The 1,153,433-nt window shown below is 47.4% G+C and overlaps 1 protein-coding gene across 1 annotated transcript; it reads left to right on the top strand.

Moving 5' to 3' along the window:
• Positions 1 to 229,979: 229,979 nt before the first annotated feature.
• Positions 229,980 to 1,087,626, top strand: LOC138472262 (ATP-dependent RNA helicase DDX19B). The gene is made up of 13 exons (XM_069610370.1): positions 229,980 to 230,466; positions 278,693 to 278,749; positions 278,969 to 279,047; positions 306,729 to 306,776; positions 383,036 to 383,171; positions 469,688 to 469,780; positions 538,964 to 539,066; positions 677,115 to 677,229; positions 813,911 to 814,088; positions 917,830 to 918,067; positions 918,209 to 918,371; positions 1,026,992 to 1,027,183; positions 1,085,082 to 1,087,626. The coding sequence occupies exons 1-13, from the start codon at positions 230,413 to 230,415 to the stop codon at positions 1,085,141 to 1,085,143; spliced, it is 1,518 nt and encodes a 505-aa protein (XP_069466471.1). The 5' UTR covers positions 229,980 to 230,412; the 3' UTR covers positions 1,085,144 to 1,087,626.
• Positions 1,087,627 to 1,153,433: the final 65,807 nt, after the last annotated feature.

The following is a 1,153,433-nucleotide window of genomic DNA, read 5'->3' as shown; positions in this document are numbered from 1 at the left end:
TCTCGGTACTACTAGGACGAGTAGGAAGAGTCTTGTAGTTATTCTCACACTTCTTTTTATTCCTGGTATTACTGGGATGAGTAGAAATAGTCCTCTAGTTATTCTCACTCTTCTTATGATTCTCGGTAATACTGGGATGAGTAGGAAGAGTCCCATAGTTATTCTCACTCTTCTCATGATTCTCCATGCTACTGCGATGAGCAGGAAGAGTCCCGTAGGTTTTCTCACTCTTCTTATCTTACAAATTAGGGTTTAGTCAGTCGCTATAGCCACCCCCCTTCCCGGGGCTCCCGCTATTCCCATTGCCTTCCTGGATTCGGGTTTGCGTCACCGGGTTGGCGTCCTTCTTCGGGTGTTCACTTTGTTGATGCAAGATGGCTCTCCTACTTCCGTTCCTTCTTCTTCCCAGTACATCTCAGCGTACTTCGTGGAGTCTGGTATCGGCTCAGAGAGGATTTCTTTCATTTTTATACTCCTGGCCACCTCGTGCCAGGATAACTTCACCTCTCTGCTTCAGTTCCTTCTCAGGTACCACTCGGGATACCCCTCCACTGGTTGTATTGGCACGGAAAGGGTTTTCTTCTCTCACCGTCCTCCAACCACCACCTCTCATGAGCGAGTCCCTTATGGCTGCTTGTCCACTTCGTAGCTTCTAGGTAGGCTTAATCCACACAGGTGTTCCTCAGGCATCTGGTCCTCCGTGTTTCTTGGCCGTCTGGAGGTCAGCGTCTCTGCCTCCTTGTTGCCCGTTTGAACCCCCCGGGTCTCTTTCCATATTTGCTTCGGTCTTCCCACTTTTCTGATGGCATTGAGCAATTGTCCTTTCTTTGTGTTGGTGTTATGCTCAGCCAAACTCCATTGGGTTTCTTCATCCCAGTGTCAGGAAGTTCTTTATTCTTTCCAACTCCCTGGTGTTTACTCACCTCAGTACCAAAAAAGAGATTTATCTTGAGTAGAGGCACTACAGTAACAGATGTAGGAGGATTCTAGTTTTGGAGATTTCTAGATTTTTCCTTATTGGATTCTTGAGTGCGATATAAAGGGAGTTCTTCCTCGGAATTGGATTCCTTATTCCCAAGGGGGGAATCTCTCCATGTGAGATCCTGCTTTCTGCCACCCATAAGGGGAATATCGCATAGTGGGCTCACCTCCGTAGTATCACATGGAAAGGCTCCCCCCTGGAGAGAAGTGACTGAATTCTGCGATTCGTCACAGCGTACACTGCTCAAATCACTTAATTCTCTACATGTCAATGTCAACTTGATATCAGAAAATATAGAAGCAGCGGTTAAGGCAATTAAGGGAAAACCAGAAGATTTGGTGGCATAGAAGAGCTGAAAAAGCAATTGACACAGTGGAAGCACAAGTAGCAGCCCTAGATCAAAAAGGCATGAAGGTGGTGTCAGAGACTGCAGGTTTGTAGGATTTTAAAAAAGGAAACAGTGACAGGCTTTCTCTAATTAGATGTTAAATTGGAGGTTTTGGCGAATCTGAGGACAGTGTGCAAGAGGATACATGACTTGCCGAAAGAACTGCAGGTAGAGCAGTTGCAGACCAAGTTGGAGGAGGTCCTATCTGGTATATTGACAGGAGGGAGACACAGGAACACAAACCCTGGTACGTCAAACCTTTTCATTTCTTACATGGTGCTCAAACAGATAAGACACAGGGGGGTATGGACAGCGATGGTGGTTTTACTCCCTGCTAAACTAAGAGATAGGCTTCTGGAAGAAGCCATTAAGTTTAAAGATAATTTCAATAAAAGAGCAGAACCAGAGAGGTTTGGTGACATGAGCCTAACAAGCTTGGGCAGGTGATCATGAGCTTCAGTTGGGTTCCCAGTTCACTTTGAAGATTAATAAAATGGCAAGCCTTATCTGTTTGGAGAAGGCAGCTAGGGCATTAAGGACATTTTGGAGGTTTGCAGCTGACATTAGGTTGAAGTTTCTCAGATTTCTGATAGGATAGCGGGAGAGAAATTCTCTGGGTGGAGGGTGTAATAAAAAGTCAGAGAAGGCCTAAGGGGACTTCACTCAAGGAATACCTATTTGGTATCTGAGATCACAACCACAACCTCCCCTCTTATGGACTCTAGTTGTATCCAATGAGCAGGCTAGAATGGTTAGAGATTGTTGATAATGTTCAAGGAGGTATTTCATTGATTTGCTTTTATTCGGCAGTAGGCCATAAAAGTCACAGAGAAAAATTACAAAAAGCGATAACATGATATACATTAAAAAGAATACAATCCATTATTACATAGATTCCTTAGGCTAGAAGCATAAAATATGCATAAAGTTCTAAGGGGAGAGAATTCTCACAGACCCCCATCGCGTCATTAAATTAATCTCCTCCATAAGCATGACACACATTGCCAACCCAGATAATCATGCTCTATTTCCGGCGTCTTATGAGCCAAGCTCAATGGGTGAATTTAGCTACCTGATAAACATTATTTATATCGTCTGGATGTTTGCATAACATCAAAGCATCTGCGGTAGTGTTGATTGCTCAAGTTCTAAACAATGGTTTCAGGTTTAGGCCCCACTGCGTATGAAGATGAGGATAAAAAAGGAGAAAAAGTTTAATTGGACATATGCCCAAATCAACAACACCCCCGGATTTTGTGAAACTAGCCACATTGAGGGTACCCAGCCTAAAATCAAGAAACAAAGGACGACCAAGAGGGGCAGGGGGTTAACAATATCCAAGTAGCGTTCATAACCAAATTTGTGTTTGTTCCTTAAATAATGTGGGCCCAACTTGAACCTAGTGCAAGCTTCCTCCAAATTCTTCCTGGCATTTGCTAAGAACAATCTCTTAAATCGAAATGATGAGGCCTTATTGATGCTTTCCGGGTTCTCTCAAAGCTCACTCTCTCCCAATTCAGCCAAGGTGTTCTTCACATGTACAGCCCACGGTAAGCTCCTGCCACCTTCCAAGCTCAGCAAATTAACAAGTGCACTGCGAAATTCACTCAAACCGGGGGTGTACCATAAACTTAGTCAAAAGAGTACCTACCGTCTTCATGAATACCAAATATCCTATGGGGCATATATGTCTATTTCCAATAGGATCAATGCATTGGGTGACCCCCTTGAGAAGGATCTTCAAAATGGTGTTCTCTATAATCCCCAGACCACCACTGTTAACATGCCCCCAAAGTTCTGACACAAAAAGGGCTGCAGGTACAGCTGGTTTCTTGTACAATTCGAAAGCTGGTTTGCTCGATCCCCTACCATGCTGGACAAAAAAAGCCCTGGTAGCACAACTGAGTTTTTCCAATGTGACACAGGCTTTTTCTACTTGTGCTGACCAGCACCCATTCTCCTGGAATCAAATCCCCAGGTAGTCATAGAACGGGACCTGTTCCAGTCTGCGGTTAGCCACCCTAATGCCAATGGGCTGGTGCTTGACATTCCTCGATGTGAAAACCATAGACTTCGTTTTGTGAACATTTCGGGCCAGCTGTAGCTCATCATATTTCTTGAGGAAAGTTTCTCAAGCCACTCGAAGCCCCTGAGCGAAAAGGACACTAAAACTGCATAATTCACAAAAAAGAGGGCGTGAAACTTTTCCACATCCAACTTCGGGGGATCCAACCGGTCCTCACAGGTGTCCAAGATGACGTATATGCAGAACAAGAGGGGGGAGAGGACACACCTGTCTCACACCTCTTGTGACGTTAAACTAGGAGGTGACCTCTCCCGCAAAACTGTGGTGTACCACTGCCCTGTTGTTGCAATACAACGCTCAAATATATATATATAGTAGAGAGTCTGGCATGTTCCTCTTGGTCAAAACCTGCCACAAGAGGTCACAGGGCATAGCATCAAATGCTGTCTTCAGATCTACAAGGATGGCAAATAACTTGCAACTATTTAAAACTGTATACGACTGTATAATAACTGACAAACAGAAGCTATGACCTACCGTCCCCTTCTCCTTTGGAATCCAGCCTGTAAGGTGCTAATAATAGAGCTTTCAGTGGCCTAAGACTATACATGCTCTAGGACCAGTGTAGCAAAGATTTTCCCCTGCCCCATCTAAAAGAGAGATGGGTCAGTAGTTGGCTGGTTGGTTCTACCCCCCCTCCCCCTGTTTTTTATATTTTGACAGAATGTCAGCAAGTCGCCACGACTCTGGAACCCTGTTTAGGTTGACACAGGCCAAAAAGAGCCTCCGCAGAACAGGGGCCCACATTTTTATCTCATCCTTGAAAATATCAATTGACATCCGGTTGGGGCCTGAGCGCCCCCATCCCACTTTCTATGTGTTAATGGCTTTCACGACTTCCTCCATTTCAGTTATCCTCTCGCCATCCATGACTGGAGGATCACGTCCGGCCCCTACTGCATCAAGGTCCTCTCCCTGCATATAGGCCAACAAAATGATTTAACCAAGCATCCACTGTAACACTACACTGGAGGTCATTATCTCCATTGGCCCCACAACCCGAACCCAGTTTCCAGCAGGTGCAGCAGTTCCCGTTATCATGGGCATCCTCTAGACTCTACTTAAATAAGCATCTTTCTTGGATTAAATGATAACTTTCTACTGGGCTCTTTAGGCGCATGGCTGGCTTATCCACCGGCGTACCTGCAACCAGACACTCTTCTATGCTCAATTTGGCAGGTTTACAATCATCGTCATACCATTCCGATTTTGTCACTGCAAATTGTTTATTTTGGTGCTCGGAGGAGGTAACAAATGGCAGAACTGCAGTTGTTCTTTTGTTGTATTCCAATAAGATTTCCATATGCCCTGTCATTGCCCTACAGATTTACCATACATTAGGTAGGTTTACCACCGGTTTAATGTCTCGTTCTACCAGTTTATCCCATTAGGCCTTGTTTAACACTGGTTTAATGTCTCCTTCTAGCAGTTTAACCCATTTTACAGACTTGCGTGCATGTCCACCCCTTCCAGTGCCTGGTTGCAGAATACAGCATTGCGAACCAGTGCACAGATGTTCCCAGTAAGAAATCTGATGGTTACGGGCATGTGATCACTATCGTGCCTGTCTATAACTTGGAATGGGATGACCCTTCTCCAGTCCCTAGCAGCCACAAAAACATAGTTAATCAGGGTCGTGTCCATAGGGCCAAAGAACGTATTTTCTAGCTGGCGCTCTATGGCAAAATGGCTGTTACAAGCCCGCAGATCGAGGGCGTGTAAAACAAAGGCAGTCTCAATGGCAAGGCTATACATCTTCTTTGCTTTGCTTGCGATTAGTTGCGATATGTCCCATGCCTCTTCCTGATCCTCTCAGATCCCCTATAAGGGTTCTATCTGGAGGTTGAAGTCTGTCAAGACCAGTACATGTGTCGTAGCCGAGTTGGACATGTCCAATGTGAATATAAGCTCATGGATCCTGTTTACCACCACCATCGTGTTAGCTATATTATACACGTTAAACATCAAAAGGCAGTGACCATCAGGTGTTGTTACTACCACATCATGCAGATTTACTTTTGGTATAGCTCGGGATACTAGACTCCAGTTTAAGAGTATATCAACCAAGATAAGCAGGCCCCCACTGGGGTTCCCCCGTAGAACCTTTTTTGACCATGATCTGATGGGTTTGGTACCCCTGCATGTCCATCTGGTCCATGGCCCATGTTCCTTGGATGAAGAGAAGCTGGTGTTCTCTAATGAAATCACACAAGTTTGGGTTAGTCATATGTCTCCAAACACCTGCTACATTCCAAGACACACATTTGCAGGGCTGAACACCAACATCCATCCCACTTCTCATATTGTGTCACTCCACACCCTCCAAACCCCTTTCAAGTCCCATCTGGGGGATACCATGTCCCAGGTCCGTCTGGGGTACCACGAAAGGGTGTACAACAGCCCCTCCCAAAGTAAATCTCCAATCCTCTGCATGTTCCCAGCCATGACCAGAGTGGGTCTCCCGGGGACAGGTGTGTCTCTGTTGGTTTATAGAAGTACCCTGTGGGGATAGAAACGAAAATCAATGGCGAGAATGCCATCCACCAACTGGACATTAACAAAGAAAATCTGAATAACATCAGAGCAACCATCGGTCGACCCAGTCCGCATGCACCTGACAATGTCCTCTCTGATGACGACTCAAGTGCACCCCTTCACGCATGTTATCCAGTGGATGCATTTGTTCATCAGAGAGGCCGGAGACTCGAATGAAATGGGAAGCAACCTAGGTACACCATGCATGAATACTCACCAGACCGCAATTCCAGGTTTTCTGTCCCCAACCATTTACATTTTCCCTGGGCCCACTCACGCCTGTCGATTAGGCATCCCCTCCTTGTGTTTGTCCGTGCATGCATTAATAGCTTAAATAATGGAGCATAGATTGTCTATGGGGCCGGACTGCCCTTTGTGTGAGACTACGGAAGGCCCTGACAGGGCGCAGGGCTAAATCAAAGCAGGCGATAATGTAATCCTGGCCAAAACTGGCAATCCTAACCTGCTGGAGCCCTTGAAGACCTCCTGCCCAGGCCCAGCAGGTCGACATGTCCTGCCTCTTCTCCGAATGATCCACTTTGGCAGCTAAACGTTTCCATAGTGCTCTTTACGGATCTGATCTCGCTTAACAATTCTAGAAGAACCCCTGCACCCTACTGGGTCTTGAAGAAATCCTTTAATTGGGTCAGTTCACATATGATTGCATCTGTTTGGTGATTAGTTATAGAACATTGATTAACCAGTCCCATTCCACCCTCTCCCCCTCGATTACATGTCACACTTTTCAATTCCCCACCTTTTAACCGGCTGCTTCTTTTGCTCATCCTGGCTATTCCCTTCCCTGGATGCCTTCTGCTGGCACTCTACCAGTTTCTGGCCCTGGGCCTTCTTGCATAAAGCGGAGAACCTGATGCTTAAGTGTATAGACAGATCAACCACCACACTCTCTGTATCCTGTGGCCCATAACATAAAAGCCTCCTGCTCCTCCCCCACCTTGATTTAATCCGTTATTGGATCACATGATGCGTCATCGGTTGGACGACTATGTTGTTCAGTGGCAACGGAAACCAATGGGGCATTGAAAACTCATAGGGTCCCCAGTCCGTGATCCGGATAGACCTCTACTATTCCGCCAATTTTAGGGCACAGAATACCACCGGTGGGAACAGACAGACCCACTACACTAGAGGGGATTAAATAATGTCGCCCTTCCTCCGGACCCTTGCGTTTCCCCACTTCAAAGACACCAAGGGGATCCTTCTTGCCCCAGGCACACAGTTAGCGCTAGCCCCAGCACTAGGTGATACATTTTTGGGTGCAGCCACGGGGCCCTGTTCCTTTGACCAATTTCCACCTAGAAGGCTGTTGTTTGTTTGTTGTTTGGCGATGCGGTGGAAGTTGCTTTCCTTTTAGACATCTTCCGCAATAACAGTGAAGTAAAATGCAGGAACCAGAAATAAAAAGGCGATAGGCCTGCCACAAAATCAAGCTCTTAGCAGGTCACAGGTAAAATCCTCACCATGTATCACCCCACGGAGCGAGGAACACCCAACGGCTTAGAGGGCTCCCATAGGCCAACTCATTCCCCTCACTCCCGTGATGAACAGTCTGCCCAATACAAATAATGTGAATAGTCCTTATATACTGATGAACTTTTGTACCGTTTTATTTCTGTGGTGCTCTATCCACTAGGGCTAGAGATGCTGGAAACGCTACTCCACGTTGCTCTTCAATAGAGTGATAGGCACCGCTCCGGCGCCATCACCCCACATCACACGGACCGGCCAGACATGCATCCCAAGCAATACAATAGCAGTGGACAACTGCCGGCTGTTAGCGTGCTCCCAATCTGCGCGGGAGCCTAGCCATGTTTGGGTTTGTTTTGAATTATTATAAAAAGAAACTGTCCAATTCTATCCAAGAGAAAGAAAAAAAAAGTCAAAAAATGCCTTTAAAAGAAAGAGCAGAGCGACTTTCAACGGATTACCCGCGCGGCAGGGCGAACCTTGGCAGGTCTGCCCAGAATAACTGATGCAAATAGTCGAACTAGATGCAAGTGAACTGATATATACAGTTGTTATTCTGTGTTGCTGGACCCACTAGGACTGGCAACGCTACTCCACACTGCTCTTCAACTAAATGAGATGCACCGCTGGACCACCTCGCGTCAATAAATGCCTTTAAAATTATGATAAATCAGACAGACGGGCTTTCAGCAGCCTAGCCGCATGGCAGGACGCGACTTAACCATTGGCAGGGCGCTCACAGCTGCGGCGAACAGCCTTCTGCTCTCCTTTGAGGAGGTATTTATCATTTGATGAGGGTTGCTGACTTCAACAGAAGGGGACGTGGTCATGTTTAACATCTTGTGTAGCATTGGGAAGACATGCGATTCAGTTGTGAAGTTGTGCATCGCTTTGGAATGATATGATAGGTTATTTATAACGCGCTTAATACCCAGAGGTTTCTAAGCGCGGACCCAGTGTCGTCTTGTTTCCAAGTGAGCACGCTGCCGCTGAGCTATCCTCCTGGGACAGGAATGGTGGTGCTTACAGGAAAAATTGCATAATAAAAATAAGAATGGTAGTACTTCATGTGTTATTCCCTAAGCTCTACCGGGTCTGCAACATGGAACAAAGCCGTATGTTCAGCGAGTGGGCTATATGGGCGCAAATCTGGTACCTCTGGGATCAATTTAATAATGAATTTATCTTGCTCATTTTTCTCCGATTTGGCTGAAATGTTCCAAACTGTAATCCTCTAAAAGTGTTATCTAATTGAGTGTTCAGAATTACTGGGGACTATTTAGCTCCTGCTTGTAGCCTTGGACTAGGAAGCTTGACGCCATCTGCCATCATGAGCTACATAGGACTCCCCAAACCAACTGGTGTCATACAAACATAACTGTGGCGTTCATTCTGTGATTTGGGCAATATATATATATATATGAAAACAGAGACTGAATCCCAGTCTAAGGCACAGCAGCATTCTGGCAAAAAATGTATCAGTTAATCAATCCACATTATGAGTCATTTCAGCTGTACACATTGTCCTTTAATCATTTAAAGTTTTTGGACATGGAAGGCAGCATACAAAAAAAGAATGACGCGTTTCACCCTATACAGACTTCGTCTGGTATATATTACATAGCAACGGTAGTGGGTGTGTAGTTATGGTTAAGTTGCTGTTTCCATAGGAAGGGCACTTTTTGTGTGGCCTATAACTCTGCTCCCTCTGGACGAATCCTCACCAAACTTTGCAGAAAAAGTATATGGGCCACTCTGAATATTTTTGCAAAGTTTGGTGATGTTTGGTCCAGGGGGGGAAAAGTTATAGGGGGGTCCTAAAACATCTTTTTTTCCCATAGACTGAATGGGGGAAAAACTTTGCGCACGCCTACAGGCCAAACCGCTGTACGGATTTTCACCAAATTTGCAGCAGGGGCTTGGTCCCAAAAGCATGCTTTTGTAAATTTGGTGACAATCCGTCCAGTACTTTTCTTTAAAATTACCAAAAAGTAGGTCTAAAAAAATTTGTGATATCTATGTCTGCTCCGCGGTCACACTTCCCTGTTCGCTTCGCGGACAAGCCACCGATTGGCTAAGGGGCTGGTGTCAAGACTGCGGACATGCGACGGTCGCTAATAGACCACATTTGACTTGCATTGTGCCCTATGGTCGCTAATAGACCACATTTGATTTGCATTGTGCCCTATGGTCGCTAATAGACCATATCTGATTTGCATTGTGCCCTATGGTCGCTAATAGACCACATTTGATTTGCATTGTGCCCTATGGTCGCTAATAGACTTGCATTGTGCCCTATGGTCACTAATAGACCACATTTGACTTGCATTGTGCCCTATGGTCGCTAATAGACCACATTTGACTTGCATTGTGCCCTATGGTCGCTAATAGACCACATACCACTTTTGATCTGTACTGTGCCCTATGGTCGCTAATAGACCACATCTGATTTGCACTGTGCCCTATGGTCGCTAATAGACCACATTTGACTTGCATTGTGCCCTGTGGTCTCTAATAGACCACATCTGATTTGCATTGTGCCCTATGGTCGCTAATAGACCAGATCTGATTTGCACTGTGCCCTATGGTCGCTAATAGACCACATTTGATTTGCACTGTGCCCTATGGTCACTAATAGACTTGCATTGTGCCCTATGGTTGCTAATAGACCACATTTGACTTGCATTGTGCCCTATGGTCGCTAATAGACCACATTTGACTTGCATTGTGCCCTATGGTCGCTAATAGACCACATTTGATTTGCATTGTGCCCTATGGTCGCTAATAGACCATATCTGATTTGCATTGTGCCCTATGGTCGCTAATAGACCACATTTGATTTGCATTGTGCCCTATGGTCGCTAATAGACTTGCATTGTGCCCTATGGTCACTAATAGACCACATTTGACTTGCATTGTGCCCTATGGTCGCTAATAGACCACATTTGACTTGCATTGTGCCCTATGGTCGCTAATAGACCACATACCACTTTTGATCTGTACTGTGCCCTATGGTCGCTAATAGACCACATCTGATTTGCACTGTGCCCTATGGTCGCTAATAGACCACATTTGACTTGCATTGTGCCCTGTGGTCTCTAATAGACTTGCATTGTGCCCTATGGTTGCTAATAGACCACATTTGACTTGCATTGTGCCCTATGGTCGCTAATAGACCACATTTGACTTGCATTGTGCCCTATGGTCGCTAATAGACCACATTTGATTTGCATTGTGCCCTATGGTCGCTAATAGACCAGATCTGATTTGCATTGTGCCCTATGGTCGCTAATAGACCAGATCTGATTTGCACTGTGCCCTATGGTCACTAATAGACCACATTTGATTTGCATTGTGCCCTATGGTCGCTAATAGACTTGCATTGTGCCCTATGGTCGCTAATAGACCACATTTGACTTGCATTGTGCCCTATGGTCGCTAATATACACATTTGACTTGCATTGTGCCCTATGGTCGTTAATAGACCACATTTGATTTGCATTGTGCCCTATGGTCGCCAATAGACCACATCTGATTTGCATTGTGCCCTATGGTCGCTAATAGACCACATCTGATTTGCATTGTGCCCTATGGTCGCTAATAGACTTGCATTGTGCCCTATGGTCGCTAATAGACCACATTTGACTTGCATTGTGCCCTATGGTCGCTAATAGACCACATTTGACTTGCATTGTGCCCCATGGTCGTTAATAGACCACTTTTGATCTGTACGGTGCCCTATGGTCGCTAATAGACCACATTTCACTTGCATTGTACCCTTGTGCCCTGGCACTGTACCTAGCATGATAGCTGCATCCAGCCTGCCTGTTCTTGACCATTTCAAATTGCTACTGAAACTGTACCTAGCCTGATAGCTGCATCTAGCCTGCCTAGCCTTAGCCACCCCAATTGCCACTGAAACTACACCTAACTGACTATTACTCAGCCATTTAGCATGTACACCCTGGGTCTTGCCCACAGGTCACCCTGGCTACCATTGTATATCACCCTCCTCATCACATTAGGAATACAACCACTTATAATAAGCACCAAAGCTAACATTCTGAGTCTTCGCACCACGTCCTACTCTACCCATCGCACCTGTCCTATCATACTCACCACACAACAACCCAATACTGGACTTAAAATTACCCACTATCCAGATAGCACCATTCTACAAAGGCCATGTAACACTACAGACAGAAACCTAAGACTATGTGCTCGCCTGTCCAAACTGCATGAGCTACCTGCCAAGAAAACTGAACTACTAAAATTCCAAAATAAAATACAGCTACCCTTGAAGGGTATTGCAGAACCCAACAGGAAACAGGCCAAGACCAACAGACCTAGAATAAACAACTCCAAACAGACAACCAAAGGTAGTCACAACACCACCTGTCCTAACCCAGCGGACCACAAACCATATCTCAAAGGTGCGCTTATAAACGCCAGGTCGCTAGTCGCACACGCCACAGAGATCTCAGATATCATTGCCACAGACAACCTAGACTTCATGGCCATCTCAGAATCCTGGCTGCATGATGCGGCTGGCCCAGCCTTATCACTAGCAGTCCCAGACAACTATACAATCCTACGTGCGGACAGACTTACTTCCCGAGGCGGAGGTCTAGCAATCATAGCTAAAACTAGCCTGGACATGAGGATCATCACTACTACCACTATGCAATCCTGTGAATGCCTCACGGTCAAAATAGCCACTGCCAACTCCCAAACCCTAAACATCATCCTCATCTACAGACCACCAGGTCCTATCGGAACCTTCGCTGAGGACATCTCGACATCCTTGTCCAATAACCTAAAAAATACATCCCAAACAATAGTGCTAGGAGACTTTAATCTAGGCTATAATGACAATAAGGACACCCAACCGACAGCGATTGCTCTGACCTTGAAAGAGCTAGGATTCTCCCAAAAAGTTGAATTACCTACCCACAACAAAGGTCGCATCCTTGATTGGATAGCAGAACATAATTGCGAAGTAAATATTACGGACTCTGTACCGCAGATCTGGACTGACCACTACCTGCTATTATTCACAGTGACAACCAACCGGGCCACTGCCCCGTCCTCACCCGCCCCACCTCTGCCAACGAGAAATAAAAAACTAATGACAGCAGAAAATCTGATACCCGTTATAATACCTAAATTGAACTCACTACCAGACAGTGTGGACCCTAATCTGTTAGTTGAACACTATAACGTGCCATGACCTCAGCCTTGGATCACATAGCCCCACTTAAACTAAGAAATAGCAAACCAAAAAAACACATCAATTCCTGGTTCACGCCCCATCTAAAAAATCTCAGGCTGGCCAAAAGAAAACTTGAAACTATTTGGAGACTCTCCCCATCAGTCAAATATAAACTCAACCTCTTCAAAGCCTCCTCCCAATACAAGAAAGAAATACTATTAGCCAAACAAGAAACCTACAATACTAGAATATCTAACTCAATATCTAGTGTCAAAAAACTGTTCAGCATTCTGAAAGAACTGGAAACACCCGTTGTAACCCAAGAAAACTGCACTAAGGATAAAAAATGGTGCTCTAGCATACAACTTGCCTTAACAAACAAAGTAGCAAACCTACAAACCAAAATTGCCATCAAGAAGGCATCGCTAACACCACACATCCCTCAGAGCCCAGTGCCACCGCCACAGCCTAAGACGGGAGCCCGATTCTGCTTTTCTAAGGTATCGATCATAGAGGTAGAAAAGGAAAGAGTCTAACCACCTACTTGGAACCCGTCAATCAGGATTCCGCCCGCAACATGGGACCGAGACAGCGTTAATAGACCTCAAGGCCCAAATAGACGACTGCAGAGACAATGGCCAAGCGGCCCTACTTCTCCTCCTGGACCTATCAGCGGCATTCGACTTAGTGGACCACACGGTCCTCTGTAGTCACCTCAACTTGGCAGCCCACTTCTCAAAAGAGGCCATAATTTGGATCAAGTCATTTTTGAGTAATCGGACCATGAGAGTCTTCGCTCCATCAGCCTGAGCAGATCCAATTCCCATAACATGCGGTGTTCCACAAGGGTCTTGTGTGTCACCCACCCTCTACAATGTCTTTACGAAGCCCCTCTTTGACGAAATGGATCATCTGGGTATCACCTACACCAACTACGCAGACGATACCCAGATCCTCCTCCCGCTCTCACGAGACTACGCCAAGGACCTGGCCCTAGTGAACAGGATATATAGCATCGTTCAGGCATGGATGGCCACACACGGCTTATGCCTGAACGATGATAAAACTGAGCTTATCATCCTGGGTACCACTACCTATATATCCAAACTTAGCCCTGATTATGACAACTTCATTATCGATGGGAACAACATAAAAGTAGCTCACGAAGTAAAAACCCTAGGATTCTACTTAGACGCCACCATGAACTTTACCAAACAAGTCAACTCTCTAGCTTCTGCCACAGCATACACATGCAAACTTATCAGAGCGAGCAAACAATTCCTCCCTACAGATAGTTGCATTACACTTGCCAGAGCTTTGATACTATCCAAATTAGACTATTGTAATGGACTTTACATTGGAGCAAATAAACAGACCATCCACAAAATCCAAGTGCTCCAGAACAATGCCTTGAGAGCAGCACTCAAGATTAACAGAAATGAGCATATATCCTCTACTAGAAGAGAATACAATTGGCTCTCCACCATAGACAAAATTAATCTCAAAATTGCTTCCCTCACCCACAAATGCATCAATAACAAAGCTCCTCCCTACCTCATGGACAGATTACGTAAAAGAACTTCTTCCAGACCTACCAGAATAGCCAACGCAAACTGCCTCCAAGTTCCGCGTTTCAAACTTGCCACTATAGGAGGAAATAGCTTCCCGGTCAAGGCTGCGCAGTTATGGAACTCCCTCCCCCATGACGTCAGAGAACCTCAGCCTTTCGCAAAATTTAGACAAAACCTCACTAGGTGGCTGAGAGCCAATGACAGCTAACCACTCCACTTGTCACATTGTACATAACTGTATAACTGTACATAACTGTATATAACTTTATATTACGTGAACAGGACCATGCAGGAGCATGCTCCTTGCTCCCTTGCTCTTGATCTCTTCCTGTTCATATCTGCTTACTGTAATATTGCTGATGCCTATGTCTACACTTCCTGCCTTTTCCTTGTGCTTGCAATTAGCCGAGCATATCTGTAACCAAGCTCAGCGTATCTCTGTACCTTCATCTGATTTTCATGTATCTGTAACTAAGTTGAGCATATCCTTGTCTGTTTGCGCCCTGATACTCCAGGGTATGGCGCGCCATACAAATAATAAACTAAACTAAACTAGCGTCTTGGGTGCATGGCTGCAGACCATGCACCCAAGAGTAAACTTGTAAGTAGTGAAATTACAAGCACCACGGTTTTGATATGCTGTGATGGTTGTGGGTAGGACCTATAGTCTTGGTTGCTTGGCCATAGGGTGTAGGTGGTAGGTTATACATCCAAGACGCTAGGCCCAGCCTACAGCCACTGCACCATATTTCTGCCATAGATTAGACGTGTAGATTCGATTATGTATGAGATGACTGTAATTATACTTACTGTTTACTTTGTTCAGAATCCATATATGTCTTACATGACTTTAGAACTTGGCGGAAATATCCTTTTTTAATTTCTGTGATAAAAGAAAAAACCATGTTAGTGTTTGTATTTTATGAAGACTTATTACATTGTATAATAGACAGTTTGGCTTTTTTTTACTCTCATATTTAGTTTACAAACCAGTGTACTGTGCATTTTGCTCAGTTTCTGTGTTTGTTTTTCAAATCCTTGGGTCTGGGGAAAAAAAGAATCCTTGTTGGATTAAAAAAAACCTTTATTTGCTATGCTACAAACTATTTCTTTGTTTCCTTTTAGTGTTTCCTTGTTCTTTCTGATTAATGTTATGTCTGTTGCCTTGTTGCAGATTTTTAACAACAGTTAGATACCTGTTGGCATATTCCAACTGTACATTTGTTGTTATGGATCTGTGGTATTCATTTCTCTGTGTGGTTGTTATACACTCTTGGGTAGTTAGATACCTGTTGGCGTATTCTAACTGTTTATAGTCTTTTACTTGATTTTTTGGGAATGTCAAAGTACACATTAGTTATTAAATTTTGGCTTTAAGAAGATTAAATATGCATTTGTAAGATTAGCTGGCAATCTCTGCTTTAGAGTAATGGTGCTATCATTACATTCGAACCATCCACATTTCTTTTTAATGTATGCAGTGTTGCGTTGGTTGTAGCTCCTGCGTGGTAGATTATACCCATTGTTGTAAAGATTTTCTTTCCAAATGACACTTGACCATGTGTGAATCCAGTCAGCTTGCAGTTGTTTTTGATACCATCTGTATTATAATGTAGAAGCATAAGTATTATGTAGTTACTATGTTTTTTTATCAGTAAGGTGGAGCGATTGTCTGAATTGCACATAGTACATAATCTACCATGGTTTGCATTCTGTACGAGTTGCTGAAATGGAATGGATTCACAATTAGGTATGGATACATACATAAATCGCTCATTTGGGATTTGTTCCTGTATCACATTGTTACAGAGGGTGCATGTATGTTTCCACATGCATGAAATCTGGAAGATTTCATTTATAGGTATGTTTTTGTTTTCCAGTACTTGTAGTCAGTACATTAGAAATTCTTGTGGATCTTCTTGTAAATTTATAGTGATTCTCACCATTCCAGCACAGTAGTGCAATTCTTGTCTTATTCCGTGAACACTGTACGTATTGTCAGGATAGTTTGTTGCATTTCTATGAAGGACTAACATTTTCAAACACAATTGGTCTGTACTGTGAAAGTAAATATTGTTAACAATTGGTGGCAATTCAAATAGAATATTCATTGCTACATTTGCATAGCAACTTACACCAGTTTCATTTGAAAATTTGAATGGACCAGCTAGTTCTGTATCTGAGTGTTTTTTTCAGAGTTTCTGTTCCTTCTTTGAAGAAGTACCTGATTTACTTTCCCTAATAGGTTCTTCTTTGCTTATGGTAATTGATGAGGTTTTAGCTTCTTTAGTTTTTTTGAAGGATTTGCCACCAGATTCTGTTGCATTTCTGTTTGAATTAGTTTTCTTTTACCACGTTTTACTTTTTCTGGAACAAGATATTGTTTCAGATGGGGGGTGTACAGTGACCGCAGTGTCTATTGTATTCTAAAATGCAAGGAATATCAGCATTCAGTTTACTTGCATCAAAGTTGATTAGAAATAGACCGTCAAGTGTACGTAAGCGGGATAGTGCTACGTAGCTCATGCCTTCTTTAAAGATTGGGTTTCCTATATCTATCAATGCTTTGTCTAGGGTAAGGCCTTGGGATTTATGAATGGTGACTGCATATGCAAGAGTTAGAGAAAATTGTTCTCTATGTACATACATGTCTTTGAAGAGAAGGAATCGAGCAGTTGAGCACCCTATGCTTTTCACTTCTGAAAGTTTGTCAAAGCGAATATTGACAAACTGAATGCTGTTGCCACGTGGGTATGTTTGAAAGCCAACAACTGTCCCCAGTGGCCCATTAACTAGCTCTTGCTCCACGTAAAGGTTACGTTTAAGCATTACTCTACAATTTAAGGATAATTTAAATATTTTTTCCAACCCAGCTGTGTTGGAGATTGAATTTTCTAGGGTCTTTAGTCTTGTTGTGGCTTGCTCACACATGGGTAGTGTCATACCATGTACATCTAGTTTTTCAGTGGCGCAAATTTCCATTATTGGTTGCATTTCTTTATTTAACATTGTTTCATTGAATTTGAAACAGCTTGCAAAAGTTGGCATTAAGGCCATACAATTGACATTTTTCTGCGCTAATTGTTCCATAACCTCAGTAGCACATGCATTATCGCCATAAAGTGCATGAATGTGCCGGTTTTTCAATATTGCTTGTGCTTCTTGAGATAGTACACCAACTCTAATACTTTTTAACATGTTGGCATAAGTGAGATCTGCAGATTGCCACATGTTTTCTGTTAATTCTCTGTATAGGAAATGCTGCCAAAGGTTGATATTTCCTATGCTGCCAACAGTTTTACGGCAGAGTTTGTGTCCTAAGGTTTTAAAAATAGGTTCACCTTTCACTGGTGTCAATTGTAGAAGATCTCCAAAAATGATACTGTGTTTCCCTGCAAAGAGTTCTTCATAGTTTGTTTTAAGTACTTCTTGCAATCTGAGGTGAATCAAAGCCAACATTAGGTTGGAGACCATGCTCACTTCATCTATTAGTAGCATTTTCATTTGTTTTAATACTCCGCGTAGTTCCATTGCAGCTTCTGCAGAAAGTTTGTAATAGTCTAATTTGTTTTGGTGTTCTACTGGAAAGAGTAGTAATCGGTGTAAAGTGACATCGCCTATGTTGTAGGCAGCTAAACCTGTGGGGGCAGTTACAACAGCTGACAGTTTGTTGTTTGTCAATTGTTGAAGGAACTTGCGGATGATTTTGATTAAGAATGTTTTTCCTGACCCAGCTTCACCACTGACGTACAGCAGTATAGGTTTCTAATTTTGGCAGGCACATTCTTTGTTTTCGTGTTGTACACCATGTGAAATTTGTTTTGTTACGTCTTCAAAAACAGTGCGCTGATCTTTCTTAAGTTTTGCTTGTTGTACAGTTAAGTCTTCTATATCTTCTTGATAGTGACACATGGTGTTTTCCACTTCTGTCATAGCTAATTCTGCCTCATTTGCTATTAGTGGCTGTCCTAGTGGTTCTTGGCTTCCTGTTACCGAAGGTTGCCTACTGAGGAACTGTCCTTATCTAGTTGGGCCTGAAGTTCTTCTTCGTGTTGCTGTTCATTGTGCAACATTGTTTTGTACTGCGTAAAGTTCACATCGGTGATAGCGCTTTCATTTGCTTTGAAAGCATCTTCATAGCAGTCATAGTTATCTAGTATCTCTTCCTCTTTTCTCCATGGTTTAAAAAGTTGTAGCAGAGACATGTAATATAGTTTTTTCTGTTGAGGAGTTTTTAATGACAATTTGACATGATTAATTAAGCTTCGTTTGGTAAGTTTCACTAAGCTGCCTTCACAATCTGTCACTCTATATCTACCTTTTTTGAGCTATGTGGTATAGACACATGCTTTCCAAAGTGCTACTCCTGTTCAGAAAGTATGTGTCCAGTAAATTGTTTTTTAAAATGTCTTGGCTGTTGGGATCATTTCTGGCATTTGTTTCTATGTCCTCATCTGATTTCAGAACTCTTTTTCTAGATTTAGCAGGACCAAGACTTAGCCATACTGTGTTGTCTGATTTTCCATACAAAGCAGTACCGGTTAAATGATCTGCCGCTTCATAGGCGCCACTTGCTCTATGAGAGAGCATTTTTATGCCTAGACTGCACAATTTCTGAGATAGTGTTTTGTCTGATGATAGGTCATCCCAGAGGTCTTGAAGCACTGTTTTTTCTGCTTTTGTTAAGAAGGCTGTAACATATTGTGCAACAGCAGTGGAATTGTCTGCAATGTACTGCACATCTATGTTTGCATTCCATAAGAGGGCAATGATTGCATTGTAATCATTGATACATTTTGATTCTTCTGTTCTTTTTATGTAATACGTGTTGTTAGGTGATTTACCTTTAACACTATTTCGAACTGAAGACATGAAATTGTTCACTTCACCTGTTTCTGTAACTGGTCTAGGGAAACCAAAGCGGCATTTGGTGTAGTATTTCCCTTTGCTTTTGTATTTGCGACGACAATATTTGCCACATTTGTGTCTTTGAAATTGTAAAATCTGCCCATGTAGGTCACCATGTGTCCGTTGTGAAAGGATTTCACAAGTGACATATTTTTGGATGAACTGCAAAACAGTGGCATCACTGTCGTGACCAAATTTAGGTGCACCTTTGATCCATAAAGGCATGTGAATATGTGGTGCTCCTCTCTCTTGGTATACTTTTCTCCAAAAGAAGTGTTGCACTTCTCCGAGGGGAGGAACAGTTTTATTACAAATAAAGTGTAGCATAGCAATGAAACGATGATGGAAATATCTTGACATATGAACTGGATCTAGAGAGCAAAGTTCTCCAGGGTTTAATATATCTATGTTGGTTTTGTTGTTGTTTGATATGCGTAGGAACTCATGTAAATCTTCCCATGCATATTCTGCACAATTTAGTGTAACAAACCAAGTCGGTGGTCGAAGGTTTCTGATCATACAACTTACGTCTCCATGCCGTCGGAACCAGTATTCTTTTGTACCACGCATGTTTGCAAATAGATTTGTTATACTTCATTGTAAAACCTCATCTTTTTCTTGAACTTTTGTATTAATTGCATAGCTGACATATTTTGAAAGTGGGTTCCAGATTTCAAAATGTGTGCAACTCCGTAACATAGGGTTGCTAGTTCACTTTAAAAGGGTAGGTGGAATATGTATTCCACATTTTGTCTAAATCTGTGATCTTGCGAATACATTCGTAATGAGCGGTATTCTGATGCCGTAATCTGAGTGGGTCTATCATCGTATCTTCCGCCTTTGCCAGTAGGAAATAGCAGTGGAAAAGCACGTGCTTCTATACTTTTTTCCCATATGCTCATTGGTGACCCTTTGGTTTGTCGCATTTGGTAAGTTTCTAGTGCATTATCTATGCTTTCATTGGAATGCAATGGATGAATTGTGTAATGGTACAAAAGAGTGGATACTGCAGCAGGATCCAGAAGTTCAAATTGTCCAGTTTCTGATGACTCTTGAATTATTTCAGTTGTTTCCCTTAAGCTTTCTTCAATATTTATTTCCTTGTAGTATTCGTTATTGTCTTTTAGATATTGCAAGGCTTGTCTAATTTTATGTAAGTCCACCAGTTGTTGCCAATTTTTTTTGTCTTTTGTTGGTACAGCATTTACCAAGACAATTAAAGAATGCTCTATTGAACGTTGCACTCCTAGAGTGTGTACATTTACTGTTAGATCTAATGGTAAATAAACTACTTTCCCACGAATGCCTTTCACCAATTCAGAGGGAGGTAATTTTGCTGTTTTTGGTTGAAGACGTATAATTGCTTGAAATGGGTGAACTGTTTGATGCTCTCATACAAATTGAGCTGTTCCATGGGTTTTGGTAGTGGGAACACTTCCAAATTATTTGTGATAGCATGTGAAGGAGTTTGGTTGTTGTCCAGTTTTGTAGTCCAGTAAATGCAACATATTAGGGGTTCACGTATTTGGTATTTGTTTTCTGCTAAAAGGTAGAGAGCTAATTCAAACCATTTGGAATCTTCATTTTCTTCTATTTTGTATGCTATGTCTATATTTTTTGTGCACCTTTTGTAAAACGTTCTGCGGCAACACACACACACACATGGTTTGGTACTTCAGCCGATGTACTTTTAAATTTTAGTATTTCTTTTTTGTATGTGTGTAATAGAAGGTTGCAATGTGCAGAATTGTTGCTAGTCTGTTCTAAAACTATTGCATTTTGTAAGTGGCTTTCACTTCCAAAATATTTTCTCTGGATACGGTCGATTTCTTCTTGTAGGTATTTGGGTGCACCATGCAGAAGAGTGTTATTTAAATTGGCTTATTCTGAAGCTGGACTTTTAGCATAGTATATTTTATACACTAGATTTCTTACATTTGAATGATGTATTGATATCCTTTTGATATCATGGAAGGTGCTTTTGCAAATAGGTCCTGAAATGCAGGCTAATGTATGTCCTTGTAGTCCTGTGTATTTGCACGCTGGACAGATATCCATATTTTGCAGCACTTTCATTTTAATTTTGTCTTTACCTTTCACATACTGATTGAGGAACTGAAGTAAAGATTTGAAAGATTTGTTAGGAATGGCATACATTGATGTGCACGGCCACGTGTATACAGGACGGTCTGATTCAGTCTAATCGAGAGGCAATTCTGAGTTTTCAAGGGATACTTTTCTAAGCAGTGTTTCTAGTTCCATGATGGTATTATTGATTTTTTCATACCCTCGTCCACTGCTATGGATGGCAATTGTGTTTGTTTGATTTTGTTTGTATGCTTCTTCATTAACATATGGTTCTGTGGTTGTTGTGTGACTCCATTCACCTCCACAAACATTTAAGAAGTTATTTTTGTTGACATTCCGTTTATTGCTAAGTTTCTTTTGTAGTTTAGTACTTAGCTTTGTTAGTGGTTTCATTCTATTTAACTCTAATATAAACAACTTCCTTTTGAGAAGGATTGCACTGTCCACGAGAGCTTTTAGGATTAATTTTCTACGGTAGGTTTTAAGGGTTGAGGATGATTTCGGTCCTCTTCTTATTATATTCCGAAGGACTCTGTGGTGAAACATTTTTGCTAAAATACCTTTTTGCTATGGGTTCTTGTTACTATATCAGGATTAATAGGAGCATTGTTAACAGTACTGGTAGCCGATTTTTTTGTGAAGAGTTTTGTGCTTCGTGCCACATTTTGATGGAGGAGGTAAAGTTTCGGTAGTTGAAGCTTCCTTTGCTTCGTTAAATGACTGTATTAGCTGTTTTGTTCCAACGTTCACTACAAACTCTGCTACAGATGGATGCTTAGTGTAGACACTTTTCTTTTCATTTGCTCTATTTCTGCGTTCCTTTCTACGGACTTGCTTTTTGGTAGGCAATCTTTGGGGTTTGTTGTAAAAAAGAAGGCATGGTTTGTGTAACGCTCCCCTGATTCCCACGGAGGCGCGGGTCTTGGTAGGAAGGTGTCTGTAACACGAAACGTGATGTGCAGGATTCGGTTGGCTTCTGGGGTCGAACCTCTCCGCACTGTGTGTCGGACTCGAAGGGTGAGGTTTCTGCAGGTGAAATAATATGGGGGTTAAAGGTCTGGGTTGTGAATGTCCCTATCTCTCTCCTCCCAGCCTGACTGTTGAGCCCCCCTCCCAGGTCAACGTACTCACCTTAGATAGGTGAATGCTGGGCTCTCCATCTGCGTCTAGTGCAGGGTGCCGTTGCCAGTTCCTTCACTGGTGAAACGTGGCCTCTTGACTTCAGAGGATGGGTACCGTCTTTGTCTGCACGACCGGTAAGTTTCTGGACACCTTTAGTCTTTATAGTCTTTTTATGCGTGGCGGTGAAGCGCCTGGAATTGCGTGAGTATGGCAAGCACTCTTACTGTCTCTTTCTTTGTCTTTGCAGACGACGATGCAGAATGAAGAAATCCAGAATTCGCCGCGTGCCGGTAAGTGTAACACTGCTGTTGTCTATGAAGATGCAGCGTGAAGAATCCGGAATGCACAGCGTGCCGGTAAGTAGAATAATGCTGTTTATCTTTGCAGGTGAAGATGCAGCGTGAAGAAGCCGGAATGCACAGCGTGCCAGTAAGTATGATAATGCTGTTTATCTTTGCAGGTGAAGATGCAGCGTGAAGAAGCCGGAATGCACAGTGTGCCAGTAAGTATAATAATGCTGTTTATCTTTGCCGGCGAAGATGCAGCAGGAGACACGGCCGCTGCCGATGGATCAGGTAAGTAAGCACTGCGTGTTAAAGTTCGTTCTGCTAACCTGTTGTTTCTGGTCTTTTGCAGGTGCTGATGTTGATCGGGTACAGGAATGGTGAGTATAATTCTTGCAGGTTCAGGATCCAAAGAAGAAAGGCTGGAACAGACTCGGTGAGCGTTCTGCTGCAGATGCAGAATAACGCGAAGCACGTTTCATCAATCGGGTGTGGTTTAAATAGCCTAGGAGTGATGAGGCGTCTCCTTCCACGGCCCCGCCTAGGTAAGAAAAGAGTTCCTGCTTCCAGAAGAGTTCCAGTGCTGTATCCAGGGAGTGGAGCTGCCCCACCCAGGTAAGCAAGTAGTCCCAGTTCACCGAGGACTTCTAAGAGTCTGGTAAGTAAGCAGCATGGTCTGCCGCAGGTAAGTCCACCCAAGCACCTTCACACCAATGATGAGCCCGGCGCTTCCAGTGCCGGGATCTATGCTTCTGATGAGCCTGGTGCCACCAGCGCCAGGACAAGGTCCAAAAGGTCCCTGTGGGGACCGGCTGGTGCCTAGGATCAGGGTTAGGGGCCTGCTTCCAAGGACGTTGGGCTGGTCCTGACTCCTTGGAAGCAGTGATCATGACAGTATCCCCCCTCAAGGCCCCTCCTAAGTGTGTCTTTCCCGGGGGCTTTGGCTTGTCGGGGTGATTCAGATGGAATCTCTTGACCAGACGAGGTGCGTGGACATGTTCTGAGGGTTCCCAAGACCTTTCCTGGGGACCGTATCCTTTCCAATCAACCAGATAGTATAATTTAGACCTGGAAATTTTGGAGTCTAGGATGTTTTTCACTTCGAATTCGAGTTCTCCGTCTACCAAAACAGGTTCTGGGAGTTCAGTCAATCGGGTTTCTGGTTGTACTGGTTTTAATAAGGAGACATGAAATACTGGATGTATTTTCATATGCGTAGGTAATTCCAATTTGGCAGCCTCCGGATTAATTATGGCAGATATGAGGTAGGGCCCAAGGTATCTCGGGATGAAAGTGCGGGGTCCTTTTAAAGGCAGGTGCTTAGTGGATAACCAGACTTGATCTCCTACAGCGTAGTGAGGGGCCTCTTTACGGTGCCGATCGGCTGCTTGCAAGTGATGCACAGCAGGTGCTTCAATTTCTTGGGTAGGATCCAGGTTGGAGGTTCTAGGATGGTGTCCATATAATAGGAAAAAAGGAGTCTTCCCGGTTCCAGAATGAGTCGAATTGTTGTAAGCGTATTCAGCGATCCAAAGAATGTCCTTCCAGGGTTTTTCTGTTTGTTGGAGCATGCAGCGTAGAGATTGTTCTAATGTCTGGTTTGTCCTTTCGGTTTGTCCGTCAGTTTGGGGATGGTGACTGGTCGAAAGTCTTACATCAACTTGGGCTAGACGACAGCAACTGCGCCAGAAGTGGGAGATGAATTGACTTCCCCTATCGGAGACTAAAACCGAAGGAAAACCGTGTAAGCGAACGATGTTTGCCAAGAATTCCCGGGCCAATACTGAGGCTGAAGGCAGACCCTTCAAGGGTATGAAGTGAGCCATTTTCGAGAATAGATCCACGACTACTAAGATGGTAGTATATCCCAAGCATGGAGGTAAGTCCGTGATAAAATCCATGGACAGGGTATGCCATGGACAGGGAGGAATGTCAAGTGGCTGTAATAGGCTGGCTGGTTTTTGCTTTTGACTTTTATTCTGGGCACACACACCGCAGGAGATTACAAAGTCTCTAATATCCCTTTTCCACGATGGCCACCAGAAATGTCTTTTAATCTTTTCCATGGTTTTGGTAATGCCAGGGTGCCCCTCCATTAGAGAATCATGATAACCGGAGATTACTTGTTTTTGTAGTTTCTCACAGGGCAAGTGCAACTGTCCTCGGAAATATGGTAGGTCTTGATCTACTGAGAATTCTTTTCCCTTTAATTGCCAGTCCTGCAAATCGGTCGGAGTTAGGAGCGATTTCACCGTGGTCTTGATGTCTTCAAAAGATTGAGTGCTGACCAAACCCAAAATCCTTTGTTCTGGGATTATGGGTATTGGCTCTGGATTGATCAAATGTTCATCTACTCCCATCCGGGAGAGGGCATCCGCCTTTCCGTTCTTACTACCTGGTCGATAAGTAATTATAAAGTCAAATTCTGCTAGGAACAGAGCCCAGCGAAGCTGTCTGGAAGACTGAGCTTAGGCTGTCTTTAGATATTGTAAATTGCGGTGGTCAGTCATTACGGTGACTGTGTGTCTGGCTCCAAGAAGATAATGCCGCCAGGCTTTAAAGGCCGATCTGATGGCCAAAAGTTCCTTGTCTGTAATTGAATAGTTGATCTCAGGAGGCGAAAACTTGCGGGACCAAAAGGCAACCGGATGTAGTTGGTTTGTGACCGAATCTCTTTGTGATAACACTGCTCCCATAGCAAGACTAGAAGCATCCGTTTCCATGATGTAAGGAAGTTCTGGGCGAGGATGTTTTAAAACAGGTGCAGAAATGAATTTAGCTTTTAAGTCTTGAAAAGCTTGTTCCGCTTCAGAAGACCACTCAAAACGTTTGTTCTTTTTCAACAGAGCGGTGATGGGCTGGACTATCCGGGAAAATTCAGGAATGAATCTGCGGTAAAAGTTAGCGAATCCTAACATGCTTTGAACTCCTTTTACAGAGGTTGGTGATGGCCACTTGATAATTGCATCAACTTTCTTTGAATCCATATGGACTCTGTTAGGTGACAATATGAATCCCAGGAACTCGACTTCCGTTGCGTTGAAAACGCATTTCTCAAGCTTAGCAAAAAGACTATGTTGACGCAATCTCTCAAGAACCTTTTTAACGTGTCTCTGATGTTCTTCTTCAGATGATGAATATACAAGGATGTCGTCAATGTAGACAACTACACACACGTCAATGAGCTCTCTAAGGACATCGTTCATAAAATATTGGAAAGCAGCAGGAGCATTACACAGTCCAAAGGGCATCACTTGATATTCGAATAGCCCGTACTTGGTGCGGAAGGCCGTTTTCCATTCATCGCCCTCTTTGATCCGTACCAAGTGGTAGGCTCCTCTGAGATCCAGCTTTGTGTATATACATGCATCTTTGACTTGGTCCAGGAGTTCAGGGATCAAAGGTAATGGGTATCTGTTTTTAACAGTGATCTGATTCAGGGCGCGGTAATCTATGCAAGTCCTAAGGTCTCCTTCCTTTTTCGGAACGAAGAACAAAGCCGATGAAGCTGGGGATTTTGAAGGACGGATAAACCCGTTAGCTAGGTATTGGTCCAGGTACTGTCTGAGGTGAAGGTTCTCTGGCTCGGTGAGGGCATAGATCCTGCTGCAAGGAGGAGTTGTTCCAGGTATCAGATCTATTTGACAGTCGTAAGACCTATGAGGAGGTAGGGTGTTAGCTTGATCCTTCTGGAAGACGTCTTGGAACTCCTGGTATTCGGGAGGTAATTTGAGAATCTCCTCAGAAGAGATCGCCGCTAGTGAAACATCAGGTCGAGGATAACAAGTGGTAGAACACTCTGGAAACTGAACCGTCTTTGCTCGCCAATCAATCTGAGGATTGTGCTTCTCTAACCAAGGGATTCCCAGAATGATCTGGAACTGAGGGGCCTTGATTACATCGAACACTATTCTCTCCCGGTGTCCATTGTGACTCAACAACGTCACTTCTTGGGTGGCATGCGTTACTGGTCCGGAGGCTATCTCCGTGCCATCCACAGTAGTGATGCCGTCTTTTACTGCCTTAGGGACAAGGGGTAGATTCATCCTTGATACCATTTCACGGTCCACATAGTTACCAATTGCTCCGCTGTCAATGTAAGCTTCAATTGCATGCAAACGATCCGGACGTTCAGGACTAATGAGGACCATGGGTATCACGAAATGCGAGGTCACGGGACAGATCTTAACGCTCGGCAAGAGGACCTCTACTCTTGTCGGGCGAGGTCGTTTCCCTGCTCAGAATTTGTGGTACAGGTATCCGCGGCTCCTACAGTCTTCTTAGCTGGTTTCACAGGACAGTCCCGAAGAAAGTGTCCTGAATTACCGCAATAGTGGCATAATTGCAGCTGCCTTCTTCTTTCCCGCTCTTTCTGGGTCAACAGTCCTCTCATGCCCCCTATTTGCATGGGTTCCACAGTGTCAGCCCCCTTATTCGAGGTCTGTGGTTTAGAAAACACTCGGGTATCAAATCTGGAACGATCTGCCTTCCTGTTCTGTAGTCTATGGTCCAGTTGGACAACTAAGTCAATATAGTCCGAACATTCTTGTGGAGGATTCACAACTTGCGCTAGCACATCCTTGAGCTCTCCACGCAGGCCTCTGTAGAAAAGCGTTATTCTCTTGTCCTCGGGCCATTGTGTTTCCACTATGAGTCTATTGAAAGAGGCTATATAAGTCAAGAGGTCTTGGTTACCCTGTCGTAATGAGAGAAGTTCATTGTCCAAGGCCTGCCCTTGTGCATGTCTTGCGAACAGTTTCTCCATGCTGGACTGGAAGGCTTGAAAATCGTGTAAAACCGGATCATCCTGGGTGACTAAAGGGATCGACCAATCTGCAGCGCTGCCACTGAGATAAGAAAGCACGAAAGCCACCTTGGCCTGGTCAGTTGGGAATGCAGCTGGTCGACATAAGAAGTGCAGGCGGCACTGGTTGATGAACACTGCAAATTTCTTTGGATCACCAGCAAAGCGTTCGGGCGGAGCCAAGGGCACATTACCGGGCAGATTGATTTGCACTGGATTTGAAGCTGATGCAGAAGGATAACTCCCTCCTGGAACGGGCAAAGGTGTCTGTCCTGCCTGCATTTGTAACAACTGCCTAGCAAGGTCCTCTGTTCGCTCCTTAGAAATTATCAGTTCTCTTCTTAGAGAGCTCGTTTCCTGGCGAGCTGCATGTACTTCTGCTCTTAATTCCCCAAGCAACTGGGCTAGTTGATCAGTATCTGAGGTTTCCATTGCGCCTGGGTAGGAGTTTTGTGGTCGGCTTCGCGTTCTGTAACGCTCACCTGATTCCCACGGAGGCGCGGGTCTTGGCAGGAAGGTGTCTGTAACACGAAACGTGATGTGCAGGATTCGGTTGGCTTCTGGGGTCGAACCTCTCCGCACTGTGTGTCGGACTCGAAGGGTGAGGTTTCTGCAGGTGAAATAATATGGGGGTTAAAGGTCTGGGTTGTGAATGTCCCTATCTCTCTCCTCCCAGCCTGACTGTTGAGCCCCCCTCCCAGGTCAACGTGCTCACCTTAGATAGGTGAATGCTGGGCTCTCCATCTGCGTCTAGTGCAGGGTGCCGTTGCCAGTTCCTTCACTGGTGAAACGTGGCCTCTTGACTTCAGAGGATGGGTACCGTCGTTGTCTGCACGACCGGTAAGTTTCTGGACACCTTTAGTCTTTATAGTCTTTTTATGCGTGGCGGTGAAGCGCCTGGAATTGCGTGAGTATGGCAAGCACTCTTACTGTCTCTTTCTTTGTCTTTGCAGACGACGATGCAGAATGAAGAAATCCGGAATTCGCCGCGTGCCGGTAAGTGTAACACTGCTGTTGTCTATGAAGATGCAGCGTGAAGAATCCGGAATGCACAGCGTGCCGGTAAGTAGAATAATGCTGTTTATCTTTGCAGGTGAAGATGCAGCGTGAAGAAGCCGGAATGCACAGCGTGCCAGTAAGTATGATAATGCTGTTTATCTTTGCAGGTGAAGATGCAGCGTGAAGAAGCCGGAATGCACAGCGTGCCAGTAAGTATGATAATGCTGTTTATCTTTGCCGGCGAAGATGCAGCATGAGACACGGCCGCTGCCGATGGATCAGGTAAGTAAGCACTGCGTGTTAAAGTTCGTTCTGCTAACCTGTTGTTTCTGGTCTTTTGCAGGTGCTGATGTTGATCGTGTACAGGAATGGTGAGTATAATTCTTGCAGGTTCAGGATCCAAAGAAGAAAGGCTGGAACAGACTCGGTGAGCGTTCTGCTGCAGATGCAGAATAATGCGAAGCACGTTTCATCAATCGGGTGTGGTTTAAATAGCCTAGGAGTGATGAGGCGTCTCCTTCCACGGCCCCGCCTAGGTAAGAAAAGAGTTCCTGCTTCCAGAAGAGTTCCAGTGCTGTATCCAGGGAGTGGAGCTGCCCCACCCAGGTAAGCAAGTAGTCCCAGTTCACCGAGGACTTCTAAGAGTCTGGTAAGTAAGCAGCATGGTCTGCCGCAGGTAAATCCACCCAAGCACCTTCACACCAATGATGAGCCCGGCGCTTCCAGTGCCGGGATCTATGCTTCTGATGAGCCTGGTGCCACCGGCGCCAGGACAAGGTCCAAAAGGTCCCTGTGGGGACCGGCTGGTGCCTAGGATCAGGGTTAGGGGCCTGCTTCCAAGGACGTTGGGCTGGTCCTGACTCCTTGGAAGCAGTGATCATGACAGTTTGGTCTGTTGTACAATGTATGTGTGCTGTGTGCATGTGTGCACGAGTTTGATGGGGAAGCTCTTTGTGGTGGTGTGTTAATTTGCATTGGGCTGTTACAATGATTTGGGAAGGCTATTTTTCTGTTTGTATACTACTACAATGTGCTTCAGATGAGAGTACAAACTAAGCTTGTGGTGAGGAGAAGCATTAATAGTAAACGTAATGGTATAAAATTGAAACAGCTATTTGTTTTCTAGTACTAACATTTTAAGGCTTCTGTATGTTATTTGACTTCCAAAAACACAGGGATTTGTGAGCCATTCTGCCTGTTATTCTTTGTTTAAATGGGGATTTGTGGGTAGAATGGTTCAGAAATCAATGTTTGTTTTGGTGCACATATTAAATAAATAACCCACACAGTCTCTTTGAGGAACAGTAAGAATATAAAAGTAGTTCTGTACTTACTTTTTTTTCCGGAATGACTAGGTTTCTTCGGATATGTCGTTTGGAGTGTAGATGTTGATTTTCAGGAGAGTAGTCTTCAGTGCGATTATAAAAAGAAGAAGTTAGTCACTTTGTGTGTTTAAAGCAGTGATGTTACTGTACACGTTAATTTTGCATCTTTCATCGGAGTGTTCTCCTTTGATATCTTTTTCTGCATGTGTGCATTTCACTTCTGTATGTGCTGCCTTTGTATGTTATTTGCAGTATGTTAGTTGCACGTGATTCAGAAAGGAGTACAATTTTTAGGTTATGAAAATGTCTTGTTTTTTTTAAGCTGTGTTATCCATAGCAGAGAGGTTTGTAAGTGATAGGTCAGTGTAGTAGATGGGAAAAATGTCACTACTTTCATATTATAAGTACGAATCCGAAAAATCGGGAAAACCCTCAGAGGGAGATGTCACCACAGCAATCGGGAGCATTTATTTTTCTCATACGATCGCATTGGAAGTAGCATTAATGTAGGCAGTACACAGTAAAAAATTGTGACATTTTCTAATGGAAAATCGAGTTTCGCGCTAAATAGGGAGGGTTGTAACATATGTATAGGTTATGCGGGAGACATTAAGAAGTAGTGTGGTTTGTCAATGAAAAATCGGACATCTTGCACTTAAAGGGGGAGCATTGGTATGTATTGGCCATGCAGATTTAGTGGCATTAAATTGTTTAAATGAAATCATAAGGGTTGCACATGTTTTCTGATTAAAATATGCATACCTGACTTTATACTCATGCATGTGCGCATGCATGGAGCTGTACGTAGAAATCCGCGACACTTGCACAGTAGTTTTTGAAGTAGGTGCTTTGCAATGATATGCGACTTGCATTCCGAGTGATCAATAGTACATTTGAAGTGCGAAAATGTGATGACGGAGTTAGATGTAGAGATGTTGAATGTGATTGGTGGAAGGTTGTGTGACTACTTAGCTGTGTCTAATGAGGGAATGGATTTGTGAGTGATGTGGAAAGGGTAGAAGGACTGGCTAAGAGTTACGTGCCGCACGTAGACAACGCTTGTAAGCGGGTAGGGCATGTCACATACGGGGTTCTACAGCAAATCCAGCATGGAAAGGGGGCTGTAGGCATCAGCCAATCAGATGTTCACATTGCTCTTTTGTGTCGAAAGACGGTGCGTATACTGAAGATGGCAGAGGTGGAGAGGGTCAGGTTTTTAGTGCTTGGAGATATTTTTGTCCATGGATTACAGCACTATGCCGAAAGTAGGCATGTGGCACACAATTTCGATGTGAGAGGAGTGGACGTGGTGTGGAGCGCTGAGACTGATCGCTATGTTGCGGCAATTCTGGAAGTTTGCAGAGACATGCGTAAGATGACCACGCCCCATGTGGTACTTTTGCACTACGGTGCTTGCCATTTGGGCTACGTACGTTGACGTACTTTGTTAGAAGTTTTGGAACAGTTGGTTCAAGCAGTCATGAACATCTTTCCAACTGCGAAAGTAATTTTTGTCTGGGTTACTCGCTAAAGGAAAATGGGACAACAGTTCTGGTTTCTGTCCTGATCAAAGTATTGGGAGGTGTAATATCAATCGCGGCATGTGTGCTTTCATGTTACGGCCTGGTATGTTTTTCTGCAGCCATGAGAACATTGTTCCCATTAATGCGGCTTATTTTGAAGCAGGTGGTGTTGCGTTATCTTCTTTGGGAAATGCCATGTTCTTTTGGAATGTAAGGCTTGCTTTGGAGCAGGTTCTGTAATGGTTGTAGGAGTAAAGTAAGAAGAAAAAATATTTTAAAAAACAAAATAACAGGTGTCTGTAAGGCATCTGCCCAAATAAAATAAAAAATGGCTCTTTTCACCACCTTAAAGGGGAAAAGGGGAATAATATTTAAATGTACAGTCGTCACGCTCTGATCTTCTACGTGTCCGCGGACATGGCGGTAGTTTGCAGGCAGCGTGCCTTACCAGCGGGGATTGTGGGGTAGAGACGCATGCAAATGAGAATGTGCGAAGATAGGGATTGATCAGTAAAGTTCAGTGGGTGTGTTCTGAACTGAGAAATTTGGTGAGAATATCTTTTCCCTGACAGGAGACCAGACATCCATGGCTCTGTTTGCTCGAAAACAGATTATCTGGATTTTGGGAGACTCATGGATACATTGGTTGAAAGTGCATGCAGAAAGTTGCGGTCTATGTGCAGATCTTGGATTTCCTCATGTGGAAGTGCACTGGCATGGCGTGCGTGGAATGAGGTGGCTGGACTTGGTACCCCTCTGTGCTACTTCACAGACAGAGCATCATCCTGATATACTTATCATTCATTGCGGAGGAAACAGTTTAGGCCATGTCTCTGGAATTTCTTTGCAATTTGCAATGAAGGAAGGACTTGCGAAGGTCATGGACATGTTTCCAAATTGCCAAATAGTGTTTTCCCGTATTGCACAAAGACAAATATGGCTTCTGCATTTGGTCCGCAAATGGAGAAAGCGAGGCGCAATGTCAATAAGGCTGTTTTTTGCCTTTCTAAGAGATGTTGGCATGTCCTCATTCCACAATGAAAACATTTTGTTTCGCAGCACTTTCATTTTTTGCAGAGATGGAGTCCATCTCACATATACTGGCAATCAGACTTTTCTTTGGAATGTACAAAATGCATTGCAATCTTTTTTGGATTCATAGTCACCTATTTGCCAATCCATTTTTTCCAATCTACAGTTTTTGAAACACACAAAACACCACCGAAAGGCTCTTTTCAGAGTCACCACTTACTCCCAGCGAAAAGTGCATTAGTTTTGCTCCGCTTGCACCCTCCATGTTTGTGCGTCCTACGGCTGTCCACAGACTTTTAGAAAAATGCGCGGAGGCCTACATCGGTCACTTGATAGTTCTATTGTTAAACTAAGAAAGGCGGCTCTAAAAAGAGCCTTTTTTGTCATTTTTGTTGCTTTCCAGTTTACTGCTTTTGAGCACACGACACACTAGGAGAGGAGGGCAAAGGAAGGTAAGGAAGGGATACCAACCACGGGGATAAGAAAGGGCAGGTGGAGAGAGAAAGATGTAGGGTAGCCTTTACTTAGGTAGTGGGCAGTTCTTCTGGTGCTCCGGGACCGTAGCCTCAAAAGCACTTCGAAGACAATCCCCCCTGCAGAGTACTGCTCCTCGAAAGGTAAGAGTCAACATCATCGCAAATGGCTTGTGAGGCAGCTGGAGGGATGCGCTCCCCCACAGGAGTGTCTCTTATGGTGAGAGGATTGGACACGGAGGATGCTGTGGAGGAATTCAATCTACTACACTCTTCACAAGGTACCACCTTGCGAATGTGCGCACTGTGGAACGAAGTTAGGTGTCGCTTCATGGTTGTTGTACCAAAGCTGTACGCACCAGGTCTCCCGTGACTCAGCCCCAACTGGCACTGGTTACACCTGACCAGGTTTGCATGTGCTTTTGGTACGTTCCCAAAACGGAAAACAACCACCACACCCACGACTCCCGGCGAGTGCTTGTAGTGCGGAGTACTTCCACCTCATTCTCTTCTTCCTCAATCTCTACATCCTCACCCCTATTTCCCTCTGCAGGCCCTTAGGGAGGTGGTGGTGGTGGAGGGTTTGGGGGTGGTGCTGAGCCTAATGAAGCAACAGTAGCCATGGATGCCATAAGGATTAGTCGGCTAATGGTCGCTACAGCAGTAAAGGCAGCACAACTGAATCTGCTATAGCCAGTACAATGAAGATGAGCTCGGGGTGTGGCCATTTATAGGAGTGGAGGGGTGCGGCTCGTGACCATATTGATCACTGAAAAGCGTTGCAAAAATTCTAAACAATACCTTCAAAGGTAGGGCCATTGTATGGGACATGTGAAATGGTGATTTTATACTGTAAAATAATTTCCCATGTTTGTATAAGTTCTTTTGAAATGTTGCGGAAGCAGACAAACTGCGCAAATTAGTCCATACGCTCAGTGTGGGTGCGGTCACATGATGATGTCCTGAACACATCCGCGAGGGAAATGGGTGCCTTCTTGACAGCAAATACAGAGTAACGGACGTGTGCATGCGCGCAGGTGTTCTACGGACAGTGTACGGGTCCTGAAACTAATTTAAAGTGTGACACAAGTGACACGGACAGGCGCAATGTTCACCATACTTATGGGTGTAGTGCACATGTGCATACATGATCTGCTGACTGTACGGCCAGGTACAGTATCCTTAGGACACCTCCATTTTGTTTGACTACGGACATGCCGGCCACCACGCCTGTTCTACGGATGGCTCCATCTTGGCTGCGGACGGTACGGACAGGTATTGTGTCCTTAGGACACTCCCATTTTGCTTATTTACAGACATCCTGGACACCTGGTGTGTTCTAAGAATATGTTTTATCTCGTTTGTGAGCGGTACAGAGAGGTATAATGTCCTTAGGACGCCCCATTCTGTTAATTTACGCACAACTTGAAGAGATGGTGCGTTCTAAGATCAGTTCCATCTTGGTTGCCATTGGTACGGCTAGGTGTATTGCCGTTAGAACATCCATATTCTATTGCTTACGGCTAGCTCGAACAGGCGCCCTGGCCGTGGACATTTTAACTCTTTTTAAATGATTTTTTTTACCTCAAACCCTTCTACTACAACTAACATAACAAACTTTCAATACACACACACATCAATCAAGAGAAATACAGGGGGAAGCAGATACTGAAACGAATTTAGGGGAATTAGGGTTTAACACGGGCTGGTTGTGAGGGGATGATTTGTGAGGGGATGAAGGGATGGATGTTTCATCAAAACGTTTATTTTCTTCTTCAAGGTTTGGGGATGGTTCACTCAGAAATGGAGAAGGGGGGCAGGTACAGGTGGGACAGTGATATCGTATTATTCCTCTAACATACTCCTCCACAAATTATCTTAAACTGTTAAAATTGTCATTTAGTATGTTCATTTTCACTTCTATCCTTTTCAGCCTGTCTTCCTCTGTGTCGTTTGTTGGTCTTTCTTCTTTTTTATCTGGTCTGTTAAAAATAAATATATATATATGTTAAATGCCCATAAAATACTGACCACTAATTTGCTTAGGCATAGTAGTGTGTACCATTGTTATCGCTATCTACGGACATTTCCCCATGCGGAAAATTCTCCTCCAGCCACTCCAAAGTACTGGCCATTTCTGTGTCAAAACAACAGAAAGAAATTATTTTTTCTGCCCCTCATACAAAAAAGTACACACACATATAAGAAAAATGAAGTTCACTTACTATTTTGTTGTAATTTGTCTTCGTTTTACTGTGCGCGTCTACTGTCGCTCCTGGCTGCACACTTTCTGTGAGGTAATTACGTTGGAGGCATACCTTTTTTTGTTATGGTACACTCCATTTATTTCTACAAGGCCATTAATTGTATTGTTATTGTTTCAGACGTTTAGGTTTGCCTATTTATTTATAATGCCTTTATGTGTTTTTTTTCAAAGTTGTGCATTTTTCATATACCACAATAGCACAATTTCAGATACCGCCTGACTGTTTGGGTACTGTTGACCTCGTCCGCAGACAGGCGCTCAGTCCGTGCCTTTCAAATATCATTAGCGAGGGGGTTCAGTATGTTCTATGTTACATGTATATAAAGTAAATAAATTATAGTACATATCGCCCAAAATCACATGATGAAAGTGTATATTTAGTAAACAAACTTTATTAACGAGATGTTATGATTAAGTTCCCCTTCTAAAAACCAGTGCAGGCAGGTATGGTTGCTTAGCCTACCATAACTGGCGAATTTCAGGGGGTTTTCGGTTTTACTTTGAATCATAATGTCAGGTTTGTAAACTTTTTTTAGTGAATTGTACACATATATATATATATATATAGCAGTGAACAAAAACAAAGGGGCTACACATGTGATATCATCAGTCATGTCATCATTGACATTTGTGATGCCATCTTTCATGTCCTGGGTGTTAGTGTTAGCAGTCCAGAGTGGTGATGGCAGGTATGGTTGCTTAGCCTACCATAACTGGCGAATTTCACAGGTTTTTTGGTTTCACTTTGAACCGTAATGTCACGTTTGAAACGTTTTTTTAGTGAATTGCACAGGTTTTTAGTAGGGCAACTTAACCATAACGTCCCCTTAACAAAGTTTTTTTTTAGTGAATCGCACAGGTATATATATATATATACACATACACACATATACATATATATATATATATATATATATATATATATATATATATTTTTTTTTCTAATGAAAATTGAGCCCCTGAACAGGGCAAAACCAGCTCCCGAGAGCAGCTGAATAAAGAGAACCCAATCTTCAGCAAAATGAAAGGCTTGACGGCAAAATCAGGCGGCACCCAATGTTCTTTATTTATCAAAAGTGCATAGGAAAGAGGAACCTGAAATAACACAATGACGCGTTTCGCGGTACTCCGACTGCTTATTCATATATATACTCAAAAACCTTGTTAAAGGGACGTTAAGGTTAAGTTGCACTAATAAAAAGCTATTAAATTCAATGAAAAAACGTTTTTGAAGGGATGTTACTTTGCAAGTTAAACCGAAAAACCCTTGAAATGTGCCACTTATGGTAAGCTAAGCAACCATAACTCGCGCCACCGCTGTGCACTGCTAAGACTAACATCCAGGACATCAAAGATGACATCACAATGTCATTGATGACATGACTGATTCAAAAATTTCATGCAGTTTCATTGAGTGGCGCCAAAGTTATAAACCATCCAAAAACTGCTTTTCACGAACCCTGTAATGCACAAATAAGCATAGATACCCCCGAACATCTAAGATGTTCGCGGACATCACAGGACTGTCCCGGACTGTGTACGGACATCAGAGAAGGAAACACGCCTGTTTTTTGGCTTTTTAAGGTTATATCCCATCCAATCCTCACCTCCTCAGAGATTGTTTTATATGTTTGACAAGTGCAATGTTGTGTTTTTTAATATGTTTTTACTGCGATGTTCGTGGACACCGGAGGCTGTCCGCAAATCCAACATAGCAGGTGTTTCAGAAAATCTGACGCACCTCACGCTTTTCACCCTCCAATCAGCAGGCACGTCTGATGTCTGCAGACCCCACGTCGGCCTCTGGAGCAATCGGAGGCCCATCCACGGCCCGAACAGGGAAGTCAGTCCACGGACCAAACCCAGATATCACACATTTTTGGGGACCTACTTTTTGGTCATTTAAAAAAGAACGACTAGACGGATTTACACCAAATGTACAAAAGCACGCTTTCGGGACCAAGCCGCCACTCCTGCCAAACATTTGGTGAAAATCCGTCCAGCGGTTTGGGCAGTAGGTGTGAGCCTTCAGCCATGCACCCAAGACTCTAGGCCCTGGCCACAACCACTGCAGCATAACACACCCATGCAAGCAAACATTTTGACTGTTGTATGTGGGCTGCATAGGGGGTATGTTTTCAAAAGTTTGTGTACTGGTTGCCAGTAGTGTAATAGTATTTATAGGACAGTGGACATGGTGTGTGGTAGTTGGATTGTGTTCAGAATGTTGGTACCTAAGACTCTAGGCATTTTGGGTTGTAGTTAGTGGGCAGGTGTTTGCTTGCATGGGTGTGTTATGTTGCAGTGTTTGTGACTCCAATCATTGTATACTTACTGTTTGCTTTGTTGAGGCTGTATGCAGTGTTTTGGCCAGGCCATGCACCTAAGACTGTAGGCCCTGGCCACAACCACCGCAGCATAAGACACCCATGCAAGCAAACATTTTGGGTTGTGGTCAGTGGTCAGGTGTTTGCTTGCATGGGTGTGTTATGTTGCGGGGTTTGTAACTCCAATCATTGTATACTTACTGTTTGCTTTGTTGAGGCTGTATGCAGTTTTTTCATGGCATGGGAAATTGGAGCAGACATTGTTTTTTCATTCTCTGTGATCAAAGAAAAGATATCATGTTTGTGTAGGTAGGTTGTAATGAGTTACTGCACTGCATAGTAGACATTTCTGTACTTTGTCGACCCTCATAGTTAGACTTTACAAGCACTATGCTTCAAACCAGTGTGCTGTGTTTGTTCGTAAAATCATTGGGTCTGTGTGAAAAAAATTCCATGCAGGATTAAAAAAAAAAACTTTCTATGTTATGGTACAATGTTTTTCGGTGGTTGATTTAACTGGGAAGAATTGAATAGGTGTATGGTTTTCGGTTTGGAAGTGGTGGGACTATTGTTGCAGTTAGATACGAGTTGGCATATCCTAATTTGTTTATTTCTTGTTGCGTTTTACCAGTATTCATTTATCTGTTTGGTTGTTGCAGAATTTTGGGGAAGTTAGATACCTGTTGGTGTATTCTAACTGTTGATATTCCAACTGTTGATAGTTTTGAAGTTGTTAAGGGTATTTTTATACGTAATAAGTGTTGAGGGTTTCCTTAGAAAAATGTATCTTGCAGTTTTATGCTTGTAGTTAGATACCAGTTGGTGTATTCTAACTGTTTATAGTTTTTCTCTGTTACATAGGTGTTATCTTATTCTATTAGTTTATGGATTTAAAGGTTATTGAGGACATTTTGTAGATGTTTATACTCAGATTAGTGAATACATTTTGGTTTTAAGAATATTAACTAAGCATTTACAAGATTTGCTGGTAATCTTTGTTTTAGAGTAATGGGAGTATCATTACGTTCAAACCATCCACATTTCTTTTTTATTTATGCAGTGTAGTGACCTGCATTGGTTGTGGCTCCTGCGTGGTAGATTATACCTATTGTTGTGAAGGTTTTCTTACCAAGTGATACTTGTCCATGTGTGAATCCAGTCAGCTTGCAGTTGTTTTTGGTACCATCTGCATTGTAACGCAAAAGCATTACTATTACGTATTCACTATGTGACTGTATTTGTAAGGTGGAACGATTATCAGAATTGCAAGTACTAAATAGTCTGCCATGGTTTGCATTTTGTACAAGTTGCTGAAATGGAATGGATTCACAGTTGGGTATGGATACATACACGGGGCGTTCATTAGGGACTTGTTCCTGTGCCACATGGCTGCAGATAGTGCATGTCTGTTTCCATAGGTATGAAATCTGGAAGATTTCATTTATATGTATGTTTTTGTTTTCCAGTACTTGTAATAAATACATTAGAAATTCTTGTGTATCTTCTTGTGGGTTTATAGCGAATCTGACCCTTCCAGCACAGTAGTCCAGTTCTGCTTTATTCCAGAAACACTGTGTTGTCCGGATTGTTTTATAAAGGTAGCGGGCGCCCCTCTCTCGCAAGAACAGACATGATAACCTGTTCAGTGGTTATTAACCACTTGAGAGTTCGCAGCCACTGCTTTTACTCACTGTGCCTTTCACAGATGGGAAATATCCATTTGCATATCAGTCTTTGTCCTGCCCAGGGGCAGTCCAGCACCGAAATACAATGGCAATTCCAATCTGAACGAGAGTACCACCAGCAACCCCATACACGTGTTTCACCCTTGTTGGGGATCATCAGTGAGGTGAAGCTGATGCCTCTCTAAGCACAGTGATATAACCACTGAACAGGTTATCATGTCTGTTCTTGCGAGAGAGGGGCGCCCGCTACCTTTGTAAAACTATTTGTTAAGGAACCTGGGATTGGTAACCCTAGGTCTCCTGGGGGCAACCAGACGTGGTCTCCCTCTCACTGTGCTTACAGAGGCATCAGCTTCACCTCACTGATGATCCCCAACAAGGGTGAAACACGTGTATGGGGTTGCTGGTGGTACTCTCGTTCAGATTGGAATTGCCATTGTATTTCGGTGCTGGACTGCCCCTGGGCAGGACAAAGACTGATATGCAAATGGATATTTCCCATCTGTGAAAGGCACAGTGAGTAAAAGCAGTGGCTGCGAACTCTCAAGTGGTTAATAACCACTGAACAGGTTATCATGTCTGTTCTTGCGAGAGAGGGGCGCCCGCTACCTTTGTAAAACTATTTGTTAAGGAACCTGGGATTGGTAACCCTAGGTCTCCTGGGGGCAACCAGACGTGGTCTCCCTCTCACTGTGCTTAGAGAGGCATCAGCTTCACCTCACTGATGATCCCCAACAAGGGTGAAACACGTGTATGGGGTTGCTGGTGGTACTCTCGTTCAGATTGGAATTGCCATTGTATTTCGGTGCTGGACTGCCCCTGGGCAGGACAAAGACTGATATGCAAATGGATATTTCCCATCTGTGAAAGGCACAGTGAGTAAAAGCAGTGGCTGCGAACTCTCAAGTGGTTAATAACCACTGAACAGGTTATCATGTCTGTTCTTGCGAGAGAGGGGCGCCCGCTACCTTTGTAAAACTATTTGTCCGGATTGTTGGTTGCATTTCTGCGAAGGACTAACATTAGCAAACATAATTGGTCTCTCCCGTTTAAGTACATGTTTTCAACAATTGGTGGTAATTGGAATAGAATATTGATTGCTATATTTGCATAGCAATTTACACCAGTCGTATTTGAACATTTGAATGGACCAGACAGTTCTGTCTCTAAGTCATTTGTTGAAAGAGTGCGTTACTTCTTTGAAGAGGTAGTTGGTTTTGTTTGTGCAGTAGATCTTTCTTTGTTTGTGGTCATTGATGAAGTATTAGCTTCTTTTAATTTCTTTTGAGGTATTATTGTGAGATCCTGTATCATTTGAGTCTGAACTAGTTCTCTTTTTACAAACTTTTGCTTTTTGAGGAACAGGATTGGTTTTGAGATGAGGTGCATAGAGTGCACGTAGTCTATTGTATTCTGCAATGCAAGGAATATCAGTGTTTACTTTACTTGCATCTAAGTTGACTAGAAATAGTCCTTCAAGTGTACGTACGTAGGCGTGATAGTGCTACATAGCTCATGCCTTCTTTAAACACTGTGCTGCCAATATATATCAATGCTTGATCTAGGGTAAGACCTTGTGATTTATGAATGGTGCACTGCAGGCGAGGCAGGCAGAAGCACCCGGGCTGGGCTCAAAACATTGTATCAATGTGAGCCCAGCCCGGGTGTGGCGTCATCCCGACGTGAGAGGAGGATCTCTGCCCCCCTCTCACACTCGACTCTGGCTTCAACTTGAAGAGGTAAGGAGGTTTGGGTTGGGGAGACGGGCCCTTTTAATTAATCTGTTGGGTGTAAGTGGCTGAGAATAATATTTCTCCCACCCATTCGGGCAGGAGAAATATTAATCTCAGCCACTTACACCCAGCACCCGCTGTAATAACGCAGCCTGCTGCTTGTAAAAGGCCTCTTCTACGAACAGCAGGCTGCGTTATTACGGCGGGTGCTGGGTGTTAGAGAACGCTCTCTAACACCCAGCACCCACCGTAATAACGCTGCCTAATGCACGTAGAAGAGGCCTTCTCCGAACAGGAGGCTGCGTTATTGTGACGGGTGCTGGGTGTTAGAGAGCAGGTGCTAAACACCCAGCACCCATACCTGCCTACATTTAAAAATCAAAATTCCTGAGATTAATGCCCTGCCCACAGTCACACAAAACCCCGCACATTTTTACCTAGCTCCGAGCACATGTCAAAAAGGTAAACACTGCTGTAATGTGATGTGATGTCCGAAATTTGCGGTTCAAATTAAAATATGCACATTTCATTAATTGCCTTTTCACAACCACCCAAATTGCATTGGACAAAAGGCATTCGCCTTCCATAAAATCAACACCTTAAAATGTGCACATGTGAACACCAAGAACCAATACAAAGGATTTCCCTGAATTTTGCAGTACCGAAATTGGACATTTCACCTTTGTTGTTTTTCATCAGGTTATGTAGTGCAGAGAGTTGGCCAGCCTGCAAACCTGATGGCTGTGGTTCAGTGGGGCTGAGTCCACCCTAACCTGGGCAAAAAGAACGAAAGCTAAAGAAACGCGTGTTCGCATTGAAAGTCGCCAAAAAAGAATGAAAGGTGAAGCAAAATAAATGCACGTTATTTTGTTTCACCTGCATTCTTGTTGTGCTGGATGCGTTACAGTCATTGCTGCAGAGATAAAGCCACACTCAGGCAGGGAGCCGCAGTGGCGCATCCTGCAAGCATAACAAACAAAAATAAAACGCAATCAGTGAAAGCTGTCCCCCACCAAAATTCCTGAGATTCCAGAGTCTTTCCCGGAGACCGGGAGAAATGGTTCAAATTCCTGAGTCTCTTTGAAAAATCCAGAGGCTAGGCAGGTATGCCAGCACCCGACGTAATTCTACGAGCATTAGGCAGCGTTATTATGGCAGATGCTGCGTGTTAGAGAGCAGCTGCTCTCTAACACCCAGCACCCACCATAATAGCGCAGCCTGCACAAATGTATGTAATAGGCTTCCTACAAGTAGTCGGGCTGCTTGGTCTTCAGGGAAGCCCTAGAAATATTTCTTCTTTCCAATGCAGATCAACTAGTATACCATTTTCCTGCAAGGGCAAGGGCAATGGCTGTATTTTCTAATTAACAGTTTAATGAGTTCATCTGATTTCTATATAGAATCCTTCAGAAAATCAGACGGTAGCAATCAAGAATTGCAGGCTTCTAAAGCATCTATAGCTGGACAGTCTGTTGATTGTATAAATACATTTTATTTGTTCCGCAGTAATTCTCCCCCTAAAGGTCTTCATGGCCATTTAGTGGGAGCTGAACTAGCCTGAGTGGGTTTTCAGAAACAGGTTCCACTGCAAAGCAGTGACATGGATTACTCCCTTCTCTTTTTGCAGTCACTATTCCCTGGACACAAATGGTAGGACAGATGCAAGATGAAGGCAATCAGGGTTACAACTTAGTTTGGGTTAAGTGCCTCCTCCTATTATTGACATTGCGAGAGAATCATTGCAAAAGTATGAGGAAAAGTTAGAGAAAGTTGAAAGTTGCTAACCTTACTTTCTGACTCCCTATAGTCCCTGCACCTCACTCAACATTATAGTCTGATGTCATTTGAGGTTCCCAAAGAAATGAGACTAGGGAAGGGCATCCAACTGTATTTCATGGCTACGTTCTGAGGGGAATTTATCACACGGCCAGCAGCCAGAGCCAGTAGGAAGCTTTACACTGGCAAGTTTGCAGAATGGAACCATGGGGGCAGTTGCTGGACCTCCTCCCCCCCCCAGAGGCTCGAGGCCTCACTTGTTTGTAAAGGGTAAAGGCCCCAACTCTGTTCCCAATTGCTGGGCTGGATGTTGGCAAGTGGCTGCCCTGGCATTTGTTTGGCTTTCGATTTTCGAGCCCCCTGCCCCCAGAGTGAGTGTGCATTGTTGTTGTGGGTAGCCGATAAATGAGTTGCTTTTTTGCCTATTTTGTAGGAATTGGTCTGATGTGTAAAGAAAGATTAGGCAGAGAGGACCTTCCCACTTGATAACAACGGGCCCAAGAGGTAAGTCTAGCCCAATGTTTTATTCTAAAAATATCTTGCAGCAAACCTTTACATTTTACAGACATTGCACTGATGTTATACTTCAGGAGGTACACAGAAATAATGTCTGCATTCTTGCTAATTCTATATCTTGGGGTACAACTAATTCTGGTGACATTCAATATTAGTACAAAATTGCTAATCAAATTATTTAATTTGCTAATCAAAAACACTTTAATTAGCAAAATCTGCTAATCAATTTTTGAAAACTCATTTATGCCTTGATATGTGAAAGATGTTTTGCCTATGTTACACATTTATGCGCACGGCCATTTGTAAACTGGACGCATTGGTTCAGTGGAATAGAGAGTTGATGCTAAGTTTGTTGGAGATATTTGTGTGAGCAGCATTTATTGTTACATGATGGTATTATTAACCTTTTCATACCCTCCTCCACTGCTATGTGTGGCAATTGGGTTTGTTTGCTTTTGTTTGTATGCTTCTTCATTGAAATATGGTTCTGTGCTGGTAGTGTGACTCCACTCACCTGCACAGATGTTTGTGAAGCTATCTTTGGTGATATTCCGTTTGTTGAGAAGTCCTTGTTGTAGTTTAGTTAGTTTTAATGTGGTTTCATTCTATTTAAAACTAATATAAATAATTTCCTTTTGAGAAGGATTGCACTGTCTATGAGAGCTTCCAGGATTAGTTTTCTGTGGTAGGTTTTAAGGGTTGAGCATGATTTTTCTCCTGTGTTAATAAGGTTCTGAAGGACTCTGTGGCAGAACATTTTTTGTAAAGTATTTTTTTTATTATGCTTACTTGTGGCTACATCAAGATTTATAAGTGCAGTGTTAGCACTAGTGGTAGTTGTAGTCTTTTTAATACCTTTTTGTTTAGTTTTACATTTTGAAAGAGGAGTCAAAGTTTCTTTACAGCAAGCTACTTTAGTTTGGCTAGTGACCGTATTAGCTGTTTTGTTTGAACTTTTTGTATACATTTTATTTTGATTTGCTCTATTTCTGTGTTGCTTTCTACGGAGTTGCTTTTTGGTAGGTATTCTTTGGTATCTGTTGGAGGAAAAAAGAAAGTGTGGGTTGGGAACGTTGTGCAATGTACCTGTGCATTGTGCATGAGTGTCTGAGTATGATGGTAGGCATGTATGCAGAGGTGTGTGATTGTGGAATGGGCTGTTACTTCAGGTTGGGAAGGCTATTCTTGTTTGTTTGTTTATTCATTTGTTAAGCGCACCAGACTCGTAAGTAGAAGGGCGCTGCAGTATGAACATGCAAAGCTTACAAAGTTGCGAAATGTACACCAAATACAATGCTTACATGCTTAAACATATACAAAATATACACAAATATATCCAATATATGCACAATACACAATGTACCAGATAAAAGCCAAAGCTGGGAATTGCCTTGTCTGCAGTGTCTACAATGTATTGGATACTACTATGATTACAAAGTATGCAAAATATACACAAAATATATACAAAATATGCACAATACACAGTATACTAGATAAGAGCCAAGACTACTGATGGCCTATTATCAATAGTAAGCAATATACAAGAAATATAGGTTGCAAGAGTGAAGCCCACCATATATCGCTCAGGCTTGCACTATGTTGCACAAGTTCTTCAGATGTTGACACACTATTACACTATTAAAGCAGCGTGGGTAGGCCACTTCAGTAGCAGGCATAGCCAGATGGGGGACTAGGGGTTGGTGGCGATGATGTGTTTTATTAAATTTCTTCTAAAGTGTAAGTAGGGTTGGTCGGCTCTCAGATCTAGTGGCAGTGAGTTCCAGGATTTAGCTGCCTTTACAGGGAAGCCATTACCACTGATAGTGGTGAGCTTATACTTCGGTATGGTAAGACAGTTACCATTCCCACTTCTGGTGGGTCTAAGGGAAGCTCTTCTGTGGAGTTTGTCTGTAAGATAGCTAGGGGCTGCGTTGTTGAGGGCTTTGTGAGTCAAAGAGAGTGTTTTTAATTGTATTTTATTAGACGTGGATAACCAATTATGGTGGCGTCTAAGGGAGGAAATATGGGTTTTTGTGTTTATGCCTAAGGCTGCTCTTAGGGCATTATTCTGTAGTATTTGGTGCTTTTGAATAGTGGATTTATTAGCTTCAATGTATAAGGCATTGCAATAATCAATTCTAGAGAGTATTAAGGCTCTGGCTAGAATCAAGCAACTATCATTGGATAGGAAAGGCTTACCAGCTCTGAGTAGCTTACAGGTGTAAGCCGTGGAGGAGGTAAGGGATTTGACCTGTTTGTCAAAAGACAATGTAGAATCCAAATAGAATCGAAGGGTTTTCACCTCCTTGGAAACTTTAATAATGTTTCCATCAATATTAAATGAGGAAATTTCTTGTCCAAGTTTTTTAATGTTGGCCTGTGATCCTAAAATTATCAACTCAGTCTTATCGTCGTTCAAGCAGAGGCCGTGAGTGGCCATCCATGCTTGAATGATAAGATAGACTTTGTTCACCAAGCCCATGTCCTTACTATGATCCCCAGAAAGCGGGAGGAGAATCTGAGTATCATCTGCATAGTTAGTGTAGGTGATACCCAGATGGTCCAGATCATCAAACAAAGGTTAAGTGAAGATATTGTAAAGGGTTGGCGAGATGCAGGAACCTTGAGGAACACCGCACAGGATAGGTGTCGGGTCTGCAGCTGCTGAGGGAGAGAAGACTCTCATGGTTCTCTCGCTCAAGAACGACTCAATCCATTTGATGGCTCCCGGGGTGAAGTGGGCAGCGGAATCAAGGTGTCGGCATAAGACCTTATGGTTGACCAGATCAAATGCGGTGGAGAGATCGAGTAGGAGTAGGAGTACTGTCTTAACTTTGTCTCTCCGCTCGTCTATTTGGGACTTGAGGTCGATTAATGCTGTCTCTGTTCCGTGTTGTGGACGGAAACCAGATTGTCTATTACCTAAAAGTTCGTGCAGTTCAAGGTGTTTCTGAATTTGGATATAGGCAGCTGTATCCAATATTTTAAGTAGAAATGGGACTGTGGTGATAGGTCGGTAATTAGTAGGGATAAGAGGATCAAGAGTCTGTTTCTTGAGCAGGGGGAGCACCCATGACTGTTTAAGGTTGGCAGGGATAGTGCCTGTGGCAAAGGAGGCATTTATCAATTTGGTAATAAAAGGAGATAGTTCTCTGGCAGCATCTTTTATTAATTGAGCAGGGCAGATACCGCCTTTGCAGTTCGATGGCTTTAGTGACAGGATAATTTTTTCTACTTCCAAGGTAGACATTTTGGAGAAGTAGAAAGTAGTATTATGTGCCAGTGGTGAGGCACTGGGCAAGAGGGTATTGGGCGAATGCTGCAGGTTCAGTACATTTTTTTTTGCTGAATTTTGTTTTGGAGCGTGTTCATTTTGTTTCCTAGAGCTTGTTGGATATCTTTGCACCAAGATTTGTCTTTGGTACAAACATCGGGTATAGCTATTGGTGACTCTAGTTCTTTGAGTATGGAGAAAAGTTCTTTCATACTAGAGTTGGAATTAGCGATGCGCTCATCGTAGGAGTTTCGCTTTGCCCGACAGATTTCCTTCTTGTAGTGTGAGGAAAGAGAGGTTAGTTTAGCTTTATTCTCACTAGATGGGCATAGTCTCCAGTTGGTTTCACTTTTTCTTTGTAAGATACGAAGGTCTTTAAGTTGTGGTGTGAACAATTTGTTTAAGTGGGCTGTTGGTTTACTGGGTCTAAGTTTAACAGGGGCGATTTTGTCCAGGGTAGTGAGCATGATATTGTTGAATTCCTGAAGGATCAAGATTTCCTGGCAGAGCATTCAAGGTAGGCAGGATCATGGGGATAACTTTCTCTACTGTGATACTTTTTTTGCTTCTAGTAGAGCATGGTGGCGCTAATGGCTGGGCCAATGGGCTGGGTCTTGTAGTAGCTAGATGGAAGGACACCAAGGAGTGGTCTGTCCATGAAAGTGGCAGGATGGATAAGATAGTTACTGAACAGTTATAGTCCGCTATCCAATCTAGTATTCTCCCTTTTAGGTGGGTGGGTTTATTAACTTTTTGGGATAGACCTAGTGTGTTTATTATATTTGCTATATCTGTGGCATTTTTATCCATTTGGTCCTTAAAACCTAAGTTAAAGTCTCCTACTAGGAGTAGTTGCGAGGTGGGTTTAAGGTTATTGGAGATTATGTTATTCTTGTATTTGTGTGTTACTATACTGGTGTTCAGATGACAATACAGAGTGTGCACCTGCTGCGGTGCAATCAGTAATCCTGAATCTAATGCTGTAGGGTTGATACAAATGTTTGTTCTACAATACCAGAATACTACAGTGTCTGAGTAACAGAACAATACGAGAGTATTGCACTTACTTGGATGCAAAGAGTAGGTTTCTTCTGGGTTCTGTCTTGTACTTCAGACACTATTGGTTTTCAGGAGTGTGGTCTTCACTGCAATTGTGAAAGACGGAAGTTAGTACATATGTGTGTTAATGGCACAGTAATTTCACTTGAAGAGTAGATTAGTTACATTTGCAGAAGGATTTCTGTCTACGAAGAGATACTGTATGTGTTAAATTGCATAGCTTTTTATATGAATGGGGATTTGGGAGGATCAGCATTATTACTAAGGGGGTTAGTGGAGTATTTATAGGTGTAGTATGAGGTGCGCTTTTGAAAGTGTGTGTTCCTGTTGCACTGTTTAGTGTGGTAATGGATTAGTGGAGTTTGTAGTAGGGCGAGAAAAAAAGCTTGGAAAGATGTACAGATTGAAAAGGAGAATGTTTTTGTGTGTGGAATTTCATAAATTGTTTGGTGTATAGATGCTTGCTACATGAGTGCTGGAAACCTTTCAGTTCCTTGAGTTTGTTATCCACATTCCCATTAGCACTGTTCTGAATGCACACTTGCATTTGTTTGGTTTTGCAAGTATGGCAAGTGTCAGGCATTCTGTTTATATAAATGCATTTTATGTACTTGCAATGCTTTTGTAAGATAAAAGCTGGTCTCCTGTTTTGTGTGAATTCTAGGAATTTATAGTAGTGTGTTAAGGGGTAAGTGGTTGTGAAAATGACAGAAGGAAATAAGAGAATAATAGTTTGGACATTGCAATGAGTAATATGGGTAAATTAAAATATGGAAAGCAGACAGATTTGTAAGTTAACTTGATTATAGGAGATGGGAGAAATTAGAGTATGCTTTTCTTGCCGATTATGCAGGGTCAATTACAGGTACCCTGTTCATATGTATTTATAAAAGGGATGCAAATGTACTGTAAACAAAAAATTCATACCTGTAGTTTGTATTGATGTATGTAGATGTGGATGAATCTGGAAGGAGAAATCTTGAAGAGTTTTACAGTAGTTTTAGCTGTAGGTGCTTTTCAATCACAGGACACTTGTACTCAGTGTCACTCATCGGATGGGAACCTGGAATCACTCAAGAAGGCGCTGACCAGATTTGATTGTAGAACCCCGGTTAGACCTAAACCATGGGCCTCCTCTCTGTTGAGGGATAAAAACTCTTTTCAATGATATGCCCCCAGACAGTTTAGGGAACAGTCAAGTGAGGCCGATCACTTAAAAGAGCGGGAGCACACAGTGCTATGACCACCAGCTGCAAAGAAACAAAACACTGTTTAGTTGTATGGTGACAGTAAAAATGGGATTGGTTAGTACAGGAACTAACCCGACGGAACGAGGAGCGCACTAGGGTTGGGATGGTGCACGATGATGCAAAGAGTCGTGGAGTGCACTTACAGGAGGCGTTTTCCCAGGAAAAGAAGAACTGAAGAAGAGGGTCCTAAGGAATCCTAAACTGAGTGATGCAGCAGATTTACCAACAGGGCGGGGTAAGGGGTATGAGGCAACGATAACAGATAGGTGCAGAGCAGGGATATACTTGCGGTAGTATGCCTTGATCAGGAAACGATTAGTGTAGGCGCAGGTCCCTTTATACTTGGAAAGGTAGCAGATGCGGCAGAAGGGAAATATATCGGTCCATTAGGCGAGCAGAGGTCTGGTACACAGTTCGTAGTAAACAAGACAGAGGGAATTCCAAAAGCGGTCCGTTAGGCGAGCAGAGGTCCGGTACACAGTTCGTAGTAAACAAGACAGAGGGAATTCCAAAGGCGGTTCCGTTAGGCGAGCAGAGGATCAGAACACAAGGGGTGAGTGAAGACGGAACTTCAAGGAAACAAAAGCTGGGAACAACTTCAATAGGAAGCAGCGTTCGTCATTCCTCGCAGTGTAATGAAAGTTTCAGAATGAGGCTCCAGTTTCCCATTGGCAGCATTCGGGAAATGAAGCAGGGATGATGGGACATGTAGGCTTCAATGTGCTGCGAGCAGTAGCAGCCACAGCAACAGCCCGTTTCCATGGCAGCCTCCATTGCCTATGGAATAGGGCTGCAAAGCGCCGGATTCTATTGCCAAGGAGGGCACCGGGTCTATTAGATAGATTATGCACTGCCAGGCAAGTAAATCCTTTTAACCTGCGGGATACCGCAGAGCCCCGAACCATAACACTCAGAGTGATGAACAGTTCATCTAAAGTGCTGAATTGTGATGACAGAGTTAGATGTAGAGTTCTTGGATGTGAATGGTGGATGTGTGTGTGTGACTGCTTATGTGTATCCAATGAGAGTGGTGCAGACAGTGATGTGGAAAGGGAAAAAGGGCTGCCCCTGTGTTGTGGGGTCCGCTGACAGCACGGCTGTTCGTGGACAGGGAGTGCCACATCTGGGGTTTCTCAGCATATCTAGCATGGAAAGGGGACTGTTGGGATTAGCCAATCAGGTGTTGAAGTTGTTCTTTGCAGGAAGAGAGGGTTTTCTTGTAGTGAAGATGGCAGAGGTGAAGAAAGTGAGTGTGTTGGTAGTTGGAGATCTGTTTGTAAATGTTTTAGAGAGGTATGCTATGTCTAAACATATGGCTGCCAGTTTTGGTTTTGAAGGAGTGGAGGTTTTGTGGTCAACTGTGCCTGGTTCCAATATCCAGGCAGTGGTTGGAGTTTGTAAGAGTTTCTCCATGTGGAGCAGTCCAGATGTGGTGGTACTGCATTGAAGTGCTGTCCATTTGGGATACATCAGTGCTCCTAGTTTGTTGAGTGCTCTTGAAAACTTGGTTCAGGCAGTGATGGTGGTTCTTCCAAATGCCAAGGTGATTTTTTCTGAAATTTTGCCTACGGTAGTATGGGACAATTGTAATGTTGTTTGTCCTCAGCAAAATGGTGTAAGGTGTTTGGTTAACAGAAGGATGTCTACTTTCTTGTTTAGAGCTGGGATGTTGTCTTGTAACAATGATAATATTGATTTTGTTAATGGTGACTATTTCAAAGCAGGAGGCATTTCTTTATCCATATTGGGAAATGCTGTTATTTCAAAATATAAGGAATGCTTTACAGAGGATAATGTGAAGACATCAGGAAGAAAATAAGTGGAAAAAATAACAAAATGAAAGGTGTTTTTTTAGAAGCACTTTAAAAAAAGGCTCTTTTCAGAGCCATGATCAAAGGGGAAGTGGAGTACACTATTTACATTTTCATTCCCCACTTTCAGATTTCGTGATCTGTCCGCGGACACCGCGGCTGTCCACGGATTGCACATGTTACATACAGGGATTTTGAGGCTGAGAGGCATACAAATGAGATTGTGCAGGCCAAGGGATTGGTCAATAAGGTTTACTGAGTGTGATGTGTAAGCAGGGACTTTGGCAGAAAGTATGTTTCCTGAGAGGAGAGCAGATAGATATGGCTGTGTCTTTCAGAAGGCAGAGTGTTTGGATTTTGGGCGACTCATGGATAAATTGGTTGGAGGTGCATTCAGAGTGCTGTGGAGTGGCTGCACATCTTGGATTCTCTCATGTGTATGTGCACTGGCATGGAGTGTGTGGAATGAAGTGGCTGGATTTGGTTCCTTTTTGTGCTACTTTCATGACACACCGTCATCCAGACATTAATATTATTCATTGTGGAGGGAACAGTTTAGGACATGCGTATGGATTTTCCTTGCAGTTTGCAATGAAAGACGGACTTGGGAAAGTCTTGGACATGGTTCCAAAATCCCGAGTAATTTTTTCTCGTATTGCGCAGAGACAAATGTGGCTGCGTTCTTCTTCATTTGGTCCACAAATGAAGAAAGCGAGATGCAACGGCAACAAAGCTGTTTGCGCTTTTTTGAGAGATGTTGGCATGTCCTCTTTTCAAAATGAAAATATTATGTTTCATAGCACACATATTTTTCGCAGAGATGGAGTACATCTTACTCATGCTGGGAATCAGATTTTCTGCAAAATATACAAAATGCATTGCGACCCTTTTTGGAACTATAGCAATACTTTTTCCATTAGATGTTGAACATTTGAACTTTTTGAAACACAAAAAAACACTACAAAAAAGCTCTTTTCAGAGACACCATTTACTAGTGTGGGATAGTGTTCACAAGAAAAGAAAGAAGTGTTCACAAATGATAAGTCAGGATGTTATAGCCGGAGGTCTCCCTTTCCCACATTTTTAGCACAGGACAAGGCAGGCCCTTTGAGCACAGCACACTCCTGCGCCTTGCCAGCGCAAGGTTACAGTTCCTTTCAACAATGCCATGACCTTCTGGGGTCAAGTCTCTTTCCTGCAAAAGCCTCTTGCCTTAGAAGGTCTGCTAGACCATAAACAATAAACAAAACAAAGGTTCACTTCACGTTGGGCAATTGTTCTTCACCCCTTTGGGTCCCCTTCAGATGGGCTCCGATCCTTCTTGCAATGTTACAATTCACTACTGCCTTTCACTTCTATTCATTGCGGAAATCCCTCAGCCGGATTCACACTTGCCCCAATGTTCACAGGTATTTCACTGTTTACCCTCAATGTGTAGGCATCCCTCCGTCGGGTTGACATTTGCCAATTTCACAGTTTACTCCATTTTATCCAATGTGTCAAAGACTTTCGAGTGTACGAGGAGTTTTGCTTGACCCTCGTAGGACCACTTTAATACTCCATGCCAGCCTTTCCTAAGGCCTCTTGGTTCTTGCAGTTTCAAAAAAAAAACACTGCATCCCAAAAAGGGCTCCAGTCAGAGTCCTTCGAATGGGTGCCCCCGCAGCGCCGGACCACTCTGCCTCTGGACTTTTTCTAGGGTTTTTCACTCAAAGTTCAAACATGCAAGTTCTTTGTTTAACAATGTTGCCGCCTGCAACCTTAGGCTCAGCACAGTTCGGTTTACTATCAGTCTTCTTCGACTCACCGGCTGTGCTAAACTATTGGAGTTTCTTGTCTCTTGAGTCAAGGACGGCACCAAAAGCTTCTCCCCACTTTGGCTATCAGCGTGGCAGGGCCCCGTGTGCCATTCACAGTTCTCGCACCACACACCAGCTGGGCTTCTCGGTCTTATGATTGCATCTTTGGAGGCTTCACGGGTCTGAGATGCAAAGGGCAAGGACAATTCCCTCCTTGTCGTCTCTCCAGGTCTCACTGCTTTTCTCCTCCGTTTGAACTGCTGATCTGGAATGGCTGCTTTCTCAAGCATTCATCCTTGCTCGAATTGTACTTTCATGCTCTGCCTTTTATCCCAGTGAGGAAGAGAAAGGATCGTCAGGTGTGTGTAGGTATTGCTAATTGCCCAACTCTGCCTGACCCTTGTGTTGGGACATGTCAGGTAAACAGCCCTGGTGTTGGTCCATTGTCTGTCACGATGTAGGAAAGTGTTCATGTTGGAAAAGGTGGGATGGGGAAAAGATGTTATAAGAAAGGGGATACTGTGTGTCACCCTTTGGTGTCCCAATTCCACTCCGCGAGGACCCCCATCCAGGTGATCCTCCCGCACTGATCCACCCCCAGGAAGTGAATCCAAAAGCAATGGCTGTTTCCTGACCACCTGGATGACAGATCCCTGGAGACTAGCAAGTGAGACAGGTTTCTCGCAGTATTGAGATATTCCATAAAATCTCTGGATTTGAAACCGCCATGTGGAAAACAAACACCCAGAATGAGATGAATGTGGAAGGGAATGAGAGTATAACTGGAGAGGAATGTCAGGAAGCAGCGCCATTAACGCCCGCAACACCGCCCGCCCGTTGTGCAGGAAAAAGCCAGGGAAATGGTCAATACGGCACAAAGCCCACGCCATCCGTAGCCCACCATACAGCCCCCTCCATCGTAATCGCGTGAAAAATCAGAGCTTACCCCGCTCGCAGCAGCCAAATTTCGTGGAAAAGGCTGCGCGTGCCCAGTCAGCACCTCTGCAAAATCTCGTGCCCCGCTCACACCAGCCAAATCCCATGGAAAGACCTGCACGTGCCCGGTCTGCACCCTTGCAAAATCATGTACCCTGCTCGCACCAGCCAAATCACGTGGAAAAACCCACGCGTGCCCCGTCTGCACCCCTGTGAAATCGCGTACCGCATTTGCGCCAGCCAACTTGCGTGGAAAGGGCTGCGCTGGCCGCTTGATGAGGCAACAGACCCTATTGTGATGCTATGCAAGCCCCCGATTGGAAGCCTGCAAATCATCACGAATGCTGCCTGTGCGCCTCGCAATACCGGCTAGCACAGGTTCAACCCTGTCACGAATCACCTCATCTGCAGCTAGCGGAAGATCTGTTTCCGTGGATACGTCCGCCACCTGCGGACGGGTCCGGTCTGAGGCATGCCAGCAGGTGCACACTGGTGCAGTCGCAGTTCCAGGGACAGAAGCAGTCGCAGGTCCCTCCACGGTGACCTGCACTGCCTCCGGCCCCTGACCCTGGACTGCACCAGGAACACCTACTTCATCACCCCCGCCGGGCACCAGTTGCTGGGCTGATGTGGCCTCCTCCTCCACCACCACCAACCTGGATGACTCCCGACTGTCTTCCGCATCGGAGTTCCGCATCGGTCTCACCAGTCCCTCCCACTGCCGAGGAGCCCACAACAAACTTCACCTTCTTGGGCCTCCCCTCAGCAGCTGCGGCCGATGACTGACGCGGCACCAGCCTCCTCGCTCCTGGAAGATGACATAACCTGGGAGGATGACTGGGCCTTGCGCCGGTGCCTGGTGGAGGCATCCCTGCTGCAGTGATTCACAGCGCCAACACCGCCCTCTTCCTCCATCATCGCTGTGGATAGGGAGACATTGAACACAAGCATCAGTGTTTCAAACAAATGTCTGCTATACACAAAGCAAATCCACATGAGTGGCACTGTCAAACATCACAACCATCATCACCCTCCCCAACACACAGGTCAGTGCAAGCAACACACATGCACAAACATGCATGCCATGTGCAACAAACATCCACATCCATGTACAAGGCACTGCAAGCACATCAGAAAAGGAGCTGAACCTCACATCCATCATGGTACATGCACATCACATACACACACATCACCGGAAAGTCTTGCACCAGGCCATGTACACCTCCCATCACATTGCACGTGGGGACAACTGTGCCGCATGAGTCAATCACGCATTGAGATGCTCATGTGCCATGCATCCATGGGGTTGGCCAGTCACACACTCACAACTCAGACACACGCACATGTACACCATGTATGTCCATGATGGTGAAATGGGCACCCATGTGTCACACCTCTCGCATGCCCCAGTCCAGACACAGGTATGCAAACATGTGCACCTCGTAACATGCTGGTACGCATCATGCATTGCAACACAAACACCTTTGATGTGGGACACGCCTAAATGGACTCACATGCAGCACTGTCAGGGACATGCACACAGACATCTGTACAGGAGGCATGCCAGACATAAGGGCAAGGTGCACGCTCCAGCCACACCTCAACATGCACATGCACTATGGTGGACAAGAACACATGAACACTTACCAGTCGACTCCAGACGGAGCACCAAATCCAAGACCGGAGCGTACAGCGCTTGAACGATGCGCTCTAGGACACGCATCTCATCGTTGGTCAACCGGTCCCGGCGCCTCGCTCAATCATCACCAGCCTTGAGGAGGTACGGGCCTTGTTGAGGGTCCTCGACCTGTAGTCTTCCCAGCACTTACGGACATGTCGGTAGTCGTGGGGTGCCACCCCCTCCACATTGATGACACCCACAATGTCCACCCAGATCTTACTCCGTCCTTCCTTGTCAACTCCCGATGGTCCAGGGAAGAGGGCATCATAATGCCCCAGGACTTGCTCCACCAGGATGCCAACTTCTGTGGAAGAGAAGTTGTCAGCCCTCTGCCTCTCTGCCAGGGGGTTGCCACTTGCCTCAGATGGTGTTGTGTCGGACATGGTAACCCCCGAGGCAGGTGTCGGTGGGCAAGGTGGTCCTTGGGCTGGGATGTGGAGCTGTGGTATTACAGTCAGGAGTCTTCAGGATCATCAGAGATGGTCACGACAACAGGATCACTGGCAATGGCTTCAGAGCAGGCCCCAAAATGCAGGGCACATGGGCAGCATGAACACAGAGTGGGCTGGCAGCAGCAGATGGCTCTAGGAGGCAGCTTGGGGCAGTTGGAGGCAGGTAAATGGCCTTGTAGGCAGGAGCATGGGTCTTCTGTGTTCTTTTGCGTGGCCAGCCGGAAACAGAGTGACTCTGCACATGCGGAAACAGTGTGTTAGTGTGTAATCAGAGGAAAGGCCCTAAGCGCGTAAGTTACGTGACACGCGCTGTACGTTGGGTGTTGCCATTCAGTATGGGATAAAGGTCTGCATAGGACAACAGTGCACTGTACGTGCTTTTCCTGGGGACGGATGTGTGAACTTCACTTCTTTGTGGGTATGCACGCGAATAGTTCACTACTCTACGTACTTCTTGTTTTGGCGGGGGAGTTGCCTACATGCACACGCACGTGTTTTTTTTCTTTCTACGAGGCAGACAGCAAGTCATGCATGCATTTTTCATTCTGTGGTTGCCCCCGTGTGTCGCATACCCCATTTCTGGGCTCATAGTAGCCTACATGTTCCTCGCGTATGCTATTTTTGTGTTGCTGGGTGTCACAGCGTACTGCGGGACGGTTTTTCATCACATGTGGGCTACCAAGGGGTTGCGTACATGCTGTTTTTTGTTTTTGGGGTGCTTGCGCGTTGTGCGACCCGTCCATTTTCCACCTGGGGTCACACTAAGCCTTGCTGGGCATGCATGTACGTTTAACATCACATAACCTGCCACTCACTCCAATTGCCCAGGTCAATTGTCTGCTGCCCGCCATTGCACCATTACATCTGTGCCATGACTGGGAAGGGAAAAGGTGGGAAGGGAGGCAAAGGTGGCCGAGCTGCTGGAACTGGCAGAAGCAGCCAAGGGGGCTGAGGTGCTGGAGCAGGGATACGTGGTTCCCAGGTCCATGCAGGGAGGGACATGCCCCCCTCTCAACAGGGTCCGGTAGCTGCAGTGCCGGCCACCCAGGCTTAGGGTCCTCCTGCCATGCCTGTTGTGGTCTCGGCATCGGCCCAGGGAAACCAAGTGGCACATGTCCATGTCACCAAGGCCAAGAGGCATGTGGTGCAGGGACCTGCCGCCAGCGCCAGCAAACCAGGGCTAGCTATTCCATCTGCTGGCATGACCAACCAGGGTCCGGTAGCTGCAGGGGTAGCTGCAGTGCCGGCCACCCAGGCTCAGGATCCTACTGCCATGCCTGTTGTGGTCCCGGCCCCGGGAGACCAAGGGGCACATGTCCATGTCACCAAGGCCAAGAGGCGTGTGGTGCAGAGAGCTGCCACCAGCACACAGGCACACATGCCTGCAGGGCCACCTCCATTCACAGCATCACTGGCTGATGCCTCAGCCCCGGCCACCAGTGCTCCAGCTCCTACTGTCCCAAGTGGTCCCAGCCACACAGGGACTGCACAACCCTGCAGGAAGGGTAAGCGGGCAGTAGGCAAACATTCTCAGTCCCGAGCCATGGCACAGGGGACTTGTACGGTGAGGAAGAGGAGCTTCAGTGGTGCGGAGAGCCAGATCTTCTTGGACTATGTGCGGGAACACCAGGCTGACATGCTTGTGCGAGCAGGTAGTACTCATACGCACGCCCAGCCTTCCAGTGTGTCGCCGATCGCATCAGCGCCCTGGGCATTGAGAGGCGCACAGCTTCTGAGGCAATGAAGCGCTGGAATGACCTCTGGCACGGAGCCAAAGGGAAGATAGGTGCCAACTACTCCTCCACTCTGGTGACTGGAGGTGGACCAGCAGCGGAGAAAGAAGTACTCATTCCACATGAGGACATTGCTAGTCAGATGATTGATGCAGAGCTGATCCAGGGTGTGGGGGACCTTCCGAATTATGAGGCAATGTATGGTGAGTGGTGATGGGTGTGTGTCAAGGACATTGTTTTGTTGTGTCATGGCCGCATGTTGATTGTCTGGCAGTTCTGCATGCATTGACATGACTACCATGGGTGTACATGTAATGGTGGTCTAAAACGTACTTGTTGTCATGCAGCCTACACATGCACGATGTGCTGCACTCCCTGACAATGGACATCTGCACACGTGCTCAATCCTCCAGTTACACCCTCTGTCCGGGACCTCTTGGCCTTCTTTCTGAGGCCCTCTTTCTGATCAAATCTGTGATGTCTGATGGGCTGTGACCATATTCCACTCAACATTGTCCCTCTCTCTGCTTATCTCTGACGTCTCCGATTGTTCACCCTGCCAGCCAAACCTCTGCTGGGGTGTCCTCCCTTTCCCAACCTCCCCACCGCGGCCTGGAGTCACCAGGGGACTGGTCATACATGTGGTGTGGTACTGCAAAGTCCTCTAGCAATATATATGTGCTCCTACTCACTGTGCTCGGCAACTCATCCTGAGCTGGACTGTGTGGGTTGTTCTTTTGTCTTGGAGGCAGGTGTTGCATCTCCATAGGACTGTGATATTGGCATTGGCTCACAGAGGGTACTGCTATTGATTTCCTTCACGGTGCAATGTCCACAGGGACATTTGAGAGCTGTGGGCATAGGCTTACCTATCATGGACTGTGATCATGCCTTCACTGTTCACTCAGGGTCAATCACTTCTCACATTGCAATCAGTTGGTTGTGAGGGTCTCTATTTGGCAGTGGCCACCCTCTGGTATGGGCTCTGTGCCTAATTTGGACTGCAGGTTATCCTTATCGAAGGCAAGGGCCCTCTTATGGTGATTGGACATGTGTTGTGCTTTCACTACTCCTTACCCCTGCTGACGTTCATGATGAATGATGGAATGCACTAGTCACCTGCCCAAACTCTGTCCTCAGGCACAGGCCTCTGAGCCAACAGTTTGACACGTGCACTGTATCCACGCCATACACCACACTCGGGGGAGGTTGGATGTACACCTACAACCCTCTTCATGCTATTGAGATATGCTGTATGCACTTCCACTTCCACCTGACCGCTACATTCCCATGGGTTGTCAGTGTGTTGTGTTTGATTAGTGTGACGTTCACCTGTGGTGCACGGGCCACTCCCACTTACATCCACTGGGATCACCTCCAACGTGCATTTTTACTTGACTGGTGTCGATGTGACATGGACTCATGGGACGTGGTGTCCACATTCATCATTTCACTGCAGCCTTGCATCTTGCCACCTTGTGGGACTTGTGTGTATGGAGTTTTTGTGTTACATGTCATGTCACATCCCTCCTTCATGGCTCTGTGACAGTGGTATGCATGTTACATCTGTTGCATTTAGCAGATCAAGGCAAGGCTATGTTACGTGGCATATGTGTGTTTACATCCTGGATGTTGGTGTATGGACTATGCCATTCAGGTGCTCCATAGTTAGAGCAGGTGCTGGGCACCATGCACCAAATGTGTTTTTGCCCTTCCGACATGTCCATGTCTTCTTTCATGCTGTCCATCACTTGCATTGACACTGAGTACGTGTGTGAGATTGTGACAGGGCAGGTTGATGTCTTGCAGGTCAACATTGTGTGGCTATGTGTATGGTATACACTGTTTCCATGACTAATCATGTGTTTTTCTGTCTATGTGCAGGTGCTGAGGCACTGGAGGCAGAGAAGGTGGTGTAGGAGGTACTGGATAGTGAGCCACAACCAACCACCAGTGGAGGACGTGGGGTGGTAGCCCATGACAATCCACTGGTTTTGCAAGCCATCCTGGAAGTGACTCAGTCTAAGTCAGCCTCTGAAGATGCCTATCGCTCCGGTGGTGAAACAGACATGGATGCCTCTGATGTCGCAGGTGAGTGCACAGAGTGTGGATCCTGTTGCATCCCAAGCATCTGAAGGGGGAGAAAACGCCTCACAGGGCCAGTCTGTGTTGGTGCGTCCGTCTGTGGTGGTTACGGCTGCAGGACCATGGCTCCACAGTCTTGACTCCTGGGCCTGGGCCAGCTGATCAGGGGAGGGATGCAGTCCTGCAGCCACAGGCAGCACCATCACATGAAGGGCCAGGTGTAATGCTCACCTGATATCCACGGGGACGCCACTCAGCCGGTCCGGACTTCCGACAACTTCGAACCCTTCCCTGGACTTGCTCAACCAAGCACTGGGCCTGAAACACAGTATTATCAGAGGTCAATTCCCTACTGGTCTTGCTTGTCTGGCCCCTCTTTTCTTCCCTGGGTCCCAACCTTCCCCCGGACCTCTCCTCACCTTGTTTTTTGATGTGGGGCGCTCTCCGTCCTGCCTTCGATGCAGGGGTGCGTTGGGTGATGCGGGCTGGAGGGTGCCTAGTTGCTTCACTGGCACGGGCCTGGTGGACGGGGCTTGCTGCTGCTTCAGCCCGACCGGTAATTGGAATGAGTCTTACAAAAGTTCTGATGGCTCTAGGCCCTTTAATATTGTGTCTTTCTTTCCTTAGGTGATGAAGGTCTTGAGGATGGTGATGCGCTGCTGAAGTAAGTAGGAATGCAGAGCGTGATGCTTATTGGCTTCCTTAGCACTAACCAATGTTCGTCTTTTCCGTGTCCTTTTAGGTGCCGCAGTAACCCAGCATGGAAGCGAGCTGAGGAGATGAGCTGTGGTGAGAAAGCTCGATGTGCGGCGCCTCTTAAATGTTTTGCGCTAACCTGATGTGTCTTTTCCCCTTTTTCAAATCGGTGGGATGCTCCGGAGCAGAAGTTGTCCGATCGACGGGAGTTCAGGTAAGGATTAAACTCTATTTGCAAATTCTAGAGAGCTAAGTATTGCAGAATGCTTACTAACGTCTTTTCTTCTATTCTTCTCCCCTTTGGTAGGGTTTGGCGTGCCGGGATGGAGATGACTCTGCCGTAGGAATCCGCAAGACTGGGAAGAGCTGGACAGAATTTGGATGCTCTTCGAGGTGAGTATTGGCAACAAAGTTCTTATTCTTGCAGGTGCGCTGGCGCTGAAGAAAGAAGTGGGCCTCTTCAGGAGATCCGAGCATGGTGAGTGTCACGCTGCAGGCGCAGAGAAACGCAAATTATAGAGACTCCCCCCCACACATGCAGACAAACCCACACTCCTTAACGGAACTCCAAGAAATGTATCAAATTTTATTCAATATTATAAAAATTATCTAAAAAGTCAGAAAATATTTATTAAAAAAAGAGAGCAAGGACAAAGTGCACATGACAATAATTGATTTTACAATATTCCTTTACAATTATTCAACACCGATGTCAAAATGACTTCAGAAAAAAACACCTGAAAATTTACAATAACATATACAGGTGAGACAATCCCTCGCCGGGTTTCAAATCGATAAAGAAAACACACATATAACTAGTACTTATCATTACTAGTCTTTTGCCTCGACATGTTTCAGTTCTACAGATTTAATACAGAACTTTCTTCAGGAGGAACAAAACTTTATTTGTCATTTTGACCTTGATGTAGCTTCTAAGAACACTAACAAAATGTGGTCTTGATCCTGTTTTTCACAGGTGGGTATGCTGGTAGTGGGGAGATAAAAACAAACAAGGAGCAAAATTAGCCCATTGTCTATATTTACATTTAAGTTAAAAAGACAGTCTTATTCCGTCTACCTGGAGGCAGAGAATTAATTATTTACCTCAAGGCTTTGTGGTTAAGTCCTCAAACATATACTGGAATTTCGAAATATGCCAGTTCCACCAGGTCCCGAACTTAATTAGGGAGGGTAATCTGTAATAATGCAGAAATTGTGTATCAGACTGAAAGGAGAGCCCAAAGAACACACAAAGCCGCCGTGAGCACTTTTTATACTTCCATATCATTTTTAAAAAACACTCAAAAAGAGCTGACCTAAAAAAAACGACCAAACACGACAAATGCATTGCTATAAGACCTCATGCCACAGTTCACTAACTCATACGAGGTTCCACCTTATTTAGAGGTACAAACGCTATTTATAAAGGAGAAACCAAGGACTTGGAGATCTCATGGCTCTTAGGGAAATGTTGCCCCGGGGGGACTACTGTTGTGCATTACATATTGGCTCTTGGGAACCACCCAATATCAATTCCCACAGCACACTAGCTTACCATAAACATGTTGCTGCAACCTCCTGGTTTCTTCCTAAACTCGGATGAAATCAAAAGGGGCACCGGGCCCCCAACGGGCGGTCTAGTACTGTTTCCCTGAAAAACTAAACAGGCAAAAAAAAGGCCTTTAGTTAGCGACGTGGGCTTCACTTCCCAATATGTAGAATTTAACCAAGTAGTCACTCGCACCTTAGTGCTAACCGGCAAAGACAAACTCCAATCACGATGCTTACCAGAGGGAGGATTTTCACATTAGTTAATCCTCATCCATATGGGCGCAGTGCATATCTCTCTGCCCATTCAAGTCTCAAGTTCGAACTAGCAGTTTCGAACGTACGCGGTAAAAGCCGCGTTTGCAGTTGAAAACGCCATCTTGCTAGTGCTGTTGTTAAAAAGCTTCAGAAACTGCTTACAAACAGTAGTTCGTTTTTCTTGTTGTTTGCCTTCCCGAGTTATACACACGGCAATGTGATCAATAGTGTGGTTCGAGTTGCTGTAATATACAGCAAACGAAAAACCCAATGGGAACTTACATAGTGCGGGTACCGTCACGTCTGTAAATACAGACCTCGCTTTAGATGCACAACTCTTCTCCCTGTGAGCAGGCACAATAGTTAGCATACATATTCCTATGTGTCTTATAGTATTCGAGTGGGAAGGAGGCAGTTTATTTAATCTTGTGCCATTCGATAGACTCATTGAGGCCCACAAGATCACTTCGTGTTTTGAAAATAAGGTTCTGTTCTTTGTGGATCAAAATTTTATTCTTCAGACCCGGATTATCACCTGTAATCACAAGGAGAACTGTCCACATGAAACTTTCTACACCATGATTTTTCTCCACGAAGTGCTTTACCAGAGGTGCTTGCATCACCTTATTCCTCAGACAACTCTTGTGCTCTCTAATGCGGATTTTAATCTTTCGATTAGTTTTACCAATGTAGTGCAGACCACACTACATATTCGGTTACAGTTTGAAAAAGACTTATGTGTCCAGGGGAGACACAAACCAATATCTGTTTCTTTACTTTTTTTAGTTAACTTACAGACAGAACAGTTCCCACATGGATAATGACCCACAACCGGGGGTAGACCCCATTGACTTCTGATGTTGCTCATGGGTGCCGTGGGTACCCGATATCGACTGGAGCTCACACAATTACCTATCGACATTGATTTAGTATAGGCAAAGAGAGGCAATTCTGGGTTGGATTTTGTCGTCCTCAACAGTTTCCAATGTTTGGAAATAATATTTCGAATGGCTAGACTGTGGTGGGTGAAAGTATTCACACACACCATTTTGTCCTCCATCTGTTTTTTGGGGTTATTGTCTAACAGGGCTTCTCTGTTGTTATTGAAGGTGCGCTTCGCTGCCCTTTTAATTAATTTTGTAGGGTAACCCCTGTTCCTGAGCTTGGCTTTTTAATGATGTGCTTCCTCCTCATAAGCTTCTCTGGTGGAGCTATTGCATTTCAGTCGAAGAAACTGTCCATACGGCAAATTGTCCCTCAAATGCTTTATGTGGTGGGACTGATAGTGTAGAACGGAATTTTTCTCCGTACTTTTATGAAACGGCTTTACGAGAATAGTGCCATTGGCATGATAAAGCGTTAAATCCAGTAAATTAATCCTGTCATGTGCTAAAGTCATGGTGAACTGCATGTGTGTGGGGGGGGAGGGGTTTACTTTGTTGTTCTCTATAATTTGATTTTGATATACCCTTGTATATACAAAGTACTAAATAACAGGGTTTCCTTTTATATACGGATACAGGGAAACGCGAAGCATGTTTCTCAGGCCGGGTGTGGTTTAAATAGTCTGTAGGTATCCCAGGTATCCCTGGGCTGAGCCACACCCAAAAGACTAGACCGCTCATCCAGTTCAAGGAACTGAATTACATGGGGGCATCCATTGCCCCATAATACATTGCAAGCCCAATACTAAGTGGATCTCAGGACTGTGTGTGAGCTTGGTGCCAAAGGTGCCAAGTCTGAGTCCAAGTAGGTGTCTGGGGAGGAGGAGAGGCCCTTAGGGCCGACTAGGTGGCTGTGACCTGGCTCCAGTCTGATATGCCGGGGTGCTGGGGGCAGGAATCGTGACACCAGGTTCCCTTGGCCAGGGCGGGCGTGGGGTCCGACAACGCAGTGGCTGTGCATCAACTGGCTTTACTGTGTGGGAGCAGTCCATGTATGCTGTTGCACAATAACAGGTTGCTTCACAGGAAATGTTGGCTCAGGGCATGTATAGGGTGGGCAATTTCATGATCCCCCCCGGCTAGACCGGTGGAGCACCAGCAGCAGGCATTGAGGTCCACATGTCGCTCACACAGGTTGAACATGCGGGCCAGCAACAGGAGTCGACGGGCGGACCTGAGGGATATGTGCGCATCCTTGGCTGCAGAGGGGCGGCCCCAAATGGAAGCCCTGAAGTTGGAGTACAGGTCCTTCAGGACAACACTGGCTGCACTCGAGGCATCCAGCAGTAGGCGGTCTGAACAGCAGTTGCAACTGAGGACTTGTGCCATCACGGAGGAACTGCGTGCATCCCGTGAGGTGTTGCATGGAGACCTCTGAGCCATCAAGTTGCATCTGCATGCATCTCAGTCCCACGTGGCCACTGCCATTGAGGACCAGACCAGGACCATACGTGGTGTACCTCCCGTGCCACTTCCACATTCAGATGCACCACAAGAGTATGACAACAGCGACAGGTCCCCTGATCCCTGATAGCCGTGCAGCCCATAAACCCACACATCATCCCCACATGTGGGTGTTGCTGTGCACCCTGCACCTCCTCCCGCCAGGGTAACCCCGCACCTCCTCCCTCCTGGGTGTCCCTCCCACCCCCCCCCCCCAAGTGCCACATGGGCAATTTTGATTTTTCTATTTTTTTTCTTTTTCTGTCTATTGTGCTTTTATGTGACAGTGTGTTGCTTTGTATGGCATCCGAAGGCATCCACTGTGGTTTCCAGCTGGACCCATGGAGGCTTGTCTCTTGTCTCGTGTTGGTACCCTCTTTGTTTGTGCCTTGGGGTCCAGACACATGGGTGCCTCCTGCTTCCCCTTTCCATAGGCTTGCAAAGAGTGCATTGTGTGAAAGTAACTTACACATTGGCAATGGGCTTCCATGATATCTGTGGGCAGTCTCAAGTCCAACATGTGTATAAACTCCTGGTGGGGATCATGATTGTTTGTTCTTTTTGGTTTGTGCATTTAGTCCCATACTTTGTTGGTGTGTTAACTTCATTTATTTGCTTGTCTGTCTTCATTGGTGTTGGCCCTACGGCTGTATACTATTTGATGATCCCTTTGGTTGTCTGGAACACACATATGTCCAAGGGTGACATGCACAAGTCGGCACACATTGTAGCACAAGTGCAGTTGTGTCTGGTCACGGGAGGAGGGCTTCACTGTTGGATGCTGTGTGTCTGGTATGTTGTACTGGGCAATTGTTGTTTCTGTGTACATTGTTGGGTTTAGTTGACATGGTGGGTTGATTCATGGACTTGGTCCATTGATTGTTCACCACTTTCTGGTAGTGGTGTTATGTGTTGGCCATTTGTTTCTCTGCTTGGGAATTGCATGCCAGGGAAGGTTGTGTGGGACAGGTGACATGAATTGTGGGGGGTTTTAGGTGACATATCAGCATTTAGATGGTGGATTTGGCATGGTGGTGGTTGGGAGATCCTTCTTCCATGAGTCCCTTTTGTACACGCCAGATTGTAGTGCTTTTAGTGCTAGGGAATGCACACAATGTGGCACTTCCGAGGCCACATTCTCAGGGTGGTAAGGCTTGGACAGATGTTTGTCCCTCTGTCATCATCGATTGTGGCCTGGCATGTGCTAAGGCTGTGTGCACTCCGCAGGGTTTGGATTTTAGGTGAAAAATTGTGCCACAAGCTGGGTACGGGCAGCCTCGCCACGTGCCCTTTCCCCTCCCATGCGCAGCCGCCGTGCATGTGGTTGGGGATGTGGCGGCATCACCATGTCCACCGGTACACCCCGCTGTGCTGCAACATTGTGCCGGACACATGCAGCCACAATTATCCTGCACACTACTGGTGGTGCATATAGTAGCTGTCCACCAGAGTGGTCAAAGGAGCGGAAGCGTGACTGTAGCACTCCGAATGTGCACTCCACTATGGCCCTAGTTGCAATATGGGCTGCATTGTATGTTACCTGGGGTGGTGTGGTGGGGTTCCGTATTGGCGTCATCACGTAGGTGCTCAGAGGGTAGGCACTGTCCCCTGTGGAGGTGAGATGGTTTGTCATTGATGTGGTTTAGTCTGCGTGAGACATGCATACAATTGGCGGGCCATTTGTACTCACCAATAAGCTATGTGTTGCCATGCCTCCCAGCTTCCAGCGCCCGGTGTAGGGGTGACATTCTGTACATGAAACTATCGCAGGTGGACCCTGGATAGTTAGCATATACAGAGGTGATGATTCCCTTGGCATCCGATACAACCTGCACGTTGATGGAATGCCAGTGGTTGTGATTGCAATAGATGTGCTCTGTGGCCCTAGGTGGACGTAGGGCCGCATGGGTGCAATCAATGGCACCCAGCCCTTTGGGGAAGTGTGCCACCCAATAGAAGCCCTGGACCACGGCCTGCCTTTCTGCAGGTGTTCAGGGTATGTTTATGTGCCTGCGGACTGAGGCGCATGCAGTCATGATTGCCAACACATGGTGTAGGCAGCGTGACTGTGTGGCCTGTGAAACACCTCCAACTATGGCAGTTGTCTGCTGAAATGACCCAGTGGCCAAAAAATGCAGTAAATTGAACACCTTTTCCAAGGGGCTCAGTGCTTGGGAGCACAGGGTGGGTGATGTGAGGTAATCCACCCAATCAGTGACCAGGTCTAGGATGATAGGAGGTGGAAACCTATACCTGCCATAGAACTGGTCATCAGGCATCCCAAAAAGGCTGGTCCTGGGTAAATAAATGCGGAGCATGGCTATCCTCCTCCTGCGGTGCCCCACGATCACTGCTAAGAGGAATGGTACATTCATCGTAGCTGTATACGCGCGTTTGTGTTCGCAAATGCTTTTTATGCATTGTCTTAGGTGCACGGGGACGCTTACGCCTGCTTTCGCTTGGCGGATGTGTTTCCGGATTAGCGCGTCTTTTCCCGCGCACAGGAGAGCCCAGTGCAATTCCATGAATATGTGTTGTTGGCGCGCGTGTGGGCGTTGCGAGTATTTTACTGTGGTACTTCCCACGTAACGCCCACATTTATGCTCGTTGTTCCCCATTCCACGTGTCCCGCTCCATTTTTAGGTGTGTGCGCTGGACAGTGTGCGCCTTCACTGGGCATCTCGCGCAAGAGTTCGTAGTGTCATAGTGACGTGTTGGACCCGCGTGGATTCAACACAGGTCTCAGGTAAGCAACGCGCAATGTGTTCCATGAATCGGAAAACGAGCGCTTGCACGCGTTTTGCACGCATGCAGCCTGTTTTCGGCGCACATTTATTCCATGCATCGGGCCCTCAACATCTCCATCATGGAAGAGTCAGGCGTACCAAATCCAGGAACAACAGGGTTACCAACTACAAAGGTTTGTATTTGTATTTATTAAATTTGTATTTGTAACTACAAAGGTTTAACAGAGGTATGTCCTCTTCTTCACATCAATGTTCTTTCCAGGGAAAGATAGGGGACAGGTCGGCAAACCTTTCCATTCCTAGTGCAATATCACTCGAGACCCATGGATTCTACAGACTATCCAGGGTTTTCACATTCTATTCTACACAACACTATTTCAGACTAGTCATCTCAATCCAATTTTTCTTTCCCAATAAAGTACATATTTTCCGAATCAGGAGATAAAAGACCTTTTATTAAACAGCGCCATCGCACAGGTACCCATGAACACTCCAGCGTTTCTCAGCAACATTTTCCTGGTCAAGAAAAAGCTGGCGGGCTTTCATCCAATGATCAACCTAAAAGAATGTAACTGTTTCCTATAATACAACCACTTCAATAATAGAGGACATTCACCTGTTGAGAGCTATTCTGCTTACAGGGGACTAGATGTCCAGGTTAGATCTCAAAGATGCTTATCTGACCATACCTATTCACGGTCCCCATCAGAATTCTCTTCAATTTCTTTGGGGCAATAAGAAATTGAGATTTGTAGCTCTCCTGTTCGGTCTGTCATCATCTCCTTGCTGTTTCACCAAGGTGATGGAACCGGTAGTAACAGTTTTGAGAGTGAGTGGGATTTGTCTAATTATTTACCCGGATGACCTTTTAATGATGTCACAATCAAATCACTAGCCCCTCAACATCTGAAAATCACCATACGTCTCATTCAACAATTGGGGTTTGTCATCAATTGGAAGAAATCTCAGGCCAGACCCTGTCAGATAATAGAGTTCCTGGGTTTCCAGATGGACACAATACAAACCTCACTATAACTGCCTCTCTCCAAAATCAAGACCCTCAAGAAAGATATCAAATCAATTCTGAAAGCTCACTTGATGTCTCTACGATCTTAGCCCAGATTGCGGGCCTCTTATCTGCATCGATGCAAGCAATATTTCCAGATCGTCTTCATTATCAAGCCTTGCAGTGTGATAATGGAGATGAGAGCTGCATCGGGTCTGGACACGCCCCCACCTGTTCCCAATAATGAAAAAAAGTATAAACTGAGGAGGGTTCAGCAAGTCATTAGCAAAACCTTAAGGGCCATATAGTTGACATTAGCAGCAGAATATATTGTGTGACTTAAGTAGGGTGACAGGCAGTTTGCATTTTGTTGCATACAGAGTCAGTAAATAAGTAAATGGTGACACGCAAGAGACACGAAGGACATGGTAGACACGAAGAACCCTCACATGTAGACACAAAGCAAATTCACATGTAGACACGAAGAACGCTAACATGCAAGAGACGAAGGATACAACATGGTAGAGAAAGAACGGAAGTACCGCTGTTACAAACACTGCTAGACCTTAATACTGAAATACTGCAGCCTGACATAAAACTGCTTAAAACAAGATTCCAGGCCTCACAATGCTCAGACGAGATGCAAGCATCAAGGTCAGTGAGCCGAAGGGAGTTCTGCTTAGCAAGCTGAATCCACACCAGATAAAATTTCCCAGGGCCCACAGCATACAATTATTAAAGTTAATTAGTTTCAGTTGAAAGCAGTGAGGAATAGAGACATGTATTTGCAAGTAGCTACTGTGCCAATTGATCTCATAATGAGTGTCTATACAGCGCTTCGAGTGGCTGCTGAATGAAAGCACACACGTTAGAATAGTAGAAAATCCCATAAATAGATGATTGTGTTCTGAAAAGTGGTCCTCTAATACGTGATCCAAGCAATGGAATTTATTCCAGGCCCAATTAGATAGTGCACCTGATATTTTCCTAGCATTTCCAGACATAGAGATGATACTCCAAGGCAATGGACAGACTGGAAGATAAGACCTTGGGAATGACCAAGGAGTAGCTTATTTAAACTGGATCATAGTGGTTCGCCTAACTCTCCTTCCTCACACGGAACTTGGCACTGCATACACGTGCAGATGCCAAATGACCACATAAATGGCAAATCAAACCCTGTTCTTCTTAACGATTAGTGTTGTGCAATGTCAACCAATAGCACGTTAGATTGAAATGTATCATTTGTAGAAGGATAAACCTAGGAGTTATTAGTTGTAGAAGACCCAATAGTAAAATGTTCACTTATAGATAACTATAGGTTTTTATACTCAACCAACAAATCAAATAAGAGTAGAAGTTTTTTATGATTGTACTAACTTTGATGTCAGAGATGACGATTTCTTCATTTAAAAACGTGTTCCCAATGCCATTTTGAGATTGTGTTTTGTATGCTCTAGCAGCAGCCTTTTGGATTGGAATAAAGCTAGGTTTTCTTGCGCACCTGGAGTTACTCTGTTATTGAATATATTATTTTATTGGTGTACTTGGGCCTATCTTAACATTTGGAGGAACTGCTGACATACCCAGTGCCGGGTGGAGGATCGAGGACTCCTCGTCGCGGCTCCCTCGGATAGCAGAGTCGGCCTGCAGGGAGCAGTTTGATTGCGCACCTAAAGGCGAGGGTGGCAGGAGTCCAGTTTCAGCAAAAGGTCTGCCCGGCCTCGCAGGCGGCATGCTGGGCGCAGAGGGCAGAAGCAGGCAGATAAATGTGATTCAAAGCCAATGGATCTCTGGGATTGTAGGGTAAGCGAGTATATTCATACACGAAAATATCTGCAGGGGGAGGGTATTGTTTTGTTGTTTAAGTTAAAAAGAATATGGAAGACAGAGAGTAGTAGATACTTGCAACAGTAGTTGAAGAAGGCCGCGCGGCAGGGCTTCAAGCCCAACCTCCTTCGGGGGCAGTAAGAGATTTAAAAAAGAGAAGATAACCTGTATAAAGGGAAGAAAGCTATGTAGAATGGATGTCATTGATACTGATTGTGTAGATATTATTCTGTTATATAATAGGATGGTAGAGGTGTTTTTGTGTGTTGGTAGATTATGTCCTCTTCAATGCTTTCTTCGAACCCTCTTTCCTCACCACTTTCCTCACCTGATTCTAAGTCCTCCAAATGTAGCTGTCGATGTGACAGGTAATCCTTTTCTTTCTTGAGGGTGTAATGCCTGTCTCGGGAGGAAGCCACAGTGAATGCTAGCAAACAGCAATCCTGGGGCCCCCTTCCCGCGATCAGACTGTGCAGAAGGGAAAAAGCCATTACCGGCGGAAAAAACCCTTCCGGCGAGTGGAGATGCCGTGTAGCACGAGAAGTCCAGGATCTGATGACTGACCAAGTCCTTGCAAGTAGGGAAGTTGGCAGAAGCAGGCAGCAGCAGGAACGAGACTGGACTGGGAACTACCGGCATAGAAGCGCCGCTGGATCCGCTCAAAGAACACACCAGCACTGGGCGGAGAAAGGAGGAATAGAGAGTAAGCTACAAAAGAGAGAGGCTGCAGGAGGAAACAAGTGGACGCCCGTGGCCGGCCTGCGGAGAAACGAAGCAGGGACCGCGGGGGGAAGACCGGTGAGTAGCAGCGGGAGAGAGGAGGAAAACGAAAGAGGAAAGAGAGCGAGAAGGTGACCCGCGAGAGGGGCGAGCCAGAAAAACAGAAGACACAGACAAGGGTGGCTGTGGGAAATAGGGAAACTAGCGCATAGACCCAAAAGTTGCGAAAGAACGCACAGCAAGGGGGTTGCAACGCGACGCCCGCTGGGGGAAGCGGAGCTAAGTACCTCCCAGCGGTCGCCATGTTGAAAAACCTCTAGACCGGTAGTCTACGCAGGGGACGGAACGTGGTGGAATGCCAGCTCTGCCCCCTGTCGAGGATCCACCAGCGCGGAAACAGGCGCCAAGAGCAGCGGCGGATGACAGATTAGCCGTTAGGATTGTTGGGAGGTAAGTATAAAAGAGATTGGGACTTTGTATGGCTGGTGTGAGACTTTGTATGGCTGTTGTGAGTTAGGAGGAATACTGTGTTGATATTGTAGGGAATTGTGAGAGAGGGGGCGAGAAAAGGGAAGTAGCAGTCGGAGTGTGTGGAAACAGTGATTATTGAATTTAATTGGTGCGTTAAGTTTTATATTGTTAGAATGGTAGACACCCCATTGTTCATTTGTGTAAGTCGTTTCCCCAATATAAAAGAATGATTCGTAAATATCATGTACAATGGTCAAAGACACGTCTGGCAAAATGGTCTAGCCACAGCCTCAAGAACGAACACACTCGAAGCATCTGCTGCAACATATGCAACATATTTACATGCCACACATAAGAAAATGAAATTACAGAGAAGACTAAACATACTCGATTCATGGAAAATGTTTGAGGAGGAGGAGCAGATCAAAAAAGAAAGTAGAAGAGACAATGATGGGCATGTGCAGCCCACAGCGCCTCCTCCCCCTAAACCATGCACTCCATTCTCGACCAGGCCAGGGTTATATCCGTTGCAAACTGCTGTAGGTTACAGTAATCATCGATACATGCCCCTGGAGGCAAAAGGTAATATTAAGGAAAAGGAAAAAGAAGGGGGCACAAAGAGCATAGTAGAAACACAAGTTGAAAATGATAAACGGTGCAGTTTGGAAGCACAGTTAAAGGAAGCAATAGAGGAGTTTAAAAGGGTGAAAAGCATAACGGGAGGGGAACAGGGAGCAGCAGTGACACCAGATAAATGGGAGGGAGGGTAGATCCTATTAAAAATAGACAGAGAGAAGACTGACAATGGCAACATTAAGGCCCTGGACAAAGACGATGAGCAGGAGAAGAGGAGAGAAGTGTACAGGAGGGAGGTAAATGCCACAATCAGTAGAACGGTGATGGAGTTTATAAACTAGGCCTCAAACTTCCAGGCTATTATCAACATCTAAACAACAAACTGATCAAGTCCATCATGTAATACATATTTTCCACATACATAATTTATTTCCAAAAATATATTTATACATTCATATCGTTGAACTTTAAAAATATGAACTATGTGCCAAAGATGCTGTTCTGTCGGGTTGGAGTAAATCCTATCTCAGCCAGTCGGGCGTAGGCGCACCGAAAGCTGTCCTTGTTCATCATCGTTATTAAGTCCCCGGAGTGATCAGGGACCTTTTTAGAATATGCACTGCACATGTTTGTAGGACCCAGGTTTTGTAACGGGTCATAGGGTGAATAAGGTTGTTGGTTTTGTATGTGTAAAAGTGAACATTACAGAGAGTGGTGTCAAAGTGAATATATTGTTAAGATGCTGTCTGTGAAAAAAGTACATAGTTCCTATTTTTAAAGTTCAATGATAAGAATAAAGAAATATATTTTTGCAAATAACAAATTATGAACGGTGATGGAGGCCAGAGAAGGGGAACATGAGAGGCGTGACTGACGGAGTCAGCAAAAACATATAATAGATGACATAGAGGGGTGTATGTGAGGGAAGTTTTTGGAAGTGTCAGGAATGAAATACTGGAAGGGTTAGAGCGAGAGGAAGCGGAGTGGGAAAATGAAGGGGAGGTAGAAGAAGAGGAGGCGATACAAGCTCCTCAAACAGGTGCACTCGAAACACCTGCGTATCCACTAAAAGATTTGCAGGATGACAAGCTGATGCATAGCGGAGCCCCATCACTGGCAGAGCTTCTCCTAATAAACTCAGGAAGGAAAACACCATATGTGAACACTTTTAAGAAATTTGCCAGGCTGTTGAGCAAGTTGCATGGCATTATCATTGAAAGGGACGAAGGGTACGGTTGCGCCCATACGCAAGGCCTGGATGACCCAGTTACCATTGCTCCAAAAAGGCACAGGAATGACTCAGTATATACAGTGGCCACAAACAGATAAAAACAATTTGATGGCTAACTTACCATCGTTGATAGCAGGAACAGGAAAATGTATTCATTAGCCAGGGGAAAGGAACGACAGGAATGACATTGGTGGTAGTGGACGTCAAGAGTTTACTTGCTTCGACATTGGGAGAGCAATCAAATGATGTAAAGGGCAGGCTATCCTGATGTGACAGCGCAAAATAATGCACATGATGGCTTGCCATTTCAACAATTGGAGAGCAGACGTTTGGAGGGCATTAAAGGTACAATACCCAGATACATCAGACATGAGTGTGATTATGAAACGCAAAATGAAAACTGATGATGATCCAGCTGCATACATACAAGAAATACAAAAGAAGCGGCGTTTAGAAACAAGAGAAGGCTGGGACAAAAAAATACCTATATCTTATCAGATTTTAAGCCAGGGTCTTCCCGACAAAGTGCAGAAACAGCTAAATAAAATTGTAGGGATTGAGATGAAGCAATGGCCTGAGATACAGCTGAACATTGTTAATTATTGTCGAATGAAACAGGAAAAGGAAATGAACAATTTAGAGTACAGGCAAAGAGAGGAAGCTAAATTGGTGCAAAAGAAATTGTCAAAGATTATAGTAGAGGGGCAATGATCACGAATGTTGTGGGAGAAGATTATGAGAAGGAATATCAACAACCGAGGGGCAAGCGGACATATGGTAGGAAGAGGAGAAAGTAACTATTACCCCAGGTGAAGGGGGTAGACACAGTGGGGAAAAGGGTATGGTTTTGGAGGTGGATATGGAGGAGGTTTTGGTGGGATGGGACCAAGATTTGGAGGATTTGGAGCACAGTGTTGGACGTGTGGGAAAATCGGCCATTATGCATAGGTGTGTAGAAGCAAAGGGGTAATGAGTGGAGGATAGCAACAACCCAGACCGGGAGTGGGGTCTGGGTCACAACTTGGCACACAGACGCAACCACAGACACAGCCGCAGGTATACCAGAGACCACAGCAGCACACGCAACAGATACAGCAGTTACAGGAGCTGCAGCAAGCACTGAAACATTACGAATGGAAACACAACAGTCTGGACAGTGGGACAGGAATATATTGCCACAAACTCCAGCACCCATGACAGGTGGTGCGACAGTGGTGGGAGGGAACTCCTTTACAGGAACATGGAAGAACATGTAACCACAACAGGATAGCCCACAGAGAAGCGTGAAGTGTCTAGTGCTATCAGTAATTCCCAGGGATAGGATGTTTTCCCTTTTGGTGGACACCGGGGTGAAGAGATCTTGTGTCAGGGAAGGAGGGTTTTCACTGTCACAAATAGCAATGGACGAACAAGGGTTCTCTGGGGCTATGACAAAGGTTCCATTCACAGAAGACCTACCTGTACCAGTGGGAGAGGATACGATGGCTGTACCATTGATGTAGTCTCAGAAAACACTGGATAAGATATTGGGAAGAGACCTGATGGTCAAATTAAATATTACAATTTCATTTACTGAGAAAGGGATACTATGTTCAACAACAGGCATATATTATGCAAACAGAGCATTTCACGGGTGGAAAGCATTACAAGGGAGACTCCTAAATGCACAATTATTCCTTTATGGGGTATATGTGTTGCTAGGATAGCTTCCATGATTACAGGATAAATTATTAAGATTACCCGCAGAATGTTTACTGAGAGCAGAAGTATCCATAAATGTGGCAGAAGGAGAGGTTATGATACATTTAGAAGCAGCAGTGGTGCGAGAGGACAGAGAAGCATTACACAAGACAGACGAAGGTGTTAACTGGCGCACTGCAATAGCACTGGACTCAACACAACGATACAGATGAGGTGGTTTTTTTAAAATTTCCATTCCATACCAAATTGCAAATAAAGTACAGGGAAATTACTCAGATAAAAAGATACCATCGTTTTTGCAACAAGATTTGGTAAAAGTACCAAGTGTACTATGGACTAGTGGCCCTTATGGTGTACGTCTGCTGAAAGGGATTGGAGCAGTATGAATAAAATTGAAAGAGGGGGCAAACTTACCCCAAGTTAAACAATATCCCACGTCAAGAGAGGCAGACAACGGAATTCATGAAACGATTGCCCCCTTGTGCAACATGGTATCACAAGGCATAAATTAGTTTTGAAAAATTGATTAGTGAACATTGCTAAATAATTGGTTTTTGATTAGCAATTCAACCTAAATGACTAGCAATCATTGTCATCCCTATTTGCAATGGTGCTAGAACTAGATTTTTAGTATTCACTCCAAGAATTTACTCTTGCTGCAGTGACACTGAACCAAATTAATTTGCTGCTACATTAAGCTATTTTCGTAATAAAAGCCATGTTAAGGACTGTTCTTTAAGTCCCTCCAGACAAAATAATAATCTAGATGTTGAAGAAAAGGGATCGGGCAGTTTGAAATGAGGTCAGTGACTGCGCATGAAGTTTTACAGGTGACAGTAGGTGTGTGGAGGGTGAGAGGGGTCATCATTTGTAAGGAGAGAGAGGCCACTGTGGGTGTCTGTATATAAATAGTGCAATATTGCATAGGTGACAGCTTTGTTAGGCTAACTTATTTCATGATGATGCCTATTTTGTTTTTGAAAGCTAGCAACTGCCAGAAGAAGGGTCTGAAAGGAAAAGGTGGGTGTTGGAGTCCAGGACCCAATCTCCCAATGTCAAAACTTTGCCTTAAAGTAATAAGGGCATCTATGTTCGTTCTGAATGCCCATAAGAAATCATTGCATGCTCTGCCCACTCCTGCAGTTAAGTACTACGGTTTACACAAAGGGAGCACACAATGTTGTTTAAATAAAGGCATTATGTATGCTCTTTAGTTCATGAGTACACTCTCTATGACAAATGTGCCCTTTTTGTTATTCTAAACTGCAGTGGCAGACCTCAGATGTTATACACGCAGGCAAACATCTTTGATCCCTAATTAATGGACACTGGACATCTGTTCGAAGCAGAAGTTATCAGATGAACAGCTATTTTAGGTCTCTGCAAGAGGTTGATTGTTGCCAATAATTATTTCTGCGGCACAGATTTTAAACAATTGGAACGGTTTTAGCATTTTTTTTATTGCTGTAATCCCTGTTTGTCTGTGCCACAGCATATTTAAACACAGGCTGCTACGGGAGGTCATGACTTTAGCTCGATGTGGATTTGGTTCCAGTCATATCTTGTGACTGCTGGCTCTTTGCATTTCATCTACCAGTGCAGCTCTTCCATTCAATGTCTGTGTGTACGTAATGCCACCTATTTTGTCCCTAAATGGCCATGGGGTTGATGTGGCTTTACTTTTTTTTTAGTTTCAAAGTATTATGCTGTTTTGACTATTTTTTGATCCAGGTCTTAATTAATTGCATTCGTTTTCTCAAATCCCACCAAGAGAACAAAAGGAAGTGCTTGTCAGCCTAGATTCTATTGACATATTTGTGGAAAGTGCCCAGTAATCTACTAAAGAGGAGTACATGCATCTTAAATGTTAGCTGTTTTAGTTACTTGTTAAGGCAGTATGCATTGTGTTTGGAAGTCATTTATTTTTGCTGTATGTGCCTATGTCCCCAGATATTGGGCCTGATTACGACTTGGCCTTTACCGCCGCTAATAGCGCCGGATCACAAGTTCGCCGATAAAGTAATTCCCCATTCCCCATTGAGCCCATTCGGGAATGCCACATTCCCCATTGAGCTCAATGGGGAATTTTCGCGCTCTTACCGCCGGCGGTAATAGCGCGAATTATCGGCGGATTTCCCCCCAGCTTAGAGCTTGGGCGAAATCCGCCGTAGCCCTGATTCGGCAGACCCTTAAATCCGGCAGTATTAGCGCTACCGCCGGATTTAAGGGTTACCGCCGAAGTCGTGATCAGGCCCATTGCCTGTGCTGGATGACTTTCTTAGTAGGGGCTGAAAAACTTTTTTAAGGTTGTTCACATAGGCGCACAGTACGGGGACTGTCAGACCAAGTAAGCCACAAAGCAACTGGACCATATGTACATTCATATATAAAGATGTTAAGCCAAGAGAATATCATTGTGCCTTTTTATTTCCCACACCCTGAATGGAAAACTACATGTCCCAGACTGCAAAATAATTTAAGTCTGAACTCTTTTTCAGCATTGTACTTTTACCACTAAGACTCATACTAAAATAAATTATGTAATAAGGGTTACCAGAATATAACTTCCAGCTTGTCGATATTCTGCTGCTGTTAACAGTGTTTGACTCAAAAGCAAACCTTTTTGCCTGTCATGCTAGTAGACTGGGAAAAAACTAATGTTTCAAAAGGGGTTTTGTGTTGCTCACTCCAAGTGTGTCGGTAGCAGACAGATTTGCTAGGTAAGAGGAGATGTCTGGGAGTCTTTCAGTTGGAGAGGTTTCCTCTCAATGCCAATTGCCTAACCTTTTACACATAGCCCCTGCTAATAACAAAAGACATTAATTGAGGCACTGTTCGGATCACATAGTTTTCCTCTGAAGTTTGTCCTGGTCATGAGGGCTCTGAAGGGGTGAGGGCGCTTAAGCACACCCAATAATTCTGGGGTGATGGGGTGTCTGTAAACACAATTAGTGTTGCGTAGAACCTCACTCTGCCACCCCTCGTATCCCATGTATACATCTTCACATTTTTCAGTGACTGTACATACTAAATGAGACGAGACTCATGCACAATGCCACTGTTGCAGGAGCGGAAAGCTGTACAGGCAGCTCTGTAGGTTGAGTGATTAGTGCTGGGATACAACATGTTCAGAGCTGCTTTTAAATGCTTAAGTATTTTTTTTATTCTTTGGGAAAAATTTGCTATAAAAATAAATAATGTGTGCCGCACCAAACTTGACTACTTCTATGTCTTTTCCACATAAATCCTTTGCTTGATGGGGTCAGTGAAAGGTGGCATGACAGGCATGATCAAGGAAATCTACTTAATATAGCGTGCATACATTACAGATCGTGCATACATTACAATGCAAACTATAAACTGTAAATGTAAAACTCCATTTGGAAATGAACACAACAGCAGTAGACAGTATTTCACTCTCGCACCAGCCCCCAGCATGATCTGTACAGACATGGCAGAACTCGTGCCGTCTTATTTTGTACTTGAACGCTGCTCTTCCTCCATTTAACAAAAGCCCCCATCATGTCTACTCCCGCTCAGGTCCAGGGCGCTGTGCAATTATCTGTTGGTAAAATGTGCCCTGTAAAACTCTCAAACTCTGGAGTGATTAGTTCACAGCCGCTAACTCCTCCAGCCTGCGCCATAAATCTTTAAAACTGTGTGTTAGACTTAAGAATAAACACACAGAATCTCTCAAGAGTCAGCAGTATGGGATACAACCTTACCTCTGCAGATAGATATCACTGGCAGCAGCAATGGTGAGGTGCACGGGCCTCGGGCACTGGGCCATGAAATGATACAATCTTTCATCACAGCCCCGGACCTCTGCCTTGCAGGCTGCTCCATGCCCCACACGTTCTGAACACCATCCATACATTTAGCACTACTGGAGTTCACCACTTGCTCCAAACATCATCTCGCAGTTAGTGGGACATTAGTAAACAAATAAAAAGCAGCTCAATGGTATTATATCACACATTGCGATGCAATACCTCTTATTTTATGCCTTGTATCATTGTCCCACCTGAACCCCCATGTAACATGGCAGCGTACACCGTGAAAAAAGCAAAAGGAGGGTCTTTGAGATTCATACAAGATTTATGCCTCTTAAATAATATTATGGAAGTGGAGTTTACTGCTGTGCCCAATCCGGCTACAATTTTGTGAAACATACCACCTACCACTACACATTGTATAGTGATTGACTTAAAAAGGCTTTCTTTTCTATTCCATTGCACGTGGATTCTCAACATCTCACAGCGTTTACCTATTGCAGAATCCGACTCCAACACACAAGACTCCCACAGAGGTACTGTGAGTCCTCCAGTGTATTTAACACAGTGCTACAAATGGACTTGGAAAGCGTACAGACACTGAGCACAATTATACAGTGCGTTGATGATTTGCTAGTGTGCAACTTGTAAGGAAGGCATGGCATCAACAGTAAGACAGACACAAGTGGCCACAGTTCAAGGGTGTTTATTGAACTTTCAAAAAGGGTATGATGAACACCAATCCAAACCTAAATCTACAGATAGGAGCAAGCTACGACCATCAAAAAATAATAACACGGTCCTAGTGGTGTCTTGTCAAAATAAATGGGCCAATACCAAAATACCAATTGCCAATTCTTACCTCTAAATATAAATAGTGTGGGAAATAATGTTATGAAAAAGAAAGAAGTGTTCAAAATGATATGTTAGGTTTTCAGGCCATTGACCGCCCTTCCCCACATTTTCAGTATGGGACAAGGCGGTTCACTCGAGCATAGCAGTCTTTGGCTTCCTCAGCACAAGGTTACAGTTCACTCATCAGCATCTTGGTCTCTGGAGCGCAAGTCTCCTTGCTTCTCAAAAGTCTTTTCACTCAAAGGACCTGATGCAACCAAATAGACAAGTTATTTTCCCTTGTAGATTCTCAACCGGGCTCAGATCCTTTTACCATAAAGTTCTGCAAAGGCTTCCCTCTGCCGGGCTCCTTTTACCATAAAATTCTGCACAGGCTTCCCTCTGCCGGGCTCGAGCTTGTCTTTCACCTTTCACTTTATTGCACAATGTTCGTATGTTCTTCCTTTTCGGGTGACTCACGTTTCACCCCAGATCCCCTTCAGCGCAGGCTCAGATCCCTTTTACACAATTCGTCTACCTCAGCCAGGCTCGGACCAATGACAATTTTACATCAAGTATCTAAGACTTTCGAATGTGCACAGGGTTTGGCTCGACACGTTGCAGGGCCACTTCGATTTCACAATTCTCTTTATTTTAATGTTCGCATCCTTTCTGTTGGATACCTAACAGAGGCTTTCGAACGAGAAGCCACGTGATGCCAGACCACTCAGTTTACGGTATCGTATTTTAGCTTCAAAGTTCATTCACTCATCTGCGGTCTTCAATAATCTTCTTCATGCCAGGCTTTCAATTGCAACCTTGGTTTCCGCACAGGCTGGTCTGGTATCAGTCTCCACAACTCACCAGCTGTGCTGACTTCACTGGTGCTGCTTTGTTGTAGGAACCAAGGACAGTACCATGGCGGCAAACGTTTCACCTCGCCTTGACTATCGACGCGGGAGAGCCCCGGGTACCTCCGACACACAATACAGGATTGTTTAGCTTTATTTCCAGGTCTTACGTTTCGTACTTTTGAAGGCTCATAAAAGATGTGGTTTGTCGGTGAAAAGGACAAGGGTATTTCCCTCCCTGCAAACCTCTTCGGTCTTTTCGTCTTCCACCTTGTATTAAACTGCCATCTTGGAACTGCTGTTTCCTCGTGTGTTTTGCCTTGCTCAGGGTGTGCTTTCATTCTCCACCTTTTATCTGTGTGGGCAAGTGTGATGGAAGTCAGATGTGTGTAATGATCAGTAATTCCCTGACCCTGCCTGACCATTGCAAAGGGACATGCCAGGTATACGGCTCGGGTGTTAGTCCGTTTTCCCTCAAAGTGAGTTGTCCGTGAGAAAGTGTTTGTGTTGAAAAGGGGTGGGGGTTGAGACCCTATGTTACGCTCACCTGGCTCCCACAGGGGCGTGGATCGGACCCGGGCAGCTGCGGTCTCCTCCAACGTGAAGCGTAGTGCAGAGATGACAGACTGGACTGGCCCGCCTAATCTCGTCTGCTTGACCCGTAGAAGTATTCTCCTGCAAGTGGAGAAAGGGATTTAGCCACCCATGGATTTTAGTAATGGCACCCCGCTGTTCTCCCCCCTCATCACCTCCGATATTCCCTTTCAGTAATCTCACCTTATGTTTTTGAAGGATGAGCTCTCCATCCTGCGTGGAATGCAGGGGCGCGTAGATACCAGTTACTTCACTGGTTCGAAGGTGTTGGAAGAGTTCCGGATGAATATTGACTTTGAGGTTCCTGGCGAGAACCCATAAGTATAAAGTCCAAAGAGTTCAATATGTCCGATGTTCACTCTTATCCCATTCCCTTCTTGAGTTGCAGCCGGGTCCAATTGAAGATTGTCTTGTGGCAGCTGATGGCGTTCAGGTAAGAGTCTGTATTACCCAACACTGTCCGGTAAAAGATGCGTGTATTTAACTTGTTGTTTTCTCTCTCCTTACAGGTGCGGCGTAAGAAGTTGCGGGATGTTAAAAAATAATGCCTCTGATGGTAAATCAGGTAAGTCTATGGTGGTAAAAAGAGATTGTATTTGTTGGCTCTCTCGGCACACCTTATATTTCTTTTGTCCCCTAGATGCTGGAGTTCGGCGAGGAAAATGATGGAGGGAGCGCCAAATCGAAAAATGCTGTGAGGACTGATGAGTATAGCGCGGCGCTGCAGCTGACGATGCGACGCGTGCAGGAATAATGTTCTTTCCAAGTCCGAAGACATGATGGATCCGGAATCAGGTAAGGAATTAAAATAAAGTCTGTGTTCTATCCTTTCCTTCTTCTTTCCTCTTTTTCTAGGAGCTCTGGATTCGAGGCGGGCGTGGCAGAAGACTGGATGCTGACTGCAGGCATGGTGAGCGTTACGCTGCTGGATGCAGAATAACGCGAAGCATGTGCTGCTTTTCGGGCGTGGTTTAAATAGCCTTCAAAGTAGTCCCAGGTAAGAAGATCCCCCAGAACCACACCAGAGTAAAAAATAGTCCCTGAAGTAAAGTAGTCCCATTCAGGCCTCACGTTGGCTTGACTTCATTGCAGCATGGTCTGCATGAGGTAAGTAATGTACATGAGCATGGCGCCTATGGCGCCAGGACTGATTTCCTCTATGAGCCTGGTGCCAATGGCGCCAGGACTGTACCCAGACAGCCCCTAGCCGGGACTGCTGGGTTTTTAGTAAGCACCTGGATGCCTGCACCCGGGGCTGATGGGCTTGGTCCGGATGCCCGGGGGTAGGCATCATGACACCCTACATATCTTAACAGGTAGGATGGGGTAAAGGTGTTACAGGGAAGGGGATACCGTGTCATGCCATCCGGTGTCCCACTTCCACTCCCCAAAGACCCCCCATCCAGGTGACCCTCCCGCACTGGTCCACCCCCACGAATTGGATCCAAAAGCGATGGCTTTGTCCTGGTCACCGGCATTTGTAAAAACGCCCTGTCCAGTGACAGACTTACAGCAATTCCTCTGCAATGTAATTGTCGCGTGTGGGTCTTTGACTACAGCACCTATGTTCAACCCCTTTTAGAATGACTGAAGGAAGCACAAAAAGAGAAGAGCCCCCTAATGTGGACAGGCTCAATGTATTTGAGGCCCTGAATGAAGCAATAAATACATTTCCCATTTTGGGAATACTAGATTAAAAGGAAGAATTTTATTTATTCTCACATTCAAGTGGATACGTGATGATGGCTTTCCTCATGCAAAAAACTTCAATGGGGCACAAACCATTGGCATATCACAGTGGGAATTTAGATCCAGTAATGAGAGGACATTTCCCATGTGAACAAGCACTGCTGCAGTAGCTTTTGCAATTGAGAAATCATCTGCAATAACGATAGCCTGTGCAGTAACATTGTATGTGGAGCACGCCTGGTTTGCCGTTCTTAAAAAAACAAAGTCCACGTTCACTAGAAAGCGAACAACCGGATACGAGGTCCTATTGTCTGATCAATAAACATTGTTAGATGTGGCACAGGGAATACTGCGTGATTTATTTCTGAACCAGTAGAGGGAGGAGAATGGGTTCATGACTGTTCTACATAGACAGACATAATCAACAATGTATCGACAGTAAAAGAAACAAAATTAAAGGGGGGGGGAGATGGTCTTTGTTGATGGTTCATCGATGATAGATCAGAAGACGTGACGGAGGCATTCCGGAGCAGCAGTGATGGGGATTAAGGATGATGATTTTGAGATTGTGCAAGGTATCCGATTACCAGCACATTTTTCTGCACAGGCAGCTGAGTTAGTAGCATTTGAAGAGCATGAGGACCAGGTAGTGACGATATATTCGGACTCTGCCTATTTAACGTCCACAATACACTCAGGACTATCATGGTGCATAAGGAGAAGACTTTCAGTGCGTAGACGGCATACCAGTACAGTATGCCCGATTGTAAGGAAGACTGTTAGGTGCACTGGCATATCCTACGGCAGCTGCCGTGGTGAAGTGCACAGCCCATAGAAGGGGCACAGATTTCTTTCTTGTGGCAACTAAGCGGCAGGTGCAGAAGCAAAAAGACCAACATATTTCTCACAAATAACAAACATATCAATTGCCCCACACAAAATGATGCTTAACATGGAAGTAAAAGAGGGCTAGAATGCATTATCGTTGACACAAATTGTGGAGTTACAGGGAAGCGCACGACAGACAGAGCAGGGATGCTCATTATCCCCCTCAGACCTGGTGTGGCAGCAGGATAGCACAGGAAAGCTTTTAATGCCACTCATATTACTTACAGTAGCTTTAGAACAGCTACACTACCCAGCACACACAATACGAGAATATGTTGCAGCAGATATTTCAGAACACTGGTTCATCCCAAACCTGTATTAAATTCACAATGTTTTCATTGTGAATTTTATTGTCAAGTGTGCCACGTGCCAGCAATATACTGCTGGATCTACCCTGAGAATGGTGAGAGGAGAAATACCCCTCCATAAAGGCCCATGTTGGCATTTGCACTTGATATGCTCAAAAGTTGTAATGGATACCAGCGTTTGAAATGGTGAGCCTAGTTAGCTTGAAACTAAAAGCTACCAGGTGCTACTTGTGACTCCCCATTAAGTGGTGCCATACAAACATAGCTATGTGATATGAACTCTGTACGTTTGGGAATGTGTATAACGGTTAATAAAGGACACACATAAGGGACACTTCAAGCATATTGGATAATGTATAATGGAAAAAATATTAGTTTGCATCTTGCACACAAGTCAGATTTGCTGTGGTAGCTCCTGGTTCCCAAGATGTAGCTCCTGCTTAACGGATGATGCCCGATACCCAGGAGCTGCTTTTTGCTCCTGGTCAACACATTCTAATTTCGACCGCTGAGATAATAATATATGAGTGGTGGTGATGTGTGGTGGTGGTGTGTCCCTTTTCACGCTGGATAGAAGCAGGACCATGTACCCATGCAGGTGCCAAATCAAATGCCAAATTCCTTGTACATGAGGTGTTTCCCCAATGGGGAGTGTGTGAAGTGCTGTGGTCGGATAACAGACAACACTTTGCAAATGAGCCGTTTTCTGTAGTGCCATCCCTGCTTGGTATCAAGCGTAAGCTTAGTTCTACTTATATGCCCATGGCAATGGCCTGTTAAAGGAACACATTGCAAAATGTAACTATACACTAGAGAAAAACTGGTTGCACCTCCTTCCCCTGGCTCTTTTTGCCCTACGCAATCAGCCAGGCTCTGATCACCACCTCACGCTGCATGAAATATTGACAGACAGAAGAATCTACGTCCCCATTGCTACTCCCATGCATGCTCAATTGGATGCAGAGAGTTCTGCAGCCGTGCTAGGTGATGAGATGCATGATTATTTAACTGCCATGACTAAATGTCTGAACTGTATTTCTCAACAGATCAAGGTGCGGCAAGGGGGCCAATAAGCAACCGACAACAACAGAGAGAGAAGAGTAGATGTGAATGTTGTGATACCCCCCTTGTCTTTGTTTCCAGGAGATCTGATCTATGTGAGGACCTTTATCCGCAAGTGGCACAAGCTATGTTTTGAAGGCCCATTTACTGTCCAGTATGCAACCGCCATCGCAGAAAAGGCGCGCAGCAAGAAAGCGTGGGTGCTGTGAGAAAGCTCACGGTGTTCTCACAACCGGTCCCTGGGGATCTTGCATTCAGGTGGCCAGGGGAGGGCCATTGCTTTTGGATCCCAACCCTGGGGGTGGACAAGCGAGGGAGGATCACCCAAGTGGAGGGTCTTTAGGGACTGGGAAGAGGACACCCAAAGACGAGACACGGTACTCCAGAAACACTAACCAACACCTACCCTACCCTTTTGTGGGCTATTGCCAATCATCCAGCCCAAAGGGGTCCCCCCCACCCACGTTATAGGGAAATAGCCAAAACCCTGATTAACGGGGGTTCTGATAAAACACTAACCTAAAAGAAGGGGAGAAACTGGAGAGGACAGACGAAGAAAGACCCCATCTCTTATGGGAAAGCAAATCCCTCTGAACCCATAAGAGGGGAATTAAAACTGAATGTCAGAATCCGCCTCATATTTGAACCCGTAGTGTAGGGGATGAATTCTTCCCAACAATATAACCCTCTGGATATGTACAATAAAGATACAAAGGGATTTATTCTTCGAAAGAATGGACACAACACGAACACCAAGCTGCCAAAAAGAATCTGGTTAAGGGTGGAAAACCAAACACTACTAAACAAGACACCACCTCAACAAGAGGCTAACCTGAACATGAATGAGGTAGGAAGCTGGGTGCGTGATCCTTCCTTAGGGAAAAATGTGGGACTCCGGGTGTTCCTGCAATACATATACCCAGGTATTATTATATCACAAATCTAATTAACACAACACGAAATGCATTGATATGTATCAGTGATATGTAACGTGGCTTACCATGTGTGGTGTGTGGGATGTCCATAAATGCAGGTGATTCTAATTCCAGATAAATGCTGAATTAATTTTTGTAACAGATTAAGCAAGAAATGAGGAAGCAATGATTCCTTAAACTAACTAACCCCCAACGGCACGATGACGCCTATAAAGCGGTGTGGCAAAGTCTGTAGTTCCTATAACGCCACCTGGCCCGACGGCACGAGGGCGCCTAACGGCTCACTGCAAGCGCACACGGGCAGTCACTAGTCCATGCGCAGCAAAGAGGAATTCAGTTAATGCTTCCAATATTTCTCAGTATGGAATCCAAAAGAAAAACGGGTTGGCAACAATATGGCAGGAAAAGCAGTAGTTGGCGAGGCAAAGCAGTACAGAGTTCTGAGTCGTATTATCACAAAAGTAGGCAGAAGTCTGAGGCAAACGTGAAAGTAGACAAGGGCATGACAGAAGGCAAAATCGATGAAACAGGCAAAAAGGTCATGTACGAGGAAATCCAAAATATCACATGAACGAACAAGGCGTACTTCCGTAATCAGAAGCATCAAAGCGAAGGATGGGAGGAGCGTAAGTACTTCAGGTCATATGACCAGCAATGTGCGTGCTCGCAGATAGGAAGCTTGACGTAGACCGCGGAATGGACGCCACAGTCTCCATGGCAACGTCCAGTTCTTCTCGTAGCGTTTTTTACTGTAGACTCTCTCTGCATTCCGGGGACTGTAATGAGTGGACTGCTGAGGAGAACAAAGTCGGATATTTCTGTGAATAGAATGAAAGCGTGGTTTGAGTGTATGCGTGCCCACATTTTTACTTCTGTCCCATTCTAGAAATACCAGCCCAGCGTGTTCTAGAGTTACTGGTGCCTGGAATCCTGACATGAAACACCCTTCCTCTGCTAATACTAATCTCCCCTACACTCACTCTGTCTTTGTGGGCTATTGTGAACTTAGCCCCATGCAAAATCCTACACTTGCCCTGCAGGCCATTAAAAGGAATAAGAAAAGACACACTGCCACTTTAACAGTCAATTTACTCAGAGCTAAAGGACAGGCCTCTCCAGATAATTGGGTAATGGAAGGCCAGGCAGGCTCTACAATGACCACACACCTGCCGCATGTTAATCTGCTAGTGTATAAAGGGGCATTCAGCAATGCGAGGAGCAGCAGTTGAAAACACAGAAACAGGAAGGCTGCGAGTCCAGCAGGGGATCCCTGACTTGCAGGAAACTGGCGTTGGAGGAGACTGATGAGCTGGCACACTACCCTGTGGCAGAGCAGAGGCTCTGGGGTGTAGAGGGAGGGAGCCGTGTCTCCATGGAGCCAGTGTGGTTACAAAGGGTAGGCTGTGGACAGGGCTGACCTCCCCTTATGTAAGCTTTGTGTGTTCGATCTCCTGCCATGGCCTGGAGTGTCTGAGGGGCAGGTGGTGAGACCGAGACCTCAGCTGCTGTGCTCTGGAAGCAGATAGCCTGAAAGTGCGAGCACAATCACTGCTGGTGAGTCTGAAGTACAGGGAGACTCGCAATGTGATACGCGCGGCTAAATACTATGTAGCGAGTGTAAACAAAATTAAAGGAAATCCATTATTGCAGGCCTACACGATTATGAGACAACTGGATAATGCAGACTGGGAAAGAAGAAAAGCAGAGTATCTGAATGAAGGCGTGGGAAGGGAATACTCATTGTCAAGCCTTCAGAGTCAAAGTACTGTATGCGGCAAGACAAATGAATAGATAAGAACCTTGTGTGATATGGTCATGTATGGAAGATTACGTTGTCGAAAGTCTCAGTGGACTGAAAGAAGGAAATTGACCAGGGGAGCTTTGTGAGGTATGACGTGAGAGCAAAGTGGTGCTGGCAATTGAGAAACACAGTGAGAGCCGCCAGAAGTCTGTACGCTAGAAAGGAACACTTAAAGAGCCAGAGCATGTAAAGCCCAGCCAGTCAACTAACTGAACTGACCAGGAAGGGGCAGAGCTAGAAGCCCTGGGTTGCGCGATCTGTAATGAGTGGACCATGCAGTCTGACAACTGTGCACAGACCAGAGAAGCCTGAAAGTGAAACCTGGAGGTCGGAAAGAGAACCCCAGAAGTGCTTGTGAATACCTAAATATCTACAACGGCTACACCTAAGAGCTGAGACTTGGGGAAGGGAACACCGAGTCCCAAAGGTAGTGTGAACATTAAGCGAAAAGGCAAAGTGCTGATTTCTGAGTTCAGGCAAGAGAATCCTAAGAAACTAGCTGGGCATTTGTTGTCTGTGCATCTGAGGAAACCAAACAGGAAGACTGTGAAGCAGAGCATAAGAATGCCGGTGCCAGGTGTATGCAAGACATAGGAGCTAATAAGGTGCTGTGGCTTAAGATAAAGGATAACAAGAACTGGGAATTAATAAGTTACTTTGATAGGTTCTTTTTAGAAGCATAACCTAAGAGATCTGTGGAGTTTTAAATCCCTGAGTGTCACAAACTTAGGGGAAGGGAGCTGGGTAAGAAGCTCCTACAAGGAACTATCAGAGAAGGCCCATAGGCAGATTGGAAACCTAACCTGACAGGAACTGTGATCTGTTAGAATACTGTGACATTTACTTGAAGTGAATCCTGAAACGTTGAGGAACTTTACTCCGCAAGTGTCTGAAACTTCGGGAAGTGAATTGTATGAGAAGCTCCTGAAAGACAGTGTTATATGATTTTGGAAAACTTATTTAGTTTGAACATTCAAGCACGTTGTTAGTATTAGAAGTAAGGGCAAGTGTAGGTTCTGACACAGATGACATTTTACTTTGGACCTTTAGACACAGATTGGCCTTAGATACATCAGTTGAGGGAAGCCCACTCTTAGATTTAGGGCAGGTTAGGTGTTATACCCATCCTGAAGTTTAAAGAAAAGTTTTTCCAGCTGGATCTCTTGCATGTGTGTCTAACTCAGTGGTATTCAAACTGTGGGTCGCGACCCCCTAGGGGTCCGCGGGTGCATCCCAGGGGGGCCCTGAGAGCTCAGCATGAAAAAAGATTTTTTTTTTGTTTTTTTTTTTTTAGATTGGAAGAAATGGGCAGGGGTGGCCCACATGGGCGGGCTGAAGCATGAAACTGTCTCAGGCAACAATGAAAAAGTGGCCCACAGTTGTAAATGGATATTCATTCCTTTAGTCACAGACTGGGCCTCATTACTACTATGGTGGACCAGTAACAACGGTGCTGGTAAGCTACCGGCACCGTTGCTACCGTTCCGCCATAGTAAGAGTTGTGCTCGTGGGTGCTTGACAGCCCCCGCCAGGTCTGACCTCAGCTCGTCGGATGCACCAGCACCGTTATTAACGGTGCCGGTGCATCCGAGCTCCCCCTTCCCATTTGAGCCATATGGGGCTCAAATGGGAATGGGGATCTACCGGCACCTTCGAAAGGGCAATTATCATGTCCGCCTAACTCGGCATGACCTAGTAATTGCCCATTCGCGGGTGCCAGACCCGGATGCAACTCCAGTGGCAGCCGTGCCGGTTTTACCGGCACAGCTACCGCCAGAGTAGTTATGAAGCCCACTGTTTCAATAGTACCCAAAGGGGTGCTTTGTGTTAAAATGTAAGTAAATTGTGATATATTCAGCAACAATGGTCAACATTACTAACTGCATAGTGGCCCCTCACCCATTATGGAGGAGCTAAGGAGCCAGCCCAGTGAAACAGTGAGCACTCCCTCAGCTGCTTTATCCAGCTAATGGAGTGCTCCTGGGCTGGCTGAACTGTCAAAGGGAAACACTGTTTCCCTTTGACAGTTCAGTTTAGTTCCCCAGCCGCACATGCTCACTGAGCCATGCAAGTGCTGGGGCGTTTTGCTTCGCCAGCATTGCATAGCTCATTGGAAATGCTGGCTGGGGCACTGCATGTCTGTATGTCCGAGGGGGAGCTCCTGCGCCTCCTCGCACATACGGACAGAGCAGCTGGAGCAGCACCCACACACAGGCCAATGCAGAAGGTACGTTTATGTTCATTGTTTTTATTTAAACATGTGTATGGATGCGTTATGAGTGAGTGTATGGTGATGGATGCTCATGTGAATGATAGAGTGATTGCTGTATGAATGTGCAGCGCCTTGCATATACACATAATCATGTTAATTGTGTTAGGACCAGTGGGGCCCAGGGGACAGGGATGGTATCTTTTTACCGGACATCTATCATTCAAAACCCTCTGCCTTGTCCACAAGGCTTTCTGGGGCCTCGGTCCAAAATACCTTCAGCTATTCCTCCACAAATACCTCCCCTCTCGAGCTCTTCACTCCTCTACCTCCAACTCCCTCAGGGTCAGTCGTTTATCAAAGAAACGAGCTGGGGGTAGATCTCCGTCTTCGGCTGGGGCCTCCCTCTGGAACAGCGCCCTGCCACTCTAAAACTTGAGGAGAACCATCTTTCTTCCTGCACTTATCAGACCTACCCTGTCTGCTGCCTTAAACGTAGCACTTGCAAATTGCTGGCTGCACTACCACTGTTTGTTGCCTTTATTATTTATTTATTGTTATTTATCTGTTTCTCCTCTGCTTCGCACTTTCCACTTCTCCCCCCTTCCATGCACTTTTCCCCTCACACTTGCGCGTTCTCAATGTCACTGGGCCTAGTAAGATCGCTGTTTTATTCTCCTCTGTTCCCCTCCCTTGCCTTGTCACGCTCTGAAACACTTGTGTACGAGCGCGATAGAAATAAAATATCAATGCCTGCCCCCTGGACTCCCAGCAACAATTGCAAACTGTTTGGCTATTTACCCATTTTTTGTTAAAAGTATGCTCTACAATGCAACATTTTAACCTATTATTTAAAAAAAAATTCACAGGGGGAAACCCCCCCGAACCTCCCCTTAATGCCCCTCCACTTAAAAAAGATTCACCAGCCGCCACTGGCCCTCAGACTGTGTTGGGAACGGGATGGGGGAACCGAGGGACTATGGTGGGAGCACAATGGGCGGGAACCATGGGATAGTGATGGGAGCAGAGTGGGGAGAGCCCTGGGTGTGTGATGGGGTGGGGAGAGACCAGCGACTGGGTAGGAGTGGGATGAGGGAGCCCAGCGACTTTGATGGGAGCAGGTGACGGCGCGCAATATATACTGTCCATTTGGCATTTCTGGGGGGTCCCGACCTGCCCAAATTTTGCTCAGGGGGGCCCTGGCCAAAAAAGTTTGAAGACCACTGGTCTAACTGTTGATACCATGTCTGTCTCACAGTGCATATTGTGAGAAACCTGAAGGTGCTCCTTAGCTAGTCCATGGGTATCTGTCATCCAGGTGGCAAGCACACAGCCATGGCCATCGCTATTGAATCCAGTTCCTGGGGGAGACCAGTGATGGAGGAAGTGGGACACAGACGGGTGAGATGAGGTATCCCCCTTCTTTCAACACCATTTCCCCCTCCTACCACGTAGGACATTCCAAAACACTGCCTCCCTTTTCCGACACAAACACTTTCACACACCACAAACAACGGACTAACACCTGGGCCGTTTACCTAGCATGTCCCAATACAAGGGTCAGGCATGGTCAGGCAATTGACCAGAATCACGCACACCTGACGGCCCTTTCCCTTCCCCACAAGGATAAAAGGTGGATCACAAAAGCCCTACGAGCAAGGCAGACCGGACGACGAGACAGCTATCCAGGCACAGCAGTTCAAGAGAAGCAGAAAGAGGGTGAATAGCGGGAGGCTGACAAGTAGAGATGCAACCTTGTCCTTGTCGACCCACAACCGCAAAACCTCTGCAAAAGGAATCGTAAGACCGCAGACTCCAGTGGTACTGACCTTGACTCCAGATATGCTGAAAAGCCAAGTGGTTCATCACAGCCGGTGAGTCGAGGGAAGAAGTGATAAAAACCGAACTGTGTTTAACAAAAGCTGCAGAATAGCAACTTAATGGAAATTCAAAGAACTGATACAATAAAGGGGAGACCAGCCGCAGAGGGATCCGGCAGCACGTGGGTGCTTATTCAAGAGACTTGGGTCAATCCCATGTTTGTTGAAACTGCGAATACCAGAAGGCTTTGGGAAGGCCGCAAAGGAACAGTCAAAGTGGTCATACAGGGGTCTTGCAAAATCCTCTGTACATTCGAAAGGTTGTGCTAGAGATCGAGCATTCCCATCTTACCGGGGGGCATTTAGGACAACTTAAAACACACGCGCACATTAGTAGGAAATATTATTGGCCGGGTATCCACTCCAATATAAAAAACTTTCATCCAGACATGCGAAATATGTCAAAAGACCAGCACACACATCCCATTACCTGCCCCTCTAAACCTGTTACTGATCATAGAAGTCCCCTTTTCAAGAATTGGCATGGACATATCAGGACCTCTAGAGACATCTAAACTGTGCAATATTATGTCCTGGTGATCGTAGATTATGCAACGCGATACCCCGAGGCATTCTTAATGCGAAATAACACCACCCAGCAAATCCGTAAGCATCTTCTAACGTATTTCTCCATGGTTGCCTTTCACAAACAAATACTAACAGACTAGTGTTTGAATTTTATGAGTAAGCTTATGGCCGAAGTCAAAGAGCAACTCCACATTACCACCTTGCAAACTTCTGTGTACCACCCCCAAACCAATGACCTGGTAGAAAGATTCAATAAGACCCTAAAACTAACTATACAGAAATTAGTAGACAAGGACAGGAAAGACTGGGACCGAATGAACCCATGGGTATTATTTGCCGTGCAGAAAACCTGCCAGGCTTCCACAGGTTTCACTCCCTTTTAATTGCTCTACGGAAGAGAGCCCAGATATATCTTGGACATGCTCTGGGAAACTCTGGAAGAACGAGAGGAGGCCCCATTCCAATTTCGCAAAACCCCACTCGAATGTGAGAACACATGAAAATGGTCTGAGACATAGTTTGTACTCACATGGGGAAGGCCCAGAGCCAACAAAAAGCTGTTTTTATGATAAACAAGTAGATTTAAGATAATTCTCCAGAGGACAGAAAGTACTGGTCCCCTTACCCACTTTAGAAAACAAACTTGTGTCTAAGTGGCACGGACCTTACGAACGGGAACCTGTACGTATAAAATAGCACAACCGGACAGAAAACAGAAAGTCCATCTATACCACGTAAATCTTTTAAAAAAGTGGAAGGATAATCCATCAGCCACCCATGGCAAAATACTAGCCTGTCTGGTTCCCAAACATATAGATAGCTTTGACTTAATTCCTTCCGAGTTATCTACCCAACAAAGAGAAGATCCAAAAGATGTAGTGGTCTAATTTCCTGATGTATTCTCAGAAAAACCAGGAAGAGTAAAAAGGTACATACCACTATATCAGAACACCTAAAGGTAAAGTGGTTTGACTAAAGCCATATCGACTACCGGAAGTCCGTAAACGGATAGTGATTGACGAAGTCAACAAAATGTTGAAAGCCAATACTATTGAGCCCTCCTCAAGTCCATGGTCTTCTCCTATCATGTTGGTCACTAAACCAGACCGTTCCTGGAGATTCTGCATAGACTTCTGTCAAGTTAATTCCATCTCGGACTTCGAAGCCTAACATATGCCATGCATCAATGTCCTAATTGATAAACTCGGAACAGCTACCTATCTATCCACTCTAGATTGAACAAAAGCATACTGGCAAGTTCCCGCATATAGGCCAGATAAGGAAAGAAAACGTGTTTTCAACACCTTTAGGATTATTCCAGTTTATAGTCCTCCCCTTTGGCATGCATGGTGCACCAGCCTCTTTCCAACACCTCATGGATAGGATCCTACAACCCTATTCCGATTTCTGTGGAGCTTATATTGACAATATCGTCATTTATAGCAAGACTTGGGAGGACCATCTCTTCCATCTTTATACCATCATAAAAGTCCTCAGGAACGCTGGCCTAACTGCTAATCCAGCTAAATGCAGATTGGCTAGATTAGCCCTAAAACATCTTGGCTTTTTCGTAGGAAATGGGAAAGTACAGCCCCAGCATGAGAAGGTAAAAGCTGTCTTAAATATACCAACCCCCAAGAGCAAAAGGTAACTTAGAGCTTTCCTCTGGTTAACAGGATATTACCATAGATTAATCGCCAACTTTTCAGACAAAACAGCCCAGCTAACAACTAAATTTAAGAATGCCGAACCCCAGAAGCTTCAGTGGAATGAGGAAGACGAGATATGCTACAACATCTTGAAACAGACTCTGTGCCAGAACCCAATCCTGAAGGTAAAAGACTTCACAAAGGAGTTTGTGTTACAGACGGATGCTTCCCTTAAAGGGCTAGGAGTCGCCTCTCCCAAATTCGCGACAGACTAGAACATCCTATACTATAGACCAGTCGCAAATTGTTTTAGTGGGAAAAAAAAAACACTCTGTGGTAGAACTATAGGCCCTAGCCATCAAATGGGCCATTGTCCATCTCAGGTAGTACCTGATAGGATGAAAGTTCACACTGGCCACCAAGCACTCACACATAGTTTATATTAGCCAACGTAAAGACTCCAATCCTTGCATGCGATGATTTCTAGACCTACAACCGTATTGTTTCACGGTGTAACACAGAAAAGAAAAAAAGACCAGTGAAATGTAGATGTTGTTTCCTGGTTCCCCTGTGAAACAAATGTGGCTACATCACATGGAGGAAGGGTATGTGAGTAACCTGAAGGTGTCTCCCTAGCTAGTCCCAGGGATCTGTCATCCAGGTGGCCAGGCCAAGGCCATCGCTATTGGATCCAGTTCCTGGGGGGGGCCAGTGAGGGAGGTTCACCTGGATGGGGGGTCCTTGGAGAGTGGAAGTGGGACACCAATGGGTGAGACGCAGTATCCTCCTTTCCTCAACACCTTTTCCCCCTCCTACCACCTAGGATATTCCGAAACACCCCCTCCCTTTCTGACACAAACAATTTTGCACACCACAAACAACAGACTAACCCCAGAGCCATTTACCTAACACGTACCAATACAAGGGTCAGGCAATTGACCAGAATCATGCACACCTGACGGCCCTTTCCCTTCCCTACAAGGATAAAAGGTGGATCACGAAAGCACACTACAAGCAAGGCAGACTGCATGACGAGACAGCTATCCAGGCACAGCAGTTCAAGAGGAGGAGAAAGGCAGTGAATAGCGATAGGCTGACAAGGAGAGATGCAACCTTGCCCTTTTTGACCCAGACCTGCAAATCCTCTGCAGAAGGAATAGTAAGACCGCGGCCAATAGCTAAAGTGTGTTGCAGCAGATGTCAACAGTGCACGTAGCGTGCCTAAACTGGTAAGCAGGACTGAGGGAGGCATCTGCTGCCGTGGTTCTGGCCTTGACTCCAGATATGCTGAAAAGCCAAGCGGTTCATCACAGCTGGTGAGTCAAGGGGAGAAGCGATAAAAACCGAACTGTGTTGAGCGAAAGCCGCAGAATAGCAACTTAAGGGAAGTTCAAAGAACTGATAGAATAAAAGGGAGCCCAGCTGCAGAGGGATCCGGCACCACGTGGGTGCTTATTCGAGAGACTCTGGTCAATCCCATGTTTGTTGAAACTGCGAATACCAGAAGGCCTTGGGAAGGCCGCAAAGGAACAGTCAAAGTGGTCATACAGGGGTCATGCAAAATCCTGCGTATATTCGAAAGACTTTGACTGACAGTGAAGGGCATGATTAATAAAGTTTGCAAGAGTGAACCTGGCAGAGCGATGCTGACTGAAAGGGACGAAGCCTGAAGAATTGTTTAAAAAGACATAAAGGTTTGTGAATCAAGGCAAAGCCATAGTAAACCCGAAAGCAGGAGGCTGAAGATTGAGAAGGATCTGGGCCCGGAAGAAGGGTCCCAGGGGAGAGCCATTATCACCCTAACTACCGTGTAGAAGGAACTTTTTGGTTTGTTATTTTCCGACCATCGAAGGCAATAGACTTTTTGCAGGAAAAGAGACTTGGCCATCGAGGTTCTTGAAGGTTGAGAGCGGAACTGTTGTCTCATGCTGGGGAAGCCCAAGAAGTGTGCTGTGCTCAGAGGCTCCACCTTATTCCGTGCTTAAAACGTGGGGAACGGAGACCCTGACTACTGCATCCTGACACATTATTTTTGAACACTTCTTTATTTCTTATTAATCCTATCCCACACTCTTTTTGTAATTAGTGTAAGGACTGGCAATAGGTTTTTCTTAGTGTAGGCCCTTTTGACACAATAGAACTAGGGCTGCCTTATTTTCATTTCATGATCGAAGCTTGCGCCGATCTTTGATTTAGATTAGACGTTTATCTCACCCACGTTTGCAGTTTAATAAACACCCTTGAACTGTGATCACTTGGGTCTGTCTTTACTGTTGCCACCATGAGTTCATTAATATATAGATGACTGACCAGCAATGTGAGATGTGATGCTGCACTGCCAAGAAGTTTTTCCTCAAGTGCTAAGGACGTTGTTGCTTTGATATCTCCACATGTGACGCAAAGGAGATATCTGCCGAAAATTGACTCCATCACCATGATGAGTGGTGTGCTTTTCTTTTCCTTTTGTTGTTTTTGGTTTGCAGGGTTCGAAATGAAGATTGGATGTGCAGGAGCTAAAAGCAGCTTCTGGGTATCCAGCACTAACCATGACCAGGAGTTACCACTGGCAATCAAATAGGTTGTCCATTGCAGTCCGCAAATCTAACTTCCTCATAAGAGAGAAACCTATGATTTTGTCCATTATTTATGATCGCTTATGCTTTAAATGTTGCATAGATGTGTCCTAATGTTTATTTATCGATTGCACCAAGTGCAGAGAGTTATAATTACATAGGTGCATTTGTCTGACATCAGTTGGCCTTGGGGAGCCAAAAGTAGCTCCTGGTAGCTGTGGTGTCAAAATAACCAGGCTCTTTTGCCTACAAGCAGGAACTAGATAGCACCCAGATCCTGTTCAAGTTTGAACCCCGGTTTGCTTATACAATAGCAGTAAGATGTTTTAGTGGTAATGCTACTAATGAAGCAGCTAACATGAGTAAAGGAATAAAACAAGTTAAGCAATAGTAGTTCATGATGAATATCTTTTAAGACAAAACTTCCAAGGTTATGTAGAGGAACAGCTGCATGCCTCTGCAGGAAATCCTGTGCCCCCACCTCCTATATGCTGGAAGCCTGAGATCGTGCCATGCTTGACACCAGCAGTTGTGCTAATACTGCAGCGTATATTCGAAAGAAGATACCCAGTGAGGCAACCTATCGAATGTTTCCCGAAGAGACGACAAACTGAGGGAGGAACTCCCTGAAGGAATATGAAAAAGAGCAAAGAAAGAAGCCTGTGACGTCATAAGAGTATGAACGACATCTCAGGGTACTGTTCAAAGAGGATGTATAGATCTTACAGAAGCTAATGACGAAGTAAAGAATCGAGTAAACTCTTAAATATGAAAAAGAAGATTACACATGCATAAAGTGTTGCAGAGAATTACCCGTTCAATAACTGTTCAGACGCAGAAACGCAAGGTAGACTAAGTCATCATAGAAGCTGGCTATATGTAGTGAATAGAACGCAGGCAAAGCCGCCATTGTATAGAAGCTGGACATCGGTATCATGAATTTTAGTAAGCCAGGACCTATGAAGAGGGAAGAGAAAAAACTATGGGCCTCATAAGTATGCTGGTCCGGTAACAACAGTGTCGGTAAGCTACCAGCACCGTTGTTACCGGACCGGCACACTCCGTATCCTGCGGGCAGGTGCCGTCCCTCCCACCAAGTCTGACCTGGCGGACAGAATGGCACCCGCTCGCAGACTTTGACGGAAGCACCGGCACCGTTATCAACGGTGCCGGTGCTTCCGTTCTCCCCATTTCCATTGGTGTCCTACAGGACTCCAATGGGAATGGGGAGTAATTTTTTCCAGCGCCTGGCTATGGGGAATTACCGGGACCGCCAGGGCTGTAATGCCCCGGTAATTCCCCATTGCCAGGCGCTGGGGAAAAAATTACTTTGTTTTTTAATCAGCACGGCTCCCGCCAGGGTCGTACTGAGGACATATGTCGCAGCAAGAATAAGCTGAAATTGTGGATCTGCATGCCAAGGTTGTCTGGCCTGGAGTCTTGACTGAAGCAGCCGAGGTTGGCTATCTATTCTGGAAAGGAGTGAACGTACAAAGGATGAATCATCTCTTGTTAAGGTGTAAAAAAAGAACATCAAGAGTGCCAAGTGTTATTCATTTAAGACATTTAAAAGCTGTAAAATCGACCAAATCTTGGTCTCATGTCACGTGACCCAAGGATGAAAATAGAGTCGAACTTGGAGTCCAAGAACAACGCACTCCCAAGTATTCCCAGGGACAAGGATACTTTGCAAGGACAAGTTCAAAGACAATCTTCATGGCAGAAGGCATGGGCCATGAGAGATTTTGGGCTAATTGGGTGGGGAGGTAGAGTCTGGTCCACCTCCCTTCACCTGGGTCTGGGCTTAAATGCTGCTAAGTGAACGCGAATGGTCCAAACATGGCAGAAGCGTGCCAACCAATTGTAGAGGTCCATATAATGAATGACCTTATAGTTTGAGAAACCAATTAGAAACTGTGTACTTAATGGTTTTGAAGATTACATGTTTTAGAGGTAGGCATATTTGGCCCACCTGACAGTCGGCAGCCAATCACAATCCTAGTTCCTACACAATGTATACTTAGATGTTCCCCTTAAGCCTATCCCAATCCCTAGTAGGTTTTTCATTATTTGCCACAAAGTATGACGTCACCTCTGATGTATTTTGAGTATATAATCTTGTTTTTATGAAAAGATTGTTGAGAGAAATTGAGTGTACGTCCGTTGATGTTCGTTGTAACTCCCTGTTTTAGATAATTGTTAATAAAACAGTACTTTGCCATCTTCCTGAGTTGGTTTGGTTATTTGGACTCACAGTTATTCTGCGGACCCATCCATTGCATACACGTTCCTAAAGGGCCCTAAGCTCAGTTATACTCAGAAAATAAACAAACTTTGTTACAGGTACATGACCAAAGTTGGAAGGGAGAAATCGGATGAAAACTACTTTGTTTGCTCACTCCTTCCGTACATATGCGTCGAGTGTCTCCTTATTGTTCGTGGCCAGGGAAATACCATTGAACAGGCCACACTGCTTAACCCACATTGCATTATACATAACAAGGGGACACTTTCAGGGAAGTTTGGCTTCCTTGAAATGGGTGACAAAAGCAGATTCCGTTTATGAAGATAACTTGATCAATGAAAAGACAATGGTGAATAAAGTAATCAAATATATACTGTTGGTGCCACAAAGGGGACAAGTAACAGTAACTGCCCATCCATTGTTGAGGTGTACTGACAAAGAAGTAAAAGAGATACCCTTTTGCTGGGATAGACCACAGTTACACATACCATGAGAGGTGTTTACCTCGTGGGGTTGCGTAGAAGGGATAGTGGGATTTATAGGTGCTTATAGGATTCTCATGGCATCCTGTAGAAAATGTTCACACAAAATGCAGAGAAGAGTGGAAACAGTATGCCAGACTGTTGACATGGATCGAGGACGAAGAAGTGCAAGTATGCATAACAAGGTTAGGAAACCCATTGCTGTGTTTCAGAAACAATGGCACAGTGCAAATAGGGAATAATATGGGATGTAAACGCATAATGGACCCGCTAGGTATGAAGGAAGGCACAGCAGTACTAATGGACCACGATTGGGGGTGTGGTTCATGGGCTTATATGCAGCTCCCACCAAATTGGGATTGCAACTGCTCACTAGCAGGGTTACACACTGCCACTGATGGTGATGTGATGCAAATAGTAGACTGCCCTATGGTAAAGGGGAACCAGAAGAAAGAATATGAAAGGTCACAATGCACAAAACAAGGGTCTCTAATCACACACTGGACAATATGCCATCTGAGCACTGACTTTTTAGCAAGGTGTTGATGCTCTTTGCATCTCCCTTACCCCTGGCGTGCAAACGACAGTAAATGCCAAATGGTTGCAGATAACAAGATGGGAGTTACTGCAGGCCATAAATGCCACAGAGAAAGGGTTCAATGCAATTAAGTAGGAGCTGTGAGCTATCGATTGATGACTCTCCAAAACAGGTATGTCCTCGGACTCCTCACTGCCATAGAGGGAGGCAAGTGCACAATAATTGACTCTAGTTGCTGCACATTTATAGCTACACACGATGAGCAGAATGGGAGCCTGATGGAAGCAATAACGTTCCTGAAAAATGTGCACACAAAAATGGTCCAGGAGACTATTGAAGCCGAAGATGAGGACTGGTTTACAGCTCTGTTCTCATGGGTACCTCCCCGACTAGGTAACGCGTTCAAAATACTAATAACAATTCTGGTATTGGTGCTAACAGGTCTTTGCGTCCTGCAAATCATTTTAGCACAATGTAGAAAAACTGGGAAAAAGGTTGTAGAGCAGCACATGATGACAGTGATATTGTGAAAAGATAACGTGGTACACATTTTGATGAATCCTGCAGAATCCCTGCCTAAAGTCTCCTCCCAGGTGTTCAGGGGAAGGCAGCCGCTACCTGATCCTAACCCTGGGGTGAAATTAGCCGGGTGGATCACCTGGGAGGAGAAGCCCACTAAAGAAATAGGGTGACTCCGTTAGAAAAGACGCAGTACTCATCTTCTTCGGAGGGTAAGATTTTCATAATGCCGGAATACCTAATGGCGTGTTGTCCAAGTAAGGCTCCCCTTTCCAAAAACTCCCAAAGTTTTAGAAATAAAAACCATAATGCTCAACATGAAAATAGAACATATAAGGAACTGAATATCAATATCATTGTTTCTTATAAGTGTGATTCCTTCTTGGGTTTGAGTTACGAAACAAGAACCAACACTTAATTCCTCTGAGACCCTTTTCTGGAGATACATTCTATAAACAGAATAAGTTAGATGAGGTTAAAATCAAACCGAGTGATAAAAAGGAGAATAAGAACGCTAGGGACATTAAGTCCCAGAATGCCATGGATACTGGGATGAGCACGAGGGGCTCAGAGGTACAGAACTACAGTAGGCATTCTAGTGTTTTTGACGATCCACACCTGAGCAGGAATTTTTATTATTTAAATGCCTTTCAGGGGCAGACTGAGAGATGCAGTAGGAGAAGCAGAGACCTTGTATGCAGCAGAGGCAGAGAAAGGAAGAAGCCGGAACCACTTCTGCGTGTGCAGTGGATAATGGTGGAGTGAGAAATCTGAACTGCAGAGGCCGTGCAGCAGGAAGCAGTGCTGTGACAAGCTGCACCGCGGAAGAGGGAAGCGCAAGGAGCAACGTAGGCTCCTGTTGTGAGAGGCGCGGTTCACAGAAATAAAACCAGTGCCGTCAGAAGCTCCGAACCAGACGACCAAAGCAGGTTAAACGTACGCGCTAGGAGAAACCAATGAGTTGGCCTTTGATAGGTGATAGGCTCCGTAGAAAACCGTTTACTGCATATGAACATTTTAAAGACCGAACTAGTGAAAGAAATTATTTTTGGCACAATCCTCATGTTAAGAAGAAGCGAGAGAAGAAGGTTTGTAACTATTACTGTCCAAGTAAAGATGGGACAATATTTAAGGAAGATTGTAACCAGCATTACCCAAGTAAAGAGGGGTAATAGTGAACTGCAACTGTTACCACCTTGGCCAAATTGAAGAGGGGACATTCTTCACTCCATTCATCCCACACAGAATCAAGACTATAATGTCAAGAGAAAGCAATATATAAATCAGATCACAACTACTATTGCCTAAGCCAAAGCCAGGCCATTGTGAATAACGGGAGAAACAGCAATTACCTTATGTAATAGTAGAAACTCAGAAGTGGCAGGAGAGAAGCCCTCCTTGGGGAAAGTGTCAAGATGTAGAGGAACATAACCTGCATTGTCTGTGGCAAACCAACCAGTGGAATAAACAACTGAAGTATTCAGCACAGAGACTTGCCTCAGAGACCAGACGGAGGCAGTGAGTACAAAAGAAAAGTCTGTACTTCAATCTTCAGTTGCAGGTTAAGATAAAGACAGGGACAAAGGGGGTATGCATCTTAACAGCTCTAGTCCCATGCTGAAGTTCCCCTCCAACAGTCACTCTCAGAATTCTCACACACTCACACTCTACATTCCATCAGGCATTCTATAAGCAGCACCAAGCAGACAACATGCAGGAAACCACGCACCCCCTCCTCTAAAAGAAACAAGAACTAACCCAACACTTATCCAACTCAATCACTCTAAACCAAACCAAACGACAACAATGCACAACAGGATGAAACACACTCCAAAATAAACAACACTCCCATATGCCCTGGCCTGCCACACCAGGGCCTTGGGTCTCCCACACCAAAGTAAAAAACTACTGAAACACGGGTAAAACTACTGCACAAGGCAACACACCAACCTATACTCACAACCATCCATACAAAACCTCCTTTCGACCTGGCCGGCCACACCAGGTCCGCAGTTCTGCCACTCCTCAGAACAACACAGTGCAACAACACAACAAACCAACATCCTGTCATACCACCAAACTACTAGACATCCTGAGAAAACACTACTAAACATCCTGAGAACCACTCAAACACCACAACCACCACAAAAAACATGACCAACACCACATGCACATCCCCCAAGACATAGAAAAAATAAGGAACATTTGGGAAAGCCACTCACAACACAATGTAAACATTAAAACACAAACTTAGCTGCAATGGAGCAGCAACCTTAGCATCCCTGCAACAACAAGGGATCAATCCCATGCCCTCGGCCAAGCTCACATATCACACAAGGTGGTCAATCTTATATACAGGCAATAGATACAATCTGTAAAGAATAAACATCAATACAACTACTAGCCGGCTAAACTACTCAACCTACATTTACCACATATAACAACTGAGCTGGACACAGAATCACGACATGCACAAAAGTGCCATATAGCCTCCACATGACAAAACAAACTCCCCATGGCAGAAGCCTCCATGACACTAAATTCCGCCTTGTGTCACTACAACAACTCTACTCCGGCACCACCATGCTTGGAGGTCCTAAACCCACAATGACTAACACTTAAAGGCTCTGAAGTCAAAACTCCTACACAAAAATGTAAAATCGTCCAACATCCACAAAACTCAGACACCAACTCATTACCTGATGCGGATTACTACTACAAATAAAACACATACACTTACTACCTGACGTCATAAACTCCTAACCAGAATGCTAACACCTATTCTTAACTACCTTAGTAGTGTTAGTAACTGAAGTACCATACAAACACCTATGCTTAACTGGTGTCCATAACTCCTAAACCACATAGTAAAACAACTACTCTCAACTGGCGTCAACTATAAACAACAACAATACTTCACTCCATTCATCCCACAACTTACATCTCCACACCACAAACGTGTCATAGGCTCCCTACATATATTACCAAAACCTCAACTTCAGTCCACCATACAACCAGTCCATACCAAAACATGTATTCTACTTGTGAGTGAAACGTCCTTTAAGGTAGTGGAGATCAGGCATTATCTCAAATTCCTCCATCTAAACAACATTTCCTAGAAAATGTAAAAGGTGTTAACATACATGTTAAAAAACATACAGTAAAGTATCACAATAAAATGAAAATACATGTTAAAACTGCTGCATGCAACAAGGTACGCTAAACTTCCAAACACTACAAGCTCACGACATGTCTACTAGGTGCACTACTCTGACCCACAACGTGATACTTGGAACCCCTCCCACTTCACATAACCACAACACGCCACACATGGAGCACTAACTACACCCAAAATACAAAAACCTACACAATCCAATGAATAACATGACGTTGCTGATTTACACATTCCTAAATTACAATGCCACATTCTCCTCATTATTAGTAAACGCTCTCAATTACATGCACACTCACACATCGATACCAGTAAAGCACAAACATAAAGCTGCAAGACAATGTAAATATCCAGGTACACAACTGCTTCTATGCAACTTCATTCACTTCATAGCCTCATGATACTAAAATTGTCTCCCAATGCTGCTAGCAGCTGCTGTGCGGCTTAATCTTCAAACTACAAATGAGTCTCATGGAAAATACACGCAATGTCTCACTGTGCCGCTGCACGCAATAAACAAAGTCCCTTAGGCACCAACAACAGCTCCCTAGAGTAGCAGTAAAAGAAAAACCATCTTCAAGGCTGCCAACACACAACTTCACTTCCAATGTCAAAATCCATCACACCGAAAACTAAGCAGCTAAAGCCGAGAAGACTTCTCGTATTACTCCGCTGCTCCATACAACGTCCTGCACAGGAACTACTGGGCTTCATTACAAGTGTGGCGGTCCATAAACAAGGGTGCCTGTAAGCTCACCAGCACCCTTGTTTCCAGACTACCACAGTACGAGTCTGCCTGCCGGGGCCGCTGCGCCCGGCAGGTCTGATGTTGCCGGGCACATTGGCCCCAGTAGGCAGAGTCGTCACGGAAGCACCGGCACTGTTAGCAACGGTGCCGGTGCTTCAGTCTCTCCACTCCCCTAGGGGACTCTATGGGAATGGGGACTTACGAAATCAGGCGCCTGACTTCCTGTGCCGCTGGGACTTGTAATGTCCCAGTGGCACCGGGAAATAAGGCGCCAGATTCGATGTTACGGGTTGGTGGCAACAGTTACTGCCAACCTTATAATGAGGCCCACCGTCTTTTAATAGAGTGGAGAGCGCCAACCAAAGTCACTGCCACTGAGTTCAGAGTTCACATCTTCCGCATATATCAGCCCGCTCGCTGCACTGGCAAGGGTCCTTTATTCTACCTTAGCCAGCTAACATCATATCCATATATCCCTTTGTCAGCAGGGAATCTCGCCACGGACCACAGTTCGGAATCCGTGTGTCGCCAGCCCCTCCAGCGGCTTCCTGAGGTCATCACTCCAAGGTGAACCGCAGGACTGGCAAGTGCTCCCTGCTCACCAACGGTCGCTCTCCTGCTCTCTGCTGCTCTGGTCCAACGGCTGCTCCTCTGTCCTCCGACACCTCCCACCGCCAGGGTAGACAACTTCTTCTCAGCTCCTTCTATCCATCCAACTCTTTCTGGACACCAGCACCTGGGCAGCGAATAGCTGCCCACGGAAATGGTAACTGCTCTGGATGATTGTGCCTGACACCTCAGCTGGTGAGAAAACATGGGTGACAGTGCACTACGGAGCCCACTTCACTGGCTTTTTGTGGGACAACCAACTTTCAACACAAATGGGTTTCTCTGCCACAGCACAATGACTAGCTTATCATAATGGCTCCTTCAGCCATCCACCCTCCTACTGCAGCGGTCCAGCTGATGCCCTCCAGCTGAGTGCTTCGGGACAGCCACCACATTGACATGTAGAGGCTAGGGACAATGCCACTCTCCTTGCTGAGACCCACAGGACCCGGATGGCCACTGGATACCTGTAGCACCTCCTGACATGACACCAACTCATGGCCTCCTGTTGCATATCCTGACACCAACTTCCGACTACCTGCAGCATTTCCTGGCATACTCCTCCATCACCAGGTCATGCCTCAGATAACGGCGCTCAGCATTTTATCCTAGGCTCCCTTTTCAACATCCTTGCCGCCATGGAGACTCTGAATCAGAGCCCATCCAGAGGGGGTGAGTACAAATGGAAAGTCCGTACTTGGTTAAGACAAAGACAGAAACAGAGGAGTTATCATCTTAACAACTCTGGTCTCATGCTGAAGTTCCTCTCCAAAAGTCACTATCAGAACTCCCACACACTCACACTGTACCAGTCCATCAGGCATTCCATAAGCAGCACCAAGCAGACAACATGCAGGATACTACAACAACGACAATGGGTGTTTTATCCATATGAAAGAAGTTGTAAATCTCAATGTTGGTGAAAGTCAAATACATTGCTGATGTTTGAAGTAAGCCTCACCACTGAGCAGTAGAGTTAGGAGTTTTATCCTGGCATAGTTGTACACCAGGAAATGGATTGTTGGTAGTAGTACTGGCCGCTTAGTGGACCACGAAGAAGATATTGAAATACTGCATTGTCGTGAAAGGTTGTTTCGGAAAGAAAGTGGCAAGTCAACTCAAATTTATTAACTGTGGTAAAACCAACCTGACCAAAAATATATTTATAAAGAAGACATGTGAAGTATTTGTCTTTTCAAGAAGGAGAAGATATATTGAAATATTTACTGGAAAAGTGAAGACAAAGACTTTTTGGTTTGACAAACAAGAGCTTGTGGAAAACTTTCTTTTGAATCAATTGCCAAATGAAACCCTCAAGGAGGAAAGGAACTTTGCATCGTAAACAAAACGTGGCTATTGAAAGGAACTTTGTGTTGTCCTTGAAGCAGAACTGGCATACTGAAAAGAACTTTATTAATTGGAACTTTTGTTTGGAATAATCCTGCTTTAAAGCTGGGGAAGGGGATTTGACCCTGGCTACAAGGATACTTGGTTATAAAAGCTGTGTTTGAATATAATGGTTATTTCTGTTGAATTTTAATAGCCATCTGAATACATATATGATTTTGTTGGATATATAAGAGCGAGGGACAGATACCTTTTGATGTTAGAGTGTGTGGGCTACATTGAACCACTGAACAGAATTTCTCCATAACCCAGCTGCGCTTCAGCAGAAACAGCAAAATGGCTGCGCTGTTTCCAGTAAGCACCATTGAACCAAAACTGCGCTTTGTAGCAACAGAAAGATGGCTACACCATCTTGCCAAGCACATATTGGGCAGGATGGAACAACGGGGCACACTGAGGGAGCTTGCCAGTGTGTTCTTACATATACAAAGGAAATAGAGTGAAAAAGCAGCGCTGTTTTGCTGCCAACCAAAAGTCCCCATTGAAAAGGGGTATTTTACCTTAAAATGATGCTGCTTCGACACTATTTTTATCTGTTCTTCCCCAAACTACTGTTAGTAATAAGGCCCTACCTTGCCCATTCATATCCCCATTGTGCTTCAGCAAAACCAAGCATGAGCATGACCCCCTGAATGACAGGCTCTGTCAAACCAAATCTGAGAAAAATCAACAAAGAAACTTCATTTTCCGCTGCACGGGAAAAAGCTTCACTTTTAAGTTACAAAGTGTCAAGGATCAGTAATTCAAAGGAACTCCAGCTCTGGGCTATATCAATTTCAGTGCATAGGTGGGTCAAATAAACTACTGCCTAAAAGAAAATAACTATAGCTGCAAAACAGTGTGGGAATACAGATAGAAAGTCAAAAACCGAATTTGAAAGCAAAGTGCTAGCAGCTTGCACTGCATGTGTAAAAATGGGCTTTGCAAACTAAAGGAAAAAAATGCTTGTTTGAGAGTGCTAGGTTGAACAAAAACGTCTTCTTGCCTAGCAATCTGAAAGGAGATTGTACTGTGAAAATACAATGTATGAAATGGTTCTATTCAGCAGATTTTCCTCCAATTCAGAACAAAAATAAATACAAGTAAATTAAACTTCTGTGGCTGCATTGGGGGGAGGAATCAGCCCAAGAAAGGTTTCTGTTGAGAGGATGACAGAAACAAAAAGGGCCCTCTCAGTAGATACTAACACCCCAGTGATAATTACTAGGATGGACCGAATCTAGTCTGGAATTTCCAGGACACGGATATGCGAAGTGGAGAAGGGGCAATAAATCTTCAATCAAGCTGGGACAACCCCATCCTCCCTCTGACAGGAGTGACAGTTGGGGGTAGCTGAGAAGAAAGAAAATGTGCCAGTGTAGGACAAAGGATGCCCATTTGTGTCAAAAGACTTTTTTATTAAGAAACTTTGAAGACGGTAATCTTTGCAACAGGACTTTGCAAAAATGGAAAAAATGTAGTAGTTTAAATGTGATTTTTGTGGCTTTCATGTAAGAGGTCTTGGCTGTCAATAGCATGTATGGGACACGAATGCCAGAAGAATGTGAATCATGTGGAAAGGACACATGATGGAATGTTAAAAATTAACAGAAATAGGCCCCATGTTAGTATGTACGCACGTGTAAAGTCCCAGAACTTTAGGCCGAACATTGCACACTGAAAATTACCAAAGATTATTAAATGTACAAAACAATGTCTCACAGATTGCAGAGTTGGACTGCAATGGTTTGCATAAAATATGTAACCTGTTTATGTAATTCGCTAAGAGACTTCAACTGTATAAATGTACCATTTGTGGCAAAATCGGATTTTAGCTAAAGTAACTGTGGGAGGTTTTTGAACATTGTAAAACTCACATCGTAAATCTGACATCCTGCCCTTGAAATCCAACCAGCTGAGAGCGTGGCGAGGAATATCACCCCTGGCCAATCCAGTGGGTTAGAGGTGTGTTTAGCTAAGCCTGCCCAGCCATATACTTCTATGATGTTACTATGCATTATAAATAAGAGTCCATGACAGGAATTGGCACACACAATCTTCCTGAAGTTCCTGTGCTGCGTTCTTGATCTGCTCCATTCATCTTGCTGATTCCAACTACAAGGCCAAAGCATCGCTGACACTACTTCAGAGCCCACTGCAAAACCCAAGCGTAGCTGATCCCTATCCCAGCAAGGCCAGTGATCCAGAATCAACCCACTAATCTCCCAGTAAAAAGGTGAAAGCTGTGGTACCTTTTGCATCCTGAAATCAGACTGCCCACTAACTGCTTGCCCACTGACTGCATCTAGCAGTACCTGTGCCATCCAGTGACCCAAATTGCCCAGGTGCTCGCTACCCGGTGACCAGACCTTGCCCAGCTGACTTTTGCCAAGCGCGCTGGTGTGTGGTGACCAGAATCTGTTGACTGTCCACAAAGTCCCAAAACTAAAATGTGGACTGTGAGTATAATCCCCACCCCATAGAAACACATAGCCTATCTTGCCTTGTCTGTGTTCTTATCCCATTCTCTAAGTAGTCATATTTATACCCTGGTAACTTGTTGAAACTGTTAGAATTATCCTTCTATCCTGTCCTTAATATTTAAGTGCTAGCGCCATCTCTTTTCAATTTTGTCTGGTGTAAATTAGAAGCTCTTAGTTATATTTGGAGTAATCAAACTAATTTCCATATATTTTATGTTGGAGCTGAGCACTGGGGTGACAAGGTTGACCTTGCGAATCAACCTTGGAGCTTACTGTGTTCCTCCTCAACAATACAGCCTAGATAATTTAGTGTAACATTTTCTTCCTTCAAAACCGATTTTCTCACTTTGAACTGCTCTATTTTCCTAAAATCGAACCTCACTCTACCTTCCAAATCCCTCTCAATTCACCAGCTAGAGACCTATTTTCAACTCTATATTGTCCCTGTGATATATATCTATTCCCCAGCCCAAGAACCGCACTCCAAATCAGAGTATTTCACCCGTTTTTTATTACCCTTTTGGGTAATTTTAAACGGGAATTGAGAAAATTGCAGGTTTTCCAATGTTTCATTTGGCCGCAGCATGCTCTAAACATTTGAATCATTTTTTCGAATTGTATGCCTTTTGCTGATCCATTGCCTTGTGAGTGCCAGTGATATAACATACCCACTATTGTGATAAAACATATGCATATTATGATTTAACCACACATTAATTATTTGTAAAATGTGAGTGTTATTTTAGGCCTTTGCCTCTTATTCTGTGAGGGAAGGTAGGATTGTGATTCTGTTTCCTCCCTCTTATTCCTGACTACCTGCTGCTTCTTTCTATCCACTGAGAATTCGATTATTTGTGGGTTGAGGGAACATTGCAGGGGGAAACCTTAACTTGGGTGCTATCTTTCCTAAAATCAAAAAGTGCTCCTATTCAATTGTGCAGTGTATATGTTCTGGGAGAAGGTTAATTAAGTGCATTGCTTACATTTCTATTGTAATTATCACCCCATTGGTGATCGCTGCCCCATATTAAAATGGTCTGATTTCATTTGATTTTCAAAATAAATATTGCATTTTCATCAACCGGCCTGGTTCATGGTCCATTGTGACCCAGGGTATTTGAAAAAGGGGGTGTGATACGAGTTGTGTACCATCTCAAATTGAATTCGCATAAAATAAAGAGAAAGGCATATCAATTGAGCGCTACATCCTAGGCTGAGACCAAGGTGTGTGTCGCCTGATTGAAATCCTTAACAAGTGTTTTCCTTTAGTCTTAGTTTCATAATCAAGGAAATCTACATTAGGTTAGGGAAAGTGAAGGGTTTGTAACACCCTTATAAGTGAATAAAATGGCTACTTGTGAAATCCCTTTTTCAAGTTGACTGCCTCACATTTCTGACCCCTCACAACATCCACACCCAAAGAAATGAACCACATGAAAGGCACGTCATTGAAAGGCCAATAGGACCCCCGGGCGCTGTGTTTGAGACCTGCTCGACCCTGAAAACTATACCGAGCACAGGGTCTATTGTGAAGGTGACTGGGAGTGCTGCTTCATGACACATGGCCCAGAAGAGTACATAGATAAAAGGAGGCAGCTGTGGTCAGGGTGTGAAATATGGATAACTATGGATATGATAGGATGGAGCAAAATGTAGGTGTGGTCAATACATTGACCAGAGGAGGGAGTGTGATAATGGAGATAAGAGTTGCACCGGGTCTGGCCATGCCCCCAACTGCCCCACCTGTTCCCAATCATGAACCGAAAGTATAAGCTGAGACGGGTTCTGTAAGTCGTCAGAAAAACATTAAGGGCCATGTAGTTGTGATTAGGAGTAGAATAGATTGTGCGACTTAACTAGGGCAACAGGTAGTTTGCATTTTGTTGCATACAGAGTTGGGGAATAAGTAAATGGTGACACGCAAAAGACATGAAAACATGATATACAGGAAGAACACTCACATGTAGACATGAAGAACGTTCACATGTAGACACGAAAAATACTAACATGCAAGAGTTGAAGAATACAACATGGCAGAGAAAGAACAGACGTACCTCAATTACTCAGACCAAACACAGCTAGGCCTTAATTGTGAAATACTGCAGCCTGACATAAAATTGCTTAAAACAAGATTCCAGGCCTCACGATGCTCAGATGAGCCCAAAGCACCAAGGTCAGTGAACCGAAGGGAGTTCTGCTTAGCAAACTGAAACCACACCAGATAACGTTTCCCAGGGCACAAAGCATACAATTGTTAAAGTGAATTAGTTTCAATTGGCAGCAGTGAGAAATAGAGACATTCTTGAATGCCAGGTGCAAGTAGCTACTGTGCCATTTGCTTTCATAACGAGTCAATATACAGTGCCCTATTGGCTGCTGAATGAAAGCACAAACACGTTAGGATAGTAGCAAATCCCATAAATAGATGAAATTGAGCTCTCAATAGTGGTCCTCTACCACAGGATACGAACAATGGTAATTTATTCCAGGCCCATATAGACAGTGCACCTGCTATTGTCTTAGCATATGCAGACATAGTGATGGCACACAAAGGCCATGGACAGACTGGCAGATAAGACCTAAGGCCTGAGGATGAGCAGGGAGTAGCTTCTTTAAACCGGATCATAGTGGTTCGCCCACCTCTCCTTCCTCACCACGTAACTTGGTACTGCATAAAAGTGCAGAGGCCAATGGCCACAAAACTGGACAATCAAACCATGTTCTTCTTATGGATTAGTGTAGTAGAATGGCAACCAATAGCATGTTAGATTGAAATGTATCATTTGTAGAAGGTTGAACCTAGGAGAAGTTATTAGTTGTAAAAGAACCCATAGTAAAAGGTTCATTTATAGAGAACTATAGGTGTAATACTCTACCAAATAAGGGAGTAGAAATGTTTATGATTGTAGTAACTATGATTATTTCTTTGTTTAAAAACGTGTTGTTTCCAATGCCATTTTGAGATTGTCTTTTGTACGCTCTCCCAGCGGCCGTTTGTATTGGAATAACGCTTGGTTTTCTCGTACACCTGGAGTTACTGCGTTATTGAATATTTTATTGTATTGGTATACTTGAGCCTATCTTAACAGCAGAGATTGAAGACCTTACATCTCAGAAAAGGCATCAATTAGACGGACGAGATCCATCTTTCGACAGTAGCATGGACGGAGTTGCATTGGTGGTTGCAACACATGCAGGCATGGAATGGCAAAGTGATCTTCACAATAACACCAGAGCTAGTCATAGAGTCGGATGCCAGTCTTCTAGGTTGGGGTGCTAATTGCGAGACCCTAACCACAGGGGAAGGGAGGAATGGACTCCCCAGGAACTTCACATACATTGTGTAGAACATTTAGCGGGCTATTTTGCTCTCAAGAGCCTAGTGAAAGACAAAGTCAAGTGTTGCATCCTTCTGTGAATGGACAACATTTCAGCAGTACAATATATAAAAAAAAGATGGGGGCTCCCGCTTAGGCAAGTTAGCGGAAATAGCAAAGGATTTGGGGCTTTTTTGTCTGGAGAGAGAGATTATGCACCAAGCACAATACCTATCGTGGTTGTACAACAGTCACAGACTAGAATTCAAGACACCGGAAGGATTCCAGCAAATGGAAACTACATCATTCCGTTATTCAGAAGATTCTCGGAATTTGGGGACCTCTGCAGGTAGATCTTTTTGCATCCCGCCTCAACACTAAGCTGCCACAGTTCTTCAGCTGTAGACCTGCCCCGGAAACATTAGCACTAGACACATTCCAACACGACAGGTTCAAGATTCTGGGATATACGTTTCTGCCATTCATGATGATCCCTAGACCGGTTCGACAGGTGAGAATACAACAAACAATGGTATTTCTCATAACTCCTCTATAGCCATCTCAAGCTTGGTACCCAGCACTTCGAGAAACATCAGTGGAGTTTCCTCACCTAATTACCATGTTTTCCAATGTTGTAGTAGATTCTGACGGAAACGCTCGCAACCTGGTGATTCAAGGATCGCTTCAGTTAGAGGCGAGGAAGATTTCACGGGCTCTTGGAATATGCAAGGACTTTCTGCATCCGCTTCTTTCTGTCATCAGGGAATCTTGGTCCCCGCAGAACTTCCAAAGGTTATTGAACGGCTTGGGGAGCTTAGTTTCGCTCTTGTATGGGACGAGACCTGTATCCTGTAACAACGACTTTATTAGAGGTGGTACATTTTGTATTTTCCCTGTTTGATCAAAACAAAGCATTTCGAACTATTAATCTATACAGACCAGCTTCTCAGCTGGGCATGTACTCAAAAACGGGCAATTCATGTGTAATCACTCTTTGGTATACTGTTTCTTAAAAGGAGAGAAGGTGTTCAAACCCCCAAACCCCAAGTACATTGTTTTATGAGATGTTAATCTTGTGTTCAATCGTTTAAATAATTGGCCTTCTAATGAATAGTTATCCTTGAAACAATCATTTGTCAAACCTGCTATGCTCCTTTGCTTTATATCTTTTAGGAGGGTTTTAGATATTAAAGCATTACACATTACCAACAGATCTTTTTATGCGTTTGGTGTGTGTTTTATTGTTTCCAGGCATACAAAATGTGGTTCTACGACCATTAATTACACTTCTTTTCCAGAACAAAAAAAATTATGTGTTGTTAAATGTTTAAAACATTATTAGCCACAGCCGATGTCAGAACCAGTAGCCTGTGGCTTCCCCACACTGGCCAGTCATGGCTGGAATTGATACTTCCATATTCGGTGCTCATTCTTCCTGTGGAGTGATGGCTTCTAGATCCTTTTAAGCATGTGGTTAGGTGGTTCCATGCAAGATATCTTGAGATCGGCTGATAGGTCTAGTGATTACTCTTTAAGGTGTTTCATTTTAGACCAATCTTACATGCTTCTCAGACAGTTCTAAATGCACTTTAAACATGCAAAATCGCAGCCGGTCTTGACGTAAAATAGCAATTTGTTTAATAAGCTGTGTACACAAATCATAATTTTAATAAAGACAACAGAGGTGTAGATTTTACCACCCATTACCCTCCTTTCTCAACCAGTTTTTGTTCACTACTAGGCAACAATTTTTGAGATCAGATGGACTTGGTGTGACGTTTCGTTCATTGCGACAGCAGTGATTCGGTGTCTCGTGAGTAAAGTTTACAGCAATGACAAAGAGGAGGAAGCGTTATGGCCACACAAACTATGTACACACTGCTGATTAGGCGGTGGTGCACCAGAGACCACGTTGGTCACTGTTGCATGTTACCCCTGTAGGGCATACATGCCAACCCTCCCGATTTAGGCGGGAGAATCCAGATTTTTCTGTGAAAAATATAGCTATTTTTCACGGTCTCCCGCCTAAAATAAATGTAGCCCCAATGTATTGCTATAGGGAAATGTTGGTCTCCCGATTTCCCTGATGAAATCTCCCTCCCAGGTGCGATCGAATGTTGGCATGTATGGTAGGGGGACATGGTATCTTCCAGTGTGTGTGTTGTGGTCAAATGGGTCCTCATGTGACCACGTTAATAAAAGGTACGAGCTGCTTCCGGCTCGTCAGTCAAGACTCAAACTGACTCCGGTGTCAATCCTGTGGCGCGCCCTCTGGGCGCCATACCGCGTGCTGTGGGCCCGAGGACGGGGCCCAGCACGAGGACGGTGCCCCTGCCGGGCAACGCCATCCCAAGAAGTGTGGGGGCCATGTGAGCATGGCTGTTGTCGCGACCCCCGCCTGGGTGCCCCCAGAGCCGGGGCCGTTGTGTGCTGGGTGCCCCCAGCCACTTGTGCGCCTTCAGTGATCTGGAGCGCAGTGGGGTGCCCCCCACTGCATCACCAGCAGCGTGATCGCCGCCCAAAGGAGCCCGTCGGGTGATCCTGACATAAGCATGGGGCTGCCCGGTGACCAGGAGCAGCCCCCCCCCCCCCAACAGTCACCAGGGCCGGCCTTAGGTTTGGCAACGATGTGGTAACTAAGGCACTTCCTGGGCTCATGCTCCAACATGTGTTGTTGATACGTGGTAGACACCAGGTGTCCATGGTAATAAAGAGGCAGCAGTGCTCCGGCTTGCCAGTCAATGTCACCCGACTCCTATCTCCCTTGTATTATTTAGTGTGGTGCCAGCGCTACGCATCAGGTAGTGGGCCTGGCTGGCAGAGCCCTCCACCAGCAGGCCCCGGGGCCAGTGACTGTGCCCCACAACTGGCGACAAGGATGGGATCCGGCACCCCTCCGATCCCAGAGAGAAACAAGCTCGATCTACCCCGTCATGCTCGCAGCATGGCCAAGCTCGCTCCTGGAGGAGCTAGAGTGGCAAGAAGGGACACAGGCTGCCACCGACATGCTACTGCTATGGCGAAGCATGGCAATGGCGTTGGTGAAGCCGTGGCGTGCATGTTACTCAGGGCCAAGATGGCACCCACAATAAGGGGCACCGTCCCCACGCTGCCCCCAAAATACAACAGATCTGCCGGCCTCCCCAGCGCACCAGAGGTCTGCCGTCCTCCCCGGCATAAGACCCACGAATTACTCCCGCATGGGGAAGCCTAGCATGGCATGGCCCGGACCACTGCTGGCAACAGCTCCTGCCCGGGAGAGTCTGGACAGGTCTTGGCGGCAACTCCGCTGTCCTGTCATTGTGGCTTTGAGTGCTGCCATCAATAAATACTTTGGGGGCTGCCGGCAGCGTGGCCCCAGCCCCGCGATGATGGGAGAGAAAAAGTGCAGCAGGGAATAGGACCTCTGCCCCAAGGAATGGAGCACCCACTTCCAGCGTTCCGCACTGCAGATGTGGCCCCCTGGGTACGGCTTGTTCTTCCCCAACCTCGATGGCAATGGATTAATAAAGTAAAATGGTGTTCTTCCAATGTAAGTTCTGTCCCTTTGTGTCCGCGAGCAGTGTTACCTGACGATACTGTTACCATGCATATCAACATATGCTTAAAAGCAGACACAGTAAGGTGTCATGGCACTCCTAATCTATTGATCCGCCGCCCAACCAGAACGAGTGCACCATTTTTCATGGAATATTAAATTGTATTGTACGGTGGTAGTGCCCGGGGCCCACCTGCTGGGTTCTGATCCATGTCGGATGCCCTGTCAACAACTGCCGGATCATAACGTGTTTACGGTCGCATGGGATATAATGCTTTTCAATGCACATGCTCCAAAAATGTATCGAATGTTGCATATTGCGGTTATTTGAACATTTACTCTTGGCATGGGATATGGTAACTAAGTCCCCTTCTGGGCTTGTGCTCCAACACGTGTTGTGGACACGTGGCACACACCACATGACCATGGTAAAAAAAGGCGAACGGTGCTCCCGCACGCCAGTCAATGTCACTCGGCTCCTTCCTCCCGTGTGTTATTTTGCGTGGCGCCAGCGCTACACCTCAGGCAGTGGGCCTGGTCGGCACAGCCCTCCACCAGCCATCGATCGGACCCCATAATAAACACACTGGGAGTAACAAAATGTGGGGTCCCGCAGGGAAGCCTTTCAAAGGCAGCTCGGTGCTGGTGTGGCAGCAACACCCTATTGAAATGGAAAGCGCCCCACTCCCAAGCTGCAGCACCCGGTGTAACGTCATTTTTTGCTACCCGTCAGAAAATCCTACCGATAGGAAAAAGTGACGGGGTAGGAAAATCTGACAGCCTAGCCTGTCATTTTTTCCTATCCGTCAGAAAATCCTACCGAGAGCAGGCATTGGGCATACCACCCAGGGGTAGGAAAAAGTGACGGGGTAGGAAAATCTGACAGCCTAGTGTAGAGACATCGCGAGAGCCTGCGCTCTCGCGAGATCTCGCTGCGGGATCAAGCTCCGCGCGCTCCGCGCGCATTACGGGACGAGCGGAGGACGCGATAAGGTGCGTCCTGAATAGCCCTCCTGCTACGGGGCCCGCTCCTTACAAGACTTGGACTCAGTACATCATGGCAGCATTCTCTCTACCACTTTAGGCCCGTTGGCCTTTATCATTAATCCACACATGTTGTCTGCATGCTGCCCAAAGCTGGTTAAGTAAATAAATACATTGTCACCAGATCAGAGGCTCCTGTCTTCATTGAAGGTATTATACTACATAAATTGGCGACGAGGATCACCACCAGAACCCACGGAGGAACATGCAAGGAGCAACGCCACCGCCGCCATTTCTCCAAACTCCAGGTAGGCCTGCCATTCCATGGCCACAATGGCAGCCCCTATTCACGACATATGTGGAGGCCCTAGGAGGGGCGGGATTTTCAGCGGTTAGGCGCAGGGCCATGCTTTTAAATGCCCTGGGAGTGGAAGGACAGAGAATATTCGAGAGTCTCACCCCGATACCAGTGGCTGGCGACAATGACGATGTTTTTAAGGAGGCTGTCAGGAGAATCATTAAAAGGTTTGCCAGTAAAGAGCACACAGTGCTCCACCGAATACGGTTTTACACACGAAAGCAAGAAATATCTGAACCAGTTGACGATTACGTCACCAAGCTGAGGGAATTGGCGGCGCTGTGTAACTTTGGCAACAACGCGGAGAGTCTCATTTGTGACATGTTGGTCGTCCACACCAACAGCCGGAAGGTCCAAGATAAGTTTATTGTCGAAAAAGAACTGCAGTTGGAGAAAGCGATTAAGATCGCCAGGGCAGTCGAAGAAACGGCAGGAAGACGTAAGGAGCTCACTGGGGCCCAGAGTTCGGCAGAAATACAGGCAGTGGGTTACCATGCAAGAAAAGAGAGGATGGCCGCTGACACGAAAGAAGGGAGAGGAAGCAGAAAAGAACCCCTAAAGTGTCACAGGTGCACCAGCACGAAACACCTGGCGTTTGACAGGGAGTGCCCAGCCAGAGACAAGGAGTGCTCCATTTGCAAACGCATTGGCCATTTCTCCATCGTGTGTCGGTGGAGGAACAAGAAAGTCTCCAGCATCAATGCAGATCGCAATCCGGAGAAAGAGTCATCCTCCGAAGATGAAGGGAGACCCACTGTCATCATGGTTAACAGCACAAGAGCGAGGAGAGAGAAGCCCCACTGCGTGATCAAGATTGATGGAATAGACACTAGGGTCATGGCAGATTCAGGGTCCGATCTAACGATCCTTCCCCTTCGCACGTACAAGGACATGGTGGGAAAGGAAAAGGTGCAAGTGCTCACAACGAAACACAAACCTACGGTGTTTGGAGGGGCGTCAGTCGAACTACTAGGATACATCAAAGCCAAAGTTGAATTCAAAGGAAGGGAAACCACGACCAGGGTCTATTTCAGTCACGAAGGCCCAGCAGTGCTAGGGTGGGACGACCAGGACAAGCTGAAAATCAGACTGGATCCCAGCACTGAAGAACAAGTCCTGTCAGTCAAGGTGACGAGAGGACCCGTGGTCAAAAGCGACTACCCAACACTTTTCTCTGAGGAGCCGGGGCACATCAAGGGTTTTCTCCACAAGATAATACTCAAAAAGAATGCTGTCCCAGTAAAGCACCGAGCGAGGCCAGTACCAGCCACGGCAAGGGCTACCCTTAGAAGTCAGCTGGAAAAGATGAAAATGGAGGGCGTTATAGAAGAAATCGAAGCATCAGAATGGCTGAGCCCCGTCGTGCTCATAAAGAAACCCCAATCACAGGAACTCAGGGTATGCATAGACTTACGCAGCTTAAACTTAGAAGTCATCACCGATAACTACCCCCTTCCAAGCATAAATGAACTCATTCTGTTAATGAAAGAAGCCAGGATATTTTCGAAACTGGACATGAGGAATGCATACCACCAAATACAGCTACATGATGAATCGAAACCCCTCACGGCATTCATCACTCCATTTGGCACATACCAATTTACCAAGATGCCATTCGGGTTGTCATCGGCAGCGTCGGCGTTCCAACGCATGATGGACGTCTTGCTGAAGAAAGTTAAAAATGTAGTCTACTTCCAGGACGACATCCTCGTGTATGCGGAAGATGAACAGACGCACGACGCCACGTTGAGAATTGTCTTAAACAAGCTACAAGAAGCTGGGGTGCGGTTACGCTATGAGAAATGTCTGTTCAGAGTGAAAGAAGTTGAATACTTGTTATAAGATTTCAGAAAAAGGGATCAGTCCCAAACAAAATCTCATGCAAGCAATCATTAAAGCACCGGAACCAGTCAGCAAAGAGGAAGTAAGGTCATTTCTGGGGCTGGCTGAGTACTATGCGAAGTTCATACCAAAGTTTTCCGAAACCACGGCACCCCTTCGAGAAGTACTCAAAAAGGGCTCAGAATTTGTGTGGCAAGAACCCCAAAAGACAGCGATGGTGAAGATAAAACAGCATATCGTAGAAGCACCATGCCTCCAACCGTTTAATCCCGCGTGGGAAACGGGTGTCACCACCGACGCCAGTGCCTATGGGCTGGGAGCAGTGCTAACACAAAAGAAAGGCGACACTGAACACGTTGTGGCCTTTGCATCAAAAGCATTGTCAGAGGCGGAACAGAACTATTCCACCATTGAAAAGGAAATGTTGGCCTGCGCATGGGCGGTGGAACATTTCAGGACATATGTATGGGGCACCAAATTCAAGTTGGTAACTGACCATAAGGCCCTGATCCATATGCTGAGCCCTGGAGGCACAAAAGTATCCACGCCCAGATTGGCACGCATCGCAGCCAAGCTGCAAGAGTACACGTTTGAGATCCAGCATATTTCAGGCTGGAAAAATTCACAAGCCGACTGCATGTCGAGACTGCCGGAGGGTAAGGATAAAGCCACCACTTTCCTCCACGGAGAATGCATAGTGGCATCGATTATGGATGTGAGAGCGCCAGAGTACCTGGAACTCAGTGAGAGACACTGGGAAGAGGAAGATGGAAAAGACCCCACCATGGCCATGATCCGCAAATGGACAAAGGAAGGTTGGCCAAGTGAAAAGGCGTTACCCGAGGGCATGAGACCCTACTGGAAGGTGTCGGATGAACTATCGGAAACGGAAGGAATAATCATGAAGTCAGACCAGATTATTCCTCCCACAGGAATGAGAAGAATCATCCTAGGTAGAGCCCACGCGGGCCACTTGGGAAACACCATGACCAGTCGCAGAGTGAGAGAGGCCTACTGGTGGCCATCCATGGACCAGGAAATTCGATCCATGATAGAACGTTGCCATGAATGCCTCAACAGTGACAAGAGACTCAAGGTTCGCCAAGCACCCCTAATACCCACAGAAACTCCAGATGCAGTGTGGTCAAAGGTCGGCATTGACTTCATAGGACCGTTGGAAGCAATGGCACCGGAACACCGGTACGGTGTAGTACTGGTTGACTACCTATCCAAGTGGGTGGAGGCCGCGTTCGTCCCGAACATAACGACGGCAACTGTTATAGAAGTACTTACAGAAATTTTTCAGAGGGAAGGTCTTCCCAAGGAAGTAGTCACCGACAATGGGGTGCAACTAGTCTCGAAAGACATGGAGGAGTTCTTAAAGAGAAACCACATAAAACAAAAGAAAGCGGCCCTGTATCACCCACAAGCAAATGGGCTTGTCGAAAGGGCCAATAGATTCATAAAAGGCGCCATCCAGTTGGCGACAGCTTCGGGCATGGACCCGCTCAAAACCACCAAGGAGGCCATAGCAGCCCACAGACTCACACCCAATGGGATCACCCAAATATCCCCGTTCAAAATGTTGAGAGGGAGGAGTGCTGCATCCACGCTGATCCCACCATGGTTGTCGAAAATACGAGAAGATGAAGCGGTGGACATGGCGGAAGTAGTCTGGAGAATTGAAAGCGACAAGGCACGCATGAAATAATGGAGCGATCGAAGAAGAAGAACCAAGCAGACGTCAGACATCGGAGAGGGAGACTTGGTCAAAATCCAGTTACCGAAGAAGGATCACAGCACAGGGTCTCGGTTTAGCCGACCCATCAAAGTGATTCACAAAGGGGCAAACCACATCCGCACGGAAGACGGGCGAGCGTGGAATCTAGAAAGAGTAGCATTATACCAGAAGAATCGAGGAAGAGCAAAGACCCCAGAGAGACCACCACCGGAAACCGAAAGGGAACTTGGAGCAGGCGAAGAAAGAGAACCAGAAAGAGACGACAGAGAGAGGGGTGAAACAGAAGTTGAACCGGAACCATTGGGTGAAGATCCTGATCAGGAGCAACAAGAGAATTTCACCCAGACTGTTGATCGTCCCAGAAGGGAACACAGAAGACCGGTGAGATATAATGACTATGTTGTACAATGAGTTTGATGTGCGTTGAAAAGGGGAGATGTGTAGAGACATCGCGAGAGCCTGCGCTCTCGCGAGATCTCGCTGCGGGATCAAGCTCCGCTCCCGCGCGCTCCGCGCGCATTACGGGACGAGCGGAGGACGCGATAAGGTGCGTCCTGAATAGCCCTCCTGCTACGGGGCCCGCTCCTTACAAGACTTGGACTCAGTTCATCATGGCAGCATTCTCTCTACCACTTTAGGCCCGTTGGCCTTTATCATTAATCCACACATGTTGTCTGCATGCTGCCCAAAGCTGGTTAAGTAAATAAATACATCGTCACCAGATCAGAGGCTCCTGTCTTCATTGAAGGTATTATACTACACCTAGCCTGTCATTTTTTCCTACCCGTCAGAAAATCCTACCGAGAGTAGGCATTGGGCAACCCACCCAGGGGTAGGAAAAAGTGACGGGGTAGGAAAATCTGACAGCCTAGCCTGTCATTTTTTCCTACCCGTCAGAATATCCTACCGAGAGCAGGCATTGGGCATACCACGCAGGGGTAGGAAAAAGTGACGGGGTAGGAAAATCTGACAGCCTGACTTGTCATTTTTTCAGTATCCCTACATATTATCACCACCAAAAATATTGCCGTATATATGGTTTTGTCTTGCCATAGGCGATATTTTTGGGGGGATCGTTTGTGGGAGCGGGGGTTGCAGGGTGTCCCCCATACATTTAAAAAGAATGCTGGGGTTGCGGGGGGGTGTCCCCCGCAGGGTCCATGGCTGAATATTGCCACAAAAATACCGAGAGTAGGCATTTGCCCATGTACCGGGAAAGTGGGGTAAGTGGAGTAAGAGGTTATGGAAACAATTCCTCTTTTTTCAGGTTGATGACATACCCAAGTGGATTAAAACTTTTTGGGTCACCGTACTGCCTGAAAGTGCATTTTTAAGGATGGCAGCTTGCACAACCTCTATATGCCCCACCACTGCTTTACTATTTTGATCATTATTATTGCGAAGACACAATACAAGGACATGATTGTTGACGGCTATAAGCTCAAACAATATACGACTTAGAGATTTGCCAACAGGTTGAGCTTTGTCTGCACTTTTCTGGCAGCATGTCACAACAGTACTTTACATATTGAAACGTCCATATCATTGGAAATGTTATGTTAAAGGTACTTATATAGTGCACTGTTGCCAACGGAATTGGTCCCCAGGCGCTCTGGCGGATCTGTAAACAGGATGAGGGCGGGTAGGGTTAGTCGAGTAGGAGGGGAGTAGAAGAGTGGGAGAAGTGGTGTATACACCGAGTGCTGGGCTTTGGTGCAAGTATCGGATCGGGCGAGGCCTCGTGTGCTGTAGGTTCGCTCTATGTGTTGTTGATGCGGTGTGGTAAAGTGCGTGGGGATTGCTGGGATAGAAATGGTTTTGTGAGTGGGTTGAGTATGCAGAAAATTGATGGTTGTGTTAGTGGGGTCTGTATCCTGGTCCAGGTACTTCTGGTTCCATTTGGAAAAATGCCACGACCTCTGCACACATAGGGTACATACCTGCATGTAGGTGGGCACACACTTTTTTATAGCTTGCATGTAGCCGTACAAGAGGTTGCAGTAATGGGGTACACTAATATGGATGAGAAGAGAATTCAGGGAAGGACATAGAGAAAGGGATACAGGGAAGGAAAGCCGACTGCGGCTTCATTGATTTGTTGGTGGCTCTGCAGCTGTGCTCCTGCTGAAGCCATGTTCCTGTGAGGGCACTGCTTCGCTGATGCCATGCTCTGCCCTCTTCTGCCGAGGTCAGAGCAAGGTGCACCCACACATATGAGGTACCTTTTTCGTCGGGACACCTGTGGTAACGCGAGAAGGTATGACATCTGTTGTTGGCGACGTGTTTCGGTGAGTGGACACAGGGAAATGTCTCTGAAATTGGCTGGAAATGAAGACAATTCTCAGACATTTCGCTCTGGCCACCCACCGAAACATACCACCAGCAACACATGGCCTACCTTCCTGCGTCCCCACACGTGTCCTGATGAAAACGGTACCTCACATGTGTGGGTGCACCTACAGGGGGCGCAAAAGGAAAAGGGTAACCCACTGGGAATCCCAAGCCTTTCGCCACTGCCCATTTTGTTCATGTGGGCAACCTACAGATTTGGGCCTAGGGTGTCGAAGCCAGCAAGGGAAACAGGGAACCCCATGCATTTCCCAAAAGAGGACACTTGGGCCATGTGTGGCAATCCACACATGGCCCAATTGGAGGGGCGGCCCATCTCATGTAGCCCTCCCTGGGGCAGATAAGGGGGGGCTGTCCTGCACTCCTCCCTGGGCTCAGGCGTCCGTTCCTAGGAGCAGATATCTGGTCCCAGGGAGGGCTGCATGACATGGCACCCACTCCATTGCGGTTGGGGGGGGGGGGGTCAATGCCCCATCCCATTAGAAAATTCCCAGACCCTTTGGGGTGCCCCACAGCCCCCTAAAAAGCGTTCCACCATTTTCACTTTTTTCCTTTGGTAACCCAACTCTCCTTGGTGCAGAGAGGCACATTGATGTGCCAATCTGGCCCTGTCCCACCATTTTTGGGGGCCCTCTCCCCCCTCAAACCAAATGGGTGGCAGGGGCACCTCATGCAGGCCTCCCTGGGCCTTCTACAAACGGCTGCGTGAGGTACACCCCCCTCCAATTGGGGTGGGGGGAGAGGGCCCCCAAAAATGGTGGGGCAGTAAGGTTTGGGCACCCTGGCGCCAGATTGGCTCACCAATGTGCCCCTCTGCACCAAGGCAGGTATAGTAAACAAAACAAAAAATGGAAAAGGTACACTACACTTTAGGGCGGGCTGAGGGGCACCCTAAACCGCCAGGTAATTTTCTAATGTGCTGGGGGGTGACCCTCTACCCCCACACCAAATGCAGGGGGGGCATCTCATTCAGCCCTCCCTGGGGGCAGATAAGAGGGGGGCACCTCATGCAGCCCTCCCTGGTGTCAGATGCCCCTTCCTAGGAGCATATATCTGCCCCAGGAAGGGCTACAAGGGGTGCAAGGGGTGCCCCCATTCCTCCTTGGGGTGAGGGGGAGAGGGCCACCCCCCATTTCTGTAAAATATATCCCTGGTGGCTAGTGCCCCCCCCCATCCCACGCAAAATTCCCTTTTTCTTATTTTCATTTTTTTTTTTGTTTTGCCCCCTTCCCTGGGGGCAGATGATCAGCCTGGGGGCAGATTCCATAAATCTGCCCCCAGGGAGGGCTAGAAGGGGTGGCCCCCCTTTCCACTTAGTGTGGGAGGGGGAGGGCCACCACATTTCATGGGGGCAAACAAATCCCAGGCCCCCCACCCCCATTCTATTTATTATTATTATTTTTTTCTTTTTCCCCCCTTCCCTGGGGGCAGATGATCAGCCAACTGCCCCCAGGGTTGTGCACATATGTGCCCCCATGCTTTGGGGGATGGGGGGACCCAGGGGGGGGAAAGAGGGCTGCTTACTTGAAGCAGCCCCCCTCCCCCCCACGTCACAAACGTTTCCATGGTGGTCCAGTGGGTTGCTGGTCACGGATCGAGCGCTCTGCGCTGATCCGTGACAAGCAATGCGTCATATACGTGGTGTCCTTGGAAAGGGGAGAACCTCCCCTTTCCAAGGACACCAGTTTTTCCCTTAAGAGTCTGCAGTGAAGTGTAAACATGAACAGCAATCACCTTACAATTGTACTTTGAGGCTCCTTTGACACCAGTTTTTCCTATATCCCTGGTGGCCTAGTGGGCCCCAGGGCCCCAAACCCCCTTCCACCTCCCCCCTTCCCTCACCTTTTTTTTTTCTTTCCACCCCTGGGGGCAGTGATCATCTGCCCCTAGGGGTCTCCAGCGCTGTGGCCCTATGCTTTGGGGCCACGGGGGCAGCTTATCAAATCAATCAAATGCTCTGCGTTCTATTACTCCATTAGCACCAGAACCTCTTTACAGCTTACCCACCCGATATCAATTAAGATGATGCCAAAACCCTTGTCCACTCAGAGTCAGCCAGTAGATGGGCAATAGTCAGCCTTGCATGTAACATCCTTAGAAATGTGGGCTTGCAATGTGTCTCCACTGGGTGGCACTTCAAGAGGTGGCCCAGGGCAGCCCTTTTTAGGAAGACAGCTCAGGTGCTAGGTGGATTCTCGTAGGCAAAGTGGCATTCATCAATAGGAGGCACAAGTGAATACTCTAGAAAGGGGACAGCAAGTGAGCCTTCTCTGGGAAAGATGACCATAAGCAGAAGACTATCCCTGTCTACGGAATCCAGGTGCCTGCGGTCCAGGACTGAACAAACCCGCATTCACTTCTGATAAGGCAGGCATGAGCATGTCAACGCTGCTCCAGAACATTCAACAGTTTCTAGTAAATAGTGAAGTCTCATTTATTGTGCGAGGCATTACAGCATCCAATTTCTTCTCATTTCACTGAAGTTAGTCTCAGAATTGTCCTCACAGATTAGTACCCCACAAAAATGAACTTTGTATCTGTTATTTGGACTGTCAGATGCCTGGAGAATGAAGAGGACCCCGGAGGTGATGGGGTAAACCCCTCCTCAATGATAGGTAGAGGCTATGCTTATCTATAAATCTTCCCAGTGAAATGCCTTCCATCTCACTGAAGTACCAGGATAAAGTCGTGTTTACAACATCTTCAAATCATCTTGGCTGTAAAAGGTGGGATTTTCATCTCCATACTTTCCCCTAACATGCTCTGTAATTTGGCATTTGGGGAGGTTCTTTGTCTGTACAGTGCCCTTAAGAGTCTGCAGTGAAGTGTAAACATGAACAGCAATCACCTTACAATTGTACTTTGAGGCTCCTTTGACATCAGATTGCTGGCCTACCTTTATCTTTGCACTGCACCACGCAGTGATGGGTGCATATTTTTGGGGTGTTGGCAGAATGACAGAGATGCAAACAGCTTCAAGCAACTCAAGTTTCATCCTGTGGACCTGAGTCTTACCCGTTCATATACAGTCCAATTTTGGACACTGCTAGTCCCTCAATTTTTTTCTGTAGTCTCCCACATAGTAATTTTCATTTATTTTACTAAAGTGATAACATTTGTCCATAATCATCCTACCTCGCAATATACCTGGACGTGGCATGGCACAGCTGAACTGCCAACACACAGTTCTATGCCATTCCAAAACCCATGCCCCGTGTACATGGTGGCAGGGGAGCCGACTTATGAATTTCCCGGGCGGGGGCCCAAATACAGGAAGTGCCATCACTGGCAGTTATAGGACCACAAATTTGCATGTAGCCGCCAACTTGGTGCAACGGCGCGAGGGGGGGGGGTGGAGTCGCGCACAGCGCAGAACAGTGGAAACATTGGCTAGCATGTACTGCATATACTAAAGTCAAGTAAGAAGGAGATGTAAGCCTTCGAGTTGTATTCCAGTAGGCCATCACTGCCCCTACTCCACCCCTCTATAATTATCCAGGTTGTAGTAGCCCTAAAAAGGCAGAGCAACACAACTAGGATGGGGGAACGAAATGCCGTCCCATCCTGTGAGTGTGTGAAACGTCAGAGCAAAGACTGTGTGGGTGCCTCCTACCTTGGAGCACAATCTCACTAATTTGGTGCACATCTCACAAGTGGGAGCATGGGAATCCCCTGCGTGTGGGTGGGCTGCAGACCCCGGATAACATGCTCACTTCTTCCGTGTGAAACTCTGGCCAAGGCTCTTTGGGCAAGCATTCAGGATGGGTCTCACACCTATAAACAGTGTGATATATTGAGTGGGCACCTCACTCCTTGGAGCATAATATCAACCGTTGCTGGTAATCTCACAACTGAATGTACAGTTTCATTCTTGGTCATCTCAGTGACCCCATATATATTAATGGAGTCAGTCTCCCATCTGGGAAAACAATTATATTTCTGTTAAAACACTCTGAATTGTCACTCCAGTTTTCTCGATTTATAGATCCATACCATATTCATTCAGTGTGTGCAGGGGTGATAACTTGTGTCTGAGAGAGCTAATTCTTTCATACAGGAGAGATTAAGGGGTAACAACCCCCTGTGTGTGGGATCAGGCTCATTTTGCCCCATGGCCCCTCCAGAAGGAGTGAGCAGGTTTTAAGACCCTGCTGAATCTGCTATCCAACAGTCTCGAGCCTTCTATCCCTTGCCCCATCACGGCTCCCAACATCCTGAGCGGCATCTTATGGACAGCAGGCAGCTCCGGACATGTTTGTTGCCAATTGAATGTAGACAGATCTACTATTTAGACACTGGGAGAGAGCCATGAATCCACAGTGGTGGTGAAGAAGCACTCAACATACAGAACACAATGGAATAGTGTTGCAGTCCTGCTGAGAAATGACAATTATGAGCATGTGAGCAGTAGGCTGGATCAGTGCTGCCCCATAAAAGGTGTAGAAGCCTCTGTGAGAAGTGGCAGTACTGGCCCAACGGTGAGAAGTGTAGTATTTTCACATTAACTATGCTTAAGAACTTTGGGTTACTGAATAGTGCTGCTACATTCTGAGTAATTCCATTCCTTTAAATATATGAGCTCTTGTATTACCACGACAGTGTTGAGATATTCTGATGATGACAGACTTGCTCAATAGTTCTGGTTCTGTATCATTAAATGTACTTCAGATCTTTACAGTATCGGAAGGATAGCTCAGGGGCAACGTGCTCGCCTTGGAAGCAAGACTACACAGAGCAACACAGGTTCGATCCCTCGGTCCGCACAACACAGGTTCACTCCTTCGGTCTGCACAACACAGGTTCGCTCCCTCGGTCCGCGCAACACAGGTTCGCTCCCACAGTCCGCGCTTAGAAACCTCTGGGTAGTACACGCATTATAAATAACCAATTCAAAGAAAAAGAAATACATCTGTTGAGAAGTGCTGGGGTCTTGTCAATAAGAGTGTAGCAGCTCAACTGAGAGGTGCTGATGTTGTCCCATCAAAAGTATAGCAGCCCCACTAAGATGAACTAGCATTGCCTCAACAAAAGCATAGTATTATCGCTGAGAAGATTCAACAATTATAGAAGCCCTGTTACAGCAATACTATCCCATCAAGAGTATAGCCAGCTAACTGAGGAGCACCAGCATTGCCCCATTTCAAATGCCCATAGCATTCACCCTCACCATGTGCACACTCAGAGACATGTAAACAGTCTCATTTTCCCTCTCCCTGCCCCTGCTCCCTGCCCCCTCCCTCGCTTTGCATCTGTACCTCCATTTCTAAAAAACCTTCTGGGTTGGGTGTACCTCTACATCTGTTCACCCCTCTTTCCAAGAGGGGTGCACAGATGTACAAATACACCAAACCCAAACGATTTGTAGAAATTGAGGGACAATTCTGGGTTGGGTGTACCTCTACGTCTGTGCACCCCGGTGCACAGATGTAGAAGTATACCCAACCCAAAACGATTTTTAGAAATTGAGGGATAGATGCAAAGCAAGAGCCTCTTGCTTTGCATCTGTCCTACAATTTCAAAACATTGTTTTTCCTCGGCGGGGGGGAGAGGTATAGGGGGGGCTCAGCCCCAACTTCATTCTGCCAGAGGGGTGGGGGGGCAAAGCCCCGCAGCTCCCCCTAGCCCCTCCGTACTCGGCGCCTCTGCATGGTGGGGTTGTAAAATCCACTGTGTCTTTTCCAGGGCTCTCCAGCCCCCAACAGTCCTGCTGCTCGCAATCGCAATGCAGGAGGACAGCCTGGGTAAGTGGGGGCCAGTCAAGGACAGAGCCCAGCCACCCGCCTTATCTGCAGACAAGCAGGAGGCATGGCTTCATCTGTACAGGACCTGGCTCTCCTTGGCTCTGCGCGGCGATTTTAATCAGTGAATTTCATGACTGTTCTTCAGCCTGGGAGAGTACTTAACTCACTGATCCATGCAGTGTCAACACTTCTCACTGTAACGAGGCTTCATTACGGGGAAGGGGGGGCAATGTGAATAGATGGCTGAGCGCCCCCCTCCCCTGTCCCCACAGCTTTCATCTGTAGAAAGATGCCTCTTCCATTCGGCCCTGCCCCCAGTGCTTAACTATAAATCATGACTGAGCATGCGCAGTCAGCCGGATTCATCACGAATATGTACGTGTATGTGAAATAAGTGCATTATTAAAGTGATAATGAAGCACTTAATTCACATACACGTACATATATATTTGTTATGTATACTTTGATATGTTTTGCACATTTAGTGCTTGTTAGAATCCTGGGACTTTGTGAAACACAGTGTCCGCTGCGTTTATCTTTTGGAGTCCGGTGGATTCGTAATGTTTACGTCCATTTACGAGTAGCTCTTAACAGGGCTTTGCCGTGTTCTGTTATTGCAGTGAGCCTGGCTCACATAAATTTACAGAAACGGCACCCCTGATACCCTATAAACACAATGCACACCACATTCCTGCTGTCAAAAAATCGTATCCTTCAAGTACTAACTGAGCATGCGCACGCATGCTTCATCAGCAAGATAGGATTTTCTGACAGATAGGAAAAAGTGACGTTACACCGGCAACTGCATGAGAGCGGGCGCATTTCATTTTAATAGGGCGCCTTCATCACGCTAGCTGGAGGAGGGTGGCATAGGGGGCTAATTTGGAAACACCCCGGCAACCGCCCAGGTCACCCATGCCTAAAGCCAGCCCTGTTGGTCAGGGACAGAGGGCTTTACTTGTTTTTATTTTGTTGCCTTTATTAAAATCAATGGGTCACCTTCCAAATAGGTTCATGTGTAGACATCGTGAACGAGTTACATTCCGTTTTCCAATTCAGTACTATATGAAGGCATCACTAAAATCACCCCTTACCATTTTTTAAACTTGTTTCACAAAACATTTCATAAAACAGTCACGACACATACCTGGTATGCCTGGACCCTGGGCACAGGCGTATAGGTGCTGGGGGGACACCCAGCTGATGCACAAAAGGACAGGGAGGCACCCTGTGATCACACGGGTGCTTCAATGGCCTTAGGGCAGCCAGGCCATCACAGCCAACGTGGCCAGAGTCGCCCAGCAGGGGCACGGTCGCACACCTGAAGAGTTGGCAGGCAGAGGCTCTGCTACACATAGGGGACATCAGGGACAGTGTTGCCCAGCAGGGCCACTGTCCTGTTGTAGGGCCATGGAGGGCAGGCCCTCTGCCTGCTACCCAGCGTCAGCATCCTGCTGCAGAACAACAACACAGCAGACAGAAGTCATTTGGCATCGACTGATGAGCGGGAAACCGCTCATCCCTTTTATTGAAGTGGTCACATGGTCACTGAGGATCTATGTGATTATTGCAAAAATGCTGATTTTTTTTTAACCCTTTACACCACATATATATACGGGGGGACAGGACACTCCCTGTAGCCCCCCCCATATTAATATTATATTCCATACCCCACTACATATATATGTGGTGTACGGGGGGGTCCAGAAAAGTCAGCATTTTCGGCCCTCGCAATTGTAAGGTCGACATTTTGGTACGATTCCGTCACTGACATATGACATTAGCACAAGCCCTTAGCAGGGACTAGTTTCTTAAGGGGGGAGCACATCACACTACTTTACCATAACTGCTGGACCCATATGCATGCCACTTACCTTAGTGCTTTTCGTAACGGCGGTTGTGGGCTGCCGAAATCCTTTCCCTCCCCAGAGAAAGGATAGACCACATGTTTGTAAAGTATTGGCAACAAAAGGCTGTAGGATTTTATTGTTACAGATATGGTTATGGAAACAATAACAATAATCGCATATCCTAATAATATCATACTTTTGGGCACCGGGTCCTGAGGTTACCCCCTCTGGCCCGTGCAGCCTTCTTGTCCCACGACTTGTTGTGGTCACCGTACAGTGTCCTGTATTTCTCATCCTTGTTCTTCTCCCTTCTTTTCTAGGGTGGGAGGGCTTTGTGGAAAAGAAGAAAGAGATTGGTGGACGCTGAGTGAACAGCGAACCTCTCGACTGTTTGGGTCCCCGTTCAGGGTCCACAGACAGTTTGTATTTTTCTGTGAGCTGTGGAGCTCTTATATAAGATCCAGAGGTAGCCCTGGGTCTTTGATGTGTAGCTGTGGCGGCTGGCCCAGCCCCCAGGCGGGCCGTAGCTGACTGTCTGCCCCCACGAGGGGGAGGGCAGGTCTTTCTACTCCTTCCTGCCTGCTGCTGGTTTCCTCATGGTGTTTAGCACCCTGTTGCTTTGTGGAAGGGTGAGGTGTTGTTCACACCTCACCCTCCCTGCGCTTTGTCATGAGGAGAGACTGCGTGTCTCTGTGTTGTGGGGGAGAGGGAAGCAGGCTTGGGGGGGGTAGACAGCTGCCCCTCTCCTCGGCTTGCCGGATGGTACCAGTAGTTACCCTGCCTCACTTTGGGTGGCCCTGCAGCATTGCCCATAACTGCTGGACCCATATCACGCCACTTACCTTAGTGCTTTTCGTAACGGTGGTTGTGGGCTGCCGGAACCCTTTCCCTCCCCAGAGAAAGGTTAGACCACACGTTTGTCAAGTGTTGACAATAAAAGGCCGTAGGATTTTATTGTTACAGATATGGTTATGGAAACAATAATCGCATATCCTAATAATATCATACTTTTGGGCACCGGGTCCTGAGGTTACCCCCTCTGGCCCATGCGGCCACAACCTGGATGGGTTACCGGCTGTCCAGGTTTCCCCCAAAAGTTTTTGCTTGCTTTGTCCTAGCTGCCTTGTCTGTTCCCCTTAGTTTGGCTATTCCTTTGATCGTGCCTGGTGCCGTGCTTAATATGGCCCAGTTTGGGGGAGTCTTATGGCCCATATGCTGTCTCCGTTTTATACTTCGATTCCCAACTTATTCAAGTGTTTTGCGCATGTTTCCGGGGAGCCCTGCTTGGTTCCCCTGATTTCCAGTGTTTTGCTCATACGTCCAAACAGTTTAAGTAATCTGCTAGCTTGGCTGCTTACTGGCCCAGGCCTTTGTGGGTGCGTTGGCCTGTATATCTATATAAAAACTTTATAGTTTTGGGCTTCTGGAAGCGTGGCCCCGGCCCTTTGTGGCGTTGGCCTGATTATTTATCTTAAAAAACCTTTGAGTTTTGAAACATTTTTAAGAAGCGTGGCCTTTGTGGCGTTGGCCCATTTATCTATCTTAAAAAACTTTTATTGAGTTTTTAGACGTATTTTAGAAGCCTGGCCTCAGCCCTTACAGCGTTTAGCCTGTTTGTCTGTGCTGTGATGTGTTTTGTCCACCCGGGGTGGATTTGTGAACAGGGGTAGGGGAGCCCTAGGAATAATTGTACAAATTGGACCCTGGGACATGTTTCCAACAGTTGAGGCACCTTTATCTTATATGTGTGGGTAACTCTCCCCTGTGCCCCGAGGCTTGGTAACCATTGTGGGGTTTCCCGGGTTTTCTAAGGGACGGTCCACCCCTGTTATATTCTTATTTGTTAACAAAAGATTGCTTTGTACCTGCCTTTACCTCCCTGGCCCTCGCGCGTCTGTTGGCCTGTTGTATTGCACTATGTGGGGCTTTTTTCCCCTCTGCTTTTTAATTTTGTTGAACCTGTTTCCCAGTTCCGTGTTTGCTTGTAGTACTCTGGCCCCCGCTGTCAGGCGTTGGCCTGTTGTGCTGTGTGGTGTTCCTCTCACACTGCTTATTAGTTTAGTTTGAAACTATTTTCAGGTTCGGTGCTCTTTATCGCACCCTGGCACCGGCATTCTGGCATTGGCCTGTTGTGCTATGTGGTGTTTTTTCCCCCACTGCATCCTGATTTCGTTGAACCCGTTTTTCAGGTTCTGTGCTACTTGCAACACTTCTCGGGCGTCGGCCTGTTTTGTTGTGTGGTGTTTATTCCCCACTGCTTATTATTTTTGTAGAACTAGTTATTGGATTCAGTGCTACTTGTAGGTTTCAGGCCTCAGCCCTTAGTTGCTTGGATTTTTGCCTTCTTCTATTTCTCGCTTGTATTTTTGTCTGCATATTTTTGATACCTTATAGGCTGTGTTACCTTATTCTCTGGCATCTTGATATACTGTCAGCCTGACTTGTGATGCTACCCATGTTTTAATGGTCTTTCCTTGTGTCTTACAACATACACCTTTTTCTCTTGTATGTTCCGCTACCTGTTTTGTTTTCCTTCTCTATTCCGTTCTGGAAACACATGCATCACATGTTTTGTTTTTGTTATTTATATGTTGCTACGGACCCTCAGGCATCTGAGCGCTGCTAATTTCCCACAGTGTGTGGTGCTCATTTATCGGCCTTGGAGACAATGAAAGGCTGAGTTCGGCCCTGCCGGGGTTCAAACCTGCGTCAGCTGGCTCCGCCCTGATGTCAAAGTGCACGCTCTACTTGCTGTGCTATCTGACTCGCTGTACCGTTTTGGAGGGTGTGACTATATTTTGGAAATATATCCTATATCTGTTACTTTGGCTGACCTTAGCGGCAAGCGTGGGTTTTTATTCTGACCCCTGGTTCGTGCTTGTTTGTCCTGTTACCTCTGTTGATGCTGTTTCTGTTCCAATCTCGGCCACCTCAAGCTGCTGGGGAAACTGGTCATCCGCTTGAGTACTACCTGCATGTTGCGGGGGATCCTGATGGTCTGGCACACTTCTCGCTTGTTGGTGCCTTAGTTTCTGGGTTTTATTGTAATCGTTCGGCTCTCACTTTGGTTCTGTGTATTTATTATTGCCCCTAGGATGTGGCGATAATTGTGCTAAATGGCCCGGCTCTGTCTTCCTGTGCGGGTTTGCCATATTAGATGGATACATCTTTTGAATTTTGGAGGCTGTTGGGCTGTGTTTGGTATGGGCTGGACTGGGCTCTGGAACCACCCTCTAGTTCGAGTTGTAAGCTGCAAAACGCTCTGCTTGCTGTTACCTGACTGTTAGGTTGTCTGTCCTGTCCAAGCTTTTTGTTTCAGCTCTTTGAACTGTTTGTGGGGCTGGCTCCCTGCTCGTCTGCCTGCATGTGTGTGTCTTTGGGGACCCTGGCTGATTGTGACCATTGGTGGGTGTGCGGAATCTGTGTCTTCTGGTGCCCTGTGGGGGCGCTATCTTGCCGTGGTGACTTTGGTGTCATCGACCCTTCTTCACCTGGCACCTTATCGCTAGCCCCCGATGTCCTGGATGCTTCTGTGCTCTTTTGCTGTATTGTCGTTGCCCCTTTCCGTGCCTGTGGTCTGGTTCCGTTGCACTACTCATTAGTGTTGTTGCAACTGAGTCCCTGAGTACAGGTTTTCCTTAGTTGATCATTGTTTTTGAACCCCGTTCAGGGTTCTGTGTTTATTCTGCGTATGCAGAAATATTTGGCAAGCTCTGTTTTGGATAGCTGCTTGTAGTTGGAGATCCCTTTCAACGGGTTCTCCTATTTCATGGCCTTTGTTTCGGTCTGATGCAGCTAAGCCTTGGCTTGTGTGTTGGCTCTGCCAGGCTTCCAGCTGCATCAGTAGGCTCTGTCCGGGTGTGCAAAACTTGAGTGCTTACGCCGGCTTTTGTACAGGTGATATCCCATCAATTTGGAAATTCCGGGAACTGCCATATTTGTGGTACTTTTGGCTTGTTGCGTGCTGTTCATGATCTACCCTTGTCTGTGGGTGCCATGTTCAAAACCTTGATGTGCCCCGTGTCGGGGTACTGGGTTGTAGATATAAGCCTGTCTCATGGCTGGTTACTCCGGTTTACTTGTTGTGTTATTGGGCAATCCCTCTGTGATTTTTTTAGCTGAAGGTTGGGTTGCCGCTGCTGGGCATGCTTCCAACTTTCTTAGTGGGGCACACTGTACCAGATGTTGCCCCCTCTTGCAATGAAATTTGTGCACTACTCTGTGTCTTGGGCGCTGCCTGTGCTGCAACACTTTGGCAATTCGAGAAACTGCCATGTTTGTTGGTAATTTGGCTTGTTGCGTGCTGTCCATGGCCTACCCCTGTTGTTGGGTGGCATGTTCCACGCCTTGCTGTGCCCCATATCAGGGTACTGGGTTGTAGATATAAACTTGTCTCATGGCTGGCTACACTGATTTGTAGTGCTTGTGCAGGTTTTTGTGGTAATTTGGCATGTTGCGTGCTGTCCCGGGTCCACCCCGTTTGTTGGGTGGCATATTCCATGTCTTGCTGTGACCTTTATCGGGGTACTGGTATGTAGATAATAAACTCTTGTCTCACGGGCATGATAACCAATTGTTTCACTTAGTTTGTTTTGGCATCTATATGGCACTAAGAGCCCTCGGGCCTCTGCGCGCCGTTTATTGCCCACAGGTGTGTGATGCTTCTTTAACGACCTCGGAAGGATGAAAGGCTGAGTTTGGCCCTGATGCAAGGCTGAGTTTGGCCCTAATAAAAGGCTGAGTTTGGTGCCTGGTGGGATTTGAACCTGCGTTGGCAGGCTCTGTGCGGATGTCACAGACGAGCGTTGTACTCGCTGTGCTCTCCGACCAGCAGTTTGAAAAAAAAAAATATTTTTCGACAGTGTCAGGATAAATGATGTGCTGTGACCCGTATCAAGTACTGGTGGATGCTGCAGTAATTTTGTAAAATAGAACGTGTTCTGCTATTGTGAGATTGCATCACGTTTTGTCGTTTACTTGCCCGTGTTTCCACAAAAGCATATTTATGGTGTAACTACCATTTTTTATTTATTTATCTTCAGACGTCGGCCCCTTGCTTTTGTGTCATATCGTCTCCCACTTGTGATTTCTTTAAAACTTTTCCTCAAGAGAGGCGTGTCCTGCAGTGCAAGCAGGGTTGGGTCGGGGTCAGCTCCTCTGCTTCCCTTTGCTTTCTTGGCTTCCCCATGGGTGCCTGCCATGTCTGGCATTTAAACAACCGTCCTGGGGTGTCTGGAATGTTGGGGTTAATCCTTTGCAGGCTTGCTTTGCATAAACATGCTGTTTTTCACTGTAGCAGAAAAAACCTGTGATTCATTATCGTGGTTTTATTGCCCCTCTAATGGCCTGCAAATGTCATTATGATAAACACGGGAACATTCCCCTCTTCTATATTCGCCGTAGCCCTGCGCTGTAATATTTCATTTAATTATTGGCAAGCTCAAACAGAATGTCAAGGTACCCACTGCGCTTGCTGTGCTATCAGACGTACCAACTTGACACAGCGTGTTTTACATGTGCTCTTTTGGTTATTTAGGGGTGTATCAGATCCCCATTCAAAACGTGCTGCTATAATGTGCATGCACTTTTTTCTTGCTATAGAAAATGTGTTGTGCGCGTTTTCTGCCCTTGGAAAATAGAACTGACTGCTGCAATGCTTTTTTCCACCAAGCTTTAGTTTCCACAAAAGTATTTCTGCTAAACTGCGCTGTTTGTGCTCCACACAAACTGGAGTTGAATGAAGTCCACCGGTAACAAAAATCAGCTGTGCGTTTATGTGTTAGCCGGTATGTGAATGGCCTGCGTTGTCTTATTCCCAAGACCGGAGCGTTGCCGAGCGTAGGTCTCTGCTGGTGCTCATTTGATCTTGGAAGGATGAAGGCTGGGTTTTTCGTTTGGGACCCATGATTCTTCAGCCTGTTTGATTACAAGACAAAAAGTACTTTGTGTGACTAGACAGCTGTTTTTGTTAAATTAAAATGTCCATGCAGGTTTGCTTGTTGCCCCTTGGAATTAGTCTCTAAAGCTTGTTATGTTGTTGTCTGTATTGGGTAACTGGCTGATGTTGCACCAAAGAACTTTAAAGACTATGTTAGAAAAATTGTATTCAGCTTATGTGCATTTCATATTTGCCATGTGTGGCGGGTGCAGGCTTTGAACCCCTGTTGTTCCTGGGCTGCCTTGTTCCCGGACCTCTGTGTTGCCACTGGGCTGTCCCCCAGGCTCACTGTCATATCTTGCTTTCAGGAGGCTAAAGAATTTTTTGCGCCCAAGCTCAATGGTCCAGGGCAGTGTAAATTATGGTCCGTTGTCATTTGGACCTTAATAATTTAGCATTTATATAGTGCTACGAAAACTTAGTTATCTGAGCGCTGCTTATTATTACCCAGGGTCCTCTTTAAATAGTCACAAACTTGTGCTCAAAGTGTACAAAATGAATTATGTTCCACGCAGCATGGATTATACCTTGCTACTCTACTTTTATCATTGTAATTGACAACAGGAGCGTGTGTGGAGGCTGCCGAGGGATCTGCCTTTGGCAGGCTGCCAGCAGGATGTTAACATTAGCGCCTGCGTTTTTAAAGTAACGTTAATTTCCCTCGCAAACCTGGCGCAGTGGCTCACCTGAAACTGTGAAATTGGCACGCTGCCTGCGCCGGGCTGCCTCGTTTGTTTTTCCTCCACTTGCTCGGGCTGGCCTGGTGTCCTGCTCTCTGTACGTGTCCGTCCCTGGAGACTCCCTTTGCTTTTCCAATTTTCACCGCTGGCTTGCAGGAACGAAAAGCTTTGTTACAACAGTGACAATGTTCAAAAGGGGGGGAACGTCACTGCGGGTGCAGTGAACTTTAAAGTTTGCTAAAGAAGAAAGAGATTGGAGGACGCTGAGTGAACAGCGAACCTCCCGACTGTTTGGGTCCCTGTTCAGGGTCCACAGAGTTTGTATTTTTCTGTGAGCTGTGGAGCTCCAATATAAGATTCAGGGGTAACCCTGGTTCTTTGATGTGTAGCTGTGGGGGCTGGCCCAGCTCCCAGGCCGGCAGTAGCCGACTGTCTGGCCCCCTGAGGGGGGGGGCAGGTCTTTGCACTCCTTCCTGCTTGCTGCTAGTTTCCTCATGGTCCTTAGCACCCTGTTGCTTTGAGGAAGGGTGAGGTGTTGTTCACACCTCACCCTCCCTGCGCTTTGTAGTGAGGAGAGACTGCGTGTCTCTGTGTTGTGGGGGAGAGGGGAGCAAGCTTGGGGGGGGAAGACAGCTGCCCCTCTGTCCGGCTTGCCGGATGGTATCCGTATGTACCCTGCATCGCTTTGGGCGGCCCTGCAGCATTGCCCATAACAAAATAAAACAATGACAAGCTTCACGGGAAATGAGATCAGTTGACAGTCACGGAAAGCAATACTGGTAATCTAAGGTGCAAACAATAATCACATATATTGAGACTCAGGTTGGGGGCGCTTATCAGCTACTATTATACTCTGGCATTTACGAACAGAAAACATACACTGAGCACCATGTACATATTGATGGTAGACTGTTGGTGTCACATAGGTAGTTCTACCATCTTTTAAAAGAACCCTTTATTAATCTGAGTGAGTGGAACTTAAACCACTGAATGACACCATTGTCACCTCCTCGCACCATATAAAGCATGTCGACAATGTGCAGGAGCACCGCTTCAGATGAACATTTTAACTGGAACACTTTGAGCATATACATGACATGCAGGCGCGCATGAATAACAAATGCATGTTACTGAGTTTACTTTAAGCACTTGCAATGTTGCGGGAAACCAGTTCATAGTTGCACAAGCATCAGTTCAGGACAGTCAACACCACAGTTCAGGGGCCGGTAAAGCCGCACCTGGCACCAGTGGCCACATCGGCCTAGTCCATGGAGAGTGGGGGCAGGCAGTGGCAGGGTGATAGGCCACTTGCTTGTTCAGCTCCCCCAGGTAGGAGTATCATTGGCATGGGAGGGCGCACAAGCACTTGTGAAAGCTGCAACCCTCACATGCCCTTTAGCCACTTTTCTTTTTTCCAATTCACCACTGATTGGACCTGGGATGTCTGCAGGAGGATCGCCGACACCCTCTCCATTTTCTTATAGTTCCAATACAGAGCTCTTTATGTGTCACTGCCACTTGGCCCCGGTTCTTCAGAGGGGAATTTGCATTTTCCTCACATGGGACCGACAAGGAGCTCTTCATTGCTTTCACTGCCAGATTGGCTCAGGATATTCCTGGGATCACATACATTTCTTTTTTTTATACTCCCACGTGGAGCTGCTGCTGAATTCACACACCTCACTGATGATGGGCCAGGTATCTAGAGAGGGCCTAATCATTTTATATTCACAGCTCTGTCATGGAGTGCTCTTTCTATTCACTGCCAGCAGCCCGGGAACATAAGGAGAGCGCTAGCATGGAGCGCTTTACTCTTCATTTGGCTCTGACACGGAGCACGTCAACATTCACTGCCAGCTAACCCGTGATCCGTATTTGAACAGCGGGCCTCTTTTTTCCTGAGCTCCTATACCAGAGAGCCTAATTACTTTCACCGCCACTGGCCCAGGGCTTACGTGCTGCTTGCAAGGGGGCCCGCCACAAACTCATCGCCATCTCTCACAGCTCCTTTCACTCCCCAGCGGGAGATCACTTTATATATTGTGGCACTGCCCCCGGCATCGTGCTCTTTCTCCACAAGCGGCAGAGGCTGCATTTCCACATTGTTGGGAGGCGGGTGTTGTATCCGCCCTGTATCCCGCAACGCGGTGATGCAGGTTGTCTAAATAAAAGCCCCGCCCCCGTGCACTGGAGGCAGTTCATATTCTGCACCACCATTCAAGCAGAAGAGGAGACCTTAGATGCCTACCACACCCGACTCAGAAAGCTGGCAATATCCTGCAAGTTCACGGACATTGAGAAAGAAATTAGGAGACAGCTCATCAACACTACACTTTAGGGCGGGCTGAGGGGCACCCTAAACCGCCAGGTAATTTTCTAATGTGCTGGGGGGTGACCCTCTACCCCCACACCAAATGCAGGGGGGGCATCTCATTCAGCCCTCCCTGGGGGCAGATAAGAGGGGGGCACCTCATGCAGCCCTCCCTGGTGTCAGATGCCCCTTCCTAGGAGCATATATCTGCCCCAGGAAGGGCTACAAGGGGTGCCCCCATTCCTCCTTGGGGTGAGGGGGAGAGGGCCACCCCCCATTTCTGTAAAATATATCCCTGGTGGCTAGTGCCCCCCCCCCATCCCACGCAAAATTCCCTTTTTCTTATTTTCATTTTTTTTTTTGTTTTGCCCCCTTCCCTGGGGGCAGATGATCAGCCTGGGGGCAGATTCCATAAATCTGCCCCCAGGGAGGGCTACAAGGGGTGGCCCCCCTTTCCACTTAGTGTGGGAGGGGGAGGGCCACCACATTTCATGGGGGCAAACAAATCCCAGGCCCCCCACCCCCATTCTATTTATTATTATTATTTTTTTCTTTTTCCCCCCTTCCCTGGGGGCAGATGATCAGCCAACTGCCCCCAGGGTTGTGCACATATGTGCCCCCATGCTTTGGGGGATGGGGGGACCCAGGGGGGGGAAAGAGGGCTGCTTACTTGAAGCAGCCCCCCTCCCCCCCACGTCACAAACGTTTCCATGGTGGTCCAGTGGGTTGCTGGTCACGGATCGAGCGCTCTGCGCTGATCCGTGACAAGCAATGCGTCATATACGTGGTGTCCTTGGAAAGGGGAGAACCTCCCCTTTCCAAGGACACCAGTTTTTCCCTTAAGAGTCTGCAGTGAAGTGTAAACATGAACAGCAATCACCTTACAATTGTACTTTGAGGCTCCTTTGACACCAGTTTTTCCTATATCCCTGGTGGCCTAGTGGGCCCCAGGGCCCCAAACCCCCTTCCACCTCCCCCCTTCCCTCACCTTTTTTTTTTCTTTCCACCCCTGGGGGCAGTGATCATCTGCCCCTAGGGGTCTCCAGCGCTGTGGCCCTATGCTTTGGGGCCACGGGGGCAGCTTATCAAATCAATCAAATGCTCTGCGTTCTATTACTCCATTAGCACCAGAACCTCTTTACAGCTTACCCACCCGATATCAATTAAGATGATGCCAAAACCCTTGTCCACTCAGAGTCAGCCAGTAGATGGGCAATAGTCAGCCTTGCATGTAACATCCTTAGAAATGTGGGCTTGCAATGTGTCTCCACTGGGTGGCACTTCAAGAGGTGGCCCAGGGCAGCCCTTTTTAGGAAGACAGCTCAGGTGCTAGGTGGATTCTCGTAGGCAAAGTGGCATTCATCAATAGGAGGCACAAGTGAATACTCTAGAAAGGGGACAGCAAGTGAGCCTTCTCTGGGAAAGATGACCATAAGCAGAAGACTATCCCTGTCTACGGAATCCAGGTGCCTGCGGTCCAGGACTGAACAAACCCGCATTCACTTCTGATAAGGCAGGCATGAGCATGTCAACGCTGCTCCAGAACATTCAACAGTTTCTAGTAAATAGTGAAGTCTCATTTATTGTGCGAGGCATTACAGCATCCAATTTCTTCTCATTTCACTGAAGTTAGTCTCAGAATTGTCCTCACAGATTAGTACCCCACAAAAATGAACTTTGTATCTGTTATTTGGACTGTCAGATGCCTGGAGAATGAAGAGGACCCCGGAGGTGATGGGGTAAACCCCTCCTCAATGATAGGTAGAGGCTATGCTTATCTATAAATCTTCCCAGTGAAATGCCTTCCATCTCACTGAAGTACCAGGATAAAGTCGTGTTTACAACATCTTCAAATCATCTTGGCTGTAAAAGGTGGGATTTTCATCTCCATACTTTCCCCTAACATGCTCTGTAATTTGGCATTTGGGGAGGTTCTTTGTCTGTACAGTGCCCTTAAGAGTCTGCAGTGAAGTGTAAACATGAACAGCAATCACCTTACAATTGTACTTTGAGGCTCCTTTGACATCAGATTGCTGGCCTACCTTTATCTTTGCACTGCACCACGCAGTGATGGGTGCATATTTTTGGGGTGTTGGCAGAATGACAGAGATGCAAACAGCTTCAAGCAACTCAAGTTTCATCCTGTGGACCTGAGTCTTACCCGTTCATATACAGTCCAATTTTGGACACTGCTAGTCCCTCAATTTTTTTCTGTAGTCTCCCACATAGTAATTTTCATTTATTTTACTAAAATGATAACATTTGTCCATAATCATCCTACCTCGCAATATACCTGGACGTGGCATGGCACAGCTGAACTGCCAACACACAGTTCTATGCCATTCCAAAACCCATGCCCCGTGTACATGGTGGCAGGGGAGCCGACTTATGAATTTCCCGGGCGGGGGCCCAAATACAGGAAGTGCCATCACTGGCAGTTATAGGACCACAAATTTGCATGTAGCCGCCAACTTGGTGCAACGGCGCGAGGGGGGGGTGGAGTCGCGCACAGCGCAGAACAGTGGAAACATTGGCTAGCATGTACTGCATATACTAAAGTCAAGTAAGAAGGAGATGTAAGCCTTCGAGTTGTATTCCAGTAGGCCATCACTGCCCCTACTCCACCCCTCTATAATTATCCAGGTTGTAGTAGCCCTAAAAAGGCAGAGCAACACAACTAGGATGGGGGAACGAAATGCCGTCCCATCCTGTGAGTGTGTGAAACGTCAGAGCAAAGACTGTGTGGGTGCCTCCTACCTTGGAGCACAATCTCACTAATTTGGTGCACATCTCACAAGTGGGAGCATGGGAATCCCCTGCGTGTGGGTGGGCTGCAGACCCCGGATAACATGCTCACTTCTTCCGTGTGAAACTCTGGCCAAGGCTCTTTGGGCAAGCATTCAGGATGGGTCTCACACCTATAAACAGTGTGATATATTGAGTGGGCACCTCACTCCTTGGAGCATAATATCAACCGTTGCTGGTAATCTCACAACTGAATGTACAGTTTCATTCTTGGTCATCTCAGTGACCCCATATATATTAATGGAGTCAGTCTCCCATCTGGGAAAACAATTATATTTCTGTTAAAACACTCTGAATTGTCACTCCAGTTTTCTCGATTTATAGATCCATACCATATTCATTCAGTGTGTGCAGGGGTGATAACTTGTGTCTGAGAGAGCTAATTCTTTCATACAGGAGAGATTAAGGGGTAACAACCCCCTGTGTGTGGGATCAGGCTCATTCTGCCCCATGGCCCCTCCAGAAGGAGTGAGCAGGTTTTAAGACCCTGCTGAATCTGCTATCCAACAGTCTCGAGCCTTCTATCCCTTGCCCCATCACGGCTCCCAACATCCTGAGCGGCATCTTATGGACAGCAGGCAGCTCCGGACATGTTTGTTGCCAATTGAATGTAGACAGATCTACTATTTAGACACTGGGAGAGAGCCATGAATCCACAGTGGTGGTGAAGAAGCACTCAACATACAGAACACAATGGAATAGTGTTGCAGTCCTGCTGAGAAATGACAATTATGAGCATGTGAGCAGTAGGCTGGATCAGTGCTGCCCCATAAAAGGTGTAGAAGCCTCTGTGAGAAGTGGCAGTACTGGCCCAACGGTGAGAAGTGTAGTATTTTCACATTAACTATGCTTAAGAACTTTGGGTTACTGAATAGTGCTGCTACATTCTGAGTAATTCCATTCCTTTAAATATATGAGCTCTTGTATTACCACGACAGTGTTGAGATATTCTGATGATGACAGACTTGCTCAATAGTTCTGGTTCTGTATCATTAAATGTACTTCAGATCTTTACAGTATCGGAAGGATAGCTCAGGGGCAACGTGCTCGCCTTGGAAGCAAGACTACACAGAGCAACACAGGTTCGATCCCTCGGTCCGCACAACACAGGTTCACTCCTTCGGTCTGCACAACACAGGTTCGCTCCCTCGGTCCGCGCAACACAGGTTCGCTCCCACAGTCCGCGCTTAGAAACCTCTGGGTAGTACACGCATTATAAATAACCAATTCAAAGAAAAAGAAATACATCTGTTGAGAAGTGCTGGGGTCTTGTCAATAAGAGTGTAGCAGCTCAACTGAGAGGTGCTGATGTTGTCCCATCAAAAGTATAGCAGCCCCACTAAGATGAACTAGCATTGCCTCAACAAAAGCATAGTATTATCGCTGAGAAGATTCAACAATTATAGAAGCCCTGTTACAGCAATACTATCCCATCAAGAGTATAGCCAGCTAACTGAGGAGCACCAGCATTGCCCCATTTCAAATGCCCATAGCATTCACCCTCACCATGTGCACACTCAGAGACATGTAAACAGTCTCATTTTCCCTCTCCCTGCCCCTGCTCCCTGCCCCCTCCCTCGCTTTGCATCTGTACCTCCATTTCTAAAAAACCTTCTGGGTTGGGTGTACCTCTACATCTGTTCACCCCTCTTTCCAAGAGGGGTGCACAGATGTACAAATACACCAAACCCAAACGATTTGTAGAAATTGAGGGACAATTCTGGGTTGAGTGTACCTCTACGTCTGTGCACCCCGGTGCACAGATGTAGAAGTATACCCAACCCAAAACGATTTTTAGAAATTGAGGGATAGATGCAAAGCAAGAGCCTCTTGCTTTGCATCTGTCCTACAATTTCAAAACATTGTTTTTCCTCGGCGGGGGGGAGAGGTATAGGGGGGGCTCAGCCCCAACTTCATTCTGCCAGAGGGGTGGGGGGGCACGGGCCCCGCAGCTCCCCCTAGCCCCTCCGTACTCGGCGCCTCTGCATGGTGGGGTTGTAAAATCCACTGTGTCTTTTCCAGGGCTCTCCAGCCCCCAACAGTCCTGCTGCTCGCAATCGCAATGCAGGAGGACAGCCTGGGTAAGTGGGGGCCAGTCAAGGACAGAGCCCAGCCACCCGCCTTATCTGCAGACAAGCAGGAGGCATGGCTTCATCTGTACAGGACCTGGCTCTCCTTGGCTCTGCGCGGCGATTTTAATCAGTGAATTTCATGACTGTTCTTCAGCCTGGGAGAGTACTTAACTCACTGATCCATGCAGTGTCAACACTTCTCACTGTAACGAGGCTTCATTACGGGGAAGGGGGGGCAATGTGAATAGATGGCTGAGCGCCCCCCTCCCCTGTCCCCACAGCTTTCATCTGTAGAAAGATGCCTCTTCCATTCGGCCCTGCCCCCAGTGCTTAACTATAAATCATGACTGAGCATGCGCAGTCAGCCGGATTCATCACGAATATGTACGTGTATGTGAAATAAGTGCATTATTAAAGTGATAATGAAGCACTTAATTCACATACACGTACATATATATTTGTTATGTATACTTTGATATGTTTTGCACATTTAGTGCTTGTTAGAATCCTGGGACTTTGTGAAACACAGTGTCCGCTGCGTTTATCTTTTGGAGTCCGGTGGATTCGTAATGTTTACGTCCATTTACGAGTAGCTCTTAACAGGGCTTTGCCGTGTTCTGTTATTGCAGTGAGCCTGGCTCACATAAATTTACAGAAACGGCACCCCTGATACCCTATAAACACAATGCACACCACATTCCTGCTGTCAAAAAATCGTATCCTTCAAGTACTAACTGAGCATGCGCACGCATGCTTCATCAGCAAGATAGGATTTTCTGACAGATAGGAAAAAGTGACGTTACACCGGCAACTGCATGAGAGCGGGCGCATTTCATTTTAATAGGGCGCCTTCATCACGCTAGCTGGAGGAGGGTGGCATAGGGGGCTAATTTGGAAACACCCCGGCAACCGCCCAGGTCACCCATGCCTAAAGCCAGCCCTGTTGGTCAGGGACAGAGGGCTTTACTTGTTTTTATTTTGTTGCCTTTATTAAAATCAATGGGTCACCTTCCAAATAGGTTCATGTGTAGACATCGTGAACCAGTTACATTCCGTTTTCCAATTCAGTACTATATGAAGGCATCACTAAAATCACCCCTTACCATTTTTTAAACTTGTTTCACAAAACATTTCATAAAACAGTCACGACACATACCTGGTATGCCTGGACCCTGGGCACAGGCGTATAGGTGCTGGGGGGACACCCAGCTGATGCACAAAAGGACAGGGAGGCACCCTGTGATCACACGGGTGCTTCAATGGCCTTAGGGCAGCCAGGCCATCACAGCCAACGTGGCCAGAGTCGCCCAGCAGGGGCACGGTCGCACACCTGAAGAGTTGGCAGGCAGAGGCTCTGCTACACATAGGGGACATCAGGGACAGTGTTGCCCAGCAGGGCCACTGTCCTGTTGTAGGGCCATGGAGGGCAGGCCCTCTGCCTGCTACCCAGCGTCAGCATCCTGCTGCAGAACAACAACACAGCAGACAGAAGTCATTTGGCATCGACTGATGAGCGGGAAACCGCTCATCCCTTTTATTGAAGTGGTCACATGGTCACTGAGGATCTATGTGATTATTGCAAAAATGCTGATTTTTTTTTAACCCTTTACACCACATATATATACGGGGGGACAGGACACTCCCTGTAGCCCCCCCCATATTAATATTATATTCCATACCCCACTACATATATATGTGGTGTACGGGGGGGTCCAGAAAAGTCAGCATTTTCGGCCCTCGCAATTGTAAGGTCGACATTTTGGTACGATTCCGTCACTGACATATGACATTAGCACAAGCCCTTAGCAGGGACTAGTTTCTTAAGGGGGGAGCACATCACACTACTTTACCATAACTGCTGGACCCATATGCATGCCACTTACCTTAGTGCTTTTCGTAACGGCGGTTGTGGGCTGCCGAAATCCTTTCCCTCCCCAGAGAAAGGATAGACCACATGTTTGTAAAGTATTGGCAACAAAAGGCTGTAGGATTTTATTGTTACAGATATGGTTATGGAAACAATAACAATAATCGCATATCCTAATAATATCATACTTTTGGGCACCGGGTCCTGAGGTTACCCCCTCTGGCCCGTGCAGCCTTCTTGTCCCACGACTTGTTGTGGTCACCGTACAGTGTCCTGTATTTCTCATCCTTGTTCTTCTCCCTTCTTTTCTAGGGTGGGAGGGCTTTGTGGAAAAGAAGAAAGAGATTGGTGGACGCTGAGTGAACAGCGAACCTCTCGACTGTTTGGGTCCCCGTTCAGGGTCCACAGACAGTTTGTATTTTTCTGTGAGCTGTGGAGCTCTTATATAAGATCCAGAGGTAGCCCTGGGTCTTTGATGTGTAGCTGTGGCGGCTGGCCCAGCCCCCAGGCGGGCCGTAGCTGACTGTCTGCCCCCACGAGGGGGAGGGCAGGTCTTTCTACTCCTTCCTGCCTGCTGCTGGTTTCCTCATGGTGTTTAGCACCCTGTTGCTTTGTGGAAGGGTGAGGTGTTGTTCACACCTCACCCTCCCTGCGCTTTGTCATGAGGAGAGACTGCGTGTCTCTGTGTTGTGGGGGAGAGGGAAGCAGGCTTGGGGGAGGTAGACAGCTGCCCCTCTCCTCGGCTTGCCGGATGGTACCAGTAGTTACCCTGCCTCACTTTGGGTGGCCCTGCAGCATTGCCCATAACTGCTGGACCCATATCACGCCACTTACCTTAGTGCTTTTCGTAACGGTGGTTGTGGGCTGCCGGAACCCTTTCCCTCCCCAGAGAAAGGTTAGACCACACGTTTGTCAAGTGTTGACAATAAAAGGCCGTAGGATTTTATTGTTACAGATATGGTTATGGAAACAATAATCGCATATCCTAATAATATCATACTTTTGGGCACCGGGTCCTGAGGTTACCCCCTCTGGCCCATGCGGCCACAACCTGGATGGGTTACCGGCTGTCCAGGTTTCCCCCAAAAGTTTTTGCTTGCTTTGTCCTAGCTGCCTTGTCTGTTCCCCTTAGTTTGGCTATTCCTTTGATCGTGCCTGGTGCCGTGCTTAATATGGCCCAGTTTGGGGGAGTCTTATGGCCCATATGCTGTCTCCGTTTTATACTTCGATTCCCAACTTATTCAAGTGTTTTGCGCATGTTTCCGGGGAGCCCTGCTTGGTTCCCCTGATTTCCAGTGTTTTGCTCATACGTCCAAACAGTTTAAGTAATCTGCTAGCTTGGCTGCTTACTGGCCCAGGCCTTTGTGGGTGCGTTGGCCTGTATATCTATATAAAAACTTTATAGTTTTGGGCTTCTGGAAGCGTGGCCCCGGCCCTTTGTGGCGTTGGCCTGATTATTTATCTTAAAAAACCTTTGAGTTTTGAAACATTTTTAAGAAGCGTGGCCTTTGTGGCGTTGGCCCATTTATCTATCTTAAAAAACTTTTATTGAGTTTTTAGACGTATTTTAGAAGCCTGGCCTCAGCCCTTACAGCGTTTAGCCTGTTTGTCTGTGCTGTGATGTGTTTTGTCCACCCGGGGTGGATTTGTGAACAGGGGTAGGGGAGCCCTAGGAATAATTGTACAAATTGGACCCTGGGACATGTTTCCAACAGTTGAGGCACCTTTATCTTATATGTGTGGGTAACTCTCCCCTGTGCCCTGAGGCTTGGTAACCATTGTGGGGTTTCCCGGGTTTTCTAAGGGACGGTCCACCCCTGTTATATTCTTATTTGTTAACAAAAGATTGCTTTGTACCTGCCTTTACCTCCCTGGCCCTCGCGCGTCTGTTGGCCTGTTGTATTGCACTATGTGGGGCTTTTTTCCCCTCTGCTTTTTAATTTTGTTGAACCTGTTTCCCAGTTCCGTGTTTGCTTGTAGTACTCTGGCCCCCGCTGTCAGGCGTTGGCCTGTTGTGCTGTGTGGTGTTCCTCTCACACTGCTTATTAGTTTAGTTTGAAACTATTTTCAGGTTCGGTGCTCTTTATCGCACCCTGGCACCGGCATTCTGGCATTGGCCTGTTGTGCTATGTGGTGTTTTTTCCCCCACTGCATCCTGATTTCGTTGAACCCGTTTTTCAGGTTCTGTGCTACTTGCAACACTTCTCGGGCGTCGGCCTGTTTTGTTGTGTGGTGTTTATTCCCCACTGCTTATTATTTTTGTAGAACTAGTTATTGGATTCAGTGCTACTTGTAGGTTTCAGGCCTCAGCCCTTAGTTGCTTGGATTTTTGCCTTCTTCTATTTCTCGCTTGTATTTTTGTCTGCATATTTTTGATACCTTATAGGCTGTGTTACCTTATTCTCTGGCATCTTGATATACTGTCAGCCTGACTTGTGATGCTACCCATGTTTTAATGGTCTTTCCTTGTGTCTTACAACATACACCTTTTTCTCTTGTATGTTCCGCTACCTGTTTTGTTTTCCTTCTCTATTCCGTTCTGGAAACACATGCATCACATGTTTTGTTTTTGTTATTTATATGTTGCTACGGACCCTCAGGCATCTGAGCGCTGCTAATTTCCCACAGTGTGTGGTGCTCATTTATCGGCCTTGGAGACAATGAAAGGCTGAGTTCGGCCCTGCCGGGGTTCAAACCTGCGTCAGCTGGCTCCGCCCTGATGTCAAAGTGCACGCTCTACTTGCTGTGCTATCTGACTCGCTGTACCGTTTTGGAGGGTGTGACTATATTTTGGAAATATATCCTATATCTGTTACTTTGGCTGACCTTAGCGGCAAGCGTGGGTTTTTATTCTGACCCCTGGTTCGTGCTTGTTTGTCCTGTTACCTCTGTTGATGCTGTTTCTGTTCCAATCTCGGCCACCTCAAGCTGCTGGGGAAACTGGTCATCCGCTTGAGTACTACCTGCATGTTGCGGGGGATCCTGATGGTCTGGCACACTTCTCGCTTGTTGGTGCCTTAGTTTCTGGGTTTTATTGTAATCGTTCGGCTCTCACTTTGGTTCTGTGTATTTATTATTGCCCCTAGGATGTGGCGATAATTGTGCTAAATGGCCCGGCTCTGTCTTCCTGTGCGGGTTTGCCATATTAGATGGATACATCTTTTGAATTTTGGAGGCTGTTGGGCTGTGTTTGGTATGGGCTGGACTGGGCTCTGGAACCACCCTCTAGTTCGAGTTGTAAGCTGCAAAACGCTCTGCTTGCTGTTACCTGACTGTTAGGTTGTCTGTCCTGTCCAAGCTTTTTGTTTCAGCTCTTTGAACTGTTTGTGGGGCTGGCTCCCTGCTCGTCTGCCTGCATGTGTGTGTCTTTGGGGACCCTGGCTGATTGTGACCATTGGTGGGTGTGCGGAATCTGTGTCTTCTGGTGCCCTGTGGGGGCGCTATCTTGCCGTGGTGACTTTGGTGTCATCGACCCTTCTTCACCTGGCACCTTATCGCTAGCCCCCGATGTCCTGGATGCTTCTGTGCTCTTTTGCTGTATTGTCGTTGCCCCTTTCCGTGCCTGTGGTCTGGTTCCGTTGCACTACTCATTAGTGTTGTTGCAACTGAGTCCCTGAGTACAGGTTTTCCTTAGTTGATCATTGTTTTTGAACCCCGTTCAGGGTTCTGTGTTTATTCTGCGTATGCAGAAATATTTGGCAAGCTCTGTTTTGGATAGCTGCTTGTAGTTGGAGATCCCTTTCAACGGGTTCTCCTATTTCATGGCCTTTGTTTCGGTCTGATGCAGCTAAGCCTTGGCTTGTGTGTTGGCTCTGCCAGGCTTCCAGCTGCATCAGTAGGCTCTGTCCGGGTGTGCAAAACTTGAGTGCTTACGCCGGCTTTTGTACAGGTGATATCCCATCAATTTGGAAATTCCGGGAACTGCCATATTTGTGGTACTTTTGGCTTGTTGCGTGCTGTTCATGATCTACCCTTGTCTGTGGGTGCCATGTTCAAAACCTTGATGTGCCCCGTGTCGGGGTACTGGGTTGTAGATATAAGCCTGTCTCATGGCTGGTTACTCCGGTTTACTTGTTGTGTTATTGGGCAACCCCTCTGTGATTTTTTTAGCTGAAGGTTGGGTTGCCGCTGCTGGGCATGCTTCCAACTTTCTTAGTGGGGCACACTGTACCAGATGTTGCCCCCTCTTGCAATGAAATTTGTGCACTACTCTGTGTCTTGGGCGCTGCCTGTGCTGCAACACTTTGGCAATTCGAGAAACTGCCATGTTTGTTGGTAATTTGGCTTGTTGCGTGCTGTCCATGGCCTACCCCTGTTGTTGGGTGGCATGTTCCACGCCTTGCTGTGCCCCATATCAGGGTACTGGGTTGTAGATATAAACTTGTCTCATGGCTGGCTACACTGATTTGTAGTGCTTGTGCAGGTTTTTGTGGTAATTTGGCATGTTGCGTGCTGTCCCGGGTCCACCCCGTTTGTTGGGTGGCATATTCCATGTCTTGCTGTGACCTTTATCGGGGTACTGGTATGTAGATAATAAACTCTTGTCTCACGGGCATGATAACCAATTGTTTCACTTAGTTTGTTTTGGCATCTATATGGCACTAAGAGCCCTCGGGCCTCTGCGCGCCGTTTATTGCCCACAGGTGTGTGATGCTTCTTTAACGACCTCGGAAGGATGAAAGGCTGAGTTTGGCCCTGATGCAAGGCTGAGTTTGGCCCTAATAAAAGGCTGAGTTTGGTGCCTGGTGGGATTTGAACCTGCGTTGGCAGGCTCTGTGCGGATGTCACAGACGAGCGTTGTACTCGCTGTGCTCTCCGACCAGCAGTTTGAAAAAAAAAAATATTTTTCGACAGTGTCAGGATAAATGATGTGCTGTGACCCGTATCAAGTACTGGTGGATGCTGCAGTAATTTTGTAAAATAGAACGTGTTCTGCTATTGTGAGATTGCATCACGTTTTGTCGTTTACTTGCCCGTGTTTCCACAAAAGCATATTTATGGTGTAACTACCATTTTTTATTTATTTATCTTCAGACGTCGGCCCCTTGCTTTTGTGTCATATCGTCTCCCACTTGTGATTTCTTTAAAACTTTTCCTCAAGAGAGGCGTGTCCTGCAGTGCAAGCAGGGTTGGGTCGGGGTCAGCTCCTCTGCTTCCCTTTGCTTTCTTGGCTTCCCCATGGGTGCCTGCCATGTCTGGCATTTAAACAACCGTCCTGGGGTGTCTGGAATGTTGGGGTTAATCCTTTGCAGGCTTGCTTTGCATAAACATGCTGTTTTTCACTGTAGCAGAAAAAACCTGTGATTCATTATCGTGGTTTTATTGCCCCTCTAATGGCCTGCAAATGTCATTATGATAAACACGGGAACATTCCCCTCTTCTATATTCGCCGTAGCCCTGCGCTGTAATATTTCATTTAATTATTGGCAAGCTCAAACAGAATGTCAAGGTACCCACTGCGCTTGCTGTGCTATCAGACGTACCAACTTGACACAGCGTGTTTTACATGTGCTCTTTTGGTTATTTAGGGGTGTATCAGATCCCCATTCAAAACGTGCTGCTATAATGTGCATGCACTTTTTTCTTGCTATAGAAAATGTGTTGTGCGCGTTTTCTGCCCTTGGAAAATAGAACTGACTGCTGCAATGCTTTTTTCCACCAAGCTTTAGTTTCCACAAAAGTATTTCTGCTAAACTGCGCTGTTTGTGCTCCACACAAACTGGAGTTGAATGAAGTCCACCGGTAACAAAAATCAGCTGTGCGTTTATGTGTTAGCCGGTATGTGAATGGCCTGCGTTGTCTTATTCCCAAGACCGGAGCGTTGCCGAGCGTAGGTCTCTGCTGGTGCTCATTTGATCTTGGAAGGATGAAGGCTGGGTTTTTCGTTTGGGACCCATGATTCTTCAGCCTGTTTGATTACAAGACAAAAAGTACTTTGTGTGACTAGACAGCTGTTTTTGTTAAATTAAAATGTCCATGCAGGTTTGCTTGTTGCCCCTTGGAATTAGTCTCTAAAGCTTGTTATGTTGTTGTCTGTATTGGGTAACTGGCTGATGTTGCACCAAAGAACTTTAAAGACTATGTTAGAAAAATTGTATTCAGCTTATGTGCATTTCATATTTGCCATGTGTGGCGGGTGCAGGCTTTGAACCCCTGTTGTTCCTGGGCTGCCTTGTTCCCGGACCTCTGTGTTGCCACTGGGCTGTCCCCCAGGCTCACTGTCATATCTTGCTTTCAGGAGGCTAAAGAATTTTTTGCGCCCAAGCTCAATGGTCCAGGGCAGTGTAAATTATGGTCCGTTGTCATTTGGACCTTAATAATTTAGCATTTATATAGTGCTACGAAAACTTAGTTATCTGAGCGCTGCTTATTATTACCCAGGGTCCTCTTTAAATAGTCACAAACTTGTGCTCAAAGTGTACAAAATGAATTATGTTCCACGCAGCATGGATTATACCTTGCTACTCTACTTTTATCATTGTAATTGACAACAGGAGCGTGTGTGGAGGCTGCCGAGGGATCTGCCTTTGGCAGGCTGCCAGCAGGATGTTAACATTAGCGCCTGCGTTTTTAAAGTAACGTTAATTTCCCTCGCAAACCTGGCGCAGTGGCTCACCTGAAACTGTGAAATTGGCACGCTGCCTGCGCCGGGCTGCCTCGTTTGTTTTTCCTCCACTTGCTCGGGCTGGCCTGGTGTCCTGCTCTCTGTACGTGTCCGTCCCTGGAGACTCCCTTTGCTTTTCCAATTTTCACCGCTGGCTTGCAGGAACGAAAAGCTTTGTTACAACAGTGACAATGTTCAAAAGGGGGGGAACGTCACTGCGGGTGCAGTGAACTTTAAAGTTTGCTAAAGAAGAAAGAGATTGGAGGACGCTGAGTGAACAGCGAACCTCCCGACTGTTTGGGTCCCTGTTCAGGGTCCACAGAGTTTGTATTTTTCTGTGAGCTGTGGAGCTCCAATATAAGATTCAGGGGTAACCCTGGTTCTTTGATGTGTAGCTGTGGGGGCTGGCCCAGCTCCCAGGCCGGCAGTAGCCGACTGTCTGGCCCCCTGAGGGGGGGGGCAGGTCTTTGCACTCCTTCCTGCTTGCTGCTAGTTTCCTCATGGTCCTTAGCACCCTGTTGCTTTGAGGAAGGGTGAGGTGTTGTTCACACCTCACCCTCCCTGCGCTTTGTAGTGAGGAGAGACTGCATGTCTCTGTGTTGTGGGGGAGAGGGGAGCAAGCTTGGGGGGGGAAGACAGCTGCCCCTCTGTCCGGCTTGCCGGATGGTATCCGTATGTACCCTGCATCGCTTTGGGCGGCCCTGCAGCATTGCCCATAACAAAATAAAACAATGACAAGCTTCACGGGAAATGAGATCAGTTGACAGTCACGGAAAGCAATACTGGTAATCTAAGGTGCAAACAATAATCACATATATTGAGACTCAGGTTGGGGGCGCTTATCAGCTACTATTATACTCTGGCATTTACGAACAGAAAACATACACTGAGCACCATGTACATATTGATGGTAGACTGTTGGTGTCACATAGGTAGTTCTACCATCTTTTAAAAGAACCCTTTATTAATCTGAGTGAGTGGAACTTAAACCACTGAATGACACCATTGTCACCTCCTCGCACCATATAAAGCATGTCGACAATGTGCAGGAGCACCGCTTCAGATGAACATTTTAACTGGAACACTTTGAGCATATACATGACATGCAGGCGCGCATGAATAACAAATGCATGTTACTGAGTTTACTTTAAGCACTTGCAATGTTGCGGGAAACCAGTTCATAGTTGCACAAGCATCAGTTCAGGACAGTCAACACCACAGTTCAGGGGCCGGTAAAGCCGCACCTGGCACCAGTGGCCACATCGGCCTAGTCCATGGAGAGTGGGGGCAGGCAGTGGCAGGGTGATAGGCCACTTGCTTGTTCAGCTCCCCCAGGTAGGAGTATCATTGGCATGGGAGGGCGCACAAGCACTTGTGAAAGCTGCAACCCTCACATGCCCTTTAGCCACTTTTCTTTTTTCCAATTCACCACTGATTGGACCTGGGATGTCTGCAGGAGGATCGCCGACACCCTCTCCATTTTCTTATAGTTCCAATACAGAGCTCTTTATGTGTCACTGCCACTTGGCCCCGGTTCTTCAGAGGGGAATTTGCATTTTCCTCACATGGGACCGACAAGGAGCTCTTCATTGCTTTCACTGCCAGATTGGCTCAGGATATTCCTGGGATCACATACATTTCTTTTTTTTATACTCCCACGTGGAGCTGCTGCTGAATTCACACACCTCACTGATGATGGGCCAGGTATCTAGAGAGGGCCTAATCATTTTATATTCACAGCTCTGTCATGGAGTGCTCTTTCTATTCACTGCCAGCAGCCCGGGAACATAAGGAGAGCGCTAGCATGGAGCGCTTTACTCTTCATTTGGCTCTGACACGGAGCACGTCAACATTCACTGCCAGCTAACCCGTGATCCGTATTTGAACAGCGGGCCTCTTTTTTCCTGAGCTCCTATACCAGAGAGCCTAATTACTTTCACCGCCACTGGCCCAGGGCTTACGTGCTGCTTGCAAGGGGGCCCGCCACAAACTCATCGCCATCTCTCACAGCTCCTTTCACTCCCCAGCGGGAGATCACTTTATATATTGTGGCACTGCCCCCGGCATCGTGCTCTTTCTCCACAAGCGGCAGAGGCTGCATTTCCACATTGTTGGGAGGCGGGTGTTGTATCCGCCCTGTATCCCGCAACGCGGTGATGCAGGTTGTCTAAATAAAAGCCCCGCCCCCGTGCACTGGAGGCAGTTCATATTCTGCACCACCATTCAAGCAGAAGAGGAGACCTTAGATGCCTACCACACCCGACTCAGAAAGCTGGCAATATCCTGCAAGTTCACGGACATTGAGAAAGAAATTAGGAGACAGCTCATCAACGGCATCCAATCAGAGAAACTGAGAAGGATGGTATTTAGTGAAAAAGGCATCTCTCTAACACGCATTCTGGAATTGGGTCATCAAAGAGAACTATCACACGCTAGGGCAGCTCACATGGGCACCACACTTCAAAAACTGCAGCCTGCCCTGACGACAGCCATGGTAGCCCAAGTAACCAATAGACAGTCGATGAGGGATGAGGCTGGTGGCAATTACACACATGCCAGATGGCAGCCACGAATCCCGGGACCCATGGAGTGCGGATGGTGTGGTGGACCGCGACATGGACGGCGGAACTGCCCGGCGCAAGGGTCAACATGTGGTGCATGTGCCAGGAAGGACCACTATGCCAAGGTGTGCCGGTCATCGGGCACCCCACAACCGTCACCACAAAATGCTCAAGAGAAGAGTGGGACCAAGCTAGTACCCGACGAGTGGAAACAACAAACTCTTCAACTGAGGAAGAAGGGGATGACACGACCGGGGCCCAACAGGAGTCTGGCAAAGAGAAGTGGAAGAAAGGGAGAAAAGTCTACTTGATGTCAGCCCTTAATCATGGACATGCCACGCCGAGAAAAGGGCTCAGGAGGCGCAAGTGCCAGGTCACACTCCAAAACCAGCAAATATGGATGACCATAGACACAGGGGCATCCGTAAATGTTATGCCCATAAGCACATTTCAGACACTGCAGCCACAACTGAACCCGAAGGACACGGTCACTTTGCTGTTCACATACAGGTGCAGGAATCCTCTACCGGTGGTTGGCAGATTCCGCACCACCCTCAGCCATGGTGAAAACATGTTCACGTACAGGATCTACGTGTTGAATGCAGGCATCGAATGCCTTCTAAGTGGTGATGCAGCAGAGGACTTGGGGCTAGTAAGTTTCATTGGTCAAGTGAGGGATGCACAAGAAGTCGAGAAGATCCTGGCACAGTATCCTAACCTACAAAAAGGGATAGGATGTTTGAAAGGAAAGGTGATCAGACTCCACATTGACGAGTCGGTCCAGCCAAAGGCTGTAAGACACAGGAGGACCCCATTCCACATGCGGGAACAAGTGGAAAGAGAACTCAAAGCGCTGGAGGAAGCTGGCATAATAGAAGTAACAGGACCTACACCATGGGTTTCCCCGATGGTAGTCACAAAAAAACCCAAACAGCCTGGAAAGGTCCGAATCTGTATAGACATGCGCCTCCCGAACACTGCCATCAAGAGGGAACGCCACATCACGCCTACCCTGGACGAAATCGTGGCTGATCTCACAGGATCAAAGATATTCTCCAAGGTGGATCTGAAAGCAGGATATCATCAGCTCAAGTTGCACAGGGAATCCCGATACATCACCACTTTTTCGACACACATGGGTTTGCGAAGATACAAGCGCCTGAGTTTCGGGATCTCTTCAGCTGCCGAGGTGTTTCAACAGACAATTCAGGAGGTCATCCGGGGCATACCAGGTGTCCTAAATGTGAGTGACGACATCCTGATCCATGCTCATGACCGAGAAGAACACATGAAGAGGCTGCACATGCTCCTTGGCAGACTAGAAGGAACTGGACGAACCATTCACAAAGAAAAATGTAAATTCCTCAAAACGGAAATATTGTTTTTTGGCTACAAGTTCAGCAGCACCGGCATCTCACTGGACCCCCAGAAAGTTGCTGACATCCAGGCTGCAAGTCCACCCACTACACCTACCAAAGTGTGCAGTTTCTTGGGGATGGCCACATACTGTGGGAGATTCATCTGGAATCTGGCCACACTCTCGGAACCCCTTCGAGATCTGACCAAGATCAATACAAAGTGGGAATGGGGGCAGGTGTGTCAGGAAGCTTTTGAAACCATCAAAGAGTCACTGTCGACGGATACCAAGATGGCGTACTATGACACCACGCTCTCAACTGAACTATATGTGGATGCCAGCCCAGTAGGCCTAGGGGCCATCCTCACGCAGGTGACCGAAGAGGGTGAGCAAAGGCCAATTGCATTCGCGTCCAGAGCTCTCACAATGACAGAGCAACGATACTCCCACATTGAGAAGGAGTCAATCGCCAAACTATGGGGGTGTCGCCATTTCCATCAATACCTGTATGGCAGAAGGTTTACGACATTTACAGACCACAAACCCCTGCTGCCTATCTTCATGGGCGCATCCTCCCACCCGCTGGCCAGGATCGCCAAATGGCTATTACATCTCCAACAGTACAATTTTGAGTTGGCCTATAAGCCGGGAAGCGGAAACCCGGCAGACTTCCTCTCAAGGCACCCTCGAGCGGCGACTCCGCAGGAAGTTCAAGTAGCCGAGGAGACCCAGGAACTTATCTGCCAGGTGGTGCGTGCCATGAGACCAAAGGCTGTCAGCATCGATGACATTGCAGAAGAAACACACAAAGACCCGTGTTGTGACCTGGTAAAGAACACTATTATTTCAGGCGATTGGAAGTCATTCATGAAAAACACCCACAACAGGACAACGGAGGCAAAGGCGTTCCTCACGGGGATGTTCACCATACGGTAGGATCTATCCATCATGGAACAGAGACTACTACTTAGGGGGAATCGAATCATCATCCCACTGAGCCTTCAGGACAGAATAGTGGCGTTAGCCTACGAAGGCCACCAAGGGATGGCCCGGACCAAAGCTCGCATCCGGCATCGAGTGTGGTTTACACAGATAGATGAGAAGGTCGAGAGACTAATTAACACCTGTCTACCATGCCAGATAACAGGAGCTCCACCTGACCCAGAACCAATTCGTTCAGCAGAGCGAGGACTTGGCAGATGGGACGCGATAAGCATCAATTTTTGCAAACTGAAAGAAGGCCTGTACCTCCTCGTGGCCATTGACGACCACTCCCGATATCCCGAAGTCGAGATTGTAGACTCGACGGCAGCGGAAGTGGTCATCCCTGCGATTGAGAAGATGTTTGCGACACATGGACTGCCCACAAGAATCAAGAGTGCCAATGGCCCCCCATTCCAGGGGGAGGAGTTCAAACAATACCTGCAAGAACTGAACATACGTTGCCACCACATCATGCCAAGGTGGACACAGGCGAATGGGGATGTGGAACGATTTATGAGGACACTCAACAAAGTTCTGAGGGTATCAAGAGCAAATGCGAGTCCTTGGAAAGTTGACGTATATCGTTTTCTGCGAAATTAAAGGGTCACCCTCATAGCACGACTGGCGTCCTGCCAGCCGACCTGATGTTTGGCACAGGCATATAGTCTTCCATATCACATCACCCCAGCCGAAGCCCAGACAGGATTGACAATGAGCGAACCGAAAGAAGGAGAACGGGAGCCAATGCACACATGAGTGCCAAGAGGAGGTTGAAACCATCCAACCACCAGGTGGGCGACCAGGTAGTCATGCTGCGAAACCCGACAAAATCCAAGCTGGACTCTCGCTATGAATCTGTCACATGGACTGTCAGTGAGAGACAAGGAACTATGATAACTGCACAAACAGGACGCCGACAGGTGACACGAAATGCGTCGTGGTTCAAGGCTGTGCCACAAAACCTATGGACTGATGGGGAATGTCCCCAAGAAGAGGAAGACCCCCCGCCGAGCGAAGGAGAACCCGAACACCTTGTTGGAGAAGAGTAAGTGAATGACAGAACATGGGAGCAATGGAATGAACCTGAAATGGGTGAGCTGGACATGGAAGGTGAGACACCCAATGAGACAGTGGGGACCAGTTCCAGGGGTTGGGGATATGGTTTGAGAAGTGCCACCAAGCCGCCAGCTCGGCTCCAAGACTATGTGTGGTAGTCAGCCCCATGAGGACTAGAAGAAGGGGAGGCACCCTGTTTGTAGTTGAAGTACTTGCAGATATGTATGGCATGTTTTGTTTGATGTTGAATTAAGTTAAAATAAAGGAGGAATGTTGTATCAGCCCTGCGTCCCGCAACGCGGTGACGCAGGGCGTTTAAATAAAAGCCCCGCCCCCGCGCATGGGAGGCAGTTCCAGGCAATGACACCAGCAACGTGTGGCGTGTGTTATTTAGCTCCTGCCAGAGCTGCGCCACTGCGGCCTACTTCCGAGGCCTCCAACATTCTGTCTCCCCAGGCGCCGCAGCGCTGAGTCAGAACGTAACAGCAGGGGGGGGGCCACAGGCGACCCAAAATCCTTGTCGCCATTGTTATGCCTGGACCCAGGGCAGGTCCAGGCGTATAGGTGCTGGGGGACACCCAGCTGATGCACAAAAGGACAGGGAGGCACCCTGTCAGCCCGTGACCACATAGGAGCTTCAATGGCCTGAGGGCATCCAGGCCATCATGGCCAATGTGGCCGGAGTTGCCCAGCTGGGGCACCGGTGTAACGTCGAATTCTGCTCATCGTCGAAAAATGCTTAGGCTGCTACTGCGCATGCGTGAATTTCAATGGCAAAGCAAAATCCGACGGTACTGTAACGTCGGATTTTGCTTACCCGTCAGAAAATGCTTTCTGGTCTACGGGGCAGCGGGGCAGGGGCAAGGGGCAAGGGGCAAGGGGCAGGGGCAGGGGCAGCTGTACATTAAACCTATTAACCCTATGTTTCCACAGGGCATATTATTTATTTTAACCCTATGTTGTGCAGGGCAGTGCATTAACCCGTCAGAAAATGCTTTCTGCCGTCAGAAAATGCTTTCTGGTCTACGGGGCAGGGGCAGCGGGGACAGGGGCAGGGGCAGCTGTACATTAACCCTATTAACCCTATGTTTCCACAGGGCATATTATTTATTTTAACCCTATGTTGTGCAGCGCAGTGCATTAACCCGTCAGAAAATGCTTTCTGCCGTCAGAAAATGCTTTCTGGTCTACGGGGCAGGGGCAGCGGGGCAAGGGGCAGGGGCAGCTGTTCATTAACCCTATTAACCCTATGTTTCCACAGGGCATATTATTTATTTTAACCCTATGTTGTGCAGGGCAGTGCATTAACCTGTCAGAAAATGCTTTCTGTCAGAAAATGCTTTCTGGTCTACGGGGCAGGGGCAGCGGGGCAAGGGGCAGGGGCAGCTGTTCATTAACCCTATGTTTCCACAGGGCATATTATTTATTTTAACCCTATGTTGTGCAGGGCAGTGCATTAACCCGTCAGAAAATGCTTTCTGCTGTCAGAAAATGCTTTCTGGTCTACGGGGCAGGGGCAGCGGGGCAAGGGGCAGGGGCAGCTGTACATTAACCCTATTAACCCTATGTTTCCACAGGGCATATTATTTATTTTAACCCTATGTTGTGCAGGGCAGTGCATTAACCCGTCAGAAAATGCTTTCTGCCTTCAGAAAATGCTTTCTGGTCTACGGGGCAGGGGCAGCGGGGCAAAGGGCAGGGGCAGCTGTACATTAACCCTATTAACCCTATGTTTCCACAGGGCATATTATTTATTTTAACCCTATGTTGTACAGGGCAGTGCATTAACCCGTCAGAAAATGCTTTCTGCCGTCAGAAAATGCTTTCTGGTCTACGGGGCAGGGGCAGCGGGGACAGGGGCAGGGGCAGCTGTACATTAACCCTATTAACCCTATGTTTCCACAGGGCATATTATTTATTTTAACCCTATGTTGTGCAGCGCAGTGCATTAACCCGTCAGAAAATGCTTTCTGCTGTCAGAAAATGCTTTCTGGTCTACGGGGCAGGGGCAGCGGGGCAAGGGGCAGGGGCAGCTGTTCATTAACCCTATTAACCCTATGTTTCCACAGGGCATATTATTTATTTTAACCCTATGTTGTGCAGCGCAGTGCATTAACCCGTCAGAAAATGCTTTCTGCCGTCAGAAAATGCTTTCTGGTCTACGGGGCAGGGGCAGCGGGGCAGGGGCTGGGGCAAGGGGCAAGGGGCAGGGGCAGCTGTGCATTAAACCTATTAACCCTATGTTTCCACAGGGCATATTATTTATTTTAACCCTATGTTGTGCAGGGCAGTGCATTAACCCGTCAGAAAATGCTTTCTGCCGTCAGAAAATGCTTTCTGGTCTACGGGGCAGGGGCAGCGGGGACAGGGGCAGCTGTGCATTAACCCTATTAACCCTATGTTTCCACAGGGCATATTATTTATTTTAACCCTATGTTGTGCAGCGCAGTGCATTAACCCGTCAGAAAATGCTTTCTGGTCTACGGGGCAGGTGCAGCGGGGCAAGGGGCAGAGGCAGCTGTACATTAACCCTATTAACCCTATGTTTCCACAGGGAATATTATTTATTTTAACCCTATGTTGTGCAGGGCAGTGCATTAACCCGTCAGAAAATGCTTTCTGCTGTCAGAAAATGCTTTCTGGTCTACGGGGCAGGGGCAGCGGGGACAGGGGCAGGGGCAGCTGTGCATTAACCCTATTAACCCTATGTTTCCACAGGGCATATTATTTATTTTAACCCTATGTTGTGCAGGGCAGTGCATTAACCCGTCAGAAAATGCTTTCTGCCGTCAGAAAATGCTTTCTGGTCTACGGGGCAGGGGCAGCGGGGACAGGGGCAGCTGTGCATTAACCCTATTAACCCTATGTTTCCACAGGGCATATTATTTATTTTAACCCTATGTTGTGCAGCGCAGTGCATTAACCCGTCAGAAAATGCTTTCTGCTGTCAGAAAATGCTTTCTGGTCTACGGGGCAGGGGCAGCGGGGGCAGGGGCAGCTGTACATTAACCCTATTAACCCTATGTTTCCACAGGGCATATTATTTATTTTAACCCTATGTTGTGCAGGGCAGTGCATTAACCCGTCAGAAAATGCTTTCTGCTGTCAGAAAATGCTTTCTGGTCTACGGGGCAGGGGCAGCGGGGCAAGGGGCAGGGGCAGCTGTACATTAACCCTATGTTTCCACAGGGCATATTATTTATTTTAACCCTATTTTGTGCAGCGCAGTGCATTAACCCGTCAGAAAATGCTTTCTGCCGTCAGAAAATGCTTTCTGGTCTACGGGGCAGGGGCAGTGGGGCAAGGGGCAGGGGCAGCTGTTCATTAACCCTATTAACCCTATGTTTCCACAGGGCATATTATTTATTTTAACCCTATGTTGTGCAGGGCAGTGCATTAACCTGTCAGAAAATGCTTTCTGCTGTCAGAAAATGCTTTCTGGTCTACGGGGCAGGGGCAGCGGGGCAAGGGGCAGGGGCAGCTGTTCATTAACCCTATGTTTCCACAGGGCATATTATTTATTTTAACCCTATGTTGTGCAGGGCAGTGCATTAACCCGTCAGAAAATGCTTTCTGCCGTCAGAAAATGCTTTCTGGTTGTAGGGGAGGACTGGCCGCGAGGCCCTCCTCACCTACAGCCTTCTCCCCAGGTGAGGACCATGACTCGATGGGCGTCCCCTCATGCCACCCGGGCCCAGGTGGAGGAGGGTTCACCCGCCGACGACATTGCCCACACGTATCCGTTCCCTGCATATACAAAAATTCAGTTAGGCCTAGAAGCCATCTTGTCTAGCAAAGATGGCGTAAGCTCAGCACACTGTAGCGCGGCCCCCACCTTTGGAGGGCTTTCCAAGCATCCCTGCCGCCGCAGCACCATGGTAGATCCGCTGCGAGCGCGTTCCCATGAGAAAGCCGGGTATGAGCTAACCCGAGATGCTAACACTGTAACATTTCGTCGTTCACAATGTAATACTGCATCCCGTGTGACCTGGTCCGCGAGGCCAGGGCGACGCAGAAATGAATTCAAGTAGTGATATTAGTGAACTGCTCTTCTTAAACAGAATCTGCCAACTATGAATTAGCCATAAAAGTGAAATGTTTATATGACTTCACATTGTGACTGTACTAATGCTGCTAGATCACAGAGAGAGTGTCTTTAAGTCATATGTAGACACATGAACCCCTATATATCGTCTTAAGTCACCCATAGTGGCAACCGTCAATCTCTGTGGTCCATAATATAGTTCTACCTCATGTACCGTCGAATGTATATAGATACTTAAACACTGCAGTACATGTAATACCATGTAATGAAAAGGTACTCGAATCGACTGTATTAAAGAAATGTGTAACAAAATCGAAATATAGATGTGTGTTTAAATAAGATCAAAATAAGGCAAAACATTATAAAAGTTCTGCATTCAAAAGTCAGCAACGCACGAGGAAAAAACCTTTGTGAATATATGCAAGGCCATTCTCCCTCCCACCCTACGAAGCCTGCCAGATAAAGAAGCTAAGGCATGTGCCGCGCTCCCTCACCTCCCCCAACCAAGCTGGAGCCGCTTCAGAGAGTCAGAGGCCCCGGTACCGCACCCAAGGCCACAGCCCGCCACCTGTGTTATTTACAGCACGGTAATAAACCCACGTTTGAATCCACAGATCTACCAGCACCCTCTCGTAAATCCCACAACCCCCCTAGACCACCCCAAGAATCACGACCCCGTGCAAAGCTGGGACAGGACACAGAGACCCATTTATATAATCAACAGACAAACATGTATCATTCGGCCCAGGCCCCAGAGCCCAGCCCCTCGACCTAAAAATACCGGTCAATAGGACGCAGGTAAATCTCACCCCAACCGACAACTACCAGACCTCTTACGAGGTGCATTCCTCATGTGTTGCATTTATTTTATAAGATAAACTGCTGAGCGATTTACTGATGAACTTAAATGTCGTTTTTTGAATAACTGCAGTGTGCATGGCCTAGGGTAAACGAGTCAGGAAAGGTATTCATCTTTGTCACAGGCTGCCCCAGCGAACCAACACCGCCCGGATGACCTCAAGCCGACCTGCCAGGCCCAACCCTACCCACGAGGCTGACCAGTGACGTCCTCTCACCCGGACCAACCAAGCTGCAGCAACACCTATAGTTAGTCGACGCCACCCAATCCCAATTAACTTGTGCCCCCTATAGTGTGTAGGTTCTGATGACGTTTTTTGTACTAGAAATACGCCTGTCTTTGCTATTGTCAGACAGAGCGCTCTCGGAGGTTGCAGAGTTCTTTGCATGCCATATTCTTTTGATAAACTCCCACTTACGCTCACCCGCACTCTGTCTTGGCCTTATTCCCATTACGGGAGTGTCCATTATTGTCTCCCATTGCGGGGAAGATCGTGCTAACTTGGGGGCGCTTCCTTTCAGTGGTGACCCCGATAGCGTGATATATCCAAATTATTTTTCCTAACTCCTTTTTAACGACCCCCTTGTGGCACGAGAATCTCCGGTCAAGAAGGGATACGCACGGTGAGCCGGCTCCGGGAGGCTGCCCGCCAACGGCGACCGGCACAATAAGAAGTGCGCACTCAATGAGAAAGGGTACGGGATCCCGATTGGAAAAAAATCCCCTTTGAGTGCCGCTCGCCGGAGCCAGGGGCTGACCGTTGAGTTACCGGTGACACTGCCTGGACGGACCCAGTTTCGGAGACTATCGGCTCAAGACGGGCACGTGAGTACCGAGTGCGAGCGATCATAAAGGGAGAGGGAGGGGAACTTGTGAACAGGAGAACGTAGGCAGGTAGAGGAGGGAATCACGGGTGTCTACTAAAGACAGGTCTTAAAACTTTCTTTATCTTTTCTTTGCATATGGCCATTAGGAGTAAGAAGTAAGTGAAGAAGTAGAAGTGACGGGAACCTAGCTCCGAAAGGGGGTGGAAGGCGGCGCCGCATAGTGCTATCTAAACTAGTACTGGGAATATATGAAGAAGTAAAAAAAAATAAGTTATTGGTGTCTGGCAAAAGGAGACACTTAGGTTTAGTAATTGCTACTCTTTCTATTTCTTTTTGTTTCCGTTCTACGGGGTAAGGGGTGAAAGTGAAAAGGGTATAAGATAAATATACTTGTAGAAGAACTATAAAGTAGGGAGCACATTTGTAGGAGTGGGGGTTAAGTAGTAGCACGTACAGACGTGAACAGAGTAACCATAGCAGAAAAACAGGGACAGCTGGCCAGGGAGGAAAGGGAGGAGAAAAGTGAGGTGTGAGTGGGAAAGCATTGTGAGGGGTGCGCGCACCGTGTGGATAGTGAAGAAGAACGACTGACCGCAAGGGGGTGCCAGAGAGTGTGGACCATAACTAGCAGGTGGTTGACTGTGAATTAAAATTGCGCGGGTTTGAACAGGGATGCGAAGAGAATGAGGAATGGCGAGTAAGAAAGAATGTTAGTAGTGAATTTAACTTGCGTGATATCATTGAGAAGTCTGCTCTTGCCTGGGCCATAAAAATATACGTAGACATATTTATACGTACTCAAAAGTAAAGTAGGTGAACACGGTCAGTGCTATTGATTTAGAATATGGGGGCAGAAACTCCCTTGTCACATATTTGTACGAGCTTACCGGGATACGCTGAACGAATCAAGAAATACCATGATCAATGGGTAACAGAATTAAAAGGGGAAGGATTGCCCCAGATTTGGCCTGAGGGGGGGTCTTTTGAAAAAAGCGTCCTAGATATGGTACGAACGTGCATTCATCTCAAGTACAAGGGCAAACAGTGGCAAAACAGGAAGGAGATATTAGATCTCTGGAGACTATTTGAGGAAATACCCCCACCCAAAGCTCCGGCGCCAAATATCGATCTACCCTCCACCACAGATAACCCATTGATGATTCCAAGAGAGGAGAAGGAACAACTAAATACAGAACAACCTGTAGAGGTGATTAGTTTGTACCCGATATTACATAAACCGGCCCCCGCAGCAGGATATAGTGATCCTACTTATGTGCCTCCCCCTACAACTACTACACCGCTAAGACCAACAGCCCCCCCACCATACGAAAGCACTAGAGAGCGTGCCCAGAGAAGCGCGCAAAGAGGGGACATAGAAAAGCTAACGAGCGATTTAGAATCAAGACTCTCGATAGCAAAGGATGAACTCTCAAGAATAAAAGACATATGTGAGCGTACAGCAGGCACTCCCACTCGATCAGGACGTGTATCCAGAACATCAAGTGAAAGTAGAGAAATTGAGGAAGGATGGAAAAAGGGTGAAATATTGTTCAGAATAGAGGAAGAACCGACAAGAATAATACAGGTGGAAACACCAGAGGGGAGCATCGGTGATGTATCACGGCAGACAGGGATCAGAGAGGACCTGCTATGTGATGTCCGAGGCGAAGTCGATGAGAGTGATAGGTTGAGCATGGCAGTAGGAGGGGAAAGCGAGGAGCTAGACGGGGGATGCTCACTAGGAACAATAGATGACGAGTGGATGGGGCGACTAAGGAATAGAGTGGGGAGGATGGCGCCATTGGGGTCAGCAAGGACCAAAGTGGGTGAGGGCGACACGTTAAAAGGAAAACTACAACTTCCACTAATACACAGAGGGGGAGGAAGACCAAACTATATACCGTGGGCCCAGATGGATAAAGCTAATTTGATGAAGTTATTGCCCCCGTTGTCCGGAGGGGCGAGCAAGTGGATATATGCATTCGAGAAACATACTGCCGGCATACCGCTGGCAGTAGGCGATGTGAAAAGCCTACTAGTATCAGCAGTAGGAGATCAAGCAGACAGGGTATGGGTTAAGGCTGGTTTCCCGGCAGTGACATTAGATTGTGACCGTCATGATGGAGCGTCTTTTAATACAGTGCGGGCACGGGTTTGGGATGCGCTGCGGGAGACGTTCCCAGATACTCCAGATTTACAATCAGTAATGCAGTGTACAATGAATGACGGGGAGGATGCTATGGATTACATTCTCCGGGTGCAGGAGATGTGGAGAGCGGAAACGGGCACACCCTGGCACCAATCCACATCTCTATTTTATTTTATCATCAAGAGGGGGCTCCCAAAAGAGGTGCAGAAGGCGCTCGATAAGATAGCGGGCGTTGAGGCAAAGGGGTGGCCAGAGATCCAAAGTATAATAGTGCACCATTGTAAAAGGATAAAAGAGAGAGAGAGGGAAGTAGCACAGAAAAGGTTGGCAGACGAGGCAAAGTTGGTACAATCAAAACTGGTGAAGGTTGCAGCAGCGGTAGCAGGGCTCCCACTCATGAGGGAGGGAGAGGAAGGAGAGGAGGGGCAAATAGCAATACAAGGAAGAATAGCAGCAAATTGGGCAGGGCAAGGACAACGACAGTGGACTGAGCAGGAGCAGAACGGAGGTCCAATGTGGCAAGAGTGGGCCCCACGAGGGGGTAGAGGTGGGTACAGGGGCCGAAGAGGAGGACAAGGGTATGGAGGAATGGGAAGAAATGGGTGGCAGGGTCCTAGAGGTCCACAGGGGAGCTGCTGGAATTGTGGGAGATGGGGACATTACTCAAGGGAGTGCCGAAGCAGACAAAACAACGGGTTTCAGGAGACAGAGCAGTACGGTCACCCCCACCCAGGAAGCCCATACGGCCTCCCCATGGGACAATACCAGCAACCTGAAAATGCAGGACAAAGAAGTAACGCACAACTACACGGACATCAGTACAGAACTGTATTATGAACGCTCGCCCATTAATTTGCTGGGGAGAGATCTCTTAAGCAAACTAAACATGACAATATCATTCACAGAAAGTGGTATCGTATGTTCAACACCTGGCATATGTCCCCTCCGCATAATGGCAGTAATACATGGCCACACAATCATGCATGAGATCAGAGGGTTACCAAGAAACGAGGAGATGTTTATTGAGGGCATGAGAACATTAGCTCTTATAGTTTACACTAGGGGGGAGGAGGTTCGAACATTGCAGATTACCACAAGGATATTGCGAGAGCCCAAGCATATTCAACAGGATACTACATGAAGATCTGGGGAACTTGTCTGTAGAAAGCACGGTGATTCAGTACGTTGATGATTTATTGGTTTGTGCACAAACTGAGGAAGAGTGTAGAAAGGATTCAATAACACTCCTGATATTATTGGCCAATAAAGGGTACAAAGTGGACAAGGGCAAGTTACAATACTGCCTGACAGAGGTCCTATATTTGGGACAGCTGATATCAAAGGATGGCAAGCGGATTATACCAGACAGAGCACAGGCGATTAGAGCAGTTGGGGAGCCCAAAACAGTAAAAGAGATGCAGAAATTTCTGGGTATGTGCAACTACTGCCGAGCATGGATATTGGATTATGCAGCATACACAAGGCCCTTGTTACAGGCACTCAAAGAAGCCCAGCAGGAAAACAAACACATAGAATGGACAGAAGAAATGAACACATCATTTAACTCACTGAAAGAGCTGATATCAAGCGCTCCAGTACTGGCAAATCCAGATTATGGGCGCGAATTCTTCCTATTCTCGCACTGCAAAGGAACACTGATGACGGCAGTGCTGACACAAAAGACATCGTTAGGGCACAAGCCACTGGCTTACTATAGTGGCACCCTAGATGCAGTAATGCAAGGTCATTTCGCGTGCGAGCAATCACTAGCTGCAGCCGCGTTCGCCATTGAAAAAAGTGCCACGATAGTAATGGGCTGTCCTGTGACACTATTTGTGGAACACTCACTCTTTGCAATATTAGAGCGATCAAAGAGCACATTGACAACACAACGCGCCACAGCATATGAAATAATATTGTCCAGTGCAAACATACATATAGTAAGATGCAAAACAGTGAACCCAGCCACATTCATCACAGAGGCGTGCACCATAGAAGACATGCAGAACCACAACTGTGCAACATACACAGGTGACGAAGGTCAGGACCAGGTGATTTTTGAGAATGCCCTCAACGAAGGAGAGGTGTATTTCGTGGACGGGTCAGCCTCAATAGATATGGAGACAGGAGAGAAACATGTGGGTATGGCAGTGGTACGATTAGAGGAAGGTGAATACGAGACACTAGTGCAACACCGCCTCCCATCACACTATTCAGCCCAAGCAGCCGAACTAATAGCACTAATAGAAGCATTGCATGCAGCTAAGGGATGCGCAGTGACAATATATACAGACTCAGCATACATGACAACAACAGTACACGGAGGGCTGGCACGGTGGGGGCGGAGAGGGTTCCGACGAGCAGATGGAACACCGGTTCAGCATGCAGAATTATTGAAAGAACTGATTGAGGCCCTGCAAGAACCCACGGCAGTGGCCATCGTAAAATGCCAAGCCCACACTACAAATACAGATCTTATATCTTTGGGGAACGCGGCAGCAGACGCCGCCGCCAAAGAAGCTTCATATTTCCAGAAAGGTGAGGTAGGAGAGTACATGTTACACCACACAACAAGCCAAGAGGTCCCCACAGGATACAACATGATGCCCACACAGGAAATAATAGAGCTGCAAGAGGGAGCTAGTGCAGAAGAAAAATTGCTGTGGACTAAGAGGGGATGCAGCAAATCGCCGACAGATTTATTGTGGCGACAAGAAAGCTCAGGAAAAGCCGTGATGCCAGTTACATTGTTAGAAATAGCATTTCAACAACTACACTTTCCCGCACACAATGCAAAACAACACATAATGGCAGAGATCCAAGAAGATTGGTTTGCACCTTGCCTCCAGGAACACATCACAAGGCTGGCTCTGGAATGCACGACATGTCAAATTTACAATTCAGGTATGACATTGCGCACACTGAGAGGTACGATACCAAAACCAAATGGCCCATTCAGAGAGCTCCACATTGATTATGTAGACATGGGAGAAAGATGCAATGGGGCTCGTTACATGATTGTGGTTGTATGTCCATTTTCAAGGTGGGTGGAGGCAGGTCCCTGTGCGCGCCCTGATGCGAAGGGCGCCGCGAAGTTCCTAGTACGGGAAGTGTTCCCGCGCTGGGGAATTTGCGAAGTTATTCGCTCAGACAATGGCACACATTTTGTTAATGAACTGTTCAAAGAAGTGACTACGTTATTGGGAATAAAGCACAAATTATGCTCGATTTATCATCCTCAAAGTAATGGCGTAGTGGAAAAGATGAACGGCCTGCTAAAAAGCAGATTGTCAAAACTGTGTTTTTCCCTTAAAAAAACCTGGATGTACAGCCTACCCTTGGCCCTGTTCGAATTGCGCAATCAGCCAAGCAAAGACCACCATTTGTCCCCGCATGAGATCGTCACGGGAAGGAGATTGCACACAGCGCACTCGCCTCTCCGTGAACGTTCTGATGCACACAGAAGCGCAGCAATATTGGGAGAGGAGTTCACAGAGTACTTGAAAAAAACTAACACGGGCAGCACGCATTATAGCGAAACAACTCGCTCCCCCCTCTACAAGAGAGGAGGGGAATACAACAGAACGGGTACCACTGCCTGACAAACAATTACAGCTAATGCCAGGTGACTTTATATATGTCAGAAGTTTTGTACGAAGGTGGAATGCGCCACGGTTCCATGGCCCTTATGAGGTAGTGTTTTGCACGCCCACAGCAGTAAAGGTAAAGGGCCTAAGATACTGGGTGCATTTGACAGACGTACGTAGAGCTTATAGCGCCGTGGAAGGTGAGGTGCAGGACGAGGCACAGGCAACAGCAGACAGTGGTGTTATGGAGAATGAGTAAGGGTGATTTTGTGTATGTGCAGCGATTGACAATGAATGCAAATGATCACATGGCATTCGGACGAAAAAAGAAAAACCTTGGTCTCTCATTGCTTGAAATTTTTCTTTCTTTTGAAAAAGATTTTATATATATTGTACAATGATCTAAACGTATTTATTGCAAATACCCTTGTCTGTGGAAAGAAACCCTTCCCCTACCCACGCCCATGCTTTATGAAAAAAAAAAAAAAAAAAAAGGTTAATAACATCCGGAAAATGTTTACATGTCTGTACTTAATGCACTTTTGTATCTCAAACAGGAATTAGCATGGCATCTAATGGGCAGCCTGCAACTAATAGATTTGTTAGGATTAGAGAAGTGTTGATAGATAGACTTACATATTCATACGAATGCGGATTGTCAATTTGTGTTATTATATTTTTCCTATCAATGTTTTGCCTGGTGACGTATTGGTTTATAGCGTTCATCTCTATCGAGATGACCGAGGGGGGAGGGGGGAGTAATATCACCCGAGCTCTGGGGAGCAATACAACTACAAGTGTAAATATAAAAGAAGGTGATTTTTTACTATGGAATGGAGCACACTTTGTATGGGGTTACTACACTGAACCACCAACTGTCGCCCTGTCAAACTCAAGAGGTATACAAACAGAGATGGAAAGCAACACAATGTCCACACCTGAAATGTATAGCAGCCCCACTACCCTCCCCACCCCATTAGAAGAAAGTGATTTGTTGTTTATTAAGGAAGATGGGAGTGTTATAACTATGACAGAACCTAAGGAAACATATCAAAATTTTGACAAGGGGGGTGGGGGGAAGGAAGGGGGGCCCATTTTTTCACTTACCAAAAGCAGACGTAGGAGAAGCAAGGATAGTAGGCGGAAAAGAGAGACAAACAGGAGGGGGTATGATGAGTACTATGGGTTAGGTTTAGACAAAATGGAAGACCCCCGGCACCCCCACCAAGCAAATAAATGGTATGCTGATATGAGTGCCACAGCAAAACAAACGACAAATGAAAGCTGTTATGTCTGCTCGCTTATCCCACATGCATCAGGCACACCTAAAGTATTGTTGCCCAGAGAATTGCCCATTGTAGATGCCCAGTGTCTCCTTCATCTTACGCTATGCCGAATAAAAAACACCTTCCAGGCACACAGCGTCACTTTCAAGATTATACAGACGGAAAAAACGTGCTATCCAAAAGCAGCTGGAGTGGTATGTCTCAAAGAACCATTTTTTGCGATACAAGGGACACTATTTTCTGAAAACAAATGGAAAGATGAAGAAGTACTGTGCAAAGCGGAAGCACTGAGAGGTGTCCAACCCGCCAGGATGCGATGGATAGAAGAAACATGCACACCAGTATGGAAGGAGCACATTTCCAAACTGACATGGGTAACAGCAATGGAGAAACCCTTCAAACTACAAAGTGAGGTCAAGAACGAACTATGTTTTAAGGGAGAAGGAAAAGTGGCAATAGGGACGAATAAAAGCTGCAACAAGACTCTCACCATCCCAGACATGAGAAAAGGAACAGCTGCATTAATGGACACATACTGGGTATGTGGGAACCAGGCCTACTTGCACCTTCCCCAGGCATGGAGCGGCAGCTGCTCGATGGCCACACTGCACTCGGCCCTAATGGTGATTCCCGAAAGCCACGTTGATGAAAATAAAAGGACGCCAGAGAACATGCCCCAGGGTGTGGTTCCTCCTAGTGCAAAATCACACCTCTATGTCCTGTCCTCCGGAGGGAAGGGAGAAGAGCTATCACGGAACAGACGGGCATCAAATTACATATCCCAAGCTTCATCCGATTTATTGGCACAGATCCCAGACAGGTACCGACTGTTCAGCTCTGTAGAAACATTCTTTGCCTCACTGATCTCAAGTGTCCAAGCAAGGGCAAATGCAAAATGGCTCCAGATAACACGGTGGGAACTAATTCAGTTAGCCAATGACACTGAAGAAGGGTTCAACATAATAAAAGTAGAACTGCGAGCTCTACGTCTGATGACCATGCAGAACAGGTATGTTCTGGACCTGTTGACTGCGATGGACGGAGGTGTTTGCCGAAAAATAGGAAGTGCCTGCTGCACTTTCGTACCTTCTGAAGACGCGGAGAATGGGTCCTTATCCCACGTGATCGAAGCAGTACACAATCTGGGAAAGAAGATGAAGATGGAAGGTGGAGCAGAAGCCAGCACGTGGTTCGACAATATCTTCTCCTGGGTTCCCTCTTGGCTTGGAATGACAATGAAATTTCTGGTACCAGCTGCGGTGTTTCTCCTCTTAGCGTTCTGCCTGTGCCAGGTGGGCCTCCGATGTTGTGCAAGTGCGGTCCCTAACGGCGCAATGATGATGGTGACAATGGGCAACTCTGGTGGTACAATTAAGGCGACACAAGAAGTGCATGTACAGACAGGAACAGATAACACTCCCAGGTACCAGTTAGTGCCTATGTACCGTGATAAGTACATAGTAGACAAACTATGGCACACCACTATCAAAGAACCCCGAGATGTGGAACTGGAATGGTATGAGGAGGTCTGGGTAGATTTGGAAGAAACTGGTGACTGTATATATCTAACATGTACACCAGACGAGTATGCTAGAAGAGGTGAGAGCTTGAGGGGGGTATGTAGGGCATGGATGCCTAGAAAAGGAACACCTGCATGGGATGACGCAGTGATAGAGGAACAAGAATGTAGAAGATTGGAAGAGCTAAAGAATTCGTTACTTTAGTAACGAAAGGGGGGAAATGTAGGGGAGGACTGGCCGCGAGGCCCTCCTCACCTACAGCCTTCTCCCCAGGTGAGGACCATGACTCGATGGGCGTCCCCTCATGCCACCCGGGCCCAGGTGGAGGAGGGTTCACCCGCCGACGACATTGCCCACACGTATCCGTTCCCTGCATATACAAAAATTCAGTTAGGCCTAGAAGCCATCTTGTCTAGCAAAGATGGCGTAAGCTCAGCACACTGTAGCGCGGCCCCCACCTTTGGAGGGCTTTCCAAGCATCCCTGCCGCCGCAGCACCATGGTAGATCCGCTGCGAGCGCGTTCCCATGAGAAAGCCGGGTATGAGCTAACCCGAGATGCTAACACTGTAACATTTCGTCGTTCACAATGTAATACTGCATCCCGTGTGACCTGGTCCGCGAGGCCAGGGCGACGCAGAAATGAATTCAAGTAGTGATATTAGTGAACTGCTCTTCTTAAACAGAATCTGCCAACTATGAATTAGCCATAAAAGTGAAATGTTTATATGACTTCACATTGTGACTGTACTAATGCTGCTAGATCACAGAGAGAGTGTCTTTAAGTCATATGTAGACACATGAACCCCTATATATCGTCTTAAGTCACCCATAGTGGCAACCGTCAATCTCTGTGGTCCATAATATAGTTCTACCTCATGTACCGTCGAATGTATATAGATACTTAAACACTGCAGTACATGTAATACCATGTAATGAAAAGGTACTCGAATCGACTGTATTAAAGAAATGTGTAACAAAATCGAAATATAGATGTGTGTTTAAATAAGATCAAAATAAGGCAAAACATTATAAAAGTTCTGCATTCAAAAGTCAGCAACGCACGAGGAAAAAACCTTTGTGAATATATGCAAGGCCATTCTCCCTCCCACCCTACGAAGCCTGCCAGATAAAGAAGCTAAGGCATGTGCCGCGCTCCCTCACCTCCCCCAACCAAGCTGGAGCCGCTTCAGAGAGTCAGAGGCCCCGGTACCGCACCCAAGGCCACAGCCCGCCACCTGTGTTATTTACAGCACGGTAATAAACCCACGTTTGAATCCACAGATCTACCAGCACCCTCTCGTAAATCCCACAACCCCCCTAGACCACCTCAAGAATCACGACCCCGTGCAAAGCTGGGACAGGACACAGAGACCCATTTATATAATCAACAGACAAACATGTATCATTCGGCCCAGGCCCCAGAGCCCAGCCCCTCGACCTAAAAATACCGGTCAATAGGACGCAGGTAAATCTCACCCCAACCGACAACTACCAGACCTCTTACGAGGTGCATTCCTCATGTGTTGCATTTATTTTATAAGATAAACTGCTGAGCGATTTACTGATGAACTTAAATGTCGTTTCTTGAATAACTGCAGTGTGCATGGCCTAGGGCAAACGAGTCAGGAAAGGTATTCATCTTTGTCACAGGCTGCCCCAGCGAACCAACACCGCCCGGATGACCTCAAGCCGGCCTGCCAGGCCCAACCCTACCTACGAGGCTGACCAGTGACGTCCTCTCACCCGGACCAACCAAGCTGCAGCAACACCTATAGTTAGTCGACGCCACCCAATCCCAATTAACTTGTGCCCCCTATAGTGTGTAGGTTCTGATGACGTTTTTTGTACTAGAAATACGCCTGTCTTTGCTATTGTCAGACAGAGCGCTCTCGGAGGTTGCAGAGTTCTTTGCATGCCATATTCTTTTGATAAACTCCCACTTACGCTCACCCGCACTCTGTCTTGGCCTTATTCCCATTACGGGAGTGTCCATTATTGTCTCCCATTGCGGGGAAGATCGTGCTAACTTGGGGGCGCTTCCTTTCAGGGTCTACGGGGCAGGGGCAGCGGGGACAGGGGCAGCTGTGCATTAACCCTATTAACCCTATGTTTCCACAGGGCATATTATTTATTTTAACCCTATGTTGTGCAGCGCAGTGCATTAACCCGTCAGAAAATGCTTTCTGCTGTCAGAAAATGCTTTCTGGTCTACGGGGCAGGTGCAGCGGGGCAAGGGGCAGAGGCAGCTGTACATTAACCCTATGTTTCCACAGGGCATATTATTTATTTTAACCCTATGTTGTGCAGGGCAGTGCATTAACCCGTCAGAAAATGCTTTCTGCTGTCAGAAAATGCTTTCTGATCTATGGGGCAGGGGCAGCGGGGACAGGGGCAGGGGCAGCTGTGCATTAACCCTATTAACCCTATGTTTCCACAGGGCATATTATTTATTTTAACCCTATGTTGTGCAGCGCAGTGCATTAACCCGTCAGAAAATGCTTTCTGCTGTCAGAAAATGCTTTCTGGTCTACGGGGCAGGGGCAGGGGCAGCTGTACATTAACCCTATTAACCCTATGTTTCCACAGGGCATATTATTTATTTTAACCCTATGTTGTGCAGGGCAGTGCATTAACCCGTCAGAAAATGCTTTCTGCTGTCAGAAAATGCTTTCTGGTCTACGGGGCAGGGGCAGCGGGGCAAGGGGCAGGGGCAGCTGTACATTAACCCTATTAACCCTATGTTTCCACAGGGCATATTATTTATTTTAACCCTATGTTGTGCAGGGCAGTGCATTAACCCGTCAGAAAATGCTTTCTGCTGTCAGAAAATGCTTTCTGGTCTACGGGGCAGGGACAGCGGGGGCAGGGGCAGCTGTACATTAACCCTATTAACCCTATGTTTCCACAGGGCATATTATTTATTTTAACCCTATGTTGTGCAGCGCAGTGCATTAACCCGTCAGAAAATGCTTTCTGCTGTCAGAAAATGCTTTCTGGTCTACGGGGCAGGGGCAGCTGTACATTAACCCTATTAACCCTATGTTTCCACAGGGCATATTATTTATTTTAACCCTATGTTGTGCAGGGCAGTGCATTAACCCGTCAGAAAATGCTTTCTGCTGTCAGAAAATGCTTTCTGGTCTACGGGGCAGGGGCAGCGGGGCAAGGGGCAGGGGCAGCTGTACATTAACCCTATTAACCCTATGTTTCCACAGGGCATATTATTTATTTTAACCCTATGTTGTGCAGGGCAGTGCATTAACCCGTCAGAAAATGCTTTCTGCCGTCAGAAAATGCTTTCTGGTCTACGGGGCAGGGGCAGCGGGGGCAGGGGCAGCTGTACATTAACCCTATTAACCCTATGTTTCCACAGGGCATATTATTTATTTTAACCCTATTTTGTGCAGCGCAGTGCATTAACCCGTCAGAAAATGCTTTCTGCCGTCAGAAAATGCTTTCTGGTCTACGGGGCAGGGGCAGCGGGGCAAGGGGCAGGGGCAGCTGTTCATTAACCCTATTAACCCTATGTTTCCACAGGGCATATTATTTATTTTAACCCTATGTTGTGCAGGGCAGTGCATTAACCTGTCAGAAAATGCTTTCTGCTGTCAGAAAAGGCTTTCTGGTCTACGGGGCAGGGGCAGCGGGGCAAGGGGCAGGGGCAGCTGTTCATTAACCCTATGTTTCCACAGGGCATATTATTTATTTTAACCCTATGTTGTGCAGGGCAGTGCATTAACCCGTCAGAAAATGCTTTCTGCTGTCAGAAAATGCTTTCTGGTCTACGGGGCAGGGGCAGCGGGGCAAGGGGCAGGGGCAGCTGTACATTAACCCTATTAACCCTATGTTTCCACAGGGCATATTATTTATTTTAACCCTATGTTGTGCAGGGCAGTGCATTAACCCGTCAGAAAATGCTTTCTGCCTTCAGAAAATGCTTTCTGGTCTACGGGGCAGGGGCAGCGGGGCAAAGGGCAGGGGCAGCTGTACATTAACCCTATTAACCCTATGTTTCCACAGGGCATATTATTTATTTTAACCCTATGTTGTGCAGGGCAGTGCATTAACCCGTCAGAAAATGCTTTCTGCCGCCAGAAAATGCTTTCTGGTCTACGGGGCAGGGGCAGCGGGGACAGGGGCAGGGGCAGCTGTACATTAACCCTATTAACCCTATGTTTCCACAGGGCATATTATTTATTTTAACCCTATGTTGTGCAGCGCAGTGCATTAACCCGTCAGAAAATGCTTTCTGCTGTCAGAAAATGTTTTCTGGTCTACGGGGCAGGGGCAGCGGGGCAAGGGGCAGGGGCAGCTGTTCATTAACCCTATGTTTCCACAGGGCATATTATTTATTTTAACCCTATGTTGTGCAGGGCAGTGCATTAACCCGTCAGAAAATGCTTTCTGCCGTCAGAAAATGCTTTCTGGTCTACGGGGCAGGGGCAGCGGGGCAAGGGGCAGGGGCAGCTGTTCATTAACCCTATTAACCCTATGTTTCCACAGGGCATATTATTTATTTTAACCCTATGTTGTGCAGCGCAGTGCATTAACCCGTCAGAAAATGCTTTCTGCCGTCAGAAAATGCTTTCTGGTCTACGGGGCAGGGGCAGCGGGGCAGGGGCAGCGGGGCAAGGGGCAGGGGCAGCTGTGCATTAAACCTATTAACCCTATGTTTCCACAGGGCATATTATTTATTTTAACCCTATGTTGTGCAGGGCAGTGCATTAACCCGTCAGAAAATGCTTTCTGCCGTCAGAAAATGCTTTCTGGTCTACGGGGCAGGGGCAGCGGGGACAGGGGCAGGGGCAGCTGTACATTAACCCTATTAACCCTATGTTTCCACAGGGCATATTATTTATTTTAACCCTATGTTGTGCAGGGCAGTGCATTAACCCGTCAGAAAATGCTTTCTGCCATCAGAAAATGCTTTCTGGTCTACGGGGCAGGGGCAGCGGGGACAGGGGCAGCTGTACATTAACCCTATTAACCCTATGTTTCCACAGGGCATATTATTTATCTTAACCCTATGTTGTGCAGCGCAGTGCATTAACCCGTCAGAAAATGCTTTCTGCTGTCAGAAAATGCTTTCTGGTCTACGGGGCAGGGGCAGCGGGGACAGGGGCAGGGGCAGCTGTGCATTAACCCTATTAACCCTATGTTTCCACAGGGCATATTATTTATTTTAACCCTATGTTGTGCAGGGCAGTGCATTAACCCGTCGGAAAATGCTTTGTGCCGTCAGAAAATGCTTTCTGGTCTACGGGGCAGGGGCAGCGGGGACAGGGGCAGGGGCAGCTGTGCATTAACCCTATTAACCCTATGTTTCCACAGGGCATATTATTTATTTTAACCCTATGTTGTGCAGCGCAGTGCATTAACCCGTCAGAAAATCCTTTCTGCTGTCAGAAAATGCTTTCTGGTCTACGGGGCAGGGGCAGCGGGGCAAGGGGCAGCTGTACATTAACCCTATTAACCCTATGTTTCCACAGGGCATATTATTTATTTTAACCCTATGTTGTGCAGGGCAGTGCATTAACCCGTCAGAAAATGCTTTCTGCTGTCAGAAAATGCTTTCTGGTCTACGGGGCAGGGGCAGCGGGGACAGGGGCATGGGCAGCTGTACATTAACCCTATTAACCCTATGTTTCCACAGGGCATATTATTTATTTTAACCCTATGTTGTGCAGGGCAGTGCATTAACCCGTCAGAAAATGCTTTCTGCTGTCAGAAAATGCTTTCTGGTCTACGGGGCAGGGGCAGGGGCAGTGCTACAGTAACCCTATGTTTCCACAGGGCATATTATCTATTTTAACCCTATTTTGTGCAGGGCAGTGCAGCATAGCATTAACCCGTCAGAAAATGCTTGCAATGGCATTTTTTGACAGTGTTTTTTGTAGCCAACCATATGTTGTACGGAGCAGTCAGCATTAACCCTATGTTAGAAATTTTGTACCCTATGTTACATCATTTATGGTGAGATTGCAAAATCAGACGGCAGCCTAAGCAAATTCTGACGGCACATAAAATGCAATTTTCTGCTGCCCTGCAAAGCCGCCTGTGAGGAATTGTGCCAATATAGCCCTATGGTGGCTTGGCGCCGTCCTTCCCAGGCAACTTGAGCTGTGCCTCAGCATTTTTAACCCCATGTTGCATCATTTCGCCAGCCTAAGCAAATTCTGGTGGCGAATCCGCTGTGGAATCGCGGGTATTGAGTCCTTTAATTTTTTCTTTTGTTCTTTTAGAGTATTAAGGCTGTTTTTGCTTAGAAGTTTACACATTTTACTGTTAATGTGATGATTGTTTTGCAAAGGTAAATTTTAACCAAACACAATAAAAAATGTTTTAAAAAAAAAATGGAGTCTTTTCCTTTCCCCAACTGTACAACCTGCAGGTTTGTCTGGGCCCATTTTTAATTCCAAGGCCCCCCCCCCACCCCTTTTGGTGTTATCTATTGTGGCGGTTGCCCTCCCCGGGCTTTCATTTTGCCTTAAAGTTTAGCCTCCCTAGTGATTTTATTCTGGTTCTGGGCCTCTCGGACCGCTCTAGCCTCATGAGGGGGAGGGGGGTGGAAACCCCTTTATGTAATGTCTTTGAGGCCCGGTCTTGTGGTGATGAGGTGCTGGTGGGTCCCCCTTCTTCTCAACCGGGCCTCCTTTTGTGGGACCTATTTTCTGCAGCTACTTGGGGATTCTCTCCTCGTGGAGGTCATGGGGCTATACCTGGCGGGTTGTCTCTCCTGGACCAGGTCTGCAGGGCCCCTAGTCCTTTACATCCCCCGCTTTTAAGGGGAAATGTCTCCCAGCGACCCCCCTGCCTGAGGTGTCCGCTTTGCCCCTCTTGATATTAGAGGCTTCATCTCCTGTGGTTGCCACAGTTTGTCTGGTTAGGCATGCCTGCCCCCACCCCCTCCCCCCGGAAGCTCCACCTTAGCTCCTTTATTCTGCTCTGGGGAACCGTGGTGTCTGGAGTCACTCTTGTGGGCCCTTGATCGGATTTCACCAGGGCCTCCACGGTGCGGTGCCTTGGCCCTTCCTGGCCTCAATCTTCTCCTGGATGGTTGGTGTGGTGGAGGTTGTGAGGTAGTCCTCTTTGTATAGCTGATTGCTCTGTGGTCCGGAGCCTCCTCCCTCCCTTGCTATGTCCTACGGTATCTTCCTCTGTGTGTTTGCATTAATAGAGGTGCCTCACCTGTTGCACTCGTCGGGGTTGCACTTGTCGGGATCCTTATGAGGCTCCACGTGTGCTCCTGCTATCCCCCTGTTGCTCTCCTCTATGCTTGCCCCTTCAAGGCTCCTGCTGTCCCCCTGCTGCTTTCCTCTACGCTGGCCCCTTTAAGGCTCCTGCTGTCCCCGTGTTGCTCTCCTCTACGCTTGCCCATTCAAGGCTCCTGCTGTCCCCCTGTTCTCCTCTACGCTTGCCCCTTCAAGGCTCCTGCTGTCCCCCTGTTCTCCTCTACGCTTGCCCCTTCAAGGCTCCTGCTGTCCCCCTGTTGCGCTTATCTACGCTTGCCCCTTCCAGGCTCCTGCTGTCCCTGTTGCTCTCCTCTATGCTTGCCCCTTCAAGGCTCCTGCTATCCCCCTGTTGCTTTCCTCTATGCTTGTCCCTTCAAGGCTCAGGGCTGGCTCCGGCTGCTTTCCCACTCATAAGGCACTGGATGGACGGAGAGGCTATTTGCAACAAAACTAGCTGCTTGGGTGCTGTAGGCAGATGAAAGTGTCTGAATTGCCTGGGCCTCCCTTTCACGGCCCGACAGAGATCAGTAGTGCCTTTGAAGGGTTAGTCTTGGCCAAACTATATAATGGGATGCTAATGAACCTTCTAATAAAACAACTACCCTTTTGTGAGGGTCCAATAATCAATGATATTGAGCATTGATTTCTAATACTTTAAGGAATGAAGCAAGCACACTGTGTTGTGATATGCACTTAGTTAGCAGGCCACACCATTTTTAAAATGTTCGTAGGTAGGCCACCCCCATCAGGTATTAGACCATGGCCATCATGCAAGACACACCCCCAAATGAGCCCCCACCACCTTACTTTCTTACCCCACTTAACGCCCTGGGAGTACTTGAAGCATATATGGGTAACATATAAAACATTCTTGCAGAGGGCTGGTTGTGGGTTCTCCGGATTCAAAGCACCAAACTCAACGCGGGTCTTGGATAGTCTTTCACTGAAGGAAAATCGTAAAGTACATGTACCCATAGTAAGTCTGCATAGCACCATGGATGACACGGTGACTGTGTAGACCGCTAATGATCTACCATCGCCAAAGCCTGAGATACCCATAACCTTACCTGCCATTGCCCCTCAAGGTAGGGGTATATTCAATCTTGCCCCACAAGGGAGGAGTACACCCAATTTTGATCAATCCAAGCATTCGGCTCTCCTCCAAATGGCCCGACCTTATGGCCAACATTGCTAAAGAGCTACTACTTTCTAAGGACCCATTTGACCGTGGCTTTTTGTCGGGTGCATTAAACGATTGGGTAGCAGACCTATGGGTGCCGAAATTGAACTCTGCATCCCAGACACATGGGCATGCTAGCGCTGATGCTACAGGCAGCAAGGGTAAACACTGCCAGCCAAACTCTTTCACAAAGGGAAATGACAGATCAAGCCACTCAAACTGACCTCTGTATTGAGGAATCCCTGAGTTCTATCGGGCCAATATTGGCATGCGATGAAAAGGCAAAAATCCCTAGCGTAGACTTATAACAGGAAACTGTTCCTTCCTTATCTCTGCATGAGCTGAGTGCTGGCCATAAAGAGGTTAAACATCCCACAGTCATGAATGCCAAATTGAAAAGCACTTCCCTATGAAATCTGCCAGTAAAAAATTTTTTTTTTAAAAAAAATCACATATGCCTAAGATAATGGACTCGAACACTCATGACTTTGTAATGGATCAAAGATATTTCATTATAACGAACATTCAGAAAACTAAAGAAAAAGAGCCCAAAGAAGCCCTGCGCAATAAGGTTCTCGCTTGGTTGTGCCACAGAACTGTCCCAGGAGTAGTCGGACTCAAGGACTTAATGATCATTCGGAGGATAGATCTGAGTGACTGGTGTCTGCTACCCAATTGTGACTGCATTTTGGTGGGCTGTGGGGCCAGCACCTTGCCTGCTTTTCTCAGACGATGCAAATATCTACCCAAAGGGACCTCAAACTGTAACATTATTCTTAGAATTTAGATCTTCAGAGAGTTTCTTATGGTTCTTCCTCTTCCTGATTATTGTTAACATGCTTACTCTGATTTTCTCAATACTTGAACTGCAGTTACTAAGTGGATGGTGATTGTTATGTCTTGCCCATTTTGCTCTCATCTTGTTATCGACCCTTATATGTATTTATGTTGTTTGTCTTGTCTGCGCCCTTAAGCCTCCGGGTTCTCAGGTGCGCAATACAAATTCAATAAAGTAAAGTAAAAGTGCTCAAACACCGCCTGGGGACTATGGGAACCTGACGCATAAAGTGTTGCTAAGTATCACACACCAGGTGAAAAGTGCGGCTTCTCTCTCGTGCAATTATCACACCATTGACGAGAAGTCCTGTCCCGCCTCCCCTCACTGAAACAATTACACTCATTCTGAAAACAACGTTACAACTGACTGCACGCTACACATCCCATCTCGAAAAACCGTAGCTATCTGGACAATTGGAGACACTCGCTGCCATCCTTGCATCCTTCAAGGACACATCATATGTGCCTGGCTGCTTCTGTACTCGAAACTCTTTAAACTGAAGCACTCCTCCTTTACCTGACTATCATTAACTGCTCACAGCAGGACACAACTGTATTAGTTCCGGAGGCAAGTGGCCTTCATAGAATCATAGTTGGCTAGCCCAACCCTCCGATTGGGTTTATAGCTCTTTGGTGACTATTAGCCAATTAGGAGGGCCGTTCTGTTTGGGATATGAGGCACACTGTGGCAAATCAACTTCCGGTGCACCAGTGGTGCAGAGATGAATATCGGTTTCTAAACCATCAAACAACCCCACAACCTCTAGTATACCATAAGGGATCTGAAAAGATTGGAAACATAAGCAAATTATAAACCTTGTTCAATTTTGGTAACATGGACGGAGCGGCATGCTTATCTGTGAATAGTCGTGGATCGTTGGTTAGTTGCAACACAGCGATAATACAATTATTATCCAATGTCTTTGCTTTGGGTAATAATCGCTTCGTGAAAGCGAGGCGAGTGGAAAGCATATAAAAGTTCCTCCGAGCCTGTTTTTGCCATTTAATTGTATTAATCTGTGCTCCGTGCCTCAGTGAATCCCTCTCCCTGCCTTCCCCACCAGCTTCCTCTTCCTGATCCCCGCCCGTCTCCCAGCCCGCCCACCTCCCTGATTGGTCAGATCACTAGTCTTAACGGATATGAGTTTCTTGACCTACTATCCGCCAGTTGTCGCTGGTACCCCCGCCCTTATTTCCCTCGTCATCACTGTGTGCCCACAACCCCTTAGGTCCCAACGTTTCACTGTGTGCCCAGACCCCCTGGTTCACATCTCGTCACTGCCCCTCCAACAACCTCCGGTTCAGTGTGATGCTGCCAGCTTCTCGCCTGGTCCCCTAAGATATCGCCATCTACCCCATGCCCCTCTCGTGTCCCATGTTGTCGCTGTATACCCCCAGCCCCTCTGGTACTGTGATTTCTCTCTGTACCCTCTGGTCCCCTGCATGCTGTTGCGGTTTGCCCCCACCCCCGGTCCCCTGCGATGCCCCTGTGTACCCAACCCCCCCGGTCCTCATTTACAGTTCCCAGGCATGCCCTCCTGTCTGTGCCCTAGCACCTGCACTGTCTAGGTGTCTCTAGACCGAGTGCAGTAGCTAGTCTTCACATTTGTGCTGTTCATGCCCTGTGGGAGTGTCTTTGCTTTCTCCCTCTTTCCCTCCCTTGTCATCGAATGCCTTTGAAGCGCATTGCGCTTAATCGCCGTGTGGATGGAACATCATATCATATCACTATGCTTACTCTCTACTCTACACATTACGCAATTAGAGTGCACCTATACCCCTCAATCAATTCGGCCAAGCTGCTCACATATGACCACTACCCCACAAACACGTCATCACTCTAATAAAAAGCAGCTATATCCCATTACAAACCGGCTTAGCTGCACATATAAGCGTCCTACAGGCCGAACGCAGCCAGAACCCAGTCTGGGTGTACACCCACCAGACTGCACACATATCATCAACACCTCATACATCCCAGTCAAAAATGTCATAAAACGGATGCAAATTATATATACTGTATAGCTTATGAATTATATGTTCTTTAGCACTACCAAGGAGTTCTCCAGGATGAAGTTTCAAGGCACAGCCAAATAGTTCCTACTGGATAGTATGTGATGTTCCATCCCACTCTGTTGCTCCTGTCAGCAAGCATAGATGTATAAGCCCCCATTTGCTTTATTGGCCCACATTCTGTATAGTTGAAGGCCATTTGAAGTTACGCTGATTTGATCAATGTTAACACAAAGAAGCAAAGTAGTAGAGAAGCAAGCAAGTTTTACCTGATCATTTTATTCTTTACAATGAAATATGTATTAACAGAAAATAAATTGCAAAAACCAGCAAGAACATTTATTTTTGGACAACTTCGAAACAATGGCACTCAGGAGGTTGGTGCGAAATTCACGTCACCCACACAAGCCAACGCGGAATGCTCCAATGAGGATGACTTCTCTCTAAGTGTAAAGAGATAAAAAAGTAAGGCTCAAAGATTGGGATGCATACAATAGCCACCAAAATGTAACGTATGACAGCATGAACATATTAATCAATAATTTATTGGGTATTTATAGTGCCCCTATACAGCAAATGGTGCATCAAGGTACATATATTTATAATAGTAGTGTGAAATTCAAAATTACAATGTACATGTCATCAGAGCGAACTGGACCTTCCAGCCCTCGAAGATGAGATAGCAATACCCTTGAGATAGATGGGGATGCAGAATTGTATTCAAACATCAATAATCGAAACAACTCAGGTAGTTGGCAAAAGGATAAGTGTTTTAATATCAATTATCTAAAACAGGAATGATAACGGACATCAGCAGATGTCTCATCACTATCTCAAAGCGTTTCATTAAAAAAATGACACCTTTATAGTAAATATTCGTCATTGATGACGTTAACCTGTGTATCACTCATGTCATCCTACGTGGAAAAACTTAAATACCTACGGGTGAATGCAATAGGGTCTAAACGAATCTTCTAGGTATACTATCCATACTCGTTTGGGCAGTGAAATAAAGTGATAGGCTTCTTAACATCAGGTGGGGCAACTAAGCCCTTCCCTAAAATGTCACTATAAATGTCACTAAATATACGACGTCTAATTGGCTACACAACTATAGGACCCTTGATCATGGGGTCCTTTATCATCGGTAACTTTCCAACCTCTGTCATTACCCTCCCAACCTATGTTAGCAGCTCTCAGGCTGAGCGTCCAGGTGCAGATAAGCTAGTCTTAACCACAGCTTCCCAACAATTAACATGATCATCCATCATCACCTCAGTGGTCTGCTGTCAATTAGGGCATTGAACTCGTCCTTGGAAATGTTCCTTGCTACTGAAGAATTCAGGGGAGTGAAGGCACACTCTGCCTTTGTGCGTAGGTGTGACCATCATGCTCTTCCGACTTCTTCTCCCCACGTGACTAAAGACCACGAAATTGAGCTTTCAGAATTCAGATTTTCCGGACTAATCTCCAGGAAAGTCATAATTGTATAAAAAATGTATATTTTATGCGGCTAGTAGTTTTGACCATTGTTCCCGAATACATATTCCTAAATTTCACAATTTGCATCACATTGTATCAAAAAACTCCCACTTGTGTACACTTCAACCAGTCTGTTACAAAAGGAATGAATTGCCATTTGCAACTGTGGGTCACTTTTTCATTGGTGCCTGAGACAATTTTATGCCCCAGGCCAACCTGGTGGCCAACCATGCTTGGATAGTGTCATACATTCTGTTGATGTAGCTGTAGTCTTGGTCATAAATCCCTGAGAGGGGAATGAGGATTTGGGTATCATCGGCATAGTTGGTATAAAATATGTCCAGAGCATGGTTTTGTATAAATGTTGTAAAATGTTGGGGAGACGCATGAGCCTTGAGGGACCCCCGCAGGGAACTTGAGTTGGATGGGCAGCAGTGCTTCCAGCATAGACACTGTCTGCCTGCAAGAAATTAGGCAATCCATTTGGTGGACTTGGGTGAAATGTTGGCAGCTAAAGTGAGGTGGTGGCAGAGTGTTTGGTGGTTGACCAGGTCAAACGCTGCCGATGGATCGAGAAGGACGAGCGCTAGGTTGCCAGTGTCGTGGATATCGTCGAGTTGGTTTTTCAGGTCAAGGAGGAAGTATTCTGTGCCATGACAGGTCTGAAGCCTGACTGGTGAGGGCTGAGGATGTTGTGTTGTTTCAGGTAGGCTTGTATTTTAATGTATGATATGATATGGAATTTATAACGCGCCTATACACAAGGGTTTCTAGGCCAGACAAGACAAGGATGGGGAAACAGAGGGAGGACGAAACAACGATCTTACTAGGCCTTGTCATTTAGATCACGCAAGTGCAGGGAAGGGGATGTAATCAAAGGTGCAGCCAGCGGGTGGCTCAGTGCAGGTAATCAAAAGTGCAGCCAACGGGTGGCTCATAAGTGCAGAGCGAAGGGGATGTAGGGTTACAGATACAGACCCCAAGTGCTGGGGCAGCCAAAAGGCAGTGCAAGGTGCAACTGGACAGGCAGGGACCTGGGCCCAACTTCAGAGGGTGACCAGTGCGTGGACCAGACGGGTCATCAGCAGGGGAGAGGAAGAGAGAAAGCAGAAGCAAAGAGGAAGGTCTTGAGTTGCTTCTGGGACCAGAGGTAGTTCTGCTCAAGTTTGAGAGAGGCAGGGAGGCTGTTCCAGAGGGAGGCCCCAGCCGAAGAAAGAGATCTGCCCCCAACTTTCTGCTTTGAAAAGCGACTGACCCTCAGAGAGTTGGAGGTGGATGAGCGGAGAGCTCGAGAAGGGACATGTTTAGGAAGAGAGAGTTGTAAGTAGTGCGGTCCCAGTCCCCAGAAAGACTTGTGGACAATGCAGAGGGTCTTGAACTTGATCCTTGCCACCATTGTGGGCAATGTAGGCAGCAATGGTAGATGAGTGTTCAAAATGGCTGCGCATCGACGCCATGTTATCCTGGCTCACATTTTACACACTAGCATTACAAAGCCGTGTCTCCAGGTGTCACAGGTCCTCTGTCTGTTAAGCAGGGCCAGCACAAACTTGTGCATCCCCATAGGGTAATGGCACCTGCACTATAGTAGTACACAGGACACAGTAACCCCTCAGGGATAGAGGGTTAGGGTCTGTTGCATTGGATAGGCACAGGGAGGTAGGGTAACTGGGAAGAGAGTTAGGTAGAGGGTGTGGAAAGCAAGGGGGAAGTAGGGTAAGGAACGAGTTACTTACCTGTAACTGTTGTTCTCTAGCATGGGTCTGGCACTGAATCACATGCTCATGAATATTCCCTGTCGTCGGGCTGGGAATCCTCGGTATAAGAAAAAAAAGTTTCACTTTTGTTTATAAACTGTCTTTCTCCTATAAACCAATGTCTGAGCTATGGGTCATACTGCCACCAGCCAATGACTGCCCTCTCCCTAAGCCCCTCCTCTGGCAGCCATCCTCAGATTTGGTAGCACGTAAAGTGGCAGTATGACCAAGAAGAGCCCCAGAGGGGCAGGAGGGTTCACATGTGATTCCATGCCAGACCCATGCTGGAGAACAACAGTTACAGGTAAGTAACTCGTTTCTTCTCCAGCAGGGGGTCTAGCATGCATTCACATGCACATGAATAAAGAATACATAGCCCGGGAGGATAGCTCAGCGGCAACGTGCGCGCCTTGGAAGCAAGACGACACGAAGCAACACAGGTTCGATTTCCGGGTCCGCGCTTAGAAACCTCTGGGTGTTTAAGTGCGTTATAAATACGCAACTAAGACAAAAAAGAAAAACAATTATGCAACCAAAAAAAAAACAATTCCTGTAACAGCGCCTCGATGCCCGTGGGCTGTGTGAGCGCTTTAAAAATGGAAATAAATAAAATAGCAGTACATACATACACGGCCACGGGAGGTGGCAAGGCTCAACAGAAGGAATTACTCTTACCTCCTCACCTTCAAGCAACCAGGTTGCGTAGCACTGCTTGGCCGACTCTGTACTCCTCTCTGAAATCCCTGTCAATGCAGTAGAATTTCATGAAGGTGTGGGTAGACCTGCACGTAGCAGTCCTGCAGAGGTCTAGCAGGGGCACAACAGACAGGAACGCAGTCGTCGCAGCGATCGCTCTGGTGGAGTGGGCTCTCGGACGGCCAGCCAGCGGTTGGTTTGCCAACTAGTGACAATGGGAGATGGAAGCCTTGGACAAGGCCTTCCCATGGTTCACAGGACCAAAGTTAACAAAAAGCGGAGAAGCCTTCCGGAAACTCTTCGTGCGGGCCACATAAAACTTCAGCCCTCGAGCCACATCCAGTGAGTGCAAAGTCTTTTAAGCCGGCGACGAAGGCGTCAGAAAAAACACAGGCAACACCAAGGGTTCGTTCACATGAAATTCGGATGGAAACTTGGCCATGAAGTAGGGGTGCGTCCGCAGCACCACCCTCGTCTCGTGGAAAGTGAAATAAGGCTGCCTGCAGGACAGAGCATGGATCTCACCTACTCTCCTGGCAGAGGTAATGGCCACGAGAACACCTGTCTTCCAAGAAGGAACTTGAGCAGAGCTTTATGCATAGGCTAGAAAGGGGCCCCGTGAGCCTAGTCTGCACCACGTTGTGATCCCACACCGGGGCAGCGCCTTCACCGGCGGGAGCGATCGGAACAGTTCCCTAATGATCTCCATGACTAGATGGTGCGACCAAAGCAAAGACTGTCCTGGAGCCCTGGTGCAGCGGGAGATAGCCGCCAGATGCACCAGGATGGCGACGTGCGCCATCCCTGACGTAGCCAACGACAAGTTGGAAGGACCTGTGGGCCGTGACCCTCAGAGGGTTAATCTTCTGTGATCGGCACCAGGTCGCGAAACGCTTCCATTTGTGTCTGTAACACTTCAGAGTCCACAACTCCCTGGCCTTGGCGAGGACCTCCCTGCAGTCCGCAGGCAGCTCCTAACCACCAAACTCGAATGCTGCAGAAGCCAGGGCTTCAGGTTCAGCGATCTTGGGTCGTGGTGCAGTATTGCGCCTCCTACCCTGGCGAGAAGATCCACGACCACTGGTAGCTTGACTGGAGGGGACGCGGACATGCTGAGAAGGTCCGGGTACCAGATTTGCTTTGGCCACACTGGTGCGACGAGGATCATCCTAAACCAGCACTGTTTGAGTTGACCGATGACTTGTAGTAGCAACAGCAACGGAGGGAACGCATACAGGAACAGGCCTTCCCAAAGGGAAGGTGAATGCCTTCCCCATGCTCCCCGGCTGGGGGAAGCTGATGGTGAACCTCCGGCACTCGGTGTTCATCGCCGTCGATAACAGATTGATGTGAGGACTGCCCCACCTGAGGAAGAAGTTGTCCACTTCACCCTGCAGAAGCTCCCACTCGTGGCAAGAGCGCAGCTCCCTGCTGAGGGAGTCGTCAATGTTTTTGACTCCCACCAGGTGAAAAGGAAGGAACAAGTTACTTACCTGTAACTGTTGTTCTCCAGCATGGGTCTGGCATGGATTCACATGCTCATGAATATTCCCTGTCGTCAGGCTGGGAATCCTCGGTAAAGAAAAAACCAGTATCAGTTTCGTTTCTGATCTGTCTTTCAAAGTAATAACCAATCACTAATCTCTGTGTCATACTGACCACAGCCAATGACTGCCCTCTCCCTAAGCCCCGCCTCTGGCAGCCATCCTCAGATTTGGTAGCACGTAAAGTGGCAGCATGACCAAGTGAAGAGCCGCAGAGGGGAAGGCGGGAGGGTTCGCATGTGAATCCATGCCAGACCCATGCTGGAGAACAACAGTTACAGGTAAGTAACTTGTTCCTTCTCCAGCATGGGGTCTGGCATGGATTCACATGCCCATGAATAAAGAATACATAGCAGTACACATGCACAACCACGGGAGGTGGCACAAAAGGCTCAACATTAAGCAATACAACAACTCAACATTAAGCATCTCTTACCTCCTCACAAGGCTCACCTCAGGCGAACAGGTTGCGCAGCACTGCTTGGCCGACCCTGGACTCCTCCCTGGAATCCCGATCGACGCAGTAGAAACTTGTGAAGGTGTGCGTCGACCTCCACGTAGCAGCCCTGCAGATGTCCAGCAGGGGCACACCAGACAGGAACGCCGTGGTAGCAGCGATCGCTCTGGTCGAATGGGCTCTCGGACGGCCTGGCAGCGGTCCGTTTGCCAACCGGTGGCAGTGCATGATGCAGCCGGAGAGCCATCTGGAAATGGAAGACTTCGAGAGAGCCTTCCCCTGGTTCACAGTCCCAAAATTCACAAACAGCTGTGACGTCTTCCGAAAACTCTTCGTGCGGTCCACGTAGAACTTCAGCGCTCTAGCCACATCTAGCGAGTGCAAAGTCCTCTCAGCCGGCGACGAAGGCGACGGGAAGAACACTGGCAACACCAAGGGCTCGTTGAGGTGGAAGTCCGACGGCACCTTGGGCATGAAGGAGGGGTGCGTCCGCAGCACCACCCTCGTGTCGTGAAAAGTTAAGTATGGAGGCTTGCAGGATAGGGCCTAGATCTCTCCCACTCGTCGTGCAGAGGTGATGGCCACGAGAAAAGCAGTTTTCCACGACAGGAACTTCAGCGGTGCCGAATGCATAGGTTCAAATGGGGCACCCATGAGCCTAGCCAGCACTACATTAAGCTCCCAAGCCGGGGCAGGCGCCTTCACCGGCGGGAACGATCTGAAAAGTCCTTTCATAAATTCCTTTACAAGACGTCCCGTCGTCCTGGTATATCTTGAGATGGCAGCCAGGTGTATTTTGATGGAGGCGTGGGCCAATCCCGCCTTGACCAACGACAGCAGGTACGGCAGCACTTGAGGGGCCGTAATCCGTAGAGGGTTGATCTTCTGTGCCCGGCACCAGACAGAGAACCTCTTCCACTTATGTCCGTAACACTTGAGAGTTGAGGACGCCCTGGCTTTTGCGAGAACCTCTCTGCAGTCAGCCGGGATATCGTACCCCCCAAACTCTAGTGCCGCAGGAGCCAGGCCTGCAAGTTCAGAGACGCCGGGTCGTGGTGTAGGATGGCGCCTCCTTCTCTGGAGAGAAGATCCGGGTCCGCCGGTAGCTTGATGGACGGGGACGTTGACAAGTCCAGAAGGTCCGGGAACCAGATCTGCCTCGGCCACGCCGGTGCGACGAGGATCATCCTGCACCAGGACCTCTTGAGCTGGTTGATTAGTCGAAGCAGCAACGGAAACGGAGGGAACGCGTACAGGTATAATCCGTCCCAGGGGAACGAGAACGCATCGCCCATGCTTCTCGGCTGGGGGAACCTGCTGGCGAACCTCTGACACTTTGAGTTCGTCGCTGTTGCGAACAGGTCGATCTGGGGTTTGCCCCATCGTCGGAAGAGTCGGTCCACCTGATCCTGGCGCAGTTCCCACTCGTGACACGTGCGCAGCTCCCTGCTGAGCGAGTCGGCAATGGTGTTTCTTTCTCCCGCCAGGTGGAAGGGAACCAGGAACATCCCCTGGGCGACCGCCCAGTGCCACAGATCCTGTGCTTACTTGGAAAGGGCTGGGGATCTGGTGCCTCCCTGCTTCCGTATGTAAAACATTGTCGTGGTGTTGTCCGTGAAGATCCTCACCACCTTGCCTTTGAGGGACGGGAGGAACGATCTGAGAGCCCAGAACACAGCTCGAAGCTCCAGGATGTTGATGTGCAGAGACTTCTCCTCCGGAAGCCAGAGGCCTCTTGCGTGGAGATCTCCTGTGTGGGCGCCCCAGCCTTCCAGTGAGGCGTCCGTAGTCACCGTCACCTGGTACGACGGCATCTGGAAGTCCGTGCCCGCCGTGAGGTGAGCACGAGAGCCCCACCATTGAATCGCCTGCCGGAACGCTTCGTTGAGAGGGTTCCCGTCTTCGAAGGTGCCCGTCGCCTGCATCCAACGGGCGTCGAGGAATTCTTGAAGCGCGTGCATCCGTAGTCTGCAAAGGCGCACGAGATAGATGCAAGAGGACATCATCCCCAGGAGAGACTTGATGGACCTCACCCTGGCCACGTCCATGGCTAACAGGCGTTGCACCTTGCCCAGAATGGTCTTCGTCCGTTCCTCCGACGGTGCCGCCAGGCGCCTCACTGTATCGAGCTTCGCTCCCAGAAACAGGGCCACCTGCGACGGAATCAGGTGAGACTTCGGGTAATTTATGGCGAATCCCAGTTCTGCGAGTAGCCGGACGGTGCTCGCAGTGTGTCCGACGGAGAGTTCCTTTGTCTTTGCGCGGATGAGCCAGTCGTCCAGGTAGGGGTAGACGTGAATCCCCTGCAGACGCAGCCGTGCAGCCACCGGCGCCAGGCACTTGGTAAAGACCCTGGGCGCCGACTTCAATCCGAATGGCAGAGCTTTGAATTGGTAGTGGCGTCCCTGGACGACGAACCTGAGAAACTTCCGGTGACTTTTTAGGATGGGAATGTGGAAGTACGCATCCTCCAGGTCCAGCGACGATAGGAAGTCGCCTTCCTCCAGCTGTCCCAACACGTGTTGTAGAGTGACCATCCTGAACTTTTGTGACCTGATGTATTTGTTCAAACGACGAAGGTCCATGATGGGGCGCCAGCTGCCTGTCTTCTTTCTGACGAGGAAGTACCTCGAGTACACTCCGGAGCCCCGGAGTCTCTTGGGGACGAGCTCGATGGCGCCTTTTCTGAGCATCGCTCGTACTTCCAACAGGAGTTGTTGAACATGATTCTCCTTCCTGGCCACAGGTGGAAAATGGGGACACTATCGAATTCCTGAGGGAGTGTCCTCTTGCCAGGGTATCCAACACCCAACGGTCGGTGGAGATGGTCTCCCACACGCCGACGAACTTCGTCAGCCGGCCTCCCACCGGGGTGTTTCGGTGGGGGCCCCGACACCACGGCCGGTTCAATCTTGCTTGGAGGTGGTGGCCTTACCGCCCTGGCCTCCCTGCTGATGGCGGCGGGACCCTCCCTGCTTGCCGCGACCCCTGTATGCTTCTTGAGACGAGGAGCGTGCCGCTTGGTGGTAGGACGATGAGCCGCCGCTGGATCCCTTGGAAGCCCCATGTCTGCCTCCGGCGCTCCAAAAGGGCCATCGCTGCTGGAGGGTTCCTAGAGCTCGGGCCGTGTCAGTCTTTATGGCCTGGAGCGATTCGTCCACAGCCTTGCCGAACAAGTTGTTGCCGTCGAACGGCATGTCCAAAACTCTCGTCTGGACGTCTTGACGGAAATCAGTTGCTCGGAGCCAACCTCGTCGTCGCAGGCAAACCCCGTTACCTAGCTGGCGAAAACCGGTATCGGCGATGTCTGTCGCCACCGTTATGGCGTGGTCAGACGCCACCTTGCCTTCTTGAAGTATTTCCAGGGCCTCGGCCCTCTTGTCGTCCGGCAGGAAGTCCAAAATGGGGGCCAGCTTAAACCATAGTTCTCTGTCGTAACGGGCGACGATAGCAAGGGCGTTGGCCACCTTGATTGTCGTTGCCGCCGACGAGATAATCCGTCGTTCCATGGCGTCTAATTTCTTTCCCTCGCCGTCCGGTGGGGAATTTGCTGTCGAGGCTCCTGAGCCTGCGTCCTTCTTAGCCGCCGCCGAGACAACAGAGTCTGGCGTTGGCTGGGCCCTGAGACACAGGGGTGCCGTGTCGGGGACCCGATACTTTTTCTCGTATCGGTCCCGTTTGGCCGGTGCTGTGGAGGGGTTCTTCAGCACTGACAGGCCTTCCTCCCAGAGGTCGTCGATCAGGGGCACCGCGATGACTGATTTTCTCTTGGCCTCCCTGCGCTGGTAAAGGAAACCTTCCTTTTTGCGTTCTTCTGGGCAGAGTTGGAACAACTCCGACGCCCTGGATATCATGGCATGGAACGAGCCAATTTCGTTGGGCGGGAGACGGAAGGTCCGTTCCGTCGTCTGCACCGTCGTCGTCAGAGCCCGTCGTCGTGCCTACCACATCGTCGTCACCCGGTTTGGGAGAGGATGAGGAGGGGACCGTAGGTCTTGCGGGAGCGACGGGAGGAGAGGGATGGATCCGTCGTCGCTTGTTCGGAGGGCTTTCCGACGGGCCAGGTTGGGGTTCCTCCGGCCTGGGCCGTGGTAATCTCGTTCTGATCTCAGAGCATAGGGACTGGATCGCCAACAAGATGGCCGCCGAGCTATCCTGAGGCTCGGGTTCCAGCTGCACTGGACGGGAGGGCTGTTCATCCTCGTCATCCTCATCCTCCTCGATTACGTCCAGGGGATCCTCCTCACGGGATCGAACCTTCTCGAAGCGAGCTTCGAGGTTTTTCACGACCTCAGTCAGTTCCTCCTCCGAGGCTGATTCCGAGCTCGAGATGTCCACCGTGCCCCCCCCTTTTTTGTCACGGGGGTCTTGACAACGGGTTGAAAAGAGGATTCCCTCCTTGGCGGCAGGGAAACTCTAGTTCCGGAGGTGGCCTCCGTCGGCGGGGTCTCTGCCGGCACGGCCAGAGTCGCCGCAATCGCCTCGATAGAGGCCTTAGCTTGGTGGGTAGGGGCCTTGACCGCCCTAGGCGCGACTGGGGCCTTCTCCTTGGGGGGGAGGGTCAACGCCTCGAACCCCCTCATCTGAGCTCGGACGGGGCTTCTCCCGAAGCTTACCCGGAGCCCCAGACTTTCTCTTCCCCGAACCAGAGCGCTGACTCGTGGTTGACGGTACCGGGGAGGAAGCGCCCTGCTTGGCGACCAAAGAGCCCGACCTTTCGGCGCTCCCGGAGCCCGCGGACTGCCGGTGCTTGGCCTGGTGTTGGGCCCCCGTCGCCGGGGTGCCCGCACAGGACTTAGAAGCCCGCTCTGACCCTTTCTTCTTCTCTCCAGACTTCTCCAACCAGCTGGCAAGGCGGGATTGACGGTCTTTCATGGTCCGCTCCGACATGTTCTTACAGAACTCACAGTCCTTCTCTACATGTGTCTTATCCCCGTGGAGGCAGTAGAGGCACCTCGAATGTTCGTCTTCTTTAAAGACATTTTGCAACCCGCATCCAGGGCAGTTCCGAAACAGCTTGGATCCGGGCGACGAACCCTTGTCCTGGGCCATGTCCAAGTAGGCCACAAGTCTTCTGGAATGTTCCAAGAAGTAGATTCGATGAAGTCTTCACCCTTGAGGGGCGTAGAAGTTCCGAAACGGATCCCGTTAACGGAAGAATGAAATGGTGGAGCTTGAGGCTCGAACCGGAAAAAATGAGACAAGTCTCTTGAAAAAGCGCGAAAAAGTAGCAAAAAAGCTCGAGAGCTATGCACGAGGACTCCCAACACAAGAACGTGCGGTAAAAATCTGAGGATGGCTGCCAGAGGCGGGGCTTAGGGAGAGGGCAGTCATTGGCTGTGGTCAGTATGACACAGAGATCAGTGATTGGTTATTACTACGAAAGACAGATCAGAAACTAAACTGATACTGGTTTTTTCTTTACCAAGGATTCCCAGCCTGACGACGGGGAATATTCATGAGCATGTGAATCCATGCCAGACCCCATGCTGGAGAAGTAACTTGTTCCTTCTCCAGCATGGGGTCTGCCATGGATTCACATGTTCATGAATACAAGAATACATAGCAGTACACACATGCACAACCACGGGTGGTGGCAAGGCTCAACATTAAGCATTTCAACAACTCAACATTAAGCATCTCTTACCTCTTCACCAGGCTCACCTTCAAGCGAACAGGTTGCGCAATCCCGGTCGACGCAGTAGAATCTCGTGAAGGTGTGCCTCGACCTCCACGTAGCAGCCCTGCAGATGTACAGCAGGGGCACACCAGACAGGAAAGCCGTGGTAGCAGCGATCGCTCTGGTTGAATGGGCTCTCGAACAGCCACGCAACGGTCGGTTTGCCAACTGGTGACAGTGCATGATGCAGCCGGAGAGCCATTTGGAAATGGAAGCCTTCGAGAGGGCCTTCCCTTGGTTCACAGGGCCAAAGTTCACAAACAGCTGTGACGTCTTCCAAAGACTCTTCGTGCGGTCCACGTAGAACTTCAGCGCTCTAGACACATCCAGCGAGTCCTCTCAGCCGGCGACGAAGGCGACGGGAAGAAAACAGGTAACACCAAGGGCTCGTTGAGATGTAAGTCTGACGGCACCTTGGGCATGAAGGAGGGGTGCGTCCTCAGCACTACCCTAGTTTCGTGGAATGTCAGATATGGAGGTTTACAGGAGAGGGCCTGGATCTCTCCCACTCGTCGTACGGAGGTGATGGCCACAAGAAACGCTGTCTTCCACGATAGGAACTTCAACGGTGCCGAATGCAAAGGCTCGAATGGCAGACCCATGAGCCTGGTCAGCACCACGTTGAGCTTCCACACCGGGGTCAGAGCCTTCACCGGCGGGAACGAGCGGAACAGTCCTTTCATGAACTCCTTCACCAGGCGATGAGACCACAGCGACGACAACCCCAGAGTTCTGGTGTAGCGGGAGATCGCCGCTAGATGGATTTTGATGGAGGCATGAGCCAGCCCTGCCTTGGCCAGCGACAGCAAGTACGGCAGCACTTGAGGGGCCATAATCCGCAGAGGGTTGATCTTCTGTGCACGGCACCAGACAGAGAACCTCTTCCATTTATGTCTATAGCACGTAAGAGTCGAGGACGCCCTGGCCTTTGCAAGCACCTCCTTGCAGTCCGCCGGGATATCGTACCCTCAGAACTCTAGTGCTGCAGGACCCAGGCCTGCAGGTTCAGCGATCCTGGGTCGTGATGTCGAATGGCGCATCCTTCCCTGGCGAGAAGATCCGCATCCGTCGGCATTTTGACTGGGGGGGGACGCTGACATGTCCAGAAGGTCCAGGAACCAAATCTGCCTCGGCCACGCCGGTGCGACGAGGGTCATCCTGCACCAGGACCGTCTGAGTTGACTGATGAATCGCAGCAGCAACGGCAATGGTGGGAACGCATACAGGAACAGGCCGTCCCAGGGGAATGAGAAGGCATCGCCCATGCTCCCCGGCGGGGGAAACCTGCTGGCGAACATCTGGCACTTGGTGTTCGTCGCCTTCGCAAATAGATCGATCTGGGGACCATCGTCGGAATAGGAGATCCACTTGATCCTGCCGAAGCTCCCACTCGTGGCACGAGCGCCGCTCCCTGCTGAGTGAGTCGGCGATGGTGTTCTTTATTCCTGCCAGATGGAAGGGTACCAGGAACATCCCTTGGGCAACGGTCCAGTGCCACAGATCCTGCGCTTCCTTGGATAGGGTCGGGGATCTGGTGCCCCCCTGCTTCCTGATGTAGAACATCGTGGTGGTGTTGTCGGTGAAGACCCTTACCACTTTGCCCTTGGGGGACGGAAGGAACGACCTGAGGGCCCAGAACACGGCTCGGAGCTCCAGGATGTTGATGTATAGTGACCTCTCCTCCGGGAGCCAAAGGCATCTCTGGTGTGCGCTCCCCATCCTTATAGGGAGGCGTTCTTCGTCACAGTTTCCTGATGTGCCGGGGTCTAGAAGTTCATGCCCGCTGCTAGATGCGCGCGGTTGCCCCACCACCGGATCGCTTGGCGGAAAGTCTCATTGAGGGAGATCCTGTCTTCGAAGCTGCCCGCCGCTTGCATCCAACGGGCGTCGAGGAACTCCTGCAGTGGCCGCATCCGCAACTTGCACAGACGCACGAGGTAGATGCACAACGACATCATGCCGAGCAGGGACTTGATGGACCTCACCCTGGCCACTTCCATGGTCAACAGTCGTTGTACCTTGCCCATGATGGCTTTCGTCCTCTCCTCTGACGGTGAAGCCAACCGTGCCACTGTGTCGAGTCTGGCTCCCAGGAACAGGGCGTCTTGCGACGGTACCAAGTGGGACTTTGCAAAGTTGATCGAGAATCCCAGTTCTGTGAGCAAGCGGATGGTCTTCGCTGTGTGATCGAGTTCTCTTGACTTTGCTCGGGATGAGCCAATCGTCCAGATAGGGGTATACGTGGATCCCCTGCAGCCGCGCCGCCACCAGTGACAAGCACTTAGTGAAGACCCTTGGCGCCGACTTCAACCCGAAGGGCAGGGCCTTGAACTGGTAGTGCCGCACTTGTAAGAACTTTCGATGTCCTTTTCGTATGGGGATGTGGAAGTAAGCATCCTCCAAGTCCAGCGATGACAGGAAGTCGCCTTCCTCCAATTGTCCCAGCACGTGCTGAAGGGTGACCATCCAGAACATCTAGGACTTGATGTATTTGTTGAGGCGGCGCAGGTCTAGGATGGGCCGCCAGCCGCCGGTCTTCTTTCGGACAAGGAAGTACCGCGAGTATACTCCGGAGCCCCGGAGCCTCTTTGGGAAGAGTTCTATTGGGTCCTTTCTCAGCATTACTCGTACCTCCAGAAGCAGCTGTGGCACATGGTTTTCCTTCCTGGCCACAGGTGGGAAATGGGGACACTTTCTTTGGAACTCCAGGGAGTGCCTGTTGGCCAGCACCCAACGGTCGGTGGAGATGGACTCCCACACGCTGATGAATTTCGCCTGCCGGCCTCCCACCGGGGTGCTCGGGTGGGGGCCCGGCATCACGGCCGGTTCAGTCTTGTTTCGCCGAGGCCTTGCCACCTTTGCCTCCTTGGCGATGACGACGGTCCTCCTGTCTTGTTGCGGCCTCTGTAGGCTTCCTGCGACGAGGAGTGGGCTGCCTGGCGGTACGACGAGGCATTGCCGCCGAATCCTTTGGAGGCACCTCGAGAGTTGCCACCGGAGGTCCGAAAGGACTGCCGTCGCTGATGGAGAGAATCCAGGGCCCGGGCCGTCTCGGAGTCCACCTTGATGGCCTGCAGCGACTCGTCCACTGCCTTGCCGAACAGGTTGTTCCCGTCGAAGGGCATGTCCAGTACCCTGGTCTGCACGTCCTGACGGAAATCAGTGGCCCTGAGCCAACCGCGCCAGTGATGGCAAACGCTGTTGCCCATCTGGCGAAAGCCGGCGATGTCCGTGGCCACCGTGATGGCGTGGTCCGATGCCACCTCACCTTCCTGCAGGATTTCAAGGGCTTCTGCCCTCTTGTCATCTGGGAGGAAGTCCAGGATGGGAGCGATCTTGAACCACAGCTCCCTGTCGTAGCGCGCCACGATAGCGAGGGCGTTGGCTGCCTTGATGGTCGTCGCTGCCGACGAGATGACCCCTCGTCTCATGGCATCCAGCTTCTTCCCCTTGGCGTCCGGCGGGGAAGTGGAAGTTGATGCCGTCGCCCCTGCCGATTTCTTCTTGGCCGCCGCAGAGACCACCGAATCCGGGGACGGCTGTGCCCTGAGGCACATCGGAGCGGAGTCCGGGAACCGGTACTTCTTCTCGCACCGGTCCCTCTTCGCACGGGCCGTGGACAGGTTCTTCAGAAGGGACAGTCCTTCGTCCCAGATGTCGTCCAGTAAGGGGACCGAGAGGACGGTCTTCCTCTGGCTCACCTACAAGACACCTACATGGGTTCAACCTTCCGCTGGTGGTAAGGGCAACCCTGTCCTTATCTCTGTACACAGGGTCTGCAAAGCCATCAAGATTGCGCCTGAATTGTCTTGTGGCATCTGTTGCGACAGGAGCGAAGGCTGGGGCGCGGGTTCCTCGACTTCCTCGACGGTCTGCAGTTCCTCGTCGGCCCCACCGTTGCTCTCTACGTCTGCCTCGTCGGGATCCCTCCCGTAGGTTCTGGCCTCCTCGAACTTCTTGTCCAGGATCTTTTTGACGCCAGCCAGCTCATCCTCGTGGTGGTTTCCGTGTCAGTTAGGGCTACCGTGTCCCACCCCTCTTTCTCATCCTGGGGTTTCACGGGGTCTTCTCGATAGGCTGGAAAGATGTTTCCCTCCTTGGTGGCAGGGAAACTCTGGGCCCAGAGGTCGTCTCCACTGGGGTAGCCTCCGCAGGCTTTGCCAGGGCCGCCACAACTATCGAGGCCTTCGTCGGGTGAATGAGGGCCTTCATGACCTTGGCCGTGTCTGAGGCCTTCACCTTAGGGGGATGGTCACCGCCTCGCCCCCCCCTCTTGGCTTTCTCCATCGGGATCAACCGGGGCTTCTTCCGAAGCTTACCCGGGTTCTACGACTTCCTTTTCACCGAGCCAGAGCGTTGGCTGGTGAATGATGGCGTCTGTGACATCGCGCCCTGCCTGGCAGCCGAGGAGCCCGAACCAACGGCGCTCCCGGTGCCCGCAGACTCGCGGTGCTTAGCCTTTTGTTGGGCCCCCGTCGCCAGAGCGCCCTCAAAGGTCTTAGAAGACCGCTCAGATTTCTTCTTCTCATCTGCTGCTGGGCTCTTCCCCTTCAGCCAGTTGGTGAGTCAAATACGAAGATCCTTCATTGTCCGGACGGACATGTTCTTACAGAACGCACAGTCCTTCTCCACGTGCGATTTGTCGTCGTGAAGGCAGTAGAGGCACCAGGAGTGCTCATCTTCCTTGAAGACGTTCTGTAATCCACATCCTGGCCAGTTCCTGAACAGTTTGGATCCAGTAGGCGTCGAATCTTCCTTGTCTTGGGCCGTGTCTGAAACGGGGTAGGCCTCAAAGGTCTTCCGGAATCCTCCAAGAAGTGCAATTCGACGAAAATCCGCCCTTGAGGGGCGTAGAAAAATTCCAAAACGGGTCCCCGTTGATCGGAAGAAGAATCGGTGGAGCTTGAGGCTCGAATTGACCAAAAAAATAAAAGAGTATACTCTTTGAATAAAAAAAAAAAACGCAATACGCAGTAAAAGCTCGAGAGCTAAGCACGAGGACTCCCAACACTTGAACGTGCGGTAAAAATCTGAAGATGGCTGCCAGAGGAGGGGCTTAGGTAGAGGGTAGTCATTGGCTGGGGGCAGTATGACCCAGAGCTCAGTGAACGGTTTATAGGAGAAAGACTGTTCATAAACGAAAGTGAAACAGTTTTTTCTTTTACCGGGGATTTCCAGCCTGATGGGGAATATTCACAAGCATCAGAATCCATGACAGATTCCATGCTGGAGAAATGCTCCTCGACAACTTCTGCTTCTCCTCCAATGATCCCATGACTGTTGATAAATCTCTGTGCTCATGAGGCTGTGCGCATCACACACACACTTCATTACCTCGACACTATGTTGAGACAACAGACTGCCCAACACCTTACCCAGTGCGTGCTTCACTACTGTGCAGCATGCATATAACACATTAATTATGGCCATTCAGTGCACGGAGACAGTTGTGACTCATACAAGTTACATTGGTATTCACACACATTATGCATTGATGAATAAACAGGGCTACTTAGCTCTGGCTTGTAGATCTAGGCGGGATTGTCAGTTCTGTGCTTGCATGACGTTCCAAGTACCATTTCAGTAGATGGTGAAGGCACGTTCTAAAGAAACAAAGGCTGAAATCAATATGTCAGAGTGTTAGTGCTCTGTTCATTTAGTACTGCATTCTTTTGCTATGTGTAAGCGTCTCCTAGGAAACATTTGTTGCGTAACTCACATAAGTAGATTTTACATTAAGCACATTAGATTTCTATTTTTGCTTAACAGTCTTTACACTGCTGGTTGTTCCAACACTAGCACGCAGTTTTTTTTTTTTAAATCACTTTTTATTGTTTTTTTATTTAGACATTACCTAACACAACCTTGACTCCAATGAGTCAAACTACAATAAATCACTGGCCGTCCAGATGGCATCCGACGGGCTCTCTCTATCGAGAAGAACTTGGAGACGAGTTAGGTTCAAACATATCAGTGATCCATTGTTCGAAGAACAATTCCATGTATGGTCCCTCCGTATTTTCTGGCAAGCCTAGAATTCACTGCAGTATTGAGGGTTCCCTTACTGGGTCCGCAACCCTCTTCCGATCGAGCCGCTTCACCCATGCAATGCTGTGGACATCCAGCGTCTGGCATCCTCAGGATATGGCAGAAGGCAGATGTAGGGTGGATGCAGCGAACTCCAGGAGAAGATTACAGGTCGGGTCTGCTTGTGGAGCCGTCTGTGCTTCAGCACGCCGCGAGCCACAATGCTTGTTCAGGCCTCTTGGATTCCCGCCGGCTAGGGCTGCTCCTTTCGCTGGTAGGTGTGAGCACTTGTGGACGCAGCGTGGTTGGGGTGGCCAGTCCCGCGCACGTCTCACACCGTCTGACGCCCACCAGGCAGGCCCCCACCTTTGTATCCGCAGTCCCCGGACAGGCACTCTGGGCGGCAGCACTGGTGGTCCACGGTTTGGATTCCAGGGTGCTGTTGCAGGGGCAGCGTCACCCCCACCAGGTGATCGATCTTCTGTGTTCCTTCGCCCGCACTGGACTGGCTGGGCGCTCCATGCAGGTCTGCGGGTAAGGTATTTCTTTTGGATCGTTGTCCCTTCACGTGGAGCGTTGCGTGCTTCACCTAGTGCTTCTGCATCTGCCGGGCCGCCTCGGTCGGCAGATAAGTTCTCTGTGTTCTATGGGTCTCGGGTGCCTCCCTTTATGCGCTCGATGACCTGTTATAGTGCAACTGAGTTTCCAGGCGGCTCCTCCTTGATACACTTGGTTCTCGAGGGTCGCGCTTCAGTCTGCGGCCATCTTGGCGTTCCTACCTCGAATACACGCCGATTTCTTCCGCGGCTTGTATATTGCTGGCGAGTCTGATTTTTGATTCCGTTTTTCGCCCAAATGTTCCCCACTCATTTGTCGCTCCACAGGGATGGTTTTCCCCTCAGGGTTTACAAGAATAGCAGGCTATTTTACAGGATGTTTGTCGGCGGTTGAGAGAGCTCGGACACTCACGTCTTCATCACTCTGCTGCTAGCCACGCCCTTCCAACACTAGCACGCAGTTTAGTCTTCACACCAGGTAGACAGAGTAATGACAAGCTAGCCCAAAGACGCTGCAATCCCTTTAGTGAGCCTAATGAGTTGCCTGTTCCCCTGGGCATAGAGTAAGAGCCCCGGAGTGTGTGAGGGCCAGGAGGTGAGAACCTGACCTCAGCCAGAAGAAACAGAACACAAACAAAGCAACAGCATGAACAGTGACATTCAATCAGTGGAAGAACTAATTGTATATCACTAACAATGCCAATTATCCTAAAAGGGGATTTTAACATAGCATGGGACCCCTCTAAGGACAGAACCAAAATAGCACAGGGGGCACAAGGGAAACCCTGGCCTTGGTAGACGCGTGGAGGGCGTTTGAAGGGATACCAGGAGGGGTACACCTTCTACTGGCATGCTCACCACAAGCACTCGAGGATAGATTACGTGTGGCTCGCCAGAAGTCTGCTGGGCCACACTACAGGGATCTCGGTCGAGACTATCATGCACTCAGATCACGCACCCATAACCCCAAACCTGAAAAGAAACCGACGACCTGCTGCCAAATCGGTCGAACAACTGTATCAAGCAAATTATCCGCCCCTCCTAGAAAGGATCAGAACGAAAATTATGGGGGCCCCTACCCATAACACTGCTAGGCCAAATAAATGTTATAAAAATGGTCATCCTACCCCAACTGTTATACTACTTCTCAGCCCTCCCTATCCAGGTACCGCCCGCCCTATTCAGGTCTCTTCAAAAAAATGACAAGTAGATTCCTATGGAACAATAGAGTACCGAGAGTGGCTGCTAGAGTCATGGAAATGCCTACTTGTAAAGGCAGGTTGGGGGAAACGGACCTTAAAGTCTACTATCTGGCAGCCCAGATGAGAGTTATCCGGGATCGGCAGAATGAAGATAGGGGAAAGAGATGGAGGCCAATGGACCGATCAGTAGCAGGGGAAAACCTGGAAGAGATACTATGGAAACCCAAACCAGATAAACCACCCCGAATGTACTGTAGCAAGATTCTGGCTCTAGTGGGCGACGCGTAGGATGAAGCAATGAAGAGGGGACACATCACCCCTCACCCATCACCGTTCACGCTGTTATTGGACAATCCACAATTCACCCCGGGACACAAAACCGCTGCATTCACCAAATGGCAGCAGGGGGGGATGCCAAAAGATCAGAGATATGTTTGCGCGGAACCAGGTCAAACAATTCGACCAATATACGGCAGACTTCGAACTGGGGGAGAGGGAGAGATTTCGCTATGCACAACTAAGGCACTGGTTATTCCAACCCACCATGAAACAAGCAGGGACATGCTAGCTAACGCCCTTTGAAAAATACCTGAATATAGATCCCGGCGACAGGTGGGTGGTCACCTCCATATACGTGCACCTAAAAGTGGTTGAAGATCCCCCTCCGAGGCCATATATGAAAACATTGAAATTATCCATGGGACACTCAATAGAAAAGAGCGAATGGTCGAAACTATGGGTGAGTGTAGAGAATGTAAAGTATCTCGCGGCGGTCGCGCGTGCTCTCGTGCTTGTTTGGAATGAGAGCCGCGTGACCGCAGCGAGGAACGACAGTTGGAAAGGAAATGAAAGGCGGCTTGAAGTGAGAGGGGCGACTGGCGAGCTCCGTGTTAATAAACACTTACTTGTTTATTCAGTGTGGCCTCCCTTCTTCAAGTGGCGACGAGGGGGCACACGGAGCTTGCTGAGGAGCCTAGCGACGTTTCCTTTGAAGCGGAACGCGCCGTTTATAAGCCGGAGACAGGAGGAAGCCTGTGGAGAGGTGGGGGCCTGAAGAGCAGCTGTCTCCGCAGTGCCTCGGAGCGTGGCGCTGCAGGGGGACGTTCTCCCCACTCTCACTCGAACGGCCACACAAGGAAAGGCTGTTTGTCCTGGTGGGTGCCGCCCACTCCCCCTCTCATTGGACACTAAGGTGAGGAGCAGGGAGAGGGGGGGCTGGGGGCACAGCCAGGGAGGAGGTACAGTGAAGGAACATTCAGAGTCAATGGAAGACACCATAAGAGGGGTGTGTTCAGGACATTAAAGCTACAGCAGAGGTGAAACCCCAGTGGCTTGCAGTGTGCACAGGAAGATTGCCTCCCAGAGGACAGTAAAGTATCTGCATCAGGGAGGAGGTATAGCTGAGAGGAACTCAGAGACAACAAGAGCCATATTAAGAAAGAAGTGTGTATAGTACAGTGAAGCGGGGCAAATGTGCGCCCCTAGTGGATAATGTTGTCATTGCAGTATTGGCAAGAAGAATGCCTCCCAAAGGACAGTAAAGTAACGGCATAGTCTTAACACAATACGGTGTGCCAAAGTAAAACTGTAATACTGTGAACCTGTGCTCTTCATATATAAGAGTCGCCTAAGAGGGCAAGCACATGAGACTGGCAAATAGTAGGAGATAAGGATAACAAAATAAAAAAGTATTGGAGATAAAAGCAAAGTAACACAAGGGGTGATAATTGGAAAATAAGCTACTAATTACAAGAAAATGGCTGCGGCAAGTATGTCACCTCCGCCACCGTTCCTGTCAGAACCTGGTGCTCCACCTATAAGGTGGGATAGGTGGAAGAAGCTGTTTGACACGTACCTGATTGCCATTGGAGGGGATAAGTTTGCAGCAGCAAGAAAAGAGGCAATACTGCTGCACAATCTGGGAACTGAAGGCAGAAGGGTTTATGATGGATTACTGGATCCTCCACAAGAAGGCCAGGGAGAGATGGACCAGTATTCCATAGCAGAAAAGAAGTTGGAAGTTCATTTTGAGGCCAAGAAAAATATAACATTTGAGAGACACAAATTCTTCCAAAGAATACAAGATCCGCAAGAGCCGGTGGAGAACTTCATTGCAGCGTTGAGGTCTCTTAGTCATAAGTGTGAATTTGGGCTGCTCACTGACTCTCTTATAAAGGGACCAATTAGTTCGTTGCACAAATAACATAAAGATACAAGAGAGGTTACTATCAAAGGATGCATCACTGGAGTTGGCCATAGACATGGCAAGGAGTATGGAACAGACCCATAAATATATGACCATTATGAAGGGAGACAAGTCGGAAGGAGAAGTGGCTGCTGTGAAGGGATTTCGCAAGACTGGCCTCAACAAAGAAATCAAGTGCTACAAGTGCGGTAGTAACCGTCATATTTCCACAAGCATGTTTTGCCCAGCCAGAAATATCTTGTGTTTAAAGTGCAAAAAGAAAGGGCATTTCGCGAGAGTGTGTCGGGAATCAGGGATGGTGCAGAGCATTGAAGCAGGTGGAAGAATGTCGGAACAAAGTGAAGATTTAGAAATGGGAAGGAGCAACCAAACAAAGCATGTATTGGAAGTAACAGAAATATCAAGCAAGGGAGGTGCACCTACCGATGTATTCATGGTCGATGGAAGGGTGGTGACAATGAAGGTGGACAGTTGCTCACCATGGACATTAATGTCCAAGGCGACATTCCTGAGTTGCATGCAAGGAGACGTGACAAAATTGAAGAAGCATAATATAGAGCCATATGCATATGGAAATGTTAGAATTGGAATTATAGGGATGTTCCAGGCTTCCATCAAGTATAAAGGGAGGAGCTGTGAAGCAGAGATATACGTTACCCAAGAAGGTTCTTCACTTCTGGGATGGGAAGAACAGTGGAAATTGGGAATTAGGATACAGGCGAATGCGGAGAGACCAGTTGATGTGGCTGAACTGAAGGATAAATGGGAAAAAGAGTATCCCATGGTGTTTCAGGAGGAACTGGGATTGTTGAAGGGTTTTGAACATGAAATTCAATTAAAGGCAGGGGCCAGTCCGAAGGTGCACAGGGTGAGACCAGTACCTCACGGATTGAATGAGAAACTCAAAGAGGAAGTGGAATCGGTACTCCAAAGAGGAATAATAGAGAAGAGTGAAAGCTCGGAATGGCTATCGCCGGTAGTAGTAGCAGCTAAGGCCAATGGAGACATTAGGTTATGTGTGGATCTGAGAGATCTGAACAGAAACATATTAGTGGATAGACATCCCCTACCAATAATAGGTGATCAGCTATCAGTACTGAACAATGCCAAGGTGTTTTCGGTTATTGATCTCTCACAAGCTTACCATCAGATTCCGTTGAAGGAGGATTGTCAACACCTGACAGCATTTATCACGGTGTTTGGTTCATTTAGATACTGTAGGATGCCATTTGGGCTTGCGTCCGCGGCAGCCGTGTTCCAAAGGGTCATGGAGACGGTGTTGAGTGGAGTAAAAAACATTATTGTGTTCCAGGACGATGTGTTGATATATGCTAGTTCTACTGAAGAACATGATGAAGTGTTGAGACAAGTGTTAAGCAGATTGAGTGAGGCAGGGTTGACGGTGAAGAGGAGCAAGTGTAAGATTGCGGTACATAGGGTGGAATATCTGGGACATGAGATAGATGAGCAAGGGGTGAGGCCAAAAAAGAACTTGGTGGAAGCAGTAAGATGTCCACCTGTACCCAAAGATAAAGAGCAGGTGAAATCATTCCTCGGTTTGGCCGAATATTATCATAGGTTTGTAAAGGATTTTGCCAAGGGATCAGTGCCCCTCAGAATGTTGCTCACAAAAGGAGTGAGGTTTGAATGGTCTACGGAATGTGATGTGGCTTTTGAGTGCATTAAGCAAGCAGTGGGTGAGGCGCCATCCATAGGTAGGTTTGAATCTAAGGACAAAACGGTTTTGGTAGTGGATGCGAGCATGTTGGGACTGGGCGCGACGTTAGTGCAGTACAACAAGGACAATACTGAGAGAGTGATAGCATTTGCGTCTAGGACGCTGAGAGGGGCAGAGAGCAAATATTCTGTCATTGAAAGAGAAACGTTGGCCATGTTTTGGGCAGTAAATCATTTTAAGTTCTTCTTGTGGGAAAGAGGATTTGTGGTCAGGTCGGACCACAAACCCCTGGTTCAGATGTTTGAGAGTGGCAGGTGGGCCATGGGTTCTCCAAGAATAAGCAGGTGGGGTCTGGGGCTCCAAAACTTTAACTTTGAAGTGAGCTATTTACCAGGGAAGCGGAATGTTGTGGCAGACTGCCTTTCCAGACTGCCTCTTAGTGGTGAACCTATGGAGGACAGAGTGACAGAGGAGGAGTTAGTGGTAGCAGAGGTAAAAAGTGCAGTCAGTAAGGAGGATTGGGCGAAGGAAGAGAACTCTGATAATGACCTCAAGTTAGTCAAAAGTTGGACGGTGCCGGGGTGGCCAGAAAGGAAAAATTTGGATGGTAAGTTCAATACTTGGTGGGAAGTAAAAAATGAGTTAAACCTATGTGAGGATAGGTTAAGGAGGGGGAGGTGCATTGTTCCTCCTCATTCCCTTAGGTCGGTACTAGTTGAGCTGGCTCATCAGGGGCATCCTGGAGAAGCGGCTATGAAAAGGAAATTGAGGCAGAATTATTGGTGGCCGGGAATTGACAGGTGTGCGGAAAGGTGTGTCAAGGATTGTATAATTTGCCAAACGAGTGACAAATGCAGAGTGGTGAGAGAGGCTCCGATTATTCCAAATGTGGTACCGGACCAGCCGTGGAGTAAGTTAGCAGTGGACATAATGGGTCCGGTGGCAGGTCTGGGAGATGGTTTAAAGTTTGTGTTTGTTGTTGTGGATTTTCATTCCAAATGGTTTGAGTAGGAGGCTGTAAGGGAGGTCACGGCAAGGGAGCTGATTGGATTCCTAGAAAAAGTATTTCTTAAGGAGGGGGTCCCGGTGGAAATTGTGTCAGATAATGGGGTACAATTTGTGTCTGGGGCAATGAAGAAGTTTCTTGCAGGATACAGTATAAAACACACAAGGACTGCTCTGTATAATCCTAAAGCAAATGGACTTGTTGAAAGAGTTAACAGGTACATAAAGGGGGGCCTGCAGATGGCCATGAAATCGAGGCAACCATGGAGGGAAGTATTAAGGATGCTGACATGGAATTATGTCACTACGCCTCATTCGGTGACGGGAGTATCCCCATTTGTTTCGATGAAGGGAAGGGAGCCTGGGACAAGGCTTTGTCCAGGATGGCTAGAAATGGCCAAAGTGGTTAATGTTGACCGTAATCAGATTATGAAACTTATTGCATTGAGTCAGGAAAGAAATAAGGAACTGTTTGATGACAGGATGAGGATGAAGGAACGTGATTGGAAGGTTGGAGAAAAAGTGTATGTCAAAAATCCTAGACTAGTGAACAAGTGTGTGGAAAGTAGATTTCTGGGTCCTAAGAAGATATGTGCAGTAAAAGGTAATGTGGTAGTTCTGGAAGGTGGTGAAGTTTGGTCGAAAGGAAGATTGGCGAAGGCGGGTGATGAGGAAAGGAGTGAAGGTGAGGAACAGTTGAGGAAGGTGGAGGAGGATAATACTAGATTTAATGAGAAGGTGAGAGGAGGGGTGTCGGATGAGAACATGGAAAAGACAGGTGGGAAGGTCAGAGAAGATGACATTCAAAGGTCAAAAGTCAAAGAGGATTCTTCACATAGAGCCAGGTCTAAGCCGGTGTGGATGAGGGATTACGAGACTTGACATTATAGTGCTCAAGTCATGTTGAAGGTATCCATAATGTAAATGGACACGGAGGGTCCTAGATCATGTGCAAGCTGTACAATTCCGTCGACTTTATTTATTTATTTATTATATTCTGGTTCAGACAAATTTTCTGATTTATTTTAATTATAGTCGTTAAGTTTTACATTACAGTTATAAGCATTATATAAAGTATATTTGCCCTGTTTGAGGGGGAAGATGTGTAGAGAAAGTAAAGTATCTTGCGGCGGTCGCGCGTGCTCTCGTGCTTGTTTGGAATGAGAGTCGCGTGACCGCAGCGAGGAACGGCAGTTGGAAAGGAAATGAAAGGCGGCTTGAAGTGAGAGGGGCGACTGGCGAGCTCCGTGTTAATAAACACTTACTTGTTTATTCAGTGTGGCCTCCCTTCTTCAGTGAGCATTCCCAAGCTCACGAGATCCCTCCAAATTCGGGAAATCTGGGTAAAACTGCTTTTCCATTGGCACCCAACGCCCTAAAGACTCCACAAAATTGACCTGGGGGAATCGAAATTCTGTTGGAGGGAATGTGGAAGGGAGGGAACGTGGAGCCACATAGGTGGGACTGCCCCAAAATAGAGAGATATTGTGAGAGCATACAAGAGGGTTCTGCACAGACTGGTCAAGGTTATTGGAGTTCCTACAGGAAGGATCGAGGGGTGCTTGGTGTCCAAGGAACATGCGCCTCTTGGGTATAGCAGGATAGCCTCTGATCAAGCTACTACAGGGGAGGTGCCCCGAGGACTGAACAGAAGCACGCAGTGCAGCACTGACTCATGACACCAAGGATAACGAAGCCCGGAGATGGCACTTTAGCACTATGGACTACCGTCAAACCAAAGGGGGTAGGGGGCGTACACATTTACGGTTGAATGTCCATTTTGGGATGCCCAGGCCCTGTCATTGGAATCAGTGGTTTCCTGTTAGGAAACAAGATGGCCCCGGTGGCCTCTTGCTTTCTATCGCCTGTTACCTTACTTTTCCCAAAGTCACAGGAAGCCCTGACTCTGTCCCTTCTCCCTGACTGGCTGTTGGGTGGAAGTTCCATATATGGTGTTGTGGGGGAAGTCCAGGCCAGACTGGCTGGAGCCTTCCCAATCACTGTATGTTGTGGGTACGCCCTTGGGGTGGGACCTAGGTGAATGGAGTGTGTGACGAATACGCATTCTGTGTTATGGGTGTCTAGTATCTGGCGTTTGACACAATGACTGAGACAGCCCTGCCCAAAACAGGTATGAATGCAGTGTGTAGTGCTGAATGGCATGGTACTTGGCCGAATCCACATTCTGTGTTGTGAGTGTCTGGATGGAGAAGAATGGCCTGAATGCACTGTGCGCCTGATTGGCTGCCTGACTGCCCTTCTGAGTGATTGGTTGCCTGAGTGTGACCCAGCAGAATGAATGGGAGATCAACAGTATATCTGGGGGCCTTTCACTACTAGAAATCGCTCAGAAGCTGAAGTAGAAACTGACATCGAAACTGACGCAGTTCAGAAGCTGAAGTTGAAACCGATGCTTACCTTTGAAGCCCACTGGAAGAAGAACTGCTGCTGCTGTCCTTCGCTAATCTGAAAGCTGCTGTGCCTTCAAGGAACTGATCCAAGCGAGGACCTGGCTAGGAGATCTCTTCCCGAGCTACAACGGGCCATTGTGCACCAGCCGATCTTTGCCAAAGCTCCCTGGTAGACAGACCTACGAAAGGGACCGCCGAGGAGATCAAAGAGAAACACCGGACAGCCGTCCGCCGTCGCCGACCTGAGCCACAGAGCCCCCTTTGCCTAAGAACATTTGATCCAAGGACTGGGACTAGAAATTGGTATGCTTCAGTCTGGTCTTCTGGGTGTATTGCTGTCCATGTAGAGATCTTTCTTGTATGGCCGTCGGTGTGGTTGCTGTGGTCAAATCATTAGGCTTGCTTTTTTGGTGTGGTTTTGCATACTGCATCAGTAATGCTTAGAACGTCAATCTCTGCGGTTCACTATCCTGTTCAGGAAAGCATGGTAGCCTACTAACCCTTGATTTGCCAGCTTCTTCAGACTATTGAATGCCCTTTGCCCTAGTGGGCTCATATTGTTGGATCTGTCCACAATGTATGAGCTGGTTGGAAAATTGGCAAAGTTCTTTGCTTCAACTGGCTGCTTTTTTGTTCTGGATTTCTATTCACCGGGTGTACGCTGATTATGCCCTAAATTTTGTTGAAGCACTTATGGAGCAACAGGTGTTTCTTCAGGGAGTGTGCAAAGCGGTCTCCTTTGTTACCCAGGATTTACTCTTCATCGCAAACTTTGTGTGGTGTACTGACTGTTGGATTATGATCAGACGACGGATGGACCAATTTATACTTTTGTTCCCTGCCCCACTCTTCAGAGGGTTGCCCTTCATCATGCTGGATGCTTGTGGGCAGGGGCTGGGGGGGGGGGCTTGCAATTTGTAAGCAAATGACAGATCTTTGACCGGTGCTGGTCTGTAGGACTTGGAATGTTAAGCTACATCCTTTTTGCGTGCCTTATTGCAATTTATCCAGCATTCTGCTTTGCAGGTAGTGAATAATGCATACGTGGTACCTCCAGCATTTGCTTTAAAATTGTGATTTTTCCCTTTTATAGTCTGTGTGTGTCTGTGTGTGTGTGAAGCTCAGATTCCTATTAAGGATGCAGGTGCTATCTTATACCTGTTGCTCATTCCTGGTCTGATTGGAATCAGGGGTGTTGGCGGAGGTCCTGGCCCACGCGCCACAATCCGATCAGGCATTCCCCTTCAGAAAGATGTCCTTTCGTGGCTAAAAAGTTCTGTGAGAAGCCCCAGGCCAACGCCCAGATGAACAAGAAATTGGACAGCCGCTTTAGGCTACTGGATGGGGAACCAGTCCTCCTGGCCTCCCACCCTCAACCACACTCGTGGCAGCAGCCTCTTTGGATTCCAAGCCATCCTCGTTGTCGTCCACAGCAGGGGCCGCCTCTACCTGTCTATCCAAGGAGGACAGGGCCCTCGAGTCTATTCGGCAGGAGATGTTGTTATCTCAACGCTGGGCTGCACTTGCGACAGGCCAACGCTGATACCCTTCTAGCCACGGTGAACTAGAAGCTGTGGCGAGAGATCGGGGGAGTTCCTGCCCGACATACACCCGGAGAGACAGGCCTCTATTAAAGCCAGGCTGACAGAGACCTGCGCAGTTGCGCAGGACCTCATGGGGTCTTTGGTCTCGCACATCGACACAGCCAGTAGATGCCTCTGCCTGGGGGTCTAGAGGAGGTGGACGGCGTAGATGCTGGCCACAAGGTTCTCCTTAGATGTAAAGGAGAGGAGTCTAGACCTTCAGTTCGAAGGGACGGACCTCTTTCATTCGACCACCGATGACAAGCTGACAGTAAAGAAGACCTCAACGCAAACTGCCAAGTCCCTGGCCATCCTGACCAAACCTGGGCAGAAGTCCTTCCCTCAAACCCAGGGCACGTCCGACTTCAAACCCTGCTCCATCAGCAGCTTGAAGGGGTTCAGGGACCATGATACGCTGCAGCCTGACTGATCCCCCAGCGACCACAGGAGGAAGCAGCAGAGGACCTTGCACCGCTTTTTCCGCTCCTCCTCCTCCGCTCCTACCTCGGACGCCAAGAAGCAATGACGTGACGGTCAGGTAACACAGCTCGCTGGTGGGGGCCGGCTGGCTCTCTTCGCGGCTGCACTGGCTTCTGTCTTCCTCTTCTTTTTCCTCTACCCTCTTCTCCTCTGCTTCAGAGAGGGTCCACGGCACTGTTGCGGGAGATCCTTCTTCTTTTGGACATGCAGGTGTTGGAGCCGGTTCCTCAGTCAGATATGGGCTCCGACCTCTACTACAGGATTTTTGCAGTACCCAAGAACAACCAGGCTTGTTTGAGGGTAGTGTAAGGAACTCATGGTGTCAACAGTAAAGACAGACAAGTGCTCACAGTTCAAGGGTGTTTATTAAACTGTATGCAGGTTGGAAAAACATCTAATCTAAACCTAAATCTACAATGGGAGTAAGCGTCGACCATCAAATGAAAATAGGCAGTCCTAATGGCGTTGTGTCAAATAAAAAGGGCCTGGGCGGCGCTGTTGCGCTCGGTGAAGATGGCCACCTAAGTGAAGGCTCTGTGCTGGGAGGCATTATTCTTGTGGAAATCAGCGTTGGTGCGCCGTAGTCTACCAGGGGGACATCAACAGATTACTCCCATGCACCCCGTCTAATTATCAGCCGGGTCTGGAGACGAGAGCCGGCTCCATTCCGGAGCTTTGGGCGGCTGTTGGTGGACTGGGAGTCGGCATCGGCCTGATCCGACTGACGCTTCCGTGGGAGTGTCTGCTAGGGCCGGGCATCTGCGGCCTGCTGTGGGGGAGGCGCTCTGTGCCCGCCTGATTGGATTCCCCAGCACTGATCAAGCCGGATCCTCTGCGCCCAGGGATGGGGGGGGGGGTGTACAGAGCTTCCCTAGGGGCTGCTACTGTTGCAGCGACATCGAACCCCGACCCTTGGAACCTGCGGCTTCTGGTGTGCAGCGTGGACTGCTGCCGCACTCGACCTTTCTGGCGCTGAGCGGGTCTGCTCTGCCGCTGCCAAATGTGCCAAATCTTCGTCTAGACCCTGAGTCTAAATGTGTGACACCAATAGGTAGCTTGTTTTTTTGGGAAATTGTTCTTCTTATCGCCTAACATCTACACACTTGGTGGGGTACCCCCCCCCCCTCCTGCGGCCCTGGACGGGTGGAGCCCGGAGCCCACGACACAGACGGTGAGTCCCTGGGGGCGGGTGGGCCTGGATCTGGCAACCACAGCTGAGGCTTCGTTTTCCCTGGGCTGGTCCCCCCCCCCCCCCCCCCCCGGGGACACTGCGAGCCTCGCTGCGGCCTGTCCTGCCCCTGCCGGGGGTGCTGCTGTGCGGCAGGGGTGCTCATTCACTCCCCCACAATCTGTTTCTCCCGCGACTGCACAGGAGTTCGAGCTCCACGAGCCGCCAACTTGGGCCATAGGGGGCACAACTGAATGGTCATTGGCCTCTGGGTGCGCTGATGGTGGGCGGCCCTATACTTACTCAACATTGAAGATCACACCCTGCTCAGGCGCTGATCGAGCCTCAACAACCCCATCCCAGTTCATGCTGCTGCGACAGTGAAGGCTCCCATCCCTCTGCAATAGCCCAGAAATAGGTGGCTCTGATAGAGCTTGTTGATAGAGGGCTCTGGATCCCTGGGCTTCTCCACCCTCGCCCACCTGCAGAATTCCTGCCTTGCGAACCTCAACAGGGGGGGCCACTCGGATGCAGTGTGTGTGGAGTCTGGCCAGGTTGCACAAAGCTTAAACTATCTACACCACCCACTCGCCCTACAACCCGGTGTTACGCTCACCTGGCTCCCACAAAGGCGTCGATCTGGACTGGACTGCTGTGACCTCCACCAATGTGACGCGTAGGGCCGAGATGACGACTGGACTGGCCCACTTAGCTTTGTTTGCTTGACCCGTAGGAATATTCTTCTGCAAATGGAGAAAGGGAATTAACCACCCGTGGAGTTGAGCGTAAATCCCCCCACCCCGCTGTTCTCCCCACTGATCACCTTGGATGTCCCCTCTTATAGTCTCGCCTGATGATTTGAAAAGATGAGCTCTCCATCCTGCATTGAGCGCAGGGGCGCGTAGATAACCAGTTACTTCACTGGCTCGAAGGAATTGGTGAGTTCCAGGACAATATTGACTCCGATATTCCTAGCAAGACGCCGTAAGTATGTAGTTCGTAAGAGTTCAAATGCCTGACTTTCACTCTTGTCCGATTCCTTGCAGGTTGCAGCTTGACCCTACTGAAGAGTTCCTCGTGGCAACCGGTAATGTTCTGGTAAGGATTTGTATTATCCAACACAGTTCGAAAAAATTATGTCCATATGTAACCTGTTGCTTTCTCCCTTATTCAAGCGCTGAGAGAAAGTATGAAGTCTCGGGGAATAATGCCTCCGGCAGTAAAATCAGGTAAGTCTTTTGTGGTGAGGAGGGTTTCCCTTGTTAGTCCCTTGTTTCACCTTGCTGTCCTTTTGTTTCCCCTTAGGGGCCGGGGTTCGGCTAGGATGCAGTGGAAGCTGTGCCGACCCGTGAAGAAGAATAATACCCCCAGTGGTAAAATCAGGGGTAAGTCTATAGGGGGTATTCCTCTGTGTATTCCCTTGGCTCACCTTGCTGTTCTTGTCTTCTCCTTAGGTGCCGGAGTGCGGCGGGAACATGCAGGAGGATGCGGTGAAATGTGAAGATGCGGCGAAGGCCGGTGAGTTCAGCGCGGCACTGCAGCAGGCGAGGCGGCGCGCATAAAACAACTTCTTTCTTCCAGCTCGAAGGCGCGATGGATCGGGAATTAAGGTAAGGATCAAAGGTATTGCTCTTGTTCTAACCTTTTCTCCTTCTTTCTCCCTTTTTCTAGGAGCTCCAAACTCGAGGCTGGTGTGGCAGAAGACTGGATGCAGACTTGCAGGCACGGTGAGCATTACGCTGCTGGATGCAGAATAACGCGAAGCGTGTGCTGTTCTTCGAGCGTGGTTTAAATAGCCCCCAAAGTAGTCCCAGGTAAGTATTCCTCCTCAGCCCCACCCGAGTAAAAAATAGTCCCTAGGTAAAATAGTCCCTTCCAAGCCTCGTTTGGCTTGGAGCTCAGGCAGCATGGTCTGCATCAGGTAAGTTTGCAGCATGGTCTGCATCAGGTAAGTTTTAATCTATGAGCCTGGCGCCTATGGCGCCAGGACTGACTCCATATGAGCCTGGCGCCATAGGCGCCAGGACTGCACCCAAATAGCCCCTAGCGGGGGCTGTTGGGCTTGCTTGGGGGTAACTTGATGCCTGCTTCCGGGGTTGCTGGACATGGTCTGGGTCCCCGGGGGTAGGCATCATGACACCCGGGGAACGGTCGCTGGTGTGGCCGAGCCACGCATACTGAGAGCTCCCACCGACCAGCAACTGTGATGCTCTAACTGAGCTCCAGCAAGTCCTCTTCACCCTAGCCACCCAGCGACCCCTTTCCCACCTCGATCACCTGACGTCTCACAGTTGCTTACTGGGCAACCTCCCTGATATGCCAGAGACCACAAACTCCTTGGACCATAGCGCTCCCTTGTCTACTGAGGTCCCCAGGATCTGCGCTCTAACTTGGAACATCACTGGTTGGTTCCGCCTGGGCATTCCTGTCACCGGGCTCCCTGTGCATCTACATACTTGCCAACTGGCCTGGCGACTCGGGCCGCCAACCAGGCCCGTCGCTGTATACTCTGGACACCCACAAGCTAATAAGGGGTCAAGCTCCTTCAGACCAACTGGGACCGGCTAGGCCCCATCCAGTCACCCTCACTCACCCTTGCGATCACTCTCTCCACATACTGGTCTCCCAAGTCTGCAGACTCTCCCCCAGTCCACATCATGACTAAGGGCGCAGGGAAAAAACAGAGCTCCATCAACATGTTTACTAAAACACTGTCTAAACAGGCAGAGGAGGCACCGGAGCCGGAACCCACCACTTCAACTCCTCCAAACTCCATAGAATCACAGAAAATGCTGGAATATATCTGCGAAGGGTTCACCACTTTGCACTCCAAACTGGATGACATGAATGGCTCCATATCCTCGATCACAGCGCACATTGAAAAAACAGACAACCGAGTTGCTGAAATTGAAACGAGGGTGGGCGCTACGGAGGACGACTTGGGCTCTCTCCGGGCGTAAGTCTACTCATTATCTAGACGCGTGCTGGAGGTAGCCAAAAAAAAATGAGGACCTCGAATCGCGCTCTAGACGCAATCACCTCCGCATAATTGGGGTCCCCGAGGACGGCATCAAGGAACCCATGGAAGACTACATAGAGCGCACTCTACTCACACTTCTTCATTCTCCCAGGCTCTCGACACAGTTCGCAATTGAAAGAGCCCATCAAGCTTTATCAGCAAAACCCAGACCTGGCGCGCCCCCGTGCACCATCATAGCCAGGGTGCTAAACTTTCGGGATCGTGACGCCTTCCTTAGGGTAGCGAGAGCCAAATGGGATCTTTTCTTGGGGTCTTCTAGGATCCACTTATACCCAGACTTCTCAGTGGCGGTTCAACAGGAACGAAAAACCTTCCTGGCAGTCAAGAAGAGGCTGCGTGACCTGGAGGTTAAATATTCCATGCTGTATCCCACCAAGCTACGAAATGAACACTCTAACCAGGTTTTCTTTTTCACAATCCCGGAAGAAGCCTCCAAATTCATAGACAATCACTTTCCAAGTTGAAAGTTCATGGCCTCATCACTTTGTTGACGTTTGATCACCTATCGGGAGGGGCGCCCCCGTCCCATGGGCGCAGGAGATCCATCCTTCTGTCATGTGTCTACAGTTCACTCTGGCTCGACGATGTCTTGATCTCCCCGTCATTAGTAACCTCTTAAACTACATGTTAACGGTTTTTGATGCACCTCTCTATCCTTCATGAGCCCCCAGCCCAGAGTATCGCCGCCAGGCCAGCACACAGGCCCCCAGGCGTTGATGCCATTGGTTTGGATTTGGTTATGGGGTTGTCATTCCTCTGATTGGGGGAGGGATGTGATTGGGGGTGGTTTGGGATGGGTGTTATGGTAAAAAAAGGCTTGATGTTCATGAAGAAGGCGGAGTGCGGGCCAATGCCAGGTCAGTCGCGTACTGAGAGGGGGCTCGCTCATCTAGCCCGGCCTTCAGGCCCTAGGTTATCACCTCTCCGAACTTCAAAACCTATGCAGTGCTCTTATGCCAATGGGCGACAATGATGTGATACTCATGAGTTGGAATGTGCGGGGGCTGGGGAATTATAGGAAAATGCGACAGTTACAATTGCACGCCATGAAGTGAAAATCCTTCTTTTACAAGGAACACACGCATATGCTGAACACTGTGGAAAATTCGCCAACGGGTGGGGTCCCCAAAGATATTACAACAACTATTCTGCCCAGAGTCGGGGGGGTTATGACACTGATCTATAAAAGCCTCAAATTTACTGGTAAGTCTTCGCAGGTCGACCCACTGGGTAGATATGTATTGCTTCATGGTGTCCTACAAAATAGAACTGGTGTTATTGAACATCTATGGTCCCAATGTAGACGACCCCGAATTTTACCTCCACTTAGCCTCCCTCCCTCATAGGCAGCTTCCCTATGGTCCCAATACTGTGGGGGGGCGACTTCAATACAATACTAGACGTGGACTTGGACAGATCGGACTCCAGACCCCGCCAACTCTCAAAAGCAGCCTACATCATTCTATCATCGCTTCCCCGACTGGCTATAGTAGACGTATGGAGACTTATACCCTGACTCCCAAACATACTCCTATTCCCCGGTTCACGACTCACATTCTAGGATTGACAGATGGCTGATATCAGACATGCTGATAAGAAACGTTTCACAGCAATCGATTCTCCCTAGAACTCTTTCCGACCACTCCCCGGTGACTCTCTCTCCCTCTCTGCTGGGGTCCAGACTACGATGGAACTCGGCAGTGGAAAATGAAACCACACTCCTTGCTCGATACAGCCTTTAGCTCAGAGCTAGAGACTGCCATTGAAGACTTTTTGAAAACAACACTAATTCGGTCACTACACAATCCACCCTTTGGGAGGCATTTAAAGCCTACATCAGGGGTATCGCCATCTCCAAGGAAAGTGGTATTCTGAAAGCGATCTGAGGAGATATCCGGAAAAGTGAGTCGGCCCTCGCGTCCCTCGAGTCCCAATACGCTCTCCTTCCATCTCCTGAGATCCTCGCGTCTTTAGGTACGGAACTTGATGCGTCTCATACTCATGCGGAACACAAGGTGAAATTCCTTGACAACCCCCAGCTCGTGAGAAAATATGGGGAGGGCGAACGGCCAAGCCGACTCTTAGCCAGACTCATCCGTCGAGAGTTTGGATCCCCCAACATCCCCGCTATCGAGAGAGCCGACGGCACTCTAGCCACACTCCCACAGGATATTAACACTGAGTTCCTGGTATTCTATGAAGCCCTTTACTCAGAGGATGAGAGCGTCCCAACAGCGGAGATCGATGCTTACCTAGACGGCCTTCCCCTTTCGGTCCTCTCCTCTGAAACTAATAGCTCTCTCGATAGGCCGTTTACTGCGGAGGAGCTCTCAGATGCCATCGATTCGCTGTCATCTGGTAAATCCCCGGGCTCGGACAGCCTTCCAGTAGATTTTTACAAACACTTCAAATCCCTCCCAATACCTCACTTGATGGCCCTATGGGAAGAAGCATGCGTAGTGGGTAAGCTCCCCCCTTCTCTCCGGGAAGCCATAATAACGGTTCTACTTAAACCTAGCAAGGCCCCCACCCCTGTGGCTCGTACCGTCCCCTCTCACTAATCAACTGCGATGTCAACATTTTTGCCAAATTGCTAGCCTTACGCTTGGCCCCCTTCATGTCACACATCATTCACCCCGATAAAGCAGGATTTATTCCAGGGCGCTCCACCTCTCTGAACTTGATATTATTAGTAGAATTAAGTCGAACGTGCAAGCTGTAGTTGCTACACTGGACATGTAAAAAGCATTCGACTCCGTGCCCTGGAAGTACCTTTGGCGGGTCCTCGGAAAATGTAAAATTGGGCCCAGTTTTCGTTCATGGGTCGGGCTACTTTACTCAGATCCGGTGGCTAGGGTCCGTACTGAGGACAGATGCTCATCCCTATTTCGAATTGCCAGAGGTACGAGGCAGGGCTGCCCCTTTTCCCCCCTTATTCTTTGCTATAGCTATGGAACCGTTTGCTGATAAGATGCGCCAGTGCCACGCTCGCAGAGGGTTACGAACAGCAGGCCAAGCGGATATCATCTCTTTATATGCAGACGATGCCCAGCTCTATATCCGGTCTCCCGCTATCAACCTTGCCCCGATACTGGAAGACGTTGTCCACTTTGGGCGTGTTTCTGGACTCAAAGTAAACTGCTCCAAATCCACCCTGTTCCCACTCGCTGAATGCACACGTTCCCCTCCCGATCTTATGGGGTTCACTTGGTCCCAATCGAAATTTACATACCTCGGTATAGAGGTGACTCGCCGTCCTGAGACATTGCTCCAGGAGAACTATCAGTAACTTGCGAAACTCTCTGAAAAGGCTTCTGGCTGGGTGAGAGTTCCAATTTCCCTGGCTGGTCGAATTGGGGGGGGTTCTAAAGATGGTCGTACTCCAACTTTTATATAAGTTCATCAATCTGCCCCTGTTGCCGCGGAGACTGCTTTTTCTCAAGCGTTGACCCGCACTATTAACACTTTTCTGTGGCATTATGGGGCAGTCCGACTAAAACTTGCAACATTGTCCACCCCCATGTAAAGTGGCAGATTCAGTACCCCAGATTTTCTCAAATACTGGCTGGTGGCGCAGGCCCACTTCGCCTCGCACTGGTTTAACACACAGGATCCCCCTCCGTATGTTAGACTCAAGAGAATGGCAGTCAATGGCCGAGACGTCTGCTCCTTGATTCTCTCCCCATTGCCGATCATGTTAGAGTCACTAGACCCTGTTAGTTTCCAGATTTTAGAGTGGGCTAGGGATGTGCTATCAGGCACATCCTATCCATTCCACGGCGATCTACCACTGTGGAATTTCCTCCCAGGGGTCCCATACTTACCATCATCCATCATACACCGGTGGGCTGAAACAGGCTACGAGGCAATCCGGGACATCTTTGAGAGTGGTGGTTTTGTTGAGTGGTCGGATCTTCCACCCATCCTCAGACAGAAACCATCCGCGTGGCTCCAATACTCCTCCCTCCGCAGAGTTCTTAAAATCACATACCCTGACTTCCCTGCGCTACCTCCCAACGACCCAGTAGTTGCGGAGCTATGCAGCTTCAACTCCTTTAGGGGGAAGGTATCCAGACTATACGCCCTCTACAGGCCAGATCGACCCCCCCCCTTGCGACAAACTGGAACATAAATGGGCAGAGGACTTGGGGTGGTGATGTCCGACCAACGCTGGAATCGCATGTGTGCGCGCACCCACAATGTGTCCTTTAACTCCTGATTCAAATTAATCCAGTTCAAAGTCCTGCACAGGTATCACCTCACTCCGATTCAGTTGCACCGCATGTCCAAGGACCACGCCCCCAGATGCCCCAGGTGCGGAACCGACAGCGCCACATACATACACATGATCTGGTCCTGTCCTAAACTAGCGCAGTACTGGGAGGAGATATGTACTACTATGACTGTCATTTTGGACTGCACAGTCGCTCCATCCCCTGCATTGTGTCTCTTTCATGACTTCCCGGACTTGAGTCGCGACTCCAAAAAGCTGGCGGGCCTCTGTATGTTACTCACTGTCCACTGCATCTTACTATGCTGGCTCCGCCCTGGTCCACCCTCACACTCGCAATGGCTTAGGGCAGTCACCTGGGCAATTGACATGGAAGAGGTCTGGGCTATCAACAGCCGACGCATTCCAGGCCCAGGAACATATGGCTGAGATTCTGCTCTTATATGGCCTCCATAGCTACAGACTCTGATGGTGCATCTCTTACTTCATCTTCTCCCACCTCCACCATGGCATGAACTTTTGATTACCCAAATTGCTCCTGTGTTGTTGCGCCCCTCTGCTCATACCCGCAAAGCAATGTACAATGTTGAAATCGGACTGTATGCACTGCAATTGTCACGTCTGCCCCTGTTGGGCTTCTGCCTCTTCTGTGTTGTCAAGCTAAATAAATAAAGTTTAATAAAATAAAAAGGGCCTATACTAAGAAACCTATTGCCAAACCTTACAACTAATACAAAAAGGGTGTGGGATAGTTCTCAAGAAAAGAAAGAAGTGCAATGTGGCAGTGGGAGCCCCGTTCACCCAGCCAGAGCCCACTCTGGTAGTGACGGATTCCTCCCTCTCGGGCTGGGGGCTACCCTAGATGGCCATTTGATTCATGGCGCATGGTCCAGAACGGAGGCCCTCCTGCATATCAATCTGCTGCATCTCAAAGTGGTAGGCCTGGCTTTTCTACTGGTCATCAGGGGCGACGCGGTTCTGGTCAGGACCGACAATTCCACGACGATGTTCTACTTGAACAAGCAGGGCGTCACCCCCTCTCCCCTCCTGTGCATGGAGGCAGTGTCTCGAATCCGTTCCCACGAGAATGGTCACTGGACAAGTCAGTTGGAAAAGGCCTCTGCTACCGTGGAAAAATTTAGTGGTGGGATAGGTGTTTTCTTTTATAGGCATGTCAGAGGGGCTAAACACCTACGAATGGGAATTACACATCAACTGTTTGTTGCCCCTATTCCAGAAATGGAGGTTCCCAGATCTGGACTTATTTGCATCTCCTCTGAATTCCAAGTGCCCCCTCTTCGCTTCATGGGAGGGGTGGGGCCAGGGGTCTCTGGGCGACACGTTCCAACTCTGCTGGCAGTTGCTATCCGTTTCCTCCTCCATTGCTCCAGCGGACCCTCTGCACATTTTGAGCCTCAGTAGACTGCAGCTTCTTCCTAATCGCCCCCCCCCCACTGGCTGTCGAGGGCTTGGTTCTCCGACCTGTTGCAGTTGCGCTCCCAGGGGCCTGTCCATTTCCCACACCCCTGCAGGGGCTTCCTGACGCAGCAGGGCATTGGGAGCACCCAGACCCAGCCAGCTGGCCCGCTTGGCCTGGCTCCTGATCAGCGGAGACTGCCCCACTCCCAGTTTTCGTACGACAACTGGGAAATCATCCAGGAGGCCCTCCACGTGTTCTCAGTACAAGAGTAGGTGGACCAGGTTCTGCCACTGGGCTCACGACAAGGGGCTGGACCCCCACTCACCTGCACCCTGGACAACGTACTGGCCTTTTCTACACATCTGGCCTGCTATGGAGACCAGGTTGATACCTGTCGCACCTATTTGGTGAACCCATCTGGTTCACCTACAAGAACTCCCTAGAGCGCATTTTTTTGGCGGCCACCCCTGTGCTTAAGGCTCACCTCAAGGGGTTGTCCAGACGGTTTCCTCTGGTTCATGGGCACACACCCGGTCTGGGACCTCAGCGTGGTTCTGGCGGCTTTACAGCGTAAACCTTTCAAGCCAATGGCCTTGGTCAACATCAGGCTGGTGACGCTCAAGGCAATACTGTAGGTAGCGCTCACTTCTGCAAGCAGAGTCGGCGAGCTGCAGGCTCTGTCGTGCAAGCCCTTCACCACCTTCCACAATGACAAGGTAATCTTGGGCACTCATCCAAACTTCTTGGCCAAGGTGGTCTCTCCGTTCCATTTGAACCAGGAAATCTGCCGGCCAGCGTTCTTTCCAAACCCGCCGTCGGTGCTGAAAGGGTATTGCATTCCTTAGACTTGGAGAGCGCTGAAGATGTATCTCGCCCGGACGAGGTCTTTCCAGAAGTCATTAGCAAGGTGGCTACTTGAGCCACTTCGTCTGCTTTCTGTAAGCACTATTCCCTTGATACCAGTTGGGATGCAGCGTTCGGTCAGGCGGTTCTGGTGAACATTCTTGCTTCTTCTTAATCTTGAGGCAGGTTGTCACAGCACCACCCGGTTGTCTTGATCGGTGGAATCATCCACAAGGATGGAGGAAAGGGGACAGGACATGTGAGTAATTCAAGTTACTCTACTTAGTGACTAGGTGTCAGGTTTCTTGGTCTTGGGCGAAGGTAGCACGTACACCTGCCTCCCCGTTGGATCTTGGTGCCTGGATTGTACACAATCTCAGGCCCCCGTGACCCGCCGCGGAAAGAGGGTTAGGGTCTGCTGGATTGGATAGGTAGGGGTGATTATGGAAACAGGATAGAGGATCAGGAAGAGGTAATGGATGGGTAAGGGGATTCAGGGAAAAGGTTTGACTTGTTGCCCCCCTACTGGGGTTCCTGAAATCACTGATGCTCCGCCCACCCACTCCTGCACACTAGCACACTATGCCCCCCAAAGCCCTGCCTAGTCTGGCCTTCTCCGGCCCTAGTAATTCTGCTTGGATACCTGGCACATTGTATTTTAGGATTCTCTGGTGCGTTACTGGTACGCACTCACATTGTGCTGATTGTTTGAACTCACAACCGGCACACCTTAAACAGGTTCACTAGTACATTGCAATCATATACCCACTGGTTACATGCAATGCGTTGGTTGTTTGAACTCACAACCAACACACATTAACTAAAGAAACAAGATGGCACTTAGCTTTGTGTCGTGCAGCGGGGTACGTCTGCCATGAGCTGCGGTCCCAATGTTCAAGCCGTTTTGATCCAGCGGAGTGCCGCTACAAAGAAATCAAAAGCACATGTGAGCTTGTGTTGCGGAACAGTATAACAGAACACTTGACAAGCTACCAAAACTGCCCACTGGCGGTCTACAGCATGCAAATGCAGTCGATTTGTGGTGCCGGTTCTCCGCCACTCATGCTACTGTGCATCGGAAGTTGCTATCAGCTGTGAGCACCTCTGTATTCCATACACTTCCCAATGCTTTTAAGAGTTACATTGCCCAAACACTGCTTGCGTTCTATTCAGTTACTCCCCGAACACAATGCTCCTCCCGAGAGCGCTGCCTTGCCCGAACGCTGCTTGCGTTCTATCCAAATAAACACTCCGGAATTAACCAATAGTCTGAATTGTTAGATAAAAGCACTTATCTGTTGCTGAATGCAGGGCCTGTAGTATTCGCAGGCGGGGAATGGCCCTGCGTTTCGCAGCCTGCAGGAGCCCTCCGAACACATGTACTCTCTCTCTCTCTCTCTCGTGGGCTGGTATATATAATACAATGTCCCCATTTTATATAAGCCTATACTTAATCATGAGAGGGGGTGGGGGGGAACAATGTGAAAACACTTCAGCAGCAGCAGTCCCGTGGAAATGAACAATGACTCACTGGTGCCTGCAGTCTAGCACAAAAAAAACATTGTCACAAGCTAACAACACCAGGGAAAGAAACTAAAATACATGCAGACATGAAACAGGAGGAAAGGAAAACAAACACGAGCAGTAGACAAATGCAATAGGCTCCCCCAGGCCCCACTTGACTCCATAAGGAAAGCCTGAGTCAACATATGCATAGAAAGTATGAAATCCCCACAGATTGTGTTGCAGATGGCGATTCTGTGCACATGTTGAAGCAGTGCTTTCTTTCATCCCTTCGTGCGGTAGCTGCACTAACATTCTCCAGAATACCTAAATGTGAACATAGAGCAGCCCAATGTTTACTGAGGGCTGATGCCCCTTTTCACTTAGCTGCACTGTGTTGCTCCAAACTGTTTGCCATACTGGAGAGATAAAGGGCTAATGTGGGTTCAATCGCAGGGTGAAAGGTAGCCGTTTACAGCCTTCCCATTGATATCCAGGATCTTTTCATGAAGATCTTTTTCCTAATTCTGGACGTGAGATGCTGATCAGGTAGGTGCCCCCTGACCGCGCCATCTTGCGGCCTCCAAAATCGTTTTTGCACCTGTGCTTAAAAGCACGGTGAACGCATTCGGCGCGTGGTCCCTCTCCCCTTCCCAACCCGCTTCCTGAACATCCCTCTACCCGCCTCCCTCAATGCCCCCCCGCCCTGATTGGCGCACCACGCCCTAATCAAGGACACCGCAGAGCAGCCCTCTACCCGTGCAGCCCCTTCGGCTAAGGGCCCCAAGGACAAGGGCGGCTCCTACAATGGCGGCTCCAAGACATGTCTGCAGGTGTCAGCAGGGGAAGCCAATGAAGCCAGCAGTCAACAGACACCAACTAAAACTGTAATTGTGGCTTGGGTAGGGTGTATAGCAATTACTCTACTCCAGAAAGCCCCCGCCACTCTACCATACCTCTCCCTAAAGTACACCGCCATAGGCTTACACCATGCACATTTAGAGAAATGTATGACCTCCGACCTAAATCTACGCATGACTGGACTGTAAATGTTGTTTTGCATTACTTACTAACATAATTCCCAATGTTAGCATATACCACACTTATATGGAATTCTTAACCTCAGCCTGCATCACATAGAGATAGAAAAAGTGAATGTTAGCATGTGCCACACCTAGATGGAACTTGAATGTTACCATGTGACACACTTAGAATGGAGATCATCATCCTGCCCTACATCGAGATAACTATTGGGAAGATTAGCAAGTGCCACACTTGGACGGAATATGTAGATTAGCAAGTACTACACTTAGACAGAACTGTGAATGTTAGCATGTTAAATTTCATATAACCCACTAACCAATATAAGCTGAAATTCTCTGCATACCTATCTTTCTAAAAAAACTCACAACCATCTCTCGCAACAAGCGGCACACACTTCACCACACTGCAACAACACATAAGCCGCACCTACAGCACACCCGGACTGACTGATACTCGCACCAAAGCTCAGCACCCGCTGTGTACCGAGTTGAAGCTGCCAACAGTACACCACTCCTCTCTCTATCCTACTCCCTCTTCACCTTACTAACCCATCCCACCTTCTCGTTTGCAGATCTGCCAGCGCGCCTGGGGACCAATTCCATTGGAGACGGTGCGCTATATAAGTACCTTTAACATAAAGTTCGTATCACATAGTAGTGCCCTTTTGAGGTCACTGGTGGTCTTAAATGGCTATGATGTTAGTATAAGTGTAAATGACATAGTTTCACTTCTAAAAGCCATCGGCGATGGCCAGTTTATTATTTCATGCGAGTCTGCCAGCCCCCCTCTGAGGAAACAGCTATGTAGCATTGCTCATGAAGAGAGCCTATAATTATGTGCACAGGGAGAGGAAAGGTAAACATCACCTTGCTTACCCTCACCTGGGAAGTAGAACCCTCAACGTGACAGCATATTGATTGATTGTTTATTTTATAGCGCCTATACACAAAGTGCTTCAAAGCGCTTCAAGGAGGGTGGGAACATGGGAGAATACAATTACATTCAAACAGGTCCTTGAAACAGGTCAGAATGTGAAAAATAACTATCAAATCATAACAGATAGTACAAGTGCATGGAACAATAAGGGAGAGGTGAGGGGGGAAAAAGGAGACAAAACTAGCAGTAACATTACTATGCCCGACGACATTTGTTGCAGTGCAAGAGTGACAAGAGGAGGGGGGAGGGGAGGTAAGGGGGGGGAAATGGAAAGCGGTAAGGAGAGGAAAAAAACAAGTGACTATCTACAAGTTAGTGCAGGGGAGGGAGTGGGAGGAGAAGACAAGAAGGGAAAAAGGGGGGACGAACAAGCTGTTATCAGTGATACAGGGACCGATGCTAAGAGTAAGTGCTAAGATAAATAGGATTGGAGACACTGGCGGGGGCAGGGGGGATAGGGAGACATGGCAGGGGTCAGGGGGGACAAGGAAGACACTGGCAGGGGGCAGGTGGACAGGAAGACACTGGCAGGGGGGACAAGGAAGACACTGGCAGGGGCAGGGGGGACAGGAAGACACTGGCAGGGGGAATGGGGCACAAGGAAGACACTGGCAGGGGCAGTAGGTCAAGGCAACACTGGCAGGGGGCAGGTGGGACAAGGAGACACTGGCGGGGCAGGGGGGACATTGGCGGGGGACAAGGAGACACTGGCAGGGGGCGGGGGGACAAGGCAACACTGGCGGGGGGCAGGGGGACAGGAAGACACTGGCGGGGGGCAAGGTGACACTGGCGGGGGCAGGGGGGACAGGAAGACACTGGCGGAGGCAGGGGGTACAAGGCGACACTGGCGGGGGCAGGGGGTACAAGGAGACACTGGCGAGGGCAGGGGGGACAAGGCGACACTGGCGGGGGCAGGGGGGACAAGGCGACACTGGCGTGGGCAGGGGGGACAAGGCGACACTGCCGGGGGCACAGGGGACAAGGAGACACTGCCGGGGGCAGGAAGACACTGGCGGGGGGCAGGGTGGACAAGGAGACACTGGCAGGGGGCACAAGGAGACACTGGCGGGGGACAGGGGGGACAATGCAGACACTGGCGTTGGGACAAGGAGACACTGGCGGGGGCAGGGGGGTCAAGGTGACACTGGCGGGGGCAGGGGGGACAGGAAGACACTGGTGGGGCAGTGGGGACAAGGAGACACTGGCAGGGGCAGGGGGGACAAGGCGACACTGGCAGGGGCAGGGGGGACAAGGCGACACTGGCAGGGGCAGGGGGGACAAGGCAACACTGGCGGGGGGCAGGGGGACAGGAAGACACTGGCGGGGGGCAAGGTGACACTGGCGGGGGCAGGGGGGACAGGAAGACACTGGCGGAGGCAGGGGGTACAAGGCGACACTGGCGGGGGCAGGGGGTACAAGGAGACACTGGCGAGGGCAGGGGGGACAAGGCGACACTGGCGGGGGCAGGGGGGACAAGGCGACACTGGCGTGGGCAGGGGGGACAAGGCGACACTGCCGGGGGCACAGGGGACAAGGAGACACTGCCGGGGGCAGGAAGACACTGGCGGGGGGCAGGGTGGACAAGGAGACACTGGCGGGGGACAGGGGGGACAATGCAGACACTGGCGTTGGGACAAGGAGACACTGGCGGGGGCAGGGGGGTCAAGGTGACACTGGCGGGGGCAGGGGGGACAGGAAGACACTGGTGGGGCAGGGGGGACAAGGCGACACTGGCAGGGGCAGGGGGGACAAGGCGACACTGGCAGGGGCAGGGGGGACAAGGCGACACTGGCGGGGGCAGGGGGGACAAGGCGACACTGGCGGGGGCAGGGGGGACAAGGCGACACTGGCGGGGGCAGGGGGGACAAGGCGACACTGACGGGGGCAGGGGGACAAGGCGACACTGACGGGGGCAGGGGGACAAGGTGACACTGGCGGGAGGCAGGGGGACAAGGTGACACTGGCGGGGGGCAGGGGGACAAGGAGACACTGCCGGGGGCAGGAAGACACTGGTGGGGGCAGGGTGGACAAGGAGACACTGGCAGGGGGGACAAGGAGACACTGGCGGAGGACAGGGGGACAATGCAGACACTGGCGTTGGGACAAGGAGACACTGGCGGGGGGCAGGGAGACACTGGCAGGGCGAAGGCAGGACAGGGAGACACTGGCAGGGGGCAGGGGGACAAGGCGACACTGGCGGGGGGCAGGGGGGACAAGGCAACACTGGCAGGGGCAGGAAGACACTGGCGGGGGGACAAGGAGATAGGGGCAGGGACAGCATAGCAAGTAACAGCTAACCAAGACTATACAAAATGGACTAGGCGGTCTTTCACTACATCATTTTGTCCATGAGCAAAATTGTAAAGCCAGTAACGGGGAGAGGAAAGTTAAACACCACCTTGCTTACCCTCACCTGGGAAGTAGAACCCTCAACCTGACAGCATAGCAAGGAACAGCTAACCAACACTATACGAAATGGACTAAGCAGTCTTTCACTACACCATTTTGTCAATGAGCAAAATTGTAAAGCCAGTAACAACAACAGCCAAGTACCATATGAATGTGTGGCCTGCCCGTTTTCACCGATTTTCCTGGTGAGACTCCACAGCAAAGAAAACCCCACAACAAACTAATCCTGGTTGAGTTGCATTATCTTGTTTTGTGCTGAGTAACCTGAAACGCACAACATGCGCTTAACAGCTCCCCCTCCCCAGTTCATTTTAGCCAAACAGCCTTGAACCTGTTTTGCAACATGGAATACGCTTTATTTCATAAGTTATGCGGTCCTCAGCCACTTTACTTTTCTTTTGCAAGAACAGGTGTCGATGCCAAACTAGAACGGGACCCGAATGCTCTGCATAAGCACTCCCCCACCCTCAGCTGCTCCTTTTCCTACCTGTCAGCCGAAGGGGAAAAAGGAGGGGAGGAAACGGCGTCGCCTCTGCAGAGTGGATTTGCCTCCCTCTCACTCTGCATCTCCCTGGGAGGGACGGAGATCTCTTCACAGGCCGTTTCACGTCGGAAAATGCGCTATCCTGGGCGAAATTGCCCGTCGAAAAATGCTTTCCTGACAGTCGTTACTGCGCATGCGCACCAACACAGCGCATGCGCAGTAGCAGCCTAAGCAATTTTCGACGGCTGAGCAGATTTCGACGTTACACCGCCGGCGCACACCTGCAGAGTTGGCCGGCAAGCGATCTGCTACACATGGGCGACATCAGGGACAGAGTTGCCCAGCAGGGGCACTGTCCTGTTGTAGGGCACTGGAGGGCAAGCCCTCGGCATGCTACGCAGCACCAGCATCACGCTGCAGAAGAACGACACAGCAGGCAGAAGTCAATATGTGGTCACATGGTCACTGACATGAGACATTTGCAGGAGCCCTTAGCCGGGACTCGTTTTAAAGGGGGAGCACATCACAATTCAGAAAGTGGTCACTGACATGTGCACGTGACCTTAGCAGGGACTTATCTCAGTTCGTGATTAAACCTACCTTAAATATTTATCATGGCGCTCAAAGCTACCTGCATCTGTTCTGTCCTCAACACACAAGCGTTGCCGATTCTAACACGTTAGAACTGAGCTTTCACCGTCTCTTCCGCCCACAAAAACCCTGTGTTCGTACTTCCACCTAATCTCCGCCCTTCGTTTGGCAACACTACTTCCGGGTTTTCCTGTCAAATAGACGCCTCTCGCGAGGAGTTACTTCCGCAGTCCCAGACTCCCAGTGCCCCACGTTTTGCCTCTGTCCTCAGTCACTTCCGGTGACTTTTTCCACGCCTCTCCCCTGTGCAGATACCGGTGAAAGTGTGACAGGCTGTGTTTTGTTTGTGTGCTCGGGATGTCGGACTCTTGGGCGCAGGCAGTCGACCAGCAGGAATTGGCGGCGGAATCGGTAAGGAATGTATAGAACGTGTTTTGAATGAGCTAGGAATGAACATGACTGGGACTTAAATGGTTGGGCGGAGGTTTCCTTGTGGTGGAGAGACTAAAATGAGTGAGGTTTAAGCCGCTATCAGGCTAATGTGTGGATTGGGCAAGTGAGAGACCTGATATTTTAAAGGATTGACGCCGAAGAACATGGTATACATGGCAAGGTCCTCCAAGGTACGGTTTGGAAGCATGCAGGTGCCAGAGGTGCACCATTTAAAATTGCCGTCGGAGGAAAGGAACACGTTGTACCCAAAACCTACTGGGGCTTGAACGTTTCTGGTACCACATTATAGCCAAATGTCATGGGAAGTAACATCCGCGACGCACCTGCCTGTAGGTGAGACACTACCTAGGGCTTGTCGTTTTAATTAAAGTATGCTTTCCATCAAAATTGAAAACTGAAAGATCGGGTTTAAATTCATCTTAACCACCACTATTGCTATGGGAAACCTTAAATGTCATCCTTTGGTGGCTGGACTGAAACTTGTTTACAGCTAGCTTGTCGCCTTTTAAAGAGCAGACGTGCTTAAAATGATGTCGGAGTGGTCGTGGTTGATTCAAATCCTTCCCTTAGTCGCTTATGTAGTGCAGGACATTTACGAAGACTTGCTTTACACAACCAGATACATTATATCACTTTTGCTTTCACTCTGCTTCCCCTCCAGAAGTACATTTATGTTTAAGTAGGTAAAACCACAGAAAAGATAACCTGACTATAATTTACAATGTACCTCAGCTGTTTGATGCACCTGCTGCACCGGTTTGTGTACCATCTATGGGTCACTAGTTGGTGCCTTGTATGTGTGGCAACTCATTTTCCCCCTAGGACCGACACCATGAGTACCGTTGAGTTGAATCGTGCCCCCCTGTCTAGGAAGGGACTGTCAAGCGCCAAACCGAGCTGCTAGCGGACTTGAGCCATAGCTTTTTCTAGTCGCTTAGAAGACGGACGTAGAAGCAGCAGGTGGCACTCACATGTCCTGGATCGAGACAGGGGCTAGAAAAAACGAAAGCAATGTGTTAACGGTTGCAAGCGTCAGGATTTGACCAGCCGCCTCCATGCCTAAAACAAGTCTCTCCACCACCGCACTCCCAAACTGTGAGCACATCTAAACTGCCACTAGGCTAATTGTAGGTGGGACGGCCGAAGAGTAAAATCGGGCTGGCAGACTTATACAGTCAGTGCCTAGGCAAACCACCTTGCCAGCCAATCTATTGATTTCTCTTTTCCGTTAGGTGGGTAGCATGGCTCACATGTTAAGCTGGCATGAGCAATGATAAGCTAAAAGACTATTCCACCTGTATTGTGGACGATGCGACTCCTAAATATTAGTACTATGCATGGAACAAACACTGTAATTTGTTCCATGTATGGGTGAGGCTTTTGTCTAGTTGCAATGTGACAGAATTTCTTCTTGGTGATCTGAAGAAAATCAAAAACATTTAGGTGGAACAGGTATGACTAGGTGTGAGCCCAGGTTTTTAGGATGCACAGTTTGCAAACCTGTGCTTTCATGCTGTATGTTGTCACTGGTAAAGGGTGGATGTCTTGAAATTTCGGGCTTGTTAGCTCGCATTGTGTTCTCATACATTAGTTTTTATTTTTTTGCCAGTACAAAACCCAGGACTACACCCATACAAGAATACAATCTGACATGAGACTAAAATCTGGGCCCACAGAACATCTGATTGGCATTCGAAGTAAAACCACTAAATAACATGGAGAGGTTGGGTCCCATTTATTAGACTTGCAAATCAACAAACTCGGCATCACGCTATACCCAACCACCCGAGCCAACCCAACCTGTCCTCCACCTCTCCTGCTCTTTAAGACATAGCTGGTTAACCTTTCTTGTCCCCTTTGGAACAGTGGGTACATGTGTACTCCAATTTGTGTCAATTTTCTATTTCCAGTCTCTTATCGTTTGTTTGTTGCATGTTCTCCTTCCAGATCGATCGACTTCTGGCCTTGGCTTTCTCATGCGATGGGCGTTGGTCCACCGCCTTGACGCACTTCAGGTGTAAAATAATCCAACCGGCCGAATCCAAAGATGGTGCTTGGGTGCCTTCACCCAGTGTCCCCGTTAATCTCTCAAAGCTCTTTTCGAACAATCCATACTGCACACGTGCCACCTGAGGACTCTAGAGTGCAAGAATTGCAAATAGATGAGGAATACCGTAACAAATGTCTGCTACGATTTAAGGAAAAATAACAAGCCATCAAACTCATAGGATGCTATGTATAATACATGGGACATCAATCCATAATAGATAATTCCCCACCCCATCGTCTTCATTTAGCCGCTCTTCCAAAGCGGCTTAGACCATGTCACCTGCATGCAAACACATCATTGCCCCTGCCCCTAGGGCTGCGACAGCAGACTGGGCCAATTTGAGATGTCTTTAAATGTGCATCTGGCATCCTCTGCTCCCATTTCAAACATTCGTGTGTTTTTAATGTGAATATAAATTACGTTCCCACCTACAAACTAAACATTATGCAGGTTTTTTTTTCTCTTTTCACTGCTTGTTTCCAGTTTTAGAACATGATTTTACTTGTAAATCAGTTATATTTTTTGGCATACCATGTTCAAGCAAAAAATGGCCTTTTAAAATGTTTACACTTGCTCTGCTTGAAGTAATTGTCTGAGAGAGGTGGGAATCTCACACTGACGTGTTCATGGTCCTCCATGACAAATCTGATTATAAAAACAGTACAACAAGTATTCCAGGCTACTTCTCGGGGCCCCTAATTCAGTTTCATAGGTTGCGGTCTCTGCTGGAGGCTCTGCCCTCCTGGGGTTTTCCCCCCGGCAGAAAGGTCTGAAAACCACCCCCCCCCCCCCCCAACATACCAGTGCCACAGCATGCAGTGGCTTTCTAGGAGGGAGGTATCTGGAGGGGTTTAAGAAATGGCTTTTGGAGACATTTAAATTGCAGTGTCTACGGAGGATCATTGGCTATTCCCTCAGGGAGACATTATATTTTCGCTGTGCACTACTCTCCCACTATTGAAGTGTTAGGTAGGACTCCCAGGTATGCCAGAGCTATGCTGGGGGTCCGCGGTCTCGCAGGGCATAACAACCTCACCAGAAAAAACGGAGGACTCATTCAGACGGCAAGTACAAACTGCGGTTTATCGCAAATAGAACCAACAGGGATCAGTACATGAACACAGCAAGGATTAAAGTACAGCTCGCACTATTGCTTCATCCATCGGGCCCTTCCCATAAAAACCTATCACCACGAGGCATAGGCTACTGAGATTCTCTACTACCTATAGAGGACCCTATAGGTGGTGGTCTACTGGTCCTCGCATGTCAGGTGGCTGGCCTTTCCATCCCCAAGAACGATCTATTACATTGTTGCTGATTAGTTGACTTACCGTTGGTTCATGCCCCTTGCCCTCCACCACTGGAATACTAACTGTGATTGGTTGGAGCTGATGCCCCCCAGGCCTGGGACTCTATCGAGTTCTCAGCTCGCTGTGCACCTCTTCAAGGTGATAACGATTGTCTGTATTGTAACTTGTGTACATCACCTTGCCTATGAGAGTATTCTCCTTAAGGTAGCAACACTTGTTGCCGTCTGCATCTGATTTTCTGGCATCGGCTCCCCTTTCTCACCATGGATGACTGTCCATTGTCTTGTCTGGCATGTATCACATGCTTAGACTGCAAATTTGAGCTCTGCAGCTCATTATGAGGATTTATTCTGTTTTCTGCAGCTGGTCCCTTTGTTGTCTGGGGATTGGAATGTGTCTTCATATCTCAGTCAAGGTCAGTCTCGCGCGTCTTGCTCTGTGCTGCCTGAATAAGCCCAGCTCGTCTCCTGCTCAGTGGCTTGAGGCCTACTGTAATTTTCTAAACCTTATAATGTGGTTTCTACATTGTCCATGTTATACTACGTTCCCTATGGGTTAGCTATGTGGTTCAGGTTCCATATATACTCCTTATGTCCACGTGAACATTGGCCTTCGCATTAACAAGCTTGCTCTGAATATCTTGTGCCTTGCACGTCCGTTACTGCATTTGGCTAATAATAAAAGCATTGACAGTATGTATATCTATCTGTCCTCTAGCTATAGAACTGTACATTCATGTGTACAGATGTGTGTTTATGTGGTGCAGCGCGGACTGCACATGTGCTTCATGTCTCATGCTGCTATGTTGTGATCTCACTAATGATGTCCGTACCATGGCTTCTTGGTGCTTAGTCAAGGCTGTCCATACAGGTGTCTTTCCACGATCACTGGGACATGAGAAGTCTTGCTTTGTATTTGATCTATATGTCTGGCTGAGAGTATATCTTTCAGTGTACTTCTCGATCATTGGTGCACTTGTCCAACAATGGCGGCAAATGTTTCTAGCTCTTCGTCCTGACATGAACTTGGGGTTGCAGAGGGGTGGTCTTGGGATTCCCTCTTCAGCCCCCCTCTGGTCAACCTGTCGACAACATCTCTAAGTTATTCCTTTTGTTCTTGGCTGCCATATCTTCCTAATCCCTCCAAGATGTCGATAGTAATTCGCATAAGTCCATTCCATATAACTGCACACTCCTGCGTTGCACCAGACCCATTTTACGTCATAGTACTTCACATCGAACGGGTTGTCTAGCGGCATCACCTCGTGTGGGAATAACTGACAGTTCACTGTACATTCCCTTAGCCTGTCTTTCTTCCACAATCAGGTCTCTTGCACCTCCTATATTCACATCCATCAAGACCTTCATTTCAATAGTTTCTTTAGCTCTTTCGGTACTGGGTGAGGCAAATTTTCACCACGCACATTGTCACTCCTCCCAATATTTCCTTCAGCCCATCTGATAGCCATGACCGTATGTATGCTATCCAACTTTGATCCTTTCTGGTCCCCTTGGCTTCTTCTTCCATCTTTGCATGCTCTGCATAGCTGATTTAAAGCTTCTGTTAGTGTGCCATTATCTTTGTCGTTGGCAGGTACTAATGTGCAACAGGAACAATTTTTGCACAAACACCTCTTTCCATTGCTGTTAGTAAATCCAGAACATATCGGTTCTGAGCGCCATCAACTGCACTGCTTGGGAGGTCTTGCTTTATTGCATTGAACACCTTCACTGGAGTTGATCGTTACCATCAGCTCCTGACGGGTGATCTGCAGCCATTTCACATTTGTATAAGTCTGTACAGATGGGATAAAAGATGCAAAGAACATCTGTGTCCTGCTGAAGAGCCGATGTTGGACTGGTACTTCATCCAGTGCTGTTTCTGATGCTTCTGAGAAGTAATTACCTCCTCTCTTGACTCTCCAATTCTTCTGGTTTTTCGCTCTTGCTTATCTGTTGCTCTTACTTCTGTTAGTGTCCATTTTTGGAAACTCATCCAGCTACACATCCTTTCACGGCACAACCAATGATCGCATACTCATGCGCACCAATGAGCAAACTCCTCCCCATTTGTGTGGCAGCTTCTCGTATGCCTTTGATCCGCGTGCCCCCCAGACCCTCCAGAAAATTGCGGCATGAAATGTAAAATTTTGCGGCACAAAAAAGAAAAAAATTGCGGCACACAACTGTGTTTTTTGCGGCATTTTCTAATATTGAAAAATATATCATTTAACATCTTTTTTAGCCTAAAACCAAGTAATTGCAAGGCTTTTGTTAGTGAGGAACAAAATGTTGTGTTCTGTCTGGCCACGCTCTGTAGGACAGCCAGGTCGAGTCACCACAGCCTAACATTTTGGATTGTGGTAGGGGAGGGGGGAAATTGCCTGATCAGCTCCATGAAAATGGTGCTGCGCCACTACTTCCAGCAGACAAGTGGAAAGCAAATAAACAGATAGGCTTGAATTCAAAAGTGTAACCCTGCTTTTCGCTTGTCCTATGACCCCAGGAGAGAGGGGGAACAACTCTACCCTTCTCCATGGAAGGAATCCGTGAGGCCCAAGACACAGGGGCAATGCAGTGGCAGTAACTGCAAGCCCATAATACCTAGCCAAACAATGAACTCTCTTGGGTGGTCATCATTCCTTGGTTATGCAACCCACACATGGTGACTTAACACACCCACAAACAGAAATGACATCACAACACTACCAGGGGTCAAGTCCTACAAATTAAAGTGGGGGGACTCATCAACAAATGCAATGGCATGTGATGTCATCAGAAACTAGCATATCAAGGTGAAATAAGCATATATCATTAAATTGGCTTTGCATAACCACCAAAATTGCACAGGACGAATGGCATTTGCCTTTCATAAATTTAAACACCCAATTTTGTGCGTAATTGGTGTCATACAGCCCAGCCTTGATTGAAGGCTGGGCTGCATGATACAAACGCTCGTAGCTGTATTCGTTTCAAATTGCTTTACAATTATTGTAAAGCAATTTGAAATGAATACAGCTACGAGAGTCTTCAATTGGAATCATGCAGCCCAGCCTTGATTCAAGGCTGGGCTGCATGATACAAACGTTCATAGCTGTATTCGTTTTCAAATTGCTTTACAATTGGTATCATGCAGCCCATGATACCAATTGAAGACTCTCGTAGCTGTATTCGTTTCAAACTGCTTTACAATAATTGTAAAGCAATTTGAAACAAATACAGCTACGAGCGTTTGTATCATGCAGCCCAGCCTTGATTTCAAATTGCTTTACAATAATAGTAAAGCAATTTGAAATTAATACAGCTACGAGAGTCTTCAATTGGTATCATGCAGCCCAGCCTTGAGACGAGCGGCAGAAAGCATTAAGTTTATGCTTTCTTTTCCGGCACTCGACAGGAAAGTAATTTACTTTCCTGTCGAGCGCCAGTAATGAAAACAGTCCAGTGGCCTCTTTGGGTGCTCTGAGTTGGGGGCAGATGAGCAGGCAGGCCAGTGCTTACCTGGCTACGCTTCACCAACTGTCAGCTCGGCAGGGCGGGCACTCAAAGAGCCTTGGAGGTGCCTGGGGTCACAGCCAAATGCTGTGCAGCTCCCAGGCCTGCGTGACCCTCCCCCAATCCTGGGCCTGCAACGCAGAGCCAGAGGTGTTAACCCTCAAGCTGCTGCAATCAGCAGTCAGCTGTGTTCGCTCTAAATCATTAAATGAGTGCGAAAAAAGACACACTGAGCTAACGTGTCTTTTTCACGCTCATTTAATGATTTATAGCGGCAATTGCGGGAAATGGCAAATTTTGCGTTTTATTTATTATTATTTTTTTTTGTGCAAATCGCCATAAGGTGGATGGTCTGATAGTGATCCATTATAACTGCAGTGCCGATCTTCATTGCTGCATGCTTTTCTATGCTTCAGCATCCTGTGTTTTCCCCCACTTCCACTTCACCGTCCTTTTGGTAACACAGTGCAGGTGTCTTCAAGCGTATTATAGGCATTGTTCCAGCTTCATTTTCCACCAATATGAGCAACTTTGCACTTGCGTCCCATTCCTTCGGGCACTTGTCGTTTTCTTGTTGTACTTTGTTCACTGGGGATTGTGCTAGGGTCGGGGGCTGGGGGCCTTGCTCCCCACCACCCCTTCATCTGTCTTCTGTGTACAACTTGACCATACATGAGCATCTGTGGTCTCTCCCAGCACCCAGGTTCTCCTCCCGTCTTTCACTCTTGTCCATGGACATGGCAGTTCCTTCAGTGTTACTGTCTTTGTCACTGCTTTCTCGGGCCCATTGGTTATGTATTGTATTGCTTAATTTAACTGCCAGTAATGTTCATCATGTTTACTCTTTATGTAATTCTCTTTGTACGGGAACGTTGCTCGGGACATCCATCTGTGTTGCTATTTTCCCTGGAAATCTTCCTCGACTTGCTACAATCGACAGCTCCTGCTATTGGTATTTCAGTTGCTATAATGTTCTGGAGGCACTCATGGCAAAGGGGATTAATGAGTAGACCTAGCGGCTCTCCGCAGTGGTTTAATTACCTACTTTTGTCATGTGTTTCTAACCACATGTTAGACACTCAAGCAGTGTCAGTGAGATGGAGGTTTACCCCCTTCATACCTGTGTCAGCACTGCGCTTACCTCTCGTTACCGTGCCTGCAGTGCTCTCCTGTCCATCTGACATGGTGGTTCCACCTGCTTGGGTCGGGGGAATATTAGTAGAGGCTACAGCAGTAGCACTAGCAACAAATGAAATCCTCCAATATAAAAGCAAATACTCCACTTGGAATAAAGAGACACAACAATATAATCACTTTCTTTATTATTTCACCCATCTTTACCTGTGCTGCTTGCTCCTTGTGCAGCCTGAAGATATAGTTGCCTGTCTGAAATACGCGAAAGTGTCCGTTAATTGTTTAAGACCAGCGTACTAGTTAATCATTTATGGCAAAAAAGAACATTGTTCGAGTCGAGTTGTGGGTAAGCTTGGGCCAGATATTCCACAAAGGGGAGATAATACACTCTGGGTGATCATGCTCAGAAACTACTGGATCTTCTCAGTGTGGACAAATTGGTTTGAGAAGGTATCGGGGTGATAGTCAGCGGGCAACATGAACAATCATTTATTGCAGTCTGCTTTCACGACAAATGTTACGTAGAGAATAAAATAAGTGTATCCTCTTAAGTCAATAAGCAGTCCATTCCCTATCTATAATGTCCTTGAGCGAGTAACCATTTGGTGTCCTCCACTCGGCAGAGTAAGTTCAGAGTTGTCTTGCTGCTGATCGCTGGCCCTGTTGAACTCGTTGCCAGGTGAGGCCGCTGCTTTGTACGGCTTGACATCTGACAAGTGGGTCCGACTGTCATTTCTTCCAGTCGGACAGCCTTATCTGCTACTGCTGCAATTGTGTGGGGGGGCTCGTAAATCTGGGTGCATCCCATCTTCAGATAAAATTGCAGAAGAGGACCAATTCTCCAATGTTAACCTGTCTTTTTACTGCAACGTCTTTTGGTTCGTCGTTGGTTGCCTTCTGGGTCTGCCCGAAACAGTTCTATCTGACGAGAGAAAAGAGGCACTAGCAATCAAGGAAGTTATCATACATTTCCTGACCTAACATATCTGCCTTACACTCAGCATCTTTCAAAGCCCTAGTGGGAGTTGAATGTGCTGTCCTGTCACCGCCTCATTGGGCTTTGATGGTCGGACCCAGGCTTGTTGCGCAATGTAAGTGGTAGGCAGTACCGCCAGTCCTTTGTGCTCTGCTTTGTTTTAGGTATTGCGACCTTCAGAACGCCGTTCAGGCGTTGACACACCCAATTTGCCCACCGGTGGTCCACACAGGAGAATTTGTCTTTAATGCCCAGCAATGTAGTGATGTTCTTGAACATCTCATTGGTGAAGTGAGGGCCGTTGTCAGGCCGCAGGACCTCACACATGCCCCATGGATGGAACACTTCCCTCATCAAAACTTGGTTGCCCTTAGGGCATCCGGGTGAGAGCAGGGCATGCCTCAATCCACCAAGAGAATGGACATACAAGCACTATCATGTAGAGGTACCCTTGGCACACTTGGATCATGTCCACTTAGTCAACATGTAGATGCTGGAATGGACCTGCTGGGCATGGTATGGCTCCTCTCAATTTATGTCCTGCTGTGTACTGTTTGCATACAAGAAAATTGTTCACAAATTCAGCCACGTGTTCCGCCAAATTAGGACAAAACCTTGTTTCTCCAATATGGGCAGCAATTACCTCTTTCCCTGTGTGTGTGATAGTGTAACTGTCAGTGCTGTGTTCAATAGTGCCAGAGGCATCACCACCTTCCCTGTGTTTTGCCTTCATAAGGCATCTGTTGCAGACACTGTTCATCCCTCTTTTTCTACATGGGTGCAGCTCCCTGCAACTCCATTATCTGTGATTCTGGCAACACAGTGTACCCTTCCTGTAGTATCATTGTCCTCGTGGTACGAACGTTTGCTGCTGCCTCCATCTCTAATAATGCTCCAAAATATGCTGCGCTCTTTTCTTCCGCTTCATTTCTTCTTTAAATAGAATATTCCCCTTGTGTGTGTGCCTGGCACTTCACTATGGCTACCTGTGCAGGAGAAGCAATTACTTTGATCAGTTTGCCTAATAAAAATGCATGCTGTACTGGTGTCCTATCTGATCCATCGTGACCGTGTCGCATATGCAGAGTCCAAGTATACTCTCACTTCTGTTCCTGCTGTTTTCTAATACTAGTATTCAGGCCATTAATTCTGCTGCTTGTGTTGAATAATGTGGTGGTAATCACGCACTTGCCACTACCTCAATTGTTCCATCCTCCCTCAATCTCATCACTGCTGTCCCTGTATGCCAGATCTGTCTGGTCAATTGTCGAAGACCCATCAAATGTACAGCACTGCCCCCCTCCCCCATCAAAGGCAGCCTCATGAACTTTGCAGATGTCACTGAACATCTGTGTGTTTGCTGTACAGTCATGTGCATAGTCTCATATCTGCGAGAAAAGTTGCTGGATTGACAGTCTGCACCTCACTATCTTAAGTGCAGTGTTTGATAGTATCACCTTGTACCCAGGTGCTCTGTGTTGTCAAGGTGTTCTTTGGATTCTGCAGTATCGCAAAGAGTGCATGCTCCACGTAAAGCATGGTAGTGCACCCCATGGTAGTCCTGCTGATTCCTCCACTGCAAATGCGGCATCAGCCAAAGCTCATTGCTGGGTGAAGTGTTCCATTGTAGTGAGCTATGGGCTTGTGCCCCAAACTTGTCCTGTGTCAGTACTGCCTTCATCACTACCACGTCAGTGTGTGAGAACAGAAAACCTTCATTTTTGTAGTATGGGATCCCTAACACTGGAGCTGTGCATATTGCTTCCTTTAGTGTGTAATGCCTCGGTCATCTCATCTGTCCAGTTCATGGTCTTGTCCCTTTTGTGCTTCTTTCAGAGTGCCCAGTAATGTCCTTGTATCTGTACTTAAGCCGAATATCATGCTCTGCAGTAATTGCACAACCCTAACAACTGCTGCATTTCTTATTATTGTGGGTTTGGCTGTCCTGCCACCCTGCTTGTCTCCACTCTGTTGGCCATTTTGGGAAATTGTCTGTCCATATGTATAGTACTTTTTTCTGACAGTACTGTAGTTTGGCCTTGTCCACCTTGTACCACTTGTCTGCTAACACTGTCGGCATGTGCAGTCATTTCTACACATGTCTGTCGTGCTGCAAATCAAAATGTCATCTATGTACTGCAAGACCATGCTTTCCATCTGTACATTGCCTAGATCCATCTGGAAGACCCTGTTGAATATACAGGGTGACCCTCAGTACCCCTGTGGGAGCCTTGTAGGTTTCCACTTCTGGCTTCTATACGTAAAAGAAGTCCAGTTTTGTGAGTCTGGGTGCAGTGGTACTGAGAAATGCATTTTTCAAGTCTGACATTGAAGCAGGCGGCTTCTGCCGGAATGCTGAACAAAACCGTCTCTGGATTTGGGACCAAAGGATACTCTGCTTCTGCAATGTGGTCCTGGATGAAATGCCATGCACCCACCCTCCACCCCCTTTGCTTTCTTGACAGGTACACAGCTGTGTTGCATGGTGATTCTGATGCCACTAGGATGCCTCGCTCCACTCGTGCTGCAATCGTCTCATAAATGCCCTCATCTGCCTCCTTTGAAAGTGAATACTGTTTTACTCTGGGTAGAATTGCTCCTGGTTTCAACTTTAGCTTCACTCCCCCTATTCCTTTCAGAAGCCCCACAATATAGGAACTTGTGGTCCTAGGATGCTGGGTATCTTTGCCAGATCCTCCTTGCAGAAGGATGGTAGTGTATGAAGCGCCATTGCCATATTCTGTGGCACCTCCCTGTAGTATATCTTCAGCCAGTATGTCGCACATCTGAAACACTATCTGGTGTTCCGATCGCTTGTTCTTGAATAGGTAATCTGTTACTGTGGTTAGCCTGCACCCTGCTCGCCATGACCGACCTGTGTTGTCCATTCCATGTATTGCTATCCACTCGTCCCTCAGAATTACTAACTCTATTGGCACTATTGTCCCTTCCTTCTCGTCCACCGGGATCTCTGGTCTTAACAAGTACTCATTTGGCATTCACCACATCTTAACTGCAATCCTTGGGAACCATGGAATTGCCATGTCCGTTCCATACTGGAACAGCTCCTCGTCCACTGGTGCCCCCTCCTGTACCTTCCATCCACAATATGCTTGAATGATCTTAGATTGAGCATGTGTATTCCTGGTGTGGAGCTGACTATCCCCTTGTCCGTGAATGAGATTGTCATGCTCAGTCTGCTCATGTCTCGTCCCAGTGTATTTACGGGTGTCTGTCAGAGTAAAGGCATAGCTAAATCGTGCCCCCCCCACCCCTATAGAAAGGGAGACAGTCTGTAAAAGGAACCTCTTCCCGAGGCCCAGAGAATCTTTGCGTATTCATGGCATCGCCTCGCAATCTAAATGTCCCCTCGCGAATGTAGGACCTAGTCACGCCCCATCAACAAAGAAAAGTTTTGTCACCAATCGCCACCCCTATGCGAGGTACCTCCGCAGGGTTGGGTGTAATCGACTGGATGGAACACGTCAAGTATGTCTGTGGGCTGTCCTATTGAGGGTACATGGGTAGATGTCCCGTCTTGTGGAATACTCCCGTCCCTTGCACACCCTATATATGTTGAATAAACCACATAAAAGTTCAACAGATTATTTTGATTCACATCCTGTTACTTGTGTGATATGGCTTTTTATATATGTCAATACAGAAATTAATCAAAAACAATGTGTAAACACATTATGCAATTCTTGAAAATAACCTTCTCGAATAATGTCAAAAGGCTGTCTGAAAATATTTCATAAACTAGAAACAATTGTCTTCATTTAACTTATAATCAGTGTCCAGTATTAGGTAACGTGTTTGTTCTGCTCACGCGTTTCTGGAATTCTTTCACTTCTTCAGGAGCTGCTAGTTCCTTTCTATTATTCTATCATTTCTATAATCTAGGCGGTCGTAACGCCACCCAGGAATCCTAGTTTGCTGTAGGGGGGGAGGGGGAGAAAATAACCAAAAAGGGCGAAAACTTGATTTTTTTTCAAAAAAATGCCAATAAAATGAGGTACAAAGAAGCCAGTTATTTTTTTCCTTGTAAAAGCTAGGAACAAATGGTTTGCTGTGCTGAATTCCCCAATTTCCTGGCTTTCAAAAACGGGTTGAGTGGAAACGAAAAAAAATTATGTTGATGTGGTTATCAACTGTTTTGTGAGGTAGGCGATTTTGGCCATTTTTGCCAATTGGACATGCATGGACAGAATGGAAGAAAAGGGTAGGAAAGCCGAATTGGAGGACCGAAAGGCATACAATTCTGAACAGTAGACAAAATTCCAAGTTTAGGAAGGGGTGATTTGTGCAGGTTGGGCAACAACTAGGTAGGGGGAAAATGCCATAGATTGGGGAAATAAACAGGAAAATGACCGAAAAAAAGGTATGTGGTGGACATCGTTGGCTTGCTACGGCAATGGCTTCTATGGTTTTTGAGAAAAACAATGCTCTGCTACATTACCCCGACTCTTGCAGTTAGGAAAGAACACTATTTGTAGTGTTTCACAAAACAAGCATTACCACAAGCCAAACACTGAGCCATGGTACACAGGAGTTTTATGCTTACGGCCTGAACAGACATACTTGGCATGTGCAAATCAGGAAAACCAATGTGGTGAGGAACGGCAAGCATACATTTTTTTGAAAGGGCACAGGCAGACCTTTTCAAGGGTAGGTGACATATGCAGGTTACAAAAGTGTATGGTGCCTAAAGCAGCAACTAAATGTAGGGCATATTTGGGAAATTAAAGGGTTGTGTGACAAAGGGCACCAGCAAATGGGTCGAAACGTAAAACCACACAACAAATGTCATACCTTCCCGTGTTCCCACGCCTGTCCCGATGAAAACGGTACCTCACATGTGTGGGTGCACCTACCTGGGCGCCAAGGAGAAAGCCTAAAACACGGGTAACCCCAAGTCTTTTGGGACCACATAATTTCCGGAATTCTGCTCATGCGCACACCCTACAGATTTGGGCTTAGGGTGTCAAAGCCAGCAAGGAAAACTGGGAACCCCATGTGTTTCTGACACCCGTGGGAATTCAGAGGTCTGCCTTGCGCAAATTGCCCCAGTTTTTATTAGCCACAATCCCCGACAGTGTGATATTTGGGGAAAAACACAATGTTCACTTTGTCTGGGGTTCTGGGTAATACATTCTGGGCCGCTGCGCGCAAGTCAGACCTCTGTGCAGTCCCACGGGTGTCCTCTTTTTCGGAAATGCATGGGGTTCCCTGTTTTCCTTGCTGGCTTCGACACCCTAGGCCCAAATCTGTAGGTTGCCCACATGAACAAAATGTGTTGTGCCGAAAGGCTTGGCGTTACAAGTGGGTTCCACTTTTCCTTTTGCGCCCCGGTAGGTGCACCCACACATGTGAGGTACCATTTTTGTCATGGGAAGGTATGACATCTGTTGTTGGCGACGTGTTTCAGTGAGTGGACAGAGGGAAATGTCGCTGAAATTGGCTTGAAATGAAGCCAATTCTCAGACATTTCGCTCTGGCCACCCACCGAAACACACCGCCAACAACACTTGGCATACCTTCCCGCATCCGCACACGTGTCCCGATGAAAACGGTACCTCACATGTGTGGGTGCACCTACCAAGAGCGGAAAAGGGTAACCCCAAGCCTTTCGGCACAGCACACTTTTGTTCATGCGGGCAACCTACAGATTTGGGCCTAGGGTGTCGAAGCCAGCAAGGAAAACGGGGAACCCCGTGCATTTCCCAAAGAGGACACCCGTGGGAATCATGAGGTCTGACTTGCGCAAATCGGCCCAGAATTTATTACCCAGAACCCCCGGCAAAGACCCACATGGGAGAAGGGTGCCCAAGGCCAGGGATATTACTGCTGACGTTGCTGGATCCCTGGCTGCCCTGCGTTACAGATTCTCCCCACCATGGAGTCCCGGCAGTGTGCCAATACCTCCCTGAAGGGAAAAGCTGTAATGCAGCCCAGCCGAAACTCCAGGACGGTTGGAGGTGATATCCCTGGCCTTGGACATCCATGTACCATGTGGGTGTACCGTCCCTTAAGCACAGCAGCAGCTTTAGGGAGCCCCGGCAGGATCCCCATTCCTCCCCAGAGGTGACGTCTGTAACGTAGCACAGCCAGAGGTGGAGCCTGGGCTTGCAGACGGACAACCCACATGGGAGGGATCCGCTCCCAGGGAAACCCCAAATGTTCTGCTGGCAATGGGGGGCAATTTGTGGCCTGCCTCTGTGATTGTGTCCCAACCCACCAACATATCTGCCCAGACGGCCCTTTCCCACCCACGCCACCAAAAATCCAACCCCAGTCTCGCCCACCCCACTGACAGTGGGCCCTAACCATAGAATAATAAACAGTAATTGCATAACATTGCAGCTTCTCACATGGAAAAAGCTGTAAACAAACAGGTGTTACTATGGTCATACCAGCAAAAACAAAATAATTTTCAAGCATGCCACCCCCCCCCTTGCAAGCCATCCCTGGTGGTCTACTGAACCACGCCCCCCCCCCCCCCGGCCCACCCACTGAAAACCCATTTGCCCCTTCCTACGGGCAGATATCTGCCCCCCAGGGAGGCCTGCATGAGGTACCCCTGCCACCTATTTTGGGTAAGGGGGAGAGGGCCACCAAAATTGTGGGACAGGCCCCCCAGTGGGTGGGGCAGTAAAGTTTGGTTTTCCCATCTGGTGTTAGGCTGTTCAAAGTGTCGATCCAGTGAATTTCTTTGATCCATTCGTCTGACGTGATTTCCTCCTCTGGGTGCTTTTTTTCACAACCTCCAGTATGATCACTTTAAGTTGCGGCCATTTTAGATTCTGTATTTCTCGCAGTTTTGTAGCAGCAATTCCACACGGCACAGACTATTCAGAATAGGTGAGCATTACCTAACACAACTAGTTAGAAACAAACAATAGGAATTCACTGTAGATTGAGGAAAGTGGAATCAATTGAGCCAAAGGGATTGCATATGGATAATCTCCCGATGGGTATAAACTAAAATTTGATACTCTCTCCTTGAAAGTTTACCTTTTAATTATAAATGGCTTTTTAGTCTACCTCCTTTTTATAAGGGCACTATTTATATTGTCATACTTGGCTGATACAAATTGAAGTGGAACACAGGCCTAGACCATGCTACAAGGAACAGCTCTTGATTGAATTTTGAATAAGACCTGCATCTATGGAGCATCATCCAGGTGATTGTCAACCTCAGAATAGCACATGACAGATAAATTGATTCTAAAATATACATTGGCATAGAAACTGAAATATTATCTCGCTTTAATTATAGAAATGAAAGTATTGCAACAAAGGGACTAGCAGCTCCCGAAGAAGGGAAAGAATTCCTGCAACGCATTGTGCAGAACTAACACATGTTACTTAATACATGGAATATAAGTTAAACAATTAACATTTTCTAGTTTATGAAATGTTTTCAGACAGCCTTTTGACATTATTCGAGAAGGATATTTTCAAGAATTGCATACTGTGTTTACACTTTGTTTTTGATTAATTTCTGTATGGACATATATAATCACAAGTAACAGGATGTGAATCAAAAATGTCTGAATTTTACAAAAATGTGGTTGTTCAACATATATAGGGTGTGCAAGGGATGGGAGTGTTCCACAACACTGGACATCTGCTGTTCTTTACTACCATATACCATCTAGTGTCCGGGTTGGTTTATCTCCCTTGCACCCCCTACTGATCTTAAATAATTGAATAATCATTAGCACAATTGAGGTGTGCTCCCAGCCACAAAGCTACTTAGTCTATTGAGGTTACATGGACATCCCGTTTCCCTTAAATGGGTTGTTCCCTATCATGGTGAGCCCTTCAAGTTTCCTAATGGGTACAGTGCCCATGGAGTCCACAAGTGGGCCTGTGCTGTTACTGTATGCTGTGCTGTATTTGTAGCACCTGCCGTGTGCCTCCTCGAATCTGTGATGCTTGCAAATACTGTGGTACGGGTGCTTGCATCTGTGGTACCCGTGTCCTGGGCTGGTGTGCCTGTCATTCCTGTAACCAAAGCATAAAATAAGCAGTGTTTCATAGCAATTTGCTATGCAATTTTGCTAATTGTGTAGCAAAGTTAGCTAGCTATTTAAGGTGCCCTCTTCAATGAAAGTACTGCACGCCCTGCATTCCTCTTGCTGTTGGTGCTCTCTTCACCCTCTTTACTTGGTTCACTTTAATTGCGAATGAAGGGGAAGTTTAGCAGTAATCCTCTCCTCCACTCTTAAGTGCCAAATGCATGTGTAGAAGTGCAAGATTTTTTTTTCTTCAAATAATTGCAGACGAGAAGTAATCGGTATTTTATTAAGCTTTCTAAATCGATATCCTCTCTGGCAAAGACAAGTATGTGTCCACTTTAAATCTTTTAAAAAGCCAGTCGTGCAATTCCATTCCTAAAATGTAAGTTGGTGAATAATACATTACAGTATTGAGACTGTAAAACCTTGGTTTAGGACGATATTCCCGAGGGGGCCGGGGGGGGGAAATGATGCAACGACCAAAAGTTCTAAAAATGCTACCACCAAAGGTTCGAACCTTTGGTGGTAGCATTCTAAAAAAAAAAAAAAACGGGGGCTGCGGCCGCTCACTATACTTTATGGTATAGTGAGCAGCGGCTGCCGTTAAAAAAGAAAAGGGGACCCTGCAGCGCCAGTTCCCGATCACGGAAGTGAGGGGGAAATGGCGCTGCAGGAACCCAGCGTGAAGATGAAGGTAAGTGGCGTTTGTTTATGGTGGGGGTGGGGTGTTGTGGGTGTGAGAATGTATTTGTGTTCGCATGAGAAAGGTGCAACCTTTTGGTAGTTCGCACCTTTTTCATGTGAACGCGGTACTGTCAGCTGCGGGCATATAACTTGGATTCTAAAACCTTGCAGCAATCCACGCTTCACAGTTAGTTTTTAGGTTAACTGAATTGCATAGTGTCAACTATATTGCATTTTGTTGGGGAAGACTCATGTTGACTAACTGTTGAAAATGTACATTATCACATGATATGCTTTTGATGGCAAACCTAGTTTTTGTAACCTACAGGTTTCATACATCTTCCAACTGGTGCTCAACCCATGATCGAACCCATACTCCTTGACATTCTTTATCACCCAGTTGCTTTATACCAGGTACCCTGAAAGTGAGAGGCCCACAAACTACAATATTCCACCTAGTTTGGCCAGTTCTCTTCTTTCCTATTATATAATAAATATACAAAGTGAACTAAATGCTTACGCAAAGTAGTGATCAATAGTTCATCCAGTCTGTAGATCTACTGCAATACCAACACTGTAGTTAGCATCTAGAGCTCGTTTTGCTTTGATTGTATTCTGTTACCACCTGCAGGAGACAGCTGGTCAAACTGTTTTCAGAGCCCTTTTTTAATAATCTCTATTTGTGTCCATTCATGCAGCTAACCTTTTACTTTTTACAAACCCTTATCTATGGCCAAGTCGTTTCGCCCACTCGGTCGAGTAGATTTTATGAAGGGCGAGTAGTACTTAAAAGATGTTTCAAACTTTTATTTAACATCTGCTTTGTTCGTAGTAAAGGTCAAATAAGTTTCACTGTGCATGGCTGGACTCTGGGTGGCAGCAGTGTTCCAAACTAAGTGGGCTTGTAGTGACATGCACCATTTTATAATGCAATTTCTATAAATGTGTTTTCTGTTGCTATGGGTTGAGTGCATACTCTTAGGTTGAAAAGGTAAACTAAGTTACCCGACCTTCAGGTCTAGCTGAAGTTTAAAGAATCTGCATGTCCTGATTCCTCTCACAAATGTCTTATTTCAGTAGTAAGCAAAACTGCTGTATTGTTGCTCATTTCATGTCTTGGGTACGAATAACATCCGGTGACATTAACATTATTAGTACAATATTGCTAATCAAAAACATTTTAATTGGCAAACTCTTATCAATTTTTGAAAACTAATTTATGCCTTTTATCTGTGGTTGGTCCTGCAAATAGTCTCCCTAATTCATTTGCTGGTATGGCCCTCCCCAATTCTGCTACATCAACTCCCGCCCCTCCCCCAACCCCCCTATTCCTGCAAGCTCTTGAAATATGTCCTAGCTGCCCCATGACCAACACTGTGATGGCTTCCTCCCTTGACTTTGGAAACCACCCCTGTAATCCCCTGCTACGCCTGCTGTGTACCCTTGTAACCCTCCTGGAAATCTCCCATGGTTGTGTTGTGTTTGCTGCCCGTATCCACAGGCTCTCGATGCCCCCCTTTTTCGTCTAAATCCTTGCATGTTACTGCGCCCCATGAATCCTCCCCCATGAGCGGCTGTGTATACTGCTGCGGTTGCTGTCTCCTGTGTGCTTGCGCTCGTCAGTACCGCCCCTTCTATGGTGTACTTCGATATTTCTTTCTGCACTAACTTCGCATCATCTATCTTTCTATCCTCCCTTTTTTCTTAAGCTTTTCTTGCAACAGCCTACAGTGGTGAACAATCGTAAGTTGTATTTTTGGCCAGGCTTTTGCTTCCATGCCGATTTAACTTTAACTTCTTTAGCTGCTTCTGCTACTGTGACTGTTCACGAGTTTCAAGATGCCAAAGCTCTTGGATCACTTGAATGTACTCTACGGGGTCTTCGTCCCACTTCATTCAATGTCAGGAGTCTGGGTATTGTTGTCATACGGCTGCTCTGCAGTTTGCAAACAGCGATTGTGTGCTGTGGGTTGTCGCTCCGGGAACCCCGCCCTCTTCTATATGTCATCCGCAGCATCTCCGCGGATCACCACTAGCAGTCCCTTTACGTCTCCCACTGCTAGCCTCTTTCCCGCTGTCATTCTTTCCATCTCATAAATCCACTTTCCCACGCTCAGCGAAGGTAGCCTGCACCTGATTGTTTCCATGGTATATACTAGGGTTGCCACCCCCAACCACCCTTTTCTAGCAGAGTTCACACAGATGCCACTATCTCCACATTCACACTTTCTGTCCACGTTCCTAATGTAAGTGTACGCGTCTATTGGTTCTGTTATGGGTAGACGGATGTCGTCATTGTGGCCTTCTTGGATCCTTCCCCTTTAGCACACGTTGGCTGTCTCCCCCTTCCTTCATCCGGGGGAGGTCCCCAAGCCTGTCTAGGTATGGCCCTAGGTCCTTGATGTTGCATAGTTTGTCCGCTGATCGTGCGCTTGTCCTTGTCCCTCCTCTTCCCCCTTGTACCTGTTTCCCATGTTACTCACTTGTCTGTGCTTGTCCTTGTCGATTGAGGCCTACTCTGCTCCCCTCTGTTTCGTCCTTCATTGTCTGACCACCGAGCCCATGTTACTACAAAAGTCCTCTACGAAGCTCAGCCTCCATCTTGCCGTGTCTGTGCTAGGTTTCAAGCCAATGTCGCTTTCTCACAAGTTGAATATCGCACCACAATTCGAATATCGCCATGCGGCTTGCTAGCTTATTTTGTATAGGTGCCCTGTATGAGTGTCGGTAGCGGTTAACTTCCCCTCTGCTATATTTGCATATTTTCTCCCAATAGGGTGGGAGCGTCTTATCAAGGTGCTGTATGGGCGTGCCACCCCGCACTTCCCTTGATACATTAATCTTGCGTTTACCTGCCCTCAAATTGAGGGTTTCGATCGTCCGCTGTTAAGGAACACAATGCAATCACAATGTTATTACTTTACTAGGAGCCTCTCTGGCTCCACACCTTACCAGGGATGCTCTGCACACCACCCTCTTTCCACAGTTGCTGCCTCTTCAGGCACACCCACAAACTTGCGCATGTGCCTTCCGTGCACCGCTGCTTGTTCACCTCGTCTGCCAATCCCAAGTTTTCCAATGCTTGCTCCTCACTGTCTCGTGCTCTGTTTCCTATGCACAAACATATGGGTGGCGTCACCAATTTGCTAACCACGCAGTGCTATGAAATAAATACTGTGCGTACCATGTTACACCCCTTTACTTCCAAAATGCACAGACCCCACAGCTGTCTTCCTTCCTTCAGGCAGAGTATACCACTATTCTCTTGTGATCGAACTGTACCTGCTGCATCGCCTCGCGTGGAAAATATTGCATTTCAGGAGACTTAACCAGTCGACTAGGCTTCTGCAATCCAGGCCAGCTCCCTTGCTAAAACGCCAAATCCACTATTTACGTAACTTCTGTCATCTGTGCCCTCGAGTCAAAGGTTATTCACCAGACCGTTTACCTTAAACTTGCATATGCCCCGCCCACAAATACTGACCGTTTACCTCCGGTCCCTACTAAGTTTGGCAATGCTAAATAATATTTAATACCCTCCTTCACACCCACAGTTTGCATGTGACTGGGTCAATACTTCTGGTCTGCTGGTGCTGCTCGGCTGCTGTCTTTCAGAAATTGCCACTTCCCGGTCCTGGACTGCCTGAACTCCTCGCTGACTTCGAGCAGGATATTTTCCAAGCTTGCTCCCGACGGTCTTTTCACGGGTACACGTTCCCTGTCTTCCTTGAAATATGCAAGGGTCCTGTAGCCTCTCGGGTTCCGCAGTGGAGGAGAATACTTTGTGCTGGGCTGACGCAGCGAACCCTTGGATCTGCTACCAACTTTTAGTTGGGGCTCCCAGGTATGCCAGAGCGATGCTGGGGGTCCGCAGTAATACCCTCCCCAGAATAAACAGAGGACTCAGACGGCAAGTACAAACTGCCATTCTTTGCAAATAAACTGGGATCAGTACACTAACACAGCAAGGATTCAGGTGCAGCTTGAGGTTTTCTAGCACTATTGCATCCTCCCTCCGGCCCTTTGCATAAAAACTGATCGCCACGAGGGATTTGACTACTGAGTCTCTACTAACTATTGTGGACCCTAATTCTACTGGTCCTAGCATGTCGGGTGCTGGCCTGTCCCACCCACAAGAACTATCTATTACATTGTTGCTGATGGGCTTACCATTGGTTCATGCCCCTTGCCCTCTACCCCTGGAATACTAAACTGTGATTGTTTAGAGCTGATGCCCCCAGGCCTGGGACTCGCTAAAGTTCCCAGCTCGCTGTGCACCTCTTCAAGGTGAAATATGTCTGTATTGTAAATTGTGTACACTCCCTTTGCCTATGAGAATATTCTCCTTGCAGTAGAAACCTGTTGCAGTCTGCATCTGATTTGCTGGGATCGGCTCCCCTTGCTCATTGTGGATGACTGTCCATTGTCTCGTCTGGCTGCATCACGTGTTTAATGAATTTGAGCTCTGCAGCTCATTTGTTCTGTTTCTCTGCAGCTGGTCCCTATGTGGTCTGCGGATTGGCATGTGTCTTTATATCCGACTTTGGCTGTGGGCCTGTCTCGCGCCTCTTGCTCTCTGTGCTACCTTCATCTCCTGCTTAGTGGCTTGAGGCCTGCTGTAGTTTTCCTAAACCTTATGTGGTTTCTACATCATCATGTGGTTTCTACATCATCCATGTTCTACTACTAACCCTTTGGGTTAGCTATACGTGATTCGATCAGGATCCATGTATACTCCTGTATGGCCACGCGACCATTGGCCTTAGCATCAGCAAGCTTGCTCACGGTCTTTGCCTTGCATTGTGTTACTGGATTTGGCCAATGACAAAATAAAAGCATTGGCAGTATGTATCTGTCCTCTAGCTATAGAACTGTACGCTCATATTCTCAATGTATACGTGTGTGTTTGTGGTGCAGTGCAAACTGCACATGTGCTTCATGTCTAACGCTGCTATGTCGTGGTGTCACTTATGACGTCCGTACCATGGCTTCTTGTTGATTTTTTCGAGGCTGTCCATATAGGTGTCTCTGTCCACGATCACTGGCCTCTTCTCCCACACACGGGAAGACTTCCATTGTATTTGGTCTGTATGGCTGGCTGAGAGGATATCTTTGTGTACTTGTTGATAATTGTTGCACTCTGGATCGTCCAACATAAGATGAATGGCAGGGAGCGTTTCTAGCTCTTCGTCCTGACATGAACTTGGGGGCACGAAGGGGTGGTCTTGGGACTCCCTCTTCAACAGGGCACCTGATAACCTCGGGCTCTAGACCTCACTTGCCTAAACCTTTGCCAAGTCTCTTAGCTGGTGCACTATCTTGCCCTTGACATTACGTTCGTGTTGCCACTTTGTGCGATTCCCTGCACGCAATCTGCCCCTAGGAAGGAGTACATGAGATGCGCCCCCCCCATCCATTTGGGATGGGGGAGAGGGCCACCAGAAAACATTGGCATGGGGCTCCCTGGTGCTGCCGCTGTGCTTGGACGGTACACCCACATGGGGAAATGGAGGGGATGTCCCCGGCCGTGGGCATCCAACTGTCCTGGAGTTCTTGCTGGCCTGTTACAGCTTTCCCCACCAGGGAGTTCCGGCAGTGGCCAATACCTCCCCGAAGGGCTGAACTCCAGGACGGTTGGAAGTTATGTCCCTGGCCTTGGACATCAGTTTACCATGTGGGTTTACCGTCCCCTAGCACAGCGGCAGCTCCAGGGAGACCCGGCAGGGTCTCGCCCCCCCCCCCCCCTAGGGAAATTCCAGCCAGCGCTCCAGGATGTTCGAGGGGGGGGTGATGTCCCTGGCCATCTGTCTACCATGTGGTTGACCATCCCCAAGCCCAGAAGCAGCTCCAGGGAGCCCCCGGGAGGGTCCCTGACATTTTCCAGAGGGAGGCTGTAACTCGACCCAGCCAGAGATCGAGGGTGGTAAGGGAGAGGGGGTAGGGTGGGGGGGGGGGGTCATATCCCTGGCCTTGGGCGGCTGTCTCGTGGTTCGACCAGCCCCAAGCCCAGCAGTGGTGCAGGGTTCCTGACCTTTCCCAGAGGGAGGAGCTGTAACACAGGCCAGCCAGAGCTCTAGGAACGTCAGGGGTAGGTTGACCAGACCCAAGTGCAGCGGCAGTCCCAGGGAACCCCTGCAGGGTAGGCCTCCCTCCCTTGTGGAGGGAAGTTCTGTAACGCATCCCAGCCAGACCTCCAGGATGGTCTGGGGTGATGTCCCTGGCCTTGGGCACCCATCTCCCATGTGGGTCGACAATCCCCAAGCCCAGCAGCGGTTCCAGGGAGCCCCGGCAGTGTCCCTGATCTTTCCCGGAGGGAGAAGCTGTAACGCAGCCCAGTCAGGGCTCCAGGTTGGGCTTGGGGATGGTCAGCCCACATGGGTGACAGGTGCCCAAGGCATGGGACAACACCCCGACCATCCTTGCGCTCTGGCTGGGTTGCGTTGCACCTTCTCCCTCTGGAAAAGGACTGGGAGCCAGTCGAGGCTCCCTGAAACTGCTGCTGGACTTGTGGGCTTTCAACCCACAAGAGGGACAACCACCCAAGGCCAGGGACATCACCCCTGACAGACCTGGAGCTTTGGCTAGGCAGCATTACAGATTTTCCCTCGGAACGGACGGGGATCTTCCCGGGGCACCCTGGGACTGCCGTTGGACTTGTGGACGGTCAACACTTTTTCTTTTCCACTAAGATAGGTGCACCCACACATGAGGTACTGTTTTCATCCGAACACCTGTGCGAAGGTAGGACATGGTGGGTGGCAGCATGTTTCAGTAGTTTCCAGGTGGGAAATGTCTGAAAATTGTGTTTTTTATTTTCTCCCTAAATTTGGTACTTGCCGGGCCTTGTGGGTAATACATTCTGGGGCGATTGGCGCAAGTCAGACCTCTGGATTCCCACGGGTCGTCGTCTTCTGAAATGCATGGGGTTCCCTGTTTTCCTTGGTGGCTGCATTTCAGAAAAGGCAAGTGACAGTAACTGTGTTTGGGTATGTGTATAATGGGACACATGCAGAAGGCATTAATAACATAATGGGTCATATGTAATCAACAATTTTATTTATTGAGTTTTTACAATGCGCCTATCTGCAATCTGTTTCAAGGCGCAAATATTTTGCATCTCATGTGAAAGTTAGATTTGCGACAAGCTAGGTACTAGCTCCTGGTTCCTCAGTTGGGTCCTTCACACTTTTCTACTGGATACCCAGGAGCTGCTTTTAGCTTCTGCTCATCAAATCCTCATTTCGATCCCTTGAAGTGAACAAAAGGCACACTATAGTCTTTTGCCGCAGGGAAAATGCACATTTATGTACCCTGAAATCGGAAAAATAGAGGGCATGGATGTACACTAGTGACATGATTGCTTAAACCAAGCATTCAACACCCATCCATATGCACATAGCAAAGAATCCCTGTATCTGTTCTTCTGTAGCCGTATACACTTCCTGGTATCCTCCTTCCTTACAAGAAATGAACAAATGGCAAAATAAAACATACTGCAATTGTTTGGTCTTAAGCATAGAGGGATAACTGGAGTAGGCTAGTGACAAGGTTACTCACACTTCTTGCCTTGGACACCTATTCATGTTAAAGCAGTAATCTCACCATCTCAAATACCTACTCCCGTAGTTATGTTTCTGTCAGAAAAGTTAGTTCAGGGTAAACACTCTTCACAGAAGTAAAGACAATGGAGATATCATGAATGTAGGCCAAGAGGCTCCATGTAGGTACATTTGTGACCTTCATGATGGTGCCAATAAAGCCCATATACAGCAAAATGAATACCCAATTGGCATACGCATGGGCTGTGTCTGAATCTGGTCGCTTATCTTACCATAACTGCCGAATTTCAGGGGTTTTTCGGTTTTACTTTGAACCATTAACGTCCTTTTTAACAGTTTTTTTTTACTGAATTTCATAGGTTTTTAGTAGCACAATTTAACCATAATATCCCTGACTTTATATAGATGTAACATGGAACATACTGAACCCCTAGCTAGTGATTTCGATGTCTGCGGACATATCGAAAATCTGAGTGTGGTGAATGTAAATTTAAATGGTGGTGCCCCATTTCCCCTTTGAGGTTGGCTCTGAAAAGAGCTTTTTTTTTTTTTTGGCAGATGCTTGACAGACCTGTTTTTGTATTTTTAACTTTTTTTGTTTTTCTTACTTTAATCCTAAAATCTTCACATAACCTTCTCCAAAGCAACCCTTACATTCCAAAACAGAATGGCATTTCCCATAAAAGATAAGGAAATGCCATCTTCTTTAAAATGAACAGCATTACTGGAATCAATATTCTCATTATTACAGAAGAACATACCAGCTCTAAGCATGAAGGCACACATGCCTCGGTTGATTACACACCTAGCATTGTTTTGCTGAGGATAAAAAACTGAACTATTGTCCCATATTGCCCTAGGTACTAATCAAGAAAAAATTACTTTGGCATTTGGAAGGATGTTCACTGCTTGAACCAAGTGTTCCAAATCTGCCAACAAAGTAGGGGCACTGACATAGCCCAAATGGAAAGCACCATAGTGCAAAACTACCTCGTGGGGACTGTTGATCCTGCCCATATCTTCACAAACTTGTACAGTGCTCCACACCACCTCCACTCCTTTAACATCAAAATTCTTTGCAACATGCCTGCATTGAGCATACTGTTGTAAACCATGCACAAACATATCTCCGAGCACTAACACCCTGACTTTCTCCACTTCTGCCATCTTCACTACACACAGTCTCTTTGAACACAAATCTACAACCTCAAGATCTGATTGGCTGATCCCTACAGTCTTCTTTCCATGCTGGAATTGCTGGAAAACCCCGGATGTAGCACGCCTTGTCCGCCAACCGCATAACTCTTGGACAGCCCTTCTACCATTTCCACTTCATTCTCTGTGCCATTCCCTCATTGGATACAGGTAAGCAGGCACACATTACGGAGAACGTCCTCAGAACACCCCCACTTTCTTTATTTATGAACATTTCAGGACACTGCGAGTGTTCTTAGAACACTTTCAGCTTGACAACGAACAATACAGACGTCTTCAGGACACCCCCTGCGAACATTCCAGGACCCCACAAGTCTTCTTGGAACACTTTCAACGTGACACCGAATCCATTCTGTTTATTTACGAACATTTCACAACAGCCGTGTTGTCCGCAGAAAAATCGAACACGACAAAAGTGTCTAGCACATAAAAAAAAAAAAACAGAACATACTCCCCCCCCCCCCCCCACCATCCCCAAACACTCTTAGACACCAACACACTCCACTAAATACAATTTTTAATCCAAGTTTCACCGCGCTGTCCGCGGTCGTCCACGAATGCAAGATGGCGGGCGCCACATAAAATCTGACTCGCTTCACGCACCACGCCGTCCAATCAGCGAACATGTCGCACGTCCGCAGACATCACGCAAGCCGCTCGGCCAATCGGGGCACTGTCCGCGGAGCGAACCGGGAAGTCCGTCCGCGGAGTGAACGGAGATATCCCTAATTTTTTTGCCTTACATTTTGGTAATTTAAAAAAAAAAACTACTGGACGGATTTACACCAAATTTGCAAAAACACGCTTTCGGGACCAAGCCCCCGCTCCTGCCGCAAATTTGGTGTAAATCCGTCCAATCCATCCAGCGGTTTGGGCTGTAGGCGTGCGCAAATTCTTTTCCCATTATGTCTATGGGAAAAAACAAGTTTTGGGCCCCCCACGGACCAAACCTCTCCAAAATTTACAAAAGAGTTCAGAGTGGGCCATATACTTTTTTTTGCAAAGTTTGGTGAGGATTCGTCCAGAGGGAGAGAAGTTATAAGCCACCCAAAAAATGCTCTTCCTATGGAAACGCCAACTTAACCATAACTACATGAACGCTACCGCGTCCATGTAATATATATTCTCCTTGTAATTCGGTCAATTGTGTTCGAACAATTTGGGGTAATACCTGCCACGATGCTAGAGGTTCGCAATTAAAGAATTCAATGTTGATTTTGTTTTTCAAGGCAACGTGGATAAATCGTGAGTTTTGATCAGTTTATGCCTGAAGATCTGTGAGGGTAATTGATGGGCTGTCATTTTTTATAGTTTTGATTTGAATGCTATGCATTTTATATACAAATGCTGTTTTTGGTGAGAAAGGTGGCTGCTAAAAGAACATTGTTAAATGCCTTTGAAACAGTTGATAGACTAAACTTCAATGCATTCAAATGGAAAGATTACAAAATTAGGAGCAAACGGAGGGAGTGGATGTACGTCAATGGCATAGAAATGTGGCCTCCCTTAGTGATTTCTTTTTTTTTTTTTTTTTTTTTGCTTTAAATGACAACAACATCTTCTGGGTATAGTGGCACCCCCCATTGTCAAATCCTTGCAAATTCTATTAGTTTGGCCTATTGTTGGTGGTAGGCGGTGTCAGAATGTCATCCAACCATTTGGTTCTTGCCTAAAGGTTTGTTGATTCAGACAGTCTTCAATCGACTACCGAGAGACCCCTTGTTTATGGGGGAGGACGGGTATTTGAATAGCATAGAAACCTGCATTGCTTTATTCCATCCATTTATTAGTGGCATAATCCCTTGTCAGATCCTTGATGAATCAATTGGCCCAGTCCGATGCCGGGCGACTGTTTGCTTCAGGCAAGCAGGCCAGTTGACATCAGTCTTCTGTTGACTACCTGAGAAGACGTGTATGTGGGTGCGTTGACTACCTGAAGACAATGTGTATGGGGGTGAAGATGGACAGACCTTAATGCCTGTATACATTGACATTGTCAATGTAATTTTAATTGAAGACTATGGAGTAATTGGTTTGGACATGCATTGCTGCACCTAGTGTAAAATGACTCCTAATTGATTGTTTTGAAATATATCTTATTTTTGTGACATTTATACTGAGATTTGAAACTTCTTTAAGCAGGAGGTCTAATTTTGTATCTTGCCAAATATATTTTGATGTACGGCTGCCGTTGACGCACCATGTCTATAGTGGCAGAGGTAGCTAACTGTCCATCGTACAGATATCCCTCCCCTAGCATGTGGTAGGGAGCCACCTATCAAAAAAGTGGATAGAAAAAGGACCTCTAAGTGCTTACTTAATAGAAAGTAAACTGTGTTGTATGCTGCTTGATTGGCAGCTTGGATGTAATGAGGCCTCTGGATTGACCTGTGGCACTTAAACTGTTTTCTGATGGCTTGTACAACACATGCAGGAGTTTTATTATTATTAGGGTATTTAGTGAGCACAAACAAGTGAGTGCTTTACAATCATGGTGGAGGGGGTGAACAAGGTTTAGGAGCAGAGATAAAAGGGTGTGGGTATCTGGGGAGGGAAGGCAATCTGTACAGGGATAACTGTACAGACTCTGGCTCCCAGTCTTCAGTGAACCCACCAGGTATAGACTCTGCATGCAATGGGAATCTACCATCTGTTGAAATGGGGGACATTTGCTTAAACGACTGAGGCGGTAAATGTATTTTTAAAATTTTCTGTTCTGACTTGTGCATCAACAAAGCAATAAAAGACTGATATAGGGCAGCTCTGATAAGCAGTCGCTGAATAGTAAGGAACAGAAAATATCTTTTCATATTCGGTTCTTGTAGTGTTTTTCAAAAAACGTTTTCAAAATAACAAGTGAGCAGTGATCAATTGACAATATAAATAAACCACACTCCCTCGTTACTTGCAACATGTGGACAAACCGTGCCATGGAGTTTGTGCATAAAGCCCATCAGCATTCGAAGAATTTAACTTGTTGGGCATGCTACCTTGAAGTTCCCTTCCTGTGTAATGCATAGTGGCAGGGGGTCATGTTCTGATGGGCCCTGCAGGAGGAATTTTCTTTGCAACATTTTTTTTTTTTCTTTCATCAAATGGTTGCATCAGTTAACAATAGCATTGACAACAAGTTGAAACATTTATTCTACTTGCTTCAAGATTAAGCAACTCATCCTCTGTCTTTGATATCCTCCTTTCTTTGCTTTGATTGAATTACCTCTATATTCACGTTTATTCAAGAACCCATGAACCTTGGAGAAATGAATTGGAGCAAGCAAAAGACCCCAAAGGTGTATTAGCCTATGTTACGCTAGAAATTCTTCAAAACCAAAAAGTTAAGAATAGGTAAAAATATAGAAGGCTTCGAAAAGTAGAAGATACTCTGGATCAAGAATGAATACAATGCAAGGTGCTTATTTCTTTAGCATCAGACCTATCGCAGTTTCTGCAAGAAGAATCGATAACGGACAATTATTCAATCATTTGGTTATTAACTCGTGTTATCACTTTTCCTGGCATCGCCAAGGATGTCCTATGTATTCATTCTTCAACTTCTAGAGGGGTTTTATAGGGTCTGACAACGTGTGTGTGTGTGGCATCACAAGGGTATCTGGGTGGAATACTGGCTTAAACAGTCACAGGGTCACGTTTCGGCGGTAGAAAGAGTAGTGAAGTCACCTTCCTCGGGGCATGTTTGAAGACCCTGCAGAAACATATATTTTGTGTCATCAGTTGTTGACCTTGAGTGATTGTAGAACCACTCGCTTACACTAAAAGTGCTCCCGGCAGTTCTTACTTTAGGCAGCCACTGGCGGCAGTGGACCTGGTATTGCACAAAAAATAGCTTGAGATGTCTCCCCACAGTTGTATCGTGTTGGAAGGAACCCCCCCCCCCCCCCACCACACCAATGTGGAAGGGTTGGCCCTTGGACCTTTGTGGGAAGGGCAGAAATCTGTCAATAGTGGATGAACAGATTGAAGTTTAAGTATCGCCAACATGCTCGTGGCCGGTTTGTTTTGTTTATTTTATTTGTATAGCGCTCCAGACCCGTGGGTGAGTTCAGTTACAGGAATGAGGTATGCATTATACATGGTGCAACAATTACAAATTACAGCAATTTTACATTATTTACAAAACTTCAGCACGTTCATAGATTCAGAGGTGTTCAGTAGCCAGCGAATAACCTGTTTCCTAAAGATTGGGAAGGACTCCATGGTTTTGATATTGAGGGGTAGGGAGTTCCAGAGAAGTGAGGCAAGCACTGTGAAACTGGAGCTGCCTGCTCTATTTAATGTGAATCTAGGCACTACCAAGCATAAGGGGTTGGATGACCTGGTGATTCTGGGAGCGGATTTCATAGTGAATTTTTTGGTGAGATATGGTGGGGCTAGGTTGTTTAAGGCTTTGTAGGTGAGGCAGATGGTTTTGATTTTTTTGTTGTTGTATTGAGAGCCATTTGCATGCTTTCTTAGTTGTGGAAATGTGCTCTCGTCTTAGGATGTTGAGTGCTCCGCGCAATGCGTTATTCTGGAGAACTTGGAGTTTGTTAATTATTCATTGGTTGGCACCTAGGTATAGGCTGTTACAATAGTCCAGTTTGGACTGTATGAGTGCTCTGGCAAGTGTGAGGCAGCTATGGGGCAAGAGAAAAGGTCTGCAGGCTTTTATCAGTTTGCCAGTGTAGGCGGTGGCTGATGCGGTCCATTTTAGTTTGTTTGGTGAGGTTGGTGTTGGCATCCAAGTAAAAGCCTAGGGTTTGCACACTATTAACAATGGGGATGGTGTTACCCTCGATAATGTTTTTGTAGTGAGGACTGAGTTTGGACAGGTTGCTGGGAGAGCCGACTAGGAGAAGCTCTGTCTTCTCATTTAGACAGAGGCCGTGAGTGGCCATCCATGCCTGAATAATGGAGAAGATTTCATTGATTCAGGTGGCGTCTGTGTTGTAGTTGCCTGAGATAGTGAGGAGTATCTGGGTATCTGGGTGTCGTCTGCATAGTGTAGGTGACACCCAGACGGACCAGGTTGTCGAATAGCGGCTTTGTAAATGTTGTACAAAGTCGGGGACACAAGAGCCTTGTGGGACTCCGCATGTGATGGGGGATGGGGTCTGCTGCTGATGTGGTGAAGACTCTCATGGTTCTGTTCGCTAGGAAGGATTGTATCCAGGAGGTGGCGGAGGGGGAGAAATGTGCTACGCTAGATAGGTGGCTGCAAAGGATTTCATGATCGACTAAATCGAAGGCTGCCGAGGTCTAATAGGAGTAGGATAGCGGCCTTGCCTTTGTCTTTAATTTCATTAATCTGGCTTTTGAGGTCCACAAGGGCAGTTTCTGTACCATGTAGAGGTCTGAAGCCAGATTGACGTGTACTAGGAGTTGGTTGGATTCAAGATGCTCCTGATTTGGAGGTAGGCGACTTTGTCCAATATTTTTAGCAGGAATGGGACAGTTGTGATGGGTCTATAGTTAGTAGGTATGGCTGGGTCGTGATTGTTCTTTTTAGTAGGGAGAGAACCCAGGATTGTTGTAGGTTGCTAGTGACTGAGTTATCAACCTCTCCTTCGCTAATAAGTTTAGTGATGAAAGGGGAGAGGTCTCTGGCTGCATCTTTTATTATCTGGGCCGGACAGCTGTCCCCTTTGCAATTAGATGGTTTTAAGGAGGAGATGATTTTTTGGACTTCTGTAGTAGTGACTTTTTTAAAGGTGAAGCCTGTATTAAGATCGGTTGTTGAGGATGAGCTTGGGCTGGTAGACTTACTACTAAAGAGTTGTTGGTGTTTGTCCTCGATTTTAGTTTGGAGACCTATGATTTTGGAGTTAAGGGCGCTCTGGATGCTGGTGCATCAAGGCTTGTCTTTTATGCAGGTGTCTGCGGGTGGATTTGGGTTCTCTAGTTCCTTTAGAATTTTGAAGAGTTCTTTAGTGGAAGAGCCTGCCTGATCTATCCTGACGTTGTAAGCGTCTTTTTTGGTGCAAATTATCTCCTTTTTGTATAGGGCGGATGTATTCCTGAGGTTGGATTTTTTCCACTGATGGGTTAGTTGAGTTCTAGTTTAGCTTTCTATTTCCTTAGTTTTAAGTTCTGTGGTGTACCACAAATTTAAATGGGCTATTGGTGTACTTTTGCATAGTTTCAGGGGGGCAATGGTATTGATGGCATTGGCCATGGACTTGTTGAAGGTGTCGACCAGTAGGTTTAGTTCAGCATTGGTCGGTAGTGCATTTAGGGCTGGTAGGACCAGTGGTAGCAAGGCCTTGGCGGTAATGTTACGTTTGTTTCTGGTCGGGCAGGCAGGTGCCATAGGGCATTTTTTGGGAGCTACCTGATAGATGTTGATTTCGAGGGGGATAAGGTAATGATCTGACCATGTGAGGGGTTGAGGGTCGCTGCATGTGGTGTTGCAGTTGAATGTTGCCACCCAATCTATAATTCTGCCTTTCTGGTGAATGGGTAGGGTACTGTGCTGACTGAGACCGTGCTCGGTAAGAGCGTTTGCTAGTGATGTAGCTGGGGCGTCGTTCGGGTCGTTGTAGCCAAGATTAAAGTCACCGAGGAGAATAGATTGTGCTAGCGGCTTGGAGTTTTCGGCAATGAGCGACGTGATATCCTCTTCAAAGACTCCAGGTGGGCCTGGTGGTCTGTAGATAAGGAAGTGTGATTGTACTTGTGGGAGAGGTTTGTAACTTGACTGTAAGTAACTCACAAGATTTAATTGATGAGGCGACTGATCTGCAGCCAAGTAGTGATTTAGAGATGAATGCTACGCCACCTCCCCTACCGTTAGGTCGATTAGCTCCGAGGATGGAGTAGTTGGCAGGGATGGCTATAGATAGGTATGGTCCTGATGCCTCATGTAACCACGTTTCCGTTAAGGCAAGGAAGTCAAGATCATTAGTTAAAATGGTGTCGGCCACTTCAGTAGGGTGTGCCGCCAGGGATCTGACATTGAGCAGGGCTCCTTTAAGGGGCCGTGGATCAGGCTTGTCGAGAGTCTTTGGTGGCTCCTGCGTTGTGGAGTTGTAATTGGCAGAGTACCTGCTGGTTTTCGGATGGAGTCTTGTGGCAAGTCTCTTGCGTGCTATGATGTTGGGGTTAGCGGTGCATAGGATTTTTTGCGGCAGCCTTTGGGCTGGGGGGGGATTAGTGTTGTGTTTAGTGTGGTTAGGCTTGGTGGTGTCCGGGGCACTGCCTAGGACATTAGGTCTGAAATGATTGGAGATTTTGTTGGAGATGGTGTTGGCTTGGAGGCTCGTATTTTTGGCTAAGGCGTGGTGATGGAGTCTGTTCGGTGAGAAAGGTGGGCAGGAGGGTAGGAACGGTGTGGGGCAGGGGATGGGGTAGTGTCTGGGGCATCCGAGGTTGGCAAGGCCGTCCTTGAAGGCATTGCCACTACAGGGAACATTGTCCTGTATGACACAAAAGGGGAACATGGTTAGAGTGAGCCAGATGAACATGGTCTAGTCACAGGGTTGCGCAGTGTAGGACCAATGGACTTTAGGTTGGGGTGCAGGTGGTGGGGCAGTACCTAGATTTGAGAGTGCATTGGTGGGCTGAAGTGTAGTGAGGCAGTAACTAGCGTTGGCATTACACTTAGGATGAGCTGCAATAAAGCGGCAATTGGGAGTGTGGGCGCATTGTTAGGCTGGAATACCATAGGCGACAGCGTTGGCAGTACACTCGGAGCTTACTAAAAGCAATAGGGCTAGAGTACTGTAGGCAGCAACATTGGCAGTACACTCTGAGCTGCTAAAAGCAATAGGGCTAGAATACAGTAGGTGGCAACATTGGCAGTACACTCGGAGCTTACTAAAAGCAATAGGGCTAGAGTACTGTAGGCAGCAACATTGGCAGTACACTCTGAGCTGCTAAAAGCAATAGGGCTAGAATACAGTAGGTGGCAACATTGGCAGTACACTCTGAGCTGCTAAAAGCAATAGGGCTAGAATACAGTAGGTGGCAACATTGGCAGTACACTGAGCTGCTAAAAGCAATAGGGCTAGATTACATTAGGCAGCAACATTGGCTGTACACTCTGAGCTGTTAAAAACAATAGTGCGGCATTTGGATATATGGGCACATTGTTAGGCTGGAATACAATGGGCAGCAGTGATGGCAATACACTTAAGGCTAATTCAATTCCAGGGGACAAGATGTATATTTATTGGGCAGGATGCAGTGAGGTAACCTATTGGGGGGAGGTACTTTCAGCTATATGAGGAATTAGGATACGGTAGGCCTGCAAAGGGGTGATGGTGCGCGGCTCTAGCAGTCGTTCTAGCTTTAGCTATTGCTCTAGCTATTGCATTATCTGTGTCTTGTTGGGAATTATGGAAAGTTTCAAGATGTTCCATCTGGTTTGAGAGAGGTAGTCGCTGATAGTTCGAGTGATAAGTTTCCTGAAGGAAAAGGTGCCATAGGGCAAGCAACCAGCCTAACCAATACCTTAATGACCCAGCTCTCTGGCTGGAACACTTTGCCACCAAACCCACTCCCAACCAACCCTGCCCTCTCATTCTCCGAAACAAGAGACTAGGTACTAGATTCCGCATACGACACTCCCGCACCAATGCCACCAAGCTAATCTCACATACTCCACCTAGCCCACCCTCATCCACCGCTACATGCAAAACCTCTACCTCCGGGGTTAAACTGCCTGTGTTCAAGGGTGCCCTTATCAATGCTAGATCTCTCAGCACACGCTCTAGACATAGCCGACCTAATCACCACTGCTGACTTTGACTTCATCGCCATATCCGAAACTTGGCTACATGCCGCATCTGGCCCCTCTCTATCCCTGGCTTTACCGCCTGACTATGGCATCACACGCTGTGACCGCACCTCTGCCCAATCCAGAGGCGGCGGCGTAGCCTTCATCCCCAAAAACTCCCTTGACCTAAGAGTGGTACCCGACTCCAAACTCGAATCAGCTGAACTACTGTCAATCAAATTGTCACTAACGCCCAACCAAACGGCCACCCTTCACCTTATCTATAGGCCCCCAGTTCCGGCACCTACCTTCGTCAGTGAAATTTCTACTCTCCTCCTTGACAAAACTAAACAACTCGCAAACAATCATCCTAGGCGACCTCAACTTAGGACGTGGTGACCCAAAAGATCCCGTGGCAATTGATCTGGAGAATGCTCTAACAGATCTCGGCCTCACTCTGTACATCCAAGAACCGACCCATATCAAAGGCAGGACCATTGATTGGTTAGCCGACTCCAACTGCAACATTCAGGCCCTCAACAACTCCCCTTGCTTATGGTCTGACCATCACAACATAACTTAACATTGAAGCTACCCCGCGGGCTCCGACACAGATAGCCCCAGCACTTCCCACTCGTAGTAAAAAAACATAACTAAGAAACTACTCCCACTGCTACTTCCTTCCCTCAACGCGGCTACTAACTCATGTTCTGATCCCACCTCCCTAGCAGACACCTATAACCAAACTATGCTCACGGCGATTGACTCTATAGCACCCATCAAACCTAGGCAGGCCAAACCACAGGCACATCTTAACTCATGGTTCACTCCACAGCTAAGAATCCTCAGCAAAGCTAAACGCTGTGCGGAAAATCGATGGAAAAGCCACCCGTCTGATCATAAAGACGGCTTCCTTCTTGCCTCCCTTACCTACAAAGATGCCATCATCACTGCTAAAAAAGAGTTGCTTAACAATTGTATCTTGCAAGCCGATTCTAACTCCAAGGAACTCTTTAGAATCCTAAAAGAGCTCAAAACCCCAGTTTCCCCTCCTGACACATGCATGAAAGATAGTAAATGGTGTGCAAACATTCAAGCAGCCTTACTAAATAAAATTTCCCTGCTTCAATCCAAGACAAGCAGGACAGCCTGAAGCTTGACAACCGCTCACTCTCCCCTGCTAGGTCCCCCCTTTAGACACTGCTAACACCATACCTTTCACCTTCTCACCGCTCACTGTTACTGAGGTAGAAAATACCATCCAACTGCCAAGGTGACCCTTGCCCAGCTCCCATCATTAAGGACTCTGCCCATGATCTAGCTCCATTCATTACGGCCTTCATCAACTCCTCCTTTAAAACAGGTATTGTCCCTGACAACCTTAAGGATGCATGGGGATCCCATTACTCAAACCTTCACTTGACCCTAGTATACCTACCAACCTCCGACCGATCACTACAGTACCGTTTTTGCTTAAGATACTGGACCGCGCAGCTTGCATTCGGATCCAAAACTACCTGGAATCCAACAATCTGCTAGGTCTACGACAATCCGGATTTCGGCCCAGACACGGGACCGAAACTGCTCTAATAGACCTAAAAACCCAGATCGAAGTATTGAAGGACAAGGGCAAATTAGCAATGCTATTACTCCTCGAACTCTCCGCCGCATTTGATTTGGTCAACCACCAGATCCTTTGCCGGCACCTCCACTATGCTGCCAACTTCTCCTCCTCCGCTGCAGCATGGATCAAACCCTTTTTGAGCAACAGATCCATGAGTCTATGCACCATCCGCAGCCGCGTACCTCAGGGTTCTTGAGTGTCACTTACACTTTACAACATCTTTACGAAACCACTCTTTGATGTGCTTGACTATCTGGGTGTCTCCTACACTAACTATGCGGATGACACCCAGATACTCATTCCCATCTCAGGTGATTATCTAGCTGACACCAAGGCCATCAATGACGTCTACCTGGTCATCCAAGCCTGGATGGCCCAACACCAGCTATGTCTAAATGACGATAAGACTGAGCTCCTTATTCTGGTTACCGCACAACGCCTGAGCAAACTGGAGCCGTCCTATCCGTCATTCACCATAGACGGTAATACCATACGAGTCTCAAAAGACACCAAAACGTTAGGCTTTTACCTTGACTCCACACTATCCTTATCCAGACAAATAAACGCAGTTAGGTCTGCCTCTGCTTACACGTGCAAACGTATTGCAGCCTGCAGACCGTTTCTTACCACCCCCAACAGTGTCACACTAGCTAGAACCCTCATTATTGCAAAAAATGATTATTGCAGTGCTCTTTACTTAGGTACCAGCCAGGAGAACTTGAGCAAACTCCAAACTACCCAGAATAATGCCATTCGAGCGGCCTTGAACATCCCCCGCAACCACCACATTTCAGAAGCCAGAACCAACTTAAAGTGGTTACCTGTCAAACAGAGAAACTCCTTAAAAACACTTGTCCTAACGCACAAATGCCTGGCCAACAAAGCCCCAATCTATCTCTGTAGTCGGTTATCTCGACCACTCTACCGCCCGACCACTAAGAACTGCTCAGACTCATTGTCTATCGATCCCCAGGTTTAAGCTTCAAAAAGCGGGGGGCACCAGCTTCCCTGTCCTAGCCTCTAAACTATGGAACACCCTCCCTGCCACTATCAGAGCTGAAGATTCTTTCAACACCTTTAAGACCAAAACCAAATCTTGGCTCTTTGATCAGCAATAAGACATGCTTGGCATCTGCCAAACATACTTTGGTCCGCTTCCTCGGATACTGTTTCTGGCCTGCTACCGCTGTACTGTTATTGTACTCCCTAGGGTATAACCTCTGTTTATTCCAAGTGGCTCTGTAATCTTTGTAATATATGTAATTAGAAAGATGGTTTAATATGCTGTTACTGTAAATTTTGTAATGTAATTTTGTCTGTATTTTTTTCTGCAACTTTGTACAAATTGCGCCCTGATGCCCCCGGGCTTGATGGTTTGCGCGTTATAAATAAACAAATACAGTGCAATAAGGGTACACGTAGTTGTTGTAAACAAATGACCAAACAACGTGATAGAGCGTTCACAAATCAGTATAGTGCCCAGTAAATTACAAGGGTGCAGCATACAGTCGCGGCAGAGCTAGTAGAAGCTTGAACCCTCGGTGTGCAGCCATGAGCAGAGAACAGGAAAATGCATAACGAGTGGTCGCATAGTCGCTCTAGGTGGGCGACTGTGCGGGCGGTCAATGTGCATTCCTTCAGCAGGTCGCGCAGCGCTACTGTAACAGTGTCGGCAGCAATAGCGAAGTTAAATGCACCCGTTGAGGTCAGGAGCGCGATCAGTAATGGATTGAGTAGCAGTACTGCTGCCCATTGTATTCCCGTGTGACGCCATCGTTCCACAAGTCCAGATCATGCAGTGACCGTGGGGCAATCAAGCCGGTCCGTAGTGTCATGCAGGACTATACTGCATCTGGGTGTGCCCCACCCGGTTGTGAGCTATAGTGATTACAGAAGGTCTCACTATGTGATCTAGTTGGCAAGGGTTTCTCTCCCATTAGTTTCCCTTTCTTGAGTGTGAGACTGTACCTCCAAAGCGAAAGTGACTAAATGGAGTGCGGGTGTAGAGCGGAATCTCTGCATCTTGAACTTGTGACCTTGGTACCATCGGCGGATACTCGCTGTGGACCTGTAGGTGCTGGAGTTAAGAGGAGCGTCGCGGTTAAAAAGCGGGTCTAGATATTTGGCCATAAGTGGGTAAGATGGGGCAAGAGATGTCTTACCTTATTGATTGCAGCGCGCTTGCCATGAGTGCAGATGATTGGCCACAATGGCGCATACGTGTCTGGCTGTAAGCCGGACACAACGCTGTATCTGTTATCATAGACACAGGACGCGTATCCATTGATTGTCCATGCGTACACAGCATTCCGTGGGTAGCTTGTGTACATGGAAGCCTGTCCGATTTAGTGTCATGTATGGCCATATATAGAAACGGGGGTCTACTAAATCAAGCCTACTGACGTTCAGAATCCTAAACATCCATGTAAAGAGTAACGCCATGGTGCAAGTTGATATGACGGTATAGAGAGGTTTGTGGTGTTCGTGTGAATATCCTGGAAAAATAAGAAATGTGCCCATTAGTGATCCACACTAGGGCCTGCCAATGTACACTAGTCACCTAGTGGAAACTGGTGCTATAAACAGATATTTGCAATAGTTGCAGTCTATGAGCAGGAAAAAGGTCTATTTAATACTATTCTGGTAGATACTGTGTAAGACAGAGGCAGTCCAGAACCATGTGCATTCAAAATTCGAAAATCCACAATAAAACGGTAAGTACCATCAGGTTTTACACAGAGAGCACTGGACTATTATGTGGGCTAGCTTGCTTTATAATTACCCCCTGATCCATTAGTTGGTCTACTATGGTTTGCATGTAGGCAACTGCCTGTGGTTTAACTGGATAGTGCCTCTGGCAGGGGTGGTTTCAGTACTGGAATCGCATGCGCTGGACATTCCCTATCATGTCCTACATGATTTTTAAACTGCTGCACTGCTGCCAGCGCTGACTAGTTTCTTGCACATTTTTGCATTGGGTCCCCACTCACTTCTCTTTGAAAAAGCAGGCATAACCACTTCACCTCCTTGGCGCTTGTTGCACGTATAATGGAGGCCACTCTTGAAATACTAACAGTCCTTTATATTGAATGTGTAACTGTGGCCAAACCAGTGCTTTTTTTTTTCAGGTGAAAATTCACATTATGTGCTAATGTCTGTCCAGTGGTTGTAGTGATTTGAGCATTTGTGTGCTCCATTCGTGCCTTGTGGCTGCATTCAAATATGTAATTGTCAGACCCAGAGTCGAATAGGACCTCCAACCCAATCCGTGTGGCGCTTAGTCTTGGGAATGATTGGATGTGTGCGTGTACTCTGCATTCTGTGAAACCTGTGGGGCTGCTGCTTTTTTTTCTTTCTTCTCTACCTTCACTCCCTTCCCCTCAGCTTTCGAATGATCTGGCGGCCAGTTAGGAATGAGACAAACCCTGATCAGTGCCGTACATCTGGACTTTTCATGCGTTTCCAATCGCTAAAATCGGCCAGTAGGTCTCCTGCCAGCTTTCCCATTCTTTGTCTCGTGCTTTGGTTATTTTTCTTCCTCTATTGGCGATAACTGTTGCCTCTGTGGTTTGTTACCCTTCTTACTATGGAACGACCCTCATCCTTTCGAGGGCCTCCCTTCCTGATTCTTTATCTGGCTTAACATCTTTGTTAGCCTTTTTGTGTCACTGCAGGTCTCCTGCTTAAGTGATCCCTGCCTAGCGATTGGTAAGTGGATGTCACTATGCCCCCAAATTGCACCTTTTTTTTTTTTTCTTGTTGGTTCAATTTCCTATGGACTCCTAACCTTGCAGGCTCTCCTTTTTTAATAAGGGTAGAATTATGCTCTCAACCATTTGATAATTATTAGTTGCTGTGCACAGGCCTAAATTCATGGCGGCAGCAGTGCCTTGTGTTCCCATGTCAGCTAATATTGGTGCTAGCGATGTGATGACGGTGTGCCCATCATCTGTTAACAAAGCCAACTATAAATTGAGATCCAGCTGTCGCAGCTCGCTAAAGGTGGTGTGCAGACAGATGGCAGGAACATGGCTAGTGCCCTATGCTTGTGCTGTGGGGTAACCTGAGGGTATGCTGCTTGCAGTTGTCCTAGTTTCTCTGAATACCACTTGGGTATGTCTTCATTTCTGGACGGGCAGGACCCTAATATAATACTGTCGGGAGTTGTAGCCCCCCCCCCCCCACCCCCCACACCTGCATCCAGCTGTCCTTGAGGTTGCTGAGCAGGCCCTACACTTTGCTGTGCTGCATATTGTAGCGCAATATTGTGCACTGTCAAAATGGGTGGCTAGCAATTGGTAGTCCGTTTGCAAATACGGGCCTCCACAGTTTGGATGAAACCAGGCTAAGAATTCTAGTGACGGATTGGGTGTGGCTAACGCTCCATGCCTAGCACCAGTTTGTGGGTAAACTAGATTACCTCCAAACCAGTTGACATGATTTGTATGTGTTCAAGCCAATTCAGGAAACTGGTATGGGCGATGCTGGGTGGTGTCTAAATCTCCCCTCACCAGGAGAGTTGCGTATACATTATTTGTCTTGTTGGCCATTGTTTTTAAGTAAAGAGCGCTTCTGCTGGCAATCCACCTAGTTGCGCTACTGCGAAGTTGGTGTTCACTGTCAGACAGTGTGCTGATCGCAGCCACTCGTACAGCGCCATTCTACAATGGATGGGGATGTTGATTTCCTGGTGAGCCATCTCCTGTACTCACTCTAACCTCCCTTTTTAGTAGAAAACATTTTTGCCTGGTCAGTTTTATCGTGACTGGGCCTGAGGTTATTCTATCAGTATGCTATGGTCATCTGTAGAATGTTGCATCTGTTATGGTTGCCACCTGCCATGATTGCCTGTGGTCAAGCTTGACCCCTGACCCTTCCTCCACTTCAGTTGAGGCTGTGGAAAGTGGACATGGAGTCGGTAATTCAGTTTTTTTGATACACACCCCAGGCACTGACCTAGTGCTTTGGGGACAGCATGCCCGAGTGTAGTACCCACTAGCATAATTTAACTGATAGAGCCATGAAATCGAAGAGACCCCATTCTAACTCATTACTCAGATATGCAATTGACAATGAGGGTATTAGGTTCATAGATTTTCAATATAACTCCTATCTTTCTACAAGCTTTAATTTGCATTGCACAACATTACCATGCATTTGAAAAGCACTGCTATATGGTTGAAGAGCATGATTAATTAAAGGAGAAAAGAACGTGATCATTTTAGTTTAGCTTCTTGAGTGACCTGGGCGTTTACACTGAGTTATGCTACTGCTTCCTGTCCAGCTGGGTCTCGTTATCTCTCTCGCTTCTGCTCTGGGATTCCACGTGACCCCGCCCCTTCCCCACCCCCCTCCCAATCCCCCACCACTTGCGTCTGCTGCTTGGGCAAGTACCACCCCCAAACCCCCCCCTCCCCCACCCACCCTAAATCCAGCTTGCGTTTTATATGTAACACAGGTCAGGTCTATGCGTCGCATCTGTTATTTGGGAGGTTAAAGCTTACCGCTTAGGATGTTTCATGTTCAACAAATAAGGCAACACTATGTGCAAACTTAAGAGACCAGTGTTTCTTCACTGGCTGCCACCACTATATTAACTTGGGCTTCTGTTCATTGAAGGGGTAAACCATGTCACTTGCTTCTACACAATCTTAAGTGTGCTGCTATTCGTGTTTCCTGTCCTTTGACTGCTTATCAGATCAAAAATGCTGTGAAGGCATCTCTTACCCCTGCTACGTGCCCTTTAAGACAAGAAGTTGTCACTTGCGGTTAGGTTTCCTCTGCTGGTAGGGAAGCTACGATTTCCTGTCCTCTTGCAACATATATTTTCTAAAGCAAGTGTCTGCATGTGTTTCTTGTCAAAATCACTTGCATTATTTGGGAAGCATATGCGTTCATTCAAGGAACACATGTAGCACCCTGCTATTGAACGTTTACTCTGCAAGTTGCCTGATGTGTGAGCAAAATTGTCTTAACAAGAATTGTGTTATCAGGGTCACTATCCATGACAAAACTGCTGACCATGAAGAAAGAAGGCTTTGGAGCATCCCTATTATGTAAGAAGGATTTATTTGACTGAAGGCATGATCCAGCTCCAGTGATGGCACCATTGCAAGCCAGGACTATATAAACCCCTGCTTGAGACCACTTTGGCAGGAAGGAACGGGGAAAGGGTCAGGAGAAGACATTTAGGCAGCAGGGTCCTTTGCTACCATCCTCATTTTGTAAGATTAAACTTGTTATCCTTACAAGATCGCCTTTTTGCTTTATTTCCCTAGAGGGCTGTATTTATTCTGGTGTGAGCGTAATTAGGGACACCTTACAGTGTTCCACAAGGCTCTGCCTTGGGTACACTCGTCTTTACACTCTATACCTCTGCTCTTGGGGCACTCATTGTTGGAATGAATTTCTAAACTCTGGCCTGGTGTACAGATGTTTAGGAGGCCACCCTTGTTAGATGAACAGTGGAAACTTCTGCAAAGATGGCCAGACCAGTTCACGGTAGCTTGGAGAGCAGTCCAGGCTAACTATCGGGAGAGTGCGGGTGATCAGGGGTCTCCAATGAGATCATACAGTGAAACACCAAGAATTACAATTCAGACAGTAGTATATGAAAATATATGATTTTATTATAGGTCCAATAACACAAATGAATAAAGAAATGCAATAGTAAAACGCCAAACAAGCGGCACACTAATATATTTAGACACACACTCACTGGAGTCGCTGTGAGAAAGTTATTATCTCCACCAATACCTGCAAAGGAAAAGGGTGAAAAACTGTTACAGCACCAACAGTCTTAAGAGATGGCAACCCTAACTTAATAACTCCAGCCCTAAGATGAATGGAGCCTTGTGTTTTAACTTTACACGACCAGGAGCTTTTAACCAAAGTACTTAAGGAGCAGGAAAAAGTTAGGGGAAGAATTGTTAAGGGGTGCAACGGGTTCCAAGAGTAAGGATATCTGCCATGATGAGCAAACCTGTTCCCAACTTTCGGTCGGCTTTAGGAAGCGGATACTACCCAAACCAAAGAAGGCCAAAATATCCTGCAATGCGTAAATGCATTTGGATGAACAAAGGTCCACTGGTAAGACTTCACTACTCACTGCTCTTATCTGTTTTGGTCCAAATTTGGCAGGTCTGGAGATGCCGTCGTCAGTTTGATTTTTCCACCATTCATTCTGCTTACAGATGCATAGGCGCTGCAGATACAGGTCTGGTTTGTCACAGAAGCTGTAACCCTTAATTCGGAGGAAAAACAAAGGAAACCCTGATGCAGCAGGTCTCTGGGCACAGGAAGGAACGTGGGAAAACCACCTTCAGGGACTTCACTGTCGCACAGTAATGCAAGGGCACACAACTCTCATGGTATAATGCAGCCTCCTATCTTGTGACCCAAAGGTGCTGGGACGTTAACATTCGACAGAAGGGTGGTTTGTTAGATAAGCTGGGATTCCCAGAAAGTCTTGGGTCGTAACTTGAAACAGCGGCGTTCCTGTGCGGCAACCAAGGACTAAGCTGGACAGTCAAATGGGATGGCCCAGGGACACTTCAAACCAGCTCACTTGCAGGGTTACCATGAAGAGTGTTTGTTCCCACCACTCCAAAGGTTCAAAGCACCTTTGCAGGTCCTCTGCGATCAAGCGCACATCAGGGCTCCACCAGGACAGCTGGATTTGTGTCCCAGTCCTCTTTAGTGTATCTCAGAACCAAAGCCGAGCAGAACAAAGGACGATCCTGTCTGCAGGTCAGTTCTGACCTGTTGCTGATCTGCTGAACTGAATGCAGGACCTCCTCCTTAAATCCACATTTGGGCGAGTGCTTGGCCCACCAATAGGAAGGTCTGCTCCATGCATGTACACTAGCAGTGGTCCAATCGCAAAAGATCTTGTGGCACGGCCATGTTAAACACTAGCCACATTCATGAGTCAAATGCAGTAGGTGTGGTATGGCTCACTTAAAAAAAATACCAAATTACAAGAAAAGGCTGCTGCCTCCACCAGTCTGTTCCAAGGCACATCACCAAAATATTCCTTGGAGGGTGTTTAGCGCCGTAAAACAGACCGCATTGTGCAGTTCGTTAAGGTACTTTTTATCACTGCACAATGTTACTAACAAGTGGCAAAGTCGAAAGACTAGGAGAAGCAACATTTTTCAGTACTGGCAGCCTGAAGGACGCGTTAGTTTCCGATAACTATGAGCAAAAGCCCAGTGGAATGCAGCCGAAGGCTGTGCTCCACTGTAAAGTCAGGTTTGGGTACATAAACAAATGCAAAATGTTTCCATGGACTATGGCGGAAACGTTGCTTCTAGAGAAATATTTCCAACACTGTGGGTTCTCATACAAACTTTGTGGCTGACACCCAAATCTTCTCCTGAACTCTCCTCTGAATCTCTCTCTCAAAATTTCAAACTGTCTCTGCCATTAAATATTGGATGGCTTCACGCTCTGTGTATCGAAACAGAGGTGCTCTTCTTCCCTGCCAAATGTTCTCTTATCTTTTCTCTGCCTATCCCGTTCCCACCTGACACTCTCTCCTACTCCTCAGCTAGAAACCTTGGTGTCGTCTATGACCCTCCTTTCACCTTCTCTGCTTAGTTCTCAAACTGCAACAGCAGCTGGGCTCAACCTCCTAAATGTTAGGAAATTCAGGCACATCTTCCCTTTCAACACCGCCAAGCACCTCTTAACCACTCTTAACTTGACTACTGTGCTAGCATCCTCTTTTGTCTCCCCAACTATTTTCTTTTCTCTCGACAAGATCAGTAACTTCGCTAACCGGACTCTTAACTCCGTCACTTCACACCCACTTCCTCGTACCATCATCAGGCTGGATGGCTGACAATGCAACTGAGGGCCAGATTTAAATTTCTTCTGGTTCACAAATCCATCCATGGTAAGACACCACTGTGTATCTCCTATATCCAACTCTACAAGCCTTCTCTGAATCACTGCTCCACCTCCTCTACTACCCTTGTGGCTCCTCGCTCTCCCTGTGCTGCGTTGCGCTTCTTTTTCTCCATCTTCTACCAGACATCCAAGAAACGGACCACACAGATTTGTTCAAAACCAAACTAAAAACCTACTTCCTCGCCTCCGAGTTATTCTCATCTGCCTTCGAGCAAATATTTTTCCCTTGCCTCTAACCTCACTGTCACTCTGTCTCCACTCTAGCACTTAATCCATCATGGTCACATTCCGAGCACAGCTCGCTGTAACGCCTACCTGCCCTTAAACATGTCTGTTGGTTTTCCTTAATCTATGTATGTTCACTTATGTTTTGTCCCCGGTGACTGTTCCATTTACTCCCCTCCACAGCCGAGTCAGAATGTCCCTCAAACTCGCCCCATTGTAAGAAGCTCACAGCTTCCTGTCCAGTCTGATTTCTTGTCTATTGTGAGTTCTTTTGTGATCAAAAGAGCATTGTTCCTCTGTGTATGAATGCATTTAAATAAAAATAAATAAGCCAGCGGCAGCACATTTACATGAACAAAAATATTGTGTAATTTTTGCCACCTGAATAATCAACTCACTGCTAATTAGCTGTGATCTAGATCCCTCTTGTGTGGTCTTGCCGCTCCAGACCAAACCTACATTCAACCTTTATTCACTTAGCGAATGCCACTTCTCCTAGTATCAATACCCCCCACTGAAAGTTGTTTGCATTGATACGAATTTTACCAGTCATGCTGGTGCCTTCCAAAGATCAGATTTCAGTCCAATGCATTTTCATGGGCCACTGAAGTTAAACCATCATTTCCTTGTTTAAGGAGTCTGATTGCAATTTTGAAAGATGGAGACCTTCGACAATCTTACCCACTGTGGCAATATTCTTCAACCACCATGCAATCCGCACACAGTTACCGGAGCAATGCAGCAGAGTCACCAACGCACACTTAATAGCGCGGAACGCAATACTCGTATACACAATAGTTCAAAGTGAGCATTTTGAATCTCCAAAAATCCTATGCAGAGTTTACCTACTAGCTACTTGCCCTGGGGACAATGTTTATGAAATATTCTTGTCCCAGACAGCAAAGAAAAGCAATTCAACCCCCTGCACCCCACACCCCACACCCCACCCCCAGCCACAAAGCGAGCACTAGTAAATCTTGTCACCTGTCATCTTCTCTTGGGTCGAGTATGTAAACTAATGAACTCCACCTGCAGGTCTAGTGTGATTTTAAAGAATTTGTGAGGCCCAGGCAACAAACAGGACTAGGACCACTAAGGAGGAGGGAGCCACTGAAGATAACCTACGCTGAGAAAATCATTGAGCAGCAGGAGTGGTGACCCAGATAATGGGTTGGTCAGGATCGGCAGCAAGGCAGCAGATGCAAGAGGTAACCCAGTGTCCCACCAAATGCTGGGTCGATGAGGGGTCCTGGACTTCAGTCCAGTGCAACTCATGAAGACTGGCAGGCTTCAGGAGAGCATCAGCGGCTGCTGGCATAGTTTCAACATAAAATTGATGTGTAAAGTAGAGGTTCCTCAAAGGTATTTTTCCAGGATAAAGATGTCCGTCATAGGACAATGCATAGTCAGGACAGCAGTGCACAGAATCCTTGGAGGCAGTCCATCAGTCTTCCGAGTAACTTCCAGCATACATCTTTGGAATGTCAGTGTCTCCCTAGTTATCCACACTCACATGAGCTGGGCTGGGCTGGGCAAACCAATCCACAGCCATCAGTCGTTCAAAGATTTTGCAGCCATCCAAACACCCCACTGCAGCAACCACTGATATAGATTGGGATATTTGGTAGACCATTCTATTCAGTCTGGGGTGGAAATCCAATCGAACTGAGTGGCCTTTATCAGGTTTTAGTGTTCTGTAGACAAATCTACAGTTTGTGTTCCTTGTGGCCCAAACCAAGGAAAGGCAACAAGTTCTGGTCGGACTGCTGGACTTTCAAAATGCATTATTACCCAAATGCCACCATACTTGGTATTTGGCTACTAAAATAGTAAGAACCTCAAATTGATTTCTGCTCTTGGCATGCACCATCTTTGGGGACAGTTTGGGTACATGATTTGCTATTTTATCTTGCATAGGATTATATGTATGCACATCCTGAAAATGTTTACATGTATCAGTTATATTTGCTGAAGGCTCTTTGTATAGTATTTTTCAGACTTAAAATGAAATGGCAGGGTACACGTTTTATGCTCTAATGGGCAGGGGGTGCCCTTGCCCCTAAGCCTTTCTCACTTTCTGAGTTATGTCATTTTTGTTGTTGTTGATACTTCTACAGTTTGAGTCTATATAATATCTGAGTACTTGTTATCCGCATGTTTTATGTGATCCTTTCACGGTTTGCAAATATCTAATTGTAACACACAAATATCTATTTGTAATACACACTTGATGTTTTGCATTTTTATTTTTTTTCCTTTTTAGCTTGGGAACCTGCAACTGAGCGATGAGCAACCGAAGCCTGCTGAGAGCTCGGCGCAGGTAAGAACCAGCATATCACCTGTCATTTAAGGATTTGGAAGCTGGCCATGCTCCAGCCCTTATCCAACAAACCGCTCCGGACTATCTAATCTTCTGGCATTAGGGTGTTACAATTGGTTTGATCTGGGTGTCCAGAAAGTGGGTTTGGCAGGGTTGAAGGGGGAGGTTTCTTTCAATTTTTTTAGGAAGCCGACTTAATGCAGATTTCTTTATTTATAGCCTGTGCTACGAGCCCCTGAGCCTCCAGAGGAAAAAGAGGAAGATCTACCGAAGCTGGAACGAAATCCAGACATAAATGGTAAATTTTGTGAACCTTCTACATTTAGGGCTAATGTTCTCCTGGAGATGGTTGTATCAAATGTAGTAATTACAGCGAGGTATATTTAGGTTTTCAGTGATATTAAAGCCTGGGGGCATAAAGCATGCAGGAAACCTGACTGTTCTAGATCTTACTCAACTAGTAGTGAAACATTAAACGTACTGAAGTCAGAGCCTGGTAATGGAAAGCAAAGTAATGGAAGAATGATGCTTACCTGATTCTCTTTATGGAATGTGTTATGTTGCAATGGTTTTGTACTGCACTGAATCACCACTGTAGTTTCAAAATACTGAATCCTTGTCCAAGGTGTATCGTAACTGTCTGGAGGGGGGGGGTGGGCGCGCGTCACTAGGCTTGATGGGGCTACAAAGGACCAATCCTTCACTGAGTTCCGATGTGCCTAGCAACCGAGTGCACTCAAAACATTCACTTTCAATTATGCATTTATATATGTTCTGTACTGGTGGATTATGCTGATACCTCAATCAGAGTTGTTTGGGTTACCATAGGAAAACCTTTGAAAGTCTGAAGCTAAGCCTCTGCACTATGGACTAGAGTGAAACTCTGGAATGGGATTTCTATTCTGTTCACATAGTACAGAAATAACTAGCATTTTAGGCTTTACCAACAATTATTTTTGATGCAATTGGGAAATGTATACATGTGACTACTTGTCATGCACCTATGAACTTGGGCAACTTGAACAGTGAAAACCGTCATAGCATACGTGTTAGTAGGGAGGGCGGGGTCCATTACTCTTTGCTGAGGGGTATTGGAAGAGTTATCCTTAACAAAATTAGGTGCCAAGTTACTTGCCATTGGCAGCATCTGAGCTCTCGAGCATTACTCTTAGGAGGGGTATAGGTATCTCCCAAAGTACAATTAGGCACATGCATGGACCCCAAAGAATATGTATACTATAGTAAGGCATACATAAAAATCGCTGTGTATTGAAAACCCTTTATTGTAGACCCATTTGAACAGGTAAGTTATAGGTGCGTTCTAAGTGAAAAATTGTAGATGTTAAACAATTGGGTAAATACTTCCATAGGTGCAATACTTAACACACCAGAACCCAATAGAAATATTTGACTGCAATCTTATACAGCTTAGCTATTAGGCAATGTTCAAGGCTGAACTGCTGTACACTTTACCTAAAAGTTTACCGGTCAAGTGGCACAGAGTAGAGCACTCGCTTTGACATCTGTGCAGAGCCTGGTAACTCTGGTTCGAATCCCGGCAGGTCCAAACTCAGCCTTTCATCCTTCCGAGGTCGATAAATGAGCACCACACACCGCAGGTAATGAGCAGCGTTCAGATAGCTGAGGGTTCGTAGTGCTATATAAATGTGAAATTATTATTATTTTCATTATTTTATTATAAAAGGATACCAGGGGTTCTGTATCCATTTAAGAATATTACAAATAGTCCAAGAAACTCAAGAGCACTAGTGCCGTACAAGGAAAACATTCAGTTTGGTAAATGCCTGTTTTAGTCATTGTTTAGGAATGTATAAAGCTTGCTAAACTGCTCATGCCTGGGCCAAGGGGATGAAGCCAATAAGCGTGCCACAGTTCTTTAATGAAGTAAGGAAAATACAATTTGCAGACCAAATAAGCAGCAAGGTGGGCTCCCAGTAGGCTTGGAAGTATGTACCTCCACAGAAAGATACAGTCCAAGTTTTGAGTATCTGGCCAGGGAGATCTGCTTGCGGAGCGAGCCTAAAGCTGCCAGGCATATAAAGTGGAGAGAGCAGGGGGGCAGAGAGGTGACCAACTGCTGATTCAGGATCTAAAGACCTAGGGAGGTTCAGGGGGTGGGGGGGGGGGGTTGGAGGGTTGGGAGCAGTGGGTAGAGTACTCTTAGTTCTGGCAGCTATGGATTCAGCCCAGTAATGGCAAATTCACAAGGCCAGTATTGGGTCTGGCTAGTCTTTGGTTTTCGGTCTGAGGCTAAGTCATTGTGACTTTACCACTAGAGTTGGATGACCGCATGAATAATTTGTACTACCCAACAAGGATCACAGATGGCTTATGAGCACCCAAAGAGTCAAACCAGGTAGCAAGAGGGTGTCCAACAATGAGACTGACGGAAGGTGCTTCATGAACGCCCATGAAGAGTAGAGCTGGAATAGCGGGTCAGCCACCTGAGTCTTAGCTCCACACAGCAGAGCGTCTGCCCTTTAGACTAGGGCGAAAAGGAATTCCAAGGAGCACCAGCCAGTGAGTAGGTGGACCATCAGGCACTGACTGACAATCCAGCAAGGACCGTTGGAAGAAGCAGTATAAAATCCCTGCAATAAACCACCAATGAGAAGCTGGAATCCAAAGAACAAGTGGGGCTGGACCAACTATTATGGTCTCCACATGGTCCTCACCAGCAGCCCATCCTCTTGGCAGTCTTGGGGTGAATTCGGGAACCGATCCGAGGAATGCACTTGGTCCCCAGTGGTATCATTCACTCATGGGCTGATTAAGCTATGCTCCCAACCCACAGGTATGCAACATTTAGCGTTTGGCAGCCAGCCAATCTGGGCTGGTCAGACAGGCATCCAAACTCTAACATACCTATACATTTGTGGATTAAGAATTCTGGAAGACCTTAAGCAAGTTAGAGTGGCTTAAACCCAAATCAAATATGCCTTTGCAAGAGAAGGATTATCTTTCCCTTGTGGTCCACTCAACGGTATCAGAATAAAACTGCTGGGGATGAAGGTAACATTTAGCAGGCATTTTGGGTCTAAGGTGTTTAACTAATACATTAAAAAGGACTACAGCCAAACAATGTATTGCTGCCGGTATTACCCAAATTGACCTTTTACAATTGACCTTTTGCACACTTGACCTGATTATAGTGGTCCTAATTGACCTTCTGCACAATTGACCTTTTATATTTGTTATTGTATATGTTTTGGATTATAAATAATATAAGGGATTGGGTGTGGGGTTGCAGGGGGTTTTGGATTGGGTGGAGGGTTGCGGGGGGTCCCCCCCTCCCCTGCATGTCCTATTTGACCTTCTAAATTAGGTCAATTGAGAAAAGGTCAATTAGTATACAACCATTGCTGCCACCTTGCCTGCACACTTCCAGGGTGATCAAATCAGCCTGTGACTAAAATGGAGCCACATATAAGAGTAGTAAGACATTGCATCAGAAAAGGGGTTGTAGTGATGAGAGTACTGAAGTGAAGTACCAAGAAATTGAAAAAAACATACAAGCCAGGAAAGTTTGAGACCCATGCAAAGGTAAGCCACACATAATTCTGGCCTAACCATAAGATCTAGAAATCTCAGTAACTCTGTAAACTTGTCTCTACTTGCTCTCTCTGCCTAGACTGAGCAGTTTAGGAAAGTGTGGGCCTGATTTAAATAAATATCCAGAACTAGTATAAAAAAACCTGTCGGCTGCTGAAGGAATTTACTACGCCGTGTTTACTGCGCCGGCCGAATGCGACTTCATTATTTTTCTTTTTACCCCATTTCTCAGAATATATATGTGGGGATGGGGTAAAGTAAATACTTAATGTTGGGGGGGTAGTATGGGGGGTTTGCAAACTGGGTCACAATCACACAGATCTGCTTCTGGACTATATTGGGGTATACAAAGTTTGTTAGCTGGCTTACAACTGCAAAATTGTTCCTCTTCCGAGTATGATCTGCCCAGGCTCCAAGTGTCATGGCCAGGATTCAGAACTCGCCTGTGCCTAGTTGTTCACTCTCCACCATTGATGGTTCGGATACTCTGCTGAAAGAGCTCTATGCATGCCTCTTTACACCCAGTGTGGCTGTGGCCGCCGTCAGGATGCATCAACCTGGAGGATGTTGCTTCTTCAGGAATTGGGATCAGTATGACAAAGTCTCTGGGAGATCGGGCACTATGGCGTACTGGAATGACATGATGGAGAATTCAGGCTTCCATACATAAACACCCAACAGGAGCCTATATAGTAGGATCTAAATTTCCTGAGAGTGAGAAACAGTCTAGATGTATGAATTTTGATTTGATCAGACGCCTGAGGAAGTATGTCCAGTCATTTCCAAATTGTTACCAAATACTGTCCATTAGGAGCCTGCTCATAAAATCTCCAGTACTTATTCACTAGAGTGTACTTCAGCCAGAATGAAACATGTTCAAATCGGAGCTTCTCTCCTGACTAACTAGAAGTCCAATGGTATTGGTTTTCCCATAAGGTCGCCGGTAGCGGCACACCATTTTTGTCCTATGGTGTTCACCCCCACACAGGCTTTTGAGAGTAGGTTGGTGACAGTTTTACTTTAGTGGTGGCTTCACGAGGGGTGCTAGCCATTTTACTGCATTGGTAGCCCAATGTACCTTTTTGATACATTTAAATCCTGCCTCTGCCATTTTTGTTTTTCAGGGCTTTGCTTTGTCTAGGTGACCACAAGGTAAGATGAAACTGATGTTCTGACCACATGGGCTTTTTTTGTGAGCCCACAAAGGCAGCCTCCTTAGCGGTCTTAACTGGTTAAGGTAATATAGATCCCATCATGGTCCCTCACTTTCTGTGGTGTTGGCTAAGGCTATGTGGCAGTCTTACTATCAAACCATTATTGTTGGTCATCTCACTCTTTGCTCCCACCAACTTTGAGTGATTGGCTGGCTTTTGAACAGCCTTTGTGCAAGGGTATTTATTGGCTTACATTCTTGGTTTATTACTGGGAGGTGGTAAAGTCTACTGACTTGCTGAAGGAGTGTCCCCTCCGGTTGCCCAATTTATCTTTTTATTTTTTTTGCCCTTTTTATAGTCCTCGCTTTAAATTACTTGCAGTGGTTTGCGCACATCCTGGTATGGGTTTTCTGACTCTAAAGGTCCAGTGCAGGCTTCCTGAATGCTCCTGGTGATGCCCCAAATCTGCTGTGTCGAGCCCTCTACTCTGGACCATTTTCTGGTTTTGTTTGTTTACTACCAGTATCATCTGCCTGGCTGTTGGTCGCTGCTGTAGTTCAGAAGGGTGCTGAAACTTCATCACTCGGCCAGATTGGCAGCTTGGGACGTCTGATTCATGTTTACCTGCTCCATTTTTTAGCTCTGCTGCATTCTAAGGATGTATCTAAATTCAACTATGCTACAGTCTATTACAATACTAGTACACACTACTTTATCTGAAATCTCTTCGACCTTGGCTCTCAGCTTTTACTATTCTGTCATTTGGGGAGGAGGGAAAACTGGTTTGCACAACTATTTGTTGGTGTGCTTAAGAACCTGAAGCTCTACACTCGAATCCAGCGCAGTGAGGTAAGCCCATATCTTCAAATGCAGCAGTCTGAAGTCTAGGCACATTGCTGTTTAATTGGTATGCAGTAATTCTTTTTTTTAAATGAAAAAAAGAGAAAAAAAATAAACTCTTTAAAGACCGCTTGGAGTGGTCTTTCTAATCGAATTGTTATGCCACTGGATTCACACGGAGGATGACGGGTGTGAAAGAGGCAAGAGGTGGATGACTCGGATAAGTGTGTTTGCATGCGTGTCAGATTATGTGCCTGTATGTGGGAGGAGGGGGGAATGTTGGTGGTGGGGAAGGAAGGGTCTGGGTATGGGTAACTACAAGTGTTTGCGTGCCTGTGTGAAAGTGTATGTGATGAGGGAGTTGAAGCAAATGCTTTGAATGGTGAAAGCTGGTGGCAGGGGATGGTGGGCTTCTCTGGGGTTGTAGAAGGGTTAAACCCCCCCCCCTGCCCTCTGAATGTGATTCAGCATTTTGAAGAAGGCTACACTAAATCTGCGAAATAAATTAGTCTTTTCAGCTTTCAAAATGTAGAATTATCACACAGAACCCTTCAGTTTAACTAAGGGTGTCTGTGTCCTAGCTCCTTAAAACAGTTTAGATGGCCTGTGCAGGACAGAGAAGCAAGGATTCTTCTGGGAGCATGGCGCATGGGTGGCTTGCAACCCGAAAGGGGAGAACAGGTCAAAGGAAGGGTGCGCTGCTCCATCCCCCCCCCCCATTCAGGTTGGAGAGTGGTCCGTTGTCCCCAGAGATTGGCAAAGGTTTTCAGAGATCTGAAGTCTCGAATTGCCATGCACGAGTGCCATCCAGTCCTCCATTCTTTCCTTTGAATTTGGTAAATTTTAGTTTTTCCTTTCCCATTTAAAGTTTATGAAAACATTTTCCAAGAGAAAACATGACTGGATAGCCTTCTCACACATGGCAAGAGGATACTTGAGAAGTTGAGCTTTGTCAGAGCAGTTTTAGAAAGATGCAGGCAGAGATTTCCTCACCGTAATCTTTAGCTTAGCTGTACCTGTGAATCAATTCCTTGTACAATTAATGTTGATGAACAAGAGAAGGTTGCAGGTTCATGAATTAAACTAGATTTTTGGAAGCTCAAAATCGCAAGTGTCCTTCTGAAAATGTGACAGCCACCCAGACACTGGAGCGCTGAGGGCTTTGAACATCATTTAGCATCCATTATGGTGCTGATTCCAAGCAGAATACAAACCCCTATTGACAAGACAAACATACCTGGTTTTAGATGTCTCATTAGGAGAACAGAAGTGCTCATGACAACATCCTAGGGGATGTTGTCATGAGTTCCGCAGTCGCAAGACATTATAGTGACAAAGCATAACATCTCTCAGATCAAATTCCAAGTGTTGGAAACAATTGAGTCACATGGTTCACATACAGACATTAAAAAGAGAAGGCAACAAAAAGAAGCGTATTGGATAGATCGCTTAGAAGCGCTATCCCCGCGAGGACTCCACAAAGAGTTCGATCTTAATTGTTTTTTATAAATCACTCTGATTATTTGTTCAGTGTAAATAACATTGCTGACGTGTTTGTTTGGTCAAAAGTACGAAGTAACATAATATATACAATACAAATGCTAGTCCTTAGCACCTATTAATCATAAGTGCAATGTCACCCTACAGCACCCCGGGATACATACCGTAACCTATTGATAAAATTGGGAAAATACTAATTAATCCAGCGTATATTTACAAACACACATGATTTAATATCAATTGAATTATGAATATATTGAACATATATACACACATGCTTAACATGTGAACACGTACAATACATTGATCTCATTACTGCATCACCACATGGGTCCAAACACATAAATCGCAGTAAGTAGTGCAATTCACTTATTTTGCCACCACCAATATGGGCGACACGTCAACATGCGTGCGGCCATATTGGTACCCAAACGTTACTATAGCAACGCTGTGAACCCGCGAACTGCTTTTCGCCGGAAGCAGTAGCAGAAGCACTAACCGGCTTCCTTGCACACAAAGGTAAGATAACATCAATACATAAGTATAATACTTAAGCTTATAACAGCACGATATGATTACACTGCAACTTGACTCTCTGACTGCCCAACAGTGCATTACGATCACTCTACACGGTATACTCTGTGTCAACCAAAATCACGGCAGACAGGTCAGTGAGAAAATGCACAGTCACGCTTTTTACTCTCTATATAGCTGTAGAAAGTTCACGAGCTGTATACGACCCTAATCACAATCGTGGGGAGTATTGCATGAATAGTATGATTTTAGTGAGCTCGATTGGAACAGAGCCAAATGTAAAGACAAGCTGGATGAAATATAACACTTAGCGCATGCTAAAAAGGCACGTTTGTTAAAAGGTAGCAGGACATGTGTTGAATTGGAGATTGATGTAGTCAATGTTCTTTTTCTCTTATCTTTTCTATTCATTGTTTAATGTTTGTTTGTACTTGTGGGCGCCCTGTTAGTGGAAAAACGTTTTTTTGATACAATTGTCATATGCATTTTGAAAATATGATTGGTGGCGTTACATTGAATTAATTGATTTAATAATTTATGAAACTAGTACTAATAACTCGGGCGCTGAAGGAAAACACCGAAATGCATTAGCCCGATGGGTTACTGTTTGCCACAGTCTCAATATTAGCCTATAAGACGAAACTGAATCTAAAATTTGGTATTTGAAAAATACACGTTTTGGACAATAAAATCACTTTGAAACAAGGATAACTGCGTATAAGTTGATATAGAAGCATCAAGAAATCGTCTAACCCATAGTGGGAAGTAAGGGTGTGCGGCCCACACCAAAGGCTAATTAGCCTAGGTCGGTCTTCTGCTCCAGTTCACTTTTAATGTGACCCACACGGTGGCACTTGACAGTGGGCTGCACCCCACTAAAGAACACTTAAGTAATGAAACAGTACTGAAAAAGAAACAGTATAACACAAGAAAAGAAATAAGCTGTGCACTCTCGCCCTTCTTCAACCTCCTAGGGGAACACAGCTTTGGCTCAGTTTGGGGTTTTAACAGGAGAGCACCACCAGGGTGTAGAATGCTATTCCTTATGTAATCTGTCACCAGCCAGTGGAGCTCACACTGCTTACTGAGCAGTGTTACTCACACAGGGTACAGGGCGCCTTTGGTGCACCCGAATCCTGAAAAGCTTACAGTATCTTCAGCCACATTAGTTGGATCGCTTGAGGCCTTAGCTCGGGATTCAACAGGGAAGAAGTCACAACTCCAATCTGGGGACAAAAATCAAAATGCTATGGGACCTCTTACAGAGGGGTGGGGGAGTTTGGGAATGCACAAAAGCATTAAAATATTACATTCTCCAGCATGGGGTCTGGCATGGATTCACACACATGCTCATTCCCCTTCGTCGGGCTGGGAATCCTCGGTAAGGAGAATCAGTTTCATTTCTGAACTGTCTTTCTCCTAACAACCAATCCCTGGCCTCTGGGTCATACTGCCCTCTACCTAAGCCCTTCCTCTGGCAGCCGCCATCTGATTTTTTTACTGCACGTTCAAGTGTTGGGAGTCCTCGTGCTTAGTTCTCGAGTTTTTACTGCGTTTTGTGCTTTTTGGAATGGTTTTACTCTCGATTTTTCAGTCAATCGAGGCCTGCGCTCCATCAATATACTGTCCGATTAACAGGGACCAGTTTGTCAGATTCTTCAGCGACCCTAAAGGGCGAATTTCTTCGTGGACGATTCCAGAAGTTTATTCAAAGCCTACACCGCGTGGACATGTTGAAGAGACAAGATTTGTTCTGTCTGTGGCTTGCAGAATTTCTTCACGGACGACAAGCATTCCAAGTGCCTCTACTGCCGGTACCCTGACCCAACGCACATGGAGGACTGTGTTTTGTCAGGAGATGGTGCCCCTCGTGCAGGCCACCATGGTGGAACCACAGGACGCACCCCAGCAAGAGTATCCCTGCCTGCCAGGAAGGAGTCCTCTTTTCAGCCCATAGCGTAGACACCAGAGAAGATGCCAGTCCTCTCACCAAAACCGACCCCCTGGTCACAGAGAAGGGGGGGGGGGCAGGTAGTCCTCCAGGGCAAAGATCGCCTCGGAGGAGCTTACCTGCCTCCAGACCACCCAGGAGGAGCGGTGAGTCGAGTAGGTCCTACAGGAAGGCTTCTGATGAGGGTGACAGACGAGCAGCAGGGTGTTGGATCCCTGGGTGACCAGCCCATGCCGCAGTCACCCGCTCCACCTTCACCTCCGTCGCCTCAGCGGCCACCTGGAGATATCTCGGCGCACATACTCTGTTTTGCATACTCTACACTAGGAGATCCACACAAGGATGCCTGTTGCATTGGTGGCCCCCTTGCCACCCTTCGCCTCCTCTTTCTCCTCCCCCCCCACTGAGGGATGATACGGATCCAGACATGGTATGAATGCAGATTGCGGGGGGTAAGAACATCCCGTCTCCACCGCCCAGATCTTCGCCACCTACACGAGAGGCTCGTTTCACACCATCTACAGGGCTTCAGAGCTCTTCCGTATGTTCCTGAGGAGAAGAAAAGGGGATTTCCTATACCAGCGCCGCAAGGCCAAGAGGAAGACCGTCCTTTTGGCCCCACTCTTGGATGACCTTTGGGACGAGGGGTTTGCCCTCATGAAGAACCTTTCCACGGCCCTGGCAAAGAGGGACTGTTATGAGAAGTACAGGGTGCCGGACTCTGGGCCGAAGTGCTTGCGAACCCAACCGTCACTGGACTCTGTGGTATCAGTAGCAGCCAAGTCGTCTTCGGGCTCCTCTTTGGCGGCTTCCGTCCCTCCACCCCCTCTGGACTGAGAAGTTGGATGACATGGGATGAGTTATCACATCAGCGGCAACTACCATCGGTCGCCAAGTGGCTCACCATTGTGGTGCCTTACGACCGGAAGCTGTGGTCACTCCCTTCTTGAACTTCCTTCCCGACAACAAGAGGTCAGGGGCTTTGGAGATTCTGCAGGAAGGCGAAGTGGCGTCGGATCACGGTGGCCACGGACATAGCCAACACAGGGTTCAGTCAAATGGGCAACAGAATTTGCCTTCATCAGCGGTGATGCCGTAGGGCCACCAATTTTCACCAGGACGTTCAGTCGAGGGTGTTGGACAATTTGTTCGGGAAGCCGTAGATGAGTCTCTTCAAGCCATCAAGATGGACACGGAGACGGCTCGTGCCTTGGGCATGCTTAAACAGCGACAGCCGTCCTTTCGGACCTCTGGCAGCAAATCCCAAGGATTCTCGAAAGGTTTCAGTGGGGGTGCCTCGTCTTATCACCAACCCTCCTGCTCTTCGGCCCAGGAGAACAACCACGGCTCTGCCAAGTCTGGAGGACATCGTCCCCAGGGTTCCCAAGGTGGTGCTTCGCAGTCCAAGCAGGATTGAACCGGCCATGGCATCGGGACCCCACCTGTGCACCCGTATGGGAGGCTGGCTGGCGAACTAGCGTGTGGATGACATTTCCACCAATCGATGGATGGTGGATTCTCTCGCTCACGGTCGCACCCTGGAATTTCAACTGTAGTGTTCCCGAATACCACTAGTGGCCCCGCAGGAAAGCCGCATCCCTCAGCTGCTGCTGGAGGTGCGCGCCATGCTAAGAAAAGGCATGATGGAGCTTGTCCCAGAGACTTTGGGGCTCTGGAGTGTACTCTCATTTCTTCCTCGTAAAAAAGACCAGTGGCTGGAGGCCCATCCTAGACCGTCATCATTAAATACATCAGGTCCCAAAAGTTCTGGATGGTGACTTCAGCACGTGCTTGGACTGCTGGAAGAAGGACTTTCTGTCGTCACTGGACTTGGAGGATGCTTACTTCCTAATCCACAAGGGGCTTCGCAAGTTTCTGCGCTTTGTGGTTCTTTGGCAGCATAACCAATTCAAGGCCCTTCCCTTCGGATTGAAGTCGGCGCCAAGGGTTTTCACCAAGTGCCTGCCTGGCACTGGTGGTGGTGCAGCTGGTCTACAAGGGATCCACGTCTACCCTTACTTGGATGACTGGCTCATTCGGACCTGCTCAAAGGACATCGCTGTTGACCACACGGCAAGGACCGTCCGCCTTCTGATGGATCTGGGGTTCTCGGTGACCTATGCAAAGTCCTGCTTGACTCCATCGCAGGACACCTTGTTCCTGGCGTTGCCATCGGAGGAGAGGATAGCGGCCATCTTGGGCAAGATACAACAGCTGATGGCCATGAAGATTGCAAGGGTGAGGTCCAAGTCTCTGCTAGGCATGTGCAGGCTATGGATTTATCCACTACAGGAGTTCCTGGACACCCGTTCGGGAAGTTTCAAGGACAAGATCACACTCGCCTATTGTTGCAGATTTGCAGACCCCACCGCACCAGGAGACAGTCACGATGGATACCTCGCTGGAAGGATGGGGAGCCCACACCGGAAGTTTTCATGCAAGAGGCATGTGGCTGTCGGAGGAGGAGACGTTGCACATCAACGTGCTGGAGCTGCGAGCAGTGTTTTGGGCCCCCAAGTCCTTCCTTCTGTCCCTCAAGGGCAGGGTGGTGCAGGGTCTTCACGGACAAAAGCACCACCATGTTTTACATCAGGAAGCAGGTGGGCATCCGATCCCCCAGCACTCTCCCAAGAGGCGCAGGACCTATGGCACTGGACCGTAGCCCAGGGGATGTTCCTCATCCCTTTTCATCTGGTAGTGGAGAACACTGTCGCTGACCCTCTCAGCAGGGAGCTGCGCTCTTGCCACGAGTGGGAACTTCGGCAGGATCAAGTGGATCTCCTGTTCTGCAGGTGGGGCAATCCCCCAGACTGATTTGTTTGCGATGGTGATGAACACCAAGTGCCGGAGGTTCGCCAGCAGGTTTCCCCGGCCAGGAAGCATTTAGGAGACATTCTCATTCCCTTGGGATGGCCTGTTTCTGTATGCGTTCCCTCCACTGCTGTTGCTTCTTCGACTCTCAATCAACTCAGTCTTGTTGCAGGATGTTCCTCGTTGCACTGGTGTGGTCGAGGCAGATAAGGTACCCAGACCATCTCAGCATGTCAACGTCCCTCCAGTTGATCTTCCAATGGTCGCAGATCTTCCCGCCAGGGAAGGAGGAGCTTTTTGCACCACGACACTGGATTGCTGAACCTGAAGCCTTGGCTCCTGCAGCATTAGAGTTCGGGGGTTACGATATCCCAGCAGACTGCAAGGAAGTGCTTGCCAAGGCCAGAGCATCGTCCACTCTAAAATGCTATGGACCTAAATGGAAGATGTTCACCGTTTGGTGCCGTGCACTGAAGATCCACCCTCTACGAGTCACGGCTACGCAGGTACTGCCGTATTTGCGGTCGTTGGCTGCCAGATGAACCTTGGAGGTATGGGCCAGTCCTGCTTTGGCCATCTTCCGCTACACCACATCTCTGGGACAGTCATTTTGGTCACACCATTTGGTCGTCAAAGGACTGTTCTGTTCGTTCCCACCGGTGAGGGCTCTGACCCCGACATGGGAATTCAATGTGGTTCTGACTAGGCTCATTGGTCTGCTGTTCGAGCCTATGCATTCAGCGCTGCTGAAATTTTTGTCAAACTCCTTTTCTTGTGGCCATCACATCCGAGATCCAGCCCCTCTCATGTAAACCACCTTACTTGACATTCCACGAGACGAGGATCGTGCTACGGACTCAGCCCTCTTCATGCCCAAGGTACCGTTGGACTTTCATCTAAACAAGCCCTTGGTGTTACTGTGGTGCATTTTTTTTTTTTTTTTTGTAATTTTTCTTTTTTTTTTCCCCCCCCCTCTCCCAAATGCCCCCGACTCCTTTTTTCGCTGGTTGAGAGTACTTTGCACTCGCTGGATGTGGCTATAGCGCTGCAGTTCGATGTGGACAGCACAATGAGTTTCCGGAAGATGTCGTGATCTTTTGGCCCTGTGAATCATGGGAAGGCCCTCGGCAAAGGCTTCCATTTCCAGGTGGCTCTCTGGCTGCATCACTCATTGTCACCGGTTGGCAAACAGACCATTGCCTGGCCGTCCGAGCCCATGCGACCAGAGAGCGATCACTGCAACTAAGGCGTTCCGTCTGGTGTGCCCCTGCTGGACATCTGCTGGGCTGCTCTACGTGGAGGTCAACGCACTCCTTCACGAAGGTCTACTGTGTCGTCATGGATTCCAGGGAGGAGTCCAGAGTTGGCCAAGCAGTGCTGCGTCACCTGTTTGCTTGAAGGTCAGCCTGGTGAGGAGGTAAGAGATGCTTATGTTGAGCCTTTGCCACCTCCTGTCATTGTGCATGTGTGTACTGCTATGTATTCTTTTTTCATGAGCATGTGAATCCATGCCAGACCCCATACTGGAGAAGGAACAAGTTAGTTACCTGTAACTGTTCTCCAGCATGGGTCTGGCATGGATTCACATGCAAACCCTCCTGCCTTCCCCGCTGCGGCTATGCTCTTGGTCCTACTGCCACTTCATGTGCTACCAAATCTGAAGATGGCTGCCAGAGGAGTGGCTTGGGTAGATGGCAGCCATTGGCTGAGGGCAGTTTGACCCAGAGGTTAGTGATTGGTTGTTAGGAGAAAGACAGTTTATTGGAATTTATTATTTTTTTTAATTTTTTTTATATATATTTTTTTGAAGATCCCAGCCTGATGGGGAATATTCATGAGCATGTGAATCCATGCCAGACCCATGCTGGAGAACAACAGTTACAGGTAAGTAACTTGTTCCTTCTCTCCTTACTAAAGTAGTGCCCAGTTATGAATTTAAAGTGGTTCTGCATTGGGTCAACTGCCCTCTAAGCCAATGCAGAAGAAATCTTTTAAAGTTACCTTTTTTAGAGTTGGATTTAAAAAAAAAAAAAATGAAAGCTGCTTTTAATTGCCATTATTTTTAGTTGGTAAGCTTTTTCAGTGCATGAGCTCTTTTTATTGATGCAGAGGAAACCAGGTGTTGAGAACTTGTGCTTGCAGCTTTCTTAAAAGTACCACAATCAATTGCATAGATTAATCTTGCCAGGTTAGTATGACTGCTCTTCGAATGGCTTGCCCTCCCATGTATTCCTCATCTTTTTGCTAGCTCCAATATCCAGCTTCATTGCTTCAGAAAACAATTTCAGCAGAGGGTGTGATGTGTCAACTCGCTACCCCTCGGGTGGCCTCTATCTCGAGTATGAACTCATCAAAGCTATATATATATATATATATATATATATATATATATATATATATATATATATATATATATATATATATATATATATATATATATATATATATATATATATATATATATATATATATATATATATATATATATATATATATATATATATATATATATATATATATATATATATATATATATATATATATATATATATATACCTGTGCAGCGCCCGTTGGCTTCAGGTCAATTTTTCTGAGTAAGCTTTCGCTTCGTGAACTACGGCGCGCTTCAGAAATTTCTTCGAGAAATATCAGAACATGCCATTGTTTTCGACTCCGACAACCCCGAAGATCGGGTTTAAAAAGTGCCAAGACTATGATGTCGCTAGATACACATAGAGGATGCTTGTGGTGTCTCAGTGTGGAGCACAAGACCTCGGCCTGTTCAAAGTGGTCATTAATGGCCTGCAAGAGGCATCGGCATGCTAATCTGATTCAGGCTTTCCAAATTCCATTTATGGTGAAGTGTCCACTCCACTGGCTGCCTAAATTGTCATGCAGGTCCCTCAACCTGGATTCTTCTGATTTGAAACAATCGGGGACATTTGGTGTGACATACTGCAACCCAAAGGGCGCATCATCACACCGCTCACTGTCCTTTGACTTATGGCTCAAAGGATTCCTTAATGACTTTTCATAATGACTAGGTCTGGGCAGCTCTCGGTCGGAATTTGGCTTTGGTCCTGGCCTCGAGCCCTTTCCTTACCGGCTTCAGAAGGCGTGGTAGGAGCATGGCATACTTGCTTCAAGGGTTTCTGTCTCACAAAAATTGAACATTTCCTGCCAGAAGGATTCCCATTGAGCCGGAATAGAGGCCTTAGTGGGACAAGATAAAGTACTCTCTGGAGGAGTCAGACGAGTATGTCTAAGTAGGTGATTTGTGATGCCTTTTCTTCGATTTCCTTAACAACGAAGAATGGTTGGAGCAAGATGCAACGGGGTAGTCAAAGGGGATTTGTTAGGGAGTCTACCTACTGCCAATTTCCCTTTACACTCCTTTAGAGCTTTTCTGGTCATCGACTGACTTTTTTTTTTTTTCTCTTTTTTTTACAGCAAGGCTGACGAAAGCCTTGAGCAGCTACAGACCGCGAAGGCAGCAGCCAAGTCTTTAGGTGCTGCTAGTAGGCGGCCTCAGCCCTTTCACTCTAGTGGAAGATCTTGCAGAGGTAGATCTTTTCGCTATTACTCCTCAATTGGAAGAGCGAGAGAAATGACTGGTCAAAGAGGCCAAATAAGATTCCCTCGTGGTGGACGAGGGAGAGGTGCAGCCTGCACAAGCCACTCTGAGGTCTTGACTCGCAACACCCCAGTGGGAGACAGACTGTCTCCGCATCTGAAAGAATGGCCTGATATTACTTCAGATGCTTGGGCATGAACCTACTGCATCCCCTTAATTCATAGACATTGCTTGAAAATCTTGACCAGAGTACCATGGTGCATGAATACAACAAACATGCTTACTACAGTAGATAAAATTGCTCCACTCTAAGAGCAAGTAAAGCTAAAGCACATCTTAACAAATGGTTCACCCCATAACTAAAGGACCTCCGTCTACTGAAGAGAAAGTGTGACCTGGAGACTATGCCTTTCTACTGAGAACAAAAATAAACTAACCACCATCTCAGCGCACTATAAAAAAGTTTGCCTGGCAAAAAAGAATTCCTATAATGAAAGCATTACCAAATCTAATTCTAGTATGAAGGAATTATTTACCATACTAAAAGAACTTGAGTCCCCGTTCTCGGCACCTGACATATGTAACAAAAATAAAATCTGGTGCTCAGATATTCAACAGGCACTAGCTAATAAAATCAACACGTTCCGAAATGAAATAAGAGTCTCTGAATTTACCACACTCTGCTAATGCCATCCTACTTAGTTTTGGTAAAACGGAATGTTAGTCTGGGCGGTGTGTCACTATCTGCCCTAGAGGTAGAAAATCATTTTATCACTTAAGCCATCCAATTGCAAAGGAGATATCTGTCCAGCGCAGATCATAAAAGATGCTGCTAGATACCTCTACCCGTTTATCTCTAAACTGGTCAACGCTTCATTCTCCTCTGCCAATTTAAAACAATCCTGGGTTCTCCCACTTCTAAAGAAGCAAACTTTAGATCCACTTATTGCTACCAACTACCGCCCCATCACGCCGGTACCATTTCTACTAGAAATACTGGACAAAATTGCCTATACACAGATTCAAAAATGCCTTCAGTTACAAAAACTTCTAGGGGTTAGACAATCTGGCTTCTGCCCTCTACATGGGACAGAAACCACCCTGATTGATCTGAAAACACAGATTGATGAGCTGAGAGATGATGGGGAAGACAGCACTGCTCCCATTACTTGATCTATCGGCTACATTTGACTTAGTAGATCATAAGGTCCTATGCAGACACCTGCACTCAGCAGCCCACTTCTCCACAGAGGCTATCAAATGGATAGAATCCTTCCTGAGCAAGAGAACCATGAGGGTGTTCTCCCCATCGGCAGCGGCGGACCCCTCCCCAATCATATGTGGGGTACCTCAGGGATTGTGCATCTCCCCTACTCTATACGATATCTTCACCAAGCCCTTGTTTGATGATCTGGATCTTCTGGGTATCACCTACACTAATTATGCAGATGATGCACAGATTCTCCTCCCGCCTTCTGGGGTTCATTGCGAGGACTTGGCGTTGGTGAATAGGGTATACCTCATTCAGGCATGGATGGCCACTCACGGTCTATGCCTGAATGATGACAAGACGGAGCTGATAATTCTGGGTTCTCAGTCTAACATTAACAAACTAGGTCATAAATATTCCTCATTTACCATTGATGGAAATCTTATCAAGGTATCCAAGGAGGTAACAACCCTTGGTTTCTACCTCGACTCCACCATGTCTTTTTGATAAACAAGTTAAATCTCTAGCCTCTACCACCGCCTACACATGTAAGCTTATCAGAGCTGGCAAGCCTTTTCTCTCAAATGAAAGTTGCATTATCCTGGCCAGAGCGTTACTTCTCTCCAGGTTAGATTACTGCAATGCCCTCTACAGTGATGCCAACAAAGCAATCATTCAGAGATTACACATTTTGCAAAATAATGCTTTAAGAGCTGCACTAGGCATGAACAAAAGACTTCACATTACCTCAATCAGACTTCAATACAAGTGGCATTCCACCTATAATAAAATGGTTAAAAATCGCCTTTTTGGCTCACAAAGCCTTAAACCATGTTGCACCTAGTTACCTAATAGACAAACTGCTGAGAAGAACCTCTAGTAGGCCCACAAGAATTGGAAATACCAATTGCCTTGTGGTACCAAGAGTTATGCTCACTAAGATTGGTGGCAACAGTTTCCCTGTGAAGGTTGCTAAACTTTGGAACTCCTTGCCTAATGAGCTGAGAGTAGACCAACATTACTTGCACTTTAGAAAGAGAGAGATCACCCATCTCAACTTGACTGTTGGTTAGGTAGTCTCTCTCCCACATTACACTTCACCTCTTTGACACTGTCTATTTTGTATATAATTATTGGAATTGCACTGTATAGCTCTGAACTGTATAAACTGGAGATTTTATATTTTACTTTTTACCTATCCTTTGACTACAGGTCATTTTACCTGTACATGTATGTGGTCATATTGTGAATTACCTGTAACTTTGTAAGCGTTGCATCTTATATGGTGCGCCCTGTTACCTCTGGGTTTGGTGCGCATAAGAAACAGACGGACCTCCAGGATCATCCACCGGGGAGCCATTCTTTAAAAGTTCCCGATGCGTTCCTTGTGCAGGAAATTTTGACCCTGCAGGAGAAATACGCTATTGAGCCTGTAACGGAGAGGAACAAAGGATGGTGTTCTCATATTTCTTAATCCCCATGAAGGACAGAGGACTGAGACCCATCTTGAAATTGAGATAATTGAACAAGTTACTCAGGAAGGACAAGTTAAAGATGGTCCCACTTTCTCAGATACTTCAGGCCCTCCAACTCCATGCTTGGATGGTGTCATTGGACCTTCCGGTACCTAGTTTCGCTGTTGGCAGTTGACGTTTATCAGTTTCGAGTTCTGCCAGTCGGGCTGACTTATACCCGACTGTTTTCACCAAACTGATGGAGGTGGTGGCAGCGAGTCTCGGGAGGAGGGGGGGGGGATTCACGTCTACCCCTACCTGGACAATTGGCTATCTGGGCGCATTCTCCCTAACAAGTCCTGGATCATTTCAGCGTGACCTGCTACTTTCCAAACTGTGCCTCTCCCTCAATTACAGGAAGTCCCACATGATAACATCTCAAAAGTTCCAATGAATCGGGGCTTTACTGGATACATCCTTGGGGAAGACCTCGCCACCCGAGGGGAGGGTCCAAGACATTCTCTAGATGGTCAACAAATTCTCCGTCTCCCGACTTTCAACTTTTTGAGGCAGCTCGGCCTCATGGCTTCCTGCATTTTCCTGGTGCCAGAGGCTCGTCCGAGAAAGACCTTCAATGGGCTCTCGGGACACAATGGTCTCAATTCTCGGGCAACATGTCAGACCTACTTCATGTTCCAAGCAGGGTCGCACAGGATCTCCTGCGAGGACAATATTCTGAAGGGAGAACCTTTTTGACAACCATGGCCGGAGATAACCGTAGTGATGGACACCTTACTCATGGGGTGGGGAGCCCACGCCAATGATCTGACAATCAGCGGTCGTTTGTCTCCATTGGAGTCCAAACTACACATCAATCTTTTGGAGTTGAGAGCAATTCGACTTGCGCTGAAGCCTATATGTGGAAAGCATGTCCTGATGATGGTGGACAACACAGTGGGCATGTAAAACCTCAACAAGAGAGGCGAGTGTTGGGTAAGATTGTATGCAGTTCCCTCTGGGGGACTGCACCAGCCTTGGCCTCTTGGCAATGGTACTATGTACTGCACAAGTTGGTAGTGACTGAGCAGACGGCTTATCTAAAGCGGGGGGTCAATGTGAGCTGCAAGGTTGTAACAGTTTCAGTTATTCAAATAAACACTTAGACTCAAGGTAACACTTAAAATATACTTAAACACACCCTTAATTTCTCTAAATCAGATGATGCCCATTGGTGATTGCACAGACATTTCCTACACCCTTGGGTGACTTAAATAGCTAGGACACTGTGGACATCGATTTATCACTGGTACATTTAGAGCAATACTGAGTTTGATGCAAAAGATTAGATATGGGAATAAAACCAAGCTTAACAAATTAATAAACTGGTAAGAACATTTTGAACCCTCTAAGGCAAATTAGATTAACCCTTTCTTGTGGGGGGGGGGGGAGGCAAAAACACAAGGTCAGAGTTAACAAGAGTCTCTCTCATGGAGCCAGGACAGTCCATTTTGGTTGAGCAAAGTCTAGAGGAGCTGAAGATCTTCTTGCAGGTAAGTAAAAAGTCTTGCACAATGTTTGTAGAAATTAAATTCCTGCAGGGCCACAAGGTGTTAGGATTGTGAATGGCAAAGCTGCAAGCAACTCTGCAAATGGGCAACCAAGACAAGTCTCAGCTGAGAATTGGCAAGGCTACACAACAAGAGGTAAGCAACCCTTAGTTTTACAGTACCTTTTGGTTTGAAGCAAACTGGATCTAGCTGCAATCTGTTCCTGTGTAGGTCTGCAGATCCTGTGTTCCTGGGCCTCAGTCGTGGGGACAAGAGGGAGGACTTCTGGGGACTCCTACACTACGAATGGAAAGTCTGCATGGAAATGGGCAAACTTCAGATCAGCGGCACATCGCGGTTTCAGCTCCTCACGTCTCTCGCAAATGGCACCACCACAGTTCTCGGATGCCTTGTCGGACTTTCCTCGCATCTGGGGTACAGCACTCTGAGATGGCTCTCAGTCCTGCTTCATGGGAGTCCGGAGGATCTTCCTGGAGGTTAGGATAGATAGATACATATATATGTATTTCTGAGGCTTGTGGAATCTGCTTAGATCACATGCTGTGCATAGGCCGACATCTAGTGGAAGCTGCAGAGTATTAGTTTGTTTTTCGAAACTCGAAAATGGGCGTCGACACAGGCGTGCCAGTAATACTATCCCTAGTGTGACGTCCACTGTACCCAAGATCCCTCACGCGTCTAGGATCCTCAGATTGTTTTTTTCCGCCATACTGGTCGGAAGCATCTTGCGGAGTCCCCTGGCCTTAGCCATACTTTTGCTAATAATTGAAATGTATTATTCTTTATTGACATCCTTCCCCACACCAACGTCGACCCTCGACACTCGACGACGGCTGGAGAAGACATCGACTGTCGGCTGCTGCACGACGGATCTGGGCCTCGGAAGGCCGCTGGCCTCGGCCCTGCAAGTAGGGAGAGTGGGGGGTGGTACATACTCTTCACTCTTGGTATATACATACACTTATATATTTCATACACTTACCAGCCCGCTGCCTCAAGGTGCGTATGGAGGGTACCCCTTTCCAATTCTGCCCCAAGTGCAACCGCAAATACCCTTGGGTCGACAGGCACGCCACGTGCAACCTCTGCTTGCCGAGGGACCACCCCGAAGCGAACTGCAGAGCGTGTAGTAGGTTTAAACCTAAGACACTTAAGGACCGTTCGACAAAGCGTTGGGCCCACCACGCCAGGCAGGCGGCCATGGCAGCGGAGGGTGCCTTCAGCGATGGCAGCGACGCCGTACTTTCGGACGGCGAGGGCATTACGGCGTCAAAAGACAGCCGAGCGCAGGTCCCCGACCTCGGAAGGTCGTCCGGCAGGGCGGCTATGGGGAAGACCCCCGGCGACACAAGCGCTACACACCCTACACACACTAAGCACACTAAGTCCAACCGAACCTCGTCGACTTCTCGGAAAGAGGCACAGATAGAACGGTCCGACTCGGTGTCCTCTGGGCGCTCTCGATCGAGATCGCCTCATGACGCAAGGCAATCATCCACTCTTGCCAAGAGTGCCTCGCTCCCTAGACTAATGGAAGTTCGATCGTCGGAGGACGAAGACGACTTCCACCCCCAGGCCGCGCTCCAAGAGACGGAGCCCGCAGTTAACACCAGTGAGGCCCCACGCTCGAAAGACACAGATATCTCTCCCGATCCTCGACGCCAGGCGTCGAAAGTCCCCGGGGCCTCCAAGGGACAGGGAAAATATTTTTCCACGCACGGGGAGGGGGGGGGAAACAGCGGAAAGCACATTCTTCCACTCTTGTAAGACCATCTCCCCCCCACCCCCTAAGCAGACAAACAAATACAAGTCTACTGAGAGATCAACTTCCAGCAAGGGTACCCTTGATAAGTCCCCTAAATTGCCTACTAAAGTCATCCCCTGTGCCAAAGAATGGTCCAGCGAAGACATAGACAGGGTCATGTCAAGGATGTCTTCCTTGGCTGATTTTTACGACAAGAATCCAGAGCATTTCCTCTCGTATGACCCTCAGGGGGCCACACCCTCAGGTTCCACTGATCCCATCCCCCTAAGTAAAATTACCCAGTTCGAAAGACCTGAACCCTTCGAGGTACAGCCTTACTCTACTCCATACTCTACTCCACACCCCAGGTACCAAGGAGAGCCTTTCCCTGGGGGGGGACCAGGAGTTTGGAATTATGGAGGAACAAACCGGGACGGAATATTATGCGGATGATGAGGACCAGGAGGAGGGAGAAGATGAGCAGGAAATTTACAGAGTAGATTCCCCGGTAGAGAACGAAGCCCCAGTTACCGACTCGCCAGTCGATAATCCGCCCCTCCTTAATGAGGTTCTCGCTCGCGCGGCAGAACATTTTCACATCGACACCCACGGTGTACAGGAGGAAAGGGACTTCGCAGAAGAGTTGGTGGGAGAGAGGAGGCCGGTCGCTCAGACCATCCCTATCCTTAAATCCATCCAACGAAGAATAGATCCGTCCCTGGTGAACCCAAACCTCACCAGAGCAGTCAACCCCAGGGTCTAAAAACTTTTCCGGGCAGCCCAGTCTGACCCTCTCTATATAAGAGGACATTTTAAACCAGACTCCCTAGTTGTTACCAACACTCGGAAGAGGGCTGGAACACCCTTATCTTCGTCAGAAGCTCCTCCCGACAAGGAGAGCAAGAAACTTTACGGGTTTGGCACGAAGGTAGCCTCAACGTCCGCCTACCAAGCAAGGATTGCTAACTCCACCACCCTGTTGGCCAGCTACAACTGCCATCAATGGTAAGAGGTCGCGGCACTCATAGCCTCTGCTCCTGAACCGTTAAAGGGCCAATTGGCCCGGATCTCGGCAGAAGGGAGAGCCGTGTCTGGTTGCATATTGAAAGCAACTTTCGACGCCGCGGACAACACAGGGAGATTGATAGCAGAAGGTACTGTTATCAAGAGACATGCGTGGTTAGGGCAGTTGGGGTTCAAAACAGAAACTCAGGCTTCATTAATAGACAAGCCGGTGGAACCCGATCTATTGTTTGGGAAAGCGGTCGAAGACGCACTGAAAAACGCCAAGGACGAATACGAAACACTTAAATCCCTTGGCCAACTAACCAACAAACCCCCTAACCAGAGGGGGAACAGTAATTTTCGTCGCCCACGCGGCCAAAATTCACAAAGAGGCAACTATGCCCAGGGACAGGGTACACAGTGGAACAACAGCCAGCAGTCTACCCAAAGTTACGGCAGGGGTAACAAAAGAGGTCGTGGGAGAGGCAGAGGCAGCCCCAACAAGGGAGGTGGCACGCCTCCACCAAAGCAGTGACGCTCAGTTCAGGGTCCCTTCTCACGCAACCCCAGTAGGGGACGCATTTCCAACTTCACCCAGGCTTGGGAAGGGATCACCTCAGACAGATGGGTGCTGTCAACAGTGTCCACAGGATATTGTATAGAATTACTGCAGCGTCCCCGGAACCATCCTCCACGACAAAAAGTACACTCCCTAGAACATCAGAAGATCCTTCTCGAGGAGATCGCCATTCTGCTAGAAAAGGACGCGATAGAACTCGTCCCAGGACACCAGGTAAACAAGGGTATCTATTCAACTTACTTCCTTGTGCCAAAGAAAGATTTGACAATGCGCCCAGTATTGGACCTACGGCCTGCCAACAAGTATGTCGAGCCCCAAAAATTCCATATGACCACGCTACAAGAGGTAATCCCCCTCCTAAAAAAGGGATTACATGGCAACCTTGGATATGAAAGATGCTTATTTTCATATTTCCATGCTCCCGGCGCACAGAAAGTACTTGCGCTTCAAGGTGGACAGTCGCCACTACCAATTCAAGGTACTGCCCTTCGGGATAGCTTCAGCACCAAGGGTATTTACCAAGGTACTGGCGGTGGCAGCGGCACACCTACGCAGGGAGGCAATCCCAGTGTACCCTTATCTGGACGACTGGCTCATAACGGGGGAAACCCCAGGAATTTGCAGGACAAACATTCAAAGGACTATCGACCTCCTCCACGAATTAGGCTTCTCAATCAACGAGAAGAAGTCAAGCCTGGTGCCAAGCACCTAAAAACAGTTCCAGGAGCAATTGTAGATACTCAGGAAGGGTTGACCTTCCCTTCGGAAGAGAGAATTCGGAATATACTACTGCAAATTCCACATTATCAGTCCGGTCAACAAATAACGGTACGCAAAGCAATGCGGTTACTGGGCATGATGGCGTCATGCATTTACCTGGTCCCCCACGCGCGACTGCGTCCCATGCAGGAATGGTTGGCGAAACAGTGGTCTCAGGCAAGTGGTCAGTGGGACGATCTAGTGGTCGTTTCGCCAACACTTGTACAGAGCCTACACTGGTGGACAAGAGAGAATCTCGCAAGCGGAAAACCCTTTTACGATCCCGAAATACAGGCAGTGGTGACTACAGATGCATGCCTGACTGGGTGGGGAGCTCACCATCTCCACCACACAGCTCAGGGTCTCTGGTCTCACTCAGTAGCCAAGAACCACATCAACCTCCTAGAACTTCTGGCAGTATTCCGAGCGCTTCGGGCGTTCGAGCCCCATCTACTAAACCTGTCGGTGCAGATCCGGACGGACAGCACGACAGCCATGTTCTATCTGAACAAGCAAGGAGGGACTCGTTCGCCAAATCTGTCCAAGCTTGCCCAGAAAATCTGGATATGGGCACTCAAACGGAACATCTTCCTGTCATCGCAACATGTTCCAGGAGAGCTCAATTCCCTAGCGGATGCTCTAAGCAGAGACTCCCTCCCAGAAGAACACGAATGGGTCCTTCACAGAGAGATCGTAGAAGATCTCTTCTCTCAGTGGGGTTTCCCCACTATAGACTTATTCGCCACAAGCGAAAACAAACAATGCCCAGGATGTGCATCCAGGTTCCCCCAGCCAGACTCCCAAGGGAACGCCCTGTGGATGAACTGGTCAGGGATGTTTGCGTACGCTTTTCCACCAACTCCTCATCAGGAAGGTGGTGTACAAGATGAACAAAGAATCGATGACGCTCAACCTAGTTGCTCCCATGTGGGCGAGACAACCATGGTTTCCACACCTACGCAGGATGGCGGTGTGCGAGCCCATCAAACTTCCAGCCTGGTACAACCTACTGTCCCAGCAACAAGGTCAAACAGTGCACCAGCAACCCAACTCAATGAACCTGGCAGCATGGCTCCTGAGGTCATAGAGTTTGGACATCTCAATTTACCACAGAGGTGTATGGACATCCTAAAAGAATCCAGGAAACCAAACACAAGGCACTGTTACTTTGACAAGTGGAAGAGATTCGTTATTTGTTGCCAGAATAAACAAATCAACCCTGTTGATTGCACTCCTTCCAACGTCGTGACATACATGCTCCACCTGCTCGATGCAGGATTGGTTTTTAACTCTCTGAAAGTACACCTGGCAGCCCTCTCGGCTTACACCACATCCCATAACAAGGTGTCGTGGTGGAAAGTACCAGTAGTTAAAGCCTTAATGGAAGGAGTAAAGAGACTTCACCCTCCCATTTCAAACCCACCGCCAGGATGGGACCTTAATGTGGTGCTAGCTAAGCTCATGGGCCCCCCTTTCGAACCCATGCATAAAAGTAGTCTCAAACACCTGACCTTCTTAGTAGCCATTACCTCTATAAGAAGGGTCAGTGAAATTCAGGCTCTGTCAGTGCAGGATCCTTTCTTTACTATTCACAAAGACAAACTGGTTTTACGCACACACCCTAGGTTCTCACCTAAATTTATATCAAAGTTCCATGTAAACCAGTCCATCGAGCTTCCGGCTTTCTTCCAGAACCCGCAAAGCTCGGCTGAGGTGAAACTACACACCCTAGATGTGCGTAGGGCGGTCCTCTACTATGTAAATAAAACCAGACCGCTAAGGAAAACAGATCAACTGTTTGTCTCCGTAGCTACAGGCAGAGAGGGAGATCGCGTCTCTAAAGGCGCTATCTCGAAGTGGATTATCAACTGTATACAGCTGTGTTACTCTTTCTGAAAAAACTCTGCCTTTTACGCCAAGGGCCCACTCTACTAGAGGCATTGGGGCCACTCTGGCTTTCATTGCAAATGTTCCCCTCGACACCATTTGCAAAGCAGCTACTTGGAGCTCTATTCACACTTTTACTCAGCATTACTGCATTGACACTCATTCCAAGACAGATACACAAGTGGGACAAGCGGTTCTAAGACACCTGTTTGCTCATGACCCTTCTCACATCCCACCTCCTCCTCCTCCTTCTTCTGGTACTGCTCGCTAATCTATGCACAGCATGTGATCTAAGCAGATTCCACAAGCCTCAGAAGGGATACATTACTCACCGTAATCGTATTTCTGATGCTTGTATCTGCTTAGATTCACATGCGACCCACCCTTCCTCCCCTCCGAGAGAAGGCGCATAATTGCTTGTAGTCTTACCTTTCTGTCTATCTGCTTGGATTATCTGTACTCGCGCTACTCCTCATGTCAGAAAAAATACAATCTCAGGATCCTAGACGCGTGAGGGATCTTGGGTACAGTGGACGTCACACTAGGGATAGCATTACTGGCACGCCTGTGTCGACGCCCATTTTCGAGTTTCGGAAAACAAACTGTAATACTCCGCAGCTTCCACTAGATGTCGGCCTATGCACAGCATGTGAATCTAAGCAGATACAAGCATCAGAAATACGATTACGGTGAGTAATGTATCCCATATATATATATATATATATATATATATATTTTTTTTTTGGACACTCGATTCTGGTGTTCCTATCCCTGGCAATTGCTTCCTGCAGCAGCAATGGAAGTACAGCCAGCTCTGAGAGGATGTCCAGCCGAGTACGCTTTGGGGTTTATTGGTCCCACCAAACCAAGGGGAGAAGTAGTCCTTGCAGTGCTTCTCTAGTTGATGTGAATTCAGAGCTTCAGCACAGCAGCAGGGCTTCACTGGGCAAACCAACGGTCCAGGGGTTGCAGCAGGCATCTCTTCCAAGTTCTTCGGATTCGTTCATTCCAGTGGTCGACTCCAAGCAACTCTCCTTTTTATTCGGGTGTCCCCAATTCAGTCGCAGCCTAGCTGTCACTGACACAGCAGGGTGGGTGTCCTCCAAGGACAGCCAGTGAATCACCTAAGAGTGCATTCCCATCACCTAGGAGATTAAGCACACAGAGTTTCAGGCACATACCTTACTTCCTGCCCCTGCCACACTGTAGCCAGAGGCGGGCTTCAGCAGTGAAACACGCCAAAGACGAAACTAACGAAGTGACCAGACCTGGTTTGGTGCGCAGAGTAAATCTCAAGGACGTATCCAAAAAAAGACCAGTGCCATTTTGACAAAATGGGCATCCATGGGTGCTTTACTGGGGCTGCAATTAGAGCACACGGTAAAAACACACAATGGTAGTAAAAGGTAAACCATTGCCACCAGCCATTAATTGTAGAAAGGGTAACATAAAAATGTTATGAGAAACTAGACAAAGGGGATACTAAGTAATCTCTCCAGCACCCAATTGGAAGATGGTGTGTGCTGGGTCTAGAAAGTTACAATGTAAGTAAACTCCCTTGCTTACCAAACAAGCTTTTGCACAATACATGTTAAGGCTGCTACATGGAGTTCGGGACATAAATTGACAAGAACCACTTAATAGAAATGGCCATTCAGGCATAATTATGGTCGCGTTAATAATCTGAATACTAAAGTTATTGGCATGAGTGACCATTTATTTTTGTAAGTCTGAGGCAGGAGCCCTTCAGTAAGAATGCAGACCATTCATGCACATATACTACTGATCTGTTTGTTTTCTACCCTGCTATTTACGAAGTCTTCATTTCTTTACAGGTGCTGATAAGAATGAGGAGAACACAGAGAAGACTGAAGATGAGAAAGGTGGGTTTAACTTGGTGGACCCTTCACTACTAAATCAGACTCCAAGAATAATGTTGGAAGCATTAGCCAATGCATAAACATTGGTGTCCATCAGATGGCTTGGCTGCCTAACAGCCCACCAGATTCTAGGCAGACAAACGGATATTTGCAGAAAATGTGTAGTCCGGAAGTACTGGGGTGTGCTTTTAGTGATGGTCATTATTATTTCTTAGGGTGTTCAAATCCGTTTTGGATTAGGTGTTTGCAGACATTTTGTACCAGTGCTGTGCAGTATTAAGATGGATTTGTAGAATCTGTCCTGGTGGACATATTTTAGGAGGCCACATTTTAGGAGACCACCATAGTTTTATTGAACAGGGAAACTCTTGAGGTTATCCAAAACTCGCTCCAGGTAAACATGGAGCGCAGAGATGAGCAGTCAAGGCTATTCTTGGTGTGCGAGGGTCGATGTACACACATTGAAGCAGACAATTCAATTGAGACAGGAATGTATAAAAATACAATCTGAATTCGAGGCCTTAAACACACCAAAAAATGACATGACCAGGTGATACTATTGCACAATAATCAATAAATATATGTGCTCACCATAGATTCTTAAAATGCTTTCAATGGCTTGGAGCACGGTAGGTAAGTAAAGTGGTGCGTTAAAGATGGAAACCAGTCGCAAGTGATATTACTCAACTTCCAAAGTCAAATCCCTAAGCAGAACAGAGCATTGTGCCCAAATGTTACAGGAGCCACAATGCTGCTCCCCAGAAAGTATCTTTAGCAGGTAAGTTTCTTGTGTTGGTTTTTGAACAAAGTTACTAGGCAGTGTAATGAACCCAAGGGTATCTTCTTTGTTTATTGAGGGTAGTAACGCTTTATATGATAAAAAATAGGCTGTCATAAAGGTCCCATAACTTCTGCCCATCTAATTCCAGAAAAACCAATGTACTTGTTGGTGTATACTTGAGACTGGGTACATAGGTTTAAGGTAAAGTACCAACAGTCCTATAGTGTTACCGTGTGCGCACACTGTGCATGGCATAAGTCCCTGCTCCATGACCAGAAACCTAGAAGTGTTCCCATATATCAACACACAGCACACACGAGTCAGTCAATCGTGCACAGCAAATAGAAGTGCAAACTTTAACTTGTTGTCCATTTTCATATTTTACAACATGCTTTAGATGTCCATTAGGCATGTCCTTTAGTCTCCTGTAAACCTATTCCCAAAACTATATGGGTAATCTCGTTGCTATGTGTTTTGCACCTCTTGCCTGAGGAGTCAAGTGTAGCTCCTGGTACCGGTTTTAAAACTAACAGGCTCCACTTGGCTATAACTAGGAGCTAAATGGCTCCCAGCTCCTGGCAATTTCGAGCCCTGCGCACACACGTAATTAGGAATGTGAACAGCCTAATACGAGTGGGGCTACGGCCGGTCGTGAAGGACAAACTCATGGGAGCCAGGGCTGAGGTCTTGAGCCAAAACACAAGTTGAGATATTTTGGACAACAGCGCCCCCCCTGAATAATGGCCATCCTATTGGAACTGCAAGATGCTCATGCGCAAACCTCCTATATCCTTCACAAATTGGACTGATTAGTGGGACCTGCAGAAGAACCAGCCAAGCCCTCTTCTTCACCATCCCCCGCCCTCCCCTCTTGCTGCCGGAAGAGTAGCCAATAAGGGGGAAACGGAGGATAACTGGGCATGTGATTTGTACCAGGGAGAGCCAAAGGGTGATGCAAATGCATCCAAGATTGTGACATGGAGGTATGGTGGGGCCACCTGTGTCTGGGATGAGGTGAGGAAAGAGTTGCTTTATTTGCGAGGACCAGACTAACCTTGAAGTTATGCACTGAGCTAATCTTCACAGCCGGGTGCACATTATTTACTAGGCCTCAGGGCAGTGATTTCAACCAATCGCCTAATAGCAAATCAATGTGAAGTGACCGAAACCCACATGTGGAGAAGCTGGAGTCGAAGAGGATGTGACAATGAACTTGAGGGTTCATATGTAATCGGTAGTATGTATATAGGTGGTAGCCAATGAGGGTGGGGCTAGAACACTATATATAACGTGCGTCCCGGATGATGATTTTTGCAGTTATAATGTGCTGTTCAATTTGAAGGAGAGAGAGCAATGCAGCAATGGACTTCTGTCACCATTTCCTTTTTTGTATGCAAATAAAGATCTTGTTCTCACAAAAGGGTTCACCAAGCCTTTTTCCTTCGAGAATTGGTCTTTGTCTGGTTGTTGGAGATTTACCCTACATATGCAATACTGCAATGAAGAAGTAAGGTCCCATAGGGAGTAATGATTAAGTAACTGACTAGGCCCTCATTGAACAAAGCACAGTGGACGTACAAGGTAACACTGGGCAGGCTAGTGAACCCTGATTATCCAAAAAAGAACACAGAGGCACAACCGGGACAATGACATCAGTCATCGCCACCCCTCTACCTCGTCCCAGTGGTTAGGCTGACAACCACAGGATACTAGGCAGGCGAGGAAACCAAGCAGGGAAGACTGGGAATATCCCGTAAAGCAGTCTGTATCGGAAAAACTAGTGGAATAAGGGTCTCAAAATAAACCAGGTGGTGAAGATGACACAAGGCCACCTTCACAGTGCCATACTTGGTAACGAGAGAACCCAAGACAAGCGAACCAAGGGACTGAAACTAAAGGCCAGTACAAAACAAGTGAAATTAATCGTTCTTATGGTATTGGCTGTTTTGAGTGAGGTCTTGGATTTCCTTTTGAAGACGAGCGAAATGTATCTTTGTGTAACTTAGTTTATTCTGTGTGTCTTGGAACTTTGGCTTTGAAAACCCAGAACAGTTCAAGGAAAGCAGCAATTACTTTACCCTCAAGACTGGTGGATTATTGATTTGCAGTGGAACGGATACGAGATGGACCATCACTAGACAGCAAGTGAAAATCAAGTGGAATACAAAGAATGTAGCAGGCGCCCCTCTATTAATAAAATGGCATGATAACCTGTGCTGTTTTTTGCAACTTTGTTTTGAAAAATAAGAAGGAATCTTAAGTTATTGAAGAAACATTTTTCCCCTCCCATAATAGTATAGGGTTGATCTAGGGCTTTTGACAAAACGGACTTCTATTTGACATCCTGACGGCTACGTTAGTTTATTTCGAATTAGGGAACCCCTGTTAGCATTAGGGAAAGATGGGTATTGTTCCAACCCGGTTTTCTTTAAAATGAGTTTTTTAGACCAAACCATACCACCTGTGGCAATCTCCTTACTGCTGCATTATTACAGTATTTACAATGAGTTCTTATATTTCAGATGGTACTACCTAGGTTCGACGACCGAAAGGCAGTGTAATGATTGTATACAAAGGGACTTGTTCTCGATGTTATCCTCTGGAGGACGGGGGTTAGACAAAGGATTTGCGTTCACTTAAACCACCCCCTCCCCGATTATTTTTTTTCTCTTCCCCTCTCCAGATGACTTAAGCCGACTGGAGGTTGGATCTCCCGCAGGTGAGAGGTGCCCAGGGGCTGTGGGTACAAGGTTTCTTCCACTGTGGTCCAGTAGTAGAGTGAAACTATTGTTGGTGGAGAAATGAAACCAACAATGTTGCAGCCCTCTTCAGGACACATCACAGGATGGGGGGAGGGAGGTGGGAGGGATGCAAATTCCAGCGACTACCACTGCACACAAGACAGGCGTCCTTCCAGTCATGGTTGCAGAAGTCCTCTTAGGACAGGATCCCTTGATGCTGGGAGGCCACACTTCAGCAGGAAAGGGGCTTCTACCACAAGCTGGTGACTACCAAACAGCAATGGTTCTGGTGGGGTAGCCTGGTCCAGGGACACATCCAAAGGCTCAGGGCAGCTAGATCCTTCAACACGTTGAGACTGGTTAGGCCCACCAGTCCAAGGGTTGCAGTACCTTACAGGGCCTTCACGGATAAAGTTGTGCAACAGGGCTTCACCGGACTAGGGGCAGGGAGGGATGCCAGATCTCTCCAGGAGACTATATGGGGTTTGAACCATCGGGTATAAGATGACGAGAGAATCTCTACTCCATTTATTCTAAATAATCTTTATTCAAATTCATACAAACAACTGTTTAAAACAATTCTCCAAATTCATTTACCAATTTCTATTAACCATTAATCACCAATCATCTAATCACATTCAAAGTGCAACTCACAAACCTACTACTTGCAGGTCTTCTATTCCCATCTTATATACTTTGGCAAAACAAGCTTTTCACTTAATCGGTGACCGCATACAGTTCAGACACTGTTAAAATGTTTGTAGTAAATTTGTCTTCAACCCTAACATAGATACACATGTTATTCACTGGTCAATCTCTTTTGAACAGGTTCTTCTTGTCTACATGTGTTTCGGTCTTTTTACAGGCACTACTAGTGTGGCCCTCGAATTCTCGACCTTCTTCAGGACTTTAAACAAAGACCTTTGTGTAGACTGATATGAGCCCTTCCACCTACATAAAACACACAAATGGATCTCTTCAGGAGCCTTCTTCGAATCTTCAGTCTGTTCTTCTATGAGGGATTCTTGGCTCCAATGCTGATCCGAAGAAATGGCTGCAGGAGTCCTCTTATCCAAAATCCAGCCTGGAAGGAAGTCCAAGCCCACCTGCGCCTTTCAAGCAGCCAGTAGTTGTCTAATCGGGGATAACAATTTGTTTCACTCATGCCTCACGCCCATAGTCTCTGGCACTACAGATGTGGAGTGGGGCCACACAGACCACCCACTCCTAGGCCACACACAGCACTAGCTATGGCAAAAGCAGCAGCTTTCTTGGGCAAGTGCATGACCTTCTATGGGGTTTTCCGACCTTGCAAGGCAGGAAGAGAAGGCCAAACAACAATATGGACAAAGAACAAACGTTTGCAGGCTAGTTATGCCTTTGTGTGCCAGGAGGGTGGGTGGATGTGGCGAGTGTCTGGTCCCATTCCACATCTGTGGTGCCTGATCTTGGTGTGTGGCATGAGTGAAACCCCCAGTGGTCCCTGATTGGACCACTGCTAGTTGTTAGAATGGTGCAGATCAGTACCATTGGTGGGCTTGGACTTGCTTTCAGGCAGAATCATGGATAAGAGGACTTTTGCAGCCATTTCTTCAGATCCGCGTTGGAGCCGCCAAGTATTCTGGGTAGCAGAGCAGCCGACTGAAGATCTGTGGATGACTTTGAAGAGGCCCCGCATCCCTTCCTGCGTTTGGCCCAGTAAAGCCCTGTTGGACTACCAGTCTCGCTGCATTCTCAAGGAACCCGCCATCCTGAGCCTTCGTAAGTGTCCCTGGTCCACTTGGTCGAATGACAAGCTCTCCAGTGGGCTACCTCGCTAGTACCTTCACCGATTCTGCTCTGGAAGGGCGTCTTCAACTCCGACTGGAAGGATGCTTGCCCTTGCCTGTTTGCACTGGCTGTTGGAACTCTGCTTTCCCCAGTCTGGTGAAAGTGTCTTGAAGTTGATCTGCAACAGTGCCTTCTGCATTTATTCATAGTCAATGGTTGCACTCTCCAGCGACCCAGTCGACCTACCTAGTCATCTGGGAAAATCCGATTCGGGGGGGATGGGGTTGTAAATAAACGCATAGCATTTGTCCCCCTCCATTCCATTGATTTTTGATAATTGCGTTTAAAGGCAGCTGTAGTTGAAAGATCGAAACATAATTTTACCTAACAGTGAGTTTGTTGCTTACCTTTTTTTTGGGACATTCACCAACACAAGAACCTTACCTACTTAAGACATTTTCTGAAAAGAAGCTTTGACTTTTGGGCACAAGGCCCCACTCCATAGGGATTCGACTTCGAAAGTGGTGGCACATTTCTTTGGACTCATTTCCATTTGAATGCATCACTTAACAAATTTTTGATAAATTATTGAATGCATTCATAAGAACCTAGGGTGTCTGTATATGTGTTACCTACCAACCGCTTGTTTAATTTCTGTGTTTTGGGACTTTATAATAAATCTAGTATTTGTGTACTTGCCTGTCAAAATTGAATTGTGTGCTTCACTGTGGACCGCACTCCTGCCCTCCTGAGAATTGCCTTGATGGCACACCTCTACCTTGTTTGGGTTTTGGCTAGCCTCTCCCAAGTTACCCTATTCACTAGAACTAGGATGGGCTCCTAAAATCTGACTAGCAGGCCAGATTCTACAAATCCATTTCAACTCTCTAGAAGGTTTGCGCCAGCAGACAGCTTCCCAGCTGGAAGGGCAAGAGCCAGGGAAGCATAGGATCTTCTGGGAGGATGGGCTCCTCCACAGTGAACCTACTGCAGGGGACTACAGGAGACTGGTAGTGCCCCAGCAGGTGAGACAACAGTTCCTACAGTTGGCACATGAGATTCCTTTGGCTGGCCACTTGCGTTTCAAGAGGACAAAAGAGGCTATCGCTGTACTTCATGTAGATACATTCTGTAGGAGCTGTCACTACTCGGACGTCTGGCAAGAGTGGATCCAAGAATGTGGCATCTTTAGTGCACCTCCCTGTGGTGGGAGTCTCTTTTGAGAGGGTAGGGATTGACATGGTTGGTACCCTAGACCCTCCAACTTCCTCCGGCAACCGATTAGATTTTCTCTTTTTTTGTGGTTCTACCAGGCATCCTGAGGCCATACCTATGAGGACTGTTACTGCTCAGGCAGTGGCCAAGGCCCTCCTTGCTATCTTAACAGGGTAGGTTTTCCTATGGAAGTCCTCTGACAGGGGATCAAACTTTGCCCCACTACATGCACACCATGTGGAAGAACTGTGGATTGACTTGCAAGTTCTCAACAGCATACCATCCCCAAACCATTGGGTTGGTGAAGAGTTTTAACCATACTATGAAGAGGTTGATGGATGCTTTAGAGGAACCCCTTACAAGAAAGTGGGACCTTCTCTATGCAAAGAGAAGGCATGGCAGTAGAAGTCCCTCAAGCAGGGATTGGGTTCGGCCTCATTGAACCTCTTTATGGTCATCTAGTCAGAGGCCCTTTGGCCGTGATCAAGGAAGGGTTGGAGAGTGCTCCTTCTCTACGTCCAGTGAGTCACTGACTATGTGCTAGGCCTCAGGAAGAGGATGGCACTGATGACGGAAGCTTCAGAAAACCTGGAAGCGGGTCAGGCTCTAGTAAAACATTGGCATGACCTGAAGGCCAACATGGTGGAGAATATACTCCAGACCAGCTTGTCTTGGTTATGGTACCTACAAGGCAGAGGGCCTCACAGGACAAATGGATTGGACCCTTCAAGGTTGTGGGTAACTTTGAGAGGTCAATTATTTATTGGACTTGGGCAACCCCAAGGAAGCTCCTAGAGTCTACTACACTAACCGTCGGAAAACCTTTGTTTCCAGACCAGAACTAGGAGCTTTGCTTCTAGCCTCTGATCTAGAGGAGGAGAGTGAGTCTCTCCCTAATCTCCTTGGGGGACAACCTTCAGATGAGACAACTGAAGGAGTGAAACTCTCTTCAGTATTGTCTGAATCAACAGAGCCTTTCACTACTCCTGTTGCAGTTTGCCTCCATGTTTTCAGACTCCAAGGTTGACCCCTTGGGGCCAGCATGATATTCTCACTGGTGTCAGTCTCCCTGTCAAAAGCAGGGGCTACAGAATGTCACTTCATTTCAGAACCCACATAAAGTAAGAGTTGGAGAAGATGCTTGATTTTGGGGTTATAGAGCCATCTAGAAGTCCATGGTCCAGTGGCACTAGTGCCAAAAGCGGGAACCAAAGAGTTGATATTCTGTGTGGACTATAGAGCGCTTAATGCAGTCACCACGACTGATGGCCATCCTTTACCCAGGACAGATGATTTGGTGGACAAATGCGGTTCGGCCAAATTCCTCCGTACACTTGATCTGACCTCAGGCTATTGGCAAATAGCTCTGACAGACCATGCCAAGCAGAAAACTGCATTTTCCACCCCAGGAGGCCTATACCAGTTTAAGGGTTTGGACTCAAAAATGCACCTGCTACGTTTCAGAGGATGGTGATTCAAGTCCAGAATGGGTTAGAGGACTTCTGTATGACATACTTGTATGACATTGCAGCATGCTGCCCCAGTTGGGAACAGCACCTCTACCACCTAGGATATGTTTGCAGGCTGGAACAGGCCCATCTGACCATAAAGGCTAGTAAATGTCACATTGGTTAGACTGAAGTAGTCTACCTTTGACATGGAGGTGAAATAAGGCCATTGTCTAGCATAGTACAAGCTGTAAAAGACTGGGCCACCCCTACTAATCCGACCCAAATGAGTCTTCCTAGGTGCACTTGGTTTTACAGGAACTTCTAGAGAACTATGGGGGCAATAGCTTCTCCCTTGAATGTGATCTCCTCAGCCAAATTTCCCAAGAAGTCGGGTGGAGTAAGGTGCACTAAGGCTTTCGAAGGACTGAAAAAAGCCCTTGTCAAGCTATAGTCTTGAGAGCTCCGGACTACAACCAATCCTTAATTGTACAAACAGATGCTTCTAACACCAGGCTAGGTGCCGTTTTGAGCCAACTGGATGAGAGGCAGGGAACACCCGATCTGCTTCATCAGCAGGAAATTGAAGTACTGTGAGAAGGTGGGCAACCATAGAACGTGAATAGCTTACCATTGTGTGGTCTCTGCAGACGTTTAGGCCATACTTGTATGGTTCTACTTTCATTATTCAGACAGACCACCAACCCTTGAGATGGTTAATGCAGATGAAGGGGGAGATCTCTCATTTCTGTGCTAATTCCCTTCAACCTTGGAGACCCCCAGCTCTTTTGCTGGACTTTAGGACTTGACTTTAACCTGGAGTCTGTGGGACCCTTTTATCACTCATGTTTTTTTGACCTGATTTGGATTAGGTTTCCTGTTTTTAGTCTGTCAAACTCCATAGGCATCTACTTTTTGTATGGTGGCGCATGGCACCTTCAGTGCAGTGTCACTGAGAAATCCTTTAGATTTCTCATACGGTTTAAATGCCTTTTCTTGTGTGAACTGTTTCCAAGAAGAGTAAAGCGAAATTGACTTTACTTATCTTTTTCTCTTTGTGGGTCCAGCCCACACCAGCTTATGTGGAGTCCTGGGGGGGTTACCTAGTAGCCCCCTATCCTACTCTCATGTAACATTTATGTTACCCTCACTACTTAAAATGGCTAGTGCAGTGGTTTAAATTTCCTAATGTTGTGCTTTTCTACCCCAGGCTGAATCCTCAGCTGCAGTATAGCACCCATGGGTGACCATTTTGTCAAAATGCTGCCAGTCTTCTTTTTTAGCCATTTTCTGTTTGTGGTCTTTCTTGGGTTTTACTCTGCATCGAGGCCGAGTTGAGCCCTTTGTTTGTTTTGCCTTTGGCGGGCTTCGTCTGCAATCCGGCCAGAAGCTCCAGGAGTCTCCTAAGGACCCTCCAGAAGCAGGACGACCAGGGCTCGAGTCCCCTCACAAGAGTATAGGTCTCATCACGAGTTGGGCGGTGTCCTGGCAGTATTTTCGTTAACGCTGCGATATGTGGCGCAAATGCCACATCACAAATTGGCGTGCAAGCGGCCGTGGCATGCACTAGCAAATAGCGCCAGTGGTAACAGTGGCTGCAAGCCAGAAAACCCAGCACACATTGCGTTACCGTCAGCGTCCCGTGCTAATAGCGCCGCACCAATCTGTGGCCATTTTGGAAATCATAATCTGCCGAAAATCGCAGTCCCTGGAAGCCATCCACTGCTGAAAACGCCGCAAAATGTACCAGGAGCGTGTAAGGGGCAAGTCTGCCTTGAACAGGGTCAGAAAACCCAAGTTTTCAGAGTCTGAATTAACCATACTGGTGGAGGAGGTAATAGTCCATCAGGATGAGCTGTATGGCCCACAGCAGAGGAAGACCAGCACACAGCGGCGCACGCAGATCTGAATCTTTGAGCCAGAAGGTGACAGCGGTGGCCCTTGTGCCCAGGGATGGGGAGGAATACCACAAGCGTTTCAATGACTTGCGGGTCTGTATTTTGGGGGAGGGGGGGGAGAGTTCCTGGCCCAGCACAGGTGAGTCCATGGGGACTGGAGGGCCACCACCGGGGCTCACTGTGGGAGGAGCAGATCACCACCTAATCGTACCCATATTGATTGAGGGAGTGGGAGGAGCCGAGGCAGGCACTGGCACCCAGGAGGTTGCAGGTGAGTCACCACCCAGCCCCTGTGTGTGTGTGTGTGTGTGTGTGTCCACCTGTCTCTATACGGTGTGAATGTCTGACAACCAGGCATTGTGGGTGATGTACCGCAGCCACCCATGAGTGGGCCCTTGTACCAGTGCACCCTAACGCCCCAGGTATCCAGAGTAGTCTAAACTACCTCCAATGTATTAATGTAAGCACCAAGGCACACAGATCCATGGCCTGGCCACAGCAACCTGATGTGTGTATCCTAGCCCTGCCTCCCCCTCAGTTACAGCGGTATGCAAGCTGTGCATTCACATCAGACATCTGAAGATGCCACACCCAGTCTGACATCAGGGGGTTGCAGGATGTCAATGTAGCCACCAGTGGAATCAACAGAGGACGCCACACATCAAGGGATGATCACTATGGTGCACCGATGTCATCCTTCAGTCCCAATCAACAAATGGCCACACCCCAAGGGACCCCAGAGCAAGTGGATGTAGAAAGCCACACTCCCCATGTCCCAGCACGCCAACATCGTGTGCATATACCATTGCCCGATGAGAGGAAACACCCCCTCCCCCCCAATATGGCTCACCTGAAAGCCCCATCCATCCGCAGCAGCCCCACCCGATAGGCCACCACGTCTTACCCTCCCCTACCACCCCGTGTAGAGCTGCCAGGCCAATACGCGCGACAGTCCCAGAGTTATGGGGGCAGCAGTAATGGGACGCCTGGACGTCATTGAGGCACGTCCAAAGTGAATTGAGGACATTGCGGTCACGCAAAACTGCCACATGGGCAATAAGCAGTGGTATTCGGGGGACAGCCAAGACCATGGCGTGGGACACTGCCTGCACCTGTAGAGTCATTAAGGGGTGTACTGTGGCCCTCACTGGATTTGGACAGGGGGTCTGTGAGGTCCAATCTGCTCATGCAGAGCCGATGCGGAAGGCCAATAATCTCTTCCGCCAGCAGCTGCAGTTGTCCGCATCAGTTCCACCCACCCCCCCACCCTCCCGACAACCCCCGCTGAGAGATCCCTGCAGGGTTCGCATGGGAAGCGTCAACGTCCTTCATAGAAGGACCAAGCACTGTTGGACAGAGGGCCGGCCACATGGACCCACATGCACTGTGTTGGGGGTGTTGTGGGGGCACGGGGAATGTGTGCTGAGGAGTTGGTGGTGGGAGGGGGATTTTATTCCACTCAAAATGTAATCCTGTTCATATACTGGATAGAAAGATTGGACATTCATGAATGTGTTACAAGTGATGTTTGTGACATGTACCCATCCACCAGATCAAAAATAATTTTCAATCAATGACTGTCTGGCCAACCTCCCCTCCCTCAACCCATCGGCTCTGGCTACGGGCACATGCTCATCGTCACTCCATCCCCAGGTGGTTGGCCATCAGCATCCGGGGGCAGTGGCACATGCTTGCAGCAGCAGATGTTTTGCAGCCTGGCACGGAGTACAATTTCCCACCCCCACTTTCTCTGGTGCATACATCAGTGCCCCTATCGTACGGTCTAGGCACCAGAAACGTTCCTTCAGCAATCGAAATGCTATTTCCACACGGTTGCGTGTGCTCCTATGGGCAATGTTGTATGTCGGCTCTGCTGGAGTTTGTGGATTACGCACAGGGGTCATGAGCCATGTGGACTGCAGGTATCCGGAATCACCTGCAGGGATACGACGTGTACATTAGGCCTAGGTTGGTTCAGTGGATGTGCAAGGGTTGCACATCAATTCACAAAGCTCTATGCTCATGTATGTATGCAACAGGTACATGCTATCTCATTGCAATATTGGTGGTATACAACCATCTTCTTTGGGGACATGCATGGGCTGACCTATACATGAAGCCTGTGTAAATGAGTAAGGTGTTCTGTGGTAGGTTGAATTTGCATGCACTTGATGTTGTATCAAAGACTATATTTATGGATGTGTGTGACACTTGTGCTGAACAAGTACGGTCATGGTTCCATTTCACCTTTTGTTGTCTTCATGTGCACAGTGTGTGCTTTGCAAATGCGCCATTTGTTTTATGGGGAATTTGCCTTTCTGCACCAACCCCTGTCTCATTGCCACATTGGTGAATCCCTTACTTCAGGATGAGGCTCCCGTCCTATCTGCCTGTTAACGTGCTATATTGTTGGGTGATGGGTTGTGGCTGTCTATATAGCTGGTGTCGCTTTTGCTACTTGGCAAATTTGTCAACGTTTGGCCAGGCATGTGAATGGCCATTCAGGGGTCGCTATCTCGGAGATGTTCATGGTTGTGACTTCACCTGCTTATCTACAATGGTTTTGTGGATGTTTTCAATTGGACTCACTTGGCATTCCTGTGTGGTGCCCAGGGTGAGATTGCTCTTGCGTGTCGGTTGAGTAGCAGCACTGCAACACAGACCAGATGCATTGTGGTTCCATATGTGATTGTGCATTCACAAGTGTGTGGTAGTCACCTTCGTTGTTATGCTGTGGGGAACGTGTGCGGGGTGCTCGTACAAATTGTGGTACAAAAAACAAAATGGGTTTTACTCCCATATGTTCAATTATGTTAGGTAAGATATTTACAGAACTGGTAAATCTTCCTGACCTGGGTCAACTCCAGAACATTTTGCTTTATTAGTGGGATATTTTTGCTCAATACCTCAGTGAGTGGGAACCTTTTTCCACTTTTTTTTTTTTTTGGGTGTAATATTTTGACTCTCCATAGTGCCTTTTTAAAGTTATCCTCTTTAAGAACTTATTGACAATAAGTGCCTTTTGCTGGGTTGCCCTAGGGGCTCCCCTTAAATTTTGTTTGCTAACCTTGGGTGAACTACAGTTCCCAAGGGTAGAAAGGATCTTTGGATCCCTTTTACATTTTATTCTGTGAAGCCAGCACACCCCACCTTATGTGGAGTGCTGGGGAGATGCAATGTATCTCCTTTCACATTAAAACTGTAACACTTATGTTACAGGGACAAGCTTACCTTCAATGGCTGGTGGCAGTGATACCTTGATTTAATTTGGTGTACCTTTACCGCAGGATGTGGTCAGTTGCAGTACAGGCACCTAAAGGTGCTCATTTTACCAAAATGGCCCCTGTCTTTTTTTTTCGCTTTTAGTGTTTCTTGGTCCTTCCCCTGACATCCAAGGTGGGAAATTACTTTGTGAAAAATGTATTTATTTGTTATCTTCATCAGGAGTCTCCTGGACTCCCCGCACAGGCTCCAGTCTCTCTGTGAGGGCAGGAAGCGAGGGAGGAGTCAAAAACTCCACAGCCACTTGTCTTACGCCTTGCCTGAATGGGGACAAATCCCAGTTGGCGGGGGTAGTTGTGGTGGGGGGGGGGGGGGGGGGGTGGCTGCCCTGATAGGACAACCAGACCGCCCCTTCTAAAATGTGGGTAGAGCATGCAGAGTTTGTGCTGTAGTTCCTGATAAATACTGTGAACATGGAAACTGAAGAAAAGTCGACCACTGGAACTGAAATTGAAGAGGATGAAGGAAAAGTGTCAAATGATTTCCAGCGCCCGGAGAGCCTGCTGTGTAACCGGAGCCTGCTGTAGCCCTTCCTTCCAATCGACCTGGGGACTCTGAAAACGACGACCCAGAGCCTGGTGAGACCCACTAGACTCAGGTAGACCTGCATTTTGAGCCATTTCATGTGTTGCTGCAACCTTGCGTTGCTGCAATACACCAATACCCTGGGACCTTGAGCCATTGTGCGGTGCACAGTCTTCCAAATCTCGAAACCTCGTGGGCATCGTGGTGGAGCTCGAGACACAAATAGTCCAAAAAGTCCCCTCAGCAGAGTGCTGGACCTTTGTAATGATGAGAATTCGACCGTGATTTTCTGTTTCCTTCTGTGTTCCTTGAAAAGGCACCAAATCGGCAGAACCACATTCAGTCGCGAGGGAAACCTTGCCTAGAGCCTTCGATTTCCCTGCTGAAAAGTTTCTTCCAAGGTCTTGTTTTCAGTCACAATGACAAGGAATCCACTGACTGGGTATTTGGCTGCAGATCCTGCAGTCCTCCTGCTGCAAAATGTTCTTCGCTGAGGCACCGTGGTGGCTTGGGTGTGTATTTACCTTAAATCTGTATTTCTGTGTAGCTGTGGGGTGTCTTCTGTGATGGGGAGGCCTCTCATCCAGTGCACCCAGTACCACTGCTAGAATCATGCTAGGGTGTCTTCTGTGAAGCCCCTGGACCCCCTTCTAACCCTAGAAGTAAAGTACTCCCCTGTTTGCCCTGTTTTCCTAAGGAACTCCTGACTTTTGCTACTAAAGAACCTATCCTGGCACTGCCTGTGATTTACGCCCCCCCCCCCCCCCGTGCCCGCTCCCCTTCTGCCACTGAGAACACTCATGCTCCAAGAATAAGGGAAAGACTTTCAAGGGATTGGGACCTTAGCCTAGAATTTTTTTTTTAAAAGTTACTTGTGAAGAGTTGGATGGTAACTGTAATTCTAAGTTAACCGTTACAAACGTTCTTACTTACCTTGGATGTGTGATGCACTATTAAAAGTATGGTTAACATATTTTCTTCCTTGGCAACTGTTTTCCCAGTCTAATAGAAAGTAGATGTGAAGGTATTTTAGTCTCCTGTGATTAGGTTGTGCCTCTTCCCAAAAAGTGTTGGCTTTACCAGATTATTCCTGCAGGGCAATTGTAGGAGTGTCCCCAACTGTGTCTTGCTTTCCCTGACTTGCTGTTAGCCTGTCCAGAATAAGTCTACATTACCTAGAATAAGTCCTTCAGTAAAGTGGAACATTGGGTTTCACTTTCCCCTTCATTGTGAGGTTAAAGTATGTGGTTTTTACTTGCCTTGTGTTTAGCAGTGTGCCTTCCCAAAAATAAGTTAGAAGAGTTACTGCTTATCTCTATATATGTAGTTCACTGATTTTCAAAAGCACCTGTAATTGAATATTACATCTTTGGACTTTACTCGCCTAGTATAACTGTTTTATCACAAAAGTAGTTCTAGGTTTTTACTGCACCTGGAATAAGTGTTCCACTATTCACAAACGTATATTGTCCAGTTGACTGATTAAGTGATTTGTACTAAGTCAGTGTATAACTGGTAGGGTCTACTGCCCTTGCATTACTGAATGTAATTGTGAAAGTAACCATTGATTTTTACTCCCCAAGAATAGGTGTGACCTGTACTGAATGTGTATGAAAAGGTTTTGACTTTCCTAGAACTGTTAGTTATTTCACATAAGGTCTGTGAGACTTCAATTATAGTGTGTTTTTTATATTGTGATTTCATAGAACGTGTTAGAACTTACTTACCCCTTAGACTTATCTGGGCCTACCTGTATTTAAATAAATACTTTCTTTTTACAAGCATAGTGTTTCTTTTGCCAACTTGTATTACAATTTCATTTGTACTGATTCTACAACCCTTTATCCCTCCTAAGGTAAGCCTGGCTGCTCTGTCTGTGCTACTGTGTACTCTGGTGGTACATTCTTATGAGTGGAGTCTTGTACTGCCTCAGTTGAATGGTTTTACTAAGCCCTTAGTTGGACTTAAGAAAAACTGTCCTAGCAAATTTCACACACCCTCAACCATTCATACAAGAAACCTATTTCTCAAGCTATCTCGTCCTTGGCATTACGTTTCTGTTGCCAGGGACGAAATAGTTAGTCCTTTTTGGCACTTCATTTTGTGGGATTCCCTGCAAGGGGATCGCACAAAAATGAATTCCCCTGGGCTATGTGAGGGGGAGGTTCCTCCTCACAGGCCGGGGTTTGGATTTCTTTCAATTTCCCGTCTGCACACATAATGCGTGCTGACATGAAACTGAAAGTAATTTTCACTCTAGCAGCCATTCAGCTCGAGGGAGATGTCGTTGGAAAGGGGAGGCTCTTGCCTTTTTAATTTTTTTTTAAATTTTGTAAAAAATTGTTTTTGTGCTGAGCGCTCCATTTGTGCCCAGCAATGCCACTATGGATTTGTTTGTTTGTGAAGTGATGGGGGAGAGGGGACTTTTATGTATGGTTGATCTGCCCCTAGAGTAGAGGCCCCAAAAAATATTTGGGTGGGGGTCCACTAGACCACCAGGATCTTTATTACAATGAAAGGGGCATGGCCCCCACCCTAAGTGGAGGGAGGGGCACCTTATGTAGCCTTCCCTGGGGGGGCAGATCAGATTTCTGCCCCTAGGAAGGGGGTACATGAGATGCCCCATCTAATTGGGGTGGGAGAGGGGGCCACCAGAAATCTTGCCACAGGTCCCCCCCAAAGCCTAGGGCAGTAGGTTTTCCCTACCTTGGTGGGGGCAGATGGGCACACTAATGATCCCATCTGCCCCTAGGAAAAGGGCAACAACAAAAAATTGTATTTTGGGTGGGGGCTGCCACTAAATCACCATGGATGTTTCAAGTGGAAAGGGGGTTCCCCCCCACCCCAAATGGATGGGGGGCATCTCCTGTAGCCCTCCCTGGGGGCAGATTGCACTTGCGAGTGCAATCTGCCCCTAGGAAAGGAGTATGAGATGCCCCCATCCATTTGGGGTGGGGGGGTAGAGGTCCACCAGAAAACACTGAAATGGCCCACAATGCATGGGGCACTACGTTTTCCCCACCCTGGGGGCAGTTAGGCACACTAATGTGCCCATCTGCCCCAACGGAAGGAACATTATAAAAATATACATGAGTGAGTTGGAGGTGGGGGGGAGACACTAAACCAACACAGATGTTTGTAATGAAAAGGGTGGTTGGCCCTCTTCTCCCTCCACCCCAACCAAAATGGCAGGGGGGGCAGGGGCTCATGTAGCTCTCCCACGGGGCAGATTGCTAGTGCAACCCACATGGGAGACAGCTGCCCAAGGCCAGGGCTATGACCCCCCCCCCTCACCCCCACACCATCCCCTCACCCCCTCACATGCGAAGTACATCTGTGGCCTATGTACAATGGCTCCGTTTTTGGCTTGTAGTGTTACTTGTTTTGTGAAACATTACGAAAAATGTGTGATTTCCTAACTGGAAGAGTTAGGGGGGAAAGAGGGGCAGGGGGGGAGGGAGGGAAATGTAGCGGGGCATTGCTTTTCTCAAAATTCAGAAGCCATTGCCTTACCGGGCCAACCATGTCCACCCCATAACTTTATTTTATCTGTCATTTTTCCAGTTTTTCCCCAAAATGTATCCCTAGATAGTTGTTGCCTGACCTGCGCAAATAACACCTTCCTGTTGAGAAGAATTCTCAAATATGTGCTAATTCCCTTCACCTTAGACCCCCAGCAACTTTGATGAATTTGAGGACTTATCTGGAAAGAGTGAGCCTTTCTTCCTCACTCTTTCGTGTATTTTGATGTATGTTTTACTCTTGTGTTCTTTGGAGTTTTAAGATCAATCAATAGGCATCTTCATGTGTTACACTGCACCCTCCGTGCAGTCACACAGGGATGTACCTTCTCTGGGATGAACTACTGCTTCCCAGAGAATGTAAGGTTAAATTTACTTTACTAGTCTTTTTAAATTCCTAGACCCAGCACACACTTCTCTTCCTATAGAGTGTTGGAGGGGCTACCTAGTATCCCGTGTCTAGAAACTCATGTAGCAGTCCAATGCTAGCCTTTTCTATCGAAATGGCTGGTGGCATTGGTTTTACATTGAACTACCATTATTTTTCCCGTCCATGAACACCTGTAGCTAAAAATCGCGGGAGCCATGTTTTTCAAGATGGCGCCTTAAGCCCTTTTGTTTAAAAAGGGTCCCGGTCTTCTTTTTTCGCCATTTCTTTTTGGAAAGGTCCTTCTAGTGTTTGTGTCTGTGCGTCAAACCAGGTTTGGTCCCTTTGTTTCTATGCCATTGGTGGGCTTCAGGACTGAAGACTTCCTCTGGTGCCGAGTGTCTGGGTGGGCAGGAAGTGAGGGAGGTGCCCAAAGCTCCCTGTGCTTAGTCTCCTAGGAGACCCAAATGCACTCTAGCGTGATTGTCCTTGCCGGACAGTCAGTCAGCCAGCCACCCTGCTGGGTGCGTGGCAGATAGGCTGGAATGAATGGGCAAAAACTGTTTAAAAGGAGGGTCTCTTGGCTTAGAAGGCAGTCGACCACTGGAATGAAGCAACCGAAGACGAGCTGGAAGAGGACTGCTGCTGCAACTCCTGGACCGCTGGTTTGCCCGTGTAAGGTCCAAATTGCCAAGTTCATCTCGACGGGGAAACCTTCAAGGACGACTTCTTCCTTGAGTTGGTGGGACCAATCAACTCGTAAGCCATCTGGATACCATTCTTGGGGCTAGTTAGGATTAACCAGGGGGAAGGAAACCAGCTGGTGTGCTTGCATTACAGCTGCTCGAACTGAAGTGACTCCATTTTGTCTGCTTTTTCCGACGATCCCATGCAGGAGTCCCCTGACGAACTCCCTCTTGTCCCTACGACCGAGGCTCAGGAACAGTGGGATCTGCAGGAACTGCCAGGAACCAGCATCTTCAGCTGCATTGAACCTGATTGAGAGACGCCTCTCTCGTAGTGAAAGTTCGGGGAACTTTCCCAACTTGCAGTCCTAATCCGCTTGTGACCCAACATGATTCTTTTTCGTACAAACTACTTCTGAGAACTTTTGCAAAGACTTTACCGTTTACTTCAACTGCTCTTTCCTATCCAAGACACTAGTCAATTGACTTTGGCCTAGGCCTATTGAACTGAATCAAGTCCTCTAGTGAACTAAAACTATTTGCACTGCCTAAGAAAGTATTTGCTCTAATTTTTTTAACTTGTGCCTTTTTACTCCCATTGGAAGTAACTGAAGTGCCATTTTGCTCCTATTTCAGGGGAGCCTAATTTTTCATAAACTCATTGGTTTGTTATTGAAGTGTTTGTCTATTAAGTTGCCTTTTTCTATTGAATGTTTTCTACATGATTGTGTAATAAATACGTGTCTATTTGAACCACTGTGATTGTAAGACCTCTGTGTAACCTCTTGTACTGCTTAGTCCCTCTTGAGATGAGCTTGGCTGCTCAGCTCGCTACCACAGAACTGTGTAGTACAGGCTTGTACCAAAGGTTGGTCTTGCTAACACCTGTAGTACTAATTGTATGTGGTGGTCCCAGAAGGTGCTGCATGCAGTTCTGCCTAACCCTTCCTAAAGTAGGAATTCAGAAATGTATGCCTTTCTGTCTTTCCATTCAGCTATCCGCCCTACCTCTTCCATTCCGTCCGTGCATGTCCTATTGGGAGGGCGGGGGGGAAGTGGGCGGCCAAATCGCCTACCTCTCTCAAAACTGCTGGTAACAATACCAATATGTTTTTGGTTTCTTCTGAACCTGTTCTTGAAAGCCTGGAACATGGTGAATTCAGCACAGCAAACCATTTGTTCCTAGAAAAAACACAGGCTTCTTTGTACATCATTTTATTGGCATTTTCTGAAAAACCCCAAATGTTCTCCCTTTTTGGTCATTTTCTCTGACCCCCCAGCCCCCCCTACAGCAAACTAGGATTCCTTGGTGGCGTTATGACCGCCTACATGTGGTACGAAAAGGGGCCAAATTTGGCAGATTTCATGTAATAAGAGTTACAAGGATTGAATGGCAACATACCAAAATCACCCGAAAAAGGCCTTGACACTGGGGGGGTGGGGGGATCCTTTGGCAGTTAAGGGGTTAACACATGGTTTCAAAATGCATATAAACATCTAAAACAAAATATTTGCAAATTATATCTAACTACCCTTCTCCAGTACAGGTGTGTATCTGTGTAACCCACAGATGTTTCAACACGTGTTTCGGTCGGTTATATCAGGCTTTCAATTTGCAGCCCCATGTTGGCACAACCTTCAGGACGGAAGCTATTTGCAAACTATGCCTGCTTCAGGGAAGACTCTCCAAATAACCTCTTGGGGGGGGGGGGGGGGGGTGTAGTACAACAATATCGGGCAAATGTCCCGAAACTGCAAAGCCGGTTCACTCTCTTCTGGCCAGCACTGTTGTGTAGCCGCAGCTAAATATGGCACAATCTTCCAATTGCAGTGATCCGCAGGGTATCGATGTTTACTCTTTACCAGATGGATCCAGGAGCCTCTGCTTCCTTTTACTTCTCATCATCTTGGCAATCAGTGTGCATTTACCATCTGAAATTGCTGGCAGAAATCTGGGTATGTCTCAATTTCGTCTGTCAAAGATGCTACATGGTGTTTGGGAGTGTGTGTAGGGTCTTGTGTCGGGGTCTTGTGTGCATGGTTTCCCCCTGGGCCTGTGTGCGTTTTCACTTGGGGCCCTTATTGCTGTCTCCTCCCTGCTCGTAATGGCTACATGGTGTTGGGGAGGGTGTTGTGGGCCATGGGTGGATCTTGTGTAGGCCTCCTGTGTGCGTTGTTTTCACATGGGCCCTTATTGCTGTCTCATGTGTTTTTACCTCCAGCATTTGGCTGTGGGTATTTTCAGCAGTATTAGCTCCGGTTTTCTGGCACGATGAGCGCTAACGCTGCACTTGTGATAGGTCTCTAATGGCACGTTTGGTTGCTGGCGCGATTACAGGCTTCTGTTTTTGGTGCAGCATTTAGTCTCGATCCGGCAGTGGTATTGGCGGCACTTATCGTTTCTGCTGGATTTAAGGGCTAACGCCCAACTCATGAAGAGGCCCAAGGAGTGAAGGAAGCCCAACCGAGATCCACGGTGGTGCTGTTTACCGCGCGCTGCAACTGCAAAGTGCTGCTGATACGAAAAGAGCCCGTAGCTGCCAACAACCTGCCAATTGCTGCCACAGCAGCCCTCTAGATGTCCTCCCTCTTGTCCCCACAACTGAGGCTCAGGAACCCAGGGTCTGCACCAGGACAGAATCCAGCTGGACCACTCTTTTTTTCAAATCAGAGGTACTGTTTAGACTTTGTTACTCACCTCAATGACTTTTTGAGCTGTGCTTTTCTCAATTGAGTTAGAGTTGATTCTTAACAGCGTCTGACCCTACAAGTGATTCCTACAAAACTCACTTTGTGTAAGACTTTTTAAGTGCCTCAGCTCCATAGACTGTGCTCCAATTGACTTTGGCTGTCCTGGCTCCCTGCAGACTCTTCTAGTCCATTGACTTTGATATTTCTGTCCCAGTGGTAACTTGTGTTGGACTGTTACTGGGAAAGGCTTGTCTAGATTTCATTGGTAGATTTAGTTGTCCTCACATATAACCATTCTGGTCAGTCGCTTTCTGCAGAGCCTGTGTTGACGAGACTAATTGCTGTTCCGCTCATTTCGACGCATCCATCAGAACTTCTCGATGGCTGTTCACAGGACGGCAAAACGGGAACCTTTGCTGAATGCAAGAACTCGACAGCTGTTGTCAACCTTGCCTTCAGGCTTCACCTTACCATAGGGAGAGCAGGGGCTTGTTTCTCAACCCTTCTCTTTAGAGAATGCCTTTTCTTTCCCTTCCTCCCCTTCCTTTACTTGTCTGTTTGCTCTTTTTTCTATGCTTTAATGAAGAGCACACCATTTAAAGGGGCAGTTTCCTCAAGTTTTTATTGTCCCAATTGATCTGGCATGTATTTTTGATCATACGTCGATCCATCTTAAAAATAATTCATATGCAGCTTACCTTAATTTTCCTCACTTTTATACCTGGGGAGGGCACCTGTCTGGGCACCGCGATCTTGGGGAAATCGCATTTGTTGCTCTATCGCCCTAAGTTCAAGGGCCCTTGCTGCAGTAATACAGATCACCCGCCCCTAAAGCTGACAATCACTTGTCAAAACGACATGCTTCACCTATTTGAATGACGTTGGTGGGCAGCATAGCCAAACCTTCCCTTACTTTGCTTTTATTGTGCATGGAGTTTCCATTGTCCCTATGTAACGTATAACCAACCACTTCGAAAGACAGACCTCGGCAATAGAAACCTAATTTTCCTATGTCCACTTTCATTGTAGTGAATCTGATCAATTCCCTGTGGATATTCACCACACTGTCTTTCAAAGTGTTAGTGTGGTGCATTGAAGGCCAAATAACAATGATACCGTTTATCCAGTGTTCAGGGAATTTCGTTCTGACGGTGTACCTGCCACAGAAATGAACAATATTCATTTCCAGCTGTGCAGTGAAATGCAATGAAATATTTCCAGTATTCTGCATAGCAAAAAATGTAATACTATTGTAACAGTAATGACGCGCCTGGTGACACAATGTTTGGATTCTTTCACAGATTATCCTAGTTGAGGTGCACACAGGCTTGGACTGCCCTGTTTGGCAATAGGGCAATGGTTGGAGGGAAAAAAAGCAAAACTATAGTGTGTGGCTGTTCTTTTTTTTTTGGTTGAAAGCGGGCAACATTTTATGGCCAAAACCAGAATTGGAATACACATCAGGAAAACGGGCTTATGCATCTTGACCCAAATACGCATCCTTGTGTTTAAAAACACAAACGTGCGATTTCCTGAAACACTGAGGTCTAACTCCTTCAACACTGAATTTAAGGGTTTATTTTTTTCTTTTTTTGGCCTTCTTGTAGCATTTGTGAACATGCAACCTATTTCAACATTAATCACTGCACCTTATCAACACCTGATCAGTATGTATTGCTGTTAGCTAAGTAGCTAATTGCTACCCACTTTCACTGCGTTTTCCAAACGCACAAACCTATTTCAAGTAATTTTACTTGACGTATAGAGATGGTTACTGCATGGAATACAGATCTATGTTTATAGAAGGATGAAAAGCTGTGGGTTAAAATGGAGGTGAAACAGGTGGACCGAGTTACCAAGGCGTGGTGGACAAAGGTTCTATTTCCCAAGAGAATGCATACACTGTTGCACCCAGGGCCATACGCGCAATGAGCAACTTAAACAAAAATTACATCAATACCATTTCTGCTAGTCATGTCACTGGTCACAGTGGCAGTGGGGTGATTAGCAGGTAAGGGGAAGAGTTAGAAAAGAGCATAGTTTTGAGCAGTCCGTAATTTCAGGAGGTCCTGGAGGCAGGGAGACTGTTCCAAAGGGATGGAGAGGCTTCGTACAATTTAAAATATTTGCCAACACTGTGTTAAACGGTTCAAACTGGCTTGATTTACAAAGAAAAATACTGAGGAGAGGGACTCATCATTTGAATCTTGAAGTCAACTTTTCATTAAGTTGCGAGGGCAAACCTCTATCGCAATCTGGCATAGTCTGGGCCCTGGGAACAAAATCTAGACCTATTCCATGCATTTGTATGGCCAGCACATTCAATGTCAGTTCTCTTACAAATTCAAAAGCCATCGGCTGCAAGATTGCCTTTGCCACTCACTGTTTGATTCTTTTGGTAAACTCCTTGCTGTAATGGAGAATTCTGAATGTTCATGCATTTTTTGATTGTTCTCTGCCAACATTCTCGTTATGTGCAAGTACAACCAGTCTTGTTCTGGCCTCCGTACCATCTATTGCAAAATGCAACCTTTTAGGCCTGTACTTTAGGCACTTGTTATGGAACACTGCCAAATCTCCAGTGTGGCAGAATTTGGTGAGTCCCGTCGTTTCTCTTGAAAGCATTTAGTCATACACAATCTTCTCAAGTGCTGTGTGAGGAGGGGAGCCTGGCACCAACCACCTTTTCTTGCTTTCATGCTCCTCGCTCAATGGTGCATGTGCACATTGGTGGAAATGGTAATTCCCATGAGTGTTTGTTTGAACAATGGTGCTTCAATGAACACTTTATTTTTTTTTATTATTTTTTTCGGGCAGCATATCTACAGATTATCACATGTTTTTGAGCTCCACCAAAGGTGGTTTCTGATAGAATGTGACCAACTTAAAATGTTTGCTGTAGCTTTTCTTTCTTTACTTTTTTTTTTAGTTTTTACAGCAGCTGTAACTCTTTTTTAGAAATTGATTTTGCAATGTGCCATACATCATACTAATGCTGTGTGTGGGAACCGCTCTCACATGACCATGGCTACTCCCACGTGCCTGTCAGTGGCTATCGGGCCTATTTGCATGCCTCTGGATTTCAGAAGTTCAATGGATTTAACAATGCCATATTTTTCCATTGCAACCGAAGATGTACGTTCTGACACTTCATCGGACGACTGAACTCGCACATTATTTTTGTTTCCATATCTTGTAAGTGTTTAGCAGAAAAACCATGACTGACACTGTCCATCACCCACAAGCCTGAACCTTTTTTCATCAAAAGCATTGTCCAGAGATATTTGTTCCAGGGTCCGTGTCTGGCTAATAGCCGGGAACAAGAATTTTTTCTGATATGTATTATTGGGTTTTTGCAAGGAACTCAAGTCCCACAAATGTACAGAAACTTGAAATTTTACTGCTCTTTGTTCATCTGCTTTGCTCTTTAGCAGAGCAAAGTACATTTCCAGAAGGCACTTTTCCAAGTATAGGTTGAGCAGACCATGAAAATGTGTTATGGTTTTGTACACAGCTACCCTTCATATTCAGGTTTGCGCCTTTAACGATACGAGTAAAGTTTACCAATGGCTCCCCACAAATCCTCTTATGTAATTTATGATCACATCTTATCATTTTCATAATCTGAATGAGGCAGCAGTCGAATTAAATGTATTTTGACTCAGGTAACAGCCAGTCATCCTGCAGTAAAGTGGTTTGGGATTCCATGATGGTGGGTAAGCTCAAAACACGGGAGAGTGGTTCAGATCACGAGCACAATCATTGATCATTTGCGAAGTTGCTTGACTTATTTCTGTTTGACATTTCTGGATTTTTCAAATGTATTGGAAGAGTGTATTCTGTTTCTTAGATTGTAATTTTTTTAGCGAGTGTGGATTGTGTGAGCGGTTCTGCAAGCAATTCGGAAAAATCGTCTGTCTCTTCGGGGTGATGTTTTGTGCTGTAACAACGATCCATGGTTACTTTCCATGAGTACATGTTGAGTTTCCATTCAAACGCCGGCCACTGGACCTCTGCATCACTCTGAAGCTTAACTGGACCATGCTGAGCTTAAAAAAAGTATCTGCTCCCAATTGACATTGGTTTGGCAAGCTACATCATTAGTTATCTTGTTGTCTTTCTCTGCATCTTCTTGCTACTCTTCTTCCTAGGTATCAAATGGATGAAAAGAAACCTGCTTAATTTTCGTAAACGTACATACTATAGGAATTAGAACCTCAATGTCAACTCAATACAATGCTACATAAACAACTTATTTAAAAAAATCTTCATTAAGTACCCTTGTTTTGATTTGCCGACCAAAAGACCAAGCTGAAAAACAGCATTTTGAAATTGTATGAACCATGCAATTTGCTCTTCAACTTCAAGATTCCTATATCCATATATACCTATATAACCAATTTCACTCTGGTAAACGTTGGACAATTAAATATTACATGAATGTTATAAATGATCACTTTAAATTTATAAATATCTTATACCTCTGGTCCATGGGTCTCTTCAATTTCGACCACTTCAGTAGTACATTCCTTATACATAACTCAGCAAAAATGATTAGATTATTAAACCATGTAAAGTTAAAATAACTGATCTCACAAACTATATCTTGACAGTTGATTTGATCTTACAAAATCGGTTACAAATTTCTAAAGATACCGTTAATATCATCTGATTACAATTTTGTCATTATGGACATAATGTTGGGCACTGTGTTTGTAATATTTTAAATCGACAGATTTGAAAGTGTATTGAATCTTCAGAGATGTCGCCAGGAGTTGGTGTGTGATAATCCTGCAAAACATTCATTAAATTATGCATTTTCTTTTTATAATTGTAATTTTTAACATGCAGCTAAAGTTTATGAACAAAAACATAATCCATTAATATAGTTGTTAGTGTCTGTAATTTACTAACAAAGGTTTTTATGAAGTTTTTCTTCAATTGTGGCATTTGTTTCTGTGAGAAATACATTGGGGTGGTTCTAATGCTTTTGCAATTTGAAGCAGCATTTCAAATTAAAAACAAAAAACAATTGATAGAATTCAATACATTCTCAGTTGTTATACCTCATCCACCAGACGGATCGCAGTGGAAGAGTAGTACATTGTAGATGTTCCAGCCTCCCCCTATATTAACGTAATATCGATAATAAAGATGTAAAGGGAAAATCGAAGAGAAAATTGCACACAAGATGTTCTATATTTACATAGATGCCTACATGCCACATAGACGGACAGACTTCTGGATTGCTGTGCACTTTGGTGTATTTCCAGTTGTTGCAAGAATTCGTACTAATAGTCTCATCTGCATACACCTCTCGAACTACCTCCACAGCACTGCAGTGATCTATCTTTCTCTTTTCACGCTCAACCCTTCTACCCATCCTCCCTCCTGGAATTACAGATCCGCCCGAGCGCCTTCAGACCACATAGGTGGCATCTTTGCACATTAACTTGGCTTCAAAGGTTAAAATTGTACATAACTATAAATATTTCAGGATTAACCTGAACAAATATGTTGTATAGTCGCATCTGAAGGATTGGTATAAAAATATTACTTTAATGGTGAGTGCGGTTGCTGTACACTCAGAATAGTGGTAGATGTACAATCGCGGTCCTTTTAAATTGATACATATATCAAGACTATTTTTAATAAGAAAATGTAAATTAGTATTATAAATTGGACCACATCAAAAGCAATAAAGTACATTTGTCACGCAGCCTCACGGGTGGATGTTGCACGTCTGTGGTTTCATCCATGGTAACAGTCCGTACTTCCATCAGTGTGGTCTAGTTAAACTGAGATTTTACCACATTTTGCAAATCACCTATTTGTAAACTACGCAACTAATGTTTTTTCGTGAAGGCTCACATTGCATTGAACTACTAGTGTATCCCTAAACTAGGGATACACAAAGTAATCTGCAGTTATCATTGTATAAGCTTTCATTGTTGCTTTTGTTTCAGCGAGGAAATGCATTGATTATTGATGTAATGCTTTTCAATTTTGACAGTATTGCAAATTATAAAAAAGATGGATATAATTCAATAAATTCGCAGTTATCATGCCACATCCTCCAGACCGGTTGTCGTACAAGAATAGTATGTTGTAGTTAACCTGTCCCTCCCCCCTCACCCAACCCCCCCCCCCCCCCCCCCACCTCGATCAAAGTAATTTTAATAATACAGATGTAAACTAGCATGGCTGGGAGAAACAGTTTAGTTAAACTAATCAATTTTCATGACTTAGATTTCCTTTTAAAACTGTTCCTAGGAGCGAAACCAAACCTCAATACACCTGGTATAATGGTGTTGTGACATCACATATTGACTGTTATAGTTGATGCAGAATTTAGTGCCGGATGTAGTCCAATCACTATTGTACACAACAAGATGAGTGGTCATGGTGCATTATGTTGGTCTATTGAGATAAAAAAAAATAAGGAAAAAATCTGTAGAGAAATGCGCTAAAATGATTAACTTTGCAGGAAACAGAATCCAATGGGATAACGGGAACACGAAAAAATTTAACGTGCTTTAAATTTGAACTTCATGACTTGGAGCACTTGTTAAGGGCAGCTGATTGGGACTTGATTGAAATGTTAAAAGGCCTTATCCCCATTATAAATAAAAAGAAAGGGTATGGAACTGATGGTGTCAGCAATTGTTCCAAACCCTATGACCTTCTTTGAAGAAGGAAGCAATGCAGTAGGGATAGGATGGCTATAGAAAATGTGATGCTATCCCCATGTACGAAACAAAAGTACAACAAACTTGGCAACAAGCTATCGGAACTGTCAAAAAATGCACAAGTCTTCTATAAGAAGCATTCCATGGTAGAACCTATTCTTGTGGCTAAGAATGAATACAAAGTCTAGATTCTGGCGCAATTTTAAGTTTCTGTAAATCCTTCCTCCTGATGAAAATGATTCCGGTCTCACAAGTTAGTTGGACACAACATATCCTTGGTCATATAATCAAGACTAGTAAAATGCCAGATAGCTGGCGCCAATCCATACTAGTCCCAATATTTAAGAAAGGGTGATTATTACCATAGACGGTAATTCGATTGGTGATGATGGATTCAAGCCTGAAACAGTTTGCTAATCTATTATTGGAACGTCTAAATACCTGGTTGGAAGGGAAAAAGCTCTTGAGTACATGCCAAACAGGCCTTAGCACGAAATACAGCACCACATCCCATATCCGACAGTACAGTTTCTGAGGGAATTAAGACCTAAGGGGAAAACCAGATTATACTGGATTATTTTGTTTCCCAAAGCCTTTGATCTTGTTGCCAGAGCAAGTCTTTGGAGGAAACTGGAAAAATGCGGCATCGATCCCGCTCTCCTGTATTATATTCAATCTCTGGACACTAATAGATCTGTTGCAGAACGTCTAAGCTCAGAAGGTTGTCTCGCTGAATATACCCCGACTAGTCGGGGATTAAAACGGGGCTATGTTTTGAGTCCAGTCTTGTACAACATGTATACAGCAGACATGGAATCGACCTTTAAGCCTATAAGAACGCCCGCCCCCCCAGCATAAATGGTGTTAAAATCATATGCATGACATACGCTGATGACTTCATAATATTTGATCAGACAATTTGGTGTAGAGCGTATGTTGGATAATTTAACCATCTTAAAAAGAAAACTTGATGGTTATAAATGAAACTGTGCTGGGGGGGGTCTACAAGCAGCTGCCAAAAAACCTCAGTGGTACATGGATAATGCTCTAGAAAATGCTGAAGTGGTTTATTTGAGCTTTGCTGTATGGGTAAAACACTCTGCATCCCATCACGAGGCATTGTACATACAAAAATCTGGAAGGGATGGTTGGCAATAAAGCCTTATATAAATCGTGGAGGCTGCAATACTGAAGGGTTCATCCAATTGTATATAGTCCCTGCAATTATCAATGCATTAGAGGTTCTAGAGGTTCTTCCAACTGCACATGAGTTGGCTGGATAAGTCTGAGGGCAAATTATTGAAGCCCTTAGATTAGAATATGGGTTGCAATCTTTGTCCTCAGCAGAAGGTGATGCTGCATTTCAAACTGATTTGTAATTTTATATTGTAAAGTTGATGTTTTTCTTTAGTAATGTCCCGAAAAGTTTAAACTGCGCACGATTGAAAAAAAAATAAATAAAAAATGTAAAGGCAAAATTGAAAATGGAATTTACATGCAAAAGCTGGTTGATATGTACATAGAAGCTTAAAAGCAACTAAGATGGATGTCTGTGTAGGGACGCACTTAGTTGGATTTCCACTAATTTCACAAACAATCCATACTAATAAACGCTCTCCTCTGCATGCACCTGTCAAACTAACTCAACAGCACTGCAGTCTGCTATCTTGCACTTTTCACGCTCAACCATTCTAAACACCCACCCTCCCTCTTTACTGCATTACAAATCCACCTGACGGCCTGGAGACCACACAAGTGGCAATGTTGTGCGTTAACTTTGTGATGCACAATTTCAGCTTTTGAAACAATCTTTTTTTTTTAAGTTGAACTTCAACAAATATATATTGAATTCTCGCATCTGAAGGATTAGTGTTACAAAATTACTTGAAAGGTGAGTGAGGTTGCTGTTAACCCTGGAATAGTGTTAGATGTACAATCTTGGTCCTTTTCAATTGTTGCAACTATTCATACCAGTGTGAAATAGGAAATGTACATTGGTATTATAAATTTGACCACATCAAGCGCGATAAAGTAAGTTTATGTGCAAGTCACTCAGCCTCACCAGGTGGATGTTTGACGTGTCTGTGGTTTCCTCCATTGTAACGGTATGTACATTCATCAGTGCAGTCTGCGTTAACGGAGATGGTTATCAACGCATTTAAGAAAATGATATATTTGTAAAAGACGCAATGTACATTTTTCTAGAAGGCTCAACTATCTGTGTATCCCTAAATTGGGTATATACAAACTAATCAAAAGTTAGAATTGTACAAACCACAGTACATTGTGACACAAAGGCAACTTGTGTAGTAAAATATCAATGGAAGTATTCCACTAACTTGTTATGTTACCTGTTAAGACTATTTCACTGTATTGAATGATCATTTGGTAAACATATTATATTGAAAAAATGTAGCAAAATGTCAAATACATTAAAGAATTCTGCCTCCACTACTCACCTGGGTCAACTTGTGCTGAAATTCAGTAGGAACTGCTTTGGGAAGTAATTTGCAACGGCGTCTGGGGCAATGCTTTTTTTTGGTCAACTTGACTTTAGTACATATCTTCAGAGAAGTGCATGCTGCAGATGCGGAATAGATTGCCTCTCACGTCAAGATTGCCTCTCACGTCAGCCAAGACATTGTTGGCTCTGCCTTCAGTCTTGGACACTGGAAATCCACAGTTCAGCACCCATTTTTTAACTAAATTTAGATCCTTTCGGAAAGACCTGCAATTTATTTATTTTTCCACTTTTGGCATGGCTGACATTGGGGGGAACCGAAAACGATAATTAAGGCATTTTTGGATTTTCCTTATGATTTGTTTTAAAAAATAAATACAAAACATTATGGATGTATGCACATGTATGCATGTCATATGCACTGTAACTAAGCTTTAAGTCTACTTGTACTGTTGCGCCCAGCTAACCAAGGGTTTGGTGCGCATTACCAAATGAATAAACAAACATTACTCAACTTTTTCCCAGTACATCAAGTGCTTTGATAATGGAGCATTTAAAAAATGAATGCCACCTAGGGCATGCCCAATTAAATATGGAAGCAATAATCTTGTGATTTGATATGTCAATTATAACGTACCTGTACACCACTGGTTCTAGGCACCACAAGACTAAGGGGGGGCGAGACAAGATGAACAATCCTACTAGGCATGGGCATTCGGATTGTGCAAGCGCAACAACATGCAGTGCAGGGGAAGGGAGAGCGGGTGTTGTGGGGAGTGCAAGGGAGATGGTAGGGAGAAGTGGGATCAGGGCAGCATGGCTCTCAGCCAGAGCAGAGCGGCTCTGGGTAAGTTCTAGGAGGCAGGGGGGGCTGTAGGCGTTACAGCCCATAAGTCTGCAATGGGCCCGGAGGCAGTTCAAGGAACACTGTTCATGGAGGAGCCTGGTACCCAGTGAGACTTTTGGGGTAGCCAAGCAACCAGTTGTTGCAGCAGACTGGTAGGCTAGCATGGATGTGAGAGGAAATATTGAAGGTCTTGAGCTGCTTCAGGAATTTCTGATGGTCCGGCACAAGTCTGGTGCAGAGGCCATTCTAGAGGGAGGCCCCTGCAGAGGAGACTGATCTACCCCCCCTTCTCCTATGGATGGAGAAGCATCTGACCAACAGCGAGTTAAATGTAGCTGAACGAAGGGCTCTAGAAGGAAGGTCATTTCGGAACAGTTGGATGTAGTGTGCTCCCCAGCCCCAGGAAGACTTGTGGACTATGCAAAGGGGCCAGTGAGAGAGTTCAGTGCTGGAGAGCTACAGTGCTTGTGGCTAAGGCTAAGTCTGTCCTGGATTAGTTGCAGAGGGTGAAGAGCAGAGGTAGGCAGACTGAGAACGAGGCTGTTGCAGTAGTCCAGCCCGGAGAGAACCACGGCTCTGGAGACAGTTAGCTTCTGGGGAAAAGTGAGAAAAGGTAGAATACCTCTGAAGAGGCGGAGCTGGAAGTGGTCCTTCTTAGCAAGCTCTGTGATGTGATGTGAGGAGAGAGTGGAGTCGAAAATGACACCAATGTTTTTTGCCTCACCGGAAGGCGAAGGTGGAGGGAGGCCAGTGTGAGAGATGGAAAGCGGGAGCATGGGTACCAATGAGAAGGATCTCGGTCTTACTGGCACTAAGGCAGATTGTTTGAGGTGCACAAATCCTGAATCGCAGATATACACAGGAATGAAAGGGGGCGGAAAGGACCATGAAATGTAGCGGAGTGCCATCCGCATAAGACTGAAAGTTAAAAGAAAAGGTATAGCTCAAGTGGGCCATGTACTAGGTAGAGATAAAAGTACATAGGACGGTTGAAAATGGTGCAGAAATATATTGAATTGAGAATAGGGTGTACATTGAGCATAAAGCAATAGTGTCAGAGCATATAACATTGACACTAAAGAAAACAATAGTAAAAGTTGACTAACTGTTAGTTAGAAGAGCAGATGAGCTGATTCGGCAAGCAAGGAAAAAAGTGGATCGATTGTGTGTGCCTTGTCGATTTTTCAGATGTTTTCTTGGTAACTTCCACAGTGTTTGTTCATAAAGGCTTCCAGAAGTGGGTGTGTATGTGAATATCTGCACACCACCAGGCCTCTGCCAAATTTGGACCTCCTTCTACGAGTTGAAGATGTTTCGCCTTGCATCTTCTGATCAACTCTATATCCTGGGTGCGGTGGGGAGATGCTGTCTGGGAAACTCTATTCGTTGCCATGGCTAGAAAACTGGTGGGGGTTCCTTTTTATCTTCATGAATCACCCCAAGACGGCAAGAAACTTTACGCCTTGGGCAAAAGAATTGCTTCTTCTGTAGCATACAGTAACCGCATTGCTAACAATGTCACTTTCCTTGCTAGATTTAGTGTTGTCCTATGGGGTCTGGTACAAGAGGGTCTGAAAAATGTGGCTGAACCCACAAGGTCACAGCTACTTGCAATGGGGCACGAGGGCCGTCAAGTTGCACACATCTTGTAAAAACACACTTGACGCTGCAGAGATTGCGGGTAGGGTGTTGGCTGAAGGCCCTCTTAAAACATCATGCATAGATTAGATTCCGGGTTTAAACCCGAGATGCTGGCCAAGTTAATTAACCTATCAAGGACTCTGCTCTCTTCGGCAGGGCGGTGAATGACACCCTGAAACCGCATAGGAGCAGAAGACATTGAAATCTCTGCCAGACAGCATGTACACTGAAGTGTCTTCAATACCTGCCGGTCCTCTTGTGGACAGTCCTTTCCCCGCACAGCTCAGGGTGCCTATGGTACATCTGGTATTCTGGCCAAGGAACATGCTGCACCTATCAAACCCTTCAACAGGTATTTTGGTGTGGCAAACGTACCGGACGCAATGCAGCAGCCAGAAGCTCCCCCTGCCAGTAAATGACTGATTCAGACCCTCTCCCATGCTTCTCCAGTAGGACAATAACGTGCTTCATCCATCCATGCATGGGAGGGACTAACCTCAGATCAGTGGGTGCTCAAGTCTGTAAGCGACTGTTACTGTATTGAATTTCAACATCTGCTTCGATGCGACATGCCGAAGAACAGAAGACTGTCTCCGAACCTAGCCTCCTGAGAGAAAGTACAGACCCTACGGCAAAAGGGAGCAATCAAACTTGTCCGAGATCTTCAGGCAAACAAGGGTATTTATTCAATATTCTTCCTTGTACCCAAAAAGGATCTAACCATGCACCCTGTATTAGACCTGTGTCCTGCAAACCAGTATGTCAACCCTAGTAAATATGCCCAGCAATGCTCTTGCAACTGACTTGGCAGTCAGTCTTCGGTGGGATGGCTTCAGGTTATCTTGTGGCATAATCAACTACCACAAGTATGCACCTACTACCAGGGGATGTAGGAGGGCCAATGGGAACATCAATCCCTGCACACTCAAATAGTGGACCCACTACTGGTAGTGGTACCAATGGAGCCTGGATGTTTGAACCACATTTGCGAGAGATCTGACAAAGTACTGCAACTCCTGCAATGACTTTCTCTGTTCCCCCGTGTTAGTCCAGTGGAAGTGCATGCTTAACCTCATTAGTCTTCTTGATGACAAGATGACCTGCAAGGCGGACCTCGGGCACCCATTGCAGTTGGAAGGGTTTTGCCTGAAGAGGCACCACCAACCTCTCATGATCTCCTTCAGAGAACTGTGGGCTCTACTATACAGGAGCCCACATTCCCAATAAATCATGCTTCCCAGGGGCTTCACCCTCTAACTGGGAGCAGACCTGACTCCTCAGGCCTTAGTGATGGATACTCATGTTGGCCCTTACTGAACTCGTCCCTTGAGGTACCCTCCCACCCCCCTGCAAGTCAATTCTGCAATTCAGGGTGATCATGAGTATTTCAGGCAACCCCACTTCCTTGTCTGGCTCAGAGGCTTGACCAAATAACCTCCATCTCGGTGGTAGTTGAGTTAGGGGAAGTGTTCTCTTCTGAGTTTCTTCTCTCCTTTAGCCTTAGGTTCCACTTAGGCTGTGCCTTAGGCTTGGCTAAGGCAGCGTTGGTCTGATACCTAGCGCATGGATGTTCTTCAGTGCCTCCCATAAGACCGAAGTCTGAGGTCATTCCCCAACAGAACCTTTCCAGGGACTTGCCCCTGTACACAATCTGGTATCCTGACCCCACCATTTACAGCCAAAGTGACTGGTATACCTGGAAACCTGATGGTCCCCTCCAGCCCCCCCATCAGCCAACGTAGTGGGCATTGGAGGTGCTCTGGCCAGAGCCTTCTGAATTTACCAAGTGGAATCCACTACAGTGCAACTAGCACCAGTGTCCCTAATGGCAGAGGTGTCTACAACTATCAGCACACCATCTTGTAAGTACTGATTGGTATTATCGGGTTCCCAGGTAAACTAAAATGACCTGCGATCCTATCCCACACGGTAAGGAGTCTGAGGAGATGGATGCCCTTTTATGTATTTCTTCCTCCTCATAAGGAAGTGCCAGATTTGCAGAGTGTACCCCAAGGTCTGGGACCCCCTCTTCACATAGTGACATCCTACACAGGATCCACTGCACCTATGTAAGTATGGAGGCTTAGAGTGTGCATTTTCATGCTTGGGATGGTGAATCCCACTACCCTTTCCATGTCGCTTATTCCCCTTATGGAACTTTTTTGTGGACCTTAAGGGAAGAAGATTCTTCAGTGGATACGCCCTTTCTCTTTCTGCTTTTCTCTCCTTGTGCTTGCCATAAGCATATCTATCCTTATGGGACACTGGGAAAACCTTCAGCTGCAATAGCAGCTTCTTAGGATCAAACATCTTTAAATGTGCCAAGTTCTGTTTAAGCTCAGGGGAGCAAGAAGCAAAACTATGTTCCAGCTTGACCAATTTGATCATGCCTTCAAAAGTGGTTACGTAATGGCTGCCTACTCAGCTACTCCAATTCAATGAACCTGTCGCAAAACACACCCAAGTATTACTTTTCCTTTTTGTATTCTTTAAATCTGTATATTGGGCAGGAGTCTTCCAAAACCTACATGGCCTGCCTGTCTTTTTTTTTTTTTGTCAGCCATATACCTTTCCATAATGGCACCGCAGCCAAAATGGGGTAGCCTGCTCGGCAACCAAGTAATTGTATCAGGCTCTCCTACTTGTTGTACCTAACAAGCATAATCAAAAGTAGTCCACCAATCAATAACCTCATTTTTCTCATACATAGGTTGGGTAAGATTTTCATTTCAGTGATTGATATGACCTGTGTAAACCCCAGGACTTTTTGCTGGACTTTGATTCTTTTTTCCTTATTCCTAGGTGAGTGGGAATCCTTTTTTTAAAACATTTTTTTATTGTATTTATTTTTTTCCCCCCACTTTTTATTTTTAATTTTTTTTTCTAGGGTGACCTGTCTCTCCATAGTGTAGGATTGAAGTAAATTTCCTAGAACATTGGACTGACAGTAAAGTACTATGGCAGTGTGACGAATCAACTTCAGGGGCATCAGTGGTCCAGGAATGAATATCTGTTTCTAATCCAATCGGCCCCACACCTCTAGGACACCAAAAGGAATCCAAAGAGATTGGAAACACAAGCACATTATAAACCTCCTTATTCAATTTTGGTAACCTGGACACAACTGCAGGCTTATCTCTGCAAGGTTGTGGATCGTTGGAAAAGGGATGCTCTCTGGATACTGACAGGAGGGTAGTTGGTAAAGTAATTAAGCGCAATACTTCAAGGATACTATTTCACCACAAAGGGAGCAGTGGGTCGTAAAATGTCACTAGAGGCCTTCGGTGAAGGACTAGGGGGACAGAACCACAAGGTGCCTTGTGCTTGTAGAAGTTCTTGGTGCTAGACAGGTTTGGGTCAAGTCAGTTTTGGGGTGCTTTGCAGCTCCTGCGACTGAGGTCTGATGGGAGACAGCTGCGGGTATCAGGTGGATGCAGTTTGAGTGAGGCTGGACGGACGGCTGAAGGCTTGCCTAGACAGTGGCTCGGGGTCAGGAAACGTCTCGGTGCTGGTTGGCAGGTCTGAAGCACTGTTTGAGGTGTCTCAAACAACTTTAGCGATTGCAGCGTGACAAGTCAGCTGTGCAGTTGGTTGCAGCTTGAGGGGCTTGTCTTGCTCAAATGTCCTTTTAAGGCAGACACTAGTTGATGCTTGTCAATGCACTCCCCCTAGCATCTTCACTGGGCTTGTGTCATCCTTTTAAGGTGGATGGCCCAAAGCTGAGGAGATTGTAGCAGGCAACGGCCTTGTCTTTGGTTTGGTACAGAGACTCTCTGGCACTTAAACCTAGGAAGCTTGCTTGCAGATCCTAGCAGGGCATGCTGTATGCCTGCTGGGTACCAGTTCTTGAGCTGCTCGGGGGTCCTCTGAATTCAGTATCTCCCTCTGTTCCCTGGGAGATGTTTAGGGAAGGGATCTTGCTTCCCTCTTTGGAAATCCTGGCCTTCCTTCACTGGCGGAAGCTGTAAGGCAGACTGTACCTTCAGCCAGGGTCCAAATGAATTGTTCTGGTTACTCCTTGCAAAGTCTTCAGATCTGCCAAGAGGGGCTTGACCCTCTTTTAAAGCCAAATGGGCCCCAGTGATTGGTGTAGGCTAAGCCTACCTTAATGAACCAATCCTGGGTCCCCACAACAATCTCCTGTATGCGTGATGTCCTAACCAGAGTGCAACAACAAACTAAATGGGTGAAAACATGTAATACTAAGTCACACCCATCCTCCTGTATGTAGTGGATCAAAGGGTCTCTCTGCGCTCTTTGGTTTCTGATTAAAGCGGCAGGTTTCCCTTGAAGCTGCAGCGAGACGAGACATTCGGTTGCCGCCAAACTATACTCTTGCCTTTGAATTGATTGTGGTGTCCCATGTATTCCTCATCTTAGATATATCCTTACCTTCAGCTTTGCTGCTTTGGAAATGTTTCCTCTCCGCCAGAGGGCGCTCCACTTGAGGCATCAGCATCGATGTCCCTCGGCGGCATCCGTCGAGCATCGACATCATCCGTTGTATAAATGCCTTGAGCGCACCTGTTGGCTTCAGTTCCGTTTTTACGTTAGCTTCGCTTCGGATCGAGATAAAACAGTGCTTCAGTTATAACGAATTATGTCGTCTTCTTCAAAGCAGTCCACACCGAAAACTGGTTTTAAGAAATGCCAAAGGTGTGGGAGAAAAATGTTGCTGGCCAACCCTCATCGTAATTGCCTCTAGTGCCTTGGTTCCGACCATCGAATTGACTGCGGTTCCTGTCAGTCAATGACCCATAAGGCCTTAAAAGAAAGAAGAGATAAACTGGTGGTGGGGGAGGAATCCTCTGTTTTATTTGAGAGGGAAAAAAGACTCGGCTGAGCCTTCGGCAAACACCATAAAAAGTCCAGGTCGAGGAGTAGATCGAGAAAGTCCCCTTCGTCCAAAAAGACGAAGAAAAGACTACACCGGTCTCACTCTTCCTCCACTACATCGGAGGAAGTTATTACATATTACATGTCCAACAAAGCATGACTCCCCCAAAAAGAAAGCGTTTAAAGCATCGGGTTTTATTTATTTGTTTATTTTGAGAATGCAGCCCAGATTTCCTCAAAAATGTCTGTAGACCATGCCTCTACACACACAAAGTGACAGGGGAAGGTCTAAGACTAGGAAATCTGACAAATTGTCGAGGCGGTCTTCCAGGGATTCTTCCCAAACACCTAAAAAGAAAAGCCTTACAGTGCATAAACAGGAGGCAGACCTTAAAAGGACCTTAGACTTCGATACATCATCGAAGTCCTCGACAAAAACGTGTTCGAAGGCTGCCTAGTATAAGGTGTTGACGACCCAACCGAAAAAAGTTACGTCGAGTATACTATTGACGCCTTAGACTCCTCTGACGGCGTCAATGTCTCAAAGACTCCATCAACATTCATAGCTCCTTCGAAATCATCGACGAAAGCCTTGACAACATCGAAGGTAATAGCCACAACATCGACGCTTCTGTCGACGTAGACACCCGTTACAGTGGTGAAATCAACACCAATGTTAAAAACCTATACCTGAAAAGGTGTTTCACCCAGAAAGTAGACATGATTTTTTTTCCAAACCATGTTGTCAGGAAATGAGGAGGATGAAGAAGATGAACCAGAGGTTTCATCTGCAGGGGTAAAATATGGTACAATTAAAGTCCCTGAGGAATTAATCCTCAATCTAAAATGCAAGAACTTTATGAATTTTTACAATCTGCAAGTGGACTAGATACGTCCCCTGAATGCAAGTTTGAAAAACCTGATCCAGCAGAACATGCTGATTTAGGTTATAGAAAACTAATGAATAGAGTTAGAGAGTTTATGGGATGGGGTAGAAACTCACCTGTATACCAGGATGATGAGATGACGGATATCCTATCAGGAGGACCTCAGCCAGACCCCATACATCGCTTTTATATTGCCTTACAAAGAGTAAATACTGCTTGGGAACAACCTGAAACCATTCCAGCAGTAAATAAAAAAAAAAAATATGTTGCAAAATATAGACCATGTAATTCTGATCCAGAATACTTAAGTAGGCACCCATCTCCAGAAAGTCTGGTAGTTGTAGCAGCCACTTCAACTAAAAATGCGGCATACCCTACAATTCCCCCTGATAGGGATGCTAAAAAGATTGATGCATGGTCTAAAAAGATATTTACATCCGGGAGCATGGCTCTAAAATCCACAAATGTATTTTGCACTCTGGTGAGATTTACATATACCCTGTGGGACTGCATGTCAGCGGCAGCTCAACACATCCCAGAAGGAGAAGAATGTGATGGGTTCCTATCCATAGTAAAGGATGGCAAGGAGGCTTACGGGGAATGCCTTCAAGCAGGTTTGGACACTGCTGACAGTATCAGCAGGTACATGGCATCTAGCGCAGTGCTACGCATATTTGCATGGCTAAGGAAGTCAGGTTTTGCACCAGATGTACAATCTAGACTTCTTCATATGCCATTTGACGGCTCGAGGTTGTTTGGCAGCAAAGCAGATATCTTCCTGGAGGGGTCGTCCCTTTCATTTTTTTGTACTCCTCATTTGGGAGAGGAAGGGGACAGGCCAGTCAAAAAGGACAAACGAGATTTCCTCAGGGGCGAGGAAGAGGTGCTAGATCTGCAGCAGCAGCATATGTCCCTTCAGCCGCAGCATCTGTCCCTTCAGCCACTGCTGCAAAACCATTCTGAGGTTTTGATCCACAAGACCTCAGTGGGAGGCAGAATCTCACATCTGCAGGAATGGCGGGGCATTACCTCAGATGCTTGGGCTCTGGAAACCTTATCACAAGGTTACTACCTTCCTTTTCAAAAGAAACCTCAATCACCCACCGGGATACAACCCCACCAAAAATCCAGACCCGCTTCTGTTGCAGGAAGTTTTAACCCTGCTACAGAAAGGTGCAATAGAACATGTACCTGTAGCGGAGAGGAACAAGGGTTGGTATTCCCCATATTTCCTCATACCAAAGGAAGACGGAGGATTGAGACCCATCTTGGACTTGAGAGACTTGAACAAGTTCCTCAGGAAGGACAAGTTCAAGATGGTTACTCTTTCTCAGATCCTTCAGGCTCTCCAACTTCAAGACTGGTTGGTATCATTGGACATTCTGGATGTTTACTTCATTTTCCAATCCATCTCGAGCACAAAGTACCTGAGGTTTGCGATTGGCAATTCTAACTATCTGTCTTGTGTTCTGCCATTCGGGTTGACCTCCGCCCCAAGAGTTTTCACCAAGTTGATGGCGGTAGTGGAAGCGAGTCTCAGAAGAGGGGGGATTCACGTCTACCCCTATTTGGATGATTGGATGATCAGGGCATGTTCTCCAGAACAAGCCCAGGATCATCTATCCAAGACTTGCCACTTCCTCCACATACTAGGGTTTTCTCTGAATTTAAAAACGTCAAACATGATACCATCACAGAAGCTCCAGTTCATAGGAGCAGTCTTGGATACTTGTTCGGGGAAAGCCTCGGCTCCCGAAGAGAGCTCACCACCTTCTGCAGATGGTAATATAATTCCAGAATGCCCATTATCTACCGGCCTTCAATTTTTCTTTTTCAGGTTGCTCGGCCTCATGGCATCCTGCATTTTTCTGGTGCCAGGAGCCAGGTTGAGAATGAGATCCCTTCAGTGGGCCCTCAGGACTCAATGGTCCCAATTGTCAGGGGAAATGACAGATCTTTTACGTTCCAATTCCAACCAGGGTAGTACAGGATCTACAATCTACAATGGTGGGCTTGCAAGGAACATATCCTCAAGGGAGAATCTTTTTGGCAACCATGGCCGGAGATGACCGTAGTAACGGACGCCTCACTCACGGGGTGGGGAGCTCACACCAACGAGTTGACAATCGGCAGTCGTAGGTCTCCATCGGAGCCCAGACTACACATCAACCTATTAGAGCTGAGGGCAATCAGACTAGCACTCTGTACGGTGAAAGAATGTCCTGATAATGACGGACAACAGTGGCCATGTACTACATCAACAAGAGAGGAGTAGGGTCACTACCACGGTGCAGAGAGTCAGTGCAGCTCTGGTTCTGGGCAATACAAGAAGGGATCTCTGTCTGCCATTCACCTAGCAGGAGAGCAAAACACAACGGCAGACTCTCTGAGCAGGCAAAGCAGTCTCCCACTAGCTCAGGAATTCTTCAAGAGATCTTCACCCTTTCCTCTTCTGTATGCGTTCCCTCCAGTCCCTGTGATCATCAGGTAATCGGGAGGTTGAGAACCTTCAGGAAAACCATGATCCTAATTGCCCCGGATTGAGCCAGGAGAACCTGGTACCCGGACTTTCTCGACATGTCCATGTGCCCTCAATACGTCTTCCAAAAAGAGGATCTTCTCTCGCAAGAGGGAGGTCACGTTCTCCATCCAGAGGTCAACATACTCAACCTTCACGCATGGCTTCTGAGAGGTTGAGATACAAGGATTGGGACCTTCCGGATGATATGGAGATTTTGATTACGGCCAGAAGGCCAGTAACTAAATCTCTGTACCGGTGTCGTTGGAGCAAGTTCAGTAACTGGTACAGGGATAAGAATGTGGACCCTTTTCAATGTAATATTCCAACAGTATTATCTTTTCTGTTACATTTGGCTAATCTGGAGCTCCAGGTTAGTACTATAAAAGGATACTTAGCAGCGCTATCTATCTTCAGGCGCTCATCAGAAGAGTAATCTTACTTTAAGATTTTTTTTTAACCCATTTTTTGAAAGGTTTAAACAATGTATTTCCACCAATACCTTTTCAAGTTCCTTTGTGGGATTTAAACTTGGTACTAAAGTTTCTGACCTGTGCACCATTTGACCCTTTACATTTATGTGCATTAAGGCTTCTTACTCAAACAATTCTAATTGCATTGACATCAGCCCGCAGGGTGAGGGAGTTGCAGGCACTTTCTAGTGGTCCTCCTCACACTACCTTTTATAAAGAGAAAGTTGTCCTTAGAGTTAAACCTTCTGTCTTGCCAAACATCGTCTCAGACTTTACCTATCACAGAAAATACTACCTACTTTCTACCCTCCTCACACAAGTAAGAAAGAGGAAAAACTACATAGATTAGATCCTAGAAGGGCTCTTAGCTTTTAGATTTCAAGATTGTCAAAAATACGTCAGTGTGACCAACTGTTTGTGGGGTACACTGGATGTAAATTATGACTAGCGGTAACCAAACGGACATTATCAAGATGGATAATCTTAGCCATAACGGAGTGTTATAGGCTGGCTGGGAAAGATCCCCCTGAGGGATTGAGAGCTCATTCAACCAGGGCCATGGCAACTTCAACAGCACTTCAAAGGGGTGTCCCTGTACAAGATATTTGTGCAGCAGCCACATGGTCATCCATGCATACTTTCATAAAACATTATGCTCTGGACTCCACTACCTCTCAAGAAGGTCGATTTGTTAAATCAGTACTCCATTCAGTACATGACTAAAAACAAATGTCTGTACTCCCACCTCAATACAAAACTGCTTTGAGAGTCTAAGATGAGGAATACGTGGGAGGACACAATCCATTCGAAGCACAAGTTACTTACCAACTAACATTCTTTATATTGGATGTTCCTCCCACGTATTCCTCATTGGCCCTCCCATCCTACCCCACAGTACAGTTTGTGTTTTGGGCTTGGGTGAAAAGAGGCATGCCTTTAACTATAATCCATGGGCTCTGATACACTAAAGCCAACGGGCGTGCTCGTGGCATTTATACAACGGATGACGTTGATGCTCGACTGATGCCGCCGAGGGACATCGACGCCTCGAGTGGAGCGCCCTCTGGTGGGGAGAGAACATTTTGGAAGCAGCAAAGCTGAAGGTAAGGATATATCTAAGATGAGGAATACGTGGGAGTAACATCCAATCGAAAGAACGTTACAGTTGGTAAGTAACTTGTTCTTCTGAATGGGTCCCCCCCTCCTCAATTGGGGAGGAATACTGTAAATGCATAGTCCCAGACATAACATGTCCCTGCCCTTGATACTGAGGCAGGAGCTGGCTTCAGGTTGACACTGGGCATATCAAAGGTTGTTATGGTTTTCCTGTCTTGTTAGTCCTGTGCCCAAGCCTTCGTGGGCTTGTTTGAATGAACTCTGATTAGCATGTCAAGCTACCGTCAGTAGCTAACAAGGACAGGGCGGATCCATGGAGCCTCTGTTAATTAGGCTGGCCATGGTGGAGGAAGGTTTTGCCCCCCCCCTTTCTTGAGATACCTTGATGTAGACTTGGCTTTCATATACCAACCTAATGACAGGGGGGACAGCACCTGTAGGCGGTGTCCACCCAGAGTATATGGGTATGTTGTGCAGTGAGCCTAGGAAAATGTGTGCGGATTAGCCCCATACATTTTCCGGAGATTGATCTCCCATCATTCAATTTTGTTTCAAATTTCAGAAAAAAGCCAAGGCGAGCGCACACCCACTGTGAAGATGGTCTAATTCGTCACAGGCAGTACACCACATTTTACATGCTGTGGCTTACTTTTTAATTTCTCTTTACCCCTTGGGAACAGTAGTACACCCAAGTACATTAAAGTGGGATGTCCATCACCTTTACATTTTATATAGTGAGCCAGCACACCCCACCTTATGTCGAGTGCTACCCTTTCTTACTTGGTAATGTATCTGTTACAATTGCAAGTTGACATGAATGGCTGGTGGTAGTGAAACTACTTTCATGACTTTTTAGTCCTATTACTCGCAGGCTGCCCAATCCGCCTTAGTAATGCACGAGGGTCACCATTCTGCACAAATGGTGAGCTCCTTTTTTTGCCCTTTTTTGTTTGCTTGTTGTTTCCTAGGTTGTCTTCTGCCATTCTGGGTGCGAATGACCTCTGAAGTTTTGTCTTTGGTGGGAATCCTTTCTATTCCCTGCAGAGGCTCGAGTGTCAGTTCTTTGTATTTCACCTTGCCTGAAGGGAACCAGTTCCCAATGGTGGGCTGGCTGTCCTGATTTGGACAGCCAGACCACCCCTTTCTGTAAACTACAGGGAGTTTGCAGACGTTGTGCTGTAGTTCCTGAAGAATCTTCTGGAAGCTGCTGTCAAATCGTCCACTGGAGCTGAATCCGAAGAGTAAGATAAAGAAAAGACGCCTGTAGCAATTTCCAGCGACCGCAGAGCCTGCCGTGTAACTAGAGCCTTATGCAAACCTTCCTTCCAATCGACCTGGGGTTCCCGGATGAGACTACTCCTACTCAGAGGCGGATGAGACCCACTAGTTTCTAAAAAAAAAACCTGCAAAACAAGCCATCCCTCGACGTGATGTGCCTTCCTGGGCTGTAAATCACCAATACCTGGAGACCTCAAGCCTGAGTGCAGTGCATGGTCTTCAGTCTGAATCTCGCTGAAACTTTGGACTCCTGCTGGACCTCCAGAAACACAATTTGAATCTCTGAAGTCCCATTACCAGAGTGCAGGACCAAGAGCATCAAGAGAAGTCAAACAGTGCTATTAGTCCTTCATCTGGTTCCTGTAAAAAGGTGCCAAATCCAAAGCCATGAGAAACTGGGAAGAATCCTTTGCTGGAAGGCTCCTCTGGCGACTGCAAGTTACCATCCGGTGTCCATTTCTCCAGTTTCCATTCCAAGAATCTAGGGACTGAGTCATGTGCATGCGCATTCTAATGGCATCCACCCAGAAGCTCTTTTATCCTAGGGTATTGTGTTAGCTTGGGTTATAGTTACCTTAAGCCTTGTAAGAATCCTGCGAGTCAGTGATTTGTGTGGTTTGCCCATACTATTCTCCAGGCCTCCTTGCTGGAGTGCATATAGGGAGCGTTCTGTGAAGTCCCTAAACAGTTAACTAAATATAAAGCTATTACTTACTTGTTGAAGATATCCAATGGAACTCTGACTTTCCTGTATCTGAACCCCCTTAATGACCTTCCTACAGCTGGCTCCTAGACCACTAGGGCCCCTCTTCTGCCTCAAAGAAAACTCATGCTATGGACTAGGGAAGGACTACAAAATATAAGGCTTATGTCTTGAACTGTAAGAAGTGTAAAAGTACTTACTTTTAAATGAGTTAGTGTTGTAACTGTATCTTTGTAACTTATTCTATTTCAAAGTGTTACACAAGTTGTTACTTTTTATGTTGCTGGTTGCTTTTAGAAAGTATGAATATTGCTTTGAATAGTGTCCCACTCTTTTTAAAAGTAATTAAGTTGGTATTGTTTTATTATCAACTGAAAGTGTAAAAGCTCACCAACAGGTTTACCTACCTTTTAAATAACTGACGTGCTTAGTGCACATTGGGTTTTGCTTTCCCTGATCCGCTTAGTGCGTTTCTAAAACAGTCTTTGAGTTAATACTTGTCTTGGAGTTGCTTGTAGCCCCTGTGAAAAGTATATAGGTCCTTACTTCCCTTGAGCTGCTGATTGCCTTTCTTAAGTCTGCTTTATACAATGTTAAGTTAAATATCTACTTCTGAAAAATATCTTTGGCCCAACTATTCCTGGATTAGTAGTAATGTGAAAGTATGTACCATTATGTTATTCTGACTTTGAATAGCGACTGCTCTTCTAAACTTGTAACACTGGGCTGTGTTCCCTGAATTGCCCTAGGGCACTTCCAAAATAGTTTCACTGTGTGTATACTTCTCTTTAAGTAGCTTTAGGCCTCTAGTCTGTATACAGGTTAAGATTCTCTCTTTAATAAATGTGACTTTGGTCTGGTAGCTGTATCCGTTCTTGATGGAATAAAAGTTACCTGGGTTGCAGGAGATACTTGTAACCATTGTGAGTATAACTAAGTGACTCTGAAAGTGGATAAAACTTAACTTTAAGGAAGGCATGGTATCAACAGTAAGACGGACACAAGTGACCACAGTTCAAGGGTGTTTATTGGACTTCAACAAGGGTGTGCCACGCTGATCTAATCCTAAATCTACCGATGGGAGCAAGCTACGACCATCAAATAATAATAATGCAGTCTCGATAAAAGGGCCTATACTAAAAAAAAGATTGCCAATACTTACCTGTAAATACAACATCGTGTGGGGTAGTGTTTGAAAGTGTTCACAAAAATGATATGTCAGGATGTTCTGGCAGTTGGCCTCCCTTCCCCACATTTTCAGCATGGGACAAGGCGGTTCACTCGAGCATAGCACACTCTCAGGCTTCTTCGGCACAAGGATACAGTTCAGTTACCAGCATCAGGGCCTTCTGTGCCCAAGTCTCTCTACTTATCAAAGTCTCTTGATTCAGAGGACCTGATGTACCAAAACAAAGAGTTCCTTTCCTCTTACAAGTTCTCAATTCAGTCTTCACCCTGGATCCCCCCCCTCTTCTGGGTTCAGATCCCTTATTCCAATGTTCAGAGAATATTCTTTCTCTGGGTGACTCAGTTCACCCCGGATCCTCAGCCGGGCTCAGATCCTTCCTCTTACACGATTTGTCTCCCTTAGCTGGGCTCAGACCAATTTCAGTTTGTATTAACTATTGAAGACTTTCTAATGTGCACACGGTTTAGCTTGGCCCGTTGCAGGACAACCTTGATTTCACAAGCCCCTTTTTACATTTGCCACCTCAGTTGGATACCTAGCAGAGACCTTTGAATGAGCACCCACTTGGTGCCAGACCACTCTGTATGTCTCTATCTTGGCTTCAAAAGTTCAGTCACTCCTTTTGATCAATTATATTCTTGTCGCATACGCTTCACACTGTGCTGTTCAGATTTCTCCATACAATGTTTCAGCTTGCAACCTTGGTTCCAACACAGACCGGTTTGTTATCAGTCTCCCCGACTCACCGGCTGTGCTGACTTTACTGGTGCTGCTTTGATGTAGGAGCCAAGGCAGTACCACAGCAGCGAACAATCCTCCCCGCCTTGGCTATCCATGCGTGAGCCCGGGGACCTCCGCCACACAATGCAGATTTCTGCTTTAATTCCATGTCTTATGTTTCATATTCTCGAAGGCTCATGAAAGTAACGTTTTTTTTTCTCTGAAAGGGTCAAGGGCACTTCCTCCTTGGAACCCTCTCTGGTCTCGCCGTCTTTCTCCTCGTTTAAAAATGACATCTTGGAACTGCTGCGTCCTCATGTGCTTTGCTTTGTTCAGAGTGTGCTTTCTTGCTCCGTCTTTTATCCGTGTGGGGAAGTGTGATGGAAGTCTAGTGTGTGTAATGATCAGTAATTGCTGACTGTCCATTGTGTTGGGACATGTCAGGTATACGGCTCTGGTGTTAGCCTGTTTCCTCTCACAGTGAGCTGTCCGTGAGAAAGTGTTCTTGTCGGGAAAGGGGTTTTGGGGGGTGGGGTTGAGTCCCAAGTATCCTACCTGGTAGTACAGGGAAAAGGAGTTAAGGGAAAGGGGATGCCATGTCTCGCCATACTACTGTGTCCCACTCCCAGAAGACCCCAAATTAGCCCCCCCCCCTTTCGTGATCCTCCCGCACTGGTCCACCCCAGGAACTGGATCCACCCCAGGAACTGGATCCAAAAGCGATGGGCTGTGTCCTGGCCACCTGGATGATAGATCCCCGGGGACTAGCAGATGAGACACCTTCATGTTTCTCACAACCCATAGGGTCTACTGCCCTTGATTTACTTAATGTAAAAGTAACTAACAGTGGTTTTGCTCCCCAAGAATAGCCAAATGACATTCTGAATGTGTTATAGGTTTAACTCTACATGAACTGCTGATTGCTATTAATAAGGTTATACTCTGGTTTGTATACCATAATTATTGAGTTGGTTTTTATAATGGTTTATATGAGAGGTTATAGTACTTGGCCAAGATTTCTCTTGGCCTACTTGTATTTAAATAAATAATTTGTTTTACAATACATGGGTTTTCAGTGTTTCTTGGGACCATATGTTTGCTACAATTTCTTTGTACCAAGCATACATCCCACTCTCCCTCTTAAGATCAGCCTGGGTGCTCTCGCTATGCTACCAAATGTTCTCGGTGGTACAACCTCCTACTAAGAGTGGAGTTTTGTACTGCCTCAGATATGGTTTTATGAAGCCCTTAGTTGGACTATAGAAAAACTGTCCTAACATGTTTGGCAGATCATTAGGGAATCTTGGATAGACAGAGGATCCAGGAACACTCCCAGAAACTCTGGAAGAGACTTGAGACCCTTTGTTTTGGCCAACTCAAGCGGGTGTGCCCTGTGTGATGAATCGAGGGAATGTGTTTCTTCTCCCCAAGGGAGACCCTCCCCTTTGAGCCTTGGGAGGTGAGCCCGCTCCACAAAACACTCCATATATATCTCTGAGGCTTGTGGAATTTGCTTGGATCACATGCTGTGCATAGGTCGACATCTAGTGGAAGCTGCGGAGTATTACAATTGTTTTCGAAACTCTAAAAAGGGACGTTAAACAGGGCGTGCCAGTAATACTATCCCTAGTGTGATGTCCACTGTACCCATGATACCTCACACGTCGGGATCCCTCAGATTGTTTTTTTCCGCCATTCTAGGCGGATGCGTATAGCGGAGTTCCTTTGGGCGATTAGCGATAGTATTTCTTTCTATACTTTCACTGACCTCAAACACCATGCCGGTGAAGACAGAAATACTGCCTGTCAAAGACTACTTCGATGGACCGTTCGGCCTTGGAAGGCTGCCACGGGCTTCAGCCCAGACAGTAGGGAGAAAGGGGGTGAGCCCATTTTAGGAATGCGGATACTCCCCTTCCTACACTTGTTCGGCCAGCTGCCATAACAGCAACCTATAATTATGGAAAATACACCTTTTAAAATTTTTCCCCCAAGTGTAATCGCAAATTCCTGTGGTTAGACAAACAGTTTGTAATTTGTCTCCTGAAAGATCACATCGAAACGTCTTGTCGAGTGTGCAGGCTCTTCAAGCCAAAGACATTAAAGGACCGCTCCACGAAATGCTGAGCCCACTACGCCAGGCAACTCGAGGCCATGGAGGTAGAGGGTACCTTTAGCGATGGCAGCGATGCCTTCTGAACGAGTAGCTCCAGCTACTCGAGCGCAGACCCCGACCCCATAGGACAGGCCGGTGGCCATGTTGTTGGCACTACACCCGGCGGCAGTAGCACTACAAAAACACATACCACCAAACACATGCCCGGGTCAAGTGATCGACAACGTACGACACCCAGGGAATGGTCTGCTGAGTCCCGGTCCTCTGGGCAATCTCGCTCGATCGCCACACAACAGGGCCCAACCCTTGAAAGTCGTCTAGGGTGTTACATGGAAAACTCCCTCCGAAGGTCTATCGTCTGCGGACGAGGACTCGGCCCCGCCTTCGCAATTCAACGCTCAGCGTCAGATAAGGTGACAGGCCCCAAGAAGTCTAAAACACTCCTTTGCCCCAGGCCGGGGGGGGGGGGTACATCCCAAGAAGTCATCTAAACCCCTCATAGGGACAAGAGCCCTCCTAGGGAAAATTCACCTAAAAAGGAAAAGCCTAAACAATCCAGGCCCTTAGAAACCTAAGGATTCTAGGCCTAAGGTAGTACCTCCCACTGATTTAGGACTCCTTCCCCCCCCCCTCCCTTCAATCTGTAGTCATTCCAAATTCCAAAGAATGGTCTTGTGAAGATATTGACAGTGATGAGAATGGCCTTTATGGCCAATTTATTTTGAAAAAAACCCTAATTACCTTCAGAGCTTCAACTCCACTCCCCCACCACAGCCCCATCTGGTTCTCAAGCCTCTGCCTTGCCTACTCAACCCCCTTCTAAGAGGTCTCGTTCAAATGCTCCTTTACAGGGCACAGTCCTAGATCTTTATGACCTTGAATCAGACCCCGAAGATCTGTCCTTTGTGGAAACAGCTGACCTTCAGTTTATTGATGAGGATACAGAGGACCCTTATTATGGGGATGAGGATCAAGAGGCAAATATGTACTCCATAGATTCCCCTCTTAACCAAGATAATTTGGTTGTCAATTCTCCTATAATCAACCCCTCCTTAATGAAGTACTAGCCAAAGCAGCTGAGCCCTTTCAGATTGACACCCAGGAGGTTCAGGAGGACGGAGACTTTGCAGAGCAAATCCTTGGGGGGGGGGGGGGGGGGGGACAGTGGCCCAGTTCATTCCGCAACTGAAATCAGTCCAGCGCAGAATACAGCCATCTTTAGAAGCCCCCAATCTCACACAAGCAGTAAACCCGTCAGGAGAAATAGTTGTCACAACAACTAGAAAGAGAGCGCTTCCTCCGAGGCTCCACCTGATAAGGAGAGCTATAAGATCTATGCCATGGTCAGAAAGGTTGGTTCATCTGCGGCATAGCGAACAATGCAACTCTTCTTGGCTAGTTATAACTGCCACAAGTGGGAAGAAATGTCTGCATTACTTTTGTCTGCCCCAGAGCCACTCCAATCCCAGCTAGCACAAGTGACTGCAGATGGGAGGGCGGTGTCTAGCTGTCTCCTTAAATCAAATGTTGACGCGGCAGATAATGCCGGAAGAGTCTTTGCGCAATGGACTGTTATTAAGAGACGCGCATGGCTGTGCCAGTCAGGTTTTAGACCGGAAACGCAGGCCACGCTAATAAATATGCCAGTGGAACCTAACGTGCTCTTCGGTAAAGCCGTTTAAGAGGGACTTAAAACAGCAAAGGACGAGTATGACACTCTTTAATCTTTAGGTCAACTTGCTAACAAGCCTTCTGGTCAAAGAGGTAACAGAAATTTTCACTGTTTTCGAGGCCAAAACTCAACGAGGATCCAGCTGCTATCAAGGCCAGGGTTCAACCTGGGGAAATGATCAAAGCAATCCTCCCAGGGCTATTCCAGAGGACAACACAGAGGTCGTGGTCGGGGTAGAGGCCCTGCTCGTGGTGGCACACCACCTCAGAGCAAGTGATAGTCCGCTTCAGATGCCCTCCCATGCTTCTCCAGTAGGACGCATTTCCAACTTCTCCCAAGCATATAAGGGTGCGCAAAGCTATGCGTTTAATAGGCATGGTGGCATCTTGCATTTACCTGGTTCCTCTCGCGCCTGTGGATGCGTTCCATGCAGGAGTGGTTGGCGAAACAGTGGTTTCAGGCAAGTGGTCAGTGGAACGATCTAGTGGTTGTTTCTCCAAACTTGTACATAATCTTCTCTGGTGGACGAGAGACAATCTAACGAAAGGAAAATCTTTCTACGATCCAGAGGTACAGGCAGTTGTCACAACAGATGCCTCAATGCGGGGTGGGCGGGCCTCACTACATTCACCGCTCAGGGTCTGTGGTCTTGCACTGTAGCTCAGAACCACATCAATCTGCCCTCAGGCATCTGAACCCCATTTAACAAACCTATCGGTGCAGATCCTAACAGACAGCACCACAGCGATGTTTGTTTTATATCAACAAATTGGGGGGGCAGGGGGGTACACGTTCTCCAAGTCTGTCCAGACTTGCAGAGCAAATCTGGAAATGGGCACTCAGACGGAAGATGTTCCTGTTGGCACAATATGTTCCAGGGGAACTCCACTCTCTAGCAGACTCATTGAGCAGAGATCCCCCTACCAGAAGAACACGAGTGGCGTCTGCACGAAGAGGTCGTAGAACACCTCTTCTCTCAATGGGTTTTCCCAACCATAGACTAATTTGCCACAAGCAAACAGTCCATGCCCAGACTTCGCGTCCAGGTTCCCCCAGCCAGGCTCTAAGAGGAACGCCCTATAACTGGTCAGGGAAATTTGCTTACACTGTCGACGACCCCCCACACCCCTCAACACCTCATAAGGAAGGTGGTGAACAAAATACACAAGGAACCGATTCATAGTTGCTCCTATGTGGGCAAGACAACCACGATATTCACATCTGCACAAACTGGCGTGCGATTCACGTCAAACTCCTGTGCCAGTACAAACTACTCACCCAGCACGACATTGGGGGACTAACCGTGCAGCCGCGCTCGAGGAACTTGGCAGCATGGCTCCTGAGGTCATAGAGTTCGGACATCTTAACGTGCCACAAAGATGCATGGATATCTTGAAAGAATTGAGAAAACCAAACACTAGGCACTGTTACTTTGACAAATGGAGGAGATTCGTAATGGTACCAGCCTAAACGGATCCACTCCATAGAATGTACTCATCCCACGTTCTAACTTATGCTCAATTTGCTAGATGTTGGGTTAGTGTTTAACTCCCTAAAAGTCCACCTGGCGGCTTTGTCAGCCTACCCAAACTTCCGATCATCGTAAGGTCTCATGGTGGCAAGTACCAGTCATCAAGGCCTTTATGGAATGGGTAAAGAGACTCCACCCTCGAATTTCTAACATGCCGCCAGGTTGGCACCTTAATGTGGTGCTAGCTAAGCTTATGGGACTCCCTTATGAGCCTAAGCACATGTCTAGTCTCAAACACCTGACTTATAAGACTGCCTTCTTAGTGGCCATCACTTCCATAAGAAGGGTTAGTGAAACCCAAGAATTGTCAGTGCAGGATCCTTTCTTTGTTGTACACAAACTGGTTTTACGTACTCACCCTAGGTTCTTTCCTAAAATTAATCTCCAAATTTCATGCAAACCAGTCAATCGAGCTACCGACTTTCTTCCAAGAAACCAATAGCTCAGCTGATTAGAGTGGTCCTCCACTACGTAGACAAGACCAGTCCGCTAAGAAAAACAGATCAACTGTTTTTCTCCATAGTGCCAGGCAGAGAAGGTGACTTCATCTCTAAAAATGCCATCTCTAGGTGGATAGTCGGATGTATCCAACTGTGGTATTCCCTATCAAATAAAACTCTGCCTTTTACGCCAAGGGAACACTCTACAAGAGTTACTGGAGCCACTCTGGCTTTCATTGCAAATGTCCCCTTAGACTGTATTTGCAAAGCAGCTACATGGAGCTCAATACATACTTTCACTCAGCACCACTGCATTGACACTCTTTCCAAGACAGATACACCAGTAGGACAAGCAGTTCTAAAACATTTATTGCTCATGAACCGTCTCGCATCTTGCCTCCTACTGCTCGCTAATCTATGCACAGCATGTGATCGAAGCAGATTCCACAAGCTTCAGAAGGGATACATTGCTCACCGTAATCGTATTTCTGATGCTTGTATCTGCTTAGATTCACATGCGATCCACCCTTCCTCCCCTCAGAGAGAAGGCGCATGGATGCTTATGAGCTTGTCTGATACATATCTGCTTGGATACAAGTGCCTTCGCGCTACACCTCATGCTACCTCATGTCAGCAAAATAACAATCTGAGGGGATTCTTATGGATACAGTGGATGTCACACTAGGGATGGTATTACTGGCACGCCCTGTTGGACGTCGCTTTTCGAGTTTAGACTGTAAAACCACTGTATTACTCTTCTGCTGCCACTAGATGTCGGTCTGTTTTTTTTTTTTCTTCTTCTTTCTGGCCCTTCACTTAGCAGGCCAGGGTCCATTCTGATTTAGTTACTTTGCATAGCGAATGATATTAAGTAAATTCCTGGCCCAAATATTGTTATCCTTGAACATACATGGCTTCCCTCTGGGAGAGCTGGGGATGCATCACTAGGGATACAGCACAGATCATAAACCTGGGATACAGTTATGACTGCAGCTGGTTGGTGGTCACAATGACTCACTCCTTGATGGAGTTCTTAAAATTGTATTTATACATTTGTTTCTCTAAGTAGTTGTATTTATTTCTTCTACTTTGCGGTTTTTGTTAAGGGAACTGACTTTTCTGATAATAAAATATTTTAGATTACAAAGGTTTCATAATATGTTCAGTTAATCTGGTTGCAGGCCGGGGATGTATTTTTAATTTTTTTTTGTCATGGGCAAGTTTTCTATACTGCCAAATGGGGGCATTTTGACACTTGTGAATCTTGTGAGTCAACCACTAAATGGCAGGATGCTGTCAATATTACACATGTTAATAATTTGCATTTTCATAATGTGTTCCCGAAAATGTAGTTCGTTCACACCTAATTTCTTAAACTGGTTAGGTGAGGCAGGCTTGTCTATAAAAGGGAAGAGGCAAATGGAAAATAGTAGCTGCGGTGAACGATGGCCCATCATGAAGTTGGGAGAGGGATTACGGGGAGAAATTAGCTGTTTGACTGCAAGTTGGGAACATGAAGGGCGTCACTGACGGATCCTAACAGTTCATTGGCTGCTCAATATTGGATGTCTGAAGAAAGGTATTTTAAAAGCGATCCAAGCAGCTTTACTTCCTTTTACTTGGAGACTGATGATCTCTTCATGGTTGAGTGGTGACTGAGAAATTGTATGAAATCCCAAGCAGTCATGCTCACCAACAATGTCCAAAATCCAACTCCTACTTCGGTAAAAGGTTTAGCTGTTAGTACCACAGGGGTACCTTACAATCTATAGCCATTCAACAAGAGTTGGCCTCTCATTGAAATGAATGGGATAGACCGGCTTCCGATTAGCCGACAAGGATAGTGGTCCTTGTCCTGTATTGTGGCCATTAGTTAAAGATGGAGATTAGTTCATGGGTCTGAACTTGCAGTCAGTTAAATGCAGTTTGTCCTGACAATTGACTCTGAAGTCATGGAAAGTCCCCGTCTAAGGTCAACCGTGTCTGTTCAGGATGCATATTGGGCAGTGACAATTTTGGTTGTGACGAAAATGCTCTGCAGGTAAGTGACCACTAAAGAACAGCAAACACAGTGCTGTTGCAGACTTGCCAATGTACTGCTAGGGTTCGCTGCAGCTGTCCCCTTTGCTTATGACATGACTCCTGCACTTGGGTGATGCAGTCTATTAGCCTTTCAAATGAGTCTGGGCTTCTTGAAAGTCCCAAAACACTGTTCAACGTGCAGGTCTTGGGCTCTGTCCATTAGCGGAGAACCCGCTGCTTTGTGTCTAGTTTTCGCAGATGCAAGCAGCCTGGCTGTTGGAGTAGATGTTCCTTTGAGTAAAATTCTCTCCTCCTGTGAGTCCTCCAGAATTTTTTGCTGGACTCTTGGATTTTTGTCTAATTCTCCTGAGTGAGTGGGAACCTTTTTCCACTCAATCTTTTACTCTTCTTGGGAACCCTGTTTACCTTTTTGGTATATTGTTTTGGTGTCCCGCTTTCTTCCATCTTTTGTGGCATCTACATTTTACTGAAGTAGCACACAGCACTTCCTGTGCAATATTACTGGAAGCTGCAAATCTTCCACTGTCATGTTTCCTTATTTCCCCTTGATTAACAGTGTTAAGGGCAGGAGGATACATTTGTGTCCTACCTGTACTTTCTTTTGTGAGATCAGCACAACCCACCTTATGTGGAGTGCTGAGGGAAAACCTTGTATCCCTTGTCTTATTTCTCCAGTAACGTGTTGTGAAGGAACTAGGGTCTTCCCGCAGCCTGAGCGCTTTATAATTGGACAAGACGTCTTTTAGGTGCTATCATGGACTAGGGCGGAGGAAGGGCACTGGGAAGGCTCTTGTGCAGATAGAATCACATACACAGACATGGGCAGCACTGAAGAAGATGGGCAGCACTGAAGAAGGCAGTTATTGTTTAAATATAAGGCGCAATAACTATTAAGTGGATAGATTTTTAATGCTTGCGGTAGATGCAAATTCCCCATCCTTCCCGGAAAGAATGTGCCCTGTGCTAAAAATTGACTACAGGCTTCTGTGATGTTCGCTAGCACTGGCAGCACACAAAGTGACTCAACCACTGTTTACTGTCCGTCCAGGTCCCATGGAGTCTAAAAATGGGATTTATGTGCTCGGTGCAACAAAATGCAGAAACTGGACATATTATAGGTATTAAGTGTGGGGGTGGGGACCTACAGGGCCCAGATGACATCTGTAGAATGACTGGAAAATGTGTTTATACATAAAATGTTCATAGGTAGCAAATTGAAAAAGCATGAGCATGTATTCTTGCATAAACTAGCAAAATGTAGAAACGGCATGCTCTGACAACTGCTGACAAGGAAGAAAAGAAGGTTTTGGAGCATTCCTATTATGGAAGGACGATGGTTTGGGATGAAGCTATGGGCCATAGCCAGTGACGCCACTACAGCAAAACAGGACTATATAAACCCATGCCTGGCACCACTGTGGCAGGAAGGAACGGAAGAGGGACAGAAGACCACCTTTTAGGTAGCAGAGTCCTTTGCTACCATCCTCATTTTTGTAAGATTAAACGTGTTATCCTTTTGGCCTTATTTTCCTTAATATTCTGGTGTGAGCGTAATTGGGGACACCCTTCCAACGTTCCTGACGTGATCGTAGTTTCCCCCCGTACTTTGCGAAGGCCCAGGCCTAGTCACAAGGAAGGAGTCTAGCCCATCTGCAGAGACCGGTTCACTGAAAGAGGGCGTGGCACGAGGGAGACAGGCCAGTACTGGGACTTTGTAACGGGACTTTGTAACGGAGGCCACTCGAGTGAACACGCCCATGTGAGTATATTCTTGTAAGAGATAACAAGGGGACATGTATGTATGACAGTATGTTGGTGTGAATGGATGAAGTACGAGGTCAATGACAGATTGAATAGGACCTTTGGTGATGTGTTATGGTATTGATTGGGGAGGATTTCAGGTGACTGGTTAAGGTATGGACTGGATAAGAGGTGGATTATGTATTGAAATGGTTGCGTATTTGTTTTGCTACTTTTTATAATGGGGTGGGGGAGAGTTTCAACGTATAAAGACTGAGAGGAAAGGGATCCTCAGCCATAATAGGTTGAGAAGGTAGTGCCACACAGTATTCTTTTATGATGATAAAAGCAATGGGATCCTCGGCATGTAAAAAAAAAAAAGCTGAGAAGGTGGTACTACGAGAATATAAGGAAAAATAAGTAGTGGCTCGGTATAAGGAATGGGCCTGGATTTTTAGTCAAATATTTTTGTATATTTTCTCTTGCTGTCTTTTGTGGTAAGGCAGGAAGGTGGATGAATTGCTGTGTATGTGAAAACAAAGTGGAAAAGAATAAAGGGGTGGGGGGGAAGTGGGTTGATTGGTATTTTTGTGTAACCAGCAGCGTGCAAAGCATAGCAGCAAAGTTTAAGTGAAGCATTAGTGTTGGGTGCAACATTATAGGGAAGAAATCCCAATAAAACACGTGCATAGGGTCCTGGCAATGTATTGTGACAGGATAGACCAATATCAACAATGGGTATTAGAAACCAAAGAAGGGGCGGGCGGGATTTCCTGCCCCTGGCAAGAGCAGGGCTCCCATAACAGAAGCATGCTAGAAAACATGTCAATCTTTTTAGCAGCAAAATACAGGGGGCGGGGGAATACAAAAAAGTAAAGATTTTAGATCTATGGCGATTAATTTGAGTATATGGAAGATCAGGAAGATGAGCGATCCAATGTAAGGGGAACTGCCCTGCGATGCCTAAACCTGTAGTAGAGTATACATATCCAGTCTATAAGCCTCCAGCGGTAGAGAAAGTGTAAACGGGATTAGCAAATAGGGTGGGGGAACTAAAGAGCTTTTGAACCTCCACATAACCCATCAACAAGTGCTGACATGCCTGTAGCATCAGTGTACCCAGAGGGTTCACAAGCAGATATAAACGAGTTCAGAGCATTGCGGGAAAGGTTGGTCAGGTTACAATAACCTGAAGAAGTACCAGTGCAGAAAATGGGGAATTGGAGGTCGGGAGATATTTTGGTTAGATTCAACCCTGGGGTAATAAGAAATGTTTGTGTCGAAAAAGATGATGGGGAGAGGGTATGGATGGTCCTGGGACAAGAAGTAGAATAAGTAAGGGAAATTGAATGGGAAGTTCAAGGCGGTAGAAATGATGAAGAGGCAGGGCAAGAAATAGATCAAGGAGAGGAGCCAGCGAGAAACCCATACCTGCCACAAGATGCAGTGAGAAGGGATGGACCAAGAAATAGACCAGATTTAATGGTGCTACTACAAGACAAGAAAAATACAAAAAAAGGGGTTGAAGGCGAAATGGACATGCAGATGCCTCTTATACATAAAGGAGTATGTGCCATGTCCTCAGAGGCACAAATAATTGTATTAAAGCTCTCCCTCAGTTTACAGCTGGAGCCAGTAAATGGATCTATGAATCTGAAAAACAAACAGGGGTAGCTTTAGCGCTAGGAGACCTTTAGAGTTTACTGCTCGCCATAGTTTGGGACCGTGCTGGGGACCCTGGGGTAAGTCTTGCAGACAATGAACATGATGGAGCAGCTTTTAATGAAGTAAGGGTGAGGGTATGGGATGCTCTACGAAAGATGTACCCAGATACCCCTGACTTACATTCTTTAATGCAGTGCACTATGGTTGATGAGGACCCAGTTAGGTGTATTCTTAAATTACAGGAAATGTGTAGAGTTAAGACAGGAGGGCAATGGGACCATTTGGTATCATTTTTCTACTTTAAGCGGGGATTACCAAAAGAGGTCCAGAAGGCATTAGATAAAATTGTGGGAGTTGAAGCCAAAGGGTGGGCGGAGATGCAAAGTATAATCCACCATTGTAAAAGAATAAAGGAGCGGGACGGGGAGACAGCCCAATAGCAGCAAATGGACGAGGCAAAACTAGTGGAAAAGAAACTAATAAGTTTTCGTCCAAGCACCGGGGACGGCACTGGCGGAGGGGGAAAGAACAGAATCTTAACAAGCTGTGAATGCCTCTATTGGGGCACAGGACAGGTGCAATGGGGTGGGATGGACACAGTACCCCAACCCACAGTGGCAGGATGAAGTAGCACCAAGGGGAAGAGGATAATTTCGAAGAGCAAGCGTAGGAGGCTTTGGCAGGGTATAGGGCCCCGGGGAGGAGGATTAGGAACATAATTTCGCAGGCAATGCAAGAACAGGCCTGGGATGGGATTTAATTATGGGCCATCCCCTCCAGGGCAGGGATTCCAAGGACCTCAAGGAATGGGACACCAGCAATTTGGGCTAGTGGGTCAGTTCCCTTTTGGGGCTGACGGGCCAGGGCAACGTTTGCCACAACTGCAGCAGGGTGAGCGTACACAGATCAACAGGATGACGGGGGGAACAGGTGCCCCGTTCTAAGGAGTAACAATGGCGGGGGGCGGCCCTTTTTCATTCACCAGGACAAATGCATAGTCTGATTAGGACAGCCCACAGAGAGAACTTGCATGTCCGATCCTATTGACCACCGCACACCCTGAAGTGGAGCCCTTGTGGAGGTGGAAATGATAAACAAGCAATTTATGTTTATGGTAGATTCAGGTGCAACTAAATCATGCATTATGGAGGGGACTTTCCATTATCAGGTAAAACCCTTGACTCAGGGATTCTCTGGGGCTATTTCTACGGTTCCATACACTGAGGAGCTGGATATAAAAGAAGGGAAGGGTAGTATGAGCCCCCTCGTTATATTCAGAGTTCCCCTGTTCACTTGTTGACTAGGGATCTTCTCAGTAAACTAAATGTAACTAGATCATTCACAGATCAAGGGGTAGTGTGTTCCACTCCAGGGATGTGTATCTCGAGCAATGGTAATAATCAATGCAATGGAAAGGGAGTCAGTAGTCTGTGGGTTTCTTTTGGTCCTAGACCTATTTGTCCATGGCATTAAGATACTATCAAAGGCAATCCCTCAAATTGTGACAAAATGTTGAGTGCCCAGATTTTATTTTCCGACCCATGGTGCCACCCGAGATGGTTGCGGGCAGGCCTCCAGATAAGCTGAGTACCAGGCCCTTTTACACATGAAAATCTTGTAAATACGACAGCTTTATTTTTCTGTGTACATTTACACACAGGTTTAGAGCAGAGGGCAGTGCAAAGGTTGGGTTACTTGACGGCAACCAGAAGGCTTCCTTTGATTTGTATCTACATAGATGTAATTGCAAGCCACCTCTGAAACAGAATGTATTTCTCTGAAGCCTTTCAAAAAAAGAAACTGCACACACTGATCAAAGGAATTGTTAATTCAGTTAGGCCAAGTTAAGTCTTGGGTAAGTACTTTGTCAGTCATACCCACATTATAAAAACACAATGCTTTGAAGGCACACAGATCAATGCATAAACCTTGTTTAGAAAACTAACAGTACTTCTAGGCAAGTCATACCTTATCATACACATTTAGTACAGGACACGCCTTTTCATGGGGAGTAAAACCAGATGTTACTTTCTGATTGCTTTCGGCATTACAAGGGTAGTAGACTTTAGCAGTTGTGCAGTGATACTCTAAGGAATCACTTAGTGAACCAACCTCCAAGTATACTTTTCTGGATAGTGCAACACTAGTTCAAAGGACAGAAACCTCTAACCAAATCCAGTATAACAGTTATACTAGGTGAGTAAGACCTTTTGGTGTAATATACAATTACAGTTGCTGTTCAGCTCGGTGGAACACAGTCTAAGGTACGCAAGAGCTCTTTACACTCATTTAGGATTGCACCAGGCTGGCCAAGGTCAGCTACACCTATAGAACACTTGTTTAAGAATGGCACAAATCTATTCTAGGCAGACATGGTAGAACAGAAAATAACTTAAGAATTGCACACGGCTATTCAAGGTATGTATGACCCCTATACTTTTAAAGGAGCTACCAGAAACTTCAAGGCGGGTATAAACCTAAGACTGTTTTAGAATCTGTATATAAAACAGACCAGGGAAAGCAAAACCTGGTTCTGTCATTTCATCGACAGATCTTTCAAAAACATGTCGTTGGGTTTTTATGAAGATCTTTCAACAATAAAAAATGAGTTTAATTGTTTTACGAGGGGTTCCCCAGCCCATTTCCTTCTCTATTCCCAACCTCCACCCCTTAAATGCACTTTCCCACACCCTATATTATTCCATGAGTTTTTTTGTTGAAAGGGTTTCGTTGGAAGAAAGAAAAAACATTGATCGTCTGTTGATGAAAGGACGTTGTACCCATGGTTATACTTAAAGATTGATCCTTTGTTATTCAAGGTAGGTAAAACACCAGGCAGACTTAGTTTAGACAGGCTATACAGCAGGTCATGGGAAGCAAGACCGAGTTGGTGAACTTGCACTAATATTCTGGAAGAAATAGTTAATTGAAACCAACAGCATTACTTTTGAGAAGAGGCACAGCCTCTTCACAGGTGAGTAAAATAACCTATTAGAAAATGGAGCTAGTGCTATAAATCATTCATACAGGGGACCACACAATAAGGAAGCAGAGGAGAGAAATACAATTCACTACTTGTTTAATTCAATCATATTAGAACATGTATTAAGGATGAAGTATAGAAAAAGAAGACAAGAATAACAGACTTTAAGGATTGGCCCTGTAAACTAGAAAAGAGAATAAGTGTTTAAAAGTGTACCTACTTATAAAATCAGTTGGTTGGTAACTATCTGAGAGTGAGCAGTTACCAAAGTTCTTAATTACCTTGAATGTGTGTTGAAATATTCTGAAAAGTATATGCAAGTTTATTTTAATATATTCACTACGATCAACACTAACCCATGATACATCGTGACCTGCTGAATACCCCAATACGCATGCAACACCGGCTAACGGAGTTTCAGCTACATGGTGTAAAGTAAGCATTTTCACTTTCGATTCTAATTATAAAGGAGAATATAGGGCTGACAATTCAACTCTTTTATTAAATGTTGACCCTCTATACGTTGTAGTAATCTGCGAGTAACCATGATTCAGAAATAGTTATTCTGAATTTATTGCATATACGCGTAATATTCAATTTACAATACTCTGAACCGGCGAACTTTAACGCCCTATAACACTACATCCGTATTGGAAAGTGACACCTACAAGCTACTTGAAGGCACTTCTCCAAGTAAGCAATTGTGCCAATGCAGATATATTGTCAAACGTTCGGTGACACTACTTGACAATGACCTTAAGTTGCACAAATTTGTGTCCCCATAGGAAGAGAGCGATGGGAGAAATTGAACTTCACCAATTCGATTCTTAAATGATTGAATAGGTAAGTGAGTGAACAGACAGAGGTACTTTATTCAGTCAAGACTATTGGCCTCCCATAATGAGGGAAACTGTTTTATTCTCCAAATTACAATGGACAACTAATTAAAAGCTGTTCATATGTACTTCATAATACAGGAGACCATAGAATTCCAAAGGAGCGAACAACATCTTTTAAGGTCCATCCTTGCGACCATACAAACGGAAAAATAACCACAGAAAATCCCCTGAATAAATTCCTAAATTAATATACAATGGCTTAATGGGAATTAAACATGTCTGGTAATACCTAGCCTGTGTTTTCATAGGCTAAGTTCTGATTAAATTAACAAAGTAAAATGACCATTGAAAGTAAAAGGGGGAAACCCAAAGGGAAACCCTGTAGCAAAAAAAGGATCTACAAAAGTTGTCGGAGGATGCAATTAAAAGGGACACTATGGAGAGTCTTACAAATGACACCCATAAAAGGATCTGTGAGTGTGGGAAAAGGTCCTCCCTCACTGAGGTATAGTGAGAGTCCTCCACTCCAGTAAAAAGTTCAGGGTTTCTTGCAAGTGAGGTAGACTTGGCACTAAAGTTAAAATCTTACCAAACAATAATTATTTGGTGTTGACATATTTGCATTCTCTGATCTTGCTTTCTTCTATGTTGTCCTCACTGCTATAAGTGGGGGGCTCGTATGTCGAGTTCACATATCCTGTGGCTGCCTTTAGTTCCTTTTAAAGGATGGAATCAATGTTTCTCAGTATATGTGCTCGTCTTCAGAAGGAGAAAGAGGAGCACGGGGTGTTATATCCTCCCCTTTATGCTGATGAAACACCCAATCTTTTTCGGGTGGGTCTTCCTTCTCGCTTGGATATATTTTCCATAGTTCTAAAATGGCTAACCTTTTCTGTAACTTCTTCCCCGTATATGCAGCATGTAAATATGTCATGTGTTTCAATACTGTTCTCGATAATGAACATTCTTGGGGCCACCGCATATACATTTTTATCAGCCATGCCTTTAACCCGTTCAGAATGATATTTCCTAATCTTTGGTGTGTATCTCGGGAGTGTTTTGCATTGGTGCAGCAGGTGGGTGTCCCCCATGACAAGTCTTTCTCGACTGCCAATACGTACCAGTTTATTCTATTAGTTCAGTAAAATATACCACAATCGATTTTGGCCAAGCACCACCAATCACAGCTCATTACTAAAATATTTTGTTTTAACCAATTTTTTAAAACGTTTACAATAGTATCTTTTATTCCTACGTTAATATCTATTCTTGCTGTCTCTAGTGTAAACGCTCTAAATCTCCTTTCTTTTCAAATATGTATCCTTCTCGGATTTCCGTCAATCTTTTTATATTAGGATTTTATAACCGGCTGGATTACTATCTTTTCATGTCTCCCAATTTGAACAAGATGAAAGTTTTATGCTGACCTATTTATAACCCCTTACAAATGTGCACTTTTAGTTCTGTGATCACCTTCCTTTACTGTCCTTAGTAAATGTATAATTTCTCAAATTTACCCCATTTTTGAGTTTGACACGCATTCTTCATCTCGGCCTTGCCTCAGGAATCCCTATAAAATGCCCTGCTTGGAGTTTAAAGCGTGTCTGCCTGTTCACTTGGAACCAGGAATCGAGGTATCTTTCTCTTTTAACCCCAAAAAATCATGTTACTATATGAAATCCCTCCACTTTATTTGCCCCTTTCAGTGCTCTGCTTGCTTCAGCTGCTCTACTGGAGTCATTCTGTATAGACTCTTCCCCAATTAACCACTTTGCTGTCTGTTCATCAGGCGCCTGCTGGCACTGGACAGGAATTTTATCATGGGTGCACCTGCTGACCGTCTTCTCGTCGCATGTGTGTCCGTTCTCTACAGGACATTACGCAATCTTCTGGCTAATGATGGAAGATACCCAGCATCCTAGAGTCTAGATCTGGGCGCAGGAGACTGGCTCAGAACCATCCGCAACGCTACCAAAAATGTGCAGTAGCACCTGGAGCGTTCAAAGTGCCAGATGGAATTACCAATGAGCGATCTCGGACCCAAATAACAGGCAGACTCTCAGAATTTGACACAGTACTACTTTATTATCAGCTCAAATAAAGTAGGGAAACCTGTTGAACAAACAAATTGCAGCTTACACGCACTCTATTTCGATTATACAAAGGCTTAATACTTCGATGTACGTCAGCTATGACGTCCTCCTACATGTCAAATGGTAAAACCCATAGAGTGGAGGGATTGGTTAAGGGAATATAAATACCTGTATCATTTTGGTGTTAGTAACATAATTGGCGTCCTCTTATCTGGTAGGCACGCCTTCAACTACCTCTAGGTATTACACAGATTAATAGCAGAATAACCGTGCGTTGGCTTCTGCAACATTCTATAGTACACTGCTACATAGGCCCTTGCGATTGATTGGTATTCTCTCTCAACCTTGGACTTTCGGCTGGTTAGCAGCACGTGAGCAAAACAAAACTCTGACGGGAACAACGTCTGACTACTACCAACTTGGCCTACCATCTCTCCAGTTGATCTTCGAGCCAAGGCTTCTTTGTAGTTGACCGTGCCGATTTACCTTCTCTGGGACTTATAAATGTGTGTAGGTACATCACTATCTTCAGTTAGAGCCTAATGAATAGGCCTTGTTTGAAGTCTTGAATCATGTCGCAGAAGAGACCACCACGTGTGAGACACCACGAGTTTGTCAATTTCAACCTATTATTTAATGCAATTTAATTCAATTGTACTGGGTGCTATTACTTCCCTTGGCCTCTGGAGACTTGGTCTTCCATCTCACATATGCTTTATGCATCTTTAATTATTCAGTACTTGGCACTTGCAGATGTTTTCTTCTTTGATTAATCTAGGAGAAATGCCATGCATACATGGCTTATCCTTGATGACTAGCAGGAATTATTGTAATTTGTCAAGTCCTTTCACAATGGTTTGGTCCTCTGTTGGAACATTCAATCCACTTCACAGCTAGTCCCTTTAGCAAGTTCCAGCCCAAAAGCTAGCCTAAAAATAGGACTAGCACCCACCTCTCCCAGATACAGACCTTCAGCATGTGTCTGCTTTGAATCATATTAAGGAAACGCGTGTATACCAATTTTGTCACTTGCACACTACTGTAACTTTTTGTTAAAATAACTGTTGCCTTTTTCTTTGCAAAATGGTCAAATGATATATTTGCCACAAGGACAGTACTAACACACCCATGATTTAGATATTGGCTGCCATGTATAGTACATGTACCAATTTTTATGTTTGCACTTTTCATTCAATGAGTATGAAGTAAAATACTGATGTTTGCCTAGTAATTGGGCTCTACCTGCTAATACATTAAAGCTGTTTTTTTTTAATAAAATTGTTGGTGTAAGGATTAAATCCACAAACTATTCCATTAAGGGATACTTAGCTTAATTACGTAGTCATGCTTCAAAAGTAAGCTAACATAACTCGGCAGACATACCAATAGGAATGTAGTGTCAACAAATTGATATGTGGTTGGAGCCCTCCCTTTGTTCTCAGTCCTTTCACACACATCACTTAAAGTTCCTGAGCCTAAAGGTCCAAAAATACATGGTGTATGAAAGTACTTGGTAGATTGTTGGAAGCGGCTGACCGAGACCACGCGAGACAGTGCTGACAGCTCAGTGCGGCTTGACAATCTTGCGCGCTCTGACGTGATCTCCTTTCGTCATGAGGAAACTGTTGCGCAGCAGAATTGAGGAGAAAGTTGGTGGAGCTGGAAAAGGAGCTGACTGACACACTGCTGCGTTGGAGGCACAGTAGAGGCGCCCTACAGAATTCCTAGGCATGTATTTGCCCCTCTGCCTACACCTCCCTGAGATTCCGTGCTTTGTGCTCCGTGCACAGTACTTCCCGCCCACAGTGATACAGCATTTCGGTGGCGTTGGTCAAAGAGGGTAAGTGGGGGCTGCCTGCTGGTAGGGGGCACCAGCCACGTACCCGGAACGCAGACCAAAGCTGAGCTCTTCGGTGTACTGAATAAATTGCGAGCACATGGTGTGTAATAGGCCGCTGCATTTCTGCCTCGATTATTACTATTAGACTACAAGCAAACAGTTAAAGCAATTGTGCACTGTATTCCCCAGAGACTGTGGGGATTCTACATTCCATTCCGATTACTACTTGATATACTATACTTGCACGCTATGAAGTAAATTTTGTTTTGGCAAGTCCTAAGTCTCTTGTTTTAACAGCACGGTAGGTAAGCAGCTACAGTTATGGGAGGGAGTAGCCGGGACGGAAATACAAGCTGCCTTGACACGATGCTGGAAACGTGGCTTAGAATCTAGTCACGAAAAAGATCCAAAAGAAAATCAACTGTGCACTCTCCCCCCCTTTCCCCCCCCCTCTCGGCCCCCCTCCCCCCTACTCGCCAGGCTTCACAAACCCCACAGACAGACAAGGAAGATCTGTTTACCCTGAGGGCAGCGAATATCTCTGATATTCTGATTGGAGATCTGCCCCATTCACAGGTCGGTACGTCATTTGTCGAAGGGAGAATAGAGGGTACAGTTGAAAGCAAAATGTCCACGATAATGGGAGCAACTACGGATGATGCACACATTAAAGAAGGGACCCTGGCGGCCTTGAAGTTCGTGCTGAATTCCCTAGTCTGTTTTGAGGCTAGGATATGTTATTTACATCATTACCCTTAACATGAAAGAGGTGAGATTGGAACTGGCTAAGCAAGGCCTGGACAATTCTTCAATACAAGGTTCTCTAAATCTCAAGAAAATAGAGACCCAGAAGCTGTTGCATGAAATATTACAGCTTTTGAAAGGGAAATTGTCCCACGAGAAAGAGGTGAGGGAGCGGCCAACGACCCAGATTAATGTTTGACGATACTCCACTTTTTGAATCTACTTTGGAAGAATTCAGAAGAAATGCCAATGTGGTTGAGGAGGAGGCTGTGACAAATATGGAAACCCACAAACTGTTGGCACCAGCAACATTGGTGGAAACCGAGCCAACCTGGACATCTTCAAGCTGTCGGAAATATAGAGGACGAAGAAAAATGAAAAGGAGACAAATGGGCAAAACAAGATCGAATGCCCCATTATGTCCCAAGAAAGATCCAAAAGAAATTTTTAAAAAAATCTGAAAAGTATGAGTCACTAATACCGTAGCAGATCTTTTTTAAAGAACATTAGGCTGCCCTCCTGTAGTGATACTCCAGATGCGGAACATAAAGAGACTTCAAATAGAATTGGCCCAGCAAAGACACCAATTCTATCCCCATCAGGCAATAAATCTCGGAAATCAGGAAAATGCCTGCAAAAATCACGCAATATTCAACAAGGAGCACTCCAAGAGCAAATTGAGATGTGTGAGTGTAGGCCTTCAAACAGATCTGAAGGATACTCTAGTAAAGGCTTCAGAGTGGCCTGTGGGGGTCAGTCTGCCATCAAAAACAGGAGCAAGGAAGAGTGGACTGCACAATAAATTCTCTTCCCCCAAGCCAGTCGGATCTCATGTCAGGAAGCATAGTGGGCACCAATATTCCTGCAGAAGAAGTCCTAGACGTCGAAGCAGAGCTCCATTAAAAACAGTTGTGTCCACAAACTCAATCTCCTTTGTCGGGCTGAAATTGTGCCAAGGAAATCTTTCCTTGAGCCTGGGCATGTGGAATGGAATGAGGAAATCCACGGTGATCAAACTGAACCCAGTGCAGGAGGAAAAAAGCCAACCTGCTCAGAATAGAACTAACAATGTAGAGGCAATTCTGGACTTTGCCATACCGAGGATCTGGTTAAGACTTTTAACCAACACTAACATTACAAATCTCTTAGATCTGTGTCCTTGGGCTCCTTAAAGCTAGCAACCGCTTCTTATTTTTGACAAACGATGTAGAATTTGGGATATTCCCCAGCTTACAAGACTCCTATTTTGTGGATGTGGGCCTCACCTCAAAGAAGGCACAGATGGCAATACTGAATAAATTGAGACTTGGAGTGGCAGGGGCTAAAGGTCTTCTCCAATCCCCCGATGGAGGCCGCTCAAGGCCATCTTTTGACTAAAGACTACAAAGGATAGTCGCTGGAGAGGAGGTCCCAGAAGAAGTCAGACAACAGGAAGAAGTTAAACCAGTGGAGATGCCATCCAGGAAAATGTTTTGACCCTTCTGCCGGAAAGGTTGTCCCAAGTACTCCAGAAACTGGGAGTAGGAACCCAGCAGCATTAGGTCTGCATATAGTAAGTTGGAACACGCGGGGCTTCACTTATTTTACCAGGGGATGCAAAATTATTTGAATTGAAAAACCTAATTTTATTTCAGGAAATGTGGCTGGTAAACCCTATGGGGATCGAGGGATATACATTCTACTGTTTACCAGCATCGCAAACAAAAAGGAAGAACATCAGGTGGTCTCCTGATGGCTTTCAAAAATCAGGCAATAAAAAATATCCAGATCTTTGAGAACCTCCCTGGGAATTCAGGCTTGTAAAGTACACCTAAATTGTGATCTGCTAGATTCAGTCTGGGTGATTAATATTTACTGGAACCCCGCCTGCTCTGAACTTTTGGCCTTCCTGGCAATACTGGCCTCATTATTAGAAATGATTTAAATCAGATACTGGAGGTGCTAATATAGTCCTTGCCAGGGATTTAAAAATGGAATGTGCGCAGTTAAAGAGGAACAGACGGGCCACCCACAAGCAAAATCTCTGAAAATGGGTGGACCTGGATGGACTTTCTAGACTCCTGGGAACTAAAGATGCTGAATGGCTGCTCTGAGGGGGACATTGGCCCCATTGCAACATGGCGCAGAGATACATTGTCATCTGTTCTATATATTTGTTTCCCAAGGCCTTTTTTTGGCTTGACCTTCTATCCTAGCTGTAAAGTGCCACAGGGACAGTGATCACTGCTGGTTGGAATGGTCACTCCCAGACCTTTCAGAGGCAAATCTTCAGGGTCGGCCTGGCAAAAAGGGAAAATCAGGCTTGTCAAATATAGACCAGAGGGGAAAATCTGAATAATCTGTTAAAGAAGCTCCCCAACCATGTTTGGCAGACCCAATGCCTCCCAGATAAATTTGTGAAATGTATTTGGCCTAATTTAGCCCCCGGTGACTCAGCGGCAGGGAACACACAAACATGTTCATAGTTTTGACGAGGCTACCCAGAAAAAAAAGGGAACTTGGAAAATGTCTGAGAGGCTTACAGCTAACCTGTTCAGATTTAGCAATTTTATAACCTGGAAGTCAAGAGTAAGAGCAAATTACAAGCACTGGTCAGGCAATCACAGAGCATCACGGTTACAAAAAGATGGGGAACAGATGCTGTGACTGTTGAAGGGAATTCTAGAAATTTTTGGTCGGTGGTAGGACAGCTCGAGAACCTCAAACCAACAGTAGTTTATGTAACCTAGTCTCAGAATCCGGGTGGGTGGATTATCTGTCAGGAATTTTTGGGAACCCTAAGGGCTCCCAATTTAGCCCAACTCCAAATGCTCCCTGGCACCTATCCTCCAATGAGGAGGATATTGGCGACATCATTCTCAAGTCATCAACATCAAGAGCTGCTGGTTCAAATGGCCTCACCTACCAGATTCTTAAGAATGATCAAAGGTTGTGGTCCAGCCTACTGTACCAACTCTTTAAGGGGATGCTCAAGAGATTATTCCCACCCTCATGGAAGATTGCGTTAGTTATACTTTTTTCAGCGGGGGGGGGGGGTGCAACCATTTAAATCTGGCAAATTACCAACCGATCGCCCTCCTATATATAGAGAGTAAGGTATTATTGAAACTTCTATTAAACTATCAACCTGGTTGGAGAAAAAGATCCTGTCTTGCTTTAGACTAGATCTCTCTACTGCCCTAAACGGCCTGGTCTTGAATCTGGCAAGTGAATACACCATGGGGAATGGAGCAACACCACTATATGGTGCCTGGGTCAATTTGTCCAAGGCTTTTGACCCTATCGATGGGGCATTGCTGTGGAGTAAATTGAGGAGCTAGGGGAATCCCAGAAACACTGTCGATGCTGGTTGAATTACATAAAGACACACTATTGAGGGTGCGTCTGGATAACAGAGGCATTTATCAGATCTAAAGTCGAGAGGGGAGCCAGACAGGGGTGTCTGGGGGCTCCCCTCTTCAATCTGTTCCTGGCAGATATGGGTGTCCATTTGGAGTCATCTGCATTGGCCAGCCCAGAGTTAAATGGTGTAAAGATCCACTGGCTGGCCTATGCAGCCGATATTATACTGTTGGATGAAACTGCCATAGGATTGCAGCGACTTTTGTTCAAGCTGGGTGAATATGCCAGGCTAAATGAACTATCCATAAACACTCTAAAAGCGAGAATTGTAGTCTTCAGACACCCACAGAAAAAATCCACTACTCAAAATGGGTTCTGGGGGGGTCAAATGATCCCGAGGGTAGAAGAACTAATATATTTGGGCTTTAAAATCTACACCTCCCCCGCACCAAAGTTGAGCCAGGCATTGCTGTGAAAGTTTCACAAATGACATCGCAGATGCTAAAACTAAATTCCAAGTTTTGCAAATTCTCAATTAGAAATTCTATATGGCTGCGGTGGTTCCAGTGAATTTATATGGCCTAGAGGCAAAGCCATGGCTCTGGCAAACAAATTGGAGCACTGTGGACGGACGGCTATGGAAGAGGGCTCCTGGCCTTCCAGGGAGTGCCCCATCCTGGAGCCTGCGATTCGAGCTAGGCCTAAAATCACTCGACTGTATGGCAAATTGATCTCACTTTCAGATTGTCACTGGTCAAAATTCTACACTGTACGCAGACATTAAAATTAATCTAGAAAACTCAAGATCAAAGGTTCTAACTAGCCTTGAAAATAGAGTGAAGGAATCCTTGGCAAGCGTCAATGTAAATCTTGAGACGCTAGTGACAAACCCAATATTTGGTTGGATTGAAATAACTGCAAAAGTGAGGCAACTATCCATCAATCCTTTTCTCTAGGTTGGGGGAAAAAACTTGGTCATCTCCCACGTTAGTTGGTGAAATTTCCAAACAAATTAGTCAAACAATTTTCTAAGGATAAGATTGAACCTAATGCATTGTGGGGTAGTATTGGCTACATGTAATCCAGGGGACAAAGCCATGAAGTTATGTGAAATATGCGCTATTCCTTCAAATCACTCGCTAAGGCACCTCTTAACGGAGTGTGAAGGAACCTGGAATGTGAGACTGGCCCTTTTTAGGAGATTTGTGATTCGGGAGGAGGGGATCACTGCAGAATATCTTTTGGATGGAATCCTTTCTGGCCATAACATAGCTTTAACATCGACTACAGTGCAAGTTCTAAAATACTGTAATGTTTCTTGATTACAGGTGGGTTGTGAAAGAGGCTCACTGCTTGAGCATCTCCATCTTGCTTGTGCGGGCTCTTTAAAAAGGCAGTAGAGCATTTAGCTCTTTATAAAAACCTATCTGAGACCATTTTCATTCTGCCCTCATCTTTAAGAGATTAATAACTTTGTTGCAAGAAATGGGAAGCGGATGCATAATTTGTGTTTGGATTAGGTTGGTTTTTATTAAATATAGTAATTTAATCAAGGAATTCATTTTTCTTTTTCTATTCTGAAATGTAAGTCACATTTTTTGTCTTTTTTTAGCCATGTGCCGAATTTGTAAATGTTGTTTTTAAACCAAACACAAATAATTTTTTTTTAAAAAACATGGCTTATCCTCTGACTCGCCTTGTCTTGCAATAATTTCTTTATCTGGCATTCTTGATCCCAGTCCAATGGACATTTGTTCCTTGCACAAAGCGGTTTTCCAGCGCCTTTTAGCTCTGCAGCCCTTGTCTGTTTCTGAGGTAGTTTGGTCATTCTTGGCACAGGTCTGACTTCCATCTTTTTCTCCATGGCCGCTTTCGAGTTTTCTTTTCTGCAGCAAACCTCTGTCTTCTACCTTGCATTTCTGTGTATGTACATTTATTGATCCCCCTCATTTATCTTCTCAATGAATATGATTTCGTCATTGCTGCATAAATGTTTTTCTTATTACTTCAGTTACATCTTCATTTGTCAATATTTGCATATTGTTTCAGTGCGTCCTTGTGTCTTCTCTACATGACGTTGCAGTGCTCTGGTTCGATCTCTTGTAGCTCTTCCGTATCGAGTGATGTATGCAAACATCCTTCCACCATGTCAGTGCGAGGGTACATTTGATACTGTTGTGGAAGTGCATAATGTCTCTCGTATCTTGTATGCAGTATTGAGACAATACCTGGTGTCGCACACAGTGCTCGCTTGCTGTTATTCCAATATGACAGAGGTGGGGGGGGGGGGGGGACTAGAGATGACGGGTACATCTGCCTCTACATTAGTGTTTCTTTAAGAACAGGAACGCTGCTTCTGGATCTTGGGTGCTGCTAGTGGACCTTTTTATTCTGCTGTACCCCCTCCGCTTTGGTTCTCCTGTATGGCATCTTGACTGGAACCCTGAGACTGCAACTAGTAACGCGTTGTTACATAAAAAGCGTACTGTATGTCTGTTCCATGGTGTCCAATGGAACACCCTACCCACTTCTAACTTGTTTTTTCCCCCCAGACTCTGAATAGCCTGAGCTTTTGAAGGACACCTTCATTAACTAATTCCCCCACCAACTGCAGTTAATTTTGCAACTTTTGTGGTGCTAGTGTGCCGTTTCTGACTTTTAAAACTACTTACAAACTCCACTCTAAAAACTTTGCAAAATTAAGTCCATCTAGGCTGAAAGTGTTTCAGCAATGTTGAGACTTTGGTTAGAGTCTAAACAATCCACTTTTCTTGAACACTCAGTTTTGCTATCCTTGAGTAACCTGGTTCTACTATAGTGTTGTGGTTTACTCTAGTGGGCTTTTGTTGCTGTTCCCTTTTCGCTTAAACCTACTGAAACAAATACTACACTATGCTTGATTTTTGCTAACCAAGCTTTGGAGTATTTTTGATGCGCCTGAATCCTGTTCAGACTCCCCTACCAACTGTTCCTAAACTTTACTTTATGTAGCCCTGTTTTGAGTGGTAGGTCTGCGGTTTAACGTTGGTCTGTTTTACTCGATGCGCACTCTCGGCTAAGACGGCTATTAGTTCTGACTGACTTTCTACCTTTGTGCATACCTTTTGCGTTTGCCACATTCTTTTGGGGACTGACTATTGGGAGAATGACTTTAAGGTCACCTCACCTAAACATTTGCAAGGGTTCCGGGAGGGATCCCTAATGGGGGTTAAACCATTGGGCTTTGCACCCAGGTTAGTTAAAGTATGTTCTGCCTTTAGTTTCTTGTGAATTTATCGCAGGGAGTGCTCCTTTGGAATTTGTTTTGCAAAACTCCCGCTAACTATCAAAGATCCTGTGGAATTGGAGTGCCAAAAAAAGAGACGATCCTATGGACTCAAGTGGCTTTTTCACAAGGGTTGATACGATTACCTACTTTTTACCACATTCTCTTGAAGGGTTGTGTGCATGTATGGTGCAAGTGATATGCCTGTGGTTTGCTTTGAATGAGCCCATCTCTCTGGGTTGCTCTCCCTTCACTAGAATACCGCTATTTTTTACCGCTTCATTCGAACTCCAGGCTGAGGCCACCCTCTGCATATCTCTGTGCCAATGGAATAGTGAAGAACAAAGTGTGGCGCTACAAATATTTTGGACTGCAACTTTCATGAAACCCCCCCCTCCAACCTGCCAGTGACCTTGCTCCTATGGGTGGATGAGAATAATAATCCACTCTCACCTGGACAGCCAAAGGGTGCAGACTTCTGCTTTGTAGCGTGGTGAGGGTACTTTAGTGGGTCTACTGCTAGAACATTATTTTCTCCCTTTTCGAAGTGTGGGACCTTCCAATACACTATACACTACTCTGACCTTTCCAATTTCTCTTCTTGGGGTGTGTAGGTGCTGTTAAAGACTATTTTTTTTTTTCTAACTTTCCCTCCATAGATTCCTGTGGGACCCCCTGTCTTTGATTATTTTGTAATCCTGTCCTGACGTTTGGAGGTCAGTAAAGACTTCTGCCTTTGCCTGTTATGCTGATTCTTGTGGACAAACAGACTCGTTTTAAAGACTCTCTTTTTTGGAATTCTTGTATTTTTTTGTTTTTTCAATTGGACACATCACCTTGCAGTTAAGGTACTCTGTATCCTTAACATTTTACCTAATAAAAGCTTTGTTACACTGGCAAAGTGCACCAAGACAAGATTCTGCAGTTTTTGCAATCTGTTTCTTGGCGGATGTGAAACCAGTAGTTGTCTCCGATTGTGCACATATTTGCTGTTTGAATGGTGCAGATCTTTACCGTTGATCAACTTGGACTTGCTTCCAGCTCGATTTTGGGCTAATTTACTTAGTTTCAAAAGGTCAACCGTGGGACAAAAAGGGGGTTCTATAGGAAATTGTGGAGGATAAGTTGCAAAAAGAAAATCTTTCCTAATCGTATTCTGGATAAAGCTTTGAGGCCGATTTCCTCAGGTTTCGAACATCAATACCTCTGTGTGGTGAGGCAACTGAGGCGATGGTGGATTCTCCAAATACCACCTCCAGGGCTTGCATCACATTAATTACTCATCTTGTTACCCAAAGTGTACTAGTTGCCCTCCATAGTCTCCCCTGATATCACTGTCACAGAGTTATCACTTGCACACCTCATTTAATGCATAATTGTTTTATTGGAGGTGCCTATAGGGCAGCCTCACCCTTGGATGCTGGTAAATACATGAGCCTTTTGCACAGTTTTAGGACTTGCAACCTCTCCATCCTCTGTCTTGCAATATGCCGTTTTTACAGTTGGGGAATTTTCCCCATATGTAATGTAAATGTGGCCAGGGGGGACTATTGGCAGCCTCCTGAAGTACAGATGAGAAACTGGGTCCTGGGAATCCCCTGCACCAAGAACTGAAGCAGAGTTCGACTGTCTTCATCACACATTCAAATGCCAGGGATGGCAGCATGAACATAATATTCTACACGCTCACTCTGTCTAGGCGGTTGTCAGCTGGTTTTGTTCACAAATGATGTCGCAAAATGCCGTTGCATCCCAGAAAAGCTAACGACATGGGATAGGTTAGTAAGGTAAGCTACATAAACTGTTCTATGTGTTAGTGCACCAATTGGGTAACCATATCTGCTGGCTCCTCCTGAGACCAACTCCCAAAGTATTAAATGCAAAGTTGCAGGTTAGCGAACGGTGGTTGCCCGATGCAACACTGTATAAAGTCGTTGGACTAGGTGAATTAGGGATTGGACAGACGGGGTCTTCTCAGCCTTGGAGCCGTGGACCGGTACCAGGCCAAGTACAACACTCAAGGTGGTGGGAGCGACTCTGATGGTGCTGTGTTTCCATTCAGTTACCTTCTCCTGTGCCGTGAGACGGAACACTTGTCTTTGAACCTGTGCTACATTTGTATCTCCCCGTATTCAGTCCAGTGGGAACAGCAATCTCTCAACCTAGCTTGAATGGATAGGCACTGTTTAGCAGGTTCAGGTCATGTGTGTAGGGACCACGAAATGGCTCTCTGTCTGTAATTGAGGATTTTCTGCTTTGGCTTCTTGCAGTTGCCCTCTATCTGGGAACGTTCCTTCCCCGTGTGTCTTTGGCTATTGGTGCACAGTGGCTCTGCTGGAAGCCTACTCTCAGTTTCAGCTGGCTCAGTCAGCTTTGTCTGTGTCTCGCATTCTCGAAGCTTCTCCCATGTACCCATGTCCATCGCATGGCAGTCCTTGCTAGTTGAATTAAGCTTCAGCAAGCTGTCCATTTGTAGTCTTGAGTTTTTCGGTTTTCTGCTTAGCGAAAGGTGTATGTGTTGGTCTTCTAATTATGTGGGTCATAAGCATATCCTTCGTGCCTATCAGCAATAAACTAAAATGTCTGCATAGCTTCATGCAGGAATGCCTATATATAACGCATCGCATGTCGTCGGTTGTGACGTCACTTGCTCTATAGCTTGCAGGCTTGTATCTTCTGTGACGTCATCAGGATATGGTTTGAATTGCATTCTGAGTGAATAGTTTCACACTTCTGATACATTGATGAAGGGGAGGGGGGGTCACGAGCGATTTACATCTTTGTCAATGAGAGTGGGATAGGTGGAACAAGGGCGATGTTTAGGTCTCCCTCTTCAGTAATGCATGATCAAATGAAGGGCTGTACAAATGTTGAATGATTGTAACCTTGAATGACTGTTCCATGGCCAGCAGTCTCTACTAGACCCGGTACAAGCTAATCATCTTGGGACCCACTTTTGATTTTAGAGCTTAAAAGTTACTTCAAACTCAGGCTGGACCTACTCTTAAATAAGTGGGCCCACAATAGACTTCTTTAACATGCCCAGTTTTGGATCCTCTGAGCAATCGAAAGGAATACTGCATGTCCCCCAGACTTCATACCTGCTGAAGTAGTCTGTCCTTGGCAGTTTCTTTCATCCCATAAAACTAAGGGAGTTAAAATAATACAAAATACTGTGATGAGTTCTCCAAATGTAAGCACCTTGTGGTCTGACTGCACTGCTGGAAGTGGGTTTAGACTAATATGTTGGAATGCAGATAGCTATTTGAGCAACCCAAAACTATGGAAGACATTGCCACATGTTGGGCTTGGCCACAGTGAATTATTGACCTAATTTGGGTGGACAATTGTTTTGAAACATCTACCTAAATTTCACATCCGGTTTTCCGCGATGTATAGTAGGTTTGTTTTGACCTATGCCTTTTTAAACCCATGCAAAACATTGCCACCTTTTTTGTAAGTATTGAACATTTACTTTAACTCTATCCCAGGTATTTATAGAAAAGAATTGTACTTGGCCAATGCAGTAGTTCTCTTTTTTTTTTTTATTTATTTAATTTTTTGACGTTAAAAATAAATGGGATACAAACATAATTCCGAAGGGTACATCCATTGGGTGTCCCCGCTCGATGGCAAATTTCACTAAACGTCCTTCTTTTTTCACAGAGGACCGAGCTGCCCAGTCTCTGCTCAACAAACTGATCCGAAGCAACCTGGTCAACAACACCAACCAAGTTGAGGTGCTACAACGGGATCCCAACTCACCACTCTACTCTGTGAAATCCTTTGAAGAACTAAGGCTGTGAGTTCCAGGAACAGGTCATGGGGTGTGAAAGGGAAACTTTGCTTTTTGTCTCCTTAGGATCTCTGCAACCAAAAATTTAGCAACACACCAGCATAGACCATGCACACACAGGGTTGTTGGCATGATTGCAAAGATTTAAGACTGTGAAATACTTCTTGAATAAAGGCTTCTGGGTCCCATCACAGCCTGTATCACTGTGCCGTACAGAGACTGGACCTTTGCTACAGATCGGGGGAAGAGGGCAAATGGTTGCGGTAGGTTAAGCTTGCTCTGTACTGTACTCAAAGCCAAATCGACACTAGGCCATCAGTGTGTATGCTGTTGCAGTTTGCCTGATAAAATGGCCTGACTGGATTAGTCATAACATGCCTGTATAGTGTTTTGTTTGTGATGCCATCAAGTACTCTCATTTGGAGGTATACCTGACCTGAAAGTGGTGGTTATCGATGTTGCATGAAACTTGCACCCCCAAAGGCCAATGTCCAAACATCCTTAGCCCTGTTCATACTCAGTTATGTCCATGGAGCCTATTTTTCCTGAACTCTAGCAGGAAAGCTTCATGGTTTGTTCTATCCATTAGTCTTTTCACGTGTACACCGTGCTCCATCAGATGGGATGTCTCCAGTTTTGTATTCCTATTTACATTTCCAGTGCTTTAAACTGCTTCATTTGTATGTGCAACACTTGACTCTGTTTTCGTATGACTGCTCTGATAAGTGTTTGAAATTCGGCCTTGCTCACCTTGGTGTGTGTCTCAAGCCTTGCCAACACTTGCCATAGATTTATCCAACACACCAATATGGCGTGCGAGATGGACAGTGTGGATATATAGACTCTGCAACGTGCAGCTCCACATAATGCTTCCGATGCCAGGTTGGCTGATTCTACAGTGGCAGTGAGATTTTCTGTCGGCTATCGTTACCGACTTCAAGCAACTCCCTTTAACAGGGTAAGTTGACTATATTTATTGGTGTAACCCCTGACCCGACCATTGAGGCATAGTTACATGCTTGTCATTCTGTAACTTTACGTGGACATTTAACATTATGCGCTGGGTAATGAGCTGGTTTCCCAATGGGCGTTTGGCATGGCTGAGGGACTCATGAGTGGGACGTTTTTTGCTGCAACAATGAAATTCAGTGCATGGATTGTCTTATTTTTGTGTTCCATTTCACCCCAGTGCTTCTCTAGTCTCTGTCTTAATATTGACAGCTTGGTACAGTGACACAATGTAGCCATTTGGATCAGGACAGTGTCTAGTCCACAAGTTGAAGATTTTGTTTATCATATCTTTGATTGTAATTTTGATTGTTTTTCTGCTTGTTGGTATTAGTACGATGGATAATGCAGGCTAACTATGTAAATGACTATGTACATGAGTGGTATACAATAATGAGTGGTCCATGCTATTTTCTTTTTCATTGGGTAAAGAGTATATTGACCCTGACGAAGGCGGCCAGATACTTGGGCAATACGCCGGAACTAGTTGGTCTTCAGTTACATCATAGTCTAATCAAGCCTGTCAAAGGCAGTTACTTTTATTGTATATATTTGTGACATGTATGGTGGTGGTAATACTAGGAACACACTGGTGATTGCAATTTATGTTTAAAAAAGTATTTTGAACCATGATGTTGGTTTTCATTGCACTCAAAAATGCAACTTTATTAAATAAGCCAGCTGTTAAATACACTTTATTCAGTACAGCAGTTATTGTCTGCGTGGATATGGATGCAAGATACGGTTTTCCCGAGAGTATCATTTTTTTTAATTATTAATATGGAGTTAAAGCAAATTGGCTAATCTGGTTTTTCAAAATGTGACTTGTACAAAAAACTATGAACATGCAGCTTTCTTCACATGGAAGGCTCTGTCAAACTGTAAATATAAAGCCAGAAAACCTTTAGAATACTTCAGAATCATTTTTCCAATGTTATGACCTATTCTGAAGAACATAAAACAAAATGAACGTGTTTAATTATCATTATTTGAAAGTGGGCCTTGATACTCTGGCTCGGATGTAAAAAATTGAATAGCTGATGGAACATGGCTAGCATATGATTGTGCTTGGTGATGGTAGGGGGAAAGTGGTGTAGCATCTGGGAATGTGAAAACGGAATCTTGCAAAGCGTCAGCACTTTGTTGAGGGGGCATGAGAGTCGAGGGGTAGAGCAAGAAATAGGATTTCTAGGTATTCTTGGGTATTCTAGGTTTGGTGAGCACAAGTGTAGGGATGTGTTGTAGGTGAGTGGTGCATTGTGTGTGCAGACTGCTCTGATGGTTAGGGATAGATTCTTGCTGTGCTAGAGATTTTTCATTTCTATGCCAAATTCCCTTCACCTGTGAGACCACCAGCACTTTTACATTGGAGTCATGTTTGCTTCCAAGCCTCTAGGGCATCTGTAATTTCCTTTTGCAGCCCACATCACCTTTTGTGCATTGTTTCGGGGAGCCCTTTGGGCTACTCTTTGTATTCTTTTAGTTTCCTTGTGGGAACACAAGTATCCAAGGGTAGAGGGATACTTTTTATCCTGCTTGTTGGGGCCGTTAAACTAAAGTCAAACTAAGGGCTTCATAAAACAATATCTGAGGCAGCACAAAAACTATAGTCTTAGTATAAGGCTGTACCACCTGAGAACATTTGTTAGCATAAGACCGAGCAGCCAGGCTTATCATAGGAGGGAGAGAGGGCTGTAGATCAGTACAAAGAAACACTGATGCACAAAGTATTGTAAAAATAATGGTACATTTTAAATACAGTATACCAAGATAGATCTTGGAAGTAAGTACTATTCACATGAGTTAGTTTTTATAAATGTGGTGTAACTTTATACTTAAGGTATACAAACCGAAGTATAACCCATTTAAGAATCGCATTCAGCAGATCAAGGTGAGTCGAAACAAAATTTGTACATTTAGAAAGGCAATATGCTATTCTTGGGGGCGGGGCGGGGGACGGGGGTGGTGGAAATAAGACGAGTCAGTTTCTTTTAGATTACAAGAAGTAATTCAAGGGCAGTACACTGTACTGTATTGGTCATAACTTACACCGTTACTCACTTTCAGAATCACGTAGTTATACCCACAATGGTTAAAAGTATATCTTGCAACATATGTAATTTTCTTCTATTCTGAGTGGATCCAGCTACACAACCAGTATTACTTTTAAGAACACAGTTCAGAGCTAGTTAAGTAACTCGCAAACTTTTCTGCAGGGGCCTTAAGCTACTCAATGATATGTATGAACATGGTCAACTATTTTAGAAGTGCACTAAGCAATTTGGGGACAGCAAACCCCAATTACAGTTTAAGAGCAACAGCTATTCAGGGTCAGTATATAACCTATTGGTATTTACAATAACACCATTTCTGTCCACGGACTAGATGGCTATACCAAGAATATTTTTCATAAGTGTAGGATACAATTCTAAGGCAAGTAGGAACGTTATCACTATTTTAGAAGTGTGCTAAAGCAGTTCAGGGAAAGCATAACCCAAGTATACACTTTAGAATGTCAAAGCTATTCAAGGTAAGCAAGGAACCTATTCTACTTTTTAAGAATGGCATTCAGAGAATTCACAGGTAAGTCAGAACTCCTATATTTTTAGGAGAGGCTAAACAACTTGGAGGCAAGTATTAACTCCAAGACTGTTATAAAAATGCACCAAAGCGGATCAGGGAAAGCAAAACCCAATCCCACATTTAGAAAGACACCATGTATTTCAAGTTGGGTAAATCCTGTTGGTCAGCTTTTACTCATTCACTTTACAAATGATAAAACACTACCAACAATATTACTTTTTAGAACAGTGAAACGCAATTCAAAGCTAGTAAAATAGCTTCTATACCTACTAAAGGAGCAACTGGAAGGTAAGTATCCTCTTCAAGGACACTTTGTAACTTGTGTACACGAACCAAAGTTACTCACCGTATTTACAAGTAGGTACTTTCAACACATGTTATATATTTCAAGACCAATGCCTTATTGAAGTCCTTCCCTAATTCTAGAGCATGAGCTTTATCAGTGGCAGAAGGACCCTAGTTATCTAGGAACCGGCTCTAGGCAGGTCAGGGTTTAGTTGCAGGAAAGTCAGTTTCGTAGGCTATCCCTTGGTTGGGGATTTCACAGAAGACTCCCTATATGCGTTCCAGCATTAGGCCTGGGTGAATGGTATGGGCAAAATCTAACCACACAAATCCCCCACTCAGCCTCATTGGATTCACACAAGACTTAAGCTTAGTATTACCCAAGACAACACAGTACCTCAGCAAAATATTAAAAGCTTGCAGTCTGTCTTCCTGAGACGACAGCCTAGTGCCCAGTCCTGGGTTCTTGGTCTGGTGACTCAAGAACAGATACTGGATGGGAAATGGCAGCAGCAGTCAACGGGAAAGGCTTTCAACATGGAATTCTTAAAGGCTTCTAGCGGCTCTGCAGTTTTGGGTCCCCTTTCCTGGTACCTGATTAACTAATGTCGCTGGTTGAACTCATCACTAATCTGGTCATGCACTCTGGTGAGGGTACTTTAAGGATTCAAATCGTGTCTCTGGAGGTTCAGCAGGTGTCATCCAAAGTTTTGGCAGGAATTGGACTTCGGAAGACCATGCACCGCACACTGGTTTGTGGTCCCTGTGTATTGCCGGTTTGCAGCCCAGCAAGGTCACAGCTCATTGAGGGATGGCTCGAAATGCAGATCTTGAGACTAGTGGGTCTCGCCAGCCTCTGGGTAGGAGGCATTGCATTCAGAACCCCCATGTCGATTGGAAGGAAGGGTTACTTCAGGCTCCAGTTACACAGCAGGCTCTCCGATAGCTGGAAATGATTACAACCGTCGTCTCTTCCTCTTCGTAATTGGTTACAGTAGTTTACTTGTCAGCAGCTTCCAGGAACAACAACATAAATTCTGAAGACTCTCCCTGCAGTTTACAGAAAGGGGTGGTTGGACCGCTAACGGGACAGCCAGCTCCCCCAGTAGGAACGGGTTCCTTTCAGGCAAGGTGAAAGACCAAAGGCTGCAAACTTTTGGACTCCTCCCTCGCTTCCTGCCTATTTGGCGCCTCGGCAGGGAATACAAAGGATTCCTGCCAAAGACAAAAATTCAACCAGGATATTATCCCACCTGCAGCGGCAGAAGACCACCCAAGAAACATGCAAACGAGAAATGGTGAAAAAAGGAGCCACCATTCTAGCAGAATGGGGGACCCTCCTGTGCATTAGCACAGCTGATTTGACCACCTGTGAGTAATGGTATCTAAAAGTAGTTTCACTGCCCCAGCCGTTCAAGTTGGCTTGTAATTGTAACAATGTTACCGGGTAAGTGATAAAGGGGATACCATGCATCTCTCAGCACTCCACATAAGGTGGGGTGTGCTGGCTCACTTATCTAAAATGTAAAGGGGATGGGAATACCAATTTACTTCTTGGGAACAATAGTTCACCCAAGAGGTGGTAAGAGAAATTACAAAGGGAAGCTCAAAGGGGCAACCAACACGAAGCCCAAAAGTTATAGGGAAATATAAATCCATATACACTATGGAGAGACGTAAAAAGTGACCCATAAAGAGTAAGACTAGGTGAGAGGGGGTGGGGGAAGATTCCCACTCACCTAGGGACAAGGAAAAATAATCCCCAAATACATAAAAAATGTCTGGGGTTGACACAAGTCAGGAAGATTTATCAGAAATATGAAAATCTTACCTAACTCGGCTTAAATTTTATCTTGAGACCAGTACACCCCATTTCATGTAGAATGCAGAGTGGTTACATTGTATCCCCTTTCTCACTACTCGTGTAACATTTCTGTTCGTGTTGAGCATACCTTTATGGCTGGTGGTAGTGGATGTGTTCTACTGACTTTGTGTTTTTTTTAAAAAAAAATAATAATTTTTACTCGCAGACTGTCAACCCAGCTGCGGTAAAGCGCAGAAGGGTCTGTGATGAATCCTAGCGTCATCACTGATTCCCCGGTGGTAACCTCCTCCCATGTGGCCAGGGGACAGCAGTCGCTGCCTGATCCTGACCTTGGGGTCGGCAATGAGGGAGGATGACATGTGAGGAGACAACATCTGGGGTGTTGTCATGGCTCCATAGGGTGACATGTTATCCCCCATATTCCCTTGAGAATAACTTCCCTCCCCAACAACTACGGCCCACGCGTTGGTCAGCTTGCTGAAGCTTCCTCGAAAAATTCAACCCTAAATCTTCAATCATGGCCTTGGTTGCCCAACGTCCTATCGGAGAAACTTCATAAATAGCAACCCACAAATAAAACAACAAATGCACTGCAACAGACGTCAACACTGTCTTTAGGCTAATGGAACACTCGTGGATTCAACCATCTAACAGTACCAGGAAAGATCGACTTGGGTGCATATGACATACTTTGTCTACCGGAAACGTGGCTGAGCGAGAACCCAACATTGGACACGTTCAAGATAGCTTTCTTGCCGGCCCAAAAAGGAGACCTGGGTCGTCCTGTGTCAGGTTTGCTGACGGCGGCCCACATTGGGAGTACCTTGCAGATTAACAACGTAATCGCAGCAACTCTGCTGCTTTTGGTGGTTTTACTCCTATGGACCAGCAATGAGACCCCAGAACCACGGTACAGTATCAATATTTACGATCAACATATACTGGAATCCTCAAGGCCCTCAGTCCATTGCTCTACCAGAGACAGTAAATAACATAATCGACTCAGTGTTCCTGGACTTAAAAGGGGTTCACATAATAATCTGCGGCGACCTAAACACAAACTGCAGCCTTGTACCTGAGGGCAAAAAAGTTACAAATGAGTTCACCCAGTCAAAAATACGAGGAAAAGCCTGGATTGAATTAATGGCATCTAAACAGGTCTTCGACACAGCAAGTGTAATCTACGAAATCCCTAATTGGGGGGAAAGGGGCTTTTCCAAATCAACCATCGATTACATCTTTGCTTCAAGGTCACTCCGGCCAAAAATTATATTGGCTAATGTCATAAAAACACCTCAAAGTGACCACAACCTGCTTTGTATAAAATGGACTTGAGCTCAAGTGGAAAAAACATATATTTTTTGGCAAATCTGGAGCCCACCAACCAAGGTAACCGATTGAGGCTGTCTACAAGAAACGTAAAAGACTTAAGAAATGCGTACAAACAGGCCATAGAAAAAAGCGGCATGACCAGTCATCAGCCTCAACTGGACTACAGGCTGCTCCTGGACCTGTGCAGAACTCGCAAACCTGCCAAAAATCTAGCTCAAGAAGTAAAACGCCACGTCCACACCTTTGACGCCCAGCTGGCTACAAAACGAAATTAAGTCCGTAAAGCAAAAAGACAGGCAGCCCGCTTTAACAACGAGACAAATGGGCAGTCAGCCAGAGAAGTTAAAAAAAAAAATACAAATCCTGGCTGAAACGGTATCGGTTAACTTATCAGTGCGACGCGGAAGCTATGCTGAAAAGCTTAAGCAAGGGGAACTTGAATGATTTCTGGTCTTATTAAATCAACAGCCAGAAACAGCGACGCAGCATTAACAAACTGCAACCCAGAAGTTAGGTTAACTGCTACAGTAACCTCCTGTGTTGTTGTTGCAGGCATAGATACAAATATACCTTGGTTAAAGCTCCACGACAGAGTCAATCTTATCAACAATACTCAAATTAAAAAACTTGAGAGCCCCGGGGCCCGACGGTATAACAAACTTGGACCTTAAAACATGGTCCGCAGAATGGAGTGATCTGCTAAGCCTGATCTTCAAAAATTCCAACATCTTGGACCACATCTGTTATAGCACCGATCTACAAAAAAGGCTGCAGGGAAGATCCGCAAAAGTTTCCACCAATTGCCCTGCTAAATGTTATCGGAAAGGTGTATGCGATCACTCTACTGAAGGAATTTCGAACATGGGCAAATAAAGCCCCGTGCGCAGACCCTTTACAGTCAGGTTTCAAGAAGTTGGCAGGAACAAACGCAAACATCATGATACTCAGTACCTTGAAAGCCAAGATCTTTGAAGGAGGCCCCAGTGTTTTTCTGGCCTTTATAGACTTTGCTCGGGCATTCAACCTGGTCAACAGAACGTTTCTGCCAAAGTTTAGTTCTAACTGGGAATGCCCGACAGATCTTAGGGCCACTCAAAGCTCTCTACATTAACGTGTCCATTCAAGTTCAGCTGAATAAACGAGGACCATTATCAAAAATACCAACAGCGAGATGGATAAAGCAAGGATGCCCTCTGGCCCCAGCACTTTTTCTGGCCTACATGGGGGACTACAAACACGCAATTTGTTAATTTCTACCTACATTTGGGCTGACCCAAGTACCTAGATTACTATACGCGGACGATCTGACCCAGCTAGATTACATGCCTATCGGCCTAAAGCGCCAGCTTGATTCGCTTTCAAAATACACTTCCATAAACGATCTTGAGATCAATAAAACGAAAACCAAGATAATGATTTTGGAGAAACATACGAAGAAAAGAGCGGCTGAAATGGCACTTGGAAGGAAACTGCGTAGAAAGAGTTGCTGAGTTAAAATACTTGGGGATCGTGTTGCACAATACAAAGACAGAAAAATCAATGCAAAACTTCTTACTTAAGAAAATTAAACAGCTAACATCGCAAGCAAAAATAGTGGACAGGAAATATGGTCGATCCTCCCAACCTGTAATCAACACCTGGAAGGTTCTAGAAAGCTTCTTTTGGAGAACTCTATTAGGCTTGCCAAAATCAACGCTGATAGTTCAGAACCTCCCTTCTCTTGAAGCCATTGAAGACCTCAACAAAATCTTGCTATACAGGAAAATCCTAGACCCTATTAGCCCTCTAACATTTTCCAAGAGCCTTTTGACATCTGTTTTAAGCATCGCAAATATTAAACGAATGGAACAAAGAATGTGAAGACCAACTGAACGCGGTTGGCAGTTCTTTCCTGGAATTGATTCAAAACCCAACAAACAAAACAAAGATTGGATGAAGCAGACTGGAGCTCGACCCTGGAGAAAGGACCGATATACAAACTTGCAACACACCTGCCAACAGCCAGAAAGCTGAATGAAACCCAGCCCTTCTTAAAGAAACATCCTAACAAAAACCTGAGAAATACACTATTAAAGGCGCGGCTGAACCTTTTACCATCAAAGGAAATCCTAAAAATTAGAGGCCAGTCAGAAACAAACAGCTGCAGATTTTGTGGGCCGCTGTCTGAAATGAAAACCATTCGACACTTGATGCAAACATGCTCGGGCACACGAAGTGCAAGAACCACACATCTGGCACACCTCATGGCAAATATATATATATAGATATATATAGATATAGAGAGAGACGTGGTGGTACTGCCTTATGGGAGGGTGAAAAAAAATCTTGGGCTATAGCAGCAGCAAAAACTCTCGAACAGCTCTTTGGATCAATTGGACAACTCAAATGGAGCCTTTGAGGCTGACTGAAGCCAAAACTACAAATTAAGAAAACTTGAATTTTAAACTTCTAAACGCTGCTAGCAACACGAAAGATTGGAAGGCTTTCTTTCATAAGTCTTGTAAAAATTGCAAAGCGATTAAAACGCATAAATAAAATAAACCTCCCTATGTCTGAAACCCTCATGCCTTATTGCCATGTTTCCACTCGCTTTCCCATGAAGAGAAGGGAACCCATTTTATCAAATCTGTGACAAATAATGGAATCGCCTTTTTCAATTCCTCTTGGCAGTCCATCAGCACTGATTTAACATCAAACCGTTTGAAAATGCTCATCCACAATCCATAAGTACAATGGACTTCTATTCCCAGAATTCACAAAACATTGAAACGAAGAAGAGGAAGGATCGAATAATATGGAGCAAGAGAGACTGTCAACCTAGTGAGTGCTCTAGTGTTTCCTGGTACACACCTGTGCCCAGGGAATTTAAGCGGTCCAATTTTGAGAATGAAAGGTGGCCACTGTGGTGACTGGCGAGAGAGGTACACCTACCTGCACGAAGAGGAGGGGCGAGAAGCCAGAACCGGTGTGGTGGAGCCAAGCGGCGCATCGCTGGAGGAAGAAGGAACGGCTGAGCCGAGGGATGCTGCGAGGACTCCGGAGCCGGTGAACTGGGCACTCGCTGAAGGTAAAAAGCAGCATGATGTTGACCGGAGCCGAGCAGACGGCAAGCTTGTCGAGTGGAATCCACTGGTGACCAAAGGAAAGCAGACCATGAAAAGAAAACCGAAGGGAATCGCTTAAATAATTCAACTGCTGAGCAACAAATGGACTCTTAGGGTGCATCCCAAGTATATAAGTCCCCTGTTATGTTGAACAAACCCCAGCACTGGTCGAGAGGTTAATGGGTTAGAGGTGGCTAAGCCTCCACTCATGACTGTGGCACAGTCCAAATCCCTCCCCCACCCCCCCCCCGCGCACCCCAATCAGCTAATTCCACTCAACTATGCCTTGCATGAAGTGAACGATGAGGACATTAAAGTGCTGCACAGTTCTGATTCCGACCCAACTGCCAATTCTAGGTCTCCCATATCTGCGTATGTCTCGGATGGCTTGCCTAATCATATATCGGACATTTCAATTATGGCTCCAGCCATAAAGACTGAACAGGGGAAACTAATCAGTTTCGCTGTATCAAGATCAAGACCGGATGATTCAAGCGGCAAATCCAAAATCCTTGGTGCGATTTGAGGCGAACATGAAGAAACTGTTAACGAGAATTAACGCAAGTAGCAAAAATCTTGGTTTTGGTTTGCTTCAAGTTAAAAAGAAACTCTTTGAATTCAATTGGGTCCTATGATTGAGGCCATTGATACATGTCCTACAAGGAATATGCACGATTTGCTAAAAAAAACACATGGAAAATATCCATTATGCTTCCCTTGCGATAAAGCTCATGCTTTAGTTCTTCAATTTCACCGCAGTCAATTTCATACTTATGAGCGTGTTGATCATTGGCAGAGTAATAGTGAAAAAGGTGAAATGGGATGCTGACGGATTTGCTCCGAGCCCACTGAGCGCAAAACTCTTGGTTCTCTATTCACACGTCTTAGTAAATTCCATATTGGTAACACCTTATCTTCTAGGGAATTGGTGTGGATTTGTTGTATGTGGGTGGAGAATATCTCTCTGGTAATGGCACTTAATAAGCTACTGGCTAGAAGGGTTAGTACAAAATTACCGAAGTAGACCAGTCCTACCACCAAATGTCTGACTCCCCCCCCCCCCCCATTTAGTTGCATATGTATATGTGGGGGGGGGTAAAGTTGATTAAAATGTATAGGTGTAAGGTGGGGGTCTCCCATATAGATTTTATATATATGGGAGAGACCCCCCCACATATACATATGCGAATAAATGGGGATCGCACCCAGAATCGCTAGCATCAATTTAGTTTTTATATTTGTTAACAAATGCTTCATATACTAAATTCTTATATTATACTGTTCTCTATAATGGCATCACATTAAGAATTTTGGAATCGATCGTTTGTTCCTTTCATATCAATCGAACAGGTATCTGTTTTGGGTTTGTTTGAAACTGGCACTTATGCAAAAAAATTTAGAAGAAATGCTTGACCAATTGTAAGACATTTAGTTTGAATAACGTGAATATGGTTTATCTTTTAATAAAGTTTATATTGTCTTAGGAGTTTTTAAATTATGATCTTTTGTAGATAACTATAGCATAATTTGCCATTTTGCACGTGATTTATTTGCAGAATTTGCACATTTTAGTAAGTCTCAAGGATCCATTGGTACAAAACTGTACTGCATAAATTGCACATTTGCTATTTCCACTCAATCTATTTGCGCATAGTATTATGTCTCGGGGGGACCAACGGGGCAACTTGCATGCATCGCACTTTTTGCGATTTGATGTCTAGCTTGAAAATTATGTGTTAAGCTAAATTCTATGCAAATAAAAAGAATCCTATTCCGGCCGACCGCGAGAAATGATGCCAATGCCTACAGAAACCAGTGAGTCCTGAGAGCAACGGGGACACCGGGACATATCGGCGAACATGCAGATTGTGAGCAATTGAAAGTTACTTCCATGCGAGACGGCAGCGAAATGGAGAAATAGAAAAAGGGGAATTGAAGCCACAAAAACAGTTTGCTAATGTGTAAATGTACATGGTGCCAGTATGAATAAAAGCAGAAAGAGGACAATGGATTTTGAAAGTGCCGTTTTGCTGCATTCCCTCTAAGGCTGCGAGATTGTTCAATTTCTACCTGTGTTGCATTTTGACTGGCTTAAAAAGAACTTGTCTTAATTGTATTGGTGGTTGGGAGGCCTGCTCATTACCACCTGTGACTCAAACACCAGCCCGCGCGAGTGGCCTCGAGTGCTCTTTTGCTATTTGGCAGCAGAGGTGGAAAAGTGTACCTCTGGGTCCCACTGTGAAGAAACTGTTATTCCACAGTAGAAAGCAGGGTTACTGTATTTACCATTTACTGATATCCGTGGATTGATTATACCCTGTCGTACGCATACACTGAAATTCAAGATGCTGAAGGGCTTGCTACAAGGAGCGCGGTTGATACATCTAATGCCCCCTGTACGGATGGATCTGGGCCACTGATGAAGCAGACTACAGCGGTTAATCAGGAACGTAATCGATGCTTGGTTGTGGACATTTGGTCTTATTTGCAGTCACCGCTCCCTGGGCCTGCAACAAAAACAGGGGTGGTGCTTTACCCACAAACTTGCAAGACCCTTTGAGGGAAGGGATAACTAAACCATAAATTGTCTTTGATATCCCGGATTCCCTCTCTTGCCTGGAACAATGATTACGGAAAATTGTGTGGGAGTTATCCCAAAGCAAGTAGGGAACTTAACTACAGCAACAAACCCATGTTCGAAGGGGAACTTGCTCTGCCAACAGAAGACCAGGTGGGAGAAGCTAGTATTCCTCCCCGATACTAACCATGACAATGGCACACATGCTTTTTGCTAAAGACAAGGGCAATAATGACCATCTGAGAGAATGTTTTTTAGCACAACCAAAATAGTTCAATTAGATTCGATTATCCCTGTATTCAAGGTTGATTACTCTTGGGTGCAAACCCACTATTAAGGTTCCTCCGTGAACTGGCACTTCTGAATAACTGAAAAAAGAGACCTTGGCCGTGAGGCCAGCAGTGTGGGCTGCACACCCTAATTCCACTATAGTGGTATGTCCTTTTTATTTCCACTCTTAAAATAAATTTCTTGCTTGTACACAAACAATTCTGTTCCAAAAACAAATGATTACTCCTTAGAATGAAGGAATTTGCTGAAATTCTTATTTGTAGGCGTATCGCATCTAAGGCCTGTGCATTTCAGACTGTGATGTCCTTCCTCAGGGCCACTGATGTGTATTTTGCCAAAGAATCAGTCTAAAAAACAAATCTGTGTACAAGCAAGACATTTATTTTAAGAATGGAAATAAAAAGGACATACCACTCTATAGTGGAATTAAGGTGTGCAGCCCACACCGCTGGCCTCACGGCCAAGGTCTTTTTTTCAATAACGACCATCAACCCAGGGTGGGTTTCCCAGGCTACACCAGAGTTTTTAAGAGACTTCCGCTTTATGATGAATCATTGAGACATAAGAGTCCCCTGTTTGCTGTGCCAGAGTTTATTAGTCCGAGCACGCAAAAATGCACAGCAACTACAGCAGGAAGTTACTGATGCCGTATTAGCACAAGATTTGCTTGTGTTGAACCAGGAATTAACGAAGGAAATGAACTGATCTGGCTCATCTATACTGTATGCAAAATCCCTAGATTCCTCCTCTAATTCGTCAGTTTCCTTTGTCCAACTGACGCCAAGAAGGTATTTTGGATTAAATGTTGCAGCGGCTCCGGCTCCCACATTTGAGTTAAACCTTATTGGCTATGAACACCACCATGTTAACACTGGCATACCTTTATGAATCCCTAAATGGCAAGGTATCGGACCAAGTAACCTTACGGTCAATGCTCAATTCAAAGGTATCATTTATTGAGGGCTGCCAATCGGCAATTGTTTCCAATGCCAAATCACTTGGGAGTGTATACAGGTTTTATCGAAACCACGGTCTGCTTTATCTCCAATACCATACACAATTCAAATTGAGGCGGCTTTGGTATTGTTAAGCTCACCTGGTCTCTGCACAGGCCTTGGGGCACGGTTGCAGCCCTCCCAGGTATTAGTTTGTCCTTATCTGGTCTCTCCCTCTGCACTTGTACAGTTACTGTGGTAGTGCTGCTCAAGACTGCTCCTATGTAAATCTAAAAGAGGCTTAAATATGCCAATCTGTGTTTGAATTCCCTTCCACCCAGAGTGTGGTTCCTGTAGGTTGCACTGCCCCTAGAAGGCTCATCTGCTTACCTTGATCAATGAGCTCTCCGTCATGCTACTTGCAGGGGCGCTTATCTGGCTGGGACAGAGTTCCTTCACTGCGTGTGATAGTCCAGTCCAGCTGTGACCAATCCACTTCTCTCCAGGTGTGTTTGTTTGTATAGTCCGTTTTGCTTTCAGCCTGCTTTTGCTGTGTTTGTTCGTCCATTCCAGTCTTTTCCGCTCTTTAATGTCTTTCTTTGGCTCGCTCCCCGTGTAGATGTCGCGGCCCGGCAGCAGTTGCGGAGCTGAAGATGGTAGCCGGAGTGAACAGAGCGGGCCCATGGTGGCCCTACAGGTGAGTGGTTCCTGAGGATGCGCACGTATTTCCAGTGTGGAGTGACTGTCTAACCTTGTCTTTCTGCTTCTTTACAGGACCCGACTTCGTGGATGATGGGCGTGCCGTTGGATGAGCCAAAGGCGCCAGGACTATGTGCAGCCGGGCCCCCTGTGTATCTGTTCCACGTCCCATTCCCCCATCGCTTGATGGTATGGTGTCTGTGTTTATGGGCCAGTGCTCATGACCGATGCCAACACTTGGCCAGCCGTCTGTTTTTTTTTTTTTTTTTTTTTTTTGAATACGTTTAACAGGTCCTTGAGGTATCCTCATTAGAAGTAACAGAGGGTATTGGATGAGCATCACTTTGTATCTGACCTTCCAGAATGTGATGCGTTGCTTCAAGGCTTTACAATATTTTCTAAAAACAAGGCGAGGGGTAACCAAAAATCTAAAACCAACAACTAGACCATTAACCTCAGGCTCATGAACATTTCTGCAAGCTTGATCTACCCCACATGGGGAACATAATGAAGATGTGGGCAAAGGGAAGAAGAAACAACGTAAAATGAACCTCCTAAAGTGGTGGTGATCTTGTACAGAAGAAACTAGGTTGCGGGATAAGAGTTAAGTCGAAGATATACCTACCTTTCCTAATGGATAGTGAGCTTTTGAACTTAACTGCTCATTTGATATAGAAGACGTGACTATCCGGTGAAAAGTCCTCACTTGGATCCGTGCCAATGACACTTAGCTCGACCTCCCCCTCCCACATAGACACTAGATGCCTGCAACCAGCTGAATGACATCCGATCAACTAGACTGAACCGTAGTTCCGCATTTCTTTATTTCGTTGATCTAACGTGAACTGTATAAACTGCACTTTTCTTGATTTAATTGCGAACTGCATAACGTGTATTTCTCCTGTAACTAAGTTCTTAAGCAATCTTGTACTGTTTGCTCCCAGCTACCCCTTCGGGTTCGGTTCTGCGCTATACCAAATAAACAAACAAACAAACTATGGTGGAATCCCTAGAGATCCAACGAGTGGTGCGATCCAGGACTACTTTACCCGAGTTTCCTACTTCAATAAGACCAGCCTGAGGCCTTACTGTAAGGAACTCATGGTGACAACAGTAAAGACATACAAGTGATCACAGTTCAAGGGTGTTTATTGAACACTGAATGCAGGGCGGAAAAAGACCTAATCTAAAATGGGAGCAAGCATCAACCATCAAATGAGAAATAAGGCAGTCCGAGTGGCGGCGTGTCAAATAAAAGGGCCTGTACTTAAGAAAAACCTATTGCCAAATCCTTGCAACTAATTACAGAAAGAGAGTGGGGATACGGTTTCAATAAAAGTTGTTTTCAATCGGAAGTCAGGATGGGCTTCAGCCAGGAGTCTTCCTTTGCCATGTTTAGAGCACAGGACAAGGTGGGACTTATGAGCACAGCACATGCCCTAGCTTTCCCAGCATGAGCCACAATTCTGTACCAGCCATCAGGTTCTTCGATGATTAAGTCTCTTAACAAGTCTCTTGCCTTCGAGGCCTGATGTATCCAACGAACACAAAGTTCTGCTACACGTATACCTTGAAAGATTGCTTCACCCCTAGGCCCCTTGCTTCTGGGCATAGACCCGTCACAAATTCGTATTCACCAAACTATCAAACCGCTCCTTTTCAACTCACTTTGGGTGACAACTTTCCACCCTGGATCTCCCTCTTTCGTGCTCGGAACACTTTTAGACGTTCGCCTCCCTCCTTTTGGATTCATTGTGGCCTTGCTCATTTTCATGAATCTTATGTCTTCTTAAACAGATTTGCCCCTTTTTGTCGGCTTCCCTCTGCCAGGTTCACTCTTGCTAACTATTGCAGACTGTCTACTCGGGACACCCCGTGGTTGGGTTCACTTCGGTTAACACTTTGTTCATAGGGACTTCAGACCTCGCCCCTTTTCACTAGCATCATTCTGCCGTGTTCACTCTTGCCGACTTCAACACTGTTCAACCCTTATCTTCGCAATCATCTGTCAGTCAAAGACTTTTGGTGGTTCTGGGGATTTTAAAAGACACCTGTATGACCACTTTGACCTCTTCTGAAAGGCTTCTGGTCACAGTAGTTTCTATCACATTGTGTAATTGCCCAGAGTTTCCTGCCTGAGTACCCACGTGGTGTTGGATGTCTTTGTTGCTGGTTCCCCCCCCCCCCCTCCTTGTCTCACTAGTCACTTTGTTTCTCAAAGGTTCACAATTTAGCCGTTGGCTATTTATCGTTCAACAGTTTGGTTTCTTCCCTCGACTCACCAGCTGTGATGAACTGCTTGGCTTTCTTCTCCTTCGAGTGAAGCTTGGTACCATAGAGACCTGCATCCCTCCCTGGCTTATTGGAGGAGGGTATCATGTACTGTATAAATCTGCTGCAGCACACGCTGGCTATTTTTCGCAGACTTCTAATTCTCTGTGGCAGTTTCACTGGCCTTGGTCGGAAAGGGCAAGGTCGTTTCTCTCCTTGTCACGCCCTCGGTTTGCGCCCTTTCTCCTCCTCTTGAGCTGATGTGCGGTGTGCCTTGCTCGACTTTTGCTCTTGTGCTCCACCTTTTATCCCTGTGGGGAAGGGAAAGGGCCGTCGGGTGTGTAATTCTACTTAATTGCCTGACTTTGCCTCACCCTTGTATTGGGACATGTCGGGCAAACGGCTCTGGTGTAATCCTGTTGTCGTTCGTGTTGGACAAGGGTGCGGGGGGGGGTGTTTTAGAATATCCTACGTGGTAGGATGTGAAAAATGTGTAGAAAGAAGGGGATACGGAGTCTCACCCATTGGTGTCCCACTCCTACTCCCAACGGACCCCCATCCAGGTTATCCTCCCTTACTCTTCCACCCCAGGAACTGGATCCAATAGTGATGGCCGTGTCCTGGCTGCCTGGATAACAAACCCTCTGGGTAATGTGAGAAACCTGAAGGTGTCTCCCTGGCTAGTCCCAGAGTGTCCACACTGAAGACAAACGTGAGGTCCAGCACTCGCCTGAATTCTGGACATGAGAACAGAAGAGATGCTCTGCTAAATCAAGGCATTTGTCCAGTAATCCTGGGGATGCTGGCCATTTGTCATATCAATTGGTGAGGGATAAGAACTACCCCATGAGGATCGGCAAAAAGCCACAAAATGTGTGCATTAAGTCTGTTAGGGAGAATTCTCAAATGTGTTTAATTCCTCTGTACCTGGGAGACCCCCAGCAACTTGGCTGGATTTTAGGACCTTTTTAACCTGAAGAGATCCTTTTCCCCACACTCTCATATTTTAATGTGATTTTGAACACTGTTTCTTTTGGTTGTGGAGTCTAACAAACTCGATAGACATCATCTTTTACATTGTGTCACACAGCACCTTCAGTGCAGTGGCACATGGAAGTATTTCAGATTTCCCAAAGGTTTATATACCTTCTCTTGGATAAACTGTTTCCAAGAGCAGTGAAGTGAAACTGACTTTACTTACATTTGTAACTTTCTAGACCCAGCACACACTCTTACAATAGGGTGTTGGAGGGGTTACTTAGTATCCTCTTTGTCTAGTTTCTCATGTAACAATTTTATGTTGCCCTTTCCTCGAATGGCTGGTGGCAGTGGTTTAATTTTAACTACCCTGGTGTGCTTTTACCGTGGGGTGTATTTGCAGCTGCAGTAAAGCACCCATGGGTGCCATTTTGACAAAAAATGGCCCCGGTCTTCTTTTTTCGCCATTTCTTTGTGGAAAGCTCCTGCTTGAGATTTACTCTGCATGCCAAACCAGGTTTGGTCCCTTTGTTCGTTTTGTCTTTGACAGGATTCACAAGTGAAGCCTGCCTCTTACTACAGGGTGTCTGGCCGGGGCAGGAAGCAAGGGAGGTGCCCGAAACTCCGTTCTTAGTCTCCTAGGAGACAGGCATGCACTCTTAGGTGATTGGCCGGCTGGTTTTCCGGCAAGGACAGCCACCCTGCTGGGTGACTGACAGCTAGGCTGGAATGAATGGGAGAAACGAGCATAGAAGGCGAGGCTTTTTGGCTTGAATGGCAGTCGACCACTGGACGAAGAACTTAGAAGAGGCTCCTGCTGGACCGTTGGTTTGCCCGGTGAAGCCCTGCTGCTGTGCTGAAGATCCAAATTTGTTACGACTAGAGAAACCCTGCAAGGATGACTTCTTCCCTTGAGTTAGTGGTGCCAATCAACTCCCTATTAAGCCCCCCGAAGCTGGTTGTGATTCCACTGTAGTTGCTGCTGGAAACCAAAGAGCCATGGAGAGGAACATCAGATTGTGTGCGTTGCTTTTAAGTTTGCCAAGAGCTCCAGGAAGCAGGACTAACAAAGCCTGAGCCACCTCAACAGTGCTGGATCCCAGATGCAAGGAAAGCTATCAATAGCCAAGAGTCTGCGGTGGTGCTGTTTGCTTAGACACAAGGAGCTGAACCGCGAAGTGCCACTGAATAGAAGTTGGTCCTTTTCTGTCACCGACCGTTGCAGTGCAGGAGTCCTCCAGACGTCCTCCCTCTTGTCCCCACGACTGAGGTCCAGGAACACAGGATCTACAGAGCTGCACAGGAACAGAAGCCAGCCAGAGCCCTGTTCTTCTAACCCAAGGTACTGTAAAGTCTAAGAACCTAACTCTTGTTGTGTAACCGCACTTGTTCTCAGTTGAGACTTGTCTTGGTTGCTCCTGCAGAGTTGCTATCAGCTTCTTTACCTCACAAGCCTGATCAGCTTGTGGCACTACTTTGATTTTCTTTTTTTCTACAAATACTTCTAAAACGTTGTGGAAGACTTTTACTTAACTGCAAGAATTGCTTCAGCTAACCTTGACTTTTTTACAATTGACTTTGGCCTGTCCTGGCTCCCTGAATAACTCTTCTTCCCTCTGACTGTGTTTAGCCCTCCTTCCAGGAAGGGGTTAACTGTCTTTGCATTGGGGGTTACCAAATGTACTTACCTGCTTGAAAATATTTGTCAGATCTCTTGTTTTATTGTAAATATCTTTTTCTTTGACATTCTCCCAAGTATTGCCCTAAATGCAACAGTGATATATTAATGTCCAGTGTCCTAATTATTGAAGTTACCTGAGGGTGTAGGAAGTATGCGTGCCATCCCAAATGGTTATTTGCTGATTCATGGAAACTCGAGAGTGTGTATTTGTGTGTTACTATCATATTGCCCCTTCTGAAGAAGGCTTACTCAAACTGACTGTTAAATAAATTGTTTGATCAAGAAACCTTCTGTGTAAGAGTTTATTTGAATACTTGTCACTGTGAATCTCTAACTCCCCTACAGCTCACATTGACCCCTCTTGAGATGAGCCTGGCTGCTTAGCACGCTACCAACCCGTGTAGTGCAGACTTGTACAAAAGGTTGGGTTCCTATTGGCAGGAGGTCAGGGTTGTTGTAGTGAACCCATAGGGTACTGCTTACAATCTTGCCTAACAGGGTCCAGGCTAACCACAAACCTTGAACCATCCAGGGGAGGAAAGACTCTATCTAGGTCGGGCTTGATGACGACAGCCGCAAGACTTTAAATGGAACCAACAAGTTTGACTTGCTCTCATTTTGGAAAGGGCGGTGTACTCAATGGAGCCATTGACATAAAACAGTACTACCTCGTTGAGGCTACTGGACATTATTCCAAGCCTAAGGGCTATTCAATCAAGAGATACAGCCCAAATCTAATATGTTAATAAATTATTTAGATCATGTTTTTGCATGTCCTGTCAAAATTGTCATTCGATGCATTTTTGTCGGCAAGAAAGCATCTTTGCCCATTGGGTTATGACCTATTGGAGGTGGGTAGATGGATTTAGCAACCTGGAAGGTCACTTAATTCAAGCTCTATAACAAAGGCAAGGTCTTCACCCTTTTTACATCTCAGGGTGACTTGCTCCCAGATTAATTTTATGGGGAACAGAGAGATTGAATTTATTAAATCCATTCCTCAGAAGGAAATTACTGGTCCTGGTTACCAGGCACTTCGATTTCCAGATCACACCACTAGCTACCTAGAATGCATTCACCATCTCATATAAAAATGGGATCGTGGAACGCTAGAGGCTTAACCTCTGCTAATTAAAAAAGATGACCCTCTGAGTCTTTAGATATTTTATTCCTCCAGGAAATCTGGCTCATAATTCTGCCTTGCTGTGATGGTCACTCACTTATTCTGTTGGTGGCCATTATAGGTAGGCAAGGTAGCCCTTCTTGACTTTACTTGCCTTTTCTCTTTGTAGGTCCTGCACACCCCATCTGATGTGGAGTGCTGGGCGGTTACTTAGCCCGTTTTCCTACTTACTCATGTAACATTTTTTTTATGTTACCCTCACTACTTTAAATGGCTGGTGGCAGTGGTTTAATTTTCCTACCACCACAGGCTGAATCCTCTGCTTGAGTATTGCACCCGAAACAACGTCCTTTCGTCGCCTGCAATTTCATCCCCTGCCATTTCAAGGTGAAAAAAAGAGAAAAAAACTGATTAACGTTTTCGTTAGAATGTTCACGTTGAAATGACAGGGGATGAAATTGCAGGCGATGAAAGGGCATGTAACCTAGCACCCATGGGTGACCATTGTGTCAATATGGCCCTGGTCTTCTTTTTTCGCCATTTCTTGTGTTTGAGGTCTTTCTTGGGTTTTACTCTGCACGCCAAACCAGGTTTGACCCCTTTGTTCGTATTGCCTTTGGTGGACTTCAGTACTGAAACCTGCCCCTGACTCCAGAGTGTCGGAGTGCTGGAAGGGAGTGAGGTGCCCGAAAACTCCCCTGTCTTTAGTCTCCAGGGTATCCTGAATGCACCCAGTCCTGATTGGCCACCCGGCTGTCCTTGTAGGACAGCCACCCTGCTGTGAGTGAAAGCAAGTCTGTGCATGCATGGGAGAAACCTGCGAAATAAAGGCTAATCTTCTCGACCACTGGAAGAACACCCTGACTAAAACCATGACCAAAGCTTGCTTTATCCTCCTGGACTATTGAACTGCCTGGTGAAGCCCTGCTGCTGTGCTGAAACTCATTTTTCTGATTGACAAGAGAAGCTCCGGAAAGGACTCCTTCTTCCCTAGGATAAGTGGGACCAACTAACCCTGAGATGAATGTTGCTGGAAGACCTTTCTATGAATCTATCTAACAGATTCATAGAAAGAAGATCCTCCAGACCCTCTAGAATTTCCAATGCCAATACTTATCATCCCTAGATTCAAATTGACCAAGGTTGGAGGTGCTAGTTTCCCCGTCCGGGCGGCCCAAGCATGGAATGCACTGCCCCACTCTGTGAGGAGAAATCCTACCTCAAATTCAGATCTAACTGCATCAACCATCTGAAGCAATCAACTAGCCAATACCTCCTCCGCCCCCACCCTTTCACCTCTGCTGATATAATACCTGTGAACTATTATGTACATAATTTACTGTATCAATGCCGCGACCTATATATCCTAGCATCATGTGTAATTATGTGACCTAAACTGTATAATATTCTGCATATAATCTACTGTATCACTGCTATGACCTATGTATAGTTCTAGCATTATGTGCAACTATGTAACCGATGCCTCGCATATCCTTTACTGCTGCGCCCTTTTACCTCCGGGTCTGGTGCGCAACTGGCTGTACTTTGCTGCTGCTGGAACAGAGTGCCAGGGGTCAAATCTGTAGTCTAGTTTTAACATCTGTAAGCTGGGCAAAAGCTCCTAGAGTCTCCTAGGACCCTCTAGAAGCAGGACGTCCCAAACCCTAGTCACCTCATCAGAGTGCTGGACTCAAGGAAGCCCAACTGATGTCCAAGATATGCAGTGGTGCTGTTTACTGCACAATGAAACCGCAAAGTGCTATTGATCCGAATTGAGTTGTTGCAGCGTGGACACTTTCTTAGTTCATTACGGCTTCGAAGAATGCCCGTAGCTGCCGCTGACCTTTGAATTGCTGTGCAGGAGTCCTCCAGACTTCCTACCTCTTGTCCCCACGACTGGGGCCCAGGAAGACAGCATCTGTATCACTGCAACCAGACAGAAGCCAGCTGGATCCTCTTCTAACCTAAGGTACTATTGGGACTAAGGGGTACCCTTTTGTCTGTAGTTCTGCCCTTCTCAGTTGAGACTTGCAGTAGCTGCTTTTCTAGAGTTGATTTCAGCTCTAACCTTCACAAGTGTAACAGCTTGTGGCCCAATAGTGGTTTTTGCGATCTAAGAAGTGCCTCAGCTCCATAGACACTTCTCCAAATGACCTTGGCTGCCCTGGCTTCCTACAGACACTTCTGGTCCATTGACTTTGATTCTTGCTGTCCCTCATAGGTGATGCATTGGTTTATAACTAATATTGCTGGGAAAGGTTTTTAGCTAGACTTCATTTGGAGATCTAAAAGTGCTCCCATGCTCCGGGAGCCTGTTTAACCGTTTTCCTCTTTAACCCGCCTTTCTACCAACCTCAGAATTTACAAAATACACAAGTGATATATAAATGCCATTACTGTCCTAGTTGGTGAAGTCGCCTCAGGGTGTAGGAACTATGTATGAAGCAGCTCTAAATAGGACCATCTTGCTTTACCTTGATTCTGAGAAAGTATTTTGAAGTTTATTTTTATTGTTGCACATTGCCCTTTTTAAAGAATGCTTATTTAAAACTGACCGTTAAGTAATTATTTTACTAGAAAACCTTGAGTGTAAGCATTATTTGGATACTTGTATTGGTGAATTTCGATGCTACAGCTCACATGTACCCCTCTTGAGAAGTCTGGATGCTCAGTCACACTAGCAACTTGTGTAGCACAGACCTATACCAATAGGTGGGTTAGCTAATTCAAGGGGGGCAAGGGTTGTGTAGTCTTCCCCCCCCGCCCCCCCCCCCCCCCCCGGTTACATCAATTCTTTCCCGACACCAGCCAATCCTCCTTAGCCGGGCACACCGAGTAGAGCGCTCGCTTTGACATTTGTGCAGAGCCTGCTGACGCAGGTTGGAATCCCGGCAGGGTCAAACTCAGCCTTTCATCCTTCCGAGGTCGATAAATGAGCACCACACACCGTGGGTAATAAGCAGCGCTCAGATACCTGAGTGTTCGTAGCACTATATAAATGTGAAATTATTATTATTAATGACTTATTAGAACATCACTCTACAAGTGGTTCTGATACATGATTGGGGGTTGGATTATACAACAGCTCTCAATTTATTTGTAGTGAATAATATATCCCTTAACTGTGGGACTTTTGCACATAAACATGTGTTTGACCCACATATACAGACCAGGAAAAAACACATAAGAGCACAAATCTGATCATTCAGTGGCTTAGACCAGGCAAGGAAGTTTTAAAAGTGAAGCTCCTAAAACAGATACCTAGGAATTGGCTGAGAGGCCATAGGAGTGCTTTGGCTCAGAGACACTCTGAGCAAATGTTGATTGCATTCTCTCCTAAAAATAGTGCAGAAATATGGTCCATTCTAAACTTAACGGTGATCAGCAAATGGCACTGCAAGTTGGCCCCATTTCCGAAGAGTCCCTAGCGATTTACTTCGGAATTGTCTGCCCAACTATCAAACTTATGACAAAAATGGGGTTAAAAAGTGGTGTGAATGCTATCAGACTTTTGTTCAAAATGACGACATCGTGATGTTTATACGAAGTTTAGTAATTCTCGGGCTCCTGGCCCCAATGGATTATCGAATTGAGTCTGTCATCAAAATCTGTCCCCACTTGGAGGGTTAAAGCAGGGCTGTATTTTAGCCCGTGCATTGTTCAATCTCTTTATTGTGGATTTGGGAGGCATCCTCAGTACCACCAATTAGGAAACTCCCAATTTCATGGCTTTGATATGCAGACGATCTGGTCCTTTTTGCATCGGATGCCAGTTGGCTTGCAGAGGCAGCTAGCAGTGCTAGAAGCGTATGCGATGGATAATGGTCTCAGAATCAGCGTGAACAAATCGAATGTGGTGATTGTGAAATCAATATCTCTGGAAAAAATCTTCCATCAAATGGTATTTGTATAAAGCCCCATTAACTGAAAGAATGCAGATATTTAGGATGTTGCACTAATGACCAGGTTGGAGGGGAATTGAGGCAGAAGGCTAACGGCTGCCTCACAGGGGCTGATGATTCACAGGAAGTTTGACCCGCTGGTAATATAAACCAAAGGTGGTCCCAACCCTGATCTTATGGGACTAAAACCAAATTAGTCATTGGAGACCTGTAGTAGAATGGTATAGTGTCTTTATTGGAAGAGGATTTTGGCTGTCCCCCTGGGTGTTCCAATCCAGGTAATCCATTGTGAATTTGGGTTGTCTTTAACAGTCATTGTTAAGTGGAGAGCCCCGACACTATTTGTGTTTGCTGGCACACACATATTCGATCCTCCCTGCAATTAGAAATTTGTTAGAGGCTCCAACTGATCCATCCGGAAATTAAAGTAAGATTGTCTTGCATTGTTATTGGCAGCAGATCTCTTCCTAGACACCTGCCTCCTGATTAGGCTATGACACTGGATCAGTGTAAAGGCTATAAGGGTTTAAGATGTTAGAATATGAAGTAAACCAATGAATTGTATGCCAAATGAATTGAAAACTTTGAGACACTTGTTGGTACCCTGTCCTAAATTATTTGATGAAGGGAGTTTATATTTGACTAAGCACTCCGAGAGATACAGACTGTTAACAGAAAAAAAGTATGGATGATTTGTGGAATCTGCTTAGATCACATGCTGTGCATAGGCCGACATCTAGTGGAAGCTGCAGAGTATTCGTTTTTGAAATATCGAAAAGGGATGTCGACATGGCATGCCAGTAATACTATCCCTAGTGTGACGTCCACTGTACCCATGGTCCTTCACGCGTCAAGGTCCCTCGGGTTGTTTTTTTTTTGCCATTGTAGACGGAAGCACCATAGTAGAGTTCCTTTTTTCGGCATATCACCATTGATTATAATAATTGGAGCTAGATCTCTCTTCCTGTCCTTTATTCAGACTATCAAGATCATCTTTGACAACTGAAGGAAGACGATCGTCAAAGACCCTTTCGACTAATCCGTTCGGCCCGCGCAGTAGGGAGAGAGGGGGGAGGTCATTGAAAATGTATTTGCCATTTTTCCTACATTACATTCCCCTGGCTACCATTACATGTTATCATGGCTAAGACCCCTTTAAGTTCTGCCCAAGTTGCAGGAAAATATTCCTGTGCGTCGACAAGCACCTTGTGTGCAATCTCTGCCTCCCACAAGAACACGTCGTGTCGAGCCTGTAGACTCTTCAAACCGAAGACGTTGAAAGACCATAAACACTGGGCTCACCATGCCATGCAGGCCCGAAGCCACCATAGACTTGAAGGGGACCTTCAGCGATGGTAGCAATGCCGCCATTTCGGACAATGAAGGGAGACGCGAGTTTCCCAAGCACCCCGACCCCAACAGACAGGCAAGCAATACTGTTATGGGGATGACCCCTGGCGGCACGGCTGATCACAACCCCTACCTCCACTAAACGCACAACCCAGGGCCGAGACTCTACGTGGTTGTCGACTAAGGGCCACGTACATCATCTAGGGAGAGGTTCACTATCCTTTGGGCATACCCGATCGCCACATGACAGGCCCGACTGTCAAAAGACAGAACAGACGTAGTGCATAAATCTGCACCCGATTGTCCGCTGATGAGGCGTCGGGCCACTCCATGACCGAGGTTCGATGTTCTTCGTCGAAATCAGGTAAGGCCTCAGTGCAGACGGGACTAGCCCACTTAGTGGAAAAACGTGTCCCGAAAGGGCTTAGAAAGGATTAAGAGACTAAGGAGCACTCTTTCAATATGCTTCCTAAGGATAGGTCACTCTCCCCATCCAAAGCCCAGCCTCACAAGGCTTCCCACACTTGCAAGGGTTCTCATCCTCAGGGGAAGGAATCCTTAGGCACTGTAACCCCTCGGGCTCCCACTCTAGGCCCTTTGTCCATCCCAAGCTCAGCCCAATGGACATGTGAAGACCTAGATGGGGTCATGAGGAGGATGACCTTTATTGGCAATTATTTTGAGAAAAATCCAAAAGCTTTGCAAAGCATCCAGAACACTCCTACTACAACTGCCTCCTGGCTCACAAGCCATTGCAAATTACCCTACTAGTCAACCCCATCTAAAAAGTCTTGTCCGTATTTCACCATAGATTGAGCCTCCCTACGTAGATCTTTGACAGACTGTTATGATGAGGATCCTGATGCTGTAGATCCTTCTACAGCTCAAGAGGGCACTGAAGAAAACTATGGTGACAACAAGGATGAGACAGAGATGTACACTATAGCCTCTCCCATCAACCAGGACCCTCCATTGGCTGATAAGACTATTGACAAACAGCCCCTCCTGAATGACATGCTCATTAAGGCGGCGGAACACTTTCAGATCAGAACACAGACTCAGCAGGACAAGGAATTTGTTGAGGATAGCCTGGGGGAATAAGAAATCAGTTACCCAGTTTATACCAATCCTACAATCTGTCCAGAGTTTAAGAATAGCTATCAATATGAATCTCTTAGCTAGCGATAACTGTTATAAATGGGACGAGGTTTCCGCAGTGTCGTCAGCCCCGGAAAGACTCAATTGGTCCAGGTAGCTGCAGAGGGCAGAGCTGTCTTGAGCTGCATCCTGAACAATGTAGATGCTGCTTACAATGCGGGAAGCATAATTGCGGAAGGCACTATTAAGCGCCATGCTTGGCTTCGCCAATCTGGCTTTAAGCAGGAGATGCATGCAACACTGCTGAATATGCCTATCGAGCCCAACGTCCTCTTTGGAAAGGCAGTTGAGGACGCTTTAAAGTCTGCAAAGGAAGAATACGATACTCTGAAGTCCTTGTGACAGCTTACAGAAATTTCCTTAGGCCAGAGGGAATAGTAATCTTCATCGCTTCACAGGACGAAATTCCCAAAGGGGTTCAGGGTATTGGCAAAACCAAGGTTTGTCCTGTGGTAACAATCTGAGCCAATCCTCACAGGGTTACTCAAGAGATTTTATATATTATATATATATTTCTGAGTCTTGTGGAATCTGCTTAGATCACATGCTGTGCATAGGCCGACATCTAGTGGAAGCTGCGGAGTATTACAGTTTGTTTTTTGAAACTCGAAAATGGGCGTCGACACAGGGCGTGCCAGTAATACTATCCCTAGTGTGACGTCCACTGTACCCAAGATCCCTCACGCGTCTAGGATCCTCATTGTTTTTTTCCGCCATACTGGTCGGAAGCATCTTGCGGAGTCCCCTAGCCTTAGCCATACTTTTGCTAAAATTATAATCTATTGACATCCTTCCCCACCCCAACGTCGAACTTCGACACTGACGCCGGCTGGAGAAGGAATCGACCGTCGGCTGCTGCACGATGGATTTGGGCCTCGGAAGGCCGCTGGCCTCGGCCCGGGCCTGGTAGGCCGCTGGCCTCGGCCCTGCAAGTAGGGAGAGTGGGGGGTGGTACATACTCTACACTCTTGGTATATAGGTACACCTTATATATTTCCTACACTTAACAGCCCGCTGCCTCAAGGTGCGTATGGAGGGTACCCCTTTTCAATTCTGCCCCAAGTGCAACCGCAAATACCCTTGGGTCGACAGGCACGCCAAGTGCAATCTCTGCTTGCCGAGGGACCACCCCGAAGCGAACTGCAGAGCGTGTAGTAGGTTTAAACCTAAGACATTTAAGGACCGTTCGACGAAGCGTTGGGCCCACCACGCCGGGCAGGCTGCCATGGCAGTGGAGGGTGCCTTCAGCGACGCCGTACTTTCGGATGGCAAGGGCATTACGGCGTCAAGACAGCCGAGCGCAGGTCCCCGACCTCGGAAGGTCGTCCGGCAGGGCGGCTATGGGGAAGACCCCCGGCGACGCAAGCGCTTCACATACTACACACACTAAACACACTAAGTACAGCCGAGGCTCGACGACCTTGAGTTCTCGGAAAGAGGCACAGACAGAACGGTCCGACTCGGTGTCCTCTGGGTGCTCTCGATCGAGATCGCCGCATGACGCCAGGCAATCATCCACTCTTGCCAATAGTGCCTCGCTCCCTAGGCTAACAAGTTCGATCGTCGGAAGACGAAGACTTCCACCCCCAGGCCGCGCTCCAGGAGGCGGAGCCCGCAATTAAAACCAGCGAGGCCCCACGCTCGAAGGACAAGGACACCTCTCCTGATCCTCGATGCCAGGCGTCGAAGAACTCTGGAGCCACTAAGGGACAGGGAAAACCTTTTTCTATGCACGGGGAGGGGGGAAAACAGCAGAAGAAACTACCTGTACATTCTTCCACACCTGTGAGACACTCCAACCCCCCTAAACAGACAGGCAAGTCCAGGTCTGCTGATAGGTCCACAACCAGCAAAGCTACTCAGGATAAATCCCATAGACTTGCTGAGAAAGTCATTCCCAGTTCCAAAATATGGTCCAGTGAACACATAGATAGGGTCATGTCAAGAATGTCTTCCTTGGCTGATTTTTATGATACAAATCCTGAACATTTCCTCTTGTATGATCCACAAGGGGCCACACCCTCAGGCTCTACTGATCCTATCCCCCCGAGTAAGAAGGCCCGGTTTGAAACCCCGATGAGGTCTGAACCCTTCGAGGTACAACCTTACGCAACACCATACTCTCGGTGTCAAGGAGAGGCTTCCTTTGGAGACCAAGAGTTTGAGATGATAGAGGAGCAAACCGGAACGGGATACTATGGGGATGATGAGGACCAGGAAGAAGGAGAGGATGACCCGGAAACATAGAGTAGATTCCCTGGTAGAGAACGAAGCCCCTGTTACCGACTCCCCGGTCGATAACCAGCCCCTCCTAAATGAGGTTCTCGCTCGCGCAGCAGAACATTTTCACATTGACACCCACGGTGTACAGGAGGAAAGGGACTTCGCAGAAGAGTTAGTGGGAGAAAGGAAGCCGGTTGCCCAGACCATCCCTATCCTTAAATCCATTCAGCGAAGAATAGATCCGTCCCTGGTGAACCCAAACCTCACCAGAGCAGTTAATCCCAGGGTTGAAAAACTTTTCAGGGCAGCTCAGTCTGACCCGCTCTATATAAGAGGACATCTGAAGCCAGACTCCCTAGTTGTTACCAACACTCGTAAGAGGGCTGGAACACCCTTGTCTTCGTCAGAAGCTCCTCCCGACAAGGAGAGCAAAAAACTATACGGTTTCGGTAGGAAGATAGCCTCAACGTCCGCCTATCAAGCAAGGATTGCTAACTCCACCACCCTGTTGGCCAGCTACAACTGCCATCAGTGGGAAGAAGTCGCGGCTCTCGTAGCCTCTGCTCCTGAACCGTTAAAGGGCCAATTAGCTCGGATTTCCGCAGAGGGTAGAGCCGTGTCTGGTTGCATTTTGAAAGCAACCTTCGACGCCGCGGACAACGCAGGCAGATTGATAGCAGAAGGTACTGTTATCAAGAGACATGCGTGGTTACGACAGTCTGGTTTTAAGACAGAAACTCAGGCATCATTGTTAGACAAACCGGTGGAAGCCGATCTGTTGTTTGGGAAGGCGGTCGAAGACGCACTGAAAAATGCCAAAGACTAATACGAGACACTCAAATCCCTTGGCCAGTTAACCAATAAACCCCCCAACCAGAGAGGGAATAGTAATTTTCGTCGCCCACGCGGCCAAAATTCCCAGAGAGGATCTAACTATTCCCAGGGGCAGGATACACAGTGGAACAACAACCAACAGCCTACCAAGGGTTACGGCAGAGGTAATAGGAGAGGTTGTGGTAAAGGCAGAGGCAGCCCCAGCAAGGGAGGCGGCACGCCTCCACCAAAGCAGTGACGCTCAGTTCAGGGTCCCATCTCACGCAACCCCAGTAGGGGGACGCATTTCAAACTTCACCCAGGCTTGGGAAGGGATCACATCAGACAGATGGGTGCTGTCAACAGTATCCACAGGGTACTGTATAGAACTCCTGCAGCGTCCCGGAACCATCCTCCACGACAAAAAGTACACTCCCTAGAACATCAGAAGATTCTCCTCGAGGAGATCACCATTCTTCTACAAAAGGACGCGATAGAACTCGTCCCGGGACACCAGGTAAACAAGGGTATTTATTCAACTTACTTCCTTGGGCCAAAGAAAGACTTGACAATGCGCCCAGTATTGGACTTGCGGCCTGCCAACAAGTATGTCAAGCCCCAAAAATTTCGTATGACCACGCTACAAGAGGTAATCCCCCTCCTAAAAAAAAGCGGATTACATGGCAACCTTGGATATGAAAGATGCTTATTTTCATATTTCCATGTTCCCAGCGCACAGAAAGTACTTGCGCTTCAAGGTGGACAGTCGCCACTACCAATTCAAGGTACTGCCCTTCGGGATAGCTTCAGCACCAAGGGTATTCACCAAGGTACTGGCGGTGGCAGCTGCACACCTACGCAGGGAGACAATCCCAGTGTACCCTTATCTGGACGACTGGCTCATAACGGGGGAAACCCCAGGAATTTGCAGGACAAACATTCAAAGGACTATCGACCTCCTCCACGAATTAGGCTTCTCAATCAACGAGAAGAAGTCAAGCCTAGTGCCAAGCACCTCAAAACAATTCCTAGGAGCAATCCTGGATACCCAGGAGGGGTTGACCTTTCCTTCAGAAGAAAGAATTCGGAATATACTACTGCAAATTCCGCATTATCAGTCCGGTCAACAAATAACGGTACGCAAAGCAATGCGGTTACTGGGCATGATGGCGTCATGCATTTACCTGGTCCCCCACGCGCGACTGCGCATGCGTCCCATGCAGGAATGGTTGGCGAAACAGTGGTCTCAGGCAAGTGGTCAGTGGGACGATCTAGTGGTCGTTTCGCCAACACTGGTACAAAGCCTCCACTGGTGGACAAGAGAGAATCTCGCAAAGGGGAAACCCTTTTACGATCCCGAAGTACAGGCAGTAGTCACTACAGATGCATGTCTGACGGGGTGGGGAGCTCACCATTTCCACCACACAGCACAGGGTCTCTGGTCTCACTCAGTGGCCAAGAACCACATCAACCTGCTAGAGCTTCTGGCAGTATTCAGAGCGCTTCAGGCGTTCGAGCCCCATCTACTAAACCTGTCGGTGCAAATCCGGACGGACAGCACTACAGCCATGTTCTACCTGAACAAGCAAGGAGGGACTCGCTCGCCAAATCTGTCCAAGCTTGCCCAGAAAATTTGGATATGGGCACTCAGACGGAACATCTTCCTGTCATCGCAACATGTTCCAGGGAAGCTCAATTCCCTAGCGGATGCTCTGAGCAGAGACTCCCTCCCAGTGGAACACGAATGGGTTCTTCACAGAGAGGTCGTAGAAGATCTCTTCTCTCAGTGGGGTTTCCCCACTATAGACTTATTCGCCACAAGCGAAAACAAACAATGCCCAGGATTTGCATCCAGGTTCCCCCAACCAGACTCCCAGGGGAACGCCCTGTGGATAAACTTGTCGGGGATGTTTCCGTACGCTTTTCCACCAACTCCTCATCAGGAAAGTGGTGAACAAGATGAACAAGGAATCGATGACGCTCGTCCTAGTTGCTCCCATGTGGGCAAGACAACCGTGGTTCCCACACCTAGGCAGGATGGCGGTGTGCGAGCCCATCAAACTTCCAGCCTGGTACAACCTACTGTCCCAGCACCAAGGTCAAACAGTGCACCAACAACCCAACTCAATGAACCTGAGGTCATAGAGTTTGGACATCTCAATTTGCCACAGAGGTGTATGGACATCCTAAAGGAATCTAGGAAACCAAACACAAGGCACTGTTACTTTGACAAGTGGAAGAGGTTTGTTATCTGGTGCCAGAGTAGACAAATCAACCCGGTTGATTGCACTCCTTCCAACATTGTTACATACATGCTCCACCTGCTAGATGCAGGATTGGTTTTTAACTCACTGAAAGTACACCTGGCAGCCCTCTCGACTTACACCACTTCCCATAGCAAGGTGTCGTGGTGGAAAGTACCAGTAGTTAAAGCCTTCATGGAAGGAGTAAAGAGACTTCACCCTCCTATTTCAAACCCACCACCAGGTTGGGACCTTAATGCGGTGCTAGCCAAGCTCATGGGCCCCCCTTTCAAACCCATGCATAAAAGCAGTCTCAAACACCTGATTTATAAAACGGCCTTCTTAGTAGCTATTACTTCTATAAGAAGGGTCAGTGAAATTCAGGCTCTGTCAGTGCAGGATCCCTTCTTTACTATCCATAAAGACAAACTGGTTTTACGTACACACCCTAGGTTCTCACCTAAATGTATATCAAAATTCCATGTAAACCAGTCCATAGAGCTTCCGGCTTTCTTCCAGAACCCGCAAAGCTCTGCTGAGGTGAAACTACACACCCTAGATGTGCTTAGGGCGATCCTCTACTATGTAAATAAAACAAGACCGCTAAGGAAAACAGATCAACTGTTTGTCTCCGTAGCTACAGGCAGAGAGGGAGATCGCGTCTCTAAAGGCGCTATCTCGAAGTGGATTATTAACTGTATCCAGCTGTGTTACTCACTCTCTGAAAAGACTCTGCCCTTTACGCCAAGAGCCCACTCTACTAGAGGCATTGGGGGCACTCTGGCTTTCATTGCAAATGTTCCCAATGACACCATTTGCAAAGCAGCTACTTGGAGCTCTATTCACACTTTTACTCAGCATTACTGCATTGACACCCATTCCAAGGCAGATGCACAAGTGGGACAAGCGGTTCTAAGACACTTATTTGCTCATGACCCTTCTCACATCCCACCTCCTTCTTCTGGTACTGCTCGCTAATCTATGCTCAGCATGTGATCTAAGCAGATTCCACAAGCCTCAGAAGGGATACATTACTCACCGTAATCGTATTTCTGATGCTTGTATCTGCTTAGATTCACATGCGACCCACCCTTCCTCCCCTCCGAGAGAAGGCACATGATTACTTGTAGTCTTACCTTTCTGTCTATCTGCTTGGATTATCTGTACTCACGCTACTCCTCATGCTACCTCATGTCAGAAAAAATACAATCTGAGGATCCTAGACGCGTGAGGGATCTTGGGTACAGTGGACGTCACACTAGGGATAGTATTACTGGCACGCCCTGTGTCGACGCCCATTTTCGAGTTTCGAAAAACAAACTGTAATACTCCGCAGCTTCCACTAGATGTCGGCCTATGCACAGCATGTGACTCTAAGCAGATACAAGCATCAGAAATACGATTACGGTGAGTAATGTAATATATAATTTCTGAGGCTTGTGGAATCTGCTTAGATCACATGCTGTGCATAGGCCGACATCTAGTGGAAGCTGCGGAGTATTAGTTTGTTTTTCGAAACTCGAAAATGGGCGTCGACACAGGCGTGCCAGTAATACTATCCCTAGTGTGACGTCCACTGTACCCAAGATCCCTCACGCGTCTAGGATCCTCAGATTGTTTTTTTCCGCCATACTGGTCGGAAGCATCTTGCGGAGTCCCCTGGCCTTAGCCTTACTTTTGCTAATTATTGAAGTTTAAAATTATTCATTGACATCCTTCCCCTCCCCAACGTCGACCCTCGACGACGGCTGGAGAAGACATCGACCGTCGGCTGCTGCACGACGGATCTGGGCCTCGGCCCGGGCCTAGTAGGCCGCTGGCCTCGGCCCTGCAAGTAGGGAGAGTGGGGGGTGGTACATACTCTTCACTCTTGGTATATAGGTACACCTTATATATTTCCTACACTTACCAGCCCGCTGCCTCAAGGTGCGTATGGAGGGTATCCCTTTCCAATTCTGCCCCAAGTGCAACCGCAAATACCCTTGGGTCGACAGGCACGCCACGTGCAATCTCTGCTTGCCGAGGGACCACCCCGAAGCGAACTGCAGAGCGTGTAGTAGGTTTAAGCCTAAGACACTTAAGGACTGTTCGAGAAAGCGTTGGGCCCACCACGCCAGGCAGGCGGCCATGGCAGCGGAGGGCGCCTTCAGCGATGGCAGCGACGCCGTACTTTCGGACGGCGAGGGCATTACGGCGTCGAAAGACTGCCGAGCGCAGGTCCCCGACCTCGGAAGGTTGTCCGGCAGGGCGGCTATGGGGAAGACCCCCGGCGACGACAGCGCTACACACCCTACACACCCTACACACACTAAGCACACTAAGTCCAACCGAACCTCGACGACGTCGACTTCTCGGAAAGAGGCACAGATAGAACGGTCCGACTCGGTGTCCTCTGGGCGCTCTCGATCGAGATCGCCTCATGATGCAAGGCAATCATCCACTCTTGCCAAGAGTGCCTCGCTCCCTAGATTAACGGAAGTTCGATCGTCGGAAGACGAAGACGACTTCCACCCCCAGGCCGCGCTCCAGGAGACCGAGGCCGCAGTTAACACCAGCGAGGCCCCACGCTCGAAACACACAGATACCTTTCCAGACCCTCGACGCCAGGCGTCGAAAGTCTCTGGGGCCTCCAAGGGGCAGGGAAAACATTTTTCCACGCACGGGGAGGGGGGGGGAAACAGCGGAAAGCTCAGCCTTCCACTCCTGTAAGACCATCCTTCCACCCTAAGCAGACAGACAAACACAAATCTACTGGGACATCTACATCCAGCAAGGGTACCCTTGATAAGTCCTCTAAGTTGCCTACTAAAGTCATACCCTGTTCCAAAGAATGGTCCAGTGAAGACATAACCGGGGTCATGTCAAGGATGTCTTCCTTAGCTGATTTTTATGACAAAAACCCAAAACATTTCCTTTCGTATGACCCTCAAGGGGCCACACCCTCAGGCTCCTCTGATCCTATCCCCCTAAGTAAAAAGGCCCGGTTCGAAAGACCTGAACCCTTCGAGGTGCAGCCTTACTCTACTCCATACTCTACTCCACACCCCAGATACCAAGGACAGCCTTTCCCTGAAGGGGACCAGGAGTTTAAAATTATGGAGGAACAAACCGGGACTGAATACTATGCGGATGATGAAGACCTGGAGGAGGTAGAAGATGAGCAGGAAATTTACAGAGTAGATTCCCCGGTAGAGAGCGAAGCCCCAGTTACCGACTCGCCAGTTGATAACCAGACCCTCCTTAATGAAGTTCTCGCTCGCGCAGCAGAACATTTTTACATCGACACCCACGGTGTACAGGAGGAAAGGGACTTCGCAGAAGAGTTGGTGGGAGAGAGGAGGCCGGTCGCTCAGACCATCCCTATCCTTAAATCCATCCAACGTAGAATAGATCCATCCCTGGTGAATCCTAACCTCACCAGAGCCGTCAACCCCAGAGTCGAAAAACTTTTTCGGGCAGCCCAGTCTGACCCTCTTTATATAAGAGGTCATCTTAAACCAGACTCCCTAGTGGTTACCAACACTCGGAAGAGGGCTGGGACACCCTTATCGTCGTCAGAAGCTCCTCCCGACAAGGAGAGCAAAAAACTGTACGGGTTTGGCAGGAAGGTAGCCTCAACGTCCGCCTACCAAGCAAGGATTGCAAACTCCACCACCCTGTTGGCAAGTTACAACTGCCATCAATGGGAAGAGGTCGCGGCGCTCATAGCCTCTGCTCCTGAACCGTTAAAGGGCCAGTTGGCTTGGATCTCGGCAGAAGGGAGAGCCGTGTCTGGTTGCATATTAAAAGCAACTTTCGACGCCGCGGACAACGCAGGAAGATTGATAGCAGAAGGTACTGTTATCAAGAGACATGCGTGGTTACGGCAGTCGGGGTTCAAAACAGAAACCCAGGCTTCATTAATGGACAAGCCAGTGGAACCCGATCTATTGTTTGGGAAAGCGGTCGAAGACGCACTTAAGAATGCCAAGGACGAATACGAGACTCTCAAATCCCTTGGCCAGCTTACCAACAAACCCCCTAACCAGAGGGGGAACAGTAATTTTCGTCGCCCACGCGGCCAAAATTCACAAAGAGGCAACTATGCCCAAGGACAGGGTACACAATGGAACAACAACCAGCAGTCTACCGAAAGTTACGGCAGGGGTAACAAGAGGTCGTGGAAGAGGCAGAGGCAGCCCCAACAAGGGAGGTGGCACGCCTCCACCAAAGCAGTGACGCTCAGTTCAGGGTCCCTTCTCACGCAACCCCAGTAGGGGGACGCATTTCCAACTTCACCCAGGCTTGGGAAGGGATCACCTCAGACAGATGGGTGCTGTCAACAGTGTCCACAGGATATTGTATAGAATTACTGCAGCGTCCCCGGAACCACCCTCCACGACAAAGAATACACTCCTTAGAACATCAGAAGATCCTTCTCGAGGAGATCGCCATTCTGCTAGAAAAGGACGCGATAGAACTCGTCCCAGGACACCAGGTAAACAATCTATTCAACTTACTTCCTTGTGCCAAAGAAAGATTTGACAATGCGCCCAGTATTGGATTTACGGCCTGCCAACAAGTATGTCAAGCCCCAAAAATTCCGTATGACCACGCTACAAGAGGTAATCCCCCTCCTAAAAAAGGGGATTACATGGCAACCTTGGATATGAAAGATGCTTATTTTCATATTTCCATGCTCCCAGCGCACAGAAAATACTTGCGCTTCAAGGTGGACAGTCGCCACTACCAATGCAAGGTACTGCCCTTCGGGATAGCTTCAGCACCAAGGGTATTCACCAAGGTACTGGCGGTGGCAGCTGCACACCTACGCAGGGAGGCAATCCCAGTGTACCCTTATCTGGACGACTGGCTCATAACGGGGGAAACCCCAGGAATTTGCAGGTCAAACATTCAGAGGACTATCGACCTCCTCCACGAATTAGGCTTCTCTATCAACGAGAAAAAGTCAAGTCTGGTGCCAAGCACCTCAAAACAGTTCCTAGGAGCAATCCTAGATACTCAGAAAGGGTTGACCTTCCCTTCGGAAGAGAGAAGTCGGAATATACTACTGCAAATTCCACATTATCAGTCAGGTCAACAAATAACGGTACGCAAAGCAATGCGGTTACTGGGCATGATGGCGTCATGCATTTACCTGGTCCCCCACGCGCGTCTGCGCATGCGTCCCATGCAGGAATGGTTGGCGAAACAGTGGTCTCAGGCAAGTGGTCAGTGGGACGATCTAGTGGTCGTTTCGCCAACACTCGTACAGAGCTTACACTGGTGGACAAGAGAGAATCTCGCAAGGGGAAAACCCTTTTACGATCCAGAAGTACAGGCAGTGGTGACTACAGATGCATGCCTGACTGGGTGGGGAGCTCACCATCTCCACCACACAGCTCAGGGTCTCTGGTCTCACTCAGTAGCCAAGAACCACATCAACCTGCTAGAGCTTCTGGCAGTATTCCGAGCGCTTCGGGCGTTCGAGCCCCATCTGCTAAACTTGTCGGTGCAGATCCGGACGGACAGCACGACAGCCATGTTCTATCTGAACAAACAAGGAGGGACTTGTTCGCCAAATCTGTCCAAGCTTGCCCAGAAAATCTGGATATGGGCACTCAGACGGAACATCTTCCTGTCATCACAACATGTTCCAGGGGAGCTCAATTCCCTAGCGGATGCCCTAAGCAGAGACTCCCTCCCAGAAGAACACGAATGGGTCCTTCACAGAGATATCGTAGAAGATCTCTTCTCTCAGTGGGGTTTCCCCACTATAGACCTATTCGCCACAAGCGAAAACAAACAATGCCCAGGATTTGCATCCAGGTTCCCCCAGCCAGACTCCCAAGGGAACGCCCTGTGGATGAACTGGTCAGGGATGTTTGCGTACGCTTTTCCACCAACTCCTCATCAGGAAGGTGGTGTACAAGATGAACAAGGAATCGATGACGCTCATCCTAGTTGCTCCCATGTGGGCGAGACAACCATGGTTTCCACACCTACGCAGGATGGCGGTGTGCGAGCCCATCAAACTCCAAGCCTGGTACAACCTACTGTCCCAGCAACAAGGTCAAACAGTGCACCAGGAACCCAACTCAATGAACCTGGCAGCATGGCTCCTGAGGTCATAGAGTTTGGCCATCTCAATTTACCACAGAGGTGTATGGACATCCTAAAAGAATCCAGGAAACCAAACACAAGGCACTGTTACTTTGACAAGTGGAAGAGATTCGTTATTTGGTGCCAGAATAAACAAATCAACCCAGTTGATTGCACTCCTTCCAACGTTGTAACATACATGCTCCACCTGCTGGACGCAGGTTTGGTTTTTAACTCTCTGAAAGTACACCTGGCAGCCCTCTCGGCTTACACCACATCCCATAACAAAGTATTGTGGTGGAAAGTACCAGTAGTTAAAGCCTTCATGGAAGGAGTAAAGAGACTTCACCCTCCTATTTCGAACCCACCGCCAGGATGGGACCTCAATGTGGTGCTAGCTAAGCTCATGGGCCCCCCTTTCGAACCCATGCATAAAAGTAGTCTCAAACACCTGACTTATAAAACGGCCTTCTTAGTAGCCATTACCTCTATAAGAAGGGTCAGTGAAATTCAGGCTCTGTCAGTGCAGGATCCTTTCTTTACTATCCACAAAGACAAACTGGTTTTACGCACACACCCTAGGTTCTCACCTAAATTTATATCTAAGTTCCATGTAAACCAGTCCATCGAGCTTCCGGCTTTCTTCCAGAACCCGCAAAGCTCGGCTGAGGTGAAACTACACACCCTTGATGTGCGTAGGGCGGTCCTCTACTATGTAAATAAAACCAGACAGCTAAGGAAAACAGATCAACTGTTTGTCTCCGTAGCTACAGGCAGAGAAGGGGATCGCGTCTCTAAAGGCGCGATCTCGAAGTGGATTATCAACTGTATACAGCTGTGTTACTCTCTTTCTGAAAAAACTCTGCCTTTTACGCCAAGGGCCCATTCTACTAGAGGCATTGGGGCCACTCTGGCTTTCATTGCAAATGTTCCCCTCGACACCATTTGCAAAGCAGCTACTTGGAGCTCTATTCACACTTTTACTCAGCATTACTGCATTGACACTCATTCCAAGACAGATACACAAGTGGGACAAGCGGTTCTAAGACACCTGTTTGCGCATGACCCTTCTCACATCCCACCTCCTTCTTCTGGTACTGCTCGCTAATCTATGCACAGCATGTGATCTAAGCAGATTCCACAAGCCTCAGAAGGGATACATTACTCACCGTAATCGTATTTCTGATGCTTGTATCTGCTTAGATTCACATGCGACCCACCCTTCCTCCCCTCCGAGAGAAGGCGCATGATTGCTTGTAGTCTTACCTTTCTGTCTATCTGCTTGGATTATCTGTACTCACGCTACTCCTCATGTCAGAAAAAATACAATCTGAGGATCCTAGACGCGTGAGGGATCTTGGGTACAGTGGACGTCACACTAGGGATAGTATTACTGGCACGCCTGTGTCGACGCCCATTTTCGAGTTTCGAAAAACAAACTGTAATACTCCGCAGCTTCCACTAGATGTCGGCCTATGCACAGCATGTGAATCTAAGCAGATACAAGCATCAGAAATACGATTACGGTGAGTAATGTATCATATATATATAATATATAGTATATGTGTATATATATATATATATATATATATAATTTTTTTTTTCTTGTGGAATCTGCTTAGATCACATGCTGTGCATAGACCGACATCTAGTGGAAGCTGCAGAGTATTGTTTTCGAAATTTGAGAAGGGACGTTGACGGTGTGCCGTAATACTATCCCTAGTGTGACATCCACTGTATCCATGGTACTTCAAGTGTTCAGGTTCCCTCATTGTTCCCCCCCCCCCCATCTTAGACGGATGCACAATAGTGAAGTTGCTATTTTGACATATCGCCATTGATTATAATTAGAGCTAGATCTCTCTTCCTATCCTTTATTCACCGACTGTTGATCATCTTCGACAATGGTGAAGGAAGATGATCGTTGAAGATGATCCTTTCGTCTAATCCGTTCGGCCCAGGAGGTCCGCACCGGACTTCGGCCTACGCAGTAGGGAGAGGGAGGAGGTCATTGAAAATGTATTTGCCCCTTTCCTACATTACATTCGCCTGGCTACCATTACATGTTATCATGGATAAGACCCCTTTTAAGTTCTGCCCAAGTTGCAGGAAAAAACTCCCTTGGGTTGACCAGCACCTGGTGTGCAAATTCTGCCTCCCACGACACCACATCGAGGAGAAGTGTTGAGCCTGTAGGCTCTTCAAACCGAAGACGTTGAATGACTGTAAAACGAAACCCACCATGCCATGCAGGCCAAATCCAGGTACACAAGAGGAGCAGCCCATAATGGCGGAACCTGAGGCTGAGGTATGCAATTCGTCACAAGGAGGGGTAGCCGCCTAGCAAAGTTGAGACATACTATGACTGCTGTATGTAGTTAGTTATATTGAACTTGGTGGCGTATACAACATTTCACCAATGATTAATCCTAGTGATTTAATCTAGAACCCCCACTGGGGAGGTGTGGACAATACAATGTAAATTATATTGTATGGGTGTGCTCTGTTATTAGAAACCACTCTATAGAGGTGCAGTTTTTATTATTATTGCACTCCGTTTTCTTTATCAAAACAGTAAGAACCAAAAACAATTGGAAAAACAAAAAGTACAGGCAGAAATAAGTCTCAAACCTGTTCTGTAAGCAAAGGAATAAAATAACCAAAAGACAAATTAACTAGATAATACATTTTAGACCAAATCTCTGCATAACATCATCGCTTGAGTGGTAAACTTCTTTACCAAAAACAGCAGAGGGACATTTGCATTAATTACAAAAAGATAAACAATTTTTTTCCATTTGGGGAATTCTGAAACAAGAGCAAAGCCGGACAGACTGGTGTGTGTTAGGTCGAAGCCATCATGGATGTGGCAGGGACTTTCAGGGATGGTAGCAACGCCGCCATTTCGAACAGCCAAGGGGAAATGCTACCTTCCTAAGTGCAAGTCCCTGACCCCAACAGACAGGCCAGCGCTCCTGTTATGGGGATGACCCACGGCGGCACGGGCGCTCCCACAACCCCTACCTCCACTAAACGCACAACCCAGGGTCGTGACTTGACTTGGTTGTTGTCTAAGGGCCCACGTATGACCTCTAGGGAGAGGTCCACAAGTTCACTGTCCTCTGGGCATTCCTGATCGCCACATGACAGGCCCAGACTGTCGAAAGACAGATAAATCTGCACGTCTGCTGATGAGGCGTCGGGCCACTCCACGACCGAGGTTCGATGTTCTTTGTCGAAATCAGCTAAGGCCTCCGTGCAGGCGGGACTAGTCCACTTAGTGGAAAAACACATCCCGAAAGGGCTTAGAAAGGATAAAGAGTCTATGAAGCATTCTTGCAATACGCTTCATAAGGATAGGTACCTCTGCCTATCCGAAACCCAGCCTCACAAGGGTTCTCATCCTCAGGGGAAGGATTCCTTACCAGAAAAGGGCTCCTTAGCAGTACTGTAACCCCTCAGGCTCCCACACTAGGCCCTTTGTCCATCCCAAGCTCAGTCCAATGGACTTGTGAAGACATAGGGTCATGAAGAAGATGACCTTTATTGGCAGTTTTTTTTTTTAGAAAGATCCAGAAGCTTCGCAACGCATCCAGAACACTCCTCCTACTACAGCTGCCTCTAGCTCACAAGCCATTGCAAATGCCCCAACTAGTCAACCCCTATCTAAAAAGTCTGGTCCGGACACCCTGGATATTTTGCCACAGGTTGAGCCTCTCTACCTAGATCTTTGACAGACTATGATGATGCTGTAGATACTTCTACAGCTCAAGAGGGCACAGAAGAAAACTATGGTGACGACGAGGATGATACGGAGATGTGCACTATAGCCTCTCCCATCAACCAAGATCCTCCGGTGGCTGATTCGTCCATTGACAACCAGCCCCTCCTGAATGACATGCTCATTAAGGCAGCAGAACACTTTCAGATCATAACACAAGAGACTCAGCAGGACAAGGATTTTGTTGATATCCTGGAGATAAGAAATCAGTTACCCTGTTAATACCAATTCTACAGCCTATCAGAAAAGGATTGAACTGTCTCTGGAATCACCAAATCAAACTCTTGCTTTTAACCCACACATAGATAAGCTCTTCCACCCAGCACCCACCGACCCTGCCCCCACCCCCTTCTATTTCAGGGGACAGTTTAAACCTGACTCACTCGTGGTCATAACCACAAGAAAGAGCTGGTACTCAACTAGCTTCCTCTGAGGTGCCACCTGACCAGGAAAGCAAACGCCTTTACACATGGGCAGAATGGTAGCCTCTTCTGCGGCTTTTCAGGCTAGAATAGCCAACGATACAACCCTTAGATAGCTATAATTGTCCTAAATGGCACAAGGTGTCCGCACTATCGTCAGCCCTGGAACCATTAAAGACTCAATTGGACCAGGTAGTAGCAGAGGGCAGAGCTTGTCTCTAGCTGCATCCTGAAAAACAATTTAGACGCTACTGACAATGCAGGAAGAATTGCGGAAGGTACTAATAAGCGCCAAGCTGTCTTTAAGCAGGAGACGCAAGCAACAATGACGCTCTAAAGTCTGCAAAGGATGAATACGATACTCTGAAGTCCTTGGGACAGCTTACAGAAAAACCCTCAGGCCAAAGAGGGAATCATAATTTGTCACTTCAGAGGACAAAATTCCTGTAGGGGTTCAGGGTATGGTCAAAACCTGGGGTAAGCTATAGTGACGACAGATGCCTTGCTTGCCGGGTGGGGGGCTCATCGCCTTCATCACACAGCTCAGGGTCTTTGGACTCGTGCCACGGCACAGAACCACATTAACCTGGTAGGACTGCTGGCAGTATTCAAAGCCCTGCAGGCATTCGTGATACAGCTAACAAGTCTGTCGGTACAAATCCTCACCGACAGCACAACAGCGATGTTCTACATCAACAAACGGGGAGGCCCACTCTCCAAATCTGTCCAAACTAGCACAACTGATTTGGAAATGGGCACTCAAACGGAAGATATTCCTATCCTCAACATGTTAGCAGACTCTCTAAGCAGAGATACCCTACCAGAGGAACATGAATGTCAACTAGACACAGAAGTCGTAGATCATCTCTTCTCTCAATGGGTTTACCCCGCGCTAGAAATGTTCGCCAAAAGCAATGCACAGACTTCACGTCCAGGTTCCCACAACCAGACTACAAGGGGAACGCCCTCTGAATGAACTGGTCAGGGAGGTTTGCCTATGCTTTTCCTACCACTCCTCTCATGAACAAGGTGGTGAACAATAATCACAGAGAACAAGTGATGCTCATCCTAGTTGCTCCCTTGTGGGCGAGACAGCCATGGTATCAACATCTGCGCACACTGGCGATATGCGATCCCATCAAACTCCTGTGCCGGACATACCTCCGCACTCAGCACAGGGGTACAACAGTGCCTCAACCTCAGTCTATGAATTTAGCAGCATGGCTCCTGAATTCAGAGTTCGAAAATCTTAACCTGCCACAGAGGTGTATGGGCATCCCAAAGGAAGCAAGAAAACCCAACGCTAGGCACTGTTATTTCGACAAGCAGAGGAGATTTGCAGTTTGGTGCCATTCTAAACAAATAAACCCCATAGAATGTACTCCATCTCGCATTCTAAATTGTATGCTTCACTTGCTAGATTCAGGGTTAGTCGTCAACTCTATAAAGGTCCACCTGGCGGCTTTATCGGCTTACACCACCTCCCTCAAAGTATTGTGGTGGAGGGTACCAGTCATTAAAGCATTCATGAAGGAAGTTGAACAACTCCACCCTCCCATTTCTAACCGACCGCTAGGATGGGATCTCAATGTAGTATTCGCTAAGCTCATGGGGAACCCTTCGAGCTGTTGCATACATCAAGTCGTAAGCACCTGACCTACAAGACTGCCTTCTTAGTGGCTATTACTGCCATACGAAGAGTTTGTGAATTACAAGCATTGTCGGTGCAGGGTCCTTTCTTTACCATACACAAGGACAAACTGGTTTTACGCATTCATCCTAGGTTTTCCCCTAAGTTCACTTCTAAATTTCACGTAAACCAGTCCATTGAGCTACCGGCCTTCTTCCAGAACCCCACCTACTCGGCTGGGGTTTAACTCCACACACTAGATGTAAGGAGGGTGATCCTTTACTATGTAAACAAGACCAGACTGCTGCGGAAAACAGATCAACTATTTCTCTCCATAGCACCACGCAGAGAAGGAGACCTCATTTCTAAGAATGGCATCTCCAGATGGATAATCGGATGTATACAACCGTGCTATTCTCTATCCAACAAGACACTGCCTTTCACGCCAAGAGCTCACTCCACAAGAAGCACAGGAGCCACTCTGGCTTTCATTGCAAATGTCCCCCCTAGACGGCATTTGCAAAGTAGCTACATGGAGCTCAGTACACACCTTCACTTGGCACTGCTGCATTGGCACACATTCCAAGACAGATGCACAGGTGGGACAAGCGGTCCTAAAACATCTATTTGCCAATGAACCGTCTCACAACCCACCACCTTCTTCTAACACTGCTCGCTAATCTATGCACAGCATGTGATCTAAGCAGATTCCACAAGCCTCAGCAGGGATACATTACTCACCGTAATCGTATTTCTGATGCTTGTATCTGCTTAGGTTCACATGCGACCCAACCTGCCTCCCCTTGGAGAGAAGGTGCATGGATGCTTTCAGTTTGTCTGATACATATCTGCTTGGATACACCTGTACTCGCGCTACACTTCATGCTACCTCATGTCAGAAACCAAACAATCTGAGGGACCTCTACGCATGAAGGACCATGGGTACAGTGGATGTCACACTAGGGATAGTATTACTGGCACGCCCTGTCGCTGTCCCTTTGTAATAATCCGCAGCTTCCACTAGATGGCGGTCTATGCACAGCGTGTAAATCTAAGCAGATAAAAGCATCAGAAATAATACATTACTCACCGTATTTGTATTTCTGATGCTTGTATCTGTTTAGATTTGCACGCTGTGCATAGACCGCTATCTAGTGGAAGCCTCCTCGAGACCAAGGAAGAACAGCCATCGAGACTACACAACAGACTTTGGGGCTCGGAAGGCCTCTGCCCTGTGCAAGTAGTGAGAGTGGGGGGTGGTCATACACACTCTCGTTTCCTACATATACTACCTGCTGCCAAATAGTGACATATGGAGAGTACTCCCTTTAAATTCTGCCCAAAGTGTAACCGTAGGTTTCCCTGGGTGGACAAACACAATACGTGTAACTTGTGTCTCCCACAGGACCATCCCAAGGCTAATTGTAGAGCTTGTAAGCTCTTCAAGGCCAAGACACTCGAGGAACGCTTGACAAAGCGCTGGGCCCACTACGCCAGGCTGCTAGAGGCCATGGACGCAGTGGGTTCCTTCAGCGATGGCAGCAATGCCACCTTATCAGACGCCGAGGGAACAGGGGTGTCGGGCACCCACGCGCAAGCCCCCGACCTCAGAGGACTGACCGGTTGTTCAGTTATGGGGACAACATTCGACAGCAAGAGCGCAACACACACCTCTTCCACCAAGCACACTAACCACAGCTGAGATTAGACACGTATGTCGAGTGATCTGCAAAAGGCATCAAGAGAGCGGTCTGCCGAATCGGTGTCCTCTGAGCGTTCCAGGTCACGGTCGCCTCACGACACGCAGCAACCATCCTCGGTTGCTAAGGGTGCCACATTACCTAAAGTCATTGAGGCCTGGTCGTTAGAAGACAAACCTCTTCCCCCCCCCCCAAAGTAGCATGTTCAACGTCCGCTTCTGAGATTCAACGCCCCTCTTCCAAGACTCCTGAATCTCTTGACACCACCTCTGAATCTCGACACCAAGCGTCGAAACATTCAGACACCTAAGGGTTCAGGTAAACATTCCTGCAGTCGTGCGAAAGGAGAAAAACATGAGAACATCAGGTTCAGAAAGAAAAACACAAAGGAAAGTCCAAAGTCCCTGACCCTGTCACCAAGGGAAAGACTGTTCCTCCCACTCCTCAGAATATAGACATGGAGGAGGGAACCACAACAGGAGAGGGTTATCCCCAGTTCCAAGCAATGGAACTCTGAGGAGATTGATAGAGTAATGAGGAGGATGTCCTTTTTTGTAGATTTCTATGAAGGACCCAAATTACTTTCATAGCTATCATAGTACACCAGCTACCTCTGCCCCTTCGGGTTCCAAGGACCCTCCACCTCCTAAGACCCTCCATTCTGAGACTCCAGTTCAGGGTTTGATTTCACACCCTTCTAGGATTGAGCCTTACCTGCCGTATGGTGAGGAGTCAGAAGTACAATTGCTGGAAGACCAGGCAGGGGTTGATTACTATAGGGAAGATGAGGCGGAGGCCTATAGTCTTGACTCCCCTATTCCCAAAGATCCCACTGTGAATGACTCACCGGTTGATAATCGGCCTTTACTTAATGAGGTATTAGCTAAAGCTGCAGCCCATTTTCAAATTGACACACAGGGTGTCCAAGAAGAGATTTTGCAGAAGAAATTCTAGGGGAAGAAAGGAAATCCATTGCCCAAAATATCCCCATTTTAAAATCAATTCAGCGCAGAATCGATCCTTCTTTGATAACCCCTAATCGTAATCTGCGATTAATCCACAAGTAGAACAATTATTTAGGGCCGATCCACTGTACATAAGGTGTCGGTTAAAACCTGACTCATTGGTGGTTACAACCACCAGAAAGATGGCGGGAACAGCACTAGCTTCTTCTGAAGCACCCCCGGACAAAGAGCAAGAGAATATATGCTCTGGGGAGCAAGGTGGCATCCATGTCAGCATACCAAGCACACATTGCCAATACCACCACTCTGTTGGCAAGCTACAACTGCCACCAATGGGAACAGGTAGCTACCCTCATTGCCTCAGCACCCAAACCTCTAAAGAGCCAGTTGGCCCAAATTGCATCAGACGGAAGATCAGTGTCTCGATGCATTCTTAAGGCAAACTTCGATGCAGCAGATGATGCAGAAGACTGTTATTAAACGCCATGCTTGGCTAAGACAATAGGGGTTTAAGCCCGAGACCCAAGCCACCCTCATAGACCTGCCGGTAGAACCGAATGTCCTATTTGGGAAAGCAGTGGAGGAAGCACTGAAGACGGCTAAGGACGTATACGAAACCTTAAAATCCCTCGGCCAACTAACTAGCCCTCAGGTCAAAGGGGAAATAACAATTTTCGTCGCTCTTGCGTCAAAACTCCCAAAGAGGGTCCAATTACTATCCGAGTCAAGGAACCTCATGGGGTGGCAATGAACAGGCTACCCAAGGTTTCACCAGAGGTCAAAAAAGGGGCAGCGGTAGGGGGAGAGGCAGCCCAGGTAGAGGCACTACGTCACCCAATAAACAGCAGTGACGTTCCGCTCCGGGTCCCTTCGCATGCATCCCCAGTAGGGGGGCACATTTCCATCTTCACCCACGCATGGGAAGGGATCACTTCAGGCAGATGGGTGCTATCCACAGTGTCCGCAGGCTACTTTATAGAGCTACTAGAACGCCCCCGAAACCATCCTCCAGGACAAAAGATACACTCCTTGGAGCACCAAAGAATCCTTGAGGAAATCGTTGTTCTTCCTGCAAAGGACGCAATAGAACTTGTCCCGGGCAACCAGGTAAACGCATATCTATTCAACCGATTTCCTTGTGCCAAAAAGAATCTAACGATGCTCCCAGTATTAGACCTGCAAACAAGTATGTCGAGCCACACAAATTTCGCATGACTACACTCCAGGAAGTAATCCCCCTACTAAAGAGGGGATTACATGGCAACATTGGATATGAAACATGCCTATTTTCATATTTCCATGTTCCCAGCACACAGAAGATTCTTGCACATCAAAGTGGACAGCCAGCATTACCAGTTCAAGGTGCTGCCCTTCGGAATAGCCTCGGCCCCAAGGGTATTCACCAAGGTACTGGCGGCGGTGGCGGTGCACCTACGCAGCGAGGCAATCCTGGTGTACCCTTACCTGGACGACTGGCTCATGACAGCGGAAACCCCCATAATTTGCAGATTCAACATTAAAGAACAATAGAGCTCCTCTTCCAATTGGGGTTCTCAATCAACGAGAAAAAAATCAAGCCTGGTGCCAAGCACCTCAAAACAGTTCCTAAGAGCTGTCCTAGACACACGAGGGGTTGGCCTTTCCATCAGAGGAAGGAATTTGAAATCTGTTGGTGCAAATTCCTCTGTCAGTCCGGTCGCCAGGGTGCGCAAAGCGGTGTTTGCTAGGCATAATGGCGTCTTGCATTTACCTGGTTCCCCGCGCGCGCCTGCAGGAACGGATGGCGAAACAATGGTCTCAGGCAAGTGGTCAGTGGGACGATCTAGTGGTCGTTTCGCAAACACTAGTACAAAGCCTTCGCTGGTGGACAAGAGAATCTTACAAAGAGGAATCCCTTTCTTACGATCCGGAAATACAAGCCGTCACAACAGACGCTTCTTTGGCAGGGTGGGGCGCTCACCACCTTCACCACACAGCTCAGGGTCTCTGGTCTCACAGTGGCTCAGAATCGCATCAATCTGCTAGGATCAGCACTGACAGGTTGGATAGGAGGGGTTTGAATGCCCGAAGCACTCTGAAGACTGCCAGAAGTTCTAACAGACAGCACGACTGCGATGTTTTACTTAAACAAACAAGGGGGGCACTCGTTCGCCAAATCTGTCCAAGCTTGCCCAGAAAATTTGGAAATGGGCACTCAGACGGAACATTTACCTGTCATCACGTTCCAGGGGATCTCAATTCACTAACAGTCGCTCTGAGCAGAGATCCCCTCCCAAAGGAACATGAATGGTGACTACACGAAGAAGTCGTAGAAGACCTTCTCTCAGTGGGGTTTCACCACTATAGACCTATTCGTCACAGGCAAAAACAGACCGTGCCCAGACTTCGCATCCAGGTTCCCCCAGCCAGGCTCCAAGGGGAACGCTCTATGGATGAATTGGTCAGGGATGTTTGCCTTTTCAACCAACACCGCTAATGAGGAAGGTTGTCATGATTCCTGCCCCTCATGTCACCAGCCCTCCAAGATGTCAGGCTGGAGCCAGGCCACGATCACCTACATGGCCATCAATGGCCTCTCCATCCCTCCAAAGACCCACTTGGAGTCAAACTTGGTGCTTGTGGCACCAGACTCACTCACTCCCATAGGATAACATTGGGGATTGGACTTGTAGTGCATTGATGGGGACAAGATGGATGCCCCCACATATTTCGGTTCCCAGAACTGCATGTCTGGTCTAGTCTTTTGGGTGTGGTTCAGCCCAGAGGTACCTGGGATACACAGACTATTTAAGCCACACCCAGGCTGAGAAACATGCTTTGCATTTTCTGCACCTGCAGCGTGACACTCGCCGTGTTCGGATCGGTCTCCAGTATGCCTTCATCTTTCTTCTGCACTCGGCTCCTGCAAGAACACAGTTAGGAACAGCCTTACCTTGCGGTGCTTCTGCCCATCAGTCATCGCTCCTGTTTTGCGGGCATCTTCGGCGGTGTCATTCCCATCCTGGCACGCCGCTTCCTAAGGGAAAAGAACAGAAAGGCATTAGTTGGCATTCTGCAAATCTTCGCTTAATTTTAAATACTGTACGAGCTAGAAACGCTTACCTGAATCCCAGCTGCTCTGGGGGAACTCTGTCTCCGGAACTTCTCATCTATCTACAAGAAGGAAAATGCACTCCAGGTTAGCGTGGAAACCTCTAGAGGCGCAGCATACCGCGTTTACCCACCGCATTTGTTCTTCATAACCGGCATCCACGCTGAAAACGTCGCGGCACCTAAGTCACAGAAAAATAACTCTGTTCAATGCAAATACGAAAAGGGTGCATCACGCTCACTCGCCTTCAGCGCTACTCATCTCAGCAGCACGCCGCCACCCATCATCTAAGGAAGGAAAGGAACGAAGTTAGAGAACTGTTCAAAAGACTCATACTTGCCTGTCGGACTCTTGCCAGTGAAGTAACTAGGCAGCAATGAGCCCGCATCAATCAAAGTGCCCCTGCACTGAAGGCAGGACAGAGAGCACACTATCCAAGAAAACAAGGTGAGCTGTGGATCAAAGGGAAGGGTTGGACCACAGGGAAGAAGGGGTTCAAGCACACAGACAATAGGGAGTTAAACTCTACCAATCCTGTGTTTCTGGCCCAGTCTCCAGTCGAATAGCCTCCAGGGAAGGGTTTGAGGTCGTAAGAGGTCAGAACAGGCTGAGTGACATCCCCGTGGATACCAGGTGAGAGTTACAAAGGTGGTCAACAAGATGCACAAGGAATTGATGACGCTCATCCTAGTTGCTCCTATGTGGGCGAGACGACCATGGTTTCCGCACCTACGCAAACTGGTAGTGTGCGACCCCATCAAGCTCCAGTGCTGGTACAATCTACTCTCACAGCACGAAGGACAAACCGTGCATCCTCAACCCAACTGAATGAACTTGGCAGCATGGCTATTGAAGTCAGAGTTCGGCCTTCTCAATTTACCCCAGAGATGCATAGACGTCTTAGAGTCTAGAAAACCTAACGCAAGGCACTGTTACTTTGATAAGTGGAAAATATTCGTTATTTGGTGCCAGAATAAACAAATCAACCCAATTGAGTACTCCTTCCAATATTGTCACCTATATGCTCCACCTACTGGATGAAGGGTTAGTATTTAATTTACTCAAGGTACACCTGGCGGCGCTGTCAGCCTACACCACCTCCCATAACAAGGTGTCGTGGTGGAAAGTACTTATTTCTTATGCTTGTATCTGCTTAGATTCACATGCGCCCGCCCTTCCTCCCCTCTGAGAGAAGGCGCATGGATGCTTGTAGTCTTATCTATCTTATCTGCTTGGATGCTCTGTACTCACGCTACCTCATGTCAGGAAAAAATACAATCTGAGGGTCCTACACGCGTGAGGGATCATGGGTACCGTGGACGTCACACTAGGGATAGTATTACTGGCACACCCTAGTTGGATGCCCCTTTTCGAGTTTTGAAAATCAAACTGTAATCTGCAGCTTCCACTAGATGTCGGCCTATGCACAGCATGTCAATCAAAGCAGATACAAACATCAGAAATACGATTACGGTGAGTAATGTATTATATATATTAATTTGAAAAAACTTCTGAGTCCGGGTCCGTGAAAGACCAGGCAAAAAGTTGCTTTGTTTTGCACTCCTTAAAACAGTAGAGGACGTCAGTGTGACTCTCTACAGAAGACACATACACCGTTGCTCGTCAAGACTGAAAATTCTTTTTATTTTAAATCTGTCAGCATGGAAAAGAAAAACTGCAAAGATGACGCGTTTCGCGGTAACGCACCGCTTGATCACGTAGATAATACACAACATAGTCCAGGTGACTTAAGAAAGGCTCCACAGTCTCTGACCATATGGGTAGAGAGTGTCTTTTGTTAAAGGCTATAGTGCCTCACTGATTCCAAAAACGGTAGACATCTTTGCACTGGCAATTAGTTGCGTGGCTCCACGAAAATATAAGTGGTCATAGTAAGAACAAAGTGACATTGCTAAATATATAAGCTGTTTGCTTGTAGTTCATACCTTCTATATTGAGGAAGAATACAACATAATTAAATTGCGTGCAGAATACAAAATCACATATTCGCATGTATATGATACACACCATTACAACGTAATAAATAGTGGTTTCATGTTGCACGTTGACTTCCCAATATAAAATAAATATAAGCAGTGTATCAGAACAAAACTAATCACCATTCATGTGAGTCTATAGTGTCCAGGAAAATTAAACACTGTCGGTTTGTACTCAAACTGATTATAGATTGAGAAAAAAGGAAAATCTTTTCCACATTGATGTATACCAGTATATTTGAGGACTGGGGCAAGCATCACTTAAAGTGCATAGTGCAAATATTAATTTAACATCATACTAGTTCGAGCCATAAAAAATGAATAATAAAGTGCATAGTGCACGTACAAATTGGCATAATAAGCAATTTGACCTGTGCAAATAGGCAAAGCAGCATACATTTGGAAATCCCAAAGCAATAAAGTGCTTAGTGCTTGTAAACATTTAGCAGCATACATTTGGAAATCCCAAAGCAATAAAGTGCTTAGTGCTTGTAAACATTTTTTTGTAAACAAATTGGACCTGTGCAAGCCTGCAAAAAATGAATAAAATATCAATCGCTATGGCTCGTTGATGCCTGTTCACAAGTTGATTTCTAAAATCTTGCATGTGTCCAGTCCTATCCGTAACCAGTCATATATAAAATCCTTAAAATATACCTGCATCTATGAGATAATTAAAAGCAGGGCAAAAAGACTCCACATTTGTATAAGATAATTCTGAAAGAGCGTGCCATTATCAAGGAATCGACAAAGAGGATAATAGTAATGTTCAAAGAAAAAAGTATCTAAAAAGTGGAACCCGATGTGAAAACCAGCTGTTATGTACTACCAAGAAAACAATTCAGAAATAAATGAACAGAATAGCAAGATTACTGTGAAAAACTATTTAAAAATGTCACAGGATGGACATGGATATCTATGTGAGAATTTCTGTAAACCAACCACTAATTTAAGTAAATGTATTCTATGACATATTTAAGCATGCGCAAGCAGCCGGTCAGTCCTGGGAAAGCCTATAAAAAGACCCTGTGTGGCTGAGAAAGAGACCAAAGAGGAGAAGATAGTAAGTTGCAAAAGATATACAAGAAAAGGAGAAAAGAGAAGAAAATGAAAGAAAAGCAGACCAAATCCTGTACTCTAAAAATGGAAGAATACACGAATAATTCATCAAAGCATCTAATAAAACATGAATGTACAGCTACATATTAAACATGATTATATATCCGAGAGTGATTTAAAAAGAAATAATCAGCTTAATGGTACCCACAAAAAGGGGGGTGGGGTTTAAGGGAAGGCAACGAAACATGGCATCATAAGAGATTGCAAACTTCTATATGGCTGGAGTGATCTTAACACAGATGTACCAGTCCTTCACTATTAGGTTCCTAAAAAGGTATAGAGTTCTTCATCTAAGTTATGGCCTTTAGGTTTTTTTGTTTCAAGGTCCAAAATACATTTGGTTTCCTGTTGTCTAAGTGCCAATTCCCTATTTCCACCCGTTGGGTGTTTGGCTATGGTGTAAATGCAAAAGAAAGTAAGACCATCTGGTTTTCCATTATGCATTTCCTTAGTGTACTGCCAGGGGATATGTCGGATCCACATTTTTAATAGCCCGAATATGCTGGAGCATACACAATTTAAGTCTTCCTACCGTACTCCCTACATACCACTTGCCACAGGGACATGTAAGTACATATACAACGAACTCTGTCACAAGTGAATCGCGATCTTATGGGAATACTTTGCTAAAATAGGATGCTCATAATGGGAAACATCTTTGGCATATTTACAGGCTTTACATTTCCTACACCTAAAAAAGTCTGTGGTGGTTGTATTCAGCCATGAATTGCTGGTGGATGTAGTGAGTATATTCATAAAGCTGGAGACTAGATTATCTTTAAGAGAAATGGAACGTCTGAATGTAATGTTCATCTTTTCTCCCAGGATCGGCCCCAGCTCTTCATCCAGCAATAAAACATGGCAATGTTTGCGCATGATATGTCGTATTTGCTGGGAAGTATTGCCAAATGTAAGGATGCGACGTGTCTCACTGTTGCACATCTCTGGAGATGGCAGAACTAAGAGAGCAGAGCGTTCTTGGTCCCTTGCTTTATGATAAGCTCTTTCCAATATTCTTTTAGGATACCCATGCTGTTTAAATTTGTGAGCCATACGTGCACCTTCAACATCAAATGTTTCCAATTTCGAGCAATTTCTTCTAATGTAAATAAATTCGCCATATGGTATGCTCCATTTGAGGGAAGTGGGGTGGTTACTTTTGGCATGCAACGGTATATTTGAGCTTGTGGGCTTCCTGTACAATTCGGTGACAAGTTCATCCTGAGCCACTTTAACAAGAATATCTAAATACACGATGGCAGTCTTGTTATGGCTCTCCGTGAACTGCAGATTAAGTTCATCCATTTTTTGACGAACTCGAGCCACTCTTTGCTGGTTCCGTCCCAAATAATAAATAAATCATCAATATATCGGAGCCAGAGTATTATTTTGGCTGTTTCACAATTGTTCTCTGGCCTCCAAACAGTAAATCTTTCCCATCACCCCATAAAAAGATTGGCATATGAGGGGGCAAAAGTGGTTCCCATGGCTGTACCTTGTAGCTGCACATAAAATTGTCCATTAAACAGAAAGCAATTATTAGTTAGACAAAGTTGGATCATATCTAGTATCATTTGACTGTGTAATAAAAAGTTCATGGACCTGGTATGAAGAAAATATTCACACGCACGTAGGCCATCTTTGTGCCTGATGGAAGTATACAAGGATACCACGTCTAGTGTGGTAAGCAAGTACGTTGCTTCCCAAGTTATACCATCTATTTTATTCAAAAAATCCTTAGTGTCTCTCAAATAGGATGGGAGTGTAGTCACAAAAGACACCAGGGTTTCATCTACAAACTTAGAGGTATTCTCATATAATGCCCCACAAAGAGTCACAATGGGGCGACCCGGGGGTTTCCTCATACTCTTGTGCACTTTAGGCAGAAAATAGATGGTGGGCATAACTGGGAACTTCGGATGTAAGTACTTGCACATTTCATCGAGTAGTCCTTTGTCCTTGTATATATTTAGCAAATGAGAGTTTCATGTTCATGCCTGCAGTGGGATCTTCATTCAATTTTGCATAGCAAGACTGATCGTTAAGTTGTCTTGCTGCTTCCTTTAATATAGTCCCCACGATTCATCACTACAATGTTCGTCCCTTTGTCCGAAGCTTTAATAATGCAATCTGGTAGAGTGCTGAGATGTTGTAGAATGTTCTGCTCTTTGCGGGTAAGATTGTCATGTGAGATTCCTTTAGGTTTCCTGATTTGTTTCAAGTCGTGAATGAACAGGTCCTGGAACGCTTCAATATGACCTCCCGGATTGAACATCGGATTGAATCTTGATTTACACCTTAGTTGACTGGTGCTGGGCCAATCAGTGTGTATATTAATGGCATTCCAATCTAAATCTCTAATATCATCCGGTTCTCTACAGTCTGAGCCCAGACTGATGAGGTTTCCAAAGGTGGCCATATCCGCAATAGTAACTGGAGTATACCCCTCTAATATTTCTTGAGCAGGTTGCTTAGATGGATTCAATGCAAGAAACTTCTTTAGCCTGACTTTTCGCATATATTTATCAAAGTCTATGCGGGTTTCAGCATAATTATAGTGGCTAGTAGGACAAAAATTGAGGCCGAGTTTCAAAACTTTCAGGTGGTCATCTGTTAGAGGATAGGTGGAGAGGTTTATGATGGACATGTCGTCTTGCTCCATATTGGTCTCTACAAGGCTTTGGTTCCAGAGCGGGTCTTCTGTGCCGGCTTGTCCTTCTCTCTGGAATCTGAGCCGTTTGCCCCTCCTTGTTTTTTCCCCTTCCTCGTCCTGTAGTCTTGCCCCGACCTCTGCCTCTTGGTTTTTTGTTGTTTCGAACACCCATGCCCAGCAACTGCATCTCTTCTAAAACATTCAATTTTCGTACAGGTTGCTCTCCTTTGCTTTCTGTAGTGTCTGCTTCAGAGGAGGAGCAAGCGGCTGGGAGCTCCGTGATTGATGGTTGTGAGTCTATAGGTAGCTTGAGTCTTAGGGTATCAAAGCGCTTGGCGAAGGTAAATACTCTTCCTTTTTCGTAGTCATCCTTGTCGCGTATAAATTTGCGTTGTTTGCGTAACTTGATGTCCTCTTCAAACGTTTTTTGCCCTTTTTCCATATTGCTCCTTATTGCTTTCCCTTATTCACTGGGATCAATAGTTTTCAACTGGTCTTATCTATCTTATCTGCTTGGATGCTCTGTACTCATGCTACCTCATGTCAGAAAAAATACAATCTGAGGGTCCTACACGTGTGAGGGCTCATGGGTACAGTGGACGTCACACTAGGGATAGTATAACTATCGACACCCTAGTTCGATGCCCCTTTTCGAGTTTCGAAAAACAAACTGTAATCTGCAGCTTCCACTAGATGTAGGCCTATGCACAGCATGTAAATCAAAGCAGATACAAACATCAGAAATACGATTACGGTGAGTAATGTATCATATATATCTATATCCACAGTAGTGGCCATGTAGTTATGGTTAAGTTGCTGTTTCCATAGGAAGAGCACTTTTTGGGCGACTTATAACTTTGCTTCCCCTGGACGAATCCTCACCAAACTTTGCAAAAAAAAGTATATGGCCCACTCTGAATTTGTTTGCAAAGTTTGGTGAGGTTTGGTCCAGGAGGGGTCCCAAAACTTTTTTTTTTCCCATAGACATAATGGGGAAAAAACTTTGCGCACGCCTACAGCCCAAACCGCTGGACAGATTTACACCAAATTTCCAGCAGGAGCGGCGGCTTGGTCCCGAAAGCGTGCTTTTTTTTTTATTTGGTGTAAATCTGTCCAGTAGTTTAAAAAAAAAAGACAATGTAAGTGAAAAAAATGTGATATCTGTGTCCGCTTCGCGGACACACATCCCTGTTCACTCCGCGGACAGGACGGGGATTGGGCAAGCGACTTGCGTGACGTGCTCTCCCATTGGCTGTAGTAAAGCGTGCAGTGCGTCTTATTTTCAGAGACGCCCGCCATCTTAGTTTATTATTCATATATTGGCATTTGTGGCAAGCTCTGCGGTGACTTCAGACTTCACAAGTGATTATCACAACGTAACAAGTGAACGTTCTGATGCAATAAGATCAGAGGACAGCGGGGCCTCCAATGGGACTGTGAGGGGCTCATGTGGATTACACTTCCTGGACGTCCCCGGCTGCTGCAGACTTGCATCTTACATCTTTGATGTCCTGGGTGTTAGGCTTAGCAGTGCACGGTGGTGGCGCGAGTTATGGTTGCTTACCATAACTGGCGAATTTCAAGGGTTTTTCGGTTTTACTTGGAACCATAACGTCCCTTTTAACAACGTTTTTTTCACTGAATTTCATAGGTTTTTAGTAGCGCAACTTAACCATAACGTCCCTTTGACACATTTTTTCACTATATATATATATATATATTTCTAGAGTGTTCAAGTTTTTCTTTGGCCTATGTGTTTGTAACGCGTTGTTTGTACCTTCCTACAGTCCTCTCTCCTGCCTAAGATGAGCCTGGCTGCTCTGCCACCTACCAGTTCCTTGAGTGGTGCAGGCCTATACGAAGAGTTGAGTTTCTGTATTGCCCAAGGGATAATCTTATAAAGCCTTAGGTGGATAACTGTTTTAACAGTTGGCAGCGACCATGAGGAAATGTAAGATTTTAGTGAGATATCGGAGAATTCTCCCCAAGGCTACGAGCTATGGTTATGGCTGAAGGCCTTCCCCAAAAAGTAAGGTAATAAACCAAGCCTTGTTATATTCCTGGGCCCTGCATAGAGATGAATCCTGCACGAAGGTGGCGTTTCAAAATCTGAATGCTGCTATATCAAGAGCACAACACTTGGTTATATTTTCAAAACGCCTTAATCTCTGATTCCGTAGCAAAATCTGAACCATAGCTTGATAAAAGCAGTGGTACAATCTGAGACCTGCCAAAATAGGAATAATTGCATAATCTGAATCCTTCTACATTTTAAACCTTGTCCTGTCGGGTGCGTTTTCATGTGCAGAACCATAACAAAGGTGTAAATATTTAAAGTTACATGCTACTGGCAAGGCCTAATGTTCCTCACCCCCCACAATTGCCCACATGCACTCTGCGTCTTTCCCTGCTCATTGGTTAGAGACCAGTATTAATCTTGATGCATGCAAAAACTATTCGGAACATTGTTCTATTCAGTGACCATTTAGTTTGCAGAAGTAAATGGGAGTCCAACTCTGAGAACTTTCCTAGAAATTACTGCTACTTTCTAAAAGGGGTTTAGGGAAAGGATTTCTTTTTGCAGCTTTCCCACTATTGACCTCAATGGAGCCCTCACACACCACACCCCTTAACTTTTTGCTTTTGTCTTGATTCCTGAACTGACTTTTGGAGATACAAAAATCCTTTTTGGTTTACTTTCCTTACTTAGCTTATCTGTTTTGGATGCTCTGATTAGTCCTTATGGTGATCTGTGCAGGGTGACACTGTCCCCAATTATGAAATTCCTTGTTTTTAAGCTGCACACAACAAACTACAGTGAGGTGTGGCAGGAGTCATTTAAAAACATTTTTTATAATGAATTGTTTTAGTAACATTTCTGCTACTTGGACTGGTTGGCGACAGTGGACTTTTTTTTTCTACCATTTGACCGTTTATGCTATTTTGAGTACCAAATACTCAAAATGGCTGTGCCACAAGATTTTTGACCTGGTCGTCTTGTCCTTTTGGCCTTCTTCCTGCCTTCTCAGTTTATGAAGTGCACGCAAGGAAAGCTATTTTTATTTGCAAAGCTTTGACTTTTTCCTGGGCAAAGCCCTGTTCTAGGTACTTGGCCGGATGCAGGGGCTGGAACTGTTAGCCACATCTTGGCCAAAATATCGGTTTCTGGGCTGATGTGAAGGTGGGAGGCGGTCTACAATATAAAATGGAAAGGGCTATCTAATCCTACAGTTCCTAACAATTGGAGGACTTGCAGGCGACCCACCCCATCTCGAATTCGGAATTGGACTCCTCCTGCAGCCATTCTGCAAATCATCATTGGAGCCAAGACCCTTTCAAATGGGTGCATCACGCTGAATATCCAATTCTGACCTCTGTAGCTACCCAGAATTTCCTCCAAGTCCGTCAAAACCCTGCTCTTCTGTGCTCATCTCCAGAATACCCTTGCCAGTGCTTCATCCTCTGGACTGGTAGGAACAACCAGTCCGAACACCTGCTCGAGTATGCTTCCCTTGGATGCCTACATTAGTGTCTGCGGACAACCCTGTAAACTGATCTGCATTCTTCTGGGCACTTCACTGATCACTGTCCAAAGCCCAGACTCGAGACCCCGTAGACCGCCTGCTTGTGAGTTGAGGACCATGCTCCTGCAGTTGCTGCTCCAGTATGAAGAGGGACCTTGCAGTTACAGTTTTTGTGTCTACTTTCGGTCGCCTTTCGCCACCTGGATGGCCCACTTTGCTGCTGCCCACATTCTTTGTGTCTTGGGGTTCTCCTGATATCGTAATAATCATGGTGTTCACCTCTTCATGACTGGGTCGTCGCGCTGCCACGCCACAGGGCTACCGGACCCAATCCAGATGCCAAAATCTACTACTGTGTTCCCTCACACCAGGACCGCATACCACCTAATAAGTGGACCAAACTATTTCAGAAATCCCAGGGGCAGTTTCTGAAGTAATCTGAATAACGGGGGGAAGAATATATCTTTTCACACCACAAACACAATACCACCTATAGTTGTATGGTTGTGAAGTGCTCACCTTCCTTCTCCCTTGCCTGGTTATGATCAGTGGAGGTCTGTCCAAGGATCCCTCCCTGGAATTCTCCCACTGTTATTATGTTAAAGGTTCTTGTACTGTTGCCACCTGCATGGCTTCTTGGTGCTCTCGTGGCGCCGCTAAGCAAGGGGTAGCAGAGTAAATCAGTAGGACTGAGCGGGAGAAAAGGGCAAGGGAGCTGTGATGTCTGGCAGCTTCAGTTCAGTTGACACTGTTCACTGAGCGTAGTAGTTTTTTTTTTATTTTGTTTTTTGTTTTCTTTCATTTGTAGCCATCATATGCTGTTGAGCGAGACTGTGGCTTGTTTAATTGTTGTGGTGTAATGATGTGTATGCGGTTTGCTGTGCTGTTGAGGTATAGTTGTGTTCATTCAAATTTGGAAAGGTGCCTCGGGGAGTGATTTTATTTTGTAGGGTTTGTTAGTGGCAGTACAATTTGCTACCTCTGCAGTTCTGACTAACTGTGGCCTATGTCCCTTCCCTTGTCGTACTTTCTGGGGTGCTACAATTACCACTCTGGGTCCTCCAAGGGTGATGTGTTGCCTGTGTCCTGCGATCCGTTCATGCAAAATATTGCTCCCCAACACAGATAAGGTAAGTGACGGATTGGTTCACCAACACAAATGGGCCGAATGCAAGACACGACTCCCAAACACAGATGAGCTAAGTGAAAGCCTGGCTCACTGATATGGATTGGCTACACCCATTGAGAAACGCCTACATTTGAGACACAGCACTAAATAGAAAATGCCTACGTTTGAGGCACTGCAAAACATGGAAAATGCCTAAGTTTAAGACACAGCAGCAAGTGGTGAACCTCTTAAAACTGAGACGCAGCAGTAATATTAAAGGTATTTATGTAGCGCACCATCACCAACGGAGTTGGTCCCCAGGCGATCTGGCGGGTCTGTTAAACAAGAAGGCGGGTGGGTATGGTTAGTCGGGTGAAGGGGAGTAGGAGAGTGGGAGAAGTAGTATGCTGTTGGCGGCTTCAGTTCGGTATACATGGTGTGCTGAGCTTTGGTCTGAGTATCGGACCGGGCGAGACCTTGTGTGCTGTTGGTGCTGTTTGTGTTTGATGTAGTGTGTTAAAGTGCTTGTGATTTGCTGGGCGAGAGATGGCTGTGAATTTTTGGGTGAGTTAGGTGTGCAGAGATTTGAAAGTTGGGTTAGTGGGGTGTATCCTGATTCTAGTACATCTTGTTCCATTTAGGTTGTAATCTTATGGGTGGGCTTATTGCTGATTTCCTTTATCGGCCATCTGACTGTTGTGTGGCAGCGCGCGCCCAGCTGTAGGTGTAGGAACTAAGGATTGGACTCCTATGGTGTGGGAGATGAGGATTGGATGCTCCCTATTACCTTACTATCTATTGTGACATAGGTCTGTTGGAGCTTGGGTGCGGTTCAGGGCGCTATTGATGAATCGTCCTAGTCCTTCCGTCTTGGTCTACATGTATGTTTGCAACATTGATACTTTTCTTTTTATCCTCAGTACTTTGCCCTTTCTGTCCCCAGGGTGGCAGTGAGATGTCTCAAAAGACAGCACAAAAAAAAATCACTTTTAAACTGACATTTTTACAATTTTTCAAAGTCTGGTTGCAGAGATAGGAGTCTTTGAAGTTTATTCCTGAAATAGTCAGTGACCAAATGGCAGTTCCTTTTGTCCAGGGGTCATTTTTTTTTTTTTTCTTTAACTTCAACGGCTGTCAACTGTCATTTCATTCAGTGCATGGTGGGGGGTTTCTCCCTTGATTGAAGTTATATTGCCACTTCAGGCTTCCTTCCCTTTGAGCTTCGTTGTCAGGGTCCCAGCAGAGACGAAGTCGGTTCAACCCCGTAATTATCAGGGGGCTGTCAGTATCTGCTGAGAGAGCGCCCTCCTTTTGGTGCCACCCCTCCAAGCAGAAAAACTGTTTTTCAACTTGCAACTCCAGCCACTTTTTTATTTTTTTTTTATTTGATTTGGCTGAAATTGAGATGGGACGCTAATCACTTTCACCTTGCTTTGACATCATTTGTGGGCCATAAATTAAAGCGCAAGCGTAGTATTCCCGAACGATAAAAAGCAGCTGGTGCTTTCAGCAGATATTTTGGTAGTGTACGCATTTTTTTTTTCGGGGGGAATCTGGCAAGTTCTCCATCTCGATATTGCAGACATAGCTCACATGTAGGAATCCAATCTTGCTCATAAAGTTTGGATTTGGCTTGCTCAGGATTATTTAGTAACTGTTCTATCGTGCCATTTGCTTCCATTAGAAATTTTGGTATACCTTTCCCGACCATAACCTCACAAATTCGTGATTGGTTGAGAACAGATGGGAAGACAATGTTTTTAGAATGACATTTATATCGGTGGAGAGGAGACCCTTTCCAAATAGAGCACATAGGCGCCAATGATGGAGCGAGTGGAGAGAAACCAGCCGCAGCTCATATCTAATCCAGGCATGTGGGATACATTGGGGTAAGCATAGTAATTGTTTACAATATTTAGATTCCCATTTATCAAACTGAAAGCTGGTGTTGATTGCTAAAGTTTCCAGTCCGTACAGAAGACATAGCACAATCTTCATGGACCAGAAGCACCATATGGGTTTAACAGAAAATGTCCCATATTTGTGCATCAAAATTTTTGCCTGGGAGATTGCAGTGGCTAGTTTTGACTCCACACCATCCATCTGACCTGAGGCGACTCCATGTCCTTCAAAAGATGCCTAGATATATATATATTGTGGTACTACAGTCAAGGCAATCTTGTTAATGGACCACGTATATGAAGAGTGTCCTGATCTTTTACAATCTGGGTTTTCCCGATGATTATGGTAAGCTCATTTTGCTGTATGTACGACTGAAAGGCTGTTAAAAGATTTTGTAGGCCCATCTGTTTTTGAGAAAAGTACTAAATCCGCATACATTAGTGTTTGGCTAACCTGTTGATTTAGCTTCGGCGAGTCTGAAACCACTTTTGTAAAAAACATGTCTGGCATCATGAATAAAGTAATTAAAGACTGCCGAGGCGAACAAGCACCCTTTCAGACCATGAGCTGTCGGGATTTGCTCTGATAAAGTGCCTTCTAGGGTTAGTCTGCGAACAGAGGTATCAGAATGCAATGCTCGAATGATTTCAAACACTGTGGGTGGACATAGATCCCTATGCAGCTTAGCCAACAGAATGGAACGGGACAGTCGAATGCGGCATGAAGGTCCACAAATGCGAGGAAAAAAGGCTTGTTTAGATGACTGACATTGGGCTTTAATAGCATATACACAAAACAAATTGATATTCGTGCCCATGCCAGCGACAAAGCCTGTTTGTTGAGGGTCTCGCAGGTGATGTTCTAGCGTCCATGCATTGAAGTCTCTGAGAAGCAATTTGGTAAATATTTTCCCAGGTGCGTCCAATAACGCAATGGGCCGATAATTACCCAGAAGACTGCGATCTCCCTTCTTGAATATGGGAATTATTATAGATGTCTTCCAAGAAGGTGGGACCACTTGTGTTTTTAAAATTTCTCAAAATATTGTATAAAAAATTTGGGACCATTGGAAATGGGTCTTCTTTAAGCATTGCATTATTCAGGCCGTCGGGGCCCGCCACTCTAGATGAACTTGCCTTGTTAAGTTCTTCAATGAGTCCAAGATTAAAGTCAATATTCCAAGGAGGCCCTAAAAGTGGACCTACAGACAATTTGGAGTATTGTGCATCAGCATATAAGTCTGTGTAGTGTTTTACCCAATGTTCCGTTTTGACACCATTAATTTGTGCATCTGCTTGTGTGTTGCATGAGTTTTTTTTTTAATAGTTGCCACATGTTGGCTGAGTTCTTTTTCATAATGGCCATAAGCATGACTGTCTTGTTGGTACATCAAAGATTTCTTGCGCTTAAGGCAATTTTTATAGCAGCACTTTGCTGATTTGATGTTTTGCCAGCAGGTATCAGAGTTGGCACGTAATAGTTTTCGGTAAGTACCTATACTCTGCTCGTCTATGACGGATCTCAGTATCAAGAGTGTTGCTGCTGTATGCAAATTTGTTTATTCTTTTTTTTTTCTTCTCGGAATGGTGATGGGTATTAGCAAACCTTTTTAAGAACTCTGGATATTGCAGAGGATAAAAAAAGGGTGATCTGTCAATTAATGAGTGAAAAGCAACAAGTTTGATTGGATTCAGACGGAGCCTATTTCTGGAAGAATTGATGACCAGATCCTGCTGGGAGGCCAACGACTTAACACTGGTTGTATTCCTGAAAAGTTCTAAAGATAGAGGCCTGTGATCGCTCTGATCATTATCAATCATGACCAATGTTTGTATGGACTGTAGCAGGTTTGCCTCTACTTAGATATAATCTATGATGCTGGAACTTTTGCATCTATGCCAGGTAAATTGGGGTGGAATATCTCCTGTCGCAGCACCGTTAACCATATAAACATTCTGATCTTTCATGTAGGAGATCCAAGTGGATACCTCTTTTGATGTACGATTTGGACCCCAGCAATCTAGGTTTAAGTTGCCCATGATGACAGTATATGTAACCTGGGCGTGGAACTGTATTTTTTCAAGGATTCTGATTAGGCCATAGCTGCTGGATTATGATACAAGTTCACCAACGCAATGGTTTTAGTATGGTGAGTAATGTTTACAAGCTGTATATGGGCACTCTCCAAGGCCCACGTGGAAATCGCGAGGCCAGAGGCTGACTTGACTGCTACTAATAGCCCAGATGATGCCCGACCCTTGCCAGAAAGAGCAGGAAGCAAGGATATATCGAAGCAATCCCATAAGGGGGTTACAGTTAGCCTTGTTTCTTGTAAAGCATAATATATTTACCAGGCAGCTTCTTTATAGAAGACTGTAAATGCGAGTGGCCTCAAGTGTTCTTTTGCAAAAGTGATTCTCCCTCCTGCTTTGATGGTTAATGGTTTATATCTTCAGATGTTGAGGCCCATGACTGAGACATCTGCTGTTAGCCTGGATAGATGTTAGGTTTGGAAATGTCCTGTTAAGGGCATTGAGCAAACCGATCTGGATCCTGCACAATTAGGAATCCCATCGCAAACAGGCACATTTTGGATTGCCATATGGTATTCATAACCACACCGGATGGAATCCAAAGCCTAACTGCTGCGCATGAGGACTCGGAAAGAAACTCCGTTTGTTCAGTATCAGATGAAGGGACCTCTTCCAGTTCCACAACATCATTGAAAATGTTCAGGACACTGCGCCTGTTCAAATCAAAGGATGGAAAAGGTCCATCTCTGCACTTCATTATAAGTGTATGGCACAGCAAGTTCCAGGCGCGGGCATATCTTGAATGAGGCTGGAACTTTACTAGCAGCCCTTTAGGGTAGTCTGCTCTAGCACTCAACATACTGCTATATGTACTGCTAGTGTCTTTTGGTATTTGTATGAAGTGTGGTACGTCAGTTGTTTGTACTGTGATCACAGGGCCAGGAGTTGTATGTGAGTGCGAAGGCATGGAACCTACCGTCTTGGATGGTTGAGTAGTTTGCTGGCTGGAATCGGTAGATAAACGTTCAGCTAGGTATTGATCTACCATGAATTTTAGGTTTGTAACTGATTCAGAAGGATGATCTTGATCAAGTAAGTCAGATGAACGAACAGGAATATCAAATGAAACTGTTTTCCTAGCTGTGTTAGAATGCAGTAAGCAATTTGCACCAACCGTCTCCTGTGTTGAATGTATTTAAAGCATTAAGAGGAGAGTGTGATGGTGGAGGCACATATGTATTCGGCAAAGCAGAAGTTGCAATATCATGAAATGGGTTTTTGACAGAGATGGGCCTTCTCGTTGGTGCCTGGGGCTGTATGGATTGGTTGGAACAATCTTTATGCGTTAGTTTGGCAGAGTTGTCCAAAGCTTTGAAAAAGGCATTTGGAGTGCTTTTTGCAGGTTTCGAGGAAGATATATTTTTTAGATTTTTTTGCATCTGGGACCAGGGGCCTTTTAACAGATTGGGTTTTGGTTTTTTTAATAACTGCCTTTGCACCACCCCCACTACAAGAGCGTAGAGCACACGCTAATTGAGGGGAAATGATTGTGGCACTTGGGGACTGGGACGAGCCATACATCCAAGGATAATTCGGTAGATTACAGCCGGGATGTGGCAAAAGGTATCAGGCTGGAGAGTCTTGCCACCCACCGCTACATGCAGAGTTGCAACCTCCACTAGATCGACAGTATCAGGCACTGGAATTGATTGCATAGTGCGAGCATTAGGTAGGATAGAACAAGAGGCCAACTGTTGGCCATTGGACCACTTGGCTAATGACTAATTGAGCTGCTTGTCTAGACTTTTGGGTATTCATGGAGCCATATAGTGTAAGAAGGCTCAGCAACGTGGTTTTAATTGCCACTAAGGTTGGATGTAATAAGGTAGATTGTTGGGCAAGTTGTTCTTTCATGGGCGGTTTCAATGGTCTCGGTGTTGGCTGCATAAGAGTCCATTAGTGATTGTACGTCCGCCATTGTGGAATTCAGTGTGATGGCCTTGATAGATTTAACATGTTCTTCCCCAATGGAGATTGTGAATTGACTGGCATATATAGATATGCCTGATGCTGCTTGTGATAAAGGAAACGCGGGGGCAACCACCAACCCATTACCCTAACTGAAGCTAATAGTGTATTGTCAGAAAGGGGGTGCTGGTTGACGCGCTCCCGCAAAGGCACTGAAGGCACTGACCGCAAGGTAACGCTATTTGCATTGGAATTCGGCAAATTTAACTGGGGGAGTTGGCGCCACGGTAGCGGTTGACGCAGCAACCGCTTGAAATTGCATTGCTATATAATTGGGCGAATTATGAAAGTGACAAGAGGATTTGCCACTAATACCATCCTGTATGGGCGTGTATGTTAAAGCAGATTGAAACATGCGGGTGCCCGTATTGGACACAACTTAGAAGGCGCTATTAACGAACAAAGCGCGTGATCGGGCATGGTAGATTTTAACCTGTATGAAGCATAAGCCATAATGACAGAGCACGAGATGACCGTTTTTACACAACAGATCAAATAGAGTACTCACTCACAGGGCACCAATGAACACCAAGGTTAAGATGTCATTTTGCCACCAGCCGCCACGCTGTGCGGCAAAGCGGTATTTCCGTGTGTCAAAAATATATTAGACTTGCGTGAGGCATGCAATGTACGCTGGCAGGGGGGGAGAGGGCAATGGATAGGCACCAAAAGGAAAACATCAGAGCCAGGCTTTGTTACAAATGGTAGCCGTCACAAAGGCTCACAATGCTCCACAAAGCTGGCCACTGCGGGCTGCTAGGCCAAAGTCACCTTAAGTTTCCACTTGCACTCCAAGCAAAGTCTGCAGCGTAGGAGTACAGAAGCAGCAGGAGCAGCGTTTCCAGCAGCGATCCACACGGCAAAGCGGTACTTAACTGTGTACTTCCCTGTGTGCGCCATTGTTTTCATTTTTCATTTCTGATCTTGGATCCAGAATTAAAGCCAGCCGGTTGCATAAAATAACCAATGTTATATAATCTCACCAGCAACAAACCCCTTCATGTTGCCAAACACTGACAGGCTTTCATTCACCAGTGTACTGTTCCAACACACAGGCATTTGTTTTTCTTTAGTTTGCAAAAGCCCATTTTTTTTACACGTGGTGCAGCTGGCCTTCCTTTTCAAATTAAACCTAATCTCCAGCAGATCCACACACTGCAGCTATAGTTATTCTCTTGAAGTGCTGGAGTTGGTCTGAAACCCGGATACATTGAATCAGGCATGGCTCAGCTAGTTAGAATCTCTCTTTGAACAGCTGAGTTTTGGATAATTTTGCAAAGAAAATGACTGCGTTTGCTGTGTGAGTAAAAGTAAGGTTCCTGTTTTTTTCTTTTCTCCTTTTTTTTAAAATTTTTATTTATTTTTTATTTTTTTGAGTTGCTTTGACTGGGCTTGTCAATTCAAAATGCCTGGTTTTGCTGAGGCACAGTGAAACACACAGGGCTTTGTATGGCTTATTAATCACAGTGGTTTTAAGGAACAGGGAATTGAGGTCAAAGGCGCATTTATTTTTTTTAAAGGTGAAAAAGGGTTTCTTTTCAATGGAGATTTTGGCTTTTGCAGCAAAGCAATGCTGCTTTTTCCACTTTCTTTTTGTTTATGTGGGAACCCACTGACAATCTCCTTTAATGTGACCCCTGGTTGCATACTGCCTGATGTGTGCTTGGCAGGACGGTGCAGCTATTTTTGTTGCAAAACGCAGTTTGAGCCATGGTGCTCACAGGAGCCAGTGCAACCCTTTTGTGGTCGTTTCTACACAAATTCAGCTTAGTGATGTGGGGCAATGCCGTTGAGTGGGTCAATATATCCCACACCATGTACTATATGAACAAACTCACTCTCCAGGGCTGTCCAAACTGTCACAGAACATTTGGAGGTGGGCTCTCAAACACATGTTCCGGTTGTCACATTTTCCAGGACAACTCATCTTCTGGCAGACGTATTCAGCAGAGATTTCCCACTACTCATGGAGTATGAATGGCGATTAAATGAAGACATCGTCTCCAACGTTTTTGCAGAATGGGGCTTCCCAGAGATTGACCTGTTCGCAACTCTGGAGAATGCTCAATGCCAAGATTATGCCTCCAGGTACCCCCAGAACCATTCGAAGGGGAACGGACTCTGGATCATATGGTCAGGGAAATGTATTTATGCTTTGCTCCCGTCTCCCCTACTCAAGATATTGGTTGTGGGCCCGCCAAACTGGTTTGCTCATCTGATGGAGATGTCCCTATCTCCTCCGATGAAACTGCCTTGCCCGTACAACATGTCTCAAGACAAAGGGGAGATGTTTCAACCATGCCCGCAAACACTGAACTTGGCGGCCTGGCTCCTGAGGTCAGTTTGGGCACCTGCAACTCCCTTGGATGTATGGACGTTCTCTGAGAGGCAAGGAAGCCTATTACACAATATTGATCCAGTAAGTGGAAGCGCTTTATCTGGTGCAATTCTAAGAGCATCAACCCCATTGACTGCTCTCCTACCCATATTGTTTTGTACCAGACTCATTTACTAGACTCGGGCCTGGTTTTTAACTCCCTAAAGGTTCACTTAGCTGCTCTTTCAGCCTACACTATGTCACAACAGAAGGTGTCGTGGTGGAAGATGCAAGTTATTAAGGCTTTCATGGAGGGAGTAAAGAGAATTCACCCTCCAATTTCTTACCGGCTCCCGGGTAGGACCTAAATGAGGTGTTGTCTAGACTTATGGGTTCTCGTTCGATCCCATGCATAAAGCCAGTCTGCCGGGATCTCACCTATGACTGCCTTTTTAATAGCTATTACTTCCATAAGAAGAGTGTGAATCTGTGAACTACAGGCCCTCTCAGTTCTAGACCCCTTTGTTACGGTTGACAGAGACAAGGTGGTACTGCGCACTCACCCCTGGTTTGCGCCTAAATTCATTTCAAGGTTCCATGTGAACAGTCCATAGAACTACCAATGTTCTTTCATAACCCCTCAAGCATGGGAGAAAGAAACCTGCACACACTGGTTCTACGCAGGGCAGTTAAGTTCTACATGGAAAGAACTCTACCACTAAGAAAAACAAATCAGTTTTTCGTTTCAGTGGCAGCAGGTAGAGAAGGAGACCCTGTCTGCAAATCTACAATCTCAAGGTGGCTTTGTGAAATGCATCGCACTGTTTCTCTCTTGCTTAGAGAACTGCCCTTCAAGCCTAGAGCACCCTACTCAAGGCACAGGGGCTTCCATAGCATTCATTGCAAATGTTTCCCTAGAGTGAATTTGTAAAGCGGCAACCTGGAGTTCTGTACACACCTTTACAAAACACTATTGCCTAGACACTCATTCTAGGTCTGATTCTCAAGTAGGACAAGCGGTACTAAAATCTTTTTGCTAGTGTTCCTTCTCACAACTCACCGCCGGGTACTACTCGCTAGTCTATGCAGAGCATGTGATTCTAAGCAGATTAACATGCATCAGAAGACATGCATTACTTACTGTAAAATCATTTCTGATTGTATCTGCTTGGATTCACATGCGCCCACCCTTCCTCCCCGCTCGGATGGAAGAAACATAGACGTCTACTGCTTTTCTTTTCTGTACTCGCGCACGATAGTCATAAGGCTCCCTTATGACAGAAAAAAAACAGGGGCCTCGCCGCGTGAGGGATTTTGGGTACACTACATGTCACGTTAGGGATAGTGTTACAGTCACGCCCATGTCGACGTCCCCTCCCTGGGCCGTACCCCACGCGACTTAAAGGGAGGTTTTTTCTGGTGAAAAAGCTTCGGTCTCCCGTCCCCTGGAAGGGGCGTCCATGCAGTATGGAGGAAAGGGGATTAAGTACATCAGTCACTACGGTGAGTAACTTATAATTTTTACCTGAAACAGTTGTTACAAAAGTATTTTAGAACACTACACAAGCCGACTTGAAAACAGTTGATCTTAGCTGTAGCAGATTGAAACTGACACAAAGTAAAGGAAGCACTGTTGCAAGATGACAGATGAGCGTTTCATAAACAGCTGGGAAAGATCTAAAGCTGCTAACCTCTACAGCGTGGCCTCCCCGTGTGTTCGCCCCAGCTTTCAGTAATACAATTAACTATGGCGAGGTGTGGAAAAGCCGGCTGTTTGGAAAAGCCAGGTCCAGGTCCATGCCAATAACCATGGGATCCGGTAGGAGTCTGCTGGAAATATAGTATTTTGAGGGGTGTTTTGCAACAACAAAGCCAATGCCATAAAGTTTGAGTGAAGGGAGTCCTTAGTAATGGAGCCTGGCTCCTTCAGTTTTCTACTACGGTGATCAGGCTAAGAACTGTTTCTTGGGAGCAATTTCCTGCACAGTGAAATTACTGCATGGGTACTTATCGCAATTTACGGGGAGCCCCGTCCCCACCGAATCTAATCCTAAGCTGGGGAGATTCATAGCGTATAGTGACGCAGGACTTGCAAGATGGGAGCAACTGCTGGGTGGAGGCTCCAAATTCGGGAGCAATGCAGACAAAGGTATCTTCCTTACCTAAGCCCATTCCTAAAAATAAACCAGGGAAAATTACAGATTTCTTTATGACTAAAGAAAGCATGAATGCAGCCATACCATACGCTGGCAAGATGGTGACCAGCGCTCTTTACCTTGATATGCCAGATTCGCTAATTTTGGATGCTGCCTCCTTATGTTTGTTTCAGGAAATGTGCGAGGACCCCATGACCTGTGACATAGATGTTAGGGGGCTCCACACAGGGAAGAACTAGAGCCCTGAGTAATTTAAACGCAAAGGTGGCAAAGATTGAATATGGTGAACAACCCTAACAGGTGCTAGGCCTTTTAGCAATATGGACCGACTGTCTGTTAACACCTTGGGGCCTTCGTTGATTGCAGTGGTTCACCTAGTGTTAGAATCCATTGTCATTGCATGACCATATAAAAAATCAGTTGCCCATAACTTTTCAAAAATGATCTGGGATAGATTGGAGCAAAACAGCCTTCATGAGAGAGGCCCTCGTCTTCACCTTTGAGGGCTTAAGAACTCGGGATGACAGAAGACTAACCTTTAAATCTGGCTGATAATTTCACTACTGGACCTGTGCTAGTGAATAGCTCATTACTAAGTCCCTCTCGATCTGTGTGTCCCTCAAAGTGTGGCTTCGGTGCATTCTCCTAGACATCAAGACTTAAGGGATTCCTTAGCAGTGCCTATGGATCTGCAATGGTCTCCTCTTAGGGGCCTGAATCAAGTCTCAAAGCAAAAGCGCAAAACGAAATTACCCAAAACCAACGGTTCAAGGAAATAAATCATCAAGAATATTCCCGCTAACGCTTGTGAGAAAAATGAGTATTCTAAACACCTTGACAGGGGAGTAGGCCACAAACTGTGTCTAAAGTCTAAGGGAAAAAAAGCTATGAAAGAAAAATCAATCCAGTTGGTGCAACTAGATTTTCTGCTGATCTCGGGGCTGCCTTGAAAGGAGAAGATAACACCACACCGGAATTAAGGGAGTGAGGTCTGCAGTGTTGGGATTAACTTGCCGATTATTAACACCTTAAATGTGGAAGAGCAGAGTGAGGGCCCTAATACTGTGCTGGCAAAAGCTAACAAGCCATCTGAGAGCAAGCTGGGTAGGAGGGCTGAATTGGAAGTTCACAGGAAGTGGGTTTCTACAGATGCCAAGAAGTTGACGGAATTGGACTCCTACAAATTGGGGCTTGAAAATATTATTCAAATAAATGGTCCTGTGGAATTAAATCGAACAAAGCTTTTGTCCATCTTTGCAAAAATGTCGGCGTTGTGATCCCTGCATTCAGGTGACATTGACTTCATATCAATTCCACTTTCGGGCTTGAACAGACTAACTTTGCGCTTCTATTCGAGATTGGTGAGTGTGGAATCAGGCCGACACGTGAAGGTCAATGGGCTTTGATGTAATTCACTATCGAAATTAAGTGCAGTTTGATGCACTTGTTTTTAAAGGGGTTGATCCTAAAGATCAGGATGACTATCTCAAGGCCATAATCTGGGCGAGGATCAGTCCTCCCAGCTGACGGTTGAAGAAGGGGGTGGGGGCGACTGTTCCAGATGAATGGACCAGAGGTTGATTAGTCTAGGCTTTTTTAGGCTTTATGTAAGAATCTAAAGCCCCAGGTAATCCAACATTAACCTTTAATTGCCATCCTCTAAATGTTATGTCTTGGAAGTGTTGTGGATTTAACATTTTTTGTGAACTATCCCATCCAGAGTCTGTTATATCACTGGAAACTATGGGATCCCGGACAATTTTATTTTTTGTTAATGGTTTCCCGAATTTCACCCTAAGCTAAGAATTCTTGCTCGGGTAGACCTACCGGGAGCTGTTAACCTGTATTGATATTAGTTTGGGTCTTAAGGCTTTTGTCTACAGTGGATTATTCAATGGGATCTTGGCTACTGGAATTGGAATACCTAAGATCAAAATGGAAATCCTATTTATTCTTTATTGAATCCAGCCAAAACAGATTTGAATATATATCGAGAAGAGCTAGCACTTGTATTAGATTGTTTGCTGGATTCGGGTCATGCCCCAAATATTGTAGCAGAGTATTTTAATGTAGTGTGGTTGAATTCCATGATTCGTATGGTCCCAGATTTAAAAGAAAATGCAGTGTCCATGCAACGGGGCAGAATTATGGTGTGAATTCAACTTTTCGGATCTCTCCTTCGTGTTGCCTAGGGTGCAGGAGGTCGGCAAAACATATCATACTTGGTCTAGAGGTACCTCCTTTTCATGGATTGATAATTTTTGTCTTCATCTCTGGCTTCCTATTGCTCAGTTTTAACCATTCTTGCACTACATTCCATCGATCATCGACCTGTATTGATTAAACTTAGTTTCGGCATTGTAAAATTAGATTCTTGCTCCTGGCTTCCTTTCTTAGAAACATGTAATGAGGGGCAAAGAGTGCAATGTAACACAACTGATTTACCCACCAAATCAAGGAGGTTTTAGCAAGATCCAGCCAGCAGAAATCCTTCTCTTGTAGGAATATTAATACCAAAGTAGCTAAATGTTTGGTTCGGGTGACACCGAGGGGTTTGATTCTTAAACAGAATGATCTATATCATTACGATTCCAGAATGGCAAAAGCCAAAAAAAAAAACCTTCAGCTTCACAATCTTAAATACTGCAACCTTTTGGAGACCAATGTTCTATGAGAAACTGAAAATTAAGCAAAGATATTCAAATTATGCTAAAACCATGAACTTGCAATTACATGTTAAAGATGACCAATTGGCGGTCAAGCATCGAGTCCAAGATGCGATGCAATTTTGGAAACTTACTGCCAAAACTGTTGAGGTGGTGGAAGAAATATCTATAAGTGAGGATATCTAAGTAACATACTATGCTACGACTTGATCTAGGAACGGGTGAGATGCCTGATCTACCTAGTGATCTATCTCAGGCAATTACATGGACAGCTTTTGACCTTAAAGATATTACTTTTCTTAAGAAAAGTAAAAGGTCAAGGGCTCGGGCTCTGATAATTTAGCCCAAATCGCTTTCAAGCAAGATCAATTCTTTTGTGCCTACATCTTAGCAAAGCTGTTTAGAGAAATCCTGGAAACAGGAGTGTTCCCCCTTCATGGAGTGTGGCATATATCCTTCTTGTATATACAAAAAGTTGGTGATCTGGCCAACCCGTTAAACTATAGGCCTATTGCCCTTTTAGATGCCGTAAGTAAAATGTTTGCGGACGTGGTCTTGACGGAGGTAGAATTGTGGGTGTCCAAGCCAGATTGGTTTTAAGCGAAATGCAGTTACCACCTTGAATGGAACTATCCTTGCCCACATTCAGGCCTTGTGGTGGTGGGGATAAGTGGAACAGTCTATATGACAACCTGGGATCTTTCTAGTGCCTTAGACACAGTTAGCAGGTACACTCTTTGGCACAATCTTATAAGAATGCCTCTGCACCAGTGAAAATGTTAGTTCTGTTGCATTTTAATTAAATGATGAGGATTGGACTGTTGAAAGAAAGACACATGTCCCGTAATATTCAGTTCAAAAGACTTTTATTCAACAGTGTCAGCCAGCCACAGTAACATTTACAAAAACACAAATTTGCTGTTTTTAAATAACACGAATGTACAGCATTTTGAATTCATTCATCAGTAGTGGCATTTCAAGTTTCTAAAAAAAAAAAATCAATTTGAACCATGTTAAAAGTGCTACCGGTGTCTTGTAAAATCGTGTAAAAGGCCACCCTACAGGTTCACATCGGGCCATTATGTGCCATTAGACACTCCCCCGTTACACTTAACACTTTCACCCTTGCTTGCCAAGCTTGAGTCAAATAGTTGGCAACACAGTAGACTATTATCACGTCACATTTTTCATAAAAAGAGGAGTGCAGAGTCTACATTACGTACACCATTTTCAATCTATCGGGGAATTGAGAGCCGCCTCCTAGGGGCTTGGTAACCAATACAAAAAAGGAGAAAGTGAGACCGTCTCCTCCGCTGCCGAATACATGGGGCATGGGCAGCTCCAATTTGGGGCCCACTTCTTAGTAATGCTAGCCAGGTTTAAAGTAGAGATTCTTATGTAAAGGTTGCGCGAGTATTGAGGTTTTATCATATCTAAATGGCTCTCGAAAGTATGTGGGACCCCCTGAGAGTAGCTGGCACTTAGCCTCCGATACAGATCTAGCAAGGTTCTTGGCTCCAAGCAGTGTGCTCTGTTAATGGCCTGGGGTTTTAGCCATAGATCAGAGGTGCAAATTGTCCCAAAGTTTTTTTAAACTGGTTGAATCATGGCAGTGATTTACCTCCTTCGGCCTCCAGGATGTGGAGAACATCATCTTGGTAGCTTCTTAGCTCATTGGATGACCAGACCCTAAACCACGAAAGTGCTCGCCTAAAGTTTGCCTCTCTGAATCGATCTCCATCCCAATTCCATGTAAAGGGTAGAGGTTGGAGAGTCCCAGAAGTTTCTTTTAATATTGCTCTCTCCACCATCCCTGGTTTGTTAGTCCCCACTACCCCAAACCTCGGCCCCATACATGGCTGCAGAATTAACCTGAGTTACAAGCATTTTAGATCCTGGTGATATCAGCCCTTGGCCATATTGATATAAAATTCTAACTATCCCTCCTCCATATTTTTCTAATTGTAGGCATGATTTTGCCACTTGTACGGGCCAGGTTCCCAAGTCATTAAACCGTATGTCTTAAGTAATCCTCCTCCCGAACTTGCTCAAGGGGAATGTAGTTAATCTGCAACGTTATTTTGACAAATTTCCTGTGTTTTGGGCAGAAAACGAACACCTTGCTCTTCACCATATTCATCGCAAGGCAAAGTTCAGAGCATTTTGACACAAAGGCCTCTAGGGTAATTCTTAATCCCTTTGGGAATGTGGCTAGTATAATTGCATCATCAGCAAAGGGCAGTATAGGTATCTAATCCCAGTTTAGAGGGCTCAAGGCAATTTCCTCTTACATGCCTCACCCCCACATCAATATATATCAAGAGGAGGAGGGGGGCCAACATGCAGCCTTACCTTACCCCTCAAATTAGTATGTTAGGCCGGAGGTAGGGTTGTCCATTTGCCTCCTCCTCTTCAACATACACTTATCGGATATTGATAGCCTATGAAAATAAATTCCAATCCCATCAGATTGGGTTATCTAAAGATAAATTAGTTGGCCTCTGCTGTCAAGTTGCTTTACTTTGACTCGACTCCCGTTGGGCTCCAACGCAAATTGGCAGCATTTACCATCTACGCTACACAGAAATGGACTATCCATACCAGCAAGAAGAATAGTAATCTTCAGTAAAAGGCGTAACACTTACGTGATTGGTAGGAGAAGGGAACAGCCCGTTTAACAGCTACCTCCTTGCAAAATCTTGGCTTCAATTTAACATACAAGGACTTTGAAGATGTCTTGAGAATAGAATCTAGATCCTTTATAGTCCAATTTAAGAGACTGTATCTTTGCAACTTTTATCTTCCATTTCAGGAGTAATTTTTGGCCATGGACGTGTCATGTCTAATTTATGGTTTTGGAATGCTCTATATAACCATGGTACTTATCTGAACTCTCAGGAGGGAATGATTTGGTAAAGGGGCTGGGTCTTCCTTTGTGTGTTCCTAACTGTGACACAAATTTGGACTGGTATCTGTCCGACAGGTTTGTAGGCCAAACTGTCTTTTCTATGAAATACTAATCCCTCCCTTTTTGATTCTTTGTTTAAGCCCATATGTGCTAGGTTAAACAAGAGCTTTCCATTACTAAATAAACGTGCAATGAACCTGAAACGCACACTAGCGACATTATGCCTGGAAAAAATCTAATTAATTGAAACCCCCAAAATGCCAAAGAACGAATTGTTTAGCCTAGATTGGTGTTTGACGATTGATGGCTTGGAAGCCTATTCCTTGTATCAAGAGTGTGCTAAATTTCCCAGGAAGAGTAGGTCTCTGCTGAAATAGATCTCTATATTCCCATGCTATAAAGCACAAGCAGTATCTGAGATTTAGATTGAATCTGATCTGATATACTCTACAAATTAACGGAACTAAACAAAATCTGTAGATTATGTGATAACTCAAGTTCCAAGGAACCTCATCTAAGGCATCAACATTTTAAGTTCCTTCAAGACCTTGGTGGGTGAACATACTCTAATGAGGGGTCATAGCATGACAAAAGTGCTTTATCTTTATTGGACTATTTTAGATGTTTTTGTGAGCGTAAATGTCCCATTCTTTTTTAGCAGTTTTCCCTTTTTTAATATCGATTGATATTTTAGTCTGAAGTATTTACTTTTTTTCCCTCTGTTCCTGTTTCTCTTTCCTTTTGCTTTGGATGTTTATGAAGAAATTGTAATTTGTTTTGGTTTTACAATACATGTTTCCACTACATAAAATTAGAAAAACCATACGACATCACTCATCAAAAACTTCTAAAGTGGTTTACTTACTACGAATATTGCTTTGGTTTTCCTAAGGTACTCATTGTGTTATAGTGTTAACTTTTCTAAAGAATCACTTTTACCTTGGTGTTTATAAAAAAAAAAAAAAAAAAAAAAAAAAAAACATTATTTTGGTGTTTCTTTGGCCCATCTGTATACTAGTTCTTTGTACTGCCTACAGCCCTTCCTCCTGACATAAGCCTGGCTGCTCAACCATTGCTACCAACAAAACATGTGGGTTTCAGGCCTATATTAAGAGTTGGCCCCCTGTGTCTGAAGTATGAGTCTTCTAAAGTCTAAACTAAGGTGGACTTTTGCAAAACTCCCCAACAATAGGCAGCCATTAACTCCCAAACAGGCCATTATGTTCGGTGACTGTGGCACCTCCATTTTGAATGGATTTTTGTCCCTCCACGTATGCCTCCTCTTTGATCTATCCAAGTCTGCTTGCAGCTTACTTCTGATTTTTTTTCATAGGGTCACGCGTTTGGCAGCGTCGAGTTATGGTCTTCGGCCTCTGTAGCGACCATCGCTGTGACGTTGATGCTGGTATTTGAAGCATGTGCGCCGACAGTTGGCTCAGTTCCCTTATTTCTGCATCGCTGCATGCTTTGGAGCGATCGCCTCCAATTTCGGTTGCGTTTTCACTTCAGTCACGTTCGATTCGACATGTCCTCGACACCAAAGATTGGTTTAAAAGGTGTGCAGACTGGGACACAAATGTCCATAACGGACTCTCAACGTGTCTGTCGGTGGTGTTTGAGGATAGGCCACAAGGTGGACTGTGGCTCGTATCAATCCATGAGTGAAGGCCTTGCGGGAAAGTAAGGGGAAACTTGAAGCAGGCAAGTCCTCTCCCAAATCTCCATCCATTACCCCGTCCAAAAGAGTCATCCTCTGAATCGGAGCATGTATCCCCCTAGAGAGAGCGTGCGGAGCATCTCTGATGTTTCATCACAACACTAATCGTCTTCTCACTAGAGCAAGAAGCGACGTCTCAGATCCTAGTCTTCCTCTCGACCGAAAGTCTTTCCCTATGAAAACCTAGACTGTTGCGTAATGGGATAATTTTACATTTTTCAGAGGCAAGCTCCTCTGAGTGTTCCTGAGTGTCCCTGGACCATGTTGTGGACGGCAGGTGCCACCGTTCTGAGTGCATTCTTTGAACTTGGAGGATCTTGCTCTGTACTTTGTCCTGTCAAGGCTGAAAATGGTGTAAGCATGTGGATTACAGAATGCATGAAATGGTCGCTCTGAAAATGTGAGTGAGGGGCGGTGGGGGGGTGGCTCTTTCCTGATTATGGATTAAGACCGGTGGTAGTCAAGACCAGGATTCTTCCCCCATGCCTCCAAATCTCCACCCCCCCCCCCCCCGGTGCCTTACCTAGTGTATAGTGGGATTGAGAGATACAAACTTCCCTGAGTTTTTGTAAACATTTGGAACACTTGATCACAACCATAAGCATTGCTAAATCCAATACTAAACCTGCCTGAACAGCTTAACTTTTGGAACTGGTGACTCTAGGGCACTAGGACCCACTCCATTTCAGTGTTGGACTATTGGTTTGCTCATGTTATGAAAGATTTCTCTTATGGCAACTTCCCCCTCCAGTTTCTATGGACCCCCCCCCCCCCCCCAGTCGTTTTGCTTTGTTTTTGATCCTGTCTTAACTTTTTGAAGTTGAGCCTTCAGCTTCACTCCCCTTACCTTTTTGCTCATTTGTTATGGGTAAACTGATGGTCAGTCAGACTATCGGTGCTGGGAAACTGTTTCCCTTTTGAATTCTTGTATTTTTGCATTGCACATAGCACCTTAAAGCGCAGGGCAATGGGGCTACTTTTATATCCGCCTAGCTTTTCACACATGGGATTTTTTTGTTACTTTTATGTACCTAAAGACAAGCTGGCAGCAGCAGTAACGTTTTTACAATGTTTGGTTTATTTTTGGTGTACTGTTGTGTTTACCACATGGCTACTAAAAGTGGCTAGTGCCCTAAAATGGCTGTGCCACGTGATGTTCGCTGTTCTTTAGCTATATTGGAGTTGGTCTTCTCAGGTCATGAACAGTTTGTGGGCTTGTGAGCCTTTGCTAGTGTGTGTGTAGCCCAGGAAGGTGGGTGGGTGTGTCTGTAAGGACAGTTTTTTTCTAAAGTCCAGCTAAGGGCTTTATAAAACCATATCGGACTCTTGGTATAGGCTGTACCACCTGAGAATGTTTGTAGCATGGACAGAGCAGCCAGGCTTATTTTAGGAGTGAAAGAGGACTGTGGATGTGTACAAAAACATTGTAGCATACATATGGTCCTAAGACACACTGATGCACTATACATTGTAAAAATAGTGGTTTATTTTAAATACTACTAGGCCAAGATGCATCTTGGAAGTAATATCACATAAGTAATTAACACATTTATACAAGCCAACTCAATACTTAAAAACCAAAGTATAACCCTATTAAGAATAGTGGTAAGCAGTGTTAATAACAAATGACGACAAACTTTTTCAGTGACACCTGAATAATGAGTCGAATGTTTTTGTTAAAGTATGTATGGGGGTGGGTTAAGGGATCGGTTGTTTTTAACACTTGGAACCAAGAATAGCAATCAGCAGTTCAAGGTGAGTCAAACCTTAAGTTATACATTCAGAAATTCAGAATGGAAATCTATTCTTTGGTCCTAAAACCAGGTTAGTTAGATTTCTGGAGTACCATAAGTAGTTCAAGGGCAGCAGACGCTATTGGTCATAACAGTGTTATTCAGTTACAGAATCACTTAATTAGACCAACACTGTTACAAGTATCTTGCAACGCATGTAACTTTCTTCTATTATGAATGGATACAGTTAAACTGTGATTACTAGCTCTGAACTGTGTTCTTAAAAGTAATAATGGACAAGTAAATACCTAATAAACTATTTTAGAAGTACACTAAAGCAATTCAGGGAAAGTATAACTCAATGTTAGTTTAAGAAGAGCACCCGCTATTCAAGGTCAGTATAACCTATTGGTATCTGAACTATACGCTACCCAATATCTAGTAATACCAAGGATACTTTTCAGAAGTGCAATCAGCAGTTCAAGGTAAGTAAGGACCTGTATACTTTTCAGAGGGGCAATAAGCAACTCTAGGACAAGTACTAACCCTGACTGTTTAGATATGCACTAAACAAATCGGGGGAAGCAAAACCCAATGGTTAAATTTAAGAATGACAGAATGTTATTCAATGTAGGTAAACCCTATTGGTAAGCTTTTACACTCGTTCCTTTTCAGAATTATCAAAGGTACGAAAACAATTACTCTCGAAGAGTGGAACAGTTTTTAAAGGAACAATCGGCAACTTTAAAGGTAAGTAATAACTTCTGGACACATTGTAACTTATTCTGCTACAGAGATGGTTACAATGCTAACATCTTTAGCAAGTAAGTACTTAACACACTTGACAGAAGCCTTATCTTTTTCAGTCCTTCCCTATTCTAGAGCATTAGTTTTCTCAAAAGCAGAAGGGGGGCACTAGTGGTCTAGGAGCCAGCTGTAGGTAGGTGAGGATAGGGTTCAGTTGCAGCAAAGTCAGAGTTCCAGCGAAAAACTATGCACTTCAGAAGGCTCCCTCTTCCAGGGTTCGGCCTGGGCCAGTGGTATGGGCAACCCCACAAACGCACAGGATTCACAGAAGACTTGAGGTAAGTATTACCCAAGCCAACACAGTACCTCGGCTTTGAAGAAGAGCTTGGAGATGGTTGTCCTCCTGAGGCAGCAGCAGCATAGGACCACTTCCCTGAACTGCATAATGAAGAAACTGCTGTTGCCAGTTCCCATCCAGTGTAAGTCGACAGTCTTCCAACAAAGGATTTTTTGAGGCTTCTAACTAATCTGCAGTTTTGGCACCCTTATACAGCTACCTGATGACCTAATATCGCTAGTCTGATTCTCTTTACTAATCTGGTCCTGCACTCTGGTGGACTCCTTCTGGTCCTCCAGAGACAGTTTAAATCCTTGAAGTCCCCTCACCAAAGTATCGGAAGGAATCTAACTTCAGAAAGACATGCACCGCACACTGGCTCGCAGTTCCTGGGTATTAGGAGAGGGACGGGGGGGGGGGAGTTTGCAGCCCAGCAAGGCTGCAGCTTGTTGAGGATCACACCAAATGCAAATCTTCTTGAGGCTAGTGGGTCTCCCAAACCTTTTGGTAGGAGTCTGATTGTATTCTTCGGTACCCCAAAGTCTCTTGGAAGGAGAGTTTAAAATGGGCTCCGGTTTCACAGCAAGCTCTTGGGTCACTGGAATTTGTTAGTCTGTTCATCTTTGGATTTTGTTCTAGTGGACGACTTGTCAGCAACTTCCAGAATCTGAGTCTTTATCAGGAACCACATCATAACTTCTGTAAACTCTCCCTGCAGTTTACAGAAATGGGCAGCTGGCCATGCAATCGGGACAGCCACCTTCCCAGTATGAATGGTTTCCTTTCAGGCAGGGTGGAAGAGAAAGGGCTGCAGAGTTTTGGACTCTTCCCTTGCTTCCTGCTTTCAGACACTCTGGCGCCTTGACTGGAAACACAAAGCATTCCCACCGAAGAAAAAACTTGATCTTTCCCTCCTAGGACGGCAGAAGACCCAAGAAACAACATGGATGCATAAAAATGGCGAAAAAGAAGGGAGCCCCCATTCTAGCAGACTGGTGACCCTCCTATGCATTACTTTGGCTGATTTGACAGCCTAGGTGTAATGACTAAAAAGTAATTAAGGTATAACCACTACCACAGCCATTCAACTTAACTAGCTATTGTAACAAAACATTTTTTACTAGGACAGTGAGAAAGGGGATGCATTGTATCTCCCCCAGCACTTTACATTTTATATAGTGAGCCAGCATGCCACACTTTATGTTGAGGGGATGGAAACTCACTTTACTCTGAACAGTAGTTCACCCAAGATATTAAGAGAAATTTAAAAGGGAAGCCCAAAGGCAACCCAGCACCAATGCTTCTCAAATGCTGTGCTCCAATAGGGAAACGCCTAAAGCCCAAAAGCTAAATCGAACTATTAATTGATGCGCACACTATGGAGACATATTAAAAGGTCACTCCTAAAGAGTAAGACTAGGTGAGGGGGGAATTCCCACTCACCTAGGGACAAGGAAAAATAATCACCACGTCCAGCAAAAATTCTCTGGTTGACGGGGGTCTGGAATATTTATCACAAATATGAAAATCTTGCCTGACCCTGTATAGTCCCTGTCCACATCACTGGTGCCAGAACACCTGCTATTGGAGTGGATGTGAAACCAGTTGTCCCTGATTGGAAAACTATTGGCTGTTTGAATGGTGCCGATCCTTCCCATTGGTGGGCTTGGTCTTGCTTCCAGCTCAGATTTTGGATATGAGACGCCTCATGCAGCCATTCTTCAGATCCACGTTGGAGTGAGAATCCTTCTGAAGAAGAGCAACCAGTTGATGACCAGAGGGCGACTTCTGCAGTGGACCAGCAACCCCTCCAGTGACTGGGCCGGCAAAGCCCTGCTCCTCTGCTTGATCCCCGAACATGCTTGTTGGTGCTTCAGCCCTTGAACTAGTGGATCCAACTAGCCTGGACTCTCCCTTGAGGATCCAGCCCCTCAGAGACTCCGGACTGCCTAGTGACCTGACCAGCTCCCTCGTGGGCTTCCTCACCAGAATCATTGCTCTTCCACATTCAAGCCCTGAACTTTGTGGTCGCCAGCTAGTGCCACAAGTCACCTCTCTCAAAATTCCAGCTTTGTATCTTCACGGGAACCTTTCCTGGAGTAGCTCTTGTGGCTGTGACTGGGAGGACACCTGCCGTCGCCTGCAACCAGTGATCCTCACTGGAAATATCCTTCCATCTCTTGAAGTGTCCTGTAGAAGTCTGCATCATTGGAATCTGCATTTCTTTGACCGGGATTGCATCTTGCCGTTGCACGTGACGGGAACAATCCTTGAACCTGCAACCCGATGGCAACCTCTCACTGGTACAAAGGATGGAAAACTGCGCTTCCAGCTACATATAGTATATATTTGTATTGTAGCTAATGGTGTGGTAATGCTACCCTCTAGTTTAATTTGTCTTTTTTCTAAAGACCTAAATATCTATTTTTATAACTGTCTAGGCTGAATTATTGTGATATTCTTTGTGGACTCATTGAGTGTACCCGACCACGCTCCCTCGATTGGGTTTTGGCTAACTTGTCGGAGCTTCCTGTTCACCACAACCAGGGTGACCTCCTAAAATATGTCCACCATGCCTACATTTTAGTAGCCCATCTTCACACTCCTCCACAGAACACCGAATCTGTTCTTTTGTAGCTCTTCCCCGCTCTGGACTCGCCTTTGCTGCTTGACTGCTGAAAGCATTCACTGCATTTTCCTGTTCCAGAGTGGCCGTTGACTTTGCTGGAACATTGCTCAGCTGTGTAGCAGGACCCTGGTATTGTCCTCCCGGTATGGAGACCTCCAATAGCAGCTTTTTATCTGAACTGTCACCGGTGACCCCTGGCTAGGTTCACCATCGCTGTTGCTGAAAGGCCCCACTGCCTGCCCTTCAAGAGTTTTCTCTGACCGTAGCCTGGTATTCAGGTTCGTTCTGTCAGCGTCTTCTGCTGCAGACCTTGAGTTGCTTGCTGTTAAACATGACAGTCCCTACTGCAACTCCAGTGTTTCAGTATGCATGCTCGGCTCTCGAACATCTGACTGCTTTTCTTAATCATGTGTTGGAGGGTGATTTGTAGGTGGGGGGTAGTACTGCCTGAGGTTTGAGTGCAACTCTTGAATTAGACTACCTATGAGTCCTCTGATTCCTTTGGGGTGGGTGGTCTTCTGAGTCTACAGTCTTCAGAGCCACATGCCTTCATATGAAAACTTTGAGTGCTTATGTGTGCATATGAACATTGTATTGTCATCTGAGAACACTTTCTGCCTTTTTATCCTTAATCTTAAATTATTTTACTTCCAATATTAACTGTACATTTTGTAGTAAATACCTATGCACAATTATATTACACCAAATATATAGTTTTACATGTTTAGTTAGTTTAGTTAGTTTATTCATATAACGCAGCTGAACCCTAGGGTAACTGGCCACTTTATCCTTAGCAGCAATGGTTACAGAAGGTTGCACATACAGAAGACAGCAGAAGATGATGCAGTACAATAGTGTAAGGGACCAGGTTACAAAATAGTCTGTGAGGAGTGGCAAAGGTTACATGTTGGTCCGTCTCAGAAGAGGCATACATTTGATACAAAGATAAGAGTGGCATACCTTTTTGATACAAGGAAGCAGGATTTAGGTAAGTGCAGTTTAAGTCTATTGCTGAGTTGTAAGTAGTTCCTTTACCTTGGCTCTGAATGACCAGAAAGATGTGTCAACTCTGATTGTCATTGGTAGTGCGTTCCAGCATTTTCCTGCTAGCACAGGAAAGCTTGCTCCCCCAGCCATTTTCAGGTTGAACCTCGGGATGTTAGGTTGCTGGTGGTATGGGGATCTAGTTGGTCTGGTAGAGATCTGTCTCGTAAATTTGTCTGATAAGTAACGTGGGGCTGTCTGAGGCATTTGTGTGTAATGACCAGTGCTCGTAATTTAATTCTCTCACGGATAGGGAGCCAGTGAAATTCCTTTCTGACGGTGGAAATGTGGGCCTTGCGGGGGAGATTAAGGGCGCATCTTGGGGTGTTGTTTTGCATTATCTGTAGTCTGTTCAGGGTGTGGTTAGTGGAGCCGAGGAAGAGTTTTGCAATAGTCCAGTTTGGACAATATGAGGGCCCTAGCCAGTGTGAGGCGACTGTTGGTGGATAAAAAATGGTTTGCAGGCATTAATAAGTTTATTGGTGTAGGCTGTAGATGAGATGGTGCTGTTAATGTTTTGAGCGAATCAAGATACACACCCAGTGTTTTGACTTCTTTTGACACTTTTATAATGTTGCCATCAATGATGAAGGATTGGTATCTAGGGTCAAGTTTGTTGAAATGGGCCTGTGAACCGACGATCGGCTGTTCCGTCTTGTCATTGTTTAAGCAGAGGCTATGGGTGGCCATCCATGCTCAGATTACAAGGTAGAGCTCATTTAGTTTTGCAACATCATCCTCCTAGATCCCCGTGAGCGCGATGAGGACCTGGGTGTCAGCATAGTTTGTATGTAACACCCAGGTCATCAAGGCGGTCGAAGAGGAGCTTGGTGAAGATATTGTAAAGCGTGGGGGTGTACAAGATCCTTGGGGAGGTGGGGGGGAACTCAACATTGGATTGGGACGGGGTCCGCGGTGGTGGGGCCACCTGATGAGGCAAAGACCCTGGTTGTTCTGTCCGATAGGAAGGACCGAATCCAATTGGTGGCATCCTGGGAGAATGCAGCAGCCGAGGAGAGGTATTTGGTGGTCAACTAGGTCGAAGGCTGCGGACAGATTGCCCTTGTCTTTGGCTTCATCCATTTGGATTTTTAGGTCCAGGAGGGCTGTTTCAGTGCCATGCCTGGGTCTTAAACCAGATTGTCACAGACCTAGAAGGTTGTTGTCTTCCAAATGTCGTACTCTATCCTTTTTAGGAGAAAGGGGACAGTTGTGATGGGCCTGTAGTTCGTAGGTGTATTAGGGTCTAGGGTGGGTTTTTGGAGTAGAGGTAGGACCCATGCCTCTTTGAGGTTTTTTGGGACTGCCACGTTTTTGAACGAGGAGTTCATCAAGGTGGAGATAAAAGGGGCTCGGTCTTTGGTCCCATCCTTCATAACTGAGGAAGGACATAGGTCACCTAGACAATTAGATGGTTTGTAGGCTGGCAATTGTTAATTACTTCATCCATCCACCCATATATTATGTGATCCTTATCTGTCTCTTTAAACCAGTTCTCCCCTTCTGGGGGTTACCTTGGCTGCTCTGGCCCATCTACCATTTGTAAAATTGGGAGCTCAAAGGAAAACACTTTCAGGCAAGTTGAGCAATACATCTAGGCCTTAGAAGTGGCGCTTAAGAGACATTTCCCTAATTGGGGGGGGGGGGGGAATGCCTTTTCAGAGTATGTCTTTCTCTGCTTACTAATTTGTCCAAATCCTGTATGCTGAAGACCTTTGAAATAAACCTGCATTTCCTTTGTAAATCTACAGTCTGAAAGCTTCATTGAACACTCAGTCTTCAATTACAAAGGTTAGTAAGCTGAATTGACCCAATATGTCCCATAGGTTTAACTGTGCCTCTTTCCTTCTAGAAAGCCACAACTTCTTAAAGGTGTCTATGCTATGGGATTCAACCGCCCATCCAAGATCCAGGAGAATGCGCTGCCCATGATGCTAGCAGAACCGTAAGTTTTGATTTTTGAAGAGTGGGGAACACTGCAAGGCAAAGCTTGTTTATACAGTATAATTGAATGTGATGGCGGGAATTGGATCCTGAATGTATGCTGAAAATTGGTTGTGTGGGGTGGATAGCACATTGGAAACTGCTGCTTCAATCTATTTATGCTGTGGCACTTTCTATCTCCCACGTCAGATAGCTATGAACATTTCTTATTCAGGTGCTTTGTCTTTTATTATTTAAAAGCGAGGACATTGATTTCTGATCTTTTTGCCAGATAAATCTGTACAACAGACGGGATTTGATCCTTCACATGTATGTTTTTGTATCAAGCATGTTTATTTTTATAATTGGACTGTTTTGCTAATTTCATTGATTCCCACCTTTCATTTATGTACACCATCATCTGCATTTAGTTGCCATGCCAGGGACTGATCCAAAATGGTTGGAGTAAAGTTAATTTTCTCGAAGCATGCTTTTACATACCAAAGCCATGGGATGTTAGGAAAGATTTATCTTTTTGGCAACTTTCCCTCGATGTTCTATGGACCACCAAACATTTTTCTTGTTTTACCCCTTGTCCTGAAACTTCACAGGCCGTTTTGCCAATTGTTTATGGAGAAACTTGACTAGTCCTTCAGATTGTACGTACTGGGAAACTTTCCTTTTTTGTCTTTTGACATGTTACCAATTTGGGTAACCTTTTCATATTGCACACAGCATCTTTCAATGCAGTGCAATGGGGATGCTTTTGTATCACAAACTTTTACCATAGACATTTTTGGTTACTTTTAAATGTGCTTAAGATTTTTAGTGTAACCATTCACGTTTAGTGTTCGGCAATGAATAGTGACGTCGTCAGATGGGCGTGCCACAAGATTTTTTCGTTTTTTCTTTGCCATTTTGTTCTTTGGCCTGCCTTCTCGGGTCAGGAATTTCCTTTTTTATGGTCCTGAATCTGCCCAGTAAAGCTGCTGTTTTTCGCGGACTAGTGCATGCCATGTGTATATGGACCCAGAAAGTGGGCTGGTACGCTCTGGTCGCAATTCACAAACTGTGCCAGTGTGTCTGGTGTGTATGCATGAGTCGACCCTACAGTGGTCCTCGTTTGGACGTGGATGAGTGGTGCAGATCCTTGCTCTTGGAGGTCTGAGTTTGATCACTCACCTGCATTTGGAATAAGCGTTCTGCAGCCATTCCAATCGATCAGAAGAGGAGCCAAGTATCCTGTCTAGCTGTGCAGACGATCGAAGACCTGGTGACTAATCCTGGAGAGTCCTAGCGATCCTTCTTGCTTCTGTCCCAGTGAAGCCCTGCTGGATTACCTGATCTCCGAAGACTCTAGCTGGTGCTTCGACTGATATGATATGATATGGTATTTGTAACGCGCCTATACACAAGTGTTTCAAGGCGCGACTCTTTGTACTGGTGGGGCCAATCAGTCTTGGTGCCTTCTCATGATCCTGGAGCCTTTGGAAGTGTCCCTGGACCACCCGATGGAATGACAAGCTCCGGTTTTTGGCCACTGTGCCAGACGTGTTTGGTGTTTTTGCCTGCAGAACTTCGGTAGTCGCCAGCTAGTCCTACAAGTTGCCTTCCTGCCAGGTTTCGGTGTCCCAGCATCCAGGGATCCTGTTTTGAAGGGCTTACTTTGTTCACAACTGGAGAGACGCCTGCTGTTGCCCATGTGCAGTGACTGTCGCTGGAAGTGGCCTCGCCCCCCCCCCCCCACAATCTGGTAGTGTCGTGAAGAGTCCTGCATCAGCGACTACTGCATTTCTTTGCTGGAAAAGGTTGCACTCGGCTCCTGGACCTGACCAGAAACTTCCTTGCATCTCCTGGATGTCTTCTACTGGATCCAACAGTTGGAAAACCTACCTACAGCGATCTGCCCCCTCTTCGCTCCACTTTCCTCCACCCCATTCAACCTGCCAAGTCCTTTGGGAAAATCTGAGTAAAGGCGATGTAGTCAGTTCTTCACCGTTTGTGAAGAACTTTGATTTTTACTTTCCATTCCATTGCTCTTTAAACTTTTATTTAAAGAGCTGTTCTAAAAGTTAGTTGTGGTCCTTTAACTGTATGAGTCCAGAGAAGTCTTCTGGAACATTGTTCACCCCCACAAGAACTTTTTCTAACTTTGTCCCATCTCCTAAAGGAGCTTTGTGGCGCAAGACCCCATTCAACTTATGGTTGAACTGATAAATTGAGGGCTCCTATTCCTGTGGACTGGTTATCCAATTTCTTAACTACTTACCTTCCTATCGGGTATATGGGTGAACTGTATGCATTGTCATAACCAAAGCGGACTATATAAAATGAATCAAGCAGGTAATAACGCACAACATTCCAACTATAAAGCATTGTGTTTTTGGGCCTATAATATAGTATTTTTGTTCTTGCCTATCTAAGTACAATCATTGGGCCTCATTAGGAGTATGCTGGTCCGGTAACAACGGTGCCGCTATGCTACTGCCACCATTGTTACCAGACCGGCACACTCAGAGTTTTGTGTGTGGGTGCCATTTTGGCCACCAGGTCTGACAAGGTTGTGCGGAAAGGCACCTGCTCGCAGACTGACGGTAGCACCAGCACCTTTTTGAATGGTCCCGGTGCTACCGTCCTCCCCATTCCGATTGAGTCCTATGGGACTCGAATGGGAAAAGTTACTTTTTCCGACACCTGGCTTCAGGGACCGCCAGGGCTGTAATGCTGGGAAAACGCACTACTCTGGCAGCCGTACTGTTTTTACCGGCACGGCTACCGTCTGAGCCGTAATGACCCCCCGTTGTGTATTTCACCGTGTGGTCGTGGACCCCTGACCCCACTCTCCTCTCCTGAGACCTTGACCACTCCCCATGCTTATTTGATTGAGTTGGCTAAACTCCCAGTTTCCCCTGTTCACTAATGTTGAAGTAGATGATTTTTGCTGGACCACTTGATTTTTCACTAGTTCCTGAGTGGGAACCTTTTTCCACACTTGCTAATTCTTTTACAAACCCTTTTTACCTCTTTTTGGTAAATCATGCTTTACTCCAACTTTTCTGGCATCTACATTTTACTAAAGCAGCACACAACGCTTTCTGTGCAGTGTCCTAGAGCTCTCTGTTCAAGCTCTAGGAGCTTGAAGCTCCTAGAGCTTCCCTTTTAGTATTTCTTTATTTTACCTTGGTTTACTCAGTTATCAAGGCAGGAGGATACTTTTTTATTTTACCTGTGTTCTCTTTTGCAAAATCGGCACCCCCACCTTATGTAGAGTCATGAGGGGCTCCAATATATCCCTTTTATTGACTCGCCAGTAACTTTCTGATTACTTTGACAAGCTCTCTGTTAAGGCTGGCGGCAGTGTACCTTTTTTGTGGATTTCTCCCTTTCTGTGCGGGGGAGGATCAACTGGTCCCTTTGTCTTCACTGGCTTCCCAAGGAAAGCCAGTGAAGGGTCTCGGACATGAAGTGGGGGGAAGTGACAGAAACTCCCATGTCCTTGGTTCTGCAGTGTGCCTGACTGAAACCAGTTCAGACTGGGAGGCTGGGTGTCCCCACTGGGCAGCCTCCTCCCCAAACGTTGAATGGTGCTTGGGTCATGATTGGTGGGCTCAGTTGGTGTTCCTGGATACATTCTGTGGTCTTGGAGCTGATACGCAGGCAACCACTATAATGGAAGATTCCAAAGGACGCCACCACCAGCTTCCAACGACCGCCAGAGCCTGCTGAGTAACAGCTGCTGTCCCAATCTCAACTTATAAGCGACAGGGAAGATCTGCACCTGACAACTTCCTCCCTGGACTGGTGGGCCTATGCAGTCCCATGAGTAACTAGAATTTGTGTCATCCCTGGAAGAGCTGCAACCTGCAATTCACCAATACCTGGGGACCTGTGCTGTATCGCTGTGCATAGTCGCCTGAAGCACAGTTTCGCCTGGAATTTTGTAGTGATTCTCCTAAGCCTGCAGTTACTTATGCCAGCTCCCCAAGTCCCCTCACCATAGAGGGCCAAGAAAAGGAGAAGTCTACAGCTGCAACAACTGTCCTTCAAGCCTTAAAAAGGTGCCAACAAGCCAGAACAGTGAAGATCCTTTGCTGGGCATCTGTCTGCACAATAGCAGTTGCCAGATCCACTGAAGAAATCTGTTTCTTCTGTCGCCAAGACCAAGAAATCTGTGACGAGTTCTGCTGTATCCTCAATGCTGGAACCGTCCTGCAGCCACTGCTTCTTTACTTAAAGGTACTGTCCTGCTCCTGCTAAAACTTACCTGGAGTCTGCTTATTGAATCCTGCGGGCTGCAGATAGTTTGTGCCTCGTACCCTTCCATGTCCCCATAGTTGCCTTGTGGTGGACAACTTATTGTACTCTAATCCTGCCTTAGGACATTGGTCCTAGGGGCCATCCATCAAGGAAAATTCCTGAATTTCCTTGGCTTGTAAAACTTAACTTTTACCTACCTGCAAATCAAGAAGACTTCCTGTTGGACTTTGCCACTCAGCTTTGTACTCTTTCCCGCTTTTCCTGCTCAACCCCTTGTCACTGGTGACCCAGTGTCCCCTCTGAACATTGCAAGACTCTCGTAAAACAGGGTTGGACTCGTTAACACAGGCTGGAACCTAGTTACTAGAAGTTATAAGAGTTGGAAAAAGTTTGCATGTGTTTCAGATGGTTTTACTGTGCAATTTGATTCTGAAAAAGCTATTCTAATATTAGTACAACTGTGGGTTACTGGCCAAAGAATTGTGTGTGTTCTTCTATTTTATTGTGTTACAGTACTTAGTTGACTTGCAAGTTACAACAGTGTGCCTTTACTGTATTTAATTAACTATTTTGCATACAACGTCTAAGTGTCTGCTCCGAGTTCTTTGTACCTCATTGCAGCCCTCCTCCCACCTTAGCCTGGCAGCTAGCCATTCTAACAAACCTTTTGTGTGATTCAGGCTAAACCGTAGTAGTGTAACCCTGTTCACCCAAGGTGGGCTTACCTAAGTGCTGTCTTCGTTTTTTTTTTGTATACAAAAAAAACGAACACCTGTGAACACCATCATTTGGAGCAGACCAAGCTGGCCAAGCCAAACAATATTTAAAAAAACTTTGTTCTCTACAACTTGCAAGACTTTCACATTTAAATATCCCCAAAGCAAAGCCCCGTATTTAGCCTGTGACCCTGCTTTGCTATAATTCACTTTTGTAATCAAATCTAACAGTTGAAATTTGGACAGGTTCATGAATCGTACCGCCCCCCTCTAGGACTTAGTTTTCTTGGAGATGGGTGGTTCTGCTGACCGATTTGAAACCAAACGTATGCCCAGGTAATTAAACTCCTTAACTAGCTGAATTATTCTGTTGCTAAACATCATTCGCATCTTGTTTCAGCATTTTCCAGCATAATATACCTTGACTGCTGATTTGCCGGTTTTCACTTGATCAAGATTATTCATAAAATGAGTGTACTTTGTGATTCGCTGTTATGCACAAGTCATACAGGCTATTAGCACTATATCATTGGCGTATACAAGTAAACCCACAGTTACATCAGCTACCATCTGTACCTATGACTCCTAGTCCATTTATGTGAAAGGAAAACAGCAAGGGGGGCAAGGACGGTAGCCGTAGAAATGTTCAAATATAAAAAATCAGATGGAATATTTGTCCGAATTTAAATTTTGGACAAATGTCATATGGTTCCATTACTGGGAACAAGCAGAGCGGGGGTTGTCGGGTGTCCCCTGCACCCTTGTTTGCTATGACACCAGGGATTGCTGGGGTGTCTCCCGCACTCTATAAAATAAAGTGAACAAAAAGGTTTTAAAAAAAGGACCCTGCAGTGCCGGTTCCCGACCACGTAAGTGAAGGGAACTGGTGTTGCAGGGAGCCAGCCGCACGCAGCGAAGTGCACTGCCAAAAGGTAATGTCTGGAAAAAACAAAGTAAAACATCAGTTGGAGAATACTTTTTCATGTAAACTGTTTTTTTTGTCTTCTGACGTTTTGTATTCTATTGCTTTTTCACAGACATCAGACTAGGACACATTCCTGGCACTATCTCTATGATAACGGAAAGATGCTCTGTATATTGTCCTTTGGCCACACTCATGATAGTCTTTAGTGTCTAGGTGTTAGATCATTAATGGATTTAATAATCCAGGTGGACATTTTAAGGACCTGGGCACAAGCCACTGCTTTTGCCGTTAAACTTATCAAAGGCCATACTCTGTGCACGAAGGCCAAATAAATGGCTTCTTTCAAGTAAACTGAATTGGCAGCTATCAAATACAGATTCAAAGCCTGTCCACTTGTTCTCACACCTGTGCGAAACTCCAACTGCACGGCAGATATAATATTTAGCATCTGCCAATATGCTTTAAGAGTGCTCAAGAAGAATTGAATAAGATCGGACTAGATGATGCTGGGCTATCCCTACCTCCTTTTTTGTATATTGGTTGGGTTATAGCCAGCTTCGAGGATTGGGGGATGGGTTTTGTCCTGCATATATTGCATTGAAGTCAGCTATCGTCTCAGCCCAGAACAAATATATTGGAATGCCATCAGCATCCTTTATCTCCATATTACAGAATTCAAGAATGTGTGCTTCTAATCCAGAACGCTCATTAAAGTGTAAGTTATTAGTACAATTGGACTCTTGGTCCTGTTGGTAAGTTCTATGTTGCATAAAGTGCTTTTTTTTCCAGTCCACCAATAAATAAGGTATGCTTTGAAAATCTTCTAGATGTGTGAAATTACTGGATGTAGCAGTATGTAAAAGGTAATCGCAGTAGTGACTACTGTAACTCCTAGATCATATTCCACTTTACTTAATATGCCCACCCATCATCCTCCTAGTCCTAATCCTGTCGTGGCCTGGCTGGTCGCAACCATATGGCAGGTTTAGCCAGTGGGTGCAGCATCCAGGGCAGCGCCAGGTGTTAGAAAAGATTTCTCCAGAAGCAACTTTTCCTCCATAGTCCACGAACCCCAAAACATTTTACATTTGTTTCTGTATCCTAGACTGACTTTTTACAATGCAGCAAAGACTTCAGCTGCACTCCACTGGGTTTTGGCTCATTGCTATTGGGAAATTGACACTTTCTTTGGGCTGTCAGTACTGAAACTTTGCATTTATAAAATGTTACCAACAAGTGGTAACAAAGTGATTTACAGAACCGTGCAATGGGGGGGTGGGCGGGGGTCTGTGTTTTATGGCCCTAGACACACCCTAATGAACTTTTGGTATTGTACAATTTGCCTTGGAACAGAATGGTGGCAGCAGTAGCTTTTTCTTCTATTTGTGTAACGCTTTACAGAGCCATACAAATTTACGCCATTTGGCTCATGACTGTGGCTAGTGTCTAATATGGTTGTGCCACAAGGTCTGTCTGTTCCTTTGGCCATTTTGGCCCTTGGCCTTCCCCTTCCAGAGCCAGGATTTCCTTATTTGGCCATGCAGTGGACCGCAAAAGCTGCTTCCATCGTGGGTCCCTGCAGGTCACATGTGTAGGTACCTGTCTGGTCCCAATTCACACTACTGGTGCCAGAGTGTCTGGTGATCACAAGAACCACAGCAGTCCATGATTGGACCACTGCTGGTGTGCATGCATCGAGCAGATCTTCCCATTGGTGGGCTAGGTCCGAGCAGTCGCCTGACCATGGATAAAAGGATGGGTCCTTTATTCATTCCAGCAGATCAGCAACCGGTCAGAACCGACCTTCAGATGGAACCAAGTACCCTGATGAGCCGAGCAGAACAAAGCACGATCCTGAGATGCACTGAAGAGTGCCGGCACCCGAATTCTGTTGTCCCGGTGGAGCCCTGCTTTGCGATTGATCTCAGACCTGTGAAGGTGGTTCAAACCCTTGGATTGGTGGGAACAATCACTCTCGACATCTCTTGTAAGTGAGCCTGTTTGAAGTATCCATGGGGGATCCAGTGGACTGTCCAGCTCAATCCATGGTTGCTGCGCAGGAGCATCGCCATTTGACCCGAGACTTTGGGGAATACTAACTTATCCAACCAAGCACCCTCCTGCTGAATTTCTTTATCACAGCACCGTTGGATTGTGAGATAGGAGGCTGCGTCATACCGTGAGTCTGGTGCCGCTGCATCACTGTGGCAGTGAGGATTGCTGGAGGTGGTTTCCTGCGTTCCTTCCTGTGCCCTGATACCTGCTGCAACAGTGTGTTCTTCGTTCTTCATCTGAATCAGAGTTACAGCTCCTCTGCCAGTATCTGCACCCACAGCCCCTGTGCATCTGGAAACTGTGCTGAGGGTGGGAAATATAACCTCTGACAACCACCTCTACACCTGGCAAGTCTGGACAAAACCGAGCTAAGGGTGGTGAGTAGTGAAGTCACTTACCGTTGGCCCTTTGTTCATCGGAACGCATTTAAACATTGAAGGTTATTTTGGCCTTCTCTCTGGCTTGGGTAGTATTTGCTTCCTAAAGCCCTCAAAGTCGGGAACAGATTAGTTCATCATAGCAGATCCCCTCTTGACTCTTGGAACCTGTTTCTTCCCCTGAGTTTTTCCTGTTTCTTGTTTTTGCTCTGTTTTTCTCCTATGCTGACTTTTTGAGGGTAGGTAAAGCCTTCAGCTACACTTCCCTGTTTGCCCCCAGGTGATCCACATCGTCAGCTAGTAAAATGCATGCTTGCCTCTGGTAAAATAGCTGTAGAACTTTTCAATTATCAACACAAGCATATTGAAACCTACCTACAGAGACTTGATTCTGGTGAAAAACATTGTGGCTCCTGTGACTTTGGGCACAAGGCCCCATTCATCTTATGGTCTGGACTTCTTAAGTTAGGTTATTGTCTTGTCTAGTTCCATCATTGACTGACTGAATCTAAAATATTTACTTGTTTTGCTAATTTCTCCAGCATGGGGTCTGGCATGGATTCACATGCTCATGAATATGCCCCGTGAGGCCGGGAATCCTCGGTTAAATAAAAGTTTCACTTTCACTTACAAATTGTCTTTCTCCTATAAACCAATCACTGAGCTCTGGGTCATACTGCAGCCAGCCAATGACTGCCCTCTCCTTAAGCCCCTACTCTGGAAGCCATCTTCAGATTTGTACTGCACTTTCAAGTGTTGGGAGTCCTCGTGTTTTGCTCAGCGCTTTTCTACATTTTTGTGCTTTTATTTATTTTTTTTCCCGCTAAGTTCCTATTTTTGTCAAAACCTGTGCTCTTTTGTTCATTTGACCGGCAAGCGGGGATCCTTTGTCGACGTATCATCCCTCCAGGGCAAGAATTGTTGAGGTTCATCGAAGATTCCAAAAAGCCATCGAGCCTACACCGCACGCCGAATCTCTCCTAAAAAAAAAAACACCCTTGACCCCACCTCCCCTAACAACTATAGACCCATCACCACTGTCCCCTTCCTCCTCAAAATACTGGACAAAGCAGCATACCTGCAGGTTTAACATTTCATTGAAGTGAACAAACTCCTAGGACTCCGACAATCAGGCTTCTGCCCCAGACACGGGACCGAAACCGCCCTACTTGACCTGAAAAACCAAATGGACGATGCCAGAGACATGGGCAAACCAGCACTTCTCCTACTTCTTGACCTATCCGCGGCTTTCGACCTCGTAGATCATGACGTCCTATGCCACCACCTCTCCTCTACGGCCAAATTTTCCCCTGAAGCCACAGCATGGATCACCTCCTTCTTACAAGACAGAACCATGCAAGTATTCTCGGACCTAGCATCTGCCTCACCTACTATCATACTCTGTGGTGTGCCCCAAGGCTCCTGCCTCTCACCCACCCTCTACAACATCTTCACTCGACCCCTTTTTCTCATCCTTGACGCCATGGGCATTTCATACACCAACTACGCTGATGACACACAGATCCTCCTCACCCTCACTGGCAACTACGACACTGACTCCATGACCCTCAACAACCTCTACAACACCATCCAAGCCTGGATGGCAGACAATGGACTATGCCTCAACTCAGACAAGACTGAACTCCTCCTGGTAGGCTCACCCGACACGCTGAAAAATCTAGACTCCCAGTTCAGTCACTTCACCATAGACTCCATCAAAATACCTGTCTCAGAATCAGTCAAAACACTTGGCGTCTACTTAGATTCCAACCTATCCATGGTTAAACAAGTCAACGCTATAGCCTCTGCAGCTGCATATCATGCCAAACTAATCAACGCAGTCGGGCCCTTTCTCTCCAAAGAGAACTGCACTAACATAGCCAGAGCCATCACTGGATCTAGGCTTGACTATTGTAATGTACTCTTCCTAGGTACATCCAACAAAAACCTAGAGAGGTTACAAATCATTCAGAATAGCGCTCTCCGGGCAGCCCAAGGCATTGCCAAACGAGAACACATCTCGGAAGCCAGAAAACGAGCTCACTGGCTCCCAATGAAAGAAAGGATCATCTTCAAAACTCTTACACTGACTCACAAGTGCTTTCACCTTACTGCCCCCGACTACCTCTCCCAAAGGATCCACCCCGTCTCTACTACGAGGCCAACCAGATCACCATATACTAACATGCTTTCTGTGCCATTAGTAAAAAAAGCCAGAGCTGGCGGCTCCAGCTTCCCATATCTCGCACCCACTCACTGGAACGCCCTACCTCCTATAATCCGAGGTGAGGCCTCCCTTTGCACCTTCCGCAAATCCATAAAAACCATCTTATTCACATAAGATTCCTCGCACCAGCTGAATACATCTCCTATGTTCCATCGCATAAACTGTTTGTAATGACCAACTGTACCAACCAATGTACTGATGAATGCTTCTTTGCCTGTAACTAAGCTCTTGCAAGTAACAGCGCCTCAATGCCCATGGGTTACTTGCGCGCTATATAAATTTAAATAAATAAATAAGGACCGGGGTTCCCTCTTCAAGCTCTGCTCTAGCTGCGGATTGAGGAATGTGTTTGTGGAGGACAAACACTCCCGGTGCCGCTAATGTCTCCATCTTGACCAAAACGAAGCAGATTGCAAAATTTGCCTGGGTTTCACCAAATGCATCAGCACAGTAGATTGGCGGAATGGCTCAACGCCAAGGCCTCTACCCCGTGTGGTAAGCGGGGGCATGCCTCACCCTTCTAAGTCCTTTGTGGTCGCTCCATCTGTGGGGGGGGGGAAGCCCAAGACAAGGCCAAGAACCGCAAGTGCGTGCCCATCGGGGTCGCCACACAAGCGGGTCCCGCGACTATCAGGGCGCGCTCCTCTTTGCCGTCTGCCTCCATCTCAAGCCATCAATCCAGCTCCTCCTCGAAGAGAAAATCGGCTAACCCTGGGAAACTGCGGGAGAAGACCAAGGCACAGCGTAAGGTGTCTGACCTACCCCTAAAGGCCCAGGTAGTCCAAGAGAAGTTATCCTCGACGATCGAGCTGGTGGCGGCTGCCCCTCTGAGGTAAAAGGGGCTGACCCGTCCAGGGGACCCCTGCGGCTCCCAGAGGTGCCACTCCTCCCAAAACTGGAGAAAACACTGGAGAAAAGGATGGCAGCCCTGAGCCCGGCTCGACCCCTCATGCACAAAAAGGGGGGGGGGGGCGGGCAGTGGAGTCCTCTAACGTGCTACAGGACACGGAAATTTCTTCTTGGGAAGAAGAGGACATGGTCAGTCCTCCCACATGGCCTCATCAACCGCCTCACATGCCCCTGCGAGGAAGAAGTCATCAAATCCATAGTCTTCAGCCTCAGCTCCCCCGGACAGTGAGGGGGAAGAAGTTGGACACCATGGGTAGGAAGATGATCTAATCGGCGACAACACTGGTCAAGGCGGCGAATGCCCTTGCAATACTGGCCAGTACTACAGGGAACTGTTATAAGATGGCCCTGCGGGTCGAGGTGTTGGAGATCCTCTAGAAGGGTGAGGTGGCATCAGACCATGCCATCACCCTGACGGATGCAGGGGGGGGGTGGCTGGTGGTGTCTGCTTCCGTCATCGTGGCTGGTTGAAAGCCACCAACTTTCGGCAGGAAGTTCAGACGAGGGTCCTGGACATGCTGTTCTACGGGGTCAGTCGGTTTGGGAAGGCCGTCGACTAATCGTTGCAAGCCATTAAGACAGACCTGGAAATGGCCCGTGCCCTGGGCATGCTTCAGCAACATCGTCCTTCCTTCTGTGCCTCAGGAGGCAAATCCAGAAGATCGTTGGAGGTTTTTGGTGGGGGAATCATCCTCGTACCGCCAACCCTCTGGTTCTACGACCTACTGGAGGCCCATAGGGGTCGTTCCAAGGCTTTCTGAGGTGGCTGCCATAGTCTTCGCTCCCAAGGCGACATGCAGGCCTCGAAGCAGGATTTAACAGGCCAGGATGTCTGGGGGATGGGGGAGGGAGCCCCACCCCTGCACCCCAGTGGGAGGCCTGCTGGCGGGCTTTGTCAGCCAGAGGGAAAAGATCTCCACCGACCAATGGGTGCTGGACATACTCTCCCATGGACACTCGAGTTCTAGCAGAAGTGTCAGTGGATACCACTGGTGGCCCGGCAGGAGCAGCGCATCTCTCGGCTCATGCAGGAAGTACGGGCCATGCTAAGAAAAGGGGTGATAGAGCTGGTTCCAAAGTGAGTCCTGGGCTCCAGATGCTTCTTGGTAAAGACTGGGGGCTGGAGACCCATACTCGACCTGCGGTGTCTAAACCAGTTCCTCCAGTCCCAAATATTCAGGATGGTCACGTTGCAACAAGTGTTCAGCCAACTGGAAGAAGGGGGCTTCTTGACGTCGCTGGAGCTAGAGGATGCTTATTTTCGCATCCCCATTCACTAGAAGCATCGGAAGGTCGTGTGCTTCATCATACAGGGAAAGCACAACCAATTCAAGGCCCTCCCCTTCGGACTGAAGTTGGCGCCCAGGGTGGTTGCAAAGTGCCTCAGACATCTACGTCTGAAAGGGATACTTGTGTACCTGTACCTCAACGACTGGCTCATCCGGGCCAAGTCAAGGGAAATCGCTGTCGAACACATGGACAGGACCATCCGACTGCTGACGGATCTCGGGTTCTCGTGAGCTATCCAAAGTCCTGCTTGATTCCATCGCATAATGCGCTGTTCCTGGGGTCCAGGCTGAACACTGTATCCTGCCTGGCGACACCCTCAAGAGAATGGCGGCCTTTTTGGGCAAGGTGCAATGGTGGTTGACACTGAAGATCACCACGGTGTGGACCAAGTCGCTGATGGGCATGATGTTCTTGTGTATTTACCTGATCGGACTCTGCTGGTTGTGGATGCGGGTCCTTCAGGAATTCCTGGACGCTCGCTTCGCAGAAAGGATTGTGCTCGACGAGGAGTTCCGTCGAGCAATGAGATGGTAGGGCATGCGTTCCAATATCGCCGGGGCATGTATTTTTCGGAGTCCCCCATACCAAGAGTCTGTCACCAGACGTGTCCCTGGAGGGCTGGGGAATCCCACACCTGACGTCTCCACGTCGGAGGCCTATGGCTACTGGAGGAGAGGGATCTCCACATCCATGTCCTGGATTTGCAAGCCGTGTTCTGGGCCCTCAAGTCGTTTCTTTTGTCCCTCAAGGGCAAGGTGGTGAGGGTCTTCACGGGCAACACCACCACAACGTTCTACATAGGGAATGGAGAAAAGACTTGAAAGCCCAGAACACTGCCCGGAGCTCCAGGATGTTGATGTGGAGTGACCTCTCCTAGGGGAGCCAAAGGCCTCTAGCGTGTAGATTTCCGGTGTGCACTCCCCATCCTTCCAGGGAGGCATCCGTCGTCACCGTTTTCTGATGAGCTTTTCTGAAAGTCTGTGCTCGCCGCGGCCCACCACCGCATAGCTTGGCGGAAAGATCTTGTTGAGAGGGAGCTTGTCTTCGAAGCTGCCCGCTGATTGTATCCAACGGGCGTCGAGAAACTCCTGTAGAGGGCGCATCCGTAACCTGCACAGGCGCACCAGGAAGATGCAAGAGGACATCATGCCGAGGAGGGACTTGATGGATCTCACTCTGGCCACGTCTGTGGTCAGCAGCCGCTGCATCTTGCCCAGGATGGCTTTTGTCCTTTCTTCTGACGGAGAAGCCAGTCGCGCCACCGTATCGAGCTTGGCTCCCAGAAACAGTGCGACCTGCGACGGAACTAAGTGGGATTTTGAGAAGTTGATGGAGAATCCCAGATCCTGGAGCAGTTGGACAGTCCTTGCCGTATGCTCGACGGCAAGCTCCTTTGTTCTTGCCCGGAGAGCAATTGTTGCAATATCTCCACTACATGAGCCAGTTGTCCAGGTAAGGGTAAACATGGATCCCCTGCAGGTGCAGCTGCGCTGCCACTGGTGCTAGGCACTTGGTAAAAACCCTGGGCGCCGACTTCAATCCGAAGGGCAGGGCATTGAGTTGGTAGTGCCGTCCTTGGACTACGAATCTGAGGAACTTTCGGTGTGGGGATGTGGAAGTAAGCGTCTGCCAGGTCCAGCGACGATAGGAAGTCGCCTGCCTCCAGTTGTCTCCGCACGTGCTGGAGGGTGACCATCCAGAACTTCTGGGCCTTGATGTATCTGTTTAGCCGACACAGGTCCAGGATGGGGCACCAACCGCCTGTCTTCTTAATGATGAGGCATCTTGAGTATAAACCGGAGCCTCTTCGGGATGAGCTCAATGGCACCTTTCTTGAGCATCGCCCTTACTTCTAGTAGCAGTTGAGGGATGTGATTTTCCTTCCTGGCCACGGGAGGAATGTGGGGGCACTTCTTTAGAAATTTGAGTGTGCCCGTGGGTCAGGGCATCCAGCACCCAATGGTCGGTGGAGATGGACTCCCACATGCTGACTAAGCTCGCCAGCCGGCCTCCCACCGGGGTGCTTCGGTGGGGGCCCGACGCTATGGCCGGTTCAGTCCTGTTTGGAGGTGGCCTTGCCACCTTGGCCTCCCTGGTGACGGCGCAGGATCCTCCTTACTTGCAGCGCCCTCTGTAGGCTTCTTGCGACAAGGAGCGGGCTGCCTGGCGGTACGTCGAGGCACCACCGCCAAATCCTTTGGAGGCCCCTTGCTTGCCTCTGGATTTCCGAAAGGGCGGTCGTCGTTGCCTCAAGACTCCCAAGCCCCGTGCCGTCTCCGTGTCGGCTTTAATGGCCTGAAGAGATTAATCTACCGTTTTCCCAAACAGGTTGTTTCCGTCGAAGGGCATGTCCAAGACTCTGGTCTTCACGTCCTGGCGAAAATCTGTTGCCTTGAGCCATCCCCATCGTCGAAGGCAAACACTGTTGGCCAACTGGCGGAAACCGGTGTCGGCGATGTCCGTGGCCACCAATATGGCGTGATCCGACGTCACTTCCCCTTCCTGCAGAATCTCCAGGGCCTCAGCCCTCTTGTCTGGTAGGAAGTCCAACAGGGGAGCGATCTTGTACCACAGCTCCCTGTCGTAGCGGACCACGATCGGTAGGGCGTTGGCCGCCTTGATTCTCCCCGCCTGCCGACGAGATGACTCGTCGCCTCATGGCATCCATCTTCTTTCCCTTGCCGTCCGGTGGGGAGGTGGAAGTCGAGGCCGTCGCCGCTTTCTTCTTGGCCGCTGCAGAGGCAACCGAATCCGGGTTCGGCTGGGCCCTGAGGCATAGGGGGGCAGAATCCGGAACCCAGTACTTCTTCTCGTACCAATCCCTCTTGGCAGGCGCTGTGGGCGGGTTCCTCAGGACCGCAATCCCCTCGTCCCAGATATCGTCGAGCAACGGTACCGCGAGGACCGTCTTTCCATTGGCCTCCTGCCGTTGGTAGAGGAACCCCTCCTTCTGTTCCTCGGGGCAGAGCTGGAAGAGCTCGGATGCCCTGGCAACCATGGCGTGGAAGGAGCCAATTTCGTCAGGCGGAGAGGCCCGAGGAGGTGGTGATGGAAGGTCCATCCCGTCGTCACCGCCGTCGTCATTCTGTCCCCTTCGTGACAGGAGGCCTTAAATGGCCCTGTAAAAGAACAGCTGTACTTGGTGGGTGGTTTCGCCTTACTGCACCATAGTTTCAAAAACCATGAGGACCTACCTCAAGGCCCTTGGTTGGGGGGATTATTCTCGATGCAGAACTTCACTGGCACCTGTGGTTCAATTTCTGCAGTCGTGATTGAACCACATTTCCCCATTGACTTTTAAATGGGGGTGGAGGGGTGTGCCCTGTTTAGTGTTTCTTTCTCCTGGTGCTGCTGGGTCTTGAACTTGGCACTGGATCACTTCAAGTGGATCTTCACAGGTGCAGAGAAGTCAACAACCCACCCCAGCGGACTCCAGGGGAGTTTCCTGGGACTGACTCTGCTTTTTGCCACAGAACACCCTACTGACCTTGTGCATTCCGAGGGGAAGATTATAAACTTACTACTAACTCTTCTGGAAGTGACTTTAATAGTTACACACATTACTAGGTATGTCGCTGGAGTTGGATCCAAAGAGTAGAATTTCTTGATTTTATTTTTTTGAAAGTCCTTCAGTACATTGTGCTGTACTTCCCTTGCCTGTCATTCTTTTGGGGAAACTGATTAGTCCCTAAGGCTGTCGGTGTGAGACTTTCTCCTTTGGAATGTTTGTATTTTTACAATTGCACACGTTGCCTTATATTGTAGTGCAGTTCAGATACTTTGTATCCTAATATTTTACCTAATGGCTTTTTGGTTACTTTGACGATGTGCCTAAGACAAGCTGTGTGATATATATTTTTTAGTTTTTGTGATATTTTTCTCTTGCACTTTTGCATTTACTGCAAATGGCTACTAAAGTTTGGCAGTACCCTAAAATGGCTGCTTCAAGGTATTTGCTTGTTCTTTGGCCATCTTGCTCTTTGCACTTCTTCCTACCTTGCCAGGTCTGGAAATGCTATATATGGTAACTACTTTCGTTGTGAAAGCTGCTGCTTTTCTGGGCAACTGGGGTTTTTGTGTGAATCAGAGGGGGCTGGGAGTGTCTGGTGCCAGTCTATATCCTCTGGCGTCCAAAAGTCTGTTGCTGGTCAGATGTGATGACCAGTGGTTGTCCAGGATTGGACAACCCTGGGCTGTTTTTAATGTTGCAGATCCTTACAATTGGTGGGCTAAGGTGAGCTCTCAGCCTAAAATGTGGATAAAAGGAGGGCTCCTGCAGCTATTCGACAGAGCAATGTTGGAACCAAGACACCTACGAAGAGCTGCCCTCTTGACGAGCCGAGGACTATTACTGCAGCTGATAAGCATAGACTCCAGTGATTGGCCTGGTGAAGCCCTGCTCCTCTGATCTCAGAAGACCCTTGTTGACTCTTCAACACTTTGACTGGTGCGAACAATCAGTCTTGACCCCTGCGCGAGGATTCACGTCTTGGAAACCTTTTGGTATTGTCCTTTGACCAGCCTGTGGACTGACAAGCTCCTTTTTGGGCTACCACGCTGCAGCTGTCGCAGTTTCAAGCAGAGCCTTGGGAGTAGAAAGATCTTCAGTTTATGCCATAAATCAGCCATCCCTCCTACAAGAGAAGCTGTGCTGGGGCTGCTTTCATGTTCACTGCACAAAGGTAGCCTTTCGCCTGATCGTAGTGACCTCTGCTGGAACAAACCCTCTGAAATCTTGGTGTCCTGAAGGGTCTGCACTGCCAAAGTTTGCATCTTTTCTTCATTGACGAGTTAAGTTGACTGGAACCGTCTTGGGAGAATCGCAACAGGCTCCCGACCAACCAAGTGACCTCTGCAACTGTGGCTCCTTGGCTTCCCTCACCCGAACGCAGGACAGAAGATTGTCATTGTCAATTTCCGGAAGACTTGCAGTGTCACTTTGAAGAATGCTAGTCGGGGGCGTTAAGTCACAATCGTTTCTGTCCCACGTCTCTCAAAGGTTAACATTGGGTGGGGAGCCTTTGTCCCTAAGCTCCCTTTGGCCTGGCATAGTGTTTAACCTGGGAGATGGATCTTTTCCTAGGGCTTACCTTGTGAATAGGAGAAGTGTGAGTACATACCTGATTACCTTACTTTTAAAGAACTTTCAAAATCAAAGAACTACCACAACCCACTACTTCATTTCTGAAATGCCTTCCCAGAAGAAACCATAGTTGCCACCCATACATCTTAGGGCTGGGCTTTAGAAGACAAAGGGAAGTGGTTTTGTGCTTACTCTAACTGGTTTTCCCGCATATCTGATTATACACCTGCTGAATACTGGTATATCATTCATATATAATCTTATTTCCAACGGGTGGGGGGGGGGGTTCGGGTGGGGTAGGGTGTGTATGTATATATTGAGTTTTGGATATGCCAGCCATTTCAATGGTTTATACGTATTATACTTGCATCAGATGCTTTTTTGCAATGTGATCATAGGGTTTTTAGATCCATACATTCTGTGTGTAATTGTATGTAGGCGCTAAGCACTTTCATGTTGTATTCAAAATATTGAGTAGTCAATGCTCTAGCTTTCTATTGATCATTGAGGTTCTGCCTCTTTCCATGCTCCGTTAGATGCTATTATCAGTCTGCCCACTAAGTGGGTGCAGTTTGCACTAAGCACTATGTGCAATTGGTTACTTGCACTGTATTGCTTATTTGTACATGAAAATGCCCGTAGTTCGAGACCTACAGGCTTTGTGTGACCATAATGTAATGCATGTCGCACCAGTTTGATATGCCAGTATAATATATTCTGATGGTAAAATGTGTATATATATTCTTTGCTTACCAATTGCATATTCGCTCTACGCACTTTATACTGTTGCAATGATTTCAATTTAAAATTGCATCTGGCGTTTTTTGCAGACCATTGCACAATTTGTATCTGTTTGCGCGTTTGTTTATTTATATAGTGCACCAAACCCAGAGGTGTCTGGGCACGGTATTAACACATTTAATGCATTCAGCAACTTAACGCAGGCCATGTGGTTGTATCAGATTGCATATAGCACTTTGCAAACACATGCCTTTAACATTCTGTACTGTATTGCTATTTTGCACATTGACCGAGCATCATGCCTAAAATTGACAATTTTAATGTTTGCATTGCAAGGCATTCTCTGCCCTACTGGTGGGACATGTATATAACACCAAATTGGATGGCAAGATTAACAGACCTGTATTGATTATTGGACTGCATGCATTATGCATTTTATATCGTTGATATCTTAAATTCCAACTTGTGTATTTGCCACTTTTGCAGCATTCTGCACTTAATTGCTAATTTGCACTACGTATGCATCAAGCACATTTATTGCAGGTTGTGCCATCACATTGGTATGCACTGCGCATGTTATGGCAAAAGGGACCGTTGATTTTGATGGCCATTTGCTTTTTCGATTTTGGAATCCCAACTGCACATTTAGACTGATTACAGATTGTAATGCTGTGGCATTCTTGGACTTTAGTACAATTACGTATTTGATACTGGCGAGAGAACTACCGGCATTGTAAATATATGGAGGAGTAACGACATATTTGCGGGATGTGTACTATATCCTTCTACATGATTCCAAAAAACTGTTTCCGTTTATAAACATGTATACAATAGGTCTCTGACTATATATACATCATGCTTTAATGCCATTCACAACGCAGGGCAGCCCAGTGATGCAACAAGCTCTCACTTATTTAGCCATTACAAGATGTCCGACAGTCTGTTTATCCGATTTAGTTAGTGGTTACAACAAACTATATTCACAGTCTTGACATTATTTATAAGTCTTTTGTGCATGTTACTTACAAATGTGATCAAGCGGTTTGTGTACCGCGAAAACATGTTGCTTGCAGGGGACAACGTGGTATCTTCTTAATGCAGACCTTTGAATTTCACTGTTTTGCTGCTCCCATCTGTGAAGTATTACAGTTGTTCTCAAAACTTTAAAAGTGACGTCGACAGGGCGTGCCAGAAATACTATCCCTAATATGACGTCCACTGTACCCATGGTCCTTCACGCATTGAGGCCCCCTCAGATTTTTTTTTTTCCCCACCATCATAGATGGACTCTGTTTTGCGGAGTTCCCATTCAGCTTATCGCCATTTAATATTATACAATTAACAATAGTTTTTCTTACTATCCTTTATAACCCTTTATATCCACCGGCTATCAAGACCATCTGACAGCGGTGGAGAAAAGAAACGACCCCCTGACTCCCGTCGACTAATCTATTCCGGCCTTGGAAGGCCGCTCTGGGCTTCGGCCCTCGCAGTAGGGAGATGTCCTACTAGAATGTATTTACCCCTTTTAATACACTACATTCGCCTAACTGCCGTGTCATTTAGTTATGGAAAGGACCCCCTTTAAACTGTGCAACAAAGTTCCTGTGGGTCGACAAATGCCTTGTGTGTAACTTGTGCTTCCCTTGGGACCACGTTGAGGGTTCTTGTCGAGCGTGTAGGCTCTTCAAACCCAGGACATTGAAGCATTGCTTAACTAAACGCTTGGCCCATCACGCCAGGCAATTCGAGGCCATGTAAGTTGAAGGTGCATTTCGCGACGGCAGTAACGCTGCGGTATGTGAATGCGACGGGGTTACTCCGGTTTCCCAAGCGCAGCCCCCCAAACCCCAGCAGACAGGCCGGCGGCCATGTTACAGGGACAGCACCCGGCAGCGAAAGCGCTCTCACTAACCCCACCACCAAACGCACAACCCACCACCGAGACTCGACATGTGACGAGCAAACCGCAACGTCTAGGGAGAGATCCATTGAATCGCTGTCCTCTGGGTGCTCCAGATCGCCACATGACAGGTCCCAATTGTCGAAAGACAGAACAGACGTCACGGATACAGATAATCCCAAAGATTGTTAGTCGGGTGACGAGACTTCGGAGCTAACCGTAGCCGACATTTGATGTTCTTCGTCGGTTGTGGTAAAAAAGCCCATACAGAGCGGACTTGCTCAGTTAGTTAAAAGGCATGTACCGGAAGGCCTTGTTAAGCAAAGGGAGTCTAAGAAGAGCTTCTCTAATACCGCTTCTAGGGCTAATACGCAGAAGGATAGGTCCCCTCATAAAAGTAAGGAACCTCAGTCACAGAATTCCCTGTCTTCAGCCTTAAAGAAAAAGGCTACACCTTCTAAGGTAATCCCTCCCACTCCAGAAGATCTAGGTCTCTCACCCCATTCTATGGTCATTCTTAGTTCTGCTCAATGGTCGGCTGAAGATATAGATGGGGTCATGAGAAGGTCTTTCATGGCAAATTTTCATGGGAAATACCCTAGCTACTTCTCGAGCTTTCACTGCATCCCTCAACAGCGGCCTCTGGGATGCAGAACCCTGTTGAATCCCTTGCTAAAAGGTATTGCCCTGGTGAGCAAAGCGCAAGATCCAACTGTAATTGAACTATATGACCCGGACACTGATCATGAGGATCTCTGACCAAGAAGCCGCAGAACCTGAGAGATGAGGGTGACCCTGGCAGACATGTATATCAGATTCACCAGTTGATCAAGACCCCCTATTGTAGATCAACCCATTGATAATCAACCTCTCCTGAACGAGGTACTTATCAAAGCAGCTGAACATTTTCAAATAAAGACCCAGGAGGATCCACCAGACAAGGATTTTGTTGACAAAATCTTGGGAGATAAGCTGTTATTCAGTTTATTCCACTACTCAGTTTATTCCACTACTAAAGTCTGTCCAGCGGAAGGTACAACCCTCACTAGAGATGCCCAATCAGACCAGGACTGTGAACCCACGCATTGAAAAACTTTTCAGACCTGCACCATCAGACCTGCTGTACATTGGGGGTCAACTAAAGCCTGACTCGCTAGTTGTTACTACAACAAGGAGAGCAGGTACTCCCCTTGCCTCCTCTGAGGCTCCCCAGATAAAGAAAGCAAGAGGCTTTACACAATGGGCAGTATTCTGCATTCCAGGCCATAATTGCTAATAACTCTAACTTATTAGCTAGTTATAACTGCAATAAATGGAACGAAGTCTCAGCGTTACTCTAGTCAGCCTTGCAAACCCGCAAAACTAAGTTGGCACTGGTGGTGCAGAAGGAAGGGCAGTGTCAAGCTGCCTGCTAAAGAGCGGCCTTGACGCCACGGACAACGCTGGAACAATAATAGCTGAGGGTACTATTATGTGTCGCGCTTGGGTACGCCAATCCAGATTTAAGCCAGAGACGCAGGCTACTCTAATATGCCCGTCGAGCCCAATGTACTCTTTGGCAAGGCTGTCGAGGATGCCTTGAAGACAGCCAAGGAGGAGAATGATGCATTGAAATCTTTGGGCCAATTGACTAATAAACCTCCTGGCCAAAGGGGAAATGGCGAGGACATTTTGCCCAGAGAGGTACCTATAATCCAAGTCAAGGTACCGCCTGGGGGAACAATCAAGGCCAAGCCTCTAAATTTCCAGAGGACTGAACAGATCTGCGGGTCGGTGAAGGGGTTCCTACTCCAGAGGTGGTACTCCACCTCCGAAGCAGTGACCTCCCGTTTCAGGTGCCTTCCCATGCCTCTCCAGTAGGAAGGCATATTTCCAACTTCACCCAAGCATGGGAGGGAATCGCCTCAAACAGGTGGTTGCTGACCACCGTAGTGGGCGGATATTGTATAGAGCTTCTCGGGCAACCCTGGAGCACCCCCCACGCCAGAAAACCCACTCTAAAGACCAGCGCATCCTTCTCAAGGAAATCGCCACGCTGCTCCAAAAAGTCGTCCCGGCCAACAAGGTAAACAGTTAATTATTCAAGTTACTTCCTTGTGCCAAAGAAAGATTTAACAATGCGCCCAGTATTAGATTTGTGCCCTGAAAACAAATGTCAAGCCACAAAAGTTCCCCCTACTAAAAAGTATTACATGGCAACACTGATTATGAAAGATGTCTATTTTCATATTTCAATTATCCCAGCGCACAGAAGAGTCTTGAGTTTTAAAGATGGCGATTTAGCACTACCAATTGAAAGTTCTGCCCTTCAGAATAGCATCTGCTCCAAGAGTATTCACAAAGGTAGCGGCGGTGGTGGCAGCACACCTGCGCACGGAGGCAATCCCAGTGTACCCTTACCTGGACGACTGGTTTATTACAGGGGAGTCTCCCCTAATTTGCAGGCAAAACATTCAAAGAACTATCAACCTTCTCTTTCAATTGGGCTTCTCCATCAAGAACAAATCAGGCCTAGTGCCAAGCACAACCAAACAGTTCCTAGAAGCTGCCTTAAACACAGAAGAGAGGGGTTGGTCTCTCCGTCAGAGGAAAGGGTCCAAAACCTGTTACTGCAAATACATTTTCAGGCCGGCTCCCAGAGAAGGGTGCGCAAAGATTTACGTTTGCTAGGCATGGTGGCATCTTGCATTTACCTGGAACCACATGCGCCCCTGCACATGTGACCCATGCAGGAGTGGTTTGCGAAACATTGGTCACAGGCAAGTGGTCAGTAGGGCGATCTAGTGGTCGTTACGCCCAAACACTAGTACAAAATCTTTGCTGGTGGACGAGAGAAAATCTGCCGGGGAAATCCTTCCACGATCCGGAAGTTCCAGCGATTGTCACGACAGACTCCTCACTCGCTGGGTGGGGACCCTCATTACCTTCACCATACAGCTCATGGTCTGGTCTCGGGCAGCTGCTCAGAACCACTTCAATCTGCTGGAACTACTGGCAGTATTAAAGGCCCTTCAGGCATTCGAGTTTCACCTAGCAAACCGATCTCTGCAAGTCCTGACAGACCGAACTACAGCGATGTTCTACATCAACAAACTGGGGCACACGTTCTCCAAATCTTTTCCAGGCTTGCGCAACAAATTTGGAAATGGGCACACAAACGGGAGATTTTCCTATTGTCAAAGCATGTTCCAGGGGAATTTAACTCTGTCAGACTCACTGAGCAGTGAGCCCCTACCCGAGGAACACGAATGGCTTCTACACACAGGGGTTGTAAAGCACCTCTTCTCTCAATGGGGTTTCCCCCCCACAATAGACTTGTTCGCTACAAGCGAAAACAGTCAATGCCCAGACTTCGCATCCAGGTTCCCCCAGCCAGGCTCAAAGGGGAACGCCCTATGGATGAACTGGTCAGGGACATTTGCTTACGCTTTCCCCAACACCTCTCATGAAGGTGGTCAAGATCTACAAGGAACAGATGATGCTCATTCTAGTTGCTCCTATGTGGGAAAGACAACTGTGGTATCCACATCTGCGCAAACTGGCTGTGCGATTCCCATCAAGCTCCCGTGCCTGACCAATCTACTCACTCAGCACGGGGGGGGTTAACGGTGCACCCTCAACCTCACGCCATGAACTTGGCGTTATGGCTCCTGAAGTCCTAGTTCGGACGTCTTAACCTACCACAAAGGTGCATGGATATCTTGAAAGAATCAAGAAAACCTAACATTAGGTGGAGATTTGTTATTTGGTGCCAGTCTAAACAAATGAACCCCATATTCTTACTCCACTTGCTAGATTTGGGGTTAGTATTCAACTCCCTAAAAGTCCACCATCGGCCCTGTCAGCCTAAACCACCTCCCACAATAAAGTCTCATGGTGGAAGGTGCCTGTCATGAAAGCATTCATGGAGGGGTAAGGAGATTTCACCCTCCAAGTTCTAATCCGCCGCCAGGATGGGATCTCAATGATGTACTTGCTAAACTCGTGGGATCTCCTTTCGAGCCAATGCCTAGGTGTTTAAAACTACACTTAACTTAAAAAACTGCCTTCTTAGTGACTATTACTTCCATAAGAAGAGTGAGTGAAATACAAGCATTCAGTGCCGGATCCTTTCTTTGTTGTACACAACGATAAGCTTGTTTTGCGTACTCATCCTAGGTTCTCTCCTAAGTTCATCTCTAACTTTCACGTAAACAGTCTATTGAGCTACCGGCTTTCTTTCAGAACCCCACCAGCTCAGCTGAGGTAAAACTCCACACTAGATGTGAGGAGGGCCTTCCTTTACTATGTAAACAAGACCAGACCGCTAAGAAAAACAGACCAACTGTCTCCATAGCGACGGGCAGAGGAGGTCGCACATTTCCAAGAATGCCATCTCCTCATGGACAGTCATATGTATACAATTGTGCTAGTCATTTTCAAACAAGACATTGCTTTTCACGCCTAGATCTCACTCCACAAGGAGCACAGGAGCCACTCCGGCTTTCATTGCAAATGCCCCTCTCGACAGCATTTGCAAAGCAGTTACATGTAGCTCAATACACACTTTCACTCAGCATTTCTGCATTGACACACATTCCAAGACCGAACCGCTTGTCCCACCTGTGTATCTAAGACATCTGTTCGCCCATGAACCTTCTCACATCCCACCAACATCTCCTAACCCTGCTTGCTTAGATCACATGCTGTGCATAGATTAGCCGATTCCACAAGCCTCAGAAGGATTACATTACTCACCGTAATTGTCTGATGCTGGTATCTGCTTGGATTCACATGTGCCTACCCTTCCTCCCCGCGGAGAGAATGTGCGTGGATGCTTATGAGCTTTTCTGATGCGTATCTGCTTGGATACAACTGTACTTGTGCTACACTTCATGCTACCTACTGTCTCATAATCTGAAGGACCTTGACACGTGAAACACCATGGGTACAGTAGACGTCACACTAGGGGATAGTATTGCTGGTATGCCCTGTCAACTTCCCTTTTCGAGTTCGAAAACATCTGTAATACTCCGCAGCTTCCACTAGATGTCGGCCTATGCACAGCATGTGATCTAAGCAGATACAAGCATCAGAAATACGATTACGGTGAGTAATGTATCCCATATTTTCTGAGGCTTTTGGATCTGCTTAAAAAATCCCATGCTTTGCATAGGCCGACATCTAGTGGAAGTCGCAGAGTATTGCACATTAAGTTTTCTAAGTTCGAAAAGGTATGTCGACTGGTCCTGACTGTAATACTATCCCTAGTGTGACGTACCATGTACCCATGATTCCTAGTGCATCGAGGTCCCTCCGGTTATTTTTTTTCCGCCATTGTGGCAAGTTGCTCTCTAGCAGAGTCCGTAGCTGTGCGCTACTTAAGAATTCTATTTCTTCTAAAAACTTTTTCTGTCATTTGCGTTTGCAATAATGCGGTGGCTGATGGCAAATTCCTGTGGGTAGAACAACATCAAGTTTGTAACCACTGCCTTCAGCGTGATGTGAGACACCTGAAGGTCTCGGCCGCCAGTACCCAGGGGATCCGTCATCCATATGGTCAGGACACTGCCATTGCTTTTGGATCCAGTTCCTGGGGAAGGACCAGTGCGGGAGGATCACCTGGATGGTCGGGTGGGGGGGTGGCTTTGGGGAGTGGAAGTGGGACACTGGATGGCGAGACGTGGTATCCCCTACCCTGTAACACTGTTACCCCATCTTACCAGGTAGGATATGTAGGGACCCAACCCTCTTTCGCCCCCCCGCCACCCCCCCTCCCGCCCCCCTTCCTCACGGACCACTCACTGTGAGGGAAAGGGGCTTAACACCCGAGCCGTGTACCTGACATGCCCCACTACAATGGTCAGGCAATTAGTGAGTATTACTCACACCTACTCATCACACACCCCCCCCCCCCCTGAAACTGGTAGGCCTATTCAGACCTCCTCGTAACAAGGGACTGTATTTAAGGTCCAGTTGAAACGAGCGGAACCAACACCACTTGCTAGAGAGAAATACCACTTTGGGATGATCACATCTGGAGCTCCGAAGTAAACTTTAAAACATTTTTTCCATTTTAATTTCTTTTTTATGGTTGCATGCCGATTCTGGGGAAAAATATTTCTCCTGAAAGGCCCGGAGCACACCCTTTGGGTTTAGAGCTGGTAGACACACTTAAAGTGGTGTCTTTGTTACCGAAACCTAACTCCTAGTGTATTGTCTGAAGGATTTAGGGCAAGTCTCTTATCGATCCCTAACCCTAGATAAGCGGCCCACAAGCGCTATATAGGGCCAAGCACTACAGGAGGGATTAGATGGTAAGGCTGGAGGGCAAGCCGCTTTGAGTTCTACATAAAAGAAATATAACCAGCAACATGTCGTAATTTGTGTGAAAAGATTTGGGTATACAGTCGGGTTCTGGTTCAACACCCCTCATTGTTCCCCCATCACAATGCCATCCCCCCACCCCCCCACCCGGATAAAAGGCAGAGCACAAAAGCACACACTGAGCAAGGCAAAGCACACTAGAAAGCAGCAGTTCCAAGATGGCAGTTTAATACGAAGCGGAAGACTGCAAGGAGGGAAGTGCCCTTGACCTTTTCACCAAAAGACTATCATACATGAGCCTTTGAGAATAGGAAACTGAAGACCTGTATTTAAAGCTGAGGAATCCTGCATTGTGTTGGAGGTACCTGGGGCTCTCCTGCATCGATAGTCAAGGCGGAGAGGCAATTGCCGATGTGGTACTGTCATTGGCTCCTACAACAAAGCCGCAACAGTGAAGTCAGCACAGCTAAACAATGTGCTAAAGGATCTGACCCCGGCTGAGGGGTATCTGGTGTGAATATTGAATCGCCTAAAGTGAATGCCTGTGTCATACTAAAGAGGAATGGAACTTGTTGCTTATTTGGTTACATCAGGCCCTCGAGGTGAAGAGACTTTGAGAACAAGGAGACTTGTGCGCCGAAGGCCCTGATGCCATTGCTTGAACTGTATCCTCGTGCTAAAAGAAGCCAGAGATTGTGCTACACTCGCGTGAACTGCCTTATCCTTTGCTGAAAACGTGGGGAAGGGAAGCCAATGGCACAGACATCCTGACATATCATTTCTGAATACTTCTTTCTTTTCCATAACCTGATTTCCCACACAATTTTGTATTTATAGGTAAGGATTGGCAGTTGTGTGTGTTTGTTTTTTTAAATATAGGCCCTTTTATTTTGACACGCTAGGACTGCATTATTATTTGATGGTTGTAGCATGCTCCCATCTGTAGAGTTGGGATTAGATGGGCGTTTATCACCCCCTTATTTGAAGTTCAATTAACACCCTTGACATGTGGTCACGTGTCTTACTGTTGCTGCCGTGCCTTCCTTACATGTGGTCTCAGGAGAGGGATGTCACTCAATTGAAACAAATTGGGGAACCCTACAATTCCAGAAGCTTAGTCATAAATCCTCAGACCCCTCTGTTGACACAAAACTATCAATAGGCTTTGATATCTGTAGCAGCAGAGAGGTTACTATCCCTCCTGGCGAAAAGGGGAACGATTCCTACAGACTTAGTTTTGATACCGCCCTCCTGGGTGTTATATAAGATTGGTCCCAAAATCTGGCCTGGAAGTTTGGTGTAGACTTTCTAGCAGGCGTCATTGATCCCGATTTCCGGGGAGAATTAAAGGTTTTCTTACAGAACCATGGTAAAATGCCATTTGAAGTACATCGTGGGGACACAATTGCACAAGGCATTCTTAAAAAGGCTCTTTCCTCATTTTAGAGTGAAAACGAAGAAACTGATACCTTAGGCTTTGGGGAAACTGATGAACCATCTACCACTGAAGAGAAGGGGGAAGAAGAGCTTAACATCTTTCCCGACCTGGCTTTCGCCCAGCAAAATGACCCAGCCCTCGCTGATGCTTTCTTACAAGCAATTCCTGAGGGAGTGGAGAAGGGAAGTCCTCTTTTCTTAAAGCAAGGATTGCTATATAGAAAAGAAACGCGAGTCTCGCCTCGGATTCCATTTTAGAATTGACAGCAAGCGAGCAACATCAAAGACCACAAGGGGGAAACAACCATCCACAGAATTTTGTCTGACATGCAAAGACCAATAGAATACTCTTTCAACCTCACAGATTCAAATTTAGCAAAGATTAGAATTCTGTGCAAAACCAAAAGGGAAACGAAATTCCCTCCCCTGAGGAACCGCCCCAAAGGGACTGGGAAACAATGTCCCAGTGAGGCAACTGGGACCAACACAATTGAAATTACCGAGTACCACACTATCTTTTAAGTAGAGCATCAAGCTCTTTCCAAAAGCAAACGGAATCAGCCTTCAACAAATTTACTTTTTTGAATAATCAATATCTAAATTGCTTTGAACATTATATTTCAAACTCAGCTTGGAACAAAGCCCCAGTGAGGCAACTGGGACCAACAAAAATGCAACTAAAGCGTCTAGTTCTAACTGCAAAACATCACAAACTCAAATTTGGAACAAAAGTCCAAGTGACGTAACTGCAACTACCTAATAAAGCTCACAAGAAGACAAAGGGAACTTAACCCACAAGTCACTTATGAATAAACTATAGGACAAATGTGACACCCAGGTGGAACTATCAGGTTGAATCAAGTTCGACATCATTAAATAGCAAACAAATTGTTATTGACTTGCATTCTCTGACATAAGGGAGAAATAAATATATTAAAATACATGCTGAACCAAATTACGTGGTAATAGTCTTTTATTTCCTAGTGGCAAAAGCGCTAACCAGGGCTAGAATCTCTATCAATACATAGAAAAGAAACATCCACAGAAGGCCTAAGTAAAACTGTTATAAATCCCGGGACAATCCAAGACCCAGGCATACATCAATGGGAAGCTTTACTGGCCAGGTATCCACGCTGATTTAACAACCTTTATTCAGACATGTGAAATATGTCAGAAAACCAGTACCCGCATCCCATTGCCTGCCCCTCTGAATCCTTTACCAATAATAGAAGTCCCTTTCTCAAGAATTGGCATGGACATCATTGGATCTTTAGAAAAGTCTAGACTGGTTAACAAATATGTCCTTGTGATTGTCGACTTCGCCAGATGCCCCAAGGCATTCCCTATGCAGAACTGCACTACCCAGCAGATTCTAAAGCACCTCCTACCATATTTCTCCAGGGTTGGCTTTCCTAAGGAAATCTTGATGGATCAAGGATCCAATTTCATGAGCAAGCTCATGGGTGAAGTCAAGGAGCTGCTCCGTTTTACCACCTTACAAACTTGTTTATCATCCCCAAACGGACAGGTACAAAGATTCAAGAAAACGTTCAAAATGATCCTAAGGAAGTTGGTGGATAAGGATGGGTAGGACTGGGACCGTATGATCCCCCTGGGCACTACTTGCAGTAAGGAAAACCCCTCTGGCATTCACTGGATTCTCTCCTTTTGAACTATTTTATGGGAGAGAACCTAGAGATTTCCTGTGAATGCTCGGGGAGTCCTCGGAAGAAAGGGAAGAGACACCCATTCCCCTTCAGCAAACTGCTACCAGGTTGCAAGAGCATATGAGACTTGTTCGAAATATAGTCTATACTCGTATGGAAAAGGCCCCAATCCAACAAAAGTCCACCTATGACAAAAAGGTAAACTTAAGATCGTTTTCCTCTTGCATGCCTCGGAAAATAAACTTATCTCTAAGTGGCATGGTCCATATGAATATTGAAACCGCTACCTGTACTTATAAGGTAGCATAACCTGACAGGAAACAAAAGATCCATCTATATCACGTAAATCTTGTGAAAGGAAAACCAGTCTGCCACCAATGCCACGATACTCTCCTGTTTGGTATCAGAAGAAATATTTAATTTTAAATTAATTCCTCAAGAGCTATCTAATTAACAAGAAGATTTAAAGGATTTAGTTGGATCATTTCCCAAAGTATTTTCGGAAAAACCAGGAAGCGTGAAAGGCACTTATCACTACATTAGAACACCCAAGGGAAAAGTGATCCATCTGAAACCAAATAGACTCCCAGAAGGCCGTAAACCTATAGTGGTTGAGGAAGTGAATAAAATGTTGAGAACAAATATTATCGCACCCTCTTCAAGCAATGGTCCCCAAACCTGACCATTCCTGGAGGTTTTGCATAGGTTTTGCATAGACGTCCGCCAAGTTAATACCATTACCGATTTTGATGCCTATCCCATGCCACCATCGACGACTTGATTGATAAACTCAGAAATGCCACTTTTCTATCAACCCTAGTCTTGACCCAGGGGTACTGGCATGTCCCAGTGTACGGACCTGATCAGGAAAAGACTGCTTTCTCAACGCCCCCAGGACTTCCAGTTCAAAGTTGTTCCTTTTGCCTTACAAGAGGCTCCAGTCACCTTACAACTGCTTATGGACAAAATATTACAGCCCTACTCGGATTTCTGTGGCGCTTATATTGACAAATTCGTAATTTATAATAAAACTTGGGAAGACCAGCTTTTCCTTCTCTATTATGAGCCCTCAGAGAAGCTGGCCTAACTGCCAATCCAGCCAAATGCAGACTGGCCCAATCAGTGAAATACTGCCGCTTCTTGGTACGGAATGGTTGTCGAACCGCAAAGTGAGAAAGTGAAGGGAAATGCACCAAAATGTCGACCATGTAACTTCGACTACGCAGTTGCGGTGACTTTGGTGCATTTCTTTTTACTATCTCCCATTACTGCGCCAAAGCAGAGCGGGTGTACCCCGCTGTCCTTGGGCACAGTTACCAGGGTTGCAGGGGTGTCCCCCACTTACCATTGTGGTAAACGCAGGACAAGAATGTTTAAAAAGCACCCTGTGCCATCAGAGCTCAGACCCATGTAATTGGGAGAAACTGACGCTAAAGGGATAGAGAGGAGTTGGCGGCGCACAAAGAAGTATGCCACCGTAAGTTAAGTGGGGTTGAGAGGTTGGGTAGGGGAATGCAGGCCGGGGGTTGCGGGCATAGTGAGCTATCTGATCACTGCGCCACAATTGGCTTCAATGTTTACATCCGAGCAGTGATTACATATATTTAAGAGAATGTCGTCCTAGATACCCCTAAAACTAAAATGTATCTCAGAGCCTTCTTGGAGTTCATCGGTTATTACCATATGTTTATCTCAAACTTCTCGGACAAGACAGCTAGGCTGACCGACAAATGAAAGAACGCCGAACCCCAGAAACATTTGTCCGACGAAGGCAATCTATAACAACCTAAAAAAAACCATGTGCCAGAACCCAATCCTAAAGATAGATTTCTCAAAGGATTTTTTAGAAATTAGACTCCTCCCTTACAGGGCTAGGAGCAGCCTTGTCACAAATTTGTGATTGAATGGAACATCCCATCTTATTTACAAACCTTTCCCACGCAAACAAAATTACTCTGTGCTGGAATTGGAGTCCCTTGCCCACCATCAACTATCTCCTAAGAAGAAAGTTCACACTTATCAGGGATCATTCTCCACTAGTTTGTATTAGCCAACTGAAAAATTCTAACCCTAGAATCATGCAATTGTTCTTAGACCTGCAACCCTACTGTTTCACTGTGGAGCACCGAAAAGGCAAAGATCAGGGGAACGTGGATTTCCTTTCTCAGTTGCCTTGTGAAACCGATGCGGCTACACCACATAGGGGAAGGGTATGTGAGAAACCTAGAGGCGTCTGACCCGCTAGTCTGGATCTGTCATCCAGGTGGTCATGTTACGCTCACCTGGTATCCACAGGGACGCCACCCAGCCGGGTTACTCGCTGGTATGCTTCTCAGCTTTGCCCTGGTCTGCAGGGAAGGTTCTGCCTTGTGGTAGAATTAGGCGTGCTCTCTGTCCTGCCTTCTTTGCAGGGGCGCTTTGTCTTTCATGGGCGAGGGCGGTCCAGTTACTTCACTGACGCCGGCCCGTTTGATATTGCTCAGGTAGGTCTTATTTTCTTTCTTTTTGTTGCTATCCTGCATGCCTTTCTTTGTTTAAAATGTCTTTTTTTTTCTCCCTTAGGTATGCAGAGCTTCAGCGCGGCGAACTGGCTTGGTTGAGCCCCGCTGGTAAATGATGGCGCATTAAGAGCGCTATGATGCGGTAAGTAAGCACTATACGCAGCGCTGCGAAGTCTTGCCTTTGCTAACCTGCGTTTTCGTTCCTTGTAGGTCGCAGTGTTCTTCAGCGTGAGTGGAATGTCCAGAGTGGTGCCAGCCGAGAGGCGACCAGCCAGGTAAGCCTTTTGAGCATTTCATAATTTGTAACTGTCTCTACTGCTTTCTTTAATGTTGCCTCCATCTTCCTCTTTCAGGCCGTTCTGTCCGGGAGGCGTGCAGAGTCGAGGAAGCTGTTCTCAGTAGCTGCAAGTGTTTAAAGATGAAGACTGCAGGTAAGATGATGCTGCTGCTAATGATGTTCCTTTTGTCTCTTTGCAGGTTCTGCTTGTTCGAGGGAATAGCTGGACACGGTGAGCGTCACGTTGCAAGCTGCAAAGTAACGCGAAGCATGTTGTCTTGCTCGGGTGTGGTTTAAATAGACCCAACAAAATAGTCCAGGTAAAGTAGTCCCTAGGCTACCACACCCAAAACACTAGACCGCATAGCTTGGTTCTTATGAACCAAGCTATGTGTATGCCTCCATGTTGGCTTACAATAAAGTAGTTCCCAAGCACATTGTTTTTCATGGTGTATGAGCCTGGCGCCAGGACTTGGCCCATGAGGGCTTTTGAAGAGGATGCCAGGCTCTAGAGACCAGAGTCCTGACTCCACCTGGCCAATGGGTTTGCCAGAGGGGGTTTTGGGCGAGGGTCGTGACACTGCTCACTAATCTATGCAAAGCATGTGATTCTAAGCAGATCCACAAGCCTCAGAAGGGATACATTACTCACTGCAATTGTATTTCTGTAACGCTCACCTTGTTTCCACAGGGACGCCTCACAATGAGCTGGGATGCTCTTCGGGACCTCTCACCTTTCCTGGAGTTCAGGCTGTCTAGGGTCGACTCTAGAAGACAGGAGGTGAAGTTTAACTGCTGTCCCTTCCTTGCCACCCACCTCCCGGGTTCCCCATGCAGTTCCCCAGGGGACGTCTCTCACCTTGATTTCTATAAGGATGCGCTCTCCATCCTGCCGCACCGGGCATGGGCGCGTCATTAAGGCACCGTTCCACCGAGTTTCTTCACTGACGAGGGCCAGAGTTCAGACCAGCTACAACTCCCTCTTCTCAGGTAAGTCTTTAAAGGTGAAAGCAATGTCTTATATCAGGGTTTGCACTAACTAACCTTTTCCCATCTTGCAGATGCTGGAAGCTGCGATGGAAGCCGGGGCCAAGTTCCAGAAGATAAGATGGTACGCCAAGCGGCGCAGAGAGCGTCCTTGCAAATGGAAAACCTGTGCTATTGTTTGTCTCGCAGGTCGAGGAACTGAAGAGGAGTGGTTCTCAGGAATCCAGGGACGAAAGATGTCTTGGAGGTGATGGTCTTCCTGACGAACTGGTAAGTGGTTCCCAAGATGTTCCGTTATTTTCCTGTTACCTCCTAGTGATGAAACGAGAGAGTCGATGAGCGCTGGAGGACTTTGATTGCAGAAGGATGCTGCTGAACAGATAAGGATGGCAATGGTTCTAGCCTCTTCTCGCCCCAGAAGATCACGATGCAGAGCAGCGTGTGCCTCTAATCGGGCGTGGTTTAAATAGCCAGGTGGTATCCCAGGTGCCTGCGGGGCAGGCCCCGCCCTGGATGCTAGACCGCTGAATGCAGTTCTCCAGTATTCCTCATGGGGGTGGCTATGCTTATCCATTGCCCATTGACACCCCATCCCAGTATGTGTTTCCGATGCCAACAGCGCCAGGACTGGCTCCAAGGAATCTGAGGAGAACAGAATAAGGTCTTTAGGGCCCCATGAACCCTCGGTGGGATGTCGTGACGGCACTCCCCCCTAAGGCCCCTCTCAAAGTGGCTCTCTGACCTGGTCCTGGTTTGGAGGGAAACGCTGGCGTAAGCGCAGGGCATGGATGTGCTCACTGGGTTCCCATGTTCTATCCTGGGGTCTGTAGCCTTTCCAATCTACTAGGTAATAGTCTAGACCTTACATATTTAGAGTCCAAAATGTCCTTTACCTTGTATTCCGGTTCTCCCTGAATGGTGATCGGCTCAGGTGAGGTAGTTGTACTCGGCTTGACTGGTTTCAGGAGAGATACATGGAATACTGGGTGTATTCGCATGTGGGCTGGTAGTGTTAGTTTCACAGCTGCTGGGTTAATTATGGTTTCCACTGGGTATGGTCCCAAAAACCGTGGGTGAAATGTTAGCGTTCCTTTTATTGGTATATGCTTGGAGGCAAGCCACACCATATCTCCCACCTGATATACGGGGGGCTTTGGAGCGAAGCTGGTCCGCGCATCTTTTCTGGCGTGCCTTAGCTTGTTGCAGGTGTTCTTGAGCTTTTAAGAAGGCCTGAGTGATGGTTGTGTGCAGGTTCTCGACAGCCGGCATTTCCAGGGTTGTGGGGATGTCTAATTCAGAAGTGCGTGGGTGTCTTCCATACACCATAAAAAAATGGCGTTTGTCCCATACTGCTATGCAGCGAATTATTATAAGCGTACTCAGTGATCCATAAAAGTTCCTTCCAATCTCCTTCACCTTGATGAAGCACGCAGCGCAGGTACTGCTCGAGAGTCTGATTCGTTCTCTGTTTGGCCGTTGGTCTGAGGGTGGTGACTAGTGGACAGACGGATGTCTATCTGTGCCAGTGAGCAGCATTTCTTCCAGAAGGTAGACACAAATTGCATCCCACGGTCCGATATTAGAACTGAAGGGAATCCATTCAGGCGCACTGTGTGTTCCAGGAAGACTTTGGCGAGGCCGGACGCAGTAGGTAGGCCTTTGAATGGGAAGAAATGAGCCATTTTAGAAAAGAGATCCACGATCACCAGGATGGTATTGTAGCCTTGACATGGAGGAAGATCAGTGATGAAATCTAGTGACAGGGTGTGCCATGGAGCTGTCGGAATGTCCAACGGCTGCAGGAGCCTGGCGGGTCTTTGCTTGACAGATTTATTTTGGGCACAGATATCATTAGATGACACAAATTCAATTACATCCTTACGCCAAGTTGGCCACCAGTAGTTCCTTTTTTATCTTGGCCAAGATTTTCGCGATTCCTGGATGGCCTTCAATGAGGTAGTCATGGTGCTTGGAGATGACCTGTCCTTGCAATTCCTTCACTGGTACGAATAGCCGGTTTCAGTAATATGGTAGTTGATTCTTGATACAGTAATGCTCTCCTCTGGAGCCCCACTCTTGTAGCTGTTCCTGGGTGAAAACCTGCCGAATTTCGTATTGAAGCTCACTTTGGGTCATGGTGGTAGTGATGCCTAGGACGCTATTCTCTGGGATAATGGCCACCGGCTCCGGCGGCATGTGCCATTTCGTCCGTGCCCATGCGGGAGAGTGCGTCAGCTTTGCCGTTTTTAACCCTGGGTCTGTACGTAATCGCAGTCATATTCTGCAAAGAAAAGAGCCCAGCGCAGCTGCCGTGATTGAGCTTTCACTCCCTTTAGATGCTGAAGGTTTCTGTGGTCTGTTATCACAGTGATGGTGTGCCTGGCCCCCAGCAGGTAGTGTCGTCACGCCTTGAAGGCAGCCTTAATGGCCAATAACTCTTTATCTGTGATGGCGTAATTGAGCTCTGCTGGCGTGAATTTTCGTGACCATGAGGCAACCAGATGCAGTTGGCCTGTTAGTGGGTCTTTTTGGGACAAAACCACCCCCATTGCCAGACGGGACGCATCAGTTTCCACAATGTAAGGAAGGTCTAGACATGGGTGTCGCAAAATGGGGGTGGTGGAGGAACTTGTCTTGACTTCTTGAAATGCTCTTTCAGCTTCTTCAGTCCAGTTCTCACAATTGTCCAAGCTTTCCTCTGTGCTTTCCAGTGCTCCCGGCAAGCATAAAGGGCTCGCCGTGCTTGGGTTGGTTTGACTCTGAGTGTACCAAAGCTAAGTCGAACGTTCTCCATCATGAGCTCCCGAGGGGGCTCAAAAAATGCTATTAGTGGCAGGTCCGTTATAAGAGGGTTCTGGCTGTTGCGAAAAGGACCATTGAGGCGGAAGCATGGGATACCTGGGTTGGTGCCTCTAGGGACAATGATGCCAAACCTTTCCGGGAGATTGCTGACCAAGATATCCAAGTTGTATTTATACAGGGGACCGCGCCCTGCGCAATGTTCATAAAGATTGGTTGGCGCATTTCTCCTCGTGTAGTACCTGTCGGTGGGTGGCGGGGGGAGAAGTACTATGGACCTGTTTATTGTGTGTAGTCCTGGGAGCCAACTATTGGTGATTAATGAGACTAGCCTTGCCTTCTCAGTGGAGGAGATTAAGATGGCCATAGGTTGCAATCGAGCTCTGGGCCCAGATGTCCCGACAGACATGTTTATCACAGCTCCCGATTTTTGGGCCCCTGTTAGCTCAGGGCTTTAATGATATATGCTCAGGTGGGGTAATACCGCCCTCATGGTCTAGCGCGATCTTACAGCCAATTTATAAGGGACCCAGGGCGTCTCCTGCTTCATTTAGACCTACATCAGTCTTGGACTTTTTTTTTTTTTTTTTTTTTTTTAAATCGTGTTGTGCCATTTTGGCACGCCTGGAGGATTGGGTCACGAGTAGAGGGGTTCTCTCTCGGGTCCAGCTGGGATTCAGGCCAGGGCTAGGCACGGCAGAGCAGGTTCTCAATCTTTATTTGGTAACCGCACATTTCCTATTTGTAAAGGAAGAGCCTATCTATTTGGCATTTATGGACCTGAGCATGGCTTTTCACCAGGTGAATCGTGCCAGGTTGTGGGACGTGCTCAGGTCTCTGAATTGCCCCTCGGCTTTGAGTTTCTTTGCTAGACTGCATGAATCAACACAGGTGAGTGTAAGTAGCGGTGCTCATGGACATTGCACAGGTTTTTTTCTGTTGAATTGAGGGTGCGCCAGGGCTGTGTCCTGGCGAGACTCCTTTTCTGTCTGTATATTAATGGCCTCTAAAAACACCTCTTAACCTCCTCTCCGGATTACCAAGGTTAGGTGGTCACTCTCTCCCGGTTCTTGTATACGGAAATGACTGTCCTGATGGCACATACCTAGAGAGCGCTACAGTCCCTTATCTCAGATTATGCTGCTTTCATGGACGGGTTAGACCTAGTGGTAAATGCGGCAAAGTCAGCTGGAATGGTCTGTTGGATGGGAAGGCGCATGATTACATTCTGGGCAATACACTGTAAGAGAAGTGATTCCCAGGGTCAATCATTTAGACTACCTTGGTCAGATTTCCTGCCACATTTTGTGCCACTGTCCACATATCAAAAAAGGCTGTGCGGTTCAAGCAGGCCCTGGGTGGTGTTTCTAGGGCAATTATCATGTTTAAAGCCAGACCATGTGATCTGTTGCTCAAACTATACAAAGGCAAGGCTGCCTCAGTGGCTAGATTTGGTATGGAGCTGTTGGGCTATGCGAATGTTGATGCTGTCCAAATAGTGGAGAACTATTAATTTAGGAAACTGCTGGTCCTGCCATCATCGGCTCCAAATGTTGGTGTATACGTGGAATTGGGCTGCACACCAATTGGGGATGTGGTTTCTTTGCAGCCTGTCCTGCACTTGCTTAGGCTTTGGAACAATGGAAGAGCTACCCTCCCTCACAAGCTGATCACTTCTCTAATTGCTAACAATCCCGGTGGCAAGATCCCATGGCTGAGCCATGGTATGAAACAACTGAGGGCAATTAATATCTCACATCTGTTTCCGCCTGGAAATGTGCTATCCCGGTGTGAGGTAAAATTCTGGACCGCCCGTTTCTGAGTTCCAATAGAGAAAGTGGAGAGCTAATGATCATTATGTCCCTCGGTGTGCAGAAATATTTGCTGTGAGCAGAATTCCCGGTAGACAACTTAAAACTAGGGCACGGTTTAACTGTCCCACTAAAAGCAGGGCCTTGGTGTGTTGGCGGGGAGGCTGGTAATGGGTTCTTCCCTGTGTGATGCACCCTATGAAGATCTCGCACATCTGGTATTTGTTTGCCCTGCCTATGCGAAAGTGGGAGGCTCTGTCCTACGGCTCTTGTTGCTTGAAATTGTATTAGTGCAATATCGACCTGCTCTAATATATCTACTATGGGCTAACTCACCTTGTTTGGGTTGGTCCCTGCTTACATACTTAGAACTGTACTTTACTTGAGGAAATGTATGCTAAGAAGTATATGTCATGACAAATGATTTTGTAGGCCCATATTTGTGCTAGGCCATGAATTGTCTCGGGCTTTTCCAGAGTTCTTACAGAAGGGGTTCTTGTAGTAACGTATTTGTACTGTATTTACTGTTTTTATGGAATGCAATTGCATTTTTGAAATAAACACTATCTTTTTTTGTTCTCTGATTCTTATGCTTGGTGTGTAACTAAAGGCCTAATAAATGACTATGTACTTATTGTGTAACCTGAATTATTGGCGTATGGACTCATTGTAGCCCTAGACCGCGCTCACTTTTCTGAGAGTAATCCTGGCCTGCTCGTCCACAATACCTTCATTGGGTTTTGGCTTACCTCTGTGTCTTCCCTGTTTACCATAGTTTGGCCTCCTAAAATCCTCCACATGGGCTGATTTTAGAAATCCATCTTAACAATTCCTATAGATTACTCTTGAGTCCTGTCCTCTTTCCTCCATACTGAATAGGGGCATCCCTTCCAAGGGACAGGAGACGGAACCTTTTTCACCAGAAAAAACCTTCTTCCCATTTAAATTTAGAGGCGCGCTGGGGGATCGGCCCAGGGAGTATGCACTGCCTTGACTCCGCCCTTTGGCGCCACACCTCAGTCCCCTTTTCTGCATCAGCGGGAACGGGCCGAATTCACCAGTGCTCCTGGGTTTGGCTTCGGCCATGTAATTCCATGCACGGATACTGCTTCTTTTTGCCTTTTTTGTCTGATCTATCATTCAGTTACTCTGTCCTCAGGCGTCCCGCTCCTCCCCGGCGCGTGTCAACTTTTTTATTCAACTGATTAGTCTACTTTTTACATGTAAACTGTGGTTTTACACACCCATGTCTAAAAAGCATACTTCACTCACACTAGGTGTAAATATAGTCTAGTTGCTCACCCATGTATTATGCCAAACTACCTTATCTTGATTTTAGCTGCTTTAGCCACGCATTTTTGATCTTGAATTTAGCTGCATACCCTTGCATCTTAGACTAACAACTATATTTCGAAACTAGTTGTTTCAAAACTCATTCAGATACTGTGGCCAATCTACCTTGCCCCAATCTAGGCGCCACTCAATGTATCCTTAGCCAACCTACCATACTTATACATAGTTGCTCATCTAGCCACTGCGACCACCCGGCCTCATTTGCCCTACGTCCTAGGTGTTACTCAATGTACTTTAAGTAATTTCCGTCCCTACACTCCTTACCTAGGCCACTTCCGGCATCTGAGCAATATCAACTACCCTTACCTAGGTGTCATAGTCCATCACAACCACTTGTGGTCACCTAAATTCAGGTCCATCTTGGGGCGTCACAACACCCTCGACCGCACCATTTAGCAAGCATCTACTTTCTACTATCCTGTTGGCCTATTTCCTGCTCAGCGTCATTACTGCATCCCTGACCAAGATGACTCCACAACTACCCAACAGGCCAGCCCTACCTAGGCTCAATGACCAAGTACCATACTTAGATTTAAACGACCCTCAGGTACTGCTACCTTCCAGTCACCCTCGCACTACCATAGAAAGGAACGTAGGACTTAAAGCCAGACTAGCCAAAATCCATGAGCCACTTGCCCGCTCACTGCCCGCTATACAAAACTCTAGAACATCGACATTCCGACTTAATCCTCCCATACAAATTAACCCATTACAAAAACCCTACTCTACATCCCTTCATAACTCCCTCAATCAGGGCACTCCTGAACCACACAGGACAAGCGCCATACTACTACCTCAAAAAATTCAGCCATTACTCCTAAAAACTTATTTAGTCCTAAAATTAAGGGAGCCCTGATCAACGCTAGATCGTTAGTAGCCCATGCTACAGAAATTTCAGACCTTATCCTTACAGAAGGCCTTGACTTCCTCGCCATCACCAAGACCTGGTTACACACAGCAGCAGGCCCCATGCTCATGCTGGCAGTCCCAGATGACGACTACTCTATTTTGAGACAAGACCGCCCCAATTCTAGAGGTGGTGTTGCCATCATCCATAAGTGCAGTCTTGCCATGAGACTAGCTACTTCTATCGACACCCTCTCTTATGAAACATTAGCAGTCAAATTACCACTCACTAACACCCAAACTCTTAACATCTACCTGATCTACCGCCCGCCAGGCCCCATCAGCACCTTCGATGAAGACCTTAACGCTATTCTATCTAGCAACCTTAAAACTTCCACTCAAGTACTTAACTTAGGAGACCTCAACTTGGGTTACACCGACTCGGAAGACTATCCCGCTAGCACCATAGCCAACACTCGCTGAATTAGGATTCGCGCAAAGATGCACGTCTCCAACAAATTTGAAAGGTAGAACTCTTGACTGGGTGGCCGACTACAATTGCCTAGCGAATATCACAAATATCTCACCTCTAGCTTGGACAGACCACTACCTGGTATCATTCACGCTATCCACCGACGGACCTCCACCTCCGCCTACCATTAAGGCCCCACCTACTCTGACCCAGAAACAAGAAAAACATGACAGCAGAAAGACTTATCCCTAACCTACTCCCCACTCAACACACTGCTTGACAACTTGGACCCGGAGTCCCTGGTTGAAGCATATAACAAGATTATGGCCACCTTACTGGACCGTATCGTCCACCTTAAACTGAGATCCAGTAAACCGAAAATGCACCTCAACAAATGGTACACACCATTCCTTAAAAACCTAAGGCAGCAAAAAAGAAATTGCGAGGCCATTTTGAAAAAGTCCCCCTCAGTCTCAAACTCTCCAAACTAGCTGCACTTTACAAAAAAGAAATCTACCTGGCCAAACGAGCCTCATTTGACTCTCGCATATCCCAAGCTAAATCCAATATGAAGGAACTCTTCTCAATCCTCAAAGAAATAGAATCCCCCATAGCACCCCTTGACACTTGCACCAAAGATAAAAACTGGTGTTCAGAAATTCAAAGTGCCCTAGCAAATAAGATTGTGACTTTTCAAAATAAAATCTCCAGCAAAAGAGCCTCCTTGAATGACACCCTCAACTCAAAAATCCCTGATAAGCCTATGCCCACTGACCTAGCCCGTTTCCAGTTCTCTAAAGTCAACACATTGGAAGTTGAAAAAATTATTTTGTCTCTGAAACCGTCCTATTGCAAGGGAGATCTGTGCCCAGCACATCCCATTAAAGATGCTGCACGTGACCTATCCCCTTTCATTACAAAATTGATTAATGCCTCCTTCGCCACTGGATCTATCCCTACTAACCTAAAACAATCCTGGGTACTCCCATTACTGAAAAAACCCACTCTCGACCCAGCTATACCCACAAATTACCGACCCATAATGACTGTTCCCTTTCTATTAAAAGTTTTGGACAAGGTTGCCTATGTACAAATACAAAAGCACCTGGAAGAACACAACCTCCTAGGATCTAGACAATCTGGGTTCCATACCCAACACAGGACCGAAACCGCTCTCATTGACTTGAAAGCGCAGATCGATACGCTCAGAGATAATGGGCAAGCCGCCCTACTCCTCCACCTAGACCTATCTGCAGCATTCGATTTGGTCAATTACTGTCCTATGTTCACACCTCGGCTCACTTCTCCACTGAGGCCATCACCTGGATCACATCTTCCTTAACGGCAGGACCATGAGGGTCTTCTCTCCCACGGCTGCAGCAGACCCCATACCCATCACATGCAGCGTTCCTCAGGGCTCTTGTGTCTCCCCCACACTATACAACATATTTACCAAGCCCCTTTTCGATGATTTGGATCATCTCGGTATCACCTACACTAACTATGCAGATGACACTCTGATCCTCCTTCCGCTTTCTGGAGATTATGGAAAGGATTTGGCCTTGTTAAATAGGGTGTACATCATCCAGGCATGGATGGCCACTCGTGGACTATGCCTGAGTGATGATAAAACAGAACTTGTCATCCTAGGTACTACACTCAGCATAAAGAAACTTGGCCCGGCTTACAATTCCTTCATGATTGACGGAAACAACCTCAAAGTTGGACAAAAGGTCAAAAGGTTGGGATTCTATCTAGACTCCAATTTTTTCCTCAAAAGACAAGTGAGATCCCTTGCATCCTCCACTGCTTATACGTGCAAATTAATCCGTGCAGCCAAACCTTTCCTGTCGGACTCTAGCTGCTTGACACTCGCCAGAGCTCTGTCATGATGCCCGCTCCCGGGGAGCCGGTTCAAGCCTGGCGTCCCCGAAAGCGGACATCCAGTCCCCAAGGAAGGACCCAGCAACCCCATATAGGGGCCCTTTGGACAGTGTCCTGGCGCCTATGGCGCCAGGCTCATTAAAGACATCAGTCCTGGCGCCATAGGCGCCAGGCTCATTATGGGAATGCTTGGGTGCACTTAACTGATGCAGACCATGCTGCAGGATCCCGGCCTCCTTGAGGCCTGAAAGGAACTACTTTACCTGTGGGACTAATTTACCATCCGGGCGTGGTCGGGGATGGATACATACCTGATTGGAGGAAGGATACATACCTGGAACTTCTTCCAAGGCTATTTAAACCCCACCCGAACAGCCACACGTGCTTTGCGTTCTGCATCTAGCAGCTGGACGCTCATCGTGTCTGCTCCTGCATCCTGACTTCTGCCACGCCTGCCAGCATCCTGGATCACCTGCAAAGGAAGAGAACAGAAGAAGGAAAAGTCCTTACCTGCTAAATCCGCATGCCGGAGACATCTCGCCGACAATCCTGAAAAGGAAGACTTTAATTTAAAAGCTCATCGCGTCAATCGCTGCAGCGCCGCATTCCACTCACCTTTAGAGGGCGCCTCCATGTTCAGCAGCGATCATCCGGATTCGCAGTCACGCCCCAGCGCCTAGGGAGAAAAACACCAGAACAAAAGGTGAGAGAGGGAAGGGAATAAGGAAAGCTAAATCTCCATGTTAAGACTTACCTGTTGATTCATTCCCTCTTCATTTCGGGTCCGCGCCGTATCCTGGCATTTCCGGACCCTGGCCCCTAAGGGGAAAAAGAGACATCAGCGTTAATGAGCGAATGAAAAGACATTACCAAAAAACGCTCATTAAAGACTTGCCTGATTTCTACAAGGATTTCACCGCTCATCTCGGGTCGGTGCCTGTTCCCCGGCATTCCGTACCCCGGCCCCTATGGGGAAAAAAGACACTAGCATTAGTACATTAATGCATGGACTCAAGGGGAACCTCTTATCAAAAAACTTACCTGGAAGCCAAGCAAGTTTGGTTCTCACCAATCCGAAAATCCAATGAAGTAACTGGATACCAACGCGCCCCTGCATTAGAAGCAGAATGGAGAGCTCGTCCTTCCAGACCCTAAGGTGAGACGCTACGAGAAATCACAGAAGGGTTTCAAGGAGGGTGAGAGGGGAAAGTGGGAGGCCGATTGCATTACCCCGCAGACAGTTAATCCCCTATTTTCGCCTACAGAAGGATACTTCTGCGGGCCAGACAAGCCAGATTTGGGGGCCTGGTCCAGTCCGTCTTCCGAACCCTGCGCATCACCTTAGAAGAGGTCACAGCAGCGCGAACCAGGCCAGCGCCTCCGTGGGAGTCAGGTGAGCATAACAAGCTCTCATATTGTCGCGCCTTGACTATTGCAATGCCCATTACCTGGGCTCAACCAAGGCCACCACTAGTAAACTGCAAACCCTTCAGAACAATGCCCTCAGAGCAGCTCTGGGCATTTCCAGATGAGAACACATTACAGGTCTCAGCCAACAGAACAATTGGCTCTCCACTAGAGATAAAATTCTATTAAAAATGGCATCACTTACATATAAGTCTCTTAATAATGCCGCCCCAATCTATCTGATTAACAGATTTCATAGACAGTCCTCATTAAGACCCACCAGAACTGCATACAAAAACTGTCTTTCTGTTCCCCACTACAAACTGGCCACCATAGGGGGTAATAGCTTCCCGGTAAAAGCTGCCAAGTTGTGGAACTCCCTGCCTCCAAACCTCAGAGCAGACTTGACCTATCAGAACTTCCGCTCTTTGGTAGTCTCTTGGTTGAAATTGGAGACCCACTAAGACTATGAAGTGCCCAGCGCTACTTGCACAAACTGTAACCATGTGTGCCTTCCTGCTTACCTCTATATAATGGCCTGCTGACCTACTGCTGACGTGTATATAACATTGCTGTACGTACTTTATTGTTGTATTATGTATATTCTTTGTACTGCAACCAAGCTTTGAAAATTCTTGTAAAGGCTGCGCCCTGATACCCTCGGGTACACTCGCGCATTATAAATAATAAAAACAAACAAAACTCTACAGGGTTCAGCAGGTGTCCATCCTGCAACTGGCTCTTCCCAACTTCAGACCCCTCACACCCTCTGCCTACGTTGCTTTGGCCCAGACCATGGTTGACAATCCTGTTCGGCGTGTGACTCGCTGTTCTCGAAGGCGCTGAAGAACAGACTAGCCAGGTGGCGGGAGCTCTTCCAGAGGTCGCCCCCAGAGGATCTCAAGAACTTCGTGAAGCATCGAACCAGGCCCAAGGTAGGGCCAATATTTTCCAGTGCACCCTGCAAAAGAGACTCCTTCCCAAGGACTCTCCTGTGCGAGGGACTGGCCAGGTCCTTCTTCCGGCACATGCACCAAGGCTGTTCCAGCTACCGGCCTTAGGGTCGAGGGATCCTCGGATCCTCCAGGGCGCAGTGTTGAGGGACCAGAAAGTTCTTGTACCAGATCTACACCCGAAGGGCTATGCCCTTTTACCGGCACCATGGCGAGGGGCTACGCCCTAATACCGGCAATACATCCGAGGGGGTGCCTAAACACAGCTCTAACGACCCCCTCAATCTCCCCCCGGGGTCCAGGGTGTCAGACCTACCGGGCCGAGGCCGGGGGACCAGAGTAGGCCTCGTGGTCCACATGCAAAAGTCTTCGAGGCCGGGCCGAGCATCACGTGGCAGGCAGTGTCAAGGTCCAGTCTTGAATCTTCCTGCAGGAGTGATGCTGGCCCACCAGACCCCCCCCCCCCCCCCCCCCTAGGTGTGCAAACTCAACAATCTCTAATAAAATATAATTACCAAACTGGCAAACCCAAGGGGAAAGGGGAATGGAGAACAAAACAAAAGCAGATCTTCACTGGTCTTTTCTATGTAGACTTCTCGACTACTGGTTTTCCATCTGGAACTGGTGTTCTGGATTGATGATTCCTCAGTGTCGTGTCTGTGAAGATCTAAACATATATAATATACTATTACCATCACTTTAATTAACCACAAAAGATTTAATATGTTTTCAGTTAAAGGAAATATATATATTTCTGAGGCTTGTGGAATCTGCTTAGATCACATGCTGTGCATAGGCCGACATCTAGTGGAAGCTGCGGAGTATTACAGTTTGTTTTTCGAAACTCGAAAATGGGCGTCGACACAGGCGTGCCAGTAATACTATCCCTAGTGTGACGTCCACTGTACCCAAGATCCCTCACGCGTCTAGGATCCTCAGATTGTTTTTTTCCGCCATACTGGTCGGAAGCATCTTGCGGAGTCCCCTGGCCTTAGCCTTACTTTTGCTAATTATTGAAGTTTAAAATTATTTATTGACATCCTTCCCCTCCCCAACGTCGACCCTCGACACTCAACAACGGCTGGAGAAGACATCGACCGTCGGCTGCTGCACGACGGATCTGGGCCTCGGAAGGCCGCTGGCCTCGGCCCGGGCCTAGTAGGCCGCTGGCCTCGGCCCTGCAAGTAGGGAGAGTGGGGGGTGGTACATACTCTTCACTCTTGGTATATAGGTACACCTTATATATTTCCAACACTTACCAGGCCGCTGCCTCAAGGTGCGTATGGAGGGTACCCCTTTCCAATTCTGCCCCAAGTGCAACCGCAAATACCCTTGGGTCGACGGGCACGCCACGTGCAATCTCTGCTTGCCGAGGGACCACCCCGAAGCGAACAGCAGAGCGTGTAGTAGGTTTAAGCCTAAGACACTTAAGGACTGTTCGACAAAGCGTTGGGCCCACCACGCCAGGCAGGCGGCCATGGCAGCGGAGGGCGCCTTCAGCGATGGCAGCGACGCCGTACTTTCGGACGGCGAGGGCATTACGGCGTCGAAAGACTGCCGAGCGCAGGTCCCCGACCTCGGAAGGTTGTCCGGCAGGGCGGCTATGGGGAAGACCCCCGGCGACGCAAGCGCTACACACCCTACACACACTAAGCACACTAAGTCCAACCGAACCTCGACGACGTCGACTTCTCGGAAAGAGGCACAGATAGAACGGTCCGACTCGGTGTCCTCTGGGCGCTCTCGATCGAGATCGCCTCATGACGCAAGGCAATCATCCACTCTTGCCAAGAGTGCCTCGCTCCCTAGATTAACGGAAGTTCGATCGTCGGAAGACGAAGACGACTTCCACCCCCAGGCCGCGCTCCAGGAGACCGAGGCCGCAGTTAACACCAGCGAGGCCCCACGCTCGAAACACAGATACCTCTCCCGACCCTCGACGCCAGGCGTCGAAAGTCTCTGGGGCCTCCAAGGGGCAGGGAAAACATTTTTCCACGCACGGGGAGGGTGGGAAACAGCGGAAAGCACAGCTTTCCACTCCTGTAAGACCATCCTTCCACCCTAAGCAGACAGACAAACACAAATCTACTGGGACATCAACATCCAGCAAGGGTACCCTTGATAAGTCCTCTAAGTTGCCTACTAAAGTCATACCCTGTTCCAAAGAATGGTCCAGTGAAGACATAGACAGGGTCATGTCAAGGATGTCTTCCTTAGCTGATTTTTATGACAAAAACCCAGAACATTTCCTTTCGTATGACCCTCAAGGGGCCACACCCTCAGGCTCCTCTGATCCTATCCCCCTAAGTAAAAAGGCCCGGTTCGAAAGACCTGAACCCTTCGAGGTGCAGCCTTACTCTACTCCATACTCTACTCCACACCCCAGATACCAAGGACAGCCTTTCCCTGAAGGGGACCAGGAGTTTAACATTATGGAGGAACAAACCGGGACTGAATACTATGCGGATGATGAGGACCTGGAGGAGGTAGAAGATGAGCAGGAAATTTACAGAGTAGATTCCCCGGTAGAGAGCGAAGCCCCAGTTACCGACTCGGCAGTTGATAACCAGCCCCTCCTTAATGAAGTTCTCGCTCGCGCAGCAGAGCATTTTCACATCGACACCCACGGTGTACAGGAGGAAAAGGACTTCGCAGAAGAGTTGGTGGGAGAGAGGAGGCCGGTCGCTCAGACCATCCCTATCCTTAAATCCATCCAACGTAGAATAGATCCATCCCTGGTGAATCCTAACCTCACCAGAGCTGTCAACCCCAGAGTCGAAAAACTTTTTCGGGCAGCCCAGTCTGACCCTCTTTATATAAGAGGACATCTTAAACCAGACTCCCTAGTGGTTACCAACACTCGGAAGAGGGCTGGGACACCCTTATCGTCAGAAGCTCCTCCCGACAAGGAGAGCAAAAAACTGTATGGGTTTGGCAGGAAGGTAGCCTCAACGTCCGCCTACCAAGCAAGGATTGCAAACTCCACCACCCTGTTGGCAAGTTACAACTGCCATCAATGGGAAGAGGTCGCGGCGCTCATAGCCTCTGCTCCTGAACCGTTAAAGGGCCAGTTGGCTCGGATCTCGGCAGAAGGGAGAGCCGTGTCTGGTTGCATATTAAAAGCAATTTTCGACGCCGCGGACAACGCAGGAAGATTGATAGCGGAAGGTACTGTTATCAAGAGACATGGGTGGTTACGGCAGTCGGGGTTCAAAACAGAAACCCAGGCTTCATTAATAGACAAGCCGGTGGAACCCGATCTATTGTTTGGAAAAGCGGTCGAAGACGCACTTAAGAATGCCAAGGACGAATACGAGACTCTCAAATCCCTTGGCCAGCTTACCAACAAACCCCCTAACCAGAGGGGGAACAGTAATTTTCGTCGCCCACGCGGCCAAAATTCACAAAGAGGCAACTATGCCCAAGGACGGGGTACACAATGGAACAACAACCAGCAGTCTACCCAAAGTTACGGCAGGGGTAACAAGAGAGGTCGTGGAAGAGGCAGAGGCAGCCCCAACAAGGGAGGTGGCACGCCTCCACCAAAGCAGTGACGCTCAGTTCAGGGTCCCTTCTCACGCAACCCCAGTAGGGGGACGCATTTCCAACTTCACCCAGGCTTGGGAAGGGATCACCTCAGACAGATGGGTGCTGTCAACAGTGTCCACAGGATATTGTATAGAACTACTGCAGCGTCCCCAGAACCACCCTCCACGACAAAGAATACACTCCTTAGAACATCAGAAGATCCTTCTCGAGGAGATTGCCATTCTGCTAGAAAAGGACGCGATAGAACTCGTCCCAGGACACCAGGTAAACAAGGGTATCTATTCAACTTACTTCCTTGTGCCAAAGAAAGATTTGACAATGCGCCCAGTATTGGACTTACGGCCTGCCAACAAGTATGTCAAGCCCCAAAAATTCCGTATGACCACGCTACAAGAGGTAATCCCCCTCCTAAAAAAGGGGGATTACATGGCAACCTTGGATATGAAAGATGCTTATTTTCATATTTCCATGCTCCCAGCGCACAGAAAATACTTGCGCTTCAAGGTGGACAGTCGCCACTACCAATTCAAGGTACTGCCCTTCGGGATAGCTTCAGCACCAAGGGTATTCACCAAGGTACTGGCGGTGGCAGCTGCACACCTACGCAGGGAGGCAATCCCAGTGTACCCTTCTCTGGACGACTGGCTCATAACGGGGGAAACCCCAGGAATTTGCAGGTCAAACATTCAGAGGACTATCGACCTCCTCCACGAATTAGGCTTCTCTCAACGAGAAGAAGTCAAGTCTGGTGCCAAGCACCTCAAAACAGTTCCTAGGAGCAATCCTAGATACTCAAAGGGTTGACCTTCCCTTCGGAAGAGAGAATTCGGAATATACTACTGCAAATTCCACATTATCAGTCAGGTCAACAAATAACGGTACGCAAAGCGATGCGGTTACTGGGCATGATGGCGTCATGCATTTACCTGGTCCCCCACGCGCGTCTGCGCATGCGTCCCATGCAGGAATGGTTGGCGAAACAGTGGTCTCAGGCAAGTGGTCAGTGGGACGATCTAGTGGTCGTTTCGCCAACACTCGTACAGAGCTTACACTGGTGGACAAGAGAGAATCTCGCAAGGGGAAAACCCTTTTACGATCCCGAAGTACAGGCAGTGGTGACTACAGATGCATGCCTGACTGGGTGGGGAGCTCACCATCTCCACCACACAGCTCAGGGTCTCTGGTCTCACTCAGTAGCCAAGAACCACATCAACCTGCTAGAGCTTCTGGCAGTATTCCGAGCGCTTCGGGCGTTCGAGCCCCATCTGCTAAACTTGTCGGTGCAGATCCGGACGGACAGCACGACAGCCATGTTCTATCTGAACAAACAAGGAGGGACTCGTTCGCCAAATCTGTCCAAGCTTGCCCAGAAAATCTGGATATGGGCACTCAGACGGAACATCTTCCTGTCATCACAACATGTTCCAGGGGAGCTCAATTCCCTAGCGGATGCCCTAAGCAGAGACTCCCTCCCAGAAGAACACGAATGGGTCCTTCACAGAGATATCGTAGAAGATCTCTTCTCTCAGTGGGGTTTCCCCACTATAGACCTATTCGCCACAGGCGAAAACAAACAATGCCCAGGATTTGCATCCAGGTTCCCCCAGCCAGACTCCCAAGGGAACGCCCTGTGGATGAACTGGTCAGGGATGTTTGCGTACGCTTTTCCACCAACTCCTCATCAGGAAGGTGGTGTACAAGATGAACAAGGAATCGATGACGCTCATCCTAGTTGCTCCCATGTGGGCGAGACAACCATGGTTTCCACACCTACGCAGGATGGCGGTGTGCGAGCCCATCAAACTCCCAGCCTGGTACAACCTACTGTCCCAGCAACAAGGTCCAACAGTGCACCAGAAACCCAACTCAATGAACCTGGCAGCATGGCTCCTGAGGTCATAGAGTTTGGGCATCTCAATTTACCACAGAGGTGTATGGACATCCTAAAAGAATCCAGGAAACCAAACACAAGGCACTGTTACTTTGACAAGTGGAAGAGATTCGTTATTTGGTGCCAGAATAAACAAATCAACCCAGTTGATTGCACTCCTTCCAACGTTGTAACATACATGCTCCACCTGCTGGACGCAGGGTTGGTTTTTAACTCTCTGAAAGTACACCTGGCAGCCCTCTCGGCTTACACCACATCCCATAACAAAGTATCGTGGTGGAAAGTACCAGTAGTTAAAGCCTTCATGGAAGGAGTAAAGAGACTTCACCCTCCTATTTCGAACCCACCGCCAGGATGGGACCTCAATGTGGTGCTAGCTAAGCTCATGGGCCCCCCTTTCGAACCCATGCATAAAAGTAGTCTCAAACACCTGACTTATAAAACGGCCTTCTTAGTAGCCATTACCTCTATAAGAAGGGTCAGTGAAATTCAGGCTCTGTCAGTGCAGGATCCTTTCTTTACTATCCACAAAGACAAACTGGTTTTACGCACACACCCTAGGTTCTCACCTAAATTTATGTCTAAGTTCCATGTAAACCAGTCCATCGAGCTTCCGGCTTTCTTCCAGCACCCGCAAAGCTCAGCTGAGGTGAAACTACACACCCTTGATGTGCGTAGGGCGGTCCTCTACTATGTAAATAAAACCAGACCGCTAAGGAAAACAGATCAACTGTTTGTCTCCGTAGCTACAGGCAGAGAGGGGGATCGCGTCTCTAAAGGCGCGATCTCGAAGTGGATTATCAACTGTATACAGCTGTTACTCTCTTTCTGAAAAAACTCTGCCTTTTACGCCAAGGGCCCATTCTACTAGAGGCATTGGGGCCACTCTGGCTTTCATTGCAAATGTTCCCCTCGACACCATTTGCAAAGCAGCTACTTGGAGCTCTATTCACACTTTTACTCCGCATTACTGCATTGACACTCATTCCAAGGCAGATACACAAGTGGGACAAGCGGTTCTAAGACACCTGTTTGCTCATGACCCTTCTCACATCCCACCTCCTTCTTCTGGTACTGCTCGCTAATCTATGCACAGCATGTGATCTAAGCAGATTCCACAAGCCTCAGAAGGGATACATTACTCACCGTAATCGTATTTCTGATGCTTGTATCTGCTTAGATTCACATGCGACCCACCCTTCCTCCCCTCCGAGAGAAGGCGCATGATTGCTTGTAGTCTTACCTTTCTGTCTATCTGCTTGGATTATCTGTACTCACGCTACTCCTCATGCTTCCTCATGTCAGAAAAAATACAATCTGAGGATCCTAGACGCGTGAGGGATCTTGGGTACAGTGGACGTCACACTAGGGATAGTATTACTGGCACGCCTGTGTCGACGCCCATTTTCGAGTTTTGAAAAACAAACTGTAATACTCCGCAGCTTCCACTAGATGTCGGCCTATGCACAGCATGTGAATCTAAGCAGATACAAGCATCAGAAATACGATTACGGTGAGTAATGTATTATATATATATATATATATATATATATATATATATATATATATATATATATATATATATATATATATAGCGTTTGTGGGTTATGAAATCGAAAAAGAATATATTGATAAATGTCATTATTCAAAAAACTATACACTCATATCAATATCAAAATTATTACAAGGGATAGAACACCTACAATATCAATTAATCCATTCGGCTACCTACACACTACCGCAAGGCATAAAGCTAGATCCGGACACTTGACTCACCGGTGGCGGAATGTGGATGAATAGAGTGGGAATAGCGTTTTCGAGCAATTTCCGTGTTGTTCGCCGTTTATTCTTCTTTGTTACCCAAGATGTTGTGTACTTGTCCAGGGAAAAGTGCCGGCTGCAGATGCGGTATCGATCACCCCTCTTGTCCTGTAAGACTTGTTGGACTCTACTTTGCAGCTCATCCAGTGGATATCCGCAATGTCTGACCCATTCTCATTCGATCAACAGTTTTCGGGAATACATGCATTGTAGTGCCTTCAGATTTCGCATGGGTCTTCAAAGGGCAACCGCTAATCGAACAGGCAGGCATTGTTGATAAATCTGAAAAGTAAATATCGACATTATTATACAATCTTCAAGAATAAAGATTTGATACAAAGGTAAATGAATCATACAATGATCAATGCAAGGTTTGTTTTGGTCGCAGGAACTATACCAGTTCATTATATGCGGCTTATTATTTGCATAAGTTGCAGAAATGTATAAATGATGTGACTAAAATCTGAACATGTGACTCGTCCCTTGGATGTTCTGTCTTGCACGAGAAGGAAACATGCTTACATTATAGACTGGAACCCCGAAGGATGCAATTCGATGACAATAGACACAGATGAAAATAAATAGATCTATTGATAGCATAGCAATGGAAACTCAAGTCAATAGCAATGAGACCAATGAACATAGCACTATTGTGTACTCTACTCGAAAATGGATAGAAATTTAAAAATCTGCGAAATATGACTAGGATACATGGCCTTACCTTGACCAACAAACAGTTGGATTCAGCAAGCAGAGCAGTATGTTGCAGGAGAATAGGTGGGTGGCCCCCGGTAGCACACTGATGGGTTTGCTCTAAGCGGTCACAGAAATTCACGGATAGCACGACGACGAGCAGATTAGCATAGATCTCAGTGGTTGCCAGGTAGCACGTTCAGGAGTTGACTTGCAAAGCACAAAGATGTTCTCATGAGACATATCAAGTGGTTTATAAAGTATTAGAAACGGGTGCGTTTGTGAATGAATGACGTATGTATGTCGTGGTTTTAGGGGCGCGGCCTGTTTGAAGGGGAGGCCTGGCTGGAGACACGGGGTCTGAGGAAGCCATGTGACCGATGGCCCCTTGGCGTGGGATACCTTTTGAAGTGTACATGCAGTTTGGCACCATGGCCTTTCGCGCCCCTGACAGCACGCCTCCCCGGGTGCGAACCGCCTTTGATAGAGTGGGTGGGATGGATGGGCCTTGGGCGTGCAGATAAGGCACAGGAAGACTGCTGAATGGAGACACACTTATGTGGATTGCAGGGGGGCGGCCTGCTTCAAGGGGAGGCCTTGCTGGAGACACGGTGTCTGAGGAGGCCATGTGACCGATGGCCCCTTGGCATGGGATACATTTTGAAGTGTACATGCAGTTTGGCATCTTGGCCTTTCGCGCCCCTGACAGCCCCCATGCCAGCGCTCATCCACTGGCGCGAACCGCCTTTGATAGTATATCGTTGCTTATCAATAACAAATGCCACATACCAGAGATTCTTGTGAGCATAGACCCACACTTCAACCGGTGTATTATAGTGGTCAAGACCCAAAGGCCTGTATAATCCAATGGTAATTGTTAGTATAGATATATGTGTGACTTTTATAGAGACATAACCTACTGAAAGACTTTGAACAAGTGTTATTTAGTGCATTCATTATCAAGAATGTTGTTAGCTTAAATAGATAGTGACCACCCTGCTTCACAGCGACCAGACCTTCACCCATTCGGAGCACAGATGTCTGTCGTCCATCCCTGAATGGAGACACTTTATTCATTTAAAAAATCAAAACAACCTTTGTTAAAATATATGTGGTGTTTTATTTTGTATCTTATTTTCATGACACAAAAATACAAGACTTTAAAGATTATACAGGTCAGGTTGCAGCACAGCGAGAGAAAATCCCCTGTACTGACCGCTGTCACTCGGGAACGTTTCTCTAATGGCACGAACGGCACAGGCAGGTATCACTCTTCGAACGCGGTGTCCAAGCCTCCCTTGGAGCCACCATGTAAAGGAACGATAGGCCACCAGCCTGTACCACCTGTGAAAAGGAATGAAACAAACTGTTTTTAAATGACCAAGATAAGTTTAATAAACGTTTGTTGTCAATGACAGTTCTTGTAACTAATGGCATTCTGCACGGACAAATGCTATCTAGACAATGCACACTATTGAACGACTTACATGCATTACAATGATATGTAGATGTAATTTTGGATATAGTAGAACATGAAATCGGAGTGGCATGACAAGCAGAGTATACTTACTCGTTACTCGGATTACGAGGACGAACAGTTGCACGAAGTTCGTGCATAAGCACCATCATTATCCTCAACACGGCCCGTGTGAGGCAGGCTGCCCTGAAGTCTGGCAGCTCGGTGATGCATTGCAGTCGTGGCTCGCCTTCCGAAATGTAGGCCAGGCATCCCGAGTTTTCTCGGCAGCAGCAGTCCTCCTCAGTTGACATTAGCTTGCACCGATTGCATGTGCACCAGGTGGAGACGCCGTCCATGCGACTAGGCCCAGGCTCTTCATCTGTTGATTCGTCCTGCCAACTGCCGTCCGAATCCCCATCGTTTTCGCATGCTTCCATTTCCAGTAGTTCCTCCTCGGTATACTCGGGCTCGTACATGTAGGGCATTATTGTAGCCATTGTGTCGTAAACAAAGTAAAATAATTTACCGAGATGGTACAGGTGTTCACACGGGCTGCAAGCGGCGAAGGTAGCTGACCAGAGCACAGAAACGAGTCACAAAATACTCTTAACAGAGAGAGAGGAATGGAATCGAAAATCTGCTGCTGTGTGTTGTGAAACGGTCTGTTTATACTTATTGAGGAACGAGGCGTCCTGCCATTTCCATGGCGACACGTCATTAGCTGAAGCGCAGCGAATGTTGACACAAGACGTGCTTTGGCGTTGGGAAATGGGCGGTACGAGTCTGCTGATGTCAGGGGCGGGGGATATGATTTAGTGCCGCAAAAGCAGGTCAGCCAGGGCGATGGGGGAAATGATAGGATTATCACAAAATTATCACAAAATGGCGGCTCCCTGGTGCCTGTTTTCACATGCGTTTAATGGACGAAAACTCGGGTAAGGTCCATAGGAAAGTTTTCTAAAATCGAGCCACTTAGGCTTAAAAAAACATGGCCGACCCGTAGGGACAATAAAAATTTTTACTAGACCATGCCTTTCATTTCCCCAGCACCTTAGCTACTGAAGTCACCTGAGGGTGTAGGTTGTGTCTATGGGCCATCCCAAAAGGGTACTCGCTGATTTAGAGAGCTTAATAGTGTGTATTTTGTGGGGTATATTTGAGTGTTACTGTCATATTGCTCCCTTCTGAAGAAGGCTTACTCTGACACATTGTTCAGGAAACCTTGTGTGTAGGTTTATTTGAATACTTGTCACTTTGAATCTCTAACTCCCCTACAGCTCACATTGTCCCCTCTTGATCAAACCCTGGCTGTTCACTACACTACCAGCCTGTGTAGTACAGACTTATACCAAAGGTTGGGTTCCTATTACCAGGCGGACAGGGTTGTTGTGCACGCAAAGGGTACTGCAAACAATCTTTCCTGCCACCAAACCAGCACAGTACTTTAGCAGGAAAGAGCTCCTGGGTAGATGGCTTCAAGCTGCAGCAGCACAGGATCGGTCCCTGGAATCTCGGTCTGGTGATGAAAGAAACGGGCACTGAAGGGAAACCTGCAGCAGCCGTCATCAGAAAAGGCTTCCAACAAAGGATTCATCCAGGCTTCTCGCTGCTCTGTGGATTTCCCACCCTTTTACAGGAACCAGAAGAACGAATATCAGATTCTCTTCACTCTCTTGGTCCTGCACTCTAGTCAAGGGACTTCAGGGATTTGAATAGTGTCTCTGGATGTCCAGCAGGAGTTCACCAAAGTTTAGGTCGGATTCAGACTTCGGAAGACATCCCACCAAGGTCCCCTGTTATTGGTGGTTTGCAGCCCAGAAAAGATCTTAGCTCGTCGCAGGATCGCTCAAAAGGCAGTTCTTCTCGAGGCCCTTTAGTCTCACCAGACTCTCAGTTGGAGTCTTTTGACCCCCCAGGTCGTTTGGAAAGAAGGGTTCCATCAGGCTTTGGTTACACAGCAGGCTCTCCTGTCGATGAAAATGGTTACCGAAATTGTTTCTTCATCTTCGGATTTGGTTCCAGTGGTCAACTTGTCAGCAGCTTCCAGGATCGAGTATTTATCAGGAACAATAGCAGAACTTACAGACTGGGGTGGCTGCCTGTCCAATCAGGACAGCCAACGCCCCAGTACGAAATGGTTCCTTTCAGGCAAGGTGAAAGACAGAGGGCTGTTGAGTTTTAGACTCCGCCCTCATTTCTTGCATTTTGTCCAATTTTTTAATTTTGAACATACTTTGTCGTCCCCAGCCCTCTCGTGTGCCCACATATACCCATTGCATCCCACTACCCTCCGCCTCCCAACCCGCCCACCGTTCCTGAATGGCTCTCCAAGGTCATAAGTGACTTCCCCAGGCAGCCCTCTGCCTGTGCAGCCCCTGCAGCAAAAGGCGGCTCAATATCGTGTCTGCAGGTGTCAGCAGGGGAATCCAGTGGCAACTACTAGGACCAGCACAGGAGTGGCCTAGAAGCCCGTCCACCTTCAAACTTACCATCTGCTGTGTCCTATTTTTTAATTGTTTATTTATAATGCACAAAAGTACCCGGGGGTATCGGGCGCAGCATTTACAAGAAATTTCAAAGCTTGGTTGCAATACAGAGAGAATATACAAGGTAAAAAAATAAGGTGCAAAGCGATATGTACAAATTAGCAGTTATGTTCAGGGATCATAATGTACAAGTAAGCAAGAAGGCACACGTGGTTACAGAGTGCGCAGGTAACGTAGGACATTTTATTGTCTTGGTGGGACCCCAATTTCAGCCAAGAAATCATCTTGGATTGGAAATTCTGATAGGGTAGGTCTGCTCTGAGGTAGGGAGGCAGCGAGTTCCAGAGCTTGGCAGCTTTTACCGGGAAGCTATTGCCCCCTAGAGTTGCCCTTTTGTAGTGGGGAACAGATAAGCAGTCTTTGTATATAGTTCTAGTGGGTATTAAGGAGGGTTGTCTGTGGAATCTGTTGATCAAGTAGATAGGGGCAGCATTGTTAAGTGACTTGTGGGTAAGTGATACCGTTTTTAAGAGAATTCTGTCTCTGGTGGGGAGCCAATTGTTCTGTTGGCTGAATTCTGTGATGTGCTCTCTTCTGGAAATGCCCAGAGCTGCTCTAAGAGCGTTGTTCTGGAGGGTTTGTAATTTGCTGGTAGTGGCCTTGGTGAACCCCAGGTATATGGCATTGCAGTAGTCAAGATGAGACAATGAGGGCTCTGGCAAGTGTCAGGCAGCTGGAATTAGACAGGAAGGGTCTGGCTGCGCAGATTAATTTACATGTGTAAGCCATGGAGGATGCAAGAGAGCTCACTTGTCTTTTAAGGGAGAAAGTAGAGTCTAGGTAGAATCCTAATGTTTTGACCTGTCCGACTTTGATATTGTTGCCGTCAATCGTGAAAGAACTGTAGGCTGGGCCGCGTTTCTTTATGCTGAATGTAGTACCTAGGATGATAAGCTCTGTTTTATAATTCAGACATAGTCTGAGTAGCCATCCATGCCTGGATGATGTACAACCTATTTAGCAAGGCCAAATCCTTTTCATAATCTCCTGAAAGCGGAAGGAGGATCCGAGTATCATCTGCATAGTTAATGTAGGTGATACCAAGATGGTCCAAATCATCGAAAAGGGGCCTAGTAAATATGTTGTGTAGTGTGGGGGAGACACAGGAGCCCTGAGGAACACCGCAGGTGATGGGAATAGGGTCAGCTGCCACTGTGGTAGAAACAACCCTCATAGTCCTACCGTTAAGGAAAGATGTGATCAAGGTGATGGCCTCAGTGGAGAAGTGAGCTGAGGTGTGAGCATAGGACAGAGTGATCGACCAGATCAAAAGCTGAAGATAGGTCGAGGAGGAGTAGGGCTGCTTGTCCATTCTCTCTGAGCAGATCAATCTGTGCTTTCAGGTCAATGAGAGCAGTTTCGGTCCCATGTTGGAGACGGAATCCAGATTGTCTCGATCCTAGTAGGTTGTCTTCCAAGTGCATCTGTATTTGTACATAGGCAACCTTGTCCAGAATTTTTAGTAAAAAGGGAACAGTTATCGACGGTAATTTGTAGGTATGGCTGGGTCAAGTGTAGGTTTTTTCAGTAGTGGGAGTACCCAGGATTGTTTTAGATTTGTAGGTATAGAGCCAGTAGCGAAGGAGGCATTTATCAATTTCGTGATAAAAGGTGAGAGATCACGGGCAGCATCTTCAATGAGCTGTGCAGGGCACAGGTCTCCCTGGCAGTTAGGTTTCCGGGACAGTATAATTTTTTTGACTTCCAAAATGTTGACTTTGGAGAACTGGGAGCGGGTAGGGTCTGTGGACATGGGCCTATCCGGCATTTTAGAATTGAAGGTGTCGTTCAAGGTGGCTCTTTTGCTGGAGATTTTACCTTGAAGGGTCACTATCTTATTTGCTTGAGCATTTTGGATTTCAGAGCACCAGTTCGTATCTTTGGTGCACGTGTCAAGAGGAGTTATAGGGGTTTCTATTTCTTTAAGGATGGAGAAAAGTTCTTACATGTTAGATTTGGCTTGGGATATGCGACAGTCAAAAGAGACTCGTTTAGCCAGGTAGATTTCTTTTTTGTAAAGTGCAGATAGTTTAGCGAGTTTGGTTTTGTTGGAGCCTGAAGGGGATTTTTTCCAAATGGCCTCGCAGTTTCTTTTTTTTGCCTTAGATTTTTGAGGAATGGAGTGTACCGTTTTTGTTAAGATGCGTTTTAGGTTTGCTAGATCTAAGTTTGAGGGGGGCGATGCGGTCCAATGAGGTGGCCATGATCTTGTTATATTCTTCAACCAGGGTCTCGGGATCCAAGTTGTCAGGGAGTGTGTTTAGTGTAGGGAGTAAGTTAAGGATGAGTCTTTCTACTGTCATGTTCTTCTTATTTCTAATAAGAGTTGTTGGGGCTTTGGTGCTGGGCGTAGGAGGGATTCTGTCAGTGGCAAGCATGAATGATACTAGTTGGTCAGTCCAGGCTAGCGGTATAATGTTAGTAATGTTCACTAGGCAATTGTAGTCAGCCACCCAGTCGAGAGTTCTGCCTTTTGCGTGCGTAGGTGACGTGCATCTTTGGAGGTGGAGGTAGCTAGTCTCATGGCAAGGCTACACTTGTGGATGATGGCGACACCTCCTCTGGAATTGGGGCGGTCCTGTCTTAAGATGGAATAGTTGCCTGGGACTGCCAGCATTAACTTGGGGCCCGCTGCAGGGTGTAGCCAGGTCTCAGTAATGGCCAGTAAGTCGAAGTCTTCATTAAGATTAGGTCTGCAATTTCTATTGCATGAGCAACTAGCGACCTGGCATTGATTAGGGCTCCCTTGATTTTAGGGCATGCTGGGTTTTTAGATGTAGTCACTGAATTTTTTGACGTAGTGGAGTGGCGCATGTCCTGTGAGGGTTCAAGAGTGCCCTGGATGAGGGGGTTATAGAGGGGTATGGGGTGGAGGTTTTGTGTTAAGTTACCAGTTAGTGTGGAGGGATTGGATTGGGGTGGTGACGTTCCGGAATTTTGTTTGAAGGGCAGTGAGCGGGCAGGGGGCTCATAGATTTTGGCTAATCTAGCTCTGAGTCCTAAGTTACTTTCAATAGTGGTGCGTGGGTGACTGGACAGTAGTAGTGCCAGAGGATCATGGGGGTCTAGGTGTGGTGCTTAGTAGTTGGACCTATATGAGGCTGACAAATGGGGTAGGTATGGAGCCATCTTGGTAGGTGATGTGTGAATGAGGCTACTCGGGAGGTAGGCAACCAAGTTAGTGGTGAATAGACACATGCTAGATAGTGAGGTCAATAATCGTTGAGTGGTGATGGAGTTAGGCAGCCTGGGGCAGGAGTGACTAGGTGGGCAACTAATTTGCGGTGTGGGAATTTGGCTAGGATGCAGTAGGTGAACAGCTGAAGCTCTGGGAGAAGCATTAAGCTAGAACACATGGGGAAGCCACTAGATTCAACAGGAGGCAGTTTGGATAAAATGCAAGACAGTAAGCATCTAGATTCGAAATGCAACAGTATGTCTAAAACACGTGGTGAAGCCGCTAGGTTCACTGATTTACAAGTGCTGTACATGTGAGTTACACAGGTACGGTTAGAGGCAATAGAGCAGCATTTTAACAGGCGGAATTTGAAAGCAAGTATGTTTACCCAGGTGGTATAATGCATGTGAGAAGTAAGTAGCAGTGTGGCATAATTGCATTGGGGGTGCAGGTAAAGACATAGTAGTGGTGAGTGTTAACCCATAACACATGTAGCGACAGTGCAGAGAGAGCTGCAAGTGTTACCTTAGGGTGCGACGGGGGAAAACGACCAGGGGGTATGGCAGACTGCAGGCACGGCAGTAAACGGGCAGCAAAACAGGTGTAGTCCTTGTTCTGTGGTCCTTGGTGCTGGTGGGCCGGCTTCGCCTGCCGGTTACCAATGGGTACTTTAGATGGAGCGGCGGCCAATCAGGGGGTTAGATGCAGAAGTGTAAGCCTAGTTAGGCTTCGGTAGGAGGAATTGTGGATCGTGCGGCCAAGTTGAAGAGTTTAAGATACCGCATGTATCTTGATGGCGTTTGCACGCTTGCCTTATTAAAATACCTGAATGCAGGTCACAAGGCAGTCTGCTTCTCCTCCAGTGGAAGCGTGACGGTGGGCAGAACGGTTGCAATATTATGCATTGTTCTCATCTTGCACCGTTAGGTGTAGGCCTCGCTCCCACTATAGAGGAGTCTCAAATCTAGCTGTCCTATTTTCAAATTGCATTGCACTGTACTCCACTTTCACTGTTGGGTGTAATGATAATGATGTGTTATTTATATAGCGCCTTAATCCAAAGCGCTTTACAGAGCACATATTTACATACAATATCACCCAACCGAAATTGGTACTCCTTTAGCAACCTCGGAAGGATGAAGGGCTGAGTTGGCCTTGCCGAGATTGAAACCTGCGACCTGCAGATCACGCTCAGATCGCAGGAGCAAGCGTTCAACCCGCTGAGCTATTTTACCGGCATGCTTCTGTCCCACTTTACAGGACTCTCAAATCTAGCTGTGTCCCATTTTCAAATTGCATTGTGTTGTATTCAATCTGTATTTTCGGATGTGGAGCTCTGTCCCACTGTACAGCGCACTCTCAAACCTAGCCGTGTCCTATTGACAAATTGCCCTGTACCCTTAGCGATGTAGCACTCTTTGACCTGATTAGCATCTAGAGAGCTCTATTACAGAATAGCAATGTTTACTAGCCTGTGCCCTCTAGAACGGTACTGTGACTCCTGGCTTGCGCAGTACTGCGGTTATTGCCTCTTCCCCAGGATAATACTGTTATTGATAGTTAGACTGAGCACTAACCTTGGAGATTAGCACACATCAAATTCACATCTGGAAAGCATCACTACTGAATAGTACTGTGATTGTTGGCTCATGCCTCGTAAATAGCACTGTGATCATCAGTTTTCGCTCATTAGGACAGTTCTGTAGCTACTAGCTATACCCTTCTTCACACCAGTTTGCTTACTGCAGGAAGCCTCTTTCAGGGAGACTCACATTAGGGACAGCCACCAGAATATCCCAGCGATATAACCCTAATGGACCTCCCCAACCAGACAACCCTAACTCGACAGCGACTGAACTACACCAGCAATATCACCTTACTAGACCACCTCCACAGACTGAGCCCAAACGTGTACCGGACGATCCCACACACCCAATCCAACGCTACAAGATGGCCAGACCAAAAGCAACAGACTACTCTGTACCAACGAACGGGGTGGAGGGGGGAAACGCTCAAGCTCAAAATGCCGTGCAAACCTATTGGACCAAAGGAAAGACAAAGAGCAGAAAGAAACACCTGAAGACTCACAACCGCAGAACATACTCCCACAGACGGGAACAGAACTAGCGCTGAGAGACGAGAAAAATCCCTCTACCTAACACAATACCTCGCAAATAACCACTCACCAGAACGAGCCAACCCAATGTACAAATCAACAACCAAACACCAGCACACAGAAGAACGGACACAGCTAGAAATAACAAGAACACAATCGACGCACTAATACCTTACACCACCAAAACAAAAGGACGTTCCATTCGACGGCCACAAAATTTAGAAGAGGAACCTGATGAAAACAAACCCAAGACTGACCCTTGAAGAACTTTTTAACGACGGACACAACTGTATCAACACCTCAACTGGAGATCGACCTGGAAGGAAACCTTAACACCAGTCAGAAAACAAAGCCGACATTAAAACAAAAGCCAAACTCCACCTTTAAAATCCACTGCAACCTAATAAACGCAAGATCCATGTCAAAACACTCAACCAAGATATTTGACCTTCTCTGCGACAACGGCAATGACATCCTATTAATCACAAACCTGGCTGGATGACAACTACAAAATCACTCTTCAAAGCTGCTGTCTTACCAACTTCAAATGCCTTCAGGTAAATGGAGAAAAAATAAAAACAGGCCTCGCAATAGCATTCAAGGAACACCTGAAAGTAAAAACAAACCTCTTTACATACTCAACTGCTAAACTATCAGCGAATCCAAAAACTAACCTCAAACTCATACTGGTTTACCACTTCATAAAAGCCATCACCAACATAGCCATCGGGCACAAACATCTAATAATCCTGGGGAATTCAACATTTGGTTTGAAAAAAAACATGCCAACTCTACTTGCTAGTTGGGCAGCTAACGACCATGAATTTACAACAATTGGTCAAAGGGTCAACACACTCGGCAGGACACTCCCTTGACGCAATCTTCCCCAAGAAAAAACGTATCACCACTGATACAAATACTATGGAGCGATCATCCCATTTGTGATCAAACTACCAACTCAAAACCGCATCCAGCCTCTCCCAACCATCACAAAAAACTGTAAAGCCGTCAAAGCAAGCAACCTAATGGAACAACTGGAGCTGGCAGACCCAGACTGGAAAGCAGAGCTCCTCCACAAATGGATTGCTGATACAATTTGAAAACCTTGCCCCAGAAAAACCATTAACCCCCTCAAGAAAGAGCAATGATTAAATGTTTCAACCCACCACTAAGCAACATGAGAAAGAAGAAGCTGGAATTGGAATGAAGGAAAGAATACAACCAAGACAAGAAAACCCAGTAAACAAATCGGAGCATACAAGAAGGAAATTCAAAAGGCGAAAAGAAGGCATTATGATGACAATGACCAATGCCACAAACGCACAAAAAGAAATGTTCATCATCATAAAAGAAATAAGAAATCCACCTGGTTGCGACAACACTCCAACCCCCTCAGAGAAACTATGCAACGAATTGGCAGACCATTTCAAGTACAAAATCAACGAAATCCGACAAATCATACAAAACGGATGAACCAACCCAACATTCAACTAACCGGACTCGACGAAACCGGACTCGACGAAACTTTCCTGAAATATCAGCAGAGGCATTCGCCAAGCTGGTAAAACACAGCAAGAATGCGGGATCGCCCATGGATCCCTGCCCCCCCCCCCCCCCCCCGACATCTACAAATCAATCCTTGCACAAGGAACGCCATCAGAATATTACCGAAACCTCCTAAATCTTTCACTTGCAACAGCAACTGTACCACGATCCTTCAAATCAGCATATATTAAACCACTTTTTTAAAAAACACAGGTGGTGAGGTGGAAGACCTTCAACTACAGACCAATTTCAAACATTCCCTACCCGGCAAAACTCCTAGAAACTTGCGTATACAAATGAACCCAAAAACATGTAGAAAAACACCACTTGCTAGACCAAGCACAAGTCTGTTTCTGACCTGCAATAAGAACAGAATCGGCACTACTATCCATCTGGGACGATCTAAAAACAGTCTTCAGCACAACCTCAGCTCTGATGCTGCTCGACTGCTGCCCAGCCTTTGACACAGTAAACCATGACAACCTAACCAAAAGATTGGAAGATTATAAGGATCATGAACATGGCACTACTCTGGAGTAAATAATTCCTAGCAGACAGAACAGAAACCGTATGGATAAAACCTTTCAAATCTACTCCACGAGTTAATGACTGGAGTACAACAGGGATCCTCACTATCACCACTATAATTCAACATCTACCAGACTTTCTTTAATCAGGATCTTCAAAACATACAAAATTACATGCTACAACTATGCAGACGACACCCAAATCTACAAAATCGAAGACACTTCAGCTGATCACTCAACCCTAGTAGAATGTCTAAAAGAAGTCTTTAACTGGATGAACGCCAACAACTTGAAAACCCAGGAAAGACAGAAATCATGATTATGTCCAAAAACCAAGAAAAGACCTACATTCCCTGGCCGACAGGAATGGGAACTGCGCCCACACCATATAAGGTTGTAAAAAATCTGGGAGTCCTGATGGACAACACCCTAAACTTAGAGCCACAAATAAATGCAATAGTCAAGAATTGCTTCTTCCTCCTTCACACCTTCAGCCACAAAACTTACAATCTTCCCCCTCATATCAAGAATAGACTATGCAAGCAGCCTCTACCTCAGGATGCCAGATTACCTCTTGAAGAAACTACTATGCATCCAAAATGCAGCAGACGCTTTCTCAAGCTATCCAGAAGAGACCACATCATTCCAGTACGAAAAATACTACATTACCTCCCAGTCAAACATCGTATCCGCTTCAAAACAATGTGCATACCACACAGGGCAATCAGCGGACAGGGAGCTGAATGCCTATAAAAGAAAATAACAATCTAGCAGCCAATGAGACTCCTCGGATCAAGCAATGAAATCCGCCTGGAACCAAAACCTTGCGGCAAGAAAAACTAGGGGGCTCCTCTTTCTCCCACCTGGCTGTAAAAACCTGGAACATCCCGAAAGAAATAAACACCAAAGACCACCTACAATTTAGAAAACTAAACACCTGGCTCTTCAACACTTCAGCACCAAATTGAAACATCTAAACAAACAGGAAACACAAAAAACAGACTGACCGCATTTAGAATGGCACAGACAACACTCAGAACCAACTAAGGGAAACTCCCACAAGAGAAAAGACTCTAGGTGGAATAGGACACAAGCAACAACCCACGAGGACAGAAATCAGCATGCCTGCCAAACGCCATCCAAGAACCTCCCTACCCCATGAGTGTTGCCAAGTGCCATTATTGGATGGAATTGCAAGTGTTGGCAGGTGCCGCATTTGGACGGAATTGCGAATGGTGGCATGTGCTGCGCTTGGATGGGATTGTGAATGGTGGCCTGCATGAACGGCTGGATGGGACTGTGGGTGTCGGCCAGTACTGCATTTGGATGGAGTGGCGATTGTTGGCCAGTACCACGTCTGGACTGCATTGGCAATATTGTCGAGGTTAGATCTGGATAGAGTTGTGAATACTGGCTTACTTCGCATATAGACAGGATCTTTCGAAGTCGTGCTGGTACCACATTTAGATACAGCTATGAATATTGATAGGCGTCCTATATGGAAGGGATGGTGAATATCAGCCAGGACGGGATCTAGATGGAGACGAATAGATATTCACGCGCCACATCTAGCGGGAACATGGAAATTTAACATATCACTTCTAGACAGCGTTTCCAATAACTAACCCACTAAAAAAATGTCACCCTTCTGCATAAACCTCTCAAACTCTAACCGCACACAACTACAACCCTATAGCCCAACAAACACAAACTTCACTACACTGCAACAACAAAACAAACCACACATAGACTCGCACAACAGCACACAACGGCTACCGACCGGGAAACGCCACAAGCCCAGCAAACAGTGTTAACCGGGCTGAGGCTGCCAATGGCACATCACTGCTCTCTTGCACTTCCCGCTCGTTCCCACTAACTCACATTTCACCAGGGGACCACTCCGGCGGTGATGGTGCACGGTACAAATATCCTTTAACATTAACATTCCTGCCTTCAGACACCTGGAGCCTTGGTAGGGAATACAAAGGATTCCTGCTGTAGACAAAACTTCAAATTGGATCTTTCCCACCTAGGACGGCAGAAGACCCAAGAAAACGAGATATGGCGAAAATAGGAGCCCACCATTCTAGAAAAATGGTGACCCTCCTGTGCATTAGCGCAGCGGATTTGACAGCCTGCGAGTAATGACTAAAATGATAATTCAGTGCCACCAGCCATTCGAGCTAGCTTGTAATTGTAACAAAAATGTTTCCAGGTAAGTGGGAAAAGGGATACATTGCATCTCCCCAGTACTCTGCATAAGGTGGGTTGTGCTGGCTCACTATATGAAATGTAAAGTGGGTGGTAATCACACTTTACTTCTTGGGAACAGTAGTGCACCCAAGAGGTAATGAGAGAAATTAAAAATAGAAGCTCAAAGCAGCAACCCAGCCTAAACCCAAATGTTTTAGGGAACTACAAACCCAGGCACACACTATGGCGAGACTTCAAAAGGTCACCCATAAAGAGTAAAAAGAGTAACTGAGGGGAAATAGATTCCCACTGACCTAGGGACAAGGAAAAATGATCAAGTCCAAGCAAAACTTTAAGTGGTTGTCACAGGTGTGGAAGATTTATCATAGAAATTAAAATCTTACCGAAAACCAGGTAAACTCCATTTCTGTGGATAGGGCATTTTTAAAAGCTGTATGCTAATGACTGGTGACTTACCTCTAGATATTAGTTCATATGAAGGAGACCTGTATCCTGTAGATGGACTATGACGCCTTAAGTGGTTTGATTTCCTGCAGTAGCAATTCAAGAGCACCAGGGCCTGATAGCTGTTTTGAAAGGGAATATAGCTTTCTGGGCAATCACCCTTTTGGAAAACTTCCAAATGGTGCACGTTTGCAAGAAGATTCCTGACTTTTGGTTTAATTCGATATTAGTGCGCATCTATAAAAAGGGATCCTGGCTGAACCCAGCGAATTACAGGGCTATAGCGCTGCTGGATATTCCATCAAAAATCTTTGCATCTTTGCTGTTGCGGGACTTGTAACAGCCAAGATGCATCCGAGATTGGGGATCTTTCAAACTGGCTTCTTGAAAGTCACTGGAGCAAACAAATGGTTTCATTCTTAACTTGCTTAGAAAGGAAGACCTGGAGAAGTTGAAGCCAGTATACTGCCTTTATTGACTTCTCCATGACTTTCGACAATGTTGATAGGAACAGGCTATGGCAGAAGCTAGCAGGGGAGTATGACATCCCCATGCTTGTAAAAAAAAATGATCATTGCCCTGCACTGTAGCACTTTTATTTGGGCAAGATTAAACAGACGGGGTACACTTTTGGCTCAGATTCAAAGGAGGCACGGCCTTAAACAAGGTTGCGTCTTAGCACAACTCCTTTTTAGCCTGTTAATGTCTGTCTTTGGTGCTTTTAATTGAACTTGTTGTTTTCCTCCTAGTTTAGTGGACAAACCTGTTCTTGTACGCAAACATTGTCATGATGGATTATACTCCTATCGGTCTGCAGCGCCAATTTGTAGGTCTTGAGATTATACTAAGAGTAATAACCTGATTATAAACGTAAACGGTTTTTCACTTTAGACCAGGAAGGAAACTTTGTTACAGGAACTTCAAATGGTTTCTGGGAAGTAAAGAACTGGAACGAGTCTCTAATTTAATTTACCCAAGTTTTCATTAATTTGAAGGTTTTGGTTATAAGAGCTTATTATCAATTTCTTAATTGGCTGTGCAGGCCGGGCAGATAAATAAAACCTTTTGTTATTTCTCCCTGATTCCTGCGATGGAGTACTACAATAAAAAGGTACCAGTGATTGTTTATGGTGTGGAAACCTTACTGTTGTGTTCATCAGCCAATTGGACTGAAATTGAGGGCGGTTTTTGGCAGAAAGTTTTGAAATTACCAATGGGAGTCCCAGCAGCAGTCATTGGGTAAGAGTTGGGTTAGTCCGCCATTGCTGTCTGCGTTCTATGGGACAACCTGATTCTGTTGTCAAAAATTGTCTGCTGAAGAATGTACCATTTGGTGGGAACTGAAGCAGATTATGGATTACATAAAATCTGGTCTCTGCTTAACGTTCAAATCACTAGTTTATTTTTATTTTTTATACTACCCTGTAACCTTTCTCCACTGTGCTTCCCTCTCAAGAGTGTTGCGTTCACTACTAAGCTCTGCCGTGTTTGGAGAGTCAGGCAATATAGACAGGTGCCCTCCAACAGAGGTGTTTAGTTTCTGCAACTCTATACTTAATTACTAGGAAATTCTTACACTAATATGCTCCTCTCAACTTTCTCTGCTACCCTTTTTCATTTACATTCACCCAATGTGTCTCATGCCTCCTGATTTACCACACTTCGACTATTGTGCCCAGTTCTGCTGTTTTCTCTTACACTAGGCCCACTTTCACATTTTTCTGTTCCCTTGGATAACCTAATTTTTTCCCTCATCCTGGTTTTCTTCTCAAGTGTCAAACTTTGATTTTTAACGTGTACATTTACCTTCAATGTCGATTCTACCCTCCAGCACTTGCCGCAATCATGTAGTTTCTGTAACTTTTCCCAACACACCAAATCCCCCGGAAAACCTGGCTCACAATACCTGCTCCCCCTTTTCAACTGCATCCCTTTATCCCCTTTTCCTTCCGATTTGTGTGCCATGGCTTCACTGAATTCTTTGATATCCCATCCCCTTTCCTCTGGATCTTTCATTCTCTCCTCCTTATGTTTTACAGGCCGCAAAATCTTATTGCTCAGTCACAGTCTGGGACTGGAAAAACTGCTGCTTTTGTGCTTGCTATGCTCAGCCATGTGGATCCTGCCATGAAGTACCCTCAGGTAAGCGCTCGTATGTCTTCCTGGGCTTTCGCTGTTCATGTTAATTAGCCGGTCAAGTGGCACAGCGAGTAGAGCGCTCGCCTTGACATCCGTGCAGAGCCTGCGAACGCAGGTTCGAATCCCGGCAGCGCCAAACTCAGCGTTTCATCCTTCCGAGGTCGATAAATGAGCACCACACACCGTGGGTAATAATAAGCAGCGCTCAGATACCTGAGGGTTCGTAGCGCTATATAAATGCCAAATTATTATTATTATTATGTAGCATAATCCAGTTGAGCAAAGTTAGCAAATGATTTATCCCATCCTATTTTCTTCCAGTTTATTTGCTTAGCCATTCCATTGTCCCTATTCAGTACTCTTGGTGGTTCTATCCTTCTATTACTGAGAATAATTAGTGTGGCCAATTAAGTTTTTGTGCATGGTATTTACTGTGTAGAGATTAGGCTAATTGCACCACCTGCTGGTGTGAGTGTTGGGAAAGATTTTTATTTTTGTAACGTTCCCTTTATAGGTTTGAGTTTTTATCCTGCACTGATTTTTATTTTTTATATTTTTTTACATGAAGCTTTCAGCTTCACTTAATCTTGCCTTTTTGCTAATTATTTTGGGGAAACTGATCAACCCTTCATACTATTGGTACCGGGAAAGAGTTTCCTTTTGAATTCTTGTACTTTAACGTTGCACACAGCGCCTTGCAGCGGGGATACATTTGTATCACCCTAGCTTTTTACACATGGGGTTTTTGGTAACGTTTAAATGTCTAAAGACCAGCTGGTGGCAGTAGATACATTTTTTTACATTTCTGCATTATTTTAGTATGCACATTATGCATTTATCGTGTATGGCTACTAAATGTGTTGAGTACCCTAAAATGGCAGTGCCACAAGATTTTCACTTGCTCTTTGGCCCCATTATAGTTTGCCCTTCCTGCCTTTTCAGGTTTGGAAAGTCCTTGGGTCATTCAATTGCTCAGGAAAGCTTCTGTTTTCGTGGGATAGTAATGCCCGTCTGTGTGGCCCCGGTAGGGGGTGGGACTGTCTGGTCCCATTCCACATCCTTGTTGCCAGAAAGTCTAGGTGTAGGGAAATATGAAACAAGTAGCTGTCCCTGATTCAACTACCGCCTGTTTGAATGGTGCAGATCCTTACTATTGGTGGGCTTGGGCTTCCTTCCACCTTGAATTTTGGATAAGAGGGCCTCTATTGCCACTTCCTCAGATCATCGTTGGAACAGAGAATCCCTTTAAGAACAGCCTTATCCTTTATGCCAGCTATAATTTCAAGCTTAAATAGATAAGGAGATATAGAGTTGGAATATTAAGGTCCACTTCAGTACAGTTAGGTTCATGCCCAGACCGCATATCAGGAAAAAGAGTTGCAATTTCATCCACAAATGGAAGAAATGCATCTTTGTTAAATGGGGTCCGACTCAAATTGCGTTGCTGATAGAGTAATGTTTGGTTCAACATTGTGGCTAACGGATGGTTGGAGAAATATCGACATGTACAGGGAGTCAATCTATTTCCTCAATTTCAGTTACTGTGTCGTAATGATTTTGGGTTAGGACAGACCCTGTTGTGCGTGCTGGGGCAATGTGCTTTTCTTCTATATAAACTTGTAGAGGGAAGGGCCTTTTTAATAGTATTTAGCAGATTGTAAGTAGGGTTGGACATAGGTGTGATAAGCCTGGGCCTAAGAACTTTACTGCACTCATCTGTATTGGCCACTGAAACATGTGGTGGGTTAAAAAGAAGGCAAAGGCACCATTTTCCTTTTTTTTTTTTTTATTATTTTTTCAAAGCCCAAAATTTGTAGAACATATAAAGTTTAGGATTTGCTCAAGCACAGAAGCATGTGAAAATGTATTTATTTTTATTTATTGCATATCACAGCGTCGGTTACAAGAGTACTTGGGCTTATTGGTTACAAGAATACTTACAAGCTTATTGGTTACATGGTTGAAGTGCTTAGAATAGATTACAAGAGTAGTTTCATAATTATTGAATCCAGGGTACAAATCTACATGATAGTCAGAATAAGAGCATAGGTAAAGTAAGACATTTCATTAAAATGTACTGGTTCAGATCAGAGGGCCTGGGAACAGTCGGTAGTTCCATACAGTGTGTGCCGTATGGTTAGAATTTATTGAAAAGCCAGGTTTTTAATACATTTCTTAAATAGTGGGAGGGCTGGCTCCTTACATAAATTGGATGGGAGTGAGTTCCAGATTCTGGGGCTGCTACAGGAAAGCTGGAGATGACTGTTCTGCAATTCTTGAATCAGGGGATAAGTAGGCGAACGTAGTAGCTTGGCTCTGAGTGTTCTAGCTACTGGTTTGAGTGTGAGACATTGATTAAGGTAGATGGGGGCATTAGAGGTGACACATTTGCAATGGTGAGTGTTTTATGAAGTATTCTGGCTTGTATGAGCAGTTAGTGTGCCTCCCTCCTGTACTATGATATGCTGTCCTTTCTATTAATACCTAGCTCTGCTCTCAGTGCATTGTTCTATAATAGTTGCTTTTTTAAAAATGTTTTTCTTAGACTACTGCAACATACTCCTTCTAGAGACCTCTATCTTGGCCAGGATGAGGGCTCTTGCAAGTGTGATGCAGCTTTGAGGTGAGAGGAAGGGTCGATTTAGGGCAATAAGTTTGGCTGTGTAAGCCGTGGAGGAGGCAAGTGTTAATGTATTTGCACATGGTGAGGCTGGAGTCTAGGTAAACGCCTAGGGATTTGACATGTTTCGATATGGTGTTTGGGGTGCAATCTATGACAATGGAAGTGTACTCTGGATGTAGCTTACTCAGGCGGGCGGGGGCACCTACTATGAGAATCTGATTTTCTCCATTGAGGCAGACGCTGTTGGTTGCCATCCAGGTCTGTATAAGGGAGTACATTTTATTTATACAGATGGTGGCCTGTTGTAGATTGCCTGTGATTGGGATGAGTATCATCCGCAAAAATTAGTATATATTACTCCCATGGCATCTAAGGCAGCGAAGAGGAGTTCGGTATAAGCATTGTGGAGAGTCTGGGAGAGGCAGGAGCCTTGCGGGAAGCCTAGTGGGACAGTTATAGGGTCAGCTGCTTAATCTCAGGTAGCTATTCTAGAGGTGCGAGCTGAGAGAAATGATTTGATGCATAACGTTGCTTCCTTTGCAAAGTGAATGATTTTTGCTAATGTTAGGCATAATTTGTTATGGTCCACTAAATCAAATACCGCAGACAGACATAGAGGGTCCCCGATTCTCTGATGGCGTCCATCTGGTTTTGAAGTCCAGTATGGCTGTTTCAGTACTATGCCTGGGGCGGAAACCAGATCCGGTCCCCTAACAGGTGATTATTTTCTAGGTGGGATTGAACTTGGGTATAAGCAATTTTGTCTATGACTTTAAGCAGGAAAGCGACTGTTGTAATGGGTCTGTAATTGGTGGGGGTAATGGGGTCTAGGGTGGTTTTTTGTGAAGGGGTCTGACCCAGGCTGCTTTAATATTGGCTGGGATGGAATTGGAGCTGAAAGATGCGTTGATGAAGTTAATGATAGGTGCTAGGGTGGGGCGCAAGTCTTAACTAATTTAGAGGGAAAGCTATCGTCTTTGCAATTGGAGGGTTTGAGAGAGGCTATGGTATGAAGTACCTGGGTTAAGGGACAATGCGGTAAAGTGTAATTGAGGTATAGTTTCTGCAGTGTCTACCACTAGCGTGGGGGGGGGGGGGTCAGCTCAGCGGTGTGTGCTAGAGACTTTCTTTGCAAAGCAATTTTATTTTTGAGTGATTACTTTAAAGGCTAGTGCGTCCTGAATGGTGGTACTCACGGTAGCTGAGCTAGGTGGTGCGATGGGTGCTTCTAGTTCTCTGATTACAATTCTTTACTATTTGAAGCGGCATTAGAGATACGTGGGTTCAGGGAGTTTGCTTAATGGGTCATCACTGTGAGTTTCTAGGTTTTGGATATTAAGGAGTTTTTTTGGCCTCACTGGAGGGTTTGTTCTGGACAGGTGTTCTAGGGCTCTTTTTTTTATTTTTTTCCTTTCCTTTCTGAGTTCAACGTTGAACCACGGGTTGCTGCATTAGAGTTTTGGAAGTTTTGATCTGCAGGTCTACTTCATCAATGGCGGTTTTCAAACATGTATGGTAATGCAGAGATATATTATCAGGGGTGGCGCCAACTGCGGGCTGTGCATTAAGCGATTTGTTCAAAATGATGGGCAGAATGCAATCACCATCCATAGTACAGAAGGGCCATCCCAGGGACTAAGTATGGGCAATAAAAAAAATCAGGATTAACCAAGGATCTTAGAATGTTAGTATTGTCTGACAAATCTGGGCAATTTATCCCTTCTTCCCAAGGGAGAGCCACCAACTTGAGGCTAGGGCAGTCAGTCCGCTAAGCGAGACCCTCCCTAGGGGTCTGGGAAAGCATGACGACACCGCGAGTGACTCTCCTTTAGGGGACAAGGACTCTAATTCCTATAAGGAACATCCTGTCAGCAGGTATGTGAGTGGAAAAGACTGACATTTGTGTTGCATTCAAAACATAATGACATTGCTTATAGATCTTTGGCTCAAGGTAATACTGGAATCACCTTGAGCACAGCAGCTGGTGAAGAACACACCTCTTTGAAATACAGCACAGCGGTGTGAATAGACAACTAAGCTCGAATGGAGAGGGGAGTAATTCGCTGGGGCAGAGGCACTCTAGACCGTGGGGTCAGCTGTGGCGCGGAAGCGAAGAGTGGATCAATGGAGATGCCGAGTGCTATGATGCAATGTGAAAAAGATGGGGAGGAAAGAACCGATTCACCTGAGTTTTGAATATTGGCAAGGACCAACAATCTCACCACAAACTAATGCAGCCAAAAACCAGAGGTGTGTGCAGAGCCCTGGGAAAACAAGGAATCTTATACAACGAGAAGAGAACCTGGATGGTTCAAGGAGTTTGATCAATACTCCGGGATAGGGGAGAAAAGAGAATGGCCATATTGGTCAACAAGGATGAAGGGCAATCTCTATTCCCCCCCCCCAATATCCGAGAATGGCCATATTGGTCAACAAGGAGGAAGGGCAACCTCTATTTCCCCCCCCCCCCCCACCGCCCCCATATCCCCCCCTTTAAAGGACAAGACACATTTGGTGCATACAAAAACTTGCAATTTTTTATGAGCAGACTAAAGAAAGACCTAATGAGTTTGCTTTGGTGAATGGTCAAGAACATTTCTTTAAACTGTGAAAACTACCCTGGGAGGGATCCCATCAACATTGGTAGGAAAAAGCCTGAACTGAGAGGCCATGGCTCTGGTCTATTTATCTGTTTAAAGTGTTAGGGCCAGATATTGGATAGGTTTTGGACTGACTGAGGACTATCTTTTCTTATTTTGACAGACAAGCACACTTAGTTTTGGTTCATAGGTAGGAAATTCCATCTTGGCATTAGGGACGGATGGGCAGGTTTCTTTTAGTTAAATAAAACAGCCTGAATATGGCATCCTGAGTCTGCCTCCTTCTGGTTTGCCATATCACCCGTTGGTTAGCCTAGTTTGAGTGAATTTGTAGTTTTTGTTGTCACAACTGGAGGGAATACCTACAAATACTCAAAAGGGAGTGCGACAGAGGGCAGATTAAAAGGTTGCAGTAAGGTTTGTGGCCAATCACTTTTTTGGATCTTATTGGAGTTTTTGATTGAGTAGGGACACGGAAGAAGCAATTGCATATTCCTGTGTCACTTCAGCACTTATCAAAATTTGAGGCTTTGCTTTAACAAGGCTATTCAGTGTGCGGGCCAAAGTTGGCAGGGCAGTGGTTTCTTAATGAGTCATCAATAATTGATAGACTGAAACATCATTCAGGCCTTTTTATAGGATCCAACAAAACTCTTGGAATAGACACATCAGACATCTGCCGCCTCTGCTGATCTAATTATGCTCTGCTTAATTGTGGCAAATTTCAGTTGAGCATTTGTCTCTGGAGGCTCACATAAGTTTTTGTTGCAGGAGGCAAATGCCCAAGGGCAACACCCCCGTCCAGTCAGTTACTTTTAATATGGATGACAAAGGCATCAAAATCCTTGATGGATCAGTATTGATTTTGTCGGATCGCCTGGTACAATGTTTCTCCTTGGTGCGGGGGGGTGGGGGACCTTGGTTTTTAGCTGACTTTTCCTTTAAATAGGCATTCAACAAATTCTAACTTCCTAAAGATGGGGGACAAGTTTACTTTCTGTTATTGTCTTTCTCCAGAACAGCCGGGTGTGTTGGGTGCTTTCCATTTCTCCAGTACAAGGTCAAACAAGTATCTTAGTAAGGTGCTAATGCAAGTACTAGTTTAAATACAGATGAAACGGAGCAAATCTTAAACAGAAAAATGTATAAAATCGGCTCATAAATTCATAGGTTCACGAATAATATTCATAATGTTCTGAGACTAAAGAATACAAGTGCTCTGGATCTACAGAACAGTAGTCTTCCCATTGAGTATTCTAATTACGACGCAAGTATACTAAATATTGGAAATCGGAACTGAGCCCGAGTCCATGTTGCAGTCCCACAATAATGCCCATAGATGTAACACCTACTCCATCAGGGCAACAACAGGACTACACAGAATCCAGTCTAGGCCAATAAGGTCTAAATTGGTGGTTTGGGCTTCTCCACAGATGCCAACTATAATGCTCCTCCAGTACACAAGGCGGAATGCTTGACTGGCTTAGTGGGCTGATGCTAGTCGGTATCACGCTTCCATTTACAAAGCACTTTCAAATGGAGAGCACAGACAGTTCAAAGCAGCACACAGAAAACGAACAAATCTGTAATTGGGACTCTTTCCATACAGTAGCTTGTTTGTCACCAAAAGCTAGCTGGGCTGCTGATGTAGCTTAAAAGATCCGACCTGAGTCTTTTGGGCAGGGCTCAGTGACCCAGCAGCCCGGATGGAAGACTGCCCCTGCTCTGCCGCTGCGTTCCTCTGGGCTATGGCAACAAAGTGGGGGGGGGGGGCGCCAGTGGCAACCAGGCTCCACCTCCACCACTCTCTCCTGGGCCAAGACTGCCCCAGAAATAATCATGCATAATGAGGTTGAACTTGAGTCCAATGTCCAAGAAGAATTTTTGTTGATGTGCACTAAGACCCATGCAGTAGCCCTATCCCATCTTCCAAATCCAATGGCTTGTAGCGTCCTAAACCAGCAAAAAATAGGACACTGACATATGGGTGCCTACATCTATGCTTCCTGCCACAGAGCTCTATGGATGTGCTTTATCAGAGGTACTTGCAGAGCTACAGGACAGAGCTCTACTATTTCTTCTAATCTGAAGTAAAACTTTAGGGGAAAAATACATTTTTCCAGTTGCATGAATTACAAAGTGCAATGCAGTATATTTCTAGATCTGTTTTAGATTTAATACCATGTCTTCAGCAAGGTTCTATGTAATTTTACCGAAATCTTTTTCAGAGGTATTTTATTATGAAACATTTATAACGAAAAACATAGAATTGTTTATTTTTTTATTTTGGGGGCGTCCATGCCCCCTTTTCCCTTCTGCTTGGAGTTCGGACCCCAAGAGAGATCAGAGGCTTGCTAGCAGCTATCCAACACAAGGGTTGTAGTCGCCAAGCCCAAGGATGGGATATTGCAGAGGTGAGTGATGTCACTAGCATGGAAGATAGCGATTTGGTTCTGGCTTGGGCTGAGTAGGTAAGCCCTACAGCCACGAAAGGAACACATCACAGTTGAGTTATATGGTTCCCAAGAGAAGAGCCTGATGAGAAGCAGTTCAAATGTTCCCATGAAGAACCTGCAGAGTGGAGCCCTCTGAGCAGCAGTCTGGGAGCACGTTCTGTAGTAGAATACGCTGACTCCAGAGGGAGCTGACCTAGATGCCCACCTAAGGTCCGAGGTGGCGCCCTGATGAAGTGCAAGTAGCAGAATGATGACCCAACAATGCTGGATCTCCGACCTGCTAATGATGATAATTTGGCTCAAGTCGCCAGTCATGGCTGAGAAGAAGTGGATCCGGACAAAACACTGGATTTCTTTGATTGGGAATGGTGGGAGGGAGTAAACGCGGTCCTTGTTAGTCAGAGTTCCTATTTTAGGGATTCTATGGCGACATTTTGAGGACCTCAACTTTTTCCTGTCCCCTTGGCCTTTTTGCTTGTTTTTTTAAAAATTCTTTTAAAATTGTGTTTGATTGGGTGGCTAGAGAGACTTCTCCTGAAGACCCCCCCCCCCTGCCCTTTATACCTTCCGTAAGGTATATGCTATTGGGGTCACACCTAAGTTGCCCTGTACAAGGGGGTGCCTTTCAGACTCCCCATTTGTTTGCCCTAGGGCAGTGGTATTCCAGCTTTTTTATGCCAAGCCCCCTGTGAATAAAAATATTGCTGCTGGGCCATCCTAGCTGTCATTTCTGCATACATTTTGTATCAAAATCAGTCACCGTACTCCCTTTCTGGAAGAGCCTCACACCCCACCCCTGGACACAATTTGTTGCTGTCCCCCTCCCTTCCCCCTGGGGGTAGGGGGGCAGCCCCACAGTTTGAAGATCACTGCCCTAGCGTGGTTCTATCATGCTACGCAGGTTTTATGGAGTAGGTTGGTGGCAGCTAGACTTTACAAGGAGATCACCCGCCAAAAGAAAGCCCAGAAGACATTCTGGACACTCAGAACAGCTATTTTCAACAACCTGCCAAATCAGAAAGCCATTGGCCACATTTCCTCAAACGCTTACCTACCACCAGTCCATACCAAGACAACCAATGGAGGGCCTGTTCACCCCTGAAATGAGAGCTCTGATTTCTAGGCTACTTTCAGAGTCCTCGGGCACGTTCAAAGGCTTCACAGACTCTACCACAAACACCAGCACTCGTGTGTTTCCACAGCAACACCATAGTCCTCTCCTCCTCCCTCAACTTTGTGTTATGCAGACACACAACTCTTCTTCAAACATCCTGCTGACTCTCTTGCACCATCCCAGACTGCCTATCTGACATCCAGTCATGGTGCACTTCCATCGATCTCTCTCTCAATGCCAGCAAGACCGAGATCCTTCCCATTGGGGCCCTTGACCCCCCACACCTAATCGTCCCAGCCTCGGTCTACCTTCAGCACTTGCCCGGCTCACCCTCCGCCCTGGAGGCTCGCACTTTCCACACAACGCGGCTCCAGGCCGTGTAGCGCGTACCACACCTTGCTTATCTGTGGCTCATGTAATGAAGGCATGGTATCAAAGTAAGAAAGACAACAAGTGACCACAGTTCAAGGGTGTTTATTGAACTTTATCAAAGGTGTGAAAAGCCTATCTAAACCTAAATCTAAGATGGGAGAAAGCTACGACCATCAAATAATGAGGTCCTAGTGGAGTCTTGTCAAAATAAAAAGGGCCCTATTGCCAGTCCTTACCGCTAAGTTACAAATAGTATGGGGTAATGTTCATGAAAAAGAAGTATTCGCAAAATGATAAGTGGGGATGTTCAGGCTGTTGGCCTCCCTTCCCTATGTTGTTGGCACGGGACAAGGCGGTTCACTCGAGCATAGCTCACTCTTGGGCTTATTCGGCAAGAGGACATTTCCATTACAAACATCAGGCCCTTCTACGCACAAGTCTCACGTTATCAAACAAAGGTCAGTTCCAAGTATTCAAGTAGGGCGATTCACTCTTCACCCTGGATCCCCCTGAGCCGGGCCCAGATAACTTTTTCTTCCACAATTCTTTATTGAGTGACTCGCGGTTCAGCCCAGATTTCCCTCAGCCGGGTTCAGACCCATTACCATTCGTATGTCTCTTCTTGGGTGTACCACGGTACACCCTGGATCCCCCCTCATCCTGGCTCAGATCCCCTTTTCACAATGAGTATCCCTCAGCCGGGCTTGAACCAATTATAGTTTGTATTAGCTATCAAAGACTTTCGAATGTGCACAGGGTTTGGTTTGACCGTTGCAGGACCACTTTGATGTTACAGTTCAGTTTTACACTCTCAGTTGGATACCTAACCGAGACCTTCGAGTGAGCACCCACTTGGTGCCGGACCACTCTGTATATGGTACATTCTTCGGTTTCATATAGTTCAACCACATACAAGTCATCTTTCCTCATACAATATTGCTGCTTGCAACCTTGATTGTAACAGTCCGATGTGCTGAATTCACTGGCTGCTTTGTTGTCAGAGCCAAGGACAGTACCACAGCGGCAACAGCTTCTCCCCGCCTTGGCTATCAATGCGGGAGCGCCCAGTGTACATTTGAGACACACTGCACCATTCTTCAGCTCTAATTTCCGGTCTTCTGTTTCTTTTTCCTCTGGGCCTCTTGAAAGTCGCAGATCTTCTCCGAAAAGGTCAAGGGTAGTTCCATCCTTGCAACCCTCTCTGGTCTTGCTGCCTTTCTCCTCTGTTTAAACTGCCTTTTCGGAATTGCTGCTTCCTCGTGCGTTTTGCCTTGCTGAGTGTGCTGCCTTTTAACCATGTGTGGGGAAGTGTAATGGAAGTCAGGTGTGTAACTATCAGTAATTTCCTGACTCTGCCTCACCCTTGGGTTGGGACATGTTGGCTTTGGTGTTAGTCCGTTGTCTCTCACAGTGAACTGTGCCCGAGAGATTGTGTCAAAAAAGGGGGGAGGGAGGATTGAGTTCCTAGGTATCCTACCTGGTAGGATGGGTAAAAGATGTTATTGGGAAGGGGATACTGCATGTCACCCTCCGGTTTCCCACTTCCTGAGGACTGGTCATCCAGCTGATCTTTCCGCACTGGTCACCACCAGCAACTGGTTCCAATAGAGCTGTTCGTGTCCTGGCCACCTGGATGACCGATCCCCGGGGACTAGCGGGTGAGACGCCTTCAGGTTTCTCACTCGCCCACAAGCATGGACACCACAGCACCTACCCCCACTCCCCTCTTCCTTGCTGCACTTCCACGTTCTGAATATGCACAAGGCATAGTAGGTTTGTCCTTTTTTCCCTCCACTGTATTTAATATTTTATATATTTTTAATGTTTCATTCCCATGTTGCCATGTGGCGCTTTGAAACAGAATGTACTTAATGTATAAGCGCCTAATAAGCGAACAATTAATAAAATGGACATTGTGCATGTCCCTTGGAGCACCACTGACTTATTTAACATGGTCCGGAGATTCCCCAAAATATGAGAAGACCCTGTCAAGTTCCAGGAGGAGCTCCAAATAATAATTAAATGCTGCCCCCCCACCTTTCTACCCCCTTCCCGTCCCCCACCTGTGTTGGTCTAAATCAGTTTCTCTGTGCGGTATTGCCGCAGACACATTTGCTTTGTTTCAGGTACCCGCAAACTGGCCAACTGAAGAAACTGCCACAAACTGGGATCTGAAGTCTTTCACTGGTGGACTGGTGCAAACTATTCTTCCGATTTCTCTCCATAAGACTAATTGGGGCAAGATCAATTCCTGCAAGCATGCCAAGGGAGAACACCCTTCACAGTATTTGGGAAAGCTAAAACAATGTTTTGAACAGTCGGCAATTGTGCTTGCTACTACTACTGCACCGCAGGCAGTAGTGGCACAGTTCGTTATGGGGTTGTAGCCCAAAGTAGAAGGGATTAAGGCAGTAATGAACGGATGGGAAGGAAAGATTGGTCAAGGTTTTGTTGGCAGTGCAACCTTTTCACAAGAAAGTTGCTAGACCTAAAGAAAAAGAAGCCAAGCTCATGGCGCTGCATATACAGAGTCTATACTCAAAGGGTAGGGATTCCAGGGACTGGGTCAAGTGTGAGGACTGGGGAAGAGGGGCTCCCCAGTTGGTTCAGGCAGGCCGAACGGCCGAAGAGTATTACACAAACTATGACCAGTGCAATTATTGCAAACAGACGGGACACTGGAAAACTGAGTGCCAAAATCGGCCTCAGTACAATAGTAGGAGCAGACAAGCAACCACCCCCAAGAGGGGCAACAGGAGGTCTGCCCCTACAATAGTTAGCCATGACCGATGTATAGAATTGACAAAGGGCCCCAGTGCTTACTGCACTACTTGTATATCGATTGATCCTACTGCCCCTATGTCAAATATAGTGGCTGCTCAGTGTCATGTGTCATAGGTAATGGAGGGCATCGTGCTTCACTCTACGGGCATGCAAGGTTTCCCAGACACCCATTCAGACAAAATAGATGCCATTGGCTTAGGATGTACTCCAATACCTCCTTGTGTCTACCCCTATGCTGGTACATTAGGCCCCATTTTTGAACAACATGCATTTTTACTGAGTCATTGTTTTCCTGTGAATTTGTTTGGGTCAGATTTGTTGGGTAAATTGAGCTGAACCATTCATTGTTCCCCCCCCCCCCCCCCAATGGAGTGTATTTTGGAAACCCCCGCTAATAGATAGCACAAGGTGCTAGCTGTGTTAGTAGCCCACTTGGAATCCAAAGACTGACTGATAGCCCCCTACTGTGTACAGTGGGTATTGGACAAGGTCTCCACCAGTTTGTGGTCCACACACGCAAATGATACTGGGTATATGTCGAGTGCTGATCCCGTCAAGATCCCTTTGAATTCTGTGCCCCAGTCTCCTATTTCTCGGGAAGCAGGCAAAGGTATTTGGCCCGTAATTTGAATACCTACTAAAAGGTATTTTACCAACCCGCAGTCCCTGTAATACTCTGCTGCTGCCCATAAAAATCTAGAGAAAGAAGTATATAATTTTATTTAAGGCCTACGTGCCGGAATTATGCCGTTTTGCCATCCTTTCTTGTGGTACCCAACCATGCTACATTTTTGTAATGTATCCTTTGCACTGCCCAATACTACACGTTGTTTTATGTTCTGCTTTCTTCTCTATGCCCATGCACCCGGTGTCATGACTCCCTACAAGCGCTGGTCTTGGTTGCGATGTAGGGGAAACATTCGGTGCAGTGTCATTACACCTTTTTCCTCACCCAAGATGGCCACCGTACTGTCTCCCACTCAGACGGGTTTCTGCTTGCCAGTCTTGGCGGAATCCATTGCTCTACGCTCAGCGAGCCTGCCTTATCATTTTCTTGTTGCTTCGCGTCACTACTCTTTACTGTGGCGCTCCAAAGTTCAAACTAGGTACTCTTTGGAAGTTTCTACTGAGAATCTTTTGATCCTTCGCAAACTCAGTCCTGACCTATCCCTCGCCACTTTCCTGCCTTTCTTCCCCAGCTCTAGGCGTGCTCACTCGGACATCTCCTGTTTACCTTTTTCCCCGCTCCTGCGGTTGAACCCATAACAATTACTACTATCTGCCCTGCTTGGTAAGCCTGGTTCACGCCTCCTCTTTCCACTACGCCGAACAGACTTACCGTATTCCTTCTCTTCAACTATAGGGTCTCCCTTCAAGTCCTCTCATCCATTCCGGGGGTTCCCCGCAGAGTGTAAGACGGCAACGGACAAACTCTCAGGTTACACCTCTACCTTCCTACATTCTACCTTACCTCCAACTCTTCACTCTGTAACTACTTCTTACTTCCTCTTCAGCCTTCGCCGGGGAAGACCTTAGCAGAGAGCCACCGATACTCCGACTCACTTTTGAGCTCAGCCCACTCTCGTCCTGACAACCAGAAGACAACGCTCCCGACTCCAGCTATCAGGGTTTTCTACCCCAGAGGGTTTCCCTGAGGTCTCTGCTCCTCGAGCGCTCATTACTGTTAGTCAGAGGAGTAGGGGTTTCGGGGGATTTCTCAGACTGCTGCACTTGATCCAGGTTAGTGGGAACTGAATATTAATTGGAAATTGTGCATCCGCATGACACCCGGAGAGTCGGTATCTTTGTGTTCATGCATAAAATGACTGTGTATACGTTCAGTCTCCTCCCTACGGAGTATGTAGAAAGCCCCACCCTATTCTCAAATATTTTAAAGAATGACCTTGGTTCAGTGAAGTCCCTAGGAGGGTCGACACTGGTGCAGTATATAGACAATCTGCTCACAGCCTCCACCCATTCTTGGAAGCATGCAAGGAAAACACGCTGGTTCTGTTGAACGCTTGCTGAAAAGGGTTACAAGGCACAGAAAGACCAATTACAATGCCCCATGTAAAATACCTAGGCCATGAGATTTCCGCTGGGGAAAAACACCTGTCCCACGATCGGATTTCCACGATGAAGAAGGCGCCTCGGCACGAAACAAGAAGCCGATCAGGGGATTCATCCGAATGGTTAGTTACTGTAGGCAATGGGTCCCCAGGTTCGTATCATTTATGAAGACCCTCCCGAACCCAATCAAGATTCGACCCCTGAATGGTCCCTGGAAGCTTAAGATGCCTTTGTCACCATTGAGAAAGCCGGTGCAATGGCCCAGACTAAGTTTTCCGGATTACAGCAAACCCTTTGTCTTATTTTGTGATGAGCGCATAGGGCTTGCTCAAGGTCACACTGTGAGCACCGGCCCGTATTCTACCAGTGTAGCTTTGACCCAGTGGCGACTGGGCTCCCAGCTTGCCTGTGGGCAATTGCTTCCACTGCCCTGTTGATTGAGAGAACTCTCTAGTCCAAGGGCATCCTGTCAGGATTTTTGTTCCTCATACTGTATTGTCACTACTGTTGAAAGGGGAAAATCAACATGTGTCCGATTTCCGCCTTACTAGGTAGGAGAGGCTGCTGATTTCTGCTGCAAATGTGATCTTAAGTTGCTGCCCTGAGCCGAGTCCTGCTTCGTTGTTACTGTCCACTGCCAATTAGAGACACTGCTGTCCAACCCTCTCCCCCCTCTCCCCTCCCCCCTTTCCCCCACCGCCTTGATTTGATTGATGTACCACTGTTCAACCCAGACCTCTTGTTCACAGATGGCTTGTGCACTCATGTCCCCAAGACCATAGTATTGGTCTTGCGGTATGCCATGCATGCCCCATACTGTTTTTGAAACATTGATTCTGATGCTTGTTAATCTGCTTAGAGTCGCATGCTTTGCATACAGTCCGACATCCAGTGGGCACCGCAGAGTATTGCATCTTGTCTTTCGAGAATTGAAAGGGGACGTTGTCATGGGCGTGCCTGTAACACTACCACTAACGTGACATGTAGTGTACCCAAAATCCCTCACATGGCGAGGTCCCGCAGATTGTTATTTTCTACCCAGCATACTGGTCGCCTTAAGCGGAGCTCGTCCAGGGGCATTGTTAATTTTTCCATCGACCCTTGGTCGAATATATTATTATTTAAGATCACCCTGACCGTCCTTAGTATCGGCGATTGTTCTGGATCTCTGTCGAAACCTCCACAGACCTTCAACGGGCGGTGATCCAGTCGGAGTTGCCATCTACGTTGCCGGGCCTTCCAGCCGGCATACACAGTAGGGAGAGTGGGGTCAGGGTGGACATTTGTGTAATCTCTGCGTCGTCTGTCCCCAGCCCCGCCAGGCACGGCTCAGGCACCGCTATGGGGAGTGTACACCCCGGCGACAAAGACGAACACACTCCACTCACTAAATGCACAACCCCTGGCCAGTCGAAGACCACAGCGCCAATGGGCTCACCAGAAGTTTCGGCTGTGCCCACTGACCACCAGGATCGGCAGCCCTCCCCGCAGCCACAGATGCGCCTAGCAACTGGGCACTCTAAATTGAAGGGCACTACCCCCAATATTCCCAAAACTGTTGAGACGCATCATAAGAAGGTGTCTGCCGACGACAAGGCCCCGGTTCCGCCGAAGACTGTACAACCGCAGGCCCAGGCTACGCGCTTCCATACTGCAGAGGACGTTACCAAAAGCATTGCGAGAATTGTTTCGGCGGACGCTCAAAAGCATCAGTCAAGGGATTCGCTGACTCACACGGGAAAGCCCAAGGATTCGTCGAAATCCAAAGATAGTCTTAAGGAAATACCGGAACCCTCTGCCAAGCCTAAGAAGAACAGGGACACTCAACCCGTCGGTCCCCCGGGAAGAGTTTTCGGAAGGCAAAGAAGGTATTTCTCCGGCGTTGAGACATAAATCTTGACGTTTAGTGTCAGAGGATCGTATACAAGAACCCTTTCCACCTCTAGACCCCTCTAGGTCTTCTGTTTGGGCTAGGGGAAAAATGTGAGCATTGTATGGAAAGGCTTGACAGGTTTGTAACCCTCAGAGCAATCCACCCCCGAAAGACCACGGGAAGGCCTTTTGAACCCTGTGGCTAAATTTCCAAGACTCTTTCATCCCTCTCAGGAGGAGGATGTGTATACCTACGACCTTACTGAGGAGGAGGTTCCTGCAGACACTCGGATGATCATTTCATTGACCCTGAGGATATGCATGACCCCACCGAGGGTTGGGGGGGGAAACTTAGATATGGGTGACCCTCAGCCTTGGCAGTCTCCAAATCCTTCACCAGATCCTGATGGCCTGTGTTTAGATTCCTCCCAAACCACTCCCACTAGACGATCAAGTGACATTTAGCGCCATGTTGCGCAAAGCAGCAGAACATTTCAAGATTGCCACCGATGAAGCTGTTTCCGAGGCTGACTTTGTAGAGGACATTCTTAGAGAAACTGCCGGCTAGCCTGGCTATTCCTCTTCTAAACTCAATTAAAAAGTTTCGAGGGGATTGGGTACTCCGACGTATTCCATATCTATGACATGTAATCACCACAGCTGTGCTGCTTCGGAAACTTTTTCGGCGTCTGCGTCCTGCGTCGATGACGTCGATGCGCCGTCGTCGAGGACCTCCTCCGACGTCATCCGATGTGATAAGTAGGACGCACGACGCCCATAGCCTCAGTTCCGTTTTTTCCGCGAACGTGTTGCTTCGTGTTTCTCGGTTCTAAGCCTCGACTCTTTGGAGTTCTGTTCTTTCTGGTTCTTCGAACCTGTTCGTTTGTGAATTTCCTTCGGCGATGTCTTCCACTTCGTCTTCAACCCCGCGTCCGGGCTTTAAGAAGTGCGGGGAGTGTGGGTCCAAGATGTCGGTGACTGACTCGCACGACGCCTGCCTCTGGTGCCTCGGGGAGGCCCACAACACGGATGACTGTATCGACTGCCAGTCGCTCACGTCCAAAGCCTTACGCGAACGTAAGAAGAAGTTGTCGGTAGTTCGGGTGTCCAAGCCCCGGAAGTCGAAGTCGGCGGGGCTTTCGACGGATGATTCGAGGGGTGACTCTCCGCATCATCGTCGGAAGTCTCGTCGGTCTTCTTCTAGGAGTGGGTCTCGCCACTCCTCGGCCTCTTCGAGGCATTCTCGGAAGCGCCGTCACCGGTCGCCTTCCAGGTCCTCTTCCGAGGATTCTGCACGGCACGTCGGTTACCCCACCAGCCGTGCGACGCCGGAGGAATGGGCTTCCTTCGGGAAGAAAATGTTGGCGATTCTTGAGTCGCAGGGTACTCAGCCGTCCGCGCCCCCGAGTGGGGTCGGCCGTGTGAGGTCGAGAGACGCAGCTCGCAAGAGTGGCCGGCACGAGTCACGGGAGCGGTCCCGTTCGGACAAGGAGGCTCGTTCTCGCCGTACCCGTTCCAGGTCCCGGTCCTCGACGCGTTCGAGACCGTGTGCTCCTGTGAAGTCTTCGAGGAAGACATCGACGTCTGAGGCGTCGAGGGCGTCGACAGGCTTTCTCGAGGCTCCGGCTTCGAGGACCTCGTCGAAGCCGTCGACGATCAGGTCGTCGAGGGACACGCTCGGGGCTCCGGCTTCGAGGGCTGTGTCGACGCCGCCGATACTGGAGGCGCTGCATCTGACGTCGACGCCGATTTCCTCGACGCCGATCCTCTCGGCGCCGTTGCCGGTTTTCTCGGCGTCGGCGCCGATTCGCTCGACGCCTTTCGTGTCAGAGGTGCCCCGTGTCACGGGTGTACCCCCTAGGAAGGCTCTGGTTAAGAGCAAGCACTCTCGGGTGCCTTTTCGCCACCTGGAATATATTTCGGAGGCGGATGAGGATTCTGATGGCCTGGTTCCTAGTCAGGTGCCAGATGAAATTGTCTCGGGCCATAGTCAGTTTGACGATTTGAGGCAGTCACTGCATGATGCCAGTGGACTGGACACCTCTCCGGAGGTGGAATTTTGTAGGCCTGAGCCTGGCTCCCATGCCGATTCCTCGTACCGGCGCCTTATGGCTAGGGTGTCTGAGTATCTGGGATGGTCTGCTCCCCCAGGGGAGTTTGTGCAGGATGATCTGACGGACATCCTTGATGTTTGTCCCCCAACTGACCCGGTACTGCCGTTCCATATGGCTTTACAGAGAAGGGTGGCGGCGGCTTGGACTGCTCCGGAGAGTCTCCCGGCGGTGGGCAGATCCTTGTCGCGTAAATACCGTCCAGCCAGTAGCGACCCCTGCTACTTGACCAGGCACCCCACTCCGGAAAGTTTGGTGGTGCAGGCGGCCACGGCCCCGGCAAAGCAGGCGTCGTACCCTACCATCCCTCCTGATAGGGACGACAAACGTTTTGATGGCTGGGCGAAGAAAGTGTTTTCTTCTGGTGGTATGGCGCTTCAGGCGGCCAACTCCATTTGTGCCTTGTCACGTTTCACGCACACTCTGTGGAACTGTGTTGCGTTAGCGGCTGAACATATTCCCGAAGGGGATGAACGGGAGGGTTTCCTTGCTATGGTCCAGGATGGTAAGGATGCCATGTGCGAGTCCGTTCAGTCGGGTCTGGACTTGGCTGAATGCGTCAGTAGGTCCATGGCAGCGAGCACCGTGATACGCAGGTTTGCGTGGTTGCGGAAGTCGGGGTTTGCTCCTGATGTGCAGTCCCGGCTCCTCAACATGCCCTTTGATGGTGAACACCTTTTTGGCAGCAAGGCTGACGAGAGCCTTGAGAGGTTGCAGACCTCAAAAGCTACAGCGAAGTCGTTGGGCGCTGCAGTTCGCCAACCTCCGCCTTTTCGTCCTAGGGGACAGCAGTGGAGGGGTGGTTCCTTTCGCTGTTACTCATCCTTCAGTAAAGCGAGAGGAGCTGGCAGTCAAAGAGGCCAACGCAGGGGTGCCAGAGGTGGACGACAGGGTACCCGTGGTGCCAAGGCCGCTCGGGCAGTTGCCTCTTTGCCCTCAGGTAACGCCGCAGCCGCTCCCACTCAGTCGTGAGGCCATGTCCCATGGTTCGCCGGTTGGGGGAAGGCTGGCGCAGCATCTTGTAGAGTGGCAAGCCATTACTTCAGATGTGTGGGTTCTGGAGATCATAACCCACGGCTACTGTCTTCCTTTTCGGCACAGGCCTCGCGACAATCCACCGGGGAACCTCTCTTTGCAGAGTCCGGATCCGCTCCTTGCGCAGGAAATTCAAGCCCTGCTGGAGAAAGGCGCCATAGAACTGGTGCCTGTAGCGGAGAGGAACAAGGGATGGTATTCCCCTTATTTTTTGGTTTCGAAGAAAGACGGGGGATTGAGACCCATCATGGACTTGCGCGATTTGAACAAACTCCTCAGGAAGGACAAGTTCAAGATGGTTACTCTCTCTCAAGTCCTCCAGGCCCTTCAGCTTCAGGACTGGTTGGTGTCACTCGACCTCAAGGATGCTTACTTCCATGTGCCGATCCATCCCAAGCACAAGAAGTACCTGAGGTTCGCGGTTGGCGACTCGCACTTTCAGTTTCGGGTCCTGCCGTTCGGATTGACCTCCGCCCGGAGGGTTTTCACCAAGCTCATGGTGGTGGTGGCAGCGCATCTCAGGCAAGGGGGGATTCACGTCTACCCCTACCTGGACGATTGGTTGATCAGGGGGAGCTCTCCCGAGCAAGTCCTGGATCATCTATCGATCACCTGTCGCTCCCTTCACAGGCTGGGCTTCTCCCTCAATTTAAAGAAGTCCCATTTGACGCCAACACAGCGGCTCCAGTACATCGGAGCAGTGCTCGACACTTCCCTGGGGCAGTGTTTTCCTCCCCAGGTGAGGGCTCTTCACATTCAGCAGATGGTGCACAAGTTTCAGCATGCCCAGACGCTCCCAGCGTTCGAGTTCTTGAGGTTGCTCGGCCTCATGGCATCCTGCATTCTTCTGGTGCCAGAGGCTCGCCTGCGGATGAGATCTTTGCAGTGGGCTCTCAAGACGCAATGGTCGCAGTCCTCCGGCAGGATGTCGGACTCGATTCAGGTGCCGTCCTCGGTCGCCCGGGACCTTCTGTGGTGGGCCGTCGAAGGCAACTTGATGAAGGGGGCTCCATTTTGGCTTCCCTGGCCGGAGGTGACGATCGTGACGGATGCATCCCTCACGGGATGGGGAGCTCATGCCAACGGGCTGACAGTCAGCGGTCGTTGGTCTCCGTCGGAGTCCAGACTCCATATCAATCTGTTGGAGCTGAGGGCCGTCAGGCTAGCCCTGAAGGCTTTTCTGCCGTCTGTGCGAGGGAAGAATGTCCTGATCCTGACGGACAACACAGTGGCCATGCACTACCTCAACAAAAAGGGGGGGGGGGCAGGGTCACTTCCTCTGTGCAGAGAGGCGATGCAGCTCGAGTTCTGGGCCATCCAGCAGGAAGTTTCGATCTCGGCAGTTCATCTGGCCGGAGCCCAAAACGTGACGGCGGACGCTCTGAGCAGGCAGAGCGCGATCTCTCACGAGTGGGAGTTGGCTCAGGAGATTCTCCTGGAGATCTTCGCCCTTTGGGGGACCCCTCAAGTGGATCTCTTCGCCTCCAGTGTCAACCGGAAGTGCGAAAGGTTTTGCTCGCGGGAATTTCCTCCAGAAGGAGCCTTGGGGGACGCGTTCGTGGTGGAGTGGTCATTCCCGCTGCTGTACGCGTTTCCTCCAGTCCCCGTCATCCCGCAAGTGCTGCAGAGGTTACGGAAGTTCGGTTCCCGCATGATCCTCATTGCCCCGGCGTGGGCTCGGAGGACGTGGTACCCGGACCTTCTCGACTTATCCATCTGCCCTCCACGTTGTCTTCCCTACCGAGACGATCTGCTCTCACGGGAGGGGGGGTCAGGTTCTCCATCCAGAGGTCAGATCTCTCAACCTTCACGCTTGGCTTCTGAAAGGTTGAGGTATAAGGATTGGGACCTCCCTGAGGACGTGATGGAGGTGTTGCTTTCGGCCCGAAGGCCGGCAACAAAGTCTCTGTACCGTTGCCGTTGGCGTAAGTTCTGCGACTGGTGCAGAGTTCAAAATGTGGATCCTTTTGCATGTGACATCCCCATGGTTCTGTCCTTTTTACTTTCTTTGGCCCACAGGGGCTTGCAAGTGTGTACCGTTAAGGGTTACCTGGCGGCGCTGTCCATCTTTAAGCGCTCGTCTGAAGAGTGTTCTTACTTTAAAATCCCTTTGATTTCACAGTTCCTGAAAGGGCTCACTAATGTGTTCCCTCCGTCACCTTTCCTGGTGCCCGGTAGGGATTTAAACCTGGTTCTTAAGTTTCTTATGGGTGCTCCGTTTGAGCCTTTACATTCTTGCCCTTTGAGGCTGTTAACTCTGAAAACTGTGTTTTTAGTTGCGGTTACTTCCGCTCGCAGAGTGAGTGAGTTACAGGCACTTTCAGTTAAGCCTCCCTTCACTGTATTTCACAAGGACAGGGTTGTCCTTCGAGTTCGTCCTTCTTTTCTTCCGAAGGTAGTGACGGAATTTCATTTGGCCCAGAAGGTTGTTCTTCCGGCATTCTATCCTCCTCCGCATCCTGGTAAGGAAGAGGAGAGGCTCCATAGGCTTGATCCTAGGAGAGCTTTAAGCTTTTATGTTTCGCGCATGTCCCGGGTCAGAGTGGATGATCAACTCTTTATTGGTTACGCTGGAAAGCGTTTGGGGCAAGCTGTGACGAAACAGACTTTGTCTCGCTGGATTATTTTGGCCATCTCGGAGTGCTACCGTTTGGCGGGTAAGGACCCGCCGGCTGGCTTGCGGGCCCATTCTACCAGGGGTATGGCTGCGTCTACTGCCCTGCAGAGGGGTGTTCCTATTCGCAACATCTGTGATGCAGCCACCTGGGCTTCAGTACATACATTTGTACGTCACTATTCCCTTGATTCCATCCGAGCACAGGATCTGGCCTTTGGCAAGGCGGTCCTTTGCTCTGCTATTTGATTGGCTATTCTACATTTTGATTCTAAATTCTTTCCCTCCTCCTTGCTTTGGTACTGCTTTGGGAGTCTGTCATAGATATGGAATACGTCGGAGGACCCAATCCCCTCGAAGAACAAGTTACTTTCTTACCTGGTAACGTTCTTTCGATGGGATGGTCCGACGACGTATTCCATATCGCTCCCGCCCGGCCTTCCCCGCTGCAGAATTTCTTTTGCGATTGCAGCTTACGTTCCGCAAGGCTTTGTGTCTGACTGGCAGTTGACTTATGTCACACGTTCTGGGGGAAAAAACTACAACTGAGGCTATGGGCGTCGTGCGTCCTACTTATCACATCGGATGACGTCGGACGTCGGAGGAGGTCCTCGACGACGGCGCATCGACGTCGACGACGCAGACGCCGAAAAAGTTTCCGAAGCAGCACAGCTGTGGTGATTACATGTCATAGATATGGAATACGTCGTCGGGCCATCCCATCGAAAGAACGTTACCAGGTAAGAAAGTAACTTGTTCATCTGGCTTGCTCGTTATCAACACCTGCCCTAACGAGCAGTTAATCCCAGGATAGAAAGGCTATTTCGGCCTTCCCCCTCTGATCCCCTTTATATCAGAGTTCACTTCACCCCAGACTTGCTGGTGATGACCACTAAAAGGAAAAGGGCAGGGGTTCCCCTGTGAACTGGGGAGGCTCCCCCTGACGGAATGTAAAAGACTCTATGCCCTAAGAAAGAGGGTCACGGCTGCAGCAGCTTTTTCTACATGCATCGCTAACAATACTACTTTGTTAGCCAGCTATGTGGATGCTATATGGGCCATGTTACAAGAAGGCCTGCGGGAGGTTCCTGAAACGCTGTCCACGGTAACCGAGGGCAGACAAGTAAACTAATGTATACTCCAGAACACTTTGGATTCCGCTGAGACAGCGGGTCGATCTTTAGCTCAGGGCACCCTCCTAAAGAGACGCGTGGAAGAAACTCTGGGTTCAAGCCAGAAACTCAAGCGTCACTTATTAATGAACCCTTGGAAGAATCCAACCAATTTGGAAGAGCGGTCGACTAAGCTCTCGACTGCAAAGAAGGAGCACGACATCCTGAAGACTCTAGGTCAAATTGTGCAAAAGCCCTCCACGGTGAGGAGCTGGGTCCAGACGCCTTTTTCGTGGCCAACGCTTCCCTCAAAACCAGTACACCTGGGGAAATAATTGGTCCTCTCCACAAGAAACCAGTGGATACACCACCCCGTATCCCCAAAGGGTTCGGCATTGTGGGAAAGGAAGGGTCCGAACTCTACCCCCAGAGGCTCTCTGGCCTTGGGTTCAAAATGACCGAAGATCCGGGTCCCCTCCCATGCCTCCCCGGTCGGGGGCCGCCTTCAGGCATGGGAGGGGATAACTACAGACCAGTGGATGCTGAAGACCATGGCCCACGGGGACTGTATAGAGTTCTGTCAAACCTCCACATGCAAGACTGATGCCAGACTATCTGCATATCCTTTAGGAAGTTGAGACACTAAAATAAAAGTGAGCCATAGAGGTCGTACCTCTTTCACAGGTAAAGGTATTTATTCATTGTACTTCCTTGTACCCAAAAAGGATCTCACCATGCGCCCTGTATTAGATCTGCGCCCAGCGAACAAATTTGTAAAGCCACAAAAGTTCCCCATGGTCACTCTGCAGGTAGTAATTCCCCTGCGCTCACAGGGGGATTACATGGCAACACTGGACATGTAAGATGCATACTTTCATATTTCAATGTTGCCAGCGCAGAGAAAATACCTAATTCATGATACAAGACAAACACTATCAATTCAAGGTACTACCCTTTGGCATAGCCTCCGCACCAAGGGTAATTACAAAGGTACTAGCAGTGGCAGCAGGACACCTGCGCAGGCAATCCATCCTGGTGTATCCTTAACTTGACGACTGGCTCATAACGGGGGACTCTTATGAAACCTGTCTGTCAAATACCCAAAGAACAATAGCTCTTTTATTCAGTCTGGGATTCTCCAACGAGAAGGAATCCAGCCTAGACCCCAGTCGGGTCAAGCAGTTCCTAGGGGCTCAAAATCGAACAAAGGACAGCCTCGTCTTACCCTCTAAGAGGGTCCAAAACATTCTGTTTCAAATCCCTCAATATGTAGCCAGTCGAGAGGTGACGGTATGCAAGGCTATGCAACTGTTAGGAATGATGGCGTCATGTATTTATTTGGTTCCTCACGTGCCCTTGCGTCCAATGCAGGATTGGTTTAACAGTGTGTCAGACCAGCAGACAATGGGACGATCTAGTGGTTGTCTTGCCAGCTCTCGTTCTCTCGCTACTGTGGTTATTGAGGGAGAACCTCTTGAAAGGAAAATCCTTCACCCCTGTAGTGGAGGCCACTCGAACTACGGACGCATCTCTCACAGGGTGGGGAGTTCACCTGCTTCAACGGACAGCGCACAGTTTGGTCGTCAGACATGGCATCCAACCACATAAACCTGTTGTAACTGTTAGATGTATTGAAAGTGCTGAAAGCTTTTCAGACTCAACTGCAGGGAAAGACAGTCCTGATCCTCAGACAGCACCACAGCCATGTACTATCTGAACAAAGGGGTACTTGCTCTCCAGGGCTTTCCAAACTGTCCCAGAAAATTTGGATGTGGGCTCTCAAACACAAGATGTTCCTGTTGTCTCAACATGTTGCAGGGAAACTCAATCTTCTAGCAGACGTACTCTGCAGAGATTTCCCACTACCAATATAGGACGAATGGCGATTACACGAAGACATTGTCTCCAACGTTTTCGCAGAAATTATGTTTTCCATAGATCGACTTGATAAATGCTGGGAAATCAAAGATCATGTCCTTTGGACCAACAAAGAAAAGATTGGCTGAGAATTTCAGTTGGTATGCAGCTGGAGAAAAGATCGAGACTGTACACACTATACGTTATCTAGGGATACAAATAAACAAATCCATCAGAGAACAAGAATGGATTTCAGATTTGAAGCATCGTATGACTTCTTTCACCCTACAAGGAAAACGCCTACATAATGAATTTGGCAAATTTACCCTGATTCCAGTCTTAACCTTCTATCGACAAAAAGTCATTCCTACTCTGACCTATGGGGCGGAGGCCGGACTAAACATCGATAATCGTATTTGGGCAGTTTTGGAAGGGCAATTTTGGAGAGGAGTTTTAGCTCTGCCAAGCTGTGTGTCTATTGTCGCAATAAGACATGAACTAGGCCTTGATCCCTTAGACGGCCTGATTCTTTGGAAGTCCATTGTTTTGTTACGAAAAATGAACCTAAAAATAGTCGCTCCAGCCTATGAGATCTTAAAACAAAAAGAAGATAAACAATATTCAGGGATGATACATATTTGGGCTACGAAAATTAGGAAATCTCTAGCGGTCATGGATATCTCTTGGGAGTCTGTATATAACACACCACAGATTGCAAAAAGAAAACTGAGATCCTGGTACTGGATAAAAAACGAAGAACGTCGAATGGCAATGTCATCTTCGCTTAATTTAGGCTTGACATGTAATACTCTTGACAAGCTGCCCAAATACTTAACAAGATTTCCGTCAAGATACCATCGCAACAAATTTTTAAGATTTCGGCTAAATTTATATGAAACTAAAGAGATAATGTACCTGAGACACTACAAAGAGATAGATGATAATAAATGTAGGCTCTGTAAAAACGAAGTAGAATCACTTAAACATCTAGTCTCTGATTGTGACCAGGTGGCGACTCAGCGTGCATTTTTCTTTAAACATCTAACAACTGTCCAACCAACGGACCATTTGTGGTGCATGCTGGTAGCTGGAAATAATGTTAAATCAATTTGTGCAGTGGTAGATTTTCTCGATAACATCTTGGAGAAAGCCTTGTGCTGAAAACAAACTTTTCATCTGAAAGAGCCGGAAGAAAACAATGAACCTATAAGAGAGCTAATTGATGACAAAGAAAGATGATGAAATTTTGTATGAATTTTTGTAATTGAAGTTGTGTAAATAACTAATTGTTACAAGTAAAATAAAATAAAAAAAAAAAAAAAAAAAAAATAGATCGACTTGTTGGCCACTCTGGAGAACACTCCATGCCAAGATTCCGCCTCCAGGTACTCCCAGAACCGTTCCAAGGGGAACGACTCTGGATAACATGGTCAGGGAAATTTGTTTACACGCCTCCCCTCCCCCCCCCCCACCCGCGACTTCCCTTCTCAACAAGATTGTGACTGGTTCCTGGTTCATCTTGTGCACTACGATATTACTTCCATCAGGAGAGTAAGTGAACTAAAAGCGCTTTTAGTTCTAGACCCCTTTTGTTACAGTTCACCGAGATAAGGTGGTTCTGCATACTCACCCTTGGTTTGCGCCTAAATTACAAAGTTCCATGTGAACCAATCCATAAAACTACCAACGTTCTTTCAGAACCCCTCAAACATGGGAGAAAGAAGCCTGCACGCACTTGATGTACGCAGAGCAGTCCTGCTTTACATGGAAAGAACTCGACCACTAAGGGCAAATCAGCTTTTCGTTTCAGTGGCAGCAGGTAGAGACAGAGACCCGGTCTCCAAATCTACTGTCTCTAGTTTGCTTATCAAATGCATCACACTGTTTCTCTCTTACTAAGAGATAACTGCTTTCAAGGGTAGAGCGCATTCTACTCGAGGCACTGGGGCTTCCATAGCATTCATTGCAAATGTTCCCCTAGAGTACATTTGCAAAGCGGCAACCTGGAGTTCTGTACACACCTTTACAAAAAACTATTGCCTAGACACTCATTGTAGGTCTAATTCTCAGGTGGGACAGGCAGTACTAAGACATATTTTTACTACTATTCCTTCTAACATCCCAACTCGGGTACTGCTCGCTAGTCTATGCAAAGCATGTGATTCTAAGCGGATTAACAAACCTCAGAAGACGTGCATTACTTACCGTAAAAGCATTTCTGATTGTGGAATATATTGACCCACTCAACAGTATTTCTCCACATCAAGCTGCATTTGCGCAGATCAGCAAAATGGCGGCGCTGGCTCCTGTGAGCGCCATGGCCTCAAAACTACGTTTTGCTGCAAAAAAAAGGCTGCACCGTCCTGCCAAGCACACATCAGGCAGGATGGAACCAGGGAACACAGAGCGTGCCAGTGTGTTCTGACATATACAAAAGGAAGAAAGTGAAAAAGCAGCAATGCTTTGCTGAAAACCCAAAATCCCCATTGAAAAGGAAACTTTTTCACCTTTTTTAAAAAATGCTGCTTTGACGCTAATTCCATCTGTTCTTTCTAAAACCACTGTGATTAATAAGGTCCCGCCATGGCCAGGATATCTCATTGTGCTTCAGCAAAACCAGGCATGATTCCAAAATGGCTGGCAGTGTCGAAACTATGACAAATCAACAAGAAACTTTACTTTCTGCTGTGCACTGGAAACGCTTTATTTTGTGGAACAAAGTGTCAAAGGAATGAACCCTGCAAAAGAAATCGTAGCTCTGTGCCATGTCCATTCCAGGAGACCTTTGCCTTGTACAGACTGTTGTGTACAAGAAACTAAATATGGCTACAAGACAATATTGGGAAGTCAGATGGCAAAATCGAATTTGAAAGGAAATGCTAGCAGTTTCACCATGTGTAAAATGGGCTTTGCAAACCAAAGAGAAAAAAATGCCTGTTTTAAAGGAAAAGTAATATGTTGAATGAAAGTGTGTCTGTGCCTAGCAATGAGAAGGGGTTGGCTGCTGGGGAAACAACACATATGGCCTATTTTTTATTCCTCAGGTGTTTTTTTTTTTTTTTTTTTTTTTTTAAATTCAGTACCAAATAAAAGGTTTTAAACTGACTTGGCTAGATTTTGCAAGCTTCCAAAAACAAGTTATTCTAGTTGGCTGAGCTAAGGCTTCCCCCCAATGAAGGGAGCCTCCATGAACTTCCAGGACACAAGTGATAATTGCTAGGTTGGAAAACTGTGACTGACCAGGACAAAGAAACTTCACATACTAATCAAACTTCAGTCTGGGCAGGGGCCTATTTCAATGGAAATTCTGGCACTTCAAAGTGTGAAGTGGATAAGGGGCATTAAACTTTCAATCAAGCTGGAAATACCCATCCTCCCGTTGGGGGAAGTGACAGTGAGTTGAAAAAGAAAAAAAAATCGTCCAGTGCAGGACAAAGGACTGCCATTTGCTTCCAAAGACTATTTTATAAATAAATTTAAGACTTATCTCTGCAAAAAGACTTTGTAAAAATCCCAGTTTAAAAGTGATTTTGTGTTTTATAATTTGAGACATTGCCATTTCTATCCCCAAGGTGTCAGTGACTTCTAGAAAGTATTGGGGATTATAAGAAAAGTATCAATGATACCAATGCAAATTTTTATACTTGCATCCATTATGATAAACCACACATGTATATAGTTATGGAATTTTAGGCTGAATCTTTCATACTAAAAATTACCAAAATGTATCGGAGGGGCGAAACAATGTCAGAGTTCAGAGTTGGAGTGAAATGGTCTGCATAAAATATGTAACCTGCTCATGTCATTGGGTAATATGCCACAATTGTACAAATGTGTACATTCGGTTATGACTGATTTTTGGCAAAAGGGTCTGTGGGAAGTCTTCACATCATAAAGGTACAACCCTTAAACTGAGTCACATCCTAGGGGAGGCAGCCAACATTGATTGCCCAATCCCGTTGGTAGAGGTGTGTTTAGCAGACCCTGCCCAACCATATACTTCGATGATGTCACTATGTATTATAAATAAGAGTCCCTGACAAGACTCTACAAACACTCTTCCTGAAGTTCCTGTTCCATCCATCATCCAGATTCCAGACCCCAACTACAAGGCCAAAGCATTGCTGACCCTACTCCAGGGCCCACTGCAAAACCCAAGCAGTACGGATCCTATTCCCAGCAAGACCTCAAATCTGAAAACCCACTAATCTCCCATTAAAAGGGGGAAAGCTGTGGTACCTTTTGCATCCTGAACGAACCAGCCTGGCTTGCTGCCCACGAACTGCATGCCCGTTGCCATCCTGCCATCCATCTGACCTTTAGTATCCAGTGTCCAGAAGTGCCATCCGGTGACCAGAACTCACCCGCTGGATGCCAGGCACGCTGCAGTGTAGTGACCAGAACCGTTGACTGTCCAAAAATCCCAAAACTAAAAGTGGACTGTGAATATAAATCACCACCCCATAGAAATCCCTAGTATACCTTGTCTTGCCTTTGTCCTTATCCCACTCTCTAAGCCATCATATCTGTATCAATAATAACCTGTTAAAACAGACAATCATTCTTGCAACCCTGCCCTTGATTTCTAGTGCTAGCGCCATCTCTCTTCAATTTTGTCTTGTGTAAATCCTAAGCCATTAGTCATATTTCAAGTGATCAGACTGGGTCCGCTAGGGTTGGGTGCTGGGGTGTCGTGGTTGAAGTCGCGAATCAACCCTGGATGTTACTGTGTCCATCTTTGGTGGTCTAGCCTGAATACTTTAGTGTAAAGTAAAACTGTTCTTGTCACAACGGATTTCCTTTCCTGTTTCACGGATTCATTTTACTCAAAGCATATCTTGTATAACTCCTCCAATTTACCAGCTAGAGACTTGCTTGCAATTAGAGTATCCCTGTGATATAACTTCCCCAGCTCAAAAACCGCACTCCAAATCAGTGTATTTCACCCATGTCTATTAAAAACCGTTTGGGTAATTTAAGACGGGAATTAAGAAATGCAACTTTTACATGTTTCATTTTGCTGCAACATGTTAAACTTTCCATTCATTTTCGAATGATATGCTCTTGTTAATCCATTCTTTGATTAGTGTCTTTGCATTGTTGCTTTAGTGAGGAATTAAATATGCTTCAAGGTTTTTAACACACATTCATTATTTGTCAATTTCCGAGTGTCATTTCATAACATTGCAAGGGGTTTAAAATCAGGTTTTCTCTTATTTGGGGAGGGAAGGTCAGATTTTGATTCTGTTTCCTGTTTCTTATTCTTGATTGCCTGCTGCTTCTGTTTATCCACTCAGAATTTATTATTTGTGGGTTGAGGGAACAATTTCAGGGGGAAATCCTAACTTGGGTGTTATCTTTCCTAAATCAAAGTGCTCCTATTACGCTGTGTATATGTTCCACTAGAAGGTTAAACCCAGTGCATTGCTCACATTCTCATTGTAATTATCACCCCATTGTTGATTGCTGCCCCATCTTACAAAGTGTGTGATTTCTTTTGAATTTTAAAATAAATGTTGCATTTTACCAAAGGGGGTGTGATATGAGTGGTGTACATCCCAAAAATGGAATCTGCATTAAATAAGGAGAAAAGCATCTCAATTGTGCGCTACATACTAGGCCGAGACCAAAGTGTGTCGCTTGATTGAAATCCTTAACATGATTGTATCTCCTTTAGATTCACATGTGCCCACCCTTCCTCCCCGCTCGGATAGAAGGAACATGGATGTCTTACTACTTCTCTCTTTTCTGTACTCTCGATGGTCCTAGGCTCCCTCACAGCAGATAAAATACAATCGGAGGGACCTCTACGCATGAGGGATTTTGGGTATACTACACGTCACGTTGGGGATAGTGTTACAGGAACGCCCATGTCGACGTCTCTTTTCGATTCTTGAAAGACAAGATGCAATACTCTGCTGTGACCACTCGATGTCGGACTATATGCACAGCATTTAAATCTAAGCAGATATAATCATCAGAAATGCTTTGACGGGAAGTAATGCATGTCTTACCCACTGCCAAGTTGGCACAAGTAGTTGAGCTCATGGCCCTCATGTAGGCTTGCACTCTGGCCCACCGTATATCGACAACCACCTACATTGACTCGGTACTTCTGCGTGTTATATGGAAACTGCGTGGCTATTTGACATCCACAGGTACCCTGATCCAAAACTGAAAGTATGTTGCAGCTATTAGACACTTTGCGCCTCTGCCACAGTAACGATTGTCAAGTTTCGGTCTGGTGGATGGTGCAGCTTGCTCTATGGCCCTCCGTGGGACCATGGCTCCTAATGTCTTGTTTGAGTTGCAGTGCCAGTCACCATCCCGTCCCATGCCAATCTGGTGATTCTCCAAGATCAAGCTCCGGAGACAGAGAAGGTGACCTGGACTCGATGTAGGTATAGTCTGGGAGTAGACTCATTTTGGCGATCGCCAGACCGCCGCCTGGTGGTGCCCATGGTATTGATCTCTTATCTAGTCCAAGAGGCCAACAGTATGTGCCACTTGGTTTATTATTCCATGATTACGCTACTCCAAAGAGATTGCTTAGCAGCTGAGTTAGCTTCTATGGCCTAACGTTATGGTGAACATTGCACAACCTGCTTGTCGTATGTCGAGAGCGGCACCGACAAAATTGTCTGCACATACAATACCAGAGGGGCCATTTTTGCAAGTGCAAATAGATTTCATACAGCTCCCAATCTGTATGTCAAATCAATACTGTTTGGTTGTAGATGTGTTTTCGGCTGGGTGGAAGCCTATCCATGCAGGACAGCAAATGTGATCACTGTGGCAAAGAACTGTTGGCCCGAATTCATTCCTCGGTTTGGGGTTTCTGGGTATATAGACAGCGACCGAGTATTCAATTCACAGGTTAGGTGATCAAATAAGTCTAAGAGTAGGATAGCATAGCAGTTCCATTGAACTTGCCACACACACGCCCTAGCGCACATGTAGAATGCTGCAACAGCAACCTTTAGCTAAGGTTATAAAAGGTATGTAGGAGAAACTGGGCTGAAGTGGCCCCTTGCCCTCCCGTTAGTATTGTTGGCAATGAGAAATAACCCACAGCGTAAGCACAAGCTGTCAGCTCATGGGATCCTCACTCTGTGCACGTTGAGAATGGTACTGCTCCACCCGCATTTCCCTGCACCCTGAGTTTGCTTAAGAGGATAACCCATTAATTCAGTAATGTCACTCATTGATTAAAACTGTGCGATCTCTCCACGCACATGTCCAGGATGCCCAGAAGCGCTCCAGCTATGGGACAGTGCTACCCACTGTGACCAGGACACTAGGTCCTGGTGAAAATCCACCCACGGAAGACATTGCTTCATCCGAGTTGGCTTGAACCCTACCAAGTCCTTCTGAACACCAACGCTGCACAGAAGTGACTGGATTCTGGTCTGGATCCATGTGTTGCACTGCCAGAAGGTCCCTGCTCTGTCAGATGACATCACAACCGAGACCACCAAACCCATGGACGGTCCCCGGAACCACCACAGTGACTGATTTTCCTTGGTCATGCACCAGCATTGCTGCATCCCCTGACGCCACCAGCTATGACCTCTCCGGCTCAGTGCCAGTATCGTTGGGGCTCGGCAACAGACAAAGCTTTTCCCGAGAACCAGAGCCCAACCCACAATTATAGAGTCTCTTCAACATGGTAGGGGCCCTGCGGGAGCTACTACTAAAGCTCCTCTAGCAGGTGATCATGGCCTGGAGGGAACCACTCCCATTCAAATTCCCCTGCTTGCTGAACACCTGAAGTGCTTGACCCCCTTAGATTTCAACGCAACAGGCACGATATACGGCCTGCAATCCTGTGTAAGAATACCAGAGATCCTAATGCGCTGAGATCTGGGTCATCCACAACCATGAATCTGCTGATCGAGGTGGCCCCTGTGCAAAGAATGGTTGTCATTGCTGCTATGGGCCCTGCAGCTAGGAGTTACTGCCTCTGTTGCTACCACTTATTTTCATGACCCTGACCCTCCTGTTCTTGGGAGTGTTGCTAGTTCGGAGTGTGTACTCTGAAACGTTCTCTGATGCTTGTGAATCTGCTTAGCCTAGGAGCCGGCTGTAGAGTACAGGCAAAGCGCCGTGTGTTTCGGCAGGGCCTGGGGCCCACAGACTCGGTAGTTAACCTGAGGTCCAGGCAGAGGTCCCCTCACTGGAAAGGAATTGGGGGCAATGGTTAACTGGGCTGACATCTTGTGGGGTAAGTGGGAGCATATCAACCGTCGGTGAGTATAAATATGCAGGCGTTTTGCTAGGAGAGATGCAAATAAGTGTTTGCTCTATGGGTCCAGGGGTGTGCAGCAGGGCCATCATGACAAGACAGATGTGCAGAAAGAATCCCATTTACATCAGTAACCCTTATTGATCTGACAATCGTTACAATGACGGGTGGGTATCCAGACACGTTTGGCTTTGGTGAGGCGCCCCGGAGCACTGCCCCACAGTTGGTCAGGCCCAGGGAAATGTGAGATGCAAGGTGGATCAGCTTTGAGTGGGCAAACCAGTCACTGGAGGTAGCTATTCTGGTTTGCTGGTCCGCACCTCTCGCTGACGCAGGTTCAGGGCTTGCTGTATCCTCGCCAATCACGGCAGGCGCTAGGTCATAAGGCTTTGGCATCACAGAGCACTGTCCCAAAACACACTTCCCTTGTGAAAACACTTCGAAACTCTAGGGGAAGCACTCCCAGACCCCTGCTCGTGGCTCTGCTCCCAAGATGGCCTCTGCTTTGCCTGTACAGTACTCTCCAGCCTGTCCGCCTGTGTCACACCCTTCAGTAGGACCCTGTCCCCTCTGATTCACCTTTCCCCTTCTTCTGGTTGGACAAGTGAGATTTGAGGCCTGTATGACCAAAATGGCAGAATGTATTGATTTTCCTAGCAAATTCAATGATATTTTTAAGAGACCTTCCAATGGATGACTGTCCTAGGCCCTTAATGTCTCCAAGACTCCTCTCTCCTGGGGCTCGTTTTTCCTCTCCTCCTAGGCAGCGTTTCAGTATGATCAATATGACCCAGACTGTCTGTTATGTCCCAAATCCAGATGTCCCCCAGGATCCAGATGCCGGGACCCATGCGGATGACCAGGGGACTTGGCCCACTGCCCCTGAAGCTGAACTGCACAATATATTCTTGGAAGCTCCCAGTCGCTCAACCCCAGGAGGCTTAACCAATAAATGATCAGATGCTGTTCAACAAACGCCCTCCACCAGAAGGCTGCGGACCACTTTTAAATTGTAATGCAGGAGACAGTGCCCGGCTCATTTCATGGAGTATATCCTCAAGTAGAAGGGTCCCATCAGCCAGACCATACTGCTTTTGAACTCTGTCAAGAAGCACCTTGCTCCATCCTTGTTCACACCCTCCCTTACTTGGGTAGTCAACCCCAGGGTTGAGAATGATTTGCCCCGCGCCTTCTGAGCCACTATACATCGGAGGCCATGCCATTCTAGACTCACTGTTCGTTACAACCAGGAAATGTGCGGGGGTTCCTCTTAGTCCGAGTCACCACCCGACAAGGACTGCAAAAAAGCTTTATGCCCTTGGGTAGCGCACCACCTTCCGCTGCTTACAGTACCCGTGTAGCTAACACAACACCCCTTGCTTACTAGAACAATGTCCAGTGGGGACTAGTGCACGAAGGCCTGCAAAATGTTTGAGCCTACACTCTCTGCTTTTAGCAGTAGTGCACAAAGGGTTTCAGGTGACACAATATATTAAATGCCCTGGACTAAGCGGAGACCGCATGCAGGGTACTAGCAGAGGGTGCCCTCTTGAAGCGCCACGCATGGCTGAATTCTGATTTCCAGCCCCAGATACAGGCATCACTTATTAATAAACCTGTTGAAGACTCAGCCCTCTGCAGTAAAGTGGTGGACGAAGCCCTCGAAACAAAAGAAGGGGCATTGAACTTTGAAGTCTCTAAATAAAATCTCGGCCAAGCCATTTGTTCAATGCAGGCTCTTTAATACCTACTAGTCCTTTCGCAGGCAATCCTTTCCCTGCTTGGCTTAAGGTGCCTATGGAACTGGTGGTTCTCCCTAGTATTGCGGCCAGGGCTCTTCCTGCAGGTTTCAAACCCCTCAACAGGGATTTCGGCGTGACAAGGGTAGGGAGAGAAGCTTAGCAGCCAGAGGCTCTCCTGCCCCAGCCAGCAAATGACTCTGATGCTGGTCCAGTTCCATGTTTCCTCGGTAGGGGGGACGATTAACATCTTTCACCTACGCATGGGAGGGAATCGCCTTGGATCTTTGGGTCCTCAAAACAGTCATTGGTGGCTATTGTATAGAATTTTTCCACCCACCCTGATAACACCTGCCGAAATGCAGACCACTGTTGCCAGAACATCGCCACATCCTACTGGAAGAAATCCAGATCCTGCTGCAGAAGGGTGTGATCTAGGTTGTCTCAGATCCTCCGGTAAACAAGGGTATTTATTCAATATACTTCATTGTACCCCAAAAAGGATATAAGCATGCCCCCCTGTTTTAGATCTGCGTCCTGATGACTAGTATGTCAAACCTTAAACTTGCAGGATGACCTCTTTAAAGGAGAGGTAATCCCACTGCTAAAACAAGATTATTACATGGCCACCTTGGATATGAAAGATGCTGACTTTCATATTTCAATGTTGCTAGCGCACAAATTACCTCTGGTTCAAGATGGAGAACGCTCACTATCAGTTCAAGGTGCTTCCCTTCGGCATTGCCTCTGCTCCACGGGTGTTTAGCAAGGTACTAGCAGTGGCACATCTGCTCAGGCAGTCCATTACAGTGCACACTTATCGCAACGACTGGCTCATAACTGGAGACTTGCACTAGGCGTATCTGGAGAACACACAAAAGACAATAGATCTTCTTTTCAAGCTGGGGTTCTCAATGAGAAAGTCAAGTGTAAGGGCGTCCCTAATTACGCTCACACCAGAATCAATAAACCCCTCTAGGGAAATAAGGCAAAAAGGCGATCTTGTAAGGATAACAAGTTTAATCTTAAAAACGAGGAAGTTAGAAAAGGACTCTGTCTGAACAGTCTTCTCCTGTCCCTCTTCTGTTCCTTCCCTGCCAGAGTGCTCTCGAGCAGGGGTTTTTCTGATGCTTGTTAATCTGCTTAGAATCGCATGCTGTGCATATAGTCCAACATATACTGTGGAGTATTGCATCTTGTCTTTCGGCATCGAACGGGGATGTCGACATGGGCGTGTCTAACACTACCCGTGACGTGTAGTGAACCCAAAATCCCTTGCGCGTCGTGGTCCCTCATTGTTTTTTTTCCGCCCAGCTAGCTAGTCGCCTTGTGCGGAGCTCTAACCAAATTGTAATAGTTCCTGAACTCCGATCATATTTATATTATCGGCCCCTTCTCGACGATTGTTTCCTGCACCACCGCCGAAGACAGCGAAAAAACTCTTTGATGGCTGGGGGCTCCGGTCGACGCTGTTGACCGCGTGGACGGGCCTTCTGGCCGGCCTCTCCAGTACGGAGAGTGGGGTCTGGGGGTTTTCTATTCTTTTCAAGAATCTTTCCTTCTCCCCTTTTTGTCCCTTTGGTTTTGTCATTGCTTTTAAATTCCTGAGCTATGAACAGGACACCATTTAAATTTTGCCCTTCCTGTAAGGGAACATTTCCATGGGAAGACCAGCACCAGCGGTGCAATAAGTGTCTTACCCTCAATCAAGACCAGGCGTCCTGTAAGCTCCTACATCCTAAGACTATTAAGGAGTATAGAGTAAAGAGGTGGGCAGCATATACTATGTTGTAGGCCAAGGGTAGCTCCCCCGCAGCTGCCGAATGTGATAAGATAATCGATGACCAATGCTCCAGTTCAGACGCCATTGACCTTATATCGGAGCGCTCCCGCTCCACGATGTCCGTCCCCGGCCACGCTAGGCTTGACTTAAGTCCTGCTATGGGGAATGTACATCCCGGCGACAGGGACGTATCCAGTACTCACACAAAATACACCACCCCCGGTACTGCCTCGACGGTTCAGTCAAAGCGATCCAAGGCACCAATGGGTACGTCGGATATTTCGACGGCAACCACTGATTCGCACGATCGGAAGCCCTCTCCGCAACTGTGGCAGTGGCATGCGTCCGGGCAGTCTAAAAGGGCGCCAGCACCAAAAACCATGCGGCCATCTAAGCGTCAGAGCGCACTGACGCCGCTTAAGGCCCTGGTTGCGTCAAAATCCACAGCGCAACCGCCTACAGTCCAAATACCTCCCATTAACACCGAACATTAGCAGGAGTCTCGCGAACATCGTTTTGGTGGGTAAACTTAAAGAAAAGTCTACGGACATGTCACAAGATATGTCGAAACGCCCGGAGGGGCGGAAACACTACTGAGGGTCCTCTTTATCTAAGACTCTGGTTGAGAAATCTTGACGTTCTTGGGAGGAAGAGCCATTTCCTCCAACTCCTCTGGCTCCTCCTCATGGACCAGAGAGAAGTATGAAGGTTGCCTGAACAGGCTGGAAAGGTGTGTAGACTTTTCTGTAAGATTTGCTCTTAAGAGGCCTCATTAAGAGCCATTATACACCAATGGCTAAGTTCCAGAGGACTTATGACTTAATTCATGAAGAGGTTTTTGACCTTACTGAGGGAGTTCCTATTGACCCATACCTACAGGATGATCCCTTTGCTGATCCTGCTGATGATCCCACTCAGGGATAGGGGGGGAGGAGGGGGCGATGAACAGCTAGTAGATAACCCACCTTGGCTGTCCCCTACCCAGACCCTGACACCTTATATATGGACTTGCCCCCTCTTCACCATTACGCCAGGCATCACCTATTGATGACCAGATGGCGGTTAAAAGCAGCCGAAGACTTCCAAATCACCACCCAGGAGGCAGTGCTAGATTCAGATAAGCCTCCTGCCAGTCGGGCTATTCCATTACTTCTATTAAAAGGCCCATTGCTCCTTCATTATTAAAGCCCTCACAAACCAGGACTGTTAATCCACGGGTGGAAAAGCTGTTTCGCCCTTCCCCTACTGACCCACTTTACATTAGGTGGCATGCCACCCCATATTCTCTGGTGGTCGCGACAACCAGGAAGAGGGCAGGTGTCCCCTTGTCCGCAGGTGAGGCACCGCCTGACGAAGAAATGGTACGCTCTGGGAAAGAAAGGGAATCACTACTGTGGCAGCATACTCCACCCGCATAGCCAACAACACTACACTGATTGCCAGCTACTCGGATGTTCAATGGAACCTGCTGCAGGAGGTCCTAAAGGAGGTCCCTGAACTCGCGCATTCTCGCCTGCTTACAATTGTAATCTGAGGGTAAGCCGGTGAACCACAACATTCTCAAATTCTTTAACCGCTGCAGAAACAGCGGGAAGGACTGAAGCCCAGGATACCCTGCTAAAACATCACACCTGGCTGAAGAACTCTGGGTTCAAGCCAGAGACTTGGGCTCCATTAATCAACAAGCTGATGGAGGTCTCCAACCTGTTCAGCAAGGCCGTTGATGAGTTGCTGGAAACAGCAAAAAATTAACACAAGACTTTGTTGAAAGGGTCTTTGAGTAATTTGGCTCAGAGGGGGCGGTTCTCGCTACTTTCGTGGGCAGTCCTACTCTCGCTCCCATCACATGTATGGTTGTGGTAACAATTGGACCTCAGGATAGGGGTCTGCCTCCTCTACCCTGTATCCACCTATGGGACAACGCAGTAGGAAAGGAAGGGTACGTAATTCCACCCCAAGAGGCTCCCCAGCCTCCAGTCACAAATTACTTTCAGATCCGGGTTCCCTGTCAGGGGGATGTATAACATCATTCCTGCACGCATGGGAGGGGATTATAACAGACCAGTGGGTGCTCAAGACTGTCACCCACGGTTACTGCATCGAGTTCAGCCGACCACCTTGATTCAGACCTCTGAGATCAAGACGCCTAACACCAGTACACCTGAGGATCCTGCTGCAAGAGGTCGAGATCCTGCGCTATCGAAAAGGGCGCCATCGGAGTCGTCCCTCTTCTACAGGTAAACAAAGGTATTTATTTATTCAGTGTGCTTCCTTGTTCCCAAAAAGGATCTCACCATATTCCCTGTGCTAGACTTGCACCCAGTGAACAAGTCCAACCTCAGAAGTTTTGTATGGTAAAGCTGCAAGAGGTAATTCCTCTGACGCTGTTACATGGCAACATTGGACATGAAAGATGCATAGTTTCATATTTCAATGTTCCCGGCACACAGGAAATGTCTAAGGTTCATGATGGGGAACAAGCACTACCAATTCAAGGTACTTCCCTTTTGCAGTGGCTCAGTCCCAAGGGTGTTTATAAAGGTACTGGCAGTGGCAGCAGCAGACCTGTGCAGGCAATCCAGCCCAGTTTATCCTTATGATGACTCGCTCATAATAGGGGATTGTGGGATATATTGACCCACTCAGCAGTATTTCACCACATCACCAAGCCGCGTGTGCGCAAGAAACAGCAAATTGCTGTGCTGGCTCCTGTGCGCACCAGGACCTCAAATCTGCGTTTTTGCAGCAATAAAAAGATGGCTGCACCGTCCTGCCAAGCACACTTCAGGTAGGATGGAACAAGGGAACATACTGAAGGAGCGTGCCAGTGTGTCATGAAACATATCAATGGAATAAAGTAAAAAGGCAGCACTGCTTTGCTGAAAACCCAAAATTCCCCTTCAAAATGAAACGTATTCACCCTTTAAAAATACTGCTTTGACGCTAATTCCATCTGTTCTGTCTTAAAATCTACTGTGATTAAAAAGGCCCTGCCATGCCTGGGATATTTCATTGTGCCTCACCAAAACAAGGCATAATCCCTGAATGACAGGCCCTGTCAAACTGACTGAGAAATCAACAAGAAACTTCACTTTCTGCTGTGCACGGGAAAAACACTTTATTTTGTGCTATAAAGTGTCAAAGTAATGAACCCTGCAGAAGAAATCACAGCTCTGTACACATGTCCATTCCAGGAGACCTTTGCCTTGTACAGACTGTTGTGTACAAGAAACTAACTATGGCTGCAAGGCAGTCTTGTGAAGTCGGATGACAAAATCGAATTGGAAAGGAAATGCTAGCAGTTATCAACACGTGTAAAAATGGGCTTTTGTAAAACTAAAGGAGATAAATGCCCATTTTTAAAAAACTGTTGACGCAAAGCCTGCCATTACCTAGCAAGGCGAAGGGGCTTGTGGCTGGTGAATATACATACAGGGGCTATTTTTATTCCACAGGTTTGTTTTAATATCGGACCCAAAATAAAGATTTAAAACACATAGGCTGAATTTGCAGTCTCCCAAAGAAAAAAACTGTTCCAGTTGCCAGCGCTGGAAGTTCCCCCTAGGAAGGGAGATGCACCATAAACCTCCAGGACATGAAAGTGATAATTGCCAGCTTGAAAAATTTTGAATGGGCCAGGACAAATGAAGTTCACACGCTCGTCAGACATTCGTATGTGCTCCAGGCTGGGACAATAGAAGTCCTGGGACACTAACCTGTAAAGTGTGGAGGGGCAATAAAACAAGCTGAGAAACCACCACCTTGCTTTGAAGGAAATGACAGTTGGTAACAGTTGAAGGAAGGAAAAAAATAAATGATCCAGTGGCATGGACTGCCATTTGCTTCCAAAGTCTATTTTATAAATAAACTTTAAATGCGTTTTATTTCTGCAGCAAGACTTTATAAAAATTTAAACTTTCCCTGTGTAGGTGATTTTCTTTTTTTGAGGCTTTCTTTTAAGACTTGGTAGAATTCATTGACACCTTGGGGACAGAAATGGCCAAATATGGCAGACTGCGAGAAAAGCGTTCATGTTGCAAATGTGAATTTTGGTACATGCATCCCTTATGATAATCCACACCCCTGTATAAAGTTATAGAATTTTGAGTAATCTAAATCCCATTGAAGAGCGCAAAAAACGGGTAGAAGGGCAAAATAGTCTCACGGACTGGAGGTTTGGACCGCAATGTGCTGCACAAAATATGCAACCTGTGTATATAATTCGCGAAGAAATTACAATCTTATAAATGTATGTTTCTGGCAAAATCGGATTTTAGTTAACTATGGGAGGTTTTTGGATATTGTAAAACTCGCCTCATAAATCTGACATCCTTTTCCTGAAATCCAACCAGCTGAGAGCGATGCAGAGACTATCACCCTTGTCCTATCCCGTTGTTAGAGGCGTGTTTAGTTAAGCCTGCCCCAGTCATATGCTTTGATGTCACTAGGCATTATAAATAAGAGTCCCTGACTAGACACACCCATCCTGATTTTGCTGCGCCGGTGTCCTGTTCCTGATCCCAACTGCAAGGCCAAAACATTGCTGACCCTACTCCAGGGCCCACTGCAAAACCCAAGCATTGCTGATCCTGCTCCAGCCAGGCCTCAATTCTGAAAACCCACTAAAATCCCCAAATAACCAAAGGGGAAATCTTTGGTGTTTTTAGGAAGCATCCTGATCCCATGAACTGCATGCATCCTGCCATCCAGCTGATCTTTAGTATCCAGTGACCAGAATTGCCGGTCCAGAAGTGCCATTAGGTGACCAGAACTGCCCAGCTGTTTGCCAGGCGTCCTGCCATATAGTGACCAGAACTGTTGACTGTCCAAAAATCCCAAACTAAAGTAGACTGAATTATCATCCCTACCCCATCTAAACCCATAGCCTATCTTGCCTTGGTCCTTATCCCCATTCTAAGTCCTCCTATCCTCATAACTTGTAAAACTGTCCGACGCATTCTTGCGACTTTGCCCTTGATTTCTAGTGTTAGCGCCACGTTTCTCTTCATTTTGTGTCTTGCATAGATCCTAAATCATCAGCCATATTGTGCATAAAAAAATTTCCTTTAAGAAAAGGGGTACACTGCGTGAAGGGTTACAACTGCAGCATAACTTTTGATATTCACGGGTGGCGTTCCTTTTCTTAGCCATTAAATCTAGTTTAAGTGAGATTTGCCTTTCAATTTTAAAGCAGATTCCTCTTTTCACTGCTCTAGTTTCCTAAAAACGAACCTCACTCTACTTTACATATCTCTCTCAATTTACCAGCTGGACTTACTTTCACTTCCATATTGTACCTGTGATCTATAACTATTCCCACCCCCCAACCAATCGAATGCACTCTGAATCGGTGTATTAAAAACAGTTTGGTTAATTTTAGGCGGGAATGCAAAAAATGCAACTTTCACACGTCATTTGGCTGCAATCTGTGTTAAACTTTCCACTCATTTTCGAACGGTATGCTTTGGTAACCCAGTTGCATTGTTGCTTTAGTGAGGTATTATATTTGCTTCAAGGTTTTAAACACACATTCATTATTTATTTGTCAATTTCCGAGTGTCATTTCATAACATTGCAAGGGGTTTAAAGTCTGTTTTTCCCTTATTTGGGGAGGGAAGGTCCAATTTGGATTCTGTTTCTTGTTCCGGATTACCAGCTGCTTCTGGATATCCACTCAGAATTATTTGTGGGCTGAGGGCACATTGCAGAGCGAAATTCTAACTTGGGTGCCATCTTTACTAAATCAAAAAGTGCTCCTATTCCGCTGTGTCTGTTCTACTAGCAGGATAACCTCAGTGCATTGTTCACATTCTTATTGTAATTATCACCCCATTGGTGATTGCTGCCCCATATTAAAAATTGTATGATTTCGTTTGGATTATAAAATAAATATATTTTACCAACCAGCCTTGTTCATGGTCCATCGTGACCCGGGGTATTTGAAAAGGGGGTGTGATATGAGTGGTGTACCATCTCAATATAAACAGAGAAGCATTTCAGTTGTGCGCTGCATACTAGGCCGAGACCAAGGTGTGTCGCCTGATTGACAAATTTCCTACGCAACATGCCTGTCGAATACACAAGACGATGGGCCTCTTCAGTTTAGGATTCTCCATAAATGAGAAGAAGTCCAGCCTAGACCCCAGCCAAGGCTAGCAGTTTCTGGGGGCCCTAATTCGGACAGAAGACTGCCTCATCTTACCCTCCAACGAGAGAGTCCAAAACATGCTGTTTCAGATCCCTCAGTATGTAACAAGTCGAGAGGTGACGGTACGTAAGGCAATGCGACTGTTGGGAATGATGGTGTCATGCATTTACTTGGTTCCTCACGCACGTTTGTGCATACGTCGCATGCAACAGTGGCTCAACAGCCAGTGGTGTCAGGCCGGCAGACAATGGGACGATCTAGTGGTTGTCTTGGCAGCCCTCGTTCTTTCTCTGCAGTGGTGGTCGAGGGAAAACCTCTTTAAAGGGGAAAATCCTCATCACCACTGCTTCAGTAGAAGGTACTCTCGAGACAGATGCATCTCTCACAGGGTGGGGGGGGCGGCTCACCACCTTCAGCAGACTTTGCACAGCGTTTGGTGCCCAGCAGTAGCATCCAACCACATAAACCTGTTAGCGGTATTCAGAACAATGAAGGCCTTTCGGACACAATTGCAGGGGAAGACGGTCCTGATCCTCACAGATAGCACTTCGGCCATGTACTACCTGAACAAGAAAGGGGGGCACTCGCTCTCCAGGGCTTTCCAAACTGTCCCAGAACATTTGGAAATGGGCTCTCAAACACAAGATGTTCCTGTTGTCTAAACACGGTCCACAGGAACTCGATCTTCTAGTGGACAACTCAGCAGAGACTTCCCACTGCCCTTGGAGTACGAATGGCGACTACATGAAGACATTGTCGCCGTCTTCCCAGAATGGGGTGTCCCAGAGATAGACTTGTTCGCAACTCTAGAGAATTTACAATGCCAAGATTATGCCTCCAGGTATCCTTAGAACCGATCCAAGGGGAAAGGTCTCTGGATAACATGGTCAGGGAGATTTGTTTATGCTCCGCCCCCCCTCAACTTCCCTACTCAACAAGATTGTGCACAAGATGCACCAGGAACCAGTCAGCATGATATTGGTTGCCCCGATGTAGGCCCGCCATCCCTGGTTCTCCCATCTGGATGTTTCTCTCTTCCAATGAAACTGCATTGCCCATACATGTTATCTCAGGACAAGGGGAAACCGTTCATCCATGCCCGCAAACTTTGAACTTAGCGGCATGGCTCCTGAAGTCAGAGTTTGGGCACCTCCAACTTCCTCAGAGATGCAGGGACATACTTGGAGAAGCAAGAAAGCCTAACGCCGACATTGATACTCCAATAAATGGAAACGCTTCGTCATCTGGTGTAATTCCAAGAGCATCAATCCCATTGACGGCTCACCTACCCATATTGTGTTGTACCTGGCTCACTCACTAGACTCGGGCCTGGATTTTAATTCCCTGAAGGTTCACTTTGCTGCACTCTCAGCCTACACTACGTCCCAACAGAAGGTGTCATGTTGGAAGATCGCAGTTATTAAGGCTTTCATGGAAGGGGTTAAGAGACTTCATCCCCCCCATTTCTAAGCCGTCTCCCGGATGGGACCTAAATGTGGAATTGACCAGAATTATGGGATCTCCCTTTCAGCCTATGCATAAGGCAAGTCTCAAAGCTCTTACTTACACCTTTCTAGTGGCAGTCACTTCAATAAGGAGAGTCGGTGAACTACAGGCCCTTTCCATTCTGGACCTTTTTGTTACAATTCAGAGATAAGGTGGTTCTGCGCACTCACCCTTGGTTTTTGCCCAAACATATTTCTAAGTTCCATGTGAACCAGTCTATAGAACTGCCAACTTTCTTCCAGAACCCCACTAACCTGGTGGAAAGAAGTCTGCACACACTAGATGTGCGCAGGGCAGTCATGTACCACCTGTAAAGAACTAAACCACTAAAAGACAAACCAGTTTTTCATTTCAGTGGCAGCTGGTAGAGAAGGGGATCCTGTCTCTAAATTGGCCATTTCGAGGTGGAGTGTCAATTGCATCACACTCTGCTACATTCTTGCCAAGAGAGATCTACCCTTCAAGCCTAGAGCACTTTACTCTGGGCACTGGGGCTTCCATAGCATTTATTGCAAATGTTCAAGTCCACTTGCAAAACGACAACCTGGAGTTCTGTACACACCTTTACAAAACACTATTGCCTAGATACTCGCTCTAGGTCTGATTCTCAGGTGGGACAGGCAGTACTAAGACATCTCTTCACTACTGTTCCTTCTCACATCCCACCTCCAACTCAGAGTACTGCTTGCTAGTCTATGCACAGCATGTGATTCTAAGCAGATTCACAAGCATCAGAAGACTTGCATTACTTACCGTAATAGTAGCATTTCTGATTGTATCTGCTTAGACTTGGATGCACCCACCCTTCCTCCCTGCTCGGATGGAAGGAACATGGACATCTTACTACTATTCTCTCTAAATGCAGTCGGAGGGACCTCGACGTGTGAGGTATTTTGGGTACACTACGCGTCCCGTTCGGGATAGAGTTACAGGCACGCTCATGTCGATGTCCCCTTTCATTCCCTGAAAGACCAGATGCAATACTTCGCAGTTACCACTAGATGTCGGACTGTATGCACAGCATGTGAATCTAAGCAGATACAATCAGAAGAAATGCTATTACAGTAAGTAATGCATGTTATATAGGGCCATCTTGCCATTGGTGATATCACTGTAGCTGGATCATGGCTTCATCCCAATCCCTCCTTTTGTCACGACCCTCACCCAAAACCCCCTCTGGCAAACCCATTGGCCAGGTGGAGTCATGACTCGGGCCTCTAGAGCCTGGCATCCTCTTCAAAAGCCCTCATGGGGCCAGTCCTGGCGCCAATGGCGCCAGGCTCATACACCATGAATAAACAATGTGTTTGGGAACTACTTTATTGTATTGTCAGCCAACATGGAGGCATCCACATAGCTTGGTTCCTAAGAGCCAAGCTACGCAGTCTAGTGTTTTGGGTGTGGTAGCCTACGGACTACTTTTCCTGGACTATTTTATTGGGGCTATTTAAACCACACCTGAGCAAGACAACACGCTTTGCGTTACTTTGCAGCTTGCAACGTGACGCTCACCTTGTCAAGCTATTCCCTCGAACTTCGGAGAAGCATAACCTGCAAGGAGAGAAAAGGAACATCATTAGCAGCAGCATTTCACCTGCAGTCTTCATCTTTAAAAACTTGCAGCTACTGAGAACAGCTTCCTCGAATCTGCACGCCTCCCGGACAGAACGACCTGAAAGAGGAAGATAGAGGCAACGTTAAAGAAAGCAGTAGAGACATTTACAAATTAGGAACTGCTCATAAGGCTTACCTGGCTGGTCGCCTCTCGGCTGGTACCACTCCGGACATTCCACTCGCGCTGAAGAACACCGCGACCTACAAGGAAGGAAAACGCAGGTTAGCAAAGGCAAGACTTCGCACTGCTGTGCATAGCGCTTACTTACTGCATCATAGCGCTCTTAATGCGCCAACATTTACCCGTGGGGCTCAACCAAGCCAGTTCGCCGTGCTGAAGCTCCGCATACCTAAGGGAGAAAAGACATTTTAAACGAAGACATGCAGGATAGCAACAAAACTAAAGAACAGCAATAAGACCTACCTGAACAATATCAAACGGGCCGGTGTCAGTGAAGTAACTGGACCACACTCGCCCATGAAAGACAACACGCCCCTGCAAAGAAGGCAGGACGGAGAGCATGCCTAATTCTACCACAAGGTGAGGCGAGGGTGCCAGAGGGACTGAAATCATACGGGGGTGGAGGGAGGATACTTGCCCCAGTCGGTCAGTCTTGAAAACAGTCCTCTATTTTCAGGCAGGACCTTCCCCGCAGACCACATCAGGGCAAAGCTGAGCAGCATACCAGCGAGTAACCCGGCTGGGTGGCGTTCTTGTGGATACCAGGTGAGCGTAATACCTTTTCCATAGTAGGGATGCTCCAAAGCCTTCTTTCTTTGTCAGCAGTTTTGTCAGGGCATGCTGTTCTACATTTTGCTATTTATGCAAAAACACACAGCAGCTCTGCAGACTTTTACAAACCTTGAGGCCTAGCCCAAGGAAAACCGAAACATTTTTATGCACAATTTTCATTAATTCTATCCATAGTTCACTCCTCCTGCTAACATGGTCTGGGTCCTGTAGTTTCCTCCACACTTTATACTTATGTTAACCCATTCTGCATTTTGCGGCACAAAAACATGTCTTATTTTTAACGCGCATGTAGTCTTGATGCACAGTGGACACCTGGTGATTCAGTTTGTACTTGCCATGTTGATGGACACCGCACACTAAGCCTGCGGTCTAGTTTGAATCCCACAGGCCACATTCTTTCTGGGAAGGAGGGGGTGAGTTTGGCTCATCAACAGCACTAGTTAAGCTTTTAAAATGCCTGGGATCTGACATTACAAATCTATACAACTAATAGTTAATTGCGCAATATATTTAGACAATAAGTACCTTCTTCAGTGCTTGCCCATGTCTGTGAATGTTTACATGAGCGAGCCTTCCCAGTGCCCCTCCTCCCCCAGGCCATTGTAGCACCTTAAAGAGGTCTTGCCTAACTCTAAAGCGCTTGGGGGTTCGGGAGGACCCTAGTTTATTCCCAACACATGTTTGTAGGAGCACTAATGCGAACAGAATAATGACTTGTCTTCCCCTCCGACAAGAGCGTTCAAAACATGTTGTTCCAGATCCCTCAGTATGTAGCTAGTCTGCAGGGAACCATACAGAAAGCCATGTGGCTGTTGGGGATGATGGTATCCTGCATGCCTGTATGCGCATGCGTTTTATGTTGGAGTGGCTCTCGAGCCAATGGTGTCAGTCACTAGATCAGTGGGACGATCTAGTGGTTGTCTCGACAGCCCTTGGTCAGTCCCTGCAGTGGTGGTCGAAGGAGAACCTTCTGAATGGGAAATGCTTCACCACCCCCGCAGTAGAAGCCACTCTCATGATGTAAGCATCCCTGTCCGGATGGGGAGCTCACAACGTAGAACAGACAGCGCATGATATGTGGTAACAATCCGTAGCAACAAAACATATCAGTCTGTTGGAACTTCTTGCTGTGTTTAAAGCCATGAAAGCCCTTCAAAAACAATTACAGGGGAAGACCATTCTGGCCCTTACAGACATAACTTCTACCATGCATTACCTGAACAAACTGGGGCACTTGCTTTCCAGGGCTGGCCAAACTGTCAACGAACTTTTGGAAATGGGCACTCAAACATGACATGTTCCCCTGGAACACAATCATCTGGCAGACATACTCAGCAGAGACTTGCAGCTGTAGAGCCCTGTAGAGCACGAGTGGCACATGCAAAAAGGCTGCTTGCACGTCTTTGCAGAATGGGGTCATCCAGACATCAACTTTTTTGTGACTCTGGAGAATGCACAATGCCCAGATTATACTTCCAGGTACCCACAGAGAAAGTCCAAGGGCAATGGTCCCTGGAAAATATGGTCTGGGAGATTTGCCTACGCTTCCCGCTCCCTCCCATCCCCCCCCCCCCCACCCCGCCAGTTCGCCTAATTAATGGGACCTCCTTTTGAGCCAATGCATAAGGCTAATTCATCTTAAGGCTCTCACCTAGAAGACTGATTTTATTTTTTTGGTAGTCATTACATCGATCAGGAGAGTTGGTGAACTACAGGCTCTGTTAAAGACCCATTTGTTAACATTCATACAGACAAAGTGGTACGGCGCGCACATCCACGCTTTGCGCCTAAATTAATTTCTACATTCCATGTGAACCAATCCATTGAACTTCCCACTTTCTTTCAGAATACACTAACAAAGCTTATGGAAGCCTCAATACACTAGATGTTAGAGCAGTGATGTATTACCTTGATAGAACGAGATGACTAAGGAAGACAGCCCAATTATTTGTCTCTGTTCCTGCTGTTAGAGCACGCGACCCTGTCTCCAAGTCGCCAATCTCTAGATGGATTGTTAAATGCATCCAACTATGTCTCTCTTGCTAAGATATTTACTCGTTTATCCTGCAGCACATTCTACTCGAGGCACAGGAGCTACTATAGCTTTTATGGCAAATGTTCCTCTTGACTCTATTTGCATAGTGGCTACCTGGAGTTCTGTTCATACTTTCACTCAACATTGTTGCTTAGACACACACTTAAGACTGATTCTCAGGTGGGGCAGGGGGGTGCAAGACATCTTTGCTACTGTTCCTACACACAAACCACCACCATCTCCTGGTAGTGCTCGCTAGTCTATGCAGAGCATGTGATACTAAGCAGATTCCCAAGCATCAGAAGACATACAAGCACCAGAAATACCTTTACGGTGAATAATGTATCTGCTTAGATTCACATGCACCCACCCTTCCTCCCCGCTCGGATGGAAGGAACATAGACATACACCACCTTTGTTCTGTACCCACTCGTGCATTATATCGGGCTCCCTCATGGCAGAACCAATACAACCGGGCAGACCTTGACGCGTGAAGGTTTTGGGTGCACTACACGTCACATTCATTATTTTATTTATAATTTTTCTTTTATAGCATGCTTAATACCAGCAAGTGTTTCCTAAGCGTGGGATCGGGCTTCAACCTTGTGTTGCGCTGCGTTGGCTTCCTACCAAGACCAACATGTTTCCCTAAAGCTATCCTTACTCCCCTAAGATTAGTGTTAGTCACGCCCATTTCGATCTTTTGAAAAAAGATGCAGTACTCCGCAATTACCACTAGATGTCGGACTACATGCACAGCATGCAAATCTAAGCAGATACAAGCACCAGAACCACTATTACGATGAGTAGTGTCACCTGTGGCACACCGATCGCTGGAATGTTTTGAACTTTCCGAACACTGTCATTCTTGACATCTACCTCTGCCACCTCGAGTGACTGAATTGACCACCCAAAGCTGCACCACCTTGCACCTCGCATTCCGCCGGCATGAGTAACTGTGCTCTGTAGTGCCCTCGGGGAACCTCGCCAAAGCCAAACTTGTTGCGATACCCATCTGTCATTGTAGTGATTGTCAGATTAATAATGGTTTCCGGTGTAAATGTGTAATTCTTTCTGCACGTCTTGTCATAATGATGGACCTACTGCACACCTCTGGACCCATAGTGCAAACACTTGCATTTCTCCTGGCAGTACGCCTGCATATTTAACCTCACCGACTGAATATGCTCCCACTTGCCCACAAGATGTCACCCCAGTTCCCCATTCCTTTCCAGTGGGGAGGGAGGTGGGGAGACCTCTGCCTGGACCTCAGGTTAACTACCCAGTCTGTGGGTCTCAGGTCGTGCCGAAACACCCAGTCACCCAAGGGTGTTTCAAGGGATCACCCAAACCACCTGCCCCAGACCAGTTACAAACCAAACCGGCTGCACTTTGCCTGGCCTACAGCAACAGGGCTCCTATGCTACACAAATCAAGGGCCCCTGTACATGGAACTAGCAAATGTCAGCATTACATGTCTACATGCTCCAGTCTAGTAATCAACAATTTCACCTTTGCATTTGACCCCGGGTTTGCATTCAATCAATCCAGGTACACTACATATGGCAGTACTTCATCTGAAGGGATAAGGCTTGTGCCTGGTAGCCCATCAACTGCAGAGGAAGCTGTTAACTGGGATCTATCTTGCCTGCTGTGCACCCCACTCCACCCGACCTTGTCCACTCTTACCCATTCAAAGAGACTCGGCTGGGATTAGTTTGTCCCAGGTGTAGGGTACCTGATACCAGCCCTGGGGTAAAAATAAACCAGGGCCTGATGACCAAGCTATTCAGTCTAGTGGAAGACATTGACAATGCCACCACTTCTTCCCTGTCATTGCTGTCACGTGAACAGCTGTCCTTCTGCACAATGGTGCTCCAGAATCATATAGCCCTAAACATCATACACTCTTCCCAAGGGGGAACTACAGTCTTAAAAAGGAAATGCTGTACTTTAAACCGGATTACGCAAACAATATCACCGACATCGCCCACATTCACCTGCCTACACAGCAGTGAAGGGTCTGACCGGTCTTTCTGGTCTTTCATCATGGGGCGGTTGGGACCACTAGGAGCATCCATTGGGAAGATTCTACTCGTATCTGTGGATATACTCGCCGCTGTCCTTTCTGTCCATGGTATGTAAATGTGCCTGCCAACTGATTATTGGCTCCTTCCTAGATGGTTCACCAACTGCTCAAGTAATGTACTGCCATGTGGCGGAAGATGCAATCTGCTTCGATATGCCTGAATGTGAAATATGCACAGTTAAAAATGTGTGGAATGAGACTGATGTGAAGGTCTTATAGGTGGGGAAATGGGGAGAAAAACAATTGAATAAAGCATGACCATATAAGTGCCCCAAAGTACTCCACCAATGAATAACCCTATAATCTACTTGCCTTGTGCCATGTTGAACCATTGATTATATCCGCACAATGCAATGCACTGAGCTCCACTGCGCATGTCGCTGCTCAAAAAGCATCTCCCTCTAGTACAGAATGCTCGCCTTCACTGGTGTATCTGTTATGGCACAGCTAAGCTTGTTTTATGATCTTGTCTATTTGTCTGAGGCGGATTCTGCAGGCAGATGTTACAAGGCCCCTTGCCTGCTGAGACGAGATGTGAAGCGTTGGGGAGAATAGTTGCCTTGAAGAAATGCGTTGCGCTGCTATTTTGCTGATGACCCAAACAAGTGCTGCTGAATGCAGCTGACATCAAAACACTGTACAAAAAGGGCATTGTCTCAGTCAGAAATAAAGAGCAAAGGTATGACCTTGCCAAACGCGAAGACCCCCCTTCCATTTGGCACCCATGTAATCCTGGGAGTATAACATAACTGGATCCAGGGGGAAAGAGGATTCACTTTCGCTGCAGTCTCGTATTGCTGTTTCGTTTCCTTACTGCTCTGACTAATAGTGTTAATCCACTGGAATAAAGTGGTCTTTATTTTCCACTACAGTTTTTTTTTAATTTTGTTGTGCTATTTTGTGCTTCGGGCTTTCTTTGTTCAGGGTGACCAGTGGTAGGCCTAGAATTGTCTGACTGTGTGGTCTCTTTGCAAGCTTACCAGTGCAACCTTCTGTGAATGGGTATGGTCATGACCTGGTCAAGGGTGAACCGGGATCCTTTTACCTGGGATTAGCTGCCTACCAGGGTGTATACCAGAGCCAATCCTACTATAGAGGCATTGCAGTGGTGGGGGAGGGAGGGTCCTTCCCTCCCCGCTCCTCCCTTAGTGTACATTGTCTGCTGATACTGTTGTCCTTCCACAAGCCTGTCTGTTACTTTTCATTTTATTTTTTTACATTTTTTTTGTCCAGTTCTTATTCATGACAGCTCCCAGAATGCACCTGGCCACAGCCAAGAAAACATGGACCGGAACCAAGGGAATGGAATCCGCAACAGGAATAGAATGGACTGGGATTTTTCCTGCCAAACCGATGACTCTAAACACCCTATGTATCCATTCACAATAGACCCCAGGGCAATGGTAAAACAATGTGAGGGACTGGAGGGGAGCTGGAGAGGCACACATCTTCCCCAAACCAAATTAGAAGCAAAACTCACCAGCACAAAGGAAACCACAAGGAAAACGAGCAGCCTGAACACATGGCTGCTACGCTTCAAATGCATACCGAACAGGGGGTGGAGCTAAAATCCTTTTGAAGCCTTACAGGCATAGCCTAGCCATAGATTGACCAATAATTGCATGTGACAAGGAGGGCCGATGGAGCCCGGAAGAGTTTTGGAAGGGGGCAAGGCTGCGCTATAAAAGCCCAACAGTACAGAGGAGATTCAAATGTGTTCAGGTGAGATTAGTTGGAGTGATGGTGGATCAAGAGACCATAAAGATGGCAGAGTAGAATGTTGAGGAGACTGGCAGTGTTCTGAGAGTGTGCAGGTAAAGTATTGTGTGTAGGAGACAGTGGTACCTGTTCAGCATGGTGTAAATGGTGAGCGATGAAGAAGGTGATAACCGTAGGGGGATTTATAGAAGGTGTGCGAGTGTGTGTGACAGGAGAGTGAGGGAGAGTGAAAGGTGGTAATAGGGATAGTAGTGGGCATGGTGGAAAGGAGGAGATGGAAGTAGTGGAGGGACAGGCTGAGCGAGTGTAAGATCAGGATGCATAGGAGTGGTCTGGAACATTTGAGGAGGGGTCTAGGTGGCGGAGGGAGGGGAAAGAAACTGGTATAGGTAGAGGTTGAAGATCAGAGGGAGGAGTTTGTAGGTAGAGGGCAACAATAGAGGCTTAGAGTGAGAAGGGGAGACTTGAGGAGAAAACCTTGGTGACATTGGTCAGTACAACTGTCTACAGGTAGTGCTTAAAGTCCCTGAGGGATATGGATAGAAAAGGCAACAGCCTTTAGATTTTCCAGTCCAGATTAAAAAGGCTTTGATAGGGGGTTACCTTGCCTTACAGTACGTCAGATTCTTAGGGGTGTCCAGGGCGGTTAGGAACGCCTGTGGTAGGGTGTAGCCAGTGTTCGTGATGGCAGAGACCATTAGACCTCCTTAGTTGCAACCATTCCAGTCTTCCCAGACCAGCTCTTCAAAACTTTAATGAAACTCCTTCAATCTACGATCTTTGTCTGTGGATTCCTGCACCTTACATGACTCACTATATTGGTCCTTACTGCTTTAGGCCATCATCTTCTTGTGTTGGTGTTGTGAGGAGACAGAAATGAGTCTGATACAAGGTATTCGTATTCTCAAGTAAACACATTTTATTAGAACACAAACCGGTTGGTAAAAAGTATTCAAAACCAAAGATGTAATAATGACTGCAACAAAAATGGTCTTGAACGGAAAAGACCCTTGGATCCTGGTTTCTTGAATGGGATGGAAAAAGTTCAACTGAGTCCTATGAAGAAACAAAGGAACTGGTAAAGTTCTTTAAAATCACACGTTTTGCAGCAGTATTCTGTAAGATTTCCTTTAGCTCTACAGATTACCTTGTGTACTCCCCAGCCAGGAATTTTCTTTCAATTTTATCCACCTGGTATTCTCGCCTACCAGGGTTTATTTTTAGATTCCCTGGTAAACTCTGCTGCCAGGAATCTATACATAGCTTCAGTTGCCTGGTCTACTTGCCTAACTGGACTTATCTTATTTGATTCAGTTCCTTGGTTATACAAAAATTGATTATACTGTGAGGTACTTTGTATATTTGTTTAAGGTAGCACTTGCTTGAACTTCAACTCCACACTGACATCTCATGCCCCTGTATTGTGTTGGAGTTCTCTTGGCACCGTGTCTTGGCTGCATACAAACCTTCTTACACATATCATTAACAATCTAATTTTTATCAAATGTGGGCTGGCGCCCATGTTGAAACGCCCTGTGGTCCCGAGCTGCTTTGGGAAAACTTGCTAGTCTTTGTGCATCTGACTCGTGCCTTTGTGGGACAGCTGCTTTTGTTCGCTTTCCACCCAGGAGTCAGCGGAGGTCTCCCCAGCGTTCTGTGCGGCTCCGCCGTCACACGCTGGCTTCCTCTCCTTCTGGGTGGATGAACACTGCTTTCACGAATGGACTGACATCCAGGGGTTTCTGAGTAGCTCTCAGGGGCTACCTCGCTAGTCACTGGCTTGTGGCTTGTGGCTAAGCAGTCTTCCTGCCTAATTTCAGCCTCCCAGCTTCAAGGGATACTGCTCTGGAAGGTCTTCAACCAAGGCTGGAAGGATGCCTGCCATTGCCTGTCTGTGGTAGCAGTCTCTGGAAATAGTCTAGTGTCCTGAAGTGGTCTGCATCGGTGCCTTCTGAATTTCTTCATGGGTTGCACTCTGCTCATGGAACCGACCGGAAGAATCCTTGCACCCGCAGTTCCTGGGCACATCGCATTGGAACCGTCGGCAGGAAAACCTACCTCCAGTGAGGGCCCCCACTCAAAAAGGGAGGGCAGGGGTTCGTAAACCCATAGCATTTGTCCTTCCCCTGTTCTATGTAGCACAGAATAAACCATAGAATAAACTTTGGTTATGACTTGGTTCCATTCTACTGCATCACTTACCTTCTTTTTGTTGAATAAGTTATCGAATGCATTCATGCGAACCGATGGTGACTGTATGTTGGTAATTGAGTGTTATGTAACATGATCGCCTGCCTCATTTCCTAGTGTGTTTTTGGCCTAGAATAAATATAGTATTTTTGTACTTGCCTGCCTTAATTGTTGGCTTCACTGTGTGGGCTCATTGTGGACCTGTGAACCCACTCATTCTGTCCTGAGAATAGCATTGATTGCTCTCCCCTGCTACCTTGGTTGGGTTGTGGCAAACCTCTGAGATCCCCTGTTCACTATAACTAGGGTGACCTCCTAAAAACGGTTGTCCTGCCCAGATTCTAGAAATCCACCTTAACATTCTGACCCTTTGCCCCCAGCACCTTTTAGCGATTAGCTTGCTCATCTTTGACCAGCCCCTTTGTGCAAGAGCCTTTAGTTTTCCTGTCCCAGCTTCGCTCTCTTGCTTTCTTGTTCTTGTAACTTGGAGGTGGCAGGTCTGCTGACCTGACAAGTCTTCCTGCTCATCCTGCCGTTTTTTGCTGTGTTTAAAGTATCCATGTTCTGAAACTTGCGAAGTGTAGGTCTTTAGCATATCCTGTTTTTTTTTTTTTTTTTTTTTTTTGCCAGAGGATCATTGTAGGCTTCCTAAAGATTCCTGCCAACTCCCCACAGCTGCTGGTTTGAGCCCTCCACTCAAACTGTTAACTAGGTAGTTTATCACTGCATCCTGCAGTTTATCCCCTTTATCCATTTGACTGTGGATTGCCCCTGGTGTCCAAAGGTGTGCTGAGACTTCACTCGGCCAGCTTGGGATGCATAACGGTGTCTCCAGCCGTTGTCTGACTTGGGTCTGCTTGCTGCTGTGCTGCCTTCACCTTTTGGTCAATGAGCTAGCAGTAGCTGTTTTTGCGGGTTCCTACATCTTCCTGGGGTGGTCCTCGTCACAATCTCTGATGGCTTGAAGGCCGAAGTCCCGAGAAGGTCCTCTGTTTACTTTTACTTTTCTGTTGGCTCCATGGTGCAAGTCTCCGGCAACCAAATCCAGAATATTGCACCAGTGAAATGTTTACTCACAGGATTGTTTTTTGTTGCTGGTACCATTTTTTTTGCAGAAACTACCAACTTGAATACCTTTCTTTTGGTTCCTAAGGTGGGTGAATATATATTTTTTTTCATTCAATGTACTTGTCCCTGTGTCTGGTTCATTCCTTGCAGTCTTTACTGCAATTCCCAAAGAGTTGTATGGGAGCAGGGTTTCTCCTGTTCTGCATCATCCTCTTGGGGCTCTGAGTCCATCTACTGACCTCTGGGATATGTTTGTGGTCGCCTCTGGCCTTATCTGGGGGTTTCTCGTTGCAGAATCCACACCTGTGGTGGTCCAACAGACTTCGCTCCACTAAAGCTGATGATCCATTAACTCTCTCCCATTCATTCTTATGCCACTGTGACCCTGTGCTGGAACTCTTCTAAAATTGGCATTGGGGTATTTACCTGCACCCGGATAGTCATCCTAGGTCCCCTACGGTTCCAGTGAGCTCCTGAACAACCATTATTATTTTGTGAACTTGCATATGATTTTTATTCATTTATATATTCATGTTCTAGATTTCTGAAATGGGACTATATTTTTAACATCACTTAACTTGGTAATTGTGAATTATTTTTCCGAACTGTATGAACAAGGTTACTGTTTCAGAAATCGTAAAGTAATTCTTTAAAGGATTTATCTTTGGTTTAAAAATGTTTCCTACCTTCTAAGGCTTTGATAATCGTATGCTTTAATTTTAATACTTGCTCTAAGGGGTCCTAATGGTTGTAGTCTACTTTTTTTGGCTGTAGAGATTCATAAAATGTTTCCTGTTGGCAAAATCATGGATCCCTTTTTATCCCATAATCCTGCGCTGACCATCAGATCAGGTCTAAGACCTTCAACATGTACTAGGGTCGGGCCATGCTTGCTACTCTAGGTTTTATGATTCCATGGTTCTGAACCCTGTTATTTTATGTTGGTGCTTTCCACTGCTAGTGGGCCCACATATATAGACATTGGGGTTAGAGAGTCCTTGTGTAGATGTTTTTATATTATGCTTGCCATCTTTTGAATACTTGGTATAATACCCAGTGTACCGATTAGAAATGTTTTTAATTTGTGTAACTTTAATGAAGTGTATATTTTTCAGTAAAATCAGTGGGGGTGTTTTCTGAAAAGAAGTGTGGGGACTAATTGTCTGTCAGCCTGCTACCCCAAAATGAGAGCTAAGCCTTGTTGCTCCTACCACGTTAATTACACTAGGCTTTGGATTACCTTTGTCACGTGCTTTAGCCTGCTCACTTGGGTTGGTGGTTTTAGCAGCCTCAAGAGAGGGTGCTTTAAAAGCTGCCTTAACAGTCATGCTTCAGAGTTCAAGTGAAGGGTCAGCAGAGGTTACATCTGCTCTGGGATAACAAGAGAATGTGATGGACTGTTCCAGAGGTTAAGCAGTAGCGGCAAATCCTGAGACGAGAAGAGACATTGGAGTGCTTGGAGCCAGTGAGGATTGATTTTGAGTGCAAAGACCCAGCCCACATCCTCGCCTTGACAGACATCACGAGTGTCTGAGTTGGTGTTAAGACGGAATTCCATTTTTTTTTTGGGATTCTAAGACCCGCTTTCTTGGGACTGCGTCTTTTTATCTTGTTTCCCCTTTATTTTTCCAGATCACTGACTTTTTTCTGATGACCAGGAAAACTTCTGAAAGTCCACCTTGCAATTACAACCCTTTTTTATTTAACCTAAGATGTGCAGTTTTTGGTGGCCCATTTATTTGCCTGGGGTGATTCTATCACCCTCCATAGGTTTTGTAAAGTAAGTTGGTGGTAGATGTACTTTCTTTTGTTTTGGCTTCATCAGGGGTGCAAGCCATTTTGCTGCATTTGTAGCCCAATGTGTCCTTTTGGCATCCTACTTTGGCCATTTTGTAGTCTAGGACTTTGTCCAGCCCCTTTTTTAGTGGGCTTTAGTCCCAGCCGGGTCCCTGCTTCCCTCCCTTAATTGACCACCTTATGGAGATTTTGCCTCCAATGCCCATTGATTTTGCTATTTGAAGCCCTTACTTGGCCCTACTGACTGAATACAGTGTCTGGCCAAATACGTTTTGGGTTCTTTGTGTTTTGGTGGTCCATTTCTGGCTGCTTAAAGTCTCCTGCTGTGTCTCCACACAAATGCTAGGAGGTGCTCTCCACACTGGAACTGTTTGGGCTGTGAATCGCCAGGGAATTCCACTTGGCTGTGGGTCTCTGCTGGTGTCCAGGAGACTGATGAAGCTGCACCCAATCACCATATCTTCAGTTGAGGATGTCTCCGGGTTTCTCCAGCCATTATCCCAGTCATTGAATAGTTTGCTGGTTTGCTGCTTGCATCTTCTTGTCCACGGAGCCACCGTTAGTCTGATTTGCAGGTTATCTCTCCTTTCTGGAGTCTTCATTGCTAAAACCTTCAAAGCAGGCTTGAGGGTAGACTCTGTAGGAAGGTCCTGTAGTCCTTTTCTGGGTCTCTGGCTCAGGGTGCAAGTCCTGCAGCATCAGATATGGTAAACGGCACCTAGAAAGCAACCCTTACATACTTTGTTTCGTGTTGCTGGAGGTCCTACCTCTGGGTCCTGATTATTCAGGATACTCGCCCTCAGGGGTCCCTCTGTTCCGGGGTTCAGATTCTTTGGGGTAGTCTCAACCACATTTCCCAAAGACTTCCATTGTGGGTTCTCCTGCTCTGCTGCATCTTCCTATGGGGATTTTGGTTTGTCCATTGACCACTGGATCGCTTCTAGCGGGTCTCATCAGTTCTCCAATGGGGCTGTTGGGTAGAACCTGCTTACCTCCTCTGAAGCCGGTGATCCATTGACTTTCTTTCCATTGATTCTTATTGAATGTGCAACCTGCCCTGGAACCCTCCTAAATTGACTTGGGTGGGTGGTGTATATATGTGGGGGGGGGGTGGGGGTACTTACCTGTCCCTTGACCTTTTTTCCTGTATCCACAACACTCTTGGAGCTCTAGACCAAGAATTGTAATTGTAGTACTTGTCTGTGATTTGTAATGCTTTTTAAAACTCTTGCTTTGCATTTCTCCAACAGTGAATGTATTCTAACATTGTAGCAAATTTTCCCTAAAATGTACTGCAAAGGTAAGGGGTGCTTAAAACAGGCTCTTCTTGGAAGCCTCCGTCTATAGTTTATAAATGTTCCTACCCCTTATAGCTATGATTTATTCTTCATTAGCACCGAGGGCCACCAATCGGGTTGCTTTGATCGCGGGCTCAATCCCAAGATTCAAACCCATGTTCCAAGCAACCTCACTGCTGCAAGCCCTGCTCTGACCCCCACCCTCCCTTCCAACGCACTGACCCACTTACCTGCTTACTGTCGCAGCAAGAGCCCCTCTGCTTCACTCTTGTCTCCTTGCTGGGCTGCCATGGGAATGGAAGAGGGGCTCCGCTTGGAGCCCTGTCTTCCAGATCCATGGCAGCCATCTTGTGTAAGTATTTTTCAATGAATGGGACGCCACAAGGCTACCTGTTCATTGAAGGAAAAATACATTGGTCTTAGCACCCTGTTACCGGATTGGCAACCTGGTGTGCTAATAGCAATAATCGCCTGTTCCACTGGCTGGAACGGGTGGTAAGGGCACTAGGGACCCTAGGCGAATTCTGAAGCTTTTTGGTGACCGTTCTCTTCAGCTTGACAACTCTCTGGCCTGTTAAAGTAGGGTGAGTGGGGGCAGGGGGGTTCTCATACTTTCATTTAGTTCTTCAAATGTCTTTTCTCATCTTCCCCCTTTGCACTCGATGTGCTGCCTTTTTTTAAAAAAACTTGGAAATTACTCCTTTTTTAAATTCTGTCCGTATTGTAATGGGAAGTATCTGTGGAAGGACACGCATCGCGTGTGCAATCACTGCCTTCCAAGGGATCACTCTGAAAAGGTCAGTCTGTCCTGTAAATTTTCATTCAAAAACCTTCAAAGACAGACTTGCTAATCATTGGGCCGCCTACGCCATGCAGGCAAAAGCTTACACAGTAGGGGTGTGCCAAAATACGGCTTCGAGTAAGTATTTGGTCTAATCCTGGCTGAAAATGAGATTTGGCTTCAGACAAATAGGTTTCCCCTACAAAATACATGAAGTACTGCTTGGACTGTGCCTGGAACCAGTTGGGCATTACATGTTAATCCTTTGAAAAGATCATTAAACAATTGCTGCTATCACTTTTTGATTGAGAACAGACCTAGCAGAGGTGTGAAAGTGCAAACAAAGGGATTACAGATATTTTACTGAATCAGAAATGTTCGAGGGAGAGAAAACCGAAAGCCATTTGAACAAAAATTACTTACGGTTTCACTCCCTCGAACATTCCTGGCAACCCACCGCCCGCCGTGTTCTGCATCCCTCTGTGGTGCTGACTCCCTTCACTTGCGTGAATGAGAGCTGGCGCCACAGGGTACTTTTTTTTTTTAATTTTTTTTTTTTCTCCAAAACTTTATTTAATAGGGAGCGGGGGGACCCTCAACCATACCTACATCAGGGGTTTTAACAAGGGTGCAGGGGCCACCCATGCAGCCCTTGTTCTCATGACACTGAATGGGGGATTTATTCAAAATATTCAGCTGTAGAAATCTTCGTACATCCGAACCCTTCTTCTAAATAATGTACAGATAACCAGACAAAGTCGCTACCCTTCATGTGCTGGACGGACAGACTTTCATCTGGTGATTTGTTGGGAAGGGGTGAACTGAAGCAAAACTCTAAATGGGACGCCTGCTGCAACTCCTGGACGGTTGGTTTGCCCAGTGAAGCCCAGCTGCTGTGCTGAAACTCCAAATTCGTATCGACCGAAGCCCCTGCAAGTACTACTTCTCCCCTTGAGTTGGTGGGATCAATCAACTCCAAAGTAAGCCACCTGGAAATCCTTCTCAGCTGGTTGAATTTCCAGAGTTGCTGCTGGAAACCGGATAGCCAGGGAGAGGAACACCAGATTGTGTACGTTGCTTTGAAGTTGGATTATTGGTGAGGAACCTGTTATGGCAGGATTGACCTTTCAATGGACCTCAGCGCCCTGTTGGTGCACTTTTGATTGTCTGATCACGGTCGCACGGGAACGTAACAGAGTGCTTGGTTCCTCAACTCTGTTTTTGTTGAACAAAAAGTTTTTGGAGGTTACATAGACATATTCCCATGCGCCCACACTTTACCAAGCAATGAAGACAAATGACTCCCTTCTTGGTGTTCAAACAGAACTTTGATGTTGTTTTTATTAGTATAATTGTGGTGCCCTCTGATTAGACTTGTTTCGACGACTTGATCGTCTTTTTCAAATCGGGGATAATCAAATGTTTCCCATTCCCTTTCACACACATAACACATCCATTTTGTATATGCATTTATATTAAACATAATAAAAGAAATTGGCTATTTTGGGGGGGGGGCGAGTGAAGGGTAGGAGTGTTACGGGTAGTAGAGAAACAGATATAGAGAGAAAATAAAACACAAAATTTGCACAAGGTTAGTTAATTTGACTCAACATACATTGATGATTGTCTTTACTCCTCATTTCCTATGTACAAGTTAGCAAAATCCCATCAGAAAAGAAAGGTTTGTATGGTTTTAGGTTCATAAAAAGGAGTTAGCTTACCCAATAGTGCAGATTTGAGAAAGTATAATTTCTGTCTTTGGACTAAGTTCAAGGGTTAAATCCCAGGACATCTGGAAAAGGTCAAGAAAAACTGATTCAGAATAAGGTGCAAGCCAATATCTTAACTACAAGTGCTAGCATTAATGGAGTTCATGGTGTTGGTGATCACATGCTGTGCTGAATCTAGCTTCCCATTTGTGGTTCTGTGGCAAAAGTGAAGCAGACAAGGGTCTCATACTTCACTACATCTAGGATTACTAAATCCACGACTTCAAAATGAAACTCAAGTGTCATGGCGTTTGCGCCTTCATTTCGTGCCCAAAACCGCTATTTACTTTGACTAGTGGTGCGTAGGCACAGTATAAACAGCTTCACGCGGTAACGCGTGTTTAAATAGTGTGTATTACAGTCCCCCTTTCCGCGTGTTTAAATTGTTAGTCCCCCTTTTTTACAGAGCCCCTCTTTCAAGCTTACCTTAACTTTCAGGTCTCGTGCAAATAAGTCCTTTTCCTCCCGGCATCTCTCCCGTACTATATATCAACAGATCTGTTGCTTAGCAACAGAATCCTGCTGCGCTCTAAGCTACGGCGGCCATGTTTGGCTCTAACGTTCTTTTTTGTTCTATATTAAACTCTAAATGCTGTGTATTTTGCGAATTCCGGAGTTGCCATTTATTTGTAGTTAAATAAAAACACTGTTAATTTTCTCATTGTCACAGGACAAATTACCGCACATTTTTTCGCACTTCCTATTAAAGTCTAAATTGCATTATCAATGGAAAAACCTGTCTTCATTTAATGACCACTATGTTCAAACATTGTTGTCCTGATGGATCACCGAAGTAGTTCCAATTACTGAGCATCGTATCATGTTCCCGGAAGTCCTACTTCAGTTTCTCTTCTGGCGGCCATATTTTGGGCAAATTTGGGAGTTGAATAAATAGAAATACGTGACTGTTCATTACATACATAATCTGGTGTTCCATGGTGAGAACTGATCTGTCATACCTAGAGTATCATTCCAAAACCATATTTTAATGCGAAATGCGAGTGATACCTAATACCATACATCCCCTATTGTCTAACAGATTTGGGTTCTAGCAGTCAGTACTGTTATATATGTCAAGTTTTACAGTGAAATGCTTACAAGTATGTGGCTAATTCAACCTATTTTACTCAATTACATCATTAATATTCCATGTTGCATAGTAAAATGCATACAACTATGTTGCTACTTCAACCTTTTTTACATCATCCTCATCCATGTTTTACAAAAAGGAGGCCATTTCATTGTCTGTGAGGCCTTTCTCCACAGCTCGAAATTTGCAAATTAGTTTTGCTTCTTGTTGCCTAAGTTTCAGTTCCTGATCTCGGCCTCTTGGACCCAAGGTCACTTTCTTAAAACCAACAAATCTCAGCTATTTTATTTATTTTTTTTCTTCCATCTGGTGCATCCTCTGCCAGTGCTGGGATAATGGAAAGTTTGTGTCTTGGCTTTCTATAGTTGATAAGTGTTCCCGTATTCTTGTTCTAAGCTCCCTGATGGTGCTGCCAATGTATATCTCCCCACAAAGACAGATGATGGCATACACTACATATTTTATCTTGCAGTTAATGTAGTCTTCAATTTTCTGCGTAGTCCCATGTTTGTCTTCGAAGGTTGTTGAATTGTTTAAAGCATACTTGCATGGGACTACGCAGGCAGCACCATCAGGGAGCTTAGAACAAGAATATGGGAACACTTATCAACTATAGGAAGCCAAGACACAAACTTTCCATTATCCCAGCACTGGCAGAGGATGCACCAGATGGAAGATAAAAAGTCGCTGATATTGGTTGGTCTTAAGAAAGTGACCTTGGGTCCAAGAGGTGGAGATCAAGAACTGAAACTTAGGCAACAAGAAGCAAAACTAATTTGCAAATTTCGAGCTGTGGAGAAAGGCCTCAACACAGACCATGAAATGGCCTCCTTTTTGTGAAACATGGATGAGGATGATATAAAAAAGGTTGAAGTAGCAACATACTTGTAAGCATTTTACTGTGAAACTTGGAATGTATAACGACAGTATTGACTGTTAGAACCCATATCTGTGAGAAGATAGGGGATGTATGGTATTAGGTGTCACTTGAATTTAGCATGATTAAACAATTAAGAAATACTTGTAAGCATTTCACTGTGAAACATGAAATATATAACGACAGTACTGACTGCTAGAACCCAAATCTGTTAGAAAATAGGGGATGTATGGTATTGGGTGTCACTCGCATTTAGCATTAAAATATGGTTTTGGAATGATACTCTAGGTATGACAGATCAGATCTCGCCATGTAACACCAGGTTATGTATGTAATGAACGTAGTCACGTATTTCTATTTATTCAACTCACAAATGTGCCCAAAATATGGCCGCCAGAAGAGAAACTGAAGTAGGACTTCCGGGAACATGATACGATGCTCAGTAATTGGAACTACTTAGGTGATCCATCAGGACAACAATATTTGAACATAGTTGTCATTAAATTAAGACAGGCTTTTCCATTGATAATGCAATTTAGACTTTAATAGGAAGAGCGAAAAAATGTGCGGTAATTTTTGCCGTGACAATTAGAAAATTAACATATAGTGGTTTTATTTAACTACAAATAAATGGCAACTCCGGAATTCGCAAAATACACAGCATTTAGAGTTTAATATAGAACAAAAAAGAACGTTAGAGCCAAACATGGCTGCCGTAGCTTAGAGCGCAGCAGGATTCTGTTGCTAAGCAACAGATCTTTTGATATATAGTACGGGAGAGACGCCGGGAGGAAAAGGACTTATTTGCACGAAACCTGAAAGTTAAGGTAAGCTTGAAAGAGGGGCTCTGTAAAAAAGGGGGACTGTAATACACACTATTTAAACACGCGTTACCGCGTGAAGCTGTTTATACTGTGCCTACGCACCACTAGTCAAAGTAAATGGCGGTTCGAGGGGATTGGGTCCTCCGACGTATTCCATATCTGACATGTAATCACCACAGCTGTGCTGCTTCGGAAACTTTTTTCCCCGGCGTCTGCGTCCTGCGTCGATGACGTTGATGCGCCGTCGTCGGACCTCCTCCGACGTCATCCGATGTGATAAGTAGGACGCACGACGCCCGTAGCCTCAGTTCCGTTTTTTCCGCAAACGAGTTGCTTCGTGAATCTCGGTTAACGCCTCGACTTTGGAGTTCTGTTCTTCTCGGTTCTTCGAACCTGTTCGTTTTTGTGAAAATCCTTCGTGTGAAGATGTCTTCTACTTCGTCTTCGACCCCGCGTCCGGACTTCAAGAAGTGCGGGGAGTGTGGGTCCAAGATGTCGGTGACGGACTCGCACGACGCCTGCCTCTGGTGCCTCGGGGAGGCCCACGACACGGATGACTATCGACTGCCAGTCGCTCACGTCCAAAGCCTTACGCGAACGTAAGAAGTTGTCGGTAGGTCGGGTGTCCAAGCCCCGGAAGTCGAAGTCTGCAGGGCTTTCGACAGATGATTCGAGGGGTGACTCTCCGCGTCATCGTCGGAAGTCTTGTGGGTCTCCTTCTAGGAGTCGGTCTCGCCACTCCTCAGCCTCTTCGAGGCATTCTCGGAAGCACCGACACCGGTCGTCTTCCAGGTCCTCTTCTGAGGACTCTGCCCGGCACGTCGCTTACCCCACCAGCCGTGCGACGCCGGAGGAATGGGCTTCCTTCGGGAAGAAAATGCTGGCGATTCTCGAGTCGCAGGGTACTAAGCCGTCCGCGCCCCCGAGTGGGGTCGGTCGTGAGAGGTCGAGAGACACCGCTCGCACGAGTCACGGGAGAGGTCCCGTTCGGACAAGGAGACTCGTTCTCGATGTACCCGTTCCAGGTTCCGGTCCTCGACGCGTTCGAGACCGTGTGCACCTGTGAGGTCTTCGAGGAAGACATCGACGTCTGAGGCGTCGAGGGTGTCGACGGGCTTTCTCGAGGCTCCGGCTCCGAGAAAGTCGTCGAAGCCGTCGACGCTCAGGTCGACGAAGGACACGCTCGGGGCTCCGGCTTCGAGGGCTGTGTCGACGCCGATTTCCTCGACGCCGATGCCTGTTCTCTCGACGCCGGCGCCGATTCGCTCGACGCCTTTCGTGTCGGAGGTACCCCGTGGCACAGGGGAACCCCCTAGAAAGGCTCTGGGTAAGAGCAAGCACTCTCTGGTGCCTTCTTTTCGCCACCTGGAATATATTTCAGAGGCGGATGAGGATTCTGATGGCCTGGTTCCTAGTCAGGTTCCAGATGAAATTGTCTCAGGCCATAGTCAGTTTGACGATTTGAGGCAGTAAATGCATGATGCCAGTGGACTGGACACCTCTCCGGAGGTGGAGTTTTGTAGGCCTGAGCCTGGCTCTCATGCCGATTCCTCCTACCGGCGCCTTATGGCTAGGGTTTCTGAGTACTTGGGGTGGTCTGCTCCCCCAGGGGAGTTTGTGCAGGATGATCTAACGGACATCCTTGATGTTGGTCCCCCAACTGACCCGGTACTGCCGTTCCATATGGCTTTACAGAGAAGTGTGGCGGCGGCTTGGACTGCTCCGGAGTCTCTCCCGGCGGTGGGCAGATCCTTGTCGCGAAAATACCGTCCAGCCAGTAGCGACCCCTGCTACTTGACCAGGCACCCCACTCCGGAGAGTTTGGTGGTGCAGGCGGCCACGGCCCCGGCAAAGCGGGCGTCGTACCCTACCATCCCTCCTGATAGGGACGACAAACGTTTTGATGGCTGGGCGAAGAAAGTGTTTTCTTCTGGTGGTATGGCGCTTCAGGCGGCCAACTCCATTTGTGCCTTGTCTCGTTTCACACACACTCTGTGGAACTGTGTTGCGTTAGCGGCTGAACATATTCCTGAAGGGGACGAACGGGATGGTTTCCTTGCTATGGTCCAGGATGGTAAGGATGCCATGTGTGAGTCCGTTAAGTCGGGTTTGGACTTAGCTGAATGCGTCAGTAGGTCCATGGCGGCGAGCACCGTGATACGCAGGTTTGCGTGGTTGCGGAAGTCTGGGTTTGCTCCTGATGTGCAGTCCCGGCTCCTCAACATGCCCTTTGACTGTGAACACCTTTTTGGCAGCAAGGCTGACGAGAGCCTTGAGAGCTTGCAGACCTCAAAAGCTGCAGCGAAGTCGTTGGGCGCTGCAGTTCGCCAACCTCCGCCTTTTTGTCCTAGGGGACAGCAGTGGAGGGGTGGTTCCTTTCGCTATTACTCGTCCTTCAGTAAAGCGAGAGGAGCTGGCAGTCCAAGAGGCCAACGCAGGGGGTACCAGAGGTCGACAGGGTACCCGTGGTGCCAAGGCAGCTCGGGCAGTTGCCTCTTTGCCCTCAGGTAACGCCGCAGCCGCTCCCACTCAGTCATGAGGCCATGTCCCATGGTTCGCCGGTTGGGCGAAGGCTGGCGCAGCATCTTGTAGAGTGGCAAGCCATTACTTCAGATGTGTGGGTTCTGGAGATCATAACCCACGGCTACTGTCTTCCCTTTCGGCACAGGCCTCGCGACAATCCACTGGGGAACCTCTTTGCAGAGTCCGGATCCGCTCCTTGCGCAGGAAATTCAAGCTTGCTGGAGAAAGGCGCCATAGAACTGGTGCCTGTAGCGGAGAGGAACAAGGGATGGTATTCCCCTTATTTTTTGATTTCGAAGAAAGACGGGGGATTGAGACCCATCATGGACTTGCGCGGTTTGAACAAACTCCTCAGGAAGGACAAGTTCAAAATGGTTACTCTCTCTCAAGTCCTCCAGGCCCTTCAGCTTCAGGACTGGTTGGTGTCATTCGACCTCAAGGATGCTTACTTCCATGTGCCGATCCATCCCAAGCACAAGAAGTACCTGAGGTTCGCGGTTGGCGACTCGCACTTTCAGTTTCGAGTCCTGCCGTTCGGATTGACTTCCGCCCCGAGGGTTTTCACCAAGCTCATGGTGGTGGTGGCAGCGCATCTCAGGCAAGGGGGGGATTCACGTCTACCCCTACCTGGACGATTGGTTGATCAGGGGGGAGTTCTCCCGAGCAAGTCCTGGATCATCTGTCCGTCACCTGCCACTCCCTTCACAGGCTGGGCTTCTCCCTCAATTTAAAGAAGTCCCATTTGACGCCAACACAGCGGCTCCAGTACATCAGAGCAGTGCTCGACACTTCCCTGGGGCAGTGTTTTCCTCCCCAGGTGAGGGCTCTTCACATTCAGCAGATGGTGCACAAGTTTCAGCATGCCCAGACGCTCCCAGCGTTCGAGTTCTTGAGCTTGCTCGGCCTCATGGCATCCTGCATTCTTCTGGTGCCAGAGGCTCGCCTGCGGATGAGATCTTTGCAGTGGGCACTCAAGACGCAATGGTCACAGTCCTCCGGCAGGATGGTTGACCCGGTTCAGGTGCCGCCCGGGACCTTCTGTGGTGGGCCGTCGAAGGCAGCTTGATGAAGGGGGCTCCATTTTGGCTTCCCTGGCCGGAGGTGACGATCGTGACGGATGCATCCCTCACGGGATGGGGAGCTCATGCCAACGGGCTGACAGTCAGCGGTCGTTGGTCTCCGTCGGAGTCCAGACTCCATATCAATCTGATGGAGCTGAGGGCCGTCAGGCTAGCCCTGAAGGCTTTTCTGCCGACTGTGCGAGGAAAGTGTCCTGATCCTGACGGACAACACAGTGGCCATGCACTACCTCAACAAAAAGGGGGGGGCAGGGTCACTTCCTCTGTGCAGGGAGGCGATGCAGCTCGAGTTCTGGGCCATCCAGCAGGAAGTTTCGATCTTGGCAGTTCATCTGGCTGGAGTCAAATGTGACGGCGGACGCTCTGAGCAGGCAGAGCGCGATCTCTCACGAGTGGGAGTTGGCTCAGGAGATTCTCATGGAGATCTTCGCCCTTTGGGGGAGCCCTCAAGTGGAGCTCTTCGCCTCCAGTGTCAACCGGAAGTGCGGGAGGTTCTGCTCGCGGGAATTTCCTCCAAAAGGAGCCTTAGGAGACGCGTTCGTGGTGGAGTGGTCATTCCCGCTGCTGTACGCGTTTCCACCAGTCCCCGTCATCCCGCAAGTGCTGCGGAGGTTACGGAAGTTCGGTTCCCGGATGATCCTCATTGTTCTGGCGTGGGCTCGGAGGACGTGGTACCCGGACCTTCTCGACTTGTCCATCTGCCCTCCACGTCGTCTTCCCTACCGAGACGATCTGCTCTCACGGGAGGGGGTCAGGTTCTCCATCCAGAGGTCAGATCCCTCAACCTTCACGCTTGGCTTCTGAAAGGTTGAGGTATAAGGATTGGGACCTCCCTGAAGACGTGATGGAGGTGTTGCTTTCGGCCCGAAGGCCAGCAACAAAGTCTCTGTACCGTTGGCGTAAATTCTGCGACTGAGTTCAGAGTGGATCCTTTTGCATGTGACATCCCCATGGTTCTGTCCTTTTTACTGTCTTTGGCCCACAGGGGCTTGCAAGTGGGTACCATTAAAGGTTACCTGGCGGCGCTGTCCATCTTTAAGCGCTCGTCTGAAGAGTGTTCTTACTTTAAAATCCCTTTAATTTCACAGTTTCTGAAAGGGCTCACTAATGTGTTCCCTCCGTCACCTTTCCTGGTGCCCGGTTGGGATTTAAACCTTGTTCTTAAGTTTCTTATGGGTGCTCAGTTTGAGCCTTTACATTCTTTCCCTTTGAGGCTGTTAACTCTGAAAACTGTGTTTTTAGTTGCGGTTACTTCCGCTCGCAGAGTGAGTGAGTTACATGCACTTTCAGTTAAGCCACCCTTCACTGTATTTCACAAGGACAGGGTTGTCCTTAGAGTTCGTCCTTCTTTTCTTCCGAAGGTAGTGACAGAATTTCATTTGGCCCAGAAGGTTGTTCTTCTGGCATTTTATCCTCCTCCGTATCCTGGTAAGGAAGAGGAGAGGCTCCATAGGCTTGATCCTAGGAGAGCTTTAAGCTTTTATGTTTCACGCATGTCCCGGGTCAGAGTGGACGATCAACTCTTTATTGGTTACGCTGGAAAGCGTTTGGCGCAAGCTGTGACGAAACACTGTCTCGCTGGATTATTTTGGCCATCTCGGAGTGTTACCGCTTGGCGGGTAAGGACCCACCGGCTGGCTTGCGGGCCCATTCTACCAGGGGTATGGCTGCGTCTCCTGCCCTGCAGAGGGGTGTTCCTATTCGCAACATCTGTGTTGCAGCCACCTGGGCTTCAGTACATAAATTTGTACGTCACTATTCCCTCGATTCCATCCGAGGACAGGATCTGGCCTTTTGCTGTATGAACCCATTGCCAGGGGTCAAGTGTCTGTAGTAGTGTGCCACGGATCGAGTCCGGCTAGCAGCTTCAGGAGACTCCTAAGGACCACCCCGAAGCAGGACCTCCAGATCCAGAGTCCCCTCACCAGAGTGCAGGACCAAGGGAGCAAAGAGTCCAACAGGTTTCCAAGATCCACCAGTGTTTGCGAAGCGCTGAAACTGCAAAGTGCTGCTGAACCGATGAGTCTGTAGCTACGGACAACCTCCCAAGTACCGCCCAAGTACCGCCCTCCAGACAGCCTCCCTCTTGTCTCCATGACTGAGGCACAGGAACAAGGATCTGCAATGCTGTAGCAAGACAGATTGCAGTTGGACCACTCTTCTTCAAACCAGAGGTACTGGTTAGGCTTCGGGTACTTACCTCATTGTTGTAGCCGTGCTCTTCTCAGTTGGGAATTGCATTGGCATACATTGCATAGTTGGTCTGAACTCTCTCCTCACCTACCCAACAGCTTGTGACCCTAAAAGTGTTTTTTTTTTCTCTAACAAACTCTAACTTTTTGTGCAAGACTTTGATCTAACAAGTGCAACAGATCTGTAGACTGTGCCCCAATTGACTTTGGCTGTCCTGGCTCCCTGAAGACTCTCATAGTCCATTGACTTTGATGGTAGCTTGTTGTAGACTGTTGTTGCTGGGAAAGGCGTATCTAGATTTCATTGGAAGATTTTGTTGTCCTCTCATATACTTAGAAACTGTTTAACCTTTTTCCTTCCCTAACCTTTCCTTTCTGGAAACTCAATATCTGCAAAGTATAACTAGTGTGATATATACATGCCATTACTGTCCTTGTGATTGAAGTCGCCTCACGGTGTAAGATTTGTGTAAAGCATGTCCAAAGATTATCCACTAACTGGTTTTGATTCTGAAAAGTAATTTAAAAGTAGATTTACATTGTTACACAAATTGCCTTTTTCAGAATGCTTATTTAAAACTGGATGTTAATTAAATAAATTCAACCTCTTGCACTGTTTAGCAGCAGCTAAATGTAGGGGTCACAGGAGTGACCTCTAGCTTTGTGGGCCTAGGGGATGTGTCCCTATTTGAAGTTATGGGTGCTACACCCAAGTGCCCTATAGAGTGGCAGTAAATGCCTTTTATCTGCGAGGAGGGGTCTCCTAAGGGGATCTCTTACTTCAAGTTTAGGAACCTCAACCTTTTTTGCGAGGAGGCTCAGCTGAGCCTAAGGCCACAGCTTTTCTGCTACTGTGTTGACAGAATTCCTAAGGGAGGAGGAGATGGCACTAGTAGGTAGATCTTTATTCTCATGGTCCCTTTATGAGTTTTTTACACTATCCCAGTTACTACTTTTAGCTACAATTAAATCCAAGATTGCTTGGTAGTCTCTTAGGAAGCCTAAAAAGAACCCAGGGTATTCGATCACTCTCTGACCAATCTACAAGTGAGGTCAAATGTTTTTTCTGCTATACAACCCCCTCCCTCCAGGGTCGGACTGGGACCAGAAATAGCCCCGGTCACCCAAACAAGTGGTCCACCCCTTGCCTCACGACCCTTGACATCACTAGAAGTGATGTCATTTGACCACACCCCAAAGTGACATCCCAGGAAGCGATGAAACGCGACCTTGCCCCCTTTGACAAAACAGGAAGTGGCATCGTTCCTAAATACACTACGAAAAATATGGTTCTAATTTCACTCATGTGATATACACTTCATGCAAGAATGGATTACCGTATGTATCATTAATATCTGTGTGTATAGATCCATATTGTCAAATTACTGTGAATCCAAGCAGAGGTCCAAGGGCAAATGATAATGTTATTGTATAGCACTTAGGCTTAAGCTTTTTTTTTTCACTCCCCAGGGACGATTTCGGCCCGGCCGAGGGGCCAATCCGGCCCTGTCTCCGATTTCCCCCCCCCCCCCCCCCCCCCAGTGCACAACTGCATCTTTATTTTTTTTTTACGGAGAATGCCTTTTTGAGTACCAATGATGACTTGTAGTACAACCCCAGTCCGTCCTTTATTTTCTTTTGTCACCCTTCAGGTCTCAAATTGCCATATACAGTCATTCGCTTTCGGAGATGTCTTGCAAAAGCCTCCTGTAAATGTGTGCGTGTTTCCTGTCTGAAACCAAGTATTGGGACTGTGCACTCTCAATCCACACTTCAGCCACTCTGTTATGGGGGTTGGGGGGGGGGGCGGCAAACCAGTCTGACGGCCCTATTCTGCATCCATCACTTCGCCAAGGTCAGTTACCGCGTGGCCTGCAATTGCTTGGAGCTGGACTGCACCATTACATGGGCACCTTCGTGTATAGTCACTTGATGCTTTGCTGGCATAGTCGGAGCCCTGCTAAGTTCTTGTCACCTTCCTGCTGCAGTTTCTCACCATGCGTGAAAGCATCTTGGAGCCAGAAGCATGACTGTGCTGCTCCTGAATGCCTGCCGACCCTGTTCTGGGGGTCACCAACATCTGCTCCGATCTGGAATTCACAAAGGTCCTCCTGTGCTGCAAATCATCTTGGGGATGCCCTGGTTGAAAGCCACAATCCTAGTATAGACTGAGAGCAAAGACCCTGACCTTTTCCAGAGACTGCAGGAACACCTGCTACGCAGCCACCTTCAAGTACCACGTCCCTACCTGCAGCAACAGTATATACAGCTGGGCACATTGTGGGAGTAATGGGATAGCTACCCCCAGATAATGTAGCATACAGCTATGTCTTTCAGAAAGAACAGGCTAACACTCTGCCCCCACATAGACCCTATGACTGCTAGATGGGCCTGGTCCATGTAGCACAAGTTCCCTGTAGCTGGATCCATGATATGATAGTTTATTTATATAGCACCTATACACAATGTGTTTCAAAGCGCTTCAAGGCAAGAGAGGAAACGAGGGAAAATACAATGACATTCTTGCAGGCCATGAACAGTAAGGCTGTGAAATTAACTATCGTACTCCGGCTGATGACATTTCAGATAGTGCTGGAGGGGGTGTGGGGAGGAAAAAAATAGTAAGGGGATGCGGGGGGGGGAGACCGACGAGGTTGCTATCAAACTAGGTCCAGGGACAATTCTGATAGAGTAAGTGCATAGAAGAAAGTAAGGGGATGAGATAGAAGGGAAAGGAGGAGAAAACAGAGCGTTTGCAGTCAAGAGTGGAGAAGCAGGAGGGGAGAGAATACAATTGCAGAAGTCATTAACACATAATGTTGCAAGCCAGGATACAAGATGAAGATGGGAACAGCATGATTCAGGGCCACCATGAGTACAAGATGCAAAGGAAGTCCAGCATCAGAGTTGAGAAAGGGTGAAGCACCGTGAATTAACGAAGTCCATGAAAGTCAAATCCAGCATTGGCCACAAGACTGTGATGGTGAAACCAGCATTTATCAGGACTACTGCAGAAGTAGGCTTGAGGGAGGTGAGGGGGGAGCAGGGTAGAAGAATCAAGCAAAACAGCCAACACCAGTGCGAGAAAGGTGGGGGCACAAGGGAACATCACAGGGGGATAAGGGGAGTGGGGATGGCCTGTGGGGACAGAGGGAGTAACATATGTTGGTGTGTGGTTACCTGCTTTCTGAGCAGGGGGGTCGGGTCCTGGGTCCTCCTGGTCCGAACAGGTCCAAACTTGAATTTCCCTTTTCTTGGTCAGGCCGGGTGAGAGACGCCCTTGATCTAATAGTTAAGAGCAGGAAGGAAGAGTAGTTAAGAGCAGGAAGGAAGAGGCAGAGCTAAGAAGGTGGGTGGTGCTTAGGCCAGGTGACCTAGATTCACTTGTACCTGCTCCCCATCTGCAAAGGAAAAGAGGCTGGAGGGCTCCTTAAGTAGGGAAAAAGAGCAGCAGACAGGAAGGCACCAGGTGGGCAGGGCTTAGGCCAGGTGAACTAGATCCACTTGCACCTGCTCCCCATCTGCCTGACGGAGCATAAAAACAAATACAACCATCCATACTTGGACCAATACTTGGCGAATGGCTTTCTCCGACCGTCAAAATGTTCAGCAGCCTCGCCCATCTTTTTCAGCCCAAAGATAGAGGGGGACTTACTAACCTACATAGACTGCAGAACACAGATCACAATTAAGATCAGGTTTCTGTTGCCACTGATCCCTGTGCTCTTATAAGTCTTGAATGCCAGCATCTACACCAAATTGGATCTCATGGGGCCCCACAACCTTGTGCATGCCCAGGAAGGTGACGAGTGGAAGACCTCCTTCCGTATGAAATATTGTCTGAACGAGTGCCAGGTTATGCCCTTTGGGTTATCCAACACCCCGGCTGTGTTTAAATTCTTCACGAATTATGTCCTGCAGAAACTACGTGAGATCTGTTCCATAGTCTACATAGACATCTTGATCTACTCATCATCCCCCTCAGAACACAACACGAGCCGTTCTGGAGAAGCTGCAGCAAAATGGCCTCAACGCAAAAACCAAAGTGCACGTTTCATGTGTAGTGGAGTTCCTGGGATTCATACTCTTGCCACAAGGATGAACAGCTGCAAAGTGGAGGCGATCCTGCAGTGGCCCTCGCCCACTTCTGTTAAGGCAGTTCAGTCCTTCTTGGTCTTTGATAACTTTTATGGCGCTTCATCAGAGTTTTCAGACATTGCATCTCATCCCATCACATCACTGCTCTGTAAGAACAAGACCTTAAGCTGGGATAATGCGAACAGGCTTTTGGAACCTTGAAAGACTGGTTCACTAGTGTGCCTGTCCTTCAGCAGCCAAATCCTGAAATCCTGTATGTGGTGGAAACAGATTCCTCCAACGTGGCCATGGGGGCCGTTCTGTCTCAACAGAACCCTGACACTAGACAGCTGCATTCCATTGCGTTTTGATCAAAGATGTTCCTCATCAGTAATGGCATAATTGCATTCTGATGGTGTGAACTCCTTGCCATTAGGGCTTCATTCAAGGAATGGTGGCACCATCTGCAAGGCATGAGACACAATGTTTGTATTCATAGACCACAGGAACCTGCAATACTTCGACATCTCGGGCTCAGTCCACCAGACGGTTACGGTGAGCACTTTTCCTTGCGGAATTCGATGTTGTGATCACCCATCACCTGGGAGTGTGCAATGGCAAGGCAGATGCCATGTCACGGCTAGGATTCGAGAAGGACTAGGAAGAACATGCTTATGCTGCACCAGAGCCAGTGGCGATCATTCCGACACACAAGATCATGGGAAATTGGACACCTCATCTACCGAGTTATGACCCCAACAAGTCACTGTTCTGAAGGCGTTTACGCATAACGAGGTATGTAACAAGAAATCGGACTGCCTACCTAATCACTGTCACTGTATATACCTCCCAACTATACTGGTGCGCACACAAGTACTCTGCAGTTACCAGAGCACCCTGTTGGAAGGTCATCCAGGAATGACAAAAACCATTGACAAGGTCCAGCATTATTACTCGTGGCTTGTGCTTCGGGAAGACTTAACCTTGTATGTACAAACCTGTGATGTATAGGCCCAGCACAAGACACAGAAGAGAACCACAGGGGTTGCTGCAACTGCTTCCAGTACCCCCCCCTGCTCCATGGCACACTATCGTTGGACTTGCCAAGGAGCCACTGGTTTAACACAATCCTGGTTGTGGTTGATCTTGTATAAAAACTATTTCATATTTCATAGCCCTAAAAGGGCCATCAGTGGCCCACACCATCCTACAACAGGTTGTCAGGCTTCATGGGTTCCCTTCCGTGATGATCTGGGACCGAGGTAGGCAGTTAATCTCTCGCTTATGGAGACAATGGTGTGCCTTAGCCAAATTGTTCGTTGTCAGCCAGCCATCACCCACAAACTGATGGGCAAACCGAGACCTAACCAGATGCTCGAGCTATTCGTCTGATGCATGTTCACACACTGATCTGGACTGGGGTGGGAGGTTCTCCTTTGGGTAACGGAGTATGACGTGTAGTGTACCCAAAATCCCTCACGTGCCGAGGTCCCTCCGATTGTTTTCTTCCGCCCAGATTACTGGTCAGCCTTTGCGGAGCTCTTTCATAAGAGACTTTGTTATCACTTTGTCGATTATCCCATTAAGTCATGTTGACGGTGGTTCCTGCACTACACCGAAGACTGCGGTGGATTTTCAACACCTAAAATCCGGCAGCGAAGCCGTCCACGTGGCCGGGCCCTCTGGCCGGCCTACACAGTAGGGAGAGTGGCGTCGGGGTGGCCATATCCTTTCAGCTAGGTCTCTCCTCTTCCCCTTCTTTGCCCTCTAGGTCTGGTCATCGCCTTTATTGCCTTTCTCTATGGAAAGGACACCATTTAGGTTTTGCCCCTCTTGCAGGGCCAGATATCCTTGGAAGGAGGAGCACTCTAAGTGAAATAATTGTCTACCCCTTGACCTGTATTCTCCTACGCCCTAAAACGCTTAAGGAGCGCCGTTTTAAGCAGTGGGCGGCCTACAGCATGTTGCAGGCTGGATCTTCTCCCCCCGACCCCCCACACCACACCCGCTGAAGGTGACTGGGGTACTAGTGATGACCAAGCATCCGTGTCGGATGCCATCGACCTCACGGCGGACACTCCTAGGTCTGCCATGCCAGTCCCCGACACCGCTAGGCCTGACAGTCACAATAAAACACACAACCCTGACCCGGTTTCAACAGTAACGTCAAAACTGGCGAAAGCGCCAACAGGACCGCCGAAAATTTCAACGGGATCCTCTGATCTTCAAAGATCAACAGCCTTCCCTGCATCAGCAGCATCGTCTTGCAACTGGGCCTTCTAAACCTGAGGGCGCTACCTCCAAAACGGCTCTGGCTGTCGAAGTGCATTTACCTGACGCCCCCAAAGGCCCCAGTAGGTGGAAATTCTACCGCTAGGCCTCCTAGTCAACCGGCACATCGCCCCACGTCACCGAACATCTCCGAAAGCATCGCTAGGATTGCTTCGGTAGTGGGGCTAAAGGAGAGGTCTAAAGAGATGAAGCGCAAGGAGCGGGCCACGGACACGTTGAAAGACGCGTCACAGCACCACAATGCTCGCGTGGACTACGTAGATTCCTCTGCCTTTGTCTAGCTCTATGGGAGACCAATTTCGGCGCCATAGGGTGGAAAATGAAGATTTTCCACCCTTAAACACTTCTGGTTCAGCTAGGTGGCCCAGAGAAAAAATGTAAGTGTGTATGGACAGATTGGAGAAGTTGCTCACTTTCAGAGCAACCTACCCCCAAGAGACCTTTGGAGGACCCTCCCTCTGTGCCTGCTTCGAGATTTAGACCTTCTCAGGAGGATTACACTTCCATCCACCCTGAAGACTATATCCAGATGGACACGTATCAGGACATTTATGATGAAGAGGAGGATTCTAACTTCCTACAGAATTACTGTGGATGACCAGGCGGATCCCACGGGAGACTGGGAGGACAGTCAACAGGTTGAGGCGGAACCATGGGCGCTTCCTACTCACGATCAGGATCCTGATGTCCTATGTTTGGATTCCCCTCCCTCCGGCCCGCCAGGCTTCCCCAGTGGCGAATACTTTCAAATAGCCACCCTGGAGGCTTTGCCTGAACAGGACTTTGTGGAGGATATCCTCAAAGAAAAGCCCCCCTCCCCACCTCCAGCCAAGCCATACCTCTTCTGAATTCCATTAAGAGGAGATTGGCTCCTTCCTTGATCACACCAGCCCAGACTAGGGCAGTAAATCTGAGGGTGGAAAAATTATTTCTCTCATTGCCTACTGACCCTACATACATCAAGGGCCATGCCACCCCCGATTCACTAGTGGTTACCACCACCCATAAATGGGCAGGGTACCCCTTGCTACAGGAGTGGCACCTCCCGATAAGGAGTTGAAAAGGCTGTACGCCTTGGGGAAAGAGAATCACCACGGCAGCTGCCTTTTCCACGTGCATAGCAAACACTACGTTGCTTACTAGTTATGCTGATGTGCAGTGGAATCTACTGCAGGAAGGTCTCCAGGAGGTGCCTAAGCCCGCTAGAACCAAATTACTTGCCATTGTGACCGAGGGTAGACTGGTCAACCAGATGTACTGAAAAAACACAATGGATGCTTCTGAGATGGCTGGAAGATCGCTAGCTCAAGGCACCCTGCTCAAACGAACTTGTGCTTCAAACCGGAAACCTAAGCAGCTCTTATTAATAAGCCTGTTGAGGAGACAAATCTCTTTGGTAAAGCAGTCGACTATGCCCTATAGAGAGTGCCAAAAAGGAGCATGAGACTCTTAAGTCCCTTCAGCAAATCTCTCAAAAGCCCTCCCCCCAGAGGGGAAGCGGTTCCCGCAGGTCCTTTTGGGGCCAATCCCGTTCCACACAATCTGTATAATACAGGAAATACCTGGAACTCAGGACAGCCATCCAGCACCCCCACCAACCATCCACCCAGGGGACAGTGGCGCGGGAAAGGCAGGGGCAGAGGCCCCAACTCCAGGGGAGCCACAGTCTCTGGTCAGAATTGACCTACGGATCCAGGTTCCCTCCCATGTCACCCCGTCGGGGGGCGCTTAACATCTTTCCTTTCGGCATGGGAGGGGATAACATCAGACCAGTGGGTTCTCAAGACGGTCGCCCATGGATACTGTGTGGAATTCTCCGCCGACCACAATAATTCAGACCGCCCAAATCACGACGCCAGACCATCTGCGAATCCTGATACAAGAGGTGGAAGCACTTCTGGAAAAGGACTCCATAGAAGCTATCCCTATTCAGGTAAACAAGGGTATTTATTCAGTGGTCTTCCTTGTACCCAAAAAGGACCTCACCATGCGCCCTGTGCTAGACTTGCGCCCAGCGAACAAATTTGTCAAACCTCAAAAGTTTCGTATGATAACTCTGCAGGAAGTAATCCCACTGTTGAAACGGGGATTACATGGCAACACTGGACATGAAAGATGCATACTTTCATATTTCAATGTTGCCAGCGCACAGAAAATACCTAAGGTTCATGATGGAGGATCGGCACTATCAATTCAAAGTACTCCCCTTTGGCATTTCCTCAGCGCCAAGGGTATTTGCAAAGGTTCTGGCAGTAGCGGCAGCACACCTGCGCAGACTATCTGTCCCGGTTTACCCTTACCTCGACTAGCTCATAACAGGGGACTCTTACGAGACATGCCTGTTGAACACTCAGAAGACAATTGACATCTTGTTCAGTGTGGGATTCTCCATCGAGAAGAAATCCAGCTTAGAACCCAGTCAAGTCAAACAGTTTCTGGGGGCTCTAATTCAGATCAAAGATGGCCTCTTCTTCCCTCTAACGAGAGGGTTCAGAACATGCGGTTTCAGATCCCTCAATATGTAGCTAGTCGGGAAGTGACGGTACGCAAGGCCATGCGGCAAAGAGAAGATCTGGTAGTTGTCTCGCCAGCCCTCGTTCTGTCTGGTGGTCGAGGGAAAACCTCTTGAAGGGGGAAGACCTTCACCACTCCTGCAGTTGAAGCCATTCTCACGACAGACACATTTCTCACTGGGTGGGGGACTCATCTGCTACAGCAGACATCGCATGGAGTGTGGTCCCCACAAGTAGCGTCCAACCACATAAACATGTTAGAGCTATTAGCAGTATTCAAAGCGCTACAGGGGAAGACAGTTCTGATCTTGACAGACGGCACCACAGCCATGTAGTACCTAAACAAACCGGGGGGGCACACACTCTCCATGGCTATCCAAGCTGTCTCAGAACATTTGGATGTGGGCTCTCGAACACAATGTTCCTGCTGTCCCAACACGTTCCCGGCAAACTCAACCTCCTAGCGGACGTGCTCAGCAGAGATTTCCCACTACCCATAGAGTACGAATGGCATCTACACGAAGACATAGTCTCCAATGTCTTCGCAGAATGGGGCTTTCCAGAGATCGACTTGTTTGCCACTCAGAACACCCAATGCCAAGACTACGCCTCCAGGTACCCCCAGAACCGCTCCAAGGGGAACAGACTCTGGATAACATGGTCAGGGAAATCACTTTACACGTTTCCCCTGACTGAACAAGATTGTGCACTAGATGCTGCAGGACCAGTCACCATGATATTGGTGGCCCCCATGTGGGCCCGCCAACCTTGGTTCTCATCTGATGGAGATGTCCCTCTCCCCTCCGGTGAAGTTGCCCTGCCCGTACAACATGTTGTCTCATGACAGAGGGGAAATCCTACACCCATGCGCACAAACTCTGAACTTGGCAGCCTGGCTCCTGAGGTCATAGAGTTCGGACACCTTCAACTCCCTCATAGATGCACAGATCGAGCTTAGAGACAATGGCCAAGCCGCTTTACTCCTAGACCTTTCTGCAGCATTCGACTTGGTCGACCGCTCTGTCTTATGTACCCACCTCAACACTTCAGCTCACTTCTCCGCTGAGGCCATCACTTGGTTTAGATCATTCCTTAACGGCAGAACCATGAGGGTCTTTTCACCTACAGCGGCAGCAGACCCCATACCTATCACCTGTGGTGTGCCACAGGGCTCTTGTGTCTCCCCTACACTGTACAATATATTTACCAAGCCCCTTTTCGATTATCTGGATCATCTCGTTATCACCTACACTAACTATGCAGATGATACCCAGATCCTCCTTCCGCTTTCTGGGGATTACAGGAAGGATTTGGCCTTGGTGAATAGTGTACATCATCATCCAGGCATGGATGGCCACACATGAACTATGCCTGAATGATGATAAAACTGAACTTATCCTAGGTACTACTTCTAGTTTAAAGAAATTACACCCTGTCTACTCCTTTCACAATTGATGGAAATAGCATCAAAGTAGGACAAGAGGTTAAAACGCTAGGCTTTTATTTGGACTCCAACTTCTTTCAACAGACAGGTGAACTCCCTAGCTTCCTCCCCGGCTTACACGTGTAAACTGATCCGAGCAGCCAAACCCTTTCTGTCTGACACCGAGTTGCTTGACCCTCTCTAGAGCCCTCATATTGTCCCGCCTGGACTATTGCAATGCTCTTCAACTTGGGTCCTCCAAAGCCACCACTAGCAAATTACAAACTCATCAGAATAACGCTCTTAGAGCGGCATTGGGCATCTCCAGAAGAGATCAAATCACCTCTCATAGCCAACAGAATAATTGGCTCTCTATCAAAGACAAAATTCTCCTAAAAACTGTGTCACTTACCCACAAATCACTCAATAATGCTGCCCTGATCTATTTTACTGAGAGATTTCACAGAAGACCTCCCTGAGACCCACAAGAACAGTCTATAAAGACTGTCTTTCCGTCCCCAACTTCAAACGTTCTACCATAGGGGGAAACCGCTTCCCAGTGAAAGCAGCTAAACTGTGGAATTCCTTACCGCCAACCCTTAGAATGGACTTGCCCTATCAAAACTTCCGATCTAAGGTTGTCTTATGGTTGAAAACGTAGGCCTTCAAACACATCCAGGTGTCAAGTCACCCATAGTGCTGCCATTCGCACATATTCTATTGTACCTACATGTGTTGATCTGTATATATGTATATTATCCTGCTATTACTATGTGTATGTATATATTTCTGTTGTAACTAAGCTTCGCATGTACATGTAACTGCTGCGCCCTGTTACTTAAGGGTATGGCCGCGCATTAGAAATAATAAAACAAACAAACGTGGACATACTTGGGGAAGCTAGGAAACCGAATACCCGGTATTGCTATTCCAGCAAGTGGAAACGCTTTGTCATGTGGTGCAATACCAAGGGCATCAACACGATATAATGCTCACCTACTCACATTGTGTTGTACCTGACCCACTTGTTGGATTCAGGACTGGTGTTTAATTCCCTAAAGGTTCACCTAGCTGCTCTCTCAGCCCACACTACGTCACAACCGAAGGTGCCGTGTTGGAAGATACCGGTTATTAAGGCTTTTATGGAAGGGGTTAGGAGAATTCATCCCCCGTTTCTAATCCAACACCCGGATGGGATCTAAATGTGGTATTGACCCGGTTCATGGGGTCTCCCTTTGAACCAATGCATAAGGCAAGTCTAAAAGGCCTTGCTTATAAGACGGCCTTCCTAGTGGCTATCACTTCTATTAGAAGAATTAGTGAACTACAGGCCCTTTCAGTTCTAGACCCTTTTGTTAGTCAACAGAGATAAGGTGGTTCTGCGCACTCATCCCCGTTTTGCGCCTAAATTCATTTAGAAGTTCCATGTGAATCAAACTACCCACTTCCTTCAACAATCCCACAAGCATTGCCGAAAGAAGCCTACACACACTAGATGTGCGCAGGGCAGTCATATTTTACCTGGAAAGCAAGAAGAAAACCACTGAGAAAGACCAACCCGTTTTTCATGTCAGTAGCAGCTGGTAGAGAAGGGGATCCTGTCTCTAAATCGGCTATCTCAAGGTGGATTGTCAAATGAGATCACTCTGTTATACTCTTGCTAAGAGAGAACTGCCCTTCAAGCCTAGAGCACACTCTACTCTGGACACTGGGGCTTCCACAGCATTCATTGCAAATGTTCCCCTTGAGTCCATTTGCAAAGCGGCAACCTGGAGTTCTGTACAAACCTTTACAAAACACTATTGCCTAGATCTGATTCTCAGGTGGGACAAGCCGTACTAAGACATCTTTTCACTACTGTTCCTTCTCATAACCCACCTCCAACTCTGGGTATTGCTCGCTAGTCTGTGCACAGCATGTGATTCTAAGCAGATTAACAAGCGTCAGAAGACTTGCATTACTCACCGTAATAGCATTTCTGATGATTATATCTGCTTAGATTCACATGCGCCCACCCTACCTCCCCTCTCTGGTGGAAGGAACATAGACGTCTTACTACTTTCTCTCTGTACTCACTCGCAATAGCTTTGGGCTCCATCATGGCAGAAAAACTACAATCGGAGGGACTGCGGCGCATCAAGGATTTTGGGTACACTACACATCACACTAGGGATAGTGTTACAGACACGCCTATGCCGACGTCCCCTTTCGGTCCCCGAAAGACCAGATGTGATACTCCGCGGCTACCACTGGATGTCGGACCATATGCACAGCATGTGATTCTAAGCAGATACAATCATCAGAAATGCTATTACGCTGAGTAATGCATGTCATGCTTATAACCACACAATGCATAGTTCCACCTGTTTTACTCCTTTCTTTTTTCTCCTAGGTAGGTGCTCCCAAACCTCCGTCTATGATCCCCCGATGCCTTAGAAATACCTGCCATCAAATCCGCACACCAACCATCCACTGCACGATAGAAAAAGCTACAAAACGCCTCCAACAAGCCAAATACACTTAAAGCAGGTTTGCAGATAGTAAAAGGGAACCCACACCACAATACCAAGTGTTGGAACAGGTATCCAATTGAAAGGCCCAAAAAAATGGCATCTTCGATACATAGGCCCATACACCATTACTGTCCTCATCAGTCCAGTGGCTGTCAAATTTGGATTACCATCTTCTCTATGCATCGACAGGGTTGCATGTGTCATTGCTGAAATCAGTTCACCAAGAAATACAAACCTTCTTGGCCACTCCACCGCATCTACAGCTAGAAAACACAGACCCCAAATAAGAGGTACAAAACATTCTAGCCGCCAAGAAACATCTCATTAGTACAGTCCCTAAAACAGTCTGAACGCTCCATGCAGCAGAGGCATACCGAGCCCAGGGCTATATAAGCTACACCCAGTGCCCACACCCGCACTTTGCGTTCTTGGTTGCAGCCTGACTAGCTTACCTGAATCACAAGATTCCTGGGGCTCCGCTCCTGCCTTTGATCATGCTGCTCCCTGAAAACCAGCATCGGCTCCCAGAAAACAGAAACCTGCAAGATGGAAAAAGAAATGTTAATGCAGCTAAAGCTGCAAGATCGAAAAGAAGCTTAAAACAAGGGAAACTGCAAGATAGAAAGAGAATTTAAATCAAGAAAGCAATAATACCACAAAAGACTTTACAGCAAAGAAAGCAACAAGACTGAACAGACTTCATAGCAAAGCAGATAGAACCTGAAGATCCACAACCGGTCACAGCACGACTGGGCCAGGGCTAGTGGAGCAACTGGTCATGAATTCTGCAAGCCAAACCATTGCATGCGGAGTCCAGCCCCCATTGGGAATAACTTGGGAGGTGGGGAGGTTTTAGTCCAGTAGTAAAGCCACACCACCTTGTTTTAGGGGTCACTGTTGCCAACAAGCTGTCCATGGGTGCAAGCGCAATCATTGTCATGCCAAAGCCCTTCCCCCTTTTATCCTAATCGCGTCAGTGCGGCATGTTTGTATTGCCACACATGGTTGTGGTAGGAAGGGGTGTGGGACAGTCTACGAGGAGACCAGTCACCCCTGCAAAACACCAGGCGATGCCTGCATCAGTGAATCTTGGTTTTCTTTCTTGCCAAGGATCGCATCTTGTATCTCGATCCGACATGGATGATAATTGCAACTGCAGCTCCTTGACACCTCTTACTGGAGCCAACAGTGGGAAATACAACCTCCAGTGAAATCTCCACTTCTCCCAGTCGACCTATCAAGTAATCTGGGAAAATTTGAGTGTTAGGAGGTTTTGGTAAAGTACTGTCTGAGAAAACTTTAGAAAGCCTACCTTGGGAACACTCATTGGGTTTAGCCTGAACTACCCAAAGGTTTGGTAGCAATGGCAGAGTAGCCAGGCTTCGTCTAGGAGAGATAGTTGCTGTAGTGAGGCACACAGTACTCAGAACATAAACTTGGTTCAAGGAGACACTATACACTAGCAGTTATAGCAAAATAAGCATTTATTTTATATACTCTAAAGCTGGTACATTTAAGTAAGGTAAGTACTATCATACAGCGCTAAACACAGAATAGTTACACTATCCAATGGATACAAATATTTTTAAAGGCAACACTTAGTAGAAACTTCTGAAACAAGTATCTAAACTTCAGACCAACTTGTATAACTTTAGTTACCGCCTGCTTAACCAATAATTGGAAGTCCAACCCTATGAGTCTCAGTCAAGGGTGGAACTGGAGGGTCCAGTGACCATGGGCAGAGGTAGGAAAAGCAGGTGAGCAGCAAACAAGGCAGTTGATGAAGAGTTCTTCAAATTTACAGGTAAGTAGCAGGGGATTTCTTTGGTATAGAGCACAAAGGGTTGTCTTCCCCAATGTATGCTTGGGTGGGTGTTTGAGTTTTTCTGAAGTCCAACTAACGGCTTTGGAAAATCATTCAACTGAGGCAGTACAAAACTCCACTCTTAGTATAAGGCTGTACCACCTGGGTTTATGGTCGCATAGACCGAGCAGTCCGGCTCATCTTAGAGAGAGAGGGCTGTAGGAAGGTACAACAAACTTGTAGTATACCAAGGGTTCAAAGAAACACAAACAGAAGTATTATACACAAATGTGTATTATAAATACAGTTAGGCCGAGTTAAGTCTTGGGTTAAGTACTTTGTCATAAACACATTATAAAAACACAACCCAATGGTTGAAGGTACACAGACCAAAGCATAAATCTCCTTCAGAATAACTAACAGTTATTCTAGGGAAGTAGGACCTGATCAAACACATATAGTATAGGATACACTTATTCATTGGGAGTAAAACCATCAGTTACGTTTAGGTTACTTTTGCTGAAGTGATTCCTTAACTGTGTCACTGCATGTCTGAAAGGGCTGTAGACTCAATCATGCAGTGACTCTCAGTTAAGGAATCACTTTAGTAAACTAACCCTGTTATCAGGATACTTTTCTGAATAGTGGAACCAGTGTTCCAGATAAGATTTTGAGGTGGGAGTATTTTACTCCCTATTTTTAAACTTTGAGAGTAAATGTGATTTTAAGAGTAAAAATTACATTTCTCCTTTGCAGGAGAGTAAAAATGTATGTGACATCCTGCCGATGTTTGCATAAACTGTATGGAAATCATTACTATGCTGCAGCTTTCTATATTGTGACAGAATTTCCCTTTCATTATTTCTGCAAGGTCTGGCCATTTGATCTCTCCTGTATATATTTAAATGTTGAAAACACAACCTAGCCAATTGCATAGTAAAGCAAGCATGAATTGTATTTTGTTTTGAGGTTCGAAAGCAGAATTGTCTTTTTTTTTTTTTTTTAATAATTCTGTTTATTACGTTTTAATAACACAACAACAAAACAGGCATGGGTCAAAGGCATACAACAGATCATGACAGTAAGGCAGTTTTCAAAGAGGCCGAGGGAACCCGGTGGGGCCGAGAGCCATCAGACATTCGTTGGGTATGGTAGGTGACCAATGTTAACAATAGTACATTTCTATTTCTTTCGGTAGATTTCAATTAGCGTCCAGCCATTTACCCCATATTTTCTGGAATTTGCGGGGGCACCCTCGTGCATTATAAATCCGTCGCTCCAGGGCCGCGCATCTGTCCAACTCATTGCCCCATCGGTTCACCGATAGGGGGTCGGCAGAGCCCCAGCTAGCCGCGATCAATCTTTTGACTGCCCCAAGTGCCAGTGCCAGAAATATTCTATCATGTTTTGAGAGATCCACTTCACCTCGGATTCCCAACAGCATCATTTTGGGGTCTCTGGGGATTGGTGTCGCCAGGGTGGCAGAAATCGTGTTGGTACAGCTCTCCCAGAAGACCTGTAAGACTCGGCATTCCCATAACATATGGTAAAAGGTGGCCGGTTCTGTTTTGCATCTGAGGCATGTCCCATCATCTAGTCCACCCCATCTGACCATGGCAGTGCGTGAATAGTATGTGCGGTGGAGGATCCTCAGTTGTATAAGCCTGAGTTTAGAATCAATACCTATTTCTCTAGGGGACATTAATGCCTCTGCCCAGTCCTCTGGTTTCATGTGACCTGTATCCCTTTCCCATTTTTCTTTGAGCCCGTCCAGCTGCGTCGCCCCGAAGGAGTTAAGGGCTTGATAGAGCGTGGAGGTGACCTTGGAGGCAATGCGTTGCGGAAGGATGTTAGTCTCAATGGGAGTACAGGGGGGTATGGTCGTCGTGTCAGGGAATTGGGTGCGGATGGCGTGGGTCATTTGCACATGTCGAAACCGGTCCATAGGTGCGAGGTCGAAGCGCTCTTGCATGGTCTCAAAGTCAAGGAGGTGGCCTTCTTGTATCACATGTGCTAGTGTATGTATCCCTTTCGCGCACCAGTGACCGAAGGGGCCCATCTTTACTATTTCTGGGAGGAGTGCGTTGTGCCATAGGGGTTGAGATAGTGTTGGTTTACCTTTCCAGCCTATCAGTTTGTGCGCATCCCGCCAGGCCCGGCAAATGTGACGTGTCATTTTGGGTAACAACGGGGGTTGGTCGTGGGTGGCGTACAGGGTCTGTAGTGGGGTTAGTGGGGTCATGCTCTCCATTTCAAGACGGATGTGGGGGAGTGTGGGGTCTGCATGTACCCAGTCATTTACCACCCCAATCTGGGCTGCAAGATAATAGGTGCGAATGCATGGTAGACCGATGCCTCCCTTCCATACTGATCGCTGCAGCGTCTCCAGGGCGATCCTGGATTGTTTCCCTCCCCACAGCATTGTGCGAAGGCGTCTGTTAATGAGTGCGAAGGTGTCTCGGGGGATTATATGGGGGGCGTTTTGAAGTACATACAGTAGTCTGGGGAGGGTCAGCATTTTGAATAGTGCCGCTCTGCCCAGTAGTGATAATGGGAGTGATTGCCAGTGGGAGGTGTCCCTAATGAATCGGTCAATTATTGGTTGTAGATTGAGTTGTAGGAACCCCCCCAGTGACGGGTCGAGTCTTATGCCCAGGTATTTGAGTTCTCTAATGGAGACATGATATGGGCAGGTTTCAGGGATCGCAGACTCCCCTCCCTGGATCGGGAAGTAAATGGTTTTGGTTTCGTTTACTTTGAGGCCTGTGAAGCGCTGGTATTCTCTGAGGATGCGGGAGACGATCGGGCAGGAAGTACGTGGGTTACTTAGGTATATGAGGAGGTCGTCTGCGTAGAGGGATAGTCGGTCCTCTCCCCCCCCCCGGCCAGGCGAACCCTGTCCAAGTAGTGTTGGTCCTAAGCTCAATTGCGAGAGGTTCTATGGCCAATAGAAAAAGCAGCGGGGAGAGAGGGCACCCCTGTCTCGTGCCCCGACCCAAGGGAAATGATCGAGAAGACCTACCGTTCACCCTTACCGTGGCCTCTGGGTGTGCATACAGGAGTTTAACCCACGATATGAATGTTTGCCCCAGGTTCATTCGAGTCATGATTGCCCACAAGGCCTCCCAGTCCACAGAATCAAATGCTTTTTCAAAGTCCACTGCCAGGAGGGCCAGTGGGGCCGATATTTCCTTGGCTCTACTCAGCGCCAACTGAACTCTGCGCAGGTTCATGCGGGTGGATTTGTTGGGCATAAATCCGCATTGGTCGGGGTGAACCAGGGTCTCAATAACCCGCAGCAGTCTGTTGGCTAGTGTTCTTGCAAGGACCTTGGCTTCGCCGTTGATCAAGGATATTGGGCGATAGGAGGCACATTCCTCCGGGGGTTTCCCGGGCTTATGTATGACGACTATGCATGCTTTCCTGAGGTCCGGGGGGAGTGCCCCCAGCTCTTTGCTGCGTAGAAACATACGGTGCATGTGGGCGGGCAGTGAACCGCCGAGGCATTTCCATGTTTCTGTAGGGAACCCGTTGGGACCCGGGGTCTTCCCAGGTTGGAGCTGTGCGAGCGCCTCTTGTACCTCAGTTACAGTGATATCGGCGTTCAGGAGGTCTGTTTGGCGCTGAGAGAGCTTCGGGATCTCAAACCGGTCAAGGTAGCATGTGGGTTCGGGAGGCAGGTGCTCGGCCGGTGGAGTGTAGAGGTTCTCATAGTAGGCGGCGAATGCTGCGACAATGTCCGAGTCGTCTGTGAGGAGCGTTCCGTCTGGGGATTCAATTGCCCGCACATGTCCCTTGGTCTGCTCGCGCCGTTCCAGCCAGGCCAGTGTCTTATTCGCCTTGTCACCTCGTTCATAGATTTGGCTCCGGACCAATTGATGGGCTGTCCGTGCATTGTCTAGAGCCAGGTTGCTAAGGGCCACTTGTGCGGTGACCAAATCTTCCTTAGCTTCTTGGGTGGAGTGTTCCAGGGTTTGTTGTTCGCACTCCAGGACGCGCGCTTCTGCCTCTTTGATCTTTTGGATTCGTCTTCGTTGGTAGGCTGAAACTTCCGAGATAACTTCCCCGCGGAGGACAGTCTTATATGCCTCCCAGAGCGAGATTGGGCAGTCCACTGATCCTTCGTTGTTTTCGAAGTATTCTGTTGTCTTCTTCTCCAGTTCCTCCGCTATTTCGGGGAGACGTAGGTGGTATGTGTTCAGGCGCCAATTACGGTCCGGACCACGGCAGGAGTTCTTCATAGACAGTAGGAGCGGAGAGTGGTCAGAAATACCTCTTGCGAGGAAGTCAGCGTCAAGGAGCCTGTGACTTACATTGCGGGGGACGAAGGCATAATCGATTCGGGAGAATGACTTGTGGACACCTGAGAAGAAGGAGAACCCAGCCTCGTTGTTGTGGAGCGCGCGCCATGCATCTGTCATACCCAGAGCTTCGGCGAACATGGCAAGTGGTGTGGGGGCAGGACAGGAACCTGACCTCCTGTGAGATCTGTCGATTGCAGTGTTCATCACTTCATTAAAGTCCCCGCCGATCACCCATACATCGGCCACATCCTCAAGCAGCCGGCTCTGTAGCTCGGAGAGTAGCTCTTTCGTCTGTGAGGGGGGGCGTAAACTGCAGCGAGGCCCCATTTCTCGCCCCAGATGTCGGCCAGTATCATAACATATCGGCCCCGGGGGTCGATCTTAACCTTCCTGACCTGCAGGGGGACTCGCTTGTGAACCAGGATCATCGTGCCCCTAGCTCCTGTTGTGAATCCAGCCTGGTAGGTGTGAGAGTAGTTGGATTTTTTGAAGAAGTTAGTGCTCGTGCCTAGCAAGTGTGTTTCGTTTAGTAGGGCAATATCAGGTGAGTGACGGTTAAGGTACTGGAGCACCAGTCTTCGCTTTATGCTGGAGCCGAGGCCATTTACGTTCCAGGAGAGCACGGTCACCTTGTTGGAGTTCATTCTCTCTGCGTGGGGCGCTTATCTGGACATCTGGGAGGATCAATGGTAGTCCTATACGCTCGAGATTTGTGCAAGGCTATACCTTCGGGGGGGATGCCCGAAGGTCTTCTCGTGTTGGTATATCTCCTGCCTGGATGATGATCGTGTCTGTGGTCTTGCCCATAGCCAATACTTGGTTCCCTTGCCAATGCTTCTATGTGTCGTATCTTCTTGTTTCTTGATTCGCTTTCTTTATGAACTTTGAACTCCCCCCCCACCCTGTACTTCCCCCCCCCAACTGGGAGCACCTGTCGCCCAAACATTAAACCTATAACTTTATGAACTTCTTCGGGATAACCCGGGTGTGGTAGCGCGCGTTTGGTCTTAGGGGGCGGCGGCCGCTAAGTGAGCATTTCCACTCTACCAATCTGCAGTTCGGGCCCTTCAGTACAGGGTGTTCATCCTTTTCCCGCCGGGGTCCTTGACGCTTCGTCATCCGCTGCAGACGGGGAGCGAGGGGGCGAGGGTCTCCCAGGTCGGGGTCGCTGCGTGGGTGGGCCCGATGGCCCACGTCTCCCGTTGGGTTCCGTGAGGACATGAGTTTCAAGCCAGTCCCATGCATCTTTGGGGTTGTAGAACAGGTGTGTAGCGCCCTCATACTGGACTTTTAGCAATGCCGGGAAGAAGAGGGCATATTTGATGGATAGTGACTGGAGCTTCCTCTTAACGGAGTCAAAAGATTGGCGGGCTTTTTGGACTTCTTTCGTGTAGTCGGGGTAGAAGCCAACCTTGTAGCCGTTGTATGTGATCGGGCCCATGGCCCTCGCCATTTGTAGGATCGCATCCCGGTCGCGATAATTCAGTAGGCGTGCAATCATTGTTCTGGGTGGGGCGCCCGGTATAGGCCGGCCGGTGGGGACTCTGTGTGCCCTTTCCACCGAGAAGAATTTGGATAGCTTCTTCGGGGCGAAGATATGAGTGAGCCAATCTTCCAGGAAGAGTTCTGCGCAGGGGCCTTCCTCTTTCTCCGGTATACCGAGGATCCTGAGATTATTGCGTCGCGCCCTCCCTTCACTGTCTTCGGCGCGGTTTTCTAGTTGGGTCACCTTTTGGGCAATCGCAGTGAGCTGCTGTTCCATGCGGTGGATCGCATCTTCATTGCTGGACACCCTCTGTTCTGCTTCGCCCACTCTGGTCGACAAGTTGCGGAGGTCTTGGCGTATAAGGGACACCTCCGAGGATAAGCCGCCCATTTTAAGTTCCAAGGACGTCCTCGAGTCCCCAATCGCTTTCATGAGGTCTGATAAGGAGACAGGAGGGTCTCTGAGTTCTCCAGGGTTACCTTCTTCTTCTAGAGGTTGGGGCTCGCGTTGGGGAGGGGCCCCCACGGTGTAGAGATCCATCTTGCTCTGTAGCGTTTGCCTCCTGGTTTTCTCCTTTCCCATGTCGCGATTGGGTTCTGTGTAGTAGGGGTCTAGCTGTTCCCCCTCGGGGCGGGATGCGCACAGTGAATCGCGGCCAAGGTCACGTTTGGGGTGTTCGCGATGTCGTCGCTCGGCCTCACCAGGCGGCGTGATGCTGGCACTTGTCTACCTCGGGCGTACCGAGCGGCCAAAGTGCGTGGGACTGTGCACGTGTTCTACCGGGAGTGCTGCGCTTCGGGGTGTGAGGTAGGTGGTCCCAAGGGAGAGGCAGGGCTGTTCCACTGTTCACGCAGAGTTTTGGGGTCCACCGCGGACACGTAGGTCGTAGCAGCGCTCTGGGCCTGGTACTGGTCTGTGGCACACCTGTGTACTGTGGGCTCTGCAGCAGGCTGGTTGCAGAAAGGGGTCGCAGGGGAGAAAAACAAGCAAAGCGTCCGCCCCCCGCCCCCCGCTCCCTTGTACCTGTCGTGGGTGCCTCTGGTTGCAGCGTGTCTTCCTCAACAGGGGAGCGCAGCTCACGGCTCCTGCTGCCGCTCGACCCTGGGTCTCAGTCTTGCTGGTGAGGGGGAGGGGCAGAGGTCCAGCGGGTAAGGCTGGTGCTGCAGAGCCCAGGCCGCAAAGCCTCTCCAGATGCGTTGCTCCCGTAGTGTGTAAGCCCCTGTTGTCTCGAGGGTGGAGGAGGTGGGGGGGGGGGGACCCTCCTCAGCCGCTCAATGGCCCCCGGAGAGCGCCGCGGGGTCGCGTACCGAGCGACAATCTCGCCTGGGAGCTAGCGAACTCAGCGCCTCCGGGGGGGAGGGGCGGTCCTCCTCTTCCGCCCGCGCCGCGATGGTCGCCTGTCGTCCGTCGGCGGTCCGCGGGCTGGTTCTGGTGTCCCCCTTCCCGGTTTCTCTCCGGAGTGCGGCGTCAGCAGCTCTGATGGGGCCGCCACCGCTGGTGGGCGGTTGAGGCACGATTAGTCCACGTAAAGTGGAAAATATGCAGGATATTAGCAGCGGCCGCCGGGAGCCGTTGGTTTTAGCAGCGCATACGTCGCTCGCGCATGCGCACTTCCAGAATTGTCTTTTGATGATAAATGAAAGTCCTTGTTTCCTGGAGCAATTGCTACCTAATGGTATGCCAATGTTCTAGTGCAACAGTGCAGAGAGGCAATGACTCCATGCAAAATTCAATATCTAATCTCATGGTTAAATGTTTATTTATATAGTGCTTTTGACAAAATGCTATACATAGAACATATACATCACTGATCACCAAAACAAATTCTCAATTGCAACTTAGTTTTCCATCTTATTAATTTTACAATCCTAAAATGCTAGGAAAATAAATATGCAGTGATTGTTTGCTCCATGAGCATCAACAAAGCTGAAGCTGAATGGAAAGAAACCATTCCTTTTATCACACACTGCAGTTTCTTTTTTTGAAAGGCTTCAGAGAAATGCATTCTGTTTCAGAGGCATTTATCCATGGCTTGCACTTAAATCCATGTAGATAAAATCAAAAGAAGCATTCTGGTTTCTGTCAAGTAACCTGACCCTTGCACTGCCTTCTGCGCTAAACTTGTGTGTAAATGTACACAGGAAAATAATAAAGCTGTCAGATTTACAAGATTTCCATGCGTAAAAGGTCTGGTATGCATCTTATCTGGTGGCCTGAGTGGAACACAAATTTATGGAACAGTATACACCTAGAACTTCATTCAGCATTAGCTTTCTACACTAATTTAGGATTGCACCAGGCAGACCAAGGTCAGCTACACCTACAGGACACTTTAAGAATGACACACAGCTATTCTAGGCAGGTAGAACCTAAGGGTGTAATATACTATACTATTCAGATCAGGGGAACACAGACTAAGGTAAGCCATAACTCTTTAACTTACTTTAGGATAGCACACAGCTATTCAAAGTAAGTACAATCTAAGGCAGACGTATTCTAGACAGGCTATACAGCAGGTCGAGGGAAGCAAGACCCAGTTGGTATTCTTTTAAATTTAGATGCTAAAAGAAATAGTAAAGTGAAGCCAACGCATTATTTTTGGGAAGAGGCCCAACCAATTCACAAGTGAATAAAATAACCTTCTATTGGAGGCTTGTGGAACTGTTAAGATTACATAAGCTGACATCTAGTGGTAGTTGCAGACTCGAAACTCAAAGGGATGTCGACTGGGAGTGTCAGTAATACTATCCCTAGTGTGACGTCCACTGTACCCATGGTCCTTCACGTATCTAGGTCCCTCAGATTGTTTTTTACAGTCCTCATAGTCTTGACACTAGTTTGTGGAGTTCTTCAGGCTGACGCCTTTGATTAGAAGTTTATTGTAGAATGTCTTACCATTCTTTCACTACCCCTCATCTCCCGCTGCAGGATCTGCAGCGGATTTCGATGGACGGAGCCATCGTTGTCCCGACAGACTGCGGCCTACACAGGGCTCACCGGGCCTCGACCCATCAGTCAGGACAGTGGGGGAGGCCATACTACTTCTCCTTTTAGAGAATGCTTGATCTCTTCCCCTCATTTCCTTCTCTTCACTGTTCTGCCTTTTCCACCTATCATGGAAAATACACCTTTTAAGTTCTTTCTGTGCTGCAATAGGAAGTACCCCTGGAAAGACGGACAGGGTGTGTAACCACTGTCTTCCACGGGATAACCCCAGAAAAGAGCTGCAAATCCTGCAAGCTCTTTCAACCAAAGACATTGAAGGACCGTAGAACAAAATGCTAAGCCGCCAATATGCCATGCAGGCCAAGGCCTCCATTTACATGGAGGGACCTTCCAGTGATGGCCGCGTCGGTGTCCTAAGTGATGCCAAAGGCGATCAGGATTCAAGAGTCTCCTGCATGCAATCCCCTGACTCCAGGCTGGTGTTCCCATTATGGAGATTAATTGTGACTGCTCAAGCACACACACTTCATGCCACACCAAGCACACACCCTGTGGTTGACCGTACTCTCGCCCGTTTAGAGCCACGCAGTGTCAAAGGAAAGGTCCTTGAAAACCTCCCTGTCCTATGGGCCATCGTGCTCATGTTTTCCGCATGACAGGCTTCAGAAATAGACACCCAGTCACTTTCTGACACAGCGCATAAAACAGACCTCCTTTCACGTGTCGAAAGGCCCCTTCCACTACGTCCAAAATGAGAGAACTCCTTAAACACGTTGCGGGATCTCTTTAAATCCAAGACGTCAAAATCCACTAAAACTTCAACTCCTCTTCCGTCTAAGTCCTCTACTTCCCAAGATAGCCCTTCTAAGTTTAAGGACACCCCTGGACCATGCACCACAAGGAGCCTACACCCTTACAGGACACTCCTACACTCTCAGTATTTCCAAAGTCATCTGAGTGGACCACAGAGAGTTTAGATGGGGTTATGAGGAGAATGTCCTTTGTGGACTTAATGGACCTGCACCCTGCAGAACTATCCAACCTTCTGGGCCCTTCACACAGGAATAGCTAGATATTTATTTATAAATTTGTAGCAGCGCGCAAAGCCTGCGGGCATCTAGGTGCTAGAACCAGAGTGATGGGGGATGGTGGGAGGGGGAGTTTCAGTTGAAGAGGTAGGCCTTTAGCGGTTTTCTGAATGCGCTGTACGACTGCTTGTTTCAAAGGTAGGTGGGTAGCTTGTTCCAGAGTGACGGTGCATGGTCCGGAAGCAGGCTCCATCTGCTCTGTTTGAACCTAGGTGTGGTAAGGCAATGGTTATAGTAGGTTTTGTAGATGAGGTTTTGGTCATTTTATCCACTAGGTAGTGTGGGGCGTTGTTTCAACAGGCAACAGTGAGTGAGGGACAGAATTTTGTAGTCGATTTTGTGCTTGACGGATAGCCAATGGGCAGTTTTCCTGGCCTCAGATGTGGTACTGTTTGCGCATGTCAAGTGCCGACCTAAGCGCATTGTTTTAAGTTTGGAGTTTGTGTAGGTTCTTTACGGAGGTTCTGCAGACAAGGGAGTTAGAATAGTTTAGTTTCAAACCGATAAGTGCCCTGGCACCTTTGAGTCGGCTTGAGGTGGTAAGAAATGGTTTGTTGGCCTTGGTGGCGTAGGCAGATGCTGGTGCAATGTGGTTGACCTGGTGGGACATGGTCACGGATGAGTCGAGGTAGATGCCCAGAGTTTTGACTGAGGAGGCGACAGTGATGTTGTGGCTGTCGATGACAAAGGAGGTGAAGTCTTGAGGTAGTTCTGCCAGACGGGCGGGGGGGGGGGGGTCCTGATGAGAAGCTGTTTTGTCATTGAGGCAAAGACTGTGCATCCAGGTTTGGATAGTTTAGTAGACTGAGTTAACTTTGAGAGTGTCTTTGGGGTGGTCACCAGTGAGGGGGATGTGAATTTGGTTGTCTGCGTAGTTAGTGTATGAGATCCCAAGTGCGTCGATGTGGTTGAACAGGGGCTTCATGAATGAGATCCCCAGTGCGTCGATGTGGTTGAACAGGGGCTTCGTGTATGAGATCCCCAGGGTGTTGAGGTGGTTGAACAGTGGCTTTGTGTAAATGTAGTGTGTGGGTGAGACGCATGAAACTTGGGGTACCCCGCAGACTATGGGTGTTGGTGTGGCCGCAGCTTCTCCCACGATGCACCATCGGCCAAGAAGGCATCCCTGGACAACTTTCAGCCAGCACCTTCACCCAGATCCAGGCCACCCCTCACTTCACCGTCCCCTCTCCATCCCCTCTTAGGACCTATATTTTATAGACCCCTCCAGGTTCACTTGATCCTGGCTCTCAAGGAGATAAAGGGGAGCAATATAACCAGGATGACAGACCAATTTTATGACGACGTCTGTCATCCAGTCACCAGACCAACAAGATCAGCTAGTGGCTGACGCCCCAGTAGACGATCGGCTCCAGTACAATGAGCTGCTCCTCAAGGCCACAGAACATTTTAACATAGACACTTAGGGGAGGCCCAAGTTGACAGACTTTGCGGAGTACATTCTTGGAGACTAGGTCCGCAACCCAATTCCTCTCCTGCAATCTATTCAGAGGCGCATTCAGCCCTCTCTCCTGACACCAAACCTTATTCGAGCCGTGAACCCCTGCATCGAGAGTGTTCTGTCCGGCCCCTACCAACACTCTGTACATTAGGGGTCAGCTAAAATCTGACTCACTGGTTGTCACCACAACTAGGAAGAGCACACCTCTAGCTTCTGCGGAGGATCCTCCAGAAAGAGAGTGAAAGGATTTACACTTTTGGCAGAAAGGTGGCTTCCTCGGCTGCCTATAAAACTAAAATAGCCAACAATACAACCCTCTTGGCTAGCTACAGTTGCCATAAGTTGTGTGAACTGCAGGAACAGATTGAGACAGTCCCAGAGCCTCTAAAATCTCAACTCCTAAAGACTGCATCTGAAGGCAAGCAGGTGGCCAACTGCATCATAAAGAACAACCTGGATGCCGCGGACAATGCAGGCCGTATCATAGCCAAACGCATGCCGATTAAGCGCCATGCCTGGCTCAAGTAGTCAGGATTTAAACTTGAAACACAGGCCTCATTACTCAACATGCTTATTGAACCAAATGCCCTGTTCGGTAAAGCGGTTGAGGATGCCCTCCCTCCAAAGAATGACACCCTGAAATCTCTTGGGCAGCAAACAACAAACCATTTGTGCAGAGGGGGGTCTTTCAACAGTTCCTGTGGGCTAGGACCACAATGCTCCTCTAGTTATGGGCTAAGTAGCCAATCTACATCATGGGGCCCCTCGCAGAGACAGATCTCCCCCTCTAATTTTCAGAGAGGCTACAAAAAAAATCTAGAACTGGAGGTAGTGCTTCCTCTGCCAGGGGCTCCATCCCAAACAATGACAACCCGCTCCAGGTCCCATCCCATGCCACTCTAGTAGGTTGTTGCACTTCACACTTCACCCATGCATGGGAGGGGGGGGGGGGTCACCTCAGACAAGTGGGTGTTATCCACCGTGGCAGGTGGATACTGTATAGAGCTTCTACAAAGACCGTCCAACCACCTGCGAAAACAAAGGAAGACAACACAGGAGGAAAAACGCATACTACAGAAATCGTCCCAGCAAACCAGGTAAACAAGGTTATTTATTCAACTTACTTCCTTGTGCCAAAAAAAACCTAAACAATGTGCCTGATACTAGACCAGCACCCGCTGAACACGTGTCAAGCCACAAACATTTTGCACAATTCCCCTTTTCAAGCAGGGGGTACTACATGGCAACACTGGATATGATGCATACCTTCATATTTCTATGTTCCTGGCGCATAGTAAATACCTGCGCTTCCAGGTAGCAGGAGAACACTACCAAATTGAAGGTGCTCCCCTTCAGCGTAGCCTCTGCTCCAAGGGTTTTGACAAAGGTACTAGCAGTAGTAGCGGCGCACCTACGCAGAGAATCAAACCCAGTGTACCCTTATCTGGACGACTGGCTGATAACAGGGGAGACCACCAATTTGCAAATTCAACGGCCAAAGAACAGTCAACCTTCTGTTCCATTTGGGTTTCTCAATCAACAAGAGAAAATAGTCTTGTGCCCAGTCAGATAAAACAATTCCTGGGTGCAATCATAAACTAAAGACCAGTCTAGATTTCCCCTCCAACAAGAGAGTTCAGAACATGCTTCTACAAATACCATACGCAAGGCAATGTGCCTGCTCGGGATGATGGCCTCATGAATCTACCTAGTTCCTCAAGCGCGGCTGCTCATGCGCCCACTGCAAGAGTGGTTAGCAAAACCATCATCTCTGGCAAGCGGACAATGGGACTATCTAGTAGTTGTTTCACTAACCCCGGTACAGGCTCTTCACTGGTGGTCCAAATACAACTTATTGAAAGGAAAACAGTTTTGCAATCCACCAGTTCAAGCGATACTAACTATGGACGCCTCACTCTCCGGATGTGGAGTCCATTCCATTCACTACACTGCTCAAGGGCAGTGGATGCACACCACAGCCAAAAACCACATCTACCTTCTAGAACTTCTAGCAGTTCTCAAGGCTCTGAACTACTAGATGCTGCTGAAAAACTTGCAAATAGTACAAGTCCTCACAGACCACACCACTGCCATGCTCTACCTAAACAAGCAGAGAGGCACACACACTCTGTCCAGTCTCTCCCAAGCAATTTGGAAGTGGGCACTCAAGCAGAACATGTTCCTAGTCTCTCAATGTTCCAGTGTAACTCTATGCTCTAGCCGACACCCTGAGCAGAAATCCTCTACCGCAGGAACACGATTGGCAGCTCACGAGATCTTCTAGACATCTTTTCCCTGTGGAGTTATCCTCCTTTAGACTTGTTCGCCACAGGCCAAAATACACAATGCCCAGTCTTCGCATCCAGGTTTCCCCAACCAGAGTCCAAGGGGAACACCCTATGGATGAGTTGGTCAGGGAAATGTGCTTACACTAAACCCCACCCCACCCCCCCACCCCAACACCACTCAACAGGAAAGCGCACAAGACACACCAAGAGAAAGCCATTCTAATCCTGATAGCTCCAATGTGGGCAAGACAACCATGGTTTCCACACCTGCTCAAGCTGGAAATGTGCAAACCAATCAACCTCCTGTGCCACTACAACATGCTGTCCAGCACGGGGGACAACACTAAACCCACATCCTCACTCTATGAACTTAGCAGCCTGGCTTCTAAAGTCATAGAGTATGGGCACTCAAAACCTCCTCAAAGGTGTATGGATAGCCTAAAGGAAGCACAGAAACCCAACACCAGACACTTCTTACTTCAACAAGTGGAAAAGGTTTGTAATATGGCACCAATCGCAATCCTTAAATCCAATTGAATCTTCTCCACCCAACTTTCTACACTACATGCTTTACCTTCTAGACTCTGGCCTATATATAAAACTCCATCAATGTACACCTAGCGGCTCTGTCCGCCTACACCACTTCACAGAACACGGTATCTTGGTGAAAAGTTCCTGTCATCAAAGGCTTCATGGAGGGCGCAGAGAGACTATAACCTCCCATTTCGAAGGGATTGTGTCCTCCGACGTATTCCTTATCTTGATATTCACTTCCAGCTTGCTGGCCTCGGAAAATGTTTTCAGTAGAGGGTGCTGTGCGTTGACGTCCCTAGAGTTGGTGTCCCTCGACAGCCTCCGTATCGGCGCCATCATGTGTATAAATGGACTAGCGCAGTGTCTGTTGCTCAGTTCCGTTTTTCCGTGCTTCGTGGGCCTCGGAATCGTGTTGCTCAGTTCGTTATTCAAGTATATCCTACTTATTCCTCGAGTAATCATACTCTCTTCGATGGCTTCCTCATCTGAACCGTCGACCCCACGGTCTGGCTTCAAAAAGTGTTGAGATTGTGGAAAGAAAATGTTGACTGATCCTCACAGGATCAGTTTGTGGTGCCTGGGATCGGAGCACCATTGTTCAGAATGCGAGGACTGCATGTCCAATGACGGCAAAAGCCTTGAAGGAGCGTAAGGGGAAGTTCGAAAGAGGTAAGACGGTTAAAACTTCTACTCCTTCGAAAGTTTCCTCGGTAGAGTCGAGACATTCGTCTCCTCACCGTCACAGGAAACATTCTCGGTCGATCTCGAAGCAGTTCCCATCACTCTTGGAGATCCAAACTTTCGAAAAAGAGACGTCGAAGATCTCCCTCTTCTTCGTCTTCCTCTGTTTCCCCGGTAAGGATCACCTGCCCCACAAAACACAGCTTTCCAGCTAAGTGGGAGGAATTCCGTAAAAAGATGCTTAGCGTCTTCGAGAAAGCGGCCTCGACCCCCTCGGAGACGGCTAAAGGTGATACCCTGGGTGAAAGGCCTGAAAAATCGAAACGCTGCGAGTCGTTGCACCTGACGAAAAAAACTGCCCGAGAGCGTCACAAACCCTTGAGCAAAGGCAGTAAGACTGAGTCATAGACGCCATCGTTGAAGGCCCCTTCGCCTCATAAATCTGCGTCATCAACGCCATTATCGAAGGGCCCATCGATGCATAGGTTGGTCGAATCGACGTCGTCCTCGACGCCGATAAAAGATAAACCTACGACTGTCACTACTTCAGTCAGTAGTCCTACTGAGGGCTTCTACCATGACCTCGAGTCGTCGATGAACTCGATGACTCGGAGTAGGATTCCGATCCTCTCGAGTTCTTCGAGGTCGCTGCATACATTTTCGACGCCTTTTTCGATTTCTTCGAGGCCTTTGGGTTCCGCGTCAACGTTTTCTCAACCGGTCACTACAAGCCTTGCCCCATCTGCCTTACAAATGGGTTTTAAGTCTTTTCCAAGGTCAGATTATTTTAGAGCCTTGTCCTCTATGAACAAGGGGAGGATTCTGATCAGGACAGACCTTTTGGGTTGCAGAGCACTACACCTGTACCAGAGGAATTTATCTCTGAAGATAATAGGTTGAAAGACCTGCAAGAATCCCTGCATGATGCAAGTGGGTTAGATGCTTCCCCTGAAGTAGAATTTGCCAAACCAGAACTTTAATGGCCAGAATAATAGAATTCATGGGCTGGTCTACACCTTCACCGGCTTCAACAAGATGACCTTACAGACATCTTAATTAAAGGCCCACAGGAAGATCCTGTGGTTCCATTTCATACTGCATTACAGAGGAAAATATGGACCAACTGGGAAACTCCTGAGGTTATCCCGGCAGTTAACAAAAAACTATCTGCCAAATATAGGGTATCTGCTTCTGACCCTGAATATTTGTCCAAACATCCAACTCCAGAGAGTCTGGCTGTTCAAGCAGCAACTTGATCAAACAGTAGATCTGCATACCCTACTGTTCCACGGGACAGGGATAAAGAGGTTTGATGCGATGTTAAAAAAAGGTATTTTCTGCGTGTAGCATGGCACTTAAATCCATTAATGCTACTTGTACGCTCGCAAGATTCAGCCATACACTTTGGGAGTGTGCTTCATCAGCGGCTGACTGCCTTCCGGAAGGAGAAGAAAGGGAAGCTTTTCTAAACATCATTAAAGATGGTAAAGACGCAATGTGCGAATCCCTTCAAACTGGCATTGATTCTGCTGACCGTATCAGGAGGGCCATGGCGGCAAGTACTACAATCTGCAGATTTGCGTGGTTGCGAAAGTCTGGTTTTGCTCCAGATGTACAGGCCAGGCTTTTGAATATGCCCTTTGACGGCTCTTCTTTATTTGGTAAAAAAGCTGATGATAGCCTAGAGAAGTTAGACATCCAAGGCAGCAGCAAAATCCCTTGGAGCTGCAATCCGCCAAACTCCCTCAGGTACCCCTTGGAGAGGTAGGTACTTTCGTTTTTATTCCACATTCGGAAAAGGCAGAGGACAGCCGGCTCAAAGAGGCCAAAATAAATTCACCCAAGGTGGACTGGTTAAGTGTACAAAAGCCACAGCAGCAGCAGGTGCCTCTTTACCCTCTGCATCTGCGTCAGCCACCTCTAAATCACTCTGAGGACTCTCCTCACAAAACACCAGTAGGGGGCAGGTTAACTCAACATCTGACGGAATGGCAGGCTATTACGTCAGATGCTTGGGCATTGGAAACAGTTGCCCAAGGTTACTGCCTGCCTTTTTCTACGCATCCCTGTCCTCCACCAGGGAACAACTCTTGGAAGTTTCCAGATCTGCTCCTTTTGCAGGAGATTCTAGACCTGCTGGAGAAAGGTGCCATAGAACCGGTACCTTTAGCAGAAAGGAACAAGGGTTGGTATTCCCCCTACTTCCTGATACCGAAGGACGGAGGGCTGAGACCCATCTTGGACTTACGAGAATTGAACAAATTCTTCAGGAAGGACAAGTTCAAGATGGTAACTCTTTCTCAGATCCTTCAGGCTCTCCAGCTTCAGGACTGGCTGGTATCTCTAGACCTTCAGGATGCTTATTTCCATGTGCCTATCCATCTCAAACACAGGAAATACCTGAGGTTCGCAATTGGCAACTCTCACTATCAATTTTGAGTTCTGCCATTTGGGCTGACCTCTGCCCCGAGGGTCTTCACCAAGCTAATGTTGGTAGTGGCTGCAAGTCTGAGGGAAGGGATCCACCTCCACCTCTACCCCTACATAGACGACTGGTTGATCAGAGCAGTATCTTCAGAACAAGCTCAGATCCAACTGGATTATGTGCCACTGCCTCCACAAACTGGGCTTCTCCCTCAATTTAAAGAAGTCACAGATGATACCATCACAGAGACTCCAGTTCATCGGAGCGGTCCTCGACACTTCCCTGGGGAAAGCCTTGCCACCAGAGGTGAGGGCTCAAGATATTCTGCAGATGGGTCACCAAGTTTCAAAATGCCCAACGTCTCCCAGCCTTTTTGAGGTTGCTAGGCCTCATGGTATCCTGCATCTTCCTTGTGCAAGAGGCTTGCCTGCGAATGAGCTCTCTCCAGTGGGCACTAAGAACTCAGGAAAAATGACAGATCTCCTTCAGGTTCCGGACAAAGTGACTCGAGACCTTCAGTGTTGGGCCTGTCGGGAGAACATTTTGAGAGGAGAACTGTTTTGGCAACCATGGCCAGAGATAACAGTAGTCACGGATGCCACACTCACGGGGTGGGGAGCCTATGCCAACGACTTGACCATCAACGGTCGTTGGTCTCCATCGGAGTCCAGACTACATATCAACCTGTTGGAGCTGAGAGCTATCAGACTAGCGCTGAAGGCTTTTCTGCCATCTGTACAAAGGGGAAAAATGCCCTAATAATGATAGACAATACATGTGCCTCAACAAAAGAGGTGGTACAGGATCACTGCCACTGTGCAGAGAGGCGATGCAGCTCTGGTTTTGGGCAATTCAAGAAGGAATCTCTCTATCGGCAGTTCACTTAGCCACTGAGTTCTTAGTGCCCACTGGAGAGAGCTCATTCGCAGGCGAGCCTGGTGGCGAACAGATCCACTTGAGGGGTTCCCTAAAGGGTGAAGATCTCTTGAAGGACTTGCTGAGCTATCTCCCACTCGTGAGAGACTGCTCTGCCTGCTCAGAGCTTCCGCTGTCAAGTTCTATCGATCTTCGAGTGCACTGCAGAGGAGCCATCATATTTCAAATTACCCTTAGTAATACAATTTCGAGGGGATTGGGTCCTCCGACGTATTCCATATCTATGACATGTAATCACCACAGCTGTGCTGCTTCGGAAACTTTTTCTGCGTCCTGCGTCGATGCGCCGTCGTCGAGGACCTCCTCCGACGTCATCCGATGTGATAAGTAGGACGCACGACGCCCATAGCCTCAGTTCCGTTTTTTCCGCGAACGTGTTGCTTCGTGTTTCTCGGTTCTAAGCCTCGACTCTTTGGAGTTCTGTTCTTTCTGGTTCTTCGAACCTGTTCGTTTGTGAATTTCCTTCGGCGATGTCTTCCACTTCGTCTTCAACCCCGCGTCCGGGCTTTAAGAAGTGCGGGGAGTGTGGGTCCAAGATGTCGGTGACTGACTCGCACGACGCCTGCCTCTGGTGCCTCGGGGAGGCCCACGACACGGATGACTGTATATCGACTGCCAGTCGCTCACGTCCAAAGCCTTACGCGAACGTAAGAAGAAGTTGTCGGTAGGTCGGGTGTCCAAGCCCCGGAAGTCGAAGTCGGCGGGGCTTTCGACGGATGATTCGAGGGGTGACTCTCCGCGTCATCGTCGGAAGTCTCGTCGGTCTTCTTCTAGGAGTGGGTCTCGCCACTCCTCGGCCTCTTCGAGGCATTCTCGGAAGCGCCGTCACCGGTCGCCTTCCAGGTCCTCTTCCGAGGATTCTGCACGGCACGTCGGTTACCCCACCAGCCGTGCGACGCCGGAGGAATGGGCTTCCTTCGGGAAGAAAATGTTGGCGATTCTTGAGTCGCAGGGTACTCAGCCGTCCGCGCCCCCGAGTGGGGTCGGCCGTGTGAGGTCGAGAGACGCCGCTCGCAAGAGTGGTCGGCACGAGTCACGGGAGCGGTCCCGTTCGGACAAGGAGGCTCGTTCTCGCCATACCCGTTCCAGGTCCCGGTCCTCGACGCGTTCGAGACCGTGTGCTCCTGTGAAGTCTTCGAGGAAGACATCGACGTCTGAGGCGTCGAGGGCGTCGACGGGCTTTCTCGAGGCTCCGGCTTCGAGGACCTCGTCGAAGCCGTCGACGATCAGGTCGTCGAGGGACACGCTCGGGGCTCCGGCTTCGAGGGCTGTGTCGACGCCGCCGATACTGGAGGCGCTGCATCTGACGTCGACGCCGATTTCCTCGACGTCGACGCCGATCCTCTCGGCGCCGTTGCCGGTTTTCTCGGCGCCGATTCGCTCGACGCCTTTCGTGTCGGAGGTGCCCCGTGTCACGGGTGTACCCCCTAGGAAGGCTCTGGTTAAGAGCAAGCACTCTCGGGTGCCTTTTCGCCACCTGGAATATATTTCGGAGGCGGATGAGGATTCTGATGGCCTGGTTCCTAGTCAGGTGCCAGATGAAATTGTCTCGGGCCATAGTCAGTTTGACGATTTGAGGCAGTCACTGCATGATGCCAGTGGACTGGACACCTCTCCGGAGGTGGAATTTTGTAGGCCTGAGCCTGGCTCCCATGCCGATTCCTCGTACCGGCGCCTTATGGCTAGGGTGTCTGAGTATCTGGGATGGTCTGCTCCCCCAGGGGAGTTTGTGCAGGATGATCTGACGGACATCCTTGATGTTGGTCCCCCAACTGACCCGGTACTGCCGTTCCATATGGCTTTACAGAGAAGGGTGGCGGCGGCTTGGACTGCTCCGGAGAGTCTCCCGGCGGTGGGCAGATCCTTGTCGCGTAAATACCGTCCAGCCAGTAGCGACCCCTGCTACTTGACCAGGCACCCCACTCCGGAAAGTTTGGTGGTGCAGGCGGCCACGGCCCCGGCAAAGCAGGCGTCGTACCCTACCATCCCTCCTGATAGGGACGACAAACGTTTTGATGGCTGGGCGAAGAAAGTGTTTTCTTCTGGTGGTATGGCGCTTCAGGCGGCCAACTCCATTTGTGCCTTGTCACGTTTCACGCACACTCTGTGGAACTGTGTTGCGTTAGCGGCTGAACATATTCCCGAAGGGGATGAACGGGATGGTTTCCTTGCTATGGTCCAGGATGGTAAGGATGCCATGTGTGAGTCCGTTCAGTCGGGTCTGGACTTGGCTGAATGCGTCAGTAGGTCCATGGCGGCGAGCACCGTGATACGCAGGTTTGCGTGGTTGCGGAAGTCGGGGTTTGCTCCTGATGTGCAGTCCCGGCTCCTCAACATGCCCTTTGATGGTGAACACCTTTTTGGCAGCAAGGCTGACGAGAGCCTTGAGAGGTTGCAGACCTCAAAAGCTGCAGCGAAGTCGTTGGGCGCTGCAGTTCGCCAACCTCCGCCTTTTCGTCCTAGGGGACAGCAGTGGAGGGGTGGTTCCTTTCGCTGTTATTCATCCTTCAGTAAAGGAGAGGAGCTGGCAGTCAAAGAGGCCAACGCAGGGGTACCAGAGGTGGACGACAGGGTACCCGTGGTGCCAAGGCCGCTCGGGCAGTTGCCTCTTTGCCCTCAGGTAACGCCGCAGCCGCTCCCACTCAGTCGTGAGGCCATGTCCCATGGTTCGCCGGTTGGGGGAAGGCTGGCGCAGCATCTTGTAGAGTGGCAAGCCATTACTTCAGATGTGTGGGTTCTGGAGATCATAACCCACGGCTACTGTCTTCCTTTTCGGCACAGGCCTCGCGACAATCCACCGGGGAACCTCTCTTTGCAGAGTCCGGATCCGCTCCTTGCGCGGGAAATTCAAGCCCTGCTGGAGAAAGGCGCCATAGAACTGGTGCCTGTAGCGGAGAGGAACAAGGGATGGTATTCCCCTTATTTTTTGGTTTCGAAGAAAGACGGGGGATTGAGACCCATCATGGACTTGCGCGGTTTGAACAAACTCCTCAGGAAGGACAAGTTCAAGATGGTTACTCTCTCTCAAGTCCTCCAGGCCCTTCAGCTTCAGGACTGGTTGGTGTCACTCGACCTCAAGGATGCTTACTTCCATGTGCCGATCCATCCCAAGCACAAGAAGTACCTGAGGTTCGCGGTTGGCGACTCGCACTTTCAGTTTCGGGTCCTGCCGTTCGGATTGACCTCCGCCCCGAGGGTTTTCACCAAGCTCATGGTGGTGGTGGCAGCGCATCTCAGGCAAGGGGGGATTCACGTCTACCCCTACCTGGACGATTGGTTGATCAGGGGGAGCTCTCCCGAGCAAGTCCTGGATCATCTATCGATCACCTGTCGCTCCCTTCACAGGCTGGGCTTCTCCCTCAATTTAAAGAAGTCCCATTTGACGCCAACACAGCGGCTCCAGTACATCGGAGCAGTGCTCGACACTTCCCTGGGGCAGTGTTTTCCTCCCCAGGTGAGGGCTCTTCACATTCAGCAGATGGTGCACAAGTTTCAGCATGCCCAGACGCTCCCAGCGTTCGAGTTCTTGAGGTTGCTCGGCCTCATGGCATCCTGCATTCTTCTGGTGCCAGAGGCTCGCCTGCGGATGAGATCTTTGCAGTGGGCACTCAAGACGCAATGGTCGCAGTCCTCCGGCAGGATGTCGTACTCGATTCAGGTGCCGTTCTCGGTCGCCCGGGACCTTCTGTGGTGGGCCGTCGAAGGCAACTTGATGAAGGGGGCTCCATTTTGGCTTCCCTGGCCGGAGGTGACGATCGTGACGGATGCATCCCTCACGGGATGGGGAGCTCATGCCAACGGGCTGACAGTCAGCGGTCGTTGGTCTCCGTCGGAGTCCAGACTCCATATCAATCTGTTGGAGCTGAGGGCCGTCAGGCTAGCCCTGAAGGCTTTTCTGCCGTCTGTGCGAGGGAAGAATGTCCTGATCCTGACGGACAACACAGTGGCCATGCACTACCTCAACAAAAAGGGGGGGGGGGGGCAGGGTCACTTCCTCTGTGCAGAGAGGCGATGCAGCTCGAGTTCTTGGCCATCCAGCAGGAAGTTTCGATCTCGGCAGTTCATCTGGCCGGAGCCGAAAACGTGACGGCGGACGCTCTGAGCAGGCAGAGCGCGATCTCTCACGAGTGGGAGTTGGCTCAGGAGATTCTCCTGGAGATCTTCGCCCTTTGGGGGACCCCTCAAGTGGATCTCTTCGCCTCCAGTGTCAACCGGAAGTGTGAAAGGTTTTGCTCGCGGGAATTTCCTCCAGAAGGAGCCTTAGGAGACGCGTTCGTGGTGGAGTGGTCATTCCCGCTGCTGTACGCGTTTCCTCCAGTCCCCGTCATCCCGCAAGTGCTGCGGAGGTTACGGAAGTTCGGTTCCCGGATGATCCTCATTGCCCCGGCGTGGGCTCGGAGGACGTGGTACCCGGACCTTCTCGACTTATCCATCTGCCCTCCACGTCGTCTTCCCTACCGAGACGATCTGCTCTCACGGGAGGGGGGTCAGGTTCTCCATCCAGAGGTCAGATCCCTCAACCTTCACGCTTGGCTTCTGAAAGGTTGAGGTATAAGGATTGGGACCTCCCTGAGGACGTGATGGAGGTGTTGCTTTCGGCCCGAAGGCCGGCAACAAAGTCTCTGTACCGTTGCCGTTGACGTAAGTTCTGCGACTGGTGCAGAGTTCAGAATGTGGATCCTTTTGCATGTGACATCCCCATGGTTCTGTCCTTTTTACTTTCTTTGGCCCACAGGGGCTTGCAAGTGGGTACCGTTAAGGGTTACCTGGCGGCGCTGTCCATCTTTAAGCGCTCGTCTGAAGAGTGTTCTTACTTTAAAATCCCTTTGATTTCACAGTTCCTGAAAGGGCTCACTAATGTGTTCCCTCCGTCACCTTTCCTGGTGCCCGGTTGGGATTTAAACCTGGTTCTTAAGTTTCTTATGGATGCTCCGTTTGAGCCTTTACATTCTTGCCCTTTGAGGCTGTTAACTCTGAAAACTGTGTTTTTAGTTGCGGTTACTTCCGCTCGCAGAGTGAGTCAGTTAAGCCTCCCTTCACTGTATTTCCTAAGGACAGGGTTGTCCTTAGAGTTCGTCCTTCTTTTCTTCCGAAGGTAGTGACGGAATTTCATTTGGCCCAGAAGGTTGTTCTTCCGGCATTCTATCCTCCTCCGCATCCTGGTAAGGAAGAGGAGAGGCTCCATAGGCTTGATCCTAGGAGAGCTTTAAGCTTTTATGTTTCACGCATGTCCTGGGTCAGAGTGGATGATCAACTCTTTATTGGTTACGCTGGAAAGCGTTTGGGGCAAGCTGTGACGAAACAGACTTTGTCTCGCTGGATTATTTTGGCCATCTCGGAGTGCTACCGTTTGGCGGGTAAGGACCCGCCGGCTGGCTTGCGGGCCCATTCTACCAGGGGTATGGCTGCGTCTACTGCCCTGCAGAGGGGTGTTCCTATTCGCAACATCTGTGATGCAGCCACCTGGGCTTCAGTACATACATTTGTACGTCACTATTCCCTTGATTCCATCCGAGCACAGGATCTGGCCTTTGGCAAGGCGGTCCTTTGCTCTGCTATTTGATTGGCTATTCTACATTTTGATTCTAAATTCTTTCCCTCCTCCTTGCTTTGGTACTGCTTTGGGAGTCTGTCATAGATATGGAATACGTCGGAGGACCCAATCCCCTCGAAGAACAAGTTACTTTCTTACCTGGTAACGTTCTTTCGATGGGATGGTCCGACGACGTATTCCATATCGCTCCCGCCCGGCCTTCCCCGCTGCAGAATTTCTTTTGCGATTGCAGCTTACGTTCCGCAAGGCTTTGTGTCTGACTGGCAGTTGACTTATGTCACACGTTCTGGGGGGAAAAAACTACAACTGAGGCTATGGGCGTCGTGCGTCCTACTTATCACATCGGATGACGTCGGACGTCGGAGGAGGTCCTCGACGACGGCGCATCGACGTCATCGACGCAGGACGCAGACGCCGAAAAAGTTTCCGAAGCAGCACAGCTATGGTGATTACATGTCATAGATATGGAATACGTCGTCGGACCATCCCATCGAAAGAACGTTACCAGGTAAGAAAGTAACTTGTTCTTCTGAAGCGGGTTAACTAATGTCTATCCCCCGAGACTGTTCCAAGTTCCCTTATGGGCCTTAAATTTAGTCTTAAATTTCCTGATGGGTACTCCTTTTGAACCACTCCACTCTTGTTCGTTAAGATTTCTCACCCTCAAAACTGTCTTATTAGTGGCTTTGACATCTGCCAGGAGGGAGAGTGAATTACAAGCCCTATCTTGTAAACCCCCTCATACAATTTTTCACAAAGACAAAGTTGTCCTACAAGTGAAGCCTAATTTCCTGCCAAAGGTGATTTCTGAATTTCACATCACTCGGAAGATAACCTTACCCTCTTTCTATCCTCCTCCCCATCCAGGGAAAGAGGAAGAGAGGCTACATAGGCTGGATCCAAGGCGAGCCTTGAGTTTTTATATAGGCAGACTTGCTAGGATTAGGCAAGCAGACCAACTGTTCATAGGTTACACAGGGCACACATTAGGATTGCCAATCAGAAAACAGACCATTTCCAGATGGATTATTTTAAACATCCTAGAATGTTACAAACTGGCAGGGAAAGAGCCCCCTCAAAATCTTAGGGCTCATTCAACCAGGGGTATCGCAGCCTCTTCGGCCCTCCAAAGGGGGGTACCGATTTGAGACATATGTGCGGCTGCCACATGGTCGTCCGCACATACCTTTACAAAATTCTACAATCTGGATTCCTACTCTAGCCAAGAGACTAGATTTGGCAAAGCTGTGTTACACTCTGTTCATTCTTAAAGGGGAATATGGCAATTTTACTCCCACCTCCGTCTACACACCACTGCTATGGGAGTCTATCAAGATAAGGAATACGTCGGAGGATACAATCCCTTCAAAGAACAAGTTACTTGTTACCTGGTAACGTTCTTTCGATGGGATGTTCCTCCGACGTATTCCTTATCGCCCCTCCCATCCATCCCCTCAGTAAAACTGCCCTTGTGGTTGCAGCTTACGCTCCTTCAAGGTCAATAACCAATTCATGCACAGCTAATTTAAGCTTCAAAACGGAGCTCTGCAACGGACGCTGCGCAAGTCTATTTATACACATGATGACATTGGCGCCGATATGGAGGCTGTCGAGGGACACCAACTCGAGGGACGTCGACGCGCAGCGCCCTCTACTGAAAAGTTTTTCCGAGGCCAGCAAGCTGCAAGTGAATATCAAGATTAGGAATGCGTCGGAGGAACATCCCATCGAAAGAACGTTATCAGGTAATAAGTAACTTGTTCTTCTAACCCCCAACAGGATCGGACCTTAATGTGGTGCTCTCAAAGCTCATGAGTCCGCCTTTTGTGCCTTTGCACAAAGCAAGTGTAAAACACTTAACCTACAAGACCGCTTTTCTGGTAGCCATCACCTTAATAAGACTGTTTAGTGAGCTAAATGCATTATCTGTACAAGACCCTTTGTTTGTAGTCGACAAGGTGTTCCTTGGAACACATCCTAGGTTTTCAACAAAATTCATATACAAGTTCCATGTCAACCAATCCAGTCCAAAATCCTTCCTACTCTGTTGATAGAAGCCTCCATACACTATATGTAAGGAGGGTGGTTTTGTACTTTCCAGAGCACTTGGTAGGGAAGGTGATCACATTTCAAAAAACACCATCTCCTACGGATAGTCAAGTGCTTTTTCATCATCAAAGACCCTGCCTTTCACACCAAAAGCTCACTCTATCAGAGGAAAACAAGCAACTTTAGCATTTATTGCAAACAATCCCCAGACACTAGTTTCAAAGCAGCTACTTGAAGTTCCATACATACTTTTACTCAGCACTACTACATTGACGCACTTTATAGATTCACAGGTGGGACACGCAGTGCTAAAACATCTATTTGCTGCTATACCTTCTCACAACCCACCTCCACCTCCAGATACTGCGTGCTAATCTATGCATAGCATGTGATCTAAGCAGATCCACAACCCTCCAAAGAAATGCATTACTCTCCGTAATCGTATTTCTGATGCTTGTATCTGTTTAGATTCACATGTACCCATCCTTAAAGGTGCATGGATGTTCTTGCTCTATCGCTATTTTCTGCTTTATTAAATATGTACTCGCGCCACACTTCATGCTACTTCATGTCAGAAACAAAACAATCTGAGCAAACTCGATGGGTGAAGGACCATGGGTACAGTGGCATCAAACTAGGGATAGTGTTACTGACGTGCCCAGTTGATATCCCTTTTTAAGTTTTGTTCAATTCTCTGACTACCACTAGATGTTGGCCTATGCCTAGCATGTGAATCTAAGCAGATGCATGCAACCCATACGATTATGGTGATTTATGTATCCCATATACTTTTCAGACTGGCAAAACACATTCAAGGTAAGGAAGAACTTGTATAACTGCTCACTGTGAGTGACAGTTACCAATCAATTCTTTCACAAGTACACTTTTGATCTTTTCTAGGAAAAGGGCCTGAACTTTAGAAGTATTTCCCTAATCCTGAAGCATGAGTGTTCTCCGTGGCAGAAGGGGGTGGGGGTCACTAGGTCTCTAGGGTTCAACAAACGGGTCAGGATGGGCACAGATGTAGTAAAAGTCAGAGTTCCTAAGGAGAACTGTTCAAGTGTTTCACTTTGGAGTAGTTGAAAGGGTCCAGGAACGTGAAGACGCCCTAGGAGGATTCCAGCAGTGGGTCTGGGTGAACTGGATGAGAGGACTCCCAATCAAAAGGAACACCACAAAACTATACAGAAATCACACCGGCTTAAAATAAGTGAATACCCCAGCCAATACAGTACCTCCGCACAGAAGTATTTGCAGCAGGGGAGACTTCAGGGTCTGCAGCCAAAAACCTGGTTGATTAATCCCTCGACATGAAGACTGAAGACAGGACACGAAGGGATTTTGCAGCAGGAATCAACAGGGAAGGCTTCAGGCAAGAGTTTCTTTGCGGCTGGATGCAGCTCTGCGGTATTGGCACCCTTTTCAGGAGCCAGTATAAGACTGAATATCACCAGTCGGATTCTCGTCTCTTATCTGGTCAACACTCTGGTGAGGGAACTTCAAGGACTTAAATTGTGTCTCTGGAGAGCCAGGAGGAGGCCACCAAAGTTTCATCTCAATTCGGAAGATCATGCACTGCACAATGGTTCACGGTCCCAGGGTATTGGGGTATTGCAGCCCTGTAAAGTCTCAGCATGGCGTGGGATGGATCAAATTGCAAGTCTTCTCGAGTCTAGTGGATCTCACCAGGCTCTGGGGCTGCCATTTTCAGGACCCCCCCCCCCAGGTCGGTTGGAAGGAATAACAGCAGGCTCTCCGGTTACACAGCAGGCTATCCGGTCGTTGGAAATTGCTACAGCTGTATTTTCTTAATTTTCCTCTTCGGTTTCCGCTCCAGTGGTCGACTTGTCAGCAGTTTCCAGCTTTGGCATATTTAACAGGAACTTCTGCAATCTCTCCCTGCAATGCCCCTCTCTCCAATCAGGACATCCAGCTCCCCATGGAGACTGTGCTCCTTTCAGGCAAGGTGAAGGACAAAGGGCTGCAGAGCTTTTGGACTCCTCCCTCGCTTTCTGCCTTCTCGCACACTGCAGCCTTGGCATCAAATGCAAAGGATTCCTGCCAAAGACAAACATCCCACTGAGGTTGTTCCCACCTAGAATGGCAGGGGAAGACCTCAAACTACAAGCAAGTAGGAAATGGCGAAAAAAAGATCCCACCATTTTAGAAAAATGTTGCCCCTTGGATGCATTACTGAGGCTGAATTAACTGCCTGTGTAAAAATGACCACGTCATAAGGGCAAAACCACTGCCACCAGCCATTCAAGCAAACTTGCAATTATAACAAAAATGTTAAAGCTAAGTAAGAAAGGGGATACATTGTATCCCCCCCAGCACTCCATATAAGGTAGGGTGTGCTGGCTCACTATATAAAATGAAAAGGATGCAAATACCTTATTTGGGAACTCTAGTTCACCCAAGTACATGAAAGAGAAATTTACAGGGGAGCCCATGGGGGCAACCCAGCCAAAGCTCAAAAGTTGTAGGAAACTAGAACTTCAACCATACACTATGGAGAGACATGAAAAAGTCAAACATAAAAACATTGAAAGACTAGGTGAAGGGGGGGATTCCCCTTTACCTAGTGACAAGGTAAGAGTTACGTAGTCAAAGCAAAATGTTCTGGGGTTGATCAGGAAGATTTATCATTATGAAAGTCTTACTTAGCAGCGGGGATGCAAGTAACAGATTAACATAATCCTCTGAAGCACAGGAACAACTAAGCAGGCCCCAGGTAGGTATAAGGGGTTAAACAGTACCTTTTAAGTGAAGAAGCTTGTGCAGCAGGACGGTGCCCAAGGAGAGGCGACGGCACTCTAGTTCAGGATTCTTGGCCTTGGTGACTGAACAAAAGAACTTGCAGTGGATCTGCTCTCAAATAGTTGGATGCCCAGCAGAAGATCTTCACAGCGCAGGCTCATTGGTACCTTTTTCGAGGCTCAGTTGAAGGATGGTTGTCATGCAGTTCACTTTGCTCCAATTCTCGGTCCTCGTCTCGGCTGAGGGGACTTTCAGGAGTGGTATTCAGCCTCTGGCGTTCCAGGAGAATGCCTTCAAATTTTCTGAAGAAACAGCGCTTTGGAAGATGTTGCACCATAAATTGGCAGAGGACCTCGGCATTGGTCTTCGGCCCTAGACTCAAACAGTTTACAGCGGAAGATTAGAGATTGTCAGACACTTGCCCAGTTTCGGAAGGCCATAAAAACCTTTGTTTAAAAAGTAACAGAACAGTGTACCTCGTGAGTTCTCAACTTCTTCCTGTTCTATGTGTTTTTGCAACTGCGCATTTATACGGTTAGGTCCGTCCTGAGCGTGTTACAAATATTCAAAATCAAATAAAAAATTGGTGAATTGCGGGCCGTGGAGGTTGCAGCTCTTCCAGGGAGGGTGCAAAATGCAGTTATTCTTGGGACTGGGCAGTCCCACCCGTCAATGGGAGGAGGTTGTTTGCTTCAGGGCTTCCCTGTCGCACAGACATTGAGGTCAGGACTGCATCAGTTACTCGGAAGGCGCTGCTAGTCGCTGGAAGTGGCTGCAGTGGTAGTCTTTCGGATCTTCAGTTTCAGTGGCTGATTCAAAGTTTCTGCTCCAAGACCTTTGTCTTTTATGCAGGAAAACTGGCTGAGCCCACCAATAGCCAGGTATGCATTAATTTAAACTGGCGGGGGTGGGGGGTACTTTCCTATGGGGACAGCCAGTCTCCCAGCACAAACTTGTTCCAGGCAGGCATACTGCAGGAGAAAGACCAGGGGCGTTTTGGTCAGCTCCCCCACTTCCTGTCCTTTCGGGCACTCCGAGCCTTGGCAGGCTTTCCAAGGAAAGCCAGCCGAAGACTAAATACCAATGAAGACCACCCCCCTCCACCATCACCCAGGAAGGTAGAAGAGAAAGACCCAAGTCCTCACGAAACGGGGCTTTGAAAAGTACAGCCGCCATTTTAGGAAAATGGTCACCCTAGTGTCCTTACTGCTGCACTGTTGCTGTGATGGAAGCCTACAAGTTGTGCAGAAAGGTACACTACCACCAACCTGTTAGATGAACTTGGAACAGTAATGAAAAGTGAAAAAAGGATGCAATGTTTCCCCTCAGCACTCCACCTAAGGTGGGTGTGCTGATCTCAAAACAAAATACAAGTGGGACTAAAATGTCCCCCTGCTCTGGTAACGTTAACACAGATACAATGAAAAGGAAGCTGAAGGAGCTCCCAGCAACACTGCACAGAAAGTGCTGTGTGCTGCAATAATAAATTGTAGATGCCAGAAAATGAGGAAGAAGGCATATCAAATAGAAATTGAAAGGGTTCCAATGTCAGAGTAAAAGGAGTGAGTGTGGAAAAAGGTTCACACTCATTTGGGATAATAAGTCCAAAAATCCAATAGTCCAGCAAAAAATGCCAGGGGACTCAAAGTGGGGAGAATTTCACTCGAAGGAAAATCTATCAAACGTGGTGTTGGTGTGGGAGTGTAAAGTAAATGCAAAGCATTTGTCTCCCCATGTCCTCCTTGGAATAACATTGAAAACCATCATCTATGTATCCTAACATTTCATTCCACTGCCTTTTTCTTTTTTTTTTTTCATTAAACCTGGGTATTACTATCTGAAAGAAAAAAGCATTTTACTTACCTACTTACTTTGTTGGATCTCTGGTTTTGAACAATCACCAAACAAGTAACTTACCTGCTACAGATACTTTCTGTGGAGAAGCTTTGTGGCTGTGACTCCTGTGACTTTTGGGCACAATGCCCCATTGTTCTAGGGAATTGGACTACTAAAGTTGGGGAAACCCACTTGTGACTTGGTTCCATCTTTACTGCATCACTTTACTTCATTCCCATGCTGATTTGTCATTCAAAGCATTTTAAGAACCTATGGTGAAAGTATGTGGTTAGCCGGTCAAGTGGCACAGCGAGTAGAGCGCTCGCTTTGACATCCATGCAGAGTTTGCTAACGCAGGTTCGAATCCCGGCGGGGCCAAACTCAGCCTTTCATCCTTCTGAGGTCAGCGCTCAGATACCAGAGTGTTCATAGCGCTATATAAATGCCAAATTATTATTATTGTGTATTGTGTGGGAAACAAAATTTCTTGATGTATCAGTGCCTTACAAATGCCCAATAAATAAAATATCACCGGTTAGTTTCATTTTTAGTATTTTTTTCTTTTTTGTTCAGGCCTAGAGTAAATATTGTATTTTTTATACATTCCTGTCTACATTTTTAATTACTGAGTGCTTCTCTGCGGACCCATTGTGGAACCCTGACCCCACTCACTCCTGAGAATAGGCTTGACTACTCTTCACATTTAACGTGATTGAGTTTTTGAGTTTTGGCTAACCTCTCAGATTTCCCTGTTCACTAGAACTAGGGTGGCCTCCTAAAATCTGTCCACCAGGCCAAATTTTAGAAATCTATCTTCTCCAGCATAGGGTCTGGCATGGATTCACATGCTCATGAATTTTCCCTGTTGTCAGGCTGTGAATCCTTGGTAAAGAAAAAAATCAGTTTCATTTCTGAACTCTTTCTCCGAACAACCAATCACTGATCTCTTGGTCGTTACTGCCCCCAGCCAATGACTGCCCTCTACCTAAGCCCCTCCTCTGGCAGCCATCTTCAGATTCCTACCGCACATTCAAGTGTTGGGAGTCCTCGTCTTTAGCTCTCGAGCTTTTACTACGTTTTTTGAAAGATTTTACTCTATTTTTCAGTCATTAGGGCCTTGTGCTCCATCGATCAACCGTCTGATTAACTGGGACCCGTTTTTGGATTCTTCAGTGCCCCTCAAGGGCAGATTTCGTAGAGTTTCTTCGTGGTGGCTTCCAGAAGATTCTCAGGCCTACGCCGCGTGGACCATGTCAGAGGAAAAGGATTCGACTCCCCTGTTCAGGATTTGCTCCAGTTGCGGAATGTCTTTTCAGACAACAAGCATTCCGAGTACTTTACTGCCTGTACCCGGCGCACAAGGAGGATTGTGCGTTTTGTCAGGAGATGGCCCCTCGGACGATAAAGGATCACAGGTGGCTGAACAAGTGGCTACAGGACATGGACCCTGCTCTGGGTGGGTCCTAGCAGCATGCCTCTCCCAGTTCCAAGAAGGCTGAGTCGGCTTCTAGGACCTTTGAGGGCGCCCCTCCCGCTGGTGTCCAACAGAAGGCTAAGCGCTGCAAGTCCACTGCCAACAGGAGCGCCGTTGAGACAGGCTCCTCTGTGGCCAGGGCGCATTACACATCTCTGGCCTCCGTCAACGGTCAGGATCTTCGGCCAAGAGGAAGTCGGATCATCCGGGCAAACTCGAGGAGAGGCCCAAGTCCGTCCTACCCGAGAAGTCCAAGGGGGAGCAGTGCTCGGACCCCCCAGGCACCCCCGCCACCCCCCACCCCACAAGGAGAAGGCCAAACAGGACAAGGCTCTGGCCCTGACCATGAAGGCCCAGGTGCACCCACAAAGGCCCAGCCTTCCATCAAGGGGGTAGCGGCGTCTCTGGCGAAGGCCGCCAAGGTGGTCCCGCAGGGTGCGACCCTGAAGGTCACGGTGTCCCTTCCTCCCAGGAGGGAGGTTGCATTCCGACCCATAGAGAAGACCCTGGAGAAGATGGCCGTCATCTCCCTGAGACCTTGAAAGGGGGGCGGAGGTGGCGCGAGGAGGGCGATGGCCCTCCAGGGTACGGATATCTCCTCTGAGGAGCTCACTGGTCTGCAAACCATCAGGAGGGGCGGGGGGGCGGAACGAAGGGAGCAGGCCCTACGACAAGCGCGACGATGGCGAGGACACAGTTGAGGAAGAGCAGCATGGCAACGGGGGCCTGGGCTCACAGCCGGTGCCCCAGCGGCCTATTCAGTCTGCACCTCAGCTGCCACCTCCTAGAGACATCTCGGTGGACGTCCTCTTGGCACTTTTCAGACAAGGATGCCTATTGCGCCAAAGTCCTCGGGTGGTTCTGGCTCTGCGGCCTCCATCCCACCGGCCAGCGATGGCAAGAAGTTAGATGCCATGGGATGACGGGTCATCTATTCTGCAGCAACTAGCATCAAGGCCGCCAACGCCCTCGTCGCTAGTTACGACCCAGAGTTGTGGTTCAATATCGCTCCCATCCTGGACTTCCTTCCCGACAAGAGGTCGGAAGCGCTGGAAATTCTACAGGAAGGCGAGGTGGAGTCAGACCACGCCATCACGGTGGCCAGACCTTGCTGACGCGGGGTTCTGCCAAATGGGCAACAGCACTTGCCTTCGTTGTGGCTGGCACAAGGCCACCAACTTTTGGCAGGACGTTCAGTCGAAGGTGCTGGGCATTCCCCTCGACGGGGACAATTTGTTCGGGAAGGCTGTGGATGAGTCTCTCCAAGCCATAAAAACAGACACGGAAACGGTATGTTTGGGCACTCTTCATCAGAAGCAGTCGTTTCGGATATCAGGCGGCAAGTCCCCAGGATCCTCAAGGGGTTTGGCAGGGGCGCCTCTTCTTACATCCAACCCTCCCGCTCTTCGGCCCCGGGGACCAACTGGGGCCGATCCAGGGCCTTCGGAGGAAGACATGTTGTTGCCATGGTCCCCAAGGCGGCCCTTTGAGATTCAAATAGGATTAATCCGGCTGTGGTGTTGGGGGGGGGGGGGGAGAGGCCCCACCTGGGTATCCCGGTGGGAGGCCGGCTGGTGAACTTAGTCAGCGTGCGGAAGACCATCACCACCGACTGTTGGGTGCTGGACGCTCTCTCCCACAGACACACCCTGGATTTTCAACTGAAGTGTCCCCAAATACCATTGGTGGCCCGGCAAGAGACCACGTCCCTCGGCTGCTGCTCGAGGTTCGGACCATGTTAAGGAAAGGCGCGATTAAACTCGTCCCAAAGAGGCTCTGGGGCTCTGGAGTGTACTCTAGGTACTTCCTCGTCAAAAAGGCTGGGGGCTGGAGGCCCATTCTTGACCTTAGTCGACTAAACCAATACAAAGTCCCAAAAGTTCCGGATGGCCACTCTTCAGCACATGCTCGGACAGCTGGAAGAGGCAGACTTACTGTCATCCCTGGACTTGGAGGATGCGTACTTCCACATCCCCATTCACAAGGGGCACCACAAGTTCATGCGTTTTGTGGTTCAAGGGCAGCACTAACCATTCAAGGCCCTTCACTTCGGATTGAAGTCAGCGCCAAGTGTCTTCACCAAGTGCCTGGCACCAGTGGTGGTGCAGCTGTGACTACGGGGGAATTCACGTCTACCCTTATCTGGATGAATGGCTCATCCGGGCCAGCTTGCAGGAGATCGCTGTCGACCACACAGCGAGGACCGTTCACCTACTGACGGATATGGGCTTCTCAGTGAACTTTGCAAAGTCCTGCTTGACTCTTATCGCAGGACGCGCTGTTTCTGGGATCCGCACTCAACAGTGTTGTGCCTGGCGTTGCTGTCTGGGGAGAGGATAGCTGCCATGGGCAAGGTACAACGGCTGTTGGCCCTGAAGATCGCCATGGTGAGGTCCATTAAATCTCTGCTCAGCATGTCGTCATGCATCTACCTCATTCGGCTGTGCAGGCTACGGATGCGTCCTCTACAGGAGTTCGACACCCGTTGGATACAAGTGTTGGGAAGCTTCGAAGACCAGATCACATGCTACGAGAGTTTCCGTCGAGCAATACAGTGGTGGGAGTTTGCACTCATCTGTCCGGAGCCGCTAATTTCCAGACCCCACCACACGAGGAGACGGTCATGATGGACGCCTCCTTGGAAGGATGGGGAGCTCACACCAGAAGTTTTCACGCAAGAGGCCTGTGGCTGCCAGAGGAGAAAACATTGCACATCAATGTGTTGGAGCTGCGGGCAGTGTTTTGGGCCCCAAAGTCTTTCCTTCCGTCCCTCAAGGGCAAGCTGGTACGCGTCTTCACGCACTATACCACCATGATGTTTTACATCAGGAAGCAGGGGGGGGCACCAGATCCCCGGCGCTGTCCAAAGCAGCGCAGGATCTATGGCACTGGGCCGTTGCCCTGGGGATGTTCCTCACCCCGTTTCATCTGGCAGGAGTGAAGAACACCGTCGCCGATTCACTCAGTAGGGAGCTGCTCTTGCCACAAGTGGGAGTTTAGGCAGGAGCAAGTGGATCACCTGTTTTGCAGATGAGGCAAGCCCCAGATCTATTTGCGACAGTGACGAACACCAAGTGTCAGAGAATTGCCAGCAGGTATCCCCAGCTGGAGACCATGGGGGACGCATTCTCATATTCATGAGCATGTGAATCATGCCAGACCCATGCTGGAGAATAACAGTTACAGGTAAGTAACTTGTTCCTTAACCGCTTTCTAGATTTCCTTGTTCGGGAGAAGTTGCTCAAGGTTAAATGGCAGGTGAGTCTGCTTGAATCTGCCATGTGGTCCTTCCACCCTGTAGAGCGTGTGGTGGTTTGGGACTCTGCTTCTGTTCATGCTTTTTTGTTCATTGTTTTATAATTCATAAAAACGGTGTGAAAGAAAAGGTAGTCACTTGTTTATTTTTTAGTTCTCTCCAGCAGAAAGTATCTCAATACTTCTACCTCATCCCTTGAAATGAGGTGTCGAACAGGAAAGTGTTAAGGAGAATTCTCATATCTGTGCTAATTCCGTTTAACCTTAGAGAACCTGAGCTCTTTTGCTGGACTTGGGACTTTCTAATTTTAACCCTGGAGTGAGAGACCTTTTTCTCACTCATGTGTTTTTACCTGATTTGTATTGTGTTTTCACTGTTTTTGGAGTCTGACAAACTCCATAGGAATCTACTTTTTGTATGGTGACACACTGCACCTTCAGTGCAGTGTCAGAGCAATCTTTTTAGATTTCTAATAAGATATATCCACCTTTTCCTGTGTGAACTACAGTTCCCAAGAATAGTAAAGTGAAATTGACTTAACCTTTCCCTTTGTATGTCCAGCATACCCCTTATGTTGAGTGCTGGGGTTGCGGCAGGAGACGGAGGGTGTTACCTAGTAGCCCCTTATCCTACTCTCTCATGTAACATTTTTATGGTGCTCTTACTACTTTAAATGTCTGGTGGCAGTTGTTTAATGTTCCTTACCATTGTGCTTTACTACCGTAGGCTGAACCCTCAGCTGCAGTACAGCACCCATGGGTGACCATTTTGTCAAAATGGCCCCGGTTAGAGGGTGCTAGAGAGCCAACCAAGATGGCCGCATTTATGTGAGCTCTCGCACGGCCCGGAATAAATCCTGATCCATCCTACACGTTTCGGAGTACTGCCGCCCTGACCCTGCAACAATCTGTTGGCAAGGTGCTGCTTTCCTTGGCGGTGAAATTTGAGGCGAAATCTGCGATCCCGCAACTACGAATATCACCCCACAATCCCTGGACCCGAAGCAACCAGTGGGGCCCTGCTGATCGCCGGATGCCTGGGAACAACCTTGATGCTGTGTGAGCACCAAGCCGGAGTAAGCGGGCCGGCCCACCCTATCCTGCAGGGGTGAGACAGAGTTACTCACTAACAAACCAGAGTCCAGAGCCTCGGCAGGGCCCCCTTTGCATAGCACAGCTAATCCGCTGCGCAGACCTGCGGTCGCGGACATCCGGCGGCTGTGGCGCGCACTGGGGGGCTGCAGGAGCGGTTGGCTGGGTCTCTACAGCCGCGGGGAGTGAAGGTGGCAGACTGGTTGCGGGGGCACCCCATACCACAGCTCCTCCCTATTGACAGCAGAGAGCAGTGCCACCGAGCCCGAAGCGGTGAACAAGGTCCCCGTGCCAGGCGAGAGGAGCTGGGCTTGGCGGGGAGCTCTAGGGATTGCATACAATGGCTCCCGTGCAGCGCTCCAGCTGAGCGAGCCCCAGAGGGGCTGGCAGAGTCCCGTGGCAGGTACCATACGCCCTACAACACAATACAGGTACGGTGCACGCTGAGGGGGCAAGCGTTAGAATTTATACCCATCTGCTGAAGTCGCCACACGCATGCCCAGGCAGCCTCAAGAGTCAAGCCCCGAGACCCCTATAGCCTGCAATACCACAGATGGAACGCAGCATCCTGAAAAATTTGGCAATTCTAATCCCCAAGCCACAGTTCAGTGACTGGAAGGAGTGAACACAGCCCCAGGGGTTCAACCACACTGCACGAAGAAGAGGACATTGTGCTGCACCGCCTCGGGCTGTGCTCATCCCCCTGCCCCCCACCCTCCAGTGAGCTCACAAGTCATAACAGGCAGAGGATAATGGCATCCTAAACCAATACTGGTCGCCACAACCATCATAATTTCTCCGGAGTGTTGCACTTTGACCACTAACTGCTACTACACACCACGTATTCCGCCTACTCTCTAAATAGCAGCTGGGGTCACAACGGCTGTCTACAATCCTCAAACACCGCACAGAGACCCCAGCACGAGTACAATGGGGAAAACTGACAAATCACCGAGGATGCTAAACTTCAAGACTGGATCGGCCCCTAAGACACCCAGATTGCTGGAGGAACCAGAGCCCCCATTGGACAGCACACACCAAATGGACGAGGGGACATGTTCTACAGGCATTAAGGAACTCCTGCTAAACCTGAAGGTAGGTATAGGGAGTCTAACTAACAAGATGGATGGCCTTTCCTCCAAGGTTGACCTCTTACGGCATCGTCTAGACACCCATACTGAACGCCTGAACAAGGTAGAGCACTGTGTGTCCATCTAGATGACGGTCATTCACTTCCCTTTGTGACCCCACAAGGTCCAAATCTAAGCCCAGAATATACTTCACTTAAGAGACTAAGATTAGCGTTTGTGTTCAAGAAACTGGATATGCAATCTGAAAAACATAGAGGTGAAACTAAGAAAGAGAAATGCAGCATGAAATAAAAATGAGACGTCCCTTGATTCTGCTTTTCTTTAGGGTCTTTTAGGTCTACTAGTCCCAAGAGGCCCTGCCTGCCTAAAGAAGCAGGGAGTATGTATGAACCTAAACTTGATGTGTTGGATTGGCCGAGTATGTTTGAATACACAGTCTGCAAGGAATACATGGGAATGATTTGATTCCATGGCTCATGTCTAGGTTCCTCATGAATGGCTGTGATGAAGTTGGGTGCCAGTGATGGAAAGGATTAGGAGTCAGTTAAGCTGGCATTAATAGCCAGAATTGGGAAGACTCCTTCCCAGTACCTTAAGAGGTTTAGGACCCTCAAAGACTGATGGTACACCTTGGACTACCTGGGTGAGTGAATGTTTGAACAACATAGACGGTTGGGTTAAGGGGTACAGAGTATACACCTTTGAAGGAATGAGAATTTCTTTTTGCTTGAATCTATTCTTGATGCCTGCTCTCCTGAGCTGAGACAGCACTTGGCTGACTCTAAGAAAATTGATACTTAAAATAAAGCTAGCACAAGCTGCTGAATTATGGGTAGCCAACAGGGCCACTCATAACAACTCGGGGGCTACTCACAAGAAGGAAGAGAGGAAGCAGCACAAGAGGATAAAGGGAATTCTAATTCCCACCATCCAAGAGAGGGCCACAAACCTAACCAGGGTACATTCCATGGGAAACCCAGTAGGTCTAGTGAACCCTCTGGTGCCAAACCAGAGGGAGGTCAGCAGAAACCCCCATTCCAGAGAACTTTTGTAAAATGTTTGTGGGTCTGTAGATCATGTGAAAGGGGAATCCCAGATGCAAGGGTAAACATTCAGATGTCCACACTGCCTCCTTGGCTTTTATCCCTGAGGGAGAAGCACAAATGGCAAGTGCACACTTTGAACTACTGACAAACAGAATGTGGATGTCTAGAACACCATTCCAGATAACGCCAAAGAATATTAGAAGGAACAGTGTTCTTGTAAATGGTCAGACTCCTGCCATAAAACACTGGGGCAAACATTACGATGTTGAACATTTTCAAACCGGAGGATGTAGCAAAGGCACCCAAAGTCCCACTAAATTTGCAGGAGGCCCTATCCAAATGGTTCCTATTCTGCCTTCTCCCATCCAGTGCAACAACATGACTGTTAGGATCCCGGTTAGTGTACAGAATGAAGTGCCAGGGAGAATCATGTAGGGGAATGACTTGAAGGCTCTTGGAGTAGTGTGTAGTACCCCCAGGCCTCCCAGCAAAAAGAAGCGGGCGCAAACGAGATTGGCCAGAGAGGCAACCTTAAGAGAATCTCAGTTTGAGGTTAAGGAGATTACCAATACCTCAGTCCACAGGAAGGCCACCCTTCAACTTACAAGAAAAGCGACTAAGGGGAAATCCAAGATCTCTCTGGGGTCTGAAACCTAAATCTGTACCTAGGACAAGGACATCCCCAAGAGGACTGTCACAGGTTACACCAGTGACCCCTTCCCCAGCTAATGCTGAGTGGGAGGACCAACCAAATTCTGAGCTGGGAGAAAACCTTTCCTGCCTTGGAGACCTGAATCCTAGAGCCAATCCTGAGCTGCAGACTTTACTTGCAGAAGGTGAACCCTCTAGGGCAGACTTCAGCGGAGGAGAAACTGTGTCCCTCTCTAGAAGGTCTGCGCCAGCGGACAGCTTCCCAGCTGGAAGGGCAAGAGCCAGGGAAGCATGCTTTACTGGGAGGTTGACCTCTACATTGAACCTACTGAGTCTACCCCAGGGGACTAGAGGAGACTGGTAGTGCCCCAGGATTTGAGACAAAAGTTCCTACCGTTTGGGCACACATGAGATCCCTTTGGCTGGTCACTTGAGTTTCAAGAGGACCAAAGAGAGGCTATCTCTGTACTTCTACTGCCCCAAGATAGGCGCTGATGTAGATAGGTTCTGTAGGAGCTGACACATTTGTCAGACTTCTGGCAAGAGTGGATCCAGGAATGTGGCACCTTTTATTGCCCCTCCCTGTGGTGGGAGTCCCTTTTGAGAGGGTGGAGATTGACATTGTTGGTCCCCAACTTCCTCAGGCAACCAATTTATATTGGTTGTGGTGGGTGTTCTACCGGGTATCCTGAGGCCATACCTATGAGAACTGTTACTGCTCAGGCAGTGGCTGAGGCCCTCCTTGGTATTTTTACCAGGGTAGGTTTTCCTAAGGAAGTCATCTGACAGGATCAAACGTTGTACACCTACATGCAGACAATGTGTAAAAACTGTGGCGTGACTTATCAACAGCCTACCATCTCCAAACCAATGGGTTGGTGGAGAGGTTTAACTGTACTATGAAGAACATGATGGGTGCTTTAGAGGAACCCCCTTGAAGAAAGTGGGACCTTCTACTGCCATGCTGCCTTTTTGCTTAGAGAAGTCCCTCAAGCAGGGGCTGGTTTTATCCCCTTTGAACTTCTTTATGGTCATCCAGTCAGAGGCCCTTTGGCCCTGATCAAGGAAGGGTTGAAGAGTGCTCCTTCCCTACAGCCAGGGAGAGTCACTGACTATGTGCTGGCTTCAGGAAGGATGTTTGGGAGATTTCTTCTCTGTGAAAGATAGTGAGCTAAAGACTCTGGGTAAGTCCCTCGCAACCAGGACTAATGTCTGGCAGAGGGACTCCCAGGACCCCCCCTTGTCAATTTGCATATTTAAGTAACTTTGGGTCTCACCCTAAATTACGAGGGGAATCCAGACGTGGACCCCTTGCTCACTATTCTTAGAGGCACAGCTCCTCCCTACTGATGAGGTCCAACCAGACCGAAACACGTGTCTGGGGATGCTGTTGGTACTCTTGTCCAGAGGAGAATTGCCTAGCATTTTGGTGCTGGACTGCCCCAGGGCAGGACAAAGACTAATATGTTTGGGATATTTCTTCTCTGTGAAAGATAGTGAGCTAAAGACTCTGGGTAAGTCCCTCGTAACCAGGACTAATGTCTGGCAAAGGGACTCCCAGGACCCCCCTTGTCAATTTGAGGATGGCACTGATGACCGAAGCTGAGGAAAACCTGAAAGCAGGTCAGGCTAACGTGGTGGAGTTTAATCCAGACCAGCTTGTATTGATTGTTCCTACAAGGCAGAGGGCTTTACAGGACAAGCTGATTGGACCCCTCAAGGTTGTAGGCAAGCTTGGAGATGTGAACTATTTAATGTACTTGGGCAACCCCAAGAAGGCTCCTAGGGTCTATCACACTAACCCTCTGAAGGCTTATTTCCAGAACAGAACAGAACTAGGAGCTTTGCTCTTAGCCTCTTATCAATGGGAGGAGAGTAAGCCGCTCCCTGATTTCCCCCACCCCCCTTTCAAGGTGGCAATCTTCAGATGAAACAATTGAAGGAGTAAAACTCTCTTCAGATTTTACTCTGCAACAGGAGGAGTGCAAGGCTCTGTTGAATCAATTTTCCTCCCTGTACTCTTGCATCCCGCCCCCTTTCCTCCATACTGCATGAGCATCCCTCGGTAGGGATGGGAGACGGACCTTTTTCACCAGAAAAACTTTCTTCCCCTTTTAAAATTAGCGGCACATGGCCCTGGGAGCATGAGCTCCCCTGACTCCGCCTACTGGCACCACACCTTAGTCCCCTTTTCTGCATTGACGGGAACAGGCCGATTTCACCAGCGCTCCTTGCTTCTGCCATGTAATACCGCACGCTCTTCCGCGGATACTTCTGTCTTTTTTCTCTTCTTTTATTAGTCAGGTACTCGTTCCTCTGGCATCGCGCTCATCCCCGGCGCATGTCGACTTCAGCGGGCTTCAGCAGGTGTCCAGCCTGCGAGAGGCTCTTCCCTACGTCCGATCACCACGTTCTTTGCCTCTGCTACCTTGGCCCTGATCACAGCTGGAAGGGTTTTTCCGCGTGCGACACGCTTACACCCCGTGCTCTGGAGAACAGGCTAGCTCGGTGGAGGGAGCTCTTTGAGAAGTCTCCTCCAGAGGACTTGAAGAACTACGTCGGAAATAAGTCAAGGCCCAAGGTAGGTCTGCTCTTTTCCAGCGCACCCCGCAAGGGCGACCCCTTCCCAAGGAAATGCCTAAGCAAGAGGAACCTTTCAGGTTCTCGCACTGGTACCAAGGCTAGTTCAGCTACTGGCCGCCAGGCCGAGGGGGTCATTGGATCATTCAGGAGACAGTGCTGGGGGACTGCAAGTTTCTTTTACCGGGTGTACACCAGAGGGGCTATGCCCGAATACCGGCGAGATGTTGAAGGAGGCACCTGCACGCCGCACTACAGACAGTACTGCTGAGGGCAACACGCCTACCAGGCCTTGTCCTGAGGTGCAGGGTAGGTCTCGTGCTCCACGAGTCCTGGAGTCGGCCAGGCCCAGTGAGCCAAGCACCACGACTTTGGCATGCAGCTCGACAAGATGGCTGCTGCGCCAAACAAAATGGCTGCTCGTCCGATACCGGCCCTAGGAACGGAGCATGTGAGAGGACTTTCAAGGTGGGACTGGTGTCAACCAGGTATGTAGCCTACGGCTTGTTCATCTGCATCGCAGGAAAGGTTGAGACCCCAACAAGCTAGAGTACGCACTGGCCCCAGCAGCCGCTTGCTACCCCGTCAACATCACCACCCCAACTGCCTATGAGGACAGGTTCTTTGAAAAGTTCCTCACTCTCATGATCTCCTCAGATGGGGCCATCCTCCAGGATGTGATCAGGGACATGCTCCCTCTGGCCCCACTGCCTGAACCTAGTCATTCCTCCTGTGGCTCCAGCGCCACAGGCCCTGGCGCAGCCCCTGCTGACCTTGCCGGCTCCTTCAATGATGGCTCCCCTGCCTGCCACAGTTCAGGCGGTTCTATAGAAGGCTCCGGTCTCCACACCGCAAACCTCAGCGCCCAGCACTCCACTCGCTCCGGACCAGCCGGACACCCTGGTGGACACTGATGAGGAAGAAGACCCTGACATGCCATAGTCAGCCAAGGCCTTCAATGAACGGCTCGCAGGGCTGGCAGAGTACTTGGGCCTTCCTCAACCAGAGGTCCTCACTCTACGCCCCGTGGCTAGAACGGGGATCCCGATACAGAAGGACGTTGTTGCCTTGGTCAAAACGAGGTGGCTCAAGCCCCACACGGCCCAGCCTGTCAATCTGTGCCTCGACGCCAAGTATAAGCAAATGGAGGGGATCCTCTCTTGCTGTCAGCACACCCTCAACCGTACTCTTCAGTGATCGCTGCAGCGTCACTCTACTCTAAGCCTCAGACTTCCTTGGCCATCTCGTCCTCGGCACTGCTAGGCAAGTAAGAGAAGATATGGGAGGCGAACAGGAAGAACCTTTATTCCAACGCTTCGCTGCATCTTTGTCAATACAAGGCGGATGCCATGCTGGCAGCAGTTAACCAGAGGCTTTGGTGGGAAATAGCTGACTTCCTTCCAGAACTTCCGGTGCAGAGCCAGGCACATTTCATGGGGTGGACTGGCAGAGGCTAAATTGGTGGCGCAGAACATAAAGTCCACCATGGCACCGAAACACCTCTGGCTGGGCCATTTAAATCGCCACAAACATGAGGACTGCCTGGCTTCGGGCTACTAAATTCAACCGAGACGCCCAGGAATGCATATTGGACCTTACTCCACCACTGACGAGGAGCTAGATTAAAAAGAAAAACTGTGCACAAACTGCAGAGTTTTTATCCTTACGAAGACCACGCCCAAGGCATACACCCAGGCGAATCAACGCTCCGACAAGGAGTGGGCATTCGGCAGGTTCCGGGGCTTCCAATAACGGAGGTCTAGACAGCCTGACCGTTCTCAGAGTCTGCGCCGGCGCAAACAAAAAAAGGGGGAGAGCTTTTTTTCAGTCCCCCCTCCTCCGCGACAGCCTTGGAGGGAAAGAATGCATGATGCGCTCCTGCGGATCCACGTGTCTCTGGTGGGGGGCAGGCTTGCCCTTAACGCACAGTTTTGGCGTCGGAGGTTCACGGACCACTGGATCCTATCTACAGTATACATGGGGTACCGCATACAGATTCCCCCCTCTCCCACTGTTTGGGGCAGCAACTCTGTTGGCAGAAATTCAGTCGCTCGTCAAGAGCCAGGAAGTGGAAGTAGTCCCAGCCTCCCTGCGAGGCTTGGACTTCTACTCCAGGATTTTCACCATACGAAAGAAACAGGCTGGCCTGAGTTGTTGGACCTCTCCACCCTCAACTTCTCCCTTCCTCTTAAAAAATTCAAGATGGTTACACCAGCACTCATTGCAGAGACATTGTGTAGGGGAGACTGGATTTGCTCCCTGAATCTGAAGGATGCTTATCTACACGTCCCGATTTGGCAGCCTCATCGCTCCTTCCTGCGGTTGAGGATAATGGGCTGCCATTTCCAATACAAGGTTCTACCCTTCGGCCTTAACTGAGCCCCCAGGGTATTTACCAGACTGATGAGCGCAGTGGCAGCCTCCTCAGGGCCACCATGTCAACCCATACCTGGACGACTGGCTCGTCATGGCGAGATGTGGAGGCTGTACATCACGCTTCCTCCGCCCTTATGATCCCACTCCATGAGCTCGGATTTTCGATCCACCTCAAGAAGTCTCAGCTGCAGCCTACACAGAGGCTTGCCTTTTTGGGCCTCATATGGGACACGAGATCCGAGAGAGTTTTCCCCTCAGAGGACAAGATAATGGCCATCAAGAGGGCCACAACGCTCTACCTCACCTGAGGTGACCTCGGCCTGGTGGTACCAGCATTTATTAGGTATCATGGCAGCGGTCTTAGTGGCAGTACCCCACACGAGACTCAAGGTCATCATCACCACGGATTCCTCCCTGTAAGGCTGGGGGGGGCACTCTGGACAACCACAGTGTACATGGAGTCTGGACCCTTCAGGAGCACGAGTCTCCTATCAACTGGCTAGAGCTAAAGGCCATCTGGCTAGCTCTCAAAGCTTTCCTTCCTCTCATTGGGGGATAAGGTGGTACTTATCCAGACAGACAACTCCACCAGTATGTACTATGTCAACAAGCAGGGTGGTACCATGTCCCCTCCGCTGTGCAGCCTACAGCATGTGGGAATGGGCCCTGGAGAACTACATCTACATGTTGGCCATCCACCTCCTGGGGGAGTCCAAGCTGGAAGCGGATAGGCTCAGCAGACTGGGAGTGGACAATTAGAATGGCACTTGAACGATCAGGTCCTGCTTGGGATCTTCAGCAGATGGGGGTTCCCACAAGTGGATCTTTTTGCCTCCTGGACCAACAAGAAGTGCCAGCAGTTTGCGTCCTGGCAGGGGCAAGGCATCAATGACACATTCCAGATAACAGTGGGAAGGCATGACGGCGTATGCCTTCCCTCCCACACCCCTGTACACAGGGTGATCTGCAAGATAAGAGAATCATGTTGCCTCTGCATCATTCTGGTAGCTCTATGGTGATGGTGGCTGGCGAGACTGGTTCTCAGAGCTCCTCAGCCTCTTGGACAGGCCACCCATTCACCTGCGGCTGGGCCCAGCTCATCTTCTGGCGCAGCAGAGGGGGTCAGTGTCTTCCACCCCGCTCCACAGAAATTGGCCCTAGCGACATGGTTCCTGAGCAGGTCACAATGAAGCATCGGAGCCTGTCAAAGGCTAACCAAGACATCATTCCGGGCGCTAGGAGCAAGTACAAGAGTAAATGGACATGGTTCTGTCACTGGGCGGACTCCAAGGAGATAGACTCCTCCCCCCACTCCCCTCCCTTACGTGCACATTGGACAATGTGCTCTCCTTCTCTGCACACCTCGCTCACTCAGGGGTGCAAGTGGATATATGCTGCCCCTATTTGGCAGCCATAGGGGCCTACAGGTATTCGGAGGAGGTTGTCTTCTCTTCCAACCCGGTGGTTAAACGACATCTGGTGGGCCTCACCAGGCTCTACCCGCCTGTCAAACTACACCCCGTGTGGGATCTCAATATTGTCTTGGCGCCTTGGCCCACAAGCCTTTCAAACCAATGGCGCCCGCGGACATCACTGTTCACCATAAAACAGCTTTGTTAGTGGGTCTTGCCTCTGCTCGTGGAGTGGGCGAGATTCAGGCACTGGCGGCTTCAGAGCACTTTACTACCTTTCACAAGGATGAGGTGGTCCTGAGAAAACACCCAATGTTCCTACCTAAAGTAGTCTCTGCCTTCCATCTAAAGAGATTGTGTTACCTACATGTTTTGCTGACAAGACGATGCTCAAAGGGTCATGCACTGTCTTGATGTCAGACGCACTCTGAAATTTTATCTGGACAGGATCAAGAGCTTCCGCAAGTCAGATGCCCTGTTCCTTTTGGGGGGAATGGGGTCATGGGGGGGGGGGGGGGGTTTCAAGGCAAGGGTATCGGGCATCCAAGGCCTCTATAGCAAGGTCGATGGTTGCGCCCGTCAAGGAGGCATATGAGGGGCAGCATAAACCATTTCAGGCTAACATGCATGCCCATGCTGTCCAAGCCAAGGAAACGGCCGTCGCATTCCAGAGACTGGTCCCGTGGCAGGTCATCAGCAGGGTGGCTACCTGGGCCAACCCTTTGGCTTTCTGCAAGCACTACTGTTTGGACGCTGGCTCCAAGTCAGACTTGGCTTTAGGACAGGCGGTTCTAAGGAACTTGTTTTCTTGGAGGGGAACCTCTCCACCCTGGGGCTACATTCAGTTGTAATCGCCCATGCAGTATGGAGGAAAGGGGAAGGGACGTATGAGTAATTAAGTTACTCACCATAGTGACTAACGTAATCTTAGTCCATAGTCCCCTTTCCGCCATATGTCCCACCATCCTCTCCCCCTTTTAAAATGGTGTCATTAGGCAATTTTAATATTGTCAATGGGGACTGAGGTGTGGCACAGGTGGGGGAAGTCAGGGGAGCACATGCTCCCAGGCCCGCGCCTCTAAATTTAATTGGTAAGGAGGTTTTTCTGGTGAGAGGTTCTGTCTCACGTCCCTAGCGCGGGACGCCCATGCAGTATGGAGGAAAGAGGACTATGGACTAAGAGTACGTTAGTCTCTGCGATGAATAAATATTAATTTTTCAATGACACCAAGCTTGACCCCTTGGGGCCAGCATATTCTCACTGGTGGCAGTCATCCTGTCAGTAGCAGGTGTTGCAGAATGTCAGATCATGTCTGATCTCATATAAAGGAAGAGGTAAAGAATATGGTTGACCTTGGGGTTATTGAGCCATCTACCAGTCCATGGACTAGTCCAGCAAAGGCAGGAACCAAAGAATTGAGATTCTGTGTGGACTATAGGACTCTTAATGCAGTCACCACAACAGATGTCATCCTTTACCCAGGGCAGATGAGCTGGTGGACAAACTTGGTTCAGCCACGTTCCTCAGTACATTTGACCTGACCTCAGGCTTTTGGCAAATGGCTCTGGCAGACCATGCCAAGGAGAAAAATGCATTCATCACCCCATGAGGCTTCTATCAGTTTAAGGTCATGCATTTTGAACTTAAGGATGTACCTGCTACATTTCAGAGGATGGTGAATCAAGGTCTGAATAGGTAGAGGACTTCTGCATGGCATACTTGGATGACATTGCAGTGTTAGCCCCACTTGGGAAGAGCATCTTCACCACCTAAGATATGTTTTGCAGGCTCTGGGAAAGGCCCATCTGACCATAAAGGCTAGTAAATGTCAAATTGGTCAGAGTAAAGTGGTATACCTTGGGCATGAGGTAGGAGATGAGATTGGGCCATTGACTAGCAAAGTTCAAGCTGTACAAGACTGGGCCACCCCTACTACTCACTCAAATGAGAGCCTGACTAGGTCTTTCTGGATTTTACTGGAATTTCATAGAGCACTATGGGACCATAGCTTCTCCCTTTAAATGTCGTCATCTCACCCTAATTCTCCACAAAGGTCTGGTAGAATGAGGAGTGCACTAAGGCCTTTCAAGGACTGAAGAAAGCACTTTGGCAGGCACCAGTCTTGAGCTCCTGATTATAACCAATACTTCATTGTATGGACGATGCTTATAATACAGGGATAGGTGATGTTTTGAGCCAACTGGATGTGAAAGGCAGGAAACGCCCCATCTGCTACGTCAGCAGGAAATTGAAGGTGGGCAACCATAGAATGTGGATGTTTTGCCATTGTGTAGTCTCTGAAGACGTTTAGGTCATACTTGTATGGTTCTTCTTTCATTATTCAGACAGACCACCAACCTTTGAGATGGTTAATACAGATGAAGGGGGAGAATCTAAAATTGTTAAGATGGTCCATCAGCCTCCAAGGGTTTCATTTTACCATAGAACACACACAGAACATGCTGCTGGTCTCTCCAGCTAGAATGACTGACTGGAATGGATTCATCTAGGAGGGGATTAAATCCTCCTGTCCCTTATTGTGGGGGGACGAGTGTTGGGGAGAATTCTCAACCCTGGAGTGAGTGACCTTTTTCTCACTTGTGTTTTTTACCCGATTTGGATTTTTTCACTGTTTGTGAAGTCTGACAAACTCCGTAGGCATCTAATTTATGTATGGTGACACAGTGCAGTGTCGCAGAGAAATCATTTTAGCTTTCTAAGGTCTAACAACCTTTTCTTCTGTGAACTACAGTTCCCAAAAATAGTAAAGAGAAATGGACTTTACTTGGACCTTTGTAGGTCCAGCACACCCCATCTTATGTGGAGTGCTGGTGGGGTGGGGTTACCTAGTAGCCCCTTATCCTTCTCTCGTGTAACATTTTTATGTTACCCTCACTACTTAAAATGGTCGGTAGTGGTTTAATTCTTCCTACCATTATGCTTTTCTACAGCAGGCTGAACAGTCAGCTGCAGTACAGCACCCTTAAGAGAAGCCGAGAGTAACCAAGATGGCGGAATCGGATGTCAGGCAGGAGAGTGATGTTGGGGTCGTAAGCAATCCCAGTAGTTTGTAGATTCCCCCCCACCCCCCCACCCCCCAACTCTTATTAGGCTGTACTAATGCTGGAGCATTGGTAGAGTGGCAGGTGTGAGCTGTAGGGAAGTACACTGAACCCAGTTACACATGCACATCAAAGAAGCACTTACACATGTAGTTTATATCCAATGATATCTTTAGACCAGAATTGCCTTAAATACACGAACACTTCGGAATACTTTAGAATACACTTCAAAGAACACTGCGTAGTTTGATTGTTCGTGGTTACATTTGTTGCAACTAGAAAGTGAAAAGACAATGTTATTGTATTATCAGTAACTACGCACACTTGCGGTTCTTGGCAGAAATACAGTAAGACATTTACTCTGCATACACATCTAAGAGTTACTTCCGGGAAGGAAAATGGATAGTAAATATAACACTAACACTGTTCAAGGTTCTACAGATGGTTTTTCGCACAGCAAGTCTTTTGTCTGTAAACGCAACCCTAGCTAAAGGTAGTTCGGAGAAGGCTCAAAGTCTTGACAAGCAGCAGAATACGAAGAGTTCCTATGGATTTCTTGATAAGGGGACCCAAGCAGCAGCTTGGGTCTGAGGTAAGAGGGGGGGTACCCTGGACAGCTGGGTGTACTCCAAAAATTCTTACCTCCAGGTGGGACTCAAGGAAAACTCCCCTAACAAGTGAACCAAACACATACAATAAATACCACAAGAACAAGCCGAGAGGAGTCCTATGTTGGGCAAGCGAGTGAGCCAAAACTAACTGGAAGTCTGGCACCTGCACCCATGTGGAAGGCAAGCTCCTAATATAAGAAAGAAAAAGAGGGTCTGGGACCCACATGAAAGGGAGACTGTCCACGAGAGGACACTAGTTTGGCATGAGTGAACCAAGCTATTTTGTATGTATGGGGCCCACACCCATGTGAGAGATTGAAAAGGTGAAGGACCCCGGAATTGATAAAAAGAATTCTACATTTTATAACTAACTGTATCAAGTTGACAAGATAAAGAATTGTTAAGTGAAGCAACATATCCTTGTGAACTGTCCAGTGACATTTCCCTGAGGATAAAGGGGCTCAAGAGCTCAAATGGAAGGAAACTGAAGAAATATAGGCGAAAGGTATACAACCCTAGCATGGGAAACCTACACTTATGAACATGGTTTATTTAATCACTTTTCATTACCAGAGAGACTGGGAATGGTTCTGTTGATTTGAAAACACAAAGAACACTTATTACTTTGAGATCATCCCTGCACAGTTGCTTTAGACTAGTAGTGTTAAGGACAGAAGCATGTTTTTGTACACGACAGTGACAGACGTTTAGTTCTGGACTTCATAACAATTTCAATAGATTTCTTTAAGGTAGGGAACCCCCTCTTCGCTTTAGGGATGGAGGCATTTTCCAACCTTTTCTTATTTAATAAAGGTTTATACACAAAAACATTCCACCCCTGTGTCTGAGCCTTATTTCTGCACCCTTACACCTCTGAGGTTAGAATTAACTGTGTGCAAAGTGATGCTGCAGTGCATTGTGCTTGCACTGTAGAAACTGTTTAAAATGGAATGGGATATGGTCTGCGTTAGCGTTTTTATTTGTTCCTCCTTTTTTTTCGTTAAACTGGACACCGGAACCTTTAATTTTATTTATCTGCCTTTTTATGATAGCTGGAGCTATGAAAAATTAAATTGCTATGTCCTTGTAGATGAGTAGTTTACCCCAATACTCTTGACTGTATATTACCTTATGTTTTATCATATTTGTGTTAATAAATTGTAGTGATATTTAGGTTTTAAATGCTTTACTGTACATTTTGGAATGTTATCCTTAACATGGGTGATATTGAATCTTTGAATAAGATCTAGAGGATATATGTGCCATCTGATTAGTGTGAAGATGGGTTTCTACAGTCTGGCCTGGTGGACAGATTATAGAAGGCCACCCTAGTTCTCATGAACTGGGATTCTCTAAGAGGTTAGCCAAACCCAATCTAGGTAAGCGTGGAGAGTTGTCAAGGCGTAGTCTCAGGAGAAAATGATTGGGGTTAGGTGTCCACACTGTGAAGCTCACAATAATTCTATTTAGGCAGGTAAGTACAACAATATACTATTCTAGCCCCAAAACACCCTGTAACAGTGAAACAAGCAAGGTAGTATTATCACACAGCACTCAGTTAACTGACATATATACTGTCACCTTAGGTTTGTGGAATGCATACAATAATGTATTAAACACAATGAAGGTAAGTAGTGATACAGTAAGGAAAAAGCAGTACACACGAATGATATTCTAACTTTATAAGTCCAAACGCTATGTTGAATGGGGCCTTGTACCCAAATGCACAAAGCTGCTTTTAGGCAATAGGAAAGTTGTAGGAATAGTTCTTGAGGTGGTAAATGTTCCAGAAGACTTGGCAACAATATTACTGTAAAAAAAAAAAAATCCTATCCTTTAGAACGGCTTTTAAAGCGAAGGTTTAAAAAGTGATGTAATGGAATAAACCAATGTTTTTTTTTTATTGTTTATTATAGGGGAGACAGGGCGGCTGGATGTATTGATATGACTTCACCCTCCTCACTCTGATTTTCCCAAGTGACTAGGCAGGTCGACTGGGAGTCGCTGGAGATAGATTTTCCAGCTGTTAGATCCAATAGAAGATGCCCAGGAGCTACAGGTGCAACAATTTTCCGGTCAGGCCCATGAGCGGAGTGCAACCCATTGCGACGAAATGTAGCAGGCACCGATGCAGGCCTCTTCAGGACATTCTACCAGACTGGGAGAAAGCTGGCTCCCTTGACAGTCGCCACACACTGGCGACAGCAGGCATCTCTCCAGTCATGGCTGAAGACAACCTTCCAGGACAGGATCCTTTGATTTTGGGAAGCTGAGACCTGGCATGAAGGTGACTTGTAGCACAAGCTGGCGACCACCGGAATTCTGGACAAAAACGCACAATGGCAACGCTTCTGTCGAGGTAGCCCATTGGAGAGCTGCTTGGTGCACCAGGTGGTCCAGGGACGTTTCTGAGTGCTCAGGATGGCTGGATCACAAAGGCGTCAAGACTGGTTGGTCCATCCAGTCCAGGTGTTGAAGCACCACAGAGTGTGATCGCAGATCAGGTAGTCCAGCAGGGCTTCACTGGGCCAAATGCAGAAAGGGATGCCAGTCCTCCTCGGGAGTCGTCCACAGATCTACAGTTGGCGGTCTTCTGCATAGGATACTTGGCTTGAACGCTGATTTGAAGAAACGGCTGCAAGAGTCCTCCTCTTATCCCAAATCCTGGATGAAAGCAAGTTGAAGCCCACCATTGTTAAGGATCTGTGCCATTCAAACAGCCAACAGTGGCCCAATCGGGGACCACAGTGGGTTTCACGCAGGCATACTCAGACTCTCTGACAAAACACATGTGGGACTGGACAGGCCCACCTACTTCCTGGGTCAATGAGCCTGCTAAGCAGCAGCATTCCTGGGCGAATGCATAACCATATAAGGGATTTCCTGACTCGATAAGGCAGGAAGACGGCCAAGCAACCAATATGACCAAAGAATAAGCAAACATTCTTGTGGCACTGCCATTTTAAGGCACTAACCACGTTTAGTAAATGTGCACACTAAGAATACTGCAAAACTGGTAAAAATGCATCTGTCACCAACCTGTCTTTAGGCACATATGTAACCAAAAATCCCAAGTGTAAAGGACTAGGGTGATATGAAAGTATCCCCACTGCACTGCATTGTAAAATGCTTTGTGCACAGCTAAAAGGTTACCCAAACAAGTAAAAGGACAAGGGGAAACCTAGTTTTCCAGTTCTGATATTTTGAAGCACTGGTCAGTTCCCCATGATAAAATGAACAAAAGGCCAGGAGAGTGCAGCTGAAGGCTTCACGTCCCTGTAAGGTCAGTACAAGTTCAAAAACAGCGAAAGGATTGAGTGTGCATAGACTATCGAGGGGAAAGTTGCCTAAAGGGAGATCGTTCCCAGCAATTAGTATACTGTGAAATGCGAATAAGTGCTTTGTGTACTGCAATCAAATGTTTTTTTTTTTTTAAACAAAGTCCTATTTCTGGTCTGGGCCTCTTTATACCTGGTGATGACATGGATCCACACATCCTTGCCAATTCATCAAATGCTGACAATGTGGAAGTCCATGCCCTTGGAATAGAACTTAACTGGTTTGAAATCTGCATTGAAGATGCAAAAATGGGGTGCGGGGGGGGATGAAAATATTCTTTGCTCCATCTATCCTTCTATTGTGACTTTAAAGAGCACCCAGGTTATATGAACCATACAGTTGGATGTTTTTCCCGAGGCCTTCCCATTTCAAATCCTTGATTTGTGCATTTTTTCATAGGTTTCCCTGCTTGGTGTTAGATTCTCACAGAGTAAATGATATTTTGGAGATTTCGTTTTTTTCCATCCATGAATGAGAAGATTGTTAATGGTGTTAGAATGAGTGTCATTCACACACTCTCTGCACCACATGGACATGCCCCTAAAACATTTGCAAGAGCTTGGTGTTGGCTGGCATCACATGTTTCTAGTGTACCCTTCAAACTATGGCTACAAAATGTGTTTTCTATAGCCCATGCACTAGCGGACCGTTGTAAGAGGAGCCACTCATTTAGGTGGTATGGTACACAGGAGTGTACCCTCTATAAAGGTAGGGAGTCAATCTGCACTGTGACTATGCGGTCTCCTAAAAATGTAACTAAAAATGTCATAAAAGAAAACCTAAATTGTGTTGAAGGCTTCACTGTCACAACAGGGTGCCTTTTTGAAGCACATGAATATTTATGGCTATGGCCAATCGATGGTGGTTTGGGTGCAGGCAATGATTTCTATCTGTAGGAGAAATCAGTAGGATTTCGATTGTATGTTGGTTATTAGGCTTTATGTGGATTAATTAGTGTGCTCTGAGACCTAGTCGGCCAATTCCGTTCAGGAAGGCCTAATGACTAGCAAAGATTGGACCCTTAAGAAAATGTTTGGGACCTGCTGTAATGTGCTACTAAACTTTCTGTAAGGGCACATTTCAATCCTTACCCAAAGAGTACATCATTTTATTTGTGCTCACTCGAATGAATTGTGCATTCCCAAGCAAGGAGCTTAGAATTCTTTTCTTTCTTCTTAGCTTGGTGGATTGTGAGACAGTGACTGGCCCCAATTTTCCTAATTGCAGTGCAGAGTATAGCTATTTCGCCAGTTTTTTGGGTGCTTGTTGCAGCATAAAATGTAATGGTTTCTGCATTTCATTCAGGGATTATGTTCGGCTGGTGACTTTCTGCCCCTTCTCTACCTGCAGAGCCTGTGTCTCTCTCCCACCTACGAGCTAGCTCTTCAGACAGGAAAAGTCATTGAACAGATGGGCCAGTTCTACCCAGAGTTAAAGCTGGCGTATGCAGTCCGAGGAAACAAACGTGAGTCTTTGATCAGACAAATGATTCAAAATTGGTAGCAATTCAGTAAAAACTGTTGGTATCCCTCCTTTACATGCCCCACCCACAGATGTCCCCACTGAACCTCCAAAAATGAAAATGGCATTTCTATTGTTTACCATCTGTATATTCCAGGCAACGTTTAATTGTAATTTCTGAAGTCCAACTAAGGACTTTACTTTGCAAAACTATTAACTGAGACAGTACAGGACTCCACTCTTAGTATAAGGCTGTACCACCAGAGTATATGGTAGTGGAGGCCGAGCAGCCAGGCTGATAAGAGGGGGGGGCTGTAGGAATGTACAAAAGAACTTGTATTATGCCAAGGGTTCAACAGAAACCCTGACAACCAGAAGTATTATAAAAATGAAGGTTTATTATAAGAACAAGTTAGACCAATTTAAATCTTGAGGGGTAAGTACTTGGTCATAGAATTATAATGACAATATAAAAAAACACAATGCTTGAAGGTACACAGACCAAAGCATAAAACTTGTCCAGAAAATGAACAGTGTTTCTTGGCAAGTTAGACCTTTATCAGACAACATTTAGAAGAGGACACACCTATTCCTGAGGAGTAAAACCATAAGTTAACTTTTGAATGGATTGTGTCCTTCCACTTATTCCTCAGTTTTGATATACGTTTCGTCAGCTTCGCTGCGTCATAAAAATAATTCTTGGCAGAGGGTGCTGTGCACAATGTCGTGGCGTCTGTCCCTCGAGGGCCGCCGTAGCGTGTCGACGTCATTGTTGGCTCCAGTTCCGTTTTTCCGATGGCTTTGCTTTGCATTATTGGCGCTCTGTTTTTTCTTCTGAAAAAATGGCTTCTACTTCGACCCCAAAGTCTGGTTTCACAAAATTCATGACTGCGGGGCGAAAATGTCTAACTGATCCTCACCGTAACTGCCTTTTGGTGTTTGGGTTCCAGTCAGAGAATCGAGGACTGCGGGTCCTCTCAGTCTATGACTGAGAAAGCTCTCTGTGAACACAATTAACACATTCGAAGAGGTCCCGATGGAGGAATCGATCCAATCCTCAGCCTTCTTCCAAGAAGGCTTAAAAGACTCAACAAGTCGCCTTCTTGTCATTGGGTACCTCTCCTGAGGTTATACAATGTCAGACTAGATTGGATTCTCCCAGTAAATGGAATGCCTTTAGGCAAGAGATGATGCATATCTTGGAGAATGTGGCCTTGACCCTCTCAAGAGTGTCACAAGAGCCAGACCCCAGTCACTCTGTTGGATGACGCAGGGAGGTCCAACTACTTAGGGCAAGAAGAGTAGTAAATCGGAGGCTTGACCTGCTTCACCCCACAAAGGTGTCGAAGGCATTGATGAGTGAGTCAACTCCACCTCTGATACTGGCTAAGAAATGCAAAATGTTGACGCCTTCGGTGATTTTAGTCGACGCCATTTGCGTCGACTCCGAAATTGAAAGATTTCTCAAAGCCGCCTTTGACGCCGTCAACACTTTGATTCCATCGAAGCATTTAATAGTACAAGGAAAAAATATTCAAACCTGTACCGAAGGACTTGAACTCCATGTCCTCCATTTGTGAGGAGGATAGCGCTTCGGATGAGGATGTTTCTCTGTTAGGAGTGAAGTTTGGCACTAGAGAAGTGCCTGAAGAGGTAATTGATCCGGAGTCTAAGTTGAAAGATCTCTGTGACTCCCTCCAATCTGCCAGCGGTCTTGATACATCCCCAGAGTTGGAGTTTGGTAAACCTGACCCAACAGGGTGACTGAGTACATGGGCTAGAGTAGGGCTTCAACAAATTTCGAACATGACATGACTGACATCCTAGACCAAGGTCCCCCAAAAAGACCCTGTCTTGCCTTTTCACAAGGCCCTTCAAAGGAGGGTGGTTGCTAACTGGAAAGCTCCAGAGTTTGGTACTGCTGTCAACAGGAGTTTCCCTAGAAAATAGACCATCCAGTGACCTGGACTATCTCGGCAAACACCCTACGCCTGAGAGTCTGGTACTCCAGGTTGCTACCTCCACCAGGCAGTCCGCCTACCCCTCTATCCCCCCCAGGATAGAGGAGATAAAAAAAGTGGACGCATGGTCACGCAAGGTATTTACCTCGGGCAGTATGGCCCTAAAGTCCACTAATGTCACCTGTACCCTGGCCAGGTTTACTCATACCCTTTGGGACTGTTAGTATGGTGGCTGAACAGGTGTCCGGTCAAATGTTCAAATCAAAAGGATCGAATGACCTTTTGATCGAAAACAAAAGGACCGAAAAAAGGATCGAATTTTGTTTGTTTATATATATTTATTTAGTTTAGCATGTGTAAAATACTTTTTTATAAAAAGACTGGGGACTAGGTGGGAACCCCTCCACCCCCATAAAAAAAAAATCGATCCTTTTTTTCGGTCCTTTTACTGTCGGAAAAAAGGCATTCGAGCAGATCATGCCTGCAAGCACTGTGCTGTGCAGATTTGCGTGGTTGAGAAAGTCTGGGTTTGCACCAGATGTGCAGGCCAGACTGCTCAACATGCCCAAGGCAGATGAGTCTAGAGAAGCTGCAGACCGCCAAAGCGGCGCTAAGTGCATTGGCGCCTCTATTCAGCAACCTCAACCTTATTCGGGCTCATCTTCCTAGAGAGGCTGTCCTTTTCGATACTATTCCTCAGTAGGAAGAGGACAGGCCGTACAAAGGGGGCAAAGAAGATTCCCTCATGGTGGACGAGGTAAGGGTGCAAAAGCAGCCTCAACAGCAGCATCTTTACCCTCAGCTGCTGCTGAAGCTGCCTCTAAGCCACTGAGGCCTTGACCCGCAAGACCCCAGTGGGAGGCAGAATCTCTCTGCATATGAACGTATGGCAGGGCATTACTTCAGCTGCTTGGGCACTGGAAACAGTATCCCAAGGTTACTGACTTCCTTTTCTAAAAGGCCTTGGATCATCCACTGGGAACCAGCTCTGTCAAAATTCCAGATCTGCTCCTTGTGAAGGAAATCTTAACCTTGCTAGAGAAAGGTGCAATAGAACATGTACCTGTAGCGGAGAGGAACAAGGGTTGGTACTCCCCACGCCCCCCCCTCTCTTAGCCCCTCTCCCCCATCCATTTTCTCATTCCAAAGAAGGGTTGAGGACTGAGACCCATCTTGGACTTGAACAAGTTCCTCAGGAAGGACACGTTCAAGATGGTCACCCTTTCTCAGATCCTTCAGGCTCTCCAACTCCAAGATTGGTTGGTATCATTGGACCTTCGGGATGCTTACTTTCACCCAATCTATCTAAAGCAGAGAGTACCTGAGGTTCGCGCTTGGCGATTCTCATTATCAGTTTAGAGATCTGCCATTCGAGCTGACCTCCACCTGGAGGATTTTCACCAAACTGATGGCGGTAGTGGCAGCAAGCCTCAGGAGATTCACGGCTACCCCTATCTGGACGATTGGCTGACCAGGGCACATTCTCCCGGACAGGCTCTGGAACAGCTCAACATCACCTGCCACTCCCAACACAGGCTGAGCTTCTCCCTCAATTACAGGAAGTCCCTTTATGAAACCATTTCATAGACTCCAGTTCATTGGAGCCGTCTTGGACACTTCCTCGGGGAAAGCCTCGCCCCCCCCAAAGTGAGAGCTCAACCCATTCAGCAGATGGTAGCAAAATTCCAGAGTGCCCAATGTTGGGGAGAATTCTCAGAAATGTGCTAATTCCCTCCGCCTTAGAGACCCCCAGCAACTTTGCTGGATTTTGAGGACTTGGTTTTATTTTTATTTTTTACTTGAAGAGTGAGACCCTTTTTTCCCACTCTCGTATTTTAATGTGATTTTGTAGACTTTCTTTTGGTTGTGGAGTCTGTTACCCTTTCCTCACTGAATGACTGGTGGCAGTGGTTTCGTTTTAACTACCATGGTGTGCATTTACCGTGGCTGCGTTCGCAGCTGCAGTAAAGCGCCCATGGGTGCCATTTTTGTCCAAATGGTCCCCTTCTTTTTACACCATTGCTTTCTGGAAAGGTCCTTCTTGACACTTACTCTGCGCTCCATATCAGGTTTGGTCCCATTGTTAGTTTTGTCTTTGGTGGGATTCACAAGTGAAACCTGCCTCTGGCTCCAGTGTGTCTGGGGTAGGCAGGAAGTGAGGGAGGTGCCTGAAACTCCTGGTGCTTAGTCTCATAGGAGACCCAAATGCACTCTGATTGGCTGTGTGACTGTCCGGCAAGGACAGCTACCCGGCTGGGTGATAGACAACTGGGCTGGAATGAATGGAAGAAAACTGAATAAAAGGCGAGTCTTTTGGCTTGGAAGGCAGTCGACCACTGGACGAAGGAACCGAAGAACTTTAAGAGGACACCTGCTGCAACTCCTGGACCGTTGGTTTCCCGGGTGAAGCCCTGCTGCAGTGCTGAAACGCCAAGTTTGCATTGACAGAAGCCCCTGCAAGGACGACTTCTCCCCTTGAGTTGGTGGCACCAATCAACTCCAAAGTAAGCCACCTGGACATCCATCTCGGAGCTTGTTGAATTTCCAGAGTTGCTGCTGGAAACAGTATAGCCAGGGAGAGGAACACCAGATTGTGTGCGTTGCTTTTAAGCTGGCCTAGAGCTCCAGGAAGATCCTCTGGACTCCCAGGAAGCAGGACTGACAGAGCATGAGCCCCCTCAACAGAGTGCAGGACCCCAGAAGCAAGAAAGGTCCATCTCGACAGCCGGGAACCACGGTGTTGCTATTTGCGGTAGACGCAGAGCTAAAACACTGAATAGCCACTGAGTTAAGTTTTCCGGTTGCAAGTTTTGACTGTCCCAGTGCATTGCAGGTGTCCCCCTGACATCCTCCCTCTTGTCCGCACGATAGAGGCCCAGGAACAGTGAGATCTGAAGAGATGCACAGTAACTGGTGTAATCTACTGCATCTTTTCTTCATTTTAAAGGTACTGCAAAAAGGTCTGAGAACTTGACTCCTACTGTTGAGTATCTTGCATATTCTACAACTCAAGTCTAATCAGCTTGTGGCCTTACATTTGATTCTTCTTTTCTTCAAAGACTTCTAAAAACATTGTGCAAAGACTTTTTACTTGCCTACAAAGAACTGCTTCAGCTCACATAGACTTTAGCCTATTGACTTTGGCTTAGCCTCTTCCACTGAATGACTCTTAATGGGGGTATCTAAAATTATTTGCCTGCTTAAAAATATTTGTGGTCTCTTGTTTGTTCTAAATCTTTACTTTTACTTGTTACTATATGATCCTAAATGCAACAGTGATCTATTAATGTCCCCAGCACCCTAACAATTGAAGTCATCTGAGGGTGTAGATGGTGCCTGTGGGCCTTCCCAAAACGGGATCTACGGATTTAGAGATATTAAGAGTGTATTTCATGAAGTGTATTTGAGGGTTAATATTATATTGCCCTATTCGAATGGATTGTGTCCTCCAACGTATTCCACATCTTTGACATGTAATGTCCACAGCTGTGTACTTCGGAAACTTTTTAGGCAGAGGGCGTCCTGCGTCAATGTCCCTCGAAGGCCTCCGTCGATGGCGACGTCACCGGATGTTATAAATGGGATGCACGGCACCCGTAGCCTCATTTCCGTTTTTTCTGCAAATGTGTTTGCTTCGGATACTTGGCGCTCCTTGTGTATTCCTTGTGAATGTCTTCTTCAACCCCTCCGGCTCCGCGGTCTGGCTTCAAGACTTGCCGGGATTGCAAGTCGAAAATGTCGCTTACCGACCTGCATCGCTTTTGTTTGTGGTGCTTGGGTGAGAGTCACGACACTGACAACTGTTCCAAATGCCACTTTCTAACTGCTAAGGCCTTGCGGGAGCGTAAGGGAAAGCTTCATGTAGATAGGGGTTCGAAACCCAGTAAGTCTCATAAATCCAAGTCCAACGGTATGTCCACTAATGATTTGAGGGGTGACTCTCTGCGTCGGAAGGAGTCCCGGGGGTCTCGGTCCCGGAGTGGTTCCGGCCATTGTCCTCCTTATCTCGGCATTCTAGGAAGCGCCATCACTGGTCGTCTTCCCCGTCGTCCTCCTCGGATGGCGCTGTGTGGAAAGTGGCTTGTCCAACTAAGTCCTTAACTCCAGAGGAATGGGCTGCCTTTAGGGAGCAGATGTTGCCGATTTTCCAATCGCAGGGCACAGTTCCGTCCGCGCCTTCTAACGAAGCCGACCAGGAACTGCCATCCGTGGTTCGCTCGGGTCCTTGGTGCCATCCTCATCGGGAGCGTTCGAGGTCCCGTTCGGACAAGGCTCTCAAGAGACGTGCTTCCAGGTCTCAGGCCTCATCCCCAGCGAGACCGCAGAAACCTGCTAAGGGCTCAAGGTCGGCGTCTGCGCTATGTCCGTCGGATACAGACGTCGAAGCTTTGCCTTCATATCAGCCCTCTGTGCCCTTGTCGACGCCTTCGGGGCCTTTTGGCTATAATTTACCATCAGAGATACCTGGTACTGTGTATCCTCCAAGGAAGGCTACTTCCAAGTCTGTAAGGCCTGTTATGGACTCTAGACCATCGGCTGTTCGGAGTCAGGACTTTTACCTCCCTCTGGATGACATCTATGAAGAGGAGAGGTCAGATTTAGATCTTCACCCTGTTGAACATGATGTGGCTTCTGTCTTTTCAGGGGATAGCCAATTGGAAGACTTGAGACAATCTCTTCATGACGCTAGTGGCCTGGACACTTCGCCTGAGGTGGAATTTGGCAGGCCTGAGCCTGGGGCCCATGCTAAGTCGTCGTACAGGAGACTTATTGCTAGAGTAACTGAATACCTTGGTTGGTCCAGTCCTCCTGAAGCTTTTATTCAGGATGACTTAACTGACATTTTGGATCCAGGTCCGTCCTCTGACCCAGTGTTGCCATTTTATCTGAACTTGCAGAAAAGGGTGGCGGCTGCTTGGCAGGCTCCGGAATCTCTTCTGGCAGTTAACAAATAGTTAACATACTGCCCTTCCGGCAGCGACCCCCAGCTACCTTTCATCTCAGCCCACTCCCAAGAGTTTGGTGGTTCAGGCGGCTACGGCCACCTCGAAGCAGGCGGCGTACCCTACCATTCTTTCTGATAGGGACGACAAAAGCTTAAACAGTTGGGGACGCAAGGTGTTTTCTGCAGGGAGTATGGTGCTAAAATCTCTCAACATGTTCACACTGTGTGGAACTGTTTCTCTTGCGGCTGAGTATATTCCTGAGGGGGAAGAAAAGGATGGGTTCTTTGCTCTTGTGCAAAATGGCAAGGATGCCATGTGTGAATCCCTTCAGTTGGGTTTGGACACGGCCGACAGTGTTGGCCAGTTCACGGCTGCGAGCACCCTTACACGCAGATTTGCGTGGTTGTGGAAGTCTGGTTTTGCTCCGGATGTGCAAGCCCGTCTTTTGAACATGCCCTTTGATGGCACGCATTTGTTTGGCAGCAAGGCTGACGAGCGTCTTGAGAGGTTGTGGACCCCAAAGCTGCGGCAAAACCTTTAAGCGCATGTGTCCGTCAACCTCTGCCTTTTCGTTCTAGGGGCCAGCAGTGGAGGGGAGGCTCTTTTCGTTACTTCTCCTACTTTGGTAGACCGAGAAGTGCTGCCAGTCAAGGGGTCAGCGTAAAAGTACCTGCGGTGGTCGGGGAAATGGAGGTGCCCATGCCACTCGGGCGCTGCCGCAGCCACTCCACAACAGTCAAGAGGCCATATCCCATGATTCACCGGTTGGGGGCAGACTGTCTCAGCATCTCGAAGAGTGGCGAGCCATTACTTCGGATGCATGGGTTCTGGATACAGTCGCCCACGGCTACTGCCTTCCCTTCCTAAAGCAGCCTCACGACAATCCACCGGGCAATCTCTTTGAAGCTTGCGGATCCGCTACTTGTGCAGGAAATCTTGACCCTGCTAGAGAAAGGTGCTATAGAACTGGTGCCTGTAGCGGAGTGTAACGAGGGATGGTATTCCCCTTCTATTTTGATCCTAAAGAAAGACTGGGGATTGAGACCCATCCTGGACTTGCGTTGGTTGAACAAACTTCTCGGGAAGGACAAGTTCATGATGGTCACTCTTGAAAGTCCTGCAGGCCCTTCAACTTGAGGATTGGTTGGTGTCTCTGGAGCTACAGGATGCTAACTTTCATGTGCCGATTCATCCCAAGCACAGAGTACCTGAGATTTGCGACTTGCACTTTTCAGTTTCAGGACCTGCCATTCGGATTGACCTCTGCCCGAAGGTCTTCACCAAGCTAATGGTGGTGGCAGTGTATCTCAGGCGAGGGTGGGGGAGGGGATTCACGTCTACCCCTACCTGGACGACTGGCTGATCCATGCGTGTTCTCCCGAGCAAGCATTGGATCCCCTCAGTCTCAGCTGCCGCTCCCTCCACAGGCTGGGCTTCTCCCTCTAATTTCAAAGTCGCATCTGACACCTTCCCAACAGCTCCAGTACATCAGGGCTTTGTTGGACACGTCCTTGGGAGTGCTCGCCTCCCAAAGTGAGGGCTCATCACATTGTGCAGATGGTGGACAAGTTTCAACATGCTCAGTCTCCCGGCTTTCGAATTCTTAGGGTTGCTAAGCCTCATGGCATCCTGCATTTTTCTGGTGCCAGAGGCCAGGCTGCGGATGAGATCCCTGCAATGGATTCTCCAGATGCAGTGGTCGCAGTTCTCAGTCAAGATGTCAGATCTCGTTCAGATTCCACTCTCGGTCTCCCAGGATCTTTTGTGGTGGTCCAAAGAGGCGAACCTGATGAAGGGGGAGCCGTTTTGGCAACCGTGGCTGGAGGTGACTGTAGCGACGGATGCTTCCCTCACAGGATGGGGAGCTCATGCAGCAGATTTGACTGCCAGCGGTTGTTCGTCTGTGTCAGTCCAAACTCCACATCAACCTGTTAGAGCTGAGGGCCATCAGACTCTCTGAAGGCTTTTCTGCCGTCTGTGCGGGGGAAGTGTCCCCTGATCATGATGGACAACAGTTGCCATGCATTACCTCAACAAAAAAGGGGTGGTAGGGTCACTCCCGTTGTGCAGAGAGGCAATGCAGCTCTGGTTCTGGGCAATCCAGCAGGAAATTTCACTCTTGGCAGTTCATCTGGCTGGAGAGGAAAATGTGGCAACAGACTCTCTGAGCAGGCAGAGCATGGTCTCTCATGAGTGGGAGTTGGCACAGGAAGTCCTTCTGGAGATCTTCTCCCTTTGGGGAACCCCACAAGTGGATCTCTTCACCACCAGTGCCAACTGGAAGGGCAATGGATTCTGCTCAAGGGAATTTCCTCCGACAGGAGCCTTAGGAGACACATTCGTAGTGGATTGTTCGTTCCCACTGCTGTACTAGTTTCCTCCAGTCCCCGTCATTCCTCAACTGTTAAGGAGGTTGCGGAGGTTCGCATCCCTATTGGTCCCCATTGCTCCGGATTGGGCCAGGAGAGCGTGGTACCCGGACCTTTAGAAATGTCCATCTGCACTCCACGACGTCTGCCCTACCGAGAGGATCTCTCTTTCTCTTTCTCGGTTGCCGGCCGGTGGCCAACACGGCACTCTTTTTTTCTCGGCACCAGAACTCATGCGGGGCCGGCGCACGAGCAATTGCTTTGTTTGTTCTTCCACTTTGCTTCGGTTATAAACCATTGGGATTTGTCATTCTGATCTCGATCTCTCTCGTGCTTGCAGGTTGCAGGCCATGGCTGGCTGGGCCTGGGAGGGACCAGCAATAGCAATGAACAACAAACTGTTACAAACAACAACCAATGAAACTACCATTCTGTTGTTACTATGCAGAATTTTATACATTAGTATATAGTAACACAGAATGATCAGTTTTCATTGGCTGTTCTTCTGAGCCAGTCAAATTACATGGTGACGTGTTGTTGTTGCCACAGGAGGCAGCATGGCGCCACCTTCATTTCACAAGTTACTGTGAAGTGAAGGTGTCGAGGCGTGGCATTGTCAGGCCTGACTTGTAAGAGAGAGAGCCTGTGTGGTGCGGCCTAGTTGCTTCATGGGGGTGCCCTGTGCCTGCTTTTTCATTTGTGCGGGTGCCAGTTTGCGCACCAGGCACGTCCCGACAGGAGACTAAGTTCCAGCCGGCAAAGCAGGTAAGTCACTTGTTGCGTGCAGTGCAGGCTGAGCCTGTCAGTCAAGTGATCAGGCAAGGCCCAGGTCGGAGGCCCGGGTGGCAGCATGTCCCCTGGTGGTGGCCTGACTGCCCAGGAGTCAGGACCCCACCAGGGGCCCGTCCATGCCTGGGCTTTTGTCTGTGTGACCTGTGTGCAGTGTGCTGCTGACTGCAGTCAGTGCCAGGCCCAGGCCAATTTCTGTGACCTGGGCTGCTGGCTGCCGCAGACTGAGTCGGATGACTCTGCCGCGGGCGGCCGGGCCCGTGGATTATGCCCAAAAGTACGTTTTTTACTTTTTCCTTTGAAAACCTGACCTTCCGTGGGGCCGGTGTCTGGGGCCCCGCCCCATGGAAGGTAGGTTTTAAAAGAAATAACTTATTTTGAGTGGCGGCTGTGGCTCATCACTTCGAAAGTGACGGGCCTAGCCGCCCAAATATAGGTTTTCTTTTAAAATCGTACCTATTTTTGTCATCGGGCTCAGCATGCCCGTGGCGGCCCCACAGAAGGTAGCCTAAGTGATTGAGGCAAGGCAGGGCACGGCCCAGGACCGGGCGGGGCACGGGAGGCAGCGTGGTCCCACTAGTCTGTCACAAAAGGAATGAAATGTCGTTTGCAACTTTGGCCACTTTTTCATTGGTGCCGAGCCCGACTAGAGACAATTGTATGCCCCAGTCCGACCCTGGGTAGCATTCTTCTAAGCGAAACATAAACTGTGAATTTTTGCCTGGGTGTTTCCATTCTTTCTTTTAATGTTATCGGCCTCATTAGTTCACAGACTAGCTTCAGCGAGGGAACCCGTAACGGTACACGTATTGGGCCCAAACTGAACCGGCTGCACTTTGCGAGAAAAGCCCATGCAAAGGCAAACTTCTGAAATGCCGTTTCAGGCTTAAAGATACACACATGGAAACTATAAATTGGGATAAACATGGTGCACGTGCCTGCTAATCTGTCGTCATAAATAAAAGCACTAGTTGAGTATTCGTGTATAATTCTCAACCGTCTTTTGCTGTCATTTTTTTACATAATTCCAGCGCATATTTTCTATCCTGATGTGGTTTATACACCAGATGTGGCCCCTTAACCTGGGTACAATACGCTCCGAGTATGTGCTCTGAATGAGAGCACATGCAATCCTCCGATAGGAATCCTCAGATAGAGGTGGGTGTCCGTTACACCCTGCAGTTTAGTGAAGTATGGCAAGAACATGTCAGTTGGAAGGAGATATCCGAATATGCATTCTCCTCTGGCTCCTGAATATTGGGTGACAAAACATATTTAGGTTTTTAATGTGTGAAGGTGGAAAGAGGCCCTAAAGCAGAAGTAGCACAGGCTGTTGATTTCGCAACAATGTCTTGCAGAAATGACTTTTTCCAAGTTATACAACACCATGCTCATGCTTGAAGGAAGGGTGAAGGGGATGCATTTATGAGATGTGATGACTGATAAGGGCTTGAGAGTAAATTGATTACACAAAACACCTGGATGAGGTGACTGAGGAACGGGCTGAAGGGGGGGTGTTCTTCCTGAGGTAACCAATTAACAATACTTGGTGTACTTTAACAGACTGTCAGATGGGGCAGAAGGGCTACAAAATTGACAAATAAGATCATCCACAGGTTTGCAACAATTTTATCAAATGCATTATCACTGCGAGGACAGCAAGTATGGTCGCGACGTCTAACAAGTGTGGTCTAGAATTTAGAAGTGTGTTCAAATGCACTCTTTTGTCTCTGGGTTTGCCGGAATGCTGGAACCACTACACCTACCATAACAAGTGTTTCCCACCTTTAAAGCCTTATACTTTCTCAACCCATATGTGCCCTTCCCCCTCCATCCCACTACTACCTTGTGCCAGCAGTTGCTGCAGCGCCAGACATGTGACATGGAGCAGCAGCAGTGTGATGGGCTGGTGGTGGGCCGATCTAGGTAGGTCTAGCACTGAACTGAACTGGCGTGCCCACGCTGAGGGCGGTGCAGCGCCAGCACTGAATGCAGCGCTGCGACCGTGTGAATGCAGCACCGCTCCCGCACTGCGGGCGGCGCTGCGCCCGGCATTATGGGGTCAATATTTTTTGGGCACTGGCACTTATTTTTTTACAAATTAAGCACTGGTATATACACCTCTCTCTCGATCTCCCTATACACCTCTCTATAAATCTCTCGCTATATCTCTCTCGCTATCTCTCTCTCTCTAGCTCAATACACCTCTCTCTCGCGCTAGATCTCTCGCTCTATACACCTCTCTCGCGATCTCTCTCGCTCTATACACCTCTCTCTCGCTCTATACACCTCTCTCTCGCTCTATACACCTCTCTCTATCTCCTTGAGGTATAAGGATTGGGACCTCCTAGATGTGATGGAGGTGTTGCTTTCGTCCAGGAGGCCAGCAACAATATCCCTGTACCGTTGGCATATGTTTTGCGACTGGTGCAGAGGACAAAATGTTGATCCTTTTCAGTGTTCCATTCCTGTGGTTTCGTCTTTCTTGCTTTCTTTGGCCCACAGGGGCCTTCAAGTGGGTACCATTAAAGGTTACCTGGCGGCGCTGTCTAGCTTTAAGCGCTCGTTTTTTATTTATTTTTTATTTTGAGGTTGCTCGGCCTCATGACATCCTGCATTTTTCTGATGCCAGATTGAGAATGAGATCCCTTCAATGGGCCCTCAGAACTCGGTGGTCCCAATTTACAGGGAACATGTCAGATCTTTTGCAAGTTCCGAGCAGAATTGCTCAGACCTGATTTGGTGGGCTTGTAAGGACAACCTTCTCAAAGGACAGTCTTTTTGGCAACCATGGCCGGAGATGACTGTAGTGACGGATGCCTCACTCACGGGGTGGGGGTCCCAAACCAACAAACTGACAATCAGCAGTCGTTGGTCTCCATCAGCGTCCAAACTACACATCAACCTTTTAGAGCTGAAGGCTATCGGACTAGCACTGAAGGCCTTTCTGCCCTCTGTACGGGGAAAGAATGTCCCGATAATGACAGACAACACAGTGGGCATGTACTACCTCAACAAGAGAGGAGGTGTATGGGTCACTACCACTGTGCAGAGAGGCAATGCAGCTCTGGTTCTGGGCAATACAAGAAGGAATCTCCATCAGCAGTTCACCTAGCCGGAGAGAAATGCAGTGGTGGACGCTCTGAGCAGGCAGAGCAGTCTCCCAGGAGTGGCAACTAGCTCAGGAAGTCCTTCAAGAGATCTTCACCCTTTGGGGAACCCCTCAAGTGGATCTATTTGCGACCAAGGTCAATCAGAAGTGCAATCAGTACTTAGCTCGAGGGGACACGTTCATAATGAACTGGGAATTTCCACTCCTATACGCATTTCCTCCAGTCACCGTGATTCCTCACGTAATTGGTTGAGACTGTTCAGGAAAACCATGATCCTTATTGCCCCAGATTGGGCCCATAGGACGTGGTACCCTGACCTTCTGGAGATGGCCATCTGCCCTCTAATACGTCTTCCTCAAAGAGAATCTTCTCTCGCAAGAGGAAGGTCGGGTTCCCCATCCAGAGGTTAAAACACTCAGCCTTCACACATGGTTTCTGAGAGGCTGATCTATAAATATTGGGACCTCCCGGACGATGTAATGGAGATTTTGCTTACGGTCAGAATGCCAGCAACCAAATCCTTGTACCGGTGTCGTTGGAATAAATTCAGTAACTGGTGCAAGGATATGAATGTGGACCCTTTTCAATGCGGCACTCCTATGGTGCTTTCTTTTTTTGCTGCTTCTGGCCAATCTGGGGCTCCAGATTGGAACAATGAAAGGATATCTGGCGGTGCTTTCCATCTTTAAGCGCTCCTCTGAAGAGGTCTCTTATTTCAAAATACCGTTAATTGTCAAATTTCTGAAGGGATCACTAATGTGTACCCTTCAGTACCTTTCCATGTCCCTGCTTGGGATTTAAATCTTGTGTTGACATTTCTAACATGTATACCCTTTGAGCCTTTACATTCCTGCCCGTTGAGGCTATTAACACTGAAAACTGCTCTTTTTGTAGCACTGACATATGCCCGCAGGGTTAGTGAGTTGCAGGCACTTTCATGCAAACCTCCTTATACTACTAGGATAAAGTAGTCTTGCGAGTTAAACCATCTTTCTTGCCGAAAGTAGTCTCTGATTTTCATTTATCACAAAAAATACCACTTCCAACATTTACCCTCCTCATTTGGGAAAAAGAGGGAGAGGTTGCCTTTTTTCTCCTTCCCCCAGAAGCTCATTGTCTCCAAAGCTCGAATTCGCTCTAGGTTGGACTATTGTAACATTCTTTCTAAATCTCCCTGCCTCTACTCTCTGCCTTCTGCAACTAATCCAGAACAGGACTGCAAGACTTGTCCTTGGCCTCGAGCCCTGGGATTGTATCTCTCCATTGGCTCCCTGTGAATGCAAGAATTAAATTCAAAACCCTCTGCATTGTCGACGACTTTCTGGGGCCTGGGTCCAAAATACCTTCAGCTATCCCTCAGCAAATACCTCCCCTCTCAAGCTCTTCGCTCCTCTAACTCCCTCAGGGTGAGTCATTTTTCAAAGAAACGAGCTGGAGTAGAGATCTGTCTTCAGCTGGGCCTCCCTCTGAAACAGCCTCCCTGCCATTCTACAACTTGAGGAGAACCAGCTGGTTCTGGAAGCAGCTCAAGACCTTCCTCTTTGCTTCTGCCTTCGATCCCCCTCTCCCTTGCTTATCTGCTCTCTTGGCGCTGTGCACCATGCCACCCTCTGTCCCTTGAGCCCAGGTACCTGCTCACCCTGCTACCCTCCTGCACTGCCTCCTGGCCATCCCTTGCACTGGGGCCTGTATCTCTACCCACTCAGTCCTGCCACCCCCATTTTCTGCACTTATCAGACTTACCCAGTCTGCTGCCGTACATACAGCACTTGCCACCTGCTGGCTGCACTACCACGGTTTATTGCCTCTTATCTATTTATTTTTATCTGTTTTCCTCTGCTCCACACTTTCCACTTTTCCCTATTCCATGCACTTGCGCGTTCTCAATGTCACTGGGCCTAGTAAGATCGTTGTGTTCCCCTCCCTTGCCTTGTCACGCTCACACTTATCAGACTAGACCCAAAAAGGGCTGAGTTTTTACATTGTGAGACTGGCAACATTTTGCCAGAATTACCAGCTTTTTGTGGGTTATACTGGTCCTAAGTTAGGACTATCAGTGACTTAACATAATATTTCCCGGTGGATTACACTGGCTATTCGACTTGCTGGAAAAGACCCGCCTGAAGGGCTTCGAGCCCATTCCACGAGGGGCATAGCAACTTCTGCAGCTCTTCAGAGGGGTGTCCCGGTAGTTGACATTTGCTCAGCTGCAACATGGGCGACAATGCATACTTTTGTTAAGCACTACTTCTTACTCTCATCTCAAGAAGGCCTTTTTGCCAAGGCAGTGCTTCATTTCATTCATGGTAAAACTAAATGGTACTCCCTCCTACAAATTGCCATTGCTTTGGGAGCCTATCCAAGATGAGGAATACGTTGGAGGAACATCCAGTTGAAAGAATGTTACAGTTGGTAAGTAACGTGTTGTTCTGGTTACTTTCAGTAATACAGGGGTAGTAGACTGTAGCAGTTGTGCAGTGACTCTGTTAAGGAATCACTAAGTAAACAAACGTGTACTTTTTCTGAATAGTGGAACACTCATTCATGGAGAAGTAGGAACCTATAGCCATCTTCAGGATAACGGTTATACTAGGCGAGTAAGACCTTTTGGTGTAATATACAATTAGTTGCTTTTCAGCTCAATGGAACACAGACTGAGGTAAGCAAGAGCTATTTACACTAATTTAGGATTGCACCAGGCAGACCAAGGATAGCTACACCTACAGAACACTTTTTTTTAATTTTTTTTTTAAGAATGGCACACTGCTATTCTGGGCAGGTAAAACCAAATGTACTATTAGTTGCTTTTAGGTCAGTGGGACACAGGCTAAGGTACAAATAACTTTCTAACTTATTTTAGCATGGCCCAAGGCAAGTTGGGGAAACCCCATATACGTTTTTAAAGGAGCAATCGGCAACTTAAAGCATCTGTATAAAACGGGCCAGGGAAAGCAAAACCCAATGTTACACTAATGTTGTTCCAGGTAGGTAAAACCCAACGCAGACTTAGTTTAGACAGGCTGTACAGCCGGTCAGGGGAAGCAAGACCTGTTTGGTGAACGTACACACTAATATTCTGGAAGAAAATAGTTAAGTGAAGCAAACAGCATTACTTTTGGGAAGAGGCACAACCAATTCACAGGTGAGTAAAATAACTTTACATCTACTTTTCAGAATGGCACAACACACATTCAAGATAAGTAAAAACTTTAACTGCTCACTCTGAGTTACCAACCCACTCATTTACAAGTATTTACTCTTTTAAACACTTGTTCTCTTTTCTAGGCAACAGGCCCAATGCTTAAAGTCCTTCCTGTATTCTTGGAGCATGAGTGTTCTCAGTGGCAGAAGGGGATTCGGGGGGGGGGTTCTAGTTCTCTAGTATCCAACAGACCATTCAGGAAGGCACAGAAGTAGTACAAGTCGGAGTTTTTAAGGACTGTTCAAACAGGTAAGTATTACACTTGGAGAGGTTGAAAGGGTCCAGAGACATCTGAGAAGACACCCTGGGAGGATTCCAGAACTGGATGAGAGAACTCCAATCACAAACGCCCCAAAGCTTTACAGAAATCACACAGCATGGAAGAAGAGTTGCAGGGGGGGAGACTTCAGGATCTGCAGCCAAAAACCTGGTCAATGTCTTCCTTTGTCATGAAGACGGAAGACCAGACTTTGGAAGGTAGTCTGCAGCTAGAATCAATGGGGAAAAGCTCCAGGTGAGTTTCTTTGTGGCTGGATGTAGGTTTTGACGCCCTTTTCAGGAGCCAGAAGAAGACAGAATCTCGCTGATTGGGTTTGTGTCGCTAATCTGGTCCCGCACTCGTGAGGGGACTTAAAGGACTTGAATCGCGTCTCTGGAGGTCCAGCAGGATGTCAACTAAGTTTCAGTTCGAATCAGAAGCCCATGCACCGAGGTCCCAGGGTATTGGGGTATTGCAGCAACGCAAGGGCTCAGCATGGTGTTGGATGGCTCAAAAAGCAGGTCTTGAGTCTAGTGGATCTCCTCTCTGGGTCGGGGTCGTCGTTTTTGGAGTCCCCAGATCACTTCCGGATATACAGCCGGTTCTCCGGTTGCTGGAAATCATCTTGGCTGTGTTTTCTTCATCTTCATCTTCCTCTTCAGATTCTGGTCCAGTGGTCGACTAACTCTTCAGCTTCCAAGATCAGACTTTTATGCAGGAACCCAGCCAATCAGACATGCAACATTCAAAATTGGCTGGGTCGGGGGATGGGGGGGCAGTTCTTTTAGGATGGCCAGCCTCCCAGTTTGAACTAGATTCTCACAGGCAGGCTGGAGTGTTGGACTCCTCCCTTGCTTCCTGCCTTCAGACACTCTGGAGCCTGGCCGGGCTTGACCAGGGTCTCCTGCTGAAGATAAAATTCACACAAAGGAATTTCCCATCCTGGAGGGCAGGGGAAAGACCAAGAAGGGAAAAGAATTACCAAAATGGTTAAAAAAAAAAGTACTGGGCCCTTTTGGTAAAATGGGCACCCATGGGCGCCTTTACCACAGCTGTGACAAAGGTGCACCGAATTTGTAAAAAGGTTCACTGCCACCAGCCATTTAAGGTAAGCTTGTCCCTGTAACAGAATTGTTAGTGCTAGTGAGAAAGGGGATGAATTGTATCGCCCCAGCACTCCACATAAGGTGGGGTGTGCTGTTTTCACCTAACAAAATGTAGAAGGGATAGAAATATCCTTTCTACCCTTGGGAACTGTAGTTCTCACAAGGATAGCCAGAGAAAGTAAAAGGGGTGCTTAAAGGGCAACCCTGTAACAATAAAGGATATAAAAAAGTTGTCGGAGGATAAAATTAAAAGGACAGAGTATAAAAATGACACCCATAAAGAGTAAAAGGATCTGGGCGTGTGGAAAAAAGGTTCCCAGTAACTGAGGTATAGGGGAATATAATCTACCAGTCCAGCAAAAGTTCTGGGGTTCTCAGAAGTGAGCTAGATTTAGCACTAAGGTTTAAATTTTACCCAACATGAACGCTGCTTGCCATGCTGCATGCAAGCATGTTGGGTAGGGGTTAATTGTAAATGTATGAGAATGGCAGGCAGCATCTTCAATGGATCCCTATGGGGTCCACCAGCTTATTGCTGGTGCATAAAGCTGGCGAACCCAATAGCAATCTACAGCATTTGTGCCGACATGAACAAAATCCATGCTGTTGGAGCATTTGTATGGCGGAGAGGAAAGGGGGGGGGCGGACAGGCAAGTTGTGTTCTGCCCCTCTCAGCCATACAAATTAAAGAAAATGTGGTGTTCAAGGCTTTTAAGCAAGTTTCTTGTGTAACACCCCCATGAACATGAGCCCCTACGTGCCTTGGAGGTCAGCATGTGAAAGTAATACACGAGCAATCAGTTCATCAAAATGCACCATGAAATCCCATCCTCCCCGTTGGGGAAATATTTTTGTTTTGCATTTTTCACTACATAGATTTCTCTGGCACCCTCCCTTAGTAAAGTGTTCCCTTCTTAGCTACTTTTCCTCCATTCCTATGGACCCCTAAATGTTTTGCTTTTGTACTCTGTCCTGACTTTTTGCCAGTGAAGTGAAACCTTCAGCTTCACTCCACTTTTGCTCATTGTTATGGGGAAACTGACCAGTCCTTAAGGCTGTCTTTACTGGGAAATTAAGTTTCTCTTTTCTTTTTACATGTTTTCTATTTTTTGGGTAACGTTTTATTATTGCACAATGCATTTTGCAATGGGATTTATTTTGTATGACTCTACAGGCAAAGGGATTTTGTGGTTACTTTAGATATGCGTGAGGAGAAACTGGTGGCAGCAGTTACTTTTTTGATTTTTTTTCGGTCCGGTTTGTTAAACTTAACACATTTGCCTTCTAACGGGGTCTAGTGTCCCAACATGGACGTGCAACATTTATCATTTGTTCCTTGGCCGTCTTGTTATCTTCTTCATGCCTTGCTAGGTCAGGAAATTCCATTTATGGGCATGCACTGCCCAGGAAAGGCAATGCTTTTCATGGGATAGTGCAGGGCAATGTGTGTTCCCAGGAGGTGGGTTGGGACTGTCTGGCTCCAATCCACAAATTGGTTTCCGTATTTCTGGAGTGTATGCATGAATTTCAGCAGCTCACTGCTGGAGTGGGTGTGAGAGGCAGATCTTACTTTTGGGTGGGCAGGGTTCGTCTCACTTGAGTTTCTGGATAAGAAGAGGAGTCTTACAGCCATTGCCCAGATATCCTGCAAGGAGCCAATTATCTTGCCTGTTAAATATTTCTCTTTACAGCACCTTTCCTTCCATTTCTGTGGACCCCCAAACCTTCTGCCTTAATTTTTTTTATCTAACCTGCTCTTTTTGCTGTGCAGTGAAACTGACATGTCCTTCATGCTGCAAGTGTTGGAAAACATGGTTTCCCTTAGTCTTGTTACTGTTATCACATTGGTAACTTTTTATCATTGTACTGCATCTTAAGATGCATTATACAGTGGGGTACACCTTTTGTTTAGCAATAGACTAACACTTTGAGGAATGTTGGTTACTTTAGGTGTGGCTAAGGGACAAGCAGATGGCAGTAGTTACTTTTTGCACATTTTTTGAGTATTTAATTTTAGCCTTACCGCGTTTGGCTACTAACGGTGGCTAGTGTCCAAACATGGCCGTGCCACATAGCTTTCCGTTTGTCCTTTGGCCATGCTGTCTTGAACCCTTCTTCCTGGCCTGAGGCCAGGAAAATCCTTTTATGGACTTGCAGTGCCCAGGAAAGCAGTCTTTTGGTGGGCTACTGGAGTTCCATGGCTGTTTGCTGCCAGGAAGTGGGTTGGGATTGTCTGGTCCCATCCACAAACTGGTTTTGGTGTCTGAGTGGAATTCACAAGTTGTGCCACCAGTGGTCTTGATTGGACCACTGCTGGGGTGTGTGAGCCTGATCTGTCATTGGCTAGTGGCAGTTTCAGCTTCTACCTGGCTTTTTGGATAAGAGGACCCCTGCACCCACTCTAGAGATCCTGGGGGAAAAAAACCAAGGAGCCAAGAATCCTATCCATCTGCAAGACCTGCGAGGAGAGTGGAGACTCGTTTGAAGAAGGCCTGGCAACCAATTTCTGCTGCTGTCCTTGTAAAGACCTGTATTGCCAAAGATCTCCAGCAGTCCTGTGAAGGCGCTGTGACCCTTGGAGTGTTGGGGAGGCGGGGGTGTGTGTGTGTGTGAGAGGGAACATTCTCGGTGTCGGCTCAGCGCCCTATGAGGTTAAGCCATCGGAGGTGCCCCTGGACAGCCCAGTGGCTGACAAGCTCAGAGTTTGGGCTAACATGCTGCATATGTCGCCATTCCGAGTTTAGGCCTGGAATTTAGGGGATCCTCAGTTTGTGCTAGACTTCCCTCTCGTGGTCCTAGCATCAAGGAGACCAGAGATGGGCGGTGTCTGACCACAACAAGTGAATCCTTCTCCGTCACTGTGCATTGGTGGCCATCGTCTGAAACTGCTTACCTGCGTCCTGTCCTGATGGGGCGGGGGGGGGGGGGCGTCGAGTTCTTTTGCATTTTTCAACTGTAAGACCTTGCACCAGCATTAGTCATCGACCAGAGAAGTGCTTGACTCTGCAACCCCTGGGGATCAAGGGCTGAGGCTGACTGTGCAAAGCGACCTCAGACACGCGGTCAGCAGACCTGCCAAGTCATAAGAAGAATTGGAGTACCGGGGGGTGGAGGGGTGAGTTATAGCGATAATTACTTACCTGAAGCCCACAACTCCCTCTTGAACGACTTTTATAAACTTTCTAAATCGTTTGGCTTTGCCATTGCTTGTTTGCGCAAGCACTCTGAAAGTTGCAGACACGTTTGTTAGTTAGAATAACTTGTCCCCTACCACAAGTGTTTTTGCAACTGATTGTCGAAGTGTAATCCTTGACTTTGCACTGTGTGTGCTCATCGGGGACCCCTTACATCGCCTCTTGAAACTTGGGCCTAGACCACTCGCCTTAATACCTTGAACTGGTTTGGCTACAGCTCCCAGAGTTGTACCAGTCACTATGCTAGGTTGCCCTTCCATACATCTGACCACCAGGCCAGTATATAGAAAAAAATCCTAACCCTGCCCAGCTGTTAAGACACTCGGAAGATCCGTGGACCCGTTTTAAGAAGGCATGGCAACCAACTTTGGCTGCACGCCCTGTGGTGCTGTCTGGCTGGTGGTCTTTTGAAGGCCTTCGGTGGTACTTCTACCCTTGGAGTTGTTGGGACCAACCATTCCTAATGTTGGCTCGGTCTCCAGCAAACTGGAGTCTTCGAGGTGTCCCCGGAACCATCCTGTGGACTGACCAACTCCAGTTTGGACTACTACGTTAGAGGTGTGGTGGTTCTGCGTTTCGGCTCAGAACTTTGGTGACCCTCTGCTCGTTTGTTCCTGCAACATATCCGCGTTCCAGCATCAACGAGACCAGAGATAGGTGGGCAACTCTGACTGCGACATCTGTGGCTCCTTCTTTCGCCGTGTATTGGTGATCATCCCACTAGCCTGCTTTCCCGCATCCAGTCGCCTGTCCTCGAGTCGTGCACCGGTACTTGCTGCATTGTTGGTCAAGAAGAGGTTGCACCAAGCTCCTGTACCTGACCGGAACTGGTCTTGCACCCACAGCTCCTGGGGACCTGTGACTGGATCCAAAAGCAGGGAAACATACATCAGGCAACCCTCCATCGACCTGCCAGGTCTGCAGAAACCCCAGAGTACGGGTGCTAAGTTGTAGAAATACTTGTCTGCCCCATTATCTCCAACTTTTGAAACCTTAGCCATTGTTTTGCTTTGGCAAAGCTTGTTGTTGAAAGCCCTCCAAGCCGGGAACAGTTTTATTTGCTTGAATACATTCTACTGACTTTTGGAACCACTTGAGCATCCACAATACCCTCCTTATTTTTTCCCAGCTCCCAAAACTTCAGGAAACTTTGAACTTTAGGGCACAAGGCCCCAGTCAACTTGCGGTTGGACTTTTCAAGTTAGGGTCGTTATTCTTCTGGACTGCCTTTACAATTACTAAACCCTGCCTTTCCTTTCAGTAGTGTAGGGTGTAGTCATTGTGACTTTATTGCGCTGGCTGTAGTGGTTGTATATGGATTGTATTAGTATTGCATGTTAGTCATTTTTAATTGTTCTTTGTCCATAAATGTATAACTATTTGTCAAAGTGTAATTCTTGATTACTTAACTTGTGGACTCATTGAGGACCCTTTACCAGGCTCACCCCTCTTGAGACTTCGCCTTGACCACTCTCCATGCTACCCTGATTGGTTTGGCTATAGCTCGTCGAGATTTCCCTGTTCACTCACTAGGTTGGCCTCCTACCCATTTCCACCAGGCCAGAGTGTGGAAATCCAGTCTAATGCCCTCATTTCTTTTGCATGTTTTAAACCCTTTCTTGATTTTTGAGGGTCAGTAAAGCCACCTGCTTTACTCCCTTTGCCTGTTTTGCTAATACTTGCTAGGAAACAGACTAGTCCTTAATACTGTCAATACTGAGACTGTCTTTCTCTATGAATTCTTATGTTTTTAATATTGCACCCATCAGCTTATAGTGAAGTGCAGTTGGAATACTTGGTATCCTTAACTTTTTATACAATAGCTTTTTGGTGGCAGCTGTGCGTTTATTATTTTTGTGATCTTTCTTGTGCACTTTTGCATTTACTGCATTTAGGTGTCCAGAACCCTAAAATTGCAGTACCTGAGATTTTCGCTTGTTGTTTGGCCATGTTGCACTTTGGCCCTCTTCATGCCTTCTCAGGTCAGGAAATGCCTTATGTGGATATCCATTTCCCGGTGACAGTGACTGCTTTCGCTACGGTCTGGTCACAGTCCACATCCTATGGCGCTGGCATGTCTTTTGCTGGACTGATGTGATGACCAGTGGTTGTCCTGGATTGGGCCATCCATTTCTTTTTGAATGTTGCAGATCCCTACCATTGGTGGGCTTTGGCTTGCTCCCACCCTGAATCTTGGATAACTTCCAACAATTCTCCATAATTATAATTGGAACCAAGACTTCTGCGAAGGACAGCCTACTAACGACCCAAGGACAGCTCTTGCAGCTGATCAGCGTCAACTTCAGTGATTTGCCCAGTGATGCCCTTCTCCTCTGCTTGATCTCAGAAGACCGGTGTATGTGCTTCTACCCTTGGATTTGTAGGAACAACCAGTCCAGGCAGGAAGGCAACTTGTGGGACAAGCTGGCAGCCACTGACGGTCCGGCAACGAATGTGGAATGGTGGCGTTCTACCGAGGTGGTCAGTCCACCGGGTGGTCCAAGGACACTTCCAAAGGTTCCAAACGGCTCGATCCTCTAATGCTTCAAGACTCGTTGGCCCCACCAGTCCAAGTCTTGAAGCACCGCTCAGGGCCTCTGCAGATCAGGTAGTCCAGCAGGGCTTCACTAGGACTGACGCAGGAAGGGATGCCAGGCCTCTTCAGGAGTCGTCCAAGAATCTTCAGTCGGCTGCTCTACTACACAGGATACTTGCCTCCAATGCTGATCTGAAGAAATGGCTGCAGGAGTCCTCCTTATCCTGAATCCTGACTGGAAGACAATCCAAGCCCACTAATTGTAAGAATAATCGCCATTCATCCACCCAGCGGTGTTCCAATCAGGAACTATTGGGCTTTTCACTCTTGATCCACACCCAGACTCTCTGGCACCACAGATATGGAGTGGGACTAGACAGTCCCATCCACTTACTGAACCACACATAAAGACATCACTAGTCAGTGGAAGCTACAGCTTTCCCAGCCAACTGCATGACGTTATGTGGGATTTCCTGCCCTGAGAAGGCGGGAAGAAGGCCAAACTACAATCTGGCCAAAGGACAAGCAAAGGTTATTGTGGCTTGGCCATTTTAGAGCACAAGCCACGTTTAGTAGCAATACACAGTAAATGTGCACACTAAAAATAATGCAAACATGGTAAAAGGGAATCTGGTGCCACCAGCTTGTCTTTAGGCACATATAAAAGTAACCAAAAAGCCCACGTGTAAAAGACTAGGGTGACACCAAAGTATCCCCACTGCACTTCATTGTAAGATGCTGTGTGAATGGTTATAAAGTTACCAGAAAGGTAAAGACAAAAGGGAAACCCTGTTTCCCAGTACTGATTGTCTGAAGGACTGATCAGTTTTCCCCATGACAAAATTATCAGAATGCTTGGAGTGAAGCTGAAGGCTTCACTTCCCTGTAAAGTCAGGTCCCGTTCAGAAACCAAATCAAAAAGTTTGGGTGTCCATAGAATATGGAGGCAAAGTTGGCTAAAGAGATCTTTCCTAACAATCCCCATTTCTTCATCAAATCTAATTGCATCTTCTTTTGTAGTGTATTAAGCGCAATCTGATGTCTGTAACTTTTGTTCCAGAGGTCTCCATGATATATAGTAACTCTATTTCTGAGGCTTGTGGAATCTGCTTAGATCACATGTTGCGCATAGGCCGACATCTAGTGGAAGCTGAGGTGTATTAGTTTGTTTTTCGAAACTCTAAAATGGGCGTCTACACAGGGCGTGCCAGTAATACTATCCCTAGTGTGACGTCCACTGTACCGATGATCCCTCACGCGGCTAGGACCCTCAGATTGGTTTTTTTTCGCCATACTGGTCGGAAGCATCCCGCGGAGTTCCCTGGCCTTAGCCATAATTTTGAAGAAAACAACCGTCGAGAGCTGCACGACGCACTTGGGCCTAGGAAGGCCTCTGCCTCGGCCCCTACGAGTGGGGGGGTGGTACATAATATATATATATATATATATATATATATATATATATATATATATATATATATATATATATATATATAGCTTAGAATCACATGCTGTGCAAAGTCCGGCATCCAGTGGTCACTGCGGAGTATTGCATTTTGTTTTTCGTAGTCAAAAAGGGGACGTTGACAAGGCGTGTCTCTAACACTATCACTATAGTGACATGCAGTGTACCCACAATCCCGCACGCGTCGAGGTCCCTCAGATTGTTTTTTTCCGCCCAGATATTGGTCGCCTTTACGCGGAGCTCCTCGAGAGACATTGCAAAAACATTTATTCGACCTTTGGTCGTTATTAATTTATAACTATACTACTTTACATCCCTCCTTCGGTGTCGTAGCTGTGAAGCTGTTAACTGCCGATCAAGATCTCCGACGGCGGTGCCTTCAACGGGGGAGGTTGTTCGCCGAACACGTGGCCTGGCCTTGCCGGCCAAATACAGTAGTGAGAGTGGGGTCGTGGGACATTTGTTTCTCTTTGAGAATGCCTTTCCCTTCCCCTCCCTTTCCTTCGGGGTTGTTGTCACATGCAATCGGTTCCTCAGCTATGGAGAGGACACCCTTTATGTTTTGCCCGCGTTGCAAGGGCAAGCTTACCTGGAAAGACGAGCATAAACGGTGTAACTGTTGCTTGCCCCTCGACCACAAAGAAGACAGCTGTGCGGCCTGTCAGCTGCTTAAACCGAAGACTTTAAAAGACCACAGGGTCAAAAGGTGGGCAGCCTACGCTAGGTCTGATTCATCACCCGCCGCCGCCGAAAGTAACTAATGTGATAACCAGACGTCCGTTTCGGAAGTCGTAGACCTCTCTAAGGAGCGTTCACGCTCCTCGTCTGTCCGACGCCCTGACCAGCTCGGCTCACACCCTGCTTTTGGGGATGAACACCCCAGTGACACTGACGCACACAAAAAACACTCCCATAAACACACGACCCACGGCTCTTCCTCGTCGAAGACGAAGAGAGCATTAGCGCCAACTGAGACACAGGTCATACCGCGGCCTCCTCAAACTGTAAGAGTTTTAAGCCCCCCTTGCAGCAGCAAATGCGACTAGCGACTGGGCTTCCCCCAGATAAGGGCGCTATCACTAAACCGCCAGACGTGTACCATCGGTGCCCGTCAGCGTAGAGCAAGCGACGCCCGTAACGTCGACGCTGGAGGTACCCTCAACAGTTTAGTTGTGGAGAGCCTGGCGCAGATTATTTCCTCCGATAGCCGGAGACGGACGGCGAAAGACGTCGATCACCGCTCACAAGGCCCGGGAGACGCCGAAAAGGTCAGAAGGAAGGCGGGAACTGCCCCCTCCGTCGAGAGGGACTCCTAGCCTACCAGAAGGCTTTTCAGAAGGTGAGGGAAACCTTTCTTCAACGTTATGGGATAGGTCGAAGCGTTTTCAAACTGAAGGCCCTCCCTTTCCCCCCCTGACCGCTCTGGGGTACCTCAAGAAACCCTAGAGACTCCAGTTTTGTATGGACAAAATGGAGAGGTTTATGGAGACTCAGAACCTTCCAACACCCAAGAGATCAAGAGAGGGACCTCAGGAGGATCCCAGGGCCAAGTACCCTAGGCTGTTTGATCTCTGCCTCCTCCCTCCCCCCCCCCCCCCCAAAGAGGATGTAGATTTATGACCTCACTGGAGAGGACCCCCACTTTCAGGAGGATGATGACTTCTTAGGCAATGAAGGAACAAAACCTAGAGGAGGAAGGTTTTGAAGATAACCCAGATATGGGTGATGGGGGCTTCACAGCCCTGGCAGTCCCCATCAGCGTTTTCAGATCCTGACGCCCTAAACCTGTCCCCACCTCCCCCCTACAAGGACTCAACTATTAGGAATACCTCACCTATAGACGATCAACCTACCTTTAATGCACTACTACGCAAGGCAGCAGCGCATTTCGAAATCGAGACCGGGGAAATTTCTCCCGACATAGACTTTATAGAAAAGATCATCAAGGAGAAACCCCTGTCAGCCAAACCATTCCCCTTCTCGCCTCAGTAAAGAGACAAATTATTCCTTCACTATCTACACCCGCCTTGATCAGAGGGGTCAACCCGAGGATAGAAAAATGTAGTCCTTCCCCATCAGACCCGTTATACATCAGGGGCCACTCTGTACCAGACTCCTTAGTGGTGACAAATACAAGGAAAAGAGCAGCGGTCCCGCTGCCAACTAGCGAGGCACCACCAGATAAAGAGGGTAAAAAATGGTATGCCCTAGGAAAGAGGATTACAGCCTCGGCTGCCTTTTCCGCAAGAATTGCCAACAACAACTCTTTGCTGGCAAGTTACGCAGATGCACAATGGAGCAAAATACATAAGGACATTGAGGAGGTACCGGAACCCCTACGTACTCTGCTTCTAGCCACGGTGACTGAAGGAACCTTAGTCAACCAAAGCATCATTAAAAATACTCTGGATGCGGCAGAAACGTCTGGCCGTTCCCTAGTCCAAGGAATCCTCCTCAAACGCCATGTATGGCTACATAATTCAGGCTTTAAACCTGAAACACAAGCATCTCTAATTAACAAACCTATAGAAGATGCCAACCTCTTTGGTAAGGTGGTGGATGAGGCACTAGAGACTGCAAAGAAGGAATTTGACACCATCAAAACTCTAGACCAAATTTCAAGGCCTCCCAACAAACGTGGTTATGGCAACAAACGCTTTTTTCGAGGCAAACACCAGCCGCAGCAGCAACAGCAGCAGCAATACTCTGCAGGTAACTGGTCCTCTAACCAAGGCACCAGTGGACAATACAACCAAAGAGGACAAAGTTGTGGCAAGGGAAGAGGTCGGGGTCCCACCGCTAGAGGTTTCCCAAGCCACCAACACCAAATCACTCAGATTCGGGTCCCCTCCCATGCATCGCCGGTCGGGGGCCGGTTAACATCCTTTCTTCCAGCATGGGAGGGTATAACATCATACCGCTGGGTACTATCAACCATAGCCCACGATTACTGTATAGAATTCAACAGTTCCCCTACGTACAGACCCCCAAGGGGACGACGCATGTCAGCAGAACACCTCGCCATCCTTCAAGAAGTGGACCAACTACTAGAAAAAGGAGCTATAGAGGTTGTGCCTCTATCTCAGGTAACGGAAGTTATTTATTCAGTGTACTTCCTTGTACCCAAAAAGGACTTAACCATGCGCCCTGTACTAGATCTGTGCCCAGCGAACAAATTTGTCAAACCTCAAAAGTTTTGTATGGGGACTCTACAGGAGGTAATCCCCCTGCTTTCACAGGGAGATTACATGACAACACTGGACATGAAAGATGCATACTTTCATATTTTAATGTTGCCAGTGCACAGGAAATACCTCAGGTTTATGATAGAGGGCAAACACTACCAGTTCAGAGGGCTACCCTTCGGCATAGTATCAGTGCCGAGAGTATTCACGAAGGTACTGGTAGTGGCAGCGGGCCACCTGCTCAGGTTGTCCATCCCAGTATACCCTTACCTCGACAATTGGCTCATAACAGGGGATTCTTACGAAACATGCTTCTCAAATACCCAAAAGACTGTAGACCTTTTGTTTGAACTGGGCTTTTCCATCGAGAAGAAATCCAGTTTAGATCCCGGCCAGATCAAACGATTACTAGGGGCTCTAATTCGAACAAAGGACGGCCTTGTCTTCCCCTACAACGAGAGGGTCCAAAACATGCTGTTTCAGATCCCTCAATATGTGGCCGGTCGAGAGCTGATGGTACGTAAAGCAATGCGCTTACTAGGAATGATGGCGTCATGTATTTATTTGGTACCTCACGCGCGCCTGTGCATGCGCCCAATGCAAGAGTGGCTCAACAGCCAGTGGTGTCAGGCCAGCAGACAATGGGACGATCTAGTGGTGGTCTCGCAGGCCTTGGTTCTCTCGCTACGGTGGTGGTCGAAGTAAAAACCTGGTAATAGGGAAACTATTTGCTACCCCTGCAGTGGAAGCCACTCTAACCACAGACTCATCCCTCACAGGATGGGGGGCTCACCTATCCCATCCGACTGCTCAGAGTTTGGACTCGGAGCATAGCATACAAGCACATAAACTTACTGGAGCTACTAGCTGTGTCCAAGGCACTGAGAGCCTTCCAGGCACACCTGCGAGGGAAGACAGTGATGGTCCTCACGGACAGCACCACAGCCATGTACTACCTCAACAAGCAAGGGGGCACTCACTCTCCAGGACTGTCCAAGCTGTCCCAGAACATCTGGAAGTGGGCTCTCAAACACATGTTCCTACTGTCACATGTACCAGGGGAACTCAATCTGCTAGCATATGAACTCAGCAGAGACTTCCCTCTACCCTCGGAGTACGCATGGCGGTTACACAAAGACATCGTCTTCGACGTCTTCACACAATGGGGATTCCCAAAAATAGATCTGTTCGCAACTCTGGAGAACGCCCAATGCCAAGATTACGCCTCCAGGTACCCCCAGAACCAATCCAAGGGGAACGGTCTATCGATGCCATGGTCAGGGAAATTTGTTTACGCTTTTTCCCCGACTCCCCTTCTCAACAAGATAGTGCATAAAATGCACCAGGAACAAGTTACCATGATACTGGTGGCCCCTATGTGGGCCAGACAGCCTTGGTTCGCTCACTTGATGGAGATGTCCCTTTCTCCTCCAGAGAAACTTCCCTGCCCGTACAACATGCTGCGCAGGACACTACATCCATGCCCTCAGACCATGAATTTAGCAGCCTGGCTCCTCAGATCATAGAATTTGGACATTTACGACTCCCGCAGAGATGCATGGACATTCTCAGGGAGGCTAGAAAGCCTAACACTTGTCACTGTTATTCTAGCAAATGGAAAAGATTTGTCATCTGGTGTAGGGGAAGGAGCACCAACCCAGTTGACTGCTCTCCCACAAAAAAATGTTCTGTACCTGACTCACCTACTAGACTCAGGCTTGGTGTTTAACTCTATTAAAGTCCATTTAGCTGCACTTTCCGCATACACTACTTCCCAACTTAGTGCCATGGTGGAAAGTCCCAGTTATTAAAGCCTTCATGGAAGGAGTGAAGAGGATCCACCCTCCCATAGCTAATCCCGCTCCCGGATGGGACCTAAATGTGGTACTAACTAGGCTCATGGGATCACCCTTTGAACCCATGCACAAAGCAACACTTAAAGACCTCACTCTTAAGACTGCTTTTCTAATGGCTATCACCTCCATTAGGAGAGTAAGTGAACTACAAGCGCTCTCTGTACTAGACACCTTTGTAACAGTTCACAAGGATAAGGTGGTTCTACGCACACATCCTAGGTTTGCGCCGAAATGTATCTCTAAATTCCATGTCAACTAGTCAATAGAACTATCAACGTTCTTTCAAAATCCTTCACTTAGGTGAGAAGAGCCTGCATACACTGGATGTTCGCAGAGCCGTGATGTTTTATATGGAAAGAACTAGACCATTGAGAAAGACTAATCAGTTTTGTCTCAGTGGCAGCAGGAAGAGAAGGGGATGCAGTTTCAAAATCCACTATTTCTAGATGGATTGTACAATGCATCACTCTGTTTCTCTCTTGCTAAGAGAACTACCCTTCAAGCAAAGAGCACATGCCACTCGAGGCACCGGGGCTTCCATAGCTTTCATTGCAAATGTCCCTCTTGAGTCCATTTGCAAAGCGGCAACTGGAGTTCTGTTCACACCTTTACAAAACACCACTGTCTAGATGCACACTCTAGATCTGATTCCCAGGTGGGACAAGCGGTATTAAGATATCTTTTTTCTACTGTTCTTTCGCACAACCCACCTCCAACTCCGGGTACTGCTCGCTAGTCTATGCACAGCATGTGATTCTAAGCAGATTAACAAACATCAGAAGACAACGCATTACTTACATCCATCAGAAATGCTTTTACGGTATCTGCTTAGATTCACATGCGCCCACCCTTCCTCCCCACTCGGATGGAAGGAACATAGACTTTCTTCTATATCTCTTTTCTGTACTCAATCGCGTCTAATAGGCTCCCTCAGGGCAGGAAAAATACAAACAGAGGGACCTTGACGCGTGAGGGATTGTGGGTACACTGCATGTCACTATAGGGATAGTGTTACAGACACGCCTTGTCGACGTCCCCTTTTCGACTACGAAAAACAAAATGCAATACTCCGCAGTGACCACTGGATGTCGGACTATGCACAGCATGTGAATCTAAGCAGATACAACCATCAAATGCTTTTACGGTAAGTAATGCATTGTCATATATGTATATATGGAGAGAGAGAATTACATTAAATACATTTTCTTATATATTGCTACACACACTAGCCTGCTGCCACAGGGTGCGTATGGAGGGTACCCCTTTCCAATTTTGCCCTAAGTGCAACCGCAAGTACCCTTAGGTTGACACACGCTACCTGTAACCTCTGCTTGCCAAGGGACCACCCTGAGGCAAATTGCAGAGCATGTAGTCGGTTTAAACCGAAGACTCTAAAGGACCGTTCGATTAAACGTTGGGCCCACTATGCCAGGCAACGAGAGGCCATGGAAGCGGAGGGCACCTTCAGTAATGGCAGCGACGCCATCCTATTGGACGGCGAGGGCAACATGGCGTCGAGAGACAGCCAAGCGCAAGTCCCTGACCTCGGAAGGTTGTCCGGCAGGGCAACTATGGGGAACACCCCCGGCGACACAAGCTCTACCCACGACACATCCACTAAGCACTCGAGGTCCAACCGAGATTCGGCGCGCACGTCCAGTTCTCGGAAAGAGGCACGCAGACAACGGTCCACCGAATCGGTGTCCTCTGGGCGTTCTCTATCAAGATCGCTGCATGACACCAGGGAATCATCCACTGTTGCCAAGAGTGCCTCGCTCCCTAAAGTAACGGCGGTTCGATCGTCGGGAGACGAAGACGACCTCCATCCCCAGGCCGCACTCCAGGAGTCGGCGTCAGCAGACCGCGGAACGGCTGCTCCTGTGCCCCGACCTCCATTCGCTAAGGAAAGGGAAACCACCCCCGAATCTCGGCGCCAGACGTCGAAGAGCTCTGAAAAGGTGAAGATGCCGGGGAAGCACTCTTCCAGTCACGGGGGAGGGGAGGAAGCATTCTCAGCCTGAAGGCTGCACCACAGACACATAAGGACAAGTCACAACCTTCTGAAAAGATGGCCAAGACCCCTGCATAAGGGCATAGGGCCAGGCAGGAAGGGAAACACTCCCAGGAGAGGGTAATCCCCAGTTCTAGAGAATGGTCAAGTGAGGATACAGACAGTCATGTCTAGAATGTCATCCCTAGCAGACTTCTATGCCAAGAATCCTCAACACTTCCTCGCCTATGCCCCTGACAGGGCAACCCCCTCGGGGTCTAAGGACCTGCAACCCCCTGGTAAAAAACCTCGAGTTGAGGCGCCACCACAAAGTAGGTCTTCCGACCCTTACCACGTTCAGCCATACTCTCTAGATGATGAGGATCCATCATTTAACGAGGATCCAGAATTGGCCACGTTGGACGTCCATACTGGAATGGATTACTATGGGGATGACTAGGACGAAGATGACGCAGAAGAGTACAGAGTAGACTCCCCAGTAGACAAGGAACCTCCGGTTACCGACTCGCCTGTCGACAACCAACCTCTCTTAAATGAGGTTTTATCTAGAGCGGCTGAACACTTCCGCATAGATACGCAGGGAGCACAGGAGGAGAGGGACTTTGCCGAGGAACTAGTGGGAGAGAAGAGACCTGTTGCCCAGGCCATCCCTATTCTCAAGTCTATACAAAGGAGAATAGACCCTTCCCTTCTCAATCCCAATCTCACAGGGCAGTAAACCCCAGGATTGAAAAACTGTTCAGGGCAGCCCAAGCAGACCCACTCTACATAAGGCGGCAACTGAAGCTGGACTCCCTGGTAGTGACTAATACCCGGAAGAGGGCGGGAACACCCTTATCTTCTGAAGCTCCCCCCGCCAAGGAGAGCAAGATCTATGGTTTGGGAAGGAAGGTAGACTACATTTCTGCCTACCAGGCAAGGTTTGCCAACTCCACCACCCTACTGGCGAGTTACAACTACCACCTGTCGGGTCCTGATTCTTTTCTCCACGGAAGCTGCTGGCCCCACAGGTCCCCCAAAGATGTGCAGCCAACTACTGAAGGTCACAGCAGAAGTCTCCACACCCCAGAGGGAAAAGGGGAAGTGGGAGAAAATAAAAACAGAACACAGGTCGCTCTCTCTCTCTCTCGAAACAGCTGAGCACCTGCAGAGGGCGAGAAAACTACAGAGTTACTTTCTCTCAAAATACACCTCTCCCACCTAGTTCCCCTAGAAAAGATTTATACCTGTTTAGCCTTCCTGAGATCTGAAAGGCTTGTATTTAAGAAGTTTCCTTAATAGTTCTTAAACTTTTAGAATCAATGAAAAAACTTCTTTTACTCATAAACAATAATTGTTGCAAATTCTTTAAATTGTCTTTTTGAGTTAACTGGTAGAAGATGCTTTATGAGTTGAATTCTTCCAGAATAGTTCCACATGTATATTCACCTTAAATCAAGGAAGCTAGGAAAGCAGATTGCAAGTTCAAACTGTCAGACACTGTGATGATCGTAAAGACGAATCGCCCACCTTACGCTTATTCCATCATGGCCGCGCCGGGTTGTGAACTTAGCGCTAGCAACAGTCTAGTTGTTTCTTCCCATCGAGCAACGCAGGATGCTCAGGTCACTTCCTCTCCTGTATATCAGCTGAGAATTCCTGGAGACCGACGCGTTGCTACTCTCTTAGGAGTACACAAACGCTTTGTGAGTATAGCTATCACTGACCTTCTACCGACCTTATTTTTACATTCTAAATTGTTGCCTCTTACCCACTTCTACTTCTCATTCTTGGTTTATTATCTGCACACAGAGTTCGGCATTCAAACAGAATGAGATTCTTGAGCACGAAAGTAACAAGACCCGCCTCCCTTGTACGCGTCTGCACTCGGCATTGTTTCCGTCTGCACTCTGCATTGTTTCGTGCTATCCATCCAGGTCGGTTTTCCTTCTAGACCTGTTTATTACGATCTTAGTCTGACAGGTCACAGCCTTATTATATATTGAACGCATTGTGTTTACCGTTACAGTGCAGCTCCTCACGTACGGCCAGGCAGCTCCTACCTTCGAGCCGGTTATTTACATCAAACAGCTGAATACTGTCACGTAAGTGGCCTGTCTTGGTTCCTTGAAAAACATATCTTGCTTAAATATTGTTCCCATTGTTATCATTTCTGTATTTTCACAACAGTCTTGAGCGCATGGATCTTCCTTCCAACAACTAGTCGTCTCTGACTTACACCTATTGTGGTAATTCTAAACCTTTCTTAACTTTGTTCCTTGTTTAGTTCACTCTTCACTCCCATACAGAACCCTCTGTTTCTCTGTACATATTTCATTCAGCATCGGATCAGCATAAATAACACCAGAGCGTCTTCAGTTCCTTCCTGCCCGTCTCGTGGAGTCAACTTTCTCTATTGGAACAAAAACTTAAGAATCTCATAAAATGGATCCACAACAGCAACAGCAGATCCAACAGCTGATCGCTGCAGTCCAATCTTTGACCACCGAGCTTCAGCAACTCCAGCAGGAGAATGCTGCCCTAAGACAAAACCAACAGACAGCACAACAGGTAGCTCATCAAGTGGCACAACAAGTAGCACAGCATGCTGCTACCTCCCGTATTCCTCATTGTTCAGAGGTCCCACCAGGTCCTCTTCCTGGAGGTCAATTCGATGGTAATCCTCATAAGGTTAAGGAATTTTTAGACTCTTGTACCGTTCAATTCGCCTTCAAGAGTGCCTTTTTCCATACTGATCGGGACCGTGTAGGTTACATGGTTTCCCAGATGACCGGACCAGCACTAGCCTGGGCTACGCCCCTGATCACCAACAATAATCCTATATTGGATTCGCACACGGCCTTTTGCAATAGCATCCGTACAATGTTTGGCCGACAAGAAATTCGAGTGGCATCTCGGGAACACTTACTTGATTTAAAGCAGGGTAATCTAGACATTTTGGCTTATATAACCAAGTTTAAACAGATGGCCAGCGAAACCACTTGGTCAGATGATGCCCAGGTAACAATCTTTAGGAGAGGGCTGTCTGAAGATTTAAAAGATGAAGTGTCCAGAGTCCCACGCCCTACTACGTTGACGGAATTCTCAAGGCAACCTTTTATGCTGCGTATAACGCCGGCAGATTGATAGCAGAGAGTACTGTTTTCAAAAGACATGCTTGGTTACGACAATCTGGGTTTAAACCCGAGACACAAGCATCTCTAATAGACCAACCAGTGGAGCACGATCTACTGTTTGGTAAGGCGGTAGAGAACGCCTTAAAAAATGCGAAAGATGAATACGAGAATCTCAAATCCCTGGGCCAGTTAACTAACAAACCCCCCAATTAGAGAGGGAATGGCAATTTTCGTCGGCCACGCGGCCAAAACTCAGAGGCTCCAACTATTCCCAGGGGCAGGGTACACCATGGAATAACCAGCAGTCTACCCAAGGTTATGGCAGGGGTAACAAGAGGGGACGTGGTAAGGGTAGAGGCGGCCCCAATAGAGGCAGTGGCACGCCTCCAGCAAAAACAGTGACGTTCCGTTCAGAGTCCCTTCTCGTGCATCCCCAGTAGGGGGACGCATTACCAACTTCACCCAAGCTTTGGAAGGGATCACATCAGACAGATGGGTGCTGTCCAGTGTCTGCAGGATACTGCCTAGAACTGTTAGAGCGTCCCCGAAACCACCCTCCACATCAAAAAGTACATTCATTAGACCACCAGAATATCCTCCTCGAAGAGATCGCCAATCTTCTAGCAAAGGACGTGATAGCACTCCGCCCGGGACACCAGGTAAACAAGGGTATTTATTCAACTAACTTCCTTGTGCCCAAAAAAGATTTGACAATGCGCCCAGTATTGGACTTACGGCCTGCAAACAAGTATGTCAAGCCCCAAAGGTTTCGCATGACTACTCTCCAAGAGGTAATCACCCCCCCTCCTAAAAAAGGGGGACTACATGGCAACATTGGACATGAAAGATGCCCATTTTCATATTTCCATGTTCCCAGCTAAACAGAAGGTTCTTGCGCTTCAAGGTGGACAGTCAGCACTACCAGTTCAAGGTGCTGCCCTTCGGTATAGCCTCGGCTCCAAGGGTATTCACCAAGATACTGGCTGTGGCGGCGGCCCACCTGCGCAAGGAGGCAATCCCATTGTACCCTTACCTGGACGACTGACTCATCGCAGGAGAGACCCCAGTAATTTGCAGATCAAATATTCAAAGAACTATCAACCTCTTCGAATTGGGTTTCTCCATAAACGAGAAAAAGTCAAGTCTGGTGCCAAGCATCTCCAAACAGTTCCTAGGAGCTGTCCTAAACACACAAGAGGGGTTGGCCTTTCCATCAGAGGAAAGAATTCGGAATCTAATTCTGCAAATTCCGCTATATCAGGCCTGTCGTTAGATAACGGTGCAACAAAGCGATGCGTTTACTGGGCATGATGGCGTCAAGTATTTACCTGGTCCACCACGCGCGCCTGCACATGCGTCCAATGCAAGAATGGTTGGCGAAACAGTGGTCTCAGGCAAGTGGTCAGTGGGACGATCTAGTGGTCGTTTCGCGAACACTTGTACAAAGTCTTCACTGGTGGACAAGAGAAAACCTGTCAAAGGGGAAACTTTTTTACAATCCCGAGATACAGGCGGTAGTCGCAACAGACGCATCCCTGTCAGGGTGGGGAGCACACCTTCTCCACCACACAGCTCAGGGTCTCTGGTCTCACTCAATGGCCAAGAGTCATATCAATCTGCTAGAACTTCTGGCAGTATTCAGAGCTCTTCAAGCCCTACCTGTTAAACCTGTCAGTGCAGATCCTGACAGACAGCACAACAGCAATGTTTTACCTGAAAAAGCAAGGAGGGACTCGTTCGCCAAAACAGTCCAAGCTGCCCAGAAAATTTGGATATGGGCACTCAGACAGAACATCTACCTGTCATCTCAACATGTTCCAGGGATCTCATTTCTGTGGCGGACGCTTTGAGCAGGGATCCCGTCCCACAAGAACACGAATGGTGTCTACACTGAGAAATCGTAGAAGATCTCTTCTCTCAGTGGGGTTTCCCCACTATAGACCTATTCGCCACAAGCGAAAACGCAGTGCCTGGGATTCACATCCAGGTTCCCCCAACCAGACTCCCAGGGGAACGCCCTGTGGATGAACTGGTCAGGGATGTTTGCATATGCTTTTCCACCAACCCCCTCATCAGGAAGGTGGTCAACAAGATGCACAGGGAATCGATGACGCTCGTGTAACGCTCACCTGGCTCCCACGGAGGCGCTGGTCTGGGTTGCTGTGGCCTCTTCAAGCGTGATGCGCAGAATTCGGACCACCGATTGAACAGGACCCCCAAATCTTGCTTGTCTGGCCCGTAGGAATATCCTTCTGCAGATGAGAAAGGGGATTAACTGTCTGCTGAATAGTGTGCTTGCTCCCCCCTTTACTCCTTCGTTCTTCTCCGACTTCCTCCAAAACCCCCGGTTTAAGCTCACCTTATGGTTTGGAAGGATGAACTCTCCATCCAGCTTCTGGTGCAGGGGCGCGCGTTCGTCCAGTTACTTCAGTGGTTTTCAGAATGGCGCTGGCAAATCCACTTGACTTTTCTGAGCGATACGCCGTAAGTATGAAGATGCAAAAGTTCAAGTGTGAGCCTCCTTTTATGTTGTTTTTTCCTAACCTGTGATCTGTCCTTTATTTCAGGTGCAGAACAAAGGCGATGCATTGAGGGGTTAAATTGCCGGTGGTAAAATCAGGTGAGTTAGTGCTGAGGGCGACCCCTCTAAATGTCTTTATAATTCCCCAGTAATGTCTTTTGTTCTTTCCCCATAGGGGCCGGGGTGCGGTACCTGCCAAAGATGCGGCGCCGACCCGAGATGTGGAATGGTTCACCAAGAAAAGCCGGTAAGTAATATGGCTGAAAATTCGGCTTTCCTCTTGTGTTCCCTTGCTCTCCTTTTGTCTCTTCTTCTCTCCCCTAGGTGCAGGGACGTGGCGACCGGTGCTGAGAGCCGCGATGGAGCCGGGCGGCGTCTCGGGAACAGGTGAGTGAAGCGCGTTGCTGCAGCGAGCAACGCGGTGCTTTTAAATGGAAGTCTTCCTTCAGGAATGCTGGCGTGAAGATTCCCGATGCAGGTAAGAAGGTTGAATAAGTTCTTGGTTTTCACCTTTCTCTTCTCTTCTTTCCTTACAGGTGTTCTAGGTTCGAGGCGGACGTGGCTGGAGTCCAGGCGCAGGAGCTGACACGGTGAGCGTTCAGCTGCTGGGATGCAGAACAACGCGAAGCACGTGTGGCTGTCCGGGCGTGGCTTAAATAGCCTTGGAAGAAGTTCCAGGTGAGTATTCTTCCACAGCCCCACCCAAGTAACAAAATAGTTCCTTCAGAAAAATAGTCCCTCCAAGCCTCATTTGGCTTGGTTCTTCATGCAGCATGGTCTGCATCAGGTGAGTATGCAGCATGGTCTGCTTCAGGTAAGTGAACCAAACACTTCCCCTTATGAGCCTGGCGCCTATGGCGCCAGGACTGATGTCCAACATGAGCCTGGCGCCAATGGCGCCAGGACAGAGTCCAAAGAGCCCCTATAAAGGGCCGCTGGGCTTTTACCCGGGGGCGTGATGCCTGCTCCCGGGGGTGCTGGGCCTGGCCTGGTGCTCCGGGGGTAGGCATCATGACCGCTCGTCCTTGTTGCTCCCATGTGGGTGAGGCAACCATGGTTCCCACACTTACGCAGACTAGCGGTGTGCGAACCCATCAAGCTCCCGTGCTGGCAGAACCTACTGTCCCAGCACCAAGGTCGGACTGTACATCCTCATCCCAACTCAATGAACCTGGCAGCATGGCTCCTGAGGTCATAGAGTTTGGACATCTCAACTTACCTCAGAGATGTATGGACATCCTAAAAGAATCTAGGAAGCCAAACACAAGGTATTGCTTCTTTGACAAATGGAAGAGATTCGTTATCTGGTGCCAGAATAAGCAAATCAACCCAGTTGATTGCTCCACTATAGTCACCTACATGCTCCACCTGCTGGACGCAGGGTTGTTATTTAATTCACTGAAGGTACACCTGGCAGCTCGGTCAGCGTACACCACCTCACATAACAATGTATCGTGGCGGAAAATACCAGTGGTTAAAGCCTTCATGGAAGGAGTAAAGAGGCTTCACCCTCCAATTTCTAACCCACCACCAGGGTGGGAGCTTAATGTGGTGCTTGCTAAACTCTTGGGCCCTCCTTTCGAACCCCCCATGCATAAGAGCAGTCTCAAACACCTGACATATAAAGCTGCCTTCTTGGTAGCCATTAGGTCTATAAGAAGGATCAGTGAAATTCAGGCTCTGTCAGTGCAGGACCCTTTCTTTACTGTCCATAAAGATAAACTGGTTTTACGAACACACCCTAGGTTCTCACCTATGTTTATTTCAAAATTCCACATGAACCAGTCCATTGAGCTTCCGGCTTTCGTCCAAGACCCACAAAGCTCGGCTGAGGTGAAACGTAGGGTGGTCCTATACTGTGTAAACAAAACCAGACCGCTGAGGAAAACAGACCAGCTGTTTGTCTCCGTAGCTACAGGCAAAGAGGGAGATCACGTCTCTAATGGTGCCATCTCTAAGTGGATTATAAACTGTATCCAGCTGTGTTACTCCCTTTCTGAAATAACATTGCCTTTCACGCCAACAGCCCACTCGACAAGAGGCATTGGGGCCACTCTGGCTTTTATTGCAAATGTACCCCTTGACACCATTTGCAAAGCAGCCACCTGGAGCTCTATTCACACTTTTACTCAGCACTACTGCATTGACACCCGTTCCAAGACATTTATTTGCTCATGACCCTTCTCACATTCCACCTCATTTTTCTAACACTGCTCGCTAATCTATGCACAGTATGTGATCCAAGCAGATTCCTCAAGCCTCAGAAGGGATACATTACTCACCGTAATCGTATTTCTGATGCTTGTATCTGCTTAGATTCACATGCGACCTGCCCTTCCTCCCCTCTGAGAGAAGGCGCATGGATGCTTGTAGTCTTATCTTTCTATCTATCTGATTGGATAATCTGTACACGCGCTACTCCTCATGCTACCTCATGTCAGAAAAAAAAATACAATCTCAGGGTCCTAGACGCGTGAGGGATCATGGTTACAGAGGACGTCACACTAGGGATGGTATTACTCGCACGCCCTGCGTTGATGCCCTTTTTCGAATTTCGAAAAACAAACTAATACTCCGCAGCTTCCACTAGATGTCGGCCTATGCACAGCATGTGAATCTAAGCAGATACAAGCATCAGAAATACAATTACGTGAGTAATGTATCCCATATAGTTGAGGGCAGTGCCGAGGTGAGAAGTGTGTTGCTAGGATGAGCTCCTAGACTTCTGCATTTTGGGCATGATGCATTCTTTCTGGAACATCATGCTTTCTCTTGTGTTGGAACAAGAAAACCTCTGTTGCTAAGTGAGAGAAAGAGGTTGGGCCATTGTGGTTTTTAAATACTAGTGATTTCATACTTAGCTGAAGATGTTTCGCCCCCTCTGCTAGTCCATTGCATGATTGTAGCCCATAGTGTTTCAGCAACCAATCACCTTCAATCTGATTTGTCAGGAATCCGCTTGGGCTATGGTGGACAACTTCTTGAAACTGACATGGACAAGTTTGACAGAGCTATGGTAGGGAAGGTATCGCAGAGTATCCGCCTTCACCATCAGGCTTCAGCCTTTACAGTAGGGAGAGAGGGGTCCCTTATTCTCGACATTTCTTTTTAGAGAATGCCTTTTCTTTCTTTCCCCTCCTCTTTCCCTTATCTGGCTGCTCTTTTTCCACTTCATTATGGAGAGGATTGTGGGATAACATATTCCTTCCTGACCTGTTAACCCCAGAACCCTTTGCTTGGATTTGATTATTTTTCCTTGTCCTTAGATGAGTAGGAATCCTTTTCCCCTCTCACCTAGTAGTTTACTCATTTTATGGGTGACCTTTTTTATGTCTCTCCATAATGTGTATGGATTTTAGTTCCCTTATTTTAATGCAGCAGCACACTGCATTTAAAATGCAGTGGTGCTAGGTTGCCTTTGGGCTTCCCTTCATTTCTCTTGATATCTTGGGTGAACTACTGTTCCCAAGAGCAAGTGGGATTTCGATGCCCTTCCCACTTAAGTGAGACCAGCACCCCCACCTTATTTGTAGTGCTGGAGAGATGCACTGTATCCCCTTTCTCACTGTCTTGGTAACGTTTTTGTTACAATAGCAAGTTAACTTGAATGGCTGGTGGCAGTGGTTTTACCTTGATGAGATTTTAGTCTCATTACTCACAGGCTCTCAAATCAGCCACAGTAATGCGTAGGAGAGTCCCCATTCTGCTAGAACGGTGGGCTCCTTCTTTTTTGACATTTGTAAGTATCCTTGTTGTTTAGGTCGTCTTCTGCCATCTTAGACAGGAAAGATCTTGGTTGTAGTTGTCAGCCGGAGTCCTTTGTATTCCCTGCCGAGGCACCAGAGAGTCCACAACTCTGCAGCCCGTTGTCTTCCAGCTTGCCTGAACTGGGGAGCTGGCTGTCCGGATTGGACAGCCAGCCCCCCTTTCTGTAAAGTGCAGAAAGAGTTCCCGATATAGTCTGTTAGGCACGATTGTATGCAGTACCCTTTGGGTGCACTACAACAACCCTCACCTCCTGGCAATAGGGACCCAACCTTTTGTATAAGCCTGAACTACGCAGGTTGGTAGTGTGGTGGAGCAGCCAGGCTTATCTCAAGAGGGGTCAATGCGAGCAGTAATGTTGTGACAGTTTCATAGTAGCAGTTAAACTCAGGGTTTCTTGCTAAAACTATTAATTTCAGTTAGTTGTAAAGCCTTCAGAAGTGAGCAATATATGTAACAATTATAATACACCTCAGAACACACTTAGTTTCTCTAGATTAGATGATGCCCATTGGGGATGGCACACACACTTCCTACACCCTCAGGTGACTTAAATAGCTAGGACACTGTGGACATTGATTTACACTACTACATTTAGAGCAATACTGAGTTTGATGTAAAAGATAGAATAGAGGAACAAAACAAAGGTTAACAAATAATTCACAAATGGGTACGTACTTTTGAAAAACTTCCAATAGGCAAATATGTATTTTCCTTTTTCTGGGGGAAAGGATAAAGCAGAGTCAAAGGTGAGCAAAGTCCCCCAGGGAGCCAGGAAAGTCAATGTTAATTGCACAATGTCAAGGGGAGCTGAAGATCTTCTTTGCAGGTAGGTAAAAAGTCTTGCACAATGTTTTTAGAAATGTTTGTAGAAAATAGACCACTTGAAGGGCCACAAGCTGGGAGGCTTGTGAAGGGCCAAGCTTTGGCAACTTTGCAAGGTAACCAAGACAGTTCTGAACTGAGAGCAAGTAACTCTACACAACAAGAGTCAAGTTCTTAGACTTTACAGTACCTCTGGTTAGAAGAAATGGTTTCAGCTGGCTTCTGTTCCTGTACAGCTCTGCAGATCCTGTTGTTCCTGAGCCTCGGGCGTGGGGACAAGGAGGATGTCACGGGACTCCTGCTCTGCAATGGGAAGGTCAGCGGCAGCAACGGGCAAACTTCAATTCAGCGATTCTTCTGTGTTTCAGCTCCTTGCGTCTGACAGCAAATGGCAACACAGCGGTTCTCGGATACCACTTAAGACTTTCCTTGCTTCTGGGGTGCAGCACTCAGTTGAGGTGGCTCAGGCTTCTTCAGTCCTGCAACAGGGAAGTCGGGAGGATCTTCCTAGCGCTCGGGTCCGACCTAAAAACACACACAATGGTGTTCCTCTCCCGGGCTTTTCGGTTCCAGCAGCACTGGAAATGCAACCAGCTTTGAGAGGATGTCCAGACGTGCTTACTTTGGAGTTGATTGGTCCCACCCACTCAAAGGGAGATGTTGTCCTTGCAGGGCTTCTCTAGTCCAGGCGAATTCAATGCGTCAGCACAGCAGCAGGGCTTCACCGGGCAAACCAATAGTCCAGGAGTTGCAGCAAGCGTCTCTTCCAAGTTCTTCTTCGGATTCCTTCGCCCAGTGTTCGACTCTGTCTTGCAAGCCAAAAAGTCTCGCTTTTATGTAGGTTTCTCCCATTCATTCCAGCCTAGCTGTCAATCACACAGCATGGTGTCTGTCCTTGTCGTACAGCCAGCCTGCCAATCGCCTTTGGATGCATTCCTGTAACCAAGGGGATTAAGCAGAGGGAGTTTTGGGCACCTCCCTCACTTCCTGCCCCTGCCAGACCTACTGGAGCCAGATGTGGGTTTCACTCGTGAAGCCTGCCAAAGACAAAACTAACAAAGGGACCAAACCTGGTTTGGCACGCAGAGTAAATCTCAAAGACCTTCCTGACAAGAAATGACGAAAAAAGGCTTGGGCCATTTTGATGAAATGGGCACCCATGGGTGCTTTAACGTGGCTGCGAACGCAGTCTGTGATAAAAACACACAATGGTAGTAAAAAGTAAACCACTGCCACCAGCCATAAACTGTAGGCAGGGTAACATAAAAAATGTTACCTGAGAAACTAGACAAAGGGCTAAGTAACCCCTCCAGCACCCTATGGCAAGATAGTGTGTGTTGGGTCTAGAAAGTTACGAAATGTAAGTAAAGTCAATTTCACTTCACTGCTCTTGGAAACAGTTTCACCAAGAGAAGGTATTTAAACCTTTGCGAAATCTAAGACTTCCCTGTGCCACTGCACTGAAGGTGCTGTGTGACACAATGTAAAGGTGATGCCTAATGGAGTTTGTCAGACTCCAAAGTTCAAAAGAACACAAATTAAATCACATAAAAATTATGAGATAAAAAGTCCTAAAATCCAGTTAAAGTGCTGGGGGACTCTAAGGTAGACGGGGAATTAGCACATTTCTGAGAATTCTCCCGAACAGTCCGATCATGGCAGCTGCTGACAAGTCGACCGCTGGAGCTGAATCCGAGGATGAAGAAAAGCGTTGTAACGAATTCCAGAGACTGTATAACCAGAGCCTATTTTAACACTTCCTTTCAATAGACCTGGGGGTCCCGACGACACGGACGCCTACCAAGAAGCTGAGACCCACTAGTCTCAAGAAGACCTGCATTTTGAGCCATCCCTTGATAAGCTTCGACCTTGCTGGGCAGCAAACTGCCAATACCCAGGGACTTCGAGCCAGTGTGTGGTGCATGGTCTTCCAAAGTTAGATTCCTGCTGAAACTTTGCACTACTGCTGGACCTCCAGACATGATTCGAATCCCTGAAGTCCCCTCACCAGAGTGCTGGACCGAGAGAGTGATGCTAATCTGACTGGCAATATTCCGTCTTCTGGTTCCTGTAAAAGGGTGCCAAATCCAGAGCCCAGAGAAGCCTTGAAACAACCTTTGTTGGAAACAGTTTGTCAATTGCTGCTACAAGTTCCCATCCAGCATCCGTTTCTTCCGCCACCAGACTGAGATTCCAGGGACCGGGTCCTGTGCTGCTTCAGCTTGAAGCCATCCACAAAGGCTCTTGTTTGCTTGGGTAATACTTACCTCAAGTCTTGTCAATCCTGTGAGGCTGAGTGGGTTATTCGTGTGTTTTGAAGAGTTTTCCCATACTGTTCGCCCATGCCTAATGCTGGAACACCTACAGGGAGTCTTCTGTGAAGGCTCTGAACACTTTTAGCTAACTCTGAAGGGAATACTTGTTTAAGATGATATCCTCTGGACCTCTGACTTTCCTGCAACTGAACCCTATCCTGACCTGCCTGCTGCTGGCTCCTAGACCACTAGGGTCCCCCTTCTGCCTCTGAGAAAATGTATGCTTTAAAATAGGAAAGGACATTGACAAGGCTCCTGTCTTGAAAATATAACAAGTGTGAAACTAACTTCTTTGCTAAATAAGTTAGTGTTGTAACAGTATCTCTTGTAAGGAAGCCATGGTATCAACAGTAAGACAGAAACAAGTGACCACACTTTAAGGGTGTTTATTGAGCTTCAACTGGGTTTGAAAAAAGACCATCTAATCCTAAATCCACAGATGGGAGCAAGCTATGACCATCAAATAACAGTGATGGTGGCGTCTTGTCAAAAAAAAAGGGCCAATACTAATAAACCCATAGCCAATCCTTACCTCTAAATCCAAATAGGCAAAAAATGTTATGCAAGAGAAAAGTGTTCAAGAAATATGTCGGGTATTCAAGCTACCGGCTTCCCTTTCCCACGTTGTCAGCAGGGGACAAGGCAGAACACTCAAGCTTTGGCGTCTCTAGCACAAGGGTGCAGATCTTCAGCATCATGGCCTTCTGTGTTAGTCTCTTTGCCATTCAAAGTCTCTTCTTTCAGAAGGCCTGATGCAACAAATAGTTACTTTTCTTTTTGTATTTCGCATATACATAATCTTAGGTGATTTACTATTCACCTCTGATCACCCTCTGCCGGGCTCAGATCCGCTTTGACACATTCTTTACTCTGCCGTGCCCAGACCAGTTTATCCATTGCAACACACAACTTCAACACAAAGCTTGCAATTGATCTCCCTTGGCTGGGCTCAGACCAACTTGATCTACTTTGTTACAAACTTTCTTTACTATATCAACATCGAAGACTTTCGATTGTGTGCAGGATTTTGCTTGACCTGTCGCAGGACCACTTTGATTCACAATCCTTTTCCACTCTTACTTTTATCAACTCAGCTGGATTTTTAGAGACCTTTGATTGAGCACACACTCGGCGCCAGATCACTCTGTCAAAGGTATTGTATCTTGGTTTCAAAGTTCAATCACTCATCTGCAGTTCAACTTTATTCGTGTTGGTTATCACACGTTTCATACAATATTTGTTCCAACTCTCGCCATACAATGTCGCTTGCAACCTTGGCTTCAACACAGACGGGTCTTGTATCAGTCTCCCCAACTCACTGGCTTTGTTGATCTCACTAGCGCTGCTTTATTGTTGGAGCCAAGGACAGTACCACGGGAGCCGACGATTCTCCCTGCCTTGCTTATCAACGCGAGAGGGCCTCAGGTACCTCCGACACACAATGCATGATTCCTCAACCTTGTTTCCTGGTCTTAGGCTTTCTATTCTTGAGACTTCGTTAAAGTAAAGGTTCCTAGTCGAAAGGGTCGACGGAACTTCTGTTTTGCTGTCTCTCCTCTTGTTAAACTGCCATCTTGAAACTATGGTTTCCTCATGTGCTTTGCCTTGCTCAGTGTGTGCTCTTGTACTCCGCCTTTTATCCGTGTGGGGAAGCTTAATGGAAGTCAGGTGTGTCTGATGGTCAGTAATTGCCTGACCAGTGCATTGACACACGTCAGGTATACGGCTCGGGTGTTAGTCCATTTTCTCTCACAGCGGGTTGTCTGTGAGGAAGTGTTTGAGGGAAATGGGGTGGTGGGGTTGAGTTCCTAAATATCCTACCTGGTAGGTTGGTGTAAAGGTGTTACAGGGCAAGTGATACTGCGTCTTACCATCCGGTGTCCCACTCCCCGAAGACCCCTCACACAGGTGATCCTCCCGTACTGGTCCACCCTCAGGAACTGGATCCAAAAGCAATGGCCGTGTCCTGCCCATCTGGATGACTGATCACCTTCTGGTTTCTCACACTATGTAATAGAATGTTACAAAGTGTCCTTAAGTTATTACTTAACATTACGAGTATGTAAGTGTTTCAATCTTCTTAAAAATGTTGTTTCGAGGGGATTGTGTCCTCCGACGTATACCACATCTACGACAGGAATGACCACAGCTGTGCTGCCTCGGAAATATTTTCGGCGTTGCTGACGTCGACACGATGTCCTCAAGGGTCGATGTCACCGGATGTTATATATAGGATGCACGGCACCCATAACCTCAGTTCCGTTTTTTTCAGCTAACGTGTTCGCTTTGGAATCTCGGTGCGCTCTATTCTATTTCGATTTGTGAAAATGTCTTCCTCTTCTACCCCGAAGTCGGGCTTCAAAAAAGTGTCGGGACTGCAGTTCCAAAATGTCCATTACGGACCTGCATGACGCCTGTCTCTGGTGCCTGGGCGAAAGCCAAGCCACCGCAGTTGCGATGACTGCCAGTCCCTGACGTCAAAGGCCTTGCGGGAGCAGAAGAAATTATCGGTAGGTAGGGTTTCTAAATCCCATAAGTCGAAATCTGCTGGGCTTTCGACAGATGACTTGAGAGGCGACTCTCCTTGTCGGCATAAGTCCAGGGGTCTCGATCTCTGAGTGGTTCCCAACATTCCTCTGCCTCTTGTAGACATTCTCTGAAGCGCCATCACCGGTCGCCTTCCTCTTCAGAGGACTCCGCCAGACAGCGGGTGGCTTGTCCCACAAAGCATTCCTCGCCGGCGGAATGGGACACATTCCGCCAGGAGATGATGGCGATTTTCGAATCGCAGGGCACCGTTCCATCCACGCCTTTGAGAGAAGCCGGCAAGGAACGAGCTAAAGCCACCGCTCGCACACCTTAGGGCTCGGGCGGTCTGTGCGATCATCGGGAGCTGTCGAGGTCCCGATCGGACAAGGTTGATCGCCATAGCCATGCCAGGTCCAGGTCCTGGACACCGTCAAGATCGTCGGAGCCTGTGAGGCCTTCTGAGAAGGCATTGTCGGCGCAATGTCCGTCGAGGGACTCTCGAGGCGCAGAGGAAGTCGTCGACGCCATCGGCGCTGAGGCTGTCGAAGGACACGCTTGGGGCTCTGGTCGAAGTCGTCGACGCCAATTCCATCGGCGCCCTCAACGTCTTTTGAGGAGAATTTACTGGAGGTGCCTCGGCGGGCTGTGGAAACTCTGAGGAAGGCCCTCAGTATGTCAGTGAGGCCTGTCTTTGAGCCCTTCTCTGGTCATCCCCCCACGCTTGATTTATTCCAGCCTTTGGACTACATTTCAGAGGTGGAAGAAGGGTCGGATGAGCAGGCGGTTATGCCTCCTGACGTTCCCGATGACCTATTGTCTGGTCACAGCCAAATGGAAGACCTACGTCAGTCCTTACATGACGCCAGTGGTCTGGACACCTCTCCGGATGTTGAGTTTGGAGGCCTGAGCCTGGTACACATGCCGAGTCCTCGTACAGGCGTCTCATGTCGAGGGTGACTGGGTACTTGGGGTGATCTGCTCCACCTGTGGATTTTCTGCATGATTGTCTGACAGATATATTGGACCAAGGTCCACCCACTAACCCGGTGTTGCCATTTCTTATGGCCTTACAAAGAAGGGTGGCAGCGGCTTGGACTGTTGCGGAGAGTCTCCTGGCAGTGAATAAGTCGCTTCTGAAAAAGTACCATCCAGCCAGTGGTGACCCCTGCCACTTGTCTCCGCACACCACTCCGGAGAGTTTGGTGGTGCAGGAGGCTACGGCCCCAGCGAAGCAGGCTGCGTAACCTACCATCCCTCCTGATAGGGACGACAAGCGCTTTGGTGGTTGGGCGAAGAAAGTATTTTCATCTGGGGGTATGGTTTTAAAGGCAGCCAACTCAGTTTGTGCCTTGGCAAGATTCACTCGCACTCTGTGGAATTGTGCATCTTTGGCGGCTGAATATATTCCATAAGGGGGTGAATGGATGGTTTTCTAGCCCTTGTTCAAGATGGCAAGGATGCCATGTGTGAATCTGTTCAGTTGGGTCTGGACGTGGCAGACTGTGAGCCGGTCCATGGCGGCGAGCACTGTGATGCGCAGGTTTGTGTGGTTGCAGAAGTCTGGGTTTGCTCCTGATGTACAGTTCCAGCTTCTCAACATGCCCTTTGATGGTGTCCATCTTTATGGCAGCAAGGCTGACAAGAGCCTTGAGAGGTTGCAGACCTCCAAAGCTGCAGCAAAGTCCTTGAACGCTGCAGTACGTCAACCACCACCTTTTCGTCCTAGGGGACAGCAATGGAGGGGAGGTTCCTTTCGATACTACTCCGACTGGCAGCTCCTCTCGATCTACCAAGGGAAAATGGGCCAATGTAGGAGTACCAGAGGTGGAAAACAAGGTACTCGAGGTGCCAAAGCCACTCGGGCAGTTGCCTCCTTGCCCTCCGGCACTGCTGCTTCCGCTCAGTCATGAGGCCATGGGCCATGGTTCGCCGGTTGGGGGAAGGCTGGTGCATCATCTTGTCTTCCTTTCCGGCAGAGGCATCACGACAGTCCACCGGGGAAGCTCTTCTTGAAGCGTCCGGATCGGCTCCTTGCACAGGAAATCCTATCCCTGCTGGAGAAAGGCACCATGGAACTGGTGTCTGTAGCGGAGAGGAACAAGGGATGGTATTCCCCATATTTTCTGATCCCGAAAAAAGATGGAGGATTGAGACCCATCGTGGACTTGCGTAGTTTGAACAAGCTCCTCAGGAAGGACAAGTTCAAGATGGTTACTGTTTAGTCCTCCAGGCCCTTCAACTTCAGGATTGGTTGGTGTCTCTCGACCTCAAGGATACTTACTTTCATGTGCCGATTCATCCCAAGCACAGGAAGTACCCAAGGTTCGCGGTTGGCGACTCGCATTTTCATTTTCGGGTCCTGCCATTCGGATTGACCTCTGCCTGAGGGTCTTCACCAAGTAGATGATGATGGTGGTGGTGGCAGCGCATCTCAGGAAAGGGGGATTCACGTCTACCCCTACATGAACGATTGGTTGATCAGGGCACGCTCTCCTGAGCAAGTCCTGGATCATCTGTACGTCACCTGCCATTCCCTTCCCAAGCTGTGCTTCTCCCTCAACTTGAGGTCTCATGTGAAACCTACCCAGCAGCTCCAGTACATCGCGGCAGTGCTCGACACATCCCTGGGGCAGTGTTCGCCTCCCCAGGTGAGGGCTCATCACATTCTGCAGATGGTGGACAAGTGTCAACGTGCCCAGAGTCTCCTGGCGTTTGAGTTCTTGAGATTGCTCGGCCTCATGGCATTCTGCATTTTACTGGTGCCAGTGTCCAGGCTGTGGATGAGATCTCTGCAGTGGGCGCTCAAGATGCAGTGGTCAGTTTTCCGGCAGGATGTCGGATCACGTTCCATTTCCGCCCTCGGTCGCACAGGATCTTCTGTGCTGGGCCATCAAAGGAAATCTGCTGAAGGGTGCTCCATTTTGGCAACCGTGGCCAGCGGTGGTGATCGTGACAGACGCATCCCTCACGGGTTGTGGAGCTCATGCCAACGAGCTGACAGCCAGTGGTCGTTTGTCTCCGTCGGAGTCCAGACTTCACATCAATCTGTTAGAGCTATGGGCTGTCGGGCTAGCCCTGAAGGCTTTTCTGTAGTCTGTGCGTGGGAAGAATGTCCTGATTATGACGGACAATACAGTGGCCATGCACCACCTCAACAAAAGAGGGTGCAGGGTCACTCCCACTGTGAAGAGAGGCGATGCAGCTTTGGTTTTGGGCCATCCAGCAGGAAATTTCGATCTCGGCAGTTCATCTGGCCGGAGACCAACGTGGCGGCAGATGCTCTGAGCAGGCAGAGCATGGTCTCTCACGAGTGGGAGCTGGCTCAGGAAGTTCTTTTGGAGATCTTCGCCCTTTGGGGAACCCCATAAGTGGATCTCTTCGCCACCAGTATCAACCAGAAGTACGAAAGATTCTGCTCGTGGGAATTTCCTCCAAGAGGAGCCTTAGGGGCCGCGTTCGTAGTGGAGTGGTCCTTCACACTGCTGTACGCGTTCCCTCCAGTCCCCGTCATTGCAGTGGTTACGGAGGTTCGGTTCCTGGATGATCCTCATTGCTCAGGCATGGGCCAGGAGAGCGTGGTACCCGGACCTTCTAGACATGTCCATCTGCCCTCGACGCCATCTTCCCTACTGAGACGATCTGCTCTCACGGGAGGGGGGGTCGAGTTCTCCATCCAGAGGTCAAGTCTCCAAGCCTTCATGCTTGATATCTGAAAGGCTGAGGTATAAGGATTGGGACCTCCCCGAGGACGTGATGGAGGTGTTGCTTTTGTCCAGAAGGCCCGTTACAAAATCCCTGCACCTTTTTGGAGAAAGTTCTGCGAATGGTGCAGGGTACAGAATGTGGATCTTTCCAATGTTCCGTTCCTTTGGTTCTGTCTTTTTTGCTTTCGTTAGCCCACAAGGGCCCGGAAGTGGGTACCATTAAGGGTTACCTGGCGGCGCTGTCAATATTTAAGCGCTCGTCTGAGGAGTGTTCTTATTTTAAGATTCCTTTGATTTCTCAGTCTCTTAAAGGGTTAACTAATGTGTTTCCACGTCGCCTTTCCAGGTGCCGGAATATGATTTGAATTTGGTTCTAAAGTTCTTAATGGGAGCTCCGTTTGAGCCCTTGCATTCTTTCCCGCTGAGACTGTTGGCTTTTAAGACTGTATTTTTAGTTGCGGTTACTTCCGCACGCAGAGTGAGTGAGTTGCAGGCACTTTCCGCCAAGTCACCTTTCACGGTGTTCCATAAGGACAGGGTTGTCCTTAGGGTTCGTCCTTTTCTTTCGAAGGTTGTCGGAATTTCATTTGAGCCAGAAGGTAATTCTTCTGGTGTTTTATCCTCCTGGGAAGCCTGGTAAGGAAGAGGAGAGGCTCCATAGGTTGGATCCTAGGAGAGCTTTAAGTTTCTCTCTCTCACGGATGTCCCGGGTCAGAGTGGACGATCCGCTCTTTGTTGGATACGCTGGAAGTCGTTTAGGTCAAGCTGTTTCCAAGCAGACCTTGTCCAGATGGATCAGTCTGACGATCTCTGAAAGTTACGGTTTGGCGGGCAAGGACCCTCGAGTAGGCTTACGGGCTCATTCTACTAGGGGTGTGGCTGCCTCCACTGCTCTGCAAAGGGGTGTTCCCATTCGTAATATTTGTGAAGCAGCCACATGGGCCTCTGTCCATACTTTTGTGAGACACTATTCCCTGGACTCCATCCATGGGGAAGATTTAGCCTTTGGTAAGGCAGTCCTCTATTCAGCAATTTGATTGGGCATTTCTAAATTCTTTTTCCCACCTCCAGACGTTGGTACTGCTTTGGACGCAATCCCCTCGAAGAAAAAGTTACTCTTTCCTGGTAACATTCTTTCGATAGTTTGTTCCTCCGACGTATTCCACATCGAACTCTCCCAGCCTGCCCCTCTACAGAATTTCTTATGTGATTGCAGATTACGTTTCTGCAAGGCTTTCGGCAGGCATACTGGCTGGAGATTGGTGCCAAACGTTCTGGGGAAAAAACTACAACTGAGTCTACGGGCGCTGCGTGTCCTATATATAACATCCGGTGACGTCGACCCTCGACGGAGGCCCTTGAGGACAGCGTGTTGACGTAGTCAATGCAGGACGCCTATGACGAAAACTTTTCCGAGGCAGCACAGCTGTGGTCATTACTGTCATAGATGTGGAATACGTCGGAGGAACATCCCATTGAAAGAACGTAACCAGGTAAGAAAGTAACTTGTTCTACTGTTTTATTATTCAGAAAAGGAATTGGTGTAAAAGCTTAGCAATATTGGTTACCTACCTTTTTTAATAACTGTTTTTCTTAAAGTGTACTATTTGGTGTTGCTTCCCATGATCTGCTTAATGCATTTCTAAAACGGTCTTGGAGTTAAATTGTTTTTGAGTTGCTTATAGCCCCTCTGAAAAATATATGGGCCCCTACTTGCCTTGAACTGCTGATTGCCTTCTTAAAAGTCTGCTAGAAGTTCTTACTCGCCAAAGAATTGTATTCTAAACTTTAAAAACATATCCTCGGTTAAACTGTCTATTCCTATAGTAGAATGTTGGCTTGTGCTTTCCCTGATTTGCTTTAGTGTACTTCTAAAATAGATTCAATAGGTTATGACTTGTCCATGAGTAGCTTAAGCCCCTCTAGAAAGTATGAGTTAAGTTACTCGCTCTGAACTGTTTCCTAAAAGTATCATTGGTGGTGTAACTGTAGCCATTCATAATAGAAGAAAGTTGCATATGCTGCAAGATACACTTGTAACAGTGTTGGTCTAATTAAGTGATTCTGTAATTGAATAGCACTGTATGTTATGACCAAAAGGTCTGCTGCCCTTGAATTACTTCTGGTAGTCTAAAAGTATAACTAACCTGATCATATTCCACAAGCATAGCCTTGTCATTCTGAATGTATATCTTTGTTTAACTGGTCTTGACTTACATATAGCTTTTCTTAACAAGGTTATACTTTGCTTTTGTATACCGTAAGTATTAAGTTGTTTTTATAATTGTTTCTGATGCTTGTGAATCTGCTTAGAATCACATGCTGTGCATATAGTCCGACATCTAGTGGTAATCACGGAGTATTGCATCTTGTCTTTCGAGATTCGAAAGGGGGCGTCGGCATGGACGTGCTTGTAACACTATCCCCAACGTGTAGTGTACCCAAAAACACCTCCTGCGTCGGTCCCTCAGATTGTTTTTTTTCCGCCCAGCTAGCTGGTCGCCTTATGTGGAGCTCATCAATTAAGTTTCGATTCCATTATCCACGACCGTTGTTCGTTTAATATTTGTCAGTGTTAGGAAAGATCATATGGACTACCCTTTGGGTGCACTACAACAACCCTGATCTCCTGGCAATAGGAAACCAACCTTTGGTATAAGTCTGTACTAGACAGGTTGGTAGCGTGTTGAGCAGCCAGGCTTATCTCAAAAGGGGTCAATGTGAGCAGTAGGGGAGTTGCACAGAGATTCACAGTGACAAGTATTCAAATACTCGTACTAAAAAGGTTTGTTGATTAAACAATTAAACAGTCAGTTTGAGTAAGCCTTCTTCAGACGGGGCATATAATAGCAACCCACAAATAAACTCCAAAATACACACTCTTAATTTCTCTAAATCAGCAAGTACCCATTTGGGAAGGCACAGGCACTTCCTACACCCTCAGGTGACTTAAATAGCTAGGACACTGTGAAAATTAAAATATCACTGTTGCATTTAGGGCAATACTTGGGAGTATGTCGAAGAGAAAGGTTATTAGAACAAAACAAGAGATCTCTCAAATATTCTGAAGCCGGGAAGTACTTATTGTAACCCCCAATGCAAAGTAAGTTAACCCCTTCCCCGAAGGAAGACAAAACAGTCAGGTGGAAGAAGAGTCATTCGGGGAGCCAGGCCAGGCCAAAGTCAATTGGACGAAAGTCTGTGAGCTGTAGCAATTCTTGTAGGTAAGTCTTGCACAATGTTTTAGAAGTCTTTGTAGAAAAGAAGAAATCAAAGTAGGGCCACAAGCTGATTAAGCTTTTGAGGTAAAGAAGCTGTTAGCAATTCTACAGAAGCAACCAAGACAAGGCTCCACTGAGAACAAGTGAGGTTACACAACAAGAGTTAAGTTCTCTTAGACTGTACAGTACCTTTGGTGAGAAGAAATGGTTCCAGCTGGCTTCTGTTCCTGTGCAGCTCTGCAGAGCCTGTGTTCCTGGACCTCCATTGTGGGGACAAGAGGGAGGATGTCTGGAGGACTACTGCTCTGCAACGGGACGGTCAGTGACAGAAAAGGACCAACTTCTATTCAGTGGCACTTAGCAGTGTCAGCTACTCGCGTCTCAGCAAATCACACCACCGCGGACTCATTGCTGTTGAGATGGGCTTTCCCTGCATCTGGGGTCCAGCACTCTGTTGAGGTGGCTCAGGCTCGGTCAGTCCTGCTTCCTGGGAGTCCGGAGGATCTTCCTGGAGCTCTTGGCCAACTTAAAAGCAACGCACACAATCTGCTGTTCCTCTCCCTGGCGCTTCAACTGCAGTGGGAATACAACTAGCTTCTAGAGGATGTCCAGGTGGCTTACTTTGGAGTTGATTGGTCCCACCAACTCAAGGGGAAAAGTCTTCCTTGCAGGGCTTCTCTAGTCGAGACTAATTTGAAGCTTCAGCACATCACTAGGGCTTCACCAGGTAAACCAACGGTCCAGGAGTTGCAGCAGGCATCTCTTCCAAGTTCTTCTTCGGATTCATTTGTCCAGTGGTAGACTCTGCCTTCCAAGCCGAAAAGCCTCGCCTTTTATGCAGGTTTCTCCCATTCATTCCAGCCTAGCTGCTAGTCAAACAGCAGGTTGGCTGTCCTTGCCGGACAGCCACCGGCCAATCACCTTTGGGTGCATTCCTGTAACCAAGGGGATTAAGCACAGGGAGTTTCGGGCATATCCCTCACTTCCTGCCCCTGCCAGACCTACTGGAGCCAGAGGCGGGCTTCACTCGTGAATCCCGCCAAAGACCAAACAAAGGGACCACACCTGGTTTGGCGCACATAGTAAATCTCAAGAAGGACCTTTCCACAAAGAAATGGAGAACAAAGACCAGGGCCATTTTGACAAATGGCACCCTTAGGTGCTTTACTGCAGCTACAAACTCAGCCCGTGGTTAAAGCACACCACAGTAGTTAAAAGCAAACCTCTGCCACCAGCCATTTATCGAGGAAAGGGTAACATAAAAATGTTACATGAGAAGGTAGACAAAGGGGATACTAAGTAACCCCTCCAGCACCCTATTGTATCGTAGTGTGTGCTGGGTCTACAAAGTTACAATGTAAATAAAGTCAATTTCACTTCACTGCTCTTGGAAACAGTAGTTTACCCAAGAGAAGGTATTTCAACCTTTGGGAATCTGAAAACTTCCCTGTCCCACTGCACTGAAGGTCCTGTGTGGTACAATGTAAAGTATTATGCCTATGGAGTTTGTCGAACTCCACAACCAAAATAAACAGTGCTCAAGTCATAGTAAAAATACATGAGAGAGTGGGGAAAAAGGGTCTCGCTCTCTCCAGGTAAAAAATGAGTCCTCAAAATCCAGCAAGGGTGCTGGGTGTCTGTAAGGTAGAGAGAAATTAGCACAGTTCTGAGAATTCTCCCTAACCGTCATTTCTTCGACTACCCCTGAACCAACGCCGAAGACGACTGCAGATTTCGGCGGCTGGTGTTTCGGTCGTTGTCGACCACGTGTCCTCGGCCCTCCGGCCAGGCCTACACAGTAGGGAGAGTTGGGCCCGTAGTTGTTTCTTTTGTAGAATGAGTTTCCTTCTCCCCTCTTTCCCCTTCTGGTTTCGCTGTCGCTTCTAACCTGAACTATGGACAGGACTACTTTTTTAAATGTTTGCGTTCATGCAATGGCAAATATCCATAGAAAGACACACACCAGAGGTGTAATGTGTCTACTTGGAGACCATAACGAGCAGTCTTTCAGTTCCTTCCAGCTTTTACATCTGAAAACAATAAAAGAACGGAGGACGAAGCGGTGGGCAGCCTAAGCCATGCAGCAGGCCGAGAGTACCTTCCCCGCCAGCGCAGGTGCCTTGAGCGACGAGGATATAAGTGACTGCCATGGTTCTGATGCAGAGGCCATTGACCTCTCGCTGGAACAGGCAAGTTGCGAGATGTCCGTCCCCGACAGGCAGGCCACTGGTTCTGCTATGTGGAGACAACAGCCCGGCGACAAGGGGACACACCACGTAAAGGAAAGCATAACAACTCCGCCCCTCCCCACCAACAGACTTGTTGGAAAGGCCACATACACCAACGGGAACACCAAAACCTTCGACACAACACACCGATCCTCCGGGTTGGGCGTCCTGCCTGCAACTGTCCATATGGCATGTGTCCGGGCAACCCCGTCAAAAGGGTGTCTGCACCAAACATAAGAGCGATGAGACGCCTCAGAAGAGCGCGCCAAAGGTTTTGGGGGTGCCGAATACCACAACCAAGCAGTTAGGCTTGTTGGTCATTCCCAGATACGCAAGATATCTGCTCACGAACATCATCTTAGCAGCAAATAAGCCAAGGGACACATCGAGGCAGTCGAAGAGGATATTTGGAGGGTTCACAACCCTTGTCTAAGACACTGGCAGACAGATCTCGACCACCTAGTGACCCAAGTCCACTGGCTGGCACATCTTGACCGCTGAAAGACCCAGAACCTCAAGAGTCCTGTTCCCTTCCACACCCCTCAGGGTCATCTTTATGGACCAGAGACCGGGTTGAGGGATACATGAACAAGCTCTCCAAGTTTGTGGACTTTTCAGAACGATTTATCACACCTTAAAGGCCAAGAGGAAGACTCCTACCCGACTTTGTCCAAACTTCAAAGACCTTCCAGTCAGTTTCCTCATGAAGTATTTGACCTAACTGAACTAGAGGATACCCTTCAGGACCCTTATGATCAGGGATATGACCCCTTTGACGAGACAATAGACCAGTCTCCAGATTGGGTGATGACCAACCAGTTGGCGAGGCACCATGGATATCACCGGCCACTACCCCAGATTCATATCTGTGTATAGATCGCCCCTCCTCACCTCCTGTAAGTCTAGTCTGCCCTATCGATTAGCAGATGGCATTCAATGCTAGTCGTAAAAAAGCAGCTGAACACTTTTGCCACTCAAGAAGCAGTACAAAACTGACTTTGTGGAAGATATTTTAAAGGAGAAACTGCCCTCAAGTCAGGTGATACCACTATTGAACTCTATCACGAGGCACATCGCCCCCTCTTTGTTGACTCCATCTCAGACGAGAGCGGTAAACCCACGAGTCCAAAAACTTTTTTGCCCCTCCAACAGACCCACTATATATCCGGGGACATGCCACTCCCTTATCCATAGTGGTCACAACTACCAGGAAGAGAGCTGGAGCACCATTGTCTACTGCGGAGGCACTGCCAAACAAGGATTGCAAGTTGTATGCCCTTGGAAAGTAAATTAAAACATCAGCAGCCTACTCCACTAGGATAGCTAACACCACATTGCTGGCTAGTTATAGCGACGTCCAGTGGAATTTGCTCCAGGAGGGCCTGCAAGAAGTCCCAGAGCCAACACGATCACACCTGCTGGTGGTTGTCGGAGGGCAGGCAGGTCAATCAGCACATCCTCAAAAACAGTGTTTGCTGCAGAAACAGCGGGACGGACACTTGGCCAAGGTACCTTGCTCAAAAGGCATGCATGGTTAAATGCAGGATTTAAACGGGAATCCAGGCATCACTCATTAACAATGCAGTAGAAGAAACAAACCTGTTTGCAAAGGCAGTGGATGAGGCTTTAGACAGCAAAAAGGGAACATGAAACCTTAGTCTCTAAACTAGATTACACAAAGACCCTATCACCAGCAAGGGGGTAGCTCTCGCCACTCTTTTTGGGGGCCAATCTTTCCCACGTCCCCCCCCCCCCCCCACACACAATCCATACTGAATGGGAAATACACCATGGTCCTCAGGACAAGGGGCAACTGCATCAGGCCAAAATCAGCAGAGGGCAGCGACACGGCAAGTGAAGGGGGTAGAAGCTCCACCCCAAGAGGCTCCCCGGCCTCAAATCAAAAATGAATTATCGGTCCGGGTCCCCTCCCATGCCGCCCCGGTCGGGGTACTGATGATAACATTTTCTGATGCTTGTTAATCTGCTTACAATCACATGCTTACCTAGGCTGGCTTCCCTTCCACTCCCACCTTAAATTTAACTTTCTCTGTCTTGTCTTTAAATCTCTTCATGATCTTGCCCTTCCATATCTCTCCTCTCATTTTTCACCCCCTCTTTCAGCTCTTCGCTCCCCTACACTGGAACTCCCTTCCTCTTCTATTCGCTCCATCCCCACCTATTCCACTTTCCGCTCCTCTTTGAAATCCCTCCCTGAAACCTTTCCCCTTTCACTCTCCACTTGCCCTGTCTTATTTCCCTTTACCTTTCACCTTTCCCTTTTCTCTCCTAACTCCTCCCTTCTTGCTACAAATTCACACTACTCCCTTCTCCCTCTTCCTTCCCTAGCTCCTCCTCCCTTCATCCTAGTAGGCAAATTGTTCTACATGCTGTTTTTGATTCATATATATTATTGCTTCAACTGTTCCATCTTTGTATTCTTGTTGTTAATTAGTAAAGCGCTTTGGATTAAAGCGCTCTATAAAATCAATAAACACAAATCTAGTCTGAAATCCAGTGTTAGCTGCAGGGTATTGCATCTTGTCTTTCGGGGGCCGAAAGGGGACGTTAGCATAGGCGTTTCTAACACTATCCCTATCGTGACGTGTAGTGTACCCAAAATGCCTCACGTGCTGAGGTCCCTCGGATTACTGGTCGCCCTATTGCAGAGCTTTCATAAGAGACTTTATCACCTTGTCTATCGACTTGGTCGATTATCCCATTAAGTCATTTTGACGGTGGTTCCTGCACTTCGCTGAAGACTGTGGTGGACTTTCGACGCCTAAGATCCAGCGGCAGAGCCGTCCACGTGGCCGGGCTCTCTGGCCGGGGTGGCCATATCCTTTCAGCTGTCTCTCCTCTTCCCCCTCTAGGTCTGGTCATCGCATTTATTGCCTTTCAATATGGAAAGGACACCATTTAGATTTTACTCTTCTTGCAGGGCCAGATATCCTTGGAAGGAGGAGCACTCGAAGTGCAATAATTGTCTACCCCGTGACCATGAAGTAGCGCGGTGCGCGGCCTGTAAAATCTTGCGCCCTAAAACGCTTAAGGAGCGCTGCATGTCGCGGCCTGGATTTTCTTCCCCCACCGCCGCACCCGCCGAAAGTGACAGGGGTATTAGTGATGACCAGGCATCTGTGTCGGATGCCGTCGACCTCATGACGGACACACGTAGGTGCGACACACCCATCCCTGACCCCGCTAGGCCTGCCACGAGTTACGCTATGGGGATAACACCCGGCGACAGGGGCGTACAAGATCGAAGCCACACTAAACACACAACCTCAGCCCCGGTTTCAACGGTATCGTCGAAACTGGTGAAGGCGCCAACAGCACTGCCGACAATTTCAACGAAATCCTCCTAATCTTCAAGAACAGCCTTCCATGCATCCGCAGCAGCGTCTTGCGGCTGGGCCTTCTAAGCCAAAGGGCGCTACTTCCAAAACGCATCCGGCCATCGAAGCGCTCATAGTTGACGCTCCAATGCCCCAGAAGGCCCCGGTAGGAGAAAAATCTACCGCTAGTCAACCGACACATCACCCCGATTCACCGAACATTTCCGAAAGCATCGCTATGATTGCTTCGGCAATGGGGCTGAAGGAGAGGTCTAAGGAGACGATTAAGCGCAAGGAGCGGGCTGCGGACAGGTCCAAAGATGCGCCTCAGCGCCCCGATACTTGCGATGACTACAAAGAGTTCTGTGCCTTTTGTCTAGAGCTATTGGAGACAAATTTCGGCGCCATAGGGAGGAAAATGAAAATTCTCCACCCTTCTGGTTCATATAGATGGACCAGAGAAAAATGTGAAGTGTGTATGGACAAGTTGGAGAAGGTTGTCTCATTTTCAGAGCAACATACCCCCAAGAGACCTCGGGAGGACCCTCCTTCTGTGCCTACTTCAAATTTTCTAGGACAATTAGGACCTTCTCAGGAGGATTACACTTCCATCCATCCCGAAGAAGAGATCAGATGGACACCTATCGGGACATTTTTGAGGAGGAGGAGGAGGATACAAACTTCCAACAGAACTTCACTGTGGATGACCCGGCAAATCCCACAGGAGACTGGGAGGACAGTCACCAGGGTGAGACGGAACCATAGGCACTCGCGACCAAGACCCTGATATCCAGTGTTTGGATTCCCCTCCTTCCACGCTGGCCCGCCAAGCTTCACCAGTGGACGATCAGATGGTGTTCGATGCCATATTGAGGAAGGCGGCTGAATACTTTCAGATAACCACCCAGGAGGGTCTGCCTGAACAGGACTTTGTGGAAGATATCCTCAAAGAAAAGCCCCCCTCCAGCCAGGCCATACTACTTCACAATTCTATCAAGAGGAGACTGGCTCCTTCTTTGATCACGCCAGCCCAAACTAGGGCAGTAAATCCGATGGTGGAGAAATTATTTCGCTCAGTGCCTAATGACCCTACATACATTAAGGGCCATGCCACCCCCGACTCACTAGTGGTTGTTGCCACCCGTAAACGAGCAGGGGTCCCCCCTTGCTACAGATGAGGCACCTACTGATGAGTCGGAGGATGTACGCCTTGGGAAAATGGATCACCACAGCAGCTGCCTTTCCCACACGCATAGCAAACACTACATTGCTTGCTAGTTATGCTGATGCACAGTGGAACCTACTGCAGGAGGGCCTCCAAGAGGTACCTGAGCCCACTAGAACCAAGTTACTTGCCATCATGACGGAGGGCAGGCAGGTCAACCAAAACGTACTGATCACGCTGGATGCTGCGGAGACAGCGGGAAGGTCACTAGCTCAAGGCACCCTGCTCAAACAGCATGCTTGACTTAGGAACTCTGGTTTCAAGCCGGAAACCCAGACAGCTCTTATTAATAAGCCGGTTGAGGAGACAAATCTCTTTGGTAAAGCAATCGATGATGCCCTCGAGACTGCCAAAAAGGAGCATGAGACTCTTTAGTCTCTTCAGCAAATTGCCCAAAAACCCTCCCCCAGAGGGGAAGCGGCTCCTGCAGGCCCTTTCAGGGCCAATCCCGTTCCACTCAAACCTATATAGTACGGGAAATGCCTGGAACTCCGGACAGGCATCCAGCACCCCCGCCAACTATCCACCCAGTGGACAGCAGCGTGGGAAAGGTAGAGGCCCCAACTCCAGTGGTACTACAGCCTCTGGTCAGAAATGACCTACAGATCCAGGTCCCCTCCCATGTCACCCCAGTTGGGGTGCACTTAACATCTTTCCTTTCGTCATGGGAGGGGACAACGTCAGACCAGTGGGTTTTCAAGACGGTACTGTATGGAATTTGCCCGACCACCACAGTTCAGACTGCCCAAAGCACGATGCCTGACGCCAGACCATCTGCGAATCTTGAAACCAGAGGTGGAAGCACTTCTGGAAAGGGACGCCATGGAAGCCGTTCCTATTCTTCAGGTAAACTACGGTATTTGTTCTGTGTACTTCCTTGTACCCAAAAAGGACCTCACCATGCGCCCTGTACTAGACTTGCGCCCAGCAAACAAATTTGTTAAACTTCAAAAGTTTCGTATGGTAACTCTGCAGGAAGTAATCCCACTGTTAAAACAGGGGGATTACATGGCGACACTGGACATGAAAGATGCATGCTTTCATATTTCAATGTTGCCAGCGCACAGAAAATATCTAAGGTTCATGAGGACAGGCACTATCAATTCAAAGTACTCCACTTCGGCATTGCCTCGGCGCCAAGGGTGTTTACAAAGGTCCTGGCGGTAGCTTCAGTACACCTGCGCAGACTATCTGTTCTGGTTTACCCTTGCCTCGACAACTGGCTCATGACGGGGGACTCCTACAAAACCTGCTTATTGAACACTCGGAAGACAATAGACCTCTTGTTCAGTCTGGGATTATCAACAAGAAGAAATCCAGTTTAGACCCCAGTCAGGTCAAACAGTTTCTAGGGGCTCTTATTCAGACCAAAGACAGCCTTGTCTTCCCCCTCAGAGAGGGTTCAGAACATGCTGGTTCAGATCCCTCAAAATGTAGCTAGTCGGGAAGTGAGGGTAGGCAAGGCCATGCGACTGCTAGGAATGATGGTGTCGTGCATTTATTTAGTTCCTCACACGCGGCTGCGCATGCATCCCATCCAAGAGTGGCTGAACAGCCAGTCGTGTCAGGCCAGCAGACAATGGGAGGATCTGATAGTTGTCTCGCCTGCCCTCGTTCTCTCTGCAGTGGTGGTCGAGGGAAAAACTCTTGAAGCGGAAGACCTTCACCACCCCTGCAGTAGAAGCCCCTCTCACGACAGACGCATCTCTCACGGGGCGGGGGGCTCATCTGCTACAGCAGACAGTGCATGGAGTGTGGTCCCCTCAAGTAGCATCCAACCACTTAAACCTGTTAGCTATTGGCAGTATTCAGAGCACTAAAGGCCTTTCAGACAAAGCTACAGGAGACAGTTCTGATCTTGACGGACTGCACCACAAACATGTATTACCTGAACAAACAGGGGAGCACACGCTCCAGGGCTATCCAAGCTGTCCCAAAACATTTGGATGTGGGCTCTCAAACACAAGATGTTCCTGCTCTCCCAACACGTTCCTGCTGAACTCAACCTTCTAGCCGACGTGCTAAGCAGAGATTTCCCACTGCCCACAGAGTGTGAATGGCATCTACACAAAGACTGCGTCACCACCGTCTTCGCAGAATGGGGCTTCCTAGAGATCTACTTGTTCGCCACTCAGGAGAATGCCCAATGCCTAGATTACGCCTCCAGGTATCCCCAGACCCGCTCCAAGGGGAACAGACTCTGGATAACATGGTCAGGGAAGTTTGTCTAAGCCCCCCCCCAGACTTCCCTACTCAAAAAGATTGTGCACAAGATGCACCAGGAACCAGTCACCATGATATTGGTGGCCCCCATGTGGTCCCGCAAATCCTCGTTCTCTCATCTGATGGAGATGTCCCTCTCCCCTCCTATGAAGTTGCCCTGCCCGTACAACATGTTGTCTCAGGACAAAGGAGAAACACTTCACCCATGCCTGCAAACTCTGAACTTAGCAGCCTGGCTCCTGAGGTCAGAATTCGGACACCTTCAACTACCTCAGAGATGCATGGACATACATAGGGAAGCTAGGAAAACCTAACGCCCGGCATTGCTATTCCAGTAAGTGGTAACGCTTTGTCATCTGGTGCAATACCAAGGGCATCGACCCGATTTGACTGCTCTCCTACCCACATTGTGTTGTATCTGACACACTTGTTAGATTCAGGACTGGTTTTTAATTCCCTAAAGGTTCACCTAGCTGCTCTCTCAGCCTACACTACGTCACAACAGAAGGTGTCGTGGTGGAAAATACCTATTAAGGCTTTTATGGAAGGGGTTAAGAGAATTAATCACCCTGTCTCTAACCCAGCTGTCGGATGGGATCTAAACGTGGTATTGACCAGACTCATGGTCTCCCTTTGAACCAATGCATAAAGCAAGTCTAAAATACCTTACTTATAAGACGGCCTTCCTAGTGGCTATCACCTCTATTAGAAGGGTTAGTGAACTCCAGGCTCTCTTAGTTCTAGACCCTTTTGTTACAGTCCACAGGTGTATGGTGTTTCTACACACTCATCCCCGATTTGCGCCTAAATTCAGTTCGAAATTCCATGTGAACCAATCAATTGAACTACCCACTTTCTTCCAGAATCCCACTAGCCTAGCTGAAAGAAGCCTAGACACACTAGATGTGCGCAGGGCAGTCATGTTTTACCTGAAAAGAACAAAACCACTGAGGAAGACGAAAGGGGATCCTCCCTTTAAATCAGCTATCTCAAGGTGGATTGTCAAATGCATCACACTGTTATACTCTTGCTAAGAGAGAACTGCCCTTCAAGCCTAGAGCGCACTCTACTCTGGTCACTGGGGCTTCCATAGCATTCATTGCAAATGTTCTTCTGAAGTCAATTTGCAAAGCGGCTTCCTGGAGTTCTGTACACACCTTTACAAAACACTTACTGCCTAGATACTCACTCTAGGTCTGATTCTCATGTGGGAAACGCAGTACTAAGACATCTGTTTACTACTGTTCCTTCTCGCATTCCACTTCCAACTCTGGGTACTGGTCGCTAGTCTATGCACAGCATGTGATTCTAAGCAGATTCACAAGCATCAGAAGACATGCATTACTTACCGTAATAGCATTTCTGATGATTGTATCTGCTTAGATTCACATGCGCCCACCCTTCCTCCCTGCTCGGAGCAGAAGGAACATGGACGTCTTACATAGACATCTTACTACTACTTTCTAACTGTAATCACTCACGATAGTCATAAGGCTCCCTCATGGCAGAAAAAGACAACCAGAGGGACCTCGACGCGTGAGAGATTTTGGGTACACTACATGTCACGTTGGGGATAGTGTTAAAAGCACGCCCATGTTGACGTCCCCTTTCGAGGATCGAAAGACAAGATGCAATACTCTGCGATTTCCTACTAGATGTCAGACTATATGCACAGCATGTGAATCGAAGAAAATACAACCATCAGAAATGCTATTACGGTAAGTAATACATGTCTTATGTGATCTGTGATAGTACCTACCGTTCCCAAGATTTCTTGGCCTGCATGTATTTATAATCATAATTTTTACAATACATAAGTGTTTCAGTATGTCTTTGGACCATTTCTTCTTTGTACCAAGCTACAGCCCTCTTTCCCCTTTAAGATGAGCCTGGTTTCTCTGTCCATACTACCTACATTCTCATGCTACAGCCTTATACTAAGATTGGAGTTTTTGTGCTGCCTCCGATCTGGTTTTACAAAGCCCTTGGAGTCCTTATAAGGGCAGTTTTTCTAAAGTATCTAAATGTTTCCATTCTTGCAATAGAAAGTTCTGTGGGGGGGACACTCATAAGGAGTGTAATAACTGCTTACCTCGTGACCGTGGCATTGCAAGGCCTGTTTTCTCTTTAAGCCTAGGGTGACTAAATTAAGCCGCACAAAGTTGTGGGTGGCCTATGCCATGCAGGCAGAGCCCTATTCCTTCGCTGGCACTGTCGCCTCAGACGAGGATTCCTCCGGCAGCCACAGCTCCAGTTCGGATGCTGAGGACATCATTGCAGATTCGACCAACTCCCACGTGCCCCTGCCCAGCCCCATTGGGCATGCCGAACACACTGCTACAGGGAGACCACCCACCGGCGACAAAGGCATACATTCTCACACCACCAGGGCTAAAAACGCAACCCCTCGGCCTCCTTCAACAATACTGTTGAAAGGGGCTACGGCACCCACAGACCCGTCAAATGTTTTGGCAAAGCCTGGTATAGCTTCCCGACCAGCGTGTGATGCATGGTACCAAGTCTTCCACTTTCCAGTGTGCCTCCCCTAAATTTACAGCATCTGTTTTCGTTGTCGATCAACACGTTGAAAACCGCTTCTTTAAGCCAAATTCGCCCTAAGTTAAGGGAATAGCACGCCAAGGCCCTTTCCCACCAGGACTCTCATTGTTCTGGTCCCCAGACACCCTCTTTGTTAACTCGAGGCCTCCATTAAGTCCTTACAGGGGTCCAAAGGCCCTATTCAGGAAGATTTAGCTTTCCCACGTCCAGAAACCCCAGCAACCAGCTCCTGGGCTAGAGAAAGGTTTGAGGAGAGGATTGACAAAGTATCTGAAATTAATGGTTTTTCAAAAATGTGGTGACTTTCTTCACAAGAGATCTCATTCCTATGAGGAGGGCCGAAGCCCTACAAGTCCCCTAGGTTTCAGTCCCCTGTGGTGTTGGGGAGAGTTTTATTTTATGGTGCCAATTCCCTCAACCTGAGACCCCAAGCACTTTTGCTGGACTTCTGGGATTTTTTTTTTGCTTTTGCTCTGAGAACCCGTTGAAGAGGGTCCCTGGAATGGCCCTTGGGATTCCTATACACATGACAGCCTGAAGACTGAGAAACTTGAGATGCCAGTCCCTGTTTGGCCGGCACCCAGGGTGGCAGTAAATTCCACATATGTGAGCAGATATTGTCTTGGACAACCATTCAAACCCTACCCAGCTGATGTCTTTGCGGACACAGGTGCTGGAACACCGGACCAGGTTGACTAAACCAGCTGTGCTGACGTCATTCGAGATACCATGACATAGTAACGTTAGCCACGAAGCAATCTTGCATCTCTGCACGAAGTTACACGGACACAGGTGCACACACAAAGAACATGCATACGCAGTTCTATAGATAGAGGACACATACATGTACATACTGTCAGGTCATCTTTTTTTCTTTCATTAGCCAAATGCAGAAACGCAAGAGAGCAAGAGTCTCAGAAAACAAGCTTGTAGCCGCCTATTGCACCTAATCATATGGCACTTCAGGGACATATAAGGATCCTGGGAGGACAAAAAACTACTAGAGAAAAGCACTACAATATACACATATATTATGAACATGGGCTCCTGGAAAAAAAAACTATTCTGCCCAGGAGGGCTCAATGGTTAACGACAACACAAATGAACGGGTCAAAGTGCACCCCCCCTCCCCCCCACACTATTCATTCACAATTTCCACATAACACAAGAGTACCACACCTAGATATTTTGGAATACTTATTTTTGTAATTATTAGCATGTAATTGCTGATTGTTTTTAGGTATAGTGCTGAACATCATACGTTACATGATAAAGCAAAATCAATTTGCACAAACACAAAAGCAAGTCAAAATTCTTGCGTATACATCTACATAAAGAACATACAGTTACTGCTGACAAAACATCAAAAACCGACAGGGGTCATTTCACAAACAAGTGGAAAAAGTATACAGAATGTATATCGGTACAAAACAGTGAAAGAACATTTGTGACACTGGTTGAAAAAAGTTAGTCTACAACAGGGTGTTTCAGCCATATATAAGGGCTATGTGGGCCTTTTCCTTCTTGGGGCCTTTGCCAGGACGGAGAAGACAATGTTAGGATGTTCAGATGTAGCTGTGCGACTTAATTGAGGCCACAGGCGTAACCAACAGGGAAAGATTCAGGGACCCGTGGTGTCTCATAAATCAAAGTCACATTGGACACCTATATGTAGGTAGCGCTGAAGGTGCGGTCACATCGGGTAGTCACTGGACTGGATCCAGGTGAATGTTCCGTTGCGAAACTTTGACCCGTTCATTTATGTTGTTAACCATTGAGCCCTCCTGGGCAGAATCCCAATACCCGGGGTAACTCGACCACCTTGAAGTACATCATCTTTCCATTGTAGAATCTCGCTGGAACTTCGCTGGCAATGTAGTGGCCCTCCAGAAGCACAAATCCTCTTCTCAGAGTCCCTTGACCAGAGTGCAGGACTGAGAAATGAAGGTTTCAACCGGCGGTGATCGTTCACTACTGGTGCTGAGAAAGCACCAAAATCACAAACCGACACTGGAGTAAGAAGAGTTCTTTGCTGGCGACTTACTCTCTTGGCTACTGCTGCAGGAGCCCATCGAGGATCCCCCCCTTTCGTCACCAGTACCAAGGAACAGGAAATCGGGTTTGCAGTCGTGCATCCAGGAGGTGTCCAGCTCCATCATCTTCACTCAAGGTACTGTTGGTAATCTTACCTGAAGCCATTTTTGTTGCTCCTTTGCTTTGGGAGCACTGTTTCTTTTAGGCCTGGGCAACTGCAAATGGGTGAACCTGTGCCCTACAGGAAGGCTTTTACCCTGAGCTGCTGTGCTTTTCACCAAGACGAACTAACTTGTTATATACCTATGCTAAGAGGATATCTGTGCTAAAAAGATTTGCATCAGAACTATTGCTCTCCTTTTTTGGCATTGCTGGGTCTCTTACAGTAAATCTTCAAACCCTCTTGGCTGTGGCAGTGCTAGTTTCCCTCCAAACCTGAACTGAATAACTTCTTTCTTGTTAGGATAAAACAGCCTAAACCCTTTAAGAGTTGCTACAAATATTGGTTCTCTGAGTACCGAAGAGTACCCGCTTGGTCGCGGTGCTGCGTGCTGTCATGTTTTTTTTTTTTTCCATATGTGTCTCCATTTGCTTGGAGGATAAGTGATCTCTTCTTGTGTCTGCCTTTGCAGTTCAAGCAGGTAGACTTGTATTGTAAATGAGCTATATTTTTACTTTATTTTTTGTGTCTCCATTTGTTATCTGTATGCCATCCTGCTTGTAGAATATTTGGGCTTTGTGCTCAGTTAAACTGTACCAAAACAAAATGGCACAGCCCCATCTGCTATGACTTCTTTATACGTGGGTGCGTATTTTGTTTGTTTAGGGGGATCAAATGCGAAAGCCATTTTACACTTTAACAACGAATATGCCGGATACTGCTAGTCTCTTCCTAAACACTCCAAGGAATGTGACTGCTAAATCTAAGGCTCGGATTGCTAGGAAAACCATCACCATAACCCCCGTTCTTAGAACCCCCCCCCCCTTACTAATAAAGACCTTCGCACCTTCTGTGCAAAAAGAAAGTGTATGGAAGAGGAACATACTTCCGATTCCACAATGGCAAACATTCAGCGCCCAATTACTAAGTTAAGTTCGAATGGTGATCCAGTAAGGATTACGATGCCATCTGGTGGCTAGCTTGAACCATTCACAGTCCAAGGGATAATCTAAAAACACCTGGAAAGCTAAAATGGATTTATTTAAAATGGGTTTTTGGTTGCGCAAAATCCTGAGCGTCTGATCCAAGACAATAAAACTCAAATTGTGAATAAGGAAAAGATTACAGCTGAGGAGCCACGTGCTCCTCCTTGTTATGCCCGTATTGTGGTCCTTCTTCCATGCAGCACCAACAGAAGGCACCACTTATGAAGGCATAACCATTAATAGACACAACGTCAAAGCCTATCTCTGTAGCTAGTTGGAATACTAGGGGGCATACCAATTTGCAATGGGGCGCTATTCATATTATAAATCAATTTGACATGGTGATACTCCAGGAGACCTGGTTGTTGGTACCCCCCATTTGGGACGATCATGATGGCCTACTTTTATCAGCAATTGCGGCCCAAAGAGGGAGACCAACTTCAGGGATGATGGTGGCGGTCAAAAGCATTCGAGGTTTGACTATAACCAAATAGCTTTCCCCAAACAAATTTATACAAATGGGTAAGATATTCAACTCTGGTCAATCTAGGTTACTTGTATTGTAGCCCAGTTGGTATATCAGATGCGGTTTTTAAAGATCTCACAGTTGCTGTAGAATTAGCATCACAAGCACCGAATAATCTAGGTATAATCTTGGCGGGTAATCTTAACCTGGATTGCCTTCGGGTGAATAAATCATCGCATAACCAAGAAATTCTCAGGTGGTCTAAATTTGTTGAAGATCGCAATTTTCACATGGTAAATAGCGCTGTGATGGGGGATATCCCCGCACAACACACCTGGCAAAGGGGTTCTTCTAAATCTACCAGAGACTAAGTTTATCTGTCTAATTCCTTGTTTCATAAGACAATAAAATTTGAAATCATTCCACAAACAGCCAGTGATCACAATCTACTATCTTTGCAGTGGCGTTGGGATTGTGCCCTAGAGGGAAACAAACGGCAGTGGTATAATCAAATGCTAGTAGTTAACAATGCAAAGTCCTGTTTTAGATGGACTGAGAACTCCCGCCATGCCTTAAACTAAGCCATCCTGAACATGGATCAAGAGTCCACTCATGAGACACATGTGGATGTTTTATCTGCTTTTAAAAATATTCATTTTGACAAAGGTATGCGTCGGTTGAATCACAATCATAGGTTTGACTTGCTTCTTCATCAAACTAAAGCAGCGTATAGAAAAGATCTGAGGGCAGCCTCGAAACTTCCTCCAAATCAACGCATTGCAGTTAGACGCACCATCAAATGTAGATATTGCAATTGGTCACGCGCTAGGAAAGCTACCTTATTTCAATCTGATAGTGAGGCCTTCATGAGCGTTATTTCCAACAAAAATGCAGCGCAGATTAGGCCATTGTTGGGTATTGCATCAAACCAAACACAAGTGTACAACTGAGTAGTGTTTCAGAAGCCCAATGGCTTGCCCATTTTGCTCAATTATATGCAGATGAAAAATTCGCTGTATACAAGTACCAGACACAATTGACGTCGAAGTGGGGTTTTGAGTGCTCAGAGGAATTAATTGAACTAATATATAAATCGTCCTCTCATGCAGTTGGACCGGATGGCCTGTCCAACTATATGTTTAAGGAAAATCCAAAAAAGTGGGCCTCTATTCTTAACAATCTTTCAACAAATATTACATTCTATTCTAGAGACCTACCGAAATCATGGCGATCCTCTTTGATTTCGCCCATATTTAAAAAGGGCGATCCTGGCCTTCCAACAAGCTATCGTCCCATCGCCTTACTCGATGCTCCGGGGAAAAACTTCTCAAGGCTATTCCTGAGAGATTTTGTTCAATGGATTAACTCATGTGAACAACGCGATCCCAATCAAACAGGTTTTGTCCCGGGACTGGGCACAGCAGTCAATCTTCTCACATTGAATGCTTTGAAAGCGCATGCACAAACCACCAAACAACCACTCTATTTCACTTTCATTGACTTGCACTCGGCTTTTGACTCAGTTTCAAGAGTTAAGCTTATGTTGAAATTGCTGAATGCAAAGTGCCCAGCCACTTTGTGACATTATTCATGGCCTGCACTCAAACACCTCTATTAAGGTTAGGCTGTCTATAATGGGTTTGCTGTCTACGGAAATTGAAACACAGATGGTGGAAGCAGGGATATATCCTTACTTCAGCCCCCTTTAATTTTTTTAAACATGATTTGATGCATGCATTTGCTCAGGTGTTCGGACTCACCAAAGATTGAAGGCAAGGCTGTTAAAGCATAGTGGTATGCTGATGATCTGGTTTTAATTTCTAAAACCCCATAGGTTTACATACTCTATTGTCAACTTTAAGCAGCTACTTGGACAAGAATGAGTTGATCATCAATTTAACAAAAACACATTGTGCTTTTTGCGCCATGGTTAAATCATAGAGCAAAAATTGACTGGAAGGTCAAAAGCGTGAGTGTTGAGATTGTTCCAACATATCTCTATCTGGGCGTACTATTTGATTGTTCGCGCCATATTGATTCCCATTTAAACATGATTACTCAAACTTAATTCAGCCATGTCGCAGGCACGGCTCATCTTGTATAAATATGGTAAATTTTCTATTTGTCCTGCTGTGACATACTGGCGTCAAAAGGTGATTCTGACAATTCTCTATGGATTAGAGACCAAAAACATTATTCCTGTTTATTTTTGAATAAATTAGAGGCTAAATATTGGAGAAGTGTGCTTCACCTTCCGGTATGTATTCCAGGGCCGTGGCTGCGCCATGAATTGGGTCTTAGTTCGTTAGTATCCATTTACAAATGGCATCTTTGTGCGCTCTTTCGTGAATGTCTAACTTACCATCAAAACGATACCATTCTTGCATGTTTGGCTGGTTATATGCTAACGTCTCCACATTTGTTTGTTCGCACTTGGTCCTCATACATCTTTGAAGTATTGGCAAAGGCTGATGTGTCGGTTGAGATTTTGGTGACCAATCCGGATCGAGCAAAGGCTAAGATCTATGATACAGATTGGATAGAGACTAGGGCCTTATGTTTAACATACAGGGACTTTAAAGCTCATGGCTTTAATAAAAAAAACTTCATGTTGTAGAACCATTGTTCGTGGAAGTGGAGTTTGTGGCGGGACCCACTTACTCCTGCGCACCCTTTATTTGATTGTTGGTTGAATAAAACCTGCAGCCAGAGTCGTAGTTTGTCAAGGAACCAACTCCGTGGTTCCTCTGTCTAGAAGAATTGTGGGGAGTGACAAACTTATGGACTGGAAAGGCGCTGGTTGGATTTGATAGTCCAGTACCTGTTTGTAGGCAGTTTACACACAAAATATAGACGATCCAGGTTGTTGATTGGTCAAAAACGAGTTATTTTAAGGTTTTTATTCCTTGTTGTAATCAGCAGCAATGAAAGACATCCTTGTATGTAAATATACTAATCATAGCATGATGATATGTTACACAGCCGACGCGCGTTTCAACCTTAGTCTTTTTCAAGGCTGTGAAATTGTGAGTTGGTGTGGTGGTGATTTGGTATACCCAGTGTGGTGACATTCAAAGACAAATTATATTAGAGGATATTCATTTGCATCCATTTTGCATACATTGATAGGAAGTTAAAAATAGAAACGATATAGAATAAGGAAATTTAAGGAAAAACCGATTGCGAAATAAACAAGGCATATTGTGACACCCAGGACAGGTGATTTACCATGTTTGGTGAAGTGCAATGATAGTGACAAGGTGTAATAATTGAAAAAAACCAAACAGTATGGCAATTAGTTATAGATAGAGAAGCCAATTTGCAGTATGATTAAATAGCAGAAAAGGAGACAGTGTACCAAGGGAGAAGAAAAGAAAAACAAGAATTTCAGTTAGTTAGGGAATCGGCTTGCGGGAAAATTCCAATTTTAGCCCGATATGAGAGGATTCTGAAATCTTACCCAATTGAGTTATTTGGTGAGCTTCAAGGTTTAATGGGCTGGTCCTACCCATGTATGGGTGCCAGATGGCTGCATAGCCGTTCTGAAAAGAAAGTGGATACGGTTGATGGAAGGGATGCACTTGAGGGCAGTGTGGAAAAGGGGGCAGGAAGGATGGATAGGATTGAAGGAAGGGATGCACATGGGACAGTGTGGGGAATGGGCACAGGAAAAATTTGCTAGCGTGTGTGCGCTGAGGTTAAGTTTGGCTATCCGACATGTTCCTTGCCTTGGTTAGGTCGGTGTTGCCACTCCCTGTCTCAGTTACATTATGGAGAGCTAAGGTAGTGTGGAGCGTCGCCCTTATGGAGGTGCCTGAAGTTAGTATCGGCAGAATGCGAGAAGTTGAGGCATTTCGTGTCACTTGAGCCGGGTGATTGAGCGGCTGTAAGTAACAACGGCACATGTCGGCGTAATGGCGATCAGTCAAATTTCTGGTGCCTCAGAAATTGTTCTGAGCAGATAGTAGGTATAACTATAGAGTTGCCTGGCAGTCAGTTTGGCATGAACAATTTCTTACAAAAAGAATTCCGTTGCCTGGTGATTACCGTGGACACGCGTTGATAAACCGTGTTCTGAAAGCTGGTGTTTAGTTGCGTAGACACGTGTTGATATTGCGTGTTCTGAAAAACTGGTGCTAGGTAATGTAGTGGTATTGAGCGGCGCCCGTTTGGGAGGTACATGGTGTGGTTGTGGGCGGAGTAAGTGAAATTAACCCTATGCGCAGTGGCCTGTCGCTGTAAGGGGATTTGTGCCAAATACGTAGGTGCCTGTAAGTATTAGTCGCAGTGGCCTTCGTAATACGGTGGATAGTGTAAGTATCTGCAGTGGGGCGTGAGGAGCCGCCTATGGAGCTTACCTGTGGCCGGGTCGGCAAGTACGTTGCTCACGGTTGTGGAGTCGGTGATCATCTGGTGTAAGGACACATTACTTCCTATAGATAAGGAAGACGCACTGTGATTGGTTCACGTAATGAGCGATCTGATTCGCTCATTGCGGGCAGCCCGTGGATAGGCTGCTGAGTTTGGATCAAGTTGAGTCGGCAATTTCGGAGCTTGGACTTGCAGAGTCGCCGCTTATCTGGTGTAATTGCGCATTACTTCCTATGGGTTAGGAAGTTGCATTTATGAATAGTTCACTAAGTGAGCGATATGATTCGTTCATTATTGGCAGCCTGCTGAGAGGCTGCTGTGTTTGGATTAGTTCATGGGGCTCGGTTAAGCACGAACAATGTTAAGGATACATGAACAGTGGCATGTAATAGGTGGTACTCCCGGGGGTGGTCATGGGGAGTGCATTTTACCACTTTTCACTTTGGAGGTCACATGGATTGTGAGTCTGAGGTATGGATATCTCAGGACGGATAATGGTAGGGGACTCAGAGGTTAGAGTCAAGTTGAGCGGTGGAAGTGGAACGGAGGTTGCGATGCCACTGGATAGGTTGGCATGAAGGTCTCAAGAAGGCCGGTTGATAATAAAAATGGAGGTGACGAGGAGGCTAATTGCCCAATATTAAGATAGCTAGAATATGCGTTGTGGTGAATAGGCAATTCCCTAGGTAAAGGAAGGGGCGAGTAACCACACATCGTTGGGGGTGTGGGGGGATATCGTTATCTAAAAGTAGAGTTTTTTACTTTTGTAAGGTATTTTAGAAATTAATCATGCAGTTTCCAATACTAGTAGACATTTATGTAGACATTTTCATAAGAATACATGGAAATCATGGTCACTGTTCAATCCGAAGGTAACAGATCGATATTTGCATATCAGCTTAGCTTCTTTCTGACGCAGTTGCAGTTCTCTGTCACCACCTCTTACGTTGATCGGAATTTTCTCCAAGCCTACGAAGGTGATCTCATCCTTGTTGTCCCACTGGTGTTTTTCTTGCCAGTGTTGCGCCAGTGGATATCTGGTGTCCTGAGCGTGTAGGGAATTCAAATGTTCCCTAATCCTTGTTCTGAGCTCTCTTATCGTGCTTCCAATGTATTTCTGATTACAGACACAGGTGATAGCATATACCACAAACTTGGATTTACAGTTTATATATTGTCCAATGGTATGTATGTCAGTGGTGCGGAAAGTAACTGTTTTAGTTGTAGTAGCGAATTTACACATGGAACAGGATCCACATTTGTAGAATCCTATTGGTTTGTTGCTGGTGAGCCAGTTAGTATCAGTTCTGGCAATGGGTGACATAAATGATGGACTGAGAATGCTTTTAAGTGTTCTGGCTTTAGTGTAGGTTAAAGTTGGTTTGTCTGGGATCCATGCCCTGATGTCTTCATCAATTGTTAAGATATGCCAATGCTTCTTAAGAATTCTCTGTATTCGATGGCTGTCACTGCAGAATTGCGTGATGTACCGTATTTGGCTGTCTTTTGTTTCCTCTTTGTTGGTTGGTCTTCTTGGAGTCAGGAGTGTGCAGCGCTCCCTATTGTTTGCCATAGTTATAGCTGATTGGATTGATTGCTCGGGATAGCCTCTCTCGAGGAAGCGTTTGCTGAGTGTTAAACATTCCTTCCCAAATGCTGGTAGGCCACTACAATTTCTTTTAGCTCGAAGGAATTCTCCCTTTGGGATATTGTTGATGACAGATTTCCTGTGGCAACTTGAGGCATGTAGAACAGAGTTCACCTCGGTGGGTTTTCTGTACGTTGTGGTTGTGAGGCTTGTACCTGATGGTGTGATGGTAATGTCCAAGAAGTCAATGCTTTCCTTGCTCGAGGAGCCTGTTAGTTGGATGCCAAAGTTGTTTTGGTTCAAGAAAAGTTCAAATGAGACGAGTTCTTCTTTTGTTCCACACCAAATCATCAGGATGTCGTCAATAAATCGTATCCAAGTGTGGATCCGTTTGTTAAAGTCGTGGTTGGTGAAGGCATGTGTTTGCTCGTAGTGATGCATAAAGAGGTTAGCCATGGAGGGTGCATATGTGGCCCCCATGGCTATGCCTCTCGTTTGTTTATAGTACTGCTGGTTGAAGAGGAAAATGGTATTCGTTAGTGAAAACTCCAGAAGCTCCTTAGTCAGTTCCAGGTGTGACCAAAACGAGGCTGATGCTTTTGTGAAGGCATAATCAATGGCTTTTAAAGCTAGTCCATGGTCAATGGATGTGTACAGGGCTTTCACGTCCAGAGTGACAAGAGTGTAGTCATTGCTCCATACAATTTCTTTTAGAATCAACAAAGTGTGCATTGTGTCCCGTAGGAAGGTCGGTATCTTGGGTACTTCCGGTGCCAGGACATTGTTGATGTATTTGTTTAGAGGTTCCGTGATCCAACCAATCCCACTTAGAATGGGTCGTCCTTCCGGTATGGGGTCAAAATTCTTGTGTATCTTAGGCAAGAAGTATATTGTTGGCATCCTGGGATGTGAGGGTTGTAGATACTTCAATTCATCGTCGGACAGAAGTCCACGTTTGTGCCATTTGGCCAGCATTTTGGTTGCTTCCGTTGTAATTTCCTTTGTCGGGTTCATGTTCAGGGTGTCATAGCAGCCGGGGGTGGTGAGGTGATTGGTGGCCATTCTGATGTAGTCATCTCTATCCATTATGACTACATTGCCGCCCTTGTCTGCTTCCTTAATTACAATTTGATGGTTATCTTGTAAATTTTTAAGTGCGAGTCGTTCCTTGTTGGTAATGTTGTCCACTCTTCTCGAGGGATTTGATTTTAGACGGTCCTCTATTGCTTGGAGGTCTCTTGTAACTGCCTGGTTAAAGATGTCAATAGCATTGTCCCCCTGTAAGTTTGGGGTGAATTTGGATTTCTGTTTTATTTCCGGTATTCTGAGGTTGCTTTCCTCAATGTTCAAATCCTGCATAGTTTGTGACATTGTCTGTCTTTCTCCGTTTGGTAATTGGTCAAGGTTGCTCAAGAGGTGGGTGCATTCCAGGTGTCCTATGTCCAAAGTGCTCAGAGGCACTGTTGCAGTTCTAGGTTGTTTCCATTTGATTTGTTTGGCAAAGAATTTCTTAAGCTTTAGCTTCCTGACGTACTTAAATAGATCAATTTGAGCATTCACAAAGTTAGTATCTTTGGCTGGTGCAAATGAAAGTCCTTTATTTAGAATTTTTGTATCATGTTCAGACAGGATATGTTTGGAGAGGTTAGTCACTAGATGTGTTACCTCGGTGCTTGTTGCTGTAGCTGTGTTTTGGATCTTGTTAGCCTGATAGCGCTTTCTTGTTCTTCTTGCGCGTTTCTTGGTCCCTGCTCTCTTGCCTCTCTTGGTTCTAATCTTGGTGGTATGTTGGCCCGGGTAGGGCCTAAAAAACGGACCTGTTTGTTGTTTTTTCGTTGTTGTAGCTGATTTTGCTGTGGTGCTCTGGTTCCTTTCCTGTATCGTTGAATTTCGTCAAGGAAGTTGTAGCCAATGCTCCTGCTTAGCTCATGTTGTCTGGACAATCTTGGTGTCACTCTGTCTTTTTCTTTTTCGGTAGGGGTCTCCACTCCATCTGTTTCTCCTTGTTCCATTTCTATCAGTTGTTCACAATCTTCATTTTCTTCTGATTCCTGTTCTGTTTCTGGTTCACTGTCAGCATCAGATGTTGCTGGGGTGCTTGGTGCGGAACCATCCTTTGAGCTGTTTCCTTGTATGTTATCAAATTTAGGTTGAAAGGTAAAGACTCTGTTGTCCTGATAGTCTCTTTCATCCCTTGCAAATTTCCTGCATTTTCTGATTTTAACTTCATCCTGGTGATTTCTTAGGATTTCATACATAGTTTTGTAATTTTTGTCTTTGGTTGCCGCAGGGGCGTTGTTGGCCTCGATGACCTCCTTGAGTTGGTCAATCTGTACAACCAATCTCCCATGTGCTCTATCCGCATGTTCTAGGAGCAATTCCATCATTGTTTTGGAGCCCATGATAAGGTTTTCTTCCCATTTGGCAGCTAAATCTGCGTCATCAGGGTCAGTGAAGTCTGGAAAAATAATGATTCTAAGGCCTCTTGGGATTTTCTCTTGTTCCAGGTAAGTTTGGAGGGTGAATCTCTCCCAAAATTTATTTATTTCCTTGGTACATAGTCTCAAGTTTTATAAAATGTTGCCATACTTATGCAGAGCGCCTTCTCCACAGTTTAGATCTGTAATATTGCATTTTACGATTCAATTTGTATCCAACACGGGATATTCTTGTTTGAAGAAATCTCCTCAATCCAAAAGACAATCCGTGTAGATTGTACTGCCATTCAGACATAAAGGAAACCTTGAAACACATTGCAGAATGCACAGCTCTGATAAATCTAAGAGTAAGAATGTTCAAGAAGCATTTAACTTATTTTGGTTTAGTGTCTCCTGAAAATCGATAGTCTATTGTCTTGGAGACCAGAATCACGAGTATCCGAATAGCCACCTTTAATTTTCTTAATGCATTGAACTTGGGTGTGATCATAAATACGGAGGTTGATTAGAGAATCGGATGAAATTTCTATGTGATGTTCCTGCTGTTGATGTATTTGTTTAATTGCATTGTATTGGAGTTTTTTTTCACAAATGGTTATTTATTATTGGTTAATCGATGTTTTTGAGCCTTTCCTTTTATTGGGTTTATTTGTTTTATCTGTTCCAATCATCTTAATATAAAGATTTAATTTTCTATTCAAGGCAGGATTTTGAGATCTTCACCTGTATTGTAGTTTGTTTATGCTGTCTTTGTTTCTGTTTCCTGAAATTTAATATTTGTGTAATGATATGTTTTGGAAAAGTTGAATTTATTTCAGCTGAATTAAAAAAAAAAAAATATATATTGCTTACCTGCAATTGTTATACTTTACATTCTTGAATGTACCTATACTTGATTAATGCAGAGCTCATTTAAAAATGAGTAGTTTTACTGACCTTAACGGAAGTCTCTTTGCGTGTGGATAAGAAAAGTATATAACCATTTACTCAGCTGTTTTATTTCCTTACTATTATAAATGATGTTGCTAGTTGATATAAAATTCCTTTAGTTTCTAACTGCCTTGTGTGTGTACATACAATAAATCACTATTTCTGATAGAACTACAAGTGTGTAAGTGTTTCTTTGGATATATGTATGTTCTGGTTTCTTTGTACGGATTTACAGGTTACATTCCCCCTCCTAAAATGAGCCTGGCTGTTCTGCCACTCTACCAACCTTGGGAGGACAGGCCTATATTAGGTGGGCACCTAAAACCAAGGGATAAGCCTTGTAGAGTCCAATACCAATTGGACTTTAGAGAAAACCTACCTGTTAGGCAAGATTTGAAGCAGTACCCTCTTGGTGAACTACAACAACCTTGACCTCCTAGCAATAGGGACACAACCTTTTGTTATACGTCTGTAATACACAGGTTAGTAGTGTGGCTGAGCAGCCAGGCTTATCTCAAGAGGGGTCAATGTGAGCAGTAGGGTGGTTTCACAGATTCACAATGACGAGAGATTGTTTATTTGACAAGTATCCAAATAAACTTACATACAAGGTTTCTTGATTAAACCATTAATTTGAGTCAGTTTGAATAAGCCTTCTTCAGATGGGGGAATATAATATTAACACACAAATACACTCCAAAATACACTTAGTTTCTCTAAATCATTAAATACCTATTTGGGATGGCACACACACTTCCTACACCTTCAGGTGACTTAAATCATAAATAGCTAGGACACTGTGGACATTAATATATCACTAGTACATTTAGAACAATAGTGAGATGAGCGTTTGTTATGCTCACATGGTCTGTGTGGAGGCGTTAAGGCACGGTTGCAGCCCTCCCTGAACTTGAATCACCCCTTCAGGCCTCTCCCTCAGTAGAAAAGCTGTGAGCGGTGGTGCGTGATGATACTGCACATGCGTGGAGATAAGAGTGTGCCAATCTGTGATTGTTGTACCTCTCAAACCCTTCATCCCAAGGTACGGTTTATGTGAGCATATGCAGGCCCATAAAGCTCACCTGTGAATTATGGAAGATAAGCTCTCCGTCCTGCTACTTGTGGCAGGGGCGCATTGAATGGGATCTAGTTCCTTCACTGATCGCTGAAGAGGATTAGTCCAGCTGCGACTATGCTTCTCCTTATGATTGGTGAGTCTTTCTTGAGCTCTTGTGATGCTGTTTGTTTTGTTTAATGTCTTTATGGTGCTCCTATTCATGCCCGCAATAATGTCTCTTCTGCCTTCTTCTCTTAGATGGAAATGCAGCCTCAATGCAGCTGAGACGTGAGACGCGGCCGGATGTAAGATGGATGCTACCACAATGTTCGACACGTGCAGTATGGCGAAGCACAACCTTAAACTGCCTGTTTTTTCGATGTCTAACCTTGTCTTCGGTTTTTCCTTGCAGGCGTTGCTGTCGACGATGGAGCATGTCGTGCAGCGGTGCCAAGATGAAGATTCTGCTGTTCCGGAAAGTGTAAAGATGAATACTTGGTTCACCAAAGAGATGTATGTACAGTTAAGAACAGCTTCCCCCATTGGTAAGTATACTGGCAGGAAGCAGGATGTCCAGGAAGCAGGATCTTCAAAGGTAAGTCTGACCTCAGGCGACGGTGAGCGTTACGCTGTTTGCAAGTGCAGAATAACGCGAAGCATCTGTCTTGAGGATCGGGGCAGCTTATATAGCTGAGATCCTGGGCACGTCCATTAAGGCCGGCTTACCAGCCACACCCTGCCACTCATAGAGAGTGAGCACATGCAAAGGTAATCCATTTGCAGCCACACCCAAGAATGCACTTGGGGCTGCCTAATGGATGGAATGTTCACGGTTAATGCATCTGAAGTGCTATGTCCATAATAAAAGCTTTTTGGTGTTAAATGGATGACAGTGTCAAACCAGGTCTCCTGTGCATTCAACCCCTGCATGCCTGTGCCCCTGACTTCATGACCATGACAGTGTTAAAGAAGTTTCAGAATAACAAGTATTTTGATGCAGGTAAGTACTTTTGAACCCCCAATGCAAAGTAAATTGACCCTTTCCTGGATAGAAGGTAAAACACAAGCAGAGGAGAGAAGTCTCATTCAGGGAGCCAGACCAGCCAATGTCAATTGGGCAAAAGTCAAGTTGAGCTGAAGCACTTCTTGCAGGTAAGCAAAAGTCTTGCACAATATTTTAGAAGTTATTGTAGAATCAAGTTGGCCCACTAACCAGGAGGCTTGTGAGAAGTAGAAGATGAAAGCAACTCCACAGCAGCAACCAAGACAAGTCTCAACTGAGATCAAGTGAGGTTACAACAAGAGGTAAGTTCTTTTATACTGTACAGTACCTTTGGGTAGAGCAAATGATCCAGCTGGCTTGTGTTCCTGTGTGGCTCTGCAGATCCTTTGTTCCTGTGCCTCAGTCGTGGGGCCAAGAGGGAGGACTTTTGGGGATTCCTGCAACGCGACGGTCAGCGGCAGAAAAGGACTAACTTCTATTCAGCAGCATTTCACGGTTTCAGCTCCTCGCTTCTCAGGAAGTAGCACCACTGCGGTCTCACGGATACCACTCTGGGCTTTTCCCGCATCTGGGGTCCAGCACTCTGTTGAGGTGGCTCAGGTTGGTCAGTCCTGCTTAATGGGAGTCCGGGAGATCTTCCAGCAGCTCGGTCCATCTTAAGTGATGCACTCCGTTTGGTGTGCCTCTCCCTGGCACATCGGTTCCAGCAGGAGCAGTGGAAGTACAGCCAGCTCCAAGAGGATGTCCAAACGAATTAACTTTGCAGTTGATTGGTCCCTCCAACTCAAGGGGAGAAGTCGTCCTTGCAGGGCTTCACAGGGCAAACCAACGGTCCAGGAGTTGCAGCAGACATCTTTTCCAAGTTTTTCAGATTCCTTCATCCAGTGGTCGACTCTGCCTCCCAAGCCAAAAAGCCTTGCCTTTTATGCGGGTTTCTCCCGTTCATTCCAGCCTAGCTGTCAAATCACTCAGCAGGGTGGCTGTCCTTGCCAGCCGGCCAATCACCTTTTGGGTGCATTCCTGTAACCAAGGGGATTAAGCACAGGGAATTTTGTGCATCTCCCTCACTTCCTGACCCTGCCAGACATACTGGAGCCAGAAGCGGGCTTCACTTGTGAATCCCGCCAAAGACAAAACGAACAAAGGTAAGAGTAAATCTCAAAAAGGACCTTTCCAACAAGAAATGGTGAAAAAAGACCAGGGCCATTTTGACTAAATGGGCACCCATGGGTGCTTTACTGCAGCTGTGAACGCAGCCCACGGTAAAAACTACCAATGGTAGTTAAAAGTACACTAGTTATGTTACATGAGAAACTAGACGAAGGGGATACTAAGTAACCCCTCAAACACCCTATTGTACAGCACTGGCTTCTCGCTTAATCTCTAAAACTCAGTACATCCTGTCCTCATCTTCTCTTCCTCCCCCGCCCCCCCTCCCTCCACTCCCTACTCTTCCTGTGGCCCTTCTGCAGCCACCTCTCCTCCCTCCTTCTCTGCCTTTCCCCTGTTCTCTGCAGACGAGGTTTCTAGACAAGTCCGATCTATGGAAGTCTCGTCAAAACAGGTTCACCCCTGTTCCTCCAAAACCATCAAGGACCACATCGACTCCCTGGCTGACTTCTGCAACCACTCCTTCGCCACTGGAGTCTTCCCATCCCACCCTGAGGCACTCCCTTGTGCACCCTCATCAATTTCCTCTCATCTCCTGCTGTCCCCTCCTCTCCCCCCCTTGACTACCTTGCCCTCTCTCCTCCTCCTCTGCTCCTCCTAGGGCTCTTTCTCCTCCGCAGGGCGTACCTCTGATCTGTACCCCTCACCAGAAGGTCTTTAAGGATGGCAACCTTCTTCATATTGCCACTCTCAACTCTCGCTCTGCCGTCACACTCCTGACATCTGCCACCTCCTTGAAGAACTAGACCTTGATGTCCTTGGTCTTACTGAGACATGGTTCATGGCCAGCTCTGTTACGAGCTTTGACACTCTCCTCCCCGATGGCTACCAGATCCTCTCAGCACCCAGCTCCTCCCGGTCCGGTGGGGGGGTAGCCTTGATCTTTCCTGAGTGGATTCCTGCCTCTATCATTCCCACTCAGACCTACTTCTCTTTTGAATACCTTGTCTGTAGGCTTGCTCTGTCGCCTACCCATTCTCTTACTGTGGTTACCACCTACCAGCCTCCTGGTCATAGCACCTAATTTCTCTGAGTGGGCAGACCTCTCCTCCTCCCTCCTGGCCTCTACCACTCAACTCCTCCTCCTCGGTGACCTAAATATGCATTTAGACTCTCCTTGCTCCTCCTCTGTACTCTTCCGTGACCTCTGCGACTCCCTCTCCCTGTCCATCCTCCCCTCTGGCCCGACTCACTCTGCAGGGCACACACTCGATGTCTTGTTCCCCTCTGACCTCCCCCTCTCCATCCCTCTGACCACTCCTCTCTCCTGGAGCGATCTCTCTCCCTCTCTTCCCGCCAAGCCTGCCCCAACACTGCCACCTACCTTCTCGGACATCCGGCCCATGAAGCGTGTGTCAGTTGAGGCTTTTGCCGCCACTTTCTCCTCCCCCACACCCCCTCCGCCTTGGCTGTCTCTCATCCTGATACAGCCCTGTCTCTGCTCTACTCTTCAATTTCTGATACGCTTGATGCTCTTGCCCCTGTCATGAGGATCTGTTTGAAGTCCAAAGCCAAGTGCAATTCCTGGTATGACTCTGACCTAGCTACACTTAAACGTAAGTGTATGGTAGCTGCGAGGAAATGGAGGACTTCCTGTTCATCCTCTGACAAACTGGCCTGTCGCCTGCTACAAAGGCAATACCGACTCTGTCCTCACCAAGAAGAGAGTCCATATTTAAGCTTGTGTCTCTGCGGCATCTAACAACTCGGCTGAACCCTTTGAAATCTGCAGGGAGCTGGCCAACCCTGCTGCAGTCTCTACCCCTCCTGTTGCCTCCCAGGCTCTTTGCAATGCCCTTGCCTCACTTCATTTCAAAAACCCAGGACATCCTGTCCACCCTCTCCACCCATACTCCTCCTCTTCCCTCTCCATCTGTGCTTGCTGACCCTCCTTTAGCCACCCTCCCACATCCTTCTCGTCCTTTCCTCTTTTCACCCCTGACGAGGTTGCTAGACAAGTCTGATCTATGAAAGCCTCTTCAAAACAGGTTTATCCCTGTTCCTCTAAAACCATCAAGGACCACATTGACACCCTCGCTCCGGCCCTTGCTGATTTTTGCAACCACTCCTTTGCCTCTGGATCTTTCCCCTCCCCTCTGAAGCACTCCTTTGTGCATCCTCTTCTCAAGAAAACCAAAGCTAATCATTCTTGTCCAGCTAACTATCGCCCAATTTCCATTTCTCCCTTTCTTGGCAAACTCATGGAAAAGTTTGCCATCTCTCAGCTTAACCTTAATTCCAATTCTGTTGGCTGTCTCCATGCCCACCAGTCTGGCTTCAGAGCTGCCAGAAGCACGGAAACTGCTCTCCTAAACATCTGTGAAGATCTGCTCACCAACCTTGACTCTAACATTCCCTCTGTCCTCATCCTCCTCGATCTCTCTTCTGCCTTGGACATGGTCAACCATACCATCCTGCTCAACCGTCTCCGTGAAAACCTGGGCATCACTGATCAGGCTCTGGCCTGGCTGACCTCTTTCCTCTCAGATCGACCCTCCCAGGTCCAACTTGGGTCCTTCCTTTCATCTACCTTCCTCTCTACCTGTGGTGTTCCCCAGGGGTCTAACCTCTCGCCCTGGCTTGTCAACCAATACCTGGCAACTCTCGCCCACTGCATTGCCATTTTTTGCTCAAATTTCCAGTGCTACGTTGACGACGCTCCACTAATTTTCAGGCTGCCCTCTGCCACCTCCTCTCCCTCTCAACTCGGATTGCCTATCTGCCATTCAAGATTGGTGTGCCGCCAATGATCTTTGTCTGAATGCCAGCAAGATGGAGATCCTCCTCATCGGCACACGTCACCATCCTTTCCCCTCACTCTCTGGCCAGCCTCCCTTGGCCGCCCTCCTACCCCCACCTGCGAGGCGAAGAACCTCGGGGTCATCTTTGACTCCACCCTTTCCGTCTCCGCCCACATCTGAGGTCTCTAAAAAAAAAAAAAAAAAAAAAACAAATTTCCGACTGCACCTCCTTAGAGGTACTCTGCCTTTCCTCTCCTTCCCCCAGAAGCTCACGGTATCTCAAGCTCTGGTTCTTTGTTGGACTATTGTAACAGCCTCTATCTAAATCTACCTGCATCTACTCTCCGCCCTCTGCAACTAATCCAGAACAGGACTGCAAGACTTGTCCTTAGCCTCAAGCCCTGGGATCGTGTCTCTCCAGCTCTGAAATCTCTCCAAGTGGATGCAAGGATTAAATTCAAAACACTCTGCATTGTCCAAGACTTTCTGGGGCCTGGGTCCAAAATACCTTCAGCTATCCCTCCGCAAATACCTCCCCTCTCGAGCTCTTCGCTCCTCTACCTCATAACTCACTCAGGGTCAGTTGTTTTTCTAAGAAACAAGCTGGGGGTAGATCTGTCTTCGGCTGGGGCCTCCCGCTGGAACAGCCTCCCTGCCACTCTAAGACTTGAGGAGAACCAACTCCGGTTCCGGAAGCACCTCAAGACCTTCCTTTTCTTCTGCCTTCGCTCCCCCTCTACCCTGCTGATCTATTCTCTCTTGGCACGGTCCATCTGGCCACCCTGTGTCTTTTGGGCCCAGGTACCTGCTCATCCTGCCACCCTCCCGCACTGCCTCCGGGCCACCCCTTGCACTGGGGTCTGTATCTGAACCCATACAGCCCCCCCTTTTTCTTCCTGCACTATACCCTGTCTGCTGCCTTAAACCTAGCACTTGCAAATTTCTGGCTGCATTACCACTGCTTGTTGCCTTTATTATTTATTTGTTATTTATCTGTTTCTCCTCTGCTTCGCACTTTCCGCCTCTCCCCCCCCTTCCGTGCACTTTTCCCCTCACCCCTCTCCCATGCACTTGCGCGTTCTCAATGTCACTGGGCCTAGTAAGATCGCTGTTTTGTTCTCCCCTGTTCCCCTCCCTTGCCTTGTCGCGTTCTGAAACACTTGTGTACGAGCGTGTGTTAGGGAGAATTCTCTTATAAGGCTAATTTCCCAAACCTAGTGAGTCCCCAGCAGCTTTGCTGGATTATTTTTTTTTTTTCTCCTGCTAAGAGTGAGACTCTTTTTACTCCCACTCTTAGGCATGATTTGAGGTTTCTCTCTGACTATTTGTGTGATTATGGACTATGGGGTTTTCTTTCTACTCCATAGGATATCATCTATTTGTGTTACACAGCACCTTCAGTGCAGTAACACATGGGTGTCATAGTGACCCCCAAACATAGACTCCATACCCTGGGACTGACTACCGTCTCCCAGGGCATGTAAAGTCGCCATTGACTTTACTAGTCCTAAATTGTGAACAGAACCAGTACAAACCATCATATTGTGGAAGTACTGGAAGGGGTTAATTATATTGCCCCGGGTCTGTTTTCAAGGGGGCACTGCCCAGTCCCCCCTTGTCAAGTTTCTGGCTGGTGGCAGTGGTTACCACGCAAAATATTCCACCAGTATATTTCCTATGGGATTTTCCCATTGATTTTAAACGCACCACTTTTTGGCGCAATGTTAAAGATACCGCCGGTTTATTTAATATTTAAATTCAAGGTTGGGTCTTTTTGCCAGAACTCTTTTCTAAAATGGCGTTTGTGTCCGTCTCTGTAACTCTGACCAAGGTTGAGCCCTTTGTTCCACTTTTTGGCGGGCTTCTCCACAGAAGCCCTCCAAATGGTGCCACTCTGTCTGGGTTCCACAGGTGGAGGGGGGAATTGGCACTCTGGACTGTGTTGCCTCGGCAACCCAGTCACACTCTTCTCTGATTGGCCCAGTGGTGAGCCGCCTGGCTCACCACTCAGCATGTGTGATTGACAGCTAGGCTGAATGGGGGTTTTTCTGCATAAAAGCAGGGCCTTTGGGACTGGAACTTCAGAAGTCGCCACAGGACCAAAGAATCCGAAGAGGGAAGAAGCTGAGCCATCTGCAACGACGACACCACCGGTGGAGCCTTGCTGCAACTAACTCGCCACTTTCCCAACGACAAGAGAAGATCTTCTGCTGGACGAGTCGTCTTCCTCTGAGCTGGTGGGACCAACCAGTTTGCCCTTTTCGCCTTCCAAAAACGTCTCTTGGTCGAATCGCCCGTGCCAAGCACCCCGGCGGCCGGATAGCCAAGCTTCACCACTTTGACCGCGAATAAAAGGAACACTCCTTTTGTTGACTAACTCTGCGGCTGGTTTCATCCCTTTGCAGTGTAACGACTCCACGTTTCCTCCTCGACGAGATCCTCTCTTCCCCTGGTCGAAACAACAAACTGCAACCACTGCCAGGAACTGCCACCGCTGGAGCTTCCTCTCTGTTTAAGGTACTGTGTCCTGCCTGGCCTCCCTTTCTTCGGTTTGCCCAAGGTGACCCTTAAATCCTTGGCTTGCCAACTGGGTTGGCCCCAGACCTTCTAACTACCTTTTTGAATCGCCCCAACCTCTTTTGAACATTCTGCAAAGACTTTTAGTGCATTTAAACAGTGTGATCCTGGGCACATTTCGCTTTGCTCTATTTAAAGTGGGCCTGGCCTATGAACTTTGGCTCTACAGTATATACTGCCTTCTTCTGTTGCTGAGAACTCATAAAAGTGTTGGGACCTGTTTTAGTTCTATGCTCTGCCTTTTCCTCTCCCTTTAACTGAATTATTGGAGTGCCATCTAGGTTACACGCTCACACCTGTTTTAACAAATAGTGGTGTTTTCACCTAGACTTGTTTGATAATCATTAAGGGAGGTGTGTATTCTTTACCTGACTGTGTTTTAACTTGCTTTTTATTGAGAGTGCTAGTATATTGCCTAAAGTGTGTTTTAAATAAATATATACTTTTTATACAAAGCTCTGGTCAGTGTTTGTTTGCTCTACCGTGTCTTTAGCCCTATTGTGTATGCTCTATATACTGCCCTACTTTTCTTGAGAGAAGTCTGACTGCTCAACCACAGCTGCCAGGTAAATCTGAGCGGTGCAGACTGCTACCAATTGGGTTTACTGCTTACTCCTGTAGTCTTAATCTTTTTGCAGTGTTCCCTAAGGGAACTGCACAGGATCCTGCCTAACAGCGCGATAGAAATAAAATATCAATCAAAACCCTCTTCTTAAGAAACCCTCTGCCGACCCCTCCTGCCCTGCTAACTATCGCTCCATCTCCATCACTCCCTTCCTGGGCAAACTCATAGAAAAACTGGCCATCTCACAGCTTAATCTCCACACTGAATCTGTTGGCTGTCTTCATGACCATCAGTCTGGCTTCAGAGCTGCCAGAAGCACTGAAACTGCTCTCCTGAACATCCGTGAAGACCTGCTCGCCAACCTTGATTCGAACACCCCCTGTGTCCTCATTTTGGTTGATCTCTCGTCTGCCTTTGACACGGTCAACCATGCCATCCTGCTCAAATGTGTCTGTGATATCCTGGGTATCACTGGTCAGGCCCTGGCGTGGCTGACTTATTTCCTCTCTGACTCACCCTCCCAGTTCCAACTTGGGTCCTTCCTCTCTCTTTTTTTCTCTACCTGTGGTGTCCCTAGGGGTCTAACCTCTTTCCCTGGCTTTTCAACCTATACCTGGCACTTCTTGCCCACTGCATTGCCGCGCTCTGCCCCAACTTTCAGTGCTGTGCGGATGACTCCGCTCATTTTCAGGCTACCTTCGGCCACCTCTTCTGTCTCATCTGTCTGCTATCCAGGAGTGGTGTGCCGCTAATGACCTCTGCCTTAATGCCAGTAAGACTGAGATACCACTCATCGGCACACCCGCTCCCTCCTTTCCTGTTGCTCTCTGGCTGGCCTCTCTTGGCCCTCCTCCTTCCTGCGAGGCTAAAAACCTCGGTCATATTCGACTACACACTCTCCTCCTCTCCTCACATCTCCGACGTCGCTAAGAAGTCACACTACCAGCTGCACCTCCTTGGAGGTATTCTCCCTTTCTTCTCCTTCCCCCAGAAGCTCACTGTCTCCAGAGCTCTGGTTCTCTCTAGGCTGGACTACTGCAACAGCCTCTTTCTAAATCTGCCTGCCTCTACTCTCCGCAACTCATCCAGAACAGGACTGCGACACTTATCCTTGGCCTCAAGCCCAGGGATTGTATCTCTCAGGACTGACATCTCTGCACTGGCTCCCAGTGGCTGCGAGAATCAAGTTCAAACCCCTCTGCATTGTCCACAAGGCCTTCTGGGGCCTCAATACCTTCAACTCTCTTACTAAATATCTTCCTAATTCTCCAGCATGGGGTCTGGCATGGATTCACATGCTCATGAATATTCCCCGTCAGGCTGGGAATCCTCTGTACAGAAAAAAAATCAGTATCCGTTTTGTTTCTGATCTGTCTTCACAAGGACAAAACGCACATGGAGGAGGACTGCGTTTTGCGGGAACATGTCGGAGCGGACCATGTGGGACCGCCATCTTCATCTCGCCAACTGGCTGGAGGGAAAGAGCCTGTCAGGTGAGAAGAAAAAGAAGAAATCCGAGCGGTCTAAGTCTTGTGAGGGTTCCCCGGCGACGGGGGCACAACAAGAGGGCCAAGCACCGCGATCCTGCGGGCCCCGGGAGCGTAGAACGGTCGGGCTCCTTGGCTGCCAGGTAGGGTGCATCCTCCCCGGCACCATCGACCACGAGCCAACGCTCTGGCTCGGGTAAGAGGAAATCCGAGAACCCGGCCAAGCTTCTGGAGAGGCCCCGGTCGATCTCAAAGATTTCGGCTGAGGGGCGGAGCGAGGTGGGGAGCCCTCCCCCAAGGTGAAGGCCACAAGCACGCAGTCGTTGACTAAGGTCTTGATTCACCCAGCCAAGGCCTCTATCGAGGAGGTTGCGGCAACCCTGGCGCAGCCTGCGGAGGTTACACCTGTGGTAGCGGCCTCGGGGCCCAGAGTCTCCCTGCCACCTCGGCAGGAGGCATCTTTCAAGCCCATCGAAAGAACCCCCACGAAGCCCCCGGCGGAGAAAGAGGGGGGGGAGGGGGCAGTGGCCGTCGTGGATTCAGATACAACCTCCGAGGAGGAACTTGTCGAAACCCCTGAGAGCCACGACGCGGGAATGAAGGAGGACCAGCCCGTCGAGATGGATCCCGACTAGGGGGACGACGGAGGCGCCGACGGGACCCCAGACCAACCATCGTGCCCATTGCAGCCAGTGCCGCAGGACAACTCGGCGGTCATTTTGATGGCAATTCCATCCTTATGCTCTGATATAAGGACTAGATTGCCTTTACCCCCGACGGAGGAGCCGGAGCCAGGCCCGACAGAGGAGCCAGGGGCAGGGCTGTCGGGAATTCCACCACCCAAGAGGAGAAGAACACATCCTCCTGCACCCTTCCAGCCCTCGAGGCCTGCTCAACCCTCCTCCCCGTCCACGGTCCACGGGGATGACACGGACATGGCCACGACGGGCACGGACGACGAGGGCGATGGCGGGGTGGACCTCCCGTCGCCCCTCGGGCCTCCCCGCCCGATGAGATTGGATCCTTCTCCAGCATTGGATCTTTCATGGATTCATAGGCTTAGAATATTCCCCGTCGGGCTGGGAATCCTCTGTAAATTATATAGACCTTTTCCATAGGAAAATTTCGACACTTTTGTGTCCCATCTGTCATTTTGGGCCGCGTACGCCTGCGCCATTAGGACGTAGAGGTATAAGTAGCCCCGCCCCCGCGGCTCCCTCAGATTTCAACTGTCTACCAAAGTAGTGGGATTACCTCGAGTATCTACTATTTTATTAGGTTGTGCATTCTTCTACTTCTGCTTTGACTGTTCCTTTTCGAAGGATATCTGGAAAGGCGTTATTTCGTCCGTGTGCTACATGCAGTCTTAAGAAGGTATATAAAGGAGACGGCCCTATGGACTGTATTTACTGCCTTCACCCTCATACGGCAGACACGTGTGAGATCTGTCAAGGTTTCTCACAAAAGACCCTAAAAGACTGCAACAGAAGCCTGGTTACTTGGCTCAATGACAGAGCGGGTGCGTACCCGGCATCGGAGGTAGGCTCTACAGCCTCGAGATATGTCTCCTGTCCCCCCTCGTCGATCAGGGTCGGCGGAGCCTCCGGCGAAGAAATCGCGCTCATCTGAAAAACGCCCCTCGGAGAAACATCCTGCGAAGTCCTCCTCTTCACATAAGGCTTCGTCTTCCTCCTCCTCTAAAAAGGAGAGAAAAGACCCATCGAAATCCTCCTCAGGAGACCGTCATAAGTCTACCTCGAGTCGAGAGTCCTTGTCCCACAAGTAGAGGCCAAAAGCGGCGGGAACGCCTCAAGGCCCTGCTCCAGACTTCATCGACGACGATCCGGTCGTCGACGCCTGCTTTGTCTTCGGCGACGGCTCTTCCGACGGCTATTTTGTCAGGTCAAACGGAGCCTATGGAAAAAATGTCATCGTCGACGTTGGCCCCGTCGGTGGGTTGGCAACCGGAGGTTTTTGACCCGATCCCGCCTGAAGCCTTGCTGCAACCAGAAGCGGCTTGCTCCATGTCGGCGGAGGATGTCCGTGATCCGTTCGCACATCCAAACGATCTGGAACTACAACCAACTGGTTCGGGGTCGCTCTTTAGTGGAAGTGCCATTCCAGTTACCTCTTCCTTACTGAATCCCCAGGCTGCTCTGTCCCTGGAGGTGTTGAACACATTACAAAAGCTGTTGGAGCGGTTAGATACTCGGTTACCTCAGCTTGTCCCGACAGCGCTGCAAGCCTCGCCAGTCGTCGACGAGCCAGGCTCGGCTCCTCGCCCTCCATCCAGAATTCCTACCGCTTACCCGGTTGAGGAAGATCGTTCTCGTCCACAGGAAGAAGGGGAACTGTCAGAGTCAGAACGTGAAGGGTCGGGTTCAGACATCTCGTTATCCCTTCAAGGGACCCTACATGGGACTCTGAAGCGGAGATGGAAACTCCGAAGAGTCTAGCGCAGCCATCACCACCTGATGATGTGGGTGCTTCCCATGCCATGATGGGTAAGGCATGTGCAGAGTTTGACCTAGCCCCAGAGGAAGAGAAAGATTTTCTGTTAGATCATATGGGCAAGAGAAGAAAGGCGATATTTGCTATCCCCATTTTAGACCATGTCTGGCAGGAGGGACTGAAAACCATGTGTCGCCCTTTTTCAGAACCGGCAGTAAAAGGTCGATTGGAAAAGAAATTCAAGGCTCCGGAATCGACTCCCAAGTGCTTGATGTCTCAACCTTTGCCGGAATCTGTGTTATCCGCCGCGGCGGCCAGAAAGGCAAGGTCGCAACACAAATGCACGACCCCGCCCGATAACGAAGCCAGGAGACAAGATGCTTTTGGAAAGAAAGTGCTATCGGTTGGAGCGACTACAGTTAAAGCAGCCAACTCCCTGGCTATTATGGCCAGGTATGATAGGGAAATGTGGCATCGACTAGCTCCTATCTTGGACCATCTGCCGGAGGAACACAGGAAGTCTGCCATGCTGCTCTTATGTGAGGGAGAAGAGGCCTCCAATCATTCCATTAACATTGCTGTCGACCTGGCGGAGTCGGGCTTTAAGCAAATTAACAATGGCGTAGTGTTATGAAGGCAAGCCTGGCTTAAGTGCACGACGTTCAGACCAGAGGTACAATATAAGGTAATGGATATGCCGTGCGAAGGAGAACACCTGTTTGGGGAGAAAGTCGATGAAGCCCTGAAGGTCATGAAAGAAGATTCTGACACAGCTCGTTCCCTTGGAGCCCTCCAGAGTGGTAGGAATTGTCGTTCCTTTCGTCCCTTCAGAGGAGCATCAGGTAACTCCCAGTTTGGATCATCTAGAGACCGAGGTTTCAGCAGGCCCTCCTACTCTTCCCAAGGCTACAGACGTGCAGCCCAAGCTACTCGAAAAGGCTGAGATTACCAAACCTCCAGACGACGAGGCGCCTACTACTCTTCGACGAAGGATAAACAGGCCAAAATCCAGCAATGACAACTTACAGGGTGTCCTGGGGGGCAGAGTGTCTCGTCACATCGACGAGCGGGCGCGCATAACAGACCAATGGGTTTTGGACACGATACATCTGGGCCATTCTCTACAGTTCAAGGACAAGCCGCCATGCATTCCACCGGTGTGCTCGACGCAGCACCACCTTCAAATACTAATGCACGAGGTGACGCTTATGCTGCAGAAAGGGTCTATAGAACTGGTCCCGGTGGCAGAAAGAGGACAGGGAGTGTACTCCCGTTACTTTGTCGTCAAGGAACCCAATGGAAAATGGCGTCCCATTCTAGATCTACGAGCACTCAACAAACTGCTCAAGAATCTAAAATTCAAGATGCTTACATTCCAAGAAGTAATCTGTTCGATTCAACCGGGAGACTATTTCTCGGCGCTAGATTTCAGGATGCATACTTCCATATCCCGATGCGTCGGCAACACAAAAGATTTCTACGTTTCGTCGTCGGACGAACCCACTATCAGTTCAAGGTCCTCCCATTTGGTCTAAAATCATCTCCCAGGACGTTCACCAAATATCTGGCTCTAGTAGCAGCCTGGTTAAGGAAAGAAGGTCATCATGTGTACCTTATCTAGAGGTTTGGCTAGTGAGGGGGTTGTCTCCAGAAAGGGCACAGGAAAGTCTGCATGCCACCATGTGCCTCCTACAACGTTTGGGCTTTGCAATAAACTTTGAAAAGTCCTCCTTATTGCCATCAAGGACCTTGGTCTTTCTGGAGGCAGAGTTCCAGACGCAGTCAGGACTGGTAGTCATCCGTCGAAAGGGTTCTGAAACTGCAGCAAAAAGCATCGGAGTGGAAAGTCAACACCAGAGTATCAGTGCGAAGGTAGATGTCCCTACTGGGGAACATGTCGTCCTGCATACACTTAATCAACAATTGTCGTCTCTTCATGAGACCGATTCAAGAATTCTTGGCGGATCGATGGGCACAGAGTCCAGGGCGTTGATCGGACAAATTGACCATCAACAGCAAACTCGTGCAGGCACTTCAGTGGTGGAGAGTTTCCATAAATCTGACAAAGGGAATGCCCTTACTGGAACCGGTGTTCCAGATGACAGTGGTGACGGATGCTTCCCTAACTGGATGGGGAGCTCATCTGGATTCCCTACAGGTTCAGGGGCGTTGGTCATCGGAGGAATCCGGCCTTCATATCAATGTGCTGGAATTAAGGGTGGTGCTTTGGGCCCTGAAATCCTTTCTTCCACGGATAAAGGGATCGGTTGTACGGATTGTGACAGACAACACAACAACAATGTTTTATTTAAGGAAACGGGGAGGAACTCGCTCCAGAACTGTCAACCGAAGCCCAGGAGATCTGGCATTGGGCCCTTCAGCAGAAGATATATCTATTGGCGTTCCACTTGCCAGGAGTCAAAAACGTGCAAGCAGACTCTCTCAGCAGGGAGATGAACCGACTACACGAATGGGAATTGAACGACCAACAACTACACCGTGTCTTTGAGAAATGGGGTCATCCGGCCCTCGACCTCTTTGCAACGAGAGACAACAAGAAATGCCCACAATACGCGAGCAGGTGGCCACAGCAAGACTCACTAGGGGAGGCATTCTCTTTCCCATGGACGGGCAAGTTTCTGTATGCCTTCCCCCCCCCCATTTCCGCTCATACGTCGGACGCTGCAATGGATCTACAGATATCCATGTCGGGTGATCCTGGTGGCCCTGTACTGGGCCAGACAAGTGTGGTTCTCCGATCTACTCCATCTTTCAGCGGCAGAACCAATGAGGTTCCAGAAAGTCCTGAACCTTCTGTCTCAGGGGAAAGGGGTTGTTTGGCATCACGACCCCGACAGCCTCAGTCTGACAGCCTGGCTCCTGATTTCTCCGAGTTTCGTACGTTAGAGATTCCAGCGGACTGTCGTCGCATTTTGCAAGCGGCGAAGGCGCCGTCCACGAACGCTTCATATTCATACAAATGCAGGAGATTCTGCATATGGTGCGCAGGTCAACCAGGTCTGGTCCCGCTGGATATCGCACCGGAACAGCTTCTACCATACTTGCTACTCCTAGCTCAAAAAGGCTTGTCTGTTTCATCCATAAAAGTGCATATGGCTGCCATTTCGAGATTTACTCTGAAGAGACATTCAACTCCATTATTTAGTGACCGGCTGATTAAACATTTCCTTAAAGGATTGTTCCGAACCTTTCCTCCGGCGAAAAAGTTTCCTCCAAGCTGGAGTCTTAACCTGGTTCTAGCAGCGCTGATGAAGCCCCCTTTTGAGCCGATGTCATCGTCATTGACATTTTTGTTGTGGAAGTTGGCTTTTCTGGTGGCTATTACTTTGGCTCGACGACTGTCAGAAATACAAGCTTTAGTGATCGATCCACCGTACTTGAGATTTTTCAGTAATAAAGTAGTGTTGGCTACTAATCCTCATTTCATTCCTAAAGTACCTACCATGTTTCATAAGCACTCTTCTATAGTGCTGCCGACGTTTTTTCCAACACCTTCGTCGGTTGCGGAGAAGGCTCTCCATACATTGGACGTGAAAAGAGCTTTAAAATTTTACCTCCATCGCACTCAAAGCTTCAGAGACACGAGACAGCTATTTGTAGCTTATGGCCCTTCGGCTAAAGGTAAACCGATCTCGAAACAAGGACTAGCCAGATGGGTGTCGTCTATTTCCCTTTGTCACTCAAAAGCCGGAAAACCGCTGGAGAAGCGTCCAAGGGCCCATTCGACGAGATCCACTTCCTCGTCGACGGCATTGTGGTCCGGAATTCCGCTGGGAGACATCTGTCAGGCGGCTTCCTGGTCGGTACCACACACGTTTGCTCGGCATTATTGCCTCGAATAGTAACATGCTGATGATACACAGATGGGTCGTGCAGTCCTACGGCACCTGTTTCAATAAGGTAAGCCCCAATTAAGGGGGTCACATCCTTCAGCTAATGTACTTTGAAGTGTGATGTTTTCAGTGTTAACATGCTATAAGGTGATGTTTTGCCATGATAAATATGCATTATGGTTATGGTGATATTGGTTTGCATACACACCTCCATCTATGGGGGATACTGCTGTACAATCTATTCTAAGCATGTGAATCCATGAAAGATCCAATGCTGGAGAAAGGAATAGTTTCTTACCTGTAACTCCATTTCGAAGGGATTGTGTCCTCCGACGTATTCCTTATCTTTGATATACGTTTCCAGCTTGCTGGCATCGGAAATTTTTTCTCTATAGAGGGCGCTGCGCATCGACGTCCGCCGAGTCGATGTCCCTCGACGGCCACCGTATCGGCACCGACGTCACCATGCCCATAAATAGACACACGCTGCGTCCGTTGCTCAGTTACGTTTTTCCACGGTTTGTGGGGCCTCGGAACATCGTTGCTCAGTTCAGTCAGTTTATATCTAATTCGACAAATATTCCTTATCGTTCTCGATGGCTTCTTCATCAGAACCGACGACGCCGCGATCCGGCTTCAAGAAATGTCGAGACTGCGGTAAGAAAATGTCAATAACAGATCCACATAGGGTCTGTTTATGGTGCTTGGGGTCCGACCACCATTGTTCGGAGTGTGAGGACTGTATGTCCATGACGGCGAAAGCCCTGAAGGAGCGAAAGGGGAAGCTCGAGAGAGGTAAGTCCGCCAAAACCTCCTCGAAGGTTTCGTCGGTCGAGGCATTTGTCTCCTCGCCGTCAAACACTCCCATTCTAGATCTCGAAGCAGCTCCCACCATTCGTCGAGATCTAGACACTCAAAAAAGACGTCGAAGGTCCCATTCCTTGTCATCTTCGGTGTCCCCAGAAAGAGTTTCCTGTCCCACCAAACAGTTCTCAAACAGAGTGGGAGGAATTCAGAATGAAAATGTTAAGCGTCCTCGAACGCGGCCACGACCCCCTCGAAGACAGCTGAGGGTGATACCCCGGGTTAAAAACCCAAAAAATCAAAACGCCGCGAGTTGCAGCACCCGGCGAAACATTCCACCAGAGAGCGCCATGAGCCATTAGGTAAGAAGGCACCGTCTTCGCCGTCGTCGAGGGTTCCTTCGCCGTCCTCGAAGATTCCCTCGACGCACGGGTAGGCGCCATCAACACCGTTGTCTAAGGGTTCCTCGACGCTTCGGTCGATGGACTCGATGCAATCGTCGACGCCGATGAACGAGAGGACCAAGGCTCCACAGCCAACGGTGTTTTCAAGGGCCTCCGGCACGACGCTGAGACCGTCGCCGATGCCCTAGAGTAGGATCTCGATCCTCTCAATCTTCGAGGCCCCTTGCAGTTTTTTCGGCGCCTTTGAGGCCGGTTAAATAGGCATTGACATTTTCTCGTCCGATAACGACGAGTTTGGCTCCTTCAGCCCTAGAGATGGGCTTTACTCCATTTCAGAGAGAATACCCTGCTCTTTCTTCAATTTATGAAGAAAGAGAAGACTCTGACCAAGAAACTTTTGGTTTGCAGAGATCCTCACTGCCTGCTGCCGAGGATTTCACCTCTGAAGAAAGGAGGCTGAAGGAACTACAGGACTCACTTCATGAGGCCAGTGGACTTGACACTTCCCCAGAAGTGGAATTTGTAAAGCCAGACCCAGGGGAATATGCAGAAACACCATATAGAACCCTGATGGCAAGAATAGTTGAGTTTATGGGTTGGTCTGCGCCTTCACCTGTTTACCAACAGGATGATCTAACGGATATATTGGACAAAGGCCCACAGGAAGACCCGGTGGTCCCCTTCCATGCAGCCCTACAAAGAAAAATTGCTTACAATTGGGAGACTCCCGGAGTCATCCCAGCAGTCAATAAAAGACTGTCGACAAAGTATAGGGTAGCGGCTGCTGACCCTGAATACCTGTCAAAACACCCGACCCCAGAGAGCCTGGTGGTTCAAGCGGCAACTTCATCCAGCAGTAGGACTGCTTACCCTACTGTCCCACAGGACAGGGATGACAAGAGGTACGACTCTATGGCAAAGAAAGTCTTCTCTGCCTGTAGTATGGCGTTGAAGTTCATCAACGCCACCTGTACGCTCGCCAGGTTCAGTCACACATTATGGGAGTGTGCTTCATCAGCGGCTGACTGCATACCCGATGGAGAGGAGAAGGAAGCCTTCCTTAACATCATTCAAGATGGCAAAGATGCCATGTGCGAGTCTCTTCAAACTGGCATCGATTCCGCTGACCGTATCAAGCAAGGGCCATGGCGGCTAGTACAACAATCCGCAGGCATGTGTGGTTGCAAGTCTGGCTTTGCTCCAGATGTACAGGCCAGACTTTTGAATATGCCCTTTGAGGGCTCTTCGTTATTCGGAAAAAAGGCTGATGACAGTCTGGAAAAGTTAGACTTCTAAAGCAGCAGCAAAATCCTTAGGAGCTGCTATCAGCCAAACTCCTTTTCGCCCCCCAGGAACCTCTTGGAGAGGAAAGTCCTTTCGCTATTCAGCATTCGGAAAAGGCAGAGGACAGCCGGCTCAAAGGGGCCAAAGAAGATCCACCCGAGGTGGATGGGTCAAAGGTACTAAGACCGGAGCAGGTGCCTCTTTACCCTCGGCATCTGCATCAGCCGCCCCCAAACCACTCTGAGGCCTTTGCACACAAGACACCTGTAGGGGGCAGGTTAACTCACCATCTGACGGAATGGCAGGCTATAACGTCAGATGTTTGGGCGTTGGAGACAGTTGCCCAAGGTTACTGCCTACCCTTTCTACACATCCCTCAGTCATCCACCGGGGAACAGCTCCCGAAAATTTCCAGATCCGCTCCTCTTGCGGGAAATTATGGACCTGCTAGAGAAAGGTCCCATAGAACCAGTACCTGTAGCGGACAGGAACAAGGGCTGGTACTCCCCCTACTTTCTCATACCAAAGAAGGACGGAGGACTGAGACCCATCCTGGATTTAGGAGAATTAAGCAAGTTCCTCAGGAAGGACAAGTTCAAGATGGTAACTCTCTCTCTCTCTCAGATCCTTCAGGCCGTCCAGCTCCAGGACTGGCTGGTATCTCTGGACCTTCAGGATGCTTATTTCCATGTGCCAATCCATCTAAAGCACAGGAAATAACCGAGGTTCGCAATTGGCAACTCTCATTATCAATTTCGAGTTCTGCCATTTGGGCTGACCTCCGGCCCAAGGGTCTTCACCAAGCTGATGTTGGTAGTGGCGGCGAGTCTAAGGAGGGAAGGGATCCACGTCTATCCCTACCTGGACGATTGGCTGATCAGGGCCGTATCTTCGGAACAGGCCCGGACCCAGCTAGATTATGTCTGCCTTTTCCTTCACAGACTTGGCTTCTCCCTCAATTTAAAGAAGTCACAGATGATACCATCACAGAGACTCCAATTCATTGGAGCGGTCCTGGACACTTCCCTGGGGAAAAGCCTCGCCACCAGAGGTGAGGGCTCAAGATATTCTACAGATGGTCACCAAGTTTCAAAATGCCCAACGTCTCCCAGCCTTCGACTTTTTTGAGGTTGCTAGGCCTCATGGCATCCTGCATCTTCCTTGTGCCAGAGGCTCGCCTGAGAATGAGATCTCTTCAGTGGGCACTGAGAAGTCAGTGGTCACAATTCTCAGGGAGAATGTCAGACCTCCTCCGGATTCCGGACAAGGTAGCCCACAACCTTCAGTGGTGGGCCTATTCAGCGAACATCTTGAAAGGAGAACTGTTTTGGCAACCATGGCCGGAGATAACAGTAGTCAGATGCCTCGCTCACATGGTGGGGAGCCCATGCCAAAGACTTGACCATCAGCGGTCGTTGGTCTCCATCGGAGTCCAGACTACATATCAACCTATTAGAGCTGAGAGCGATCAGACTAGTGCTGAAAGCTTTCCTGCCATCAGTACAGGGGAGAAAACACGGTGGCCATGCACTACGTCAACAAAAGAGGAGGCGTAGGTTCACTGCCACTGTGCAGAGAGGCAATGCAGCTCTGGTTTTGGGCAATTCGGGAAGGAATCTCTCTCTATCGGCAGTCCATCTAGCCGGAGAGAAGAATTTGACAGTGGATGCTCTGAGCAGGCAGAGCACAGTCTCCCATGAATGGGAGCTAGCTCAGGAAGTCCTTCAAGAGATCTTTGCCCTTTGGGGAACCCCTCAGGTGGATCGGTTCGCCACAAGCACCAACAGGAAGTGCGATCTGTTCTGTTCAAGGGAATTTCCACCGAGAGGAGCTCTGGGAGACGCGTTCGTAGTGGACTGGGAGTTTTCACTCCTCTACGCGTTTCCACCAGTCCGTTATTCCTCAAATGATCAGGAGGTTGAGAAGATTCCGGAAAACCATGATCCTAATTGCCCCGGACTGGGCCATGAGAACGTGGTACCCGGACCTTCTAGATGTCCATCTGTCCTCCAATCCGTCTTCCACTCAAAGAGAATCTTCTCTCGCAGAAGGGAGGTCCGGTTCTCCATCCAGACATCAGAACCCTCAACCTTCACGCTTGGCTTCTGAAAGGTTGAGGTACAAGGATTGGGATCTCCCTGATGACGTCATGGAGGTGTTGCTTTCGGCCAGAAGACCAGCAACAAAGTCTTTATACCGCTGCCGTTGGAACAAGTTTTGCAGCTGGTGTAGGGAAGAGAATATCAACCCTTTATCATGCGGTACACCAACAGTGCTATCGTTTCTACTCTATTTGGCAAACTCAGGCCTTCAAGTTGGCACTGTAAAAGGCTATCTCGCAGCGCTTTCTATCTTCAAGCGCACTGCAGAGGATCCATCGTATTTTAAAATTCCTCTAGTGGTACAATTTCTCAAGGGTCTGACTAATGTTTACCCTCCAAAACCATTCCAGGTTCCATTATGGGACTTAAATTTAGTCTTAAACTTCTTAATGGGCACTCCATTCGAGCCACTTCACTCTTGCGCATTAAGATTTCTCACACTTAAAACTGTCCTACTTGTAGCACTAACATCGGCTAGAAGGGTGAGTGAGCTTCAAGCTCTCTCCTGCAAACCCCCACATACAATCTTCCACAAGGACAAGGTTGTCCTTCAGGTGAAGCCTAATTTTCTCCCAAAGCTAGTTTCTGAATTCCATATTACTCAGAAAATTCCCTTGCCTTCATTCTACCCTCCTCCCCATCCGGGGAAAGAGGAGGAAAGGCTACACAGGCTGGACCCTAGGCGAGCTCTCAGCTTTTACATCAGCAGAATGGCTAGAATCAGGCAAGCAGACCAGCTGTTTGTAGGATACTCGGGTCACAAGTTGGGACTACCCATAACAAAACAAACCATCTCCAGGTGGATTATCTTGGCCATCCTGGAATGTTATAGACTAGCAGGGAAAGAGCCACCCCAAAACCTCAGGGCTCATTTAACCAGGGGTATCGCAGCTTCTTCGGCTCTCCAGAGAGGGGTACCGGTCCGGGACATATGTGCGGCTGCCACATGGTCGTCTGCATATACATTCACAAAATTTCACAAAATTTTACAACCTGGATTCCTCCACTGCTCAAGAGACCAGATTTGGCAAAGCCGTATTACACTCGGTCCATCCCTAAAGGGATATATAACACTCACTCCCTCCTCCAATTACATATCACTGCTATGGGAGTCTATCAAAGATAAGGAATACGTCGGAGGACACAATCCCTTCGAAGAACAAGTTACTTTCTTACCTGGTAACGTTCTTTCGACGGGATGTTCCTCCGACGTATTCCTTATCGCCCCTCCCATCAATCCCCGCAGTGATAACTTCCCTTGTGGTTGCAGCTTTCGCTCCTTCAAGGTTACTAACCAATTGAGGCATGTCTGTCTTATACTACAAAATGGAACTGAGCAACGGACGCAGCGCGTGTCTATTTATGGGCATGGTGACGTCGGCGCCGATACGGTGGCCGTCGAGGGACATTGACTCGGCGGACGTCGACGCGCAGCGCCCTCTACAGAGAAAAAATTTCCGAGGCCAGCAAGCTGGAAACGTATATCAAAGATAAGGAATACGTCGGAGGAACATCCCGTCGAAAGAACGTTGCCAGGTAAGAAAGTAACTTGTTCTTTTCCAGCATTGGTATCTTTCATGGATTCACATGCGCCCACCAGCCTCCCCTGGCATGCAAACCAGATGTCCCCCATACTACTTTTGGGCTCAAAATCTGAGGGAGCCGCGGGGGCGGGGCTACTTATACCTCTACGTCCTAATGGCACAGGCGTACGCAGCCCAAAACGACGTAGATAGGACACAAGTCAATTTTCCTATGGGAAAGGTCTATATAATTTAGAGGATTCCCAGTCTGATAACGGGGAATATTCTAAGCCTGTGAATCCATGAAAGATACCAATGCTGGAGAAATGGAGTTACAGGTAAACTATTCCCTTCCATGCGATGATCTCCATGGCATCCAAGCTTTTCCAGCTCTGCCCGAAGAAAAGGAGGGGTTCCTCTATCAACGTCGAGAGACCAAGAGGAAGACGGTCCTCGCGGTACCTCTACTGGATGACATCTGGGACGAGGGGCTCTCCCTACTCAAGAACCCGTCCACAACACCGGCAAAAGGGGACCGATACGAAAAGATGTACCGGGTCCCCGACGGGGCCCCTCTATGCCTTAGAGTACAGCCGACCCTGGATTCAGTCGTCTCAGTGGCGGCCAGGAAGAAGGCTGGGGGGGGGGGGCATCGACATCAACTTCACCCCGGATGGCGAGGGAAAGAAGCGCGACGCGATGGGACAAGGAGTCATCACGTCGTCGGCGACTACGATTAAGGCGGCCAACGCCCTGGCTATCGTTGCCCGTTACGACAGGGAACTTTGGTATGAAATCGCTTCCTTGTTGGACTTCCTGTCGGACGACAAGAGGGCAGAAGCCCTGGAAATCCTGCAAGAAGGCGAGGTGGTATCGGACCACGCCATAACGGTGGCGACTGACCTCGCTGACGCCGGTTTCTGCCAGTTGGGCAACAGTGTTTGCCTCAGACGGCGCGGATGGCTTAAGGCGACGGATTTCCGCCAGGACGCCAAAGTTTTGGACATGCCCTTCGACGAGAAGAACCTGTTTGGGAAGACAGTCGATGAGGCCCTGCAAGCCATCAAAACGGACACGGAGACAGCGTGGGCCCTGGGAGTTCTCCAGCAATGACGGCCGTCCTTTGGAACACCGGAGGCCAGCAAGGGGCCTCCAAAGGTTCCGGCAGCGGCTCCTCTACCTACCGTCAAGCGGCCCGTTCCTCGTCGCAGGAGGCCTATAGTGGACGGGGCAAGTCTGGAGGTTCCCGCCTTTGTCGCCAGGGAGGTCAAGGCGGCCTCGAAACAGGACTGAACCGACCGTGGCGTCGGGCCCCCACCGAAGCACCCTGGTGGGAGGCCGGCTGGTGAAGTTTGTCAGCGTATGGGAGTCCATCTCCACCGACCGTTGGGTGCTGGATACCCTGCCCCAGGGGCACGCCCTCGAGTTTCTAAAGAAGTGCCCTCGCGTGCCACCCGTGGCCAGGAAGGAAAACCACATACCCCAGCTGCTGCTGGAGGTAAGGGCGATGCTCAAAGGTGCCATCGAGATCGTCCCAAAGAGACTTCGGGGTCTACTCAAGATACTTTCTCGTAAAGAAGACAGGAGGTTGGTGTCCCATCTTGGACCTGCAGCGACTGAACAAGTACATCAAGGTTCAGAAGTTCCTGATGGTCACCCTCCAGCATGTGCTGGGACAGCTGGAGGAGGATGATTTCCTGTCGTCGTTGGACTTGGAGGATGCCTACTTTCACATCCCCATTCTAAACGGACACAAAGTTCCTCAGGTTCGTGGTCCAAGGACGGCACTACCAGTTCAAGGCCCTCCCATTCGGATTAAAGTTGGCACCCAGGGTATTCACCAAGTGCCTAGCACCGGTGGGGGCGTTGCTACGCCTGCAAGGGATCCACGTCTATCCCTACCTGGACGACTGGCTCATCCGAGCAAGGACAAGGGAGCTCGCCGTAGAACACAGCGAAGACCGTCCAGCTACTCACGGACCTGGGGTTCTCCATCTTCCCCAAATCCCACCTGGTCCCTTTGCAGGTCGCCCTGTTTCTGGGAGCCAAGCTTGACACAGTGGCATGGCTGGCCTCGCCGGCCGATGACAGGACGAAAGCCATCCTGGGCAAGGTGCAACGCCTGCTAGCCACGGACGTAGCCAGGGTAAGATCCATCAAATCCCTTCTCGGGATGATGTCCTCCTGCATTTATCTGGTACGTCTGTGCAGACTTCGAATGCGTCCACTGCAAGAGTTCCTAGACGCACGCTGGATCCAGGCGACGGGCAGCTTTGAGGACAGGATACCGCTCAACGAGACCTTCCGACGAGCGATCCGGTGGTGGGGCACCCGCACTCATCTGACAGCGGGCGCAGACTTTCAGACCCCAGCTCACCAGGTAACGGTGACGACGGATGCCTCCCTGGAAGGGTGGGGAGCGCATACCGGAAATCTCCACGGAGGAAAAACTGCTTCATATCAACATTCTGGCGCTCCGCTCAGTGTTTTGGGCCCTCGGGTTCTTTCTTCCATCCCTCAAGGGCAAGGTGGTGAGGATCTTCACCGACAACACCACCACGATGGTCTACATCGGGAAGCAGGGTGGAACCAGATCCCCAGCCCTGTCCAAGGAATCCCAGGATCTGTGGCACTGGGCTGTCAACCAGGGGATGTTTCTGGTATCTTCATCTGGCAGGGATAAAGATCACCATCGCCGACTCACTCCGCAGGGAGCTGCGCTCGTGCCACGAGTGGGAGCTACGCCAGGATCAAGTGGATCGCCTCTTCAGGCTGTGGGGGCAGACCCCAGGTCGATCTCTTCGCGACGGCAACTAACTCCAAGTGCCAGAGGTTCACCAGTAGGTTCCCCCAACCGAGGAGCATGGGCGATGCTTTCTCATTCCCCTGGGACAACCCGTTCCTCTATGCTTTCCCGCCGTTGCCACTGCTACTCCGGCTCGTCAACCAGCTCAAGAGGTCCTGGTGCAGCATGATCCTCGTACCGGTGTGGCCGTGACAGATCTGGTTCCCAGACCTTCTGGACTTATCAGCGTCCCCTCCAGTCAAACTGCCTGTGGACGTGGATCTTCTCTCTAGAGAAGGAGGTGCCATTCTTCATCACGACCCGAAGTCGCTGAACTTGCAGGCCTGGCTCCTGCAGCACTAGAGTTTGGGGGATACGATATACCAGCCGACTGCAGAGCGGTTCTTGCAAAGGCCAGGGCGTCCTCAACTCTCAAGTGTTACGGACACAAATGGAAGAGGTTCTCTGTCTGGTGCCGGGCATAGAAGATTAACCCTCTACGGATTACGCCCCCTCAAGTACTGTCGTACCTACTGTCGTATGCCAAGGCTGGACTAGCTCACACCTCAATCAAGATGCATCTGGCTGCCATCTCCAGATACACCAGGACAACAGGACGGGTGTCCTTGTGGTCTCATCGCCTGGTGAAGGAATTTATGAAGGGACTATTCCGCTCGTTCCCGCCGGTGAAGGCCCCGGCCCCGGCGTGGGAGCTCAACGTGGTGCTGACTAGGCTCATGGGGACCCCGTTCGAGCCTATGCATATGGCACTGTTGAAGTTCCTATCGTGGAAAACAGCTTTTCCTGTGGCCATCACCTCCGCACGGCACGTGGGAGATTCAGGCCCTATCTTGCAAGCCTTCATACTTGACTTTTCACGACACAAGGGTGGTGCTCAGGACGCATCCCTCCATCGTGCCCAAGGTGCCGTCGGAGTTCCACCTCAACAAGCCCTTGTTACCAGTTTTCTTCCCGTCGCCTTCGTCGCCGGCCGAGAGGACTTTGCACTCGCTGGATGTAGCTAGAGCGCTGAAGTTCTACGTGGACCGCACAAAGTTTTCGGAAGACGTCACAGCTTTTTGTGAACTTTGGACCTGTGAATCTAGGGAAGGCTCTCTCGAAGGCTTCCATTTCCAGATGGCTCTCTGGCTGTATCATGCACTGTAACCGGTTGGCAAACCGACCGCTGCCCGGCCGTCCGAGAGCCAATTCGACCAGAGCGATCGCTGCTACCACGGCGTTCTTGTCTGGTGTGCCCCTGCTGGACATCTGCACGGCTGCTACGTGGAGGTCGACGCACAGCTTCACGAAATTCTACTGCGTCGATCGGGATTCCAGGGAGGAGTCACGGGTCGGCCAAGCAGTGCTGCGCAACCTGTTCGCCTGAAGGGCCTGGTGAGGAGGTAAGAGTTGCTTAATGTTGAGCCTTTTGCCACCCCCCGTGGTTGTGCATGTGCGTACTGCTATGTAATCTTATATTCATGAGCATGTGAATCCATGCCAGACCCCATGCTGGAGAAGGAACAAGTTACTTACCTGTAACTGTTGTTCTCCGGCATGGGTCTGGCATACATTCACATGCGAACCCTCCCGTCTAGCCCTCTGCGGCTCTTCACTTGGTCATACTGCCACTTTACGTGCTACCAAATCTGAGGATGGCTGCCGGAGGCGGGGTTTAGGGAGAGGGCAGTCATTGGCTGTGGGCAGTATGACCCAGAGATCAGTGATTGGTTACTACTAGGAAAGATAGATCAGAAACGAAACTGATACTGATTTTTTTTTTTTTCTGTACCAAGGATTCCAAGCCTGACGGGGAATATTCATGAGCGTGTGAATCCATGCCAGACCCATGCTGGAGAACAGTTACAGGTAAGTAACTTGTTCCATATCTTCCTTCTCAAGCTCTTCACTCCTCCGCCTCCCTTAGTCGGTCGCTTCTCCAAGCAACGAGTTGGTGGTATATCTCATTCCTCGGCTGTGGCCTCCCTCTGGAGCACCCTCCCTAGCTCCCTGAAACTTGAGGAGAAGCATCTCCGGTTCCGGAAGCACCTCAGAACCTTTCTCTTCCCTTCTGCCTTTTCTCCTTCTCTCCCCTGCTGAGCCCCCGTCTGAATCTGCAGTGGTTATCAGGCCATCCTCTGTTCTCGGGCCCAGGTCACACCATCCCCTGCCAGTCTCACACCTGCACTGCCTGCCTGGCTACCCCCGCACTTGGTGACTGTTTCTGTATCCCTACTGTCCCACTACTAGCACTTGACACCTGATGTCTGCACTTACCTTTGCACTTGCCACCTGCTGGCCGTTACTTTTACTTATTGTTGTTCCATGTACTGCACTGTTCCCTTCCCCTTACCCCAGCACTTTCGCCCTTCCCCTTGCGCGATCTGAATGACACTTGGCCTAGTAGGATTGTTGCCTGTCCTCCCTTTGTTCCCCCTCCCATGCCTCGTCGCGCCTTCAAACACTTGTGTATAGGCGCGTTATAAATGCCATATCATATATCTTATAATAGTGTGTGCTGGGTCTAGCAAGTTGCAATGTAAGTGAAGTCAATTTCACTTCACTGCTCTTGGAAACAGTAGTTTATCCAAGGGAAGGTATTTAAACCTTTGGGAAATCCGAAAGGCTTCCCTGTGTCGCTGCCCTGAAGGTGCTGTCACAATGCAAAAAGATGCCTATGGAGTTTGTGTTTCTTTTGGTTATGGAGTCTGACAAACACAGAATTAAAAGTACATAGTCCCAAAGTTCAGCAAAAGAGCTGGGCGGGGTCCCTAAAATGGGAGGAATTTAGCACTAAACTGAACATTCTCCCTAACATTACCTAACGCGTGGTTCCACCTACCTCTTCTGTACTCAAGCTACCTGATCCCTCTGAATTTCAGTATGATCATTATACTCAAGAGGATAACCTGTTCTATGTCGGGACAATGATGGGTCCCAAGACCTTTTCTCTCATGACAGACACATGTCTTAATACAGATGACTGGGGGCCTGGCCCACTACGCCTGAATATTTTCATGGACGCCACGCCCGTGACCCACCCATGGGAGGCTTCCCATATTGACGACCAACTGCTCTTCAATAACATTCTTAGGAAGGTGGCTGACCACTTCACAATTGTGACTCGGGCGGTGGTGACTCAGACTTTGTGAAGACATCCCCTTCTCAACTCCATCAAGAAGCATATTGCGACCAAGATGTTTCGACCCACACCCTCTGATCCCCCTCTATATTCGGGGACACTCCATTCCGAAAACCCTAGTAGCCACCATGACTAGAAAACGCACAGGCGTGCCCCTGTCTTCAGCGGAGGCTCCTTTCGATAGACTGTAAAACTCTATGCCTTACTACTTTGGCAGCCTGTAGTACCGGCATTGCTAATAAACACTCTGCTTGCCAGCTTCAGTGATGTCCAGTGGGGGGTTAATACAAGGCAGACTTCAGAATGTTCCTGAGCCAGCTAAATCACAACTACTTGTGATTGTGCAGGAGGGCCGTTGGGTCATGCAAAATATTCTAAAGAACACGCTTGAAGCCCTGGAGATGGCCGTGGAGATGGCTGGCAGAGTGTTGGCAGACGCCATGCATGGCTGAAGAACTCTGGGTTTAAACCTGAGATGCAAGCCTAACTCATTTTGAAAAAGCAGTAGATGATGCTCTTGAGGCGGCACAGAAAGGGCATTAGTCACTGAAAGTTCGCAACCAGATTTCCGTCAGGTCATACGTGCAGTGCAGGGTTTATAATACCTGCTGCTCCTTTCGTGGGCAATCATCTCGCACCACTCAGGGTTCCTACAATACAAGCGTATCACCCTGGTATTCCGGCAAAGGTGTGTCCAACCCATACCAAGCCCCTCAACAATGAGGTCCCCTGCCAGCAAAGGACTGTTCGGTTCGTGTCCCCTCCCATGCCTGTCAAGTACAAGGTTGGATAACATGCGTCCGCAACGCATGGGAACGGGATCACTTCAGACAAGTGGGTGCTCAAGGCCGTAGGCAAAGGTTATTGCATGGAGTGTCTTCAAACACCTCCTCATCGGCCGAAGAACCAGACTGCTGTCTCCAGACCATCTCCTCATCCTTCAGGTGGAAGTGGAGGCCCTGCTGCAAAAGGGAGCACTAGCACTTGTCCCAGATCATCAGGTAAACAAGGGTATCTATTAAGTATACTTCCTTGTACCCGAAAAGGATCTGACCGTGGGTCTTGTATTAGATTTGCACCCTGCAAACAAGTTTGTCATCCTCAAAGGTTCAAGGTGACCAGTTTTCAGGAGGTAATTCCACTGCTGAAGCATGAGGGGGGTTACAAGACCACCATGGATATGAAAGATGCATACTTTGATATTTCAGGGTTGCCAGCGCACAGGAAGTAACTGAGGTTCACAATGGGGAGAACCCTCACTATCAGTTCAAAGTACTCCTCTTCGGCATGGCCTCAGCCCCAAGTGTTTTTACTGTGGTTCTGGCAGTGGCCGCAGCTTACTTGCCCAGACAATCCACTCGGGTTTAACTGTATCTAGACTACTGGCTCATAACAGGAGAGACATATCAAGCAGATCTGGAGAACACCAAAAAGACACTAGACCCACTTTTCTTCAACTGCGGCTCTCTATCAACTAAAAGAAATAGTCCTGTCCCCAGCCAAGTGAAACAATTTCTAGGGGCCCTAATTTGGACAGAAGGCAGGCTTGTCTTCCCCTCCAACGAGAAGGTCCAAAACATGTTCCAGATCCCTCAATATGTAGCCGGTCGTCAGATAACCATAAGGAAAACCATGCGGCTGTTAGGAATGATGACATCCTGCGTTTTCCAGTTAAACATGCCCAGCTGCGCATGCATTTTATGCAAGAGTGGCCTATGGCCCTAAACAAGATACAACAGTCCCTGGAGTGGATCGAGAGACAACTAGGGGGCATTCACGAAGGGGAAATATGGGCGGGAGACTTCAATGCAGTGCTAGACCCTGCCCGAGACCGCACTGGGGGGACCCCGCGCCCAAATAACAGAGGATCCAGTAAACTCCAAGGTATGCTCATGGTATGGCAGGTTGAAGACGTGTGGAGGGTGAGGAATCCAGAGGTACGTCAATTTACACATCACTCTGCCCCTCACAACTCTGCATCGAGGTTAGACTTCTTCCTAATGTCCCAAACAATTCTAGGCCAAATCTCGAGTAGATATTCAGGCCCGCACCTTGTCGGATCATGCTTCTGTCCTGTTAGCCATTAACCTAGCCAGCCTGGGGAGGGCCAGACCCTCCTGGAGGTTTAAGAGCTATTTGGTCACAGACATAGTCTTTAGGGAAGGGCTGACAATGGCCATATACTCGTAGGGGAGTGCATAGCGACAGAAGCCGGGATTATACGGAAAATCGGGAGTGAACTAGATTAAAAGGAGGCAGCCATTTGCGACCTGCAGGAGGCTGCTCCTACCCCCACATGCGCCCATCAGGCTGTAATTATGCAAAATCTTCCAGAGTTTCACACTGGCGCAGAGGGAGATAAAGTACCTATGGGACAGAATGGCACCCAGCAATATGGGGAAGGTCAGGCCCCAGGGCGATCCCTAGCCTGGGCGACCAGGATGGCGGGGTCAGGGGGGTCATGAGGGCAGAATAACGGCAAAAGCCAATAAGAATGGGGAGGGCCAGTTTGAGGATCTGAAACTAGTCCAGGAGGTTCAAAGGTTCTATACAGGACGATACTCTACCCAGTCAAACGTTTCCCAAGCAGACCTAGACTCCTACTTGAATCAAGTGGGACTATAATGGTGCACGGAGGAGCATAGGGAGTGGTTAAACCAGCCCTTGACGCTGGGGGAGGTTATTGGAGCAATCAAAGCTCTACCATCTGGGAAATCCCCTGGCCCCAACGGGTTCACAGCCGAATTCTATAAATATTGCGTCGATAAACTGGCCCCCTATCTGCTACGGGTATATCAACAAACTGTGGATACAGGGCATTTACCAGATTCTCTCAGAGAAGCAGTGGTGCTGAAACCTGGGAAACTGAGCAATGACTGCTCATCCTATCACCCGAAATCACTCATCAACCTTGACAACAAAATATTGGCCAAGATTCTGGCGGCCAGGCTATTCCCACTGTCAACAATGGTCAGAGCAGAGGGATGCAGGGGCGTGGCCAACAGCCGAGCGATGAGGACGTGATTTCTCGTAGCTCCGCTGGCCCTTGATAACTATCCTGAAATATCCTGCTTTGGCGACTTCTAAATACCTCCATAACACATCAGCGAGAACGAGAACACCTGAGGAGAATCCTCAAATTCCAGAGCCAAGAGGCCATTCCCGACGAGGTTGCCGAAGCGGGTGAACCCAGGAAGATGGCCACTGTGCACCACCCGCGCTGAGCAGGGACAGAACGCCCCAAGCTCCACCACAACCCACTGTGAGGAAAAGCAGCGCTGCCGCCCGGACCCGAGCGGATTCCCCACATGGGGGGACCTGTGACCTGAGGTAATCAGCCGCCCTACCCGCCACCACTGACAACACCACAGGGTCAGGCGGCAATACGGCCCAAGTGGAACTCCGTGGTGCGGATTGTTGGGATCCTGGGGCCGGGAGAAGTGGTGGGGGGCCCGAACACGCAGCAGAGGGAAGGCGACCGCCCACAGGCTCCTCCACAGGATTAGAGAGCGGTGGAGCCGCGCCGGTGGGAAGACCCATCCGGAGGAATCAGCAGACCGGCGACGTTGGAAATCGGACACTAGGGCCACCCGGCGCCCACTGGGAGAGGGAGGGAGCAGGCCCGCCTGGTTGATGTTAGGCAGAAACCTGTGCCGTTCCCTCTGGGACCACTGCAAAAGATTTAGGACTAGAGGTGTTTGGCAGTAAACCCACTTGGTAGCAGTCTGTACCACACATTCACTTGGTAGCTGTGGCTGAGCAGTCAGACTTCCCTCAAGAAGAGTTGGGCAGTATACAGAGTATTCACAATAGGTCAAGAGAACACAATAGAACAAGTAAACACTGACCAGGGCTTGGTGTAAAAGAGATATATTTATTTAAAACCAAATCTAGAAAAACACACAGGCACTAATAGTAAGCAATTCAAAAACACGGTCACTAAAAGATATACACTCCCTTAAAAGAATATTAGACAAGTCTTAAGTAAAGCCCCACTTATTTTCAACAGCGGTGAGCGCTTAACGTAGATGGCACTCTAATAATTTGTTTTAAAAAGGGAGAGAAAAGCAGAGAATAAATTGAAACAGATCCCAACACTTTTTCACGAACACAACAAGAGAGGAAGGCAAAGTAACACCGTGAGTTTTAGAGTCAGTAGGCCGGATCCGCTTCAAGAGGATCGAAACGAAATGTGTCCAAGGTCACACGGTTGCAGTGCACAAAAGTCTTGTAACGGTTCAAAAAGGAGTTGGACCAGTTAGAGGGTCAAAGCGGCCAGCCCAGTCCAGAAGGTTAAGGGGTTATTATTACCTTGTAGCAATCTTTAGAAAGGGAGGCCTGGCGGACACGATACCTTAAAGTGGTGAGAATACTCCAGCGGGGGCAGTGGTTCCTGGCAGCGGATGCAAGTCAGTGCTTCGTCCGGGGGAAGAGAAGATCTCGTCAGGGAGGAAGACAGGAGCCCGTTGCACTGCCAGGGAAGAAACCAGCCGCGGAGTTTCTCGGGTACAAGGAGCGGTACGTTGATTCGCGGTCCAGTGGTAAGTGGCTATCCGGTTGCTGGGGTGCTTGGCACGGGCAATTCGACCACAAGCCGGTGTGGGGTGCGGAGAGAAGAAGGTAAACTGGTTGTGCCCACCAGGCAGGGGAAGAAGCCTCTCCAGCCGGGAGATCTTCTGTCGTCGGGAAGTGGTGAGTCAGTTCCGCAGGGCTCCACTGGTGGTGTCGTTGTGGTAGGTCGGCTCAGCTTCTCCCTCGTCGGATTCTCGGGTCCTGTGGCGACTTCTGAAGTTCCAGTCCCCAAAGCCCTGCTTTTATGCAGCACACCCCCATTCACTCAGCCTAGCTGTCAATCAAACATGCTAAGTGGTGAGCCGGCCGGCTCACCACTTGGGCCAATCACACAAGAGTGCGACTTGAGTTACCAAGGTAACTCAGTCCAGGATGCCTGAACCCCCTCCCACACCCCCTGTGGTACCCAGAGTGGCACCACTTTTGGAGGCTTCTGTGGAGAAGCCTGCCAAAAAGTGGAACAAAGGGCTCGACTTGGGTTGGAGTCACAGAAGAGAACACAAACGCCATTTTAGAATCGAGTCCTGGCAAAAAAATACCAACCGGCGAATTAATATTAAATAAATAAACCGGCGGTATGTTCGAGGCTATGAGAATTAAATAAAGTTGGTAGTATCGAACAATGGGAAAATCCCATAGGGAAATATTCGCGGTCGAATATAAAAAGTAGTTTCCACTGCCACCAGCCAAAACTCGTTCAGGGGGGACGGAGACGTGCCCCCTCGACTAACAGACCCCGGGGCAATTGAATTGCCCCGACCAGTACGTCCACAATATGATGGTTTGTACTGGTTTCTGTTAATAATTTGGGACTAGTAAAGCCAATGGTGACTTTACATGCCCTGGGAGACGGTAGTCAGTCCCAGGGTATGGAGTCTATGGTGGGGTGTCACTATGACGCCCCTGTGTTACTGCACAGAGTGGGAGAAAGAGTCTCACTCTTGGCAGGAGAAAAAAACAAACTCCAGAAATCCAGCAAAGCTACTGGGGGACTCACTAGGTTAGGAAATTCAGCCTAAAGAGAGAATTCCCCCTAACAGTCGACTCCGCCCGGGCCCAGGAGGGTGCATGAGGGCACCAGAGGGGAGACTCCACGTCTGCCACGGTCGAGACCCCGGCTCAGAGATACAGTGGCAAATGTGAATGTATCATCCCTGGAACAATGGTCTACTAGCACTTGAACCACCAATACTGTAAAGGGTGCCCATCCATGACCTACCCAGCTGGAAATAGGGGCGGGGGGGGGAACAGGGGCACACACCCACCACAGTACCTTCCCATTAAGTGGACATGCACATTGACCCGGTGAAGGCGCCTATCCCATCTCATTTCCTTCCACCCTGCATTGGCTCTGGAATAAACTGGGGAGAATAAATAGGGGGAAGGACCAGGAACACTCCCTGCACATCTTCAAGACTTCAATCCTGTGTAGCACGTCCCTGAGTGACACAGGATAAAGTGGGGCCCCATGCAATAAAAGGAGTAAAACTCTGCGACACGGAGTGCCTTGGAAGAATAGCACAACGCGCATTCGATACCCAGAAGCTCCACGAGATATAGGAATACACACTTACTTCAGGAACCCCAACCCTGCACCAGAACGGAACACACCGTATAACCCCTCATTATTCCAACACCCGGGGTTGAATGACAATATGGGCAAAGACAAGGGCAAGAAAACGTCCACACAGAGCACGATGGACCAATATGCCACCAATGCTCCCACAGTGTCGATCCACACGGACCTGGAGACGAACCCCTCCCCAGGAGAGGACTCCTTAACTTTGAAAGATGTGATGGCTGCGATTGCCAACTCCCGCTCCTCGATGGAGAAAAAAATGGACGGCATCGCTGCAGAGGTGTCCTTCCTCCGCCATGACCTCCAAAAACACTCAACCAGAACAAGGGAGGAGGAGCAACGGGTGTCTAGGGCGAAAGACTTGGGAGGAGTGAACCGGCAACTATTGCAAGACCCTGGAGGCGCGAGTGGATGAGGGGGAGGTAAGGTCTCGCCGCAACAACATTCGCATCCTTAGCCTGCCGGAACGGGCGGAGGGACCCGGCATGGAGCTCTTTCTGGAGCAGTGGATAGCAGATCTCTTTGCACCAAAATCCCTGTCAAACGTCGTTTCCGTGGAACGCGCCCACCGAATACCAGCGGGCCGCCCAATCCCGGGTGCATCTCCAAGAACAGCTATTGCCAGACTCCTCAGTTACCGAGATAGGGACGCTATCCTGCAAATGGCCAGAACAAAAGGAACCATCACCTACAACGGGGCCAAAATTGCCTTTTTCCCAGACTATACTCGCGAGGTCTAGAGGGCCAGACAATCCTTCGAACATCTGAAGAAAAAACAACACTCCATGAATGTGAAATACGGGCTCCTTTTCCCAGAATGTGAAATACGGGCTCCTTTTCCCAGCCCAATTGAGAATCCAACACAAAGGTAAAACGGTCACTTCACGGACCCACAGGAAGCGTGGACTTGGGCGGAGACCCACATTACTGGGGATTGGATCAGAACTGACCGGACTCCCGGAGGAAGACCAGGACCCCGCCAGAGACGACGGGCCTGCCCGTCAACCCGCACCAGAGATCCAGGAGGAGCCGGAAGGGAACGCTGATCCCCAACAGCCCTAATGGAGCGGTCGACAAAACAAGATTTGAGGGGAACTCCCGGCGCTGACTGAAACTGACACCACACCCGTCATTTGCTCCAAACAGCATGCAGGAAACCCAAGATCACCGGGACACAGCACTTGGCCCTGGTGCTATAATCAGAATCATCAGGAGTCCTCTTCACTAACACTCCAGACCATTGACAAAAGCCAGGACACCCGAGAAGTCTGATTCACATCGAGTGCAGTAAGTCTCAAAGTTAGAAACAGTTGGTTCCATTTTAGTTGACCTGGCGACCTAGTTTTTCGGCCACCAGATGAGTTTGTGCGACAGATACTTCACGTTGGGGAAGGAGTATGAGCAAGGGAGAGTTCACACTGTTAACGCACAAGATGCCTATGATTCGCCACCATCCATGACACTGCCACTTACCTTATATCGGATACACACACCTCCGTCTCTGATGACCATTGAGTCTCTCGCAGCAAACGGATCTAGTGCTTGTCATATAAACCACCTCATCCGTCACAACACAACCCCCATTGTGAAACACTACTGACCATATCACGGATGCACGAACTCCACTAGCAAACGCAGACCACTTTAGACCCCTTAAATTCCTTACCTGGAATGTAAACGGTATGGTATCAAGTATTAAACAACGCCTCATTGTCCAGTTCCTTAATAGGCGCTTCCCCAAAGTGGCGCTCCTCACTGAGACCCACTTAGCGGGCACGACCTGCCAGTTTTTCCGCAGGATCAACTACCGCCTCGCGTTTCACGCAGGGTACACCATGGGATCTCGTTGAGTCTTGATCCTCCTGCATAAGCGTCTCCCATTCGAACTGACCGCGGTGGAGCAGGACCCCAGCGGCCATTTTGTGTTGGTGCAAGGCAGGCTATGGGGTGTAACTTTAGCTTTACTAGCAATATACTCCCCAACCGGGCTATGTGCTATCCAATACCCGAGACCGAACCCACATCCGGAATTGTAATCCCAAATGACCCACTAGGCTGGCTACCTTTTCGTCCGCACTGGGCCTATGTGATGTCTGGAGGGAGCTTCACCCCGTAGACGAGGCTTTTCCTTCCACTCGGGAGCCCACGCGTCCTTGTCCAGAACAGACCACTTCTTCCTCCCAATAACTGAGGAACACAGAATAATCTCTGCAGAGCTGCTCCCCTGCGGCATCTCAGACCACTCCCCTCTGGAGATGACACTTCGCACGAGTCGACCCCTACCTCCAAAGACATGGAGACTGAATAACTATTATCTGGGCCTTCCTGAATTTGTAGAGTCCATCACTGAAAAATCCAACGAATACTTCGAAATTAACTCGGGTACGGTAGAAGACCCAGTCATAATGTGGGAAGCACACAAACAGTACTTGGAGGCGAAATGATCGCCTGGGTGACCAACGGAAAGAAAGAATATCACAAAGCTGATTGAGGCATAGGGGAGGTGGAAAAATGGGAATCCAGGTATATATTAGACGCCACCCCAGAGACACAACGCTCACTCCTAAAAGCCAGGGAAGCCCTTCACAAGATGGCACTAGACAATACAAAACAAGCGCACAGGGAATCCAGGATTAGGCCGTACGAATGTGGGGACCACGCGGGCAAGCTGCTGGCCTGGTTAGAGAAACGCGAGAAGGGACAGAGATATGTCGGACAGATTGTTAACAATATGAACGATCCAGCCCAAACGGACCCGGATATCGCAGAGGCATTCGCTGATTTCTATGCTGATCTGTATAGGACTCCAGTGACCCCAATAGATCCATCCTTTCTGGATGAAATAGCGATTCCTCAACTATCGGAGCAAGAGAGAATATACCTCAATAGAGAACTAGAGGAAACCAAGATTAGAGGCCATCACACAATTGCAGTCCGGAAAAAGACCGGGACCCAACGGATTCCCGGTCGAGACGTGGAAGCAACTGGACAGCGATAAGATGGCAACGCCCCTCCACAAACTGTTCCTCATGGCGAGACAGCAAGGCTCTCTTCCCCTGGACCTCAGAACACCCTGCATCGTCGTAATCCCAAAAAAGGGCAAACCCCATGAATCATGTACATCATATAGACCAATATCACTTATTAACGGCAAAGCCAAGGTTCTCGCTAAAGCACTAGCGAACAGGCTGCAATCGGTTATATCCACTTTGGTCCAAGCTGATCAATGCGGCTTCATGCCACACAGGTCGACAAGAATGAACCTACGCCGGCTCCACTTGCTCCTGGAACGTGCCCCAATTCTCGAGCCACCGCTCTCCTTTCTAGCAATTGATTTTGAGAAGGCGTTTGATTCGGTAATATGGGAAAGTCTGTGGCCGACGATGCGACGCATGGGGATTGGAGAGACCTTTTATTAGATGGGTTTGACTTGTATATGAGGCACCACAAGCGGAGGTCAGAGTAAATGGTTGGTCCTCCAGAGCCTTCCCGATAGGCAGGGGCACACGGCAAGGCTGCCCACTGTCACCCCTCCTCTTTGTGTTGGCAATCGAACCCCTGGCTCAATGGCTCTGCAGGTTACTACGTGGTGTGGGTTTCCGATGGCCGGAGGGATGGGAATATAGTCTCCCTCTATGCAGACAACCTGTTACTCTATCTGACTAACCGTACCAAGCATGCCCGATAGTTGCCCGGATGTTGGTGACTTTCATGGACTTTAACGGTCTAAAAGTAAACTGGGGTAAATCGGTCCTTTTTCCAGTTAAAGGAGGAGACCGGGCGGTTCCCCCAGAGGTCCCCTGCCAAGTGGAGAAGGGGAGGGCTTTTGCTATCTGGGAGTATGGATCTCTGGGAATCTCTCGACCTATGTTCCCAATAACCTGCAGCCAATAACTGATCGCCTCGCAGAAGATGTGAAGCACTGGTTGCTTCTCCCCCTCACAATAATGGGTAGAGCAGCACTCTTAAAGATGCTGGCACTTCTGCAGTTTGTATACGTGCTGCAGAATGCCCCATACGTAATATCGGACTCAGAATGTGTCCGTGTGGAACGCCTCCTCAGGAAGTTGATATGGAAGGGCGGGCAACCCCGTATCGCTCTGTCAACGCTGCAAAGGTGCTTATGGGAAGGGGGTATTGGAGTCCCACATCTCCGCTCTTATTACTGGGCGGCCCAACTGACCGTGGTCAATGACTTGCTGCATGGAGACCATGAACTCCCACATGTCAGGATGGAAATGTCCATTGTACAAGATACCCCACCACTTGCTACACTATACCAGAACATCACTAGACCCCTCCGCAAACAATCTCTACACACATCACAACCATCTGGAGACAGGCGCGCACACACACAGGCTGGGGGAACAAAATAACTCTGGCGCAACCCCTGCGGCACAACTACATGCTCACCAAGGTGCAGAAACTCGCTGCAAGGTCCCGGTGGGTGGAGGCAGGGATAACCACATTTGGGGATGTATTAACAGATGGCTCCATTTCCCAGTTCGAGGCCCTGCAACAGAAATTCGGACTCTCCGAGACTCAACGCTATCATTATGTGCAACTGTCGCACGCCCTTAACGGTCACAGGCAGGCGCTCACGGATGCACCCGAGTGTACCCCCCTGGAACGTAACCTTTTTCCACAACACATCCCCAACAAGGTCACGTCAGTTCTATATAAAGCCATAAATGCATTTACTACCCCAGAATTGACCAGCCTCAAAACTAAATGGGAATGGGATGTGGGAGCCATAGAACCGGAGGACTGGGTCCAAGCACTTATGCACCCACGGGAAATTGGCATAGACTGCAAGATCCGGTTGACACAACTCAAGATATTGCACCAGGTCTATTACCCCCAAACCGCCCTATTTGGCTGGGGGCAGGCCACGGATCCCAACTGTCTGAGATGCCGGGGAGAGGAAAGCACCTTCTACCATCTGCTTTGAGAATGCCCTCGGATACAAACCTTCTGGACGCAATGCTGTCAGACTGACGAGGGTCCTAGGTTGCACAATGGGACTGGAACCGGCGAAACGACTACTGGGGGTCCCAGATGAAAACGACGCAAACAAATGGGGAAACAATGTTCTTATCTACTGCAATGGGGTTGATGAAACAAGATATTGCGCAGAAGTGGGGAGCCCCGGAGTGTCCGACCCTGGGCCAATGGTCCACCGAAATGGATTCCTGTGCAGCGAAAGAACATAGAATATACACCGCAAGGGGATGCCCAGCTAAGGCCACCAAGATCTGGGGGAAGTGGGTGGAAGCTATAAACTAAGAATTAAAGCAACAAAGTGGAAAGATGCACAGCGTAACAACCCACTGGGCTAACTGGCTGCGAAGACCAGCACAAATCGATACGACCGATACGCCAACGGACCGGCTACCGGGGCGCAGGGGTGGTGGGGGCGGGTGGGATGATTGTATGTTTTTCACGTTGTTTTCAAACAACAAAATGTGATATAAAAAAATGGTCAGTGCGGATCCGGCAGGCTTTATCCTGGGGGCGATCGACTTCATGTGGGCTGAGGAGGATGTTTGGTCTTATAGCAGCACTATCGAAGGACGGACCTGTGGTGGCAGCCCTGCTTGATGCTACCAAAGCGTTCGATTCGGTCGAGTGGTCGTTCATGTTCAGTTCTACGTCGCCTGGGCTTGGGTGAAGTGTTCATCTCCCTAATATCCTTTATAAAGACCCAGTAGTAAAGGTGAGAATAAATGGGCAGGTGACGAGTCTGATAACACTCGAATGGGATACGCGCCAGGGCTGCCCACTATCCCCCCTGCTGTTTGCTCTGGCGACAGCCACTGGCCGAGAGGATCAGGGACCTGCATCTACAGAGGGGTTCGACTGCACAACCATAGAGTGGTAATGCTGCTGTACGCAGACGACCTGGTGCTTTTCCAGGACCCCATCACCAACCTTGATCCAATTATCCTGGAAGTTCAACATTATGGCAACCTGTTTAGACTTAAAGTAAATGCCAGTAAGTCGATCATATTCCCCTTAACAGACGTGGTACAACATTTTCAAGATGACTTGGGGTTCCAATGGGACCTACTACAAACCAGCTACCTAGGGATCACAATAGCCAGGGATGGGGAGAGGGTATACTGCAGTAACGATATAAAAACACTAGAAAACGCTAAATTGGCTATGCTTGGATGGAACACCCTTCCACTCAATCTCTACTGCAGAAATGTCAGTGGTTAAAATGACCATACTCCCCAGATTTCTTTACATGGTCCTAAACGCACCCACGATAGTACCCCAGATACCTCTGGGAATTGAGATTGGCGGTAACCCAATTCATCTGGACTGGCAAGAATATCCTGGGACAAACTCACGGCACCAGTGCGGGTTTCTTCTATACTGGTATGGGGTATACTGGTATGGGGTACACAAAGATAGGAGGCATGTAGAGATGGAAAGATTACTAGTGGCACCGGTGATGCTACGATCAATAATTCTCACTGCCTCAAATCGATCACACAAGGTTACACACATCATAGATCTGACATGCAGAGCGTGGGCCCTCTTTGAACGTAAAATCAAAGGTGACATGCTCTACTCACCCGAATTTTCTGTCATACATATCCCGGATGTTCCCCTGTCTAGCGAGATGGGATTTGTATCCTTGAGGAAAAGATTATGGGTGCCAAAATTTGGACAACTGTTCACTAACAGAACGTTTAGAACGATGGAACTACTGAAGGCGAGAGGGGGTGGTCTGTCAGCACTAGACTTATTTCTATACTATAGGCTGCAAGTAACTCTGCAGCAACTATTTCCATCCTTATCCTTTCCGGATCAATCCCAGATCACGAACACACTAGACAGTGTGGTGCAGGGGACCCTCGGACATCGTGTAACATCTGCACTGTATGCTAAAGCTTTAGCTAACAGACCCACTACCACAACTAATCCAAGGGTGACCTGGGACCGGACACTGGGGAGAGAAATATCAGAAGCAAAATGGGGATACTGTTGCGAGATGATTAGGAAGGGAGCTGGCTGCACTAGACTCAAACTGATTCACTGTAAGGATCTTCATCAATATTACTTCACTCCGGCCCAACTGAAAGAATTCTTCCCACAGGCTACTAGGAGATGCACAAGATGCGGACACGACGCAGCAAGTTTTCTTCATGCCGCATGGGAATGTGACGCACTCGGACAATTCTGGGAACATGTCTTTGAGGTGATTGGGGTATCATAGGGCGGGAGATAGCACCTGACCCAGAACTGGCCCTGCTGGTCTAAACCAAATCAAAACCCAGAAGCACTAGGAGACTGGTGGGCTTTCTTTTAATACTGGCCAAACGGAGGATGGCAATGGTGTGGGGCAGGAGGCAATGACCTACAGCTGCCCAATGGTCCAAGGATATACTGTACTGCCATGATATGGAGACTAAATGGGGCAACATGCAGGGCAACCAATGGGGAGAGAGCGCATATACGCGTCCCACATTTGACTATCTGATCAAACAATCTGAAAATGAAGATGCTGAACCTCCCTTGCCACAGGGCACTCGCCAACAAGCCCAGCACGAAGGATAGTGTCCGCTGACGCACTACCGCCCTATCTAAGGATGGGAAGGAGCACACCCGGCAGACAGTCGTACCGAACCACCTGGTGGAAGGCTGATTCAGATACTGAGGCAACCCAGACCACTCGCTGTAGAACTCGGCTTATATAGTGTCAGAAGATAACCCGTGGCATGTGAAGGCAAGCGTCCCCAAACAGCACGATCCTCCCCGCAATGAGAGACAATGAAGGACTCTCCCAGGATGGGAATAAGGCCAAGACAGAGTGCGGGTGAGCGTAAATGGGAGTTTATCAATCAGAATAGGGCATGCAAAGAACTCTGCAAACTCCGAGAGCGCTCTGTCTGACAATAGCAAAGACAGGCGTATATATTTACAAAAAACGTCATAAGAACCTACACACTATAGGGGGCACAAGTTCATGGGGATTGGGTGGCGACGACTAACTATAGGTGCTGCTGTGATGTGGTTGGCTTTGGCTGGAAGACGTCACTGGGCAGCCTCGTGGGTTGGGCTGGGCCTGGCCGGGTGGCGGAGTTCATCCAGGCGGTGTTGTGGGGCCATCGTGGCCAGTGGCAGAGATGAATGTCTTTTCCTGACTTGTTAGCCCTAAGCCGTGCACACCGCAGTCATTCAAACATTCTGGTATTATTTTCTTTAGTAAATCTTTCGATAGGTTATACAACAGGTTAATGCAACACAGGAGGAATGCACCTTGTGAGGGGACTGGTGGTAATACGTCAGGGCATGGTTACCAGTGTCCTGTTGACCGGGGCCATAGGTCGTGGGGCTAAGCTTCGGGGCCTGGGACGGGCGGTACATGCCTTTCTGCCTTGTTAGAAGTTGTTATGGATGTTCCGCTGTGTGTTGTCAAAGTGTTGGGTGTCTTGATTGCACAGGGCCATAAGTCTGTGATGGTCCGGTGGGTTGTGAGGTTTACGAGGGGGCGCGTGTGTTCAGGCAGAGGTTTACGGCTGTGTTGTAAATAATGCAGGTGGCGGGTGGTGGCCTTGGGTGCTACAGAGGGGGTTACAAATCTTTGAAGCGGCTCCAGTCTGGTTGGGGGAGGTAAAGCAGTGCTGCGCGGCTTCAGCTCTCATGCCTTGGCAGCCTTCGCAGGGTGGGAGGGGGAATGGCCTTGCACGTATTTCACAAAGGTATCTCCCTCGTGTGTTGCCGAATTAGGTAAAAACATCACAAACATTTGAACACTCTTATAATACTTATCCAGCGTAATACAAAACATGCATTTAAGCTTTGCTGGATGTGTCTCGATTATACCCAGTCTAAACACCTTATTCATACATTATGTTTTAACAAGTACAGTATTTAGTTATATGCATATATATTTGCAGTAAGTGAGGTAGAGTTAGGATTGGAGGAGAACATAGAAAGTAACCCGCCACTGTTCGTGACGGTGGTGGCACATGTGCGGCCTGAACATGCACACATGACATGCACTTCCCATGCATTCTTCACATAGGTTCTTTGTATGGTTACATTCGTTTTCTTGTGTCCTCTAGCAGCATTAGTTCAGTTATGGTACGAGCCCATGGGGTGTAAGTTTTCCAGTCATGCACGTAACAACCAGATTCCTGGTGCGTGCCGTTATTATTAGTACCCAACTGCAATGGTACATGCTCCCCATCGCTTATATCATGGGGGCATGATCTCTTGTAATTATACATCTTACAGGCTTCTGTAATATAAGGGATTTTATGAGAGGAAAGCATTCCTTGCAAGTAGTCTCAACATTAATATACAAATATTGTCTGGCATGTGACGACCATTTTACTGTTCTTTTCATTTGCCTAGGCCTGCTGGCCGGGTCATGCTGGGAGCGATGATACGATACACTGCGGGAGGTGAACTGTTACAATGTTAGTGTATTACACTAGCTCATGTCCGTCTGGTTCGTGGGAACGTGCTCGCAGCGGATCTACCAGGGTGCTGCGGCAACAAGGATGACTGAAACCCTCCACGGGTGGGGGCCGCGCTACAGTGCGCTGAGCTCACACCATCTTTACCAGACAAAATGGTTTCTAGGCCTAGCTAAATTTTAATACGTGTGGGCAATTAATACGTGCGGGCAATGTCTCGAGTGGGTGAGCCCTCTACCACCTGGGCCCGGGTGGCATGAGGGGACGCCCAAGAGAGCCATAGTCCTCACCTGGGGAGAAAGTGCAGGCGAGGGGGGGTCGTCTTGGACCAGTCCTCCCCTACATTTCCCCCCTTTCGTTACTAAAGTAACGAATTCTTTAAATCTTCTATCCTCCTACATTCTGCCTCGTCCATCACCGCCTCATCCCATGCCGGAGTTCCTTTGATGGGCATCCATGCTCTGCACACTGCTCTTAAGCTCTCACCTCTCCGGGCATATTCATCTGGGGTACACGTTAGATATATGCACCCACCATCTGCTTCTAAATCTACCCAAACTTCCTCATACCATTCTAGTATACGGGGCTCTTTGATGGTGGTGAGCCACAACTTATCTACAATATCTTTATCGTGGTATATGGGCACCAGTTGGTACCTGGGCGAATTATCTATCCCTGTTTGTACTTGTGCTTCTTGCATTGTTTTTATTGTACCGTGTGAGTTGCCCATTGTCACCATCATCATTGCACCATTTGGTACTGCGTTAGCACATACTCGAAGACCCACCTGGCACAGGCAAAAAAGTAGAAGGAGGAACACAACAGCTGGTATTAAAAATTTTACAGTTGTTCCAAGCCATGAGGGAACCCAGGAGAAGATGTTGTCGAACCATGTACTCGCTTCTGCTCCGCCTTCCATTTTCATTTTTTCTCCTAGGTTGTGGACTGCTTCGATCACATGGGACAGGGAGCCATTCTCTGCGTCTTCAGAAGGTACGAAAGTGCAGCAGGCACTTCCTATTTTTCGGCAAACACCACCGTCCATCGCTGTCAACAGGTCCAGAACATACCTGTTTTGCATGGTCATTAGTCGTAAAGCTCTTAGTTCAACTTTGATAATATTGAATCCTTCTTCAGTGTCGTTCGCCAGCTGAATCAATTCCCAGCGTGTTATCTGGAGCCATTTTGCGTTTGCCCGTGCTTGGACACTTGAGACGAGTGAGGCAAAAAATGTTTCTGCTGAGCTGAATAATCGACATTTGTCTGGGATCTGAGCCAATAGTTCTGATGATGCCTTTGATATGTAATTTGACGCTCGCCTGTTACGGGTCAGCACTTCTTCCTTGTTTCCGGAAGACAGGACATATATTTGTGTTTCTGCAGTTGGTTGAGCCACACTCTTCATGCGTTCCTGTGTCCCATCGACGTGGCTTTCTGGTATCACCATTAGGGCTGAGTGCAGAGTGGCCATTGAGCAACTGCCACTCCATGACTGGGGGAGGTGTAGGTATGCCTGTTTGCCGCACACCCAGTACGTGTCCATCAGGGCCGCTGTCCCTTTTCTTAGGTCTGGGATGGTGAGGGTCTTGTTGCAGTTCTTGTTTGTTCCCATGGGGGTTCTCCCTTCTCCTTTAAAGCATAGTTTATAGTCCATTTCGCTCTGCAGTTTGAACGGCTTTTCAATGGCAGTTACCCAAGTTAGCTTTGAAATGTGTTCTCTCCATACTGGTGTACATGTTTCCTCTATCCACTGCAATTTATCCGGTGCCACACCTCTTAGTGCTTCCGCTTTGCACAGTACTTCTTCATCCTTCCGCTTGTTGTCAGAAAAAAGTGTCCCTCCTATCACAAAAAATGGTTCTTTCAAACATACTACTCCTGCCGTTTTTGGGTAACACGTTTTCTCGTTCTGCAGCATTTGAAAAGTCACTTCGTGTGCCTGGAAGGTGTTCTTAATCCTGCACAGCGTGAGATGAAGGAGACATTGGGCATCCACAATAGGCAACTCTTTGGGTAACAACACTTTGGGTGTACCTGATGCATGGGGGATGAGGGAGCAGACATAACAGCTCTCGTTTGTTGTCTGTTTAGCTGTGGCACTCATGTCTGCATACCACTTATTTGTTTGATGGGGGTGTCGTGGGTCTTCCATCTCATCTAGACCTAGCCCATAGTACTCATCGTACTTTCTCCTCCCTGCTTCTCTCTTTCGTCTGTTCTTGTTGCTCATGTACTTCCCACCCCCCTGGGCAGTGGACAAACTAGACCCCCCTTTCTCATTCCCGCCCCCCTTGGCCCATTCATCATATAATTTTTCGTGCATTTCTAGTAGCTTTTCGTCTTCTTTCCTGACGTTATCTGGCATATTGTTTTCTGGGGTGGGGGCAAACTGGCTGGTGGGGGTGTTATATAACCATGATATGGCAGACGGGTTTCGGTCATTGAGACTGTGGGCATTGTAAGTGGATACCCCTGGTGGAGACACTGTGTTGCTCTGTATTCCACCTTGTGGCTTTTCTCTTTGTGAGGTCACAACACTGGATGGTGTGGTATGATACCCCCACACAAGTTTAGTTCCGTCCCATACCAAAAAATCACCTTCCCTGGTATTGACACCTGCAGTTGTATCGGGCCCGGTGGTACTGTTAATTGGTCTAGTAGTGTTATTACTCCCTCCCCCCTCGTACATCTCGATAGAGATGAACGCTATAAACCAATATGTAACCAGGCCAAACATTATCATAAAAAACAATGTGATGCATACTGATAATCCACACTCATACGAATATCTACATCTCTCATATACTAATTCTCTCATTCTACTAATTTTATCCGTTGCAGGCTGCTCGTTAGATGCCATGGAAGCTCCTGTTTGAGATATAAAAGTGCATTAAGTGCATGCATGTAAACGTTTTGTTGGCACCATCTGTGCCAATACATTTGACGGGGAATGGAAGCGGGTGGGGATGTGGGGGAGGGGTATTCACAGACAAGGGTATATAGAAGTTGTAACAGTATTATTTCATTAATTATATACCACTCAACAAGATGAAAAAAGGAAATATCACACACACTTATTTTTATTTTTTTTTGTAATATCCTTGTCAGTCATTATTTCATTCAATTCCAGTGCTGACATTATTCCATTCAGGTCCAGTGCTGACACACACACTCACGCAAGTTGATATTTAGGCATCCTACTCATTTGCATTGTTTGCTGTTGTCTGTGCCTCCTCCTCTATCTCCTCGTGTACATCGCTGTATGCTTTTCGTACGTCGGTCAAGTGCACCCAGTACCTCAAGCCTTTCACCTTTACTGCCGTGGGCGTGCAAAATATTACTTCGTATGGGCCGTGGAATCGTGGTGCATTCCACCGACGCACGAAGCTTCTGACATAAATTGAGTCGCCTGGCATTAGCTGTAGCTGTTGCTCTGGCTCCGTGACAGATCCTGTTACATTTCCCTCTTCTCTAGTGAAGGGTGGGGAGAGTTGCTTCGATATTGCGCGCGCTGCCCTTGTTAATTTCCTTAGGTAGTCTGTGAACTCATCTCCCAATATTGCGGCGCTTCTGTGAGCATCTGAGTGTTCACGCAGTGGAGAGTGTGCTGTGTTCATTCGTCTCCAAGTCACGATCTCGTGTGGGGACAAGTGGTGGTCTTTACTTGTTTGATTTCTCAACTCAAATAGTGCCAGGGGTAGACAGTAAATCCAATTTTTCTTTAATGAGAAGCATAGTTTTGATAACCTGCCCTTTAACAGGCCGTTCATCTTTTCCACTACGCCATTACTTTGTGGATGATAAATCGAACACAATTTATGTTTTATACCCAATAACGTGGTAACTTCCTTGAAAAGTTCATTCACAAAGTGAGAGCCGTTGTCTGAGCGAATTACGTCACAAATTCCCCAGCGCGGAAACACTTCCCTTACTAGGAACTTGGCGGCGCTTTTGGCATCAGGTCGCGCACATGGTCCCGCTTCCACCCACCTTGAAAATGGGCACACCACCACGATCATGTACCGTGAGCCATTACACCTTTCCCCCATGTCTACATAATCTATATGCAGTTCTCTGAAGGGGCCAATGGGTTTGGGAATTGTTCCCCGGAGTGTGCGTAATGTCATTCCTGAGTTGTATATTTGGCATGTTGTACATACCATTGCCAATCGAGACACATGCTCCTGGAGACAGGGCACAAACCATTCTTCCTGTATCTCTGCTGCGATGTGCTGCTTGGTGTTGTGTGCGGGGAAGTGTAACTGTTGAAATGCAACTTCTAGTAACTGCAGTGGCATTACCACTTTCCCTGAGTTATTTTGCCGCCATAGTAGGTCTGTCCCTGATTGGCTGCATCCCCGTTTTGTCCATGTTAATTTTTCTTCTGCACTCGCTCCTTGCTGTAATTCTAGTATTTGTGATAAGGACATCATGTTGTACCCTTCTGACAGTTCTTCGGTTGTTGTGGTCTTGATCATAAACTCACCTGTGTCGTATTTCTGAAAATAGGAAGCCTCCTTGGCGGCAGCGTCCGCTGCCGCGTTCCCTAAAGACACAACGTCTGTGTTGGCTGTATGGGCCTGGCACTTCACTATTGCTACAGCAGTAGGGTTTTGTAGGGCCTCAATTAATTCTTTTAACAATTCTGCATGCTGCACTGGTGTTCCGTCTGCCCGGCTGAATCCCCTACGGCCCCATCTTGCTAGACCTCCATGTACTGTCGTTGTCATGTACGCTGAGTCTGTGTATATTGTTACTGCACAGCCTTTCGCTGCATGTAGTGCTTCTATGAGCGCAATCAGTTCTGCTGCCTGTGCAGAGTAATGCGACGGGAGGCGGTACTGTACTAATGTTTCAAACTCACCTTCCTCTAATCTCACTACCGCCATGCCGACTTGTTTTTCTCCCGTGTCCATATCAATTGATGCGGACCCATCCACAAAGTACACTTCCCCCTCGCTGAGAGCGCTTTCACACACCACTGTGTCATCCCCTCCTTCTCCTGTGTGGGTTGCGCAGTCGTGATTTTGCATATCCTCTAATGTGCACGCTTCTGTAATGAATGTGGCGGGGTTCACTGTTTTACATCTCACTATGTGGATGTTGGCGCTGGACAATATGATCTCGTATGCTGTTGCCCGCTGTGTGGTCAGTGTGCTTTTCGATCTTTCAAGTATTGCAAATAATGAGTGTTCCACAAACAATGTCACAGGACATCCCATTACTATTGTGGCACTTTTCTCAATCGCGAATGCGGCTGCTGCGAGTGATTGTTCGCACGCGAAATGACCTTGCATCACGGCATCCAAAGTACCACTATAGTACGCCAGGGGCTTGTGTCCTAAGGATGTTTTTTGTGTTAGTACTGCTGTCATAAGTGTTCCTTTGCAATGGGAAAATAGGTAAAATTCATGTCCATAATCAGGGTTTGCTAGTACTGGAGCGCTTGAAATTAGCTCTTTCAGTGATTGAAACGATATGCTCATTTCTTCTGACCATTTTATTTTTCCATTCTCCTGTTGTGCTTCTTTTAGTGCTTGTAGGAGGGGCCTGGTGTATGCTGCATAGTCTAGTATCCATGCTCGGCAATAATTGCACATCCCCAAAAATTTCTGCATGTCTTTCACTGTCGTGGGCTCTCCTACTGACCTTATTGCCTCCACCCTGTCAGGAATTATTCTCTTTCCATCTTTTGATATGAGCTGTCCCAGGTATAGGACCTCAGTCAAGCAATACTGTAGCTTCTCCTTGTCTACCTTGTATCCTTTGTTGGCTAGTAAAGTCAGGAGCGTTGTTGAATCTTTTCTACATGTCGCTTCGTCTTGTGCACACACCAATAAATCATCCACGTACTGAATAATCGTACTCTCTACTGATAGGTTTCCCAAGTCTTCATGCAATATGCGGTTGAATATGCTCGGGCTCTCACAGTATCCCTGTGGCAGTCTGCAATGTTCATATCTTCTTCCCCCCAGTGTGAACGCTGTAAGATATCTACTCTCTTCAGCCAGGGGTATTGAGAAAAATGCATTTTTCAGGTCTACTACTGTAAAATGTGATGCTGCTTTTGGGATGCTGCATAGTATTGACGCAGGGTTCGGGACTAGAGGGAACTCTTTCTGTATTACATCATTGAGGGGGCGTAAGTCCTGTATCATCCTCCAAGACCCCCCTTTCGCTTTCTTGATTGGATAAATACATGTGTTACATGGTGAGTTTGAAGGCACTATTATCCCTTGTGCTAGTAGTGCATTTATAGTTTCTTTTATCCCTTCTTCAGCCTCACGGGACAGTGGATATTGTTTGACTCGGGGTAAGATAGCTCCTTGTTTTAGTTTTATTATCACAGGTTGTACTCCATGCAACAGCCCTACATCATGGGGGCCTGTTGTCCATAAATTGTTTGGTACTAACCTCATGTCGTCATCAAAGAATGACGGTGGTTTTCCTACCACTGCCATTAATTGGACGGGGATCTCTCTGGCTTGGATCAAAATGTCACAGGGCATCGCTATTTCCATTACTATCTCACCATCTGCTTCTGTGTCTAAAAAGAGATCCTCATCTGTTACTTCGCGTAGGGCGAGGTTTGCGTTTGTACACAGTACGGTGCGCCACTCGCATCCTTCTCTGTCCATTCCAATCACAGCGATCCGTTTCGTTGATACCTGCACAGCGTGCAAATCTAACGACACCACTGATCCTGGTGCTGCATTTGGACACACTATGGGGCGGAAGAGGAATTCTGCTGGAATCCTCCAATCCATGTTTTTTAGCTCTGGGACTATAAGGGCCAAAGTCTTTAGCCCTGCAATAAACAATTCTTCCTTTTGTGGCAGCCCTCGTATTTCCTGTGTGGTTGTGTAGGCTTGCACTACCAACATTGCACGCAAGGGGCATATCCCGGGGGTGGAACACACTATTCCTCCTTCGGTAAATGATATGGTCATGTTAAGTTTACTCATAAGGTCCCTCCCCAGCAAATTTATCGGGGACTGTTCATAATACAGTAAGGGTGCTTTTACAGTCTTGCCCCCTAAGGTTACATCTAAAGCTTCTGTGTAAGGAACTTCAATTACAGCCCCAGAGAACCCCTGCGTCTCTAACTTCCTGTTAGATAACGGGAACCGGCCCTCCCTGACGCATGATTTCTCCGCTCCCGAATCAACCATGAATATAAATTGCCTGTCTCCTATCTGCGCCCCCACCAATGGTTCCTCTGCTGCACTGTGGGTGGTAGATAGAACTGGACACGCAAGTGTTCTCTGTGGGCTGTCCTATGCGGGGTGTCTCATCGCCCCCCTTCATTAAATACGTTACCTGAGACCACTGACATGCCGTTGTAAGGTGCTGGTGCGGGGGCCCCGTTAGCTGCTGTCGCGAAAGGGTTGCCTGGTGTATATTGCATGCTGTCGTTGTTAGGCATGTTTTGTGGGTGGTTCTGTGTTCTATACTGGGGTCCCTGTTGCTGGCTCGTGTTACCCTGGCTTGGGTCTCTCAGTTGCTGTTGTCCCATCGGAAGGCCATATGGGCTTCCCGGGTGGGGATGGCCATACTGTTCCATCTCCTGGAACCAGTTGTTTTGTCTACTTCTGCACTCCCTGGAGTAATGCCCCCATTGCCCACAGTTCCAGCAACTCCCCTGAGGGCCCCTGGGACCCTGCCATCCACTTCCTCCCATTCCCCCGTACCCCTGTGGTCCACCTCCTCTTCGGCTCCTGTACCCACCTCGTCCCCCTCGAGGGGTCCACTCTTGCCACTGCGGACCTCCACCCTGCTCCTGCTCGTTCCACTGCCGCTGTCCTGTTCCCGCCCAATTAGTTGCCATCCTTCCTTGTATTGCTATTAGCCCCTCCTCCTCATCTTCTCCCTCCCTGCTGTGTGGGAGCGCGGCTACTGCTGCTGCAACCTTCACTAACTTTGTCTGCACCAACTTCGCCTCGTCTGCCAATCTTTTCTGCGCCACCTCCTTCTCCCTTTCCTTTATTCGTTTACAATGGTGTACTATTATGCTCTGAATTTCTGGCCATCCCTTTGCTTCTATACCTGCTATTTTGTCAAGCGCCTTCTGCACTTCCTTTGGGAGCCCCCTTTTTATAATGAAGTAAAATAGAGACGTCGAGTGATACCAGGGCGTGCCCGTTTCCGCTCTCCACATCTCTTGGACCCGAAAAATGTAATCCATAGCCTCCTCCCCGTCATTCATTGCACACTGCATCACAGACTGTAAGTCAGGTGTGTCTGGAAATGTTTCGCGTAAGGCGTCCCACACCCTAGCCCGTACTGTGTTAAAGGAGGCCCCATCATGGCGGTCACAGTCTAATGTTACTCCCGGGAAACCGGCTTTAACCCATACTCTTTCAGCCTGGTCGCCCACCGCTGATACGAGCAGACTTTTCACATCTCCTACAGCTAGGGGTACCCCAGCTGTATGTTTTTCGAAGGCGTATATCCACTTACTTGCCCCTCCTGATAACGGGGGCAATAGCTTTAATAAATTAGCTTTATCCATCTGTGCCCATGGGATATAGTTAGGCCTCCCTCCTCCCCTATGTATCAACGGGAGCTGTAGCTTTCCTTTCGTTGTTGCATCCGGACCCGTTTTGGCTGCTGATGTTCCCAGTGATGCCATCTTCCCCACTCTGTTCCTCAGTCGCCCTGCCCACTCATCATCTAGGGTTCTCGTAGAACATGCACCTTCCTCCCCCTCGCTTCCCCCTCCTATTGCCATACTCAACCTGTCGCTTTCGTCTAGCTCTTCTCTAATATCACATAGTAATTCCTCTCTAAGTCCCCCAAGCCTTTCTTCGTTACCACCATCTTCCTCTCGGGTCCCTACTTCTATTATTCGCGTTGGTTCTTCCTCAATCCTAAACAGGATCTCGCCCTTTTTCCACCCCTCTTCGGGCCTTCTGCTTTCATCCGATGCTCTAGACGTACGTCCAGCTCTAGTTGTATCCAGTGCTGTTCGTTCGCATATGTTTTTTATCCTCGAGAGCTCATCTTTTGCTATCGACAGTCTTGATTCTAGATCATCTGTGAGCTTCTCTATGTCCACCCTTTGTGTACCCGCCTGGCCTCGCTCCCTTGTACTTTCATATGGTGGGGGTGCCGTGGGCCGGTGGGGTGTAGTAGTTGTCGGGGGAGGTACATACGTTGGATCACTGTATCCTTCCGCGGGTACGGGTTTCTTTAATATCGGGTATAAACTTATTACCTCTACTGGTGGCGCTACACCTGGCAATTCTTTGATATCTTTCTGTAACATCAGTGGGTTGTCTGTAGTAGATGGGAGATCAGGATTTGATGCTGGCGCTTTAGGCGGTGGTACCTCTTCAAATAACCGCCAAAGATCTAATATTTCCCTCCTATTCTGCAGCTGTTTCCCTCGGTACTTCAAGAAAATGCATGTCATTACCGTATCTAGAATGCTTTTGTCAAATGATCCTCCCTCTGGCCATAACTGGGGTAGCCCCTCTCCTTTCAACTCGGTTACCCATTGGTCGTGATATTTCTTAATCCGCTCCGCGTACCCTGGAAGATTTTTACAAATATGTAATAAGGGTGTTTCAGCCCCCATCTCTGTGTCCTCCTAGTGCTTATGTGTCGCTGTGTGTGTCTACAGCTACAATGTGAATGTAGTATCGATATTATTTTTTAGTATTCTACTTCACATTCAATGTTATGCTCGGTTGGGCTCTCCCTCCCTTTACTGCACAACACGGAACAGACTGTACACAGTTTCTAATTTGTTCTCTTTGGGGGACGCATACAACAGCAACCCATCATTTATTTTGACAACATCAACCCGGAAATCAAAAGGCACCCACTCACGTCACTGTCTCAACGTTGCCTTCAAGAAGTTTTATCCGGTCACACTTACCATGACCATTTAACAATTATACATTTATAGCCGTTTTACACATTCGCAACATCAAAGTCATCCCTTGACACATACGAGGTGCACACACCTCTTGGTAACACTTAGTACACCATTCACGCTGCCCTCCCTTTCCTCCCTAGCCGGCTGTCCCTGTCTATCTTACTTAGCACATATGCATATATTTATCGGTTTTAACCTGCTCTCCCCCCTTTAGTAGGACCCTTGTTCTCTTACTTTTCTCCCAAGTTCGTGCTAATTCCGTTTTTATTCTCCCCCTACCCCTAAAGAAAAAAGAGAAGAAGTAGTAGCGATCACTAATATATTCTCAGTGCCCCCTTTTGCTGAACACTTTTACCTTGTATTTCACTTCGTCATATATTCCCAGCACTAGTCAATATAGCACTATGCGGCGCCGCCTTCCACCCCCTTTCGGAGCTAGGTTCCCGTCACTTCTATCTCTTATTCACCTCGTAATCCTAATGGCCATATGCAAAGAAAAAGAAAGGAAATTTTAGAATAATCTTTTAGTGTCTCTTCGTATCCCCTTTTCGTTCCCTGTCCTACACTTCTCTCCCCGCTCCCTTTACAATCGCTCACTCAGTACTCACGTGCCCGTCTTGAACCGATAGTCTCCGAAACTGGGTCCGTCCAGGCAGTGTCGCCGTCAGCTCAACAGTCAGCCCCGGCTCCGGCGAGCGGTACTCAAAGGGGATTTTTCAACCGGGATCCCGTACCCTTTCTCTATTGAGTGCGCACTTCTTAGTGTACCGGTCGCCGTTGGCGGGCAGCCTCCCGGAGCCGGCTCACCGTGCGTATCCCTTTTCGACCGGAGATTCTCGTGCCAAAAAGGGGACGGTTATAATGGGTTTAGGAAGAAATAAAATCACGCTATCGGGGTCACCACTGAAGGCAAGCGTCCCCAAACAGCACGATCCTCCCCGCAATGAGAGACAATGAAGGACTCTCCCAGGATGGGAATAAGGCCAAGACAGAGTGCGGGTGAGCGTAAATGGGAGTTTATCAATCAGAATAGGGCATGCAAAGAACTCTGCAAACTCCGAGAGCGCTCTGTCTGACAATAGCAAAGACAGGCGTATATATTTACAAAAAACGTCATAAGAACCTACACACTATAGGGGGCACAAGTTCATGGGGATTGGGTGGCGACGACTAACTATAGGTGCTGCTGTGATGGGGTTGGCTTTGGCTGGAAGACGTCACTGGGCAGCCTCGTGGGTTGGGCTGGGCCTGGCCGGGTGGCGGAGTTCATCCAGGCGGTGTTGTGGGGCCATCGTGGCCAGTGGCAGAGATGAATGTCTTTTCCTGACTTGTTAGCCCTAAGCCGTGCACACCGCAGTCATTCAAACATTCTGGTATTATTTTCTTTAGTAAATCTTTCGATAGGTTATACAACAGGTTAATGCAACACAGGAGGAATGCACCTTGTGAGGGGACTGGTGGTAATACGTCAGGGCATGGTTACCAGTGTCCTGTTGACCGGGGCCATAGGTCGTGGGGCTAAGCTTCGGGGCCTGGGACGGGCGGTACATGCCTTTCTGCCTTGTTAGAAGTTGTTATGGATGTTCCGCTGTGTGTTGTCAAAGTGTTGGGTGTCTTGATTGCACAGGGCCATAAGTCTGTGATGGTCCGGTGGGTTGTGAGGTTTACGAGGGGGCGCGTGTGTTCAGGCAGAGGTTTACGGCTGTGTTGTAAATAATGCAGGTGGCGGGTGGTGGCCTTGGGTGCTACAGAGGGGGTTACAAATCTTTGAAGCGGCTCCAGTCTGGTTGGGGGAGGTAAAGCAGTGCTGCGCGGCTTCAGCTCTCATGCCTTGGCAGCCTTCGCAGGGTGGGAGGGGGAATGGCCTTGCACGTATTTCACAAAGGTATCTCCCTCGTGTGTTGCCGAATTAGGTAAAAACATCACAAACATTTGAACACTCTTATAATACTTATCCAGCGTAATACAAAACATGCATTTAAGCTTTGCTGGATGTGTCTCGATTATACCCAGTCTGAACACCTTATTCATACATTATGTTTTAACAAGTACAGTATTTAGTTATATGCATATATATTTGCAGTAAGTGAGGTAGAGTTAGGATTGGAGGAGAACATAGAAAGTAACCCGCCACTGTTCGTGACGGTGGTGGCACATGTGCGGCCTGAACATGCACACATGACATGCCCTTCCCATGCATTCTTCACATAGGTTCTTTGTATGGTTACATTCGTTTTCTTGTGTCCTCTAGCAGCATTAGTTCAGTTATGGTACGAGCCCATGGGGTGTAAGTTTTCCAGTCATGCACGTAACAACCAGATTCCTGGTGCGTGCCGTTATTATTAGTACCCAACTGCAATGGTACATGCTCCCCATCGCTTATATCATGGGGGCATGATCTCTTGTAATTATACATCTTACAGGCTTCTGTAATATAAGGGATTTTATGAGAGGAAAGCATTCCTTGCAAGTAGTCTCAACATTAATATACAAATATTGTCTGGCATGTGACGACCATTTTACTGTTCTTTTCATTTGCCTAGGCCTGCTGGCCGGGTCATGCTGGGAGCGATGATACGATACACTGCGGGAGGTGAACTGTTACAATGTTAGTGTATTACACTAGCTCATGTCCGTCTGGTTCGTGGGAACGTGCTCGCAGCGGATCTACCAGGGTGCTGCGGCAACAAGGATGACTGAAACCCTCCACGGGTGGGGGCCGCGCTACAGTGCGCTGAGCTCACACCATCTTTACCAGACAAAATGGTTTCTAGGCCTAGCTAAATTTTAATACGTGTGGGCAATTAATACGTGCGGGCAATGTCTCGAGTGGGTGAGCCCTCTACCACCTGGGCCCGGGTGGCATGAGGGGACGCCCAAGAGAGCCATAGTCCTCACCTGGGGAGAAAGTGCAGGCGAGGGGGGGTCGTCTTGGACCAGTCCTCCCCTACACATGACGGCCACAACAGAACACTTCCAATGGACCGTCACCGAACATCCAGAATGTAGGGAAATTGTTTGACTGTACTGGGGGAGGGAAGGGAACAAAGGGGTTTTGGGTAATTGTTTTGTGGTGTTTTAAATGCCAATAAAAATAATTAAAATAATAAATACTCTTACTGAATAAGGATCTGTTCTTTGGTGCAGGCCAACTCATAAAGGTAGAGGTGGTGAGTCTGAGGACTTCAGAACACAGGTGTTTATAGTGTTTTACTTGGATTGTATTGCAGCAGCCCTAGCGCTCTGTGTGACCATTTCAACAGAGCTCCTATGTTATGGTAGGCATTTTACAGTAGTATGGGTAGAATTAGTCCCATTGTGAAAACATATGGCATTCAGATTCTAATGTTGTTTGATCAGACTTCCCAAAGAGTTGCAACCTGATTAACCACTATAGAATCACTAAACCATTTGTGGTTTTCCTATTAACTACCTGCTTGGATACCTATTTCTTTATTTACTTATTCTATGAACCCAAGTGAGCAAGATAAATCTGTGTATGATTATGAAAAGTATGTGTATTTAGTGACTGAGGATGTTGGGTTGAGTATGTTCTAATGCCCTATTTATTTCTCTTCCCTATTGTCCCCCCCCCCCTTATTCCCTGACTCTGTAATCTTCATTTAATTGCCATCTGCCTTGGTCTGTCTTCTCCTGTTTCTCCTACCCTTTATTCACAACTTTCTCTTTCTGTTGCTATGCATCTCCTCTTTCCACCTTTCTTCTCTCAGTGGAGAGAGGTGTAAAGATTCAGGAGCAGATTGTAATTGGAACACCTGGCACTGTCCTGGACTGGTGCTCTAAACTAAAGTTCATCGATCCCAAACGAATAAAAGTGTTTGTCTTGGATGAGGCAGATGTCATGATCGCCACACAAGGTCATCAGGATCAAAGCGTCCGAATTCAAAGGTAGGAGTTCAGTGCATGACCCTTGTATACAAAAATGAATCCGCTTCATTAACAGCAAACCATTTTCACATGTCCAACAGTTATAAATACCATATAGCAGCTGGATTCAGCAAGGAGAGTTTGGAGACTGTCTTGACATACCCTTCCTCCACCTCAACCCTGATTTTATCTATTTATGGGAATCTTTGTATGGATCTGACAATCCTAGGTGTTAATGCCAGTCTGTTCTTAATCACTAAATCTCATTCCCTCCTACATATAAGATAAATCTAGTCTCTCCATTTGTGAGGCTTTTCTCAACGCTTAATTCCTTCCTCTTGGAGCATTAGAGGTCACTGTGTGGAGGGAACCAGGAACCTGTGGGATGCAATTTAGAATCAGTCATGATTAACCTGCATTTGAGGTAAATCTGAAGGGGGATGTAAGATTTGGAATTAATCAAAACCACTGACCAGGCTCCAAGCAACTCTCCATTGTTTCTAATCATGCCGTACCTTTATTGGAGGGCAAAGTCATATGCAAATCACACTTGGCCCTACTTCAAAGGGCCAATCTAGCCCAAACTGCTCGGGCACAATCTTCTACATGAAACTGCAAGTGACCCCTGAAATCTTTTTGCATCAGTGTTCATCAGCAGCAAAGTGTATCTTGTTTCTAATGGTTGTCTTGCTCCCACATATTCCTCATTTATGATATCCATCTCCCAGCACACCTGTTCTTTAGAAAAAATGTTCAGCCATCACCAAAGACTGCAGCATATTCTGGTTTCCTCCCCCTAAGCACCAGCCCACATTTGTTTGTTTTGAGACTCCGCCAGCATTGTATACCTGAACCACCTTCTGTGCCTTTGAGGGAAAGGCCCAGCCCACAGTAACCTAAATCTGATCCCCTGGTGGGCTTGACCCTGCTCCCCTTGCTAACACTATTTATACGTTGATCCCCGAATTGAAGAGGTGATCAATGCAGGGGGTGCACTGTGCTGTTGGACACATCACCGTTGGGGACTCGTACAGAATATTATGACGAAAGGAGCATGTAAAAATCAAGGTAGCATCGACACATATGCCAAAACCACTAAATAACAAAACTATCAACAAAATGAAGATGGAGCCACCTGAGAACTCAGGAGTTGACAGAAGTCCAGAAGTTGAAGGCTCTTGGCAGTTAATTTCAAATAGAAGAAATCAACTTTACACCTAGTATTCTGGGTCTGTAACACTGGAAGTGATAACCTAGGTGAGCCATACCATAAATGAAAGCACAATAAAGTCAGAAGTGTGTAATATATATGTTACACATTACACAAACACACACTGAGGCTTGTGGAATCTGCTTAGATCACATGCTGTGCATAGGCCGACATCTAGTGGAAGCTGCGAGTATTAGTTTGTTTTTCAAAACTCGAAAAGGGGCGTCGAACCAGGGCGTGCCAGTAATACTATCCCTAGTGTGACATCCCCTGTACCCATGATCCCTCACGCATGTAGGACCCTTAGATTGATTTTTTCCGCCATACTAGTTGGACGCATGTTCCCTTGTCTTTAGCCATTTAGTCTTTCAATTACAGTTAAACTTCCCCATTTACTTCCACCTTACGCCGAAGATTGATGCCGGTGAAGATCGAGGAAACCAGCCATCGAAAACTGCCACGACGGAAGTCGGGCCTTGGAAGGCCTCTGGCCTCGGCCCTGTACAGTAGGGAGAGTGAGGGGTGGTCAGAACAGGCTTCTTTCCACCTTTCTTCCTACATACACCCGCCCGCTGCCATTTTATAACATATGGAGAGTACTCCATTTAAGTTCTGCCCAAAGTGTAACAGGAAGTTTCTCTGGGTAGACCAGCACAATACGTGCAATCTGTGTCTCCCACGAGACCATCCCGAGGCTACCTGTCGAGCTTGCAAGCTCTTCAAGCCGAAAACCGTTAAAGACCGCTCGACTAAACGCTGGGCCCACTACGCCAGGCAGCTAGAGGCCATGGAAGTGGAGGGAGCGTTCAGCGATGACAGCAACGCCGCCGAATCAGATGGCGAGGGCAGAGGGGTGACTTCGGACACCCACGTGCAGGCCCCTGACCCCGAAGGACTGGCCGGCGGCCACGTTGTGGGGACAACACACGGTGGCAAGAGCGCAACACATACTACCTCCACTAAACACCAGCCTGGGCCGTGACTCGACACGCGTGTCGAGCGATCGGCAACGGAAGACACCAAGAGAGCGGTCTACTAAATGTGTGTCCTCTGGGCGTTCCTGTTCGCCTCACGACAAAGACCAACCGTCCGCAGTTGATAAAGGTGTCACTTTCAATAACCCCTGAGGCCCGGTCGTCGGAAGACGATTCCGACCTCAATCCTCAGTCAAGACAAGTAGCGTTTGCACCCGAGATTCGACGTCCTTCCTCCAATACAACCTCTGAATCTCGTACAACCTCAGAATCTCGACGCCATGCGTCAAATCCCTTGGAGACCCCCAAAAATACTGGAAAACATTCCTCTAGTCATGGGAAGGGGGATAAACAGCATAAAATGTCTTCAGAACACCATATTCATAAAGATAAACAGAAGGCCCCTAAATATATGCGAAAGTCCAAGGTCCCTGACCCTACAACAGAGAGAAGTCATTCCTCCCGCTGCTCAAGATATGGGCATGGAAGAGCAACCAGAACATGTTATCCCTAGCTCCAGAGAATGGAATTCAGCTGATATTGACAGGGTCATGAAAAGGATGTCATTTATGGCAGACCTCTATGAAAAAGACCCTAATTACTTTCATAGCTACGCCAACACCCCGGCTACCTCTGCCCCCTCGAGGTCTAAAGACTCTCAGCCCCCTGCTAAAAAACCCCGCTCTGATGCCCCAACGCAGAGCTTGGTCACAGACCCTTTGGTGGTCGAATCTTACCACCCGGATTTATATTGTGAAGAAACTGAACCACAATCGGTGGAAGACCAGACAGCGTTCTTATTATGGGGATGACTAGGACGAGGAGGATGAGGCTGAGGCCTACAATCTCGACTCCCCGATTCCCAAAGACGCCCCAATGCATGACTCAATGGTAGATAATCAACCTCTCCTCAATAAGGTACTAGCTAAAGCAGCAGCACATTTTCATATTGACACACCGGGGGTCCAAGAAGATATGGATTTCGCTGAAGGGATCCTAGGAGACAGGAGAGCCATTGCTCAGGCCATCCCTATATTAAAATCCATCCAGAGTAGGATTGATCCCTGGCTCATAACCCCAAGTCTCACTCGTGCGGTTAATCCGTGAGTCGAGAAACTATTCCGTGCCGCACCCTCTGACCTCCTGTACATTAGGGGGCAATTAAAACCGGATTCCCTGGTTGCAACAACCACCAGAAAGAGGGCAGGTATATTGCTTGCTTCTTCCTAAGCACCTCCTGTTAAGTAGAGCAAAAAACTATACGCTCCTGGTAGAAAGGTTGCCTCCATCTCTGCCTGTCAGTCACGTATTCCCAACAGTGCCACTCTTTTGGCAAGCTACAATTGCCACCAGTGGCAACAGTAGCTGCTTTAGTGTCTTCTGCACCCGAACCCCTAAAGAGCCAATCGGCTCAATTGGCAGCAGATGGAAGGTCTGTATAAGGATGCATACTAAAGACAAACTGTGATGCAGCAGACAATGCTGGAAGATTAATAGCCGAAGGCACGGTTATAAAGCGTCATGCTTGGCTGAGGCAGTCTGGGTTCAAACCTGGACCCAAGCCACTCGGACATGCCGGTAGAGCAAGCAGTGGAGGAAGCCTTAAAGACAGCTAAGGATGAGTATGAGACCCTAAAATCTCTTGGCCAAATCACAAATAAACCCTCAGGACAGAGGGGAAACAATAATTTTCATCGCTTTCGGGGCCAACGCGCCCAGAGGGGGTTAAACTATTATCAAAATCAAGGAACCTCATGGGGCAACAATCAGTTCCAATCTTCACAGGGCTTCCCCAGAGGGAAGCGCAGGGGCCGCACTAGGGGTAGAGGCAGCGCCGCCAGAGGTGGTACGCCATCCAGTAAATAGTGACGTTCAGGTCCCCTCCCATGCATTCCCAATAGGGGGTGCATTTCCACCTTCAACCACGCATGGGAGGGGAATCACTTCATATTTCAATGTTCCCAGTGCACAGAAGATTCTTGCGGTTCAAAATAGACAACCAGCACTACCAGTTCAGGGTGCTGCCCTTCAGAATAGCCTCGGGTCCAAGGGTATTAACCAAGGTATTGGCAGTGGTGGCGGTGCACCTGCTTAGGGAGGCAATCCCAGTGTACCCTTAGCTGGACGACTGGCTCATTACAGGGGAGCCCCCCCTAATTTGCAGATTCAACATCATAAGAACAATCAACCTCCTCTTCCAATTGGGCTTCTCAATCAACGAGAAAATTTCAAGTCTGGTGCCAAGCACCTCCAAAACAGTTCCTATGAGCTCTCCTAGACACCCAAGAGGGTTTGGCCTTTCCATCAGAGGAAAGAATTCAAAATATGTTACTGCAAATTCCTCAATACCAGGCCGATCTCGAAATAAGGGTGCGCAAAGCGATGTGTTTGCTAGCCAGGATGGCATCTTGCATTTACCTGGTTCCCCACGCGTGCATGCGACCCATGCAGGAATGGTTGGCGAAACAGTGTTCTCAAGCAAGTGGTCAGTGGGATGATCTAGTGGTCATTTCGCCAACACTGGACAGAGTCTTCTCTGGTGGACAAGAGAATCTTACGAAAGGGAAACCCTTATACGATCCAGAAATACAGGCCGTTGTCACAAGACGCCTCCCTAGCAGGGTGGGGAGCCCACTACCTTCACCATACAGCTCAGGGTCTATGGTCTCACACAGTGGCTCAGAACAACATCAATCTGCTAGAACTTCTGGCAGTCTTCAGAGTGCTTCGGGCATTCGAACCCCTCTTATCCAACCAGTCAGTGCAGATCATTACAGACAGCACAACTGCAATGTTTTCCTTAAACAAGGGGGCACTCATTCTCCCAATCTGTCCAAGCTTGCCCAGAAAATTTGGAAATGGGCACTCAAACTTAAGATTTACCTGTCCTCCCAACTTGTTCCAGGGGAACTCAACTTGCTAGCAGATGCTCTGAGCAGAGATCCCCTCCCAGAGGAACACGAGTGGCAACTACACAAAGAGGTCGTACGAGAACTCTTCTCTCAGTGGGGTTTCCCCACTATAGACCTATTTGTCACAAGTGAAAACAGGCAATGCCCAGACTTCGCATCCAGGTTCCACCAGCCAGGCTCCAAGGGGAACGCCCTATGGATGAATTGGTCAGGGATGTTTGCCTATGGTTTTCCACCAACCCCTCTGATGAAGGTGGTGAACAATATCCACAAGGAACCGATGACGCTCATCCTGGTTGCTCCTATGTGGGCGAGACAACCATGGTATCCACACCTATGCAAACTGGTGGTGTGCGACCCCATCAAGCTCTTGTGCCGGTACAACCTACTCTCCCAGCACGAGGGGCTAACGGTGCATCCTCAGCCCAACTTGATGAACTTGGCAGCATGGCTCCTGAAGTCAGAGTTTGGATATCTCAAATTACCCCAGAGATGTATGGATATCTTGAAAGAGTCAAGAAAACCAAACACTAGGCACTGTTACTATGACAAATGGAAACAATTCGTTATTTGGTGCCGGAATAAGCAAATCGACCCAGTTGATTGTACTACTCCTAATATTGTCTCCTATATGCTCCACCTACTGGATGCAGGGTTGGTGTTTAACTCACTTAAAGTAACACCTGGCAACTTTATCAGCCTACACCACTTCCCATAACAAGGTGTCATGGTGGAAAGTGCCAGTCGTTAAATCATTTATGGAAGGGGTCAAGAGACTCCACCCTCCAATTTCTAACCCACCACCAGGTTGGGACCTTAATGTGGTACTTGCTAAACTCATGGGACCTTCCTTTGAGCCCATGCACACATCTAGTGTCAAACACCTGACTTGTAAAACTGCCTTCTTGGTACCCATCACCTCCATAAGAAGGGTCAGTGAAATTCAAGCTCTGTCAGTGCAGGAACCTTTCTTTACGATTCATAAGGATAAACTGGATTTACACATCACCCTAGGTTCTCACCGAAGTTCATTTCTAAATTCCATGTTAACCAGTCTATTGAGCTACCAGCCTTCTTCCAAGAACCCAAGAGCTCTGCTGAGGTAAAACTCCACACACTAGATGTGAGGAGGGCAGTCCTTTACTATGTATACAAGACCAGACCGCTAAGAAAGATCAGCTGTTCGTCTCCATAGCTCCAGGCAGAGAAGGAGATTTTCGTTTCTACGAATGCCATCTCTAGGTGGATAGTCAGATGTGTCCAACTGTGCTATTCCCTTTCAGATAAAACACTGCCTTTTATGCCAAGGGCCCACTCTACAAGAGGTACTGGAGCCACTCTGGCCTTCATTGCAAATGTACCCCTTGACAGCATTTGCAAAGCAGCTACATGGAGCTCTATTCACACCTTTACTCAGCACTTCAAAACGTCCTCCTTTGACCAGGGACTGAATTCTTTGAGAAACTCACTCTAGCAATCAATAGCTTTCCATGGCACTCAGGTGCGGTCCGCTTGAAATTGGATATGTTAGCCACCCCTTATGCAGAGGGAGGGTTCGCTGCCCCTAATTTTGAGCATTCCTGGATAGCTGCCCAAGCTCACTTTGCAGTGTTTTGGTTGGATCCTGGCGCATCTCATCCTCCTGTCAAACGAGTGTCTGGCGGCCGGGAATCTAGACATCCGTTCCTTGGTTCTCCCCTCCTCAAGCATGAAATTGGAGCCCACTGATCCTACTGGGGTCACAATGAGGGTGTGACAGACTTTGGAGGCAGGTAGGCACCTGCCCCTCATCCATTCCACAGTGACTTGGAACTGCCTGCCTGGGTTCAATTTGAAGGTGCTGCACAGGTACCACTACACCCCGGCTAGGCTGCACCGTATGTTAGCGGAGCGCCCCTCTGTGTGCCCTAGATACACTGCTGACAATTCTGGTTACATTCACATGCTCTGGTCCTGTTCAAGAATTGTTACCTTCTGGGAGGGGGTCTTTGATGCTGTATCCCAGATGCTAGATTGTACTATTGCACCGACCCCAATGGCATGCTGGTTCCATGAGTTCCCATGTACCTGTCGTAACTACAGGAAGTTGGCCGGTCTCTGTATGCTGCTCGCAGCTCGTTGTATATTGCTACTTAGGTTGCACCCTGTTGCTCCCACCTTCGATCAATGTCTTCAAGCTGTACGTTCGGTTTCGGATGTAGAGGAGCGTTGGTCCACTATGCAACCGGCTCTGTGTAGGCCCAGGTAATAAACACAATATAAAAACCAACACAATACTTATGGTAAGTAAACCAAAGTATAAAATCAAATTTAGAATGGCAGCATGCTAGTCAAGCAGAATGAAACCATATTCTTATACTTTTAGAATGACAGGATGTAATTCAAGGTAAGCAGACTCGATTGGTAGTGAACTTTATTACTTATTCAGTTTCATGAATAATATAGTGATACTACTAACATTGCAAGTAAGTACATGACTAAAGTAACTTATTCTCATGTTAGGAATAATAGTTACCCTACCACAATAGTAAGTAGTACTTCGCAACACATGTAACTTATTCTGTTTCAGGAATATGCAGTTACCAACATTACTTTATAGAATAGTGGAACACAATTCAAAGGTAATTAACTTTGTAACACTTATCACTTATTGTATTTCAGGAATATGCTGTTGCAGCACTAACACATAGCATGTAAGTACTTTTCAACACTTGTTATAATTTCTTCAGAGGACTTATCTTTAGCAGTCCTTCCCTATTCTGGGGCATGAGTCTTCTCAGACGCAGAAGGGGAATCCTGGTGGTCCAGGGACCAACATTAGGCAGGTCATAAGGCTCAAATGCAGGAAAGTCAGAGTTCCAAAGGATTTCTTGTCGAACAAGTAACAGACTTTTAGAGTTAGTGGAAGTGTTCAGGGACTTTGTAGAAGGCTCCCTAGATGCTTCCCAGAGTTGGGCCTGGGTGAATGGTATGGATGAACTCACAACTACACAAATTGCCACCCTAGCCACACGAGTGTCGCACATACTTTAGTATTACCTCAAGCCACACAGTACCTCGGCAGTGAAGAAGAGCTAGTAGACTGACTCCTTCACAATTCAGGTCTTAAGACTGATTGGTCCCGCGTCTCCAATTTCAGGACTCCCAGCTCACATGGAAGAAGGGTCGGCAAAGGCAGCGTTTACACAGCAGGCATCTCTGGTCGTTGGAATCGGCTACAGCCGTCCTCTATTCTTCCTCATTGGCTTCAGCTCCAGTGGTCGGCTTGACTTCAGCTTCCAGATCCAAGCCATTTATCCAGGAACCCAACCAATCGGCACACGTGCTACATTCAAACTTTGGGGGGTGGCTGTTAAGACAGCCAGCCTCCCAATTAGGACTGGTTCCAGGCACGCATGCCACAAGACAAAGGGCTGCAGAGTTTCGAACTTGTCACTCATTTCCTGTCCTCTGGAGCCTCTGTGGGCTACAGTGTTCCCGCTGAAAACCAAAATAAAACCAGGACCCCTGCCCCTTTGAGGATGGCAGACAACCCAAGGACAAGCAAACTAAAAATTTCGAAAAAAAAAAAAGAAAGATGCCACCATTCAAGATGAATGGTGACCCTTCTGTGCATTACAGCAGCTGGTTTGACAGCCTGCGAGTAAAAATCACACAAGTCAGTAGAACACGTCCACTGCCACCAACCATAATTGTAAGCTTGTCAATAACAGAAATGCTACAGGAGCAGTGAGAAAGGGGATACTATGTATCTCCTCGGCACTCAAAATAAGGTTGGGGTGCTGATCTCACAATGGGGGTTGTAGAAAGGATAAAAAGCATCTTATCCTTGGGAACAGTAGTTCACACAAGGAAACCAAGAGAAAATAAAAGGGGAGACCACTGGGCACCCTAGCAACACTGCACAGAAAATGTGTGCTGCAGTGGGAAAATGAAGATGCCCAAAAAGTTATAGGAAAGTATCATTGCAAAAATAAAGTATGGAGAGTCCTAAAAGGGACACCCGTAAAAGTAAAAAAGGGTTAGTGGGGAAAACGTTTCCCACTCACTCAAATAGAAAAACAATCCACAAGTCAGCAAAAAGTGCTGGGAGGCTCTCGGGTGAGGAAGATTTAAGAGGAACTCTGGGAATTCAGGAGTCCACAATGAGTCCACACAGTGAAATCTACAATGATTACACCTAGACATCAAAGTACAAAAATACTCTATTATAGGTCTGAATAAACACTAGGAAAATGAATGAAACGGGTATTATCACACAACACTCTTAAATATAAAACATGGATGCTATATTTGCTTTGTGTGACACATTGATGCAAGAACCATGTGATCTAAAATGTATACTGGCGAGAGTAGTAGATCTTATATCGCAAACAACCAGGGGACCGCAGCCCCAATGCTGTACAACGAAGTGCTGGGGTGCAATATGTCATTGCTCTCAGACTGTGGTACACCATTGTCACTCCCTTCTAGTTCATCATACATAAATGAGGGTTCAAACGTAGACACTGAATTACCTCTCTAGGTGTCGCAAAACATTTCGGAAAAACAGAATTGTGACTGGGCAAATATGCATCAAAGGTAAAGACTGCTAAATAATAGTGCAAATTAGCACAGATAAAGCCAAAAATCCGACGCAACATTAAGCACATTCTATCCAGAGATGTCGGAATTGCAGCTGGCTACTGTGAATGAGGGGAAGATACCCACCACCTGGCTTATAATAGTTTTCAGAAACAGACTAAGGTGTCAGACTACCAATAGCAAGAGTGGTGACCGTTAGGCTGACCAGGCACAGGACTATAAACTTCAGTCTGAACGCTAACCCACAAAATGGGTCATGTAAATTAAGGGAAACCAGGTCATTTTATAGAAAACGACAGTTGGTATAGCAGAATCGGTACAATACCACCGAAGGATGTAATATACCCCCAGCAAAATGCTTGACTCCCCACAAATGCAATTCTTTTAACAGAATTATTTTTTCTAATGGATTGTGTCCTCCCGCGTATTCCTCATCTGATATTTGTGAGATACGAATATCATAGATGAGGAATACGTGGGAAGAACATCCAGTCGAAAGAACGTTACAGTTGGTAAGTAACTTGTTCACCTTTAGTAATCGTCCCTTCTTAAATTGATCAAACTTGTTACAACTAGTACATTTGATTCCGAACCTAAATATAATAACTTCTGCAGATATTAAGAAGGTGGACATGCCGAAGATGGGGGAAGTAGCACCAACTGAGTTGTAGCAACCTTCATCTCACCAATTATTATCCAACGTGATTGCCTACTGTGATAAGTTTGTGCAATTGGGGTTTGAGATGCAGGTTAATCTCACAACCCCTGAGTTAACGCCACTTCCTGAACAAAATTCATTTTTTCTTATATGATATGCAAGGAAAAGGTGGGGGCCATGGTTATAGTGCACAGGTGAGATCTATGCAGAGCACAAACTATTGACCAAGTCCCCAAAGCGTGGAACCAAATGTATGTCTTGGAACATGAGGGTGTTCTATTCTTTTATGGTGAATCCTGAAGGAGGGGCTTTACTAAATTCAGAGGACATTTTTGTGTTACAAGAGACGTGGGTGGTGGGAAATTTGCTGATGGCTTCATGTTAACAACTCTGCTGGCAAGCAAAGGAAAAGGCCAACCTTTTGGTGGACTGTGTATAGGAACTAGAACGATTTACGAGGTGGTGCCTTCATGAAAGTGGTTTAAACTTGAAAAATGTTCTTGCTGTGGTGATCAGCAATTTTCTTACTGTCCACTCAAAACCCTGATTATGACTTTGTACAACCCCCCAGATGGAAATTCCTCTAATGACCTACTTGAGGGTGTAACCAAGATATTGACGAAATGGTTCAAGGAAGAATCGCCAGGGGAGAAGGCTGTGATTTTGGCAGGTGACTTCAATGCCCATTGTTTATCAATGGAAGATCTAGAGGTTGGAACTTTTTGGGGATGATAGTATGTGTTAAGATGAACATGTGTAGTAGAAGGCATTCTATCCTTTTGGAGAAAGGGAAAAAATGGTCAATAGCCTTAAATGATTTCAGCATGCATCCATTAGCTCCAACTGATGATTGCCTGAATTTGCGCACTTGGCCAGCTAGAGGGCAAGCATCCTGTCTAGATGCCATCTTCGCAACCCAAAAATGTATATACAAGGAAGGCTAAGTATGAGGTGAAGTTTAACATGAGTGACCACGTGGCACTGTAAGTTACACTGGCACGCCCTAGGGTCCCAATTAAGAAGTAGCAACACCCAATTTGCAGGGCAATCGTATGAGATGGACGGTTGCAAATATTGACCATGCCAATAAAATGTTGATGTAGTTGACTCAGCAAGCTGGAGAGCAGGGAGTAAAAACTCTGCAAGTTATCTCAGACCTGGCACAGAAGATTACTGATGCTGTCAAATTAGGTATGAGAACTCACTTTATTCCAGATCATAAGGAGAATGTTTATGATGCAATAATATATAAGTTAAAGAAGGAACATTGCAGAAGTTCCCGATTGATTACAAAAGCGAAAGCCTTAAAACATGAGGAAACGGTGTTGGCCCTGAAAAACTGCAGACCAAATCCAGATCTCTAGAGACATCCGAAGTTAAATAAAAGCAATTGGAAGATGATATACAGATTCATTAGTCCTAAAGACGTTAAGAGCTTGTCAATGATACTGCACTCATATAGCGAAAAAGTGCACCCCAGTGAATATAACTGAAGCATCCTGGACAAAATATATTGGTAACTTTCAGCACAGAGGCTGAAAGAACAGAGCAAATTCACATAGGGCAGTAGCTTTTAGGAACAGGTCAGCTTACATTTGATGAGAACGAAGTAGATCGATTAATTATAAAATCAGAGCTCCTTGACCGGATAATTTACCAAATGTTGTGATCAAAAGTGATCCAGTGTTGTGGGCAAAGTTCTTCTACCAAGCCTTTGCAGCTATTGTGAAGTGTGGTGACGTTCCTGAAAGCTGCTGATTCTCCATTCTCATTCGAGTCCATAAAGGCCCAAGAAACGATCCGAAGAATTATAGACTGCTGCTGATGTTGGACGCCAGCAGCAAACCTTTTGCAAAAATACTCTCGAGGGACCTAGATGGGGTGATGTGAGAACAGACTATTGCTTGATCTGACCCAAACGGGTTATCGTAAGGGCTGTAGCACAGTGCATTGCATTTGGCCCATTAAGTTATTAGTGGAGACTGAACACCTGGTGCTGGCTTACGTTTCTTTGGTGGATTACTTGTGTGCGTTCGATCGGGTCAGCCGTCCAGATTGTGGGAAAAGTTAACATCTTGGGGCATTGATCGAAAACTCTTCAGTTTAATTAAGGAACTATATATAGACACCCCAGTCACATTAAGAACATCTCAAGCTGGCTCGCTTACTCATTCGATACACTAATCTGGGGCTGAAACGAGGCTGCGTGCTTGCACCAACGTTATACAATGTTTACATGAGTGATTTATTTAATGCAGTGCAGACCTGTGATAACTTCCCACAAAACTAGCTTGCCAACCTGTCCGGTTCCTATGCTATGCCGATGATACTGTGTTAGGCAACATTGTATGTAGTAACCCTGTGGGAGACTACACTAGCCTTGTCCTGTTGGCAATAGGCAACCCAACCTTTGGTTTAGGTCTGTACTACACAAGTTGGTAGAGTGACTAAGCAGCCAGACCTATCTCAAGAGGGGTCAGTGTAAGCTGTAGAGGTGTAACATAGAGATTCACAGTGAGAGGTATTAAAATAATTTTAAACTCGGGGTTTCTTATTAAAAAAAATGAGTAATTTAAGTCAATTTTAAAATAAGCCTTCTTTATAAAGGGCAATATGGAACAACAAAATACACTCCTTCAGTTCCAATTAAGTAAGCAGATAGCCTTTTGGTATGGCACAGACACTTCCTACACCCTGAAGTGACTTCAATTGCTAGGACACTGTGGACATTGATGTATCACTTTACACTTGAAGGCAATACTGAGTTTGTGGAAAAAGGAATGGGTTAGGGAAGGAAACAAAGGTTATCCAGTTTCTCCAAACAGGTAAGCACTTTTCAATCTCCCAATGAAATATAGGTTAACCCTTTCCCAGCCATACAAGTAAGGTATGTATGACTTTTTTTAGGGACAGATCGACACAAAGTCAGAAGATAAGAGTATTCAGGGAGCCAGGACAGCCAATGTGAATTGAACAAAGTCTAGGGGAACTGAGGCACTTGACGATAGCACAAGTCTTGCACAATGTTAGAGTTTTGTTGTAAAAAGAAATCCCTGTTATGACACAAACTGGGAGGCTTGTGACGAGCAAAGATGCAAGCAACTCTGCAAATGCAATTCTCCAGTGAGAGCAAGCAAGCTACACACAAGAGGTAAGTACCCCTAGTTACACTGTACATGGAGTCTGAAGAAAAGGTTCCTGCTGGCTTCTGTTTCTGTTGTAGTCCTGCAGATCCTGTTGTTCCTGGGCCTCAGTCATGGGGACAATAGGGAGGATGTCTCGGGACTCCTGCACTACGGTTTGAATGTCGGCGGCAGCAATAGGCACACTTCAGATCAGCGGTACTTCAGTGTCAGCTACTCGCAAATAGCACCATCGGGGTTCTTGGACACCTTTTGGGTTTTCCTTGCTTCTGGGGTCCAGCACTCTGTTGTGGTTCAGCCTTGGATAGTCATGCTTCAAGGGAGCCCTTAGGATCTTCCTGGAGCTCCGGTCCAGCTTAAAAATGATACTTTATTCTGGTGTTCCTGTCCCCTGGCACTTGGTTCCAGCAGCAGGGAAGAAGTACAACCAGCGGGGAGGGGGTTCCAGTCAAGTTCGTCTTGGGGGTCAGTTGGTCCCACCAACCCAAGGGAAGAAGTCCTCCTTTCCAGCCTTCTCTAGGTGATTCAAAATTTGGAGCTTCAGCCCTGCAGCAGGGCAACACCGGGCAAACCAACGGTCCAGGAGGGTGTAGCAAGCTTCTCTTCCAGTTTCTTCTTCGATTCCTTCATCCAGGTCGACTCTGCCCTCCATGTAAAAGACCTCGCCTTTTATGCAAGTTTCTCCCATTCATTCGCAGCCGAGCTGTCACTTACATAGCAGTGCGGCTGTCCTCCAAGGACAGCCAGCCAGCCAATCACCTTTGGGTGCATTCCTGTAACTAAGGAGACTAAGCACAGGGAGTTTTGGGAACCTCCCTCGCTTCCTGCCCTGCCAGACACGTTGGAGCCAGAGGCAGGCTTCACCAGTGAATTCCGCCAAAGACAAACCTAACAAAGGGACCAAACCGGGTTTGGCGCGCAGAGTAAATCTCAAGAAAGACTTTACAAGCAAGAAATGGCGAAAAAAGAAGACAAAATGGGCACCTGTCAGTGCAATACTGCAGCCTGTGTTAAACGCACAATGGTAGGAAACTTAAACCACTGCCACATGCCATTAATTTTAGTAAGGGTAACCTAAAAATGTTACATGAGAAGGTAGACAAAAGGGGATGCTAATTAACCCTCCAGCACTCTATGTAAGATAGTTGTCATGACCCTTGCCCCTGGCAAGTCAGCCTTCCAGTTAGGGCCAGGTCAAAGGCCTTAAAACCTCATCAAAGATTCTCTTGGAGTCAGTCCTGGCACCTTTGGCGCCAGGCTCATAACCATCATGAAGACCAACATTAGAATGGGACTATTTACTTGGGACTATTTAACTTGTGGGGGGCGTTGTGGGGTGGGGGGTGGGGGGGGGGTTCAGCCAACATGGAGGCACACACATAGCTCAGTTACAAGGAACTGAGCTATGCGGTCTAGCCTTTCGGGTGTGGCAGGCCTGGGACTACTTTACCTGGACTACTTTGGGTGTGGCAGGCCTGGGACTAATTTACCTGGAATACTTTGGGTGTGGCAGGCATGGGACTATTTTACCTGGACTACTTTACCTGAGACTATTTAAACCACACCCAAACAGCAGAACATGCTTTGCGTTATTCTGCTGTGGGCAGCGTAACGCTCACTGTGTCCAGTTCTTTGATGCCAGCTTACCTGAAACCAAGGACCTGCAGAGAGAGAAAGAACACTACGAAACTTACCTGGAACAGTATCCCGTCTTCAATCCATCGCTGACTTCAGTTCTACGCACCTGAAGGTACTAACTCCATCATCCGGCACAGCATGCATCCTGGATTACCATAACCTGGAAAGAGGAAAAAGAAAGACAGCATTAGTAAGCGTTTACTCACGTTTCCTCCTGAATGAAGAAAGCCACACAATTCTTTCCTGGGTAGTCATCTCCTGGTCAGTATCATTGCTGGAACATTACGGCGCTCAGCGAGGAACATCTCAACATGCAAGGAGAGAAAAGACACAGGTTAGCAATATAAAAGGCAAAACGGCGCAGCGCATCGCGCAATACTCACCGGACAGCATGGCGCACACTGCGCTTTCGCCTACCGGCCGACGCTCATCTTCAAACTCCATGACAACACCAAAATACCTTTCCATACCTCAAAGGAAAGAAGCAATACATTATTCGAACTAAGAGGAACATAAGAACTGCATATAAAGACCGTAAAGCAGCAAACCTACGGAGTCGCAGCAGGCCTAGATTCCCACAGGGGGGCTTGCACCAGTGAAGTAACCTGGTCGCTGCTCGGCCCCCACCCCTCCCCCCACAACTATGCGCCCCAGCCACAAGGAGCAGGACGCAGAATCCACCTTTTACAATATTAAGACCCATCTTTAACCAGAGGCCTTACCAAGGGACCGGGAGAGGGTTCGAGAGTGCAAATCATCCAACCAGGGCTGGGTGGCGTCCCTGTGGATACCAGGTGAGCGTAACAATAGTTTGTGCCTGGTCTACAAAGAGAAAAAGGTAAGTAAATTCAATTTCCCTTTACTACTCTTGGAAACAGTAGTTTATCCAAGAGAAGGTATTTAAACCTTAGTAGAAATCCAAAGGATTTCTCTGACACTGCACTGAGGGTGCTGTTACAATACAAAAATATGCCTATGGAGCTTATCAGAAACCCATAAGAAACAGAGACCAAATAATAGAAAAATACATGAGTGGGAAAAAGGTCTTGCTCTCTCCAGCATATGTCCTGCTAACTTACCATCCTTATGGACCAGACCGCATTGGGGTTGGAGACCCTTGATGGGTTTAGAAAAATATGCAGAGGATAAGGGGTTAAAGATCAATCTGAATAAGACCAAAGTTATGATCCTGGGAGGAAGAAAACTAAAGTCTTACATCTAGTTGGGATCATAAACCACCGCGTCTGAAGATTAATAAATTACAGATGCCTTTTTCTAAAGGTGGGCTGGGAGTCTCAAATTTCGAGGCATACCATCTGGCTTTTATGGCACGTACTTTATTTGCCTTTCTTAAATTAGAGCAAGAGGACTGGTTATGTGCAGAGGCTAGCCATGTAGGCCCATTATCGCCTAGGGCTCTGCTGACAAGTAACCTATACAGAACAAAGATGGAGGATTCTTTGACTAGGAGTTTACGGCATTTGTGATTGATCTTGGATGAATATTTGGGTTTCAATGCATTGAGAGATCCAAGTGCTTCAGTTTGGCTGAATCAAAGTGTGTCACATGACTGACTGGAAAGTTTTGTTCTGGCATGATTGGTTCCTAGCTGGGGTGCAGTGGATTGGGGACCTTTTCAATGGAATGATTTGGATGACGGCTAGAGAGATACGGATGAAGTTTGATATTCCTACTTTTTGTCTGGCAGACTATCGGAAGATCAGGGAGGCGGTGGGTGAAGTGAATATGGAAGAATCAATGTGGATATGCTTGGTTGGAAGCCAGGGGTGAGTGGTTGTGGCCTAGTTAGCTATGTTTATAGACTAATTGTGTCGAATTATGGGGCAAATGATGCTTTGAGATTGGATTGGAACCAGAGGATTGGTGAAGATATTACAGAAGATCATTGGTCACAAATTTGTGAGAATGTGAATTTGTGTTCTTTAAGTCTTGCTGAAAGATCGCGTCAAATTAAGATTTTAAATAGAACATATTGGACGCCTGAGAGACTGATGAAAAGGGGGATGAGTGATGGCTCCGAATGTTCGGCATGTTTACATGAGGTTGGCACCTTTGAGCATATGTTGTGGGAATGTTCAAGGGTGAGAGGTATGTGGTTCGAATTTGACCAGAGTTGTGAAAATATTCTTGATGAAAAGATTCACATGGATTTTAAGGCCATTGTGCTAGGCAGTGGTGATAACCTGGATGACTTGAGTACTTCAGAGAAAATTGATCTTTCGGGGAGAAATGGTGGGGGAAGAAGCTGATTTTGAGACATTGGAAAACGTCTGCTACTGTTACAATTGAGATGTGGATTGCAGAGATGCATATTCTAGCAGAAATGGAAAGTGTTGTATCGAAGGGAGAAGAAAAGTGCTTTATTCAACAAGATCTAGGGTAAATTCTTTTTTGTATTAGGCCTGATTTTTTAATATGTTGTAACTCTTTTGGGGGGGGGGGGTTGGTTTATATGTATATAGTTTGATGATCCTTGTTGTGATTAATGCATATTGCTTTATTTATGTATCTCAATATTGAACATTTTTGAGAAAAAAAAAATCTAGTTGGTATCTAGAAGAGACAAAGCTTGATGTGGTAGATTTGTACGTATATCTTGGTTCTTCCTTTCCAGTGACTTCTAGCAGCAATGCATACAAGCTGCTTGCACAGATGAAGGCTCTTGGTAGAGGGCAGGTTATTCAAAATGTCCATCAATGTGGGGGAAGCATCGGGGTTATGTGCGAGACGTATGTGAAAAGCACGGTGCCTGCAATACTATATGCCTTGGAAACTTTCCCGGGAAAATACATAAAATGCTTGGATCTACTAGAGGTCAGGCTACTTTGTTAGATCGTAGGGGTCCCCCAGACCGTTCTGGTCAAGGCGTTGCATCTCAAACTGAGTCTGACTTTGTTGAAAACCTGCTGGAAGATCGCTGGATGCTCTCTATACATAAGCACGATCCATAAAATACACGAGGCGTTCATCCTAAGATACTCTGGTAGACCACACGAGATGGTTAATTGGCAGACCAAAGGGAGCTCTGATAAGTCGAGCATATAGCAAGCTAAGCTCCAATAAACTAAATTTGTCTTTGGTTGAGGCAGAAGAGAGAGCATTTTATAAAAAAGCTAAAATTAAAATCAGTTTAGAATGAAAGTGAAAAGCATGGAACAATTAAGTAAAAAACAGATGCATAGAAAATACAAAGCAGGGCTTTCTACTAAATATCCCACAAAGTTATCTAACAAAATGGTCTAGTGTAAAATTGCACAGGTTCATAGTATACCTGCGCTTTAACATACTACCGGTACAAGAATACATTGGCGCATGGAGCGGTATGTCCCGTGACAGATGAAAATGCAGATTATGTTCTGACCAAGTAGAAACAGCGTGACATATCCTTTCTGGCTCCAAAGGTCTCCTTCTCCAGTAGAGGAAAAGCTACTGTGGCTTTCAAAATGAAGTGAGTACCAATAGGTGATCAATTTTCGTCATCTTTATGGGCAAATCCCTGGTCATCACTGCTGCTGCCCATCATATTTGAGGGCAATTCGTAGGCAAACTAAAACTTCAGTGGGTAAGCACAGAACAAGGTCCAGCCAATTAGAACTGCCCCATGTGCGAAGGCAAACAGATTCTTAGATACAGGAGTTTAGACTAGAGTATGGTTTTAACAATGAATTGAATGATTGTAATGTTTTTAAGAAATGTATAGTTAAGAATTGTATTTGCATGTGTTTAACAATTTCTACATGCGTAATAGGCATGGAATTAGCCAAATGAACAAAAATGTAAAGACAAAAAAATCGCTTCGCCCTGCATGGCATGATGGGCCCAGCGTTTGGTCTTGCGGTCCTTTAGAGTTTTCGGCCTAAACAGTTTGCAAGACTTGCACTGTTTTTCGCTGTGATCCCTAAAAAGGCAAAGGTTACACACTCGGTGTGAGTCCTTCAGGAAAACTTCCTGTTGCAGGAAGAACAGAATTTAAAAGGAGTGTTTTCCATAGTGTATGAAGATGGCAGCCTGGCGAAATGTATGCCAGTGTAGGGGAATATTACATTCTCTAAGTGAGATGGAATATGAACCTCCCCCCCCCCCCTCCCCCCCCGCTCTCCCTACTGTGCAGGGCCAAGGCACGTTTGGGCTAGAAAGGATGCAGACAAAGTTTGCCGAGACGGTAGTCTTTGTCGACGGATGGTCTTGTCCTCGAAAGTCGTTGCTGGAGAACTTGCGGTATACGGTTGTCGAAAGGACCAAGAAAAACTAAGTTTAAACTTTTACTAAGTAATGTCATCGGCTAAGAAGGAACTCTGTGTTATGCATCAGTCTATGATGGTGGAAAAAACAATTTGAGGGACCGTAACGTGTGAAGGGCCATGGGTACACTGGACGTTACTAGGGATAGTATTACTGGCATGCCCTATCGACTTCCCTTTTTGAATTTGAAAACAAAATGTAATGCTCTGCGGCTACCACTAGATGTCGGCCTATGCATAGCATATGAATCTATGCAGATGCAAGCATCAGAAATAAGATTACGGTGAGTAATGTGTCGCATATAGTCACCTTTAGTTATAACAATGCACACAATTCACCTATGTACCTAAAAAGGAAGGTGAGTAGTTAAGCAATTGGATTACAAGTTCACAGGAATAGGAGCCCTCACATTATCAGTCCCACCATAAGTTGAATGTGGTCTTGTGCCCAAAAGTTGAGTTCCTTTAGGAGAGGGGACAAAGTTAAGAAATGTTCCTGTCAGGATGAACAATGTACCAGACTTCTAAGGACTTTTGCAGATAAGTAAAGTACTTTTACAATCTCTTTGAGCAGCTTTTTTAATTAAAAGTTTAAAAAGCATTGGAATGGAAAATAAATTCCATTTTTACAATGGAGGAGATGGGGGGCACCAGTAAGAATTGCAACACTTACTCCGATTTTTCAAAAGGACTTAGCATGTCGAATGGCTGTCGCTGGAGGTAGGTTTTCCAACCATTGTCTCGATTAGAATATTCGCAGGAGCTGCGGGTGCTAGGACATTTCCGGTCAGGTCCAGGAGCTGAGTGCAACATATTTCCAGTGAAGGAATGCAGCAGTCCTCAATGCAAGCCTCTTCTGGACAGTCTACCAGACAGGGGGATGGGTGGTTTCAGCAACAGTCACCGCTCACTGGCGACAGCAGGTGTCTCTCCAGTCACGAACAAAGGAAGCCATCCAGAACTTGATCTATGGATGCTGGGACACTGAAACTTGGTAGGAAGGCAACTTGTAGGACAAGCTGGCAAATAAGAGTTCCCGGCAAAAAAGTGTAACGGGTACACTAGTGGCACAGTAGTCCAGAATGGAGCTGGTCAGTCCACCGGGTGGTCCAGGACACTTCCAAAGGCTCCAGTCTGCAGTAGGTGTCGATCCCAACAGTCCAAAGGGTCTTCTGAGATCAGGAAGACCAGCAGGGCTTCACCGGGACAGCAGCAAGAATGATCAATAGGCCTCTTCTGGATTCATCCTCATGTCTTCCATTGCCTGCACAGCTACGCAGGATACTTGTCTCCTCTTCTGATCTGTTTAAACTGGCTGCAGGACTCATCTTATACTAAATTCATGCGAGTGATCAAACAGATGCCTTCCAATAGGAAGGATCTGCACCACTCATGCACACCAGCAGTGGTCCATTCCTGGACCACTGTGGGGCTGAATCATGCATGCTTACTTCACTCACTGGCATGGCACACATGGCATGCACTCGCCTGCAAAAACAGCAGCTTTCCTAGGCAAATGCTTGCCCATAAAAGGGAATTCCTGACCTGAGAAGGCAGGAAGGAGGCCAAAGGACAAAATGGCCAAAGAACAAGCCAAAGATCTCGTGGCACGGCCATCTAACGGCACTAGCCACTGTTAGTAGCCAAATGTGGTTAATGTGAATGGGCACAATAAAAATATAGTAAAAATGAACTGCCGCCACCAGCTTGTCTTTAGGCACATTTAAAAGTAACAAAGAAATTCCTTTGGTACAAGCCTAGGGTGATACAAAATAATTCCCATTGTACTGCATTGAAAGATGCTGTGCGCAATATGAAAGTTACCCAAACAGGTAACATGTCAAAAGACAAACTTTATTTACCAGTGCTGACAGTCTGAAGGACTAGTCCATTTACCCATAACAAATGAGCAAAAAGGTCAGTGTAAAAAGTCAGGACATGGTGTAAAACAAGAGCAAAAGGTTTGGGGGTTGTTGGGGAAAGTATTTCTAAAGTCCAACTAAGGAATTCATAAAAATATCATCTGCAGCAGTACAAATATTCCACTCTTAGTATAAGGCGGTACCACCTGAGAATGTTGGTACAATGGACAGAGCAGCAAGGCTTATCTTGGGAGGGAGAGAATGCTGTAGGTCAGTACAAAGAAATTGTAGTGTACATACCATCCAAAGAAACCCAGATACAATATGTATTGTACACATAATGGTTTATTTTAAATACAAGTAGGCCAAGATAAATCTTGTGTGAGTAATGTCACGCAAGTCATAAAGGCATTTACAAAAAACTCAATACGTATAGTATACAAACCAGAGTATAACGTTGTTAAGAATAGCAATAAGCGGTCAAGTTGAGTCAAACCTAATGTTACATATTCATAATGTCATTAAGCGGTTTAGACCAACACTGTTAAAAGTAGGTATCTTGCAACCTATGTAACTTTCTTCTGTTAGGAATGGATACGGGTTACACCACCACAGTTACTTTTAAGAACACAGTTCAGAGAAAGTAATTTAACTTATATACTTTTTAGAGGGTCATCCATCTGCCCATGGACAAGTAGGAACCTACTATTCGAGGGGATTGGGTCCTCCGACGTATTCCATATCTATGACATGTAATCACCACAGCTGTGCTGCTTCGGAAACTTTTTCGGCTCCTGCGTCGATGCGCCGTCGTCGAGGACCTCGTCCGACGTCATCCGATGTGATAAGTAGGACGCACGACGCCCATAGCCTCAGTTCCGTTTTTTCCGCGAACGTGTTGCTTTGTGTTTCTCGGTTTAAACGCCTCGACTCTTTGGAGTTCTGTTCTTCTCGGTTCTTCGAACCTGTTCGTTTGTGAAAATCCTTCTGAAGATGTCTACTTCGTCTTCGACCCCGCGTCCGGGTTTCAAGAAGTGCGGGGAGTGTGGGTCCAAGATGTCGGTGACGGACTCGCACAACGCCTGCCTCTGGTGCCTCGGGGAGGCCCACGACACGGATGACTGTATCAACTGCCAGTCGCTCACGTCCAAAGCCTTACGCGAACGTAAGAAGAAGTTGTCGGTAGGTCGGGTGTCCAAGCCCCGGAAGTCGAAGTCTGCGGGGCTTTCGACGGATGATTCGAGGGGTGACTCTCCGTGTCATCGTCGGAAGTCTCGTGGGTCTCCTAGGAGTCGGTCTCGCCACTCCTCTGCCTCTTCGAGGCATTCTCGGAAGCGCCGACATCGGTCGTCTTCCAGGTCCTCTTCGGAGGGCTCTGCCCGGCACGTCGCTTACCCCTCGGGCCGTGCGACACCGGAGGAATGGGCTTCCTTCGGGAAGCAGATGTTGGCGATTCTTGAGTCGCAGGGTACTCAGCCGTCCGCGCCCCCGAGTGGGGTCGGTCGTGTGAGGTCGAGAGACACCGCTCGCAAGAGTGGTCGGCACGAGTCACGGGAGTGGTCCCGTTCGGACAAGGGGACTCGTTCTCGACGTACCCGTTCCAGGTCCCGGTCCTCGACGCGTTCGAGACCGTGTGCACATGTGAGGTCTTCGAAGAAGGCTTCGACGTCTGTGGCGTCGAGGGCGTCGACAGGCTTTCTCGAGGCTCTGGCTCCGAGGAAGTCGTCGACGCTCAGGTCGTCGAGGGACACGCTCGGGGCTCCGGCCTCGAGGGCTGTGTCGACGCCGCCGATTCTGGAGGCGCTGCATCTGACGTCGACGCCGATTTCCTCGACGCCGATCCTCTCGGCGCCGATGCCGGTTCTCTCGACGCTGGCGCCGATTCGCTCGACGCCATCGACGCCTTTCGTGTCGGAGGTACCCCAGGGCACGGGTGGACCCCCTAGGAAGGCTCTGGTTAAGAGCAAGCACTCTCGAGTGCCTTCTTTTCGCCACCTGGACTATATTTCAGAGGCGGATGAGGATTCTGATGGCCTGGTTCCTAGTCAGGTTCCGGATGACATTGTCTCGGGCCATAGTCAGTTTGACGAGTTGAGACAGTCACTGCATGATGCCAGTGGACTGGACACCTCTCCGGAGATGGAGTTTTGTAGGCCTGAGCCTGGCTCTCATGCTGATTCCTCGTACCGGCGCCTTATGGCTAGGGTTTCTGAGTACTTGGGATGGTCTGCTCCCCCAGGGGAGTTTGTGCAGGATGATCTGACAGACATCCTTGATGTTGGTCCCCCAACTGACCCGGTTCTGCCGTTCCATATGGCTTTATAGAGAAGGGTGGTGGCGGCTTGGACTGCTCCGGAGAGTCTCCCGGCGGTGGGCAGATCCTTGTCGCGAAAATACCGTCCAGCCAGTGGCGACCCCTGCTACTTGACCAGGCACCCCACTCCGGAGAGTTTGGTGGTGCAGGCGGCCACGGCCCCGGCGAAGCCCCTACCATCCCTCCTGATAGGGACGACAAACGTTTTGATGGCTGGGCGAAGAAAGTGTTTTCTTCTGGTGGTATGGCGCTTCAGGCGGCCAACTCCATTTGTGCCTTGTCACGTTTCACGCACTCTGTGTTGCGTTAGCGGCTGAACATGTTCCCGAAGGGGATGAACGGGATGGTTTCCTTGCTATGGTCCAGGATGGTAAGGATGCCATGTGTGAGTCCGTTCAGTCGGGTTTGGACTTAGCTGAATGCGTCAGTAGGTCCATGGCGGCGAGCACCGTGATACGCAGGTTTGCGTGGTTGCGGAAGTCGGGGTTTGCCCCTGATGTGCAGTCCCGGCTCCTCAACATGCCCTTTGATGGTGAACACCTTTTTGGCAGCAAGGCTGACGAGAGCCTTGAGAGGTTGCAGACCTCAAAAGCTGCAGCGAAGTCGTTGGGCGCTGCAGTTCGCCAACCTCCGCCTTTTCGTCCTAGGGGACAGCAGTGGAGGGGTGGTTCCTTTCGCTATTACTCATCCTTCAGTAAAGCGAGAGGAGCTGGCAGTCAAAGAGGCCTACGCAGGGGTACCAGAGGTGGACGATATGGTACCCGTGGTGCCAAGGCCGCTCGGGCAGTTGCCTCTTTGCCCTCAGGTAACGCCGCAGCCGCTCCCACTCAGTCGTGAGGCCATGTCCCATGGTTCGCCGGTTGGGGGAAGGCTGGCGCAGCATCTTGTAGAGTGGCAAGCCATTACTTCAGATGTGTGGGTTCTGGAGATCATAACCCATGGCTACTGTCTTCCTTTTCGGCACAGGCCTCGCGACAATCCACCGGGGAACCTTTCTTTGCAGAGTCCGGATCCGCTCCTTGCGCAGGAAATTCAAGCCCTGCTGGAGAAAGGCGCCATAGAACTGGTGCCTGTAGCGGAGAGGAACAAGAGATGGTATTCCCCTTATTTTTTTGGTTTCGAAGAAAGACGGGGGATTGAGACCCATCATGGACTTGCGCGGTTTGAACAAACTCCTCAGGAAGGACAAGTTCAAGATGGTTACTCTCTCTCAAGTCCTCCAGGCCCTTCAGCTTCAGGACTGGTTGGTGTCACTCGACCTCAAGGATGCTTACTTCCATGTGCCGATCCATCCCAAGCACAAGAAGTACCTGAGGTTCGCGGTTGGCGACTCGCACTTTCAGTTTCGGGTCCTGCCGTTCGGATTGACCTCCGCCCCGAGGGTTTTCACCAAGCTCATGGTGGTGGTGGCAGCGCATCTCAGGCAAGGGGGGATTCACGTCTACCCCTACCTGGACGATTGGTTGATCAGGGGGAGCTCTCCCGAGCAAGTCCTGGATCATCTGTCGATCACCTGTCGCTCCCTTCACAGGCTGGGCTTCTCCCTCAATTTAAAGAAGTCCCATTTGACGCCAACACAGCGGCTCCAGTGCATCGGAGCAGTGCTCGACACTTCCCTGGGGCAGTGTTTTCCTCCCCAGGTGAGGGCTCTTCACATTCAGCAGATGGTGCACAAATTTCAGCATGCCCAGACGCTCCCAGCGTTCGAGTTCTTGAGGTTGCTCGGCCTCATGGCATCCTGCATTCTTCTGGTGCCAGAGGCTCGCCTGCGCATGAGATCTTTGCAGTGGGCACTCAAGACGCAATGGTCGCAGTCCTCCGGCAGGATGTCGGACTCGATTCAGGTGCCGTCCTCGGTCGCCCGGGACCTTCTGTGGTGGGCCGTCGAAGGCAACTTGATGAAGGGGGCTCCATTTTGGCTTCCCTGGCCGGAGGTGACGATCGTGACGGATGCATCCCTCACGGGATGGGGAGCTCATGCCAACGGGCTGACAGTCAGCGGTCGTTGGTCTCCGTCGGAGTCCAGACTCCATATCAATCTGTTGGAGCTGAGGGCCGTCAGGCTAGCCCTGAAGGCTTTTCTGCCGTCTGTGCGAGGGAAGAATGTCCTGATCCTGACGGACAACACAGTGGCCATGCACTACCTCAACAAAAAGGGGGGGGGCAGGGTCACTTCCTCTGTGCAGAGAGGCGATGCAGCTCGAGTTCTGGGCCATCCAGCAGGAAGTTTCGATCTCGGCAGTTCATCTGGCCGGAGCCGAAAACGTGACGGCGGACGCTCTGAGCAGGCAGAGCGCGATCTCTCACGAGTGGGAGTTGGCTCGGGAGATTCTCCTGGAGATCTTCGCCCTTTGGGGGACCCCTCAAGTGGATCTCTTCGCCTCCAGTGTCAACCGGAAGTGTGAAAGGTTTTGCTCGCGGGAATTTCCTCCAGAAGGAGCCTTAGGAGACGCGTTCGTGGTGGAGTGGTCATTCCCGCTGCTGTAGGCGTTTCCTCCAGTCCCCGTCATCCCGCAAGTGCTGCGGAGGTTACGGAAGTTCGGTTCCCGGATGATCCTCATTGCCCCGGCGTGGGCTCGGAGGACGTGGTACCCGGACCTTCTCGACTTATCCATCTGCCCTCCACGTCGTCTTCCCTACCGAGACGATCTGCTCTCACGGGAGGGGGGTCAGGTTCTCCATCCAGAGGTCAGATCCCTCAACCTTCACGCTTGGCTTCTGAAAGGTTGAGGTATAAGGATTGGGACCTCCCTGAGGACGTGATGGAGGTGTTGCTTTCGGCCCGAAGGCCGGCAACAAAGTCTCTGTACCGTTGCCGTTGGCGTAAGTTCTGCGACTGGTGCAGGGTTCAGAATGTGGATCCTTTTGCATGTGACATCCCCATGGTTCTGTCCTTTTTACTTTCTTTGGCCCACAGGGGCTTGCAAGTGGGTACCGTTAAGGGTTACCTGGTGGCGCTGTCCATCTTTAAGCGCTCGTCTGAAGAGTGTTCTTACTTTAAAATCCCTTTGATTTCACAGTTCCTGAAAGGGCTCACTAATGTGTTCCCTCCGTCACCTTTCCTGGTGCCCGGTTGGGATTTAAACCTGGTTCTTAAGTTTCTTATGGGTGCTCCGTTTGAGCCTTTACATTCTTGCCCTTTGAGGCTGTTAACTCTGAAAACTGTGTTTTTAGTTGCGGTTACTTCCGCTCGCAGAGTGAGTGAGTTACAGGCACTTTCAGTTAAGCCTCCCTTCACTGTATTTCACAAGGACAGGGTTGTCCTTAGAGTTCGTCCTCCTTTTCTTCCGAAGGTAGTGACGGAATTTCATTTGGCCCAGAAGGTTGTTCTTCCGGAATTCTATCCTCCTCCGCATCCTGGTAAGGAAGAGGAGAGGCTCCATAGGCTTGATCCTAGGAGAGCTTTAAGCTTTTATGTTTCACGCATGTCCCGGGTCAGAGTGGATGATCAACTCTTTATTGGTTACGCTGGAAAGCGTTTGGGGCAAGCTGTGACGAAACAGACTTTGTCTCGCTGGATTATTTTGGCCATCTCGGAGTGCTACCGTTTGGCGGGTAAGGACCCACCGGCTGGCTTGCGGGCCCATTCTACCAGGGGTATGGCTGCGTCTACTGCCCTGCAGAGGGGTGTTCCTATTCGCAACATCTGTGATGCAGCCACCTGGGCTTCAGTACATACATTTGTACGTCACTATTCCCTTGATTCCGTCCGAGCACAGGATCTGGCCTTTGGCAAGGCGGTCCTTTGCTCTGCTATTTGATTGGCTATTCTACATTTTGATTCTAAATTCTTTCCCTCCTCCTTGCTTTGGTACTGCTTTGGGAGTCTGTCATAGATATGGAATACGTCGGAGGACCCAATCCTCTCGAAGAACAAGTTACTTTCTTACCTGGTAACGTTCTTTCGATGGGATGGTCCGATGACGTATTCCATATCGCTCCCGCCCTGCCTTCCCCGCTGCAGAATTTCTTTTGCGATTGCAGCTTACGTTCCGCAAGGCTTTGTGTCTGACTGGCAGTTGACTTATGTCACACGTTCTGGGGGAAAAAACTACAACTGAGGCTATGGGCGTCGTGCGTCCTACTTATCACATCGGATGACGTCGGACGTCGGAGGAGGTCCTCGACGACGGCGCATCGACGTCATCGACGCAGGACGCAGACGCCGAAAAAGTTTCCGAAGCAGCACAGCTGTGGTGATTACATGTCATAGATATGGAATACGTCGTCGGACCATCCCATCGAAAGAACGTTACCAGGTAAGAAAGTAACTTGTTCAACTATTCCTAATCATGTTTAAATGTGTAAATCCATAAAAACTGTGCACAATACAGGAATATCTAACAATTAAAACATACATTCATAAGAGTACTACAAATAACAGCTATAAAGGATTAGAAGTACTATTCATTGGATGGTATGTTAGCTCATTTCAAGACTGTATACTAGACAGACATTTCCTTTGGTGCAATGCTTTTTTCAGAAATGAGTAGGGACCAGCCCTCACGTGGAGATTCCACCCACAACAAGTATATAAATGCAGGTCAATACTGTATAAAACCCTGTACCTGCTATAAGGGTCATATGGGCCACCTTCTGGCTGGCGCATAAACTGGACAAAAAGATGGAGAGCTAAATCCTCACAGGAGCATCACATTCCAGACAAGATCGGTCCACTCCCCATCCCCTCTCCCAAATCCCCACCCCTGAACCATGCTGCCACCACGGCCCTCGGGTGGATGCAGTTAAACATTTGCCCTGGGTGGGGGGGTGGCGCTGTTGAGCAGCCGTCAAGATGGCTGCCTAGCTCTTTGGCTCCAAGCACGGGCGCTTTCTAGCTTGATACATCTGCGGTCTGCCACTCTTCCACATCTTCATTCCTGTCCCCCTGCCTGGCTGATATCTGGGGCTACGTGCCGGCGAAATTTGGGCATGAATCGGACCTCGGAAGCCGACGAACTGCTCATCTGGCTTACCTCTGTGCTGGGTCGGCCCTCGAGGCTTTGGAGACGTGCGGTGGCCCCGACTGGCACCTACTTCTGCGTGGGCCCCTTCGCAGTTGCGGCCTGTGGCACCGGCCTGCCCAAGCTGTTTGCTGCCGCTGCCTGGCCTGGCCGCCCGGGGACCCATGCCACGTGTCTACCGGACCGAAGTCGCCGCGGGCGGCGCTGCCTCCACACTGAGCCGACACTTGGACCCTGGGGCTGCTGGCTGCCTCTGCCTGTACTGGCCCGTGCCCCCACGCTTCAACTGAGGCTGCCCGGCAGCATTACAGTGGGCCCTTCCTCTGGCTGAGCCTGTTATCGTGAGAGGGACTTCATCATCCTACACCGCGCCGCCACGCTGCTGCTGGTGCAGCGCGTCCCCTGTCCCTCTGAGCCTTGTGGCCACACTTGCGGGACTGTGTGGGCTGCGCCCTCGCCGCGGACGCTCCCACGGCCGATCCAGTTACCCGCGGCCAGAGTCGCGGGCCACGCTGTAGGTGAGAAGCTGGGGGGGGGGCAGCTGCACGTCAACCCCCACTTACCCCCCTCTAGCCTGCCCGCTGCCTACCATCCCCTAGCGGAGGCCGATCTCCGTTGCTCTGAGTCCCTGACACATCATTAATGCACTATTACTCCGCCCCAGTCACCACGCTTGCATTCTGGATGTGCCATTGATGTATAACGCTCCACCTGACCTCCATTCACCTCTCTAACACTACCTTCTCCGGCCCCTGAGCCCAGGCAATGCAGGCTCTCGCCTTTCAGAATTGTGCTCTGTTGCTGAACAATTGACTGGTGTGCTACTCCAAACAACGGGAGCCCACCACTAAAACGTCTGCTCCTGGCACTGGTACTCGCCTTTCAGCCTGACGTTTTTGCACTAGGTGGCCTGGTGAGACTCGCATTACACCAATACTAATAAAAAGGGGAAAACTGTTGCTCCCTGGACAAGCCTCTCCGACCTTGCGCTCTTATTGCCCATCCTATTTGATGCATTGAATCTGTGACCTGGCTACATTCACCACTGTGGAACTATTCTGGCAATATACCCACACCCCCTCTGACACCTGTGGCCTTGCCACCCTCGTCTAAGGCTGCCTATGCGAATGCTGAGACCACTGATCCGCTCCACCAACCCTCGTCTCCCCAACTGATGTGCTTGTGGTTGATCTTCCTCCCTCCCTCTACGCCACACAACCTCCTGGTTAAATGTACTCACATGTGACCCCTCCCTGAGCACTCAGTCACCATCCTCCACGATGTCCAACAGATCCAGGAACACTGATAAAACTGGAGCCATGGACAAATTCACTAAAGTCACCCCAAGGTCTGACTTGGCCCATACATCCGGCGATCAGGTGGATGACACGCCCCCACCGAGGCACCTGCCACAGACCTGACAGTTATGATGGAATCAATGGTTAGAAACTTTGCAGCCTTCCATGAAAAGCTGGACAACATCAACGCTAACGTGGCATCTCTCAGAGCCAAGATAGACCAACAGGGAACGAGAATCACAGAAGCTGAAAACCGGATCGGAACCAAAGAGGACATCATTGCTACACTTCAGGGCACTGTGTCCACTCTGGTCACTGATATGAAGTCGGTCAAGGCCAAATGTGAAACCAGATCACAGAGAAATAATATACGTATTGTTGGTGTCCCGGAGAACGCACTGAAGGGCCGGCTCGAACTGGCTGTTTAGAACCTTCTGAAAGAACTACTGGGCAATCCTGATATGTCCCCACTTCTTCACCATTTGAAAGGGCCCATAGAGCGCTGTCACCACGACCCAAACCAGCAGACTTCCCAAGGCCCATCATTGCAAAGGTTCTGAGCTTTAAAGACCGTGACCAGATTCTCCGTCTTGCACGTGAAAAGGGAGAGCTCAGAATGGAATCGCAAGTGATCAGAATTTTTCCTGACTTCAACTGTAGTGCAGCAGGAGCGTCGCCAATTTCTCTGAGTTAAAACACTCCTCAGAGAGAGGAACATCACTTACGCCATATTGTTCCCTGCTTGCTTGAAGTTCGCATTCAACAACAAACTTTATTTCTTTACGGTGCCACCTGAAGCGGTGAAATTCATAGAAGCACACTTTCCCCTACAACCTCACGCTGGCGCCCTCATGGGCAATGATTGAACTCTAAACTTGCCCGTATCCTCTAAATGTCATACCTATATGTAAATCAAGAATATTACCAGACATTGTTCTCACCTACAGTTAACCCTGCTTCCTTACTTGCCCTGCTACACAGCTCCGCTGTACACATCTCACCTAGCATCCAGGGGATGCACACTACTGAACTAACGCAATACTGATCGGTTTATCCTTTCACACTCATTGTTTATTGTTGCCTAAAATGTAATGGCCTAATGTTTCACCGACAGGCCCCCATCTCTCACTTAAAGATGCAGGGGCATGAACTACACGACCGCTAACACTGTTTGTTTTGTAACGGAACCATTCCGTTCCAAGCATGCTAGTGCACAGCAGCGGCGCACTCCACTGTGATTGCAATGGTCTTGGATACCTTTGTTGTGGGTTAGCACTAGTTGGGTTTTCGGACAGGTTGGGCCAAGTTGGGGACGGCTCGGCTGTCTGCAGTTAAGGATGGGCGATGTTCACACTGCTAATCTCGGGTTGACAGTGAGGGAGGTGGGTGGGAATGGGGTGTTATTTAAAAAAGGCACACAAGGTTGTACGGCACACGCATTGAAGGGCTATGATCGCACCTTCAACTCCAATTTTGGGAGCTCACACTATTGCTGGATCTTGGATGTTCACTAAAACATGTATTACAGGATTAGAAATCTGTCACTGAAATGTCTAACGCCATAATGTCCTGGAACATCCGCAGATTAAGCAACCATACTAAGGCCCGTAAGATCATGGCCTATGCTAACAGGCATAGTTGTAAGGTACTATTTCTACAAGAGACACACTCCAATGGTCACATGCCAAGGACCATGGCCCCAGCATGGGGACCCGCTAGATTCTTCACTTCCTATTCCACTCAATCCAGGAGCGTTCTCACGATGATCCATAAATGAATTACATTTATATTACATAAAAGCTACACAGACCCTGAAGGACGCTATGTTATACTACACTGCACACTGGTTAACAAAGAATATCTACTTGTTAACACCTACTGCCCCTACGTAGACTCACCTGTGTTCTTTGACACTATAACCGCCATACTGCTGGGCTACGTAGGAATTCAGATTATATGGGGAGGAGACTTGAATCTTATTCTGGATACTGTTCTGGACAGGACTGGTACTGCTGCCCGAGCCTTGTCCAGTGCTGCACGCAGGTTACATGGCCATATTAAGACACTTAACATCTGTGATGTCTGGAGGACGCTACACCCCCAGCGGCGGGAGTATACCTACTACTCGTCTGTGCACGACAGCTCGTCCAGGATAGACCTGTTCTTTGTGTCAAGGGAAATTATGGGCAGAGTGAAGGGGTCCCTGATCCTACCTCGCACATTGTCAGACCATGCTCCAATTACATTATCTGTGGGGCTGGGAATACCTATCCCGACATTCAGCACCTGGCTTTTTAAATTTGAGGCCCTCAAAGATATTGTGTTCAAGGCTGAAAAACTGGCTGACATTGAATCTTTCTTTAAGCACAACTCTCTTCAGGGCACGTCAGCTGCGGTTAGGTGGGACGCCTTCAAAGTGTATATTAGGGGAATTTCCATCTCCCGGGAGGCCGGGGTACTGAAAGCAATCAGTCGCTCTGAAGCCAAACTGAAGCAATTGGAGCTGCAGTCTTCCACTGGTGCTGACCCCGCCATACTCGTCCAAATCAGCGATTAACTCCTGACATATAACACACTTGCCACCAACGAAGTCCAATACTTTAGCCACCCACAGGCCGCCAGGAAATATGGTGAGGGGGACAGACCGGGGCAAACATTAGCAGCACTAGTAAGGAAATCTGGCCGTACTCGGATTGCCTCCATCAAAGATGAGCATGGCAACGTACAGTGGGCTGACCAACAAATTTTACATACGTTCGCCGAGTTTTACAGGTCCCCAGCCTGCCGAACACACCGAAGAACACATGCGTGAGCTTCTTGACCAGATCCCCACTACAGAAATCTCCCCAACCCGGGACCAGCTGGACTCTCCAATCACATTGGACGAGATAGTAACAGCCATTTCAGACTTGCCCGAAGGTAAGGCACTGGGCCCCGACGGGCTCACCACCGAATTTTACCAAGAGCGCATCGCCATATTAGCCCCCAGGCTGCTTGATGTATGGGACAAATCACTCTGTTTCTATCCTTCCCCCTTCCATGCGTGAAGCTGTCATCACGGTACTGCTGAAGCCGGGCAAGCCCGACAACGAGTGTGGGTCTTATAGACCTCATTCCCTCATGAACCTGGATACAAAAATCTTTGCTAAAGTCATAGCGAATCGCTTTCTGCCCATCATGCCATATCTAGCTCATGAAGACCAAGCAGGCTTCGTCCCATGGAGATCCACCTCCCACAATATCAGAAGATTGTTCAATGTTATGTCCCGTATAAACCAGGACTTGCAAGCTGTGGTGGTCAAGCTGGATGCTCAGAAGGCCTTTGACATGGTCTCTTGCAGTTATATGTGGCTAGTGCTGTAGATAAAGTGCATCGGCCCAAACATGATTGGGTTAATCAAATTACTATACTCTTCCCCCGTGGCGCGAGTAAGAGTTAATACATTGACATCTGGCCTTTTCACACTCTTCAGGGGTACCCGACAGGGATGCCCCTTCGCCCCGATCCTTTTTGCTCTAGCAATAGAGCCGATGGCGGACTATGTCCGGGCACGCCACGCCCGCAAGGTAATAAGACTGAAAGATAATCCTGAAATGATATCCCTATATGCGGACAATGTCCTATTATACATCAGAGATCCCACAGCCCATCTTGATCCTATACTGAGAGATATCGCTCGTATCGGCACCCACTCCGGATTCACAATTAACTACTCAAAGTCTGAGATCTTCCCGCTTACTAAATCCACCCAACAACCCACCACCGAAATCCCCCTTCGCTGGTCCCCGGACGGTGTCAAATATCTGGGTGTCCAGATATCCCTTATCAAATCCACCTTGCTTGCAGATGATTATTCGGTGGTAGCACAAACAGTCGAGACTAAAATCTCAGTGGCGCACTCTTCCATTATCCATTGCTGGTCGGCTCTCCCTCATTAAAATGATTCTACTTCCCAAGCTTCTTTACACTTTCAGTAACATACCCGAATGGCCTGGGAGGGAATACTTCGCCAAACTACACACACTATGTGCACAGTTCCTCTGGCACTCTGGCGCGGTGCGCAAGAAGTGGACTGATAAGACGCTTCTATACAAACGTGGGGGACACAGGGCTCCGGATCTGATACTCTATTGGACTGCGGCCCAGGCCCAACACGCCACTCATTGGTACCCTGGCTCTCCAGCGCGTCCGCATGTCAAATTGGAGCGACTGGCAGCCGCTGGCATCAACATAATGTCCCTCATATTGCATCAGCATTACACACCTGACTCTCCTATTGATCCAATCAACACGACTCTTCATGCCTGGACACGCTTGTTATATCCGACAACGGAGTCCTCCCCATACTATAAATGGCTCCCCGTGTGGGCCTTCCCCAGCCTGGAACTCGCGCTTGACACTGCTCTGGCCCGACACTGGGTGGCGTTGGGATACCAAGCACTGTCTGACTTTTACCCCGAAGGCAGGTCTATTGACCCCCAAACATGGAAACAAGGGCATACCAGATCTGCCCTAGAGACCCTCCAATATTATAGACTTGGTCCTAATTCCCCGATGAGCCCCCAGATAATCCGACGACTGCATATATTGCTAACTCTGGCGGCGCCCGAGGCGTCGTATCCTCACTATATAAGATCCTGCAGGACACTATCCCGATTCAAGCTCTCAGGGCACGTGATGAATGGGCAACTGAACTGGGCTTAGAAATATCCGACAGGGTCTGGGGGGAAATGTGCCTACACACCAAAAAAGTCTCCCTCAATTTCTTTCACCCCGCCATGCAATACAAACTTCTAAATAGGCTTTATTATATCCCATATATGACTTCGAGGTTCACTCACGCCACTGTGCACCCCTGCCCCCGTTGCGGGGCAGAAGAAGCTGATCACTTGCATATGATGCTGATACTTTAGCAGTTTTGTTTGGAGCTTGGAGAACGGATGACACTAGACGTCTGGCTAAATTTCTGAACATAAATTGTATGATTGCCAAAAAATGTATACCCAAGAGTTGGAAAAGCTCCTCCCCCCGGTCTTTCAGAAATGTCTGCGCTTGCTCACTTGGTCACGAAGCTGTGAGGAAGAATACATGACCACCCCCCCACCCCACCCCCCACTCTCGCCCTAAGAATATCTGGGTTAAATTCAATACGTATCTTAAAGTGAAGTTACACCAGGGTCCGGACTGTCCCCTGCCCCACCAGGCACTACTCCTACATCATGATCTCTTATTCCCCCCCCCCCTCTCATGGGATGTTTTGTTGACACTGCTATGATGAATGTATTGTGATCAATGTGTTGCTCCACAATATACATGTTATACATATTTGTTGCCTTTATGTATATGCCTGCTGTAAACCTCTGCCGTCAAAAATAAGTTTAAGTGGATATGAGCACATGATCTGCAGGCAATTCAGACCAGAGCAAATAGCACTGAACACCCAGAAACATTATGGTCATAGGGCCATGGTTCTTGGGTTTCGCAATTTCGGAACTTTGTCTAGTCTCAGATTCAAACAGATATACCGTCCTTCAATTTATCTCTTTCCGGGAGAGTGCATTCCTCGAAGGGTACAAGTGCATGGTATTGCATATTACTGTTTCGTAATATTGAGCAGCCATAAACTATTTTGGAAGTGCACTAAAGCAGTTCAGGGAAAGCATAACCTAATGTTAGTTTAAGAAGAGCAACAGCTATTCAAGGTCAGTGGAACCTATTGGTATATACACTATTTCTATCACAGGAATAGACAGTTTAACCAAGGTTACTTTTCTGAAGTCTAGGTTACAAATGTAAGGTAAATAAGAACTCTAGCAGACTTTTAAGAAAGGCAATCAGCAGTACAAGGTAGGTAAGGAGCCCTATACTTTTCAGAGGGGCAGCATGCTACTCTAGGATAAGTAGGAACACTAAGACAGTTTTATAAGTGCACTAAAGCAGATCAGGGGATTCAAAACCCAATGGAACACTTGAAGAGCAGCAATCTGCTATTCAATTTGTATTTATTTTATTTATATAGCGCAGGCTAAGCCCAAGGGCAACCGGGCACATATCTTAGTCAAACAATTAGATAAAATTTACAAGTAAGGGAGCAGTACATTACATATAATCACAATAGTCCCGACCGATTGCAACAAGTAAAAAGTAGGCGTTACAGATCAGACATTGATCATCAGTGCAAGTAGGGTCCCAGCTGGCCCATTCAATAAAGAGGAGCAGTTGTTAGTAGGAAGTGACTAACCAAAGCTTGGCTTTGTGTTTGAATTGGTTGAATGAAGGTAGGGTTCTGATCAGAAGTGGTACGGTGTTCCAGAGCTTGGCTGCCAGGACAGGGAAGCTGGCGCCTCCAGCAGATTGAAGCTTAAATCTGGGGATCGCAAGACCTTGGTTTTGTACAGATCTGAGTGCTCGTGCAGGTGTATGAGTGAAGCGCGAGGCTAGGTATGAGGGAGCCTGGTGGTTGATGCATTTGTAGGTGAGGGCCAGTGCTTTCAAGGAGATCCTTTGGGCGACTGAGAGCCAGTTGAGGTTCTTTCTGGTTTCTGAGATGTTGGCAGATTGGGGAATGTTAAGGGCTGCTCTAATGGCATTATTTTGGGTTGTTTGGAGTTTAATAAGATTAGCCTGGTTGGTGCCCTGGTACAATGCATTACAGTGGTCCAATTTGGACATGACCAAGGTCCTGGCCAAGGTGATGCAGTTCTGGGCCGTGAGGAAAGGACGGCAGGCTGAGATCAATTTGCAGGTGTAAGCAGACGCGGAGGCCACTGCATTGGTTTGTCTAGTGAGTGTCAAGGAAGCGTCCAAGTATATACCCAGAGTTTTGGTGTCTTTGGATACTTTAATCAGATTGCCATCAATGTTGAAGGAGCCGAACAGGTGACTCAGTTTGTTAAGTCTCTGTTGTGTGCCTAGGATGAGAAGCTCAGTCTTGTCATCGTTGAGGCACAGTTCATGCTGGGCCATCCACGCCTGTATGACAAGGTAAATGTCATTAAGGGCTTTGGAATCAGCAATGTAGTCACCAGTGATGGGTATGAGTATCTGGGTGTCATCAGCGTAGTTGGTGTAGGTGACACCCAGATAGTCAAGCACGTCAAATAAAGGTTTGGTGAAGACATTGTAAAGAGTTGGGGAGACGCAAGAACCCTGCGGGACTCCACACGGGACTGGTGTGGGATCGGCCGATGCGGTAGGGGAGAAAACTCTCATGTGCCTATTGTCAAGGAATGACCTGATCCAATTGGATGCATTGTCAGAGAAGTGGGCGGCTGACTTCAGATGCCTGCATAGTATTTGGTGATTGACCAAATCAAAGGCAGCTGATAGATCCAGTAGTAGTAGAAGGGCCAATTTACCGTTGTCTTTAAGGTCATCAATTTGAGTTTTGAGATCGAGTAAAGCTGTTTCAGTCCCATGCTTAGGTCTGAAGCCGGATTGTCTTGAGCCAAGGAGGTTATTAGTTTCTAAGTAATTCTGAATCTGCAAATAAGCTGCTCTGTCGAGTATTTCAAGTAGGAACGGTACGGTGGTAATAGGTCTATAGTTAGTTGGTATTTCAGGGTCTAGTGTTTTTTTTAGGAGGGGGATAACCCACGCGTCCTTTAAGTTGTTAGGTACCGTACCTGTTAGGAAAGAGGAGTTAATGAAGGCAGTTATAAAGGGAGCAAGGTCGTGTGCTGCTTCCTTGATGATGGGTGCTGGGCAGGAGTCGCCTTGGCAGTTGGAAGGTTTTAGTTTGCGAATGATGTTTTCAACCTCAAGGATGGTGAGTGGGGTGAAACTAAAAGGGGTGTGAGTAAATGGGGCCAGTGGAATATGGGAGGGTTTGGTGAGGGGGTTGGAGAGTAGGGTATTTTGTCTGGCGTTAATTTTAGATTGCAAAGTGGCAATTTTGGTGAGGGCGTTTTGGATGTTATTGCACCATTTGCTGTCTTTAGTGCAGGTGTCAGGCGCCGGGGATGGTGATTCCAATTCTTTAAGGATTTTAAATAATTCCTTAGTGTTGGATTCCGCTTGAACGATGCGTTGGTTATAGGTCTCTTTTTTTGGCTTGTAGAATCGCTTCTTTGTAGTTATGGGTAGTAATGATGAGGTGATCTTTGTTAAGGTCACAAGGGTGACTCTTCCAAAGTGATTCAGCCTTGCGTTTTTCTTTGCGTAGAATTCTTAGCTGCGGTGTGAACCAAGAGTTCATGTGGGCCTGTTTGGCTTTCCGTAGTTTGAGTGGTGCTATATTGTCAATGGCTTTGAGCAGTGTTTGATTGAAGATGTCTACTAGAGCTGTGGGGTCGTTATGTTGGGACACGCATTTGTTCAGGATGGGAAGGATGAGAGGGAGGAGTTTATCCTTAGTGATGTCTTTTTTGTTCCTAGTGGGAATGGCTGGAGCTATGGTAGGAGCAGTGTGGCGGTTGGTCGCTGGTAAGTGGAAGATGATAATGTGATGGTCGGACCAGGCGCAGGCGTGGTTGGAGCTTATGGTTGTGTTGCAGTTAAGGTCCGTAATCCAATCGAGCGTCCTGACCTCGATTCACGTTCGTGAATGCGTTGTTGGAAGCCTAAATTAGCTAATGTGGTAGCTACTTCAGAGGCCAAGTGATCCTTAGTGTCGAGAAGGCCCAAGTTGAGGTCGCCGAGTAGCAATACCTTCGAGTTGGGTTTGGTATTGACGATCAGAATGGCCGTGATCTCATCTATGAAAGAGCCAAGTGGTCCTGGAGGGCTATAGATAAGGTGGATGGTGGCAGTGTTGGTAGGAGATAGGGTGAGTTTCACAGAGAGGGATTCTGCGGAGCTGAGCTCCATGTTGGAGATGGTTCTGAGAGTGATGTTATTTCTGTGTATAAATGCGACTCCACCTCCTTTAGATGTAGTTTGACGGTCCGCTCTAGTGATAGAGTAAACGATGGGGATGGCGAGGGCAAGCAGTGGGCCAGAGGCAGCATGTAGCCAGGTTTCCGTAATGGCTAAGAAGTCGAGGTTTTGAGTGGTGATAAGGTCGGAGATGTCCAACGCGTGGGCTTTGATAGATCTAGCATTGATGAGGGCGCCCTTGAGTTCTTTGGCAGAGATGGTACAAGGGGGTGGTGGTATATTCTGTGTAGTGGGAGTGTTGAGTGTGCTGGGTGCTCGCGGCACGAGGGGCACGGGGCAATCTGGATCCCAGTCTGAGATTCCTGACTTGGAGCGTGCACGGTTGATTAGGTGTGGGTTTGGTGGCAAAGTGATGGAACCATAGGGCAGGGTCATTAAGGTATGGGTTGCTGAGGGGCATAGTGAGAGCGTGGGGTGGCGTAACAGTGGTTAGACTTAGCAGTACTGTGGGTGGGGGGGCAGAGCAATGTGGCAATAGTGAACCCTACTATGGTAGCAAGAATTGGGTGGCTGGCAGATGACAGTGGCTGCATATCGTGAGCCAAGTGTCCTAACCGACACTGCAATGGAGTAAGGGAACACTGAGAGCTATGTGGAGGGGTTCTGCACTGGTCAGGGGTGGAATCCACCAGGCGATGGCAATCCACGTGCAGTTTGCTAGGTGAATACATGTGCAGATAGTAATCAGAAGGCAGTGGTTCAGCTAGTCTGGCAAGGAAGGTGAGGAAATGCAATCAGTGACTCAAGGCCGAGGTTCAGCTAGTCTAGCAGGTGGGTACATGAGCAGATGCAGAGGGCATGTGCAAGCAGGTACAGTGGACAAAATGGGTTCACCTAAATGCAGAATTCACAGGTAAGGCTAAAAATGGCATGAGCGAGCAAGTACAGTAGGCCAGAGGGGGTTCACCTAAATGCAGAATTCACAGGTAAGGCCAACGTGGCATGTGCAACCAGGTACAGTAGATCAGAAGGGTTCACCAAAATGTAAAATTCACAGGTAGGCTAGAATGGCATAGGTAAACCCTATCGGTAAGCTTTTACACTCATTCACTGTGGAAATGATAAAAGTGCCAACGCTATTACTTTTTAGAAGAGTGAAACACAGTTCCAAGTAAGTAAAACAACGTATGTACTTTTTTAAAGGAGCTATCTGCAACTTCAAGGTAGGTAATAACTTAAAGACACTTTAACGTATTTTATCACCGAGATACAGTTACCACACTAACCTCTTAAGCAAGTAAGTACTTTTCACACTTGTTATATTTTCAAGACGGTAGCCTCCTCTTTTAAGGTCCTTCTGAATTCTAGGGCATGAGTTATCTCACAGGCAGAAGAGGTACCGTAGTGGTCTAGGAGCCAGCCAGCTGTAGGTTTCAGGATAGAGTTCAGATGCAAGAAAGTCGGAGTTCCAGAGGATATCTTCCTAAGCAAGTATGAACTTCAGAGTTAGTTGAAGGTGTTGAGGGACTACACAAGACTCCGTGTAGGTGTTGCAGTTTTGAGCCTGGGCGAACGGTATGGGCAAACTCCCAAACACAGGAATCGCCCACTCAGCCACACAGGATCGACCGAAGACTTGAGGTAAGTATTACCAAAGCCAACACAGTACATCAGTAGAAAAGGGCTTCACACTGCTGCAGCACAGGACCCGGTCCCTAAAATCTGGTGATGAAAAAAACGGACACTGGATAGGAACTTGCAGCAACTGTCGATGGAAGAGGCTTCAACAAAGGATTCTTCAAGGCTTCTTGCAGCTCTGTGGTTTTGGTGCCCTTTTTCAGGAACCAGATGAACAAATATTGCTGGTCGGATTCTCTTCAGACTCTGTCCAGCACTCTGGTGAGGGGACTTCAGGGATTCTAATTGTCTTTTGACGTCCAGCACGAGTTCACCAAAGTTTTAGCAGGAATCTAACATCGGAAGACACTGCTCTCTGGCTCGAGGTCCCCTGGTATTGGCGGTTTGCAGCCCAGCAAGGTCACAGCATGTTGAGGGATGGCTTGTTTTGCAGGTGGTCTCAAGACTAGGGAGTCTCACCAGCCTCTGGGTAGGAGTCACGGTCTTTGGGACCCCCAGGACTATTGGAAGGAAGGGTTACATCAGACTCATTACACAGCAGGTTATCCGACCGCTGGAATCGGGTACAGCCATTATTTCTTCCTCTTCGGATTCGGCTCCAGTGGTCGACATGTCAGCAGCTTCCAGAGTCGGAGTCTTTATCAGGAACCCAAGCACAACTTTTTCCAGTCTTCAGACACTGGAGCCTCGTCGGGGGAAGCACAAAGGGTCTCCCTCCTTCAACTCCCCCACCCCCGCTTCACCCCACCTAGGACGAGCGAGGAAGAACAAAGAAAAGGAGGAGCCCACCGTTCTTTGACAGCCCTGCAAGCAATAGGACTGAAAAGTCATTAAGGTATAACCACTGCCACCAGCCATTCAAGTTAGCTTGCCTTTGTAACAAAAAGGTTACCAGGTCAGTGAGCAAGAGTATGCATTGTATCTCCCCAGCACTCCACAAGGTGTGGTGTGCTGGTCTTGCATATTAAATGTAAAGGGGATGTGAATCCTACTTTACTTTTGGGAACAGTAGTTCACCCAAGACATCAAGAGAAATGAAAATGAAAGCCCAAAGGCAACGCAGCACCACTGCATTTTAAATGCTGTGTGCTCCCATAGGGAAATACCTAAAGCCCAAAAGTTAAAGGAAACTTTACATCCACATAAAAAGTATGTAGAGTTATAAAAGATCACCCATAAAAAGAATAAACGACTAGGCGAGGGGGTGGGGGGAAGATTCCCACTCACCTAGGAACAAGGAAAAATAATCTCTAAGTCCAGCAAAATGTTCTGTGGTTGGCACATGTAAGGAAGGTTATTCACATAATTGAAAATCTTAACTAACACGAGTCCATAGAGTATGGAGGGGAAGTTTTCTAAAAGATCTTTCTGAACATTCGCCCGCCCTCCTCCGACTAGGGACAAGGGATCTAATCCACCCTTGGATGAGTTTCCTGTTCCAGTCGATTATACATTCTGGACAGACGATCAGCATTGCAATGTTGTGAACCTGGGCTATGCTTACTGCTGAAGCCAAAGACTCATGGACTATGAGAGCAATTTAGGATTATTTCCCTTCATGTTCACCAACCACTTTAAGGGCCTATGGTCAGTCTGCACAGGGAAGTAAGTCCAATAGAGGTAGGGTATCGGCTTCCTAAGGCTCCGCACAATGGAAATACGTTTCTTCTCCACCTGTTATCTGTCCTTAAGTTGGAAACTGATTAAACATGTTGAATGTTCCCTGCCTTTGTCATCTAGGTGTGATAGTACTTCACCTATCCCATTGTCAGAGGCAACTATGCACAATTAAAGGTCTCTGATAATGAGGTGCCCTGAGGACAGGGGCCTGACAAAGGGAACCCTCCAGGCCTTGGAATTCCTTCTCGCACTCCTCAAACCTGGAAACTTTTTTTAGGTTTCTTTGGAGTAGCGAGGGCAGTCAGAGGGGTAGCTATGGTGCCATAGTTAGCCATATTGCTTCTGTAACACCCAGTGAGGCATAGAAAAGCTCCCACCAGGGTTTGGGTAGTGGGGGTTTACCAGCCTTGTATAGCCTGTACTTTGCTGGTAAGAGGCTGAATCCCACCCCCAACCTCATGCCTAAGGCAGACCACTGAACCCTAACCAATATGGCACATGGCAGCCGTTCTGGTCCACTGGGCCTTCTGAAAAGCCTGTAACACGATCTCAAGGTGTCTAACATGTTCCTTCTAAGTGGGGCTCAAGACTAGACTGCTATCATCTAGATATTCTATGCAGAATTAATCCAACCCATTCAAAACCTGGTCGACCAACCTTTGGAATGTGGCCCGTGCATTGTTCAACTCAAAGGCATTACACTGGACTGGTAAAGTCCTTAACGTGTTTTGAAAAGGCGGTCTTCTCCTTGGCATTCTCTTGTCAGATATTTGGCAGTTCCCCGCAGTGATGTCAAAGGTGCGAAAACTTGAACAGCAATCTGCTATTCCACGTTGAGCTATCAGGCTTGGAAGCACCTAGCTTGTCCAACAAATCATTGGTTCATGGAAGAGGGCGAGCATCTGTCTTGGTGAGAGCATTCAGAGCTCTAAACTACATGTAGAATCTCAAACCAGAGATACCTGGTTTTGGTACCAGAACCACAGTATTGGACCAAGGAGTGCTAGAGTGCTCAATCACCCCAAAATCCAACATATTGTTGACCTCAGACTTAGTATCCATCTTACTTGGTCTGAACAACCACAGCTCCTAAACTTGGTAGGTCTACCAACTCCAGTGACAGTCCTGCTCACGCTAATTTGTGAAGCCTGGGATTAGGGAAAAAGGGAGGGGGGCATTGCCGAAGCAAAGCTTTCCCCTCACTTTGCTGTTGTAGATTCAGTTGAGGAGACACTAGGCCAACTTCAATGAAGCCATGCCCTGGAACAGGACAGGGAGAGACTCAGATTTCTCTCTCCCTGTTAGGGAGATTAAGCACATTTTTTGCTTCATTTCCTCTCCTAGTGAGACCCCCAGCACGTTTTGCTGGACTTCTGGACCTTTTTCTTTACATCCTGAATGAGTGGAGCCTTTTCCATTAATTCATTCTTGTGGGCTCTGACTTTTGGAACTCTATTCTTTGTATTCTAGCTGTACTATGGCATCTGTCTGCTCCTTAGATCTTAAAGCCATCTGTATTTGTAACAATTGCAGCGTTGCTGGGGAACCTTGGGGCCCTCCTTTAAGGTTATTTTTCTATATCCTCAAGTAACTACTGTTCTCAAGGATAGAGAGATACTTAGTGTCTCTCCTAAAACGTCATAGTCTGAGATTGCCACCCACCACCTTATGTGGAGTACCAAAGGGATGCCTAGTATCTCCCTTCTCTCTGCTCTTGTGACTTTTTAGTCACACTGCCAATCTCCTAGATATGGCTGGTGGCAGTGGATGTGTTCTACCAACTTTTGTCTCATTTTTGTACCGCAGGCTATGTCCATAGCCTCTGTAGTGCATAATAGGGGCACCCAAGTACCAACTTGGGGCCTCCCTTCTTTTCTCGCCATTACTAACGTGGTTGTTCTGTGTCTGGCTCTGTGTCTGTCTGGCTCTGTGTCTGTCTGGCTCTGTGTCTGTCTGGCTCTGTGTCTGTCTGGCTCTCTCTGGCTCTGTCTGGCTCTGTGTCTGTGTGGCTCTGGATCTGTCTGGCTCTGTGTGGCTCTGGATCTGTGTGGCTCTGTCTGGCTCTGCCTGGCTCGCTCACCTGGCTCCCACAGGGGTGTCGGTCGGACCCAGACAGCTGCGGTCTCCACCCACGTGATGCGTAGTGCAGCAATGACTGACTGGATCTGCCCTCCTAATCTTGTCTGCTTAACCCGTAGAAATATTCTCCTGCAACTGGAGAGATGGATTTAGCCACTTGTGGATTCAAGTGATGGCACCCCCACAGTCCTCCCAAACTAATCGCCTCTGAAATGCCCTCACAGCAATCTCAACTTATATTCTTGAAAGATGAGCTCTCCATCCTGCGTGGATTTGCGGGGGCGCGTCGATTCCAGTTACTTCACTGGTTTGAAGGCTCGGGAGAGTTCCGGAGTGTATTGACTCTGAGGTTCCTGGTCAGGACCACTAAGTATTCTATTCATAGAGTTCAATATGTCCGATGTTCACTCTTGTTCTCCCCCCCCCCTTCCTTTCTTGTCTTGCAGCTGGCTCGTGAAAAGATGCTCTTGTGGCAGCTGGTGGCGCTCAGGTAAGAGTCTGTATTACCCGGCGCTGTCCGGTAAACGTTGCACAAGGAAAACGTGGTGTTTTATCTCTTTACAGATGTGGCACGTGAAAATATGGAGAGTCACAAAAGGATGCCTGCGGTGGTAAATCAGGTAAGTCTATGGTGGTAAGAATTATATTTGTTGGTTCCCTCGGCTCACCTTGTGGTTTTCTTTTGTCTCCTAGGTGCCGAAGTTCGGCGAAGAAATGATGGAGGCAGCACCAACCCAAAGGATGCTGTGAAGACTGGCGAGTACGGCTCGGCGCTGCAGCTGGAGGTGCGGCATGTGCAGAAATGATGTTCTTTACAGGTCCGGAGACGAGATGGATCCAGAGTCAGGTGTGGAATAGAAATAAGTTAGTTTTCTAACCTTGTCCCTATCTTTCCTCTTTATTTTAGGAGCTCTGGATTCGAGGCGGGCGTGGCAGAAGACTGGATGCAGGCTGCAGGCACGGTGAGTGTTACGCTGCTGGATGCAGAATAACATGAAGCGTGTGTTGCTGGTAGGGTGTGGTTTAAATAGCCTCAAAAGTAGTCCCAGGTAAGAAGTCCCTAGAACCACACCCAAGTAAAAAATAGTCCCTGTAGAAAAATAGTCCCTTTCAGGCTTCATGTTGGATTGGAGTCATTTGCAGCATGGTCTGCCTGAGGTAAGTAATGACTGAGCCTGGCTCCTTAGGCGCCAGGACTGATTCCTACTATGAGCCTGGCGCCAGGACTGAACCCAGATGGCCCCTAGCTGGGGCTGCTGAGGTTTTACTAAATGTCTAGATGCCTGCTCCCAGGGCTGATGGGCTTGGTCCGGATGCCTGGGGGTAGGCATCATGACACTCTGTCTCTCTGTGTGTGTCTCTGTCTTTGTCTGTCTGGACAGGCAGGAAATTGGGAGGAGTTTTCCACCCCATGTGCATTATCTGCCAGAGTGCCTGAATAGGACGAGCTACCGTGGGGAATGGGGTCGGGGGGGGGGGGGGAGGGTACGGGGGGTCCCCCTCTGGCTGTCCTGGTTGGACAGCCAAACACCCCTTTCTGTAAAATGCAGAGAGAGATTGCAGAGGAGTGTGCCTGGAACTGTATAAAAGGTGAGGCTTCTGGAGTGAAAAGCAAGTCGATCACTTGAAGCTGAAGTAACCAAAGAAGACTACCAGAAACACCTGCAGACCCTTTGCAACACTGTGAAGCGACCACTGCTGTCCTGACCGTTTTTGTGCCACAAGGAGCTCCGAAGAGGACGGCTCCATCCCTTTTTTACTTGTGGGAACAACCAGTCCCAAGAAGAAATTTGAATTGAGCCATCTCCCGAGGACATAGGAGTTTACAGCGCTAGAGAACCACAATACCAAGACACCTGCTGCCAATTTCAAGTGCATCGTCATGGAAAGGCTGAATCCGTCCAAATCTTCCCCTCGGAGCGTGTGACTGCAGGAAGCGAAGAGGATTGACCTGACGATCTGTGTTCTTTGTTGGTGCTGCAGAAAAGGCACCCAAACTGCATAGTGAACCATGAAGTTGCTGAAAGTTTTAACCCAGGTCCTCCCTCAACTGCTGCTGAGATCCCGTACATTGTCCTGCCTTCAGTCATCAGACCAAGGAATCCGGAGGTGGAGTCCAGAGCTATGATATATTTTACTTATATCGCGCTCGTACACAAGTGTTTCAGAGCGCGGCAAGGGGGTCGGGGGGGGTAGGGTAGAACGAAACGACGATCTTACTAGGCCCAGGTCACTTTGAGAACGTGCATGGGTAAGGGATAGGGGGAAAAGTGCATGGAAGGGGGGAAATGAAAAGTGCAGAGCAGGGGAGAAACAGATTAATAAACAATAGCAATAAACAGTGGTAGTGCAGCCAGCAAGTGCTCTGTTTAAGGCAACAGACAGGGTATGTCTGATAAGTGCAAAGAGAAAAGAAAGGGAGGGTGGGGGACTGTATGGGTACAGATAGAGACCCTGGGGCAGTGCAGAAGGGTGACGGGGTGAGCAGTAACTGATCCTGGAAGACAGAGGGTGGCCAGGTGCACGGTGCCGAGAGAGAAACAGATCAGCAGGGGAGGGGGGGTGAAGGCAGAAGCAAAGTGGAAGGTCTTGAGGTGCTTCCGGAACCAGAGACGGTTCTCCTCAAGTTTCAGAGTGGCAGGGAGATTGTTCCAAAGGGAGGCCCCAGCTGAAGACGGATCTACCCCCAGCTCGTTTCTTTGAGGAAAAACTGACCCTGAAGGAGTTGGAGGTAGAGGAGCAAAGAGCTCGAGAGGGGAGGTATTGAATGAGCGATAGTTGAAGGTATATTGGACCCTTGCTCCAGAAAGCCTTGTGGACAATGCAGAGGGTTTTGAGTTTAATCGTTGCATACACTGGGAGATTTCAGAGCTGGAGAGATACGATCGCAGGGCTTGAGGGGAAGGACAAGTCTTGCATGCCTGTTCTGGATTAGTTGAAGAAGGCAGAGAGTAGAGGCAGGTACATTTAGGAAGAGGTTGTTGCAATAGTCCAACCTAGAGAGAACCAGAGCTTGGGATACCATGAGCTTCTGGGGGGGAAGGAGAGGAAAGGCAGAGCACCTCTGAGGAGGCGCAGTAGGAAGTTTGACTTTTTAGAGACATCAGAGATGTGGGCGGAGAAGGAAAGTGTGGAGTCAAAGATGACCCTGAGGTTCTTAGTCTCGCAGGTGGGGGTAGGAGGGCCAAGGGAGGCCGGCCAGAGAGTGAGGGGAAAGGATGATGGTGTGCTGATGAGGAGGATCTCCGTCTTGCTGGCATTCAGACAAAGATCATTGGCGGCACACCAATCTTGAATGGCAGTTAGGCAATCCGAGATGAGAGAGGGAGAAGCGGTGGCAGAGGGTAGCCTGAAAATGAGTTGTCGTCAGCATAGAACACTGGACATTTGAGCAGAAAATGGCAATGCAGTGGGCGAGAGTTTCCAGGTATTGGTTGAAAAGCCAGGATGCTTAATCAGTGCAGGGAAGTGTCACGACCCTCACCCAAACCCACCCCCTCTGGCAAACCCATTGGCCAGGTGGAGTCAGGACTCGGGCCTCTAGAGCCTGGCATCCTCTTCAAAAGCCCTCATGGGGCCAGTCCTGGCGCCTATGGTGCCAGGCTCATACACCATGAACAATGTGCTTGGGAACTACTTTATTGTATTGTCAGCCAACATGGAGGCATCCCCACATAGCTTGGTTCCTAAGAACCAGCTTGGTTCCTAAGAACCAAGCTATGCGGTCTAGTGTTTTGGGTGTGGCAGGCCTGGAACTACTTTCCCTGGTACTACTTTACCTGGGCTATATAAACCACACCCTGACTGCAGAACATGCTTTGTGTTACTTTGCAGCTTGCAACGTGATGCTCACCATGTCCAGCTATTCCCTCGAACCTCGGAGAAGCAGAACCTGCAAGGAGACAAAAGGAACATCATTAGCAGCAGCATCTTACTGCAGTCTTCATCTTTAAACACTCGCAGTTACTGAGACCAGCTTCCTCGAATCTGCACGCCTCCCTGACAGAACGACCTGAAAGAGGAAGATGGAGGCAACATTAAGGAAAGCTGTAGAGACATTTACAAATTACGAACTGCTCAAAAGGCTTACCTGGCTGGTCGCCTCTCGGCTGGCACCACTCCAGACATTCCACTCGCGCTGAAAAACACCACTATCTACAAGGAAGGACAACACAGGTTAGCAAAGGCAAGACTTTGCAGTGCTGCGCATAGCGCTTACTTACCGCATCATAGCGCTCTTGATGCGCCATCATTTACCAGCGGGGCTCAACCAAGCCAGTTCACCGCGCTGAAGCTCTGCATACTTAAGGGAGAAAAAAGACATTTTAAACAAGAAAGGCATGCAGGATAGCAACAAAACTAAAAAAAAGCAATAAGACCTACCTGAACAATATCAAACAGGCCGGCTTCAGTGAAGTAACTGGACCGCACTCGCCCATGAAAGACCAGGCGCCCCTGCAAAGAAGGCAGGACGGAAAGCACGCCTAATTCTACCACAAGGCGAGGAGAGGGCGCCAGAGGGACTGAAAGCATACGGGGGTGGACGGAAGATACTTACCCCAGTCGGTCAGTCTTGAACACAGTCCTGTATTTTCAGGCAGAACCTTACCTGCAGACCACATCAGGGCAAAGCTGAGAAGCATACCAGCGAGTAACACAGCTGGGTGGCATCCCTGTGGATACCAGGTGAGCGTAACAGGAAGGTGATGAGCCTTCTACTCCCCCCCCCCCCCAACTTCTCCTGAAGTAAATGTCGATAGTATGAAAGTTGAAGGATTGTACGCGTTAAGGGAATTAAAAGCGGTGACAAGGTATAGCAATTTGATACATGAACCACCTGCTCATAGCAGTGACGATAGCCCAGAGGAGGTGATTTTTAAGGCCTTACAGGACAGAGGAGAACAATGAACGACTGAATATATCAGTAGAAATAGAACAAGAGATTAAGAGATGGAATGGGGAAAAGGATAAAGTTGACAGGGTAATGCTCGTACAGAACAAATGGATGGGTAGACAGATATTGCCCAAGCTCGATGGGAAAGGTTTGAGGAAGTAAGGCAAAAAGATCAAGACAAGCAGGATAAGAAAGTCATGGAATGAGAGATGATTGGAAGAAGAGCACAAAAGAGTAGACAGACGAGAGCAGATAAATCAGGAGTAGCAACAAAGAAAAGAGGGCAGAGGAGCAAAAGGTATGACAATAGGCAGAGAAATTAAAGAACGAGCAGGCTAGAAAAGAGTAGAGGAAGCAGCTCAAATTACAGGATACAAGAATGCAAAGAGTAAGGTAAGAAGAGCTTAGACCGAATGAAAGAAGGGAAGGGAAGAGAAGACGAGAAGAGGAAAGGGTTAGATGGAAAGCAAGAAAGTGAAGAGAATTAGATTAAGAAATGGAGCGAAAAAGGAGACAAAGGAAGCGTGATATTGATCACATTGAGAGAGTTAATGGAACTGAGTACAGTAATATTATGGAGCCATATAGAGAAGTTTCTCCCGTCGCAGGGAGCAACGACAGGAAATGTAGGATAACCCTTGAGGAGTTTCTGATGTAGAACAACCTAAAGATAGGATGCCAGATTCCATGACGTACCCAGAGCGACCTAGGGGACGATCGCGTTGTGAGAAGGTGGAGTCTCCACCATATGTAAACAGGCTGAGGTCATTGCCAGGTTGAAGGCAATCAGGAACCATTGTCCCCACTATGGATAGGCAGACTATGGGGGCCGATTGCGGATTTGGGTTCACACAGTTCCTTTTATTGGAGAAAGGAGGGGCCAGACCGCAGTATATCCACTGGGGATACAGTATCAGGTTACAGTATCCTGATACGTCAGATATGGGTGCAATTATGGCACGTAAAATGAAAGACGACGAAGATCCACTTGTGTACATACAAAGTATTCAGGAACGTTTTACTTTTGAAACGAGGGAGCCATGGGGGAAATCGGTGGCAGTATTTTACCATATTCTATGTCGGCGATTGCCTGAGCAAGTACAAAAGCAGCTCATGAAATTAGTGGGAAGCGAAGCCATGGCCAGAAATACAGTTGACTATAGCGCACCACTGTCTGCTGTTGCAAGAGAAAAATAACTTGAGGAAGCCAAGTTAGTTCAGAAGAAATTGTCAAAGTACGCCATAGAAGGGGTGGTACTGACGAGCAGAGAAGAGCTGGGAACGCAGCAGGTACTTTGCAGATGAAGAATAAACGTCCGATGGACCAAGGAGGCAATGGCTTTACACCGCAAGGAAGGGGTGACTTTCAAAATAACCAAGATGGATTTCAGAATGCAGACTGACAATCCGAATATGCAAGGCGGACAAATTAGAAGGTTCCCTCCAGCTTGTTGGACATGTGGAATGACTGGGCACATTGCATCAACATGTAGGAGCCAAGGGAATGTGCAGAATGGGCATTTCTCAAGGGGGGGCAGCTTATCCTCCAGCATATAGCTCACAAAATAGAGATGGTTTTGCTCAAGATCAGACAGTGTATCAAGCACAAGCGCCGCAAATGCAATAGGCATTGCAACCACAGCAAGCACCATTGAATCCGCTGCAAGGGCAGTCCCAGCATGCACCCATGCAGATGCAGCTATTTAGTCGACAGAATAAGTAAACACTCGTCCAACAGACCTACTAGAACCTCCAACGCCAACCTACTCATTGTTCCCAGGTTCAAACGCGCAAAAATGGGGGGCAACAGCTTCCAAGTGAAAGCAGCCCAGCATTGGAACTCCCTCCCACCCCCGCTTACAACACCCCAAACCTATTCACAATTCAGACACAACTACATACACCGGATCAAGAACAATGACCGCTATATATGTATACTTGTAAATCTGCAAACCTTTGTCTGTATCGCGACTGCTGTATCTATCCTTGAGCTGATTGTAAATACTGTAATTACTGTAATGCATCATAACATGTAACTAAGCTGTGAATTACCTTGTTGCTCCTGCACCCTCATACCCTTGGGTTTGGTGCGCAATACAAATGAATAAACTAAACTAATAAACTGTACAGCAGAATGCAAACACGAGGCAGTTATTGACACCTAGATTAGGGGGTTTCACTGTGATGGGAGGAAGTACTTTCACGGGCACGGTGAGATGCATGTATCCACAATAGGACAGCTCACAGGGCGACTTGATGTGTTCTGTACTATCTGTGACACAGACCCCCAAGAGGAACCATGGGTTGATGTTACCATAGGAGGCAAATCCTTTTCTTTTTTTAGTAGACGCAGGTGCAACTTGCTCATGTATGCAAGAGGGAAAATATCCATGATCGAGAAATGCCATGAATGTGCAAGGTTTCTCTGGAGCTACAAGCAGAGTTCATTTTACTAATGAATTACCAGTCTCCATAGGAGAATGTGATATGCCTGTTCCATTATTGTATTCAAGGCAGACCCTGGTTAATATTCTGGGCCGAGATTTAATGACTAAGCTAAATATGACATTTCCTTCACTGATGAAGGCATATTGTGCTCCACTCGAGGATACATTATCTAAACGTGGGTGAATTTATAACGGTGTTTACAGGGCAAATGGCTCTGCGAGGAATGCCATTAGAGCCAGAGATCTTTCTTTATGGGGTATGCATTTTGTTGACATGGCTACCTGGCTTAGTGGGAAAAATTATGAGAATACCGGAATTCTTGAGGCCACAGGTACCTATGGACGAGGGGGGGGCAATTGTTCCACAGCGAGAGCAAGAATTATGGAAACTAAGGTGGTGTTCGTTATCCCCCTCTGAGGTATTGTGGCCCCAGGACAGCACTGGAAAGCCAGTGATGCCTGTAGCCTTATTAAGGGTAGCGCTTGAGCAGCTGCACTACCCTGCGCATGTAACTAGGGAAAGCCTTGCAGCAACTATTCCAGAGGACTGGTTCTTACCAAACCTGTTGGAACACGTTGCCTTTTATGTAGTAAATTGCATCGTATGTCAAAAGTTTACCCCGGGGGACACACTGCGAACAATCAAGAGTGATTCCTTGACTGAATGGTCATTTTTTTTAGCATTTACATATTGACTGTGTTGATATGCTGCAAGTATGTAATGGATATAGGTATATGATAGTGGTGGTGTGCCCCTTTTCCGAGATGGATCAAAGCCAGTCCATGTAGACACCCTGATGCCGCTTGTGCTACAAAGTTTTTAGTTCAAGAAGTATTTCCCAGATGGGGAGTATGTTATGTGCTGAGATCCGACAATGGGCCCCATTTTGTTAATGAATTATTTGAACAGATTACCCTTTTGCTTAGTATAAAACAGAAGTTTTCTCTGGCTTATCACCCGCAAGTGAATGAGATATGTGAGAGACTCAACGGACTTCTCAAAGAGAATTGGCAAGTTAAAATTGACACTGAAGAAGTGATGGCTGTATTGCCTACCCCTTGCATTAGCATGGGTCGGACCACCACCTCATACCCCACAAGCTAATAACAGGGAGGCGAATGAGAACACCCCTATTGCCTCCATCAAGGGGTAGAAGTGGTGCCCAGACGACTGCAGATTTGTTAGGAAATTAGTTGCGTACGTATTTGACATGTATGACCGCTAGTATCTGTCATTTAAAATCAACTCGAGTGTAAGGGGTGTCGGTCTCAGGACACAGATGAAGACATTCAGCAACCGGACCTAAAGAACTATCTGTAACTAAATTGTTTATTGGAGACCCAGTTTTAGTGTGCAACTTCACAAGGAAGTGGCACGAGCGCCGTTTTAGCGGTCCCTTTATAATGGAGGCTGTCACTCATCTACAGTGAAGAGCCAAGAAAGGTGCGCCTATATACACCTGGGCGACGTGAAGCTGTATGCTGGTGAGACCGATGAACCCCCACCTGATTCAGAAGCAAGATCAGAAGTAGTTCAGCACGTGCATACTCGATTGAGGATGGATGACGCTAAGATTGCTGATTAAATGAATGCAAGTGTGTATTTAGACTGTGGCTCACCCCAGACACTCTTTATAGATGTTTTAGCAGGAGTGAAAAAACGTTTTTGAGCCACAGGAATCTTTCATTGGACTTTAGAAAGTGATGTGCTAAATATGCAAGATCTCGACTTTTGACATGAAAAGGGAGCAGTTACCTGATTCATTCCTCAGTTTCTCTTTGGTTGGACTCCTGGTTCCATCTAATGTCGATTCCCATAGACTACTTTTCACTAACTTGGCATACCTACTTGGCGTTCATCCTTATCTTGTTTGGCGTAACGCTAATATTCGTGTTTCTGCAAGATCCTAAGAATCGTCCTGCAATTAGGTTACTCGTGGAGATAATGGAGCAGATTCGGTGGCTACCTGAGCACTTAACGAGGTTGCCGGATTAAAACGTTTTTTTCCTTCCTTAAAAGTAGTACACAGGCATAATGTGGACTGTTAATAATGTAGTTCCAGAAAGTGAACAAACTCGACGACGTGTGGAGAAACGCCAGTGGTGGGGTCTTATGTATTGGTGCATAATATGTGCTCAGCATTTGTTTTTCTGATTTTGCTAATCCACACTGTTTATTTTGTTGGTCTCAAATAGGTGGGAGTCCCTTTGATTCTCCCCACTCCAGTGACCTATGCAGAATTATCTGTTGCAAAGACACCAAGGCCATATGTGATTAGTCCTACACCAGTGACAAATGTGAAGTCACCGATTTCTCTGACAAGTGTTCCTATGATTCTCTCTGTAGGAAGGCCTGTTTTGATAAACTTCATGATCATTATGTAAAAACTCATTTGGCAAGAAAGAGACACAAGAGAAACATTAGGGAAGATGATTGAGTTCAATAATTATCTAGACAGTACAGCACATTTGGGTAATAACATATGGTATTGGCACATGAAAGAGGTGGGAAAAAGAACCTCTGGGGAGAGTTGCTATGTTTGTGCTCTCCTACCCTATGCTATGGGAAAGTCATAGATATTAATAGCTATGGAAATAGCAGGTTAGACAGCTCATTGCTTGACTCACCTTGCTCTCTGCCATACAAGAGGACAGTTCCAGGGTCGAATAGCATCCTTGGTATGGGCGACCGAATGGTCTGCTCCAGAAGATGATTACGTCCAAGATTTAAAGACAAGAGACCACAAACCAGAGATCATGTGATAAGATACGAACAGCCTGGAATGAAGGGGAAATAAATTAGAAGCTCAATTGCCAAGCAAAGAATGATGAGGCAATATGAAGATGCAAAGAGAGGCCAGATGCAAATCTGGGGAACATTGCTTTCTCCAGATGGATGGTGAGAAGGCATAGTCTTATGCAGAGCACTGGCAGTAACAAGAAATCGCAAACCAGTTATACATCATGTGGAGAAGGGATGCAAACCTCTGTGGCCGAAGCTTGCAAAATTGCTGACATGGGTTGAAGACAAAGGAGGCCTGTTGCAGATGGTGCCTCTGGTTAGTGCAGAGCTGTGCTTCAGAAACAATTGCACAAGAGAAGTTGGAGAGAATCGGCAGTGCAGTCGAATTTTCGATGTACCAGGAATGAAGGATGGAACAGTAATGATAATGACCACTACTGGGCCTGTGGATCCAAAGCATAAATGAAGCTGCCAGGGACTGGGGAGGACTGTTTTATAGTACTGGTCCATGTTCCAGCATTGGTGATTCCGAAGAGTGACCTGAACATTGGAGAGTTTCCAAAAGCAGATTCTCACCTGAGAAAGAGGTCAGTTGAATTCCTCAATTGAACAAAGAGGCAGAACTACTTCTCAGCCAAATCAGTAGAAGCCTTTAACTCCATTCCGTATTAACACAGGTTGTTCAGTCAGACTTCAGCAGTATTCGTGACAATCTTCATGCCAGGGATCCAGACAATGGCGAATGCCAAATGGTTACAGATTACCAGATAGGAGCTCTGTAGACAATCAACACTATCATAAACGGATTCAACGCTATCAAGGAAGAACTGAGAGCCATAAGTCTGACTCTCCAGAATAGATATGTTTTGGATATGATTACAGCTCTGGGTGGAGGTGTTTGTGCTAAAATCGTAGAATCATGTTGCACTTTCATACCTTTTCACGATTAAGAGAATGGGACCTTGACAGGGGCCATAACAATGCTGACTAACCTACACGTCAAGATGGAAGATGAAGTGGAATATATTGCAGATGATGGCTGGTTTGCGTCAATCTTTTCATGGGTTCCACAATGGATGTTGAACATCTTTAAGTTCCTTGGAGCCTTGTTGGTGGTGATCATGTTTGGATTCCATGTGATAAGAATAATAATTGCACAGTGCAAGAAGACGGCAAAGAAAGCAACAGGAATCAAGATCATGATCGATGTTCAGTCAGGGTTTGTACACAAGGAGCTGACCGATGAAGAAATTGAAGACTATATAAAGACCAGTATTCATGCACATGAGGGAACGAAGTTCCTGTATCCGAGAAGCCACAAGAAGTATGTGGGTAGATGGCTCTACTGCAGCCCAAACAACAATGTAGTCTTATGACCTGGAGTGTTGATGAACATGTAAAATCGGCAAGATCATTGAAAGGAGTAGTGAAGATATGGACTCCAAAGAAGCACTTTATCAAACTAAGATGTCTAGATGTGAAGACTGGGAGAGTGGTCGATGAATCAACCAGAGGGGGGAGTGTAGAGGAGGAGCCAACTACCTCTACTGGAAATCCCGCCCCCATTTTGCATATATGTTTGCAGCCAGAAATTGCGACATATGCAACGCCAGTAATGGTACCTATACCGAGAAGAGTCCTTGAAACAAGGTATCCATTGAGAAAACCCTATATGATATATCCGCAGAGTAGTGAGTCTTCTGAAGGAAGTACTGGAAGAAGTGTGTAGATGAGTGAAAGAGAAGACTGGTGACGTCACGTGAAGCAAACCTGATGTACCTGGAAGAGATGCCAATGAAGGTGAATAGATCATATAGAATCTGATGGCGAAGTAAAGAATTGAGCAAAATTGTGTGAGCAAAATGAAGATTGCATGTGCACAGAGCACCAAAGAAAATGCAAAGTCGTTTTATAACTGTACAGCTGCAGTAACGCAAGTAGAAGTAATCAGAAGGCTGGCTATACGTAGTGAAGAGACTGCAGGCGGAGCCGCCAATGTGTATATATGTGTATAGAATCTGGATGTTCCACAATGCATTTTAGCAAACTTGTACCCCGTGAATAAAAGGGTTGAAAGTGGTGCAGTTGAATAAAACAGTTTAAAGCGAAGGAAGATTTGAGAAGGCTTGTCTGCCCCAGTGTCAATGGTTGGAGCAGCCAAGAAACTGGATCTCTATTTGAGAAGATGTAATGAACGTGAGAAGCAAGACATGCTCCTCTTGAGGTGTAATGGAAAAACACTAGAAGTGCCAGGTTTTATTCATTTAATAGTGTTAAATGCAGCGAAGGAGCTCAAAACATGGTCTCCTGTCACATGGTCAAGATGAGAATAGACTTTGGGAGAGCTACATCGAGACCAGAAGATATGGCCATGCTCAGACCATTTTATTCTCGGGCATGGTGATATTTGCAAGGCAGAGTTCAAAGAACTAATTGAATGGCAGACAGTAGGAGTGATGATGGATGTTGGGCTAATTGGGTGGGGAGGCATGACCAAGCCAACCCTCCAACACTTGCGGTATCAGGTTGCGTGCTGCTAGCGAGTGGAATATTCCAGAAGAGTACAAGCCTGCCAACCAATTGTAGAGGGCCATGTAGCCGAAGAACCCTATAGTTTGAAAACCAATAAAACGCTGTGTATTTTCATGACGTGGAAGATGACTTGCACTAGGGGTGGGCATAGTTGTCCACCTGACCTTAGAGACCCAATCCTAGTCCAGTCCCCCATAGAAAGTATACTTGGATGTTCCTCTTAAGCCGATCACATCCCCAAATAGGTTTTCTTATTTTGCCACGTAGAATGACATCAGTGATGACACATTTTTAGTATAAAGTTGAGCTTTTTAATTAAATGTTTGAGACGTGAGTGAACGTCCGTTGATGTCAGTTTTACTCCCTGTTTTAGACAATTGCAAAGAAGTTATATTTTTTCCCACTTCCTGAGTTGGTCTGATTGATGTATGAGTAAGATCTGCATCCCCACCCATCTCAAATACTGTTACCTCGTGTTAAAGGCCCCCGTGGGCTCAACACCCAAGGAGGATTCCAGCAGGGGCCTGGGTGAACTGGATGAGAGGACTCGCAAACACCCCAAAGCTAAACAGGAATCGCAAGAAACTTAAGTAATACCCAAGCCAACACAGTACCTCAGCACAGAAGACAAGTTTGCAGCAGGAGGACTTCAGCATGTGCAGCCAAAAACCCAGTCACTGGATTCCTTGTCATGAAGACTGAAGACAGAACCCCATAAGGACTTTTGAAGCAAGGATCAACTGGGAAGACTGCAGGCAAGAGTTTCTTCGCGGCTGGATGCGGTTCTGTGGTTTTGGTGCCCCTTCTCAGGAGCCAGAAGTAGACTGAATATCGCTGGTCGAATTAATGTCGTTTGCAAGGTCCAGCACTCTGGTGAGGGGAAATTCTCAGACTGTATTCGCGTCTCTGAAGGTCCAGCAGGATGCCCACAAAGTTTTTGCAAGATTCAGAATTTTGAAGACCGTGCATCGCACAATGGTTTGCAGTCCCAGGGTATTGGGATATTGCAGGCCTGCAAGGTCGCAGCACAATGTGGAATGGCTCAAAATACAGGTGGTCTTGAGTCTAGTAGGTCTCACCAGGCTGTGGGTCGGGGTCATCGTTTTTGGGGTTGGCAGGTCGATTGGAAGGAAGGCTAACGGCGTGCTCTGGTTATCTCGGGTTTGACAGGTTGATCAAGTACAGTGTCTACACAACTAGCCCCCTCCTCACCTGATGAATCTGTTGAAGACGCAGTAGATTTGTCTGTAGAACTTTCCTCCTTCTTTTCTCTCCAGGTGGTTCTTGTGGACTTGGTTTCGATCTTGTTCTTGGATTTGAAGATGGGACAGGCTCGCCTAGAGTCCACTTTGCCAAAGAGGCTATGTGCCCGGCAGTGGGGACTCCAGGGAGCCCACCCCAAACCAGGTAAACGGATGAAAAAACCCTGGTAGATCTTGATATGGATGGTAGTTGATGCAGTCCGTAGAGAAATCCAGTAAGAGTGAAGGCAAGAGTAGTATTGCCTACAAGTACCAGAATGCACTGGTAGTTGTAGTAGGCGATTGCTTGTTGTCCGGGTAGAGGTCCAGCTGGCGTGCGGTTAACACTGTGATAGTGGTACACAAAGGACTGTGTGTCAGAAACACACAGCTCCAACGGTAGACACCGCTCACAGAAATCAATGAAAGCTGGGGAACCGCCCAGCGCGGGAGAGAGTACAGCAGTAGCAGGAAGGGCTGAGAGAGATGCAAACAGGTTACGGCGACAGACGCCGCACAAGTGCAGAGGAAAGTAGTCCAGAACGGAAGGAGGTAAGGAGCCGTTCGAGTGGGAAGCAACGCACTAACAAATGACCAACAAGGTAGGCAGAAACCGGCAAGGGAACACAAGAGGGAGCGTAAGCAAACGTACTCGCGGGAACAAAGTAAGGAAGTTGCAACGCACAGGTGCTTCTCATCTGCTGGTCTTTAAGGCGGCTAATACTGGAAGACTAGAACGCACTGTGCGTTGCATGGAATAAATCAGTCCTCCTTCCATATCGACTATCTCCTCCATACTTTCCATGGGCAATATGTGACAGTATGACCCCTTCTCAGTAGACATCCTCCTGGTTTTCCCGGGTGCAGTCGATGGAACTTCTGAATGGGACGAGGTGCTGATATATGTCTAATAGGTACCCAAGAGCTCTAACATTGGGTACCCCTTCCATAGTACCAGATACTGCAAGGTGCCATTCTTGTACCTGGAACCAAGGATTCTGGAGACTTCGTATTCCTTGGTGCTTTCTTTCTGCTGGAATCTGATTGTCTTTTTTTATTTTTATTTTGTGTAAGTCCTCTGTGTATTCTTTCAGTAATGAGGTGTGAAATACCAGATGGATTCTTTGTAGTTTGGCTGGCAGAGCCAAGCGAATGGCTACCGGATTCATTTTAGCCGTGATCCGGAAGGGTTCAATGTAACGGGGAGAGAACTTGCCTCGGTGTATCCACCTGGGTAGGTATTTGGTTGACAACCATACTTTGCTACCAATTTCCCATTCAGGGTTGGGTTGTCTCTTGAGATCCGCCCACCTTTTGCTCTTATGAAGTGCCATCTCAAGGTTGGCTCGTGTCTTCCTGTGAAGATCTTGCAGAATATTCATGAGCAGCTCAACGGAGGGTACTTTAGGAGAATTCTGACCAAACAGAGCTATGTGTCTGGGATGGAATCCATAGGTGCATGAGAAGGGACTCATGCCTGTGGAGGAATGTCTGGTGGTGGTGTATGAAAATTCTGCCATGGGCAGAAGCTGATACCAATCACACTGTTCTTGATTACAAAAACACCTGATGTACTGTTCTAAAGTGGCATTGAGACGTTCGGTTTGTCCATTTCTTTCCGGATGAAACCCAGACGAAAGGGATCTTTTTATTCCTAGAGATTTGCATAGAACAGTCTAGAATTTTGATGTGAATTGTGAGCCGCGATCTGATACTATGGTCTGGGGTAGCCCATGTAATCTGACCACGTCTCTCAAAAACACCTCTGCAGTAATGCCTGCTGTGGGTAACGCTTTTAAGGGTGAGAAATGAGCCAATTCGCTGAATGAATCGACCGTGACCATGATGGCTGAGTACCTGTTAGAAATGGGTAAATCTACAATGAAATCAGTGGAGATGTGTTGCCACGGACCTTCTGGAGGGGTTTCCTGCTGTAGAAGACCCAGGGGTTTGCAATATGCGTACTTATTCTGTGCACATACAGGACATGAGGCGACATAGTTCCTGACATCTTTTGCCATCGTGGGCCACCAGAATTGTCTAGTAACCAATTCTAAAGTGGCATTTTGTCCCTTGTGTCCTGCTAATGGTACTTCATGACACCAGGCCATTGCTTGTTCTTGTAAGTCGGTCGTAGGCAGAAACAACGAACCTTCTTTGAATAACAGTTCTCCCCTTGAGTCATACCCTTGTTTAGAGGGTCCTTTTCCTTGCTGTGGGTGGATTGTACTTGTTGCAGAAAAGTGTTCAGGGTATTAACAAACCGCTTCCCTGCTAAAAGGATCTCCTGACCCTGATAAGCTCCAAAGTCTCCTTGACTGCGTGAGAGAGCATCATAAAGAGGGTTGTCCTTTCCTGGTAAGTATGTCAGAACAAAGTCGAACTGAGAGAAAAAATAGGCCCATCTGGCATGTCTGGAATTCCGACATTCCATCTTCTGGAGTACCTTCAGATTTTGGTGGTCAGTACGAACCTGAAAAGGATGAATGGTTCCTTGTAATAGATGTCTCCATTCTTCGCATGCTTGCCTAATAGCCAAGAGTTCTCTTTCCAAGACAGAGTAATTTCGTTCACTTGGGCTAAGCGTACGAGAGTAGTAGGCGATGGGGTGTTCCAATCCATCCTCCTTCCTTTGTAGTAGTGCTGCCCCTATTGCACCGCCTGAAGCATCAGTTTCCACAATGAAAGTTAAGGACTGGTCTGGTTGTCTCAATATGGGAGCAGTCACAAAAGCTGTCTTAAGTCTTTGGAAAGCTTGTTCTGTCGTTAGGTCCCAAATAAATTTAACACCCTTCTTTAAGAGATTAGTAATGGGCAAGATGATTTCTGAAAAATTGGGTATATATTTACGGTAAAAGTTGCAAGACCTAAAAAATCTCTATGCCCTTTACTGATGTGGGAACCGGCCATTGAGCTATTACTTGTGTTTTGGAGGGGTCCATTTGCACACTGTCTGCTGAGAGTAGAAACCCTAAGTAAGGTACAGTTGTAGCTTCAAAGACACACTTCTTGGGTTTTGCCAACAGACTCTTCATTCTCAACCTGTGTAGTACCTCCTGAACTTGTTGGCGGTGTTCTTCCAGAGTGTTGGAAAAAACGAGTACATCATCCAAATATACTACAACCGAAGAATATAGGACATCTGCAAATATTTTGTCCATAAACTTTTGGAACTGGGACGGTGCGTTCACTAAACCAAAGGGTATGACTCTGTACTCGTAATGTCCAAGAGGTGTTCTAAAAGCTGTCTTCCACTCGTCTCCTTCACGGATTCTCAGAAGATAATACGCTCCCTTAAGATCTAGTTTGGTGAAAATCCGGGCTCTTTGGACAGCCTCTATAATGTCTTTCATCAATGGCATGGGATACCAGTCTTTTATGGTTAGACTGTTAAATCCTCGGTAATTGATACATGGTCTTAATTCTGTTGTCCCTTTCTTTGAAATAAAGAAAAGGGATGCCCCTGCCGATGAGGTGGATTCACGGATTAGTCCTTTCTTTAGATTTGTGGCTAAGTATTCCTTGAGGGCCTCCTTTTCAGGTAGTGACAAAGGGAACATTCTTCCAAACGGTACTTCTCTGTCTGGAACCAGTTCGATCTTGCAATCCTCCTTTCGGTGAGGTGGAAGATTCCATGGTTGAGTGTCTAAAAACACATCAGTATATTCTTGGTATTGGTCAGGTATCAAGCTGACACTGTTTATGGATCTGTGTACCATTGTTTGTACTTTCGGCTATGCAGGGTCTGGAATCAAACCATGTTGACAGCAGTAATGGGATTGAAATTCAACCGAGTTCCGACAGCAGTCTATGCTTGGGTTGTGTCTTCGAAGCCATGGTATGCCCAAGATAATAGGAAAATGTGCTGCTCTTATCAAATCAAAGGATAGATATTCATGGTGATTGGACATCTGGACCTTTAATTCCTGTGTCTCTTGACTGATGGGTCCGGAGGTTAACGGGGTACCATCAACCCCTTCAACTGGGATAGATCATATCTTGGAGCATCTTGGTATCTGATGCTCCAGGGCCCACTTATCGTCCACAAAGTTACCAGCTGCCCCAGAATCCAACATGGCTAGACATTCAACAGGATTTCCAATGTTCCAGTCAACAAGAATCTTGATCACCATTAGACTGTTGCTGTCAATTACAGCGGGTTGAGCCAATGCACAGGGATTAATTGTACTTTCCCCTTTCTTTTCCCTGTTAAAGGTCGGGGTCTTTCATTTCCCTGTCTTATGGGAGGTACCTCAGGACAGTCCCGTAACAAATGAGTATTGGAGCCGTAGTACATGCACAGCCCGAGATCTTTGCGTCTTTCGTTCGCATGCAGTGAGCGGTCCTCTTGCTGTTCCTATATGCATAGGTTCTTCAGTTGGTGTCTTTTCAGGTGTTGGGGGTAGGCTAGGTAGGGCAGAAAAAGAACGGGGTCTCTTTTTCTCTGCTCTTCTTTCGGTCATACGGTAGAATATCTGCAAAACCAAGGCCACTAGTTCCTGGAAACACGCAGGCCTGGCCACTCTTGCCAATACGTCTTAAGTCTTCATGCAGACCGCGACGGAAAATGGCCTGTTGAGCCGTCTCCGGCCATCCGGTTTTGGTTGCTACTTTCTGAAAGTTGGTGACACATGTTTGTAGGTCCAAGGTTCCTTGACGAATGTCCAGTAGATTCTCAAAAGTTGAATAGAAGACTTCGGGTCTTTTGAATCTTGTTTTCAAATGTGTTACAAAGGTCCCATAGTTGTTTAAGGCTGGATCTGAAGCGGCCACCAAGGGAGTTGCCCAGGACAGGGCGTTACCTACCATATTGGAAATCAGAAATCCTGCCTTAGCGCTGTCCAGCTCATGTTTTAGGGCAAAAGATAAAATGTATTGTACAAGCATCGAGGAATTCCTTCACGTTTTTTGGGTTGCCATCAAATTTTCCACAGGGTAGGGAAATGGGAGGCAAGTCTCCCTTGGTGTCTTCTCTCTGTTGAACTTGCTGTCTCAAAGCGGCGTTATCCGCTCTGAGGTTTTGCATTTCTACAGTTCGAGCCTGTGTGGCATTGGCCATTTCCTGATATTGCTCGAGGCTTGCCATTTTTCTGGCGGTGCAATCTCTCAGGTTTGACAGGTTGATCAAGTACAGTGTCTACACAACTAGCCCCACTAGCCCACTCCTCACATGATGAATCTGTTGGAGACGCAGTAGATTCGTCTGTAGAACTTTCCTTCTTTTCTCTCCAGGTGGTTCTTGTGGACTTGGTTTCGATCTTGTTCTTGGATTTGAAGATGGGACAGGCTCGCCTAGAGTCCACTTTGCCAAGAGGCTATGTGCCAGGCAGCGGGGACTCCAGGGAGCCCACCCCAAACCAGGGAAAAACCGGATGAAAAAACCCTGGTATATCTTGATATGGATGGTAGTTGATGCAGTCCGTAGAGAAATCCAGTAAGAGTGAAGGCAAGAGTAGTATTGCCTACAAGTACCAGAATGCACTGGTAGTTGTCGTAGTAGGCGATTGCTTGTTGTCTGGGTAGAGGTCCAGCTGGCGTGCGGTTAACACTCAGATAGTGGTACACAAGGAAAGGACTGTGTGTCGGGAACACACAGCTCCAACGGTAGACACTGCTCACAGAAAACAATGAAAGCTGGGCAACCGCCCAGCGCGGGAGAGAGTACAGCAGTAGCAGGAAGGGCTGAGAGAGATGCAAACAGGTTACGGCGACAGACGCCGCACAAGCGCAGAGGAAAGTAGTCCAGAACGGAAGGAGGTAAGGATCCGTTCGAGTGGGAAGCAACCCACTAACAAATGACCAATCAAAGTAGGTAGAAGCCATGAAGGGAACACAAGAGGGAGCGTAAGCAAACATACTCGCGGGAACAAAGTAAGGAAGTTGCAATGCACAGGTGCTTCTCATCTGCTGGTCTTTAAGGCGGCTTATTAGCCGGAAGACTGGAACGCGCTGTGCGTTGCATGGAATAAATCAGTCCTTCTTCCATATCGACCATCTCCTCCATACTTTCCATGGGCAATATGACAGTTTCCCCAGCAGGCTCTCCGGTCGCTGCAAATAGTTTCAGATGCTTTTTCTTCATCATCCTCTTCGGTTTCGGTTCAGTGGTCGACTACCTATTCAGCTTCCAGGATTGGACTTTTATGCAGGATCCCAGCCAATCAAACAGCCATGCAACATTCAAACCTGGGGGGTTGGCACTCCTTTCAGGACAGCCAGCCTCCCAGTTTGAATACGAAAAAGGTAGCTGGCGCCCCTCTCTAGAAAGAACATGGCATGATGACTTGTCCTGTGTTTTTCCCCACGTTGAGAGTCCGCAGCCATCGCTTTTTGCTCACTGTACTTTTCACAAAGGAAGAATACCCATTTTCATTTCAGTCATTGTCCCTCCCCCAAAGGCAGTCCAGCAACAAACTGCCAGGCAAACCTCCTTTGAACAAGGGTACCAACGGCAACCCTAGACACGTTTTTCAGCCTTCTTGAGCCTCGTCACTGAGGTGGAGCTGTGCCTCTAAGTACAGTGAGCAAGGAGTCCACGTCTGGGTTAACCCAGGTAACTTAGGGTGACCAACCCCAAGTTCATCGCAAAAAATGGAAAAAAGGTTGCAGGCGCCCCTCTAGTTTGAACTGGATTCTCGCCATCAGGCTGGAAGACAGAAGGGCTGCAGAGTTTTGGACTCCTGTCTTCTTGCCTTCACTCTGGAGCTTAGGCGGGCTTGACTGAGGTCTCCCACCAAAGATAAAGTTAACACAAAGGAGTTTCCCCGCCCTGGATGTCAGGGGAAGTAACAAAGGACAAGGAACGCTAAAATAGTGAAAAAAGAAGACTGGGTCCATTTTGGTAAAATGAGCACCCATGGGTGCTTTTACTGGGGCTGTGGAAATAGCCTGCAGTAGAGGTGCACCGAATTTTTCACTGCCCCAGCCAGTAAAGGTAAGTTTGTCCTTGTAACACAAATGCTACATTTAGAATGAGAAAGGGGATACCCAGTATCCTCCAGCACTCCCCATAAGGTGGGGGGTACTGGTCTCGCCTAATAAAATGTGAAAGGGATCCAAAGATCTTTTCTACCTTCGGTACTGTAGTTCAGAAAGAGGTTAGCCAGAGAAAGTTAAAATGGTTGCCCCAATGGCAACCCAGCAACAATGGGCAGTATATGCCAAATGTCAGAGGATACAATTCAAAAGACACTATGGATAGTCTTAAAGGGCACCCATAAAAAGAGTAAGACTGTGAGTGTGGAAAAAGGTTCCCAATTGCAGAGTTATAAGGAAATATAATCCACCAGTAAAGCAAAAAGTTCTGGGGTTGACAGGTCTGGAAGTTTTATAATTTCTATGAAAATCTTACCTAACTGCCACTACTGAAACTAGGGGATTACATGGCAACATTGGACATGAAAGATGCATGCTTCCATATTTCAATGTTGCTAGCGCACAAAAAAAATACTGGGTTTCAAATTTGGAGAAAAGCACTAACAAATCTAAGTGCTACCATTCGGCATTGCATCACCCCCCCAGGGTATTCACAAAGGTCCTAGCAGTAGTGAACGCCCACTTGTTTAGGCACTCCATTCCAGTGTACCCTTACATAGACTGGCTAATTACAGGGATTCTTCCCACAGGTGCCTTCAAAACATGCAACAACCATTCTGAAATCGAGCATGGAGGCCCACGCGGTGTCTGTGGAAAAGGCCTCTAGATCTCCCCTGTCCAGATCGGAAGCCCTGTCAGACAGAAAGCAAGGAAATCTACACTTTCGGAAGGAGGGTTGCCTCCTCAGTGGCATATCAAGTTAGAATTGCAAACACTACACTCATGGCTAGTTATGGCTTCCACAAGTGGGATTACTTGTAACACCAAGTCGATGCTGTTCCAGAACCCCTAATATCGCAATTGTTAAGCACCAACACAGAGGACGAGGAGGTATAAAACTGCATCCTCAAATAATCTCGGTTGATCAGACAATGCAGGCCGCATCATCGCAGAAGGCACGCTCATCAAGCAGCGCGCCTGGCTCAGTCTGATTTTAAGCTGGAGACTCGGGCCACCTTCCTTAACATGCCAGTGGAACCTAATGTACTTTTCGGCAAGGCTGTCGAAGACTCCCTCAAGAGCGCAGAGGAGTATGACACTCTTAAATCCCTTGGCCAGTTAACAAACCAGCCCTACGTACAACAGGGCTCCTCACACTCTAAGGTTTCGGGGTCAGGGTTCACAACGCTCTTCCGGATATACTCTGGGCAGACAGTCTTGAACTCTGGGCCCATCACAAAGACAATCTTCCTCTTCTGACTTTCAAAGAGGAAATAAAAGACCTAGAGGAACCGGCAGAACCTCACCTGCGAGAGGCTCCACCCCTCCCAAACAATGACGCACCGCTGCAGGTCCCCACCCATGCCACTCCAGAAGGAGGTCTAATTTCACAAAAGCCACCCACACGCCCGCCGAGACACAAAGATGACGCCTGAAGAGCGGTGCATACTGTTAGAAGTAAAGAAACTGCTAGATAAGGACGCCATAGAGATCATCCCAGTAAATCAGCTAAACAAGGGTATTTATTCAACATACTTTCTTGTGCAAAGAGACTTTTCCCAGTACTAGATCTGCACCCTGCAGACAAATGTCAAGCCCAAACTTTTCGCATGACCACGCTTTATGAAGTAATCCCCCCTGCTTAAAACAGGGATACTACATGGCAACATTGGATATGAAAGATGCATACTTTCATATTTCAATGCTCCCTGTGCTCAGGAAATATCTGCGGTACAAGATAGCGGGAGTTTACTACCAGTTCAAGGTACTCTCCTTCCTCAGCGCCAAGAGTATTCACAAAGGTGGTTGTAGAAGTGGCAGCACACTTGCGCAGAGTCGATCCCTGTATATCCATATCTGGACGACTGCCTAATCACAGGGTAATCTCCTCAAATTTGCAAACAAAATACATCAAAGACAATAGACCTTTTCAATGTGGGCTTCTCCAACAAAAAGAAATCGTCTAGTCCCCAGCCAAATAAAATAAGTTCTGGGAGCATTTCTAGAGACCAGAGGAGCTGGCTTTCCCGTCAAACGAGAGAGTACAAAACATGCTGTTTCATGGACCTCACAACAAGGCCGGTCGCTGGCCTATATGAAACTCTGGAGATATCCCGGTAGGCCTATGAACCACGGGCCTGCTTTGTGTGGTAACCTATTTTATTTCCACATGTTTTTATAGGAAAAGGGCTGGGCTTGCTGAAAATGTGTAATATGGGGCCCCTTTTGGAAATTATTTCCAGGGCCTCCTTTGGTTCCCAGTCCACCCCTGATTGATGGTCACACTGTGTGAGACTACACAACACTTATCTGCTTGGTATTAGGTAACCCGCCTTTTGGTATAGGTCTGTACTACACAAGTTGGTAGTACTGAGCAGCCAGGCCTATCTGAAGAGGGGTAAATGTGAGCTGTTGAGCAGTAGCAATGACATTAGTAAATACAAGTAACACTTACACTCAAGGTTTCAGTTATAAATAGTTATTTATTTTAAATCAAGTTTTAAATAAGATTCTCTAAAAACGCAATTTGTGTAACAATGAAAATATACTTTAAAGATACTATTCAGAATCAAAACAAGTTGGGGGATAATCTTTGGATATGCTTCATACACACTTCCTACACCCTGGGGTGACTTCAATCACGAGGACAATAATGGCATTTATATATCACACTAGTTATACTTTACAGATTCTGAGGTTGCAGAAAGAAAATGTTTAAGGAAGGAAAAAGCTTAAACAGGTTCTCAATATATGTGAGGACACTTGAATCTTCCAATGAAATCTAGACCAGTCTTTCCCAGCAAGAAGTCTAAAACAAGTTACCACCTATGAGGGACAGCAATATCAAAGTCAATGGGCTAGAAGTCTGTAGGGAGCCAGGACAGCCAAAGTCAATTTGAAACAGTCTATGTAGCTGAGGCACTTCTAAGAATCAAAGTCTTGTACCAAGTTAGAGGATTTTTTTTAAATACAATCACTTGTAGGGTCACAAGCTGTGAAGACTGTGGAAGGAGAGTTTGGATCAACTCTATAGGTAAGCCAGTGCAATTCCCAACTGAGAAGAGCACAGCCAAAAGACAGGTAAGTACCCCAAGTCTAAACAGTACCTCTGGGTTGAAGAAGAGTGCTCCAGCTGGATTCTGTCCTGTTACAGCGGTGCAGACCCAGTGTTCCTGAGCCTGTCGTGGGGACAAGAGGGGGGAGGACATTTGGAGGGCTCCTGCAGCGGTATTTGGAAGGTCGTCAGCAGCTACGGGCTCTTTTCCGTTCAGCAGCACTTTGCGGTATCCGTGCTTGATAAACAGCACTGTTGCAGATTTCGGATACCGGTTGGGCTTCCTTCACTGCTTGGGTCCTGCACTCTGGTGAGGGGACTCGAGCTCTGGTTGTCTTGCTTCTGGAGGGTCCTTAGACTCCTGGAGCTTCTGGACGGATTTCAGACTTTGCACTAGACTACATTGCCCCCCCCCCTGGCACTTGGTTCTTGCAGCAGCGTAGAAGTACAGGCAGTCGGGGAAGATGATCCAGTGGAGTTCGTCTCAGGGTTAGTTGGTCCCATTAACCCAAGGGAAGAAGTCATTACAGCGGCAGGGCTTGATCAAGCAATTCAAAGGTCCAGGAGGATGCAGCAAGCTTTGTTCACCGTTTCTTCGTCTGGTATTTCTCCCAGTGGTCGGCTCTGCCTCTAGTCCCAAAACTCTCACCTTTTAAGCATGTTTCTCCCATTCATGCACAGCCTAGGCTGTCAATCACACAGCAGGGTAGCTGTCCTAAAAGGCCAGCCAGCCAACCAGGACTGGTTGCATTCGGGCATTCCTAGAGACGAATGACAGGGGAGTTTCGGGAACCTCCCTCCCATCCTGCCCTTCCAGAATCACTGGAGCCAGAGGCGGGCTTCAGGGCTGAAGCCTGCCAAAGGCAAAAAGCACAAAGGGCTCAAACTTGGCTCAGAGCACAGAGTAAAACCCAAGAAAGACCTCACAACCTGAAAATTGCAAAAAAAGAAGACTGGGGCCATTTTGACCAAATAATCACCCACGGGTGCTGTACTGCACCTGAAGATTCAGCCTGCGGTAGAAAAGCACAATGATAGGAACATTTAACCACTGCCACCAGCCATTTAAAGTAGTGAGGGTAACACATTTTTTACATGAGCATTTAGCAGAAGTGGCTACTAGGTAACTCCCCCCCCCCCCCCCCCCCAACACTCCACATAAGATGGGGTTTGCTGGACCCACAATTTCACTTTACTGTTCTTGGGAACTGTAGTTCACACAAGGTATTTAGACCTTATGATAAATATAAAGGATTTCTGTGACACTGCATTGAAGGTGCTGTCACCATACAAGTAGATGCCTATGGCCATTGTCGGACGCCAAAAACAGTGAAAACACATAATCCAAATCCGGTTGAAACGGAGTGAGAAAAATGTCTCACTCGAGGGTTAAAATTAAGTGCTAAAGTCCAGCAAAAGAGCTGGGGGTCTCTAAGGTGGGAGGAATTTAGCACCAAAATGAAAATGCTCCTTAACCACTCACTCGCACGATGGGGGAGGGGGAGGTCTCACTTCCTCACCAGTCCACGGCCACTGGACACGTGCTACAGGCCAAAGACGCATCAACTTCCTGGAACCTTTGGCAGTTCTCAAGGCTCGTCCAGCCTTTCAGCAACATCTTACAGGTCAAACAGTGCAAGTCCTTACAGACAGCACCACTTCCATGTTCTACATAAACAAGCAGGGAGGCACACACTGTCTGTCCAAGCTATCCCAAAAAATATGGAAGTAGGCAATCAAGCGGAACATGTTCCTACACTCTCAACATGTTGCAGGGGAACTCCATTCTCGGGCAGATACCCTCTACCAGAAGAACACAAGTGGCAACTCGACAAAGATATCTTAGATGGACTATTCTCCCAGTAGGATCATCCCCCATTAGACTTGTTCACCGGAAGCCTAAACGCACAAAGCCCAGACTGCGTCCAGGATTCCCCAACCATGGTTCAAGGGGGAACACCCTGTGGATGAACTGGTCAGGGAAATGTGCTTATGCTTTGTCCCTCCCACCCACCCCGATACCAGTCCTGAGCAGGGTAGTGCACAAGATGCACCAGGAACAAGTAACTAATACTGGTTGCTCCTATGTGGGCGAAACAACCTTGGTTTCCACATCTGCTCAAACTGGCAGTGCGACCCAGTCAAGCTCCTGTGCCCATACAACATGCTAACGCAACACAAGGGATCTTCCCTCGACCCTCTGCCTCAATCTATGAACTTGGCAGCCAGGCTCCTGAAGTCATAGAATTCGGCCACTTAAATCTTCCGCAAAGGTGTATGGATATCCTAAAGGAGGCACGGAAACCCAACACCAAACGCTGCTATTTTAACAAGTGGAAGAGATTTGCGATATGGTGCAGGTCACAAATCTTTCCCCGATCGAATATCCACCAACTAACATTCTACATTACATACTCTATCTACTAGACTCCGGCCTAGTATTCAACTCCATCAAAGTACACGTGGCGGCCCCGTCAGCTTTCTCCACTTCACAGAATAGTGTCCTAGTGGAAAGTTCCTGTCATAAAGCATTCATGGAAGGGGTGGCTTATACCCCTCCCATCTGTAACCCTCCACCAGGTTGTGATCTTAATGTGCTTTCCAAATTCATGGGTCCACCCTTTGAGCCTATGCACAAAGCCAGCCTAAAACATTTGACAAAACTGCATTCCTAGTAACCATCACATCTTTAAGATGAGTCCCTGAGCAACAAGCGTTGTCCGTACAAGATACTTTGTTCATAATCCAGAATAACAAGGTTGTACTCAGACATCCTAGGTTTTCTTCATTTCGTTAATCAATCCATAGAACTTCCTACATTCTTCCAAAATCCATCCAACTCGGCTGAGAGAAGCCTCCATACACTTGCTGTATGGAGGGCGATCTTGTACTATGTGAACAAAACTAAACCCCTAAGGAAAACAGACCAGCTCTGTTTCCTTTGCACCAGGGAGAGGGGGTGATCACATCAAAAAACGCCCTCTGCAAATGGATAGTCAAGTGCATACAGCTCTGCTATTCCCAATCCAAAAAGGTTTTGCCTTTTACTCCCAGGGCACACTCTACCAGAGGTACCGCAACTACCTTAGCCTTAATTGCAAACATCCCTCTAGACGCCATTTGCAAAGCTGCTACATGGAGTTTCATTCATTCTTTCATACTTTCACACAGCATTATTGATTAACACTCACTCTGAAGTAGAGTCACAGGTGGGACAAGCAGTTATAAAACATCTATTTGCTGGTGTACCTTCTCACATCCCACCTACTTCAGATACTGCTCACTAATCTATGCAGAGCATGTGATCGAAGCAGATCTACAAGCCTCAGAAGGGACACTTTACTCACCGTAATCGTATTTCTGATGTTTGTATCTGCTTAGATTCACTTGAGCCCACCCTTCCTCCCCTACTGGAGTCGAAGGTCGTCTAGGGAGGACCGCTCAGGGGCAACGTGCTCGCCTTGGCAGCAAGACAACATGGAGCACCGCAGGTTCGATCCCTCCCCGGGTGCGCGCTTAGAAACCTCTGGGTATTAAGCGCGTTATAAATAACCTATCATATCATACAGATGTTTTTTTGTTTATCACTGTTTCTGCAACCTCCTGTCAGAAACAATCTGGACCTCGATGCGTGAAGGACCATGGGTATAATACATGTCACACTAGGGATAGTATTGCTAACATGCCCTGTTGACATCTGTTTTCGAGTTTCGAAAATAAATCTTGTAACCCTCCAAGACTTCCACTAGATGTCAGACTATGCAGAGCCTTTGAATCTAAGCAGATACAAGCATCAGAAATACGATATCAGTAAATCTGTTAGTTTGTTCCTTATACAATTCCACGCTGTTCCACCAATCTTGCCTAGTTACCTGTTAGGACCCTGCAGACATTACCAGCTACATTTCAGCCCTTTTACATATGATACTGTTGCCTGAAATTGGCGAAACACCAATGTGGTCTTATAACAACCTGACGGCGCATTTTAATCGACTCGACATGAGGAGCACAACTCAAGGTCCACAATGTTGCAAGGCCCTTTGATGCACAGTGTTAGATTTGCACTGCCCCAGGGTGAGGAGACAGGTGGGAAGATCGCACAGGAGGTTCCAGTATGCTGCAGCACGCCAACTCTCGCCTCTCCTTCATGTCTACTACGGGATACATCAGCCAGCCACACACACCCATTCTCAGTGCAGTTTACAAGCGATGGGCGATTCAGAACACTGGCATACAGGATCATTGATTTTCAATAATTGGAGGGTGTTTCCATGTCTGTCTACAGAACTCGTGCGGAGTACGGGTACTTTTTGCGAGTTATAAATATAGATAAATATTTTTATGGATTTGCAAAACCGTTTCTAGGTTTGCTAACGGTAGTCTATTCATCTCTGTGCAACTAGGGTATGCAGCACAAAGTATGAAGAGATTCTGCATTAAAGAGACCTAAAATCATACATGCATGTTCATTCTTGTATAAAATATCCCATTGTACACGAGCCCTATCCCCCATACATTATAGCAAGTTACACAGCACCCCTAAATCTGACAGGGCAGTCTTTGCATGCTGCGGTGCATAAACTCCTAGGATTAAATATTGTCCTTGATCTAACGATCTAAAATGTGGTGCCCTAAACTTGTATTGCACAGCATGTTAACTATTTTAGGTGTGTTCTCGGATCTTCCAACCTTTACGCTATTAGAGGAGACTCCACATTTAACAAGTAGTAGAGCGCTGGCTGGTATTGCACAAAATATTTATTTTTGAACGCAGGAACCAATAGGCTTGCCCTCAGATGAGCATAGACCTGGCAGAGGTCACTTTCGGCGTCAGGATTTCGGCCTGCTAGGTCTGTGCTATGGCAAGACTGTTCCTGGATAGCTGAATGACCCTGGCATAATGAAGAAAGTATCACCACATTGTCAACTACCTCAGAGTACCCCTAGTGCATGATTCGGCAATGGCTCCTGCAAAGAACTGACGGAAGTCAACCCTTGTGGCAAACACAAAGAAGCCGGCCCTCCTAGTGCTGAAGAGCTCCAGCTGCAGGGGTCGGCCTCGTAATGCACCGCAAGGGGTTCTGCAGATTACCCAGGTCTGAACTGACGGCAACGAATACGATGATGTAGCCCACAAGGATGCTGGTCGCCCACAGGATGGTTCTGGGCCACCTCTAAAGGATTACAAGGAAAGGCTCCTCCAGCAAGAGTTTATACTGGTTGATCCCACTGGTCTAGGTGAAAGCACCAATGAGGGCCTTCTGGAGATCCGCAAGGGATCCGGCCTTTGCCAGGGTGGCTGAAGACCATGCTGATAGGCTGTAGCAAAGAGGTCCATATTTTCGGTGAGATGTACCTCTTTTTAGGGGTCTTGATTCCAATGACAATCTGATGAATGGCTCCAAAAGTTATCCAGGATTTGAGGTGGTCTCCAGAGCCCACCAATGGTAATGATCTGCAGTATTCAAACTGGCAGTGGCAATCCAATCATGGAAAGCCACCACATCTGTCCAGCAATAGACAGACTTTAGCATGGATGTAGACTAGGACCAGACAGTACCCTCCTCACATCCAGCCACAAGCACACATCCTGCTGCTTTGAAAAGGTTGAATCTTTCACTGAGAAATGGCTTACCCATATATTGCAAATCTGGCCCTGAGAGAGCAGGAAGGAAGCCGAAATATAAGCTGGCCAAAGGACAGGAGAAAGTCTTGTGGCACAGCTATTTTAGATATCGTACTCCTAAAAGACATTAAGCAGTAAAATGCTGAGGTGTATGAGACCATTAAAAAAACACAGTAGAAAAAGATCCACCAGACTGTCTTGGACACATCATGTAAGTAACCACAAAGTTATGAAAACTAAAGTTAAACTGACACAAAGTATCCCTACTGAACCTCACTACAAGGTGAAGACTGCAGTGTAAAACAGCCAATTTCACAAAGGAGAGCAAACTCTCCTGCACTGATGGCATTAGGGACTGACCAGTGCCCCCAAAACTGACGAGCTTAGCTAGGCAACTGAAGTAAGGAGAATCCACTTGCCTCCAGAAATCAGGACGGGTAGAAAACACCAGCAAAATGTTTGAGTGGGTTCCATAGATGTCTATCTGGGGTACACGGCAAAAGAAACTCTTTCCGAACATCCAGCAAATGCCAAGAAAACGCACATAGATCTTCAGAAAGTGGAGTTCTCAAAGATGTTAACTTCTAGCTTAATTCAAAGTCTGTACAAAATGTTCTGAGGGGTTATTCTGTAGAAAAAAGCATGGCATACCCATCGGAGGAAAGGGCTCTAGCCATTGTGGCGCAACTCCCTTGTTCGCATGGCTGCTTGAGTGGGGAGCTCTGCACATATAAAATCCTGAATGTTATATACTGCGGATTGCCCAGACCTCTCATTTCAGAGAATACAGCCATTGAGTAATGAAGTGCTCCTGCAGCAGCAGGTCAAATTTACTGTGAAATACTGCCGCGTGTGCTTGAGGAGCTGGCCTGGTCTGGGTTGGCAGTGCGGTCTGCGCGCCAATTCCGGCAGAGCATCCCTGGAGGGTGTGAGGCGCAGTGCAGAATACAGCAGACCGCAGCTGCAAGCGTTGACTAGGAAAGGTGACTCATGCTCCCCGTGGACTCCTTCTCTCCCTTGTCTGCCAGGTATATTCTAATAAGTCACATACTGGTACGCACGGCATAAGACCTCATCTGCAGCCTGTCTACCGGGGTCGGAGATGACACGTGGCACAAAAGGCAATAAAAAGGGCCCCATGTACGCCTTTACGAATGCACACACCACAGAGGAAGCTGATCTGAGCCACCAGCAAACTCAAGCAACAAGTCAGGCCCATGCAGAAAAAATATAGACCCATACATGTCGGCACTGCAGGCCGGATTTTCAGCTGTGAATAGTAAACTTGATGACATAGGCAGCAATATTGTCTTCATAAGGGCTGACCTATAGAAAGTAAACACAAGGGTCACGGAGGGAGAGACCAGGGTGAGTGTCCAGGAGGACACATCGGCTGTGCATGGAAAGGACAGAGGACATGAAGGAGCGTTTTGAAAGCTGTGCACATCAAATGTGGCTATTTGGAATTTAGGTCGCGGCGTAACAACATTCGGGTGGTTGGCATGGCCGAGAGGTCCATAAAAGTACAGATGGAAGTGTTCCTGGAGGATGCACTTTGCACAAAGTTCCCTGAAGTGCAGTTATCTCTGCAATTTCTCATGGAGAGTACTCTTAGATCTCTGGCCCCACCACCCAAACCAGTGGCCCCGCCGTGCACATCATTGTTCTACTGAACTATCGCGACCGAGATCTGATACTTCGGATGTCACGCAAAAAGGGCACCCTGACCTACGATTCTGCTAGAGTCCACGTATACCCTGACTTCTCCAGGTGGTCCGGCGAACCTACGACCATGTCAAGAAAGAGCTCAGACAGGAAGATATCCTACGCCATGATGTTCCCATCTAAGCTGTGGGTGCAGCACACAGGCAGATCCCACTTTGAATCCCCAGAGGAGGCCATGGCATACATCGAGCAAAAGATTCCAGCACAACCAAGCAGCGACTGACACTGGGCTCTCCATCACATTTGCACAGCGCTCATTTGCTGGGCCCATATGGGCATACACTAGAGAGGTCCTCCCAGTCCGCTTGAGCCACACTGTGCAGCTCACAAAGGTTAAAGAGTTAATGCCACCAGTTGTCACATGTTTCCACCCACTGTTGCAGACATGGAAGTTTGGAAATGGGTGTACAGTGTCCAGTTGGGGGGATGGTGAGGGGTGGGGGGGATAGTTGGGCAATGGTTATTCGGTCTTGTTGGGAATAAACTCAAAGTGTATATTATGGCTGGTTGCTCCTCGATTGTCTTACGGTGGCAATGGCCGAGCTGGACCATATGATTAGACTGCTCGCATGGAACATCAGGGGGCTGAGCAACCCTATTAAAGCCTGGAAAATTCTGGCCTAAACAAAGACACAAAATCCACATTCTGATGTTGCAGGAAACGCACACCCAGCCTAAAGTGGACACATTTGCGCATAGCTGGTGCCCACTACCTGTAGGCACTGATTATTCCTCGCAGCCAAGGTGTGTTGATGCTTATACACTAAAGCATAGGGTTCCGTCTAACCAAATCCATGACTGACACATTGGGACAATATGTGAGTGATTGGGGGTCAATGTGCAATCAAGATGTTCTACTTGTCAATACATATGGGCCAAATGTGGACAAACCTGATTTCTATCTACACATTGATTTGATATCACCGCTTGATGACACGAGTTATATGGGGTGGCGATTTTCAACACTATTCTTGACCCACATAGGGACTGGTCTACCAAAACCCCCGGGCACTCACCAATGCTCCACACGATTCTTCAGGGTATGTCCTACTTACCTCTCACCAATGCCTGGCGGGAGCTGCTTCCCTAAGAGTTCACCTGCCACTCCTCTGTTCGTAATTGAAGCTCCTGCATAGACTTCTGGCTGTGTTCGCCCGAATATATTGCCCTTGTAAAAGTCTGTCATCCTCGCACGTACGCTGTCTGATAATTTGCCATTATTGTTGGAAATGGGCATGGTCTGCCTTGAGCAGGGCCCCGTCTCTTGAGGATGCTGTTGGCTCTGCTACAAGACAACGCAATAATAGAACCTCTTAGGGGTCGACGTTACAGAATACTTTAGCCTTAACAAGGGCTCAACGGGATCCACTGCCATAGTGTGGGCATCATTCAAGGTCTGGTTGCAGGGCCATCTACTGACACATGGAACATTACGGGCGATTAGAAAGGAATTACAGCGCACTGAGCTTAATCTGCGTGTCCTGAAAAAAGCACCTGTCACCTGGGAAGGATATGCTTACGCCCTTAGAGGAAATCAGGAGGCTATCAGACCGGGAAATATTATATATTACTCACCTGACAAGTGCCAGGAGATACGGGAAGGGGGACAAGGCTATCCACACTTGCCAAATTAAAGCCGAACACAACGTTAAACCCATTACTAGTATCGTCTGAGGGGATGGGACTACCCACAAAGAGGCCTGGGCGAATAACGTTGTCTTAGAATTTTACTGATCCTTATACACAAACTTGGACAAGGTATCCACACACGAGTTAGATCAATACTTGGAGTCGATTCTGCTTCCCAAACTTGAACAAGAGGCCAGGGAATTGCTGGAACTCCCCCTAACACTCGAGGAGATTGGGCAGGCGATAAAAGATCTTGCAGCATGAAGGCCCCCGACCTGATGGTCTCCCGTTAGACCTCTAAAAGTGCTATAGGTTAGCACTGGCCCCCAAATTATTGGTGGTATGGGAGGAAGCATTGTCAACCAGAACACACTCCCTGTCCATGAGGGAAGCCATAGTCGGTCCTACTCAAACCGAACAAACCCCTGCACAGGCCATTGCTGATAAACGCTAAAGTATTTGCCAAGGCTATTGCGAACAGACTATTTCCCCATGACTCAATTGGTACATCTTGACCAGTCGGGATTCATCCCCACTAGGTCCACTTCCCTAAACCTACTTGGGCAATTTGCCATAATATCCCAACTAGAACCCAAGTCCAAAGTGATGGCGATTTCCCTGGATGCTGAGAAAGCGTTTGATTTGGTTCTGTGGAAGAATATGTACGCTGTGCTGGGACGGCTGGAGTTCGGACCCCGGTTCCTAGGTTTTATACAACTCCTATATAAGGAACCAAGTGCCAGAGTCGAAACAAACCACACCCTTTCACCGGCTTCACACTACACAGGGGCACACGCCAGGGATGCCCATTATCCCCCATTATTTTTGCCCTTACTATAGAAGGCATGGCAGCATTAATATGTCAGACATACTTGTCGTGGTGTCCAGATACGTGCCCCCCCCTCAATGGATATCGTTATACACAGACGACAGCCTGTTATATATTAGAGACCCAGAAAGCAACCTATCCCCTGTAATGTCAGATATAAAGGAATTCTCCAAATATTCCGGACAGTCAACCTGGCCAAATCCGAAATTATCCCACTGACACAGGACTGAACAGACCGTCGCCATGGAAGACTTTCGATGGTCCCCATGCTCCTCTTGTTACTTGGGATTACAGTGGCCACTGACTGGCACACTCTACACGTAGCCAACTATAAACCATAGATCTCACAGTTGGAAACCAAACTGAAAATCTGGAAATCTACTGATCTCAGTGTATGGCCGTATAGCCTTGCTGAAAATGGTGGTAGTAGTAACAAAAGGACTGTATCTCTTCACTAACATCCCAATTTGGCCTGGTAAAGTCTTCTTTGCTAGGCTGCAGTCGATAGTATCCAGCTTTGTTGTGGGGTGCGGCGGTGAGAATGAGCTGGGATAAATTCACTGGCGGCCTACCCCCACAATTTTGAAATATACTACAATGCTGAACAAGCACAATTTGCAAGATATTGGTTTAACACTGAAAAATACACTGACATACAGGTGGAGAAATATGCAGCCTCTCCCACAGACATACGCTCTGATTTTTACCAGGACATATAGCAAGACTACGGAGGTTGATCTAGTTGCCTGCATGGTGCGGCCATGGTCCAGACTTCTTCAGAGGGTGGGTAGCACAGAACCATATAGCGCCACCGCACATTTGACACAGTGCTACAAAGAGCCTGGGATCCCCAAAAGCAACTGACTGTGGGGCACATGTTTCATAGCGGGACATTTGTAACATTGGACGAGGTATTGGAAAAAATAAGGCACTGACCCATCACACTGCAATACCAGCGGTTGAAGGCTGCGTTCAGGCACAGATGGCCCTCCTTCCCATCTGAACCGACTGCCCACCCATTCACATTGGTTATCATAACCCAAGATGGGATCAAAGATGGCACATCCGCGTTGTATGACAGTTCCACTCCCCATCAGTAAAAGGTAATGAAATCAAAATGGGAGAGTGACCTAGGTATGACAATAGACGATACGCAATGGTTGCGCTATTGCCAACCCGCCATAAGTCTCCCTTAATGCAAACCTCAGACTGATTCAATTCAAAGTCCTGAATCATCTACACTTCACATTCAAGAAAATGGCGAAATTTGACCAGAAGATATTGGCATCCTGCCCAAAGTGCAAAGCTCCAGATGCCAACTCTTTCAACATGTACTGGGACTGTCCAGCCATTTTCCAGTTCTGGGTGCGGGTGGCTGCCACTCTTACCAATATACTGGATACTCACATTCCCGCTACTCCATTGAAATATCTCGTAGGCGAGATTGGAAAGGTATCCAAGACACGCAGGTTGTTCAGTTCTCCAGCATTGGATCTTTCATGGATTCACATGCTTAGAATATTCCCCGTCGTCAGGCTGGGAATCCCCGGTACATTATATAGACCCTTTCCCATAGGAAAACTTTTTCGACGCTTATGCGTCCTATCCACCTCGTTTTGTATCCTGCGTGCCCGCGCCGTCAGGACGCCATGATATAAATACAGGACCCGCCCCTGCGCTCCCTCAGATTTCAACCGTCTTTCAAAGTAGTGGGATCCTCGTGATTACTGCTAGTGGAAACTAGGTTGTTTCTTCTGTTTCGCTTCAGCGAAGTTCAAATTCCGAAGAATTATGTCTGGAAAAGCGTTATTTCGCCCTTGTGCGACATGTGGTCTCAAAAAAGTTTATGAAGGAGATGCCCACATGGATTGTATCTACTGTCTACACCCGGACCACACGGCGGATACATGTGAGATATGCCAGGGTTTCTCCCAAAAAACCCTTAGGGACCGTAAAAGAAGGCTGGTCGACTGGCTTAATGACGGAGCGGGTGCCTACCCGGCTTCGGAAGTTGGCTCCACGGCCTCCAGGAGCAAGTCGGAACCTCCATCAAAAAAGGTACGGCCAGCAGAAAACCGCGCTGAGGACAAGCATAAGGGGAAGCATGCTGGGTCGTCCTCATCACATAAAAAGCCCTCCTCCTCCTCATCATCTAAGACGGAGAGGCAAGCGCTGTCAAAATCCTCCTCAGGGGACCGTCCCAGGTCTTCCATGAGTCGAGATGCTTCAGCCGGGAAGTCGGCATCGAAATCGGCGACGAAGTCTAAGGGCCCGACAACGACTACTTGCTCGTCGACCTCGGTGTCATTGACGATGCCTATTACTGTTCAGGCAGCAGCGGTTGGGATTCCTTCGTCGACGGAGACTCAGTCTATGGCTTGGCTGCCAGAGGTCTATGACCCTATCCCCCCTGAAGTCTTACTGCAACCAGACACGGCCTGCTCGGCGGAAGGAGAAGGTGGCACGGTTCTGCAGCCATCGGATTTAGGTTTACGGCCTTCCACGTCGACGACGACGATGAGTGCGAGTGGGGGTATGGTGCCTATATCATCAACATTACTGACCCCCCAGACAGTTTTGTCTCTGGATGTGCTTAATACTTTTCAGAAGCTCCTGCAGCGGCTGGATACGCAGATCCCTCAACCTGGGACTTCATCGTTACTGTTTTCTATACCTTCCGTCGACGAGCAACCTTGTACAGCTCGCTCGACGACTAAAAACCCATCGGCTCCCCAGGCGGTAAAAGATCGTCCTCGAGCGCAGGAGGAGGGTGAGTTATCGGAGTCCGATTCTATACTGGGTGACTCGGGGTCAGACATCTCCCTTTCACCGTCGAGGGACCCAACATGGAATTCGGATGTAGAGGTAGAGTCTACGAGGAGCCAGACAGCCATCTCCTCCGGATGATGTGGGAGCCTTCCATGCAATGATGGGAAAAGCTTGTTCCGAGTTCGGCTTGATCCCTGAAGAGCAGAAGAAAGACTGTTTCCTTTTTGACCATATGGGTCAAAGGAGGAAATCGGTATTTGCCATCCCAATTTTGGACCATGTGTGGCAAGAAGGTCTCAAGACGATGCGCCATCCGTTCTCGGAGCCAGCTATAAAGGGACGGATTGAGAAAAAGTTTAAAGCTCCGGAGTCCACTCCAAAATGTCTAACATCACAGCCTCTGTCTGACTCGGTGTCGGCGGCAGTGGCTAGGAATGCCAGGGTACAGCAAAAATGTTCAACGCCACCAGAAAGCGAGGCTAGGAGGCAAGACGCCTTTGGAAAAAAGGTGCTCTCGGTCGGTGCGACGACGGTAAGAGCAGCCAATTCCTTAGCGATCGTGTCACGATATGATAGAGAAATGTGGCACAAACTAGCCCCTATCCTAGAACATCTGCCAGACGAACACCGGAAAGCAGCTATGTTACTGGTGCGGGATGGCGAAGAGGCCTCGAACCACGCAATTAATATTGCAGTTGACCTAGCAGAGTCTGGCTTCAAACAAATCAACCATGGAGTTGTACTTCGTCGACAAGCGTGGCTCAAATGTACTACTTTCCGTCCTGAAGTCCAGTACAAAGTCCTTGACATGCCATGTGAAGGGGAACACCTGTTTGGCGAAAAGGTTGATGAAGCGTTGAAGGGGATGAAAGAAGACACGGATACTGCTAGGTCCCTCGGCGCCCTCCAAACGGGTAGAAACTTTCGCTCTTTTCGCCCCTTTAGGGGTGCTTCTGGAAACTCCCGCTTTGGAGCCTCGAGGGACCGTGGATTTAACAGGCCCTCGTACTCTTCACAAGGGTTCAGACGAGCGTCCCAGTCGGCACGTAGAAGCAGAGACTATCAAGCTTCCAGGCGGCGAGGCTTGGGTCCATCGTCGACGAAGAACAAACAAACCGGCAACCAATGACGGCCTTCGGAACGTCCTGGGGGGACGAGTCTCATCATTTCGACCAATGGAAATGCATCACCACAGATCGATGGGTCCTAGACACGATTCGCATGGGTCATGCGCTACAATTCAAAGACAAGCCTCCACGTCTTCCGCCTGTATTTTCGACCCAGCCCCACCTCTGAATCCTACGACAAGAGGCGGCGCTTATGTTGCGAAAAGGAGCGGTAGAGAGAGTTCCTGTGGCACAGGAAGGACACTGAGTTTATTCCCGGTTCTTTGTTGTCAAGAAGCCAAATGGAAAATGGAGGCCCATTCTCGACCTGAGGGTACTCAACAAATGGCTAAAGAGCCAAAAATTCAAAATGCTAAAGCTCCAGGAGGTTATCAGGTCTGTGCAACCCATGGATTATCTGGCGTCTCTAGACCTTCAAGACGCCTATTTTCACATCCCAATACGCCCACGACACAGGAGATATTTAAGGTTCGTCGTCGGGAGAAAGCATTTTCAGTTCAAGTTCCTCCCGTTCGGGCTCAAGTCCTCCCCCAGGACGTTCACCAAGTGCTTGGCCCCTATAGCGGCCCATTTAAGGAAGGATGGTCACCATGTCTATCCATATCTGGACGACTGGCTGGTCAGAGGTTCGTCCAGGGAACAAACACGAAACAGTCTAAGGGCCACAATGTCCCTCTTACAGGAACTGGGCTTCGCAATAAACTTCAACAAGTCCTCCGTAGAGCCTTTGAGGACCTTGGTTTTTCTAGGAGCGGAGTTTCATACACACACAAGCCTGGTGAGACCATCCAGCGAAAGAATTCAGGAACTGAAAAGCAAGGCGTCGGAATGGAGATGCGGTACCAAGGTGTCGGTGCGCACATACATGTCCCTGCTAGGGACCATGTCCGCCTGCATTCCGTTGATACGCAACTGCCGTCTGTTTATGAGGCCTTGCCAGGAATTTCTAGCGGACCGTTGGGCGCAGAGCAGAGGCCGCTGGTCCGACAGACTGGTCGTCGACGAACAACTAGTACAAGCACTCTGCTGGTGGAAAGTGTCTACTCATCTAACGAAAGGAATGCCTCTACTGGAACCGGAGTTCCAAAAGACGGTGGTGACGGATGCATCGCTGAGCGGATGGGGAGCTCATCTGGATACGTTACAGGTACAAGGCCAGTGGTCGTTGCAGGAGTCCTCCCTGCATATCAACCTGCTAGAACTGAGAGCAGTGCGATGGGCTCTGAAATCTTTTCTTCCTCAACTGAGGGACTCGGTGGTGCGTGTCATGACGGACAACACCACTACGATGTTCTACTTGAGGAAACAAGGAGGGACACATTCTAGGTCCCTATCGACGGAGGCACAGAAAATCTGGCATTGGGCCCTACAACACAACATACAAATCTTGGCGTTCCACCTACCAGGCGTGAGAAATGTGGAAGCCGATGCCCTCAGCAGAGAAATGAACGAAGTTCACGAATGGGTGCTGAACGACCAACAACTACAGCAAGTATTCAAGAAATGGGGACATCCTTCCATAGATTTGTTCGCGACGAAGAACAACAGGAAATGTCATCAATACACGAGCAGATGGCCTCAGCAGGGCTCACTGGGGGATGCGTTCTCCTTCCCATGGTCGAACAAATTCCTGTACGCATTCCCTCCATTTCCCCTGGTCCGGAGGACGTTGCAATGGATCCTCAGGTACCGATGTCGGGTAATTCTGGTGGCCCCGTACTGGGCCAGACAGGTGTGGTTTTCAGACCTGCTACACTTAGCGGTGGCGGAACCAATGAGATTCCAGAAGACCCCCGACCTTCTGTCTCGACAGGAAGGTGTTGTTTGGCATCACGACCCGGACAGCCTCAAGTTGACGGCCTGGCTCCTGACTTCGCCGAATTCGGTCGGCTAACGATGCCGGAGGACTGTCGGCATATCCTGCAAGCGGCAAGAGCGCCTTCCACAAACGCCTCATACACGTACAAATGGAGAAGTTTCTGTCAATGGTGTGAGGATCAACCAGGTTTGGCCCTGCAATCGATTGAGCCGGAACAGCTCCTTCCATACTTGCTGTTATTAGCTCAAAAGGGGCCTATCAGTATCGTCAATAAAAGTACACCTGGCCGCCATTTCCAGGTTTACTCGTCGACGGCATTCGGCACCATTGTTCAGCGACCGCCTGATTAAGCACTTCCTCAAAGGCCTCTTTCGGAGTTTCCCTCCAGAGAAGAAATTTCCGCCGGAGTGGAGCCTCAATCTGGTCTTAACGTCTCTTATGAAGCCTCCTTTTGAGCCAATGTCATCATCGTCTCTAAAGTTTTTGTCGTGGAAATTGGCCTTCCTGGTGGCCATCACTTCAGCCCGACGTATTTCAGAAGTTCAGGCTCTAATGGTAGACCCACCATACTTACGATTTTTCAAGAACAAGGTAACCCTTGCCACTAACCCACAGTTCATACCGAAAGCTCCTTCGGTGTTCCATAAACACTCCTCTATTGTGTTGCCTACGTTTTTTCCGGAACCATGCTCTGGAGCGGAGCGCACGTTACACACATTGGATGTAAAAAGGGCTCTCAAGTTTTATCTTCATCGTACGCAACCATTCAGAGAAACGACACAACTGTTCGTGGCCTATGGTTTGGGTGCTAGAGGAAAAGCCATTTCAAAGCAAGGACTGTCAAGATGGGTGTCATCTACCATTTCGTACTGCCATTCCAGGGCAGGGAAGCCTCTTCTACGACGGCCAAGAGCTCATTCAACTAGAGCAGCGGCATCGTCGACGGCACTGTGGGCCGGAGTCCCTCTGGGGGACATCTGCATGGCGGCTACCTGGGCGGCTACACACACCTTTACCCGCCATTACTGCCTGTCGCAGCAACATGCCGAAGATACCCGGATGGGACAGGCGGTGCTCCGACACCTATTCCAATAAGGTAAGCCCCGACTGAGGGGTTGCATCCTGTGGAATTTATGACTGTATGTGGTTCGTTTTCCTATGTTAACGATTACTAATGTGTACATGATCATAGGGAACGGGCTTTGCGAAGAAAGTATATGGGTTTGCATGCACGCCTCCTCTCTTGGGGGTGTACTGCTGTGTAATCTATTCTAAGCATGTGAATCCATGAAAGATCCAATGCTGGAGAAGGGAATAGTTTCTTACCTGTAACTCCATTTCTCCAGCATTGGTATCTTTCATGGATTCACATGCGCCCGCCTGCCTCCCCTGGCCATGCAAACTGGTTCCCCCACTACTTTGGGGGCTGAAATCTGAGGGAGCGCGGGGGCGGGTCCTGTATTTATATCATGGCGTCCTGACGGCGCGGGCACGCAGGATACAAAACGAGGTGGATAGGACGCATAAGCGTCGAAAAAGTTTTCCTACGGGAAAGGGTCTATATAATGTACCGGGGATTCCCAGCCTGACGACGGGGAATATTCTAAGCATGTGAATCCATGAAAGATACCAATGCTGGAGAAATGGAGTTACAGGTAAGAAACTATTCCCTTATGGGTCCAGTCGCTAAACGCAATATCCTTAGAAACTGGAAGGCGAGGGCGACCCCCTACGGTTCAGGCATGGTTTAAAGATCTGGCATATATCAATGAATGTGAGGAGAGCTACATCTCATGTCGGGGAGACCAACAGACCCAAAGACATATGGGCTCTATTTCGTTGCTACCTAGCAAGCAGACAAGACATGCCCTTGACAGATGCAGGGGCCATTGGGATAAGTGAACAGTAATGTTGCAACCTACATGTAACATGAGCACATATGTACTATACTCTGTTGTTGCTTATAAAGTATGCATTAACATGTTGTAACCGGCAGGGAAAATAGTTTAAAAAAAGGAACACTTGTTGTGACTCGGCCAAGGAAAATGATAACCGATGCATCAAAGCTGGGGTGGGGCTGCTCATCTTGTGGAAGTCTTGATTCCAACAGTGATCTCATGAACAGTTGCACAGAAACAGACATTCTCCCACCAATAATGTAGATTGGGACTAGCCAGTCCCAGCAACCTCTGGCACACACACAACGCCCCTCAGCCCACAAAATCTGCAGCTTACCCTTGTAAGGTAATGTGTGCAATAGTAAAAATACAAAAATTCACATTGCAACATTTTTTCTCAGTACTGAGTCAATTTCTCCATAAGAATTAGCAAAACAGTAAAGGGGAAGTAAAGCTTTACCTACCTCCAAAAGACCAGGGCTGGATTCAAAACGAGCAAAAAAAGGGTTTCTCCTAGAAATCTATGGGGGGCGGGGGGGTGAGTGCAAAAACAAAATCTTTCCTCTCACTTCCATTATCCACCGCCTGCCCCCACCCCATCCTCTTCCCACCCCGGAATAGGGACAGAGGGATCTAATACAACGCCTGGATTAGTTTCCTTTTCCTGTCAGAATTCCTGAACAGCCAATCAGTATTGCTATGTTGAGTATCTGGCCTATGCACAATTATGTAGTTGAAGCATCGAAGACTTATTGTGAAGGATTGTAACTGGGCGTCACACACCGGATCAGGACTTTTGCCGTTACCCTAGGATATAGCGCTCAATTAAATTACTTTCTCTTTATTTTCTACGAATTCGAATTGAGCCAATACCCAACCCGTCTCACACCCCCTTTTTACAAATACTCTGGGTCACAATGGACCATGAACCAGGCCGGTTGGTGGGAATACAATATTTATTTTAATTCCAAAGGAAATCACAGTTTTTATATTGGGCAGCAATCACCAATGGGGTGATAATTACAATGAAAACCTACTGAAATACACTTGGGTAACCTTCTACCAGAACCTATCCAAAGCACAAATTAATAAGAGCACTTTTTCAATAAGTATAGATAGCACCCGAGTTAAGATTTCCCCCTGCAATGTTCCCTCAAACCCCAATTAATCGAATTCTGGGTGGATAGAAAGAAGCAGCAGGGAATCGGGGATATGAGGCAGCAAACATAATCAAAATCTGACCTTCACACAAAATAAGAGGCAAACCCTTTCCAATGGCCTAAATGACACTCAGAGTTTGACAAATAATTAATTATGTGTGTTTAAATAATAATGTACATATGTTTTATCGCAGTATCCGGGATGTTATATCATTAGCACTATACGGTAAGGTATCACAAAAGGCAGACAGTTCAATAAAACTACTTGAAATGAAAACACAGTGCAGCCAAATTCACACGTTAAAGTTGCAATTTCCACGTTTGCAGTTTTAAATGTCAAACTTTTTTTTTTTTTTTTAAACTGGTGAAATACATACAATCGGAATGAGGTTTTTAGGCTGGGTGGTAGATGCACATCACAGGGACAATATAGAAGTGGAAGTTTGACTATAGCTGGATCATTGGATGAAATTTTCAAGGTGAAGGGAGGTTTGGTTTTGGTAAAATAAAGCAATTAAGGAGAGAAAATAGGGTTTAAAGAAAAGACAGATTTCACTTACACTAGATTTAATGGCTAGAAAAGAGGAACGCCACCTGTGCATACAAAAGTTATGCTGCAGTTGTAACCCTTTAGAGTGTACCACTTTCTTTATGGAAAATTAATTTATTTAATCAAAATATGGCTAAGGACTTATGAACTATGCAAGACAGAAATGAAGAGAAAAGGGGTGCTACTACTTGGAGATCAAGGACACGGTGAACAGAGAATTATAACAGTTTTAAACCAGTTATCAGGGTATGGATAGAATTACAGGGAGAGTAGGACAAAGAAAAAGGGTCCTGATCGGATAGGCTATGTGTTGCTATGGGATGGGGAAATACTCACACTCCGCACTTTTTGGATTTGGGGCAGTCAACCGGGTTCTGGACTCAAACTCTGGTCACAATACGGCAGGCGCCCCTCACAGCAAACAGGTGGGCAAGTCTGGTCACTGGATTGCAAGGGTACAGCGGGCATGCAGGTAGGTAGTGGACAAAGGGCCAGTCTGGTCACAGGATGCTCCCAAAAGGGTACCACAGCCCCCCCCCCCTGTTGTTGGGATTGTAGTGGGGTTTCTGGATCAATGGCCTTGCTGGGGTAGGGTGAGCTATGCTTTGGCCTGGAATTAGTCTGGAATCTTGCAAAGGTGGATCTGGAATGTCTGGATATGCAGGCATTGGAAATTCAGGAGAGTGTCCTGTCCCTGTGAGCTTCTACCCCTTTTATAACGCGGGTGACATCACTGGGTATATTGTTGGGCAGAACTAAACTAGCCCTACCTCCAAGAACCGCATAGGTTAGCCTAAATTAATTGCCTCCTCAAAGAGGAGACTCGGTTTAGGGGGTTGTTTTATGAGGTGAAAAGCCACCCCACAGTCCTTTTTGCCAAAAAACAATCTTAACATAAATCGCACATTTCTACAGTCATGGCCTTTTGACAAATTACATAGGCAGGTTACATATTTCACACAGAGCATGGCAGTCCCAATTCTCACGTTTCTAGGACTTTGTTTCATCCGTTTAATAGTTTTTTGCTGTTTTTCAATGAAATTATTTTACATAAAATTCTATAACTTTATACATGTGTATATATTCTCATAAGGCATGTAAGTATTGAATTTCAAAGTGGCATCATATACACTTTCCTCAGAATATTCAATTCTCTGCCATTTCTGTCCAAAATATGCCAGCGAAGGCTACCACGTCATGTTTAAAAGCCACAAAAATTACATTTAAACTGTTAAATTCCTGCAAGTCCTGTTGCAGAGATAAATATTGAAAGTTTATTAATAAAATTGTCTTAAGACAGATGGTCAGCATGGTCTACCAAATACGGGCATAGCTTACAAGGCTGCTCTGGAGTTGCCTTTGAAGCTCCCCAGTAGAAGTTGAGGGGAGGTGTTATTTGAGTTTTCACACATAGGCGTCCCAGAATCTATTGTCTCAAGCTGAAACCCAGACAGAAGTCTGACGAGCGTGTGATATTTCTTTCTCTTGGTCATTCAAAGTTTCCAAAGGCAACAGTTAACATGTATGTGTCCCAGAAATCCCTTGTGGCTCCTGTTGGGAGAAGCACCCAACTGTCCCTTGAGCCATAGTAGAACCCTGTTTGGCTAATTTTCCAGGACAGCCAAAAACATTTTATTTCTTTATTTTATTTTGTTTTTAATCAGCAGCAAACCTGTTGAAATAAAACATCCCATATGTTTCCCAGCAAAACTCCCTTTACATTGCTAGGCCAAGACCAGGCCTTCTTTCAACATTACACTTTTAAAACGAGCATTTTTTTTCTTTTGCAAAAGCCCATTTTGGCACGTAGTGAATTCTGCTGGGCTGACCATTTCAAAAGGTTTTCTCTCCCTTATGACTTCACAGCATTGTTTTGCAGCCCTAGTCAGTTTCACTTATACAGCAATCTGTTTAAGACATAGGTCCACTGAAATTGAAATATGCCCTTAGAGCTAGGGCTTCTTTTGAAGCAGTGATTTTTTTTTTTTTGGTGGGCATTTTGTAGCCCAAAGTCAAGCTTTTTTTCTGTGCAGCTGAAAGTAAAGCTGTTATTCAGGGATAATGCTCTCTTCTGCCGGAGCACAATCTGAATATGGATGGGCATGGCAGGGCCTCACTGATAAAAGCAGAGTAATGTAGAACAGATAAAAGAGCATCAGAGCGGCAACATTTTAAATGTAAAATATTTCCCTTTTTCAATGAGAAACTTTGGGCTAGCAGCAAAGCAGCGCAGCTTTTCACTTCACTTTGCTTATTTAGTACAAACGAGAACACATCCTGGCAGCCTTTCTCAGGGTGCTCCCTGTTCCAACTTGCCCAATGGTGCTTGACAAAACAGTGCAGCCATCCTTTTGTAGCTGCAAAACAGTTTTGATGCGAGGCAGTGGTGCTCAATGGCAGCGCAGCCTTTTTGCTGTTAACTGCTGAAGTGCAGCTTGGTTATGGATGAGAATTCTGCTGAGTGGGTCAATGTATCCCATATTAAGGACCACCTCAACAATTTAGGATTCTCTCCCTTAATGTTCATCAGCCATTTAAGGGTGTATGGTCAGTATGTATAGTGAAGTGAGTCCCAAAGAGCTAGGGGCTCGGCTTCCTAAGGGTCCACATGATGGAAAACACTACTTTTCAACGGTGCCCCACCTTTAGTCTGTCCTTAAGTTGATGACTCATGAAACATACTTTGGGGTTCCCTGCCTTTGTCATCGAGCAGAGGGTTGCTCCTATTCCAGTGCCAGAGATGGTCTCTGATGCCCTGAGAACAAGTGCCCGGCAAAGTGAATCCTTAAAGCCCTGAACTGCTTTCTCACACTCACTGACCAAGTAACCTTTTTGGACTACTTTGGAGTTAATTTCCTGTGACACCCAAAGAGGCCTAGAAAAGCTCTCCCCTGGGTTTGGGTTGCTGGAGTGGCCCAATCTTGTATATCTTGTACTTTATTGGTTAAAGACTGAATTTCCCCCTGACCCTCACCAACCTCGTGTCCAAGGTAGGTCACTGAACCTTATCCAATCTATCTGGCATTTAGTAGCCTTGATGTCAAGTGGGCTTGCTGAAGAGCCTGTAACCTAATCAGTGTTTCACGTGTTCTTGCCAAGTAGGGTTGAAGACTGCAATATTATCAAGATATGGCATGCAGAATTGATCTAACCCATTCAGGACATGGTTAACCAAACTTTGAAAATTGAAAAGTGGTGGTGCATTCTTTCACCCAAAGGGCATTACCCTGAAATGTTAATGTCCCTCAGGGGTCGAGACTGCTGTTTTCTCTCTGGCAAGTTTGCCAATACATTGCACTAATGTCAGAGGTATCAAGGTACGTTGCAGCACCCAGTTTGCCCACTAACTCACCAGTTTGTTGTAGAGGAAGGACATCTGTCTTGGGGACTGCATTAAGAGATCTAAAGTCGACGCAAAACTGCAAATCAAGTTTGCAGTCGAGGACACTTCGTTTTTGTAAAGATTGGATCAATAGTGAGTCCCAGCACCTCGAGTCACTCAGGGCTCTTACCGCCCGCAGCTTCGTTCCCAGGAGGGGGCGGAGCTTGGCGAAGCATCACGTGACCTGACCAGCCTTCAAAACCCACCTGCAATCACCCTCGCGGCGTTGAGCCCGGCAGGGGTAGAGGGCGTTGGCTGCTGTGCGGCTGTTTGGCGCTAACGGCGTGAATGGGAGACTGCGGAGGTATCCCCTCTTTGATCCCGTTCTGGAGACTAAGGTCAAGGAAAACAAGGCTAGGAGTCAAGAAGATTAAGAACCAAAAAGAAACCGGAGTTTCGCGCTGAGTTGCAGTCTTCGGCAGGAACCCAGTTGCCAGGTAAGACCCTACGATCATGGACTCTCGTCCTCAGACCCGCTCAAAAGCAAAACAAACCTTCATGGGTGCTGGGGATGAAATGTCTGTGAACTTGATGTCTACTGAAGCAGATACAAGTCTCCAGTGTGTTGAAACAGGGGCTGGTAACAAGACTGGTGTTCTGGGAACGGGGGTTGTGGGGAATGAGACGAGATCATCAAGTCCCCTCCAACAGGTGTCGGCGGCGATTGCTCCATCGACGCAAGCAAACTTTGATCCCCCCCCCCCTTTCCCTATCTTTACTTCAGTATTAGGACGGGCCAAAACGGGGGTTAGAACTCTTCCAGTAACCTCGAATGATGAGGACAGTCTAGCACCCGGTGCCATTGTCACTACGAGTAACACAGAGGTGAAGAGTTCCGTAAATGAGGAAAACGGGCACGAGCGAAATGCTCGTTTGGATACCCCCACAAAACCACACTGTGCGAAAATTATCAACCAAACTTTGAGTGAGCAAGAGCGAGAGCTCAACTCGCAAAGCAAAGAGTATGTTGGCATTCAAAATATAGTAAGTGCCTCCCAACTGACTTGCAAAAAGAGTCCCAAACCCTCAAGAAAAACCACACGCATATGTGCTCTATCTAATGGGAACAACGAGGAAGGGGAAGACCACTCTCCCTTTGATGTGACGGATGCCGAGCTCTTGAGCGCAGAAGTAGCGCAGACTCATAATAACATCAAAACACTAAGATTTCATTTTAGGAAACAGGCGCAAGAGCTTTCTGTTACTCAAATTGAAGCTCCTCCTTCGACCCAGACAAGTCACCCACTGATTAGTCAACTGGCGACCAGTATATCATCGAAACTGGACACAATAAATATGGAGCAATTGGCGTCCAATGGAAAAGCGAAAAAACAAGCTGGCAATACACATTTGACTGCATTGTCGAGATCGAACAACAACAAAATGGATCAAACAGGACGGGAGGCCAGACTCGCCCTGAGACTACAGGCTGACTTCGAAGCAATGAAGGCGAAGCTTGAAGATAGCTACTTAAAGGACAGTCTTGGATCAGGCCGTAGAAATCAAAAAATGTCATCTTCAGAGCAATCAAATGCTCCGGAAAAAGGAACCACAAACTCTCAATCAAAATTATCCCATCAAGAGCAAAAGGTGACTACTGCTGTCTGTTCACCGAAATGGGAGGATGACACCTTCGGCCTACATTCGTCCCATGATAATGGAGATGGTCGGGCTTAAAAGAGGATTGAGGAAGTACAGCGATTGAAACCTTCTCTTAAAAAAGGTGGAAATAACGCTCCAAATTGCTCAACCCCTTTAAATACACATACAGCTGAATTTCCAGAGACCCGACGAGAGACTGCTCATCCCTTGCGACAATTCGAACAAGCCAATTACAAGTGTCACTGTAAGGACAACATGGTACATCCGACGGACTCAATAACAGAAGCTAAATCTAATTTATCTGTAGCAGCGGCAATTCAGATACACAACAATGTCCTAGCTGCTACATCACAGGCTTTAATCCCTTTCATAAATGTATATGAAAGTATGAACGAAACGATGCATAACAACGGAGCCATAATTGGACACCTGGCTGAAAAAATATCATCAATGGAACTCAACCAACACTCAAATCAACAACAAAGAGTAAACGAACACAATGAGATCAACGAAGGTTTTAATAAAATAATTCAGTTGGTTGATAAAAACTCAAATGAAGCCAGGATTAAAATGGATGAGTTGCTGCACTTTATGAAAAAGACCCTTTCGAACTTAAATCCAGTTTCTCCAAACTTGGCCAAATCAGGGAGTCTTAATTGTCTCGATTTAGGTCTAAGTAAAAAAGTTCTACCACAAGGAACACAAACCGAAAATGATGTTTTCACAAGCGCAACAGCCAGTACATCTCTGCGGTCACACTTTGACGTGGGAATAAGAAATCTCACTCCAAAAATGACTGATGAGGAGCAAAAAATTGATAATCACGCGAACCCCCAGACACACATAACGGAGTTTCGACAACCAATCGGAGAGAAGCATATATGTAATGCTTTAAAAGGATCAGTCCCCTCCATTGCCCGGGAGTCTTCATTTGTGGCATCAAGTAGTTCCGAACTAAATGCGTCCTTGGGAATTTTTTATGGAGGGGCAAAAAATTTTCAACCTGAAAAAAATCCAGTTCCAACCCACGACGACAGGCAAGGAGGAACAACAAGTTTATTTCAACACAAAAAAAGAAAAGAAAAGACAAATATAGTTGTCAAGAAACATACCTCAAACTCGAGGAAATTTCTTAGAAATTTAACAACTCCTCCAAAACCTAAAGTCTTCGTCGACGGAAGGCTGCCAGGGAAAATGACGAACAAACAATCGTCAACGATCGCCTTGGGGTCAACAGCGGAGAACGAGCTTGGAAAAGATGAACAAAAAAAAAAACAAACGACTCATTTCCGGGTAATAACGATGTAACACAGGCGTCTAAGAAAGATAGTAAAAATCCAAACAAGCGGAGAAGAGTCGACTCTGACTCTAGCTGCGCTTCAACAATTGATGTTACTGAAGAACTTTGCAATCTTTCTACTTATTCTTACGAGGAAAGTGAAGAAGATAGTAGCACTCCATATGATAACATTTCGTTTGAAGGAACGACTCTCCAAGATGATCAAGCTCAGAGCCAGCAGAATTTACTGAAAACAAAACAGACTCCTCAACGTCTTCCAACACAAAGAAGAGAAAATCGTACTATAGCTCCCGTGGAGCACGACAAACAAACGGTTACAAGTTGGAAATTCCTTGCAATAGCAAAGGAAAACTTGTCACAGTATTAAATCCAAAGCGAACAACTGCTCAAAAACAGAAATCTGGAGAATTAAAACCGAGGATATCCAGCTCTGGGGAACATGCGAACTCATCAAAAAAAATAAAACTAGTGAATGTGTTAGCAGATGATACTGATGTGAATCTGAACCGTGGTAACGTAATGCGTTTACTGCACTCAGTACCTTTACTACGGACGATCAACTCCGATCTACAAATCGTGGAATACATCTCAGAAGAACGAGTTGATTGTGTATTGTTACACATTAAGTCCAACGCAGTAAGAAGGCTACTGATGAAGGCAAAGGATGACATCTTATGTCTCGGTTTTGAAATTTCAGAATATTTCGAGCCGCAAAAATCAACTGTTCTAGACGGCTCAGACAGGCACGAGACAAAGAGTTCCCTGAGACAACGGCGTGACTAGATTCGAAAGTATCTGAATTCAAATTCGATATCTAGAAAGAACAAGATCGATATGCAAGAAGAAAAAAAATATTAACTAGACAGTGACAGATTGGACATTGTTAATTCCTTGATCTCGTGGAACACCAGAGGCTTTAGCCATTTATATAACAATTTCCCTGTGGATCTATCAGACAACTTCATAGTATGTTTGCAGGAAACTTGGATGTGCCATCCCCCTGTAAGGGATGGATACCAAATCTTGATAAACCCTGCAAGGAAAAATACAAGAGGACGTCCTTTTTCTGGCCTCCTGACGTTAATAAAAATAGGAACAAGTTGGGAAGTGGCAGAGTCAATAAATCCAAACGGATATGTGCAATCGACTCTGCTGATAAGAACAACCATAAGAGCTGGAAAAGTGGGACACCCTCCTCAACACCTGCTGCTATTTAATGTATATTGGAATCCTGCAAAGATTACGACTGGGACTTTTATCCAATCAATAACCACAATAATTGACAAAGAACAAAGACGTCTTCAAAATCTCTGGATAATCATATGTGGTGACTTTAACATATCGTGGTTCAATGGAAATCAACAGAAAAATATTTGCTGCCGCGATGAAGATCAGAAGTCTTCCTCCAGAAGAACACGATGGTCAGAGGCAATGAAATCCAGAGACTGTATCATGGTAAATGGAAACGTGTCTGGTGACTCCCCACCACAATTTACGTGGCAAAATATGGGGTTAAATAAAACTCTGGATTACATCTGGGCATCGAATAATGTGATGCATAAAATAACCAACTTAAAGATAACGCCATCGAACAATAGCGACCACTACCCATTGAAATTGTTGTGGCAACCATGGTGCAGATATCTGAGTGGCACAGCGAGCACTCAATTAGAAGTAAATCCAGGTCGAAATAGACTCAGGATGAACATTAAACAGATCCAGCAACTGACTTATGGAATTCAATATGAAAATAAAGTCTCCTCAAATTTCATAAATTATCCAGTGATTCTTCGTAAGCCGAATATAGCAAAGGCAAGAAACCCTCTGTTGGCATCAAATCACAAACATATGTGGAGCATGAGTCTGAACATTGAAAAGAAGAAACTGAGAAAAGACTTAAAAGATCTACGAAACAGATTCGGCACCAATAGTGCAGAAAAAATAATTAAACAACGAAAACAAAGATATCGAAATTGGCTAAAAGCATTTGTGCACCAGCGAGATCAGGAACGTGGGGAGGTGATGCTCTCCTTGATCAGAACAAACAACACCAGAGAAATTTGGAAAATTCTGAATCAAGATTACTCAAATCAAGCAACAACAATGGCAAATGGAGTACCTGAGGCGAAATGGGTGCGTCACTTTCAAGAAGTATTCTCATCCAATGATCAGCCTAAGAAGGCGGAAATTGACTCTGTGGATGTAGCCTGGCATACAAAGGAGACGGTAGACAACATAGTAAGCGCCATAGCAAAGCTAAAAAATTCCCGAGCAGCCGGCCCGGATGGCATCTCCGATGTGATGCTAAAACAACATCCTCGTGAATGGGCCATTTTCATAGGTGAATTGTTCGAGATAATAGCGAAATCCAGGCAAATCCCATCATCCTGGTCTGAGGCAATAATTGTTCCAATCCACAAAAAGGGCAGTAGGGATGTCCCCGCAAATTATCGTCCAATTGCCCTATTGGACACCATAGGTAAAGTGTTTGCAACCTTTCTACAAGAAAAGATCTCAACATGGGCCCTCGAGTTTGAACTAAATGATATCAGACAAACTGGATTCACGAAAGGAGTTGGAATCGAAAACAACTTAACCATACTGAATCTTCTGAAGTTAGAAACCTTGCGAGGAAAAGGAAAATTGTTCCTTGCATTTATCGACATGCAGCAAGCCTTTGATGGCATCAATCGGGGAAAAACTCTGGGAGAAGTTGAAGAATTGGAATTGTCCAGCGAACATTCTGAATCCCATAAAAGCTCTACATGACCAAACGTCGATAAGAATAAGGTTAAATGAAAACGGAGACCTTTCTGCACCAATTGTAACAAATAAGGGAGTAAAACAGGGCTGCCCTTTGGTAGCGATTCTTTTTAAACTATATATCGCTGATGTATCTGGAACACTAGCGAAAACGCATTGTTTTCCTCCCAAAATTAATGGCAATCCGGTAAGTTGTCTTATTTACGCAGATGACCTAGTATTGATCGATAAAACACAAGTTGGTCTACAGAGGTTATTAAATACACTAAAAACATACATGGTGGAAAACGATCTGAAGATCAACGTAGAGAAAACAAAGATAATGAAATGTGGTCATGTTGAGAGTCACAAAGACAAAAACTTCAAGTGGACAATAAATAATGCCCAGATTGAGGAAGTGAATGAGATCCGCTATCTGGGCATATTTTTCAGCACCTCGATAAGAGAATGGAGCTGGGTGACTGAACTTGGAAAAAGAATCAAAACCTTGGCTCTCCAAGGATCCAGAATTCATGCACAGTATGGGAAATTCTCCTTGATCCCAGTACGAACCTTCTACATGCAGAAGGTGATTCCATCTATAACGTTCGGAGCCGAAACAGGCTGGAATATTGACCATAAGGTCTGGGCAAAATTTGAAGGTCTGTTTTGGAGACGTGTACTAAGATTGCCTAAATATTTATCAATCATAGTTATACGTCATGAACTAGGGCTGGAGCCGATGCGTGGAATTGTTATTTGGAAATCGTTGGCGCTGCTACGCAAGATGTCGTTGGAAAAGAGCGAACCAGCATTTAGATTATTCAGACCACAGATCAACTTGAAAACGGACAGTTTACAGAAATTGTGCTCAGAAAAAGTGAAGGCAATTATGCAAGTCGCTGATGTTTCCATGGAAAGTCTACAAGAACAACCTCAATATGCAAAGAAAAAAATGAGACACTGGCTATGGATTGAGAACTTGGAAAAATACCACGAATTAAAAACTGCCCTGGATTTGTGTAAATCTGTGTAAATTTCCATCAAGACGTCATAGAGATGGCTTTTTACGTCTAAGAACAAATACATATAAGACCAGGCAAATGTGTTTTATCCGGCACATTGATAATGTAGAGGATCCCTTATGTAGGTTCTGTGCCACTCTTCCTGAAACGCTAAAACACTTATTGATCGAATGTCAACTGCTTAAAGATTTAAGATCTGTACATCTACATAAATTTGCTCCTCTTACTGACAGCATGGACGAATTGTGGTTACGAATCTTAGGTGGGAATTCAGTGCATCTGACATGGGCCGTCATAAATTTTCTAGATAAAGCACTAAACGAAAGCCTATTAAAACCTTGAGAAATGGCACATCATTGGATGTGGAATATTAACCAGTTGATTTAAGAAAATTGTAATAAAAGTTTGTAAGAAACTAGAAATTACAAAAAAAAAAAACTGCAAATCAGTGCTGCCTGCTTTTGATACCATTACCATAAGACTGGACTATTGGACTGCTTGATGGCTCGATTTCCCCCCCCCCCCCCCCCCATATCCAACATCTTGTTGACCGTATACTTGATGTTTCATCTAATCTTGTCTGACATCCTGTAACTCCTACTTTTAGTAGGAACACTATCTACAGTGTCAATGCCATGCTGACACCAAAGTGTCAAGTTTGAGTTGAGGAAAACTGGGCAGAGTGGTTGCCTAAGCAACTTTTTTAACTTGCCCTGTTGCAGAGTCCGTTGAGGGGAAACTTGACATCCTCAATGGAGCGATATGAAGGACTGCCCTGGAACAGATCAAGAGGTCCAGATTTCTCTTGAAGCAAAGCTCCCATTTTAACCCAAAAGATGAAATTCTTCAGTCTATTCACATAAAACACTTTGGGAGACTGATTAGGTCTTCCAAGGTCCATAACGGTTTCTGATGCTTGTGGATCTGCTTAGAATCACATGCTGTCATATAGTCTGACGTCTAGTGGTAATTGCAGAGTATTGCATTTTTTTTTCTCCAAAGATTGAAAGGGACAGCGACATGGGCGTAACTAACAGTATCCGTGATGTTTAGTGTACCCAAAATCCCTCACGCATCGAGGTCCCACCAACCTAGTTGGTTGCTTATGGCAGAGCTTGTAAGAGTTTATATTATTGTATCTATTCCCACGGCCTAGGGTCGTTGAGTCAACATACAATTTTGTCGACGGCTGTATCACGGGTTTCCTGCTGCTGCCACCGACTAAATCTACAACTGCTCAGCGGCTGTTGATCAGGCCTGGCCTTTACAATAGGGAGAGTGGGGCCCTGTTCTCTCTGAGAATGCATTTCCTTCACCCCTCTTTCTCTTTTCGGTCCGGATGCCGCTAACCTCTGCTATGGAGAGGACTCCTTTTAAAATCTGCCCGTCTTGTAACGGCACATTTCCCTGGAAAGATGCCCATCCGCGATGCAATAAGTATCTTCCTCGTGACCACGACGAGAGCTCGTGTAAGGCCTGTAAACTCTTTCGGCCTAAGACGCTGAAAGACAGGCGGACTAAGCGGTCGGCGGGTTACGCTGTGCAGGTGAAAAGCCTTTTCCCCTGTCGGCACTGTTGCTTCGGACGAGGAACCGCTCTGCAGCCATGGCTCTGATTGGGTAGACATCAACCTTTCTGCAGAGCCTGCGCGCTCCCAAGTGCCGTCCCTGATGGGCAGGCCGTTGGCACTGTTTTGGGGAAGTCGCACGCCGGCAGCAAGGGCACCCATCCACCACGTGTACTTAAGCACACAACCCCTAAGGCGTCTTCGGCGGCGTCAAAGAATTCCTCCCCGCCTGTAGAACTGCTGAAAATTTCAACTGAACCTTCCGAACCTTGCGGTTTGGTGCCCTACCCGCAACTGCGGCATGTGAATGGGCATAAAACTCCTTATGGAATGGGCGGTCCTCTTAAAAAGTCCATTGCGGTTGACCTGTAGTCTAAAGGCGCTCGAACTCTGAAAGACTCAGTGATGTCACCAACCGCAGCATCGCCTTCAGACGCGCCAAAACCCTCTAACCTCTACGCCATCAATACATCTGCCGAAGCGTTCGCATATCCTTTTGGCAGCCAGGAACTCCCTCCCCCCGAGAGGACTATTCGGAGGCCGGCCAGCCTCTTTCTAAGGCCTTACATTTTTTTTTTTTTACTTTCTTTATTGGGTTTTTAAATGTCGACAAACACAGAAAATATTACCACCATTACATGTCAACCATAGAGCCCAACAAACTTAAAACAGTTAACAAATACTACCCAACCCCAAAACCAAGTGCCAGTACGTTACTAAATACTGCAGTGGCGACGACAAACATAACAGTAAAGCAATGAGCAGGTTCAATCCTTTGTGAGGGAGTATTTTCAGAAATGTGTTAATTCCCTTCTACCTTAGAGACCCCCAGCTCTTTTGCTGGACTTTAGGACTTTTTATCTCTTGTAATTTTAATGTGATTTATTATGTTTCTTTTGACTTTGGAGTCTGACAAATTCCATAGGCATCATCTTTACATGTCACACTGCACCTTCAGTGCAGTGGTACAGGGTAGTCTTAAATTTCCCAACAGTTCAAAATACTTTCTCTGGGATAAACTGTTTCCCAGAGCAGTAAAGTGAAATTGACTTTACATTTGTAACTTTCTAAACCCAGCACACACTATCTTACAATAGAGTGCTGGAGGGTTTACTTAGTATCCCCTTTGTCTAGTTTCGCATGTAACATTTTTGCTACCCTTTCTACAATTAATGGCTGGTGGCAGTGGTTTACTTTTTACTACCATTGTGTGATTTTACTGCAGGCTGCGTTCGCAGCCATGGTAAGGCACCCATGGATGCCCATTTCATCAAAATGGCCCCGGCCGTCTTTTTTTCGCCATTTCTTGTCGGAAAGGTCCTTCTTGAGATTTACTCTGTGCGCCAAACCAGAATTGGTCCCTTTGTTCGTTTTTGTCTTTGGCGGACTTCACAAGTCAAACCCGCCTCTGGCTTCAGTATGTCTGGCAGGGGCAGAAAGTGAGGGAGGTGCCTGAAACTCCTTGTGCTTAATCCCCTTGGTTATAGGAATGCACACAAAGGTGATTGGCGGGCGGGCTGGCTGTCTGGCAAGGACAGCCACCCTGGTGTATGACAGCGAGGCTGGAATGAATGGGAGAAACCTGCATAAAAGGTGAGGCTTTTTTGCTTGGAAGGCAGAGTCGACCACTAGACGAAGAAATACAAAGAAGTAGTTGGAAGAGACGCCTGCGGCAACTCCTGGACAGTTGGTTTGCCCAGTGAAGCCCTGCTGTTGTGCTGAAGCTCCGAATTCGCCTCGACTAGAGAATCCCTGCAAGGACGACTTCTCCCTTTTGAGTTGGTGGGACCAATCCACTCCAAAGTAGGCCGGTCTGGACATCCTCTCGAAGCTGGTTGTATTTCTGCTGCTGCAACCGAAGTGCCAGGGAGAGGAACACCAGATTGTGTGCGTTGGTTTTAAGTCGGACCCGAGCGCTAGGAAGATCATCCGGACTTCCCTTATACAGGACTGACCAAGCCTGAGCCACCTCAACAGAGTGCTGGATCCCAGATCCGAGGAAAGTCTGAAGTGATATCCGAGAACAGCAGTGTTGCTATTTGCTGTCAGGCGCGAGGAGCTGAAACACAGAAGGACTGCTGAATTGAAGTTTGCCCATTGCTGCCGCTGACCTTCCCATTGCAGAGCAGGAGTCCCCAGATATCCTCCCTCTTGTCCCCCCGACTGAGGCTCAGGAACAACAGGATCTGCAGAGCTGTACAGGAACAGAAGCCAGCTGGAACCATTTCTTCTAACCAGAGGTACTGTTAAGTCTAAGAACTCGACTCTTGTTGTGTAGCCTTACTAGTTCTCAGTTGAGACCTCTCCTTTACCTTGCAAATTTGCTAAAGCTTTGCCCTTCACAAGCCTCCCAGCTTGTGGCCCTTCAAGTGTTCTACTTTTCTACCAACATTTCTAAAAACATTGTGCAAGAAGATCTTCAGCTCCCCTTGACATTTTGCAATTACAGGTACCTAAGGCCATATATTCCAGGGAATGAAAAAGGGGTATAGTGGCAGGTGGGCTTCAGCAGAAGTCCCTCTGACCACCAAAAGAGGGGAAGAATGCAAAAACAACATTTAATGAATTCTGCCCTAAAACCTGTGAAAAGCTCTCCAAAAAATGCAGATCTTCATGGTGCATATGAAGCGGCAGTGGTGGCGACTTGTGTAACACATGAATTCAAATTGTAGAGGAACACCTAATGGCAAGAGAAAGAAGGCACTTGTTTTCTTGTTGATGGTTACCTCCGTTTCTGCAATATAAGTGCTTAGTAGGCATTTCCTTTTAAATAGGACAGATGTTTTGGCATTGCTATTTAAGGTGTTGCAGGACCCTTGCATATATTAGGTCATGAAAAGGTGGACATCAACTATGGGGAACTAGTATTTTGGGTTTATAACTTTTACTTCTGGGAGAGAACTAGAATATTTTTTTTTAGAGAAGAGGGTTAGGCAATCATTGAGCACTAGTTGATTGGAATGTATCCTGTTGCATGAGACTGGAGGACTACACCTGACGGGTATCCCCTGAGCAGGGGGGGGCCCTGTGATTTGAGTATCCAGTAGTGATGCAAGTGTGTTGCCTGCACACTGATGTAGGTATCTCTTTTGGGGTGGGAGCAGACCAGAAGCCATGCTCCACTGCCTCATCACTGAATCTCGCAGGTTCCTTCTACAGTGCCAGGCTCTTGCCACAAGCAAATTTAGATTGGAGTGCCATAGAGACAGCCTCAGGATTCGGGCAGTCACACCTTAAAGCTATTTTCCAACCCATAAGTGTTTGCAACAATGCCTGGAGCTTATCAGTAATTTGAACATTGGAGATCACATTCTAGCTTTGAATTATGTCCAATGGAATCTTCCTAGTAAGGAAAAGCAACGGAAGAAGGTGGTGCTGTGTGGCATTGTTTGTGGTGCATAACTGTGTCCCGCATTAACCTCATCCTTTGGGGCTGTCATTCAGTTTAGTAAATAATGGGCCACGAGTTACAAATCTCCCTGAAATTGAAAACAAGGCCTTGGTCAAAAGGCTACAACGATTGTCATGCAAATGAACAGGAGTTGTGGGTCCCTTTGTGAGAAGAGAAAGGATGTTTGTGTTCCCTTTTAACACACCAAGCCCTCAGAAGTAATCAGACTTTTGGTTTGTAGTTTTGCACTCTGCTTTAGAGGCAAGGGCCCAGTGGAAAAGCATAGTGCAGAGCTCCGGAGAGCTGCTGATACTACGGTACTTTCAAAAGCAGAAGGCAAGATTTGTGGATGTTCATTCATTTTTAAGAGCACAGCAATAGTCTAGTTAAAGCTTCAACTGGGAATCAAAGTCATGGACTTCAGCTATTGCTTTACTGGATTCATGTACGGCAATCTCCAGAACTGGTTAAATATACATTGGCTACGTCGTGGTGTCTGAAGTGCGGTCAACCCCTTCATTTTTTTTACATTAAAACTCCCATTTTAAATGTGGATTGTCCCAATTCTGGAATATCCCTAACATTAACATTTATTTCAAAACTAGAGGCTGTCCTGGACTGGTCTTTACATGTTTCCTTGCAAACCGGACAGCTTCCAGTTTGACCAAATACTTGAGATCAAAAACTGCTGTTGGCCCTGAGAAATATTTATTTTGTGCCAGCTTCACTAGGAAACGTTAACTGCGTTATAGGTTGGGGATCCTCCTCTAGCAATCCTATGGCCAAATGGAGGAGCAAACCTATATTGAACCCATTTTGTCCTACCCTCCCTGAGATAGTTAAAGATATTAAGCACATTTTTGTGTTCTGTCCTTGCTATCCTGCACATAGGAAATTGTGGTTTAAACCTCTTTGTCCTATTTGATATATTTACTTTTTGCAAACCAAAACGACCGGTCTCCTAGACACCTCCTCCCTCTCCCCCCCCACTTTCCCTATAACCTCCTCCTATCCCCTTTTTTGTAACCAATAACTGTACATTTATCCCAATATCCGGTGTGTAACTTGTAAGATATGCCTGCAACTGTAACATAAGAAATGTAAGATATTCATGCAACATTAACCTGTAACTGTAACATAAGAAATGTAAGATATATATATATATATGTAAGATTTTCACAAGCGCCCAGTTGCCTAACGGCCCAGTGCGCTCTATAAATATACAATACAATCTTGTGTAGTCCCACAGCTAGAACGTGGTGTACTAGCCATTGGAAAGTTTATTATGGTAGCCTGGTGAGTTAGGAAACTGTATCTGGAATATTTTATAGTTTCAATCTGTTGATGTAAAATGTGTAAATGTGTTCGTTTTTTTAGAGGAGTATTAGGATACCATTTTGGGGAGCTTGTTGCATATAATTTTGATTTAATAAACCTTTTATTTGGATGAATGTATGCCATTTTTTATATAGTTTGATGTGCTTTTATGAACACTTCAAAATTATGCTGATAAAGGAATGAAGTAACCGTAGGGCAAATATTAAGTTGCCGGTTACTAGCCAGCCATACGTCACTCACCATCTCAATTCTACACATACACAGAACACCATTTCTTATTTGCCAAAAGACCAAACTCGTGAGGCAATTGTGAATGCTTTGACTTCTGAGTTTCTTATCCGCCTGCCCTTCTCTGTTCTCAGGATGCTCCCTCGTGACTGTCAAATGCTACTCTTCTCTGCCACTTTTGAAGAATCTGTGTGGAGCTTTGCACAGAAGGTGGTACCTGACCCAAACATCATCAAACTGAAGCGAGAGGAGGAAACACTTGACACCATTAAGCAGTACTATGTCCTCTGCAATAACCGAAACGAGAAGGTGCAGGCACTCTGTAACATCTATGGGGCCATCACTATCGCCCAGGCCATGATCTTTTGTCACGTGAGTCTTTGATGTCAAAGGGGGCGGCTGGGGTCTGGGGGGGTTTGGGGTGTTGTCAGTTGATAAGTATTCTGCTGCAAAACAATATTCCATCAGGTTGCCAATAAAGTCTTGAAGAATAAAACTTTATTCCTTTATTAGACCCGCAAGACAGCTGGGTGGCTCGCAGCAGAGCTGGTCAATGAAGGACACCAGGTAGCCTTGCTCAGTGGTGAGATGATGGTGGAGCAGCGTGCTGCTGTGATTGAACGTTTCCGAGGGGCTAAAGAAAAAGTTTTGGTGACAACAAATGTGTGCGCAAGAGGTAAGTCCTGCCACATTGTTTACGGTTTTAAATAGTTTGTTTTTCAGTGGTTGCCTTGAATATCCATTTGAATCTTCGCGTTTCATTGAAGGCTGTTATCAGGTTGTTTTACATAATGACCATGTATTAATGTCCTCTGTGTCCCTTCTGATCTATGGCTCCTACCACAGATTCCTCATTGCTCACCCAGCCAATACCACATTCAGAGTTTTTGATGCTACAGTAGGAAGAGCTTTTACCTTGGTTCAATGAGATTTGTTCCTCGGGTGCTGAGTACATGGAGAAAGAGTGGAACTGAGGTCATGGGGCGTGATGTGACCTATATATAGTGTGTGTGTGTGTGTATATATATTTCTGATGTTTGTTAATCTGCTTAGAATCACATGCTGTGCATAGGTCCGACATCCAGTGGTCACTGCGGAGTATTGCATTTTGTTTTTCGTAGTCGAAAAGGGGACGTCGACAAGGCGTGTCTAACACTATCCCTATAGTGACGTGCGTTGTACCCACAATCCCTTACGCGTCGAGGTCCCTCAGATTGTTTTTTTCCGCCCAGCTTATGGTCGCCTTACGCGGAGCTCCTAGAGAGACATTGCTAAACAAGTACTACGGACCTCGGTCCTGAATATATACTTACTGCTAAAAGATCCCTCCCCTCGACGTTAGCTGTGAAGCTGTTTCTCCGCCGAGCAAGTTTTCGACGGAGGAGATCCTTCGGCGCTGCCGAACACGTGGCCAGGCCTCGCCGGCCAACATACAGTAGGGAGAGTGGGGGTTCGAACTTTTCTCTTCTCGTCGAGAATGTCTTTCTTTCTCCCCTATCTTTCCCTTGGGGTTGTTATCACCAGTTTTTATTGCCTCAGCTATGGAGAGGACACCTTTTAAGTTTTGCCCACGCTGTAGGGGCAAATACACTTGGAAGGATAAACACAAGCTCTGTAATCGTTGCTTGCCCCTCGATCATAAAGAGGACAGCTGCGCGGCCTGTAAGCTCTTAAAACCAAGAACCCTTAAAGAACGGAAAGTTAAGAGGTGGGCGGACTACGCTATGTCGAAGTCAGTTTCCTCACCCGCCGCCGCTGTTACAGAAAGTGACGAGGAGGGTGATAACTCGACGTCCGTTACGGAAGTCATTAACCCCCAGAAGGAGCGCTCGCGCTCCTCGACGTCCGTCCCCGGCCCCGACAGGCTCGGCTCACGCCCTGCTTATGGGGATGAACACCCCGGCGACAAGGACGCACACAGACCCCATAGGCCTAAGCACACAACCCACGGCTCTTCTTCGAGGACGAAGGATCCACCAGCGCCGAAGGGGACGCAGGGCACTCCGGCGTCGACCTTAGACCGTAAGGGTCTCAAGCCCCACCCGCAAACGCAGCCGCGACCAGCGATTGGGCTTTCATCTAACACGGGCGCTACCTCAAAGACACCCGACGTAACGCTCCATAGAGCGGCCGTCGAGAAACAGCGCTAACGCAGACAACGCCGACTCCAGAACCCTCTACCGACGAACTCGTCGTCGAGAGCCTGGCGAGAATTGTTTCCGAGGACAAACGCAAGCGGACGACGAAACAGACGTCGAATACCGCACCCAAGGAAATAGAAACGCCGAAAAAGCACAAGAGTAGCCAGGAACTGCCCCATTCATCTAAAGGCACTTCTGAACTACCGGAGGGCTTTTCTGAGGGCGACGGAAACCTTTCGTCGACGTTGTGGGAGCGTTCGAAGCGTTTTGAAAGTGACAACACTGATTTCCCCCCTTTAGACTATTCAGGGGTTCCCCATGAGACCATGGAAAGACTCCATTCTTGTATGGAAAAGATGGAGAGGTTTTTGGGTAGCCAAAACCCACCCACACCCAAAAGACCAAGAGAATGGACCCAGGATGACCCTAGGGTCAAGATTCCTAGGCTGTTTCCCCCTTCTACAGATGCATATGACCTCACTGAAGAGGAGCAATACCTCCAGGAAGATGAGTGTTTAGGTGGAGAGGAAGAACATGAGGAGGAGAGGTTTGAGGAAGACCACCAGTTCAGAGTACTACCCTTCGGGATAGCATCTGCACCAAGGGTATTTACGAAAGTGCTGGCAGTGGCAGCGGCCCACCTGCGCAGATTATCCATCCCGGTTTACCCGTACCTCGACGACTGGCTCATAACAGGGGATTCTTACGAAACATGCTTCTCCAGTACCCAAAAGACCGTAGACCTTTTGTCCCGACTGGGCTTCTCCATCAACGAAAAGAAGTCCAGCTTAGACCCCAGCCAAATCAAACAATTCCTAGGGGCTCTAATTCGAACAAAGGATGGCCTCGTCTTCCTCTCCAACAAGAGGGTCCAAAACATGCTGTTTCAGATCCCCCATTATGTGGCAGGTCGAGAGGTGACGGTACGCAAAGCAATGCGTTTGCTAGGGATGATGGCGTCATGTATTTATTTGGTACCTCACGCGCGCCTGCGCATGCGCCCAATGCAAGAGTGGCTCTACAGCCAGTGGTGTCAGGCCAGCGGACAATGGGACGACCTAGTGGTGGTCTCGCAGGCCTTGGTTCTCTCGCTACGGTGGTGGACAAAGGAAAACCTGTTATTAGGGAAAACTTTTGCCACACCCGCAGTGGAAGCCACTCTAACCACAGACGCATCCCTTACAGGATGGGGGGCTCACCTATCCCATCAGACTGCTCACGGAGTGTGGACTCCGAGCTTAGCTTCCAAACATATAAACCTGCTGGAACTATTAGCAGTGTTCAAAGCACTGAAAGCCTTTCAGGAACACTTACAAGGAAAGACAGTGATGGTCCTCAGACAGCACCACAGCCATGTACTATCTCAACAAGCAAGGGGGCACTCACTCTCCAGGACTGTCCAAGCTGTCCCAGAATATATGGAAGTGGGCTCTCAAACACATGTTCCTACTATCACAACATGTACCAGGGGAACTCAATCTGCTAGCAGACAAACTCAGCAGAGACTTCCCCCTACCCAAAGAGTACGAATGGCAATTGCAAGAAGACATCGTCTTAAACGTCTTCACGCAATGGGGTTTCCCGGAAATAGACCTGTTCGCAACCCTGGAGAACTCACAATGCCAAAGTTACGCCTCCAGGTACCCCCAGAACCAGTCCAAGGGGAACGGTCTGTTGATTCAATGGTCAGGGAAATTTGTTTACGCCTTTCCCCCGACTCCCCTCCTCAACAAGGTGGTGCACAAGATGCACCAAGAGCAGGTGACCATGATACTAGTGGCCCCAATGTGGGCCCGGCAGCCATGGTTAGCTCACTTGATGGAGATGTCCCTATCCCCCCCAATCAAACTTCCTTGCCCGTACAACATGCTGTCACAAGACAAGGGCAGGACACTGCATCCATGCCCTCAGATCATGAACTTAGCAGCCTGGCTCCTGAGATCATAGAATTTGGACATTTACATCTCCCTCAGAGATGTATGGACATCCTCAGGGAAGCCAGAAAACCTAATACTCGCCACTGCTATTCTAGCAAGTGGAAAATATTTGTCATCTGGTGTAGAAGTAAGAACATCAACCCGGTTGACTGCTCTGCCACTAACATTATTCTGTACTTGACCCATTTACTGGATTCAGGTCTAGTGTTTAATTCCATTAAAGTCCACCTAGCGGCACTTTCTGCATACACCACTTCCCAACTTAAAGTGTCGTGGTGGAAGATACCAGTTATAAAGGCCTTCATGGAAGGGGTAAAGAGAATACACCCCCCAATAGCTAACCCAGCTCCCGGATGGGACTTAAACGTGGTACTTTCTAGACTCATGGGCACTCCTTTCGAACCCATGCACAAGGCAACTCTTAAATACCTCACTCTTAAGACTGCTTTCCTAATAGCTATCACCTCCATTAGGAGAGTAAGTGAACTACAGGCTCTCTGTATTAGACCCCTTCGTATCAGTTCACAAGGATAAGGTGGTTCTTCGCACACACCCAAGGTTTGCACCAAAATTCATCTCTAAATTTCATGTAAACCAATCTATAGAACTACCAACGTTCTTTCAAAACCCTTCCAACTTGGGAGAAAAAAGTCTGCATACACTAGATGTACGCAGAGCTGTCATGTTCTACATGGAAAGAACCAGATCACTGAGAAAGACTAATCAGTTCTTTGTCTCGGTGGCAGCAGGAAGAGAAGGAGATGCAGTCTCTAAGTCCACTATATCTAGATGGATTGTACAATGCATCACTCTCTGTTACACTCTTGCTAAGAGAGAACTACCCTTCAAGCCCAGAGCACATTCCACTCGAGGCACTGGGGCATCCATAGCATTCATTGCAAATGTTCCCCTTGAGTCCATCTGCAAAGCTGCTACCTGGAGTTCTGTGCACACCTTTACAAAACACTACTGTCTAGATGCACACTCAAGATCTGACTCCCAGGTGGGACAGGCAGTATTAAAACATCTTTTCTCTACTGTTCCTTCTCATAACCCACCGCCAACTCCGGGTACTGCTCGCTAGTCTATGCACAGCATGTGATTCTAAGCAGATTAACAAACGTCAGAAGACAATGCATTACTTACCGTAAAAGCATTTCTGATGGTTGTATCTGCTTAGATTCACATGCGCCCACCCTTCCTCCCCGCTCGGATGGAAGGAACATAGACTTCCTTTTATATCTCTCTCTTCTGTACTCACTCACGTCTAGAAGGCTCCCTCAGGCCACATCATGGTTGAACCATCCTCGTTGTAGGTAGCACCGACCATCACTACCCAGAATTTCCAAATAAACGAAAATACCTCCATCGCAACCGATTCTAGGGGCTTCAATTGAAAGAAAAGCATCTTTATTCAGACTGCTTTTTTGACACAAAGGGAAGAAACTGCCCCATTCCAGGAGCAACGTAAAGCAGCACCCTGTACTTGCAACCATTCCCCAATGCCCTCTTCTTGTAGGTTTCCAACTTTCCAGACTGGTAGGGCAATGAAAGCTAGGCTTTCTAGCACTATGCACTCGAAAGATCACCCCCACCTCGCCAGGCTGGGAGGGAGAAAAATTGACTGCAGCAGTACGACTGGTGCTAGTAGCCACAGACTAGTTATTTACAATACAGGCTGGGGATAACACTAGCAGCTCGCATGACAAATGGCACAAACCAAAGCGCACGCTGAAACCGGACGCAAAAAGTGCTTGGACATAAATCTAAACACAAAGACGAAAGCCTTGTGTGCTTCTACTCCACTTTCAGCAGCCCACAAACGCTTTGACCCCCATTGAAGGGTTCGTTTTTCCAGCAGCCCCCATTCACCAGTGAAAGCTGCCTGGAGAAAGTGGGCTGGGATTCCTGCAGGACGGTTCTGAAGTACAACAGCATCCCCGAGCAGGCAGGTCCGAAGGCTCAGGACCCGAGAAGGACTATATTTTAAACTTGACAACTAAAAGGTGGAAGGAAAAGATACCCTGATCCTATTCCAAGTAAGTGTAAAGTCCACTGAAAAAATTTAATTCATATATGAATTTAACAAGGTGGTTGCTTATCGAAAATAAAGCGGCGGCGTTCACATTAAAAATCTCACTTATTTTATTATGACCATTTCATCTTGGTCGAAGTTTGCCTTATTTACAATAATACCTTGTATTTCACGTAGCACCTACACAGTAGACTGTGGCTTCGTAGCGCTGTAAATAACAGGCGTTACTATTATCCAGCACATTAAAATATAGTAACTCTATCTTTTTCATTCTTTCCATTTTCACGCTAGTGTCAGGGTTGGATGGAATAGCCCCCAGAGCCTTCTTTACTGACTGGGTGCAAGTCTTTATTAAATTGAAATATGCATAATGCAAGAGGTGATAAGGAAGAGGTGTGCTTTAGCGGTTATGTTATTGTTACTAAATGTGGATCCATGAGATCCGGGTCCTAATCCTGCCTTCCCCACTTGAACAACATTGTGTGATCCTGTGCAAATGGCTTGGCCTCTCTGTTGTTTGACCATGTAAGGCTTTCGTGTTAAGAGTGCTGGGAGAAACCGAGAATGATCGCTGCAATGAGCAGAGCTGCGGTGCTGAAGGGGTTCCCCAAAGCAATACATTACAGCTCTACAGAGGAGCGCTGGGCTTTTTTGGGCCAGATTATATTATTGGACATTTAGTCACACGCCACAAACTAGTAATTTGGCGCTAAAACACATGTTTTGTTTCACTTCGGCTAACCTAACTCAAGGGTCCTCATTTCAACGACCACTGAAGAACAAAAAGGCAGATTCTGCACCGATAGGATTCGAAACTCTTGGGACCATGTTACAATTGCGCCTCTACAGTGGGCACGCAATTCACTGAGCTATCTTTCCAGGGAAATGTATTCTAGAGTGACACAGCGTAGGGATGCGGGTCCCCGGGGGGTGGTTGGAAGAAAGAATCCCACTGCCCAGTGCCCACCCTCCTACAGCTGTTCTCCGGTAGTGTCTAACACTGAGCACAGACACACATTTACAGTACACAGTGCATAAATATTCTGTCACTCACACAAACACACACACATGCACACGAACGGCTATGCCTGCATAGCAATAAGAACGAGTTCTTTTTGTCTTCAAGTAATTAAACAGTTGAAATAAATGATGTTTTAAAATACACACAAATGAGATGCATTGGCACGCATACAATAGTTTTAGAAGCAACGTGAAAATGCTATGAAATAAAAAGCAAATGTGGGATGAAGGGAAACAACCAGGCAGAACCTGCAGTTTTAGTTTATAATATACCAAGTACCTTCAGTGGCATCACTAGATTGCATTAACTCATGGTGTCACTCCTGGGGGGATGACACCAACCCTAATGACGCCACTGGGTAGGGGTCAGGCTCCCTCAATTTGTTGGCTTTCTTGCTTGTATTCAGGGCAGGGGGATTACTGCTCCCGTAGTGAAAATCAAAATTTGTCACCAATGGATCTGGTTCTGCATGTTCACTACACTGACCCACTTCGAGATAATAGAGCGATTGCCAGGAAGAAAGCTCCAATTCAGAGTGCTATCACCAGTGTCTGAAATTGAATTACACGCCTCATTGCCAAACGCCAGAACTTAACCTCGCAGAGAGAGTACTTTTGTTGCATTGGTGGTTCAGAGCCTGTTGATAAGAAGAGAACAGGTCTGTGAGAGCGGTGTACTGCACAATTTACACATGCGCAAATAAATGAAGGCAGCCTTAGCAAAAGATGTGGGATTGCGTTTATCTGATAACTTTATTTTTGCAACTTTAAGCGTGGTGGATTCAGACCAATTAGGGTGTCAGTCAGAATGTAGTATGAAAAAAAGCTGCTTGTAATTTACTGACACACCCTTGAGAGCATGCCAAAACTGTGGCTCCCAAAAAACATTTAAAGACGGGTCGGTTAAGTCATATCAGCTCCCTTAGCAATGACTGAACAAGACAGGTACTGTAATCCCATTGAGTGCTCTCACTGCACAGCATTGTGAGAAAATATGCCATTTATTATATGTTAAACTTTGTTGAAGGAGCACAGCAAATCACTGAACAAGCACTGAACAGGGCAGACACAACGAAAGTGCATCAGTAATGGGTACTAGTGCACGCTGCATTGTTCTGCAGAGCCTCGTCCTCCTGTGATAGGTATATAAACTTCTGCAAAGGTTGTATTTTATATGACAGTTAAACTGGATTACCAAACTACATTTGGATGACTTTTTCTAGCAATATAAAATTTAAGTAAATTTTTAAGCATGTGTGTGCTCTACTGCGATAACCACGGTATACCGTATTTTCATTGGAAGGTTATCATACCGTCAAAAAACCAATACCGTGACGCCCCTCATGGCAGCAACGCCATGGTTTCAGACGGCGAGGGCAACGTGGCATCAAGAGACAGCCGAGCGCAAGTCCCCAATCTCGGAAGGTTGTCCGGCAGGGCGGCTATGGGGAAGACCCCCGGCAACACAAGCGCTACCCACAGCACTTCCACAAAGCACATGAAGTCCAACCGAGACTCGACGCGCACGTCGAGTTCTCGGAAAGAGGCATATAGAGAACGGTCCGAATCGGTGTCCTCTGGGCGTTCTAGATCGCCGCATGACTCCAGGCAATCATCCACTATTGCCAAGAGTGCCTCGCTCCCCAAGGTAACGGAAGTTCGATCGTCTGAAGACTAAGCCAACTTCCATCCCCAGACCGCACTCCAGGAGTCGGTGCCCGCAGACCGCGTAACGGCGGCTCCCGAGTCCCTACCTCCACGTTCTAAAGATAGGGACACTACCCCCGAACCTCGACGCCAGGCGTTGGAAGGCTCCGGAGGGGCGAAAAAACAGGGAAAACACTCTTCCGCCCACGGGGAGGGGGGAAAACAGAGGAAGCAGTCTCAGCCTCCTCACACCTCAAACTTCCCACTCCACATAAACAGACATACAAGTCCCAGTCCTCTGTTATCCCAAGGACACCTGCTAAAACCAGTAAGTCTAGTCAGGATAAGGTGGAGAAAGCCCCAGAAAAGATAATTCCCAGTTCTAGAGAATGGTGTAGTGATGACATAGACAGGGTTATGTCAAGGATGTCTTCATTGGCAGATTCTTACACAAAAAACCCTGAACACTTTCTCTCCTATACTCCCGATGGGTCAGCACCCTCAGGCTCTAAGGATCCAATACCTCCAAGTAAGAAGTCCCGGTTTGAAGCCCCAACACGGTCTTCGGACCCCTTCTATATACAGCCCTACTCCCAATATCAAGGGGATACATCCTTTTGTGAGGATCCAGATTTGGGCATGTTGGAAGAGCAAACGGGTACGGGCTACTATGGGGATGATGAGGACCAGGAAGAGGAGGACCCTGAGACCTACAGAGTAGATTCCCCGGTAGAGAAAGAACCCCCGATTACCGACTCCCCTGTCGACAATCAACCTCTCCTGAATGAAGTTCTGTCCCGAGTGGCAGAACATTTCCACATTGACACACAGGGTGCTCAAGATGAGAGGGACTTCGCAGAAGACTTAGTGGGAGAAGGGAGGCCTGTTGCTCAGGCCATCCCTATCCTTAAGTCTATTCAGAGGAGAATAGACCCTTCACTTTGAAATCCTAACCTCACCAGGGCAGTGAACCCCAGGATTGAGAAACTTTTCAGGGCAGCCCAATCAGACCCACTGTATATAAGGTGGCATCTGAAACCAGACTCCCTGGTTGTTACTAACACCTGTAAGAGGGCTGCAACACCCTTGTCATCGTCCGAAGCTCCTCCCGACAAGGAGAGCAAGAAACTGTATGGTTTGGGCAGGAAAGTAGCCTCCACTTCCGCCTACCAGGCAAGGATTGCCAACTCCACCACCCTGTTGGCCAGCTACAACTGCCATCAGTGGGAAGAAGTCGCGGCACTCATAGACTCCGCCCCAGAACCCTTAAAGAGCCAGTTGGCAGGAGTTGCGGCGGAGGGAAGAGCCGTGTCCGGTTGCATTTTAAAAGCAACATTTGATGCCGCGGATAACGCCGGCAGATTGATAGCAGAAGGAACTGTTATCAAGAGACACGCTTGGTTACGGCAGTCTGGATTCAAGGCTGAAACCCAAGCATCTTTGTTAGATAAACCAGCGGAGCCGGATCTGTTTGGTAAGGCGGTCGAGGACGCGCTGAAAAATGCCAGAGACGAATATGAGACACTCAAATCCCTAGGCCAACTAACCAACAAACCCCCTAATCAAAGAGGGAATGGCAATTTTCGTCGCCCACGCGGCCAAAATTCCCAGAGGATCTAACTATTCCCAGGGGCAGGGTACACCGTGGAACAATAACCAACAATCTACCCAGGGTTACGGCAGGGGTAATAAAAGAGGACGTGGTAAGGGTAGAGGCAGTCCCAGTAAAGGAGGCGGCACGTCTCCCCCAAAACAGTGACGCTCCATTCAGGGTCTCTTCTTACGCAACCCCAGTAGGGGGACGCATTTCCAACTTCACCCAAGTTTGGGAAGGGATCACATCAGACAGATGGGTGCTGTCCACAGTATCCACGGGGTACTGCATAGAACTGTTAGAGCGTCCCCGGAACCATCCTCCACGACAAAGAATACATTCTTTGGAACACCAGAAGATCCTCCTCGAGGAGATCGTCAATCTGTTAGCAAAGGACGCCTTAGAACTCGTCCCGGGACACAAGGTAAACAAGGGTATTTATTCAACTTACTTCCTTTGACAATTTGACAATGCGCCCAGTATTGGACTTACGGCCTGCAAACAAGTATGTCAAGCCCCAAACATTTTGCATGACTTCTCTCCAAGAGGTAATCCCCCTCCTAAAAAAGGGGATTACATGGCAACATTGGACATGAAAGATGCCTCTTTTCATATTTCCATGTTCCCATGTTCCCAGCGTACAGAAAGTACTTGCACTTCAAGGTGGACAGTCAGCACTACCAGTTCAAGCTATCCCGAAGCTGCCCTTCGGGATAGCTTCGGCTCCAAGGGTATTCACCAAGGTACTGGCGGTGGCGGCAGCACACCTACGCAGGGAGGCAATCCCGGTGTACCCTTACCTGGACGATTGGCTCATCACGGGGGAGACCCCAGTAATTTGCAGAACAAACATTCAAAGGACAATCAACCTCCTTCGAATTGGGCTTCTCAATAAATGAGAAAAAGTCAAGTCTGGTGCCAAGCACTTCCAAACAGTTCCTAGGAGCTATCATAGACACTCAAGAGGGGTTGACCTTGCCTTCCGAGGAAAGAATTCGGAATATACTGCTGCAAATTCCGCAATATCAGTCCGGTCGCCAGATAACGGTATGCAAAGCAATGATGGCGTCATGTATTTACCTGGTCCCCGACGTGCGCATGCGTCCCGTGCAGGAGTGGTTGGCGAAACAGTGGTCTCAGGCAAGTGGTCAGTGGGAGGATCTAGTGGTAGTTTCGCCAACACTTGTACAAAGCCTAAACTGGGGGACAAGAGAAAATCTGTCCAAGGGGAAACCCTTTTACGATCCCGAGATACAGGCGGTAGTCACAACCGATGCATGCCTGACAGGGTGGGGAGCTCACCATCTCCACCACACGGCTCAGGGTCTCTGTCTGGTCTCACTCAGTGGCCAAGAATCACATCAACCTGCTAGAGCTTCTGGCAGTATTCAGAGCGCTTCAAGCGTTCAAGCCCTACCTGCTACATCTGTCAGTGCAAATCCGGACGGACAGCACTACAGCCATGTTTTACCTGAACAAGCAAGGAGGGACTAGTTCGCAAAATCTGTCCAAGCTTGCCCAGAAAATTTGCAAATGGGCACTCAGACGGGACATCTTCCTGTCATTGCAACATGTTCCAGGGGATCCCAATTCTCTAGCGGATGCTCTAAGCAGAGACCCCCTCTCAGAAGAACACGAATGGTGTCTACACAGAAAAGTCATAGAAGATATCTTCTCTCAGTGGGGCTTCCCCACTGTAGACCTATTCGCCACAAGCGAAAACAGACAATGCCCAGGATTTGCATCCAGGTTCCCCAACCAGACTCCTAGTGAAACGCCCTGTGGATGAACTGGTCAGGAATGTTTACGTACGCTTTTCCACCAACTCCTCATCAGGAAGGTGGTCAACAAGATGAACAGGGAGTCGATGACGCTCAACCTGGTTGCTCCCATGTAGGCGAGACAACCGTGGTTCCCACACTTACGCAGATTAGCCGTGTGCGAACCGATCAAACTTCCGGCCTGGTACAACCTACTGTCCCAGAACCAAGGTCAAACGGTGCATCCTCAACCCAACTCAATGAACCTGGCAGCATGGCTCCTGAGATCATAGAGTTTGGGCATCTCAATTTACCACAGAGGTGTATGGACATCCCAAAAGAATCTAGGAAGCCAAACAAGAGGCACTGCTACTTTGACAAATGGAAGAGATTCGTTATCTGGTGCCAGAATAAACAAATCAACCCAGTTGATTGCACTCCTTCCACTATTGTTACATACATGCTCCACCTGATAGATGCAGACCTGGTTTTTAACTCACTGAAGGTACACCTGGCAGCTCTGTAAGCATACACCACTTCCCATAACAAGGTGTTGTGGTGGAAAGTACCAGTAGTTAAAGCCTTCATGGAAGGAGCAAAGAGACTTCACCCTCCTATTTCAAACCCACCACCAGGATGGGACCTTAACGTGGTGCTATCTAAGCTGATGGGGGGGCCCCCCATTCGAGCCCATGCACAAAAGCAGTCTCAAACACCTGACTTGCAAAACGGCCTTCTTAGTAGCAATTTCTTCTATAAGAAGAGTCAGTGAAATTCAGGCTTTGTCAGTGCAAGATCCCTTCTTTACTGTCCATAAAGATAAACTGTTTTACGCACGCACCCTAGGTTCTCACCTAAGTTTATTTCAAAATTCCACGTGAACCAGTCCATCGAGCTTCCGGCTTTCTTCCAAGACCCACAAAGCTCGGCTGAGGTGAAACTACACACACTAGATGTGCATAGGGCGGTCCTCTACTTTGTAAACAAGACCAGACCGCTAAGGAAACCAAATCAGATGTTTGTCTCCGTAGCTACAGGCAGAGAGGGGGGATCGCGTCTCTAAAGGTGCCATCTGTAAGTGGATTATTAACTGTATCCAGCTGTGTTACTCACTTTCTGAAAAAACTCTGCCTTTCACGCCTAAGGCCCACTCTACAAGAGGCATTAGGGCCACTCTGGCTTTCATTGCAAATTTACCCCTTGACACCATTTGCAAAGCAGCTACTTGGAGCTCTATTCACACCTTTACTCAGCACTACTGCATTGACACCCATTCCAAGACAGATACCCAAGTGGGACAAGCGGTTCTAAGACATTTATTTGCTCATGACCCTTCTCACATCCCACGTTCTTCAGGTACTGCTCGCTAATCTATGCACAGCATGTGATCTAAGCAGATTCCACAAGCCTCAGAAGGGATACATTACTCTACGTAATCGTATTTCTGATGCTTGTTTCTGCTTAGATTCACATGCGACCCACCCTTCCTCCCCTCTGAGAGAAGGCGCATGGATGCTTGTAGTCTTACCTTTCTTTATATCTGCTTGGATCATCTGTACTCACGCTTCTCCTCATGCTACCTCATGTCAGAAAAAATACAATCTGAGGGTCCTACACGCGTGAGGGATCATGGGTACAGTGGACGTCACACTAGGGATAGTATTATTGGCACGCCCTGTGTCGACGCCCATTTCAGAGTTTCGAAAAACAAACTGTAATACTCCGCAGCTTCCACTAGATGTCGGCCTATGCACAGCATGTGAATCTAAGCAGATACAAGCATCAGAAATACGATTACGGTGAGTAATGTATCATATTATGGAGTCGTGTGTCAAGGAGAGTCTGTGTTGAGGCTCAACACACCATGTGCTCATCAAAAGTTTCCAGTGCCAACTGCATTGTCCAGGGATGGATTTATCTAAGATGAGGATCTGTGGGAGGAGCCCCCCATAAGAACAAACATTACACCAGGTAAGTAGTTTTACAGCTGCCACCAGCCTACTCACTAAAACTTATGTAGGGTGATAATCACCCTTGGGTTCGAAATGGAGGATTAAAAAGCCCCTCTCCCACTGGCCCAGGAAACATATGGGCTATCGTAGGACCATATAGTCAAAGGATTGCAGTGGCAATTTAGTAGAAGTCCTTCTGAGCACAAAGTTCAGCTCCTAAAAAAACAAGGGTGGGGGAAGCTAAATATTTTGTGCTGAGAACCTCCCAAAATAGTTTCTGCCTTAACATTTTCTCCTGATTAGCTTTCATTGGAGGCTGCATAAGAGGCTTTGTGATCGACCGCCATTTTTTTAATAAAAGGATTCAGGTGAATTTACCTCTGAAAGTGAGATGTAGTAAATAGACCTCACTTTCATAATGACCCATACATTCTTCGAGGGCCCCTGGTCCTGATGGCTTATGTAATTTAATTCTCAAAAAGAACCCAGCCAAATGGGCTATTTTACACTGCCTATTTGTTTGTATAAGTTTGACGAGCCGATTTCCCCAACACCTGGCGCGAGAGCTTTATTGCTCAAATTTATTTTAAAAAAGGGTGTACAATCTATCCCTGGCAATTAACTGTTAGCAATGATGGATGCCCCATCTAAAATCTTTGCACGGTTATTACTACATGAATTACATATTTGGATAGAGCAAAACATTGTCCCTCTTAATCAGACAGGCTTTCAACGGCGTATGAATACTATGGATAACTATAATGCAAGCGAACTGGAGTGTGAGCCCACGGAGTCAGATCTGTAGAGGCAGGTGCTCACTGTTCGAGTGGATTGAAGCGCCTAAGGACAACTACGTGGGAGGACACACCCCACTCGGGGAGCAGATCTAGCAGTTCGGAGGCCCCCTTTGATCAGTCCACCCGGGCCCGAGCACCAAAAACAGCCTAAACTTAATAAAGGCCAGCGGCCACACATTGCAGCGCGTGCACACGTTGCCCTGACATACCAAGATGACTAACAAACTGCCCAGAATGAAAGGCAAGCAACCCATGCTCGACGAATACGCCGGGACGCTGCCAGGAGCAGAAGGGGCCAGAAGCAAAGACAAATCCCTCGCTGGAAGCACGGACACCATGGGCAGAGATCAGGAGATCCTTGCAGCGATTGCTGAACTAAAAGTGGCTTGGGAAACCAAACTAGGACTGGCCATGAACGAGCTGAAGGCAGCACTAGAGCTCAAGTTTGGGGCAGTACAAGAGGAGGTGAATCTCCTCCGGCAAGATGTTAGAGCACTGGCAGAACGCACATGGGGCCCTAGAGAAAGAGGTGGCCCCGAATACGGTGGCTTGCGCCGCCCACAAATCTGAACTTCATGCTCTAGTACAACGTGTGGGCAACTTGGAAAGTAGAGCGGAGGAGGCAGAAGGACGCGCCCGAAGGAATAACATACGTATTGTGGGATTGCCTGAAGGCGCTGAGGGACCCAACCCAACAGAGTACGTCGAGTCAATGCTGCTTCAGGAGATAACCGGAGGTGTTTGACCCAGGGGTTTGCTGTGGAAAGGGCGCACAGAGCCCTGATGAGGAAGCCACCACCGGGGAACCCCCCGCAGGCCGGTGATAGCTAAGATCCTGAATTATCGTGATCGGGAGAGAATCCTTGAGCATTTCCGAAAGGGTGGAACAATACGAAGGGCGTCAGCAAATATAACTGCATACCTGGACTACCCCCTGCAGGTGCAACGCCGGCGCATGAACTTTTAAACTGTGAAAAGGAGGCTGCGTGAAGCAGGTTACAAATACATGCTGATCTACCCAGCAAAACTGAGTGTTCCACAAGAACAGAACATTATTTTTTGAAACTCCGGAGGACATGATGGAATGGCTGCACTAGCTGAGCTGCCCCCAAGGAACGGGCATCCAGAAAGAAGAGTGCAGATTAATAATAGACTGTGGCACCCAGGGTGTTGCAGATCGCGACATTGGGACTTGAATATAGTACAGGATATGGCCTGCAGAAGGCGTGCCACTAGGGCTACACATATGGGCATGATCCTTGTGCATGGGGAACTTGGCGTAAGAGCCGAACGGAGCTAGTCCTCATACCCCCCACAGTGAAGAGATTAGTTGGGTCACCGGTAGACCGATAACACCCTGTCGGGACCCTGCCCTCGGCATTCCGTGGCAGGTCCAAACGCGGGGAAGCCCGAGATCCAGGGATGGAGCTGGGTACTTGTTGGGCTGGGTTGGGGAGGGGAGCGAGGAGGGGTTGTGTGCAGTGACTGACCGTTGTGTTAGGGGGAAGGAGGGTTAGATGTGGAGTTTTTTTTAGAAATTGGAGGGGAACGAGCCAAATCTTGTGTCAAATCAGGCGGGAGGGGAAACTGAGGGGGGAGGCGGGATATCCCACAGATGGCGTCGGGTAGCCTGAGAGTGGTAACCTGGAACGTGAGGGGCCTCAACAGCTACCTGAAGCGTAATAAAGTAATGATGTACCTAAGAAGGATGAGGATTGACATAGCATTGTTACAGGAGACCCACCTTACAAGGGAGAAGCTGGAGGTGGTCAAGAGAAAGTGGAGGGGGTGTACAACGGGAGCCGCATACTCGGCTTACGCAAGGGGACTCATCACATGGGTGGTACCGCATGTACCATTTCAGCTGATTCAGTCTACAACGGACTCAGAAGGCAGCATGGTAATGGTGCGGGGGATGTTGGAGAACAGGGAAGTGAGCATTATAAATTTATATGCCCCCAATCAAGACAGAGCAGCTTACCCTATGTGCAAAATTAGCCCCAAGTGGGCGGTGCGATCCTATGGGGCGGGGACTTTAACTGTACATTAAATCCTAAAATGGACAGATCAGATGGTAGACCAGACAAACCTACTCCAGTAAGGCCTGTAACGCCTTTGCGGCCGGAAGGTTTTGGACTCGAAGATGTTTGGAGGCAGCTACACCCAGCTGATGGGCAGTACTCACATTACACGGCCCCACATATCCTGCACATGAGACTGGATTATATCTTTGCCGCTGCTGAGTTGGTAGGAGAAATGACAGGTGTGGAGTATAAGGCCCAGAGTGCTCTCGGAGCACTCCCCCTTGGTCCTGGAGTGGCGACACCAGCCCCCTAGAGCGCAAATCCCGACGTGGAAGCTCAGAGCTGAGGCCCTGCAGGATTCACTCATCTAGAACACAGAGATACTATGACACCATTTGGTATAACTGTTCTCATATCTACATCTCCCGCTCACTCCACATCACTCGAAGTAATCATTGCTGGTTGCACACCCCCCAGCCAGGCGTTCTCCTCAGGCCTAACGCAGCCACACTCGCTGTGGGTAAAACCGACCAGAGCGAACACATACTCCTGACCTCTCAACCACCACACCTACAGCTAAGAAGCAGCTACGACTCGATTTCCGCACCAGCTGCACACATACCCGGTGCGCACACGCACTTCTGCTCTCCCTCTACTCATCTGAACTTCGGTTCCCAAGGGCGTTCAACCTACCAGCGCCTTCAGACCATACCAATGGTATATAAGGCACTATATAAATGCAAAATAACATAACATAACATTCTCGGAGGATCTGAGCGAGGCGATTACTGAGTACCTTGATATTAACACCAGAAGTGTCCAATCGGTTAGAACCTTATGGGAGGCATTCAAAGTAACAGTGCGGGGCGTAGCCATATCAAAATCCAAAGGGCTCCGCGGGGGCATAGAACGGGAGTTGCAAGAAACGGAGAGGGAGCTGGAAGACATAATGCATAAGGGGGGGCACCCCGCAGGAGGATGAAGCAGCTACAACAAGCTAGCAGTGAGCACTGGGATAGATTATGTAAGCTGAGCTACAAGAAATATGTCGAAAGGCAGCATGCAGGAGGAGACAAGCCGGGCAGATTGCTGGCCTGGTTATATAAAAATGAAACACAGCCAGTGATCAGGGAAATTAGAGGGGAAGGGGGCCAGAGCAGGGACACCCAGGAGGGAGTAAATGAAGGGTTCCTTAGGTACTACAAGCGTCTTTATGGGGATGCCGGGGAAGAAATGGACCAAGAGATTCAGGAAACATTAGAGAGCATAGGCTTGCGCAAATTAGACTATCAGGAGCGGGCAGACCTGGATGCCCCAATTACACCAGAAGAATTAGAAATAGTGATTCAGCACCTGCCCAAATGTAAAGCCCCGGGGTCGGACAGGCTCCCCAGCGAATTCTATAAAGCATACAAACAAGAGTTGCTTCCCCCGCTGCTGGCCATGCTTAATGAGGCGTTTCAGCACGGCAGATTGCCGGAGTCCCTACGGGAGGCGGTGATCATCACGCTCTTAAAACCAGGTAAGCCTAGCACAGACTGCGGGTCATACAGGCTCTTATCTATGCTTAATCAAGATAGGAAAATCCTCACAGCAGTACTGGCAAACCGGCTTAAGCGAGTCATCAGTAAACTAATACACCCCGTCCAAACAGGCTATGTCCCTGGCAGGAACATAACCGATAATCATAGATTCACCATATCATTCACCAAACAGAGCAGGATCCCGGTGAACTGGTAATTGTCTCGCTGGATGCCTTTAAGGCCTTCGACTCAGTGAGATGGCCATGGTTGCTGGCGGCTCTGAGAGATTATGGGATTGGGCCAGGGTATTTGAGGTGGGTCAGAATGTTATACAGTTCCCCAATTGCAAGGGTCAAAACGGGCGCTATAATCTCAGACAAATGGCAACTCACCAGGGGCACTAGACGGGGTTACCCCTGGTCGCCCATGCTGTATATCCTTGCGTTGCAGCCACTGGCAGTTTGCCTCAGACAACAATATGGTGAGATAGGGATCCATACGGCGGGAGGTTTGTATCTCATATCATTGTATGCCGATGACATGCTGTTTTATCTGCGCTTCCCAGAGGAAAACCTACAATATGTCTTGGAGGTGATGGAACGATACGCCACCCTTTCGGGCATAGCTGTAAATCCCAAGAAATCTAGCATGTTCCCCCTGGGGAGGTACAGATGTGCCCCACCGGGAAGCCTACCGGTCTTGCCAATACCCTGGCGAACCGAGATGTTCCGATACTTGGGTATTGATATATACCACACGACGGGAGAGGAACGGAAAACGCAGTTGAAGGTATCGAGAATAGTATGGGATTTTGGTCCAGATTGCCCCTGGCCATGATGGGTAGAGCAGCTCCAATTAAGATGGTGGTCCTGCCTAGACTGTTGCACTTTTTTGCAAACATCCCGTGTGTGATCTCCAAATGCTTTTTTGTTAAACTCCACAGCCTGTGCAGGGGGTTCATATGGCACAATTCCAGGAACAGGGTGGCCCTCTGGAAACTACAAAACTAGTGTGACGGGGGGGGGTATAAACCTGCCAAATTTTGAGTTATACTACTTGGTGGGACAGCTGCAATACGTGGCTAGGTGGTTGTCTGAAGAGGAAACGGCAGAGGCCAGGCTGGTGTGCTGTTACGCTCACCTGGACCCCACAGGGGTGTCGATCGGACCCGGACAGCTGCGGTCTCCGTCAACGTGATGCGTAGTGCAGAGATGACTGTCTGGACTGGCCCGCCTAGTCTTGTCTGCTGGACCCGAAGAAGTATTTTCCTGCAAGTGGAGACAGGAATTAGCCACCTGTGGGTTTTAGTGATGGCCTCCCAACTGTTCTCGCTCTCCCCCCACTAATCACCTCCGATATCCCCTTAGTAACCTCACCTTATGTTTGTAAAAGATGAGCTCTCCATCCTGCGTGTCTTGCAGGGGCGCGTAGATACCAGTTACTTCACTGGTTTGAAAGCGTTGGGAGAGTTCCGGTAAGCATTGACTCTGAAGTCCCAGGCGGGATTGGTAAGTATCAAGTTCAAAGAGTTCAATGTGCCCGATGTTCACTCTTGTCCCCTTCCTTCCTTAAGTTGCAACTGAGTTCGTGAGAAGGTCTCGTAGCTGCTGCTGGCGTTCAGGTAAGAGTCTGTGTTACCCAACGCTGTCCGGTAACTATTACATGCGTTAACGTGTTGTTTTTCTCCCTCTTTACAGATGCGGCATATGAAGATATGGCGAATAATACCGCCGGTGGTAAATCAGGTAAGTCTATGGTGGTAAAAGGTATTTGTTGATTCCCTTGGCTCACCTTGTTATTCTTGTGCCCCTAGGTGCCGGCGTACGGCGAAGAAATGGAGAGTGCGCTGGATCGAAAGATGCTGTGAGAACTTGCGAGTATGGCGCCGTGCTGGAAAGCGACGCGTGCAGGACTGATGTACTTCCAGGTCGGGAGATGAAATGGATCCGGAATCAGGTGAGGAATTTGAAATAAGTTTGTTTTCTAACCTTGTCCTTTTCTTCCTCTTTATTCGGTGAGAGTCACGCTGCTGGATGCAGAATAACACGAAGCATGTGCTGCTGTTCGGGCGTGGTTTAAATAACCTCCAAAGTAGTCCCAGGAAAGAAGTTCCCCAGGACCACACCCGAGTAAAAAATAGTCCCTGTAGTAAAATAGTCCCATCCAGGCCTCACGTTGGCTTGGATTTATTTGCAGCATGGTCTGCATGAGGTAAGTAATGTCTATGAGCCTGGCGCCTATGGCGCCAGGACTGATTTTTATTATGAGCCTGGTGCCTACGGCGCCAGGACTGAACCCAGACAGCCCCTAGCTGGGGCTGCTGGGATTTTTGTAAATGTCTGGATCCCTGCTCCCGGGGCTGATGGGCTTGATCCGGATGCCCGGGGGTAGGCATCATGACATGTGCAAGGACACTGCTCCCTTCTTTCTCGGGGAAATAGTGTGGTTAACTAAACTAAAGGTACTAGGAATGGCGAGACTGTTGGTACTTGGCTGTTATATGTGGCGCAGAGTATGGCAAATCGTAGGAAACCCAGTCCCGTTCTCCCTGCAGGTACCGCTAGTGGTGCTGTGTGAAGAGGACTCCCAAATGATGAAAGGGGTCCATAGATACTGGGAACCAATGGGCCTGGCTACCCTTGGCGACATATGGCAGGATGGGGTGGCAGTGGACTTTCAGCGGCTAATTGGGGACACCAGGGTGCACAATGGTCAATACATTACTTGCCCCAGAATTATCAAACGGGTGCGAGAAAGGTGGCCTGAGGCAGTGCTGGCCGAACAACCCGATGCAACCATTGAGACAATGTATGATATCTCGGAAGGTGGGCACAAGATTTCTCGCCTATATGAGCTGCTGGGGACTAGGGTGGGAAAGGAGCTGCTGCAACTGAGGCAAGTCTGGGAAGAGGAGGTGGGAGAATCCATGTCGGAGGGGCAACGGGACAGAACCCAAAGGTATCACAAGGTGTCCCGAAACGCGAGGCTCCAGCAGATACAATTGTATGTCACTCACAGAGCATACATGACCCCTGGCATAATCGCCAGGTTTGGAGGCCCAGGGGCACAGAAATGCCCTCGGTGTGGGGAGGAGAACACTGGGATGGGATGCTACATGGATGCTACATGTGTTTTGGGCTTGCCCAGAGGTGGGAATGTTTTGGACAGGGGTGAAGATACGCTTAGCGGAAAAAGGGATTATGCTGGAGGTGGGGTCAGCTTGGGCGTGCATGCTGGGGGGTTTTACCAGACCACGCAACCTGAAGCACATTAGTAAGCTGAAGGACCTGGCCTACATCCTGGCTAAACAGAGAATTGCAATGGGCCGGAAAGCAGCCCAACGGCCTAGAATTGAGTTGTGGTGTGCGGACCTCATGAAGTGGGCGGAAGCAGAAACAACAGCCTAGTATGAAGCAGTCTGTAGCGGTAGGGGGGGGAGGAGGAGGTGGGACCCCTAATAGCATGGAGACAATTGGTGGCCTCGATGGTGGGATCCCCCCCCTTCATCCCCACTGGCCGACCATAGTGATGATGACATAAGAAGGATAATGGAAGTAGATATGCCTGAAGAGAAGCAGGATGATGACCTGGAAGGAGGGGCTCGAGTTAAAGGGGTGGGAGGGGGAGGACCGAAACGCTTAATTTGTAATGTAACGTTGCAAATCTGTAAAACGGATGTCCTCACGGTTTGTAATGTTTGGAGTGTTAATAAAATAATAAATAAAAAAAAATTAAAAACTAATACAAGCATGGTTAATCCGTAAACAAACTACCTATGTGGCTTTTATTGACTGTAGTGCCGCATTTGATATGGTACATGGGGAACAGATCTGGTCTAAACTTAAAACATGTGAATATTCCACCTGTACCTTTTGAACATGATTATTGCTCTATAAACTAATACTTGTATAAAGGTTTGATGCACCATCCTGGTACGGTTACTAATTGGATTACCACTAAACTGGCCTTAAGCAGGGCTGTATCCTGGACCCTACATTATTTAATGTATACTAGCCGATCTGGGCCCTGCCCTGAATGATCCCGATTCTGGGTCCTCCCCCAAATTTGGAGATCATAAACTGCAACGGTTAGGTTATGCCGATGCATTGCAGGTATGGATAGTACCCCTAAGGGTTTACAGAAATTGTTAATGCTCCTAAACAACTATGTTGGTTTGAATGGAATCAAAATGAACACTAGTAAAAACCAAAATCATGGTGTTCCGGTTAGTACCTCTAGACCTGATCAAGAAATGTTGTTGGAATATTAATGAGTAGAAGTAGTTTCTGATGCTTGTTAATCTGCTTAGAATCACATGCTGTACATATGGTCCGATATCCAGTGGTAACCGCAGAGTATTGCGTCTCGTCTTTCGGGGACTGAAGGGGGACGTCGGCATAGGCGTGTCTGTAACACTATCCCTATCGTGATGTGTATTGTACCCAAAATCCCTGACACACCGAGGTCCCTCAGATTGTTTTTTTCCGCCCAGATAACTGGTCGCCCTATAGCAGAGCTCTTCATAAGAGACATTGTTTATCTTTATACCAACTTTGTCGGTTATTTCTCCATAAATCACTTCAACACTGATTCAGGTAACTTTGACTGCGGGAAGTTTCTACGGCGGTCGATTTCGCCACCCAAGATCCGGCAACTGAGCCATCCACGTGGCCCTCTGGCCGGCCTATACAGTAGGGACAGTGGGGTCGGGGTGGCCATATCTTTCATTATGTCTCTCCTCTTTCCCCCTCTTTGCCCTCTAGGTCTGGTCATCTTTGTCTATACCTTTAGCTATGGAAAGGACACCATTTAGGTTCTGCCCTAGGTATAGGGTCAGGTACCCGTGGAAAGACTAGCACAGAACGTGTAATTCTTGTCTACCCCTAGATCACGACGAGAAGCAGTGTGCGGCTTGTAAGCTCCTTAATCGCTGTGTAAAGCGGTGGGCTGCGTACGGTATGTCACGGGCTGAACCCTCTTTCCCTCCCCCCCTGTAACTCCCACCCCCCCCCCCCACCACCACCACACCCACCGAAAGTGACGGGGGTACTGATGATAAGACATCCGTGTCGGATGTAATCGACCTTGAGGCAGACGCTTCTAGGTCCGCCACGCTGATCCCTGACCCCTCTAGGCCTGACCTAAGTCTCACTTCAAGGACAACACCCGGCAACAAGGGCGTACAGAAACCAAAACACACTAAGCACACAACCCCACCACAGATTTCGATGGTTTTGACAGAATCCGCTGATCCGTTAGATCAGCAGCCTTCCCTGCATCCATAGCAGCGCCTTGCAACTGGGCACTCCAAGGCTAAGGGTTGGACACCGAAGTGCGATCTGACGCGCTGGCCCCCCCCCTAAATCCCTGGTCTGCCCGAAACATACTCCTAGGCCTCCTAGCCTTTCCGCAGGGGCAAAATCTACCGCTAGGCCCTCTGGTGCCACGGTAAGCGGTAGATCTAATGCTGACCCGTTAACTCACGCTAATTCGGTGGGGATTGAGGACAGTATCGCAAGGATTACTTCGGCGGTTGGGCTGACGCCTAAGACACTGTCGAAACGAATGGAGCGTGCCGCGGACAAGTCTAAAGACGCCATGGCGCCCCAGTACTCGCGAAACCTACGAGGACAGTCGGGGGCCTCTGTCCAACACCCTTGGGGACAAATTTCAATGCCAACGAGAAGAAGGCAACACTTTTCCACCTTTTGCCCCTTCTGGTTCATCTAAGTGGACCAGGGAAAAGTTTGAAGGATGCATGGACCGTCTCAAAAGGATTGTCTCGCGTTAAGAGCCTCCTTCCCCTAAGAGATCTCGTGAAGACCCTCTTTTGGTGTCCACTTCACCTTTCCATGAATATCTTGACTTTCAAGACCCTTCGGCTTCTGTCCACCATGAAGATGTGGTCCAAATGGACACTCATCAAGACATCTATGACGAGGAAGAAGACCCTTCCTTCCTGCAAGACTACCCTGATGACCAGGCGAATGCCATGGGCAACTGGGAGGAGACCCAGCAAGTGGAGACGGAGCCATGGACGCTGCCTTCCCAAGATCAAGACACTGATGTCCTATGCCTGGATTGCCCTCCCACCACTCCGGCCCGTCAGGCCTCGCCTGTGGACGATCAAATGGCTTTGAATGCATCTTAAAGGCAGAAGAGCACTTAAAGATCACCACCCAGGAGGCGGTACCCAAACAAGATTTTGTGGAGGACATTCTCAAGGAGAAACCCCCACCCTTCAAGCCAAGCCATTCCTCTCCTGAACTCTGTTAAAAGAAGGTTGGCCCCTGCCCTGGCCATGCCAGCACAGACCCGGGCAGTGAATCCATGAGTGGAGAAACTGTTTTGGCCATCTCCCACTGACCCTCAATATACTAAAGGCCATGCTACCCCCGACTCCTTGGTACTCACTACCACCCGGAAACGGGCAGGGGTAACCCTTGCTACCAGGGAGGCACCTCGGATAAGAAATCTAAAAGGTTGTACGCCTTAAGTAAACTTGTTACCTCTGCAGCTGCATACACCACACGCATAGCGAATAACACTACTCTGCTTGCCAGTTATGCAGACGCACAATAGAACCTTGTACAAGGTCGTCTCCAGGAGGTTCCTGAACCCGCTGGGTCCAGACTACTCACCATTGTGGCCGAGGGCAGGCAAGTAAATCAAAATATAATTAAAAACATTCTGGACACTGTAGAGACGGCAGGCAGGTTCCTGTCCCAGGGCACACTACTCAAGCGGCACGCTTGGCTCCGCAACTCGGGGTTCAAGCCTGAAACACGGGGTGCTCTTCACAAACCCCTACAGCATAATCTCTTCGGTAAAGCGGTCGACGGTGTTCTAGAGACGGCCAAGAAAGAGCATGAGACTCTTAAATCCTTAAAGCAAATAACTCGGAAGCCACGCTCCCCCCACCCCCGAGGGGAGGCGGTTCTCATCGGTCCTTTCGAGGCCAATCCCGTTCAAGTCAAAATAACTACAATACGGGAAACTGGAATTCTGGACAAGCATCCGGAAGCCCCGCCAACTACCCACCTAGGGGTCAATGGCGGAGCAAAGGCAGAGGCCCCAACCCCAGAGGAGCTGCAGCCTCTGGTCAGAAATGACACAGATCCAGGTCCCTTCCCATGTCACCCCGGTTGTGGGGGGCGCTTAACATCTTTCCTTGCGGCATGGGAGGGGATAACTTCAGACCAGTGGGTCATAAAGATGGTTGCCCACGGGTACTGCGTGGAATTCACCTGACCACCACAGTTCAGACGGCCACGACGCCTATCGCTGGACCATCTGCAGATCGTGATTCAAGAGGTGGAAGCGATTCCGCCATAGAAGCCGTCCCTATTCTTCAGGTTAACTAGGGCATTTATTCAGTGTCCTTCCTTGTACCCAAAAAGGACCTCACCATGCGCCCTGTTCTAGACCTGCGCCCAGCAAACAAATTTATAAAACCTCAAAAGTTTAGCCTGGTAACGCTACAGGAAGTGATCCCACTGTTAAAACAGGGAGACCACATGGCAACATTGGACATGAAAGATGCATACTTTCATATTTCAATGTTGCCAGCGCACAGAAAATATCTAAGGTTCATGATAGAGGACAGGCACTATGAATTCAAAGTACTCCCCTTCGGCATTGCCTCAGCGCCAAGGGTTTTTACAAAGGTCCTGGCAGTAGTGGCAGCACACATGCGCAGACTATCCATCTCGGGTTACCCTTACCTCGACGACTGGCTAATAAGAGGGGACTCTTACGACACCTACTTTTTTAACACCCAGAAGACAGTAGACCTTCTGTTCAGTCTGGATTCTCCATCAACGAGAAGTCCAGTCTAGACCTCGGTCAAGTAAAACAATTTTTGGGGGCTCTAATCCGGACGAAGGGCAGCCTAGTCTTCCCCTGCAACGAGAGGGTTCGGAACATACTTTTTCAGATCCCTCAATATGTAGCCAGTCGGGAGGTGACGGTACGCAAGGCCATGCGTCAGCTAGGGATGATGGCGTCCTGTGTATATACTTGGTTCCCCACACGCGCCTGCGCATGAGTGCCATGCAAGAGTGGCTCAACAGCCAGTGATGTCAGGCCAGCAGACCATGGGAAGATCTGGTAGTTGTCTCGCCAGCCCTCGTTCTCTCTGCAGTGGTGGTGGAGGGAAAACCTCTTGAAGGGGGAGGTCCTTCACAACCCCTGCAGTGGAAGCCACTCTCACGGGGTGGGGGGCGGGGGGCTGACCTGGTTCAGCAGACAGCACCTGGAGTGTGGTGCCCACAAGTATCATCCAACCATATAAATCTGCTAGCGCTATTAGCAGTGTTCAAGGCACTGAAAGCCTTTCAGACTCGACTACAAGGGAAGACGGTTCTGGTTCCGACAGACAGCACCACAGCCATGTATTACCTAAACAAACAAGGGGCACACACTCTCCAGGGCTATCTAAGCTGTCCCAAAACATTTGGATGTGGGCTCTCAAGCACAAGACGTTTCTGTTGTCCCAACACGTTTGAGTTCCCCTGAATCTTCTGGCAGATGTGCTCAGCAGAGATTTCCCACTGCCTGTAGAATACGAATGGCATCTGCACGAAGACATCGTCTCCAACGTCATCGCAGAATGGGGCTTCCCAGAGATCGACCTGTTCGCAACTCAGGAGAGCGCCCAATGCCAAGACTACGCGTCCAGGTACCCCAGAACCGCTCCAAGGGGAACGGACTCTGGATAACATGGTCAGGGAAAATTGTCTAACAAATGATGAAAGGTAGTAACTTGGAGGTGATCTCAAGATTGTTTACAGTGTTGGAAATGCGTTTGAAGAGCTCTACTACCCATAACACCTGTTTTTAATTTAAAAAGTTATTTCGTGAACTTATTCTCAATTTTAGTCGGGAGCAATCCATTATTGATCTGTCCACAATAGTTACTCCACATTGTTTATACAATATATCTGGTAGTGTAAGCTAATTCCCGAGTATATTGAGGCCTATTTGGGTAATGTCTGTCTGGGAATATATATGAACGAAATGTAATGTTACTACTGCATAAAAGTCTACTGGAGCACGTATAAACATTCCTAAGGCTGATAGAATATGAATATCAATGTCTTGAAGGCATTTTGCTGTTGTAATACACTTCCCTGGTATACATAAATACTCATCCCATGGCTCTGGGTGTAGGTTTTACTGTTAATACAAATATTGAGCCTATCTGGAACACTTTCAAGAATGGTAATGTTAGCTTTATCTACCACTTTGAGACTGGCATAGTATTAAGAATATCTTGAAAGCACTGGAGGCATACGGTTTCTTAGTATTTTTACTTTGATATTTCTTATAATCTGGACTGTTCTTGTGATTTATCTGTGCATGTGGTTAGGATGTATTTTAAAATGGATTTATTGGACAGATATGTCGAAAGTAGTAGAAATGTTTTACAAGACAATACATTTTTGTTGACTGATAAAATAATGATCCATGGTGAGAAAGTGTAAACGTGTAACTGCTGAAGCCTGCTTACTGACACTCCTCCGCAGGTGTTTTGTAGTTTGACTTCCATTTTCCTGCCAACAACCTGATGATACCCAGCTGCCAAGCCCTGCCTTTCACAATGAGAAGTGCTAATATAAAATTCTGTAAATGTGTGCTCCCTGAGCCTGTCAGATTAAAATCTGAATAGAAGTGATCTAGTTTTGGCATGGTGGCCTCTGGAATCTTCAGTTCTACATACCAAAGCATTTTGTTGTAGTTCAATCTGCTTTTTTTTACTACTGACTCATTCCACTGATGGGGACCGTGTGTAATCCGTTGACTGGGGGTCACCAGAAACAAAAAATTGTGAACGAGAACTAGATTTGTTACCCTAGAGGAAAGGAATGTGAAGGCTGTCCACATATGCTGCTGCACTATAGCTGGAGCTGTGGCAGGTATGATAGGTTATTTTATAACGCGCTTAATACCCAGAGGTTTCTAAGCACGGAGCCGGGGATCGAACCTGTGTTGCGCCGTGTCGTCTTGCTTCCAAGGCGAGCGCGTTGCCACAGAGCTATCCTCCCAGGACCTCCGATCCTCCCAGTTGGGTCCTCAATGCGTCTTAACGGATCCCGGTGTAACATCACTCAGCCAGTGGTACCCCAGTTTCTTATATACTTGAATTCTCAAGCGGGTAGGCAGCATGTATCTAATTTCAAAGGCATGGTCTTCCAGGGATTGGGTGGGGTCTGCCCAGTATTATCCCCTGCACAATGTGTTAACTGTCCAACTGGGCCTGGGAAAGCCAGAGAATTCAGGAGTAGGACCGTACCAGGGCTCTGACCTGATTCTAGGAGCCAAATGTAGGCCTAGCCAGCAAAAGAATGGTTGCAACATTCTTGAAATTGATTGTTTTGTAAATCACACTAACATAATATAAATGGTTTTAAAGAGTTGCTGGTAATATGCTGAAGCTCTTCAAGTGCAAATGTGCATTTTTTTAACACATTTTTTAATGCTTAATTTGCTGGGCAAATTTGTCCAGGATCACACACTTAAGGTGGTGAAGCCAGGATTTGAGAACCGTTTTCAATTTGGGTATTTAACTGCACATCTTCTCAGTTCTAGTTGGTAGAATTCATTATTTTACTAAACCGTACCTGGCCAAGGAAAAATAATGTGACTATTTGCAGTAGGCATTGTGGAGTATTTCAGACTTGAGAATCTGCAAGCACTTGTGTACTTCAGGCGACCCATGCTATTGGGTAAGATTTTCATATTTATGATCTTCCTGACCGGTTTCAACCCCAGTACGTTTTGCTTGGACTTGGTCATTATTTTAGCTTATCCTTAGGTGAGTGGTGATCTTTTTCTCCGCTCACCTAGTGTTTTACTCTTTTTATGAGTGACCTTTTTATGTCTCCATAGTGTGTGATTGGAGTGCTAGTTTCCTATAACTTTGCACTGACTGTAATGCACAGTGTTTTAAATGCAGTGGCTTCCTTTTAATTTGTATTATATCTTGGGTGAACTACTGTTCCCAAGAAGTAAAGTGGGATTCACTGTTGGGCAGAAACCTGTGCAGTTCCCTCTGGGACCACTGCAAAAGATTTAGGACTACAGGTGTTTGGCAGTAAACCCACTTGGTAGCAGTCTGTACCACACAGATTCACTTGGTAGCTGTGGCTGAGCAGTCAGACTTCAGTTGGGCTGTATACAAAGTATGCTCTCCGTTAAGTCTTCACAAAAGGAGGGCCAGGTTCTCCATCCAGAGGTCAGGAATTTCAACCTTCATGCTTGGTATCTGAAAGGCTGAGGTACAAGGATTGGGACCTTCCACATGACGTCATGGACGTGTTGCTTTTGTCAAAGTCAGCAACAACCTCTTTGTACCGTTGCCGCTGGAAGACGTTTTGCAACTGGTGCAGGGAAAAGAATGTTGATCCTTTTCTGTGTTCTATCCCAGAAGTGTTATCCTTCCTCTTATCAATGGCACATAGACGTCTCAATGCTGGGACCATTAAAGGTTATCTTGCAGCGCTTTCCATTTTCAAGCGCGCTTCGGAAGAATGTTCCTATTTTAAAATTCCTTTGATAATACAATTCTTAAAGGGACTCACCAATGTGTTTCCTCCTTCTTTCCAAGTCCCAATTTGGGACCTTAATCTGGTTCGAAAGTTTTTGATGTATGCCGCTTTTGAACCTTTGCACACATGTCCATTAAGATTACTAACGTTGAAAACCGTTTTCTTGGTTGCTTTAACATCGGCACGAAGAGTGAGCAAATTGCAGCCACTGTTTTATGGGCCACCCTATACTGTGTGCCACAAGGACAGGGTTGTATTGAGGCTTAAACCCGCATTCTTACCTAAAGTTGTGACTGATTTCCATTTGAATCAGAAGATCATTCTGCCCGTGTTTTATCCTCTACCTCATCCCAGAAAGGAGGAGGAAAGATTGCACAGGCTGGACCTGAGAAGAGCTCTAAGCTTTTACATTTCTGGGCTCTCTAAGCTTGGAGTGGACGATCAACTTTTCATTGGCTACACCGAAAGGAAGTTGTGTCAAAACAAACCCCATCACGTTGGATTGTGCTTTGCATCTCAGAATGCTACAGATTGGCGGGCAAACATCCACCAGAAGGCTTAAGGGCCCATTCAACCAGAGGCATAGCCTCTTCAACAGCCCTTCAAAGAGTGTTCTCATCAAATCTATTTGTAAAGCAGCGACTTGGTCTTCGATGCACACATTTTCTAAATTCTACAATCTGGATGCTTCCCACTCTAAAGAGCTTGCTTTTGGTAAAGCAGTGCTGTATTCAGCTATATTAAAAAAAAAAATATATATATATATATATTTCTGATGTTTGTTAATCTGCTTAGAATCACATGCTGTGCATAGGTCCGACATCCAGTGGTCACTGCGGAGTATTGCATTTTGTTTTTCGTAGTCGAAAAGGGGACGTCGACAAGGCGTGTCTGTAACACTATCCCTATAGTGACGTGCGTTGTACCCACAATCCCTCACGCGTCGAGGTCCCTCAGATTGTTTTTTTCCGCCCAGTTTCTGGTCGCCTTTCGCGGAGCTCCTAGAGAGACATTGCTATACTTACCACGGACCTCGGTCCTTTTGTCATAACTTAATATACTGGTAACGATCCCTCCCCCTCGACGTTAGCTGTGAAGCTGTTTCTCCGCCGAACTATTTTCGACGGAGAGGAAGAGCGGAGGAGATCCTTCGGCGCTGCCGAACACGTGGCCTGGCCTCGACGGCCAACTTACAGTAGGGAGAGTGGGGGTTAGAACTTTGTCTCTTCTCTTTGAGAATGTCTTTCTTTCTCCCTTTTCTTTCCCTTGGGGTTGTTATCGCCAGCTATTATTGCCTCAGCTATGGAGAGGACACCATTTAAGTTTTGCCCACGCTGCAGGGGCAAATATACTTGGAAAGATAAGCACAAGCTCTGTAATCGTTGCTTACCCCTTGATCACATAGAGAACAGCTGCGCAGCCTGCAAGCTCTTAAAACCCAGGACTCTTAAAGAACGTAGGGTTAAGAGGTGGGCAGACTACGCGATGTCGAAGTCAGTTTCCTCACCCGCTGCCGCTGTTACTGAAAGTGACGAGGAGTGCGATAACTCGACGTCCGTTACGGAAGTCATGAACCCCCAGAAGGAGCGCTCACGCTCCTCGTCGTCCGTCCCCGGCCCCGACGGGCTCGGCTCACGCCCTGCTTATGGGGATGAACACCCCGGCGACAAGGACGCACACAGACCCCATAAGGCTAAACACACTACCCACGGCTCTTCTTCGTCGAGAACGAAGGATCCATCAGCGCCGAAGGGGACGCAGGGCACTCCGGCGTCTACCGCAGACCGTAAAGGTCACAAGCCCCACCCGCAAACGCAGCCGCGACCAGCGATTGGGCTTCCGTCTAACACGGGCGCTACCCCAAAAACATCCGACGCAACGCTCCATAGAGCGACCGTCGAGGTACAACGCGCAACGCACACAACGTCGACACCAAAGCCCTCGACGGACAAAATCGTGGCCGAGAGCCTAGCGAGAATTGTCGCCGAAGACGAACGTACGCGGACGACGAAACAAACGTCGAATACCGCGTCGAAAAAACACAAAAGTAGCCAGGAACTGCCCCTTTCTCCAAAGGACGCTTCCGAACTACCTGAAGGCTTTTCAGAAGGAGACGGGAACCTCTCGTCGACGCTGTGGGAGCGTTCGAAACGATTCGAAGGCGAAAACACTAATTTTCCCCCTCTAGACTATTCAGGGGTACCCCATGAGACCCTTGAAAGACTCCATTCTTGCATGGAGAAAATGGAAAGGTTTCTAGGAAACCAAGACCCACCCACTCACAAAAGACAAAGAGAATGGCCACAGGATGACCCTAGAGTCAAGATTCCTAGGCTGGTTGACCTCACTGAGGAGGAGCAATACCTCCAAGAAGATGAGGAGTGTTTGGGTGGAGAAGAAGAGGTAGAACTTGAGCAAGAGGGGTTCGAAGAAGATCCTTACACCACTCCTACAGGGTTTGAAGAGGATACAGCTACCTCGCAGCCCTGGCATTCACCGTCAGTGCAGCCTTGGCAATCCCCATCAGTACATTCAGACCCTGATGCCTTTCTCCCTTCTCCTCTCAAGGATTCACATGGGAACTCCTCTCCCATAGATGACCAACCTTCCCTCAATGCACTATTGCGCAAGGCAGCAGCGCATTTTGAGATTGATACAGGGGAAACTCTTCCAGACATCGACTTTGTAGAAAAAGTCATCAAAGAAAAAGCCCCTGTTAGCCAATCTATTCCTCTCCTGGCTTCTATTAAAAGAAGAATTTCTCCTTCCCTTACTAACCCAGCTCTAGTAAGAGGGGTCAACCCTAGAATAGAAAAGCTCTTCAGCCCTTCATCCTCTGACCCTTTATACATCAGAGGACACTCTATTCCGGACTCCCTTGTGGTTACCAACACAAGAAAAAGAGCAGGGGTGCCACTATCCACTAGTGAAGCACCTCCAGACAAAGAAGGCAAAAAACTCTACGCACTGGGGAAGAGAATCACGACCTCCGCCGCCTTCTCCACTAGAATTGCTAATAACAACTCACTTTTAGCTAGCTACGCAGATGCACAGTGGAACAAGCTGCGCAGCGAAGCAGAGGAAGCACCTGAACCTCTGCGTTCTCGCCTGCTAGCTATAATATCAGAGGGCACACTGGTAAACCAGGGCATCGTTAAAAACTCCCTAGATGCCGCTGAGACGGCTGGCCGCTCCCTAGTGCAGGGAATACTTCTCAAGCGCCACGTTTGGCTACGCAATTCAGGGTTTAAGCCCGAAACCCAAGCCTCCCTCATAAATAAACCCATTGAACAGACGCATCTGTTTGGGAAAGCAGTAGATGAGGCCCTAGAACATGCTAAAAAAGAGTTTGATACCATCAAAACTCTTGATCAAATTTCTAGGCCCCCTAACAGGCGAGGCTATGGTAATAAACGCTCCTTTCGTGGCCAAAGACAGCAGCAGAACCAACAACAACAATATTACTCTGGCTCCAACTGGCCCACCAACCAGGGTAACACCCAGTTCAGTCAAAGAGGCCAACGCCGTGGCAAAGGAAGAGGTCGTGGCTCCAGCCCCAGAGGTTCCACGCCCAATACCAGCAAATGACCCGAAAATTCGGGTCCCCTCCCATGCATCACCGGTCGGGGGCCGGCTAACATCGTTCCTTTCAGCATGGGAGGGAATCACGTCAGACCGTTGGGTATTATCCACCATAGCCCACGGATACTGCATCGAGTTCAACGGTTCCCCGAAGTACAAACCCCCACGGAACCGGCGCATGACACCGCAACACCTCTCCATTCTTCTTCAAGAGGTGGAAGAATTACTGAAGAAAGAAGCTATAGAGCCCGTCCCCCTATCACAGGTAACAGAAGGTATTTATTCAGTGTACTTCCTTGTACCCAAAAAGGACTTAACCATGCGCCCTGTATTAGATCTGCGCCCAGCGAACATATTATTTGTCAAACCCCAAAGTTTCGTATGGTGACCTTACAGGAGGTAATCCCACTGTTATCACAAGGGGATTACATGACAACACTGGACATGAAAGATGCATACTTTCATATTTTAATGTTGACATCGCACAGAAAATACCTCAGGTTCAAAATAGAGGACAAACACTACCAGTTCAGAGTACTACCCTTCGGGATAGCATCTGCACCAAGGGTATTCACGAAAGTACTGGCAGTGGCAGCGGCCCACCTGCGCAGATTATCCATCCCGGTATACCCTTACCTCGACGACTGGCTCATAACAGGGGATTCTTACGAAACATGCTTCTCCAATACCCAAAAGACCGTAGACCTTTTGTCCCAACTGGGCTTCTCCATCAACGAAAAGAAGTCCAGCTTAGACCCCAGCCAGACCAAACAATTCCTAGGGGCTCTAATTCGAACAAGGGACGGCCTCGTATTCCCCTCCAACGAGAGGGTCCAAAACATGCTGTTTCAAATTCCCCATTATGTAGCAGGCCGAGAGGTGACGGTACGCAAAGCAATGCGCTTGCTAGGGATGATGGCGTCATGTATTTATTTGGTACCTCACGCGCGCCTGCGCATGCGCCCAATGCAAGAGTGGCTCTACAGCCAGTGGTGTCAGGCCAGCGGACAATGGGACGATCTAGTGGTGGTCTCGCAGGCCTTGGTTCTCTCGCTACGGTGGTGGACAAAAGAAAACCTGTTATTAGGGAAAACTTTTGCCACACCCGCAGTGGAAGCCACTCTAACCACAGACGCAGTTTAGCATCCAAGCATATAAACCTGCTGGAACTACTAGCGGTGTTCATAGCACTGAAAGCCTTTCAGGAACACTTACAAGGAAAGACAGTGATGGTCCTCACAGACAGCACCACAGCCATGTACTACCTCAACAAGCAAGGGGGCACTCACTCTCCAGGACTGTCCAAGCTGTATGGAAGTGGGCTCTCAAACACAACATGTTCCTACTAGCACAACATGTACCAGGGGAACTCAATCTGCTAGCAGACAAACTCAGCAGAGACTTCCCCCTGCCCGAAGAGTACGAATGGCAATTGCACGAAGACATCGTCTTAGACATCTTCACGCAATGGGGATTCCCGGAAATAGACCTGTTCGCAACCCTGGAGAACTCACAATGCCAAAGTTACGCCTCCAGGTACCCCCAGAACCAGTCCAAGGGGAACGGTCTGTTGATTCAATGGTCAGGGAAATTTGTTTACGCCTTTCCCCCGACTCCCCTTCTCAACAAAGTGGTGCACAAGATGCACCAGGAGCAGGTTACCATGATACTAGTGGCCCCAATGTGGGCACGGCAACCTTGGTTCGCTCACTTGATGGAGATGTCCCTATCTCCCCCAGTGAAACTTCCCTGCCCGTACAACATGCTGTCACAAGACAAGGGCAGGACACTGCATCCATGCCCCAGACCATGAATTTAGCATACTTGACCCATTTACTGGATTCAGGTTTAGTATTCAATTCCATTAAAGTCCACCTAGCGGCACTTTCTGCATACACCACTTCCCAACTTAAAGTGTCGTGGTGGAAGATACCAGTTATCAAAGCCTTCATGGAGGGGGTAAAAAGGATACACCCTCCGATAGCTAACCCAGCTCCCGGATGGGACTTAAATGTGGTACTTTCCAGACTCATGGGCCCTCCCTTCGAACCCATGCACAAGGCAACTCTTAAAGATATCACCCTTAAGACTGCTTTCCTAATAGCTATCACCTCCATTAGGAGAGTAAGTGAACTACAGGTGGTTCTACGCACACACCCAAGGTTTGCACCTAAATTCATCTCGAAATTTCATGTAAACCAAACTATAGAACTACCAACGTTCTTTCAAAACCCTTCCAGCTCGGGAGAAAAAAGTCTGCATACACTAGATGTACGCAGAGCTGTCATGTTCTATATGGAAAGAACCAGACCACTGAGAAAGACTAATCAGTTCTTTGTCTCGGTGGCAGCAGGAAGAGAAGGAGATGCGGTCTCAAAATCCACTATATCTAGATGGATTGTTCAATGCATCACTCTCTGTTACACTCTTGCTAAGAGAGAACTACCCTTCAAGCCAAGAGCACATTCCACTCGAGGCACTGGGGCTTCCATAGCATTCATTGCAAATGTTCCCCTTGAGTCCATCTGCAAAGCGGCTACCTGGAGTTCTGTGCACACCTTTACAAAACACTACTGTCTAGATGCACACTCTAGATCTGACTCCCAGGTGGGACAGGCAGTATTAAGACATCTTTTCTCTACTGTTCCTTCTCATAACCCACCGCCAACTCCGGGTACTGCTCGCTAGTCTATGCACAGCATGTGATTCTAAGCAGATTAACAAACATCAGAAGACAATGCATTACTTACCGTAAAAGCATTTCTGATGGTTGTATCTGCTTAGATTCACATGCGCCCACCCTTCCTCCCCGCTCGGATGGAAGGAACATAGACTTCCTTTATATCTCTCTTTTCTGTACTCACTCACGTCTATAAGGCTCCCTCAGGGCAGAAAAATACAAACAGAGGGACCTCGACGCGTGAGGGATTGTGGGTACAACGCACGTCACTATAGGGATAGTGTTACAGACACGCCTTGTCGACGTCCCCTTTTCGACTACGAAAAACAAAATGCAATACTCCGCAGTGACCACTGGATGTCGGACCTATGCACAGCATGTGAATCTAAGCAGATACAACCATCAGAAATGCTTTTACGGTAAGTAATGCATTGTCATATATATATATATATATATATATATATATATATATATATATATATATATATATATATATATATATATATATATATATATATATATATATATATATATATATATATATATATATATATATATATATATATATATATATATATATATATATATATATATATATATATATATATATATATATATATATATATATATATATATATATATATATATATATATATATATATATATATATATATATAAAATAAAATAAAATTCTCCCTCAAAAAACCTTTACACTGCTTTGGGAGTCTATCTAAGATGAGGAATACGTTGGAGGACACAATCCATTCGAAGAACAAGTTACTTACCAGCTGGTAACGTTCTTTCGACTGTATGTTCCTCCAACGTATTCCTCATCGCCCTCCCATCCTACCCCTCTGGAGATTTTTTCAGTGTTATTACCACTTGAACTCTCGCAAGGCTGACACCTGGCTACCTGCACTATCTTTATAGCAGAACAAGAGCGGGAAAACAGAACTGAGGACAACTGGTGCCGCGCGTGCTGCTTGTGTACCCAATGAAGTCACCCTCGAATGAGGCCTTCGAGGGACCGCGACTCAATGACATCGACGCACGGCGCCCTTTGCAGAGAAATTTCCGAAGCAGCCAAAGCTGGCCGAATACATCTAAAATGAGGAATACGTTGGAGGAACATCCAGTCGAAAGTTACCAGTTGGTAAGTAACTTGTTCTCCTAAACCAATCACTGACCTTTGGGGTCATACTGCCCAAACCAATGAGTCCTCTCCCTAAAACCCTCCTCTCGCAGCCATCTTCAGATTTTTACTACACGTTTCAGTGTTTGGAGTCCTCTAGTTTTGCTCCGTGAGATACTTCTACATTTTTTTGCTTTTTGACTGAAAGTTTCTATTTTTGTCAAAGAGCCAGTGTGCTCTTCTCTCCATCTGCTGACGGCAGGGATCAGTTTCAGTGAATTTCGGGGGTACTGGCCTATCGTTCCTGTTTCTCTCCTATTCCTTGTCCAGTTACTATTCCATCTTATTCCTCCTTTGAATTTACTTATAAAATCTTTGCTAAACTTTTTTTCTATTTCATTCATCATTGTTTATCGTCTCCCTGGCCCAGCTGGCTCCTTCTGTGAAGACATTGACCATCTTTTGTCTCACGTTTTTCCCAGCCCTACTCCTGTCGTATTACTAGGCGACTTTAATCTTCACTTATCTTCCGCACACTATACTATCCCTTTTCTCTCTGTTCTTGATTCTCACTTTCTTTCGTCTCTTGCGACTCCCCCATGACACATACATCTGGCTCTTCTCTTTAATTTTCCTCAACTTTCACTGCCTTTCCAGTGCTAGCCCTACCTACCCATCTCTCAGATCATTATCTACGTTGTCACTATTCTCTCCAACCTCCCAAAACTCTCCTGTTTTCTCTCTCCCAACATTCTTTCGACATGATCTATGAAGCTTCAATCCCATGCTTTTTTATACTAGCTGTACTTCTGCCCTCCATTCTTCTCCACACTTCTCTGCCCTCAATGCTGATGAGGCGGCTTCTGTTATTTCCTCATCTTTCCTCCTCCCTAGATCAGCGCTATCCTCTGTCTGCCTTTCACCTTACTCTGAAACCATCTCAACTTTGGCTATCCCCTGACCTTCGTTCTATGCGTCACTTCCTTCACCGACTTGAAAGGAGTTTGCTCAAATCCAAATCAACACCTGATCATTCTTCATACTTTTCCTATCATGTTCTCTGACAAATCTCTATTTTCTGCTAATGGTGCTTACTTCAGTCCTTCTGCACACTCAATTTACCCACCCTAGGCATCTCTTCCAACCCCTTGCACGACTTCTCTCTCCTCCCAACCCTGACTATTCTCCTAACTCTACGTTGTCTGCCTCTGACTTTGCTCATTTCTTCTCTTCAAAAGTCCTTTCCCTTCGTCATGATATCGAAGCTTCTCTTCCATTAGGCACATCACCTCCTCCTACACCTATTCCTCTTGCTTTCATTTCTCATTTTGCTCCAGTTTCCAATGCTGATCTTATACTGCCCAAAGCTCACCCTACTGCCTCTCCCACTGGCTCAATTCCTTCTACACTCATCCGCAAGGTCTGTCCTCTTCTTGCACCTTATCTTGTCTTTGTTTAACATCTGCCTCTACGTCTATTTTTCCTGCATCTTTTAAACATGCATCTATTCCTATTCTAAAGAAACTCACAGCCAATTCTTTGATTGTTTCTAATTTCTGTCCCATTTCTTTTCTATCATCTTTTTTTAAAACCTTGTTATTAGTGTCAACATAAGCAACATACAGTGTAACGCCAAACATGTGTTCGTCTCATTCTACATAAAAACGGTTTTCCTTTTTTTTTCTCCCCCCCCCCCCTGCACCTCCCATTTCTCGAGCCTACTCCACATTACAGCCTGTATCAGCCTCATCCAGTGGGCGTCCCTTCCTCCTCCGCATCTGAGGAGTTATCTTCCTCTGAACTTCCCTGACCCTGACAAAGATGCTACCAAATGTTTCCTGGCTACCAGCGTATCCGCCTCTTCTTCCCCTCCCCTGTTTGCGGCCCGTGGCAAACCATAGTCTCGGCATTCGCCCATTTCTGAAGATCATACCACCAAGCTTCCACTCTCGGCTTTGTGCTTGCTTTCCAGCTCATTGCTATTCTGCGTTTAGCGATTATATACGGCAAGTCTTTGAGCTTGCTTACATGCTTAAGTTTAATCGATCTAGGGAACCCCCCAGCATTCCCATCCACAAGGAGTGTACATCCAAAATTATCTCCTCATCTGCCAATAAGTGTGCCACCTCGCTCCAGAATCCACCATTTTCCGGGCATGTCCAGAACATGTGCACCATTCCCGCATTCACTTCCCTGCATTTTGGACAAGTCTGTGTTCCCGCATTCTCAAACATGGCTATCTTTTTAGGGGTCATGTATGCTCTAACGGTGACGAACAGCTGAATCTGCAGCTAAGCGCTGAGGAGAGAAGGGCTGACTCACGACTGCTGTTGGGCTGTGGCGAGTGCCTATTTCTGCCAATTTCTGCTGGATTTAAAAGCATTGCATCTTTTCTGTTCGTTTTTCTTACCAAGACTCCCCCAGATTCCTGGGAGGTGCGTGTGCCTGCGCCTTTAACCCTTGCAGCTGCCTGGTCAGCTGGGTCAAGAGGCCGCTTCCGCCGCCCTTGCGGCGCTAAGCCCTGAGAGAAGGGCTGACTCACGACTGCTGTTGGGCTGTTTGGCTGTGTGGCTGGCGACTGGCGACGAAAAAAATTTGGCTGTGAAATCAAGCTTAGGCTCTGTACAATGCAATCAAGTCAACCAAATAACATGTCGAGTCAGTCAATGGCAAAAACGCGTGCACAGAAGAGACGTGATTGTACTGGAGAAAATTCTTCGATCGCTGTCCCTCAATGCATACGGATTAACAAAGTAAGCACTTATATTTCATGGACCTCCATAAGTGATACTATCACTGTGTCGTCTACTCAATTGCCAGCTTTACAAACTTATAGTACAGTAGCTCAATTGCCATTAGCTGAGAAAGTTAATGAGAATGACAAGGTCTTTTCCACAGAATCGTTACTCAATAACTCTAACACCCCCGTCTGGCATGATTCTTCTAGAAAGTGCAACGCTAGCTGTATTAATAACATGGACCTGTATGTCGAGCATGATCCTTGTAATGCATCGCCCACGCTTCCCAAGATGCCACCACTGACATACACGGAGGTTGAAAAGTCTCAGCATGGGTCCCACCATGAGTTGATAATCTCTCCTCAAAACACAAACTTCAAAGCCTGCCAACCGACGCTCAGCCGACATTGGTAACTCACCTTTGGGTTCTGGGCAGGGGTTTGACTCCGTGGTGCCGATTGTCAGTGGGGTGCCTTCGGGGAACGACGGGATGGGGGCTACCTCTGTCGTTGCAGGATTGTGCGCGGAGGGCTGTGGGGGCTGCGAATTGAGAAATGTTGGTCTGAGGCTAAAACGGTCGAAAGCGGCACAATCAATGCAGTCTCTTGTCCTTTGCATCCGCTAAGTGCTAGCTCACCTGGTGTGGGCGCTTTAATGACTCATTCCCAATACATCAAAACAGAGTCGCTTACTGGCGTCTTCAATGCCCCTGAAGGATTAAATAAGTCAAAACCAATAGACGCCATATTAGGAGGATGGTGTGAAGAAATTGTTGCCGCTTCAAACAAAGTCATGCCCTCTGTTTTTTCACAGATGCCAGTAATAACAAGCTTCAACCCGCGACGTGATTCGCTGGAAATCGCCAACAATGTGCTACAGAACTTACTTTCTTCTTAATCATTAAAAGTAAGTGTGACTACTCCTATAAATAGTGAAGGCTGTCCAAAACCAACTTTGAAGCGCACTAACACCGCATTAAATGATCCTTGTGAGCATTCTGTGCTTGATGTGACTTATAAACGATTAAAAATGTCTGAAAAGGGTGCGTCGCAACCTCACTCGCACGATATCTCCGGCTTACAGATCTCATCGTAGAAAAGGTGTATAACAGCAAAAAACGCCAGGTAGATGGTGGTGTCATTAATAGTAATAGATCCCAACTATCAAATATTGATGACCCTGATTTGGAAGAGACAACCGACTCGTCTTTCATGGAACAACCATTTCCCAAAATTAGGCATAACAGAGGTAGATCAGATAAATTGCCTAAATGCACAAAAGGATTGGCAAATGGAGCTGAGACAGTTATAGCCGTGCCTTCATTGGAGCTACAAGCGTTGCTTCTATCATCATTAACTATTTCTCTGGCACCATTTATGAAACTATATGAGCACTTAAACGAAGCAACCAGTGATTTGACAGCTGTGGTGGCCCTACTAAACTCCAAAGTGGCAAAGTTGGAACAAATTTGTGGAAACACGAATGGCAAACATGAGGGATTTAAAAGACTAGACGAATCCTACAAGCTGTTAAATGAACAAAAAAAAAATGACATAATAGACAAAAGACTGTTTGTCGAAGTCGCCAAAGAAGCACTCGCACTGTTTAAAAAGGATGGACGAAATTCTGGAAACTCTGAGCCAAGTGCGAAACTTGACGAGAACTCACTGTTGTCCTTAAATCGGAACACCCAAGGAACGCCTTCAATTGAAGGTAATATGGGTGTATCGAATTGCCTGTCACAAATGACATGTACAATGCCACAAATCAATAAACAAGTGACTGCGACTGTGAAATCCAAATCTCAATTGCAACTTACGACCCCCTTGGTTCAGAGTTCGAGTACTACTGAACCAAGTAATAGTCAACTAAGGGTTCTAAACACGTCAAAAAATACTGGAAATCTAAATCCCGTGATAGTGCCAATTGTGGAAATCATGGACGTGTCCTTTCATACAGCTTTTGAGCAAGCACGAAGCTCTGCGAATTTGGCTTTTGGTGTATTTCAAGCTGAATCCACATTAAATAGTAACACTCAATTGAAGGGCGTCGACTTAAGCGATGAAATAGTTGCTTTAAATCCGGTGCCAACGTTGTTCCCGATATTCAACAATGAAGTTGCATTATCAACAAGGACGGGCCTTATGAAACAGCCAAATGCCCAGTAAGAAAACAAAAAAAACAAAAAATCTACCGGCAAAGAAGGGGAATAAAATGAATGGTGCCCGTAAATTCCTTCGAAATATTAAAGTGGTACATGTGATTGCCAATGAAAAGATTAAATCTGTTCCTACTACAACAAAAAAAAACTGTGTGTAGAACCTTTGCCTATAAGTGACTTAACAGGAGGTTTAAGTAACAAGAGTACAGTGCCGCTTGAAATATCATCTGAACTGCTAAATATGTCAACTTACGATGACCTTGAGTACGAGGACATTGCTGTGTCCACTGCCTCTCTTGCTGAAGCTCAAAACATCGGAGAGGATACATTCAAAGTACAAGAAGAGAGAAAGGGTCGGACTGATGCTAGACTTGTCGTTCTTGAAAAGCAAGCACAGAAGGCAAGTTCCCCTGTCAGTGAAGATTCACTTAAAGTACAAGAAGGTGGAAAGGGCTGGCCTGTTCCTGCTGGCGAGGACACACTCAAAGTACAAGAAGAGGGTAAGGGAAAGGGTCGGACTGACGCTAGACTTGTCATTCTTGACAAGCAAGCACTGAAGACAAGTATTCCTGCTGTACGTACGACTGAAACAGTTCAGCCACTTGTAATCTCGTCCCTTTCACTTGAAAAGCACGAAAAGCAAACGCCAACAGAGCTTACGATCAAGAACCCAATGAGTCCGATCTTTCAGACATTGCAGGAAAAAAGAAATAAGATAAGTGGAAACTGTTCCTAGCCCCATGCAATGCGGGACTCTGATGTGCAGGGCGCGAATGTCCCTCATGAGAATTTTATCCATCGAAGTGTTCATTTCGATGCCACACAGCGTACAAACCAAAATGACAAATACAAGAATGATCATTCAAAACGACAGCAAAAGGGACCCCACACAGAGCCAACGATTAAATTCTCCAAAGGAGTCGCCCACAGTCCTCTGGTCAGACTAATGGTCGAGCGGTTAAACTCGTCTGACAACTTGATCTTAAACAGGTGAAACATCATTAACCTACTGAACCACGTACCTAGTTTACGTGCTATTACCACCAACGACCTGAAGATCGTCGAATTTCCTGACGAGTGCAAGAATGATAGTGGTACTGCACGTCACCTCTTTAGTTGCGGCTTCAATCCTAGAAGCAAATGTCTCTCTTCTCATTGGGCTTTGAGGTCTATAAACTGAACGTTGGCCAGGCTGTGCCTCTCCTTACGGACCGGAATGACGATGTCCACTCTATACCTGGTCCCTCAACTTTACGTAACCAATCAGTTCCATCAGCCGAAAAAGGCTCAAAGTGGCTGACAGGTCAAACGATGACAATATGTATTAGGCCTGGTAAAGATTGTCCAAAAAACAGAATAGTTGTAAATGGAAAGAAACTGGTCTCGTTTGCTGAAGAACAAAGCCTGACACTAATGGATGGGAGTGAGAGACTTACCATAACTATACAGGGTAAAATGCTACCAGATGTAGCGGCACCAAACCAGCAAAAAACTAGTCCTCCTCACGAGTCAACACATGATTGGCAATGGTTGGCCGAAACTATAAATAACTCATCAATAATGCCAGAAGGATGCTGATTTGCAGCATTGTGTATTTGGATCCTGGAACACACGTGGTTTTATTCACTTGTTGAACACTGAGTGGTTGGGTGGCTTAGCCATTGCATGTCTACAAGAGACTTGGCTTAGTGATACCCCTGTCATACCGGATTATGAGATAGCATTAAACCCTGCCATAAAACTAGACAAGGGTCGACAATGGCAGGCCTTATAACCTTAGTATGACGTTCGTCTGGTTATAACATCTTCAATTCGGTAAATCACTCACCCTTCATTCAAGAAACAATTGTTAAATTGGAGATACACTCTAGCTTTAAAGACCAAGTGACCATATTAAACTTATATTGGAACCACGCGAGGGCGGGAACACATACATTCATCGACTCAGTTTCAAGGATTATAGATCGTCTATTGGTTACTCATGACGGGTCTAAAATAATACTTTGTGGCGATTTGAACATAGACTACTTCAATCCAAAATCGCTTAAGAAAAAATCGTTGGCAACACAATGGATGAAGGAAATGGAAGTAAGAAACCTACAGTTGCTCAATGGCTGTACGCCGGGGGATATACCGCCTGCCCCGACATGGAACCGGGCAAATCAAGAGTCCATCGTAGATTATATATTTTTAACAGCGAATTTCCATCTACGAGTGACAACGTTAAAAGTAGTGCAAAATTCCAACAGTGACCATGAAATGCTAAAGATGGAATTCGCGATCACTCCCGTTGACTTTAAACCAAAATGGCCATTAAAGATCGAAGTAGGAGCAAGTAGGGTGCGCCTACGAGTAGCGGAGAACGATGTTGAGCAAATAGTGCATCAATTCAGCAGTGACACAACGACGCTAGAATATGCTCACCTACTAGCTAACTTCAAAATTGTGAATGGTGGATCCAAACACATGATGATGAAACAGACTCATTGTGTTGACTTAGCCATACTAAAACAGAAACATCAAATGAGGAGTTCAATTCGGCGAGCTCGAACAGCCGATATGCGACATGTGGTTTGAAGATAAGAGAGGCGAAGCAACGATACAGAAATTGGATTAAATCGCATAAAAGAATGTTTCAAAGAGATTCAGAATGTATGTTAAAAAGCTTACATAACACCACCAGAGAATTTTGGAAGATCATTAATGATACACAAGCACCGCAGACAGCTTTACAAACGTTCATGGTTTCCGAAGCAGCATGGATAGTCCACTTTAAAGATCTATACAAGGCAAGTGGAAGTCCTCCTATCTCAGAGAACCATAATACGCTAAATTGGTCATTATTATTTCCTAGGGATGATATTCTGAATATAATCTATAAAGCCAAAAACTCAAGAGCTCCTGGGCCTGACGGCCTGACCAATTTTACGATCAAGCAACATCCGGAGATGTGGGCCGATTTCTGCGTGCCTCTCTTTAAGAGAATAAATCTACAGCGACAGATGCCGCAATCGTGGAAATCTGCTATAATTGTCTGTGTTCAAAAAGGGGGACAGATCATGCCCTAAAAATTATCGGCCCATTGCTCTGCTCGACGTAGTAGGGAAAGTGTATGCAACCATGCTACAGCACAAATTGGTAAAATGGGCAATGCAATCAAAACATGTAGACTTAAGGCAATCAGGCTTTGTTATGCAGGTTGGCTGCTCGTTGAATTTGTTGCTGTTGAATTAACTTAAAATGGAGGCAATTAGATCTCAAACAGTGGTATACCTCGCCTTCATTGACTTCTCCTCGTTCGACACGATTGATCGCGCACTCTTATGGGACAAAATGTGTGCATGGGGTTGCCCGAAAGATCTATTGGCTGCAATAAAAGAACTGCACACAGGAACATCAATCAGAGTGCGTTTGGATCAAGCAGGCACGCTATCCCGACCGATCAACACTTTTAAGGGAGTGAAGCAGGGCTGCCCACTGGCGGCTGCCATATTTAGCCTTTTTATTTCTGACATTGGGAATTCCCTTGAGGCAATAAATTCCTTTTCACCGAAAATGCATAAATCAGGGCTGAGTTGGCTTCTTTACGCCGACGACCTGATTTTGTTGGATTTAACATCCATTGGCCTACAAAGGAAAATCAATGCAATCCAACAATATGTGGCCGAAAACCAGCTGCTTATCAACACAAAGAAATGTGAAATCTTGGTTTTGAGAGACCTGAAAAGTGGCAGGACAAGACGTGCAAAAAGAGTTCCATGATTCATGGGTCAAGAAAAACTGACAATTTCTCCTGGTGTGAAATATCTTGGAATGATGGTCAGTTCTAGTCTACATGACGGCCCGTGGATGATAGAGACCAAACGGAAATGTAAGCAACTGGCGTGCCAAGCTCTTGTGATAAAAAATAGATATGGGAAATTCTCCTTGAAAGCAGTCTTGCGATTTTATGAACAAAAGGTTATACCCATACTAACGTATGGGGCACAAAATGCATTGGGCTGCACATGGGAAACGTGGCCCATGTTCGAGAATATCTTTTGGACTAATTACTTAACTTACCGAAAGGCATCGCAACGACATCCATAAAATATGAATTATCTCTAATTTCAATCCACGCGAGAGTTTGCTGGAGCTTGTTATCACTTTACCGCAAAACAAAAGCTTGCGAAGGAATCCCGCGATTTGGAATCTTCCATGGTGCTACTTCATCTGGATCAGACGTCATGTCAATGTGGATGAAACTTTGTGAAAACCTAATGTCTGAGTATATCAGGCCTGAGCTGCTCCAAGGTAACCCGAATGCAGCAAAAATAAAAATCTGCCGAGCAGATTGGGATTTAACATGCTCAGAACGACACTCCTTAAAGGCCTTGTGCGAGGCCCCACCTGAAGCCCGGGCATATAACAGCACACAAAAATACATCAATTTATTCCCTGACCCGAACGCATGAAGGCTGTTTATGCAGTTTAGACTGAATGGGTTTAAAACCCTCGAGAGGCTACGAGCCTGGTCAACATTTTCATGTTTGAACCCATTGTGTCGTGGCTGTGGCTGCTCACAAGAACCCAAAACTTTGAAACACTTGGTGCTATTCTGCAGTAGTTTACGCATGGAAAGAACGTGTCTCCTGGGCTTCTGGAGTGATGCGCACCCGGCTCTTAATGCGCACCTCCAAGTGTATCTGCAAATAAGCGAGGACGCGAAATATCTATTGGATCCTGGAGGAATAATTAAAGGTGTGTTCACAGTAAGGCTGAATGTAAACCAATAAAATAAAAAAAAATAAAAAAAAGAATCTGCTGCAGCCTCACATTTCTAGATACCATTTTATGGTAGCTCTGCGCCCTGGTCCACAGAACGTCTCCCATTACTCCCCTCCCCCCACTGTTCCTCCCAATCGCATCTCGTCTTAATCACCTCCTTCCCGACCTTGGACATCAACAGCTCGTACATCCGAGAGACTTCATGGCCCCCTTAAGATATATCACAGAAGGTATCTATGACCGCATCCGGTTGTTGAGCCAACACAGCCTCTGGCCACCTACCCTTGACTAGCTTTATTAACCTAGCAGACGTAATCTATTCTCCCCGGTGTACTCCTGTGTCCTCCACTAATTTATCGAACTCTATCACTTTCCCATCTTGCCACACATCCCCCAAGGTTGCTATGCCGTTTGTTTCGCAATGTTTCCTGACTAGCACTCTCATTTGTTCATCCGTACCAACTACTGCCACCAGTGGCATTTGTGGAGAGCACAGGGTTGGGTTTCCTATCACCCGGCAAGCCCTCTGCCATATTTCCCGGCCTAAGTTTAGCAAACTCATCCCCTCACCCCGCTGTTGCTTCGTCAGCCACATCCACTCATTCAAAAAGTAAGGTGTACACTCTGCCCGGAGTAGTCTAGCCTCAGGTGTGGGGCTATCTGCCAGCCAGCGTGCCACGTATTGGAGTTGGCTGGCCAAATGGTACACTTCAAAGTTGGGCAGTCTAATGCCCCCTTGTTCATACAGGTTTTGCAACTTCCACAACACAATTCTGTTCCAGGAATTTCACCATATGAACCCCCTGCATATGCTCTGTATTCTAACAAAGAAATGTTTGGGTATCATATACAGAATATGTGTAAAGTAATGTAATAGCCTAGGCAATACTACCATTTTCAGCAGTGCCACCCTCCCGGTTATGGTTAAAGGTAGTTTGGCCCAAAAGGTCATACTGGTTTCAATTTTTGACATAGCTACCACCATATTCTGCTTGTACTCATCCTCGACTTTATGGTATATATCTATTCCCAGGTATCTGAATGTTTGTCTCCCATCTTATCTGCAATATCAGTAATGTGTGTAGTGGCACTCCTACATATCTCCCTAGGGGGAATATACTAGATTTTTTGGGGTTGACTGTTATGCCAGATATCATCCCAAACTGCTCCATAACCTCTAGAATGTATTGTAGGCTCTCTTCGGGGTATTTTAGGTACACCAACATATTGTCCGCATACATTGGTATTAAATGTTGCCCTCCCTTGGTACCAATCCCAACCTTGTCTTGTCTCAGATACGCCGCCAGGGGTACCAACGCTAAAATGAACAGCATCGGGGACCACGGCAGCCCTGTCTGGTGCTTCTGCTCAATTGCCACCGTTCAGATATAGTCTGCCCCGTTTTCACTCGAACCAGTGGTTTATTATATAGTAGCCAGACCCATTTCAGATACCCAGGCCCCACCCTATATTCCTCTAAAATGGCCAGGAGCCAAAGCCACTTGACTGAATCAAAGGCTTTCACTACATCCAGTGATGCAATCTCTTGGGAGCTTCCTTCAGTCAGGTCAATGACCTGATGGAGCCTTGGAAGGTTGTCTGATATACACCTGCCTGAGACGTACCCTGTCTGATCAAGATGGATGAGTTTGTTTATGATGGGCCGCAGCCTATTCGCCATCACCGCTGTAAGTATTTTGCTGTCTTGATTAAGCATGGAAAGTGGTCTTACTCCTACATCCCGCCCCCTTTCCTCCATACTTATGGGACATTCCGTCCTGTGGGATGGGACCGGAGCACTTTTGTAAAAAGCATCAAATATTTCAAAAATGTGCCCTTCTCTTTTTACGCAGGGTACCGGACGTGGCCGTAACCCTGCCCTCCTTAGCTCCGCCCAGCGCATCGCCCATCAGTCCTTTTCTCCACTTGGTCGGGACTGGACGCACTTGCATCTTCGGAAGATTTTTTTTTTTCCTTCCAGTGTCCTACTCTCTTGCTCCGGTTTTGCGGTAACGTAGTAGTCCGTCTATGCCAGTTCAGTTACAATTTCCTTCTTCTTGCGAGCGATGCTTCGATAAGGCGAATCCCCATCCTCTTTGTTTAGAGTGTTTGGGCCCAGATCACCGGTGGGACTTGTGTTTCTACTGCGATTCCCTCTCGGTCTGGGCACTTCAACTTCGTCTGGAGCGGTGGGAGGTGTTTCAGCACGTTCCTCCTCTGCTTTTTCAGAGTTTTAACAACGAGAATAGATGCCCGGTAAGTTCTTTAGTTTTTAGTGCAACCTGACCAGGGGACTCCTTCCCGGGATCTTCCCGGTCCGGAAGGGGCTTCATAAGCTCTACTACTGGGGTTTCCCTTGGGGGTGCCTTCCAGTCTTAAAAAGGTACCAGAGTTTTCTCCCAGGGCTTCCGTAAGGGGCATGCCTGCACCGGATTACAATCAGAGGCCCCTCCTGTGGGTGCTAATCGACGGCCCAGTTATACTGAGGCTGTGGGTACCGGAGCTTGCTTTGAGGTCTTCTTGTCTGGAGCTTCCCATGCAGACACCGGGGCGTTCTCCGAGGCCTCTTTAGAGGCCTTCTGTAATGAACCAAGGTTCGAGGCACCTCTTGAGGGAGCTGTAACCGGAGTCTGTTCCGTGTTTCCTCTTTCTGAGGCGAAGGTGACCGACCGAACTGAGACTTGTCAAGGTCTTGCCGGTGAGGTGGATTCCTCAATGTTCCCGTCTTGGCTGTGATACCGGTTCTGTCGAGGGGGCACATAGTGAGGTTGCTGACTGTAATTACTCTGTTACCGGCTCTGCCAAGGTTCCTCTTCTAGAGGCTTATTTGGCTAATAGTATGTCTCAAACATCCTAGTCCACACAGTACCGGCTCTGCCGAGGTTCCTTGTGTTAAGGCTAAAGTTTAGGCCCCTGACCTGTCTGTGGAGACCATGCCTCACACATGTGACGCAGTTCTCCTCAGATGCTGATAATATGGTGCCCGTTCCTGCCTGAACCACGGCAGCCATTTTGGGTTCCTCCCTTACACCTACGCCATCGGCGTCTGGGGCTGGGAGCGTGCTTTCAGATGAACATAGACTTCCTTGTGCGAATCCTTTTTGTCCAGTTTATGACTGGAATACTCGGATGCCATTACCGCACACGGTCTCACTTCTTGTTACATCTGCTCCCTTGATCTATGTTGATCCGGCTGGAGGAGGCCCTGCTTGGCAGCCGTCTCCCCTACGGCCTTGGATCTACCCCTCTCATGAGCAGCCTCTGCCCACTCCGATGCTTAAGCCTTCGGCGGAGGATGCCTTTTTCTGAACATTTCAGAGGCTCATGCACTCTGACCCCATGAAGGAGTATTTCGGAGGTCTTTTTAGGGAAATCTGCCTTCCAACGCCTACTCCTGTCTCCTGTGCCGGCAGTTCCAACCGTTGCACCGGTTGTTCCGGTGTCTATCCCACCTATACCGATTGGCCCACCTCCAGCCTCCCCCCCCGCCTCCCTTGACTCCAAAAGACAAGTCTTCGGCAGAGCCAGATGTGACGCAGGCCGATCCAGACACGTTGGATGACACGCAAGGGGATCAGGATCGCAAGGACCAGCCCCGCTCTTAGTATTCCATGACCAGGTTCTGGACATGTCTTCTGGATTTACCAGTACCTGAGACCCCCACTCCGCAAGAGGGGGTGCTTTCTGGGGCGTTCACCTTGTTGTCTCAGGAGCGTACTGGCTTGTTCCTTCAGAGGGACGTTTTGGCCGAGGTCCGCAAGGTCTGGGATAAACCACACTCTGGACTACACTTTAACAAGAGGATTGACGCTCGTTAAAGGCTTCACACTTTGGAGGAGGTAGCCTTAGCGTCTTGTCCGCTCCCTTCCTCCACGGTGGTGGCGGCTGCCACGCTACAATCCAGACTGGCTTCCGCGTCTTCTACAGCTGCGGCCCAGGTTCTGGCCAAGGAGGACAGGTTGCATGGCTCTTCGCTAATTCGGCCCTGCAGTTGCGCCAGACGAACGCACAGCTCATCTTAGCGGCGGCAAATATGAAAATGTGGAAAAGTCTATCTGAATGTGAGGAGTTCATTCCTGCGAACAAGCTGGATGATTTTAAGGGTGGCTTGTCAGATGCCAGGGTTCTGGCTCAGGATATGCTTGAGGCTGCAGCACATCATGTTGACACCTCAGCTCAGAGCCTCATTGTTGGTGTTGACCCCTCATCAGGCTTGCCTTCATGCCACAAAAGTTTTCTAAGAAGGTCCAGGATAAGGTTCTGGACCTTCCTTTTGACGGCAAAGAGCTGTTACATTCTTCAACGGATGTGGAGCTGACCAAGACTAAGGACAGCACTCAAACAGCCAAGTCACTGTACGTGTTGGGAAGCCGGCGTTCAAAGCTCAGAGAATGTCATCTCGGCCTCGGCCCTCTAGTTTTCGAGGGTTTCTGGATCGTAGGACATGCAGAGTCGATCCTCCATCTGGGAACCCTCGTCGGAAACAGCAGCAAGGCTGATTTTTCTCTCGGTCCTCTGCCTCCTCTTCAGAATCAGGCAGTCTCGCCGCCGCCGAGAAGTCCACTAATTTAGGTTTTTTGTGCTTGAGACCCCGGTGGGAGGGTGCATTGCCTCTCACTGGGAGGCGTGGCAGACCCATCACCGAGGATCGGTGGGTCTTGTCTGTTGCTCAGGTGGGCTTCCGCTTGCCCCTTCGCCCTACCCCACCCTTCAATCCTCTCTTCCAGCAGTCTGGGACGCCTTCCCTCAGAGCCGAAGTCCAGAAGCTTGTGGATCTCAAGGCGGTGGAACCTGTTCCCCTAGGGGAACAAGGGGAGGGCTTTTACTCCAGTCTTTTTACGGTGCCCAAACATAACAAGGCTGGTCTGCGCACCATCCTACACCTTTCCCAGGACAACCTTTCTCTTCCCCAAGAGCAATTCAAGATGATCACGCCCTGTCAGTCCTCTCTACAGAAAGGGGGATTGGCTCAGCGTGATGGACCTTCAGGATGCTTATATGCATATCCTCATTTGGAGTCCACATCGAAAATACCTGCGGTTTTCCATGGGGGAGAAGCATTTCCAGTTTTGTGTGCTCCCGTTTGGTCTCAGCTCGGCGCTGCGCGTCTTTATTGTCGGTCAACACAGCTTTTCTTCGGCTACAGGGTATCCATGTGTATCCATGTGTATCCGTATTTGGACTACAGGCTGCTGCGCAGTCCTTGTCCACTGAAAGCCTCGAACAACTTTCAGTCTCTCCTCCAGCTCCTGTTCCACCTTGGGCTGTCAGTGAACTGGTCGGAAATCCTCCATGATGGTCTCTCAGGACTTGATATTCCTGGGTTTTCGTTGGAACACGATCGATTGCCGAGTGTACCTGACTGGAGACAGAATGGCAGATCTGTTGGCCATGTGTCAGGTGTTCATGCAGTCGGAGAGCATGTCGGCCTGGTGGTTCCAGAGGCTTCTGGGCCTCGTGGCTTCGTGCGTACTGGCTCTTCCTCTTGCTCGCCTCAAGATGAGGCAGACGCAGATGGCTCTTCAGAGTTCCCGGCTTCAAGTAGTGGATACAGATTCCAAAAAGAGATTGGTTCCACCTTTCATAAGGACGGACCTCTTGTGGTGGTCTTCTCTCTGCAATCTGTAGGTGGGTTCTCCTTTTCAGGACCCTTGCCCAATATTGACTGTCACGACGGATTCCTCCCTTCTGGGTTGGGGTGCAACGTTGGATCATCTTCAGGTTTTCGATCTTTGGTCACCACAGGACAGATGGCTTCATATAAATTATCTGGAACTCCTGGTGCTGAAAGTGTTCAAACCATGCATTTGTCAACCAGATGGTACGCGTCCGCATGGACGATGCGGTGTCCATGTTCTATATCAACAAACAGGAGGGTACCAGGTCTCCTCCTCTTGTGGATCTTGCCATTCAGATTTGGGATTGGGTCATTCAGCATGGTATCTGGCTGGTAGCAGTACACATCCCGGGCCAGCTGAAAGTCACTGCAGGTGCCCTCAGCCAGCGAGCAGTGGCCAGCTACGCGTGGGAACTGAACACAGATCGCCTTGGATATTTTTCGCTGTTGGGGCACTCCAGAAGTGGACCTCTTTGTGACATCGACAAACTGGAAGCTTCCCCTGTATGCCTCCAGGTCCAGGAACGGACTGGGGGCCTCCTCTCTGGGGATGCTCTCGAAATTCCATGGCACAACATGAGGGCCTTCGCTTTTCTGCCCCTTCCTTTGATCCATCGGACGCTTTGCAAGTTAAGGAACACAGTGAATTGCTCTCTCCTGTTCATAGCCCCCTGGTGGCTGGCCAGGTTTTGCTTTTTCAGAGCTTCAGCATCTATCGGTGTGCCCACCGTTCAAACTTCCTCTGTTCCCGATCTGCTTCACCAGAGCGATCAGCAGTTGTGGCACCCCTCCCCACAATAGTTCAGCTTGGCGGCCTGGTGCCTGAGTTCAGATCTCTAGAGCGTTTCAATTTGTCCGCGGATAACATGCGCATTATTCAGGTGGCCAGGAAACGTTTGAGAAGGCCTCAGTATAGGAATAAATGGCTATGGTTCTGCCAGTGGTGGTTAGCTAGGCAGATGAATCCAAGAGAGGCAATTATCGACATAGTCCTGTCTTTTGTCTCGCATCTGGCAGAATCGGGCATTCATGTCTTGTCTTGCAGGACTTATTTGTCGGCTGTCGCCGCTTATCTGTCCACTGACCTGTGCTCTTTTTCACTGATGAATCCGGTCATTAAAAGACACTTTGCGGGCCTATTACCTCTTTACCCTCCTGTTCGCAACCTGCATCCTAGGTGGGATCTGTATGTGGTCCTTACGGCATTGTCATAAGCCATTTGAGTCCATGGTTACTGTTGATTTTAAGTACCTTTCGTGGAAAGTGTCCTTTTTGATTGCTGTGACTTCGGCAAGGCGTGTAAGTGAGCTTCATGCCTTGTCGGTAGAGCATCCATTCCTTACTTTTATAAGGATAAGGTTGCCCTGGGGACGAATCCCTCCTTTCTTCCGAAGGTAGTCTCTGATTTTTCATTTGAATCAGTCAATTTCATTGCCTGTCTTCTTCCCAGACCCGGCCTCAGAGGCCGAAAGGGTTCTGCACTGCCTGGACGTTAGAAGAGCCCTTAAGTTCTATCTCGACAGAACATCTGAGCTTAGGATCTTCGCAGCTTTTTGTGACCTTCGGAAATCCACAAGGAAAGCCGGCCTCGAAAGCTGCCTGTATTTTGGAGGCATATACCATTCATAGTTTAGGTCCCCAAAGGGAATTCATGTTCATCTTGTGCGGGGCAAGTCGGCTGCCGTGGTCTTCGAAAAATATGTTCCCTGGGAGACCATCGCAAAAGCGGCTACGTGGGCCTCCCCATCGGCTTTTTGTAAGCATTACTGTCTGGACCTGACCTCCGGGGCTGATGCTCAGTTCGGTCAAGCTGTGCTTGAGAACCTTTTTCAATCCACCCGTAATTCCTGTGAGGTGCTTGGGAATCTCACATAAGTATGAAGGAAAGGGGACGGGACGTAGGAGTATAAAGTTACTCACCATAGTGACTACCTTACTCATAGTTCATAGTCCCCTTTCCTCCATACGCCCACCCGCCGTCCCCTCTAATAAGTTTCCTCTGTTATTGCTTAAAAGTCTAAGACCTGGCGATAGAAAAGGACTGAGAGGCGATGCGCTAGGCGGAGCTAAGGAGGGCGGGGTTACGGCCATGTGCGTTACTCCGTGTAAAAAGACACATTTTTGAAAGATGTAATGCTTTTTACCAAAGTGCTCCGGTCACGTCCCACAGGACGGAATGTCCCATAAGTATGGAGGAAATGGGACTATGGACTAGGAATAAGGTAGTCACTACGGTTAATAACTTTATTAATATGAACCGCAATCCGTAGCTGGTTTGTTGGGTTTAAGTAAAGCGATAATTATTGCTTCCCGAAGGGATACCGGCAACATATTAGTATTAAACGCTTCATTCAACATTGCTAGCATCGGAGGGAGCAATTCCGTCTTGTACGTTTTATAAAACACGCTCGGGAGGCCGTCCGCACCAGGGGCTTTGTTGGTGGGGAAGTGTCTTAATCACGTATTCTAATTCGTCTAAAGCCATCGGAGCATCTAGGCTCTCCCCGTCTTCCTCGTCAAGTTTAGGCTTGGTAATCTCTGACAACACCCCGAGCATGTCTACCTCTTCCTCATCATCTACATACAGTCTCCTCTAATATTACAAAAAACATTCACACCTTCCTGGGTATCCCACATCTGGCCATCCGCATCTTTCATTACTCTGATTGCTTGTTTGGGGATCTCGTTTTTATATAGCCATGCTAGTAACCTTCCTGGTTTATCTCCCTCCGCGTGCTGTCTCTCTACAAATGTCCTGTAATTTAAGTTGCATAATCTCTTCCAGTGTGCCCTACATGCTTTGCTGTAAGTGGCTAATGGCTTCTCTTTCCGTAGGGGATTCCGCGCCTTCCTGCATTTTCATTTCCAGCTCTCTCTGCATTATGTCAGTCTCGTATTATACCGCCTGGTAACCCTTTCGATTTTGATATTGCTGCTCCCCTCACTACTACTTTAAATGCCTCCCACAGCGTCCCGGCTAACTTCACACTGCCAGTGTTATGTTCAAAATACTCCTGTATGTCCTTTGTAATATCTTCTCTAAATATACAGTATCTTTCAGTGCCTCTGCTCTGTTTCCATGTCGGGATTCTCACCCTAATGGTTGAGATCTGCCACGTCGCTATCAGTGGTGCGTGGTCCGAGGGGACTATAGCCTTGTATTCTGCTTGTCACCGCTTCCAGTAGCTCTGGTCCTACAAATATGTAATCTAATCTGGTGCGTAGGTTTTTTGGGGCGGAATAGTGTGAATACCCACTAACTTTTCGCCACACATCTTCCAATCCTGTAACAGGGTACTCCAAGCCTTTACAGCCGGATCTGGTCGGTTTATTTTCTCGTCAGATCCATCTAACCTCGAGTCAAGGATACAATTAGTCACCACCCTTTATGACTGCAACATCCATATATGGTCTAACCCTGGGGTATAAGGCTCTGAAGTAAGCTGTGGTGTCATGATTGGGGACATATACATTAATAATGTTCACTTCTCTATTCTGCACCATCCCTTTAACTAGCACCATCCTCCCATCTTTATCTATGGTGGACTGTAGTACCTTAAACGGGACATGTGGCGCTATCCATGTGAGGACCCTTCTGGTGTATGTTGCCCCTAGGGTTAACCCTTTCCATTTTCTCCCTACTACCTCTTGCTTTTCCTTGTTCCTCCTCCCATTTTAGCCATTTCCTACTCCGCCCGTCTCTGCCCCCACCCTTCTCCTCATCCTCCATGGCATGATTGTAGGCTTGTATCCCTTGAACATCCCCAACACCCTTCATCTCCCCCCTGAAACTCGCCAACTGCCTCCCTCCCCACCAACCCTCCCTATCCCCAACTATTGGAAACTTCCCAACTCCTCCTTCCCCTCCACCCCCCATGCCCCACCATCCTTAACTTCTGCCCAGCTCCATCCCTGGATCGCAGGCTACCCTGCATCTAGTCCTAGCCCGGTCACCCCGGTACTTGGAACACTGCAGGGGGGAACCCCTCTATTGGTATCCCAACTAAACTAGCTACTGGGGGGAGGAGGGGTATAAGAGCATATTTCCTCTGTGGCTTCCACATAACAACTGCCTCAATATAATACACAAAGCTATACTATGCCAATATTACCTATCTCGTTTATATAGTCCAACTCAGAGGCCCTTAGCACACATATATATAGCGTACTGCATCTACATTCTCTTTACCGATATGATAGGCCCAGAGGATTATGCTACAGCTCCATGTCAATGTCTTAGTTGTGAACAACAACCCCCCAGCTCAACCCAGTGTGCCTCTGCAACCCAAAACCCCCCAAACCATCACTTATTCGATCTGCTCCATCTGGTCAACAGTCTCTGCTGGGCAATTCTGTGTCAAGCCATGCCATCGTGTCCTCCGGGGTCTCAAAAAAGTGCATCTTGTTGTTGTGCACCACTTTCAATTTTGCCGGGTACAGTAACATATATTTGAATCCTGCCTCGCGTAGCCTCCTTTTGACAGATATGTAGTTCAACTGTTGTCTTTGCACCAGGTATAGTCTGGGTACGCCGTGATGGTTGCGGATCCTCTGCTGATGGTCCCTCCTTTGCGGAAATGCTCCAGTATATTCTCCCCGTCTCTCTAGTTCAGAATGTTGGCAATAAGTGGCCTGGGAGGTGCTCCTGGCTGCAGCCTTCTGGTTTGAGCCCTGTGCGCCCTTTACACTGCAAATCCTTGGGTGAGTACACCTCCAGTTTGTTCCTGCAGCATATTCTCAACATAGTTTGTCAGGTCCGATCCTTCTGCTCCCCCTGGAAGCCCTACGAGGCGTATATTGTTTCTCAGAGTCTGTCCTTCCGCCCTATTTTCCAGATTGCACACTTGTTGTTGTAGCCCAGTGACTTCCTTGGCGTTCGCAGTGCTGGTGCTTGTGTTAGCCTCCATGTCCTTTTCCAGTGTGCTCTGCCAGTTTTCTGACACCTTGTCGTTGTAGATTGAAGTCTACACTGACTGCATCAATCTTGTGTTATAGCGAAATCCTTAGTTCTGCAGTAGCCAAGTCCATTTTGCAGGCCCAAGAAGTCTTCAGCTCTGCAATGGCTTCAAATATCTGTTGGTCATTTCGTGCCGGGGTTGACCCACTTTGCATATTTTGTTTCTTGGGTCTCACAACCTCTGCGTTTGGGGATGATTTGACAATCATCCATAGGTGGCTGATTCGCCTTAGTTTTGCCCACCTTAGAGGCCATAGCGTGTTCTTGACGGGTCTTCCACTTCCGTCCGAGTCTCCTATTTATTTCCTACCTCGGCAACCGGTGGCCTTCGTAGTATCTCAGATATTGATGCACCTTCCTGATTGCTCTCGCGGTGGGCTTGTCTATGGATCACTACATGATTTCAGGCGTCGTGCTGCTCCTTGTGTCCCAACTGGAGTGAGTTCTGCACCATTTGTCCTTCATTTGGACACACCAAGTTCCTTTTTGGCCGGGTTGATTCCAGTCTTTATGTGGCTTTCGTTGTCTGGGCTTCACATCCATTAACCCCTATTGCCATCAGTCGCTGTGTCGATTTTGCTTCACGTGGCACTGTTAGTGTTGTTGGTAATGGGGCCATGCAGTCATCGGCGGTATCCGTTCTTGGATTCCTGCATGGTTTATATACTCTGGAGAGCCTGCCCTGGTGGTGCACGGCGAGTTCTCTGTTGTGGAGCTCCTCCTCTTCTGAGCCCCTGTCCACGAGAGCAGTAATTCCTTTTGCATGCACCGCACATGTTAACAGTCATATGGATAGCTGCCCAGTTCGATTTCCTCATAGGTTGGGTTCTATAGTTTCCTCTCTCCGCCGGCATCCTTGAACTTACTGTGGGCTTTTACCATTGTTGTGGCTTGATACAGTGTGTCACTTGACTTCCCTGGTGGTAGGCACTATGTCCATCCACTGTTAGATTCTCTGCCAGGCTGCTCTGCTTGGCTTTGGAGGTACACCCGCACTTGCGTTATTTCTGCCTAGCCTTCCATTGGGCAAGGTCTCCCTGTCCCAGGACCTCGGCTGCAATTTGCATATATGTGCACTGTACTACTTCACAGTACATGCAGTATTCCCCAGTCGAGCAACGGCAGGTCCTTACTGGTGAGCAGTGTTCGTCACTGGTGAGCAGTGTTCGTCACTTTCAGACTGTTTTCAGCTTGTTTAGATCTCTCCCAGTCTCATGCAGATATTGTGCCTCCGTTGCACATGCAGAATCGCGTATCTCCGGGCTTTGATCAATTTCGCATCCTCAGGGTGCTCCGTCCGCGTGTTCCCCGCCTCTGCTATAGTTTGCTCCTTGAAATGACAAGCAGTGTGTTTCGGTGGCGCTCAGAGGGTTTTCTGCAAAGCCCTGTACAGCCTTGTCAATTATGTGACCTTGTAACCGCTGCTCTCTAATCCTGTTACTCTTTATCTGAGTCACGCGAACCATGTCCATGCGCTATCGGCTGTATATTCTGTGCAGAACGTTCATGCTTTCGTAGTCTGGGTGGCACTGCAAGGTGTCCGGACTCACTAAAATTTATAGCGCTGCTTTCCGCATAGGTCCGCCAGTGCTGGGCACTTGACTGCATGCATCAGTGTCCTCTGATCTTGCGGATACGCTCCGTTCTCTCGTTTTGGCTTCTCAGCCGGTTGCAACAATTCTACCGAAGCTCTCACTTCTAACACTGCAGCGCCTGCCAGTACGACCGCTGCACCTTCACAATGGAGCTGACAGTCCCAGCCACAGTAGGCTGAGCCCATCTTGTATTAGACCAGCTGTTCCTCCTTTTACGTTGTATTTGTCCGTCCAGTCCTTTGTCACCCGCCATCGTGTTTCCTCAGTCGTAGATCTGCAGCAATTTGTCACCGACTCGCAGCTCACTCGTTAGTCATTTGTAACGTAATTGTGCTCATGTGCTCCTACCTGACGGCTACAAGATCCTCTCCGCACCCAGGTCCAACCGTTCTGGTGGGGCTGTAGCCCTGATCTTCCCCAAGTGGATTCCAGCCTCTGTCATTCCTACGCAGGCCTATTCCTCTTTTGAATGCCTCGTCTGCAGGCTCTCTTCCCCCCCCCCCCCCTTAACTATTCCCTTACTGTGGCTACTATCTATTGACTACCTGGTCCGATCTCCTTCCTCTCTGAATGGGCGGACCTCTGCTCCTCACTCCTGGCCGCAACCACTCAACTCCTCCTTCTTGGGGACTTCAACTTCCACCTGATGCCTCCTGTCCTCCCTCTGTACTCTTTCGCGACCTCTGCGACCCTCACTCACTATTCTTCCCCTGTGGCCCGACTCACTCTGCAGGGCACACTCTGGATGTTCTGATCTCCTCAGACCTTCCCCTCTCTGTTCTCCTCTCCACTCCTCTCTCCTGGAGTCATCACTGTCTCCTCTCCTCCCACCTCACCCTCCCTACCCCTCAGGCCAAGCCACTTCCATCACTGCCACCCACCTTCTCGGTCATCCAACCCATGAAGCGCGTGTTAGCTGAGGCTTTCGCCACCACCTTCTCACCCCCTCATCCCACTTTGGCTGACTCTCAGCCTGATATAGCCCTCTCCACGCTCCACTCTATATCTGATACTCTTGATATCCTTGCCCCTGTCATGAGAATCTGCCTGAAGCCCAAAGCCAAGTGCAACTCCTGGTACGACTCAGACCTCGTCACCCTAAAACGCAAGTGCAGGGTGGCCGAGAGGAAATGGCGTGATTCATGTACATCCTCTGACAAACTGGCCTGCCGCCTGCTCCAGAGGCAATACTGGCTCTGTCCTAACCAAGGAGAGCTCATATCCAAGCCTGCGTCTCTGCAGCATCTAACAACTCGGCCGAACTCTTTGAAATCTGCAAGGAACTGCCCAATCCCGCCACAATCTCTATCCCTCCTGTCCCTTGCCAGGCCCTCTGCACAGCACTGGCCTCCCACTTCATCTCTAAAATGCAGGTCATCCTGTCCTCACTCTCCTCCTATCCCCTCCCTCCCCTACTCCCTGCTCTTCCTCTGGCCTTTCTGCAACCTCCTCTCCTCCCTCCTTCTCTGCCTTTCCCCTGTTCTCCACTGACAAGGTTTCTAGACAAGGCCGATCTAAAAGTCTTGTCAAAACAGGTTCACCCCTGTTCCTCCAAAACCATAAAGGACCACATTGACTCCCTGGCTCCTGCCCTGGCTGATTTCTGCAATTGCTCCTTTGCCACTAGAGTCTTCCCATCTGCCCTGAAGCACTCCCTTGTGCACCCCCTTCTTAAGAAACCCTCTGCCGACCCCTCCTGCCCAGCAAACTATCTCCCCATCTCCATCACTCCCTTCCTGGGCAAGCTCCTAGAGAAACTGCCCATCTCCCAGCTTAATCTCCACACTGAATCTGTTGGCTGTCTTTATGACCATCAGTCTGGCTTCAGAGCTGCCAGAAGCACGTTAACTGCTCTCCTGAACATCCGTGAAGACCTGCTCTCCAACCTTGACTCTAACACCCCTTGCATCCTCATCCTGCTTGATCTCTCCTCTGCCTTTGATACTGTCAACCATGCCATCCTGCTCCACCGTCTCCGTGATAACCTGGGTATCACTGGTCAGGCTCTGGCTTGGCTGACTTCTTTCCTCTCCAACCGACCCTCCCAGGTCTACTTGGGTCCTTCCTCTCTGCTATCTTTTTCTCTACCTGTGGTGTCCCCAGGGGTCTAACCTCTCTCCCTGGCTGTTCAACCAATACCTGGCACTCCTGGCCCACCGCATAGCTGCTCTCTGCCCCAACTTTCAGTGCTACGTGGATGACACTCGGCTCATCTTCAGGCTACCCTCGGCCTCCTTCTCTACTTCCCTCATACCTGACTGTCTGCTATCCAGGAGTGGTGTGCTGCCAATGACCTCTGCCTTAATGCCATTAAGACTGAGATTCTCCTCATCGGCACACCCGCTCCCTCCTTTCCTGTACCTCTCTGGCTGGCCTCTCTTGGCCCCCTTCCTGCTCCCACCTGCAAAGCTAAAAATCTCGGGGTCATCTTCGACTCTACACTCTCCTTCTCTGCTCACATCTCTGTCGTCTCTAAGAAGTCACACTACCAGCTGCACCTCCTCAGAGGTATTCTTCCTTTCCTCGCCTTCCCCCAGAAGCTCACTGTCTCCAGAGCTCTGGTTCTCTCCATGCTGGACTATTGCAACAGCCTCTTTCTAAATCTGCCTGCTTCTACTCTCTGCCCTCTGCAACTTATCCAGAACAGAACTGTGAGACTTGTCCTTGGCCTCAAGCCCAGGGATCATATCTCTCCAGGACTGAAATCTTTGCACTGGCTCCCAGTGGCTGTGAGGATTAAGTTCAAAACCCTCTGCATTGTCCACAAGGCCTTCTGGGGCCTGGGGACTCAATACCTTCAACTCTCTCTTCCTAAATGCCTTCCTTCTCGAGCTCTTCGCTCACCTGCCTCCAATTCCCTCAGGGTCAGTCGCTTCTCCAAGCAACGAGTTGGTGGTAGATCTCTCTTCAGCTGGGGCCTCCCTCTGGAACAGCCTCCCTGAAACTTGAGGAGAACCATCTTCGGTTCCATAAGCACCTCAAAACCTTTCTCTTCGCATCCGCTTTTTCTCCTCATCTCCCTTGCTGATTTCCTGGCTGACCCAAACTGCACTGGTTACCGGCACACCCTCTGATCTCGGGCCCAGATCCACTCTCCCTCCAGTCACACTCCTGCACTGCCTTCCTGGCAACCCCGGCACTTGGTGACTGTTTTCTGTATCCCTACGGTCCCACTTCCTGCACTTACCCATTCACTTGCCACCTTTTGGCCGTACTTCTATTTATTGTTTATTTATTGTTCTTATCCCATGTACTGCACTGTCCTCATCCCCCTCTCCCCTGCACTTCTCCTCCTTCCCCTTCCCATGCACTTGCGCGATCTGAATGACACCTGGCCTAGTAGGATCGTTGTCTGTCTTCCCCTTGTTCCCCCGCCTTGCCTTGTCGCGCCTTGAAACACTTGTGTATAGGCGCGTTATAAATGCCATATCATATATCATGTATCATGTTGTGCAGCCCCCGTTCATGCATCCATAGTTATGAATTTACCAGGCTTGGCAAACTCTGTGCATAGCTTTTGTCAGGATCAGTCCGGATCGGCAGCAGCATCACAAACGGCTCCTATCTTATGGCTCTGTAGCCATGCCCCCCAATCCCCCTCTATCATATCTTTCTAAACTTTTAGAATGTCTTGTTTATTCCCAAATCTCCTTATTGGTTATGGACTCTTCTCTTCTTCCCCGATTTCAATCTGGTTTTCGTCCCTTTCACTCGACAGAAACTGCCTTGTTATCTGTGCTAAACTCTCTTCTTTCGGCTAGTTACTCTAAGCACTCCTCCTTTCTTATTCTTCTTGATCTATCCGCTGCTTTCGAGATTGTGGCTCACTCTTTACTCTTGGCGTCACTCCTCATTTGGGCTCAAAGGTCCTGTTCTGTCCTGGTTTAACTCCTATCTGACTAAATGAACTTTCTCTGGCTCTTGGGCGGGCAAGACCTCTACGTCTTTCCCGCTTGATCACAGGGTTCCTCAAGGGTCCGTTCTAGGCCCCTTTGTCTTTTCCTTCTACACATCAAATCTCGCTGATATGTCCTCCTTTGGCCCATCATATTTCTACGCAGATGACACTCCACTATTCCTACCCTTTTCCCTGGATATTCATCACTTTCTGAGCCTGTCTTGTCGCTATTAAATCCTGGATGTCCTCTCATTTTCTCACCCTGAGGTCTTGTTCTTCCCTGCTAACTCTTCCTCCTCATCTTCCACCTCCCCTTATATCCTCTCTCGCCTACCCCCCACCTTCCAAGCTCCCAATTTCAAACACAGCTCATAATCTTGGTCTCCACTTAGACTCAAATCTTTCCTTTTCTCATCATCTCACTCTCTTCTCGTTTCTTTCACTTTCAGCTCCTCAGCATCCGCAAAACTCGCCCGTTTCTCACTTTTCAAGTATCCAAACTTAATCTCCTCCCTGATCTTTTCTCGACTCTTCTACTGTTCTACCACTCTGTTTGGCCTTCCCAGATCTCGTCATGCCCCTTTAAGATCAGTCTTAAGCTCCATCGTCTATTGTGTCTTCTTCCCTATCAGGACTCTATCTCTTCTCTCGCAACACTTGGTTGGCTGCCCTTCCACTCTCAAATTAAATGTAAATTTCATTGCCTTGTTTTCAAATCTCTCTATAGTCTCGCTCCTGTCATCTTTCTACATTCCTTCTTTCCCTCTCTGCTCTTCTTCCAACTTTAGACTCATGTTCCTCGATCGCCCCCTCACCCTGTGCTCAGTCTTGTTTTCAAACATTTGAACTCCTTGCTCCTCTCCACTGGAATACTTTCCCACTTTCTTTGTTACTTCTGTCTATTCTCTTTTCCGTGGTTCTCTAAAAACATACCTACTTCAACACCCCTGACTGATCGCCCTCTGGTTTTAACTGCCTACTCAAATGTATTGTACTGTTTCAATTTTAATGTTCAGCGCTTTGGTTTAAGGCGCTCTATGAAAGACAAATAAAATACAAATACAAAAATGTCAGCGGCCCTCAAGGGCGGGGTTCGTCAAAGTTTCTTCAAAGTTTCCAGGAGACCATCGGGCCTACTACATACCTCCAGCCATGAGGAAGATCCCTTTTCAGGCCCTGCACCAGATGCGGGCTACAGAACATGTTTGCAAAGGACAAACCCCCCCCAATGCCTCTGTCTTCACCCGGACCACAAGGAAGGAGTGCGCGATCTGCCTTGGCTTCTCCAAGAAAATGATGGATCGACACAGTAGACTGGTGGCGTGGCTAAAGGCCACGGCCTCTGCCCCAAATTGGGTCATGCCTCACCCAGGACCGGCCGGTCCGAGGAGCAGGCTTTTAAGTCCTTTGAGGGCACCACACCCGTGGGGGCCCAAGCCGAGGCCAAATACCGCAAGTCCGGTTCCATCTGGGTCACCACGCATGCTGGTCCCGCGATGGGTAAGGTGCGATCAACCTCCCCATTCACCTCCATCGCCAGCCAGCAATCGAGCTCCTACTCAAATAGGAAATTGTCTAACCCGGCTAAACTGCAGGAGAAGCCACAGTAGCCAAGGACCGCAGGAAAGGCGACCGACCTGCCCAAGAAGGCCTAGGAAGCGCAGGAGAAGTCTGTGTTGACAATTGAGCTGGTGACGGCTGCTTGCACGAAGGCGAAAGGGGCCGTCCCCGTGAAGGTTACCCCTACTGCTCCCAAAGTGTCCCTGCCTCTGAGCAGGAAGCCTCCACTGTGACTACAGCAAAGCCTGCTGGCATGCTGGAGAAGAGGATGCAGTCCGAGTCCGACCCCTCATGGTACAAAAAAGTGGGGGAGCGAAGAAGTCCCAGGCCGTGCCCCAAGCCATGGAAGTTTCATCCACAGAAGACGAGGACCTGGAGTCCTGCACGTCCATGAGGTCATGGAGGACGGCGGCGGCAACACCGGTGACGGCGCAGGGCCTAGTGTTCCGATCACGCCTGCTCCACCGAGGGATGGATCCCTGGACATCCGATCGACCCTGCATACTTTGGTGTCAGAAATTGAGGAGAGGATGCCGCAGGCCCCAATTTCCGCAGCCCCTGTTTCAGCCTCCACATCAGCGTCTGGTGCCCTCCCCCCGGTGGACCCAGACACAGCGACGAGCACAGCCGCAGCTGACACTGACGATAGTCACGGCGGGCGGTTCTCCACAGTAAAGGGCGTACCCGCCGGATGAGGTGGGGTTGTTCCATTCCATGGTCGCCAAAGCGTCTGAGCTTTTCCAGCTTATGCCCGTGGAGACCAAGGAGGGTTTCCTGTACCAGAGGCGCGAGGCCAAAAGGAAGACCGTCATGGCGGTGCCTCTTCTGGACAACGTGTGGGAGGAGGGCCTGGCCCTCTTGAAGAACCCTTGCCCGGCCAAGCGGAATAGGCTGGAAGTACCGGGTGCCGGAGTCTGTCCCCAGGTGCCTACAGTTGTAACCATCGCCGGACTCTGTGGTTTCGGCGACCGCAAGGAAAAGGTTTTCTAACCCTTCCTCGTCATCCTCCGTACCTCGGTACAGGGAGGGAAGGGGAAGAAGTTGGACACCATGGAAAGGAAGGTTATTTACACCACGGCATCAACCATCAAGGCGGCCAATGCACCAGCGATCCTGGCCAGGTACGACAGGGAGCTGTGGTACAAGCGGGCCCAAATCTGAGTATTTTCCCCCCGACGACAAGAGGATGGAGGTGATCGCCCTCTTCCAGGAGGGACGGGTGTCTTCAGACCATGTCATCACAGTGACGCTGGACATCGCCGACACAGGGTGCCCGGCAGATGGGGAAAGGTGTCTGCCTCAGTTGTCAAGGCTGGCTGAAGGTCACAAAAGATCCAGGCGAGGGTACTGGGCATGCTGTTTGACAGATAACCTTTTTGGGAAGGTTGTCAAGTCCTTGCAGGCAATCAAGGCGGATACAGAGACAGCCGTGCCCTAGGCATGCTCCAACAACACTGCTCGTCATTTCGCTCCTCCAGAGGGAAGTTTGGCAGATCGACAAAAAGGTTTCTCCTTGTCGTACCATTAGCCCTCCAGGTCCACCAGCCAGGAGGCCTACAGAGGCCGTTCCAAGGCCTATAGTGGAGGTGGTCAGTGCTGCCGTTACCCTCAAGGGAGGACACGGTGCTGAAGCAGGACTCAAGCGGCCAGGAAGTCTGGGACCGCGATTCGCCCCCCGGTGGAAGGCCGGCTGACGGGATTCATAATGGACTCTTGCCCACCGGCATACCCTGGAGTTTCAGCACAGGTGTCCACGGATTCCTCCGGTGGTCCGGCAGGAGCAGCACATCCCTCAACTCTCGGAGGGCGTACGGCCCATGCTGCAAAATGGGGCTTTAGAGCTGGTTTCACGACGACTCCGGGCTCCAAAGTCTACTCCAGATACTTTTTTAGCCAAAAAGAAAACCAGGGGCTGGCGGCCCATCCCCATACTAGACCTAAAGCATCTCTTGTCCCAACAATTCAGGATGATCACGTTGCAGCACATGCTCGGCCAACTGGAAGAAGGAAGGAGACTTCTTGACATCGCTGGACTGTCACAACCCTCGCCCAAAACCCCCTCTGGCAAACCCATTGGCCAGGTGGAGTCAGGACTCGGGCCTCTAGAGCCTGCCATCCTCTTCAAAAGCCCTCATGGGGTCAGTCCTGGCGCCTATGGCGCCAGGCTCATACACCATGAATAAACAATGTGCTTGGGAACTACTTTATTATTGTCAGCCAACATGGAGGCATCCACATAGCTTGGTTGCTAAGAACCAAGCTATGCGGTCTAGTTTTTGGGTGTGGTAGCCTAGGGACTACTTTTCCTGGACTATTTTATTGGGGCTATTTATACCACACCCAAGCAAGACAACACACTTCGCGTTACTTTGCAGCTTGCAACCTGACGCTCACCGTGTCCAGCTATTCCCTCGAACCTCGGAGGAGCAGAACCTGCAAAGAGACAAAAGGAACATCATTAACAGCAGCATCTCACCTGCAGTCTTCATCTTTAAACACTCGCAGCTACTGAGAACAGCTTCCTCGAATCTGCACGCCTCCCGGACAAACGACCTGAAAGAGGAAGATGGAGGCAACATTAAAGAAAGCAGTAGAGACATAAACAAATTACAAACTGCTCAAAAGGCTTACCTGGCTGGTCGCCTCTCGGCTGGCACCACTCCGGACATTCCACTTGTGCTGAAGAACACCGTGACCTACAAGGAAGGAAAACACAGGTTAGCAAAGGTAAGACTTCGGAGCGCTGCGCATAGCGCTTACTTACCTCATCATAGCGCTCTTAATGTGCCAACATTTACCAGCGGGGCTCAACCAAGCCAGTTCGCCGCGCTGAAGCTCTGCATACCTAAGGGAGAAAAGACATTTTAAACAAAGAAAGGCATGCAGGATGGCAACAAAACTAAAGAACAGCAATAAGACCTACCAGAACAATATCAAACGGGCCGGCATCAGTGAAGTAACTGGACCACACTCGCCCATGAAAGACAACGCGCCCCTGCAAAGAAGGCAGGACGCAGAGCACGCCTAATTCTACCACAAAGCAGAACCTTCCCCGCAGACCACATCAGGGCAAAGCTGAGAAGCATACCAGCGAGTAACCCAGCTGGGTGGCGTCCCTGTGGATACCAGGTGAGCGTAACATGGACCTGGAGCACACCACCTTTCACGTCCCCATTCTCAATAAGCACCCAAAGTTCCTTTGCTTCATAGTGCAGTGACGGCACTACCAGTTCAAGGCCCTCCCCTTCGACTTGAAGCCAGCCCCCAGAGTGCTCAAGAAGTGCCTGGCACCATTGATGGCCCATCTGCGCCTACAGGGGGTACACGTGTACCCGGACGACTGGCTCATTAGGGCCAGTTCGCAGGAGTTGGCCGTCCGACACACATACGACCGTCCAGCTGCTGACAGATCTGGGATTCTCCATCAATTATCCGAAGTCCTGTTTGATACCATAGCAGAATGTGCTGTTCCTAGTATCCAGACTAGATATAGTCTCCTGCCTAGCATCGCCCTCGAAGGAGAGGGTAGTGGCCATTCTGCGGAAAGATCAACGGCTGTTGTCACTGAAGACCGCCACGGTGCGGACCATCAAGTTGCTTCTTAGCATGTCGTCTTGCATCTACCTTATCTAGTTCTGCACGTTATGGATGCAACCTCTCGGGAGTTCCTGGACGCTCGCTGGATTCAGGTGTCCAGAAGCTTCGCGGATAAGATCTCGCTCGACGAGGAGTTCCGTCGAGCGATATACAGTGGTGGGGTGTTCGCTCCAACGTCGCCCTGGGTACAGGGTTTCAAAGCCCTCTATATTAGGAGACTGTCACCACAGACGCTTCCCTGGAACGCTGGGGAGCCCACACTGGACGTCTGCACGCCAGAGGCCTGTGGCAGGCAGAGGAGAAGGATTGTCGCATCAATATCCTGGAGCTGCGGGCAGTGTTCTGGGCCCTCAAGCCCTTCTCTCTATGAAGGGCAAGGTGGTGAGGATATTCACGGACAACACCACCTCATTGTTCTACATCAGGAAGCAGGGGGGCACTCGATCCCCAGTACGCTCCAAAGAGGCAAAGGACTTGTGGCTCTGCGCCATTGGACAAGAGATGTTCCTTGTCCCCGTTCACCTGGCGGGAGTCAAGAACACCATCGCCAACTCCCTCAGCCGAGAGTTGTGCTCCTCCCACAAGTGGGAACTTTGGCAGCACCAGGTGGACCGCATCTTCATAAAGTGGGGCAGGCCCCAGATCGATCTGTTTGCGATGGCCCCGAACACCAAATGCCAGAAGCTTCCCAGCAGATTCCTCCAACCGGGGAGCATGGAGGGGGCACGTTCTCCTTCACGTGTTTCTGTAGTTCCCTCCATTGCCACTCCTGCTGCAAGTCATCAATCAACTCAAACAGTGCCGATGCAGGATGATACTCATTGCCCCGGTGTTGCCGAGGCAGATTTGGTACCTGGACCTTCTTAGCCTGTGAGCGTTGCCCCCGGTCACACTACCAGTGGTCCCGGATCTTCTCACCAGAGGAGGCGCAATCCTGCATCACAACCCAGGATCGCTGAACCTGAGGCCTTGGCTGCTGCAGCCCTACAGTTTGGAGGATACAAGTTGCCAGCTGAATGCAGGGAGGTCCTTGCCGAGGTTATAGCATCGTCGGCTTTGAAGTGCTACGGTCACAAGTGAGATCGTTCCTCTACATGGTGCCGGAAGCAGAAGATTACCCCTCTGAGGGCGACGGCCCCGACGGCTTCCATCTCCAGGTGGCTCTTCGACTGCATCACGCGCTGTCATTGGTTGGCAAACCGACCGCTGCCTGGCCAGCTGAGAGCCCACTCCACCAGAGCAATTGCTGCAATGGTCTGCTCTGCCCCTGCTGGACATCTGCAGGGCTGCTATGTGGAGTTCCACGCACAATTTCACGAAGTTGTATTGCGTTGACAGGGATTCCAGAGAGGCCATAGTCAGCCAAGCAGTGCTACGCAACCTGTTCACTTGAGGCGAGTCTGTTCCAGAGGTAAGAGTATTGCTTCTGTTGAGCCTTGCCACCTCCCGTAGTTGGCTAATGTTTTACGGCCGTGTATTCTTTATTCATGAGTATGTGAATCCATGCCAGACCCCATGCTGGAAAAGGAACAGGTTACTTACCTGTAACTATTTTTCAAATAGATTGTTCTCCCCCGTATTCCATATCTTATATTTCCAATATCCGGCCTAGCTGCTTTGGAAACATTTTCAGCAGAGGGTGCTGTGCGTTGATGCTTGTTGACTCAATGTCCCTCAGAGGCCTCCGTCTCGATATGGACGCCGCCATAGGCATATACAGCGCACACAGGGTCCGTTCGCTTCAGTTCCGTATTTCCACGCTAACGCTACGGATATAAGACACTTCGGTTCCTTTGTGAGAATCTTCGAGAGAAATCTTTGAAAACGGCTTCGTCATCGGCATCTTCTACTCCGAAATCGGGATTTAAGAAATGCTGTGACCGCGGGTCAAAGATGTCAGTTACAGAACCCCACAGAATTAGCTTGTGGTGTCTGGGATCCGCTCTTCATTCGTCTGAGTGTGATGACTACCTGTCCATGACATCGAAAGCCCCGAGAGAGCTCAGAGGAAAACTTGTGGCAGGTAAGATCCATAAATCCCCATAAACTCTGTCAAAAAGAGACATCTGACAAGTCGAACTGTTTCATCTCTCTGTAAAAAAAAAGTAAACATTCACAAGTCGCTCCCACCATTCCTCTTCGTCAAGACACTTGAAGAAATGGTGCCATCGAGTTCCTCTCCGGAACCGGTCGTATGTCAAAGAATAACAGCCTCTCGAGCTGAGTGGGAAGAGTTTAGGCTGAAGATGATGAAAGTATTTGAGAATGCAGCCTTGACCCCCTCGAGTACTGTCAAAAGCCATGTTCGGGTAGAAAGACCTGATAAGCATAAGAATTAAGACCTGTGCTCCTTCGGGCCCGGCAAGCAAAACTCCTCGACCGTTCCACGTATCCCTCGAGTCGAGAAAGACACTTTGAGGACGGAGTCTTCGACGCCATCGCTGCTAAAAGACCAGTCTTCGACATCGACACAAATGTCGGCAAAAGTCATTGACGCTTTGAGCTCCTCGATGCTACAGGCATTTAAGTTGTCAATGCAGGCATCGAAGCCTTCACATCAACGGTATCAACAATCTTGACACCTTTGTCGACTAATATCATGACACCATCAGATATCATTGAAAAAATCATATACCCCTTTACTTAGGGCTGATTATTTTTTTTTTCTCCAAGTCTTTCCTCAATTTATGAGGACACAGAACCATCATCTGATGAATCAAGACCTTTTGGCCTCCAATATGGTACGCCATTGCATCTCGTAAGGCCATAATATCTGAAGAGTCCAGGACAAAAGACCCTCAAGAGTGCCTACATAATGCCATTTGGTTTGGACACCTCACCAGAGGTAGAGTTTGGCAGATCAGACCCATCTGATGCAGAAGTACCCTACAGGCACTTAATGTCGAGGGTGAATGGTACCTAGTTCTCCCTGTAACCGAGTGGGAATCCCTCCCCTTGAGAGCCACCCGCAGAGTACCATCCCCAGGGGAACTATCGGGTAGCGGCCTGGCCTCATGAGAAGGGACATCATAAGATTTGTCACATAGCCTTCTCCCAATGCTGCTGGCTCACCTGGTATCCAGAGACGCCACCCAGCCGGGTTACTCGCTGGTATGCTTCTCAGCTCTGCCCAGATGTGGTCTGCGGGGAAAGTTCTGCCTGAAAATACAGGAGGACTGTGTTCAGGACTGACCGACTGGGGTAAGTATCCTCCCTCCACCCCCGTATGATTTTAGCCCCTCTGGGCCCTCTCCTCACCTGGTGGTAGAATTAGGTGTGCTCTCCGTCCTGCCTTCTTTGCAGGGGCGCGTTGTCTTTCTTGGGTGTGTGCGGTCCAGTTACTTCACTGACGCCGGCCCGTTTGATATTGTTCAGGTAGGTTTTATTGCTGCTGTTTAGTTTTGTTGCTATCCTGCATGCCTTTATTTATTTAGAATGTCTTTTTCCTCCCTTAGGTATGCGGAGCTTCAGCGCGGCGAACTGGCCTGGTTGAGCCCGCTGGTAAATGATGGCGCATTAAGAGCGCTATGATGCGGTAAGTAAGCGCTATGCCTTTGCTAACGTGTGTTTTCCTTCCTTGTAGGTCGCGGCGTTCTTCAGCGTGAGTAGAATGTCCGTAATGGTGCCAGCCATGAGGCGACCAGCCAGGTAAGTCTTTTGAGCAGTTCGTAATTTACAAATGTCTCTACTGCTTTCTTTAATGTTGCCTCTTTCTTCCTCTTTCAGGTTGTGCTGTCCGGGAGGCGTGATGATTCAAGGAAGCTGTTCTCAGAAGCTGCGAGTGGTTAAAGATGAAGTCTGCAGGTAAGATGATGATGATGCTGCTGCTAATGATGTTCCTTTTGTCTCCTTGCAGGTTCTGCTTCTCCGAGGTTCGAGGGAACAGCTGGACACTGTGCGTCACGCTGCAAGCTGCAAAGTAACGTGAAGCGTGTTGTCTTGCTCGGGTGTGGTTTAAATAGCCCCAACAAAATAGTCCAGGTAAAGTAGTCCCTATGCTACCACATCCAAAACACTAGACTGCATAGCTTGGTTCCTGGGAACCAAGCTATGTGGATGCCTCCATGTTGGCTGGCAACTCAATAAGTAGATCCCAAGCACATGTTTCTCATGGTGTATGAGCCTGGCGCCATAGGCACCAGGTGTGGCCCCAAGAGGGCTTTGGAAAAGGATGCCTGGCACTAGAGGCACGAGTCCTGACTCCACCTGTCCAATGGGTTTGCCAGAGGGGGTTTTGGCCGAGGGTCGTGACACTTCCCCATCTTCTGTAGGAAAGGATCCCCTTCCACATTGCCCTCTGACAGGGAGAGCAAGAGACTAGATGCATGGGGAGGAAGATTATTGGCTCTTCGAGCCTGGGGACTAGGTATGTAGTCATATCCAGGGCAAAAAGAGGCTCACTATTGTTAGAATTAAGATGGACAGCTAGTTTCGGCACTAAAATAGTGTTAAACTGCCTCTTACTAATTTATCAAGGAACGTTCAGACTGACAGCCATGCTGGCAAAACCATCCAAACTGTCCTAGGTCAAATACCTTACTCTGAGATTGCACTGGTTAATTTAGTTCTTTTTGTCCATTCCCTGCTTAGATATGAGAATCAATCACATTAATTTGGATTTTTGTTTAAAATAAAATATTTTCATAGGAAATACAGATTGCAACTAATTAAATAATTTAATTAATTTAACCCATACACCACATTCAATCCATCCATGTTCAGATACTGTACATTCAATATGGCTGTGTACAAATAATATTACAGCATCAAGGAAAGTTGTACATAAAACAGCAAAGCCAAAAGGAGACTTTTAGGATGCAATATGATTTGAAATGTAAATAGGAGGTGACTGGACTGGCTCAATCTTGCCAATGTTGGCTTCCTGATACAAAAAGAACACCAGTGTTCTATTGCTTCCTAACAGTCTCCCTAATATCCGACCAAAGGCTGTGTCAAAATATAATGGATCTAGATTGGATCGTGTCCGTTAGTTATGTCAGTCCGCTCTCCAAATGGGAAGTGCAGACCAAGGTGGGCTGTGGGACGGAATGTAGTCTTCATAAGAAATCATTTTCTGACATCTGGAGGGAAGTTAATATTTTACTATGAGATTCTCACAGTTCAGTTTAGCATTAAATCTTAGGCCTAGATAGACACATTTGTAGCATAGCTCTAGTGGATACCATTAAGACAGATCTTGAAATGGGCTTCCTCTTCACTGAAACACACATTAGGCACTTCCCTGAATTTACTCGAAACCCACCCACCCCCAACCAATACCCCCACCCCCCCGACCACCCTCGTCAATGTCTGTCATATCGGCCAGCAATTGAAGTGATTTTGGTGTAGTTGCCTTTACAACTGCGTCAGCTGCGTGACTTGATACCAGTAATTTCCTTGCAACGTCGTCCTGTAAGGCTAGCAGTTGCTGTTTGGGTGAGTTAGCGTACAAGTTAAATAGGAGGGGGCCCAGCACACAATCCTGCCAGTCCCCTTTTCCCACCTTTATTCTTCACTGAGCTCCCCTCCCATGCATGGAAGGATCTTCATGGAGTCATGAGCAAGAGACCCTGGCAAACCCATTTCACTCTGTTTTTTCCACAGGCAGTTCCTGTCCCCGTGATCAAAGGTGGAGCTCAGATCCATGAAGGCCACATAGACGGGAACTCACAGGTTTTTAAAGTACTTAGCCAGGCTCGCAGTTAAGATTCAAGCCATGAAAATAGTGCCATTCCCTGCACTGAATGCGAGTCGAGTGTCCGACAGCACATTATTATCCAGTACGCATTCCTCAAGCCTTTTTAAGAAGATTCCCAGGGAGGTCATTTGCTGGTTGCCAGGGGCCAAAGCTGCGACCCCTGGGGACTCCCTTACGACCCCAAATGAAGAAATATTTCAAACAAAATAAAACCAAGCTCCTGGTGTGGTATCGGCCCCGCATTGCAGGGTGCCGTGCCACATTAGGTCTGGTGGGTCCCCGGCCCAGTCCTCGCCCATCAGGGTGAAGGCTCGGCCGTGGAGGTGCTGAGTACGGGTTGGCGTTGGAGTTGACCATGACATGTGGCACATGTCATGTTCCGCTCTAACCCTTTCTCCCTCGGCTTCCTTGCAGCTCACATACAGGAACCAGGAAGCTCTTGCAGCCTCTTGGTTCCTGTTTTTGAGGAGCATGGAGGAGCCGAGGGTGGCCTGGAAGGACGGACTGAAGCTGCAAGAAAAAGGGAAGAAGGCTTGTTTTAAAAATATGATTTTATTTTGCATGTGTGAAGTGCGTGTCAGATGTATGTATGTGAATGGTGGTTGAATGAGAAGTAATGTGATGTGTGTTTGAATGTTCTAGGTGGGTGGGTGTGCCTGTGTAGAGAATGCAATGAGTGAATGTAAGAGGTTTGAGTGAGTATGAATGTGATTGTGTGTTTTTGTTTTGGGTGGGGATTGGGTGTGTGCCTTTGTGGTGAATGCAGTGTGAATGAATGTGAGATGTATGTGTGAGTGACTGATGGGTGAAAGGGGGTGCATGTGTGTAAGGCCTTGGGAGACTGGGGATCACTGGGGCATTTTTGCCACATTCTTTGACTTTGCATGTTTAACTGGCATTTTAGGGCAGAGCCAAGTTAATGTGTCATTACCTGGTTAGATGGAATTTTGGTGCTGTCAGTTCTAGCCATTGCTTACTGTGGCACGATATGTATTACTCTGCATCTTTAAAAATGCAAGCAACATTAGCTGTTACCTCGCTAGACTGATGTTTTGGTGTAACGGCCTGTATATTATTTACTGTAGCATTATGTTTTATTAACTGAGCATCTATGATTAATGAAGCATCATAAGTGTTTTTATGGGTCTAAACTGGCTTACATTGGAACCATTGGACAGGTTTTCATATTGTGACATGTTACTTTTAATGTCCAAACCAACGGGAGTATGTTCTTACATAGGAGTGCTGGCATATATTGGCAGAGCCAGTTTTTGTGCCCAGTGCCAGTAATGATACTATAAACAAATTTCTGATGCTTGTGAAACTGCTTAGAATCACATGCTGTGCATATAGTCTGACATCTAGTGGAAATCAGAGTATTGCATCTTTCTATCGAAGATCGAAAAGGGCCGTCGACATGGGCGTGACTGTAACACTATCCCTAGCATGACATGTAGTGTACCCAAAATCCCTCATGCATCGAGGTCCCTCAGATTGTTTTTTTCCACCAGCCTAGTTGGTCGCCTATGCAGAGCTCGAAAGAGTTTATTAACTTTGTCCCCACGACCTTCGGTGGTCTAGTCTCCCAACTAATCTTCTCGACGACTGCCTCGTGGGTTTCCTGCTGCCAAAGACATCTACAGCTGCTCTGCAACTGTTCAACTGTTCTATGACTGTCGACCGCGTGGACTGAGCCCTTTGGCCAGACCCTTACAGTAGGGAGAGTGGGGCCCCAGGTTTATTCTTCTCTTAGAATGTATTTCCTTTACCCCTCTTTCTCATCTTGGTCTGGCTGCCGCTGCCCTCTGCTATGAAGAGGACGCCCTTTAAATTTTACCCATCGTGTAACAGCAAGTTTCCTTTGAAGGACACCCATCGCTGATTTAATCGGTGTCTTCCTTGAAACGTTAATGTTAAAGGACATTTGTACCGCGCACTATCACCACCATAGTGGTCCCTTGGCGCTCTGGCGGCTCTGAAAGAGGAGGGGAGGTTGAGTTAGTGGGAGGAAGCAGGAAAAGTGCAAGAGAGCAGTGATGTGCTGTTGGTGGCTTCAGCCTGGTGGGTCCATTGGCTGGGCCTGGGGTGTTTGCGGCCAGTAGTCGTCGTGTACTGTTGTGCAAGGCTGTGTGTTTTTGTTGTTGTAATGTAGTCAAGTTTGTGCGGTTTGTTGTGCTGTAGGTTTTGGTTGTGTTTGGAGTTTGAGAAGTGTATGCAGAAAGGGAAAATTGTTAGTAGGGTTGGTTAATTTGCATCTCTATCCTGAATTGAAGCGTTCGGCTTGCATATTCTCCCCTGTTGTGGCTCTGTCCAGATCTGGGTCTGACTGGCATACAGGTTCCATAGTCCTCGCCTCTAACCTGCTCTCTCATGGCTCCCCTTATCCTCCATTTAGACTCTAGTGATCAGTGCATCTGCTAATGACAACCTCTCAGGTAGTGGGGAGATTGCCAATGTCTCGATAATTGCACACCAACATGGTATCTGGCGGTAATTAAATTACGGGGCGGACGAAAGTGTTGGTGGGAATGTCTGGGTTAGTTAACTCAGTCTCCGTGTGTGCCACCTGTGTTCCAGTCTGGCCGATGTCACCCGTCCAGCTGCCGTGGGCTTTACTCTCCCCGGTCAGGGATGTCCGTGTCTTTTCGGTTTAGTTATCCTTTTTACCAGTTTCGTTTCCAGGTTTAGTCTGTGGTGTTGTAGAGCCAGGTTTCTAGTGATTTCCTGAATTTTAGGTGATCTTCAGTGTTTCTTATTTCCTTTGGGATGTTGTTCCAGGTTTTTGCGGCTAAGTGGTAGAAGGAGGTGCCTCCAAGTTTTTTCTTGTGGTATGGTTTGCGTTCCAGGCGGATTTCGTTGCTTGATCGGAGGGGTCTCGTTGGTTTGTAGACTGTTATTTTCTTATGTAGGAATTCTGCTCCTTGTCCATTGATTGCCCTGTGCGTTATGCACATTGTTTTGAAGGTGATGCGATGTTTAACTGGGAGCCATTGTAGGGTTTTTAGGGCTGGAGTGATGCCATCTCTTCTGGATAGTTTGAGGAGTAGTCTTGCTGCTGCATTTTGGATCCGTTGCATTTTCTTCAAGAGGTATTCAGGTATTCCGAAGTAGAGGCTGTTTGCATAGTCTATTTTAGACATGATTAGGGTGACGATAGTGAGTGTTTTGTGCGCGAAGGAGAGGAAAGGTAGAATTCTTCTTGCCGTCCGGAGGAGGAAAAAGCATTTCTTCACTGTTGCATTTATTTGTGGCTCCAGGGTTAGGTTGTTGTCCATTAAGACTCCCAGGTTTTTTACTACCTTCGACGGTGTTGGTGCGTTTCCCATTTCCATAGGCCATGGGATGGTGGTTTCGTTCTCTTGGTCTTTGGATACGATCATAATTTGTCTTTCCTGGGTTGATTTTCAGGTTGTTGGCATCCATCCAGTCGAAGACTTCTTTCAGGCAGTCGGTAAGGGTTGAATGGTCGGCATCGGTGTCCTTGATTTTTGTATATGATCTGGTTGTTATCTGCGTAGTTGTAACATGTAATGTTGTATTTTTTTAAGAGTCTGATGACCGGAGTCTGGTAGATGTTGAAATATAGTGGAGATAGTGAGGATCCTTGTGGTACTCCACAGTCGTTCACTCGTGGGGTGGATTTGAAAGGTTTTATCCATACGGTTTCTGTTCTGTCTGTTAGGAATGATTTGGTCCAGCGTAGTGCTGTGTCTGTTATGCCTATGTTTTCTAGTCTTTTGGTCAGGGTGTCGTGGTTAACTGTGTCAAAGGCTGCGGAGAGGTCGAGCAGAATAAGGGCTGAAGTAGTGTTGGAGTCTGCGTTAGTTTTGAGGTCGTCCCAGATAGATAGTAGTGCTGTTTCCGTTCCTCTCGCTGGTCTGAAACCGATTTGAGCTTGGTCAAGCAGGTGATGTTTTTCTACGTGTTCTTGGGTTAGTTTATATACGTAGGTTTCTAGAAGTTTTGCTGGGTAGGGGATGTTAGAGATCGGCCTGTAGTTGAAAAGGTCATCTACGTCACCACTTGTGTTTTTAAGAGTGGCTTGATGTATGCTGATTTGAAGATCTTCGGTACAGTCCCTGTTGATGGTGATAGATTTAGAAGGTTTCTGTAGTGTTCTGCTGGCGATCCTTGCGCGAGGATTGATTTTTAGATGTCTGGGGGACATGGGTCCATGGGTGATCCCGCTTTCTTGCTTCGTTTAACCAGCATTGCGAATGCCTCTGCTGATATTTCAGGAAAGCTCAGGAAACCACGATGAGCACTCGTGCAAGTCCTGTAAACTCTTTCAACTGAAAAGGTTGAAAGACAGGCGTACTTAACAGTGGGCGGCCTACGCTATGCAGGCCGAAAGTCATTCCCCCCCTTGGCGCCGTCGCTTCGGAGGAATATGTTGGCAGCCATGGCTCCGAATTTGGAAGCCTTCGACCTCTCAGCAGAGCCTTCAGGCTCCCACATGCCCATCCCTGGTCCCGACACAGGTCACCGGCTCTGTAATGGGCGACAAGGGCCCCACGCACCACAAATAAAGCTCCCATACTGATCCTGCCATAAGATACTTAATTCACCATTAATTGCATCTAATATGGCAAAAAACAGCAGCGCTTAACAGCACAAGCGTTTCTGCAGCTACCGAGCAAAGTCCTGAGGAAAATCGAAGCCTGCATCCAGGCCAACGAGGCCCGTGGGCGAGCCCCAGGGGCGCCGAAGAAATGGCAGCCTGAGCGAGGTGGAGGGCCGCTGTGGGGGAAGGGGCTCACCAGGACACTCGGCCCCTGTGACTGACCGTGCGGCAACGGTCTGCAGCAACTGCCCTGGGGCTAGTGACGAATGGTGCTGAGGAGGCGCCGAATCTGCCTGGGCGCTCCTGCAGCAGCCCGCTGAAAAAGAAGGGCAGTCCTGTCGCTGGGCACCGGCCTTGCTGAGGCTTTCCCCTCCCCCGGTTGGCCGCATCTGAAACTGAGGGTCCGCGGCTGAGCCGGAAAAGGAGCACAGTGAAGGTGCACCGGAGCGAGTGGAGATGCAACAGCTGCCCCTAGCTGCGCCCGCGGGGCCAGGAGCTCTGCCGGCATGAGAAGTGGGCGAAAACACGCGGAAACCATCCGGACCGCGCAGGGAGGTAGGAGTGCCTGTCTGGGCACGCGAAGCTGGGCGGGGGGGGGGGGGAGACAGCAAAAGTAGCAGGCTGGGAGTGCGCTACAGGCGCAGAAGACGTGAACTGGAGTGTGGCACGTGCCCCCGCCCCAGGAGTGGTGTCCCCCCCCCCCCCCCTGGCTGGCCCCCCCTATACTTGAATAGCACATGAGCCTGGAATATAGTGGCTGGCCTGGGCTGCCTGGGATACGGAGGGGGCACAACAACTCTGATTACGCCCACAGTGCGTGTGGGACTGCAGGCCATACTGGGAACTAATGCCCACAAGTAAGACCAAGGTGAACTAGCACTGGAGTGGGGGAAGGAGGAAGCAAACCACCATGCCGGGAGTTATCTTGCCGAGTAGCAGGCTGTATGCCCCCACACACTGTAGTGTACCACTCAACACAGCAAGCTCGGAATGCGGAGCTGGTCCGCCAGACGCCCTGAACAAATCACTGCCCTGTGCCCCAAAGGAGCAGGCTGCTGGGGGACACGCAGAGGATTAGCTGGCACTGGTGGACTGGGACTGGTGGTGTAACTGACGTGCAGCGAAGAGACACCGCCAGTTGGCAAGGTAAAATTGGACGTGATCCTGAAACAGCGCCACGCGAGCAGTGCTGGGCCTTGAATCCGCATCTGGAAAGCAGCAGGGGCACTGGAACACCAGGGCACCCCGCAAACTACACCACCTGTCCCCCGCACAGAGCTAGAGGAAGCCAGGTGTAACCAAGACAGGCAGCGCTGCAACATGTCTCAGTCCAGGGGAAAGAATAAAGAAAAGGCCACAATCGTGGACTCATTTAACGCTGCCTCGTCGAGGGACAACCAAAGGGTGACACAAGCAGCCCTAACAGATAAGGAAGCCGAAACCAAAGATAGCCAGTTAGTGGACGCAATCGCTGCCCTGAAAACTTTCATAGATACCAAAATCAATAAATTTAAGTCTGACATGCTACCAATGAGGCAAGACATCCGTAATCTCACCGAAAGGGTCAAGAATACTGAACAGGACCTGAAAGAGACTATGGACACCACCAGTAACCTGGAGAAGAGACTGTCCGAGCTGGAAAGACACATCTCTGGAGGCCAATGCTGAGGAAGCCAAAGGACGCGCTCGGCGCAAAAATGTGCGCTTACTAGGGGTCCCGGAAGGGATGGAGGGCCCAAACCCTACAGAGTTTGTAGAAAACCTGATCCTGCAGGAGATGGGGGCGGAAAAACTGTCTCGGATTTGTGGTGGAGAGGGCCAACAGGTCCTTGCAGAAAAGACAACCACCATGCTCATATCTGCACCCCATGATAGCGAAAATACTTAACTTCCGGGACAGATAAGCTATCCTTAAATTCTCAAGAAGGCGGAGTCATCAGCCACGACAACTCAAACATAGCGATATATCCTGATTACACACTGCTAGTCCAACGGGCGAGAAACTCCTTCATACCAATCAGAGCAAGACTTCGGCAGCTCCAGCTTAAATACATGCTGATGTACCCGTCCAGACTTAAAAGTAATATACAAAGGGAAGCCGGTCTTCTTGGAGACACCAGCAGCGGCCAGGATGTGGATGGAGCACAGCAATCTGGACCAAGGCGACGAGTGAGTTACCTGAAAACGCAAGCTGGAAATGAGCATTGCGGGGCAGGGGGGAGTGCCTACTGCACAAGGAGCTGCAGCATCATGAAGCGCACTTCACACTAGACTACATGGCGTATACAGATCTGACATGAAGACTGGACAATACCTGAACACTACTCCAGGGAACAGTCTACTCCCACGAACTGTCAGGTGCTGGCCTGTTGCTGACACCGCCCACACTTGCACATGAAGACCCGGATAGGTCAAGAAGGTGCGGGTGCGCTCGAGCGCTGACTGGAGCGCGGCTGCTGAGCGCAGTTTTTCGTTAATGGTTCAAGGCCAATTAGCCTCTGCACATGTCGGGTGCAGTCTGTTTAGTTTAAAGTATTGGTTGTTATATTGTATGGTCTTCGAAACAAGTTCACGGAGGAGTGGAATGGCAACGAGAAGAGGGTGTTGCTGGGGCTGGGAGGATATTCAAGGGGGGGTGTGGAGCCGAGGATTTACATGGTTCTTAATGGCAGAAGAATGCGGCGGGGAGGCACCCGGCGGGGGACCAGGGGAGAACCAGGGGGGAGGGCGGGAGGCATGGGGCTCTCTATGAATGGAAATGGCAGTTGAACTGAAAGTGTTAACCTGGAACGTGAGTGGGATGGGTTCGTACATACGCAGAAACAAAATTAAATCCTACTTGAGGAGGAAGAAGGCCTCTATAGCCCTACTACAGGAGACTCCCCTCATTTCTGAAGGAAATGACAGAGTGTTCGATTATTGGGGTGGACAACGGGATTGGTGCTTCCTACTCAAAACACGTTCGAGGGTTCTACACCTGGATTAGCGCTGGGGTCCCATTCCGTCTCCTGACAAAAGAAGCTGATGCAGGAGGGTGATGCTTGATATTAAGAGGGAGTATAGAACAGCAGAAGATCTGCATAGTGAACTCTTACCTCCCCAATCAGAGCACTGCAGCATACCTGGCTGCGCTTGGAGCAAAATTGGCTCCATACCGAGACTGCTTCTTTATATGGGGTGGAGACTTCAATTGCGTGAGTGATCCCACACTAGACAGATCCAGCCCACCGCTGCAGGGGCCTCCCCTGACTGCACTGAACAGGGTGATTATGAGTCTTGACTTGGCGGATGTGTGGAGAGAACTGCATCCACTGGACAGGGAGTACTCTTACTACTCGCCTCCACACAATCTCTACACCAGGGTTGACTGTCTACTGGTAGACAGGGCGCAGCTGCCTCAGGTGGAGGAGGCGGCCACTTACCTAGGCAGAACAATCTCGGACCACTCGTCATTGACCATGAAATAGAGGCTAAGAGGACCTAGACCCCCATACCGCTGTGGCGCATGCCTACAGACACCCTTACCGATATCCCCTTCAGGGAAGAACTTGGAGATCGAATAGTGGAATACAGGGACACCAACATGGGAAGCGTCAGGAGCTGGGACACCACATGGGAGGCACTGAAGGTGGTGATCAGGGAAGAAGTAATTGCCAGGGCGGGAGGTGTAAGGAGGAAGCTCAGGGACGAGCTTGAAAAGGGAGAAAGTAAGATCAAACAGCTAGAAGCCAGCCCCCTAAAATCCAGAGAGGCAGAACTAGAACTGTTTGAAGTGAGAGAGGAGTGCCGGGGAGCATGGGACAGATTGTCCAGGTTTGACTACATGGCTAAGACGACCAGAGCCCACGCGCAGGGAGACAAAACGGGGAGGCTGCTCTCGTGGTTGTGTAAGGAGAACCCAAAACACCCAATTATGGTCATAAGAGATGGGACTGGCACGCTACACACCACGCAATTAGCTATAAACGAAGCATTTAGAGACTTCTGCTCCCGATTGTATGATCACGAACAGCGGGTACCTCAGGAAGACATACAAGATACGCTAGAGGAAATAGGACTACCTGCACTAGGCAGTGTACAGCGAAACATGCTTGATGAGGAACTGTCAGTAGAGGACATACAGGAGGCGATACAATCGCTGGCAACGTGCAAGACACCGGGGGCAACGTGCAAGACACCGGGGAGCGATGGGTTGCCCCCAGAGTTTTAAAAAGCCTACGGCTCTGAGCTAGCACCCCTGCTGCACGAGACATTTAAAGAAGCATACGAAATGGGTATACAACCCAAAAGTATGCGTGAAACACTACTGGTCCCGATTCCGAAACCTGGGAAGCCCCTAGACTAATGCGGGTCATACAGACAACTGGCCATGCTAAATTATGATATCAAAATCCTCACAATATTGGCAAAACGGCTGTCAAGGGTAATGGAAACCATAGTGCACAGCGACCAAAATGGGTTTGTGCCAGGCAGAAGCACTGCAGGGAACCTACGCAGACTCCAGCACATTATTGCACACACTGCAAATGAACAAGAGCAATACGCACTGATCTCCCTAGATGCCATAAAGGTGTTCGACTCCATTTATTGGGAGTGGTTGATTGCCACCCTGAACCAATTTGGGCTGGGCAGAGGCTTCGTAAAATGGATCACTTATTTACGTGGCACCAGTGGTAAGGGTCAAAACAGGGAAGACTGTCTCAGCGCTGTGGGACATCCGGAGGGCCAATGCCAGGGTTGCCCGTTCTCCCCAATGCTTTACATCCTGGGATTAAGCCCATTGCAATCTACATAAGGAAACAATTCTTTGACACATAGATCACATTGTGTCCCTGTACACAGATGTACTCCTTTACTTTAGAGACCCGCACCTAAACGTCCCCGTAATCATGGATGTGCTCCAAAACTTCACTCGGGTATTGGGAATCCACTTTAGCGCTGCAAAATCATGCATATTCCCGCTAGCAGGGCTAGCAAGAATGAGCGAGGAGGCCCTCCCACAGGTCAGGCTACAGTGGTTTAAACACGAATTCAGATATCTAGGAGTTAACATTTGGCACACCCCGGAGAAGACACATGGTGGTAACATGATGGTGGCTGTAAAAGGGCTCCGTAACGCAATGAAATTCTGGGGCAAGCTGCCACTGTTGGTTAGGGGCAAAGCGGCCATAACTAAAAAGATAGTCCTACCATGATTCCTTTATTAATTCTATAATGTTCGCTATTACATACCGGTTACATTCTTCAGATTACTGGAAAAACTACTGAGGGAATTGCTATGGGGCCACTCCAGACATAGATTCTCACTGGCAACCATGACGCTACCCTACAGGTCGGGCGGGATACAGCTACCGGATTTGGAAAGATACTACCGAGCTGCGGAACTTTGGCCATGTGGCCAAATGGCTGGCAGACGAGGTTACCTCAGAAATGAGCCTACTCAAAGCACTAGTGTCACCGGTGCACCTGAAAGAGGTACTATGGGCACCACTGGACTGCCTTACGGAGCAGCTGATGGGGAGGAAGGTTTGGGGGCAGAGGACTGAAACTAACAGGACAAAACCACCCTTCCTCACCTGATACTCCGATAGTTGCAGACCTCAAGGTCACTAGGGCAGATCTACCCTCTCTCAGGTTATGGGAAAGACACAATATTTACACTTGGGGAGATCTGTACGAGGAGGGCTCTTTCAAAGATTTTGACACCATTAGAAAGGAGGGACTACCCAAAGGTCAATTTCTTTGGTATCGGAAGATCAGAAAAGTGGCGAGCAACACATGGGCAACCTGGCCGGAGGAACCGGAGGCAGCACCACTGCCAACACTACTTCACAACCTAGGGGATGGGTGGAGGCCGGTGTCAAGGTTCTATGGTCAACTTGCAGACAGGCCGAATCCTAAGAGCGAGCAGCTGAAGCAGAGGTGGGAGGGGGATGCAGGCAGCATTATCACAGAGAATGAGTGGGAAAGAATCCTGGTATATCCCCGAGAAGTTTCAAATGCTAGGTTCTGTCTGATCCAACAGAACATCCTCTACAAGACATGCATGACACCGGATAGAATCGCTAGGTTCAGCACTACTGCTAACTTACTGTGCCCTTGGTGTAAATCAGAAAATGCTGACATAATGCACATGTTCTGGGAATGCATGAAGGTGGGTGGTTTCTGGTATAGAATTGAGCAGACATGCAGTAAGGCGGGGTTGACATGCTATGAGTGGACACCGACGACATGCCTCTTAGGCTCCTATCCAAGGGTAAGCAAATTCCGGCACTTAGTCAAATTAATGGATATGGCATGTGTGCTGGCCAAGAGAAGCATTGCTACGAAGTGGAAGAAGCCTGGGGGGGCCACAACATACCAAATGGCACGCTGAACTTGAGCGCTGGTCGGGCTCTGAGACCACTGTATGGGGTGAAGGTGTGGCAAGGGTAAGTGGCGAACAAAGCCCTGCATATGAGGCCTGGAAGGCGTTGATATGGGATGTTTCTCACCCATCTGATAAACCCCTTGAGCACCAAACATCAGTCCTTGGGTGCCTCAATGACTGAGTACTGAACTGCTATGCCTAAACACACAGCTATTGTACAACCTGGTCTCTAACGCTGCCGGACTCCTCACGTGCTGAGCCCGCGGGGCACCCCACGCCACCCACAGACCTGACCCCCCCCCAATGTTAACAATGTGAAGACCACTTATTGTTTTAATGACCTATTAATGTGAAGATCACCTATTGTGTTGATGTAATATTACTTTGGGTTTGTCTTTACTTTCTCCTCCTTTTTTCTGGTTTTTATTAACATAAATGCTAATAAAAAACATTTAAAAATAAAAATAAAGCACCCTTTGAAAATGTTTTTATACCCATAGCGTCTAATAGTTTGATATGCTAAAAAGTAAAGTTTGCTTTGATGTCCTTAGTTGAATGTTCTCAAACCATACATAACGCCACGCTGGAGGTTTGTGACGAAGCTCCAAACCAAAGTAAGTTTGACGCAACTTATTTTGTGTCTTGAAGCGCTGAAAATGAGGGTAAATGGATATTTTGCCTTTTGCATCTTATAGTTTTCCATTCAGGATGTGCAAAATAAAGGTACAACGATATTATTTTGGACCATCATGCTGCTATAAGGATTTACATGTCATATTTTACTATGCAATTTGTGTATTGCAAGTAAACTCTATAGGACAGTATTATTGTAGGTCTTGACACCCAAAACTTAAATATTTGTTCCAAGTAAAGCGTGGAAGAGGGTGGCCGTGCCCAAATCGCAGCTTAAAATCCCAGCTTCACAGTTTAGCGTAAGTGTGTGATCCCGTGGAAATGATGTAATCTCACCCTGATTTCAACTGCAAAAATTGGAGTGCTTATAAGCAATTACGTTTACACCCTTACAATAGGACGGTGTTAATAAGTTTAGGGACAATTTGGTGTACCCTGGGGCTCCTCAGCTAGTGGCTCCAATACTGTTGCATAGAATTGCATTGTTGCTGCACTGGCCCTCCCCAGTCTCGTATCACTTGATTTGACAGGCAGATATAGTCTCGCCAGCCAGTCAGTTCACCAGAGATTCTAGTATAGCGGAGTAACTGTGGTAGAACCAACATTACATTTCCTCACTTGTTGCTCCCAGCCACTGAAGTTGCTTGGGTCATCCAGGGTACTGGCCAACATTCTGCAATGCTCTGTTGTGCTATGATATTGAGACTTTCATTGCACACCGTCTGCCATTTTCACACTTTCTAGGACCTTCAGGATCTGCAAGAAGTGTGTGTTTTCAGACTTAAAGGAGAGAGCTAACTGTGACATTGAAGGGCCGCGTGCTGCTGATTACCTGTCTGCTGGCCCCATCCCAGCAAAGGAAATTAAGAAAATCTACATAAATAATGGTCTTCTGTGCGCCACTCTAAACATATTTTAGCGGTAAATGACATCAAGCATTTTATGGGTAGACCGAATGCAGACTCAACCGCCTGTTCACCTCGATGCATCTGTCACATTCACTATAACTGCACAATGATTCCAGCTGCATAGTGTTAAGGAGAATTCTCTGTAAAGGCTAATTTCCTAAACCTAGTGAGTCCCCCAGCAGCTTTGCTGGATTTTTGGGGTTTATTTTTTTCTCCTGCTAAGAGTGAGACTCTTTTTACTCCCACTCTTAGACATGATTTGAGGTGTTCCTTTATCTTTCCATGTGTTTTATGGGCTATGGGGTCTTTTACTCCATAGGGTCTCATGTGTTTTTGATGTGGGTTACCCAGCACCCTCCGTGCCGTAACCCAGGTGTGTCGTAGCGACTCCCCAACATAGACTCCATACCCTGGGACTGACCGTCTCCCAGGGCATGTAAAGTCACTATTGGTTTTACTAGTCCCAAATTATGAACAGAAACCAGTACAAACCATCATATTGTGGACGTACTGGTCGGGGCAATTTGATTGCCCCGGGGTCTGTTGTTCGAGGGGGCACGTCTCCGTCCCCCCTGATCGAGTTTTGGCTGGTGGCAGTGGATACTACTTTTTATATTCGACCGAATATATCTCTATGGGTTTTTCCCATTGTTCGTGGCTACCAACTTTAATTATTTAATTCTTATAGCCTCGAACATACCGCCGGTTTATTTATTTAATATTCACTGGTTGGTATTTTTTGCCAGAACTCGAATCCAAAATGGCGTTTGTTCTCTTCTGTGACTCCAACCCAAGTCGAGCCCTTTGTTCCACTTTTTGGCGTGCTTCTCCACAGAAGCCTCCCAAAGTGGTGCCACTCTGTCTGGGTACCACAAGGGTGTGGGAGGGGGTTTAGACACCCTGGACTGAGTTACCTTGGTAACTCAAGTCGCACTCTTGTGTGATTGGCCCAAAGGCTCACCACTTAGCATGCTTGATTGACAGCTAGGCTGAGTGAATGGGGGTGTGCTGCATAAAAGCAGGGCTTTGGGGACTGGAACTTCAGATGTCGCCACAGGACCTAAGAATCTGAGGAGGGAGAAGCTGAGCCGACCTGCAACGACGACACCACCGGTGGAGCCCTGCTGAACAGTCTCACCACTTTTCCCGACGACAGAGGAGATCTCCAGTCCGGAGAGTCTTCTTCCTTTGACTGGTGGGGATAACCAGTTTTTGCCTTCTTTTCACCTTCCTGGAGCATCTTGTGGCCGCCTTGCCCGTGCCAAGCACCCCGGCAACCGGAATACCACGGTTTACCACTAACGCGAAGAGAAGGGTAGTACCTTTTAACCGAAGAACTCTGCGGCTGGTTTCTTCCCTGGCAGTGCAACAACCTTCATCTTTCCTCCACGGCGAGACCTCCTCTTCCTCTGGACGAAACACTGACTTGCACCCGCTGCCAGGAACAACTGCCCCTGCTGGAGCTTCCTTCACACTTAAGGTACTGTGTCCCTCCTGGCTTCCCTTGCGACAGATCGTTCGGGGTGACAGTAAAGCCTTGACTTTCTAGCCTGGGCTGGCCTGGGACAACCTAGGTAACTTTTCCTGACTTTAATTTCATCCTTTTTGTGTGAACTATCTACAAGACTCTTTGGGCATAACCCCACTGGGTGAACCTGGACCCCTTCTGCTTGCTCTCTCCAAGAGCTGGGCCTTGCAATTGACTTCCTTGCTCTCCAGTAGAACTCTGCATATCCTGCCTTACTGTGGTTCTTGTAAAAGTATTGAAACTTGCGTGCTTTCATAACTCTGCCTTTTTCCCTCCCTTTTTTTATAACCTGTTAGAGTGCCATATTATGTTAAGCGCTCACCTCTGTCTGAAAATAAGTGGTGTTTCTCACTAAGACTTGTCTAATAAGTGATTAGGGTTGTATATATATGATAGTGACTGTGTGCTGAATTTACTTACCTCTTTTGTGCTAGTGTAATCTACAAGTGTCTTTAAATAATTATATACTTTTACACCAAAGCTCTGGTCAGGGTTTGCTTGTGCTACTGTCTGTACCTATTGGGTATACTCTACATACTGCTTAACTCTTCTTGAGGGAAGTCTGACTGCTCAGCCACAGCTAAGTGAATCTGTGTGGTACAGACTGCTACCAAGTGGGTTTACTGCCAAACACCTGTAGTCCTAAATCTTTTGCAGTGGTCCCTAAGGGAACTGCACAGGTTTCTGCCTAACACAGAGGAATCCTTGCAAGGGGAGTTTCGAATGTCCTCTGTGTGTGCTGTGGCCTTCCTTGTAGACATGAGTGACGCTGTTTGGTAAGTGAAAAAGCGAGCAGCTCTTTCCTGTCTTAAGTTTTGTTGCTTTAAAGGGTGTTTATTTTGTTCCTCGAGAGTTGGGCATGTACATTGCTGGGACTAGTGCTCCACGCCTGTGAATCAAGTAAGAGCAGCGTGACCAAACTAGCCCGTAGGTAAGCGGAGCCCTGGAGTGTGTACGCCAAGGCCCCCGCACCCTGGGGGTGAGGCTAAACATGTGGGCTGGTCTCTGCGAAACCACAGGAGTGAGCAGAGTAATGTTTATGGTTGGGACTCACCGCCACTGTGAGGGGAGGGGTCACAGCTTCTGCCCTACTGCCCACCTATACCATTGGGATGTCCCCACTAAAGTAACAGTAGAATGCCCCCTAGGGGCACGGCCGCACTGCTACAGACAGACCGAGGCACTCCGCCCGCATCCTGTATACAGCGTGTGTGTAATGTAAATTATGCCTTTGCATTCCTTCATTCGTACAGACCTTTATGTGGATGCAAAGCCCTCATTTTAATGGTCTATTTAAACAGCGGGGGACAGCGTTAATTTAGTGTCTCTACTTCAATCTCCTTATGCTCTTTGGTTGGTGAGTTGAACGCTGCTTCAACTTCAAAACGCCCATATTTTTTAGACTGTCTGCTATTGTACAGTGCGCTTTTCCACTATGCTTCCAAAACGCTCAGCTGTGCTCCAACCATTTAATTTTACGACCTAAGCTGGAAGGCCACTTTCTGGATTCATGGTGCAGTGTCCACAGGTATATGTATTTTTGTCCATCAGTGGGATGGGGATTTAGAATTTGACCTGTCAGGAATTCCTCCAAAATGACTTGCATAATGTAGATTTGAAATTTGTTAAAACAGAGGCTTCGTTGTGCCATGGAGAAGCGAATGCATGATGGTGTCAGAGAGCACGGAGTATCGGTATGAAGAAAGAGACCGCATCCTAGACCTCAAGGCCTGTACACTGTCGGAGCGACAAGAGAAGCTGCTTAATTCCAATCCGCAGAGGGAGAGTTAAGAGACAGGCAGTTAGTCACAAAGCATGGAGTGTCTGAGTGAAGATTAAGAAACGGGCAGCCTCTTCACTCAGACACCCCAGTGTCACACTGATTCCGAGCATGAGTGTGAAGAAAGACTCTCGCATCCGACCCAACAGATCTGCCACATGGCTCGCTTGCAGCTCGAGGCCATGTGCAGCGAGTATCGAGCACACTAATACAGCGCTGCCATACTCTTTTAAAGTTCATGAGATCTATTTCAAGGCAATCTGCAGAGCAGAAAAACGAAACGCTGCACTGCAAGCATTCAGGAGCCGCACTTTAGCTTGCTTACCAGCCATTGGTTGGATAAAATAAGCCTTGATAAGCATAGAATAAAAGACGTGGCTTTTCAGTGGCCTACCAATCCTGGGTATGCATGCACAGGAATTTCTGTAATCCAGCAGGTTGGGCTGATTGTCATGCTTTTCCAGTGCACAGTATGAAGCAACCAATCTCCTTCTGCTCAGTAAAGTTGTGAAAGTGTTTGTGTACATTCTATAGGAGGTTCTTGTACGGTGCCCATGGGGGAACTAAAAGTATGCAGGGACGATGTCCGTGCCTTTCAACCTTTTCAATTGAAAGGGGCCTCGAGTCTAAGGTCCTCCAACCACCAGCAACTGTATCCATATTGCCAGTCGGCAGTCTAATAATATGACCATATATTTCTTTATATATCACTTTGGATCTGGGACTTAGTGTGTGCTTTGCAGCACTCTCTTTACAAGCTGGATTTTCCAGTGCCTATCCGGCCGTCAGTTCCATTGGGGAAAACAAGTTTTATGACCTTGTTGCTTTTCAAAACTGGTTCCTCCACGTCAGTTTACAAAGGATTCATAGCTATGCAGCGGCCATTCAGTGTTTCAGCTCCCTGCTGGTTCGCCATCTTGTGATAATTGGCGACTATTAACCTCATCTTTATCCCCATTACACTGGTAGTATAGCTCAGTGGCAACACGCTCGTCTTTGAAGCAAGACGAAACGGAGCAACACAGGTTTGAATCCAGGTTCTGCGCTTAGAAGCCTCTTCGGTATTAAGCGTGTTATAAAAAAAAAAACAATGATCATGTATGCCCCCCACGGGTACCTCAGACTGCTTTCCACTCTAAACAAGGAGGTTGTGGGGGGTCATTTTGAAATGGGCTCCCACACATCTTCAGCCGTGCCTGACCGTATGACAACCCTTTGTGATCCAAACCCAGGCACTTTGAATTGTGTGCAGATCCCTGCAGCAGGCACATTGAACTCCCTCGACTATCCTACAAGATTTACAATGTCCAGGTCTCCCAAGTTGGGTGCATGTGATTTCATCATCGTTCAGCTAATACTTTCTAGAGTAAGCCTCACCTGTTCAATATGCTATGCTCCAAGCCCCAAAAAGAATTGTCTATCTTTTGAGTTGTTGAAAATGAGAACCATTTAAAATAACTTCATTTGGTGCTTTGGCACACTAGTACTAACTGCCAACAGCCGTTTCCTTCAAAAGTATCGCCCTTTCTTTAACAGTAGCTGGAAACACCTCGGGGAGGTATGTGTGTATTATAAAGCTTGAGTGCACATGTGCTGTGTTCCCTTCCATTTTCTTCATCTTAAATGGATGATCGCAGCCACTGCCAATACTATCATACTATGGGTTTGTTTGGCCGAATCTAACTCAAAACTGGTGTCAAGGAAGGCAATTATCACCAGAATTGGCATTGCAAGTTTGAATGCCGTGCACTCTGTGTCCAGTCTGTGTGGTGGGACTCATGTGCATAACTGATGACAACACAGGAAGCAGCGTTTCATGACCTTTCACCCATAATGTTACAGAATGCTTCATAATAAATGGAGAAAAAATACTAATAAAATGATGCGGGTATTCAATCACTGAAAGGGTAATTTGCAGATCAGTGTCCCCTAGCATTATCTTTATGCCAAAAGCATAGTGTGTACATATGTATCAACTCGCATGCTTTTGGTGGGTGTCACCTGCCATGAAAACAGTTCACTCACCAGCCAAGGCCATTCACTTCAATGGACTCAGCATATACAAAATTGGGTGTTTTTACCCACACTCAGGATAGAAAAGGTTAAGAGCTATGGTGTCTACCAGTGTCCTGTTGCGTCAGTATCCTGATCTGCAGTGCCTGCTCTCCAGTGGCACAGAGCTGGTTCAGAGGTCACAGGTGGCCATTTGACTGCTGCAGTGACAGCCAAGTCTCTGCAACGCATGGGCATACATTTAAGATATGCACCCCTGTACCAACACTATGATGATTATCAGTAGTCGAGGGGGAGTGAGCTGGGATTTGTGGGTGTAGACCGGCAGTGGAGAAAGTGACTAACATTGGCAAACTTATTTGGAATGGAGATATTAAAGTGATGCTTCATGAAGTTATCAATTGCAATTGTACATACAATGGAACCTTCATTGTTCACTCTCAATGTGTTGGAAATGTCAGTTATTCTATTAGTCTTCTGCAACTATGCTGGCAATGAAGCAACACAGATTCATACAAAGAAATTACTGGATAAACTAATTTGCGAATAAGAAATGTAATGATATAATTTGTTTATAAGGAAAGGAGGATCTTTTCAGAGATTCCCGTAGCCTTTCATACTCTAAAATATTAGTGTTTTTGTGATGCAGCTGAACAGGTTATTTGGTCAGCAACTCAATCAAATGGAGGCCCATGCGCATATCCCGAAGAGCTTCTCCTAGATGGCCCTGCCATGGACCATCTTCCTCGGCAGCATGAGGGCCTGGTTGCCAGCCCAGCCAGGAGTTGACCAGGGTCAAAGTGCCCTCGAGCATTGGCCCCACCAACACTTTGCCTCCCTTCCCCTCTGCGGAGGCTACATCAGCACTAGTCGGCAGCAGAGGTAAAACCATGGCATGCATTGGCCAATAACTATTGATATAAGTAGCTACATACAGATAAAATATTGCACTGTCCTGGATAATTTTACAAAATCTTGTCCAGTCAAGCAATTCCTTTTTTTCCCTTTAACATGCTAAAGTACTATTGTCTGCAATTTGTTGATGGGCAAATCAATAAGGGCATTGTTTCATAATCACGCTACAAACTCAACCTCCTAGATATTTTCATAGAAAATATGTTTCTGTTCATTCTTTCTTCTCATGCCTGCAACTCAATAATGGAGCGCTAAATGCAAATACATGAAACTAAAACCAAGCTTATTTCATGGCTTTTTGAATTTGTGTAGCACAGTGCAAACCCAAATCCAGTATTATGGATTTCTTTGCAAAAACATCCAAGAAACCAAGCTCCAATTCAGACAGTCTTCCTGAGCCTAGTGTGTGCCGTCAAGATGCTGCAGTGTCAAATTCGGGGAGGAGCAGGTCCAGCGAAATCCATGTCCCAGCTTATCCACAAACAGAAGCTGTATTGGTCACACACAATGAGATTGCTGTTCTGCAAAAGGACACACTCTTGCCCGAGTGTTGGGACCTAACTCAGTGGGCACAATTCAAAGAAAAGTATCCATGGCTAATTGTAGCAAATGGTCTTCTTGGGTGCACAATATGCAGTGAGGTTAAACTACTTGGAGTGTTGGTGCATGTGGCACAGCAAAGGTGAGCAGCCGACTTCTCTACGAAAAGAAACTGCATAAGCATCGAGTATCTGAAGCGTACATGAAGTCGTGTGCAATCCAAGCTGCATCTAAGAAAGAGGTGCTACGTTCTGCCATTGTTGCGCAACAAAAACATTATTAAAAATATTCGTTCCTTTTTAGACTTTCCAGATCTAATTGGGTTGCAGGTTGCTAATGAAGCCGACATGGGGTCTAGTCTACATAGCCAATACACTGCAGCACAAATAATGGATTGCATTGCTTCTGAAATGTGTAGGCAGCTTTGTTCAATTAATGTGGAATGGGCTCCAAAAAATTTCAATTTTTATTGACGAATCCACAACTGTTTCATCTCATTCCATTTTAATTGGAAATATACATTCTTCGATTGGTGGTGAAGAGCCTATCACCCTTTCCTTGATTTGCTAGAATTGGCTAGAGGAGATGCACAGTCTATTGAAGCCTCATTATTTGTCCAAGCATGGGTTTTGCCATGAGTTCCTTGCAGTACATTTGATTGGGGAATGCAGTGATGAGGCAAGTGTTATGCTAGGACCGAAACTCTGGTGTGCTTGAGGTAAGCTTAAAAATATCCCTGCATTGTGCAATGTCACTGTTTGTGCCACCGCATTGAGTGGCGTGTGTCTGACACTGTTCGTAAAGTCACTGGTCTGAAACATCTTGCATTGTTTTTTCAAAAACTGGATGCATTCTGTCCCCAATTGACCAAATATCAACATGAATTTTCAGAATGTGCAATGGATTTAGAAGCTCAAATTCTTAGGATTGGCAACATATTTTCTATTAGATGGATTGCTTTGAGCCAAACGGCTATTCGAGCAGTATGGGAGTCATACCTGGTAATTCATAATCATTTCCTGAGGGCAAGTGCATGTACTTCACATGACTGCAAGTATCGTGCTACATTCATTGGGCTCAATAAAAGCATGACATTGGAGGATTTCCTTCTTAATTTAGCTGGTATTGCAGATGCAGTAAGTGAAGTTGGGGTTCTTTCTGAAGCTTTGCATAGGGATGATGATACTCTTCAGAGAGCCTATCGGCTCACTAATCGAACTGTGCGGGCCATTAAGATGCAAGAATGTGCCTTGCAAACATCAGAAAGAAGTAACTGATTCCATTGAAAGGGTCATTTAAAAGGGTGACTATCAACAGAGAGGAGTCCACAGGACAGTTGAGAATAAATCTGCCCAAATTTTAACAAACTTTGGCAGATAATTTACGTTCACGGTTATATGCCATAACTGCAAGTAATGGGTAAACCAATAGTTCTTCGGCTGATGAATTAGAGGCACTTGTTGTGCAGATAGATGTTCCTAATTCTCAGAAGTGGCCCAACAACATTAACAGTCCGTGGCTTGAGGGCGAACATAAGCTGGAAATCAGGTGCAGAAGATTTTTGCTGAATTACAAACCTATAGGTGAAGGTTTCCCGCGACTACATTGATAACGGTGGGTATGAAGTTCCCAAACAGCTGCAGTAAACACCCAGCCAGTAACATCTAGTGACTGTGAAAGGGGGCTCAGTACAATGAACTTTATCCTGTCACCTGTAAGGAATACTCTTAGCATTAGCCGCCTCTCCTCCTTAATGTTTATAAACCTCATGGGCCCTCCTCTGCCACTTTGGGGTCACTTGCCATATGAGAACAGGTGGCTGTCTTCACATCGCAATGCAGATAAGTCACGTAAAGTAGATCCTGCAACCCACTATAACAAAAGGTATGCAGATGTGTGGGAGTTTCTTTGATGCTAGCATTTGTCAACATGCACATATCTGTGATGAGGATGAATGAGTGCATTTGAAGACTGTAAACTTTGATTTTGTGTACATTCAATAAAACCGGATATAATGCCAAATGTGACAACTGCAGGAAAATATGTAACTCTGTTAATCGTTAATAATTCAGCTCGTAATCTTGATGTTTTTGATTCTTCTTGATCTTTCTCTACTCATATCCTCTATTTCTCGTTCCTGTTGCTACCAACTCTTTATTCTAAAAGCTTATCACTTTCTTACCTTTCCTTTTGCTAAGTTTCTCATCTCCTCTTTAGCGTTCTCTGGTCGGTTCTACAGTTCGCCTCTTCTTTTTGGTCTTCCTGCATCTCATCTTGCTCCTCTTCACTCCATTGATCATTCTTCTGTCAGAGTTCTCTGTACTCTTGCTCCTAGACATTCAGTCACTTCTGCTCTCCACTCCTTGCAGTGGCTTTTCTTTGAAAATCACTTTTTAAATTTTCTTTGTATTGTTTTTAAGTGCCTTTAGGGCCTCGCCCCTTAACTTTCTTCTGCAGTTTCTTGTTATTCTCCAGCTTGTTCACTTCATTCTGAATCTTTTTCTGTTGGCTGTTTCGTTCATTTGCTCTTCTTTCCCCAGACCTGGACTTCTCTTCCTCTTCCTTCTATTTCTTCTTTCAATTTGTTTAAAAGCATCTCCTTGTTGATCTTTAGTTTTCTGATTATCTGTTCATGTAAATTGTACCATTGTACAGCGCTTGGGCATTAAGCGCAATAGAAATTCAATAAAAATACAAAAGAAAAGAAATAATGCAATAGGTATTTTGTTCTCTTGGATGAGTGTTTTTGTCTGCTCAACTGTAATAAATATCAGTCCCAATTCCTGCATAAAGCCTTTTTTGGTTTGGGTGAAACAAAACAGGGTGTGTCAACTGATGTTTTCTCTGGCTTGAATGCACCACAGGAAATTTAGTCTACTGTGACTATATGTGTAGTAGCCCGTAACAAGCACACAGTGCAGGGGATGTCACTTCCAGCGATATCACTTCCCGTTGGCTATGTTAATAAGGCCCCCCACTTCTTTTTTTAGGTCTTGACCCCTGGCTGAATCTGATTACTCATCTGAATTTGAGATAAGCATCCTGCAGCCATTCCAGCGGATCAGAAGAGGAGCCACTTATCCTGTGTAGCTGTGCAGACAACTGAATACCCGAGGCCAAAACCTGAAGAGGCCTGCCGACCATTTCTCGCTGCTGTCCTAGTCGAGCCCTGTCTGGCTACTGATCTCGGAAGACCCTTGCTTGTGCTTCAACACTTTGGACTGGTGGGACCAACCAGTCTCTGCGCTTTCTCGCGATCCTGCATTCTAGTCTCTTTGGAAGCATCCTTGGACCACATGGTGGACTGACCAACTCTGTTTTGGGCTGCAGGGCCAGAAGCGGCGTCTCTATTCCACGTTTGGGACCGGGTTTCTGTGTGCCAGTATCGACTGGTCCTGTTCTAGAAGGCTTCCTTTGTTCTGAGATGCCTGCTGTGCACTTGTGCGTCGACTGTCGCTGGAACTGCCATCACCCGTCTGGTAGAGTGCACTAAAGAATCCTGCATTGGTGCCTGCTGTTTATCTCCACTGGAAAGGGTTGTACTCTGCTCCTGGACCCGACCGAACTTCACTTGCACCCGCAGCACCTGGGCATCCTCTACTGGATCAATCGGTGGAAAAACCTAGCTCCAGCAACTGGCCTTTGACCTGCCAAGTCCTTTTGGAGGGTGGAGAGTGTGGGGGGGGGGGAGATTACGGTTGGTGAGTAGTCTCCATACTTAATGTTGCCCCCATTACCTCCATTATAAAGTTTGTGAAAAACTTTGATTTTTTTTTTGTTGTTGAATACTTTGCTTTTGCAACCCATGTTGAAAAAGCCCTCCAATATAAGAATAATACTTTACTCACCAGTAAACCACTTTGCAAGTCTTCTGGACTAATCTTAACGACCACTGGACCATTTCCCTAACCTTTTCCCAGTTTCTAAAAGCACAAGGACCCATTAAATGTAGGGTTGGATTTTCAAGTTAGGGTTCCTATTCATGTGGACTGTTGATGCAATTCCCTTTCAAGTATTTTGGTGGTGGGGTTTGGGGGGGGGTCGGTGAACTGTATACTTTGCATTAACGAACTATGACTGTATATATATTTTATATGGGTATTGTGAGAACATTACCTGCTTGATAAATTTTTCTAGCGTATTTGGGCCACTTTTTGGGCCTATAATAAATATAGTATTTTTATACTTGCTGCCAAGTGTAATCCTTGTATATTTCACATTGGGGACTCCAGACCCCACTCGCCTCTCCTGAGACTTTGCCTTGACCACTCTCAATGCTACCTTGATTGGTTAAACGCCCAGCGTTTCCCCTGTTCACTATAACTAGGGTGGCCTCCCAAACTCTGTCCGCTAGGACAGAGTTTACAAATCCATGTTACAAAAGGTAAGACACTGTCCATATTCCCTCTGGTTAGTGGTTATATTTGTGACCATACCCTTTCCCCTCCACAGGAATATGTGCCCTGACACCTTTCAGTTTCCCTACCGAGTCCTTGAGGTCTTTTATGTTGGTGTCACTCTTATGTTGCGTTGTCTGGTTTGTCCCCATTTCCCGACTTTATCAACCTTATTAATACATCCGTCCGTGCCCCTATTACGACAATGCGGTGTCTCTAAATTAGCGCCCAGTTATTGATTGTGTGAGCTTATACTGCCTGTATCCCATCTTATCCACCTTTGTTTCTATTCTCTTCAAAATATCATTAATATTTAATGCAGCTCTTCATTTTGGCAAGCCTTTTCTCATGGGTGTATTCGGGGTGGGTTTCTTTAACCTATAGTGTTCGCTAGGTTAAAATGGTTTCGATGGCCATCTTTTGCATGGCGTCATTTAATTTCTGATGGCAGAGTCGAGCTCGCTGAGGTGTTCTCTGTATTAAGATATCTAACCTCACCATCATTTACATGTGGTCTTTTAGTTTGATGGCACAGTCATATTTATCCCTTGATTTTCCTGGGTAGACCACTCCCTGGGTGCCGATCAGGCTCTGTGTGGCGAATTCCCTGAGTGGAGGTGTTCGCAACACAAGGCCTACATCTGGTGTTTCCCCCTCTAGCAATTCAATTTTCAGCTGTTATTTGGGCTTCCAGAGCGCAAGCCGCCTTTTTGAGAGAGTTTGAGTGTACACCACCAATTCCAGGTATTCCAGTAGTTGTCTTCTTCGATCCGCCCAACATTGCAGATTTGTACTGAAGTGGATTTCCCACAGGGACATCTGACACTTAAGGTTTTTTTCCCTGTCCCACCACCAGCTCCTTGCTGGGCATTTGTTTTAAGTTTAGCTATCCCAGCACGTACGGTTTAGCATGGGATAAGGGGCCTGGTATATAGTAACCGCACGCAAAAGTCAAAATAGAACCAATGTGTACTGGGTGGATCTCTGGAAGTTTAAACTGTGAAGTGATTATGAATAGTACGCATATCGAGGGAAGACTAAAATGCTGAGGTTGACCATAAAAAAAGAAGTTAATAGAACTGCAACTAATGCCCTCATTATGAGTTTGGCTGTAATACCGACAGAATACTGGCAAACGGTAACGTTACTGGCACCCAGTCCGGTGGAATGTCTACTGTATTCGGAGTGCTGGTAACGGGGGGGGGGGGGGTTGCCGGTATTACCAGCATCAGTAGTAAGTTCTGGTCATTCTGGCTATTTTTTGCCCGTAAGGTGGCGGAATAGCTGGAGGTCATTCAGTCCACCTCACCAGCAAACTTGAACTTTGCTGGTATGAAACGGGCCGATATATGGTAATACCTGCATGTAAATTCCAATTTGGCAAAGTTGTAACAAGGGTGTAAAAGTATTAAATGAGTGCAAAGAAGCTTGTCAGAAGACAGTCAAGCTGTCAGTACTTAAAAATACCCATCCCGCCTCCTCCCTCCCCCTACAATGTTTAAACTTTGTTGCAGTGCTTTTTATTGCCCCTAGGCAGTAATGGTTAAGACTGCAGAAATAGTGTAAGAGCATAGTCCGCACGGAGGTGTTCAAATAGTTGGACACAGATCTTGTTTCGCAGGACAAAAAGCTGTTGTGGCCCCTAAGCCGTACTAGTTAGGAATGCAGAGATCCAAGTACTTGTAGATATGTGTTTGTGCTGTATTGGTCCATTTTCAATAAGATTCTTAATGACTCCCTTTTAAGCGATCCTCCAAATCAGCAGCATAATGTTTCCCCTCGAGTCCTAAGATGCATGTACTGCTTTGAAGCAATAGATTCTAGTGCTAGGTTCTGGCGCTGGATTTCTATGTTCCTGTTGCGTCAAAGGGGAACACTCGACTGGCTTTAAGGGGCTTTGCCTTGGTCCATCTCCCCTCCTGCTTTGCAGGCCTCCCGTTACCTGATCTTGTTTTCTGCTCCCTTCCACTACTTTCTCACTTGTTTTGTCGTGCTATGCAGCCACAGATTCCTACGGGCAGTCCCTGAGCGAAGTGTCTCACAGCCCCCGCCTGAACAAATCGCAGGCAGTCACCACAGTTCCTTGAGGGAAAGGATGCAATAGGCCCAGACTGCGCTTAACAGAACTTTGCCACTGCTTTGCCGCCTGAGGTCTATTTTTGTAAAGAGAGCAGGTGTTGAATGGTAGGACTTAATTGGTGCCCCTTCTCTGGTCTCCAGGCCCAGAGCTCCCTGCACAAACTGCACTTACAGACCTGCGTACTTACCTGTGATCATCCGCAGAAGACAGAGTACTTGAGATTCTAAGTGGAGAAGGGTCAATACCAGTTCAAGGTCCTGCCCTTCAGCTTTTCTTCATCCCGTAAGGTTTTCACCAAACTGGCTGTGGTGGCAGCTCACCTCTGAAGGGAAGGAATTTTCCCCTCATCTGGACAAGTGGCTTGTCGGAGCCTGCTCCCCAGGCTTGGCGTTGGCACACCTATAACGGGGGTGCCGCCTTTTGCACAGCCTGGGCTTCTTCTTAGACTCCAATAAGTCTCAAGTTTCCCCGTCTGAGTCTGATTCATCAGAGTGGACCTAGACCCCACCCGAGGACAGAGTAGCAAACCTCTCGCAGATGCTCCAAGTCTCCCAACCACAGGAAAGTGTCACAACCTCTGCTTTTCTGGGCTTGCTGTGTTTTATGGCCTCCTGCATGCTTGTGGCACCAGAAGCCCGGCTATGCATGAGTTCAGTGGTTTCAAAGCTCTAATTGATTCTTTCCTCCCACAGATTCCTCACCCTTGATATCCCTATTCCAGCGCAGCTGTTCTCTGGCAATGTTTCCTCCGCCAGTGGGGTGTAGTGCGGCGCCGTCTGACGCCTCTATGCACCTGTGCCGGATATGACATTGGGGCCATTGTTAAGATGGATATCTCAAATCTGGCTTGGTGAGCAGATTTCAGGAGGCACTTGGTGAGCAGATTTCAGGAGGCAACCCTAGTTATAGTGAACAAACCCAATCAAGCTAAACATGGAGTGTGGTCAAGGCTTAGTCTCAGGAGAAAGTGAGTGGGGTCAGGGGTCCACAGTGAAGCTCACAATTTTGCTTAGACTGATAAGTACGAAAATACTCTTATTATAGGCCCAAAACGCACTAGAACAATGAAACAAGCAAGTGGCATTATCACACAACACTCAGTTCTCAAACATATGTACACAGTTGCCTTAGGTTTGTAAAAATGCATACAATAACCTATTCTACTGTGAGGAAAGGAAGGAATGATGCAGTAAGAAAAGCCAGTTCAAAAGAATAAGCCCAATCCCTATGATATGGCATTTATAACGTGCCTGTAAGCAAGTGTTTCTAGGCACGACAAGGAGGGGGGAAACGGGGAGGCCAAACCGACAATCTTACTAGGCCTTGTCATTCAGATGGCGCAAGTGCAAAGATGTGGAAGGTGAGAAGTACCTAAGTGGGGGTGGCGGGGGTGTGCAGGTAATCAAAAGGTGTAGCCAGCAGGTGGCTCAGTGCAGGTAATCAGAAAGAGCAGCCCACATGTGGCTCATAAGTGCAGAGAGGAGGTACTGTAGGGTTACAGATACAGACCACAAGTGCTGGGGGAGCCAAGAGGCAGTGCAAGGTTCAACTGGACATGCTGGGTCCAGGTTCAGAGGGTGGGCAGGTGACCAGTGCGTGGACCAGACTGGTCAGCAGGGGAGAGGAAGAGAGAAAGCGGAAGTGAAGAGGAAGGTCTTGAGTTGCTTCCGGAACTGGAGGTGGTTCTGGTCAGGTTTGAGAGAGGCTGTTCCAAAGGGGGGGGCCCAGCCAAAGCAAGATCTCCTCCCAATATACTGCTTGGAAAAGGGACTGACCCTCAGAGTTGGAGGTGGAGGAGCAGAGAGCTCGAGAAGGGAGATGTTTTAGGAAGAGAGTTGGGGGTAGTGCGGTCTCAGGTCCCAGACAGCCTTGTGGATGATGCAGAGGGACTTGAACTTGATCCTTGCTGCCACTGGGAGCCACTGAAGATTTCAGTGCTGGAGAGATACGATCCCTGGGCTTGAGGCCAAGGACCAGTCTTGCAGTCCTGTTCTGGATAAGTTGTAGATGACGGAGAGTAGAGGCAAGAAGATTTAGAAAGAGGCTGGTGCAGTAGTCCAGCCTAGAGAGGACCAGAGCTATGGAGACGGTGAGCTTCTGGGTAGCCCTATGTTGAAGGGGGCTTTGTGCCCAAAATCCACGAAGATTCTAGGAGGGGGGCATATGTGGGAAGAGTTCTCGTGGTGATTTCTTCCAGAAGACTGATCAACAATATTACAGGTAAGTAAGTTTTCCCTATCCTTTAGAACAACTTTTAGAACAAACATTCGAAAAGCGATGGGATGGAATCAACCAAAGTTTATTCAAAGGTTTATTATAGGGGAGATGGGGCAGCTGATTGTTTTGAGTACTCGCTTCCCCTGACTCCAATTTTCCCAAGTGAGTTGGCAGTTCGACTAGGAGTCACTGGAGGTAGGTTTTCCACCATTGGATCCAGTAGAAGATGCCCAGGAGCAGTGGGTGCAACGAGGATTCCGCTTGGTTCCATGAGCTGAATGCAATCCTTTTCGACGAAGACCTGCAGCAGGCACCAATGCATGCCTCTTCAGGACATTCTACCAGACTGAGGAAAGCTGGTTACAGCGACCGTCGCCGCACACGGGCGACAGCAGGGGTTTCTCCAGTTGTGGCGAAGACCTTCCCGGACAGGATTCCTTGTGCTGGGAAGCTAAAACTTGACAGGAAGCTGACTTGTGGCATGAGCTGGAGACTACCGAAGTTCTGGATGAAAACGTGGAATGGCGATGCTTCTGTCGAGGTAGCCCACTGGAGAGTGGGTCAGTCCACCTGGTAGTCCAGGGACGATTCCGTTGGCTCAGGGCGGTTGGAACTCGAGAGGATGTTGAGACTGGCTGATTCCGCCAGTCCAAGGGTTGCAGCACCGCACAGCGCCTTTGCAGATCAGGTAGTCCAGCAGGGCTTCACCAGGCCTGAATGCAGGAAGGGATTCCAGGTCTCTTCAGGAATCCTCCACTGATGTTCAGTAGTCTGCTCTTCTACACTGGATACTTGGCTCCTACGCTGATCTGAAGAAATGTCTGCAGGAGTCTTTCACTCATGCACACCCCTCCAGACTCTCCCACACCACATATGTGGAGTGGGACCAGACAGTCCCACCCGCTTCTTGGGTCCACACACAAACAGCATGCAATAGCCCATGAAAACAGCAGCTTTCCCATGTGAATGCATGACCATATAAGGGATTTCCTGAACTGCAAGGGCAGGAAGGCCAAGAAACCATATGGCCAAAGGACAAATGAAAAATCTTGTGGCACCGCCATTTTAGGACACTAGCCACATTTAGTAGACGGACAGGGTAAACACAAATGCGCACACTAATAATCCTGCAAAAATGGTAAAATAAACCCCTGTGTAAAGGACTAGGGTAATAAAGTATCATGCCATGTTTCGATGCCTCTTTTCGAGTTTCGAAAAACAAACTGTAATACTCCGCAGCTTCCACTAGATGTCGGCCATGCACAGCATGTGAATCTAAGCAGATACAAGCATCAGAAATAAGATTACGGTGAGTAATGTATCCCATCACCTCTCTACTGTATTATAAGATGCCTTGTGCACTATTAAAAATGTACCCAAACAGTTAAACAGTAAAAGACAAAAAGGAAACCTAGTTGCCTGGTACTGGTAGTCTGAAGGGCTGATTCGTTTCCCCAGGACAAAATGAGCAAAAGGCCAGGGAAGTGGAGGCTTAATTTTCCTGTAAAAAGTCTGGACAGCAAAATGTTTGGGGGTCCATATAATATGGAGGGGAAAGCTTCCTAAAAGAGAAATCTGTCCTAACAGCCAGTATTTATAGTAGCAACATGCCCCATAACCTCTGTTCGTTTTTTCCACACGCTTTGTTCACTAATCGGGAATGCGCTCATCTAGCTTACAGAATTTTTCAAACGCCATGCCTAATCCAACAGGTTTTAAGCCGTGTGGATTGCCGCTGACAGCTATCGGTCTCGGATCCGCACCTGATCTGCCTATGTTGCTTGGGCGAGGACCACAACACCCAATACTGCGGGTATTGCTAGTCCATGCCCCTGAAGACCCTGCAGGAAAGGTCAGCAAAGATTTTCACCTTCGTCCACAGAATGAAGTGTGAGGCTCCACGATTTCAGTCGAGGTCTCAAGTTGCAGATCGGCTACATGCAAGGTAAAAGAGGAAGGAGGATCAAGAGGCCCGCTCTGAGTGGTTTGGTTCACCGGCATTCGTCTTCGAAGAGCACTGCTTTTCTTCAGAGGTACCTTTTCCAACCCAATCCCCTACTCCAGAGGAATGGTAGAACATCTGCTTGAAGATTCTAGACATCTTCGCCCAGGCACCGACGCGTCTGGCCTCTGCGCCTGTGGTGCAGGCAATGGCGCTGTCGGCTGTGGCGTCGCAGTGGCTCACCGCATCGGTTGTGAACTGCAGGGCACCCTCAAGAGACCGCCGCTGCACGCCTACGGGCTTGGGCCTTGCCCATAAGGAAGCTGTGGTAGCTCGGCACCCACAGGCCCCGCCTTTGGCAAATGCAGCCTCTGCACCGGCACAGATGTTGGTGCCTTGGACACTGCGGCTTGCGGGAATATGCCCCTCTCCCTATGAATGCTTTCATGTTTGAGATCTACGACATCTATGGCAATGAGTGTGACCAGATTACTTTTGGGCTTGCACCTCTTGGCTCTAGGGAAATGAGATTTTCCAGAGGACATTTATGGAGGAGATAGGAATGCACTGGCAGAGGACCTGCAAGGTGCCAGCAGCAGCCTCGACACCTCCCCGGAGAAGGATGTCTTGCCAGCTCCCACCCCGGGAAAGCCCCAAGGTGCATTGCAGAGCTTGATGGGGAAAGGTAGCCAGCACTTTGGAATGGTCTGCTCCATCCAGGTCCAGGGTGCAATAGGGGCTCTGTGACATTCTGGACAAGGTGCCCAGAAAGGCAAAGCTCCTGACCTTCAATATGGTGATTGATGTGTCCATGCTGGACGCATGGTAGAAGCTTGCCTCTGTTGTGGACAGACATGCGAAAGAAACTGTCCCGCCCCATCAGACCCTGGTATTTCTCTCCTCCCATGCTTCACTTGAGAGCTTGGTGGTCCAGGCCACTAGGGCTAGCCTAAAAATAATCTACCTTCCCGTCCACCAGACAGGAAAAGTAAGAGGTTGGACGCGTGAGGCAAGCAGGTGTTCGCGTCAAGCAGTCTGGCACTGCAGGCTGTGAATGCCTCATGCGCCATGGCAATATTTTCCTGCAGTCTTTGCACAGTGGTGGCCAATGCAGCCGGACACATTCCCAAAAGGGAAATGAGGGATGGATTCGGGCCCTGGTCTTTGATGGCAGGGAGGTAGCACACCAAATACTGGAATCAAGGCTGGACACAGCGGACTGTGTGGGTAGGGCCATGGCTACCAGCACCGTGGCCAGGTGCCATTCCTGGCTAATAACTGAAGAATTTTCAGCCGAAATCCAAACCAGATTGTTGGACATGCCAGTCGACTGCAACTTTTTTCGAGTCAAGGCTGACTCACTCCAGAAAGCTTACTTGTCAAAGGCAATGACTACGTCCTTGGGGCATGTCGAGAAACAGCCATCCACAAGTCATCTCAGGGTCAGGGTTTTCGCCCCTTCATTGCCTTTTCCCCAGGAGGCCGTGGCAAATGTGCCACGGAAGAGGCAGATACTTGCCTAGAGATATTGGAAGAGGTGCCTAGAGGAGTGGCATGGCCACAGCGTCTGTGCCCGGTTCCCAAGACTTCAAATCTGTGACGTGTTTTACCAGCGTCTCCAGTGGGAGGCAAGGGGGGCATTCCTTGTTTAGCAGGGAATGGTGAGAGACCACGTCCAATGCTTAGCTTTGCAAGTCATCAGATAGGGTTATTGCCTCCTGTTTCTCCAGTGACCCCTGCCCCCCCGAAAACCACTGTCACCTGGCTACTCGTATCCTGACCCCATCCTTTAGCTTCTGGCGAAGACTGCGATCAAACTGGTTCCGCGCTCAAAGCGTGGAAAGGGGTGGTACTCAACCTATTTTCTGGTGCCGAAGGACAGAGGCTTGCACACCATTCTGGATCTGCAGCTGCTGAACTTGTTCTTACATGAGAACAAGTTAGACGGTTACTCAAACCCTCGATCTGCAGGATTAGTTGGTTTACCTAGATCTTCAGGGCGCCTCCTTCCATGTGCCGCATAGGAAGTACCTGAGGTTCATAGTGGGCCAACAACGTTACCAGTTCAAGGTCCTGCTGTTCAGTCTATCCATTGCACCCAGAGTTTTCACTAAGCTGCTAGCAGTGGTAGCGGCTCGCCTCAGGAGGGCATCCATGTCTTTCCCTACCTTGACAACTGGCTCTTCCGAACTTGCTCCCCAGAACTATTGTTGGAGCATCCAGTCCACACATGCAAGCGATTGCACAGTTGGGGATTTTCCCTGAGCTTCCAAAAGTTTCTGGTTCTGGCGTCCCTGTCTCTGATTCATCAGAGCCGTCTTGAACTCATGCCTGGGCAGGGCTCTCCAACCCCCTCCCCATCCCCACCAAGGATTGAGTGTCGAACATATTTTGAATGGTCAGTGGCCACCAATCACAGGAACAAGTGCATGCCTCTGGTTTCCTGCACCTTCTGGGCCTCATAGCCGCCTGAACCATTTGTGGTGCCGGAGGCGAGATTGTGCATGAGATTGCTTCAGAGGCTACTCAGTCGTCAATGGTCGCAGTTGCAGGGACATATGGTGGACCATCTACAGGTCTCAAACCAGGTGGCCAACGATCTCGTGTGGTGGGTCGTGCAGGACAACTTACTGAGAGGTGCATTGTTTAGTCAACCTAGGCCACAGTTGACTGGTCAGACACATCTCTGACTGGCTGTGGCGCTCCCCTGTCAGACCAAGCAGTGATTGGACTGGTCTCCAGCAGAGTCTCAGCAACATATACTTGTTGGAGTTCAGGGCAATCAGGCTGGACCTGGTCCCTTTCCTCTGAAGTGCAATACTTCTGATTCTGATGGACAAAGTGGCCACGGACGACCTCAACATACGAGGCGGTATGGGGTCCTTGCCACAGTGCTGGATTTTCTGCTATCTTTGGGCCAGGGGGACTGCAGATCGGCACTCTGAAGGGTTACCTTGCTGCTATTTCAGTGTTGAAAAGATCCCCAAGTTTATATGGACACTCTGTTTGAGCTCCTTCATTCATATCCTATTAGATTGCTCCTGGTTGCCATCACTTTCGCAAGACAGGTGCGTGAGCTCCAGGTGGTGTTTTACCTCCATTTGCTTTTTTCCAAAGAGAAGGTGACTTCGAGAGTGAATGGTCTTGGATTTCCATTATTCCCATGTTTTCTGCCTGCCCCTTCCAAGGCAGCAGGGCGATTCCCTGGATTCGGTATGGGCTCTCAGCTACTATGCTTCTCTCGGACGAGAGAGGCTAGGAAAGATGACCAGCTTTTTGTTGGTTACCCTGGTGCCCCTGTTGGCAGGGCTGTGACCAAACAGACCCTGTCAAAATAGCTCATTCTCTGCATCTCGGAATGCTATGATCTCGCTGACAAGAATGTATCGGATGGTCTCTGGGCTCATTCCACCACAGGACTGGCTGCCACCGGGCATGACTTGGACTTCTTTCAGGTTCGCAAAGCAGTAATGCTTGGATTCTGTCTCGTCAGGTCGCTCGTTTTGGCAGAACTGTCTTTCAGAGTTTTCTGGTTGGTACAACATCCTTCCATCGCCAGGAATTTCAAAGCCTGCATTTTAAACGTGTAAAGAACAACAAAAATGTTAATCAAATTCTTCTGGGGGGTGGGAAAGGGCAGATAAGGGGTTGGTGTCCGGTTGTGGTTACAAATAGGTGGGGGATGGGAGGCTTGGGCCCCCCTTTCCAAAAATTATAATAATTCGATGAACGTTTTAGTTATTTTATGCAGGTTTAAAATGCAGGCTTTGAAATGCCTGGCGATGAAAGGACATAAAACCTTATGGTTTAGGTGGTATCCTTGCTATCTTCCCTCCTCCAGGTCATTGTACTGCTTTGGGAGTCTAGGAAAGATGGGGAAGTCATTGAAGGAAGGAGTCATTAGAATAACCAATTACTTAGCCCTTCGAAGTGTTCTTTCTGATGGACATCCTTCCACTGATTCCTCATCACCTGCCCTACTGCCCCTTTGGGCGGATAGCTTCTACACCTTTTGTTCTGCGTTCCCTCAGCATCTGAGTGCTAGGGAAATATATATTATCCCGACATCCTATCTTGGCTGGGGATACTTGGAGGCATCGGGCGGAGAAGTGCTGCGCCCCGTGGCAGCTGTAGACCTTTCCGCAGAGCAGTTGCGCCTGGAAATAGATGTCAAAGATGAGATATCCGTGGGATAACGTCCATTAGAAAGAACATGAACGATATAAAAGTAATTTTGTAAATTTGTATACATTCTAGGCAACTTTTATTAAGTGTGCTGTGTGTGCTTAACTGGACCCTTAACCACTCTCGTTTCCTAAGTCTAAGCTTTGTTTACTGTTCACACTAGCCAGATAGTTTGGCTGCTATGCTTTAGTGTATTTCTCTGGTCACCAGAACAGAGTGGCCTCTCAGAATCTGTCCACAGGGTGCATTCTGAAAATCCATCTTAATAGTGACTATTGGGAATAACTGTATTCCACCCTCATGGAGGTAAATCTGACTGCTCTTCTACAGCTACCATTTTAGAGTGCATTTCCTTTTTAGGTGACACTGTTCTTCCATTGGGTTAGAATGCTACACAGTCCACACCAGAGGGTTGTGCAAAACTCTCCTTTAACAAATGCCTTTAAGGTACCACTGGCCAAAAGGGACATCACAACAAAGTAAATGTCTATCATCTCCTGATATGAGACTGCTAAAAGATGTTGAATGGGCTATAGTAGACCATGATTGTGCCAAGATATTCTGGTCAAAGCCAGGCTAAAGGGGCAAAAGCACTATAAGTGCATTGTTGAATCTGTTGGTGACTTCTCCTGATAAACATCCGCTGTAGTCAGTTGCTTTAACTGATTTTCTTATAATCTTGTTGACTCTCTCTGGTCAATTTGTGTGTAGCCATTGAATGCTGAGTATGTACTGTCCCCTTTGTGTCATACTTGTATTAATCCTCTTTTATCCTGCTAGTTGCTGCTAATTTCAGTAGTTTACAGTTTTTTTTTTTTTTTTTTACATGCGTAACATCTTGTATGTTTCGGTGTCTGATTTCAAAAGTAATCAGTCATTGAATGTTTTTACTGGATCACATGTAATTGATTTGGTATTTTGCATAATATACAAATTGATTCCAAAAACGAATGTACATTGTATATTTCTGGTAACTTTACTTGGGTAGTCTCTTCATTCAACATGTTTCACATGTGCCCTTAATCTGAGCAGCTGCGATTCCCCATTTTAAACAAACCATATCTACATGCCACATTTTCCATTACATGTCATCTTTTGATCACTGTTATTTGGCATGTTCCCTCTACTTTCCACCATTAACATTTGTCCTGACTGCTGGTCTCTTACCGGTTGATGTTGGTGTGTGTTTTGCCCCTCTGGCATCCTCTTTCAGTAAGTCTACTTTGTTTTATTGCATGAGCTAATGTTTGCTCTTACTTTCAGGTATCGATGTGGAGCAGGTGTCGGTTGTCATCAATTTTGACCTTCCTGTGGATAAGGACGGAAACCCTGACAATGAGACGTACCTACACAGGATTGGCCGGACAGGACGTTTTGGGAAACGAGGATTGGCCATTAACATGGTGGACAGCAAGCATAGCATGAATATCCTTAACCGAATACAGGAGCATTTTAGTACGTGGTGACCCATTGCTCTCTCACTTTGCACACCCTTATTCCTTCTCTTGCTGACCAAAACCTCACGTTTTTTATTTAACAGTCGGTGTCTCTTAAATTACAGGAGTGTCAGAAGATTTTACCATCTTCCACAGTTCACCACAATTTTTTTACTTAGCAATCTTAGCATCTTTACTGGAGAAAACTGTTTAAAATATATTTTGATGTAAGAGGCGAGAATAGACCATTCAATATAGGTTTACACTGTTATACAATTATTTTAAAGTAGGCCTGAGAGTTTACTGATCAGCTCTTCAGACCTTGCTGGTAGCATTTTTTTGCTATTGCAGGCAACCAATGGGTTGATCTGGAATATCTTGATTTTTAGTCTGGGCCCCAGCTTTGCTATAGAGAAAAGAAAACTATTGTCTCTACATGTAATATTTTTTTCAGATCGTGTTGTCACTTTGGTTTTAACTTGGTTTTGAGCAAAAAGTGGAAGGCTAAAAAATCCTGATTAATGCTTTTATTGCTGTCCCTGCACTATTGAGCTGTCCCAAGAAAACATGAAAAAATCCAAAACCCTTTCTAAAGGGAAGCCAAGGTCCACTTTGCTCAGTGTTGGGGACAGTTTCACTTTTGCAACTTGCCATCCATTGGTTTCAATGGCACCCATAGCATATCTTTGATGGATTTGGACATTGACTTGTTTTGCAGTACTAATTTGGGGTACAGACGGCAGTTCTTATGGCTCCAAGTGAATGGACCGCATCTCATCTTTTTTTTTACCTTTTTGTTTTTCATATAGCACAGCCCACCTTCGGTGAAGTGCTGCAGGGAAATGTTTTCTCTTGGGTAATTTTTGTTATCCCTTTCCATATGCACAGAACAGGCTAGTGACAGTGGACCTATTTTTGCTATAAGTGATCTACTGTGCACCAGTTATTTTATCTCAATAGTGCCTTTTTTAAGTTCCATATACTCCAAAGTACTGCTCTTCATTGGTACACGCCTGTCCTCTGTGCACGCTTGCTTTTTTGCTGTTTTTCCAACCCCGGCAGGTGGAAAATTGCCATATTTGATCTTGTGGTCAGCCATGGACTCCCTGTCAGTTCTTTGTATCTTTCAAATAGCTAAAAGTAGTTCTTTTCAGGGTTGCCTCGTCCCAAACCACATTCCAGACTGATGTGGGCTGTCTGCGATTGGACTAGCAACTACCTGTTTGAATGGTGCAAATATTTGCCACCTGAATGCTACAATTGCGCCCAGCTTGGATTTGTTATTGGAGGGTTTGGAGCCATTCTACTTGACATCCACTGGGACCAAGTGTCTGAAGACGCCACAGGGACACCACTACACTGGTGACGAGCATTGGCAAAGGTATCTACCAAGGAACGTCTAACTTCTTGCCACAAGGGAAGGCCCTCATCTGGCGCCTTCCTCTTTTAGACTGGTGGGCTTAACTAGTCTGAAGTCCTGTACAGATGCCCAGTGTTCTCTGGATCTCAAAGTGCCCTGGAACTCCCAAGGTCCTGCACCATCCTCGAAAGGAACAGTGCTGCTGTTTCAACAGTCTTACCTTAAGGCTTGCGACTGCATATCTTTCCATTGTTGGACATCAACCTGGTACCCTGCTCCTCTCCACTATGAGGTAGGGCCTGCCTGGAGCTTATGTTTTATTGCCTTGCTACTTGGAGCATTCCTGACCATATGCAGGTTCACCAAGCATCTCACTTTGCATGAAGTATTCTGGGGGTTGTAGGGAAGGCATGGTATCAACCGTAAGACGGGCACAAGTGACCAGAGTTCAAGGGTGTTTATTGAACTTCAAAAAGGGTACGAATCTCGGGGTGGGACAAACCACAACACAGACTTGGATTGAATCAACTGGGTTCATTCAATAATAAGTTCAGAACAAAACCGGGGAAGTCGTATGTCAGAAAGAACTCCCGATTTTTCTTTCCTCTCTCTCCCTCACAGTTCGTGGACTGGCAAAGTCTGTTATACAATCCTCTGTGATCAGGTTGATCAGTCTTTTATCTTGCCTTCAGGGAAAATTAGGGATTATGCTGGACTCCCAAGTTTCTATTGAATGCGCTTGTGCTTACTTTAAATGATCCTTGACCACAACTTAAACAACACTGGTCACAAACTTTTTTGAGATGTCACTTTGCCATTGTCCCTTTTAGGCCCTCTCCCCTAACTAGGTTTCCACCTTGACTCTTATCTTGGCATCAGATTAATTATATGCTCATCTGGGCCTTGGAAGGTCCACTTGACACTCCAAGTTGGTGGGGGGTTTCGAGCGGGTTCGCTGTGCCTGGCAGTTCGGTGTGCCTGGCGCTTCGACAGTTAGCCACGCCAGATCTCTGTACTCTGCTCATTCGTCGAATCTTCGTTTCTCCAACTTCATTACACGAACTCAGCCAACAGGCTAAACTTCTCTTAATATTCACAACAGGCGCAACTAGTTATATTTTCGTTCCGGCAACAGTTAGGCTAATATGCCCATTCATAGCAGGGCTCATCCTCTGGCACAGCCGGTTCCTGCCAAGACCAAAACAAAACGCACAAAGTGACCAGTACATTAGAAGAAAGTACCTATAGCCCTGGAAGATTACTTTCTATTGGCCCAAAGAAGTGTCTGTCAAACCTATCCAGGTTCAGCCCCCATGATTCTTTCCTTGCTCCTGCCTTATCACACGCAGGGCACAAGTGACCACAGTTCAAGGGCGTTTATTGAACTTCAAAAAGGGTATGATAAATGCCTAGCTAAACCTAAATTTACAGATGGGATCAAGCTACAACCATCAAATAACGCAGTCCTAGTGGTGTCTTCTCAAAATAAAAGGGCCTATACTAAACCTATTGCCAATCCTTACCGCTAAATACAAATAGTGTGGGGTAGTGTTTATGAAAGTGTTCACAAAAATTATGTCCGGATGTTCAGGCCGCTGGCCGCCCTTCCTCACATTTTCAGCACAGGATAAGGCGGTTCACTCGAACTTGGCACAATCTCTGGTTTCTTTAGCACGAGGATACAGTTCAATCGTTAGTATTGGGGCCTTCTGTGCCCAAGTCTCTTTGTCGATCAAGTCTCTTCATGCAGAGGGCCTGATACGACAAAACAAAGTGATTTTCCCCTTAAATGTACTCCATTCTGGTGATTCACTATTCACCCCGTATCCCCCTCAGGCGGGCTCAGATCGCCTTCTTAATACAATTAGTCTACCTCAGCCGGGTACAGACCAATTTCATTTAGCATCAATTATCGAATAATTTTGAATGTGCACAGGGTTTGCCTTGACCCTTTACAGGGCCATTTCGATTTCACAATTCCTTTTTACATTTGCCACCTTTCAGTTGGATACTTAACAGAGACCTTTGAATGAGTGCCCACCTGGCGCCGTACCACTCTATTTGCGGTATCTATTTTGGCTTCAAAAGTTCAGTCACTCATCTGCTGTTAAATTATATTTGCGTTGCTTGTCACATACGCTTCACACACTGTTCACTTCAGTTTTCTTGATACAATGTTGCTGCTTGCAACCTTGGCTTTAACACAGGCTGCTCTGGTATCAGTCTCACCAAATCACCGGCATTGGTGACTTTACTGGTGCTGCTTTGTTGTAGGAGCCAAGGACAGCACCACAGCACCACAGCGGCAAACAATCCTCCCCGCCTTGATATCAACACAGGAGAGCCCCTGGTTTATCCGACACACAATGCAGGTTTCTTCAGTTTTTGATTCCAGGTCTTATGTTTCTTGTTCTTGAAGGCTCATGAAAGTAAATCTTTCTCAGACAAGGTCGAGGGCACTTCCCTCCTTGCAACCCTCTTCAGTCTTGGCGTCTTTCTCCTTGTATTAAACTGTCATCTTGGAACCGCTGCTTCCTTGTGTTTTGCACCTTTCTCGTGTGTACTCCCGCGCTCTGCCTTTTATCCCTGTGGGGAGGAGAAATGGAGGGCAGGTGTGTGTCAAGGTGTGGTGCCTGATTTCATTAGCGGGACAGGCACATAGGAAAAAGCCAGAGGTATTTCTTTTAGCTTTGTTTCTGGGTTTTGTATTTGGGTAGTGGAATGAATAGGGGCGATTGTGGGAACTGTAGTGTTTTATAAAAAGCAGACTGAGTTCGGAAAAGGATAGTCAGAGGGACCAGTAGAAGAATGACTGGGAAGGTGGGTGTTGCAGTATTCCTGAGTAGGCAGAAAAGTAGTTGCATCAGAGAGACAAGAGAAGGTACATTGTGAAATAGACTGGTTTCGTATTTTTCTCCCTTGCCTTGATTGTTCTCGCCTCCTCCCAGGAAATGTTAATTTCAAAGGCTATAGTTCGGGTAGATTATTGTCAAGAGGTCTGGTATCGGAGTAACAGGGATTATAATCGTGTAATGAAAATGGAAAGAATCCATTTCTTATTGGTTTCCGGAAAGGTTGAGGAGTAGTGATATGTTGTTTCTCTGTGAAGAGAAGAATACTCTGGCTTGCCTGTGTTTTCCAAGTATCTCTGAGAATAGCTTGTGAGAAACGCCTCGGGTTTCTCAAAGGGTCTACCAGTTTTGTGGGAGTTGAAGCAGTCCTCCCTAATCAGCCCTGTCCAGCTTTTGCTTCTCTGGAACAATTCACCTTGCAAAAGACCGTAACCACTGCTAATCAGACACAAGCCTAACACTCAAAACTACTGCACTGCAAACCCTAGTCACATACAACAAACATTCAAAACTTCAACACAGTGGCCTATAGCTCACTAAATATCCCTAATGGAAAGTCTAAATATCCCTCATTATGGTTGCTCGTCTATCCCTAGTGGGCGCTGATGTGCCGCCTATCTAGGAAAGGGGACAGAAGAAGGGCTGGCCCTAGCCTAGCTCACTATGTTCCTGTCTTAGCTAATAATTAAAACCAGACAAATAAAAAAATCAGTTTTAACAACCCGGTCGCTCGAGTCCTGCTGGTTCAGGGCATTGGCCTGAACGCTTATTATCAGTCTACCGGTTTCAGCAGGTTTTGCGAAGTCTGACTGCTTTCTTCAGGACCAGACCTCAACATAAGGTTGTCTCTTTATAAAAAAAAAAAAACAGGAGGGTAGTCTCGCTTCTCCTCTGTATGGGTCAGAACCACATCAAGTGGCTAGAATTGATGGCCATTTGGCTCGCACTCAAGTCTTAGCTTCCAGTAATTATGGGTAGTGCAGTGTGTATCCGAACAGACAACTCTACCTGCATGTTCTATGTCAACAAGCAGGGGGGCACCAGATCCCCTCCTCTTTGCCGGTTGACCCTAGACATCGGAGTGGGAGATTGAGCAGGATGTGTGGATCTCAGCCGACTGGCTCAGCCGATTGGGTTCCGACAATTACGAATGGCAACTGAATGGGACAGTGCTCCAGGAAAATAGTCAACAAATGGGGCCACCCGGCCACAGACCGGTTTGTGACGGAGAGCATCAGGATGTGCTAGCAGTTCACGTCCTGGGGCGACAGGGGCGCGGATCCCTCAGGACGTGCTTCAAATACCTTGGGAGGGGATATGGGCAAATGCATTCTCCTGCATTGGATCTTTCATGGATTCACATGCTGTGAATATTTCCCATCGTCAGACTGGGAAACCTCAGTAACTTTAACCTAGCATTTTCCTATGGGAAACTTCGCCACCTTGGTGTCCTACAACGTCCTTTTTGGTTACTTTAGGCTACCCAGTAGGACGTTCGGTATAAATGGCCCCGCCCCGCTGCTTCCCTACAGATTTCAACCGTCTCCAAACAGTTGGGATCACCTCGTGTCTACTCTTCGTGTTCTACACGTGCTCTTCGTACTATCGGCCATTATGTCATCTGTGGGCCGGAAAAAGTCGCTGTTTAGGCCTTGTGCTACCTGCGGCCTAAAGGTCTTCGAGGGGGACGGACATGCAGATTGCCTTTATTGTCTTTACCTACCCCAATCATTCGGCGGATGCCTGTGAGATGTCGGGTGTTTTCTCAGAAAACGCTGAAGGACTACAACAACCAGCTAGTTGGTTGGCTCAACGAGGGCACTTACCCAGGTTTGGAGGTTTCGTCCCAGAGAAGCAAGTCGTCTGCTCCGGCGGTGAAGGCGTCTACACAGCAGAGGGCGATGTCCGTGGAACCCCCTGCCAAGAAGCAAAGCACTGAGGTGCTTGCGTTGGAGGTGGGGAAAGGTCGTTCCTCTGAATCCAAATTGCATCGGTCCAAAGGTGCGAGTGGCTCTTCGCTCTCCAGGTGGGCGAGACCAGACAAGTCCAAGGAGTTGAGTGATCGGCGCAGAAGTCTGCGTCGGTGGAGAATGCGAGGGGGTGAGAGTCTTCTTCAAAGCACTCGTCTAAGGACTGGCATAGGTCCTCTTCCAGCCGACATTCGTCGAAACATCGTTCCAGCACTTCAACCACGCGACCGGCATCACCGGCGAAGACGGGGCCTGTGGAGCCCTTGGTGTCGTTGACTGAGGTTCCATCATCGACGATTTACAATCCTCGCTCCCATTGTAGACGGGGGAGGGGTGTCAGCGGCTCCGTCTATGGCGTGACTGTCAGTGGTCCACAGTTGCTGGAGGCGGATGGTGGTTTGTTGCCGACGGGGGATCCGTGGCAGTCTGGGGCCGGCTTCGGGCCGTTACTCCGGGTGGACATTCTTCAACAGGATCCGGCTTCGTATTCAGTCTCCTCGGGTCTGAGGAGGAGCATGAACCAGGTTCCCATCCATCTGCGCTAGGTCTGCGGGTGGCAGGTCTGTCTGCATCATGTGGTCTAGGGCGCCCCTGTACCCGTTGGTGAACCCTCACTATCTGTCTATGCAGGTGTTAAGTACTCTCCAGTCGCTGTTGGGACAATTGGATGTGCAACTTCCTACGGCTCTGTGCCCGATGGCTCCAATGGTGCGTAGTGTGCCTGATGAGGCCCCTCGCCCCAGCCTCCCCAGGAATGCACCTGCGGTGCGGCTGGCATTGCCAGCACCGGTGCGGTTGGGCATTCCAAGAAGTCATCCAGAGGAAGGTCAGCTGTTCGATTCGGATCAGGAGAGCAGGCCTTCGTGTCACGTTGTCGACCATGTCCTCGTCGCCCAGGACGATATTGGGGCATTTCACGATATGATGGTGAAGGCGTGCCAAGAATTTGGCCTTGCTCCTGAGGAGGAGCGTAAAGACAGTTTTCTTTTCGATCACATGGGAAGTGACGGAAGGCAGTCTTCTCGGTCCCCATTTTGGACCATGTGTGGCAGGAGAGCCTGTGCACAATGTGTCATCCCTTTTTGGAACCAGCCGTCAAGGGAGGTCTGGAGAAGTTTAAGGCGCCTGTTTCGACCCCCAAGTGCCTCATGTCTCAGCCCACGCCGGAGTCGGTGGTTTTGGCGTGGGATAGTTGGAAGGCAAGGAGCCAACACGTGTGTTAGGCCACCGGACAGTGAGGCCAGAAAACGAGATGCTTTCGGGAAGAAAGTCCTCACGGTGGGTGCTACGACAGTGAAGCTGGCATATTCCTTGGCCATTATGGGCAGGCACGATGGGGAGATGTGGCACTGGTTGCCCCCGCTCTTGGAACATCTCCCAGAACAACGCAAGGAAGCTATGCTGCTGGTCCGAGAGGGGGAGGAGGCCTTCAACCACAGCATCAACATTGCAGTGGACTTGGCGGAGCCAGGCTTCAAACAAATGAATAACTGTGTTCTCTGGAGGCAGGCGTGGTTACGCTGCACTGACTTTAGTCCTGAAGTCCAGCATAAAGTTATGGATATGCCCTGTGACGGGGAGCAGCTCTTTGGCAAGAAGATTGATGAGGCACTCAAGGGCATGAAGGAAGACACTGAGACGGCGAAGTCCCTGGGGGCTCTGCAAACGTGCCGTTCTTTTCTCCCCTTCTGGGCTTTTCGAGGGGCCTCCTGGTAATGCCAGATTTGCCGCCTCCTGCGACAGGCTAGTCGCCCCAGTTACTCTTCCCAAGGTTTCAGACGCTCGTTCCAAGCAGCGTAGAAAAGCAAAGACTACCAGGAGGGGGCGCTGTTGAGCAGCCCAAAGATGGCTGCTTAGCTCTTTAGCTCTCTTATACCGGCGTACGTCTCATGGAAATGGCGGTTTCCCGGATCACCCAGCCCTGAGAAGCTAACCGACTGGTAATGAGTGTTGGGCGGCTGCAGCTCCATTTTCGGGCGGACTGGCTGTGTGGATGCCGAGAGCGAACCTGCTGTGCTGCTGGTGACGCTGTGCAACATACAGTGGCTACTAGGCCGTTGGTGCGCCTTCCCTGCGGATCTCTCCGGAGGCTAAGGCTGGAAGTTGGGCTGTGCTCCACACTCAAACCTGTGTCGGCGCCTGCATCGCCCCACCCAAGGAAGCTAAATCCCTGCCACTGTGCTGCTTGGACCCATGGAGGCCCCCGCTGTATCATTGGAATGAGCGCCGGAGGAGCACCGTGGCTGCGATGTAACCTCAGTACGCCGCCAGCTCTGGAACACTGAGTGGTCAGTTGCCGGCATACTTCACATCTGCTCATCCCTACCCGGAGCTGCTATTGACACGGGGAGCTGTGAGTGTGTGTGGTTTCCCCCGACACCCAGTTATCTTCAGCGACCCTTGTCCTGACTTGGTGACGACCTGGGGGGGTGCGGCACTTGTGCTGTGACCGCAGAGAAGCAACCATCATTCGCACCACAAGACGCCTGGGAGCACCCCTGCGCCCACATCACGTGACGCCGCTGCATGCAGCCTGCCCGCACGGCCCTCCCTCTCGGGCCACCGTGCCTTGGGGTCCCGGACTAAGGTCCAGCATCTGACCCCGCAATGTGGGCACTGAGAGTGCCTTCTGCTCGCTGCGCCGCGACTGCACGGAGCAATGAGAGCCAGCTATCTACCGAGGACCCGGCAGGCTGATCCCATACGACAGCAGATCACGCCAGCATTGGAGATGCGAGAGACCCCGACATCACAAGAAGTATTCCCAGTGGCCCCCTGACTGGGCCTGTGCTTCCCTGACAGTCTTGGGGCACTTGCTACTCCCACCCCACCCTCCAACACCCCTGTCCTGTGGTAGAAACCCACTGCACTCCGCACCACTGCTGATTACATACAACTGACAGTGCTGAGATCCCGCCCCCAGCGGCTTTATCCCCATCAATTACACCACACTCAACGCCAGTCTACACTGCAGTCCTGGGCCCATGTCAGGCCTGCCTCATCTCTGCCACGGTGGCCACCGCATGACACTCTAAACCCATGAATCATCCCAGGCGTTGAAGGACAAGATATTCTGCCAAGTGTGGGGTGAGGACCACGCCTTGCCATTTCATCACCGCTACTGCTGCAGGTTGGCCGCGATTGGTGCCCTGCTCTGCCCCGCTCCCGCAGTTTGACCCCCACAAGCCTGCGCACCTGCACCGCTGTGACTACACCCCCTTGCCGCCCCCAGCCTGTGGGTACCGGCAACACCTATGTCCTGCTCGCCTGCTGTGACCGACCATGGCTATATGGCACATGTGCCGGGTCTGAACGTGACAGCCATGCGGGCCCACATCCGATTAAGTTTTTGCTACAATCGAGGTACCAGCGTGACGTTCCGTCTGCCTCCAATCCACTCACCAGGCTCATGGACCCTGGCGCATAAGGCGCTCTCCTGCTGAGAGAGCGTTGAATAACCCGGTACATTACGCCACCCCTCCAGCTCTTGGTACACCACCCATTGGACCCTCGCCCGCATGTATATGGCTTTGTTGCCCTGTGCATAGCCTTCTATTACTCCTAGTTGATCACCGGAGGCCCTGCGGGTCTGTTGCTGGTCCCCCAGACCACGTTGGGGTACACCACGGATAGCTACACTCCAGAAAACGCCTCCAGGCCAGTGCTAACTCACGAACACCACGCACGCATCTACCACCACTGCTCATATGCTCCTGGCCACCCAGCAGTGAACACCTGCCTACCTGGACAATGTCTAACAGATCCCGGGGTGCAAACAAGGTCGGAGCCATGGACAAGTTTGCCAAGACCACATCTAGGCCCGAACACGGACAATCCTCAGCTAACCAGGATGAGGCAGACATTCCAATGGACACCCCGGCTCCCGACCTTACAACTATGAAGGAACTCATGGGCAAAAATGTTGCATCCTTTCATGAAAAGCTGGATGACATAAATTCTAATGTGGCCTCACTCTGGTCCGAACTGGACCAACAGGGCACCAGAATCACTGAGGCTGAAACCAAAATTGGTGCCAACGAATTTGGAATTCAAGTGTTAAAGGACACGGTGGCCACCCTAGCCTGGGATATGAAATGTGTCAAAGCCAAATGCGACGAATTAGAATCCAGATCGCGCTGGAATAACATTTGCATTATCGGGTTCCCGGAGAATGCACTTAAGCGTCGAATGGAACAGCCAACTGAAAATATGCTTAAAACCCTGCTAGATAACCCCGAACTGTCTCCCTTCTTTGCTGTTGAGCGTGCCCACCGTGCACTGGCCCCACATCCCAAGCATGGCGATTTCCCTCCGGCCTGTCATTGCAAATATCCTAAGCTATAGGGACAGAAACCACATACTCTGGCACGAGAGAATGGGGAACTCGGGCTGGATTCGCAGGTCATCAGGATCTTCCCAGACCTTTCCACGGGAGTGCAGCAGGGCTGCCCTTTATGCATGGTTCTCCCGCTCCTTAACTCAGATATCCTTTTGTTTCATGAGCTGTTGGCACCCTAAGGAAATTTGCCCCACTTGTCAAATTGAACGTATGTCTGGATTGGTTAGCCGCCCACACCGCGACGCCTCATTGTAGATTCTCATAATCCCGATATCCATTAGCCGATATCAAACATGTGCTCATATCTCCCTTCTACCATATTCTGGGTCATGAGTATGGATTGTCGTAGTGAGAGCCTCATCGAGCGTCTGCATCTTTTGAGGCTCACTATCCTGCTTCTCAGGCCTCAGCACGTGGGGTGGGAGGTAATAATCACCACAATGTAAAGTATGATGTGGTATTTACCATGTCTCCTCTAAGCTGGTTACACGGCAGCGGCGCACCCCACTGCGGCTGCAATGGTTTTTCTTATGGTTCTCTTGTTCATGAGCTTCTGTTGGGCCCGTGACCCGTGTGGGCCGAGTTGGGGGTGGCTCACTGGTATGGGGTCCGTTGGGAGGGTCTGACGCACTGCTGGTTGGGGAAGGGCAGTGGGGTTGAGGGCGAGACCGTTGGGGTAAGTTGCACAAAAAAAGGCGGCAGAGGAGCGGCAGTGCGTGTGGTAAGCAGACAACACGAGACATACGCTTTTACAACCCTATACGCGCAAAGGCGCTACAGCTGGGATGTCCCCTGAAATGTTGCTATGGCCACTCGCATAATGACATGGAACGTCCGTGGGATAGGTAACTTCACCAAGGCCCGCAGGATCACAGCTTATGCACAGACACGGGGTGAAGGTACTCCTCCTGCAGAAGACCCATGCCCTGTGCCGCCTGGCATCGTACCTAGCACCATCGTGGGGACCAAATAGATTTTATACAAGATACTCCACACAGTCCAGGGGAGTGTTGACGTTAATTCACAAATCCGTTAAAATTGTTCTGAAGAAAGGCCATAGACGCTGAGGGCAGATATGTCATCCTGCATTGTCATAGCAAACACGGAGTACCTGCTAGTGAACACATATGGCCCAAATGTTGATACCCCTGAATTTTACGATACTGTAGTTTCCCTAATTATGGGGTATATTGGGGTTCCAATAATCTGGGGGGGTGATATAAACTTGATACTAGACCATGATCTAGATAGAACTGGAACGGCACCGAGGGCTCGGTCTCGTGCGGCTAGGAGATTACATACACATCGCTGCGCTTGTCATGCAGGATGTCTGGAGGACTGTCCATCCCCAAGCGCAAGAATGTACATACAATTCCTCGGCGCACGATAGTTAGTCTAGGATAAACCTGCTCTTGGTAACAGGCGGACTAATGGGTAAGGTTGTGGATGGCAAGATACTAACCTGCACCCTATTGAGCCATGCCCCAGTGCTGGTGACGTTGGTGTGAAAACTGAAAAATAATATGAGGCCGGGAAGCCCAAAAGGAAACACACCAACACAGGTTACAAAGAAACATGCAAGTGCTTTATTTCAAGCTACAATAGTTACCAAGCCAATTGACAAACTGATAGCTATTCGGCTCTCAGTATAACATAACAAACTTCAACGAGGGTTCGATGTGTTCAGTGAGAGACCGCACATTGGAATACCCGGGCTATTTATACAATTTGTCCAGCCCTTGGCCAACCCTCTTGCGGGTTAACCATTCTGCGAAATACAATACTGGTCTTAGGGTTCCTTGCCAGGTCAACCTTTAATATATGCATTTTGATTAGTTTCGCTGATATAAGTAGTACATTTACATATAGGACAAGGTCTCTGTTCGCGAGCCCGACAAGTGGCCTGCAGGCATATTAATAATTCAGCTGTACGGAGGTCACAACGACCAGAATCTTATTCGGCATGTCATTTGGCCTCCATTTTGATGTTAAGGGTGACTTCTGCATAACAAGAGAACCTAAAATGGTGGCTTAATCCAAGATGGCGGCTTACATTGATTTCTCTAAGGTCAAGACCTTGTCGTGGAGTTTGTTCGCGCATCATGTTTAGACAACTTGGCGTAGGCCAATACACATACGACTATTACAATAGGAGGCATAATATTATTTCTATTCCGACAAACCCTCCTTTTGGCCTATGCCAAGTGCTAATACTATTTCTAATGTATTTGTAAATAACTCCATGCATTGTCGTCCATACATCCTGAATCGTTATCTGTAATATCTATAGCCATTAGGTCGTTCAACAGAACCTCTTGCAACACAAACTCTTAAGATGCTGTATCTGGGCCATACACTTTGTCCTATCGTGCTCACCGCCTGAGCGCAACATCCTCCTAGCATTGCACATATACTAGGTAGACATTGGATACAGCAACAAAGGAATAGCAGAATTCCCAAAATAACCAGTATGACAGAAAACACCTTCCAACCCCAGGATCGTAAGGAGTCCCAGAACCAAGCACTAATACTCCAATCTACCATAGGAACATGCACTTCTGAACTAAGGACGTGCAAGTTCTGTATTGCTTTGAAAATTATCGGTGAGGAAACTGGTACGAAAACACAACAAGCGGACCCCACTAATTTACATACCCCACCACGTTCTGCCGGAATGACATCTAATGCCATCCGGTTTTGGAGCTCTACCAAGCTTATTGCTTTCTGTTCCAGTGTCAGAGTATATCCGTGGTCCGGTTGATGATTCTCTCCAGTACGCTTGCTAGCCCCCTAATATTTTCAGAATTTGCTATCTGTCCCCAAAATGGCACAACTGATTTTGTTATATCTCCCAATATTTGCCCAGGGGTATCTCCATTCTCGTCCCGCCGTGGGCGAGCCTTAGAAACTTCCAATGTGCTAGCTATGAATACCCCAGGTAACAGGATTCCTAAATAACAGGTGCCCTGCCAATCCTTGGGCAACCAGGGAAATGCTGTACTACCGCAAACGAAATAGACAGGCCCCCCTACATACAGAGGCCTGTTCTCCCCGGTCAAATTTACAATGTTCACACAACCTTCAAAATTTCCCATTGACCGGGTGCCATTCCTTTGTACACAGAAGGGAACTGAATCGGGGCTATGGTCAGCGTCCTTATTGCCTATCGGAGCCATTTTAAAGGAAATTAGAGTTTGGAAGGGAAGAGACAGTTTATCAGATGGCCTAATAGAAGCAACATTAGGCTTACTTCGATTTGCAAAAAGCGAGCATCCCAGGGGAGTCAATTCACGTTTCTCAAAATCATTTAAATTAGTTCCATCAAAGTTCCCTGAGATGCTGTCATTCCAACGGCCAAAGAATAGTGCTCTAAGAGAGGCATAGCAAGCAGTCGTTAAAGGTAAAGGGTGAATATACCATCCTAGCCCCTTGTTCCCATGTTGCGGTAAATGGGTGCAGATCCAGCAGTTACTCTTATTAAAAATGACATGCATTGAATTCATTATTATCATTAAAGTGTTATTGTGATACTTTCGTCTAAGCTGGGAGTCCCTAGGTGATAAAGTATGAAGGTGTACAGAGGGAGTCAGAGCAGTAGGTACAATTTCAATTGGCAAAAGAGGCTCTAGAGGATACATTTCTTCAAAGTACCAGAGTCCCACGGCAGTAACTATACAAATTCCAATTACTATTATCACAACACAGCAATACGTTTTCGGGGCCCAGGCACATTGTTCATTGTCCAAGTTGGTCACCCCCTTATTTACAAGTCCAATGCGAGCAGCAGCGGTGGAGGTGGCAGACATCGTAGTTTCTCAATTGACGACCCCAATGTTCGTTGCTGGCGACACTACGGTCGCGCAACTTCTTAGTCCTTCCCCAACCCTAGCCAGCAGAATCCCTTTTTTTCCCCCCTAAAACTTTCCTTTGCAAGAACAAAACTCTCAATGACGCTTTTCTTTTCCAGATGCACAGGCAAAACCCGTGCCGTAGTTCTATTTTCTTCGTCGAAGGTCGTACCTGGTGGTTCCCGGTACTGTTTGATCTGGAAATAAGGTAACGTCACTTCCTGAGGGAAGCAACGTATCAGAGGCGACGGAAGTCGCAGAACTTGAAACAACGTTTTCCGGAAGTGACCTTTCCAAAGAGTGTGGAGACAAAATGGACTGTTCCCCAAGCTCCACGGGCTCAGAGAGATTCTCCGACACACTCACAGAGCTATTTGCTACTCCAGGATCTGAGATTGTAGCATCAGCAAGGGGTTCTGCTTCTTCTGTAACATGTGGCGTCGGGTGAGGAAGTTTCTTGACATGCGTCGCGTGGATCCAATGCTTCTTTCCAGCCACCGCACTGCTGTCTGGGTGACCCAACAGCACCTGGTAGGGTCCCCGCCAGCGAGGCGCGAGGCAGGAAGACCTTTCGTAGGCCTTCACCAGGACCCAACTTCCAGGCTGAATATTGTCCTGGGCCCGTAAACCGTACAGGTAAAGCTGATCGAACCTGATGATAAATGAGATACAGACTTTTAGTCAACTGGTTACAGTAGTCTACAAGCAATACATTTTCAACCTCTCAACGCTTTAGGCTTTGGAAGACCCCAAATATTAGCAGGTCTCCCCATCACTACTTTAAATGGAGAGAGCCCAGTCCTAGTTTGAGGTGTGGCACGCATGGCTAACAATACAATAGGTAAGGCATCCGGCCATTTCAGTTTGGTGCCGCCGCATGTTTTAGCAAGCTTATTCTTTAGGATACTGTTATGTCTCTCTACCAACCCAGCACTTTGAGGATGTCTAGCCGAATGAAATCGCTTTTCGATGTGTAATGCTGTGCATATCTGCAAAATTACTGCTGCAACACAATGTGGACCGTTGTTTGACCAAATTACTCTTGGCAACCCAAATCGTTGGAAGAATTCCTTTACCATAGTCTTCGCAGTGGTCATGGCAGTAGCATCTTTAACAGGGAAAGCTTCAACCCATTTACTAAAGGCACAAATGATCACAAGGACGTATTTTAGATTGTTACACCGTTCCATCTCAATAAAATCAAAGTGGATGACCTCGCAGGGGACAGAAGGAGTCCCAAAACTACCCCTTGGAGTTGCAGTCCCCTTCTCCACATTGTGCTGCAATCAAATCATGCAATCTTGGACATAGCGCTGCGTGATTTTCAAAATGTTATCATTTACCCAGACTTGTTCTAACATTTTCGTGATCTGCTGAGCACACATGCGTAGGACCGTGTGCCATTGTTGCCATCATCAGCACATATGAATCGGGGAGCAACCATTTCCCTTCAGATGTATCCACCCAACACCCATCTTCATCTAGTTTCCCCATCCCTTCGGCCCACTTTTTAGACTCTTCTATTGTGGCATCAGCTTGGATATCTCGTACAGACCCAATACCCTCATCCATTACATAGGCATCTCTTGTTTCTCTTAGAGCATACATGTCTGTGCTAAGGTCTGTGGCCGTTTGCCTGGCTATCTGGTCAGCAAAAGCATTCCCTTTCCCCACATCTATGAACTTGCGATGCGCTGCACATTTTATGATCGCTAACTGACTAGGGAGCGCGAGTGCCTAGAGCAATTGCACTATCAGGGGGCCATGCTGAATCTTGGTCCCATGTGAGGTTAGGAACCCTCTTTCTGACCAGAGCCTCCCCAAGTTGTGAGCCACCCCAAAGGCATACTGGCTATCAGTATATATATTTACTGTACGCCCTTCGGAGAGTTCACAAGCTCGGGTCAACGCTATAATCTCTGCGGCCTGCGCGGAGTTATGCGGAATTCTTAGTTTCAACAACCGTACTCAATGTAATGACTGCATAAGCAGCTGTAGATGTACCATCCGGAAGTTTGAAGCAGGAGCCATCACAAAACAGCTCCCCTTCCGCATTATCCAAAGGAGTATCTATAAGGTCTATCCTGCCTTTTGTTTCCTGTTCAGTAGTATACAGGCAGTCACCGCAAACAGTATTTTGCGGGAAAGGTAGGAGTTCAGCCGGATTAAGAACACGACACCTCTTAATTTGAATGTGAGGGGCAAACTGAGTCAATTCATACCTCGTCAGCCGTGCAGAGGTGAGGTGCTGTGTTTGGGTTTTATTCAATAAGACATCTACAGAGTGAGGTACCATCAGGGTTAAATCATGGCCTAGGACCATTCCCTCACTCTGTTTTACAGACGCGGCAGCAGCAGCGACGGCTCTCAAACATCTTGGCAAAGCGCATGCGACAGGATCAAGGGCGGAATTGTAGCCGCACGGTCTATTCTTCCCTTCGTGTTCCTATGTTAACACAGCCAAAGCACATCCATCGCATTCATGCACAAACAACACAAAGGCCTTATTGTAATTTGGAGTACCCAGAACCGGTGCAGAGCATAACGCGGTTTTGAGAAGCTCAAATGATCATTGATGTTCCGACTACCATGGCAGCGGCGAAGAAATGCCCTTCTTCGTCAAGGCCAACATCGGTTTTATCACTAGTGAGAAGTTTCGGGATCCACAGCCTACAGTAAGAAGCCATACCTATTAAGGCTCTGACTTCCTTTGGGACAGACATGCCAGAAATGTGTTTATTCTTTCAGGTGTCAATCTTCTCCCCTCCTTTGACAGGAGATAGCCTAAATAGGCAACCTCCTGACAACAATATTGAAATTTCTTAAGCGAAGCTTTATGACCATGTTCAGCCAAATGAATAAGCAACAATACAGTGCCTTCTTTACAAGCACTTTCAGAATCTGCAGCTAAAAGCAAGTCATCGACCTACTGAAGCAGTGTACAAGTAGATGGCAATTCAAGGGTGTCAAGCTGCTCTTTCAAAGCCCTACTATAAATGATTGGACTTTCACTATAACCTTGAGGTGCACGAGTAAATGTGAACGAACGTCCCCCCAAGGTGAACGCGAACAAATATCTACTATCCTTGTGTATAGGAATACTGAAGAAAGCATTCTTCAGATCCACAACACTAAAGTGAGTAGCTGTAGCAGGGATCATCGTTAGTATCGTTGTCACATCAGGCACAATTGGAAATTGTGGGGCGACAACGCGTAGATCAATTATGAAACGGAATGGGATTGCATTGTCGCCTTTCTTGTACACGGGTAAAATCGGACTGTTACATAAACTACCTGCAATTTCTTCGATCACTCCTCGATGCACAAAATCGGAAACCATGCAATTCAAAGCACGCTCGCCCTCAACTGATATTTTATATTGCGGAATGCGTGGTAGTTTAACTCCATGTTTCAAAACTATTTTAACGGGTACAACCTGTAATACCCCGACATCGTTGTCGTCAACCGCCCACAAACATTCCGGGACAACGCTAAACTCAGGAGGCAATGGTCGAGTCAGAAACTGAACTGGGAAGTTGCTGTGGTGAAATCGTCAGTCGCACTCCGTCAGAGGAACAATGAATTACTGCATTTAATTTCTTCAACAGATTTAACCCCAGCAAATTCTCTCCACAGTTTGAAGTCAAGAGGAATGGACAGTGGTCCGTAAAGGGACCCAAAGAAACAGGCACTGGCGAAGAAACCGGAAAAGCAACTGGTACGCCAGAAAACCCTACAGAAACATTAGTTTGCCCTGACAGTGGAATGTTTGGAACCCGAGAATGATCAATGGAGCACTTCTATGCTCCAGTGTCTATCAAGAACTGATGTTTCCTATTCCCCACTAACAGTTCAAAGTAGGGACCTTTTTGGCTAACGGGAATAGGTGAAGGTTTCAAACTCTGCTTCGGCAATCCTAACGAAACAAGATGTCGTTGTCACGCTCACCTGATTCCCACGGAGGCGCAGGTCTGGCTTCGAGTGCTGATGCTTCTTCTATGGTGAAGCGCAGGACTCTGAAGATGGACAGGAAGGGGCCCCTCAACTCTGGCTTCTCTGGCCCGCAGGAATAGTTCCCTGTGCGTGAAAAGGGAGTATTACCTACTGACGGAATAATGCTCAAGCCTCCCACTCCCTTCCAACCCTCCACGATACCCTTCCACGATTCCCTGTGAAGTCTCACCTTAGGGTCTGGAAGGATGAGTTCTCCATCCTGCTTCTGATGCAGGGGCGCGTTGAAACCCAGTTACTTCACTGGATTGAGGTTTGATGGGAGTTCAAAATAAGCTTGACTATTCAGGTAAGGCGCTGTAAGAGTTCTGTTGCAAGTTCAAAAGTTCAAGCTTAATAATAATGTTCATTGTCTTATTGCAGCAAGCGCTAATGCTTATGTCTTTTTCCCCTTAGGGGCCGGGGTTCGGAATGCTGGAGATATGGCGCCGACCCGAAGTGAAACGTGCAGTTCCAGTAAATGACAGGTAAGTTCTGGATGAGCGTTCAGGTAATGTCTTTGCATTCGCTCATTCAATGTCTGTCTTTTTTCCCCATAGGGGCTGGGGTCCGGAATGCCCGGAAGCGGCAGGACCCGAAATGAAATGGGAATGACCCAACAGGTAAGTTGTAGAAGGAAACTGAGCTTTTCCTATTCCCTTCCTTCTCTCACCTTGTTTTCTTGTCTTTTTCTCTCTAGGCTCTGGGAAGTGGGTGCGGATCCGGATGATCGCTGCTGAAGATGGAGGCGCCCAGGAAAGGTGAGTGAAATGCAGCGCTGCAGCGATCGAAGCGAAATGCTTTTAAAATGATGTCTTCCCTTTCAGGATCGCCGGTGTGATGTCTCCATGATGCAGCTTTAGCAGGTAAGGTCTTCTTTCTCTCCAATTCTCTCTTATCTCCTTTTGCAGGTGACCCAGGATGCTGACAGGCGTGGCTGAAGTCCAGATGCAGGAGCTGACACGGTGAGCGTCCAGCTGCGCGGAGCAGAACAACGCGAAGCGTGAGTTGCTGATCGGGCGTGGTTTAAATAGCTTTGGAAGAAGTTCCAGGTATGTATCCTTCCACCAATCAGGTATGTATCCTTCCCCGACCACACCCAGGCGGAAAGTAGTCCCACAGGTAAAGTAGTTCCATTCAGGCCTCAAGAGGGCCTGGATGTAGCAGCATGGTCTGCCTCAGGTAAGTGCACATTAAAACACTTGAACACATGTCTTGCTTTATGAGCCTGGCGCCTGGGTCCAACATGAGCCTGGCGCCTAAGGCGCCAGGACTGTGTCCAAAGGGCCCCAGCTTGGGCCCGCTGGCACTTCCCTGGGGGGGAATGATGCCTGCCTCTGGGGTTGCTGGGTCGGACCTGGCTCCTTGGAGGTAGGCATCATGACAGTCGTCGAAAGGAAGCTCTTCAGAAAGGTAGGCAGCAGAAGGGTGATCAAATATGTTTCTTGTGTCCACACTCGAAGTCTGATTATCCCGTGAAAAAGGTTGCTGAGGATCTTGAGAGAACTGACTTCTATCAGGGCCCCCCACTCCGGGGCGACCTCTAGGTCGTCTAACCATACTTCCAAATGTGTTGCTTGACCTCTGTCGAAGGACGGGGCACTGTGCACGCCAATGACCTTCCTGGCGACAATAGGCACATTGATTAATATTCACAGGACCCAAGGGGACGTTCCCCTTCGGAACATACTGACCTCTGGTCTGTGAATTACCTCCTCTGGGATTTCTAACAATTTGCTGTAACAATACTTTAGTCTTCAAATCTCCTTTCCTCTTCTCTATTCTCTTTTTCATTATTAACACGGTTCTCATAATACTGAGCCATGTGCAAAACTTCAGATTGGGATTTCGCCTGCCAAGCGCTCTCAGAGGACATAATCTGTGACTGGATGTCAGGCAGCAATCCACGCACCAATTTGTCCACAAACAACCTTTTCCCAGACTCTGTGCCCAAGTCCTGTCCACTGAAGTCAGAGAATACCTGTTCGAATCGATTAAAGAATTTGGTGGCACCTTCAGATTTTCCTTGAACACAGGCCGTAAACTTGTCCCAAATAATTATTTTCTCAGGAATTATGGTTTTCAATTTTGCAACAATTCTATCAGGCAAAGTGAGTATTACCTGAGGTGGCTTCTCACCAGCTGGTCTTTCCACATCAAACCTAGTTATGTTAGCGCACGATCTCCCAAGCCAGGCACATCGTCTATTGTTCGAACCTGCTTCCATAAATCTACAGGCAGGAGTACAGGGAATAGCAAGTCAATATCACTTGGAGTGAACACAGAGGACTGTAAGACAGACTCTATCTCTTTGTAGAATCCTGTCGGATTTTTCCTAATATCAGGAATTGATTGTCTAATAGTGTTCACTTCCTGTCACGAAAACGGGACGTGAACAAATTGTGATACATAATGTGCAGGAATGTCCACAGCGTGTGCACCTGTCCCAACGTTAGCAGGAATCTCAACCTTTGGGACAAATGTCGGAGGAACGTCTCCCATTGGCAACTGAGATGTAGGTAATTCCGATCGCTTACTAAGCAACAGAGCCAGGTCGAGCGCTAAGGCAGTTGAAGTGTCGGGCGAAAAAGCCCTCTTACAAATACCCAATAACTCTGTAGGACAACTAACCTTTTTACTTATACATTCATCCTGCAGGTACTGCACCATTACCTGAATCACCTTCCTCTGCATTTCTACTGTATACTGACTATACGTGTCATACACTTCATCTGGCAGTATCGATGAATCCGAGATCCATCGAATCGCATCTTTGGTACAGATTCGTACTTCCTCAGATGCCGATTTACGACACGGAAGGAACCATTTCTGTACATACATACTGTCGTCCTCACCATCCTCCCGCAATTTTTCTAAGTCCCTCCTATACTCAAATAACCTCTCAACATGACCATGTACTTTCTCCTCAGTGTCCCTCGAAAGCGCTAAAGTATTCAGATCCCTCAACCATTGTGGGAGATCTGCATTATGTAATCTACCCCACATTACACATAAATAAGTGCCCAAACCTCCAATAAAAACATTTTTCTCAGGAAAATTGCCCATATTTGATAATGTGGAGAAAACAGCTTGATCGCCTCTCTCCATGCAATGCTTAGCCCATGCAAATAATTCCCGTTTCTTTTCTGCAGAGACAGTATTTCGAGTGACAATCTTTGCCCCCGCACCCTGATCAAATTCAGTCGGTACAGAACCACTCGGGAGCGGAGGTGCGGGCAAATTCAATGGAGGTATTACTATTGGCGCAGGGGGAAGAGGTGGTAGCGTAGGTGGAGGAACAGCTGGAGGAATAGGGGCAATAGGTTGTACAGGGGGAACAGGAATAACAGCAGGAATGGGCAGAGCACCAGGGAGAGGATCATACGGAGGTGGCGCAGAAGCACCAGGCCTTCGTTCGTTTAACAATTTATCAATAAATTCTTCGGAAACATGAAAATCTTTAGAGGGATAGATTTTCTGGATACTGAGTGAGAAAGCCCTATCCATATTCTTGACTGACTCAATGTTTTTCCTTATCATATAACAACGCCTTTTCAGCATTCGTTTTATGACGGCGTGCATGTTTATCCCTACTTTTAAGCTGCTGCAACGCTTCTTTTTTCCAATTCTGCAAAACATCAAATGCTGCAGGTCTGGCCTTCTTCTTTAACAAGACCGATTCTAGGTATTCAATACGGGGGAATCTCGAAACTACCATTGATTGGCCACTGAAATTCGGGGGCATGTCTGGTTTGTCTGTGCCAAATATCATTAAATACTATACTTCCAATGCCATACTTACAGTACATAGTACATGCCGGCGACCCCTCCTGTGGTGCCGGGCGGCTAAATTCCAAAGATTGTCGATCGCTGCGGAACAGTGCCCTAAAGCAGCTAGACAATTTCCCAGCATTTCACAAATAATTGGTGTTACCTGGTCAATAATTGTCTGCAGATACAATATGCCAAATTCAAATTGTCAGGGTTAAATTAAGATTCGGGTCACGACTACACCTGACCAAACCTAAGGAGGACCGTACGGTTTACCAAAGAACTTATCTAACAAATTTTACCTTGTGTTTGGTGATTTCGACAAATCTGCCCTCCTCAAAAATGGACCCTCGTCAAGATGCCGTGTCAGACCACACGACTATCGTCCAAGGATCGGATCGTGCAGCACTGCCGAGGTATTGCGTCTCGTTCGGTCGGGCCCGCAGTATCACACTGTCCGATCCCGGTTCGATAGCCTGCGTCAACCTTCAATGATCCGGCATCAATCTTGAGGGTCCCTATTTGGGCGCGAACTGTGAAAACAGAAAAATAATATGAGGCCGGGAAGCCCAAAAGGAAACACACCAACACAGTTTACAAAGAAACATGCAAGTGCTTTATTTCAAGCTACAACTGTTACCAAGTCAATTGACAAACAGATAGCTATTCGGCTCTCAGTATAACATAACGAACTTCAACGAGGGTTCGATGTGTTCAGTGAGAGACCGCACATTGGAATACCCGGGATATTTATACAATTTGTCCAGCCCTTGGCCAACCCTCTTGCGGGTTAACCATTCTGCGAAATACAATACTGGTCTTAGGGTTCCTTGCCAGGTCATCCTTTAATATATGCATTTTGATTAGTTTTGCTGATATAAGTAGTACATTTACCTATAGGTCACGTCAAGCTGGGATACTAAAAGCCATAAGGAACGATATAAACTGCTCCAAGTCTAAGTTCAAGGACCTGGAACGTGACTGTGCGGCAGCATCTACACCCTCGAAACTGGCACAAATCAGGGTGGAATTGGAGGTGTTTGAATCCCACGCCCAGCGGGAGATGAGATCTTTCGCTCACCCGTGCACAGCGAGGAAATATGGTGAAGGCGATAGACCGGGTAGGACACTTGCTAGGCTGGTCTGGGTAGAAGGGGGGGCCCAGATTGAATGCATCAAGGATCTACAAGGCGTCCCGCAATGGTCAGACAAACAAATACTCTAAATTTTCTCAATTCTATACCGACCTGTAAACGCCTCTACAGGAACAGTGTACAGGACACCAACAAACTACTTGACCAAATTCCTATGACATCTATATTCCAGGCCACCAGGGAACAGCTCGACACCCCACTCACACTGGAAGAAAATCAAAGCCATTACTGACCTCCCTAGAGGTAAGGCCCCAGGGCAGGATGGACTCACCATAATTTTACCAAGAGCATGCGGCACAATTGGTCCGAGGTTGCAGGAGGTCTGGTCTGATTCACTTTGCGTATCCATCCTACCCCCCCACCCCCGATCCCCCACTTGTATGCGTGAAGCAATTATAACTGTCCTCCTTAAGCCCGACTAGCCCAGTGACGAATGTGGCTCCTATAGACCCCTTTTGCTCATGAACATCGATACTAAGATATTCGCCAAGGTAATAGCAAACAGATTTCTCCCAGTCATGCCACACTTCGTCCACGAGGAACAGAGCGGCTTTGTGCCAGGGAAGTCGACTGCCCTCAACATCAGAAGGCTTTCCAATGTGATGTCCAGGATAGATCAGGGTGCAGAGGCAGTGGCCGCCAAACTAGGCGCCCAAAAAGCCTTTGACATGGTCTCATGGCAATACATGTGGGTGGTCCTGGAGAAAATGGGAGTAGGTCTATGCATGATCCAATACATTAAGCTTTTGCACACCTGCCTTACAGCCAGAATCCTGATTAACTTCTTGGCCTCATCACCCTTTGCACTGTACAGGGGCACCTGACAAGGTTGCCTGGTCTCTCCCATTCCCTTTGCTCTCCACAACCTCGTCTGTGGCTCCCCATCCCCTTACTCCCCCCCACCCAGCACTATCTGAAACGTTGTCAGGCCTAGTACGTTAGTCGCTTGTTTTGTTCCTCCCCTCTCTTTCTGCACCCCTCTCCCTCACCTTTTTGTATTCCTCCGGCTCTACCAGAAATGGCGTCAGGCCTAGTACGGTAGTCGCCTGTCTGTTTCCATTTCCTTCCCACTCTCCCCTTCCCTTCCTTATCTACTTGCACTATCTGAAATGTCGTCAGGCTGAGTACGATAGTTAATTTCACATCCTTTTTTTTTTTTTTTAAATAATTTTATCATTTTTGATCAAACAATACATTAAACAGCAAATAAGCATAAAACCTGAAACAACATAAACACTGCACTCCCCCCCGCCTCCTCCCATATGAGCCTGTTTATTCCTTGCTCTCGATATCTGTTTCATGTGTCAGGGTTTCACTACTTTCAGATCCTGCTGGGGCCACTGCCGCTCCAAACATTTCGGCTATCAGCAGTTTCCATGCCATTAGAGAACCCGTTTCCTCTTCACCCCCAGCGCCACTGGCTTCTTGCCACACAATTGTTTCTGCCTCCGCCCATTTTTGCAGGTCTTTCCACCACACCTCCACTCGCGGCCCGTGACACTTCTTCCACCCCATGGCGATCCTGCGCTTCGCAAGCACGTATGCCAGGTCTTTTAATTTTTCAATATGTCTGTGCTTCCGCGTTCTGGGATACCCCCCCAACAGGCAGGCCCAAGCCGAGTCTATTGCTAGTGTGATCCCCTTTTCCGCTAACTTCAGAGCCACTTCCCCCCAATAGGCTTCAATTACCGGGCATGCCCAGAACATATGTATCATGTCTACATCCTCCTCGTCGCACTTAGGGCAAGCCTGGCGCCCAACATTTCTAAACCTTGATATTCTCCGAGGGGTCATGTAGGCCCTGTGCGTCATGTACAGCTGTAGTTGCTTAAACCTGGCATTTCTCGACACCTTCTTGTGATATCCCAAAGCCCGTTTCCACATCCCATCCTCCATCGGGGCTCCCATCTCGGTTTCCCATTCTGTTCTCAAGTGTCCCAGGTCCTTCCCGATACCAATCATCAGCATCTCGTACAACCTGGACACTTCATGTCCCCCCTCTGAAGTGTCGTATATCACCTCAACGGTGGTGTTCGGTTCCTCCGCCAACCTAGCTTCGGGCCACCTACTCAGGATCTCCTGTACTATCCTGTGGTAAGTTACATACTGACCACTGTGCAGTCCCGACATCATCCCAAGCTCCCCCAACTCCATGATAGCCCCTTCCTGCCAGATGTCTCCCAAGGTGACTAGTCCCACCGACTCCCAATAAGTCCTAATGATTACCCTCAATTGCCCATCTCCCTTCGTCAGTGCGACCAGCGGCACCTGCGGGACACAAGGGAAAGGGTCCCCCATCATTCGGCAGGCTCGGCGCCACATGCTCCATCCCAACCACAGCATCCTAGGGCGTCCGCTCACCTCAGAGCTAGCCACCCAAATTATTTCCTGCAAGTAAAAAGGAGCACAATCTCTCGTGAGCAATCTGTGTTCCGGGGTCTCCTCATCAGAGAGCCACCTAGCTACGTACTGCAGTTGTGCCGCTACATAATAAGCCTCGAAGTTGGGCAGTTTAATACCGCCTTTCTCATAAAAGTTCTGCAGCTTCCATAATGCAACTCTGTGTCGGGTGCCATGCCACAAAAAGTCCCTGCACAGGCTGTGTAGTTTAGCAAAAAACTTCCTAGGGATCATATAAGGGATATTGTTGAAATGTAAAAGTCGGGGCAGGACCACCATTTTAAGCATAGCCCCCCTGCCCATCATCGTAAGGGGCAACCTCTCCCAAAACCTCATACACTTCCCAATTTTTCCTATAGCAATTTCAGTGTTGCGCCTGTGTTCCTCCTCAACGGAGTGATATACATCTATCCCCAAATAGCGGAAGGAGCCCACCACCCACGGGATCTGCAACACAGGTAGCCTCTCCACAGGCTTTCCCACGTACCTCCCCAGCGGGAATAGGCTAGATTTTTGGGGGTTCACTGCTATACCGGACAGTCTGGCGTACCGCTCCATCACCTCCAAAACATACTGAAGATTCTCTTCCGGATACATGAAGTATAACAACAGATCATCCGCGTACAAGGAGATGAGATGCCTTTCCTTTCCTATCTCAATGCCAATCGGCTCATATTGTTGCCTGAGGTATATCGCTAGGGGCTCCAGGGCCAGGATGTATAACATCGGGGACCACGGGCATCCCTGTCTAGTGCCTTTGCCTAGCTGCCATCTCTCAGACACCACTGCCCCCGTACGGACCCTAGCTAGCGGTTCGCTATATAACATTCTAGCCCATTTAATGTAACCCGGCCCCATGCCATACCCCCGCAGGGCCGCCAGCAGCCACGGCCACTTAACGGAATCGAACGCCTTGACCGCGTCCATGGTTGTGAGTGATGTTTCTGCTCGGGACATAGCCTGTTTGGTCAGGGTGAATCAACTTCCCAATCACTCTCCGCATTCTATTAGCCAAAACCGCCGTAAGGATCTTACTGTCCTGATTTAACATCGACAGAGGCCTATAAGAGCTACAGCTATGTCCTGGTTTATTGGGTTTGGGGAGCGGTATAATAATCGCCTCCCTAAGCGACTCCGGCAGCCGTCCCACTTCAAACGCCTCGTTAAGCATGTCTAGCATGGGTGGAAGCACCTCTTCCGGATACATTTTATAGAATTCGCTAGGGAACCCATCTGCCCCCGGGGCTTTACAAGTAGGTAACTGCCTCACCGTCTCTTTCAGTTCCTCGAGAGTGATTGGTGCATCAAGTTCCTCCCTTTCCTCGTCACTCACCTTGGGCAGGCCTATGTCCTCCAATACTTCCTCAATCTCATTTTGGTTGCTCTCCCCATCATCCACATATAAGGCAGTATAATATTTCGCAAATGCCCCGTTTACTCCCTCTTGAGTATCCACCGTCTCACCCTCCTCATCGGTTACAGTCCGAATCGGGGATCTGGGGGCTTCGCTCTTATATAGCCACGCCAGGAGCCGGCCCGTTTTATCTCCTCCCGAATGTTGCCTTTCTATGTATTTTTTGTAGTTTAAATTACAGAGCCTGTCCCAGCATTCCGCACACTTCCGCTGTAGTCTAAATATTTCCTTCGTGTCTGCCTCATCTCCCTCCAGCTTCTTCTCTAGTTCAATCTCTGCCTCTTGTAGTTCAGCCATGACCCCACCTAGCAACCCCTTTGACTTAGCAATGGCAACCCCTCGCATCACCACTTTGAAGGCCTCCCATAAAGTGCCCGCTGACTGCACGCTGCCAGTGTTCATTTCAAAATAAGCAATGATCTCCTCTCTCAGATCCTCCCTGAAAACAGAGTCTTTGAGCGCCTCCGCACGGAGGCGCCATGTTGGTATTCGCGCCCTGGGGGGGCAATACTGCCACCCGAGGACCAGGGGCGAGTGATCCGAGAGAACCCTAGCTTTATATTCTGCATGGGTACTCTCAGTAACCACGTCCGGGGTGGCAAAGATATAATCAAGTCTCGTGTATAGCTAATGCGGAGCCGAGTAGTGCGAATACTGTCTCCCCTCGGGGTGTTTCACTCTCCACACATCAGCCAAGCCAAAGTCTGCTAGCAATCCTTGCAACACCTTGGCCGCTGGGCTGAGCCTAGCCGCCCCCCTGTCCGACCTATCTATTTTTGGATTCAAGACACAATTGAAGTCCCCTCCCCACACCACCGCAGCCCCCGCCCCCGCACTCAGCTTAGTACACAACGTCTTAAAGTATGCCGCCGTATTTTGGTTTGGGGCATAAGTATTCACTATACATACTTCTCTGATTATGACTAACCTCCCTTCTGCATCTACAGTTTCTTCAATCATCTTAAATGGGACATGCGGCGCTATCCAGACAAGCACTCCCCTTGCATAGGCAGAATACGATGAGCCCACCGCTATTCCTTTCCATTTCGTCTTCACCACTTCCAACCTCTCCTTCGTCAGATGTGTCTCCTGCAACAAGGCGATGTCTATCTTCTGTCGCCTCAAGTACAACATAACCTTATTGCGCTTCAGGTAACTGTTGAGCCCTCTAATGTTCCAAGTTAATATTTTGAGATCATCCATGGTCTGTCGTTTGCTCCCCATCCCCTCCCCCTCACACCAAACAGATTCACTGTAATAGAACGTCCACCAGGCTCATATATATATTTTAAACACCCCAACACCCCAACCCAACTAACTGCCCAGCTCCATCCCTGGATCTCAGGCATTCCCGCGTTTGGCTCTCCCTTGACTACCCAATTGAGAACCCAGCAGGGCGTCACCTCACTAACAGTGACCTAACTAACCTCTAAATGGGGGTAGAGAGATCGGTCTCGGGAGACTCCTACCTTACATAGCACTCTCCATGCGCACGACTCATGCTTCCTACCAGCCGAAGTGTGCCAGCCGCCTGGCCACATCAATGACTATAATCAAGTCCCACAGATCTCAATCCAGCTAGCTCCATCCCTCTGCTCGTTCCGTCAAACTGCATCTTGCTTTTGAATATCTGGCTCCTGGGGGCAGCTCTGCATGTCTAGCCACCCCATGGCGTCTTCTGGAGTTTCAAAGAACAGCATCCTGCTTCCGTGGAACACCTTTAATTTAGCCGGGTAGAGCAGCATATATTTGTAGCCCGCCTCCCGCAATCTCCTCTTAACCGACCCGAACTTCATGCGACTTCGCTGCACCCGCAGGGTGTAATCCGGATAAGCAGTTATATTCGCCGCACCCCGTTGTATTGTTCCCCCCTTACGGAAGTGTTCAAGGATTCGTTCTCGATAATTCAGAATCTTGGCAATCAAATGCCTGGGCGGGCTACCCGGAGGTGGCTTCCTGGTCAAAGCCCTGTGCGCCCTTTCCACAGCAAATCCCTGTGATAGGTTCCCCCCGGTGATTTCCTGCAGCAGCATATTTTCCACATACTCCGTCGGATTGTGGCCCTCGGCTCCTTCCGGCAGTCCGACAATACGAATGTTATTTCTCCGAGCGCGCCCTTCTGCCTCATCAGCTCTGCTCTCCAGATTGCCCAATCGTTGCACCACGGCATGTAGCTCCCTTTTGTGTGCAGCACAGTCTGCAGCGGTCGGGCCCATTTCCTTTTCCAGGGTCTCCGTGCGCTCCGCCAAAGTCCTGACATCTTGCCTGAGGAGGTTCACATCTTCCTGTACTGCCCCAACTTGCTGCTCCATCGCTGTTTTCAATTCCGACACAGCCAGTTGAAGCTTGGACTCCCAGGCCGCCTTCAAGTCCGCAATTGCTTCCAGGACCTCCTGATTTGTGCTCACGGCGGTCATTCCACCTACTGGGGTCTTATCCTTGCTCTTGGCTCCTTCTGGGCCAGTCGGCGTTCTGGTGTATTCATCTAGCGTAGGCTGCTTAGCTTTCGCTCTCGGGGGCTTGCTGGCCATTTCTTCCGTTAGCAACAGTCTATCGTTCAAGCTTGAAATTCCGGGGGCGATCTGCTCTGTGTGACCCAAGCGGATAGTGCGCCACTCCCCCGCCGACACTGTTTCTTGGTGAGGTGCCTAAGCGTGTCTCCGCCTGCGGCCTATTGCCTGCACAGAGCTCGGCTCTCTTCTGCCCCTCGTTATAGACTTCGCAGGTCCCAGCTTTCGCTACCTTCTCTCACCCTTCTCGGGGCGAGTGACTTTCAGTGTCTGCAGTGCAGGTCATTTCTCGTGGTTGGAGCCAATGTTATGCGGTATTACCTTGCCGCAACCCCCTCAGGCGGTGTATCTCGGGGGGTGGTGCGGCCCCCTATGCTGCAGCATTTACGTGGCCTGTCCTGCGGGCTCCTCTGCTCTTCCTTATTATCAGCAGGCCAACAGACCACCGCCCGACGTGTTGTAGGTGGGCTCCGTTATGGGGCTCCCACTCCGATGGAGTCAAACAGATGGCACAAAGGGCATCTCCCCTGCCTTTACCATAAAGTAATTCCCAGCGTAGTGCGGGTGCGCACGAAAGTCGCGCGTGCCTCCGCGATGTTTTCCAGGACTCCTGGAGCTTAACTTCTCTCCGCTCGAGCTAGTTAGTGCGAGGCAACAACGTTGCAACCTCGCGTGGGTCTAAGCGCGGAACGCGTGTTACTGCCGAATCCCGCCGGCGGCTGCAACAATGTATCTTTGCCAGCGTGTGCGATCATCTTCGCACTCTTCATCCGCAGCGCCGGCGGATCAGCATGTCCGCGTCCCGCACTCGCCTCAAGCCGTCTCCGCATGGGGGGCACTTCACGGTTGCCGATTGCTATATTCAATCTCGCATCCACCCAACAGATGCCAGTCAGCAGTATCTCCGCCCGTCTGCGCCTCTATCTTATGTACGACTGGCCTCGCACAGCCCATGGTGTCGGCATCCACATCAGCGCCGATCGGACGCCAAGCCTCCGCGGCGCCTACCCGTTTCTTTGTTCCGATGGGCCGCCATTTTAAATCCCAATCCGGCGAGAAGCGGGCTGATGTTTTTGCTTTTATCTTCTGCGTGCCGGCTGCATTCGTCGCGATTCGTTCCACGTGTATGCGGTGGAACTTCACACGACTGCTCCTACTTTTCTAGCGCCGTGCGCCGCATTTCTTGCCCGTTGTCGTCCGCGGCATACAGGATCATCAGGAGCTCCTCCACAGACACGTCCTCTCACATGGCTCTCTAGCCACGCCCCCCAGTTAATTTCACATCCTTACTGTTCATGGCCTGTAAGAATGTTGTATTTTCCCTTGTTCCCTGCCTTGCAGCGCTTTGAAACACATTGTGTATAGGCGCTATATAAATAAACTGTCATATCATATATCATTGAGCCAATGGCGGATCATGTCGGGGCACGCCATTCCCGTAAAGGCAAAAGTCTCAAAGATGCCCCAGAGATATCACTATATGTGGACGATGTGCTGCTTTATGTTAGGGACCCGTCCACTCACCTTGACCTAATCATACGGGATGTAACTAAGATAGGTACCTTCTCCTGCTTTACCATTAATGATTTGAAATCTGAGATACTGCCCTTCACTAGCACGACTCGGCAACCGTTGTGCAAATACCCTCTCCGCTGGTCTCCAGGTGACATTAGATATATAACACTATCCAGACAACCTTGTTAGCTGATAACTATACTGCGGCAGCACAGTAATTTGAGTCGAAAATAACGAGATGGCAATCCCTCCCGCTCTCGCTAGCTGGGGCCTCTCCTTGGTCAAGATGATCCTGGTCCCTAAACTTCTATACATCTTTGTCAATGTACCGATCAGGGAAACATTATTTCCATAGCCTGCACAAGATGGGTGCCCTATGGCATGCCGGTGCGGTCCGTAAAAAATGGGAGCACATGACTCTACCTTATATGAGAGGGGGCTTCACAGTGCCTGACCTGTTCTTATATTGGGTCCCAGCACAAGCCCAGTTTGCCACATACTGGTACAAGAACTCTACCGGTCCAGCCCATGTCAAACTTGAAATACTTGCCACAGCTGAGGTAAACGCCATGACAATGGTCCTCCAGCGCAAATATGAGACTACTGCCCCAGCCGATCCTATAGCGTCCACATTGATGGCACTGTCTTCTAGATTTCTTATCCGAACTGTACCCCTATTACAAATGGCTCCCTGGGCCCAGAGTTATTTCTTTTGTTCTTTATGGCTCGAGTCACTCTGCACGTCCTCTGTTTGACTCAGTCAGGGTGCTCATTGCTATATTACACTGAGTTAGTTGTTAAAATCTTAGCACTCTCAGGCGCGTTAATTACATAACCGAGGAAAGCTGTGTGACTCCTTTATCAAATACGCTTGCTCGCTGGACACAAATATGTATTTGTTTGAACGCATCACATAGATATCCTTTCTGTTTTTGAGCTGAAAAATGCACTGCCAATGTGTAACTTGTACTGTGTACTTTGTGCTACTGACATTGCTGCTTGTGTTTGGCGGCTCACGGCCTAGCTGTGCCGATGTTCGTTTTTTTTTTTCTTTGTTTCTTATTTTAAAGTACATTGCTTATTATTGCGCTGTATTACCCCTTATGATACATAGGAATTGTTCTGTATATTTAAGTTTGGATCTGACTCTGTATCTTTCCTGTTCTAAATAGGAATAATTGCTACACAGTTGCCAAGTACCTTTTCACTTTAAGCTTCCAAAGTATTGCTCTTTGCCTTCTCACCATGGATATAAGCTTGAGAAGTGGAAAGTGCTTACGTGAACACACTATTAAACCTATAGTTGTGTTGCCCTTAGTGGCCAACACTAATACACCTATTATACCCACTCCTGGGCAACGCTCCCTACTCTCTTTTCAGTCTTCGAACACATCCTTGAGCTGTAAAATGTATAAGCGCTTGCATAATCCTCCAGGCAATGCTTCTCCAACTCCAATCCCTGTTGTTCAGACAGCATTTCCAGTTCCTAACATGATCCTCACACTGAAAGATGTGAATGAGCATGACCCCAGCTTCATTATTCCCTCTACAGACTTGTCTGAATTGGATTTACCCAGCTTGGCCAATCATGATGAGGGACAGTTTGCCCCTATGGCTGATACTTCCATGCTCGCCCTAGCCATTATGGCAGAACGGGACAAACGTGTACGTCTCTCCATTGGCCCATCCACTCAAGTATCTTAAGGTTTATAAACGGCGAGAACAAGTCCACTTTCACAAGTCTGAAATCCCTATGATGCCTGTTAAGTCAGCTCAGGAGCCCTCGCTCTCATCGTCTAGCTACTCATCAAATACCCTGACGGCGAGTTCTCCCTCTTGAATTAAGTCGGTTTCCAATATTTTTCCCCTCCAACCTGACCTGTCTCAAAACCCCTCTTTTTTTGGGCCGTTCCAAGGATGTTTCTCTTTTCTCCTCCCATCCTGCCTCCCACCCCTCCCTTTACCCATGATGATGCAGAGAATCATTTTTCAGAACAGGATCTACATAACTTCCCTGTTCTGACTAGAATCCTGAATTTGCTTGATGGGGGCCATAAATATACTCATAGTACTTAAAGAACTCAGAGGTTGCAGCCATTACTACAGAAAATTTGTGCGAAATAGAAGGCTATATTTTAGCACAGGAGGCTTGTCATCAATTCCATGCCTCCTGTTCTGAAAGGTCTCGGATGGCTGACCAAAATGTCCTGCTCACTCATGCAAAAACTGCAGCTTGTTGCGCTGCTTCTATCCAAACAAATGATTTCTTTGCTAACAAATGGGGTTCCTAAGTCCTTTGCTCATGTTGTCCAAGGCGGCAATTTAGTAACAAACATGCCCCTGCAGACATTGGACATCGATTTAGTATCTGTGGCCAAATTTCAACACGATAGACTTTTGCAAATCAAACAGATTATTTTCAGGGCAAACTTAATTCCCAACTGTGTGTCTGAAACAATTACCCCAGACCCTATGACCACATCTCTGTGAATCACCAGATGCCCTTGGCTATTACTGACATTTTAGACCAACAATCTTCAATTCTACAATCGGAAATTCCGCCTCTTGAGAATTCTATCTCACAAGATGACTCATTCCATACAACACTACATGTCAAGGAAAAATTAAAAAATCTGAGCGCTAAAAAGAAGACATTGCACTAAAAATAATCCAAGTAATTCTGTAGTTATAGCTGATAAAGCCAAATCTAAAAATCAGTCTGCCACCAAAATCAAAGGACATAATTCTAATGTGAGAAAACTATGTAATCTTTCGAAGATCAAGCGCTTGACTTCAACCAACTGAATGATGAGTAAAGCAGTTTTGCAATTAAAAACAGCCGAAGGGATAACCCCCTCCCCAAATCCCTCTTCAGGAACAACAAAAGTGACAAAGTTTCATTTGACATTGGCAATAAGCCAACAATCCCAATCGTCTGCACTCCCTTCAGTATCCCGAGACTGCACAAATCGGGTTTCCGTTGTGCAATCGCAGTTACCAAACTTTTTTCCTGTGATTCTCAAAGTTTCTTCTGCACTGCTATCAGTGGGGTGTAATGCAACTAACATTACACCGGTCCCTTCATGTCCTGTCACCCTCGCAATTCCACCCCAGATTAGTTGTGGGCATTCTAATGCATATGTATCTCCTACTAGTTGTGGTGTTTTATTGTGCCATCTGGAACTCCTGTGACCAGGCCACAACCTAGTATAGCGTAGCATTTTGCTGGCTTGCCTGTACGACGACCTGAGAACTCAAGTAGTGCTCCACTCCTTTTTAGTGAAATTCCTAGTGAAATGAGCACGATTGTGGTGCACAGTGATCCTCTAATGGCTCGGCACGCATGAATCGCTCCTATTTCATGAATGTGCTATACAAAATTCCATCCTTGCGCATCCTCGCATCCAATGTTGAATGGATTAAGCTTGCAGATCTGAACAGGATACTTTGTAAAGTACAATCCCCTATTGCAAAGCTCTTATGGGACTAGGGTACCAAGCTCTGACTGACCTATTCCCTGATGGGAAGTTATTAACCCCACAGACATGGCGCCTGGGTCATTCAGGATCGGCATTGGAGATGCTGCAGTATTATAGGCTCTGAGCCGCAATCCGTGCTAGGTTGTCATTGTACCCGAACGAACCTCCAGATACACATGCGCTACACTACATAGCCAACTCTAGTAATAGTCAAGGGGTGGTTTCATCACTATACCGAATACTTCTGGCGAAGTCTCAGGACCAACCCCCTAAAGCACGCAATGCGTGGGCTGAGGAACGTGGCCTAGAAATTACAGATGGCTTGTTGAAGAGAATGTGCCTCTACACCCGCAAAGTGTCACTAAATTTCAGATTCCGCTGTATGCAATATAAACTATTCAACAGAGTATACTACACCCCACATTAACTGACCAGGTTCAATCGGAATCAAGTACACATCTGCCCCAGATGCCGCTCTGAGAGCGAAGATCATATGCATATGTTCTGGTCCTGTACCGCACTAAACACATTTTGGGGGGAGATCCTCGGTGCTCTTTCAGAGATCGTCGGGACTGACATTGACTCGGACCCGAATGGTGTTTTGTTCGGGGTGTGGAAGGGTGATGAAATGAGGTGAATGGCTAAGTTTGTGAATGTTAGCATTATGGTTGCCAAGAAATGTTGGAAACACCCCTCTCCTCCCACCTTTACAATGTGGCTAAAAGCACTCATTTGGACTCAAACCCGCAAAGAGAAATATATCAATTCTCTCCCGGCGCACTCAAGCCCCAAAAATGTATTGTCTGCCTTCTGCAGCTACCTCAACAAACAGGCCGAAGAAGAACTTGACCTACCCACATCTCCAGCGGTGCAAGATTAACCTGGACCCACGTGCCACATAACTGGCCCCTATTTTTGTTTTCTTACTACATGAAGAACTGTCCGCTAATATATAATGTATGTGTGATTGCTCGTGCCAAGCTTATTGTGTGTAACTGCTACTTTGTGTCTGCCTATAAAAAATAAAGGTTTTAAAAAAGAAAAGCAAAGACTACCAGGCACAGTGTAAGAAGGGTCCTGCCTCCTGCGCTGCTAAGTGCTGGCAATCTAAGTCTCACCAATGACTGCCATGCGGGCAGTCAGCTTGGGGGCAGAATGTTGCGACACGTCGACGAGTGGAATCTTGATACTATGGACCGCTTGGTACTGGATACCTTAACTCCCAATTCCACCTGTGCACGTGGTGCAGCCGCACTTGCCTGTCTTTCGGCAGGAGGTCGAGCTCATGTTGGCAAAAGGGGCGATAGAACCAGTCCCGGTGTCGGAATGGGGCCAAGGGGTGTACTCCTGGTATTTTATCATCCAAAAGCCCAATGGAAAGTGGAGGCCTATTCTAGATCTTCGGCCGTTGAACAAGAATCTGCAACGCCTGAAGTTCAAGATGCTGACGCTGCAGGATGTGATCCGAGCGGTGCAGCCGGGGGGAGTTCCTGACGTCGTTAGATTTGCAGGACTCTTACTTCCAAAACCCGATGTGACTAAACAATCGCAAGTTCCTGCGCTTTCTGGTCGGGGACGATCATCACCAGTTCTGTGTCCTCCCGTTTGGGCTGAAGTCTGTGCCCAGAACGTTCACAAAATGCCTAGCTCCGGTGGCTGCCATCCTCCACAGTTAGGGGCATCATGTGTACCCGTATCTGGACGACTGGTTGATACGGGGGCTGACGCGTTCATGAAACTGCTACAACGGCTGGGCTTAGCAGTAAACTTTGCAAAATCCTTTCTGATGCCATCCAGGGATTTGGTTTTTCTCGGTGCCCAGTTTCTCACACAGGACAATCTGGTGAAACCATTGGAAAAGAGTGGTGAAGTTGCAGTCCAGAGCAGCTGAATGGGGCTGGGGAATGGTGAACTCGGTCCGCAGTTTCATGTTACTGCTGGGGTCCATGGCGTCCTGCATCCCGCTTATCCCGAACTGTCACTTGTTCATGCGACCGGCACAGGAATTTCTCGCAGACAGGTGGTCGAGGGTTATGGTCGGACAAGGTGGTCATCTCCAAGGGACTGGTGGAAGTCCTGAGATGGTGAGCATGCACAGACAATCTGGTATGGGGCATGCCCCTGCTGGAGCCGGATTTCCAGTTCACGATGGTGATGGGCGCCTCCCAGGTGGGTTGGGGGGGGCGTACCTCGAACAGTTGGAGGTCCAGGGCCTGTGGTCTCTGGAGGAGGCAGGCTTGCACATCAACCTAGTGGAGTTGCGAGCAGTACACTGGGCCCTGAAATCCTTTTTCCCTCGCATCCAAGGCGTGGTGGTTCAAGTGTTGACGGACAATACCACCACAATGTTCTATTTAAGAAAGCAGGGGGTCACGCATTCTCGGCTTCTGTCCAGAGAGGTTCAGGAGGTGTGGCATTGGGCCATTGCTCAGGGAATTCACATTAGGGCTTGCCTTCTGCTGGGGGTCCAGAATGTGCAGGCAGACGCTTGCAGCAGAGACGGGGGGCAGTGGCACCAGTGGACGCTGAAGGAGAAGGTGATGAAGATCTTCAGGAAGTGGGGGGTTTCCCCTGTCGACTTGCTTGCAACGCCACAAAACAAGCAGTGCCCATTGTTTGCCAGCAGAGTGGCTCATCCAGGATTGAAAGGAGACTCGTTCTCATTCCCATGGACGGGCCTCTTCGGGTATGCGTTCCCTCCGTTTCTGCTGCTTCGAAGGACGATCCAGTGGGTGCGCAAATATTTGTGCAGAATAATCTTAATCTCTTCATTCTGGCACAGATTGACGTGGTTCTCAGATCTCCTTCATCTAGCAGTGGAGAGCTGCTTCGTCTGGAGGCGGAACAGGATCTGCTATTGCAGGACGAAGGGGAGAGTGTGGCATCACGATCCAGCATCTCTGAGCCTGGGTGCCTGGCTCCTGACCACTCGATTTGGTCATTTAGGTATTTCACAGGAATGCCGTCGGATCCTGGAGGTGACAAGGGCGCCTTCCACTAATGTCTCAAAGTAGAAAATGGGCGAGATTCTGTGCCTGGTGTGAACAGCAGCCAGGAGTGCGTCCATTGGAGGTTACACCGACCCAGGTTCTACCATACCTGGTGCAGGGGGGCCTGGCGTTGTCTTCAGTCTAGGTGCATTTAGCGAATATTTCCAGATTCACCAGACGGCGCCATGCTGCTGCTCTGTTTAGTGACAGATTGGCTAAGCATTTTCTGAAAGGGCATTTTTAGGCATTTTCCCCGGAGAAAAGGTTTGCTCCGGTATGGAGTCTCAATCACTGCTCTCATGAAACCGCTGTTTGAGCCCATGTCGACGGTGCCTTTGAAGTTGCGTTTCTAGTGGCAATCACATCTGCCAGGAGAATTTCGGAACTTCAGGCACTGGTCGTTGACCCACTGTACCTGCGATTCATGAGGGACAAGGTTCTCCTCTCCTGTCTACTAATCCGCACTTCATACCAAAAGTGCCTTAGGGGTTTCACAAGCACGCTATGATTGCCTTGCCCTCATTCTTCACTAAGGCGACCATGCCGGCGGAAAGTGCCCTCCATTCTTTGGATGTCAAGAGGGCGCTAAAGTATTATCTGGCCCGTACTCAGGACTTCAGGCAGTCGAAACAGCTGTTTGTGGCGTTCAGTACCGCCAGCAGGGGACCATCAATTTACAAGCAAGGACTTTCCAGTTGGGTCTTGTCCACAATTTCATTTTGTCAGGAAAAGGCTGGCAAGCCCACAAAGGGCAATCCTAAAGCCCATTCTACAATTCTACAAGGTTGGCGGCGGCGCTCTGGACTGGAAACCCGCTCATTGACATTTGCCAGGTGGCTTCTTGTGCTGTGCCGCATACCTTCACCAGACACCATTGTCTGGGTCCGCAACATGTGGAAGATGTACAGGTGGGACCGGCGGTTCTGCAACGCCTGTTTCAATAAGGTAAGCCCTGCAGCTTCCGGGGTTTGTGTTTTTCTCTATCACTTGCTGGTTCTGTTATGCATGTTTGATGTTGTTCATTATGTTCATGGTTACGGCCTGGGGGCATGGGGTTGGTTTGCCTGACATGCACCTCCAAGGGTTGTTCGTATTGCTATGTAATCTATTCACAGCATGTGAATCCATGAAATATCCAATGCTGGAGAAGGGAGTAGTTTCTTTCATGTAACTCCATTTCTCCAGCGTTGGTATCTTCACTCCAGAGGGAAGTCGAGCAGGTCGTCCAGTTTTTCCTCATCGTACCGTCAGCCTTCCAGATCCACAACTCAGGAAGCCTACAGAGGCTGTTCGAAGGCCTACGGTGAAGGTCAGCGCCGCTGTTGCCCGCAAGGCAGGATGCCAGCACCAAAGCCGGCCTTAACAGGCCATGCACCTCGTTGTGAGGACCGCTGACTGGATCCGTCAGCAAGTGGGAAAAGATCACCGACTGGGTGCTGGACGCTCTTGCCCCAGGACATATCCTGGAGTTTCAGCACAGGTGTCCGTGAATCCCTCCAGTGGTGTAACGCTCACCTGATTCTCGCAGAGGCGCCGGTCTTGACTGGGCGACTACCGTATCTTCAAAGGTGATGTGTAGCACCCGGTTGGCTCTTTGGGCTGGACCTCTGTGCACTGTATGCCTGACGTGTAGAGTAAGATGTCTGCAGATAGAAAATATGGGGTTAATGAACTGGGGTTACTGGGGTGTCCCTATCTCTTTCCTCTTCTCCTCTCCTGTAGACCCCCAAAGGTTAACGCTCTCACCTTAGGTAAGTGAATGCCGAGCTCTCCATCTGCCTCGGGGCAGGGTGCTGTAACCAGTTTCTTCACTGGATAGGTAGCGCAGGCCTCTTGACTTCAGAGGACTGCTGTCCGTCGTTTACTGCACGCACGGTAAGTTTCGAGTCATTCAAATGTCTTTAAAGTCTTTAGTAATGATGTCTCTTGTTTTGCAGGGTTCCGGCGATGGCGGATGACGGGCTGAAGTGAGTTGAAGATGGAGCCCGTGTGATGAATAGAAGCGCCTGGAAGCACGTAAGTAAGCGCTTGTTGCCTGCTTCACTATGCGCTCTGTCTTTTTATTTTGCAGGTACGAGTTCGGAGCGGCTGCAGGGTGCCGGAATACCCACTGGATTAGATGTGGAAAGGAGTAATGGGACGTGAGTATTAAAGTTCCCCAATGTCTTTAAACGCACCTTGTTTTGTCTTTCAGATGCGGGATGCAGCGCCGAAGGCCTCCGGAGCGTGCGAAGAGTTGGTAAACTTTTGTCTTTCTGATGCCGGAATGCAGTGTGAAGACCTCCGGAACGCACGAAGAGTAGGTAAGCCTTTGCCTTTCAGATGCCGGAATGCTAACCTGTTCTTTCTTGTCTTTATAGGTGTTGCTGAAGACTGGATTCAGGATGGTAAGCCTTTGCCTTTCAGATGCCGGAATGCTAACCTGTTCTTTCTTGTCTTTATAGGTGTTGCTGAAGACTGGATTCAGGATGGTAAGCCTTTTTCCTTAGGCCCAGGACCGGATGCAGAAGACACGATGAGCGTTCTGCTGCAGAGGTTGCAGAATAACGCAAAGCAAGATTCATCCACCGGGTGTGGTTTTAAATAGCCTCCTGTAGTGCTTAGGTGTCTCCTTCCACAGCCACGCCTAAGTAAGAAAAGAGTTCCTGGTACGAAAAGAGTTCCTGCCTTCCAGAAGAGTTCCAGTGTTCTGAATCTAGGGAGTGGCTCCAGCCCCACCCAACAGGAAAAGTAGTTCCAAACAGAAGAGGATCAGAGGCTCAACTGGCAGGCAAGTAAGCAGCATGGTCTGCTGAAGGTAAGTCCACCCAAGCATCATGAGCCCGGCGCTTCCAGCGCTGGGACTGGGCATATTTATGAGCCTGGTGCCACTGGCGCCAGGACTGGGTCCAAAAGGTCCCAATTGGGACTGGTTGGCACTCGGAACCTGGGTTATGGATCTGCTTCCAAGGGAGTTGGGAAAACCCTGACCTTTTGGAAGCAGAGATCATGACAGGTGGCCCGGCAGCAGCAGCACATCCCTCAGCTCTTGGAGGTGGTGCGGGCCATGCTACACAAAGGGACGATAGCTCCCCAACGACTGCAGGGTTCCAGAGTCTATTCCAGATACTTTTTAGTCAATAAGACTACCGGGGCTGGAGCCCCGTTCTAGACCTGCAATGTCTGAACAAATACTTTAAGTCCCAAAAGTTCAGGATGGTCACGTTGCAGCATGTGATTGGCCAACTGGAAAAAGGAGACTTCTTGGCGTTGCTGGACCTGGAGGATGCCTATTTCAAGGCCCTTCCTTTCGGCATGAAGTCAGCCTCCAGGGTGTTCACAAAGTTCCTGGCACCAGTGGCAGCCCATCTGCCTCTACTGGGGATACACAAGTACCATACCTCGACGACTGGCACATCCAGGCCCACACTCGAGAGTTGGCCGTCGGATGCACAGACACGACCGTCCAGCTGCTGACAGATCTGGGATTCTCCATCAATTATCCGAAGTCCTGCTTGACACCATCCAGAACGCCCTGTTCCTAGGAGCCAGACAACAGTCTCCTGCCTGGCGTCGCCCTTGGAGAGTAGTAGTAGCCATTCAGGGGAAAGTGCAACGACTGTTGTCAACGAAGATCACCACGCTGTAGTCAAGTCGCTGCTTGGCAATGTTATTTTGCATCCAGCTCTGCCCGTTACAGATGCAACCTCTTCAGAAGTTCCTGGATGTTTGCTGGATACAGGTGTCCGGTAGCTTTGCGGAACAAGATCCTGTTCAACGGGGAGTCCCATCAAAGGATAGTTGTGGGGCATTCACTCCAACATCTCCCAAGGCAGAGGGTTTCAAACCCCCCCCCCAACCCCACACCAGGAGACTGTCACCACTGATGCTTCCCTGGAGGGCTAGGGGATCCCACACTGGACGTCTGCACCCCAGAAGACTGTGGCTGCCGGAGAAGGACCTCCATATAAATATCCTGGAGCTACGGGCAGTGTTCTGGGCCCTCAAGTCATTCCTTCCATCTCTGAAGGGCAAGGTGGTGAGGATCTTCATGGCAACACAATCACAATATTCTACATCAGGAAGCAGGGGGGACACTCGATCCCCAGCGCTCGCTCTCCAAAGAGGTGCAGGACTTGTATCACTGGTCTATTGGACAGGGGTTGTTCCTCGTTCCTCTTAACATGGCGCGGGCCACACCATCGCCGACTCCCTCAGCAGAATTGCGCTCCTGCTACAAGTGGGAACTTTGGCAGGATCAGGTGGACCGCATCTTCAAGTGGGGCAGGCCCCAGATAAATCAGTTTGCGACAGCGGCCAACTCCCAAATGCCACAGCAGATTCCACCAACACAGGAGCCTGGGGGACTCCTTCTCCTTCCTGTGGGAAGGCCCGTTTCTGTACGCTTTTCCTCCATTGCTTCTCCTGCTCTGAGTCATCAATGCATTCACACAGTGCCAATGCAGGATGATAACTCATCGCCCCGGCGTGGCTGAGGCAGATTTAGTACCAGGACCCTCTCAACCTGTCAGCTTTGCGGATCTTCTGACCAGAGGGGCGCAATCCTTCATCACAATCCAGGATCGCTGAACCTGAGGGTTTGGCTCCTGCAGCCCTGGAGTTTGTAGGATATATGTTGCCGGCGGATTGTAGGGAGGTCAAGTCAACTTTGCAGTCTACAGTCACAAATGGAAGCGTTGCGCGACGTGGTGCCGGTCTCCGAAGATTACCCTGCTCATGGTCACGGCCCTGCAGATTCTTCCATGCTTGCCATCCTTGGCCAAGGACGGACTGGCGCATGCCTCCATCAAGGTACATCTGGCGGCTATTTCCTGCTACACCGGGTCTCCACAAAGATCTTCACTTTGGTCTTATTGACTCGTCAAGGAGTTCCTCAAAGGACTGTTTTGATCTTTGCTGCCGGTGAATGCTGCTCCTGCCCCAGTGTGGGAACTCAACGTAGTGCTGACGAGGCTCATGGTGTGGGCCCTTCGAGCCCATTCATCAGGCCCCTCTCGTGGACAGCTTTCCTTGTGCCCATCACCTCTGCCTGGAGAGTGGGTGAGATCCAGGCCCTATCCTACAAGCAGCCACATCTGACTTTCCACAAATCAAGGGTGGTGCTGCGGACACACCCCTTTCATGCCAAAGTTCAATTGAAATTCAACCTCCACAAGCCTTTGGTGTTACCTGTGTTTTTCTCCCGAAGCCTTTGTCACCGGCTGAAAGGGCCTTGCACTCTCTAGACATTGCTCGTGTCCTGAAGTTCTATGTGACAGTTTTCAGATGACTTCTCAACTGTCAGTGAACTTTGGTCGTGTGACCCATGGGAAGGCCTTGTCCGAGACTTCCATCTCAAGGTGGCTCTCTGGCTGCATCACGCACTGTCATCGGTTGGCGAATCGACCTCTGCCCGGCCATCAGAGAGCCCATTCCACCAGATTGATCGCTGCAATGACGGCATTCCTGTCTGGTGTGCCCCTGCTGGACATCTGCAGGGCTGCTATGTGGAGGTCCACCCACACCTTTCCGAAGTTCTACTGCATCGACAGTGATTCCAGGGGAGGAGTCGAGATTCGGCCAAGCAATGCTACGCAACCGGTTCGCTTGAGGCGAGTCTGTTCCAGAGATGAGTGAATTGCTTCTGTTGAGCCTTTCCACCTCCCGTGCTTGTGTAATGTTGTACTGCTATGTATTCGTGAATCCATGCCAGACCCCATGCTGGAGAAGGAACAAGTTACTTACCTGTAACAATTGTTCTCCAGCCTGGGTCTGGCGAACCCCACCCCCTCCGACTCCTCTGCGGCTCTTCTTGGTCATACTGCCACTTTACGTGCTTACCAAAACCGAAGATGGGAATATTCATGAGCATGTGAATCCATGCCAGACCCATGCTGGAGAACAATAGTTACAAGTAAGTAACTTGTTCCTTCTCCAGCATGGGGTCTGGCATGGATTCATGAATACATAGCAGTACAATATTACACAAGCACTGGAGTGACTAACGTACTAATATTCCCTAGTCCCCTTTCCTCCATACGTCCCACAATCATTCCCATTAAAGAGCAGCGAGGATGTTCAGCATAATACAGCTGACACGTCAAAGGGGACTGAGGTGTGGTGCCGGTGGGCAAGGTTAAGGGAGACCTTGCTCCTGGGGCTGTGCCCCCGCGCGCCTGTAAATTTAAAGGGAAAGTGTTGGTTTTTTTCCTGGTGATAGAGTTCCTGTCCCTTACAAGGGACGCCCCGTACAGGATGGAAGAAAGGGGATTATGGACTAGGAGTATGCTAGTCACTCCCATCCATTATTTTTCAGGATGACCAAGATGTCCTTTATTATGACCAATTACAACCGGGGCGGGGTTGATGACCGGGGTTGCGTGGCCAGCTACTCCCACTCATGAGGATGCAGGTAAACCAAATATAATCTTTAGGGAGCATGATTCCACACATCAGCCCAGCAACATATCTCCTATAGAGGACCAGCTTTTTTTAAACGACTTGCTAAAAAGGGTAGCTGAACATTTTCAAGTTCAGACTAATTGTTTGTCCCAAACACTGTTTTTGTAGATGACATCCAAAAGGGGAAAAAAGGGATTTCAGCCAATTTATCCTTTGTTAAATTCCATCAAAAAGAGGATTGCACCTTCCCTGTTGACGCCATCCCTTACACGAGCAGTTAACCCTCGGGTAGAAAGAAATGTTCAAACCCGCACCTACAGACGGCCTTTACATCTGGGCCATGTTACACCTGATTCACTAGTGGTTACAACTACTAGAAAATATGCAGGTGTCCTTTTATCAAACGCACCTTCACGTAAAGAATATATAAAGCTTTATGCGTTAGGAACGAGAGTAACCACATCAGCTGCTTACTTTACAAGCATTGCAAATAATACCACGTTTTGCAAGTTATGACCACCAGAGGGGATTCCTTCAGGACAATTTAGATAGTCTCTGAGCCAACAAGTTCTCAATTGCAAAATATTGTTAAAGGTAGGCAAGTCGCACACCATTCTGAAGAACACTCTTGATTCTGTGGAAACAGCAGACAGAATTCTCGCAGATGGAACTTTATTAAGACAGCATTCATGGCTTTGCAATTACGGTTTTATACCAGAAACTCAGGCCACCCTCATTAATATGCTGGTAGAGGAATCGGTCCTGTTTGGAAAAGTTGTAGGCGAGCCTTAAAAATCTAAAAAGGAAAAAAGACACAAACGATACATTGAAGACTCCAGACCAGATCTCCAACAAACCATACGTCCACTGTGGGGCATTCAATAACCGCTGGTCCTTTCTTTCCCAAAGCTTTTCAAGGCCCATGCAATCGGGGCTCTCCTCTAGCTCTTCACTCTGGTACTCGTCACAGGGGAAATTTCTTTTCCAAACCTCCCAGCAACAAGGTTTTAGGCGAGGAAAAGGTTGAGGTAGGAGCACAGCCACTAAAGGCTCCTCTACCCCCACCAACACATGACTCGCCTATCAGAGTCCCCTCCCATGCATCCCCAGTAGAAGGCTGAATTACTACATTCACCCACACTTGGGGAAGAGATCACATTAGATCAGTGGGTGCTAATGACAGTAACCAACGGATATTCTATAGAATTCCTTCAGACATTCCTTCTCCAGAATGGGGTCTGGCATGGATTCACATGCTCATGAATATTCTCCGTCGGGCTGGGAATCTTCGGTAAAGAAAAAATCAGTATCAGTTTCCTTTCTGATCTGTCTTTCTCAGTAATAACCAATCACTGGTCTCTGGGTCATACTGCCCCAGCCAATGACTGCCCTCTACCTAAGCCCCGCCTCTGGCAGCCATCCTCAGATTTTTACTGCACGCTCAAGTGTTGGGAGTCCTCGTGTTTAGCTCTCGAGCTTTTGCTGCGTTTTCGCGCTTTTGCAAAGAGAATTTCTAATTTTTCGGTCAAATAGAGCCTCAAGCTCCACTGTCTCTACATCCGATTAACGGGGATCCGCGTCAGATTTTTCTACGCCCCTCAAGGGTGAAGATTTCGTCGAGTTACGCTTCTTGGAGGATTCCAGAAGTTTCTGCGGCCTACCTGAACATGGCCCAGGAGAAAGGAAGCTCGAAGCCCGGACAGCTGTTCAGGGTTTGCCCTGGATGCCAGCTACAGAATGTGTTCGAGGACGAGCATTCGAAATGTCTCTGCCTTCATGAGGACAAAAAGCACGTGGAGAAGGACACTGCGTTCTGCAGGAACATGTCGGAACGGACCATCAGGGACCGACACCTTCGTCTCCAACTGGCTGGAAGGAAGGAGTCCGTCAGGTGAGAAGAAGTAGTAGTCTGAGCGGTCTTCTAAGTCCTGTGAGGGCGCCCTGGCAACGGGGGCCCAACAGAAGGCAAAGCACCGCAAGTCCGCGGGCACCGGGAGCGCCGAACGGTCGGGCTCTTCGGCTGCCAGGCAGGGCGCGCCTTCCCCGGCACCATCAACCACGAGCCAACGCTCAAGTTCGGGGAAGAGTAAATCCGAGAACCCGGGTAAGCTTCTGGAGATGCCCCGGTCGATCTCGAAGGATTCGGCCGAGGGGGAGCGAGGCGGTGACCCTCCCCCCAAGGTGAAGGCCTCAAGCATGCCTAAGGCGGTGAAGGCCTTGATTCACCCGGCCAGGCCTCTATCGAGGGAGTCGCGGCAGCCCTGGCGCAGCCTGTGGATGCTACACCAGTGGAGGCGACCTCAGGGCCCAGAGTCTCCCTGCCTCCGCGGACGGAAGCCTCTTTCAGACCCATCGAAAAGACCCCCGTGAAGACCCTGGCGGAAAAAGAGGGGGGGGGGGCGGTGGCCATTGTGGACACGGACACTACATCCGAGGAGGAGCTGGTAGAAGGATTGGGGGGCCTCGCCGAGGGCGACAAAGAGGCCCGTCCCCACGGGAGGGATCCCGATGAGGGTGACAGCGGCACCGGCGAGGGTCCTAGTCACCCGTCGCTTTCAGAGCCGCAGGATAACTTGGCGGCCATTTTGTTGGCAATACAATCCTTATGTTCGGAGATAAGGATGAGATTGCCATTACCACCGATGGAGGATCCGGAACCAGGCTCGACGGAGGAACCAGAGCCGGGCACGGTGGGAAGCCCCCCGAAGAAGAGAAGACTGATCCATCCAGCCCCACCTTCTCAGCCCTCACGGCCTGCTCGGCCTTTACCCATATCCCCCGTCCCTGGGGATGACACAGGAACGGACACGGCCACGACGGGTACCGACAATGACGACGGGACGGAGCTCCCGTCGCCAGCCCGGGCCTCCCCGTCTGAGATCGGATCTTTCCATGCAATGATCACCAGGGCATCTGAGCTTTTTCAGCTCTACCCCGAAGAGAAGGAAGGTTTCCTTTACCAACGGCATGAGGCCAAGAGGAAGGCAGTCCTCGCCGTGCCTCTGCTGGATGACATCTGGAACGAGGGTCTCACCCTTCTCAAGAACCCGTCTACGACGCCTGCCAAGAGCGATCGGTATGAGAAGTACCGGGTCCCCGACGCGGCCCCGTTGTGCCTTAGGGCACAACCGACCCCTGACTCGGTCATCTCAGCGGCGGCCAAGAAGAAAGCAGGGGGGGGCATCGGCCTCAACGTCAACCTCCCCGCCTGACGGCGAAGGGAAGAAGCTGGAGGCAATGGGACGACGAGTTCTCGTCGGAGGCAACAACGATTAAGACGGCCAACGCCCTCGCGATCGTGGCACGCTATGACAGGGAGTTATGGTACAAGATCGCCCCCCTGTTGGACTCCCTACCAGATGACAAGAGGGCCGAGACCCTGGAGATCTTGCAACAAGGCGAAGTGGCGTCGGATCACGCCATTACGGTGGCAACGGACATTGCCGACACGGGAACAACCTGTTTGGGAAAACAGTGGATGAGTCCCTCCAAGCCATAAAAGCGGACACAGACAGCTAGGGCCTTAGGCGTTCTCTGGCAACGAAGGCCGTCCTTTCGGAGCACCGGAGGCAAGCAAGGTGCCTCCAAGGGATTCAGCAGTGGCTCCACTACATACGCCAACCGGCCCGCTCCTCGTCACAGGAAGCCTAGAGATGACGAGGCAAGTCGGGTGGGCCCCGCTGCCGTCGCCAGGGAGGCTAAGGCAGCAAGGCATCCTCCAAGCAAGATTGAACCGAAAGCAGTGTCGGGCCCCCACCGAAGCACCCCGGTGGGAGGCCGGCTGGCGAAGTTAGTCAGCGTGTGGGAGTCCATCTCCACCGACCGTTGGGTGTTGGACGCCCTGGCCCAGGGGCACGCCCTTGAATTTCTAAAAGTGCCCCCGCATTCCACCCGTGGTCAGGAAGGAAAATCACGTCCCTCAACTGCTATTGGAAGTAAGGGCGTTGCTAAAAAAAAGGTGCCATCGAGCTCGTCCCGAAGAGGCTCCGGAATATACTCCAGGTACTTCCTAGTGAAAAAGAAGACGGGAAGACGGTGCCCCATCCTGGACCTGCGACGACTGAACAAGTACATCAAGGCACAGAAGTTCCGGATGGTCACCCTCCACCCCGTGCTCGGACAGCTGGAGGAGGGCGATTTCCTGTTGTTGGATTTGGAGAATGCGTACTTCCACATCCCCATTCTGAAAGGACGCCGAAAGTTCCTCCAGTTCGTGGTCCAAGGACGGCACTACCAGTTGGAGGCCCTCCCGTTCGGATTGAAGTCGGCACCCAGGGTGTTCACCAAGTGCCTCACACAGGTGGCAGCGCGGCTGCACCTGCAGGGACCCACGTCTACCCCTACCTGGACGACTGGCTCATCCGAGCAAGGACAAGGGAGCTCGCCGTGGATTACACAGCAAAGACCGTCCAGCTGCTCACGGACCTGGGATTCTCCATCAACTTTCCCAAATCCCACCTGGTCCCGTCGCAAGTCGCACTGTTTCTGGGAGCCAAGCTCGACACAGTGGCGCGTCTGGCCTCGCCGTCGGAGGAAAGGACTAAGGCCATCCTGGGCAAGGTGCAGCTTCTGCTGGCCACGGACGTGGCCACGGTGAGGTCCATCAAGTCCCTCCTCGGGATGATGTCCTCCTGCATATATCTTGTGCGCCTGTGCAGGCTTCGGATACGCCCTCTGCAAGAGTTCCTCGACTCCCGCTGGTTCCAAGCGACGGGCAGCTTCGAAGACAGGATCCCGCTCGACGAGACCTTCCGGCGAGCGATCCGGTGGTGGGGCACCCGCGTTCATCTGACAGCGGGCACATACTTTCAGACCCCTTCCCAGCAGATAACGGTGACGACGGATGCCTCCCTGGATGGGTGGGGAGCACACACCGGAGAACTTCACGCGAAAGGCCTTTGGCTCCCGGAGGAGAAGACGCTCCACATCAACATCCTGGAGCTCCGTGCAGGGTTATGTGCCCTCAGGTCCTTTCTCCCGTCTCTCAAGGGCAAGGTGGTGAGAATCTTCACCGACAACACCACCACGATGTTCTACATCCGGAAGAAGGGAGGAACCAGATCCCCAGCCCTCTTCAAGGAAGCCCAGGATCTGTGGCATTGGGCTGTCGCCTGAGGGATGTTTCTGGTGCCTTTTCATCTGGCAAGGATAAAGGACACCATCGCCGACTCACTCAGCAGGGAGCTGCGCTCGTGCCACGAGTGGGAACTACGTCAGGATCAAGTGGATCGACTCTTCCGACGATGGGGAAAACCGCAGATCGCCCTGTTTGCGACGGCAACAAACTCCAAGTGCCAGAGGTTCGCCAGCAGGTTTCCCTAGCCGAGGAGCATGGGCGATGCTTTCTCGTTCCCCTGGGACGGCCTGTTCTTATATGCGTTCCCTCCTTTGCCATTGCTGCTCCGACTCGTCAACCAGCTCAAGAGGTCCCGGTGCAGGATGATCCTAGTCGCACCGGTGTGGTCGAGGCAGATCTGGTTCCCGGACCTTCTGGACTTGTCGGCGTCCCCACCAGTCAAGCTGCCGACGGACGCGGATCTTCTCTCCAGAGAAGGAGGCGCCATACTTCATCACGACCCGGAGTCGCTGAACTTGCAGGCCTAGCTCCTGCAGCACTAGAGTTTGGAGGGTACGATATCCTGGCTGACTGCAGAGAGGTCCTTGCAAAAGCCAGGGCGTCCTCAACTCTCAAGTGCTACGGACATAAGTGGAAGAGGTTCTCTGTCTGTTGCCATGCACAGTAGGTTAACCCTCTGCGGATTACGGCCCCCCCCAAGTGCTGCCATACCTACTGTCGCTGGCCAAGGCTGGACTGGCTCACGCCTCCATCATACATCTGGCTACGATCTCCCGATACACTAGAACCACAGGATGGGCGTCCTGGTGGTCCCATCGCCTGGTGAAGGAATTTATGAAGGGACTGTTCCGATCGTTCCCGCCGGTAAAGGCCCCTGCCCCGGCGTGGGAACTCAACGTGGTGCTGACCAGGCTCATGGGGGCGCCATTCGAGCCCCTGCATTCAGCACCGTTGAAATTCCTGTCGTGGAAGACTGCGTTTCTTGTGGCCATCGCCTCCGCACGGCGAGTGGGAGAGATCCAGGCCCTATCCTGCAAGCCTCCATACTTGACTTTTCACGACACAAGGGTGGTGCTGAGGACGCACCCCTCTTTTATGCCCAAGGTGTCGTCGGACTTCCACCTCAACGAGCCCTTGGTGTTACCTGATTTCTTCCCGTCTCCTTCGTCGCCGGCCGAGAGGACTTTGCACTCGCTGGATGTGGCTAGAGCGCTGAAGTTCTACGTGGACCGCACGAAGAGTTTTCGGAAGAAATTGCAGCCTTTTGTGAACTTTGGACCTGTGAACCAAGGGAAGGCTCTCTCAAAGGCTTCCATTTCCAGATGGCTCTCCGACTGTATCACGCACTGTCATCGGTTGGCAAACCGACCGTTGCCTGGCCGTCCGAGAGCCCATTCGACCAGAGCTATCGCTGCTACCACGGCGTTCTTGTCTGGTGTGCCCCTGCTGGACATCTGCAGGGCTGCTACGTGGAGGTCGACGCACACCTTCACGAGATTCTACTGCGTCGACCGGGATTCCAGGGAGGAGTCCACAGTCGGCCAAGCAGTGCTGCGCAACCTGTCCGCCTAAGGTGAGCCTGGTGAGGAGATGAGAATTACTTAATGTTGAGTTGTTGATGTAATGCTTAATATTGAGCCTTTGCCACCTCTGTTGGTTGTGCATGTGTGTACTGCTATGTATTCTTATATTCATGAGCATGTGAATCCATGCCAGATCCCATGCTGGAGAAGGAACAAGTTACTTACCTGTAACTGTTGTTCTCCAGCATGGGTCTGGCATGGATTCACATGCAAACCCTCCCTCCTACCCCTCTGCGGCTCTTCACTTGGTCATACTGCCACTTTGCGTGCTACCAAATTTGAGGATGGCTGCCAGAGGCGGGGCTTAGGTAGAGGGCAGTCATTGGCTGGGGGCAGTATGACCCAGAGACCAGTGATTGGTTACTACTGAGAAAGACAGATCAGAAACGAAACTGATGCTGATTTTTTTTTTTTTCTTTTTCTTTACCGAGGATTCCCGGCCTGACGACGGGGAATATTCATGAGCATGTGAATCCATGCCAGACCCATGCTGGGGAACAACAGTTACAGGTAAGTAACTTGTTCCAACACCACCTGCCAAAAGCAAGGAGGATGTCACAAGAACACCAGGTCATCCTACAAGCGGAAATCGAGATTTTACTACAAATGGGAGCAATAGAACTCGTCCCTGTTCAAGAAGCAAACAAGGATATCTATTGGTGTACTTCCTTGCACCCAAAAAGGGCTCAAGTGTGCGCCCTGTACTAATCTGTCATGCAAACAAGTATGTCAAGCTACAGAAATTCACGGTGAGTAATCTACAGGAAGTAATCCCACTCCTAAAACAAGGGGATTACATGGCAACATTAGATATGAAAAATGCATCCTTTTATATTTGTGTTCGCATCGGACAGAAAATACCTGAGGTTCGACTAGGAACAGCACTACCAATTCAAGGTGCTACAATTCGCCATAACCTCAGTGCCAAGTGTATTCCCCAAGGGCTCGCATTGGTAGCTGCACACCTGCTTACACCATCCCAGTTTACCCTTACCTCGACGTCTGGCTGATGACCGGAGGCACGACACTGGCGTGTCTGCAAAACACCCAACAGACTATCTTCTTTACAGACTAGGCTTCTCAATCAACGAGACAAAATCGAACCACGTCTGAAGCCAGGAGAAACAACTTCTTGGCGCATTAATTCGGACAAAGGTTAGTCTTCCCCTCCAATGAGAGGGTACAAAACATACTTGGGGTCATCTTCGATTCCACACTTTGCTTCTCTCTGCACATCTGACTGGTCTAAGTAGTCACACTACCAACTGCACCTCCTCCAAGGTGGTATTACTTTCCTTCGCCCAGAAGCTGTCTCCAGAGATGTGGTTCTCTCCAGGCTGGACTACTGCAACAGCCTCTTTCTAAATCTGCCTGCCTCTACTCTCTGCTCTCCAAAACAGGACTGCGAGACTTGTCCTTGGCCTCAAGCCCAGGTATCGTATCTCTGCACTGGCTCCCGGTGGCGGCTAGGATTAAGTACAAAACCCTCTGCATTGTCTACAAGGCCTTCTGGGGTCTGGAACCTCAATACATTCAACTCGCTCTTCCTAAATATTTTCCCTCTGGAGCTCTTCGCTCATCCACCTCCAATTCCATCAGGGGGCAGTCGCTTCTCTTCTCCAAGCAGCGAGTTGGTGGTAGATCTCCTTCCTCTGCTGGAGCCTCCCTCTGGAACAGCCTCCCGGCCTCTCTGAAACTTGAGGAGAAGCATCTCCGGTTCCGGAAGCACCTCAAGACCTTCCCCTTTGCTTCTGCTTTCTCTCCTCCTCTACCCTACTGATCTGCTGGCTGAATCTGAAACTGCACTGGTTACCTGGCTACCCCCTGATATCGGGCCCAGGTCCCCTCCCTGCCAGTTGCACACCTGCATTGCCCCCCTGGAAGCCCTTGCACCTATGGACTGTTCTTATCCCTACAGCCCCGACTAGAACTTGACGCCTGATGGCTGTACTTACCCTTGCCTCTTTCTGGCCGCACTTTTAATTGTCTTTATTATCCTACTGCTATCCTATGTACCGCACTATCCCCTCATCCCCTCCCCCTTCGCACTTCCTCTTACCCCCCCTGAACTTGCGCGATCTCAATGACACATGGCCTAGTAGGATCACTGTCTCTTGTCTTCCCTCTGTTTCCCCTCCCTTGTTGCACCTTGAAACACCTGTGTATAGCTCTTCTTCGGTTCCTTCGTCCAGTGGTTGACTCTGCCTTCGAAGCCAAAGGACTCGCCTTTTATTCAGTTCTCTCCCATTCATTCCAGCCTAGCTGTCAATCACCCAGCAGGGTGGCTGTCCTTGCCAGTCAGCCGGTCAATCACCAGAGAGTGCATTTGGGTCTCCTAGGAGACCAAGCACAGGGAGTTTCGGGCACTTCCCTCACTTCCTGCCTACCACAGACTCTCTGGAGCCAGAGGCTGGTTTCACTCATGAATCCTGCCAAAGGCAAAATGAACAAAGAGATCAAACCTGGTTTGGCGTGCAGAGTAAATCTCGAGAAGGACCTTTCCTCAAAGAAATGGCGAAAAAAGACTGGGCGCCATTTTGACAAAGATGGCTCCTGTGATTGCTTTACAGCAGCTGTGAAAGCAGCCCGTGGTAAATGCACACCATGGTAGTTTAAACGAAACCACTTCCACCAGCCACTCAATGAGAAAAGGGTAACAAAAAAAGTTACATGAGGAAGCTAGACTAAGGGGATACTAGGTAACCCCTCCAGCACTAGTGTGTGCCAGGTCTAGAAAGTTACGATGGTAAGTAAAGTCAATTTCACTTCACTGCTCTGGGAAACAGTAGTTTATCCCAGAGAAGGTAGTTAAACCTTTGGGAAATCTTGAAGAATTCCCTGTGTTACTGCGCTGAAGGTGCTGTGACGCAATGTAAAAGATGGTGCCTATGGAGTTTGTCCGACTCCACAACCAAAAGAAACGGAGGTAAAATCCACATTAAAATACATGAGGGTGGGGAAAAAGGGTCTCGCTCTCCAGGTTAAAAAAATCAAGTCCTCAAAATCTAGCAAAGTTGCTGGGTGTCTTTAAGGTGGAGGGAATTGGCACATTTCTGAGAATTCTCCCTGACAGTATCTATAATCGACAAATGCACATATTTCAAAAATATTATCTAAAATATTGTAAGAAGACCCTCTTCTCAAGGTAGGAAGATTATTGACATCACCAATAATATAACCATTAATTTTGGCTAAACCCCCGAGATGCATCACCTGCATCAAAGCCCTTCCCCTGGACAGAACAGGTAACTTATTTTGGTTATCACGTTTGATTGTACACAAGAGATCCTCCTCAATACAGACAGTTAGACACCACCTATTAAAGTTGTTAGAAGTGTTTGTTTTTTACAAGCGATCTAAAATATTTGTGTGAATCCAGGTACAGATCTGGAGATGTTTTAAGGGGATTCCAATAAGTGAAGATTAGCAGCAGCTCACTCGGGAGACCCTTCATAGCTTGTTTACTTGACAGTTGTAAGGCCAAAATTTGTGGGGGCTCCACCGACCACATCGAAGACTTCATGTTTTCTTTTGCCCTCTCCTGGTGTTTTCTTGTCTTAAAAAAAGGATTGCTGATCTACCACTTGTTTTGGAAGAGGACAGTTGTGCCAGTGGGTGAACCTTAAGGGTTGGATAAATCGGTGATATTCTTTACCATTTGCCTTCTTTAAAAATGTGTTCTCAGTGGTCACTGGTCTGTTTTCCCCATCAAATTGCCAATGTAGGGTGTTCTTTTTGAATTTACATACTTTGGTTTTATGTAGATCCTCTTTTTACTTATCTAACAATTTGTTAATGTCTAGTGATTCCTTCAAATCCTTGACTTTTCAGGTTTTTTGGGATTTCTTCAATTTCAGTTGTTTCAATGTCCATAGATGGTTCTTTATAGTTAACTAAAAGTGCAGTGAACATTAGCTCAAAATTATGCACCGTTTGCGCAGCAAACTTTGTTATGCTTGCACAATGTTAGTTGTAATAAAGTGTTACCCACTTGGAATTCTCTGCATTTGATAATATTGTGTTGGTGTAGTTGCATGCATAGTGATATTATTTCTCTTCATTAAATATTCTTGCTGTTTAACCTGTTAATCCTTATGCTAGCTATAAGAGTAGGGTGTCTTCTAAGGCCCTATGTATGTTTTTATGTGAACTGGTTTTACTGTGTTTTTTATGCCCCAAAGTTATTTGCAGTTATAGTTGCTTAATCTGTAGTCTAAAATAAAGTGTATGTTAAGTATACTGACAAACTATACTTAGGTACAGATAGTCAATAGGTAAACCAATCTACATCTCTTCCCCTGTATGAGGCCAAGCCTGATTTGCCCTTGCTACCGAATGGAGTGAATTTGGTCTGTCTTGTGGTTGGAACCCTGTGTACCCTTAGCATAGATGTTCCTACACCCCTCACCAGAGGGTTTTGTAGAAATCTCCCTAACATCTACTCAATCACCTATGTGCAATTAAGTGCACTTGTCTGGTTGGTAGATCTCACAACTAGTGACTCAATTTTGAGAGCCTGCAGGAAGATAAAGGCTTCCTGTGTACCAACATGGCTACAACTTGTGCAGCTACTATGTTAAAGTGCACCATTGCCAACCTGAACCAGTACAACTGTCCAGTTCAGGCTACTGGCCTAGGGAGATTAAGGGGCAACTTGCTGGTAGCCCTACCTTAGTGGATCTTTATAACACACAAAGGGCCAGAAACAGGTGCTGATTCCACTGTGGGATCTGGTTGGAACTCACTTAGGGAAAATGGTCAGTGCATCAAAGAACACAAGTGAAAAATGGAGGGACTCCAAAACTGGGGGAAAAGTTCTGTCTTCTTTACACATCTTTTAACAAGCCATTTAATGCACAAAGGTATTTGCGGCATAGGATGATAGCTTGTGGCAAGGATTAGTAATATATGCTGATGGCTCCCAAAAGACTGTTACTGGTTTAAGCTGTTCCTGTCTTCACTCACACAATCAGTTGAACTCCAAAAGGAAAGTGATGGGGGTGAGGAAGACTGCTAGGAAAGTAGCAAGGCATAAAATAAGCAGTGTCGCATAGCAATTTGCTATGCAATTCTGTAGATTTGCTAATTAAATTGGCGCGTGTGTGTAGCACAGCTTGCTTTTTAAATTGCCCTGATCAATGAAAGCACAGCTCACCCTGCATTCCTCGCGTGCCCTATGGGATCTCTCTACCCTCCTTTTCCTGTTCACTGCAAGTTGAAAGGGGCTAATGGAGAGAGTGCAACAGTAATAATCACCTCCACTCTGAAAAGTGCCAAAGCCCATAAAAAAGTATTAGTACCACAGATGGGTGCTCAGAGTACTAATGGTTATAAATACCACCTTCATGGGTGCACAAGGCTGGAATAATGCGCTTGGGCATACCTGGGTCAGGGTTGACGTTATTAGTAGCCCTGCCCTCTCCCGAAAGTGCTATTTAATGCTATATTGAAAATCATATCCATGCCAGGCAATGGCCCCCATCTTGTCCACCTGACGCTGACAAACTCCCTGTTGCAACACCATACTTAGACTCAGGCTTTGACTTTCCTTTAACATTGCGATTTAACAAACATCTAAACCTCTTTGCACATGGGTCAAGCATATGGATCATACAATAACAGGACACTGCTCTTTGCAACAACTGGACCCAGCTGCACAGAGCCTTGCACTGAAAACCTGTTTTCAGGGCCTTTTTATTCAAATTTATTTGTGTCTATTCATGAAGCTAACCTTTACATTTTACAGACGCTCATCTCTCTAATGTCTTACTTCACCAGTACACAGAAATGCTGTATTATTGCTCATTTTATGTCTTTGGGTACAAATAACATCTGGTGATATTAAAAATATTAGTACAAACTTGCTATAAAATGTTTGTTTGCTAATCAAGAAAATATTAATTTGAAAAAAAAATGATTAGCAGAGTTTACTAACTAATGTATGCCTTGAAGTAGGCACAGGCAGAAACATTTGAGAACTTGTCGATTCAAGCCTCTCCTCATGTATGTTCACAGGGCATCATTGATTCCCTACCTATAGTACATGCCATTTTAGTGAATTTGGGGTCTTCCCCAGGCACCACAGCCCCAGCACAGACCCTGCAATGCACTAAGGCTTGCTCTTTTTACTGTAGCGGTCTAAATAAACCCTGCCTTTTTCTGGCATTTCACTATGCTGCACTGTTCCAAAGTGCTCGAAGGTGGCCACAAGGCCAACATAGTTGTAGATTAAATATGAAAAAGGAGTATTCAAAATATTTGCAAAGGTAATTTAATTATTCACATCTCAAATTGGATGCATTGTGGCTTCTTTATTGGCGCTGCTTATCGTGCCCTTACCTGGGACATTGCCTGTGTGATGACTAAAGGTGTGTAGCCACTGAATTGGGCATGGTTGTAGGCTTTTTCTCCCAATGATGGCAACTACTGTGTAGTGGTTGACTATTGATGGGTTTTGTTTCATGAAAGCAGTATGAGGCAGCCCATGAACTCAAGATCTTTAGTCAGGGAAAAATCAAATGCGTGTCAACTGTTTAATTGGGACCACCAGGCTAACAATACTTTCCTTTGTGCTGATGATCAAAAAGCCATTCCTCATCCAGACAAAACACTACTGCTAAGTACTAGATCAGGATGACATGCAATTACTCTGCACGTGTATAGAAGCTGTGGCTTTAGGTAATCTCCAAAGAAATCCATTACAGTGCAGACCACCTACCAAGATTCTACCGTATGATGGCACATGCACTAAGCAAAAAACTTTGGCTCATACTGGCTTTTACAAGTTAAAGCATGAGCAATACCAGATAGCAGCATTTTATTTCTCAACAAGGGGAAACGGAGCAAAAAGTCAGTTTGGGAGACATTCTACTGAATACAGATTTGTATGGGAAGAGCAGGCATGAAATACCAGTATTCCCAATAAACTTTGCACTAAAACAAAGGGATTTCAAGCTGAGGTATCTTTATTTTAACTCTATGAAAAGTATAGCAGATAGGCTAGCGTATGTGTTGTGAGAAGGCATTTGTTCGCCCCAGCAAGAAGCTTGGACTCGCTCTACTAGGATCAGGGTTGCACTTCACCATTTTCCCCTTCCCATCTGCTGCCCCATCTTTCAATAATGGCCTCTCTGTTCCCCTTGGTCAATGTCACCCCAACCTGTCTCCCTCTTCATTGTTCTGGTCCTCTTTACACCAATCCTGTGGCCATTCTCTCTTCTGTCTTGCTCCATCTCAGCTCCTATATAAGGTTTCCCAGTGTAATTATTTACTCTTCTTTTGCAGATAAAAAGATTGAGAAGCTGGACACGGATGACTTGGATGAAATTGAGAAGATTGCCAACTGAACAGGAGCTGGCGACTCCGCCACAAGATCCTGTGCTCAAAACCCCTTATTACAGTCACTTAGCATGGATCCTGTGGAACACCGGATGTCACAGGGATAGCAAGGACCAAAGGAAGCCTCAACATGGGAAATCTGCCTTTGGATTTTAGTGGAACGGGATGAAGAAATTCCCAACATGGGACCTTGTGTTTTAGCCTACAAGGACACAACTTGCCAAAGTGTTAATCACAGAGCAGCATCTGATGGCAATAAAGACCATGTGGCTGACCTTGGAAGAGACCACATTCTCTTCAAAGGACCTGTTCTGTGAAGGAACAGTACTTAGGATTACATGGTCTGGAAATACAAACAGAACCTTTTGAAGGCCGTTTCCTTTCTATGATCTGAAGAGGAATTGTCAAAGGCTTGACTTAAACTGGGCTTGACAGATGCCCTGCCATGGGAAGGCAATATTGCATATAATGTAGGCACAGGGGGGTGGGTCAAAAACAAGTGTGCAAGGTTTGTTGAAAGATCCAATGGAAAGCTCCTTTAGTTTTCAAAGAAACTGTTACCATATTGAAGTTCCTCTAGCTCCATCCCCCCCTTCACAAATCCTACTCCCACTTGAAATCAAGTTGCTAGGGTGCTTGCTTTGTCTGGGTTCCAGGGACCTAGCATAACCATTTTTAAGAATGTTTATCACTGCGTGTTTTCACCAGAACCATTTCCTTTGTTTTTAAAAGATCCATCTAGCCAGGTATTTTGGGAATTCCCAGCCTGCATTCTTTTATTAAACCAAAAAAAATGTTTTATTTGTACGAATGGGAACTGACAATGTCTTAGAAGGCTTATGCAGGGTTCATGTGTTGCTGTAGTTGTTCCCTGCTGTTAGACATGTTGATTTCCCCCTGTAATCCTCCCTAGTCTAATCCCTTAACTCATTTTAAAACGAGAGCAGCTCTAAGGGACTGTGTGGGATCCAGTGTCATCCCTTCAACTCTTGAGAGACATGGTCTTCATTTGAAGATGCAAGCAAATGCGAGTATGTTAAATGCACAGATTTGCACAGAAAATATGTATTTTTACAAAAAATGTAATTCTGAAGTAAGAACTGGGCACGACAACCTGCCTGGCAAAAGCCTAAGGCCCAAATTAGGGAGCCTAACAGGAGTGAGGGGGCTTAACGTGGGTTTTGGCGGTGCTGTTACTGTCTGGGTTGGCTCGCCCACCATGATTTTGACCTTAGCGCCTGCCAAAAAAACTATCTGGGATGGTAGTTTTAAAAAAAAAAAAAAAATACTTGAAGTTCCAATTTCTCATTTGCTGCATCTGGGTAGGTGTAGCCTGTTAATTACAAAGCTATAAGGAAAAATTAGTACAAACTATTTTTATCACAATGCGGCAAGTGAGAAGCAGGCACAGCCGCAGGTAAGATTGCTACTATTTTTCCCAATGCATCAGAGCCTATGTGGGTGGTTAATGGGTGATTTTTCTAGTTTGATGGGAGCCTGGACTTCAGATGCAGCAGTTAGGAGGTGCGGGGGAGGTTGCATATCTCTCCAACTGATCAGAACGGAGGCTTTCACAATTCAATAAAGTCTGTGTTACAGGCAACCTTATTTGCTGCTGTTAACAATGGGTGCTAACAAAAGAGAGGCTAGTGGAGCAAAATCTAGAATGTTGTTCCCTTTTAAAATTGTGCTCTGATTAGGCTTATTGCTGTGAAAGTTCACCGAGCGTCCCAAAGGGAAGCCGGTCTATGAGCTTTGATGCAGTAAACTATAGCAACTTCAATTAACATGCATTGGTGAATGTTGTTTATTGTGGCTGTTGACGGTGCCTAACCGTAGGGCTCGAAGTAGGCATCCGATAGTGAGAGAACAGTCCCGGCCTGAGGGAAGTGGATTGGGTTTGCCATGGCTCTGCTTGATCGAAATGAATTGCTTCTGGGCCATTGGAATACAACTCCTTTGCCTTTTTCACATTGGTTCTCACTTTTGATTTCGACGGCAAAATAGATTTTGTTGCAATTTCATTGCCATTTTTCATACATTCATGGCGTGGGTGATTCTATACAACTCCCCCCTACAAACTCTTGTCCATTCTTTCCCCTGGGAATTCGTGGCATATCATATTTGGGGTTTGCAGCTTGAGCTTTCAAGCATAAGACACTAGTGCACAGCCTCGTGATGCCTTTTATTCATGGTTTGAGTCTTTTCACTAACTGCATTGTGTGGAGGGGAGGGTTAGGGAAAGAAGCGTTTTTCTGTTTTTTTTTCAATTGCAGTCTTGCTCTTGCTCGCACCGAAAGTCCTCTCTGTGAGGGGAATGATTACCTGTTTTTATTATGCTCTCTGGAGCCTGTGGGAAGTGGCTGCAGGGTGCCATGTGAAGGCTGATTTAGGTCCTGCTGCCTCCTTGGTAGCTGATTTTGCCCACTGCTGGTCCCAGCAGCAGTGCTTTCTTGTGTACTTTAATTGTATTAAAGCTGCTTAAAACCAAGTGTGGCTCTACTTGTATAAACTGTTAACGCATCCCGACTGTGTATAATCTTCACTGGTTGTTGCTGTTTGAAGGGTGCAATGAGTTTGAGATGGTCCTTCTGAATAAGCATTATCTGAGGAGTCACTAGGGGAGAGATCTCATCTGCTTGACATGTAATTACAGACTGGATGGAAAAGACACAGTATCCAAACCTTGCAACCAGTCTCTAGGATATTGGCTATCCCCACTTTACTTCCACCCAGAAATCTTTGTTTGCACTTTGTCTTGTTCACTTAGTCAGACATTGATTTGTGCGTTTACGTCTTCATGCCTTTACTTCGTCTGGATCTTAACTTTGTGAAGGTGGCAATGGAAGTACTTAAGGTTAGGGTTTCGGTCAAGAGGTGGCATTGGGAAGAATATGGGGCAGAAAAGGACGAGTTGAAGGGGGGGACTTCTCCTATAAAAACAAAGTGAATGCTAGGAGACGTGAAAGACATGAGAAGTAAAGGTATGGAGCAGTGTCAAAGTGATTGTATAGCAAAGTCAAGGCATGCATCCAGGAAACGAACTACAGGGCGATTGAAAATCTAGTTCACCGAATCTTGAAAAGAAATGTGGTTAAAATATCTGTATTCAACTTCACTTGTGACGCAGCTTTCGATTACTGGCCTTGCCACTGAGTGACTGCCATTCTGAACATAATACATTTGCGTCTGAACTACATGAACCTTTATCTGTGGCCTACTGAGTATTTGTAGCAAGATCCCATCAGGTTTAGAACTCTGCAGAAAGGCTCCTACTTCACCTTGATCCTATGGACCATATAACCTGATTTAGCCCCTTCCACACTGCATGCGATACCTTTTGCCCATTAAATCTCTTTTAAAGCTTTATGCTTGTCGCACCTAGAAACACTTGTGTACAGGTGTTATAAATGCCATATCATGCCTTACCAACTGTTCAGTCCACAAGGATGGGCCTGAATTCATTAATCTAAGCAGGCTAAATGCAAATGGAAGTATAACATTGCTCCCCTGACATGTGCAGTTCCTGAAAATACATGGTATGTTTGGCACTAGGGTTGGGGGGAACCTACTTCTGGGTGCTTCCACTAAAACTGTAACACATGCCCCCAATCTAGAGCCTTCTTGAATATAGAGAATAGCTGCAATCTTGCCTTATGAGGCTTGCTGAGGGTATCTGCTTTCCCTATAGTTTGTTTTTCAGCAGGTTTGCTGGACTATACTAATCGCCTCCTTTTTTAGGATCTGCAACTGAGAAATGTAGGACCTTGGAAGCAGTGTTGAACTACAGTCCGTTTTTTTTAATAGCCAGCTAACGGATGTACAATGTTCCTAGTTGCCAGAGATGAACATTTAGACTAACCCTTCTAACCCCAATACAGCCCCTCTGAACCTCCCTAAACTAGCCCATCCTGGCCGCACCCATGCTTTAACAACCTACTCATCCACCAAATACCCCTCATGTTTTAATTTGTCCCAATGTCTGTCCCAATCTCCTGCGCCACCCCCACACTACTGGAATCATCTTGGGCACCACCCGTTCCACACCACCTGATTCAAGCACTCATTCACCATTGCTTTCGAGGGGATTGGGTCCTCCGACGTATTCCATATCTATGACAGGTAATCACCACAGCTGTGCTGCTTCGGAAACTTTTCCGGCGTCTGCGTCGATGACGTCGAAACGCCGACGTCGAGGACCTCCTCCGACGTCCGACGTCATCCGATGTGATAAGTAGGACGCACGACGCCTGTAGCCTCAGTTCCGTTTTTTCCGCGAACGTGTTGCTTCGTGTTTCTCGGTTCTAGGCCTCGACTCTTTGGAGTTCTGTTCTTTCTGGTTCTTCGAACCTGTTCGTTTGTGAATTTCCTTCGGCGATGTCTTCCACTTCGTCTTCAACCCCGCGTCCGGGCTTTAAGAAGTGCGGGGAGTGTGGGTCCAAGATGTCGGTGACTGACTCGCACGACGCCTGCCTCTGGTGCCTCGGGGAGGCCCACGACACGGATGACTGTATCGACTGCCAGTCGCTCACGTCCAAAGCCTTACGCGAACGTAAGAAGTTGTTGTCGGTAGGTCGGGTGTCCAAGCCCCGGAAGTCGAAGTCGGCGGGGCTTTCGACGGATGATTCGAGGGGTGACTCTCCGCGTCATCGTCGGAAGTCTCGTCAGTCTTCTTCTAGGAGTGGGTCTCGCCACTCCTCGGCCTCTTCGAGGCATTCTCGGAAGCGCCGTCACCGGTCGCCTTCCAGGTCCTCTTCCGAGGATTCTGCACGGCACGTTGGTTACCCCACCAGCCGTGCGACGCCGGAGGAATGGGCTTCCTTCGGGAAGAAAATGTTGGCGATTCTTGAGTCGCAGGGTACTCAGCCGTCCGCGCCCCCGAGTGGGGTCGGCCGTGTGAGGTCGAGAGACGCCGCTCGCAAGAGTGGTCGGCACGGGTCACGGGAGCGGTCCCGTTCGGACAAGGACAAGGAGGCTCGTTCTCGCCGTACCCGTTCCAGGTCCCGGTCCTCGACGCGTTCGAGACCGTGTGCTCCTGTGAAGTCTTCGAGGAAGACACCGACGTCTGAGGCGTCGAGGGCGTCGACAGGCTTTCTCGAGGCTCCGGCTTCGTGGGCCTCGTCGACGCCGTCGACGATCAGGTCGTCGAGGGACACGCTCGGGGCTCCGGCTTCGAGGGCTGTGTCGACGCCGCCGATACTGGAGGCGCTGCATCTGACGTCGACGCCGATTTCTTCGACGCCGATCCTCTCGGCGCCGTTGCCGGTTTTCTCGGCGTCGGCGCCGATTCGCTCGACACCATCGACGCCTTTCGTGTCGGAGGTGCCCCGTGTCACGGGTGTAACCCCTAGGAAGGCTCTGGTTAACAGCAAGCACTCTCGGGTGCCTTTTCGCCACCTGGAATATATTTCGGAGGCGGATGAGGGTTCTGATGGCCTGGTTCCTAGTCTGGTGCCGGATGAAATTGTCTCGGCCCATAGTCAGTTTGACGACTTGAGGCAGTCACTGCATGATGCCAGTGGACTGGACACCTCTCCGGAGGTGGAATTTTGTAGGCCTGAGCCTGGCTCCCATGCCGATTCCTCGTACCGGCGCCTTATGGCTAGGGTGTCTGAGTATCTAGGATGGTCTGCTCCCCCAGGGGAGTTTGTGCAGGATGATCTGACGGACATCCTTGATGTTGGTCCCCCAACTGACCCGGTACTGCCATTCCATATGGCTTTACAGAGAAGGGTGACGGCGGCTTGGACTGCTCCGGAGAGTCTCCCGGCGGTGGGCAGATCCTTGTCGCGTAAATACCGTCCAGCCAGTAGCGACCCCTGCTACTTGACCAGGCACCCCACTCCGGAAAGTTTGGTGGTGCAGGCGGCCACGGCCCCGGCAAAGCAGGCGTTGTACCCTACCATCCCTCCTGATAGGGACGACAAACGTTTTGATGGCTGGGCGAAGGAAGTGTTTTCCTCTGGTGGTATGGCGCTTCAGGCGGCCAACTCCATTTGTGCCTTGTCACGTTTCACGCACACTCTGTGGAACTGTGTTGCGTTGGCGGCTGAACATATTCCCGTAGGGGATGAACGGGATGGTTTCCTTGCTATGGTCCAGGATGGTAAGGATGCCATGTGTGAGTCCGTTCAGTCGGGTCTGGACTTGGCTGAATGCGTCAGTAGGTCCATGGCGGCGAGCACCGTGATACGCAGGTTTGCGTGGTTGCGGAAGTCAGGGTTTGCTCCTGATGTGCAGTCCCGGCTCCTCAACATGCCCTTTGATGGTGAACACCTTTTTGGCAGCAAGGCTGACGAGAGCCTTGAGAGGTTGCAGACCTCAAAAGCTGCAGCGAAGTCGTTGGGCGCTGCAGTTCGCCAACCTCCGCCTTTTCGTCCTAGGGGACAGCAGTGGAGGGGTGGTTCCTTTCGCTATTACTCATCCTTCAGTAAAGCGAGAGGAGCTGGCAGTCAGAGGCCATCGCAGGGGTACCAGAGGTGGACGACAGGGTACCCGTGGTGCCAAGGCCGCTCGGGCAGTTGCCTCTTTGCCCTCAGGTAACGCCGGAGGTGACGATCGTGACGGATGCATCCCTCACGGGATGGGGAGCTCATGCCAACGAGCTGACAGTCAGCGGTCGTTGGTCTCCGTCGGAGTCCAGACTCCATATCAATCTGTTGGAGCTGAGGGCCGTCAGGCTAGCCCTGAAGGCTTTTCTGCCGACTGTGCGAGGAAGGAATGTCCTGATCCTGACGGACAACACGGTGGCCATGCACTACCTCAACAAAAAGGGGGGGGCAGGGTCACTTCCTCTGTGCAGGGAGGCGATGCAGCTCGAGTTCTGGGCCATCCAGCAGGAAGTTTCGGTCTCGGCAGTTCATCTGGCCGGAGTCGAAAACGTGACGGCGGACGCTCTGAGCAGGCAGAGCGCGATCTCTCACGAGTGGGAGTTGGCTCAGGAGATTCTCCTGGAGATCTTCGCCCTTTGGCGGACCCCTCAAGTGGATCTCTTCGCCTCCAGTGTCAACCGGAAGTGCGGGAGGTTCTGCTCGCGGGAATTTCCTCCAAGTGGAGCCTTAGGAGACGCGTTCGGGGTGGATTGGTCGTTCCCGCTGCTGTACGCGTTTCCTCCAGTCCCCGTCATCCCACAAGTGCTGCGGAGGTTGCGGAAGTTCGGTTCCCGGATGATCCTCATTGCTCCGGCGTGGGCTCGGAGGACGTGGTACCCGGACCTTCTCGACTTGTCCATCTGCCCTCCACGTCGTCTTCCCTACCGAGACGATCTGCTCTCACGGGAGGGGGGTCTGGTTCTCCATCCAGAGGTCAGATCCCTCAACCTTCACGCTTGGCTTCTGAAAGGTTGAGGTATAGGGATTGGGACCTCCCTGAAGACGTGATGGAGGTGTTGCTTTCGGCCCGAAGGCCAGCAACTAAGTCTCTGTACCGTTGCCGTTGGCGTAAGTTCTGCGACTGGTGCAGAGTTCGGAATGTGGATCCTTTTGCATGTGACATCCCCATGGTTCTGTCCTTTTTGCTTTCTTTAGCCCACAGGGGCTTGCAAGTGGGTACCATTAAAGGTTACCTGGCGGCGCTGTCCATCTTTAAGCGCTCGTCTGATGAGTGTTCTTACTTTAAGATCCCTTTAATTTCACAGTTTCTGAAAGGGCTCACTAATGTGTTCCCTCCGTCACCTTTCCTGGTGCCCGGTTGGGATTTAAACCTTGTTCTTAGGTTTCTTATGGGTGCTCCGTTTGAGCCTTTACATTCTTGCCCTTTGAGTCTGTTAACTCTGAAAACTGTGTTTTTAGTTGCGGTTACTTCCGCTCGCAGAGTGAGTGAGTTACAGGCACTTTCAGTTAAGCCACCCTTCACTGTTTTCCACAAGGACAGGGTTGTCCTTCGTGTTCGTCCTTCTTTTCTTCCGAAGGTAGTGACGGAATTGCATTTAGCCCAGAAGGTTGTTCTTCCGGCATTCTATCCTCCTCCGCATCCTGGTAAGGAAGAGGAGAGGCTCCATAGGCTTGATCGTAGGAGAGCTTTGAGCTTTTATGTTTCACGCATGTCCCGGGTCAGAGTGGACGATCAACTCTTTATTGGTTACGCTGGTAAGCGTTTGGGGCAAGCTGTGACGAAACAGACTTTGTCCCGCTGGATTATTTTGGCCATCTCGGAGTGTTACCGCTTGGCGGGTAAGGACCCACCGGCTGGCTTGCGGGCCCATTCTACCAGGGGTATGGCTGCATCTACTGCCCTGCAGAGGGGTGTTCCTATTCGCAACATCTGTGATGCAGCCACCTGGGCTTCAGTACATACATTTGTACGGCATTATTCCCTCGATTCCATCAGAGGGCAGGATCTGGCCTTTGGCAAGGCGGTCCTTTGCTCTGCTATTTGATTGGCTATTCTATATTTGTTTATAAATTCTTTCCCTCCTCCTTGCTCTGGTACTGCTTTGGCAGTCTGTCATAGATATGGAATACGTCGGAGGACCCAATCCCCTCGAAGAACAAGTTACTTTCTTACCTGGTAACGTTCTTTCGATGGGATGGTCCGACGACGTATTCCATATCGCTCCCACCCTGCCTTCCCCGCTGCAGAATTTCTTTTGCGATTGCAGCTTACGTTCCGCAAGGCTTTGTGTCTGACTGGCAGTTGACTTATGTCACACGTTCTGGGGGAAAAAACTACAACTGAGGCTACAGGCGTCGTGCGTCCTACTTATCACATCGGATGACGTCGAACGTCGGAGGAGGTCCTCGACGCCGGCGTATCGACGTCATCGACGCAGGACGCAGACGCCGGAAAAGTTTCCGAAGCAGCACAGCTGTGGTGATTACCTGTCATAGATATGGAATACGTCGTCGGACCATCCCATCGAAAGAACGTTACCAGGTAAGAAAGTAACTTGTTCTTCTCACTCTTCCCATAGCCACCCTTTCTTTCTCTACAATCTGCCTGGACATGCCACCTCCACAAGACCTCTGTACAACCTGTCATTAAAAAGGTGGGCAATCTGTTTTGTGACTCCTCCGGTAATATCTTGCTGTTAATTTATGCTGACAGCTGCATGTCGGTGAGAATGCACCAGCCTGCGATCCTCGCCGGCTGGGTTGTTGTTGTGCAGGCTGTTTTCATGCAGTTTCTCTCCTTACTCTTTTATCTTGTTTTGGGTGATGCACCCATCTTCCCCCCTCTTGCCTACTTCTGATTTCGCTTATCCTCCACTTGCCTCCCCCTCCCAAATCCTCTGTACATCTGGGGATGTCCTCCTGTGTCCCAACTGAAGGGCTGTGATCCCTGGAACCTTTTACTTCCTCGTTGTTTTTTCTTCCAATGCTACGGCCTCACATCCCTGCCCAGCTGCTGCTTCATGTCAGCAGGAATGACTAGTTGGCATGTTTACTTATGTGCAAATGTACTATGACTCTGCAGTGCGTTGCTGAGGGGGCTATAGCCCTGGGTCTTTTGGTTGTAGCCCCGGATAGAAGCTCAGTGGCTACAGCCAAAAGGCTAGCTAGCCCCCATTCCTGACAGTTCCACAATTAGCGTAGCCCCGGATCTTTTCCAGATCTAGTAACGCCCCTGTGAATCTGTCTAGTGTAAAGACACTGTGTGCTCAAATTACTGCCCATATACACATTGTTTGCTCCCGTCAGTCTCCTGTGTCTTGGACCTTCTACCCTCCCGTATCACATTAATGTCTTACCCTCCCATCTGTTAGAGGAAATATTATGAGATCTTGTAATGCTTCCTCATGTTGCCAATCGTAAACAATCTACTATAGTGGGTTTGTACAATACCTGAAACCTTAGCTCTTTAGCTGCTCTAGCTGCCAGTACAATGCTATTTATTCTTATTGGATACAATTTTTCTGGGAAACTGCCACTTTGTTTATGCGCATATTGTGTTGAAAAGATAAAGCCCATAATGTCATTCAGTTGCAACGAGCTCTTAGAATGCATTGTAAAACAGATAAAACTGTCCACTCTGATGCAGCCTCTTGTAACGACTCTAGCAGATGAGCATACTTTGACCCATCAAAAGCCCACCAATTGCTGTTCACATTGCGAATTATGTACCAAACCTCGGCACAAACTTAAATAGTTGTGTTATGTTTGTGTTCCCTGACAATGCAATGTTTTGATCTTATAATGGACTGTTTGGGAGGTTTTTCCGTAGTCCTCTGGCGAGGAGTATAGGAAGACTTGGCCACAGTGAATTGGAAGGATGGGCTATCAAGTTGGCCCCTCAAACTTCACGATTGATGGTGCCTGTGAGCAGTCAGACTTTTTCTCAGGAGGTGGATAGGCTGGTACCAAAGTACCATTGGCCGCAGGCACAAACACAATAAAATACACCAAACATACCGTAAACATATTAAGAATGGATTGTGTCCTCCACGTATTCCTCATCTTAGGTATTCGTATCTTCAGCTTTGCTGCTTTGGAAAAGGTTTCCCACCAGGGGGCGATGTGCTCGAGGTTACGGTGTTGATGTCCCTCGAGGGCTGCCGTTGAGCGTCAACGTCATCTGCAGTATAAAGGGCTCGAGCCGCACCCGTTGGCTTCAGTTCTGTTTTTCTGACAAAGCTTTCGCTTCATGTGTACGAAAATGGCGCTTCTTTTTCAACTGTCTTCATCATCAAATCCTTCTAGCCCCAAAACTGGTTTTAAAAAGTGGCAGAAATGCTGGAAGAAAATGTCTATTACTGACCCATCGATTTTTGCCTCTGGTGCTCAACAGACCATCAAGGTGACGAATGCGGTTCCTGTCAGGCCATGACTAACAAAGCTCTCAAGGAATAAAGAGGTAAATTGGTGATGGGAGAGGAATCCCCGAAGTCCTCTTCTAGAAAAAAGAAAGACTCAATTGAGACTAGTGGTAAACAACGTTAATGGAAGAAATCTAGGTTGAGGAGTCGGTCTCGTAAATCTTCGTCTTCGAAGAAGGTGAGGAAAAGTCGTCACATCGCCTTTGTCATTGTCCGATACAGGGGTTATCGACTGTCCTTCAAAGCACGATTCCCCTAGGAAATGGGAGCCCTTCAGATCCCTGATGATGCGAATCTTTGAGAACGTGGCCCAGACCCCCTTGAAGAAATCGTGTGAACGTCATGCCCCGGCTCATTCGAAAAGTGACAGAGGGAGGTCAGAGACTAGATGCTCTAAATCCGGCAAAAAATCGTTGAGGATGTCGCCGAGAGAAACCTCTGACACCTCATAAAAAGAGCAAAGCACCAGTGCATAAATCGAGCGCAAAATGGCATCCGGTACTAAACCGCCATTGAAGTCTGTGTCGAAGGTCTCCTCAATGCATCTGTCGAAGACCACCTCAACGCCAGTGTCGAGGACAGTCAACAGCTACCTCGACGTCGCTTACATCCAAAGCTCCTTCGACCGTGTCGAAGCCTGTGTCGATGACTTCGCATTTTGTCATGGTCAACGCTGATTCTGGCGCCAATATTGACACCTTTGTCTATATGCCACAGGTAACATTTTTCACCCTGTGCTTAGACAAGACTTTCAACTCTATGCTCTTCATAAATAGAAGCCAATCTTCTGAAGAGGATTTTTCCCGTGCTTGGGTAAAATTTGGTACAAGGGATGTTCTTGAGGAACCAATTTATCCTCACTCCAAAATGGCTGACATCTGAATGCCTGCAAACAGCTTTGGAATTTTATACACGCGACCCTGCTGACCATGCAGAAGTGGGATATAGGAACCTTATGAATAGGGTGGTAGAATTCATGGGGTGGAGTAGAAATTCCCCTGTTTGAGCAAGACAGCATAACGGACATTCTTAGTGGAGGTGCTCAAAAGGATCCTGTCCTTACTTTTCACACTGCCCTTCAGAAAAAAGGTTATGGACGCATGGGAAACCCCAGATTCTGGACCAGCGGTAAATAAAAAAAAAAATTGCAGGAAAATACAGACCCTCTTCTGACCCTGAATACTTAACTAAACATCCTACACCTGAGAGCTTAGCAGTCCAGTCAGCCACATCCACTAGACAATCGGCATACCCTTCAATTCCCTCAGATAGGGACGATAAATGAATTGATGCCTGGTCTCGCAAGATTTTCTCTTCAAGCAGCATGGCCTTAAAGTCAACAAATGTGACTTGCACCCTTGCAAGATTCACATACACCCTGTGGGATTTTATTACTGCAGCGGTTGAACATATTCCTGAGGGCGAGAAGTGAGATGGTTTCCTTGCGATTGTAGAAGATGGAAAGGAGGCTATGGGGGAATGCCTTCAATCAGGACTGGACACTGCTGACAGCATCAGCAGGTCCATGGCGTCTAGCACAGTGCTACGCATATTTGCGGGGCTGAGAAATTTGTGTTTCGCACCGGATGTGCAGGCCAGACTTCTCAATATGTGCCATTTGGTGGCTTGAGATTGTTCGGCAGCAAGGCAGATGAAAGTTTGGAGAAGCTGCAGACCTTAAAGGCGGTGGCTAAGTCACTTTGTGCCTCCATACGACAACCTCAGAAACACTGCTACTCGGGCTCATCTTCCTGGAGGGGTCGTCCTTTCTTTTTATTCCTCATTTGGAAGAGGAACAGGACAGGCCAGTCAGAGGACAGCAAAGAAAATGTTCTTGTGGTGGATGATGAAAGGGTGCTAGAACAGCCCCAGCAGCAGCATCTGTACCCTCGGCTGCTGCTACAGCCGTTGCAAAGCCACTCTGAGGCCTTGACCCCCAAGACCCTGGTGGGAGGCACTATCTGAACGAATGGCTTGGCAGTACTTCAGAAACTTGGGCACTGGAAACAGTAGCCCAGGGTTGCTGCCTTCCCTTTCAAAGAAGGCCTCAGGATCATCCACCGGGATACAACTGTCAAAATTCCAGATCCGCTCCTGTTGCAGGAAATTTTAACCCTGCTAGAGAAAGGTGCAATAGAACATGTACCTGTAGCTGAGAGGAACAAGGGTTGGTATTCCCCATACCTTCTCACCCCAAAAAAGGACAGAGGATTGAGACCCATCTTGGACTTAAGAAATTTGAAAAAGGGAAGGACAAGTTCAAGATGGTAAAACTTTCTCAGATCCTTCAGGCTCTCCAACTCCAAGATTGGTTGGTATCATTGGACCTTCAGGATGCTTACTTTCATGTGGCAATCAATCTCAAGCCCAGGAAGTACCTGAGGTTCGCGATTGGCAATTCTCACTATCAGTTTCGAGTTCTCCCATTTGGGTTGACCTCTGCCCGAGGGTCCTCACCAAGCTGATGGCGGTAGTGGCAGCGAGTCTCAGGAGAGGTGGGATTCATGTCTACCCTTACCTGGACGACTTGCTTAATCGGGGCGCGTTCACCCGAACAAGCCCAGGAACATCTGAACATGACCTGCTACTTCTGACACAGACTGGGCTTCTCCCTTAATTTCAAGAAGTCAAATATACCATTCCAAATACTCCAATTCATCGGAGCAGTCCTGGATACTTCCTCGGGCAATGTGAGAGCTTCTCACATTCTGCAAATGGTAACTAAGTTTCAGAATGACCAGCATATGCCGGCCTTCTATTTTCTGAGGTTGCACGGCCTCATGGCATCCTGCATTTTTCTGGTGCCAGAGGCCAGATTGAGAATGAGATCCCTTCCATGGGCCCTCAGGCCTCAATGGTCCCAATTTTCGTGGGATATGTCAGATCTTTTGCAAGTTCCAGACAGAGTGGCTCAAGATCTTCTATGGTGGGCTTGCAAGGACAAGGTCCTCAATGGAGAATCTTTTTGGCAACCATGGCCGGAGATAACTGTAGTGATGGATGCCTCACTCTTGGGGTGGGGAGCCCACACCAACGATCTGACAATCGGCGGTCGTTGGTCTCCATCTGAGTCCAAACTAAACATCAACCTTTTGGAGCTGAGGGCAATCAGACTAGTAGTGAAGGCCATTCTGCCCTCTGTACGAGGAAAGAATGTCCTGATAATGAAGGAAAACAGAGGCCATGTACTATCTCAACAAGAGAGGAGGCATAGGGTTACTACCACTGTGCAGAGAGGCAATGCAGCTCTGGTTCTGGGCAATACAAGAAGGTATCTTTACCTAGTCAGCACTTTACCTAGCCGGAGAGCAGAACACGGCGGTGGATGCTCTGAGCAGGCAGAGCAGTGTCCCACGAGTGGGAACTAGCTCAGGAAGTCCTTCAAGAGATCTTCACCCTTTGTGGAACCCCTCAAGTGGATCTGTTTGCGACCAGTGTCAACCAGAAGTGCAAACTACTGCTCAAGTGAATTTCCTCCAAGAGGGGGGCTCTAGGGGACACGTTCGTAGTGGGCTGGGAATTTCCTCTCCTATACGCGTTCCCTCCAGTCCCTGTGATTCCTCGTGTAATCAGGAGGTTGAGAAAGTTCAGGAAAACCATGATCCTAATTGGGCCAGGAGGACGTGGTACCTGGACCATCTGGACATGTCCGCCTGCCCTCCAATAAGTCTTCCACAAAGAGGATCTTCTCTTGCAAGCCGAAGGTCAGGTTCTCCATCCAGAGGTCAAAACACTCGGCCTTCACGCATGGTTTCTGAGAGGCTAAGATGTAAGGATTGGGAACCCTTGGATGACGTAATGGAGATTTTGCTCTCGGCCAGAAGGCCAGCAACAGAATCCTTGTACCCGTGTCGTTGGAACAAGTTCAGTAACTGGTGCAAAGATCAGAATGTGGACCCATTCCTATGTAATACACCTATGGTACTTTCTTTCCTTTTACACTTGGCCAATCTGGGACTTCAGGTTGGCACAATAAAGGGATACCTGGCAGCGCTGTCTATTTTTAAGCGCTCCTCAGTGTCTTAATTCAAGATGCCTTTGATTGTCCAGTTCCTGAAAGGTCTCACTAATTTGTACCCTCCAGTCTCTTTTCAGGTACCCGTGTGGATTTAAATTTAGTTTTAAAGTTAGTCATTCCTTTTGAGCCCTTGCATGCTTGTCCGCTAAGGCTCCTTACTTTAAAGACAATCATTTTAGTGGCAATTACATCAGCCCACAGGGTGAGTGAGTTGCAAGCTCTCTTGTAAGCCTCCTCACACCATCTTTCATAAGGATAAGGTTATTCTCAGAGTCAAACCCTCGTGTTTGCCTAAAATAGTCTGACTTTCATCTGTCGCAAAAAATCACTCTGCCTTTTTTTTTATCCACCTCCTCATGCAAGTAAAGAGGAAGAAAGACTACACAGACTGGACCCTAAAAGGGCTCTCGGTTTTTATATTGCTAGATTGGCAAAATTCGGCAAAGTGCCCAACTTTTTGTTCGCTACACTGGACATAAATTGGGCCTAGCAGTAACTAAATGGACATTATCCAGATGGATACTTTTGGCAATTACTGAATGCTACAGATTGGCTGGAAAAGAGACTCCAGGTGCACTAAGAGCTCACTCAACTAGGGGCATGGTAAATTCGACGGCTCTACAGAGGGTTGTTCCGGTGCAAGATATTAGTGCAGCGGCCACCTGGACGTCTATGCAGACTTTTGTGAAACGCTATTCTCTAGATTCCACCTCATCACAAGGAGGTCTGTTTGCTAAAGCTGTTCATACGGTTCATGATTAGTATTACCTAGTACTCCCTCCTCCAAATTTATACTGCTTTGGGAGTCTAAGATGAGGAATATGTGGGAGGACACAATCCATTCGAAGAACAAGTTACTTACCAACTGTAACGTTCTTTCGATTGGATGTTCCTCCCACGTATTCCTCATCGAAACCTCCCAGCCTACCACGCTGTCAAGTTTACGTCAATTGCACTCTGAATTCCTTGAGAGCTTGAGGTCTAAAAGCCTGGTAGACTACTCAGCTGGGTATATCGAAAAAACAGAACTGAAGCCCTTTATATTGCGGATGATGTTGACGCTCGACAGCAGCCCTCGAGCACAGCGCCCCCTGGTGTTAAATCCTTTTTCCGAAGCAAAGATACGTATATCTAAGATGAGGAATACATGCGAGGAACATCCAATCGAAAGAACGTTACAGTTGGTAAGTAACTTGTTCTTCTGAGGCTTGTGGAATCTGCTTATATCACATGCTGTGCATAGGCCGACATCTAATGGAAGCTGCAGAGTATCAGTTTTTTAAATTCGAAAAGGGGACGTTGATAGGGTGTGCCAGTAATACTATCCCTAGTGTGACATCCACTGTGCCCATGGTCCTTCACGCGTCGAGGTCCTTCAGATAGTTTTTTTTTGCCGCCAGTGTGGACGGATGCAAAAAAAGTGGAGTTCTCTTTCGGCTAACGCCTTTGATTATTATAATTACTGATGATCTTTCTTCCTATCCTTTATATTCGATGACAGATTTTTGAGACCACTTAGTCAACGGTGAAGGAAGGCAATCGTCGGGGAAGACTTTCGATTAATCTGCTCGGCCCGGGAGGGCCACACAGAGCTTTGGCCCACGCTGTAGGGAGAGAGAGGGGAGGACATTTGAGAATGTATTTGCCCCTTTTCCTACATTACATTCGCCGAGCTGCCATTACCTGTTATGGATAGAACCCCTTTTAAGTTCTGCCCAAGTTGCAAGAAAAAATTCCTGTGGTTCGACAAGCACCTAGTGTGCAACCTCTGCCTCCCACGAGATCAAGTTTTAGAGTCTTCAAACCAAAAATGTTGAAGGACTGCAATACGGAACGCTGGACCCACCACGCCATGCAGGCCGAAGCCACCATGGACATGTAGGGGGCTTTCATCGATGGTAGTGATGCCGCCGTTTTGGACGGTGAAGGGGAGATATGTTTCCCAAGCGCAACCCCCTGACCCCATGAGGCAGGCCAGCAGCCCTGTTATGGGGACGACCCCCGGCGGCACCAGCGCTCACACAGCCCCTACTTCTATACACATACCCAAGACCTGAGACTCGACGCGGTCGTCGACTAAGGGCCACACGACGTCTAGGGAGAGATCTGCAAGTTCACTGTCCTCTGGGAATTCGAGGTACTGTTCACCACATGACCGACCCCGACTGTCAAAAGACTGCACAGACGTTGTGAATAAACCCACACCCGAATGTTGCTCTTCGGCTGACTAGGCATCTGGCCACACCACTTCCGAGGTTCAACGTTCTTCATGGAAATCGGTTGAGGCCTCAGTACAGTCGGGACTAGCCCACTTAGTGAAAAACCACGTTCCGAGGGGGCTTATCAAGGGAAAGGAGTCTACAAAGCACTCTTCCAAGACACCTCATAAAGATCGGTCACTTTCCACATCCAAGGATAGGGTTTCCCAGCCTCACAAGAGTTCTCAACCTGACAAGGATTCACTTCCTTCAGAAGAAGATTCCTTTCCAGGCCCCCAGACTTCTACACTAGGCCCTATGTCAATTCCGAGCTCAGCCCAATGGACATGTGAAGACATAGATGGGGTCATGAGGAGGATGACCTTTATTGGGAATTTTTTCGAGAATAACCCAGAAGTTTTCCAATGCATCCAAAACACTCCTCCTACTGCTGCCTCTGGCTCTCAAGCCACTGTAAATGCCCCTACTACCCCCCTTTAAAAGGCCTTGCCCAGACACCCTAGGTATTCCATCCCAGATTGACCCTCCCTACGTTGATCTCTGACAGACTGAGGATGATGCTGTAGATACTTATACAGCTTATACTGCTGTCTGCAGGTGTCCACAGGGGAAGCCTGTTGCCAGCTATCTTCCAGGGGTGGCCCTGCTCCCCCGCACCCTCCGTCCACTTAGACTCCCCAATTTAGGTTTTGATCACCTGTTTTTGACATTGCATTGTAAACGTTTTTTGAATTTGCATTGTGAAACCTAGGCCTTTCCCCCTCTATTCAGGACTCTCAAACTTGGGTGTGTTAGACTTGGCGAGCTTTGTGTTCGTTGTTAACATCTGAGTGTCCATCATCTTGTCAAATTGCTCCACTTGTCTCCGCTCGCTGTCTGGTCTGCTGTGTCCTTCCCCAGTGCTCTCCCTTCCTGTTCTCTCTTCTCCCGGCCTACTCTATGGTGCTCTCCATCTCTACTATCTGTTAGGCAGAAACCTGTGCAGTCCCCTTAGGGACCACTGCAAAAGATTTAAGACTACAGGTGTTGGCAGTAAACCCACTTGGTAGCAGTCTGCACCACCCAGATTTACCTGGTAGCTGTGGCTGAGCAGTCAGACTTCCCTCAAGAAGAGTTAGGCAGTATGCAAAGTATACGCAATAGGCACTCAGATACAATAATACAAGCAAACACTGACCAGAGCTTTGGTATCAAAGTATATAATTATTTATTTAAAAACACAGTTGAAGCACTCCAGCACTCTTATTGTAAAATAGTCAAAACACAGTTACTATTGTAATATATACACCCCTTTTCCTTATCAGCTAAGTCACAGTAAATCACCACTTATTTTCATACAGAGGAGAGCGCTTAACTAGATTGCACTCCAATAAGTTTGTGAGAAAGGGAGGGAAAAAGACAGAATATGAAAAGGTACACCACTCTAAGATTCAGGAACACTGTTAGCGAGGCAGAGAGCAAAAAGTCACTGGTGAGCCAAAGTCCAAAGGCTGGGCCCACTCTTAGAGAGAGCAGAGCACAAATGCGCCCAAGATCACACAGTTACACTATGCTTAGAAAGTCTTGCAGAGGGTTCAAAAAGGGTTTAGAGAGGCTTTAAGAAAGTTTACCAGGGTGTCCCAGACTTAGCCAGGTTCGAAAGCCGGGGGCTAAATCTACCCCGTTCAGTCGATAGCAAGGGAAGCCAGGCGGGACACGGTACCTTAAGTGGGAAGGATCCTCCAGCGGTGGCAGTTGTTCCTGGTAGTGGCTGCAAGTTGCGTCGTCGTCCAGGGGAAGAGAATATCTCGACTTGGATGAAAGATGAAGGTCGTTGCACTACCAGGGAAGAAACCAGTCTTCCGGTTAAAGGTGGTACCTTTGTTTCGCGGTCGTGGTAAAACGTGGTGTCCCGGTTGCCGGGGTGCTTGGCACGGGCAAGGCGGCCACGAGGTATGTCGGGAAAGCGAAAAGACGGTGAAACTGGTTATCCCCACCAGTCAAAGGAAGAAGACTATCCGGCGGGAGATCTCCTCTGTCGTTGGGAAAAGTGGTGAGACAGTCCAGCAGGGCTCCACCGGTGGTGGTGTCGTGGCAGGTCGGCTCAGCTTCTCCCTTGTCGGATTCTTAGGTCCTGTGGCGACTTCTCAAGTTCTAGTCCCCAAAGCCCTGCTTTTATGCAGCAAACCCCCATTCACTCAGCCTAGCTGTCACTCAAACATGCTAAGTGGTGAGCCGGCCGGCTCACCACTTGGGCCAATCAGGAATGAGTGCGACTTGAGTTGCCTAGGCAACTCAGTCCAGGGTGCCTAAATTCCCCTCCACCCCTCCTAAGTACCCCAGACAGAGTGGCACCACTTTGGAGGGCTTCTGTGGAGAAGCCCGCCAAAACGTGGAACAAAGGGCTCGTCTTGGGTTGGAGTTACAGAAGAGAACACAAACGCCATTTTAGAATCAAGTTTTGGCAAAAAATACCAACCGGAGAATTAATATTAATGAAATAAACCGGCGGTATGTTCGAGGCTACCGTAAATAATTAAATAAAGATAGTAGCCTAAAACAATGGGAAATCCCATAGGAAAATATTCGCGGTTGAATATAAAAAGTAGTATCCACTGCCACCAGCCAAAACTCGATCAGGGGGGACGGAGACGTGCCCCCTCGACTAACAGACCCTGGGGCAATCGAATTGCCCCAGCCAGTACGTCCACAACATTATGGTTTGTACTGGTTCTGTTCAGAATTTAAGACTAGTAAAGTCAATGGTGACTTTACATGCCCTGGGAGACAGTAGTCAGTCCCAGGGTATGGAGTCTATACTGGGGGGTCACTATGACACCCCTGTGTCACTGCACTGAGGGTGCTGTGCAACACACATCACAAAAACACATGAAGCCCTATGGAGTAAAAGACCCCATAGCCCATTAAACACATCTAGATTCAAAGAAACACACTCAAATCATGCCCAAGAGTGAGGGTAAAAGAGTCTCACTCTTGGCAGGAGAAATAAATAAACCCCAAAAAATCCAGCAAAGCTGCTGGGGGCTCACTAGGTTAGGAAATTCAGCCTAAACAGAGAATTCTCCCTAACACTATCTTCTCTATTGACTATCCTGCTCTCCTCACTAAATCTGGTTGGAAGAAGTTTAAAAAGGACATCCTGGTCTCCAACCCAGGACTCCCTATCGCTGACACCTATACCAGTGCCCGCTCCAGCCAAACTGTCAACGACCTCCTCTTTGTCGTTCCCTCGCCAGACCTATGGAACTTACATATGGTCTCTGTGCTCTCTCCTTTCTCTTCTTCTCCCATTAACGGTGGAATTCGGTGGGAGGCCCTCCTGGCCTCCTTCCACTTCTCTAAGGTCATCATTAATGTTTGTGAATGGTACCGTCTTGGTCCAAGGCCCTCAGGCTACCCTTCTCCTCTTAGATAGGTGCTTCCTGCGCCTCATCAATTTCCTTTCTTCTCCTGCTGTCCTCACTCCCCCTCCACAGCTTCCGGTCTCCTCCTTGGCTACCTTGCCCTCTCCTCACTCTTTTTCTGCCCCCCCTCGGGCTTCCTCTAAACTTCCGCAGGGCATACCTCCTGAGCTGTACCCCGTCCCGGAAGTCTTTCAAGGATAACCTCTTTCTCCATATTGCTCAGCTGTCAAACATTCCTCCGACATCTGCTGCCTTCTAGAGGAACTTGACCTTGATGTCCTCGGTCTCACCGAGACCTGGTTCACTGCCAACTCTGGCACAAGCTTTGACACTCTCCTCCCTGATGGCTACAAGATCCTCTCTGCTCCCAGGTCCAACCGTTCCGGAGGGGGTGTAGCCTTGATCTTCCCAGAGTGGATTCCTGCCTCTGTCATTCCTACGCAGGCCTACTCCTCTTTTGAATACCTTGTCTGCAGGCTCTCTCTCCCTCCTAGCCAGTCCCTCACTGTGGCTATCATCTATCAGCCACCTGGTCAGATCTCCTCCTTTCTTGCTGAGTGGGTGGACATCTCCTCTTCCCTCCTGGTCTCGACCACTCAACTCCTTATTCTTGGAGACTTTAACATCCACCTGGATGCTTTCTTTCCATCCTCTGGATTCTTTTGCGTCTCTATCTCTACCTGTGGTGTACCCCAGTGTCTAACCTATCTCCCTGGCTTTGCAATCTATACCTGGCACTTCTTGCCCACCACATTGCTGCGCTCTGCCCCAACTTCCAGTGCTATGCGGACAACACTCAGCTCATTTTCAGGCTACCCTCAGCCACCTCTTCTCCCTCTCTCATCTCTGACTGCCTGTCCGCCATGTTCCACCAATGATCTCTGCCTTAATGCCAGTAAGACCAAGATTCTCCTCATTGGAACACCTGCTCCTTCCTTTCCTGTCACTCTCTGGCCGGCCTCCCTTGGCCCTCCTTGTGCTCCCACCTGTGAGGCTAAAAACCTCAGGGTCATCTTCGACTCCACACTCTCCTTCTCTCCTCAAATCTCTGACATCTCCAAGAAGTCACACTACCAGCTGCACCTCCTCAGAGGTATTCTTCCTTTCCTTCCCCCAGAAGCTCACGGTCTCCAGAGCTCTGGTTCTCTCTAGGCTGCACTATTGCAACAGCCTCTTTCCAAATCTGTCTGCTTCTAAAATCCGCCCTCTGCAAATCATCGGGAAAAGGGCTGCAAGACTTGTCCTTGGCCTCAAGCCCAGGGATCGTCTCTCTCAGGAATGAAATCTCTGCACTGGCTCCCAGTAGCTGCGAGGATTAATTTCAAAACCCTCTGCATTGTCCACAAGGCCTTCTGGGGCCTCAATACCTTCAGCTCCCTCTTCCTAAATATCTTCCTTCTTGAGCTCTTTGCTCATCCGCCTCCAACTCCCCCAGGTTCAGTCTGAGGTAGATCTCTTTCCCCAGCACTGCCACCTGGCAACCCCTGCACTTAGGGACTGTTTCTGTATTCCTACAGTTCCACCAGCACTCGACACCTGATGTCTGGACTACCCTTGCGCTTTATCCCATGTACGCACTCCCCCCCCCCCCCCTTCCCATGCACTTGCACGATCAGAATGACACCTGGCCTAGTAGGATTGTTGTCTGTCTTCCCTCTGTTGCCCCCTCCCTTGCCGTGTCACGTCTTGAAACACTTGTGTATAGGCGCGTTATAAATGCCATATAAGAGGGCACAGAAGAAAACTATGGAGACGATGACGTAGATATGTACAATATAGCCTCTCCCGTCACCCAAGACCCTCGACCCCTGTGGCTGATTCGCCTATTGACAACCAGCCCCTTAAATGGCATGCTCATAAAGGCGGCTGAGCACTTCCAGATCAAAACACAAATAGACTCAGCAGGACAAAGATGTTGTTGAGGATATACTGGGGGATAAAAAGGCAGTTACACAGTTTATTCCAATCCTGCAATCTGTCCAGAGAAGGATCCAGCCTTCTCTGGAGACACCAAACACGTGCGGTTAACCCACGCATTGAGAAACTTTCACCCAGCGCCCACGGACCCCCTCTAGATCAGGGGCCATCTTAAACCAGACTCTCTGGTCGTGGCAACCACCAGAATGAGATCCGGTATTCCATTAGCTTCCTCCTGAGGCACCACCTGACAAAGAAAGCAAACGCCCCTACACCTTGGGCAGGAAAGTAGCCTCTCTTGCTGCCTTTCAGGCTGGGATAGTGTCATATACACTGGGGAACAGGCAGGGGCAAGATGGGTTGGGGCCTGGCATACTAGACACGCCTTGCAGACATCCACTGCTCCCATTCCATCCTCTCACAATAGGGCTCACTTTACAACTGGCCCCTGCCCCCTTAGATGAGCCTGATTGGTTCAGCCACACTTGTACACCCAACATGGGCCCTGGCAGCCCTTCATTGAACCTGCAGCACCCTCTAGTCTCTGGGCGTGGGTGGCTTTATAAGCCACGGCCAAAGGCAGGTCCGTGCTTTGTGTTGCATCTGTAGCTTCAAGCAACACGCTCACTGCGATCCTGCTCATTCCAGTCCCCGAGTGAAAAACCTGGAAGAATTTCAGCTTACCTCGATCCGCCTTCAGCTTTGGAACAGCCGCACACATGCCTGCTCCTGGAACTCTGCACCTAAGAGGAAAGGAAAGACAATACCTTTGAGTGCTCGCGCATTGGTCCTTCGCCTGGCTCGCCCTCGCAAGTGCGCTCACAAGTTCCAGCATAACTTACCCGAACGCCTTAGTGAACCGGGGCAGCACAGTGAGTCTTCGCGTACTTCCCTTCCTCAGCAAACTCTTTCAAAATAACTATGGGAAGAGGACAAGGGTTAGTCTTAAATCTGCAACGCATTTCTCACACGCGCGCCCAGCATACGGCACTCGCCATAACCCAAGGCTACACCGCGGTGGTACAGCGCTGCTTTGAATACTTAACTTCAGATACTTGCCTATGAACTGAACAGCACCGGATCCAGTGAAGCAACTGGATTTCTGAACTTACCAGCAACCGCACACCTGAAATCCCGCTGGGTGAAGAAACTCAGTGGAGCTGAACACAGATACCAGACCTAGGACCGAGTGGAACAACTGGTCCGTGGGTTGCAGAGACATGGCGCCCCTGCCTCATTCAGGATGGAGAGTTTGCCCAATTAATCCCCAAGGTGAGCCAAACGCCTTACCCAACAGCACCACAGCACACTACAGGCGGAGGGAAAAGGCGGGGCTTAGGATACAGATATTGACAGTCTAAGCATCTTTCCTTTTCCATTGGCAGGTAGATTTACGGTCCAGCTCTTGGGGTCCCGAGGAAGCAGGGAAAGGTCCATAGGGCTTCATTGCTCCTGCAGAAACCCAGGTGAGTGTGACAGAGCACAAAGCTGTCCCAAAACACTCTGCCTGAGCGATGGAGACTTCTGAGGTTGACCAGTTAGCACAGTTGCAGGGGGAGTTGTGGGCAGAGGTACATGTGGCCCGTTCAGAGACCAACTCATTGAGGTGGGAGTTAGTGGTGAACAGAGACAAGACTGAGGAGTTGGCAAGGCAGTTATTGCAGACACAGCCAGGCTTGTCCCTCTTCCAGGCGGGGCTCCCCAGGGGCCGATTCCAACACCTTCAGCTCCCGTACAGGTAGTCATCCCAGGCAATGTCCCCTTGGCCCCCCCCAGAGCAGTTCACTGGAGACCCAAAAAGGTTTGGAACCTTTATGAATCAATGTTGCTTACACTTTTTATGTAAGCCAGGACTGTTTCCAACAGATCAGTCCAGAGTAGCTTTTGTGCTCTCGTATTTGGGGGGGTCATGCAGCAGATTGGTCAGTACCGTTGGTAAGCAGAGAGGACCCTTTACTACGCAATTATACTGGTTTCCAGCGTGTGCTGGAGAAGCTCTTTGCCCGCCGCACACAGGGCCAAGCACTTGATGAGGAGCTACTGTCCCTTAGGCAGGGTAACCAGGAACTTAAAGCATATGTAGCCACCTTCAATCGCCTGGTTTCTGAATCAAACTGGTAAGAAGAAAAACGCACCACACTGTTTTACCAGGTTTTGCGAGGTGAATTAAAGGATGCCCTTGCCCAAGTAGTTAATCCCCTGGAAGGATGTGCCAAGTATATAGATTTAGCAATGCAATTAGACCATTGTCTACAGAACAGCAGGCCGTACGCGCCCGTACGGAAAGCTGAGCAATTTACGTACGACCCAAGGAAAACTCGACCGACAACACGCAGAAATGCATCCAGAGCCCATGCAATCGGGCATGCTCCGCAGCCCTCTCACAAAGGCTGAACGCGAAAGAAGATGCCAGGAACAACTGTTTGTATTGTGGCCATTGGGTTACTTCCTTCAAAATTGCCCCACAAAACCCCCATGAAAGGTTGAAGGGGCCATGGATTGCAGCAAAGATAATGAGACGGGAAAACACCAATGCCTGGCAGATTTAGAGGTCGGTTTGTCAAGTGCTAAAATCATCCACTTGACCTCCCATTTTGCAATTCCACTGGTTTTAGTACATCAGCAACAACCAACCAAGATGCACACACTTAGTGTGTGAATGGACAGTGAGGCTCTCGGGAATTGCATGGACTTGGAGACCGCGGGCAGGATTGGGTTGCCAATCTGCTCAAAGAAAGTTGTTGAGAATGTAACAGCAGTGGATGGAACCCAATTGCTTTTGGGCCCAGTAACTCAATGCACTGCCGAGATCACGTTGATCTGTCAAGATGGCCATAGGGAAAGCATCTCATTTGACCTCATCGCAGCTCCCCAGTTCCAGTTGATACTTGGCAAACCCTGGCTTGAACTGCACAACCCGCTTATAGACTGGCGCGCACGAACATTGACTTTCTCCAGGTAGTGCGGCCATTGTTACAGCAAAGACCGGGGATCAGAATACCCATTACCAGCGTCCCTATAGGTGATGTCGGGGATGGGTACAATAGGAACACTACCTACAGAGTACCAAGAATTCCAGGATGTTTTTGCCAAAGAGCAGGCCAACACCTTGCCTCCACACGGGGTCTATGATTGCCAAATTGACCTGATACCCGGAGCGCAGATACCCTGCAGTCGGATTTACGCCCTGACCGAAAGAGAGAATGCTCACTTGAAGACTGGCTTGGACCAATATTTGGCAAACTGTTTCATCAGACCCTCAAAATCCCCCGTAGCCTTGCCACTTTTCTTTGTATCCAATAAAGAGGGTGACATACAAACGTGTATAGACTACCGGGCTCTGAATCACGTATCAATAAAAAACAAATGCCCGTTACCATTAATCCCAGTACTGCTCAACCAGGTGTGACGAGCCAAGATCTTCACAAAATTGGATCTATGCGGCTCCTATCATTTGGTATGCGTCAAGGAGGGGGATGAACGGAAAAACCGCGTTCCGCACCAGGTACGGCCTGTTTGAATACCAAGTAATGCCCTTTGTGCTTTGTAACGCTCCAGCAGCATTTCAACACTTCATGAATGACGTACTAAGGGAATTACTAGACATCTGTGCAGTGATATACATCGACATTCTTATCTATTTATCTAATATGCAAGAACACGTGTCGCATGTACGAGCAGTGCTTCAGAAGTTACGAGAAAACCACCTATATGCCAAACTAGAGAAATGCTCTTTTCATGTCACCGAAGTGGAATTCCTGGGGTTTGTTATCACTGTGTGGAATCAAAATGGACAACAGAAAAGTGGAGGCAATCACTTGGACGTCACCCACATCAGTAAAGGGAGTGCCAAGCTTCCTCGGTTTTGCAAGTTTTTATTGACGGTTTATACCCGGGTTCTCACACCTGGTACACCCAATCACCACCTTGTTGTGTAAACACTGAAAATGTTACTGGACACCTGCAGCAGAAGAGTCGTTTTGAGCCTTTCAAAGACGAGTTCACCTCAGCACCGGTGCTGCAACATTCCCAACCAGATCTTCCGTACATATTACAAACCGACTCCTCCAGCGTTGCCATGGGGGCCTTTCTGTCTCAGCAAAGTCCAGAGACTGGGTGTTTACACCCGGTGGCTTTTTGGTCCAGAAAATTCTCTCCAGCATAACTTAATTACGCGGTCACTGATGAGGAACTGCTCGCAATTAAAGACGCCTTGTCAGAACGGAGACACTACCTACTCGGTCCCAAACACACTATCACCATCATAACCGATCACCGGAATTTACAATCCTTACGCTCTGCTTAAGTGCAGTCATCCCGGCAACTCTGTTGGGCCCTGTTCCCGTCAGAATATGACTGTGATCACATACGGACCCGGGATCAGGAATGGCAAGGCTGATGCCCTATCTCGCATTGGCAAGGGCAAGGACACTTACGTTACCCCCAACAAGGTGGACATCATTCCCGTCCACAAGATCCTGGGGCTTTGTGGAGGGTCTTCCACGTCGCTGGATGCACTTCAACAAGCAGTCGGGAGCTGCCCAATGAGGGACGAGCAGCAGGCTTGGGGCAGAAAAGGAAAACAGTTTACTATCCGAGATGGTCTGCCTTACCACAAGGATTGCCTTTATCGCCCAACTCGTGCTCTCCAGAAGGAATTAATCGCTAATTACCACAACTCACATTTGGAAGCCCATCCGGGAATAACTAAGACCCTTGAGAAAGTCAAGAGAAGTTATTGTTGGCCGACGTGGCGAGATGTGGCGGAGTTTGTCAAACTCCTGTGGGGTCTGTGCTCAATACAAGACATCCAGACAGAAACCAGCTGGTCTATTACAACCCTTTGCAATACCATCTCAATGGATTTCCTCACAGATCTACCTCCTAGTTCCGGGTACAACACCATACCAGTGGTCATTGACCTCCTTTCTAAAATTGCCCATTTTATAGCACTAAGAGGAATCCCATCGGCACCAATACTAGCACAGGTCTTCCTTGATCGCGTAGTAAGAATACACGGATTCCCTCAATCATTTCGGACAGACTCGGTCCGTTCGTGTCTCACTTCTGGAAGAAATGTTGCGCCCTGGCAGGGGCCGAAGTTCAGTTGTCAACCAGTCATCCCCAAACCGATGGCCAGACAAAACGCACCAACCAAACCCTAGAGCAGTATCTTTGCTGTCTCCTACATCAAACCGATCAAACCTGGACAGAAGTCCTATGGATGACAGAATACGCCTATAACAACTTGACACATGCCTCTACGCAGCTGACCCCCTTTTATACTCTATATTGCTGAAATCCACGGACCTGCATGCATGCACGCTCCTGGAACTCTGCACCTAAGAGGAAAGGAAAGACAAAGACCATACCTTTGAGTGCTCGCGTGTTGGTCCTTCTCGCTTGCCCTAGCAAGTTCCAACATAACTTACCCGAACTCCTTGGTGAACCGGGGCAGCACGGTGAGTCTTTGCGTACTTCCCTTCCTTAGCGAACTCTTTCAAGATACCTGTGGGACAAGGAGAAGGGTTAGTCTTACATCTGCAATGCATTTCTCCCACGCGTGCCCAGCATACGGAACTCACCATAACCCAAGGCTACACCGCGGCCGCTCAGCGCTGCTTTGAATACTTACCTACCTACGAACTGAGAACAGCACTGGATCCAGTGAAGCAACTGGATTTCCGAATGTACAAGCAACAGCACGCCTGAAATCCCGCTGGGTAAAGAAACTCCGTGGAACTGAACAACAGATACCAGACCCAGGACTGAGTGGAGCAACTGGTACGTGGGTTCCAGAGACATAGCGCCCCTGTCTCGTTCAGGATGGAGAGTTCACCTAATTAATCCCCAAGGTGAGCCAAACACCTTACCCAACAGCACCACAGCACACTACAGGGGTAGGGAAAAGGAGGTTCAGGGTCCAGATCTTTACAGTCTGAGCATCTTTACCTTTCCATTGGCAGGTAGCTTTACGGTCCAACTCTTGGTGTCCCGAGGAAGCAGGGAAAGGTCCAGAGGGATTAATCGCTCCCGCAGAGATCCAGGTGAGTGTAACAGATAGCTAACAATACTACTCTTATCTAGCTACAATTGTCATAATTGGGACGAGGTGTCCGCATTACTATCATCAGCCCCTAGGAACTCAGTTGGCCCAGGTAGCAGCAGAGGGTAGAGCAGTCTCTAGCAGCATCCTAAAAAATAATTTAGACGCCGCTGATAATGCGGGAAGAATTATTGCAGAAGGCACTATTATTAAGCGCCATGCTTTGCTTCGCCAATCCAGATTCAAGCAGGAGGCTCAAGCAACACTGCTAAATATGCCTGTTCAGCCCAACGTCCTCTTTGGAAAGGCAGTAGAGGACGCACTAAAGTTGGCGAAAGTAGAGTACGATACTCTGAAGTCCTTGGGACAACTTACAGATAAACCCTCTGGCCAAAGAGGGAATAGTAATTTTCATCGCTTCAGAGGACGACATTCTCAGAGGGGTTCAAGGTATGGTCAAAACCAAGGGCAGCCTGGGGTAACAATCAAGGCCAACACTCACAGGGTTACCAGAGGCGACACCGCAGACCTTGCAGCCGGGTGAGGTCCTCCACCTCTAGAGGTGGACCAACACCTCCAAAACAGTGACTACCTGCTTCAGGTGCCCTCCCATGTGTCTCCAGTAGGAGGGCGTATTTCAAACTTCACCCAAGCATGGGAGGGTATCACCTCAGACAAATGGGTGATATCCACCGTGGTGGGCGGGTACTGTGTAGAACTAATCCAGCAACCCCCTACCCCCGGAACCATCCCCTCACCAAAAGACACTCGGAGGAAGATAGCAATGCTGCTCCTAAAGGACGCCATAGAAGTCGTCCTGGCAAACCAGGTAAACTAGGGTATTTCTCCAGCATTGGTTCTTTCATGGATTCCCATGCTGTGAATATTTCCCTTGTCAGGCTGGGAAACCTCGGTAACTTTAATATAGCGTTTTCCTATGGAAAACTTCAACACTTTAGTGTCCTATCAACGTTATTTTTGGGTGCAGCAGGCTACACCAATAGGTTGTCTGATATAAATAGCCCCGCCCCGTGGCTTGCCTTCAGATTTCAATTGTCTCCAAACTGTTGGGATCACCTTGTGTTTCTCTTTGTGTTTTGCATGTGCTTTTTTGTATCTGGCCAGCATGTCAATCGCTGTTTAGGCCTTGTGCTACCTGTGGCCTAAAGGTCTTCGAAGGAGATGGAGACAATCTGTATGGCTGTCTGTACCCCCATAATTTGGCAGATGCCTGTGAGATATGCCAAGGTTGGTGGCTGAACGAGGGCACTTACCCGGCTTCGGAGGTGGGGCCGGCCGAGGGAGCCAATCTTCGGTGATGGCGGGGAAGACCTCTGCACACTGGCGGGTGGCATTGGCAGAAGCCCCCCCCCCCCACCCCGTCTGCTTAGAAGCAACAGACGGATTTGCCAACATCTGAGGTGGGGCGAGGAAGCAAGTCCTCTACGTCCAGGTCGCATCACTCAAAAGGGGCAAGTGGCTCCTCGCTGTCCAAGTCGGATCGGCTGGACAAGTCGAAGGTGTCCGGTGGTAGGCCCGAGAAGTCGAAGGCGGCGGCGGACAGAGTACAGACTAAGCTGAGGGAATCTTCCTCCATGAAGCACTGGGCGTCTAAGGACCATCATAGATCATTGTCCAGCTGGGACTCGTCGAAGCACTGTTCCGGCTCTTCTTCCAAGAAGTCTGCTTCACCAGAGAAATCTAGGACTGTGGAGGCCTCAGTTCCGACGACGAGTGTTGTTGACGTATGTTCCCTTGTTGAAGGTGGCAGTGCAATCTGCTCTTCTGTCATCGACGGTGGTGTCGTGTGGTCCGCTGTTGTTGGAGCAGATGGTTTAGGAAGGCTTGTTACCGACGGGGGGACCATGGCAATCTGCCGGCTTTCGTCCTGTGCTTCCTGTGGACATTCTGCAACAGGAACGGGCTGCATATTCTGTTTCCTTGGGAATGGAGGAGGAACAGGAGCTGATTTTCGATCCGTCGGCACTGGGTCTGCAAGCTGCATGCCCGTCTACGTCGAGTGGGGTGGGGGCTGGGCTGCCCCTTTACCCGTTGGTGAATCAACAGTCCCTGCTATCCTTGCAGGTGTTGAATACGCTCCAGTTGTTGGGGCAACTAGAGGCGAGGCTTCCACTGCCTCCGAGCCCGTTGGCTCTGGTGGTTGAGAGTATGCCTGGTGAGGCCCCTAGGAAGTCTCCTGCGGTGTGGTTGCCATTGCTGTTGCCGATTGGGTTGGACTGTCCCAGAAGTCATCCCGAAGAAGGGGAGTTGCCAGATTCGGATCAGGAGAGTGCTCCGCGTGATACTTTGTTGACAATGTCTTCATCACCAACGAGGGACGATACATGGGATACGGATCCTGAGGTGGAACACCCCAGCTCAACCGTCTCCACCGGATGATGTTGGAGCGTTCCAAGCCATGATGGTGAAGGCATGTCAGGAGTTTGGCCTGGCTCCTGACGAACGAAAAGACTGGTTTCTCTTTGACTATATGGTAAAGCGACAGAAGGCCGTCTTCTCTGTGCCGATTCTGGACCACGTGTGGCAGAAGGGTCTGCGTATGATGCACCAACCTTTTTCTGAGCCTGCGGTGAAGAGGCGTCTAGAAAATAAGTTAAAGGCTCCTGAATTGACCCCCAAATGTCTTGTGTCGCAGCCCACACCTCTGTGGTTTTGACGGCGGCTAGCCATAAGCCCCGAAGCGGACATAAATGTTACACCCCAGACAGTGAAGCCAGGAAGCAGGACGTGTTTGGGAAGAAGGTCCTGACTGTGCGGGGATACCACAGTGAAAACTGCACATTCTGCATGATCCTAATTGCTCCAGATTGGGCCAGGAGAACGTGGTACCCGGACGCTCTCGAAATGTCCATCTGGCCTCCACACCTTATTCCCCAAAGAGAGGATCATATCTATCTATCGCTCGCGAGAAGGCGGACGGGAGGAGTGGATGGGTTAATTTTCAGAGATCAGGGGCAGTCAGGTTCTCCATCCAGAGGTCAAGAATCTCAACCTTCACGCATGGTTTCTGAAAGGTTGAGATATAAGGATTGGGACCTCCCAGATGACGTGATGGAGGTGTTGCTTTCGACCTGACGTCCGGCAACAAAATCCCTGTGCTGTTGGGCTAAGTTTTGCAACTGGTGCAGAGGACACAATGTTGATCCTGTTTAGTGTTCCATTCCGATGTTTCTTTCTTTCTTGCCTTCTTTGGCCCACAAGGGTCTTCAAATGGGTACCATTAAAGGTTACCTGGCAGCGCTATCTATTTTCAATCGCTCGTCTGAAGAATGTTCTTATATTAAGATTCCTTTGATTACCCAGTTTTTAAAAGGGCTCACAAATGTGTTCCTGCCGTCCCCTTTTCAGGTGCCAGTCTGCGATTTGAATTTAGTCTTGAATTTCTCTCTGAGAAAAGTTGAATTCAGAAGTGTACCCAATTGCATCTAGAAGTGTACCCAATTGCATTTAGAAGTTGCACCCAATAGCCTCTCTGAGAAAAGTTGAATTTAGAAGTGAATCCAATTGCATTTAAAAGTTGCACCCAATAGCCTCTCTGAGAAAAGTTGAATCTAGAAGTGTGCCCTATTGCATTTTGAAGTTGCGCCCAATAGCCTCTCTGAGAAAAGCTGAATTTAGAAGTGTACCCAATTGCATCTAGAAGTGTACCCAATTGATTTAGAAGCTGCGCCCAATAGCCTCTCTGAGGAAAGTGGAATCTAGAAGTGTACCCAATTGCATTTAGAAGGGTACCCAATTGCATTTAGAAGCTGCGCCCAATAACTTCTGAGAAAAGTTGCATCTAGAAGTGTGCCCAATTGTGGGTAGATTGGACGAGTGTATAGATTGACAGAATGTGTGGAGTGGACGATTGTGTTGAGGAACAGACGAGTGTGTGGAGCGGACGAGTGCGTGGAGCGAATGAGTGTACGCGGAACGGACGAGTGTACGTGGAGCGAATGATTGTATACGGAGCGGATGACTGTGTGGAGCGGATGACTGCGGAGCAGATGAGTGGCAGATGAGTCTGGAGCGGATGAACGCATAGAACGAATGAGTGTATGGAGCGGATGGATATATAGAGCGGATGAGTATGCTGAACGGACAAGTACGTAGAGCGGATGAATAGTGCATTGAACGAATGAGAAACAAAATGCATAGAACGGACCCAACCGCTCAGAATTGCGTGACATATATATTATGCTTTGGAATGCAAGGAACTTTTGAAAGAGCATACTTCATATCGCACCCCACGCTTACTCTCTCCTTACACCACCACTCAACTAGAACACAGAGGTACTATGACACCATTCGGTATAACTGTTCTCATATCAACATCTGCCGCTCACTCCCCATCACTCTAAGTAAACATCGCTGGTTTCACACCCCCCAGCCAGGCGTTTCTCCTCAGGCCTAACGCTGCCACACTCGGCCTGGATAATTCCAGCCAGACCGAACACATACTCCTGATCTCTCAACCACCACACCTACCGCTAAGAAGCAGCTACCACATGAATCCTTACCCGCTGCACACATACCTGGTGCGCACACGCACCTTTGGACTCTCTCTATTGACCCGAACTTCGGTTCCCAAGGGCGTTCAACCTACCAGCGCCTTCAGACCATACCACTGGTATAAGGCGCTATACAAATGTGAAATAACATAACATTCCTTGGCTATTATGGCCAGGTATGACGTAGGAGATGTAGCACAGGCTAGCCCTGATACTTGATCATCTCCTGGAGCAACACCACAAGGAGGCAATGCTGCTGTTCGGGAGGGGGAGGAGGCCTCCAACCACAGCATCAACTTTGCAGTGGACCTGGCGGAGTCGGGCTTTAAGCAAATCAATAGCGGTGGTGTACTCCGACGGCAGGCTTGGCTGAGTTGCACAGATATTTGCCCGAAGTCCAGCATAAGGTTGTGAATATACCCTGTGAGGGTGAACACTTGTTCAGGGAAAAGATCGACGAGGCCCTGAAGGAGATGAAAGGACACTGAGATGGCGAAGTCTTTATGTTCCTTGCAGAGTGGCTGCTCTTTTCGTTCATTTCAGCCTTTGGTGGAGCCTCTGGTAATGCCGCCTCCCGAGACAGGTTACGGACGCTCCAGCTCTTCATCTCAAGGCTACAGGTGCTTGTTCTGGTCGGCTCAAAAGAGCAGAGACTTTAAAGCACAGTGTAAAAAGAGTGCACACGCCTCGGCTGATAAAGGTAGGCAGTCAAAGTCTCAACAATGACTGTCATATGGGCAGTCTGCTGGGGGGGGGCAGGGTGGCGTACCACGTCGACGAGTGGCAATTTATCACTTCAGATCGCTGGGTGCTGGACACAGTACTTCTCGGCCATTCGTTGGAGTTTCGGGGTCCTCCGGTCCCCATTCCAGTCTTGCGGCAGGAGGTGGTACTCATGCTAACGAAAGGGGCAATAGAACAAGTTCCGGTCTTGGAACGGGGCCAGGGTTTGTACTCCTGGTATTTCGTCGTAAAAAGGCCCAATGGCAAGTGGAGGCCTATTCTAGATCTTCAGCAATTAAACAAGAATCTGCAGCGCGTGAAGTTCAAGATGATCACACTTCAGGATGTCATCCGCTCGTTGCAACCGGGAGAGTTCCTGGCATTGTTAGATCTGCAAGACTCCTACTTTCACATCCTGGTGAGGCAAAAACACTGCAAGTTCCTGCTTTTCGTGGTTGGGGAATATCATTACCAGTTCTGTGTCCTTCCGTTTGGCCTGAATACGTCTCCCAGGACGTTCACAAAGTGCCTGGCTCCGGTTGCTGCCTTCCTTTGCAGGGAGGGCCATCATGTGTACCCCTAACTGGACGATTGGTTGGTAAGGGGTCTGTTCCCAGAGCTGATGTTGGAATCTCTCATGGCGACCATGGGCCTGTTGCAACGGCTGGGATTCGCTGTCAACTTTGAAAAATCCTATCTGACGTCGTCCAGGGATTTGGTGTTTTTCGGGGTTGAGTTTCTTACCCAGGATAATCTGGTGCAACCGTCCGGCGAAGGAGTGAAGTTGCGGTCCAAAGCGGGTGAGTGGGGCCATGGTACGGTGGTCTCGGTCTGAAGTTATATGTCTCTGCTGGGAGCCATGGCGTCATGTATTCCGCTCATTCCAAATTGCTGCCTGTTCATGAGACCAGGGAAGGAATTCCTCGCAGACAGATGGTCGCAGAGTTGAGGGTTGTGGTCAGACAAAGTGGTCGTAGGCCAGGAGCTGGTGGAAGCCCTTCGGTGGTGGACTTGCACAGAATATCACGTATGGGACATTGTGGGATACGTCTACCGCCCAGCAGAACTCCCCTACATCATCAAACCACATCTCAGCAGTCACCGGCAGAATGGCTGCGTTGGCGCTGTTAAGCACTGTCGCCTTGCCTTTAAAAACTGTGTTTTGCATTCACCAAGATAATGGCTGCGCTTTCTGACCAGCCACGCATGGGGCGAGATGAAACCCCAAATAACCCGAGAATTGCTGCCAGCATTTTCTTCAGTCGCACCAGAGAAAAGTTCATTTGCAAAGAAAAGAATTCCAAGGCAGTGCTGCTAACCCAAACCTTCACTGAAAGACATTTTACATTTTAAATGACTGCACCCTGATGCTCTTATCCAACAGTACACAGTTCCAGTGAGACCCAGCTATGTCCATCAATATTCGGGTGGTGCTTCAGCAAAAGGGGGCAGTTTTCACTGAATGACAGGCTGTGTCAGGCCTGATCTGCGAAATAACAAAACTCCATCCCAAGCTGTATGGAAAAAAACGCTTTACTTTGCAATAACATATCACACCTAAACTCTTCAAAAGAAGCCAAATTTCTCTGTGCTTATATCAGTTGCAGTGGACGCTTGCCTTGAACAAATTTCTGTGTAGGAAAAATTGACTAGGGATAAAAATAATGTTTAGAATCTAGATGTAAGAGAAAACCGCATTTGAAAGTGACAGCCAAGGAAAAATGACCATGCGTCAAATGGTGTTTTTACAAACAAGAAAAATATCTGTTTAAAAGTGAAATGTTGAATTAAGGCCCTGTCTTTGCATAGAATGTGATTTGGGGGGTGTTTGAAAACACATATAGGATGTTTTATTCCAACAGACTTGCTTCTGGTTCAGAAACAAAAATGCATTTACTGTGAAACCAGCAGGATAGGTTTTTCCAGGCCCTGGCTTCAAAAGACATTTGCTTTCTGGGAACAGGACCTGCCAGCCCCCCCCCCCCCACCCCACCCCAAGGGGACCAGCATCTGGAAACTATGAATGGGCCAAGGGGAAGACCTTGCACCCCACCAGACTCTGTGGTAGTGCTCCAGTCTGGCACAAGATCATAACAAAGACCAACAAACACAGGATCAGGCCTACCAAATGGTGAAAGGCTGGATGACAACTAACTGGCTTTGCCTTAACGCCACAAAGGCGGAACTAATGCTGTACGGCCCTAAACAGGTTAGAGAGAAGCTGGACCCCCTGTACAGTAGCTTCCTGGTTGATGGAAATACGATACCAGTGGTACATAAGGTCAAAACGTTGGATACTTATCTGGAGGCCAATGTAGATGCAAATATAAAAAGCACTAATTATCACCTGAAAGTGCTCCGCCAAGTGGCTCCTCTAGTTTCAGAGGAAAACCGTAAAAAATTGGTCTGGGCTGTAATATTACCAAGAGTGGACTATTGTAATGCCCTCTTGGGAGGAGCCAAGAAGGTGGATCTTCAGAGACTTCAGAAGATTCAAAACTTTGCAGTACGCATTCTTTTAGATGAAGCGCTTTGAGCCCACATCAGCAGCCAGGAGGCTTCTCCACTGGTTGCCAGTCTCAGCCAGAATTCAGTTCAAACGTCTGACCATTTGTCACAAATGTGTCTATGGTGACGCACCCATATAATCTCAAGAACAAGCTGAGATTATATATCCCCAGAAGACCACTTCGATCAGCCAAGGACTGCCTCCTGCAAGTATATCGCTTTATAAGAGCTGGCGGAAAACGGTTGTGCTTTTCATGTGCAGGCCGCACAGGCTTGGAATGCCCTGCCGGCTCCCCTATGTAACACAGCCAATATCTTGGCCTTTTGGAAACAGTTGAAGACCATTCTGTTTATTTAGATTCTAACCTGCCACCTGCCTTTAGATAGTGTTTCCTCTCTTCTCTTATGGCGCCTGGATGCCTTCGGGCTGTGGCGCCTTATAAATAAAATAACATAACAATGGATTTCTGGGACACAAGTGTGACTTTTTAGCAGCACCTCCCTTCCAACTGGAGAGCTTCAAGGACAAACTCCATGGCAACACTGGGCTGTTGCCTGGAAAGGAATTGCCACATTTGGAAGACAAAAGCCCGCCCACCTGGCTCAAGACTATTTTATTAAATAAACTTTAACACTTTTATTTCTGCAACCGGACCATGCAAGAATGTGAAAGTTTAACATTTGAAATGTAATGTTGGTGTCATTAAAACAAGACATGGTAGCTGTCCCTAGTACGTAGGGAACGTAAACGGCAGGGAAATGTTAAAAACAAATGCAAACATGCTCTGTGATAATAGGTACACATATAAAATTGTAGAATTTTAGGTTAAATATTTCCTACTGAAAATCACGAAAGATTATTAGGAGGGCTAGATGACACTGTACAAACCAGGGAGTTGGACTGCCAGGCTCTGTATGAAATATGTCATTTGTCTGTGATTTACAAAAGTGCCACAACTGTAAAAATATGCAATTTGTCATAACTGTTGGCAAAAATAACTGTGGGAGGGCATGGGCTTTATAAGCACACCCCATAAAACTGATGTCATGTCGCTGAAGTCCAATTGCTTGACAGGAAGGCGGTAACAGTAACTCCTGACCAATTCAGTTGTTAGAGGCATTCCAAGCCAAAGGTCTGCCCCATCGTAAATCCTGTGATGTCAACCGCCTTATAAAAGGTAGAGGCTCACAGAGAGAACAAACGCACTCTTCTGAATTTTCCAGCTCCTGCATATCCAGATATTCCATATTCATCCTGCAAGATTCCAGATTCGACTGCCAGGCCAGAGCATAGCTGACCCTATCCAGGCAGGACCATTGATTCAGAAAAACACCACTAAAAATCCCAGTAACTCAGGAAGAAAGGGGAAAGGTGCCTGAACCCTTATTGGTATTAACCAGTGCTGCCTGCTTGCCCTGCTACCCGATCCATCCAGCTGAGGTGCCGGTGTGCCGTGACCAGACCTTTGCCCAGCTGTTTCTGCTAGGAGAATCCACCGCAGTGACCAGATATTGCCTCGCTGTCCAGAAACTCGATCCGCTGTTCAAAATACCCTATTCAAGTGCTTGTTGTATTTCACTTCCCCAACAACCACAAACCACCTCATTCGCTCTGTTACCTTGTATGAGGGCCAATCTCATAGAAACCACATAACTGCCTTAGCAGATATCCTTAAAACTGTCAGAATCCTCTGTGCACCCTGTCCTTAATCTCGAAGTTAGTGCCATTCTTCCACTTGTTTCTGCTCTTGTGTAAGCCCTTAGTACTATTTTGATTAAATAAATTAATTCTCCCTAAAGAGGCACACTGCGTAAAGGGGTTACAACTGCAGCATAACCTTTGTCTTCACAGGTGGCGTTTTCTCTTTTCTAGCCACTAAAATCTAGTTTAAGTGCAACTTGCCCTTTCCAAACCTGTTTTTCTGTTAACTGCTTTTATTTTTAAAACTGAATTTCCTTTCCCATTGAGTATCTCATCCTGTCATTAATTTAGTCACTCCTTCACTTGCAGATTATCCCTGTGATGTGCATCTGTCATTCAGCATAAAAAACGCTTTCTGATTGTGTCTGTTTCACCCGTTTTTCAAACTGTTTTGACATTTAAACCTGTGTAAATTAGCAAATACAATTTCTATGCATGTGATTTGGCTGCACTGTGTTGTCACTTCAAAGTTGATTTTTGGACTATGTGCCCATTGTGGGTACCTTGCCTTGTAGTTGCTAGTGTTCTTATATCCCTGATACTGTTATAACTCATATTTACCTAATTCATTCAACCACACATTTAAATTTAATGTTTAGTAATTCTGAGTGTTATTTTATGCAATTGCAAAGGTTTTAAAATCTGATTTTAATTCTGTTTGCTGCTTAGTATACCTGACTCCTTGCCGCTCCTTTCTATCCACTCAAAATTCGATTAATAGGGGTTTGAGGGAACATTGCAGGGGGAAATCTTAACTCAGGTGCTATCTACCCGAACAGTAAAATTGTCCCAATTCATTTGTGCTTTGGATATGTTATGGTAGAAGGTCAAACTAAGTGCATTTCATCAATTCACTTTATAATTATCACACCATTGGTGAAAGCTGCCCAATATTAAATTTGTGTGATTTTCTTTGAATTTGAAATAAAGAAATCTTGTATTACCACCCATTGGCCTGGTTCATGGTCCATTGTGACCCGGGGTATTTGTAAAAGGTGGGGTGAGATGGGTTGGGTGCCAGCTCAATTCGAATTCTAGGAAATAAAGTGTTTTAATTGTGTGCTGCATCCTAGGCTAGTGGCAAGAGTCCTGGTCTGGTGTGTGACGCCTGATTAGAATTCTTAACAGCATGCCCCTGCTGGAACCAGAGTTTCAGTTCACGATCGTGGCCGACGCTTCCCAGGTGGGGTGGGGGCGCGCACTTCGACGAGTCGCAGGTACGGGGCCTATGGTCTTGGGAGGAGACATTGTTGCATATCAACGTGCTGGAGTTGAGTGCGGTGCACTGGACTCTGAAGTTGTTTCTACCTCGCATCCAAGGGGCACTGGTGTGGGTGTTGACGGACAATACCACCACAATGTTCTATTTGAGGAAGCAGTCCGGCACGCATTCCTGGATCCTGTCATAGGAGGCTCAGGAGGTCTGGCATTGGTCCCTGGCTCAGGGGATCCAGATTGTAGCTTTCCATTTGCTGCGGGTTCAGAATGTTCAGGCAGACGTGCTCAGCAGAGACACCCATCAGCTTCGAGTGGTGGCTGAAGGAACAGGTTGCAAAAATCCCCTGAAAATAGGGTCTCCCCCGCTGGATTTGTCACAGAGGAAAACAAGCCGTGTCTGGGGATTGCCAGCAGAGTGGCTCATCCGGAGTCAATGGGGGACGTGTTCCCGTGGACGGGCCTCTTTGCGTATGCGTTTCCACTAATTCGGAGAACAATCCAGTGGGTGCGCAGCACCAGTGCAGAGTGATATTGGTAGCCCCATTCTGGCCCAGGCAGATGTGGTTCTCAGATCACCTTCTTCTAGCTGTGGAAGAGCTGTTTCGTCTAGGAGCGAACGGGGATCTCCTGTTGCAGGATGAAGGCATCACAATCCTGCATCTCTCAGCCTGGCTGTGTGCCGCCTGACCACGCCGAGTTCGGTCATCTAGGTATCTCAGAAGAGTGTCATCGGATCCTGGAGGCGGCAAGGGCCCCTTATACCAATGTATTGTATGGTCAGAAATGGGCAAAGTTCTGTTCCTGGTGCGAGGAGCACCCAGAAGTGCAGCCATTGGACTGCTCTCCGGCCCAGATTCTCCCATACTTGTTACAGCTTGCGCCAGGGGGCCTGGCGTTATCGATCAAGGTGCATTTGGCAGCAATTTCCAGGTTCACAAGACGGCACCATGCTACTCTCCTATTAAGTGATCGGTTGGTTAAACATTTTCTGAAATTACGGTTTCTGACATTTCCCCCGGAGAAGAGGTTTACACGGTGTGGAGCCTCAATGTGGTTCTCTCTGTTCTGATGAAACCACAGTTTGAACCCATGTTGACGGCTTGCTTGACGTTCCTCTCGTGGAAAGTCACGTTTCTGGTTGTGATCATGTCGGCCAGAAGGTTGTCGGAATTGCAGCCACTGGTCGTTGACCCGCCATATCTGAGATTTGAGGGACAAAGTTCTCCTAGCTTCTAATCCACACTTTATCCCGAAAGTGCCATTAGCATTTCACAAACTGGCTTCCATTTCCTTACCCTCGTTCTTTGCTAATGCGACCACGCCGGCAGAAAATGTCCTGCATTCTCTGGACGTCAAGAGGGCATTGAAGTTGTATCTGAACCGTACGCAGGGTTTTTGGAGGGCAAAACGGCTGTTTGTGGCATTTAGTCCCTCCAACAAGGGGCTATCTATTTCCAAGCAAGAACTTTCCTGTTGGGTCTCCTCTACCGTTTCATGTCATGCAAAAGCTGGCAAGCCTTTGAGGGGCACTCCTAAGTCCCATTCTACACGGTCCACAGCGTCGTCGTCTGTGGCGCTATGGTCTGGTATACTGCTCTAAACATTTGTCAGACGGCTTCCTGGGCGGTGCTGCTTACCTTCACCAGGCACTACTGTCTGGGGCAGCAACATGTGGAAGATGTGCAGGTGGGACTGGCAGTCCTCCAGCGCTTGTTTCAGTAAGGTAGGCCCTGCACCTTCAGGCTGTTTTTTGCCTTAATGTTTTTGTTATCATGCCTGTGGGTACATGTCATTTGTTGGGTTCATTGCCATGTCTTAGGGTATGGGGTGTGGTTTGCCTGTCATGCACCTCCAAAATGTCTTACTGCAACATCTGTTCACAGCATGTGAATCCATGAAAGATCCAATGCTAGAGAAGGGAGTAGTTTCTCACCTGTAACTCCATTTCGCCAGCGTTTGTATCTTTCATGGATTCACATGCGCCCACCGGCTGGCCCTGCAGTCAAGCCTTGGTTCGGTTTCCCGTTTTGGAGGTTAAAATCTGAAGGGAAGCCACGGGGGTGGGCTATTTATATCAGACATCCTATTGGTGTAGTCTGCAGCACCCAAAAAGAATGTTGATAGGACACTAAAGTGATCGTGTTTGCCATAGGAAAACCCTATATTAAAGTTGGAGGTTTCCCAGCCTGGCGACGGGAAATATTCACAGCATGTGAATCCATGAAAGATACCAACGCTGGACAAATGGAGTTACGGGTAAGAAACTACTCCCTTATTCAGTCTACTTCCTTGTGCCAAAGAAAGATCTAACAATGCGCCCAGTATTAGACCTACGCGCTGCAAACTAATGTCAAGCCACAAAAATTCTGCATGACTATGCTACAAAAAGTAATCCCTCTGCTAAAGTGGGGGGATTACATGGTAACTCTGGATATGAAAGATGCTTATTTTCATATTTCATTGTTCCCAGCGCACAGAAAATTCCTGCCATTCAAGATGGCAAACCAGCACTACCAATTCAAAGTGCTACCTTTTGGCATAGCTTCTGATCCAAGGGTATTCACAAAGGTACTGGCGGTGGTGGCAGCGCACCTGCGCAGGAAGTCAATCCAGTGTACCCTTACCTGGATGACTGGCTGTTTACAGGGCAAACCACCCAAATTTGCAGGACAAACATTCAAAGAATGATAAATCTACTCTTTCAGTCGGGCTTCTCAATAAACAAGAAAAAAAAAACCTAGTGCGAAGCACAACCAAACCGTTCCTAGGAGCTGTAATAGACACAAAGGAGGCTTTAGTTTTCCCCCTCAGAGGAAAGAGTCCAAACTATGTTACTGCAAATACCACATTATCAGGCCGGCAGCCAGATAAGCGTACACAAAGCTATGAGATTGCTAGGCATGAAGGCATCTTGGATTTACCTGGTGCTGCACACACGCCTGTGCATGCCTCCCATGTAGGAGTGGTTGGCGAAACAGTGGTCTGAGGCAAGAGGTCAGTGGGGCGATCTTGTGGTCGTTCCGCCAACACTGTTACGAAACCTTTGCTGGTAGACGAGGGAGAATCTGTTAAGGGGCAAACCTTTCCACGATCCAGAGGTGCAAGCTATAGTGACGACAGACTCCTTGCTTTCCGGGTGGGGGGGGGGGCCCTCATCACCTTCCTCACATGGCTCAGGGTCTGTGGGCTCAGGCCATGGCACAGAACCACATCAACCTGTTAGAACTGCTGGCAGTATTCAAGGCCTGCAGGCATTTGAGATACAGTTAACAAATCTGTCGGTACAAATCCTCACTGACAGCACAACAGCTATGTCCTACATCAACAAACGGGGGGCCACACATTCTCCAAATCTGTCCAAACTAGCACAACAGATTTGGAAATGGGCACTCAAACGGGAGATATTCCTAGCCTCACAAAACGTTCTAGAGGAACTCAATACATTAGCAGACTCTCTAAGCAGAGATCCCCTACCGGAGGAACATGAATGGCAATTAAACACAGAAGTCTTAGATCATCTTTTCTCTCAGTGGAGTTACCCCACGCTAGACTTGTTTGCTACAAGTGTAAACAAGCAGTGTCCAGTTTTCTACAACCTGGCTCCAGGGTAAATGCACTTTGGTAGAACTGGTCAGGGAGGTTTGCTTATGCTTTTCCACCCACTCCTCTCATGAGCAAGGTGGTGAACACGATTCACAGGGAACAAGTGACGCTTATCCTAGTTGCTCCCATGGGGGCAAGACAGCCATGGTATCCACATCTGCGCAAACAGGCTGTGCGATTCCCATCAAATTCCTGTGCCAGACCCATCTACTCACTCATCACGGGAAAACTGCATCCTCAGTCTATGAACTTGGCAGTGTGGCTCCTGAAGTCCTAGAGTTCGGACATCTTAACCTGCCACAGAGGTGTATGGATATCCTAAAGGAAGAAAGAAAACCTAACACTAGGCACTGTTATTTTGACAAGTGGAGGCGATTTGTAGTTTGGTGCCAGTCTAAACAAATAAACCCCATAGAAAGTACTCCATCAGACATTCTAAATGATATGCTCCACTTGCTAGATTCATGGTTAGTCTTCAACTCTATAAAGGTCCACCTGGCAACTTTATCGGCTTACACAACCCACAAAGTATTGTGGTGGAAGGTACTGGTCATTAAAGCATTCATGGAGGGAGTAAAACGACTCCACCCTCTCATTTCTAACCCACCGCCCTGATGGGATCTCAATGTAGTACTCGCAAAGCTCATGGGGCACCCCTTCGAACCTATGCGTAAGTTAAGTCTTAAGCACCTGACCTACAAGACTGCTTTTTTAGTGGCTATTAATTCCATAAGAAGAGTTAGTGAATTACAAGCATTGTCCGTGCAGGATCCTTTCTTTATCATACACAAGGACAAACTGGTTTTACGCGCTCATTCTAGGTTTTCCCCTAAGTTCATCTCTAAATTGCACGTGAACCAGTCCATTGAGCTACCGGCCTTCTTCCAGAGCCCCACCAGCTCAGCTGAGGTTAAACTCCAAACACTAGATGTAAATAGGGCGATCCTTTACTATGTAAACAAGACCAGACCGTTGCGGAAAACAGATCAACTGTTTGTTTCTGTAGCACCAGGCAGAGAAGGAGACCGCATTTCCAAGAATGTAATCTCCAGATGGATAGTCGGATGTATACAACTGTGCTATTCTTTATCAAACAAACCGCTGCCTTTCACGCCAATAGCTCACTCCACAAGGAGCACAGGAGCCACTGTCTTTCATTGGAAATGTCCCCCTGGACAGCATTTGCAAAGCAGTTACATGGAGCTCAGTACACACTTTCACTCGGCACTACTGCATTGACAATCATTCCAAGACAGATACAGAGGTGGGACACGCAGTTCTAAAACATATGTTTGCCAATGAACCGTCTCACAACCCACCACCTTCTCCTAACACTGCTCATTAATCTATGCACAGCATGTGATCTAAGCAGATTCCACAAGCCCCAGAAGGGATACATTACTCACCGTAATTGTATTTCTGATGCTTGTATCTGCTTCGATTCACATGCGCCCACCCTTCGTCCCCTTGGAAAGAAGATGCATGGATGCTTTATGAGCTTGTCTGATACAGATCTTCTTGGATACACCTGTACTCACGCTACACTTCATGCTACCTCATGTCAGAAACAAAACAATCAGAGGGACCTCGACGCGTGAAGGCCCATGGGTACAGTGGACGTCACATTAAGGATGGTATTACTGGCACGCCATGTCAACGTCCCTTTTTGAATTTCGAAAACTGTAATACTCTGAAGCTTCCACTAGATGTTGGCCTATGCACAGCATGTGAATCTAAGCAGATAAAAGCATCAGAAATACGATTACGGTGAGTAATGTATCCATGCATTTATTTTAGATTGCATGAGGTTTAAGTGCCAGGCTATCATTGAAGTCTATGTAAAAAGGACGAGTATACTCGTCTTTGGCACTTAAAGGGTAAAAAACAAATGAGTTCTTTGACCATATACAAACAAAAGTATAAGAAAAACATGGTTAAAGGTTAAATATTGAATCTACCTCACTGCAGATATGGGGCCTGGGTAACGCATGCATATGTGGTTTCTAGGCAGGTGAGAGGAAAATGGCTAAATGGTGTCGGAAACCAGCCCAGAGGGTTAACAAAGAGATAACTCGGAATCAAAGTACGGACCTGAATAGTTCCTAGTTCACTCAAAACAAGTTGCAAATTTCTGATAATCTGTTACTGTAACATTATTACCTATAGAAAAGAGTGAACTGTCCTTTAAAATTGTTTTATTCAGGAAACTCGAGGGCCCCCAGTGGAAACGGGGAAAATGTCAAAGTCCAGATAATTACCCTTTTTAAAAGTCACTTTTCAGGATTCAGGAGTTTCCAAATTTTTCTCCAGCAGACAATGAAATGGTTGCACAGAGGACAAGTGCTGGGGTTTACGGGACATCCCACAGCGGAGATGGGGCAGAGCAGCAAAAAGTCACTTTCCAGGCAAGGAAGCAAGAGGTGACACCAACCTTAAGGCATTTGGCTCAGAAGTATATTAACTGGATTACAGAAACTGTGCGATGAAGAGCCAGCAATGAATAGCCAATCAAAGCAGCTAGGAGGACTGTTAAGCAGCAAAGGAACCGCTTTGGAAAGGATTCCACCAGCATAGAGAAGCATGAAACAAGGAACCAATGTACTAGCCAGTATGGCCACACCGGGATCCTCAGCAGCAGTCTTTAGATGCGGTCGGGACATATCTGAGAAATTCAGTCTCCCAGTGACACTCATGGCTTGTCCACTAATCACAGTCCAGGTAGCACACATAGGCTTGAATGGTCAGCGAATTGGGGCTGGCCAGAAAAATTGCCAAACACACAGGTATTTACACAAAATGTAGATTGTGACATTTGGGGGTCTATAAACCACTTTCCATTCAGGGTGATCCAACAAATGGCAAAACTGTCATTTTCGCTATGCCTCGTGGCCCATACAAAAAAAGGCGAGCAAATAAAATGTCTGGGGTCAGGGATTAAATAGATTGACAAACGGCTAGCATTATAAGAGCATCAGGGCTACTATTGCGGAAAAAGTGGCAACCACACTTGTGTACCTTAAACTAAAGCTGCCACCAGCCTACTTGACGGCATGCTTTCAGGCTGATGGAATCACCATGGAACCAAATTGGGGTGCTTAAAAGGTATCTTGCCCTTGTAGCCATATGGGCTACTAAATGCAGCACATCAGAAATAGTGTTGTAGTGACAGATGGGCTCCATTTGAAGTCCCTCTAGTCACAAAAAGAAAATTGGAAAAAAACATGGAAGTAAGCAAAATGTTTAGGTGACCCAAAGTTGGGCAAGAAGAACCCTGAAACTGCAATTGTGCTCTATTTAGCCGAAATACTATATCTCGTGTAACCCTATGCATATTTTACATTCATGTGCATAATGCACTTTCATTTTGTATGCAGCGTCTCACTGAGATCTAACCATAATGTGCTATGAGACACTGTTATTAGACCATGCGATTGACTAGTGACCAGTTCTAGTCTTACATCAGGGGGCAAACATTCAAGTTGCAAGCTTCTAACCAGCCCTAAAAAATCACTTGCCACCTCAATTCACACATATACACCCAGCAAACCATTTTTACTTGCCAGGAGTCGGATATCAATAGGCAATGGCTAGTGCAAAGTGCTTACATGAATGGTATTCGAAGGGTCGTTTTGGAGCTTGATTCTAGTATTCTAATGCTGTGCATAATCCTATCGAGGGAAATTCAGGACCACATGTCGCCTCATGTGTAGCTTGCAGACGGTCCCTGGCCAAGACCTGAATGTTGCACACAGATGTTGGTTGGCAGGTGCTTTGGTGTTAGGATTTTCCTTAAACTTATGTTTGGGGTTCAGGAACTTCAATTCACACCTAGGTTGCAGAGATTCTCAGTATGTGTCAGATTCGCCTAGGGATAGATACAGAAGGGCAGTCAAGGCTACACTTTCAAGGGTGGGGTGGATAAAAGGGCAACATGAAATAAAATAAGGTAATGTCAACTGTTTGTGTATATATTTCAAATGATTGCCAAGATAAGGAATCTGTGGGAGAATGCAGATTATCACTTCAGCTGCCCTGAAAATGTTGACAGGCGTAGTGTGGCTCACTGTGGTCTCCACCTCGTCCCGCCACTCCGACTCCTCATACTGAAGGCATGCACTGTTTTCCCTTGCCTCCGTTCCTTTTGTCCGTGCACTCAATCGTTAGATTTCAACTCTGTCAGAATGTTGGGCCCAACCTGTCGGGATGCAAACGCTGCAGGGATTGCAACTCGAAGATGTACCTCACCCACCTACACACGATCTGCGTGTGGTGCCTGTGAGTGGAACATGGAACAGAGCAATGTGGTTCCTGTCAGTCAATGAACTCAAAGGCTGTAAGCGAACGCTCAGCAAAGCTGGTGCTGGGGAGGACCCCCTCACAATCACTGGCTAGATCAGCTAGGGAGTCCTTGTTCCTGATACCGAGGGACCTACTCCAGATGAAAGGCAGGGAGAGTAGGCACATAAAATATATATATTTGTTTTAATGTTTGCACTCGCACAACGAGTCCCACCACTTTTCCTCCTCGTGCCCTCATAAAAAGCACAGACACAGGTGTGATGCCCACGTCTGGTGAAAGGGGTAATATTTCTCACCTTCTATGGGGGCTTTCTGGGAGGAATTTAAAAACAAATGAGGCAGATTTTGGAGAAAGTCGTGCGGGTATGGCTCAGACCTAGACGCTGATGACTGGTAAAGCACTGACTGCACCTGGTTCGTCCAGCACAAAGTTAGTGAAAAAAGGTCCAAGACCCTCGACCAAAGCAAAGGTTACTTTGGCACAGACTTTGGTGGAGGCGTTGACAGTCCGCATTGAGGTCCCCCTAACAATAATCCCCCCAACAACATTGAGTCAGAGGTAGGTCTGAGGCTTTGTGCTGGAGTCCAGGTCATACTGTTTCAAGTCTGTGTGGACTCTCCTGGATGAGAAAGGGACCCAGCCCTCTTGGAATTGAACTCTTGTGTGGGGACAAACGTGGACAGATTTCATGGCTGACACGGCAGATTTGCTCTAACTAGTGGAGGGTCTTCATGATGCAAGCAGCTTGCATACGTCTCCTGACGTTGAAATGCAGGAGTCCCCATACACATAACCAAGCAACCAGTACAGCAAATCGGTCAAGAAGGTGGCCGTTGCTCCATCGAAGCTGCTCCAGTAGTACGATTGAACTCCCATACTTGACAAGTTGTCCCAATTGCAAAGAGCCTTACCATTTAACGCAGCGATAGTGGACCCAATCATGCAATTGTGGCACCGGCTATGCTCAACACAGAAGGCAAGCTTACACAAAAGTACAATCCAGCAATTGGTGATCTTCTCTTCCATATTGTGCATCAGGACTGGGGGTTCAGGCGACGACTGAACTTTAGGCCCTCAACGTTGAATCTCCCAACTGAAGGGAAAGGAAGATAGATGGCCTTAACCTCGGGAAGTATGGCATGAAAGGCAATTAAGGGTTCCTGTGCCTTAGTCTTCCAGCGGAGATGGGAATATTTGACAATCTTGGTGGCAGCTGACATTTCCCCGAGGAGGAAGTTGGAGACATCTTTCTAGATATCAAAGGATAGGAAGGAGATAGTATGAGAATCCCTCCAGGCTGGTCTCAGTATGGCAGACTGTCGGGAGGTTGATGGGCATGTTGGCAGTGCTGCGCTGAGCCTAGTCTGTGGGGATCGGGCTTCTTGCCGAATGTCCAAGCAAAACATATGAACATATTAAATGGTGAGTACCTTTTTGGACCGAAAGCTGATGAATCTCTGGACACGTTAAACGACTCTAAGCTAGCAGCAAAGTCATTGGAGTTGGCAGTACATCAGTCAGCCAAGCACACTTTCTCCTTTAGCTCAGGGGGGGAAGGAGCTTGAGGCACTTAAGCCTCCTCTGTAAGAAGAACGCAGCTGCCACAGGCCAAGTAGGGGCAAAGAAGGTTCTTGTGCCCGAGCAAGGGTAGAGGTGCGATGAAGGGCCACAATGCAGAGCTGGTTGTTGTCGTAGGACCTTCAGGATGCCCATTTCCACGTGTCAATCTATCAGAAGATGTAATTCCTACATTTCGTCATTGGGGACACCTATCACTTCAAAGTGCAGCCTTTTGGCCTAACCACTGCACCCAGAGGATTCACCAAGCTGTTGGCAGTGGTAGCGGTGTACCTCAGGAGATCCAGCATCTTTGTATTCCTGTAGCTGATTTGGCTGATTCGCGGTTGGTCCCCAGAGAAGGTTTCAAGACATCTCGAGCATACTTGCTCATGTTGCACAGGCTGGGATTCTCCCTGAATTTCCAGAAGTCTCACTTAACACCCATGCAGAGGCTCCGGTTCAGTGGAGTACTGGAAATGTGTGCAGGAACAGGCTCTCCCTCACACCCCCCCCCCCCACGAGGAGGCAATCATCAGCATTGGCAAGACAATCCACCTATCTAGTCTGGAACTCCAGCATTCTTATGGCATCTACCTTCCTTGGCCCCTTAAGCCTCATTGCCCCACAGTACTTGGCGAGCTGCCCAATGTTCGGCATGTAGAATGGCACATGGAGACTACCTCTCTTGTGTAACAGGATCAACATGATGGCAAGTAAGCCTTTTAGGGCCCCATTACCAGAGGCACAAATGGTCACATGCGCCTCTGAGGGGCTGGGGCGCCCACTGCTGAAACGTTGATGTGCCAGTGACTCTCTCTCTCTCTCTCATGGAGCTGCGAGCAGTCCAGCTAGCCCAAATGGGTTTTGTGCCTTTTCTCTCTAGGGAAAGCATATCCTGATTCTGGCTCACAACACAGTGACCATGCATTACTTCTACAAGCATTGTACTGTGCGGTGCATGGGGATGTGTGTTCATTGCCCTTATGCAGGGAAGCCATGCAGGTATGGTTCTGTATGCAGCCCATCTGGCTGGGGTAGAGCACGCATTGCCAACATGCTGTCATGAGTGGGAGATTTCGGATCTTCTCCCGGTGCGGAACCTTAAATGTGGACTGGTTTGCGATGAGGCAACTCGACATGCAGATCGTTTTGCTCCAGGGAATTTCCCCCCAAGAGGGGCACCGAGGGAGGGAGGGAGGTAGGTAGGAAGGAGAGGTGGGCGCTAGTATTTCTAGTGGAGTGGGTCTTCGATCTCCACTATGCATTTCCACCAATGCCAGTCATCTCGTGGGTTCTCAGGACAGGAGGTTCGATGCTCACTCGATCCTAATCGCCCTGGATTGGTTGAGGAGGACATGATACAGGAGTTTGCTTTTTGTCCGCTTCACTGGCTTTCTCATAGGTCGGACCTCTTCTCTGAGTCGGAAGGCCAGGTGCTTCACCTGAAGCCGGGATCTCAACCTAGATGTGTGGCTCTTGAGAAGTTAAGGCATGAGGACTAAGATCTGAATGACGAGGATTTTGCCTTCCACTAGGTCTCTGTATGTGTGCAGACTAAAAGCTTTGAGATGTATGTTATGGTTAGAGGGACAGACCACTTGGCATGTTCTACGGTCATGTGACTTTCGTTGTTCTTGGCCAAATTGGGTTTTCCAGCTGGCACGATTAAGGGCTATCTGGCTGCTCTCTGTTTAAGAGCACACCACAGCAGGGTTCCTTTTTCTCTATACCCATTGCATCCCAGTTCTTGAAGGGCCTTGTGAATAAGTGCCCTTCTGCACTGTTTTTTGTCTGCGCTTGTGATTTGAACATGGTCCTGTCTCTTCTGATGGCAGCTCATTTTGAGCCTTTACATTCCATTTCTGTTAGACTGCTCACATTAAAAAATGTGTTTCTGGTGGCCATCATGTCTGCTGGACGTGTCGGAGAGCTGCAATCTCTCTTGTACAAACCATTGTTCCTCAATTTTTTTAAAGAAAAGGTATCTCGGTGGGTCCAGCCTAAATCCTTACTGAAGGTAGCAAAGTGTGGAGCTCCCAGTTTTCTTTCCACCACCTCATCTGTCCAAGGAGAAGGAGAGGTTTAATAGACTTGAAGTCAAGAGCTCAGTTTCTATTTAGCAAGGACTAAATGCCTTCAGGAGAGATGATCAACTTTTCATTAACCTTTACACAGTCTACATTTGGACAAGTAGTCACAGAGCAGACAATGTCAAGTTTGACTGTTTCATTATAGCAGAATGCTCTGAGAAAGCAGCGAGGAAGCGCTGCCAGGACTAAGAGCCCATTCTACCATAGGTGTGGATAAGCCAGTAAGGGCTGTTTGTCATGCCGCATCATGGGCCTCGATGCACACCTTTATTTAACATAACAGTCTATGCTATGCCTGGGGCAGGGGTCCCTGTTTCGGTAGGGCAGTGCTGCAAAGGTTTTTTTGGTGTAGATGCCATTCCCACATCCTGGTATGGGCGCAGATGTGGGAGCCTGTCAAGAATGCAATCCATTCAATGAGAAATAACATGCCTGTAATGTTCTTTTTATGAATTCTTCTCCCTCAGATTTCTCATTGCCCTCCCTACCTTTCCATCTATGGAAGCTAACCGACTTGCTCATGAGTGTGCTTTCGCCAGAATTCCTTGTGTATGAGCGATGATTGAAGATTTGGTACTCCAGCAACATTTTATCATTAAAGAAAACAAGAAAAAAAGCGAATTGTTGGGTTAGGATCCATGTTACTTGATTGGCTATCCATTCCTCCCAAAAAAGTTGTATACAATCTTCTTCCGTTTAGTGTCTGGTATCTTTCCCTTGCATGCTAAGCTTGAAGGGTGGAGGTGGGGAACTGAGCTGAGGGGTGTAGTGCATGCCTTAAGTAAGATAGCTGGTGTCATGCTCTGAGTTGAGGAGTGGCGCGGTGGAGGCGCGAGATAGTCTAGGAGACTATGTTGAGCCCCTGTCGCAATTTTCCAAGCAGCTCACTCTGAGGGCATACTCCATCAAGATCAGTAATCTGTGAGAGAAGAATCCATACAATGGAGAAATTACTAACTGGTAATTGTCTTTCTAAGGCAGTGGTATTCAAACGGCTTTTTCCAGCTGTGGGAGCGCTTCTGGTCTGGCTGAGCTGTCAAACGGAAAACACTGTTTCCCTTTGACAGTTCAGTTCCCCAGCCGCACATGTTCAATGAGCCATGCAAGGCTGCGGGCTTTTTTCTTCGCCAGCCTTGCATTGCTCATTGTAAATGCTGGCTGGGGAACCACATGCCTGTATGTGGGAGGAGAAGCGATTGTGCCTCCACACATACAGACAAACAAGGCTGGAGCGGGGCATTTCAGCACCCATGCTAAGGCCATGCACGCATGTGTAGGAACCAGGAAGCTCTTGCTTTCCGCTTTCTGTACACACTGTGGGAGCTGGAGTGCAGGGGAGGCAACTTCAGGGTTAAATATGTATATGCTTGTGTTATGGATGAGTGTATGATGATCGGTGCTCGTGTGAATGATGGTGCTTGCTGCGTTCGTGTGTTTGTGTTGGTCTGTTGAGCTTATTTTGGTGGGAGGGGGGGCAGGTGTTGTACAACAAAGGCATTGTAAAAATGCCTTTGTTGCACAATCCCCCTATCCACCTGCCAAAATCAGCTCTCCTTCTGAGGGGCTGTGGAGCCCGGGGAACGGGGATGGTATTTTTTTTAACTGGACATTTCTCATAGATGTCCAGAAAAAAATACCATGCCTGCCCCCTGGGCCCCCCAGCGCCCTGCATACACACATTATCAGGTTGATTGTGTGAGTGTTAGGTGCCCTGCCCCACCCCCCCCCCTGGCACCAATTGCAAACTGTTTGGCTTGTTAACAATTTTTTTTTATTAAAGTATGCTCTTAAATGCAACCTTTTAACCCATTATTTAAAATAAAGAATCCCAGGGGAGAATTCCCCAAACCCCTGTTTGTTTTGGCCTGCCTTGCTATGCTCGGTCGCTATGGCATATCTGTGGAAAATATTTTTCCTTCCACCTAAAAAAACATGTCGGCCACCGCTGGCCCTGAGTCTGTGCTGGGAGTGGGATGGAGGAGGGGCGGGGGAGGGGTTGGGGCAGGGGCATGGGGTAGTGGTGGGAGCAGGGTGGGCAGAGCCCAGGGTCTGTGGTGGGGTGGGCAGAGCTCGGGGACTGGGCTTGGAGTGGGATGAGGGAGCCCAGAGAGACTGATGGGTGCAGCTGGGGGCAGCCCAGGGACTATACTGGGAGCATGGTGTGGTGATTACCCACAATAGTTTTGTAGCCATTTGGACTTACTGTCCATTTGACATTCGGGGGGAGGGGGGGTGAGGTCTGCCCACATTTTCCTCAGGGGGATCCCATGCCAAAAAGGTTTGAAGACCACTGTTCGAAGGGCTTGTCGACAGGGGGTGGTCTGTCCTACCATCACCATCCTATATACAGGTACCCACAGTACCCCTCTGTACCAGTGCACTTAGATTGTATTTTTTTTAATTCCTGTCACTGGCAAGAGAGTATGCGCAGAAGACAAAAAAAAAAAATACAAAAAAAAAAGCTTGACAGCCTGAGGCGCAGATGAGACATTGCATCGAAGCAGCACCAGGTTGCCACTGATCGACATTGATCTGTGCCACAGATGGTCCATTGAGCTACACCCTGACTACCAACCCTGGTGCACATAGGGGCAGGTCAAGTTTAGAATTTCAAATATTGCGAGCTTTGTGTCCTTGGTCTCCCTTAGCACTATCTCTGTCAAAGGAGGAAACTCCTATTAAATTCTGTCTGAGTTGACAGCCATAGGGTGCGTAATAGGTGCTTATCTGGAGACTTCACAGAAGATTGATGTGCTGAAGGTAAAAAAATATATCAGCCCAAAACACTAGGCAGTATATGCAATAGAAGCTGCAAATACTAGCACATCTCGGATGCTGGAAGACGTTGAGTTGGAATCACCAGAGGAGGAAAAATAATCTGATCCAAAAGAGATATAGTCACTGCCTGGCTTCCAGACATAAAGGAATCACATGGGTTCTAAACCAGTCGGTACCAGTCTCACGAGACGCCACATAGCATCCAAAAGGCAGGTATGACTAAAATGGCATCTCCTTGTGCCAAAGCAGAAAAAGGGGACTGGCTCACAGGCAGAGCATGTTTAGGTGCCAATCCCACCTCTACCAAGTGTCACACGGTTGAGCCACTGTTGCAGAGAAAGGCACTGAGCACCAAAACATCAGTAAAACATAAACCACAAGGTGGTGAAAAGTTGGTCCTAGAGAAATGCATAAACATGGTGGCGACCATCTAATGCCAGAAGAAATTGTGCTCAGAAAAAGCGTCACTGCATAAATAGCCCCAGACCTTGATACCTAGCAGTGGCGGCAAAAGTCAATTTACCTTAGAAAAAAATTCCTCAACAAATAGGGCCAAGAACACTCCCCTTCTCAACCGCAGATCCAGGTTAATCCAAATGGTGTTTCTGGACAAGTCCACACTAAAGTCAATGCCTGCCATTGCTTATTCACTGGCCCAAAACACTCTCCAGCACACTTCGTGGCCAGCTGTCACAAGGACTAGACCCTCTCTGAAGAGGTGGAAGATGAAAGAGAAGAATTTTGACGGCATAGAGCAGGAAGGCTGTTTGACCTCTCAGATACAGAAAGGGCCCACATGGCAGGAAAAACCGTTCTACAGAACCATCAAAATTCACATTTACTAAAGAAGGAAAGCTCCTATGAGGATTGGGAAGAGCCTCCACCTTGATGGAGGAGACCACACTTGAGCCCACAGCAGGGGCTATAAAGTCATATATATGGCACCAGAGGGAGCAAGATCTAGATGAGGATGACACACCAGACTACTCTGAGTCGCTAGAAGAGACCGAGCACCCAAGAAACTGTTAAAGGAACATCTGGTTCTAATGCTGATTGCAGTAGCAGGAAGGTAGGTGTTGTAACCCAACCTACTACGCAGCGGTGGAACCTCCAATCAAGCTTCAGCTAACAGTCTGCTCACGCAAAATCAGATAACGCATCTAAATCTAAACACAATGAACTTGGCATCTTGGCCCCTCAATTCATACTTTGGACATTTGTAACTGCCACCTACATGCATAGACATCCTTAGGAAGGAACACAAATTCAACCTGTTCTATTTCAACAAGACAAAACGTTATATAATTTGGCATACAGAGAAATCCATTACCCACTAATTGCTAACATGGCTCCTACCATGGGATCTAAATGCAGTCCTGTACAAATTGACTCTTCCTACATTCAAGCTCATTCATAAATGTTCACTCAAGAACCCAACGTACATGTTGTCTTGTTAACATTGATTGCATGAATAAAAAGGGTGTGTACTACAAACCTTGTCAGTTGACAAACCCTTTCTCAACAATGTTTGATGTTTTTCAGAAGTCTACAATGCTTCTCCCTGAAATATATACCCAAGTTCCATGTAAACCAAGCCATTGAACTGCCTGTTTCTTCCAGAGTTCTGCTGCAATGGCAGAACGATCGCTGCATGCACCAGATGTAGAAAGAGCTGGCATGTTTTACATGGATAGAACAAAACCAATATGGCAGACAAGCCAACTTGGTTTTCTTTGCTACAGGATGGAGGGAAATCCTACTACTGATGCCATCGTTGCCACGTTATGTGGTGCCTTCAAGAATGCTTTACACTAGAATATAAGACTTGGTGCCACTTCAAGGGCTCATTCTGTAAGACACACAAGAGCTGCTCTAGAATTTCTAGTCAACATACCTCTAGATACATTTTACAAACCTGCTAATGGCATCACTACTGTATATACTAAGTAGCAAGATCTGAGCTCTGATCAGGTCACAAGAGGTAATGGGTCTAATGTAACCTTTTTTCTGAAAATGTTCAGGGGAACATCAGCCAATCAAAATGGTTGTGTTTTGTGATGTGGGCATCCACGGATACCCACCAAGCCAGTCAATTATTTTTGTTAACCAATCAACTCCCATTTTCTTCCATTTTAAAAAGGAACCACAGATTTATCTGCGAAAATGTGCAGACGTCCAAATGCTCTACATCAACGCAGGACCGATTTTCACTAAATGTGAATAAGCACCTTTTCTGGACAAGGCGCCCGCTCCTTGCAAAAGTTTGCAAATCCTTCCAGCACGTTTCTTTTCTATAGATGAGAGCTGTAAAGGAGGGGTGGAAACCCCCTGGGGAAGCAGAGAACAGGCATGGGGAAATCCCATGACAAAAACGGAAGAGACCAAAGAATTTGACAAAGACCTGTTTTATTTAACGAATCCAATATAAAACTGGGACAGCTGTGGGCATTAAGACAATCTCTGCGCTCTCGAATATTTCCAGAATTGACAATGGCTTAAAACGAGTATTACATCTCAATTAATGTTTCATCCTACAAAACCTTTGAGGTGGAGGGACTGTTTAGCGCAATCAACTAGAGATAGGTTCTGCAGGGGTTAGTACGTTCATTGGCTGCACTCTATGAAGTGGCTCTGCTTGAGACCAACTACTAAACTGATACAGATAAAAACATGTTCTCATAATACAATATTATTGGCAGTTTCAACATTTATAGATGAGTGTTAGTGTAGGTAGGGATTGGTCAGTGGTGTCTTTCTCAGCCTTGGCAATTTGGAAGGTTACCAACAAATGAGCAACAATAGGAGCTGGTGAGAATGGCACCAAGTTGCTACTTTTCCCAATAGGGTTACCATTTCTGATTCCTTAAGCCACAAGCCAGGATGTTTAGCTTTCAACCTTGTGTAACCTTGTTATATCTTTTATAACGAGAACTAGATGGGAAAGAAGGCCTCAGCCTGTCCGTCCCTGAATCTAATGAATAGACATTATCCTCCAACTGTAGGTAAACTGTGTGGAGACCACATTTTTCATTATTCTGCTCAGCATTTACTAGGATTTTAGCCCTTATTAATGTGGGTGTCTTTACCTTCCTTGACCTCTAGAGACGTGTTTGAGCTACTTGCCTCTCAATATTAAGCATTAGTTCATGGGAATCTGACCCTCCAGCATTATATCTAAGAGAAATGTCTCACACCTGGGAACTGTTATTGTCTGGTCTCTTGGGTGCTGATCCAAACCTTTCTTTCCATGGTAACCTTGGCAAGGTATGTGCACTTATCGTCTGGGCTGTTCAGGTTTGGCTTTTTTGCTAACTCAGTGAGCCAGGCCCACCTGCAGCTTCGAGGCTTCTCAATGTCTTTCATTCACCCGAGCGTGGCTGCACCGTCTATCTTGTTTTGCATGGCTACTCACTCTTGGTACATCTCTGCATTAAGCAAGCTTTACGTATTGCACATCGTGCGTTTCAGCGTATATAAAGTATGTGTAGAGTATGTTTTCTAACCTATTGGATGCACACATATTCTTCATGTCTAAGTGCAATTTGACAAATTTTTCGTGTAGCTTCATGGTGGATGCATATCTGCTTCGTGTCTAATGCGTCTACATTTGTCAGTTCCAGTGGTGATGTCATCTGCATCTTTGGTTACAACATGTTCATGTCTTCCATAGTTTGCAAATGTCTCTCTTCAATTGATCCAGGAGAAGGTCGGTAGGGTTGCCTTAGCGAGTAACTTCTCTCGCATCTGCAATATAGTGGTGGAGAGGAGGCAGGTGATATAAGTGATGTACACCGTCCATTTCTATAGCATCTAGAGAGGGGAGAGGCCAACGTAATGAATGACATTAATTTGCCTCTCTTTAGAGCAACATTTCTATTTGGGAAAATGAATGTGAAATTTACCATTTTAGACCTTTTGTTTTGACACTTCTCCATGTTTCGTGAAGATCCATCTAATGGCACCAAAGTTGTAAGTGTCTCAAAATGGCCTCTTCCTCTGGAAAGACCAAGCCAGAACTACAGAGTGGCAACTGTGACTCTCAACATTGTTTCATGGGGATCAGTGAGATCGTCCTAAGTGGTTCAAAGCCTACCCTGCGAATTACCACTAGTTCATACAAATGTATTCCTCCAGATCACCAACTCTACCCATCACCTATGGAGTCCCGCAAGGGTCCATCTCTTCCCCTGTAATCTTCAGTCTTTACATAGAAACGCTTGGGACCCTCCTCGGGCCACACAACCTTCACATCCACCAATAGGCAGATGACATGCAGCTTTACCTCAAGATACCTCCATCAGACATCCACAGGCTCAAGGTCTGTCTCACACTGATCCAGTTGTGGATGTCCAGTGCTTACCATCCAATACTGAATTCCTACTGCTGACTAACAACACTGAACACCCTGGCATGCAGGCTTGGTTCTCTGATATGAACTGAGGGCTACAAACCCCCAACTAGCCACCTGCACCAAGTTCTTTGGGTTCAACATAGACAGACATGTCTCCTTTAAACAGCACATAGCAAGGAAGATGCAAACGGCTTGGTACCCAGTTCCTCTCCTGTGGAAAACCAAGCCCGTAATAACAGAAAACAACTTCATATCTGCTGTCCAAGCCCTTGTCCGCTCTCAAGTATATGGTGGCAATGCCTTTTTGGTAGGCTATCCGGTGCCTACACTGGCACCACTGTGATGTCTCCTGCATGTTGCGGCACAACTCATCAAAGTACTCTCCAAATTCGACCGCATCACCCAACCCTCATTGAACTGCACTGGCTCCCACTGCAACCCTGTATCATCATCAAATCCTGTTGCATCATCTACAAGTCTGCCACCCTAAAGTTCCAAACTGCCTCACTGGCGATCTTCGCATCTCTGCAAACCTACGATCCACCAGAAGTAAGGACATGTGCCGACTTCCACTCTGCTGGCCAGGAAGGTAAGAACCAGATGACTGGCATTCTCTGTCTATGCTGCAAGACTCTAGAACTTCCTCCCCATCAACATCGGACTTGCCCCTCGCTTGTACAGTTCAGGAAGGAGCTCAAGACCCTCCCCTTCAAGGACTGGCTCCACTGAACATCTAGGTCCACCCTACCTTGGACTGAGTGATCTGCTCCCTACTATTTCCCCCTGATTACTTCTAGATTCCTTACTGCCAAATTGCCCACCCTCCATTTGCTCTTCACTCCCTTTTTGTTCTCTGCTTCCCTCAGTGTTCTTCCCCCTATGATTGTAAAGCTCTTTGTTGCTTCTCAAAGCTAGGTGTGTGCTCAATACATACCCTAATAGTAATGATGGTGGCAGCTTGGCTGAATTATTCTGGTACTCTGATGTATTCCATTGGGCGCAGTGCTAAAAAGGCCAGTATCAACCCAAATGGCAACTGTCTACAGTGAAGGGCTCAGCTATACTTTACATGCAGAACAAATGCGCAATAAATAACATGCAATTACATGCGCATATTGTCAGATATGTCAAAGATTAATTCAATGCATATTTACTTGTCAGACCATATTTGAGAATTTCCAGACCTTTGGCATTGAAAGACCAGATAGTTAGCAATACATTCATACAGCATGATATAATATGAGGCTTGTGATTCTATTGACTCACACTTCGCGTATTCTCGTGGGCACAGCCATCACACAGATGGCCAGGAGGTCAACTATCGATCTGATGTCTCATATTCTTTATTCAGTAGGGTACAACCTCGCCAGAGGCGTGTCCCACACATAACCTAATTAAATCAATATCCAAGATGGTACAAGTTGAGATTTCTTGACATGGACAGAAAATTACAGCTAGTGCACGAGATCCACTAGGGTTTGAGTTGAAGCCTTTTTGTATGTAGTACACTGTGGCCTCCGGCTAATCATTTTTTGAAGAAGGGATACACATCAACAGCTCTATCTGCTCTGGGCTGAAATTGCTTTCTTCAATTTCAAGAATACCTGGGGGAGCATTGAGAGAAAAAGGAAGCACCATGTACAGAAATTAATGATCTCCTAAGGAGAACCTCAAACATTTTAATGTTCTTCCCAGATTGGGGCATGTATGTTTCAGATCTACCAAACAAATCCAGTCACCGTGAAGCAAAGACAACCAGATATTCCAGGAGTAATCACTTGACTTTTTCCAGGGAAAGTGAACAATTGAATGAGGAAAAATCCAAGATTGTGCATGGGCCAGCTTGGGTCTTTTTCTTTATCACAAAAAGGCTTGAAAAGAACTGCCACTCCTGTGAATCGGGAACTACATTGATGGCCCGCATTATCAACGTGTTGACCTGCCATAGAATTTTGCTCTAATTCCAGGTAAGTGATTGGTGGAAGGGCTTGACTGGAGCAAAGGCAGTCTAAAACCCTTGAAAACCACTTAAATAAGCAAATAACAAGGGGAGTCCTGAGAGACTCTCTGCCAGACATGAGTCCTGGTTACATGAGCCTTACCCAGAGTCTTTTGCTCACTATCTTTCACAGAGAAGAAATATCCCAAACATATCAGTTTTTGTCCTGCCCTGGGGCAGTCTAGCACCAAAATGCTAGGCAATTCTCCTCTGAACTAGAGTACCAACAGTAACCCCAGACACCTGTTTCTGCCTGGTTGAACCTCATCAGTAGAGTGTAGCTGTGCCTCTCTAAGAATAGTGAGCAAGGGGTCTATGTCTGGATTCCCCTAGTAACTTAGGGTGAGACCCAAAGTGACTTGAAATATGCAAATAACAAGGGGGAGGGAGGTCCTGGGAGACTCTCTGCCAGACATGAGTCCTGGTTACAAGAGCCTTACCGAGAGGTAAGGTTCTTGTAACCAGGACTCATGTCTGGCTGAGAGTCTGCCAGGACCCCCCCTTGTTATTTGCAACCACTTAAATAATCCAGGTCTCCTTGGTCATGTGCATCTAATATTCTGTATGAATAGACTGGCACCCCCATGTCATGTGTTTACTGATAAGGATGCCAATGTTGGATTTGCCAACAGCAGCTCTAGTTTGTGAGTGAGGTAAACAATCTAGGTGGCATCCACTGTAGCGTACATCCCAGCTTACTTGCTGTGAAGCCTATGCTTTCTGTCCCTGGAAACCTAGCAACCCCAAAACTTGCGTGGTTCTACCAAATCTAGCTTGATTTCTAAAGACTTATGTGGCTAATTCTTGGAAAGACCAAAGAATTAGAGGTCTGCATGTACATGGAGGTCTTCTTTTTTTTACACTTATTCATCAATAGTAGGATGAAAGAGTTCAAGGCTATTAATGGGTGAATCCAAAATGATGCTATCCTGTACATCTTGGTGAATTTAGACGCTGTCATCCATGCCAGTCATCTGGCATTCAAGCCTAAACACCCCCCGGAGTGTAGTTTCAATATGATGTACCAAAGCTTTCAACAACTTCTGCCTGCAACCCTTCTCCCTACAACCCAGATCTGAAAAGTGCTTGATAGTAAGGCCTCAAAATCTGCAATTCCCCTCTAAGGTTTTTGGTTACTTTTCTTTATGTGCAAAGCAGAATTTTGATACACCTTCTGGCTTAGGTCATCTAATAACTTGTCTTTGCTAAAGGAAGATGATGTAGAGGCCCCTGCTGACACCTTGTTCCAGTAAATGGCAGCCACCACTACTAAAGACTGAGCACATTGAACAATAGATAAGCAAGATTTACCTGACGATACTTGTTTATCAGATGCCAATTGTATTTTCACTGGCCGGGCAGACTGCAGCTCCCCCCAGTCCCCCATAACACCTTTTGTATGTAGATGCTGCACGAGGGGCCCTTATCATCGAGGCTAACATACCTTCTTCAGAAGGTGGATTACTGGTATTGAAACATTTTATAAACTAGAACTGCTCCAGGTATGAAAAGTGCATGCTGAGGGAGCGGTTTCAGCCCCTGAATCATCCATCTGATCAGCCCCTGGATCTGCAAAATCTTTGGCAACCAAAATAAGGGTTGTGAAAGGCTACATTGGGTACTGATTGAATGGGCACTGGCACTGCTGGCTGTGACTTGGAGGGTGTACCGGGATGTGGTTCTATTTGTACCAGAGGAGGGGTTCTGTGCTGGTGGTGCGTATTTTGGTAGAGGTGACGGCCCTATGGTGTGTGGTATCACTAATGCCCTTTTATGAGTCCCATGAATTGGTGAAAAATAGACTTTATGAATGCATTACCGCAGTTATTGGGGTTCCTACATTCATATTGGTCTCATATTATGAGCATTTCATAACAATAACCAGGGCCCGGTGTACATTGTTTAGCTTAAGAACATCTCTGGCAAAACATCAAAAGAATTCCTTAGAGGAATCATTTTGTCAGAATCAAGTAGAGCCTTTGACACTTTATTTCCCCTTCTTAAATGGGAACCCTGAAAGTTGATTCTAGTACTCGCCTCTTGGATCACGTTGGCCGGTATTCTCATTTCTTCTGAGCACAACTACTGAACGCTTTCTTTACTCTCAAACAGAAAAAAGAATGTGTGATTAAAATAAGGAAGGAAAAAAGTAGTTAATATTGTAACTATGTATTAATGCTTCTCATACACATAGTGTATGTGTTTTTATTTAATTTTTTTAATTTTTTTTATTTGTGTTTTAATCAATTAGATTTTTACAAAAAGAAAAAGAGGTAATGGAAGAAAGGAGAATCTTTAAGTCTTATGTCTCTGGTCTTGATATCCCAAGAAGTGTCTAGCCGTTGAAGCTTAGGCATAAGGCACACTATCTGAAGCAACCAGTCCTCGATCGTCAATCGTCCGTTGGTTCTTTTAGCGTGGGAAAAGAGTTTTGTATGCATTGTAGGATGTTATAAATTGCCAGTAACAACGAGGTGTTATCTCCCATCATCATTCTTGACCAGCAAAGATCTTCATCTTGTAAAGCAAAGTCCGAGACTAAGTGCCTAAAGTAGTGTGCTCTTATCTTCGAAGTACCTGGACAGGAGAGGAGTAGATGTCGAACAGACTCCACCACTTCTGGTAAACCACAGAATCTACAGCCGTTAGTGATGGCCAACCCAAGGATGGATAACATTTCATTAGTGTGTAGTAGATTCAGTCTCACTCTTAATAGCAAATTCCTTGCCTGTTTTGAGGGAAACTGTTTTATGAATGGTTGTTCAGTTTCCTGGGGTAGATGACGCATCAGTTTGCTGGCGGCTGCTTTTTCACCAGTCCTGATCCAGTCAAACTCTTTTACTTTGTTCAGAAATTTCACAGGGTTTGTTTTGAGTATCACTTCATCTAAGGCAACCTCGTGTAGAGTTTCCAGGTTCTGTTGTGTCCACCTGTTTAACATCTTACAACTTGAGTCCATACTTTCTTGTAGAATGAGGAGTTAGATTTCACTGAGGCCGCAAGAGAAAGTAGGCTTAGTTCTTTTCTGATACAAGCTATCGAGGAGCTGTTTGGTAGTCCTAGTACTTTTCTCCAGAATCGAGCCTCCAATGTAGGCCATAGAGATGTTGGAATGTTGGGCATTGCATCTGCTCTGTAAGTCAGTGTCGGGACAACTTTCATTTTATAGAAGGTTAGCACAGGAATCAGAGAAACCCGGCCAAATTTCCTGTCAGTTGCGCAGCCTTGAGCCGTTCGTTTTTTCTTACAAAAATGTTTGCATGCCTGTCTCGTTCTTGGAGTTGTCTAATGTCACTCCTAGGTATTTGAACTCGGCAACATTTTCTATCCGTCTTCCATCCAAGGCCAATTTAATTTTTTCCTTTCTTTTTGTACCTGTAGACACAGTCATGAATTTGGTTTCGTTTTTGTTGATCTCCAAGTTTTGTTTTTTTCATGTATGACTGTAGGTTGCTAAATTGGCGTTGCAATCCTATCGGTGTATAGTCTAGGAGTATCAAATCATCTGCGTACAGGAGTCTGTTTATTTGAGTTTTGCCCATTTTTGGCAGAAAGCTACGAAGCTCCATTTAAAAGTTTTTGATGTCTCCTAAAAATGCAGGAAATGGGGCCGGCGCCAATGGGCATCCCTGTTTTACTCCTCTTTGCGTCTGTATTTGTTCAGAGAGTAGGCCTTGTTGGTCTAATCGCACTCTCGTGTTTGTATCCGAGTACAAAGCTTAAATGGGCGCCAGAAGTGAAGTCCGACAATTCCAACCCAATAATTTCTCCCAAAGGAGTGACCTGTCCACGCGGTCAAAAACTTGAGTGAGGTCCACGAAGACGATAAATATCCGGGGTCCCCCCTCTAGGACCTTGTGCTTCAGGATGTTTATTGTCAGAATGTTGGCTGTTGTTCCTAGATTTTTCTTAAATCCTGTTTGCAGAAAATCCTCGCATGGCGCCGTCTTTGCCCATGCTTTTAATTCGTTTAAGAGCAGAGACCCAAACACCTTTCCAATACAGTCCAGCAAGGAGATTGGACGGTAGTTGTCTGGATCATACTTTTTCCCTTTTTTATAAATTGGCACCACCGTTGCTGACTTCCACGATGGCGGGACTGATTTTAGTTCTGCACCTCTTTGAAATATTTCACTCAGGAGAGCTGCCCATTCTTCTGGGTGTGACTTTAGGATCATGTTCGTAATTCCATCCGGCCCTGGCGCTCTGGAGTTCGAGAGTCTTAATCAGCCGAGTTATCTCTTCACAGTCGTCCAAACAGGCCCAATCTGCCTCTTCTGTGTTCTGATTAGGAGTTGAGTTGGATTTAGGTGGTAAAAACAAGGTTCTGAAGAAGCTCACCCATGATGCTTCACCTATGCTGTTTAGTAAAGATATTTCTTCTTTTGGACTCGTTGAGTTTAGGAGAGACCAAAATTCTCTGCTTTTATTTCCCCGTATCGCTGTTTGGATGGATTCTGCGTCTTGCTGGTAAAGCGCAATCCGGTGGTTTTTAAGCCATGATTTGTATCTCCGGGTAGCCTCTATCACTGTCAGATTTGTATTTATAGGTCCTGAGAGTTTGGCTTTTCTCTTCACTTTTCTTAGTTCTTTTCTTTTTTCAACCAGGGTCTTGTCGAACACATGACTTTTGGGGCCAGCGTTGTTTTGTTTACCCCGTGTCGTGTTGTAGCTCGCCAACAATGGTAAATAGTCAATCTCTCTTGCGACTGTTGGATGTTCTTGGGCTAGGTATTTGGTCTTTAAATCGTTTATTGCTGCAGCCGACATTTTTAACCTTGAGCCTTGGATATTTATCTCCAAGTGTGCAATGGATTTCGTAGTTGTAATTTGTTTTATTGGCCAGGTGATACGCAATAAGTTATGATCACTTGCGGCAGTCCGGACCACCTCAAATGAGGTCATTATTTGTGCTAGATGGCCTGATGCAAAGATATAGTCGATCGTTGCACTAGATGAATCACGTTCCCATGTTGGCAAGGTATTTTCTGTTAGTAGCACCTCACCTATGTTGTACAGCTCTCGTGATGTCATTAGTTTGACCCATGCTGCTCCTCTTTGATCTGCCGCCGATGTCTTGGTGACTGAGTGATCTGTATCGTGTTTCCGATTGCAGGTTGCGTTGATGTTGCCACATATCAATATGAGTGGAGCCAGGTGTACTGCAGCCTCGTCAATTGCATTTTCAATCATCCCAAGGAAATGGCCAGAGTTAATTGTAGTTGGATTCCAGTAAGCGTTCATGATCACGATTGTTGTCTTTGCTTCCCTTATTGTGTTGGTATCTGAGTTAGTACACTCTGTCTTGATCATTAGCAATGATTGATTATGTATTAGTGCTTCTGCGGAGGATATTCCACGGCCATGATGTATAACTGTCAGGATTCCTGAAGAAGGCCGGCCCCGAGGGCCCTTTTTGCTGGAGCTAAAAAGACTTCATAGCCGTCGAGAGATGGGAGTCTCTGTCAGCCAGGTCTCTTGTTGACAAATGACATCGTATTCCACCAGTTTTGTATCACTGTCAGATGGGCGTGACCCCTTGTGTTCCATAAGCATAGCTTCATATCCCTCGTTAGCTTATTTAAAGTTGTGTACAGTTGGTTGCCATGCTCAGAGGGCAAGAGTTGCTATCTTTTTTGTTGTGTTGACAGGACTTTCGGTAACCAGGCCCACAGATTGTGCATGGAAGATTTTTTAGAAAGATTCTCTCCCATTTCCTGTTTGCCCTGATCTTGTTGTGCTATTTGTTCTTTTAGTTGCACGCTGGACTGGAGATGTAGCCCGTTTGGGATTCTTTGCTGTACTACACCTACTTCTATTTTCAACTGGTGAGATCTGACGGCTTCGCCCTGTTGATCGATGTTTTGGTTGCTTTGTTCTGCAATGATCTCTTGAATTTCTCTGGGTACTGTTAGCCTTATTTCTTCTGAGAAGGAAATTTTTGAGCTCTCCCCCCCCCCCCTTCTCTCCCGGTAGTACTTTTTTTTTTCTTCAGTTTCTCGACTTTGCATTATGCCAGTTACGCAAGTTTTTTCTCGACTTCGTGGTGACCTTTCTGGTCGGTTCAGTGAGGTCATATCCCATTTTCAATAGGCTGTTAGTTTCCTCTTTTGCCTTAGAACAGATGAAGAAGCAATGTACAGATGTACAAGAGCTTTCCCCTGTCTATGGCTCGGATCCACAATGAGTAAATCGTCTGATTTTATGCCGCATAGATTCGGGAAATAGCTAAACAAGGCTAGTCCCGAACTTCGATTAAGGATAACTTCGTCTTCGTTTCCCTCAATTTGTTCCAGTTTTAGGATCCATCTAGTGGTATCCTTTTTCTTGCTGTCTTTGTTGTACATCTCTGTTTTTGTGATGTAATGGATTCTTGCAGACCAGGGGAGCCATTCCAATGGCCTGATGTTACTCTGAGAGTTGGTGCTCTTTTTGTTGTCTCTGAACGGTGGAGAAGATTTTGAGTAACTCTCCTGATATTGCTCCATGTTGACCCCCCTTTTTCTGCAGGGTTTGTGCTCCCTTGGGACCTTTTGTTTCCCGGACTTGTTGTTGCTGTTCCCACTCTCTTCAAGGTCTCTTTCCTTTTCATCTTGACCAGCATTCTCCCTTTCTTCATTTCGTCTTTTTCTGATTTGGGGAATTGGTCCGTCTTGGGTGTCCCAGAAATTCATCTATTGTTTTCGGCGATTTTAGTGCGGCTACAGTTGGTGCCACCGTTGTGATTTATGCTGGCCCACCTGACGCCTTACTTGTATGTGCCTTATTAGCCGTTTTTCTTCTTTCTTTAGGCGGCTCATTACGGGGCCGGTTTAGTTTAAACACTGGTTCTAGTACTTTGGTGTTTATTGGTCTCTCAGATATTTCCTTGTTTTTTTTTTTTCATTTCTCGTTGTTGATTTTTCTCTGGAGGTCATAGTTGGGTCAACCGTAGTAGTTGTTGTTTGCGACCCAGTCTCTTTTTTGGTCATTGGTTCGGTTATTTGGTCTTGTATATCCCCTGAGGATCTTGGTGGTCCCTCTTGGGACAGTCTGTTTTCTTTATTTTCCCTGGCCATGATATAGACTTCTAAGAAGGTCAGCTTATCTAGCAACTTAGCCGGTATCGATGTGTGGTCCTTCAAGGTGTCACTGATCCCTTCATATAACTTCATGACGGGAGCTAATGCTATCGTTACTGTTGACATTATTGATAGCATGTCAGGTTTCTTTGTCGTAGTGGACCCCAGAGTTTGGTGTCTTCCTTTCGAGGGTGAATCTGTCCAGAGAGGAGCGGACACTGACCGTGAAGAACTATATGATCTTTGAGGCTCCAATTAATTTCTTCGTCTTCCAGCCACGTTTAAGGGGTCCCTGAGATGTTCAGGACGTGGTGTCTGGGAATTTGTTTTTTCCCACCTCGTACTCCCGTTTCTTTGGGGTCTGGTTTTTTGTGTCGACTCGTTGATGCATACTCCCGGTGTACCCTGGTTTTCCTGTGGATCTGGGTTGTCAGTTTGCTCTCACGGGGCTTCCTCTAGCACTAGAGAACTGTCAAGTACGGCCAACTTCTCTTGCACCAGGGACGATTTCTTAGTGGTCTTGATCTGTAAGTCATTTGGTATAATCTGATCTTTCGGCATATTGTTTTTTGTTGAATCCTTTAGCACTGTATTTATCCTCCCTTGCGGCGAAGTCGACCCTGTTTCTGATGTCAGAGTTTCTTTAAGCACTATAGTGCTCAGAGCCAGCCCGGGGCTGCTGGGCCAGCTGACTCCAAGGTCCCTCCGTTTGTTGGTCTCATTTGTTTTTTCGCTATCTTCAGTAGGTGGCGCTAAGGCCTGTGCAGGGTGCCCTTCCATTCATCTGTTTTGCAACCGGCATACAGTCATTCAATGCCTCAAGGATTTCCATGTCGGTGAGTTCGTCTCTCCTGACGATTTTGGCCAGGGGTCGGAGGCTGAAGAAATCTCTTAAGTTAGTGGGTCTGTTGAGGGTGTTGTTGCTCTTTCTCAGAGGCTGTAATTCGTCTTTCGTGTATGGTCCTTAAATACATTTTGATGTTTTTCTTTTTAATTTGCCCCCAACCCTCTGTAGGTCTGAGTTTCTTTGGCGTTTTTTTTATTCACAATGTCATTTTTATTGAAAGTCTCAGCTAGACCTACTGCTATTGGATCAGCCACAGTAACAGGCTGTGGCTCTGAATGCACCAGTGCCTGAGCAGAGTTTCCAGGGGGCGGGGCCAGGCTCTCCCCCAGACACACTGGCGGGGACATGGCTCGCTCCAGCTGAGCTTCGTCCGTAACGCCAGGCGACACGGCCTCGTCAGTCTCTCCCCTCAGCGCCCCGGCTCCCGGGAACGACAGGGGAGGACGCGCAGGTGGCGGGCAAGAGCCAAGTGCGGCCGCACAATCGCTGCACGGGTACACCACCAGTTCCTCTGCCCCCAGCGCGTCAGCCCGCAGCTTGCCAGGGGGTCGCCCCACTTCAGACATGGGGGCACACAGGTCAGTGGCGGTGTTGGGCTATAGTCTGATACCGGTTCAATGTTTGTGTTCTTGTTTTACCTTTTGGTGTCGGGAGGAATGCAAAACAGTTAGTCTGATGAGGTGTTTC

The sequence above is a fragment of the Ambystoma mexicanum genome, chromosome 8 (assembly GCF_040938575.1).
Source record: "Ambystoma mexicanum isolate Mex_15411 chromosome 8, UKY_AmexF1_1, whole genome shotgun sequence".
Classification (NCBI taxonomy): Eukaryota; Metazoa; Chordata; class Amphibia; order Caudata; family Ambystomatidae; genus Ambystoma; species Ambystoma mexicanum.
The sequence above is the reverse complement of the archived record's forward strand: the minus strand, read 5'-3'. Positions and strand labels throughout refer to the sequence as shown.

Bases quoted from the DNA above. Each gene is read 5' to 3' on its own strand.
- LOC138472262 (XM_069610370.1), top strand. From the start codon at position 230,413: ATGTCGGACTCTTGGGCGCAGGCAGTCGACCAGCAGGAATTGGCGGCG. The intron at 279,048-306,728 runs GTAAATTTTGTG...ATTTCTTTACAG, and splicing joins ACGAAATCCAGACATAAATG to GTGCTGATAAGAATGAGGAG. The intron at 918,372-1,026,991 runs GTAAGTCCTGCC...TCTTACTTTCAG, and splicing joins AACAAATGTGTGCGCAAGAG to GTATCGATGTGGAGCAGGTG.